General features: G+C 35.3%; 3 protein-coding genes and 1 long non-coding RNA gene across 13 annotated transcripts; 3 read left to right on the forward strand and 1 right to left on the reverse strand.

Moving 5' to 3' along the window:
* Positions 1 to 2,348: 2,348 nt before the first annotated feature.
* Positions 2,349 to 519,217, forward strand: Rim (Rab3 interacting molecule). Of its 10 annotated transcripts, XM_081769756.1 has the most exons (24): positions 2,349 to 2,740; positions 124,221 to 124,425; positions 197,065 to 197,956; positions 308,318 to 308,847; positions 330,340 to 330,372; positions 332,087 to 332,306; positions 346,018 to 346,212; positions 372,515 to 372,773; positions 381,985 to 382,150; positions 388,778 to 388,867; positions 410,978 to 411,168; positions 420,266 to 420,392; positions 421,128 to 421,282; positions 429,215 to 429,359; positions 444,555 to 444,633; positions 446,953 to 447,157; positions 453,503 to 453,609; positions 457,201 to 457,338; positions 461,120 to 461,146; positions 466,440 to 466,590; positions 492,562 to 492,773; positions 494,982 to 495,121; positions 499,723 to 499,857; positions 512,085 to 519,217. In XM_081769756.1, exons 1-24 carry the CDS (start codon positions 2,589 to 2,591, stop codon positions 512,085 to 512,087), a joined length of 4,557 nt encoding a protein of 1,518 aa, XP_081625882.1. In that variant the 5' UTR covers positions 2,349 to 2,588; the 3' UTR covers positions 512,088 to 519,217. The 10 variants fall into 10 exon arrangements, with proteins under 10 accessions (XP_081625882.1, XP_081625876.1, XP_081625877.1 ...); XM_081769750.1 differs by lacking the exon at positions 512,085 to 519,217 and having other exon boundaries at positions 499,723 to 500,323; XM_081769751.1 differs by lacking the exons at positions 466,440 to 466,590; positions 512,085 to 519,217 and adding an exon at positions 467,600 to 467,741 and having other exon boundaries at positions 499,723 to 500,323.
* Positions 519,218 to 563,110: 43,893 nt separating this feature from the next.
* On the forward strand, positions 563,111 to 615,542 carry LOC145692565 (uncharacterized). The gene is made up of 2 exons (XM_081767874.1): positions 563,111 to 564,394; positions 615,363 to 615,542. Exons 1-2 carry the CDS (start codon positions 563,111 to 563,113, stop codon positions 615,540 to 615,542), a joined length of 1,464 nt encoding a protein of 487 aa, XP_081624000.1.
* A 107,888-nt stretch (positions 615,543 to 723,430) lies between these two features.
* LOC145692566 (uncharacterized) lies at positions 723,431 to 811,026 on the forward strand. The gene is made up of 11 exons (XM_081767875.1): positions 723,431 to 723,536; positions 733,259 to 733,437; positions 751,092 to 751,292; positions 754,429 to 754,576; positions 772,904 to 773,298; positions 777,853 to 778,317; positions 788,084 to 788,165; positions 789,871 to 793,272; positions 800,395 to 800,516; positions 807,026 to 807,159; positions 810,890 to 811,026. Exons 1-11 carry the CDS (start codon positions 723,482 to 723,484, stop codon positions 810,939 to 810,941), a joined length of 5,235 nt encoding a protein of 1,744 aa, XP_081624001.1. The 5' UTR covers positions 723,431 to 723,481; the 3' UTR covers positions 810,942 to 811,026.
* A 54,077-nt stretch (positions 811,027 to 865,103) lies between these two features.
* Positions 865,104 to 874,031, reverse strand: LOC145692011 (uncharacterized). Its single transcript, XR_014132606.1, has 2 exons — positions 873,850 to 874,031; positions 865,104 to 865,972 (listed from the first exon to the last, which is right to left on the reverse strand). It is a non-coding gene; the product is annotated as an uncharacterized LOC145692011 (long non-coding RNA).
* Between the last annotated feature and the right edge of the window lie 43,968 nt (positions 874,032 to 917,999).

Consider the following 917,999-nt stretch of genomic DNA (forward strand, 5'->3'; position numbering starts at 1 on the left):
GCTAAACTCAAACCAACTATCCCTACTACAGGATTCTGTGTATAGCGGGTAATACCCCAATAATAATAATAATAATAAATAATAATAATAATAATAATAGCATTTCAGTCTACGAAGACTTCTACATGGCCAAATAGCGCACATTCAAGTGGGTGATGTGTAGTGATGGCTCAATGGTAAATGGTTCCCTCTGTTGCGGACCCCCGGTTCAACTCCCGCTTGCGCGAGGTAAACTTGCGCGTGGTAGACAAACATCGTGTGCGTCGGTTTTGTCGTGGTTCTCCCGTTTCCTCCCACTTCTTCATTTCATTCATTCTAATCACCGTCTCTTTTAGCCTACTCAGCATAACTGTGGGACGTAAATATGAAAGATTTGTATGGACCTTGGTGGCTCAGTGGCAGAGCGTTCACCTCTGGTGCATGGAGTCCTTGGTTAGATCCCAGCTCGCGCCAAGTGATGGACAAACACGATGTGCGTGAGTTTTCTCGGTGTTCTCGCCGTTTCCTCCCACTTTCTTCATTCCACATTTCATTCATTTCTCATCATCACTGTCTCCTTTAGCGTAGACGGCATAACCGTGGGACACATTTCATTTTTATTTCTGAAATATTTGTGTTTTTATTCTTCGATTTTTCAGCTTTCTTAAATAGGCCTGCTTACTCCTTAAGATAAGTAGCTAAAAATTGCTTTACGGTGCTCGGCCAAATACTAATCACCCATAATTCCGTACTGCACCAGGAATTGAATCCAGGACCACGTACATTAATCGTTCGGCTACAATTATCGTAATGTGGAAACTAAACCTATCACAATTTGCCGAACATACCACGTAATCTATTTTACAGTATTCCCAACCATTCACATTATTTAAGAGTTTATGAGTAATCCATCAATTCTTGTTATACGCTCATATGAGACAAAAAGACTACACGCCAACATGAACATACACACACAGAGACACAAATACATTGAACGATCTCGCTGTCGCTACGTTTCTTTAAAGACTAGTCCAGTTGAGGTAGTTCACATTTCCTCCGCTAGATGGCATCTACTGTATTGATTCTTACAAAACGCATAATTTTTGATTTTCAAATACGACAAAAGACGCCGCCGTTGAACTTGAATGAACCACGTTTCATTGAATACTGCTGGACACTAAATATCATAGTATTATATTCTGGTTCAAGGAGCAGCTTACATATTTTAAAGAGTGCACAATAAGCACAGCAATTCGTAAAAATAGGGTATCCTTTCAAATTTTAATTTTACTTATAAGTAAGGTATATGCAATGCAACACATTTAACTACAGAACGAATCAAAATGAAAAAGCAAAAAAATTCCTTCAAGACTGTATAAAATAACGGGCGAAATAGTTCTAAAACTAATTATATCTATTCTAAGAATAGACATACGACTATAAATAGAACTGATTTAGTATCAGATTTATAACGAATTAAAAAGAAATCAACGTATATTGAAGTACAACATAAGACTGTCACTACCATTACTACTGTTTTCGTGCATCATTGTAATCATTATACAATGTATTATTTATAAACAGTTTTAAGACAGGGCAACATGTGTCATTGTTTTTAAACGCGCGCTTAGCGCCACCATGGCGAAACTAATGCTTCAAAAGGAACTACTTTCCTACACTAAACTATTACTGATTGACAAAAATGATCAAAAATGTCAGTACTTGGGATGTGATTGGTTACACATGTTATTAATACGAATTTTTGATTATGTTCTCGATACAACAATGCCATTTCTTGTTCTAAATTTCCGAAATATGTAAACAAGAAATTTTGGTACGGTCATTACTGAACACCCGCGAAAACGATGGCCCACATCCCGTGTCTTACACTGCAAAATTCACACGCCACACCATCTCGTTCACATATGATGCGTTGAACAAAGCTGATACATAGTGCACTTGTCGCACATGACATCTCTGATCAAAGCAGTACACCCACACCGATATTACAAGAGCTATTGCATCCTGGACACCTGTGCTAAGCATTCGCGCGTTGTTACACCCTTTTTCAACCGCCCCTCTCTACTTCCCCTCCATCTGAGCTTCTTCATTCACCGATCGTAGCGCCGCTAGCGGATCAATACCCTCTGACACGATGACGTCATTGGTATTCTCCACGCCATTGGTGCAAATTTAACGCATCCCATTATTTATTAACCCTGCATGAATGAGTAATGTAGGTACTGTAGGGAGGGAAACGAACTACGTTTTCAAAGCGGAAGCAAGATCGCTCCGCGCGAGTCTGAAATAAGTGATTCGGTCGAAACTCTGGTTTTTCCTCGCCCCTCCCGCACCTTGCCCCCCGCTCGCTGACGATTTCCAGGGTTATAGTGCAGGGGGTCTAGAAAACGTATTGTGAAACATGGCGAAGATGTGCAAATACCCGGAATTTTCGTTTGCTTCGGAAAGTCGGGAATCACCAACATAGCCAAGATGCCATAGACAACGAAACCAATGCAATGTTAAGTCCCCCCAATGTTGGGTTTCGCCCGAAAGGACGCACGGTGCTACGATAGAACACTCCGTACCTGTGCGCTGCGTTAAAGAAAATGGCCGACCCAAGGTTCAAAATGGGAGGGGGACAAGCGGATATGCCGCCTTTGCCGGACCTGTCCCACCTGACTGAAGAAGAACGAAGAATTATAGAGTCTGTGATGATGCGACAAAAGCAGGAGGAAGAACGGGAACACGAAATTATGAGGTAAGTACCAATTTTCATTTACCCTTCCAGTGGCCTCGCTAATCACGGTACAGCTACAGCAAAGAAGTATTTAATAAGTTTCTTGATACAAACAATAGTTCTTAAACCTATTTACTGTTTCCGGGAGTTCTTGAAGTCCATACCAAAAACATCACACAGAAATTACAACATTAATTGTGTATAATCTCTCTTCATGTAATCAGTTCGTGCTCATGCTGCAATTTCAATTAAAGTGTGCATTTAAGGCGGTTGCAATAGTTACCCAAACCTATCGTTATATTCGTACGTCATGGTAGCAGAGAAATTTAATGACAACATAAATTTGAAGAACGTTCTATATCAATTGTGCTCTTTTACTTGTAGCTAAGCTCCATAGCATGTCAGTATTTCTTTTTTCTTAAAACAAATATATGTGTCATTCTTTTCGCGAAAGCTGCTTGCTTTCATAGATCAATCTCTAACATGTATTTGGGCACAGAAACATATTACACCTAGTGGTAGTCGCTTGAATTACAATATGACAAATTTTAGATTTCCCCACCCTCATCATTTGCAAGAAGTTAATCAGTCATTTTTATATAAGAAATAAAAATCTTTCTTGATTAATTCTGTCCTGGCAACACTACAGGAGACGTGGTAGAAAGGCCTTGAAGTGTTATTGCTAGATTCGTTTTACGATCTGTCTTCACGGATTATATACAAACTGAAACAAGCTTGTGTGTCTCCAATACACGAGTTTATTTAATTTTGTTCTTGCTTTAATTTTCAGTATTGTAAATGTTCTTGTGTTTATTTGCTTATCTGCTGCAAGAATCGTTAACAGTCGATGAACCTTGCATGTATATAAAATAACCGCAATGAACTAAAACATACCGGCCATTTAATCGATAACATGGATAGCTATACATACACCTGTAGTCAAAAATATAACAATAAGAATTGGAAGGGTTGTCTTATGTCTCATTAATGCCAGCAATGTTGCGATGGCACCTTAATAATTTCCACTCTGTCATTATTCTATTGTCCGCCGTGGTATAAATTAGTCCATTCAATACATTGAACAGACGTGCTGTTAGGGAGGGGTTAATGGACCGGCATTTTTAAATTTTTCGAGTTCTGCAGAAGTTTTGTCGAATATTGAATGAAAATACAGAAGAACCTGTCAAAATGAAATATTTGAATTTTACGTCCCACGTGTATGTCTCGTAGGCTAGAGAAGACGGCTGATTAATGAAATTGTGTGTGGTTATGAATGAATTTGGTGGAATGAGGATGTGGTAGGAAATGAGAGAACTTTAAGAAAAAAATACAGATACGATATTATAGAACACAAACTTACATGGCTTGGGATTGAACCACGGATTCCTTGCACCAGAATCTACCCGTGCGTCCACTGAACCAACGTGCCCCCAAGAACACATGAAGTTTACCAACTTGTAAATTTTGGTTGTGTATCTGTAGAACCATGTGCCTAGATATTAGCATGAGTTACCCAGAGCTGTCCAGAAACATGTCCTTCGTCCATTAACCGGCCTTTCCTCGAAATTCGTCTGATAGTCCTTCCAAAAAGATAGTACCGGTACTTGCTTTTAAACTTCCTGAATGATTCTGACTTCCAAACCCACCTCCTGGAAACGGCTTTGATTGAAAAATGATGTCTTATATATATATATATATATATATATATATATATATATATATATATATATATATATATATATATATATATATATATATATATTACACATCTTATTATACAATCTTTCTAGTTTCTCTTAGGTTAGTTTGAACTAATTTTCTTACGACTCCCATAAAATTTCATTCACATATATTGTGTCATGCCCTCCCAATCTGGGCACCCCTGAGTTCTTATACTCCCATAAATTGTATATTGTCTATTGAAGCAGTAGCGTACACAGAATTTCATAAATTAGGATGCAAGCTCTTAAATTTATATCAGGATGTTTGTATCCATTATCTTTAATATACTGTAGTTCATTATATCTTGATCAAGGGGGGCGGTTTAGAACCTTGAAACCCTCGCAGAGTACGCTACTGTGTTTAAGATATGTTTTGCATGTACTAAATGTGAAACAGGTAGATCGAGTCAACAGTTAACGTTCCTTCAAAATCAGCTGTTTAGTTACTGGCCTGAGATTAAGAATTGGCAAGATTTTGGTAGGAAGAGAGGCTGGGTTTGAATCCTGTTAGGACTACAAATTGAGACAGCGTTCATAAGACAATTTCATTTTTCTATTGTGTTATGTGCACGGCAATAGAACAGTTTATTAAGGAATTTGGTGTTCCAACTAAAACTACTTTATATACTTACTCTGTCCGGCTGTCCGGAAGACAAAAAAAGATCTTAAGAGTCCCTATCACTGCGAAATTTAAATACCGCTAATTTTACAATAATTACGGGATATCTTCAAATAGATAAAAGATAATCGAAAAGTGTATCAAGATCTCCCTAGACGATGTTATTTTGCATGAGGTACCGTTATCACGAGTCACCTAATAGCTTTTCGTTTGCTGTTATTTAGAAACGCGAAAATAAATGCCGATTTTCTAAATGGCGGGAAATCGAAAGCAGATAATTGAGTCGTGATAACGGTATCTCACGCAAAATAATACTGTCTAGGGAGGTCTTGTTCCACTTTTCAATTATCTTTTATCTATTTGAAGATATCACATAATTACTGTAAAATTAGCGGTATTTTAATTTCGCAGTGATGAGGCCTCTTAAGAAGTACTTGATGGATCCTATCAATCATGGTCAAAATAGGGTCAAAAGTTTCGGAATCGAGTTCGTTAATGGAGATGGTCTACCCAGTTGATCCGAAGATAAGACCTACCATGTATTAGATATAAATTACCCCTTGATGTTATGCAACTCAACTACTCACAACTGTCATTTTGGTTGCATACAATTCAGTTTACTTTCCATTTTCTCGAGGGAAGTAAGCCATCCAGTTCATACGAAAATATACCCCCCATGTATTCACATAGGAAGGTATTATATACATAAATTACTCCATGGTGGTATGCAATCCAACTATAGATAATGTCATTTTGGTTGCATACCATTCAGTTACTTTCAATATTCTAACCAAACCTATTCATGTGATGTACACGTGGCACTTCTCAAAATACTTAAAACGTGTCTAATTATTCTAAATGAAAAAATCTAAATACCAAATTTCATGTCTCTTACCGTAATGAGTTTCGAGGTATGGTAATCGTATTTTAACAATTGGAATCCCACCCTTTTTTTCTTCCGTTCTAGGGAAAATATCAACAAACTGTGAAACATGTATTTAATTATTTTAAATGAGAATTCAAAATATCGAATCGTCTCTAACGTTAAGAGATTCCTAGATATGGATATCTTATTATAATTGTAATTCCCTCCCCTTTTCCTTTCATACCCCCTTTTATGTCTATAACATTTAAAGGTTCCGAGATATGGATATTTTAATATAATACATTCTACACCTCTTTCCTCCCATTTAGCGACATATTTCAAAAAATCCTTCTTCGGTGGGCCCTGACTTCACAAATCCTATACCCTGTCCAGATTTCAAGTTTCTAGCTTAAGTGGTTTGGCCTGGGTGTTGATCAATCAGTCAGTCAGCCAGTCAGAACTTATTCTTTTATATACTCTGTAGAGATTTACACTGTCTGTTCGTGTGTGCCTGTTTAGGAGAAAAATCTCAGTAAGTGCTTGCTGAATCACCATCAATTTTGAGAGAGAATAAGAATTTGAGTTCGTCGAGGGAAGTAACCCATCCAGTTCATCCAAAAATATACCACCTTATGTATTCCCATAGGGAGATATTATACATAATGACCCCCTGATGGTATGCAATCCAACTATACATAAATGGCATTTTGGTTGCATACCGTTCAGTTATTTTCCACATTCTTGAGGGAAGTAACCCATCCAGTTCATACGAAAATATATCCCCCATGTATTCGCATAGGGAACTATTATACATAAATTACCCCTTGGTGGTATGTAATCCAACTATACATAACGTCTTTTTGGTTGCAAACCATACAGTTACTTTCAATATTCTAACCAAATTTATTCATGTGTTGTACACGTGGCACTTCTATTTGTCTAATTAAAAATGAATTAAGCACATTCAAGAAGAAAAATGGCACAATTAAATCTCGTTTATGCTTTAATAGATCTCTTCTAAATGTTGGTAGAAGAATTCGTTATAGTTGATCCTTGCGATTGAAACCCTTCCAGTGGTCTCGCTAATATTAATATCTGATATTGTAATATATACTTTCTAACGTGGTAACACGTATTCTTTGAAGAATATTTAGTTATTTTGAGAGCATAGAAGACTATAATCTATCTGGTCCTCTTCGAAACTCATAACTTTAGGAAGGGAACATGGTAGCTGAGTGGTATAGTGTTCACCTGTGGTGCTAGAGGACCCTTGGTTTGTTCCCATTCCACGTGAGTTCGTAGTAAAGTACATCATGTTTATGGGTTTTCTGGAGGTTGTTCCGTTTCCTCTTATATCCTCATTCCACCAGACCTTTGATAATCTTTACACAGCAAAGTCACGTGTACACCACGTGAAAGAGTTTGGTTTAAATTGTATGCAATGAACCTAGCGCTTAGGGACAGTGGAGTTGCATACTAGAATGAAGTCATTGAAATATATAATATACCCTGTACATCCTGGCCAAAATTGATGGTGATCCATGAAATTGTTCTTGTGACCTTTTGTCTCCCAGACGGACGGATACACGGACACAGAGGATAAATATATATACAAGAGTAGTGTAAACCAACTTCCTTAATAAATCACCGGTCTCCTTTAGCATAAATCCATAAACGAGGGATATAAAACAATAGATTTCGTTTATTGTAATGTAATTTCATCATTCTTGAAAAAATATTTAACACATATTTATTTTTAAGAATATTAAGTCATATTTATAGTCTAAAAGGGGTCTGTGTTATCTTTGAATTCACTTTCCTATGCGTATGGACTTAATAGTAATAGAAGGAAGTTCTAGGAATTTCGATCAAAGCCAAACCGAAGGCTAAAATCAATGCAAAGGTAAACAACAGTTTCGATTTATAAAGTTCAACGCCTTTTTTTCCGAACCAATGCTATATAAGACATGGACCTACAGTTTTAAAGAGGAATCCGAACCATCTTAATGTGCTCAAATTTCAAAGCTTTCCCACCAGTAAAGGTATCCGGACCCTGTTCACCAAAGGCGTGCACGCTAAGCCATTAGACTAGCAGGGAAGGCCTTAATTATTGGATTAAACACTGTATTTAAACTTTCAACAACCCGCTTGACATATTCTAAGACTTGAAATACTATTTACAATGGAATAAGGAAAGCGCTAGTTTCTTTTGAGGAGTACACACACCTAAATCCGACCATCCTGGCAAAATCGCTGTTTTATACATATTGAAAAATGTAATTAACATTAAATCTAGACGCCTAAAGTGGGTGAGATACATAGCAGACACTTGAAAAATTGTCGCTGTGTGTAGAGTTCTTGTTGAAAGAACTTGGAGATGGGAAAATAGTATAAAACGTAGCCTTAGGGAAGTAGGGTCTAATAATAATCCCAACTGGAATGGTGTCTCACAAAGTAGAAATTCAATGATTCTTTAGTTTCTGCGGTGATGAATTTTTGGGTTCTTTAAGACATAGAATTAGGTCTACTGAACCTCTTCTTATAAAATTTGTTTTCTTTGTATTGTGTAGGGTATAATGAGAATATCCATAGACCTGCTTAAAATATGTATACAGATCGTTAGAGTTTTTGGAAAAGCAAAAGTTGAAGTCATCTCGAGTTCAAAAGATGTCATGCAAATGATGTGTCGTGTCGAAAGTGTATTTGTTTTTACTGGAAGATCTCTGTGTCATCTCGTGAGCTACCCTAATTTGGGCTTTGATTCAGAAATAGGAGAGCGTAACTAAAGACTGTTACCCAAGTTTTGGAATGCCTGCTCAGTTAATTCTTGAAAGTGATTCTGTTCACGAGGGCTTCGGAGCAAAAATTTCCATGTTTTATTTTGCACCAAAGCGAGAAATCACATTATGTGAGAGTTTTACACTCTCCCAAATCGGTTTCCCAGTGGGAGAGCCTTTGGAATTTTAACTGTCTTTGATGTTTTTGTGTTCGTGTCCCTGTTCTTAAGAAATGGAAAAACGCTAAAAATTAAGTAAACGAGTAATCACTGTTGAATTAAGTTACCGAGAAACTTTTGGTAATTACTTAACTTTTAAATAACGAAACCAGCAGGTGTGCCTTTGGTTCACATGGTCCTGAGTTCGATTCTCAGTGAGAGTGAACAGAAATTTAATTTTACAATCATGCACTTTCATTAGTCAATCGCCTCTTTTAGCCCAAAACTAAAATAAATTCAATTTAGATTTTAAGAAATGTGTATAAGGTAAAGTTTGAAGAGTTCTTTTTTTTTTTTTTTAATATATTCGAAACATTCTTCATCCCTTGCAAATATTCTAAAACATTGAAGAAATATTTGATAACAAGTTTTTTAAATCAATCTACTCGTACGTCAGTGGCGTACGCAAGAGTCTTTCTTTCTGATTTGTAATTCTCTTTTTCAACAATATACGTAATATAAAAAAAATAAACGAACATCTGTCGTATTAAGGTATGTGTACAAAAATTGCACATGTCCTGAAACAACGTGAACTTGATGTCGCAACATCCTTTTGACGAAAGTCGTATACGCCACTGATTCATATTATATTATTAGGATCACGCAGAACGACTTATAGGATTGTACTGTTATAGTATGACCATCTGTTCGTCAGTTCATCGGTTACTCCACAGGGTAACTATTGAACGAAATAAGATTTTGAATTCTGTTTTTTTTTTTTTTTTTGTAATAGACAGAGAGCGATTATCTTGAGCAAGTTTGTTAATAGAGGGAATTCGTTATCTTCACGGGTAACAGTGACGTTAACGGTGCCTATCCATATTATGTTTAAAATCTACAATATTCCCTAACATTTATGCAACCTGCATAGTAACAAAGAAATGATAGTTGCCTATAATGACAGGATATGGAATTACATGACCCTTTCTTACTGTCTTTTAGAAGATTTTATATTACCTAATATGTTTATCATATGATAAATATTTATATTTTTTTTTTAAAAAAATATGTATTTCCTGTAAGCTCTCTGACAACAATACTTCTTCAATTAATTGATGGATTTTACGATGTAAGACAATCGTCCTAATTTAGAGATAGCACAGCTTATCTGTTGAATTATTGAAGGAACGCACTAAATGTATGTAAATAAATTACATTGATCAATAAATCGATTAAAAGATACACATTCACTATATAAAATAATTACTGTAATTAGTGCAAGGAACATTCTCTTATACATTTCCATTTGTCCCAAGTATTTTAATGTGTTGTTATATGTTATATGAAACACACTGAGAGAAAAGTTACATCAATATTTTACAGATATACCTGTGGTTCCTCCCCTTTCGTTGTTCATATTTAACACTTTAACCGAAACATGGGTCTCTGAGATCCAGTGGTAAATTTTAAAACACAATGGTGGCATCCTGGTTGCTCGTGAAAGTTTATTTGGCTCTTTTATTTTATACTTTTATATACCATGTATATAAAAGAAACTTTAAATAAATAAATAATATAAACTCGACTTATAGGTATTTGAGATCTTGTGTTTCCATAACGAATCTGAAACTCATGCTTCGGTTATAGTGTTAAATCGTGCAAGACAATGACATACAACGAGGCCCAAAAGTATAGAAACACCCAAATAAAGTTAAAACTGTGTAGAAAATAGGAAATCAAAGTTTTTTTAGATATGTTATAAGAGAGGGAAAACTATGATGGGTTATAAGAGGACTGTATCGTTAATCTTGTATGATGCCATATTCGGTTTGGTACAAAAATTTTTAAATGAGAATCATCAGTGGCGTGCGTTGTTTTCACTTAGGGGAAAGTGTTGTTTATAATCCATTATTCTGTAGCTTTAATGCATTATTTTTAACCTTTTGTACTCCATTTTTATGCTATAGAAATAGTCATTAACTGAAAATTTTGATTATGAAACTAAATATATTTTAATTCATTTTTAGCCTATTCTTTACACCTAATTATACATCTGGCTTTGAAACTCTAAAAGGAAATGTAGAGATCTCACAATCAGGACCATTCGCCAAGGGTGCCGATTTCTCTGTAAATTTGGTAGAACCCATTCAGATGGAGAAGGCATATATCAGGATTTTAAGACAAATTGTATTCAAATTATGCCAAAATATTGTATATTCACAAATACAATGAAGGGGCCCACATGGGGGGCCCGGGCCCCCATGCCCCCTCAGGATCGACGCCCTTGCCATTCGCTAAATATCTTTTCCATTTACTGGTTACTGACAATGTATCACTAGTACCCAGGTGCGCACTCAGAAATTTTTGTTTGGGGAGTCTAATACTAGAAACCACTACGTCTATGAAGTGCTGAAGAAGTATTATTCTACACCCGAAAAGAAGAAAGTACTTCCACCTATATTTTCAGAAAAACATGATAGAACTAGATTGTTTTTTATAATAGAAAGAGTACAGATGAAGTGATCAAATTTTCATTTTCATGCTACATCAATAATTTCCCTGTTAAACAAGTCGAGTTTTATTGAGAAAGTGTACAAATGTATGTAGGGTAAGGAAATTTGAGGGGGGGGGAAGGACCCTGTGAACCCCCGTGGGTGCGCTCCTGCTCCACTCCTAGTTCACTTCCTTCCAGGCTTGTATCCAGGGGAGTCTAGGGGCCCCCCATAGTTTTTGTTGCCCCCCTAAAATTTTCACGGTAGGCTTGCAAATAATGTATAATATGGTGATGAACTATAATATGGTTGGATCTTGCCCCCCTAACTTCAGCCCCCCCCCTATATTTTTGGACTGGCTACCGGCCTGCTTCCTTCACCAGTATTCTCCATACTACTACTTGATTACCTTTCCAAAAAATTTACAGTAAGAATTTCACCACTTTCCTTACTAAAATTGTTTTCTTAGAATCACTTAGGCCTAAAAACAATCTGCTATCCAACCGTCCTTTAAGATTTTTCTTTCTATCGTTGTAAAAACAGACGTGTAAGATACATATTAGATTTCCCTTAAGTTGGAAAGAGACGACTGTCAGCAATACGTACATAGATCTACATTGCAGACATTCATACCATTCTTGTTGTGCCTGTGTGGTAGAAAGAACTACGTGATGAATGAAAACAAGTCGGCGAAGATAAGACATTTTGTAGCAAACGATGTCAAATTGCAGTGTCGGGAACCTTCCGACACGGGAAAGCACGGTGAAATTTACAGTTTCGGCTCACAGCCGACTTAAAAGCACAGAGGATTAATATCCTTCTCTATTCTTAAAAGAATCATAACATTAGTTATTTTAATGCCTTATTCTGATCACTCAAGGAAGCAGAGCTTCCACAGCTTCTGTGGACGCTATGCACCTGGAAAACTTACGAAAAAAATGAAATTTAATGCCGTTTTCTGATAGTGCATGTATTCAGCAAGACATCGATAGAATTATTACTTCTCGATCCTTGTTAATAATGAAATTGTAATTAATTAAAAGTATTTAGGAACAATAAGTAGCAGTGTCAAATGTTCACCACGTGAAGAAGTTTGGTTTGTATGGTGTGACATTTTCTTAATCAATTATTGAAACCATAAGTGGTAGAAGTGTTTTTCCGCTTCCGGTGTAAGTACAAAGATTAGAGTAAAGATAGAATATACTCTTGGGACACTTAATTGATTGAAGAAAACTGCTTCTTGCTATCTATTACAGTTTTTTTTTCGCTGTATAGTGATCAACGTTAAAACCGGAAGTAGTTCACTTTTGCAAGTTTCGGTTTGAGTAGAGATTTCAGAGAGAAGATTAGAACGCTACATTGATCCCTAAACACGTCTTCTCGTTATCTCTTACAGTTTTTTGTTTTTTGTAGGTCAAGATTGAAACCGGAAGTTGTCGTGGATTTATATCACTCCTGGTTTTAGTAAAGAGTTGAGGATGTAAAATAAAATGCATTCTTGGGACGCTTACTTCGTTGAAAGAAAACCACTTTTAGCTATCTATTACCGTTTTTACTTTATTGTGATCAAAGTTAAAACCGGAAATGATTGATTTCTGTCATTTCCATTGGATTGATGGCCTCCGTCTACGAACTCGATTTCTAATTTTCTACCATGTACACTCTGGCCAAAATTGATGGCGATCCATCAAGTAGTTCTTGAGAGCTTTTATCACCCAGATGGACGGACACACGGACAGATTAACCAAATTCCTTCAGTATTGACCATAATTTCGTGACGAATAAAGATAGAACAGAAATAATTACATTGATGTCTTTGTCTAATTGCTCACGTTATTTAAAAAAAAAATGTGTTATACATTATGATTTCCGTTTAAAAAATTTTGACCCAAATGGATATGGCAAATTTGAAGATACTCGGTGATGTGCCCGATATGCTTCACACTTCGATTTTAATGTGGTATTGCCACACCAGGACGCAAAATTACGAAGTCAGACACACTCCCCAATCCAAAGATCAGGGTCGCCAGTATCTCTCACGTACAAATTATTAGAGATCTCCCCATGGCCTTTGGTTTGACAAAGAAAGAGATTGCATCAGTGCATAAAATTTCAAAACCAGACAATTAGATTCAACATAATTTTGAATTGAACAATTCATATACATGTTAAAAAATATCTTACCTTAAGACTTCACGTTTGTGTAACGATCTCTCTTTGTACTGAAATATCATTTGTCGATTGCAGTTTTTAGATAAAAGTCTTTAAGTGAAGGGCCATTGATGGAAATTGTCAGCAAATCACCCAGTGTCCCAGTTCTCAGTGAATTCCTGTAGGCAGTCTTAACTCTGTTCAGACTGCTGAAGCATCTTTCACATGAAGCACTTTCCATATTCGTTGTGAAGACTTTACATTCCGTGTTCTCTCACTCAGTAACAATTACTTTCGTGCGAAACAAAAATTGGGAGCCCTGTGAGTTTAGGCAGAAACGATTCCTACTGAACACTGGTCGCCAGCTTTAAATTCCTAGTCGCCATTGGCGACCAGAAATTTTGCGCCCTGCACACTAATATCATAGAAATTTTAGTTTTAAGCTCAGAGTATACAGGTCACTCCCTAGTCTAGATATATATAAGATAGAAAGTGACTGTGGAACTTAATAACTCTTGCATCACCCACTCGATCTCGATCAAATTTTCAATATAGATGAGGCTCGGGCCTGGGATGGATTTTATTTTACTTTGAAAGTGCAACGGTGGGGCAGTCGGTCCAAAAAAATGTAAAACGCTTTTTCAAACCAGCCACTCTGAATAAGGTTTTCCTGGATTTTCCTCATTCACACCAGGCAAATGCCGGGTTGGTACCTAATTTATAGGTCTCAGGCCCCTTCCTTCCTTCCCTTTTCCCGGATAGTGTGCTCGCCGAGCGATGTCATCCCTCAAAACGTAACGGGGTAAATGGCCTTTGATGCCGAAAGCACATAAATATAAAATCCTAATCCTAATCGTTTAAGGTGCAACTTGGGGGGAGGGGTAGCTATATAAAAATGATCGAAAATGACCGATATTAGTGTCGAACCCATAGTTTTTGAGGTCGCTGAGATGAACAGTGACACTTTCGATGCTGTTTACATCCAAATTCGGCCCTCATTAGTACTCCTAAGGCGGATGGTGACGTAAAAGTAATTGGAAAAAAAAAATGAAATGAAATGAAATCTTTGAGATTTACGTTCCACGGTTATGCCGGTTAGGCTAAAGGAGACGGTGATTATGAGAGATGAGTGAAATGGTGGAATGAAGAAAGTGGGAGGAAACGGAAGTACTCCGAGGAAACCTATGGACATGATGATATCCACCACAAAGTTTACTTGGCGGAGATGGGATCGAACCCGGGACCCCATGCACCAGAGGTAAACGCTCTACCACTAAGCCACCGCGCCCCCAAGTAATTGAAAAAGACTAATATTAGTGTCACATTCTTAGTTTTTGGAGTCCCTAAGTTGACTGATGACAGTTTGAGTTCCCTTTATGTCCAAAATGAAACATATTTTTCCCGTGCGAAGAACGGGCATTCTGCTAATACCAAATAATTATGAACTTGTTATTTATTAACCGATTTAGTTGAGACATACTTTATTTCTCCAGTTCTTGTTTCATATCATTTATATTTCAAAAAACTCCAATATCATCAAGGCATTTTCTGGAACGAACTGGAACATCCGCAACTACCGAGTTCAATGTGTAACAAAACTTTGTTGAGTACATTGGAAATTGTTGCCTCCAATTCGCTCATGTTTTGTGGTTTTCTCTGGTACACATATTTCTTCACTCATCCTTGAACAAAAATGTCCCTGGGAGTCAATTCTGGGCTGCGAGTAAAAAACAGTGCGTGGGTCGTTTCTCCCAATCCACGTCTGGGAGTCAATTCTGGGCTGGGAATAAGACAGTGTGTGGGTCGTAATTCCCAATCCATGTCCCTGGGAGTTAATTCTGTGCTGCGAATAAGACATAGTGCGTGGGTCGTATCTCTCAATCCATGTTTTTGGGAATCAATTCTGGGCTGAGAGTAAAACAGTACTTGGATCGTATCTTCCAATCTGTGTCTCTGGGAGTTAATTCTGAGCTGTGAGTAAAACATAGTGCTTGGATCGTATCTCCCAATCTGTGTCTCTGGGAGTTAATTCTGGGCTGTGAGTAAAACATAGTACTTGGATCGTATCTCCCAATCTGTGTCTCTGGGAGTTAATTCTGGACTGTGAGTAAAACATAGTACTTGGATCGTATCTCCCAATCTGTGTCTCTGGGAGTTAATTCTGGGCTGTGAGTAAGACGTAGTGTGTGGGTCGTTTCTCCCAATCCATGAAATGATCATGTAACCACTCGTAGAATTCAGGGTTCACCATCGTGCATGAGCAGATACTGTGCAATGTTCTCCCACTGATAAATTACCAAATACACAGAATCTTGCAATACTTCCAGATATCTTCACACGTTCAGTTGAAGATGACGTAATTATACGAACTTCACTGATATTTTCGGACGTCCCTACAGGTTTTCAATACAGACTGTCATTCATTAAATAATGACAGTTAAATGTTTTTGAACCCTGTTCCGTTAAATACTAACTTGTATCTGACCACAAAACTGATCATATATTTTCTTTTCCAGTAGTTCTGTTATGCCAAAATGTCGATCTGCTTGTCACAATCGTCAGGGTAGAAATTCTCAAAGCTATCTACACTTCATGGCTCCAATGGCGTAAGTAATAGATCTTCAAAATGGCGCTAAACGCATAATGTATAAGGGCACTTTCACGGAACTCCTCATGCAATGGTTTATGTGGACTCCTTGTGTACATTTCATTAAAGACCGCAACAGTTTCTGCGATGACAATTTTTAATTGTTTTAATATTCGGTATTTCATACTCAGAGACGCACTCATACGAGGAGTACATCGTGCCCGGACTTTCCTCAAAAACTTCCGTAGTTCGACATGCATTTTTAAACTACACATATCTTAATAAAACTATATTTGTTTAGCACAGAAATGATTGATGCACCTTAAAATGTGATTTTAACATTTCATCTGTGCTCTTTCTTTTCTTAAAAAGAAAAGCAATAGTTCTGTTTCGAGAATATGGATGACAGTACTTATCTTCTTTTCTGGTGCAGAATAGAATTGAACACCGGTTCTTAATACTACATAGAGCTACACTGAGAAAAATCCGTTCTCCGGACAGTGATATATTGTACAAATATACGGAATCCTCTTGCTTACTACAGAAATCCGTACGGAGCATACGTTATCTGTATGCTACGTAGGCACTGCACTTAGATGTTACATCATGCCGATGCAGGATATCTGATATCTGTCTTCCTTATATTACATACATATATGTATGTTACCTTCGTCAGCTATATGTTATATACGTCCATTTGTATGTGGGATCCTGACCGCCTAATATTCTTGCATACGGAAAGTACGTATAGATGGAACACTTATACAGAAAGTATTATAAAACATGCGTTTTCAGTTATAACTACAGGATTTACAAATGTAACATACGATTCTACTTACGTCACATACATTTTTTTCTCCGCGTAGTTCCTTGTAGTGTTGGACTCCCTAAAAAAATTGACCCCCCCTATCAAAAATTTCTGGGTGCACGCCTGGTCATACTGTACAACCTTTGCATACGTATTACAGATTAGGCCACTGTCTTGGCTTTCTCACACATATTTTAACCGACATTTACAAATGAATAAGGCTATGCGAATGAAAACTACAAGAAATTGAGTGAACAATAAGGAGCGTCATTTAGGATGTTTGGAGGAGTAATTGCCCTCTGTGTTATATATACACATTCGCTATAAATGTAAATATGTAGGACGTCCTCGTGATGGTTAACGTACACGTGTTGGGCGTGGGAGACCCGAGTTTGATTCCCGATGTAGGTTCATGTGGTTCGGATTCCATGTTAACATGCAGGTTCATGTTTCACTCAATCTCAACCTCAAACAGGCTAATACTGAAATACTATACTCAGCTTTCGAATTACAGGGGGAAAGCAGAAACAAAATCCCTTTTTGCAAAGAAATAAAAAAATCACTGAAGGATGAGTTTATATGGACATGTAGTGTAAAATATAATGCTTATGTGGTAATTTTCTTCTTAGGTACGGTCACCAGCAAAAGTATCCCCTATGAGTGCTCCAATTCCATTCCTTGGTGTCGAGATCATTTGCAGTTTGTAAAATTTCTGGACAAATGCAACCCAACTTACGCGTAACATTTCCTCAGAAGGACAGCGGTTGGTAACACTGAGTCAGGGCTTTATGGAAGTAAACTTGTGAGTAGATGACGCACGTAACAGTTCTCCATTCTGAGATGAATGTCAGAATTGGACTATGATCTTCTCTCCAGAAAAAAAAAAAAAAGATGTTGGAATGAGGAGAATTGGAGAAGGTCTGTCAGTGGAGGCAATGATTTACAAATTTATTTCGTGCAGTCAGGAGCGGATTCAAGGGGGGCTTTAGGAACTAGAGCCCGCCTTGACACTCAGGTATACATTTGATAAAATGGGCTTCAATCCTGCTTTACACTGGATAAAGCGGTAAACTATGGTTTAGCCTCTCCCTTGATCATATTCTGGATCCGCCCCTGCCTGCAGTTGTTCTACATTTTCATATTTTCATCCACTTTCAAGCATGTTCTAATCCATACGTGGTTAGCGTTTTTATTTCTTTGAACATACACTATATAATGAATATAAAATAACACTACATACAAAGCAATATTGAGCTTATGATGTTCATTGGACAACACGATCCGAACCATAGAGATTTATCTTAGAATGGAGAACTGTTTCGTTAGTCACCTACTTTACAAGTTTACCTGTACACCTGGGTCAGGGTTACCAACTGCAATCAGTGCTGAGAAAAGTTACGTGTAAGTTGAATTGCATCTCTCCAGGCGTTTTCACTACTGTAAATGTTTTGGACACCAAGGAATGGAATTAGAGCATTCAGGAGGGAAATACGTGTGCTGGTGACTGTATGTCTCTATAAAAATCTCTTAATTCCCTTACAACTTGTATTAAAATATAAACAACCCAATAAGGACATGCAAGATTATTATTAAATACTGACAATGTAAACAAAACTAATCGATCGTGACAGTTTATGAATTTCGTGGGGGGAAAAGTCTGCAATAATTATCTTTTGTGTAATTCTGTGGACGCTGTTTTCAGATCAAAATTTCCTTGTAACTGTTGGATCAGTTAGAGGAAAAGTGTATTTTCAACAGCAGAAAATATCTTCTGTGTTAGAGACGTACAGGCTAAGACGGGGTGCGAATTCATAACAGTTGAAGTGGGTGGGGTTGGAGGGGAAGACTGAAAAGTTAAAAAACTCTTCAGACTGGAATGTTTCAACACAGCAAGTTTACTTATTTCAACATTTCATAATTATTAAGTTCTGGAAAATTCGAAATACCACTAATTACTAGTTTACCCATGTTAATTATCTATGAATTACTGTAATTAATTTGCTGACTTCTGGCAACAGTGTAAATTTTTCACGCCCCCAGCAAGCTATTAGTGGTCGGGGGATTTTCTTCCAAAAATATTAAGCAAGTGGAATTCCCCCTATCCTCCCCAAGATTTCGCAGCATGGCTCAGAATACTTCCTGTCCGTTTTGAAACGACACTGAAAGGTTACTCAAACGATAGGGACGAAAGAAGATTGTCCAAGTCTGTATAAAGAAGAGTTCTCTCCCGAACTAATACATACATTTTTGCTGGAACTGTCCGTTTTATGGAGGTGTCTACTATTGAGAGATTTCAATTAAGAAAAGTTTCACTGTGTAAGAAATAAAACTATATTTCTACGACATTAAACCCTCTTAAAATCGCCGTATCACCGTAGATTCAATAATAGGTATTATTTCACTGGTAAATTACACGCATGTACTTAATTACATAGTAAATGTAGGGTATTCAACCCTTCTTACACCTTGGGTTACGACCTATCGTACACATAAAAACAGTGTTTCTTTCAGAAACAATGTTCCGGGGGGGGACACTTAGTATTCCGGGGGGGCACTGCTGGTACTATTCTATTTTTTATTATATTAAAGGCGTATTATTGTGGTCTTTTCCGGGCAGTGCCCCCCAAAATCATGTCTGAAAGAAATTCTGCATAAAAACATCCGCTCTCCCTTTTTCTCTCTATCGCCTTCCATAAATCCTCCTTTCCCTCCCTCTCTCTTTCTGTCAAAAAAGCTTTATCTTCTACATAAATTGAAGTTATTGGTTCCGAAACCTTCTAAATCTTCATATCTACTAGCCGTGTGTCAATGGAACGTGGCAAATACTTGAAGTTAAATTAGAATTTGAAATGTAAATTAAATGAAATCTTTCAGTTTTAACGTCTCACGACTACACCTTTTAGGCTAAGGGAGACGGAAGATTAAGGCAAGTGAATGATGATGGACGAAACAGTGGAATGAGAATGAAGTAAAAAGAGAGAACCCCGAGAAAATCCACGAACACTATGTTGTCCACCACAAACTTACTTGGTCGAGGGATCGAGCCAAAGAAGCCCATGCACCAGAGGTAAGCAAAATCAGAATTTGAGTTTATCGTCCCATTCATCAGCGAGGCTATTTAAGACCTGGACCAACTGCTTAACATGGAATCCGAACCACATGAGCTTCCGCCGGGAATCGAATCCGGATCTCCAGGGCCAAAAACACATACGCTATCCACAGTGGCGTATTTACGATTTTGTTTCGGGAGGGGCTTTGCTAACTTTCGGGGGGGGGGCTTTGCCTGGAAATGTGAAAATTCTGCAAGATATTTAATTTACTTTACTATACTAAGTAAGATTTCGGGGGGGCTTAAGCCCGGAAGCCACCCCCCTAAATACGCCACTGGCTATCCACATAGCCACGAGTGAGTGCTCGTTAAAATTCGTGAAAGATGTGATTGAAGACGCACGTAAGTTTCTTATTTCAAACGTATTGCCACAGTATAACAGGAAGAAAGGGGGCGCAGTGGCTCAGTGGTAGAGCGTAGGGTCCCTATTTCGATCCCTGCTTGCGCCAAGTGATCTTTGTGGTGCACAAACACTGTGTGCCTGGGTTTCCTCAAGGTTCTCCCGTTTCCTTCCACTTTGTTCATTCCATCATTTCGTTCATTTCTTATCAACACCATTCACTTTAGCCTACATGGCATGAGCGTAGAACGCAAAACTGAAAGAATTCATTTCATTTTCAACAGGAAGAAAAAGAGAGAGTTCTGTGAATAACGAAGGTATACTATCGTTAAGCTAATATCATACTTAAAACTGGCATTAATAGTTTTAAATTTATGGAGGGAGCATATATTAGGTTCTAATACAATATCTGAAACTCACTTAGCGTAGGAGACCTGGGTTCGATTTCCATCGGAAGCTCATTTGGTTCGATCCCATGTTAACCTGTAGGTCCACGTCTCGTATAGTTTCGCTACTAAAAGGACGCTAAATTAAAAAGCAAGTCAACAACAACTGAAGCTCACGATGATGTTTTCAAAGGAGAACGAAATGTAAACAAAATTTTTATACAAAAACTAAATTTATTTTACGATTGTTTCTTGGTTTATATTATTATTATTATTATTATTATTATTATTATTATTATTATTATTATTATTATTATTATTATTATTATTATTATTATTATTATTATTTTCGTCTGCCAGTTTGACTTTAAGCAATCTGTAAAACACATATGACTACTTTCAGGCACTTGATAAGATGGTTAGGGAACCCAATTGACACTAGTGAAATATTGAATTGCATAATTTACGCTTACTGGCAGTTTGAAAAAAAAATGAAATGAAATTTTTAAGTTTTACGTCCCACGGTTATGCCGGTTAGGCTAAAGGAGACGGTGATGATGAGAGATGAGAAATGGTGGAATGAAGAAAGTGGGAGGAAACGGGAGAACCCCGAGAAAACCCACGAGCATGGTGTTTGTCCACCACAAAGTTCACTTGGCGGGGGCTGGGATCGAACCCGGGACCCCAAGCACCAGAGGTGAACGCTCTACCAGTGAGCCACCGCGCCCCCTACTGGCAGTTTGAAAACGAATCAAAATAGCCAGGCCCGGACTGAAAATAAAACTCACAAATAGTGAATGTTGTGACAACACTTTTTAAATTGTAGAATCCACTACAAGGAAACAGAGGTGCCACTTGGGTAAGAAAGTAACAAAAAGCCTCCGTCCCCTCAAAAAAAAAAAAAAAAAAAAGGAAAAAAAGAAAGAAAGAAAGCGTAAATTTTCATTCTACCAAGCCGCTTTTTTTTTAAAAAAATAAAAACTTTTCATCCCAAAATAACCGGCTTCCGTGCATCTCTGTGGTATCGTTCGAAAGCCTGTTTTATTCTAAAGACAATGATGTACGAACTACAAACCTAAATGAATTAGGGTTGAAACAAGATGTCCTAAGCTTTTGAAAACTTGTAATATAATGTAAACGCGGGCTACTTGAGCCCAGAGTTTGAAACTTCTAACATAAATTTGTGTAAATTGTGCACAACAAATTTTTCTTTACCATAATGACCTTATTTTGTTAAACTAGAGTTTATTATGGATAGGTTAACGTACAATTCCCAATATTTGTGAAATAGTAAATATTTTATATTAATGTTTTTTATCTGGGCTCAAGTTAACCTTACGGTTGAGTTACTTGAACCCAAACTGTAAGTCTAATAGATACTACCATTTGAAGGCTTTTTGGGAGCAAATAAGTTGTTGGCTATTAGATTAACATAATTTATGCACACCCACAGACTTCCAAACGTTGATTTCAATGACAAATATGAATTTCAAAAAATAATGTTGAACACAATTTGTGAGACATTGTACAAACATTAGTAGGCATATAACAGTGTTTAAGTCCAGTTAAAGTAAACAAACCTCTCTTGATTAGTTTTGCGGGTTCTATTTTTATTACCACGTCTTCACATTTATCCACCAAGACATCCTTGTCTTTGGGCCACTTGTAGGCTCTATGCAGTTAACTCGAATACCTTCTGCTTCTATAGCGAGGACAACTCCTGGATATCCCTTCCCGTTCCATTTTATTAGAACAAAATTGCCTATTTCGAGGTCATCTTTCGTTACAGGTGCCAGTGTTGGTGCTGATTTGGCTTCGGTCTGGCCACAATTCATAGTCAAGTGTCCTGCATGTTCCTCATCAGGATTGTCGATACTGATGTCGCTGTCACCTCCTGATTTCAAACTGAATGTGTCATCTTCTGATGTGGTGTCTTCCAATGCTTGCTTTCGTTTTCGAATGGTGGTCTTGGTTTTTCTTTTATTTTCTTTTTTCTTTTCTTTTTTCTTTCTTTCTTTTTTTTGAAGATGCTCTCCTTTTTTGGACTTTTTCCTGGTGTTTGCTGTTGGGCTCAAGTAACCTGCGTTTGCAGATAATGTGTACCAGTTGTACTTAACCACAAATTGTTCAATTAACAAATTATTTAGGACATGAACAGTTTTCAATTGGCTTTGAGACTAAACTAAATATGAAATGTATACACTTATCTACAGTTTTAGGCTATTCCTAATATCTGTCCAGACGGAAGTGTGCAGCGTAAAATCCACAACAATCTTTGGTGTAGATTGCATAACCAGTCCTGCCACCAGTTGTAACTTACAAATTTTCCTAGACCCCCAAGGGGGTTTGCCTAGTACTGTTGCCTACCAGACAAACATTAAACTACGTAGTTCTACTGATGTTGAGAGTCCACAGAGAACCAAATAACATTTTTCCGTTTTGGGCTCAAGTAGCCCGCGTTTACGGTACGTATATACTAGCTGAACCTGCGCTCTCTACACAGCGCTTCATTCACATATGAGCATGAATCTCCTTGTCATTCCTCACAACATCTGTACATGTCCCTTTACAAGCACAAGTGAAAGACGTCTTGATAAAAATCGGCAAGGGATACCATAAAGGATAGATTTTTTAAGATTATTTTTTCAATATCTTGCACTGTTTGCAAGATTTGAGCCTACATCCGGTTGAAGTTTCTAATTCAAGTATGATCAGTGTTTTCTTTCTTCTTGCATGCCGTATGTAACAAGAATTACATTACACACACAATTAATTATAATGTCAGAGATATATGGTGCTCAATGGCCAAAACAATTCAAGCAATAAAGATTTGTCTTAGACTGGAGAAATGGTTATCCTTCGTTTTCCATGAAACAAATGCCGGAGAGATATACTAATCCCATATACAAAAGATGTGGTATTGGAATGTATAATCCGCAGGATGAGATGCTTAAATTTCAACATTTCCAGTGTACCCCTAAAAATGTAATAATGAAATAACGGCCATTTTTAAAAATATTCTTTTAGAATTGAACAATCTTCACAAAATTTCGAATAGACCAGCGAAAACGATACGTTTCTAGCACTTGTGGTTTTCGAGAGCTCATTGTCGAAAGGATTGGAGACAAACATATAAACTTTACTTGATCACAAACATATAAAAAGTAAGATATATATATATATATATATATATATATATATATATATATATATTCACCCTATAAACTATATTTCAGTAAAACTTGACATATAAACTCCTAGGACACAGAGACATATGTAGTCCTCCAGGATTGAAGTATCTTCTGTCAGAAACATGACTCTGAGACTCCGATAGTGAGTACAAGTAAAAGATAATGATTATAATAAATACCTTCCAGAATTTATACGTATATTGTGATATCATCCCCGAAGGCTGCATCGTTCTGAAGATAGTGATGTGCAAATCACGAATCTACAGTAATTAGGATGCAAGTTGGACCTGTTTAAGTGATTATTTCTCTTTTTACATATATTTCAAAAAATGTTTCTATGTTCGTGCCTACTAATTGTACGTCAATGAAACGAGACCCAGATTCGATTCCCAGCGGGAGCTTATGTGGTTCGGACCCCACGTTAAGCTGTAGGTGCACGTCTCATATAGCCTTGCTGCTGAAAGAGACGCTAATCTAAAAATTAAATGAAATCAAATCAATGAAGCTTGTCGAAAGTATGGTCTAGGAAAACATATCTTAAACTGTGGTCCACAGATTCTAGACCTTACATTGAACATTTAGCCCAAAAAAGACATTTTTTTTAAAAAAAAAGTATAATTCCCGCACTATAGTTGGGAATCTCAATCACGTAGAGATTATACAAATATTGTATTATACAAAATTATAACGTAAAGATTATACAAAATACAATAACTTATATACGAGGTGTTGTCAAAAAGTATCGAACCTTAGTTTTTCCCGCGTAAACCCACGAAGTACGGGAGTCTTTCTTCAGTGTAGATGTAGAGGGGACACTCATGCGCAGTCGTGGAAGCGTCAGTAGCTGGCAGTCGGCCAACGAGTGAAGACGTGTAGCGAGCAGTTTTTTTTTTTTTTTTTTTTTTTTTTTTTTTTTTTTAATGACAGAAAAACTTGAGCAGCGGGATTACATCAAATTTTGCCAAAAGCTTTTTGACACCCAAATGGAAGCCATTCAATCAGATCGGTACATTAAATTTTGAACGGGAATTTGGCCATGAGGAGAGTGTGCACGAAATTTGATTCAGGCTTTCATCACAAAACACAATATTCCTGTGTGTCGTCAGGTTACCTATTCACCTGACATGGCTCCGTGTGACTTTTGGTTTAATTTCCCAAGCTGAAAATACTACTAAAAGGGATTCCATTCGAGTCAAGAGAAGGCACAATGCGGAATGCGACGGCACGGTTCCTCACAATGCCAAAAACTGCGTTCCAGAAGTCCTTCCAACAATGGCGGAAGCGCTGGGAGAAGTGTGTTCATTACCAAGGAGACTACTTCCGTCGTGCTGGCTTCATGTATTCCTGTTTATTTCATGTGTATCGTCTGCTTGTATTGATGACTAAACAATAGGGGTGGATAACCAATAGCACGTTTTATAGGTATAACATATGCTCGCACTGAAAGGTGGGGATTCTTACAATATGAAACATTATTACTAAATACTGGAATTGTAGCCAGAAATACCCAATAATAACTGTTTATGAATTTCTTGGGGAAAAAGTTTGCTATAGCTGTCTGCTATGTGATCTTTGGGACACTAGTTTCTAAATGAAATTTGCTTGTAACTGCTGAATGTGGAAAAGAATGGAGAAAATACGTTAGCGAAATCTAAAGATAACCTGAGAATATCAAGGAAGAAGAACAATATTGAATGTAATTAAATAAAGCAAGACAATTTGGTTGACACATTCGCTGAAGAGGAACTGTATCCTGGGAAACGACAAAATATAAGTTGGAAGGAAAAAGAGGAAGAGGATGGAAGAGGGTACAATTGATGGTATTGTAATGAATAATTAGTACGTTAAGACCGTTAAGAGGGGGTTTAGCTAAAGATGGTGGCAGTGCCATGCCGTGCGTTGGGGAGAGCGAAGCGACGACCCCGGGCGCCGAAGTAAGGGGGCGCAAAATTCGGGAGGAAAAAAGAAAAGAAAAAAGAGAGAGGAAAAATCACTTGGAATATTTCAGATCAACAGTAGTCTTTTTCAATCTAATATTTAATTTGGCCAGGGTCAGATTTATATTAGGAAAATGCATGTGCATATATATAAAATGGAAGAAAAAAAGTAATAATAAGTGCTCAAAATCAAGAAAAAGCAGGGTTTATTTTTGAAAATTTTATTACGCTTAGCGCCAACTATGGTGGTGCTTCGTGGTTGGTCTGTCGACCTCACTCATATGTACGGGGACGCTGTCGTATACTCTTGCCCCGGGCGCTGATTTTCCATGGCATGGTTCTGGACCGTGGTACATGCAAACTATTCGGTCGGCTTTACAGTGCAATTTTTGTCTCACGATTATGGTCTTTTGGTTAAAGGAGACAGATGATTGATGAAAGTGAATGACTATGGCATAATTGGTGGAATGAGAATATAGGAGGACATGAGAGAACCCCGCGAAAACCTACCGCAAACTCACATGTCTTGGGATCGAACCAAGGATCTCTGAAAACCAGAGGTGAGCGATCTACCACTGAGCAATGGTGCCCCAACCTCCTCTGTCTGCAGCAAGTGAACTGCCAGTATGGGAGAATAGTATACTTAAGATAATAATGACTCTAAAAATAAAAGTGAAAGATGTTGAATAGAAAAATAAACTAATCCTATTAGCCTTCAAACGCCGAAGGACGCAACTGCTGCGTAAAGGCTTTAAATCTTAATAGTTCGGCCCCTAATTAAGTGAGGGGCGGCGGTGGATCACTGGTAGAGCGTCCGCCTCTGGTGCATGGCATCCTTGGTTCGATCCCAGCTCGCGCGAAGTGCACTTTGTGGTGGACAAACACCGTGTGCGTGGGTTTGCTTGGGGTTCTCCCACTTTTTCATTCCGCCATTTCATTCATTTCTCATCATCTCCGTCTTCTTTAGCCTTCCTGGCATAACCATGGGACATAAAGATTTCCTAGCTAAACCAAGAAGATAATTTTGATATCAATGTGTTCTTGAAGGATGAAGCTTGACGCCGATATGCATTTTATGTATATAAGGGTACCACGGCGGAGAGAGGGGAGCGTAAATTTCGTCTTTTTTTTTGTATCAGGTGTTTTTTGAGGGGAGCATTCCCGCATTGGAGTACAAACATAAAAATTCTTAGTGAAGCAATGATGTAGTTCACTATGCGCTAATACCCTGCAAAAGTATGTTGCTTATATGGAGGGAGTAGGGGGGGAAATTGGCCAATTCTTTGAGTCTCAGTTTTTTTTAACGTAAATTACATTTATTTTCTGGACGATTCCATATAAAAAAAATAATGTTTTCACTTAATTGGTCTGCACAAATGTCTCATTGGAATCTATATTCCATAAGCTAATCATGACTCTGTGATAATTAGGGGGGGTCACAAGGCCGGCCCTTCGAAAATGATATACACTGTGTTTTCATAGGAATTTTTGTTCTGAATTTTTATCTCGCTTTGCATTGCATCAATAGTCATTTTTATATTAATGTCACAAGAGTATTGCCTACACATTAGCTTCATTTTGTCAGTATAGGCTGACTGTAAGGGTTGCCAAGGACCCTCAAATTATGTTTTATATATATATATATATATATATATATATATATATATATATATATATATATATATATATATATATATATATATATATATATATATATATATATATATATATATATATATATTTGGTCTAGGAATTAATTCGTGCGGTTGGTACGCACACACTGAAGCTGTAGTACAAACACAAAATACATAAATACCTTAAGAAAAATATTGTCCATCGCTAGCCACCACTTTCGCCCATCTGTCAGGCAATGTACGGATTCCGTGGCGAAAGAAGTCCTCATCCTTGGAAGCGATCCAGTCAGAGACCCATGTTTCGATATCTTCTGAAGAAGTACACCGCTGTCCAATCAAATCGTTGTTCATGCAATCGAAAAAGTAGTAGTCCGAAGGAGCAACGTCTGGTGAATACGGCGGGTGGGGTAAAACTTCCCATCCGACATTTTCTAAATAGGTTTTGACCGGTTTTGCGACATGTGGGCGAGCGTTATCATGTTGAACAATAAGTTTATCATGTCTGTTCTCCCATTCTGGTCGTGTTCTGGCCAGAGCTTGCTTCAAACGCATTAATTGTCGTCGATAACGTTCTCCATTCATAGTTTCACCCGGTTGCAGCAGCTCATAGTACACCACACCTTTCATATCCCACCATATGCACAGCATAACCTTTGCACAGTGAATATCTCGTTTTGGTTGTGATGGACCTGGTTCACCTGGTTTCACCCAGGCCTTTTTTCGTTTAGGGTTCTCATAATGGATCCACTTCTCATCACCCGTAATAATTCGATGCAGAAACCCCTTTCTGCTCTGTCGTTGAAGCAGCAATTCGCAAATGGTTTTTCGTCTTTCAACGTCTCTGCCTTTCAATTCATGTGGAACCCAATGTGACATCTTTTGAATCATTCCCATGGCTTTCAAGTTTGGAGACTGTTGTTTGATCAACGCCTAATGCTGCTGCAAGTTGTTCCTGCGTTTGACACGAATCCTGCTCGAGCAATGCTGTCAATTCTTCGTCTTGAAATTTTTTTGGCTGTCCAGCTTGCTCTTGATCTGCCAAGCCGAAATCACCACTTCTAAACCGTGCAAACCACTTCTGACACGTTCGCTCAGCTAGAGCATGGTCACCATACACTTCCACCAATACGATGACTTTCAGTCGCACTTTTCTGCATGTTAAAGTAATGCAGCAGGACACCCCGCAAAAACACTTTATCAGGCACAAATTGCGCCATGTTCACTTAACTACAAACTGGTGTTGTTGACGCTTTAATCCACTGCCCTATACTACGAACGATACGCGATGACAGGGGTTTGCAACACATGTGTGGATACACGGAACTGTGGGACGCTCCGTTCGTTGCGCCATCTCTTGTCCACCCGCACGAATTAATTCCTAGACCAAATATATATATATATATATACAGTATAACTTCGTTAACACGAACTCGCTTAAGCCGAACACTCGGTTAGGACGAACAAAATTTCGGTCCCGGCATCGCTGTACGTTATCTTATAGGAAGTTTTATCGGTTAACACGAATTTCGGTTAGCACGTATTACGAATTATTTTTTAGTCCCTTGAGTCATTAAAGGTTTTCATTTAACACGAACTTTCAATCCTTTGTTTTTTTTTTAGATCATTTTTCTTATTTCAGACTAGCAGCGTTCACCCCGCTTCGCTGCGGTCACCCCGGAACGCAATAAACTTTGTTACTTAGATAATTTTTACTTTTTCGCTTTCAAGTGATATGATAAAAACCATAGAAGATTGCAGTAAATGTTAACATTATATCGCCTGTCATTTATGTTAACCCGCCCCGCTTCGCTGCGGTCACCCCCGAACGCAATAAACTTTGTTACTTAGATAATTTTTACTTTTTCGCTTTCAAGTGATATGATAAAAAACATTATAACGCCTGTCATTTATGTTAACCCGCCGAGTGACACGGTCATGCGGGTTGCATATACATACGTTTATTTTTATACCTATGATGAACTAACAAAGGATTTGTACGTAATGGACACCTGAATGGTCAATTATTTCAAGACACTGGTAATTGAAAATTAAAGTGATATGATAAAAACCATCTAGGGTCCAAATCCTAATAACCCCCCAAAAATAAAAGAAATTGGTTCAGCCGTATTAGCGTGATGAGCGGACAAAGGATTTGTACGTTCTCTTTTATATATATAGATTTCACTTTTCAGAGGACGGTACCGAGACCGAAACTAGTCTCGATCTCGATCTTAACTCGAATTTGAGACCGAGCCGTGCTTTTCGAAATCGAGACGAGACCGAAACTCTGTCTCGTCTTGATACAATTCTGTGGATGGTATCACGACGGAGAATAGTCTTGGCCTCGTCCCGAATTTGGAACCGAGACGAGACCGAGACTACTCAGTTTCGTCTCGAGACCATCTCTAGTGTTTTCTATGACATACATAATATACTGTAGTGGTATGTATAGTCTGTATACTGTAGTGCGTATGTATGGAGAAAATGTATTCGAATAATACAATTTGGGTCACCGGTTAACACGAATTTTTTTAACATGAACTCCTGATTTTTCAGTCCCTTGGAATTCGTGTTAGCGGGGTTTACTGTATATATATATAACAGTTGGAATCAGTGATAATTAGTAGGGTTACCAGAGTCCCCAACGTGACAGTCTACGATTTACTCGTGTATGAAGGTTAGTGCATGTGATCTGAAAAATCAGATGTCGTGTTTATTTCTTCAACAACTCTTATGGACAGGTTCGCGATCCAATAGCAGTCATGAGAGGGCGCTACCGTTCTCGAAAAACTGGCAACTCTGGGTTTACAGAGCAGATGATTCAAAGAATACCGTTGTTACTGGAAGGACAACAGCGTAAAAAAATGCCAATGTGTAGTCAACAACCAAAGCTGTTAACCAAGTTAAACAAGTATTAATTTTGTATGAAAAGTAAAGTATATTACACAGTATATTATAAACATATTGGTTACTCCAAGTGATTTCTGTGGATGTGGTCCGATTTTCCGGATGGCTTCTCCCACCCACTACAATCAAAATTTCAGGCAGAATTCGATACAGGTGTTTAAAATATTGTAAGCCTACCCTGCAATAACCAACTGTACACAAAAATTATGGCCAGTGGCGGATCTGGGGGCCAACCAGAATCCAGACTATGATAGATATATCATGAGTTTACTATAAACTTTCAAAAATATATAACTTTTTTGTCATTTAAAAAACTGCGGGGGCTAAGCCCCCGGACCCGGGGTTAAATCCGCCACTACCTCTAGGAAACTTCATGCACTAATTTGTAATTGCGTTTAAGTTGGTTTGAAGCGAATGTAAGTTCAGAAACGTAGATGTTATCGAGAAAAATGTTATTGGTTCGTTTTCCTTTTGCGTAATAAAACTGATTCAAGGTCTCACAGCTGTGTTAACCATGTGTTGTAACTTCCAACAGCCACGCTGCAATGCAACTTTATCAGTCCTGATATCGTACAACGCAACAGGATTAATGTTGCATATCATATGTATGCATGAAGAGACATAAAATACTTTCAATTTGTTGAGAGGAATATATAGTGATTTAACTTTGGTTACGCTTATCGAAGACAAAAGGAACATTATAGTTTTATAAAAGCGTCTTGTTCATTTTTTTTAGCTCTGATAACACCACTAACTTCTGTTCAATTACACGTTATACCAGTCTCGTAGCCAGGATTTTCTTACTTAGGTAAAAAGGGCAGAGAGTGAAGGTGCTTCATATCAGGCGGTCCAAGGTTTATTGGGGGGGGGTCCAATACAACAAGCTTCTACACAGGGTGCGAAATCATTTGAAAATGGTGGGGGGGAAGAAGTTCAGCGATCCACAGTAATGCTTCGTAGAGCCTCCAAAAAATTGAAATATTAATGGATTATTATTATTATTATTATTATTATTATTATTATTATTATTATTATTATTATTATTATTATTATTATTATTATTATTATTATTATTATTAATAATAATAATAAATGTTCAAACTAGTCGTAATTGTTATTTAAAAATACTTTAATGTTATTTATTAATTTAACCAAAATTGGTAACTTATCTACTGCATTTAATATACACTTCGGTGCGTATGGTCCAGGGTTAGACTTTAGTGGAAGCACAGTACCCTTGTGTTTACCATTATATTGAAGATTACATTCGCGAAAATAGCAGTAGAGATATATAAGTCAGAAATAATAGTCCCTGAGAACCGATGTTCTAACCAAGCATTAGAATTACTAACTTGAAGCGCTCCACCTGGCAAGCCATAGATCCTCATGAGCTGTAGAGTCAGAGTATAGTTTCTATTATTATTTATGAAATTCTCGTTTCTTCGCTACGTACGTAGTGTTTCAGTTTGGTCGTTCAGATATACGGTCACCTTTGTAAGTCTAAATAATACTATGTGTCTATATTGTATTATTAACAAGAATATATTATTATAAATTATGATTTCAATACAAATACTTGATATACAACAAAAAGCCGTGTTGCCTCAGTGGTAGAGCGCTTTCCTCAGGTGCGTGGAATCATCGGCTGGATCCTAGCTCGCGCCAAATTCTGCTTGCGGTATACAAACAATTGTGTGGGGGTTTTCTCGGGGTCCTCTCGCTTCCTTCCATTATCCTAATCAACCATTATAAGTTAATTCATCTTATCATGACCGTCTTCCTTAGCCGTGGTGAATATTCATAGGACGTTAAACTTTAGAAAATAAAAGAACAAACACTATAATACGATTGATTTGCTGATTTAAGTTTAATGACCCTTTTCAGCAGCGAGGCTATGAAATGTGGACTTACAGTTTAAGGTGAAATCCGAACCACTGTAATCGTTCAAATTTTTGTCCTGCGGCATCTGTGACTGTCGCGATACTTTTAAGTGTTGCAGCTGTAGATGACTTACTGAACACCTGGTAAAGTTCGCCTAACAAACATGCAAAGTTGTGAACAGCATTCACAACACCAAAAACTCTTTCAGAAACAAGATCAATTCGATGTGCCATGCAGTGTACGCTAATTAGGCACGGGTTGATATTTCTTCTAATTTGAGCAGCAACACTTTCGTTTCTCCCAATAAACACTGCATCCCCGTCCGAACTAAATCCAACCAGTTTTTCTTTAAGATTAAAAATATCTATGCCATCTTCGGAAAATGCTTGAATAATTTTCTCTTTAAGGGATTTTTCATCGGCATTTTATACAGGCACTAATTTATAAAAACGACAACAAGGTTTATTTTCTTCGTCCACATATGTTCATATAACAGCAAGTGCTTATCCGCAAACCTGTTTGTAGCTTCGTCCACTGAAATTGAAGAACAATCTGTTTCAGAAATTTTACCAATTTTGCATGCAACTGGTACGCTAGAGAATAAAGGTCTTCATCTCGTCAACAACCGAAAAAGTTAAACACCTGATCCTTTTACAAATAAACTACGTTTTTTAAAACAGCATGCATTTAAAATTATTGTTTGTCTGAAAATTTTCTTTATAGACCTACTTATATTTTCCTATTAAGGTGTCCCCCCTTACAGATTTTGGTGAGGGGGAAAAGCAAGTGTAAAATTTTTGGTGGGGGGGGGGAAATCCCTCCCGTCCCCACCGGGATTTCGCACCCTGCTTCTACATCTTTGTAGTATTGAATGAGTATTATTTTGGATCCGAAAATACGATAAGTAATTGTAAAATATTTCCACCTATATTTTCAGAACAAAATGATAGAACTAGATTGATTTTATAGTCAATTGCCCGCTTCGCTGGATTAACCCTAGGAAGTCCAGGGGGGGGGGCTTCTTGAACTCACTCGTTTGTATTTCTTGAAAAAACCCGTCGTAAATCTTGATTAAAATAATGAGAATTTTATTTATTGTCTATTATTAATTCTTTGATAAATCCACATCATTAATATGAATTTTTATTTAGTAACTTGTAAGTTAAAAATTATTTCAAAGTAGTGAGCTTATCGAACCCCCTCCTTGGACTTCCATGTGACATATTTTCTACAAGTATATTTCCTGAAGTTAGATTTTTTTTTCGTTTGTATTTAAAAAGGATTGTGTTCTTATGTTGGGAAACAGCATATCAGCCACGAGTAAGTTCTGAATGCTTATTCTATATTCATTTCTTGTTAGATGGCGTTATGTAAGTTATTGTATGTTATACTGTGGATTCGAGGAGTCCCCCCCTTGGACCTACTTGAGACAAAAAAAAAAATCTTGAACTTCCTAGGGTTAAAATAAGAAAAAAATTAGTAATATGTTCTGCTATTCAGTTACTTCTTACTAGTATTGAAGCGCTCTATCATAGACGGTGTTTTTTCTTGTCTTAAAAAATTAAACATTACTATTGTGGGCTTGGATTTAAATGGCATTGGAAGTGTCACCGTTCATCTCAGGACCTCGAAAACGTGGATTAAACACTAATATCGGTCATTTTCGATCATTTTTTAAAAAATATACCTTCACCTCTCTCTCTCTCTCTCTCTCCTAAGTTGCACCGTCAAAATGAAATGATAACAACCATTCTAGACCCAAACCTCATCTAGGCCTAGGTTGAAAATTTGATCGACATCGGTCGGCTGATTCAAGAGTTATTAAGTCACAAAGATAGTGACTTAGCATTTTTATATATACAGGGTGTCCAAAAGTCCGTTGCCACTCCATATATCTGCGAAACCACTGCGAATATGAGAAAACGCAAAAATACGTCCGTCATTATTGTGAGGGACTTGAATTTTGAGCTATAAAAGATCCATCCCAGACACCTCGATATAGGGAACGAGGGGTCAACTTGAAAATTTCAAATGGCAAAGTGGTTCGAGTAATATATCGTTGGAAAGCTCTTGACAAGAGAAATATTTTACTGAAAGTTTCAAGTCACTATGTTGATCCCATCCAAAACGACGGGGGTTCACATTTCGTGTCCATAAAGTCCGTTTCCACCCTGTGTATCTGCAAAACGACTGCCAATATGACAAAACGCAAAAGCACGTGAATCATTATTTTAAAGGGTTGCAATTGTGTGTTGTAAAGGTTCCACCGCAGATTCGTCGCCCAAATACGGGTACAGGTGTAAACTTAAACATTTCAAATGGCAACGGGGTCGAGTAATTTGTACAGGCTCGACAAAAGACCTTTTCCTGTAAGTTCTAAATTTGCTAAGTTGCCGACATCTAAATTGGCAGTGAAATCAAATTTCGGAGTGAAAGCCTTGGATTATTTCTATATTTGTTATGGCTTGTGAATGTGGTCCTTAATCATTTTTGTTATTTGTAGGCAGGGTGTTAGTATCGTAAATACTTTATTTTGTGGAGACTTTGTTTCTGTGCATGTTGCCGCTAGTTTGGGAAACGGAGGTCCATTTTGCTGTTATAGTGTATTGCCATGAGAGTAAGGTTTTACAAAATTGTATGTCAAAAGTGGGAATAAAGATTTGCGAAAATATCGACATGAGAAAAAGGGATTAGTACTACCGAAGTGTAGAGTTTACACCCGTACCTCTATTTGGGGGAGTTAGGGGTGGAAATTTTATAGCATACGATTGCAACCCCTTAAAATAATGATTTACGCGTTTTTGCGTTTTCTCATATTCGTTTTGCAGATACATGGGCTGGCAACGGACTTTATGGACACGAAATGTGAACCCCCGCCATTTTGGTTGGGGTCAGTATAGCGACTTTAAACTTTCGGTAAAATATTTCTCTTGTCAAGAGTTTTTCAACTATATGCTACTTGACCACCTTTGCCATTTGAAATTTTTAAGTTAATCCCTCGTACCCCTATAAGAGATTATCTGGGATGGATCTTTTATAGCTCAAAATTCAAGCCCCTCAGAATAATGACGGACGTGTTTTTGCGTTTTCTTATATTCGCAGACGTTTCGCAGATACACGAGGTGGCAACTGACTTTATGGACACCCTGAGTAGAGTACAGATAAAGTGTAACATTAAATTTACGTACTACATCAACCCCTCCGTATCAAGCAAATACAGTTTTATTGAAAAAATGTAGAAATGTATGTTGAGTTAGGAAGTATTGGAGGGGTCCAGACCTAGTGGCCTCCCCTCCGTCGGTACGTCCCTGAACCTAATCATCATCAAAGGTATTCTGCTATTACTGGGAGATGATGCGGTCCTCAGTTAACATCTTCGCCATGATGTAACAATTGTCTATCTCTATATTGTCCATCCCTTATCTTCCTCTCCTTATTTTATGTTCCACCATTTTTATATCAGTTCTTTCGAATGACAATATCTTGTTAAATAATGTTCTAAGTAGTTTCTGTTTCACTTTTATAAACATCATAATCATAATCAAAAAAAATTGTCCTTCCTCCGCCTAAATTAGCTTCTTCTTCTTTCTTCTTCCTCTTCTTCTTCTTCTTCTTCTTCTTCTTATTATTATTATTATTATTATTATTATTATTATTATTATTATTATTATTATTATTATTATTATTATTATTATTATTATTATTATTATTATTATTATTATTATTATTATTATTATTGAACCGAACGTTAGCAAAGCTTGTACCATTCGACACTACCTGTATTTGCATGTCTGCCCACCCGTCTATTCCACGACAACTCTTGCAAAATTAATCTAACTAATGTAAGTATCCCCGCAACTTGGCGTTAAAATACCAAGAATGAACGTGTAAATTCGTCGACAGCGTCACAAACTGTCGTATCTCAGTTTTCTAAACTTTTCAGGAGAGCGATTTTTAGGTTTTCACACAACTTTGAACAGCCATAACTCAAAATCTATTTTACCGAAAAGAGAGAAAATTTACCAAGTTATAAGTTAAAGCATAAGAAATCAGTGGAGAAAGTTTTATGGAATTTGCCTGTAAAAGCTTGTGGAAAATTTGGCGGGAAAAATATACGACAGTTTGTGACGATGGTAATCCTCTCTTGTATGAAAGATACGATGCATATTTTTTATACTGAGAACTACATTAATAGATGAACAATCGGAATATATTGCACTTTTATTGAAAAACTTCGTGTTTATTACACAAAATAATTTAACAAATGCTTCCTTAGATTCTTGAGGGTAAAACGAAATTCCTGAGAGCACACAAGAAACACAATATTAAGAGCATACTAACCATAACATAAAATAATGCTATCAAGTTGTTGTTGCCGGAATATAAAATCTTGCAAAGTAATTTGCAAATTGCATGCTTTGATATTGCACTTGAGAAGGATGGCTAATGGGTTAAGTTTCTGTAAGATTGAACATGTTCAGGGTTTCGAATGATTGGAGTTGGGCCCGGACACAATGATAACGAGTCCTCGTAGGCGTGGGAGACCCGGGTTCGATTCCCGGCTGAAGCTCATGTGGTTCGGATTCCACGTTAATCAGTAGGTCACCGTCTCATATAGCCTCGCTGCTGAAAGGGACGTTAAAAATCAATCAATCAAAAAGAGTCCTCGTACTTCTCTGGAGCGATAATTTTTGACAAGTATGCAAAGTAGGAACTTCTATCTGGTGGATTCAATTTGCGTTCTTTTCAGGGAAATAGTTATGTAAGTGTCCTCAAAATGACTTGTCTTAAACTGAATGCAGTTTGGATAGTCTTTGTTCACTTTCACTTCGCGCATTTCCGTCCGATTGATTGGATCTCCATTTTCGTCACGTCTAACTGACAGAATACAAAGACATTGGGACAGAGATCTAATCTCATACATCGCTTCTGTCAATACAATGAACGGTATATGGGTTATTTTTCCTTGCCAGTTTAACAATCGGTTCAAGTTGCGAGGGTACAAAATTACTGCCACAGTGCTTAATAGATGTGCTTATAGCACTGTGGACCGCATCTCCCTCCATCCATGCCGAGATTAAAAGGATCGGAGAGAAATTTATCTGATGTTCTTACGTGTTTGCACCGCATACCCCATCATAGCAACCAACCTGAACTCCTACTAGGTCCATCCTGTATTTCTCCAACTCATTCATTACAGATTTTAACGCGCTTCCCTATAAAGAATTCTAATATTCCATGTTCCAAATCTCATATCCATTTTCTTTTGCTGATGTCGTGCCAAGTTATCAGTCTTGGTCCGAGGCTTCTGTGATTGTTTCTGAAAGCGTCTTTTTTTCTATTACAGAATGAGTTTGTTAGGCTCACCCAAACCCCCAAGCTGGAGGGCCACTCCTTGTCTGCCCGCGATTGCTTATTCAGTATCTTCGCAGCTAACCTCTATATCTAAAGACCTTCTCCTCGATCCGCAACCTGGGGCCGCGGTGGCTCAGTGGTAGAGCGTTCACCTCTGGTTCATGGGGTCGCGGGTTCCAACCCTGCTCCCGGTGGACAAATAGCGTGTGCGTGGGTTTCCTCGGGGTTCTCCCGTTTCCTCCCACTTTCTTCATTCCATAATTTCATTCATTTCTCATAATCACCGTCTCCGTGGGACGTAAAACTCAAAAATGTCATGTCATGTCGATCCGCAACCTGAGGACGCCCCATGCCGTGTAAATGTATATGTATACAGCCCCGCATTGATTAAGTATAAGATTCTAGCTTATAAGTTTATTTGCTTCGTCTGTTCCGAGCTTAAGATATAAGTAAAAATACATTAGGAACAAATGATAAAGAAACTAAGTCTACCTGATGGATAGCAATAAGAAATGATATAAAAAGCAATGAGTTTATCAGTACGGGACTGTATACCTACTTTTGGCCACTTTGTATATATAAACAAATTGCTTTGAATATAGGCGTATCTGTCTAGTTGCGAAAGATCTGTTGCTCACAAACTGTCGTAACTCAAGATACGACTGTTTGTGAAAATGGTTTATATGCTTCATCTCAAGATACGACACAGTAACGTCATCACCACCGTCAAAACAACGCACATTACAGATGTGTCGCTTTGGGAAATTGTAGAAGTCAGTGTATGCAACTACATAGTAAAATATCTCAATTTTCGATTTTTTTGAGATACGACACTTTGTGACACTGTCGACGATCATCCTCCACCCTCAATTAATATATATATATATATATATATATATATATATATATATATATATATATATATATATATATATATATATATATGTGTGTGTGTGTGTGTGTGTATGTGTGTGTGTTCCATGATAATTTAAGTTAAAATATGTTAGATTTTGGCGTAATATGCCGTATATTTTCCTTTGAGGCTTCCCAATCTTTCCATTTGCACTGAGTTAAAATCAGAAAAGAATAAAGAAGTGGAGTTTACCCTCTTATCCCCCTCCTCCCGATTTCCTTTTGAGTTCCACGATACCTTTTCTAAAAAATTCTTTCGGTTTTGATAACACTATAATGCACATTTTATTTGACTTTTCCTTTCCTATAATTTCCAGTACTTGGGATTAAAATCAGTCAAGAATGGTGAGTTGAATCTCCTAATGTGGTATGAATTACTCCTCCCCCCACCGCATCCTTCAGATTAAAAAATATGTCCAAGATGTATTTCGTAAAAATATTAGATTTTCATGGAATATGGCTTATACATTTTGAGACTTCACAATCATTACCATTATTTGAAATTAAAATTACTCGAGAACTAGGGGGAGGTTGAATTGGGCCAATAATGCGGAGCGCGTTCTCCCTATTCTCTCTATATAAAAGATGTCTTGACTTACTGATCAACGTCCTTGCCAAAACGCTTCAGGTTGTAGAAACCTGAAATTTTTGACAGTGCAAGGTACCGCTAACAAGGAGACTTACAGAAGTGAAACTCACCAATTTGAATGAAAGTTTGCATACTTGTAGAACATCGAAAAATAATCGACACGTATTTTTTTTTTATTTCGACAATGGTGCTGGTTTAAGGGTATAAATCACCCTTTGAACGTTAGGGGTGGTCTGCAAGCATAGACAGAAAACAATCATTTAATGTAGAAGAAAATATACTGCCAGGGGGGGGGTAGGAGAGCTGATTCAGAATCTGACGTCAAAATTACAAAATCCAAAATGACGAATCCAATATGGTGATTACGATTACAAAACGTCTTCTTGTTTGAAATGCTTTGCAGTTAGCCAAGAACAATTATAGTTAGCAGGGGTTACTGCGAAAAGGTTGCAGACCGATTTGAAATCCTCTCTGCACTTATTTTAACGGGATGCTTGATTAAAACGAGTCTCTGCACCTGTCATTATTCAAGGTGCTTATTTATAGTGAGTAACCTCGTACCTCACTGTTCGGGGTGCTTATTTAAAGTCGGCCGAGTTGCAGCTTACACTATAAAGCAAGCTTTCCCTATTTCAAAATCATTTATGTAACCAGAGACCACATTCAGATCATCACTACCACTTTCTGGAAAACAAATACTATAGACTAGTTTAACTATGATCTACCCAAGCAGTGCTCTGCAACATATTTTCTTCTATGCAATGGCATCCATAGAATTTCTTTGATGGGGTCAAATTTTGTGTGGAATATTAACATATATAAATGCAGCACATAATTTAAAACTAGGATTCAATGCTATTATTATTTTGATGTTCCTAAAAGTTTAAAGAAAAATTTTTCAACATCCGTAGTTAGTATGTGAAAATGCACCAAGTGTATAAATAAGATTACCTGAAGTTGCTTGTATGTGCCTAAATAAGACTCAATTTGCTAATATGGTATATGGGACTGATTTGAACTAAAAACTTTGAATACACTGACAAGACGTTTGATTAAATGAGGTCTATTTTGTGTGTGTAAAGAGAATGGCATTTATCAATGTTTAGAAATAAATTGAACTGGTAAACTTTGAATACATGAGAAAAACTTTAGATTGCCAAAAAAGTTTATTTTGAGTGTCTAAAGAGAGTGGAATTGCTGACGTATGGGCATAAAGTGGACGGGAAGATCTTTAAATATACCGAAAACAAACTTTAGATTGACTAAAATTATATTGTATGCCTAAACAGAATTAAATTTGATTATATTTGGGACTAAGGCGTATCTGTAAACTTTGAACACATTGAGAATATACTTTAGATTCCCTAAAGATTATTTTGAGTGGCTAAATAGAATGAAACTTGCTGATATTTGATTTTACAAGAACTAGAAAACTTTGAATACATAGCATAAAGATATATATATTGATTAAAGTCAATTTTTTGTACGTATCTAAAAAAAAAGAATAGAACTTGCTAAAATTTCGAACTAATTTGAGCTAGAAAACTTTGTACTAAAAAAAACCCTTTACATTGATAAAATTTTATTTTGTATGTCTAAAGAGAATGGAATTTGCTAATATTTCTGACTAAATTGAAGTGGAAAACCAATATATTAAGAATAAAATTTGGATCACCTAAACTTTTTATGCACCTAAATAGAGTGACATTTTTTAATATTTGGAACTAAATGGAACCAAAAAACTTTGAACACAATGAAAATAAAGTAAAGGTTGACTAAAATTTGTATTGCTAGCCTAAATAAGATAAAATTTGCTAATATTGGGATTAATCAATATCATATATCTGGAAATGTTAAATACGTTGAGGAATACCTTTGGATTGCCTAAAATTTATTTCGTAATAGAATAACATTTGATTATATTTGAGACTAAATAGTACAATTAGAAACCGTCAAATGCGTTGAGGAAAACTTTAGGTGGACTGAAGTCTTTTGTGAGTCTAAAGAAAATGGAACTTGCTTATATTTAAGACAATATTGAACCGGCAAGCTTTGAATACAATAAGAATAAACTTTAGCTTGACTGAAGTATTTGTGTGCCTAAGTGTGTAATCCAACTTAATTACTATCTGAGACTAACTGGTATCTCAAAGCTTTGAGTAAATTGAGAATAACATTTTGTTACCTAAAATTTGTTTTGTGTGCCTAAATAAGATGAAATTTGGTCATATTTGGGTCTAAACTGAGCTAGAAAGGTTTAAATATTTTAATGAAAAAGAAAAAAAATTGACTGAGTCTATTTTGTGTGTTTAGGAAAATGGTATTTGCTAATATTTAAGACTAAATTGAACAGGAAAACTTTTAGTGCAATGAAAATAAACTGGATTTTGCCATAAGTTTATATGTATACATAAACAGAATAAACTTTGCTTATTTTTTTTGGACTAAACAGATTATTAAATACTTTGAAAAATTGTAAATTTCGTATAAAATTTATTTTGTGTGCGAAATACCGGTCGAATGGAATGTTTTAATAATTTGGATAAAATAGAACCAGAAAACTTTGAATACATTGAGAATAAATTTTTAGATAAAGTCGATAATGGTAATTTCAAACGTTGCTATACAAATTAACTTATCAACATACTATGTCAGCTATTTTATGTTACGGGAACAATAACAATGAGAATTGGGAAGAAACTGTTTAGAAGTCGACTGATATCTGTTTTAAGGTACCATATCACAATTCATTAAATGCGATTTAGGCAAATATATCAAACTTCTCAGCTGCGGAACTTGCGAGCCTAGAACAACGAACAAGTTGCGAAACGAATATGATAACCATGTATTTAAATATCTCCGCTTTGACGTAATTAAACCGGCGAAGGTCGATTTTGCCTGTAAATGTGTTACAATTGGAATAACTTTCTCCTGTCAATATTTGATTTTGTGCGTCTGCGCCTATGAATGTCTACGTCTATAAATAACTTTCTGCTGACATAAATAAATTCTTAAAATGCACGTAAGCAAATGTTTCTACAATTGTATCTTTGGTCGCACCATTGCTATTTGCGCAAGTGGTGGCATTATTTTCTATCAGTCTTTTTTCTTTTCTTTTCTTAAAAGAAAGAAGAAAGCATACGAGTTACGCTGTTATCTTTGTGCTGTTGTATTTTCAAACTAAGCCTTATCTTGATCTGTGTGGAAAGTGTTCTGGTATAACGTAGTGAGTAATACCGTTTAACCTATAAAACGAGTATGAGTAATGTCACATTGCTCCCTAATCGCTAAACACGTCATTGTTCAGTGTTTTTTTCTTTTTTATATTGCCATATGGTCGTTCTAGTGTTGCCAGGACGTTGTCTTTTCTCTACATATTCAAATATTGATTTTTTGTTAGAAATTATGACACTTAGCTAGATCCATATTAACTAATTCTTTTTGAGCCACTGAAGTCCGTAGACCCAGTGCATATTTGTGCGTGGGAACTTGTGTTAACTGGCGCGGAAAGCAGGCCGATATTCACGAAGGGTTTAAGGAGGCGCGCCCCTAAAATTTTACTGCCCCCCTAAAATTCTCACGGTAAGCTTGGAAATGAACTATAATATGGTGAACTATAATATGATTGGATCGGGTCTTCCTAACCTCTACCGCCCCACCCACATTTTTGGGCTGGCTACCAGCCTGGCTGGAAGGAGCCTGAGCGGGAAATCATTAACTCATAACCGGTGCTCATTCAGTGTCATATTTTGTCATTTCGTATTCTTTCGTAGAAATATTCGGAACACTCGATCATCAAGTATTTCTTCACTAGGATTTCTTCCAGAAAATTTTGTTCAGGGAAAGAAGCAGGGCCGGCTTTATTATATGTGTAAAACGTGCATTTGCACGGGGTGGCAAAAATCTGTCATAACTATATTATTTGAAATAAATATTTCTTGTTGGAAACACACTTCATGATGATGGTAGTTAAATTTACTAAGCTGGCCTTCTATTTGAATACTACATTCATAAATCATGTTTAAATCGCATTACTTTCAGGTCACTTGGACAGTGTTAAAGCAAATGGTCAAACAAGTCCCAGCATGAATTGATTGATTGTTGTCAATTACAAGGACTCAATTCTCGAACAGTATCGAACATCTGTTCCATTTTAGCTAGTTATCACAGTTTTGATATGAAAACTATTCTTGTCTTTCTCACAAATAAGTTCCTTATCACTGAAAGTGGAAATTTCTTTTTGTTTTTATTCTTTTAACTGGTGTAGAAGTAAAATCAAGAAATAAAGATTCAAAGAGCTAGTTGCACTGGAATTGCAAACTGATATATTGAGATTGAAGCTCGATATTGAATTCTACAAAAAAGATTACAATTTTTTCTCTGCAGATGTGTTTGCTTTGTCTTTCACTAACATAATAGATTATTATTTAAAAAAAAAAAAAAAAAAAAAACAGGCACAACGAGATTTTATTTGTGGCGCTAAGGCTTTTCTTAGTGCGAGTGGTGTTTCCCTGAACTTCGTTGTTTATGATGAATCGCAGCTTTTAAGATTTGTTGTTTCTGGACAAATTGGATGGCAAATGATGCAATTTCATGGGGCGGCAATTGCCTAGAGCCGGCCCTGGAGGGGAGACAAAATCAAAATATGAAGGAGCTGCACTGGAACACTGCACTATTTGGTAGCGGACGAACCCTGCGCAAGAATGACGTACAATCATTATTTAGTTTATAGTAGCTCCGGAAGAAGGGGGGGGGGGGCTGAAGCTCTCGGAAATATACTTGGCAGAAACACTGTTCTTTACCCTAGGATTAGAATAAGATTTTCCCTCTTCTTCTTCTTCTTCTATTATTATTATTATTATTATTATTATTATTATTATTATTATTATTATTATTATTATTATTATTATTATTATTATTATTATTATTATTATTGTATTCTGATGTCTTCAAGTCCTGGGACTGGGTCTGAAAATGTTTCCTTCACATTTCTCTATATTCAGCTTCCTCTTTCAACTTTTAATATTTTCTTCTATTTTTTCAAATCATCAATCAGTTGTGTTCTTTTTCCTGAGCTCCTTCGTGGCTAAGCGGTTAGCGTACGCGCCTTTGGCGTGGGAGACCCGGGTTCGATTCCCGGCGGGAGCTCATGTGGTTCGGATTCCACGTTAATCAGTAGGTCCACGTCTCATATAGCCTCGCTGCTGAAAGGGACGCTAAACTAAAATCAACTCAACTCAACTTCTTTTTCCTATTCCATACTTTCTTTCCATCTTTCCTTCTACAGCGTTATGAAGAAGACGATTTCTTCGCAAGATGTGTCCAATCCAATTAGTTTTCCTACGAAGGATGCTGGCTAGAATGGTCCTCCTCTCTCCTATCTGTTTTAAAACATCTTCGTTTGTTGCTCTCTCTGTCCATTTTATCTCCTCCATCTTCCTCCAACACCACATTCCGAAGCTCTCTAAATATTTCTTTCCTAACTTCTGTAATGTCCAAGTCTCCGAAACATACAGTAGAGTTCAATACTCAATACATAGAACTTGTCTAGCTTCTCCCAAAGTCATAAAGATATCCCGTGGAAACACGCCCTTATGGATCAGAGTAGAACAAAGAGACCTGGAAGAGGTTGATAATTTCATATATCTGGGAAGTTTTTTGACGAGAGACGTTTACTGCACCAGAGAGATCAGATCGAGAATTGCCGTAGCCAAAGAATCATTCAACAAGAAAAGGTAACTCGTAACTAGCAACATATAACTTTTTTCATGTCAGCATATACTTCCACGAGTCTGCGGCTACAAATGTCTGTAAATAGAGAAAACAGGCAGGCAAAATGCATAATCATAATTCAACAAATTAACAGTAAAATAGGCACAAAAATTCAATTCGAGATACTGAAAAGAAACATCCATTCAATCAGGAGTAAAAGTGAAGGGGAACGTGAGGGGACGCCGCCGTCCCCTCACCTCCAAAGATATGTACGGTGTGCCCCCAGTTCCTAAAAAAATTACAATAGGCAAAGATAGGCATTTGGTGACGGCGTGACGTCATTCCACTACCTACCGTCCCCCCCCCCCTTTTCAGATCCACTTTTACCTCTTCTTTCAGTTGCATACAAAATTAACATTAAGCGATACGGAATATTCATGTAATCTAGAAACAAACCTGGCAGATGATTTTGTAGTGAAAATCTTCCTTCTCTAATCTATATAAAGAAGATGATATTCTTGATGTATATCAAAAAAATAAATTATTTACAGCAATTATTATCTTTGCAAACAACAGACTAAAGTTTTACATCACTTTACAGTACATGCAACAGTCCTTAGAAAGAAATTATTGGTCACTTTCGAATGAGTAGAGAAATTTACATTTTAGTTTGGTACAAATTGGTCACAAGCAATCATTAATTACGATTTCACGCGATAGCAAGGCATTTTTTTTCAAACTAGTTAATTGACACCAGGTTGTCTAAAAAGTATTGAGTCATTGGAGGTCAAAATTGAGAATACATTTCTTGTTATTTGAGAATAACATTGTGAAACTACATATACGCCATTTTGTTCAATTGTCTTTTGCCGTCAGAAGGAATTTATTGTTATTTGAAAATCTTCTTCTTCTTGTTCACCTCAACCATAGGTTGGTGGGCAACATGGAAATTTTAAAACTTTTCTCTCGCTTGAGAGAGTTGTTTTATACTTTGATAAGGCCTCTTCGTAATTGAATCTAGATATTCTATCCTTGGTCTTCCTCTTCCTGGTTTTCCTTCTACCTTTCCCTCTTTCAGCACGGTGATCCAATAAGAGTGCCGGATAAGATAGCCAAGCATGCTGTTTCTTCTTTTTCCTATTATCTTCATGAGATGTCGTCCTTCATTAGCTTCCTTTAGTACGTCTTCATTCCTTTTCCTTTCGATCCATGATATACCTAGCATTCTGCGCCTACACCACATTTCAAATGCTTCCAGCTTGGATATTTCAGCTTTTCTCAATGTCCACGTCTCTGATCCGTAAAGCGCCACGCTTCATACCATGGACTTAATAAATCGTTTACGAACGTCCAACGACACATTTCTTGATGTTAGTAGTCCTCTTTTCCTATTGAATGTTTGTTTAGCCTACGTTATCCTGGAACTTACGTCTTTTTCACTTTTTCGTCCGAGAATATCAGACTTCCTAGATAGGGAAATGTCTTAACGTTTCGATTTTCTCTCCATCTAGCTATACTTTGCCTTTTCCTGTCCTTTTCTTGTGCACTTCATGGTTTTGGTTTTCTTCTTATTTATCTTCATTTGCATGCTTTTTCCAGTTGGTCGTCCAAGTTTGAAAGTGCTTCCTGCAAGTCCTCATCGTTCTCCGCTATCAATGCTATGTCATAAGCAAACCTTACTGTGCTGAAAATCTGACCATTTACTTTTACGCCTTTCTCGTTTTTATCAGAGAATTCTTTTATAGCCTCTTCTATATAGACGTTGAATAGGAGAGGTGAAAGTCTACATCCTTGCCTTACTCCTTTACTCATTCTTGCTTCCTTCTGATCTCTTCCTATAACAGTTGTTTAGTTCCTGTAAAGTTGGTATATTATTATTCTGTCTCTGTAATCCACTGTCAGATTCTTCAGCGCTCTGAACATTATATTCTAATCTACATTGTCAAAAACTTTTTTCTCTCTATATCTACAAATGTTACGACAATTGGTTTGTTTATTCGGATGTGCTGTTCCATGATCAACCGTAGACTTAGTATTGCTTCCCTTGTTCCCTTTTTCCTCCGATAGCCGTTCTTCGATCTTCCCTTCTATTCGTTGTGCGATAATTTTGCACAGTATTTTTGATGAATGGGAAAGCAAACTTAACGTTCTGTGCTCTTCGCATTTTCGTGCACCTTTTATCTTCGGGATAGGTAGCAATATGCTTTTCTCGAAGTCTCTTGGTATTTTTCCCGAGATGTACATTTCATTAATAAGATTAAATAGTTTCTTCTTTGCTGCTATTCCGAGATTCTTAATCACTTCCGTTGGTATTTGGTCTATTTCTGGGGCTTTACGATGTTGCATTTTCTCCAAAGCATTGTCAAATTCGCGCTTTAAAATTGATGGTCCTAATTCATTTTCATCGACATCTTCTTCCTTCTCTATCTCTTCTTCGTTCACTCTGTCTCCTTTGTAGAGTTCTTCAATGTATTCCTTCGATCTTCTTGTTATCTACTCCTCTTCTATTAGCATTGTTCCGTCCTTGTCTATGATAATGTCTGTGCGTTTCTTTTTCTCACCGAACTGTTCTCTAACCTTTCTATATGCCGTTTCTGTATTGCCTTTGACTACATTTTCCTCAATTTCTTTACATACATTGTTTATCCAGTTTTCACTGGCCTTCTTTACTTCTCTGTTGTTGTGATTTCTGCACCTTTTGTACTCCTCTTCTTTGTTTGTTATGTTGAACTGTCTTCTTTGCTCCATCATTTCCAATATTTCTGCTGTTATCCAGGGTTTATATTGGGTTCTCGTTTCTCTTCCTATGTGCTCGTCGGTAACTTTTGTAACCCTGCTTTCATTACTTTCCATTTCGAGTCGATGTCATCACCTGCTAAAGCTACCTTAGACGTTTCTTTGTCTGTCGTATTTGGAAATTCCCTTTTCATGTTTTCATCTCTTAGCTTGATTGTGTTCCATCTTTTGTTTGATGCTACTACTCGTTTCCTCTTTAGTCGGAGTTCGCTCTTCATCAAAACTAAATTACGGTCTGAGTTAACGTCTGCTCCTGGGTAACTCGTACTGTTCTTCACTTAATTTCTAAATGCTTGTCGAACCAGTATCGTTATTAAACCACATACGTACAATTTTGTTCGCTGCCATTTTCCCGGTAACACTATAATACCGACGCTATATCTGATCAAAACATTATGACACTTGGTTTCGCAGACTTTCTGTAAAACTAACGTAACACCATTCAGGAGGTTCTGCAGAGACCGAAACAAATAATATTATGATAATGCTAGGTCCGAGCTATACAGTGGATGCATTAAAACCTCCCAGCTAAGTCCTCTCAATTTCTGACAAGTCGTTAAAGATATATGAGGTCTAGCATTGTCAGCGTGGTGTACGACACCCTTTCAGTTGACAGTTCTGTCCGTTTCGTTTGAATTGTAGGTGCGCTCGCGTCAATTGTCGATAGAACAGAACCGAGTATATCGTTCTGTCTGGTTATAGCAGCTCAAGATGTACGATACTCTTCTAATCCTATCAAATGCACAGCATAATCTTCCTAGGTGTTAATGTGGGCTTTGCCACAGACTGTGGAGCATCTCCTCGCTTTAACCACGATCTTTCTTTGCACGTTGTTATCCGCGTCAGAAACGGCTTGAGTTCGTTATGTTTCAGTAGAGATTCGCAGATGGAAATTCGATCGAGTAATCACTTTTGAGTCAAATCATATGGCATCCAAACATCAAGTTTCTTTTTGTAGCCACTTTTTCTCCAAATTGGTTAACACTATTTGATGATAGATGTTTACGTAACTAACAATATCAGAACTGTTTATATGCCGGTCTTGCTCGGCTTTTGACAAAATATCACATACTTTTTCTTGATTGGTCGCCCACTGCAAGGAATATCTTGGACACAAACCTTTCCAGAACGAAAGGTATTGAACAATCTTTGGGCTGTTGCTTTTGATAACTCATCTCGCCCATAAACAGCGAAGATGTCTTCACGGTCCTACGTAGCACTTGTACTTTTATCGAAATAAAAATGTAAAATGTAGTGCAGTTTTGTGAAATGTTTACTCATCTTCACGGCCCAATACTTTAAGGTTAATATCAAATGACGTAAGGACTAATCTTCTGCGACTCATACATTCTGCCGTTTAGGACACTAACGACATCTAACTAAATAACTCTATAGCCTATGGAATCCGAAGGTTCAATGCCGTGTTCACAAAAGTTCTCCATTGACTTCTATCCTTAGCCAATTGGATCCAGTTTCTATAAAGGTAACCAAGAAAGTTCTGTCGCTTTTTCACCCACTACCTTCGAACATTGATATGCCACCCAAGACGTACCTGGAAGATCAAAAATAATCCCCGTCAGCATCGACGACCTTCTACAAACGTTCTGGAAGGCCATGAATTCCATCGAGGTAGAACTTAGTGGGCTGTGAAGCGAAGAAAGTATCAAGCATTTTGCACCTCTACTAATGATTTGAACTGGCGTTCTCCAAGGTAATTGTCCAATGGTGATAATTGGACGGTGCAATATCCAGGAAGTATCTCGGATGCAATATTGTTTCCCATCCAAGGAGTAGAATAATGTCCCGGGTCATCGTAGCCACGTGGGGCTTAGCGTTGTCCTGTAACATGAGGATCTCTTTGCGATTCAGAAGTGCTGGCTCCAGAGTTTTGAGTTTTTTTTTAGCATGGCTCAACTGCTGACAGTACACAGTTGCATTGAAGCTCTGTCCAGCTGGTAGCAGTTCCCGATGCACGATGCCACGCAGTCCACCAAACACACAGGAGGATCTTCTTCTGGTGCAGTGCTGGTTTTCGGCTGTTTTGGAACCAGTTCATGGGATGCTAACCAATAATGACGATGCCTTGGAGTTTCGTACAGAACCCACTTCTCAACACATGCTAACACCTTTGTACGGAAATGACCCATTCTTTCCACTCTTGTGGCAATCCTCTTTGTTCCAGATAAAAATAATAAATTTGTGTATCTTGTTCCATAATTTTTCGTCACCAGCTAAAATTAACTCAGCTGAAATTTCATCTACAGCCGGAGATTTCTATTTCTTTAATTTCTTTATAGCGATTTTTACTTCTATTCGGTTAGATTCTGGGATGTACGGTTCTGTGTTGTGTATTTCCCTTTCTCCAAGCACATTAGTTTTTATCTGCGTGTTAAGCAAATTGTCAAAGAAATCTTTCCATCTACCTAGCTATTTAAGATACTATCTGTATCAGTGAGAACTGTTCCGTTGGCTTTCTTTAATATATAAGCGCGTGGTTGATAGCCTTTCTTAAATTCATGTCATTCATTAAAATCTCCTTATACATGTCTCGAATGTTTTTGTTTTTGCTATTATCTTCAAGTTCATTAATTTTAGCTTTCAAAAAGTCGCGGTTTTTGTTCTAAAAGTTTTAGAAGTTTTCCGCCTGATATCTACGAAATTTTGTGTACTTCAGAGTCTAGTCTGACAGAAGTAGAAATCGCTATAAAGAAACTAAAGAAACACAAATCTCCTTTTATAGACTAAATTCCGGTTGAGTTAATTTTAACTGGGGGGGGGGAGTTTAGAACAAAATACATAAACTCATTCTCCTTATCTGGAACAAGAAGAAATTACTACAAGAGTGGAAAGAAGGAATCATTTTTCCAATTCACAAGAAAGGCAACAAAACAGATTGTAACAATTATCGAGACACTTCTCTTCTATCAACATCCTATAAAATCCTCTCAAACATTCTATTAGCAAGATTGATCCTATACGCAGATGAAATTATTAGAGGTTGTCAGTGTAAAGTTAGACCAAATCAGTCAACTATCGAATAGGTAGCTACCATTTGACAAATACTTGTAAAGAAGTGGGAATGCAATACCCCGGTACATCAACTATATATTGATTGTAGAAATGATTACCATTTTATTAGGAGAGAAACATTATACAACATTTTTGCAGAATTTGGAATATCGAAAAGACTAGTTAGAGTAATTAAGATATTTTTAAATGAATCCTAAAGTAAAGTCCGAGTAGGAACATTCTTGTCCACGAGCTTCCAAGCCGAGAATGGCCTGAAACAAGGAGATGCGTTGTCGACATTATTATTCAAGTTTATTCTGGAGCATGCTATAAGGGAAATCAAAGATAGCAACCAGTACCTGGAAGTAAATGGTATTCACCAGGTTATGGAGTATGCTGGTCATGTAAATCTGATAGGAGAACAATAGAAAGAAATAGAGAAGTCTTATTAAACACTTGCAGGTTCAAAAGTAAATGTAGAAAAAACTAAATACATGGAAGTTTGCTAGATCGTATTACTGTAAGATCCTAGATCCTTAAAAGTATCCACTTTCGATAAAGTGGATACTCTTAAGGATCTAGGATCAATATTAACAGACCAAAATCATATCCAGGAACAAATTAAATGTCGACTGAAAGCAGGGAATTCGTGTTATTATTCAGTTCAAAATATTTTTTCGAGGAATTTTGTCGAGGAATTTGAAGCTTAAAGTATATAAAACGATAATCATGCCTGTTCTGTATGGTTGCGAAACGTGGTCGCTTACTCTGACGGAAGAATATAGACTGAAAGTATTTGAGGAAAAGATCCTGAGACAAATATTCGGACCCAAAAGGAACGGGAATGGACAAATGGCGGAAACTCCATAATTTAAACTCCATAAACTCCAACGAGGATTTACATAATTTATACTCTTTACCAAACATTGTTTTGAGCCATCATATCTAGGAGGCTCAAGGGCCAGGACATGTATTGAGAGTGGAAGAAAGTAGGAACGCTTTCAAAATTTTGACTGGAAATCTAATCGGAAAACGTCCATTAGGAAGATCTAGGTCCAGATACGAGGATAATATAAAGTTGGATCTCGCAGAAATAGGAATACAAAATAGAAACTGGATCCAGTTGGGTAAGGATAGAAGTCACTGTAGAGGCTTTATGAACGCTGCATTGAACCTCCTGCTTCTATAGTCCATAGAGTTAGTGCTTTCACGAAAAAAAAAAAAAAAAAATGTGAAGTATAGCGTAAATTCAGAAGGAGCCTTCTTTGTGAATTTCTAAATATTGATCGATGGAGGTGCAGATTATGTTTAATGTTTGTATTTAAAATCCAAAATATAGTTTGTCTACTACATATGTTTGAAATTATCTTAAGTATTTAATTGCATAATGAATGAAAGCTCTGATTATATGATTACTCATGATTAATTAACATATTAAAAGTACACTAAGACACGTTCAAACACAAACACCCCCATATATATATATATATATATATATATATATATATATATATATATATATATATATATATATATATATATATATATATATATACGTGTGTGTGTGTTTGTGGTTTATATGTATAGATAGAAAAAGCAAAATAGAACTAGATACATATGCTTAGAAAAAGTATCCTGGCGATACAAGTAGTTGACGAAGAAATTATCCCAATGAGTTCCTTCAAATTGGAAACATTTCATATGTCAATGGAATAAGGAAAGAAAAAACAAATTTATTTCTTTGCAAACTGACAACGATATTGATTTAATAGGGCGTCAATACTTATACGAGGCGCCGCGTCGTTTGGTCTTTTATTCAACACTTTTTATTTCTTCTTGCTCGTTCGGCGCCCCCTTGCTATCAGCGCCCGGAGCGACCGCCCCGCTCGTTACCTCTAGCGACGGCTCTGCTGAACTGAGGACGCGCCATGCCGTAGTGACAGGAACTCACATTACAAGGACACTAACGCCATCTCGTGCGCATAATACTCAATAGTTTTTGACGACCTAATAACTGTCTTTGTTCATACAACACTTTAAAAAAATCTAGAACAATCTTTTTATTTTAACGGATGTAAGCGGGATACATGTAAGAAGTACGTGTGAATCGGTATATCGTGAAGATCTTGTGTGAATCGGTATATTTTCAACTTTGAACAGTTTTCTAATTTTCTCTAATATGCTCAATTCCTTATGAGACGAAATACCTCGCTCACTTTCTTGCGCGACATTCGTTCCATGTATTGGAATGGTGCTTGTACTTGATTCCGTCAACGTTGTTACTCTCATTTTAAGTTTCTAGGTAGCGACAGAAATCCTTATTAAAAACAGAGATCTATGCAGTAGTTATACCAATTAAGACCTGATTTTGAAGAAAATGCCAAGAATAGACAGTAGGCGTTGAGGTCATAGGCGCCGATTAGTATGTTTACTTTGAGGTTCAAGGACCCGTTTGATTTTTGAGTTTGAATTTAAAAAAAAATCATTTCGTGAAGAAAGAAGTAATGCATGTGACCTCAGGTTGGATACAAGAAGGGATGAATATAGACTGAATATACAGGGCACATTGAGGACCAAGTGATATTATTTTATGTAACATTAATCCATGTTCACAAGCTCAAATATAATTTTGAATGATTATTTCTTAAATAACTTGGAGGTTGAAGCTATTACTTTGTTTTAAAAATGTAAAGAGTGTTCAGTTATTTGATATAGTTTCTGGTGAATAACATTGTATCCGTGGGTCTTGTCGGGATTATCCCGTTTCCTCCCACATTTTCATTCCATTAATTAGTCACTATCACTCGTTTTCATATCCGACTTTTTTTAGCCTAAAAGACATAACCATAGGATATAAAACTAGAAATTTCGTTTTTCTCAGTAACGATAATATGTAGGCTAATAATATTCATATATTGAAAGTATCAACAACATCAAATATATCGAAAATATCAATAATATCAATATATCGATCAATATGACTTCGATATCAATAATTGAAAATATCTATTGATATATCCGGACCTTAAAGGCAGAGGGTAGTAAGTCATTGTTTTCTGAAAATGAGTTATTGCCAGATTTGAAACGCGAGTTCTGATATCTCTTATTCTTAGAAAGCTTGTAGTTGTATTATGAATACTTTATCAAATAGCAACAATAAAATTGGATATAAGTCCAAAGGCACTTAAAGGCAAAAAGAAGTAAGTCACTGTTTTCTGTCTCTCCTGAAAATTCAATAAAAATGACTCACTCCCCTGTGCCTTTAAAGTCCGGATATTGAAATATCACACAATTCTACTGTAAAGCCATTTTGCATTGAAAACAACAATAAGAAATGGGAAGAGAGTTTTGAAGCCCAAGGTAATTACTCAGCATTCATCTGATAGAACTAACGTTTAAAAACCAAAACAACCTGATCCAGAATTCGAACCCAGGACCTCAGTTAGCACAGCAAAAATTCTAACTGTTGACCTAGTTACGAAACAAGAAGTGTAAAATAATTCATGCACACAAGGGTTAAGAAGCTCGTGACCGTCGTTTGCACAGCAAAAAATGCTAAATGTTTACCTGTATGCTAGTCATGGAACAAAAAGTGCAAAATAATTCATGCATTCAAGGGTTAATTCTTGCATGCAAGGGTTAAGGAAGAAACCAATTTATTATTTCTGTACATTGTAAACGGCTAGTTTAGATAAATAATTCGGATACCTACCGCCTAAGAAACGACAACGAGCTTTTTGTATACTGACAAACGCGCTTCTTCTTCTTCTTCTTCTTCTTCTTCTTCTTCTTCTTTTTTTTTTTTTTTTCATCAAAGCCTTGTTGGTATGAAATCTGTTCTTCAGAGATTTTTGTTATACATTTTATGCGTCACAAGTCTGTGTCTATGAGAGAACTACGGGGTGCTACAGCTCTTGATCTGTGACCTATAAAATAATCTTCCTTTCGTTCCTCTATATACACAAAACTAGTGTAAAGAGTGAAAGGAAAAGACATTGAAACTAATGATAACGAATGCTCGGGATCGTGGACTAACACAAAATATATGACATGTTGATCCTAACGGGAGGAAGAACAGTGTGACGTGGAAATACGTTCGACAACATCTCGTGAATTTTAAGACTTCACTAGAACGAGCAGTCTAGCGGTCTACTGCAGCGATCTTCTCCGTTGAAGGTGGCGCCACGCTTGTTAAACGAACGTCCTCATGAACAGCGAGATGCGGCAATCTCTTTTCTCTCTCAAATACTAATTTGAGAGCATGAAATATGAAGAGGAGAAATACTTTTTTTTTTTTTTAATTTTCAGGCATTCTTTTACGTAAGTCATGTTGCAGGTCCGTAGCTAGGGGGGTAGCCAAGGGGGTTGAACCCCGTATAATTCAAGGATGCCCTCTATGAGCCTCCCTGAAAATTCAGTTATTTGTTGGTATCAGAGGCATCGTTTGAGGAGGGCAGGTAGTTGTTGAGAACTCAAATTACATTCCCCAGCCAAGGGCGCCCATCAGGGGGGTAGCAAGGTGGGGCGCTCGCCCCCCCAAGAGGAAATTATACTTGGGAATATCGAAAACCCAATAGAATTTTTACATTAGTTACAGCAAAATTTGAAACTATATTTGAAATTTCGCTTATACTTGCCCCCCCCTGGAAACCACAACATGGGAGCCTTTGCCCGCAGCCAAACTCCCTCAATAAAAATTGTTACATACTCGGTACTCGAAGTAGGGGAACGGTGAAAAGTTCATACTTCAATTTGTGCTCATTCCAGGGAGTAATTTTGCATAATAAAAAAGGAGATAGTAATGAGCAAACTGTAATTATAATAATATCCGTTTCCTCTCCCCCTTCAATAACTTTACTCGTAAATGTTGTGTCACTTATTGTGTATAACGTACTTAAAAAACGTATATATATTAAAAACAATACAGTTCTATCAGTATTCCATAGAATAGGGTGTCAGTACTTAATTATCGTCTTTTCGGGAACACACGTTTAATTATATATATATATATATATATATATATATATATATATATATATATATATATATATATATATATATATATATATATATATATATATATATATATCAGCGTTTCCCAACCGGTGTGCCGCGAGGAATCGAAACAAAATTATTAATTTTATAGCAATCAAATTGCAAAACATAGGAACAATTTTATATTTATATTTAACATTATTATGAACCTCTACTATGAATCTACAATTTTAAGTTTCATACCGGGTTACTGTTCTATACATTTCTAATGTAAAAAGTATTTGTTATCATTGTTATGACCATTAGTGCTTCTTTATTGTTGCAGACTATTTCGTAACTTGAAAATTTAAAATATCATTCAATTCTTTCGACAAATTACTTACATTTCTGGTTTAAAGGTGGCTGTAAGAGATTTGTTTGTTCGTTCGTTATTTAGTGATCTAAGGTTGGATACAGTTTTTAAAAAGAAAGCGCATTTTAAAAATCTGAGTCCAATATTTCATTGCAATTGTTTTCTATTTTTAAATTAAAATGAAAAATAAGCATAATGATTTACCGCGGGGAAAAAAACAGTGATCTAGCTTTCTCCTTTGTGAGGAGATCAATAATCACAGAAAACATACCACTGTGTTTTATATTTACAAATAATAATATATATAAGTGTGCCGTGAGAATCCAAGTAACACCCGCAGTGTGCCGCAAGTTGAAAAAGGTTGGGAAACGCTGATATATATATATGTATAATATTATTCAACTTCGTTACAATAGTTGATGCAACATTTATGATCAAAGTTATTGAAGCCGATGAGGGAACGGATACTATTATAATTACAGTTTGCTTATTACTATCTCCTTTTTTTTATTATGCAAAATTATACCCTGGAATAAGCAGAAATTGAAGTATCAAGTAAGCACTGTCCCCCTTCCCTTTCATATCCTACTTCGAGTATCGAGTACGTAACAATTTTTATAGAGGGAGTTTGGCTGAGGGAATGTCATTTGAGTACTCAACAACTGCCTCTATAAAATTGTTGCGGCAGTACCGCAGGATTCTGAAACATGGATATTTGGATAGGGCATATACTAATTCGTAAGTGAAGACTTGACCCGGCCATAGCCGCCAACTTTAGGGGGACAGGGCACTTTTGGCCCCCCAATATTTAAAGGTGGGGTCCTCGCCCCTCCAATATAATCCAGTCGAGTAAAAATTAACAAAGAGGAGCAAGAATTTCTGTCATAAGCTTCCTCGTGCCTTTAATTAAATATTAGGAACAGCCTTCTTATTCGGTAGAAAACGCCGTTTTCAAAACTGTGTTTAATAGAGCACTGAAGCTTCAACCAACACTCTGGCATCACTGATACGACAAGTGAAGATCAATATGGTGCGTTCCCAAATTTTGCAGTGAAGTTTCCAAATTTTGAACTTAAATTTGTTTTATTGGCTTTAGGCAAATTTGACTTAGGTCGTGAATTTCGCAGCGAAGCGGATGAAGCGGAAAGCAAACCGAGAACTGGGGAGGGAGGGGAGAAGAGGGGCTTCATCAAACAGTTGATAGAAAATAGCTGAATATGAGGATGTTCATTGTTTGGCCCTCCAATATTTTCTTCAAGTCGGCGCCTATGGACCCGACTACAGTAGGTCCCATAGTATTGGAGTTATAGACTTTAAAATTCATTTTTCATGTTTTTGGCAGCATATTAACTCCTAAATGACAGATTTCTACACCCAGGTTGGTCTATATTTTTTGTCTTATCTTGGTGCTAGGAATCGCCTCCCAAACGATGTCCGTGTTGTTCCTCGTTGTATATTACAATCGAATCTTGTTCTTTATATATGGTCGGCTAGAAGGAAGGTTAACATTTTCTTCTTAAATTTCGAGTAAACTGGAAGGGGCACGGTGACTCACTAGTAGAGAGCTTATCTCTGGTGCATAGGGTCCCTAGTTCGATCCCCGGCGAAGTAAGCTTGTGGTGGATAACATTGTGTCCGTGGGTTTCTCGAGGTACTCCCGTTTCCTCCCACTTTCTCATTTCACCAATTCATCCATCATTATTCACTTGTTTTATTTATTGTCTCCCTTAGCATAAGGACATATTTGTGGGACTTTAAACTGAAATAGGCCTATTTCATTTCATTTTTTTTTGTGAGTAAACTGGACAAGAAAGTTCATTCCAATGCAATGCAAGATTATGACCCATAACAAAAATGCTTCTTCTGCCACCGGTAGATACATTTCTAAATTAAACTACCTACATACTGTTCTCTTGTCCAATCGCAATTAATTGCAGGACCGCAATGGCTCAGTGGTAGAGCGTTCATCTCTGGTGCTTAGGGTCCCGGGTTCGATCCCAGTCCCCGTCAAGTAAACTTTGTGGTGGACAAACACCGTGTGCGTGGGTTTTCTCCCGTTTCCTCCCACTTTCTTCATTCCACCATTTCATTCATTAGTCATTACCGTCTCCTTTAGCCTAACCGGCATAACCGTGGCACGTAAAACTCAATTCATTGCACCTAATAACTCAATTTCGCCCGAAATGGCGCTTAATATTGTCTTCCTCCGATCCGGTACTACTTTATACAGATGTAAAATTTGTATTTCATGTCTCGAGTCGTTCCAGGGCTGGATGTGTTGCCCTGAAATGACACTCGAGATCGAGATCTGCTAATACATCCAAAGCAAGTATCTTAAACAAGGAATGAACATCCACACAGACATCTCACGTATTAGCTCAGGGGAGCGCATGCTGGCTTAGTAGTGGAGCGCTCACCTCTGCTGTGTAGGCCTTCTGGTTCGATCCTCGTCCAAGTAAGGTTGTGATGGACAACATCGCGTCCCGTGCATTTTCTTGGGGGTATTCCGTTTTCCTTCCTTATTCTCATTCCACCAGTTTTTCAAGCATCATTCACTTGTTTTAATCATCCGTCTGCCTTAGTCTAAAGTGTTGAGTTCAGTTAATTTTGAGTTTAACGTTGGTTTGAGCAGCGAGGCTATATAAGACGTGACCTACTGATTAACGTGGAATCCGAACCACATGAGCTGCCACCGGCTTAGCCTGAAGGGGATAAACGTGGGACGTTAAGCTGAAAGATTAAATTTTTTCATGTGTTAACCCTTACTGCTACTACTAGCCTACTACTACTACTACTACTACTACAATAATAATAATAATAATAATAATAATAATAATAATAATAATAATAATAATAATAATAATATTAATAATAATAATAATACCATTTAAGGAATATGCGTGAAGATGAGAAGACATGTAAAAACCGATAGCTCTCATAGAGCTGAACCAAATGATATGGTTGTGTGTATATCGTCATGCGCAGTTTTCGAGAAAGAAAATAAACTTTTTTTGTAAATGTGAAAATCGGTAACCCCGCCATCTATTAAGATAAAACTGAACCTGAAGAACACCTTTATGAAGCTTTTCATTATAACATTAGCTAGATGACAGTACACGGTTTGATTAATTTGAGATATAGTCGAAAATTATCATGAACTCTTAAACTTTAATTTTTGTTATGAATCAGTGGCGTACGTAGAAGTTCGTGAAGAGAGGGCTCAACCTCCCACATTCATATACTTTCAGGTGTTTTTTATACATATGGTAGAAGGGGAGAATTCGAAGGTATTTTTTTTCAACCCTCTTTTTCGTCACAGGTTATAGGTGTATTTCTAGTGTTTAAGAACTGTATATTGCAGGTTCTTCTTCACCTAATGTGGTAGTGGTTTGCCTTCGACATTTTTACTTTTGATGCTGCAACATTTTTATTATTGTTGGCCTGATTTTCACTAAATTACCCTGCTGGGGGTAATTAGGTGCAAAATCATTAAAACCATTGCAAGTGCACATAAACCCGTGGGGGCGATTGGGTGTAAATGAAGAAAACTCAAGCTTTCATTAGGTGTATATAACTTATATTTCACTTAAAAACTAATCGTTTTATGTAGCCTAGAAAAAAAATATACCTTTGTTTTCGCAAAATAAGGAGTAACTTATTTCTAAATCTCAAAGATATCTGAATGCCTTTTCAAGCCTTCCAGTTATTGTTTATAGCATAGCATATTGTCCTGTGAACGTAGTACAAAATGTATCACATACGAATATATATAAGCTGCCAAAACTTTGGCCGAAAATGTAAAAAAGAAAAAAGAAAAAAAGAAAGAAAAAGAAAAAAGAGAACAAGCCCTGATATTCAAACAAACATAGGAGAAGGTAATAAGACTAACGCTAAATAACTATAAGCCATTACAATAGAACATGTGTTGAAACTCTGGGTTGATAAACAGGTCCTATTTACATTATCAGCACTATTGGCATACGCAACGGCCACTGGAGGCCTAAGTTCAATAAAATAGCTTAATAAGCACAATGCACTATGAAACAAAAGTGTACACCACAAAAGATAAAGATAGCATAACATTTAAATGAATTCTAAGCAAAAAATGTTCACTCAAGGCATTCCACCCATCTACTCCCACATCATGCCCCCAATTGTCCCCTGGGGGTAATTGCCAGGTACAAATTTTAACAAAATTTTAAATGCCTCACAGTGATTTCAAGATTGCTGCTCTTCATGGCACCATGATTATGATTTTTTTAAGCAGCAGTCAAAAAAATCAGGACCAAAACATTAACAAATGCGCGATTTATTGTGACTCAAACCTAAATACACACAAACCTGAAACTCGGTTTCAAATACGTAATCTCTCAATCAAATCAGTTTTTGGTTACTTTTGTCATTATTACACCTTCTCAAAATTCATCTAAGTTTTTTTTTCCTGATAAACATCTATCCACCCAACATTCGGGTGCAATTAAATTCCACAAAAATATACTGAAATGCAAAATATAAATCTTTAAAAAAGTTTTGCTCCCAATTACCCCTTCCACCCAATTCCCCCTTTCTACCTTACCTTAAAATGATAAATGTTTATTTTTTCATATCATTTTGCTCAAGGGAGGTCAAAATCGTGATAGCCGCTTGCTTACGACACTGATATGATCGATTTATATGATTTTCGAGATGAACAAAATAACATGCGTAAAAGTTAATTCTCATGCGTACTTTTCGAGAAATTCGAAAAATCACATGTTTATTCCGAATAATAAATGTTTATTCTTTCGGAACAGATTTCTCTCGTTTGGTGCAGAAGCACTAAAGGACATCAGAAATGGTTAATAAAGGCATTTTATATTTGGATATTGTTATGGGAACAGTGACGTAACTAGGAGGAAGTGACAAACGGAACTTGTGCCCAGGGCGACGGATTGGGAGGGCGCAAAATTGGGCAAATATTTGGGGAAACGTTTTTGTTTGGTTCGTCAGGGGGCGCTAAGGCGAGTTCTTGACTCCGGGCAACAACTAGCGTATTTCTGTCACTGTATGAGAATATTACTGGTGATGCGACTACACATGCATTTCGGAAACAGAAAAATTTATTATATACAGGGTGTTTCAAAACAACACCCACAACATTCGAAAGGCGATTCCTGACACCAAGATAAGACAAAAATTATAGACCAATCTGGGTGCACAAATACTTCCTTTTGGAGCTACAGACTGCCGGAAACATGAAAAAAATGATCTTTAAAGGTCAATAGCTTAAAAACTATAGGTCCTACGGTAGTCTGATCAAGGATTCACTTAGGGAGTAATATGCGCCATCCAGAAATACATGTTTCTGAATACTGAGATACTCACACAACAATTTTTATGGAGGGAGTTTGGCTGCAGGCATATAATTTGAAATACTCACCAAGTGCCTCTATAAAAATTGTTGCACAACTATTGCAGGAATCTGAAACATGGATATTTGAATAGGGCACATACTAGTTCTTAAGTGAAGTCTTGGCCCGACTATGGTAGGTCCCATAGTTTTGAAGCTATGGACCTTTAAAGTTCATTTTCTCATGTTTTCGGCAGCCTATAACACCAAAAGGAAGCATTTGTGCATCCAGGTTACTCCATAGTTTTTCTCTTATCTTGGTGTCAGGAATCACCTCCCAAAGGTTGTCGGTGTGGTTTTGAAACACCCTGTATACATTAAATAACACGAGTAAACGTGAAAAATAACAAGAATAGGAATATTAAACAATTCGTTATGTCACTACGTTCCGAAATGTAAATATCAAAGTCGTAAAATCCCGCAGTTAAACAGTTTAATTTTGTTGTGAGAATGTGCTTGAGTTAAATATCACTGAAACATTTAAATAATTTTGAGGTTAAATTTCCAATCAAATTACACGTAACAATATACTGAAACCAAAGATATAGAAGAAACTAAACATATTATGAATTACTATTTTGGACAATAAATGCTTGATCTTATGTTAAATGGAAATAGAAATCGTGTCTAACGGAACAAATTCTATAAAATAATAATAATAATAATAATAATAATAATAATAATAATAATAATAATAATAATAATAATAATAATAATAATAATAATAAAATATAATAAATTCTATTGTTACTTTCTTTTTACTAACGGTGACACACACATATTCCTAACAGTGACACATGATTCTAACAGCGACACAAACACTCCTAACAGTAACACATGTACTTTTAACAGTGACAAAACATACTTTTAGCAGTGAACATATACCCGTAACAGTGATACACATACTCGGAACAGTGACACAAATGCTCCTAATAGTGATAGACATTCTCCTAACAATGACACTCATCTAACAATGACACATACTTCTAATAGTGACACATACTCCTAACAGTGACACATAAACTTCTTACACTGACTCACTACTAACAGTGACACTCTCATATTTCTAAAACTGACTCACTACTAACAGTGACTGACATATTTCTAATAATAATACAATACTCCCAACAGTGACACACAAACTTCTATCACTATCACACTATTAACAGTGACACACTAACTTCTAACAGTGATACACTATTAACAGTGACACACAAGCTTCTAATACTGACACAGTATTAATAGTGACATACTTAACATTGACACACATACTACTGACAGTGACACTACTAACAGTGACACACATACTCTTGAAAGTTACAAAAAATGAAATGAAATCTTTGAGTTTTACGTCCCACGTTTATGCCGGTTAGGCTAAAGGAGACGGTGATGATGAGTAATGAATGAAATGATGGAATGAAGAAAGTGGGAGGAAACGGGAGAATCCCGAGCAAACCCATGCATACGGTGTTTGTCCACCACAATGTTCACTTGGCGGGGCTGGGATCGAACCCGGAACCCCAAGCACCAGAGGTGAACGCTTTACCACTGAGCCACCGCGGCCCCTCTTGAAAGTGACACTCTTCTAAAAATTATATATATATATATATATATATATATATATATATATATATATATATATATATATATATATATATATATATATATATATTTCTAAGAGTGACACAGATACTCATAAATGATACACATATTCCTAACACTGAAACACATTCTCGTAAATGAAATTTTAGACCTGGCGGTTGTTTGGATGTCCTCAAAAAATTATTCACTACTTGAACTTCCTTCTTATTTACTGATTTACGTATTTACGTTACTTTCCTAATTTTGACGTTAAGATAACAAACAAGACACTTAACAACTCAATTAAACTGCAGAATAGAGTAATTTATGACTTTAAAAGTTCTTATGGACCAATTATGAACTTTCAGGGCGCTTGATAACATGTCTTTACTTGTTAGTGACCATAATGTCAAGTGGGCATGATACATATTTGATGTGATTATTTTGTAATGGGCACAATTCACCCCCTTTTCTGTTTAGTTTTCTTTTCCCCTCCACAAAAAGTATTTTTAAAAAAAAAAAGAAAAAAGAAGCTAGGGCGATAAATGGGGACTTCCTCTATTGATCCTGAATCTTTCGTTTCCTCTAGCGATCGACCTGCCCTCTTTCGAGTTGAAGTGGAATCGCTGTCAGAGAGGTGCATGATAAAACTCGAACTGCTTGAGATTGTAAGCCACTGTTACTAGTTTGGCTATTTTCGAAAACTTATATATAGTTTTATTGAAAATAATAAAAAAAAATATTGCTATTTTACAAATAATATGTGATTTGTTCCATGTTTATTTTAGTTAGAAGAATGATAGCAGTTTTCATGCTTTAAAAATTGTACTTTTATTCTTTAGTTACAAATGTATTAATGCACTTTACAAATTGTCTTACTAAACTAGTGTGTCCATCTATCAACAAATGTCAAACCAAGAATAATAAAAGCAAGAATTATTTGTTGACATGAATTCGGCGTACCGAAAATACCCACATTTTTAATGATATTACTCTATCGAAACACGGGCTAGTAATTTCTGCCATTTCTGGTCCAAGAAGTTTCGTTTACCCAAACTTCTTTATATACAGCATTTAACCTGTCTGTCGTTGTATATGTATGGATCCGTTCGTTAGAGGGGATAAACCTCAAGGATGGGCGCCCGAAAGGAGGGGCAGTAGAGGGGCTGGCTCACGAAAATGTATACCTAACATAGCAAAGCACATATATATTTACCAAAAATACCAGATGGCCCCCTCTAGAAAATTTTCTTCAGGCGCCCCTGATCCCAAGACTTATTTGATGGATCACCACCAATTTCCATCAGAATGTAGAGGTTCAAAATTTCGAAAGGTGATTTTCAAACCGAAAGTATTAAAAATCAACTATTTCTGGTTTCTAACATTCACTATAGAATCAATGTGATAATAGATAGCGAGAAGAGATTTACTGCAATCGATTAAGCGTCCCAAGAATTTTTAATCTTCAATCTTATCTCTTTACTAGAATCGTAAGTGATTGAAATGCATTACAACTTCCGGTTTCAATATTACTCGATATAGAAAAAAAAACAATAAGAAAGAGTGAGAAGCAGTTTCCTGGAATCGTTCTGAAAGTAGGTAGCATCTCCTTTCTTAGCACTGTGGGCAAATCAACTGCTACCTTCGGTTTCAATAGTAATAAGAAAATATCGCATAATACAAACCAAACTTCTTCACGTGGTGTACACGTGACATTGCTAATTATTATCTCCATAGAGTAAAAAACTGTTAAAAGTGAGAGAGTGATATGGATTCAGTATACTTTCAAATCTTGATATGGATTCAGTATCTCAAGAATATGGATTCAGTATACTTCCAAATCTTAATATGGATTCAGTATCCTAAGAATATGGATTCAGTATTACTTCCAAATCTCGATTTGAATTTAGTATCTCAAGAATATGGATTCAGTATACTTCCAAATCTTGATATGGATTCAGTATTCTAAGAATGTGGATTCAGTAGTACTTCCAAATCTTGATTTGAATTCGGTATCTCAAGAGTATGAATTCAGTATACTTCCAAATCTTGATGTGGATTCAGTATTCTAAGAATGTGGATTCAGTGTGACTTCCAAATCTCGATTTGAAGTCAGAATCTCAAGAATATGGATTCAGTATACTTTAAATCTTCACCTGGATTCAGTATCCTAAGAATATAGATTCAGTATTACTTCCAAATCTCGATTTGAATTTAGTATCTCAAGAATATGGATTCAGTATACTTCCAAATCTTAATATGGATTCAGTATCCTAAGAATATGGATTCAGTATTACTTCCAAATCTCGATTTGAATTTAGTATCTCAAGAATATGGATTCAGTATACTTCCAAATCTTGATATGGATTCAGTATTCTAAGAATGTGGATTCAGTAGTACTTCCAAATCTTGATTTGAATTCGGTATCTCAAGAGTATGGATTCAGTATACTTCCAAATCTTGATATGGATTCAGTATTCTAAGAATGTGGATTCAGTGTGACTTCCAAATCTCGATTTGAAGTCAGAATCTCAAGAATATGGATTCAGTATACTTCCAAATCTTGATATGGATTCAGTATTCTAAGAATGTGGATTCAGTATGACTTCCAAATCTGGATTTGAATTCAATATCTCAAGAACATGGATTCAGTATACTTTTCTGTCTCTTGATCTCTCTATTGATTCCGGAAGTGCAGAAAGTTACCACTTTAGATTTCAATATTGGACCCCATGGAGCAAAAATAGTAAGAAATAACTGGAAAGTTTTTTCGATGTGTATTCGACATTCCAAGTCTAGATTCCCTCTCTTCCCTTATGCCTTTATTAAATCAGGAAGTGACAGATTTAACAATATCCGGTTTCAATATTAGATCCCACATAGAGGGAAAACGACAAAAAAACTTTTTTAAATACGAATTCAGGAAAACAAGAGTAGATTGGAAAATAAAAATTTGAAAAATGGATTTTAATTTAGCCATCCATGTTATCGCAAAATAGTCTATTGATTAATGAAATCGAATAATTAATGAAAGAATTGGTGTAATCAAGATGTGGTACGGAACGGGAAAACTTCCAAAACATCTACAGATAACAGTGTTGTCCACTATAAACTAACGTGTCTGGCGATGGAATCAGACACCTAATGCACCAGAGGTGAGCGTTCTACCATTGCCCAACCAATGCCCTTCGAAAATAGCTTATATCTCCGTTCTTATCCCGTTATATTGAAACCGGAAACTATAGATTTTTTCAGCCCCGGTTTCAATATTGCAATCCTATAGTTTGGAGTTGCTTGATTTTAGTTTAGCGTCCAGTTCAGCAGCGAGGCTATATGAGACGTGGACCTACTGATTAACGTGGAATCCGAGCCACATGAGCTCCCGCCGGGAATCGAACCCGGGTCTCAGACGCCAAAGGCGCGTACGCTAACCGCTTAGCCACGAGCTACAGTTTGGAAATTTGCATGATAGTTTTATAGTGTCAAACCAAACTCATTTGCTTTGTAAAAGTATTTGTGCCTTAAATTACTAATTTGTAAGGCATTTAAAGCAATAAAGAAACCCTGGTAAACAGGGTAAAGAGATTCACGCAAAAATAAAAGGAAAAAAATAATTTTCTTTTAAAATAGGCAACCAACAATGCTTTGTTGATATACAGGTTGCATAGAAGCTAGGGATGTAACGAATTTTTAACGATACAGAATGTTAAAATTACTGTTATCCGTGAAGATACTAAAGGATTGATGTAGTAAGAAAAATTACATATCCTTTATCGTAGGCAGCCAACAATGCTTTATTGATGTACAGGTTGCATTTAAGCTAGAGAATACAATGGATTTTTAATGATACTGTAACCGCTTTCCGGGTCTGCCCCTGTGGTTCAATCATTGGATATTTTCAAAACAGCTGAGCTTACCTTTTTAAACCATTGAAGAACATCTCCAAAAAGGAATTGCAGAACTTCTCTCGGGTCTCGACAATGAATTGAGCATAAAGTACCGAGAGGTTCGGATCTCTCATCTTGAAATCCTCATGGACATCCAGACTATCACTTAGACCGTGACACGCAGAAAGCATATGAACATATGAGACAAACACGCATTAAATAAAATAATATACTTATTTATTAAATGCACTATACGTATAAAAATAATTATGCAGAAGAAAACAATCACAACACGAAACAGTGATATAAATGTGGATAACACGTTACTTCAAAAAACAAAAAAAATACACTTCACATTTCAACACACACTAGGCCTTTTACATCTTTATCATATATGTATACACACGAATGAAATTTTATATTTTGGAGATCACTATAAGCACTTTCCTCACACCACTAAATGATGCACATTGAGGTTAACACTGTAGAGTAACATCGGGAGTAGTCCCACGATGTAAGTTCTGGCTGCTGGGATGAGAGTTTAACAAAAATTCACAATGATAATTCGCTGGGATCATTACCTGCAGTCGCAGTGTAAAAATCGAAGTAGTTGATAGGAATCGATAACTTTTATTCGAACGTTGTCAGAGGACAAGGGAATTAAGTTAATGGGGCTAGTTGCAAATAAGGTCCTTGGGCGACTACATAATAAATTATGCCCCTTTGCTTAAATGTATAACGAATAGCGCAGGTACAGTTTCTATGTTGGTGCCTGGAGAAAGACTCCTTGAGTCGAGATACTCGGGATAAGATCTTGACTGACCAACTGGTTACGGCTGGCAGTTCATTTTAAAATGCAATCTGGTTTAAGCAACCTGTATTCATGGCCGAACTTGTGGGAGAGCAAGGGGGCAACTTCCCCCAGGGTAGCTCCCCATCGTTCGAGGGGGCCCATTTTAAGACAAAATTTTCTTACTCCATTTACGATACGAACACGAAATTATAAGTGAAGCATCAAACAGGTTCTCTACATTACATAAACGAAACAGCACACAAAAGATAAATAAAACAAAAATGAGTCGTGAGCCCATTTCAGTAAAAAATGTCTACTATTAGGGACCCTTGAAATAATATTTATTCATATGACTTTGAGATTTGTTAATATCGTCACAAAATGAATATTGCCTTTATTACTCACTAAAATCCTGTTTCACACACATGTGTTGGTGAACGATGAAAAGTTGTATTGTTCTATTTAGTGGGAGAGAAATCGAGTTGTTCGCTATTCCTACAGAAGAAAATAAGTGATTTTCGTTGCAAGAATAAAATATAAATCAAAAATTGGTTTTTGTCCTTCAAAAATATACAAAGCGTCCCAAAAATTACTTATATAACCTGGTAACGATTATAATACTGTATGTTTAAAAAATGTTATCCGTGAAGATACTAAGGGAAAGAAATAATGCATATCATTTATCGTAGTCAACCAACAATGTTTTGTTGATGTACAGGTTGCTTTTAAGCTAATGAATGTAATGGAGTCTTAACGATACAGTATGCTAGAGATCACTGTTATCAGTGAACATTCTAACGGATTGATATAGTAAGAAAACTAGATATCCTTTATCATAGGCAACCAAAATGTTTTGCTGATGTGCAGATTGCCTAGAATATAGAGAATGTAATGAATTTTTAACGATATGGTATGTTAAAATCACTTTTACCCATGAAGATACTAACGGAATGATGTAGTAAGAAATGCTGCTTTGCTGCATGTCCTTTATCATAGGCAACCAATAATGCTTTGCTGATGTACAGGTTGCATAGAAGCTAGGGAGTGTAACGGATTTTTAACGATACAGTTCGCTAAAGTTACGTTATCCGTAAATATGTTAACGGATTGACCGAGTTAACGGAGTCGACCGAGATAATCACTCGAGGTATCTACTGAAAAAAAAACCTTTGGTTAAATGGTTATCATGTGGATTAGGGGACGGACGTAACCCACCGTAACATGAGATGTTAACAGGTTGAGTCCACTAACGAATTAATCGTTCTTTGTCATTTACTGCAAAAGAGAGAAACAAAAAAAATCGCTTTTGTTCAGGAGTCATAATATGGAGTGATGGACGATATACGTACATATGGATGGACTTACCTACTTATGAAATCTTATATGTCACACTGGGTAATCATTTTAATCAAGTAAAAGCTACTCGTTTTTCGGAAAACAACACAAAGGCCCAAGATCTGTGTATTATGTGGAGGTAAAGACTCCATACTTTGTTGACTTTGGCACTCATGAAGGTTATGTAGTTAGCACCACGTGTCCTCTTTACTTCTTCGGGTTAATCCAGGCACCCACTTTAAAGAAACGGTATGAACCTTAGAATCGGATTGAAACGAAGGTAAAATGAGAAACGTTTCCACTCTCACCGGGGCTCGAATTCGTTCCGCTCAGCTGCTAAGTTGATGCTTTACCTATGATGCTATCACGGTTCTCTATAGTAATAACTGGGGCAATTGTGTGTTCTAATTTGACTTTTATATACCTAGGTATATAGTAGCTGAACCTGCGCTCTCTCCACAGCGCCGCATCATTCACATATGAGCGTGAATCTCTTTGTCATTCCTCACAACATCTGTATATGTTCCTTTACAGATAAGTGAAAGACGTCTTGACTTTTTTAAAAAATCAACAAGGGGTATCATAAAAGGAAGATTTTTTTCGATTATTTTTTCAATACCTTGCACCGTTTGCAAGATTTAAACCTATTTTCGGTTGGAGTTTCTGATTCATGTATGACCAGTGTTTTCTTCCTTCTTGCATGCAGTGTGTAATAAGCAAATACATTACACATACAATTAATTATAATTTCAGTGATATATGGTGTTCATTAGGCAAAACACTCCTAACAATAAAGACTCATCTTATACTGGAGAAATGATTATCCTTCGTTTTTAATTATCATTTACCCATGAAACAAATTCCTGAAAGATACACAACCCTGTATACAACTATATGATGTTGAAATATATAACTTATAGGATATGCTGCTTTACTTTTTAAAAATTTCCACACTTCCAGTGTATCCCTAAGAAATCTAATAAAGAAATAACGGCCATAATTTTTAAATATTCAATTAGAACTGGTCAACTACACAAAATTTGAAATCGACCAGCGTAAACGTTACGTTTCTAGCACTTGTAGTTTTCGAGATCTCATTGTCGAAAGGATTGGAGACAAACATATTAACCTAACATTTTAATATGTAGATATATTCATATACGATTTCATATTCTAGTAAAGTTAAAAAAGCAAATAGTGGAGTACAGAACACTATTGTATGCGATTTAAAAAGACAAGAGAAAATGATTTGAATATTATTTGGTAAGAAATTTGTTCTGATACGAATAGATAGAAGATACGGCGGACGAGAATTAGGAAAATAGGAAGTGAATAGGTAAAAATCAGCAGAAATCAGCAGCATTTTTAAAATCCAAATTTATATTGCGAAAAGGTAAGGTACTGCTTAAACGTTAAAAAAAATGGCTTTCGGAACATTTCATCACATTGTATACAGTTTAAAATTATATTGGTTTCCATTTTGAACCTTTTCTCCACTAACTTACATACATACCACACCTTTTCATCACACTGAGGTTTTGTGAAACGTATATTGTTTTCCATATAATAGATACAGTGTCTTGTGAAACGTAGATTGTATTCCAAATACTATATACAGTGTCTTGTGAAACGTAGATTGCTTTCCAAATACTAGATACAGTGTCTTGTGAAACGTAGATTGTTTTCCAAATACTAAATACAGTGTTTTGTAAAACGCAGATTATTTTCAAAAATCTATGATAGATAAAGTGTCTTGTGAAACGTACATGAAGACTAATAAGGTATCCGTTGATTAGGAAAGATTATCAATTGTCTCAATTTCCTGCCTTTCTGATGACTTAGTGCTTGGAAATTACTTCTTGAAACGTTCTGTATCTGTGTAGTAATTGGCTGGTGTAGTCACCTTCGGTAATAAACATAAATAGAGTTACGAAGCATTGTGTCACTACTGTCGATGAGATCACTGTTCACATCCGACTGCAAACGAAATATTATTTACCTAAGACTCATTTAGATTTTTTTAATACTTTAAGCGTCGTAATTATTACCATTAGAGCTCCAGTGGCGAAGTCTGTTAGTGAGGAGGATGTCCAATCATCATACAATCTTCTTTTCGAAATTGTTTTTAGTATACTCCTTGGTTTTGTTATGATTCCCGTCAGTGTTTCATTTGATACTTTTTTTCGATACATCTAATTATCATTGCGCTTCAATACTGTACCATCACATTTCAAGAGAGTTTCAACTCTCCATTTTTCCTTTTCTTCTAAAATCCAAACCTCACTTCACACAACGTCATACTCCATGCATATGTTTTTATAAGCCTTTTCTTCATTCTATCTCAATATTTGGGTGATTTTTGTAAAATAAGAAACGTCTGTTCCTCTTTGATACATATTATCACTGGTGCCTTTATCATATTGTACTGTTTCAACTTGCGTGTAGATCAAGATTACGAGGTCGCATTCGTACACCATTTCGACATAATTTTCTTTGTGGGAACATTATACGTACTAACGCCTTCTACACTCTTATTGTCTTGACATCTACTACTTACGAACTAAGGTTCATAATATGCCTGTAAACTTATGAATACTGTATATATAAAAACGAAAGTGACTATGTTTTTACTTCATACCTCTTTAACCACTCGACCGATCTCGATCAAATTTTCAACATAGATGATGTTTGGACATGGAATGCATTTTATTATCTGACTTTAACGATACAACTTCGGAGAGGGGAAAGGGAAGATATTTAAAAATGATCGAAAATGACCGATATTAGTGCCGAATCCATAGTTTTCGCGCTCGCTGAGACGAACAGTGACACTTCCGATGCTGTTTAAATCCAAATTCACACCTTTATGTCCAAATTGAAACTATTCTCCACGTGCGAAGAACGGGTATTCTGCTAGTGTATTATAAAAACCGGTACTGCTCACTTTTACTAGGTATGCTTGCTCGAAGGGGTGTTGAGACCAGAGAAGTGATAGTGAACGGAGATTGCGCGGAAAAGGATTAGGAGTTGTTCAGAGTCACTGTATAGGTACAGACAGACACTGGAGCAAAACCTCCAAAAAATGATTAACCCTTTTAGGATTTATGGTATATTTTTATACAATGGCGTAGTTTCGTCTTTGACCACTTAGTTAGGTTCTATAACAGGCATTTAAGCCGGGTTTTTATACTGATCAAGTCAAGGATGGACGAAAGGACATCACAGATGCGTTTTAGAACCAGATGGTCAACTTGGCGGCGCCAAGTGGGGGCGGAGCGATGTCTTTTTCTTAAGGCAAATTTCGAAAATTTTTCACCCCTTTCGTTTTCAAGATATCAGATTGGAACTTTGCATACGAATTGTGTGTACCTTTGGATATTTCTCAAATTTGTTTCAGATCCCTACGGATCCGAGGGGTGATTTTTTCCGAAAAAATCCGATTTTTTCAGTTCAAATGTATGATACAGACATGTGAGAGATACCGTTAGAAAGAGGTCGTTATACTGAAGAAAACGGTGTTTGAACCATGACTCTAGGACAAATAGTAATGACGCAGTAATTTTTTATTATATGTGTATATACAGAGACAAAGAATCTTAAAACACTTCATACAGGACACGTAAGTTTGGCCCTCCACTGTACAACACGTGTTGCGGTTGCCGATCATTTTTTGTTTTCCATGTGTCATGTGGACCTTCCTCTTCCGTCAGCAGTAACCAGTTCATCTGTGAGTGTCGTAGTGTGAAAGTGGTGCGGTAAAATAGGCGACCTGACAGACTTCCAAAGAGGCATGCTCGTTGGTGCCCGTCTGGTTGGAGCTTCAGTGTTAACAGTGGCGAACATTGTTGGGGTATCAAAAGGCACTGTGTCCAATGTCACGAGGGCATACACAATTCATGGGCAAACGACGTCTGCAAAGCACAACATTGGTCGAAGGACAACCCTTTCAGCTAGGGACCAGAGGGCATTAAAACGGATTGTAGCAGCTAGAAAGAAGACCACCGCAATGAAAATTACGTCTGAACTCAATTCTGGCCTACATAATTCGGTTTTATCGAAAACAGTGCGACGGGAATTTCATAAAATGAAAATTCATGGCAGAGTCGCTATCGCCAAACCCCTGGTCACAGCAGTAAAAACTAAGAGTCGTATTCAGTGGTGCAAGGACCACAAGACGTGGACTCATAAGCAGTGGAAACACGTAATGTGGTCCGATGAATCGACCTTCATCTTGTTTCCAACAACCGGTCGTGTTTACGTATGGAGAACACCGTCGCAGGTCTATGATACAGACTGTCTGCTCTAAACTGTAAAGCATGGGGGTGGTTCTGTTACAGTATGGGTAGTGATATCGTGGTTTTCTGCAGGTCCAATCATAGCCCTGCATGGAATGATGAATACTAGGGTGTATGAGGCCATTTTGAGGGCCATTTTCTTCCCATGGCCCAAATATTGTTCCCTGATGGTGATGGCATCTACTAAGATGATTTGGCACCATGTCACGCTGCAAAAACTGTGAAATCATGGTTTGAGGAGCATGACCAGGAGCTATCACACCTCCGCTGGTTCTCACAATCACCAGATCTGAACTTCATTGAGCCATTGTGGTCTGAGTTAGAAAGGCATGTTCGGTCTCATTACCCTCCACCAGCATCCCTTAAGGAACTGGAACATGTTTTGGAGGAACAATGGTACAAATTTCCACACACTACGATTCAGGAGCTGAATACGTCCATTCCACGTCGGATCCAAGCTGTTTTGGACGCAAAAGGAGGCCCCCACACCATACTAGATATGATTTTCACAATTTTGCAAACGTTTTAGATTTTTTTTTTTGTCCAACTCCTGTATATCTATATAGGGCATAAATTCAGATTTTCAACAAATTTTCTCCCTTTTTCTTTTCAAGATACAAGATTGAAATTTTGCACACGTACTATGTATATTTAAAAAAAATCAGATCCCTACGTGAACCCATTCCCGGGTAAGATGGGCGCAAAAATTTGATTTTTTTTCGTTGTATCATTTTATTTTCATAATACATTTCGTCACGTTATTTTTTATATATATTCATTTTATCGACCCACAAATGGTCATTTCAATTTAGCACCAAAAAGTAGGTACACTCATGATCAAAATGATTGTAGCATATCCATAATTGTCTTCTTGTAAGAATATAATTTGATAATGATTTTGCATGCTACTTGTAATACTGATACTATGTGTATAATCGGGAAATGTATATTTGTGGTAAATTTAAAGAAAAGAATTATAAATATGAAAATTGGAATGAGCAAAACAAAATGTTGCTAAATGGACAAGAAAGTTTTATTTTCATTTTACTATTCTTATTTACGGCTCTTTTGCCATGAAATTTGCCACATACATATCTATGGCGATTATACACATACTAACATTATAAGAAATACCAGGCGAATTCGTTATTCAAATTATATTCCTACAACAACATATTTATAGACATGCGACTATAATTTTGGACATGAGTGCCGGCCGGTAGCCAGCCCAAAAATGTAGGGGGAGAGGTAGAATTTAGAAGGGCCCGATCCAACCATATTATAGTTCATCACCATATTATAGTTCATTTGCAAGCCTACCATGAAAATTTTTAGGGGGGCCACTAAAATTTAGGGGAGCCCGGCTCCCCTAGACCCGCTGGATACGGGCCTGCATGAGTGTATATGTACCCATGAGTACGTGACTTATTTGCTGTAAAAAACATTGGTTAAATATCTACGAGTAGTCATTTATGATGTTTTTATTAAAAAAAGTGTAAATGTTTTTAACTTTTTTTGCCATTTATTGTGTCACATGAACATATTTTTCGAAAAATAATGTTTTGTTAGGCACCCAATTTTCCAATGTTCATATACATTGGAGGCGTTACAGCAACATCGAAAATGTTAATTTTGAAATAAGTCTATTTTCATTCCTTTTCACACCTTTATTTTATTTTTTAGTCGTTTAACATGATCAAATGGTCTTGGCCGACTAAACCATTAACCGTCTGGGTGAGGCTAATGAGTGTGCCAATTTTTAAGTTTCTAGTTCATTTTTTAAAAGAAATTATTTATTTTTGGGCACATTTTTTTGTGTTATTGTCTCGGTGTGAGGCGGTGCTAAGCTTCACTGTTCATTGTTTCTTGACGTCCGTACGTAATGTAAAATGAAAATTAAATCATTAATTTAACAACAAATGAAAATGAAATGAAATCTTTAAGTGTTACGTCCCACGATTATGCCGTCTAGGCTAAAAGAGACGGTGATGATGAAAAAACAATGAAAAGGTGGAATGATGAAAGTGGGAGTAAACGGGAGAATCCCGAGAAAACCCACGCGCACTTGTTTGTCCAGCATAAGGTTAACTTGGCACGAGCTGGGATCGGACCCAGAACCCCATGCACCAGAGGTGAACGCTATATCACTGATTCACTGCGGCCCCCGTTAATTTAATATCTCATGCTTAATGCTTTTAGGCGAAAGGAGACAGTTGATAAACAAAGTGAATGATTGGAAGAAGGAGTGAAATGGAAATGGAAGAGGTCTTGGCGAAACACCGAGAAAATATGTGGTCGCAAAGGCATACATCATCATATCCTGGATTCGAATCAGAGATCCCTCAAAACAAAAGAGAGGGCTCTACCACTGAGCCACCGTGCCCTAGCATCACAAGGAAGTACACTTGTTAATACCGTTGCTCTGCTGATACATGGGTTACTATTGGACGCCTACATATATATATAGTCCTTTAAACATGACTGTAGATTTAACAAATTTTACCTGTAATTTTCCTAAGAAATGTGACTGTATTCGTTTGTTAGTTAGTTGATCTAGAATTTAGCGTCCCTTTCAGCACTGAGGTTATATGAGACATGGGCCTACAGCTTAGCGTGGTACCAGAACCACATAAACGCCCACTGAATATCGAACCTGGGTTTCCCGCGCAGAAGGTGTATAAGTTAACCATTTAACCACAAGAGAGCTCAACCCTCTGTTTGCAATCTTTACCCGAATTCAATGCTACCAGCTTTTAGTTATTGTTCAAACTATGTCTATTATTATCGCAAACGCACACTGTTAGCTTACTTACAAGATTTTTTATTTGTTTCTGTCGTACATAAATACAATATTGAGTGACAATTTAAAAAATACACACCGAAAGAAAAAGTAACAGTATTTTAGCAACATTTATTTTCCATTGTGTCATTGTAATTATTCTGTAACATCTTATAATGTTGCGTCTTGTGAAAACTTTTTCTCGATCTATGTTTGGAGTTATTAGGAATTTTTTTCTCGTTCCAATAAACCTAAAGACTTAATTAACTCTTAAAGATTATAACATTGTTGTCAATATCTGTATCATCTACATTTTCAATTTGAAAGTTGAGATAGAAGTTTCTTTAAACAAATATTTTTTTTATTACACCCTTACATAATGTCCAGCGCAAATTGATATGTATTATAGATTTAATGTTATACCGTCAGCACCCAATTACATTTTTCTTCATACAATATTGGTGTCCTTAAGGATCTGTCTCGAAGCCTTTAATATATTTAACAGATGAAAATAAAACGAAACTTCTACAAGTTGACATAAAACATTATTATATGATTGTGGAATTATTAATTTAGGTAAGATCATTTTCAAAAAGATACACCGCGGAAAATACGTCTATTTTGACTACCTGTTCTGTACAAATTTTTTGTTATATCTATATTCATAAAGTTAACTCATTTATGTGTTGAGCTCCTCCGTGACTAAGCGGTTAGCGTATGCGCCTTTGGCCTAGGAGACACGGGTTCGATTCCCGGCGGGAGCTCAGGTAGTTCGGATTTCACGTTAATCAGTATGTCTGCGTCTCATATAGCCTCGCTGCTAAACTCAAAACCAACTAAACTCACTTACGTTCTTTTTAAACGTAAATCATTTATATTTTAGAAATCGAAACGATATCATTGAAACTGTAAATAACGGTTGCAAAAATGCATTTTTAAAAGAAATTACATGCTAATTATATACAGTTAATTTTCATTCGACAGTATTTTAAAACTTTTCATTGATAACAGAAAATATTAAATGCAGCAATCTGAGATCTTGAGTCCTCATCAGTGAAAATGGATTAATCCGAATAATTACAAATAAATAGTAAAAATATAGATAGCCTCTGCTCCGTACATATGTCAATAGTACTTGCACTGAAAGGAATTGTTATGAGGACAGTGATAAATTATACAAATATACGGGATTCTTAAGTTTACTACGGAAAGCTGTAAGGAGCATAAGTTATCCATGTTATGCTACATAGGTATTGCCCTTTTCCTGCTTATGTGTTACCTCAGGCCGCTGCAGAATGTCTGACATCTAACAGTTCTTCCGTATATTATATATACGTATATGTATGTTACATATGTCAGCTATATGTTATATACATATATTTATGAATATGTGAGATCCTGACCACCTATATACATTTGTTTGTTTCATACATAAAGTACGTATAGATGGAACACTTATACGGAAAATATTATAGAACATACAATGTTACATATAGTCGTACGTAAAGTCCAAAAACTATAGGATTTACGCATGTAACCTACGTTTCTACGTACGCCGCATAAGTTTTTTCTCTGTGTGGAGTTTATTAAACTGAATGGTATTATGGTAAACTAGGTAATAGATAATGTAATTTAATGTACAAAAAATGAGTTTTAGATTTTCTTGTTTCTATTAAAGTTTCCATAGAGACGCTTTCAGGCTAATATTTCTTATCTCAGATTGCCGCTCTTAATATACCGAGAAAAAAACATATGTGGCGTACGTAAAACCGTAGGTTACATGTATAAATCCTGTAGTTTTTGGACTTAACGTACAGCAAACGTATAACTGAAAAAGTATATTTTATACGTACTTTCTGAATAAGTGTTCCACTTGTACAGATCTTCCGTATGAAAGAAAGAACTTGTATATAGGCGGTCAAAATCTCACATACAGATGGACGTATGTAACATATAGTTGACGTATGTAATATACGGAAGATCGTTAGATGACATGCATCGTGCAACGGCATGATGTAACATGTAAGCGTGAGAATTATCCAGCATATGGATAACATATGTTCCATACTGATTTCCGTAGTAAACATAAGGATTCCATATATTTCTAAAATAAACCGCTGTCGGGATAACGGATTTTTCTCAGTGTGTTTTTCAACATATCTCAAAGTTCTTCAGTTGCTTAAGGAATTAACTTGTAAAAGAAAATAGCTCTAGTTATTCTATCAGCATTAGTAGATCTTGGTTTCATGTGCTACTTTTTTCCCATATTGCTTCATTATCCATCTCCTCCGTATATATCAACTTCATTCAAACTCTTCCTGTTTTTTTCGTATACCTTCTTTCATATTCCTAAAAATACAGTTTATTCTCAAGAGATGTTCCAACTAGAATATTTCTTTTCAAAATTTATGCATTATTTTTGTCCTTCTATGATTTCTATCACTTTCTATATTTCCCTTATACATCCAATTAACTTTTTTATATTCTTTCCAACGCATCCCATATAATTTGGTGAATTGCACGGCTGAAGAAATGTCTTTTCTGAAAATAGAAAGAAATAACATCTATGTTAATACAAAGTCATTTAGTATAGTGGTCATCCAGTTAAATGTAGCCTAAGTTGTACACTTTCCTACTGTTACACTTTTTTTTCAGTGTACCTGGACTGGTGAAATAGTTTTGCACTTTAGTACGAACGTGCTAAGGTACTTAAATCTTTCTTCGTGTGTTCACCCCTTATACACCCCTTATACACCACTCGTGTGTTCTATATCTTATACATCTCCTTGGTGATTACAATCAGACTTAATTCGTCTGTAGATCAAACCACGTCTCTAGTTCAGTAATCAAATTTTAGTTAGTAGAAAAATGAAAACGACGTGATAGTTCCAACCCTTCAATATGTTATACAGAGGGAAGATACCTCTATAAACGGCAAACCTCACCTTGGATTTTCTTTGCAGATATACGCTGAATGAGCACGTATTCCATTTTTACAAGGATGGTCCATTTCACCTATTATATCTCTGCTTCAAACACAAGTGTTTCACCGTGTGCGTGGGTTTCCTCGGAGTTCTCCCGTTGCCTCCCACTTCCTTCATTTCACCATTTCATTCATCTCTCATCATCACCGTCCAGGCCCGTAACCAGCCCAAAAATTTAGGGGGGCCCGGTAGAAGTTTCGGGGAGCCCGAGTCAACCACATTATAGTTCATCACCATATTATAGTTCACTTGTAAGCCTACCGTGAAAATTTTAGGAGGGGCCAGTAAAAATTTAGGGGGGACCCGGTCCCCCTAGACCCCCCTGGATACGGGTCTGTCACCGTCTCCTTTAGCCTAACCGGCATAATCGTGGGACGTAAAACTCAAAGATTTCATTTCATTTTTACAACTGTTTCAGTTTCCTGTAAATTTCTCTTTTACCTGACGACCCTGCGATCTAAATGTAAGTTCATAAAATCATAAGTAATAGCGTAAATTTGCAACAATGCACAGTACTACATTCCGCCTTAACAGTTTCGCAAAAGTTCAGAAATTTACAACCAAACCTCGTAACATTTGAGATTTTAGGCAAAATTTAATATTTACAATGCATTATTTTCATCCGTCCCGGCAGACGCCATCTTTACGAAAATACTTTTTTTTTAGTTTAACGTCCCACGATTATACACCGAGGCTAAGGGAGACAGTGATAGTGATGGTGATGGTGAATTAAACGATGGAATGAAGAGAGTAGAGAGAAACGGGAATACTCCGAGAAAACCTATATACACAGTGTTTGTCCACTACAAAGTCTATTTGGAATAAGCTGGAATTGAACCAAAGACCCTGTACATCAGAGGTGAACGTTTTGTGATAGTATTATATTTTATTTCGAGTCAAATTTAATTTTCATGTTAGTAGTATACGTTTATGAAATATCATTAAATATGGAACTAAGTTTACTTGTAAATAGTTGTATGTAAAGAATTGGATCGTGATGTAAACTCTCTGTTATACAATCATGTCTGTGAATTCGTCTTATGTGCTGATCACAGTTTGATTAACATAATTAAAACTCATTACAGAAAGCTGGCACAGACATATTTCTTCTTAAATTCAGAAATTTGTTGTGAAACTACTGGAACCCGGACTGAAAAAAGTTTTATTACTACACATGGCATTACGTCACGTCCACGAACTTCTAGATTATCAATCTCAGCAAAGATCGTTCTTTCAGAAAAAATGTTCCGTGGGGCACTCTTACTATTCTGGGGGGCACTGCTGGTACTATTCTATTTATTATTATATTATAGACGTATTATTTTGGTCTCCTCCGGGAGGGGCCCTCTCAGAGCTCCGGGGGGGCAGTGCTCCCCAGAAACATATCTGGAACAAACACTGGATCCAAATATAAAATATTATGTGATTTTAAAGAGTTCAGTCTAGTGGTACTCAGAAATAAACGACGCAAGATCTATGTCGTGATAATATTTTTTAAGGATGTAATTCACCTGTGATAAAAATTTGACCGTTCCCACTCGATTGGCAGAGTGAGTTGAAGGACAAGTTTGGAAACTTAAATGGGGACTCTATTCTTTATTATACATTTGGATTCTACAAGAAGGAATAAGTAAATCCCTTATTCTAAACGTTTTCTCGATTCGAAATGGATAGCGCTGTAATAAGTGAAAACTAATTTCACTAAGATTTCCTCAGTTGACAGCAGGCTTGTGAATCATACGATAATTTGTCGTGATATACAATATTTTAATGATATATACAATTTAGTCCTTGCGATAGATAATAGGTGCATATACGATAATTTTAGAACGCACATTTTTTGTACAGTTTTTGAACGTGAAAATAAATTGTAGATGTGCATTAAATAATTATAAAATACACACACACAGTCAACGGCGCCGATTTCTCTGTAACTTTGGGGGGGGGGCATTCAGAATAAAATACATACAACAATGCACATAACAATAAAAAATACATATAAAAATACATATTCATAAAAATACATGGGGGCCCACATGAGCTTTGGGGGGCCCGGCCCCCCAGGATCGGCGCCCTTGCACACAGTAAGGTTTCTAACGGTCATTCCCGCTAAAATAAATTAATAACGATTTGAAAATTGGCAAATGCCAACATTGCATTTATTCTTTAAATTCAGTTACATTTACGAGGGGGTGGAAGTATTGTTCTTGTTCACAGTAGTATTAATAAGGATTTTTAAAAATGGTGAAGACAGTGGCATTGATTTGGAGTTTGGAACTAAAGATTACTAAAGAAGTTTATTATATGTTTTTGCTATTGTCAGTAGTATTATATTTGTTTCTATAATTATCGCGAGTATGTGACAATTGTTTATAATATACGATAATTTTAAAGATAAACATCGATAATTTTGTTTTCTGATATTCAACACCACAGGAGTAGGAATAGGTAGCGAGTCATTCCTCGCTAACAATTCCTACTCTCATGGTGTTGAATCCATATTTAAACTAATTTTTCGCTATCTATTCCTACTCTTGTGGTGTTGAATCCATAACAAAACTCATTTCTTGCTATCTATTCCTACTCTTATGGTGTTGAATCCATAACAAAACTCATTTCTTGCTATCTATTCCTACTCTTGTGGTGTTGAAAATTCATAACAAAACTCATTTCTTGCTATCTATTCCTACTCTTGTGGTGTTGAATCCATATTAAAACTAATTTCTTGCTATCTATTCCTACTCTTGTGGTGTTGAATCCATAACAAAACTCATTTCTTGCTATCTATTCCTACTCTTACGGTGTTGAATCCATAACAAAACTCATTTCTTGCTATCTATTCGTACTCTTATGGTGTTGAATCCATAACAAAACTCGTTTCTTGCTATCTATTCCTACTCTTGTGGTGTTGAATCCATAACAAAACTTATTTCTTGCTATCTATTCCTACTCTTGTGGTGTTGAATCCATAACAAAACTCATTTCTTGCTATCTATTCCTACTCTTACGGTGTTGAATCCATAACAAAACTCATTTCTTGCTATCTATTCGTACTCTTATGGTGTTGAATCCATAACAAAACTCGTTTCTTGCTATCTATTCCTACTCTTGTGGTGTTGAATCCATAACAAAACTCATTTCTTGCTATATATTCCTACTCTTACGGTGTTGAATCCATAACAAAACTCATTTCTTGCTATCTATTCCTACTCTTGTGGTGTTAAATCCATATTAAAATTCATTTCTCGCTATCAATTCCTGCTCTTTTGGTGTTGAATCCATAACAAAACTCATTTCTCGCTATCTATTCCTACTCTTGTGGTATTGAATAGATAGCGAGAAATGGGTTTTGATATGGAATCAACACCACAAGAGTAGGTTTTATCTTCAATGCTATTGATCTATTCAAACCGAAAATATTCGAAATGTACACTCATGTCCAAAATGATTGTCTCATATCTTATAACGGTCTTCTTGTAAGAATATAATTTGATAATGATTTTGAATTGTACCTTTAATACTGATATTATGTGTATAATCGGAAAATGTATATTTGTGGTAAATTTAGGGATTTAGGATTTAGATTTCTGGGATTTCGGCATCTAAGGTCATTTAGCCCTTCACAATTTGAGGGATGATGTCCGTCGGCGAGCACACAATCCGGGGAAAGGGAAGGAAGAAAGGATTGGGAAAGGAAGGAAGCGGCCTGGGACCTATAAGTTAGGTACCACCCCGGCATTTACCTGGTGTGAATGAGGAAAACCCAGGAAAAACTCATTCAGGGTGGCTGGCCTGAAAAAGCGTGTTACACGTTTTCGACCGAGTGACCCCACCGGGAATCGAACCCTGGTGGTAAATTTTGTAGGAAAAGAATTACAAATACGAAAATTAGAATTAGTAAAACAAAATGTTGCTAAATGTACTAGAAAGTTTTATTTTCGTTTTATTGTTCTTATGCACTGCTGTCGCATACATGTCTTTACCGATTGTACACATACTGACATTATAAGAAATTCCAAGCGAATTGGTTATCAAATTATATTCCTACAGAAATATATTTATAGACATGCGACAATAATTTTGGACATGAGTGTACATCTTCTGGTTTTAACTCTAAACACCATAAAGAGAAAGAAAGGTAATCAATAATCTAAAGCAGTATTTTGATATGATTTAGTGTCGCGAGATTAGATTCTACCCATGGTCTAGTCTTAAAAGTAGAACCAGAAACTGTAGAATCTGTTACAACCTCTGGTTTATGTATTCTGATCCATTTATTGGATCAATGTTAATAGGTAGCGAAGATTTTTTTGTATGGATTCTAGGTCTCAAGAACTGGATTTGTCCCTATTTCCGGTTTCAATATTGAGCAATTTGGAAGTCTTCTGTAGTTTTACAGTGTGAAACAAGACTCTTTGTTCTATGTATACACAATATTGAACTGTATGAATTAATAATGACAATACAAATTAATATGACAATTAATTATTTGAATACAGTGGTTATGATGCAGTATTGTGTATTGTATTGGATGTTTCGATATGTAAAACGAAAATATTACATTGTCTTCAATCAACTTGGTTTATTTTGGGGCACAAAGTAAGCCTGCAGAAACAGAGACGGGATGAGTCATTTTTGGTGCCAATGAAAGTTCAAGATTTTCCATTTCAAAATTTACACTTTCTGTTACAAACTATACGGCCTGCTCGTAAAGAAAGCACAGGACATCATACATTTTATATTTATATCCATGCTGATAGTAGCAATGTCCTCACCTTCGTTATCTAATATTTATCTTCATGTTTTTAGTAGTGTTCTTACTTTCGTCACCTTTGATTGATTTATTCTTTTAATGTTTATTTCCATGCTTTTAGTAGTGTTTTTTTACCTTCGTTGTCCTTGATTCATATAGCCTTTTAACACTTAATTCCATGCTTTTAGTAGTGCTCTTACCTTCGTCAACCTCGATTTATTTATTCTTTTAATATTTACTTCCATGCTTTTAGTAGTATTGAGAGCTTTATCATCTTTGGTTCTTTGATTCATTCACTCTTTGAATATTTATTTCCATGCTTTTAGTAGTATTATGACCTTCATCATCTTTGATTCTTTGATTCATTTACTCTTTTAATATTTATTTTCGTGCTTTTAGTAGTATTATGACCTTCATCATCTTTGATTCTTTGATTCATTTACTCTTTTAATATTTATTTCCATGCTTTTAGTAGTATTATGACCTTCATCATCTTTGATTCTTTGATTCATTTACTCTTTTAATATTTATTTTCGTGCTTTTAGTAATGTTCTTCCTTTTGTCATCCTTGATTAATTTTTTCTTCTAATATTTATTTTTATACTTTTAATAGTGTTCTTACCTTTGTTGTTAGATTCATTTATTCTTTTAATTTTTATTTCCATGCTTTGAGTAATGCTTTACCTTCGTTATCTTTAATTTATATACCCTTTTAACATTTATTTTTATGCTTTCAGTAGTGTTCTTACCTTTGTCAACTTTGATTCATTTACTCTTTTAATATTTATTTTCATGCTTTTAGTAATGCTCTTGCTTTTCTCACCTTTGATTGATTTTATTTCAATATTTATTTTCATACTTTTAATAGTATTCTTACTTTAGTTCTTTGATTCATTTACTGTTTTAATATTTATTTTCATGCTTTGAGTAGTGTTTTTACCTTTGTTATCTCTGATTCTTTGATTCATTTAATCTTTTACTGTTTATTTTTATGCTTTTATTAATGTTCTTGCTTTTGTCACCCTTGATTGAATTATTTTAATATATATTTCATATTCTAAAAATGTTTTTTACCTTTGTCATCGTTGATTTATATATCCTTTTAAAATTTATTTCCATGCTTTTAGTAGTGTATTTATCGTCGTTATCTGTGATTTTTTATCCATTTACTTTTTTACTATTTATTTTCATGCTTTTAGCAGTATTCGTACCTTCGTTATCTTTGATTAACATATCTTTTCAATAGGCCTACATTAATATTGTCCGTATCGTTGTTGTGTTTGATTCTTAGCTGCGTTTATTGTTTTTAAGCTTTTCTTTTCGAAATGTAAATAAAAATGATATACCAACTCCCTTCTTTCACGTAACATTTACAAAAAGTAAATTTGAAACATAACTATTGTACAGCAAGATCGAAATGAAGTACGAGTACATTTCTTTGGAATCCACTAGAAACGAATTATGCCGGAAGTACGTCATACTGAACCCATCTATTACTCATAGCAATAACGGCAAAACTAGATTTGTCAGCCTCCCTGCTGAACTAAGAACAAGCTGTATGCGAGTCTAGTTTCTGAACTTGAGAAGCCTCTAAAGCTTTCTCCCTACGCACTGCAATGTGTACAGGGCCGTTATAGCCGCCACGAGGCATGCAACTAGATTTTTTTTGCTGCAAGGTGTACAAGCTTTGGGGCAGAGGGTCACTACTGCAAGCCACTACATTTATGTAGTATTGAACGGCTATTGGCTGCACCCGAAAAGACTGTAAGTAATTGTAAAATACATCCACCTTTATTTTCAGTAAAAAAAAAAAAAAAAAAAAAAAGATAGAGCTAGACTGTCTTTTATAAGGGAAAGAGTAAGATCACATTTTCATGCTGCATGAATCATTTGCCTGTTGAACAATATGTTTATTGAGGGCGTGTAGAAATGTTTGTTGAGTTATTGTGCTGCCAAAATGTCTTGAGCCGTGGCAAAAACTAAAGCTCACACCCTCACACACCCACGTGTTGAGCCAATAATGGTTCAACTGTTGCTAAGCGAAAGAAAGCGAGTGGAATTCCTTCAGCCGATAGCAGCGCTTGCAACGGAAGACTAGGGATCAAGTCAATGTGGTATATTTATAGCAAGTTTTGTTGGAGGGGTCCCTAGGTGGACTCACGTGGGAGCGCTCCTGTCCGCCACTGTTTAATAAATGCTTCAATTACAAACTAAAAGAATTATGTAGTCTCTTGCTAACAGAAGTATGACTTTAGTTCTCCTTCCTGGTCTAAGAAATATGGAAAGAAGAGCAGAGAAGAAATCACATCATTTTCAAAACAGGAACATTTTGATTCAAAATTTTAGAGGAAAGAAGAAATCATGACATTTTCAAAAGCGGAATATTTTTGGTTTAACATTTTCATGAATTAGAGGTTCAGTCAATGACGGATCTAGGCCAGGGCCGGGGGCCTAGACCACCAGTTTTTTGCGTGACAAAAATAATTTAAGCTATTATTTATATATTTTTGAAAGTTTATAGTAAACTCATGATATACCTATCATAGTCTGGGTTCTGACTGTCTCTCAGTTTCTACCTTCTAGATCCTCCACTGCTAAAGCTATTATTTATGTATTTTTGAAAGTTTATAGTAAACTCATGATATACCTATCATAGTCTGGGTTCTGACTGTCTCTCAGTTTCTACCTTCTAGATCCTCCACTGCTAAAGCTATTATTTATGTATTTTTGAAAGTTTATAGTAAACTCATGATATACCTATCATAGTCTGGGTTCTGACTGTCTCTCAGTTTCTACCTTCTAGATCCTCCACTGCTAAAGCTATTATTTATGTATTTTTGAAAGTTTATAGTAAACTCATGATATACCTATCATAGTCTGGGTTCTGACTGTCTCTCAGTTTCTACCTTCTAGATCCTCCACTGCTAAAGCTATTATTTATGTATTTTTGAAAGTTTATAGTAAACTCATGATATACCTATCATAGTCTGGGTTCTGGCTGTCTCTCAGTTTCTACCTTCTAGATCCTCCACTGCTTAAGCTATTATTTATATATTTTTGAAAGTTTATAGTAAACTCATGATATACCTATCATAGTCTGGGTTCTGGCTGTCTCTCAGTTTCTACCTTCTAGATCCTCCACTGCTTAAGCTATTATTTATATATTTTTGAAAGTTTATAGTAAACTCATGATATACCTATCATAGTCTGGGTTCTGGCTGTCTCTCAGTTTCTACCTTCTAGATCCTCCACTGCTTAAGCTATTATTTATATATTTTTGAAAGTTTATAGTAAACTCATGATATACCTATCATAGTCTGGGTTCTGGCTGTCTCTCAGTTTTTACCTTCTAGATCCTCCACTGCTTAAGCTATTATTTATATATTTTTGAAAGTTTATAGTAAACTCATGATATACCTATCACAGTCTGGGTTCTGGCTGTCTCTCAGTTTTTATCTTCTAGATCCTCCACTGCTTAAGCTATTATTTATATATTTTTGAAAGTTTATAGTAAACTCATGATATACCTATCATAGTCTGGGTTCTGGCTGTCTCTCAGTTTCTACCTTCTAGATCCTCCACTGCTTAAGCTATTATTTATATATTTTTGAAAGTTTATAGTAAACTCATGATATACCTATCATAGTCTGGGTTCTGGCTGTCTCTCAGTTTTTATCTTCTAGATCCTCCACTGCTTAAGCTATTATTTATATATTTTTGAAAGTTTATAGTAAACTCATGATATACCTATCATAGTCTGGGTTCTGACTGTCTCTCAGTTTCTACCTTCTAGATCCTCCACTGCTAAAGCTATTATTTATGTATTTTTGAAAGTTTATAGTAAACTCATGATATACCTATCATAGTCTGGGTTCTGGCTGTCTCTCAGTTTCTACCTTCTAGATCCTCCACTGCTTAAGCTATTATTTATATATTTTTGAAAGTTTATAGTAAACTCATGATATACCTATCATAGTCTGGGTTCTGGCTGTCTCTCAGTTTCTACCTTCTAGATCCTCCACTGCTTAAGCTATTATTTATATATTTTTGAAAGTTTATAGTAAACTCATGATATACCTATCATAGTCTGGGTTCTGGCTGTCTCTCAGTTTTTACCTTCTAGATCCTCCACTGCTTAAGCTATTTATATATTTTTGAAAGTTTATAGTAAACTCATGATATACCTATCACAGTCTGGGTTCTGGCTGTCTCTCAGTTTTTATCTTCTAGATCCTCCACTGCTTAAGCTATTATTTATATATTTTTGAAAGTTTATAGTAAACTCATGATATACCTATCATAGTCTGGGTTCTGGCTGTCTCTCAGTTTCTACCTTCTAGATCCTCCACTGCTTAAGCTATTATTTATATATTTTTGAAAGTTTATAGTAAACTCATGATATACCTATCATAGTCTGGGTTCTGGCTGTCTCTCAGTTTTTATCTTCTAGATCCTCCACTGCTTAAGCTATTATTTATATATTTTTGAAAGTTTATAGTAAACTCATGATATACCTATCACAGTCTGGGTTCTGGCTGTCTCTCAGTTTTTATCTTCTAGATCCTCCACTGCTTAAGCTATTATTTATATATTTTTGAAAGTTTATAGTAAACTCATGATATACTTATCATAGTCTGGGTTCTGGCTGTCTCTCAGTTTTTACCTTCTAGATCCTCCACTGCTAAAGCTATTATTTATATATTTTTGAAAGTTTATAGTAAACTCATGATATACTTATCATAGTCTGGGTTCTGGCTGTCTCTCAGTTTTTACCTTCTAGATCCTCCACTGCTTAAGCTATTATTTATATATTTTTGAAAGTTTATAGTAAACTCATGATATACCTATCATAGTCTGGGTTCTGGCTGGGCCCAGTTTTTACCTTCTATATCTTCTGCCACTGGGTTCAGTCAGGTTTGAGAAGCTCTCTCTCTCTCTCTGGCCAGAACTCACAGTATTTCAGCTTTATAAATATTATAGTTCTACCACATTTAGGGTCTATAGCATTTTTGAACGGCTAAAGGCTAACTTCTAATCACATATCACTGATGATTTTAGGGATGATCCGGGAGGAATTCTCCCGTTGGCAGCTATACTTCCAGTCGTGCTCAACGTAGGTTAACTGTATTTTTGCAAGGGCCGCGATGGCTCAGTGATAGAGCGTTCACCTCTGGTGCATGGAGTCCTTGCTTCGATCCCAGCTCGTGCCAAGTGAACTTTGTGGTGGACAAACACCTTGCGCATGAGTTTTCTCGAGGTTCTCCTGTTTCCTCCCACCTTTTCATTCCACCATTTCATTCATTTCTCATCATCACCGTCTCCTTTAGCCTAGCAGCATTACTATGGGACTTAACACTTAAAGATTCCATTTCATATATATTTTTGCAGTACTACTTTTATCTCTGTATTGAAAGTCTTCATCCCTCAGAAAGAATTCTGACGTCACCACTGGTCACTGCTGTACATATTACTAATAGCTTACGCTTAAATTTATTACCTGCCAACTATTAACTAGAAATATAAAGTAATTGGTAAGATGTAATGACCAGTACAAACGAAATATCAAATAACCAATTAAATAGAACGACATTCATTTGACAGAATGTGGACTGGATTAACGAGGCTACTATACAATTCTCTGAAACGTTCATATAGTAGATTTGATGAAACTGTGTTATGAAACTTTAATAATACTAATAAAAAGCATACTTTAAAGGAATACATTGCAAAATCTTTCAAATCTAAGTTAACACCGTTACACAAAGGCTATCTAATTTATGAATGACAAAAAGTGCTTAATGAAAGCTCCTGTGAATGACAGACAGTTGGAAAACCGCTATTAATTCTATATGTAATTGTAACATAACGACAGTCTTGCGTAGTTGGAGGCAGCAGAAAACAGTGCAGCTGTTATTTAAGAACAGTGCACAATATGTGTATTTTGAAGTCCCATCTGACTCACAAACCATATTTAAAAAAATGGCACTCAAAAATCAGAAAACATAAAAGACAGTGCGATGACAATACATTTATGTACGTATATATATATATTTCGCACCAAAAGGAGGATAGCGGAAAGACTGAACGTAGAGCATTCTGTTGTTTGATAGCGCCGGTTGCAGACAGCTGGGCGCGGTTGGCCACTCCAGCACACCCTAACGGCTGCCGCAGCAACTGTGCAGTAGCTCCCACTCGTTTCGCTCGCGTAGGAGGGAAAAGTCGTATGACGTCAAACGCGGGACTGCTTCATTCTGTTTTCGCTGAGAGGCGTTGCTGTCAGTTGATGCATTTTGATTTTATACTCAACTTTTTTTTCCCTCTCTTGCCTTTTTTTTTAAAGTAACAAATCCTTTCGCATCATTCATTGCTTTATTATTATTTTTTGTGTATCTATCTCTTACGGAACTCTTCACCCACATGCAAGCTTCCGTTCCTTTTGTTCTTTGGAGTTGAATACTTTCTAAGTAGATGACTTTATAATACTTTACGCCAATACTATTTAGTATTTCTTTGATATAAAGGAATGGTATTTCTAAAAATAATGTTACTGTAGAAAACTCGACCTAAAGGAGAACCTTGAGGTACACCTAAAAAGAAAAAAAAAATGGTCGCAGTAATCTTTAGTGATCATTGACAATACACTGATAGCAGGGACGGCGATTAGTTAGCTAGAGGGAGCAGTTGCCCCCTCACTTTTTGAAGTCACTCCTTAATGTATATAGTTTAATTTGAAAAAGTAAAGTTTTTGTATGTATTACTGGTTCATAGAAAAAATGGTACCATATAATATTTACTGTTGCGTGAGTATGTATTGGTTATTTGTCTTCCCGTGGAGTTAAGAAAGCTACAGGAATTACATTTTAATTCCAATTTGAAAGCAACTAATATTGTAATTGCGTATTTCATTAAATGTCGTAGCATGTGTTTGTAGCATTTACTATATTTCATTTCCGAAGGATAATAACATACATTTAATGGCATGTGTGGAATTAGAAATGTAAGTTGTTAATTAATCCCCAGTTTCAATATAATTCTACAAAACAAGCCTCATTATTCATTACTATTAATATTATCCTTTCTATTTATTTCTTTTGCAAATTTGTTATTAAATAATCTGATCACACAATTTTCCGGACAGAATTTTAAGATGTTTGTGAGCAAGGAATTAAATCTGTTTTTACACTTTCATTGTTTAAGAGTACAATTTACTTAATAAAATATGAAATACGATATACGGTATTTAACTGGAAGATATAGTATCTTATTAGTTATACAACCTTTCATCAAAGTGTTACAAACAACCAGAAAAACTAACATTGATATACAAATATTTAGATCATGTCTTGCCACCCACTTTTAACGTCCAATCGCCGTCACTGGCTGATAGCTACCAAGAAGTGTGAATGTTTGGTGAGGGAGAGGAGGGGAGGTTTATAACTGACACAACAGTTTCTAGTTTTTACTAATATATTAGTATACAATTAATTAATATATATGTATTACTGAAACTCAGTGAAAAAGGTAAGAGTCAGTTGCGTCCTGTTCCCTTCAAATGACGCTCCTAATTAACATATTAATAAATGAGATATAATAAAGCTTTATTTTTTATCTTTCCTTATTTCCTGCTGCCTTAAATAAAATGAAAAGCATATTTTCAAAGATTAGAATATTACTGTTAAACTAACGTAAATATCATTTTTAGTCTCGCTAATGCAAAGTATCTAAACACGTATTTAGCTTTTTGGCTTCTCTCTCATGGTACACTGTGGGTCATTGGTGGATCCTTCACTTCTAGTAATTCTTTGACTATCACATCTTTGTGTTCTTTTTTCTTGCTTTTTTTGGAAACCACAAAAGAAGCAAGAAAAGTTAATCAAATACTTTGTTCTTGATTACGAAATTAAGCTCTCCGTGGCTAAGCAGTTAGCGTACGCGATTGTGGTGTGAGGGAACCGAGTTCGATTCCCAGTGGGATCTCAGGTGGTTTTGATCCGTCGTTAAGCTGTAGGTCCACGTCTCATATAGCCTCGCTGTTGAAACAGGATGCTAAACTGAAAATCACATCACTTACATCAAGTACGAAGTTAAATTCCTCAAACAAATTTTATCGTCAGATACAATTTACAGAAAAAATTCTTCTTTTAAACAAAAACATTTTCATATCAAGACCAATTTTGGTGGTTAATTTGACATTGAAACTATTTTGGACAAAATTATTTTATTATTGCGATTATTTTTTATTGTTAATTTACCCGTTGAAACTATTTGAAATGAATTATTTGGTTTAGTTATCGGAAGGAATTTTATCGTGAATATAACCATAAAAACTATTTCGAACGAACGGAGTTTATTTATTGAGAACATTCCTTTTATGGTTAATTTAAGCATTGAAACTTTCGTTAAGCAAATTACTTAATTATCAACAAGAATTCGTACTGTTAATTTAAATCATTGAAATAATTTTCAATTAACGGCAAAATTATCGGGAATATTTTCTAGTAATAATTTGACCATGTATTTTTGAACAAATAAATTTGTTATTAGGGAAAAATATTGTTAATTAAACCATTGAAACTATTTAGTTATTAGGGGTAATTTTAATGATTAATTTAAGTACGGAAATGATTTGATGATTAGGGATATTTCTAAAGAGTGATTTACCAACCAATACTCCTTTATGTATTTATCCTGTCCGTCCGTGTGTTCGTCCATCTAGGAGACAAAAAATATTATGAACTACTTGATGAAATCATCAATTTTAGCCAGTATATAGAGGTTAAGAAGTATTGAAATGAAATTTGTGGACGGACGAACACACGGATTGGAAGTGAGACAAATCAGCCATTTTCGGTCTTTACGTTACCACTTTTGAGCGAAAACTATAATAGATAACAGCCACTATTGTCTGTAATCAATTAAGAGTGCCAAGAATACATTTTTCTCTTTCTTGAACTCTGTACTATAATATATAGTTACAGAAATCGACTACAACTTCTGTTTTCAATATTGATCCACATAGAACAAAAATAATCAGATAGTGAGAAGCGGCTTTTTGGAATCGGTTTAGATTTCTAAGAATAGACACACTCATGACCAAAATTATTGTCGCATATCTATAAATATGTTGTTCTAGGAATATAATTTGATAACGAATTCACCCGGTATTTCTTACAATGTTAGTATGTGTACAATCGGCAAAGACACGTATGTGGCAAATTTCATGTCAAAAGAGCAGTAAATAAGAACAATAAAACGAAAATAAAACTTTCTTGTCCATTTGGCAACATTTTGTTTTACTCATTCTAATTTTCGTATTTATAATTCTTTTATTATGAAATTTACCACAAATATACATTTCCTGATTATACACATACGTAGTATCAGTATTAAAAGTAGCATGCAAAATCATAATCAAATTATATTCTTACAAGAAGACAGTTATAGATATGCGACAATCATTTTGGACATGAGTGTACAATCTTCTCTGTGAACCCTGTAACCAAACCAGAACTGGTATAAATCAACCACTTCCGGTTTAAAGTTGATTACTGTAGAGTAGAAAAAGGTTATGAGATAACGAAAAGCACTTTTCTGTATTCAATTAAGCGTTTCAAGAACAAATTCCATCCCAACTATAATCTCTCTATTAAAACCCGAAGTGGTAGAAATCTAGTACTACGTAATTTCCCAACTCTTGACAGCATTATACTTAATGAAAATTGCTAATTTTTACGTATGATATCGTTAAAAATTATTTTTTTTATGGAGTTGGATTTACCACGATTCCTTTATATATACAGAGTGGTCCATTTATAATAATAGTAGTAAATATCTCAGAAATCGTAAAAGGCAGAGAAGCGAAATTTTGCACCAAGAAACTATAGTGAGGGGGACAACGTCCTAGTATTTCGTAACATTACCAGATGAACCGTGTTGCCAAACCAATGTAAAGCTTTATTTTTTCAAATGGCACTATGTCTGATAGTTACATATTTCAAACCATATCAAACGAAAACTTAAAATACCACACTTATTATTCAGTGTTGCAAGCAAAGCATGTTATAGCATCACAAACATCCAATGTTTGGAAACCTCTAACGGATATACAGCACAACGTAGATAGACAGTATAATGCACATCGAAAGTACCTTAGCGTTTAATACCATGGACATGGAATGACTTGTTTCGAATGAATAGGAACCAAGTTATCGGGGCTTGAAAATTTGATTTTTTTTTTAAATGGTTTGTTTCGAAAAAAGTAGATCATATGTAGTTACTTGTGTCGTTTGCAATTATTTTGCCAATTACTGCACTTTGATATGTCAAACCGTTTCGGAGATATGATAACCATTGATAAGTTCGCAACACTGCTGAAAATGCGTATTTGTGGAAAATATGTAAAATTATTGTTGTTTTCCTTCTCATTTCAACAATGGCTTTTAGTGGCTGTAGTTAAAACAAATTGTCGCAATTACATAATTTAAGCAGTTTTGCAAACTTTCGGATTTTACGATTTCTGTGATATTTACTACTATCGTTATAAATGGATCACCCTGTATATACTAGCTCTCAGTTATCTGGGGATTTCACACCAGGCCCTCGCATTTGCTTGACCTACGATCTCGCACCTCTCACATCCTTGATATATCTGTAATGCAGTGTTGCCACAGTCTTAGCTCTGGAGTGGGCTGAAGAATAGTACCAAATTGACATAAAAATGACTGAATTCATTATTTTATACCAGTGTAATACATGACTCTATAACACGAAACTGGAAGAGGTAAAGTTCTAGATCGAATTACGAATTTTCTACTCAAAGTTCGTAGCGTTATGCGGTGCAACGTCACAGAATGAATGTTCAACTGTATTTTTAAGAGTCCAACACACAATATGAGCAACGTGAGATGTAGGAAATCTTACTGACAATTTTGAAAGTGTGACAAGTATTTGTTAAATGGTGCTGAATTGGGTAGAATTGTACCAACGTTTTCACAAAAGGGGCTAAAAATGCCAGCGTGGTACCAACGGGCTGATGAATTACAAAAGGGCTGAATTTGGTACATTTGTACCAAGTGTGGCAACACTGCTCTAATGTTAAAGAGATTTCCAGATATGGGCATACTATTTTAACAATCGCAACCTCCCACCTTTTTCTTCCCTTATAGAAAGAATTACCTAAAAATGCCGAAACATCTATAATTACTTTAAATGAAAAGTCAAATACCAACTTTCGTATCTCTAACCTTAACGGATTTCAAGATATGGCCTTGTTATTTTAACAATTGCAATTCCTACTCTTTTTTTCTATCTACCTTTCTCTTCGTTTGTAGGGGAAATATACGTATACATCTAAAGAAAAACGAAACACTTCTTTAATTATTTTAAATGAAAAATATAAATTTGAAATTTCATATGTCTAACCTTAACGGATTTCGAGATATGGCCATCTTATTTTAACAATTGTAACCCCATATTTTTTCTTCTCTTCTAGGGCAAATATATATATACCATGAAACGGGTGTCTAATTATTTTACATGAGAATTTCAAATACCGAATTTCGTGTTTCTAATCTTAAGCGATTCCGAGATATGGACGTATTATAATAATTGTAATTCCCACCCCTTTTTCCTTCTCATTCCCTTTTCTTCCCTTCCAGGTCAAATATAAAACACCGCTGAAATACGTGACTAATTGTTTAACATGAGAAGTCCATGTACCAAATTTTATGTCTATAACGTTTAGAGGTTCCGAGATATGGATATTTTAATATAATAAATTCTACACCTCTTTTCTCTCATTTAGCGACATATTTCAAAAAATCCTTCTGCGGTGCGGACAAATCCTATGCCCTGTACAGATTTCAAGTTTCTAGCTTACGTGGTTTGGTCTGGGTGTTGATCAATCAGTCAGTCAGCCAATCAGAACTTATTCTTTTATATACTCTGTAGAGATTTACACTGTCTGTTCTGTGCCTGTTTAGGAGAAAAAATCTTAATAACTGCTTGCTGAATCACCATCAATTTTGAGAGTGTAAGAATTTGAGTAATTCATCCAGTTGAGTTCGTCGAGGGAAGTAACCCATCCAGTTTATCCGAAGATATACCCTTATGTATTCACATAGGGAGCTATTATATATAAATTACCCCTTGGTATTTTGCAACCCAACTCTTCCTAAAGTCAGGTTGGTTGCATATCATTCAGTTAATTTAAATAGTCTAACCAAACTCCTTCATTTGATGTACACTCATGTCCAAAATAATTGTCGCATATCTATAACTGCCTTCTTGTAAGAATATAATTTGGTACTTATGTTGCAGTGCACTTTTAATACTGATATTATGTGTATAGGGAAATGTATATTTGTGATAAATTTCATAGGAAAAGAATTACAAATACGAAAATTAGAATGAGTAAAACGGAGAAGGAACTTTTATTTTCGTGTTGTTGTTCTTATTTACTGCTCTTTTGACATGAAATTTGCCACATACATGTCTTTGCCGGTTATACACATACTAACATTATAAGAAATACCGAGCTAATTCGTTATCAAATTATATTCCTAGAATAACATATTTATAGACATGCGCCAATAATTTTGGACATAAGTGTACATTTGACACTGCTATTTTTTAAAACCCTTTTAGGATTTATGGTAACTTTAAGGGAGCAGTAGCTGTTTGACTGAAAGTCTAAAGTTTGCCTCAAAAAGTCGAAATTCTAAAAGGGTTAGGTTACAATCGCGATGATATTTAATCCCAAGTTTAGGCATGAACGGGTATGTCAGCTGGATTGGGAATTTACACAATAGTTTGCACATCTATATACGAGTATATTTTGATGTATGAATATATATTTGAGTGTAACTTCGGAATAGCTGGAGCAAATTTTACCATATTTGCTACTAATAGCTTCACTAACACACTACTATGGATTCGACACTAATCTAAGTTATTTGAGTTTTTTTTATTTTCCATCCCTACTTACCCTTAGCCGATTGGAGCTGAACTTTAACGCTATGAGGAGTGTAAGTCAGGAGCCCACGTGAAGGGGCCGCCGGGTTCGAACCCTCCCCAAAAATTCGTAACGCAACTGACATTTGGGTATTTTCTAAACACAACTACACTTGTTTAACAGATAAATTATGTTGTGGTGTAGCCTAAAGATTTAGTTATAGGCAATCTGGTCTCTTTCTTTTCATATAAATTCTCTATACATGGGTTTTCTCGGGGTTCTCCCGTTTCCTCCCACCTTCTTATTCCACCAATTCCTCCATTTTCAATCACTTGATCATAGTTTTCCTTACCTAACGGCATAATCGTGGTACGTTAAACTGCAAAAATTTAATTTTCATATAAAAATAATAGAGTTTTACTATATTTTCTGAGAATATAGGAGCAATAGTTAACAGCTACTTATCGTATTTTGGGCGCAGAATTTTGTGGAAAGATATATTGAGAAACACTCTGTATGAAGCATACAACACAAGCTCTAGTTGACTCTAATTTACGCTTTGATTTCTGCAGTGTTGTGAATTTCATGCACTTTACATGTAGATGGCGCTAGTGAAGCATGGAACTAAGCGGCATTTGCATGAAGTGGAAAACACGTCGTTTAAACCAAAAGAAATAAAAATAATAATAAAAATAGGAGCCCCTTCCGCTGCGAAAGCACAGTGTTCTTGTCTCTGCACAGGAGAAAAAGAAAAAAAACTAAATCACTTCTCTTCGATTCACCCAGTCCTCTTTGAATTCTGAAATTGCTTTCCTCTCCACTGGAACGTTAAAAATATTCTCGGATGTGCGTAGAATCGACTGTGTTGTAATAGGGTTTTGATCTTATAGTTCAGTTCTGCTTGTGTTGTCGCTACGTTAGGTGACGCTAGTGTCGAACGGAAATGTTTTGTTTGTGAATGACCAGTCTGAGTTTGTGTAACCTTTGGATTTTTGTCGTGAAATATGACTTTCACTTTCTTTTACAATTGGATGGATTTTCCTTTTCCACCTGGCTCCACGTTGAAGTAAGTTTGCCTAGTTGTGTGGGACAAATTGGGCACAGTTTGAGTTTATGTAAACTTACCTCACTTGCAGATCCCTTACATAAAAACATTCGGATTTATAAATTTAAATGTAGTGAGCGTTGTGGGTTAATCTCTAAGGGGATATAGTATACATGAAGCTGCATCAGTTCCCGAAGGAGCAGGACGCTCATACTTTAAGGGATTATTCATTAAGTATGTACGAACTTACAAAGGGGGTAACAAAGCGACTTTTATTTACTTATCGACTGATACGAAAATAAAAAAAGAACGTACCTGTACTTTATATCTGCATGTGTAGTGCCCTTGTACTTTATCTATGAGTATGTGTGTGTGGGGGGGGGGGAATTTAACGCAATATCGCATATCTTGTGCACATGGATACTTCTTACTATTGCACTACGTAGAAAATGTATGGTATTTCATGTAGAAATGGTAATAGAACACAGAAGAAACGCAGATCAGGGGATTCTCATGTATACTTTTACCCTATAAAGTTATTTTCCCCATTTATCAGCGGCTTACGTTTGTTTCATAACTTACTTTCCGTACAGACTAAGAATACGAGGACAAATTTATATAAAAATAAAACTCACAGTTCTTCATGAGAATAGTATCCTCATGCATTCTACTCTCTTCTTTTGTTGGTGCATTCCGATTCCCCACTCGGAACATATAGTGATGAGTTGTACCACCATAAAAAGAGTTCAAAATTTGTAACGTTCATGAATTATCTTTCAATGCTTTTTAGACTCTTGTTTTCTTTGCGCCGACCAACTATGTGCGTACAGATTTAACACATACCTAAAACTTAGATGTTACAAAACATGCTTGTACACTTATATTCTATAAATAATATATCTCTTAAATTTATTTGCCATGAAAACGATTACGCGTGTGAACAAAGTGCACCAACCAGTGCTAGATTATCACTACAAGATATATTTTCATTGCAATTCAATAGTAGTAACCTATACTTTCTAACGCTGTTTATACGTTTACAGATGACTTGTGTGTTCTCGATCTACGAGGTAGGATCATAAAGTACGATGAATGTAGTTGCACAGTGCCAGTTATCGATGTTGCATCCATTTCAACTAGTAGAAGCCAGGTAGCCTAAACTTTGGTACAGTCAGTGTCGAGTTTGAACGAGTTGTGACATGTTAGTTGGCTTCTGAAAGCAGAAGAGTGAGGACGTGTTAAGAGTGTCTGTCGCGCGAAAATTTTGTTCTGTTCTAAGCTGCAAAAAGTGCCAAATAAGCTCACTAAAAATGTCAAAATCAGTGTATGGTGATGAAACAGTGGCATTGAAGATTATTTACAAATGATATGAGTGATTCAAAAGCGGCAAGGAGTAGGTTGAACACGAGCAACTATCGAGACGTCCTTCCACGTTAAAAGAAGATGAAAACGTGCAAACAGTGGCAAATTAATGATTTGTTCAAATAGTCGAATAACTATTCGAGAGATTTCTGAAGAACTAAACATCTCCCATGGGTCCGTGAAAAGTATTTTAACCGCCGATTAAATGGGCAAATGACTTACTTCTTCACCACGAAAACGCGCCGTGTCATACCTTGCTTTTGATCCGTGAGATTTTGACCAAAAAAATATTCGTTTCTCCATATCCAATGTACTCTTCAGATATAGCACTATGCTTCTTTTGGCTCTAACCAAAAAATCAATATCGTGCTTAAACAAAAAAAAAAAGGCACCTTACTGACATTAAGAGGGCCACGACAGAGCAACTGAAGGCCTTTCCAAAAGAAGCCTTCCAGAAATGCTTTCAGTCATGGGTTTAACGTTGCTATAAGTGCATTGCCAGCCAAGGACAGTACTTTGAAGGAGATTAAATCAAATTCTATGTAAGCTTTCAACTTTGTTTCTAATAAAATGATTCACCGCACTTTTGATAACACCTCGTATATAAATAAGTTCGTCAAACATTAGCCTGCTTTGTGAATAAACAGATTTTATCTGTAAATCAAAAAATAGTCCCCTTATTCTTAATATGCATCCGATTTCCTCCAAAATAAATAATTTTCGTATCAATTAATGATAGACTATCATAATAATACAAATTTCAATTCTGAGGAGTTCCCCAAGGCTCAATTATATTTCCACTATTTCCACTAAGTGACATATCAGTAGCAACTAAGTCACCTGGCATCTTTTTTTATTTTTGCGGAGAACCTTATTCTCTTAATTTATGACATTTCAATAGAAGCAATCAACATAAACCTACAACGTGAAATAAATAATTTTCGACCTGGCGTAGTAGTCGTTGCAAGGCTATGTTCAAAAGGTAAGCCGTAGTAATTCAATTCACCAATTTCTAATGTTAACATTCAAGATTATCAGAAATGCCTTAGCTTTAAAGTAAAATATTTAGGAGTCATATTGGATTGAACACTTGACTGAAAACTTAACCTTTGTAAATATTAAATAGATTTAACCGACAGACTGAAATTTATTGTCATACTATTTAAGAATATCCTTTGATATGAGGATCCTAAGTTCGATCCTCGCATAGATCTGAAAGTAGTTATAAGTTACATACCTATAGCAACTAATCTCAAGTATATTTACATTCGTTTGCTTGTCTCGCGAACTTCCGAAGCAAACGAAACATATTATTCATACCATATTTATAACAGGAAATAGTACATTGTATTATTAATAACACACATACTGTGATGATGTTTAGTGTTCATATTTTGTGTTGTGGTGTTAGTGTTCATATTTTGTCTTGTTGTAACATACTGGTTATTGTTAGTGAGACAAGTACCTTTGCTACGTGCAACATTCCCTCGCTAAAAGCTGACTCTTTGTCTCACGGAAGGTTTGGCAACAACGCGCTGCGAACTCATTGGTTTACGTCTTACTAGCGTCAAACCCAAACGACAGGTGTGATTGGGAAAATTCCACCATTTTAAATATATGAAACTGATCTGGTTGGTAATCAAAACCACGGACAAACGGCTGAACCGATTGAACTTATGTTTTGGATATAGTTGTCACGTACAAGGGGGTACAAGGGTGCTCTCGCCCCCCCCCCTTTAGAGGAAATTTTGCTTCAGAAGATCGAAAACCCAATAGATATTTTAGAATAGTTACCGCAAAATTTGAAACTACATTTGAAATGTCGCTTATACTTGCCACCCCCCTGGAAACCACAACATTGGCGTCCGTGGTCACGTACCTCGTATTGTGTTTTTATTACGTTACTTTAAAATGCTTAAAGTTACCTTAAAATGCTCACGTTAAAATGCTTATCCTAAAAGAGACAGAAAGGATGTAATTGATGCGAAAAAATTTCTATCTCACAAACCCTCCAGCTGGGGACGTAAAACAAACTCCTTGTTAAAAATAAACGGAAATGTGTCCTAGCGTTTTTGAAAAGTTTTGTTTTCAGGTGAGCAAGGGAGCATTGTATATCTATGTGTGTTATATATAAATGTATGTAGGTATGTGTGTATGTTCTTGGATAACTCTGGAACACCTGGAGCAATTTTTGAAAAACTTGGTATACCTATGACTCACAATCTGGAAACTTATACTATGGGAATAAGAGACCTCTATCATTCAAAGGACATGTGCGAAGGAGGTAACATGTAAAAATAATCAATAACAACGATATTGCTGGCGTTATCCATAGTTTTCGGAGTCGCTCAGATGAAGCAACACTCCCAAGTACCGTTTAATCCAAATTCATCCCCCAGCTGCATGAGGGGTGAGGGTTACGGATACAAAGTGTTTGATATGAAAAATAATCGAAAATGACCAATATTAGTGTGAAATCTATAGTTTTCCGGGTCGCTAAGAGGAATAATAATAGTCGCGATGCCATTGAAGTCCAAGTTCAGCCCCCCACCGGAATGGGGGATGGGAAAGGTAACATTACGGATTTTTAGCATTGCACTTTCATTGAAAAGCGTATCCTAAGGGGGAAAAGAGGGTTCAAACACAAACACTTTCCATATATATAAAGTTAAAAAGAATAACTAATAAAGATAATAAATTTAATAAAGGTAAAACCTAAAACCATCATATCTGCATCCTTACATATACTGTACACTAAATATAAGAATAGTATCCGTCACTATGTTGCATATGCTTCCATCTCCTATGTAAGACGTACGAGGTATGATCAATAAATAAGGTGTGATCGGGTGAATAATTTTATGAGAAACAAAGTAATAAGCTTACATGAAATTTGATTTAAGTGAATAATTTTATGAGAAACAAAGTAATAAGCTTACATGGAATTTAATTTAAGTGAATAATTTTATTAGAAACAAAATAATAAGCTTACATGAAATTTGATTTAAGTGAATAATTTTATGAGAAACAAAGTAATAAGCTTACATTGAATTTGATTTAAGTGAATAATTTTATGAGAAACAAAGTAATAAGCTTACATGGAATTTAATTTAAGTGAATAATTTTATTAGAAACAAAATAATAAGCTTACATGAGAAACAAAGTAATAAGCTTACATGGAATTTAATTTAAGTGAATAATTTTATTAGAAACAAAGTAATAAACTTACATGGAATTTGATTTAATCTTCTTCAAAGTACTGTCCTTGGCTAGCAGTGCACTTTATCCCAACGTTGAATCCATGAGTAGAAGCATTTCTGGAACGCTTCTTTTGGAAGGGAGTTCAGCTGCTGTGTCGCTGTCCTCTCAATCTCAGGAATGGTGTCAAAACATTTATCTTTTAAGCACTGTTTTAATTTTTGGGAAGAGTTAGAAGTCGCATGGTGCTATATCTGGAGAGTACAGTGGGTGTGAGGAAACGAATATTTTTTCGGCCAAAAACTCGAGGATCAAAAGCAAGGTGTGGCACGGCGCGTTTTCGTAATGAAGAAGGAAGTCATTTGCACATTTAATTGTTGGTTAAAATGCTTTTCACGAATCCAAAGGAGATGCTTAGTTTTTCGAAAAGCTCTCAAATAGTCTATTTGAACAAATCATTTGTGCCACTTTTTGCATGTTTTCATCTGTTTTTGACCTCAAAGGACGTCTCCATCGTTGTTCGTTTTCAACTTACTTCTTGTCGCTTCTCAATCGATCATACCCCTTATAAACAATCTTCAAATGGCACCGTTTCATTGCCATACACCGATTTTGACATTTAGTGAACTTATTTGGCACTTTTTGCAATTTAGAACAAAACTTAATGTTGGCACAAGTTAATACGTCCTCACTCTTCTGCCTCTGGAAGTCAACTAACACATCAAAACTTGTTCAAACTTGACACTGACTGTGCGAAAGGTTTAGGCTACCGGGCTTACTAGTTAAAATGGATACAACATCGATAGATGGCACTGTGCAACTACATTCACCGTACTTTTTGATTATACCTTGTATATGTAGTGCTGTTAAAATTAGAAAAATTCATTCTTCGAATATTCGTTATTTGAAGAATTGTACGACTAATTATTCGGATAACGGAGAATTATTGGAACAATTATGTGGATAACGGAGAATCATTGGAACAATTATTTGGATAACGGAGAATTATTGGAACAATTATTTGGATAACGGAGAATTATTGGAACAATTATTTGGATAACGGAGAATTATTGGAACAATTATTTGGATAACGGAGAATTATTGGAACAATTATTTGGATAACGGAGAATTATTGGAGCAATTATTTGGATAACGGAGAATTATTGGAACAATTATTTGGATAACAGAGAATTATTGGAGCAATTATTTGGATAACGGAGAATTATTGGAACAATTATTTGGATAACGGAGAATTATTGGAACAATTATTTGGATAACGGAGAATTATTGGAACAATTATTTGGAAAGCGGAGAATTATTGGAACAATTATTTGGATAACGGAGAATTATTGGAACAATTATTTGGATAACACATAATTATTCAAATATAATGAGTAATTGTTGGAACAATCATTAGAATATTGGAAATTAATAATCGTATATTCAAAAATTTTTTACAGCACTAGTGAATGTTTACACATAATTATATATTATTATTAATTATTCATTTGTAATAATTAATGCAATTTACTAACTCGATGAAGATAATAAGCATCTCCTTAGGCCAAATAAAGTTTATATTATCAATCCATGGTTCTAAAAATTCTTCCATTGACGAGATGGCGATACTGTTTGTGGAACACGAAATGGAAAATAAGGAAAAGAAATTTCATCGCGTAAAGATACAGGGTGTATCAAAAGTCCAGGGTCATAACAAACTCCTTTATGCGTAAAGATAAGTAAAAATTGAAAGAGGGGAAATATATTAGAAATAGATGGTTCCCAACATAAAACGGTGGACTTTTTTCCAATCGTGCAAACCATTTGAACTTTACACTGTCAAAGTACCGTACGGTAAACGAAGAAACAGCGTTGCCAGTTCAGCAAGTTGTTCCCTTTTCCCTCACCATACCAACAATATATCATTGTTGGGAAACGTTTTTCAGATGTTCTAGGCTCTTTCACATAACAATATGCAAGTTCCCCGTATCATGTTTGCATCCCATTATGTTCTGTTCAAACAGCCAACTGAACTGGCAACATTGCTTTTCAGAAAGAAAAAAGGTTAACAGAGGACACCTTATGCTATCTGATCTGGCTTGATACCAATGTGGAGCCCAAACAGCTTATATAATTGGAAAAATTCCATTTAAGATTTTTAAAAAACACAACTATTTTGAACAAATTTTCTCTCTGTCCAGTTTTTCTTATCTTTACTCTTAAAGTCCAGAACGTCATTGGCTTCCCGGGCTTGGACTTGCTTGTTACTGGGGGTGTGGTAAGATGATAGCCAATCACCACCCGCCAATCACCGCGCTCAGCGAGCCACGAGTAACCAAACTGACAACTCCCCATAAACGTCACTACAACTTTCCGCGGGAAGCAAACGACGTTATACCTTCCGTACTATAAGAGTGTTGGCCTATGACCCCGAACTTTCTTCACACCCGGTATTACTGCTTTGTACTTTACCATTCCATTTCTTAAAATCAATATACGAGCTGGGTGTCAATTTTTAATACAATTCTTGTCTACTTCTACACATCATTACAATCGTTGTATCTCACTGTCAAAATTGACTGTGAAAAGTATTTTCTTGATGTATGTTTCAGATACTGGAAAAAGGTCACTCCGAGGAAAATTTCCCGGAAAGGCTTTCATAAAAATAAAGGTAACTCCTGTTGGGTTCATTATCACGTAGCTATACTTAAGGTACATCCTTAAATCAGGAGCGTCATTTTAGACTTCCCTTGAGAGAGGCAAGAGCACCACCGACATAAGATTTTCTCGTAGTGTACTAGCATATTAGTAGACAATCGATTAAAATATATATATTCCTTGCCCCCTCCTGCCCTCCTAAATGACGCCCGTGCCATAAATACATAGAGTACATGCTTGTTTAGTATCCTAGACCATATATTTTCCAGGTTTTCTTTGAAGTACGGGTTTCATGGTTTTCTAACCAAATGCAAGCATTTTGTCAGCTAATATGACTTGCAGAGAGAGAGAGATTTTTTCTGCGTAAACAGTAGCACGTGATATTCTGAGTGAAATGAGTGACGGAAATGTACTTACAATCATATTACAAACATGTAGTTACCAGCTAAGTGATAACTGGTAGTCATAAATCAGCTTATGATTCAAGGATTTTTAAAAACTTTACTTAGTTATTCCTCAAAAGAATGGAAAAAAGTGGAGGATGTGTGGTGTCTATGAGGTACCTTCCAGAAATATTTCTAGGTGTGATGAAGAAGTGTAATGTTCCATACACTTACGTGTAAGCAACTACTGCAAACACAGGCTTCAAACATGAACGCGTGTTATTGTATTCATAACATGATCACCAACACATGATGGAAGGAGGATAACAGGAAGACACGAAATTGATTCGGAAGGAAACCGAAGTTGGACGAATTTCTCCTTACGGTCCTCCCCTTTAGAGGACCCATAAAAGAGGACTTTAAGTGGAAAGAGGCATCAGTTCCAGTGCTGATCGCTAACCTTCCTAAACTATCTCCCTAGACTGCCTTGGGCTACGGAGATTTCCTTATAGTCCAACTCCTGAAGCCGCTATGGGCAAAGGAGTATTCCTATAAGAACCCACCCTGGAGGCTGCAATGAGCAAAGGGTAATCCTTAGCTACAATATCTCCTGAGACAGCGATCAGTAACTAGATATCCTTTGAATCACCGTCCGACGCCGCTGTAGACAAGAACATTTTACCTGAAGCCACTTTTCATGTGCTGAAGTTTTGTTTCCACACTAGAAAACATTATAAACTTTGTATTATTTACAATAAGTTTGTAAATTTTATAAGATACTATTTTTATAATAAAATTGAGAAGGGTTTCCTAGATTTTTATTAGACCCTACTAAGCAAAATATTGTAATAAAAAGGTACCACGATAGATATATAGAAGAAAATACAAAAGACATCCAAATATAAAATTGCTTCAATTCATTATATTTAATTAATCTTTAAAGTTCATTTTAGTGAATACTATCACTAATCCAGTTTCCTTTGGATCTTTGTAAATGTTATCATATTAAATTATGTTCCCAGAAGGAAATTTGAATGGCAAATAAAAGAAATGGCAAGACCATTTGCAGATAACTGAAGGAAAAATAAAGCCTTCGACGGGACGGGGGATAATTTCTTATGTTGAGAAACAATGTAAGAGAAACATCGTACTGTATTATTTACAACCATTGATACACTAGGGAGGGCCAGGAGGCTGGCTCCTTTCTTCCCATGGTAGTTGCCTAGACATGGTGTATTGTAATGCAGGTCAAGTAATAAAAAAGGTATCCTTTTTCGGATACATAGATTGTATAAAAACTAATGGTAACATTATTATAATTCGTTACTGGCTTTATGCAAGAACAACACCTGTTACATTCCTTCAATGTAATCACCTTCCATCTCTATCACCTTTTGCTACACATGTAGAAGACGTCGTACATCGTCAACAACGAGTCAACATTTGTCGATAACCAGCAGAGACTGTCATGTGGCACGGATGGTGGTATATTTTGTGTCGTAGTGCTTCTTGCGAAGTAATTCCTTCATTTTGGCGAAAAGATCGTAATCACTTAGAGTCGTATCAGATGAATACGACAGTTTTTACAACATCTCCTACTATCATCGACGCAGAAGTTCTATCACGGTGTTAGCCTGTGATACCGTGTACTCATGAAGGATGATGGGAGTGCCGAACATACCATCGTTATCTGCTGAATGCAGGACAAAGGTGTTATCATAAGGGGTTGCAACCCGTGACCCGTGTGTAATTGAGGCACAATATTATGCAAAATAACCCCATTAATGTCGTATGCTATAATGAACGTCACTTCCACAACAACACCGTATGCACGGCACATGTTCTTTCGGCAAGTGCAACCAGAACATTTCCATTCATTGGATTATCTCTTCAACCATAGTTCACACGACCGAACTTTCTGTTACGTTTCATGCACAGTGACAACCCTTCCAATGAAATGTTTACTCTCCCTCTGGTAGTGGTCCAGAAAGTCTTGTGCAAGCGCATAGCAATGGCATTCTTGCATCTCCGTGATTTGATGTGATATCCAATGCGCTACTATTTCGCAGAACCCAAGAATGTCATACAGAATGTGTAGCACTGTTTTGTGGCACACGCCTAACTTCACGGCTAACGCACGCGCAGACCATCGGTGATCCATATGTAGCTGGAATTACTAAAGGCGAATTCTGTTGTTGTCCGTAAGGAGTCGTCTTGAACAGGGGCGATCTTGAACAGCATCCATGCCTTCGCGAAACACTATCACCAATCATACCACAATACGATACGGCAAGTCTGTATCATCATGCTTAACAGTCCCTGAAAACATTGTTGTGCACTACGCCCAAGTGCCGTTTCAATTTTGATCCATGTACGTTGTTCGTATTTTCGAAACATGTTATGGAGCTTCCACTTTTCTCCTCTACTTCACGGTATTGCTACTCTTGACTGAATATCAAACATTGTCTGACCCTATCAAACATCAGTGTCTGACCCTATCAAGAAGTGAAAGCTAGCATCGTCACTGTTTACAACTAGAAGCAAAACCTTGTGCTTTACGGAGCCCGAGCCCGAATTTATCGCCCCATTCGACGAATCGATTCAGTAAGTATGTACACAAAGGAGTGAACTTCTATTACCTAACGGCGTCTCGCATTAGTAAATGTCAAACTTCTAAAAAATGGAATCCTTCAGCGAATATGAAGATACAAACCATACACCTCAAACGTTATCTCAATTCTGACCTAATTATCATATAATACGAAACTTCTAAATAATGTGTGATGAAAACAAATCTAATATTGTTAATATTTTTTCTTTCAACTGATCCACTTACTTGAATTCAAAAACGAAATTCTGGCAACGGTAATAACTACAAAATCTGCTAATAATCGTCTGCCTACTGTGAACCGACAATATTTTCAAAATGCGGTGGAACTCTCGTCTGAATGACCTTGCTGTTTCATAGCAAGTAGTTACTATATAAATGTGTAGGTGGCATGAATGCACTTCCAATTGTGGAGCAATTGCGGCAAGGATAGAACTATGTACTTGGCTCACGGCAAAAACGGGAGTGAGTACCTGTTCGATTTCCTAGTACATGAACATAGACGCCAAGGCTCTTAGGACTGCTAATTATTATCAGTAACATCACAATTTATGATCTCGCACACGACAGCCACTTTCATCACATTTTTGAGACTAATCTATATTATAAAATTGAAAGTGACTATGTTTGTGACTCTTATTCTCTTGAACCAGCCGACCGATCTCGATCAAATTTTTAACATAGATGAGGTCCGGGCCTGGAATGGATTTTATCTATTCACATTGACGGTATAGCTTAGGAGGAGATATATAAAAAACTAATAGAGTTTAATAAATCTTCAACTATCCGACCGATATTGGTCAATTTTTCAAGATAGATGAGGTTTGGGACTGGGATAGATTTTATCATTTCACTTTGACGGAACAACTTAGGGGAGGGGAAGGAGGGGGAGATATATAAAAATCAATCTATATAAAAACGAAAGTAACTATAACTCTTGAACCACTCGACCGATCTCAATCAAATTTTCAACGTAGGCGAGGTTCGGAAGTGAAGATTTTTTTTGGTAATTTCACTATACAGTAGAATCTAGCGGAGGAGGAGGAGGAGAGGTGAAGTTATATAAAAATATATAAATCTTAATAAGTCTTGAACCACTCGATCAATCTCGATCAAATTTTCGACATAGAGGAGGTTTGAACCTGGAATGCTTTTCATCATTTCACTTTGATGGTTCAACTTAGGGGAGAGGAGAGGAGAGATATTTAAACATGATCGTAAATGACCGATGTTAGTGTCGAATCTATAGTTTTCGGGGTCGCTGAGAAGAACAGTGATACTTCCGGTGTTTAAATCCAAATTCAGCCCCGCAACTTGGGTGAGAAGGAGAGAGGAAATATATAAAAATGATCGAAAATGACAAATATCAGTGTCGAATCCATAGTATTCAAGGTCGGTGAGTGACATTTCCGATCCCTTACTCCACAACTCAGCGGCGGAAGAGGAGGGGGATGTATGTTAAAATAATCGAAAGTGACCGATATTAGGGTCGAATCCATAGTTTTCAGGGTCGCTGAGACACCGATGCCGTTTAAATCCATGACATAAAAAACAAAAATAGCTTATTTCACGGGTACCAAACACATGAGATAAGAAGCTGTGCATTTTTTTAAAATTTTAACACAGCGAAGCGGATAATCGATGCTAGTCATTGATATTCTATTTTAATAAGATCAAGCTTTTGGCCTTATAAGATTGTATGTTAGTATCCATGTTTACATCTCTACACGATAACTCTTTAACGAAAGTGAATTTGAATTATATTTCTGCAATAAATATCTAGAACGATTATCTCATTCGAGTTCGTAATGGAGGCAATCAGCGAACCATTTTTAAGGATAACGTTGTGAGTTTAATGGCGCGTATCCATATCTCGTTCATTCATTTAAAAATGTACGTTTCGCGTAACACTAATATGCAACCCTCAACACATGTAAGTCTTTTGGGTTACATAACAATGTAGACGAATATATATATACTTTATTTTTATCATAAACGCAAGCTCAATCCGTCATAAATGTACATTTTCCGTAATCCCCTTTACTGCCTTTAGTAGAATTTATCCTTTAATCTAAATATCAATTGCATAGGGAAGAACATCACTCTTCTATACGCTAATGGTTATACTGCGTGCCTTTGGTGCACGAGGTCCCGGATTCGATTCCCAGAGGAAGAACATTTTCTGCAATTGAAATGTTTAGATCCTACTTAAGACTCTTCGCTAAGTTCAACTCCACATTTCTTTAATTGTAGTGAATAACTTAAAAACAACAACAAAAAAAAAAGTATATGAATAATGTAGAAAGTGAACCAGATAGTATCTACAAAACGGTATTATATGAACTAATATTTTTTCAAGAACTTTCGTATAGTGTATAAAATTGGGTGCCCAACAATTATGACGTCATAAACTGTGCACCCTGATCTCTGGTCTATAAGGAAAGGTGTGGAAACAGCTATTAGTTTATTAAATAGCATTTTGTAGATACTACCTGGCTCACTTTCCTATTTAATAGCATTTTTAGATATTACCTGGCTCACTTTCTTATTTAATAGCATTTTGTACATACTACTTGGCTTACTTTCTTATTTAATAGCATTTTTAGATATTACCTGGCTCACTTTCTTATTTAATAGCATTTTGTACATACTACCTGGCTTACTTTCTTATTTAATAACATATTCTAGATACTATCTGGCTCACTTTCTATATTTTTTATATTCCTTTTTGCCCTTAAGTTATTCACTTTTTTTCTTTTTTAAGTGGAGTAAACTTAGCGAAAAGCTTTAACTCTTCATAAATATGCCTCTCCTTGAAAATTGAATAGTCCTAACTAGTGAAGGTATTGGACCACCGGGTCATCTAATTCGCTTAAGTCACGATTTTTCCCGGTAATTCAAGTCTAGGTATCACTTCAAAAACCTAATTTGATCTGGTGTGACCGGAATCAGCCGAAATCAAATTTTATTTACTCTCTACAGTATTATTGCGAAATTTTATAATGGATTGGTGTTATTCATTACTCAAGCTCTAATACACTCGTGTTCAATTTTCGATCCTGAGTTTATTCGCGGCTTAGCGGTTAGCGTATGCGCCTTTGACGTGAGAGATCTGAGTTCGATTCCCGGCGAGAGCTCATGTGGTTTGAATCCCACGTTAAACTGTAGGTCAATATCTCATATAGCCTCGCTGCTGAACGGGACGGAAAAGTTAAAATGAAACCAAGGCACTTTTCGATCCTTAATCAAGGCACCATATTTTTTAATATTTCAGAAACAATTTCATATTTATTCATCAAAGACATAGGTCTTGTGTTTCAGACGACAATTTTTTAACGATTTCTGTTTACCAGAGCTCCTTTATATATAATTATCCTATTGTCCATTTATCTGTCCGTCAGACAAACAAGGGTGGCTCAGTGGTAGAGCGCTCATCTGGGTGTGTGGGTCCCTGGTTCAGTCTCCAGCCAAGTAAATTTGTGGTGGACAACATCGTGTCCTTGGGTTTTCTCGTGATACTTCCGTTTCCTCCCACTTTCTCATTCCACCAATTCTTCCATCATTATTCACTTGCCTTAATCATTCGTCTCCCTTAACCTAAAGGGCTTAATCGTATGGCGTTAAATTGAAAAAAAAAATAATTTCGTTTAATTTTTTTTTTGAGAAACAGAAAAAAAAATTGTAAGAACTACTTGATGGAACATTATCAATTTTGGCCAGGATATAGGTCAAAATTTAGGAATAGAATTCGTTGATGAAGATTATATTCGAGCCGGAAATGATAGAAATCAACCATTTCCGGTTTTAACGTTTGATCTTTATAGATCAAAAACAGTAATAGACAGCGAGAAGCGATTTTCTGCATTTAATTAAGTATCCCAAGAATATATTTTATTTTTGCTAATCTATTTACTAAGATCGGAAGCGGTAGAAATTTACCTCAATTTCCGGTTTTAACATTAATTGAGAAAATATCACCAAACAAACCAAACCCCATCACGTGGTGTACACGTGACTACTACTTTTTTCGGTATTTGTAAATGGTTATTCTCTTAAAGTTTGCTTTCTCCCAAGAAAACAAAATAAATATAGTTTTTAATTTTCTGTCATTATACGTTTATAACTCTTGCAGTTATTTTTCAGTGTAGTTATTTCACACACATATGCGCATACGACAGAAAAGAAAACGATAAATTTAGTGAAAAGAAATAGAGAGAGAGAGTCATGAAAAACGGAATGATATCTTTCTTAACGTCCAAAGATTATGCCTCTTAGGGTAAGGGTAACAGATGATTAACGGAGGTGGATGATGGAGAAATTGCAGGAATGAGAAACTGAGAAGGAAACAGGAGTACCTCGAGACAACTTACGGATACGATGTGTTCCATCACAAACTTACTTAGCCGGGAATCGAACAAGGGATTCTACACACCAGAGGTAGCCACCATGCTGCCCCCCTACCCCCGAGAGAGAACATGATAATTAGAGTAACGGTACAAGACTCTCCGTGCGTATGACGAATTTTTGAGGTCTCCAGATCGTACCAGGTCACGAGTCTATCAGGACTATTAACGAGTCTGTCACTGAGTCTATTAGATCACGAATCGGAATGTTTCTGCATCACAGGTCACAAAGGTCATGACTCGTTCCACCACTGCCCCAGCAGAATGTAACTTCACATGTATTGGTCAATAATACTGTGACAGCGACTTCTATGTGTCAGATTTCCATCCTTCGTTCATTCAAAATAACAATTTACTCCGTTAAACAATAAAAAGAAGATCACGCCATTCCATTTATGTTATGTTCAGAGCCGCGTTGTATCCTTTTCTTACAGACAACCATACATTTCTTTACTATTGTTCAGGTTGCATACAAACTAGGGGAAGTTAGCAGTTCCAAACGGGATATGGATAAAGCACCTCTAATGTTAACGTCACGTTTACCTATGAAGATATTAACGAATTGAGGATGTTCCATTAACGAATATGGCCGAGATAATCGCTCTAGCGCCTATTAAACAAAACAGCATTCGAAAATTATCTTTCGTCTGAAACGTTGTCATGTGGAACAACGGACGAACGAACATGCTAACAGTACAATTTTATGAATCCCATGTGTGATCTTAATAAATACAAAATTAAGAATAAAATACAAATTAAAAATATTATTTACCTTTTAGTATTTATTTGATATCCTATAATTAATTCTAGTCTATCCGCGAGCTTGATGCGAGTTCCTAATTTTCTCGTTAGAGGCGCTACATAAAGGTCTCGGAAAATCTAACATCCACACACTTCTAGCTATAGAGAAAGTCTAACTTTCTAAGACATTCTTTTTCTCGGAATGGAAGCTCTTTAAAACAGAAGATAGGCCCCTTGTCCAATCAATCATTAGCGCAACATTAAATTACATGTAACGATATATTATTTTCTTCAGAAGCGCTAGTAACAAAGGCATAATTTCTAATAATATATTTCTATAAAGACAGCATGCAAAAATAAAGAAAAGAAAAATATGCTTACTTCATGTTTGTGGTGTGTCATGCCTAATGGTGACGTGTCCTGTGACTTCTATGCAAAGCCAAGAGCGTTAGTTGGTTGTTTCTTTCGCCCTCTCTCGGAATATTTTGTCAATGTTTAGGAAGCAAAATACTAACTAACTACAGAATGTGTGTACTGTTATTTTGGCGTGCACACAGTTTCTCTTGAGAGTAGCCACTGCGCCAATATGTCGTTTTGCGACAACAGTTTTTCTTCTGGTGCCAGCTCAGAAGCTACAAAACAAATTTATGAACGTTAGCTCTTACGGAAGATTTAGTGCTATTTTTTTTCTTTTTGCTTAATGCGTAACTATAGAAAATATACTTTACGATGTTTCTTTTTTTTCTTCGTATGGCCTTTTTTGGTTTATATGTGAATTAAACTACGTATAATATTCACCATATATTTTCTGTTTTCGCTGCCAAATTTTCTCATATTGATGTGATTTTGTTATTACATACATACTTTTTTTTTCAGTTACAATGCTAAAAGAAAAGTCTTCTCAAATTTCTGAAGTTTAATTTAATTTATTTCCTGAGATATGTAATCATGCAATTTCGCACAGCGACGTTAAGTCGGGTGACATACAATATTCCAATTTCTACTTTTATATATATATATATATATATATATATATATATATATATATATATATATATATATATATATATATATATATATATATATTGATATATTGTTTTATATCAAGAGTTTTATATCTCTTGTTTGATGTGATAGATCGATGGCAGCCTTTTCGGTATGCAATCAGCTTTACTTTCTAGCTTTCTAGTAACCATATCTAGTTCGCGGCAGTGTACATTCGCATGTTCGAACAAAATTTAAGATTTTCTTGAGTTTTTGTAACTCATTTGAAAAATAAAATAAATCATGATTTCTTTTGAAAAATATATCAAACAAATTAAAAGGAACTAAAAGTAAACAATAAAATAAAATAAAAACATTTTCTTCAGAAAAAATTCGCATTAAAACGTAAAAAACATTACTTGCAAGACAATTCCCCCCCTTTTTTTTTTTTAAAAAATAGATAACTAAGAAGAAAAGCACGGAAAAAATCTCATATACCTACTATCAGTTGATTTACATGAGAGTTAAAGAATTTAACTAGTGATTTTATTTTGTAGCCAGTGGCGCATTTACAATTTTTTTCGGGATGGGGGCTTTGCTAAGTTTATTCCTGGAAATTTAAAAACTGCAAGATATTTCACTTGGTTTAACATAGTAAGTAAAATTTTGGGGGCTTAAGGCCGGAAGCCCTCCTTAAATACGCCACTCATTGTAGCGTTGCTCATGCCTTTATCTTTAGTAAGCCATAAATAGAGTATTTTGAGAAGTAATTTTCTCGAAAATAGAACTAATTTTATTTCTTATTATGATTTGTTTTATTTTGTTTTAAAAAGAAGTTTTTTTAAAAATATATTTTTTAAAGTTACCTTTTCTAAGTTTCAGTCTAACTTATCAGTCTAATTTAACTAATTTATTAATTTAATTTACTTAATTACTGAATGCAATTGAAAAAGGGACCAGAAAGACTGTACTTATTTTTTTTTAGAAGCGAGATATGCATCGTCGTAAAAAAGATCATCTTTCATTTTATTTTTATCTTTCCTGCCCGAGACTAATCTTAATTCTTTGTGGAGGGCCTTGTAGGTCAGTGGTAGCGCACTTACCTCTGGTGCACGGGGTCCCTGGTTCGATTCCCAGTCTAGTAACTTTGTGGTGAACAATATCGTGTCTATGGATTTTCTCGGGGTACTCTCGTTTACTTCTACATTCTCATTTCACAAATTATTCCATCATCATTAATTAGGCGTTGATCACCCGTCTCCCTTAGCCTAAAGGACATAATCTTGACGTTAAACTAAAAGATTTCATTTACTTTCCTTTTTGAAACGAAACGAGAAATTTCTCACCTTGTGGCCAACACTACATGTATTAACTATTCGAGCTCCAGTTATTCAAGTGTACGATTTACGATATGAGATTATTTCTTAATCACGATACAATTAATCATTCTGTATGAATTCGTCGTCTTGCTGCATACATCTTGTTAAGATGCGAGTTTTCAGCTTAAAGCGTAATCGGAAGCACATGCCCTTCTAGCAGGAATCCATTTCAGCTTAAAGCGTAATCGGAAGCACATGCCCTTCTAGCAGGAATCCATTTCAGCTTAAAGCGTAATCGGAAGCACATGCCCTTCTAGCAGGAATCCATTTCAGCTTAAAGCGTAATCGGAAGCACATGCCCTTCTAGCAGGAATCCATTTCAGCTTAAAGCGTAATCGGAAGCACATGCCCTTCTAGCAGGAATCCATTTCAGCTTAAAGCGTAATCGGAAGCACATGCCCTTCTAGCAGGAATCCATTTCAGCTTAAAGCGTAATCGGAAGCACATGCCCTTCTAGCAGGAATCCATTTCAGCTTAAAGCGTAATCGGAAGCACATGCCCTTCTAGCAGGAATCCATTTCAGCTTAAAGCGTAATCGGAAGCACATGCCCTTCTAGCAGGAATCCATTTCAGCTTAAAGCGTAATCGGAAGCACATGCCCTTCTACCAGGAATCCATCCAGGTTTCAGGCAGTATTCTAAATTCGAACCGAAATTTTCTCATATACATGCATGGTTACAGAAGTTTAATTTTTTTTAAAGAAAATGAAACATACCTATACACTAGCAGAAAAGCTTGTATGAGCATGCAGAAGTAGCTTCTTTCCTTATTTCCTGGAGAACACGGTGGCTCATTGATAGTGTGCTGACCTCTGGTACGTGAGGTCCCTGTTTCGATCTCCGGACAAATACGTTTGTGGTGGATAATATTGGTTCGTGGGTTTTCTCGGGGTACTTCCGTTTCCTCCCACTTTCTCATTCCATCAATTCTTCCATCATCATTTACTTGCCTTAACCATTGTCTCCCTTAGCACATTCGTGGGTCGTTAAACTGAAATATTTCAGTTCATTTCCTTTTTTCTTCTTCTTCTTCTTTCTTCAGCCTCTACTCAGCACTCTCCAAGTTTTGTTTGTCGATTAAAGACAGTTGCTTCTGTCCCAGACAATTTCTTTTCTCTTTATCTCAGTCTCTCTCTCTCTCTCTCTCTCTCTCTCTCTCTCTGTCTCATTTTTGGATCAAAAGATATTTCATTCAAAATTTTTCTTATAGGCCTTATATCTAGAGAACTACATATAGTGCAGGCAAACCACTTAACTCAGCATGATGTGCTTATTCCGTAAAAAATACGAAAACTCGATTTAGGGGCTGTTCAAAATTCTTGTGGCCCTTGATTCAAAAAATCCAATATATTTCATTCAATCAAACTTTTTTTTTTGTACGTCTTATATTTGGAGAACTACATACAGTGTATCCAAACCCAAACTATCACTTAACTGAGTATGATGTGCTTATTCCATAAAACATACAAAAACTCGATTTAGGGGCCGTTCAAAATTTTTGTGGTCCCTGATTCGAAACATCCAATATTTTTCATTCAATCACAAACTTTCTTGTCCACCTTGTATCTGGAGAACTACATACAATGTACTCAAACCCAAACTATCACTTAACTCAGTATGATGTGCTTATTTCGTAAAAAATACGAAAACTCCAGTTACGGGCCGTTCAAAAATTTTGTGGCTCCTGATCCAAAAAGTAATTTCTGGGCAAGATCGCATTCTTCTGATGCATTCAGGTCTCACTGTGTGTACTAACGAAACATATACACACCAATTAGCCAACCATTGTAAAGTAGAAGAGGTGACATTACAGAAACTGGAAGGAGAAAATAGAAAGGAATAGAACTATAGATATAGAAAATATTGAATAGATCTAGACGTTTATTTTCTAGTGTTGCAATTTTAAAGACCTTGCATTATAAAGTTTCAAGGCGTAAAAATGTTAAACTGTTTGAAATTGCATAAGAAAAAAAATATATATATTCGAAGTTCCATGTATTTGAAACCCAAATAACGAAATGAGGATCCGAATTTAAACGGTCAGAATCCGAAGATTCATAGATATTCTGATCTGAGTCCAAGATCTTCACCTGATTGAATCCGTTTGACCAAGATATAGATTCGTCCTTTGGTCAATATTATGGAAACCTTTTCTCGCTATCTGATCTCGTTGTTGCTCTGATATTTATCAGGGGGGGCACGGTTGTTCGATCCCCGGTCAAGTAAGCTTGTGGTGGACAACATCGTTTTCGGTTATTTTCTAGAGATTTTCCTCCCGCTTTCTCTCTCCACATATTCTTTCATTATCATTTACTTGCCTTAATCATTGTGTCCAATAGTCGAAAAGACATAATTGAGGGACGTTAAATTGAAATATTTCATTTCGTTTTCTCTGATGTCCCTAGTGGCAGAGACAACTTGCAAACCGCTTGCTGTAAGCTTGAATTGCAAGTTGGCCAAACTTGCATCCAGTTTGATTGGAAAACGTGCAAGTATGCCACAATCTGGTTTCCAGTAACGAAGTTACATGGGGGCAACCTTGCATTGAGTGTTACATTCAAGCTTGATGCAAGCGTTTTTCAAGTCAAGTCAAGTCAATAGCCAATGAACGGCCAGTGACACGATTACCTTCTGCGAAGGGTATAAAAAATCGCTTGCTAATACAACAAAAGGCAGATTGTATGATATCTGCCAAGCACGCGCCAACTGGGCGAAAGCTTTCTTTTTACGAAGGATCTATGGACAGATGGACGGACGGACAGACATATCTATTCTATAAGACTTCTGATACCAATACATGCATAGCGTAGTTTGAGTCTGAAAAAAAAAACATGAGAACTGAGAGAGATCCATAACAGAATTATAACACCAAACTTCGACTTCATTGGTTGCAGTAATGTTGCACTCTACAGTTACGTAATGTACCCGCATGGACATAATACAACCAATAGACGTACGCACTGCTACACACACAGAGACATATACTTAGGAAGAGAGAGAGAGAGAGAGAGTAAGTCACGCACATTGTCCCACTTTCATTTGTGTTGTTCTTCCTCGCTCTCTCGGTCTCTCTCTGCTGCAGTGGCTACGACGTGATAGCAGCGGAGAGGGTGATCTCTGCGAAGACTGGAGGGGAAGGGAGAACATCATTTTGACCCATTGTGCGCCAGACATAACTAGGTGATAAATTTTTGCAACAGTTCTACGTCTTGTTTCTTATGGAACACAAATTATAGTGAGTTCCGAATGACAGAACTAAAGTCCATTTCGCCATTCGTGTACTAAATGGAACATAATAATAATAATAATAATAATAATAATAATAATAATAATAATAATAATAATAATAATAATAATAATAATAATAATAATAATAATAATAATAAATCTATACTTGTACCACATGGCTTTTGTCCAGACGCACTCTTTCGTAATTTTACTACGGGTTCGAATCTGGCTGAAACCATGGCAATTTTTTTTTTTTTTTTAAATAGCAAGGAATGCTTCACTTACTTATCTTACGTGAGCAATATGTAGTTCCTCTCAGTGAAAGTGAAAAATTGATTTCTGTTACTGTATCTATAACTAAGATGTATGGTCTTATTTAAAAAAAAAAATCTTGGTCACCAACTTTTGCTTGTCTGTCCACGTACAAAATACTAATAATGTTACTCTAAATAACATTTCGATTGTTCAAAGATAATCCGCCATTATTTGATTTGATTGCTACTGTGGGTAAAAGTACAAGACTTTTTAAAAAGAGATGGTTGGTCATTTTCTTTTTTTAACAAGACAGTATCTCTGGTCTGGTGGTTATTGCACGTATATTTGATCATTGAGTTCGATTTTCGGCACATTGAACGCATTACCGTAGTTCGGATTACACCTTACACTGTAGATTTACAGTCTCGTATAGTCCCGATAAGTGGCGTATTTAGGGAAGGCTTCCAGGCTTAAGCACCCCCGAAATCTTACTTACTATAGTAAAGTATATTAAATATCTTGCAGAAATTTCACATTTTCAGGCAAAGCCCCCCCCCCCCCGAAAGTTAACAAAGCCCCCCGAAACAAAATCGTAAATACGCCACTGGTCCCGATGCTGAAAAGGGACGCTAAACTTTAATAAATAAATAAACGGATCATGAAATTTCCTATTTAATCCGGAGTTAAAGCTGGAAGGCACCGCAGCTCAATGGTAGAACGTTTACCTCTTGTGTGGGGTCCCTTATTCGATCCCCGGGTAAGCATGTTTGTGGTAGACAACGTCGTGTCTGTAGATTTTCTCAGAATGCTTCCGTTTCCTCCCATATTCTCATTCTACCAATTTTTCTATCATCATTCATTTGTCTTAATCATCCGTCTTCCTTAGCCTAACGGGCATAAGCGTGGGATGTTAAACTTAAAGATTTCATTTCATTTATTGTACTACTCACTCTTATTAATTAAATATAACCAAGCTTATAATTATAGGTTACATTTAATATCTGCGGGGCTCCCAGCAGTGAGTGAACCGAATGGATGTAGCCTTTCAGACGGAAAAAGACCTGATAGTATGACATTAGTACCATGGAAGAAAGGAAAGGCATTGATTTGGGATTTCACATGTTCAGATACTTATGCCCCTTCCAACCTTCAATATTCCTCAGTACAAGCTGGACTCTTAGCTGCTCGAAGAGCAAAAGAAAAAAAAGGAATAAATATAGTACAGTAGAGCGTCGATTATCCGAAGTAATTGGGGTACATGGGTGTTCGGAAAACTGGTTTGTTCGGATAATCGAACTGTACATGTTTATTTGCCATGCGCGGAGCGGCACGCCTCAACTGTAAGCTGGCGCAGCTGTTGCTGTGAACAGCTTTGATACTGCCGCTACTTCTACAGCCAGTGCCAAACCGACAGAAGTGTGCTGATTGTTGAAACACAGCGACTGGCGGCTTGGCCGGTCAGCAGCGCCTTATGAAGGCCCCATTAGAAGCAATGTTCCGCCAGCGGTGGCTCAGTGCGGCGACTACTCTGGGAAACTTGGTATGGGAGTGAGGGGGATGATGGACGGTAGGGTGGGAGAGTAACAGGTGCGAGCGAGTACACAGTTCGGTTAAGCGGTCGTTCGGTTGACCGACGTTCGGATAATCGACGCTCTACTGTAATCTACTCGATAACTATTGCTTTGTTGCAATAGCAATTGAGTCTAGCGGTTCTTGGGAAGAAGACGGCCTCAAATTTATAAATGAAATGGGCCACCATCTATCGATTAAATCAGGAGATACTCGAGCAAAACCTTTCCTGATTCAACGCATTAGCATAGCCATTCAACATGGAAACGTGTCGGCTATTAAGGGAACGTTACCCACCGGTAAAGTGCTAGAAGAGGTCTTTCTTCTGTGATTGCAGAGCAGGGAGGTTTTAAGTATTTTAAATAAAAACAAATCATTGGTGAAACAATTTATGTAACAACCGAGCAAGAAGTATGGAGAGACAGCTCACAGTCCAAAAGTTTATATGAAAAATTACGGCAGAATGCTGTACCGTACGTCAAGACAGTGACATAACATGACCTGTTGGAGTCATTGAAAGCAGAAGATTTAGTATTACCTTCCCAACAGTATGGGAACAAAGGTGGGTATGCGAGCTGTGGTTTCTTGGAAAATATCTCCGATCACGCTGAACGGGTAGCAATTCGAGGAGTCATGTATGTTAGGAAACTTTCTGAGACCAGCAAAGCGAAACAAGAGGCACACAGAACAGGCGAATAAGAAAGTAAAGAGACAGAGAAGAGTTTAAGCGTTATTGATGTTAGTAAAATTGTAAATCATGAAAAATTACAATAAATTTGATTCTTGTATATTAAATTTCATAATTAGATAAATTAATTATCGATATAAATAAACTTAATTTGTAACAATGTTAAGAGGAAAGCACGGCTTCATGGTAGATTGCTCGCGTTTGTTATGGGGTTCGATCTCAGACGACTTAATGCTGTATGGTTAATAACATTATCTAGTTATTACGATCTACTTAACAACTATTCGGATCTAGTTATTAGGATCACGTAAGTGGGCTATATAAGATTGTAATTTTAGTACGTCCGTCTGTCTGTTACCCCACACGATTACTCTTGAACCAAAGCGAAATTAGAATTATATTTTTGCAATAGAGCAATTTATCTCTTCCAAGTTTGTTAATAGAGTAAATTTGTTAATATCTTAACGGGTAACGACAATTTTAACGGTGGATATCCATTTCCTATTTTCTATTATTGCAACAAAGGGGGTGTAATTCTAGAATGTTAGAAGTTACATATCGCGCCGTTAGATGGCAGCAAATATCCTACAGCGATTGACATCTACCGCACCAGATTGAAACTTTCAGAAATAGAAATAAATGTTTTCATGCTGTCTTATTTACTGTTTCTAGCAAACTTTATTAGTTGGTAAATTTTCCTGATAGACAATAAACCTGATTTTTTGTTGTTATAATCATCACAGAGGGGGGCAAGAGGCAAGCGTCCCCAGGTGGCTACCTCAGCCCAAAGACTTGTTGTACTATAATGTAGGTCAAATAATTTTAAAAAATCTCATTTTCGTTATACAAATAAAACATGTCGCAGACGTAGAGTGCTCAACTCTTAGATGTGAGTCCCTTTGGTTCGATTCTAGTAGACCCTAGAGTTCGATGCGCGCGAGGCAGAAGGTGATACAGTCTCGTCTCGAGAAGTCTTGTATAAGTCCTGTTCCGCTGGGAAAATGTATCTACTTTAGGGATGCTCAGTTAGACGATATTTGAGCTGTCTCGTTTAACAACTGACGTAAAAATGCTGTCTCGTCTCGAATAGTATCTGTTTCTGTTGGAAGAGCCGTATCTTGTCACTAAAATGCTCTATCGTGTCATCTCGTGCACAACTTTGAATTAACACACAATGTGAATTTCGTTGGACAACATCGTCCATGGGTTTTCACGGGTCTCTCCCGTATCTTCCCACATCCTTATTTCTCAATTCTTCCACAATAATTCGCTTTCATAAACATGGGACTTCATTTCAATTTTCTTGTTAACCATCTCACCTCTTCTCCTTTCTCCACATACTCTAGCACAGATGACAGTTTCTTCTCAGTCAATTTTCCAACCATTTTTTTCTTCTTTGTAATTACACATTTCATTTTTCATCTTACTAACTTGACAATCCTGGTATGACCCAGAGTATAAACATGAGACTTAAAGCTAGATGTCATTTCATTTTTCTCTTTAACCCTCTCTCTTTCTTTATTCCACCGTGCATTTTAATACAGATGACATATTCTTCTCAGCCAGTGTTCTAACCAATTTCTCTTCTTTTTACTTACATATAATTTCTTTTTTACTAATTTCTAGCTTTACTGACAATGTGAGAAACCAGTTGCGATGTTGCAGAGCATCAACTTGAAAATTACTGATCTATAGACTTACTGAGAACGAGGAAGCAAATTGTGACCTTAGAGAGCACTGAGTTGAAAGTGATTGATCTGTGGGTTTGCTGAGAATAAGAGAAATAAATTATGACGTTATAGGGTATCCAATTCGAAATAACTGACCTATGGATTTACTGAGAATGAGAGAAGCAACTTATGACGTTACAGAGCATCAAGTTAGAAGTGACTGATCTATGAGTTTACTGAGAATGAAAGAAGCCGGTTGTAATGTTACAGAGTATCTTATTGGAAATAAATAATATATAAGTTTGCTGAGAATGACATAAAACAAATTATGGAGTTACAGAACATCGATTTTGAAATAATTGACCTATGGGTTTAATGAGAATGAGAGAACCAACTTATGACGTTACTGAGCATCGAGTTAGAAATGACTGATCTATAGGTTTACTGAGAATGAAAGAAATAAGTTGTGATGTTTCAAACATCTAGTTGGAAATGATTTATCTATGAGTTTTCTGAGAATAAGAAAAAACAAATTGTGACGTTACAGAACATCGAATTTGAAATGATTGACCTCTGTGTTTACTGAGAATGAGACAAGTAAGTGATGGCGTTACAGAGCATTGAATTGGAAATGACTGATCTATGGGATTACTGAACATGATAAAATCAAATTGTGACTTTACAAAGCATCTAGTTGGAAGTAACTGATTTTTTATAGCTTTACTGAGAATGAGAAAAGTAAATTGTGACGTCGGAAATGACTGATCTATGGGTTTACTGAGAATGATAAAATCAAATTGTGACCTTACAGAGCATCGAGTTGGAAGTAATTGATTTTTCTAATGGTTTGACTGAGAATGAGAGAAGTAAATTGTGACGTCGGAAATGCTGATTTATGGGTTTACTTAGCGTGATAAAATCAAAAAAATTGTTAATGGCTTTACTGAGACTAGCCATTAAATAAGTGATGACGAAGAGGTTAGCGGAGGACTGTGGAGCATGGAAGCTTCTCAGATGCGGCAAGTGATCTGCCAATAAGGGCAGAATACCTATGATGATGGTGATTACTGAGACTGAGAGAAGTAAATTGTGAGGTCGGATATAGCTGATCTGTAGGTTTGTCGAATTTGATAGAAGTAAATTCTGACGTTATGTAAAACATTAATTTAAAAACTAGAGGTTTAATACGACTTATTATGTTTGTAAAATATTTGATGCATTTTAGTTTACAAAGTAATTTTAAAGGTTGTTTATAAGACGCTATGTAGTAATCATTGTTCTCCTACTTTGTGCTTTGCAGGAAGAAGCAAGACGAAGTGAAAGTGTTGGAGGACACAATTCGGCAGCGCAGCGAACAGAAGAAGAAAGAAGGAATCGAACTGGATGCAACGTGTCACATCTGCCTCAAGACCAAATTCGCAGATGGTGTAGGACACCTGTGTAATTACTGTAGTATACGTTGCTGCGCGCGCTGCGGGGGGAAAGTAACACTTCGCTCAAACAAGGTAAGTAGAAATCATTTAATCATTTTACTGATCTAATCCAAAAAACACACAGATTGTCTGAGACCACTCACCCACTCCTAACTTGAAGGACAGTGAAATTAATCGAACATGTCAAATACTGTAGTACCGCGACCTACAAGTGTCCCATTTTGCGAGTTAACCAAGTTTCAAAAGAAGTATTCGCTAAAGGTCCTCACCAACTTGGGTGAGAATATTCGATTTACGAGTGGGAAATAAACCCCAAAAGCTTATATTAAATTTATGGAAGGGAATATTCTTTCCAAGTAGTAACTTGTTACCAAATCAGCCAAAGCACAATTTGATTCGTCATCACGTAAATAGCTCAGTAGTTTTATCTATTTCGTTGATTTGTCTTTACACATACAGCTCACAAGGAACGGACATGAATGTGTCATCCGGACATCCGAATAAAACCTAGTCCATTCGATAAACATGACAGTATTTTTTGCGATATATTTAGATTATGTGCTTTTACCCGGGGTCACTGCAGAAAAAGACAAAGTTGATAGGAGGGGTTTTTGGAGGAAATTTTTCCAACATTATCCTAATTTCTCCTGTTCAAGTACGTTATGTGTGCCAATACATAGCACCTCTGGAAGGCTTGTTTTATGCTGAAGAGAATGAACTATAAACCATGACTGTCCAATAAACAGTGTTTGTGCTATAGCTATTTCACTGCAAGTCTACGATTTTCTTTATGCTAGGAGGGTTAATAGGCCCAAGGGACTTACTCCATTGTCCATGGCATCTAATTGTTTGTGCCTGAACATATCTTTGTTATCATTGTCGACTGGACTAGGTTTGATTCTAATGTCCGTATGTCAAGCTCATGTCCGTTCCTTGTTATTAGTTTATTTGTTTTCTCGTATGGAGCTCAGTAGTTTATTTATTTGGTTGACTTGCCTTTACGCGTACAGCTCAGTAGTATATTTGTTTCATTGATTTGTTTTCTCATTTGCAGCTCAGTAGTTTATTTATTTGGTTGACTTGTCTTTACACATACAACTCAGTAGTTTATTTGTTTCATTGATTTGTTTTCTTATATGCAGCTCAGTAGTTTGTTTGGTTGACTTGTCTTTACACATACAGCTCAGTAGTTTATTTGTTTCATTGATTTGTTTTCTCATTTGCAGCTCAGTAGTTTATTTATTTGGTTGACTTGTCTTTACACATACAACTCAGTAGTTTATTTGTTTCATTGATTTATTTTCTTATATGCAGCTCAGTAGTTTGTTTGGTTGACTTGTCTTTACACATACAGCTCAGTAGTTTGTTTGTTTCATTGATTTGTTTTCTCATTTGCAGCTCAGTAGTTTATTTATTTGGTTGACTTGTCTTTACACATACAACTCAGTAGTTTATTTGTTTCATTGATTTATTTTCTTATATGCAGCTCAGTAGTTTGTTTGGTTGACTTGTCTTTACACATACAGCTCAGTAGTTTATTTGTTTCATTGATTTGTTTTCTCATTTGCAGCTCAGTAGTTTATTTATTTGGTTGACTTGTCTTTACACATACAACTCAGTAGTTTATTTGTTTCATTGATTTGTTTCTAAATATACAGCTCAGTAATTTATTTTGTTAATTTGTCTTTACATACACAGCTCAGCAGTTTATTTATTTCGTCGATTTGTCTTTACGTATCTAGCTTAGGATTTTATTTATTTCGTTGACGTATTTCTTCCTTTCCAGTGCTGATATTTTCAGGTTACACAAGTCCAGGTTATGAAATAGTCTACGACCATTCAGACCAAAGTCTAAATGAAAAACGAAAAAGCATGTTCAGCAATATTTTATTTAGAATTAAAATGTACTCAACAAAAAGGAAACTACAGTGTTGTTTAAAACAATTTTATTTTCTATAATACATCATTGAAGATGTGTTGTATGCTTATCCTGTAGGTACAACTGTATTTTCTAGTCCAACGCTATTTCAGGCGTGAAAATTTCCCTCGTTGGTATATTGTTATGGTACATGCCATTCGCACGGGAGATCTGGGTTCGATAACCGGTAGGGTCACGTAGTTCGGATCCCATATTAAGCTTAATACCATCTCTCATATAGTCTTGCTGCTGAACAGGACATTACTTTCCAAATCAACCAATCAGGGATAAAGGGGCACTTTCGGAAAAATAATGTTTGAAACAAAGCATTATTAGCCTTTGTTTATAATCCGTTGTTGAATCAAAAATGATATTATTTCACTGTTTTTAAAAAATGACTTCAAATCTTTAAAATCCACCCCCCTTAAATGTTAGGAATTTCGAATGACACAATTTAGTTATCACATCATTTTATACAGTGTCCGTCATAAATGGATAAACATTTTAACGAAAGAAAACGTTATTGTGTGTTTCGTATACATCGCAAGTTTCCATAGTAAAGCACAAGACAAGCTTCATACATAGGACAATAAAGTACAAGTTTCTTGCTCTTGTACAGCTATTAAAGTTGCTCAAAGTGGCTGTCGTTAGCGGCCAGGCACATATCACATCCGCGAGCACATTCGTGAGCAAAGTCGGTCAATGTGTTCGCAAAGTTTGTTGCAGATGCTGCTGTCGCAATTGTACACCGAAACTGAGACATCAGTTACGACAATAATGAACGAAATAGTGAAATGATGAAAGTGGAAACAAACAGGAGAACTTGGAGAAAACCCACTCATATGTTATTGATCCACTAAAAAGCTCGTACATGACGAGAGCTGGGATCGATCCAAACGTACCAGAGATATACGGTTTGTGACTAAGTCCGAGTAGGAGGTTCTTTCTGAAACTCACACCTTCTCTGACGTTCAACTTTACCGACATTTTCAAATTTGAAAGACCATTTTAAATGGAGTTCCGTTGTTTAAATGCCAACATGTCCATTTTTTCCATGATGATAGGCCATATGTCTTATGTTACACTTATGAGACTATAGACATTTGTTGAGGAAACACCATATTGCACAGAGTAATGACATCAATTCAACTTCGTAAATAATGCACAGATACGCACCTATATTTTTGTTTTTGTTTGAATGGGGTCCTAGCTTTGGGGGGGGGGTGTCCAATATTACAAGCCAATACGTCTGTGTAGTACTGAACGTGTATTATTCTTCACCCGAAAAGACGATAAGTAATTATAAAATACTTCCACCTTTATTTTCAGAAAAAAAAGAACTAGATTGTTTTTATAAGAGAAAGAGTACAGATGAAGTATACAATCAAATTTTCATACTACATCAATCATTTCCCTGTTAAACAAGTACAGTTTTTTTGGACATGAGTGTACAAATGTGCACTCATGTCCAAAATGAATGTCGCATATCTATAAATATGTTGTTGTTGGAATATAGCTTGATAACGATTTCGTCCTGTATTTTTTTATAATGTGTATGTGTATAATCAGCAAACACATGTAGGTGGTAAATTTCATATCAAAAAAGCTGTAAATAAGAACAATATAATGAAAACAAAATCTTATCCATTTAGCAACATTTTGTTTTACTCATTCTAATTTTCGTGTTTATAATTCTTTTCCTATGAAATTTACTACAAATATACATTATACATATAGTAACAGTATTAAAAGTATCCTGCAAAATCGTTATCAAATTATATTCTTACAAGAAGACAGTTATAGATATGAGACAATCATTTTGGACATGACTGTACATATATTGAGTTAGGAAGTTTTGGAGGGGATTCGCAGCCAGTGGGTGAGCCCCTGCGCCTATTAAATTGTGTAGGGAAGACGGAGTTAATGGGCACCACCTTAGGGAAATCTTATATCAAACGGAAACAAATTTTTTCAAATGCGATGTCGACTATTTCGTGCTATTCAAGAAACCTTCTTTCGTCTTGTGTATACCTAAGGAACGATTCAGATTCATCAAAAGGTAGCTACACACACACACACACACACACACACACACATAAAAGACAACTACATTAACCCCCTTCACTGCGTTTTGGTGAGATCGGGATAATCAATAAACCCATAATAATTACTAATTAATAAAGATAAAATAGATAGCCAGCTTCTTTTTAACTATGTAGATAATCATTTACTATCATATATTACATAAAATTAAGGTTACTGAAACCAGTAAACTTGTTTGGCTCCTTTTTAATATTTTTAAAAAATGTATTCATTTGAAAACGTAAAGGAAAGAACCATTTTATCGGTGTGATCATTATGATTAGCATTGCCCCGAAAAGTGACATCTAGAAAATTGTACATTTTGTGCGTAAAGAAAGAAACGAGGATAATGACATAATACTTAATAGAAAATAAATTGAAGCATATTTTTTTGGAGACTACAATTGAAAATGCGAAACAATAAAGGTGCTAGACATTACCTAATTATGAGGAAACCATAAATTTATAGCATGCTGCTGAAAAGAAAAACTTCTCCCATCAGTGGCGGCTCTAGCCCAGCGCCGGGGAGCGTAGGCCACTCAGTTTTTAGAGTGACAAAATTAATTTAAGCTATTATTTATATATTTTTGAAAGTTTATAGTAAACTAATGATATACCTATCATAGACTGGGATCTAGGTGGCACCTCCAGTTTTTACCTTCCAGATTCGCCACTGCCTTCCATAATTTTCTTCCAGTAATTGACAGAATAGTGTCATTAGCAGTAAGGTGTAATGCTATTTCGGCCAGAGAGTAAGTAGCAAGTATCAGAGTAGCGAATTTGTACTTGTAGTCATGCGCGCCGAGTACGTGGGTGCTTCGGGTCTCTAGCACCCATACACATAATTTTGTGGCTCGGCGCACCCACAAGATTTTTAGTTTGATAAAAACAAAATAAAATAAATGTTTCTCACTTGCCATTTTCAAAAAACTAATAAGCAATTAAAACATTGAGATGAAAGTTATAATTTCTAACCTCTAAAACAAAATTGTTTGTTTCTAATGTGTTTGTGCAAAGGCAGCCAAACAACAAACTTAAGTCAATCATTTTGTAGTTTATGTCCACAACAAAAACCTTGCACAGTTCTTTCTGCAATACCATTAAAATTATTTTCTTTTATGATGATTTTTTCATTTTAATTTGTACGAATGTGGTATTTTCTTTTAATAACGTGTTGATAATATCATTGCCTCTTGCAATAATTGTGCATCATGTAAGTTATTTAAAGTATTCACTTCATGTTACGATTACAGATGTTGAGAATATTCATTACAGTAACTCAACCTTTCTCTTTTGAACCCGTTTCTCTTGCGTTTCAGTCAACTGTGTTTTACCGACTGAGCTAGAGCAGCCCCAACTTATCCTTATATTACCGGTATATTTTACTTTATCACAGCAGAGCCCTTTATGAAAGTGTTCATAAAAGATTTTAGCTAAAAGGAAATCAATCAAAACATATTGAGACTTCTCTGAAAACATATAATACAACCCGCCATTGATATGTGCCCACATAAATTTTGGAAAGTCGGCGCCGTTGTTTGTAATTTCTGAGATACTTGGGTCATCTATATTTCCCATTGATCTCCATTATCACCGTCTCCCCAATACATTCTTTTTGATATACTGTATTTTAACTAAATCAAATTCCCTGAAGTTGAGACAAAAAAGTGAATTAACATTGCGCGTAAACCAGGGGCACATCTACGGGGGTCCACCGGGGCCGGAGTCTCCCTTGAAAAATGAGGGGGCGCGGTGGCTCAGTGGTAAAGCGTTCACCTCCGGTGCTTGGGGTCCCTGATTCGATCCCAGCTCACGCCGTGTGGATTTTGTGGTAGACAAACACCGTGTTCGTGGGTTTCCTCGGAGTTCTCCCGTTTCCTCCCACTTTCTTCATTCCACCATTTCATTCATTGCTCAGTATCACCGTCTCCTTTAGCCTAACCGGCATAACCGTGGGACGTGAAACTTAAAGATTTCATTTCATTTTTTCTCCCCTCAAAACTTCCTAACTCAGCATAGATTTGTGTACACTTTCTCAATAAAACTATGAAAGTTTAACAGGGAAATCATTGATTAGCAGGAAAACTTGACCTTACACTTCTTCTGTATTCTTTCTCTTATAAAAACAATACAGTTCTATTTTTTTTTCGGAAAATGTATGTAGAAGTATTTTACAATTACTTATCGTCATTTCGGGTAGAGAATAATACCCGTTCAGTACCAAATAGACTTATGTTGTACCAAATAGGGGGGTTTGTAGTATTAGACCCCCTTCAAAGCAAGGATCCCTTCCCAACAAACAGTTCTGGGTTCAAGCCTAGCGTAAAGCTATTTTCTTAAATTTAACTTTCAACATCAATTGAGAAAAAAAGATGACATTTTTTCTTTTTTTTTTTTTTACAAAACAACATATAAAATAAAAGTTTTCTATTTTTTGTTAGAATAAGACTTAATTCTAAATAAAAAATATATCTCATTATGAAGGAAAATGATATTCTATCTCTTTTTGGAAAAAGAATTTGAAGAGAATGAAAAAACTGTACCACTATTGTATATTGAATCCCCCATATATGAAAATCCTTGTTAATATACAGATTATTCGGAAACAATAGCGAACAAACTTTGAGAAATGAATCGCCACAGTAAAACATGACGATTCATTGCAGTTATGGACTGCCGAAAATTAGTTAGATATAAAAAGGGGTCATAGCTCTGACAAAATGTCTGAAGAGGGACGGTAAAAGAGGATAGTGATTATAGTGCTAGTAGATAAGGAATGAGTTTCAATTTTCAGTTTCTGATCTATCATTTTTCTATTTTAGAAGATATCATCAATTTTCTCCACTGATTCGTGGTTATCGTTGTTCCCACCCTGTTTGATTCTCGGCGGTCATCCCTGTTTGATTCTCGGCGGGAACTCACGTGCTTCGAATTACGTTAAACTGTAAGACCACGATTTCACATAGCTAAATTCAACTTAAATCAAAATCCAATTATGACCATCCATTTTATCGTTCGGACAAAGTTCCGGCAGGCTACAACTCCGAAATGACGCATGTGTGATCTATACTTTTTAATAATTATAATTTGGTACGATAATTCATTTCCGGTGTTATTTATATTGAGAAAGTGTACAAATGTACGTATGTTGAGTTAGAAAGTTTTGGAGGGGATCCGGAGCCAGTAGGTGTGTCCTGCGCCTATTAAATTGTGTAGGGGAGACGGAGTTAATGGGTATCACTTTACGGAAATCTTACATCAAACGGAAACATATTTTTCAAATGCTTTGTCGATTATTTCATGCTATTCAAGGAACTTTCTTTCGTCTTGTGTACACGTAAGGAGCGATTCAGATTTATTAAAAGGAAGCTACACCAAAAAGCCGACAACTATATTGGATCCCTTCACTGCGTCTTGGTGAAATCGGGATAATCAATAAACCCAAAATAATAACTAATTAATAAAGATAAAATAAATAGCCAGCTTGCTTTTAACTATGTAGATAATCATTGTACAATATTAATATAATTCGGTGTTGTTTATATTAATATCATGTGTATATATTTGTAAAAATCATTTTCCTTTAATTTCAAAAGGGTGCATGGATGCTCTTCAAATATTCTGTATGTATGTACTTGTTACTGAAGATTTTATTTTAATATGTTTTTATCCTCGCCGCATATTAGGCCTGTACATTTGTACGATAGGAGAAAGAACTTGAAAATCAGAAGTTGAGACAGTTAAAGCTAATATTATAAGACTAGATTATTTTAGTTTTCCAGAAAGATTATAAGATGCCTCAATTACGAGGACGGGACTGAATTGTTCTCGGCCCGACCCAGAAGGACTAACTAGGGAAGGTTGCAGAGTGTAATTCTGACTTCATATCGATACTATGCTCATTCGACTCTTTTTTACATATGAAACAATTAGGCAACCGGAGAAAAGGTCGATCGCAAGCATGTTCGAAAAACGAGGGTTAAAAGTTCAAAATTAAATAGATTTTGAGAAAAGTTTAAGGTAACTAAATTTTTAGATAGACACTTCATTTTTGGTATCAAGGGGTTGTCTTGGGTGCGCAACACAGTGATGAGGTCAAAATGTACGCATTTTGCAAGATGAGGCCACTTATTGGGAAGGAGGTGATGGGTAATGGCGTCCTACAACTTGAAATTGTCTCCCGTTTCGCACACCGGGTCGTTAGGCTGATAAAAATGTATTTGCCACTCCTATTCGATTATACTGTCATTCCAATATCATTTTCCTGTGCGGTCACCTTCAAATTGAACAATGACATTTGTCTCCGAAACGCTTTTCCAGGCGTACAAAATTCTCTGAAGAACGCCTTGCTATTCATAATTAATTTTGTCATAATATAGATTGTCGACCGAAGATATACTAGCTAATAAACCTACAAACATAAAAAGTGATTACTGAAAAATGCATTGAACAGTCGGCACTCTGTACAGTATGTTACTGTATAGAAGTGGTATATTGTAAACAGTTGACTGTCATTACAAGCAATTAAAAAAATATACAATATAAATAAAGAAAAGTTATATTGAAGAACTACTACTTCATCAGTCTTGAATAAATAAAAATTGCATAATGTAAACAGATAAAGCTTCGGTTAAAAGAAAGACAAAAAATACATTTCCTTACAGTACAAAATAAAATGTTAGAAGTATTGAACAGTTAGTTCACCAATCATGACTCTAAAGAAATGGTATATTTCAAACTGTTCTGTGGTTCTGAAAAACGATGTGTAAACATATAAAACGAAAATAATAATAATAATAAAAAGACATTTACGTTAGAAGAACTATTACGTTATTTATAACTACAGTTACAGTATGACGAACGCTTAAGAAAGAAAACTTTGTGAAAAACGTGATAGTTGAGCGGTATTTGAAAGACAATACAGTCGAATAGGGGTGGGCAATACATTTTATCAGCCTCTAACGGCCCGGTGTGGGAAACGGGAAGCAATTTCCAAATTGTAGGGCGCAATTACCCTTCACCTTCTCTCCCTTAAGTACCCTTATCTTGCAAAATGCGTATACTTTGATCTCATCACTCTGTTAGCCACCCAAGAACACTCCGCAATACCAAAAATAAAGCGTATGTCTTTTTTAAAAAAGTGGTTACTTCAAACTTTTCGCAAAATCTCTTCAATTTTGAACTTTTAACGCTCGTAATTTGAACACGCTTACGATCGAAGATTTCATCGGTTGTCTAATCGTTTCGTGTGTAAAAGTATTCGAATGAGCATAATATCAATATGAAGTCAAGAGTTACATCCCGGGACCTTCCATATTAAGACTATGGCTATAACTCAGAGTTTGATCGGGCTACGTCATCTGAATACAAACTCAGGGGGGCAGGTCACAAGCAAACTTTCGTGAGTGATCGATATACCGTGAATAAATGGTATAGCATGTGGTACAGCACAAACAACAGTCAAACAAAAATCAAGATCATCATCCATTTTTGCTATTTTTACTGGTAACCACCGATATTCTTTCTCCTTTTGAGCATACACTTCAACTTACTAAGAGAACGCCGTCCCCTCTCATTTCCTTCTGCGGCTACAGGCATGAAAGTTTTAAGGTCTTAAACGTGTTAATGAAATGAGTACTTACAATATAAGGAAATAAGCTCAATGGAGGCGATGAATGGAGAAAGAGCAAAAACGTGCAAACTATAGTTTGAGAGAAATTACTTTGAAGTTTTGTTGGAACACACGAATCAACTATGCATTTCTTCTTGAGAATTACTCTATTCATCCTTAGTGCTAAGATTTTGCGAGATTGTGGTTCATTTGAATTCATGGGCGAGAAGAGGATAACTAGGCTTATGTACTCTTTCTCCAGCCAACGCCTCGAAGGCTCAATGTATTTCAATTTTTCTTTTAATGTTTGAAACTTATTTAACGCCATATGGAATCATATATACGTATCTTTAATGCCAAACTTAAGAGGCTCCATCACAGCAAAATTAAAATACCGGTATTTTTTACAGTAATTATGTGATATCTTCAAATAGATAAAAGATAATCGAAAAGTGCAACAAGAGCTCGCTAGACAATATTTTACATGAGATACGTTATCACTACTCACTTATCTGCTTTCGATTTCCAGCCATTCAGAAAGTTGGCATTTATTTTCGCGTTTATATATGGCTGCAAACGGAAAGGTACAACGTGACTTGTGATAACGGTACCTCATGCAAAATAATTACGTCTAGCGCGCTCTTGTTCCACATTTCGATTATCTTTTATGTATTTGAAGATATAACATAATTGCTGTAAAACTAGCGATATTTTAATTTCGCAGTGACTAAGCCTTTTAATTTGATAGATTTAGCTAATGATGAATTTAGTTTGAACTTTTAATCCTGAATTCATCACTAAAGATACCTTTTTATCTCCTTTTCTTCTGCACTGTTTGCCGTTCTACCAACTGTTTTATAATCATGTAACTAACTAACTCTATGGCCTATGGAATCCGGTGGTTCAATGCCGCGTTTGTTTACTAAAGCTCTCTATTGACTTCTATCCCTAGCCATCTGGATCCACTTTTTACTTTATATTGATATTTCTGCAAGATCCATCTTAATATTTTCCTCCGATCTACGTTTAAGTCTTTCTAACAGTAGTTTTTCGATTGGATTTCCAGTCAAAACTTTGAAAGCGTTCCTACTTTCTTCCATTCTGGATCTACTACATGACCTGCCCACCTGAGCCTCTTAGATTTGATACCCTAACAATGTTTGGTAAACGGTATAAATTATTTAGTTCCTCGTTATGAAGTTTCCGCCATTTTCCATTTCCATTCTTGTTGGATCCGAATATTCATCTCAGGATCTTGTTCTCAAATACTTTTAGTCTACATTCTTCCCTCAGAGTAAGCGGCCATGTTTCTCAACCATACAGCACAACAGGTATGATTATCGTTTTATATATTTTAAGCTTCAAATTCCTCGACAGAATTCGCGATTGTAAAATATTTTGAACTGAGTAATAACACGAATTCCTTGCTTTCCTAATTATTTAACGCATCTACTAGCTGAACCTGCGCTGTCTACTCAGCGCATCGTTCTGTTATGACCATGAATCTCCTTCCCACTGTGCATGTCTCCTTACTCACACAAGTAAAGGATAGGAGACTCACAAAGGAAGTGAATTGCTATGTATAGATGATGGAGTAAGTTTGTAGCAAATTTGTAGAAGTAGCATGATATCAAGTGGAAATATATTTTTTTTAATAAATCAATTTCCGTTCGAGTACGCCTCATTGCGTCTCTTGAGGTCTTTGAAGTTGTCAGCGTGCAATAATAGGTTTTGCCATTCTGATTTAAGCAAAGCGTCTCCAATGTGCGTCAACCCGCCATGCGAGACTTCTCTACTGGTTGCCTGCCGTAGTTTCGGCCTGCAACAATGTTAAAATCTTATGGGCTCAAAACGAGCCCCTAAAATGGTTTCTGAAAACTTGAATTAGAACTGGACAATCTACACAAAATTTGGAATCGACCAGTGAAAACGACCCGTTTCTAGCACTTGTGGTTTTCAAGATCTTATTGTCGAAAGGATTGCGGACGAACATATAATCCTAGCATTTTAATATATAGACTAGCTGAACGTGCGCTCTCTACACAGCGCATCATTCACATATGAGCATGAATATCATTGTCGTTCCTCACAATATCTGTACCTGTCCCTTTATAGACACAAGTCAAAGACGTCTATAAAAAAAAATCGGCAAGGGGTATCATAAAGGGGAGATTTTTTTTATTATTTTTCTCAACATCTCGCACAGTTTGCAAGATTTGACCCTACTTCCGGTTGGAGTGTCTAATTCATGTATCACCAGTGTTTTCTTTCTTCTTGCATGCAGTATGTAATAAGCAAATACATTACATACGCAATTAATTATAATGTCAGTTATAGATGGTGTTCATTGGGCAAAACACTCCAAAAATAAAATTAATCTTAGGCTGGAGAAATGGTTATCCTTCCTTTTTCATTATTATTGGGCCATAAAAGAAACGCATGAAACGTATGTAATCCCTATATACAACTATGTGGGTTTGGAATGTATAATGCGTAGGATATGATGCTTTAGGTTTTTTTTATTAATTTCAACACTTCCAGTATACCATTAAAAATGTAATAAAGAAATAATGGCTATATTTTAAATATTCAATTAGAACTAGACAATCTACACAAAATTTGCAGTCGATCAGTGAAAACGTCATTTTTCTAGCGCCTGTAGTTTCCTAGATCTCATTGTTGAAAGGATTGGCCACAAACATATAAACGTCCACAAACATATAGTTTAAAAGAACTCCAAAGATGGCAGCACAATTCATTTGCATTGATTTTCGAGAAGTCTTATTAAAATACAAAGGCTTTGAACAATAATTTTAAAAAGCTAAACTTTATGAAAAAGATCTATTTAAATAATTTATTTATTTAAAGTACACATAGATTAACTTATTGTCCTTATTAAACGTGAAATCACAAATAACCGTAAATGAAAGGTTTAAAATCGAAACTTAGAGGTTGGACCTCAGGCGCTTTTATTCTCAGGCGTACCGTAAGGATCGGCCTTGTCCACATTACTTTACTTGGTCTATGTTGCGGACATGCCTCGGCTTCCAGAGGGAATCCATTTATTTCAATATGCCGACGTTACGGTGTTCCTTGCTCTGTGCAACACCATCCACAAAATAAATTTAGTTCTGCAGACTGAAATCAATCGCTTCACCTCATGGTGTACTTGTTGGAAACTCATCATAAATGCGGCTAAAACTCAAGCTATTGTCTTTCTACCACCACACCGAAAATCAAAAGTCTGTCGAAATCCTCGCAGTATCGCACTCCATGTAGATGACGAATCTATACGCCTCAGTAACACAGTCACCTATCTTGGGATTACTTACGACCGTCACATAACATGGAACAAACACTTAGCAACTATCACAGCAAAGGCTTACAATAGACTCAATTTGTTGAAACGCTTAACTGGTACGACATGGGGTTTTAAGGCACAGACAATTCTAAATACATACAAAGTTTTCTTACGGCCAATCTTAACATACGGATTCACGGCATGGATAGCCGCATCATCTAAATTCCATCAAAAGCTTCTGATCCTAGAACGACATGCTTTCCGCATAGCCTTCCGTGTCCGATTACCTAGCCCCACCCAGGAGCTATACCAACGTATCACTTTCCCTACATTACAGTATTACATCGAAAAACTACGTCTCACCAATATCATCAAACGTTTCCAATACCAACACCCTTTACTTTATGACACTATAGAATACCTGGATTTGCATCCCACACCAAATCGTTATTATCATCCACCCTTATCTCTCCTGTTTACGCTGTATCAATACACTTTACCCCCAATAGATCCTTCGTTTTTCATCATCTCTGACTACATTATTCATGAACATCTTCCACTCATTCATCCATCATATCCTGCACAGTAATTATCTTTGTCTACTCACTTGGGTTTCCCCTGTTTTTCATCATCGCCTAGAGCTGCCCCTAGGCAGAAGATAGTTTCATTTATCTGACTAACAAAACCCACGTGTTGTCCTATGCTTCGCACCTCGCCTTATTCTTCATCCTATTATAAGCTTATCAAGTTTCCATTACTTTCTCAGTTTTTCCCATTTTTCTTGTATATCGTTATTGAATCTTTCCATTTACGTTATTTTTTTGTTATAGTTAACACTTGTTATATATGTATATATGTTTCATTCCTTTCATAATGGTAAGGATCAAACTTCCTTACATCCAGTTTTGTTATTTTCATTTTATTGTTTTGCTATTTTCATTTTAGTTGTTTTGTTATTTATTGTAACATTTGATATTAATAATTTCAATAAAGCATATAGACCACCCATTGTCCTCTGCACCTAAAGTCCTTTTCTTCACTCACTTCACAGAGGGCGTAACCCTCTTAAAGGTTGCTAGCCACTTTGACTATCCGGTAAAGAAAAGCGTTTTTATTGTTATTGTAGCATTTTAATAGATAGATAACCCTCACTCTGAAGCTTACAGACCATACCTATGGAAAGTACATCATTTCAGACAACTCTGTAGATATACTGTAATGCGTATGTTTCACTCCAAGAAGCTCGCACAACCTGCCTACACTGTTACGCCACAACAAATAACTTCTAACATTTTTTTTGGTTGAAATTTATTTTTAACCCTTTCTATATCTTATTCGTTCTTCATATAGCGTCTTAATCTTATTGATTCTGTTGGATATTCTCCCTCCTCCCTTCTTCCCAAAAAATCTGTCACCATTTTCCTCTGTCTTTTATCATAGTTCTACATTTTCCTGTCTTTTTCTCTTTCTACCACAATTTACTCTTCCTTTTCTTTTCTCCTTCATATTCTTAACGCTTCTATGCCTATTCAGATTTTTTTTTTTTTACTTTTCTCTTTTGATATTTTTTTGAGGGGGATCCGCGCTTCTTTTTATCTTATTTACTCTTTTGCGCTCTTGAATACCGTGACGTCACAGAGACCGCTGTGTGATGCAACGTATTGATCCAGACATTGCCGGTTTTTCCAGACTTTGAACCGATCTTCTCCAGGAAGGTTTTTAGTGCCAACAACCACTGGCTGTCAGATGCTGCCAAAAAACAGTAGCGGATGAAAGTCGAAACACAAAATCCTCCTCTCTCTCTCTCTCTTCATCTTATTTTTTCTCTTATTTCGTTCTCAGTAGGTCTCTCTGTGTGTGTATGTGTATGTGTTTCATTTCATCTCGTTCACTTTCCGACCTACAGATGGCTCTGTGTGCTTCTTCATTCAAATATTTCAAGTGAATTGGGTCATAATTCCATCTTAATTATTAAATTATATCTCCAAGCCTATTAAACTGGGAAGACTTTTCCAGTCTGTCTCCTGACTGAAAATACCTCTTTCTTTTATTATAGTAACATCCCAACATTCATCCGGTTGCATACTGTAAAAGTTACTTAACGCATAGACAAGATGAACCTCCGAAATTTAAACCTAGTATTTTTTTTTTAAAGGAAGCAATGATCCTGAGGCCTTAACGAAACTGCCGCGATTGGTTCAATCACAGCCATATAAGTTTCTGATTGGTTTGTTTGGTTGATTTTGGAGTTTAAATATCTCTTTCCAGTACTGATGGTACGTGAGAAGTTGCCATATAGCTTAACTAGAGATTCGAATCACTACAACTCCCGTCGGAATCTGTGGTGTGGTTCTATAATCCAAATGTTTTGGAGGCGAGTTGGTAAGGTGAGGAACGATCCATACTGTGAGGATTGATCTTGCATCTGCCGAGTGCACTGGCTCGAGTACCAGTTGTAATAAATACAGCCCGTCGTTCTTAATCATGGCGCTGTATAATGTTTATTTTCATTCATTTATTTATTTAGTCTTATTTTACATGGCGAAGTTAAGGCTCCTGTCTTGTCTCCCACTTGACCATGCAATACAATAGTATCATAATTAGTAATACAATAATAATAATAAAATATGTATAAAATATTAAAACACTCCCAATCTTACGTAAACACACACACACACACACACACACGTGCGCGCCTGCGCGCGCGCATCACATCACATGCACACATAGATTACTTAGATTACTACAAATAACCACCTAATATAGTCACATACATTTAGTGAACAAAAGAAATAAAAGGTAGGAAGTATAAAAACCAGTATTTTTTTTTTCAGATATTAGTAAGCCTCTGCTTAGTAGACTTATGGAGGATCTGCTCAACCGACTTGCGACTTCTTAAAAAGGTTAATTGACAGAGATTGTCTGTGTTGGATGGAAGGTCATTCCACGCACGGATAGTGGATGCAAAGAACGCATTCGAGTAGAATTTTGACGAATGTAGAGTCAGAGAAAGGAGTTTATTTACACCTGATCTTGTATTGTGATCGTGGTGAGCATTTAGTGGTTGCAAACGTTGAAATGAGTAGGAAGGTTGTTGAAAGTGCAAAGTCTTAAAGAGAAGCAGTGGCGTATTTAGGATTTTGTTTCGGGGGAGGCTATACACATTCTTCTGAGTGGGGGTATATGTGCTGCTTCTATGTAGATATATAATTATTATATATACTATGTATACATTTATGTATTTCGGGGGGCTTGAGCCCGATAGCCACCCCCTAAATACGCCACTGAAGAGGAGTGTGAGTCGATGCAAATCACGTCTATCGGCAAGTTTCAAAAGACCCAGCTTTCTGTAGTATGGAGTTAAATGATTTGATCGTTTGAGACTATAGGCAAACCGTATACAGGCATTTTGGATTTTCAGGCATTAGTATGTGCTCACGAGATGAGACGAGACGTTTTCTCATCTCGTCTCGTAAATTCTTCAGAAGTCTCGTCTCGTCTCGATTCTCAGAAAGCTATTCTCGTCTCGCCTCGTTTTCGAAAGGTGTGGTATAGCAACCATATTTATTATTGGAATGTATTACATAATGACTTGCACATCTTGAAAACTTGATAATTGTTGTTCATTATGTTCGTACAATAGCTGTATCAGTTTATCGCTTTTATACTATGTATCATGTAACAATACAACAGCGTTTGAGATCTAAGGCTTGTGTGAACTAGTGTTGTTCGCGAGACTTGAGAAATTTCTCGTCTCGAAAACGGTAATTGTTTCTCATCTCGTCTCGAATCTGACAATGCACTTGTCATCCCAACACTGATCTATTTTCTGAATCGAGACGAAATATCTCGTCTCGTGTGCAACACAAATAAGGATATAAGGATATCTCGAACTCAAAAAGTTTCCACTGAGAAACGGACTTCCTATGCAAAAGGCGCATATGCTAATCGCACATTTACGAGGTAACTAATGTAAGTTTATGATTGGTTGATTCGTGGATTGGAGCTTAACGTAACTTTCGCAGCACTGAAGCTATATGGGGCTTAACGTAACTTTTGCAGCACTGAAGATATATGGGGCATAACGTAACTTTTGCAGCACTCAAGCTATATGGGGCTTAACGTAACTTTTGCAGCACTGAAGCTATATGGGGCTTACCGTAACTTTTGCAGCACTGAAACTATATGGGGCTTAACGTAACATTTGCAGCACTGAAGCTCTATGGGCCTTAACGTAACATTTGCAGCACTGGAGCTATATGGGCCTTAACGTAACATTTGCAGCACTGAAGCTCTATGGGCCTTAACGTAACTTTTGCAGCACTGAAACTATATGGGGCTTAACGTAACTTTTGCAGCACTGAAGCTATATGGGGCTTAACGTAACTTTTGCAGCACTGAAACTATATGGGGCTTAACGTAACTTTTGCAGCACTGAAATTATATGGGGCTTAACGTAACATTTGCAGCACTGAAGCTATATGGGGCTTAACGTAACTTTTGAAGCACTGAGGCTATATGGGATGCGATCTACTTTTTAAAAGGAATCCAAACAGTGACTCAAATTTGCATCCGAAACAAGAACCTGTACTTGGATCGAACAAGGAACCATGCACACAGGAAACACGCTAGTTAGATGCTCGGTCACAAAGAGGACACATGTAAGTTTGTTTGCAGATAGCATCGTATGCGACTTCTTTTGAGGTTTTCCCGTTGTTTTCTATTCCCTTCACTCTACCAATTCACCCGCCGATCACACGTGGTTATTATCCATCTCATTTGTGTGGCACGGTGGCTCAGTGCTAGAGCTCTTACCTGTGGTATGTGGGGTCTTTGGTTAAATCCCCGGACAAGTAAGTTTGCAGTGGACAATATCATGCGTGTGAGTTTTCTCGGGGGTTCTCCCGTTTGTTCCCATTTTCATTCCACCAATTCTTCCATCATCATTCACTCAGTGATGACTTAATCATCTGTTTCCCTTAGCCTAAAGGACATAATCGAGGTACGTTACACCGAAAGATTTTATTTAATTGGATTTTTCCATCTCATTTAGCGTATAGCAGACAATCATGGAAATAAGTACCTATGGCGGATATAGCCCGGGGCCGAGGGGCAGTAACCTAAAGTTTTTTTCAGTGATAAAAATTATTGAAACTATTATTTATAAATTTTTCAAAGCCTTTTATTCTTATTCGAAAATTTTTTTGAAACATTAAATATAATTTCAGTTTGCAGTTTTTCTGTTATTTAATGTGTAAAATAATTCTTGAGGTCCACCATCTCAACGTCCAACTTAACCATAATATCTATCGGAAGTGAGTTAAGTAGAAACTTCTGCAAGACCCATTAAAAACTGTAAACACATAATATAATTATTAGAGACTTGCACGGGAAGGGCTTGGGCGGGCCGACACTGATTTCTCTTCAGGTCGGGCCGGGCTGGGGCCGATTAATTGCAATTCTTTAATAATTATTGACTTTCGATAAACGATAATTGGAATAAACGTTGAATAAGTGTGCCCGTGAAAAATATTACAAAATGAAACTTTTAAAATTTATCGGGCCTGAGCCGGACTTGGGCCAAGAATTTTAAAAAACTTATCGGGCCGGGCTCGGTACATTCGGGCTGGATTGTGCTCTGGCCGAAAAATTCGGCCCGTGCAGGTCTCTAATACCTATCATAGTCTGGCTTCTGGCTGCCTCCCCCCAGGCTTTACCTTCTAGATCCGGCACTGAGACTCGTAAGGCACACAACGTGAAAATTGTAGTTTTTTTTAAACAATGGAACAACAATGGAAATTTTCCTGCTATCGTCTGCCTCTCAAAAATTGTCCGTGTATCGTTTGCCATCACTCCACACAAATACAAATACTTGAGCGAAGATTGGAGGCGAAAATACAAATTCATATTGCGCGCCGTTTCCAGCCTCCTTTCCATAATGCATTTTCCCGTCATACCCTTCAGTCCCACTCAAAAGCTTTAGTGTTGCAAGGACAACCAAAGTATTACATTTAAAATTTACTAATGGTGTGATATTTACCAAACATTGTTAGGGTCATCAAATCTAGAAAGCTCAGGTGGGTTCATCATGGAGCTAGAATGGAAATAATTAGGAACGCTTTCAAAGTTTTAACTGGAAATCGGATCGGAAAACTTCCATTAGGAAGACCTAGGCGCAAATGGGAGGACAATATTAAGATAAATCTCGCAAAAATAGGCACACAAAGTAGAAAGGCTAAGTACAGAAGTCAATAGAGAGCTTTGGTGACCATTGAACCTTCAGGTTCCATAGGCAATGGGAGAGAGAGAGAATGGCGTGATATTATCTCAATTAATATCGAAACCGGAAGTTGTAGCATATTTGCACTACTTCCGGTTTTAGTGGAAGCATTAGAGTGGAGATGTAATTTCTTGTTGGAGATGTGTAATTGACTGACTGAAACCGCTTCTCACTACCTGTTCCTAATTTTTTTTTTTTTACTTCATAGAGGTTAACGTTATAACCAGAAGTGGTTGATTTCTTCCACTTCCGGTTTAAATAGAGTTTAGAGAGAAGATGGTACCTAGTCCTAGAACACAAAATCGATTTCAGGAAGGAGGCACGGTGATTCAGTGTTAGAGCGCTTACCTCTGATGTGTGGGTTCCTTGGTTCGATGACCAACCAAGTAAGTTTGTGGTGAATAACATTGTGTCCTTGGGTTTTCTCGGGTTTACTCCCTTTTCCTCTCACGGAGCCGCGGTGGCTCAGTGGTAGAGCGTTCACCTCTGGTGCTTGGGGTCCTGGGTTCGATCCCAGCCCCCCGCCAAGTGAATTTTGTGGTGGACAAACACCGTGTGCGTGGGTTTTCTCGGGGTTCTCCCGCTTCCTTCCACTTTCTTCATTCCACCATTTCATACAGTATTCATCATCACCGTCTTCTTTAGCCTAACCGGCAGAATCGTGGTACGTAAAACTCAAAGATTTCATTTCATTTTCATTTTCCTCCCACATTGTCATTCCAACACCTATTCCATCATCATTCACTTGCCTTAATCATCCGTCTCCCTGAGCCTAAAGTGTGTAATCGTGAGACGTTAAACTGAAAGATTTGATTTTCACTTCAGAAAAATAGGTTCCCGATTTTCTTTTGTCGTTTTTGTTCAATGTAGATGAATATTGAAACCGAAAGGTGGAGTGGATTTCTGTGAATACGGTTTTACTGGAGAATTAAGGATCTTCGCTAATTTCACCCTTACTACTTTGAGTTTTAATGAATGACTTAATTACAAAGAATAACATCAAAAAATGTAGAAAGTGAGACAGACAGTATCTACGAAACGATATTATATGAACTAATTGTTTTTTTTTCATATATGTAGTATATCTTCTTCAATGTATTAATACAGGGTTCCTACTAGTCAGGGAATTCAGGGAAGTCAGGGAAAATGGTGCAGTTCAGGGAAACTCAGGGTAAAAGACTGAAAATCAGGGAAAGTCAGGGAAATTTTATAAAATATATTTCTTCTAATATTAATTGTACAGCAATTTCAGCTTAGCCAACCATTAATGATGACAGTATGGAACGTTGATAAAATTTTTGTGGAGAGAGAGAATGACGTGAGCACGTATGAGCAATTGATTATTATTTGTCTCGATGGAATAAATGTTCTCATATATAAATATACACCGTTATGTATTCGTGATTTAAATGTCATCGTCATCCGACATCTGTCATGAAAGTCAGGGAATTTCCCGCAAAGGTTAGGGAAAATCAGGGAGCAGTCAGGGAAATGGATTTTTCCAGATTAGTAGGAACTCTGTAATATTTAACAGTTGGAAGCAGAAAGGAAGAAGGAACAATATTGGAGGTTATTACGAAGAGAAAAATGGAACTAGTTAAAAGATTGTGAAGAAATTGTATTCTGATGGACATGTTAGAAGGTATGATGGAAGAATATTGAGAGAAGGAAAAAAGAACAATGTTGATGATAATTTTAAAAAAGAAAAAAGTAACTGGTTAGAAAATTATTTGAGAATAAATTTTATTCTGATGGATTTGATAAATGATATAATGGAAGGAAAGTAAGGAAAGGAGAAAAGAAGAGTATTGGAGATAATTAAAAAGAAGAAAAGAAACGGGATTGCAAATTGTTTAAGAAGAAATTCTATTCTCATGAACTTGATAGAAACTGTGGTGGAAGAAAATCGAGGGAACGTCATATTGAAGATAATTAAAAAGAAAAACGAAACTGGTTAGAAAATTATTTGGGAAGAAATTGTATTCTGATGGGCATGTTAGAAGGTATAGTGAAAGGAGTTGAGGAATGGAGAAAAGAACAGTATTGAAAATAATTACAAAGAAGAAATGAAACTGGTTAAGAGATTGAGAATAAATTATATGTAGAGTGGCTCAAAAATAATATATATATATATATATATATATATATATATATATATATATATATATATATATATATATATATATATAACTCGGAAACGAATCAACGTAGCCATTTCATTGTTTGCTAGTGTTGTAATTTAATGTTCTGTTATTGCATTGCAATATGTGAGAAGAACTGATACTAATTTGCATTTTCAAAGTCTTGAACGTCAAAATCAATACACTGGCGATGCTGCCGAACTGCTGCTGATTACCAAGTTCGATATCTACACAGGAACTTTCGATAGCTCCTCGTAGGTAATTCAATGTATGAGACTTTTAACAATCTTCCGTAAGTAAAAGTCTAAAATTGGTGACCGTTCCATTGAGAAACTCCTTGACAAGATGATGGTGGTAAAATGGGAGCACCATCTTGTTGGAGATAAAACCGCTCGTCTTCGTAGAGGTCTCATGGACATAATGTCTCACAGACTTTTGTAGTGAGCAAATAAATTGTTTAAACACAGTACAGGATTTAACAGGATTTGTTGCTGTGACAGATCGTCCAGAACGGTTTTTGTGCACATCTCGTGACACAACTGTCGACTTTCAAATTTATCATGAATACCGGCAGTTGTTAAATATGTCGGTGGTTGTATTCCAAATTCATTCTACCAATTGTTGTTTCATGCTTCATATGCCACCTCAAGATCGCCATCCTTTCTTCAAATTTCAGCCTTGTACCATGTTGCTTCGTTCACGGTACTTACACACAAGAAGAATATTAAACCATTATCGGGATGCAATGTAATAACAGAACATCAGTATGAAAGAAAAACTGTTAGAGATAACGAGCTTTCTGGTGTGGAGTAAATACAACAAAATTTGGTTTCATCTCCGATTTTACACCTCTATTACAATCGAGAATGGTCGAAATCTTCTTCTTCTGGTTCTAATATTTATTCTCATAGAGCGAAAATGATAATAAGCGACGACAAACGATTTTTTAAATATGGATTCAGTATCCAAAGAATCTCAGCTTTATTCCTTTACTGAATCCGGAAGTGGTAAGAACTAGAAAAAACGTTCGGTTTCAATATTGATTCATATAATAGCAATAATTATATAAGAGATAACAAGAAAGAAAATGTTTTTTTATTTTAGGATTCAGCTTGAGATGAATAGGTTCCATCAATCATATTATCCCTATTATATATACAATCTCTGGTTTCAAAATTGAATTCACATAGTTAGGAGTTTTAGAGTTATTTCACAAATGTGAAAAATGAAACTCACGTGTTTTTACATGCTTTTCTTTAACACACAATCGTTTATACATGTCCTGGCTCAACTATGTCCTCAAATTTGAAAATCTTGTTTTTACATGCTTTTCTTTAACTCACAATCGTTTATACATGTCCTGGCTCAACTATGTCCTCAAATTTGAAAGTCTTGTTTTTACATGCTTTTCTTTAACTCTCAATCGTTTATACATGTCCTGGCTCAGCTATGTCCTCAAATTGAAAACCTTGTTTTTACATGCTTTCTTTAACTCACAATCGTTTATACATGTCCTGACTCAACTATGTCCTCAAATTTGAAAATATTGTTTTCACACACTTTTATTTAACTCACAATCGTTTATACATGTCCTGGCTCAACTATGTCCTCAAATTTGAAAATCTTGTTTTTACATGCTTTTCTTTAACTCACAATCGTTTATACATGTCCTGGCTCAACTATGTCCTCAAATTTGAAAATATTGTTTTCACACACTTTTATTTAACTCACAATCGTTTATACATGTCCTGGCTCAACTATGTCCTCAAATTTGAAAATCTTGTTTTTACATGCTTTTCTTTAACTCACAATCGTTTATACATGTCCTGGCTCAACTATGTCCTCAAATTTGAAAATCTTGTTTTTACATGCTTTTCTTTAACTCACAATCGTTTATACATGTCCTGGCTCAACTATGTCTTCAAATTTGAAAACCTTGTTTTTACATGCTTTTCTTTAACACACAATCGTTTATACATGTCCTGGCTCAACTATGTTCTCAAATTTGAAAACCTTGTTTTTACATGCTTTTCTTTAACTCACAATCGTTTATACATGTCCTGGCTCAACTATGTCCTCAAATTTGAAAATATTGTTTTCACACACTTTTCTTTAACTCACAATCGTTTATACATGTCCTGGCTCAACTATGTCCTCAAATTTGAAAATATTGTTTTCACACACTTTTCTTTAACTCACAATCGTTTATACATGTCCTGGCTCAACTATGTCCTCAAATTTGAAAATCTTGTTTTTACATGCTTTTCTTTAACTCACAATCGTTTATACATGTCCTGGCTCAACTATGTCCTCAAATTTGAAAATATTGTTTTCACACACTTTTATTTAACTCACAATCGTTTATACATGTCCTGGCTCAACTATGTCCTCAAATTTGAAAATCTTGTTTTTACATGCTTTTCTTTAACTCACAATCGTTTATACATGTCCTGGCTCAACTATGTCCTCAAATTTGAAAATCTTGTTTTTACATGCTTTTCTTTAACTCACAATCGTTTATACATGTCCTGGCTCAACTATGTCTTCAAATTTGAAAACCTTGTTTTTACATGCTTTTCTTTAACACACAATCGTTTATACATGTCCTGGCTCAACTATGTTCTCAAATTTGAAAACCTTGTTTTTACATGCTTTTCTTTAACTCACAATCGTTTATACATGTCCTGGCTCAACTATGTCCTCAAATTTGAAAATATTGTTTTCACACACTTTTCTTTAACTCACAATCGTTTATACATGTCCTGGCTCAACTATGTCTTCAAATTTGAAAACCTTGTTTTTACATGCTTTTCTTTAACTCACAATCGTTTATATTTGGTCTAGGAATTAATTCGTGCGGTTGGTACGCACACATTGAAGCTGTAGTACAAACACAAAATACATAAATACCTTAAGAAAAATATTGTCCATCGCTAGCCACCACTTTCGCCCATCTGTCAGGCAATGTACGGATTCCGTGGCGAAAGAAGTCCTCATCCTTGGAAGCGATCCAGTTAGAGACCCATGTTTCGATATCTTCTGAAGAAGTAAACCGCTGTCCAATCAAATCGTTGTTCATGCAATCGAACAAGTAGTAGTCCGAAGGAGCAACGTCTGGTGAATACGGCGGGTGGGGTAAAACTTCCCATCCGACATTTTCTAAATAGGTTTTGACCGGTTTTGCGACATGTGGGCGAGCGTTATCATGTTGAACAATAAGTTTATCATGTCTGTTCTCCCATTCTGGTCGTGTTCTGGTCAGAGCTTGCTTCAAACGCATTAATTGTCGTCGATAACGTTCTCCATTCATAGTTTCACCCGGTTGCAGCAGCTCATAGTACACCACACCTTTCATATCCCACCATATGCACAGCATAACCTTTGCACAGTGAATATCTCGTTTTGGTTGTGATGGACCTGGTTCACCTGGTTTCACCCAGGCCTTTTTTCGTTTAGGGTTCTCGTAATGGATCCACTTCTCATCACCCGTAATAATTCGATGCAGAAACGCCTTTCTGCTCTGTCGTTGAAGCAGCAATTCGCAAATGGTTTTTCGTCTTTCAACGTCTCTGTCTTTCAATTCATGTGGAACCCAATGTGACATCTTTTGAATCATTCCCATGGCTTTCAAGCGTTTGGAGACTGTTGTTTGATCAATGCCTAATGCTGCTGCAAGTTGTTCCTGCGTTTGACACGAATCCTGCTCGAGCAATGCTGTCAATTCTTCGTCTTGAAATTTTTTTGGCTGTCCAGCTCGCTCTTGGTCTGCCAAGCCGAAATCACCACTTCTAAACCGTGCAAACCACTTCTGACACGTTCGCTCAGCTAGAGCATGGTCACCATACACTTCCACCAAAATACGATGACTTTCAGTCGCACTTTTCTGCATGTTAAAGTAATGCAGCAGGACACCCCGCAAAAACACTTTATCAGGCACAAATTGCGCCATGTTCACTTAACTACAAACTGGTGTTGTTGACGCTTTAATCCACTGCCCTATACTACGAACGATACGCGATGACAGGGGTTTGCAACACATGTGTGGATACACGGAACTGTGGGACGCTCCGTTCGTTGCGCCATCTCTTATCCACCCGCACGAATTAATTCCTAGACCAAATACATGTCCTGTCACAACTATGTCTTCAAATTTGAAAACCTTGTTTTTACATGCTTTTTTAAAAACTCACAATCGTTTATACATGTCTTGACTCAAATTTGTCCTCAAATTTGAAAATCTTGTTTTCACATGCTTTTCTTTAACTCACAATCGTTCATACATCGCCGGTGAAGGGTAGTAATTTGATTTTTATAATTTTACTGCATGGAAAGCGATTTAAAATGTCTCGTTCGACGTTCCTGTGCTAGACATTTCAAGGTATGTTATTCTCAGAACATTTACACCTCCGTTCATGTAAGGAATTCCGGCATGAAACTATATATAGTTGATAGAGCAGGTTAAGTGAGGACAGATGGTGGTCGTGACTTAAAATCGCGTTTTCAAGTTACGCCACTTCAACTCGTCACCGACATGCCGTGGTTCAAATTTGTTCTCAAATTGTAAAACCTTAATTAATTCATTTCTCGCGTGACGTCATAGAATGTTGAATTGTTACATAGCAACGTAAGTCGGATGATAATACAGTGCTTCATTGTTACTTTTATATATTTATATATTTTTAGCAAGTTATTAATACGGCTCTGTGTTAATTATATATATATATCCTTTTCTGTTATGCAACCAAAGTTGCTCTGGAGTATTCATGTACAATATAACATTTAAGAGATCTTTGTAAATTACAATTAAGTTTGTCAAATGCTGTACATTTTAAGAACTGGTTGAATGTGTCAAATATCTTATAAGAGAAAATAAAAATATAAAATATTTTTAAAAAACGTTTTCTTTTAAAAATAAAATAACTCGTGTTTAAAAAGCAAAAAAAAACTAATTTTGGAAATAGAACAAAACGTTCTGAAAAGTTAAAAAAAAAATTAAGAAAATTACTTTCTGAAAAATCGATTTAAGCATGACTAAAAATACATACATATGGGACGTTCCCATATCTTATAAATTGATTGCATATGAAAGGGCTCCCCATGGTTTCCTTTTTAATCATGTATTAAAATATTTTTTAAAAAGTAATTTTATTATTATTTTACTTTTCAGTGCTTTCAAGAGAAACATGTTTTATTTATTTAAAAAAAAAATAGTACGCTGTTTCCCTGAAACTTCCGCAACCCTCAGTGCAATTAAACTATGTGGGTTGCATACGAGACAAGGGTGATAAATATAAACTCAATCTGAAATTTCAATACCGTTCCGGAATAGACACAGCAGCACTTGAGCACAACGTTATATCGTTGTGTTAATGCCGTTTTTTTTTATTATTATTTTGCCGGGTGGACGAAGGGAACAAAGTATTGAATGATGCTTAGTGGTATTAATATTATTTTCGCAATGACCCTTGGCACAATGCGAATGTTTTGTTCCTAACCTAGCTTTTTGTGCTCTTACAAACAATAGAAGTAAAGTTTTCTATAATAATAATAAAAAAAGCTGTCAGTGAATTAACTACTACCTACCTAAACGCAAAGTGCCAACTATGCAAAACGTGTTAGTGTGCAGAGTACTTCTAGAAGAATGAACTCGTCAGCTATTCTCTACATCCACTTTGTTTCCTGACAACTAGGCGGTGTCTAATATCAGTCGGTGTAGTTAAAGTATATAGATTTTTGTTTTATCTTGTTTGAGGATAACTCGTATTAGAACAATAAGAATACAATTACATAAATAGTTGTTACATATTATTATTATTATTATTATTATTATTATTATTATTATTATTATTATTATTATTATTATTATTATTATATTGAAAACAGCATCAGCAAACTCAGTGGCGTAACTAAAGGTTTGGGGGCCCTCCCGCAGACAGCGTGGAGTGGGGCCCCTTCCCTACTTCCCACTTTACGATTTGGGGGCCCGTGATGGCTTGAGGCCCCCCGCAATGCAGGGTCTGCGGGGTCCTTATTTACGCCCCTGAGCAAACTTCATTCCCGGTGGGAGCCCTGTGTGGGTCGGATTCCACGTTAAGCTATAGATTGACGTCTTACATAGCCTCGGTACTTAAATGAATGCTGGACTTAAATTCAACCAACTTCCAAACAAACTGTGGGAAATGATTCCTTACACAAAAACATGAAGATTGTAGATTAACCTTTCTACGCCCTCAACGGATTCGAACGAAATCATAGAGTCTCATGTTGGGAATCCTGGTGACCTGCGTAATTATCATAGAGTAATGATTCATATATCATTGGAAAGATCCTTGAACATTTCTTCAATTCCCAACCTATTTGTAGAAGAAGAAGGAGAAACAAAAATCCTTAAAATTTGAAGATATAGAACTGGGGGCCCTGGCAACCCTTGCTGTCACCCTTTAGTGACAAAATGATGGTAATATGTAGGAAATTCACTTGAGACAATAATATTAAAAAGTGTTAGCCATTGCTGCAACAGAAAGCGAGATGAAAATTCAAAACAAATTCCTGTAAAAACGCCTTGTATATCATTGTCGAAGGGCTTTTGCAGACTTTCGCGTTGGCGACCCTGGTGACCTCCCTAATTACCACAGAGTCATGACTAATACATTGTTGGAAAGCTTATGAGACACAGATTCCAGTGAAGTAAGATTTGTGCAGACCAATTCAGTGAAAAGATATCTTGTCTTAAATAGAATCGTCCTGAATGTAATTTACGTCAAAAAAAAAAAAAAAAAAAACTGAGACTCAGAAAATTGGACATTTCACCCCTTTATCTCCATATAAGCAACAAGTACACATACAGATATTACCATTTAGTAGACTACTTCATTTCTTCACATACCAATTTTTGTGAGTGTACCCGCAAGAGGGGAATGACCCCCCAAAAAAAACTGATGCAAAAAACACAAAATACGAACTTTACACTTCCTCCTCTGCTGTGGTACCACCGATATACATAAAATGCATATCGGCGGAAATCCTTTTTCTTCAGAAACAAATACTTCAGATACTAAAATTATCTGCCTAGCTTAATTAGGGGCTGTGCTATTGGTGTTTAATTCCTTAACGCTGCAGTTGTATCAATGGACGTTTAAAGATTAATGCTGGTAAAAAGAAAGACATTTTATTTTCCAGAACAATGGCACATCAAAAATTTTTCGCTACCTTATGAAAAGGTTATAACTCAAGAACGAAACGTCGAATCAACATTAGGTGAAAGAACTTTATGGTCACTTTGAGCTGTAGAGCGTAGATTACATTAATATGTCTCTGGATGTGGAACGTCTTGGTTTGTTATTCTTCATTTGGACACCACCTCAAGAATCTTTTCCCATGCTTCGAGGCTAACCCTATTACTGGCCCTGGTATAACACTTGTATGCATACCACCCATATAGGTATATATACTGGTGGAAACGCATTTAATATCATTCAGTACGAATTCACTTATCATGCTCAAAGTGATACACAGTGAAAAGACAGTGATAAGAGGTGGTAGTGTTCTCAGTATGGTGCACGTTTACCCAAACATAGTGCAGAAAGTGTTCAAAAACAAACTGTAACCTTGAAATATATCCTGAGTACCCCACACAAGCAGCTGTCTTGGCTGGTAGTTGGTCGTACAGATGCTGAATATCTGTCTTGGATTGCTATAGATATAGACAGCGCAGTGGGATGCTCATTTCATATGCCTCTGTTTCCTGACTTGGAGAGAAAATTAAATATTCATTCTCCCATAATAAACGTAATCAAGGTGCCTCTGAATACCAGTCTTCAGAATCTATATAGTATATCTATGCTCAGTGGTGTATTTAAGATTTTGTTTCGGGGAGGGCTTTGCTAACTTTCGGGGGTGCTTCGCCTGAAAATGTGAAAATTCTGCAAGATATTTCATATACTTTACTATAGTAAGTAAGATTTCGGGGGTCTTAAGCCCGGAAGTCCCCCTAAATACGCCAATGTCTATGCTATATGTGCGAATTTTCGTCGACATTACCTTTTCTTTGAATCATGTTTCTGCCTCATATAAAAACAAACTACTGTCTTAAACATTATTCAGATATTTTTCAGTCTTTTTTTGTTTATTTTGTGCGTCTCTAATTTTGATATCGTAAAGAAAATAAGCTGAGTTAAACGGAAAGTCAATAAAGAAGTGAATGGAATAACAGAAGAAGAAAAAGAACAATGTTAGATGTAATTAGAAAGAGAAAGAGAAACTGATTAGAACGTAGTCTGAGAAGCAGCTGCATGATGAAGGACGTGACAAAAGGTACAGTGGAAGGGAAAAGATGGAGCTATACAAAATGTTTAGCTGAGGACTGTGGTGTATGGAAGTTTCCCCAGTTAGCGACAAATGAGCTGCTAATAACGGTAGACTACGTATGATGATGAATTTCGTGATGTCGCCAGTAAATCTCAATTCGATGATTAGTGGAGATTTTTTAAAATCACTTTACCAGCTCATTTCACTACTAATTTGCTTTATTTTTCTTCATTATATTGGAGTTCAAAAGCATTATCAGATCTATAGGTTATTATTATTATTATTATTATTATTATTATTATTATTATTATTATTATTATTATTATTATTATTATTATTATTATTATTATTATTAAGTATTTTATCTTTTGGCACGTCCTGTGGCTAACGTGCTTTTTCATGTTTGGGTCTGGACATGTTTACACCAGGTTTCTCGATTTTCGGCTTCCTCATTTAACTCTCAGAATTGTCTTTTATTTTTCAAATCAACTGTGTTCTTCTTCTTCCTATCCCTCGCCTTCTTTCCATCTTTCCTTCTATGGCGGTATGAAGAAGACAATTTCTTCGCAAGATATGTCCAATCCAATTGGTCTTTCTACGAAGGATGGCTAGAATCATCCTCTTCTCTCCTATCCGTTTTAAAACATCTTCGTTTGTTGCTTTCTCTGTCCATTTTATCTTCTCCATCTTCCTCCAACATCACATTTCGAAGCTCTCTAAATATTTCTTCTCTAACTTCTGTAGTGTCCAAGTCTCTGAACCATACAATCCAATACACCATATATAGCATTTGATGAAATAGTTTCTTAGTCCAATATGTTATATTATGTAAATTTGTTTTTCCAAAATAATAATAATAATAATAACTTCCTTATCTTTGCGTTTATGTAACACGCATTCTTTGTGTGCGCACGCACTTTCAGGTTCGATCCCTATTGTTAGCAAATCTGGTTCTTGCAGTACATTAAATTGTAAAAATGCGTTTCATATAGCCTAGGTGCTCCCAAAGAACACCAAAGTTGATAGTCATCATAATAATATTGCATTATAAATGAATCATAAGATTCCCGAGATCTCTTCAAAATAGGGAAGACTTCGTGCATCAGAATCTTCGTTCTTTTGAAGTACAAACTGTCAGCTTTAGTACCGCCCATCAGCTAAAATTTTCTTCTTTCCCTCTTTTCTCTTCCACCGTACCTTTTATCAAGGAGGCTCAGTTTTTCAAGATCATATGGTTTTAGGGTTTTTGTATACATATCACAATACGATATAATTTTATTTTCATATTAGCTTGTTTAAGGATAAAATAAAACGCGGAAATCATCTTTTACTCACGCTATTCTCTCCAAGTACCGGGTTATTGGAAAAGAAAAAGCAGATTTAAAGTATTTATTTCTAATAAATGGCAATAGATAGAGACACATACGATACGTACTGGATAGAGGAAATTTCATCTATTAGTTCCATTCAATACCTATATCAGTGCTGTGGTTTGATTACGAGAAAATGACGACGTCCTAAGAAAAGTTGTTTTGTGTGCTGTAGTATGCAAAGAAATAAAATGAAATGAAATCTTTGAGTTTTACGTCCCACGGTTATGCCGGTTAGGCTAAAGGAGACGGTGATGATGAGTAATGAAGGAAACGGTTTTATGAAGAAAGTGGGAGGAAACGGGAGAACCCCGAGAAAACCCACGCACACGGTGTTTGTCCACCACAAAGTTCACTTGGCGGGGATCGAACCCGGGACCCCAAGTACAAAAGGTAAACGCTCTACCACTGAGCCACCGCGGCCCTTGTAGTATGCAAAGAGTGATTCATTGTATGCAGTACAGTATTCATTTTGTTTCAAGTTCAACAAAGAGCTGCCTCGTTATAAACAGATTTACAATTGATGCAACAAATTCGTTGGAGAAGGTTGCATATGCAAAAGGGAAAATCACGTCGCCCTCGCATGTCAAATGAAAATGTTGAGCGTATCTGAACTGCTTTCGAACGTAGCTCTAGGAAATCCATGAGCAGAGGAAAGAGAGAGCTTGGAATTCCGCAAGCAACGGTTATGGCATGTACTTAAAAAAAAAAAAAAAGTCTGCATCTGAAGCCGTATAAGTCCTGGCGATTACATCCTAATGATCGTGAAAAAACATTAGAATTTTGCAATATTTGGAAGATGATTTGAAAGGCTATTTTTCCCCATTAATCAACATTTAATATCTGTGGTAAAGTAAATCGCCACAACGTTAGAAATTGGGGACTGAAAATCTCGGTGTAGTGATCGAACATGTGAAAAAGACTCCAAAACTGAATGTGTTTTGCGCTATTTCCATTAACAAAGTTTATGGGCCTTTTTTTTTTTTTTTTTTTTTTTTTTTTTACAGAGGAAACTGTAACTGGAATTACATATCTGGACATGCCCCAAGACTGGTTGTTTCCACGAATTCAATAAGATCAGGATATTTTTTATCTTGATGCAAGACAGTGCTCTACCTCACTTCCACTGCGACGTACGGCAGGATATGAATGACAATTTCAGAGGTGGGCAACATGGTCGTGTTCATCTTAAGTGGTCTCCAAGATCACCAGATTTGATTCCTTTACAATGTTTGTATGTAGGGGTACATCAATCTGCGACATCGAATTGTTACAATCAGCGACCAGTTAATTTATGTGTGGCCAGAAATGGACTATATCGATTTAACGTGTGCCGCATAGTAAATAGTGTTCATGTTGAATGCATAAAATAAAACTTTGTACTTTCCTCTATCCAGTGACGTATTGTATCTATTATCTATCTATTATTGTTCATTAGAAATGCTCCTTGTTTTTCAATAACCCTGGATATGATACACTCATGAGCTACAAGATATAACTGATTCAGGTTTGATGGGGTTAATCCTACCTTCGATTATGCAGAAAGGAGACAAAACGTTTAATTATACAGATTCTGTACAAGTACGGTATAGAACAAATACACTACATATACTCTAATTTTAGTCAACTTATTTGATTTGATTTGGAGTTTAGTGTTCCTTTCAGCAGCGAGGCTACATGAGACGCAAACCTACAACTTAACGTGGGATCTAAATCACATGAGCTTCTGCTGGGAATCGAACTTGGGTCTCCCACGTCAAAGACGCGTAGTACACTAACCGCTTATAATCAACTTACTAGGATCATGCTAGTGTAATGTTAGTAGATATCTACGTCCGTTTACGCCACACAATAACTCTTAAACGAAAACAAAATTTGGATATTTTTTGGTAATAGACAACTAGCATGATTATCTTGGTCGACTTTGTTAATTGAGTCAATACATTAATCTCTTCATGAGTAATATCTTCTTTAAAGATGGTTATCCATACAAGATGGTTATCCCACACATACAATCGTGTGATCTCCTTTACTGTTTTCAGTAGAGTTTATTATTACTTCTGATACATAACATAATGTTATACTACTATAATACTTTCTTAAAAAATGGGTACTGCTTTTAAACTGTATAGGTATTTGATTTTTCGAAAATGCTTAGACTAGAACTGTTGTATTTAGTTCCTACTTTGACACCAATCTTCACTCAGCATATTCTGCAAGAATTTTGTTGATGGTTTTGCCTTCATCTAGTTTTCGGATTGGCTCGAACTTTTTTGTTTCTTTGAACAAACTTTCTTTTATTATTTTTCAGCGTCCTTCTTTCAACCAAACACTTGAAATAAAACTTACTGTAATACACGCTGGCGCAAATCCCAGGGAGATGAGGGGGACACGTCCCCTCCAATCTTAGAACTGGGGGGACTGTTCTCCCCAATAATCCGATTTGGTGTTTTATTGGGAGAGAAATGTGATGATTTTGTCCGACTGTCGCAAAAGAAAATGAGATGAAATTTATGTTCCTTGGTTGTTTCATTTAAAAAAAAATCGTTTCTTTCTCCCCTAGAATAAGCCTCAAATTTGCCCACGTTCCAATGTTGAATAAAACTCTTCTCCTCTAATCCTCCATAGCATTCTTTTTCAACTTCATAAATATTTTGAACATCGCTTTAAAAAATTATGGGAGCCCCAATGTTGAAGACAGATTTGCGCCGCTGATCTTGAGGGTCCTATTTACAAAGATATTTGAGCAAGCAAGTCTAATAGCAAGTGATTCTATATACCTTTGACAACGGAGACACAGGCTCTCTAGTACTAGACAGCCTTGAGTTCACCGTTCTTGAACAGTGTAACATTGACTGAATCGTGATCTAAAAATACTTATTCAACACTAAGAGAGTGATTGTTTCGTATCTGAAAAGACCGTAGACAAAGAATTCAAACTCACAAAACATTTATTGGAATAAACTAAATATACAAAAAAAAAAAAAAAAAAAGCTACAAAAATGAATATTATGAACAAAATATCGATTATTGTTACATAAACTTGGTCTTAATTAATTAATGGATCATAACTATCACTACCTTCTGAGCACATAACTGATTCGGTGTAGTGTTACGAGACAAATCAACTGCCGCAAGTCTGTGGTAAGTTAGAAATCGGTAAAATTCCGAAAAAAGTATAATTGTCAAAAATAACTTAAGTTTTAATTGAAAACACTGAATTGACTACTCAAGTGAAGGAGGAGGATAAGAAGCTAAACCGAAGTCGCTGGTTGACTCTGAGTGGTTTGCTTCTCGTTTCATTCGGGGAGTCACTCATACACAGTTAGCTGAATCATTTTATAATGCAGAAATGAAACGTTTCATTGATAAGGCATTTTCATGAGCACTGTCCAAATTAACACTTTTCTACGGGACGTTTGGGCACAAATACATGTCCAAAAATAATATTTCTAAATTCTTTTTTTTATTTCATAGTCTTTCCTACAAAACTATTGAGATATTTCTTCCTGTTTGGAGAACTCCTTTTCCCAGACCAAGAGTAATCACAAGAAATAGTTTACTGATCTGTTACGAGCGAGCGAGGGAAAGCTTCAAATAATTTTCTGCACGCTCGACATATGTGGCAAGAACCTTTGCCTTTATAATATTCATATGATTAGTGACGTGTCTTGGCGTCACATTCACACAAAGCCTTCTCTTTTGGTCTGTCTGCCAAGGCGAGTCTCAACTTGTATATCTATTCTAGTTCTCTTAACCTGAAGCCCTGTTGTTAGTATTTCATTCTGTTATTGCTGTATCATCCTTCTAGATCTCCGAGTTAACAAAAATAAAGAAATTATGGATATGCGTATAGTGTAGAAATATCACGCTTACATGTTACGATCCTTTTAAGTCGTAGCTCAAAGAAATACAGAGATGTGGCTCTAATGTACTTCATGCAAAACGTATTTCTTATAGTATTATAGTCTAAATGCTATGCAGATGGAGATAAAACTTACTACATTTGGATTTACTGCGAGTGTGGTAATGTATGGAAAAAATATTTTTTGTCGGTTCTTTAGCACATTATTGTATATCAATATTATGTCATTAACGTTAATATTAAGAAAAACTCCGATTTGAGTAGTTTCGCTTCAAAGTCCCTTACATTATGACTGCGAGATATTCGTTGAGAAAATTGGGGGCACTCGGTTGAAAAAGTATAAAAAGCTTTTGCAGCCGAGCAATTCTGAATGAAGGTTTCCTGAGTTTTCCTCATTCACACCAGGCAAATGCCGGGGTGGTACCCAACGTATAGGTCCCAGGTCGCTTCCTTCCTTCCCAACTCCTTTCTTTCTTCCTTCCCTTTCCCCGGATAGTGTGCTTGCAGAAGACGACATTCCTCATATATGACGGGTTAACATGACCATAGATGTCGAAAGCTCAGACATACAAATCCTGAATCCTAAAATCCGTTGGGAAAATGGGACATTCACTGGAAAAAATGAGACATTCCATGCACATTCCAAATTCCCAGGGTTTGATTGCTGGTGGGAGCTCTTGTGATTCGAATTCCACGTTAAGCTATAAGTCCATGTCTCATAGAGCCGGGTTCCTGAATGGGACCCTAAAATCAAATACGATATCCTAGGACTGATGTCCCAGGATATCCCCGAGATTTCTGTGATATGTGGATGGCTTAACTAGGCAAAAATCTCTTCAGAAATTTTAATAAATTATCTCAGTTCATTATTTTGTAATTATAGAGCTTCCTCGTGGTTATATTATTAGGTTACGTGCCTTAGGCGAGATGGATAGGTATTCGATCGTCAGAGAAAATTCATGTTCTTTGAATGCTACGTTAAGATGTAGATTCATGTCTCATATAGCCTCAGTGCTGAAAGGAACAATAAACTATTACAATCAACCGTTTCTAATTACTCATTCACTTACGAAATTGATTACTGTCAGGGGCAAAAGTGAGGGGGGAACGCTGGGGGAGGTCGTCACCTCACTTCCAGAAAATGTCTGTGGCGTCCCACCGCTTTCTAAAAAATTACAAAGGGCAAAGATAGGCACGGGGGACGGCTTGACGTCATGCATCCCCCTTACCTTTTCAGATCCATTTTTACCCCTGATTACTGTAAACCTTCCTGTTCAATTCTGCAGACTTCGAATACAAATTAGTTACTTGATTAGCGCTTTCCTACTTACTGGTTTACATTTTCTTCCATTTTCTATCTTTTATACGTTTTGTTAAGGTTTTTTGATATATGTGTATTGTTTACACTGTAAGCAAAGATTAAGTCATTTTTTCTCACGTTCGGTTCGGCGCGTTCCACGTACCCGAGGTTGAGAGATGCTGATATTTACTTCAAGTTACATGCAGTTTAAGGTTTCAAAATAATAATATAAATAATAACTCAGGTTGAACAACGGATGGTTATTTATTCACATGTGCTTACAATGCTTTTCAACAATTTTTTTACAATTATATTTTAAAAATACATTACACACAAGTTACATTTTAAATGCAAACAATAGAAGCAACAATGCTTCGCTTCTTTACAATATATTAGGACACTAGTACAATATGACGGAATACAATGTTGTGGCACATGTGGTAACTCAAATTCATAAGGAAAGCCCTTCTTTTTTAAACGAGCCTTAATCAAGAAAGATTAAAAAATTTCATAGAAGAAAGCCGATGATCTGTCTTCATGGTTGACAACTTGTCTATCTCAATTAAATTGTTTCTCATTCACTATTTCGTTCCAATTGTGTAAAATTAGATTCGTTATTCTTCAATCAAAGCATTATCTTCAGCAATGTGAACCAAGGCACTGCATCTACAATGATTTTTTTTCCTTTCTTGTTTACTAACTGAGTAGATAGTGGCATATATAGATATTTTCGATTCAGGGGCTTCAAGTTCAGTGTGTCAGCTGGAGATGTCAGTTGCTGAAGTTTTTCCTGTTAACTGACCTCTGTAAATGAAATAGAGGCGCCAAATACGTAAATAAAAACACACTAATCTTTTATTAGAAATAGCCATTGAAGTAGCAGAAAATAAAGCTCCACCATGTCTTCTTATTTTCTGACGTGTCTGAATCTGTATCGAAGATTATTACGTCTAGTTCTGATTCTGGAATATCTTCTAAAAAGCTACCTTCAATTGTTTCAGTTCTAATTTCTTCAACATCGTCACCTGCTTCATCTATAATTAACGAGTTCGAAGATTTATTCGAACGTAAAGCGAGACAGTCGTCACTGACATCTAGTCTATGTATTTCAAAGGGGCCGCGGTGGCTCAGTGGTGGAGTGTTCACCTCTGGTGCATGGGGTCCTTCGTTCGATCCCAGCTCGCGCCAAGTGAACTTCTGTGGTGGACAAACACCATGTGCATGGGTTTTCTCTGGGTTCTCCCGTTTCCTCCCACTTTCTTCATTCCACCATTTCATTCATTTCTCATCATCACCGTCTTCTTTAGCCTAGCCGGCATAACCGTGGGCTGTAAAACTTAAAGATTCCATTTCATTTCTATGTGTTTCCACAAAAGATCTCAAGTCAGATCGACGGAAGTATTCCAGTCACAGACATTTCTTGTGGAGAAATCCAGAATACGGCATACGCTCGCAGAGCGAATATGAAATATTTTGTGACTACTTCGTCGAACTTAAAGCTCCATAAAGTATTACCATTACTGTCCGTACTTTGGTATTCGATACACCCCCCTGACGGTATCAATAACATCGTCTATGTAAGGAAAATGTGCTTTGTACTTCGCAATGTAAGAATTTCGAAACCAATTCTTTATATTTATTTACGAGTAGTTTCTACATACGTCTTTTCGATAATGCCTAAGTCGCACCACTGAATTTTCCTGCTTTTAGCAACGACCAACACACTAAGCATAAGAATAGAAACTATAATTTTATCAACAATGATTTAGAATATTCTGTACTAGGCATAAAATTAGAAAATAAGCATAAATTATACATTAAAAGACGAACATTTTTATAGTTTAACGTTCCTCGATTGTGCACCGAGGCTAAGGTCATGATGAGATGGATGATTATGGTGGAATGACAAAAGTGAGAGGAAACAGGAGAAGCCCGCACACAGTGTATGTCTATCACGAAGCTCATTTAACGGAAGCTGGGATCGAACCAGGTACCCCACCAGTGGGGTAAGAGAGTATGGTTTTAAATCCAAGTTTGAGGGGTTAATATGAAAAGTAATAATTTAGGTATATTAAAGAGGTGCCTTATTTTAAATTCATTTTAAACTTTTCATCAAAATGCGAGTTAAAGAAATGCAGAAAATAGCATGTGACATAGTTACAGAGAATACATATCATTTCAGTGAAACTTTACACCTATGGCAACTCCTCAACGACATCATAGATAAAATGTAGTAAATAGAATTGAATAAATGCAATCGTAATAAACGGAATGGTGGGGAGCGCACATATATTTTTAAAAATCCGAAGAATACATACCGGGTGCCAAAACCTGCGAATTCTGACTGACGTTGAGACGTTCTTTTTGTTTAATTTGTCTGGAGTTCAGTATTTCTTCACGGCGCCAAAACTACATAGGAGACGTGCACCTACAGCTTTATGCGAAATGCAAACCACGTGAGCTCTCACCGGGAATCGAACCCAATTCTCCCGTCCCAAAGGCGCGTATACTAAACATAAAGCTACGAGGGACCAATAGATGTTCTCCTTGTGTTTATCTACTCTCTTGGAGAACGCAAGTGAAAATAAAATTGAGAAATTTAATGGGAAGATGAGTTGATTTTAACGTCCCTTTCAGCAGCAAGACTTTATTTATTTATTTATTTAGAAAACAACGCAACAGGCTTAATGCCTAATTATAGTGTCGTATAATACATACATAGACATATATAAATTTACGCGTACAATTAATCAATTCACTTCGAGTGTCAGGTACTCGGTAATAATCCTGTTTCTAAATACATATTCTGACATACTGAATATATCTAATACATCGGTTTTATGACTTAATTCATTTTAGGAGTCACACATTCTCCACAGCGGAGATTTACTGAGAATATTTGTTCGTGCCCTTTCACAGAAAAATATACCAGTATTCCCTGGTCTTGTTCTGCCTGTTGGAACGCTCAGATATATTTTCGTGAGTAGCTCTGGACAGTCAATTATATTATTTAATACTTTATATAAAAATAGTAAATCAAACATCTTTCGTCGATTCGTCAACGTTAGGAAATTCAAACTCCTTACTAAGTCCACGTAGGGAATCTGTTTGGGATAGAAAACTGTTTTCTTGTACGTAAGCATTTTTAGAAGTTTAAATTGTATGTTTTCTATTGCTTGTAAGTATTTATTTACATTCGGTGTCCAAATAACGCACGCATATTCTGATCGGGATCTTACGTACAAATTATAAAGTTTAATGAATGTTGACTTGTTTCGAAACTCTTTACCCATTCTATAGATAAAACCGAGGTTTCTGAATGCAGCGTAAGAGATTGCATCGATGTGATGAGAGAAGGTCAATTTTGAATCAAAAATTACTCCTAAATCTTTAACTGAATTTGGTTTACACAGAGATATGCCATTAATTATATACAGATGATTGATGGGATGGGACCTACTAATTAACGTGAAACCACATGAGCTCCCGCCGGGAATCAAACCCGGGTCTCCCACGCAAATCGTGACCGATTGGCTTACTCTGCAAAGATAAATTGCGTGATGAACGGCGAAATGAAATCTCTTGTATTCTTCTCCTTCTCACTTGTCAGTAAAAAAGAAAAGAAGTTTGTGTTAATTCAACACACTGGTTTTGCATTTAATCTTGACTCATGACTGATAGTACTTCAAATCCATCGTATTTGGAGTAATCGTTAAAATGGTAATACTAGTTAAATGAGTATCGGACATAGTTACTTGGACTTGTTTTGTGTACAGCTTCCAAACAACCACTTCTACAATTAAAAGAAAATCTCTTTCTCGCTTAGTTTTGATGCATAACGTGGGAAGTTAAACTATAGAAAAAAGCTTATTAAATGAAAATTTCTGTTATGAGCGATAATAAAGTATGGCATAAATTATTTATAAGTGGTTACAAAAAACGAAATATAGTCGCGATGAAGAGGAACGTAGTGGACTTTAATGCTGGGACTTGGCAACCACACTTTCCGAACGAAAGAACATGGGGACTTGACCAGCAAAGTAATCAGACACGGTGTCAAATTTGTTGGCTTAGCACTAATTTGAAGTCTTTGTGGGTTTAAATTCACTAAGGATGTGTGTAGAAACATCGAAAATTGATTTCAGCATTTCTCCTAATATAAATTTTGCCAGAATTTATACACCCAGAAAATCTTTTTCATACAATATAATACCTTGTTCGTTACTTGGTATAAATATCAAATATACAACTTTACGTTTCCTCAGGCCAAAACGAGAACTAATCCAAATTTTCAACATCAGTAACTTAGATACTTATTATATCTCCAAGGTAATGATAAAGCTAATTACCCTATAGATGCATATGTCTGATACATAGCATTTTGAGGAGATTGCGATAATTTATCTGAGTCACTTTTCCAGTGGCGGATCCAGGGGGGGCGATCGGAGTGATCGACCCCCCAGAAGAGGAAACTTTCTTTATATATATATTAAAGAAAGTTTCCTCTTCTGGGGGGGGGGGTCGATCACTATATATATATAACCCATCCCAGAGTTGGGACCTCTTAAAGGTAGCTCTAAGTAGAAGTATTCCAACCCACCGCCCCCTCCCAGAAGTCCGTCCTGGATCCGCCCCTGCACTTTTCTTAGTAAATGAAAGATTTGGCTGATTGTTGACGAACACGATTTGGCTGGCTGTAGTTATGAATATTAATACCTCAACGGCTAGTATTCACCATACCAGCTGGCGTATTACTTACAACACAAGATATTGAACGAATATCGTGATGGTTTCTTTTTTTCGCTTTCTTTCGTTCATTAACCTAGTCATTTTGTACACCAAACACAGGATCTGTGCTAAATCGGTAACACTGGTCTGTGTTAACCGCAACCAGAGTCGGATTTAGATTTGTTGTGGCCCTAAGCTATTGAAGGTAATGGGGGGCTTTATGTGTCCAGATGGACTTATTCATCCTATATACAGAAATGAAGACATTAGTGATATTTTAGGAAGCATGCTAGCAGAAGAGGCCCCATTACTTGCATCATAGAAGCCTTACACAACATGATACACTGTTGCAATATATAGATTTTATTTTACTTATTGTTTATGTTATATTTTGAAAATATACATCCAGTTTTCCCGTTTAATTTTTGGGGCCCCTAGAGAGAGCGGGGCCCTAAGCTATAGCTTGTTTAGCTTATACGTAAATCCGGAACCGACCGCAACACTAGACAATGGATGTTAAATACACAAAAGTGATAGTCATATTGAGGCCACTGACCTGTGTTAAAATTGAATTGAAGCTGCGCGTTCCGTAACAGCGCAAGTCTACATTTTGGTACTATACGAGTTATATATATATATATATATATATATATATATATATATATATATATATATATATATATATATATATATATATATATATATATATATATATATATATATATATCGCTGTGATCATCTAATTGAGCTCTATCGTCTGACGTTCAAAACAACACAGGTTCCCAGGTTCCTGTACCTTCTGCATGTTTGACATGTTGAGTTTCCTTAACAAACAAGTCCATGTATCGCTGTTGTTCTAGAAAGCAAATAAATGATGCTAATTTCTCAAGTTAAAATTTTCCTCAGGAATGCTCAAAAATTCCCTTTCTAAGATAAAATTTCCCTATTTTTTGTTTACAATATATATATATATATATATACGAGGAGGATCCAAAAGAAACCGGATTGAAAGAGCGCTGCCGTTCGTAGGCGTAGTAGAGAGTTCTCCTGCTAGAAGGGTCTAGTAGAGACCTTCCCAGATCAGTTGGCCAAGCGGCGTCTGTGTAGGAGGTTAACGTTTGATCGTATTATTGTTTTTCTCAACTGTTCTCGTTTGCCGCCTGCGAAATCGTTACGGCAGATTCAAAGAAACAAGGAGTGTGTTTGCTTCCTACTTGGAAAATCGGAAACGAAAACTTACCAAATGCTTCAACAGGCTTTCAAGAAGGATACTGTGAACCGCACACAATTTTTTGAGTGGTTTGGGCGCTTTAAGTGTGGTCAGATGAGTGTTGAAGATCATGCTCGTTCTGGGTGCTCTTCATCATTTCGGAACGACGAAAATATCGAATAAATCTGCCCCAAAATCTGCGAGATCGTCGTTTCACGATCGATGATATTTCAAAACAGGCAGGAGTGAGTTGGAGCTCGTGCCAGCGTGACGTTTTGCAAATGAGACATGTTGCCGCCAAGTTTGTTTCTCACCTGTTCACCGTCTGAATTTGAGCCAGGACTTGAAAAATCAGATTGAAAGTGATCCAAACTGTTTGAGCAACATGATGACATTTTCCGAGAATTAAACAAAATTTAAAAGGAAAATGTTTTGATGGTGTAGAGGCTGTAAAAAGAACTTCGCAGAGCGCATTGGACGATATAAAAGTTCCAGTTCCAGAGTTCCAGAGGTGCTTCAAACAGTGGGAAAGAAGATGGGAGAAATGAATCGCATTTAATGGAGAGTATTTTGAAGGAGACTGAAAGAATTTTGTACAAAATGTAATAAATTATTTTTTTAGAACGAAAGTCCGGTTTCTTTGGGGTTCTCCCTCGTATATACACTCTGGCACAAATCCAGGGGGGATGTGAGGTACATGTTGCCTCAATAATCCTGTTTGAAACGTGTTTTTGAGGAGAAACACTACTTCACCTACATAATCTGATCTACAACAGGCTCACCTCAGAAAACAGATTCATCTACCGTAATATGAGTCTCATCTCCTCCCCCTCAGAATAAGCCTCAAAACTGCCCACCTCCCAATGTTGAAGACAACTTTGCTCCCCTGATCCTCCACAGCATTGTTTTCCAACTTCATAAATATTTTGAACATCGCTTAAAAAAATATTATGGGAACGGTCTAACTCGTCCCCTCCAATATTGAAGACAAATTTGCGGCGATGGTAATACAATTACTTGAAACAAAAATGGAGCAGATATCTTAGAAACAATCAGAACTTAACGAAAGTGGTCAGGAAGAAAGAAGTACGTTTAAATTACTGTACTACTTGCATAATCGCCTGGCATTATCTCTGGTATCTGTTTAAATTAGTAATCCCCTGGCATTATCTACAGCTCACAATTTATAAAACATGTATTAGCCACAATGTCATAATTCATAAATAATACTATGGGTCTCTTATATGAATGTACTGTACCTTGTGTAATTATAACATAAATAAAAGTTTGTCATTTAACTCTTAGTATTGCTACCTAGCTTCCAACTATTACTACTATCAGGTACTAAATTTAAACTCTTAGGCCCATACTTTGCTTTAGTTCTGAGTATGAAGATTGCAAGAGGAGTCAAGAAAAGGATGTAGTATGTCGCCCCAATTATTCAACATTTACAGTAAATGTTTAATGAAGGAAGCCTTAATGGGAACTGGAGATTCCAAGATTGGAGGGCAGATCATTAACAAGATCAGGTATGCAGATGATACAGTTATTATACCTAAAACCGAAGGAGGACTACAGGAGATGATGGACAAAATAGTTGACACTGGGGAACTGTATGGAATGGGAACCAGGATCGAAAAATCGGATGTCATGAGAATGTCTCATGGAAACGCATCATTGTGGGTCAGGGTAGAACTTGAAGAGGTCGATAATTTGAAGTATCTGGAAAGTATTTTGACTCAGAGTAGAACAAAGAGAACTTAAAGAGGTCGAGTATTTCAAGTATCTGGAAGACGCTTACTGCACCAAAGAGATTAGGTCAAGAATTGCCATAACCAAAGAAGTATTCAACAACAAAATAAATCACTCTTAATTAGCAAGCTTAATGTTGGATCAAGGAAGAGATTGATCAAGTGCTATATTACTGAAGTTAGAGCAGAAATATTTAGAGACCTTCGAATTGTGGTGTTGGAGGAAGATGGAGAAGATATAATGGACGGAGAGAGAAACAAACGAAGATGTTTTAAAATGAATAGGAGAGAAGAGGACACTTTTACCCAACATCCTTTGTAGGAATACCAATTGGATTGTACACTCTTGCGAAGGAATTGTCTTCTTCATACCACCATAGAAGGAAAGATGGAAGGAAAGTGAAGAACGGGAAGAAGAAGCACAAAAGTGATCGATGATTTGAAGAATAGAAGAAAATATTGGGAGTTAAAAGAGGAAGCTGAAGAGCGAGGAACGTGGAAGAAACATTTCCAGGCCCAAATCTATGAAATAAAAATAAATAAATAAATAAATACTCATTAATCCCAGAACTTGCTAAAAGGCAGAATACTTAATAACAATAACCTTGCTTTTAAAAAATAAAAGAAGAGTCCGCTACTCTAAAATAATTAGGAATCATTGGGTTACTGTATTTCTGGTATATTAAACCAGGACTCTAGTGTTTTAAAAGGGTTCAGAAGAGGAACACTTTTTTCGGAAGTTTACTTGCATTCCTTTCATTAGTAGGAAGTACCTAACCAGCAAAAAGAATCATTTGTAAGGTGTTTGGTTTTTACCAAAACTCCTTTATATATTTACTCTGTCCATCCGGGAGACATAAAATCTCAAGATATTCGTGATAGATCCATATCAATTTTGGCCATGATGTTAAGAAACGAATTTGTTGAAGGATGTAATCCATCAATTTAATCCCAAGATATGGGCAATTAAAAATCGGTTTTCTATGTAACCCAACTGTACCTGAATGTCAGGTTGGTTGCATACAATTCAGTTACTTAAATATAATCGGCATATAATTCAGTTACTTGCAATATAATCGGCATACAATTCAGTTACTTGCAATATAATCGGCATACAATTCAGTTACTTGTAATATAATCGGCATACAATTTAGTTACTTGCAATATAATCGGCATACAATTTAGTTACTTACAATATAATAGGCATAAATTCAGTTTGAACTCCTTCACGTGAAGTACACGTCATACTCCTATCTGTTATATCTTTTCAGTTGGATGGATCGCTACTGATAGTCCAGAAAGTAATACATATCTTACTGATAGATCCAAAGATTACATGTAAACAGTTAGCCATGACCAGACGCGCAAACCGAGAAATGTTTGTTGGGAAGGGTCCAGAGTATGGGGTAGAAGTTCCAACAATTCAAGAAACTATGTCTACGTAATAATGAATCGGTGTGATTGTTGAGTACAGAAAAACATAATAAAACTAATTTGTTTTTATAAGAAGAGAGACAATACTGACGAAGTGTAAGAACAAATCTTGAGGTTATGTCAATAATTTCTGGGCAGCAAGTATAGTTTTATTATCAAAGTGTACAAATGTATGTCCTGTTACGAAGTTTTGGGGAGGTGGTCCTGACTCGATGGACTCCCCACGTCGGTGCGCCCCTAGCCGTTACGTATCGCGCTTTTCCAATATTCAAACGTATTATAAATCTTATCGTCCAGTTGAAAAAGAAAGAAACTCCAAATTTTGCGAAAATGAGTTGAGATAGACCGATAAAAAATTGTTCATTTTGCATAATCGCATCAAGTGGTGTAAGAAAAAAGAACATTCATGCTTTCTTTATAGCGTACAGCAGGGGGCAAAGTTTCTGCCGACTAAAGGGAAACGAAGAATCTCTTGAGTTTCTCAAGTATAGGGATGATGGAGATTATTTCCGTTTGAACTCAGCGATTCGTTTAAGAGTACGAGGTCGTGGGTTCAAACCCTGCTCCCGCCAAGTAAACTTTGTGGTGGACAAACACCGTGCGCGTGGGTTTCCTCGGGGTTCTCCCATTTCCTCCCACTTTCTTCATTCCACTATTCCATTCATTTCTCATAATCACCGTCTCCTTTAGCCTAACCGGCATATGCGTGGAATGTAAAACTCAAAAATTTCATTTCATTTTCGTTTAATAGTGCATGTAAAGCTATTGAAAATGAAATGGAATCTTTAGTTTAACGTCTAGGCTAAGGGAGGCGATGATTAAGGCAAGTGAATGATGATGGAAGAATTGATGGAATGAGAAAGTGGAAGGAAACGGGAGTATCCCGAGAAAACCCATGGACACGATGTTGTGCACCACAAGTTTACTTGGCCAAAGATCGAACCAGACCCCAGGTACCAGATGCAAGCGTTCTACTGCGGATCCACCGTGTTTCCCCTGTGTAGCTATTAATGTAAACAATGTATAATAGGCCCTACCCAAAAGTAATATTTAGTATACTCCAATGAGAATAGTGTATTAAAAAGGGCGTGAAGAGGTATAAAATCATTGGTTAAAAGAAGGAGATGCAAATGGTGTGCTAATAATTACGAAATTAATTTGCTGCTGAGGCGTCATTTAGGGGGGCAGGAGGGGGCAATTGTCCCCTACCCAAGAGTTTGAGAAATACATATACTTCAATCTATTTACTAATATACTAGTACAAAACGTGAAAAATCTTATGTTGGTGGTACTCTTGCACCCCCCTAGAGAAGGGTGAAATGACGCCCCTGATTTGCTGAAAAGAATAGAGTGAAAAATAACGGCACTACTGATCAACAGGAAATTGCTCAGAATTTTAAACATAAACACACAGAGGGAAAAAACAAAACACATATTAATAAATAAAACAAGTTAATGTATCGATCTATTCAAATAAAAATGAAACTATAAAATTCCTTTATGTTACTGTTTTGGGAATAACAAACTCAGATTTTACCTTGGCTGTGATGTATAATAAAGAAATCATTTTATAAAATAACATAACATAAGTGAAAGTAAAAACCGACCAAATAGTGATTGTAGTTGCGAAATTTAGCGCCGTGCAAAATTTCCATCTTCTTGCCTTTCCAGTTTGTCTGACGCATCTTCTTTTATCGATTCGCTTTTGGGCTCGAGGCTTCGCCGTGGTGAGGGAGAAAGAGGAGAAGAATCTTGCAGCTCCTCTTCCATATCTTCTAAGAAACTCACGCTCTACGCAAAGAGGACATCCTGTTCTTCCACCCCCGTTTTTCTGCCTTTCATCCCCCATCCCCTAATCAGCAACCCCAATACTCCTCTTCTCCACTGTACTCTTCGTATCATGCACCTTCTTATTCTTGTTCTTATCTTAATATTAAAAAATTAAAACATCTTTTCGAAGTTCTAATTTCTATGTTGTTTTCTCGTCTTTACAAGTAGTATTTGCGTCACTGGTAGGGAGAATGTTTCCTACTTAATAATACATGTTTTACATATGCAATAAATAAATAAATAATCTATTGGAGCAAAATAAAAAAAAGCTATTAGTTATTAATGATATCCTTTTTAGAGCCATAAAATTTTATTTTTCTCCTCTTTCTCAAAAACCTCGCATGAAAATTTATTCTTAAATGGCACTTTTTTTTTCTTTTACCTGGATATCATTTGTCGGTTAATACATGTTTCATCTCACGGGCCAAGACCACAAGGAAAAAAAGGCGAAATGTCATTTTCTTTTTTCTAACAACAATGAATTTTAAGCTTTATAAGCGCAGCCTATTTACAAGGGAAGTTCGGGAGAAATCACTCGCTTGCAGAGAAACTAAGCATGCCATTTGAAGGACCAATTTATGTTGATTGCAACAAGCTAATAAAATTCCTGTACGGTTGAGAATTTTTTTTGAGAGATTCAACGTTAAATGCACGATTGGCTTCCTAGCGACCAACTGTTATTATGCAGTTTTGATGGTTTGAATTCGATACTTTTTGATCACTGGGTCCAGTCACACACAAATTGTCCATTGCAACTTGGATAACGGATGGCAAGACGTAATGGTTGAGAAGATACCAAAGAACTAAACACGATTTGTACAACCATTTCGTCGCATGAGAACGAGAGGAACGTAACTCCAAAAATTCGGTTTTCGTGTTCTTCATATTTGGCAGGGGTGCCCACAAGGGGGGGCTATGACGCAAACTGCGTCATTGAAATATTTGGGGGGGTTAAAAATCTATATAAATATGTTTGATGAGGGGGGTAAAATTAATCGAAAAGAAGATTTTTTCATGGAAGAACACCTACGGATAGACAATTGGGGGGGTGCGTCATGGACATAAGGGGGGGTGGGCACCACTGTATTTGGACATCATTTTGAAAGCCGTACTTGGTGTAAATGGAACGCAAAACCATCTGTTCTCCTTGTCGATCATCTGTTGTAAAGTAGCTCAATTACCATCTTATTAAAAACACATCTTTGTAAGAAAATAATATTTTTGTCCTCTCGCCTGTAAACCTACGAAAATGGAGTTACGTTCCTCTGGATCCCATGCGACGATTTGATGTGTTGGATTCCGACCAATCTAAGATTATGCCAGGAGATTTGTACATAGTATGACACTTCTTCATCCGGAAGTTATGATACACCAAGGAAACAATCAAATAAAATTCGTTTCCATACGTACTAATGAATTAGTTACCGATCACCGCGATACATATGAATGTTTCAGTCTGCGTTCCACAAGGCAACAAACCGAACAAATTACGAGTATATACCCCTTTGAATCATCTGTCGAATTTTCTTTTCACTTTTTAATGCGAACTTTTCCCTTGACGGATGCAACGCAATCGCACATATAAAGTGTTCATGGTGCAAGGAAGTCTTTTGCCTGCGTCGTTTCTTCATAGAACAGAAAAGCAACAGTGATCAATTTTCATCTCTAACTTATAATTTTTGTGAACAGTATAATGACTAATTTTAACTAGCAAACCCGTTATAGTCATTGCAAGACTGCTTTTCTGTTACCTCCGATATATTTCAATTCGTAAGTCAATATTCGTTGCTAGTAATGTTGTATGTAACGCGTTTAAATGCGCATATATTAATTTTTTTTCATATAACTTCCAAGTCGAATCTCTCGAACAGTTCTTAACCGTTCAGGAATTTTATTGGCTTCTTGTAATCAGCATGAATTAATTGGTCCTTCAAATGGCATGCTTAGTTTCTCTGCAGGCGAGTGCTCTCTACCGAAATTTCTTTGTTTTATAGTACAAAGAAACAAAAATGATTTCTGGAGCTCCTTTGTCGCTAAGCGGTTAGGGTACGCGCCTTTGGCCGTTCGATTCCCGGCGTGAGCTCATGTGGTTCGAATTCCATTTAATCAGTAGGTCCCGTCTCATATAGATTCGTTGCTGAAAGGGACGTTAAACCCAAAATCAACTCAAGTCAAAAACCATTTAATCAATGGTAGAACGTTTTTCTTTTCTTTTAGAGTAGTGCATTAGAGTCTACTTCTCAAGGCTTATATACAGGCCTATAACTCAACTTTGACCACAAAATGATAGAACGTTTTTCTTCCCTTTTACAGTAATGCCTTATTGTCTACTCCTCAAGGCGTACACAAATCTATAACTCAACTCCGATCAAAAAATGATAGAACATTTTTCCGTAATGTATTGGAGTTTACTCTACAAGACGTACACGCAGTGATGTATAACTCAACTTTGATTGTAAAATGATAAAAAGTTTTTCTTCCTTTTTACAGTAGTGTATTAGAGTCTACTCCTCAACGGGTACGCACAGCGTTCTTTAACTCAACTTAGACCAAAAAATTACATTTTGAGACGTGAATCTACAGCTTAACGTGGAATCCGAACCACAGAAACCGCCGCCGAGAATCGAACTCCTGGTGTGCCTGGGTTTTCTCGAGATTCTCCCGTTTCCTCCCACTTTCTTCATTCCACCATTTCCTTCATTTCTCATCATTCCGTCTCCTTTAGCTTTGCCAGCATAAGCGTAGGACGTACAACTTAAAGATTTCATTTTTTTAACTTAGGTCTCCCACGCAATGGGCGTGTACGCTAATCAGTTAGCCACTTATGAACTTAAGAGTTTGTCATACGTAGTTTGTGTGGGTTATAATTAATTAACCATTATGTGTGATATATCACTTTACCAGTGTTATAATGAAAAAGCTTGATAAAGGTATACTACAGCGGTCTTTCTCAATCTGTGTGGGTGGAATCCTTAGGAGGTCGTGAGAGGAATACATGAATGTAGCGCAAAAGGAGTTTGAAAATGATAAATGTAATTCATGAAGATCTGCTAGCGGAAAATATACATTTATAAAAGATAATTTTTAATGTCTTGTTGCAGAAATATTTTTATTTCTATACCTGATCATCAAGTTTAGAAGACTCAAGTGCGCAGGTCATGTAGCCAGAATGGAACTAAGTGGGAACACTTTCAAGGTTTTGACTGGAAGTGCAGTCACAATACCATTAGGAAGAAAAAAGAGTAGATGAGAGGAAAATATTAAGATGGATCTCGCAGAAATAGGAATACAAAGTAGAAACTGGATCCAGTTCACTAAGGACAGAAACCAATGGAGAGATTTTGTGAACGTAGCATTTAACCTTCGAGTTTCATAGACCATAAAGTTAGTCAGTTGTGAAATATAGCAATCATTATTAAACAGATAAAGAATCGTTTTAAGAAAGCAATTGGAGTTAAGCAGAATGAAATTGGTTGAAAAACTGGATATTGAAATAGAAGAATAATGAGAAATTAAACAAAACCTACATATTAAAGTACAATCCAAAATCAGGACTATAGTTAGAATTACGAATTAGAATTTTCGGCTTTCGGCATTTATCGCCGTGTTAGTCCGTTACATATGAAGGTTAACATCCCAGGAGATTACACTACCCGTGGAATTGAGGGAAGAAAATAATATTAAAGGAAGGAAGCGGCCTGGGGGACATTATGTTGGGTACCATTCCGGCATTTGCCTGGTGTGAATGAGGAAAATCTCCGGAGATCCTCACTCGAGATTGCTGACCTGAAAAAACTTTTTAAAACTTTTTCAACCGACTGTCTCCCACTGGTAATCAAACCCAAGACCAGTCGCACCGAAAGCGAGAGCATCAGCGACTGCACTACGCGGAGTTACAAAATGAAGGCTATTGTAAAAGGTGAGCCTGGTTTTATTTTACTAGGCTTCACAAGTAATAAGCAGCAACAACCATCAAGCTTATAACAAAGTAGGAGTTACTTATGGGGATCACTGGCAAGAGCATGTGATAAAAGGAATCCTTATCAAGCTTATAACAAAGTAGGAGTTACTTACGGAGATCACTTGCAAGAGCATGTGATAAAAGGAATCCTTATCAAGCTTATAACAAAGTAGGAGTTACTTACGGAGATCACTTGCAAGAGCATGTGATAAAAGGAATCCTTATCAAGCTTATTACAAAGTAGGAGTTACTTACGGGGATCACTGGTAAGAGGATGTGATAAAGGGAATCCTTATCAAGCTTATAACAAAGTAGGAGTTACTTATGGGGATCACTGGCAAGAGCATGTGATAAAAGGAGATCCTTATCAAGCTTATTACAAACTAGGAGTTACTTACGGGGATCACTGGTAAGAGGATGTGATAAAGGGAATCCTTATCAAGCTTATAACGAAGTAGGAGTTACTTATGGGGATCACTGGCAAGAGCATGTGATAAAAGGGGATCTTTATCAAGCTTATTACAATCTAGGAGTTACTTCGGGAATCACTGGTAAGAGGATGTGATAAAGGGAATCCTTATCAAGCTTATAACAAAGTAGGAGTTACTTATGGGGATCACTGGCATGAGCATGTGATAAAAGGAGATCCTTATCAAGCTTATTACAAACTAGGAGTTACTTACGGGGATCACTGGTAAGAGGATGTGATAAAGGGAATCCTTATCAAGCTTATAACAAAGTAGGAGTTACTTATGGGGATCACTGGCAAGAGCATGTGATAAAAGGAGATCCTTATCAAACTTATTACAAACTAGGAGTTACTTACGGGGATCACTGGTAAGAGGATGTGATAAAGGGAATCCTTATCAAGCTTATAACAAAGTAGGAGTTACTTATGGGGATCACTGGCATGAGCATGTGATAAAAGGAGATCCTTATCAAGCTTACAACAAAGTAGGAGTTACTTACGGGGATCACTGGTAAGAGGATGTGATAAAGGGAATCCTTATCAAGTTTATAACAAAGTAGGAGTTACTTATGGGGATCACTGGCAAGAGCATGTGATAAAAGGAGATCCTTATCAAGCTTATTACAAAGTAGGAGTTACTTGTGGGGATCACTGGCAAGAGCATGTGATAAAAGGGGATGCTTATCAAGCTTACAAGAAAGTAGCAGTTACTTATGCGGATCACTGGAAAGAGGATGTGATAAAAGGGGGTCCTTATCAAGGTTATAACAAAGTAGGAGTTACTTCCCTAACAGCACAATTACGTAGCAGGCATATGCCTATCATGTTCCCTTAGATATGCCTATCATGTTCCCCCAGTATGTGCCTTATCCACCTATTAGAGAAAAATCATATGGATGCAAGTTATAGATACAAATTTGAGTAGTATTTGCAATCGTTCTTTAAGGTGGATCACCACACGGAAGTCAGTACATATTTTAGCTCATTTCCTTAACTACTGCGCAATGAAACGTTACATATTATAAATATTGTACTATAAGATGGAGTATTGTTTCAGTTACAGCACAAGACACTGATTCATTTGGTTGCGTCTTCTGATATCGAAAAATGTAACTAATAAAAGTAAATATTTGATTCGTTTTACAATGCGCACACAAGATGGCACTTGCTGTTATATCTTACTAGAAGTGCTCCATTTCATGAAATGTTTGTGTGTGTAAAGTATCTTAAAGTAATAATCTTATCACAAAATAGATATATATTTTTGACCGTTTTTCGTGTTATATTTCATATTTTATTTAAATATTAATTTACATTTAAGGAAATAGATTTTGAGACAAAACTTGCGCAGAACGCCATAATGCGTTGTTGCCAAATTTGTACGTTTAATGTAGTAGTTACAATAAGAAAATTCCTGGATTCTAGCGTTGCAGTTCGAGAAGCGGTATTGCGTTAAGGGTCGAAAACTAATTTCTCTACTAAGAATCCAAGCAGAATTCGATAATTCCTCCCTTTATTATTTGGCATCAATAAATACTCGACACTATCTGGCAACGCCACACTGTTCAAGAAGCGTTTAGCATAGCACCGAGAACACCTAGTGATCCACCTTAAGCAGTATGCTCCGTCATATATCTTCGGTGTTAATAAAGAACCTTAAACTATAATCAATCAATCAATCAAATTTCTAGGTTTACGTATCATGATCACGCTCTGTAGTATAAATGAAACGGATGGATAATGAAGATGAAAATGTATGGTTACGAAAGGATTCGTGGGATGAGAATGTAGGAGGAAAGGATTGGTTGATATGGAGTTTAACGCTCCTTATAGGAGTGAGTCCATACGAGACGTGAACCTATGGTATAACGTAAGATCTGAATCATGTAGCTCCCAGTGTTACTCGAACAAAGGTCTCCCACGCCGAAATCGCGTAAACTAAAAAGATAGCCACGAGAGAGTTCTCTGAGAGGAAACGGGACAACTAGAAAATTCACGGACACAATGTTGAACATGATAAAGTCTCCTGGCTTGGGATCAATCCAGGCTCCCTTGCAGCAAGCGTGAGCGCTCTACCACTGAGCCACCGTTCTCCCAATCATTCAATCAAGTATAAAGTATATACAATGAGGATACATAATATTACTAGTACATTAATATATTATCATAAATTACTACGCTTAGTAAGCTACATTGACGTTAGAGAACACACTGAAAATCCTTGCATTAGCTGATGGTTAGTTTCGTGTTCGCGGTCCCTTTTTTAACTTCCAGTGGCGGATGCAGGAGTTTCAGTGCTGAACCAAAATTTGGAGAAATTATTTAAGAGCAACAGCACTCCACTATAAAAAGAAAAAATCAATGGTGGGTGTAACCTTTGCGCTGACCACACAATATCCACTCGAATTGCGGTGTAGTCACGGCAAACAAAAAATCTGATCGTTAAACTATAAAGGTAATCAAGAAAGTTCTGTCGCTTTTTCACCCACCACCTTCGAACATCGATATGTCACCTAAGACGTACCTGTAAGATCAAAAATAGTCCCCATTAGCATTGATGACCTTCTGCGAATGTTCTGGAAGGCCATGAATTCCATCGCGGTAGAACTTGTTGGGCCGTGAAGCGAAGAAGGTATCAAGTGCATTTTGCATCTCTACTAGAGATTTGACCTGGCGTACTCTAAGGTGATTGTCCATGGAATGGAACAGGTGATAATCGGATGTTGCAATGTCCGGGGGTATGGCGAATGCAATAGTGTTTCCCATCCAAAGTGTAGAATGGTGCCCCGGGTCATCTAGCCACGTGGGGCTTAGCGTTGTCCTGTAACAGGAGGACCCCTTTGCGATTCAGAAGTGCTGGCTCCAGAGTTTTGAGTTTTTCATGAACATGGTTCAACTGCTGACAGTACACAGTTGCACTGATGCCCTGACCATCTGATAGCAGTTTCCGATGCACGATGCCGCGAGCAGTGCTCTAAACACTCAGGAGGACCTTCCTCTGGTGCAGTGCTGGTTTTGGCTGTTTTGGAACCGGTTTATGGGATGCTAATCAATGATGACGGCACCATGAGCTTCGTACAGGACCTACTTCTCATCACATTTCAACACCCTGTCCATAAATCGCTCCTTCCTCAGAAGAGACAGCAAAAAAAAAAAAAAAAAGTGTCTGCTCGTGTTGCCTTCTGGCCCGGAGTCAAATCATGTGGTACCAATTGACCCAATATGTAGTGCTTCCCAAGTTGATGGAGGTACTGCCGAATAGCTTTTCCACTCACAATGACTTGTAGACCCAGTTCCTCACATGTCTGGGCGTTGTTCGCCTCAATTGCTGCCTGAAGATCTTAATTTTGTAAATGTGTTCCTCTTCTAGCACGTGGTGCGTATTCGAGTGTTTCATCACCGTCCTTAACTCTTTTAGGATTTATGGTATATTTATATACCATGGTCGTCTTTCACCGCTTATTTAGGTTCTATAATAGGTATTTAAGCTGCTTTTTATTGGCCAAGGATGGACCAAAGAACATCCCAGATATGTTTTGGAAGCAGATGGTCAACTTGGCGGCACCAAGTGGGAGTGGGGGTGTGTGACTTTTTCTTGAGGCAAATTTCAAAAAATTTTCACACTTTTAGCTTTCAAGATATCAGATTGAAACTTTGCAAGCGGATTGTGTGTACCTTTGCATATTTATGAACTTTTTTAGATCCCTACGTGAAACCGAGAGTATCGTTGGAAAGGGCTTGTTATACTGAAGAAAATGGCGTTTGAACCATGACTCTAGGTCAAATAGTAATGATGCAGTATATTTTTGAGGTACGCGTATATATATATAATATAATATAATATATATAATATGCAAAAAATGGGTCACCTTCAGACTTTCAAAAATTTCTCCCGACCTTAATTTTAAAGATGCAGGATTGAAAGTTTGCACACCTATTACTTACATAACAACGTATTTTCTTTTTAAATTCACGTCTCTACATGAACCCAGGCCCGGGCCAGAGGGGCGCAAGAATTTCGAAGTTTTTTTCGAAAAATCTCCCGTCTTTTCCCGATTTTTCCATTTCTGATGTATAACACGGACAAGCGAGTGGTACCGTTGGAAATTATGCTCTATTGCGAGAAAACTTGGTATGAATCATGATCGTATGATAAATAGTAAGGAAGCAGTAGCTGTTTGAGTGAAAGTCTAAAATTTACCTGAAATAGTGGAAATCTTAAAAGGGTTAAACTTGTTAAGCCATCGCTGCACTGTCCACGTAATCACGACACCCTCACCAAAGGCCTGGCATATCTTACGACCCACTGCGGCGGGTTTGACTTCAGTTTGAACTGGTACAGCATACACGTCCTTATGACGCTCTGTGGAGGTCTCATATTCACTCTGTCCTTACGCAAATTCACGGTGTAGCTAAACTACCACAACCAGGTATTATGTTGTATGTACCCACACCAACAACTGACCTTCGCCTTATCTCCATTCGCATTTAACTGACGGTGTGAGGACCGATTGAACACAGACTTCTACAAAAAGTGACAGAACTTTCTTGGTTATCTTTGTAGTGAGTATTTGAACTTGTATACTCAATCGACTGACGGTTAGCGTACGCGCCCTTGGCGCGGGAGACCCGGGTTTGATTCCCGGCGGGAGCTCATGTGGTTCGGATTCCACGTTAATCAGTAGGTCCACGTCTCACATAGCCTCGCTGCTGAAAGGGACGCAAAACTGAAATTCAACTCAACTCAACTCAATCGACTGACACTTCGTTTCTGGATCGTAAATGTGTATCCACGACTCTTCGTCGGTGATGAATGTTCCTGGGCGCACAACCTTCCGCAGACAGAAATTGAATGAGAGTCCACTGTTTCAACCGGAAGTCACCACTGGATTCCATTGATTGCTCCATTACTCTGGAACGAGAAGAGATAGGAAGGTGAAACAAGTGACATTATATAGCTTAAATATCAGTGCACTAATGATAAACAACTCAGAATGTTTGCAGTACTCTTGGTCAAGTAGTGGGTTTGGAGCATTACTTTCTGAATCACCTACGTATATACACTTTAATCAATAGGATAGCAATATACCAATGAAAAATACATCGGTGAGGGAATCTTGCACCCCCCCCCCAAGGAAAATCTGAAAGATGTTAATAAGCTAGCTAGCTGATACATTTTAGCGATTTTTTTTTTTTTTGTACGTCGAAACCTGGATTACTGGCAAGAAACGAAACACTCGTACTTTGAGGCACTACTGTAAAATACGTATAGCATTCTTTATACATTTCTCGCACATAAGATCTAGAAACAAATAGTAACAAATTGTTGTATATGTTTTTGTATTCTTCATTAAATAATAAAATATAAATGTTATTCGGAAGGCCTCCGCCAGGCAGGAGTTCGCCGAAGCAAACCCAGAGCGAGTGTCTAGACATAACTAAGACCACAGAAGAAAGTCGCGCTCATAAACTTTCAATACTACTGCAGTATCTGTCACAGTTGCGAATCCAAGCGAGCAAGAAGGTTCATGGCGGGAAGAGAGGGCAAAGGATCAGAAAATCCAAAAACCACTGGCAATGGCCTTCGGAACAAGCAGCGAAAAGAAAACGAAAGCAACTAAAAATGAAAGGAAAAGAGAGAGAGAAAGAGGACGAAGATAGGAATAGGGTTAAAGCTTAAGCCTGTGCCAATGTGCCAAACGAACAGAAAGATTACCTACTATGCAATAGTTATGGTGGTAACAACAGCAGCACCCTCTAGCGGGAAAAATATAAAAGAATGAAGTTGGAGGATGTTTCCTGCTCTTGAAGGAAACAATGCACATGGGATATACTTTTGACAATAACAGTGCAAAAAAGATTTTTTTCATTGATAATAAGAGAGACAAAAAATTACTTCTGCAAAATATTGAATAACATCAAAATCCGAATAGAATTTACACATTTATTGGAAACACAAAATTGGTTTTATTTAAGCTCAAGCATGGAATAATAACTTCCGACTAAGGTAAGCAACGCGTTTACTAAAAGAAAATATGTAACTTCAATTTTGCGTATATCGAATATTTAAAGAGCGCCCTAGACAATATTATTTTGCGTGAGGTATCGTTATCAAAAGTCACCTAATGGCTTTCCGTTTTCAGCCGTTTAGAAACGCGAAAATAAATGCCGATTTTGAAAATGAGTCGAAAACGAAAACAGATAAGTGAGTCGTAATAACGGTATCTCATGTAAAATGATATTGTCTAGGGCGCTCTTGTTCCACATTTTGATTATCTTTTTATCTATTTGAAGATATCACATAATTACTGTAAAATTAGCGGTATTTTAATTTCGCCGGGATGAAGCCTCTTAAGAGTGTACATTTTAAATGTATACAATACAATTTGGTTTGTTCATTCTGTTTTTTTTTTTTTTTTTAATTTCAAAACGTCTGTTATTTCTGGACAGCCCTCGTATTTACTTTCCTGTTCCAGGCCAAAGTAAAATTGCACAGAGACATTTTTTTTAAATAATACTTGTAAGAATCATACTTCAAAACAAATGTACAATATTATGCGCTTAAGTTACAGTGATATGCATCTTATTTGAATTACAACGTATATGCTGTCCCTGAAACGGTTTACTCGTTGCAGTTTGGATGTCGTAGATTCACTTTACTTCTCTGTTGATTTAAGTGGCTAATGGGGTATCTTCTATCATTCCTTGGATATACACCTAATGTTTACTTGTGCTTCAAACAGCGGATATCTGTTTGATTCTCATCCTAGCTTCGGAAAAGATTAAGCACCGAGAACTCGTTATTATTTGCATTTCGCATTTTAGTGTGTTTTGACAGTTGTCGATGACAATTATAGCAGAGATTGGCAAACTTCAACATTTAGATCTTCAACTGAATGTATCTTTCTTGCTTTGGTTTCAAGCGATTCGCTGTTGTTATTATTATTATGTAGATTATTGTCTAGGGACTGCAACTAGATTTGAACGTATATGAGAGTCAATTTGCTTCTCATCAGGAACCTCTACGGACTCTTAAGGTATTTTGGTTTAATATATATATACGAATGCACTAAAGCAGATATTAAAGATTGAATTAAGTGCAGTAGGCCACACTGTATAACTAGAGACACTCTAACTAGGAAAAGAAAAACGAAGGTTAATTACCGCAGAAACAGAATCTCGCTCGTAGATCTCATGCTATGGCAAGTCAATTCAATAAAAACAGTTAGATATACACACAGAGCCCGAAGAACAAGGTATGGCATAAAAATATATGTCAAACCTGTTCGTAATAGGGCATAAACATATGTCGTAATGATACTAAACACACTGCCAACAACGTGAACAATACTGTCACTAAACACACTGCAAGAAGACGCTAGAAATATTAATTTTAGTGGAAATAATGCTAGTTTAGTCACTAGACAACATTTAAAAGGTGCTAAATTTCTATTCTAACAATGATAAATGAACCAATTTTTTTGATAAAAATATTCTTAAAAATTTCTAGATCAAGTGACAATGTGCTACATTGGTAACACTGATAACAAGAGATAAACGACAACCGCCACACGTTTCCGCACATGTGTATAAATTTTTGACGTACAATTATATCATCTCAAACATTGCCCCAGTGATCAAAACAAAACATACTAATCCGTCAAAACTAATGAAAACAAGGCAGTAGATCATTTTGACATGCTATAGTTGCTCACGTTTTTTATGTTCCTGGCGGACACATGTCAAAAACTCGACATATTTCCTTGTGTTCACCATTAGAAGGAAATTCATATGTACACATTAAAGTATGTCCAAATTTGAAGACATGCATTTTTGTGTCTGGAGTCGTTTCGGGCTCTGTGTGTACCAGGGTAGTCAAAAATTCCCGGGTTTTTGTAGTTGTAGTTTCGACATTGTGATGCAATCACAGTGAAACTTGTGCAGTACAGTCCTTAAGTTGCTTAATTATGAATTTGACAAGTGTGAACAGGTCGTAACAGGCAGTGTACGAGCAGTGTAGCTGAACGAAGGAGTGTGTAGTGTGATATGTTGGCACAATGTCGCAGGTTGAGCAACCACAAAGATCAAATCCATGTGCAAGTTCTGGAAATCTAATTCAGAGACTTTGATAGTCTTCAGCACGTTGATAACTTTTAGAATCATTAAGTATCTATATATATAAAAGAGAACGTACAAAATTTTGTCCGCTCATCACGCTAATACGGCTGAACCAATTTCTTTCATTTTTGGGGGGTTATTAGGATTTGGACCCTAGATGGTTTTTATCATATCACTTTAATTTTTAATTACCAGTGTCTTGAGATAATTGACCATTCAAGTGTCCATAACGTACAAATCCTTTGTTATTAGTTCATCATAGGTAAAAATAAACGTATTTATATGCAACCCGCATGACCGTGTCACTCGGCGAGTTAACATAAATGACAGGCGATATACAGCGGAAAATAGCTTGAATCTTCTGTTTAAAATTTTTTAATTGATTTGCTTATTTTTACAGACACTTTTACAATATGCCAGCACCGGGATGACCGCAGCGAAGCGGGGCGGGTTAACATAAATGACAGGCGATATAATGTTAAAATTTACTGCAATCTTCTATGGTTTTTATCATATCACTTGAAAGCGAAAAAGTAAAAATTATCTAAGTAACAAAGTTTATTGCGTTCCGGGGTGACCGCAGCGAAGCGGGGTGAACGCTGCTAGTTTATACCATAAATCTAATAATAATTCATGCAGTTTCCTCATGTAATCATTACACTCTTCGTTCGGGTCAAGCTCATAAGTTGGTACCTCTACTTACGTCAGGTGAAGCCAAACAGAGGATCTCGGGCGTGGCATCATTGCAATAGAAAATGCTGTAAAAAATATTTTTTTTTTCATCGCACACGAAAATACGGGCTGGAGAGGGTTAAAAAAAAAAACATATTAGCACCAAAGTTAAAAATAGCCCTGAAAGGTACCAGTTTCGCCACCGTAGAAGAGATCAAAACCGACTCGACGACTGAACTTCGGAAAATTTCAAAAAAGGACTTTCGTCGCTGTTTCCAGCAATCGCAGAAGCGGTGAAGAACGTGTGTATATTTCTAAGGTTTCTATTTTGAAGGCACTGAAGTAAATGTGTACTTATATTGTGATAATAGAGAGTTACTACAAAATTCCAGAAACTATTTGACTGCCCTTGTATTCACTTCTCAAAGATCTTGCTATATGTCAGAAATGCCCACATAAAAAGGTTCATGCCACTAACACTATGTTATTGAACTTTTAGAAGGGTTAAAACGTGAGATTTAACCTTTTTAAAATCCTTGCATCATCGGTATGTCATTGCTGCTGTTAACTAGTTCTAGAAACTATATTCTAGACAGAATTTTCATAGACGCAAGTCGAGACTTACCGTACCAGAGTTGTTGCAATAGTAACAATCATACTTTTCGAGACAAGAAGCACTTTCTCTATACCTTCTTGAGACGAGAAAGTCCCAACCCTAGTATTGTGGACAACACTAAATGGACAACACATATTGTATGTGCTGCTGTAAGCAGAATTATTAGAAAAAAATAGCAAGATACTTCATTTCAACTCACTTTTTTTTAAAGATAAATTTTGATTCGAAAAGGGTTTCAACTGCTACTAAGAATAAATGGCTAGAAGTTAGCAACTGTAGATGTAGAGTTGGTCAAAATTTTTGCTAATTTCTAAACCACAATTTTTTCTAGGTAATCAGTAAGGGCGCCGATTTCTCTGTAAATTTGGGGGGGCCCATTCAGATGCAGAAGGCATATATGAGGATTTTAAGACAAATTGCATTCAAATTATGCCTAATATTGTATATTGTTAAATTCAATAAGGGGGCCCACATGAGCTTTGGGGGGAGGGCCCGGTCCCCCTCGGCCCCCAGGATCGGCGCCCTTGGTAATCAACACATAGATTTATCCATAAAAGGGCTAAATTGACAACATTGCCCACAATTTGCCCTTTAACAGATTCAGTATTGCCAACACTACGATGTTCTTGATTGAAACCGTCATTTGAGGAGTCGTAATATTTCATCTCCCTCGTATAATTTATACGTGCATGTGATTTATTGCAATTTATTTAGAGCAGTTGACGGAAGATATTGTATTTAATGTGTAGCTTGAATTTGATTATCATTTCATATGATTTTGACGTAAAGGAAAAGCTGTGTTTTTGCTTCTTCGACTGGCAAAAAACTTTCGACAGGGTCAATTGGATGAAATACTGCAAACACTTAAAGAAATTGGGGTCAACTGGAGAGACCGACAACTCATTCGCAACCTGTACATTGGACAACGAGTCAAGTTGCGCTTGAATGAAGGAGAAACCAATAGTGTGGAGATTGGAAGAGGAGTCAGACAAGGATGTAGTAAGTTGCCCCAATTAATTCAACTTTTACAGTAAATGGTTAATGAAGGAGGCATTAATGGGAATTGGAGATTTCAAAATTTCAGGGCAGATCATTAACAAGATTAGGTATGCAGATGATACGGTTATTATAGCTAGAATCAAAGAAAGACTACAGGAGATGATTGACAAAATAGTTGACACTGGGGAATTGTATGATGGAATGGAAATCAACATCGAAAATTCGAAAGTCATGAGAATATCCTGTGAAAATGCGCCTTTACAGATGACAGTAGAACAAAGAGAACTTGAAAAGGTCGATAATTTCAAGTATCCGAGAAGTATTTTGAAGAAAGACGCGTACTGCACCAAAGAGAAATTGGGAATTGCCATAGCCAAAGAAGCATTCAACAAGAAAAGGTCACTCTTAACAAGTAGCCTTAATATTGGGCTAAGGAAGAAATTGGTCAACTGCTATATATGGAGCATTGGACTGTATACTTCAAAGAATTGGACATTACGGAAGTTAGAGAAGAAATATTTAGACAATTTTGAAATGTGGTGTTGGAGGAAGATGGAAAACATAAACTGGATAGAAAGAGTAGCAAACGAATATGTTTTAAAATGGATAGGAGAGAAGAGGACGCTTTCAGCCAGCCTCCTTCGTAGGAAGGCCAATTGGATTGGACACTCTTGTGAAGAAATTGTCTTCTTCATACCACCATAGAAGGAAAGATGGAAGGAAAGTGAGGAATAGGAAGAAGAACATAATGATCGATGATTTGAAGAATAGAAGAAAATATTGGAAGTTAAAAGAGGAAGCTGAAAATCGAGAAACATGAAAGAAACATTTCCACAGGCCCAAACTGAAAATTGACAACAAGAAGAAAGAACCTGTGACAACACGGATTGTAACAAATATGGTAAAAAGGTCATCATCATCATAGGTATTCTGCCTTTATTGGCAGGTTACTTGCCGCAGCTGAGAAGCTTCCATGCTCCACGGTCCTCCGCTAACCTTCTCGTCTTCGCGTATGATCTTTCTGTATTAATATCATCCATTAATTGTAGTCTCCTTCGCCCCCTCCCTCTCTTTCCCGCCACCATACCTTCTAGGACGTCCCTCATAATACAATTTCTTTTTAGGCAGTGTCCCAACCAGTTTCTCTTCCTCTTCCTAATAATATCTAAAAGTGTTCTTTTCTCACCCACCATTTCTAACAATCTCTCATTCGTTTTCCGCTCGACCCAACTAATTCTTTCCATTCTTCTCCACACCCACATTTCGAAGGCTTCCAGTCGATTTTCGTCACCTTTACGTAATGTCCACGTTTCCGCCCCATACAGTACAAAAAGTATTGTGATATATATACACCTTAGTTACAAACTGTAATTAGTCCCAGATCTGCCAAAAGACACAATACTTAATAATCATGGGATTATAAAATCGCCGTAATTTATTTCTGCCCTGCTTATCTATTTTATGTAAGTAAGTTCGAATCTGCTTGTGGGCAAAATACTAAACAAAACAAGTTTTTGCTTCTTTAGTTGACAACCCTACGGTGTTATTTCTTCTTCAATTGTTAGGTCCAGGCGCGCGCGCGTGTGTGTGTGTGTGTGTGTGTGTGTGTGTGTGTGTGTGTTACTTTAGTTCTCGATAAACACTGGCTGGATCTGAACCAAAATTAGTGGGCAAGTAGCCTATTGTCTAAGGCAGAGGTGTGCAACTTGGAACAGTGGGTGGGCCAATCACAGAGCACTAAATGGAGTTGCGGGCCTCACTTTAGGTATATCATTTTCAGGATAATTGAATAGTATTGTATTAAATGATGGAACATGTTCATCGTAATTTACATCACAATAACACAAAACAACAGTTATACTGGTAACCAAAATATTTACTTACTAAAGAGGAGCAGAATACTGTATTTAGAACATTGTCGGTACATCTAGCAATCCTTATTCCGAGGGAAATTTCCCCCAAGTACCAAGTGCTTGCGTAGGGCTTGTCTTCAGGACGTTACCACGTTTCGCACCGTAAAGAAAAATTATAATAATTATTGTTTCCAATAACTAACCAGCGGGCCGGAAGATAGGGTTAGGCGGACCATATATGGCCTACGGGCCGGCTGTTGCACACGGCTGGTCTAAGGTATATTTCCTAGTCAGACTCGACTCGGCAAGACTGGGTTCGGCTTAACTTGTACTTTATTTCTTACTAACTACTGCCCGGATCTGAACCAAATTTGACGGTCAAGTGGTCCATCTTCTAAGTATATATTTATTGCTATATTTAGTATCCAACCTCTGCCAAGGATAGGCACGACTTGGAAACAGATGCTGCGTTCCACAGTTTTGAACGCCAGGAGCTTCCGGGTTCGCTTCATCTTGGCTTGTATTTACTTAGGTTCATTCTTTCATATTACCTGCCTTTATAGTATAGTATATCTGTGTCAAATATAAAAGTAGGAGGGGAGAAAATAGAACAAGTGAATAGTTTTCGATACCTGGGTAGTATTCTTAGTAATGACATGAAATGCGAACGTGAAATAAAAGCAAGGATAGGAATGGAGGAAGAAGCCTTTAAAAGAAAGAAAAGTCTGTTTCGTGGGACCTTGAACAAAGAGTTGAGAAAAAGACTCATAAAATGCTTCGTGTGGAGTGTTGTACTGTATGGGGAGAAAACGTGGACATTACGTCAAGGTGACGAAAATCGACTGGAAGCCTTCGAAATGTGGGTGTGGAGAAGAATGGAAAGAATTAGTTGGGTCGAGCGCAAAACGAATGAGAGAGTGTTAGAAATGATGGGTGAGAAAAGAACACTTTTAGATATTATTAGGAAGAGAGACTGGTTGAAACATTGCCTAAGAAGAGATTGTATCATGAGGGACGTCCTAGAAGGTATGGTGGCGGGAAAGAGAGGGAGGGGGCGAAGGAGACTACAATTAATGGATGATATTAAAACAGAAAGATCATACGTGGAGACGAAGAGGTTAGCGGAGGACCGTGGAGCATGGAAGCTTCTCAGCTGCGGCAAGTGACCTGCCAATAAAGGCAGAATACCTATGATGATATGATAGTATACTAGCATAATACTCATTCTTCGCAGGTGGAGAAAAGTTTCATTTTGGACATAAAGGGGTGGATTTGGGTTTAAACAGCATTGGAAGTGTTACTGTTCGTCTCAGCGACCCCGAAAACTACGAATTCGACACTAATTTCGATTATATATATATATATATATATATATATATATATATATATATATATATATATATATATATATATATATATATATATATATATATATATATATATATAAAGAGAGAGAGAGGGGGGCTTTCAAAACAACACCGACAACGTTTGAGAGGTGGTTCCTGATATCGAGATAAGACAAAAACTATAGATCAACCTGGGTGTACAAATGCTTTTTTTTTTTCGGAATTATAGGCTGTCGAAAACACGAAAAAATGAATTTTGAAGATCCATAGCTGCAAAACTATGGGACCTACCGTAGTGGGGTGGGGTCAAGATTTCACTTAGGAACTGGTATGTTCTCTATAGAAATATTCATGTTTCAGAATCCTGCGGTACATCGGCAACAATTTTTATAGAGGTAGTTGAAGAGTACTTTAAATTATATGCCCGTAGCCAAACTCATATATATATAGACAGGGCGTTAATGAACTATACCGATAAACTGTAAGAGATGATTCCTCACATCAAAATAATAGAAAAAGTTCATATGGACCTATGGCGAAAAGTTCATAGTTTCAGAGCTAGGGCTGTCCGAAATCGCGAAAAAGCCAAATTTCAATAGGCCCTATTTCGAATTCCAGAAACTGTGAGGGGGGGTTCTTATCAGCGTAAAGGAAGTCACGCGTATTTAATCCAAAAGTCCATATTTCATCAATTGTCAATAGGTGTGCAGGGTATTCCCTACAGAGTGTACTTCTCAGATATACTATATTTTCAATAGTTTTCAGATATACCCTGATTTCAATAAGGGTCCAAAGTAGGCAGGAGGTAAACCTTAACAACAATGTACATTCAATGCTTTGGAGGGAAGGCGGAAGTGTTAGGAACCGGCATCTCCATGTTTCTTTGTGTTCGGAATAACGTGTGATGATATGTATTTCGTCACGGTATATTTCACGTTTTTTTTTTTTTTTTTTTCACTTATAAGCGTGAAAGGAAACATTCCACTATGCGTTTTCCCGAGTGCAAGAGACCGTGCTGCTGACGATCCTTAACACTTCCGACATCGCGCCAAAGGATTCCGTGTTCAGAGCTATCAAGGCTTATCGTTTGCCTACTTTGTGCCAATCATAAAGTCAGAGCATATCCACCTCCCCTCCCTTAGCTTGCACCGTCGAAGTGAAATGATAAAACGATAAAGAAAAACACCCAGACTTGAACCTCATCTATGTTGAAAATTTGATCGAGATCGGTTGGCTGGTTCAAGAGTTATTAAGTTACAAATATGGTGACTGATTTTTATATATCGCACACCTGGTGGAAGACTGTTAAATTAACAAGTCAAAAATACACATTTGTGGAAACATGACTTTTAAAGTTTGTTATTTTATCAAAATCACTCCCTGGTATTTCTGCCATCTAGCGGTTAATTTGTTTAGTTACGTTTCTGTAAAAAAAAAAAAAACCAGGTAGAGCTCGCTTCTTTCTCGCTATTCTCTTTTGAGCGATGATAACAAGGATCTCATAAAATAGAGGATCTGCTCATATGTATCTTCATCCTATAAAATAAATGAAGCCAAAAAACAACCGAGCATCGGCACGTATGATTGGCTACTCTCGCTTCCGTCATCGTCTGATTGGCTACTTTCGTTCCTGCCATGATTGTTGGCTCAAAACATTGCGATCCTATTGGGCGGAGTGGGCAAAGTAGTTGTGGCGAAACTGTGACGTATGGCTTCACGATTTTGTTGTAAGGGCAGATCCTCTATTTTATAAGAACATTGGATGATAACTTCAAATTTCCATTTTTTGAGTTGTAACACTCTTCCACCGGGTGTGCGATAATAGACACAAAATTGGATGTATATGTGTGTGCATATATATGTATCGTCAACTATTTGACGGGTCATATCTCAAAATCTCGCTTTTTCAGACATAAAGAAAGAAATAATAATTACGTGGACAGGAAAACAGTTGAAATGTGTAATAACTTGTCACCTATTTCAGATAATTATGTGGAATTATTGATCAATTATTGCATATTTAACTTTTTTCTCCTCTGTGGAATTATATTTCTTTCTTTATGTCTGAAAAAGTGAGATTTTCAGATACGACCCTTCGTCAAATAATTGACGGTATGTTCCAACAAAACTCTGGAACGCCTAAAGCAATTTCAACCGTATTTGGTACTCATATTACTTACAATTAAAAAATATATATTGTAAGGGCAAGACACACCTAACACCACTAAAGATGGGGGTATTTTTTTTATACCAAATGAAAACAGTAAACAATCGTATGTTTTGGCTTTGTACTTATGCAATTCGTATAGTATGAAAGTAGTCCAGGTTGCATAAACGCTCAATTCTTAGTCTTCTAATTGTCTATATATGAAAGCTACATTGTCTATTGTTTGTAATCGCATTACGGAAAAACGACTGAACAGTTCGGAATGAATTTTGTAACATTGTTAATTCTATCTCGAGCTAGATTTTTTTAAAAAATAATGTTATCTTAATTAAAAGGTAAAAGTTATTATTAAAAATGGTACGTACATTTTGCCTTGTTACGTACATCATCAGTCCGGAAAAGAACCCAAATGTTCACAAGTTTTTGACTTAGTCTCACGAAGGACGCTATCATTAGAAATTTAACCATGTCCAGTTGGTGGCCTTACCTGCAGAAGATAGAAACATAAATATGTAATTGTTCCAAAGACTCTGGGGACGAGACAACCATCATCGATGTGATCAGCATCTTAAAAGGAAAGAAAGAAGAAATCGAATGAACATCAAAGCTGAAAGCAGAGAAGAAAGGATAAAAAAAAATTAGACGCCGAAGTTCGTCCAATGCAGATGAGCATTGCTACAGTGGTAGATCATGTTAGGGTTTCCCGCCCTCTGTCTGCAGTATTGCAACATCTTTTCCTTGTTTTTCTTTCGTATTCTGTTCGTTTTCTTTGTCTACGCATATATATATATATATATATATATATATATATATATATATATATGAGTATGTGTGTGTGTGTGTGAATCTATAAGGGAAACTTTCGTTTTTTCCCCTTCCTCATCAATATATATGTCTGGCGCACATTTACGCACTGCATGACGAATACCATAGATCTAAAAGAAAGGGTTGATATAATGTGGCGATAAGGAAGAGATGAATCTCCCTGAAGCTCTTACTCATATATTTCTTCAAAGCTAAAGTGACATATAAAAAGGCACATACTTACATACATACTTCAGGGTTTAAAAAAAAACTATAAATGTGATTTAAGGAACATCTTTGCAAGTGATTTTTTTTTTAAATATGTTTATGTGTACATAAATATGGAGCAGTTAAGAGGCCTCATCCCGGCGAAATTAAAATACCGCTAATTTTACAGTAATTATATGATATCTTCAAATAGATAAAAGATAATTGAAATTTGGAACAAGAACGCCCTAGACAATATTATTTTGCGTGAGGTACCGTTATCACAAGTCAACTAGTGGCTTTCCGTTTTCAGCCGTTTAGAAATGCGAAAATAAATGCCGATTTTCAAAATGGCTCGTAATCGAAAGCAGATAAGTGAGTTGTGATAACGGTATCTCATGTAAAATAATATTGTCTAGGGCGCTCTTGTTCCACATTTCGATTATCTTTTATCTATTTGAAGATATCACATAATTACTGTAAAATTAGCGGTATTTTAATTTCGCCGGGATGAAGCCTCTTAAGCTAAAATGTTATGTTTTGAGAGCGTGGGAGATTACTTATAGTTATGCCTTCCATTGAGAGATGGCAGTGTCCTTCTTTCAATTTTCAATACTTTTTTATTTATTTATTTATTTATTTATTTATTTCTTCCAAAATATTTAAATGCTTCGTCAGTACGAAACGTGTATTTCAATATCAGAGGGAAAAATACAGAGAATCATAACTCTGCAGCTAAACTATTACAAGCAGTGGCGTATTTAGGGGAACTATCGGGCTCAAGCCCCCCCCCCCGCCCAAAATAAATTAATTAGTTTTTCGCATTCCACGTACAACAATAATCCTTCTTACCATTTCTAAGAATTTCATTGACTTTCCATTTTCTTATCTCTCTGTTCAGAAATAAAACTCTATTTGTCAAATTTCATTATTCCATGTAAGAACTGCATTCGTTTTTCTTTCTTTCGTCCATTTTACTCTTCTGTTTTGTTTTTCTTAGTTGTTACTTTCTTTCGTTTCTCCTATCATACTTTCGACCGTTGTTAGTTGGGATTCAAGTCTGCCGTCGTCAGTAACACCAAAACTAAGAGGAACTGATAAGCGAAAGTGGTATTCCACACCAACTTGAACGAATATCAACATAACGGGACTTTAGTTGTTATAGCAAAGTACATCGTTTAGTTATAAAAAAAAAAAAAAAAAAAAAGGTAAATGCTTGCATTTAAGAAAATCAAGAGGGAGGAGTAAGTAGCCCGGGAAATTAGATAGGCCAAGAGGATGCTTCCTTTTTCTTCTATGAATAGAATAAAAGATTAGGTTCACTGGTAATTTTTTGTATGTATTATATCACATAATATTTACCTGTCCGCAATTCTTGCTATTAAAACTTCAATCAGTATATTTCAGTTTCAACTTGTCTCAATACTTTCTTTCAGGTAACAACATACACAGATAAAACTGAATATTTCCATTTTTTTTCCTAAAATTAAATCAGTTAAGTAGAAATTAGATTTCAAATATTCAACGTATGTTTGTAGGAGTGTCATTTCAGATTTACCTGGGGGCGGGTAATATCCTCCGCCGATATACGAGTTTCACTTTTTTTCCTAGTATAGATCGGAAAAATGGTGCGTTAAAGGGTTAAACTGCATTGAAAGATCATTGTTTGTCCCAGTGACCCCGAAAACTATGGATTCGACATTAATAACGATCATTTGTATATATATATATATATATATATATATATATATATATATATATATATATATCGAAAGTGTCACTGTTCATCTCGGATACCCAGAAAACTATGAATTCGACACTAATATCGGTCATTTTCGATCATTTTTAAGTATCTTCTCCTCCCCTCCCTTAAGTGAAATGAAATCTTTGAGTTTTACGTTTCATGCTTATACCGGCTAGGCTAAAGGAGACGATGATGATGAGAAATGAAGTAAATGGTGGAATGAAAAATATGAGAGGAAATGGAAGAACCCTGAGGAAATCCACGCACACGGTGTTTGTCCACCACAAAGTTCACTTGGTGCGAGCTGGGATCGAGACAGGGATAAGAAGATTTCCCTTAAGTTGCACCATCAAAGTGAAATGACAAAATCCATCCCAGGCTCGAAACTCATCTATGTGGAAAATTTGATAGAGATCTGTCGGGTGGTTCAAGAGGTAAGAATTCACAAACATAGTGACGTTCACTTATTACCTTTTGACATTTTTTCTCAAAGGGTGAAGTGAAGTCGATTAATATTTTGTTAAAAAAATCTTATTAAAGAGTTTGGTACATCATTTCTCATTATATATATATTTACTCTGTCCATCCTGGAGTCAAAAAAGAAAAAATCTTTAGAATTACTTAAAGAGTATCAGGAAGTTAAGGGTCAAAAGTGAGGAATCGAGTTCGTCCAAACCGGAAGTGGTAGAAATCAACAATTTCCGCTTTTCACGTTGATCACTATAGAGTGAAAATAGTAATAGATAGAAAGAGACGGTTTCCTGTAATCCATTAAGCATCCCAAGAATGCATTTCATCTTCATCCCTAACTTTCTACTAGAACCGGAAGTGATAGAGATTCCTACAACTTCCGGTTTCCATTTTGATCTAAATAGAATAAACAATAAGAGATAACGAGAAATTGTTTTATTATAATTAATTATAATTAATTAATTTATTATTATTAATTTATTAATTATAATTAATTAAGCGTTTAAAGAATATGCACCATCTTTTCTTTTAACTCTCTATATCCAAACAGAAACTAGCAGAAATAAATCAACTACAGTTTTTACGTTGATCGTTATAAAGTAAAAACGGTAATAGATAGCTAGAAACAGTTTTCTGCGATCAACTAAACGTCTCAAGAATATATATATATATATCACTTCCACTCTAATATCTCTACTAGAAATCTTCCGATTTCAATTGCATTTAAGAAAATATCACACCATACAAACAAAACTTCCTCATTCGGTGTACACGTGACACCGTTACTTGTTTTTAAAAAAAAAAACAAATCAAATTTTGCTAAAAATGGATTGTTTGTTGATTCATGGTATCGACATTTTCTTTCTTTTACTAATAATGATGTTTATCTTTGATGATTTCGTTTTTTCTCAGTAGAAATTAAATCGATAGAAATACCAGTCTTAAATTGTTACTGAATATCAAAAGTATAATTTTCAATACTTTCGTTGCTCCGAGGAATTTTTATGGAGTGAAATTCATGCACACACACACACACACACACACACACACACACACACAAATTAAATACAGTTGCAGTGCATGGGATTGTAAACTATTCACGAGCAATCTAGAATCTAGCTTTGCAATAGCATCTTGGAATAACTCAGAAAAATCTGATTTGTGGACTTATTTCTCCGTTGGTAACTCAATTCTTTTGCATTTCCTTGGAGAGTAAGAGATCTTACTTCTATTCCATATTAGTCCAACGATCAGCTTTCTTTATTAATCCTCTATAGTTCTTCAATGAGCAGAAACTATACTGATAACTATGTGCAGAATTTGTGGTTTAATCTTGATTTATTATCTTTTACTATTTCTTATTTATTTTTACACTAGCAGCGTTCACCCCGCTTCGCTGCGGTCACCCCGGAACGCAATAAACTTTGTTACTTAGATAATTTTTACTTTTTCGCTTTCAAGTGATATGATAAAAACCATAGAAGATTGCAGTAAATGTTAACATTATATCGCCTGTCATTTATGTTAACCCGCCCCGCTTCGCTGCGGTCACCCCCGAACGCAATAAACTTTGTTACTTAGATAATTTTTACTTTTTCGCTTTCAAGTGATATGATAAAAACCATTATAACGCCTGTCATGTATGTTAACCCGCCGAGTGACACGGTCATGCGGGTTGCATATAAATACGTTTATTTTTATACCTATGATGAACTAATAACAAAGGATTTGTACGTATGGACACCTGAATGGTCAATTATCTCAAGACACTGGTAATTGAAAATTAAAGTGATATGATAAAAACCATCTAGGGTCCACATCCTAACAACCCCCCAAAAATGAAAGAAATCGGTTCAGCCGTATTAGCGTGATGAGCGGACAAAGGATTTTTTGTACGTATTGACACCTGATTGGTCAATTATCTCAAGACACTGGTAATTGAAAATTAAAGTGATATGATAAAAACCATCTAGGGTCCAAATCCTAACAACCCCCCAAAAATGAAAGAAATCGGTTCAGCCGTATTAGCGTGATGAGCGGACAAAGGATTTTGTGCGTTCTCTTTTATATATATAGATAGAACAAATTTTACTGTGAATTACGCATTATTATATATTAAAAATCTAATATTGTTTATTTTTGTGCTGTCTTTCCAGGCGATCTGGGTGTGTATCCTCTGTCGAAAGAAACAGGAGCTGCTAATTAAGACCGGTCAGTGGATGCACAGTGGTATGAGTGGACCTGGGGACGCCATCTTGAAGAAAATGGAGGCAGACTTAGGAACGGGTAGTGAATCAGCCTCGTTAAAAGCGGATCTAACGCCGACGGGTGACAAAAGGCCGAAATTGGAACGCGGATCGAGTCTCGAAAAGGATAACCGACCCCTCCAGCGGACAGGAAGCCGAGAGCTGCGGCGTCAGTACTCGCAGGAGTTGGAAGGAGAGCATGGAAGGTCCATGGTTCCTGGCCCGAGGAGGCTATCAGCAGGTGGGGAACTAATGATGCTGGAAGACCGATCAGCTAGAGATCAGAGATCAAGGGAACCTTCGAGGACTCGTAGAGAGCCGGACGGTTTCCGGCGCGAACTCGATTACCGCGAACTTGACCGGCCGCCTCGGGTTCGAGACCCGAGTCCAGGTCGCGAATACGAAGGTGGTAAACCTTCATCCTTCGAGGACGACAGACCGAGATCCCGTCTCCCGAGCGTAGGTCGTCCTGCAGGTGTTAGTGGTGTGAGTAGTGTTAGTGGTGGTGTGAGTGTTATTGGTGGTGGTCGGGGAGGAGGCAGGTACGAGCAAGAACTGCGGAGGAATCATCTGGACCCTGCGGCGGTCGGGCGCAAGGCGGATATGGGACTGAGGAACGATTCGCTAAGTTCAGACCAGTCCGAACGAACCCGACCGTCGCCTCCGAAGCCTCACAAGCACAAACGAGGGAAAAAGCCTCGCCAAAGATCCTTCTCTAGTTCAGATGACGAGGTGAGGTCCACTCCGGAGTGTACCAGCTGTGAAGAGCAAGAGGCCGAGAGTGAGAGTGTCAGCGAAAAGGGTAAGTCATTGCTTTTTCCATTATTCAATCCACGGGGGCCACCAAATGACTTCATCGTCCGTCGAGACAATCAACACAATGTATGCACTATCAGGGTTTTCCATTTCGCTTTATCGACAGATTTTTGATTGACTTAGTAATACATTAATTTCACTTTGCTGGATTAACAAACCCCAAAGGTATTAATAGTAAATTTATGTCGAGTCTATGTTGTTAAAGTGCATTGTACTATACAAGTGTTTTTTAAAATTTTGTAATGCAGTTCTTCACATAAAATAGAACATAAAATTAGATCAAGTAGGAGAAGGTGAAGAGGTCAAAACTGGCAATTTTTTTTTGCCTGATTTACTAAAAATAATACAAAATTTACCATTTTCTTTTGCTAGTTTATTCATAAGTGAAAGGAGATAATGAAATGCAACTTACCGAAAAGGTAAAATAATGTTATTCTATCAACAGAAAATATGAACCTGAAGAATTTTCAGTGTTTACACCCATAGAAATTACAGTGTTGCCAGAATAACATTTCCCTCCAAATCTAAGTTAAGGTAGCGATTAGAGAAACGAACTCAACTGCATTTGATTACGTATCATATTGTTTTGGTATTCTGTGAACTATTTTTTAAATTGCATTATTATTTAATTTTAATAGCTATATATTAAAACTATTTTGTTTATTACAAACTAAATACAACTATTATTTAAAAAGTAGTTCACAGGATTTCAAGACAACATGATACGTAATCAAATACAGTTGAGTTCGTTCCTCTAGTCGCTGCCTTAACTTAGATTTGGATGGAATGTTATTCTGTAATTTCTATGGATGGCAACACTGAAAATTCTTCAGGTTCATATTTTCAGTTGTAGAATAACATTATCTATGAATGTGGTGGATTATCTCCTTTCACTTATAAAAAACAGGCAAAAGAAAAATGTTAAGTTTTATATTATTTTTAGTATGTCATGCTCTTAAGGTTCTCTGCTAAACTGAGACCCATTTTTTTCAATTTTAGTAAGTATCTTAGAAACAATGAAATACGTCAAACACTTAGAAAATGAACCAGTTAGTATCTGTAAAATACCATTATATCAACTAAGAATTGGTTTCAATACCTTCCGTACAGTGTATAAATATGAGTGTCCAGTTTTTATGGTCATAAAAAGGGCACCCGAATCTCTGGTCTATAAGATTTCTAGTGAGAAAATTAATCGTATAGGATTAGTATTCCTCCTTTGTGTTGTGTAGCATATGAAGACAATTGCAATTCCTACTTAGCTCAACTGAAACTTTGTTGAACATTACAATATCTGCTAAGATCTTAGCTCAGCTGATCCCTTGTTTAACATTACAATATCTGTTAAAATCTTAGCTCAACAGAACCTTTGGAATCAGTTATTAATTTATTTAATATCGTTTTGTAGATACTACCTGGCTCACTTTTACGTTTTTTATGTTCCTCATTGTTTTTTGTTATTCAGTAAAATTCAAAAAAGTTGAAGTAACCTTAGCGAAGTTATTTCAATTTGTTTTCGATAAGCCACATTTGATATGTGTTTTTCCCCAATTTGGAAAAGTAATTAATGTTTAATGGAAAACTGCGGAAGACCTCGTATTGTTTTCTTTGAAGCACACTATTTATTACAAGTGGGTAATCTCTTGTCTGGTACCCATTCATAAAATTTAGTGGGAAAAAATGATTCCACTAGCACGTAAAAACACACTTCCGTCTCATATGACGTAGAGGGATAATGATTTTTGCTTACTGAACATTTCTAGTGATAAAATTAATCGTATAGGTTAGTTTTTTCCCTTGTGATGTGTACCATATAAAGACAATTGCATTTCATACGTAACTAAACTGAATCCTTGGTTGTTTAACATTACAATATCTGTTAAAATCTTAGCTCAACTGAATCCTTGTTTAAAGATTATAATATATTTATTAAGATTTTAGTTCAACTGAACCCCTACTTACCATTACAATATCTGTTAAAATCTTAGCTCAACTGAAACCTTGTTTAACATTACAATTTTTTGGTAAGATCTTAGCTCAACTAAACCGTTGTTTAACATTACAATGTCTGTTAAAATCTTAGCTCAACTGAATCCTTGTTTAAACATTACAATATATATTAAGATCTTAGTTCAACTGAACCCCTACTTACCATTACAATATCTGTTAAAATCTTAGCTCAACTGAATCCTTGTTTAACATTACAATATTTGGTAAGATCTTAGCTCAACTAAACCGTTGTTTAACATTACAATGTCTGTTAAAATTTTAGCTCAACTGAATCCTTGTTTAAACATTACAATATATATTAAGATTTTAGTTCAACTGAACCCCTACTTACCATTACAATATCTGTTAAAATCTTAGCTCAACTGAAACCTTGATTAACATTACAATATTTGGTAAGATCTTAGGTCAACTAAACCGTTGTTTAACATTACAATGTCTGTTAAAATCTTAGCTCAACTGAATCCTTGTTTAAACATTACAATATATATTAAGATCTTAGTTCAACTGAACCCCTACTTACCATTACAATATCTGTTAAAATCTTAGCTCAACTGAATCCTTGTTTAAACATTACAATATATATTAAGATCTTAGTTCAACTGAACCCCTACTTACCATTACAATATCTGTTAAAATCTTAGCTCAACTGAATCCTTGTTTAACATTACAATATTTGGTAAGATCTTAGCTCAACTAAACCGTTGTTTAACATTACAATATCTGTTAAAATCTTAGCTCAACTGAATCCTTGTTTAAACATTACATTAAGATTTTAGTTCAACTGAACCCCTACTTACCATCACAATATCTGTTAAAATCTTAGCTCAACTGAATCCTTGTTTAAACATTACAATATATATTAAGATCTTAGTTCAACTGAACCCCTATTTACTATTGCAATATCTGTTAAAATCTTAGCTCAACTGAATCCTTGTTTAACATTACAATATTTGGTAAGATCTTAGCTCAACTAAACCATTGTTTAACATTACAATATCTGTTAAAATCTTAGCTCAACTGAATCCTTGTTTAAACATTACATTAAGATTTTAGTTCAACTGAACCCCTACTTACCATCACAATGTCTGTTAAAATCTTTGCTCAACTGAATCCTTGTTTCAGCATTACAATATCTGTTAACATCATTCTTCTTCTTATGACTTTCAAATTTTTACTAATAAATTCTTGTATCTGCAGGTGAGGATGCAATATTCTTAATATAAAGATGATTCTGATAGGAAACATATCAGAAGAGTCATACATATATATACTCATGTCCAAAATTATTGTCGAATGTCTATAAATATATTATTGTAGCAATATAATTTGCCACAATTTCATCTTATCTTGATAGTATTTGTTTTTCTATTAATTCTGTCAAGAGTTTATGATCATTATGAATTAGTTGATCGTATGTGTAAATTTGATAACGAATTCGTCCGTTATTTCTTATAATGTTAGTATGTGTATAATTGACAAAGACATGTATGTGGCAAATTTCATGTCAAAAGAGCAGTAAATAAGAACAATAAAACAAAAATAAAATTTCTCTTGTCCATTTAGCAACATTTTGTTTTACTTATTCTAATTTTCGTATTTATAATTATTTTCCTATGAAATTTACCAAGTATCAGTATTAAAAGCACCCTGCGAAAACATTATCATCTTATATTCTTAAAAGAAGACAGTTATAGATATGCGACAATCACTTTGGACATGACTGTACGTAATCATCAATAGAGACATATACATCAGCAGAGAATTATCATAGAAGATGGCATTTAGAAAAATATCTTCTCCGATATTTTTACGTTTGCCTGTTATAAGTGTTGGGCAAGCATGGACATCTATTCACTATTTTTACTTATAGTGTTTCACTATCATTTCTATTTTGCAGATTGTCAACTTCCAATCCCAAAACATGGAAAGGAAACGGGGATTTTACGTGAAACGTTATATTAAGATTCTATTATTGTCATTTTTTCCTAACCATCATTTAAACCATAGCTATGAGAATTATATCAACATTGCGTCCATTTTATACAATTTTCACTTTACAAAACATAAATAGATCATTTTGTTAAGATTTTCCGCAAAACTACATTCGTTTAATAACGTCTTATATACCATAGTTACCACAGATAGTAACAATATCCTACATTAATCACGTTGGAATTAAATATCACCATCTTTGTACGAATCGTTCTGCAAAAAAAGTATTGATACTTATCAATGCAGTGTTAGGGTAATTTAAGAATAATGCAAAATGTTAAGAAATAATACATTAAAAATAACATTTTCCACTAAGTAAAAAAAAAACGCTACATCATCTATACTTCTGCTACTGAGCAAAACCATCGTGAAGACAGCACCACTCACATGAGCATTAATTATCACACATACGCCAAAAATTAGTGCTACGTTAGTGCTGACGATACCGCAAAGAAAGAAAATTAGTGTTCTCAGTAAAAAGCCAAAACGAATACAAAAATTCTTTAATGGCAGAATCATCAAAGAAAACAATTGTTCCTTCATTTTATGATAAAAACAGCGCTATTTATCTTTTTGTGCGGCATTGTGAGCACTAATGTAGCACTATTTTTATATAGTTTCCTAAATTAGTGCTCCATTATTAAAAGTCCACAAAGAATATAGAATATTTTTTTTGGTAATAGTACTAATTTGCTTTCTATGCGTTTTTTCAGCACTAATGTAGCACTATTATTTGCATTGTGTTCACAATTAGTGATCTATTATTAAAAGTGCGTGGGGTTGTCTTCGCGTGAAAAATATGGAATATTGGCTTTACAGTAAGAATACTAATTTTTTTCTGTGCACTATCATCAGCACTAATTCTTTCATAAATTCTAAAATCAGGGCTGGATTATTTCAAGTAGATGGGAGCCACAGCCCCCCCCCCCACACACACACAAAACGAATGAGGAACGGTCGTATTCTGATAAGATATTTAATTTTCTTTCTATGCGGTATAGTCAGCACTAATTTTTGTGTCTTGTAATTAGTGCTCATGTGGGGCACTGTCTTACCGTAGCTCTGAGTAATTGCTTAATCATGTAACTTTTGTCTATTTTATATCCATATCTAAATCTATCTGTCTACCTATCCACCTACATATGTAGCTTTCGTAATAAAATTTCAGCGAGGAATCATTTAAGCTTTATTTTTTATTATTATCCCTTTATCTCCTATGTTCCGCGAAAGTTCTTTTTTTATTTTTTATTTGTAGTTTCTTGCTCTGTAGGAAAATATTTCAACGAAACTTGGTAATTACTGAGAGTATTCTTATGATATTTTACCATAATAGGGCAATGCTGCTTAGTAGTAGATACACATAAGGCCTATTTTATGGCAATGTTGCTTTGAAATAAACACCCTGTATTTTGTAACCAAAGTACAAAAATACTTTTAAAATTACGAAATTATGATCAGGAAGACATGGTTCAACCATAAAAGCAAACTAAATAGTTTAATGGTAATGCTATCAATGCTTGCCCATTAAAGGGTTATGGAAAGGTATCTAAAAGCTTTGGTGAAGTCATTACATGGATGTGAATAGTATAGCACTAAAATGCAAAAGTGAAATTATTTTCTTCTATTTTCAATCAGGAATCGTTTTCCGAAGTTATTCGTAATTTTCAAACAAAGCTATTCTAAAAAATGGCTTTGTCCATAGGCACTGATTCTTAATTTTTTTCAATGGGTACTTTAGAATAAATCACAGTGTCTCATTTTCTAAGTTTTTAATGAGTAGTTTTTAAGCTGAGCGGTTCTCTCTGAGAGACTTGAAAGATCATGAAGGGAGACAAAAGGCTACTAATTTAAAATGAACTGTGAAATTATTATTTAGCGTCATAATTTTCATAAAAACCACGGTTACCAAAACTATGTATTGAAATAAAACTCAAACTAAACACTGAGTTTCTGTTAATCCATTTCAAGTATGTTTAATAATGTTAATCAAAGGAAAGATATAGAAAAATGTTACAATTAAGACTTCAAAATATTTCAAAATAGTTTCAGTGAAAACTAAAAATGGCTTAACTCTCCTGTAATTTACATAAAATCAATTACTAAACGCAATTACACAAATTATATATATATATATATATATATATATATATATATGAGGTGGTATCAAAAAGTTTCGAGATTAGTTCCATAACACGCCAACAGATGGCAGCACAAGGGTGCACGCATAGGCACAGGGAGCATCTATAATTTTACTCCAGGTGTCGCATGTGTGTGTGTGTGTCTATGTATCTAATACTTTATTTCTTGGCAACTATTAGCCAGAGCTAGACCAAATGTGATGGGCAAGTAGCACATCATCTAAGGAATAAAAATCGCTATATTTGGTAACCAAGCTTGACCAGGGATAGGCTCGGCTCAGCTTGTATGTGGTACTTTATTTTTCAGTAACTACTAGCCGGATCTGTACGAAATTTGGTGGGGAAATAGGACGTCATTTAAGGAGTAAAGATCGCTATATTTGGTGGCCAAGCTTGACCAGAGACAGGTTCGAATCCACTTGTATGTGTACTATATTTCTCGTTAATTACTGGCCGGGTCTGAATCAATTTTGGTGGACTAATAGCACATTGTATAAAGAATAAAGATCGCTATATTTGGTAACCTAGCTCGGTCAGGCACAGGCTCAGCTTGGCTCGGATTGGTCAGAGCTTTAAACGCTAGAAAGTTATGAATTCTGTTCACTGACTGTCCCAACCACTTGTTACATCTACATCTTTTAAAAACAGAAAATAACGGTATCAAACTCGGGTATTTAAATAAATAATTCTACATAACTACGATTGTTTATGAATTCGGATCATTATTGTTATTATCTTTTATATAATATTAGCTAGCTCACATGACAAGAGCTACTTTTTTTTAACAAAATGAAAGTGTAATTTTAAAACTAATTTCAAATCAGAAATCCAGTAGATTCTGGACACCCAATATAATTTTCAAGTGGGTCCTTGAGTTTCCGGAGTACCCATGTAATCGGAAACCGAAAAGTCGGCATCCACTTTGGTTTCCCCAAGACAGTTCAAATCTGAACACTAATAAGTAAACTTTGGACTTCTATGAAATGTCATATTTTTATTCTGGCGTCTTTATGCATGTCTAGTTAAATATAAGTACCATTCTGACTCTTGTAAACATAAAAATACTTTTTTATTGGTCATTTGTATGCATGTATATTTGTATTATGATCATATTTGGGTCCAAAATAATATGGAAACCTATTTTTGTTCCTGTTTTAAAAGAATTTCACTTGCTGTTCCGAAATATATTTACCAATATTGGCGAGGAGGTTATTTGGAAGTTGTTTTCTTAGAAAATATATGGCCAGTATTTGAAAGAATCAGTGTAAAGGTATGAAAGCAGATTACCTGATATAGGATCTATCTCTTTGAAAAGATAAATCAAAACTGTGCCTTAAGAGTCTTCATCCCGGCGAAATTAAAGTACCGCTAATTTTACAGTAATTATGTGATATCTTCAAATAGATAAAATATAATTGAAATATGGAACAAGAGCGCCCTAGACAATATTTTTTTGCGTGAGGTACCGTTATCACAAGTCACCTAGTGGCTTCCCGTTTTCAGCTGTTTAGAAACGCGAAAATAAATGCCGATTTTCAAAATGGCTCGAAATCGAAAGCAGATAAGTGAGTCGTGATAACGGTTTCTCATGTAAAATAATATTGTCTAGGGCGCTCTTGTTCCACATTTCGATTATCTTTTATCTATTTGAAGATATCACATAATTACTGTAAAATTAGCGGTATTTTAATTTCGCCGGGATGAAGACTCTTAAACATACGTATGTCTGTCTATCTTTGTTTCTTCCTTTCTCATCCTCTGCAAAGATGCCTGAAGTTCATTTTGTTTGTTGCATATTGGTGGAAAATATTTCCATCCACATCCGGAGGAGACCTCCTTATACACACGAGATTATGAAAGTAATGCTGTGACTATACTGGTAATTCACATTGAGTAGGATCGAAGATATAAGCCCGGGAGAATTTTTACCAGATTTCATCCTGAAATTTTCACGTGTATTATAAGACACATTTTTTTCTACACTGAATGTATGAATATTTTTCGAGTATGAGGATAATTTGACAAACGTTGGAGCAATTTTTATCATAGAACCTGAAGTCATTGAGTTTTAAAATGCCTAAAGTTAAGTTTTTTAGTAGCGTGGTTTTCAAAAGTAGCGTTATCTCAGCATTTGCTTGAGGAAAGGGGAGAGGATAAGACTTTTGTAGTTTTTCATTAGTATCTTATTATAGTATTACTATAGTATTGGATTATTTTCTAATTTTACGTAGCCAACACCGAGACAAATTTAAATTTGCATCGCAATTCGTAAGTTTTAATCTGTGCATTTTCAACAGCGAAAGAAAATAATATATTATTTTACGTACCCTTAAAATGATAAACAATTTTTGTGTACCACTAACCATTATGCTAGTGAAAAGCAAAGCAAGAAAAATAATTAGCTACATTTTTAAAATGCTGTAACTTCGACAATCTACAGTTTATGCAAGCTGGCAGCTGGTTTTGAATGTGTCTATATGAAATATTTAAAAGAAAATAATTAAATTTCGAATTCGTGATGATTTCAAGAAACGAGGAATTGGAATTACGCGGTCCGTGAAATGAACCGTTCATTGTTACAATTAGAAAATAGTATAAATTCATGCAAATGTACATTTCCTAACTCATATTACATTCAACGCTACTGAAATCCAGCTTATTATTATTATTATTATTATTATTATTATTATTATTATTATTATTATTATTATTATTATTATTATTATTATTATTATTATTTTAAATATTGTATTTTCAACCGAAAACTTTTATTCGTCTTTCAACGCACAAAAGGAGAACATAACAAAATGAATTGTATTTCTGGGTCCATATTGTAAAATTAGTAGGCAGAAGAAAATATCGTGTTTTAGTTACAAGTCTAGTTTCCGAAAAGTAAGCTAAGGTCCTAAATTTCGAGGCCCTATTGAGCATCTTTCTCTACAACAATAAATTTCTACTGTGATAGACACATCCAATCGAAATTCAACAAAAATCCTGTCAATATTTCCATTATTCTTAAAGTTTCTACTGTGACAGGTACACCCCATTGAAATTTAAGGAAAATCTCGTATATATTTCCGTTATGCTTAAAGTTTCTACTGTGACAGGCATATCCCATTGAAATTCAATGAAAGTCCCTTGGATATTTCCATTATCCTTAAAGTTTCTACTGTGATAGGCATATCCCTTTGAAAACTTCAAGGGAAATCGCCTGGATATTTCCATTATTCTTAAAGTTTTTACTGTAACAGGCACATCCCATTGAAATTCATGGGGAATGCCGTGGACATTTCCGTTATCCTTAAAGTTTCTACTGTGACAGGTATATCCCATTGAAATTCAATGAAAGTCCCTTGGATATTTCCATTATCCTTAAAGTTTCTACTGTGATAGGCATATCCCTTTGAAAGATTCAAGGGAAATCGCCTGGATCTTTCCATTATCCTTTAAGTTTCTACTGCGAGTCTGAATGTTCTGGAGCATGTATGAATCCTGCATGTTTTCCGAAGCATATATCATATGCATGTTGTACCAGGTGGAAAAGAAAAACATATATAAATGTATAATATATGGATTTTATTTTTAGTTGTCAAATAGCAGCAAAAATAAACTCTGCTAAAGACATTGAAATGATCAAGCCTATAAAATTTAATTTCTTGCAATTGGCGTATCCTCTAACTAAGCGATGTATAACTTTTAGCGTTTTTTACTGTTATACACCATTGTTTTAATAGTAGTAAATTGTATGCCATCAATATCCGCGCTAAGTCACCATTATCCGCTAAGAGGTTAAGAGATTGACTTCATTAACGAACTCGGCCGAGACCATCATTCTAGCTATTTACTTCTGAACATTTGGAAATGAACATGTTGATATATTGTAAGTTAAATAATTAAACATGTTCAAACAGTCTTGTCCCAAGATTAAAGATAACTTAAATTTTTGTAAATGCTTTTTGGCTGAAAAAAATATGAGTTGAGTTGAGTTGATTTTGAGTTTAACGTCCCGTTCAGCAGCAAGGCTAGATGAGACGTGGACCTACTGATTAACATGGAATCCGAACCACATGAGCTCCCGCCGGGAATCGAATCCGGGCCTCCCACGCTAAAGGCGCGTACGCTAACCACTTAGCCACGGAGGAGCTCTGAAAAAGATATGATCAACGAACATTTACTTTTGAACATTTTGATATATACCTGGTGGTGAAATATTGTAAATTAAATAATTAAATATATTCAAACAGTGGTTAGAATCTGAATGTAGACTGCAGAAGATCAAGAACACTTAATGTAAGCATCGTAGCTTGGACCTTTGTAAGTCCTTTTAAATAAACGCATCCATTTGTGAGAAAAACAAAATTTAAAAGAAAATAAGAAATAATGTTAAAAGTAAATATTTATTATAGTAAATATTTCATTATGAATTTACATTTGTTTACATATTTCAAACATTTTATTACATATTTTAGGGTTTGATATTACATAAAAATCCGGGCTCTGGTAATTATTCTTCTCTTATTTTTTTAAAAAATTAACCTTCTAGAGTCATCGCGTGAACTAACATACAAACGGAAGCAATAATTACCAGAGTCCGGATTTTTATGTAATATCAAACCCTAAAATATGTAATAAAATGTCTGAAATATGTAAACAAATGTAAAATCACTGCTTAACGGTGTTGGCTATTTGCGTCAAGCAGGTATTTAGTTGTTTTGAGTCCCTGGGATCAAAAAGGACTTGATGTAAGAACATGATTCGCCTACCCTCATTTGTCTGTATTCAGTGGCGGAGGCGGTGAGTACCGAACCAAATGCACAGATTTTTCTGACAGTCAATATACAATAGCCTCGGTTTCTTTTAGTACCAGTAGCTTCGTAATGGAAAAACTGGGCCATGCTGTGGGACGAACATTATTTTTAACATATCCATTTAAATTTCTGCGTTGGGTTCTTAGTTCGATTCCTGGCAAAGTAAGTTTGAGGTGGACATTATCGTATCCATCGGATTTCACGGCCTACTCCTGTTTTCTACATTTCCATTCTACCGATTCTTCACTTGGTTTAATCTTGGTCTTCCTTAGCCTAATAGGCATAATCGTGAAACTGAAAAACTTCATTTTCTCCACATACCATACTTCAATCTCATTTTTTTTTTAAAAAATATGCTGCCCCTGAAAATTTACTGTCCTTGACCAAGGCCCTTGCGTAAATTCTGGTCTGACTTGCGTAATCTTCCTGTTTATAGCCTATTGATTTATATAGAGAATTATTGTTCTGACTTCTTTCAAATGAACCTGGATTTTGATAGTTTATTTTTTGTGACTTCTTCAAATCGAGCTTAATTTACCCTTATTTCGCGAAAATTAAATCTTGTAAAAATAATAATTGTTTAACATTTAATTACGAAAATTTAATGCAAGTAATAATTTATATTTAGTATTATATTAAATCATTTTGAAAAAGGAAATGAACATTTAACTAAGCTTCGAGAAGAAATCAGTGAAACCAAACCATCAAAATTTCAGTTCGTTAAAAAAAATTAACACAAGAATAATTTACCAATATAAATCAATAGGCTAAGAAACAAACATGTCGAAAGTACTGGACATTGTTAATGTTGAGCTCAATACCTTTTTACTTCTAACTACTATTACTCCGTAAGAAGCAGAAGCAGCACATGATACTATGACGCATAAACATGAAAACAAAACAAAAAACAGAACAATATTTAACAATATGACTCAAATATGAGTTTGTTCAAGCAATAGAAATATGTAAAATACACGTTAAATTTTCTCAGTGTGTATAAATAATCATGAAAAGTACAATTTACAATTTTTCGAGACTATTTTATAAGTCACAATTATGATACAACATTACAGTGGTTTTAGCTTACTATATCTATATCTATATCTATCTATCTATCTATCTATCTATCTATCTATCTATCTATCTATCTATCTATATCTATCTATCTATCTATATATATATATATATATATATATATATATATGTCTTGTGTAACAATTGTAAGTGCCAGCACTCATCCGAAGATTAACATAATATAAAGAACATGTGGCTAAAACTTGTTCAAATATATTAATGTTTGTTCAGGAGATTAACTTTTCATGTTTTTTTTTTTTTAATATTTATCAACGATATCTCTTTTCTTTCTTAGTAAATTGTGTTAATTGTTGAACAAGATCAATTCTACTCAGGAATATCTTTTAGTTAATTAGCCAAGATAAGAATAATATCGGTCATTAGTGGGAATTTCATAGAAGGCTCTAAAAACTTACAAGGATAATAACATTTATTACAGAGTATTACACGGTTAAGAACAACGAGAAATTTAAAATAGGCGAGATTAGTCGCTTGTATGAGAAAACATAGGCGAGATTAGTCGCTTGTATGAGAAAACGTAGACGAGATTAGTCGCTTGTATGAGAAAACGTAGGCGAGATTAGTCGCTTGTATGAGAAAACGTAGGCGAGATTAGTAGCTTGTATGAGAAAACGTAGACGAGATTAGTCGCTTGTATGAGAAAACGTAGGCGAGATTAGTCGCTTGTATGAGAAAACGTACGAGGTGTGTTCGAAATGTATCGAGCCTTATTTTTTTCAGAAATAAACCAATGAAACGCGGAAGACTTTCTTCTGTGTAAATACTATAGAGGAGACACTCAGTGTGCAGTCGTGAATTTTTTCCTGCCCGCAGAAAGCATCAGCTGCTGGCAGTCGGCCAACGAGTGAAACCGTGTCGTGAGCGGTCGTCGCATTTCAGTTTTTGACAGAAAAACTTGAGCAGTGATATTGCATCAAATTGTTGTTAAAAGTTTGGCAATACCCAAGCGGAAACCATTTACAAGATTCAACAGGCTTTTGAGGACGATGCCATATGCACCTCACGCATATAAAGGAGTGTTACAACCGCTACAAAGGTGGCCGCACAACAGGTGAATAGTGAACTACGTTTAGGTAAGCCCTCAACAAGCCGGAATGATGTCATTGAGGAAGTGCGGACTCTGATCTTGCAGGACCGTCGTATCACGTTCGAGAAATTGCGAACATTATAGGGATAAGCATTGGATTGGTACGTTGAACGTGAATTTGGGCATAAGGAGAGTGTCCGAAGATACTAACAATGGAGAAGAAGCAATGGAGTCTGGACATCACACAGGACATGCTGAACAATGCAAACAGTGATCCCAACTTTGTGAACATCCGTGATCACAGGCGATGAAACATGGATTTTTGGATACGACCCGATTTGAGTCAAGAGAAGGCATCATGAGGAATGCGATAGTGCCGTTGCTTAACATTCAAGAACCTGCGTTGCAGAAGTGTTTCCAACAATGGCAGAAGTGCTGGAAGAAGTGTGTACATTACCAGGGAGACATTGAAGGGGATTAGTGTTTCAGATCTCCAAATCAACAAATGTATTTTTGCCAACCAAAGGTTCGACATTTTTTTGAACTCACTTTGTATAGTTGAGAAGCCTTTAGGAAAGAGACGTTTTGGTAGGCCAAAAATGTAAAAAACATTTTAAAGGCGAAGAATAATCATTATTAAATGTTTAAATAAAAGTTATTGTTTACTTATATTTGTTAAAGGGAGTATGCTATATGTGGGTTGGAGATAAAGCTTCGCCAATATTAAATTTATAAAACAACAGGTTACTTATTGTTTGTATAAATCCACGCCAACCATTATATAATTTTGTAACCAAGGAACTCGATCACAGCATATACAAAGGTAAAAGTGAAGGGGAACGTGGAGGACGCCGTTCCTCCACTTCCAAACATATATGTGGCGTCCCCTCTACTTCCTAAAAAATACAATAGGCAAAGATAGGCACGAGTACGGCGTTCCGTCATGCGCCCCCCCCCACAAATTAAGATCCACTTTTACCCCTGAGAATATACACCTGTGAACTACGGATAGTTGTTAATATTTACGTTTAGGACAGTGTAATATTTAACATGTTTTCCCGTCAATTCACATGAAGCACAAAACAGTTAACACTCATTCTCCTTAGCGAAAAATGAACAAAAATATACAATCAAATATTTATGTTAGTTGGGACACAATTGAGTCTTCATATCCTGACAGCTAGATTTCCATTGATACTCTATTGGGGCTCCACTGAGACTCTGCTGATTCCCTCCACTGAGACTAATAGTTCTTTTAATAACATTATTGGTTCCACACAAAGCTAATAACTTTATTATATCTACGTGAGATTAATGATTAACCAGTTTGATCCAAGAAAGCGTGATTGAACATGACAATACATATCAGGTCGCAGTATACTTGAGATGTTTTTGCTGTCCTATAGTTATTTTAATGTTTTACGGTATTTTTGCATCTTCTTTTTTCCTTTTTTAAACAAAAGTTCACAAATTTATGTTCAGTTGATTCCAAGTTTATGTCATTAATGTAGCAAAGAGACGTCGTTAATTAGGTTAACCCTCCATGCTAAGTTTCTTCCGAGATGTACTTCAATGTGCAACTGTTTCCTGGAATTTGCCAACGTCGGATATTTGGTTGTAAATCTTTATGTATGACAGTGCAATATTTAACAAGATTTAGTCCCAACCCATATGGGACACCTTATTAACAATAATATAATGTGTGATAGAGAAGCGATACATGAGCTTATCTCTCACCTTTTTATTATAAAAAGATATTTATATAGTTCGTACTCTGAATTCCAAATAAGTAATGTCTCTAAATAATCCTTTCTGTATAAGTTGGACCTCCTGTCCAGAGCAACGCGGAAGTCTTATGGTTTGTTGGTTAGGAACCTCTTGTCCCTAGAGCGCAGAGGTGGGTTAGTATCTCCTGCCCAGTGCAGCGCAGAGATTGGTAAGAAACATGTTGCCCGTAGCAGCGCAGAGGAGCGTTAGTATCTCCTGCCCAGTGCAGCGCAGAGATTGGTAAGAAACCTGTTGCCCGTAGCAGCGCGGAGATTGGTAAGAAATTTCTTGCCCGTAGCAGCGCAGAGAAGGGTTAGTGTCTCCTGCCCAGTGCAGTGCGAAGATTGGTAAGGAAGACTGATGTTTTCTGTCCCTTTGTGTACTCTTTTATAGCCGGTTTTGGAGGTGGAGTCTATAGAGGGGTTGAAGGGGTCCTCTTCGCGACTCTTCGTGTCTTTTTCGTATTTCTTCGGAGATGGCATCCATTGGCTGCTTGGTTTTCCTTGTGTTGAAGGACGTGGTATTGTTTGTAAGTATGAGGGGATATGGCTAAAATATTGATTGGATTTAATTGAATCTGTCTACGAAACAAGAGTTGAGACTCTCTTGTCTCAAAGAAGTATCGTAAACGTGATATCTGGCGTTGGAAAGTGTGTACGATGTGTATTAAAAAGACCGATCTTTTAAAATAACGTATCAACCGCCACAGGGGGCGCGCTGTGGCTACTGAATACACCTAGCAGTAGGTTTAGACAACAAACTGCCATTTGCCTCGTTTCGCTATGGCTGCTAGTCTTCGAGTAACAACCTCTGAAGTGAGCATGTGCACAAGCTGTTCGTCGTATTGGTGACAAGAAAGTGAAATGAAAGAACTTGAAGAACAGCGTATGTGTGTGAAATTTTGCTACAAGTTTGACAAACCATTTACAGATACATTTCAATTACTTTTTAATTCATTCAGTATCGCCTCGTCCAAACAAGCAAGCATGAGTCAGTCAAAGGTGAAAGTGATGGTGGTTGCGTTTTTTAATTGCAAAGGCTCTGTCAGTTTTAGTTGCTCACTGATTTTTAAATGTTTAGTTTATTTTCTCTTGCTCCGAAGATTACATTTACAAACACTTTGCATTGTGAACGCCTCTGTTATGCCTATGATTGTAACTGACAATCTACTTTTACTCATAGAATAACATTCGTATTTTGAAAAGAGAGCTCCTTCGTGGCTAAGCGGTTAGCGTACACGCCTTTGGCGTGGGAGACCCGGGTTCGATTCCTGACGGGAGCTCATGTGGTTCGGATTCCACGTTAATCAGTAGGTCCCGTCTCATGCTGAAAGGGACGTTAAACTCAAAATTAACTCAACGTATTCTGAAAGGGATGACTCCAGTTTCCTGATCACTGATGCTCTTACATTTATAAGCATGGAGAAGTCTGTTATATTTGAAAAAAACGAAGTCTAACATTATCTTACTTAACCCAGTCCACTGTACTCTTTTCTACTCCTTTGTAACTTTGCTTACGTAATATTTCGCCCATCCAGTGGGATTACACTCCAGACATGTATATAATTGAAATTTTCAATTTACTCTTATGCTGCACATTTACATTATATGTGTTTAAAAATACACTAGAAAGTGTTCGTTTACCATTTTCAGTCATTTTCTAAGAATGAAGTTATTTTTTTCCTTAAATGTCACATCGTTCTTTGGTATTTTGATTAAACAATATTGATCTTTTTTTTTCTATAAGGATGAAAGGTTCTTTTATAAACGCCAGTGGAAGAAAATCAGTGTACCTTCCTAGGAGAACTAAAGAAATTTGGAAGTACGTATATTATTCTCCTGCATACGTAAATATTCTTGTTTGCAGCGTGTATCTCATATGTTCTTATATACTTAGATGTAAATTGGGCCGTTAAGCATAGTATGCCAATGACGGATAAGATAAAGGTGAAGATCGCTCCATTCCATTCGGGATAGTCTGAGGTGGCCCATAGGCGATGTTAAAGTAAAATTTCCATGTCCATGTTGCGTATCACCGATCCCATATTTTTCTCTGAGCATTTAGGCTTGGAGTAAAAACTTTGGGGATATTCACGGAATCTTCAATCGGATATACTTGTCGCGGGACAATGTTTGGATGCCTAAAAGTCGTCCTGTAATTATCCCGCAAAGAGTTCAAAAATGTCCCACAGAAATCCTGAAGGAATTCCTGTTTCCGAGATATACGATGTGTGTTCAAAAGGAAACCGAACTTTTGAATTGTGGCGCCGACCGGCAGATGAAGTGTCTTGTGGCTACTGAGCGCCACCTAGTTGCAGGTTTAGACACATTGCCATTTACCTTGTTTCATTGTCACAGTTAGTCTCCGAGTTACAGCTAAATACATTGGCATGGTTTCACTATCCAAGTTTGGTTTTCCCACATTTAGGCCTCTTCCTCCGCATAACAAACCTCAGCCGAGCTAAAATGTCCTGATACTACTATTCGTTTACCATCTGACCAAGTAATACAAGTTTATGACGGACAGTGCCTTTCCAAACAAAAAACACAACCAACATCACCTTGCTCTTTGACCGACGCTTTTTTTTTTTTTTTTTTTTTTGACGAGTAGGCCCTGAATGAATTGAAAAGTAATTGAAATATATCAGTAAATGTTTTGCCCAAGTTTGTATCAAAATTTCACACACACCTGTTCTTCATTAGCAAGACTATCCATGGCTTTGGATTGATTATTTTAACAAAAGAAACACTGACCAAAGCTTAAAATCCAGTGTATTTTAAATTATATTATGTCTTTTTATATTATATATAAATAAAATCTATACAGGATTGGCTGAAGGCCTCAGCAAATAGAATTTTTTTTTATAACAATGACTATATATATGTCTGTATTTTCATTTATGTTCGATAGTATATGAAGAAGGATATGTTAGATATCCGAAACCGTTACATATTATAATTTAAAATACAGTGGGTTTTAAGCTTTGGTCAGTGTTTCTTTTGTGAAAATGTTCTTCATGTTCTATCATTGTCACTGATTCTTTAATCCGAGGAAAACAACTTGTGCACGTGCTCACTTCAGTGGCTGCAGTTAGGTAACTAACGGTCATAGCGAAACGAGGCAAATGGCAGTTTGTTGTCTAAAAGTGCCGCTAGGTATACTCAGAAACTGCAGCGCACTCCACCTACCAGTTGACGGGCTATTTTGAACACACCTCGTATAATGTGAGATAATGATTTCCACAACAAGACGTAAACAGGATGTCCCGTGAACACTCCGTTACCCTGGAGTGACTTACAAGGTGGATTCCCTGCTATGTGCACGTACAGAAGGTAATATATTCAGCACAATGCTTCAACTGCACGTATCTTCCAGATTTCCCCTAGGCACTCATTTTATAGAGGCTAGATGAATTCCTCAGCCTCTTCGGAAGGAGGACAGAACAAAAAATAATTCGCATCCTCACCGAGGATCAAGCTCTGGACATTCGTTTGGTAGATAGTTGCCTTATTGACTATGCCAACGGGCTTCTACAGGGTGTCCGATAAGTCCCCTGACCCCTAGGTCTGAGTATCACAAACGAACAATGTCAGTGTAATTTTAGTTGTGGAGTTGGTAACACCGGTCACAAACAGCACTGTCTGGTAACCCTACTTTCAACCATTCTCTGATATCCCTGCGTTCAAGGTCACGTGAGCATTTCAGTTGTGATGTAATCACCATGGCTGACTTGAGTGCTTACAGTTACAGAACTGAGTAACGGTTATTGACATGTGTGGTTGCACTAACGGTCACACATAAAGTAAACAATAACACAGATAATGACTGCATTCAGAGATTGCTTTACAAGGACCCATCTCATACACCAACCCTTTTTGATTAAGACTAACGTGCATTTGCTTCAGGATGCATCAAAGACAGGAAGTGGTGGACGTAAGAAGACGCGTGAGGAAACATGTGGTGCAGTCAGTCACTCGGGTAATTTTGCTGTATCGTGTGGTGGACGTAAGAAGACGCGTGAGGAAACATGTGCTGCAGTCGCTTGGGTAATTTTGGTGTATCGTGTGGTGGGCGTAAGAAGACGCGAGAGGAAACATGTGCTGCAATCACTCGGGTAATTTTGGTGTATCGTGTGGTGGACTAACAAGACGCGAGAGGAAACATGTGCTGCAGTCGCTTGGGTAATTTTGCTGTATCGTGTGGTGGACGTAAGAAGACGCGAGAGGAAACATGTGCTGCAGTCACTCGGGTAATTTTGATGTATCGTGTTATGGACGTAATAAGACGCGAGAGGAAATATGTGCTGCAATCACTCGAGTAATTTTGATGTATCGTGTCGTGGACGTAAGAAGACGCGAGAGGAAACATGTGCTGCAGTCACTCGGGTAATTTTGATGTATCGTGTGGTGGACGTAATAAAACGCGTGAGGAAACATGTGCTGCAGTCACTCGGGTAATTTTGCTGTATCCAACTAGATCGCTTCTCAAAAGAGAGCTGAACTGAATATACCGCGTTCAAAAATCCGTGGCCACATTAAAAAAATAATAAGATTTGTATATGAAATCATTTAGACCGATGTTTGTGAATGAATTATTTGGGAACGACATAGAACACCTTGTTGCAGCCTGTCATGCTTTATTAACACGTTTTTTAAATAGTTCATCTCACTTATATGAGTTACTTTCAAATAAATGTGCGATATATCGCAGTTCAAACAGAACGAATGTAGCCTTCTGGTCTAACAAAAATTCTCATTATGTGCTAAAACTGGAACGAAACCCGCTTTCTGTTCTGGTATGGATCGGGATGACATCACCATACTTATTCCGACTATATATATATATATATATATATATATATATATATATGGATATGTGAATGGACGTTCTTATTTACATATGGGACAATCGAGGTTAATATCTTACCTGCGACCGAAGGGGATCATGGATCGTGTATGGGTTAAAAGGATGGGGCTCCAGCCCATTTTGCTCTTGAGGTGCGTGAATTCCTTTAATGAACAATTTCCAGGCCGCTAGATTTGGCGTGGCCCGAACTGTACATGACCAGACAACTCATTGTGGAGAACAATCAAATGATATATTTTCCATGTCGGTACAGGACATATGAAATATGGCACGAAAGTATTGCGGAAAACTTTCGAAAGATAATGTTTCATATGTTTCCCAACATGTCAAAGAGGCATGGAGACGCATACGCCTGTTGTGTACGGTACGGTAGAGCACAGATAGATCCACTGGATATATATATATATACATCGTATATGTAAATACACAACTTAGTATGTACTAAATAAAGTAAAATTACACTGACATTGTTTTCTGTGATACTCGGAACTACGGGTACGGAAACTTCTCGGCACCCGGATCAACATAACTCTGAGTTTCTATTAGAAGCTACGAAATGAAATGAAAACTCACGATTATGCTCCTTAGACGAAGGAAGACGGGTGATTAATGCAAGTGAATGATGATGGAAAAATCGGTGGAATAAGAATGTGGAAGGAAACGGGAATATCTCGAGAAAACCTACGAATATAATGTTATCCAGCACAAGTTTACTTGGCCGGGGGTCAAACGAGATGACCCACGCACCAGAGGTAAGAGATCTACCACTGAGCCACCGTGCCCCCAAGAAAACAAAATTCAAAAATTAGCTTTCGTTCAAGAGCTATTGGGTGGAATAATGGGAAGGCGTGCCTGGTACTAACTTACAATCGTATAACGTCTACTAAAGACTTAAAATATACACTACCTATTAAAGTGAAGTAGATGTACCACATACCACATCAAACCTTTCATAATTTCACTAGCAAGAGGACAGTATACTTTTAAATTAATAGCTTCAGAGTTGACTGTGTACCATGCATATGCATTCTTGATTAAAGAAAAACATTGGACAATGTATGTATGCATTCCTAATATTTGAGTGATTTCGCGTACAGATTATAAAACATTTTATTAGTTTGTAAATAACAGTCTTTCTCTCTCTCTCTCTCTCGCAGTTAAGTTGTCAAAAAAAAAGTTTGTTGGAACAGTTGCTGCTGGACGCCTTGATCTTATGCAGCCCAAATGGCGAAATTGAAAAGTGTGGTTGCTGACGTGCAGGATATGAGGGAACTAAGTTCAAATACCATAAGTGTAAACAAACGCTAATATTGCATTACAGTCGCGCTAACCTGGTCATTTCTTACACAGATGAGTGTGGTTGTAAATACTTCTTCTCGCAGAAGTCTATGTATTAAGAAATGACTATTAACACGACATAAGAATCACAGGCTGTTAGTACTGGAAAAACGATGTTCTTAAAAACAAATGGATTCAGAAGGGTCGATCAAATGGTCGAATGGGGAAAACCATACCGTGGAACTTCACAATATACGTATTTGGTACCGGATATTCGATGGGTTATTAGATCAAGATGCCCACGATCGGCGGTACATGTTTCTCGTACGAGAAGCTCGTTCTGAGTGTATACAGAAGTTGTTGAACCTTTGGGTAAGATATCTCTAGGTAGACCCAGGAAAACATCAAAATAGGATTTTTGTAGACTAGAGTGCACCAGTCCCGATTAGGGTGATATGACGAAGAGCAGGATCACTGACGTTCTGCATTCATTTTACTCAATCTATAGAACGTGGATTATAAGTGTTCATCAACGTTTGCCCCCTTGTAGCTCGCTTACATTTAACATTCCAAATGTTCAAATTGGTTGATATGAAGTCGAGAGAAAACCTAGTCCTCTGCAACCAGCTAGACTTCTCTAAGAAATTGGATTGTATAAGCAACATCATCATCATCATAGAAGCTTCCATGCTTCAAGGTCCTCCGCTCTTCGCTCCATCTCTTTCCTTCTACCATACCCTCTAGCATGTCTCTCAAACAATTTCTTCTTAGGCTATGTCAAAACCAGTTTCTCTCCCTCTTCTTAATAATATCTAAAAGTGTTCTTTGGTATCCCACCATTTCTAACTCTCTCTCATTCGTTTTCCGCTTGACTCAACCAATTCTTTTAATTCTTCTCCATACCCACATTTCGAAAGCTACCAGAACAACAACAACAACAGATGCGCAGTAATTATTTGTAAATAATTAATTTTTTAGTAAACCTATAAGCTACAGCGAGAATTATGTAAAAAAATATTGAATTATCATCAGGTTTACGTATTCGTACAAAACTTCAGCTTTATAATTAGAATGGAAATGTGTGAAATTTAAGTACCAAGATTTTACTGTAACTATCATAAAAGTAAGCTTAAAAAAACATTGTAGTAAGAAAACAGAAAAAAAATAAAATTCAAGTATATTGCGTCTCATATACGCAATCCTATAGTTGAAATTCACAAACAGGCGTTGGTAATGCAAATACTACATTATATAATCAAATAATATGATGATTATACAAATTCTTATAGCTTATTTAGATATATTGTTAAAAAACAGATCTTTGATATCTTGGTTTTTGATATATTTTAATTATCTTTTAAAAAACAGATATTTATTTTCTCCTATTCGCAAATGAAATGAAGTGAAATCTTTTAGTTTAACGTCCAACAATTATGCCATTTACGCTAAGGGAGGAGAATGATGATGGAAGAATTGGTGGAATGAGAAAGTGAGAGGAAACGAGAGTACACCGAGAAAAACCCACGGATACGCTATTGTCCACCATAAAGTTACTTGGTCAGGGATAGAACCAGGGATCCCACGCACCAAAGGTAAAAGCTCTACCACTGAGCCACCATGCTCCCTTTTTCTTCTATTGCGCTTGGGGCCGCGGTGGCTCAGTGGCAGAGCGTTCATCTCTGGTGCATGGGGGTCCCTGGTTCGATTCCAGCACGAGCTAAGTGGACTTTGTGGTGGACAAACACCATGTTAGTGTTTTCTCCCGTTTCCTTCCATCTTATTCATTCCACCATTGCATTCGTTTCTCATCATCACCATCTCAGTCTCCTTTAGCCTAACCGGCATAAGTGTGGGAAGTAAAACTGAAAGATTTATATACTGTATATATAAGGGGGATATATATACTGTATATATAAATGAAAATGAACGATATTAGTGTCAAATCCGTAGTTTTCGTGGTCGCTCAAATAAACAATGACATTGTCGATGTCGTTTAAATGCAAGTTCATGCATCTATCGGCATGAGGAACACGAAAGAATGAGATGTCGCACAGGGGCGGATTAAGGTTTTTGGGGCCCTGAAGCCGACTATTTCAAGGGGACCCTATGTTACGAATAATTCCTATGATACGTTTGAATTATCAGTTTCAAATACCTATGTATGGAAACAACTATCAATAATTTCCGAATCAGGCACAAACACACCCCATTTGCTCTTTTTGTGGTCATGATTTTCACACGAAGACGTGTGTTTGTTGTGTAAACAGTCTTTAAACGCGTAATGTCTGTAAATGTGGGAAATACATTTACAGATAACACTGTATTAGAAAATAAGCTTCATGTTGTAAAATCCTCCATTATTACACGAAATAATATGATCTTAATGCCATTATTGATTGAAGATAAGAATGCTGATGCTGTATTAGATTCTGCTTCGCAGATAATAGTTAGAGAGGATTTAGTTTCACCTACGGCTAAGATATTGAAAATCAACACACTAATAAAAGGAATTACTCAGAATTCTTTTTAGATAAACAAGATAGCAATTGTATGTTTCAAAATAATTGGGAGAACATTTCATCATGCTTTTCGCATATTACGTAATTTTTCCCAAGACACGTTGTTATTGAATGACTTTTTAGTATCTCAGAGAGCCCAAATTGATTTAAATAGGAACGTTTTATTGTTAAGGAGTTTTGGAAAACCTCATAGAAATGCTCTAAGTAATGACAGAGATGTTTCAAACGAATTGTCACCACAAGTTAAAAATTTGGTTTGTAATATAATCCCAAAACAGCTCATTCCCTTACAAAATAAGTATCGTGAAGACGCTGGTGGAAGAAGATTTATCTTTTGCGATACCGCGAGCGTAGCGAGCGGTAAAAGAAATAGTATGGTCTGAAGCCTATAATATAATAAGTTGATTGTTATATTTTAATATTAAAGAGAGGGATTTTTGGGGCCCCTTGAGCCTGGGAGGCCCCGGAGCAAAGGCTCCGTTCGTTCCGCCCTTAATCCGCTCTTGGGTGTTGGGGATGAGAAGAGGTGACATTACGGATTTATGTCATTGGACTTTTACTGAAATACATATCCTCAGAGGGGTGGAGTTAAAATACTTTTCCTTAAATTTACCTTCCTCGTGAAAAGAAGGTACATTTCAGCTAGTGTCAATATAAAATAAATAGAATTTAAATTAATATTTCAAAAGTATAAGTGCCCTGGTATATGCTTAAAATATTAAAAACAAGAATTTTTTGAATGATCAAAGAAAAGTGGATCAAAAGATTTTGATCTTGACCAATAATTAGTTTTTGGATCAGGAGCCGCAAAATTTTTGAACGGTCCCTAAACCGAGTTTTCGTATTTTCTACGGAATAAGCACATCATACTGAGTTTACAAATAGTTTGGGTTTGGCTACATTATATGTAGTTCTCCGCGTACAAGAAAATTTTTGATTAAAATATATTGGATCTTTTGATGCATTTTTGGATCAGAGTCCACAAAATTTTTGAACGGCCCCTAAATTGAGTTTTCTTATTTTCTACGAAATAAGCACCTTATACTGAGTTAAGTGATAGTTTGGGTTTGGATACACTGTATGTAGTTCTCCAGATATAAGGCATGTAAGAAAATTATTGATTGAAATATATTGGATCTTTTGATCCAAAGATATAAATTGGCTTTCGACGGAGACCAAAGTAAATTGGTCCGCAGAACATTCTGACTAATAAAAGTGGCTTCCATTTGAAAAAAAAAAAAAAAAGAAGAGTTTGAGAAATGCTGCATTAATCTATAGAGTGACTTAATTTGGGTGTCTAGCTAAATCTCAGATCATGTCACATCACTTATGTTGGGTCCATCTTAGCAAAGTATTTCATCAACATCAGTTTGTATATCTCATGATTTTGATTGGTTTCCACAGTGAATGTGTAGGATGGTTACCTCACATACGTCATTCATTCATTCGTTTGTATGAAGCAAGATCAATAAAATGTTGTTGTTTTAAGTGGGGGTTGTGGAAACCCACTTGCAGTCTATGCTGCAAGAACAAAGCGGAGTGATTTCCAAGCATCATACCGCACTATTTAGATAGAACATAAGTATTGTCATAGTATAAATAATGCTATAATAACATAACTTTTTTTTAAAAACGCTAAATAAAGTGTTTGCTGAATTTAACTGCATTAAAAATACATAAAACCACTCATGTTACCGTATAAACAAGGTCACAAAAAACACAATATATGAGTACTTAGAATTATATTTTACTCGATTTTTAGCAGCGAATGGCAACAACATCCGCAGTAATCCTACTGTATGTGGGAGGGATGAGGGATGCTCACCCCATGTGAACTACTTCTTGTTCCCTCTCCCCTCCATCCACATACACACCCTTACTGTATGCGTGACGTCACGCGTTTCCCGGGAATCGATTCTGGTCCTTGTCATGTGATACAAGTTAGCTCCGCCCACTCGAAGCACGCAAGGGTCTGACGTGGGCATGACGTAAGCAGAAAGACCGAAAAGAATCGGTGTTAAATGAGGAAGACAGACTCTGGAAGTGATAACCATTCCCTCCTGTGATTTTTCTGTTTTCATCCACGAACTGATTCCCGAAAAGTTCAGATTCGGTCATGTAAGTTCTAATTAATACGGCACTACAGTTCCAAGTGGCATGTGTTCTCACATTGGAAAATATTGTTAGAAAGCATGATAAAATGGGAAGTATGTCTTGAACATTATAGCGGGGAGATATTTTTCAAAGAATTTTATATTTACAAGAAGTATGTGCGTAAAGAAGTGTTCGTGTGTGTCACCGTCAGGAAAAAGATAAACAACAATGAATATTGTCTGTCAGTTAACAGATATCATATCTTGTTACACATACAGTGCGCAAATAAATAAGAATTTCGTATGACAAAATAAATGCTATCAACTACACAGCAATACACATAAAAATAAAAGTTCTGTGCATTAGACCCCAGGGTATGAATTTGATGTATTTTGTCACGCCACAACCAAATTTCGAGACCCCAAGACTATTGACCATGTCAGTTTTTTTATGGACGAAAAACCTGAGCGATTTTTGATAGGGAGGACACATGTAATACAGCCATACAAAAGAACAAAAGTTATGTGCAGCGTACCCCAGGGTATGAATTCGATGTATTTTGTTAAGCCCCCCCAGGATCAGCGCCCTTGCCACAGCGTTGTCTATTATGGGGTCCTGGGGAGCATAGAGTGAGGTGTACCATCTGATATATCATTGAAAGAATAATGGGAAACAAACAACTTTTGTAGGAAAAAGATTTTCGTGGGAGGTGCTGTTTACGAAACGAAACGTGGATCTACTGATTAACGTGGAATCCAAACCACATGAGCTCCCGCCGGGAATCCAGCCCGGGTCTCCCACGCCAAATTCGCGCACACTAACCGCTTAGCCACGAAAGAGCTCTAACGTTATATTTGAAATACCGAATATAGCAGACGGTACAGTTTCAGTATTAAAATCTAGAAAAACTGTCAGAATGTCTTGCCTCGAAATTCGAATTCCTTGCTGGTAGACTCTTGATCAATGGCGTAATATATAATTTTTTAAGTAATAGACCTCAGAGCTAGTTAGGCAAGTAATATGAAACATACTTTTTTCTAAGTTATAGGAATAATGCACAGTTTCTAAGTGATATGACTCACATACTTTTTTTTTCAATGTTACCCAGTACTTTGAAAACTCAGCTTAGTTTCATAGTACTTCATCGATTTGTATTCAAATCAATAATAAAGTTATAGATGTTCCTCTTTTTTAACACCTCATTAAGATATTTGAATTCGAATTAATCTTATTGTCATAGATAATGAACGTATGGGTTCTTAGGGAAAGAACTGTAGGTGGATTCTCAGTGATATGCGTCAGAGATTTTTCTGAGCAATAGAAGGAATATATGGTTTATCAGTAATAGAAATAATTGATAATTTCTCTATGATAGACATAACATCAAGTTCTAAGCTATAGGCACCATTTACTTTTTCTTAGTGTTAGGTATAATAGACAATTTCTGAGTAATAGGCGTCATAGATAATTTTCGGTGGTAGGCAACACACATTTTTCAATGAGGGATTTCCAAGATGGTAGACTCTTTCCCAGTAATTGGCGTTATACTATTATTTCTTAGAAATTGGCATCATAAAGAATTTCTTAGTGTTTTTCATTAAATTGATTTCTAGAGATTGACCTCACAGATAATTTCACAATGAAACCATTCTCGATATAATTCCAACGATAGTTTCTCAGTGTTGGGCATCAGAGGTGGTGACAGCTCGTATTAAAACAATAGCTACCAATAAATAGTAAAGCAGTTGATTACGAATATGTGGTTTCTTAGTGACATGTGTAGAAATATTTTAAATGACCAACGATTTTGTTCCGAACATGTTTTCCCTAACAAAATTATATTTAATACTTTTCTCATTTCACGTTGAAATATAATCTATACATACTGATATATATATATATATATATATATATATATATATATATGGCGCCGTAACTTAGATTTTTTCTGGGGGGCAGGGAATAATAATACGAAAAATAACATAAGAAATGTTGTTTTTCTAATTTTTGAGCTCCCTCTTTCCACCTTTCTCTTAAATTACTCTTTATGGGTCCCCGGAGCCTGTGAGTCCTCCCGCACGGCAAGGTCTGAGGGATCGTTAGTTACGCCCTTGGGCCCGTTCCATACATGACAAATTAATTAAGGGGACAATATTGACAAATCTCAAAGCCATACGAATAAATATTATTTCTAGAGCCTCTAATAGTAGACATTTTTTTTATTGAAATGGTGCCACGACTTATTTTTGTTTTATTGACCTTGTCTGTGCTGTTTTGTTTATGTAATGTAGTGAACCTTTTTGGTGCTTCATTTATAATTTCATGTTCATATAGTATATGGAATAAGAAAATTTTGTCTTAAAATGGGCCCCCTATTGAACGGCGGGGAGCTTCCCTGGGGGGTAGTTGCCCCCTGCCTCCATATATATATATATTGGCGTGCTCACTCATCAACGGCCAGGAAAGTCATAATCCTCTTATAGCTAGAAACGTGAAATTTGGACAGAAAACTGCTTTTGCCACGATATTAAGGGATAAAAAAAGGATTGTTCGAAATTCTTTCCCTAGGGAGAATAAAAGAGGATTCGAGTTATTTTTATAAGAATAGAGTACCTAACAAATCTCTGAAGTTAGGGAGGTGAAACACAGCATATGAACTCAATAAAAATAAATGTTGGTTAAAAACTGAAAGCAATAATTCCATATTCATGAAGAGTTAAACTTGCCAGGTGATGAAGCCACGTCAAATACCATATATCAGCCATGTTTTAACATACTTGTTATTGTTTAAATAACTGATTTTTGTTAATTTATGGACATGAACCTAAACATAACTAATTATAGGGGATAAGACATGACTGTACCAAGTTTTGTATTCATAGACGGAATAGATGTGAGGGAAAGGCTTGTATACCAATACTCGCTTTCTCCTCATACCTATTCTGTCTATCAGTACAAAACTTGGTACACACATTTCTTATCCCCTATATTTATTTTTCAAGATACATTTGGACTGAGTTCTTCTACCCGGGACCACTCCAAATGGGTCCAAAGTTGATGGGAGGAATTTCTGGATGGATTTTTTTCCAATTTTCTCCCAATTTTCCCTGTTCAAGTACGTTATGGGCCCCAATACACAGCAGCTCTGGAAAGCTTGCTTCATGCTGGAGAGAATGAACTGTAAACCATGACTTTCCGATGAACAGTGTGATGGAATAGCCATTTCACTGCGAGTCTACGATTTTCTTTATACTAACAGGGTTAATGGGCCCCAGGGACTTACTCCGTTGTCCATGGCACCTAATATTTTGTGCTTTGTTATGTTCATCGAATGGGCTAGGTTTGATTCTGAAGTCCGGATGGCACGTTCATGTCCCTTCCTTGTTAGTTAATACACATTATACAGTATCCGTTTTATATTAACTTACACATTAATTTGCGTTTTTTTAAATTGAAATATTTAGTAAACAATTTACATAATCTTGAATAGGTTAAGGGGATATAGACGTTGTACTTTAGGTATAACGTAATTGATAAAACGGAAAACCGGTGAAAAATCACACAACGTACTGATTCAAAGGAACCGTGACAACTCAAAATACAAAGTTGTCCAAACTACAAGATCAGACGAACTGTATTTGCAGGAGCCATTTAACGACAGAAGAAACAGTTATTGTTTCATTTTCTTAATCGTGATTGTCTGTTAATTATTTATTAATTTTATTCTTTCCGTTGCACACGTGCATAATAACTAGGAGAAGTGTAAGTGTACACACCTCATAAAGTTCTTTTGCCATTAAACATAGAAGAAAAGACCCACCTGATATGGTTTTAATAATGAAAGGAAAATTACGCTTTTGTATGCCAAATAAATCTATACTAAAATTGGCTGATTCGTTAATTAGTGGAGTTAATTTAGGAAAGGGCACAGATCGAGTCCGTAGGTATTTTATGGCAAAAGGAAACTATCTGGGTGTATGAAAAAATATTAATAAGAAATAACAAAAGATTAACAGGGATGGTAAATAATTTCTAATTCTATTGTCTATGGAAACCGCAGGTTTAATGCTGCATTCGAAAAAGTTCTGCACTCAGTTCGGTCCTTTTGCCAATTGGATCTAGTTTCTATTTTAAATTCCTATTTCTGTGAGACCTATCTTAATATTGTCCTCTCATCTGCATCTACGTCTTCCTGATTGTCTTTCTCTGATTGGATTTCCAGTTAAAATTTTGAAAGCGTTCCTACTTTCTTCCATTCTGGTTACATGACCTGCCCATCAGAGCCTCCTAGACTTAATGATCCTTACAATGTTATGGAAACCGTATCAACTATTGAATATTCGTATGGAAACCGTATCAACTGTTATCATACGCGCCTTTGGCGTGGAAGACAGGGATTCAATTCCCGGCGGGAGGTCATGCGGTTTGCATTCCACGTGAATCAGTAGGTCTATGTCTTATATAGCCTCGCTGCTGAACAGGACGTTAAACTCAACTCAACCGATTAGTAGGGGCCGCGGTGGCTTAGTGATAGAGCGTTCACCTCTGGTGCTTGGGGTCCCGGATTCGATCCCAGCCCCCGCCAAGTGAACTTTGTGTTGACAAACACCGTGTGCATGGGTTTTCTCGGGGTTCTCCCGTTTCCTCCCACTCTCTTCATTCCATCATTTCATTCATTACTCATCATCACCGTCTCCTTTAGCCTAACCGGCATAACCGTGGGACGTAAAACTCAAAGATTTCATTTCATTTTTCAACCGATTAGTAAATGTATGCAACCATTAATGGATTTACGTTTATCAGAGTTGAGTCACTTGCTGGGATAGAATACGTGCTAGGATGGGTACTTTCATCATGACTCACTAAAAAAGTCTTTGTTTGCTGTTTGTTTATCGAATTTTAGCGTCCCTTTTAAATACGGAGAGACTATATGAGACGTGAAATTACAGTTTAAGGTAAAGGACGAACCACGATAATGCGTTCAAATTTTTAGTACTCTCCCATTGGGAATTGTATCCGAAATCCCTTGCACCAAAGGCACACGCGCTAACCACTAGACTGAAGAGAGGGGCTACCAGAAAGACTTGAAGTGAATGATAGTGAGCAGAGGCTGAAAAATAGCAGACGGCTTAGAGATTCAAAGGCGCAGAGGCAGGTGCTATCTGCATTCGTTGTCAATTGAAATACCTTGTTCCTTTAATTTACTTCTACCTGCGTTCCAAGGATGATCTTTTATTGGTTGACTTTACTTTTGTTCTCTGCACCTGGATGACCTTGACTTTTATCGTAATACTATTATCCAGCGCATCGTGAATAACTTTGTTCCTTTAATGCATTTTTTTCCTATATGCTAGGAATAACCTTGTTTCTTTGTTTTATGCTATGTACCTTCGTAATTTGATTTATTTATCTTCAATTAGTGAAAAACTTTATTTGTTTTAAATTATTTTTGTTTCATCTACTTGCCATAGACCAAGACCTGCTTTTGTAGGACTCAATTATTTCGTTGTATTTTTAGAATTATATTTTAGCTCCTTCTCCAATGTAGTTCCAACTGTGATTGGCGAAGTCCTACGTTTATTTTCGCTCGAACAGCGTCAAACGCACAGATATCATTGAAATTCCACTTTCAAATATGAATCTCATACTACTAGCTTCTCTCAAAGGACATAGGTACAAAGTAATAAATAAACAACCAGCACAAATGTAACGAATTTTCAGCAATGAATTTTCGAGACAAAATAAATGAGTTTTGTTTCACAGTACTTCCAAACTACGTGATTTCAACAACTTCTGGTTTCAATAGAGGAATAAGATCACAGATAAATCTGTTCCTTGGAGACTAAATCCATATCAAAAACGACCCGCTCGGGAGAGTAATGCTCCCAAAAGTACGTTTTTTTTCGCGCGCTACTCTAGCCAGCTGTTTTAGGCCCTATCCTAGCCAGTTGTTTTAAGTTGGTCACAAAATTTATATCATGGAGTACAAGGAGAACAAAACGAACCCTATATCATGGAGTACAAGGGGACAAAACGAGCCCTGCGGAGTTTCTAACCCGTTCCTACTAGTACTACTACTACTTATCTGCACAAAAGTAAGTAAATCACTTTTTGAGTATTATTTTCATATTATTTTAATGTAAAAAGTGTTATAAAAATATAAAAAATATTTTTAAAAAATTTCCTCGGACCGGGTTTGAACTCATGCCAAAAGAGATTTTTGTTACTAGTGCATAGCGCTAGCCCACTCGACCACGAATTTTAACAAGTACAATCGTTTGACTTCTACTATTTGAATGCAACGTGGCAAGAAATGGATAACGCCAACCAATCAGAACTGTGTTTTTCGTTCCTACTTCCGGGAGCATTACTCTCCTGAGTTAGTCCTTATCAGAAGGACCATTAATCGTAATCTTTATATTTTTGCTCCATAGTGATCAATATTGAAGCCGGAAGTAGTAGTAAATTTTCTACCTCTTCCGATTTTAGTAGAGCGAAATGTGAGCGACGATAGTGTCTTATCTTCAGACATTGAATAGATTCCGAAACATTGTATGTCACTATCTATTACCATATTTGTTCTCTATTGACCAACCTTGAAACAGGTAATTATTAATTTCTGCCATTTTCGGTTCGAATTGAATACGGCAGAGTCCCTAAATTTCGGCACTCCATAACCAGGCAGTCCGGATAGCTCCTCCAAGCCCTGACAGGGCAAAAAACCCAGCGTGCAGAGCCGTTCAAGTATTTTTCTGAGATCTGTCTTATCAGATAAATTAATGTAAAGTATAGTACAGCACTATACAGTCATTTTCATGTATAGTAAAGGCTATATTCCTTCTTAAAGTATGTAATTGGGCAGTTTATTCTCTGTTGTATTCTCAAGCAACCAACACATACAAGTACAGTATTGTATTTTCTGAGAAAACACTCGTACCTATTTTTTTAACCCCATTCCCGATAATCCGGCATTTTTACAAACTCGACCACCCTTCGGACCACATTAGGCCGAGTTTTCGGAACTCAACTGTATTAACGGAGGAAATGGAACACCTTATTGAAAGTCTGAATAGATTCCAAAAGGCCACTTGTCGCTATTTGTTACCTTTCTGTTCAGTGACGATCAGTGTTGAATCCGGAAATTGTTAATTTCTACCATATCCATTTTGAATAGAGAGTTAACGGGTGTTATGAAACCTATTCTTGGGACATTGAGTTGATTATAAGAAACCACTTCTTGATATCTGTAACCGTTTATGTTCTGATATCTATCGACAGACAGAGGGTGGATGGAAGACAGATAAACATAGCCGTTCTATAAAACTTCCGATATTTATGCGCAGTGGCGTATTTAGAGGGGTGGCTATCGGGCTCAAGCCCTCCTCCCCCCGAAATATTTTTTTTATATGCACAACTTCATTACAATTTTTCAGCACACAAAAGAAAAAATATAAGCTTATTCACGTGTTGTGCATAGCCCCTACCGAAACAAAAATCTTAAATACGCCACTGCTTATGCGTAGTATAGTTGGGAAATATACTAATTAGGAGAACTCTTTGCGTTGCTGAAACTTTTTTTAATGTATCTATGGTATGAAAACAAAATTGAACGTCAAATAAATATCAAATAAAGTAATTTTTTTTAGATTTATGTCTCTCGGTTGTGGAATTAAGCTACACTCGCCCTCATTATGAAGAAAACTCGGATCATCTTCGTTAAGCCCTAATCAACAGCCTGGAGATTAGAGATTAGATTTCTGGGCTTTCAGCATCTTTGGCCATGTTAGCTCATCACACATAATGAGAGATCACGTCCCTCGGCGATCACACTACTCGAGGAATTAGAGAGAAAGAAAGGAAGCGACCTGCGACCATTATATTAGGTACCATACCAGTATTTGCCTGGTGTGAATGAGGAAAACTCAGGAAAACCTCGCTCAGGATGACTGGCCTGATAATGCTTTTATACCTTTTCGACAGAGTGTCTCCACCAGGAATGGAACCCGGGACTGCTCATGCCAAAAGCGAGAGTGTTAACGGCTACACTAGGCTGGGCCACTAACAGCCTGGAGAGAACCCAGCGCTATTGTGAAAATGACCGATATTAGTGTCGAATTCATAGTTTTCGGGGTCGCTGAGATGAAAAATGATACTTCCAATACTGTTTAAATCCACATTCAGCCCCCATTAGTACTCCTAAAGGGGGAGGGGGTGATGACATGCCCGATGTTAGTGTTAAATTCATAGTTTTGGGGATCCGTAAGTTGATTGGTGACGGTTTTGGTGCCCTTTATGCCCAAAATGTAACATATTCTCCCCGTGCGAAGAACGATGATTCTCTTAGTACGGGATAAAGTGGCGGTCCATCACCGTAAAGGAAGTAAGACATATGCCATCCAAAAATGCATATTTGTGCAATGTGCAATGAGTGCACAAGCGATTCCCGACAGTGCATAATTCCGAGATAAGTTCGGATTTAAAGGTGGGTCCAAAGTCTAGAAAAAGTAAGCCAACACGGATTGCGTAAGCGGAAGACTTAGGGACCGCCAGCTTCACTGTTCCTCACGTTTGGAATAACGTATGCTGCGATGTATTTTTAGAAGCTTTTAAACGGCCCTATCTCCGAAACTATATATTTTCCCCATATACTCACATGATTTTATTTTTCGTATTTTTATGTCAGAAACTACTTCTTTCAGTATAGTTAAAAATGAATGTGAATAACCAGCTTATAAACTGATTGTAAAGGGGTTTATTCGAAGTTCCATTGCCAAAGAACCCCAGAAGGTAAACGTTAACCAAGAGGTGTAATAGGAAATACTCGTCAAGCCCTTTCTATGGGTACTGCTATTTTCGCATTAAAGCCTCAGGAAGTTGTTCAAAAAAGGACAGCAAAGGTAAGGGGGTCATTGGTGATTTAGAGACACTGATAGGTTTTAGGAATGATATCAATATAGGAATAAGATCAGTATGCAACCGCCATCACATCATTTACGTAGTGTAGCTGTAAGCTGGTAGCCTCACCTCAGCGTGCATGTGCTTCGTGTTGTCTGGTTTCCTGGCTATGCTCGCCATTTTCCGGAAATCGGTGAACCTGCCGCATTTTTGAATCGTTTTCTCCCCAATGGTGTTATTGCTTCTCCTGACACTGATTCAGGGGAAGCAGATTAATAAACGTTATTCCCGGAATAGATATAATATCACTCGTTTCAGTGATGTTGTTGTCCATCAAGTTTTGAGTACTGTCTTATAAAGGAACACATACTTTTATCCATCATAATGACGTCACTTGGAACTTTTTGGCAGCAGTTTTCACATGGTGAGGAATGATCTCTCACTACTTTCACCCTGTTCTTGAAGTTTCCTGGAAACAAATTGCATGTCATATGCAAGCTCCTGAAATCTTTTGTACTAGATATACTTTTACTTTCGTCTATCCTTGTTTTCTTTCGAGTCATAATCTATGCCAATATCTGAGCTTAACGCTTATCCTCTATGGATGCATCTCACATATGCTAAATGCAGTTGCACACTGATCTTTTATTCCTATATTAATTTCATTCCTAAAATCTCTCAGCTTCTCTAAATTACCAATGACCACCTTACTTTTGCTGCCCTTTTTGACCAACTTCCTGAGGCTTTGAAGCCGAAATAACAGTACCTCTAGAAGGGCTTGACGAGTACTCCCTATTATACATATTGATCAATGCCTACCTTCTGGGCCTGTTGGTAAAGGAACTGTGAATAAACCTCCCTAATACAAAACTAATTCTTCTTTACTTGCAAAATTTATGTCATAGATTTTGTTAAGCAATAACGAGACCGGCGCATTAACAAAATGCTTATGTATTCTTCATGACTGCAGTCCGCCTGTCAGACAGACAATATCTGGCTTTAGGTTCAAGTAGCCCAGTGGGGTACAGGGAGTGAAAACTTTTTCAGGTGGTGCACTGTAGAGTTATCAAAGGGTTTCGACATTTTTAAATAAAGAATCTTTTCACACTAATTGCCTTCCAACATCTCAAGAACAATTAATTATGATTTCTGAAAATAGTTAAATAATAGTGGACTGTGAAAATGATGACAACGGTGGCACTGTACCCCCTAGCACAGGAGTGCACATTGTCACCAGCAGTTTTTGACGCACTTTTTTTAAAAAATGCTTACGCACTCCTTCAAATCAATCCCACTTTCAACCTTATGGAATACCCTTTCCAGGCCCTTTTGGATCAGACGTTAACTAAAACAAGTTTACTCTTTTCCTTAAATCTTACAGGTTTTATGTAGGAAGAGCATGGTAGTTTAGTGATAGAGTGCTCACCTCTGGTGCGAAAGGTCCATGGTTCGATCCTATGTCATGTCAGTTTGTGGTAATCAACATCGCGTCCATGGTTTTTCAAGCTCCTCTAGAACACTCTTGACCCATCTAAAGCACCGTTGGACTATTTGCAAGGTTTCTTCAACTCACTAAAGTAAGGAGCCATGTCCCCCACCAAAATATTCTAGGTACGCCATTGTTCCTCTCATATTTTCATTTCATCAATATCTTTTATGACCATTAACTTTCGTTAATTACTCTTCTCCTTTAGCTTAAAGGACATGACCGTTGGACGTAAAACTAAAAGAAGAAAAAAAAGAAAAGAAATTGTTATTTCCTTATAGGTTTTATAGTATATGCGTTGGGGATGCGCACGAGACGAGTCGAGACAGGATTTTGCTGACAAAATTCGAGTCGAGACACGGCTCTTCCAATAGAAAAATATACATTTTTCGAGTCGAGACATCACTTTTACAGCACATTTTCGAGACGAGACAGCCACAAATCTTGTCTCGTGCGCATCCCTAATATCCGTTGCTCATTCGTTTAAATCTCTAATCCATTCTTCTTGGTTCTATGAAATTTTAAAGTTATAACTCCTCTTCCTTCACGGACATCTTCGGACATTACTATATAATAGTTTTTACTTAATTTATGGTGTCACAAGTATTTTTGGGTCGTGAGGTTCTTATATTTTATATTTTATTTTTATTCTGCAGCTCTGTCAATTCAAATACAAATACAACATAGACATAACATTAACATATTCTACGGGTGTAACCAGTGGCGTATTTAGGGGAGCTTCCGGGCTTGAGACCCACCGAAATATTATTTAGTATATCAAAGTAAATGAAATATCTTGTAGAATTTTCACATTTCCTGGACCAAAGTTAGTTAAGTCCTCCCCCCCCCCCCCGAAACAAAATCGTAAATTCGCCACTGAGTGTAACAATACATATTTCTGGCACTCATCTTGACTCACAATCACTCAGTGATGTATTCACCTCCACTATCTATATGACCTTCTGCCAACGTTCAGGTAACAGTTCGATGCCTCGCCTGCAGAACTGTTTTGGTTTTGACTGGAAGAAATTTGTTATCCATTGGTCAAGGCAAGCTTTTCTGTACTGTTCTTTCAACAATTGCTTCATTCCCGTACACTACACAAATTGTTCTCACAGCTTCTGCTGCACTGGATCTTTGGTTAAACTCGAAGAGTAAAATGTGACGGAAATGATCACTTTTCTCAACTTGCCATTCCATATTAATTTGTCTGAAATATATACAATAATACGTTCATAATCAAGAAAACCTGTGTTTCACAACACACAAACTCCAAACTACGGTAAAACAACGGAATAATGATAAACAATCCCTTCACGCCGCATTGTTGCCAACCCAAAAGAAAACCGCACGAACTTATGATTGATCCTATCTTCTGCTCGATTATAGGTTTGTGACTGTTAAAAATGCTTAAGGATTCAAATAATTGCTTGATTTTTAGTGTTCCTTTCAGCAGCGAGGCTATATGATACGTAGACCTACACCTTAACATTGAATCCGAACCACATGGGCTCCCCTCAGGAATCGAATCCGGGTCTCTCACGTCAAAGGCGCGCTTACGCTAACCGATTAGCCACGAAGAAGTTCGCCTGGGGCTTCAAATAAATTACGGTGTATTACCGTAACCCTGTACCATAACGCTTGCTATATGTTTTATGAAGAGTCATCCACAGGATGAGACGAGGCAGAAATGAAATGCAATGGAATGAAATCTTTCAGTTTTACGTACCATGACTATGCCGGCTAGGCTAAAGAGATAGTGATGATGAGAAATGAATGTAATGATGGTATGGTTAAAGTGAGAAAAAAGGAAGAACCCCGAGAAAATCCACGCACACGGTGTTTGTCCATTACAAAGTTCACTTGGTGCGAGCTGAGATCGAATCAAATATCCAATGCACCAGAGATGAATGCTCTACCACTAAGCCACCGCGACTTCACGAGACAGAGAGAATTTGCACGAGATATGAGACGTAAAGTAATTATTCCTTTTTCTCTCGCTCTAGTTTATTTTCTAGTGCACGCGCCTTTGGTCCATGGGGTTCCGAGTTTGATTCCGTGGGCGAGCCTTGAACGTTGAGCGCGTTGCAATAATTCGGATTGCACCTATGACTGTAGATGCACGTCTCATATAGCCTCGATGCTGAAGAGGTACGCTAAACCTAACCAAATAATCAACTAACTAACAATAAGAGATCTTCCAATCGAAACAAGTACACTATTCGAGACGAAACAGCGTCGCTCTAGTCTCGGGTTGGATTCGCGATGGGGACATTCGGTCGAAAAAAGTGTAAAAAGCTTTTTCAGGCTAGCCATTCTGAATTAGGTTCTCCTGAGGTTTCGTCATTCACACCGGGCAAATGCCGGGGTGATACCTAACTTATAGGTCCCAGCCCACTTCCTTCCTTCCCCCATCCTTTCTTCCTTCCCTTTCCCCGGATAGTGTGCTCGCCGAGGGACGTCATCCCTCCTACGTGTGAGATCCTCCGTGGCTAAGCGGTTAGCGGTACGCGCCTTTGGCGTGGGAGACCCGGGTTCGATTCCCGGCGGCAGCTCATGTGGTTCGGATTCCACGTTAATCAGTAGGTCCACGTCTCATATAGCCTCGCTACTGAAAGGGACGCTAAACTAAAATCAACCCAACTCCCTCCTACGTGACGGGCTAAGTGGCCACTGATGTCGGAAGCCCAGAAATCTAAATCGTAATCCTAACGAAACAGCGTTGCTCTTGTCTCGCAGGCAATCTAATAGGACGTGAACAAATTCACCCAAAGAAACTACTTATTGGAAAACCCTTATCCAAATATTGATCTCTCATACAATATTGAAACTGAAAGTGATACGATCTATCACTTGCGGTTTTAATAGAGGTGTAGAGACAGAGATGGAAACTATTCTTGGAACGAAGAATCAATATCGGAATAGATATCTCGCTGTCTCTTACATGACAACAGAAGGACTGACAGACTGTAAGACTTATGTATAGCATAATGCCGAGTTCTAGAACTTGAATTAAATCTCTCTCTCTCTCTCTCTCTCTCTATATATATATATATATATATATATATATATATATATATAAGTATTTATGTTTGTGATTTAATCACTCTTGAACCACCCGACCGATCTCGATCAAATTTTCAACATAGATGAGGTTCGAACCTGGGATGGTTTTTATCATTTTACTTGGACGGTGCAACTTAGCAGAGTGGAGAGGAAGATATTTTAAAATGATCGAAAATGACCGATATTAGTGTCGCATCCATACTTTTGCAGGGTTGCTGAAATGAACAGTGACACTTCCCATGCCTTTTAAATCCAAATTCAGCCTCACAACTTGGGAAGGCGGGGGGAGAGAGATATATAAAAATGATTGACAATGACCGATATTAGTGTCGAATTCATAGTTTTCGAAGTCGCTGAGAAGAACAGTGACACTTCCAATGCCGTCCAAATCCAAATTCATCTCTTTATATCCAAAATAAAAGATATTCTCCCCGTGCAAAGAACGGATATTCTGGTAATACTTTATAATTAAAATATTACAATACAAAAGTAGATAGAACCTTGTATAAATTATAGCAAAACTTCAAAAAAATATTTTGTCATTTCATCATTGTTAAAATACATAAGTTGAACAAGATTACCGATATCGATCGTCAATTTAACATTTATTATTAGTACATACGTATTTTATGTTTAGTTGTCACGTCATGTTTTCGATTACTTAAATTTGATAACCGAACCTTATTAAAGGACCGTAATTGCCGTAACAATAATATATTTTGACCCCAATAAAGAAATATCTATGATGAAGTATAAGAACATAGAATTGTTATTACATTTTATAATATTGGGATGTAATAATATCAAGAAAATTTATCATTAAAAGGAAGACTTGATGGTGTAGTGGTTGTTATTTTACTAATTCAAATAATGACGACGAATGTTATAAAGACTTAAGTGTTTTCGTTAACTCTTCTCCCTCAAAACTCCTAGATTGTAGATAAATCATCCATGTTGCCTCTTCTTCTCTTAGTCAGGATTGCAGCTGATCTCGATTCAAGTTTCGGTAGAGTTTATGAAATGAAATGAACTCTTTCAGTTTAACATCGCAGGTTTCTGCCCGTTAGGCTAAGGGAGACTAATGGTTAAGGCATGTGAATGATAATGGAAGAATTTGTAGAGTGAGAATGTGGGAGGAAATAAGAGTATCACCAACTTACTTGGCCATTCGCAAACCCACGAACTTTTCATGATTTTCTATTGGATCATTATGGGGGGTCGCGGTGGCTCAGTGGTAGAGCGTTCACCTCCGGTGCTTGGGGTCCCTGGTTCGATCCCAGCTCCCGCCGTGTGAACTTTGTGGTGGACAAACATCGTGCTTGTGGGTTTTCTCGGGGTTCTCCCGTTTCCTCCCACTTTCTTCATTCCACCATTTCTCATTATCACCGTCTCCTTTAGCCTAACCGGCATAACCGTGGGACGTTAAACTTAAAGATTTCGTTTTTTTTATCATTATGGCTATGTGAGAACTTTCATTGTTATGATGGAGTAGAGTAGAGTAGAAAGTGAAATGGAAAGAAATTTTTGGGTTTTACGTCCCACGATTATGCCGGCTAGGCTGAAGGAGACGGTGATGATCAGAAATGAATCAAATGGTGGAATGAAGAAAGTGGAAGGAAACGGGAGAGCCCCGAGGAAATCCACACACACGGTGTTTGTCTACCACAAAGATCACTTGGCGGGAGCAGGGTTTGAACTCAGGACCCCATGCACCAAAGGTGAACGCTCTACCACTGTGCCACCGCGGCCCCAGTAGAGTAGGATATTATGTGGGTGCGTCAACGGCGCGATTTTTTTTACAGTTTGATGACATTACCTTGAAGCTCCGGTCTCTTGGTCTGGAAAGCACTTCGTACCCTATTCAGTGACAAACAACAACGTTTCTTGTTAATTGTGGAGCCATGTTCTAAGAAGTCTGTGAAAATAATATCGCACTGATCTCAGAAAAAGGCGGCCATAATCCTCTGGCCTGATCTAAAAAATCTAGGTTTTCTATGCCGCTGCAACCAACGCTGGATAGGGGCGCAGTCCAATGTGTGATCTCCATAAACCGGAAGCAATTTCCTGTGAATTGATGTAGCTAATTCATTCCCTGTTTTAAACAGGAATTCGTTTATCGACCATTGTCGGGTCCTGATGTTTACTTTAGTGTCGATTGTGGTTTACCTGTGAACAATTACAATATTATTACAGTTTTGAAGCCAAAGGATCGAAGTATGGTCACCTAAAATTTCATCATTATATTGGAACTAATGAAAATATTATAACCATCTGTGCAAAACTTATTGCAAGCCCTTTGTATATTACTGTAAAAATACATCAATATTGATGCTAAAAACTAAATATAGCTACTGCCCTTTCAGTGCCGGATTTACATATAAGCTAAACAAGGTACAGCTTAGGGCCCCACTCGGTTGAGGACCCAAAGAATTTGAAGAAAAGATTGATTATAATGTAGTTTCCAAATAACAAGAAAAAGTAAACAAGATAAAACGCACATACAACAATGGTGTTTTGTATTGTTATGTATTAGGATTTTATGAAGAAAGTAATAGGGCTCTATTTCTCAGGCCCTCTTATAATGAGACCCCTGTTATCCAGCCCCCGTTTCCCAGCCCTGCTTGTAATGGGTCCTTGTTCCCATTTAGTTATCCATTACGCCCATAAATTAGCATATGACATATATTCAAACCTAAAACGGCGACATTTTGTCGCTGAAAAAGAAAGCTTGATGTATAAAGAACCCCTAAAGCTTGATATATAAAGAGGCCCCTCTCAATACCTTAGGGCCCCATCAATCCTAAATCCAGCAATACTTGTCCTATTTTTTTTTAAAATAGTTCAAACAATGCAGCTTTTAAATTGCAATTAAATCATCACAATGGTTTTAAATCTGGAAATTACTTAAACGTTGTGACATCTATTAACATGAAGCAGACAGGCATCGCAGGTAGCGACACCTATTAGCTTCACTGTGTACTATTAGAAATAAACGTTTCATACAGGCTGACATGTTTTGTGTTATAGATAGGATTATATATTTATAACATGTTTTTATATGTCATATTACTTAGAGCATAATACTGTTGCATGATTACGATGTCGTTTGAATACAATATTTCGTATAGGAAACCGTTTAGCTTGTGTCTGAATCATCTGATTCGAAAAAGAGAAAAATACAGAACAGACTCTGGGACAGAACTGTAGGAAAGAATCGATTATGGAACGAACGAGAACTGGCACGAATGAGAAAACCGTTCCGAACCTGTTACTCGATAGAGAAGTTACATTTTCGATCTCGTTTGACCAGGCAGCGCAAAAGCACTTGATGATGTTGAAATGGAGAGGCGAATGCAGGGAGGGAAAGGAAGAAGTGAAAAAGCATTCTCATAGAGGGCTCTGATGAATTTTGTCACGTGATTTTTCAGGTCTCGGTATTGTAGATTGCCCCAGTCGTAGTCAATATTTGTTGTGAGAGGTTCATGTAAACCTTGAAAGCCAAAAGAGAAGGGCGACCAACATCCGAAATACACAAAATTGTAGACGCAAATCTATAACAGACTAGAATCTGAAGGAAAGTGGCAGCTGTTGTTACGTAATTTGTGCTACCTTATAATACATCAGTGCCATCGTGTGTTGAAGGCATCTTCGTCTTAAATGGAGTGAACACCAGCGGACTCGATGTCGTCCCTCAAGAGTGTTACGTATTATGGGCAACGACCCTGCTTGTAAGTAACAACCACCACGGAGCGAACATGTATGTTATCGTTTTCTGTCACTCGTTTCTGATATCATTTTAATGCAAATTTCTCTCTAGATCTAATACTATTGTAGTATTCAGTGATGATTTCAGGGGGTATTCTAGAGAGGGGAGAACTTCCCTCCTGGGGTATGTTACCAATCGTGCTCAACGTGGGCTAACCCGGTATTTTTGTATCGCCATTCACCGTGTATTGAAAGTTTTCCGTGGGAATTCATCTGAAATCATCACTGACAAATATATACTTACATTTTCACGTAGATATAACAGCATGTTTAAAACAAAATTATAGAACCATCTTCTTTTGAAACTTCTCTACTTATTTCTCCTAGGTACACACAAATCACAACGAACTCCTGTCAATACTCTACCGTTTCATTGTTGTTAATTTCAGGAATGGATCACAACCAAAACAATACTCAAGTAATAAATAATAACCGTAACTGTAAATTACGCTTTATTTTTATTATTAATCATATCATTTGAGTTTTACAGCGTTCTTATAATCTCTGTAAATTTACTATAACCGAATGCCAGTTAGGTTTACAGTTACTGTTTTTAATTTTAATTTTAAAATGCAGCCGACTATGATTTTATATATGAGCTCCGTACAAAGGATTCATAAAGAACGAACAATATACGATAATACTTCACTTTTTTCTGTTAAAATATGTGCGTAACTGACAAGTGTGATGCAGTGATTTTGTTGTTAGAATTCAGGCCATCATAACTCAAACTGCAGGAAAATAGTAACGACTTATTATTATTATTTTGCAATTAATATGTAGATATGTTACGAAACCTACAAGCGTTTATTAAAACACAATGCAAGAGTTTTAAGAATATTGACGCGTATTTTTCACTGTACACACTTTTAGTTAGACCAAATTGCAAAACGAATCTATAGCGTAGAAATATATAACCTATGTACAGTCTCAAATGGGTAGTTTTAGGTACAAAAGAACTTTGTTAAATACGTATCTTAAAGCTCAGTACGGTTTTACAGTTTCTGATTATTAACAATAGACAATGATATTTAAACCTTGACGTACTGAGAAATAAACACGCATTAAATGATCAAACACTTGTAAAATTCACTTTGAAAACAGTATGTTGTCCAACACATATATATATATCTATTTCAGACTACTTCGCTAAACCTTTCTAGTTTCAGAACATAACAAAGAATAACTGAATGTTAACAACTGTAATAGATCTAATCTTGATAGGTTAGCACGAGAAAAAATAATTAACTTTATTAATATATATGTCCAAATACTTGAATAATATAACACCGTGTGCGTGGGTTTTTTCGGGGTTCTCTCGTTTCTTCCCACTTTCTTCATTTCACCATTTCATTCATTTCTCATAATCACCGTCTCCTTTAGCCTAACCCTGGGACGTAAAACTCAAAAATTTAATTTAATTTCATTTTTTTGAATAATATAAAAACATAGTATAAATATTATTTTAACAAACATCATATTCTGTATATTTGACTAGTTCAAAATTATAAGTAAAGTACAGAACATTTTATTTTGTGCATTGTCAATATTCACGTGCCTACCTATATATAATCCTTAATATACTATAACAAATTATGATATTAGTATATCATATTCTTTGAGTTTCATGCTGACATGCATTCTAACAACGATATCTTGTCAAGATATTTGTCAGATATTCGTGATAGTTTCATTTAAAATAATACAGAGTATAAATATAATTTTGTAGTGAGATAAGAATATAGAACTTCGAATTTAAAGATGGGTTATTGAGTATTTCTTCAACATGATTTTTACGTTATATATGCAAATATTGCATCACACTTCTATGTGTATTTTTCTGCATATACACATGTTTACAATAATTGTATTTATTTTACTTGTGCTTACAGGTTATCGATTTACGTTGTGAATAAATTGTCATTTTTATGAGTGTTGGTTTCTATCTTCTAAATAATAACTTATAATTTTCACTTATCAATATACGAACTAGTAACATAACATTTGTAAATAAATCTCAAGGATGTGCGATTCATTTCTTTTCTTTTTTAGGAAAGTACATACACGTATTTTTTTATACCATGAAAATATAAGTAGGTAAAAGTTAATATCCCGTTTTAGGATTTATATTATGTGAGAAGCAGACCGATAACTTAATACGTAGTGTATACTACACGAACTTCTTCAGGAATCATTCCTGGTCTTCTACAATGAATAAAAGAACTCTCTGATTTACTCACTGAAGAGTGCAAACATGTTGGATTATACTTAAAGAGATCACCTTACAAGTACTAAATAAAATAAGATTATATCTTAAGGAATACATTGCAACAGGTAACGTAGATATAAGTAACTAACAGGTTTCTTGCCTAGGATGCGAAGAAACATTTCCAAACCATTTCGTTGGTTTATCTTCCCGTACAATACTTTTTGTTTTATTCATTTCCTCTGTACAACTTTTCAAAAATTTTCAGGTCTTTTTTTAAAGGTTATTCTGTAATATCCGTGTTTGCTGTCCGTATAGCACAAAACAGACAATGAATCTTTTTAAAATACTTTCTCCAAATGAGTTGCAAATTTTTTACTTTTCTTTTTTTACTGAGGATTTCTTTCGTTATTCCTACTCACAGTTTTCTCTCCCGTTCACATTTCAATTTTTTTGACTTCTAAGATACTTAATGTACTTACTACATCAAATATAATACTTATAGTGCTTATGATACTTAGCATTGTTATTCCGTTAGTCCGTAACACGTATAACATTTTTGATACATATAATATAATATATCTAGAAATAGTCACTTCCTTCTACCAGAGGTAATGAAGTGCTGCTATCTGTCATAGAGATACATGCAGAATGTACAAAATTCACTAACTGAACATAGAAACTTCACTGAAACACAGCAAATAGCTTGATTCAAATTTTATTAATGACAATTTGTCTGTTGTTCGAATAATGATTCTAAACAAGAAGTCGAAGAGAATGCGATGTTGATTTGTAAGTAGGCCGGTAGCCAGCCCAAAAATGTAGGGAGCGCCCGACTGAAGTTACACTGAGAAAAAAATGTAGGCGGCGTACTTAAAAGATAGGTTACATGCGTAATTCCTGTAGTTTTTGGACTTAACGTACAGCATACGTATAACTGAAAACGCATGTTTTATAATACTTTCTGTATAAGTGTTCCATCTATACGTACTTTCCGTATTAAACAATGTAGGCGGTCAGGATCTCACATACAAATGGACGTATATAACATATAGCTGACGAAGGTAACATAAGTATATACGGAAAACTGTTAGATGTCAGACATCCTGTAACGGCATGATGTAACACCTAAGGGCAGTGCCTATGTAGCATACGGATAATGTATGCTTCGTACTGATTTCTATATTAAGCAAGAGGATACCGTATATTTGTACAATATACCGTTGTCCGGAAAACGGATTTTTCTCTGTGTAGGGGGGCCCGATCGAACCATATTATAGTTCATCCACATATTATAGTTCATTTGCAAGCCTACCGTGAAAATTTTAGGGGGGGCCAGCGAAAATTTAGGGGGGACCATAGACCCCCTGGATACGGGCCTGTTTGTAAGGAAGAATAAATCTATATCGAATTTTCCACAGTTTTCTCCGCGTCATAATCTGTTCTGTTCTCCTGGCAGTTGATTAATTAATTTCATGAACTGAGCATGTGATGGCTTCTACAACAGTACCTAGGAATGAGGGCTCGAGAGGATAGGCTAAAGTATATGAGTATTTAAAAAAAAAATGAAGAATGAATACACACACTTCTCGTTCAATTCTGCATTGTCCTATACCTAGGTATATATTTGAGTAAGAAAAAAATACGTATAGTTTCTCATAGTTTAGGCATTTCACTGATCAATATCGTTTTTTTTTTCATTTACCATTCCTTCCGAGTACTGATATAACATGATACTTAAACCTACAGTTTAACGTAGAATACGAACCACCGTATTGCATTCAAATTTAAATGATTTTCTCTCGGGATCACATGCACTAAAGCCACGCGCTGTAGCCTCTAGACCAGTGATCGGCAAACCGTTGATCGCGAGCTACTAGTAGTTCGCGGGGACATTTTCGGTAGATCGCGTTAACGCTCCGGTTCGCTGCCCTTGATTCCTCCACTGAGCTGGCGCTAACGACAGGGAGCGCTGACGACAACTGCTTGTTTCTCCTGCGTAACTGCCATTATCAGCCTCATCTCACAGTTCATTGTATACGCGTGGGGTCGTGCACGTTATGTTTTTCGTGTGTATATTAGACATTTGCTATGTTTTTCGTGTGTATATTAGACATTTGCTATGTTTTTTTTCCGTGTGTATATTAGACATTTGCTATGTTTTTCGTGTGTATATTAGACATTTGCTATGTTTTTCGTGTGATATTAGACATTTGCTATGTTTTTCGTGTGTATATTAGACATTTGCTATGTTTTTCGTGTGTATATTAGACATTTGCTATGTTTTTCGTGTGTATATTAGACATTTGCTATGTTTTTTTCGTGTGATATTAGACATTTGCTATGTTTTTCGTGTGATATTAGACATTTGCTAACTTGGATAGTTCGATTTCATATTTATTAGAAATGTAAATTTATAGGTAAGAAACAAATGTAAGATTTAAAAAAAATGTTGGTAGTTCTTTTGGTTGGTAGCTCACGGTAGGATTTGAAACCGGTACAGTAGCTCAGAGGTTTCATAAGTTTGGCGACCACTGCACTAGACCAAATTAAGATCAGCAACAATTATTGGTTTGTTACTCCATTATTGGTTTAGCCTAAGGAGCATGACCGTGGTACGGCAAAACTGGTACAAACTTCATTGTAAAGGATAAATGGGCTAATAGTAATGTATTTGTCTATTTGGAAACACTGAAAGCAATATTTTCTGCTTCTTACTTCATTCGTCAATCCAATAGATGGAGAAAACCTTTCCGTTTCCGTAATCTAACCGAGAAGGCTCTTTTCTAAGCGGTAATCTTGCAACTTCGAAAATTTGAAGATGTTTATAACGTTGCTTATTCTTCAGTCGAGGAATTTTAACCTTGAAATATATAAAACGATAATCATGTCTGTTGTTTTGTATGGTTGCGAAACATGGTTGCTTACTCTGAGGGAAGAACGTAAAGTAGAAGTATTTGAGAACAAGATCCAGAGACGAATATTCGGACCCAAGCGGAACGGGAATGGGGGATGGCTGAAATTTCATAACGAGGAACTACATAATGTATACCGTTTACCAAACATTGTTAGGGTAATCAAATCTAGGAGGCTTAGGTGGGTAGATCATGTAGCAAGGATGGAAGAAAGTGGAAACGCTTTCAAAGTCTTGCCAAGGAGACCAATCGGAAAACGACCATTAGGAATACCTATGCGTGAAAGAGAGGACAATATTAAGATGGATCTCGCAGAAATAGGGATACAAAGTAGAAACTGGATCCAGTTGGCTAAGGATAGAAGTCGAGGATAGAGCTTTCGTGAACACGGCATTGAACATCCAGGTTCCATAGGCCATAGAGATAGTTTAGTTACAGTAGTTATTCCTCAGTCATATAGCGCAGTGGTAATAAAGAAAAAAGTGACTGTGTGGTGAAATCTACTGAGTCACATTTAAGTTGAGTGTGTGTGGCCAAACGACCACACTTAGAACGCAAGATTGCGTGTTCGAAACAATGTCATGCCATCGTGGGGTTTCTGGTGGACACATACAATATGCTAGGTTTTTATCTGACTGCTCTCGTTTCTTTCGTAGGTTATAATTTCACAAAACAATTCATCCATCTATTTTCATGTATTTTCCATTCTGGAGTAGGTATGCACCGAATTAAGTACAGTTTACTAATAATAAAAGTGCTGACTGTCATTGATTCCGCGTAATATTCCATAATAATACAAAATTATGTCTTAGCTACGAGTTGACTAATTTTCTCAATGACTTTTATTCGTTTTAAAATATTACGTGTGTGATATTTTATTTACTTTTTCCAAATTATTTCCTTGGACTGCCAAATGTACTAAATCGAAAAAGTAGTTTAATTATCGCATTTTAACAGTTATTAAAGACATTACTGAATTTTATAAACGTATTTATCTTCGCTGAACCGAATGGATGCGAAAGTTAATCGCTGCCTGGGAGGAAATGATAGAAGCGGTTTTTTTTAAAACCGTATTTATAAAGGAAAAGGATTTGTTGCGAAAATAAAACATGAAATGGGTGAAGTTACAGAAAGTTACGCAATGTTAGAATTTCACTTACATCTTACATCTCAAAAAAATGAGGGTGGGATATAGTTCTAATTCAGAAGACCCTAGTAAAAATGTATTCTCTAGCAGTAAAGCGGCCAATTATTACGTAGTGCCAACGTTGACGATTGAGTTAGTTGGCAAATGCTGAGCAATGGGAAATAGTAGACTAGCTATCTGCCAATGTTGGACCTATGTTGTAATTATCCGCTTTGTCTAGCATTTGTCAACCAATTCGATTGCCAACGATGATTCTATGTTGTTATTAGCCGCTTTGTCAAGTATTTGCAAACTAACTCAATCACTAAAATTGTCACTACGTTGTAATTTGCCGCTTTGCCGTTGCTAACTAACTCAATTGCCAATGTTGGCCCTACGTTGTAATTGGCCGCTCTGTTTAGTAATTCCCTGCCTTGGCCCTAGATTGTAATTTGCTCTTTGCAGAGCATTTTCCAATCAACTTAATTCCAAACGTTGGCACTCCGTTGTAATTCGCTGCTTTGTCGACTATTTGCCAACCAACTTAATTGCCAACGTTGGTTCTACGTTGTAATTGGCCACTTTGCTAAGCATTTGCTAACTAACTCAATTGCCAACGTAGTTTCTACGAAAGGAATAAAGTTGCGGTTGGAAATTCGCAGATCGAAACCGTTGGGTAAATAACGGCAAATTGTCGGTTGGCCAATATACAGTTTAAATTACGTTGATCCAACATATTTTTCAATTTCATTCTAGCAATTTATCAACTCCCAGCTTTGACGAACATTTAGAACCAAAGTACGGTGAGCTAAAAAGAAGGCGAAAAGATAAGTAATAATGCCTGAGTTTTAGTGTTCATCCTGATAGCAGATTCTAGCTTACGCGCCTTAACGTAGTAGTTGAGATAAAAATGATACTTAGACGACGTAGGATGTGTAGTTTCTTTTTCCTGTAGTTCAAAAATGGTTGTAGAAAACTGAAATTTAAGAGGTTGAGAATCAAAATTAGAGATTCTACGCATACAAGAACTACCTAATAATGTATTCATTACAAAATAATCACGTGTATACACCAATTAATATTTCTTCGATATAAAACACTCCGATTTCCAATATTGCCAAGAAGCAGACTCTTTACTAGGGATGAAGATAATTAAATACTGGATATTCAGGATGTAGTAAAATCAATGCTCATTGGTTTCCTGTGGTACCGGACATGATCCAAAATGAAATCTTTATGACGCACTCTTATGCCGGCTAGGATAAAGGAGACCGGATTATGGGAATGAATGAAATGGTGAAATAAAGAAAGTGGGAGGAAACGGGAAAACCCCGAGAAAACCCACGCATACGGAGTTTGTCCACCTCAAAGTTCACTTGACGCGAGCTGGGATCGAACTAACGACCCTATACACTACAGGTGAACGCTCTACCACTGAGGCACTACGGTCCCCAGAACATGATCCAAGGTGACATTTAGTTTCTGCGGCAATGAATCTTAGTGACTGAATTTTCACTTCGGCAATAAACTACTGTAATTATAGTTAAGTTACAATGACTCGCTGTCATACAAACTGTCATTATTCTGGTAGTTAAATCAATAACGTGATAGATAAACAATGAGATTTTTTAAATATAAAGGTTGATATTTCAGAACATCAGAAATAATAATCGTCGATCACTTCTTCAAAATCTTAATATGAACCATTTTATTTATTGCTGTAATTTTACACCGATTAACTGCCGAAATCTTCATTATTCAGCGTGATTTAAGGGAGCAGAGTACTAAAAATGATATAAAAGCTAACTCTTTTTCTTTTGTCCGTTTTCCCTATGTGAAAAGATATAATCAAATGTAACTTACCACAATAATGTTATTCTACACCCGAAGTACTAATCAAAAGAATTTCAGTGTTGCCATTCATAGAAATTACAGGGTGGCCAGAATATGAATTACCCAAAAAATCTAAGTTAAGGCAGCGGGTAGAAAAATGAACTCAACGGTAATTGATGACGTATCATGTTGTCTAGGCTCCTTGTTAACTACTTTCTAAATACTGTTTGTATTTATTTTGTATTGTTTATTTCAAAATTATTTATTTTGTACTGTTTATTATAAAATAAACAGAAATATTATTTAAAAAGTAGTTAACAAGGAGTCTGGACAATATGATAAGTCATCAATTACCGTTGAGTTCATTTTTCTAGTCGCTGCCTTAACCTAGATTTTTGGGTAATTCATATTCTAGCTACACTGTAATTTCTACGGATGGCAACACTGAAAATTCTTTGGATTGATATGTTCGGGTGTAGAATAACATTATCTATTATTGTGGTAAGTTACATTTCATTATCTCTTTTCACTTACGAAAAACGGGCAAAAGAAAAATGGTTAGCTTCTGTATTAGTTATAGTAGTCTGCCGCCTTAAGTGAAGAATTTAACAATTCAACTCGTAACTAAGACATGATTCTGTATCGTTATGGGGTATCAAGATGAATCATTTTCAGTCATTCAGCATTTTTTTTAAACAAAGTTTTTATTTCCACTTCAATTTACATTTTAAAAGAGAACACTTCCTTTTGTTGTGTTTGAAATTTTTTGTAGTATTTTAAACTTCTATCGATAGCTCGAGGAAGTAATGTTATATATCATGAAACGCGAACAAACGAGTAAAACACTGAATACTTTCCACTCGACCCAGACAAAGGTTATTACACTTCAAATATAGAAATCCATTTTTTTTATACGCTGCCGACTGACGTGGCTAGAGCGCAGCCATATTTCCATATATCTCCATTAATGTGTCAGCGAATGACTGCTTTGACGCTGTGTGTAGGTGAACTTTTTTTAAAAAAAAAATGGAAAAAGAAACAAGTTATTTTTCAAACCGTAACATACGTGTGACGTAATAGTTAATGAGTGAGGTTTTGTCATGAAGCAAAAATTTCACTCGCTAACTGAAAAACATGTTTGCATCATGTTACTTCTGTACATATGACCGAAATAGCTACTGTTGGTGAACATATAGGCTGCATGGTTCCTTTAAAAGAATCATAAATGTAATTTCTGATGAAATACCATAGATTGAAATTACGTAACCGTATGACGTCTTTCTGTATGTGTATTACGTTAGAATTTTTTGTTACGTCATGCTTTTATGTCGTTCATCTTATTATTTGATGCTTTTATAGCTTATAATGATTTTACGTAAAATGTTTAACACTCAGGATAATATTAACTGGTAACCATAATAAGAATACGTGAAGGATGAAAGTTGGCGGTGAATTAACTCCCTTCCCGAAGTATGGTGGTTCAGTGGCAGAACGTTCATCTCTTGTGTGTGGGGTCCTCGGTTCGATCCCGGCCAAGTCAGTTTGTGTTGGACAGCATTGTGTCCGTGCGTTTTATTCTCGGGGTACTTCTGTTTCCTCCCACATTCTCCTTCCATTAATTCTTGCAGCATCATTCACTTGTCTTAATGTCGTCTCCTTAGTCTAAAGGACACAATCCTTAGACGCTAAACTTAAAGACTTAGCCCCTTCCCTATATTATCCTTGACAGATTTAATTCCCGATAGAGATAAGAGAGGAAAATTTACAGTATGCAATTTTAAATATTACATTTAAATTTAGTTTTAAGTTAAATTAAAGTACAGTCTATAGAATTATTGACAAACCGCAGACACACCGCATCGAAATCATTTTCTTTTAGAGAAACTTATCGCGGAAAATCCATATTCTTTTATGTGAATATAAACTTTGTCTTTTATTTTGCTTCTACAGACTATGACACTAGAACCACGGCAGACCTGTAACCAGAACACTATAATCACGGAAGGCCGGTAACCAGAACACTAGAACAACAGCAGGCCGGTAACCAAGTCCTAGAACCACGGCAGAGCGATAACCAGAACACTATAAGCACGGCAAACCGGTAACTAGAAAACTGGAACCACGGCAGGGGTCCGTAACTAGAAGACTAGAACCATGGCAGGCCGGCAACCAGAACACTAGAACCTCGACAGGCCGGTAACCAAGACACTAGAACCACGGCAGGTCGGTAACCAGAACACTAGCACCTCGACAGGCCAGTAACCAGAACACTAGAACCTCAACAGCTCGGTAATCATATCCTAGAGGCACGGCAGGTCGGTAACTAGAAAACTAGAAGCACAGCAGGTCCGTAACTAGAAGACTAGATTCACGGCAGACCGGTAACCGGAACACTAAAACCTCGACAGACCGGTAACCAGAACACTAGAGCCACGGCAGGTCGGTAACCAGAACACTAGAACCGCGGCAGGCCGGTAATCAGACCATTAAGAGAATCGGTAACCTTCGGTCCACTGTATACTAGAGTCTAAAATTGTGCTAAAATTAAGTTATAATCTGTGACATTTAACAAATTTATTTATTTTTAAACTTTGTCTACCAAACACTCAAAACTCCATGACATCATTTTCTATGCAATAAATCAAGGATTTCCTTACATACAACGACCACTACAGATAGTGAAATACATTGGCGTCAGACAAGCATGTTACAGACCACGTAGTGACATCTATTAGGGCTGGCTCAGTGGTAGAGCGTTCACGTCTGGTGCTTTTGGTCCCTGATTCGAACCCAGCTCACACCAAGTGATCTTTGTGATGGAGAAATACCGTGTGCGTGGGTTTTCTTGGGGTTCTTCCGTTTCCTCTAACTTTCTTCATTCATTCTCATCATCATTATCTCTTTTAGTTTACATTGCATAATTGTGGGACGTAAAACTGAAAGATTTCAATTGTTTCATTCATTTCTTCATTTAAATCTAATAAACATTTCTTTTTCGAACAGCAATAGAGTGCACAATGAAGGATGAGCTTCCTTTAAAATATCTTGAAGAAATTATTTATATTGAAATTTAGTTCGGTGAACATTTCGAACTTAGGTGAATAAAAAGATCAGGTGTATACTATTTGTGGATGATAAGGCTGTTGAGAAAGGATGAATAAAGTGTCTATGCAACCAGAAAGAAAACTATGCATTGTGGGTTGTATAAGTCCCAGGTTTATATTGTCTATACAGGGTGAGTCAAAATTGATGTTCCCGATTATTATTATTATTATTATTATTATTATTATTATTATTATTATTATTATTATTATTATTATTATTATTATTATTATTATTATTATTATTATTATTATTATTATTATTATTATTGCATGTAATAACACGTATGTAAACAGAGACTACACACACTGATTGATTAGTCGAAAAAGTTTCTTTCTAACATTTTATGAATATTCAATATGCGATCCGCGAGTTACAAGACACACATCTAGACTAATCAAGTTCCTGCCAAATTTTTCCTAGCATGTCAGGGTCGATATCGGCCACAGCTACAATGATGCGCTCACGCAATTCAGCCGCGTTTGTAGCAAGTGGCAGCACAAATATCGTAAATTTTCCACAGAAATGTTGTTAAACTTACACAATAGATTTAGTAACAAGAGCGCCCTAGACAACGTTATTTTACATGATATACCGTTATCACGACTCACTTATCTGCTTTCGATTTCCAGCCATTTAGAAAATCGGCATTTATTTTCGCGTTTCTAAACGGCTGAAAACGGAGAGCCAGTAGGTGACTTGTGATAACAGTACCTCACGCAAAATAATTTTGTCTACGGCACTCTTGTTCTACATTTCAATTATCTTTTATCTATTTGAAGATATCACATAATTACTGTAAAATTAGCGGTATTTTAATTTAGCCGGGATGAGGCCTCTTAAGATTTTTAACTGTTTTCAACATATCGATAGTTTTCAAATTGTTATAAAACAAACTTTTCTTCTTCACAATTTTAGTCCTTCACATTTTCAAGATTTCTTTCTCCGTGAAGTATTCGATAAGTTTAGTTATGCAAAAAAAAAAAAAAAAAAAAAGATACCCTGGTATTCTTTAATAAGACATATAAAATATTTGTTTCTTTTTCGGAAAAAGTTTAAAAAGATAATTTTAAAAAATGAAAAGATTACAAGTATAATGTGTGTCAGTGTTAAGACAATCTGTGTAACTGTTAGAAGAATACGAAATACCAAAGATACCATCTACTATTTGTGAATGATAAGGCCTTTGTTGCTGAATTTGTGTAGAAAATTAACATGATGCTAGAAAGGACGAATAAAGAATCTATGCAACCCGAAATATAATTATGCATTGTGGGTTGTATAAGTCTAAGGTAAAAACGTTTAAATAGAGGCATTTATATTACAAATACAATAGGTATCAGTACTAAAGCAATCTGTGTCACCGTTAGAAGTATGTGTGTATCCGTTAGAAGAAGACGAAATACAGATATAATCTGCTACTTAGCACTACTTAGAAGTAATTTTTATTTACATATACAGTATATAAATAAATAAATAATACATAATAAATAAATAAATAAATAAATGCTTGAGGAGAATAAAACGTATTGTTATTATTGGCAACGAGCGATATACCTTTTAGCACCACCGATTTTCTGCGTTCTCTAGAAAACTACTCATGAAAATTTATCATTGATTAATGCGATCTAACGATCTAACGATTTTGTTGAGCTTAATGCGATCTAACGATTGATGTGTGTCCCGTCTTTGTGTAATATGATTAGTTAAAGAAAAATTGAAGCTCAAGAGTTAATGCACATTTTTGGGTTCATTCTTAGTAACCATACAATGCAGCACTGTCATCTTGCTACTTCCACAATGGAAAGCTTGATGTGGCTTTTCTTTTTTCAGTTTTATCTTAATTAGGGATTTTATCGAGTCGAGTTTCGAACCGAGTCACTGTTTTTGAAGTCGAGTTTAGAGTCGAGTCAAGTATGATAAATGGCTCGCTCGTTCAGCTCGTTTTAACTGATTAGACTGGAAAGCGAAAGCCATGAGAAATGTAACCAGTAATGTGGAATACTTTTAGTGTTGCTCACGAGAGGGGACACTGCTCACATCGATGACGAGACGACAAGAGATTTTCCTAACGTGCTTATTTCGCCTCCAGCCGGCTCGCTTGGGTTGAGCCATCGGCTCGAGCAGGCTCAGTTGGGTGAGCTGTTGGCTCGGCTCACTTCTCGGTTCGACTCGATAGTGAATGAGCTGTGAGCCGAGCTGTTGACAACCCTAAAAAAAACCCGGGCCGAGCAATTTTGAACCTGTTTAGCCGGCGCTCTATAAGTTTTAACAATTTTTGGCTTGAGCCCAAATACTTACTCCTCCGGCACTCGAACCCAGAACCTCGTGAACTATGTCCTTGCCTCCTAGACTATACGACTACCGAGGTCGACAATGAATTAGTTTTTAGTATTCAGATACAAACCGATTATCTTATATGATTATACACGGTGTTATAATAATAATAATAATAATAATAATAATAATAATAATAATAATAATAATAATAATAATAATAATAATAATAATAATAATAATAATAATAATGTTTATATAGGATACTTGAAGAGAGTACTTGAACATACAGACATGATTTTGCTCGTTTTGGCTCGACTCGACCTGAATTTGAGTCGAGTTTCGAGTCTAGTTGGATGAAATTTTTCGAGCCGAGATCTCGAGTCGAGCTCAAAGATATCTGTTTTGAGTCGAATCGAGTTTCAAAGAAAACTCGTTCGTGCCTCTCTCTAATCTTAATAGGTGACGCAGTTATCGTACTGCATAAATTTTTAGATTTTAAAAAATTTCACAATTTTTTTCGAAAACTTCTCCGCATGGGAATTTACACTCACCCAGTGGCGTATTTAGGGGGGCTTCCGGGCTTAACCCCCCGAAATCTTACTTGCTGTAGTAAAGTATATGAAATATCTTGCGGAATTCTCAGATGTACAGGCAAAGCCCCCCCCCGAAAGTTAGCAAAGTTCCCCCCCGAAACAAAATCGTAAATACGCCACTGCACTCACCTATATCATTTTATTTACTTGAGTGAGGTCTATCGATTGGTACATGTCTTATTTTGTGATATTTATTTTTTCTTGTTGAACGGTTATGAGTAGAATTTATTCTTCGCCACACGATGAACCTACGTAAATATACGTAGATCTGAAAGCAAATTTAACTGGCTCATTCGGGTAGCTGGGCTTCAAGCACTCTCTTTGGTAAGGGTTATCCTGTGGCCTTGACATGTCAACTGTTAACGTTTAGTCTGCCTCTTTTCGTTTCCCACTCAGCGAAGAGGCTTTTGTTGCAACTCGTTTGATCGATCATACCGTTGGACACCCCTGCGACATATTGGCTCAGACAGCTGTGACCGAAATAGAAGTTGCAAGTGACACAGATTTCTCACCCGTCACTTCTCGTTCGCTCTCTGCAACATTGGCGAATATTTCACTTATTTAGTTTATTTTTTTTTAAGCTTAATAAATGAAATTTTAGTTTTAATATCATATTAAGATATTTTCGTGTGATTGTAGATTGAATCAGTAATCAACTATTATTTTTATTATTAAATTCTAAAACAATGTGTAACATTAACGATAAAGTTATTTTGGGGGGATTAAGAGATCACATGATCGTTTTTCATGATTGAAACAGGAAGTGTGTTGTATTGAGAGCAAATAGATTCAATTGATAATATTAAGTTATTCTGTCATTCTTGAGCTGAAAATAGAACTAATGATTTGTTCAAAAGAAGATTGATAGTCAGGCGCGCACCAAGAAGTTTTTGTTGGGAGGGGTACAAGATTTTGGGGTGGGGACTCCAAGCTTTGGGGTGGGGGCTCCAATACTAGAAGCCACTACGTTAATGTAATATTGAACGGGTATTATTATGCACCCAAAAAGACGATAACTATTCAGGGGTGCCCACAAGGGTGGGGGCTATGACGCAAACTGCGTCATTGAAATATTGGTGATTTAAAACCTATATAAATATGTTTGAGGGGGTGTGAAAATTAATTGAAAAGATTTTTTTTTTCATGAGAGAACACATATGGATAGACAATTGGGGGGATGCGTCATGGACATAAGGGGGGGCACCAGTGACTAATTGTAAAATATTTCCACATTTTCAGGGGAAAATATGATGAAACTAGATGGTTTAGGTGAAGTGTGAGATCAAATTTTCATGCTACATTAATAATTTCCCTGTTAAACTAGTATAGTTTTATTGACAACGTGCAAAAATATATGTTAAGTTGAGAAACTTGAGGGGGCTCCGGACTCGGTGCTCCCCTCGTGGATGCACCCTTGTTGATAGTATTTGGTGGGACGTAAAGTTTGTGGTCATATTTTGATTATGCTCGTATGATGTTTAAAAGAAAGTTTAAAGGTTTAAAAGAAATTAAGTAAAATCATTTGAGATTTACGTCCCACGTTTGTGCCTGGTAAGACAATGATTATGAAACAAGTGATGGATAATGTGGAAGCAAACGGAAGAATACTCACGGACACTATATTATCCATAACTAACTTACAATATCTGGGATCGAACCAGTGATTTCTCTCTCCAGAGATGAGCACTCTACCAGTGAGCCAGAATGCACTCCAGTAGGGATGCGCACAAGACAAGATTTATGGCTGTCTCGACTCGAAAATGTGCTGTAAAAGTGATGTCTCGATTCGAAGAATATATAATTTTCTATTGGAAGAGCCGTGTCTCGACTCGAATTTTGTCAGGAAAATCCTGTCTCGACTCGTCTCGTGCGCATCCCTACACTCCAGAAGACTGAAAGCTTGTGCAAGAAGTGTCTACGTCTATAAAACTTTCCATACTTCTACATAATATAGTTTAAAGATCCAGAATAGGACTTATGTGATAATACAAACAGCATATCGTCGGCGGCAATTCAAAACCTGCTATGTGCATTTTGCAGGAGAAGCGAAAAACAGTATCCTGGTTAGCTTTTTGGCTTTATAAAAGTGATGTTATAAGTAATATTTGATGCTGCACGTAACTTGATACCTTTTCAAGTAACTTGAGAAGGTACCAGTTACGTGCAGCATCAAATATTACTTATAACATCACTTTTATAAAGCCAAAAAGCTAACCAGGATACTGTTTTTCGCTTCTCCTGCAAAATGCACATAGCAGGTTTTGAATTGCCGCCGACGATATTACTATATCAATAATATATGCCCTACCTAGGCCTGTATTTACACACGGGCCAACAAGACCTGCCCGTCCATACAGGCAAACTTGGTAGTGTTCTAGGGCAGCAAATGTTAGGAGCGGAACGGCGTTTTTTTTTCTTTCTTTGCGGAGTTTTTGTAACAGTGTGTGTATTAGTATGAACAACTATTACAAGCCATATATAGAAGCATTAAAGCAAGCTACCATTTACCGTGTACTTAATCGAAATTGAAATGACATTACCTTACGTTTAGATCAGAAGGATGATGTTTCTAGGTAAGTGGGCGCCAGGTGGCGCAGAATGTGCCGAAATGTTTCTCGCCTAGGGTGTTAAAATACCTAAAGCATGTCCTGCAGGCCACAGGAATTATTGGGGCATCAAATTTCCGGAGATGACATTAAAAAATTAAAATTGAAGTATGGAAAACGAAAACAGGCTGCCCACGAGAAAGGAATTCAAAGGAGATTTATTCTGAAAACATTGTTTCTACCACATTGTGATTGAATGTTTTCATTACGGCACTACTAGCGCTAGAAGAACCTGGGGATTGCTTATTGGCTGTCAGTGTTAAACCATAATATTGAGCTGAGTTGATTTTGAGTTTAACGTCCCGTTAAGCAGCGAGGCCATATGAGACATGGACCTACTGATTAACATGGAATTCGAACCATATGAGGTCCCGCCAGGAATCGAACCCGGGTCTTCCACTCTAAAGGCGGTTATGCTTATCGCTTAGCCACGAAGGAGCCTTAAACTGTAATGTGTTGTACTTTGTCAGCTTTTTGTGTTGTTCTTGCTTACACATAACTGATATGAACAAATAGGCAGGAAGAGGGGGGGGGGAGAAGGTGCAAACTTTTCTTGGACTCAAGGATACACAAAATCCAATGCCTGACATGGATGGCTTCTGTATGGTTGCGAAACATGGCCGCATACTCTGACGGAAGACTGAAAATATTTGAGAACAAGATTCTGAGATGAATATTCGGACCCAAGAGGAATGGAAATGGGGAATAGCGGAAACTTCATAAAAGGAGCTACATAATTTATACGGTTTATCAAACATCGTTAGGGTCTTCAGGTCTAGGAAACTCAGATGAGCAGATCATGTAGCCAGGATGGAAGAAAATAGGAACGCTTTCAGTTTTAACTGGAAGACCAATCGGATAACAACCATTAGGAAGACTTAGGCACAGATGAGAGGACAATACTAAGATGAATCCCCCAGAAATAGGAATTTAAAGTAGAAACTGGATGCAGTTGGCTAAGGATAGAAGTCAGTGGAGAGTTTTTGTGAACGCGGCATTGAACCTCCGGATTCCATAGGTCATAGAGTTAATTAGATAATTAGTGCATATATATATATATATATATATATATATATATATATATATATGACTGGTACAAGTCAATCATATGCAGGAATTTGATCTATGCGGCTTAATATTTTTTTAATTAATGTTGAAATCGGAAGTGGCAGATTTTTATCACTTCCCGTTTTAGTACACATTTTCAGTGGTGTATTTAGGAGGAGAACTTCCGGGCTTAACCCCCCGAAATCTTCCTTACTATAGTAAAGTATATGGAATATCTTGCAGAATTTTCACATTTTCAGGCGAAGCCCCCCCCCCCGAAATTTAGCAAAACCCCTCCCGAAACAAAATCGTAAATACGCCACTGCACATTTTACAGTATAGATTGATTCTATATAACTTTCGGACGCTTAATTGATGGCAGTAAACCATTTCCCTCTCTCTGTTACTATCTGTAACCCTAGAGGTAGAAGTTAATTATCCAGGGATGAAATTCAAGGGGTAGCCCGGGGGATATCTCTCCCCCGAAGAAAATTCATTCCCACCCGGAGAAACTCTCAAAGTTTCAATCACAAAATGTAGAAATTACTTCACCCAAACTCCCCTCCCCCCGAGGAGTTCATATTCCCTTCCGGGTAAAAATGTCTGAATTCAACACTGTAATTATCTTGTATACAATGAATTAAAAAATAGACGACTGCACGGAGCATTCGACCCAGGTCTCCGTCTTATCTGAGTATTTGAGCAACGATCTCAATCAAGAGTGATGGAACGTATAGCGGTTCATGGAGCGGAATAAGTAGCATAGTGATTAATTAATCGGTACGGGAAACCTGATGACCAGGTTCAATTCTCGGTCCAGTCGGCTTTTTTTTCTTTCTTTCTTTAAGATCGTAATTAGCCTATTTGGTTTTAGTTACTCCTATGTTCAAAATATAACAAACGTAAATAATTTTCCTATTTGCACAAAAATGTCCTATGGCGGAGCACATACTACACTTCAATTCTAAGATCTTCTGTCTATATGTACACGCATTCTGTACAGGAGATCTGGATTGATTCCCGGTAGGGGGTTATATGATTAGGATCTTACGTTAAACTGTAGGTTCTCCTCTAATATTAGCCTCGGTGCTGGAAGCAACGCTAAACTTCAAATAAACCGACAAACTTAAATTCATACCCTCAAAATGCCTTCTCTGTTTTTAGGTACATTTGAATTAACGTATTCTTCGTTTATCTCTGTTAGTTGCTCTTTCCGAGTCTTCATTTCGCTGTATACAATAGGTTAAACTCTTCTTAATTAACAACTCTAATTTCTAACATTTAACAAATTTATTTTATTAATTTATATATTTATTGAATTTATCCAGCAACTACCCAAAACTTCATACCATAGTTATGCAGTTATTCAAGAACATTATATACAAAATTTTGCTGATATAAGTCACTAAGTAACAAGTGATAGCTCATGTAGCAACATTTATTAGCGTCAGACAGCCAAGCGATAGCACAGGTATCGAAATTTATTAGCGTCAGACAGGCAAGATAGCGCGGGACATTTAGGAACATTTATTAGCATCATGCAGGCAAGATAGCGTGTATAGCAACATTTATTAGCCTCAGAGAGGCAAGCGATAGCACACTTAGCGACATTCATTAGCGTAAGGTAGGCAAGCGATACCGCATATACCAATATTTATTAGCATCAAATAGGCAAGCGATACCGCATGTAGTAATATTTATTAGCGTCAGGCAGACAAGCGATAGCACAAGTACTTACATTTATTAGCGTCAAGCAGGCAAGCGATAGCACAGGTAGCGACATTTATTAGCATCAGGCAGGCAAGCGATAGCATAAGTACCAACATTTATTAGCATCAGATAGGCAAGCGATAGCATAAGTACCAACATTTATTAGCATCAGATAGGCAAGTGATAGCACAAGTAGTGAAATTTATTAGCATCAGGCAGGCAAGATAGCGCATATAGCAATATTTATTAGAGTCAGACAGGCAAGCGATATTACAGGTAGCCAAATTTATTAGCGTCAGGTAGGCAAGTGATACCGCAAGTACCAACATTTATTAGCATCAGATAGGCAAGCGATACCGCATGTAGCAATATTTATTAGCGTCAGGCAGGCCAGCGATAGCACAGGCAGCGGAATTTATGAGCATCAGGCAGGCGAGCGATATCGTAGGTAGCGACGTTTATTAATGTGAGACAGCCAAGCGATAGCGCACGTAGCGACAGCTATTAGCATGATTGTTCATCATTAGTAATTAGCGTGATGCAGAGACTATGACTTTTGTGGCTTATTATTAGAATAAATCTGAAATGCCCATCTAAAAGTTATAAAAAAACAAAATCCCTTAAACTCCAATTTGATATTTATCTTTTGAAACATTGGATGTTATTTATAGACTCATTTTCTTTTCTAATCCAACTGTTTACGCTGCCTTTTTTGTTTTTTTTTTCTTTTTTTCTTTCTTTCCTTGTATCAACCCACCGCGCGTCAGTCCTGCCACCTATTCCAGTCTCGCCATTTTCTTCCACTCGCTTAGTTTCTCTGACAACTGAATCACCGGGCGAGTTCACTGGTCTTGAAACATGCGATCTGGCAACATTGCGTGCTTCAGGGATATCCAAAAATTGGAATCATTGCAGGTTTGCTGCGCTCCGCTTCGGTGATGCACGGTTTAACAGAGTGCAAAACGAGAAAGGGAGGGAGAAAAAGAAAGAAGACACAGAGATAGTTCATCAAATATATGGCAACATTTTTTTGTTTGTCTTTTCCAAAGATGATATAAAAATAAAATAGAGTACAAGGGCGTCATTGTCGCTAATTTTTTAAAGCAGTTATTAATCTAGAAGTAAAAACTGATTAAAGTATAATATTTATTTCTTTTTTTCGTTCTGGAATTTACCTTCGCACCTCTCGCTGGCAATGGACTCATCTATCGACTGTCTGAAGGTTGAGGTCAACTGATCCGAAGGCCAAAAAGAGATGAGCCAGTGTGTGTGGAATTTAGCACAAAAAAGAATATTGCATTTCAAACAAGAACAGAGGTTCAAATCGAAATTGTTCCTCAACTTCTACCTTCTAAAGTCTTGAAATACACGTACTGTTTATGTATTTTCTTTACTTTACAAGTGCAACGATAACGTTTTTGTATATTTTGTTATTGGGCAACTAGGACAGTAGTCCGGTACCTTATGATAACAAATCTTGTGGCCAGACTTGTTCAAACTTGTTTTATTGATGCTGTTAAAGATATAGCCTAATAAGTGAAGAAACCATAGTTGATTGAGATGCATTTTTAATTTCTGCGAAATGAATGATAAGTATTAAGGAAATACAAAGTTTAAAGTAACAAAAATAGTTTTAATTTATTGAAATAATTATCGTGAAAAGTTTTAGTGATTATTAAACGAATTTTAATCGAACTGGGACTGTAATATTTAACTATTCTATGCGTGTTACAACAAGGGACACTACATCTGCAGTCTACAAGATAACGTAGGTTATTTTTCAATCCTTTATTTTTTTTTCATGTGAGAATGTTACTTTAACAGCATCCGTCGAGCAAGGGCGCCGATCCTGGGGGGCCGAGGGAGCCCAGGCCTCCCCAAAGCTCATGTGGACCCCCATGTATTTTTATGAATATATATTTTATATGTATTTTTTATTGGTATATGTACTGTTACATTTATTTTTTTTATGAATGCCCCCCCCCTAAGTTACAGGAAAATCGGTGCCCTTGCCGTCGAGCAAAGTCGAAACTAAACTTTATGTCATTCGAACATTGCGATGATTAGATTTGAGATCAGCGTTCCTTTCAGCAGCGAGACTAGATGTGATATGAACCTACAGCTTAACGGAGGGATCCAAACACATGAGCTTCCTCTGGGAATCGAAGTCGGGTCTCCCGCGCCAAAGGTGCGTACACTAATCATGTGGCCAGGAAGGGAGCTCATCCGGATATAATTGGGATTACTTATAATTGTGTAATACGAAAGATATGTTTAGGTTTGAGAGATAATTGATGAAGCTTTTATAAAAGTTTGTGAGATTTTTTTTTAATTGTCTTCAAGTCCTACGAGACAAAATTTTCGTGATGAAATGCGAGATGTGCAGTGGCGTCATTTAGGCCCTCAGAGCAGAATTTTACTTAATTAATCATATAATGATATACTAATGAAAACATGAAAATGAACTTACTTGTATATCGGACAGTTATGCTCTTCCAAGCTAAACCCGAAATGAGGTTACTGGAGACGAGACATACCTTCTCCAATAGAAACAGACGTATTTTTTTGAGATCGAGATGGCACTTTCTTGTTACTTTTTCTAGGTGACAGAGCCCAAATCTAGTCTTGGGACAACACTATTCCTTCTGCAACACCGAGGTCATAAAAAACGGGACCTCCTATGAACATGGCATTTTAACCACGACTGGCTTTAAATCCAATAACAGTTAGTGTTTTTTTCTCGAGCGTACGAGCTCGAAGATTTTACGTAGCGTTTGTGACATTAGCTCAAAGTAACCAATAAATACAAGAAACATACATCAGTACGTTCATATACTTTTTTTGGGGTGGGGGAACAGTCTTGAGTGTATCGTGGCTTTAGTTAAGGCGTGACGATTGTGAAATGACCTGTTTCAAGCTTCGTCATTGGGCTATTCAGTTTCTGATAATGGGCGGGCATTAGTTCAATATATCTTTTTTTTTCTGAGATGACTGAAACTATATGCATGTGCTACAGGAAGACTCTGGAAACGAAAAAAAAAAGTAGGTCTGTTTCCTTCTTTCCGAGCTTGTGTGAATTGTAAAGAAACGAATATTTAATGTTGTGCAACTTTTTCACTTCAAAGAGGTAAATAGCCTTTTATGCGTGATCTACGTGTGAAAAGATGCTTTCCCGTCTTTATAGTTTCTATAAGAAAATCCCTTATTTTAAAAAGGAAATAAAACTCAGCTTCTTAGCATATGTATAACTATATAGGGAGTTCTATTTGAAGATAAACTACATTAGAAGACTCTCTAGGCATGTAAATTTTATTGCATTAAACAATTAGTATTAACTTGCACACGTCAGTTAGAATTCCTAAGCTAAAACACTCTTGAATCTTGCACAGTCTTAAAGTCAAATCTTTTAGAAGGCATCCTAATCCTAACTATATATAAAACTACATGAACTGTCATGAAATAACGGGGTATCTCACTTGACGTGGAAAGTTGAAATTTGGTATGATTGTAGCTTTTCAGAACTAAACAAGAAAAAATTATAAAAAGTGATGATTTTTAAGTTTTAGAGGGTCTAAAGGGGGGGGGGGATGAAGAAATTCATTTTATGCTTTATCTTAAGAAATTCATTTAATGAATGTTATTTAAATGGACATTTTGTTTTACCTATAATCTCACATTTTAGGTACTTGGTGTGCTTGAAATTCGGTATGCTTGTATGTTTACATTATCATTACCTACGTAAATCACCAATAATAAAAATTTCCAACTTTAGACTGGTTTTATGGGAAATTGAAAAATCTTCCCCATGTTATTTATATGGGACATCTTCTACACCCCAAAATTATTGGGCACTTTCTATATGGCTACAATGATTAAATTTGGCATGATTGTAGCTTTTCGGGACTAATCCACATAAAAATTTCCAAAAGTGAATATTTTTCATTTTTAGGGGATCTAAAGAAGGGATGAAGAAATTCTCTATGTTGTTTAAATGGGGCCTTTTTTTGGGACTTATAATATCATATTTTAAAAACTTGGAATTGGAATAAATACTTGAAATTCGGTATGGTAGTACGTTTTCGTTAGTGTTACTTAAGTAAATCACCAAAAATAAAAAAGTCCAAATGTATAGTGGTTTTATTGGTAACTCAAAAATTTTCCCCGTGTTATTTGTATGGGGCATTTTCTAACCCAAATATGTTTAGGTACTTCCGGGAGAATTATAATAATGAAATTTGGCATGATTGTAGCTTTTCGGGACTAATCCATAGGAAGAAAATATTCCATTCATTTCCAAAACTGAATACTTTTGGGTTTTATGGGATCTAAAGAGGGGGAAGAAAATATTCATATGTTATTTAAATGAAAGTTTTCTTGGGACACAAAATCTTATCTTTTAGATAGTTGAAATAGGAAAATAAACTTGAAATTCCGTAGAATTGTGGATTTAAGAGATACGAGTCCATAGACCGAGCAAATGTGGGGATCTGGGGGCGAAGTCCCCAGCTAGCTGAAGGCTAGTTCCATTTTATACCTAAAAACTATTTAACTATGTTGAATGTGTATGTGTATTCGAACTGTAGTTTATTTTCTCAACAAAACTTGAAGATAAAATTCACTTTGATTAAAAGAAAAGAGAAAGCACAGACATATATTTTCATTTAAGTGACCCTATCCCATTTTGATATTCTGGGCTCATTTGTAGAAGTAACATAACTATTTTTTTTTAATGTTTACATTTTTGGAATAGAGTGCTGGGGGTGCTGAATGGAGAGAGTTATAGGGTGCTGAAAACGTAAAAAAAAATGGACTTTAAAGGTCCATAGTTCCACTACTATAGGACCGATCGTTGTCGGGTCAAGAGATCACTGAGGTACTAGCATGTGAACTAACCCAATATCCATCTTTCAGAAAACCTCCGGTACTTGCACAGTCATTTTTAGAGAGGCTGTTTGGGAATACTTGATCACTCCCACCTACCTCTCTAAAAATTGGTGTGCAAGCAGTGGAGCATTGTTAAACATGGATATTTGGATAGTTCACATACTAGTTTCTCAGTGATGTCTTGATCCGACTACGATAGGTCCCGTAGTAGTGGAGCTATGAACTTTTAAAATTCACTTATTTTACGTTTTCGGCACCCTAGAACTCCGAAACTATCCACTTTTGAGCACAAGTCCATATGAACTTTTTTTCTTATTTTGATGTGAGAAATCTTTTCCCAAAATATTGTGGCTCATTTTTTGTAACACCCTGTATATTTTCCGTTCACAACGCATCCTTCCAATTCCCCACCCTTATTCTATGATATGCCGTAAGTCATTTAATAAATTAAGGCTAATACAACAATAAAATATTTCCGAGAATTAGGTAACATAAGCTTCTTGGAATAGAAAAGGTGAGCCGTGAATTATTACTAAAAATTGTTTCTAATACTGAAAAAAATACGTCATCCTTGATTATTAAAAAAAAACACACATATCTAATTTTTTATCCATTTTTCTAGGTAACGAAATGTACAAATAATTTTATAGCACATAAACTAAACTTTGACAAGACTTTTTTTTTAAATGAAATAAGTAATCAATATTAACATTCTAGATGGACCTATATTAAACATAGGTCAAAGTTCATTGACAGTGGTGTTTGCTGTGAACGTGTTTTCAGAGAAATCAGGATGATGAACAGAATTACAGAGAGAAAATATGTATCTCTCATGACGTTCACTTTATCTCAAAGACGTATTCAGGACGGACGCTTATATGTAAGAGTAATTATGAACTCATTTACCGAGATAGTCACTTCGAAACGTCAATTAATATTTCTCCAATATAAGCACTTTGGTATTTAAGACTTTGGATTCTTGACTGAGTTCTAATTGCGAATAGTATAATAATATAGTACCTTTCGTGCTTAAGTGATTAACACACTTAACTTCCGTACGCGTGGTCTCGGGTTCGATTTCGGATAGGGTACTTGCTTTGGATACAAATCCGAATAGTGATTCGGGTTCCTCCTTAACCCCTTGGGGACGCCCGATGGCTTTTAGGACGTCCATTTTATTGAGTTCCAGAAGAAACACAAATAGCCGTCCCTAAACCCTTTAGAGACGGATTTGATGAATTAAAACACATCCAGCTGATCGTTCCGTTGATGATGTGTGTATAGCATAAAAATACACCTGAACGGAGAGGACAGAAGTGATTTATAAATGTCGTTTGCGTTTAATTTGTTAAAAAAGTAATCAATACACAATCATAGGCATTACTGCCTTTAAGGACATCCAATTTTTTGCGTTTCTGAGGAAAGACTAATCCGTAAATCCTCTAGAGACAAGCGTGGCACATAAACACACGGCTGATCCTTCTGTTAAGGACGAGTATTGTATATAAAGACAGCTTCTGGAACGGAGAGAATGGTGTGGTTTATAAGTCGTTTTCATTAAAGATTTCGTTCAATACCCGATTGCTTTTAGAGCGTCCATTTTATTACGTCTCTGAAGAAAGACAGATAGCCGCTCCCTAAACCCTTTAGAGACGAGCGTGGCATATCAACACAAATCTGATCGTTCCGTTGAGGACGGGTGTGGTATATACTGGAAGAAAACAAGTGGAGTTTTTAACCCTTGTTTTCGTTTAATTTGTCAAAGATTTCGTTGAATACCCAATCATAGGTTTGAATAGCGTTAAGGGCGTCCATTTTTGGGAGTCTGAAGAGCGACTGATAGCCATCCTAAAGGGTTAAACAGTAGGTCCCGTCTCTTGTACCATCGATCCTGAAAATAGACGTTAAACTTCAATCAATACATCAATTTAAGTTGGTAGTACCTATGAAAAATTCTGCCGTGAGAATTTTCTTTCAGAAAATTGATTAAAAAAAAAAAAAAAAAACAATTTGCCCCTAAGAGTAAAACAATCTTTCAGGATTTGTCACAGAAAAATGACTATATACCATTATATGAATTTTTTAATGAAATATTGGCTTATACAGAAATTCGTTAGAACAGTTTTCGAGATATTAGCATTTTTAAAAATTCTCATCCTCCAGTAAATTATCCATACTTTTGAGTTTAGGAAGAAAATTCGAAAATAAATTACCGATATTAGTGTCAAATCCATAATTTTTGGGGTCATTGAGATGAACAGTGACACTTCCAATGCCGTTTAAATCCAAATTCAATTCTGTAGCTTGAGTGAGGGTGGGGGATATATATATATATATATATATATATATAGTTTTCAAGGTCCATAGTTTTTCAAGGTCGCCGAGATCAACAGTGACACTTCCGATGTAGTTTAATAGTACTTCTAAGGGAAGATGGTGATATGTAAAAGTAATGAAATTAACTGATAATAGTGTCGAAGTCATAGTTTCTGGGTTCCCTAAGTTGATTGGTAACAGTTTTGGTGTCCTTTATGTCCAAGTGCGAAGAGCGGGCATTCTGCTAATTTTTTTAAAATTACAAGTTCTTTATTGTGTCAGATATGAATCCGGAAACTTATTTCCACATTTAATGCAGTAATAACTAAACCCAGGAAATAAAGAGGAAAACATACTGGCATTGTTTTGTTGTCACTAATCATCACAGTTATGTGATATGTTAAGTCGAAAAACCGGTTTTGCGACAAATAGACGGAGCCAAGTTGATGAATATGGAGGATGTTGTTTGTATATTGGCAACGAAAACTAGTTGTCCACTTTGAATACAAACTTTTTTGTATATATATATATATATATATATATATATATATATATATATATATATATATATATATATATATATATATATATATATATATATATATATATATATATATATATATATATATATGTGTGTGTGTGTGTGTGTAGAATACAAGATCGCTGCATTGCAGTTCCAAAAATAGTGGGTGGAGCCGAGAAGCTGAAACGACAGAGAAAGAGAGCGAAATGAATTAGATTATGTTATTCGGAAATAAATCTAATTTCACATTTTTACGTCTTTAAATAATGCAACATTTTTCTTTATCGTTTGCTTTTACTTTTGTGAATCTACTTATTTATTTAATGTGGCATTCCTTTTACTTTCTTCTTGTATTTACTTGGTCTTCTTTTCTTTTAGATATAACAACAAGAACAACAAAATCTTGTTTTTTGTTGTTGTTTTGTTAATTCTTGTGCAACAGCAACAATGAAGCCTTGAGTTTTACAATTTATTCCTGGCAATCGGCCTGAAAGACATTGCAGTGTAGACGGCTACGAGCTGATGGCCTGTCGGTTGAGTCCGGAAGAATTTGTAGGCTACCAGCGACGCCTTCGCTCTATCTCAACATCCGCAGTTCCTGCCTGCTTCTATACACAGTACTATATAGTCCCCTCCCATCAAGAAACGTTTTTTTTTATTATTTTTTTCTTATCTTTCAGTTTTTCTGGAAAAAATTTCCAAGACGATGCACAATTTCCATGTTGTAAAAACATCTTTGCCAACTCATAATAATTAATTTTAAACAGGAAACTACGCAATTATTATTGTTTGAGAAAGTTTAGAACAACAGTAATCCTAATAATAATCAGTAATTGTCTCAGTCTGTTTGTCACGCTAATCCTAATAATAGACATACTAACCTGTCCTACCTACTCTATTACTAATCTGTTTGACGCTAATAGATATCGCTACTTGCGCTATTGCTGACTTGTTTGTCGCTAATAAACCCTATATGTTGCTACCTGCGCTATTGCTGGTCTGTTTGGTACTAACAGATGTTGCTACGTGCATTACTTCTGCTCTGACGCTAATAGATATCGCTACCTGCGCTATTGCTTATCTATTTGACGATAATAATCACGACCTGCTCTATTGTTGGTCTATTTGACGCTAATAGATGTCACTACCTGCTCTATTGCTGGTCTATTTGACGCTAATAGATTCTGCTACCTACACTGTTATAAATCTGTTTGACGCTAATAGATATCGTTGTCTGCGCTACTGCTGGTCTATTTGACGTTAATAAACGTCGTCTATTGCGCTATAGCAATTTTGTTTGATTCTAATAAACGTCATCTATTGCGCTAAAGCAATTTTGTTTGATGCTAATAGATGCCGATATCTGCGCTATTTCTGGTCTATGTGACACTAATGTCGCTATCTGCGCTGCTGATAGTCTATTTTACTCTAATAGATGACGCTACCTGCGTTATCGCAGATCTGTTTGACGCTAATATATGTCGCTATCTGCGCTTCTAATGGTATGTTTGAGGCTAATAGATGGCTCTACCTACGCTATTGCTGGTCTGTTTGACACTAATAGGTGTCACTACCTGCGTTATCGTTTCTTTGCGTAATGAAGTCCTTGATTATTGTATAAAAATGGAATGGAGTTTGGGGTATTTGTCGGTAAACTGAAAAAAAGTATGTTCGTTAAATGTTAATGACTACAGCATATAATTAAGTACGGTTTGAACGTATGGTGTAAAATGGGCTGGGATCACGCCATGCAGAACAAATGCTTTATTGTAAATTTGACGAGTATTTAGAAGCTATTTTCAAAACCGATAGATGCTTGTCTTTAAAGTTATTGGTCGATAAACGCTTGATTGAAAACTCGTGTAGAAAACAAGGTAAATGCCAAAAACAAAAGTTACTCTGACAGTAGAGACTAAAGATAGTAAATTGTGCCCAAGCGTCACAAAATAGAAAATACTATTGTTTAAAAGTACAACCTAGCATATAACTAAGTGAAGCTATGTATGAAAATCTAAGGCATAAGGCAAAACTAAAATATGTGAAACACTTTCAAGGTGGCACTTACAGTACATTGTTTTCTACAGCGAGTCTTCAGTTGTTAATGTCCATGTGTGATTTAAGATCGTACTTCTTAAAATAAATAAACAGAAAATGTTATGTATGCCCTATGCGAGGCAGGCTATACAATGCTCACAGACGATACTAAAGTAAGGCCACGATACAGCGACCTTGAAATATTTATTGCCAGAGATGTAGCTTTTTCACCACCGAAATTCAGGCACTAGTCATACCGTGGGGTCAAATTTTGTATTCCAATGTCGTATAAATGGGTTTTTAGATCGCGCCTGGGAGTGGAATCAGTGTATGACAGCAATTTGCAGTTATTCATCATTATCAAAGTACTTACCGGACAGGAATTTCGGCAGATATAATCGCACGGGGCAAGTTGGAACTCGTATACACTGGATGGTCAAACACTTCCTAGTTTAACGACTGCAGTAGACAGTTTGTCACCCGCACTGTAGCCGGGATCTTGTGCCAAGCAATTCTCATGTCATTCTACACCACAAGAAATTCTTGTCCGTTAAGCGTTTTGATTGTGATGAACAATTGCAGAGGACTAGCATACGCTGGTTCCACTCGCAGGTGGTATCCAAAACACACTTTTTATCGGGTCCGGCCCAATCAAAACTTCGTAACTTAACATACATATGTTGTACACTTTTCCAATAAAACTATAGGTGTTTAACAGGGAAATGATTGAAAATTTCATCTTACACTTCATCTGTACTCTTTCTGTTATAAAAACAATTTAGTTCTATCGTTTTTTTTTTTTTTTTTTTTTGAAAATATGGTGGAAGTATTTTACAATTACTTATTGTCTTTTCAGGTGCAGAATAATACCCGTTCAATACTACATAATGGCTTCTAGTATTGAGCCCCTCCCAACAAATATTTCTGGGTACGCGCCTGGTATAAATCAATTATTTCCGGTTTATACATTGATAACTATAGAGTAAAAATTGTAATAGATATATATATAGAGAGAAGCAGTTTTCTGCAATCGATTAAGCGTCTCACGAATATATTCCATCTGCAATCTAATCTCTCTATTAAAACCGGAAATGGCAGAAAACCAATCTCTTCCGGTTTTAACTGTAATTACCATAGAGTAAAAATAGTGATAAATAGAGACAAGCGGTTGTTTGTAATCAATTATGAGTCCTAAGGACATATTTCGTCACCATCGTAATATCTCTACTAAAACCGGAAGTGCTAGAAATCTACCAGCACGTCCGGTTTAAATATTAATTGAGAAAATATCACACCATACGATCCAAATTTCTTTGTGTGGTGTACACGTGACACTTGCTACTTGTTTAGTGTTGTTGTTTCTCAACATTATGCTTTATTCACACAATATCTTCGCGTCGTTTTAGTGATAAGGATAATGTAAAAGGAAGAGAAGAAAGAAAATGCAAATTAAAAATGAAATATTTCAGTTTTACGTCCCACAATTATGCCGGTTAGGCTAAAGGAGATGGTGATAATGGGAAATGAATGAAATGGTAGAATGAAAAAAGTGGGATGAAACGGAACTTCGAGAAAACCCACAAGCACGGTGTTTGTCCACCACAAGGTCCACACGGCACGAGCTGGAATCGAACCAGGGACCCCAAGATCGTGCTCTACCACTGAACCCCCCTCTCCCTGGAGAAGAAATAAGTTAGTGTAGAAGACACTTTTACAAACAATGAAACACATTTTTCTCTTGTACTTTCTGTGACTGTGCGCATATTTCGCATTTTTGTTTTTGTAGTAGGACAACAAGAAAAAGTATGGTTAATAAGATAGAGCCTCAAATTATTATGAACTCTTACGTTTTAATTTCTGTTTAAGTAAAATGTCATCGAAATATAAGACAAGTTTGTGTACTAGTTGAAATGCCCATTCTTTGCACGTGAAGAATACGTTTATAGAAAATGTTTGAACTCCCCCCCCCCCTAGGATAAGCATTTCAATGAAAGTGTAATGATATAATAATCCGTAATATTATCCCCTCTCGTCATGAAGGCTGACCAGGACTTAAACATCAAGAGTATCGGTATTCATCTCAGAGACCCCAAAAACTGCAATATTATATGTTTTTGCAATGCAATGCAATGTAGTTTTCGATTATTTTTACATGTCACCTACTTTTCTCCTCCAATCCGCAGTCTCATGCCGGTGAGGGATGAATTTGGACTTAAACGAGATCGAGAGCGTCACTATTCATCTCTGGCACCTCGAAAACTATTGATAGGATGTTAATGTCTGCTGTTTTCGATTATATTATTTTACTTCATGAGATGCATAAGGATTCCAATTACGTCTAGATTAAATTAAGTAAAGATAAGGACATACATTTTGTATATAAATTTCCAAAACAAGACAAATTATTTGAGAACCGAGACCGGCTACAAAACATTATTTCCCGTCTCGTCACATCTCGTGATCAATACTGCATGTAGGACCTAGCCTTTCTACGTATAAGACTTCCTATGCTTAAGCTTAGCATAGTTTTGAAATCTAATAGTAGAGATATTTCTTCTGTATAGGCACAAATCAGGAGATTTTAGGGCAGCTGTCATGATCTTGAGAGAAACCCAGTGGTTCAATCTATGATTTAACTTCTGTTCAAAATGTTGTTTCTCAGCTCAATATTTGACAAAAGTGAAGAAGTTCGGAGTTCAACCCAACCCATATTGGTATATCATCATCAAAAATATTATACTAGCCTTTTAACACAGAGTTAAACTTGTAAAATGGTAACAAAATGGTCCACTAATGTAATCTATATTCATCAATTCTCATTTCTTCAGTTTTGGCACATTAAGGTCTATGACTTAAACTACTATAACGTGGTCTTCTTAAGTATTTCCAAAAACCTAAAACATTTTTCCGCTTTCTATCAACTACCTACATGGCGGGTGAGGTGGCTCAGTGGTAGAGCGCTAGTCTCTGGTTCATGGAGTGCCTGGTTGGATCACGGACCAAGTAAATTTATGGTGGATAGGATCGTGCCTGTGGGTTTTCTCGGGGTACTCATGTTTCCTCCCACTATCTCATTCCACCAATTCTTTCATCATCATTCACTTGCTTTAATCATTCACTTTCTTTCATCATCATTCACTTGCTTCAATCATTCACTTTCTTTCATCATCATTCACTTGCTTTAACCATTCACTTTCTTTCATCATCATTCACTTGCTTTAATCATTCACTTTCTTTCATCATCATTCACTTGCTTTAATAATTCAATTTCTTTCATCATCATTCACTTGCTTTAATCATTCACTTTCTTTCATCATTATTCACTTGCTTTAATCAATCACTTTCTTTCATCATAATTCACTTGCTTCAATCATTCACTTTCATCATCATTCACTTGCTTTAATCATTCACTTTCTTTCATCATCATTCACTTGCTTTAATCATTCATTTTTTTCATCATCATTCACTTGCTTTAATCGTTGTCTCCTTTAGTCTAAAGGATACAATCGTGATACGTTAAGCTTAAACATTTCATTTCATCTTCGTATAGCCCTTTGTATATCAAGGTTAGTGATGTCCACGGTATAAAAAATCTCGTCTCGCCTCGATTCTCGTCTCATTTCCGAGACGAGAAGTACATATTCAAATTCGAGACCAGAAGTACATATTCAAATTCGAGACAAGACAAAAAATGTGATAATTCTATTTTCGTTGAGCAACCTTAGGTCGCCCAAAAAATGAAATGAAATCTTTGAGTTTTACGTCCCACGTTTATGCCGGGTAGGCTAAAGGAGACGGTGATGATGATAAATGAATAAAATGGTAGAATGAAGAAAGTGGGAGAACCCCGAGGAAACCCACGCACACGGTGTTTGTCCAGCACAAAGTTCACTTGGCTCGAGCTGGGATCGAATCAGGGGCCCCAAGCACCAGAGGTTAACGCTCTACCACTGAACCACCGCGGCCCCATTAGATCACCGAAGTCTTAGTTCTGAAACTGTTTTAGTGTCACACAATACTTAGTATAAAAACTATAAATGATAAAATTATTATAGGAACACAATGAAAAGTACTTATCGACATTTAAAGTTACGCAAGTCACTACGCGATATACTTTAATAACAAATATGATTTGATTGTTGTTATATCACACCCTTGTGGACCTATTGTAATGCTAAAGGATTCTGATAAATTCTAGATAAAATTAAAGTTTAAAAACAGGGCATAAATTTTGTATGCAAATTTATAAAACGAAAGGGATCGAACAAGAGTTCTTCGGAAATCGAGACGAGACAAGAAAACTTTATTTCTCGTCTCGTCTCGCCTTGTGGGCTTCACTACTCAAGACAAGCAAGACGATATTTTTACATTAAAATTAATAGAAGTTAGCAACACTGTTTTGAGAGGGAAATCCTGCAACTATTCTGGCGAGACCTACTTTCTTTAGTCATCTCTTAGTCTTCGCTATACCCACAAAACACCCCTCTGCATGTCGCATTTCCCCCTCTCCCCTATCTCTTTGAGACATAAGAAAGTGGACATACACCAAAAGATATCCATTATTTGTCCTACTCCGCCTGTATATTTTTTTTCTCGGTCAGACTTCAGTGAATTATGTTAGATACTGCAATCGAGTCTATGTACTCTTTTGCTTCCCCCCTTTTTTTCGCTGTCTTAATATTACTCCTTTTATGCGTCTGGTTATCGCCACTTCTTTTCTTTCTGTCTTCTTATTTAAGAAGAAAGACGGGGGAAGATTCCCTCCCTTACGTCACATGACGCCGTTGTCTGTCCTTTCTCTATCACGACCACTCTTCCGCCATGTTTCAGTTCCTATGTTATTCTATAATGCTTTGCTGGCGCCATATCTTAAACGTCATGCTTCAACACACATATTCACTCTATTGCGTTACGAATTCAATGTACTATCTATGTATGTATGTATATGGGTCTCTTGCATGCTGATTTTTTTCTTCCTTGTAATCTTTTCCTCCCCCTTCCCCAAGAGGGGTTGGGATGTTTTAAGAAGCTAAAGGGTGTGAGGACTAACGCAATGTCATTCAGTTCTTTCTTTCTCCCTTTTTTAAATATAAGAAATATTCGTTCTGCAGTGCTCTGCAGAATTTAAGATTTTAGCATTTTTAAAATCAATTTTATCCCATCTATGTATTTAGCACTCATTTTAGTTTTTTTCAACTTATTTATTTATTTATATGTAAAGAAAAAAATATATATAATATTGTACAATGCCAGGCGCTCACCCAGGAATTTTTGATGTTGAGTTGAGTTGATTTTGAGTTTAACGTTCCGTGCAGGAGAGACGCTAATATGAGACGCGGGCCTACTGACCCACGTGGAATCCAAACCATATCAGCTCCGGGAATCGAACCCGGATCTCCCACGTTAAAGGCGTGTACGCTAATCGTATGGCCATGAAGGAGCTCCCAGAAATTTTTGTTGGGAAGAGTCTAAGCTCGGGGAAAAGGGGGTTGAATATTACAAGCCACTACTACGTCTATGTAGTATTGAACGGGTATTATTCTGCACCCGAAAAGATGGTAAATAATTATAAAATACATCCACCTATATATATTTTTTAAAGTGATAGAACTAGATTACCTTTATAAGAGAAAAGTACAGATGAAGTGTAAGATCAAAATTTTTATGCTGCAAGTGTACAAATGTAAGTTGAGTTCCGTATGAAAGAAAGAACAGTATATGTGCGGTCATGATTTCACATACGGATTTACGTATATAATATGTTGTTGATGTGTGTAACATTCGTATACGTTTGTAATATACGGAAGACAGGTGTCAGACATCTGCAGCGACATTATGTAACATCTAAGCGGGAAAAAGGGCCATACGTATAAAGCATATGAGTAACATATGCTTCGTACAGATTTCCATAGTAAACATATGAATTCCATATATTTCTAGAATATTTCCGCTGTTCGGATGACAGATTTTTCTCAGTGTATGAGCCCTAGATAAATGAAATATTTCGTTTGTATGGGAAATTTCCATGAGGTGGTACAGACATTTTGGTAAAAGATATGAGATTAGGCTAAAAGATGCGAGTATAAACCAAGATCTTTGCGAAGTAGCCAAAATCTGACTCAGTAAAATTATGTCGTATTTACGGTGATGAGTCATCAGATTTTATTGTAAGAAAAGCATGGTGAGTCATAGAGTCAGTTACATGTGCTTCACATATATATATATACAGACAAACTTTTATAACAAATACAAGGATTGACCTATTAACTACGGGATATTTTGTTTTCGAAATATCCTGTTGCTTGTCTTAATTACGGATATTTTGATTTCGAAATGGTACTACAATAACGTTTCTAACACTTTTTGTTTCGTGTGTTTTCGATAAATAGGAGTGAAGAAATAGACTTCTTTGTAAACCCTTACGAAAACGCCTTAAATGTATTTTAAAGGTCAAATAAGTTACCTCCGTAGTTTAAAGGTTAAGATACAAACATATTTTTATAATATCTTTCTTTTGTCTTATATCTAAAAGTGCCTAAAGAAAGATAGCAAATCACTCGATAAGGCCGACTTAAGGCAGTATTAAATCCACATATCTAAGCAATGCTTTAGAACCCTTTTCTTATGGGAAAACCGCTTGTAATGTAACAAAGATGATTTATTTTAAAGTAGTGTTCTATTTTTCTCTTGTTGGAAATTTCCCAAGTGTAATAAACAAAATGAAATGAAATCTTTCAGTTTAACGTCTCACGATTATAGTACCTCTTAGGCTAAGCAAAACGATGATCAAAGCAAGTGAATGATGATGGATGAATTAGTGGAATGCGAATGCGAGAGAAAAGAAGAGTACCCGATAAAATCAACTGATGTTATGTCCACAACAAACCAACTTGATCGGGGATCGAACCAGGAACCCCATGCACCAAAAGTAAGCACTCTACCACTAAGCCACCCTGCCTCCCTCCAAGTGTAATACCGTAAATTCCTTTTTCACAGAACTTCACGTTTGCATCTTCGCAATAATATTGAAAAGTTGTATATTATTATAACAGTTCAATGACTCATATTGACTTGGCGTGCATTACAATCTGGCTTATTGCAGCTCACTCTGTACAATATTAAGATTCAGAAATGTATGACCTAATAGAAAGCACCAATACATAGCATTAAGAACAGAAATATCTAGTACCATCATTGAATATTACTCGCTGAAAATTAGACCGTTCATACGCTGAACAAGAGGAACTCAATTTAGTATTATTTTATCATATTTTTTTTCATATTATATTATATTTTAATTAAATTCTGTATTTATAACAAGAAGATTTCCGCGACACCTTGGGCTGACGCGATACTCAAGTTGGAAAACTCTGATCTAGAGAGTCTTCACTACGCAACCCTGAGCCTCCGTTCCGATATATATAGAAAAATCAAAACCAGTTTTTGAAAGCTTTCAAAAAAAAATTTCTCTTTTAAAAAGCGGTTTCTGTGAAACACCAAGCCGATTTTGAGGAAAACTGAAATGTTCGTTTTCCTACAAACAGCTTTCGCTCATTTCAAATAACTGGATTAAGGAAAACTAACTAACAACATCTTTCTTTGTTCTTTAGATGGTTTTATTTTTCATATAAGCATAAAATTCTCGGAAGATAGAAGAGTTGGGGCGATACCGTGTTATGTTGTCCATTTCTCTCAGAGATGAATTAATGTGGTGGGGAATTGCTTAGTGTGAAGACTATCTGTGCACCCGTCAATTGCACCAAATTCAAATTCCAGCAGTTCGGTTCCCAAAGTAGTAAGTCCCGTCCCTCATAACCACATCATTGGAGCGGTTAGTGTACGCACCTTTGTCGTGGGAGACCAGGGTTCGATTCCCGGCAGGAGCTCATGTAGTTCGGATTCCACGTTAATTAGTAGGTCAACGTCTTATATTAGCCTCGCTGTTGAACGAGACGTAAAACTCAAAATCAACTCACCTCAACTCAAAATATTGTATTTGTACGCAAAACGCAGAATCTAAACGCAACTTGAAGATTGATGAATATATTTTGTGCCTGTGAAGGTTTTGTTACAAAAGCTAAGCATTAAAATATTCAATTTAGGGTTTTGCTTTTTTTTTTTTTTTTTTTTTTAAGGAATGGACAGTGAGCTTTATCGTGAGTCCGTGTGCAAATTAGTGTTATGACGAAGATTAACACACAAATTTAGTTTCGGACTAACGTCAAACCAAAATGTCAAGGAACTTATATCCGGAGAAATGTTTCAGGATATCCGAAACGTCTTTGTTCTGTGACCTCACAGCTATTCACCATTGGAAGAACAAGAGGGAAAAGATATATCAAATTTCCCGTCTTTGTTCTATTAACATAGAATATTGATTTTTCTTTTCTTTTTTTCCACTTCGTTTGGGTAGCTCTTTCCTTTCTTCCTTTTCTTCCTCTTTTGACTTTTTACGCATTCCTTTTTTCCTTCCTTCTTTCTTTCTTTCTCTCTCTCTCTGAATTTCCAGTTTCATCCATAATTTCATTTTCAGCGCTATGGCAACAGGATGGAGAAACCTGGAGACCTTCCACCATGTAGCACAAGGAATTGACTTTAGACATGGAGGCAACTTTACGTGAACAAAACAACTTGAGAAAGGTCTTTATACTGTGAAATTTTTCTATATAAAAAAAGAGAAGGATTTTTAATCAGTTGTACATTAACGTTACAAGTTAGTACATTCGTGAAACATGTGTTCAGGTACACGCTAATAAGCATAAAAGCAGTATTTCTTTTCCCATAATGATTCTCAGCGCATGAATTAAAGATATATGATCTCGTAAAACAAAACAGCTTATTAAAATAAACAAAGAAAAGCGTTTTACACGTTTTTTTCTTTTACTGACAACTTTTAAGCTTTTCAAAAATATTTCAATTTTAATAACGAAATAACAGTAAATTTTATCTTTTCTTTTCTATTATAATACGAAATCTAAAACATTTAGGGCGGTATTCAGAGAGAATGTGTTAATCAAGCGTTAGTCATGTGATTAGTTAGTGTTGTATTAGCTCTGTACTAAGGAGGGTGTCCGTTTATTGGTATTCAGAGTCTGCATGGTTCAGCTAATAAGTTGATTTGGGTATGATTATCTAATATAACCCCCAATATCTCAAAGTGACAAAAATAAATGTGGCAACGATGAAAATCTAGACGTCCGCATGCGTAGTCTCTAAAAATTAAAATATGTGAAATACGAAATTCGAAATGTTTTCTTTGTGGTTTGATATTTTTATAAACAATTACAAAACCGAATTATAATTAACGTATTCATTTCTGAAGGATGTATTTACGTGAAATAAATAGAAGTCAATTAATATTTGCTACAATAGAAGGATTATGTTGTAATTATAAATGAAGATAATTTATCGATCAGTTGTATGTATATCTCAGAAAACTGAAAATTATCTACTTATCTCTCACTGTTCACTTTACGAAACAGTTCTGCTACTGTAGAGGACTCAGCTTAATAGCTGGTTCATAGTTAACTCTCCCAATGAGGTGAAAGGACAGAAAGATAGGTTATTAATTGTCTTTGTACGAGTATTTTCATAATGTAAGTTTATTGTGGCTAAACCAGGGTACCCTCTGCTCTAAATTAATTAGTCACATGTGATTAACTTAGTCAACTACTACGACGTGCTAATTAGAGATTCTGATAACCATGTGTTAGCCAAACTCTTAGTATGACGCTGATCATACGTCAAAACGGCCCTGAATAAGGCCCTTAATTACTATATTCTGAAGAAATAAATTACAGGATTTTTTTTAAATCTGAGAAAACTCGGTCGTTTGATAAGAAAGAGTAATAAAACCTACGTATGCTCATAAAAATTCGCCCCTTCGTTTAGTTTTATCTTACGCATAATTTAAGAACAAAAGGCCTACGCGCCATATTATTTCACAGGCTTATTATAGTAAGTCAAGCAGCTTTAATCCAGTTCGGATGAGTTCGTTTGAATTCGTAAAATATAAAGCATTCCCTACCACTATACCAAGTTTGATCCATATCAGATGGGTTCGTTTGAACTCGTACGATATATAACATTTCTTTCGTTGACTTTTCAGGAAATAAAATCTGAAAAAAAATATGACCCGACTTCAACGAAACGATATAAAGCAGAAAACAATAATAGTGAAATACTTTTTAAAAAATGGAAAATAATTCGTTACTATTTTCTATAAAAATGTTTGTAATCTGTGCCAAGGCAAACGAATTATTGCTTAATGTAAAATTAATTTGAATTTTTATTTTTAAACTTTATTGGTCATTAGCGTGATGGTATATTTTGGCACTTTTCGGTTACCCCAGTAGTTTAGGACACTAACTAAACTAAACTTAACTAATGGTAGGACACTAACTTCTTATAAAATTGGTCGACCTGTGCATGATCGAATAAAATTAGTCTACGCGATATGAATCATCCGTTAACATACTCACGGCATAAGCATTATCAACTGCTGAGGGATTTCGTGGTTTAACTCCAAAGAATGTAATTAGATCCCGATAAAGTGTACATGAAAACTGCAAGAAAGCATACGCTCTGAAACTAAAAAAAAGAATAATCAAAATCGGGGCATGCAAGTTGAAGTTATGTGTGAACATGCACACAATGTAATCCGATAATTACGATATTAACACTGTCAGCCGTTCTGGTGTTTCATGATCTATGTCCAAGGCTTATTGTTAGATCCTCATAAAATTTACATGGGTCTACAGCGAAAATATGCTCTTTTAAACAAAGAAAAATCATCAAATTCAAGGGAAAATATGCTCTTTTCAAGGGAAAAAAAATTATCAAAATCAAGGAAAAATATGTTCTTTTAACAAAGGAATAAATCGTCAAAATCAAGGGAAAATATGCTCTTTTAAACACAGAAAGAATCATCAAAATCAAGGGAAACTAATATGCTCTTTTAAAGGAAGAAATAATTATCAAAATCAAGGGAAAATATGCTCTTTTAAACAAAGAAATAATTATAAAAATCAAGGGAAAATATGCTCTTTTAAACGAAGAAACAATGATCAAAATCAAGGGAAAATGTGCTCTTTTAAACAAAGAAATAATCAATGCACCTGCGTTGAATTTACGAGTGAATATAAACACAACATAACGGGTCGAATTGAGCGTCTCCTGAAGCACGAGAGGGGCAAATTGGTTGCGTCTCTAGTTGTTTGTAAAGCTATTAAAGTAATATTCAACGATAACATTTTGACATGATACACAAAAGACAGATGAAATTCTTTTATTAATAAAATATTACTGGTGAATATAATCCCATAAATTTCCCATCCTTCCTTTTACATGTATAAACCATATGAAAAGTAGACCAGTTAGAAATTGTGTAAACAAATTAAATCCATCAGTTCTCAAAAAAAAATCACCCAGTATAATCCACTACAGGTAAACAAAGGCAACAATTGAATAAAAAAAACCATTAACCCTCCCCCAAAAAAGAAGCGAAAATTTGGGTTATTATACTCACCCCGCAAAAAGCGGAGAGAAATCTGTAATACCAAAAGAGCGGGCTTGTTTGAATGTCTAATTAGCATTAACGCCTTGTGTATATGTTACCCAAATAACACCATGTATTGGTGGTTGCATAACAATCCCAATCTTAACTAATTTTATTAGTTCCAAAGAGTGCTATTAAACAAGGACCAGATGTATCAAGCAATAAAGTCATGGAAAATAGGCACTAAAATCTTAAATGAAATAATGAAGATAAATATTAAATGATATACAAAAAAATCATATTTAATATGTAAACTGAAACTGATCTTGTGAGTGATCCCGTAAAAATTGCTGAACCGCTTAAAATGAATTTGGGAATATACGATTAGTTACAACTCCATCCATCGAGCTGTGTTTTTATCATGTCAATGTGATTCAAATAAGTAAAGGGGGAGGGGCAAGAGGCATCAATTATACTAAAAATTGGGTATCTCACGAGCCTGTCAAGTTGGAAGATGAAACTCGGTCAATTCCTTGTTATTAATAAACGGAAGGGCAGCCGCGGTCACTGACTAGTAGGGCGTTCACTTCTGCTGCGTGAGGTCCTTGGTTCGAACCCAGCTTGCGCCAAGTAAACTTTGTGGTGGATAAACACCGTGTGCGTGGGTTTTCTCGGGTTCTCCCGTCACCGTCTCCTTTTAGCCTAGCCAACACATAATCATGGGACATAAAGATTTCATTTCATTTTCATAAACGAAAGCGTGCCCTACCGTTTATGAAATTTCCTGTTTTAAGGTGGGGGAGAAGAAGGAAGCATTTTCTATATTTTGTTCACTACATCGAACTCAACGTTATTTGTTGATTTTGATAGCATCACGGGAAACAGCTGATCCTTTTTAAATGAATTTTGTTTATTACGAACAGGAAGAGATACTGGTTGAGACATTGGCTAACATGAGAAGTAACTACAGCATCATCCACTTTGCATCCATACAGCATCATATATTTTCTAGAACATTCATGCTTGTCTCCTATCAGTCAATCAATTTGATTCCTACTTTAAACAGTTTATCGCGTCATATATAATCTAGATGCTGAATATGGATGTTAATCTCAATTCAATCAATCAATCAATTTGAAACCACTTTTAACAGAAGATACAATTCCTATAGCTTCGTTGCTAAATATGGATGCTTGTCTCCAATAAATCAATCAATTTGATTCCTACTTTAAACATTTTATCGCGTCATATATAATCTAGATGCTGAATATGGATGTTAATCTCAATTCAATCAATCAATCAATTTGAAACCACTTTTAACAGAAGATACAATTCCTATAGCTTCGTTGCTAAATATGGATGCTTGTCTCCAATAAATCAATCAATTTGATTCCTACTTTAAACAGTTTATCGCGTCATATATAATCTAGATGCTGAATATGGATGTTAATCTCAATACAATCAATCAATCGATCTGAATACCACTTTCAGCAGATCCTACAGCCTCTGTGCTAACTATGGATACTTGTTTCCAATCAAGCAATTAATTTGATTCCCTTTTTAAACAGTATATCGTGTCATGCTGAAAATGAATGTTAATTTCAATTCAATCAATCAATTCGATTTAAATTCCACTTTCAACAGCAGATACATTTCCTACAGTATGCTTGTCTCCAATCAAGCAATTAGTTTCCCACTTTAAAGAGTATATCACGTCATGCTGAAAATGGATGTTAATCTCAATTCAATCAATCAATTTTATCTGAATTCCACTTTCAACAGCAGATACATTTCCTACAGCCTCGGTACTAACTATGGATATTTGTCTCCAATCAAGCAATTAATTTGATTCCCTTTTTAAACAGTATATCGCGTCATGCTGAAAATGGATGTTAATCTCAATTTAATCAATCAATTCGATTTAAATTCCACTTTCAACAGCAGATACATTTCCTACAGTATGCTTGTCTCCAATCAAGCAATTAGTTTCCCACTTTAAAGAGTGTATCACGTCATGCTGAAAATGGATGTTAATCTCAATTCAATCAATCAATTTTATCTGAATTCCACTTTCAACAGCAGATACATTTCCTACAGCCTCGGTACTAACTATGGATATTTGTCTCCAATCAAGCAATTAATTTGATTCCCTTTTTAAACAGTATATCGCGTCATGCTGAAAATGGATGTTAATCTCAATTTAATCAATCAATTCGATTTAAATTCCACTTTCAACAGCAGATACATTTCCTACAGTATGCTTGTCTCCAATCAAGCAATTAGTTTCCCACTTTAAAGAGTATATCACGTCATGCTGAAAATGGATGTTAATCTCAATTCAATCAATCAATTTTATCTGAATTCCACTTTCAACAGCAGATACATTTCCTACAGCCTCGGTACTAACTATGGATATTTGTCTCCAATCAAGCAATTAATTTGATTCCCTTTTTAAACAGTATATCGCGTCATGCTGAAAATGGATGTTAATCTCAATTTAATCAATCAATTCGATTTAAATTCCACTTTCAACAGCAGATACATTTCCTACAGTATGCTTGTCTCCAATCAAGCAATTAGTTTCCCACTTTAAAGAGTGTATCACGTCATGCTGAAAATGGATGTTAATCTCAATTCAATCAATCAATTTTATCTGAATTCCACTTTCAACAGCAGATACATTTCCTACAGCCTCGGTACTAACTATGGATATTTGTCTCCAATCAAGCAATTAATTTGATCCCCTTTTTAAACAGTATATCGCGTCATGCTGAAAATGGATGTTAATCTCAATTTAATCAATCAATTCGATTTAAATTCCACTTTCAACAGCAGATACATTTCCTACAGTATGCTTGTCTCCAATCAAGCAATTAGTTTCCTACTTTAAAGAGTATAGCACGTCATGCTGAAAATGGATGTTAATTCAATCAATCAATTTGATTTGAATCGCACTTTAAAAGGCAGATACATTTCCTATAGCCTCGGTGCTAACTATGGGTGTCTGTCTTCACTCAATGAATTAATTTGATTCTCACTTTAAACAGTATTTGATTCTGTAAATAGTGTTCTCTAAGTACTAAATAATTACACAGATATAGATTGTAATATTATTTGTATTTCTACAGTCCCTACAATAAAAAATGAGGAACACTTTTAAGATCTTTTGCTCTCATTTATTCTTCAATATTCGTTTTCTACTTCCACTTGCTTATTAATTTTCCAATTTCTTCTTCCTTCCCGTTTTTTCGTATAAAAATTTGCGTGACCCGCCCACTGCTTCCACATTCCTTCCATTATATATATATATATATATATATATATATATATATATATATATATATATATATATATATATATATATATATATATATATATATATATATATATATATATATATATATATATATATATATATATATATATATATATATATATATATTCTTGTTCTTTTTCTGTCAGTGTGGTGAGACATCCTTATTCTTTTTCGCGATTTTCTTTTCTTCGTTTTTTTGATTCTACGCCGGTTCTTCTTCTTTTGGGAAAGGCAAATGGTAGTCCGAACGAGCAAAGAGGCCTCTGCCAGCGTGCAATGATTAATGGAATCGCGATGCTGCACTGCAGACTCACAAAAGTGAAGCCGAAGGGCGCGAGACGAGGGTTAGCGGGACTGCGAGAGGCACCGATCCGCGATCAATGGAATACGAACGCCCCCTTCTGCCTCACATAGCTTCTCTCTCTCTCTCTCTCTTTCTCCCCCTCGACCATAACTCCATGTTACACTGTTGCCACGCTGCCTCTGTTTCTTTAATGCATAACAGACTATAGTCGTATTTTCTGAAGTTGACACGCGAAAATGAGGAAATATTCAACCGCAAAAGTCAATAGGCTTCCAGTAATTATTCATTAGTTTCAGGACCTAGTAAACTCCTTATATTATACAGAGTGCTTCAAAGACGAATATCAAACTTTGAAAGGAGGTGAAATCTGAACCACAAATGTAAGTCAAAAATGATTTAATAAACTTGGTTATTTTCGGGATGGGGAGCCACATGATTAGTGGTGGAACATTCAAGTTTTTTTTTTTTTAATCAAATAACACTCATGTTCCGTGTGCACCGGGGTTGTCACTCACTTCGCACTTAATAGAACCATGGATTATCAAATATGTTTTTACCTTCGTAGAGAAGTGATCGAACCATACCAATGGAACTGGAAAATTTATTAATTGTATTCGATATAATGAATGGGAGCAGTTGTGGTTTAGTTGTATTGCACTCACCTCTGGTGCATGGAGTTTCTGCTTCGATCCCACATTGTGCCAAGTGGGCGTTTGGGTAGAGTTTTTATAGTATCTCTTATTACGTCCCAGTTTCTTCATTCCACCATTTCATTTAATATGATTATCATCCTCTTTCTTAGTACATGTGAAAAACACCGAATTCGAAAGAAATCGAAAGTGAATTTAACTAGGAATGTGAGCAACAAACTCAACGTTATTTTTCCAAAACACAAATTTTATTCTACATCTGCGTTTACAAAGTGATTCAGTTCACTTTAAATATAACCATACTTTCTTGTGATATATTTTTCCTTCACTATTCATGTCATGTCTCATCATCCCCTTTAGCATAAAATTTTTGTGGGATGTAAAGCTTAAAAATAAATAAAAAAGAAAATATCGTGAGATAAATTATGTCAATTACATTAACGAAGATTAAATATTTTTATGCGAAGACAAAAACATATTGATACCTCCTTGTATTTGTGAATTGTATTATATTATTTAGTTTTTCGCCAAAAAGCCAATTTTCGCTAAAAACCAATGAAAGTTAAGAGAAATGGAAAGGAAGTGAGCTAAGGCCCTGTTCTGAATGAATGTGTGTTCGTCTGTACTGAGATGTACCATACATAATGATTTAATAATTGGCTACCCTGTTTAGAATATTAAACTATTTACTTCTGGAATATTTGCTATATTTTTCTGACTCTAAGTTCTCTAACACCAGATGTGTCACTTGCTACAAACACACGATATATCCTAGATTGAATAATTAGAACATTAACATTTAATTAGCAGATATGTAGTAGTTTGTTTAATACATTGCAATAGATTATATATTTACATTTTCTTTATATTTACAAACATGCATACACATGGGATTTGAGATTATCCATATGCTTAGAGCATTTTCCTTTGTCTTGTCTCAATTCTTTGTTGTCCTAGGTAGCTTACCCATCACTATCCATGCAGAGTACATATTGAAGTGTTTTGCAGGTAGAGTCAATAACGGACCAGGAATCTAGTCCTTCACCTATTTATTACTTATAAGAATACAAAGTAGTCTTTGTGTTTACAAAGTCCTTATAACAGAACCTCTTTTATGACCAGGGTTGAAGTATATATCGTTTCATACGGGAACCCCTTCGCTCAAAGCAGCCGCCGGGGTGTCTTATAGTGACTCCAAGTTATAGTCCTAGGGAACCTCAGCTTATAGCAGCCTCGTGAGGTATGGTTGTGTTGAGGAATCCTCTTCGCTTCAGAGCAGCCTCCAGGGATGTTAGGATAGGTATAGCCCCTTAGTCCTAAGCGGCCTCCAGAGCTGTAGTGGGTTGGCGATCATTGGTTAACTGATGGCCTCCTTCCTCTGTGGTTCCTCTTTTATGGGCCCTCTTCGGGTGGCTCGTATTCTTTCGGTTCCCTTCGTGTCTTACTGTTCAGTGTATCGTCTGCTTGTTTGTAAACGTTAGCACGTGTCATTCATAAATATGTGCTCATGTTGTGATGTGGGGATTCTTACATCTCCCACACTGGAAAAAAATAATCTGCAAGATTACTGATACACTTGAAAACACTTTATACCGTAAACACTGTCAAAGACAGTGTAAAACACTATAAAATCACTAAAAACACTTGTTTTGAAATATTCACATTAAAATGGTAATAGCACTATACTTCTGTTCCGGTTAAGCAGGATCAAATCGTCATTATCACGTCCTTCAGAGCGGGTAGAAACTGCTATAACTGTATTTAATAAATGTACCTAGTTCACTAATTGTGGGTATTGGTCGACTTTTTGTTCACTAAAATCAGTATTAATGTTAATGTCACATTTTGTATATTCAGTCTGGACTGTGTGATTATCAATTTGAACAGCAGGCGCCGATGAGTTCAGTCTTTCCATTGGTAAGGAGATGTCTAGATGGTTTGTTAAGATTTTGCCTTTATAACGGGACTTATTAAAGACGAGGTACAAATAGGTTATTATTATTATAAAAATTAAGGAGAGAAGAAGAATCGGAATTAGAATCTGGAAAACAAAAGATATTATTATTGGCGTGTTCGTAAGCGTTTATATAAGAAATGTAAAGCTATTCCTATAGGAAGTAAAAGAGAATGATCTATGGAAAAGAGTGGTGCAAGTGTCATTCAGAGAAATGATTTGATAAATTGTTATGTTCTCGTTGGAGAAGAGCATGAAGAGACGTTACAGTTTGTTGAATATTTTGTAAGTTAAAAAAAGTATTATAGTTGGCAGGAAGTGTGCGATATTCTAGTGTAAAATTAGTCGAATGTCTGGTGGGTAGGTTGAGGGTTTCTGATTCGATGTATTCATAATCTTCATATGGAAAGAAGTAAGTTACAGAATGGTCCATTTCATCTGCAACAACTACGGGTGATTTCTTTGCCGAGCTATCCGTACTAATTTCTTGTTGTTAGTAGAAGCCCATTTAGAGTGTATAAGTAAAAATTCTTCTGTTTTTGATAGTGCTTGTTTAATGTGGCAATTAGCTGTTATGTTACGGAAGATAAGGTTGTACAAACAATCCGTTTTCTGAGATCTTGCCTAGGTTTGAAACTTACATATTTCTATCATGTGATGTTTTTGGCAGAATGAAACGTCAAGTTCAAAAATTCAAAAAGTAAAGGATTTTTTTTTTTTTAATCGGACGAGCCTTTTGGGCTATACACTCTTTATTCTCCCAATGTTAAATGAAAATGCAAGTTGCCATTTACTTGGATCCTCAACATAAGTGAGTGAAATTACTATCTGTTATGCTGACGTGTCGATGGCCAGCCCCCATTTCAAACGTGCCCCTTTTCACCATACCCTTACAAAATTTGTTCACTTTCTGTCCCATCCTTCCCTCCCCCAGCCCAAGGTAGATGGCAATGTTGCATTTTTATTTAACATTGGGTGCATAAAGTGTGTACAGCCCAAATTGCTCACTCGATTTAAAAATTTCCTTCATTTTAGATTGAAAACATTATATTTGCAGACGGTTTCCTCTCTTACATTTTATTGTAACTCTGATAATAACAGTTACCGTATGCCAGGGGACTTTTGAGACACCCTATATATATATATGTAAGCACTTTCTCTTCTAACATTGTCATATCATAATATTAGACAAAATGACATTCTATTTAGTTTTATCTAAATGAGAAAACAAGTTAACCTAGAGAGTAATTACCGTGATAAATCATGTTCTGTGAACCTAATTTCACTGTATGACTGTCTCACTTCAGCCTCATGTCCCTTAAAGTTGTTGTTGCACGCGAGTTTATTTTAAAATTTAACAAGAAACAAAGTTCTCTGGTTTTCTCGCTGTAGCTCCCCAAACTACAACTCATTTTCTACTCACCATCAACTTCACTTTTCCTACGTGTTAAGAATATATAACAACGATTAATCACATAATGTAATGCATGGTTTCCTATAAATTACATATGAAACATTGCTTTATCATCTTTGTGTATTTTAAGAAGTGGAACACTATTTTACCTTCTTTGTGTATCTTAAAGAGTGAAACACTGTTTTATCTTCGTATATCTTAAGGAGTGGGACATTATTTTTCCTTCTTTGTGTATCTTAAGGAGTGTAACACTGTTTTACCTTCTTTGTGTATCTTAAAGAGTGGGACATTGTTTTACCTTCTTTGTGTATCTTAAGGAGTGGAACATTGTTTTTCCTTCTTTATGTATCTTAAGGAGTGGGACACTGTTTTGCCTTCTTTATGTATCTTAAGAAGTGGAACATTGTTTTACCTTCTTCATGTATCTTAAGGAGTGGGACATTGTTTTACCTTCTTTGTATATCTTAAGGAGTGTAACACTGTTTTACCTTCTTTGTGTATCTTAAGAAGTGAAACATTGTTTTACCTTCTATGTGTATCTTAATTAGTGGAACTTTGTTTTACCTTCTTTATGTGTCTTAAGGAGTGGGACATTGTTTTACCTTCTTTATGTATCTTAAGGAGTGGGACATTGTTTTACCTTCTTTGTATATCTTAAGGAGTGAAACATTGTATTACCTTCTTTGTGTATCTCTTTAAACTAGTTATACTATGTATTATAGAATCGAGCTATTATTTTTTTTAAAAAAAGGAAGGTTTTCATCACTTACTTTTGACTAATGTTGATCACGAGACGAAATGAGATGACAAATAAGTTTTTATCGCCTCGTCTCTGTTCTCGAAACACTTTTCCTCGTCTTGTCTCGAAATTTTGTCTCATTTCGTAAATTTGTGTACAAAATTTAGGCCCTGACTTTTTTCCTTAATTTCACGTAGAAGTTATCAGAATTCTTCCACGTCACGAGAGGTCCAGGAAGGGTGTGATATAACAACATTTGAACATGTTTATTATTGGAGTATATTGTGTAATGACCTCCATAACTTTAAACATTGATAAATACTCTTCATTGTGTTCGTACAAGCATTTTATTTACTTATTACTTATTATACTATCAACAGTGAGATCTAAAACTTAGGTGAACTAGTGTTGCCCACGGATGACAAGAAGTTTCTCGTCTCAAAAACGAAAAGGGAATTGTCTCATTTTCTCGACTCAAAAACAAGAAGAGAATTGTCTTATTTTCTCGTCTCGTCTCAGATTTTAAAAAACGTACTTCTCATCTCGTGGGAAACAGTATAAAGAAAACACACGAAGTGTTTCGTGGAAACAGAAATTTTTAACTAAAGTAAACCTAAAATGTATGTTCTTAAAGACAAATGTAAAGGTACTTTTTCGGTACGAATTCGATACTATACAACACGATTCGTTGAGAAGTCCCATAGAATGCACACGATATATTTAATGAAAATCGAATATTTGTTTTTCAGGAAGTTGCTGTTAAGCATTCTTTATAAGATTCATGTTCAGATATTGTAAATAATTCTTATAATGTAAAAGAAACTAGCGTTAATTTTTCCATGTACTTAAGCGTACCGTACACACTTTATGTCTCTTTTTCCATATGCTTAAGCGTACCGTACAAACTTTATGTATCTTTTCCCATGTACTTAAGCATATCGTGTAAACTTTATGTTTCTTTTCCCATGTACTTAAGCGTACCGTACAAACTTCGTGTATCTTTTTCCATGTACTTAAGTGTACCGTACAAACTTTATGTCTCTTTTTCCATATACTTAAGCGTATCCTACAACTTTGTCTCTTTTCCTATGTATTCAACCGTACCTTTTCCTCACAAATTTGATAATTGGACTTAATTTACTTGTGGTCAGAACGTCCCATATGTCTTTGTTAGTCACTAATATTATTGAAGAATTCCTTCGCTAAAAGAATAGTGTATTATTATCGTTAATATTCAAATTCCGCTAATTTCCTCGTTCAACAATCCTGTTACAAAACAGGGTGTACTTCTGACACCCACTCTACTTCCAGCATAAACATAACAAGTCTGAAATCTATTTGTTACGTACGTACTTCATATTTCATCTTTTATCACGATGTCTACCCTAACCTATTTTCTATTTCTGGCAATAGATAATTGTTAGGATATATATATATATATATATATATATATATATATATATATATATATATATATATATATATATATCACCGAAGTAGACTACTCAAGCGGTTTTCTTTCTCTATCCTTTTCGTTTGATGCAATATATGCGTGTATTGGACCAGTCGTTGTGTTTTCCCCTTCTGTTGATTTTTATCTTTCGCCTGTTTCTTTCCTCTTTTACTTCCACGCTATCACGCAGAGCTTGCACTAAAAAAAAAACAATAGCTTTAACGGTTTTTAACATTTTCAGAGCAACTACAGGCAAAAATGTATAATCAAGTAGGGTGTACGTGCGTTCTATTTGCTACTATTTTTGTTAGTTGTACTGCTTAGGAAACTCAAAGGTTCAGTGCAGCAGAAACAAACTTCCTTCGTTTGACCTAATCTTCGTTTCACCTAACTAATAATAAAGGTAACCAAGAAAGTTATGACACTTTTCACTCACCATCTTCGAACCGATATGTCACCTACTACGTACCTGGAAGATCAAAAATAGTCCCCATCAGCATCGACGATCTTCTGCCAACGTTCCGGAAGGCTATAGATTCCATCGCGGTAGAACTTGATGGGCCGTGAAGCGAAGAAAGTATCAAGTGCATTTTGCACCTCTACTAAGGATTTCAACTCGTGTCCTCTGACGTGATTGTCCAAGGATAATCGGACGGTGCAATGCCCGAGAAGTATGGCGGATGCAATAGTGTTTCCCATCCAAGGCGTAGAATGAAGTCTCGGGACATCCTAGCAATGTGGGGCTTAGTGTTGTCCTGTAACAGGAAGACTCCTTTGCGATTCAGAAGTGCTGGCTCAAGAGTTTTTAGTTTTTCTTGAACATGGTTCATTTGCTGATAGTACACAGTTGCATTGATAATCTGACCAGCTAGTAGTAGTTCCCGATGCACGATGCCTCGAGCAGTCCACCAAACACACAGGAGAACCTTCTAATTCAGTACTGGTTTCAGCTGTTTTTGGAACCAATGCTAACCAATGATGACTGCGTCTTGGAGCTTCGTACAGGATCCACTTCTCATCACATGTCAACACTTTCTCCAGAAATGTTTCCTTCCTCGGACGAGACAGCAAAGAAACACAGGTGGGAGAAGGCGTGTTGCCTTCTGGCCTGAAGTCAAATCATATGAAACCCATCGACCCAACTTGTGCTTCCCAAGTTGATGGAGGTGATGCAGAATGCAGAATAAGATTTATGTCCGCCATTTTAGGCAAAATAAGTTTCTTTGTTTTGCCTAATCGTCCCTAACATGGTGGAGTATAAAAGATTGCAAAAATGGGGGGAAATCATAATGATCTTGAGTCTTTTGAAGCTAAACTTTTCACTGAGCTTCTAGCCAATCACAATGTAAAAATACACGAAACAAGTTGACCAACAAAGTGCAGGAATGACATCTCAAGTGAGACATACGATTCTCCAAGTATCATACAAACGAGCAGACATGTAGTCAACAAACGTAACATATGCAAGTGAATGCCGTGAGGATTCTTGACTATCATAAGGCTCAGGCTTAAAAATAATGAAAATGAGTTTATATCTCTGTATTCACCTAGAAGGTTAGACAGACCGCGATGGCTCATTGGTAGTAAAGCGCTAACTTCTCTCGCATGGGGTCTCTAGTTCGATTCCAGCTTGTGCCAAATGTATTTTGTGTTGAACAAACATCGTGTACATGAGTTCCCTCACGCTTCTCCTATTTCCTCCCACTATTATCACCCATCTTATCATCGCCGCCTCCCTTAGCCTTAAAGCATAATCCTGAGACGTTAAACTAAAAAATATTTAGACTAGTGAGATGTTTAATTTACATGTGTACTTTAAATACATAATTAATTATATGTCAGTTTCCCCAATTCTTTGCAATGTAAGCAGTCATCTGTTGTAATTTCCCTCCAGTTTTATTTCCGTGATTTATTTATTGTCTGCCATTTTAGGCGAAGCGAGAATTAGGTAAAACAGGAATCCTTATTTCACCTAAAATTGCGGATACAAATCTTAAAATTTAACTGTCGGTGTTAATTTGTTAGGCGAAACGATGGAATACGAGCAAAAACAGCAGATTTTTATACTGTGTCAAGCTGATTTAGTTAGGAAAGCTTTACCCACCTCCCGTAATATATTCTTTTTCATCTGGAAATGTTCAATCTCTTTCATCAATATCAATACATATTTTTTTCACACATTTCTCTCGAGGCTTTATGGGGTTAGTGCACTGGTCTTTGGTGCAGGAGACCCGGGTTTCATTATCCGTAGGAATTTATATGGTTCAATTCCCACGTTATATTGTAGATCCATGATAAAACTCGAACTGACCAAAGCAGTGTATATATTTTAAAATTATATATTTGTGTTACAGTTTCGGCTATGTAACATAGCCTTCCTCACACACATTATGAGAGAACTATCCAATTTTTACAGCTTATATATAATCTGAATGCAAGACACGCTCACTTTCTCTTTACAACACGTAAACTTTTAATTGGCTCTAAAAAGTAAAATTTTAATTAGTGTAGTCACTTTCTCTTTTTGCGCACCTGTTAAAAATAACTTTTAATTAGGTGTTTGTCACTTACACTTTCTATTTGCTATGCTCATCTGCTATTCTTCATAGTATACCTGCTTCAACAGCTCGTGTTGATCCTTATAATTCTTTCTTTCTATTTTGTCTATCATCTATTTTGTCTAATAGAAAGAAAGAATTAAAAGGATCAACACGAGCTGTTGAAGCAGGTATACTATGAAGAATAGCAGATGGGAATAGCGAATAGAAAGTGTAAGTGACAAGCACCTAATTAAAAGTTTCATAACAGGTGCACAAAAAGGGAGAGTGACTACGCTAATAAAAAAAAACTTTTTTGAGCCAATTAAAAATTTACGTTTTGTAAAGAGAAAGTGGGCGTGTCTTGCATTCAGATTGTATATAAGCTGTCAAAATTGGATATTTCTCTCATAATGTGTCTGAGGAAGGCTATGTTACATAGCAGAAACTGTAACACAAATATATAATCTTAAAATATATACACTGCTTTGGTCAGTTGGAGTTTTATTAGCAATATTGAATTTTCCAAAGTTGCAATGAATAATTTACAAGTTGTAGATCCATGTCTCATATAGCCTCGGTGCTGAAATGAACGCTGAACTCCAACTCAACCAACCAATCCTTTCTCTCTTTTTCCTTCTACTTCCTAGCATGTTTCTTAAAATACAATTTATTTTCAAACTGCTTCTTTGTGGTTCAATGATAGTCAATGTGAAGTCTAAGCTTGTTTGCAAGCCAGACTTTTGAATTCAGTTGACATGGAGCTCAATATTTGAGCATGGGTACATGTGAACACGAGCGCAGCGAACCAATTTCTTGTTGAACGAGCGCTTACACTTTAATAGAAATTATTTACTAAACCACATTCGCACACTTATAGTACCAACAACTGCATATAGGTTAGACCTGTAAAGTTTGATTGAGATCTCACTGACCCTGTGTACGATTGTTGGGGTGATCTTATCTTGTTCATTCTCCACTTTATTTCCGAGCGAGTGTGAACACTTTGATAGAGATATTTGTTATAATTGACTGTATATTTGAATTCTGTGACTTGTAACTTTTCATTCGTTGAATAATTGAATTGTTAGATAATCGAGGGCTGTTAGCATTTAGTGCATATTTAAACTGTAGGCTTAGTAGCTTTGCATTCAATGAAGGATTGAATTGTTTATATAATCAGGAGCTATTAGAATTGATTGCAAATTTAAACTGTATTATTTGCAGCTTTTCATTCGTTAAAGGATTGAATTGTTTACATAATCAGGAGCTGTAAGAGTTGAGTGCAGATTTGAATTGTGTTATTTGCAGCTTTGCATTCGTTGAAGGATTAGGTTGTTTAGATGATGAAGACTGTGAGCATTGAATGTATGTTTGAACTGTGTGATCTATAGTTTTGCATTCGTTAAAGGATTGAATTGTTTAATCAGGAGCTGTTAGAATTTAGTTCAGATTTTAACTGTGTTATTTGCAGCTTTGAATTTGTTGAAGGATTGAATTGTTTACATAATCAGGAGCTGTTAGAATTGATTGTAAATTTGAACTGTATTATTTGCAGCTTTTCGTACGTTAAAGGATTGAATTGTTTACATAATTAGGAGCTGTAAGAGTTGAGTGCAGATTTCAATTGTGTTATTTGCAGTTTTGCATTCGTTGAAGGATTAGGTTGTTTAGATGATGAGGACTGTGAGGATTGAATGTATGTTTGAACTATGTGATCTATAGTTTTGCATTAGTTAAAGGATTGAATTATTTAATCAGGAGCTGTTAGAATTTAGTTCAGATTTTAACTGTGTTATTTGCAGCTTTGAATTCGTTGAAGGATTGAATTGTTTAGATAATCAGGAGCTGTTACTGTAAATTTGAACTGTGTGATTTGCAGCTTTTCGTTCGTTGAAGGATTGAATTGTTTAGATAATGGGGGGTACTAGTATTGAGTGTATATTTGAACTATAGGCTTAGTAACTTCGCATTCGTTGAAGGGTTGGATTGTTTAGATAATCAGAAGCTGTTAGAATTGAGTGCAGATTTGAACTATGGGTTTGTAACGTTACATATGTTAAAGGATTGGATTCTTTATGGAATCAAAACTTAACTAATAAGCTAAGAAATTACTAGATCCAATGCGCTTCCCATAATTTATTTTGTACCAAACATATCCTTCGTTAGTTTTATTTCGTAATTTAAAACGAAGTGTTATTTTCGTTATGTTATAATAATTTATAGTGAATAAAATTTAAAAATTGATGAATATTTTCTTATATCACCATGTTAATATTCGAAGGGTTATTTCTTTGATGTGAATACAGTTATTCTTAAGAGAGATCTTTCAAATGATATACATAGTTCTTCAGAACAACAAATAAAATGTAGGTTATAGAACCCACGGTACAAAACAGGGGACACTCGTTAAGTTACATGCATCTAGTTAGTATTAGCATAAAGTTACATTGAATTTTATTTGTCATTGTAAAGAAGTTACAAATTTAATAAATACAAAAATTATGAATTGAAATAATTTAAAGCAGCCTGTCTTGGAAGACCTCCATGTACTGATATTCTTGTATATTGTTTTCTTACATAATTGAATGAAAGGTTTATTTACAGAATAATTGAAGGTTAGAACAAGCTGTAGACCATTCTGACAACTTAGACTCTGGTTGTCAATTAGCTTGAACTTATGCTCAAATACAGATTATAACGTCGATTCTGACGAATCTGTGGCTATTGACGTTCCTGGCCGTTTTGACCTTTTATTTATCTTTGGCCATTTTATATATTTTTATTTTGGCCTTTCACCTGTATGAGTTTCTTGTTTGTATTTGTATTTTTGACTTTCATTTTTCTGATTTCACTTCCTTGAAAGTGAATTTACTTGTTTATAGAAACTTAACCTGTTCCTTTTTATTTTCAGTAACAAAAATTTTAACATACATAGATGTATTTTTTGAGAATTAAATTACAGTGTTTTGCATAGTTAATTGCTTTTATCTTTTTTAAAAGAAGTGCAGACATAATTTTGTTTTACGATTTATAAAACAAGAAGTAATGTAGAATATTTGTACCTGTTTTATTGTGTTATTCAATGTGCTGTCAGTAATCAACATACACAATTTATAAACTGTATGATTAATTAACAAACATTGAGGTAACCTGCAGTTTTCATGTTGGGGAAGCGATGTCCATTCTTACAACTCAACAAAAATCGATTTGTTATTCATCATTTATTACAATATTACATTTAATCTCTAAGTGATAAAGAGAATAATTGTTTTTTTTTCTCTCTCTCTCTCTCTCATATGACAAAGCTATCGATTTTATCTCGTGATAGTGACCTTCCCTAACAGAACATGAAACAAACGCTCGTCAAATAATTAACGCACTTTTCTGATCAAGATTTTAAAATCTTAATAGGTCCCATCACGGCGAAATTAAAATACCGCTAATTTTACAGTAATTATGTGATATCTTCAAACAGATAAAAGATGATCGAAAAGTGGAACAACAGTTCGCTAGACAATATTATTTTACATGAGATACCGTTATCACGACTCACTTATCTGCTTTCGATTTCCAGCCATTCAGAAAATCGGCATTTATTTTCTTGTTTCTAAATGACTGCAAACGGAAGGCTACTAAGTGACTCGTGATAACGGTACCTCATGCAAAATAATATTGTATAGCGCACTCTTGTTCCACATTTCGATTATCTTTTATCTATTGGAAGATATAATATAATTACTTTAAAATTAGCAGTATTTTAATTTCGCAGTAATTAGGCCTCTTAAGGTAGGTGTGTGATTTATGCGAGGAAACGATTTTACATAGGTTTATTTTTACAGTCAAAACAAAATGTGACATTCAGTGAGAAAATTATAATTATATGGCTGAAACTTACAGTGATCGCTTTTCCATCATTGCTTCCTTTCTCACAATTATAGTTTTCCTCTGAATCATCCACATTTTCCTTCGTCATCTGACCTCCACAGCATTGCAAATTTCAGTCCTAAAGAAAAGTTCGTATGAATTGAACGTTAATCCATCGTGTTTATTCCCTCATTATATCCAGGAGCACATCTGTTCAATCGACAAGCGTCTTACCTGTTCAGTTTCTGTCAAAGTGTTTCATTCAGCGATCCATTTGCATAGAACTCTCTCATGTTGTATTTAAATGGCTTGTTGACGGAAACATCTCAAGGTTGAAATATCAAAGGGGATCACAGCCAGATCTTCCTTCATCTGAGATAGTAATTCTCAGGATTAATCTATTCTTGACCTTTCATTCACCAATTCCAAGAATCCTTCAAACAGAATTGTACTAACAAATCATCAAACTTATCTTGAAAAATATTGTTAAAATTTTGTTTTCTAAAAATATTGCTTAAACATTCAGGCATATGAATTACGCGATGGTGTGAATTTCGAGAGTGAATACGGTATATCGCTGCTATTTGGAACTAAATTCTAAACATTTTCATGTATAAATAAACATATTCAACTGTGTCAGCTGCTCAAAGGAGTAATTTCTGGAGCATAAAAACAAAGAAGAGATTTAAAGCTTTATTTTAGATTGATGTTTAAGCTCCAAATCAGACATGTGCGAGTTGAAACAGTGGATAGGCCAATCACAGAGAAGTTACCGGTGTCGAGAGCCCTACGAGACAGTGTGTATCATTTTCACAAGAAGTGAATTTTTCTCATATTCGACAGGGGAACTCGTCCATAATGCACTAACATCACACATAACGGTAATGAAAATATTTATTTACTTAAGAAAATAAGCAAAATAATCTGTATACTTACCATTTTAGTGGAAATCGTGAACTAGTCACTCAATGTTCGGTGGTACATTGGATGTTCCAACGGAGAATATTTTCAAAGTGGATATGAGTTATCTAAGAAATAATTTGAAATCAGTTTAAGACAGGGTTTCTCAACCTGTGGTACATGCGACTTATAATTAATATCCTTTATGGCACCCCTGTAAAAAAAGGTTGAGAACCCCTGGTTTAAGATATTACATAATTAATACATTTTCAATAACAGGTCAGGCGGGCCGGATGAAATGGTTCAGTGGGCCGAGATTGGCCCTGGGACCGGTTGTTGCACATGGCTGCTCTAAATAGAACCGAGATTCATTCGCATATTTCATTATCATCCGTCATTGTTACAAAACATTACTTTATTACAAAATATTACTTATAACAAAACTTAGTAATATAGGTGACTTGGACGTAGCTCTGTACCTGATTATATTAAACCTCAATTAAGTTTAAGGAAGAAAGAACGGAGTATGTTTAGTACAAGGGGTCCAGAAGCACGTAAAAAACAGAAAATTTACAGGAGAAATGAATGATGCAAGTACTTAGACGTAATAGAACGTAACTAAATCTAACCTAACCTAACCGAAAGTAACCTAAGCTAACCTGAACTAACCTGAACCAACCTAATATTAGTAGAAATAAGCGAAATTCTATCATTCTTTGGAAAAGTATGCTGTATCCATACACTAATATAACGTAAACCAACCTAACATAAACTAACCGAACCTAACCTAAACTTACCTAAATTAACATAACCTACCCTAAACTAACCTAATTTGAACAGAAATTACCAAAATTGTAACATTTTTTAAAGAAAAGAGCTGGACCCCTTCTGCTAAATATAGGCTGAAAGAACTACTAAATAATTTGTAATACATGGATATTTATTTATTTTAAGGAAGTTTGCCATACGTCTTTTAAGTTTCTTACGACATTTGTTTACCTTCAAAGAACACTTTTTTTTCTTTTTTAATTGCACTTGCTCTTTTCTGTTTTCCCCTTTCCTTTATCTTGATTTCCATTTTTAGTTCTTCGCAGACAACAGCGCGGTCCATTTTTCTTTTGTTTACGTTTATAATGTAAGTAGAACAACAGCATAGTTGTTAGTTAGTTAGTAGGAGCACCCATCATGTAACGTTGCAATATGCTGTTATTTTTAGACGCATTTGAAGGCTGTTGACCTCATAAAACGAAACGAATGGTATAAAGATAGTCTGGTTTCGCGCGTTTTGACTGAGGGGGAAGGGGGGAGTTTCATGGAGGACAGTGGTGGGAGAGAGAGAGAGAGAGTCTGATTGCAGATAAAGGGCTTATGAGGTCACGTTCGTTGATCAATACCCCAATATGCAATGCAACGCTTGCCAGAAGAGAAACTGCTTTTGGGTACCTCCTTTTTTTTTTTTTTTTTTCGCGCTCTACACTGTGTCTATGCGTGCAGAACAAGAAGACATATGCACGCTTCGCTTACCGATTTACATCGCTCTATAAATGTTTATTTAAAAAAAAAAGTAGAAATATTTTTAAAAAAGATAAAGAAAAGAATACTTTTGCATCTAAGAGTCGAACGCGTAAAGCAACTGAAAAGCATAATTGCTTTAAAAACAATCATAAGCAAAAGCGTTGATCCAACCGTTACAAGCGTTAGTATGGTTAGTTGCTAAACACTGGAGTTGACACATTTAGCAGCGAGAAATCCTAAGTTTCATCACCATACCAATAAATAAATAAATAAATAAATAAACCTGGTCAATGTTTCGTTAAGGGGATCCAGTGTCTTTGACACCACTTTTATCTATTGATTTTCGTTTGATTATATAATATAACGTTATATTAGTTTCTCTTAGGTTAGGTTCGGTTCGGTTCAGTTAGGTTAGCTTAAGGGGGTCCAGTGTAGTTTTGGACCCCCTTAACGGAACATGGACCATAAATCTTTTCAGTTTAACGTCCCACGATTATACCCTTTAAGCTAAGGGAAATTGATGTTTAAGGCGCGTGAGTGATGATGAAAATATCGGTAGAATGAGAATGTGGGAGGAAACGGGAGTACCCAAGGAAACCCACGGACACGTTGTCCACCAAAATGCTTGGCCGGGAATCGAATCACTGACCCACAGACCAGAGGTAAGCGCTCTATCACTGAACCACCGTATACCCTATTACCGTACCGAAGATTCATGAAGAATAAAATATTTTCATTGGAATCTTTGTATTCTGTGCCAGACTTACTTATTCTAGATTGATATGAATAGGGACTTCCGTCATAATTTGTTTCTGGTGACTTTGTAAGAAATATGCTTCATACAGAACTTACGATACAATGGATCAGGGACGTACGGAAAGGCAGTTTCGAATTTTACCCCCTTCCTTCCTTGAATAAGATATTACGGAAAATGATCATTTATCATACGAAGATATGTATACAAAAAAAAAAAAACGCCCCTTTGGTTAAAATCCTTGATTATATTTGTGTCGAAAATTTGGCATGCAATTTTCTTATGGGATGCAACTCCGTGGGTGCCCATTGTTTGCTGAAGTGAACACGGAGGTACCTTTTTTATTTAAAAAAAAAAACACCATTTGGCAATGAGTCTTTCTTTTTCCGCCAGCTATTTCTGTTGCATACATACTTTATTATTATCAAATTCCGTGAAGTACGGAGCGGTTGAGAATCAATTCCCTATTTAAAATCGATTGAAGCCAGTGTATATATATATCACTGTATCTCCACAAAATATATTTCCACGATATTTACAATGATATACAGTGGTAGATTTTAAGTTCCGATCTTTGCTTGCATCTTGACACTGCATGAGATAACTCAGTTAACCTTCTGTCATAATGTCTGGTATGAGTGCAGAGATCGTGGCAATGGATGCGAAGACCATGAGAAACTGCCTTTCCAAACTTAAACGAGTACAGGATCTGTTTCAGATACTCGCAGAAATAGATTTTACTTGATAACCCGGTTGGGATATCTTTTTTCGGTTAAAGTTATTGTTCTTTTTCAGCACCTTCGCTATATAAGAGTTATGAATACAGTTCAAGCTGGAATCCGAAATATTGTAATGTGACCAAATACTCTCCCATCAGCAATCGAACCCGGGACTATGTATACCACCGGTTGGAAGAAGATTTGTAGGTGATGAAGGAATTGTTTACTGAAGTTTCATTTGAAGAAAATTCTTGGGAGCGACATTATTGTCAGGAATCGTAGTCGGAAGACTGTAACCGTTAGTTGAAACGTCGGGAAGATACCGGTATCTTTTTTTTTCTGATACCTATCGACAGACGGACGGAGATATCCATTCTGTAAAGCTTGCATTAGGTACACTCATGTCCAAAATTATTGTCGCATGTCTATAAATATGTTGTTGTAGGAATATAATTTGATAACGAATTCGCCCGGTATTTCTTATAATGTTAGTATGTGTATAATCGGCAAAGAGATATACGTGACAAATTTCATGTCAAAAGAGCAGTAAATAAGAACAATAAAACGAAAATAAGCCTTTCTTGTCCATTTAGCAACATTTTTGTTTTACTAATTTAATTTTCGTATTTATAATTCTTTTCCTATGAAATTTACCACAAATATACATTTCCCGATTATACACATAGTATCAGTATTAAAAGTACCCTGCAAAATCATTATCAAATTATATTCTTAAAAGAAGACAATTATAGATATGCGACAATCATTTTGGACATGAGTGTACCTTAATGTCCGAGGGTTTCTCTGGATATCCGTTTCCCAGTGACTCATTCTACCAACATTTCCATAAACATTCAATTTCACTTGTCGGAAACAAAATCATTTTCGTAGTTTTTACTTCTCTTTCATCTACTAATTATGGTTTATTGCGTTTGAAAGGTTGGAAGATACTATTAGTGGAAATAAATAAATTTCAAATTATCTGAGATTATACATTCAGTTAAAGAATTATTGGCACGACACACGTACACACACACACACACACACACACACACACATATATATATATATATATATATATATATATATATATACTGTAGATCAGGGCCGGCTCTACCATAAATGCAACACGTGTATTTGCATGGGACAGCAAGTTAGCAAGTTTCGAGGGGCGCCGGCGCCAAAATATCTGTCATATTAAAAGATAAATATAGGTCTATTTCTTGTTGGGAACAGGCTTCATGATGATGGTAGTTAAATTTACCAAGCTGGCCTTCTATTTGAATACTGCATTCATAAATCATGTTTGGGTCACATGGACGGTGCTAAAGCAAATGGTCAAACAAATCCTAGCATGAATTGCTTGATTGTTGTCAAATACAAGATCTCAATTCTCGAACAATAGCGATCACCTGTTCCATTTATTCAGTTATCACAGTTTTGATATGAAAACTAGTTTTGTCTTTGTCACAACAAACAAGTTCCTTATCATGAAAGGTGGAAACGAGTTTTTTAAATTCTTTTAATCTATATTATAAAATTGAAAGTGACTACAGGACTCTTAATCTCTTGAACCACCCGACCGATCTTGATCAAATTTTCAATGTAGATGAGGTTCGGAACTGGGATGATTTTTGTCATTTCACTTTGACAGAGCAACGTAGGGGAGGGTATGGAGGGGGAGATATACAAAAATCAATAAATATAAAAATAAAAGTGACTTTGTTCGTGAATTAATAACTTTTGAACCACCCGGTCGATCTCAATCAAATTTTCAACAATATGAAATTAAAACCTGGGAAGTTTCCTGTCATTTCATTTTGGCAGTAGATCTTAGAGGAGGAGGAGAGGAGGAGGAGAAATATATATATATATATATATATATATATATATATATATATATATATATATATATATATATATATATATATATGAAAATGAATAAAACTTAATAACTCTTGAACCACCCGACCGATCTCGATCAAACTTTCAACATAGATAAAGTTTTGGCCTGGGATTTTTCCTTCATTTCACTTTTACAGTGCAACGAAGGCGAGAGGGAGGGGGAGATATATGTAAAAAAAAAGTAAAAATAAAAGATATCTTTGTGACTTCATCACGTTTAAACCACCCGACCGATCTTAACCAAATTTTCAACATAGATGAGGTTCAGATATGAAGTGGTTTTTGTCATATCACTTTAACTGTAGAACTTAGAGGTGGCGGAAAGGAGGGGAGAAATCTATAAAAATAAATGGAACTTAATAACTTTTGAGCCACCAGACCTATCTTGATCAAACTTTCAACATAGATAAGGTGCAGGCCTGGCATGTTTTTCTTATTTCACTTTTACGGTGCAACCTAGGAAAGTGGAGGGGGAGATTTTTTTTTTTTTTTTTTTTGCTATGTGAGTATGTTTTTACTGTTCAGTATAATAAGTGATTCATTTTCTATTTTGGCTTAGGGGTTCTTTTGTTCCAACTGTGGAAGGAAATAAGTGTCTGTTCGAACAGTCCTTCCTTTAAGTCTACATTCCACATGTGAGCATTTTTTTATTAAAGAAATATCAAAACTTATATTTTCCAATTGCGTATACTCTGCTTCTTTAATTAACAATTTCATTGTATTCACTCTGCAGTAATCGTTGATTCTCTGTGACTGTGAAAGCTTCCCTTTTATTTATTTATTTCTTCAGACGTAAGCTCTTTTTTGTTGATTTTGATGTCGATGACCGACCGACTGACCTCGATCTGACGTTTTGTTCTTCAGTTATGGCCAGTTTCTTTATCGTGCAGTACCTCCAAACTGATGCGTTTGTGCATCAATGTTTCTTTTTTTTTATGTTTTCATGTTAGGATTCATTACCCAAACTGCCGGTATTGCTTCCGAATACACATAGACGAACTGTAAATTCACCATGCGTATGAGCCTTATATGTAAAAAGAATATGCGTAATTAATATTTCATAATGTTATTTATGAACAATATAACTAGACTCTGCTGCAAGAGTATCCATTACTTCCCTGGTCTGTGATATTCATTTGTTCCTCGAAAAGAAATGCCTACTTCTAACTAATTCAATATTTCTCTTGTACAATAATTCCCTGAGTATGATCTTGATATATATATATATAGTACATTTCAACCATTTCCGGTTTCGGTAGAGTGCTGTGGGTTGTGAAAATATATTCCCTTCAGATATTGAATTGATTGCATAAAACGGTTTGTCACTATTTATTACCGTTTATGTTCTATAGCAATAAATGTAAAACCCGGAAATGGTTAATTTGAATCACTTTCGGTTTGAATAGAGTGTTAATGGAAGAGATAGAACCTATTCTTGGGATGCCGAATCGATTACAAGAAACTGCATCTCGATATATCTTACCATTTTTGCTCTGATACCTGAATGGACGGTCGGACATAGCTGTTCTGTAAGACTTCCGACACTTATGCATAGCATAATTTCGAAGTCTAACAATTCTTAAAATTAGCACAAACTGTCAAACGTTCTTCAAATAGCTCACGAATATTTGAGGGAAAAGAACGTATGCAATTTGAACAAAGTATCATGTACCTACATACGTAACATCTTAACACCTCACTGGAGCAAGAATCTATTGAGCAGTTTCATCCCTGGGATATATATATATATACCATTGGATGATATTTAAAGTTAAATAGTCTACACCTGGATTAGAGATGATTAAAGAAATAAGATAGAGAAATTATCGTCATATTTATGTTCTAACTGCTATACAATATCTTGTACAGATTAAGAATACGGAGTCAAATTCGTACATTTAAGCTCACATTTCTTTCTTGAAATTCTATTCTAGTGCTACCTTCGTGTTTTTTTCTTTCTTTTTTTTAAGCATGCCCACACACCCCACATTCAATGCAGGGCAAAATCGGAGGGCTCGCGCAGCAGCGCGTCGATGTGTCCGTAGAAGTGGGCGCGTTATTGACAGTAGGTGTGCAAGTAAAGAAAGAAACGCGAAAAAAACTCATAAATTTGTGTTAAGCAGTCACTAACACTAGATGGCTTTTTACTTGCAATTACATAGAATGAACATAGTTTGCAATTACATAGAATTACAAACTTTTCAGGACTGTTTCTATGTTCACAAATGACTTACATCTTCTCCGTCTATATGAGTAAGATCCTTGGGGGCCACGGTGACTCAGTGGTAGAACATTCATCTCTGGTGCGTGGGGTCCCTCGCTCGATCCCAGCCACGCCAAAGACACTTCGTGGTGGGCAAACACTATGTGCGTGGGTTTTCTCGATGTTCTCCCATTTCCTCCCACTTTATTCATTCCACCATTTCATTAATTTCTCATCAGCACTATCTCCTTTAGCGTAGCCCGCATAAACAGTAAAATTGAAAGATTTCGTTTCATTTTTTTCATGAATAAGATCCTTAACATTGATCTTGCTTTGTGAACTAACAAATTTTACCTATCGATTTTCAAAACGACCCAGTATTCTTAATTTACACCAAGTATCTGCATGTTTCTACACCTCCATAACCCTAAAATTGAAGGATTTTGTTGCTAGGCTTTTTTTCTTGATTTTTTTTCATTGTTTATATCGGGGTCTCTAAACAAAGCAAAGAAACTTACAGTCCGGCTCAAACCTCCTGACGTTTAGGGCGTGTCCTCCTTTTCACAATATCCAATGAAAGTTGAGCGACGTTGTCTAATAGCTTCGTTCCTGGATTAGGAGAAATCAATTTCAAAGTTACGTCCTTATGGTATATGTCACTATAGCGTTAATAAATTTGAAAGAACAAATTTATTTTTTTCGATATCTTAATTTCTCACGTTAATGTTTCACGTTGCACGAAAGGAATGAAATCCGACAACGTCGCACCTGCACATAATTGACTTTCGATACACGTCAAGAAATTTGAGCCGGATTTTAGGAACTTAGTAGTAATTTAAAATGGTTTTCGTACCTGCACATAATTGTACAAAACATTATTACAAAAAATGTCATTCTTTTTGTTTTGTTTACCGTAATCAATACCAGCATTGCAAAATCTTAATGTATTTAGGCAAAATCTTAGCATAAAAAAGAATTTTCACAACATATTTCATTGCATACATTGTGCTGATTGTTCAGTAGTTCTTTTGAATTACTGTAGAGTGTTCAAACCATACATTATGTTGATGATGGGGTGAACTGAAAAAAAAAAAAAAAAAAATTGACGAGAATTTGGGAAAGGAGTATTTTCTTTATGTGAATAAACGTTCCCTCTGAACCCTACTTAATGAATTATCGTTTGCTGTTGAGTATGGTATCAGTAATACACACAGCTTTGTTAGACTAAATTATTTGCTGATACGGTCATATAACCAGTAGCAAACAGAACAGTTTTCTCAGTAAATTCTAATTATTTATTTTTAAATGGTTTCATTAGGAACTTTTTTTTTTAAAAGGAACATGTCCACGACAGTTGGTACAGTATTTTTATATATACATATTTAACGTCTTAATTATTGTAAATATAGCGTACCACAGGGGACAATCTTGGGACCATGTATACCTAAAGGACTTAATCATTTCTTTCTTTTTTTATCCTAAAAATTGGGAAAAAATACACACAAAAATTCAATCGCCTATGAAAAACGTTCCACTAAAGTAGAATCATGTATGTAAAAGAAAGAAAAGGAAAAACCAGACTAATTTGCAATAATACTTTTCAAAAAAAAAAAAAAAAAAAAAACAGAAGATTAAATGTTTCACAAAATAACTATCATCCTTGATATTCATTTAGTTATTAAAATTTCTTGTTTTTGTTAGTTCTTCTGGTGACATGGTTGTTACATTAACTTAAAAAAAAAAAAAAAGACAGTATAGACGATCAACCAATAAGCACTCCAAATTACGTCACTTTTGGTTGACATATGAACACACACAGAACAAAACACAAAGTAAGAGAAGTTGTTGCTCCCAAATTTTTCATCAATTATTGTTGCTTGTGTTTTCTCTTCTAGGGGAGCCAGAGAACTTGGGCGAGCGCTTGAAAAGACAGGAAATACTCGAGTCAAAGATAAAGAAATTTTTAGCGGTGAGAAATCAAGTTCTGATTCCAGATGATATATATATGTATATAAATAAATATATACATATATATAAATATATATATATAGTTGCAGTCATGCTCTTTTGCATGTATCTTTTAGGAGGGAAGGATATCTTCGTCTGCCTCCTCGTGTGTCCGCTAGAACCATCTCCTGCTGAGCTTTGTGAAATAGCATCTGTGTTGTTCATTTTTTGAACGATATACATATATATATTTATAACTATACATACTCGTATCATTACCCCTTGTAGTCCTCCTCTCAATGTCCAGTGCTCATGTTGTACAAAGATACTGGTAATGTATTTATTCCTAGGTTTCTGTCATTATGGATGTCTTTAACAATACCATGTTAACTAATTGAATGTTTTTTATTATTATTATTATTATTATTGTTATTATTATTATTATTATGATTATATACATACATAATATTTTCTCTTTCAAATTGGCTTTCAGCTTCCTGTTAAACTAACATTTTGTTAACATCCTGATTACTGTTATTGTTATTATTATTACTATAATCTACGTTGCATACATGATTATTATTTTTTTCACTCAGTTTGGGATGGTTCTTTTGTTGATTTTTTCATTGTTGTGCATTGTTGTAGCCATGTTGAACCAGTCTTATGTCCTGTTTTATTATTGACTCCACTAGGGAAAGTAGAAAACTTGCGACATCGTCATAATCAACACTCGAACCACCATCATCGCAACTCTCATAGGGAGAGACACTACCATAGGTATAGTCGAACTTCAAGGGACGAAACGAGAGATAGACCTAATGAACGGGGAAGCAAGGAACTAGAGAAATTTCCACGTGATCTGAACGAATATCGTGATCGTTACTTTGCCTTTCGTGATCGTATTGGAAAGGAATATTCAGAACTGTGGGAAGAAACAAGTGATGCCAGGTCAAGTGATAATAGACATTTTACCGAGAGAAGAAAGAAAACAGTGCGCTTTGATTCGGAGGACTGGGTGGAAGACGCTAATTCTTTACGAGAGACTGAAGGGGAGTGGATGACCCTAGGAAACATCACGAGTGCTGCTGGTACAGGGAGTGGTGCTGGCCGGTGGGATGTGGATCGACAGGGGTCTCAGGACTCACAAACCAAGGACTCGGGCATTGACACAAGTAGCACTTTTACATCCAGCGAAGACTCAAACCGAGGAGAGTGTCCGAAGGTACCTTCACATACCTAACAGCCCACATCCGTTAGAATAGAATTCTTTTAAGTGAAGGAACTATGCAAGTGCTTTTCTTTCAAGGATTTTTGTTTCAAGGGAGGGGCCATTTAAGTTTGTGTTATCTTCCTTTCAAAACAAAACAAACAAGAAAAATAAGTAACTTTTTTTCACATAAATAAATTTGCTTGTAAAAATGTGATTCTGTCTTGCATTGAAAATCCTCTGAAGGTGTCTACAGTGTGAGTAGAGCAACTTTTTTTGTTGTGTGTTACCATAACTAAATTATTTTTTTTCTGTACTATTTCATTTTTTCCCCTCAAGAAACATGTTACTTGAATGGTCTCCCCCTGTTACCTAATAGAGTGAATCATAAGTTTTTTTGTTTTATTTTAGTTGAGCTCACGGAAATATTAATCATGATAACAAAACTAGTAAATAGTAAAATCTAAAGTTCTTTTTTTTTTAAAAAAAAAATCTAAACTTATTAAGTAAGGTAATTTATCAGATGCTCCAAATAATTTTTCCAGTAGTTTATTAGTGAGAAAAATCTTAAAGTAAATTGCATCTATCTTAGAACGCACTCGGATACAGTATCGGAAAACCCTACCGGTAACACTATAATATTAATATGTATATTGCACTTACTTTAGGGCGTGAACTCGAATATAGTATTATAAAACAATCCTACCGGTAACACTTCGTAATATTAACTTATACATCGCATCTATCTTTGAGCGCATTTGGATATAGTATCATGAAATAATTCTGCTGGTAACACTTTTTAATATTATCTTATACATCGCATCTACCTTCCAGTATATTCGGATACAGTGTCATGAAAAAATTCTGCCGGTAACACTCTGTATTATTAACTTTCTATATTTCGACCACTGTCTATGTATGATCTTCTTCATGAATCCATGGTGAAAATCAAAACAGAAAGTGTAGGGATATAAACTGAAAATTAAGGAGTATGGACTGAATCATTATCCTGATCAGCGACTATTTGTGTTTATCTTCTATTCTTAAGCCATCTTAAGAATTCTTTATTTATTATTGTATGGAAAAATACTTGATCAGAGTATATATTTCACAGGGATATAATTATTGTTTGTTTCTGTTAAATATCAGTACGTTATTCAGACGCGCAGAAATTTTGACGAAGGGGTGCTGTACTATATATTATACTACATTTTCGTTTGATACATTACTAGTTATTCTCAATTATAAAAATAAAAAAAAAGGGAAAAAATTATTTTTAACCATGTCGGTCCCGGCGTCCCTCACAGGGGACATAAAATATGACGACATTATTATTGCTTTACAACTTTAAAATCCAACTGGCAACATTGAAAACTGTTTACAAGGGATGATCCATCTATGATTATTCCCTATAAACAGTTTTCAATGTTGCCAGTCTGATTTTAAAGTTGTAAAGCAATAATAATGTCGTCATATTTTATGTCACCTGTGGGGGACGCCGGGACCGACATGGTTAATTGAAAGAGCTACTTAAATAGCTCCAAGGTCGAGATGATTAATGCGTATTGATCCTTCTCTAACAAAAACACTTTTTCTATTACTTTATTACACAATAAAACTTTGAAACTTCCTTGTGTGTACATCATGGTTAGCATACACGCCTTCGGCGCAGGAGACCCGGGTTCGATTCCTGGTGGGAGCTCTTTTAGTTCAGTTACGTCTAATATGGACTAGGTGCTGAACGGCACGGTAAGCTCCCAACCAATCAACCCAACAATAAAACTTTGCTTCAGTGGTTTTATACTTAAGAGCCTGCCATACTAAAAAATAATACAAAATTTACCGTTTTTCTTTAGCTTGTTTTTCATAAGTGAAAGGAGATAATGAAATGAAACATACCACAATCATATATAATGTTATTCTACAACAGAAAATATAAACCCGAAGAATTTTCAGTGTTGCCAGAATAACATTTCCCCCAAAATCTAAGTTAAGGCAGCGACTAGAGGAACGAACTGAACTGCATTTGATTATGTCTCAGAATTCGGTCAACTACTTTTCAAATAATAGCTGTATTTAGTTTATAGTAAACAAAATAGTTTTTAACATATTAAAATTAACTAATAATGTTATTTAAATAGTAGTTCACAGGGTTCTAAGACAACATGATACATAATCAAATGCAGTTCAGTCCGTTCCTTTTGTCGGTGTCTTAATTTAGAATTTGGAGGAATTGTTATTCTGGCAACACTGTAATTTCTATGGATGCCAACGCTGAAAACTCTTCAGGTTCATATTTTCTGTTATAGAACAATATTATCTATGATTGCTGTAAGTTGCATTTCATTATCTTGTTTTACTTATCTAAAAGAAGCAAAGGAAGAATGGTAAATTTTGTATTATTTTTAGTATGTCAGGCTCTTAAAATATCTTTCGTCTTTGTACGTTATCGAACAGTGTTTTACAGAGTCTTAGGAACAGAGTACATTTGCAATTTAGGAACAAAGAAGACTAAAATCTCATCTTCGCAATTTGATGACGTCCTGATTGTGTGGACAGTCTTCATGTGAAATAATTAAAGGAAAAGATTATTAAACAATTATTACAAGATAAAAAGAAAATAAGAGTTTTTGCAAAAGTATAAATATATAATTTCAATAATAATTGGTCTGATCAAAATATTTATTTCGCAGTTCAATATTAGGAGTTATACGTACGTATAAATAATAGTGCGACATACAACAAGCGTCAAAATTCTGCATTTCCTGTTACTGTTTCTTTAAAATGTAACCTCTCGCTCAAAAATTTGCTATGTTTCTGCACCAGTAGCGTTACTCAAATAACAAACATGATTCGGTGTGATGACTAGGACTCGATACCATTTCCAAAGAGATGATAAAAGAAACTAGGTTATATAAGTAAATTGACAATCACATTCTGCTTTTATCATTTCATTTGTTTATTTGAAAATCTCTGTACTCGAAACAATTTGTATTTAATGTCTTATCTCTTTTCCTATTTTGCTTTACTTTTGTATATACAATTTATATATTATGCGTATTCTCTTAAACCTACTGTTTGTATTCAGTTATAACTTCGTTGTTATTAGTTCAATTTGGAAGTTAATTTCTGTATGAATATCTAAGATAATTAATAATTAGCCAATATCCAAGATATCCAAGATAATATCCAAGATAATTAATAAGTAATTAAATAACATATATATAAGCTTTTAATATTTCATTTGTCTCTCACTAGTAATGAGTCGAAATGTTGACCCTTCAATCTGGGGAAACCTACAATATTTCCTGAAAGGGTTTGTCGAGCAGGTTCCGAAACAGGTTTCAATTCCTTGCCTGGAAGTGAGCCCACACCCTTTTAGGGTTGGAAATACATAAAACAACTTGACGCATACGTCCTATATATCAAAGTGCTCCGCATGACTAGTAGATTAAGAATATAATGTGCACTACCCAATTGTATCCTATATCAAAGTAATAAAACAAAAAATTGGTTATATCACTTCATCACCATCGCTCCAAGGGAAAGAGACAAGTCAGCCTCGTGCTGAAACTTCTTCGCAAGGAAGACCTGGCCTCCAGGGTTGGAAATTTTCTCTCTCGTCATTATTGTTTTCCTTTCTACGTTTTCTTTTAAAAGTAACAAAACTCTTAAAACTTCAAATAACAATAATAAATATTAATCAATTGTTAATATAACTATAAACCTAATATAAAGAGCTTAATATTTTGACTATACTCATTATATATTAATATTTTTCAAGCTAGTTATTCACTTAACATAATATTAGCAATTAATTCAGTTACATAAGGTCCAAAATTCCCATTTCATCCAAGTAGCTCTCAGATCGAAGGATACCAGGCATATTCATGTAGCTGGTCCGCTACAGTTGATAGTAATAAAAATAATAATAAAAATAACATCACTATTATCTAACTTTGTTCTTTATCTTCTGAATTTTATTCAACAAGGCACTAAAATTCATGAACTCGAAGTTTCCGCATAACTGAAATATTGTATTATGAAAGTACGATAGTTGGTTACTATAAGATCCAAAAAGAGAAGGTTACATATGATATTATGAACATACTATCAAGTCAATTCCCATATTCAAAGTAATTCAAATATTTTTAGGGAAAGGTGAATACAGGTATAATTGCTAGAAAGCTCCCATGTAACTTTATCAACAATGTGATTATTCATAACTCTTTTGGCTATTTAAAATCATCGCAAATTTTAATATTTTTACTTGAACACAAATACAAAGTAAATGCTTGAATTTACTCCTTCCTTCATGAAAGCTCATACATATTTTAATCAATAAACAAACAGCATTTAGATCGCTTTCGCATTGATAAAACATATCCTATTTCTTTGTATTAATGCTTGCACAAAACCAACTTCATTTTCTCAGCATAATTGATGTCCTCATTTTAAACACATTAGATTCATAAAGCGACTACAAACTTAGAGAAATCTCAAAAGAACTTTTTTTTTGTAACAGATCAAACGTTCAAACTTTGGCCCCACGGTAATTCGGTATACATCCAACTTTTGTCGAGTTTCTCTCATATGACCGATTTTTGCAATGGTTTCTGTGATATGCGCTCGACGGTGAAGGATAATCTGTGGTAAGGATATGTTGTCCCTTGATGAACACTTTAGGAAAACTCTGGGAAGTCGAAAATGAGGGGAAAGTACACTGACCACATAGCAATACTAGTACTAATGTATCTTTTCACTTATTGTGAAATAGTGTGTCACTTAGGTATCGTTACAAAGTAGACATCAATACTAGATCATACCTCTTATATGTTATACCTCATCATGTCTGACATGATGGATATAATCGAGTTACCAAGAGAGTGTTCAAATTTAACGCTTGTGATGTACTGCAACAAAAAGTTTTGAGTTTCTTTTTAGTTGGTGCAAGTTTTAAGTATTTGTGTTCCATTAGAGGTTAATAACATGAATTTCAAGTCGTGTTATCATTTGTATCAATCTTATACTTTCTGACTATCTTAATAACAGATCGAATTGTAGTGATAACAACGTACCTTCTTGGTAGCAGAGAAAAGCCACGATGGGAAGCAAATATTAACTGTTGTATATATTTTTTTTAAAAAAAAGTTAACGTTGAGATTTATCTTCAATAAGAAGTATTAGAGTGCAATACGATATTACGAGGAGAAAAAAAAGAAGATTCTGATATGCCTATACCTATGCCTATACCAGAAGATAACCAAACAAGTCATATTGGTTTTAGATATTACCGAAGTTTCATTTTTTTTTTTTTTTTAATTTTGTTATTTGAAAACAACGTTTATTTAAAACATCTGTTGCATTTAATATATCAGACTATAGTTTATGGTATCCATCATAGACAATTCATGCGGCCTGTATTAATAATTATTATAAAACTGGTACATCATTAGTCTTTCGGAAAAGCCTTCTTGGGAAACTGTTTTATAATTTACTATTTTTAAATTGGAATTTTTTTTGACTAGGAGTAACATTAACATAGCATTTTTACAATGCTTAATATTTAAATATACTTGTACTTTTGTTTTAATAACATATTTTAGTATCGATTTTACTGTAGGTGATAATACCAAAGTACAATTTACTAAAAAAAAAAAAAGTTACTTTGAAAAGCTTGAATTTCACACAATCATTAGATGACAAACATCCATAGATTAACTTCCTTACTGTCAAATGTACATGAATTTCTCAAAATCTATGGTTAATACAATCAAACTTTAGAGAACTGCCAAATTAATTTTATGTGTATTTTTCAAAATACCGTAACTGTGACGATTTCAGCCATTCAAAACTATATGATACTTGTTTAATATCATGTGATATTATACAGAGTGTTGTTGGAAATAGATTCCTCACACCAAAGTAAGAAAAAAAGTTCCTATGGATCTGTGGTCGGTGGTCGTACTTATAGGGTGTCGAAAATGGGAAAAAATGAACTTTAAAGGTCCATGGTTCCACTACTATAGGACCGATCGTAGTCGAGTCAAGGCATCACTGAGGAACTAGTATGTAAACAATCCAAATGTCCATCTTTCAGAACCTCCGGTACTTGCACAATCATTTTTGGAGAGGCTGTTTGGGAATACTTGATTACTCTCCACCTACCTCTCTAAAAGTTTGTGTGCAAGTACTGGATAATTCTTAAACAAGGATATTTGGATAGTTCACATACCAGTTTGTCAGTGATGTCTTGACCCGACTAAGATACTGCCGTGTCGTGACAAAACGCTGTAACTTTGGCGGAGCAGTTTTGCGAAAATGAGCCGTAAAGTTTTCATCCGAAAATGTGATCTGTATCGTGTACAACCAGTATAAGTAGGCAATAATGGTCAACCAATCAATTTTCACCAAATTTAATCACACAACATGCATTTACATAACATTACATGTAAAAACGTGTTTCCAAAGTCAAGATACACTGGTTCTACACGATACAGATCACATTTTCAGATGAAAACTTTACGGCTTTTTTTTCGCAAACCTGCTCCGCCAAAGTTACAGCGTTTTGTTACGACACGGCAGGATAGGTTCCATAATAGCGGAGCTATAAACTTTTAAAATTCACTTGTTTCACGTTTTCGGCACCCTATAATTCCGAAACTATCCACTTTTGAGAACAGATCCATATGAACTTTCTTTCTTATTTTGATGAGAGAATTTTTTTTCCTAAAATATTTTTGTAATACCCTGTATACGTTATGCAAATCAATAGTAGAGACCTAGTAAACTTTATTAAGTTTCAAAGTTTCAGGAGCTGCCCGTCACGTCGCCTTTATATATAATGCTATATTGAAGTTCTGTTTCTTATCAATGTCAAGTTTCAAAAATGTCTAAAGCAAGTCAACATTCATTATTTTTCAATATATATATTAGTTTTTGCTTCTGGTAAACGGAAAGCGCCACTGCTTCGAGCTTAAAATCTAAATATTCGCACTCGGCAATAAGACAAGAACGAGAATTTTTAAATTAAGGCACTAAAACTGGCCAAATTAAGTTCAGAGCAAGCAAGAAAACAACTAAATTATTGTTTTGGCTATATATTCATGGACAATAAATGTAACAGTTTATAAACAAATTGTATTCTTTTGTTTTCCTAAATTTAAATCTTACAACAAAATAATACGAATGTTTTCGTCTAATCTTCCCTAACGTTATCCAAATTGGACTTGGTAAACAGAACTGTATAGCTGTAGTGAAATTTGTATTCAAGTTTTCTAAATCATATTAAAAAAAATCAAGTTCACCAAAGTTTTAGGTTTATTTTTGGTTTAGAATTCCAACTAATAATTAAAATTTGAATTAAATTCAAATAATAAAATCCAATTTAGATTGAAATAATTTAAATTCAATGACATATATTTCTAAAGTAAAATGAGGTACTGTTTGATTTTGTATGATTAAAGGATCCAAATTGGTGTTGGTCCTGTAAGAATCTAAGGTTGATAGCATAATACAATACTAACCAAGAAATTATAAACCTATAGTTGCTGGAAAAACAAGATTTATGTTATCGCTGTGTGATTTCAATAACAATTTTAGTTTTGCGATAATAAAGGAAATTCAATTAACCATGTACTAAACTTTAACATTATTTATTGATACAAATAACGCTAATTTAGCTTAGTGGGTTGGAGCATTAATATTCTTTGTTAAAAAGTGGATTTTGAAAGATAAGTTAATATTGCATATTATATCTTTGAATCATTTAAAACTGTTTTCAACAATAATTTGACACCGAAATGTCTACGTATGAAAGAGTTAAATATACTTGTGATTCACTCTTATTCTATTATTTTTTTCAAAATAATTAGCATATTAGAACAGTAGACGGTAGTTCGTACTTAGTTATATGTTCTAGATGAAACATATATTGCCTTGTTATTATAGTTTCTGTAGTTGTCACTTGTTTTTTCGGTGTAATTTATTAAATAGCATGCTTGCTTCACAGAGTTGGTGTCTTGTTGTAAGAATTAACTAATATTTTTGTACGTGATTGCCAACTAGCTCGTTAATACCAGTAAGAAAATAATATCTTAAGTCCACGACAAAGATAAGCAATACATACAATCTTTCTGCAATTACAAATTTACTAAGGAGATACTTTGAGCTTTTGTTTTGCACTTTCGTCCTTGGATATTTATTAAACCCAGTAATTTCGGAGACTTGAAGTATTGTCATAATTCAAAAGTTGTTATGTTATCTTTAAAACATAATTTTCGATTCTTAAATGATCCTGTATATTCTAAACGCTTCTCATTGGTTGTGATGATAAATTACCAAATTACATTTCCCTCTTAAATTATTACAACGTTCTTTTACTAATTATCTTGCTAATTACCTAAACAAGTCAACAGATCTGATACTCTGTCTATCATCTATGCTTAAACATTCAAAATATATTGCAATAATTTTAGAGTATCATCGTCTTTAAAAAAATACTTTTAATATTTAAATGAACACTAGTTCGTGCTATTTTTCTGCCATTGCTTTACCAAAGGTAACAGACTATAATAGTGTGTTTGAAATTTTTTCGACATATTTGTGCTAAAATATCATTTGTCTACATCTTATCTATATTTCCACTCATATCTATGTGAAGCCCTTTTATTACTTTACTTTTCGTATCAGAATGATCATAGTTTTTCAAAATTACTGAACTTACTGAACTTACAAAATAATTGTTTACATTCATATTTAAAGATAAAACTACTGTTTTCTGGAAATAAAATATTTTAAAATCATTATTTCTCAACGATTGTTTAGCTCGTTTGAAAGTACCCTCAATATGATATGATAACATCACTTCTTATCATTGCCACGTGCCTAAAATCTAGAAATAATAATAATAAAAAAATCAGATTTCAGCGACGTATATTTGTTTTGGTTATGCATTTCCGGTTTTATTTTGAATACTTTATAGTAATACTTTTATGTAATTTCTAGCTGATTTTTGATAAATGTAAATATTGATACAATTATTGTACATATTTTTACACGTATATAAATTGTATACGAATATTCTTACTCGTATATATATATATATATATATACAAGTTCTGACTAAAAATAATGGAACTGGTAACCCTGTAAGTAGTATACATGGAGCAATGGGAAGCGTATGCACGTACTACAACCTTGAACCTTCGAGAAGAGAATGATACACATGAGTTGCCGCTTTCAATCGGGAGGAATGAGAATGTGTTGCAGATGATGAAAGACCAGGTCGTCCGATCACAGGAACAACAGAGGAAAATGTGACAGAAGTGACTGAAATTGTCCGGAAAGATTGCAGGCTCAACATTCGAATGATAGCAGACATGGTGGGTATCGATGACAGTCACTTTTGTCACATTTTCCTCTGTTGTTGTGAGAACACGACCCGGTCTTTCATCATCATCAACGGTCTCGCGTCCCTCGCTGAAAAGTTTGTGCTTCGCAAACACTCGAGTACGTGACATTGAATTATCACATTACACATTCTACAACAATTTCACACACGCACGCACACACTCACTCCGTGATTTCTTTAATTTCACAAGAATTTTTAAATTAATGCGCTGCTCAATTTTTACATTTGGCATTCTTCCGACAACGTTAATGCACATCTCGCTGTTCAATCGCTACTCACAGACTAAATTCAATTGAAAGCGACAACTCATGTTTATCATTCTCTTCTCGAAGGTTCAAGATTGCTCTGCATGCGCTCCCCCCTGTTCCACGTATATTACTGATAAGTCTCATTATTTTTAGCCAGACCTCGTATATATATATATATATATATATATATATATATATATATATATATATATATATATATATATATATATATATATATATATATATATATATATACACGATATGTGTGTGGGGTATAAGTACAACACTTGTTCCAAGAATACATTTATCAAAATTCAACAATAATTTATAAAAAACATCAATATAAAAAAATCCGAATAAAAAGCGGAACTTAATAAACAAAGAAGTTCTTCATAATTGCAGATATAATTGAAAAAAATATTTAAATACGCAGGTTTGTAGATCTTTCAAAATGAAAATGACACGAAGTATTTAGTTTAGGCCCGTTGTGTGCCACCTAGGCGAATAAATAATGAATTCAAGTCATTGTGTGCCTTCTAGGCTAATAAATAATAAATTCAAGTCATTGTGTGCCTTCTAGGCTAATAAATAATAAATTCAAGTCATTGTGTGCCTTCTGGGCTAACAAATAATAAATTCAAGTAAATGGTAACTAAAAAATTAAGAGATGATGGTATAAAAATAATGAGAGAAAACTAAAAGATAATCCATGTCATCTAATCAAATCCACATGATATGGATTCGAATTTATTATATATAAATAATTTATCATTGAATCTACTGTATCCTGTAATTAGTTTATTTATTAGAATTGTACAGACAACGTTTAATTGCGAAATATATTTATTGAAGAACCGATAAAATTGTCATCAGCCAAAATAATGTCTAATTAATTAAGAAACGTTACGTAAATCAATTGTTTTTCCTTAATAAAATAAATATTTATTATGTAAGTTTAAGTAAATTGATATAATAGACAAATATACATCAATTTCATTCCATTTTAATAGTGAAGAATTGAATTGATGAATAAATTATTTTTATTTTGTAAACTATTTAATATATTAATCAATTCTAGACAATTAATAGAATAGATGCATCAATAAAAATAACTGTCGTGAATCGTCATTTGTGATTACATGTTTTTTTTATGAAAAATATTACTATTTCGTAGTAATAACACACACTTTTTCGAGACGACTCTTGTATATTCTAAAGAGCAACAGTTTTCTTATATATTTTATTTTGCATTTATGTAATTATTCTGCAAGACAAAAACTCTGTGAAATTTTATGTACAAATTAATTGTACTGATTATAGAACATAGATGTACTATTGTAGACCAAGTTGGAGACTGGAAATTAGGTAATGTACAAACTGAATGTTTTTGTGTTTTTTAAAAGAATAAAATCAGCAGAGTTGGCACCTCTTAAGTAGTTTATAGTAATGTAACCACTTTTTTCTTGCTTTGCCTGCAGTGGATAGCACTTTTATTTTATTTTTATTGTTAATTTTTTCCTGAACTGTGTACATACACACATATATATATATTTTATATTACTGTTTAGTTTCATTTATTTATTTATTTATCTTCTTTCCTATTTGAGATAAAATACTTTGTTTAGTCGGTGTTCATAATCCTCTTTGTGTGTGTATAACATTAAAAAAGATCCGTGTGTGTGAGTGTGCGAAAGCGCGTGTGTCTTCTGTGTATATATACATATGTGTGTGTCTGACTGATACAACCAATTTTGTACTAGTAAATATCAATTTTGAAAGTTTACAGCAAGAGTTTCTCACTTTAATATACTAGATATATGTAGATAGGTACTTACATAAGAAATATCTTGTCAATTTTAACTGAACAATAGTATTTTCTCTTCATTTTTGTTTTAAAATACTTATCAAATACTTAATTTCATATTTTAACAAAGAATTTTGTGTGTTGATATAGTGATTATGTTAACTTTACTAACAAATTTCGCTATATTGCTTCTTGCTGGTTTTATTTTTAACTTTACCATTGCCATGGGTATTACGATTGGTGAACTAGTGATTATTGCAAGTAATTAATAGAATACATTATTTCCAAAAATTTGAATTATTGTGTGTAAGTTGTAGAAAAATCAATGTAGAGCAGTGAGATTAATATTATAAATTATGAATCGATCTTTCTTAAAATATAAAATTTATCACATATTTCCCTTGTACATATTATTGTGTTAATATCAATATTACATATAATATGAAATCAGAACTTTATTTTAGGTTTTAGTTACTAATCTGAAACTGGATAATTTAGTAATATTAGTTATCCACTAATAGACATTACAAAAGTTGACAAAAATAGCCCATTATTAGGCTTATTAATTAAATTAAAATGTGCTTTTGAAAGCATTATAATAAGTTCATTGAAAAACACGTTCTACTGAAATATTTTAGTTAAGAGACCACGGTAGATCAAATTTACAATTATTTCTCGAGTTCAGTAGATATATTGCTTTCATTAATTAATTTAAAATCTATCTTAACTACGTACATATCATATGCAGTAATATCTGTAAGAATTGCTGCAATTTTAATTTTTCTTTGTTCGAAGAATGGTACTTGATTTGAATGAATTTTCCCCTTAAGCATTATAGTAATTGGAAAGACAAAATATATCATCCAAATTTATTTAGTTTTTAAAAACACATTTACATAAAAGTTCCTTAAATGGCAAAACATCTAATATATATATCTATATATATATGCTTTGTATAAATTTTGACTTAAGTATCGATATGCATGTACCGAAAATTCTTGTATGAATCAGTGCGTATATGCACATTTTTTTAAGAATAAAGATTTTTCTCATTTATTTTTTTTATAAACATTGTCACCTATTACATCATAGTTTAACTTAATGGAAGAAAAGAAAGCTTATTTTCTGTCATTTCAATTTTTAAAAAATATATCTGAAAACTGATAGTGGGGCTTTTTAAATATACTTTTAATTAGTTGAACACAATGTGATACAAACACCCCACATATTATTTTCTTTAGCTATTTTACTAAAAGGAAGGTTTTTCGTTCTGCCTGTTACAAATAATTTATAGAAGCGTCAATGAAAGAATGTTTTCAGATTTGTTTAAATCATAGAGAAGTAGATAAGTTGTATTTCAAATTTAATTCTCAGATTGTTTGAATTTTCTAATAACATGTGTCATCTTAGATATGGAACATACACACTAAATTTGCCATTACAGATATACTTTTGATTATTAAAATACGCAATACTTTTAATTCGATAGCATGATGACAGATCATGGTGAGTTTATGGTGAACAATCTGGTCGGTGAAATAATATCGTGTTTTATTTGCTTTATCCTTCATTAATTATCTTCATTTTACTAATTTTTCTGTTCACCTCTGGTGCATGAGATCTTTAGCTCGATCCCAACTCGCGATAAGTGAACTTTGTGGTGGTCAAACACCGTGTGCGTGGATTTTCTAGGGGTCCTCCCGTTTCTTCCCACTTTCTTCATTCTACTATTTCATTCATTTCTCATCATCATCATCTCCTTTAATCTAGCCGGCATGACTGTGGGACGTAAAACTTAAAGATTTCATTTCATAATTAATTTTTCTATCATTATTTACTTACATTTGTTAATCGTTACTTTCGTCCATGAATCATAAAAGTGGAACTAAAGATTTCATCTTGTGCCACTATCTGATTGTCGTTGTCTAGTCAAAATACATTGCATGTTGGTAATACAAAATGTGTCTGTAATGGTGAATACATTCGAATGTTCCACATTTAAATTCTTAATTATAATTAAGGTTTGTAGAAGAGTTACACACACAAAAAAGTAATATATGATTTTAAGACGTCAGACCAAGTTAGGTATATTATATTATTTGATGAGGCTAGCGTGTTTGGTGAACCATTGAAAGATCATGAAAAGGATTTACATCCTATTAGCTACTATCACATTCAAAAACTAACAGAAGTTGTTATATGTTGAACTCAACATATGAACCACCAAATACCTCATTTTTTTTTTAAGAAGATACAAAGTTATGTGCAGCAGTAGTGAAGACGATAGAAGTAGGTCTGCATGACATGTACGTATATCAGAAGTTGGAACGATATTGTATAATCTGAAAATGACTAATGACGTTTATGAACTTACTTAAAACTGAAAGATGGCCCACAATAAGAAGATTCTGTGAAGATTGGAAAAAAATCTTAATAGTGAAAATAACATCAAAACCAGACAACTATAACTTGGTTATATGAAATTTTTTAGAAAAGCTACAACCTTCTTAATATGTAAGACTGACAAACTAAATATTATTATGTACACGATCACGTACTACTGGGTTCTGAAATTTATGAAAATGATATAAAGTAAAAAAGTTGGAAGCGGAGCTGAGTTTAGTTGTTCTTTGCAAAGCAATGATTTCTTTAGTTCAAGATTTTTTTAAGTTTTGTGTATATGCGCAGTAAATTGGTTTAACCAAAAAATTATAAAACAAGGGAAGAGGATATTATTATTATAAATATGATTGTTATCATTTTTTATATGACATTCCATTGACTGTTGTAGTTTACTTCTACCTTAGAAAAACTGGTTGGGTAAACATTATGCAGTTTAATAACAAATAATATAACCATAATTATACAGAAGGCTCCAAATTTTAAAGTTATTTTATTTTGGACATATCTTGTAAAATTTATAGAATAATCTATATTCTCAAATGCTTTAATAAAGATACATAATGTCAACTAATCCAACTATATTAAGCTTCTTGTGCAGTTATTTTGCGAACATAGTAAGAGAACTGTAATTTCTATTCGTTGATCTCATGTATAATAAACAATGAAACTTACGTAATTGAATATATTTTGCAAGATTGAACGACAACTAAATACTAAATAAAGCCTTAAAATTATTATGTAGACGCATAAGAGGATGATTCAAATTAACAAAATATTGGTTACTTACACATAAATCCTCCTGTGGGAAAACTAGACACTCTTCACACATTTCGGAACAACAAGCTAGTTCCGTCTTCAATGGTAAGGCAACAAGGATAAAGACAGATGAGCGAAAAAAAAAAGTATAGAAAAATGAATACATACACAGAATGAATGAATAAATAAAAGAATGCTAAAATATCACGAACAGAGCACAGCGCAAAAGAATGAGCTGAGTTGACGGAAGCGTGATGTTACGTTGCTATTGCCAGAGCCAAAGTATACCATCAAGGTAGGTAACCAAACTCTATCAGTGTTGCCAAAATCCAAATTTAAAGTCGGTTTATATTTATGAATACAAAATGATACTTTAATCTCCTATCTTTTTTATTTGTTTTTGCTGAACCTATCACATTAACCTGCTTTATATTGTGTGTATGTTGTTTTAAGTGAAGCACCAATCCTGACATGTCCTAAGAACATATTAGACAATCAAGAAAATCAGAAGAAGAGGGCATGGCGCGGAATTGGCGCTTCACGTAAAACAATATACATACAATATAAAGCAGGTTAATGAAATAGGTTCAGCGAAAACAAAGAAACAACAGGAGATTAATGAATCATTCTTTATTCATAAATATAAACCGACTTTAAATTTGGATTTTGGCAACATTGATAGAGTCTGGTTACCTACCTTTGATGTATATCTTGGATCTGGTGATATAGGTATCGCGCTTTCTTCTACACAGTTCATTCTTTCGCAATGTGCTCTGCTTGTGGGATTTTAGAATTCTTTACGTCATATTTATTCATTCTGTGGTATTTATTCCTTTTTCTACACCTTTTTTTCTGATCCTTTTTATCCTAGTTAGCTAATCAATGAAGACGGAACTAGCTTGTTTTTCCGAAACGTGTGAAGAGTATCTAGTTTTCCCATGAGAGGATTTACTGGTAAGTAGCCATTTTTTTATTAATTTGACTAGGTAAACCTACTTAGAATCTTTAAAATCTGATATGTCGGAATTCTTTATTACAACACCCACAGAATGAGACGATATTGTAAAAGATTGTATAACAGAATTTAAAGTTTTATGTTTGGAAACTTATGGTTCGTAAACTGTCGAAATATTGGAAGTTAAATAAGTAGAGGACATCATTATTTGTGTTAAAAATATTGAAATTAGATTCCAGTCTTAATAGCAAAATAATTACTTTTAGTTTTACAATTTCCTATGAAATGTACAGAGGATTATAGGAATTCAGAAAACAAGTGCTTTCATACTATGTTCAGTACACCAATCCAAGCGTAAAGCTCTGAATATATACATCTAAAGAATACCGATGTTTCTCTTGAGAGAATATACAACTAGACATGACCGCACTTTAGTTAAATCATAAACTAAAGAAGATAAAATACATGTAATGTAAAACATGGGAAAACAAAGTAATTAACTGAAATCAATATTGAGAGACTTTATATACTTTGAGCAAAATCATTAAAAGTAATTCTGAAACAGTGAATCACATTTAAGATTGAATTTAATTTCAAAATGAAATATAAAATAGTATTAGCACTCGTAAGATTGAATTTAATTTCAAAATGAAATATAAAATAGTATTAACACTCGTAAGATTCAATTTAATTTCAAAATGAAATATAAAATAGTATTATCACTCGTAAGATTGAATTTAACTTCGTAAAGAAATATAAAATAGTATTAGCACACTTAAGATTAAATTTTACTTCGTAATGAAATTTAAAATAGTATTAGAATGTATAGTTTTAAAAACCTTAAATGTAATGTATTAATACGAAAGACATATAAACCATTGAAGTAGTATCCAATGAAGAAAATATTTGATTAAGTGTATTAGTTTGTTGTCATTTGCTTTGAAAAAAATAATTGTAATTAAAAACAGTGAATTTATACTGTATAACCAATGTACTAATATAAACAAATTTCCTATACAAATACAAATCTCATTTTAACCTAGAGCAGAACATACAACTTTTCATTCATAAAACAACAACCAAACAACTATGATACACGTTTGAAAATATTGCTTCTTCAAGCGATATTAGCTTTAAAATTGCTAATGATATTGAATACTTAATTTCACTTTCCATTTTCGTTCGTGCTTGTAGAAATAATTATATACATATCATCGCTTTACATAATTACAGTTTGAATTAAAAACAGAACAATGTTATTAGTATATTTGCTGTGAATAAATCCGAATATTGGAAAAATTGATGTAACAACGAATATCGTACGATTCTTACGACATGAATAGTGTTGAATTGCTTATAATTGTTGATCTTATATATACATATTCATTTGCTCAAGTTATATTTTCATTTTATTTAACGATAATAGCTACCAAGCCAACTCTGTTGATAACATAATTTTATTGTGAAACCTTGTATTAAAATCTGATTATATATATATATATATATATATATATATATATATATATATATCGGGTGTTCTAAAAAATGGTGCGCCCACGGACCACAGAGCATTATTGTAAAGTCAAAATAAAGCAATATATATATACATATATTTGTATACCTTTCGAGTTCTCGTCTAGAGACACAAATTGCTCTATGTGGCAACGTTGCAAATAAAGAACCATAGATTAGATCTACCAATCTATCAAATAATTATATCGATTCTTTCCAGATGGCAGCTAAAGTTGATATTGATTGATACTAGCATCACTTATTAGTGTAGTAGTTGATTCAACTGCTTGTTGTATTTGTACAGTACTGCTAATGGCTCCAAGTTAATCTGCGACGTTGCCACATTGTGAAATTTTGATTCCCTATAGCTGCTGAAGGAGGCTCCGGAGGATATACCATCATATAACATTTTTGCTTTATTTTGGCCTGTAGAATAGTGCTGTGTGTTCCGTGGGCGCCATTTTTAGAACACCCGATATATATATATATATATATATATATATATATATATATATATATATATAGGTATAATTTTTAAATTAAATTTCTAAGATAAATAAAGGAAAAGATTGAATGTTACAATTAAGTTTGTATCACATTGTGAGTTGTATTTTCAAAGATTCGTTTATGAAAAAAAGAACATAATAAAATTATTTTTAAAAAATTGCATTATTTTGTAGAAGGAAATACTTTAGCTTTGGAATATGCGTAAGAATGAGATATGTAAGATTACATAATCTGAAGAGTGAAATGTTCTGTATATCGTACACGGTCTGCTTGATTAAGTAGGTAGTTTGATATTATAATAATAATAATCAGTAGTTTTCTACTTCGAATTTATATTTTTAATATAGCTAATTTTATATTTCTAGTGCATGAGTAATGCAAAACTAAAACTTCTATCAATATTTTTTACTATTGGTTGTTTATATACATTTAAAAAAACTGTTTTAATTCTCTTAACTAACGTATGATTTATGATTACTTCCATGTATATTATTTAATATAACAATTACGTTTACATTGCATGAAACACGTTCGTTTTGATAGACATATCGTAAGCTTTTTTACAATGATTCTCTTTATTTAATATAGGTATATTAGCAACTCATTTACGGTAAAACTAGTGAATTGTTATACTTACTTCTATAATTAATATTTATTATTGTTAATTTAGCGGTAATACATATATATATATATATATATATATATATATATATATATATATATATATATATATATATATATATATATATATATATATACGATGTAACATCTGCTAATGTAGCATTTGTAGAATGTAGGAAGCAATATTGTAAATTAGTTTACAACAATAATGTAGAAAATATCATGCCTCATTTTATTTTTTATGTTTATAATAACATTTTGCATGTATATTTTAATTATTGCAGCTGTGACCTATTAAAATTTATTGCAATAAAAAATCGGTATTCTTGAAAACGTCATAATCAACTATACTGAATGGTTGAATATGCTTTGGAGAGGTTTTATGAAGTTGAAGAGAAAGACAGATAGTCCAAACCAAAACTTATTTCTTCGAATAAAATTACCGATATTCAAAGTCAGTGACAAATATTATATACAGTATATCTTATTATACATCAATATACAAGGTTATTTCTACAATAACATAAGGTCGGCCAGTTCACACCGGTTTGTTAGAACCAGTTGTTAAAATACTTAGAGTTCACAGAACCGTTTTTTACATTCAGACATAACAGTAAATTTTACCCAGTTATACCCAAGAACAGTAAATTTTAGTTTAACTCTCGTTGATTTTTAGAAATTCTTACAGCTACGAGGTTAAACGTATGATCTCTCAGAACAATAAATAAGCATTTATTTCTTAATTTCAAGTGCTCAGATATGTAAAAATGACAACTGGAATCACATGAGGGTAGTAATGAGAATTATTTATATTTGGAACGCATACCTACATTATCAATAATTGTCGATCCGTTGCTGGATTACGATCTTTCCAATACTTTTTGACAACTATTTATCTTGGATAATTAGTTTCCAAGATATTCACAGTGCTACCTAATTTGGTCACACTACCTTGTATTAGAAGGCTATATAGGTTTCTACTTGTTACTTGTGCTATCCAGTAAAATAAATGCTTTTCTCTACCTTGTATGGTTTGTTTCCTAAGAGGGTTATATCTATCTATCTACCTATCCATCTACTATACATACGTATATACATGCATATGATTGTTAAAAATTAAATAACACTACTAGTTTGTAGTTTCACATAATATACGCTCATACAATGTGAAATTTTCACTTTAACCCTTTAAAGTAATTAGAACTATGAAAAGCACTTATGAACAGTAATGAGTCAATTAGTAGCATAATTAGAACTATGAAAAACACTTATGAACAGTAATGAGTCAATTAGTAGAATTATAAATTATAATGACAAAGAAGTATCAAAAGAGCCATGGGAAAGATGTTTATCAAATACTAGAAATCTCTCGCAGTGCGACCAGATATTGATGTCACGAAATTGTGTTTTGATACGGAGAAAAGTTACTGAGTTATTATTGGAATTTCAAAATAACTTTGTTTACAAAGAGAATATCGGAGATAATCATGACATGAAAAGCAGTAGTATATCAAATAAGGAACATCTTTGTAAGCAACATTTATTCTTTTTAAATGACAGAAGATTCTTCTATTTGGCATGTCATAATTATTTACATCATTATGTTGAATCATCACGTTAGTCTTATCTTCAAGTTGGTGAAATATTTGAAAGCAAAATAGATAGTATTCAATACATACCGTACTTATGAATAACTTATATTAAAAATGTTTAAAAAGTATTTTTGGGAACTTCGAAATTACTTTCTATTTTCAAGGTACTCTAGTACAAGTATCAGAACAAATTCAAAGCAAATTTTAATCAAGAATTTTTAGAAAGGTCTTGAAAATATAGGGCTTATTAGACAGGTAGTCGTGGGGTTACCATAATCATTATGATCGAAAAATATATTTTCCTGTATACATTTTGTTTCATAATTTCATATTAGAAAATTCTTTGCTGCAATATATTATTAATTTGACATACAGTACGTAGTTCATATAATTCTATGGAGAATATTCATATTAGCAAATTACGTTCAGAATCACTTGACATATGGTAATGTGGAAATAATCTCTTTTATACATAAATATATCATCATAAATACACAATTATTTACATTACGTATACCATTTTACATGATTGTAAATGAAGTTGTGAGAACTTAGTAATGTAAATGGCTTATGCATTTTTATCTACAAGATATTTACCATAAAACCTTTAATCGACTAGTTCTGAAGAGAGAAAGATATGTAAGCTACAAATTCAATGTGCTGTGAGGAAATCTTTTCATTTCCATTTTTGTGTGAACTTTTCATATCCGATTTATTGTTGTCGTTTTCTTTTACACGTTTATACATCCTATAAAATAACGTAGTATAATAGGGTAAATCATTTCCCATAGGAGACAAACACAACTAATCACAAGCAAAGAAAATGTACTGGGCAATGATATACATATAGGAAATGATATCTCGTCGTTGGAAAAAGTCTTTACTTAATTATTATTAAAGCGTTAGTTTCTGCGGAGCCACTAAGGAATATTTACAAGATTCCTTAACCTGGGTACCGTGTAATAAACCCCTTTTCTTCGAGAATGCTTCAGGTTTTGAAGAAAGAAAGAACAAAAGATCGGTATAATTATTATATTTTGAAACGTAGAAATCCATATTATTTGAATTGCAAAATATGGAATATTTTCAACTATTAATAAGATTTAATGCTTTAAATATAATAAGTCACAGTTGCATCTTGTAGTTACTCTTACAACAATTAGTAATTAGCAGATTGTACTATGTAGAAATTAGACATTACCTAATATCCTAGTACGCTAATAGAAACACGGTAATATAGTAGTAATTAATACCTGAATATCTGAGTGCAATGATTTTCCATATTTCCTTTCTAAACGATATAAAGCAAAAAATATTTTTAACCAAATCAAATTTATATATTGATTTTAAAGCACAGAACACAAATTAGAGACATCAAGACAATAAGTTTTCTATTTTCCCAAGTTTTAACCTTATTTTTTTAAAAAAACAAATTTTGGTTTGCACTGTGATGCTGCACATCCCGATTATTTTTTGTTTAAATATTTAGAAATTTTATTTTTTTTAAAAAAAAAAAACGTGATGGACTCATCTTGCTTTTTCTGTTTACTGGTTATAAGAGAATCTGTGTTGTCGCTTCTTTCCTGCGTCTTAGCTGTTTTGCCATGCTTTGCTGGAACTAAATATAATGGCTTTCTTTGTGTCCTTTCTCAAAATGCATTGTGTGCCTCTTTTTTATAATTTTTCTTTAAATTTAGGACTTGCATGACATGGCCCTCGGTGATTGGAAGGTAAAGTTTTGTTTTAAAAGAAAAAGAGGAAAAGTGTTGTATGTTCTTTGTGTGTTGTCGTTTCTTTAAAAAATAAAATTGTCCTTCATTAACAGCTTTTACCAGTTATTTAACCTTGTATGTATTTTTAAAATTTTTAAAACGTAACAACTTAGCCAATAATATCTTTTTGAGTTGCCACTTATATCACGGAGAAAATAACAAGGTAGAGGTATAACGTAAGCGGAGAAACACTTACGCGATTTAGAAAGGGTTCGCAGTAATCGAGCATTAGATGGCTCTGGTTCTCATTTACAAGATTAAATATTACAGATTTTTTTTTATTTCAGCGCTCGATCGCAGAGCTTGCTACTCTATTTCCTCATAAGGAAAACAAACAAATGTTAAGCTCCACAAAACCGAAATTCCTGAAATAATGAATCATTTCAAAAGACTGTCAGAGCCATCTGGTGCTCGATTATTGCGATTCCTTTGCTGAATCGCGTAGACGTTTGGTTGTTTACGTTACATCTTTGTCTTGTTATTTTCTCTGTGTTTATACTTTTCATTGATGTACGTTTTGTTTCAAGTAAATTGTTTCTGTGACTATTGCCCAGCATTGTTTTCAGCATATTTTTGTTATTATTATTATTTTGTAAATGTAAAAGTAAATTTTGACTATAGAAATGTATATTGTTAATATTCTTGCGGTAATAATTTATTTAATCTTGACACAATCTGGGCTATTAATATTTAGATAATGTCTTTGGAACCCTTAATTACAAAGTAAAGTCGTAATTATAAAATTGAAGTAGTTCAGTAATTTTTGTACAGTTTATTTTGTTTTTGATAGCCAGCAAATAGTTTTTCGCTTTTAACTTAAAATAAATAATGATTTTGAATATACACTTCATAGTTATGATAGTTTCAGATAAAAAGTTTGTATATTTTTTCCCTTGTAGATAGAGATTTGAGGTTTGTATTATAGCTGTATCTTGTTGCACGAGCATAATTTGATATTGATGTTTTATGTTGTATTTTAAATTACATATCATGTATGAACAGACGATATAAATGAAATGAAAGAAGAAGGATATAAAATGATAGATTATGTTTTAAAGATATGTTTTAACATGAACTTACAACTGTATCATCTGTTTTTCTCATTTATTAGCTAAAAGCATGTTTATGCATGTTTTCATTTAAAAAAATAAACTAATTACTTTAAAAATAGATGCTTCAGTTGTAAGAAACTATAAATTTCTTTTTCATTAGTGAAGCAAAAATATCTTTAATCAGCTAAAAGATTTTTTTAATAGCTCCTACTGGAAGATATTGTAATTATACATTTTTTTTCACAAAATAATAATAACAAATTATTTTCTTAAATATTTTTTGATATCGTTTTGTCTTATTTACGGAGACATTTTTGTTATAATAGGACACAATTGATTTCATATTTAGTGCCAGAGCATAAATTTATGCTGTATTTATAATTTTATCATTTAAAGACAGAAGTAAATATTCTGTAAGGTTCAATCTTTTATAAATAAAATTTATGGACATCAATATCAAAATAATGCATTAGAAACGATTATTTTCTTTCTTTATTGATATTGCATACATATATATACTTAGAAACTTTTGCAAAATCTTTTTCAATTTACTTAAACACTGCTTGTAAAAAATAATAATAAATTTAAAAAATGTTCTAATATTTAGCTTTATGTTGCAGCACCCTGTCAATTGGCAACCCACAGAAAACGGGACGAAACTTATAGGTCATATGATCTTAAAGAAGACTGTGAGAGAAAGTGTAGGACCGACCTCTAGTGCTGTAATATTAGGACTTAAAGTAGTAGGTGGGAAAATTTTAGAAAACGGAAGACTTGGTGCTATTATCGAAAAAGTGAAAAAAGGAAGTATAGCGGACACTGTAGGGAATCTCAGGCCAGGTAGGCATATTTTATCATTTGACTAATAGTATAGTATATCATCAACGCTTTGTCCTTTTTCCTTGCTACTAAAAGTGTTGTTTATTTAATTTATTGTCACCATCTTGATCCGTATTATTAATAAGGCTCTGGCATTTTATTTTCAAGTCTTCGTCTTCTTAGAGCTTAATTCGAGATTCATTTTACTGTTACGCGTGCAATTTAATTTGTCATCAAACACGGTTAAAAACTGTAAACGTGATTTCTTCTAAAGAAATCATAAAATTATTTCACTGTTATGAATATGAACAGTTAGATTAAATATAAATATGGTGAAAAAATATTTTTTTAAAAAAAAAGACATAAAATGATGTAAAGCTATTACTTTGTTATAGAAACGAGCCATTACGTAAATCACAAATAATCTTTAACATCAGAATATACTTACTTCGTTACCAAATATTGTTAGGATCATCAAATATAGGAGGCTCAGCTGAGCAGGTCATGAAGGCAGGATGGAAGAAAGTAGGAACGCTTTCAAAGTTTTAACTGAAAATCCAATTGGAAAACGTCCATTAGGAAGACCTATGCATAGATAGGAGGACAATATTAAGATGGATCTCGCAGAAATAGCAATAACAAATAGAAACAGTGTCCAATTGGCTAAGGATAGAAGTCAGTAAAGAGCTTTTATGAATGCAGGATTGAACCTTCGGGTACCGTAGACCATAGAGTTAGTTAGTTTATATACTTACTGCGTATTGTTTATTGTTTTAAAAATCAAATTTTCTGCTATAATTTAAGTTGAATAGGTGTTGTGAAAATCTAAAATGAAGCTAAAATATGTTTCGTATGCAATATAGGATAACAAAGAGAAATCCAATTAATCCTGTCCTGTAGGATAAAAAAGAGCGAATAGTCAAACCATGTAAATGGTTAATGAAAAAAAAAAATGATTCTGTCGTGTAGAATAAAAAAGAACGAATAACCAATCCAAGTAAACAATTAATGACAAACTTAATTCTGTCTTGTAGGATAAAAAGGACGAATAATCAATCCAAGTAAATATTTAATTTAAAAAAAAATAATGCTGTCTTGTAGGATGAAAGGAGAACGAATAACTAATCCAAGTAAATGATTAAGAAATAATGAATCTTGTCCTGTAGGATAAAAAGAATGAATAATCAATCCAAGTAAATGATTAATGAATCATTAATCCTGTCTTGTAGGATGAAATAAGAACGAATAACCAATCCAAGTAAATGATTAAGAAACAAGAATTTTAGGAATGATCAAAAAAATGGATCAAAAGATTGCGATCTTGGCCAATAATTAGTTTTAAGGACCACAAAATTTTTAAACGTCCCCTAAATCGAGTTTTCTTATTTTTTACGGAACAAAGACATCATACTGAGTTAAGTAACAGTTTGAGTTTGGTTACACTATATGTAGTTCTCCAAATATAAGGCCTACAAGAACATTTTTGATTGACATATATTGGATCTTTTGATCCGAAAAAAAAAAAAGATCTTGTCCTGTAGGATAAAAAGAACTAATAAAGAACTAATCCAAGTAAATGATTAATGAAAAGAACTAATAAATGGAAGGTAAGAAAAGTGGAGCATCCCTAAGAAACCCACAGACACTGTGTTGCTTAGCACAAGCCCATATGATCTGGAATCGAATCAAGCGACATTCACACGGAAAATGTGCACTGTATGAACTTCTGAAAAGCGCCACAAGCACCTTGCAATGAGGAAGAAATTTTCCTTAGCTTCTAACACTAATGTCTTAAGTTCAAATGCTAATTGTTCGTTCTTCAATATATGTTACGGAATAATTGTAAGCATAATTATATTGGGTTTGTTGCGTAGTTACGTCTAATCATTACCAAATATTTCAACACTATGGAACCTAAAAAGGGTAATAAAGTTTCAAAACCCACAATAATTTTATCAAATAAATTGATGCCATTTTCGAAGTACTTGACGAAATAAAATGAAATCAAATAAATAATTTTTTATCTCCCAAGAAATACAAATTTATAGAATTAAATATTAATTTTATTTCTAATAGACTTACAATATTAATCTTTCGTTCTTAACCTCTTGTGTATTAGTGACATCTATGTGGGTGTCATGAAAACGAATCCCTTCTTAAGTCTCGTATTAATCCTGGAGATGCTGAAATTTGTTAGTAGATGCAAGGCAAGACTTAGTTCTACTATTTTTCGTTAGGTGACAGCACCTTAGTGATAGAAAAGACAAAGAAAATGTGTTGTCTCAGTAGATGGCAGGCCTAAGGAATCATTCAATTACAACACACAAGTGTTTGTTTTGACGTTAAACAATGAGCAACTTCAACTTCGAGATCGGATTCGAAAAGGAAAATCTTTGTCTTTGATCTCCGGTCAGTATTGCCAACCCGAAGCAGCATAAAATGCCTTCATAACATGATAATTTCCCTTTTTCAATCTAAATGTTCCACAATGCAAATAATTGTTTTTATCAGTAATGTGAATACTCTCCTCACGCGCGCACAATAACTAGTCCCTATATAACAGTCTAGACACTCTTTTAATAGTAAATGAAACCGGTATTACAGCACGCACAAAGGAAAATGACACATGGAACGAAAGGGGTAAATATTAAGTTCAATTAGAAACTTCGTTTTCAGTTGCTAGTTAATAGAGTTAATCTTTAATTAATATCCTTTTCTAGGTAATAGTTTTAGATTTTTCTTGGACACATTTTATCCTTACAATCTATGATAAACACAACAGAAGAGAATTAAACCTAATTCTAAAAAATACCATATTTACGAAATAATGCTATGGTGACTGTATAAGAAATCTATGCCTTCCTTGCTGGACTAGTGGCTAGCTGAGCCACTTTGGTGTATGTGGTCCTGGGTTCAATTCCTAATGAGAGAGCATTGAAATTTGAGGTCCTTATGATTGTTTGGGTTCCTCTTTAAATTATAGGTCCATGTATCATATAGACATTGTGCTAAAAAGGGATCCTGAACGTCTTTAAGTAAACAAACAAGAGAACTGAGTTTCAAGAACGTTTAAATCATTCGATAACATTGAAATGTGCTGATTATGAGTATCCATGGTAGATAGTGTACATTACTTTCGTCTTCCGCAAACCAGTATTAGAGATATATAATCCTGCAGACGGCAGAATAAATAATATTATTTAAGCGTTGTAAATAGCATTAAGTTCTAAAAATATAAACGTTTCATTGTATCGTGTAAAGTTTAGGGATATTTCACTTAAATATAAGTAAATATGTTAGAAGAAACAGATACTAGGAATATTAGAAGCTAAATTTCACACTATACATTCTTCATGTATAGTCCATTGTTTAGAATTTAGATTAAGTGTTTGGCTGGAAGTGCCCTGACTTCTTCCTTTCTTTTTGGGTCAAAAGATCCAATATAACAATCAAAAATTTTCTTGTATGCCTTATATCTGAAGAACTACATATAGTGTAACCAAACCCAAACTATTACTTAAATCAGTATGATGTGCTTATTCCGTAGAAAGTGTGAAAACTCTATTTAGGGGCCGTTCAAAAATTTTGTGGCTTCTGATCCAGAAACTAATGATTGGCGAAAATCGCAATCTTTTGATACATTTTTTTGGACCATTCCTAAAATTCTTGGCCAAGATCGCAATCTTTTGATCCATTTTTGGATCATTCCTATTTTTTTTTAAATAGTAATTATGCCTAGTTTTCATCGATCAAAACCCATTGGAAATGAAATTTGAATTTTGTGGTAGTATGGGATCCTTATTTCATGCTTTTGGATCCATCTAAGCTATTCGTTTGTTGAAATTTAGCTACTTTTTTCAAGACAGACCTATAGGAAACGTCGATAAACAGTTTAAGTTAGAATCCGATCCACAGTAATGTGTTCTATGCTCTTCCTGTGAGAATCGAACCCAAAACCACGCGAGCAAAGGCGGAGAGTTAGCCACTAGACCAATAATGAGGGTAGATATATCTAAGTATTTGTCTGCAAGTTTTTCCTTGTTGAACTTGACCATATTTGTATTTAATGCTGTCATAATCTCCTTTACCTATTCTTTCATTATCTTTGAGCACTACATATACAGGGTGTTACAAATACGTAACACAATATTTTGGAAATAGAATCCTCACATAAAAAAAAATAGTTCATATAAACCTGTGCTCAAAAGTGGATAGTTTCGGGAATTATAGGGTGCCGAAAACGTGAAACAATTGAACTTTGAAAATGCATAGTTCCACTACTATAGGACCTATCGTAGTCGGGTCAAGACATCACTGAGGAACTAGTATGTGAACAATCCAAATATCCATCTTTCAGAAACTCTGGTACTTGCACAATCATTTTCGAAAAGGCTGTTTGAGAGAACTTGATCACCCTCCACCTACTTCTCTAAAAATTGATATACAAGTACTGGAGTATGGATGTTTGGATGTCCTACAGTAGTGGAACTATGGACCTTTAGAGTTATTTTTTTTTTACGTTTTCGGCACCCTATAACTACGAAATTATGCCGTTCGGAACACATGTCTATATGAACTTTTTTTTTCTTATTTTGACATGAGAATCAATTCCCAAAATATTGTGACAAATTTTTGTAACACCCTGTGATGCTATTAGGATCTTTTACTAGCCAATACACTGTAACTCCCCTGCTCACTGTTGTACTACGTTCTCTGCTTTCTACTAAGTAACACCATACAATATATTACACATTGTACTACTTAGCTTGTCTAGTAGCTTTGGCACCTTTAAATATCTTGCTTAACTCGTGTAGGTTAATTGTATTTATACATGTGGTGAGTTAGGATTGTTATTACTATGATGGCCCTGCTTCGGTGTTCCTAAATCTTGTAAGTACAGATATAAGTATATACAATGAATACTACTTTATATTTTATCATCTTTTTTCGTTCCCTTAAAGTAAATATCCATTCCATTTTATTTTTATTAAGGCGTCTGCCTTAAAATTTGATCGAGACTTTAAAAGTTCTCTTTGTTCCATTAACTAATACCTAATAATGTTCTATATATTCTTTGAGTCATTAATTTGCTATAGGTTGTATTTTAGTGTTAGAAACAGTCATTAGCTTCCAGCAACCATTAGCTGTACTAGTCACCACACCAGTACAGTAAACACGGGATAAAGGAAACTTTTCTTTTTATTGTACCAAATGTTCACAAATCATGAATTAATAGGACACATATTAATAAGACATAAGTTAGTGACATCTTGATAATACAAACTTCTTACAACCCAACCGTGAAGATTATGATAAAAGATTATTGCTATCCTAAGCACGAATCCTTTCTGGAAACTAAACTTTACTAGACTTTCTAAAGATTCAATTTTAGCACATCTCAGAATAGTCATAATCAGAATATTCGTACATATAATGAAATTCAAATAATGAAAAACAAGTGACTGAATCCAGAATCGATCCCAGATCTGTACTCAAGTCTCCGAGTGCGCTGACTATAAAGCTACCCAGTTTATTTTCCTATAGGTCAGACATTTTCTATCTTGAGGTCGATGCTCAGACTGAAAGATCAACCTCAAAGGCGAAAATATGTGACCTGTCAAAATTCGGACTGGATAAATATACAATAGATCTAGAAAATGTAGTTTTGGTGGCTTGGTAGGAGTTTAGCGTCTCATTTCAGCACCGAGGCTATATGAGGCGTGAACCTGTAGTTTAAAATTGAATTCAAGCCACCGCAATACGTTCAAACTGCACAGCTTTCCCCGGGAATCAAACGCTGAGTCCGTGCGCTAGCGGACTAGACTAGTGAGGAGGACTAGTAAATGTGCTGCTCGGTACACCAGTACGGTAAGCAGAGGATAAAAACAACTTTTCTTTTCATTGTAGCAAATGTCACAAATCATAAATTAATAAGACGCATATTAATAAGACATAAGTTACGTGAAGAGTTCTTTCGTGGCTAAGCGGTTAGCGTACGCGCCTTTGGCGTGGGAGACTCGGGTTCAATTCCCAGCGGGAGCTCATTGGTTCGGATTCTACGTTAATCAGTAGGCCCCGTCTCATATAGCCTCGCTGCTGAAAGGGACGTTAAACTCAAAATCAACTCAATAAGTTACGTGACACTCTTGACAATACACTGTTACATCACAACAATATAACTTCTTACAATCGTACCGTGAAGGTTATGATAAAAGATTATTGCTATTCTAAGCACGAATCTTTTCTGGAAACTAAACTTTGCTAGACTTCTGAAGATTCAATTTTAGTAGATTTCAGAATAACCATAATCTGAAATTTCGTACGTGTGAACTGAGAGTATGCAAAAATATAATGAAATATATAATATGTTAATGTAATATTTAAAGTTATTGCTTCCATAAGTAAAACATATTTAACTATGATTTTACTGGTATTTTATTAATATCTTGACGGTATGTTAGTCGTAGCGTTAGTTCGGAGACACCAGTGCTAGCGAACTATATAGCCTCTGAACTAAACGGTCCGGAGAACAGAGTTCCGGTCAGAACATTTGAACAATATATGCTAAATATAGATTCTAATTGTGCCACTAGTACCGATACAGCTAAATAATATAAATATTATTGAGTTATATGAACAGTAACTTAAGTATACTGAAATGGAAAGAACAAGTCAAATATTATGTTTTCATGTATTCAGGTGGATCACTAGGCGTTCCCACTGCTATGCTAAACGCTGCTTGAATAGTGTGGCGTTGACAGATAGTGTTGAGTGTTTACTGATACCAGATAATAAAGGGAATAATCATGAAATTCTGCTTGGATACTTACTAGAGAAAATAGTTTTCGACCCTTACCGCAATTCCGCTTCTCGAACTGCAACGCTAGAATACAGGAATTTTCTAATTGTGACTACTACAGTAAATGTACAAATTTGGCAACAACGCATTATGGCGTTCTGAGCAAGTTTCGCCTCAAAACCTATTTCCTTAAATGTAAATTAATATTTAAATAAAACATGAAACATAACACGAAAAACGGTCAAACAATATATTAATATCTATTTCGTGATAAGATCGTTATTTTAAAATACTTTACACATACAAATAAACATTTCATGAAACGGAGCACTTCTAGTAAGATCTAACAGCAAGTGCCATCTTGTGTGCTCATTGTAAAACGAATCAAATATTTTTTTTATTACTTGTTACATTTTTCGATACCAGAAGACACAATAAAATGAATCAGTGTCTTGTGCTGTACCTGAAACATTACTCTATCTTATAGTACAATATTTATAATATGTAACATTTTATTGCGCAGTAGTTAAGGCAATGAGCTAAAATATGTACTGACTTCCGGGTGGTGATCCACCTTAAAATATGTATTTATACTATCACGTTATATTGTTGCTATTATATAATTTTGAAAGGATACGTAAAACTTGTACTTTTTTATATTTTAATTCGCATCACTTGAAAATCATTACACAATGCACTCAACACCTTAAATTATAAATTGACATATGAATTTGCTTAACTTTCACATAATAAAACAATTTTTGTAATAGGTCCAAAAATTACTTCTTGTATATCACTCACAGACGATTAGAAATACATAGAAATTCTCTAATAAAACACTAATTTATTAACTTTTTTTTTTTTTTTTTTTTTTTTTTTTTTTTTTTTTTTTTTAGAAACAAATAAACAGGAATATCTGTTTCGGTGAACTTGGTCGCTGTCACTCTTCGTATATATTATATTCACTACAAATAACTAAATAAGTCTATGGTCTGTGGAACCTAAAGGTTCCATAGCCCATAAAGTTTGTCCTTAGTCAATAGGCATTAGCCAACTGGATCCGAGTTTCTACTTTGTATTTGTATTTCTGCGAGATCCATCTTAATATTCTCCATCCATCTCCTACATTTAACATATAATACTTTCCAAACGGTACGAGCTACGGTAAAATTCACTACACCAGTGAATTTCCAAGAAGATTGTACATGAATTTGATGTATCACTTGCACCTATTTCCATTTGAAAAACGAAAGTTTAATCCAATATAGCGGATCCAAGATGGTGGCCGGAGTGAGTAATATGTGTCAGAGAAGCAGTACTTGATCCAATTTGTTTTGCATATGCCCACATGTATGCCCAGTTACATGTAAAGAAACTAAAAGCAATTTTGTGTGCGAGCGTTATAGTAGTGTATGATTGAATTCTTGATATATGAAGGCCCATAAGTATGCTAATTACCGGTATGGGCCGCTAAAATTAGTGCAATGCACATTGTGCCGCGAAGAACTTTGCATTTGAATCAATTTTACACGAATCCCAAAAGGACACTTCGCGAATGTACCTTGTGAGAAGTAACACGAATTCTTTCCTTTCAGTCAACATTTAACTTCTTCGTAGACTAAGATTTGATCTGTTAATGTTGATCCTAGATATTTGAATGTAACCACTTTATCGAAAGTATTACTTGATATTTTAACATATTCATAATATGCAAACTACAACGGAGTATAATAAATATTTTTGTGTTTTATTTTATTGTATTAATTATTATTATTTATTTATTTATTTATTTATTTATTTATTTATTGTATACTTCTCAGTTTACTTTGTTGCGAAAATAATCAAGCTTATGAAGTTGACATTGGATTAAAACAAATAATGGAAAATATAATACACAAATTAAGTCTTATAATTTTATTTTAACGTACCAGTGATATCTGTGTTAATATAGAAGCAGAGTTAAATATGAATTTTAAAATATTAAAATCAGAGGAGCTTCTTCATTAGCATGGAAACAATATGGATAGCATATTTTATTTTATTTTTTTAAACAATGAAGCAATAGAAGAAGTAGTAACAAGAACATATCGGGATTTTTGTTTGGAGTAGTCCCTAATTGAGTGTTATTACTTCTTTTAGTAGTAAAATTGGTAGTCTTTTCTGTTCTAAATGTATAGAAACATTGGTCAGCAGAAATGTAAGACCAATATGAAAGTAGTTAGTTTTGTATGAAATACGCTAGACAGTTACTCAAAGCCAGCTTCAAAGTAAATGTTCGCTGCAGCACAGCACGCGTTGAAGAAAGGACACATTATGAGACATTAAAAAAAATCCTAACTTAACATAAGATGGTTCAACAGATCCCGTCAAACATAATATTTCGTAGGGTTTTCAAAGACTTTTCACAATAGTGCTTTCACAGAAAACATGGATAGCAACAGGCCATCACTCTTGACCGAAAGTGACCCATAAGATGCTCTGTCTAGCATTGATCAGATGTCATTCTGCAACTAAGTCAAAGATCTTTCTAATGAGGTAATATTGTATCCCAAAGAGTCCGGAGAAATAGTAATCTTTCAATAGTGGTAACTCTTAAAAATTAACAATTAATAATACTGTAACGAAAGATTTTTTTTTCTTTTTTACTTTTAAATCAAGTTACTCTTGGCCGATTTCAACTCTAACTAACATGAGTACAAATTCTTAAGACCCCAATAAAACATCCCATTTTTTCATTAAATTGGAATTTTTTTTAAAAGAACGAAAGCTATCATGAAGCATTTTGAAACGAAGTTGAATGAATAGAAAGCATCAGAAAGTGCACATGCAATATTTCACGCAAATTCGGTAAGTAAGTTGAGGAAGAGCTTAATTCATTCTTGATCAAATAATTCATTCTTGATCAAGTTGAGCTTCATTACGGATGAATGGTAAACTTTCAAATTACCACCTAGTAATGTTCCTTAGTTAATATATCTTCCGATATTTCGAGTTTGACACTCAAATAATGACTTCAACTTTTTTTTACAACACCATCTTCAATTTATATGTGTGTGTGTGGTGTTTCAATAATGGTAATTGAATAATATTACAGATTTTTTCGTTTCTTAAGGTTACCTGCCTTTCCTAATATGTACAGTAATAGATTGCTCTTATTTCTTTCCCATATGCATAATATATGATATGTGTCCTAGCATAGTGCAATACCTATTTACTTTGCACTTTTTATTTACTAGGTTTTCTATCTAGGTTTCTTACTAATTAGCATAAAACTTTATTATACATTTATGTGAATATATATCGTTTAGATACACATAATACGTTCTGAATTGCATCAATTAAAATACGAAATTTAGATGTGATTATAACAATAGTTTGAATAGAATCGAATAATAGTTAACAACAATGCATACTCTAACTACAATGCACACTCTGTGATCTAAATTAATCCCTTGCGTACCAGTGATATCTGTATGTGTCATGAAAATGTATCCCTTATTAAGGGTTGTATTAATCATGAAGATGCTGAAATTTGTTAGTAGATGCAAGGCAAGTCTTAGTTCTACTATTTCAAACTTAGATGACAGCACCTTACTAACAGACCAGACAAAAAAATACGTTGTCTCAGTAGATGGCAAGTGTAAGGGAGTATTCAATTACAACACACATGTGTTTGTTTTGATGATAAACAATTAGCGAATTTGAGCTCTATTTCGAGATCGGAATAGGAAAGCCTTTGTCTTTAATCTCCGGTCAGTGTTGCCACCTGAAACAGCATAAAATCCCTTCAGAACACCATAATTTCCTTTTTTCAGTTCAAATGTTCCACAATGGAAATAATTGTTTTATCAGTAATATGGATGCTCTCAACAATAATTATGCCCTATATAATGTCTAGACAATCTTTTAACAGTAAATGAAACCGGTATTACAGCGCGCACATAGGAATATGATACTTGGAACGCAAGTGGTTAATTATCTGTTGAGGACTAGGACTACGTGGTGATTAAGGAAAAGCCACATAATCCACTCTAGCATTTGTTGATCCATTTCAACTCTAAGCAGAATAGATGGTGAGAAGGCTCAATATATATATAACTTGTTCCATCAAAAGCTAAATGATTTTTATGTAACTTATCGTGGAAAATTATTTTCTTTATATTTTGCATATGAGGAATATTCCAAGTTGAGGCGAATTTATCCACTTTTGCCTCCGTATCTTTGACCTTTCACCTACAAGCAAGGGGGATAATCGGAGATTTCTAAAAAAAAATTGTACGCCGTATTATTCTAAATAGACAGGAAATTATTGCTACACTTATGAAACCTTAGTTTCATTTCAATTTGTTATTGCTACACTTATGGACATTTATATAGCTTTTTGTTTATACTTGTTATTGTTAATTTTATATTCTATGTTATACAGTTTCAGTGTAAAATGGCTGCTTTGTGTATCTGGAACTTTGGCAAATAAATAAATAAATAAAAAATAAATCGATTTACCCCTAAGTTATAGTACATCAAAGTTAAAAACTATTTTGTTATCTCATTATGTTACCCTCTTTACCTCCCTCCTTGAAGGATTTCAACCCTAAGCAAGAAACTTATTTTCTAAGATTAGAGGGAGACATGTGCTAGGTTTCATTAACATCGGTTAAGTTTTACATAAGGTTTGTAGAACAGATAGATAGGCTGATAAACAATGATACCTACGTTATATACCGAATGATAAAAGCTCGCTTCAATAAATTAAATTGTTTCTGAGTTGTATATTGTGAATTAAAATCATTATATGCTATGTAAAGCATTTCGCTGCACAAGTATATTTTCAAAAATTTTGAAGATAGATCTGTATACAGAGTCAGAATCCGGACCCAATGAAAAACTCTGCTAGTGCACATCTGTAGTAGAGAATCTATTTAAACAAACAATATGAAAATATCTATTAAACTTTCTGCATCAAAATACAGCATAAGATTTACTATGATGCGGGCAATTTTATAAGCAACATTACAAACTTAGTTTTATCAAATGTTTTTAAGTATGTATATAAACCAAAACCTGAAGAATATTTCACTACACTTTCTCCACCTTTTCTGAATTTTAAGTATTCCCTCAAAGACGTTGATAAACATGAAAAATATAGATAATGAGCCTGGTTGTTGGTTGAAATTTAGCATTCCTTTTCAGTACAGAGGCTGTATGAGACTTGCACATCCAGTTTTAAGATGAAACCACGTTAATGCGTTCAAATTCTTATTTCTCTCACTGGGAATTAAACCCATGATCCCGTTATCAAAGGCGTGCGCGCTAGTCACCAGACCAATAGAGAGAGCTGATCCAGATGGCATCTGCATAATAGTTGCTTTCATGACTTTTCATATACAGGATGTTTCAAAACAACACTTACAACGTTTGGGAGATGATTCCAGACACCAAGAAAAGACAAAAGACCAGCCTGGGCGCAAAAATGCGTCATTTCGGAATTATAGGCGCCGAAAACATGAAAAGAAAGAACTTTAAAGGTTCATAGCTCCAATACTATGGGATCTACGGTAGTCGGGTCAAGACTTCACTTAAGAAGTAATATGCGCCCTATCTAAATATACATGTTTCAGAATCCTGCGGTACTACCGCAACAACTTTTAAAGAGGTACTTGGTGAGTATATCAAATTATATCCCCGTAGCCAAACTCCTTCTATAAAAATTGTTGCGTAAGTACCATAGGATTCTGAAATATGAATATTTGGATAGCGCACATATTAGTTCTTACGTGAAGTCTTGACCTGACTACGGTAGATCCTATAGTATTGGAGCTATGGACCTTCAGAGTTCATTTTTTCATGTTTTCGGTACGTAGCTTATAACTCCGGAAGGTAGCACCCAGGTTGGTCTATATTTTTTGCCGTATCTTGGTGTTAGAAATCACCTCCCAAACGTTGTCGGTGTTGTTTTGAAACACCCCGTATATCCAGTTCCCACCAAGTGAGTTTTGTGGTGAACATACATCCTGTGCGTGGGCTTTCTTAGGGTTTTCCCATTTTCTCCCACTTCCTCCATTCCATCATTTATCACTCATCTCATTATCACAATGTCCTTTAATCTCGGAGCATAATCGTAGAACATTAATCTAAAAGAATCGTGTTTAGTGTAAAAATTAATTACTATATGTTTAAAGAAATTAAGAGACTGACTTACTAAAAATAATTCAAAATTTACCATTTTTTTCTTTTGTTTGTTATTCATAAGTGAAAGGAGATAATGAAATGTCACTCACAACAAGTATAGATAATGTTATTCTGCAACAGAAAATATGAATCTGAAGAATTTTCAGTGTTGCTGTCCATAGAAATTACAGTGTTGCCAGAATAATATTTCCCTCAAAATCTAAATTAAGACAGCGACTAGAGGAACAAACTCAACTGCATTTGATCACGTATCATATTGTTTTGAAATCCTGTGAACTACTTTTTAAATAATAGTTGTATTTAGTTTGTAATAAATAAAATAGTTTTCACATACAGTTATTAAATTAAATAATAATGTTATTTAAAAAGTAGTTCAAAGGATTCCAAAACAATATGACACGTGAGCAAATGCAGTTCAGTTCGTTCCTCTAGTCGCTGCCCGAACTTAGACTTTCAGGAAAATTGTTATTCTGGCAACACTGTAATTTCTGCGAATGGCAACAATGAAAATTCTTCAAGTTCATATTTTCTGTTGTAGAATAATATTAGTCTATGATTGTGGTAAGTTGCATTTCATTATCTCCTTTCACTTATGAAAAACAAACAAAAGAAAAAATGGTAAATTTTGCCTTCTTTTTAATAAGTCAGGCTCTTAAGAAGGTAAGTTTAATATTATAGTAACGACAACAGCATAATATTTTATAAAATGTCTGACTTTTTACCTGTATTTTCTTTCTTTTCAAGGGGATGAAGTGATAGAGTGGAACGGCAGGTCGTTACAAGGGAAGAGTTTTGAAGAAGTGTATGATATTATTGCCGAATCAAAACAGGAACCTCAAGTAGAACTTATAGTTTCTCGTTCACTAACTGACAGCCGTAGGGGTGGAATTCGAGAACAACCTCTGCGGAGACACACTCATGCGGGTATAGCTGGAAAAGGTAATGTATTTTGACTCAGAATCTGAATTGCGTGTTTGTGTATGTGTGATCAGTGGAGAAACGTTTTCTTCACACGTCTCTTTAAAAGTGAGATACACTGACTTCCTTACCATGTACCACGGAACCTTGTATTACGGTATACAACAACTTGTGCGTTTAGAAAAGTATGTGTATTAAGGTTGAACAATATCTGTGCACTCTTTGTTTTTTGGGGCTTTATACTATTGTCCGTGTCATCCGAATTAGCGTACGGCGTCAGCCAATAAGCGCACAGTGCATGGTTACCAAACCATCAGTGATAAATCCAATAATTTATGATTGCCCTTAAATACAAAGAATATCAATTATAAATGATAAAATTCCTCCCTGAAGATTTAGTAACAGCGCACTGCAAGTTTATTGGCTGATGCCATGCGCGAATTCTGGTGACGCGGACTATAGGAGTTGGTTGAAATGATAGAACATGGATCTTCCTACATGTTTATTTAAACTCCCTTTACTATGTTAAGATGACATTAGTTTAATCTTGTTAAATTTACTTAACATTTTAAGAAGATTTTATTTTTTTCAAAAGAAGGGAATTAAGTAATGATACAGAAGAAATCAAATAATAATAATTTCCCACACAAATAATGAAATAAAATTCAAAGATGACACTAGTGTTTTACCGGTGATTAAGTCTAACATTTCAGAGAAATGAGTTATATATTATCTTCTGCCGGTTTTAGGCACAAATGCAAAATTCTTATTTATATTTCATACATCACATCTGTCTACATATGAAAGAATCTACAGAATTTCTTCTATCTCCCGGTACTATTGTTCTTCATTCATGTATAATCATACTTGGTATATGTCTTCTAAAATTTTGATGAATAATTTATCAAATATTCCAACAATCCAGTTGTATTCTTGCTTATCATTGTTCAGTGCTTTATTACTACTGTTAATCAAACTATCTGTTGATACTAATGTTTATCACTTTCTATTATGATCAATTTTCCAACTCCTGGTCGCCTTGTTTTCTGATACTTCCATTTTCTATGTGCGTACGAAGTCAGAATGTCATTCTACAAGTTTCTCTGTTGTTTCTATTCTTTTTTTCTTAAGATAATTTAAAGGTATAACAACATTGCATCAATCGTGTCATTGAAATATTTAGAAACTTATTTATATTGTTCTACATTTTTCACTTTTATTTTTTATTTTTTTTTATTTTTTTATTTTTTTTATTTACTTTTTTTTTGTATCAAGACAATCCGAATTATGATAGTTACAAATTCTAGTCTTATATCAGTAGTAGAAAGTTCCATTTCTTTTATTTAGTATATAATGATTGTGACCAAAACAAACTGAAGGAACAAACTATTGAGTTTTTATTCATAACTATTATGTAAGTTTCTATTCTGTTGATCTTCATATACGAATAATTAATTTTTTTCTTATTATATATAATTCATTCTAACACTACCTTTGCATCATGCTAATTTCAATACAAATAAAGGAATACAAAGCAGATCATTATCAAATATCTTAAATAGTAAAGATGATTAAGTTGATTTGCTATTAGAAAAAGTTCAATTTTGTCTAAAATATTTGCTCACAAATTGCATAGAGTACCTTTTTTGTGTATGTGCGACGAATATCCAATAATTTCCCTCACGTGAAACTTCGGGACTGTTTTTCCAGTAATAACTTTTAATTTAGCACATTTTCTTATTTAATCTGTCACTGGTCTTATTATATGTTATTAATCTTCTGCGATATATCACAGCCTTGTTCATCTCAATAGAAGTTTCATTTTTTTTTTCATTATTCAAATTGATAAAATCATTCTGGCTTTCATTCCGAGTCCTTACTACCTCAAAAATGAGTTCAATGTCAACTTCCGTAATTACTAATGTAAATCTGTTTAGTTGCAATAACTATGCCTCAGTTAGAGCGTAAATGATGGTAAATATTGTTGTTACGTTCATACTTGTGAGGAATAGCTTACAAAGTATTATGTAAAATATGCTACTAATGTTTTTCCCCCTATTTTTACGTATATAATACCTTTTATCAGTCAAAATATATAATTATGTACTACGGGTAGGAAAATATAAACATAAAGTATTAAGCAGCAATATGTACTGTAATTCAATACAATAAAATATAAAAGATATTTAATAAAAGATCTGTAACGGCAATTAACATATTTATTTCTTTTAAATGATTTTATCAATTATTTTTACATTTACGTTCGTTTCAGTAGTAGTCTCCATTATTTTGAATGTTTCAGTTCAACTAAGTCGTGTATTTGATACAAAGAATTTTGTGTTAATCTACTTTTCATATTGATTTTGCTTACAATCTCCAAATAGTGAAATTTCATTTGTGGTAATTGTACATACACTTGTTGAGCCAAGTTTCTTACCATATAAACCCTTGAGTTTTGAATTAACTGATATCGTTAAAGTGTAGTTAAAATTATTTAAAAATATTTAAATAAATTGAGGTTATAAAACTCACTTACTTATTCTTTTTTTTAAAAAAAATCGAACATTTTGAATTCAAAGTTGAATCCAATCTTAGCAAGAAATTATTATTATTTTCGCTTCTAATTTGTTAAATTTTCCTAATTAGCTTTCACAGGAAGTTCAGTAGATTTGTGAATTAGGTCAGTTTTATTACGATGTAATTACACCTTGGCATAATGGTTATCAGTCATATATTATTAGATCTATTGAAAGATATATTATCAGTGTTTTAGACACATCTGGGCGATATAAGATTGGGATTCTGATCACAGGTAAACCTTAAAGTGCAAAATTTCTTAAGAAAACCATTAAATTACTAAGAAGGAATAGTATATTGTATAATTAATAAATATAACTAAAAACTTCATGCATGAGAATCTCTGTATAAAGTAAGATACACATTTAAGTCACTCTGTTTTGTTTGCTCTTTGTCTTGTCAAAGAACTGTCTCGAGTAGTTAATGTTGCATGCTCAAAATTATTTTTAGTACCTTCTAAAGACCACAAATTCTTAGTACTTTTCTATTTTGTTCTATCATACTTAAATGAAGTTTATGTCCCTTTTTTCTTACAATCTATGCAAGATGACTAATATTTGTTCTAACTAAATGTTGTTTGCAGCATGTACCTCTCTTCACCTGCAAGTAAAATCAAGAGAAGGGAAGAGTTAGGTCGAAAAGCTTATTATAATTTATCTTAATCTGATTTCCAGTTAACTTTCATATATGTGATAATAATGGTTGTTCTTATGAGTGTATTTATCTGTCTGTGTGTTATTATCAATATGTACGCGCGAGAATGCAATATTTACATATGATACATTTACGTATGTATACATGTTATATTTGTATATACACTTATTAATAATTAAATGGGAGCAACAACTTTCAAAATTATGGTTTTTGAAACGCAAAAAAATCGTTTAATTTTCTTAAAACACACATAAACACTACAAGCAAAAAGTTTATAATTGAAATAATTGGTGAAACGAAAGCATGTTTTGTGATGTGGAATGCTGTTAAAATTTATTTTACATGATATTATTATTATTGGCATGTCTTTACTATTTCATTTCTTACTGTTGTACTGAAATGTTTTAATGGATAAAACTCATTTGTACTAAAACAAAGAGTAAACCAATTGATGGAATATGATTAATTCATAATATTATCTTTTTCTCAAACATTTTTCTTTCTTTACCTATACTTTTACTGTTACAGATTCTATGTACAGAACTAACTCTTCATTCTATTTCCTTTAATATAGGATTTCGGTTAATTGTAAAGGACTTCTTGATTTCCTTTTATATATAACAATCAAATTTTTATGTTTAGGAGCTCTGTTCCAACTTGCAGATGTTTTTTTGCGGAAATCTGTAAACTTCTGTTTTCTCTTTCTGACTATCTCTTCTTTTAAAACCAAATTTGCAGGTATTTTTTAGATTTGGAATTTGGCAGAAAGGGTTCTTTTTTGGAGTGCAGGAGTCTTCTTGAGAGATTTGCATATTGTGACTTCTATTTCGGATCGAGGATCGTTTTTCAACAGACAAAACTGACATGATGACCACCACTGTTAATTTCGCCCTCTTTTTCTCATTTTCGAACTTTATTATTTCGATTTTATCTTTTTTAACATACTCTAGTTCAACTTCTTTTCTGGTATGTTTAACTACTAATTAATTATGTTAATGATATTTTGTTTCCCATCATCCATTTAGGTTTTACAGGGTGCAACTCTGTCCAGTTGGCAAGGAAATCTTAAACAGGACTTTTAAGTTTAGGAGATTCATACATATTTTCTTTTCATTTCATAATTTAGTTGTCTTAATTGGTAATTTACTCGTTGTAACAGAAAAAATAGTGTTACAATAAAAAAAATAAAGTGAAAATTATTATTGCATCATTTTTGTTTAGTTGCATCAAAATGTTACTTTTAAAATCCTGATAATACAAAATCTTACTTAAAGATCAGCTACTTTCAGAATGTAGTTAAAAGTGTTGTTTTTAAGCATAAATTCAATTATAAATTGCACAAATATTATTTATATTTAGTACACACTGACTTAACATTGCTATTATTAACTTGAAAATTATTTATTATCTGCTCAAGGTAACAAAGTTGAAATTAAGGTTTGTTTATGTCAGAAAATAATATATATCTAATGTACAACAATGACGAGCAAAAGACACGAATGAACTAACACGTAGAGTATTTAAGTAGAAAATACAATGCTTATTATGTGATTTGTTTTACTTAAAATAATTCTGTTATTAGCTAATGTATTTCTCAGATAAATGTTTAATTCCAAGTAAACATCCTCCTGATCGTCGAAGCATTCAATTTAATCTTAACGATCCAATTTAACATGGGAAAGGACAAAATGCAGTACCTATAATTTATAATTGAGAACTGCGAAACATACTCAATGATTTGCATCACAAAACAATATTAGAACATGTTACTTAAAGAATGGAAACATCTTTACTTATCAACGCACCAGAATGTATTTGGTACGAATATTAAATGTAAGAATGGCAAAAGTATCGGAATATATTTTTATATCGTATCTACAGAGACTAAAGTTCATACAACTGTCAAAAGTGTTTTATATGTTAGTTTTCTATAGTTCTTGCCTAAAGAAAATAGAAACAGGTGATGCTACATGATATATACTAATTGTATTAAGTCATATACTTCAAGATAATACTCGAATTAAAGGTGTCAAATAAATTTTTGAAACATATTAAGAAAGAAAGCGAATTAGCATTGCCTTTTTGTTCTTTGTTTTGTTAATAATAAAAATATGCTCAATAATAATAATAATAATAATAATAATAATAATAATAATAATAATAATAATAATAATAATAATAATAATAATAATAATAATATGAGGAAACAAAGCCAAAGAATTAATTGGAAAATACGATTTCCACTTCTTTTGTAACAGTAAATTGAATTTGTTATAAGGTAGTTCTTTACACAAGATTTCATCATTGGTACATAAGGATATTGAAAGAAGGGAAACGTTAAAATTTTATATTAGATTTTTGTAATTTATATTTATGCTTATAGTTGGAAGTTTCAGTTATATCGGTTTACTTCAAAATTATATATGAAATTGTCGGTAACTTTTTTTTTCTACAAAGTGATATAAAATTATTTTTAACTGATTTTTTTCTCATGATGCTTAAAATAGACTAAACGTTTCAAAATAATCCTGTAAATTCATTAACATGCAAATATAACTCTTGAACAACTTTGAAACTTTAAACTTAACATTTTAAAAATCTTGACTAAATCCAATTATCACAAGTTAGTATGAAAATTTTCATGAAAAAATGACAAAATAGTTCGCGTAACAGACAGTAAAATTAAGTTGATTTTATACTTTTCAAGTCTAAAAGAATGTTATAGCATATGTTTATATAAACTTTCCATTATAGAAAAATTAGGATGGTAAATTTTGGCTCTGAGAATGTTTAAGTGCATTCTTCAAAGTGGCCAAAACCATTTGCTTGTGGAAAAAATATAGCAGTGTCATTTTCTTATTGTCTATTGCAACCAACATTTGATGTCATTAATTTGATGAAGTTTCAATGCGACATTATAGGATTTCTCGCTGACTTAAAGATAACATTTCAGTTATCTTAAGTTTATCCAAATAACATAGATGATTCGAGAAGAATCATGATTACAGAACTAATTATTCGGGGGTGTTGCATTAAGAATTATCTGCTGTTAAAAATTAATTAGCGTTTTAAATGGTTTGGTCAGTAATTTATAATACTACTGTACTGTATTGTAGTTTTACCAGATAACATTTCAACATTATGTATTTCCGTAATGACAGCTAAAATTACATTGATGAATTTTAAACCTCAAGCATAAACAATTTTCAGACAACCAGTTATAAGAACCTCAAGCTTATTTGTTATGATACCGGCTTTACGCCGAAATCACAAAACTGCAAAATACGTGCTTTGACGTAATTTTACTTAGAGGGTCTCATGCTATGTGCCGAGTAAAAATTTCCTAGTTAACATGAAAATTGATGTTTTATTTTTGCATACTTGGTGATAGAACTTATAGTGGTTCCGTTACTGAATCATTGATAATAGCGTCAAAGTAGCCAAAATGGCACATTGGTGACTTAGGCGAAGCGACAAATAAACAACTTAGATCCTAACAATAAATAATTATTCTGTTTGAACTTCAAATACCAGGTGAAGATCAAATTAAAGATATGATTAGAATGAAACTTTTAGTTCGAAGTTCCTATGTTGATTCATTAGTCCATTTTTACATTTCTTTTCCATGCACATAGCTTTAAAGGAACTATATACGAATGAGTTTAATAAACAATAACTTCAAAAAAGGCTATATTTCAGAAACTGTAAGGTGATACGAAATAGTAATCTATTACGTAACGAGGTGATTTTTATATAGCACAACGAAATGTATGAAGGTCCAATCGAATTTTGCAAACACTTTTAAACGACATGATTATTTTTGTACAAAGATAAATAAACACTAGTTAAAAGCAAATCAAGTATTTATCTTACTTGTATTGCAATATTGTTCAACATAAACAATACGGTGAATATATATGATTGAAATGAAAAACAATACACGTCTGGAAATAGATAACGATTTATTAAGACTCTGGTATGGAGTGTGCCGCTTTACGAATCAGAGACGTGGACATTGAGAAGAAATATCCAAGCTGGAAGCATTTGAAAAGTAGTGTTGGCGCAGAATGCTGCGCATATCATGGACTGAAAGAAAAAGGAATGAAGGAAGCTAATGAAGGACGACAGATCATGAAGATAATAGGAGAAAGAAAAAACAGCACACTTGGCCATCTTATTCGGCACTCCAATTAGATCACTGTGTTGATAGAGGGAATAGCAGAAGGAAAACCAGGAAGAGGAAGACCAAGGATAGAACATCTAGATGCAGTTATGAAGAAGAGGCCTTATCAAAATATAAAACAGCTCTCCCAACAGAGAGAAAAAAATTAAAATTTCCATGTTGTCCACCAACCTATGGTTGAGGTGAGAAAGAAGAAGAAGAAGATTACGATGCTTTAATTGGAAGAAATGCTAATAGAAATATAATCACAAGATAAAACGTCTATGATAATGAAATATAGCAATAATTGCATCTTTGCTAAGAAGTAGATAATTCGAGTAGGAAACTAATATGTTAATTATGTTTGAGAAATAATTAATAACAGTCACGGAAAAATACAAGAATGATAACATAATTTATCGAAAAGAGTAAGAAATGAATAATTATAGCAAAATATAAATGAAATAGTAAGAATGTCTTGAGAAATAGAAGTTCACTTTGAAAAAGGGAAATTTTATTGAATTCTCAGATTGAATAGAAGTTGCGCTTAGCTTCAAGGGAATAGCCCAGGATTAGAAAACCAATCAAAACATGAAAGCCTCCGTTTCCTTCCACTTTAAAGTAAAACTCATTAGAAGATAACAGTCATAAATGTTGAGCATGATTTCCACATAAAGTGCAAGTCGCTAACAGTAACAATGAATGAAGTGTATAGAATACTGTAGTTGTGCTAGATATTTGCTGTAAATACAAATATAGAAAAAAAAAACTTAATTTGAAAGGAACACTTCGAAACAGTTGTTAAAACATAGATAACTTGCACATACACGCCAAGTAAGAAATTTACAAATGAATTGTATAAAAAGTACAGAAAAAAAACTAATTGCTCTATATGAAGTGAATATTTCTTGTGAAAATGCAATGATGTTTGAATGCAAGGTTAGTCGATATAACATTAAAAAGCTCTTGAACAACATATGATTGTGATATCGCGTGCTTTAACTCTTACATAAATATTATTTCTCACATGTAGACAGAGAAATTGCGAATTATTGGTTTGGAATGTTGCAGAAAACTCGCAACTTGACCAATCTGTTTTGACATAACATAGTCTTGTTTGATTATGCAAAAGACTTTTGAAGTTTCAAAATTCATAATATAAGACAGTAATATATAGGTTAATTGCATTGATGGATATATATTTGAAATTTCCAACATCATACGCATGACAGTGAATCCTTCTAATACGTTTGTATTAAATGAGACAAAAGGAGATAGTAATTGCTGATATATATGAAATACTTGTTTCTGGAAAGATAAATTTCGTAACAGTAATCACATGACTGCCGTTTGAAAATATACTTGTCTTTTCTTTCATAAAAAGAAAATTAATATGATGTAAGAAATGTTGTGATTTTAGTAGGATTTCATTACAAAGGAGAGAAGGAAATTCCAAGATAATTTAGATATTTTAGATAAGCTTTAGATATTTTTAGATATTTTAGATTTTAGACAAGGAAACCAAACTTACACTAATATATAGAGGCGCTGTAAAATGAAATGTGAGTTAAAATCGTATAAGATCATAGAAAATGTCGGAATTTGAAATACTACCTTATAATTTAGTTTATCCAGGTAGATAAATAAATTTCATATTTTTTGCATGTAAAATTAAAAAAAATAACACTAATAGTTTAAAAATAGCTATATATTATTTATAAAATACAATGATCCGGATAGAAAAAATGAAATGAAATCTTTAAGTTTTAGGCTAAAGGAGACGGTGGTGATGAGAAATGAATGAAATGGTGGAATAAAGAAAGAGGGAGGAAACGGGAGAATCCCGAGAAAACCCACACACATGATATTTGTCCACCACAAGTTCACTTGTCGCGAGCTGGGAACGAACCAAGGCCCCCGTGCACCAGGGGTAAACATTCTACCACTGAAACACCGCGGAACCCCGATCCAGATAGAGGTTTCGGTTATTGTTGAACGATACGTCGCCAAAATTTATTATGTCTAACTTAGTATAAACACGTACACTCATGTCCAAAATTATTGTCGCCTTCGAGTTTACCACAAATATACATTTCCCGATTATACACATATCAATGTTAAAAGTACCCTGCAAAATCATTATCAAATTATACTCTTACAAGAAGACAGTAATAGATATGCGACAATCATTTTGGACATGAGTGTACTTCTTAGCTTGCAATTGTAACTCAATGTCCATTACAGCTGTAGATCATAACAATTAGTCCCAGAAAGTCCCAGAAATAATGTATGAACCTGTAACATTGCTCTTCAATTTTTCCACGAAAGAATCTAGTGAGCAACCTTAAACGGAATATAATCTAACTTTAGTTAAAGGCTATGTACGAGAGCTTATGTTTTAGTCATGAGGCAACATAAAAGTAGCAAGACAAGGCAATAAGCCTAATATTACGTGGACATATGCATTCTCTACAGGAACTTTCCCTGTGGCGCTGTGGTTAACGCTAATGTCTTCGGCGCGGAAGACCCAGGTTTAGATCCCGGAGGAGGATCGGATTCCACGCTAAAGTGTAGGCTCAGATCTCATATCACCTTCATACCGAAAGGGACGACGAACTTCAATTTTACCATCCAGCATTTTCTACGAAGCTTTATTACTGTGTCGATGAAAGAAGCGTGAAATGAAAAGTACCAAATAGATTTACTATCTATTTTGCTCTGTTATTTTGTTGCTGTCTCTTTGACATAATGACAGGTGATGTGGTTATGTTTCACGTCTTTAATTTCTCAGACTTCTCACACACAGACGTTTCACACATTATTACACAACAAATTTGATGGTTTACTGAAATTAAAATTAATTAACGATGCTTGATCGAAGAGAGAAGAAATTAAAACACTTTTCTGTAGTAAAAAAAAGTCAGAACAAATTACCTTCAACTTTCTCCAATATGGAGAATTTGCGCTTCTCTTGATATAATAATAATAATAATAATAATAATAATAATAATAATAATAATAATAATAATAATAATAATAATACCCTTGATATTTGAGACGGCAAAGGATTCAAAGAGAAAGTTATTAATTATGTAAATGCTTGTATGACTTAGGACACTATAGTAGGGTGTAGCACCTATATTGTACCTTTTAATTCATAAAGTAAATAAATAAAATTTTAAAGGTGCAAATATCATGTTATTTACATCCTATAGAATAAAGATGCTTAAGTAACTTCCAGTGCTAGGAAGTATAATGCGAAATTAATTTAAGTTGTGAAATATATGCAGATGCTATACATCACTTCGAATTTCAAGTTCTGTAGACATTATATGCGTGACAGTGAAAAGTCCGTATTAAAAACTACTAAGTTACAAACTGCAATTAATTTTTGTTCGAACAAAATTATTTCTTAAAGAACTTTCTTTTGTTTTTAGGCAATATCAGAGTATTAGCGTAAGCAAATCTAATATTGCTGGATTAGCGGAGAATCGGTCCCTGATCTCGCACGTACTAGGCTTTAGCACTTGAGTAGACTAAGTTATAGCCGTATGGCCAGAAACTGGAAGATCGAAGTGCATGGGTTCAGCCTTCAGATTATTATGTGTATTTTCAAAATTATGTCTTGGTGAAACCTTAAAACATTCGTGTTTAAGCCAATTGCAAGATTTAAATAAAAAAAAGAAAAGAAAGAAAGAAAGAAAGAAAGGAAAGAAAAAGAAAAGAAAGAAAAGAAAAAAGCATAAAATGAAATATATCAAATACTCATCAAAGAGTAGTAGAAAAAAAAAACTCAAATATGTTGATAAGAAAGGAAAAGAAAACAATGATCTTTATGATTATAATAAATTTACAAATGCTATCAAGGAACAACTATTTATGATTCAAAAATATATATATAATAGGATAGCATGCTCGTAATTATGTGATAAGTGGCCATTTTATAAACTAAAAAAAAAAAAAAAGATCTAATGCTGTAATTGAAGAACAAGTATACACAACATGAATTGAGAACTGTAGGATTAGACAATAGATATTCTGATCTATAACAAGTATTAAAGTTTTCATGGCTTATTCAAGTATATGACTTAGTCTGATATTAAATACACCCAGTAGAATTTACAAACAATTTTGGTAAACACAAAATGTTGTATCTTTTCAAGCACCGTGCTATCTAGGTCCTAGGTTTTGAGACAGTAACTTCTAGAAGTCTTTTTCCCAGTAATTGTTATTGTCATATACAGCACATAGTGTTCTTATAATTGTCTATTTTGAGATATAGCTCATTCGTAATGCTCTCTGGACAAAATAATTGTAATAATTATTTAAACTAGATTGCTATGAATGTATATAAGGAGTAAAAAATAGAAATATACCTATGGGGAGAATCTACAACAATTTTAAATTTGTTTCAAAATGATTTTTATAACTTTTGAAACAACAATGTTAATTGCAAACATATAAGCAGTTAATAAGTAATAGAAACTTTTTAGATCTACAACCTATGAAAGGCTATGACAGGCCAGATAGTGCACCTTTTTTGATACATATTCATCGCATGGCTATGAATATCATTAATTTAGGCTTTCTGGATCGGAATTCGCTACTTCTTTATCCAAGAAGCTTCCTAATTGTCTTAAGATATTAGGTCAATCCTGGAAACTGTTTTCAAGAAGAAATATAAGCTGAGGTATGCACGTGAAATGTGATAGCGCTAACATGCGGGTACAAAGAACACAAGAAATATTGTCATAAATAACATGCACAGTATTTACAAGGGGCTCTGAACAGTTTGACACTCTCTCTTAAAATTGAATTGACTATTATACGAACTCAGCAGCACATCAATATTATAGGATTACGTATTTTCAAGTTATCTTACTAAATTCTACACTAAATAAACAGAGTTAATGTGGGTTGCCAAAAGTTTAAATAGTTGGCACCAAAGATTGAAGTGTCAAAGCCAAATCTGTGGAGCCATATTCATTGCTAACTTCAAAACTACGTTCGTTTGAGTTCTGCAATAAATTCCTTTTTCCTAAACTACCTTATTACGTTAGTTACAGATCTTTTACAGCTAATACTATTAATACCATTCTGACACAACAGTATTTCTATATTATGACATTTATTTAGTATTTCTCTAGTACATCTTTTCGTTACAACCATTCCGCTTAGGTTAAATTCTTCAACAAGCTATCTTAAATTCCTGTTTCGTCCAAAATTACACTTAACTGTTTTCATTAACTAATACGCTGAAGTAACCATGAATAACACTTTTTTTTTTTTTTTTTTTTCGATCCAAAATCTTTCATATGTCGTTTAAGTAAACAATTTATATGGCCACACCAATTTGCCCTTTTTTGCTACTTCATTATTTGGTGCTAACTAGTTAAACCTTTGGCCACCTACAGTTAATAACAGTTTTCTTGTGCAATAAAAATAAAATAAAAATACTATGGAAATCTGTTGGGTGCAGTATGTCCTACAACGGATAACAACCAATATATAATAGTAGTCCTATATTACATTTTCTAAGATGCTTGTGAAGATCACAGAACTTGTTCGAATACTGCTCAGGTTATGAGTATTGTGTATTGTCCTGTCACCATTCATTGTTCAATTGTCCCCTTTGCTCTAAAAGACAGATTCATGAAACATAAAGTACAGAAATAAATACTGTTTTATTTTGTTTGCTCATAAGCTCAGGTAATTTCATTGGAAACCAGTAGCATGAGTTCTACGTTACCTTTATCTAGCAAAGAATTTATCATTGCTAGCATTTTAATTGACTTACTACTTACTCCCTTTTGTGTAATCTCCGTATTTCGTACTAACTTACCACAAAAGTTAAACAAAATTATTTCGTTAATTCAGGTACGAAGTTGTTGTACCTAACTGAAGAACTTAAGAGGGTAAATTTTATAACACAGGTTTTCAAATAATTTATTTAACTAAAAAATCGGAAGTCACGAAACTTAATTAAAACCTATTTTAAATTTTGAACTATTTTATGGAGGAATCATTAAACAAACAAATACTTAAGTAACAGATCGCTGTTTATGATTCTTTAAGTTAAAATTGGAAGGAATATAACAACATAACATGAAAAGTTGAACCTTCAGTTCATTTGAAAACAGACTATTCTTTCTTATTATCAATAGATGTCATGGTAAATGTTCAATTTTCCATATGTTATTAGAAAAAAAAGTACTGGTGTACTGAAACGCTCAGCAGGAATTTTTGGATTCGTTTGGATTATCATTATGAGATCCTTAAGATTCCTAACTTATTATAGCATTTCTATTCAAAAATGATTATTTAAAATATTTTGGCATTCATATGGAATTGATATACCGATATTTATATTTCTGAAGAAAACCTTACTTTAAGATATTTATGCTATTAAGAGGCGAGCAATATAGATGACTGTATTTTCCAGTTGATCCCGACAGTAAATCCTGGCCATAGTGCGAATTAACTGGCTTATTTCTGCGCTATAGTAGAATCATATATAACTTAATGCACAAGCAAATGTAGATTTAAATATGTAATCTTTTATACTTTTATATTATTAGTTCAATTACTACATTATTTTCAATTTATTCAATACCTCGTTATGGAAAATCATTTTGTATAGTTTCCATCTTAAACGTTTTGAATCATACTCGTTGACACACATACACAAAAAAATATTAAAAATGATATTTTCAATTACTAAATTCCAATTATTAAGTTAAAATTGTGAAAATAACGTAAGGTTTTAAACAATGTCAAATCAATCACTACAAAATCAAAGTACACTATCGTGTTTTTTTTCCCCTCTAAATGTAAACATAAAATGTTAATTTTCACATGTATGACTCTTTTAAGCCTTGCAATTAAACCAATGTTCTGAATTTTGACCTAAGCACTTCAAGAAATTTAAAGTAATACATTTTAAAAAGGATATGTAGAAGCTTTCTGTGAGAGCAAAGGTTTGAACAAATGCCCTGCTAGAACATTTATGTAGAAAGCTTCACCGGTCAATGTAATCTGTACCATACATTCTAGAGTTAATAATTAGTTCTTTTTTTTCATTTTATTCTTCAATACTCACAATCACAGAAGATAACTATTGCAAGTATTCTAGCAAGTACTATAATTGTAGAAACAAGAAGAAAATTAATATAGGCCATAATATGTTGTTAAATGGAAATAGGTTCAAAAGTTTATAACTACCACATGATAGTATCTATAGTTATCATTGCTGGTAACCACGAGGAATATAATATACTTCTCAATAATATGATATTGCTAAGAATTTGTATCAATAATGTAGTAATGTAACAATCGACTATATATAATAATAGTTCTTTACAAATTTAGATATTTGTTCGATTTGACAAATAAATATTATTTATAGATATTAATGAAAGAGGAAACAACCAATTTTTTACACACCATATCGTCTGTAGATGTGAATTCTATAACAGTTAAAAAGTTAAAAAGTGATTGACTGGACCGAGATTCGAATCCGGGATCCTCAGCATACCATGCCGATGCGTTAACTACTACTGGATGGCGACTGAGTGACGTAATATTTAACGTATCAGCACGGTATGCTGGAGGTCCCGAGTTCGAATCTCGGTCCAGTCGGTCACTTTTTCATTCTTTGACTGCTATAAATGTTATTTAATTCGTAAAAGCAATAACTTATTCATATAACTATACAAATAACATAAATAGGGGCCGTGGTGACTCAGTGGTGACTGGTTGGTTCGATCCCAGCTCGCGCTAAGTGGACTTTGTGGTGGACAAACACCGTGTTCAAGGATTTTCTCGGGATTCTCTCGTTTCCTTTCACTTTCTTCATTCCACCATTTCATTCATTTCATTAATTTCATTCATTACCGTCTCCTTTAGCCTAGCTGGCATAATCGTGGGACGTAAACTTAAAGATTTCATTTAATTTTGTTTACACATAAGATAAATATTTCACTTTCGTATTAAAGCAAAATGTAAACTATTTTTAGAAAATTACAGGCAAAGTAAGCAGCCAAATTATTTTATTCTTGAGAAATATAACTATATCAAAGTACTTGCGTGTATTTTTAATTTTATTAAATGTCAGCAGAAAGAATAAGAGGAGCTATCCTGATTGTCTGCTTACTTCGAGATCTTCGTTTATATATATATATAATTGCTAACAAATTAACAAACTCGAACTAGGAATCCAAGAATTAAATACAGTAGTAGTTACAATGCTTTAACTATTTCCATATCATATCGTCAAATCACATCTTAAATAAGTGTCAAATTAAAAGTTGCAGCCTTTACAGCGACTGTAGTATTTGGTTAAGGTATTGAGACATAAAGGATTTCCATATATAGCTGTATAACGAATTTGAAGGACAATAGTGACTTTCATTCAACCTATTTTTCTGCTCCGTTCATTCTTGATAATAACTGCTGCATGTTGTCGAAAATATTGAAGAAAGCTTCCTTAATTTCAGTAAATTTCTTTTAAGAACTTTGTTTAAATTTTTTATTTCTATAAATTTAATTTTCTAAGTTCAAAAATGAGCAGAACACATTCACCTACAGTGTGTTGAATTCTAGTTGGGTAATATTTGGAAAATAAGAACGTTTAAATAAATCATTAAGATGAGATAATAATTTGAAGATGGATCATAAAAAGATGATACTAACTTCTGATGCTATCATATATCAAGCCAGCCACTCACTCAGAACTGTTGCTACTTCAAGACCTAACGGCAAATATAACATAATAGATCAATAAATTAATTTCTCATTCAATCATGACTGATACTTAGGAGACGGAAGTTGTTTCCTTAAAAAATATAGATATATAACCTATATTACCTAAAAACACATGGAAAAATGATCTAAAACTCGTGCAAAATGATGATTAAATTCATAACTGTAACTTTAAAAGAATGCAATAAACATACCAAATGATGAGCATTATATCCGTAACACAATAAAAAATACAGTTGAAATATATAAGTTTGATTTTAAATTAAAATAACCAAATGAACTATAAATTTAAACAATTTAATGAATAAAGAAACAAATACAGTAAATTAATCAGTGTAAAAGGCATTAGTTTCCCCGCATCTCGACCTACTGAAAGATAAAGAAATAGTGCCGCCCACGTAAATTTTGTAGTTATTGTGTAGAATTAAACAAATTGGTTATGAAAAATGGGAAAGTGAAAATTAAGGATACATTCGAATCTGGAAACTTTCTAGGCACGTTGTCTCTTTCCACCAAAATACTGAACGTCAAAAAAAAAAAAAAAAAAAAAAAAAGTCAGAAATTATTTGAAAAATATTACACATACACAGATTAATTTTGGAAATATTTAATGAAAATAAAAATTACAATTTTTTTTGTACTTGGGGGAAGGGGTACGGCGGCTCAGTGGTAGAGCGCTTAGCTCTGGTGCGTGGGGTTCCTGGTTCAATTCCGGCTAAGTAAGTTTGTGGTGGACAATATCATGTCCGTGTGTTTTCTCGGGGTACTTCCGTTTCCTCCCATTTTCTTATTCCACCAATTCTGCCATCATCATTCACTTGCTTTAATCACCGTCTTTCTTAGCCTAACTGGCATAATCGTGGGAGGTTAAACTGAAATATTTCATTTTATTTTTTCCCCTTGCTTTACTTACGGTTGCAGTACATCACCACCGTCTTGACAATGTAGGAACAATGACTAATATCTGCACTTGAGATCTTTCTTTATTTTGCTTATAAATTGCCGTACTATGGAAAAATGTGTTTACCTTGATGCAAAATCTGGAGCATAGTACCAAAATTAAAAGAATGATAAAAAAAATATGATGAAAAATTACCGAAGCTTTCAAAAATGACGAAAAAATGACTAAAACTTAGGGGAAAGGAAAAGAAATGACCTAAAATCAAAATAAATAACTTAACCGCTGAAACCTGGCAAAATATGCCAAATATGACTTTAAAATTACTATTTTTTGTTTCAAAACGAAGTGTAATATTATGTGTATTAAAGGGGCATTATGTCCGTTACACCAGAAAAAAGATGAAATTTTATCAACGTCTGCCTCGTACTGATATTAGTACGTATTAATCCGACAATTGAAGAGTAGAGAGGTTCTGTTTGATTTAGATTGATAACCCTAATAACCGTGTACCATTATCATGTCATTGTTGGGATGATACATAGTATGATTCCTCTGAACATTTATTTTTCCATTGCTACGTTAGAATATTCGACAAAAAATTTTATTCTTAAATTGATAAGATTGTATCACATAGAAATTCTAACGGATGTTAGAATTATAATTTCATTACAATATTTCTAAATCTACAATTTTACAGTAGTGATTTCATTGGTAAACAAAGTCAGAAGTTGACAAATTTAAAAAAGTTTTGACCCACAGTATTAATTTAGAATGTTTAAATTGCGTTAGATTAGATTATGTTTATGCCTTGCACATATTTTATTTGCGTGACGTATCTCAGCACAATGTAACTTTAAAAGCGTTTCTGAGTTCGGTTTAAAAAGAATACAAATCAATATGAATATATTTTTATTTTAAAAAAACACCATCGTATGCTTATCTTTTAACTAAAAGTTTCTCGAGAATTCTATAAGAGTAATACATACAGTCTATACTTATTTTATTTTAAAGACACAATATTTAATTAAAAACTCGCAATAGTGAATGTAAAATGCATGTTTAGCAACACTGAACAGGCAAAACAAAATTACTCTTTGAATTATTTGAGGGATAAAGAACCCCAAAACAATGTTTAGGTAAATTTGGATGTAAAACTCAATTTGCGGAAAACAATTGAATATGTACGCTGCAAAAGTTAACAGCTGTTCCGTTATGGAAAATTGTGTATTTCATAAATATATACTAAGTAACATTGAAATAAATACCACGATTTGAATCTAGATTTCCATAATATGAAATTATAATAGTTTTCTTCAAACTACACCGAACTATTCACTTGGTTATAGTTCATTATGAATTATTTATTATGAACTATTGGACTATCTATTATGAGATTCTTCAGGAAACAATCTATAAAAAGTATATATAGACTTTTCTGGCAGTTGTATATGTATGTTAGATCTAACGTTTAGCTCATCTAACCAGTTGAAAGCAGCAAAAACTTTTTTATTCAATTTATTAAATTTAAAATAAGCAATTATTATTATTATTATTATTATTATTATTATTATTATTATTATTATAAAAGAAAGTTAGTTTATATTTTTACTCTAATATTATATTATAAACCAAATCATGTACTTCGAAAAAAGTTTTGTATTATGGATGGACAATCGTATACAATATTAGCTGTGCTAGATGACATTGACTGGGGTAACGTAGTGGTAGAGTGCAGACATCTATGAGAATCATCTCTGATTCGATATTACACATATGATCTTATCATGAACAATGTCAAGTCCGTGAAGTCTTTTGTTTTCTTTTACTGTATTTATTTCACTAATTCTGTGTTCATTATTCACACGTATTTACCGCTCGTTTCTTCAAGTGCATAGCCCATTACTCACATGTATTTATGGCTAAATTATTCTAGTATACGGTTCATTATTTTACCACTCGTTCCTTCTAGTCTACGGTTTATTATGCACGTGTATTTACAGCTCGTTTCTTCTAGACTACAGTTCATTATTCACTTGAATTTATCTCTCGTTCCTTTAGTCTAGAGTTCATTATTCATATATATATATATCTATCACTCGTTTCTTCTAGTGTACAGTCCATTATCCACGTGGATTTTCGGCTCGTTTCCCCTAGTACACAGTTCGTTATTGTATTTAGCACTCGTTTCTTCTAGACTACAGTTCATTATTCACTTGAATTTATCTCTCGTTCCCTTAGTCTAGAGTTCATTATTCATATATATAGTTATCACTCGTTTCTTCTAGTGTACAGCCCATTATCCACGTGGATTTTCGGCTCGTTTCTTCTAGTACACAGTTCGTTATTGTATTTACCACTCATTTCTTTTAGTCTACAGTTCATTATTCACTTGCATTTATCTCTTGTTCCTTCAGTTTAGAGTTCATTATTCACATATATTTATCACTCGCTTCTTCTAGTGAACAGTCCACTAGTTACGTGAATTTGTGACTCGTTTCTTCTAGTATACAGTCCATTATGCTCCGTGTATTTACCGTTCGTTCCTTCTAGTCTACAGTTCATTATTCACTTTTATTTATGTCTCGTTCCTTCAATTTAGAGCTTATTGTTCAGATATATTTATCGCTCGTTTCTTCTAGTATACAGTCCATTATTCACGTGTATTTACTGCTCGTTTCTTCTAGTACACAGTTCATTACAATGTTACCACTCGTTCCCTCTAGTCTACGGTTAATTATTCACTTACATTTGTCTCTCGTTTTTTTAAGTCTAGAGCTCATTATTCACATATATTTATCGCTCGTTTCTTCTAGTATACAGTCCATTATTCACGTGTATTTACTGCTCGTTTCTTCTAGTACACAGTTCATTACAATGTTACCACTCGTTCCCTCTAGTCTACGGTTAATTATTCACTTACATTTGTCTCTCGTTTTTTTAAGTCTAGAGCTCATTATTCACACATATTTATCACTCTTTCTTCTACTATACAGTCCATTATTCACGGTATTTACGGCTCGTTTCTTTTAGTGAACAATTCATTATTGAATACCTCTCGTTTCTTCTGGTCTACGCTTCATTATCCACGTGTATTTACCGCTCGTTTCTTCTAGTCTGATGTTCATTATTCACATGTATTTACCACTCGTTCCTTCTAGTCTATAGTTCATTATTCACATATATTACTACTCATACCATCCAAACCCAAGTTCATTACTTACGACGTGTGTTTACTGCTCGTTTCTTCTAATGCACAGGATTTACTTTTTTTTTTTGTGCAAAGAACGACTACTTTGCTGAAATCCTTATACAAATAACTTTCAGCATTATAACATATTGCTCAGGTAGCATTATAACATATTTTGTTTCATACTTACCTTACAACTGATAAAGATTAGGTAATTATATATATATAATTTTCAGTAATTATCAAGCTTTTGAGAGACTTGTAGCTTACCGTCAAGCTATTTTTTTATTTATGTTTACATAATTGTTGTCATAGTACCATAATACATTGTTAAAACATAATTACTGTTTACCAATTCTATTATTCTAACGAGAATAATATGATATAAATTCAGCATCACTTACAATTACCGTTTGGCCCTATAAAAAGAAAGTACGAGCAAGTTGAACAAAGAATTTCTAACTTTCAGAGATTTGTATTTAATCTCAGTTGATTATAATATAACCAAAATTAACACAGTATTTATAGAAAAACAAATAATAATGATCTTTAATTATTTGAAAATTAATTGGCTTAAAAATGAGCACATCCTTTTACTCACCGTGATTACCTTCATTTTGGAACGTAGATAGTTGCACTGAACATCTGAATGCATTCTGTGTTACAAGCGTTTGGGCAACATAATTGGTAAATGATAAATGGGTTTTCAACATCTAGTTGAGAAAAAGTTAGTTTCTAATTATGACAAAGAAATTTGAATTGCTTTTGTGTTACTTGAATCTAGATACGCAAATGTTTATTTTAATGATAACTAAAAGGGATTGGCATAAATACAGAATTAAGTTAGATAGTAGTCTCATTTGGGGTAAATACACGTGGATTTTTAATTATACACAATACTATTTATTATTATTATTATTATTATTATTATTATTATTATTATTATTATTATTATTATTATTATTATTATTATTATTATTATTATTATTACTACTACTACTACTACTACTACTACTACTACTACTACTACTACTACTACTACTACTACTACTAATAATAATAATAATAATAATAATAATAATAATAATAATAATAATAATAATAATAATAATAATAATAATAAGTAGCATTTGTACTTTGATACATAAACTAAGTGTGGAAAAGTTTGGAAAGAAACTTTGCTTCAATTATACTATGATAAATTCCAATCTTTATTAAGTTTTGGAATAATTTTCTGGGGAGCTTCGTATCTTAGTGTTACTGTTTTTCACTTACATAAGAAGGCAATAAGGACCTTTTTAATTTATTAAGCAGAGTCTCCCACAAAAGTGTTTTTTTGAGTCGAATAAAATTTTAACTGTCTCTTGTTCGAAGGTAGTAAAAGCATTTTTACTCGTGTTCATGATGTGCATTCATGTGATTCACGACAAAAAAAACAACATATAACATATACACATTATAACAAAATTGTACTTTTACTGAAAAAAAACTGTCCTTCCAATGTTTACTAGCTATAGAATAAGTTACCAATTTACTTAAAAATACTAAAACCATAGCAAAGTTAATACAAGATTAACGTTAATGAGTATTTAAGTTGTGATATGTAAAATGAATGTAACACCAATGATATCTTAAGTTATTATGATAAATCCTCTGTGCTGGTCTCTGACCTGTTATTAAAAAAAAAAAAAAGGGGGGGGGGTAAATTATGAATGAATGAAAATATTTGAACGAAGTCACTACTTTTAAAATATGACCTTAACTTCACTATCCAATTAAGGTCATAATAAAACATATACATATATAGAAATGAATCTTGATTTTGCAATTGATCTTATTTTTTAATTCAAACAATAATATGATTTTTTTTTAACATTCACATTAACTGTTCGATTCATTACCTATGGCTGAAATATATTCACAAATATGTCTGTTCCCGAACATACTAAATAGAGATTCTTGTATAGAGGATGTCCGAGAAGTCTCGGTACACCCGGTTCTAGTACACCAGTATATTATTTTAGTTTATTTATTTAGTATACACTGTAGACTTACAAATATGAACTATGTATACAGTGGATTTGTATGAGCTCCATCGTGTAGTACACATAGATATATTTGTCTCCATGTTCTTCCTGACACTTTGAGAAACATTTGAGAAGTTATCTTTCGAAAGGCTTCCTTGATACTTTTGCGCAACTCTATATCTGTCTGTGCCGACGATAACAGACAAGTGAAAGTAGTAATACCAGAACAATGCTGTCTGTGACGATGAAAGCAGTGTTAGCAATATCACAACTAAAATTACACTCTGTAATACTCAAACCTAGAGATACGGATACTCTCGGATACTCTGTATATAATTAATGTTATTAGTAAATAAAGTAATACAAACATTTTAGATGTTCATTATCAACTTCGTTAAATTTTATTGTACATTGCCTTCTTCAACACAGTGTAATCAAATGTACCACTTCAAATCATTCACAGAGCTAAGAGTATTTTTTTTTTTTTTTTTTTTTTTTTTACCGTTAGTTAGAACGAAATGAAATAACTTTTTATTTTAACGTCCCTCGAGTGTTATTCAGACTAAAAGAGGTGGATAAGAAATGCAAAAGAATAATTTAAATAAAAATGAAATGAAATCTTTCAGTTTTACGTCCCACTATTAGGCCGTAGGTGAAAGAGATGATGAAGGTGAGAAATTAATGTAATGGTGACATTAATAAAGTGGAAAAAAATTGGAGAACCCCGAGAAAACCCACACACGTGGTGTTTGTCTACCACAAAGTTCACTTGGCACAAGCTGGGATAGAACCAAGGATCCCACACACCAGAGGTGAACATTCTACCACTGAGCCACCGCGGCCCCACAAAGAAATAATTGTGGAATATTTTGTGGAAGAATAATATATAACGTTTGCACAAATGAAGAAAAGCCTATGGTTATATCTGAAGAATAGTTTATTACAGAATATATGAAGTACAGTTAATGCGTAACATAACACCCACAGATAATTGCCAGTCATATTGATTCACTGATCTCAGCGCGTAGGAACGGAGTGGGTGGCTACAGCGTAGAAACTTCTTGGTTGCTGACGGATTAATTATTCGACGCCCTTGTTCATTTCCTTATGACGTATGCACCGTTGACCTTTCAGTGACTTTTTTAGAGGCCGAAGGTACAGGAGTCAAGTGGGGATATATCGGGACTGTATTGAGGATTAATTTCTGAAGCATGCAAGCCTTCTGTGGAAAAAAAAAAAAAAAAAGAAAGAAAACAAACAGCTCATTGCACTGATCTGGAGAAATCTAGTATGCACCTAACCACGCTAAACAGCCTTTCCCCAACTGAGGTAACAGCAAATTACTCCATTACTTATATACGTGCAAACTGGAAACCACACGGCGCCATCTATTGGCAAACAGATTTTCCTACTTTTAGTAGATACAATGCCACTAGAGTCAAAGTCTCCTTTTCATTTGGGCAATCCTTATAGAAAAAAACAGGAAGAATCCCGAGAAAACCTACAGGAACGATATTGTCCACTACAAGCTTACATAACCAGCAGCTTCTCGCACTAGAAATGAACACTCTACCATTAAGCCGTCTTCCCTCATATACTGGTACCAACCAAAGAAATATTTCACGGTATATTTCGTTACATAAGTGAAAAGGAAGGTCGTTAGTTTTTGTCTTTGAATCTATCGAAATTGACTACAAATGCGTGAAATACGAGAAGTTATCCTTTACGTTTTGTATTTTCATGAACAATTTCTTTTACACTTTTAGGCAGAATATTAATTTTATTCAAGTGACTTAGAACCAGCTTTGTATTGATATTTAGTAAAATGAGTAGACAATTTTCCATGTGTTAAATATGACTAAGATCTATTATATGTGATGTTACAAAAAATTGTTACAATATTTTAAGAATAGATTCCTGACATCAAAATAAAAGAAAAGTTCACATGGACCTGTGATTGGAAGCGCATAGTTTCATACTTATAAGGTGTCGAAAACGTAAAAAAAATTAACTTTAAAGGTCTATAGTTCCACTACTATAGGACCGATTGTAGTCGGGTCAAGACATTATTGAGGAACTATAGTTCATTCAAGGAACGTTCAGTACCTCATGTAAACAAATACACGTGGTGATTGTTTCATTTTATTGGTTAAAGAGCCTTGCCGCATCCATGCGGCATAAGAAAATAGACCATTGTCAAGTAAGCTGTTTTTCAATGTTTTTGTTGCTTATAAGGCTCATTACCAGAAATACAATTTACTTACAGTGAAATAACAGTAGTATAATGCCTTTGAACTGTATATGTTGAAATTGTTCATATTATTAACGTATGTTATTAAGATCATTAATTGTTTTAACTTTGAAATTATTGATATACTTCTATGTTCTCCACGTAACTACTATGTAGTACTCGAAATATTAATAACTTTATTTTTACCTTTCCAGATTATAGTATACCTGTATAATAGAAGAAATAAAATTTCATGTTTATTTTTTCTATTCTATTTAGTGTTACTGCCGCCTGGAAATTGTTTCGACTAATTTTGATGTCTAGTTTTTTATTACATTTTATTTGAGAAAGACGAACATGTATTTGAATATGTACATAACTCGTTTATGCTTCCTGTTTAGCATAATGATTCAATTACATTTAAAATACTGCTCATTCAATTACAGTAAAACAGAATGGTTCATTACCACAAGTGACTTAGAACCAGCTTTGTATTGATATTTAGTAAAATGAGTAGACAACTTTCCATGTGTTAAATATGACTAAGATCTATTATATGTGATGTTACAAAAAAATGTTACAATATTTTAAGAATAGATTCCTGACATCAAAATAAAAGAAAAGTTCACATGGACCTGTGATTGGAAGCGCATAGTTTCATACTTATAAGGTGTCGAAAACGTAAAAAAAATTAACTTTAAAGGTCTATAGTTCCACTACTATAGGACCGATTGTAGTCGGGTCAAGACATTATTGAGGAACTATAGTTCATTCAAGGAACGTTCAGTACCTCATGTAAACAAATACACGTGGTGATTGTTTCATTTTATTGGTTAAAGAGCCTTGCCGCATCCATGCGGCAGAAGAAAATAGACCATTGTCAAGTAAGCTGTTTTTCAATGTTTTTGTTGCTTATAAGGCTCATTACCAGAAATACAATTTACTTACAGTGAAATAACAGAAACAACACTCTATCTAAGAACTAAACTGAATTAATGCAATAAAAGAGAATACGCATGCGTAGAAACTGGGTTTGGCCCACCTTATGCGCGAATCACAGTTTACAATATGGCTGCATACGGGAAATATACAAAATGCCGACAGGGTACAAGCACGTGCTTCTCGAAAGAAGCGGTGACCGATAGCCAATCGTCCGATGACTGGCGGAGTAATACCATTCTACAATGTTTACATCAGGATCAGAAGGTTCGTTGAATGAACTTTAGTATGTGGACTATCCAAATATTCATCTTTCAGAACCTTGAGTACTTGCACAATCATTTTTAGAGAGGCTGTGGGGGTGTGCTGGATCACTCTCCACCTACCTCTCTAAAAATTGGTGTACAAATACTGGAACATTCTTAAACATGGATATTTGGATAGTTCATATACTAGTTTGTCAGCGATGTCTTGACCCGACTACGATAGGTCCCATAGTAGTGGAGCTATGAACTTTTAAAATTTACTTCTTTCCGTTTTCGGCACTCTACCTAGGTATAAACTCCGAAACTATCCACTTTTGAGCACAGGTCTATATGAACTTTTTTACTTATTTGATGTGAGAAATCTGTTTTCAAAATTTTGTAACGCATTTTTGTAACACCCTGTATATCTAAAAAGTTTCATAAGCAAGCATATGTGGAGTTAGGAAAATCATTATGTTGGATGAATCAATTGAGTAACAAGTCACCTTTAACTATACTGACTCATTCGTGGCACTGAGCCATCCAAATATTATGTGACATAGTGTTGCTTTAGTCATAAGTCAATATTCTGTTTTAGCAAATGACCTTATGCGTGCGTTGTGCTCTTTTTCTCTTTGCAGATATCTATGAACCCCGAAAACTTAGTGAAGGGATGAGGGAGCGACCAAGCGTTATGGTAACTTCCCCCAGCTCTCCAGACACATCACGGTTACGGCCACATTCCGCCAATGTAGGGGGTCGGTTGCAAGTGAAGTTGTGGTTTGATGCCTCTGCGCTACAGTTAATCGTCACCATTGTGTGCGCAGCAGGATTAACTCCACGGCCGAATGGTCAACCAAGAAATCCATATGCAAAACTTTTTTTACTTCCAGATCGTAGGTAAGTAACATATAACAAATATATGCCTTACCGGACATCCTTGTAATAAGTTATAACAACATACTGTTTCAAGGCATCTTTGGTCTCTTTCTCAGTGTTCGGCTACGCTGCTAAATATGTAGCATGTTAACGGTATTTTCTGCTTCTGGAAACTCTCATCATTCGAATAAAATATCTCCTAAAATGAAAATCTATGTAAACCATTGCATTTTAGAAGTATGTTATTCAATTCAGGGGACTTCCCAGAAGCAAAAATCCCATCAATATATTTAGCGCGTTTAGCAGCATACTCGAAGAAATGACACCGACGAAGAGACCAGGAAATCTTTGAAACAATATATATTATAATTTATTACAAGGTTATAAGGTAAGATTTTATTATCTTAAATGTTAAATACGCATCATATATTATCCAATAGTAAAAAATAACATATAGTTGTTTATAATGAAGAATACAGACTCAATTCAATGTTAATTTTATATAAATGAGCCAGACAATTCGTTGCTTCTTTCTTTCTTCTGATACTAGTGGTAGATTAATTTAGTGCTACTGTTGGGCCGCGGTGGCTCAGTTATAGAGCTCTCACCTCTGGTGCGTAGGGTCCCTGGTTCAAATTCAGCTCCCACTAAGTGACCGTTATGGTGGAAAAACACCGTGTGCTTGGGTATCCTTAGGGTACTCCCATTTCCTTTTACTTTCATCATTCCACCATTAAGACGGATTTTTATGCAAGCGTCCCTTGCGTTCTTTGGTTGCAATTTGGCTGAATAGCCAACTGAGAAAATTGTTTAAGTACGGTTCTACGTGTAACACAACTTTCTGTTGGCTATACGTAGAAATCGCAAATAAGGAACGAAACGGACGCTTGCATGAAAATCCGCCCTCATGATCCAGTTCATCATTACCGTCTCCCTTAGCCTCCATGCATAATCGTGGGACGTTAAACATAAAGAAACGTAACTGTTCTACTGTATTCTACAATATTATTAATATAATTTGGAAAAATAAATGTCCAAAGATGATACAATATATCAGTTGATAGAAGTCATATTACTGAACAATCCTCATGTGTAGTTTTTGAAAAAATCAACTAAAACAAAATTTTTTGGTAAAATGAAAATTGATGCTATTCGAGAAGTGAGTCACCTATTAAGGTGAATTGATACTAAAATATACTCCCATTTTTTTAATGATACTAGCAAAATGACAGTACGCGCTATTATTAATGAGGTTTGACATAAATTTATTACTAACTCTCTGACTTTAATTTTTGCTAATTATTTTTTCTTATATGATACTATAATAATGGAGCAATTCCGGGAAACATCACGAGAAAATTTCTTGCTCTCTGCAACATTGGGATCGTTAATTTTATTGCTGTGAAATCATTGTATTAGTTGACTTTCATTAGTAAAATGTGTGTAATAGATGTAGCTTTGAGATGGAGGTTGGATTAGGTTAGACTAAATGAAGAAATAAACTAAATTGAACATTGATACAGAAACGCTACGTTACTTTCTGTATTGCTGAAAGCAAGTATATGCATCAGTATAATTATCTTCGTTTGCTCATTAGTTAGTGCGTAAAACAAAATCATATTACCTCATGTGAATGTAATCTCTTTGTTTCTGCTCACGTAGTATTACTTATGTATGTAATCACTGTGATACATTTTTACACAGGAACATCTTCCTTCCCTACTTGTTAACATGACAACGATATTGGTATGCTGTAAACCTCAGTATGTATTAATTCATATTTCTAATGAAAACTTATCGTTGGACATTTCTGCGATTTTTTTAAAGTAATACTGAGTTAATAGTTAATAGAACTCGTTTGTCCATATCTATCTATCCAAGACAAAAAGTACAGACCATCCTGCGTGCACAAATGCTTCATTTCGGAGATATATGTTGCCGGAAACATGAAAAAATGAACTTTAAAGTCCATAGCTCCAAACCTATGGGATCTACCGTAGTCGGGTTAAGACTTCACTTAGGAACTAATATGTGCGCAAACCAAAAATACATGTTTCAGAATACTAAGGTACTCACGAAGCAATTTTTATAGAGGGATTTTGGCTAGGGGCATATAATTTGAAGTACTCTTCAACTACCTTTATAAAAATTGTTGCGGAAGTACCGCAGATTCTGAGCCTTGGACATTTGGATAGGGCACATACTAGATTCTAAGCGAAGTCTTAACCCGACTACGGTAGATCCCATAGGTTTGGACCTTTAAAGTTCATTTTTTCATGTTTTCGGCAGTCTATAATTCCGAAAGGAAGCATATGCGCACCCAGGTTGGTCTATACTTTTCATCTTATCTTGGTATCAGGAACCATCTTTTAAACGTTGTCGGTGTCGTTTTCAAACACCCTGTACAAACTCACACACACACACACACACACATATATATATATATATATATATATATATATATATATATATATATATAGAGAGAGAGAGAGAGAGAGAGAGAGAGATTATCATGTGGAGTAACGGATGGGTTAAAGTCTCCATTACCCATTAAGATATTATTGGATTGATGTAATTAAATATCACAGGTAGCGACATCTATTAGTTCCAGGCATGCAAGTGATATCACAGGTAAAGAAATAATAATAATAATAATAATAATAATAATAATAATAATAATAATAATTAAAAATATTATTATTATTATTATTATTATTATTATTATTATTATTATTATTATTATTATTATTATTATTATTATTATTATTATTATCTTTCACTTATTTTTTAGTTATCTTTCACATCTTTTAAAGTAATTTAAGGTAAATTTATATAGACATGTACAAGTTACAAACAAGACGAAATATTTTAAACATAGCCACAGAATTTTCAGTCATATACACAAATTAATGTTTACACCTCGAAAGAAACAACAAATTGTCTGGTTATCCATCATGATTCAATATTCTTCAGGAAGATGGAGCGAACATTGAGCTTTTCGTATTAAGTCAATTTTCTCTCTCGCCCCTTTTTTAATATCGGTTACATATTTCTTTAATACTTTCGTTACCTCGACGAAGTCCGAAAAATCAATTGAAAGATGCGACATTTACTCAAAGATTGCTTGTACTCAGTTTTCTGCATGCCTTACATGAACAAAGCTATGAGAATACGTCAGGTTTCAATTATAACAATAGAAATAAAATAGAAAAATTACATTGTGATACCCCATCGAATTCGCTGAAACTGTATTTAAGTTGCCGATTTTCGAATGAGAGAATTTTAAAGAAAGAAATTCATTTCTGGTAGACATGAGAAAGCAAAAAAGGTACACGGAGGAAACAGTAATAGGGACCTGTCATCTGAAGCCTTGTGCAAATTTAATTTAGATCGTTTACACAATTTTGGATGGTTTAATAATGTTGAATCAGAAGAAAAGTTTCAAATATAATTATATTTCCAAAGTGTATATAGCGAGTATGATATTAATGAAGTGTGTATTATTTTGCTAAAGTTACACTAATATCATGCTGTATGAAATTACATGCATTAGGACACACCATTAAATTTGCTGGAATTGTATTTACATTGCCAGTTGAAAGCAGTTTAAACACTTAACTTAGTTTCGAATGAAAGGACTTTAAAGAAAGAAATCAATTTCTGGCAGACATAAGAAAGAAACAAGAATTTTAAGAAAACCAAAAATGCATCAAAAGATTGCGATCTTAGCCAATAATTAGTTTTTGGTTCAGGGACCACAACATTTTTGAACGTCCCCTAAATCGAGTTTTCCTATTTTCTATGGAATAAGCACAAAATACTGACTAAAGTGATAGTTTAGGTTTGGCTACACTATATGTAGTTCTCCAGATATAAGGCCTACAAGAAAAATTTCTGAGCCAATAATTAGTTTTTGATCAGAGCCACAAAAGTTTTGAACGGACCCCTAAATCAAGTTTTCGTATTTTCTGCGGAATAACACAAAATACTGAGTTAAGTGATAGTTTAGGTTTGGCTACACTATATGTAATTCTCCAAATATAAGGCCTACAAGAAAATTTTTGTGAGTCAATAATTAGTTTTTGATCAGGGGCCACAAAATTTTTGAACGGCCCCCTAAATCGAGTTTTCGTATTTTTTACGGAATAAGTACATCATACTGAGCTAAGTGATAGTTTGGGTTTGGCTACGCTATCTGTAGTTCTAAAGATATAAAAAAAGTTTGATTTAAATATATTTGATCTTTTGATCCAAAAAAGACACATGAAGGGAACAGTAATAGGAATCTGCCATCTAGAAACCTGTATGCAAATTTAATTTAGGTCGTTTACACACAATTTTGGATGGTTCAATAACGTTGATTCGGAAGAAAAGTTTCAAATTATCATAAAATTACAAATTATTATTTGTAAATGTGTAGCGAGTATGATATTAATGCAGCATGTATTATTTTTCTAATGTTACACTGAATACTGGAGTATATGAAATTACATGCACATATGAAAGATCATACGTAGGTACTACAAAAAGGAAATAATAATGTTAGGTTCAAGGAACATTTCAGCAATACAAAAAGTGAAAACCTATATTTATGGCCTCTCTAAATATTTTAAAATATGAGGATAAATATGGTTATTAAAGAACATGAAGTTTTAACATAAAATATGTAATAATATACATAGACAGATTAATGAAGCGTGTAATATTACATTTCAAAAAAAAAAAAAAAAAGTAAACTAAATTCTCATACAGAAAGTTGAATAAACTAGAAAAAAGTAATATTGTTTTCTGAAAGTCAGTAGAATGGTAGCATAAAGGAGGAAATGGATATCGTCATATGACTAAACACATGGCTGAAGCATGGAAGATCTACGCTACCCGGCAAAAGGCATTGTAAATAGGGTTGTAACAAATTCCATCTGTGTTAAAAGGTGGTGGTCCTATTTTATTGGTATTTTTATTCATATAATCTTTCTTTAAGTATTTTCTTTTCCCTTTGTGAGTAAGATTCTCGATATAACTTAAACGTTTTTCCTAATATGGCTTTAATTATCAAGAGAAACTTTGGAAAAATGTCAAGATCCATGATTGCAACTTTTTTTTTAAGTATCCATGAATAGCTTCAGCGCATAGTTAATGACTAAAAAATTTATTTAAAACCGAAACTTACAGAAGTGTTAATTTCGAAATAAGCAGCATGGTTTGTGGTTCCTGCGGATACAGTTTATTAACATAGAGTAGAGACTCTCAACCGTTTCAAGGTTACAAGCACTTCTGATAATTCAGTTAAATGAGCGAGAATAATGAAGGTTTAAAATAATATTAAAATATAAAAACATATATAAGTGCTATTTGCATGATATACACATTTGTACATTTGATTGACACCGTCTCTGTCTGGAATTACTTGAAATATGTCAGTATTTTTAGAATTGCTGGTGATAGAACAGTGAACAGTAACAAAAAATGAGATGTATGGGCGAAATTTGATTACATCAAGGAAGTCTGAATTTTCAGACATTTGGTTATTACTGAATCAACATCAATTGGTAGACTAACAACTGACATATCAAATGAATGCTCCAGTACATATGAAATACATATTCACAATTCCTAGCTAGGAATATATTTAAGGTATAAAATTTTACATCTTTACACAATAAATATAAGAGGCACATTGGCTCAGTGGTAAAGGGGGTCCATGGTTCGATCCCTTTCCAAATATTGCTTGTGGTAGACAACATCGTGTTCGTGGGTTTTCTCGGGGCACTCCCGTTTCCTCCCACATTCTCATTCCAGCGAATTTTCCACCATCATTCATTTGCCCTAATCATCCGTCTTCTTAGCCTAAAGAGCATAATCGTGGTACGTTAAACTGAAAGAAACATTTACAATAAAAATAAATTAAAACATTTTAGAAACTAAAAGCTCTGGATCATAGATACTGAGAAGAATACCAACATTATGACGGAAACGCAACAGTGCTCGGAAATGTAAGGGAATTAAAGGATCGAGTTTTTACTGGTTAAAGAAACTGAAAATATATTTGTCAGATGAACTCCAAGAGAGTGTTGGGCAGTTCATTTTATTGATCAAGAAGCACTTTAGTTAATGACAAAGTGGCAATAAGCGTTTTCTTAATAGGACATACCGAACAGCTGCCAAGGAATGTTTATGTATTATATTGAATATGTTAGTTGTAGATTAGATTAGAATTATACAGAGTGTCCCATTTGTAAGAGGTCCCGGGAAAGTGATATAAAAATCTTAATAAAAGAGGATATGCAACCAAATTTGTACATGACATGCCTTTATGGTTGAGAAATGAACGTACATTACAAGAGGTGCTGGAAATGACCTCTCCCCCTGTATACACAGTTCAACACGGCCCTGCATGTTCAAGAATGTTGCTGCCACAGTATTGAGCGTGACTGTCTGGATTTCAAGGCGGATGTTCTCACCTAATTCGTCTACTTGGAAGCATTGCAAATCTGTGAAATGTGGCAACTATGAGATTCCGCAAGCTGTGTGTGGGTCTCGTGTTTCAGTATAGCTAGGCTTAATGTTCATGGTGTTTCGTGAGACTTGTTTCTTCCAGCGCTGTTTGATTCTGGCGATGAATTGAAATTCAGCGCAAGAGTGCGTGTTTCTTGTGAAACAATATTGGATAAGTAGTTCCTTTAAGACGTGTCAGAATAGTGAACTCACAAAACATACGTTTATGGAGTAGTGACAACCAGCATGCAGTCGTTGAAGAATCCTTTCATTCAAAGAAGGTGGGCATGTTCCGTGCATTATCACAGCAGTGCATCATCCGGTCAATTGTTTGACACTACTGTCACCAGTAAAGTGTACCAGGTATTGTTTCATGAATTTACGAACCAGTTGGATGACGAGAAACTGACACTTGGCTGATACCAGTAAGACGGAGCAACAGGTCACACGTTTAAGGCGAGTATGGCTGTGGTGGAATCATTTTTCCCTAACAGAGTGATTTCCAAAGTATTATGGCCTCCAGGTCACCTGACTTTTTTCTGTGGGGTTATCTTAAAGGTAACGTGTACAAGAACAAACCACGCACCATCGATGAGTTAATGAGAACATACACCATGAAATCCAGGCAGGCACGTCTATTGCTCTGGCAGGAACATTCTCGAACACGCAGCGCCATATTGAACTGTGTATACAGGTGAGAGAGACCACTTCCAGCACCTCTTCTAATGTACCTTCATCTCTCAACCATAAAGGTTCATGTACAAATTTGGTTTCAAATCCTCTTTTATTAAAATTTTTATAACACTTTTTCCGGAACCTCTTACCAGTGGGACACCCTGGCAAAAGAGTTCGTAAAGGCTATAGCGGTTTGAGACAGAGGTACTCAACAATGGCGTATCCAAGGGGGAATAGTAGGGATTATAACCACTCCCACTGAATCTTTCATATTATATTGGAATGATTTCAGTTTTCTTAAATCTTGGAACTGCAATGATCTCTGTCTATGAACTAAAGTTAATTTATACGTATCACTTCCAAATATTTAGAGGATGTAAATGGGCAGAGTGTATACTTAAGCAAGGAGACCGAGTAATTTTTTTAAATTGAAATTAAAGATAGTTGTGTGTCATTTCAAGCGATCTGAGTGTTAATCTACTTTTTCAAAGCTAACCGAAGCTGGACGACAATGTACGACTATGAATGATTGTTTGAGATACTGAAAATTGCATAATACTGAAGATCTGGGTGAGACCCTCGCTTGCAATACACTTCCAGGACTTCCTAGTGGGAGGTATTGTAACGCACATTGCGCCACAAGATCGTTTATGTGGGGCATTGATTTTAAAAGTCTAATATAATTATTATTTTTATGTAAATAAGGAAAGTACAATCAAATCGAAGCTTTACAGTGACATTGATAAATATTGAAAAAATAGAGTACTGGATCTTGTATTTGGAATCTAAACTTGAAATAGCGGGAAGAAATGCTTATGTGGAGAGAGGTAGTGTCAGAGAAAGAAGTGAACATGTATACTGCGAAACACAATCAGGGAAAATATCACTATAATACTTGTGACATACTCTCCCATCAATTATTTCTTGTTACGCCTATATATTACAGATGTTACAATTATGACTGAGATTACAGAGATATAAAAATAAATATTTAAAGGCAAATTAAAATTGTTAACATTAGACAAGTCAGAAACCAACGCAGAGTTCTTATTAAACGCTTGCAGAGACATGAGTTTTTAAGTAAATGCAGAGAAAACTAAATACATGAAAGTTCGCGTCAAATTATGGACGCGTCAAAATATCAATTAATACTTTCGATAAAGTGTGTACTTACAAATATATAGGATCAATGTTAACAGACCAAAACCATATTCACAAAGAAATTAAAAGTCGACTGAATGCAGGAAATTCATGTTATACTTCAGTTCAAAATCTTTTGTCGCCGCGATTCTGTCGAGGAATTTGAATCTAAAAACATATAAAACGATAATCACGAAACATGGTCCCTTACTCTGAGAGAAGAACGTAGACTGAAAGAATTTGAAAATAAAATCCGGAAACGAATATTGGAACTCAAGAGGGATGGGAATAGGGAATGTGGAAACTTCATAACGAGAAACTGCAAAGTTTATACCGATTAACAAACATTGTTAGAGTCATCAAGTCTAGGAGGCTCAGGTGAATAGGTCATGTAGCCAGAATGAGAGAAAGTACGAACGCTTTCAAGGTTTTAACTGGAAATCCAATCGGAAAACAACCATTAGGAAGACCTAGGCGCAGATGGGAGGATACAATTAAGATGGATCTCGCAGAAATAGGAATACAAAGTAGAAACTGGATCCAATTGGTTAAGGACAGAAGTTAATGGCGAGCTTTTGTAAATGCGGTATTGAACCTCCGAGTTTCATAGGCCATAAAGTTAATTAGTTAGTTAAAATTGTTTTATTTCACTGTTATGTTTGTTAGTGTTAATAGGATATTTCTAATTACAGTTGTTGAAATATGCACTGTACGTATTAGAACCACGCATCTATTATAATAATTTGTCTAACAAGGAATACAAAATTGAGAATACCTGCCATAGAGATTAGAGAAAACAAAACTGTTTATCAACTTGAACACACTTTTATTGTTCTAAAAGAGAATGAAATAGTCACACTTATAGATAATGTTCTATTAATAAACTTCCTTATACTAATTAAGTTTTCTTTTTATTTTCTAGTGAAAAATCTAAAAGAAGAACCAAAACTTTGGCTAATACAAACGATCCAAAATGGAGTCAAACATTCATCTACTCATCTGTTAGAAGAGCAGATTTAAAACTTCGGATATTAGAAATCACCGTATGGGATTATGACCGTTATGGGGCCAATGATTTTTTGGGTGAGGTAAGATATCTATATGAAATAAAATCGATGGTACATCTAAGGTTAATATTTATTTATTTCTAGTTACATATATAGTTTGTAAGATTTCTGTAGGGGTTTACTCCTATTACTAAAACCAAACATCTCTTCTTCTTAAATTGCATTATTTATGTAAAATATTATTGGTGTTATATGCGGAATGTATCGTGCAGCAATTTTTAATACGTTTCACAGATTTAGCAGTCGACTTCTTGAGAGATTGTAATTTTGCTTTTAAAAAATGAAAATACAATCTTCACAAAGAACTTGTATTGTTCCTGCACGTCCTCATTTTATTCTCCAATTCTCCTTACAATGAAGCTCAAGAATTATGTATAATAAGATCATCATCGTCATAGGTATTCTGTCATTATTGGAAGGTCACTTGCTGCAACTGAGAAGCTTCTATGCTCCACGGTCTTCCGCTAACCTTTTCGACTTCATGTACGATTTTCCTCTTTTGATATCGTCCATTAATTATAGTCTTTTTCACCCCCTCTCTTTCTTTCCTGCCCGGGTTCGATTCCCGGCGGGAGCTCATGTGGTTCGGATTCCACGTTAATCAGTAGGTCCACGTCTCATATAGCCTCGCTGCTGAACGGGATGCTAAAACTAAAATCAACTCAACTCTTTCTTTCCTACAACCATACCCCTTAAAACGTCTCTCGTGATACCGTTCCTTCTTATCTAATGTCCCAACTAGTTTCTCTTCCTCTTCTTAATAATATCAAAAATTGTTCTTTTCTCCCCAACCATTTCTAACACCCTCTCATTCATTTTCCGCTCGACCCAGCTAATTCTTTTCATTCTTCTCCTTACCCACAGTTCGGAAGCTTTCAGTTGTTTTTCATCATTTTTGCATGTTGTCCATGTTTGCAACCCATACAGCACAATACTCCACATAAAATACTTTATGAGTCTTTTTTTCTTAACTCTTTGTTCAAGGTCTCACAAAATAGCATTTTCTTCCTCTTAAAGGCTTCTTTTGCCATTCCTATCCTTGCTTTTATTTCACGTTCACACTTTATTTCATTACTAATAATACTGGGCTTTGTTAATTCCAGTCTCTAATACTGGCAAAGTACAGACATTGAAATAAAAGACTGATAAAACCTCTACAAATAACATTATAAAAAAGTGAGATAAAATAATACGATAGGTGAAGGGAATCCTATCTATCAGGGAGTCCTATCTATCAGACTATCTTCTATTTCCAGACCTTAGATATAGAAATTCGTACCTCTCTCTTTCCCCATTTTCACTGTGTCAAAGAACGCTTAGCAATCATGTCTTGATTGGTCTGTACCAGCAGATTGCTTCAATCAATCAGAATGTTTTGCTGGTTCGAGTTAGGTAAATAGGTCTGTTTAGCAGCAGAATCACAACAAACCTCTGCGAGAACTAAACTCAGCATTCTTTGCCTTCTGTAGCCCTATCAGGGAGAACATATAAAGTCTCACTAGCGACTCGAAAATGAAAGCAGAAAACAAATAACCCTAACTATTGGTGCAGATCGAAATTGGGCTCCAGGGGTCAAAGAATGCTGAGTTTGAACTCTGTACGAATCAGAAGTCAGAGTTTAGTTCCCGCAGATATTTGTCATGATTGTGCTGCTAAACAGACCTATTTACCTAACTCGAACCAGCAAAACATTCTGATTGATTGAAGCAATCTGCTAGTGCAGACCAACCAAGACTATAGGTTGCTAAGCGTTTCTTGACATAGTGAAAATGACGAAAGAGAGAGAGAGATAAGAACCCCTATCTCTAAGGTCTAGCAAATTAGTATGAAATTTAAGCACAAGGAATAGAACAAAGACGGAAGAAGATAAAGTGTTATCTCAACTATTTTCAAAATAACAAGTAAAACTATCGGTCAATATACCTATTTTCTCGAATATAATGTGCATCATTCTACTCAATTTTACTTTCAAATTGAAAAAAGTGCGTATTAAATTCCAATACAGAAATACAAAAAAAAAAAAAAAAAAAGTCTTGTTCGAAAAATAGTGTTTGTTGTTGTTCAACACTTCTACACTGTTTAAACAACCATAGCTTCAGCAAAACGTAACAAAAGTTCTTTTTTAAAATAATAAAATGTTTTCTTTTTATAACTAAAGACAAATCCATTGATATTCTTTTATAAAATACACTTTTTGTATAAGATAAGTTTTCCATTTGTGCATTAGAAACTAATTGTATAAGATAAATGTTCTTAATTCGCATTACGGTTGCTAGCAAAACTTTTTTTCTGATTTCAAGTTATTAAAAATTTGGGTGCATATTAAAATCGATGGGGCATTAGATTCCAGTAAGTATGATATTTCAAATACAACATCGGGAATAACGTTCAAAAGACATGGTTCAAGCCTTTCGAGTCATTCAAAAATAACTAACATTGTTATTAGGATGTTAAAAATCTAAGTATATAAAGTCCCACATAGTTAGGATGTTTTGGAAACACTTGTTAATTAAAGCAAGTGTCAGTTGGTTATTAATACACAGTTATTGAATCAAGTTCTTTGATAATTATCGAATCTGCAGTTTATGACGTTTGAGAAGTACGAAATTGGATTTCTTGATCTGAAAAGAACTTAAATTACAGATATTCACAAGAAACATACAAGACATCATGATCATGATTTTTTAAGTACAGACAGTTTATTCATAATAACTTTAGTTATTTGTTTGTGAACTGATTAATACACCTTAATTTAATTTTACCTTTTCCTTAGTCCTGAGATGAACATAGAGTGATCAAAATTTCTTGATTGCTGGATTTACTTATTTTGGAAAATAATTTGAAATATGATTTTTTTCCTTGTTTTGTTTTTATTTAAAATAGGCTTCTTTGCACTTGATTTCTGTTAAGATAAGTAAGGAATAATTGTTTATAAATTTAAATTCAATATTGATAACCTATGAGAGTTCAAGCAAAAATTCTGTTATATAGATGTGATTCCTTACATCAAGATAAGAGAAAAATTTCAAATGGACATGTGGGAAAAAGTGCATAGATTCGAAGCTAGTTGTTTAGAATCATCGAAAAGATAATTCAACATGCATCATTTCGAATTCGAAAAACGTGGATTGGCGGTCCATATTAGCGTAAAATAAGTCGTACATACGCAATCCAAAAATGAAAATTTCATCAATGTTCAATGAGTATGCGAGGGATTCTCTACAAGGTATAATTCCCAGACATGCTCTAACAATTCTCAAATATGCTCTGATTTCAAGGTGGGGTTCAATGTAGACAAAAGGCAAGACTTGACAGCAGTGGACACGAAACGCTTCAGCGGGAAGTCGGAAGTGTTAGGAACTGCCAGCTCCATGGTTTCTCGTATTCGGGATAACGCGTACTGTAATGTGTTTTGTGCATGATTCACCTTTTTTTTTTTTTTTTCACGTATCATGGAACAAAAAATCACAGCACACGTTATTCGGAACACGAGAGACCGTGGTGCTGCCGTTCCCTAACATTTCGGACTTTCCACTGAAGTATTTCGTGTCCCTGTTATCAAGGGAGGCTTGCCTTTTTACCTACTTTGGACTCTCTTTGAAATCAGAGCATTTTTGAGAATTCTGAAGAGAGAATGTCTATGAATTATGCCCTGTAGAGAATCCATTGCACATTGATGAAATTTGCATATTTGGATTGCGTATGTATGGCTTCTTTTGCACCAATATGAACCGCCACTTCACGGTTTCTAGAATTCGAAATAGCGCGTGTAGAAATTCAGCTTTTTGACGATTTTGGACAGCCCTAGTTCTGAAATTATGCACTTCTCCTCACAGCTCTATGTGAACTTTTTCTTTTATTTTGATGTAAGGAATCACCTCTCGGTTTGTCGGTATAGTTCATTAACATCCTGTATATATTTACCGTATTTTGTTATAATGTTTTTTTCTATTTTTTAATTTTTGACATCTGAAAATACGTACGTGCTTTTAACATTGATTTTTTTTCGGGCAGAAGAGAGAGAGTTTATCTTATGTACTTTGAAAACTTCTCTAATATGATTAGTAGGTATTCCTATATATACTTCCGGTCTCTATGTAGGACCGCGGTAACTCTGTGGTAGAGCGTTCACCTCTGGTGCGTGGGGTCCGTGGTTCGATTCTCACTCAGGTCAAGTGAACTTTGTGGTGGACAAACACCGTGTGCGTAAGTTTTCTCGGGGTTCTCCCGTTTCCTCTCACTTTCTCATTCCACAATTTCATTCCTTTCTCATCATCGTCGTCTCCTTTAACCTAGCCGGTATAACCGTGGGACGTAAAACTGAAAGTCTCTGTGTACTCTATGCACAGAAATTTGAACACTCTTGGTTGAGAAATACTGTTCCTTGATATACAGAAATAATGATAGATAGTACCCACTTCATTAATAGGACTCTTTCCGCAATTTTGCAGCTTCTACGCTCCCTCGTAGACCTCTTTATTTTAGCGAAAATAATTATAATAAACAATGTTAATCAAGTAAATATCAATATTAAATAGAGGTATGTTCTCATATTAAGTAAATTTGTTCAATACAATTTGCTGTAGCTGATTTTATAGGTTTAACTTTAAGATATTGATTAGAGGTTTATTTATGTGTGTAAAACCATTTTAAATGGTATTCTAATGATAAAGATATAATGTTATTTAATGTTCCCTATTAGCAGATGCTAAAATAGGTTTTGTATTTTATGTACACATTAATTAAATTAGAGTAGAAACTTTCACATGCACATATCCTACATTTTGGGACAAAAATAGGCGTCCATGAATATTTTCTTGGGAATAAAATTACTTGAAACTTCAGTCAATTTAGTAAATGCACGATGTTTCACTTGTAGAGCACTCATCTCTGGAGTAAGTGGTCCTTGGTTCGATCTCAGCTCACGTAAATTTGTGGTGGACAACATCAGTCCTTGGATTTTCTCGGAGTTCCCCGTTTCCTTTTACATTTTCATTCCATTAATTATTTCACAATCATTCACTTTAATGAATCATCCATCTCCGTTAGCCTAGAAGCCACAATAGTGAGACGGTAAATTAAAAACTTTATTTATTTTTATTCCAGTAAAACATCAATAAAAATTAAGTCAAAATTTAATTGATTGTTTTATTTTATTGTAAATACTTGTTCATTTAACTTTAAGCTTATTGTATTCTTAGCCATCGTTATATAAAACTCTGCAGTCATGTACCAATACGTCGCTGTCTTAAAGTAATGAGTGGATTAAAATATTAGAAATGAATGAAGTATACACGTCGAATTCATTGTATTAAATGAAATAATCAAGGTACTTACTGTAGGAAGTAAAATGGTGCTAAGATAACGGATGTATCCTATAATCCGGATCGTTTAAAAGCAGACAGTTGTAGTATAGTTCTTGTATCCTGGTATTCGAAATAAACATTAATTTTTGGAACTGAGATTTGGAATCTGTATGACTATTATAATGCTTGTTAAATGCTGTGAATCTGCTTCCCCGCATGATATCCGGACCTGCTCGACTGGTGATAAATGGAATGGAAGTCCGAAATACAAATTGTATAAAACAAGTTAAGATTTTTATTAGGGCAACGAATGACTTACTATAGAAAGAAAAGGGGTATTACTATTGAGTTTTTTTCTTTTTTAAATAATTAACCCATAAGCTGAAGGAATCAGTTTCCGAATAGATACTACTATACCAGAGATAAGAGAGAAGATTCTGTTATTTTTTTCTTTTGTCGTTGCAGCAACCCGTGTTCACTAACATGTTCATCGATCTATAAGGACCGCTATGAATAATGTGTGCGACGCAATGGTCAACATTTTGAAAAACATAATGTACAGGCGCGATGCCTCTTAAATTTACAATATTCATTGAGTAACATTTAGTTGACACCCATTTGACAACACTTCTTATGTTTCATTATGTTGTACAGCAGATAAATAAACAAACGTCAACGATATGATTTCAGTACTATTTGTTTTGCTGCATACTGTATATTAATTGAATTTTTCGACTGCTCTCGTTGACCTATATGTCTCTAGCAGTACGGTTCCTTTATAGTGTAAGAAGTAAACTGCAAAAGAAGTCTTAATAAAACGGTTGGAATAAGAAGTAAACTGCAAAAGAAGTCTTAATAAAACGGTTGGAATAAGAAGTAAACTGCAAAAGAAGTCTTAATAACACGGTTGTATAAGAAGTAAACTGCAAAAGAAGTCTTAATAAAACGGTTGTATAAGAAGTAAACTGCAAAAAAAGCCTTAATAAAACGGTTGGAATAAGAAGTAAACTGCAAAAGAAGTCTTAATAACACGGTTGTATAAGAAGTAAACTGCAAAAGAAGTCTTAATAAAACGGTTGGAATAAGAAGCAAACTGCAAAAGAAGTCTTAATAAAACGGTTGTATAAGAAGTAAACTGCAAAAGAAGTCTTAATAACACGGTTGGAATAAAATACATCCATTCCAATGAAACATTGATAGAAATAGAAAGAGATATTTCAAAATGAAAACAATTTAAAAATGTCTTTTCTTCTTGGTAATCATAAGTTTAAAAAATCGTTATGATTATTATAAATTACTAGATTATTATTATAATTAAAATACATTTTTTTCTCTGTTGTAGGTTGTGATAGAGCTTACTTCGGCTCCTTTAGACGAGGAGCCTGAGTGGTATTATTTGAGTGCTCACGAAGAAATTCTTCCATCACAATTGGTAAGTAAAATATAATCCTTGTTGTTATAAAATATGATAGAAAGTGTACTGCTAATAGCTCTACATGGTGCAGTTTTTAACGTTAATAGAAACCAGGAAATTTACAGATTATGAACAACAGAAGTTAGTAGTAACGAGCGAAAAATTAACTTTACGTTTCAGACGAGTAGAATAATAAAGATATTGCCTTACAATATAAAGATTTTTCACATACCAATTTTAGACATCCTGGGAGAATGGACAACAAATTTAATGTTGGTGCAATAGGTTAGATCAGAAAAACCTGTCTTTAGCGGAATCGAACGGGACTAGCGAGAATTCCCTTTAAACATAGGTTTCCGGTTAACGAAGGTAGACCTCTAAAAAAAAAAAAAAAAAAAAAAAAAAGCATATAATGAACATTTTGAGATAAAGCAAGATGCTGTATGTACCTTAGTCAATTTACAGTATTTATTTTTACTACGCATTAATATGTGCAAAACTTACAATGAACATAAAAAATACTGTACACAAGTTAACTTAATTTTTTCAATAGTCAACGAGGGTTTTCTGTACACGTTGCTGCTTGTCTCTTCAACTTTCCACAGAGACTTTAGAATGAGAAACCACACAGAGAATATCGGTGTCATTTCGAAGTAAGGCAAATGTTGCAGTTCCTTTAAACTTTTGATAGACTCTTGATACATCTTTAGCCTACATTCTTTTTCCAACTCAATGCTTTATTTCTTTTCTTCCTTCACCTCCTCTTTTCCTTTCAGACTTTCCGTATAATTCTCAACTAAAACATGTATATTTGTCTTCTGCCTCGGTTTGTACATCACTATCTGTTTTGCTAAAAATATATTTAATCTTTCTTAGGATGTCTAAAAATTTTCTAAATGTTGCACTCCGAAACTTGAAATTTTCATTTAAGAGGTTTATTTTGATTTCCGTTGTCTGTGTAATACAGTTTCCACTTAATGAAGAGAATTTAACACGATTTTTGCCAGTAAATTAATGAGACTGAATTATTTCCGTTTAACACAAGTTTCCATTTAATAAAGAGTCCGTTGAAGACAGGTTTTATTGTACCAATTAAACTATAAAATAAACTTTAAAAAATAACTATTTTTTGTAGGCTTTTGAATGGTGATGCATAAAACACTTATTATGAATGAAATAAATATATAAAATAGAAATATAGAAAGTCTCTGTCAGTTTTTTTTTTTTTTTTTTTTTTTTGTGTGTGTGTGTGTGTGTGTGTAATGAATGATATCGATAACCTTACAGTGCCAATATATTATTTGAGTGCTGCCTGCTTTGATTCTCGGTTCCTTCAAATATGAGAAACGATGAATACATTAAAATCTCATATTTATGGGTGCATAATTAACATAAATTGTGATCGGTTGGCCAATATACTGTAAAAATGTCACAATAACTAAATATCGAAAACGAAACTTGCAGTTTATCCACTATAAAACCATAATTTCAGAGATATAACCATGTAGATTTTAGCACAGAATGTAACCCATATAGATCTTACCACTTAATAATCATATGACCACTACGACCAACTGTTCCCACTATCACGTCCATGGGCTTATACATAATGTCAATTAATGAATAAGTTCAAACTTGATGAATCTTAAGTTTTTGAATAAAATCATTGATAACATAGTCCCATTCTTGTCAATATTACCTTTATCCAAATTTAATTTGGGTTTCATCTTGCTTACATAATAAAAACACATTCAATTCAGTATGTGATGAACATTTTCTAATGTTTATTTTGTATTATTTTTTTACGCCATACACAGAAATTATGACGAAATATAGGAGCTGTTTGATTACTCATTTCTATAACAGATTTTCATGATTCTTAACAGATTCATTACTTCCTTGTGCAACTGTAGATCTCTGGTGAATGCGAAACGCAAATACAATTTTTCAGGCATGTGAGAAGTATTTCATTGTATTTCAGGAGTTACCGCGATAATACTTCTGCCCTGTCTTTAACTATATATTCTTATTTTTTGTACCAACTCTGTAAATGTTAGTGGGTACATGTTAGTGTAAATGTTATTGAAATAAAATGTTAGTGGGTAGATGTACCATCTGTAAGGTAGAACTATTAACTAAAAGTTGGTTATTTACCAATATATTCTCCTGTGTGAAAACTAAATATTCTCCAGGCGTATCAGAACAACAAGCTAGTTCCGTCTTCAATACTAAAGTAACAAGGATAAAGACGGGTAATAAAAGTATGGTATTGAAACAGGAATACATACCATCTAATGAATATAACGTAAAGGTGGACACTAAGCACAGTGGAGGAAAGAAAGAAAGAAAGAAAAGAATAGTTGAGTTTGGAAGAAGCGCGGTGTCTATGTTACGTTACTGTTACCAGATCCAAAATACACATTAAAGGTAGATAGCCAGATTTTATCAATGTTGCCACAATCCAGACTTAAGCCGGTTTATATTTATGAATAACAAATCATTTTTTAATCTCCCGTTGTTTTTATTATTTTTCTTGAACTTTTCACATTAACCTGTTTTATATTATATGTATGTTGTTTTAGGTGAAGGGACAATCCCGACATACCCTCTTCTTGTCACTTTTTTTTTTTTTTTTTTTTTTTGATTGTCTAATATGTTCTTTAATTTGGGTGTTAATATTGCGTTTAGTTCGATCTATATATGAAGAGTCGCATTCACACTGAGCCCGATAAATATCTGACTTATCAAGGGGTAAAAGATAGGAGATTAATTTCAAGACCATTTCATCTACCAAATCGTGATGAGGAGGTTAGGAAGATGAGGGTTCCTAAGATGAGTGTTGTAGAGAATAATAGGGTTTTAGGATTACTGAGCATTAGAAAAAGAAGAGTGAATCTTTATATGCGAGGTATGAGCCCACTAGCTTACCTTAGCTTATCTTTTTACATCTTGGTGTATGGTGCACATTGATTTTTGATGTCAGAAGTGAAAGTTTAATTCTTTTTAGATGTAATAAGAGTATATTGAAATACTTGATTTATCCTATCACGATAACCCTTTAATCAGGCATCTTATTTAATTGTTATTTATAGGGCCAAATGTGAATTTTCGATGGTGGGGATTATATTTAATTAATTAAATTTAGGAACAATATATTGTAATAATAATTAAAACCTGAAAATCAATGAAATCCTATTAATTGGCCTGGAATACCGGCTAAAAGTATATTAATGGGCTTAACGTATAAAATAAATGCTAGGTTTTACAGCATATGTGTGGAGAGAAAATAAATATACTTGTAGAGAATACAATTTTGAATGGAAAAAAAATGGTATCCTATATCAAGGGGGATATGGGTTTCATTTAATACTGATTTTTATTGATTGACGTTATATATGATGAGCTTTACACAATAAATCCTAAAAATCCAATTGCTAATATTGCTAATATACCTAATACATCAAAGGTTTCGTTATTACCACTTTCTTGGGTTACAATATGTGAAATTATACCGAAACCGGGGAGAATTAAAATGTATACTTCAGGAGGCCGAAGAATCAGAATAGATGTTGGTAGAGAATGGGGTCCCCTCCTTCAGAGGGATCGAAAAAAGGAAGTGTTGAGGTTTCGATCAGTTAAAAGTATTGTAATGGCCCCTGCGAGTGCAGGGAGGGATAATAAAAGTAGGACAGCAGTGACTACTACTGATCAAACGAATAGAGGCATTCATTCTAAGGTTATTCCAAGAGTTCATATGATAAGTACGGTCGTAATGAAGTTTACTGCCCCTAAAATTGAAGAAACTTCCGCTAGATGAAGAGAAAAAATGGAAAGGTCAACAGAAGTTCCAGCTTGGGCAATGACTGTAGAGAAAGAAGGATACATTGTTCATCCCGTTCCTGCCCCATTTTCGACAATTCTTCCAGTTAAGAGTAGGATTAATGAGGGAGCAAGCAATTGGAATCTTATGTCATTTAAGGAAGGAAAGGCCATATCGGGTGCTAAAAGAGTTACATTCACACTGAGCTCGATAAATACCTGACTTATTTAGTGGATCAACAAAATAACTTTTAAACCCGGTGAGATGCTTTTCTAAACTTTTAGGAGGGATACTGCAGGCAGATATGTTATCCTTTCCAAGAATACGTTGAATTTTTGTCGATAATTGTGAAGAGTAAGGAATTTGTATACAAGTTTTTACTTCTTTGGGAATAACTCTTTTAGGAGCTTGCACCGATCTACATGTTTGATTATTAAGCATTTTTCTACGGTACGCAACTTATAACTGTTCTTTTGTCCTGTTTGATATAAAAACTATGTTTCAGCATTCAGATCACTTGGACGACCACAAATTAGTAATGCCCTATGAAAGGAATTCTCCCAAAGATTGGCCTCGTACAGTGTCTAAAGTAACTACATTGGCACTGTAAGGTTACCCATTATCATTCACTACACAAAAATGTGACAGAAAGATTCTATCTTTCTATGTTTCATTCATAATAAAACTTTTATGCGCCGCCATTCAAAAGTTTACAAAAAGATAGTTTATTTCATTTCTTTAAAATGTTATTTCAGTTTAGCTGGTCTTTTATCTTTAAAACATCTGAACTATTGTACCAACATTAAATTTTTTGTTCATTTTCCCAGAACGCCTACAGTTGGTACCTACAAAGTTTGTACAGTATATTGTAAGGCAATATATTTATGATATTAATAAAAATATTATCTTTAACTCAATTAAGAACTCGGGTTTTTAACTTGTCCGTTCCGTCCCAATGACTACTTGTCGTCTTTCTCAAGGCAATATCTTCTACAAAACTCCATTGGCCCTTCCTTTCCTTACTGAAAGAAAAAGAAAGTATTTAAAAAGAAAACAAATTGTGGTGTGCAGCATTGTAATATGCAGCATTTTTTTTTAACATATAGAAAATATAGACACTCTTTCCAAGTAAAGGTTTAACTATTATTGCTAGAGGTGGTGTGAACGCAAGTGTGGTTTTGTAATATATGTATCATCAACTATAAACGGACGTTCGAAATATGAAGACTGACAATAGGAAGTACTTTCAAATATCATGTTCTTCCCTCTAAATTCTAACCAGGTAAGCATTCATATTAATGGGCGCAGATTTAATAAAGTTCGACCTTTATCCCCGACTTTTTATCCAAGATATTACACGAGGACATACGTTTATGATACTAAAGTACATTTACCTTTTAAGTTAGTTCTTTTAAAGTAAATTTAGGATTGATTTTGTATCGTCATAATTATTCTGCCATTATTGGCAGGTAACTTGCTGCAACTGAGAGGCTTCAATGCTCCACGGTCTTCCGCTAACTTCATCGACTTCACGGAGGATATTTCTGTTTTGCTATCGTCCATTAATTGTAGACTACTTCATCCCTCCCTCTCTTTCCTGCCACCATACCCTCTAGCACGTCCTTCATGATAAATTTCCTTCTTAGCCAATGTCCCAACCAGTTTCTCTTCCTCTTCTTAATAATATCTAAAATTGTTCTTTTCTCCCCTACTATTTCTAACACTCTTTCATTCGTTTTCCGCTCGACCCAGCTAATTCGCTCCATTCTTCTCCACACACACATTTCGAAAGCTAGCAGTCGTTTCTAATCATTTTTGCGTAATGTCCATGTTTCTGGCCCATACAGTACAATACTCTACATGAAAAAGTTTATGAGTCTTTTCACCAACTCTTTGTTCACGGTCCCACAAAATAGTATTTTCTTCCTCCTAAAGGCTTCTTTCGCCGTTTCTATCCTTGCTTTTATTTCATGTTCACATTTCATATCATTACTAATAATACTACCGAAGACTAGTCATCTGTTCTATTTTCTTCCCTCCTACTTGTATATTTGACACTGACTGCTACGTTCCAATCACCATAGCTTTTGTTTTGTTATAACAATGATATTTTTTTCTGTGGTGCAGAAATAGTACTTCTAATGTAAGTCCACAAAACAACGTAAGAATTCCTTAAAAGATACGTCTGAAGGAAATGACAAGTAGTCGTTGAAAAGTATACGACAAGTTAAAAATAGGGTGCTTTAAGTGAGTTCAAAACTCAGTAGTGTGTTCATAGGCGCCGACTTTGGGGGGGCAGGGCACTTTTGGCCCCCCCAATATTTAGCGGTGGGGTCCTCGCCCCTCCAATATAATCCGGCCGAGGAAGAATTAACAAAGGGGAGCAAGAATTTCTGTTGTAAACTTCGCCATTCCTTTAATTCAACCTTAGGAATAGCCTTCTAGGAATGGGTACGAGTCGAGCTAAAACTCTACTCGAATCGAATTAGAATCCGAGTCGAGTCAAACGTAATTTTCTCGAGCCGAGTTCCGAACCGAGTCGCTGATTTTTTTTTTTGTCAAGTTTCAAGTTGAGTCGAGTTTGATAAATGGCTCGCTCGTTCAGCTCGTTTTAACTCGTTTTAAAATCATGGCATGATTAAACTGAAAAGCGAAAGCCATGAGAAATGTAAGCGATAAAGTGGAATACTTTTAGTATTGTTCACGAGAGGGGACACTGCTTGTATCTCGTTTCGTCTCGATAACGAGATGACAAAGGATTTTATAACGAGGCCTCAAATGTCGTTAGCACCAATTTAAGTATATAGTTTAGTTCTTACCAACAAGGCTGAGACCTGCACGAATTTTTGTGCCCAAACAAAAGCTCAACCCGGGTAGTGATGTAAACTTTCTCGGCCCATTTCAACGGAGCGAAATGCTCGAGCCGGCATGATTGGGATGAGCCATCGATTCGCCCCAACTGAGCTATCAGCTCTGTTCTTCTCAGTTTGGGTGAGCTATCGGCTTAGATCGGCTCACCCACGCCCGAGCCGAGCAGTTTTGAACAAGTTTGGCCAGAGCACTATAACTTTTAATAATATTTGGCCTTAGCCAAATCCTTGCTTCTCCGGAACTAAAATCCAGAATCTCGTGAACGATGGCTATGCCTCCTAGACTTCACGACTTCCGAGGTCGGCAGTCAATTAGTTTTTAGTATTCAGATAGAAACTACCTAACTTTCATGTTCATACACGGTGTTATAATAATAATAATAATAATAATAATAATAATAATAATAATAATAATAATAATAATAATAATAATAATAATAATAATAATAATAATAATTTGTAGTAACAGTAGTATCATTGATAATAATTACGCTGTCTAAGTAGGATAGTTGAAGAGAGTACTTGAAACTACATAAAATTTAGCTCCATTTGGCTCATTCTGGCTCGACTCGACTCGAAACTCGACCTGAATTCGAGTCGAGTTGGAGGAAATTTTTTGAGCCGAGTTCTCGAGTCGAGCTTAAATATGTCTGTTTCGAGTCGAGTCGAGTTTCAAAGAAAACTCGCTCGAAGTCGCTCGTGGCCATCCTTACAGCCTTCTTATTCGATAGAAAAGGCGGTTTTCAGACTGGTTTTTAGACTGAATAGAGCACTGAACCTTCAACCAACACTCTGGCAACACTGACCTGACAAGTGAAGATCAATGCAGTATGAATTTTGCAGCGGATCGAGATTTGGGGGGGAGGGGGGCCTTCATCAAGCAGTTAATTGAAAAGGGTTGAATACGATGATGATATATTTATTCATTGCTTGGACCCCCCAATATTTTCTTCAAGTCGGCGCTTATGAGTGTGTTACTTAACGACCTGTCATTTAGACATAATAGGACAAGAGATTCTGAGCCGTAGTAGCATGGCCGTTAAGGGTCTATCTACCAATTGAACCGCCCATATTCGATTCCCAGTGCAGTTGCTTTATTCTCGAAGTCTACCTTCGTCCAAATGCTGCTCAGGAGTTTACCCAACCCCCGTGGGGAAACATTGGGATAAACGCGACCAGAGCTAGTTCTGATCCAATACTTCTCGTCTGATGATATCATTAAGCTTGGGAACATTTCCTCCATACCATCTTTGGTTATAGGGCTAAATTGCCTTATCCTGATGGAGGTGTTTATCGTTACTTATATATATATCCCGATGAGGAGGTAATTTGAAGCTCCTCAGTTATTTGAATGAAAGTAAAATAATTGTTTCTATGGTAGGAAGTGCACAGCGAAAGTAAAATCACATCTTATGCAGAAAAAAGACTATTCAGATATCCAGGCATGACAACCTTTAAAGGAATTTAGGAATACAGGCTATCCAAAAAGTACCCGTAGACCTCTTCTTTAAAATAAATTCTTTTTAATGTGGTCAAACATTGTTAAATATGCAGTATATTTAGTTCAACTGCTCTTTTGTGATGCGATTTGGTTGGAGATATCTCAATTGATCGAGAGATGGCAGCACATGTTTCCTCATGCATCTTAGTTCGGTACGTGGCCTGTCTTTGATACATTATGAAGCAAACGCACGTTTTTCTTAATCGAGCAGGATTGGTTCACGAGATGGGTTCTTGCCAAAGCGATCTTTAAACACAGTCATTACTTGTGTTATTGTTTGCAGTGTGTGTGTGATTGTTCGTCCACCTACTTATACATGCTACTAACCATTCCTCAACTGGGTAACTATAAGCACTCACATCAGCCATAGCTTCACAATTGAAATGCTCCACATGACCTTAAACACTGGGATATCAGATAGTGTTTGAAAGCAGGGTTACCAGATAGTGTTGTCTGTGACAATAAAAGCAATATTTACCAATACTACAACTAAAATTATACATACATTGTTCTCTGAATTATTTAAACCTAGGAGCACGGGGACTTCTTGGACATCCTGTTTTATGATATAAGAGAGACAATATGTGTCGAAGGGGACACGGTGGCTCAGTGGTAGAGCGTTCACCTCTGGTGCTTGGGGTTTTGGGTTCGATCCCAGCCCCCGCCAAGTAACTTTGTGGTGGACAAACACCGTGTTCGTGGGTTTCCTCGGGGTTCTCCCGTTTCCTCTCACTTTCTTCATTCCACCATTTCATTCATTACTCATCATCACTGTTTCCTTTAGCCTAACCGGCATAACCGTGGGACGTAAAAGATTTCATTTCATTTCAATATGTGTCGATTTTTCTGGTATGTTTTAGAAAATATTTCAGCTCGATTCCCGGTAGGACCTCATGTGGTTTGAATCTCATGTTAAGCTGTAGGTCCACGTCTCTTATAGCCTCACTGCTGAAAGAGACGCTAAACTGAAAATCAAGTCAAATCAAATTCACAAAATATAAACATTTTAGTACTTTTACATGATAATTTCAATGGAAAGAATTTCAATCCTGGAAGCAAAGCTCCAGTTCTCGTACAAAAGTACAGTTTAGGTTGACTTCAAAATGAAAGTTTATCAATTGTGTCATAAACGATTAATAGTAGTAAATAACATGTTGTTCTATTGGATAAAAAAAATGAAACGTTGTTGTTGTTACTTGCGTTATATTAAGTGCCCAATTACATTATCCTGAAAGTATAACATTTCCGAAACATTTAAGGTTTTCAGAATTTAATTTAGTTCGTGTACCTTACTTGTTCAGAAATTGTTTAGTAGCTTGTACTCGGAAGCAAAATAAAATCTCAATTTACGGAAGTTTCATAAATATTTCATTAGAAATCAGGAGTTTATTTTCAAATCTTAACTATCTATTCATACAGATTTAGAGGGAAACCTGAAAAATTTATCCACCTAAAACGAAGAGTACATGGAACGTTATTATCTCTTATTATCCTGATAAATAATAACAAAAGAATTTATAAATGTATGTTCGTGATTTTGTTCGTACAAAATTGGAATGAATATACACGCTAACAAGTGAATTTAATAAGAAAGTTAATTCGTTAATTAATACGTAAAGTCTCCTATATTTGGAATATAACACTCATATAGGAGTTAATAATAATTATTAAAATTAAATAAGGTCACCTCTTTTTGGGATAGACCATGAAGGCTCAAATGATGTGTATGGAGATAAAGATTCCATACTTTCTTGGTTTTGTCATTCATGGATGTGATTGGTGAACACAATGCTTTGCTCTCTTTCGCTCTCCCAGGCTGTTCCAGGTATCCATTTTAAAGATACTGCGTAAACCTCAGAGTCACATTGAAACAAAGATAGAATGAGAAAAATTTCCCTCCACTATCTCGGCCCAGTAAGCATGACAAACAGTAAACATCAGGTAGCGCTTGAGAAATTTGGACAGTTGCCACTTCTTACGCTGTAGGTTTTACCCGTGTAAGGTAATAAATAGATTTGTTATTAACTTTTAAAACCACGCCATTCACTTATAAACACGCTGTAGATGTCTTACAGAGTACATAACTGCGATTCTTCATATAAGATTGAATATCGACAAATTCGTATGAATTAGTAATTTTTAATTCCCCGTTAAGGGATTGAATCATCTTTCCTCAGAATCAGTTATTGAAATAAAACACTGAACTGCTGAACAAGACTGTACTATTCATAAAAATAAATACTTTACATGTTACGTTTCGATCTTCTTACCAAGATCCTCATCAGACATTTGCAAGACGTGCAGCAATGTTGTGTTGTCAATCAATTTCTACAATAAGCTTTGCTTTTTGAAATACTTTAAATCCAATGATGGCCATTATAGCTTTTTCTATTTTGCAGTTACATTGTTTAAAGTTTTAAGACAATATCAACTATAAAGAATATTTTAGAAAGGTGATCTTAAAATTGATCCCTTTTTATAATACAAGGGATGCACAGTATGAACGAACGAATATATATCATTATATGAAATTAATATGAGCAAAATTTATCATGTAAACAATGCCGAGCAGTAGTTCGAAATACACAGTAACACCTTTCCAAAAATACGACTGTTTACTGTGCTTTCTTCTTCTGGTAGAATACGTTAAGATGTTTCTAATCATTCACCTTTGTAGTAATAGTGTTTTATTCATATGTACACAAAAATGTGTTTGTTTGTTACGAGGGGCTTCCAATAAGTTATCTCCCTAGACAGGAAGGAATTCAGATAGGACGAAATGAAAATGGAAATGTAAGATTACAATTTAAATTGTTACAATTACAGCCCTCCCTCATGCACATTCATCAACAAAATATTCTTGGGGAATGTTTTCTTAAAATCATTTGCAGGTGTAAATCCCGTTTGTCCTCTGCTATTACTTTTATTTATTTAAAAAAAATACTTCTCAACTAAGCTAATCTTTATTTCCGAATACGGGTACATGCACACAAACTTCAAATGCTCTTTTTAATTATTATCTTCATGCTACTAAATAATGTTCTTCACAATACTTATGGCATGCCCACTTCTTTACTCCGACTTTACTCCTGCTCACACAAACTCTTGACTCATGCCCCATCACAGACTATTGACAGTATCCTCTATGATTTGTTACCTTAAAGATGAGTTAAAGGCTTCTAGACGAAGCTGATGACACCACTAAATTAAAGTAACTTTTAAGAGCAGAACAGTGTATTATTATTGTACTAAAATCATAAGATATCCCTGATATCTCAACACAATGGTATTTTTATTCTTATCATGACTATCTCTGGTATGTTAAATTTGATAGAAATGCTTTTTTTGTGATCATTATCTTCTCTTTTTTCTGAAAATTATTTCTCTTTCGCTGTCCATTTCCCGCTCACGTTTCATTAATAATACTATCTAGATACCGAACACTAGACACATGCTTTACTTTGATATCACCTATTGTGGCTGTCCGTGTCTTCACAAATGGACACGATATTAAGAATGAATCTCAGATAATTTTGAAAATCTCTATCTCACACTTCCTAAAGTGAATGTAAAAAAAATATTCCAGCTAGCCATAATAGTTACCATGATTACATCCCTCCCATCGAAAGTTGGAATCGCGATAGGTAGATGCAATCACAGCAAGAAAAATAAAAGCTTTGGGTTAGCACTACAGGTTGACTGCCACGAGCATCGTATGTGGTGCTCACCTTATTTCTCTGCGGGGCCATGAGCACCATATATGATGCTCATGTTTGATATCACAAATTACTAACCTATCCAGGTTCTTGAGCATCATATATGATATTCATTGTTACAAATTACTGTGAGACCACGAGCATGACATTTGGTGCTCGGCTCCCATTGGTACATTTTCGGGAGAAACAAAATATCGCGACAAAAATGTGATATAACTATCAATAATCGAGCCAAAGGTAAGAAGAAATTTATGGCCTCCTGGGACGAGTACCCTCAAATCACCTTGGCAATCAATCTGATACAATATCGTATTAACAGGTTGCAACTAGTGAAACCCAATAATTAAATGTTATGTATATTTATTAGAACTTATAACTGACCAAGAATATTAAATCTTGCATTCACAGTTTACAAAGATGAGTCTAATTAACCAGATTTTTAAAATATAACCATGCAATTAAGGATTTACCGCTGAGCTCACCTGATCAGTTGTTAATAACTCAACAAGTTACCATTAATCGTCTTTGGTGATCTTGTATATCGAGACAGGCCCGCAACTAGAGGGGGGCTAGGGCGGCCTGGTACCCCAAAACTTTTTGTGGCCCCTCAGACCTCAATACAAAATGCTACTATTAATACAAAAAACACAATTTAGATATTTGTAAGAGAATTTCTAATGATTTGGCCCCCTTACATGTTCATGCTGCCCCCCCCGAACCTCTGTGGATGATTTCGGGCCTGTATCGAGAATAATTATTATACTTATGATTTTGTTGTTGTTCGTGCAGCTGTACTTCAGGGATTCGCTAATTATCAAATCACTAGCGAATAAGATTATTATACGGCACTTTGTAGGGATGAGGGGAACAACAAATCACCGTAGCTGCGTCTTCCACTTGATGACGAAACCTTCAGCCTCTTGTTACGTAATCGTGGGTTTTGTGGCCACTGTTCATTGGTACAAGCGCAACGACCCCTTAACATGTATTCTTGACTTTAACATTATTATGCGTTTTTTCTTTTTTGTAACTACGCGACAATCAATTTCCACTTAAAACTCCGACACTGATCCACAATGAGCTAGCACCACGGTAAAATAACTATAAAAACGGATGTGTGCTACTATACGTTTTAATTGAGAGACGAACTAGTTTATAGCTGATGCAATCCAATCTACGGATGTGTACATTTAATAATCAAAGGTAAAAACTAAGGCCACTGGCTGTCAGTGTGATGGTTCGTCCACTCGTCCCATATGAACTGACTTTGACAGATTCAGCCATCATGAACGTGCTGAGGGTACTTGCTTGTGATTGGTGGAAAATGTTCACTTGGCAATAGGGGTATTCCAAATTCATCGGTTCAAGAAGGTCTACTCCTGAAAAGTCCTGTAGCACCTTGGGAATGAACTCCTTTCCCACAGGCAACGGAAAATGAACTATTGTTCGAGTTGCGTATTGTTACTAGCCGGCGTCGTTGTGTCGCGTGGAAGAACTTTGTAACGCAATAGCGTTAACTTTTGGTCACCCAAGAAATGTAATGCTCAAAGAACATAATGAATAAAATTTGAAATCTGCTTTTTTTCTCTTTCTTTTGAGTCCTCAAAATGACGGTCTCAACTCCTTTCTATAAACTTCTTTAATTGTTACAGCTTTCACCAATCTAACTACCCTTGCTTTCGTTTTTTTCTTTTTTCATAAATATATTCATCTGTTAATAGCATCACTTTCTAAGCTTTTCATCATGTTTTCTAATGCATGTGAATTTTCGATTCAGATTCCGCAATAGCAACCATAAAATCTACAAAGCAAATACACTAATTCTTCTACTTCCAACCGAAACAACATTGTCCTTACTCCCTTGCGAGAATCTTTTATTTATTTATTCTTTTAAATAGTTATTGAATGTTGTTGGTAAGAGACATTATTTTTGTCGAACATCTCTTCCAATTACAATATCGTTTCGTCATTTCCTCTTTGTTCTACTTAATAATTGGTTTCCTCCTGATTTTTGATATTTACATTTTATTCCAGTTTCTTACCCTTTCCAGCTCAATGATGCCATTTGGAATCACAAACTGTTTATAATCATAAATCTAATATTAATTCATGCAGTTTCCCCATGTAATCATAACACTCTTCTTTCGGGTCAATCTTATAATTTGGTATCTCTACTTACTCGCGTTGAAGCAAAACAGAGGATCTATGATGTGGCATCATTGCAACAGGAAATACTGTGTACATATGTTTTTCCAACACACAAAAAAATTCGGGCTGGAAAGGGTTAATAGCTGTCAAAATTACTGAAATTCACGCAGCTAAAAGAATTTGCTAAATCAACGAACGCTGTGTATACCTCTTTTCTTTTATCTAAAAAGGTTTCACCTAGCCCCCTTCAAGCCTAAATCAAAACTGTACCTTTTCTTATCTTCCTTATTTATTCGTCGATATACTTTGTTTAATATGCAAAGCTGAACTTCAGCTGCATGCAATGTGTGACTAGTAGTTCTAATAGTCTTCACAGTATTTTGTATTTGACTTCTTTTCTAATGTGACCTCTCTGTAAGAAGTATTACAGGAATACACTCACTCTCTCGTTATTTCATTACAAATTCGGAATATTTCATTTATCTATTTTTATCGTATATCATCTACTTCAGTTGTCTTTTCCTTTTCCGTTTCACTACAATATTTTTCGACCTAATTACTCAGTAGTGCAAATCTTTGTTGTTCTTATTCACGTCCTTTTCATTTTAAATACCTGAAATGTACAGCTGGTTCCTACCCTAATACAACTCTTCAATGTATCATTTGCATCTGCCTCAAACTTAATTTCACTCACTAAAGGATTTTTTTATTCTTAGTTTTTCTATTGTATATTGTCATAACTCACCTTTGTTTCCTTTTTATTTACGTTGAACTTGTAGTGCGTTCGTTCACTCAATAGAAATGCAGTTCGCAAATTTCTTTCAAGTTCCCATGCTGATTTTTACAACAGCATTCCTTCCTTCCTCCATTCTTCTTTCGACCGTAATTTGCGGGGTTGCAACTTCTTAACATCTACTGTGTCTGCTCTTTCTTAACAATATTATGGCTAATATGAAAGAGACGTCAGACAATGTAAGAACAAATTTTTAAGGTTTACGTCCCATGGTTATGTCGGCTAGGCTAAAGGAGACGGTGATGATGAAATAATGAATGAAATGGTGGAATGAAGAAAGTGGGAGTAAACAGGAGAACCCCGAGAAAACCCACGCATACGGTGTTTGTCCACTACAAAGTCCACTTGGCGCGAGCTGGGATCAAACTAGAGACCCCAAGCACCAGAGGTGAACGCTCTACACTGAGCCACCGTGACCCCATCAATGTAAGAACAAGAAAGCTGGTCTTGGGAACAGAAAATTGAGCACAAACTTAGAAGACAGCATTGGAACTATGGCAACTAAGACTCCACGTGGAGTTGACAAATGGCTGTTAATTGTTTGAAACGAGGGTTCTGGTTGGCCATTTACTTACCCAGGGTGTTGTCCGCTAGATCCTTTGGACGATGAGTTATTTATGGCACAAACCACTACTCGCAGAAGGCAGCACTCATTATATACGAACTACACTTCGATTGAAGAAATAAAATATTCCTACATATATCTAGGTACCTTATTAAAATTTGACTATTATTTTTAATTCCTCTCAGTCATTTTATTACATTTATTGTGTGTTTCTCTTCTTACTTTGATAATCGCTTTCTACATGTTTTTCTTATCTTCAATGCAACTTTCTTTCGATATTTCCACCCCCCTCGTTTTAATTTCTTTTATAACCCAGGCTTCTTATCTCTGCTCCCTTCACGATATGGTGTTGTTATCTGATACTTGCAAAGTTCTAAATCAGCTATGTACAACAGCTATGGCCAGTTCCGGCTCATTGAACTCTTTCATCCGGCCCCTCTGATCCGTTATTGAAAAACGTATTTCTTATGTAATCTCTTAAAGTAAACTGAAATTTTTCCTGGATAATTAATGATCACCTTAAAAATATTTTCCGTGCTGGAACATCTGAGCTGAAACTGAACACTGAGAGACTAGTCCAGAACATAAAGGGTCAAGTTTCTCATTAAAATGGTAAATAAATAGATTTTTCCGCCTTTCTTTAGTAAATATGTTGGTTACCGCTATAACAAATTTTGTGTCCATGTGATGTTAGTGTATGATGAGCGAGTTTCAGCATTGAATGCGTACTTCCCTCTATACCAGTAAGTCCTCTGTGATTGGCTCACTCCCTGTTCCAGTTTGCACATGCATGTTCTAAATGGTCATGTTACCAGTTAGTTGTATTTTTTCCCAACTTAATTTTTTTTTCGAAACTTCATACTAGTCTTTTTTCTTTTTCCTAATTCTTCATATTTAAATGTTTCAGTATGTAACTTATTGTCTTCTTGTATATTTTTCCTGAATACATTTTTTAATAGATTCCACTTCAGCCAGTACGAGACTGGAATATGAGAAAATATCGTATCCAGAACCACCTTGGTTCTTTAAATTATTTTGAAGTCTCTTTTTTATCATTTTGTAATCTGTTTAGTCTATCTGTTTATTCAACAGAGATCTTTAAAGTTAATCTTTTAGTTGCACGTGGATTGAACTACATGTGTCAATCATTAGCGAATCCTGCAAAAACAATAGATCATCATATAATGATTTTTACGGATGACAAAAGAAACCAACGTGATAACCAAGATCGAACATGGAATACGTTCAGCACCTGCGCATTAATAGCTTCGCTAATGTTAACCTGAATGCGTACAAGGCTATCTGTACACAAATGCTGTTTTCCCGCAAATTGTGATGCGATTCAAACAAATAAAAGTTTTGTTCCAACTTCACCACAAACCGCAATAAACTACTATATTAGAAGTTATGGACTAAGCAATTACAGATAAAATGTACTACCACGAACTATTATGCACATAACATGCACAGAGGAGAAATCCTGAATTAAATACACACATGGACCAATTTATCATACTTATATTAGTGATATTCTTAGCTTTCTACATACTTACACAAAGGTAAAAAAAAGGAATAAAAAAATTCTATAACAAAAATTAACCACGACACATGATGTAGGTCTTTACGTTAAACGACCATCGTGAAGAATAGGGTATGGCTCTTCCCACTTCTCTAGCGAAGCCACGCCCATAGGTTTAGAACCCAGACGTAAAATGAAGTTTCCAACTCCTCATAACATACGAATTTTAATTCATTTCGTCTCCACATGTACTCATTGGCTGGAGCATTATCATCATAGATATGTGAGAATACGTTATCAGAATAGTTCTCATGGGTGAAGTTCAAGCGTGAACAAAGAATGCATTATAATGTAAAAAGAAAGAAAATGCAGAAGTGAAACGAAATGCACTTCTTTAAGTCCATTGCACAAAATAAAATGAACTTCCTTACAATTACTTCATAATAAAGATAATTAAATCAACTCCTGATTTTTTCTTCTTTTCCCAAAATCACATATTACTTTGTATTCTTTCTCCACAAAAGCTTTCATATCAATAATTAAAATTACGCTTACGCTTCTATTCTATTTATCTATGATTTCTTCTATTTTGTCGCAATTTTCTTTCACTAAAATTAAATAAATTATTTTTTTAAGGTGCAAAAGATCAAACCTTAAAACGCTTACATTAAATAAGAAAACAGATACAAAAAACAAATGAATGAATGTCAATAGTTCAGCAGTGATATATCTTGCATTGTTAGCTGAATGAAAGTTGATAAATTTTAAAGATAATAAAGATAAAAGAATGATATTATCTGTCAAAAGGGAAGGAAAATGGAATAGGGATGGGTTTTGAAAGAATTATGTTATCTTTCTAAACAGAGAAGTAAAATGGAATAGGGATGAATTTTAAAAGAATTATGTTATCTTTTTAAAAAGAGAAGGAAAATGGAATAGGGATGAATTTTAAAACAAGTATGTTTTCTCTCTAAAGAAGAAGGAAAATGGAATAGAGATGGATTTAAAAGAATTATGTTATCTTTCTAAAAAGAGAAGGAAAATGGAATAGGGATGAATTTTAAAAGAAGTATGTTTTCTCTCTAAAGAAGAAGGAAAATGGAATATATGTACGAGGAAGATATGTACGAGTGTCCAAATCCAGAGACGCTTTTGGTGCTTATCAGCATTACACACATATTAATCTCTGCAAAAACGTCGTTCGGACAGTTTTCTTAAGAACATGCAAAATAAAGATCATTATTGTAAAAAATCTTCTGACAAACTGAAGTTATATTCGTTCTTCTCAGTTCTTCGTTACATTTGGTAAGACTTAATTTGCAACATTTTCAAATGAAGAAAAATCGCATTTTGTTTCGACGGTTGCGGCCATCATCCTCGGTGTAGTGTTAAAAAAAACTTTCACTGCTTACTTAATTATATATTTAAATTCTCTCTTACTTGCATGAAATGGTTGATTATATACAATTCAAGAAAAATTGATTATTCCTGTTAATAATATGCAAGAGATATGTTCCAAATTTCTTAAATCAAACTACCGATTCTATATACATGTTAATAACTTACGCACATAGTACTTGAAAATAACTGTTAAATTGTGTGCTATCTTCTTTCATTTAAAGATATTTAAAAAAAGAAAAAACTAAGGCCCATTCTTTAAATATTTATATGTTTTATATGTTTTATTATTTAAAAAAGAAAAAAAACTATGGCCCATTCCTTAAATGTATGTTTTATTATTTAAAAAAGAAAAAACTAAGGCCCATTCTTTAAATGTATGTTTTATTATTTAAAAAAGAAAAAAAAAACTATGGCCCATTCCTTAAATGTATGTTTTATTATTTAAAAAAGAAAAAACTAAGGCCCATTCTTTAAATGTATGTTTTATTATTTAAAAAAGAAAAAAAAACTATGGCCCATTCCTTAAATGTATGTTTTATTATTTAAAAAAGAAAAAAACTAAGGCCCATTCTTTAAATGTATGTTTTATTATTTAAAAAAAGAAAAAAACTAAGGCCCATTCTTTAAATGTATGTTTTATTATTTAAAAAAGAAAAAAAAACTAAGGCCCATTCTTTAAATGTATGTTTTATTATTTAAAAAAGAAAAAAACTAAGGCCCATTCTTTAAATTTATGTTTTATTATTTAAAAAAGAAAAAACTAAGGCCCATTCTTTAAATGTATGTTTTATTATTTAAAAAAGAAAAAAACTAAGGCCCATTCTTTAAATTTATGTTTTATTATTTAAAAAAGAAAATATCTAAGGCCCATTCTTTAAATGTATGTTTTATTATTTAAAAAAGAAAAAAACTAAGGCCCATTCTTTAAATTTATGTTTTATTATTTTAAAAAGAAAAAACTAAGGCCCATTCTTTAAATGTATGTTTTATTATTTAAAAAAGAAAAAACTAAGGCCCATTCTTTAAATGTATGTTTTATTATTTAAAAAAGAAAAACTAAGGCCCATTCTTTAAATGTATGTTTTATTATTTAAAAAAGAAAAAAACTAAGGCCCATTCTTTAAATGTACGTTTTATTACTTAAAAAAAGAAAAACTAAGGCCCATTCTTTAAATGTATGTTTTATTATTTAAAAAAAGAAAAAAGCTAAGGCCCATTCTTTAAATGTATGTTTTATTATTTAAAAAAGAAAAAAACTAAGGCCCATTCTTTAAATGTATGTTTTATTATTTAAAAAAAGAAAAAACTAAGGCCCATTCTTTAAATGTATGTTTTATTATTTAAAAAAGAAAAAACTAAGGCCCATTCTTTAAATGTATGTTTTATTATTTAAAAAAGAAAAACTAAGGCCCATTCTTTAAATGTATGTTTTATTATTTAAAAAAGAAAAAAACTAAGGCCCATTCTTTAAATGTACGTTTTATTACTTAAAAAAAGAAAAACTAAGGCCCATTCTTTAAATGTATGTTTTATTATTTAAAAAAAGAAAAAAGCTAAGGCCCATTCTTTAAATGTATGTTTTATTATTTAAAAAAGAAAAAAACTAAGGCCCATTCTTTAAATGTATGTTTTATTATTTAAAAAAAGAAAAACTAAGGCCCATTCTTTAAATGTATGTTTTATTATTTAAAAAAGAAAATATCTAAGGCCCATTCTTTAAATGTATGTTTTATTATTTAAAAAAGAAAAAAACTAAGGCCCATTCTTTAAATTTATGTTTTATTATTTAAAAAAGAAAAAACTAAGGCCCATTCTTTAAATGTATGTTTTATTATTTAAAAAAGAAAAAAAACTAAGGCCCATTCTTTAAATGTATGTTTTATTATTTAAAAAAGAAAAAAACTAAGGCCCATTCTTTAAATGTATGTTTTATTATTTAAAAAAGAAAAAAACTAAGGCCCATTCTTTAAATGTATGTTTTATTACTTAAAAAAAGAAAAACTAAGGCCCATTCTTTAAATGTATGTTTTATTATTTAAAAAAGAAAAAAACTAAGGCCCATTCTTTAAATGTATGTTTTATTATTTAAAAAAAGAAAAAACTAAGGCCCATTCTTTAAATGTATGTTTTATTATTTAAAAAAGAAAAAAACTAAGGCCCATTCTTTAAATGTATGTTTTATTATTTAAAAAAGAAAAACTAAGGCCCATTCTTTAAATGTATGTTTTATTATTTAAAAAAGAAAAAAACTAAGGCCCATTCTTTAAATGTACGTTTTATTACTTAAAAAAAGAAAAAAGCTAAGGCCCATTCTTTAAATGTATGTTTTATTATTTAAAAAAGAAAAAAACTAAGGCCCATTCTTTAAATGTATGTTTTATTATTTAAAAAAAGAAAAAAACTAAGGCCCATTCTTTAAATGTATGTTTTATTATTTAAAAAAGAAAAAAACTAAGGCCCATTCTTTAAATGTATGTTTTATTATTTAAAAAAGAAAATATCTAAGGCCCATTCTTTAAATGTATGTTTTATTATTTAAAAAAGAAAATATCTAAGGCCCATTCTTTAAATGTATGTTTTATTATTTAAAAAAGAAAAAAACTAAGGCCCATTCTTTAAATGTATGTTTTATTATTTAAAAAATAAAAAACTAAGGCCCATTCTTTAAATGTATGTTTTATTATTTAAAAAAGAAAAACTAAGGCCCATTCTTTAAATGTATGTTTTATTATTTAAAAAAGAAAAAAAACTAAGGCCCATTCTTTAAATGTATGTTTTATTATTTAAAAAAAGAAAAAAGCTAAGGCCCATTCTTTAAATGTATGTTTTATTATTTAAAAAAGAAAAAAACTAAGGCCCATTCTTTAAATGTATGTTTTATTATTTAAAAAAAGAAAAAAACTAAGGCCCATTCTTTAAATGTATGTTTTATTATTTAAAAAAAGAAAAAACTAAGGCCCATTCTTTAAATGTATGTTTTATTATTTAAAAAAGAAAAAAACTAAGGCCCATTCTTTAAATGTATGTTTTATTATTTAAAAAAGAAAAACTAAGGCCCATTCTTTAAATGTATGTTTTATTATTTAAAAAAGAAAAAAACTAAGGCCCATTCTTTAAATGTACGTTTTATTACTTAAAAAAAGAAAAACTAAGGCCCATTCTTTAAATGTATGTTTTATTATTTAAAAAAAGAAAAAAGCTAAGGCCCATTCTTTAAATGTATGTTTTATTATTTAAAAAAGAAAAAACTAAGGCCCATTCTTTAAATGTATGTTTTATTATTTAAAAAAGAAAAAACTAAGGCCCATTCTTTAAATGTATGTTTTATTATTTAAAAAAGAAAAAAAACTAAGGCCCATTCTTTAAATGTATGTTTTATTATTTAAAAAAGAAAAAACTAAGGCCCATTCTTTAAATGTATGTTTTATTATTTAAAAAAGAAAAAACTAAGGCCCATTCTTTAAATGTATGTTTTATTATTTAAAAAAGAAAAAACTAAGGCCCATTCTTTAAATGTATGTTTTATTATTTAAAAAAGAAAAAAACTAAGGCCCATTCTTTAAATGTATGTTTTATTATTTAAAAAAGAAAAAAAACTAAGGCCCATTCTTTAAATGTATGTTTTATTATTTAAAAAAGAAAAAACTAAGGCCCATTCTTTAAATGTATGTTTTATTATTTAAAAAAGAAAAAAAACTAAGGCCCATTCTTTAAATGTATGTTTTATTATTTAAAAAAGAAAAAAACTAAGGCCCATTCATTTAAATGTATGTTTTATTTTCTTTCTATTCCCAGAAACGGAACATGTACCTGGACACAGAGGCAGCTTCCACCATTACTTCAACCGACCACTTATCTCCTCCTAGCACAACGTCGAGGTTATCGGACTCTGATACCTCGGAGTTTGATTATGATGATGGTGTGAGTGTGGTACGAGACCGACGCACAGATGTCGCCTCCATCAGCAGTGTAGGAAGTTCTTCCAGGTAACGCAAGTGCTTTTGATTGATATGATAACAAATTCACATATTAAATCATTAATTCTTAATTTTTCACATCAGTGAAATGCGTTAGATAAGACAATAAACAGATACCGTTTTTAAGAATAAAACGGGCATATTGTATTCAGTAATAAAAGCAATTATAAAGATAGGTTTGCCAACCTTTCAAAATAGAAATTAAGAGCCTCGCTTGTAAAAGTCTTTATGTTTCCTCATGTACAGTTGCTGTACAATTCTGCTGCTCGGTAGGTGACATAGAATATCACCGAACTCAGTGTGGGGATTACATATGATCGATCGAGCGACAGTCGATAAAGCTGACAATTTTCTGTGTTGTCATGTTAGTCTGCGAAAATTAAGTAATAGGTTCTAACACTAAAGAACAGGAAAGGAAATAATGTTCCCAAATTTACAATATTGAAAGTCTAACAAGATAAAAGAGATCCATCCTTCCATTCGTGTTAGATCGTAATGCGTTATAAATATTTATATATATATTTTAAAAATGTTTCAGTTGTTTCTGGGAGTTTAGAACACATTGACCAATAGGTTCTGCCGGTAAGGTTGGTTACATCATTTATATGATGTTGAGTGGCTACAGGTTAAGAGATTAAGCCTTTGAGCTTCTGAAATAACACATAAGGAGAACGACTTTATCTTGTGTGATAAGGAAGAAAGAGAACCTATACATTCATACAGTAAAACAATTTCTCTCTCTCTTACTTGGTTTCGTGTCATATAACGAGTGTTTATACTTACTTGCTGAGTGGGAAAAACGTACGTGAATGGGAGAGTCAAGTAATTTTAACACTTCCGGCTTCAACGAATGACAAGGTTCCAAAAATTATAGTTTCGGCCCCAAATAATACTGCTACTAGATAAATAGATCATATAGGTCATTGTGTGTTTTCATATTTATTTTTATACAACCACCTTTCCTTGCCTTTCTTATCTTCGAATCATTTAAACCAGCTATGCATTAATTGCAAATTTGGAACGAAGTGATTGACCTTTATTTATTATTCATAGAATTTTTTAATGTATCAGTTGTTTTTATGAACGAACACGACATGCAAATAGTTGAATTTGGCATATCAGAGTTTGACTTTGATAACTTATGTTCGCAGAAAAAAACTAAAATAGTTTCGCTCTATTTCTGATGCTGAAAATTCTATTTTTCACTGTTTACCATGAGAATTCGTGTCAGATGCTTTTCCTAGCTTCTGTATGGGCATACCGTTTTTCAGTTATTATTCCTCAATGGTATGTCCGATCGAGACATGCTGCTCTGTAGGACACTTTACCCGCGCTCTCGAATCACCATGTTAAATCTGGTGAAGTATGGCTCATGCATCTCGGAGGACTAACCGAACTAACGAAAGCCTAATTCGAGTAAAAAAGGAACTTTGTTCGCTACGCTTGCTTCGCATTCAAAAATTGTGTTTGCTTAACAAAACTAAAAGAGCTTCGCCCTATTTCTAATGCTCAAAAATCTATTTTGAATTGTTTACAATGAGAATTTGCACGCCAGATGATTTTTAAGCTTAAGTCTATGAGTATCCCGTTTTTCGGTGATTATTCCTCAATGGTATGTCCGATTAAACATTCGACTACTTACGATACTTGGCGCACAATCTCAAATCACCATGTTAAATTTGGTGAAAAACGGTTCAGTCATTTCGGAAATCCGTTTTTTTCTGATTATTTCTCAATGGTATGCCCGATTGGAACATTCGACTACTTACGGTACTTGGCGCACAATTTCAAATCACCGTGTTAAATTTGGTGAAGAACGGTTCTGACATTTCGGAGATCTGTTTTTCGGTTATTATTCCTCAATGGTATGTCCGATTGGAACATTCGACTACTTACGATACTTGGCGCACAATCTCAAATCACCAAGTTAAATTTTGTGAAAAACGATTCAGGCAGTTCGGAAATCCGTTTTTCGGTATTTATTCCTCAATGGTATGTCCGATTGGGACATTCGACTACTTACGATACTTGGCGCACAATCTCAAATCACCAAGTTAAATTTTGTGAAAAACGATTCAGGCATTTCGGAAATCCGTTTTTCGGTGATTACTCCTCAATGGTATGTCCGATTGGAATATTCGACTACTTACGATACTTGGCGCACAATCTCAAATCACCAAGTTAAATTTTGTGAAAAACGATTCAGGCATTTCGGAAATACGTTTTTCGGTATTTATTCCTCAATGGTATGTCCGATTGGAACATTCGACTACTTACGATACTTGGCACACAATCTCAAATCACCAAGTTAAATTTTGTGAAAAACGATTCAGGCATTTCGGAAATCCGTTTTTCGGTGATTACTCTTCAATGGTATGTCCGATTGGAACATTCGACTACTTACGATACTTGGCGCACAATCTCAAATCACCAAGTTAAATTTTGTGAAAAACGATTCAGGCATTTCGGAAATCCGTTTTTCGGTATTTATTCCTCAATGGTATGTCCGATTGGAACATTCGACTACTTACGATACTTGGCGTACAATCTCAAATCACCATGTTAAATTTCGTGAAAAACGATTCAGGCATTTCGGAAATCCGTTTTTTGGTGATTATTCCTCAATGGTGTGTCCGATTAGAACATTCAACCACTTACGATACTTGGCGCACAATTTCAAATCACCATGTTAAATTTGGTAAAGAACGGTTCAGACATTTCGGAGATCTGTTTTTCGGTTATTATTCCTCAATGGTATGTCCGATTGGAACATTCGACTACTTACGATACTTGGCGCACAATCTCAAATCACCAAGTTAAATTTTGTGAAAAACGATTCAGGCATTTCGGAAATCCGTTTTTCGGTATTTATTCCTCAATGGTATGTCCGATTGGGACATTCGACTACTTACGATACTTGGCGCACAATCTCAAATCACTAAGTTAAATTTTGTGAAAAACGACTCAGGCATTTCGGAAATCCGTTTTTCGGTGATTACTCCTCAATGGTATGTCCGATTGGAACATTCGACTACTTACGATACTTGGCTCACAATCTCAAATCACCAAGTTAAATTTTGTGAAAAACGATTCAGGCATTTCGGAAATCCGTTTTTCGGTATTTATTCCTCAATGGTATGTCCGATTGGAACATTCGACTAGTTACGATACTTGGCGTACAATCTCAAATCACCAAGTTAAATTTTGTGAAAAACGATTCAGGCATTTCGGAAATCCGTTTTTCGGTATTTATTCCTCAATGGTATGTCCGATTGGAACATTCAACTAGTTACGATACTTGGCGTACAATCTCAAATCACCAAGTTAAATTTTGTGAAAAACGATTCAGGCATTTCGGAAATCCGTTTTTCGGTATTTATTCCTCAATGGTATGTCCGATTGGAACATTCGACTACTTACGATACTTGGCGCACAATCTCAAATCACCAAGTTAAATTTTGTGAAAAACGATTCAGGCATTTCGGAAATCTGTTTTTCGGTATTTATTCCTCAATGGTATGTCCGATTGGAACATTCGACTACTTACGATACTTGGCGCACAATCTCAAATCACCAAGTTAAATTTCGTGAAAAACGATTCAGGCATTTCGGAAATCCGTTTTTCGGTATTTATTCCTCAATGGTATGTCCGATTGGAACATTCGACTACTTACGATACTTGGCGCACAATCTCAAATCACCAAGTTAAATTTTGTGAAAAACGATTCAGGCATTTCGGAAATCCGTTTTTCGGTATTTATTCCTCAATGGTATGTCCGATTGGAACATTCGACCACTTACGATACTTGGCGTACAATCTCAAATCATTATGTTAAATTTGGTGAAGAACGGTTCAGATATCTCGGAAGAGTATCCGGACAAACGAATGCCTAAGTCCCGTATAGAGGTTCCAATTAAGGTTTAAGAGTTAATCATAATTTTGTGTTATATCTTATTAACCCTATTATAAACTGTGGTTTTGATAGTTATAATGAAAAACTTGATTTATGTATTCTTCAGTATTAGTTTTATCTTAATAGATTGTGGGGCTACCGTTCACCATTAATTGTTAGGTTTTACAAAAAATAGTTTTTTTTTCGATTTTCTCAAAAACTACGCATGAGGAATTGCAGTTTCCATGTAATTTTTGTTTAGCTTAATGAGACCTCTATCGATAGGTAAATGTCTTACCTTCGGACAGTCGTTTTCTTAGTGAACCTATCGTTGAGATACTGAATCTATATTACAAAAACGTTTGCGTCTTCCTATTACCGTTTTCCTTTTATGGAAATAAATATTGAAAGCGGGAGTGATAATAAATTCCTTCTATTTCCGGTTTTATTAGGATCACGCGAGTGGAACTTACAATTATTGTAATGTTATTATGTCCGTTCGCCCATATATCAGTTATTCCACACGTTAACTCTTGAAAAGAAACACATTTTTATTTTTATTTTATTTTTACAATATATTGCTAGAACGATTATCTCAACCAAGATCCAGTCAGTAACAGACCATTAGGGAGACCCGAGCATAGATGGGAAAAAAATACTAAGATGGATCTTGCTAAAAATAGGAATACAAAGTAGGAACTCGATTCAGTTGGCTAAAGACATAAGTCAATAGAGCTTTTGTGACTGCGGCATTGAACCTCCGAGTTCCATACGCCATATTCTTGTATACTAAATAACGCATACACTTGGATTTAATTGATTCTAAATGGTGTAAATATTTTGGACCTACAGAGTAGGTTCTCAGTTTATCAACGTGCATTCTAGCTTAGGCCGTACATATGCACTGTATAGAGTTTTAAGCACATTAGTATTCTTGAACTCGCTTCCTTGTCTCATTACAAACCGAATTTTTTGTAAGCCTCATTTATAATTTGACTCAGATGAGTATCGAACGAGAAATTTATAGGTCAACTGTATGCAAATGTATGTATTTGTATGACGTTCAAATTCCTTTTTTTTTTTTTTTTTTGTATAATTCTCTCAGTATTTAATTCTAGTTTATTTTACACCAATTAGAAAGTCCATTAATGTAATTTTAAAAATTGATACAGTCTTTCTCTGAATCTATGGCACTATAAAATTTTTAATTTTCTGCATATAACAGCTTTTGTGTCTTTATTACATAAGATAATTGATTCATAAATACAAAATACCTTAACGATCGTAAATTTGAACCTTGCGGAATACCTGAATGAACCACAAATTTAGAAGCCAGGAGAATTCTGTAGCATACACGATGTCTCCGTTCGCAGAGACATGAAGATAGAAATATACCTAGGATATGTGAAAAATTGAAAAAGTTACAAGAATATCTGATTGATTTTGTCTATTTGATTCTTTTTAGCACATTTTGTTGCTGGCTGAGTGAACTCAGCAAAATTAGTTACTGTTGATTTTCTGGGTAGAAAACTATGCTGACTTTGGGAATTAATTGCTTAAATATGTGAACAGATATGTTTTGGGATAATAATTTCAAATATCATGGCGGTTGCACAGATTGGTCTGTAACATTTTATATCAATATTATTTCTGTTATCCTTGGGAATTGGACCAATATCAGCAACTTTCGATCTAGTTGGAAAGTAAGAACTGGCTAATAACGTACTAAATATCGCCTGTAATTGATAGTTTAATAATTGGGAGCAAACCCTGATTATATATGGTGAGATTTTATCAGATCCTGCCGAAGTTTCAGGTCTAAATTTTTTAAAAGAATCTATGGCTTCTTCCACTTTAACATGAGTAAATGTAAACTCGTTAAGCAGATCAGAGTTAACATGATGCGACAACAGCTCAAGTTCATATTCAGATTTGTTATACGAGACCTGAAAGTGTTGCATAAATATATTAGCATCATATATTTTCGACATATAATTGACGTTCTTCGTGAGTTAGAATACTGCTACCGAATTTTTTATTTATTTTTTCTTTAATGTAAGTCCAAAAGAATTTTGGATTTACAAGTATACTGGATCTGTCATAAGCACTTAAAATTTCCCATTTGGCTAAGGGTGAGGTTAAATTTACATTGAAGTTCCACCACTCGATTGTGACGTAATCTCACTTGTATTATCATTGTGAAAAAGGGAGAATAAAACAAGCCTTGCGGGGCTTCTAACCTCCTTCGCTCTCTGACACTCGCTCAGTTATGTTTCATATCGTAAGTAAATCAATAAAGTTGTGTGTGCAAAGTGTACTAATACTACGTGACATTACATCATGATACATGGAAAGTATACATGACCCACATATAGAGAAGAAACATTATTTACATTAAATTTATTCATGTATATACATACCAATAAAGCCGTCCAGATTTTGTTCATATACCCACATCCATCTTCAACAGAACGATCGGTTGTGTGTTTATATGTAACACCAGTTTCTTAAAGGATTTTAGGACGGCTATCACTCTTCCTTCAGAGACGAAAAAAAAAAAAAAAAAAAAAAAAAAGTCTAAAAGTCATCCAAGGCTGTGATTGGGTATTGAGTGACTTATTTGACCAATTAAACACAAATGAGGCTTATATACCACACTTCTGCTGTCGGTCCTGATATGTTTGTATAACACACCCGTTCTCAACAGAACAATATGTTGTGTGTTTATATGCCATGCCCGTCTTCAAAGGGCTAATCGTTCTACCCTCGTTCCAATGTGCTTAGGAATTCATCCAGCCTCTATAAATTGAGCACCCTAAAACTTGGTGAGTAAAGGCAGTTTCGTGTGACACTAATCATACACCTCCTGCATGTACTGAAGTGTAGAGAGTGTAGAGCCTTAGATCCACGGTCTTATAACTTATCACTAATCGGGATGGTCTTTACCTTTATAGATATTGAGACAAAGCAGTTTAGCTTCTAAATAGCTTAAATAATTAACTTTAAAATGGTACTGAGATATAAACGTTCTTACCTTGTATCCGAAAATATAAAAATATTCTTTCAAATCATTTCGATGTACTACAACATCTTTGTCAATGACTTCCAATCGCTCCTAACTGGCAACATATGAGCAAGTTTCTGCCTTCCCGTGGAACCCCTTTATGAAAAAAAAAAAGTAAATGAAATCCTCATTTCACAAAATGTATTGAACTTCGCTTCTTGAAGAAATTCGTTACAAAGTAATTAGATTTATTACTATTTGAACACTGATATATAGTGACGTGAAGTTTTCGTTTTAACGATAACATCGAAAATTTTAAAGAGGCAAAGTAAAGTATATAGATATACCTAAATATATGATAGAAGGCCGTTTTTGATGTTTTAAAATCGCGAAATAACGCAAATTTGGTACATTTTTTTTTTCAAAATAACACCGAAACGGACTGCATAAAGTGATAGATTCACGAAATCGTCATGTTGGCCAGTAATAATAATAAAATAACACAAGTTTACTTTGTACCGAAATGTGATTCACAGAAGACCATCAGTCCTGTTATTTTTAGACCAGTTGGTCAGTGAAATTTTGCTGCTTGTGCTCTTGAAGCAATATCTTTGCCAGCTTCCAATGTTGATTCTAAAAAATATTTTTCAGAATACAACTCCGCAGTTATGGTAAGGAGGAAACCTTAAAGAAGAAAATGTGAAAATATTGACAATTTTGTCCTTTGCAAAATAAGAATTATTAAAGAAACTATAAATTCGCCATTAAGTAAAGATGTATATTGATAATCGTATGAATTGCTTTTTAAATAAATATATTGTGAATTAATTTTTTTGAAGCGAAGAAAATGTAAAGAAACACTGCAGTGTGCTTTTTAGTCATATGTATATATATTCAAACCATACATTAAATAAGTCCAAGTTTAGGAGGGATATCAAACCATTTTTTCTCAGATGGTCAACCCAAAAATATAATTTATACTTTTAAATTTGTCAGAATTTAAAACTATTCGTTTAATTTTAAAATTATATTTTATTTTAATTAGCTTTCACAGACCACTTTCTCTATGTTTACAATATACTTGTTTTTCAAAACCATTACGGAATAAAGCAAATAACCCTTATTTGCTTGTAATAAATAGCGAAAAATAACATCGATTTTGGGCAAAAAAATAACACCGATTTCAGGGATAAAATAAAACGAAAATTTCATGTTCCTACTCATATGTGTTTCTCCTTCCTCATATACATCGCTTTTGAACTTTTTTTTTTGACATAGGAAAATTAAATAAGGTAAATCACATTTTATGTGTCTAATCGAAGCGATTTTTTTTATTATGTAAAATGCATCTTGGATGTTTCTACGTGTAGTATAATAATGTCATATTGTGTTATTACCTTTATACAATGACACAATGAGCTGTTGTTAAAGTTTGGAATATTTATACTATTTCTATGACTTGTTTATGAACTCCATAATTACCTTGTTATATGGAATTTCCACATACTTCTTTGGTATCAAAAATTGAACTATGAACACCGAAGCATCTTTTATTTAACATTCGGGCATCATTGTTTCTACCTTTATTTACGTATTTTAATACTTATTATGTGATGCAGAACTGTTTTAAATATATTAATAAATGGTAATCAGTACACCAAAATGTAATCAAAAGGCTAATACTCAACGCAGAATCTTAAGTACTTTCGGAGAGCATTATCTCTATCTTCAGCCTAGTCACCATTCGAAAAGGATTTAATACATGGAGAGAAATGTGGATGGATAAAATTGGTTAAAAAGGATTTAAGAAATGCGAGGCGTAATTCTTCTTGTTGAACATAAACCGATATTAATGATAACACACTTGTCACTGTTTACTGTTGTTCACTTTTTTTTATTACATTCCAGACGGCGGTGAGTATTAGCATTTTGCTTACATTTTTCTAAATATTATCATCTCTCGTAGCACAAGGATAAGGTAATCAATACAGTTCTTGTAAAGTGTATTCTTTCAGAACATAGTGATTTCGAAAAATAGATGTTTCAGATTTCAGGTCAAACGAGAAACTGTCCGGTATGTTTCAAGTAAGTGAATAAATCTTTTGACGGAATACATAAATAGTTTTGTGTTTATTTGTACTTGAGAACCAAATATATATATTTCAACTGCGAGGTGACAATACTTTTATTTTTTTATGCCAATTGCTAGCCCCCCTCCAGAAGTAGAAACGTCGGAACGAAGATCAAGACGGGATATGTCGCCTCAGGGAAGAAAGCGGGTTGGGATGATGATTCCACGAAACGAAATGATGGGTTACTCATCGTCAATGCATAAGGTATTTTTTATTTATTTATTTATTTATTATATTTACTTATTCCCAATAGAATTTAGTAATGAGCGTAATTTGACAGAAATTTAAAGAAAAACATAATTTTATTTAATTTCATTTTAATCGCTGGTTCCATTTTATTGTTTCAGCTTTCTCGCTTAGAAATTTCAAAAGTAATACATACATGATTTGTATTTAAGTTTTGAATATAGCATTTATCAAAATAATAAAAATAATAAAAAAAATACCTGAATATGGTTCTTATTAATTTTAAAGAATGACTATTTTCTTTCTACTGTTTTAAATTGAAATGTATGTTTCTTTTTTTTTAGAGATATAGGTAAACAGATATTTACGTTCATTTTTACTTTTAATTATATAATTTATTACATGTATGTATGCATTTTTCTCAATTTTTCACTACAGATGTTCTAATTTTGAGCTAAAGTATTTTTATGTAAGTAGTAAACTTTATTATTTAGATAAAAGATATAGAGAAGATAAAAATTGAAACGGACGATAAAGCTTTTAGTTGAAAAGTATTATTCAAGTGTATAAAATATCTGTGTTCATTTGTTAGGTGCATGTATTTTGGCAACTATGTGACTATGCTTCAAATTAAAACTCTCAATTTAAAATGTACAAAGAAACAGAAAAAAAAACTATGTGAAAGTAAAACAAGTAATATTGTTATTTAATTTAAACTTCTACATTTATTTTTTTCCTGTTTTTTTTCTTCAGAACGGCATGGGTGTAATGTCAGAACCGGTTAGTAGACAGCGCTCACGCTCAGCCGCCCCAACGGATTCCCCAAGCCTACATTCTCGTAGTCGTTCGAAGAGTCCACGAAGGATGGCTGAGATGAGTCATCGCAGCTTATCTCCACCAGAGGCCAGGTCTGTAAACTACATGTAGCTGTCATTTTTCTTGTGAACTTCATATGGTCGTAGATACGTGTTCATACGTAGTAGCAGTGCTTGCCAAGTAATATCCATGTATGTAATCGTTGGAGAATGACGAAGCACAGTAGAATTAAAATATACTTAGAACATGATACTATGATAGTAAGTAATATTAAAAATAATATGTATATGATCGTTATTAGATTGGAAAAAGGATAATGAAGATGATAGTTAATATGTTGGGCCGAATACAATGATACGTCTACCTACAGCCTGAACAAAATACAGTGGATCTAGGAAAGATCTTGTAATCATCAGAAACAGAATGAAAGTGTTTGTTATAACTAGAAATATTTTATAATATAAAATACAACTTGACAGAATGATGATAATTATAGAAGAAAATATTAGTGATAACTTTTTAATTAAAGACGCAGAAATTACCTGATTGATGCTTACATGTGAAGAATAATTAACATAAACGTATTCCAGAAAGAAGAAGATCAATTTAAGTTTTAACGTATCGACTGCTGTCTCGTTTAAGTGCTACAGCTTTCCATTTAATTATTTATATTATCCATCATTAAACAAATATTTTAATTAAGAAACGAACATTATTAAATCTCATGTGTAAAGACAAACATCCATAAGAGACGTTAATTCTTCAAACAAATTTATAAGTGCGCCTTTGACGTACCTGGTTGTACAGGATTACAGAGGAGTCAATGAAATATTCAATACATTTTAATCTGAAGAGAAGAAAGTATATTGTCGTAGAAGCAATCCCTCAGTGCACAATTTGTTTCTATTTGGAAAACAGTACTACTTGAAAACAATGAATCTAATAAATAAATATGTTGGGCAATGTTTTGGAACCAAATGAATTTATAATGTGCAAAATGTTGGAGGATAAATCTGTGGAAACAATGGAGAAAATTAAAAATGAGGGTATTACTTGACAAGTTCGTTAACTATAAGAAAAGTTTTTGAATAGTCATTGTGGTAAGGAATGATAAAATTCTGAAATATTTTAACAAGATGAAGATGTATGAAGATATATTACAATTCAAGACTTTAAACAGGAAGAAATTATAATTATTACGATCAAATGGATTATTTAATTTGAACTGATCACTATGTAAGTAATTCAACTTGTGCCAGAACACAAGAACTAATTGGAGTTATATGAAACTATTGAATATCTTAAGGATAAAAATCTTCTCCGGTGTCTTGGAATACAGCGCTGTGGCGTGACATGCTGAAGAAGTATTTGTTATGTATGAATACGTGTAAATGAGGCACTTAGATTTGGAAAGCTAACAGCAGATATAAGGCAGAAGTATACAGAACTATATCTAGTGCTGAAGGAAGGTTATTTTCTGAAGTTTCAGTTACCTTCTTAAAAGATGTACAAAATAAACATTTTTTAAAAAATAATAATCAATTTTATAGTATTATTTAAAGAATCTGTTCATTGAGAACTAATAACAACTTTGATATAAATGGATATACATAGTTACATTATTAAAGAATATATTTTCCCTTCTTCAAAACTTAGTCTTAAATTAAAGAGCATTGATGATATGCATAGATTTTCTCGTGATGAAACTTGAGTCATACTTTGAAAGAGTATTTTGCGCATTGCGAAACTGCGAAACTAGTGATGCGTGATAAGGATCGTGCTGATATGAAACAGAATCAACTGTAATTATTTCATAGAGTTTTGTATGTTTTACATTTAGACAACTCTGAAGGTTTCTATCGCATCTATGGATGTGTATGTGTTTGTTTCTGTTTCACACTTTATATATGCATGTTTCTTACATACGTATTTCCATATTTGTGCGTATAATTGTGTGTGCGTGTGAGTATATATATCATATATGTCTCGTGAATATATTCTTGTATATAAATAGCTATATTAATATACTCTATTTGTTTACTTTATTACTTTTGTCTTCTATCGAGTATACTTTTTAATACATCTAAATGTTTTATACTCGTAATTTCTTAATCTTTATAACAATTGATAAACAGTGCGCAATAAAAATGCTTCCATGTGGTCCCAGGTTTAATCCTTGGTAACTCGTTCGTAGAGCACTATAGCTGTACAAAAGGTTTCCAACTATGTGAGTTTATAGTGAAAAACTATGTGTTTTTAGTTGTTACTGGGGATTTCACTTCCTTCTATTGTCTTGACTGGACTAGTTCTTCCAACATCATGTGCTTTCAATTAACCATCTCTTTTAGCCTGTAAGACATAATCGTAAGACTTAAATACCTTATATGCGTAAGATACAGTATGTTATATGGGTAAATGTCTTATATGGGCAAGATACAGTATGTTATATGGGTAAATATCTTATATGGGCAAGATACAGTGTTTTATGGGTAGATATCTTATTTAGGTAAGATATAGTATCTTATATGGATAAATATCTTATATGGCCAAGATACAGTATGTTATATGGGTAAATATCTTCCATGGACAAGATACGGTATGTTATATGGGTAAATACCTTATATGGAATGCGGACAAGATGGCTCAGTGGTTGAGCGCTCATATCTGATGTAAAGAGTCTCTGGTTTGATCCCATGCCATATGAATTTGTGGTGAACATCGTGTATGTAGATTTTCTTAATGTTCTCCCGTTTCTCTTCCGCATTCTCATTCCGCCAATTATTTGATATTCATTAAGTCCATTAATCATCCGTGTCCTTTAGCCCAAAGGACGTAAACGTGAGATACTAAAGATTTTATTTTTTAAAATTTGTTTTCATTTAACACCGCCTCTTTTAGCCTGCAAGGTATAACATGAGAACGTAAAACTAAAGATTTAATTTAGTATCATTTCGATGTCTGATGCCAGTATTGATGCTTCGAGTATTACTTTGCGAAAGCAAATTTCATTAATTCCATTTAATGATGTGGTGAGTACTGTGTTCATTAGCTTAAATTTTTTAGTTACTAATGCTGAGGGCCATTTCACGTTAATCTAAATCAGTACATCTCTTAGTTTAATTATAATTTCACAGGAATACAATCTTCCTCTTTTTAAATATCTAAAAAAAAAAAAAAAAAAAAACTTATTGAAAAGAGATGTGTAAAAAAGGTCTAACCTTTATTCTAAAACGAGGTGTTCCAAGCTAGGAAATTGTTACTTCTATTCAATTTTCGGCCTTTTCTTCTTTCTTACCTCAACCACAGGTTAGTGGGCAATATGGAAGCTTTAAAACCTTTCCGCCTCTTGGGAGAGCTGTTTCTTTTACTTTTCTTCGCAATTGCATCTAGATATTCTATCCTTGGTCTTCCTTTTCAAGGTTTTCCTTCTGTCTTTTCCTCTATCAACACGGTGATCCAATCAGAGTACCGAATAAGATGGCCAAGCATGCTGTTTCTTCTTTTTCCTATGATCTTCATGATCCGTCGTCCTTCATTACCTTCCTTTAGTACGTCATTTTTTTCCTTTCGGTCCATGATATGCACAACATTCTGCGCCAACACCACATTTCAAATGTTTCCAGCTTTGATATTTCAGCTTTTCTCAATGTCCACGTCTCTGATCCATACAGCGCCACGCTCTATACCAGTGTCTTAATAAATCGTTTACGAACGTCCAGTGACACATTTCTTGATGTGAGTAGTTCTCTTTTCCTATTGAATACTTGTTTAGCCTGCACTATTCTGGAACTTAAGTCTTTTTCACTTCTTCCGTCCGAATATATTAGACTTCCTAAATAGGGAATGTCTTAACGTCTTCGATTTTCTATCCATCCATTTCTGTCCTGCTCTTGTGCACTTTATCACTTTGGTTTTCTTCTTATTTATCTTCATTTTGCATGTTTTTTTCCAGTTGGCCGTTCAAGCTTAAAAATGTTTCCTCTAAGTCCTTTTCCTTCTCCGCTATCAGTGCTATGTCATCAGCAAACATCTTGTGCTTAAAAACTGGCTATTTACTTTTATGCCTTTCTCGTTTTTATCAAAGAATTCTTTCATATTCTCTTCTATGTAGACGTTGAACATGAGAGGTATTTTAATAATATAGAAAATGTATTTTAATAAATAATGACAATTTTCTAATTCTTCAGTGATCATAACTACGTCTTCTAATGTCGCTATCTCATAATTCGAATATTCTAACAATTGTAAGGATGATCTCATTCTTCAAAAACTGCCAAGTAAATGACATAAGACATTAATACACACATTTTTACACGACACTCATTGACTGACATTAATTAAAATACTGTGCATAGGTTCAATTTTAATAGTGATGGTTCCTTTAATTTTTTTTGTTTGTTTTCTGTAGGGGATTTCCCAAGTATAATACTCTAAACAGACCTTGAACATTTATATAACAATATATATATATATATATATATATATATATATATATATTAAAATGCTAGGTTTATATGTAATCAAGAAAAGTTTAAATGTTTGTGGACAAAAAAAGTTTATGTTTGTGGCTAACCCTGTCGACAGTGGGTTCTCGGGAACCATAAGCTCTAGAAAGATGCCGTTTTCACTGATCGATTGCAAATTTTGTGTAGATTCTTAAGTTCTAATTGAATATTTTTTAAAAGGCCGTTATTTCTTTATTACATTTTTAGGAGTACACTGGAAGTGTTGAAATTTTAAAAAAGTAAAGCATCATATCCTACGAGTTATACATTCCTACACCACACATTTGTATAAGGGGTTGGTATATCTCTCCGGTGTTTGTTCCATGACCAAATGATAATGAAAAAGAAGGATAACGACATCTCCACTCTAACATGACTCTTCATTGTTTGGATTGTTTAGAACAATGAACACCATATACATATCACTGGCATTACAATTAATTGTGTGGTAATGTATTTGCTTATTAGATACTGCATGCAAGAAGAAAGAAAACACTGATCATATATGAATTAGAAACTCCAACCGGAAATCTTGGAAACGGTGCGAGATATTAAAAACAAAAATAATCAAGAAATCTCCCCTTTTTGATACTCCTTGCCGATTTTTACCAAGATGTTCTTTAGGTGTATCTGTAAAGGGAAGTGGACAGATGTTGTGAGGAATGACAAGGAGATTTATGCTCATATTTGAATGATACACTATGTAGAGAGTGCAGGTTCAGCTAGTAATATTGAAAAGTTATGTTTTACTATGACAGTTTTCAATGACATGCATTGACTTGGCGAACACTACAATCTCACACTCTCGGAGCTCGTTGAGGTGTGAAGATTCGAAGGGTTAAAACGTGAATCGATTGATACAGCATTAAGAACAGACGTACCTTCTTGAACTCACCATCATGGAATGTTATTTGCACAAAAATTGTAGAAGCACAAAATTGTAGAAATCACTATTTTGATCACATATATATTACGTGACTCGAGTTGTAAAGCTCTGGAATAGAGGGTTATGGGAAGAGGTGGAAAATATTCCTGGGACACCGAATTCACAGATATCTAAACATTTATTGTTTTGTTTTTACCGTTTTCACTTTGATTATGTGTCGATAGATAAATGAATTGACATAGCTGTTTTACAAGAATTCCCATACTTATGCATAGCATGACCTTGAAGTCTGATATAAAAAAAGACAATTTTTACATTATTTTACAACAGAGATATAATATGTAACATTTCAACAACAATAACACAAAGACTGAAAAAGTGAATGAGTGGGACAGAACTCGAACCCAGGATCTCAGTCCAGTCATTCACTTTTTCACTCCCAGTTTATTATTGAATTCACGCCTACAGAGGATCCGGCGTGTAAAAATAAGTGTAAATAGGTTGTTTCCTACTTTTATTAATATATATTTCAACGTGTTTATTAGATGGGAACGTAATTAGCCTACAGAGGAGGATTGTTTACTTCAAATCTTGAAAATATATCGACTAAGTTACAAGTATCGTGTGCGTAAAAGAGCATGTGTGTCACCCTGTCAGTAAAAAGTCAAACAAAATTTATAAACTCTGATAGTTAATAGTGCATTTTGCTACATTTACAGAATAAATAACAATTACTTCCAGCCAAGTAACCATTATAGATATTTTGCCATTATTGGTAGTTCACTTGCCGCAACTGAGAAGCTTCCATGCTCCACGATCTTCCGCCAATCTCTTCATCTTCACGTACGATATTTCTGTTTTCATATCGTCCATTAATTGTAGTCTCCTTCGACCGCTCCCTCTCTTTTCTCCTACCATACTCTTTAAAACGTTCCTCATGATACAGTTCCTTCTTAGCCAATGTCCCAATCAATTTCTCTTCTCTTCTTAATAGTATCTAAAATGGTCCTTTTCTCCCCTACCATTTCTAACACCCTTTCATTCGTTTTCCACTCGACCCAGCTAATTCTGTCCTTTCTTCTCCATACACACATTTCAAAAGTTCCCACTCGTTTCTCATAATTTTTACGTAATGTCCATGTTCCGGATCCATACAGTACAATACTCCACACGAAGCATTTTATGAGTCTTTTTCTCAACTCTTTATTCAAGGACTCACAAAATAGTATTATCTTCCTCCCAAAGGCTTCTTTCGCCATTCCTATCCTTGCTTTTTTATTTCACGTTCACAAAACTCGTCAAATTTTGGGAACGAATGACATATTTCTTTGAGCGTCACAACTATTAAGGTTTTCTCTTCTTTCTCGAAAACCACGCATGCGAATTTACCGACACTCACATGTTATTTTGTGCAGCTCCATTTGGTCTATCGAACGATATGTATATAAGAAGAAATTAGCATTTAAAAGATAATGATGGTCTTAGGCTATAGCTCATTAACCACACCATTTGTATCACTGTCTTAATAATGTCATAATGAAGACATTTTAAATGGAAATTTGAGATTAGTTCTATCTCAATAGGTGGCATGGTTCCCATTCAGCATATTTTTTTTAGGTTTACAAGGAAACTTGTTTTTCTTAATTTTTTCAAAAACTAGTCATGAGGTTTTATTCTCACGCGTATAATTTATTTTAGTATCTCTCACGCGTGCTTTATTTTAGTATCTGTGAATAAAATATTATGTTCCTGATTGATTCTATGTTCTGTCAACCCGGATTTTTCTGATTGATTTAATCTGATGTAACTATTGTGTTCTTTGTATCTGGCTTCAATGGTCCATCTTGTTTGTCCGACGTATGCCTTGCCACATTCACATGGGATGCGAAAAACCCCAGGTGTTCGAAGGCCCAGATCGTCTTTGGCTGGTCACAATAAGTTCTTTATTTTTGCTGGAGGTTTATGTGTTGTTCTGATGTTGTACCTGGCGAATAGTCTGCTAAGCTTTCCAGAAATGGTGCCGGTAAGGAAGACAGATGAAGAACGGAAGAACACAATCTTCCACCAAACCCTCTAGCACGTCCCTCATGATACAGTTCCTTCTTAACCAAAGTTCCAACTAGTTTCTCTTCCTTTTCCGAATATCCAAAATTATTCTTTTCTCTCCCAGCATTTTTAACACCCTCTCTCGACCCAACTAATTCTCTCTATTCTTCTCCACACTCACATTTAGAAAGCTTTCAGTCGTTTCTCATCACTTTCACTAGTCACAATGAATCGACAATACAGAATAGACCTAGGTGCATATCAAGCGAATACTTTTCCAGGCACATTATAGTATATGAAACATTTACTACCTAATATTTACAAAATTATATACCTATCTGCATTTGCAAAACTTTTTTTTATTTTTATTTTTATTTTTTTTTATTTTGTGTTACCTCTTCATACTTGTTTGTAAAAATGTCTTATATATGTTATTGAATATTCGTAGTCTAACAATGCGTATTTAAGCCACTTTTCCCCTTTATTTACTATTACATCACAGATAATATACTGTAAGTGTCAATAAGGAATATGTAAATATTTACAGCTACGATTAACCCGTCTTCTTTTTAATTTTCTCTTTTTAGGCCACACAGCCCCGTTCCATCCCACTCATATCCTCCACGTTTGTCATCACGGTCTGCTACAGCAACTCCAACCGGGTCACCTAAAAAGCGCCAGCTGCCCCAAATTCCTGCAAGTCTGCAGTTTTCCAGGAATAAGGTCACTCAGGTAAGATGTACAATTATTTTTGTAAAAAGAACTTTATTTTTAAAGAATATTTGTTTTGAAGATTATAAGGAGCAAATAAGATGCCTCATGTGAAGAAAAATTGAAGAAAAACAAGTATTAATATGTAAAGACTATCATGCCGATCTCTTCATAGCAAAATCTATGTTCGTTTTATTAACTAGACCAGTACTAATTGGTAACCTTTTCATCATAACGAATAGAAAAATATCAAAATCTGTCCCCAAAGTAAATGCTATCTGTTTTCATGATTTTATCATATTTTTCGTTAGAAAGATTTATATACTGTACACAGAATATTTTATCTAACATTGCGTGTTCAAATATTTGCAAAACGAAGCAAAATATCGGAAACCTACTTGTACAGAAATGTACTTACGTCAGTGGCTTATAAAATTAGAGGCTATGTACAGGCCAGCAAATTCATAAAATGTTACTGTAGATTTCATTTATGTTTTGTTTGATTTTGTAAACATTTCAGGTTGCAACATTAGGTAAAAGCTCTATACTATCTACAGTCTATTATATTGTATACTATTGATTATAATAGTTGTCGGTAAAGAATTTGCCATAGTAGGTTAGGAGAAAAATCAATATATATAAAAATGAAAGTGACTTATGCTTGCGTTTCCTAATCTCTTGAACCATCCGACCAATTTCGATCAAATTTTCAACATAGATGAGACTCGGACCTGGGATAGTTTTTATCTATTCATTTTGACGGAACAACGTAGGGGAGGGGAGATATAAAAATAAATAAAATTTAATTACTCTTGAACCACACCAGACCGATCTCAAATTTTAAACATAGATGAGATTTGGGCCTGGGATGGATTTTATCATTTCATTTTGACGGAACAACATAGGGGTAGGGGAGGAGTGGAAGATATATATAAAAATCGATCTATATAAAAATAAAAGTGACTATATTTATGACTTAATAACTCTTGAATGTGACCTACCCGTCTCCCCAAACGAATCCAAAACAATCTGACAAATTTAGGGAAATATTAAAGTTTTTAAATGACCACAATTATGAACAACTCTTAACATGTGGAAATCAGGTAATTTCTTTACAATTGACAGACAAAACCCATAACTCGATTCTCCATTGGTCCAGTCCATTACAGATAAAGGGAGATCTGGAATACCAATGTAACAATTATATGAATTACCCGACCGATCTCAATCAAATTTTAAACATAGGTGAGGTTCGGGCCTAGGATGGTTTTTATCATATCACTTTGATAGTGCAACTTAGGGGAGGGGGAGATATATTTACAATGATCGAAAATCATCGATATTAGTGTCGAATCTATAGTTTTTGGACTCGCTGAGATGAATAGTGACACTTGTGATATCGTTTATATCCAAATTCAGCCCCGCAACTTGGACGACGAGGAGAAAGAGACACATAAATATGATCGTAAATGACCAATATCAGTGTCGAATCCATACTTTTCGGGATCACTGAAATGAACAGTCACACTTCCGATGATGTTTAAATACAAAGTCAGCCCACGATAGTAATATTTAATTTTTACTGTTATTTTTACCAAGCACATGACATAAGGAGTTGTGCATTTCAGATTGTTATTTCAATCCCGCGAAGTGGGTAATCAACGCTAGTATTTAAATAAAAGCCACTAAACTTTCTAATGGGCGTTATGTTGTTTTGCTTTCTTTAGCGCGTTTTATTTTTTAGGGAGATAGGATTATTATACTAAAATGATAGAACATTGAGTTAGTTGTTTATTAAAATATTATATTTAAAAGATAATGTTACGGATTGATTACAGTAACTACAGAATTTGAGATTTAGTTTAAAGCAGGTTTTATATTATTACGTAGAAGGCTTTAAGAGAATAAAAGTGATATTAATCTAATAGATGGTAACTATTATTTGTAGTTTGTAAACTTAATGCATATAATTCTTATTTTTTCCTCAAGAGGCAACTTGTTTAATTAATATATTTAGAACTCATAGCTATTGTATTCTAGCTTAAATAGGTTAAGGAAGGTGAATTTGTTTATGTAGGAGCTTTCAGAATTTAAAGTAGTAAAGCAATGTTCTTACATTAAAAAGACTATCAACATTCAATGATATATACAGGGTGTTTCAAAACAACACTGACAAAGTTTGGTAGGTGATTCCTAACAAGATACGACAAAAAAGTATAGAGCAACCTGGGTGCATACATCCGTCATTTCGGAGCTATAGGCTGCCGAAAACATGAAAAAGTGATCTTTAAAGGTCCATAGCTCCAACACTGTGGGGCGTACCGTAGTTGGGTCAAGACTTTACCTAGGAACTAATATGTGCCTTATCCAAATATCCATGTTTCAGAATCGTGCGGTACTCCACAACAATTTTTTTATAGGGATAGTTGGTGGGTACTTCAAATTATATGCCCGTAGGCAAACACACTCTATAGAAGTTGTTGCGTGAATACCACAGGATTCTGAAACATGTATTTTTTGGATAGCGCATATATTAGTTCCTGCGTGAAGTCTTGACCCGACTACGGTAGGTCCAATAATATTGGGACTATGGACCTTTAAAGTTCAAATTTTCGTTTTCGGCAGCCTATAATTCCGAAAGGAAGCATTTGTGCATTCAGATTGGTCTATACTTTTTGTCTTACCTTGGTGTCAGGAATCACCTCCGAAACGTCGATGTTTTTGAAATACCCTGTATAGAGTCTTCGCAGATACGAATATCTGCTGATATATCACTGATCCAGTAAAGTTTTTCGTGGATGTATTTTTAGTTTTTTGTAGATGGTAAATTAAATATACGGATACTAGTGAAAAAGATGAGATTTTTATTTCTATTCTTCCAAACACTACTAATTATTGATGTCGTGTATTAAAGTGTGGTTACTCTTTTCGGATAAATAATCACGAAAGCAAAATGATATTTCGTTGGATTTTCTTGCTTTACTTCCTTTGTTATCAACACCTTATAATAAATATGAAGTGATAGTAATATTATGCGAGTTTGTATGGGGTGGCTTACTTCTGAAGAACATTTTGTCTTCATTCACTTTTCCGTTCTAAACAAAGACACTCATGTCTTCTAAGCAATGCAATTATAGCAATGAAAAAAAATCGCTCTAAAATTAATTCACAAATACGATGGCTTATCAACTTGGCAATTTTCTTGTCATAAATCTTTTTCTCAGGGAATTTTAAGTACGTATGTTTTTCATTAATTTTGTAATTTGTTTTTTGCGTGATTTTTTTTTCATTTTGTTTAGCGTTTCACATAAAAAAGGAAGAGATCATATTTAAAGATTTGCTTGAAGTTTATTTATACCACATCAATTGATATCATATTGATAGGATTCACAAAAGTATAAAGAAGATATTTACAATTATTTATTTAGAAACTGTTTTTGAAATAATAATGGTCGTAGAACAAACGTATGGTATGTTTTCTACTATCTCATTATTTGTGGATGTAGAGTCCATCCACAAATAATGAGATAGTAGAAAATATGGATGGATGTAGAGATGTTGCGGCTGCAGATACGATATTTTGTAATTACAAAGACCTAAATACATTTCAACTTTTTCTTTTTAATCGTCGATAACCATAAATCTTAAATAGCTTGAAAATTAACCTTATAGATGCTAACATTAAATATGGCCCTTTCATTGTAAAACTATGCATCTCTGTGCAAACACTTTCACATTTATTTATCATATTACAATCATTCTTGCGTATTGCCCAATTTCAAAAACACTCTTGTTCAATTTACAAAATTCTTGGGATTTTTTTAAACCATCTTAATTTCTATACCTCAAAATAAGGAAAATAAGTTTTGTAAAATGTAAAATAAATACCTGAACATATTAAAGGAAGTAAATTAGCTGAAATTATCTATTAACAAATCATAAAGACTGAAAAAACACATTTCAAAAAAGTGTTTTTTGAAATGTGTTTTTCAAAAAACGTTTTGTGTGAATAAGGGACTTCTGGAATGGGACGACTAATGTACGACGCACTGCATAACTACGAACAACATGTGTCCATAATATATTACATCTCATGAGCCATTGTTCGCTAACACACTTCTCCTAAGTAATAATTATGCGAACTCTGTCCGAACCTCCATATTAACAAAATATATCACCTGACAAATTCTTAATTAATGAAAACATAGTCCCAACTTCATGTTAAAGTATTATAAGACTCATATAAACTATTACATAGACAAAACATGTCTTATTTATACCAAATACACTACTATTAAATTCATGTTTCTATCCACCGATATAATCGAAATACTTCATTTTTGGACCTTTAAGTTTGCTCTTTACTCTAGTTTTCTCTCGGGTAATATGGTAATTCTGTATGAATAATATGTTAAACGTACAAATCATATCGTTTCTTTACTTTAACGTGTTGAATATGTACTTTTTACTTTAAATATGTATCTGTTATGAAGATAACATATAATCTATGTAGCCGGCAAAAAATGATTCAATTGTTAATTAGCCGATGAAAAAGAAGTCACTTACTGTGATCTTATTACAGCGATATTATAATACAGAGTTCGGCGGTGATCGTGATAGTGACAACTTCCCCTAGTGTTGTATGCAGAAGAGGAAGGGGATTAAGTGATAATTTCACACATATTTACACTTAATCACAAATACATTCACATACACCCGTAAATACTCTACGCACTTTTATTTTATTTATTTATTTATTTATTTATTTATTTATTTATTTTTATTTTTTTATTATTTTTTTTTTTTTTTTTACTTTTCCCAAATTTTATACCCTGACCATCGGCCTTCTCATCTCGCTACCACTCCTTCTTGATTTTGACTTTGATTCACCCTCATTGTGACAATTCTCTGATTTATCTGATTTTGATATGTTTTTTTCACCTAATCACGACTACACAGAATTATATTTTTAATTTCTTTCTATTTCTTAAGTATATAATTCAGGCATTACGACCCAAATGTCGAATTCAATAATTTCATATTTTTAGCACACTTGACCTAAGTGCTGGTGCACCTAATTGATAAACACCGGTAATGGTGATGAAGATAAGACAAGATACTATAATATTAAGTAAATATTGACACCAGATATATATATATGATCATTGTCCTGATAAATTATTGTGGACATACCCGAGATTGTTTTAAAAAGTTTAGTTAAATATATATTTAATTATGTGATGAACAAGATGTTTCCCACAACGCATTTTAAAGGTAATATAAGGAAAAAAAATAGAGTCAACGTTGCACTGTTAGTTTTCTTACGTTCTACAGCATGCTTCTTTAGTATCATATTAAGAATACCTATATTTTTACTTATTCCTATAAAGTATATAGTTTCTGATTCATCCAGAATTATTTCTACAAATATCTCTTGCTCCATATTTTTCTTGCTGTTGCTATTACGTTTTCTTGGTAATTCATAGTCGTTTCTCTTTTGCAGAACATCTACTTTAAATTTACTACCCTTGTTGCTACATATTTTCAAATTTATTCCATCCAATGCAATATTTCTTCTTAAATACTTAAATGGGCCCTATCTTCAATTCTTCAATATTTTTTTCCACCGTCAAGGAAACTTTTTCCTTCTGTTTCTTTCTTTTTCTTTTCTTTTTGTTCACTGACGCTTGGACACCCATTATAATTAACAACTAATCTTACATTTGATTACAAATATTAACTTAGACTAACTGTACACGTCTGTCATTTACCAATTGCAGAAATTTTCAGTAGAGAGTTTCATCTTCTTCAGAGCGTTTTCGTAAAGCCTCCACTGCAAACTCATTACATCACATGACATCAATCGTTGTAGAATAGAAGTATCAAGCAGAAAATATCTTCTAGTAATAAAAATAATATGTATATCCTTGATACTACTAATAGCAATATAAGTTGCACTCTAAATATTTGAACTTTCACAAAACCTTTCTGAAACTCTTCTTGATATATTCAAAAAAAAACTTCCCTAAATTGTGCAGATGTACTATGTGGTTGCCGCCTTGAGACTATAAACAGTACTAATCTTCTATTTTCAATATTTTCTACTGCTTTTGGCTTGCCCTAAGTATTTACAAAGTAAATTATTTTATTTATCATATAATACAATTTGTTGACACACTTCTATTTATTTTACAGGAAGCATTAGTTGGAATTCTTATACAATAATCATCATCATCATAAGTATTCCGCCACTATTGGCAGGTCACTTGCTGCAGCTGAGAAGCTTTCATGCTCCACGGTCTTCCGCTAACCTCTTTGCCCTCACGTACGATTTCTCTGTTTTGATTTTGTCCATTAATTGTAGTCTCCTTCACCCTTTCCCTTTCTTTCCTGCCCCCATACCCTCTAGCACGTTCCTCATGATACAGTTCCTTCTTACCCAATGTCCCAACCAGTTTCTCTTCCCCTTCTTAATAATATCTAAAATTGTACTTTTCTTCCTCGCCATTTCTAACACCTTTTCATTCGTTTTCCGTTTGGTCCAGCTAATTAATTCCATTCCTCTCCAGATCCAAATTTCGAAAGTTTCCAGTCATTTTTCACCATTTTTGCTTAGTGCCCATGTTTGTGATCCATATAGCACAATACTGACAACATATTATACAGTAATAATAATAGTAAAAATATTCTACGTAGTTTTTCCTATTATTCTGTAAACTAACGAACATTTAAACTAAGTTGATTGCTGCTAAATGAACGTCCAAAATTTTTTTTTAGACAAATGAACTATCGATACCACTTTAATCTTACTATTGAGAGAATATCGACTGCAATTTACATAAATAACGTTGAAATAATCATGTATTTGTTATGGCAGCACTAAAACTGCTGAAATGTATTTATAATTTTTGATATGATAATACATCTCAAATCATAGACGGATTATGATAATACACCTCAAATTATAGACGGATTTTTATAATCTCACTTAGGTGAAGGAATTATCATCACCCGAGATAGTTGCCCACAAAAGTCTCCATTAAATTCCAATAGAAAATGGCGTAATTGAAATTTTAATTGTTTCCGTTTCACTTGCCTTCTGTCTAAATAACTTTTTTTTTTTTTTAATTACTTTAACTTTTCATGCCTGTTCGACGTACACGTACACGGACCCTCGTATATTCTGTACAACGACTCACCAAAGGTAGTCATCAACCTGGTTCGGCCAATGATATCAGTGAATCTTGTGTGGCAGTAATTGTTTACACATAAAAATATCTTCAATAATTATATACACTATTATTCTCACCTTTTCTATCGAAATTACAAGTCGATGATCGGTATTAAATGGTTTATTAGTTGATACTCTTTTAACGTATTTTCACTCAAAACTGTCTTACAAACATACGTGTTGATTAGGTATCTATAAACAGCTACATAGCAACGAATTATACAATAATGTATATTTTTTTACATATATCAAAAACATTCTTCTTCTGTTATTTTAAATTGACATTATCTCAAGTATAGTGCTTGAGTATGAGCACTTTCTGCCCAAGGTACAAGTAATTATTAAACGATACAAAGTATCTCGTTGTATAAAAATGTCGCCCGACGATGGGACTGAATATAAAAGTTACAAGCGAGCTTAGCTTTTATATTTAAGAACCACTGGTCCGTTTACAAATAATGATGTTACATTACTTATGTCCTTTACATTTTGATCGCCCCTCGTATATATATATCTTCCTTAAGCTTCATATATATATAAATACATTTATAATAAATCTTTTATTCCATTATCATTTATCTTTTTATTACAAAAACGTCGTCGCTTGATAATATAATTACTGAAGGGTGCGCAGTCAAAATCGTAAGAGGCAAATTACCTTTTAAAAACATAAATCACAATGATTAGCATTTTCAATCATTATTAAAACGGTGATGTTAAGAAAAATAATATTTGATCTTTCCAGGGCGCATTATATGATAACTACGTTAGATGATGTTTTAAAATATACATTGTATCCATAAGGCATCAGAATATAGAAGAATCTTATTCGGGTAATATATAAAGTAGCGCATAAAGACAGTCGTCGGATAAATGACTTAATAGAATGAACCTTATTCTTAACATAATCTTTAACAACAAATTCTCAACACAAATCCATATAATATAAATAACCTTTGCCTTTGATCAATTATAAATCGAATTATAATTCTTCACATTAACAAAAGAGAATTAAAAATCATTTGAAAATTATCATTGGTTAATAAGAATTAAAGAAAATTAAATTAAGAAAAATCAAAAATTAAACGTAACCTACGTTTAGACGAACAAAAGGAAGAAAATAAATCTATTTTTACACAAACAGAAAACACTCTTATATATATATATATATATATATATATATATATATATATATATATATATATATATATATATATATATATATATATATATATATATATATATATATATATATTTTATCGGTGTTTAACCCATTGATTTTGACAGGTATTTTAGCTGTACTGTATGATTTTAAAAATACAAAATTTTCTTCAACATCAAAACCATCATTGACATTATCATCTTCGGACCAACAACGATTTACTACAGGCATAAATTGATACTGACATCTATTGATTGCTATTTCCGAATAATTATTTACAGATATGTCATGTAAAAGGTCGTTTTCATCATTAACATGAACACAAAAATTTGAAGATAAATGTTCATAAGAATCGATAGCTGATATGGGTTTTACATTATCGCATAAATTTGAAAGTAAATGTTCATGAGAATCTATAGCTGATATGGGTTTAACCCCTACTACATCAGCTGCAGTTAGTTTAAATTCATACTCGTGTATGGTTCCAATAAAGTGCATTGTACTGCACAATCGTGATTATGTCCCGTATTGTTATTCTGTACAAGAATTGTGTCATTCTCTTGATTTTGATGCGGAATGCCATCTCTTGAATTACGACTACGTCTATCCATGTAGTTTACTGTATTCCTTGAATTTCGCCATGTATTACGTCTATTTTTAAATCTATTTTGGTTATATGGTCTAACATAAGGATTGCCACGATTAATTAGGTTAGGTGGATTTCCAACATATCTTTGCCTATTTTGTTCGTTCGGATTGCTTAAATTCACTCGATTTAGGTTGTGTTCCGTATCGTTCGCTTTACGGATATTTAGATTACGAACAGGTACAAAGTGATCTGAATTATTTTTAATTTTACCTACTCCCGCTTGATGATTCTGAGCGTGGTATTGAGTTTCATAACATTGTACAAGCATTAATAAATGATTAAAACTCATACACTGGGTAGAAAACAGGATCTGTTGTAGTTTAAACGGTAGCAAATTTCTGATTGATGCAATTACTCTGGATTCTGATTGCAACGGATTAACGACTTTTAATTCGTTATATGTATTTACAACAAAGTCAACAACAGATTTGTGCAAACGAGGATTGAAAGGTTGATTTCTAATCGTGGCATCTCTGTTTGCAAGCAAAAAGTCATTTTCGTAATTTGCAATCAGCGCAGCTTTAAATTCCTCATATGTATTGACGTGATCTCGTACTGCTTTAAACCATAAAGAACATGGTGGGAGCAATAAATGAGGGATTAGTTTCATATATTGCGATTTATCTATACACATTATATTGCACTCATCCTGAAATTTTTCTAAGAAAGAGGTAGCGTTTTCGTTACATTTACCACTGAACTTACTCATCGCACGTATTTCACTCATCTTTACACTTAACTTTACCTTTCTTTCACCTTTCCGTGTTCGTGTTGAGTGACAATTCCTACCTACTGCATGATGTGTAGTTCCACCATCTCTTTTACGCCCATCTGTATTCCTTGGATGAATTTCTTCCAAAATAATGTCCTCATCGGATGGGTTACTAGAAGATGAGATAATGCGAGGTTCACATTGATCTGCTACGGGTGACTGCGAGGTCATCTCCTGTGAACAAGGGAACTCCAAATGATCATTAACCATGTTGTTTTGGTATGCGTTGTCCTTAATTTGTAGCATCCTGATTTCCTCTTGTAATGCAGATATCAACTGAGTATTCGCACGTATTTTGGTAGAATTATCCGTGACCTGAATCTTTTGTTGCCGTATAGAAGATTCTATTACTTCCAAATCCTTTTTTACACAGTTGACTTCTTGAATTGTATGGTTGTAATTATCCTGGCAATCTTCAGATACTCTTCTTAGCTTTTCATCGAACTGTGATGTAATGTCACTCACCGCCTGGATAATAGATTGTTTCGTCTCTCCGGATGTCTGTTCCAATCGTTTACTTAATTCCTCGTACTGTTTACTGGAAGTCTGCTTTAATTCTTCATACTGTTTACTGGAAGTCTGCTTTAAATTTTCCGACATCTGGGCTAAACTTTGTTCCAATCGTTGTTCTTGTCTCTGTAAAGCCATTAAGATTTTGTCTTCTAACGATGACATTTCGGGTACAACAGGAGCTGTATTTTGTTTTTCGTTATCACTGTCACCAATTTCTTTTTCCATTACCTCACCGATCATCATTTTTCTTGTGATTATTTTACCACTTCGAAGTATAGTAAAGTTCGTAGTCATGAACCTTATTACAGAAGTAAATTCACCCTTACTTTATACTTCAGGGTAAGAATTTACAAAGTTCCCGGGTGACGTAAACCAAAAATTTTACAACGACTCACCAAAGGTAGTCATCAACCTGGTTCGGCTAATGATATCAGTGAATCTTGTGTGGCAGTAATTGTTTACACATAAAAATATCTTCAATAATTATATACACTATTATTCTCACCTTTTCTATCGAAATTACAAGTCGATGATCGGTATTAAATGGTTTATTAGTTGATACTCTTTTAACGTATTTTCACTCAAAACTGTCTTACAAACATACGTGTTGATTAGGTATCTATAAACAGCTACATAGCAACGAATTATACAATAATGTATATTTTTTTACATATATCAAAAACATTCTTCTTCTGTTATTTTAAATTGACATTATCTCAAGTATAGTGCTTGAGTATGAGCACTTTCTGCCCAAGGTACAAGTAATTATTAAACGATACAAAGTATCTCGTTGTATCTGCCATCTGCCTATTACTCAAGAGTAGATTGCCATCTGCATAGCAATCTTTGGTTTTCCTTCTTATTACGTGAAATTAGTGCGATTGTCTCACTTTATTACTGAAGCTGAGAAATAATATCGCAGGAGCGGGTAAAGGGCATCAAAATGGACGAAATTCGTACGCTTTTAGTGAAAAGTGACAGTAAAGATTCAATTTACCAGATTATAAAATAAGACTGTGTTTCGAAGCATGTTTTAAATTGTAGCACACAAAATTGAACTTCTAAGCTAACAAAAACACAAGACAAAAGGATATTTTGTAAGTGCAACATGGAAGTTTTTATTATTATAGTATCAATATCATTGTTTATACATTTTTGTGTAGTGTGAAATTTCGTTTACAAGTTCTGAAAATTTCATTGTAACTAAGCAAATGATTTTTAAGATATGTTCAATTTTGTGACGTTATGCGAAAATTGCTGTTTTGGTGATTTAAAATTTCCACCTCTCGCAGCGGTTGATGGATATTAAACTCCAGGCTCGAAGGGTTAAATTCTTAAAGCATCATTGATGCAATTAATATCTCCGGAAAATTTTACGAGTGAAAGAATCTACATGCTAAAACTGTTTGTTAGTCTTTCCTTGTACGGATCCAGGGAATTAGCTTCCTTGTTTATGATACGGTAAATATAGACAGGTGGCCCTATGTAATTTACAGCCTCGTGCAACAGCATCATTCCTTTTTATTCTTAGAAAGAATACATCTAAGGTCACGATTTAAAGTACGTTACCCCATCTTAACTTTAGTATTGGTAACCATAAATTACACAGCCACACACACACACACACAAATAGAAGTTCTGTGAAGCGAACCCCAGGTTATCGATTCGATTCGATTTTGTTACAAAGATTCCAAACTTCAAAACCCCAGAACGATTGCCCGTGTCAATTCCTTCTTATGGGTGAAAAACTTGAGCCATTTAGGATAGGGATTATACGCGTAATACAGCTATGCAAAAAATTAAAGTTCTGTACATCGAACCCCAGGGTATCGATTCGATTCGATTTTGTTACAAAGATTCCAAACTTCAAAACCCCAGAACGATTGCCCGTGTCAATTCCTTCTTATGGGTGAAAAACTTGAGCCATTTAGGATAGGGATTATACACGTAATACAGCTATGCAAAAAAAAAAAATAAATAAATAAATAAATAAATAAAATAAAAAAATAAAATAAAATAAAAATAAAAAAAATAAAATAAATAAAATAAAGTTCTGTACATCGAACCCCACTGTATCGATTAGATTCGATTTTGTTACAAAGATTCCAAACTTTAAAACCCCAGAACGATTGCCCGTGTCAATTCCATTCTTATGGGTGAAAAACTTGAGCCATTTAGGATAGGGATTATACACGTAATACAGCTATGCAAAAAAAAAAAAAAAAAAAAAAAAAAATTAAAGTTCTGTACATCGAACCCCAGGGTAGCGATTAGATTTGATTTTGTTACAAAGATTCCAAACTTTAAAACCCAGGACGATTGACCGTGTCAATTCCTTCTTATGGGTGAAAAACTTGAGCCATTTAGGATAGGGATTATACACGTAATACAGCTATGCAAAAAATTAAAGTTCTGTACATCGAACCCCAGGGTATCGATTCGATTCGATTTTGTTACAAAGATTCCAAACTTCAAAACCCCAGAACGATTGCCCGTGTCAATTCCTTCTTATGGGTGAAAAACTTGAGCCATTTAGGATAGGGATTATACACGTAATACAGCTATGCAAAAAAAAAAAAAAAAAAAAAAAATTAAAGTTCTGTACATCGAACCCCAGGGTATCGATTAGATTCGATTTTGTTACAAAGATTCCAAACTTTAAAACTCAGGACGATTGACCGTGTGAATTCCTTCTTATGGGTGAAAAACTTGAGCCATTTAGGATAGGGATTATACACGTAATACAGCTATGCAAAAAATAAAAGTTCTGTGAAGCGAACTCCAGGGTATGGATTCGATGTATTCTGTTACACAGAATCCAAATTTCGAAACCCCAGAACGATTGATCGTATCAATTTTTTGTTACAGACGAAAAATTTAAACGATTTTGGCTAAGGAAAATGCACGTAACACAGCTATACAAAAAAACATTTTAAAAAATTCGCCCATAAAATATTGACACGGTGAATCGTACTGAGGTCTCAAAATTTGGATTCTGTGTAACAAGATACATTGAATCCATACCCTGGGGTACACTGCACGGAAGTTTTTTTTTTTTTTTTTTTTTGCTTCAAGTTCAAGTTCTCGTCGACGCTGCCAATTAAAAAAAAGGTAATACACTATGTGATCAAAAGTTTCCGGACACCCTTACAAACATACGTTTTTCATATTAGGTGTATTGTGCTGCCACCTACTGCCAGGTACTCATTATCAGCGACCTCAGTAGTCACTAGACATCGTGAGAAAGCAGAATGGGGCGCTCCGCGGAACTCACGGACTTTGAACGTGGTCAGATGATTGGGAGTCACTTGTGTCAGAAGTCTGTACGCGAGATTTGCACACTTCTAAACATCCCTAGGTCCACTGTGTCTGATGTGATAGTGAAGTGGAAACGTGAAGTGACACGTACAGCACAAAAGCGTACAGGCCGACCTCGTCTGTTGACTGACAGAGACCGCCGACAATTGAAGAGGGTCGTAAAGTGTAATAGGTAGACATCTATCCAGACCATCACACAGGAATTCCAAACTGCATTAGGATCCACTCCAAGTACTATGACAGTTAGGTGTGAGGTGAGAAAACTTGAATTTCATTGTCGAGCGACTGCTCACAAGCCACACATCACGCAGGCAAATGTCAAACGACGCCTCGCTTCGTGTAAGGAGCGTAAACATTGAAAGATTGAACAGTGGAAAAACGTTGTGTGGAGTGACGAAACACGGTACACAATGTGGCGATCCGCTGGCAGGGTATGGGTATGGTGAATGCCCGGTGAACGTCATCTGTCAGCGTGTGTAATGCCAACAGTAAAATTCGGAGATGGTGGTGTTATGGTGTGGTCGTGTTTTTCTTGGAGGGGGCTTGCACCCCTTGTTGTTTTGCGTGGCACTCTCACAGCGCAGGTCTTCATTGATGTTTTAAGCACCTTCTTGCTTCCCACTGTTGAAGAGCAATTCGGGGATGTCGATTGCATCTTTCAACACGATCGAGCACCTGTTCATACTTGCCGCCCTTTGGCGGACTGGTTACACGACCATAACATCCCTGTAATGGACTGGCCTGCACAGAGTCCTGACTTGAATCCTATAGAACACCTTTGGGATGTTTTGGAACGCCGACTTCGTGCCAGAACTCACTGACCTATATCGATACCTCTCCTCAGTTCAGCACTCCGTGAAGAATGGGCTGCCATTCCCCAAGAAACTTTCCAACACCTGATTGAAAGTATGCCTGCGAGAGTGGAAGCTGTCATCAAGGCTAAGGGTGGGTCAACACCATATTGAATTCCAGAAGTACCGATGGAGGGCGCCGCGAACTTGTAAGTCATTTTCAGCCAGGTGTCCGGATACTTTTGATCAGATAGTGTACATTAGTTACAGCATCATATTGACTTCGCATCTTGTAGAATGAAGAGCCATAGAAGCACATTTAATAAACTACACTTTTATTTATAAAGTAGATCATTATTGAATTGCTTATAATAATAATGATAATATTAATAATAATGATAAATTTTACATATAAAAAATACTAGTTTCATACTCACGAAATCAGAAATAAAGCCAGAGTAGTCCAATTTTTGTCCCATTTCAAAGTTCAATTTTCGTATCTTATAATTTTGTGAACTTTATGCCAATTTTTTTCCTCAAGTTCCAAATACATGTGTTACCTGTGTTATTCAGGGTTGAGCCGGCGCAAATATTGAGAAACCTTTAACAGCATCACTGGAGTAGTATCTTAAGAAAGTTTACAGAGAACAGCCAATGTCTTCTCTGTTAACTAATTGAAATATACCTTTATCCTTTATCTATCATGTAATACACACTGAAATGTTCATTTATGAAACTGAAATATTTACTTTCTAAATATGATTATTATTTATATTTCAGGACTTGGAGGACAGAGCTAAAATGATGAAAATGAGAATGCGGCAAATGCAGACATACAGAAGTTTGGGACCCTTACCAGGTAAGAAAAAGTATCTAGTAGTTATTAATAAATGTAGAAACGAATTTCAAAATATATGCTCATGACGACTAAGGAAATGAATAGATACCGAGAAATTGAATTTTATGAAGTCGAGTACAGCTTGTCCGCTCTGTGACAATAATGGTCTTCTGATAGATAATAGTTTGTCCTGGTCTTAACATATTGCAAAATTATCTCGTGAATTATCATCTGTGATTTTCCTAATAAGATCACTTGTTCACATTTTAAGCAGAAAAGTAGTACTAACAGCTTACCATGCCCTGTTCCATAGCAAAATCAGATATGGAATAGCCTTTTGGGATTTATCCACTGAATTTAAGAAAGTTTTTATACTCTAAAAGAAAATGATAAGAATAGTCACCAATACTCATATTATACTTCTTGCAGAACGCTATTCAAAGACCTAAATATTCTTCCACTTACTTCATTGTATATACACAAAACATTACTTTTGGTTCATAAGAAACAAGAAGTGTCCAAAAAGAATTCAGATAAACATGGATATAATACGAGAACGAAGCCACATCTCCAAGTTCCTCTTCATAATAGTACTTTGTTTTCGAAAACAATTGCATACAAAGGTGTACAACTCTTGAACTCATTGTCTAATCAAATTAAGTCTCTTACCAAACATGAAAGTTCAAAAAGTCAGATATGTTCTATACAATATGGCAATCAGCCAATGTAAATAGTCATTGAATGCAATAAAATTCAATTGAATTGAATTCAATTCAATTGGCTTACAAATTAAAAATACCATAACAATAAGCAAACACGTGTTAAAGAAAATGCTAGAGTTTCCAAAGTGAGACAAGTATGTGGTTTATTGTTACACTCTGGTGGAATATTTCTTTATTAATTGTATAGTTTTCGATTAATCTATGTTATATAATAATTAGATATTGTTTAATGTTATTAGTGCTTGTTTTGGAATCCAAAGTACCAGTACTTACCATGATTTTATTATTATACACGTTATGATTGACTGCGAAGGCAAATATCAAAATCTAAACGAATGAAGGAAATTAACAGGTGGTGCACCTTTTAAATGGATGTAATATATTCTTGTTCCGGTTTTCAAATCGATTTAAATTGAACAATTCATTTCATAAACTTAAAAAAAGCTAGAAAAATTGAATTTCTTTTAATTTCAGAAGAAAAAATGTCAGTACTGCGTACCAATGCGTACCGTCAGCAAAGAGAACTGGGTATGAGTCTGGCAAAGTGCCCATTTTCGGTATAAAAGGCCTGTGTTACGATTTAAGTTTTATCATTTTCCATTTACAAGTTCTAACTGCATTAAGCAGCTATTATAATTATTCTGTATTCACAGAATATAATTACATTTTCTAATTCTCTCTTTTAAGTACAATGGTAAATCTTTAATTTCATATTTTCGATTTGCTGAACATCAGGTGGACATCCTACATCTCACTTGGCCCACGAATTCGCTTGATTTCAACGTTATCGAGAAAATTTGGGACATGTTGGAACGGGCAGTGTAAAGGAGACATCAACATCCTCCCACGTTGCCATTCTGCAGGATCAGTTGTTCCTGGAATGGGCCAAAATGGACTTGAACGTCATTCTCTCCAAGATTTACAGCATGCCACAGAAAATCAAAGCTATAATTCGTGCCCGTGGTGATGTAACGACTTATTGAAAAATTAAGTACGCGTTTCTTAATTTTTTTGTCCGGGATTCTTGTTAGTATGCGTACTATCGGCACATTGGAAAATATAAGTAAACTGGCGAGTATGTACAACATGAATCCAAGTGAATAATATATAAAATGTAATATCTCGTAAATTTGAAAAGCATGTACAGCTGACTCATTATAACTACCTTACTTACCTTATCACTTGGTGCTACAGCCCTGGGTGGGCTTTGGCCTCTTCCACTATTTGCCTCCACTCTTCCCGATCTCTGCATTTTTTTTTTTTTTCCATCCTCGAACCTTCAGTTTTTCCAAATCACTTTCTACCCCGTCCAGCCATCTGATTTTTGGCCTTCCTTTTCTTTTGCTAGAGTAGAGTCTTTCTTTCATGATTTTGTATGGCATCCTGTCGCTGTGCATTCTTATAAGGTGCTCTCCTAGCCACCTTAGTCGATTCGATTTTATAAACCTGACTACATCCTGATTCTCTATTATGTCGTTGATCTCTTCGTTAGTTCTGATTCTCCAGGTTTCTTGTTCTTTAATGACTCATTGTAACTAGATGAGTATATTAACGCCATATATCCTCCTATAATTATTCATAAGTCTTTGTTATATAGTTCTTCGTTTTGATATTGTAGGCCAGAACTCCAGAATGCACAGTGGGATTAGTGACAATGATTTACCATCAAGGCTTCCTGGCGAGAAGCATATGCGATCCTCCCGCCCCACTGTCTCCCCTGATGTTCTCGACTTCGGCGACAGTGATATTGAAAGTGTTGTCAGTGTAACTAGTGCCTTGTCTACCCAATCTGAACGTCCTGGGGTATCCAGAGGGATGAGTGGGTGAGTTAATAATATTTGATCTTTTCATAAATTCATGTCGCAACAAGTATTTTTTTTTCTTTTTTATATCTATATTTACTAGTTTTCAAGGTTGTGTCTTATTTAAGTGGAGAAACAGTAAAGCGAGTCTTAAGCGCAAAATAAGATAACCTTTCAATAATTACTATCTTGCGTTTAAAACATGCTTTTTCTATGTCTGAACTAACCTAACTTAAGGTATCTTAGGTTAGGTTAGTACAAGGATAAAAATAATTTTAAATGTAAGATAATCTTCCATGTAGAATTGTTTCGTAGAATACCATGATAGAAGTTGAATAGTTTACTAATATGTACTACAAAATTTTTAAATTTTAAAAGCCTGCTTTACTAAAAATAATAAAATTTACCATTTTTCTTTTGCTTGTTTAATAATAAGGGAAAGGAGAAAGCGACTTATCACATAGATAATGTTATTCTACAACAGAAAATATGAACCTAAAGAATTTTCAGTATTGTTATCTATAAAAATTACAGTATTGTCAGAATAACATTACCCCCAAACTCTAAGTTAAGGCAGCGACTAGAGGAACGAACTCAACTGCATTTGGTTACATGTCATGTTGTTTTGGTATCCTGAGAACTAACTACTTTTTAAATAATAGTTGTATTTAATTTGTAAGAAACAAAAGAGTTTTAACATATAGTAATTAAAATTAAATAATAATGTTATTTAAAAACTAGTTCACAGGATACCTAAACAACATGATACGTAATCAAATGCTGTTAAGTTAGTTCCTCTAGTCACTACTTTAATTTAGATTTTACGGGAATTGCTATTCAGGAAATATTGTAATCTCTATAAATGGCAACACTGAAAATTAAAGTGTACAATCTTAAAGAAACACTGAAAATTAGATTGATTTTATAAAGGGCCTATCTGGTTGCAATGATTTGAACAAACTGTGGGAAAGATGGCTGAAATTAATCTCAAATGTAAAAGAGACTAAGTAAATTCTATATTTCAAAAGCAAATTGTTTTAAAATGGATGGAACATAGTTAAAAAGCACGAAATATTACATTAATGTCAATGGAAAATCAATGAAAAACAAGTAATTCGACACCTATCTCAGAAATCAAAAGAGGGAGACGGCTAAAAATCAGTTTAAATATAGAAAAGACTACGTAAATTCTACATTCCGAGAGCAAATTCTCCTAAAGTGAATGGAACATAGTAAAGCATCACGAAACATGATGGAAAATGGAAAATCAACGAAAAAAAAAACTCGTCTACATATCTGAAACACTGTAATAAGGAGATGGTTAATTGAAACCATAACGAAAAAAATGAAGTCGTCTTCATATCTGAAACACTATAATAAGGAGATGGTTAATTGAAACCATATTTCAAAGATATAATGAAGACCTTAAAGACGATGTGTAGCACGTAAGGTAAAAATATGTGTAGAACATTATCGAAAGTTAAGTTGTTTGAGTAAAATCAATAATAATGATAACATATATGAATCTTCTGCGAATTACCCAGGGTTACCTACGCGGAGATTACGTGCTTAAAATATTTCACATCTGCATTTGGAATCAACAGACTCGATTTAGCACGTAACGTGACTTTTGACCTGATCACGTGACACAGTCTGGTCATTATGACAAACCGGATAGGCTCTTTTTGTAGTTTTTTTTTATGAGTATGTTAGAAGTACGATAACGATAATATAAAGTTAAGTAATTAAAATTTATATTTTAAAAGCGTACAACGTTAGTGTTTTTTTTTTTTTTTTTTTTTTTTTTTTTGCACTAACATAATTTGTAAAATATAGGCCAATATTATGGATGCGTTAAAATATTAAATAATACTTTTGATAAAGTGGATACTTTCAAATATTTAGGATCAATATTAACAGACGAAAATCATATTCACGAAGAAATTAAATGTCGACTAAAAGCAGGGAATTCGTGTTACTATTCGGTTCAAAATCTCTTGTCGTCGCGAATTCTGTCGAGGAATTTGAAGCTTAAAATATATAAAACGATAATCATGCCTGTTGTTCTGTATGGTTGCGAAACATGGTCGCTTACTCTGAGGGAAGAAGATAGACTGAAAGTATTTGAGAACAGGATCCTGAGAAGAATATTCGGACCCAAGAGGAACGAGAATGGGGAATGGCGGAAGCTTCATAACGAGGAACTACATAGTTTATACGGTTTACCCAACATTGTTAGGGTCGTCAAGTCTAGGAGGCTTAGGTGGGCAGGTCATGTAGCTAGAATGGAAGAAAGTAGAAACGCTTTCAAAGTCTTGACTGGTAGACCCATAGGAAAACGACCATTAGGAAGACCTAGGCGCAGATGGGAGGATAATATTAAGATGGATCTCGCAGAGATAGGAATACAAAGTAGAAACTGGATCCAATTAGCTAAGGATAGAAGTCAGTGGAGAGCTTTTGTGAACGCGGCACTGAACCTCCGGGTTCCATAGGCCATAGAGTTAGTTAGTTAGTTTTAGGCCAATATAATTTTTATGGAGTTTGGTAAATATCATAATTTTTTACAGTTTTAAATGTGTCACGTCAATTTAATCGAAATATATAAAAAGATATAGGTTTTTAGTTGTTAAAAAAGAAACAAAATGAAAAACAAGAGAGATGGAATTGGATAGAGGAAATTAACGAAGGTTAAAAATAAAAAAAAATAGTAAAAAGTTATAAATTGTAAAAATAAATAAATAAATAGTAAAAAGTTATAAATAGATCATCACGCCAAAAAAGAATCTAGTAGACTATGAACCAAATTCATATCTATAAAACATTTAATTTTCTAAATATCCCTACTTAAAAATTGATCAGTTTAAAATAATAGTTACATCAATCTACAAAATTGACTATTCTGTACTTCTTTAAGTTTTAAAGTGATAAATATTTCCCGTACCAACCAATTACATTCTTAATAGGATATGTTTAATTTGAAAAAAAAATACTTAAATACAATTTTAAATATCTCTGCGACGTAAACGTAAGTAAAAATAAAACAAAATAAAAAGCAACACGGATGGGATACCAAAAAGTAAGTTGATTTATTTGTCTCTACTACATCTCTACAATATATTAGTTTTATTTTTACGAAATATTATATTCAAGTTGATTATCAATAGTTATATACATGAGCGTCAACCTAGAAACATAATACTATAAAGTAACGCGTAGTCATATAAACCAAGCTCTGAACATCCTTGTATGTCAACACTTCTTTTGTTTTTTCCGTAAAGAAAGCCGTATGTTGGTAAAAAAATATAAGAAACTTAACGTAAAGGGTGGAGCAGAGGAAACGCATGGTTTTTCAACTGCTAGTAGCCTACTCGGTGACGAGTAGAGGTATTGATTTTGAGTGACTGTTGGCAGACAGCTCAGACAATGCAATTTCAGTCGCTATAGAGCGTTGGAGCGTAGAGGATTATGTGTTCGCGGTCGAGCAGTTCTTTAAAAACAATGATTCTGTGGTCACGGTTCAACATCTTTTCCGTCGAAGTTTATTGTCGAACGTCGAGGTACAGTCCCAAATCGAAACACTATACTCGGATGGGTGTCAGCTTTCAGAAGCACTGGATCTGAGATTAAAATGAAAGCACCTTGTCTTCCCCGTTCAGTTCGAATCCCGAAAAAAGTAGACAGACTGAAAACGGATGATCTTGCTAGTCCGAAACGATCCACTAGACGACAGGCTGATCGCTAGGTATGTCAGGTAGTTCGCTTCATCGCGTCTTACACGATGATCTCAAATTTCACCCGTACAAAATAATGATTGTCCAGCAGGTAAATGAAACGGATTTTGTGCAGCGCAGAGAATTTTGTGTTATAATGCACGCTATTCTTACGGAAGATGCAAATATCTCAGTATTCATGAGTGATGAAGCCCATTTTCATCTGGATGGTTATGTTAATGTACAGAACTGCCCTACACTCCGACGCTCCATAGCGATTGAAACTGCATTTTCTGAGCTGTCTGCGAACGGTAGCTCAAAATTAATTCCCGTACTCGTCGTCGAGTACTAGCAATTAAAAAAAAAAAAAAAAAAAAAAAAAAAAAAAAAAGATAAAATAAAAAATAAAGAATGCATTTCCTCTGCTCCACCTTGTAATAGCTTCAACAGGGACAGTAGAGCAGCTAGTTATGTTTTAAAAATATTATATATATATGTTATATATATATGTAGTATATATATATATATATATATATATATATATATATGTAGTTAAATTTTATTTCTTCTAAAATGAAACTGACTAATAGCAAAGACTCAAATCAGCATGTTTCATAGTATTAAAAAATAGCAAGCTGAAGCTTGCTTTTCCGTCCTTTCAGGAAATATTTTTTTTTTTTTTTTAAGTATATTTCGAGGTGAACTCCTATCTCATTCTCAGTCGAATAAGGTTGCTCTTGTTTCTTACATTGTTAAACCCCTTAAATTATATATAGCATCAAACCTATCTAGTTATAAGAAGATAGTAAATTTTAGCGTTTAACAGTGAAAGAAGAACAACCATGATTGTCTAAGTTTGAGGTACGAGTTCATCTCGAAATATAGTGAAGAAAATACACTACCTTTTGCAAGAAACAAAATGTAAGCTTCAAATGATCTAATATGAGCTCCTTATTGTCATTAACTAATGACCCGAAAATTTTTTGGGAATTGCAACTTCTTGCTTCAATTGAATCTGTAGGAACGACTCTTACTATATTTTGGTAGATAGAGCAGCCTGTTTTAAAGAATTAAAAATTTGTTAGGGCTGCGTGCTTCGGTAGAATTTATTAAAAATAGAGCAGGAAGTTGTCTACAGAAGCAAAGCTTCAAAACATGATGATATTTTAAATTGAATTATTTGTGAAGTTTGAGAAGAACTAGCTAAGAAACAAGATAATGAGTCAAAGAGAAGAAAAACAGAAGACTTAAATAAGTTATTTGAGGCTTTGAATATGATCATTTGTTTCTTACCTACAAGGTACAATCTAAAGGACCTATCCGCTTTGCCATAAGGACCAGACTGTGTCACGTGATTACGTCAGAAACAGTAAAGAGTCATTAAATAGTCCCTTTACAGTTCAAGGCTCATGAGATAGTTAGAAAGCAAGTAACATTTTATAGGAATTGTAGAAATACCTATTCATTACCCTTCAAATTTATTATTTTTCAAATTAAATCATTTTCACAGATTCTTATGAATATTTTTCTGTCGTGTTGAAGTTAGTTATAGATTGGATCCTTCATTTAATTTTGATTTTTAATTGTATACTTAATTTTGAATTTCATTTTCTTATAATTTGTTTCTTTTCCACAGGAAAATGACTGACGTTGTTCTGCCTCGGAACAAACATAGCGATAAAAACCCCGGAGATTGTGTTGATAATGCTTTTGACTCTTTTAACATTAATTTAAGTCTTAAAAATCATTGTAATAACCCTTACTCTGCTAGTACTACAAGCACTTCAACTCACCCATTACCTCAACCTGTTGGCACAAAGACAACACTTATACCGAACTTAATATTATCTCCAGACTCATTAGAAGTACGTGATATTTTGCTTAGTGAGGAAAATCCTTGTAAAAATAAACCAATTATTCTAGGCGAAAAGAAAGGTTATCGTGATTTGTCAAATAAGGAAATCTTAGAGTATGACAAGTTGAAGGACACTACCGGTTCTGATGAAGTTGTAGGATCCACTTGCCCTAGTGAATTTGTAGGAATTGACCATTCTGATGAATGTACCAAAACTGTCTCTTCTGATAAATTTATCGGCAATGGAGCACGTACACGTTTACAGAAGCAAAACTCTGAAACTAGTACGGGATCATTAAAAGAAATCATTTGTGAAGTTCGAGAAGAGTTAGCTAAGAAAGGGGATGAGTTGTCGGAAAGAAAACCAAAAAGAAGTTACTCATGGTCCATCGAAGGCGTTGAATACAATCAATTGTTTCCGACCTGTAAAATACAGGGTAAATTTTGTGAGGAAAATGATCCGCATTCCACTTCAATTGATGCCAAAAAAAATTTCTTACAAGTAGAACCACATGTTGCTCAACCGTTGCATAAGAACACAGATAATGATTGTGATATTACTAGTCCCAAAAATTCTAATTCCCTTTGTGCCAATGATGTATCTTATAAAAGTAATAGTAAAACTAATTCTATTCCACGCAAAGAGACAAACGTAATAGAAGGTAGCGCTGCTTGTAATCCTGAAGTTTTACACAGCTTACAAAAACCAACAATAGTAGAATTTAGTAGTAAGCTAGAATATTTTGATATCAAAACAAATGTAAAAGCTAAACTAGCTTCTTCTTATCCTTGCAATAGTGACTTTAGCCAGCGAATGTCATCTTACGGGCCCTCTGGTGCCAGCAAAAGAGGTCAGTTTGGGAGAAGTTTATCAAATGCTGAAGTTCCAGCAGATGAAAAGGCTGGTAAGTAGCATTTTGATCTATCTTGAATATAATCTATTTTTGAATATGCTTTTCTTTTTATTGTCATCATCGATAGATTAAACCTATTCGAGGTGATTTAAGTCTATCATATTAAGTCTGAAACCTTATAAGTAATTAGATTAATTAAGTTAATTATATCTTATGATTAGGGCCCGGAAGTTGAGGAAAAATCCTCTTTTTTTTACGAGTGCTCGAAGACGAGACTTAACATAATATATGTTCATTTTGGGTCATTGTAGAGCAGAAAATGGTGGATTTTATTTGTCCTTTTGGGTATTTTTCGGTATTTTTTGTTTATTGGTTTTTTTAAAGCTTTTTAATATCTTAACGTCTTTTTTTGGCACTTCATCTTTCGACAATAAATTTACTGGCCATTAAGTCGAATCACCACCACTATCTTTTCTTTAGTAAAGAAAATTCCAATGATAAGATATTCTTCAACGACTGGACTGGTAAGACCAAATTTGCAACAATCACAAGTAAGATAAGGAAGGGTAGCAATGTCCTCCAGCAGAGGGTTGGGGCTGGGGAAGTTTTCTCATTTTAGTTTGGACTTCAGTTTGTGGAAGAAGGACAGCCCGTTAACGTGCCTAAAATTAAACCTAAGAAAACTTTCTTTTTGCGTCAGTTTGTCTCTAATTTTAGAACAGAAGTTTTTTTTCTACGGACGGAAATATTCTTTTCTGCAAATATTGCGAAGTGAAAGTGAGTGCAGAAGAAAACGATTCCATGTGCAATAGCACGTTGGACGTGAAAGCTGCTTCCCGGGCCGCGGAGAAAAAGGATAAACAGCTTCTGTTAGGGAAAAGTACTAGTGGACATTCTAAGTCGTCTTCGTTTTACAAAGATCTTTTCAGTACTTTAGTTGGAGCAAATATCCCGTTGGCAAAGATAAACCCATTGAAACTTTCAAAATGTTTTTCGAGCAATATACAAATCAGAAGATTCTTGACGAGTCGACCATCCGAAAGGAGTATGTGCACCGCTGCACCATTTCTTTCAACTATATATTGTCTACTACCAGAAGCTTGTATTTCTTGAGTATTATATTCATTAAATATGTAATTCTTATTACATTGGGTCTTACTTTTACGTCCTTTTTCCAGTTTTGTCTTTTTTTTTTTTTTTTTTTTTTAGATATTTTTAGGTCTTTTTATAGGTCCTTTTTGGGCAATTTTTAGGTCTTCGACTTCCGAGCCCTACTTATGATTTAGATGTAAGCTTGTCATGTCATATTTATAGCATGCTTAAATGGCACATGAACATTATAGCTTAACAAATACTTTATGTCTTAATAATTTATCCACAGTTAGGTGCCACGCTCAATTCATGATCATTTAACGCTCTAGAAATCAAGGAGGAAAATACTTTTTAAAAGAAAGAAGCAAAGACGACTAGGCATGTTGAAAAATGTGGTTACAAAACGGAGAAAACATTCCAAATTAATAATTTAGGAATTCAGAACTTTCCCGTTCAGTCCAAACCGTTAAGAGCCTGCCTTACTAAAAATAATACGAAATTTACTATTTTCTTTTGCTTGATTATTCATCAGTGAAAGGAGATAATGAAATGCAAGTTACCACAATCATAGATAATGCTATTCTACAACAGAAAATATGTACCTGAAGAATGTTCAGTGTTGCAATCCATAAAAATTACAGTGTTGCCAGAAAAACAATTTCCTTAAAATCTAAGTTAAGACAGCGAGTAGAGGAATGAACTCAACTGCATTTGATTACGTATCATGTTGTTTTGGTTTGTTGTGAACTACTTTTTAATTAACATTATTATTTAGTTTTAATAACTGTATGTTAAAACTAATTTGTTTATTACAAACTAAATACAACTATTATTTAAAAAGTGGTTCAGAGGGAACCAAAACAGACTGGCACTGTTAAAAGATAAATGAATATTTAATGGAATCAATTTACCATAGTTTTTTCACATTAGTAACCTCCCTCGTCCACACACAGCTTTGCACAACCTAGTAAGTCATGGAATGACTTCTGGAAATTGTTCGACTGTAAGTCGACAGTCTGTACCAAACTCGCACCTGGTCAAGCTGGAAATTTCTACACGTGTTCCCAACATAATACACAAGATTCACCGCTATGAAAAATCTAAGTGCCAAAACTAACTTCGCAGAAAAAAGTCTCGTTTCCTAATTGCAACACTGGACGTCTTCAAATATAGTATGACGTCATAGGCTTAGATGATAAGAATAAAATTTTCTCAAAAATATTGACAAGTTTGCTGAGTAGTATTTTGTACTTACTAGAAAACAGTGGCGGTTCGTGAGGAACGTAACATCACTAAAAATTTGTCGCTACAGGAGAGAAAAACCTAACGTAACGCACTAATTCCTGCATATTGCTCTCTAAAGCTCTGTGAAAGCTTGTAACGATAAAATTTAAATATTTATCCATGTGACTTCACTCCAAAGCCGCCACTGCTTGAAACTTTTAACGGTATTCTTTGATTACTGTTGTCACAAAACTAATTTTTACAGAACATATAAATACAATAATTAAGCAATCGATGCGCATTCTAGGACTTCTGTACAGATTGACAGAAATAAAGAGCCTCTGTTTGTTAGCAACGTTTTGCAAGGCAAGAATACTCCAAAACTGGAGTAACGTTCACCTGTCTGGACAATACGTAGCTCCTACATACATATTCAGATTAAATTCAGTTCTGAACTTGTTCCTTGCAATAGTACGTTTCGGAGTACCTCGCATGCATGCGATGACAAGACACGAATTTCTATGAATACTAAGTATACAATTACCTGACACCCCTCATAAAAATCAGTGATCTCAACTATCTGCATGAACTCATACACGTCTAATTAGGTCCGAAACACTTCTTTTAGAATTATACTTCCGAATTCCATGCAGACAAGTACTTAACACGTATCTTTTCCATACAGTTCGATCTAGACTTTAACCCTTTTAGTACCTTTCTTTTTTTTAATGTGAACATTCTTTTATATGTGCGACTCCTTTAATGTGGGATATTCCTAACATCTGTACACAGTTTTGGAAACTAAACACAGTCTTCTGGTCACGTCTGACCCTATGGGAGAACAACATGTATTTTTTTTTTTTTTTTTTTAGAATTTTCTAAAGACAAATTCACAACGATGTTTGAATTATTCGCACGTGACACATGTATGCCGTTGGTAGTCAAAGGGTTAAATAGTTGAACGTTCTCTGTTCTACAGGGTCCCTAAATTATACAACGAAATATCACATACGATTTGTTTAATTCTAAAGTTGCATATAACTCTGCATTACAGTTTCATTTCAATGGATAAACTTCAGTTGCTCATTGTTAACAACCTTTGTTATTATATTGTACTTTAGATGTTGTTAGTGTAAGCTGGCGTTCAGCTGGTATTATATTCTATGTATCTAGTATTATGTTCGTAAATAAATAAAATAAATTATTATTTTGAAAAATAAATGAAGTAGGACGGGATTGCTGAATGTTTTGTGCATACTCTTTTGATGAACAATCAATTGATTTTATTATGTTAATTGTTCACATAATGTTCTTCCTGTTTCCCAGATGGCAGTTTAAGTGATACTGCAGTAGGTAATCGTCATATGTTAGAGGAGACTCGAAGTAAAGTGACAAGCAATACAAAAGCTAGTCAATATGGCCTGGGTAAGAAAAGTAGTTCAACATCTCAGCTTTCAGCTACAGGTATGATTGCGCAAGATTTGTAGATGAAACTTGATTAGAACTCAAGTAATAGTTTGCTTGTGTTGAGACGTTAATTATTTTCTTTCCAGTATTTTTTTTTTCAAATTCATTAATTAATAGGTAAAATGGCTACTTGGTTTCCTGTAAAACTTCTTATTTTTTTTATTAATATCATCGGGGTTACATAATAGAAAACGCTCAAGGTCCCTCATGAGTGAATAAGTAGTATCTTCATATTGTCTTGTAAGTAAGACATTAAACATATGTCTCAAATGTTCTAGATTCAGAATGGAAAAACTCACTAAGTAGCTTTTGAGATAAAGAATTCGAATGTGTAGTGCAGAGAATGATTTAGATAAGTAGGGGAGTAAGTCATTTTTATTAAATTTTCAGGAGAGACAGAAAACAGTGACTTACTTCTTTTTGGCTTTAAATGCCTTCGGACTTATATCCAATTTTATTGTTGGTATTTGATAAAGTATTCATAATACAACTACAAGTTTTCTAAGAATAAGAGATATCAGAACACGCGTTTCAAATCTGGCAATAACTCATTTTCAGAAAAAAAAAAAAAGACTTACTCCTCTCTGCCTTTAAGGTCTGGATATTGGTTTCTTGGAGTTTGGCAACCCTTTTCAGCATCAACGCTATATGAGACATGGACTTACAATCCCAGATAATATACGAACCACCGTAATGTGTTCAAATTTTAAGGTTTTCCTATCGAAACTCCATACATCAAAGACTAGCTACTAAACCGGTGGAAAGGGTTCTACATAATATGGTGTAGTTCGAGTTGTATTTGTGATATTGATAGGTACAATAACATACCGTATTAGCAATTGTTGACACTTTAATGCCGGAATTACTTAAAATAGTTCGAAAAAAATATTCAGTTAGGTATTCTATATGGATTAGGAATACTAAAGTTGAATCAACTCATAAATGTGCGGAAAATAATTTTTTTACAATGTATTTTCGGTATGTCGCGAATTCGTCTCCTCCTCCCTCAATCCTTCGAAACCTTCCTCAATCAGTGCACGAAATTGTTGATGGGAGAGGCGAGGAAACACTAACATACATATGTATAAGAAAATAGTGACTTATAGATTTGTAACGGAAAAACTGGAAGCGTGGGGAATCCTCTTTCCCTAGGGCTTTTTACCTTCCTCTCTCTCTCGATGTATTTTTTTTTTTAACTTTTTGCAGCATAGACACGCAATATACGTTATTACTATGTGAGTATTATTGTATTTATCACATATACAAAAATCATTAGTGATATTTATTAGCACCATTTAAAAATGTTAGTTATTACTGCCGAATGTCGCGAAAAAGCGACGTATCACATTATTGTAATATTTCGAGAAATGTTTCGTCCAAAATGGACAATATTACGTCCCTGTGACCGTTGAATATTCGTAAATATTGGACAGTTTTTATATTACAAGCACTTACATGTTCTGCAGTAGAGCAAAAGGTGAAATCAGCAAAAACACAAAAACTAGTTGTTCTGCTACCGCCAAAATCCTCCCACTCACAGAAGTACGCAAAATTGTCAATAGATGGTCTACTAAGTAAAGATGAGTTGAGCGGTACATTGCGAATTCGTTGCAGTCGGCAGTCGATCTGTGGCCACCACCAGACATCGGCTCATAGAAGCACGTATAAGAAGCATGTCGCGCATTTGCGACAGTGGTCCAAAAGACTTTAAGAATATATCTAAGACCTCTCACTAACTAGCATTTTTGCTCTAATGCTTAAGATGGTGCTTCGATTTCTGATAAGAGTACAGCTTCGGACTCCATGTCAAACTGCAAGTTCTTAATATCTCAGGATCAGTACTAAAATAAGACTTTAAACTGCACTTATAAATAAACGTCATACTCAGATTAGAAAAATAAAATTGAACTTATTAACCAAACACATGAATGGAAAGTTCAATTCGAAGCCAAGTAGTCATTTGTACGTATATCATGTTTTATTTGTAAAAATATATGTTTTCCATTTGTTTCGTAAAACTAGTTAAAGCATAGTTGTGGGTACACATTTCAGTAATATTAGAATTATTACAGACTTCCTTAATTAGCGGTACTCTTACAATCGTTCTAATGGTACTTACACAAAGCGCGTTAATATTGTACTATTTTCAGTTTCGTTACTACCATGAAATACATTATTTCATTATGATTAATAACAGGAATAAAAGATCAGTTATTTTGATATATTTTCATTACATTAGTCTTTTTATTCTTAAAGTACAAACGATTAAAAGTGTGCTTCAATTACAAAAAAAAAAAAAAGTCATTTGATTTTAGTATTTTGATGTCCTAAGTTTGGGGTATTCAAATGACCCTCAAAACTAGGAGTATCGAGTTGACTTACTAAAATTTTGCTGTTTTCCAAATTTTTCTATGCATAACATCTTTACACAAAACTAAAGTGCAATATTTTTAAAATACGTATTTTTATATGCTATTTCTGTGCTTTTCCTCTATAATAGAAGGAAATAGAAGGAAATCATACAATACATACCAATATAATCATATAATTCAAGGAAATCATTCAAGATATGTTTCGCTCTAGTAAGTATATTCAGGCCAATATGAAAAATATAATATTAAGAAGATCGTAGTACATGACAGCAAATGATAATTTAAGTTTATTCATTGTGTTTATTCTTCATGATTTAATTTTAGCTGAGCAAATTTATCTTTTTCATATTACGTGAAAAGGTTTTACGATAATTATATCAAAACTACTGCTTCATTTAATAAATACAGAGTATCTCAAAATAGGGCAACTCTGTTATTATCAGAGGTACAACAAAATGTAAGAGGGAAAACCGTCTCCAAATATGATGTTTTCAATCTAAAGTAAAGGATTTTTTTTTTTTTTTTAATCGAACGAGCCATTTGGGCTATACACTCTTTATACCTCCAACATTAAATGAAAATGCAACGTTGCTATTTACCTGGACTCACAACGTAAGTGAATGAAGTTACTGTCTTTTACGTTAAAGTGCCGATGGCCGACCCCCATTTCAAACATTAAGTTATTTAATTATTTTGTGGGTCCAATTAAATGGTAACATTGCATTTTCATTTAACATTGGGCGCATAAAGAGTGTATAGCCCAAACGGCTCGTCTGATTTAAAAAAAAAAAAAAAAAAAATCCTCCACTTTGATTGAAAACATCATATTTTGGAGACGGTTTCCACTCTTGCATTTTGTAGTAACTCTGATAATAACAGTTACCCTATGTCAGGAGACTTTTGAGATATCTTGTATATGTTAACTAAAGAATTCTGAAGAAAAGTAATACATTTTGGCAATCCTGTACGCATACTACCATGAGGCAATGTGATAAAATATTTAGACTTCATTCATTTTTAAAGGCATTTATTTACTTAAGAAGTTACTGACATATTTTTCTCTACTAAATTACTGAAGTGTGTGTCTGTTGTCCTTGTCTTTAAGCCAATTAGTTGTCAATAGTTAAGCATACCAATGGTACCTTTATAATACAACCCTGAAATATATGTGCATTTGTACGCAAAGTTTACTATATAAAGTTCTTATTCGTAACTAATATATATTTAGCTTACGTGGATACCAATTAGTTAACAGTTGCCTTAAATAACCCATGTTAGTATTATTAATAGACTTTGTAAAGTGTAGAAGTTGATTATAACTGTTTTTTTTTTTTAATTATTCATTTGATGAAAGTCGATACAATGTCCCCAAACCTAACACCCTGTTGTATATTCTTTGTATACAGTCAAGAAGTTAAGGGGAGAGGGAAAAAGTAAGTGTGTTTTTAACAAAACCAAGAAACATAAACAGGACATGTAGAAACGGTCTGTTCTCTTTTTTCTACTTTTTTTAAATAGTAGTTTATTTTGTACAACACTGAAGCATCAATATTCATATTATTGTGTATGCATTTCTTTCCGCATTTCTGTGTGTCTATATACATATATATATTTAACTATATATACAGCGTGGGCCATAAATCGCTTGACATTAGTAGTTATTTAGTTTTCAATAGATTAGAATAGTGGTAATTGATTGACATATAATGATGTAGTTCGTGACAGCGTATCGATTGTGAATAATATGTAGTAGGAGGAGATTTTTATAAAGGATTGAAACCTTATTACATTTTAAAGTTTACATTGAATAGAAAATCACCAAAGAATGAATTTGTGTTTGTAGATTTGTACTTCATAAGTAGTACGTATATAAACTACAATTACCAAGATGTGATTATATGTGCAGCGGTTTCCAAACACTGTATCCCGATCTTGAAAAAAAACGAATCCAAATAATTTTAAAAAGCGTATTACTTCTGAATTTGATAAATTATCATCCAACAACGTTAGAAATGTAATATGTTCTTTTGTGACATTTTCTCGCGGTTATATGGTTAGCGTATGCGCTTTCAACACGGGAGATCCGGATTCGATTCCCAGTAAAGCTTCTGTGGTTTGGACACTATATTAAATTTGCCAAATCCACGTCGTCTCATATAGCCTAGCTACTGAAAAGGACGCTACACTACAAATCAACCAACCAATGCTCTCCTGTGCGTAAAAAAATGTAAGGGGCCTATCTGGTTGCAATGATGTGAACAAACTTTGAGGTAGATGACTGAAATTCAGCTCAAACACAGAAGAAGCTATGTAGATTCTATATTCCAAAGCAAATTGTCCTAAAATGGATGGGACAGTCAAAATAATAAGAAAAGATTAACATGTCAATGAAAAACAAATAATAAACCCAAAGAGGAAGATGACTGAAATTCAGCTTAAAGATAGAAGAGGCTATGTAGATTCTACATTCCAAAAAGAAATTGCTCTAAATTGGATGGAACATAGTAAAGGATCACGAAACATGAACATTGAAGTCAATGGAAAATCAGTGAAAATAATGAAATCGTCTACATATCTCAAAAACTATAATCAGGAGATGGCTGATTGAAAGCTTATTGCAAAGACATAATGAAGAACGATGTATAGAATGTATAAAACAGTGTCAAAAGTCAAGTTGTTTGAGAAAAATCAATAATATTTATAAAGTATATGCATCTTTTTCGAATTACCCATGGTGCCTCACGCGCAGGTTATATGCTTGATATATCTCACATCTGGATTTGGAATCTCCAGACTCGATTTAGTGTGCAACGTGATTTTTGACCTGATCACGTGATACAGTCTGATCCTTATCTTAAACCGGTTAGACCCTTTGTGCACTAAAGATGATAGAAGACACTTTTAGCATTTGATTTAGATAACCACCTAAGTTAACTTAACGTTAGGAAACAACTTGTAATTATCTCATAGTGTAGTTATTCAATAACTAACTTCAAATACATTTTTGTCAAGTGACTTTATGGGCGATTCTGTATACACAAATAAATATACAATATACATATCAATAATACAAAATATGTATATTTATGATTTGTAGATTAAGAATGTAGATTTCTTTTATTGTGGTTTCTTTATATTTCAGTAAGACATTTCAAGCATTTTGTATTAAATTTACAAGTATTTTTCTCTCTCTTCTTTTTCTTAATATCTGTAGGTTCTAATTCATTTAATTTATAAACACTGAAATAAACTAATTTATTTTTTTTTCAGTTGTAGCTTAATCCGTTTAGATGTATATTTTTTTTAAAAAAAGAAATATATTTCGCATGAATGTGTTTCAATATGTGCTTGCAAGTTATTCTTTATATCTGTTATCAATTACTCTATAATAGTTGTGTATAAATTATTTAAATGTAATTTATGTGTATAAATATATATATACAATTGAATTTACAGTCGATATGTATTTTAGAACTTAATTAAAGAACATTGTTCACTTAGATTCTTAGATAAACATTTTTTTTGAAAGAAAAGTTGGATACATTTTTTTATCGACTGCTTTCTATATATTTTTTGTAACGTAATATTTTTTGTTTGTTTTTGAAACAACCGCATTACCATGCAGTCTTATTACTGTTTTTGTTATTAGTAATGAAGGTACATATATGTTAACAAAACAATATTTAGTTAAGTGGCAGTGAGTGTAGTTTTTTTCTGTATTATGTTTTTTCATAGTCATTATATCATAAATGTTACTTTCGTTACGCATAAGCATTTGTTGAGCTTTTCTCAAATCTTGTGTTGTGTAAGTTAATCACCAAAATTAGGTTTCTTTGTAAAAGAAATGTTCAAAAAAATCCCACTTTTAAGGAAAAGAAACCTGATTTTGTGTAATGAATTACGACATAGGAGTTACAGAAACTTGGTATTATGCATGGCGCAAGTAATATGAAAATAAGGTGTTCCTCGATGTATTCAGTTAACTTTATTATATTCTTAACATCATTATAAAACTGATGCTTATTTTGCACTCTATTGATAGACACTTTGTGCAACTGTGCAGAAGTTTTAAGAGATAAAACACTTGTAAAGATATACACAAAGAGTGAAAAAAATGGTCGACTGGACCGGGACTCAAATCTGGATCTTTGGTGTACCTTTTCGTTTCGAGAACCACTATGTTACCCAGTACAGTCCTTAAACAGCTGCACATTTCCTCACTTTTGTGAGTGAATAATTCCCATCTTCATAAGTGAGAAAATGTATAGCTGTTCAGGAACGGACTGGGTAACGTAGTGGGTAATTTATCAGCACCGTACGCCCAAGATCCCAAATTAGAGTGAAGGTCCAGTCGTGTATATTTTTTTTCATTCCTTCTGTATAATTGAATTGATGCACAGAGGAATTGATGCATTAAAAATCGGTTGTTTTGTCCATTATCAATAAAAACTTAAACTTTCCTTAAATATTAAGGTAGCTACGTTGACTCAGATCTTGACAAAGTTGTAAATAATTTAATCAGTTGAGACTTTGTTAGACTGTTTTCATTCTTGGGCTGCGATGACTCAGTGTTATTTCTGGTACATTTGATCCGTAGTTCCATCCCAGCTCGAGCCAAGTGAGCTTTGTGGTAGACAAACACCATGTGCTTGGGTTTCCTTAGGGTTCTTACGTTTTCTTCCAGTTTCTTCATTCTACCATTTCATCATCACTGTCACCCTCAGCCTTCACGTCATATCCGTGGAACGTGAAACTGAAAGATTTAATTTATTTTTATTTTCAAATAAAAAAGATTTACTTTATTTTTATTTAGGTTTCTTCAAATGTTTTCAAATTAGTGATGAATCTCTGTTGAGTTTTTCTTTTAGCCATATTGAACACCATCTTAGTTTTTTTATTTTTATTTTTTACCCGCTGATTTATATGGAAAATTATTTTCATATTTTCTTTTAAATTGACACAACAGATTTTAATGGTTTGATATACTGATTTCCTCTTCAAATGTATTTTGCCTTACTTCATGAAAATTAAATTTTGTTAAATCTAATTTTGGTGATAAAGTGTAATTCAGCTAATATTAACCTGTCAGGCCGGCCAACCATACCGTTCGGATAAAAACTGTCCTATTGCGGCGCAACGTACATCGTAAGTCCCGTGCAGTGTGTGATGAAAGATGATATTTAAAAAGTTTGTATTATCATCTTCAATAGCTTTCTAGGTATGTATAAAGAATAAAGAATATTCTAGCAAGGTTGTTATGAAACTGTTCTTCTAGGGCAATTTAAACACCTCTATGAGTACTTAAATAGCGCCCTAAGAGGGGTTAACTCTATGCATAATGCAAATTCATTTTGAAAAACTAGGGACATTTAACTAAAAATGAACAAGAAATCAGTAAAATTACATCATTTAAATTCCAGTATATTCTAAGAAAACAGTTAAAATACAAAATTGGTGTAGATACTCGACAGTATTCACAGTCTGAAATAGATCAGAATAATTAAAGAATGTTCTTATCAAGAACTTACTCCTATGTATATACGTTCATTTACTTTTTCATTACGTTAAGTACAAGTAATGGCAAAATTTAGTCAGCAAATAATCTCACTCACTTCAAACCTTTGATTCCTGAATAAACCGTATACTTTGAAACTTTCGGTTCTCTTTTAGAGCCTTGCTCACGAAGAACAAAAATAATAGTAAAAGAAATAAAAAATAACAAGAAGTCTAAAAGGAAGAGCAGTTCAAAGCCATCTGTGTACTGCTGTAATTAATTCGTCAAGTGACAGTATAGTTCACTATGAAACAAATATGTATGCAAATTTAGCCAACAACAATTGTCTATACAAATTAGGGATGGTCAAAAGTTTCCGGAATCGAAAATTTTACTTTCCGGAATTCGAAAAAAATCCGGAATTCAGAAAAATTTCGATGCCGGAAAAATTCCTGAAGTTTTTCCGAAATCAGAATTTTCTAAATTCCGAAATTGGCCACCCCTAATGCAAATACTTTAATACATAGTTTATTCAGCTGGATCTGGTCAATACTTAGAATAGAGGGTCATAAATGTAATAAGCAATGAAATTAATTTTGCATTCTTTCAAAGATTGTAGAGGATATTACTCACTGCAAGAGGACTCGAAACAAAGGTTTGGAAAACTCAAGTCAATAAAACAACATGTTGTTATTCTGATACGAAGATTAACAAAGTGACTGACGACAGTAGAAATATGTACTGTTCTTTTCTATCAAGGCTTGCTTTAGTTAAGACTTGACCAACATAATTTTTAAGCTTTATATGGTGTAATCAGGTCATGATTCATTTCTAGGTTTAAAGATTGGCCCATCATTTATTAAGTTTTAATCCAATGTAGTCAAGACTCCATCGAACGTAGTAAAAACTTTTGGCCAATGTAGTTTAAAACTTTTCTGATTTAGTTAATATAAATTGAGTACTAATTAACTTCAGAGATTAATTACTGTAAATTTGTTTTTTTTTCCACGCGTCAAAATCAATAGCCAGGTCATAGTAAAGTGCAATATATATATATATATATATCCTTTTTTGTGTTTCTTTGATGTTAAGAGTCTATGTACAAAGTGCATTGAATACATTACGGAACACCTGTACTAATATAATGACTAGTTCTTTTTTCTTAAGTTATTCATTAATACCACATCACATTCTTCAAGCATTTCAACTAACTATATCCTTCTACGCCCCAGGTCGGAAACGTAGGTTAGGTTTTAACCGAAAAGGCAAAAGTTCCATTACCGTCCATAGGAGCGAAGAGGTGTTTCCAGATGACGTTCGTCACATCGTGAAACAGGGTTCAAGTGTATCAAGTGACGGAGAAGGGTCTCAAGATGGCGACAGGTTCGGGCCCTATAGATCCCAGTCCATTTAAGTTGTAGTGATGATGGCCACTGTTTCTTGTTATCCAGCTATCTCCTCATTCTGTTCCTCGTTTTCATTGGCAGTCTTTTGTGTGTGAACAGAATGAGCAAATAGTAATGGTGACAGGGAGTTTGTAATATAGTGTTTCTCTATATTTATTATATTATATATCTATTTTGCGTGGTGGCACAATTTTGTAGCTTTTATAACTTGTATAAGATATCTTGTCTAATGTATGAGATATCTTGTATATATATATTTTTGGTCTCCAACAAAAAAAAATCATCATTCCTTACTATGGTAGTTTTGACTAACTTTTATACATTATTCTGACTTTTTCTTACTTGAGGGCATGTCAAATTGTTTACCGAATAATTCCCTTAAGAAAAAAAAGAAAACAAAAGAGCATCGCATGTAAAACGCCATTTTTTTTTCTGAGAGAGAAAGAGAGAGAGAAATTGTGTCATCTCTGAAGTTTCGACGTCGCTCTGGAAAAGCACATTACAGGGCCATTATGATCTATGCGAGATGTGGTATCCATGACAACGGGGTAGCCTGGTAACAGATTCTTCCTTTTTCTCCTTTGAATTATTTTACCCTTTACCAGTAGATTATCTATATTTTGTTGTAGTGGCGTGTAGAATGGCTTTGTCGCTGGGGTAATGAAAATTGTATGGTTCGTTTCTATGCAGCCATGGTATGCGGTTTGGCTTTTGTGAATGTGTTAAATATTATTAATCCGATTGGCTAGTATTTAGTTTACCAATTATTATTATCATTACATATACTACTTTGTTCTTTATTTTGGTTGACCAACGGCATTTGTCTAATTAATACAAAAAACAAGGGATTGTGATATTTTCTTACTTATTTCTAATTTATTTTTTTGGTGATGAGAGGGTTTGCAGAATGTAGTAGCAAGTTGGGATCATTAAAGTTGTGTTAAGTAGAGCTGTATCCCCCCATTATATTATTTTCTGCTGAACAGAGGGTGGTAGAAAACGTAGCACTTGCAGCATCCAAAGAAGTCAGGAGGTCGTACCAAGCGCCACTCATTCTCGACTTGTCAAGCAACCATCTAAAGAGTCCACAGATGGGAGTATGAACAGCATAAGTTCTGAGGGATCGACGTAAGTAGTCGATTCCGACCATCATCAATCTTATTTTTCCTGTCATAGGGTGGGGCACGTAGCATGTCGAATTCTTCATCATGGTTGGGAAGGGTTTTTTTTTTCTCGATAGTTATCTATCGATTTTTTCAATACCTTTTTCCCTGTCAACTGGACTATTTTTTTTACTTCTTATTTTTTTATTGACCATGCTTATTCCTGGTTATGTAACAAGTAGTAGATAATCAAAGGTCTCTGGTGCTTGTCAGTTTGCATCGTTTTAACCTTTTTTTTTAATTAGCCTGAGATTTGCTTAGCATGCTGTGAACAAAGATTGGCATCAATTAGAAATTAGTAGATCTTTTCCTCACATAAAAACAAAAAGGCACAGTCATGTAAAACATAAGTTTGTGACACCAAGTTTTTCTTTATATTAACAAAGAACTTAAAATATTTTGAAACACCATAATTACTTATTGAAATAAACGTATTAATTGTAAGGTATTTCAACCTCCAGAACAATAAGTTTATTATAAAATATTAGGAACTAAGAGCAAGAAAAAAAGTAAATAGAACATCAATTGAATATGACATAGAAAAATCTTCATTTACACTATGTTGTATATATTTAGATAAAGGTAGAATTTAGACACAGTGCGCAGAGAACTAACATTATGTTATTTACTAAGTTGAATTTTAAATACAATGCACAGAACTTGCTTAAAGTGTTCGTATTCAGACAATTATAAGACAAAATGTCTTTATTTCGGAAATTGTCTGCTTCTCCTTCGGATGTCCCGGACTCAGAACGAGACACGAACGATTTTCTTGAATAATTCATGGTCTGAATATACAGTTTTTTGTTTCAAAACCTGATTGAATATTTTAATAAAAACAGACATTCTTCCGAAAAGTAATAAAATTTATCTTAACATGTCTGGATACAAACACTTGAAGCATGTTTTGTAATTTATAATTTTATTGTAATTACAACGAATACGATTCTTATTAATACATTAAGTACATTAAGTAAATACTCTTATTACGGTATTGGAAACAAATATCAGTTGTAACTATAATAATTAATACATCGCAGTTGAATCATGTTGTTTATGGAAATATACTTAGTTATGAATAATAAAATATCAAATTAAATATCAAATTAAATATCAAATTAGTTTATGGAAATATACTTAGTTATGAATAATAAAATATCAAATTAAATATCAAATTAGTTTGTAGTAGTTCTAATATGCATTTGTCGAAATTATTTCGACAGTATTCTCCATCATCCTCGACAGTATTACTTAAAACATCAACCACTAATTTTTTTAAAGGTAGTGTTGAAGGTACCGGTTTGATGTTTTAAATAGCAGTTGATGTTTTTAATAATACCGCCGAGAATGACAGAAGACACTGCCGAAAATGGTTCGGTAAATAAATATTACGATGTATTACAAGCTAAGTTTTAATTTGATGTGCTTATTGCTACTAATAATTGGATATCAAAAAGGATAACATTAAACATGGTCGTAGCCATAAGTGAAAGAAAACTTGCCATATTCGGAGAAAATGAGAAACGATATTGGTTTGTCTGCATACAAAGTACTCTCAGTACTTCAACACAGCGTGGAATTTATTTTCCAAAGAGATCAGAAGATGAAATGGGTATTAATACAATATCTATTGATCAAACTTTATTGTACCACTTCGACAACACAATAAGAGAGGTAGATGACCTCTCTATTATCAATAAAAACTGTGTTGATTAAATAGTGAAGCCTCTCAAAGAAACAACTCTATGATGAGAAAAAGGAAACGAACAATAGTGTAGTACACATGAATACTGGCTTACCTCGCTTGCATCTACTCTACAAGTTCCACTGAATCATGCTATATGAGTTTTTTTTAAGTACTTGCTGTTGTGTCGAAGCGTAATAAGTATCAGATGTTTTAAAAATCTTATTTATAGCCTTGACTCAATGTAACTTGTAGTAAATTGTTACAAAGAAGAGATGGTTATCATAAAGATACTACTAATACTACTAATAAAGAAGGAACCCATTCTTTGAAAGCCATTCATTTAACAGAAACTAAGCCAAGAAGCGTATTCTCTTATTTTCGCTGGAATGAAGTTATTTCTCGTCAGAAGAAATATGAACGAAATTTTTTAAAGCTTTTTTTTTTTTCAGTAGCTGAATGAGGAAATACACGTTTCGTATCTACACTTTCATTAGATTGAAAATCGTATTAGACATTGTGTATAATTTTTGAAGAATGAAATAGTAAAAAATCTAGAAGAAGTATGAAATGTGTTTGATGTACACAAGTCTCTTAACACTTGTGATCTCCTGAGTGAGCGTACATTAAAAAAAAAAGAAAAGAAAAAAAAGAAAAAAGAAAAAAAGAAAAGAAAAGCTAATGTTAACAATTAGTTATATTTCATAAAACAGACAGCGCAACAAGTTCTTTATGAAAAAGCAATATAAATAAAACAAAAAGAAAGATCCGAAACATCGGTTCTTATCTGTTTCTAGCAAATTTATAATACAATGAAGCAAAATATGTTGAGAAGTTTATATGAAACACACAAACAAGCTACTAGAATAAAGGTTACTCTAATTTATATAGAAGATTTGATGCAATCTGCTCATTACATTAGGTCTAACTTTAAATCCAACGTAGTTTAAGTATTTTTTCCGTGGAACAGAGTAATAAAAATATGTTATTTTCATAACTAACAATGACGTAGTGCGGTAGCTGCATCTAATCTACACGTATAATAGCTGCACTAATCCTTTAGAACTGCAAATGTCGATTCTAATAGAATTTTAGAAACGGGATGCTAAAATCAGCTAGTTGTAAATTCAAGTTGAACAGCTTTAAAATGAGGTAGCAGAAAGTAATAGCGAGAAAACATGTTGTGGAAAGTTCACCCATTCGAATCTATCCAGAGTAGTACATTCGATGTTATTTAAAAGTAGAAGAAAAAGCCGTCTAAAGTGTTCTCATGACAAGCCTGAAATGTAACATGCTTATGGAAACGTCACTGTTGTTTTGGAGGAAATCAATTTACTCACACTAGTCCAGCTAAAGTGCCAGTAGCAGAGGCTTGTCGGAATTTGGTAACCCTACAATTAATTACTAATGATCCTAATACTGATGATTATTAATACTAACACTGTCAGTACAATTAGTTGCGTTTCCAGAGAACATAAGCATAAAAAATCGAAGAAGTGGAAGGAAATAGAAACGAAACAAGAATCGAATCAATCTAAGAGTACCGGAAATAAAAAAAAAAAGACCATTAGCTGCAGAAGAATTTTAGCCTCTGTGAGAATAAAGAAGAAAATGTGGATGAGCTAGACGTTGACAAGGAGAAGGAAGAGGGGGAGGGAGATTTACACAAAATAGTTTTTACATTATTGAGCTTGATAGTGAAAGTGAGGTAATCAATTGGATTGAAGTAGAATAAGTCAAAAAGGATATACGACTCTCAAAGGATATATGACTTTCAAAATTAAGAGAGATTATTGAGATTGAAGAAGAAGTCTGCTTCAGGTGGATAAGAAAGTAATTTACTAAACAACAGAGAAAGATTCTTGAAAAGAAATTAAATGTTTTCAATTTAGAAGCACTTGTCGGTAAAAAACAAACAAACAAACAAACAAAAAACGGCGTAAATGGACAATAGAGGATTTGAGAAAAGAATTATTCAAATTTTGAATTTAGTATATGCTGTCTAAGACTTCGAGAAGTGGTTAGCTTCTGGAGGAAAACAAATACATTTTATTTTGTTTAGCTTCTGGATAGAACTCGATAAGACGTTATGAATAAGATACGAGTTTATGACAAGGAATTATACATAAATGTAACCATAAATGTTCATTCGTTATTAGAAGTTTATTATTATTAGTATTATTATTATTATTATTATTATTATTATTATTATTATTATTATTATTATTATTATTATTATTATTATTGAGCCCATAATGGCGAATGAAAGAGTTTGTTGAGATATGAATAAATCGGGAATATTTATCTGAGTGTTATCAAGTATGTATGAAAGGGGTTACTAAAATAAACAAAAGTTTCAGGGAACATTTCCAAGCAGTCTGCATATTGGCTTACGTTAGACCTAACTTTGCAACTCAGTGTAATGTATGCATTTGTTTTCTGTGGAACAGAAAAAAAAAAAAAACAGACATATTATTTACAGTATAAGTAACAATCAATCAATCAATCAAACAAACAAAAAAATCTATAATACGAATAAAATAAGCATAACTAATTGTCGGAGCGTCGAAAGAAGACTAATAACTAGCCATAATATTCTAAATGAAGAAAATATGAACAAGTCAGAATAATCTGTGGCTTGTGCGTCGTGAATATTTTAATGAATATCTCCTGACATTCGTTTCGCAGGTTAATTTAGCAGCTTTGTCAAAGATATATAATAGCATGTTAATCTCGATATAATTTCTCATAACATATATGCCTATTTTTTTATTTTTCTAGAATATCTACAATATCTACTACAATGTTAAGTTTATAACTTCAAATTTATATGTTAAACTTAATTAAAATCTCATTGTTATTAAGCGTTTTGGAGAATATATGGATATTCCTATTAGTATGTAGAAGGAATCTAGTAGAGAAGTAACAAGGTTTTATGGTATTTGTGATATCCAGAAAGTATGTTGTATAAAAAGATCTTCAGAGAAAGAAAATCTCGTTTGTACGTATGCATGATCTACTAACATTGCTACGTGTGTTTGTATATACAGGGTATTTCAAAACAACACCGATAACGTTTGGGAGGTGATTCCTGACACCAAGATAAGATGAAAAGTATAGACCAACCTGGGTGCACAAATGCTTCCTTTCGTAGTTATAAGCTGCCGAAAACATGAGAAAATGAACTTTAAAGATTCATTGTTCGAAAACTATGGGACCTACCGTAGTCGGGTCTAGATTTCACTTAGGAACTAGTACGTGCTCTATCCAAGCATCCGAGTTTCAGAATTCTGCGGTGCTTCTGCAACAATTTTTGTAGAGGTAACTGGTGAGTACTTCAAATTATATGCTCGTACACAAACTCCCTCTATAAAAATTGTTGCGTAAGTATCTTTGGATTCCGAAACATGTACTTTTGGATAACACATATATTAATTCTAAGTAAAGTCTTGACCTAACTACGGTAGTCCCATTGTTTTGGAGCTATGGACTTTTAAAGTTTATTTTTTCGTGTTTTCGCGAGCCTGTAACTCAGAAAGGAAGCGTTTGTGCACCCAGGTAGGTCTATACTTTTCATCTTATCTTGATGTCAGGAATCACCAAACGTTGTCAGTGTTGTTTTGAAACACCCTATATATATATGCAGTGAGATGTATGTGGTGATGGGAATAGTACATTGTGAGCCTGAGTACTTCAAATTTATAATAAGAATGAAAACAGATACGTTGATTTGGTATGAAAATGTTACAATGAAAATCATACTTGCGTACTAGTCCTCACAAGATAGTTTGAAAAATAACTACTTGATCATTTGTCCAGGAGAAATAGTCATGTCACAATTGAATTTGATAAAATCGTCTATCAAATAAATTAAATTGCTCAAAATTGAAGCACAAATGCATAATTTTCATTAATAATTCTATAATATTTTAACTAATATAAGGAATCTGATTTTAGATCTATATATATTTACCTAGGTACTTGCTTTTGTTTTATATATATCCAAATATAATACCACATTTAATACATATCTTTCTGTTATTTTGCTATATATATAAAACAAAAGAAAGTAAATCATTAATATATTAGTGTTAGTCTTTCGATCGTAAAAGAGCGTCATCGTTGCATAGAGAGGAAAATGTGAAATAGATGTTAGATGGTAAATATCAACTAAGCTGGTACTTTGGCGTACTTCATGGCACTCATAGTTTTCCCCTGTTTTCTTTGCTATGCTCTCGTTAATGTCATTTGACGATCAAAAGGCTTAATGTACTTTATTAGCATTTCTATAGGAATATGATACTCAAAATAACAACATAATTATGTAAAAATCAAAATAAGATGCTTATTTATTGGTTATTTTGACTACCATGCATGCATAGATACACTAATAAAATGTACTGAACCTTTTGATGTTAAAACATCAACGGAAAATTGGAAACAAAAGACGAACAAATATAGAATTTGTGAAGAACGCCAAATATTCGTGAACTTTGATCTATTTGTTTTATTTTTCTTTTTTCTTTTCTATTCTTCGATGATGATCTTAACTATATAAACATACATTAATTTTTCCATAACTTAATACCTTAAGATTAAAAAAAAAAAATGTTATTATGATGAGTGTTTGGTCTCTGCGTATAATTTCATTCCTTTGAAACTGAAATATTGAGATAAGATTCTAATATGATTAGGATAAAGCATGATGGAAAGCTAACAACAATGTATACAAAATAACATTCTCTTGAATTATCATTGTCTGTTTTGATAGACAAATCGTGGGAGCACTAGAATCTGAGTATATAATTAAACCTACACATTTAAGTTAGTGTTTCTATGTTTGCTTATATCTATATCTACGTAACTATAAATTAATACTGCTTATATCTATATCTACGTAACTATAAATTAATACGCCATTTATATGAACATGTACACCTAAATATGCTGTGGTACATACATTACATTTTTGAAGTACATAGTTATTATCGTTGAAATATTAACGTAAAAATTCGGATAAGTTTCAAAATTATCAACATCTGTAAAACTCAACGTTTCCGAGAACACATGTACACAATACCGTAAGGGAATGAGTTAATTGATTTGCATTGATGAAATTGATTGTTGGTGTCCGGGCTTTAGTTTTGGTTGGCTGAATGTCTTAGATATGAAGCATGATGCTAGAGAATTATGTAAATATTGTAGCTGAACCGACATCACTAACCTCTTTCACTTCCTCAAAATGTCTTGTTGTTGTTCTGTTAGTGGTTTTCCTTTCTCACTGCCTAAGAGCTGGCACCCACTTTTTGCAGGTACTGTGTTCTCTCTTTATTACTGTCCAACAACAATTTTTTTCTTGTGTTGTATAATGTGTGTGTTTTTAAAACTATATGTTTACTAGATGTGTGCGTGTGTGGAACATATGTGTATGTATGAAAATGTTCTTGTACAAGGGGTAACTGTTATAAATATCCAACATCATATTCTGTGTTCTTACATGTTTTGAGCCAATTTGTTTTTCTGGCACGTACTACTGAATGGTGTACTACAGTACATATTATTTATGTGTGTTATAAAAAGACGATGATCCCCTTTTTGGTATTACATGTCGTATCTAATTTCATGAGATATATATCTTATCACAATTGGAACACTTACAATTGCATAAAGTGGCAGATACCTTTTAGATAATTTTGTACAAAGATTAAGTACTGTTATATTACAATCAACAACAAAATATTACTCACGTGAAATAATAAGTTTTAATAATACAAAAGAAATTTTATTAACTCTGTAAAGATGATGTAGAATTCAAAATGATTTCTTAATATCTTTCTTGTGTTATTTCGTAATTTTCATCTCGTTTTGAGTCCTTAAGAATAATTCAAGTAACAACGGGGCTATTCGATTTTATGTTTTCAAAATAACAAAAATAACACGAAAAATTAAATTTATAGAACAAAATATAATTGTAAAATTTTCTTATATTCTGTTTACTGCTGGATAATATATCAATGTTATGATTTTAGAACATACTACATCGTGTGTATCAGCTGTAAATAACATGTTGAGGAATTTTACCAGTTTATTTAATCCTATTTTCTAACTTCTAAAACTATTCAAGAACATGTGTTTTCCAAATTTTAATTTTATACTTGAAAACAGTAAAATTGTTTCAAATTTTAATTAAAGTAATACTTTAAAATAATTAGAACCAATCAAATTATCTTCCAACATAGAAAGCCACGACGGCAGAAATGTTATAAAGCGCGTCAAGAAGCGAAGTAGTTTAATATTGCCAGATTTCTGTTATGAAACTAATAATAGATACAAATGGTATATTATTATTACTGCACGTCATATTTATAAAATTTACTTAAATTTCCTCTTCTACAATTGCCTCTCTGATATAAAAACCTAATTTATTTTGATTTTAGACGAAATAATAACCTCAATATTTTCAAGAATCGAGAAATGTTAATTTTACTTAAAAATTAGGAATTTTCTGTAAATATTATCTGGCAGTTTTATTATAGAAATATCATTTCAAAATTTCTAATAAAACTTCATTTAAAAAAAAAAAATCTTACAACTGAAAAGCAAAAACTAACTAAAGGAATTACTAATTTCACAAGTGACAGAGGTATTTCTTACATCAATGAGTATAACGATCAATTTTTGATCAGACTTATTAGATACTTTTAAAATGGATCTGTTTCTTCCCCTGACTTATAATTGAAATTAAAGTTTTACACTCAAACAGAATTAAATTGTACATTCAAATTTTTTACTTCTCTTATATGGTAATATTAATTGTGTCCTTAGTTCAAATAAACAAGAGAATAATTTTAAGACATACTATTCTCAAGCTACAAGACAATAGTAGTTAAGGCTTCAGTTAATCTTTACAGCACTTCAAAAACTTTTCTTTTTTCTTTTTAAAAGCACTGCAAAAATTAAAGGACAATTTGTACAATGTAACGTTTTGAACTTAAAAAAATGGATTATCTAAAACAGCCAATACAGTACTTAAAAGCTCTGGTTTACTAGAAAAAGACATACTTTTCCCAGTCATTACACTGCTATCATCAAACGACAAGGAAATTAGATTAAAAGAGATAAGTTAGGAAGATATGTAAACTTAGTGGGAATGTAAGTTAGGATTGTATGAAAGGTTAGTAAGAAAATATGTTAGGATTGTATGAAGAAACAATTAGAAGATAAGGTAGGAGTATATGAAAAAATAGTAAGAAGATAAGTTAGGATTAGATAAAGAATCAAAAAAAGATAAATTAGGATTATATGAAGAATTAGAAAATATGTTAGGATTATTAGATGAATCAGTAAAAAGATATGGAGAATCAGTAAGAAGATAAATTAGGATTATATGGAGAATTAGAAAATAAGTTAGGATTATAAGATGAATCATTAAAAAGATATGAAGAATCAGTAAGAAGATAAATTAGGATTATATGAAGAATTAGAAAATATGTTAGGATTATTAGATGAATCAGTAAAAAGATATGAAGAATCAGTAAAAAGATAAATTAGGATTATATGAAGAAGTAGAAAATATATTAGGATTATTAGATGAATCAGTAAAAAGATATGAAGAATCAGTAAGAAGATGAATTAGGATTATATGAAGAGTTAGAAAATATGTCAGGATTATTAGAAGAATCAGTAAGAAGATAAATTAGGATTATATGAAGAAGTAGAAAATAAGTTAGGATTATAAGATGAATCTTTGAAAAGATATGAAGAATCAGTAAGAAGATAAATTAGGATTATATGAAGAAGTAGAAAATAAGTTAATATTATAAGATGAATCAGTAAAAAGCTATATTAAAATTATATGAAGAATCAGTAAGAAGATAAATTAGGATTGTATGAAGAATTAGAAAATAGGTTAGAATTATTAGTTAAATTAGTAAAAAGATAAGGATTAAATGAGGAATCACTAAGTAGATAACTATCATAAGCAACAAATTGTCATGAATTGGGAAGTTCACTGTATTTTATAATTGTTATCTTCTTATCGGATAGCTTATGAGATTTACTTCATACTTTCATTTTCAAAGCCACTTGCAGGAGTAATCTTTAAGTGAAATGTTAACCAGGCCGTTTGAAAGATTTTATTTAGTCTTGTGCAGTAAATAAATGAGTAACTGTTTAAAGCCGAATATTATCAATTTTTATAAAATAGAAAATTGTATTTGGTATAATCTTAGTGAGAAACAATACAAGGAAAGGGAATTTGTTCTAATTCACAATTTACTTTAACTTTCGAAAACGGAAATACAAAATCTTGAGTTTGTGATAAGAAAAGACAAAATTTACTTAATTTTCAAATTATTGCATTTAACTTATTGGGTAAGTTCTTTTAAGGGTAAGTTTGATTGAGTTTCTTTTAAAATTATGAGTTTGAGCCTAAATTTAATCCACATTTGTCACTTGAAGATTAAGTTGAGTTTAACTTCGGTTTAAGCTATTGGCTTGAGAGTGAATTTTACTTTGAGAGTAAGTTAAGTTTAGTTCCATTTGTCATTGTAATTTTAAGTGTAAATTGAGGTTAACTGAAGCCTTTTTTTTTTCAAATTGTGGGTTTGAGAATTAATTTAGTTCAAAATTTTTACTTTGAAATTAAGTTTAAGTTTTTTTTTTAAAAAAAAAGAATAAAAATTTCAGGGTGAATTTAATTAATGTTTTTCACTTTGAGATGAATTGATCTAAGATTGTTTAAAAAGTGATTTAGTTCATCTTTGATCTTAACTTTCTTCTATAATCTCATATACTGGTCTTTTCACCTTTGACAATGACGATCTCTTAATATTGACAAAATAGCTGAGAAAACATTTTTTTCCCCTTTATTAAGCAAAACTTTTAAGTATTATATTTTATTCTAGGTAAGTGTTTTGTTCTGTTCACATATTCACATAAACAGTCAATGATTTTATATAGATCCTCGCTGCTGAGTAGTACATCTCCAAACGGTATGGCTCACAGCTGACCGAGAGACGTAATTTTCAACAATGAAGTTACTTTTAGACTTCATACTGTATAATACCAAAAAGCTTCATTTTAAAATTTTAATAACGTTTTAATTTTTGTAATATACTTTGAAAGAGTAAAAACTATGCTGATAAGATCAAAGACACCCTTAACCTTACTTTTGTCTTGATATTAAATAATTAATCAGGGACTGATGTACAAGGGGAAAAACTGAAATGTTGTTTACATAGATTTAATAGTTTGTTATTGATTCCCACAAACTTTGACACAAGCTTTTAAAAATGTACCGTCTTTGCGCTTGAAACACATTTGAGCTAATAACTTAAGTCCACAGTAGTGAAGAGTAAGCTAAAATCCACTAATATTACTTACACGTTTGCTTTCTGATATTAGCTTATAATCACACTTAAACACGATGTCGCAGAAAAAAAAAAAAATATTTTAGTTGCACATACTTCTAGTGTGACTAGTTTGTTGCTTAAAACGTTCAATTTTTCAGGTGCTGTGACTTTTACATTTCTTTCTAGGAAACATACTTTTCAGAAGTAAAAGCCAGGAAAGCACTGCAATACACCTAGAGATACACATAAACGTATATTTAATACGCTTTCATTATACATGATCGTAGTGTATTTTTACCCTGTTTATCCTGATATGTCCTATCATCATCTTGTTGACCATTAAAAATGTTTCAATTCCTTGGAAATACGTCGTCAAATATTGATAAACTGGATTTCCTACCCATGGGAAACGCAAATTAAAATAGTCCTGCCACCATAGTCTGTTACCATTGACTTCGAAACAAATTACTAATGATTATGACGTAATATATTGTGGCAGTTCTGGTGTTTGTATTATAAATTAGTTCTTGCAAATAAAGATGATAGGTAGGCTTTTTTTTTTTTTTTTTTTTGCAAATTTTAAAAAAAATTTAAACTTAATTCAAAATCTCTTGTGTTGTCATTTATTGAATTCTATATTTTGACGTTGTAGTCTTTAGCCTTGTTTCAAAGTAGAAAATAAGGAATTACTATATGTAGATATAAACAATACTTATTAGAGCAACTTAAATATGACTTAAAATCGCATGAAATCTAGTGTAATCTTTATAATGTCAGATGGGAATTTTCTATGCTAAGTGTTGCCAATTAAGTGGTTTTCTTACCAAATTTCAAAATATTTGGTTTGGAAATTTTCGGTCTGAGTATCAGCGAACTAATTGGAATTATTCTAATGTTATTCAAAGATATTAATATAGGCGAAATATCACAGTTACTAATATAGGCAAACCGAGCAGTTCCTCTTAAAATTTTTGCTTAATACAAACAAATGAAAAATTTACCCTAGCAACTTCCGTTATGATTCTGATACCGTGAAGCACGGAAGGAAGTCGTGGTTTTAGAAAAATATAATTCTTTTTGATGAATAAAGCTGACTGTGGTGGTTAATAATTAAGTTATATTAGATTTTCGAAAGAAAAATTGTTTAAAAAATGAGCTATTAACTGAATTCTTTAGTTAGAATCGTAGAATTTACTTCCTGACTTTTCAGTGTAATTCACGCTACACTATCTACAATCATGTTTATAGTATTTATAATTATGTAATTGAAACTCTAATACAGTAGAGTTTATTGTGTGTAAGAAATTTGCTGTTTTTAATTTTCATTTTCTTATCTAGTTTGATTTCTAGTGGATTTTAAACTTTTTAAGTAGTATTCCCGTGATTTTAAGTCTTTGATTCGGAGACAAAACATGTTCATGCGTTGGCAACACTGTATTACCTTCGACCTTCACTTAGTATTTTCCTTTCGGTAAGCTGTTTAGCAAGTGTTTCACAACATAGGCTGGTACATATTGGAAATCTATACACAACAATCCCCTATTATTTTTCTGCTTAAATCCTTACATTAGGTTTTAAACCACAAACATTTTCTAGAGGCTAATCCAAAGCTCATGACTATTATTATTATTATTATTATTATTATTATTATTATTATTATTATTATTATTATTATTATTATTATTATTATTATTATTATTAAGTATTCTGCCTTTTGGCAGGTCCTGGGCCTTAATGAGGGGTTTTTCTTTTCTTCTTAATTTTTAGTTTGGGCCTAAAAATGTTTTTTCCATGTTTCTCAATTTTCAGCTTCCTCTTTTAACTCCCAAGAGTTTCTTCTATTTTTTCAAATCATCGATCAGTTGAGTTCTTCTTCTTCCTATTCCTGGCTTTCCTTCCATCTTTCCTTGTATGACGGTATGAAGAAGACAATTTCTTCGCAAGATATGTCCAATCCAATTGGTCTTTCTACGAAGGATGGAGTCTAGAAGCATCCTCTTTTTTCCTGTTCGTTTTAAAACATTTGGTTTGTTACTCTTTCTGTCCATTTTATATTCTCCATCTTTCTCCAACACCACATTTCGAAGCTCTCTAAATATTTCTTCTCTAACTTCCGTAATGTCCAAGTCTCTGAACCACAAAGACCAATACACCATATATATCACTTGATGAATTTGTTCCTTAGTCCAATATTAAGGCTGCTAGTTAAGAGTGACCTTTTCTTGTTGATACATAACGGAAATAATTGACGAAGACATTGAGGTAATTCTTAATGAAACAATACGATACACTCCCTTAAACATCCAAGTAACAATCCAATCGTAAAAGTTTCAGTGATAAATTTTCACCATCCTAGTGGGAAGTTTGACTTTATGACTTTACATCGTCATTGCGCTCTTAAGAAAAGTTGCAGACCTTTTGTTTGTTTAGTTTTGAGAGTAATTGGTCTTCAGGTTGTACTCAAGGAATAATAATAAGAAATTGTATTCTGATGGACGTGACAAAAGGTTTGATGGAATGTAAGGGAAAGAAGTTAACAATAATATTGCAACTAAAGGGGTTAGTAGAAGACGCTAATCCATTACAGTTTTTTTTTTTTTTTAATTTATGGCAAGTGACCTGCTAGAAGAAAGTAATAAAGTATTAAAATTATAGTTCAAGAAGGTTAATGGCATGACTTACATTCTAGCTTCATATACTCTTTTCTCGTTTTATTTGATACTTATTAAGCAAAACAATGGAAAGTTGGTGTTTTATAAATAAATTCTCATAGCACTTTCTCCTTACTCCGTAATTTGTAATAAAAGTAGTATAATGCAATAGATTCAAAATATGCGTATTGTTTAATAAATTTACTTGTCCAGTATTTCAGAATTGATAAATATATATGAGGTATATAATCTTTCTTTTGTTTGACTATATATTTCTCAATCGAAGTCATTACTCGGATTTTGAGGTACTAAGACCTAAAAGGTAATTAAGTATAGAGTAAAGAATTTTTGTTTGTTCTGCAATACAGTATCTTGTTATATTAAAACTGCTTTATTCAATATACTCGTATATATATAAAGGTAACCAAGAAAGTTCTGTCGCTTTTTGTGGAGGCCTGTGTTCAATTGGTCCTCACACTATGAGTTGAATGCGAATGGAGATAAGGCGAGAGTCAGTTGTTGATGTATATATCCAATATACTACCTAGCTGTGGCAGTTCAATTACACCGTGAACTTGCATAAGGACATGGTGAACATGAGACCTCTACAGAGCGTCATAAGGGCATGTATGCTGTACGAGTTCAAACTGGGGTCAAACGCGGTGCAGCGGGGCAGAAGATAAGCCAGGTGAGGGTGTCGTGACTACGTGGACAGTGCAGCAGTTATTTAACAAGTCTGGGGGACGGTGGCGAAACACTCGAAGTCGTACCACGTGCCGGAAGATCAACACACGTACAAAATGAAGATCTTCAGGCAGCAATTGAGGCGAACAGTGGTCAGCCATGTGAGGATCTGGGTGAGTGGAGAATCTATTCGGCAGTACCTCCATCAACTTAGGAAGTACTACAAATTGGGTCGATAGGTCCCACATGATTTAACTCCGGCCCAGAAGGTAACGCGAGGAGACACCTGTGGTTTTTTGCTGTCTCGTTTGAGGAAGGAGCCATTTCTGCACAGGGTGTTGACATGTGATGAGAAGTGGATCCTGTATGGCGTTGTCATCATTGGTTAGCATCCCATGAACCGGTTCCAAAACAGCCGAAACCAGCACTGCACCAGAAGATCCACCTGTGTGTTTGGTGGACTTCTCGCGGCATCGTGCATCGGGAACTGCTACCAGCTGGTCAAATCATCAATGCAACTGTGTACTGTCAGCAGTTGTGCCGTGTTCAAGAAAAACTCAAAACTCTGGAGCCAGCAATTATAAATCGCAAAGAGGTCCTCTTCTTACAGGACAACGCTAAGCCCCACGTGGCTTGATGACCCGAGACACTATTCTGTGCCTTGGCTGGGAAACACTATTGCATCCGCCATACTCCACGGATATTGCACCGTCCAATTATCACCTGTTTCAATCCTTGAACACTCACCTTAGAGGACACCAGTTTAAATCCCTAGTAGAGGTGCAAAATGCACTTGATACCTTCTTCGCTTCACCGCCCACCAAGTTCTACCGCAATGGAATTCATGGCCTTCCAGAACGTTGGCAGAAAGTCGTCGATGCTGATGGGGACTATTCTTCCAGGTACTTCTTGGTGACATATCGATGTTCGAAGGTGGTGGGTGAAAAAGCGACAGATCTTTCTTGAAACCTTTACAGGTAACTCATACAACTACACTAATAAATCTGATTCAAGAACTATTTTACATTAGTATTTTAGGAAATTCTTTTCTAATAATATTTCTTTATAATATAGTATCTTTTTGCAGTATAAAACATAATAAAATTGATGTTAATTTTTATTTCTTTAACTTGGAGGAAAATTTGTTTTTAAATATTTCACTAAATAGGATACATTAACATAATAGAAAGAAATTGTATTTAATTTGTTTAACATCAACTGTCTCTGGCAATATAATTAAAATGTAAGACGGTATCTGATAAACATAATGGGCAACTTCTTCAACACAAAATGTAAATGGCGCGAAAGAGAGAGAGAGGAAAAAGGACTATAGAATTGCCTACACAAGATAACTTTTGAACATAAAACTTCGTATGTTTAACGACAGTAATTTATCAAGAATAGGTTTAACCAATTTTTTAACTATCTATTTCTTTCCTACAACTAAGATGTCAGCATATCAATACCATTAAGAATAAAACAATTAGACAACAATGGTATGTATTCACTTTTGTTTTACTAATAGAGAGCTTTCATTTTGATATGTTCATATATTTTTTCTTACCATCCATATTATTCTTTGGATATTCTGTAGTTATTTTTGTATATTTATTCCTTTTTCCTAGCAATTTACTCAAACAATGTAAATAGGTAAAATATTTTGATTTTTTTTCATACGATGCATTATTGAAAAAAAAGTCGGACTCTTACTTGGTCTATGAAAGCAAAATGCATCCATAGAAGAACCCGTAGGATTATTTTTCTTAACCGTCAAATATTTTATTTGATTCATACATACGTTCCTGTTAACACGTGTAAATTATTTGAAACAGATCATACATTCAGACTAAAAGTATACCAGTCTAAGCAAAATATCATAAGAATAGCTATTCTTACTTACCTAATATCATAAGAATAGCTATTCTTGCTTACCTTTGACTGATTTTAGTATTGTATTTCTATTATTACATTTGTTATTCTTCAGGGTGACTACAAATATTCATTACCCCTTATCATACGCAAAAAAATGAGCAAATGGTATCTGAGTTAATGTACAATAAATTTGTGAAATTCTCACATGATAAAAACCATTAATAATTCAAGAAATCAATTTGTACACCGTCATTCTCATGGCAAAGAACAATATGCTGCCAGGTTCTGTGTGACATTTTTCGGGGTAATACTGGTATAACATGAATGAAAGCTTGTCTCACAGCATTTTTCAGCTCATCAGTGGTATCGTAAAGGTGTTTTGCCAGGATACTCTTTATGAGTCCCCACAGTGCATTATTATGAGTCCCCATAGTGCCTTATCAGGTGAGGTGAGACCTGGGTTTCGTAGTGGTCAGGCAAGTGACACTGGCAGCGCAGGTGATCCACGACCAATCCAGGGCCCAGGAAATACTTCATGATGATATTTGCGTACTGTAATGACATAATGAACAGGTCCTTCTTATTGCTGAAACCATGGTTTCGTAATTACATACTGTTTTAAGAAGGGTACAAACCAGTTCCACAACATGCCCAGGTACCAATGTTGACTTACAACATTGTCAAAGAAGAACGGCCCAAACAAGTATCTGTTGTCTATAGCTTCTCACATCATTACACGTGGGGAATTTTTCCCCAACTCTTCCAAAGAGTTTGGATTTTCCTTGGACCAAAAAGACACACTACGTGATTAAGATTTCCGCTAGATCGTACACTCGTTTGAAAATATCACTTTACTGCGCTTTGATATTATGTCGAACATCTCAAGAAGAGCCGTACACGCCTCCTTCCTCTGATCCGTGTCATTGCCGAATGATTTTTGAATGAGTGTAGGACGATATGCATGCATGCGTAGGTCTTGCTTCACATACTTCTGCATTGTCGACCGGGCTATATTCAATTCTACAGATCGTTTGTGTGTCGATTTGTGGTGGCGATTGCTTCACGGACTCCTGGATGAGACAGGACGTTTCTTCTTTGGTGGAAGGTCTACCCCTTAACATCACCAGTGGAGAAGATTTTTACGTTGTCTTTTCAACAGGGTTGTTTCGGAGGAGGATCCCGTTGAAATCACGTCAGAAAATCAGTACGCACTTCTACCATAGTTTTTTCTGTTTAATTTCTTTCATGCACCTAGTAACTCGTAATAATAAGTTTTTGAATAGTGTAAGAGAGCGTATCAGCCATTGTTTACTTCATAGAACCTAAAATACAAACAAAAAGATGCGTTACTATACAGTACATACATTGTTGAATAATATAAGAGACCGTATCAGCCATTATTTACTTCATAGAACCTGAAATGCAAACAAAAATATGTTATTACCATGTACTTAGGGATAAAAGAACTTTGTGGCGACCTATATATTGGGTCATGATACGAAATTTACTTGGTATTCTGTCATTATTGAAGCAAGCGTATATTGAAGTGAAGAGGTCATTTTAATATGGTTAACTTGGCATTACTTTAATCTATAGCCATTACTTGATTACTCATATAGCCTAGTCGCATATTGAAAGGCCCGACGTAGACTAATAATCGGCATAGTAACTGCATAAATAAAGTTAAAAAGTATATTGGCCCAACTTCATGACTCAGGTGGATGTTAGTCAACCTACAACTTGCCGTCATTCATCCAACATATTCAACCTCACACTTCCTACCGCAGGCTTGCTTCCGTAGGGATTGAGTTGATTCAAATGCTCAATAATAGGGCCAATTGCAACGTAGGACCAATGTTGGTAGTTGGTTAGCCTACCGTTTTCTATTGTTGTATCTACTGTCTTTGCTGCTAGTATATTAGATTATTTTGTAACCAATTTTATTTTCTCTTTGAGTTCCAACTTAATTTGTTAAAAATGTTCATTAAAAAATATTAATACTGTCTAAGCACATGTAAGTTGTACTTTTAGAACGATACTGTTTCGTAAGCGCTGTAAAATACAAATTATGCAACTAAGAGAATGCAAAACAAGAAAGAAGGTCATTAGATAAAATCTAATAATGCTTGTTTCTTTAGAAGATGCCACCAACAGTTCTAACAGTGCAAGCAATAGGCCCAACGGTGTTGAATGCTAAGCTAACCAACTGCTAATGTTTACCTTACGTTGTAGTTGGCTGCTGTGCCGAGCATTTGTTAACCCACTAAAATTGCCAACGTTGGCCTTATATTATAATTGGCCTCTTTCGCGAGCATTTGCCGTACAACTCAATTGCCTACATTGTTATTGGCCGCTTTGCTGAACATTTGCCAAACAACTCAAATTACTAACATTGTCACTACGTTGTAATTGGCTACTTTGTCGAGCATTTGCCAAACAACTCAATTGGTCACTTTGCCAAGCATTAGCCAAACAACTCAATTGCTTACATTGTAATTGGCTGGTTTGCCGAGCATTTGCCAAACAACTCAAATTGCCAAAGTTTGGCTCTACGTTGGAATTGGCCACTTTGCCAAACACTTGCCAAACAACTCAATTGCCAGCGTTGGTCCTAATTTCTATGAAATGAAGTAAAATTACGATTGGAAGTTCGAGGTAGAGAACATTGAAAAAAAATAAGAGCAATTGTTGGTTGGCCAACATACGTTTTTAATTACGTTGGATCAAACGTATTTTTCAATGTTATTTTTGAAAAGCCTCCTGACATAAGCCTACGCGGGGCCTACCAAGTGTACTGCTAAGACAAAGACTTCATATTCTCAAAACAATCATTATCATTATAAATATTATGCCATTATTGGCAGGTCACTTGCAGCAAATTAAAAAAAAAAAAACTTCTATGCACTACCCTCCGCAATTCTATTCCTTTTGACATAGGAATGGGCGATTTAAGTAATTTCGTCATTTCTGTTAGTGTAAGGTTTCGCAGAAGTTTATTTTTGGTTCTAAACAATACGGCTGCTAGGCATTAGTGTAACTAGGATAATTTGCTATGGGGCTCATGGCTTTTTACCTCTGAGAATTGAAAAAATGAAATCTTTGAGTTTTACGCCCCACGGTTATGCCGGTTAGACTAAAGGAGACGGTGATGATGAGTAATGAATGAAATGGTGGAATGAAGAAAGTGGGAGAAAACGGGAGAACCCCAAGAAAACCCACGCACACGGTGTTTGTCCACCACAAAGTTCACTTGGCGGGGGCTGGGATCGAACCCGGGACCGCAAGCACCAGAGGTGAGCGCTCTACCACTGAGTCACAGCGGCCCCTCTGAGAATTGAAAGAACCTTTGAGCGAGTACAACGGAATTCTATTGGCTATGACTCCCATAGCAAATTACCTTAGTTACACCTAACATTGTTCTAGAATACCCTGGCTCATCTCTACTTACATCTATGGTGCTAGGTACAAGCCTTCTATTTTCATACGATACATTTCCGTTCCCTGCATATTTTTGATTCATTTATACTTTAAAGGTTCTTCTTTCAGTGATTTAGACAGAAATTTTAGTTTTCTCTTCACTCTATGGTTCATAGGTTGTTATGTTCCGTATGTAGAATGTTTATTTCGAACCCAAAGAATCAAATTACGCTGGAAGTATTGGAGGGAATATGTCATGCTTTGTCAATCACTATCCTTTTTAATTATAATCTTCTTCTTATTTCTCTTTTACCTTTCATCATACTTTCTACCACATCCTTAATGAAACCATTTCTTCATAAAATTATGCCGTATCCTGTTTTGTATCATTTTGGAAACTATTTCCAATATTGTGTGTCTTCGCGGCTTTGACTCTAATAATAAGTCTATCATTGATATTGAAAGAGATTCTTCTCCCATAATCGAAACTAAAATAAATTAAAATATGCTACAATAACCTAATATATAAAGGGCAAAATTATTACATCAATTAAAAAGTTTCTTGGGGAGGGGGGGGGGGAGTTGATAACGTTTGTGGAAGCTTAGTGTTTAGGCTAGTTTGGTTTATCAACAAATAAAATATCGGACGGGGACAAATAACTTCGTCTCTGGCATTCCCATTAAATTCTAATAATCATTCAAAAATATAATCTATGCTATGTACCGATACACTACACTGAAAGGCCACTAGCAATTTTGATATAAGTTAGATAGAAAAGACAGAGTCCATAAAAGTTCAGTCGATAGATTTTTTGTTGCATGGTGTACAAAATTATCTTTACAAAATAAATTGTCGGTACCAACTCCGAAGTTCCCAATGTGTAATTTCGATTACAGTAGACTCACGATTATCCGGCTCACGACTATTCGGCCTAGTTTTCTTTTACCGTAATTAAATGAGGAAGGCAAGGCGTTGCATTGGCAACATTACCAAGGCATTGGAAGCGGTCGTCTGCTATGATCCTCCTACGTGTCGTGTGCAAAATACAAGTTGTGACAGGAAAAGAGCAGCATTTTGGTCCTTGTTCATTGTTTCGTCAGTGTGTAATGAACCTCAATACAGTACGCTTGCCGCTGTTCCTGATTATAACTGCACAGTACGTACAGTACTGTATTCGTAAACTGTTCTTCGGGTATGCTTAATGTTTTTTTAAAGTGAGTTCATAGAACTCCTGCCTATCCGTTTTTTTTTATCTGGCCTGCCCTTCCGTCACATTAAGCCGGATACTCGAGAGTATACTGTATTTTCACCTAGGTGCATGTACTATAATCGAAACGACATTATTTAACTATATACGCGTCATTTTTGTCCTCAAGGGATATAAGATTCTAAAGACGAATATTTCTTTTATCATAAATCCACGAAATCTTTAAACTCGATTTTTCACACATGTGGGTATTGATTTTTTTTTTATTATTTATTTTTGAGTAGGGCAACGATAGTCATTTTAAAGTGTTGACATTTCGAGTTTATCTAGACCTTCCTCATCAGGTAATTGAAACCATTAATATAGACAACTGTAATATTATGTAAAATATTCGGGATATTTCATTTATTACATTTTGATTTTGTTGAATACTTCGCTACAGTTTACAACCATTACAAGGTATCTAATGAACAGTTACAAGTAACTGTTTGATTTTTACAATTTTTATACTTTCTATGAGACAATAGAAGACTTATAACTGAATACTTAGAGTGAATAGAAGTTATTTTTATTAAGTTAATACAAACACCAGAAGCCTACGAGTCGACAAATATTGTTATTTCTTTTCTATAACAATCTTTTCTCTGATAAATATTTTTGAAGTTTTTTTTTATTAGGTATACATGGACACATATATGGGACGTTAAACGTGACAGTTATGTAAGTCCACTTAATGCACTAGAAGTATTTTTTTTTTTCGATTTAATCATTGTACTGTATTAGTTAAGCACAAAAGGAAGTAACATTTGACATGATCCTCAATGTTAAATTCCTTTACATAACAGTAACTGTAAAATTAAAACTGTTACTAAAAAATAGTGCACAATTAAATAATTTATGAAACTATTAAGCTTATAATTCTGGGATCATCCTCTTTTATTATTACTTAGATAAATATTAGATTAGTTTCTAACTTATTTTTCTGAACTAATTTTAAAAAAAAATGTAAACTAGAATATTCATTAGAAATTGCACTTTTACATATTTTTCTAAATATGTTGACTTAATAGTATATATATATATAAATATATATATATATATATATATATATATATATATATATATATATATATATATATATATATATATATATATATATATATATATATATATATATACAGGGTGTTAAAAAGATGTGTCACAGTATTTTGGGAACAGATTCCTCATATCAAAATAAGAAATAAAGTTCATATGGACCTGTGCTCAAAAGTTGACAGTTTGGGAGTTATAGGGTGGCAAAAGCGTGAAACAAATGAACTTAGAAGTTCACAGCTCTACTATTATGGGACCTATCGTAGTCGGATCAAGACATCACTGAGGAACTAGTGTGCGAACTATCCAAATATCCATGTTTAAGAATGCTCCAGTACTTGCACACCAATTTTTAGAGAGGAAGGTGGAGAGTGATCAAGTACCCTCAAAACAGCCTCTCTAAAAATGATTGTGAAAGTACCGTAGCTTGTGAAAGATGGATATTTGGTAGTTCAGATACTAGTTCCTCAGTGATGTATAGACGCGACTACGATCGGTCCTATAGTAGTGGAACTATGGACCTTTAAAATTCGCTTTTTTTCACGTTTACGGCACCCTACAACTACGGAACTATGCGCTTCCGACAACAGGTCCATATGAACTATTTGTTTTTTAATTTTGATGTGAGGAATCTATTCTCAAAATATTGTGAGAAATTTTTGTAACACCCTGTATATATATACAGGTTATGTCAAGCATGCATTATTTTATAGGCAATATCAAACTTTCATATGCTATATGCCATTATTATAAGACATTTAAAAATTATGGATAAAGTATATATATTTGGTTTACTATAGTATAACCATGTATCTGCAATTTAGATACTTTGAAAATTATTCTGTGTTTAGTATTTGCATGATGATAGCAAGTCTTAGCAATACATTTAATTCTTCTTCTTATTTTTTTTTAATAATGGAAAGTAACTAATGCCGTTTTGATTAAGTAAGAATTAAACTTTTCATAAACATTAATTCCATCTTGGCAAAAGATAGCATTTCCTTCTCGATAGCTAACATTGATGATTCAATTAAGCTTTTAGAAGCATTTTTTTTTCTTACCTTGTCGAGAAACTGTCATTTAATTTTAAAATTTTAGATTTTTTTCCCCGTGGAAAATGTATTCATCGTATAAACAAAAGCATAGTTTTATATTGAAATGCCTATAAAATAAGAAATTATATAAGTATTGCATGAAAAAACGTTTGTATAAAACGCGACTCAGTTTTAAAGATGTATTACAAATTTAAACAAATTATATAATATTAATATTTTATTTTCGAGTATAAATATTTTGTATGTGTATATTTATTTTTTTTATTTCTTTAAATTTATTTTGTACAGAGTAACACTGATAGAAAAATTAATGATACTATCTTAATGCAAGATGAAAATATTTTTCAATATTTACATTATAAAATGAATTGGTAATTGGAACAATAATATTTTATCAAATCCTTAACTTTTTCACCACAAATTTTAAAATACTTATTATTATTATTGGCAACTACAGCGGAACATATTGTATAATGATGTAATAATAATTTAATACGTTTCAATTATATCTAGGTTAACGTTAGGAAAAGAAATTAAAACAGCCATACTCAACTTTATGTGATTTTTATTTGCTCTAAAATCACGTGAAGAAAGAAACACTTGCTTTGATGTAGAACATACAGGGAAAATTGAAGTGAAAGACAATAAAATGCATATGAAACTTCATTTAAGCAGTAATTGTGAACCAAATGGAGAGCAGTCTTATTTCATGATAATTGTTACATACTAACGAATAAACACTTAAGATAGTTTTTGTTACACGTTTCTTATAATTCGTTAAATTTTTAGTAATAAATCTTTTTAGCACACATTCTTCATTTAATGATAATCATACAATAAATTTATCATTGTTGTTGTATTCTTACATTTAATTAATCTAAATTTTCCAACAAAATTATTGTTCATAAATATATATACATATTTGGATCAAAAGATGCAATATATATTTCAGTCAAAAATTTTCTTGTAGGCCTTATATCTGGAGAATACATACAGTGTAGCCAAACCCAAACTTTCAGTTAACTCAGTATAATGTGCTTATTCCATTAAAAAAAAAAATCGATTTAGGGGTCGTTCAAAAATTTTGTGGTCCCTGATCCTAAACCTAATTATTAGCAAGATCGCAATCTTTGGATGCATTTTTTGATCATTTCTACGTCATTCGAACTTTTCATTTAATTTTTTTCTTTCTTTTTTGGGAACATCTTACTGAGTTCACATTTAAATTTGTTTGTAATCTTGTACACTAACGTCTGTTGTTCTTATTATCATTTGCTGCCTTCCAGATTCAATTGCCAATAAAAAGAACACTTAGGCAATTCGTTTCTTCTTTAAAAAAAAGTTGTAATTAAAGAAAGAAAAATACACTTTTATTCTTTGGAAAATGTATGATTTTTTTGTATGATTTTTTCCACCTTGATATCAACTGAAAAATAAAGTCAATGTTTGTAAAATAGTATCGTCGCTTATTTTGACGTGAAATGACCATTACGTTTTAAAAAATAGTATCCATAAACGTAATAGTTATCGAAACTATTAAAAATTATCAATATTATGTCATTAAATAGAGATGAGATGAGAGGAGATAATACATTTTGGAATCATAGGCAATGGAAGTTTGAATGAAAGTTCTCTTGAAGTTCCGTTGTAGTTGTTACTAGTTATAATAATTATTATTTAAAGAAAATGATTATAAATAAATAAATAAATAAATAAATAACTGTAGCATTGATTGCTACTAATATTTTCTTAAATTTCAACATTTTCAGTTGGGTTCCATCAATAAGGCTGACTGGAGAAGGTCAATTGTCGGACTTCATCGAAGGCCTTGGTCCTGGACAACTTGTGGGCAGACAAGTGCTTGGTGCACCTGCACTAGGCGATATTCAACTTAGCATGTGTGACAGGAAGGGAAATCTTGAGGTTGAGGTAATACGCGCCAGAGGTCTCCAGGCACGGCAAGGATCGAAAGTTGTTCCTGGTACGCATAAGTGCATATATTACAAAAATAATTTATATGTGAAGTAATATTGTCAATATACATATATCAGGAGGTAAATGAAAATTAAGTGAAACCATGGGTTTAACTTCCATAATCCTGTTGGTGAACGACACAGACTTTAAATGCTAATAATACAGAAATAAAAGTTAAATTTTTTGGTGTTGGATTTACATATCTATGGGAATCCCATCTCCCTGTCAGGGTTTAGTGCAGTTTGATAAAATGTATAGCAGATAGGAAGAAAACAGATAGACGTACAGAATACATAGAGCAAATAAGTCTTTAAACATTCTATTTGAAGATGAAGTCAATTTTTATTGGTATTTTTAGGCGAAATTCCTACAATATTATTTCAAATATTTTACATAATGTATATAGTTTACCAAACATTGGTAGGGTCATCAAATCTAGGAGGCTTAGGTGGGCAGATCATGTGACCAGAATGGAAGAAAGTAAGAACGATTTCAAAGCTTTAACTGTGAGTCCAAGTGGAAAACGACCATTAGGAAGACTTAGGTGCAGATGGAAAGACGATATTAAGATGGATCTCGCAGAAATAGGAATACAAAGTAGAAACTGGATCCAGTTCGCTAAGGATAGAAGTCAGTGGAGAACATTTGTGAACGCGGCATTGAATCTCCGGGTTCCATAGGCCAAGAGTTAGTTATTATTTCAAAAATGCACTTTCACATACATGAAAAAAGAAGAAAACGAACATTATGTGGGAAGGTGCAAGAGTTTTTATTGTTATCGTTAGATGAAACTGCTACAATGCTCGCTGTTTATTTTACATTCACTTATATTAGTTCATTATTACTACAGAAAAAAGCAAAACGACAGCAGAAAACGTTTATCTATGTTCATTAGCAAATGACCGCCCAAAACGAAAACTGAAAACAGCTTTCAGCATAAAAGATCACAATTTCATGGCTAGATGTCGTGCAAATAATGTCGTCTTTTAGGCGCGATTCCGAGTAAGTTTTTACAGACAGAACAGACCATCATCCACGAAGGATATCTGAGAGATTCATACACAATGGGCCGAGCTGAACTCAGGCTTGATCCGTTTTCATTAATAAAAGGATTGAAAGTATTAGATCAGAGAGAGCTTGCGGGCCTGGTATTTATTATAAACGTGGCATGGAATTGACTCTACATACCACAGTCAAACGCCTAACCATGGCACCTAACACTATTCTCTTCAGTAATACACATTTTCTTTTTCATTGATAAAGAAAAGGATGTATATTTTATACTTTGCCATAAAGTTTTAAAATGTCCATTGGAAAATGTACACTATTTATTATGATTGAAAGCTCTACCGTTTCTAGCAATCAAACTTACTTTTGTAGTATTTGAGTTGAGTTCGAGTCAACAACAACAGTAACAGAGAAAAAAATCTTGTTTCTCGGCTTTGATCTTCAAATATTTGTTATAAGTGTTCGTTTTAATAAATTTTCATTATATCACGGATAAGAATACATGAATAGTTTATATATATTGTTAATAATACATTGTTTCATTTGAAATAATTCATAACTATATCAGTAAGAGAAAATACGTATGTATGGAAACAGTGAAATACCCAGTAGTCAAATGTTGGCATAGTTTTATATAGTTTTATGAACTATGCCAACATTTGACTACTAGGTATTTCGCTGTTTCCAAACGTACATATTTTCTCTTACTGATATATTTATGAATTATTTTCAAGTAATTAAAAATACTTTAAGCCTAGCACACTTATATCTCTATATGTAATACTCTAAGTGTGACCTCAAAATCCTTAAATCACAAGAAACAATATATCCATGAACATCCCCTTATTCTCAATCTGTACTCGTTCGTATACTACTCAAATCGTGTATAATTTTCTGTATCTTAATATATTAATCTTAATCAAAATATGAATCGTATTAATCCTCTTCCAAGTATTCTAATAATCTTCATAAAACTAACTCAATCTATATAATCAATCCAACAGTTCCATCTTATCTTGTATCCCATAATATTTGTACATACAAAACTTCTCTTTCTTCTAACAACAGACAGTATCAATTAATGAGCACTTTGTGCCCTCTTATATTCCAACATATTTCAACTGAAACAATGTGTTATTACTTTATGTCAAAATATCGGTAGAATGTCTATGTCTGTTAGTAATATAAAAACTGTTTTCTATTTCAGCTCCTTATGTAAAGGTGTACTTAGTTAATGGAAAGAAATGTATCGCGAAGTCAAAAACTTCCACTGCTCGTAGAACTCTGGATCCTTTATATCAGCAGCAATTAGTCTTTCGTGAACCGTATCAGGGATGTGTTCTGCAGGTAAGAAGCATTAGAGAAAGAATATTGGTATAAACTTAAATAAAAATAAAGTCTAATCAAAGCAAAACCTTCACTATTACTGATCTGTGTTAAAGTTTCGGTAATTTATATCATTATCTTTTTCCAGAAAATGTATGATAAAGGCAATGATAGATTGCCGAAACTAAAACTCAATTTTTCAATATTATTGGTGTTTGACAAAAAAATGTTTAAAAAAAATGAGAGATCGGTCAATAGATCTTACTGAATAGAACATAATTATACGAGGCATGTCAGCAAAGTAAATACCGTTTTGAAAGAAAAAAAATACTCAAACAGGTTTGTTCAAGCCAAATATATTTTTACATTAAAGAGCACTATTAAACTACTATTTTTTGAACTAAATTATTGAACTATTTTTCGACATAATTTCCATCAATGTTCAAACACTTGTCAGATCGCGTGACCAATTTGTCCAAACTGTCCTCAACAAAACATCCCGCCAGTGAACACCAAATCGTGACTGGAGACGAAACGTGGCGTGGGATCGCCATGTCACCCTAGAATCGACATGACAATCAATCGAGTAGCGGCACAGAGGATGTACCACAAAGCAAAAGTTCAAAACGACGCTGTCAGCATAAAAACTCATGTGCACAGTGTTTTAGGACAAGAAATGGATTTCGTCATGAAGTTTGTACCCAGGGGTGAAATCATCAATGCGGAATGATACTGTGAAACTGTCAGAAATTTTTATCGTGCAATCCAAAACAAAAAGAGAGGAATGCTCAGTAAATGAGTTGTGTTGCTCTATGCTCGTCCTCATACTGCTGGTGCCACCCAAATAGTTCGGTTAATTCGACAGTGCGGTTGAGAGGAGTAACCACCCGTCCTACACCCCCGACTTAGCACCGTCTGAGTACCACTTCTTCCTCCACCTGAAGCGCAAGCTGTTACTTCAGGATATGTGTATGCGTGTGTTTTTAAATATTAATGAAATACGGCATGGTTTCCGTATAGGTTTAAGAGTCATCCCGAGTGCTTGAGTTCAAATGGATCAAGAGGTAAGGAAGTTAATCTTCCCAACTTAAAAAGAAAATCCTTCACTCATTTTTACTATTGTTTGCGATAAGAATCATAGATAACAGCATGAGTAAACCTCAGCTAGTAACTTTCTTCTTAAATGTTAATGAAGTACGGCATGGTTTCCGTATATGATTAAGAGTTATCTCTATGAGTTATTGAGTTGAAATGGATCAAAGGTAAGGTAGTTAATCTTTCCAACTCAAAAAGAAAATCCTTCACTCGATTTTACTACTATGTGCGACAATTCTAGCAGTCAAAAAGTTTCCAGAATGTTGTTGTAGTTTTGCATTTGCGATGCAATTACAATGAATCGTGCACAGCACGGTCCTTAGGTTGTCTACTTATGAATGTAACAAGGGTCAACACGTCTTAACAGGCAGTGTACGAATACAGTGTAGCTGAACGGAGGCGTATGTTGTGATCTGTTGGTGCAATTCCACAGATCGAGCAAAGTTCAACTATCAAGTTCATGTGCAAATGGGGTGGAAATAGGCTTCAGGGACTCTGATAGCCTTAAAATAGTTTAACACAAGGAATGTTTGACTCTTCCCAAAGCTGAAAATGGTCCGTCAAAGAAGAGATCAAGACAAAAGCGACGGCTGAAGTTCGGAAGATACCAAAAGAGGGCTTTCGCCGGTGTTTCCAGCAATTCTTTCAAGGCAATTAAGTCAATGTGTACTTATATTGTAATAAAGAGCCACAACAAAATAATGGAAACTTTTTGACTCCCCTTCGTATATAAGCGTAATGGTTACCAGACACTTTTTTTTTCTCCTGAACTTTTATAGCAAATTCCAGCTTCCTATTAGCTTGATGCACTTTTAAAAGATCTGAACCAGGTAGTAATCTCTTTCCAGCCTTAGAAAAAAGTGGATGTAAACAAACCCAAGTGACTACTAGTGGATCGATGATCAGTAATTGGTTGTTGGTCTCACTGCACTAATATCCTACCGCAATATAATCCCTACTAAAATAATAATTTCAAATGAAAATATCCGAATTTATCCTGTATTTTGTGATAATAAACGCAATATATATAATATTTAACAACAGATGTAGCTTTATTTCAACCTCACCCCTCCTTGGACATATAGTATTTACTGCACATGCGAATGCGTTCGCGCGCCGACCTCACTCATTTGAAATTGTAGAATGCAGAGTTCCATGGCAAAAAAGTGTTGCAATAATCCACCTTCCTCTCGTGTTATAAAACACAAAAGAGCACATCAGGAACAGAGGCAATCTCGTTTATATAACGATTTAAGAAAATATGTATTTCCAACATAACAGTAGTCAGTGTCAGTGCGTTAATTATATACGAACCAACAGAGACTTACACTTTGAAAATTATGTGACGACAATAAGCTAGCAGAAGATCTTGCTATTCACGTCTCTGGCTGCCGAAGCACCTGTGAGCCGTGGAGTAATACATTTCGCTTTGTTCACATCTACTTTGTTCTAAGGCTGAAAAGACTTTAGAAAAAAAGACAGGCATACAAAATATATGGCAAATAAATCTTTAAACATTTGTTTTAAGATGAACACAACATTTATCGGTACTATTTGCGAGAATTGCATATCTCCGAGTCGTACTCGGACTTAGGATCGAGGATGATCCAGAGTGTTAAGCCTACAAGTAGGATTGAAGCTATGAACTAGACAATAACAAGGGTGAAGTCTCTGCTGTTTATTGAACTAAACAGTGTACACGAAATGAAAGAATTTAATTTTGTTTATAATGATGAACGTTGTTATCTAATATCAGAAATGCTGATTTACGCAACAAAATTTACGAATCGACAATCGTTTTAAAAAAAATCTAGGATCTGAATTCTTTTTCCAATGAGGTTTCCATTACTTTTATGTAATAATAATAATAATAATAATAATAATAATAATAATAATAATAATAATAATAGAAATAATGATTACCAGATGCGATGCAAGTTATTTATTGAAAATCAAAATAGTTCCAGTAAACATTTACCTTCTTCAGTTGGTGAATCTTCGTGTAAAATGCTTCTGGCATATGACATTATCTTTATTTCAATTATAAGATACTGTCACTAACCTGTTGTAAGTGCAAATGCTCGTTCACTTGAGTTCACGTTTTGATATCTTGTTATCTTCCGTCCATTACATCAACTGTAAATACCTCGCTTGAGTTTTGAGAATATCTTTATCGTAAATCTTGAACTAAATATTTAATAATCCTTATTTTAGAAAAAAAAAAAAAAAACTGATCGGGGCAGGGCGTAGGGGAAGTATTTGCGAAAAATATAGTAAGAATGGCGATGGACATTGGAACACATTTGGTGTCATTAATCTCTTCTTTCATGAATTATTTCTAAGTAAATAGCATAACCTTCCATTAGACACACAATCATGAGAAATCAAGAAAGTTCTTTGACATTCCCGGAGTTCTAAGGGTTAATCTTAGCACCTAATGTTGTTTCCATGAAAGAACGAAATCTTTTTCATTCAAGAGGCAGTAAATATTCCCAGAAAGTTATTTGGCATAAAGCGTAAAGAGTTTAAGATGATCTCACTGTTCTCCTGTCTTTTATTAAAAAGTACGGATGAAAGGGATTTCGATCATTCCTATCACGTAAACGTCGCCAACATTTACTGGCCCACTTGCCGGTAAATGTCGATCGCCGCTAGTGTGCTACTGGCGGCAGGTTTTTGTTGAATCGAAACAGATATCTAGAGTCGGAATGTTGAAGTTCACCCGCGTACCAGAGAGGACTTCATTTTGGTCCGCGCTCCTTTGCCAGCCATGTGCGCGATTATTATTATTATATATTATTTTTTCCTGACTAATTGTTCCTAGAGTGAGCTCCGGGGGTCAAGAGTAACCCCTACCTCTACATCTTGAAGTGAAAAATCTTGAGATAAGTGTGTATAATTGTATGAATTTAAATGGCAACTGTCGCTGATCATTAGAAAGCGAATATGAGAGAACTATGAAATAAAGTAAATAGACGCGCGTTATTTTATTCTAATATTACATGGCGAATGCATTTTGTCTGATCCCAAATGGTTATCGTCGAATACACATGGTTAAAGGAGCGCTCTGATTGGCCAAATTAAAAAGGACCTCAACGATTTATCCCTCTATAAGCGAGGTTTTCTCCATCGCCTCCTTGACCAAGTCGGAAGAACACGCACCTAGTAATCATAAGGTTGGTGGTTCGCGCCCACCCTGGGCTACTTTTTTAGTGTTTAAGATAGTTTTGTGGTTCATTAGCGTTTCGTCGCGTCTCTGCTGCTGGTGGTATAATTTTCGAAACGGAAGTAAGACCACCTCGGATCGTTGCTCGGATCGGGACCGCCAATTTTTGTGTCGCTAATTGCCCATCGATGGTCCACCGACGCTTACGCCATGGAGATAGTTTCTATTTAGCCCTAAAAGATTATTAGAAACTATGATACAATGTTTATTTCGGACTTTGTAATCATTCTATATTTTGAATTTTTTTGTCAAACAAATGAATACAAATTCTTACCTATATCTTCTTTCATGTTTCTTACAGGTGACTGTTTGGGGTGACTACGGAAGAATAGAAGGAAAGAAGGTGTTCATGGGAGTAGCACAAATTATGCTCGACGATCTTGACCTCTCAAACATTGTTATAGGCTGGTACAAACTATTTGGGACAACTTCTTTGGTTAGTGTGCCTGCCATTGGCATCTCTAGAAAAAGTTCACTCGCTAGTTTAGACTCTTTGAATCTCTGAGAAAAATTTAAAAAAAGAACGTGAAGCGAACCGAAAAAAAAGTATATACATATATATAATCAAACAGGTCTACTACCACAGTTTTTTTAAAAAAGCCTGCTACAATATTGGAGCCTCAATATTACTTCTCTATTAATACGAATACAAATGTAGATTTTTCTTGCCCAACACTTTGACGTTCAACTGTTAGCACTTCTTTAGTACGTTGGATATTAATCTTCTGTTTCTATTTCTTTGAAACAAATAATTTATTTTCATTTCAATATTTTTTCTGTATAATTTATTTAGAATTTTTATTTTATTTTTTTTAATTTTTATTGTTTTTCTTTAGTTGTTATTCTTTTCGCTCTTAGTTGGTTGCTCATTATCTCAGTTCAACGAGTATGCTATGGAAAGCACTACCAGTAGTAACTCTGAGCTGTAGTGTTAGTGTTTGTCATTTTTCACTCTCTTAAAATGATCTTTGAATAACAGCTGCTGCTGATGCTACTGCTGCATGAAGTGTATTGAAACAACTTTTTTAATTTTTTGCAAGATTTGTAAAAGCTCTCTAGGTACTTTGCATTTTTTCCACCTCGTTCAGCATGCCTTTTTTTCAATTCACCACGTTGACTTTTGTTTTATGTCAAAGTACTATAACAAAAAAGAAAAGTAATAATAAGATTTCTGCTTCTCTAATATTATTGCCTTCAAAGTATATGTACATATATTTATCTATCCGGGAAACAAGTGAACATACAAATGGTCAATAAAGGAAAGAAAATAGAAAATATACAGCTTGCACAGAAGAATAGTATACCTATATAGTGTTGTTAACGACTCGAGCGGCTCGGCTCACGGCTCAGTCATCACCAAGCCGAACCGAGAAGTGAGCCGAGCCAAGAGCTCACCCAACCGAACCGGCTCGAGCCATGGGCTCAGTTGGATCGAACTGAGCCGAGTTTGATGGCTCACTCCAACCGAGCCGGTGGCTCACCTGAGCCGAGCCGAACCAAGCCAATGGCTCATTCCAATCGAGCCGGCTCGAGCCTGTGGCTTACCTAAGCCGAACCAAACCGGTTGACTTCACTAATAATATACCCCATTTATGTTTTGTAATGTTAATATCACTGGAACAATCAATTGGTTTGAATACAGTTCTCAAAAACATACAGAGAGAGAGATTTGCGTTCTCTCTATACATATAAAAAAAGGTTGCATTTTGATTAATTGATTCGTTCCAAAGTTAGTAACAAAAGATCATGTATGGGGTGCTATATTCTTTTGCTAGCGACTGTATATAAAGTGTTAAGGTAAAGTTTGAGAGTTGATTCTTAATAGTTGTAATATATATATAATAACCCCTTAAAACATTAAATAGAATATTCATTTCCTAAGAAAATGAACATAACCAAGTTCGTTCTCATTTCTTGAGTTCCTCTTTATACGCCATTAGATCCTAGATCTTTATGCCTGAAATTAACTTACGCAGTATATTTATGAGAAGTGTAGAACACAAATATACCCAGATAATTATTTCAAATTGATAACATATACGATTTAAATAGATGTGAAGGACGGAAGTCACCATTTTTTTTATTTTTTTACGTGACATGATAAATGAGTTTTGATCAAAAATTAGATCAATTTTTACTTTAGAGAGAGTATGAAACTATTTAGTCACACTTGTAACCACGGTGAATATGAAGCTGTTGGGTTATACTTTTGATTACAAATTATATACTCTTACCTAAGAGAGAATACAAAATTGTTAAGTCACACTCTTGATTATAAATTATATCAACTCTTATGTTAGGGAGAATATGAAACTGTTGGATCCTATTTTTGATCACAAATTATATCAACTCTTACCATAAAGAGAATATGAAACTATTGGGTCGTCTTATATCTTTTCTGGCATCAATTGAATGTGAATTATTTTAATTGTGTACTTTGATTGTTAATTCACATACATACACACACACATTCCATCTTTCTGCATACACGAAATATTTGAGACAATATTGGAAGATATATATATATAGAAATAAAAAGAGCTTTCTGTGATTTTCTCACTATAGTTTGGGTGTATCGTACTGCGGTCTTTACTTCAAAATTATAAAATTGATTGCAAGTGTAAAAATGGACGTCATTTGATTAAATAACCACAAATTCAAATACAAGAAAGCCCGAAAAAATAATTCTAAAAAAAACAGTGAAGGAATTATTGGTACAGACTTAGAACTCTTAATAAATAGCAAAGGTTATAAGTGCGTATTTATTTGAGGGTGTTTATCTAATCACATGTCAAGCAATACAGTCAAAACTCAATTTGCACTGTTGCCAGAGAAAATAAACTTTCTCTCTCTCACACACACACATGTTGTCTAGAGTGACCAGATGTCCCACATTACCAAGATATATATTACATTTTAATGCTGAATCTGGTAAAAATGCCAAAATGTCAAACATTTGAAGATTCTTTATTCATTTTGAAACTGGATTTTATCTCGAATTCTTCCAAATAATGGAGAAAGACTTATTATTTTTTTTAATAAATTCATTTGATTGTTAACCTAGTTATAGGCACAACAGTGAAACAATTGTAAATTGAAAACAAAGTAATAGTGAAAATTGGGAAAAAAATTTAAAAGAAATTCGGGAGAGTCTATTTGAAGGTACGATACTAGCATTCGTTTGGTGATATTGAGAAAGAGAAAAACTAGGAAACCTATCAGTATGGTAGATCGCACGTGATTCAATCCAAGACCTTTCGATCGCGAAGTGAAAACGCTTAAAACTGACGAATGTCTGCTCGGCAAACAATGGGCTGACTTTAAGTAAAACCTTGAAAATAAAATACGTATTTACTGTTAAGTGAATACAATTTCAAACAACTTGAGTGTGAAGGTTTATACAGCTAGACGTGTATAATATATATATGAAAATGATAATAATAATAATAATAATAATAATAATAATAATAATAATAATAATAATAATAATAATAATAATAATAATAATAATAATAATAATAATAAGAAGAAGAAGAAGAAGAAGAAGAAGAAGAAGAAACATATATATTAATTATGCAGAAGCTTGTTGTAGATATACACACAGGCTAAAACATATATGTACTTACTGCTTTGTGTGCTTTTCCAAAGTTTCATTTGGTATTTTAAGTTGTTTTATGTATAAAAGGAGGGATAAATCTATCATCAAATTAGAAAAACTACCTGACAATGTCCATAGAATTTGTCTAGAAACGGATTTACAAAAGTTGTCTACTGGGTAAAGTAAATCTATAAGTTTGTCATACAATATGTAGTTTATTTACCCTCCTACTTCAGTGGAACATGGTACATCAAAATTGGAAAATTCAACTGAATTATGATTCAGGTCAGTTGTATAAACAATGGGAACATTCGTTGAATATTTGTGCAAGATGGTCATAGAGAAAAAGAAGGAATAAAAATAGACACCGTCACGTGACGGTGTAACTGAAAGTAGACATATAGTAGAAGCACAGCTGATTAACTTTCCCAGCAGAACACTTTTTAAAGCTGTTTTTGGACGAATTTAATGAGCTTCGTAAGGTAGTTCTTGTATTTTGTTTCTACTTTCATCTTAATAAACAGTTTTCAAATGTCACTTTTATACCTCTGAAGAATAACTGTGAGACGATCCGAAAACTCAAATGAAACTTTGGAAAAACTTACGAGACGATAAGTACAGTACATGGTGGCCACAAAGTCCCGTTATTCCTAAAAATAAGTACCAACATAAACCACTGACCATCCGTAAATAACTACACAAAAAGAACTGAATGACATGAACAACAATGCTTTCGAGAAGTTTTATTGAGATAGGAAATATTAAGTGTCCAAAGGATCAGTCTGCTCACCTTCATTCTCATGACAAAGGATAATACGCCGCCAGGCTCTGTACGACATTTTGCGGAGCATTTTAGTTGTAACTTGAGTGAAAGCTTGTTTCACAACTTCTGTCAGTTCGGCAGTGGTATCGTAACGGTTTTGTGCAACGATACCCTTTATGAACCCCCCATAGCGCATTATCACAGGTGGTGAGGTCTGGGATTCGTGGTGGCCAGGCAAGTGCTGCGGGCAGATCCGGACTATCACGAGCAATCCAACACCCAGGAAAGACTTCCATAAAATATTCGCGTATGGCGAGGTGAGGACGCAATATCATGCTGAAACCAACATGTCTCTTGGATTTCGTGCTCCTTCAATAACACTTCTTGAATACTGTAACTGAAAGTATCAGCCGTAGTTCCACAATCTGAAACAATTGAAAACTTTACATTAGCATTTATAAACGGGTAACGGGAAAACTTACGTTAACATTTATCAAGGGGTAGCGGGACTTATTGGCCATACTGTGTATTAAGTTTTGAGAACATATTTATCATTAACATGGTAGATATTTTTTTTCACTGGGGTAAAATTTTGTTTTCAGTAAAGTTTCGTACATTTTGATGCAAAGCCCTATATGTAGATCTCATTTTAATTTATTTGTTTACTTATTTATTTGAAAAACCAGTGGTCATCTGGTCACCCTAGTCTGTCATTAGTTTCAGAAAGAATGAATTCAGTATTCTATGAGGTGGGGAGAACTTAATTCCCATTTAACGATAAATCATTCCCAAATTTTTTTTGAAACTTCTGAAATGAAAACAAGTATGGCAAAATGTATTCGTTTGGTAAAGAATACACTGATATTTTAAATGATAATATCTTAAATAGAAAAGTTCCGTTATAGAATAGAAATGTTAACATTGTTTTATTTTACTTATCTCTAAACTGGTAAATTACTTGATGATAATATGATGTTTACTCAAATTTGTGTTTAGGGTTGAAAAAAAAAAAAAAAAAAAAAAAACCTTTACATAAGATACGTAGAGATACGTAGTATAAAATAAAGATTCATTTAAAAAATGCACTGTATCACTATAAGTTGTATTTGAAAAACGCGACAAACCATAAAACAATGTTTACTGAATATGTTACATACGATACAAGACCATGTTTACGTATGGGCCAACATGGGCTGTGGACTAGAGCGCCAAGTTTCAAGGGGCTGAAAATTTTCTCGGACAGTTTTTTCCACACTCTTAAAAATTTATTTATGCATACCCATTTGAATATGACATAGGATTTTAACATTTGTATATATATCCAAGTAACAAGAACTTGTTTGATAAAAAGAAGGAATTAACATTTTAGTTATGAATTAATATTCATTATTCCTCTTTCCCTATTCTTGACATCAAATTCTTTTATCATAATTTCAAAATCATTTGTTTGTTGATTAACGTCCAGAATTATCTACAGTTTTGAATTGCCCGCCCAGCCGCCATAGAAAGTAATTAATGACTGTTTATTTGTTGTGACAAAACTTGTGTTATTGTTCACGTGTTAAAGTGAGTCGAAATATATATATTAATTTCGTTTGAGCAAGATGCGAGAAGTCGTCATTGGGTTAGAGTAATTTGCATGCAAAATTGCAGACTTTTTGGTCAACTCCTTGCCCTGCTTTAAGACGGTCAAAGTTTTCAGCGGCAGAAAGTAGGCAATAAACACGTCACAGACCACATTTTTACCGTATTTTATGCTTGCAATGTATATTAACATTGAGGAAAATGCTTTTCAAAGTAGAGTCCGTAAGTTTTTATGTTTTTAATGTGAGAATTTGAGTTATTTCTTACTCACTTTTACGTTACAAAGCAACGAAAACTCAAATATCATGTGCAAAAATGTAGTTTTTGTCTCAATTTTTCTTGTTTTGTAGTACATTGTTCTGAGCAACTTTTTTTTTAAAAAAAGTTAATGACATGATTTCGCCATACCTTTTTAAATTTATAAAACAAAAATAGTTTAATAATTCTTATTTGGGTCGTTCTTGCAGCTTTTAGCTGATTTCGGATTCACCCTGCAATACTCGAAATCATCCAAAACTTGCCGCGAAAAGATGGTTGAAACTCGAGTTCCTCCCACCTATCTTAACCCATTGTTATTCACTCTTCTGTTAGCAAGCTTGTTCATCTTCACATGACATAATCATGCATCGTTTCAAATATTGGCAAATGTAGGCCAGTATTGCCCGGACGTGACCGTCTCTTCTTTTGGATCTACAAACTGGTTTAGAAACCTCCGTTACTACACGTGCGATACTTTCAGCTTGAGTATGGTATAGGTAGTTAATTGGTTATTAAGATTGTGATTAACTTATTAAGATTTGTGGCATATGTATAATTAACTATATGAGCTAAAACTAGCAAATTACTAGCATATATGAAATAACCACCTCTTTTTAATGTATGCTCTAAAGATGGTACAATTAACCTCCCATCATTAATATAAACAAATTGTACCTCAATATTACAATATGTTGTCTCTTAAATTTGACTAGCAATAATATTTAGAGCATAATTACAAAGAGATAAAAATGTTTGCTCATGTAAACAATACCCAAACTTCGAAATTCAAGCAGGCTATCTCCACTCTTTTTACAGTTCAGTTCTAATTCACAAAGCACTCTTCGCCTATATTCTACAATCACGTCCCTCCTGAAAACAGCAGTGACATATACATATATATATATATATATATATATATATATATATATATATATATATATATATATATATATATATATATTTTAAAAGCTGTTAATTACAGCTTTCTGTATCTCTCTCCATAAGCAATAAAGTTTGTATATAGCGTTTCACTAGTTCTTGATATTTCTTCACCCTTTTAGCAAATGTTGCTCATGCTTACTTTTGCGGATCATTTTAGCCAAAAATTTTCATTCTTTCCTTAAGTGTATTTTCCTCTTCTTCGGCGAATCATCTACAATCTCAACTTCCTTCTTCACCTAAAAATTAATTAACTGCGGGAATTCAGGTAGTTCTTTTTCTTTGAGTAACTCGCTAGTTTCCTCCTTTCCACCTTCCAATAGCAATGATACTTCGATTCCGGCCAACTGTTTTTCAATTATCCGTGAAAGATTCATTCCCTCACTTTGTTGAAAAGTACAATCCCTCACTTGCGTAGTTAACAATGTTGGGTCTGTCATATGTTGAGTTATGTTTGCTCTTTGCTTTGCATTCTCAAACGCAGTGAAAACCAGCAAAGCGGTGGCAAATACACGAATTTCAGAAAAATTCGATAAACATAAAATGGTTTGTGCTTGTAATTATGACATTTCATTAGAATATTGACTCGTTAACAATAGCAATATTTTTGAAAGGCATACCTTCTACTTGAAGTATATTATAAACAACGTGTCCTATCTTAAAAGTAACTTGTTAAAAAAAAAAAAGAAAAAAAAAACTGCAATTTGCATGAAGACCACACTAACACAAAGACATTTCTCGAAACTTGCTCTAACGAAATTCGATTTTTTTTCCCATCCTATTATTAATGTAGTTTACAGATCTTAGCTTGTGTTATGATCAGCGAGTATCTCAAATTTTCTACATAGGTGTTAATTGATTTTGGGGAAAGGGGGGCAACATTTTTATAATGTCTTGGGGTGGCAAAAGGTCAAATACGACCCTACTTAGTTTCACAATATAATGTTTCTTGTTAATGAACATAGAGTTCTATTTATTTATTTATTTATTTATTTATTTATTTGTTTATAATAAAACCATTCTACTGATATTTTCTCATGCTGGTGACTTCCAACCTCGCCCATATTTTTCAAACATACAATGATATGGATTTTATGGTTCATTTTGTTACATGGTATCAACTCTCAAAATTTGTTTCAACATTTTATGAGCACTGTATATGTTATGGGTCACAAAAGATAAAGTATGTTTGCACAAAGAAGGACAATAGCTTTCGGTGTTAAAGCCTTGTCAAATCAGCACCTGTTAAAAACAGATCGTACAATACGATCATTTGTTATAATGTCTTAGGGAAAATTTATAATAAAATGTTAACTTCAGTACTTTATATATGTATTATAGCTTGTTGTACAATACGACACGTACATAAAAAATATTAATTAGTATTTAACATAACTAATTAAGACATAAAATTAAATGAATTTGAAGGATTAAAAATAATTTCACTAATTAGTAAAAAAAAGAAAAGAAAAGAAAAATAAAAGCTTCTTTTGAAGAATTTCTTTACCAAAATGAAGGCAAAATTAACTCCACAGATTCCATATTTTGAGAGTAAACATTTTAAAATATTCTGTTAAATTATACAGGGCTAGTGTAAATGATTCATTCGTTTTCAAAAGGCTATATTTTCTAAAGTATTACACGTGCAAACACGAGAGATTTATGAAAATAACCATAAACTCATGAAGTGTCCTGCTTTGTTTACGTGGCAGTTCTTTCCCTTGTTCACTTCTGAAAGCGCATTACACTACAATAAGAGACAAATATCTCGCATATTCTAACACATAAAAACTCGTTTCTTGCTTTATCTCCATTTTGGACAGGTACTAAACTTGTGCTGCCGGCTGGTGCCATCTGGAATACAAACTTGGTGAGTTTATGGTTGTTTTCACTGGGTGGACGCTGAAAATTGGAAAGCACCAGCCAGGAATCGAACCCGGGACCACGCGGACATAAGTCCAACGCGCTAACCACTAAACTATTATTTTCCCCATATCACGTTATATACTTCAGCAGACATCACAAAACATGACAGTGTTCCATAACCCCTTTTTAAATAAATTATCCATATATTATCCACCGCATAAATTATAATAACACAACACATCAAAATGTTATTCCCCTCAAAAACAAATTATATTATATAAATAATGTAAATGCGCATCGTAATCAAGCTATCATTATTTTGTTTTAATATCATTAAAAAAAAAACAAATCATACATTTATTATAATTTGTAAATAAATTATAAAATTATATCATGAAGTAAACTTTATTATCACAAATACTAATATGGATTCTACTGTATATATATGAAATTATTCTACTGTAGAAAATACAAGAAAATACACTTTTCTGTTACTATTAAAGCAAATAACTGCACTGATAACTTCAATGTGATCTTGTGCCTACTTGATTGTATGCAGGGGATTAATCATGGAATAGATGTTAACAATGCAAATGAGATGTCTTCCGAAATGAAACACTATACTAGCATATGAAACACAGCAACTGGTCGTAACAGTTCACACCTTTCATCTTGCCGCGGCACACCCGTTGTAGAACACTGGAATATAGCACAGCAAGTACTTACAGGAAGGTGGAGAATATTAAGGTTTGTTGTGACAAAAATGATTCTACCAGATTTAATAATCCTCGTGTTGATTGTAATTTGTTTAAAAGTTATTAATTTCTAAAATGCTAGATTAATCAACCTGTATATAATGATGTGGCCTTACCATCAATGGCTTGAAGAAAGTTCCTCACCGAACTACCGTTTAGATTTGTGCTTTGAGCATGAGTAACACAAAAGAAAAGGGAATCAAAATTTGGAAAGACTTAAATTTAGAAAAGCAGTACGTGATAGCATGGCCAAATTCTTTTGTGATGATATTTACAGAAGGAACATACATCTTCCGAATTACGGAAGATATTTCTTTCGCATAGTAAACAAATATACATATATTTCGGTGCACTTTTCAGTCAAATTATTTTGATGCAAAGTAATTCAGAGTTCTCTCTCAGTAACTCGGTCATCTTTTTTTTTTTTCTTTTTTTTTTCGAAAATTAAATTTTATTTCGTAACACAGTTACAATTTCTAATAAAATGTAGTAAGGAGTCGTTTTAACAACATTATTGCTGTAACTAAAGTGAAATGAAAAATTGGTGTCGAATAATTTTGCGAAAAAGTATTGGATATACATTAATTTTTTGTTGAAGTACTGAATATATATTTTGTCCAATTTACATTCTGATATTAAAACAATACTATTGCTGCAGAGGGAATATCAATTTTTAGACTTTAGGTGCAACTTCAATATGGTGAACACTTGAGAATTCGGACAAGACTCCCACCCCCTTTTACTTCGGATTATCGAGAATTCCGTGGTACATAAATTGTTGAGAATTTTCTAACACTTACTAGTTTCTTAACACTTCTGTAGATATATATAATTTCCGACTTCTTTGAGTATAACACCAGTACATGTTATTTTTTTTTAATGATGTTTGCATTACGTAAATTTCTTCAATCACTTTCCCTGCCTCTTCCTTCTGCAATTTTCTAGAAAGGTAATAGCAGTTTTGTATCAAAAGCTGAAAAATATAAACACATACAGGAATCCATGGAACGAATAGTTATTGGATATATCCAAAAGATTTTTCTGACCCTATTCATCGGTGCAAATCTGTCCTCAACATTGGGAAAGATGGGCAAGACCGTTTCCAGATTTATTTATTTATTTATCTATTTATTGCAATGTTCAAAATATTTATGAAGTTAAAAAACAATGCTGTGGAGAATCAGGGGAGTAGAGTTGTTTTGAACATTGTTAGTGGGCAGATTTGATACTTATTCTGGGAACAGGAGATGAGACTCATATTACGGTAGATGAATCTGATTTCTGAGGTGAACCTGTTGTATATTATACAGTATATCAGGTGATGTAAATGAGTTAATGGGACATATCACTGCCGAGCAGAATTAATACAGATTGATGTGACCTAAATGCTCCAGGACACGAAGTTCAGTTTAAAATATTAAAAAATACGATTCTTTTTTAAAAATGAAACAAGTCAGGGAACATCAATTTCATGTCACTTTGCTTTGTGGCAGTCGGACAAAAATCAGCACATTTCTCCCCCAAAAACAAATTTCAAATTGGATTATTAGGGGGCGGGACAGTCCTCCCCAGTGCCAACATAGGGAGAACATATCCCCCCTCATCCTTCCCCGGATTTGCGCCAGTGACATTATTTCAAGCACATTCTGTTCAAGATCGCTATTTTCTTCAGAATTTATCATATTTTGTCTTCTATTTGACAGTTAGAGTCAAATAAATGAACTGGCATGAATTTCAGATGGACAAATTTCCAGGTTGATGATAATAATTATATGCTCAAAATTATCTAGTGAATTTAATTTATATGGTAGAGAAGGATATTAAATCTATAATAAATGGAATAAATTTATATATTTTTTTAACTATACTGAAATCTATTGGCAATTTCTCGTTAATGTTTTACATAAACTTTTTGTAAAATTACAAATTTTAATTGACATCCTAAGGTGAACGTCTTTCATAATCCAGGATCTTTATTTATAAATAAGTCTGACAAGGTTCCCCTACCGGTAGCTAGTCCTTCTTATATTACTTATGCGTATACTAAACGTGCAACTACTTTCTGTTTTGTAGCACCTGTGAAATATTTCTTGTTTTCTTTCCTTTCTTGACCTTTATATATATAAATATACATATACATATGTATGTATATCTATAGATATGGAGAACAATCACTTAGTATATTATTTTGTAAAATGATGAATTCTTGACAAATACAAATACAAACGACTTTAGGTAGATTTACTAGTTATATATATATATCTGCCTGTCATTTATCCCCCCCTTCCTCGCTCTTTTCAAAGCGTGACATAGTATGTGTAAATTAAAAGATAAATTATATAAAAAAAATACATTAGTATAGTGTAGATTTTATACAAATATTAACTTATAAAGATATTATATAAATTGAGGAATAAATAAGTAAAATAAATATATGTAGCTGTTTAAAAGATAATGATGCTAAGATCATACACATATACTTAAATAATAATTATTACCAAAAAAAATGAAGGGTTAAAGTAACCCAGTACCTGTTTTCTCTGTTTTAATAGTTAAGTGCCAATACCGTAACAAGAAAAGAAAAAAAAAAGAAAATATGAAGTTTATTAATAAGATGCATGCTGTGGCTATTACAAAGAAGCAGCTAATTTCTTTTTTCTTAAAAAAAAATATTATATATACACATATGAAAAGAAAACTAGAAAAGTTAAATATTTAAATGAAAACAAAAAAATCTTTAGTTTTAATTTCTCTCTTGCTTTCTTTGTGTAATTTGTTTTTTGATTGATTAACACTTTTTTTTGGAGTAAAAAATTAGAAAACAATCAGAATTTTATAATTCCCTCACAGGATTTAAGTTAAAGAATATGTTGTTGAACGTGTAATACTTTCTTATACAGTGAAATTCATGAAGAGGAGACCTGTATGGAAACGGAAGACCTCGCCCCCCTTCAAGTTGTTCTGAATCCGCCACTGTGCCACTTGAGATGGTAGCAGCAAGCGAATACAAAACAATATAAAATAAAATTTGAGAAAAAAGAAAAATCAAGACAGATGAAAAACGTAAAACTAGAAAAAAGGGGAATAAAAAATTCCTCGTTGTATTCCTCAAAAAATACAGAGGGAAATAATACAGGGAACATTTTTTGAAGTAAATGTTCTCCTTCTTAAACATACAAGTTTCAAGAGTTCTCAGCTAAAACACTTGCTTCCCCGTCGAATCGTCTGCCAGCAAAGCGAAACTTCCTGTTAAAAAAAGAAAAAAGATAAAAATAAAGGGTTATACATAAGCCACTTGTTTCAGGGGCTGAACTTCGCAAAGCGTTCCGTCTGAAACATCTGTTCAATTTGTAAAGTCAAATCTTCAAGCCTTCCAGAAATGAGTGAATTAAAAAAAAAAAATTAATAAAATAATTTAAATATATATATGCATATATATATATACATACATAAATAAGTATACATCTATAATGAGAAAGAGTGTGGCATTATAGAAAGCTTATCAGGAAAAAAATGAAGTTTTCTAATAGTATCATTCAAATTTTATGGAAAAGAAAAAGCACAGGTGCTGTGTGGCAGTGTGAGTTGTTGATTTTTTTGTTGACTTTTTTTGTGTTCATTGGTGACAAAAAAAAAAAAAAAAAGATTATTCATATTATTAGTATCACACTGACTTTGTTATCAATCTTTTATTATTGAATTCAGATTGTTATTATTTTTTTTACAATCACTAAAATGTGACCAAAATGATATGTAATGCACAACGAACTTATTAAATTTCAATCAAAAGAAAATGGAAAAGAGAAACTAAACAGAAGTTATTAGCATACAAAGAGTGAAAAAGTAACCGACTGGACTAGGACTCGAACCCGGGGCCTCCAGCATACCGCATCGGCACGGTACATCGGAGTCCCGGGTTCGAATCTCGGTCTAGTCGGTAACTTTTTCACTCTTCGTATGTTATTGAATTCATATCTATAGAGGATATGATGTGTTAAAAAATTGGTTGTTTCCTCTTTCATTAATATCTATAAGAAGTTATTAGCTTTAAAAATTCTCAGTTGCAAACATAAGGGCTGAAGCCTAAGTTTATTTTATCTTTCTTTTTTTTATATGAAGAGTTGGGAAGAAACTTGGTTTGTTCGTTGTGCAGGCCATATTTCACAAATCATATAAATTATTTATTTCAAGTATATGTCAGAAGAAAGAAAAAAAATAACCTTGTGTAATCTTATTTGATAAGATTATATCTTCTAAGGGGAAAAAATCTTGATGGTTTGTATCCTATTTCTTCTCAAATGATTAAGAAGAAAATTGAAAAAAAAAGTTTCACTTTTTTATAAAAAATTTTTAATCATTCTAATATTATCGTAACATTTACGAAAAGTACTGTACAGAAATAGATGCTGAAGTTTTTAAAGAAATTTAAAAAAAAAAAAGATGAAAAATGCATATATAAGAATGTTTAGAGCTGCTACTGACTGATCATTACATAATTGTATAAAGATTAAAAAAAAGTATATATGTATATATATATATATATTACAGTTTTTATTTGTTTGCAGATTTTTTATACCTGCTACTATTATTATTATTATAAACAGACTTGTTGCATAGGTCAGAGTATAACTATTATAGAGAAATGGTTTGTAGATGTATAGGAGAAGATCGTCGTAGGTATGTTATAAATACCGATGCACAACGGGACGTTAATCTCATATAATGAGACACATTGTCTCAACGTTTTAAGCAGATGTTGTGTCAGTTTGTTTTACTATGATAACAGATTAACCGATATATTGTATTATATTTATTTTAATACAAATGGGGAGACAAAAAAATAATAATAAAAAAAAAAACACATACCGCACTAGTTTTGCTTTTATAATATATATATATATATGTATGTATGTATGTATGTATGTATGTGTATCATTTTACATATCCTTTGGATTTAAAAGGGTAAAAAAAGAAAAAACAAATGCTTAGAAATACTAACTAATGGGTTGTAAGCTAACGTTATGTATGGCACGTGGAAAGAAAGAAAGAAAAAAAATAAACAAAGTCTGATCGGAATGTAAATTACAAATAAACCCGGAAAACATTAAATATTTTCACGGTAATGAACAGAAAAACAGAAAAAAAAAGCATCGAAGTAGAATGCTGTGTTTTTCATTGGAGAGTTTTTAATTTTTTTCTGCTCGAAAATAGCTCTAAACTACATTTGTTTATAATGCATATTTATGTATGTATGATGTATGTATGATGTATGTATGTATGTATGTATGTATGTATGTATGTGTGTATGTGTATTGAATTCGCTTACCTAAAGAAATTCGAATCCTCAAAATAATTTTCTTTGTAAGTTACATCCCTATCGGACTTTCTTTTAACTCCTACATATACATATATATATGATCGGGTAAGTTTAATTTTGATACTGTGTTATATGATTTGCTGTTGAAAAGATAGGTTAGATTCAAGCTTGTAAGTAATAATCTGTTAATATAAGTATATATATAAAAGATGTTTTTTTTTTTGAAACATCCTTTTTTTCACTATTGATTTGACAGACACAAAATAATGGATTGAAAGGGAATGTACTAATTTTGTAAACTATAAGTGTTTCTTTCGGTCATTTATAACTTTAAATCTTAAGCAATGTGGAATTTGACCTACACATCATAATCTTGTATTACTATAAGTATTTTCCTAAGAATATCAGATTCTGTTGCATTTTCTTTTGTCGTAAGAGTAACAACAACTGAAACACATGCAATTATTAGTTAAAAAAATACGAAAAGCCTGTCATTTTGCAGTAAGAAATAAGAAAAGCTGGCGTAAACAAGCAGAGGGCTTATTTTCAGTTTTATATGAGACCTTTTCTATGAGCTTGTATCAATTTAAACACTTATTTTCAATCCTGTGAAGCATTATGATGAACAAATTGGTTTTTATACAACACAATATTGTTTTTATCAATATTATGATTATCTTTGAGTAGGAATATTCTAATTTTATTTGTTGGTGATATAGTGGAAACACAGCACGTAACTAGACATTTTGAAGCAAATGTCTTCCGAAGTAGGAAATACTTTTTTCCTTTCTTTTTTGAAACACTTGTAAATTTCAAATAAGACTCAGTATATTTTACGTGATACTTGGATAACCTACTTTATGTGGTGTAAGTACCATAGACAAAAATGTCAATAAACCGTCTTATTTTTTTTCCCTTTTACCGTATTTATGCGAATCTAAGAGGCCCTCAAATGTGAGACGCACCCCCAATTTTTGAAGGGAAAATTGAAAAAAAGAAATCCTCGAATGTAATGGAAAAAAACCTTCGCTGCATTGATTTTAAAGAATGAAAAAAAAACATAATAATAAACATGGGAAAACAAATAATGTTATAGGAAAATAAAAAAAAAATGAACTTAGTGCTGGAATTTACGGTATATTCATGTGCATCTGCTGATACTTTTTTATTCCTAATGTAATTATGGCACAACACTTGCTTGCGTCGGACTAATTTTAAAGGGTTTTTATTTCGCGTAAAACGCACGATTTTACTTCTGCATTCTATTCGTGCACACAAAACACACATTCTTTACAGAATCGTGACTAACGGGATTAGCAATTTTTGGTAAAACTCCATCTAATCTGGCCTTAATTTGCATAACTCAAATCTAAGACGCGCCTTGATTTTGGAGGCAAAAAATCGAAAAAAAATGTACGTCTTAAAATCGTGTAAATACGGTAGTTATTTTAAAATGCAGCCTTCCGCTTACTAAATATTTCTCTGTTCTCTCTTCTCTTTTGACGTAATTATGACGTAATTATGTTCTTTGTTTTATGAGTAATATAAAGTAAAGAATATAATTAATGTGGTCTTTGAGGAAACAAAGTATGCTGTGTTTACATGTTGTTGCTCATTTATATATCTTTTGTTTTTGAAAAGGAACGGTTGAAAAAGTACATAAAAGAGAAACTAAGATATCTGTTAATAATGAAAAGACAATATCTGTGATTAGATGTGAATATATATATATATACATATGTATATATATGGAAAAGGTGTTATCTTTTCCTTTGTATGCCTTTTATTAAAGTGACGTAAAAAACTTGTTTTATTTAAATCTTTATTCTGTTGTATTGTTAACTAGTAGGACTTGGTTTAATAGCTCATACAGTGACGTAACTAGCGAAGGCAGGGGAAGGGAAAAGGAAACGGAGCTTGTGCTCCGGGCGCCGGATTAAGGAGGCGCAAAATTGGTCAAATATTTGGGGAAGTGTTTTGGTTTGGTTGGTCAGAGGGTCGCTAAGGCGAGTTCTTGCCCCAGGCAACAACTAGCGTATTTGCGTCACTGAGCTCATACTCTTTTTTTTATATATATATATATATAGCTTTCATCAGTAAAAATTGGTTAAATATTCTTTAGATATAAAAGATAATTATCCCTCCCTCGTGACAACATACTGGCACTTAGAATGATAAAGCTTTTGGTTGAATTAGTATTTTTTTTTTCAGTTATTTTGTGATATCATTGATCCTTTGTTTATAATTTCTAATAAAAATAGAAAAAAGAAATAATTGTGACCACTATATTCTACTGGCTGGGTAGGAAGGAGTGGCCACACATTTACTGAAATTTTATTAATGCATGAAGAACCAAATTGAAAAACTACATGTTTATATCTAGAGAAAACGTAATAATATACAACTACGACTAGTGATGACATTTTGGGATCCAAGTCAGTGCAATGTTAAACCAATGGCAGTATTATGTCACCTAATTCCTTTGTTGGTTGTCGGCTTAAAAGCAGCAAGCATATCGGATAGTTATTAAAAATAAAAATCAACTTTGTACGTGAGGTATGAAGAAATAATTACATTAACTTTGTTAAGAAAAATAAAAAAAGAAAGATATTTTTCAAAAAGGCTGTGGTAATACTAATCTTAACAACCTGCCCTTAAGTTATGTACAGTACTTATTTTGAAGCGCTCAGTTAAAGGAATCAAACACACGCAGTCTTAGAGTTAACTAGTTCGAGTTCTTGTTAATACAACCATGACAAAAATTTAAAAGAATATAATGTCAAAATAAATAAATAAATAAATAAATAAATAAATAAATAAATAAAGCTCCATATTTCTGTCTTCTTTGGTTTTCTAATTAAAACATGTTGAATAAAAAAAGTGAGACTTTATGAGTTGTGATGAATTTTTGTCTCATCTAGCTCTTTTGGACCAAACCCTTGTACTTAAGAGAAAGATAACTTAAATATTTTTTTTTTTTTTTAAACTGATTTATCATACATTTCCTGAAAGTGCGCGTATACAAATCAGACTTTTTTCACATTGTGATGGTAAAAGTTTTGGTCATGGTTGTGTATTTGGGAATAAATAAATAAATAAATAAATAAATAAATAAACAAACAAACAAATAAATAAAAAAAAAACGAAGAAAAGTTTCATCATTAGGGTAGTCTTTTGGCATTCATTATGTGTACAGAAACAGAAAGATTATTTTTTTTAGTGGTCTATGGAAATAGAACTTTTCCTGTCGTAACATGGCTCATGCTTCTAGAGTTTTTTATCTACGACATATTGGTACAAAATTCTTTTCGATGTTGTTTTGAATTAAGGTCTCCCACTCTTGTGCTACTCTCCTTCCACCCCTTGTATAGATCCTTACGTATGTATGGTCTTATCAAGATAAGAGATGCTATAAGCATATGCCATATTGCAACAGAACAGGCACGACTTATTTTTTTTTTTTTTAATAGCTGGTAATCATATATGTAACCAATACTTGAAACAAAGAACAATATAAATATATATATTATATATATATATATATATATTGAAACGAAAAACCAAAGTGAGTATTTAAACTAAATACAGGTTTTGTTTATGAGGTGTACTCAGAAAATCTGCCAAGGCAAAAGAGGTGGAAATATAAATATATATATATATATATATATATATACACATATATATCCGTATTGATTATATTAAAACACTGCCTGCATTGAAGATTTAACGGTAACTGATATGTATGACAATGTCTGTGCGTTATATACAATGTATGTGCATGATAAAAAAAAATATGGTTTAATGGTTCTATTGTTTTAACCATGAGAGGATGTGTGACATTTAAAAAATGTAAATAAAGTCCCGAAGACAGTCTCTTATTGTAGCTTCTAGCAAGTCTTTGTTAAAAAAAAATATATATATAATTTTTTCAAGATATGTATATATATATATATAAAGAATACACTCAAAAAAGTGTATATTTAAAATGGGTTATATACATTTATGGAAATAGAAGAGGTAACCAAATGTGGCCTTCATTCTTGTTAATTAAACACAAGATTTTGTTTCTCTATAATTAACGTAATAATAGACCCTATTCCATAATCTTCATCTTTAAAGGAACATTTCAGATGTGCTATCGAAAGAAATAATAATAATAATAATAATAAAAAGAACCCTATTCTTACCATTTTAAGGATGTTGTTGTTAAAAAAATAAAAAAAAAGCAGTAGAACATACTAACCTTATTTCTATAGTACCCTAATCATAGTGATATATATATATGAAAAAAATACTTCAGTATTTTTTTTAAATTCATGAGAGAGGTACAGTTTGTTTTTATTCTGCATAGAATATTACTTTCTTTTAAACCACATTACTCTTTTTTTTCTAGCTTATTATTATACGTATCTATATATATCTTTCTACTATATTACTGGAATATATATATATGGATATATTTGTTTTATAGATAATCATTCTAGTTAATTTGATTAGTTACTATAAAACAAAACAGGAAAAAAATCAAAAAAGAAACTAAAAAAATTAACATACACACAAACACCAACACACATACACACACACACACAGATAAATAAATATATATATATATATATATACTTATTATATCCGAGTCACAACTTAATCTTTCACTCTTGTAATTTGGGTTTACAGTAAGAGAACAGTGAGAGCAAATTAAATTAAAAAAAAAAAATCTTGTACGGTACAATCCAGGGATTATGATGATGATGATGATGACACAAGACAATAAAGTGAATGAATTCATTTAATATTTGACATTTCACTACTTTCTTACTTATTTACTTATTTTTTGCAGTATTATATATATATACATAAAAAAGAAGTATAGCAAAACTTTAAAGAAGTTAACCAAACAAAAGCATAGAACCTGAGTTTTTTTCTGAGTATACATTTTTTTACCTATAAATCTTTCATTTGTTGTGTGAATGTACCTTTTTTTAATAAAAAGCTCAGTATTATTCTAGAGATATGAATTTGATAAAATTGCAAGTTTTTTTTTTTTAATTAATGTACATATATAGGGTGTTTCAAAACAACACGGACAACTTTTGGGAGGTGATTCCTGACACCAAAATAAGACAAAAAGTATAGACCAATCTGGGTGCACAAATGCTTAGTTTCGGAGTTGTAGGCTGCCGAAACATGAAAAAATGAACTTTAAACGTCCTACACTATGGGACCTACCGTAGTCGGGTCAAGATTTCACTTAGGAACTAATATGTGCCCTATCTAAATATCCATGTTTCAGAATCCTGCAACAGTTTTTATAGAGGTAGTTGGTGAGTACTTCAAATTATGTGCCCTTAGCCAAACTCCCTCTATAAAAATAGTTACGTGAGAACCTTAGGATTCTGAAACATATATTTTTGGATAATGCATATATTAGTTCCTAAGTGAAGTCTTGACCCGACTACGATAGTTCCCATAGTTTTGGAGCTAAGAACCTTTAAATTAATTTTTTTCATGTTTTCGGCAGCCTATAACTCCGAAAGGAAGCATTTGTACACCCAGGTTGGTGTATACTTATTTTTTTCTTATCTTGGTGTCAGGAATCACATCTCAAACGTTGTCGGCGTTGTTTTGAAACACCCTACATATATATATATATATGATGAGACAATGTGAAGAAGCTACCGAACACATTCTGAACGTTATTTGTTTCGTTAGGACATTTAATCTGGTATAAATGAAGTTGAAATACACATATGTTTTATCCAAAAATAAAGAAGACCAGGAGCAACAATATATATATATATATATAATATATATAGTCAGCCCAGGAAAAGATAGGTTATGTACATAAAATACAGGCGAAGCATAGCAGGTTTTCCTTAATGTTAAAATTATAATACCCTGTAGTCGTTTGTATCTTTTCTACTTATTATGGTGCTCGGAAAGAACTATTTGTTGTCCGATTAAAATGAAAGAAAAAAAAATATGTCAGTTGCTAAAGACAGTGTTACTTCTTTCCTCACTTCTGATTATTTTTCTACTTTTTTTTTAAAAAGAAATATTAAAATAAATGATTTGGTGCTAGTGTTGTAGCATAAAAAATAGATACAGTGAAACCTGTCTATGTTAGCCACCATCGGTTCCATTGAAAAGTGGCCAACTTAGACAGGTGGCCAACTTACAGAAAATAAATGTGATTGGTATATTTTAAGAATAGGATTTCTAGTATTACTTGATTATAAAATTTTAGTACGCAATGGCACGACAACTACTTTTAAATAATGTACATTACTCCTTTTATTATTTTTATCCCATATGCACATTCTAATTTTGTAATTAACTACCTTTTGTTAATGAGCTTCAAGTGTTTCCCTCGGAGCAAAAGATGTTTTGAGCAAATCTTAAGGGAATTCATATCTCAAAACCTCCGCTACCTTTCGACAAGCCGTCAGGTGCCAATAGTTGACAATTGAGATGGTTAGGTTTAACTTTGCGAATTTTCCGGAATTGCTAAGGCTGCCCAGTGATGAAAGGAAGCCGATATAGCTAATTGTTTTACCAAAACAGACATTGTAAACAAATACGTACAAACATTTCCTGAATTCCTATACGTGCATTTTCTTATTCGCATCTCCTTCATCACCACTTTATCAGGGGAGTGTTCTGGCCATTGACTCCAACAACAAATCGTAGGAATCCATGCTTCTTTGTCTTCAATCACAGAACATCTGCCTCTCATATGAGAATACGAAAGAGTTAAGAAAAAGAACAAAACGGTATTTTGCGCGACCAAGGTATGCAGGTAAATTTATCATTGTTATCATAGGATAAACACTGCTTCAATGCGGCCAGCTTCCAAGATAGACAGGTGACCAACTTACAGAGTAATAAGTAACGGATATCTTATGGGAAAATGCAGGTTTAAGACAAATCAGGCCAAGATAAACAAGTGGCCAACTTAGAGAGGTGGCCAAGTTGACAGGTTTTACTGTATGTAGTTGATGTAGTGATTGCAAGGACATGGTCATTAAAGTATAGGGAAATAAAAATTAAAAAGAAAATCACGATCATGCATACAACGGAAACTTATAAGCATTGTCAAAATACTTACCTATTTCCGCAATATCTGTAGAAGTTTATACGGTTTGCGTATTCAAGATTTTTTTTTTCTTTCTTTTAAAGAAAATTTTAAAAGGAAAAACTATTTTGGTGCTAAGGTAAATGAATCGAAGAAAAAAGTAGAAAATAAAAGTACCCAGTCGAATTATAGTGGTCGCGAGGAGTCGTGAAGCTTGACCTAGATTTATCAATTTCACCACCCAATAGAATGCGAGGGTGTGTTCCGGTCGTCAACCTCATTCATGAAATTTAGCCATGCACGCTATACGAAGAACATCTCCTGAGGGTGCAGTGTTGTTGTCGGATCGACACTAAGTTTCGTTTTGTTGTTATAGTTGTTGTCATTGTTTTATAATTTTGCTATTATTATTGTTACAATTAAATTCGAGCAATGGCCAGTGTTCTTAAAGTGCTATTTCATTATCGCTCGTTTGCTATATCTTCTAAATTTGGCAACGTTGTTGGTGCCCTTTTGCCGTTTCACTTTTCCTCAAGTGTACGTTCGGAAGGCAGCTCCACGAATCGTACCGAGTTCTTCTAAGGTACCACACGTGCCGGAAATCAGTTCTATAATTCATGTAGCGACCAGGCTTTACGAGTCGTCGTGGTAACTATAGACACACATTTTCCATCTAGTTTCTTTAACCATATTAATATTTTGTTTGTTCACGTGTTGCAATTTGATGTCATTTTGTAGCACTGAAGCAGTTTAAAGTAGAATCCCAACCACTGTAATGCGTTCATTTTTATTAACGCACTCCTACCGGAAATCAAACCTTGGAGTATGTTCACCCATTTTGATAGTGTTACTGCAAATTTTCCTTTTGAAGTTTTCTTGAAAATGAGCCAAGAATTCTGGATCGAAAATCACAAGAACATACGCTTCTACAGTAAATGCTAAATTAAGCAAGTATTTTAGGCAAGAAGAAAGAGTCAATGAAATGTGTATAAAATCAAGTTCTAAATATAAATGAAAAGGATTAAATTGGATACATATATTAAACATACAAGTAAGAATCAATAACAGAACTCAATATCAAAATTAGATAAATATTTGGTCAAGAATTGAGTAATAGGGCATTAAATATCTTTATATCAAAGTGATAACTGATCAAGTGCTAAACATGAAAATAGGTGTTAGCAAATTGCACTTAGCATGTTTAAGGATTACATATATATATATATATATATATATATATATATATATATATATATATATATATATATATATATATATATATATATATATATATATATATATATATATATATATATACATCAAAGTTGGACTGAAAGTTTCAGGAAAGTGATAGAATGACGATAGCCAGAATGTAAACAGTTTTTTAAAATAAAATCCGTGCTAAGTGTCAAAAATGGAAAAAGTTCGGTTTAATATCAAAATATGGGCTATGTGCCTAACACTGGTCAGTTAAAATCGGGTTATCCAGTACTCACTGTGGAAGTTCTTCAAATAATCGCCAGAAGAATGCGAGTAGGCCCATGTGCCATCAGTTCAGAAGTAAACTTTGGGCTTTTTACTCAACATTTTCACTTTGGCACTTAGCACGGATTTGATGCAGTCATGCCAGTCTGAAGTAGGTACCTTAAAAACATGCATTTTGTATGTTGGCACTACCTTTTCTGAGCTTAAAAACCGATGCCCATGCATTTTATTTTTGATGGTTAGAAACAGGAAAAATCGTGAAGGCTAGATCTGGTGAAGAAGCTGTGAAGTTAACATTTTTACTGTTCAGAAAGTCTAGTGTTTGGGTTATTGCGCGAGAGCTTCATTGTCATGATGATAAATGATATGACGTTTGAGGCTGTGGGCTCTAAGCTTATTAACTACTCTAGCAAACAAGTGGTTGTATATACTATCTGTCCTATGATTCTCTAAGGCATTATTAGTAGTGATATATCCAGATTTTCCGAAGAATGAAGCAACCATTTGCTTAGTAACACTGTGTGACAGAACATTTTTTATTCGTTTTGACTCATCTTGGAACACCCATACGGCTTATTATCGTTTAGTTTTGAGTTCATATGAATAGACCCACATTTCGTCGCCTTTGATGATGTTCCACACAAGGTTTGACGCTCCTACTTTGAACTGAGCACCACATCACACAGAGGTCTTTTTCGTCTTGAGTTGAATTGTGGGGGATCCAATGAGAACTGACTTTTCCACACAGAATTGTTCGCATTTCACTAATGCCAATATCTAAATGCGTTTGAGATTCACGGTATGTAAGCATATCAATCACACTCAATTAGCACACGCACAAGTGCAGATGTTCTCTTGCAGTAGGCTGTCGCTGGGTGACATCACGTACTTTGTCACTGACAAGGAAACCGATTCAAGTGTGACACGAAATTTTCGACGAGTTTATGCGCAAACGAAGAGTTTTTGTGTAGAATTAAACCCATTAGAGGGAAAAACTCTCGATCTCAACCGTTCTTGAAATATAGAGAAATAAGGAGAAGGCTGGTGTTCCGATATTTTGCGAATTTTTGAATACATAGCGATAGTACAAGGAAAAGAGACTTTTAAAAATGAAGAATTCCTTTATCCACGAAACTGTAGTAATATGTCGCCTTAGACATGAGGGGTACAAAACCGGAGAGTCCATAAAAATTCTAGGGGAAAAATATTTTGGAGGGGGAAGGTGAAATTACCGGAGTTCCATTGTTGTCTGAAATAGGCGTGTAAGGTGTCTATGTATAGGTTTCTTGGAACGCTGAATCAAATAGATGCATCATCAATCAAATAGAATGAAAAATGTAAAAGATTGTGGCCGTCCGAACTTTCCAAACATTTATAATTTCTACAATTATTAGCCGATCGGAACTGTGTGTTTTATACAGCACAGAAAGGCGTACAGGTTTTCATTTCTTAAGTGAAAGATACTGTATTTGTTTATTGATCCATACTTTGCGTTTTAATATATCTCATACAACTACACACTGTTGTATTTACGTGTGCAACAATATGTGTTTATGTTTCATATTACTTGAAACGAAAATGAAATTTTTGAGTTTTACGTCGCACGGTTATGCCGGCTTGTCTAGAGACAGTGATGATGAGCAATGAATGAAATGGTGGAATGAAGAAAGTGGGGGGAAACGGAAGAACCCCGAGAAAACCCACGCACACGGTGTTTGTCCACCACAAAGTTCACTTGATGAGAGCAGGGTTTGAACACGGCACCAGATATGAACGTTTTGCCACTGAGCCACTGCGGCCCCTTCATATTATTTGATTTTTTTTTCTATAGCACTTATGCACAGAATATGACCTTGTATTTTTGTTCACACAATAACGTCTCTGTTCCTTTGGCAATATAATTCATACATTTTCATATTACTTTTTCTCATTTTCTACAAAATAAAGACATAATATATTAGCAAATAATATCATACAATTTTGTTCTTCGTGTTAATGGAGTTTGTTATTCCTCATAGCCCCTTCTTTTTCCGGTAAAAACTACGTCACTCACCTCAACATTTAACACCACTTTTATTCGCTCTGGTGCATCTTTCTTAACGTTTCAATGCAATTTTCAAACATATTCACTCACAACATAACCAAAAATCCACAAAATATCAGAGCACCAGCTTGCCCCTTACCGCTCTATATCTCTGGAACGGTTGACATCGATGGTTTTTCCCTCTAATGGGTTTAATTGTACACAAAAGCGCTTCGTTTGCGCATAAACTCGTCCACAATTTCGTGTCACACTTGAATCGGTTTCCTTATGAGACTATCTCAGCCGAACTTAAATTCCTGAAACCAACAATAAGTGGTTGTTTTTAGATGAGGTTTCATTATTAAATGTAACACCTATTAGGTTGACACGTCGAATAAGTGTTAAACTATCAAAAACTGTATCAAAAGTCAGAATACATCACTGCGTGAAAATGCTCTCTGGTTAATCCATATTTTTCCATCGACTTTCTCACTTCAAACTACTCTTATTAAAACAAAAAGCAATCATTATTAGTAGGAAAACTACTTGTATATTGAAGAGGTATCATACTTCACAAATATGATAATTTCTAATATTCCAATCTAATTGCAAGTTCCTCAATAGTCGATTCCCGAAACTTTCAGTGCAACCTTTGTATAAGTCTTACAGTGAATCTGAGTGTTCTCTACATTCTAGTTTATTTAGCGTAAGTTATACGGAACTACTAAACCAGTAAAGTAGAGAAGGTTGATCAGCTCTACATATCTTTTCTGTATTTCTCAAGGATAATGGAGAATTGGAAATCAACTTAGATGAAGTGGATGGATACATTGAGATTCACATAACTGCTGAGTGACTGTTCATTTTACTGATTGTTTTACACGTCGACTAACGGTGCTGAATGCCTGCGTTATGATTGATTTTCTTTCTACTGATTGATGTAGGGAATTTTTGTTCTGTTTGCTTTGGAATGAAACAGAATTTTAGTAGTTTGAATTCAAAAATGATTTGAACCATCCTTAACTCAAATTGTAGGTAACTATATGAAAAATGATTTGAGCCATCCTTAACTCATATTGTGGGTAACTATATGAAAAATGATTTGAGCCACCCTTAACTCATATTGTAACTATATCAAAAATGATTTGAGCCATCCTTAACTCAAATTGTAGGTAACTATATCAAAAATGATTTGAACCACCTTTAAGTCATATTGTAAGTAACTATATCAAAAATGATTGGAGCCACCCTTACACTGTAGGTAACTATATCAAAAATGATTGGAGCCACCCTTACACTGTAGGTAACTATATAAAAAATGATTTGAGCCACCCTTAACTCAAATTGTAGGTAACTATATCAAATTGCTTTGAGCCACCCGTAACTCAAATTGTAGGTAACTATATCAAAAATGATTTGAGCCATCTTTAACTCAAACTATTGGTAACTATATCAAAAATGATTTGAACCACCTTTAACTCAAATTGTAGGTAACTATATCAAAAATGAATCATAGATCTCATTTCTCAGCAAATAAATAACCCAGTTTGAATATAAACATGAGAATCATAATCACCTTCTTCTTTGTCTCCCCCTTTTCCTATGTTTGCATGGGGTTGGCGTTCTCGTCTATAATTCTTTCTCCACACTGGGCGTCACCTTTCCTCTATCCTGTCTCATTTTGTATCTTGTCCTTCCATCTCATCTTGGATCTCCTCTTCTTCCTAATTCACTCCTTCTATAATCATGAGAATCATGCTATAATTTAAGAGAAGTATGTTATTTTAAATTCTACGTACTTCGTAAGAAATACGCATATCCCAAGTATGCGTACCCCAGGCTGAATAAGACTGGTATATAATGAAAATTCATTTTGAAAAAGAGAGGAGATTTAACTATATTTGAAAAGAATTTTTAAAAATCACAGTTCATGTCAAACAAAACAGAAAAATAATTTCTCATAGAAATCAGTAGGCTAGGGGACATTTTACTAGGGTTGAAGAAGAAATCAGTAAAATCAAACCATTAAAATTTTAGTTCAATTCAAAGAAAGCAGAAAAATAATTCTCCATAGAAATCAGTAGGCTAGAGGACATTTAACTACAGTTGAAGAAGAAATCAGTAAAATCAAACCGTTAAAATTCCAGTTCATTTCAATAAAAGAAGAAAAGTAATTCCCCATATAAGTAAATGGGTTAAAAACCAAAGTAATTCCCCGTAGGTACTCAACCCCGTTAGTACTGCATAACTGATAAGAAACTGAGTTCGTAACTGTTATAGTGGAGAAGGCAAATACACGATGGAGGTCGTTAAAATAGTGAAAGTAGTCAAGTACTAGATATAAAATATAACTTATTATAACGAACTGAAAATACTTAAGAACAATATCCCAAGATTATGTCCTCTATGCTAAAGAAGATGAGTGATGAATGATACTGGAATCCGAATAAAGTTGCATTCATCTAATCACATGAGTGGTAGAATCACAGAATTGCGACCGCAGACGTTTCAACGATAATTTGTTGCCTTCATCAGTACAACTTCGAAAAAAAAAGTTGCTTGAATACTTACATTATCAGTAACTTTCTTGCACTGTAAAAGTAATTTATAGCTGAGTTAATAAGGAGTTTGGTTTACTTATGTATTTACCTTGTCTGTTCGTTCGTATGTGTGTGTGTGTGTCCGTCCGGGAGACAAAAAAATCTCCACAACAACTTGATGGATCAAGATGAATTTTGACCAGTGGCATATTTCACCATTGAACTTAGCAACTTTTCACTTTGCACTTTGCAACTTGCAGGAAGGTTTATGTTCCACGAAAAAATATTTCTGCAAAGTACAAAGTGAAAAGCGAAAGTTAGCAAAGATTTTGTAGAAATATCTTACTTTTGTTCCACCATCATCTTAAAACTGAAAAGTGCAAAGCTAGAATTTGCAAAGTTGTGTCGTATTTTGCAAAGAAAAATTTGGCTTTGCCTGAATGATTGACTAAAAGCCATTGTCGTTTGAAAATGTTTCGAAAGTTATTATATTCATCAAGTGAGGATGCAATTCCTAAGAAAGTGTATAAAAATAGAATCAACTTCCACGGCGTGAATTTATTTCAGTTTAAAGAATGCTTTCGTTTGACAAGTGAGCAAGTAGAATTCGTATTAGAGCACATTGGACCGGCTTTGTAAAGAACAACAAAATGTAGTAAAACTCTTACAGCAAGACAAGTACTCTTTTGCCTTCATTGGCTAGGAAATGGTACTCAAATGCACGGATTAGGACAAATGCACCGTATGTCAAAAACAACTTTTTTTCTTTCTTAGAACAGTGCATGGTATTGTTGGGCCTTACGCAGAGTCGTTCTGACGCGTAATTAGTGCCATACTAAATAGTTCGACGAACATGTGTTTCCTGCAATAGTCAGGGCTTTAGTATGACGGTAATCATACGTCAAAACAATTCTGCATAAGATGATATGTTTTCAGATATACTATAGTTTTGGTCAATTGTCTTTAAGTGAACCAAACAATATATTACGGTTTTCTTTGACCACTTGAAGAACTGCTATTTTCTTCTCATCTACTTATTTTTTTCCCCATTTCTGAAACAACTCGCTAAAATTCCTATTACGAATCCTTGCAAATTACTAACTAGAACATAGCACCTAAAGACGCACTTCAACGTTCAACTGTTAGTTTGCAAAGACTTTGCAGTTGCAGAACATCAAATTGCAGAGTTATTCAAAGTAATGGTTTTACAAAGTGAAAAGTTGCAAAGTTGAATGGTGGAATAGGCCTCAGGATATAGACGGTCAAAAATTAGAAATCGAATTTCTTGGTGGAGGTGATGTTCAACCGGAAGTAGTAGAAACTAACCAACCACTTTCTATTTCATCGTTGACGACTCACTATGGAGCAAGAACGGTACTTGATGGCGAGAAACAGTTTTCTACAATCGCTTAAGGGTTCCAAGAAAATATTTAATCTATATCCTTTACTTTTTATTAAAACCGGAAGTAGTAGAACTCCACTACAACTTCTAGTTAATACTGATGTGCATATAGCAGAAACTATAATAGATAACAAGAGGTTTTTTGGAATAGATTTAGGGTTCTAAGGATAGGCTTCATCTTCTCTTTTCATTTTGTATTCAAACCGGAAGTAGCAGAAATCAACCACTTCCGGTTTCAAAGTTGAGCGCTATAAAGACAAAACGGTAATAGATAGCAAGACGCTCTTTTCTGCAATCAATTAAGTGTCTCAAAAATACCTACTGTGTTCTTTTCCTACTGTAATTTCTTCAGTTAATACCAGAAGCAGTAGAAATTTACTACCATTTCCAGTTTCAATATTATCTCAGAAAATATCACGCAATACAAACCAAACTTCTTCACGTGGTGTACTCATCCAACTGTTACTTGTCTTTTTACTAACCATGAACGTACTATTAAAATAACTCACTTTAAATTATTTCTACAATGGAGAAAAGTAATTTACCGAAAATGTAAGTATTAAAGTAACATTTCTACTGATGAAGGCGACTAATTATCATTGAAATGTGTACAGTCAAGATTGTCATTGTCTAACAGTCAAATATTTAGGTAAGTACAGCTTTATTAGTACTACATGTGCATCCTTTGAATTCATTAGATAATGGAATAATTGGTGGAATAAAAGGAGCGGTTGGAAGGGTGGAAAATTCCCAGAAAAAAAAACACAGATGTTGTTTACCACAACCAAGAGTTTATACATAAGTGATACGTTATATTTAAAAGCAAGAATCAGTAACAAATCAAATTCTTAATTTAGAAGGAAATATATTGTAACGTTCTGGTTATGCAGGAGTAGGTAGAGCTTTGGTAGAGTAAATTATAGTCCGGAATCGACTCCCACTACCGGTTTTAGTGTAAAAAAAATCCTCTATTAAACTGTATTCTACAAAAATAGTACAATAATGTAATTTCTCTAAGGGGTCGTCCACGTATTACGTAACGCGGCAAAGGAGGGAGGTGGTTCGGCCTTGTGTTACGAAGTGTGACAAATGGGAAGGAGGGGGTTTACGTCCTCGTTGCGCAACGCATGTTTTATTTTTTGCTGTAATTTTTACCTTTATTCTCAGATTTATATGCAATCTTATAAACAAATAATTTTATTCACTTCTTTTCTGTTTTTTAAAGTAAATAAATATTTTTATTGTTTCGGGAAATTGCGAACATATAGCTTATATAAATTGAATCATGTAGACGGGATTCGATTCAAAGATGTTACTAGACAGCAGCATGACTAGCGACGAACATTTCGTATATTATAATACAATAAAACTCCGTTTTGTGGCTATTGCAGAATTGCGTTTACGGCATACACTTTTCTGGAGTTAGTTGTTAGTGATCGCAAACACCGCTTGAAAATCCTTGCGTTCTGAGAATATTATTTAAAACTATAGATTTGAAACATTGCCCAATTATATTCTTCTAAGGGTTTTCGCATGTGAAACAGAAGAAAATAGAAGAAACTCTTTTCTGTGAAATAATATTTTCCGAGATGGAACGATCCACGATTTCGAGCAAAATAAGATATTAAAAACCTAATTCGTCGGATATTCATTTCGTACTTTTTTTAAAAAACTTTACTTTTGGATTTAAATATTTCTGGTGAAATCAAGTTTATTTGGAATATGGAACTGATTTAGGACAAGAAGAATTTAAAAAGGGTTAAACTGAAGTTTAAAGTTCAAAGAAGATCCTCGAAAGATTGTTTTCAAAGATGTCCCTGCTCCTTCACGTGTGCAGTCACTGCGAATCCGTGATCGACGAGGTAGAGAAATTTTTTGAGTCCTTCACACTGGCGAACTTCAAATAAACGAAACATCCTGGATTTCGGAAAATTAGATCGATGTCAATTATTTAGATCTCCTGTCTCACCTGCATTTTCCGCTTTGCCAATCATCAGTGACCTAAAAGGATGGATGCAATCTCCTTGGGAAAACGACAGTATGCAATTTCGAAGAATTATAACTGGTTAATTAAAAAACCTTATGGGATTGAAATATTATTACGGTACAACCATTTTGTAATATTTTGATTTGTTGGCAAAAAGTATTACAAACATATTCAGAATACAAGCATTTTGTAATAAAAAAGTTCTATTATTATAGTTAATGTTATAGTTAAAAGTTTTATTATTCATAGTTTTTTTGCTGTAATAACCCGCAAAATAAGCAAAATTGGTAAATAATCAAACATCAAAAAGTGTTACGTATCAAAGGGAGAGGGATTTCGCTTTGTGTCACGAACTGTGACAAAGGGGTAGGAAAGGGGTAAAAATTGGTCAAAAATAGCCTTACGTAATATGTGGACGGCCCCTAATACAAGGTAGAGAAAGGTGATCCAAGGCCCGCCTAGGGCAGGATGTCCACAGAGCTCCGCAGCAAGCAAGGTGGAGTGGATTAGGAATCCCCAATGCTCTGAAGCAAGCAGAGAGGGGCTAAAAAGCCACAGAACTCCGAAGCAAGTAACCCTTATCCGGGCAACCGGGGCCTCCCAGGCACAGTAGCTTCATATTTTTCTTCGAATTTCTTAATAACCATAAATATTTCGATGTCATAAAATTCTGAATTCTTCTATCTTTAGTCGAAGTTAAAGTTACGAACATATCGAATTGGTAAGGCTAATAGAGTTGGTAAGGCCCGAGTTGCAGTCTACGTTACAAAAATAGCTTGCCCGGATAAGGGTTAAGTGACTGAGTTCGGAATCCGGACAGAGTTCCGAAGCAAGCTAAGCGGGAGGAAAGGAAAGGTCTAGAGTTCCGAAGCAAACAAAAGGCTTGAATTGGGTATCCGTAGAGCTCCGAAGCAAGCTAAAGGAGGGATTGACCAGCCGAGACTGACAGCTGTCCATGGAATCCTCTTGGTTATATAAGCGCTCCAGGTGAGATGATGGCGCTGCTGTTTTCTCGTCATCATGTGACTGGATATGTCGCTGTTTCTCCATCGTCTGCAATCATAGTATTCCATAATAAAGTGCACATGGTTTTTGCTTATAAATAGAAGCACGCGTAGAACGTTTGTAAGCCCAATCATGTGGTACATACAATATAGTATCCGGTAAGTACTGAATAATCAAACACTAGAAACTCCCGCACACGAAAGAATGCTGAGGATAGAAGCACGAAATAGTACAAAGTGCTTGACCTTGTACTGGTATTGAGGAATACACAAATAAATCACTTACAGCGATTATAATAAACTGTAGCGGTTGATTAGATGACGCACTACATGTCGATGATGATGCTGAACGGATCAAATCTGATCACTATTACTTCTGAGCTCCTTTAACAGTATATTTAGTTCTTTATTAAAGTAGCGTTCTACTTGCACTTAAACGACATTGCTCAACTGCAAAAGAACTTAGATTCACAATTGTAATCGAACCCAAGAGCGAGCACACTTAATAGCGTGCTAGCCACTAGCTCATTCTATGGTCATTTTCATGTGTCTCAACTTAAGCAAAACATTTCAACATTAGTGCTATTCAGATATTAACACAAGGACAGACATTCAATCTAAATCTTCAAGTTCATGTGTCATTATGTTTCTAACTTTTACGCTTTAGTCATGTGTCATTAATGTAGTTCATAAGTTTTGTGCCGCAGCAGTGTGTATTTTATCTAGATATTTAAGCATGCAAACAAGGAATTCAAAATACATTTTAATTGCATGACATTCAAACTTATATAACATAATGCACTTTGAGTGTTGGCTTAAGTGCAGGCTTTCCCAAGAATACTGGGCTTTTTTTGCAACTTTTAAAACACTATATCTCAAAATCTAGGAAAGCTAAAATAATACAACATGCATCGTTTGAAAGTTTAAAGCTTGATCTGTATTCCAACCACAAAACACAAATAACATTTACACGTAGTGCAAGAAAAATGAATGCAAACTTGACAATTATTACCTTAAGGTTACTTACTTGACATATTTGATATTTCTGTTGCTACATTGTCTGGATCATTCTCACAATTGTCCAATAACTCTCCTTCAAACAAATCACCATCACTGTCGCTCAATTCCGCTTCTAAACTGAAGCGTGTTGAATCGTCCGACAGGCTCTTTCCCGCTATTTTGACGGTGAAACAGTAAACACATGGGTTTTGAACCCTGGCGGTAACAAGGTATTAACTACGAGGGCTAGTCAAGAAAGACTTGGACTGATTTTTTTCTAGGCAATTTATTATTACTCAGCAACAGGCACATGATCCTTTTCAAAGTAGTCCCCGCCCATTTGAATGCACTTTTTCATTCGAGTCTTCCAGTCCTCAAACACGTGTCGCAGGCCATTCTTTGAGAGGTCCTTCAAAACCGCCTCCGATGCCTTCAGAACCTCGGAATTATCGGAGAAGCGGCGTCCACGCAGTCTGGATTTTAGGGCAGGGAATAGAAAAAAGTCGCACGGTGCGGTAGGCGTCTCCACCATTCTCAAATCTTTGCAACGCGCTCCCTGCAAGTCTCCACTCGAACGGCCTTCTGATCTGGTGTCAGGAGTCGCGGAATCCATCGCGCACACACTCGGCTCATGTGGAGGTGGTTATGCAAAATTTTGAAGGCACTGCCATGAGATATGCGTAGTGCGGCTGCCAGATCGTCGATACTGATGCGGCGATCTTCTCTAACAATGACTGCTGCCATGTTAATGTTCACCTCATTAACAGCTGACGCTGATACACCTGGTCCACCAGCTTTCGTGATTGTCATTCGGCCCTCTTTAAACTCTTTGAACCACCAGAACACGGTACTTCGTGGCAGAGTGTCATCTTTGTAGGCTGCTCTCAACATTCCTAGAGTTTCTGTTGCACTTTTCCCCAGGCGATAGCAGAACCGTATAGCTGCAAATTGTTCATCTCGTAATGACTCCATTTCTTCTACAGGCGACTTCTAGAGGCGGCGCAGAACATCACCTGCAATAAAAAGTCGTGGTTACCAAACATGCAATGATTCCTTAACAACATTTTATATATATGCACAGCAAGACCCACCCTACTTGTATGCCAAACTATGAAGCTCCAGCGTTAACAGAACTGCCGGGAAAAAAATCAGTCCAAGTCTTTCTTGACTTGCCCTCGTAGGATCTTCACGCCATCTATTGACGAAATTCCGAACTACGAACTCAAGGAATATTTCAAAACTGCTAACTCCGTATAATTAAATCAAATCACGTATAAATACGGAATTCGTAGTCTACAAAAATTCAGCTAGTAAGTAAAAGTACGGAATTAGCACTCAAAGTGTTAAAGTGATTAAAAAATGGAAAATTAATGATCTTGTCATTATTAAAGACTAGAGGAATATACTGATCAAAACAAGTAGGATATATTCCAAGATGTTTTAAAAGAGAAAACAAATGAAGGACGAAAATATATTTCCTCGAAGAATATGTCAGGGCAGGATATTGTGATTCGAAAATTTAAAGCAGTATCAATAAAATTTACTTATGATTATTTGGATTAAGAACTAACAAGAGGCAAGTAATGTAAAAAAAAAAAAGTATTGAGTTTTTTTTTAAAAAGATAATCTTAAAGTTTCATTGTCAATAAAAGTTAAAGTAACCGACGAAAGGCCAGAATAGTCCCTTGTTGCAAATTTTAGAGATCCTTAGAGATCCTTAGACATCCTCGGAAATCGTTCATCGTTACTCAAGTTTTATATAAAGTTCTATGCTTCACCTCTATTGAAACCATACATCAGTGGGTGAAGAATAAGGATATAAAGTTGTCGATGATTCGTAATCAGGATTGTTAGGGGAAGAATGTATGATAAATAATGGAACATAAGCAGTGGGTGCTATTCAGTCGGTTCGCTAGAACCGGTTGTTAATATGTTTTGAGTTCGTAGAACCGTTTATTATACCCAGACATAAACACACACACACACACACACACACTCACACGCACGCATGAGATATCAAGAATGATGTTCAGATATCAAGAATAAGAACTGAGATCATATGAGTGAAATGGTGAAGGTTATTTATATTTAAAACATCGTTATATTAAAACACCATTATCAATGATTGTGGATTCATTGCTGGATGGTCTTTCCAATACTTTTTGACAACAATCCGTCTTAAACAACTTGTTTCCAAGATATATTCGAAGTACTACATAATTCGGTCACACCATCTTGTATTAAGGTCGCTACTATTCACTTGCGGTTATCCAGTAGAAAACAATACTTTTGTCTATCTTGTATGGTTTGTTTCTCAAGAGAATTATCTATCTACAGGGTGGTAGGTAACTGCACCGAAAAACTTTGGGAGGCGATTCCTTATATGAAATGAAAGAAAGATGTTCTAATAAACATTGTCCGAGAAACGTCTCCTTTCAGAGTTATGATCCATTGAAAATTCGAAAAATCACTTTTCAAAACTCCCTAACTTAGAAACTATAGGACCTAGAGCATATACCAATTCCTGTGTAATTCCTTAAACCGCTTGGGATAGGCTCTATAGTTTCTAACCCAGGGCGTTTTGAAACGTGATATTACGAGTTTATATATATATATATATATATATATATATATATATATAGAGAGAGAGAGAGAGAGAGAGAGAGAGAGAACACGTTGTTAAAAATTAGAGTAGCCCCACTGAACATAAGGATGTAAAATTGTCCATGATTCACAATTTTAATGATAGTGGTTGAAGAATAGGGATATAAGATTGTCAATAATTCGTAATCAGGACTGTTTGGGGAAGAATGTAATGATACTGAGTGAAGAACAAGGATATAAAATTGTCAATGATTTGTAATCAGGAATGTTTGGGAAAGAATATAATGATAGTGGATGATAAATAAAGGTATAAAATTATCTATGATCTGCAATCAAAGCTGTTTGAAAAAGAATGTCATGAAAGCGGGTGAAGAATAGGAATATAAAATTGACGATGATAAGGATTTTAAAAAATGCTAGAAACTTGAGAGGTAGTCTCGTAGCAAGTGGTAACAACATTTTGCAAGATGTCATTCAAATAGAAGGTAATAAGGCATGTAATAATGTTGTTAGTCTAACGATATTTTATTTTATAAATAACTTACTTGCAAATAGTCTTGGGACATTACAGCCTTTAAATACGGATGATGTTCATAGATGCTTTTAATATAGTGAAATTCCAATTTCCGGACTAATTACTTCTGAATGCAACTCAGTTACTTAGAAATGCGGATAATTGGGGCAATTATGAAAAAAGCTATATTGTGAAATAAAAATTTCTATAAAATTATTTTGTTTTAATAAAAATTACATTTATAATTTCTAAAACAAAGTCAATTCTTCGAGTTTTCTTTTAAAATATATAAATAAGAATAGAGAAATACAATATTTATGAAATGGCGTATATCGACTTAGGCTTACCCAAATATAAACTTCGAAAATTTCAATTAACTTAAATATAATTGTTGGTGTTGGTTTAGATAGTAATTTTAAGGAAATTTATTAAGAATGAACTCGTACAGTTCGCATTTGAATAAGTTTTTTTTTTAAATGTATTTTTGTAAATTCCTCATATCAGTCGAGACATTTGGCGATCCGGAAAACTGGATCTTGGATAAATAGAATTACACTATAAGTATAATTATTACATACAGGTGTATGGATTAATATGATATATGAGTATAAAATATTTCAGTTCAATATATGAAATTAAGATGAGGGATAAGGAAGTAAGAATGAAAGATAATTGACTCATTTCATGAGAAAAAGATACAAAAATAAATACATTATTTATTTACTTACTGAAATGTTCGTTCTTCACATAGGAAGAATATATTTATGGAAATTATTTCAACTCTCTTCCTTCCTTAGGATACGCGTTTCAAGGAAAGTGTAATGATAAAGATCCGTAATGTCAATCCCTTCCCACTCCACCTCTCATGCCGATGGAGGCAGGGCGAACTTGCATTGAGAGTGTCACTATGCACCTTAACGACAACGAAAACTACACTAATACGCTGGTGAAGTAAACGTCATTTCCGCTTCCTGTTCAGCTAGCTGGTTACAAACAAACCAGCTTTAAGCGGGTTATATGAAGAAGTTTACATGGTACTAACCTATAAAAATGATTTGTTTCGTTTTCGGATATAACCATAACAGTTTAAGAGGTATATGCAATGTTTTTTTTTTCCAAGAATGAAATTAGAAATATTGTACTATATAACATATTAAAGAGAAACAAAATCAAAGCCACACTCTACAACAAGAGATATACCGCCTTATGCAGAGTCGTTTTGACGTATGATTACATTTATACAAAAGACCTGACTAATACAGGAAACATATCTTAGTCTAACTCTTTAGTATGGCGCTGATCATGTATCAAAACGACTCTGCATAAGGTCAATAGTGATTAATTACTTATTGGGCGAACAGACATATCGCAATGTTTTTGAAGGACGCTTTTTGTCCTGGCATATTCTGCCAGATAGAAATTAAAATACACATATTTTTAACAAAGCTCCCTTGCTCTATCATTTTTTTGTTTGTTTGTTTGTAACATTTCTAGGCACACTTCGCTGTTTAATATATATTAATACTCAGAACACTGAAAAATCGTATCTTAGTAAACTGATAATTGAATCACACGTTTAAAGGCATACTATAATCTTCGAACAGTGCCTGCCCCAGCATGGAATGTGATACTCCCCTGCCTCCGCTCTTTTCGATCCTCACTAGCGTAAGTTCGATAACAATTTTACCTTTGTGATTACATATATGTGTAAAAATTTGAAACTCTTGATACAATTGAGATTTGCAGGCAATGGATGATTTTGAAATTGGTAAATCGGCATTACACATATATGTAAGACAACCGTATTTAAGTAATCACAACCTAACCTAACCGTACCTTACCGCATATGAATTTTGGTAAGAGTATAATACGCGCAATATAGTAAAGTTTAAACCGCAATTGTTAATTTCTCTCATCCCGTTCGACATAAAATATAATTGCTCCATCTTATCGATCTATGCTAAGTACGCATGAAAAATACGGGATCACTATTTGAAAATTTATGTCTAAATTTGTCTAATCTACGAAAATGCTTCTGTGCAAGAAAATTATTTATGTAGAGGGAGAACATAGAAATAGCGTTAAAAATGTGCCATAGTTACGAAGAAATTGAAATGCAAATCCACTTGTAGTGATTACTAGCCCTGGCTAGTGTACGCTTTTCGTACCTGTCTTTCTTTCACGCATACCCAACTTCACTGATCCGCCTGCTCCCTACAGATGCATCCTTACATGCGCTTGAGCTTCAAGCTGCCCTTATTCATCATAGATGTACTGTTACGGAACTAACCACCCAGCGTAAATTAGTACGTGTTCTCCTTATGAATTTTAATACATGTATATGCTGGCATGTTACAAATCAGTACGTCGTTTGTGGTAGACGCAAAGAAAATAATTCACATAACATTAGAACATTATATAGGATAGTTAGAGAGTTATGCCTTTTAAATTATTTAATTATTTCTGGTGACGCACTTCAACTTTACTAGTGCCAAGCAAAGAATGGACATCCGCTAACAAAAGAATGAGGAATAAATTAGGAAATTATTTCCACGAAGATGCTAAATTTCTGAGATTATGTATTCGTAATTGTATGCTTTAAAATGCATTGGTTATTTTAGCGCTGCATTCCTTTGTTCCGAATATCTTATCACTAATTTTATAAACAAGTTTCTTCCATATTAAACATTTTCACTGAAGCTAAACAAACAATATGACAGCAGTATATAGCATAACAATTTTCAATAACTTTAATTAAACTCAATCTAAAATTATTATTAAGGTGCGCTCATGTACTACCATGAGCAAAATAAATGACGCGTCTCTTTATTTTGAAATTTTTTGAAAATATCTCTGTTTTCCTTATATGTTCGAAATTTCGGAAGGTTTCCCCAGCAGGACGGGTTAATAACAAACCCGTTTTTAATATTTGTGTTAGATATTAGCTTAAAATAAATAAATTAGAAGCAAAAAACATTAAATCGACAAAAATCTCGAGAATTACCAACTCTGCTAAAGTGGGAAATTTTCAAGAACGCGAGGGAATTCTGCAGTTCAACACGAAGCAGCGACATCTATGTCACTGAGAGAAATGTGGATAAAATCTACAAACGAAACTTTTAACGAAATATTTCTAATATGTCTTATTTCGTGCATTATCTGCAAACTCCAAATATATGAATCTATGCCAAGTATTAACGTAAAGATAGAGCAAAAAGTGGAAATTGTCTATGGAAAAGGACGAATTGGTAGCGCGACCGTAATGAAAAATCGTCTTTACCGTAGAACAGGGTCAGTTCACGTAAGAAAACAAATAGCTCAGTTAGTTAAAGCAACTAGTCTATATGCCGAAGGTAGCGGGTTCGAATCCAGATTGAAGTGACGTTGTCATTTTTATTATTATGGTTATTTTATTTATTTTTTATGTGGGAAAGAATCAAATTGTAACATATGTGTAAAACTCATGACGATACCAAAAAAAAAAAGAAAAAATGTCGTTGTCGCACTTGCATTAGCATCCCTAATTTTGTTTGCAAAAAGTTTAGTAATTATTTCCCCTGTGCTCACTGCTCACTATACGTAATGCTCGCTGGCGCGTTGTTTCCCAGTAAATGTTAATCCTAATTTGGAGAATTTTATAAAGTTTCACAATATTTCTCACTAGATAGTCTTCTATCTACTTGTTTGGATATTTTGATAACAGATTTCCCTATTAAGGGTTTAATTTTCCCTAGATGTTTAATTACGGAAAAGTTTTACAATGTATTTGTATTAAATTGAAATTGTTTTGAATTTACCACATGAGATAAGTAGCTCGAAGGAGGAAAACTCAAGTAATTGATATTCTACGTAAAAGCTACCTATTGTAGAATGATGATACTTCTTGCCATCAGCACATAATCTTCACGTTAGAGAGTCAGACAGAAAAAAATTTTGGTTTTTCCTCCCTATGACCACCCATCTTAAACCTCTACATTCCATTGTTCGTCTCACAAAATTTCGGTCATCCAAAAACATTCATATAATAATAATAATAATAATAATAATAATAATAATAATAATAATAATAATAATAATAATAATAATAATAATAATAATAATAATAATAATAATAATAATAATAATAATAATAACCCTGAATATGCCATCCTTACATAATGTAAGGATATCTTAGTTTCTTAGTTTAAATCTTAGATATCTTAGTCTAAAGTGCTTTCTTTAGTAATTATTTGAACAACCATGTAGGAGGGGGTACGGCGTTTTATTTTGCCCCTCTCATTTCAGTACCCTTCCAACAGAAAGTAATTTCTCATAAGCAGGGTAGACAAAATGAATAAGAAATATATTTACAGCATCCTCTCCCCTTTCATGATTGGAATATCACGTAGCATTTTTTTATTCTACCAAAGATGGCCCTGTGCGGTTAGGGGTAGGTAACTAAAGAAATACCTAATATATAGGGCCCCTTGATTGTAATATTAAAGCTTCTTTATTTGTACGAGGGAGCCCCAACAAGGTGATAAAAAGAATAGGAAAAATGTCTATTGAATCCAGTGGCGGATCCAGCACAAACTTCTGGGAGGGGGGTAGTGAAAGATTCTTTTGATGATGTGAAGCTGTCACAAATTACCACTTAACTAAACTAAACATAATAGTGGGGTGAACTGGAACCCAGTCAGTTTAAATTGATGTAAAAGTTTAATTTTTGGCTTCATATTAAAGTTTTGGTTTCAAATGAAAATTTCAGTCCCAGTGGTCAAGGATCAAATCTCGTGGGGCTCTTCAGTGTAGGCTAATACGGGCCCCTTATGAGAAAAGGCAAAAATATTAAAATGTTTTTAACGTTCGAATTTTTCGTCTATTTTAAAGAATTGTTGGGCTTTGTATTAAATTGTTGGTTCCAAATGGCAATTTCAGTCCGATGGAGAATGATCAAATCCTGGAGTCGGGGGGGCTCATCAGTATAGTGTGCTACGGCTCCATTATGGGAAAAGGCAAAAATATGAAAATGCTTATAACTTTCGAATTTTTCGTCTATTTTAAAGAAATTATTGGCTTCATATTAAAGTCTTGGCTTCAAATGACAATTTCAGTCCTTGTGGACAATTATCAAATCTCGGAGGGCTCTTCGGTGTAGGGGTTTCGGCTTCTTTATGGGACAAGATTCACGTAATTGATATTGCAAAATTGTTTTGTATACATTAGTGTAAACTTGCACCATTTGGTTATTTTACCTCTTATATTTTGCAGATTTCAAATTCCAAGCATACTTACTTCTCAAAGCTAAAAGGCACTTACTAGTTTCATTAAAAGGAAATGTCTTTTATGAAAAGTTGTCATGGAGTAGAGGAACGAACAGGCACCCAAACATTGGTTGAGTCGGACGGTTGAAACTCGTTAAGCTCACTTCAATTATTATTATTATTATTATTATTATTATTATTATTATTATTAATAATAATAATAATAATAATAATAATAATAATAATAATAATAATAATAATAATAATAATAATAATAATAGAGCATTCATGGGGTCCGTGGCTCGACTCCACTTCGCGCCAAGTGAAATTTGAGGTAGACAATTACCGTGTGCATGAGTACGTGTTTTCTTGGAATTTTCCATTTTCCTCCCACTTTCTTCATTTCATCATTTCATTCATCATCATTCTCCCTTAGCGTAGGTGCATAATCGTGCAACGTTAAACTAGATATTCCATTTAACTTTAATTTCAATAATAATAATAAACAATTAATTCAACTGAAAGAACTGTAATTTATGTTGACGGCAATTATCATAAATATGCAACCATTATAAAAACAATGCTTTGAGTAGAAAGATAATCCTTCCCAAGTGTTAACGAATGCGCACGAGATAAGACGTGTCTCGAGAAAGAGACGAGACGCGCTTTGTGACATCCAAAAGAAGACGTAACAAATGTTTCGGACACGAGATAGCTTTTAAAATGTCTCGTCTTGTCTGGAATGTCTCGAAAACAAAAGTCTAAGTTTTAAAATTATTTTTAAAGATCTATTCTCTCTAAAGTAGCTCTCTGCCTTAAAATTAATAACGGCATTTGTGATTTTTTAAAAAAATAAACAATGTCTAAAGTTAATAGTTAACTTTTCGAAAAGAAGCTTCATTAAGGGTGAACCTGAAAGATGTCCACAAACTTCGGGAGATGATTCGTGACATCAAAAGGAGACAAATAGCCCTCTTGCAGTTTTCGAGTTCAGCTTCGTTGTCGAGATACAGGGTTGCCAACTGGTCGTGTTTGAGAAACTCACTGGAAATAAATTCAACTCCAAGAATAAGCTACTACAGGTCAATTGACTTATACCATGCTGCAAGGTTAAATATTTGTTTATGAAGTGTGTAGAAAATTTGCCAGTGTCCTTTCTGAGAACATCGTCGAGAAAAAGTCACCTCCAAGAATAAACTACCCCTCGTAAATTTTTCCAAGAGAAATATCTGATACTGCAATATAGGGTTGTTAATTAAATATTGATTAATGAAAAATAAACAAAATTGTTAAAACCATTTTGGAGAAAATAGCTTTTTTCGATTTTCGGCTGTTAGTAAACCACACTTATTTTAGGCGGTAAAAAAATGGGAAAATCTCCTGTAGGAATACTATGTAAACCCTAAATTTAAAATTTGGTGTAGATACGTTGAACGGTATGGCCTCTAGGCGACTGCACAGAAAAGTGTACCGAACGGACGGACCGGAAGAACGGGTATCGAAAAATCACATTTCCGGTATGTAGACGCCATGAAGTATGTAAATCCGTTGAAATCTGAATTTGATATACTATTTTCACAATCACCATATTTTCTTCTCTCTTTTGTCGCTCGAAAAAGAAAAGCCTGAGTTTACCACAAAAAGCTAGAGTGTTTACCAAAAAATATTCAATTACAGTGCCACCGCACTAAACTTTTTCAATTCAATTTCTTAACTGTGTTAGGCCGCAGTTGTTACTGAAGTGTGTATTTGGATAATACGAATAAAGTTATCGTATTATTCAAATACATCGAATGTCAGATTATCGAATAAAAAACTTCGATTGAAGAAAATCCACACTACAAAACTAACTCACACTTTGAGCACATTTTCATTAGACATATAATAGAGCAATTAATGTAATAATTGTTTATGAAATATGAAAAAATCAAATGAGTCATTTTCGAGAAAGTCGTTCAAAAAGAACACGTCAGAAGTAACCTACCTCTTGTGAATTGTTTCGAACAATGAGTTAAGATATACTTTTGCTTATTAATGAAATATTTATTTGCGAAATTTGAACAAAATCGCCTGTCGTTCGAGAAAATTGTTGGGAAAAACCTTGACCCCCAAAATAATCTATCCGTCGTAATTGTTTTTCATAGAAATGACTTATACTAAAATATAGGGTTATTAATGAAATATTTATTTATGAATTATCAATAAAATTGTCCACGTAAGTTTTGAGAAAATCGTGAGGGAAAAATAACTCCCCGAATAAACTATCTCTTGAGGATTCTTTCAGGGCAAGCGAGTTATTCCATATTATTAGGTTTTTAATGAAATATTTATTTCTGAGTACGAACAAAATTGCTTGATTCATTTTAGAGAAAACCGTGGAGGAAAAAGACCCCCAAGAGTAAACTACCCCTCGTATATTTTTTTTCAGAACAAACGAGTTTTGCCATATTGTTCGGTTATTAACGAAATATGTATTTTTGAAATACGAATAAACTCTTTTGAGTCATTTTTGAGAAAATCACCCAGACAACACACTCCACCAAGAATAAACTACCCATCGCATTTTTTTTAGGACAAACGAGTTATTTATGCCATATTGTTAAGTTATTAATGAAATATTTATTTATGAAATATGAACGAAAACACTTCAGTCCATTTTGAGAAAATCACTGAGAAAAAACTCACCCCTAAGTATAAACTACCCCTTGTAGATTTTTCTCAGATAAATGCCTTATACCACAAAATAGGGTTGCTAATTAAATATTGATTTATAAAAAAAAGAAAGAAAACAAAATCGTTAGAGCCAGTTATTAGAAAATATATTTTTTCTATTTTCATCGTACAGGAAACTACCCTTGTTTTGGGAGTAGGAGGGAAATAAAAGAAACTATAGGAAATACTATGAAAATCTTAAACTAAAACTTGGTGCAGATAAGTTGAACGGTTGGCCTCTAGGCGAGTGCACAGAAAAGTGTAGCGAACGGACGGACGAACAGATGGACATGTATCAAAAAATAACTTTTTCGGTATTAGGGGCTATAATACGTGTAAATTCGTTGAAATCTCAAATTTGATTTTTTTTTCGATCACCATACTTTCTTCTCTCATTTGTCACTTCAAAGTAAAAGGAACTCAGAACTACAGATAAGAGACACCTACTTTTACACATAGACATTTATTGATTTAAAACTGTTTTAGTTTGTCATTTCACTTCCAATTGAAAGGTTTTACCATGACTAACGGCATACAAATAACGAGACGGAAGTTTTGAGGAAGTAAATGCATTCAGAAGTCTAGACTACATTACGCCTATCAGCCTGTTTTTACTTGTTGACAGTTGTAATTTCGTCCAAACGCTACATGAAATAATTCTTGGTTGACGTCATTGTGTTACTATTTTAGTATTGTTCTCTTCAGACTTGGTTGAAGTTTTGTCTTAACGGTTATACATTTTTTCTTTCTTATTTCATCGTTACACATAAGAATAAAATGTTCTGGTGAGTGGATAAATTCGAACCTACGAACATTGAGTTTTCATTCTTCCAACACATTACCAATGGACCAAGCTTTGTCTTCACGTTAACGCACGGTTACAGGGTTTATTACGATTTAAATAAAATGGCTGGCTGTTAGAGTTTCCTGCCCAAATATTTCGATAAAAAATTTTCATTGCTTCGTAGATACGTAGGGCAATGTTTAGATACACATTTTAGGATAGTGCATTTTAGTGTATATAATAATTTCATGCCAGATAAAAGCTAGATAAATTTTGATAAAATGTTTCATATGTAGTTCTCAATAATAGGCTTGCTGTACGGGGTGAAGTTTCAAGGTTCAGCATTGACTAGCAGTTTTTGCTATTAATATCCCTTCTAACAATATTGGCAGTGGACAAAAGTTAGCCCGTGTTGAAGCTTTTTGCTCCTAATTTAATTATTTTACTTTATTATTTAACGAATATATTGAAAATTGTCAGCAGGCACGTATACAGTAATTTATTTCGGAAGGGGCCCTACTTCAATATTAGGATAAAGTATAATAAAATTTTAAAAGATAATCCCAAAAATTAGGCTAAATTTACAGAAAAGTTGGGATTTCAGAGGGGGTCCGGAACCCCTGTACCCACCCCTAAATGCGTCCTTGTTTGTCAGTAACGTTTCCTCATTTTGAAACCCTCAAAAACTTCGGATATATAAAGGGAAAAGAGTTATTTTCGATAAAATACCACTTCAAGGAGACGCGACAGTTTCATTGCACATGGTGGTATCCAACGTTCACAAGGGCAAGAATTCCTTCCCTTTTATTCTTTTGCTATTGTGCTCTATCGAAAGGTTAGGTTTGTAAAATATTACTCTTACAAACAAGCGTGATTGGCAGATAGGAATACTGAACAGAACTCCACAGAAATGCATGCTGAACAACAACTTATTGAATGCGTTTATAGCTACTCTTTGGTGATTTGGCCTCAAGGTCAGTCGAGTGGTAATTCAGTTCCGTCTCTGTTCTTGAGCCATGTTCGTATTACTTCGAACAGTTTTACTAATGAAAAGCATGCCTCGTAATATAACAGACTTCTTTCGCGTAAGAAATCGAAACTCAGTTGGTCACAGCACCTTTTGTTACCTAACCATAACGGCCTAGGGTCGTCTTCAGTAGAATAAAAAATGTTACGTGATATTCCATTCACGAAAGAGGAAAGGTTACTTTAAATATATTTCTTATTCATTTTGTCTACTCTGCTTGTCAGAAATTATATACTTTCTGTTGGGACGGTGCTGAAAAGAGGGGGGGGGGGAAATAAAACTTCGTGCCCCCTCATACATTTTAAATTTTGTTACATGGTTGCTGAAATTATTACTAAAGAAAGCACTTTAAACCAAGATATCTTAAGTTACATTATGTAAGGGTGGCATATTCAGGAATAATAATAATAATAATAATAATAATAATAATAATAATAATAATAATAATAATAATAATAATAATAATAATAATAATAAATGTCTTTGGAGAGCCGAAATTATGTGACACGAATCATTACATGTAGAGCTTTAAGATGAGTGGTCATAGGAGAGGAAAAAACAGGGTTTTTCTCTGTCTGACCAACGTAAAGATTATGTGCTGAAGTTAAGAAGCATAATAATTGTACAATAGGTTGTGTTTACGTTACTATATCAGTTACTTCAGTTCTCCTCCTTCGGGCTACTTACCTCATGTGGTAAATTCAAAACAATTTCAATTTAAGACAAATACATGTAAAACTTTTCTGTAATTAAATATATATAGGGGAAATTAAACATTTAATAGGGAAATCTGTTATCAAAGTGTCGAAAAAAGTAGATAGAAGACTATCAAGCGAGAAACATTGTGAAACTTTATAAAATTCTCCAAATTAGAATTAACATTTACTGGAAAACATTCGTTATGCACCAGTGAGCATGTAGTGAGCACAGGGGAAATTATTACGAAACTGTTTGCAAACAAAAATTAGAGACACTAATGCAAGTGCGAGAACGGCTTTTTTTTTTTTGGTATCGTCATGAGTTTTACACATATGTTACAATTTGATTTTTTCCCACATAAAAAATAAATAAAATAACCACAGTAATAAAAATTACAACGGCACTTCCATGGGGTTCGAACCCAATACCTTCGGCATACAGACTAGTTGCTTTAACTAACTGAGCTACTTGTTTTCTTACGTGAACTGCACCTGTTCTACGGTAAAGACGATTTTTCATTACGATTGTGCTAAGAATTCGTCTTTTTCCATAGGTAATTTCCACTATTTGCTGTATCTATACGTTAATACTTAGCATAGATTCATATATTTGGAGTTCGCTGATAATGCATGTAATAAGACACATTAGAAATGTTTCGTTAAAAGTTTCGTTTGTAGATCTAATCCACGTCTCTCTCAATGACATAGATGTCGCTGCTTTGTGTTGAACTGCAGAATTCCCTCGCGTTCTTGAAAATTTCCCACTTTAGCAGAGTTGGTAATTCTCGAGATTTCTGTCGATTTAATGTTTTTTGCTTCTAATTTATTTATTTTAAGCTAATATCTAACACAAATATTAAAAACGGGTTTGTTATTAACCTGTCCTGCTGGGGAAACCTTCCGAAATTTCGAACATACAAAGAAAATGGAGATATTTTCAAAAAACTTCAGAATAAAGAGACGCGTCATTTATTTTGCTCATGGTAGTACATGCTTGGGATTCTCACTCACTTGTCCAGCAAGTTATTGGCGATTAAAGGAATTTAAATGTAGAGTAATTTTATTTCATATTATGATACATATAGCTTTCCTATACGTATAAAATAAATATATTCACTGCTATAGGTGAACATATAGTCTTTTTTCATAATTTTAAGTTCCTTTCACAAGACACAGCTGCCACATACAACGCCATTGAAACTGCCTTAGCAACCACCTTAGCAACAGATTGTTTGTAACCAATATGGCTGAGCGCAGTAAAATTCACAGCAGATGACTTCAGCAGCGTATATCGGTCATTTTGGATTATTATTATTATTATTATTATTATTATTATTATTATTATTATTATTTACATGTTATCTCTTCCCACTGCCCGCCGGAGGTCTCTTAATCCTCATGTCGATTGGGTGAAGAATTTGGATTTAAACGGCATCAAGCTTGTCACTATTCAGTTCAGCGACTCTGAAAACTGTTAATGAGACGTTTTCGATTTTTTACATGCCATCCCCTTCTCATTAACACTCCTTTTCACCTCCGATAATGAGATAAAACCCTAAGTTACCTTACGGTACACTCATGTACCAAAAATTATTAGATTGGTGAGGCAATCTAGGAGTTGTTCTTGAAACAAATTTCATTTCTCACAACACATTTCTTACATTTCAGTCATATTTATATAGGAAAAATGCTTCCTTCCCCCTCAAATTTTCAAAAATGCTGGGTCAACTGTCTCCTTATTTTTAGTGAGGAACTTCTATGCCGAATTTTATCTTTCTAACTTCTCTCAGGGGGCACCCATCTTGTTTGCTGATTTTAGTGTGACAGAGACGAAGGGAAAAGAGAGAGGGAATCTTTGCGAGACATGATTGTGGAATTTGAAGGTGTCATTTGGATGGCCTAGCTTCACGGCGTTTGTTATAGCAATTTTTTTGATGCGAAGTGTACATTGAATATATTTGCTTGTTGAACTGGATATTATTAGTTCTGTAACAGCTAATCATGGAGTTCTGTGTGGATTATGCGTATGAATAATCTGATTAGTCTCTGTAGTTTTTTTTTTTTTTTTTTTTTTTTGCGAAAAATATCTTAACTATTATTTCGCTTTGAATTATACGGATGCCTGTTTTCATTAATGCCTGCCTGAAATTTTCAAGAACGCTGTGACAACTTCTTATTTTAAATGAAGAACTTCTCACAGGGAGATTCCTGTTCGATTTCCAGCAGGAGCTCATGTGGTTCAGATCTCACTTTAAGCTATAGGTCTGGTATAATCTCGCTGCTGAAAGAAACGCTAAACTCAAATCCAAAATCTAATTTGACGAAGTTGGTGAGATACGCGAACTGTGAATTCGACAATAAGCAAGAGGACTTCATATTTTTTTTTTTAATGTCTCGGATCACTTCCAGGAGTTTGTGCAAATCTTTTAGGTTCACTCTGTATACACTCATTAAAAATAAATGGATTACGTGTCCCAGCGTTTTTGAAATTCCCTGTTTTAAGCGGGGAGGAATTAGGATATTTTGTATTATTTCTTTCTTCACATTCAAAGTGATATTACTTTTTTTTTTTTTTTTTTTTTTTTTGTGATCGCATCACGAGGAAACAATTCAATAGTTTGAAGTTAGTTTTTGGATTTAGCACCGAGCCGAACCGAGAATTGAGCCAAGCCAACAAATATCAAAACCGAGCCGATGTCTCACATGAGCTGAGCCGAGCAGAGAAAAAGAGAGATGATGGCTCACCTGAGCCGAGCCGAACTGAGCCGGTTCGAGCTGATGACTCAATTCCGCCGAATCAAACCGAGCCCATGGCTCACGTGAGCCGAACCGACCCAAGCCGTGGCTAACCTGAGTCGAGCCAATGGGTCGCCTGAGCTGAGCCGATGGCTTATCGCGACCGAGATGGCTCCTGCCGAGCCGAACAGGTTGACATCACTATGAAGATGTCACACTATAGGTGTTCGAATAGGCCAAACTTTGAAATGACCCCTTGATGTTTATCTAAATTGTAGAAAATCTTTTACTGGTGATAGAAGAAAGTACAAAATTCAGACAAAATTGTAAGCTTGTTAAAAGCTTTAATTTAAAGATGTTGTACTACAAATAATCCATATGGATAAAATTTTAAAATGTCCCTAATTCGTTCTTTTAAATATTACAAATTTTTTTTGGTTCTACAACAACATACACGCATCGGACAAAATTATGAGTTGATTAAAATTAGAATTTAAATATTGTCGCACTACAAGACATCGAATTGGCCAAATCTTCAAATGACCCTCCGTCGTTTATTTGAATGGCACAAAGTTCTTTGTGGTAAAATAAATTTACTTAGTTTTCACTTGTCAGTTAGTCAAAATTCGAGTAAAAAGATATCGCACTACAGGTGATCGAACTGGCCAATATTTGTAATTGCCCTCCATTGTTAAATTGAATGGTACAAAATTTTTTCATGGTGTTACAAAAATGAACAACAGTTAGACTAAATTTTGAATAATTAAAATTAGAATTTGAACTTTATCACTACAAGTGATGTAAGTGGAAAAATTTTGAAACGGCACTAGAAACAAAAATTGGACAAAATTCTAAGTTAGTTAAACTTCGAATTCGAAGATGTCGCACTACAGGTGATCGAAGTGTCCCAAGTTTTGAAATGGCCCTCCCTCGTTTATTTTAATGGTACAAAATTTTTTCTTGGGTGGACAAAAATGGACAAAAATTGGACAAAATTCTGAGCTACTTAAAATTCGAATTTGAAGATGTCGCACTACAACTAAATGGATCCATATTTAATGTATAGTAAATATTATACATTATACACGATTAATGTAAAACAATGATTGAAATTAATAATAAAGCATAATTTGGAATAAATAAAGCATAATTAAACAAAAATAAAGCATAATGTGGGTTGCTCTAGTAATTATAAATACCAATATTAACTGTAGGCTATGTTTTTCTAAAAATTGCACACCTAATACGTATTTGTGTGGTAAACGATCGAAACTTTTTTTTTAACGAAATTATCGCTGATATCAAACTTTTTATTTCCCACTTCTTAGTTGGACTAATCAGTGAAGTGACTAAGGGGATGCAAATGAGGCTTGTGTCTCGGGCGCCGGATTGGAGGGGGCCCAAAACTGGGTAAATATTTATTTTCACTATAGGGTAAGGACAGGAGTTTTAACAAACTAAAGATAATAAAAAAATACCTCAGAAACTTAACAGGACAACAACGACTCACTAACATTAGGATTATATCCATAGAGCATAAGTTAGGTTCTAAGCTATCCACTGAGAATATTGCAAAAACTTTTGCAGCCAAAAGAGCCCGCAAAGTAAAATTTTAGTTCCAGCTTTTTGTGTTTTCGTTTAACTTACATTGATTTGAGAGATTTACAAAATGTCTGTGTATAATACCCGAAACAACAGCTTGACTATCATAATTAAATATTCTATTTTAAGGCAACCGTCTATTGATTCATTCTACACATATGCACATCCCGATATCATTCCAAAAACATTGTGATTTGCTGTTATTATGATAAGACTATAAGAATATGTCAAGCATGCTATTCTCAGATTATTTGGCAATCTAACAATAATTAGTTTGGTGTTTTGTCTTGTACTAAAAATTAAACTGAAGGGCCCTCTGCAATAACAAGGTAAGTTGAGTTACCTCGATTCCTGGTAAAACATGGATAAAGAAGGCGTGTGGATTTACTTTCCTTTTCCATCACCTCTAGTGCATATTCGAAGCGGCTGTTGTGACAAAAACACAATTCATCTGAATCGAGTCGCCGTTTCCTGATGCGATAACAGAGGGCGCCGCTGTTTGTTGCTAGTGAAACAAGCACTGGTAGATGCGAGGAGGAGACACGACGTGTCTGTAAGTTTGTTTTCAAGGGTCGATTCAAGTGAAAGCACTATTACGGAGACACTTACCATTTTGTTTCGAAAGGAACAAAATCGAAGTAGTTGAATCAGAAGCGGGAGGGATGAAAGAGAAAGATAAATCGTGAACTTTGCCAAAGAAATATAGCAAAATCAGGACGAAAGGCAGTGTTTTAGTTCTCTCCTCGATGACAATAAGGGAATTCAAACAGTGTTATCGAAAATCCAGATAATGGGATATTCGAATTTTGAAAAAAAATTGAATTCCGGATATTCGGTTTAAGATTTAAATCCGGATTTGAAAATCAAAAGTCATGATTTGTAATTCGGATATCTAATCCGAATCTGGTTTCCGGATTTCCTGGTAAATCGGGCAAGCGGGAGGAGGTGAAACTCTCCACCACATGAATCTGTGTCAGTTTTGGAAACGTATAGTGGTGTAAGAGAAAAAAACTTATTCCGTGCAGGCATCACCACTGGACAAAATTATATTCTTCCTCAAGAAACCAGCCAAAACCGGGAATCAAGAATTCATAGAAGAAGGATGTGGAAGCTCTGTTACGATTTGTTACTCTCGCCAAGGAGCAGTTTTACAAGAACGTAATGAGCACTGCTGATTTTATTTATTTTTGTATCTGTGCTTCCGGATTCTGAATTTTAAACAATTCTCAGGACAATGCAATTTCCAGATTTTGTTGCCTACAACACTCAGATTATTGATATTTTGTATCTTCGTGTGTTGCAATACATAAAAGTTGTCACATATTTCGTTATATGTTCCTACTTTCCTTTTCGTTATATGTTCCTACTTTCCTTTTCGTTATATGTTCCTACTTTCTTTTTGTTAGATGTTCCTACTTTCCTTTTCGTTATATGTTCCTACTTTCCTTTTCGTTATATGTTCCTACTTTCCTTTTCGTTATATGTTCCTACTTTCCTTTTCGTTATATGTTCCTACTTTCCTTTTTCTTTTCACCACTAGTTTAGGTTATACAATAACAAGGTAAATGGTTTCCACCTTCGTATTTTATTATTTCGCATTTTCGGTATTCGCCATTTTATGCTCCAAAGCACAGACCAGGTGCTACACTACTTTTCTCCATAGGCATATATCCACAGATTTACTCCTGTTAATTAGCACGTTGCATGCTTTGTAACTCAAAACCTATATTTTTCATTTAGCTTATTATTGCAGAGAGCCCTTTAATTATGTACGGGAGTTTTGAAATTAAGCTTTACAACTTGGAGAAAAATGGAATAGGAGAATTATTGTGTGATGCCAATGTCAGGAGGTGTAGTTGGGGAACGTTTTGGTCTGGTTGATCGGGGGGGGGGGGGGTCGCTAAGGCGAGTTCTTGTCCCGGGATACAACTAGCCTAGTTGCGTTGCTGGGGCTAATACTAATATCAAGATGCCAACTTAACTTTAAAAGTATAAGTAGGTCTTCATTGGCTGAGACTTTCCTTTAAACGCAGGAACTGTAAATAAGAAGACATCTAGATGATGAATATTGATATTTTTTTTTATGTTGTAACCTTTCGTTATTTTGTTTACAAAATCTCGTCTCAGAATAGTCTTTTGTTATCTAAGAAGGAATGTTTGGCCGTTCTTTTTAATTAACTTTTGTAAACTGGACAGATAAACAAATACCAAAGCAAAGACGTCAAGAATGTCGACACGACAGTAAAGATGAATAAGCTTGTGTTTATAAAATCAATACTATTATTTAAAAGCATATTGGTTCACGCATCACCGTTTAGGCTATACTACTACAGTGGGATGACAGTAATGTGTGGTATGACACATCCAGTAATCCAACAGCCAAACCAAGCTTTTCCTTTACTTCCTACATTTATCTATACAAAACATAATTTTTAATTAGGTGTTTGTTACATACTTTTCCTAATTATTTTCACACCTTTCCTAGTTATGTTCTAAATTTGGACACCTGTTCATCTGACAATGTTGTTTACTTTTTTCCACAACTCATAAATCATAAGCCCGCTCGTCCAATTCAGTAATACACATTTTAGTATTACACTCCTCTTCAGCCCTTCTATCATTTCCCAATCTCTTTCATATCCTGTTTCTTTAACGTGCTTACTGTTAATTTTACGTCATGTTTATGTTGTTTTGTACTATTTTCTAATCAATTTCCTGTTTCTCATATGTATTTCATATTCCTGGTTCGATATACTACTCCTTTATCTCTTTATTTTTCCTCATCCCGGAGCGACGGCTCAGTGCTAGAGCGTCTCTGGTGCGTGGGATTCTTGATTAGATCTCAACTCGCGCCTAGTAGGCTCTAGGGTGGACAAAAATCATGTTCGCGGGTTTTCTTAGGGTTCTCCTTTCTTTCTACTTTCTTCATTCTACCATTTTATTTATTTCTCATCATCACTGTCTTCTTTAGCCTACTCGGCATAACCATGGGACGTACAACTGAAATATTTTATTTTCATTTTATTTCCTTTTTCCTTTATCTCTTAGTAAGTCTAAAATTCTCTTCTCTCTTTTTCTACATGTTTTAATTTCTCTTTTTCTTAGCAACGTCTTAACACTTTCTGTCTTATTACCTAAGCTCTCAATTCCGAACCATCTTCGTTTTTCTTCTTCTGTTTTTCCTTTCTTTCTGTCTCTTCTCTCTTCCCTCAAACCTTCTCTTCTGTATACATTTCCTCTTAGTCATTGATGAAGTACTTCCATGTCCTATTTTCTTCTTCCGTCGTCACTATCTACTGTTTATATCCTTCTCTGCATGTTCATTATTAGGTTCCTCCTAGTCTCTACATCTTACACATCTCCTCTTACGACAGTGCATCTTCGCAAAACATTCTATCCTGTACTACCTTGTTCGGACTTTACACCGACTTTCTCTATCGTCATATCCATAAAGTTTATCTTATTCTCCTCTTCTACTTCCTTTTCTAGCTTTATTCCTTTCACTCATCAGCAGTCTTGATAAATTCCTGATATTGCCTTCTAGTCCCTTTTTACATTCTCAGTCAACCGTCTACATACCTACAAATCATTCTAAGATTATGTCCTTCTTCTTTCACTTTATGTTCCCACTCTTCATTACGATCTTCGCGAGTACCGCACTCAATTCCGACCTTATTCTTATTTTTACTCCTTATTTTATTTTCACCGTTTTTCCACCTATAGTACACACACTATTCTCCCAAATTAACTTTATGGATTTTATCACTTTCTCCTTTCCTCACTTTTTCATAATCTTATCTTCCATTTCTTCTTATATTGCCTTTATGATGCACTATCTTTTAGTGCTAGGGGACAATGCTTTCAAATCTACATTGAACAATTTTTCTTTCTTGTCTCATATCTGCTCTAACATACTCTTAATCTCTGTGTTTCTCATTCATCTTTTTTTGTTTTTCTCTTATTTCTTCTACAATTATCTTGAACTAATCTAAAGATTCGAAAACATTATTTCTGCAATTATCACTGGTCTCGTTTTCACTTCCTTTAATAAACTTCTGTAGAATGCTGCAAAATTTTTCTTTCCCATTAGAGATACCTAGATCGCTAGAAAATGAGGAAATTCGGTAGCCATGTTCTCCCCATAAGGTCCAATATAAAATTTTTTGTGCAGAGAAAAGGTAGATCATCCCGTTAATGTACTTTTCGAAATCCTTTCATATTTAGTATTCTGCCTGACTTTTTCATTAATTTCTTGAATTCTTGCTTCTCTGCATTCTTATCTCTTCTCTTTGTCACATTTTCTTTCACATTGTTGTCCCCTACTACTTTATGTATTTCATCGCACAGTTCCTTAAGTTTCTCCTTCTATAATTTTTTCTCCATTACCACTATTGCTTCTCCTTTGTCTGGTTGTGAAATCACAATATCCATTCTTTATCTTCATGTCTTCAATCTTTCTTTCTCTTCCTTCTTAAGGTTTTCTGTTCTTCCGTTCTGTTCCTATTTCACTATTGACACTGGCTTTCTCCTTGATTTTCCCTATGTTCTTCTTTTATTTCCATAATGGCCTATTCTACTGAAAACACTACCTCCTTTGCTTTCATCTTCTCCTCTTTTATTTTAAATTTACAACCTAGTACTAGACACTTCCTCTCTTGGTCTGTTAATTCTACCTTCCCTATTACTACTCTATTGGCAATTAGTTCTTGCATTTAGTTCATTCCTTCGCTCTTTCGCTTTTCTTTTAGTCTCTGCCTCTCTTTCTTCTCAAACTTCTGTTTCCATCCGTCCAATCTTCTCAACACTTCTTCTCTCACAAATATATATAGTTTATCTTCAATGTTCACTTTCATTTTCTTTGTCAGTTTTTCGCTTTCTTTGGTTTATTCTAGTTGTTGTGCCCTAAATGAGATGTTTCTCTGCTTTCCTAACCAATATTCCCAAAGCAGAAAAGGAACAATTTACAAATTGAAATACCCCCGATTCTGAAAAGCAAGGTGGGGCAGTGGAAGCACAGGAAACAGGGGCGTCATTTCAGGCTTTGCTTGAGGGGAGCAAGAGCATCACCAACATAAGACTTTCACGTTTTTTTACTAGTATATTAGTAGACAATCAATTGAAGAATATGTATTCCTCAAACTCTTGGGGGGGGGGCAATTTCCCCCTTCTGCCCCCCCTAAATGACGCCCCTGAGAGGAAAAGGAAGGATATATCTAAGATACAACAGATAATACTGTTAACAAAGTGTTTGGTGGGGAATACCTAGGTTTGTCAATACAACTGCATATACTTAAAAAGGGCAAAAGCGTATCAGTCATACTTATATATATATATAACGCAATGCAAAATTTGCCATTTAATTTGTGACAATCGGCGTAGCAGTTATAATGACTTTTTGCATTTGCGTTACGCTTATGAAGACAGAATTTTACGACGACTGAAACAGAATAGAATTTTGCGTTCCATTTGTTCATTTTACTTCACAGGAAAAAAAAAATATTCTCAAATCTTCCAATTTTAATTTAACTGATTTGCCGACGTCACACAATGATGAAATTTTTGCACATAAATCGAGTGAAATACAATCTTCCATTGTTGCTTTGATATATTTCTATATACAGTGAAGCTTTGATTATTCGCGAGAGCTGCGAAAAAAATATAACTCTGCTGCAGTCACGCTCAATTACATTTCATAAGTAGTCGCTGCGAACTGACAATATGTATGCAAATTAGTCAGGGGCGGATCTAGGACCGACTTCTGGGAGGGGGGCCGTGGGTTGTCAAAGTGCTACTTTAAGGGCTCCAAACTTTGGGATGGGTTTATATATAAAATAAGAAAGTTTCCTCTTGTGGGGGGGGGGCATTGCTCCGATCGCCCCCCTTGAATCCGCCCCTGAAATTAGTACTGTATGTTCTAAAACATAAAAATAAATTGCATTGTGAAAATCAATATTTCCAACAATAGTTCACGTTTCGAAGTGCAACTCTACTCTGATACGTAAAAGCCGATTGTTGTAGGGTATGAAAAACAGGAATTGAAAAAAAAAATGAAATAAAATCTTTCAGTTTTACGTCCCACGCTTATGCCGGTTAGGCTAAAGGAGACGGTGATCATAGAAATGAATGAAATGGTGGAATGAAGAAAATGGGAGAACCCCGAGAAAACCCACGCACACGGTGTTTGTCCACCACAAAGTCCACACGGCCCAAGCTGGGTTCAAACCAGGAACCCCAAGCACCGGAGGTGAATGCTCTACCACTGAGCTACCGCGCTTTATGATTAAAAAAATAAAGAGCGCTTAGATATACAATCAATTTTAAATTCTTCAATTCTCATGTAATATTATATGTGTCTGCAGTGACGTATTTAGGATTTTGTTTCGGGGGGCTATGCACAACACGGGGAAACAGAGGGGCAAATACTCATCTGAGTTTGAGAATTAAATATATTTTATTTTATGCATAAATTGAAGTTTTAATGGTAAGAACTGCAGACTGCTGATTCGAATGTGATACGAAACACACAAAACTTTAGTAGTGAATCTAACCTTTTATTCTATTCATAGAAGAAAAAAGAAGCATCCTCTTGCACTACCTAATTTCCTGAGCTACTTGCTTCCTCCTCTTAATTTTCTTTACAATTTACCTTTACAACTAATCGACGTAAATATTCTATTGCTACTATAACTAAAGTACCGTTATGTTGGTATCCGTGCAAGTTGGTGTGCAACAACAGTCTCGCTTATCAGCTCCTCTTAGTTTTGGTGTTACTGACGACGGCCGACTTGAATCCCAACTAACAACGGTCGAAAAGTATGATAGGAGAAACGAAAGAAAATAATAACTAAGAAAAAGAAACACAAGAGTAGAATGGACGAAAGAAAGAATAAAAGAACGTAGTTCTTACATGGAATGAAATTTGACAAACACATTATTATTTCTGAACAAAGAGCATAAGAAAATGGAAAGTCAATAAAACTCTTAGAAATGGTAAGAAGGATTATTGGTGTATGTAGAATGGGAAAAACTAACAAAATTTATTTCGGGAGGAGGGCTTGAGCCCGATAGCTCCACTAAATACGCCAGTGGGTATATGTAAGCATACCTTAATTTATATGAATAAGAAAGAATATTACGCTATAATATTAACATTATATTACGTTATATATGAAAATTACCAAGTGATTGTATACAAGAGCACTTTTTTATACTTTTCCTTTTAATTGTGCGTAATTAGAAAAAAAATTGTGCGTAATTAGAACATAATTTTTTCACTTTTCAGTAAGATTTGTTTTACTATTTATTTTTTTTAAAAAGAAATTGTTTAATTTAATTTAATTTTCTTTTATTTCTACTTTAAAAGTGTTTTATTTTCTTTCATTTCTATTCAAAAAGTATATTTTATTTTATTTTATTTTATTTTATTTCTACTTTGGAAAGTATTTTTTATTTTCTTTTCTTTTATTTCTACTTAAAGAGAAAGTAAGTTTAATTTAATTTTATTCTTACTCACCACAAGTATAGGTTGGTGGGCAACATGAAATTTTAACTTTTTTCTCCCTTGGGAGAGCTGTTTTATACTTTGATAAGGCCTCGTTTTCGTAACTGCACCTAGATATTCTATTCTTGGTCTTCCTCTTCCTGGTTTTCCTTCTGCTTTTCCCTTTGCCAGCACGATGATCCAATCGGAAAGCCGAAAAAGATGGCCAAGCATGCTGTTTCTTCTCTTTCCTATTATCTTCATGATATGTTCATTAGCGTCATTAGCTTCCTTTAGTACGTCTTCATTCCTTTTCCTCTCGGATATGCACAACATTCTGCTCGAACACCACATTTCAAATGCTTCCAGCTTGGACATTTCAGCTGTACTCAATGTCTCTGACCCGTAAAGCGCCACCATCCATACCAGAATCTTAAATCGTTTTCATACTCAATGTTTAACTTTATTTTCGCTTATTTGCACTTAAAAAAGAAAGTATGTTTAATTTATTTATTTTATTTCTACTTAAAAAGAAAATGTTTAATTTTTATTTTTTATTTCTACTTAAAAATAAAGATGTTAATTTAAATTAAATTTAATTTTATTTTAATATTACTTTCTTTTATTTCTACTTAATACAATATGACAGAGAGAAGAAACTTTGACAATAGCTAAAAAATACGATCATGTTCAGTGTCGGCGATTGTCAGTGTCAGCGTTAAAAGTGGGAGGCAAGATATGATCTGAATATTTGTATATCTGATGTTTTTTTTTTTGGTTGTTTCTAATACTTTGTTTGACGGAAGGTTGTGTAACTAATATGATACTATCTTTTAAGTTAAAATACCGTATATCGTATTTCATATTTTATTAAGTAAATTGACCAGAACAATGCAAGATGGTACTCTTAATCCTTTTGTATTCTTAACCCTTTCGGGATGTTGTGTTTTTGGGCTATTTTTTAGACTTTCAGTCAAGCAGCTACTGCATCGTCACTATTTATGCTAGGATCATGGTTCATACCCCATTCTCTTCAGAATAGAGTGGCTTTCAAATGGTACTACTTGCATGCTCATACCATATACCAGAAGCGGGAAAAAATGTCAAAGTGAAAATTTCGGAGGGAAAATTTTTTTCTCGAACTTTGGCCCCCCCTGGACCCCCCCCTGTGTGAACGTAGCCATCTAAAAAAAATCTGAGAAATAGTACTTGGTATACTGAATGTGTGTCCCAAATTTCAAGTTTCTATCTTGAATAGTAAGGGCGGGAGAAATTTTATCAAAAATTCCCACAATGCCCCAAATTACCACAAAACACTATGATCTCAGGGAAAAATTTCCTGAGACATCCCTAATTACCCTAGGGTCATGTGTCGCCCATGTTATCTTCTGAATAGAACTGCCTTTCAGGCGGTACCATTCACATGTCTCCATCATGCATCTAAGGCGGGAAATTCCAGAAAAAATGTATTTTTTTGGTCTAAATTTCCCTTTTTTCAACTTTTAGCCCCTCTGGACCCCCCTGTTTTAACGCAGAAATCTGAAAAAATCTGTTAAATACAACTCGGTGGACTGTATGTTTGTGCACAATTTCAATCTTCTAGGTGCAAAAATAAGCCCGCCAGAAAAAAATTCAGAAATTTCCTCGTTACCCTATACAGAAGTATATTTTGAAAAAAATCACTGAGACGTCCCTAATTACCCTAGAATAATAAATCGACCGCCATTCTCTTCAGAATGGAACTGCCTTTCAGACGGTATGACTCGCGTGTCTCCATCATGTATGTGAGGCGGGAAAATCGTAAAAAACGGGATTTTTTGGTCTAAAAATCCCTTTTTTCAATTTTTCCCCCCTCTGGACCCTCCTTTTTTAAAGCAGAGATCTGAAAAAATCTGATAAATACTACTAGGTAGGCTGAATGTTTGTGCACAATTTCAATCTTCTAGGTGCAAAAGTAAGCCCGCCAAAAAAAATATAACGACCATGCCCCATTTTCCCCATATAGAAGTATATTTTTCAAAAAATCCCTGAGACGTCCCTAATTACCCTAGGATAACGATTCGACCGTCATTCTCTTCAGAATGGAACTACCTTTCAGACGGTATGACTCACGTGTCCCATCATGTATGTGAGGCGGGAAAATCCTGAAAAACGGGATTTTGGGGGTAAAAATATCCCTTTTTTAACCCGATCCCCTCTGGTTCCCCCCTGTTTTAACACTGACATCGGAACAAAAAATCTGGTAAATACTACTCGGTGGACTGAATGTTTGTGCAAAATTTCAATCTTCTACGTGAAAAAATAAGCCCGCCAAAAAATAATGAACATAGGCTTCATAAGGGAAATTTTCTATTTCAAAATTATGACATCATCACCTCCTACGTCTGGACGCAGGACGGTCTGAAACCATACTTAATGTCTTCTACAATGTTCCTGGACTTGAAAAACAAAACAAAACAAAACAAAAAAACAAAACAAAAAAAAACGGACGAAAAAGTTTAAATAGAAGAGAAATAACGCAATGTACCATGAAAAACGCGTATGGTACAAAAGTTACCATAAGATCCCCAAAGGGTTAAACAACGAAAGTGTAAGAAGAGATTTAATTTCTTGCTCATGAAGATCTTCAAATTCTGTCTGGAAAATTGTCTGATCAGATTATTTAATAACAAATTTTCAATACAAATAAATAAAAAGGATAATACATATCATTATCATTGTATTAATCATAGCAGTGAATAATGAGGCTTGTTTTGTAGAATTATATTGAATCTGGGGATTAATGAATAACTTACATTTCTAATTCCACACATGCCATTAAATGTATGTTATTATTTTTCGGAAATGAAAGACAGTAAATGCTACAAGCATATGCTATGACTTTTAAAGAAATATGCAATTGCAATATTAGTTGCTTTGAATTTCAATTAAAACGCAATTCCTGTAGCTTTCTTAATTTCACGGGAAGACAAATAACCAATACGTACTCACGAAACGGCAAATATTATATGGTACTATTTTTTCCCCTATGAACCACTAATACATATATACAAATACTTTACATTTCCAAGTGAAACTATATACATTTGAGGGGTCACTTCAAGAAAGTGGGCGGGAGGCAACTGCCCCCTGTTGCCCCCCTAATGGCCGTCCCTACTCATGTTCTTCAGAGGAAGTGGAATTCCCTGAAAGAAAGACAACGAACAAAATTTTCCTGCCTTCTTTTTCTTCATCGGAAGACAATTGAAGAGCTTGGAGGATAAAGGTGTTATGTTACATTTTTTGAAATGTTGCATTCTGGCGGTTCATGCACGTGTTATATATTAATCATGTCACGTAACACCTTATTTAGTGAGTCCTTGTCTGGGTGCAGGTATTTAGAACAGTGATGCCAACCTGTGGGAAAAATCCCAAAATCGTGGGAGTTTTTGACCTTATTTTCTCGGAAAGGGATAATAAGCAGCATATATGGGATTTTTCGAGAAGATCGAAATTTACGGCTTATTCATTTAGATATTGTAAAAAGTGAATAACACAAAGAAATTTAATTTTTAATATTATAACATACTTTTAATTAGTATAACGTGGGAAATTCACACGTAAAATGGGATTTTTCGCCTCTCGACATGGGATTTCATATTGTTTCAGGTTGGCATCACTGATTTAGAAAGGATGAAGGCGGTATGTTAAGGAAAAAAGTTGTGAAAGTCAATTTTCCCGTCATATTCAATTTGTTACATAACACCTTTATCCTCCAAGCGCTTCAATTGTTTATCGAGTCTTGTTCATAGTTCTAGTATATTGAATTCACTGTGTTTTTGTTCATATATATAATGTACTATACAACTCAAAGCTAATTTAGAATAACAAAATAAAAATTGTTAAGCAATTATATTGTGTTTGTTTGTCTATACAAAATACTTTACAGGTAAACAAATCCATAGGAACATAATGATATAAGAAAACATTATTCGCTTTGTAATGGAAAGCAAATGAGTAACAATAATACGATTTTCTCTCGTAATGTTTGCCTTATGAAAACAAGCATCTGAACTGTGAATTTATTGTTGATATGAAATGGGTTTCTAATCTACAATACATACTTATAAGCTGAAGTCTTATGGAATCAAAGTGTAATACCTGTAAAAAAACAAAGTTGTACACAAGCTGAAGAGTCTGTAGGAAACCATTTGCTTTAACACGATGACAAACAAATCTATTGTTATTACTCACCGTTGCATGAAAATAGATATATACATATAATAATTCGTTCCAAGCTTTTAACATTTTTCGATTCACTATATTAACAATAAAATCTAAACATATTTATATGCACTCGGCTCCTGAACATAATATACAGAAAAAGAAACAATGTATAGCACATAGATATTACGTCACAATCTTCCTGTATGCTTCAGTAGAGAATATGAATCTTTATTATTATAGCAGTCTCGCGATGAGAGTTATTACCGTGTGTGGCATACAAGTAAGAAATTACAACTCTCTCTCTCGCTTCAAGGTTTTTCTGCATACCTAAAGAATACTTTAAGACAAAAGAAAAACGTGTTTGTATAGTTCGTTTTGGGTCATCTTTGTCTTGTGTGCGCGATAATAATTCTATAGCGACATCTGACGAGGTGTAAATTCATTTATGTTCTGTGTGGACAAGATCTGTTATTGTCGATGTGAAAGCGGCAATGGGTCGTAGTGTTGCATTTTCATTAAACTATTGTCTAGTTTTTGTGTTGTTTTCAAGCGTTTGGTGGCAATCTCTTGCTCAATTTTCACTCAAAAGTGTGAACAAACCGGGACAAGTTGGACTTAAAGCACAAGCTAACATCAATGGTGCCGCGATTGGAGGAGAATTATCTTTGAAACAACCAAACGTTGGTGATGTATTACCTAAAGCGAGTGCTAGGTTGCTGACTGCACCTAGCGACTCTAGCGGTAAAATTAAGAACTACGTTAAGTCAACAGCGGACAATTTAAATGATGCTGTGAAGAAGAATGTAAACAAAGTTTTGGGTAATGCTCGGGAAGTATCATTTAGGTCTCTACAAGATAATTCGGGAGCATTTGCACAGGGAATTGCGCTTTCAGCACAAAATAACGCAAATTTACCATCTGCTGCTCCGACTTCGGTTAACGTTCAAAATGGTGCTTTTGATACCAATAACAGGTATGGAGAGAGTCCGGGAATGTATCAACAAGTGATGACTAACGGAGGAGTCCTTCCTACCGTCGAACAACCAAATTTCAACAATAGACAAACTAACAATCAACCATCAATGAATACTGTGTTTAATGTTGCTTCTCCATCATTTCAACCTTTTCAAGGAAATTCCGCCGGTATTCAGGTCAATGCAGCAGCTAGACTACCTATTAACGATAATTACCGAAATTTGGATTACGGTGGTGGTGAAACTTACGGCAACAATCAACAGAATTCTCAGTCAGTTTCACAAGGACAACCATCTTCGGGGTTGGCCCTTCAATCTTATGGTCAAGGGTACGGAGTCAATCCTCAAATCGAATTGAATGCAAAATTACCAACAAATTTTGCCCAGGCACTTCAAAACAATGAACGGTCCCAAGCACATGCTTTCTCTATAGGTGATGGAAGAATCCCTGACGGAAATATTAATCAATTACTCAACCTACCATGGGATATTCCTTTCAGAAGGCCTGATGATATAGAGGCTAAAACTAAAAATAAACCAGGAATTTACTACCCATCACCTGGATCCATAAATGCTCCTCCAAGTTCATCTTTGATTGAGGAAAACAGAAACACTTTAGATGTTAAATCGGACCAAAATGTTCGCAACAAACAAGGAACATATTTCCCTGAAAGCCAATCAAATGCTTATTTACAAACGACAAATCGTGAAAAATATGGTAATGAAAGAAGTGCTGCTTACGACATGGAACAAGAAGAATTTGACACAAGCCAAAATTGGCGCAATCGTCTTAGAAAACAGGTAAGTACTGAAATAAGCATGCAATTTGAAAAATAATTATCAAGAAAATACTGTTATATAGCGACCTGAGGCGCAAGTATTCTTTAAAAGCATTTTTTCTGGGATTTTATAAAATTTAGAGTATTAAATATACTAAGCGACGTAAAAACAAAATATAAAAAATCTTCAGCCTGTCTGCATGATTGAATGTGTATACTTCTCTACATTGGACCTTTACAGGAAAAATACATAGCAATTATAATATATGATTATAAGATGACTTTTGAATGAAGGAAATTTCGTTTCTTTATCATTATATTTAATATTTAGAGAATATGGTAGCAGGAAAGAGAGGGAGAGGGCGAAGGAGACTAAAATTAATCGAAGATATCAAAATAAAATTCGTAGGTGAAGACGAAGAGGTTAGTGGAAGCCAGTGGAGCATGGAAGATTCTCAGGTGCGGCGGCAAGTGACCTGCCAATAATGGCAGAATACCTATGATGATGATGATGATGATCTGTCTAATAGAACACACAATTAAACAGTCAATTTTATTTCTTCTGGATGATATCTGATAGAAGGGTAACATGTGATCACATATAAATGGACATTCAGACTGCACACGCAGATGAATTTCCGGTAAAATGTGGTCGCACGTGTACTAAATACGTTCCTGTAGGTACCTTATATAGCAAGATTTCTCAGTATACTTCAAGTAGTTCAGACTTAATCACAGATAAAAATGAAGGGGTGTGAGGTGAGATGATCTAGGCAACCATGACAAATCCCTTTCCCTAGGAGTTGTGCATTGAGTTATTGTCGCATACAAACGTCATAGTGAGAAGGGGTCTCCTAATTTGTAAAAGAAGAAGAAAAGTTACATTCTAGGTTCATAAGAGAATTAAACGTATGTGTCTGTAGGAGCATCAGGTGTCATTCAGATAGTACTGATTAAAAAAAAAAAAAAAAACTGGAACAATGCTGCAGGTGCATCATATGACCATGGGTGTCGTTAGCCGGGGGTCCGAGGGGGCGTGTTGCCCCCAGATTTTAGTAAAATGTATTTGAAGAAACTAAGACAACATTGCATATATAACTTTTGTCGAAAAAAGGATTTTGATTTTGATTCTTTCGACCCCCTCCAGATTTAAAAAAGCTAACGACGCCAGTAATATGATACCTGCCATTAGTGGATTATGATTCTTACTCGCGTCAGCACAGTTCGGATTACTATCACACTACGTACCGAAAATTATACTGATTGATTGCCTTATTCATACAGAAATAGGCCTTGTCGCTGAATAGATTTACACATATACACGAGAGATCCAGTTCGTAATAGAAGGGCCCACGGTGGCTCTGTAGTTTAGCATTCACCTCTGGTGCCTGAGGTCCTTGATTCGATCCTATTTCCTAATTACACACGTTGTCTTTGCTCGAAATCTTACAAATCACTTCCAATAAACTGGAATATATTAATTAAATTTGTTAAATTCCTCCTAAATGAGAACATCCCAGTGAATAATTGTCAATTTGATTTATTTTAAGAGCTGCGGTGGCTCAGGGGTAGAGCGTTCATCTCTGGTGCGTAGGGTCCCCTGGTTCGATTCCCGTTCAAGCCAAGTGAACTTGTGGTGGACAAACATCGTGTGCGTAATATTTCTCGGGGTTCTCCTGTTTTCTCCCACTTTCTTCATTTTACCATTTCATTCAATTCTCATCATCACCGTCTCCTTTAGCCTAGCCACATAATTGCGTGACGTAAAACTGAAAGATATTTTATTTTTGATTTAAGTTGTACTTGCTTCATGACGTTTGACCGTCTACCAGACCCCTAGCAACGGGTGGTTAGGTGGTGGGGCTCCCTAAATTTTAACTGGGCCCCTAAAATTTTCACATTAGGCTTGTAAATGAATTATAATATGGTGATGAACTATAATATGGTTGGATCAGGCCCTCCTAACTTCTACCGCCCCCCTACATTTTTGGGCTGGGTACGGGCCTGTTATTTATTTATTATGCTATTGAAACTGGACATTTCATTAATGAGCTAAACCCTTAGGTAGAGAGGATTCTACATTAGCAGAAATTCTACCGTGACTTACACGAAACGATATTCGGAAAGAAAATAATTACATAGTATTAAAATTAATAAACGAAAATAAGCACAAAAGTCACTGTTAAATTCCAGCATTTATAAAGCTCTAAAATAAATCTTCCTTCACGAGCTTGCTTGAACATCCTCAATTTTGTTCGGAGACAGTTTTCATGATACATATTACACATTTGTCTACTATAGTTATGCTATTGCTAGTGACAGAAGAAAAACGAAATATCCAAGACAACAGAAAAGCAAAATTTGTATCGATGGCGCTACTGGACACACAAAGAAAAAATATTAAATTTATTTATAGATCAAGGATCGTATAAAATATAGGATCTGCCCTTACAACAAAATCTTGAAGCCATACGTCACAGTTTCGCCACTCCTACTCTGCCCACTCCACCCAATAGGATCGCAATCTTTTGAGCCAACAAACATGGCGGAAACGAAAGTAGCCAATCAGACGATGGCGGAAACGAGAGTAGCCAATCAGACGTGCCGATGCTCGGTTGTTTTTTGGCTTCATTATTTAATAGGATGAAGATACATATGGGCAGATCCTCTATTTATAACATCCTTGGTATAGATATTTCTACCTCGGGCTTCAGAAGGCTAAGCAATCTCTTTTCAAGTTATGTTGATACAACAGTCCAACATTTTATAATCATTATTCAATTCTTGAAGTACAAATCTAATATATATATAGTACCGTACATCTATAAAAATGAGTAGCAGTGAAATGTGTACACCACGTGAAGGAATTTGGTTTGTATTACATGATATTATCTCAGTTAATAATGGAACCATAATCGGTAGCACATTTCTACCCCCTTTTGGTTCTAATGGAGAGATTAAAGTGGAGAGGGATTATATTTTTGGAACATTTAATTCATTGCAGAAATACACTTCTCGTTGTCTGTTACGGGAGCACGCTGGGTCAGTAGTACACCGCTACCCTCTGATGCGTAGGGTTCCTGGTTTGATCCACGGTTAGGGATGCGCACGAGACGAGTCGAGACAGGATTTTCCTGACAAAATTCGAGTCGAGACACGGCTCTTCCAATAGAGAAATATAGGCCTACATTTTTCGAGTCGAGACATCACTTTTACAGCACATTTGCGAGACGAGACAACCACAAATCTTGTCTCGTGCGCATCCCTATCCACGGTCAAGTAAGATTGTGGCGGACAACATCGTGTAAGTGGGTTTTTCTTGGGGTACTCCCTTTTCCTTCCACATTCTCATTCTATCATTTCTACTATCATCATTCCCTTGCTTTTATCATCCGTCTTCCTTAGCTTAAAGGGCATAAACGTGGCAGAGGTGGTTTTCCTTAAAACAGTATCTGCAGTATCGAGTGAAAATTAAGCAATCGACACATTCTTCTTTTGCATGAAATACCGTTATCGTTACTCACCTTCATGCTTTCACTATGGAGCCACTATGCTCGGCATTTTTAGCTGGATTTCTTGCACGTAAGGTCTAATAACGGTATTTAAGAATAACTAACATTGTCTACGGGCCGTACCTTTAACTTTTTGATATACGTATTTCATTTCTTTTATAAATACTGTAAAAACAACTACAAACTTAGATATAGCTAATTTTATTGAAAAAAATGAAATAAAATCTTTGAGTTTTACTTCCCACAGTTATGCCGGCTAGGCTAAATGAGACGTTGATGATGAGAAATGAATGAAATGGTGGAATGAAGAAAGTAGGAGGAAACGGGAGAACCCCAAGAAAACCCACGCACACGGTATTTGTTCACCACAAAGTTCACTTGGAAGGGGGCTGGGATCAAACCCGGTAACTTTCATTGAAATTGTCTCTTTACGTTTCATATGACTTAAGTACATCAATTAACAAGAATTTTTATGATGATTTATCTTGCATTTATTGTTAATACATAAGAACAAATTAGATATACATTCTTTATACATTAGATTCTCAATAACAGAAACTAATCTGTTACGGACTACACGCCATATTATTGGAAATTGGTCATAGAATTGGCAAAAGAGATACCTTGTGTATTTCGTCAATGTATTGAATCTGGAAATAAAGCGCCTCAAGGAGATTTCGAGATAATAGAGCCAGTCTAACGTATGGAAAACAAGATCAATAGCATAGGAATCGAAATCCATGTTTCGGAATCCTAAGGTACTCACGCAACAATTTTTACAGAGGAGGTTTGGCTACGGGCATATAATTTCAACAACTACCTTTATAAAAATTGTTGTGGAAGCACCACAGGATTTTGAAACATGGATATTTGGATAGGGCACATACTAGTTCTTAAGTGAAGTCTTGACCCGACTACGGTAAATTCCATAATTTCTGAGCTATGGACCTTTAAAGTTCGTTTTTTCGTGTTTTCGGTACCCTATAACTCCGAAAGGAAGCATTTGTGCACCCAAGTTGATCTATACTTTTCGTCTTATCTTGGTATCAGAAATCACCTTCCAAACGTTGTAGGGTTGTTTTGAAACACCCTGTATAAACGGATTAAACTGAGAACTTCCTCGTCTTTTTCTTTTAAAGTCGGTTAATGTATCATAAAGAGACATTTTTTCTTCTCTTTTGAAACTATAGACATCACGATATAGTTACTTAAATTTTCACATAATAAAACATTATTATACTGTATTTAATAGAAGTATAGTTTTAAATGTTTGTAATCTAATATAATGTTGAATTTAATATCCCATTGTGAATATTAATAGCATATTATCTGAAATAACAGATTATAATAAGAAGTAAAGATTTGTAAGAGCATTGAATACCAATAATGTTTTTGTTTGTTAAGATTTGGGTAATACTATTATAGCTAGTAAAGTATCATACACTTGCAAGTACCATCATTATTACTGTTATTTATGTATTATTCGCATAGCGTACATGTAGACAGTTCTTTGGATACCATAACTATCTGTAGTATATCGTTAAGTAATAACCGTATCCACCTTTAACATAATCTCCAACGATTTGTTTCACTGTTAAAGAAACATATTTTTCAGAACCAACTATCACCGTCAGGGCCGTTTAATAGGTTTCATGGATCCCCAAACGTATCTTTCAGAGGCCTAACTGTCGCAAACTCTAATTTTATCAAGATAGCCAAGTAATAATTTAAAAAATCGTTATATTCCTGTATTATCAGTGGATTAAATCTTGTTTTTGTCACAAGAGCGAAAATTTCAAACTTGAAAAAAAAAAAAAAAATCACAATTGAATGAAAACATAATTCATGGGGACCTCGACATTTATCAGGGTATCATTATCGTCTTTATAGACGGCCTTGATACCATGTCATTAGCATCACACAAATTAATTTTACGCATGTAATATTCAAGGGCGCCGATTTCTTTGTAAATTTGGGGGTAGGCATTCAGATGCAGAAGGTATATATATATGAAGATTTTAAGACAAATTGCACTCAAATTATGCCAAATCTTGTACACTTATAAATACAATAGAGGGCCCACATGACCTTTGGGGGGCCCCCTCAGCCCCCCGGGATTGGCACCTTGGTAATATTCTTACATCTTTTCACTTCTGACTGATGATAGGAGAGAAGAATGTCATGATCGTCAAGAAAAAAAATCGAAATCACCAGATTTAAAACGCTTTATGGGGTGCTAGATGCCCAAAAAGTATTTTTTTTTATGTTTGTTCGTTCGTCTCGATGTACACCCCTTCCCCCTCCCACACGTCTAGAGTTCATATTTATCAGAATATAAATTTAAGTTTATAGTTTTTGTTTGAAATTATCCAACGAGAATTCAAATTTTCCTTCTACTTCCAAAAAATGGTGTATTTACTGGAACGATTTTGTTTATATTTCGTAAAAATGGTAAATTTAAAATCCAGAACAGTTAAATTGTTCTTGAAGGTGGGTGCTCTTTCGGAAAAGTTTACCGAAAACTGAACCGGCGACTTTGTTCTTAATTTCGTATATAATTATCTCATTAACAGTCCTGTAACATAGTATAACCAATATCTCATTAAAAATCCTTAAAGACTATCTATCTATCTTTGAGTTTTATATCCCACAGTTATGCCGGCTAGGCAAAAGGAGACGGTGATGATGAGAAATGAAGAAAAAATGCTGTAATGAAGAAATTGGGAGGGAACGAGAGAACTCCCTCACAAACTCCCACACACGGTGTTTGTTCACCACAAAGTTCACCTGGCGTGAACTGGGATCGAACCAGAGACCCCGTGCACCAGAGCTGGCCTTAAAAACTATTTTGCTCTTGCAAATTGAGATTGTTTTTACGACAATTCTCTCCAAAACGACTAAAGCAATTTTATTTTGTACATAAATATGCCATTAACAATCTTATAATATAGCAGCAGCCATTTTATTGAGAAAAATCGGTAAGGGGAAATTTGTTGTTGAGAATTAGTTGTTTTTACAAGAGCCTAAAAAATCGAGTTCGGGAATTTTGTTCATAATAGACAATTAAAATACTATAACTAACAGTTCTACACAGAAAGAAATGATTATGTTAATATACTCAATTTTAACACAAGATCATTATTTCACTTTAGCGTGTTATTTCAACACAAATTGTCTGGTATTGAGGTTAACACAAACCAGTATTTTCAACGTAAATACTTCTGTAACGTGTTATTTCAACACCAATTGGGTCGCGGTGGCTCTGTGGTAGAGCGTTCACCTCTGACGCATGGGGTCCTTAGTACGATTCCAACTCGCACCAAGTGAATTTTGTGGTGGACAAACTCCATGTGCGTGTTTTTTCTCGGGGTTCTCCCGTTTCCTCCCACTTTCTTCATTCTACCATTTTCTTTATTTCTCATAATCACTGTCTCCTTTTGCCTAACAGGCATAACCGTGGGACGTAAAAATAAGATTTTTCAACACCAATTGTCTGGTATTGAGGTTAACACAGGCCAGTGCTTTCAGCATAACTACTACTTTACCGTATTATTTCAACAGCAAGGGTCTGGTGTTATGGTTAACACAGGCCCGTGGTGCTGTTTTTACAAACCCGATATTGGATGGTGTTAAATTAGACAATGATGCTAATTTTACAGCTTGAAAATAACAACTGGGGGCAATGTTAAAGAACTAGGAGGATAAACAGAGGAATGCAAAAATAGGAACAGCGATGCGGTTTTCTTTCAGTATATATCCTGTGTTGTTAGTAAGAAATTAGCTCTCATGTTGAACGAAAGCCATTACGGTACTACTATTGGTAACCGTGTTATTCGTCAGTGATCAGCCGAAATTTTCTTTGCTAAGAACAGTGACTTGAACAGAGGCATCATAACCGCTTCAATAACCTATATGCCAGACAAATACATCTATGTTGTAGCTTTTAGTGTGCACAGTGCCTTTCAGGGATATAGTAGATATCCAGGTAATTGACATTGAGAATTTGTTTGGGTTATTATTTTGAGTTATGAACAAAGCTTTACGCCTTATGCTTCACGTTTATACCAAGTAACAAACAAAGTAATATATTTTGTGCAATATTCACGAAAATAGCTTTGTGAGTATATTAATTTAATGGCAAAATTTACATTAGCAGAAGGGCTATATTTTTGTTTTCGACGTTCTCACCCCTGTTCTCGGCGATTTTAATTCATAAAGACACTTCAAAACTGCACTAAGCGAAGGACATTTGAAACTGCATTTGATTATTTTACTGGTTATTTTGCGATATTCTTCTTTCATTCAGGCAGAGTGATTGCCAAACCCAATATTAAAATTCTACGATGTTCTTCCTCGCCAACTGTATTTCATTTCTCGTAACCACTTGTACATAATTTATGCTACATGCTTATCTCACTACTATACCTCATACTAAACGATTACCATTCTTCGTAATAGTAATTTCTGTTTGGTTAGAAAGAAAATGTTTTTTTTTTTTCTTATAAACTTAGTTGTTCACTGACTATATAGAAAACAGCACTAACGGTGTGCTATTAAGCAGGGGTAAAAGTGAGGAACAACGCAGTAGGAGGTCGTTCTCCCACTTTGTAAAAATATCTATGGCGTTTCTCTACTTCCTAAAAAAATACAATGGGCTAAGATAGGTACGGGGGACGGCGAGACGACACGTGTCTTTTACCTTTTCGGATCCACTTTTACCCCTGCTATTAAAATCATTCCAGTCTACAAGCCATCATGCTTGTTAGTTAATTGGACCCCTACTATTTTAACAATTTACTTGAACACTCGATAGACCTTCCTCATGGATAAGCGGTTAGCGTGCATGTCTTTGAGGTGGGAAACTTGGGAATCGATTCCCGGCAGAAGCTCATGAGGTTCGGATCCCATGTCATGCTGTAGATTCTTGTCTCATTCAGACTCGTTGCTGAACCTAACACAAAATCTTAAATAAAATCAAATCAATTAACCCGAAATTCGACTGAGTTGAAGTATCACCAGGCATGTTTCATAATTTATCAGAACTAGAGTAACAAAGAGCCATTATGCTGAATTAACAGCACTATTTTTTTTACTGTGTACAATATTGTTAAAAATAAAATATTACCTGGGAAAATGTAAGCATAGAACTTTAGCAGACTTAAAACGAAATAAGGTTTTACTGAGTCAAAGGTAGGCATCTCAAAACGCGATGCGTGATAACACATAATTCTTATTGTAATTTTTATAGTTCCGACTCTCTTAACTCCCATTCTTATAATGAAGAAGGTACAAAAGAGAACAGCAATTAGCTAATGTAAACAGAATCGGACAACATAGTCGGTTTCTACTAGATTCAGTTACAAGCAGAACATGAATCAGACGCTCCACCTTCTTGTGTAAATCCTACCCGGTTGTCATCGCAATACAAACTGAGTAGGCAGTTATCAACATTCGAATTGACGAACAGCAGGAGGAAGAAATGTGAAATATTATTGCCCTAAGTAGTCTAATAAGAAGAGAAACGTTTCCTGATTGCGATCACAGATCTCAAATGCCAACATACACAGTGGCGTAGCAGCTGCTCCCGCAACCCCCGCAGTGCGGGGGGGGCCCCGAGGTATAGGGGGCCCCGAAGTCTTGCAATGAATAAAGATTTAAAGAAGTAGAACCTAAACCTTACTTCTATAGGCTTTACAACTAGGGCCCCTTCTCCATACTTTGCGGGGCCTGCAAAAGTGTGCTACGCCACTGAACATACACATAGACAAATTTTAAGACTTCGAGTTTCAATCAGTAATGGTTTTCGCATAATTTGCTGATCACAACGCAACGAACACAAAGACATACAATAAGCAATTATAAATTCTATACCGATTATCGCACACTAAATGCAAATTTTGCGTTGCGTTGTCCCAAACCATTATGGAATGAGGCTTTTCATCTGAGAAAAGTCGAAGAAGTTATTCCTGTCAATTCGGAGTGGAATGTAGTGCAAACAGGACAAATTATATCGCCGAATGGAACAGGAAACTGCAACTTCGGCAATTCCCTTCTCTGACGTGCCTGTCAAGAGTCCAGATGCAAGCCCAATTGTGCTTTCGGACTCCTGGACCTTCTCCGGACTGTGGAAAGCCTTAAGAGGCCTCATCACTGCGAAATTAAAATACCGCTAATTTTACAGTAATTATGTAATATCTTCAAATAGATAAAAGATAATCGAAAAGTGGAACAAGAGCTCCCTAGACAGTATTATTTTGCGTGAGATACCGTTATCACGACTCATTTATCTGCTTTCGATTTCCAGTCATTTAGAAAATCGGCATTTATTTTCGCGTTTCTAAATAACAGCAAACGAAAAGCTACTAGGTGCCTCGTGATAACGGTACCTCATGCAAAATAAAATCGTCTAGGGAGGTCTTGTTCTACTTTTCGATTATCTTTTATCTATTTGAAGATATCACATAATTACTGTAAAATTAGCGGTATTTTAATTTCGCAGTGATACAGACTCTTAAAGAGGAGTGAGATGGGGTACCCATGGTTCAGTTGCAACGCAGTCCCCTGCAATGGAAACTCCGATGCAGGGGAATACTCATTAGAAGTGGCCTGCAGATCGAACACAACCGGTGGTGGAAACACGGCATTTCTTGGGTGAGTGGCACTGTCAATTTGGGTTCAATTATAGCAGTATTTTGTATACATCATCGACATTGACTCATGAAATGGCATGGTATGATCGCGAGAGAGTGATACAGATGGGACAGTGCTGCATAGTATGAAATAATTTTTTTTTCAAGTGTAAATGACTAGATTGGAATTAGGCCTATATTTTGAAATTCTTTTTACTGCAAAAAATTAATTATATTTGGGCCAATACGGTATGTCTGCGAGTTTATCCAACATTAAGTGTAAGTTTAATCGAAAATAAAATGTGAGGTCCCGGTGGCTCACAAGTAAGGTTTCCCAGGTGACACACGCCGATTTTAATCAAACTTCACACGTTTGTAGAACAGCAAAAAATAAGCGACACGTATTTTTTTTATAGCGGCCCATATGCATATTTAGGCGGTATAATAGGGCTGTCAAATTGGGACAACAAAACATACTTTAGGTAATAGCGTGAAAACGAGAAGAGATAGCCAAACGTTGTAAAGGAGCAAGTTGTCATGACACGATAAGCATTTCAATAACACATAACGCTTCCACGGGGATAACCAACAACATCCGCAAATGGACCAATCACGGATGAAAAGCAGTCACAGAGCTTTATCTATTACGCGAAATCCAAATAACGTAGGTAAGAATAAAAAATGATAAAGAATAAGTGATACGTGTTTTTTCGTTTTAGCAAGATGAGACAAAAAACGTAAATAGATGCATCGTTATCTCAATGTCGAAAGATTGGAGAACTGGGAATATAAAGATGTGAACGCCTGTATGAGAGGCAACCTGTCAATCAGTGTTGTAGAACTGGTTGCAGGTGACAGGTAGAATCCTGCTCGAGAGATAAATACCAAACCTGGCCTTGTTGTTCAATGGTTGATATGTTCTATCAATTAGTAGTTAGTGATTACGAACAGTTCAACGCTCATGATCAGTAATTTAAAAGCCACCCAACAGTAAACGAAATTACCCCCTTCCTGTAAGAATCGGCCGTATAAGATAGTAATACATTGATATTGTTTTGCAACAAGCCCCGTTGTAGGGATAAATAGGCCCCTTGCGAGATACTAAACAACATATCGAATACAATTGAACAGGTTGACAAAAATAGACAATTCATAGTCACATGCATATGAGCATGCATTTAAACCAAAACACATGGATATGTTACACAAGCACTATTTTCGGTAATATACTGTATGTTGAACCATAGCCGGCTGCCATTTAACAGAATGTAGCGTAATGTCGAATATTGTATGGAACAAATATAAGCAATTGTAGTAAATATTCGTCATACAAATGATTATTATTCAAACCGGACATGAGGCTAATAGAACTTCCTTGACATAAGCAACTAGCAGCGTTCACCCCGCTTCGCTGGGGTCACCCCGGAACGCAATAAACTTTGTTACTTAGATAATTTTTACTTTTTCGCTTTCAAGTGATATGATAAAAACCATAGAAGATTGCAGTAAATGTTAACATTATATCGCCTGTCATTTATGTTAACCCGCCGAGTGACACGGTCATGTGGGTTGCATATAAATACGGTTAGATTTAGCTATGATGAGCTAACAAAGGATTTCTACGTTATGGACACTTGAATGGTCAATTATCTCAAGACACTGGTAATTGAAAATTAAAGTGATATGATAAAAACCATCTAGGGTCCAAATCTTAATAACCCCCCAAAAATGAAAGAAATTGGTTCAGCCGTATTAGCGTGATGAGCTAACAAAGGATTTGTACGTTCTCTTTTATATATATAGATATAAAAACGATATTAAATGATTCATATTAAATGTCGATGCACAAATCAGCAAGTTCTCTGGTCGAAGCATTGTCTGTTGTACCCGTGGCCCGAACTTTCCCTGAGGTTCTTTTAAGACGATGAGCATAGGCGACAGTAGCTTTCCATTGGCAGATACGATTGGTTGTATCGTGTAACTGTGTGTCGTCGCAGACAGAGACTGCACATTTGCGTAGACCTGTTTCTCTTCACGCATTGTCAGACATCTACCCGAATGAAATTCCAAATTGAATCCACTCTGATCTGTATTATACACATTCTCTGCGCCATGAGAATTTCATACATGAGCGAACGCTTTGCACGAACCTACTAGCATTATCATGTATATCTTTGGATTGTTCTGCGCTATTGTACGTGACATATTTTGTAATTTTCCGTGACACGGTATGATGACGCCTTTTAAACTGCCATAGGCATTTCTTTGACGCTTTAAAGCCGTCGAATCCCACAGTTTGACTAGCTTCTATAGCCCAACGTCGTAAGTTTGTGTCATGAATTATAAGATTTTTGCATTAGCAGTACGAAATTTCTCATATACGATTGCATCAATATGCGTCTCTTGTTCATAATTTGTTCCACCGTCATGCAACTGTCTTTCCCATTTATAAAGGTCATTACTACTTTTGACGAACTTGAACCTATGTTTTACAGTTTCAAACGACAGACACTTCTTCTTTCCACTTTTCCAAAACTGCACTGCCTTCACTTTATATTATGTATCTACAGCTTCGCTGGTGCTCCCTTTCTCCGCAATACCGACGTTGTATTGTGATAATCCTTCTCTTCGTTGCTTTCTGTGTCATCTTCACTAGCGAGTGAAGAAGCGACGTCATGTACGTTATTATCACTAAATACCAGATCATCTATAACGTCCACTTCGGTATTACAACCTTTCCTGAAACTTTCCAGGACATCAACAAGTATATACTTTATTTCCATTTCATATTCGGTTTTTAGAGTGTTCACACGTTTTGTTTATTTGTATGCATCCATTAACATATCCAGCACATTGTGCGGATTTACATACGTCATTTTCACAACACTGCAAACAATAGCATACCACTTACACACACCTCATGCTGACAACTTCACAACACACGGATTCATGTGTTCAGGACTTCTACCGGTATCTTTACATGGATTATACACACAAACACATATATATCTACGTATAGGATGCACAAACGTTCGGCACAAACCGGTTGTCTATTAGTTTCAATACACAACTGTGCCCCCACTTCCACTGTACGGCTTCCGTGTTTGATGTAGCCATACACTACAAGGTAATACCCAATTTTCGCCGCATTTCTGGTTCTGCTTCTTTACACTACAATGTCCTTGAGCCAATGTCTCTCTTCTGGCGTGTCTGCAACCAGTTCTACAACACTGATTGACAGGTTGCCTCTCATACAGGCGTTCACATCTTTATATTCCCAGTTCTCCAATCTTTCGACATTGAGATAACGATGCATCTATTTACGTTTTTTGTCTCATCTTGCTAAAACGAAAAAACACGTATCACTTATTCTTTATCATTCTTTATTCTTACCTACGTTATTTGGATTTCGCGTAATAGATAAAGCTCTGTGACTGCTTTTCATCCGTGATTGGTCCATTTGCGGATGTTGTTGGTTATCCCCGTGGAAGCGTTATGTGTTATTGAAATGCTTATCATGTCATGACAACTTGCTCCTTTACAACGTTTGGCTATCTCTTCTCGTTTTCGCGCTATTACCTAAAGTATGTTTTGTTCTCCCAATTTGACAGCCCTATTATACCGCCTAAATATGCATATGGGCCGCTATAAAAAAATACGTGTCGCTTATTTTTTGCTGTTCTACAAACGTGGGAAGTTTGATTAAAATCGGCGTGTATCACCTGGGAAACCTTACTTGTCAGTGATAGAGCCCTCTCTTCTGGCGCATGGAGTCCTTAGTTCGATCCCAGCTCCACCAAGTGGGCTTTTGGTAAGAAACACCGTGTGCGTAAGTTTTCTTGGGGTTCTCCCATTTTCTCTCACTTTCTTCATTCCTTACACTTATTCCCATCATTCCCATTATTACATCATCCCCACTTATCATCACTCCTTCCTTAAACTGTGCATAAACGTGAGACGTTAACTTAAAAAAAAGAAGAAGAAGAAGAAGGAAAAGAAAATTATTTTGTATTTATGAATGATGAATATGCAATATCAGACTGTAGGAATTTCTCCATTATTAATCTACGCTTGCTGACTGTTTATACAAAATAATAATCATTTTGGTGTATTTAGATTTTACTTGATATAAAGTTTAAAATATACCCTAGTAGCAAGAAAGCTTTCGGCAAGTTGGCACGTGCTTGGCTTTTGGCTTTCTACACTTATACTTGAAATGCATGCTTTCATACAATCTGCCTTTTGTTGTACTTGCAAGCGATGCTTTACACCCTTCGCAGAGCGTCATAGCATCACTGGCCGTTCATTGGCTATTGATTTATCGCCAGCGTAAAACGCTTACCTCAAGCTGGAATGAAATAGGGATGGCCGGATCCGGATCTGGCCGGATCCGAAGATCCGGATCTGATTGGGTCCGGATCTGGATCCGGATTTCGAATCTCGGATCTGGATCGGGATCTCGGATCTAGATCCGGATCTCGGATTTCGGATCTAGATCCGGGTCTCGGATTTCGGATCTGGATCCGGATCTCGGATCTCGAATCTGGGTTCGAAATTCGGATCTCAGATCTTGATTCTTATCCAAACCCACATCCCACCCAAATTATGATAAACTTGAATATCTAAAAATCGCCGAAAGTAATTTCACGAAGTCCTGACAGTGAAGATGAGAACATAAAATTAAGACGAATATTGACAAGTCTATTTGTCTCCTTCATTCTACTCTAAAGATCAAATGCTTGGCTTACTTAAAAAAAAATGATCCGGATGAGAGTTCGAATGTCGAATCTAGGTCCACTCGGTTGCAGGACCGAGGTGAAATACATACATATATATATTTGAAACCGGAGTACAAAACCCGAATATTTAAAATTACTCAATACACCTATTTCATTGACAGTTAAAAAAACATAAACAGTTAAGACAAGTATTGATTAGTTTTTACGTATATTTATCTTGCTCAGTCTGCTCAAAATATCAAATATATATCTTACAATTAGATTTAATAATTATTTAGTAAATCACAATATGAGCCCCGAGAATAAACTATGAATGTTGGTGCCCCTTATCTAGATTTGAAATTTCGGATTCATACATAGAATCAGGCTGAAATATAAATATTTGAGATCTGGAAACCGAAACATGTGCTAGTACCAAGATCGTAGTCGTTTGTACCTAGGTAATGCGAGCGGAAGGCACTTGCACTAATTCCGCATGTAGTTTAGGGAACACGAGTAACTAAAAACAGATAAATATTCTTTTTCAGGGGTAAGTCGCGCTTTAACATGACTTTTCATGAGTGTTGTGTTCAAATATGAAAACTGTAATGACAACTTGTTTGAAATCAAGTCCTTTTCATTTTTAACAATAAAGTTAGGTACTTGGGGAAAAATTAGCAAGGCGCATTTCACTGATTAGGGTGCTGATTCTTATGGAAGCTTTCACTTGAACCAGAAGATTTCCTCATGTGGATATCGGATTGCCACAATTCACCTTGCTGAAAGACGTGGATTATCAGAAGGTCGGCCAAGATTCTTTTGAACTTTGCCTGTAGACTGCTTCTGGTCTCAATTATTCCCGTATAACAAGACTAACCATATATATAGTTGGTTCGAAATGAGTTAAAATATCACTAATTGACCTTAAGGGGATAATCGTGATTTAAATATTCGTAAATCAGAAGAGATGTGAAAGTTTAAGCGTTAAAATAAATCCCATAATTCCGGAATAGAGAGATTTATATGCAACCTAATGATATCGATAAGACTCTTTATGTAACATTTTCAAACCTAAGATTAACAGTTATCTTCTTGAAGAGGGTTTACGGCAACATAGAATATTATAAATCCAATTATTATAAGTAGTACCTCTGACAGCCCCGCATTTCACATTACCATCGCCCTTCATCCTGACAAGTGGGCAATTCACTTACCCACAATGACTTTTCAGGCATTCCAGTGACATCAATATCTCAGTTTGGGTTTGGGATCATGCTTCGGTGAACCTTGACTATCACCATCAGCAGCTATTAGAGAATCAGAATTTATTTCTGTATTAGATAATGTGGGTAACTATAGCTTTTCGTCTATAGAAGTCGGAGAGTGTATGGTATTATCGCAGGAAATATTTCATACATAAGACTTAGATTGTCAGTATTTAGGAGCAACTTTTAAAATAATCAGTTACTTTAAATGTGCTACAGATTAGCCGATAAAACCCGACAACCATTGTCGAGTGGTCTGCGGCATTAGGCTGTGGATCGTTTACTGTGAATGTCTTGGATTCAAATCCCACTTCGGGCATAGGTGTTTTTAACTGTCCTCGTTTACTTCTATGTCTGTGTGGTGTCGTAATGGTTACAGTGTAATCCGTGCAAAGCGTTCAACAGGTTAAATAATCTGATAAAAAGCTGTTACCTTTTTATATATAAAAAACAGTGGTTAGCGCGTGCTTTCGGTGCCCGTGGTCATGGGTTCAATTTCCGGAGAGGCACTCAACAATTTCGATGTTGACCCAGCATCGTGAGGACAATTGGGGAGTTATCTTAAGTAAGAGATAGAGGACTCCAGTCCAGAAAGTCGGCATTAGGGACTTTAGGTGTCGATGCGTTGATTACACATTTCCACTTTGAACGTAAGCCCGCTGGTAGGAACCAAAGGACTGTCGTGCCAAGAATTTAGTTTGTTTTAATTATCATAAATGCCTTCTTAATTATTAAATTTTCTCCAATATTTTCTTTTCAACCAGTTTGCGAAACTCAGAGCTAGCTACTTGTTTTCTTTGTAATTCATGATCATAGTTAGCACAACTAATCACTAAGGAAAAACAATCTTTTCAATAAAATTCGCCTCGCGTCTTTCGTAGCTCTAAGTTTAGTAATTTTTAGCTTTTTTTTTTTTTAAAAAAAACTGAATGGCGTTTTATCACTTTCCCCTCGCTTTCCCTATTTTCTTCTGGTTTTACCTATGTTTCTTTTGCACGGACATTGCGCCTATATGCACATGCTTAGTGTGTTTGTTTACAAAAGCGGGCCATTTTCCTGCCACTATAGAAAGTAAGAGTGCCCTGTATCAGAGAAATATTAATTGACGTATGTAAGTGAATGTATCTATGATGAAGTCATAATTTATCAATTTTTTCATCGTACATACTTTCCTCATCCTCATTAATCTCTTCACCCCCGCTTCCTGAATTCCAGTTCTGGTATTCTTTCTTGAGCAAGGCCTATTTAATGGGGGACTGATGTCTCATGTAGGCTTATTAACTATAACATCAGCAATAAAGAAAGTAGGGTTTAATTTGCACTAATTTTAGAACATTGCGTTAATTAAATAATAATAATAATACGGAGCGAACTCAGGCTACTTGTTATGATTCTTGCTTCTCAATTGGATAATACCGGGTTCGAATTCGGAGACCAGCCATCCTGACTGAGGATTTTCCAGGGTTGTTCCTCAGTTATACTGGGCAAATGCTAGGTTAGTACCTTGATCTAAGGCTCTGGAGACCTTCCTTCCATTCCTTTTCCAATGTTTTCATCTGTTGATTGCTACAGTGTAAAGTGTCCTCTGAGGATGTATCTGGTAGCTTATAGTAAATAAACAATAACGACGTAATATATCTTCACGAAACGTGTGGGTTAATTTAACTACAGCCTTACAGTCCCAATAGATAGCTAAAGTTTTAATATCAATTTTCTGACTTTTAAATACTATTTTCATATTGTTTCAGCTTTCAATTTTCTCATGTATGTTCCACCGAGAATTAAACCTGAGATCACATGAACAAATGCGAATATGTTAAATATTTTTGAACACTTTAATATACAAAACACAAAACGCTTCAATGGTACGATGCATGGATATGTTTTGGTTACGTCCTGCAATGTATGATTAAAGAAACCTGGAGAGTGAAGAAAAAATAACAAATCTCTTTTATATTTACTCCTTCAACAAACTCCTGACCTCAGAAGGGCAAGCCATAAGTTAGGTAATAAAGTCATACAACGGACACTCTTATTAATACTAATAATACCACACAACCATATCGCTCTTCTGAAATTCTCGTGTGTATGTTTAAAAATCTACTGTTGTCACACGCAAACCAGTCTATATTTTTTGTTGTATCTTCGAAGTGAAAGATATTCATTATTACATTTGTTGATGGTTGGACTCTAGTGAGTCAGAAACTACTATTAATAAAGAATTTGTTTTGTCCAGTATTCCTGCGATTAGAAGGGTCTTATCTAAAAGATATTTCATTTGTATATGAGAAAATAAGAAAGTTTATTTTCTAAGAATAAAATAAATATTTTCAATGTGAAGCTAACATTAAGTTTCGAAGAGGAGCTAAACAGAAGAATTTTTTACCATTTACATCTGTTTTCAGACAATTCAGTATACTCTGAAATGGGAAGAAGTCAAACTTGGAAACATTTTACTAAAGAGACTTCGATGTAAATATTGCAAAGTTAAAATAAAATAAAGAACAAAGGTAGCACAAACGTGTTATGGAAACATTTAAAAGCACAGCAACCTACTATATTAGTGAATCTGAAAAAAGTTTTGACGAATTTTAGATATTCAATTTTATCATCACAATTTCAGATGTAGGTTTGGATACGAATCAAGATATGAGCTTCGAATTTCGGATCCAGATCCGAGATCCGGATCCGAGGTTCGAATCCGAGATCCGGATCTAGGTCCGGATCCGGCAAGAATGAAACACTGAATACAAGGTTGCCCCCATGTAACTTCCTTGCACGTTTTCCAATCAAGCTGGACGCAAGTTTGCCGAACTTGCAATTCAAGCTTACAGCAAGCGGTTTGCAAGTTGTCTCTGCTGCTAGGGTAGAGTTAATTTATTCATTCCGTTGTGAAATTTAATCACTTCAATTAAACACAGACAGTTAATAAGCTACGTAATTCATTCTTCATAAATACGTACATACATTAATAAGAGTAAAGTTTATAAACGATACTTTTATATCTGAAGAAAGAAGTATTAACTTTCTAAAAATATTTTTAGAGCCATCTAACGAGTGAGGTATGGATTAATTAGGTAATTAATTATTCTTGCAGTGTTATTTCTTCTACATATAGTCAGTATTGTAATAATATCAGGTTCTGTATCTTTAAACATATTACGTGATTGAATTTTTGTGTTGTTGTATTAGCTCTATTAAAAGGTATTTGCGACAAATGTTGTTATGAAACAATCGACTTACCTAAAATTTCGATTTGCGCAAAGAACAACAGAGTCATTTCAGATTTTGCTTGGGATTGGGGAGTGGGGGACACCCTATATGTCAGTAGATCCACAAGTTTTTCAATGGTATGTTATTATCTTACGGATTAAATGTATATAAATGTTAAACTGAGGAGGGGCAATTGCCTTCCTCCCTGGAGTCCCAAATAACGCCCCTAGCAAAGAACCTTGAAACGATTTATTTACGTATGTTGAGGATTGTCTGTATTGTAAGCAGTGGTTTGAGATGGCGTGGCGTGGGTCAATGAAAACTTGATCCACTGACCCACCACCCTTCCTGACCCACTCTGACCCACTATGATCTACCATCCACGGTGACCCATCATGAACCACTCTGGTCCATTGTGACCAACTCCGACCCTCTAAAACCCATTGTCATCATCTCTGATTCATGATCTTACGCCCTCTTTTCCACTTGGTTAAAAAGTTTACACTTGTAATAAAACAAGGCTGTGAAATTATCACTAATCGGAGTTGGAATTTCTATGGTCAATCGCTCAAGCACCGCTCTGTTACAATACCGGTGAAACTAACCTTTACAATATACAATGGTAAAATGTTTGTCAAGGGCCAAATTGCGGTGAATTTCAATTTAAGTATCATATATAATTATTTCCTTGTTGATTTACAAACACTTTTCAGTGAAAATAGAACGAAGTATGAAAGTCTCAAATCAAGGTATAGTAGACCAATGTAAAGAAAAAACAGTGTAAAATTTTCCATATAATTAAGCATCCCGTACAAATTTAAAATACCCGTGTAATTAAGCTTACAGTAGAAATTTTATGTCCATTTTTCTCACAATTTTGTGGCTTCATTGCCTTATGCTCTGAACGCTTTATATAATAAACACAAGCGTCAGCAATTATTTTAATAGAAAGTAGTAGATATAAAATGCGAAGCACTGTAGTTTTTGTTTCTTAACTAATATCGATCGTTTTCGATTATTTTTACAAATCAAATTACCACCAATAATCATCATCACCGATATAGAAAATATCCCCCACCCTAATAAAAGATATTTAAAAAATGCTAGGACATATACTGTTTATTTTTAATAAAGAGCTATATACTGATTTCAGCTCTAAGTTGAACGGCTTGTGAGATATTCAATTCTTCGCAAAAATTCGGACCCCCCCCCTTATGATATGTATTGTAAAGAAAATTATAACACGTATACGCATATGAAAACTTCCTAGTTGGGATTGGGGCCTAATTAGGCCTATATACCAAAAGTCATTTCATTTGACTTTACAATTTGACCGTGATGATCACGCACACATAGTTATATTCAATGTTTTAATAATAATTCATATATATTTCAAAAAATATAGTGATTCAAAATTATATATTTTCCAGTAGTCAGCCCCTCTAAAAACTCACAGGCTATAGGGATGCGCACGATACGAGACACATTTTGTAAAATTCGAGACGAGTCGAGACAAACGTATTTCTTTTATTTTTAATATTATTTTCAAGAAGGTATTCACTTAGAAACAGCCTTGAAACCAATTCCAGCATTTATTACTTTAGAAAGGTACAGAACGCATAAACTTATAGTTAATCTTTCGAGATCAAGTTTTAATTTTCAGCTCATTTCAGTTAATTAAAACTAATAATTAATGTCCCCGGAATTTACGAGAATTAGGTGACCTGTATGTGCACATGTGGTGCCAACTCTCTCCAGTGACTTATCAAGGATCATTGCGTCCATACCAAGACGAATGCCAAATGTTTACATAATGAAAAGTTGGTAGGTAGTCATAATATTCTGGGTTCTGGCTGATGTGCGCGTAGATTTTAACTCTTATCTTTTGTCTCGACTCGAATTTCGAGATGTATCGTCTCGAATTCGAGTCGAGTCGAGACATGAGTCAAGACAGAAACATATTTTCGAGTCGAGACTATATTTTCTCGAGACGAGTAGAGACAGGCTTAAATATCGACTCGACTCGACTTGTGCGCATCCCTAACAGGCTGTGTCTGAAAAGCCAAGTAGTAACTCCTATTGCTATTATTACAATTGCACATATCAATAACCAAAAGTGCCTGAAGTTCTTTTTTCAATAGAAACAAAGGAAAAAAGAAGGAAAAGGGAGGCTTTGAAAGTAAAACGTAGACAAATTCACCAGCGTCGCAGTGAATTCGGTGGGTCACAGTGGGTCACGTCATGTTGACCCACGACTCACTGACCCACTTACAAATCTTGACCCATTTGACGCACTGACCTACCGACCCACTGACCCCCTTCATCTCTGGACTGGGTTAGGAGGTGCGGAGTCCAGCCAGTTTTCGCACACACAGACACACACACACACACACAACTATATCTATTTAAATACTTTTCGGGCCCTCGTCTATAGACTAGTGGTGGACACAAAAAACGGTTTTTCGGTTTTCTCCAAAACTGGTTTCGGTTTTCTTCAAAACCGGATCGGTTTTCACTGAAACCGGTTATGGGTTTTCTCAAAAACCGGTTCGGTTTTTCACCGTATCTGGTTTCGGTTTTCTTTAAAACCGGTTCCGGTGTTTTCCAAAATTTGTTCTATTTCTGACCAGAATAGTGTTTCGTTGCTCTTCGGAAACCGAATCTGTTTCTACAGAAATAGTTTTGTTTTCCAAAAGTTTTCATCGAAACCAGTTTCGGTGAAAAACCGAACCGGTTTTTGGAGAAAACCGAAACCGGTTTCGGCGAAAAATGGACCGGTTTTGGAGAAAACCGATTTGTCGTTTTTGGGGTTTCGGTTTTTCTAGAAACCGGTTTTCGGTTTTTATAAAAAACGATTTTGCCCGTCCCTACTATAGATACGAATTACACTATATGGCAACGTTGCACATAAAGAACCATAGAGTAAATCGACCAATCCATTAAATAGTTACAAGTTAATATGCGACGTTGCTACGTAGTGAAACTTTTGATTCCCTATAGGGCGTAAAGGAGGCTCCGGAGAGTATACCAGTATTCATTTGCTTTATTTTGACCTGAAGAAGAGCACTCTGTTGTCCGTGGGAGCCATTTTTAGAACGCCCTGTATAGATGTATATATCGGGTGTAACAAAAGTCCAAGGCCATAGGCTTTTTCCGTTAAGACTAAAGATATGAAAACGTGGAAAGTTGTTGGAAATAGTTGGTTTACAATCTAAAATGGTATAATTTTTTTTTCCAATTGCAACAGCCGTTTGGGGTGCACATTAGTAACGCGCCCAATGTTAAATGAAAATGCAGCCTTGCCAGTTGAGCAACCTAAGGTTACACACACAAACACACACACACACACACACACACACATGAGGAAACATTGAACACATTGAACACCTGAAATCCATTCTCAACTATTTATATTGTGATTATGCTTAGGGCTCAAGGAAACAACCTGCTGAACTGGAAACGTTGCTTTTTTATATATAGAAACCAAACACACGTAATTTACATTTTAATATAAATTTGCATACTTGTACGTAACTAACAGTATTTGTACATCAGCTTTAAAGAGTACATAGTCATAGCACCACTTGTTTAATGAGTGACATATGATACTTCATCAGCATAGTTCATTTGCAAGCCTACCGTTAAAATTTTAGGGGGGCGCCAAAATTTAGGGGGGCCGGCTTCTCTAGACCCCCTGGATACGGGTCTGGTCTGTCGACAGGTATCAGAGCAAAAACTGTAAGAAATATCCAGATTGCGGTTCTTCGCAATCGATTCACCGTCCCGAGAGTAGGTTCCACCACCTCCGTTAACTTTCTATTCAAATCGGAAGTGGTTCAAATTAGGCGTTTCCGGTTTTAACGTTTATCGCCATAGAAAAGAAATAGACAGCGAGATCCTTTTTTTTTTTTTTGTAAACTATTCAGCGTCTCAAGATACCCTACCAACACCGGAAGTTGTTCAAATTTACTACTATTTCCGGTTTTAATACTGAGTTCCGTAGAGCAAAAACGGTAAAAGATATCGATTCCTTGTTCCAAGAATAGGATCTGTTTCCTCTCTTAGCCCTCTACTCAAACCGGAAGTGGTTGAAATAAACTATTTAGGATTTAGATTCCTGGGCTTTCGGCATCTAAGACCATTTACTCCTTAACGATTTGAGGGATGACGTCCCTCAGCAAGCACACAATCCGGAGAAAGGGAAGGAAGGAAGCGGCCTGGGACCTATAAGTTAGGTACCATCCCGGCATTTGCCTGGTGTGAATGAGGAAAACCCAGGAAAATCTTATGCAGGGTGGCTGGCCTGAAAAAGCATTTTACACTTTTTCGAATCCGGGAATCGAAGCTGGGACCGTTCGCTCCGAAGGCGAGAGCGTTAGCGACTACGCTACGCGGGGCCACACTTGAAATAAAAGAGTTTTGGTTTTAGTGTTTATCACCGTAGTACAAAAACAGTAAGGCATAACGAGTAATGGCTTTCTGATAAGGATTCAGCGTCCGAGAAACAGGTTCTATCTTTGATCTTATTCCTCCATTCAAGTAGTTATAGATGCACTTTTTGAAGTTTCGGTATTGATTTCGCATAGATTGGAATTATTAGTTTTACGATATGAAACGATACTCGCTTGTCATTATGAGAAAGTTATATTTGTATGTTTTTTCCCTGCAAAATCTTTTAAATTTTGTCCAAGTTCAAACTCCTGCAGTAGAGCATTTCAGATTCAGTGGACTAAATTGCCAATCTGTTTAAAGTTTCAACTGGGAAAGATTCCCTTTTTCCAGATGCTACAGAAACTGGAATTGCCAAGAAAATCGTATAGCGTTAAGTGTTCTTGTGTGTATTTGACAAACCGAGAGTAGATTACGCTGCACGGTAGGCCACATGTAGAATCCGGAAAAATTAGTATTCCACCTACAAGCGCAATATATGGTCACTATAAAAGTAAAATTATTACTAAATGCCATGACTGACCAGCGCCGTAACTTACATTTTTTTTTTCTAGGCGAGCAAGCATTAATATGCGTATTTGGGCCCCTACGAAAGTTGTTTTTCTAATTCTTGGACCCTCTCTTTCCATCTTTCTCTTACTCTTTATGGGCCACCGGAGCTTGTGGGTCCTCCCGCACGGCAAGGTCTTCGGGGCCGTTAGATACGCTCCTGGGCCCGTTCTATACATGACAAATTAATTAAGAGGACAATATTGACAAATCTCAAAGCCATACAAATAAATATTATTTTTAGAGCTCCTAATAGTAGACATTTTTTTTTTTACTGAAATGGGCCCACGACTAATTTTTGTTATATTTACTTTTTGTGTGCTGTTTTGTTATGTAATGTAGTGAACCTGTTTGATGCTTCATTTCTAATTTCATGTTCGTATCGTATATGGAGTAAGAAAATTCTGTCTTAAAATGGGCCCCCTCTCGAACTTCGGGAGCTTCCCTGGGGGCAGCTGCCCCCAAAAGTTACGGCCCTGTGAGTGACCAGAATATATTCAAAACAACTGAAAAACGACGCGTAAGAGAGAAGTAATGAACTAAAAGCTAAAAAATAAAAAAGAGACAAAAATAAATGAGCCAAATAGAACAATAAATACATATTAATCCCTTAATCTTAGTTTAAATTTTTGTGTGTTTCTTTTTTTCTTTTTTCAATTTTACTAAAAATACACTTCAACGAGCATAAGGACTAACATAAATATATATTATGGTTTATTGATTACACTGAAGAGAAGAAGCATAATTTATAATTACAATAGTACGTTTAGATCAGTGGTTCTCAAACTTTACGACAACGCGGACTCTCTGTTCATTCAGGAAGTGATCTATGGACCCCTTTACAATGCTATCTGAAATTTCACATGCTATTAAAGAAGTACTAATTAGAATTACCACTGACAAGAAAAAGATCAAGAAAAATAATGCAATAAATAATTTATTCTAAAGGTACATGATTGTTTCCCAGAGAACGAAATTTCAATTGAAAATACAGTAATTTTCAAGACTGAAAATCAATGCCTTTTTTAAAAAAATAGGAAATTCACTTCATAAACAAAGTTCTCAAATGTGGGATCACTAATGTGAGGAATGAAATTCTTTGTGTTTTTCCATAATTGCATTGAAATCTGGAATAAGTTTTGTCATCATCAATCTTAGGTCCGATTCGACATTAAGACGATTTCGCTTAAAAATTTTTTATACTGCAAAGAGCACAAAAGGTCTGCTCACATAAGTAAGTGATAGGCAAAGGTATCAAATGTTGCAACACCTTTTTAGACAACTCTTCATATTCACAACGCTCACGCAACCAAAAGCTACAAAGTTTATTTTCTTTGAAAACGTTTTTCCATGAAGTATCGCAGGATAGTTCCAATAGCTGTTCTTGTTCTATGTTTGAGAGATTCATACCTTGTATGTCATGGATTTCTACATTAGTCAAAAATTTTTCAATTCAACCGTTACTAGGTTGTTTGACAGGGAAATATTCTCGAAAATTTGTAGGTAATGCTCTCAAGTTTCCTACAAGTGTTTTGCGTATTTCAGTAGGGAGTTTTTCACCTGAAGGACTGGAAATCCCTGAGCACTGGAAATGATGAATAGTTATTGTTTTGTACTCGTACTGCCTACAGCTGCAGTTTCTTAATCTTAAAAATATTTCTTACATAACAGCTGTGAGTTTCATTTTATTTCAACATATTTCAATTTCTAGGAGTCGTGGACCCTAGGCTAGGTCCTGCGGACCCCACTTTGAGAACCACTGGTTTTGATAATTTAAACTTTACTTAGTTATAAAACAATGCTTAGAAATATATCACATTTCTGACCAATGGTATAAACATAACCTAAAATAGTGAAGATTTCAAGAGATTTCCCCTGAGGGAATTTTAATAGACTGGGGCCGGGAGGGAGGGGGTGAAAAGTAGTACTGCGAAAATGGCAGGGATCCACATTGAGGACAACAGTAGAAGACATGGTCCCGCTGGGAATTTCTTGGCTCTGGGGGAAACTGTCCATCCTTTGAAATCATCACTCATTCAAAAGTCAATATATGTTTGTATAAAGGTCCACAACGTAATAAATATGGTGTAGAACACAAGTAATGGAAATCATGGACAAGCCAAAAGTGAGTTAAATGCACATTATAGATAACGTAAATTTGAGAAAGAAATTTTATATTAAATTACAGGAAAATATGTTAGTATCTATATAAGTAATGTAAAATGTTAATGTAAATTGGTGTAAGTTGGTGGTACTCCAAAGTAATGGTAAATTACCATTTTGAATTTTTGATTTCTCGTTCACAGTCAAATATTTTCTGAGGGGTCAAAAACTCGGAGAAGCTGATGTTGTTAGCTCTTCAAAATGAATTGGTGGCGTTTCAAGTTAACGGTAAACTGTCATTTTAAATTTTTTGTTAACAGTGAGAATACAAAGCTAAATATTTGTATTTTCTGAGGGTGCAAACTGTATTCTACCACATGACAAGTTTAAACTTGAACTTGATTTCTGTGGAAAATTTCGAATTTTGAATTCTTAATTTTATTTTATTTTTTTTTTCCGCTTCGAGTGATGGTAGAAAACCGTTTAAAGAAGATGCAAAATAATGAAAAATTCGGAAGATGACGATGTTAGTGTTAAATCTTCAAAATAAGTTGGTAGCAGAAATACCATTAACTTGAAACACCACTTTGAATTTTGAATTTCTCAGTATGGATGAGGGTACAAAACTTTTTAATCGATGTGCTAAATAGTGCAGGAAAAGTGCCAAATAATGAGATAAAGAACATTGAATTTTGAGGTGGTAATGCGCTAATGGAGTTCATTTTGATTCATCTATTCCTCCCCCCCCCTTCTTTCTGTAACTTGATCGCTCCTGTTCTGGTTACAAAATCCACTGCTGCGTCATACATCGGCCAGATGGACATGACTGTTTCAAACTTCGGAAGTTATATAGTCAACACCTTCCTCTGGCATCTTTATTTCCCTAGATTATTGAAATTTGACAAGTCTCTAGATTCATTACCTGAACTAGAATAGGCAATCGTAGCTATTTATATAATTTACGTTATTTCTCACAGATGGCAGCACTTTGAAATTATGATTTTCAGATGCCAACACAAACCTGCCACCTACACTGAATCATTCTATATTGTCTCTGGGTAAATTTTAAGAGATTGGAGAATAATTTTTTGGTGAATTATATTACAGTCGGCCAAATCGAGGTTTGAGCTCTTGGCTAATATAATTTACTTGAATCAGTTAATAGTTGTTGATACTACTATACACACAGAGCAGCTTATTAGCCTACCTTTCTTATTTATAAATTAAGAATCTCATGTATTGGTTGAAAACAGGGGTAAAAGTGGATTTGTAAATGTAGGGGGGACGGTAAGTAGCGGCATGACATCACGCCGTCCCCCTGCTCATCTTTGCCCATTGTAATTTTTTAGGAACTGGGGGGAACGCCGTTTATATTTTTAGAAGGTGGGGGACGGGGTACCCCCGCGTTCCCCCTCACTTTTACCCCCTGGTTGAAATTATGAAATGTTATTCTTTACAGCAGTGCATAATGTGGCAACGTGTTTTGTTGTGTTTCTTTCTTTTCTCTGCTGCATCTGCTTTTGTACTAATAATTTCTGGTTGTAACACCTGTGCGTCTGCATCTGGGAAAGCTTTTAACATATAAGAACCACGCCTGCATTTGAGACGTTCGCATCTGGCACTGATTCTTCTGAATCAAGGGTTTCCAAACATTGTAGCCTAACACCCCCACTGACTTCTAAACTGAGTTCCAAGGGTAAGAACTAGCCAGCTCATTAGTACCAACATACTGTAGCGCCAGCGCCATTTTGTAGCAAATAGCAGAGCCTTTTGTGTGGATTTGTATAAAAATGGAAAAGAAGCGGAAGATAGATATTGAGTGCAGAACATTTAAAGAACAAGGGGTAAATCAATATTTCGAAATTAAAGTAATAAGAATACGGCAATATACATAATTTGAAATGAAACAATATCACTCCATAAAAATACAATTCAAAACATTATTATGAGACTAGACATTCTCAGAACTATTCCAAAGGGCATCTTCAGTGGCTCCCTGCTTTCTTGACCAGTGAGTACCAGGGTCGATATCAGTATGTAGAGAACCAGAGGCGATGTGCGACGAACCGATGTACGTTGGTTTCGATGTCGCAAATTGAGGTGTGTTTGAACAGGACTCCAAAAACCGATCCAACAGTGTTGTAGTCACTTCTCAGTTCACTGTGCGCTACTGGAGAGGTATCTTGTGGAGATCTTTGGGTCTAGCCTCATGTCCGGACTTTGCTGCGTATGAAACTACAGAGATCCAGCAGGATACTCACAAGAAGTAACGAAAACCGGCCCAAATGCACAGATTGTTTACTTATGGGGCGCGTATCTCCGGTGACCGACGGGCCTCTCGGGTATTGTGGGTATGGGGACAACAGGAAGGCATGTTTGTTTCCGAATATGCAAACCCTAATGTCACATTTGAAATTGTTCCAATGCCAGGGCTCAAATAAGCCAGACATTAATATCGGTCTCTGCTATTTCGACCTATGTATCAGCTGAGCTTGGTTTGCGCGCGCGCGCGCGCGTGTGTGTGTGTGTGTGTGTGTGAGAGAGTGAGGGAAGAAACAGAACTGTGTCTCCCCCATAAGACACTCCTAGCTACGGGCCTGTTGGATATCACAACTAAGCTAAAGAATGGGTTCCAACTGGAACCAAACCAAGCTCAGCTGTCGAAATAGCCGAGAGCAATCAGTATTATCTGATTATTTCAAGCTCTGGCACCGGAGCAACTTCAAATGTAACACTGGGATTTGCATATTCGGAGACGAGCGTGTCTTCCCGTTGTCCCCATACTCACAATACCCGAGGTATCCCTCAGTCACCGGAGATACGCGTCCTATAAGTAAACAATTTGTGCTTTTGGGTCGGTTCTCGTCACTTCTTGTAAGGATCCTGCTGGATCTATGTGGTTTTGTGGGCTGTATGTGGCATAGAATTACTCTACAGAGTCAGGAGATGAGGATAGATCCAAAAATCTCCACAGGAAACCTCCCCAGTAACGCACAGTGATCCGAGAAGTGACTACAACACTGTCGGGACCGTCACGATCGGTTTTTCAACTCCTATTCGAACACATCTTTATTTGCGACATCGAAACCAACGTATTCGTGACCTACAGAGCCTATTAATTTTCTCTAATACCGATATTGAGCCTGGTACTCACCGGTCAAGAAAGTAGGGAGTCAAGAATGCATTGGGTGGGTAATGCCCTTAACCGAAAGCCTACAATTAGAAAACTATGATCCTTTGAAAAGAGAGCTGAACTCTCTGCAATTGTTATTTAAGAAAGTAAATGCTGAACCAGAAGCAACAACTCATGCTAGTTTCCACCACTGGCGGATCCAAGGGGGGGGGGGGGCGGAGGGGGCGACCGCCCCCCCCAAAGGTCTGGATTTTACTTCCAGCATTTATCGTTGAAAAATACAAATATGGTCTTTTCCCGACCGATTCAATCTGTGTGACAAGCCTAGCAGAGTAATCAAAATGTGTGGTACTTAGTAGTACTTAATACAGACAAATTTGAAGTGTGAATACTTATGTCCCTAGTTCCTTGAGGCGGTCACTATAAGCCCCAAAGGAGTGAAAATATGATTCATTCGTTGGACCTGCAGCTGTAGGAAGGAGGGTAAGACGCCTCACTCTTTGAACTAAAAAGATATATTTTAAAATTGTGTCCTAGAAAAAGGATACGGAAATGGAATTCGTATCCCGAAACTTCAAGTACCTGTACCTTGAATAAAGAGAAATGTAGAATCTTACCTAAAAGCACTCTGAATCTGAGACTTTTCGGTTGGTTGATTGATTGATATGTATTTACTTCGTTTGTTAAAAGCGATGCTTTACAGAACGAGAACTAGAGTTTAAAGTTAGATCTGAACCACTATAGTGCGTTCTATGCTCATTCACCGGTAATCAAATCACAGAACCGCATGCATCAAAGATACGTGCGCTAGCTACTAGATCAACGAAGAGAGCTGTGACTTTTGGGGTTCAAACACGGAAACATTAGGAAGGGACCAGGGATTTATTGTGACTTTTAATGGCATTTCATCTCTTGGGAAATAACACAAGCTGTTATATAAAAGAAGTCCTGAGTGAGTAACTGATCGCACAGGCCGAACCGCTCAAGCTAGAAACTTGGAATTCGGACTGCAGATAAGATTTCTGGCGTAGGGTATCACTAAGGAAGGATTTCTTGGAAATTCGAAGGGAAGGGGTGGCCATGGATTTCTCATTTTAAATAATTTGACACGCGTTTCAACGTTTTTTGATACTTTAGTAAAATGTGGAGAAAAGGGAGGGGAAGAAAAGGGGGCGTGGTTTGCAATTATAAAAATAAGATATCAATATCTAAGAATCTTCGAAGGTTAGAAACATGAAATTTGGTGTATGGACTTCTCATTCAAAATAATACAATATGTATTTCAGCGTTTTTGATATTTTACCTAGAAGGAAAGAAAAGGGACGGTTATTATTATTATTATTATTATTATTATAGGATGCTCATATCTCGGGATCCTTTACGGTTAGAGGCATGAAAATTGGTAGTTTAATTTTTCATTTAAAATAATTAAACATATTTGAGCGTTTTTTGCCACTTAACGTAGAAGAGAAGGAAAAGAGGTGGGGGTGGTTCACTAAAATGCCTTACGAGGTGTTTGAATTTCGAGACAGAGATTCAGCTTAATGCAATGCTATATGAAAGACATACGTAGAAGGAAGAACGCGAAAATTGTGCCACGGTAAAACGTAGGAGCATTTACTATACTGTGTGAGGCCGTATGCAGAGCAAATTGGGAGTATGGGGGCGAAGCCCTACCTAGGTGAAGGCTAGTATAATATAATTTTATTGTTGTAAGCATAGCTATAATTATATTATGTTTCTAACAACTGCATTTAAGAAATTACCTAATAGAGCCAATTTCCAACCCCGTATTCCTAGTCTGGTATAATGCTTTTCTTTCTTTACATATTTAATTATATCGCTGCAAAAGAGGGGGTGTATTCGTACAAAATACCCTATACAAAGCATCAACCGAAAGAACATTTCAACACTAAAGAGGTTGAAGACATAGCTACGGTTCTGGATGGGTGCAGATCGACTTAGCGACCTGGCAATACTATATACGCACCAAGACAAACGTAGATTACGCTTGTGTCATCGGCAGATTTGCCAGGAACAAGATAGGGCGTAGATTTGAGTTTGTGCTGTAACTTTCCCAGAGGTGGACTGCAAGGTGACTAAGGCTATTGTTTGGTTTTCGCCCGTCGTGGTGTTTGGTCGTAATTATTTTCAACTCGTGGGTACTCCACAAAAATCATGAGCCTGAGTATAAGTTGAACTCCTTGGATGTATCTGAATCGCAAACGAACTCGAAAAATTTTCTGAAATTGCTTTGTTAAAATCTTTAACTGAAACAAAAGGGCACAACCACAATCGTAAAAGATGTGTACCGGTATATAGGCTATATTATATTTTTAATAAACAGTTATATATTATACATATGATATTTGTGTAACATCCCACGTGTGTGCCAGAACGGCTAAAGGAAACGTGGACCTACTGATTATAGTGGAATCCGAACCACTTTTTCGTTCAACTGTATCCCCACCGGGAATCGAATCCGGGATCACGCGCACAAAAGGCAAGCGTGTTAGCCTTTAGACCAAACGGGGTCCATATTATATCTGAGATGAAAGAAAAACAAGTTATAGATACATACATTATTCTCTATTGGTAATTTCGTTTAAAGGTGATAATTTTTTTCAAAATTAAATTTTAATTTCCATTTAAAAAAAAATATGTGATATTGTCAAATAATATCGCCAGTCGGTATGTTTTAGGAAATATAGTGTGTGCTGTAATGAACGGAAACATCACTTTGGTTTTACATTTCTGATCTTCTTTCGTTCATTTTGTTGTAGACTTTGCTAATCTTTCAGAGTTTTTTTTTTTGTTTTTACTAGTTATACATCATAATAGCTTATATTGTAATTCTATATAATTTTAATTCGTGTAAAATTTATACACATTTCGTGCTAGATCCGACAAAATTTCTGTTGAGTTTGCGCAAGAGAAAGTTTAGTATTGATATTTTTATTATTACATTATTTGCAGTATTTTACTGAATAAATTGTGCGTTTACCTTCGTAATGATTTATATGGTTAAGGAGTACCGCAATATATTATATTTATGTAGGATTTATCTTCACAATTAATTTCTTTGTATGTTAATGCTGTAGGTTAACTTCAAATCGTCGCTCTGGATTCCTGTTAGTAGTACAGTACAATGCTTAAATGCAGCTATGATTAGTATTATGTATTAGAAAGTGTATCATTTCATTCTCCTGTACTTGATCTGTGCCCTTGAAAGCGCAGGCCATAGTTCTTTTAAGGCAAAAACCATAACATCCTTATTTCAGGGGAAAGCCACGAAATTCAAGTTCGGGCAATCACTAGATACTAAGAGGAATAATCACGGAGCCACTAAACATCTTTGGAGTTCAGTTTGAATATTATATTTCTTCTTTTTCAATTTTCGATTTGCTGAATTATATCTGATATAAACAGAAATGAAAGCAATATGTAAAGATTGCTCCCCTATATTTTGGCCCATTTGAACACTGTGTGCTATATACTATTAAACATTAATTATTAATTATAAACTTTATAATTAATGTATTTTTTAAGCTACCAAGAAACGTATACAGAAATATCATAATGTATTTTGTTATTTGTTGACATTTTGTATTATTCTTTATGCATGTATACATTTGATATTGATTTTTGCGTACACCGAATCCGTCGTTTTTTTTTTTTCAACTGCTGTTCCGCAATTGTTATTCAAAATATAAACAATTAGAGCAAATTGTACATTTTCCGCTAAAATGAATGCCATAGTCAATACAGTATTTTCTTTTGTGCAAGTATTGTGCAAGACAGCGCATCTGATATATTGCGTTGACTAGTAAATCATGACGCCGCCATGTCTCCGAAATGAAAGTGCGTATTTAATTTAAATCTTCAGAATACTTTCATTAAAAAAAAAAAAAAAAACAAATTCGGGTCTCAAAATGTAATCAGGGAATCAGGTTTAGATACCCCCCCCCCCTCAAGCCCCGCATTCATATGCGTCCAATTTTTTCAAAGTAAAATTCTGGTCACCTTGAGGCTACGCTCATCTTCCAGGGAGCGAACCGCCCCCCCCCAAACGATCCTTCTGGATCCGCTAGTGGTTTCCACGTGGGTAATTTAACCTTTAAACTACGGAGGAAATTTCCTTTAACATTTAAACTACATTTAAATCGTTTTCGTAAGGGTTTACAAAGAAGACACATGAAACAAAACGTGTTAAAAAAGTTATTGTAGTACCATTTCGAAATCGAAATATCCGTAGTTAAGACAATAAACAGGGTATTTTGAAAACAAAATATCCCGTAGTTTAAAGTTTAATATTGAAACATTGGAATCCATTTATTGACGGCGAATTAATCAAGGATTGCATGATTACAACAACAGAAGAAACGTGTTCAGAAAAAGTTAATTTATTTAAAAATATCAGTTTGTTATCAAACACTGTAGCTAGAAGAGCAGATGATTTTACAGAAACTATATTAATTAATTATCTGACAACAATCGACACTCACAAGGGAATGGTCCCAACCTGACAAGTCTGAGTTGGACGAAATTTCGTATAGATAATAATTCGAGGTCAATGAATAACATGGTAATAGTCATTCGATTCGCTTTTGCATACTTTGCGAGACATACAGGGTGATGTAAAACAAAATGCAACATAAGACAACTATGTAATCCGAGACCAAGTTGGACGAAAATTCGTATAGATACTAATTTGAAGTCGGAGAATATCGTGGGAATAGTTATTCGATACGCTTTTGCGCACTTTATGAGATATACAAGGTGATGCAGAACAATGCTAAATAAGACAACTATGTAATCCGAGTCCGAGTTTTGTGTAGATATTAATTGGAGTTTGTTGAATAACGTGGTAATAGTCATTCGATTCGATTTTGCGTAATTTACGAGATATACAAGTCGGGAAAAGTAGTAGGTACGGAAAACTCACGAAACAACATGTACAAAAAGAGCTGGTGAACATATTAGGATGACACGTTATTGCTATTAGATTCCTGGAGCGAATAGACTGATCATGATATTTTTAACGACCCCCAAATACAACAGATGGTACAAAAGAAAACGTTTCCAATGAAAATTATTCCTCCCGAGACTACGTGATTTGTGCAGCCAGTTGACGTTTACTTTTCCGGCAGTACAAAATTGTCATTCGGAGAATTGAAAAATACTTTCGATACAAGATTATACTTGGAAATAGTACAGAAAATTTGCAGAATCTTTATAATGAAATTTCATTCTGTGGTCTACCGTAAATTTCATTCTGTGGTCTGCACTACAAGACATGTTATTGTATGCGTGGCGGAACACTATGTAACAAAAGAACTGAACAGTGGTTTTTGAAATATTCTTCAAACTCTATTTCAAGTTGACGATGATATATGTGCAACAGAAGATGATCAGAAAGCAGCATTTCTTACCTGCACGTACTGTTGCATGGCTCTTTGTTCAATTCACTTCGTTTGCAATCCACACTACCATCGGCAGGTTATATATCGTTTTAACCACTATTCGACATATTTCAACAGTAGTTTCTTTCATTTGTGTGCTGTTATGACACGCATTAGGGCAAAGCACTATCAAGATCTTTAGCACTTGATTCTTACATAGTTTATTATGTTGCATTCTGTTTTGCATCACCGTGTATATATCTCGTAAAGTAGACAAAAGTGAATCGAATGACTATTCTCACATTATTCACCGACCTCAAATTAGTATCTATTCACCGACCTCAAATTTTCGTCCAACTCGAACTAGGATTACATAGTTGTCTTATGTTGCATTTTGTTTTGCATCGCCCTATATATCTCGTAAAGTACGCAAAAGCGAATAGAATTACTATTCCCACGTTCTTCATTGACCTCAAGTTAGTATCTGTACGAAATTTCGTTCAACTCGGACTCGTCAGGTTGGGACCATTCCCTTGTTAGAATGGTTCTTTTTGGCCTAGGACAGGGCGCAAAATTTCAAAGTCAGAAGCAGTCGCCAATCCAAAAATGATGATCGCCAGTATCTCTCACGTACAAATTATGAGAGACCTCCTCCCCCACGGCCTTTGGTTTAACAAAGAAAGTAGTTAGGTGCCTAGTGATAACGGTATCTCATGCAAATATCTATTTTTTAAAATATTTTATGTATTTCCTTATTTTGTTATTTATTTATCACTGACATAATGACGTGATTGGTTGATCTCCTCTATGCACTGGGTTGTCCCCTCAGCTTTACTAGCTTTCAACAGTAGAGGAAACGACGATCTCTCGTGTTGACTTGTCAGGAAGCAAACCATTTCGATTGAGGATAGTAAAGGAGAGTCAAATTACAATGTTGTGGAGACTTCACTTTTCATATCCGTTGTGAAGACTTCACATTCCGTTTTTCCTTTTACTCAGTGACAATTATTTTCGTGCGAAACAGGCACTGCGCAACCCTGAGTGTTTAGGCAGAAAACATTTCTACTGAATACTGGTCGCCAGTTCAAAATTTCTAGTCGCCAATGGCGACCTGACGACCAGAAATTTTGCGTCCTGGCCTAGGATGAGTCAACAGATGTTTCAGATACTGATTATATGTTACTTTTTATTTCAGGGATAGATAAAAATTTGTTTTGCACCCGCTCTTTCACCACAGTGTAGTAGAAGGATGTTACAATTTCTAGGTTTTACTGTACATATTTTAGGTTCGTTGTGTGGATGGAGACCCCCACAGTAAAGAATGTTCATCCTCTCTTCTCTTTCCATATTATGTACCTGGCAGCCCATGTAATGTCAACTGGATGATGTAGTATTCATATATTAGTTGAGGACCAATTCAATTATTCTTTTAACAACCACAGGCATCATCATTAAGTTAATTATCAGTTACTCTGCCTTATGAAAACTACACATTGTACTAAATTAATTTTACTCATACTAATTTAATATCATATACGAACTACAATTGGTACAGCTTTGATGTTTGATCCGAAGCTCACACATTTTCTAGAGACTCATTTTTCTATAATATATATTTATCAACTAATTTACAAGGTATTCTATTCTATTCATCTCCCTTACGGGGGAGGGGGGACACTCGGTCGAAAAGGTGTAAGAACGCTTTCTCAGGCCAGCCACCCGGAATGAGGTTTTCCTCATTCACACCAGGCAAATGTCGGGGTGGTACCTAACTTATAGATCCCAGGCCGCTTCCTTCCTTCCCCAATCCTTTCTTCCTTCTCTTTCCCCGAATAGTGTACTCGCCGAGGGACGTCGTCATCCCTCAAAACGTGACGTGCTAAATGGCCTTAGATGCCGAGAGCCGGGAAATCTAAAATCCTAATTCTAATCCCTTACGTGGGATTTTATAAAAAGTCATAGCACTAAGGCCGAGATAACTGCTTCACTAGTTTTGTTTTGAAACGTTTTGATAAAATTATAATTGTATGAGATGGCCCGTTTCAAACATGAACGAATTGGCCTGTTTCAAGTAGTTCTGTTTTAACACTATTTTGTTAAACGAAAACGGAAGGCAGAGGCACAGGACAAATAAAAAAAAAAAAACATGTAAAATAATGTAGTGTGTGTAATAAACTAAATGGTGTCTAGAAATAAAGTTGTTTACGAAATTAAAATTGAAATAATTAAAAAGCACAACGCTCCATTGTTTTATAAACATAACGCCATCTTACCTCCCTCAAAGATATTCCTTCCATTATACATAGGCCCTATTATTCCACTTTTTTTAAAAAATATAAATTTCGATTCGAAAAAAGAAAGTACTTTCTTTTAGATTCGTTAATTTCTGAATCATCTGCTACGGACCGGTATCCCTTAAAACATCGTCAGGGATGTTTTGTAATGCGTCGCTCAGCTATATAATAGCGACGCATTACAAATTATAAAGTTTTTATATATAAAAAAAAAAAAGAGTTTCTTGACATTCATAGCACTCACAGCACTACCAGTGGAGAAGATATTTTTAAAAGAGTTTAAAATGCTGTTGAGAAAAACAATTTTTAATTCAAAAGATTTAAGTGTATCATTACTGATGGTGGCAAAAGCATGTATATATATATATATATATATATAAAAGGTGTCCTTCCTCTCCTATGGAAATGGCGGTGCTTCAAAATCATTAATCGTACCGTACGTATCATTCATCAACAGTCATGAGGAAAGTACTTGGATATGTTAGAAGTTTTAAAGTCATGTCAGCTGTTAATTATATCAGACTACATGGGCCAAACCCAGGCCCGTAGCCAGCCCAAAAATGTAGAAGGGGCCCGGTAGAAGTTAGTGGGGGGTCCGAGCCAACCACATTATAGTTAATCAAATAGTAACATCAGCAATTCATCATATCTGCTCTTGAATGTTTAAGTATTTTGCTTCTACTTAATTCTATTATCCCCTCTACACACACACACACATTAAGTTAACATTCTGTAATCTACATAAAAAAAACGTGAATTTTATTGAATGGGTATTACTACCTACACGAATTAGAATTAAAATATAACTGTTTTAATAGTCCCACATGTAATACTAACATTAAGGTCAAGAACGAGAGATGATCTACTGTGAAATAAGGAAATTCAACTTTACTTAGGCTCTTGTTTAGGGTTAACTTGCGAAGTTGCCCGTCCGTTTCTATCAAAATTTTGAAAATTTACCTAGAAGAATTTGATAAATTGATTACTTGTGTGTTTGATAACATGTAAGTGAAGCGTAATTTATGTGTAATACCTTCTGATAAGTGGTTATAAAGACGGGACTAATTCGCAAGTAGAGAGAACTACTTGTCTCTAGGTTCAGGACGGTTGGATTGAGGATAATTTTCGTGTAAACATGCCTGCAAGTGTACAGGGTCTTTGCGCTGGATGTAAATTGACAGTACTAACATTTGTAAAACATGATGTTGATAATGAGGTTAATCTTTTGAATATTCATGGCTTAATGAATGAAAGAACAAAGACCACCAACAATCGTTCACGAGTTTCTGCTTGAGATAGGAGAGCTCTACAAACCTAAGTACGTATTAAGGTAAGTGCGAAGTAGATATAACCTAACCTAAGTAACCTAGTAGTGCGTTATCTCACCTTACTTCGGCTTCTCCCTTCGCTCGTTCTTCCCTCTCAACTCCGCACTCCCCATTAACTATCCACAACCGTACTCCGCGCGGCCCGCCAGTCTTCCCTTTAGGTTAATAATGGATTTCCTTATGTAATTGTGGTTCCTCCCCCGTACTCACACCCACGAGATAACGTAACAGAACATAAAATGAGTAAAGTTTAAGTAGAAATTGATTATTGTAGATTTTAATATGTTTTTTTTTTTTTTTTTTTTTTGAAGATTAGGTGGACGGGTAACTTTGAAGTAATTCCCTTGTTTACAATTACAGTTTTATTTTTTTAAAAAATTAATAGTAAGTTCTTGTTTAAAATCTTAAATTAAACTCGTTTTATATAAATGAATCACCTGCACACTATACCAAGAAAACACATACCAAAACAGCTTAAAAAATATTATAATGTTATTCAAAGCTACACTGAGAAAAAATGTATGCGACATTTGTAATATCGAAGATTACATTTGTAAATCCTGTAGTTTTTTTACTTAACGTACAGCAAGCGTATAACTGAAAACGCATGTTTTATAATACTTTCTGTATAAGTGTTCCATCTATACATACTTTCCGTATGAAACAATATGGGCGGTCAGGATCTCACATACAAATGGACGTATATAACATATAGCTGACGAAGGTAACATACATATATGTATGTACTGTTAGACATCAAACATACTGCAACGGCATGATGTAACACCTAAGGGCAGTGTCTATGTAGCATACGGATAACATATGTTCCGTTCTGATTTTTGTAGTAAGCAAGAGGATTCCGTATATTTGTACAACATACCACTGTGCGGAGAACGAATTTTTCTCAATGTAAGTAAAACGCTACACCCATCTAGTATCGAGTAAAAGCATCACTGCTTCTTTCATGTTGAATTACAACATTATTACGCGTACGCGACTAAGAAATAGTTCCAATTCACGTTTTTATATGAAAACTAGCTACTTCCACGGGATCCCCAACCCCAAGTACAATACAAAATATTTTGCTACTTAATTTCTCCTCTAAATTTTGCAAATTTTTACTAGTCCTGGCTCCACATCCCGGAATTTAATCCTTAAACTTAAACGTTAAATATGTTCACTTGCTCAGTTACTCATCTAATTAAGGTAATTTAGCTTAACTTTATTCTTTTACGAGAACAAACATATGAAAGTCTTTGCAACCATTACTTTTTCGGTGAATATTCCATCAGAGTTCTTGTTTTACATATCACACCACATTAATTTGGACCCTACTAGAATCAATTGCCTTTAACGGAACTCGGAGCTCTTAATTCAATTCACAACTAATTGTTCCACAGTTAATCTAATGTTTGCTGTTGACGAGGATTTTGCAATGCATGTATGTACTACAGCTACACAATAGAATAACAATAACCTACCGCCGTTACTGCAATTGACAAAAGATAAACGCTTTGTTCCTGCTCCTGTTTTTATGATTTAGTTTGCAGCAAGCATTTCACACTTCGTCTCCTACCTTCCAGATCGCTATTACAACTGTGGCATGAATATGTATTGTGTCATTGTATCATTTCATATCGAGATTCGAGAAGACTGATAAACTTTACTTTAACTCCTTTAAAATATGTTTAGAAGTGTTCATCAAATAGTTAAAATGGAAATTTTTTTGGAATAATCTCCTATATATTGCATTTTATTCTTAGTATTTACACATAGAATTAATCGAGTTTTTTTTGCAAGCCTTCCATGAAAATTTTAGGGGGGCAAAGAAAAATTTAGGGGCTGGGCCTGGCCCCCTCTTGCCCCCCGTGGATACGGGCCTAGCCCACCCATTGTCAATTCCGCGAGTTTATTGAAGAAAATTACTTATCATATTATACTGCAATACGGTGGCTTAGCTACGGAAAAAATCTAACGCGATTTTTTTTTTTTTTTTTTGTTTACGCTCAACAATACGCGTAATTGAAATTTTCTTGAATCAAAAGAATCGCTCTCGGGTTGAGTTGCTCAATATTAAGTGGTTATGGAAGTTTGCATTTTCTAAGATTTTAGCCGCTTAACTTAAAATCACAAATTATCTCGGGATTTTTATTTTGCCTGTAACTTATGATCACGAGAATATTCGTATAAAAGCCTAACTGTAAATTTAACCCTTAACGGTTCACTATCTTTTCTGTCTGTTTCCGGCACTGCTTGCAAAACAATATATCCACAGACTACCTTCCGCGTAAAATTTACCAGAGTTGTTACCAGGAGGTAATAGCTTCTCTGGATCGCGGAAAGTATGTACACAAATAACCACAAGGAAAAATACCTAAAAATAATAGTCTTCAAACGCAATAGGCAAGACCAAAAAATGTGTAGCCAAATGGTTACGAAAACTCGTTAAGGGTAAACTTTTACGTTGCTTGCATTCGGCTAAGTACGCAGGTGTCCGCTAGATGTTGCTAACATTCACTTTACCAGTTTTAATTGTAATTTGCAGTTCAGGCAATTAATTATTCATATAATGACCCTAATAAAATAGTTCCTTACAGTGTATCAGAAGTTAATTTTGATGCTTCTTTCTCTTCGAAACAATGGTATTTTTTTGCATAATATTACAAATTTCTGCAATATAAATTGAATAGAATGTTTACTTATTTTTTCACGCTTACTAGAAAACGTGTTCAATCCTGTTTCACATCTTCCATAAGAAACAAATTATTAACAAGCTGAAATTTGGTACAGAAGGTTGGAACGATGTTCTAAACAACATACTAGAAGTCCCCTGAAATCCCACATGACCTTGGACACTATATTGGAAGATGGCCGCCGCAAGTGCCAAATGAACAATACACAGATAAAAATAGCAATATCTTCACTACGGTTGAACATAAAGAGATAAACTTAGTGTCGTTTTATAGAACATAGATAACACAACATTTTTTTTTTTATCGAGAAACAATTTTTCATAAAACGCATACGTTTAGAAATATTTAGCTCTAAATTCTAAAATTCCGAAATTTACCGTCAAACTTATTTACAATTTTATTGAACTTAGGAAGTAATTACTAAAAGTTAAAATTTGACAGGGATGTTGGTAAAGATTATTTAAATGACATACTAAATTCCCACAACTTCTTCGTTCGATATATTAGAAAATGTCAAAATGTCCGAACTAATTAAAAGATAATATTTTGTTAAGTGAAATACAAAAACTGGACCGGGCTAAATATTTGAGAAACTGTCAATGCAGTCGATCCGAAGTCAATTGGGATCAATGCTAGTGGGAGGGGCAAACATTATGACGTGTTTAAGGTTGTCGACCACCATCCTGGAACCAACTTGTTTATTTTAAATAGCAAGATGGTCGTGTGACATATTAAACAACATCCTCGTTCGAAGAGAAACTCAACGGTAAAGTTATTTTCCAAAACCTGCAACAGTTTTGAAGTTGTGAATAGATTTAGGATATGTTATGTGGGAAATGCTGTGAAATGTGCTGTGCGAATCTTCGAATTAAAGGATAAAGATAAAGTAAAAACAAGCTTTGTAACATCTCATATTACGTATTCTTTAATAACCAGAAAAGGAGTGAGCTAACACACTACGATCACACACTACAATCACTGCTATGTTCAGCATGCCCACCGTTCTGTTCTATACATATCCTTAACAGCGAGACCAGTGCTTGTGCACTCTGCGAAGCATATTTCTAGTTGGTGATATTTGTTTACAGGCCGTAATGATTCTCCTTTTCAGGTAGCCAATGTCATTAACTTTACACTGGTAGACAATAACTTTAAAGTGCCCCTAAAGGCAGAAATTCAAATAAGTTAGGTCGGGGGACCTTGCTGCCCACTCAACTGGCCCATGCCGACCTATCCAGCAACCGGGAAAGTGTTCATTGAGCCATCGATTACATTTCGACCATAAAGCGACCATTCTCATCATTCTCATCTTGTTACCAATATTGATGAAATAACTCTTTCTCGTTCAACAAACAATGTAATCGATGGTTCAATGAACATTTTCCCGCTTGGTAGATAGGTCGCCATGGACCAGTGGAGTTTCCAGCAAAATTCCCCGACTTAACTATGCATTTTGCACCTCTACTAGGTATTTGAACTGGCGTCTGCTAAGGCGATTGTCCAAGGAATGGAACAGGTGATAATCGGACGGTGCAATGTCCGTGGAGTACGGCGGATGCAACAGTGTTTCCCATGCAAGGCATAGAATGGCGTCTCGGGTCATCCTAGCCATGTGGTGCTTAGCGTTGTCCTGTAATAGTAGGACCCCTTTGCGATTCATAACTGCTGGCTCCACAGTTTTGAGTTTTTCTAGCACACGGGACAACTGCTGACAGTACACAGTTGCATTGATGCTCTGACCATCTGGTAGCAGTTCCCGATGCACGATGGCGCGACCAGTCCAAACACAGAGGAGGATCTTCTTCTGGTGCAGTGGTGGTTTCGGCTGTTTTCGAACCGGTCTATGGGATGTTAAGCAATGATGAAGGCGCCGTGGAGCTTCGTACAGGACCCACTTCTTATCACTTATCAACACCTCGTCCAGAAATAGCTCTTTTCTCAAACGAGACAGCAAAGAAATACAGGTCGCGATGCCTTCTGGCCCGGAGTCAAATCATGTGGGACCCATCGACCCAACTTGTAGAGCTTCCCAAGTTGATGGAGGTGCTGCCGAATGGTTTCTCCACTCACACTGAATTGTAGTCCCAGTTCCTCACATGTGTGGCCACTGTTCGCCTCTAGTGCTGCCTGAAGATCATTTTGTTCCAGCACGTGGTGCGTCTTCGAGTGTTTCGTCACCGTCCTTAAACTTGTTAAATCACCGGTTCAGTGTCCGTGTAGTTACGACACCATTACCAAAGGCCTGGCATATCTTCCTCCCCGTTGTTGCAACGTTTTACCCCAGTTTGAACTCGTACGGCATACACGCCCTTATGACGCTCGGTGAAAGTCCCATGTTTACGTCTTTACGCAAGTTCACGGTGTAATTAAACTGTAACAACCAGGTAGTATATTGGGTATACCCACACCAACAAGTGAAACTTACCTTGGCCTTATCTCCATTCGCATTCAACTCACGGTATGAGGGCCAATTGAACGTAGACCTCCACTAAAAGCTACAAAACTTTCTTGGTTACCTTTATATTATTAACTATTTTTTAATTTTAATTAATTCTTGTCCCATTATTTACCTTTATCAATACAAATATGTTCTGTTGTTATTTGTAATATTTTTTCATTCATTTATCCTTAATGCACTATCACACTAACTTCGTTTATTGTTTGTTTCATATTCTTATTTGCCTCCCTCCATATGTCACATTATCACTTTTTATTTCTACCGTTATTGTTAGAGTTCTGTGTCACTTGTTTTCAGTTTACTTCTAATTTATTTATATGTATGAATCAATTTAAAAATAATGAATAAATGTAGAAAAAATCCCTTAGACCATCTACGACCGATACTACTGAAATACTTCCCCGAAGAAAGGTCTCAATCCCTTCAAATGAATCACCAATCATCATCATAGGTATTCTGCCATTATTGGCAGGTCATTTGCCGCAACTGAGACGTTTCCATGCTCCACGGTCTTCTGCTAACCTCTTCGTCTTCGCATACGATTTTTCTGCTTTGATATCGTCCATTAATCGCAGTCGCCCCACCATATACCCTCTACCACGTCTCTCATGATAGAGTTCTTTTTTTACCCAATATCCCAATCAGTTTTCCTTTCTCTTCTTCCTCACCATCTCTAACACTCTCATTTGTTCATTTTCTGTTATCAACAAAGTAGGGAAATTAGAGTGGTGGTTTCCCGTTGCCTTTCACCCCGTAGTATCTCAATCGTCAAAGTCAGTCTGGTTACGCCCGGAACTAATAGACGACAAAAAAGGTTTAACATTTATAGGTACAGTATTTACTATGTCCAATCGTTTCGTGAGAAGTAAATTAGAATTTGCATCATACATCATGGTTTGGGCATCATGGTATCAATATTATATATAAAAAGGTTTAGACCAGTACAAAATAAATTTTTATTCCAAGTATCTTGTTCCATTTTTCTGTATATTTCTTCTTTCCTTTTCGTTTTTTTCTATCTATTTTAGAGCTCATTCGTAGCTAAGCGGTTAGCGTACGCACTTTTCGCGTAGGAGACCCGGTTCGATTCCCGGCGGGAGCTTATGAGGTTCGGATTCCACGTTAATCAATAATAGGTCCCGTCTGATATAGCCTCGCTGCTGAAAGTGACGTTAAACGCAAAATCAATCCAACTCTTATCTATTTTATTAAATTTACTGTGTATTATTACCAGAATAATGTTAAAATTTGTTATATCTATTTTAAGGGAGTAATGGCTCTAATAGATAAAAATTATAAATAAATAGTTTATTAATAATATCTTAGATTTTCTCTCTCTGTCCCTTAAACGATGGAACTTTCCTGTGCTATAGAATAGGTCCAAAATGTAAGGCTTAGGTTAGATTTAACTTTACTGGAAATGATCCATTTTCTCAACACTTAACTCATGGACTTTGGTGTTCAAATGTACGAACTTAATTTACGTTAAGAGAGTAGTTGGTATAAGTGTGTCCATTTTCCGTACCAATATTTAGAAGTTTGCTATAAAGAATACTATAAGTCTACTTTCTTTACGAATATTTAAACTGATCTTGAAAGTTAAATGTTTTTAAATGAAATTAATTAAAAGATGAAAACTCGTTGCCTATCTTAACTTAACGATACACATATTTTCTACTTCTACATGCTAACATAACTTGCACCATCTGACCAACTCATTTATACCTTCTAACGGCGTAATCAATCCTAACTTCATTAAACTACCTACTACAGTATCATTTAATGTAAGCTAACAGAGTCAAAACATTATTAAAGGAAACAAACCCACATGAAATGTAGAAGGTAGAACCACAGGTGACACCACTTCAAACATTGTAGGAGATGGATCAACTTCAGATGTTGTAGGAAGTGGCCTACTATAAATGTTGTACTGGTAGGAAGCGGTAAGAAAGAAGTTACCGTGACCCCATATTTTTCAATTCTTTTGGGTTTAAAATGTAGATTTCGATGAGCTGTGTCCAATGACACCCCTTTTGATTCCTGGAACCGACCGCTTCAAGGTGAAATTAGAGGTCAAAAATAAAAAGTGGGAACATTTAGGCATTCGATTCATATTTGCACGTAAATGAATATAATTGATTTGCCATTTTCCCGAAAATTCTATTTTGACGCCGAAAATTAAGTTAAATCCGGGATTTTGAGCAATGCGACTCAGTGACCGACTGGATGAAAATGGTCTTATTATATTCGTATTTACACATATACGAATAACACTAGTTAACAAATTTAAACTTTTTGTTTGTTACATGAGATAAATCACCTGATCTTAAAGGAACTTTTTGCGCTGAATTCGAATATGCACTCGGTTTCTCTCCATCACGTACAGTTTTCCCGTAACAGAGGGATTTTCGGGAAATTCCCTCAAAAATTTCCCTTTTTCAGATATTTTATTCCCCTAGCTCCTGTCCCCTTACATATAGTAACATAGAAATTATACCTAAGTATACCTTGATTTATATTTAATAAACCCTAAAAGTTTCGTAAAAATCGCTTTGTTCTTTCTAGAGAAATAAATATATTTGTATGTATACTGTGTGCACTGTTTATTGCACCTGATAGCTAGTAATGCTTTCAGATCTCCTGAGTTGGGGTAAAAACGATTTGCTTTAATATTACAAACACAGACATAAAAATGAATATTTACAATAGTCAACAACACACTTGTATTGCTCTCTGTAAATTAGAAACGTGTATAAAAATAGAATGTACTTCCAACGTATATTTTTTTTAAACTTACAGTATATGTATATCTTAATACATATATATACAATTCTCCAAGTTTTTTCGTTTTGTTCATGAAATGGTTATCAATATTTGTTATCAAATGTAACAGAATGCAAAAGAAAGAAAGAATGGAATACAGACTCATTGTTGACAACAATGAACTAATGCAGTCTGAATTTTCCACTACGGTATCGTTTCCCCCCTCCCCCCGCGCATTTCTTTCTTTCTTATGTTCTTGACACCTGGTGAGGGAGTTTTGTACATTTTTATATTGACGTGTGGCTTAACACTACTTCACTTTCAAAGTTGTCTTTGCTGCTAAGAGTGCTTTCATGTTTGATCTTAACGGCATTATACCCAACTAAGACCAGAAGTTTAGTTTCTGATCAGTACAATGGCGTCAAGAGGGCGGCGTTCGTGTGTTAACTCACCAAATAGTTTTTGTTATGTGTGTGGCCAGTTTGTAGTTAAAGGACAGTGTAGATCCATTACGCCATCGGTGAAACTAGCATATTATATATATTTCGGATGTCGTGTGGGAGATCAGGACAAAACTTGGGCACCCAACATAATTTGTGCGTCGTGCTACGTCACTTTACTTGCATGGGCCAAAGGGAAACGGAGGTTCATGAAATTTGCTGTACCAATGGTGTGGAGAGAACCCACCAACCATCTGGATGATTGTTATTTTTGTCTCACAGTAGTTAAGGGACATTCTAAAAAAAGCAAATACACAATAAGTTATCCCAACGTTAAATCCGCAATTAGACCTATTCCGCACGGGGATGAACTTCCACTTCCCGAGCCCCCTACCAACTGGGAAGAGATATGGCCAAAAGACTCTGATGATGATCATGACCTTGATGAACCATCGACATCAACATGTACATCCAAGGATCCAACGTTCATCCCTGGCTGTGTTCGCGAGCCACATTTCATCCGGCAATGTGAACTTAATGACCTAGTCCGTGATTTGCACCTGACAAAACAAGAGGCGGAACTTCTGGGATCAAGGCTCCAGCAGTGGAACTTATTGGATGCAGAAACGAACATATCAGTGTACAGGAAAAGGCATGTTCAATTTTCAAGCTATTTCTCAATGCAAGATAATGTGTGCGTATGTACGGATATAAATGGGTTGATGGCGGAGCTAGGAATTCCTTACGTTCCAGAAGAATGGAGGTTATTTATCGACGCGTCAAAGGTCAGCCTTAAAGCTGTCCTTTTACATAATGGAAATAAAAAACCTTCTATACCACTTGCGCACTCAGTGAAGATTAAGGAATCCTATGACACCATGTCAACTTTGCTAAATCTTATAAATTACAAGGACCATTGTTGGCAAATATGTTGTGATCTCAAGGTAGTTGGTATTTTATTAGGACTGCAGTGCGGTTACACGAAGTACCAATGTTTTTTATGTTTATGGGATAGCCGAGCTGATGACAAACATTATGAAGCGAAGGAATGGGAACCTAGAGTGAATTACGTACCTGGAGAATGCAACGTCAAATACGCTCCTTTGGTAGATCCTAATAAGATATTACTACCGCCACTTCATATCAAGTTAGGACTTATGAAAAACTTTGTCAAAGCCATGGACACATCTGGTGAAGGTTTCAAGTATTTGCGAGATAAGTTCCCTAACCTGAGTGATGCTAAGATTTCAGCGGGAGTGTTTATTGGTCCCCAAATTACGAAATTAATGCTTGATGATAGCTTTGACAGCAAGTTAAACAGTGCTGAGCTAGCTGCCTGGACAGCATTTAAGTGTGTTGTGCGCAACTTTCTGGGCAATAACAAAGCTGAGAGTTACACAGAAATTGTACAGGACATGATACAGAAATACAAAGAGTAGTGTTGTAGGATGTCTTTAAAAATCCACTTTTTGCACTCCCACCTCAGCTTCTTTCCTGCTAACCTAGGTGCTCTCAGCGACGAACAGCGGGAAAGATTCCACCAAGATATAATGGCAATGGAGAAAAGGTACCAGGGACGATGGGATCCTTCAATGATGGGGGACTATTGTTGGGGTCCTGTTAGAGAATGCAACATTTCTTACAAAAGAAGGAAGTAGTGTACGTTTTTGTAACCCAATGGAAGTTTCATATATTGTGATAGTTTTGATTGTCTTTTCATGACCTTTTGGTACATTTGTATTATTGTTTATTGTAAATTGTCACACTTGTAAATTATATTGTATTATATTTTATATATGTGTTTGTGGTAATAAAGCAAAACGTTTTACCTCAACTTAAGAGATCTGAAAGCATTACTGTAAGGTGCAATAAACAGTGCACACAGTATACATACAAACATATTTATTTCTCTAGAAAGAATAAAGCGATTATTACGAAACTTGGAGGGTTTGTTAAATATGAATCAAAGTATACTTAGGTATAATTTCTATGTTAGTATATGCAAGGGGACAAGATCTTGGGGTGTAAAATAAACGAAAAGGGAAATTTTTGAGGGATTTTCCCGAAAATCCCTCTGTTAGGGAAAATCGTACGTGATGGAGAAAAACCGAGTGCATATTCGAATTCAGCGCAAAAAGTTTTTTTAAGAACAGGTATTTCCTTTTATGTAACAAAACCTTTGTTAACTAGTGTAATTGATTTGCTATTTTCCCGAAAAACCAATTTTGATTCGGAAAATTAAAGAAAATCCAAGGTCCAAAATCCCGGACTTTCGTTAATTTTCTGCGTCAAAATAGAATTTTAGGGAAAAAGATGTCTCATTTGTTCATTTACGTGTGAATACGAATCGAATGACACCCATTTTGGCCCAGTTGGTCACTGATCCGCATTGCCCAGATGCTTGCATTATTTTTATTGTTGACCCCTAATTTGACCTTGAAGCGGTTGTTTTGAGAAGTCAAAAGTGGTACCATTGGATACAGCTAATCGAAATCTAAATTTTAAACCCGAATTTCGAAAAAGGTTGCAAAATACGGGGCCACGTTAACTCCCTTTCAGCCATAGGAAACGTCGAACTTTAAATGTTGTAGGTGGTGTACTCATTTCAAATGTCAGAAAGGTAGTTCTTCCTCAAGTGCTGTAAGAAGTGGTCCCATTTCAAGTATTGTAGGGAATAGATTAATTTCAAATGTTATAGAAGGTAACCCTACTTCAAGTGCTGTAATGGGAGCCCACTTCAAATTGTAGAAGATGGACTCACTTCAATCATTGTAGGAAATAACTCTACTTCAAATATTGTAGGAGATGGTGACATTAATTGCAGGAGTTAGAATCACTTTCAATGTTGTAGGAAAGTCAGCGACTTGAAACATTGTAGGAGGTAGAGGCACTTCAAATGTTGTGGGAGATGGGTCCACCACAAATCTTGTAAGGGGACACTATACTTCAAATGTTGTAGTAGGCTCAACTTGAAATATTGTACTAGAAAGTTGCTCACAAACAATCTTGCAAGGGGCGGCTCTATTTCAAAGGTAAAAATTGTCCTGAATACAAACGAGATGGACTTAAAAAATGAAATGGAATCTTTCAGTTTTACGTCCAACGCTTATGCCGGTTAGGCTAAAGGAGACGGTGATAATGAGAAATGAGTGAAATGGTGGAACGAAGAAAATGGGAGGAAACGGGAGAACCCCGAGAAAACCCACGAGCACGGTTTTTGTCCATCACAAAGTCCACACTGCGCGAGCTGGGATCGAACCAGGGACCCTAAGCAACGGAGGTGAACGCTCTACCACTGAGCCACCGCGCCCTCCCTCGAAGATGGACTTACTTGAAATGTTGTAGGAGAAGAACCTACTTCACCAAATGGTGTAGACAGAGGCCCCACTAAAATGCTTTATACTCACTTTAAGAGACCTTATGACTGCAAAATTAAAATACTACTAATTTTACAGTAATTATATGATATCTTCAAATAGATAAAAGATAATCAGAATGTGGAACAAGATCACCCTAGATAATATTGTTTTGCATGAGATACCGTTATCACAAGTCATCTAGTAACTTTCCGCTTGTAGCCATTTAGAAACGCGAAAGTAAATACCGAGTTTCTAAATGGTTGGAAACTAAAAGCAGATAAGCGAGTCATGTTAAGGGTATCACATGTAAAATAATATTATCTAGCGAGCTCTTGTTCCACTTTTCGATTATCTTTTTATCTATTTGAAGATATCACATAATTACTCAAAATTACCGGTATTTTAATTTCGCCGTGATGGGCCTCTTAAATACTGTAGGAGGTAGATTCATTTCAAATGTCGAAGGTCAAAGTTCCGCTTAAATATGTAAAATGCTCATTTTTTTGTAGAAGGTGGACCTGTGGTACGGTAGTACCATATGTGGTTAGCATTAGGCCTGATAGAGTTAACAAGCGTGCTTTTAGAATAGTAATATTTGCATATTTTTGAAAATCAGTGATGTAGTTATTGTAGTTATTAATGTAATTATGCAAATAGTTTACAAATCTTATTCTTAATTTAGCGGCTGAAAGAACTACCAAAGCCAGAGGTGCAGAGTTGGAATGTAAGAAGTGAAATTCGATTCCGCTACGCTATCACCCTGATCAGCTCGCAAATGATGAATCCTGCAAATGTGCCACAAGAAGTCAGCTTCAATATTCTCATCCCTGAGAAATCCTTCATTTCAGGATTTAACATGTAAGTGTACATTCTTTTTTTTTCTTAACTCTATGTACTTAAAGGTTAAAGTAATGCATAACTTATCAAGGATTTGTTTATAATCACTCTTGAACATTTGTGATTCAATAAGAATTCAGTAAAGTTTTACTAGATTTTCGAAGATTAATTTTCTGTGCATTTATTTGTTTGGCTAAATCTTGTAACTTAAATTTCACATGGTTCCATTCTAACTGCAACTCTGAAATCGTGCACTGTATATATACGTAGAGATTTTCACATGATTTTCATTCCAGCTTATCATTTTACTGTAAAATTTATTGTTATTACAAATATGCACATTGCATATATGTGACATTTTCACATACTTTTCGCTCTAACTTATCGTTTACTGTAAAATTAATGAAGTTGTCACACACAAAATGTACAGATTGTGTATATGTGACAACAATTTCACATGCTTTACGTTCTAACTTATCATCTTAAAGTAAAATTAATGTAACTATTACACATGGTAGAAATAAGATAGAAATCTTATTTCTACCATGCTATTACAAATGTACAGATTGCGTATATATGGTACTCAACATTAGTTAGTTAGGAATTATTTCAATAGATGACAGAGCAGTTCAGTTCTGTTTTGAGACCTCCATGTGGCGCCTCTAAAGGAGAAGTTAGGAACTACTGACATCCACATGGAAACCTTGTAGTATTTTCAAATTAAGGAAGTTATGAGAAAATAATAAATTGCAGGGTGTTGAATAAAGACTAAATCTAAGCACAATAACCTCAAAAGAAACTTAGAAGAGAATGCTTTTATAACTAAAAGCAATGTACTAATGAACTAAACACAACAGGACATATCGCCTAGTTATAGTTCTGTGACAGATTACAGGTTCTCGAACGTCATGTCTTGCGGCTTGCCTACTCATTACATACACAAACTCCAACACAAGAAGTCTATCGCCGTACAACTATCCCTACTCTTTTACAGTATCTCTATCGCCTCCGCTGTCTCTACATTCAATACCGTATCAACGCCGTTCACCCGATCTTTCATGAACTATTAGATCAGACACCAGTTGTACCACGTTACGCATATTCACCAGTCGATCATCTTCTTGTACTCCATAAACGTGATCAGGTCATTCATGTCTACAACCCACACCGTCGCATTTAGCATCACCATCCGCATATCTATTGGGCATAAATTCATTCTTGCCCCCCTTTGTTCTCACTAACAGGGCTCCAATTGTCTCAACCCGCTCTGGGTAGCCCCACAATAGAAGATTAACACCTTCGTCTCAGATAACACCATGTGTTCTTATGTTAACAACACTTCATTGCTACCGTTACCTCAGCTCTCTTTGCATTCTTAGGTATTAATGGAAATAAACCAATAAATAAATAATTCCTGATACTCACTCCTAATACCTTTTTTATTACACTTAAATTGATGTCACTGGCCCAAGAGCTGGCGTTATCTTCTGTCGGCTGCCCATCTATTGATTGGAATGAAACTGCACTTAAAAAAAAAAGTAACAAGGCGTCTGTGACAGTTGCGATTCCAAACTTCATTTAGGTTAGCACACAAATGTCAAGGAGAAAGCACACATAGAAGCCATGGGCGCAGGCCCCAAACTTCCTGAAAGAAAACTCGTTAGAAAATGTTCACTGCAATTCATTTTGTGCGGTTTAATACTTACATGACGTTTGTTAGTCCTCAATTTTAGGAAGAATGGAAGTTGCTTTTAATTTTTGCTTGGCCACATTTCTTCATTATACACCAACAAAATAATATATATATATATATATATATATATATATATATATATATATATATATATATATATATATATATATATATATATATATATTCAGTGCATTTTTAAAAAGCATTTTTTGTAAATTTTACTATTTTTCATATACTTTTATAGTCTTTAATAACTACGAAATGAGATTTTTATGTGTATTGCAAATTTTTTCCTCATACAGAAGTGAATAATTATTATGGTTACTTTTCTTTACACAGATCCCTACGTAGTAATACTATAATTCTACAAATTCCCACAAGATTACCGAAACCAAGTGCTGCAGGGTGTCGTTTTCTTATACTGAATAAAATAATACGGTGTTTTTTTCAACATAGACTATATATGGTCATTTGGTGCATTTGTCCTAAGGACATTTGCCCTACTACAAAATTGTAACGGAAAGAAACGAATTATAGCCCATGGTTAAGTATATTATTCCAACTAGTTGACAGATAATTACAATACAAGTTATACAAAAGCAATATGTGGCTATGGAGCCACAATTGAAATGAACGATGAAGAAGTGTCTGACTTCCCCAACTCTATGGGAAAGACCGACAGGTTGTTGGGGTAATACCGACATCAACATTAAAACCTTACGTATTATGATAATGCCACTAATAATTGCACAACTCACATTACTGTTCGCAAAGCAGTTCATGTGCTTTAAACAAACACGGGAATCTGTAAGTTTAGGAATGTAGAATGTCTTTATTTACAACTACAGAAAATATTTAAAAATGTCACTGAGTTACAAACGAGGGAAAGAATAATCACAAAATTTATTCAGTTACAAGAAATATATGAAACAAGAATTTCTTTTTAAAAATAATATGCTAAATGTGAGCTAGTGCAGAGAGGAGAAAAATTCTGTACTTTATGATAAAGTATTTGTTAATTTATGTTAATCATATGTTATCAAAAGTGTGGTTATAGATTAAAATATTAGTGTTAGCTTCATATACAGCAAAGAGCAAACATTATACTCATATTTGTCTGAGTTTTCACACTGTTGACACACAAAGAAGAGATTGTCTGGATGAAGAACACAGTCCTCGTTAAACCGCTCAAAATATTTTGTACATTGTACCGAATTAACGGAATTGCTTTTGCCGTACAACCAACTTCGGCAGATAGCACAATAATTTTCTTTTTGAGTTTTCTCATTTTTGTTACTGTGTTTTGCAACATTTTTATGTATCTGTATTTATGTATTTATTATTTATTATGTATTTTATGTATTTATGTGTCATTACCTTTTGATTTTTCTATTTTACTCATTTTCTGTGCAGATGTTGAAATATTGGCCTTCATTTTGCATTACCACATTTTATATTCTTCTGTGAGCCCAGAAGCGTCTAATATAATTAACTTTTCTTCTAGTGCGTGTTCGTCTCTTTCAGCAAATGTTGTATGTTCACCAAAATGTTTCTTGCAGTTAACTTTGAATAACCTGTCTCGTAACGTATCCGATGGACTTCAAAAGCTCTTGAAGCAGTAGCAAGTAGCATTGCATTTTTTAAGTCCTCTATGGCTACTGACATTTTGTTCAAATTCCAATAGCATATCATGTAATGGAAAAAGGATGCAGACATTCTATTATCTATATGTTAATACTAATGTGCTATTTTTGATATATCGTTATTAAAATCACAACGAAAGGAAAAAAAAGCACCTGTAGAAAGTACCCCAAATGTGAGTGTCGGAAGCACCCCGAATGCATATGTTGAACTTAACTATATTTTATGCAAATTAGAAACACTGCACACCGATGAGCCTACTACATGTGATTGCACAACTTTCAACTGTATGCTGTCCACCATAAGTGCTGAACAATACAACTTTTACTTTCAAACAAGAGCTTAACAAAACATACTCAAATTTTATAATGACCCTTAACCCGTAAGTACTCGCGCGCTTTCTTCTGACAGCAATACTCGAGCGAGTTTCCAATAGACCTCTAAATTGATATTATTTTTTTTTCAATAAAAATATTTTTTAAAAAAATATAATTAAGGAAATGTAGCATAACTCTAGAGATGTTTTTAAATGTATTTGCTGCAATAGATTTTTTTATTCGTTTTGAGACATTTTGTTATATTTTTTTCATCAGAACTGTTTTTTAAAGTAAAACACTCATTTTCTTTTTTCTTTTAGAAAAAAAGTAATTACATTTATGGGAAAATATTTGTTGTTACTTTAATTCTTCAAGAGAAGTAATCACCCAACCAGTGGCGTATTTACGATTTTGTTTCGGAGGGGGGGGCTTTGCTAACTTTCGGAGGAGCTTTGCCTGAAAATGTGAAAATTCTGCAAAATATTTCATATATTTTACTATAGTAAGTAAGATTTCGGGGGGCTTAATCCCGGAAGCCCTCCCCTAAATACGCCACTGCACCCAACAAATATAAGTTTACTCCATAGGTTTTTTTAAAGTTATTATCTTATTATGCTTACCACAAGTTACCGCAGATTCGTGAAACCAATAAACAATTTTTGTAGCTAAACAAAATTTTCACTCGCAAAATTAGTTATAAAAAAACTTTCTTATTCACTGAACACATCATTAGTAATGAAGGACAGTTCAAAAAGTAGTAATAATAAACATTGCATATTGAAATGTATTGCAAAAATAACCATTCGGATTGCTCAGGATACAAACACTTCTGACGTACACCTTTCATGTGCTTCAGACACATTGGTTTCTTACATTTTACACAGGAAAATGTTGTTTTTATGTCCTTCTTCCTTGGTCATATCACACATCTAGTCTTCTTTCCTCTCACATTTGGATTTGTGTTCTGTTCACCCGCTGGTACTTGTGCAATTTTCTTTGCAGATTCTTTGAGTGGTTTTCGAATACAATCAAGGGCTGATCGTTTCAAAGCTTGTGGTTTCACAAGTGCTAATCTAACTTCTTTTAGAAATAGTCTTCTCGGTTGATTAATTTCTACATTGTTGAACACAAATATTACTTGTGAATTTACCTCTGCAATATCCAAAAGTCTATAGAATAACACGAAGGGCCATCTTTTACTTCTTCTAGAAGTTGAATAAGTGCAGTACTTTTCATCTATGATATCAACTCCAGATTTAGTTGCATTATAGAACGTTACGATTTCATGCTTTAGCTCGTTTCTAGTGTCAGGGTCGATTGTATCATCATGGTGCATATTTGAAATAAGTACAAAACTCCTATTTGTCTTGGGTGCATAAGATACTATGGTTGCATCCTCTTAAAAAAAAATAAACTGCTCTTGGGAGCTTTTTCTTTTGCTACAAATTCAGGTGGGAGTTTGTTCTTATCCTTTTTCATTGTTCCCACGTAAGATATTTATTTTCTAATCAACTGGTACACCAAAGGATAGCTGGAGAACCAGTTGACTGCCGTTATATTTCGTCCTGTTCCTTCAATGGTTGTAGCCAAACGCACAAAATATGGACTTCCTTCTGGTTGTGCTCCAACATAGACCTCCATCGTCTTTATATAAAACATCTTTGCGTCTGTCATAGTATATATTTTTAGCCCATATTTGGCCGGCTTGCTTTTCATACATTGTCTAAATAAGCACATCCCTCTAAATGCAACAAGCTGTTCGTCGACAGTAGCAGAAGAACTTAGTGAAAAATTCTTCTCACAGTTGTGTACAAATATCTCGAGAACTTCCCTGAGGTGTTGCAATCAAGCAAAAGAACATCTTGAATCTATAACCGTCCGACCAAAGTAAATTTAATGTGGAAGCGGAACGTGGCCAGTTGTGTATTCCTTTTTCTTTTTGTGGCCCCGCGTGGCGTAGTCGCTAATGCTCTCGCTTTTGATGTGAGCGGTCCCGGGTTCGATTCCCGGTGGGACACTCGGTCGAAAAAGTGAACAGCTTTTTCAGATCAGCTATCCTGAGTGGAGTTTTTCCTGGGTTTTCCTCGTTCACACCAGGCAAATGCCGGGATGGTACCTAACATGATAGTCCCAAGTCACTTCCTTCCTTCCCCAATCCTTTCTTTCTTCCCTTGAATAGTGTGGCCGCCGAGGGACGTCATCACTCATATAAGTGACGGGATAAATAGCCTTAGATATTGACAGCCCAGAAATCTAATTGCTAATCCTTTTTCTTTTGTTTTTCTTCTTTTTTTGTAGTAAATGCTCTCATGTGGGAAAAATGTCTTTGTTTATTGATCAGTTATCATTATAATAACAACATGAGCAAGGAATCTTCCCACAGCGTTCATTGTTTCACTTCGTTTCTAGTTCTCTTAATGATTTCAAACATCCGTCTACGTGCCATTGTTGTTTAAGTAATGTTGATTTACTTTCTGTCTTTTCATGTTTTGAACACCTTAGTGATCCCTTTTCTAATATTCGCACAGAAATTTCCACTTCCATGTAAATGCAATGCACAGATCCGCAGAAAGTTAAGACTACACGAAAAAAATCTCTAACGAGGGAACCTATCCAAGTGTAACTCTCACTTCCAGTCGAGACTATGGCCGTTGGATACCTTGTCCCAAAAGAATATAACACGAAAAGGGATACATCCTTGATCGCAACCGTTGCGAAGATATAAGCGTGAAACTTTAGAAATTGAGCTTCATATTATACATTACAAAGTCGGATTCCGGGTCAGATTTTTCGGAAACGGTCGGTTAAGAAAACTCAGCGATTACATATCAAATTTTTGTGGGGAGCCCAACACCTTTTGAATGAAAAATTTGTGTCCCCGGGGCACTCGCAGGGTTACTGGGGGCTCCAACTCAAAATTTGCAAATGGAACCGAGGGTCAAGTTGCATATTGTATGAAAGCTATTGTTAAATAAAAGAAGATAGAACAAATCTCAATTCTCTACGATAACCCTGTGCAAACGGGCAACTGGTCAAAATGTCAATACAAAAAATGAAATGAAATGAAATCTTTGAGTTTTACGTCCTACAGTATGCCGGTTAGGTTAAAAGAAGACGGTGATGATGAGTAATGAATGAAATGGTGGAATGAAGAAAGTGGGAAGAAACGGGAGAACCCGAGGAAACCCACGCACACGATGTTTGCCCAACACAAAGCTCACTTGGCGGCGACTGGGATCGAACCCAGGACCACAAGCACCAGAGGTGATCGCACTACCACTGAGCCGCCGCGGCTCCCAAAATGTCAATCAGAAAATCTATGGCCACACTTATAAATCTGTTAATTTGCGACAATAACAAAACAGAAAAACACGTTTAAAAGTACAAGGTATTGAAGTAAAGCAAATTGCTACAGAGTTTTTCTCTCAAAAGCACCCTCCGATATATTTTATTTCTGCATCATTATTCCAGTTTTCTCCAAGTTGCCTCATAGTTTCAAGGCCACTCCTTTTCGTCTTCACCATCATGTTTCTCGTTCAGCAAGTTCCCTGATAGAAATTTCACAGTGCAATCTGTGAATTTGAGGTCCCTATGCGCGAAGCATATACCGTTGCCTTTTGACCTTCTCACCCTCCTCGACGGTTGCGATTAACAATCTATCCTTTCTCTTCTAGGACACGAAATCCAATGGTATGATTATTCTATAGTCCATCGGTCATTCAAAGTCACACTTATACTTGGATAAGGTCCGTTGTGTGACTGTGTGAGAGATTTTGCAGCAATTTGATTTACTTCAATAACTTGCACTTTATACGTGTTTTTCTGTTTTGTTATTGTCGCAACTTAACGTATTTAGAAGCGGGGTATAGATTTTATGATGTAAGTTCTATTGACATTTTGACCAGTTGCCTCTTTGCATATAGTTATCGTAGAGAGTTGAGAATTATTTTATCCTTTTTTTTATTTAACAACAGCTTTCATACAGTATTCTACTTGAACCCAGGTTCCATTTGCAAATTTTGAGTTGGACCCTGCCTGGGACTCTGCGAGTGCCCCGGGGACACAAATTTTTCATTTAAAAGGTGTTGGGCTCCTCACACAAATTTGATATGTATTCTCTGAGTTTCCTTACCCGACCGTTTCCGAAAAATGTGACCCGGAATCTGACTTTGTAATGCATAGTATGGAGCTCAATTTCGAACTTTTCACGCTTATATCTCCGCAACGGTTGCGATCAAGGATGTATCCCTTTTCGTGTTATGTTCTTTTGGGACAAGGTATCCAACGGACATAGTCTCGTCTCGAAGTCAGAGTTACACTTGGATAGGTTCCCTTGTAAGTCACGAATGAAAATTTTGGACCAATTATACTACATCTGGCATAATTATACCAATTATCTCAATACTTACTTGGTTTTGGTATCTGATATCTTGATCTTACCTCATTGCCAAATCTCGCATAATTTTAGTCTTTCCACTATTAATCATAAATCCGTAAAGAAATCCCATGAAAACAGGAATTTTAGCCAATATTTTGTGACTTCAAAACAGAAAGTGGGGGGCGCGGTGGCTCAGTGGTAGAGCGTTCACCTCCGGTGCTTGGGGCCCCTGGTTCGATCCCAGCTCGCGCCGTGTGGACTTTGTGGTGCACAAACACCGTGCTCGTGGGTTTTCTCGGGGTTCTCCCGTTTCCTCCCACTTTCTTCATTCCACCAGTTCACTCATTTCTCATTATCACCGTCCCCTTTAGCCTAACCGGCATAATCGTGGGACGTTAAACTTAATGATTTCATTTCATTTCATTTTGAAAGCAGAAAGTCACCGTATGTTAAAGCATTCAGCATTTTGCAAGATGGGGGCACGGTGGCTTATGGTAGAGCACTTACATCTGGTGAGTGGAGTCCGTAGTTCGATCCCTGGCCAGGTAAGTTTGTGGTGGACAACATCGTGTCCGTGGGTTTTCTCGGGGTGCCCCCACTTTTCCATTCTGCTAATTCTTCCATTATTGTTCACTTACCTTAATTATCGTATCCCTTAATCTGAAGGGCATAATCATGGGACGTTAAAGTCAAAGATTTCATTTCATTTCATTTCATTTGGCAAGATTATTAGAAGTCCATGTTTTTATAGAAGTAATAGCGTTACTATATGCTTTTGACTTTGTCGCACTTAAAATGTTCTGACGTTTTCCAAATTGAATTTTTCTTATCGAATTTGGAAATGTCAATATGCAGGCATTATTAAAGGGTACTTCTTATCATATGAATATTTTATTATTATTATTATTATTATTATTATTATTATTATTATTATTATTATTATTATTATTATTATTATTATTATTATTATTATTATTATTATTATTGAAAGTATTCTAGGGGCCCGCGGTGGCTCAGTAATAGAGCGTTCACCCCTGGTGTTTGGTGTCCCGGGTTCGATCCCAGCCCCCGACAAGTGAACTTTGTGGCGGAAAACACCGTGTGCGTGGGTTTCCTCGGGTTTTTCCCGTTTCCTCCCATTTTCTTCATTCCACCATTTCATTCATTATTCATCATCACCGTCTCCTTTAGCCTAACCGGCATAATTGTGGGACGTAAAACTTAAAGATTTCATTTCTTTTTTTTTTAAGTATTCTAATCTAACTTGGAAAATTAGACTTGTGTTAGTGGACATATTCCTTTTCAAAAATACTAATGAACTGAGCTCATTCGTGGCTAAGTGGTTAGCGTACGCGCCTTTGGCGTGGGAGACCCGGGTTCGATTCCCGGCGGGAGCTCATGTGGTTCGGATTCCACGTTAATCAGTAGGTCCAAGTTTCATATAGCCTCGCTGCTGAAAGGGACGCTAAACTAAACTAAACTCAACTCAACTCAAGAATATGGGGAAGGAGAAGCAATTTAGAAAAATCTCTTTGCCTTTCGGCAAAAATTCAGCTAGTAAAAAAGTTTATAGTGAAACTAAAGTTTCTTCTAGAATCTCAAGCATTTTAGCCATCTTGGGTCAGTGGTAAACGTAAGTTCAGTGGCGGATCCAAGAGGTAAAAACTAGGGGGTAGGCCAGCCAGAAACCCAAACTGTGATAGGTATATCATGACTTTAGTATAAACTTTCAAAAAATATATATAAATAATAGATTAAATTATTTTTGTCACTCAGAACACTGGGGATCCTAGGCTCCACGGCCCGGGGCTGGATCCACCGCTGCGTAAGTTGCCTGGAGAAAGAAAAATTTAGAAGGAGATGTGTCCCCTAACTGTAAGACTTCCACTCAATCCCTTGATAAAACTTCATAGAATAAATGCAAGTTAAAAAGTTTAGAATGATTTTTAAGTTACTATGTGAAAAGTAATTTGAAAAAAAAATATGGCACATTTTAAAAAGATTTAGCATAATTTTAACTAGTATTCGACTTATGCTGGTACTTTACAATCTATCACCACTGAGGGCCGCGGTGGCTCAGTGGTAGAGTGTTCAACTCTGTTGCATAGGGTTTTTGGTTCGACCTCAGTTCGTGCCAAGTGAACTTTGTGGTGGACAAACACCGTGTGCGTGGGTTTTCTCGGAGTTCTCCCGTTTCCTCCCACTTTCTTCATTCCATCATTTCTTTCATTTCTCATTATGACCGTCTCCTTTGGCCTAGCCGGCATAATCGTGGGACGTAAAACTTAAAAAGATTTCATTTCATTTCATTTCTACATCAGCACTGATTTTGATTGACACTAATTTTTGAGTTTCATTTGAGGCAAATTTAGGTTCAACACTTTCTTAATATTATGTAACCTAATACTTTTTCACACAATCCTCTGTTTTTTTATTTACATAATTTACGATAGAGTGCCCATCCTTCAATTAAAAAAAAAAAAAAAAAAAAAAAAAAAAAAAAAAAAAAAAACATCGCAACGGAATTCCTTTCCATATTGACTTGTTTTCCTTCTCAGAGACAGAGCTTTCTTAGGTGCTTTTGATTTTTTTTTTTTTAAGCTTGAAAGGACGTACATACACTATTATATTACACATCCGGTCAAACGATAAACACCAGTATCAGAACATATCTTTGAAGAACTTTGCTGTCGTCTTTATCCATTTATGGAAAGCTATGCTGTTAAAACAAAGAGGAAGCAGGAGGGGAACATATGAATCACACTTACTCATTCTTGCGATGACAGTCTTCCCACATTCAGTGTTGCCAACAACCTCTGAAGAAAATACACTAAATGGCGTTCAGAAATAAGATTTTCTACGCAAAAAATTGCTAGACTTTGAACTGCTAATCTAAACCCACATTGTATATTTTAAACCCCCCTTTTTGTGTGAGTGTGTGTGTATGTCTGTAGGGTTATGAGTGAGTTACAGTAAAATTTGAAATGTTGAACTTTATTCCCTGAAGACTTAACAAGCAACATACATGACTTTAAATTACAATAAAATCCATCAACAACTCACCTGATTTGTAAATCAGTTGAATGGAAATAAGTCATCATTGATGACGTCGCAGCTAAAGATATACCACATTGACTTGATTCCTAGTCTTCCGTAGCAAGCACTGCTATCGGCTGAAGGAATTCCACTCGCTTTCTCTCGCTTAGCAACAGCTGAACCCTTATTGGCTCAACGCGTGGGTGTGCGAGGGTGTGAGCTTTAGTTCGCATTTTTGCCACGGCTCAAGACATTTTGGTAGCACAATAGTGTTGGTATAGATAGCCATTGTCTTAATTTTCAGTACTACATCTTTCGTCAGGTCATAGTCCTTACAAACACTTCTTATTTCTCCGTACAACCGCATGAACTATGATTGCATTGAGAGTATTCAAGCTAATTAGGTATCATATTTGTTTTCTTTTAGATATAATAAACAAAAACAACCTCTTGCGCTTGAAGAACCAAACAGTTTACTAAATTTCTACTAGGGATGAGCAAAACCGGTTTTTATAAAAACCGAAAACCGAAAAACCGACATTTCGATTTTCTCCAAAACCGGTTCGGTTTTTCACCGAAACCGGTTTCGGTGAAAACTTTTCGAAAACGCATAAGACTATTTCTGTGGAAATGGATTCGTTTTCCGGAGAACAACGAAACACCATTCTGGTCAGAAATAGAACAAATTTTGAAAAAAAAAACCGGAATCGGTTTTGAAGAAAACCGAAACCGGATCAGGTGTAAAACCGAAGCGGTTTTGGAGAAAACCGAAACCGGTTTCGGTGAAAAACCGAAAAACCGGTTTTTGTGCCCTATTAGGAAATTTTCATTCTTGCAATGAAGTGTACAAATTAAAGTAATTAAAAAGTAGCAAAGGCCGTTACGGGAGTTAAAATTCTTTCTGAGCCAAGAAGTATTGTTGTGGTGAGAGAGAAGAAGAATGAAAAACAAGTGTATGTTGTGTAATAAAACACCCTCTGTCTAGAGAAATCAATTAATATGAAAGTATAATGACGAATAGGCTAAATTTTAAAAATTACACTTTATTTTCAAAGAAAAAATAACTTTAGAATTAATTTAAGGGATAACAAAATAAAAATGGCAAAAGAGTTTTATAAAATAAGCTATATTTAAGGCTATAAGCACTTCGTAATTTGTATGGTTAAATGCCTCTCCAAATCGGCTAGATTTAGCCAAAAATATTCTAAATCGGCATCACTGCCCACATTCTGCGTTTGAGTTTGACCTTGCCTTGAAGAATCTCAGATTCTTGAGACAAGAGATGAACGGTGTTGTCTGAAAGAAGCTGAAGGAAATAACACTTGACAAGATTCGGAATTTAAGCAACAATATATAGGCAAAATTGATTGAAATGGGAAAGATAGTCGCTGAAATGCAAGCAAATCCATTTCTATAAACTTATTCACATTTCTTTCTTTCTTCTTTTTTTTTAAATCAAGGCAAGGAAGTTTAATGTCTTTTCAGCAGCGAGGCTATGTGAAACGTGGATCTATACGTAGTACAAATATAACAAGTATTTACTTCTTTTATCGTATTAAATATAAGGACAAAAACGCTATTTTATCTGGCACTAGCTACAAATTAGAAGAAGAAGAAGAAATGTTAAAAAAAGTCATGAAAATCTTGATTTGTAAATGTTTTATTTTTGTCACTAGAGGTAACTGTTTGTTAACCCCTTCAGTGCGTAATTTTCAGGTGCGAACCGCTGTAAAAAGTGTAGTTTTTTGGAGAACTTTGGATGTTAATTCTAAATCTGTTTGAAAATCACTTACATCAAAATCACTAATTGATAACTCTTTCTCGATGTCAGCATCGTTGAAATATCGTTTTGAAGTCATTACTGTACGGTCTGCTCTCAAACAAAACAAAGAATGAAAACTATATTTGACGAAGCCCAAACTCTATTTTAACTTCTTTCTTTTTCCTCTTCTTCTTTTAATTAAGCAACAATTGAAACCAGCTGAGCCCAAACTCGTTAAATATTGTCGTGATAACATTACTCATACTATGGGCAAGTATATTCGTCATACGCAATACAAAATAGCCAAAGCAAAATGAAAGCGTATATATACGCCATCCGCACAGCAGGTGCGTTTTGAAGACACGAGTTAACTCGCCACCCACACTGAAGGAGTTAAGTCGTAGTTAGGACAGTAATCCGGTTGCTATGGTAACAGTTTTTGTATTACGAATTTGATACAGGGTGGCCCAAAAGTAGGTATACAGTCCCGTACTGATTAGCTCACTGTATTTTATATCATTTCGTAGTCCTTCATACCTACTTTTGGGCCACCCTGTATAATTCAACAGGACGCCATATAATACGGAAGTGCATTGAATTGCTGTGAAGCAATTAATAATAAGTGTTTAAAACTAGTGTCTGATCCATATATTATCACAGCAGTAAGAAGCAACAAATATTTTATATGAAAATATACTACGATAAATCTTTAAAACAAATAAATAAAATGAACTGCGGGGATAATGTTATAGTAGTTAAATTTGGCATCCGAACCATCGTAATGTTTTCAATGCTTTCCCATTGGGGGTCTAATCCGGGATCTCGTGCATCAAATGAGGAAATTTTGTTCTTAAAGAAAGTTCGCACATTCCGGAATACATGTGGTTAGGCATTGTTGTGCTGAAATATATACAGTCTGAATGCAAGGTATGATAGCGGCCTGTCTGGTCACTGCTGAGATTACCACCAGTGCGTAAAGGGGCCCATAGACGATCCACGGTTTGTGCAAACATCATGTTTGTGCAAGCACTGTGTTTGCGGAAGCACTCGGCCATATACGGTTCAACTGTTTACACAAACTTCAATTCAATTTTGAGTCAGATCACGTAAACATGTCCACTGAAGCAGCTTGTTTAGCGATAGTAATTGCTTGTGCTTTGGAAGCGGGAAGACCCGCGAAACCAAAAAGAAAGGAGCGGGTGTGGATGAAAGAGTGGTTCAAGAAACGGTTAGTTTAGTCATCAAAATTTAAAAGCCGAACTTGAGATAGGTTCGACTGTGGACTTATTTACGAATGGATTCAACTACATTTGATAAAATACTGGAAATGGTTACACCTCTTATTCGAAAACAGGATACAAATATGAGGGATGCGATATCTTCCGAGCAGAGGTTGTTTGCCACTTTGCGTTATCTTGTGTGCGGAAACTGTGGAAGGCCGAGTGCCCTCACCTTCATCTGCATATCAAAATGCAGATGAGTGCACATTTCCCTATTAAAATGGTAATTTATGGTAATTTATGATAACTCTTTATTTTTTGAGTGTTTTGCCCAACGAACACCATATATAACTGACATTATAATTAATTGTATATGTAATGTATTTGCTTATTACATATTACATGCAAGAAGAAAGAAAACACTGGTCATACATGAATTAGAAACTCCAACCGGAAGTAGGCTCAAATCTTGCAAACGGTGCGAGATATTGAGAAATTATAATCGAAAAAAACTCCCTTTTATGATACCCCTTGCCGATCTTTTTTATCAATACGTCTTTCACTTGTGTGTGTAAAGGGACATGTACACATGTTATGAGGAATGAGAAGGAGATTTATGTTCATATGCGAATGATGCGCTGTATAGAGAGCGCAGGTTCAGCTAGTCATTATATAAAAATTGATTGTAACTACGTGTGTGTTATCATAAGGCCAAATTGAAGAGTTAAATGATATGACTTTTGGTATATAGTTAGTCCCTAATCCCAACTTGGATGTTATATCGCTTTTATTATAATATATTCTGAATGGGGAGTAGGAGGATAAGGGGTCCGAATTTTTGCGAAAAATTGAGTATCTCACGAGTCGTTCAACTTAGTGAGTCGAAATTCAGTATATTAACTCTTTATTAAAAATAAACGTAACGTGTCCTAGCATTTTTTAAAATTCTCTTTTATGGAGGAGGGGTCACATTCTATATGGAAACTTGGTAGTGGTTTTGTTTGAAAGAATAATCGAAAACGATTAATATTAGTTAAGAAACTATTAATTTAGAAATAAAAACTACAGTGCTTCACATTTTATATCCACTGATTTATATTATAATAATTGCTGAAGCTTGTGCTTATATATGGAGAGTTCAGAGCACAAGGCAATAAAACCTTAAAGTTGTGGGAAAACTGACAAAAATTTCTGTCACAAATAAAATTTGTACTATAGGCTTAATTACATGGACATTTTAAGTTTGTACAGTATGCTTAATTTATATGGATAATTTTACACTTTCCCCCTTACGTTGGTCTATTTTACCTTGATTTGAAACTTTCAAATTTCATCCCATTTTCCACTGAAAAGTATCTGTAATTCAAAAAGAAAATAATCATTGAAATTCATCGTAATTTCTCTAATAACAAACACCTTACCATTTATATCGTAAAGATCAGATCCACTGGTATTGTAACAGAACGATGCTTGAGCGATTGACTGTAGAAATAAATTCCGATTAGTGATAATCTCACAGGCTTGATTTATTCAAGTGTAAACTCTTTAATCAGCGGAGAGGAGGGCATCGATCATGGACCAGAGTTCATGATGATGGGGTTTGATGGGTCAGAGTGGGTCAGGGTTGTTCATGGTGCGTGGTGGATCAGAGTGGGTCACGGTGGGTCGTGGGTCAGAGTGGACTACGGTCGGTCGTGGGTCATGATGGGTGGTAGGTCAGTGGGCCGTTATCAAGTTTTCATTGATCCACGCCATCTCTGTCCTCGACATCGTAGCGAAAAATATATTTGTTTCTTCATGCATTGTACGAAAAATACAAACAATAAACACAATAAAAATGAAGTAAGGAAAAGTGTTTTGGTTTTCTCGAATAAATCACGCAATGTAGTACAAGTGCATATCTACGTCTCAAGCATTTCTAGAAGGACTATTAAAACGCGCTGACTTTATAACTTACCTGTGTAGTCTACTGGCTAGTACGTGAGGTGTATGGGATGGTATATGGGGTCCCGTTTTGATTCCTGGTGAAAGACCTTTTGGAATTTTAAATGTTCTCAATGTTTCTGAGTTTGTTGTCTCTGTCGTTCAAGGATATTGGAAATAACTGTAAAACGTGTATAACCGAGTAGGAAATATACACAAGTTGCTTACAAGGGGAAAGCAGACTTTTTAAAGTGAACTTTCACAAGGTAGTAGTGCACATTTAAAGTGTCAACATTACAAACTGGGAGAGCACAAAAGCGGGAAAAAATAGTCTTAAAGATTCTGACTCGCCATATATATTATACGATACGTTAAGTCATCAAGTGACGGCGTGGGAGAATGAGGAGCATCTACACCTCCGGTGCGACAGGTCCCAGGTTCGCTTCCCTCATAAATCATATTTTGTTTATTTCCATAACCAAGAACGTAGCCATTTGTAACTACAAGTAAAATATTAATTCATCATATGTTTATAATGCATAAGGCAATAGAAATGTTCAAATCAGTTGTAAAACCTTGCAATGTTCCATGTTAACTAGCAACAAAATGTAAGCTATTCGGTAAATATATTGATATCACGAGTTATAATATTATTACCACAGTCGTTGTGTAAAAAAAAACGTTCTTGACGCTTTGTGTCTATATCCGTGGACAGTGTGCGAATTACAAAGGGGATGAGAGGGAAATCTCCTTTAGTAATACTGGATGTACGCTATAACCAGGGGCGTCATTTCAGACTTCGCTTCAGGGGGGAAGAGCACCACCGACATAAGACTCACGTTTTGTAAACTCTTTGGACGGGAATTGTCCCCTCTTGTTCCAACAAATGACGCCCCTGGCTACAACTGTCATACTTTCCCATGCTATTGTTGTCTGACGCCCCTGGTTATAGCATACATCCGGAATTACTAAAGGGGATTTTCCCTCATCCCTCTTGTAATTCGCACAGTGTTCACAGATATAGATACGAAGCGTCAAGAACATTTTTATACAACGACTGTGGCAACCATAATATAACTCGTGGTATCAATATATTTACGGAATAGCTTATATTTTATTGCCAGCTAACATGGAACATTGCAAGGTTTTACATATGACTTAAACAATTCTATTGCTTTATGAATTATAAACATATGGCGAATTAATATTTTACTTGTGGTTACAAATTGCTACTTTATTATTTAAAGTAAAAAACAAAAAAATGACTCGAGCATGAATCGAACCCAGGAAATCTTTACTCGCGAGGTAGAGATGCCCCTCACTTTGCCATGCCGTTACTTGATAACTCAACGCGTCGATCATATATGTCTTTAACTTTAAGAAACTTTAAGACGCTCTTTCTACGTTATTTATGGCTACTGCATTCTCGCATGTGTAATATTAACACTTTAAATGTGCACTACTACCTCGCGAAAGATGGCCTCGAAGTTCATTTACCAAAGTCTGCTTTCCACTTGTTAGATATGCTCATCTCAGGTAAGTAAACAGAAAAAAAATAAAAAAGGAAGAAAAATAGTGGCCTTGAAATTAAAACGTAGACAAAATCACCAGTTTCATAAGATGCTGTCTACAATGCACTGAGAAGAGTGGGTCACGTGGGTTGCAGTGGGTCACTTCATGCTGACCCACGATCCACTGACCTACCGACCCACTTCATCTCCGGTCGAGGAATACTATTTAGCTTATCAAAAAAGAGACCTCTGCCGATGAAATGATATGGGGTAATTGGTGGTATTTTATTTTTATACCGAACTCCTTCGTGGCTAAACGGTTAGCGTACGCGCCTTTGGCGTGGGAGACCCGGGTCGGTTCGCGGTGTGAGTTCATATGGTTCGGATTCCGCGTTAATCAGTAAGTCCAGTCAGTCTTTATATATTCGTTGCTGAAAGGGATGTAAAACTCAAAATCAACTCAACACTATTTTTATATCATCAATAAACAGAGCCGTAGCTAGAGATTTCGGCGCCTGGGGCAAACTAGAATTCTTCGCCTCTACACTCATCTTCCCAAGCTTTTTTCTTTTTTATTACAAATAACAGTAGCAGCTTTTGTTGTTATGCTACGCTGAATTTTTATGAAGCTGCTTGAATAGACCATTTGCAACAGCCAAAAGCGATCATTATGTGTACGAACTATTTTCGAGGCGCTTATTTTGGACTGTCTATCCTCTGTCAGAAATTTCCAGAACTGTCGGATACCAAAATTAAGGAAGGGGTTTTTGACGGCCCCCCAACTCGGAAGGTTATGAAGGATCCTACATTTACTTCGACGATGAACAAAACACAGCTTCAGGCATGGGAATCATTCAAAGATGTTTCCAGCAAATTCCTGGGTAATGTTAAAGATGACAACTGAGTATCGAAACCATGCTGTGCAACTTCCAGAAATTAGATTGCCAGATGAGCTTAAAATCACATTTCCTGCACAGTCATCTGGACTATTTTCCTACCAATTTAAGAGCATTCAGCGAGGAACATAACGAGTGGTTCCATCAAGACATAAAAGAAATGGAACGAAGATATCAGGGGCGATGGGACGTCTCCATGATGTCAGAGTACTGTTGGTGTCTAGTGCGAGATAACCCTACTCAGGAACATAAACGCAAATCAACACAACGTTCATTCACATCAAAGCGCAGCAAAAAATAGTGTTCATGTAATGATATTCATACATTCTAGCAGTGAACATGCTATATTAGGTAGTGCTTTTTTGTACATTCGTTACAATTTGAAAATGTTCTATTCACATTGCAGATATTGTCTATTTTGGTGTACTTTGTGTTGAAATTAAAACAGTATGAAAAGAATTGATTTCATATAGTAGCAAACTGTATGTGATAGGCAAAAATATAGTGTTCTTGTGGTGAGATTTATACCTTTTGCAAATGAACCTCTTACATAAAGTAGTGTTTGTATATTCGTTGCAATTTGATCATGTCCCATTCAAATTACAGTACAGATGTTCTTTGTTATGGTGTTTTCTATCGAAATTACAACAATATAAAAAAAAATCAATTGCAAATAGAGAAAAAACTGTACGTGATAGGCAAAAACGGTTCCGATATTTGAAATCAGCAACCTAGGTTAAATTAGCAACCTAGCTAAATTAGGTTAAATCACCTCTTCAAGCTTTTGCCGGAGAAAAAAAAATGTTTTATTTCGCAGGCCGGTGTTACCGTGCAGAAGGAAATACCATGTAATACATTATTATTTAGTGGTGTCCGATCTTCATCTAAGGTTTAGCATAGGAAATATGTGTGGGTTGTAAGAATAGTATAGAAATTTTGGAAATTTATTTAACGTGCGTGTTGTAAAGTAACGTTCGCTTTGTATGGAAAAAGTAACATTTTGTATATAATTATATTTAAAGATTTTGGTGTTCCTTCGATGTATAAGATAGGAGAAACATTTGATGGGCAAGAACATTTCAAGAATTCGTGACATTTATAACCTGTCATTTTTTTTTATCAGGAGGTATAAATCTGATGTAATCTTCTTACCCCCCCGGTAAAAATGTGATAAGTAAACTTACACGGTATATGCAACCCGCTTTTCCAAACTGTCATTTGGGTTGCATACATTTACCGGAGGTGATTGTTGGGGTAACGAACTTCTATAGAGTCTTTACCACTCGATTTAATCTCTATCTTCGAATCAAAAGATGCAATATATTTCAATCAAAAATTTTCTTGTAGGCCTTATATCTGGGGAACTATATATAGTGTAGCCAAACCCAAACTATCACTTAACTCAGTATGACGTGCTTATTCTGTAGAAAATACGAAAATTAGGTTTAGGTGCCGTTCAAAAATTTTGTGACCTCTGATTCAAAAACTAAGCCAAGATCACAATCTTTGATCCACTTTTTGTTGTTGGTAAAATTCTTGTTATGCCTGTTCATTCGTCTAAGTGTACACCTGTCTGTTATTTTTTGCATGTGGCACGGCAAGTCTCACGAGGATTATCCGAAAAAATGAAATAGGAATTTTTAGATTAACGTTCCACCCTACGTTAACGTTAATCCTAATTAGGTTAACGTTATGCCCTTTAAGCTAAAGGAGACGGATTCTTAATGAAAATATTGATTGTAAAATTAAATTTTTGTGCTTTTCCACCGAGAATCGAACCCAGGACCATATACACTAGAAGCGTAAGCGTTACACCAGGGAGGTCATGAAAATTATTCAGTAATATTGAAGCGCAGAGCGAAATGTGCTTTCATCCAAAGTTCTGAAATAAATATGTTATTGGACGTTATAATTCATAAATTTTAACAAGTAAAAAGGGCTTGAAATCCACTCCATGTTTTCACCTATATATATATAAAAAAAACAGTTTAAAGTATACTTGATTTTTACCGAAGATAGTTTATTGTTTCTTTAGTGCTTTTTCATCATTCCCACATCCGTTTTATTATGGTATATTTTTGCAATGTATTACAATCGCCTCGACTACTTTGTTTCTAATATCGATACAGGTCGGTAGCTAGCCCAAAAATTTAGGTGGGGGGGGCGGTAGAAGTTAGGGCCGATCCAATCATATTATAAGCCTATCGTGAAAATTTTAAGGGGGCAGTAAAAATTTAGAGGGCCGCCCCCTAGACCTCCGTGGATACCGGCCTGTATCGATAGTATGTTTTATTACTATTTTGACATGGTATGGGTTGATTTTTATCGATGATATCAAACAATCCCCACTGATTGATGTAAATGAAGCCAAAACTTTATGATTTTTAAGTTGTTCTAGAACTATTTTCGTAAAAGAAATTATAAAACAATTCGATAAGACATTTCAGGGATCTTCAATTGAAGCACCTTGCCAAACAACGATATGTGTTACATTTTAGTGATTTCAAGAAAAATGAGAATAAAATGAAATGAAATGAAATCTGTAAGTCTTACGCCCAACGGTTATGCCGGTTAGGCTAAAGGAGACGGTTTTGATGAGAGATGAATGAAATGGTGGAATAAAGAAAGTGTGAGGAAACGGGAGAACCCCGGGGAAACCCACGAGCATGGTGTTGCTTGCTTCGGAGCATTAGGATAACCTAAGCTCAAAGCCTCTATTCTGCCACGGGACTCTTCGCCATTCCTTTCTTCCTGGCTTAGCCTGCCACGGGGCTCTGTTGCGAATTCCACCACAGTTGCTTAGCCTGCTACGTGACTTTGTTGCGAATTCCACCACAGTTGCTTAGCCTGCTACGGGACTTTGTTGCGAATTCCACCAGTTGCTTAGCCTGCTACGGGACTTTGTTGCGAATTCCACCACAGTTGCTTAGCCTGCTACGGGACTTTGTTGCGAATTCCACCACAGTTGCTTAGCCGCCACGGGAATCTGTTGCGAATTCTACCACAGTTGCTTAGCCTGCTACGGAGCTCTGTGACTACTAACCCCCTTACTGCTTGCCACAGAGCATTATGGATTCCCAGTGCCGGATTTACGTATAAGCTAAACAAGTTATAGCTTAGGGCCCCACTCTTTTGAGGATCCCAAAAAATTAAAGACAAAACTGGCGGTAATGTAATTCGAAAATAATTTTAAAAAAGCCAATACGATAAAACGCACATAGAACAACAGTGTTTTGTATTATGTACTAGTTTGTTATGAATGGGGCCCCTGTTTTCTAGCTTGGTTAGTAGTTGTAGCCTGTTTCTCAGTCCCGCTTATTGGGATGGGGCCCCGGTAACCCAGTCCCGCATGTAATCGAGCCGTTTTACAGCCCCACTTGTAACAGGGGACCTGATTATAATAAGACTATCTTTTTTACAAGCAGGGTTGGGCAACAGATGCCCCTGTTTAGGAGCCGTGGTTGTAATAGCCCTGGTGTTTATTGTCTCTCTGTTACCCAGCCCCGCTTATAATGACATTCTGGATAAGGTAACATTCTATACTGGATAGAAAAAGTCAATCAGAGTGTCAGAAGATTACAAAGAGCTAATGCTCAAATTTTACTAGCCTATATGCAGTCAAGAATTAGTTTCAACTTTAGCAATAAAATGTTGTCTCATTTGGAAATGCCAGACAGAATGTTTGTCATTACCCCGGATCGTTCGGGATTGTCCCATGGTGTGAAATAAATTATCAAAAAATTTTAAATAGTTTTTTTTTAAATTGAAAAGTAAGTAGTAAGTTAATGGAACTGGTTTGGAAAAAAGATCGTCTTCGTAATAAGCGTTATTAGCTTCGTTAATTAGAATAGTTTTCTATAGAAATAAATATTAATTATTTTAGGCCATTAGTAGCCTACTTCATTATTCTATAATATGTAACCCTATTTTAGATATCTGATCCTTCATCATAGGCTGCAATTTTTTCTGTGTCATTCACAAAGTGTTTTACAAATTTATTTCGCCTCGCAGCGTCCATTAGCAGTTAGCAAATTTTGTTCAGCCTATTAACCACATTTGAACATTGCACTAATGAAGAATATTGTCTTTGGGAGCAAAACATTAATCGTATCATATATCTGTGATTTCAACAATTCCAAATAATGTAATTTTAATGAATATTTTACTTAATGTATTAAATACTAAATTACGTTATAATTTTAATGTACAGCATTTTAATGCATTTCACTTGTTTTGTAAATGAAAGTTTAAGGTAAACAGTACCCCGACCAGTGGGGCAATCCGGAACATAGGTACATTTTTAAAAGAGATCTCACTCATTTGTTGAAAAATGTTACTTTTGACCAGGGCCGTGCCGTTGGAGGGGGGCGAGTGGGCTCTTGACTTTCCTCTGCACTTTAATAAACGGAAAAAAACTCCAAGCTTTCTATACACAAGACATCTCAATTTTCTCTCTAAAAACAAAAGACTTATTTATAATCAAAGCTTAAGTGTTCGTGCATACCCCGATCTCCCCTATTTGTGAATTTACTTTAATCGTTTCTAAGAATACATTTATTTCTTTTTCTTACTCTTATATCATGCCCAATATTACTTTCATTTCAGTTAATTAATGACTTTATTTCACATCTTGGATAAAAGTATTCTTGTCTTTTTAACGATGTTTGTCCTTTTGGTTGTTTAATTTCTGGTTTCAAGTATTACCTCAATTCGAATGAATAAAGCACATTTTGTTTATTGCCCTTCTTTAGTTTGAGAACAATGTGGTGAAAATTACGTTCTTTATTCTTCATATTGTGTAGTAATGACAATATTAATTATTTTTCATGAGTCCAGTTGATTAGTGAGAACTTGGACAAGCATTAACCTGGTGATTCTTTACGCAATGACAAACGTAAAATACATTTTAGCTGTTCTTTATACTTCACAGCGATGAAACATTCTAACAGTCTGTTAGCATTTCCTTCCTCGCCTTCCAATTGAACTCTGTGTACTGCGCAGTGCACCAGTCAATTTCCATGAAAGCTCATAAATAGCCCTGATTCTATAATATCCATGAAAGAACGTGTAATCAACAACATACATCATTCGTCATAGTAACGAAAACGTATTTATAAAACAAATTAATAGATATATTACATCAAAGTAAATTAGGTTTAAATTTTAGGCAATAAAAAATATGTTATTCTGTAGGAAGAACTGTACTCGAAGCCTTTGCTACAATCACTAGCTGTTATCATAGCCGAGTGGTCTAAGGCGTTCGGCTTCTAAAGTCCCCGTAGAGTATAATGCTTTTTCTTTCTTTCTCTCTTTTTACCTGTTCTCGACGTTTCTGTCTGTGTTCCTGTCGGATTCGATTAAATACAATTTCGAATAGAGACCAATATATGTGATAAATGATAACTTATTTGCGAGTCTGCAGTCATCGAACATACATTTTCGAGATTTTGATTTTGGAAATGAAGTGTATATAACATTGAATAGTAAAAATAGTAAAATAAAAAAAATCCTATAAATATTGATTAACTAATTGGAGTTAAGCATGAATTTCCAGTCAAGATTATATAGAGGGGACTTTCTTTTAAGTGCAATCAGAAAAAAAGTTTTAATCCGATCAAAAATTGGTAACTTACAGGATAATTTTTACATGATTATTATAATAATTTTTATGCTTTTATTATAATTCTCTATAATTTATGATTTTACCAATTCAAAATATAGAACGAGAAACAAGTGTAATATTATATTTGTTATGAAAAGCTTTTAAGCAGTGATGATTTCAGGGAGTGATCTGAGGGAGAATTTAAGACCACTCTCTTGATTAAAAAAAAAAAAAAAAAAAAAAACGCTTTTGGGACTATATCTTTGATCTTGCATAATGTGGACTACTAATGTTTCAGGAGTATGCCCTTTACCCGCATATTGAAAATCCCTCTGAGGATAATTTTCTGAAATCACTACTGTTTTTAAATAGTTTTTTTTCGTTACAAATCAGAGGATAATAATGGAATAGTGAATGTAATTAATATTTGTTTTCAGTTATGGATTTTAGATTTGCAGTTCATATAATGTTCCATTCTAATCGAATATGAAACAAATGACGTTTCCGATGAGTTACTCAAAGAAATGTTTTCAGTCTCCGGATGAAAATAGGAAGAAACTCCCTACTGGGTTTGAACAGGCAAACATGTGATTGATAGAGTATCGACCCAAACAACTCGATCATTTTTTTTTAAAGTTAACTGACTCACCGAATGTGTCTCAGTAACTTACTTGAACTATTTAATACTTATTACTAATTTTACTTGATATACTCGTTTAACTGGCTTTTCCAATCTCCTAGACGACAGGGACACGAACACAGAAACAGCAAGGACAGTTAAAATCACAAAGGCTCTCCCACCGGGAATCGAACCCGGGGCCCCGTAAACCAAAGGCGCACGTGCTAGCCACTAGACCAGCCAGGAGGTAATCCATTTTACATACCTTTGCAGACCTTCTTTTGCCTTTTGTGAAAGCAGTTTACTGTTCTATACTCGCTTTTGTTTATTCCGATATGACTATGAATTCTCAGTAAATATTTGGACGTTACAGCTCTTGCGATGTATAAAAGTGTTTTTCGAATAAATCACATTCGATTTTACATCCTAATAACATACGTAAAACATGTTGAACTCATGAAATGATCGAGGTTGGAGTGAGCGTAAATGTTTTCATACTTAGGAGTCTGGATATGCAAACCCGCTTAACTGGAGGATTTACTTATGTGAAATTTGGTACATATGAGAACATATTACATTGTTATTGATGCATGATAGTTTCGCAATATTGCACATTGAATAATATTGTGGTAATACAGTTCATATCCAATCCTGTTTACTTTACAATCCTCCGTCTGCTTTGATACACCAGAAAGTACATTTTCAAATGTCCCAATGGTTCAAAGTTTGATATTTCATTCATCCATTCTTATGTTGTACCTCCTAGGATACTAGTAGTATTACAACACAATTTTGGCTATTTATGTGCTATGTACTATAGCATACCTTGGATGGTGAAATTGATCATATTTCCTCATTATATTCTAAGATTTTAGAGTTCGATACCCAGATTTGAGGATCAAAATGTGGAAATTTTTGGATTCCTGGATTTGGCATACTGGGAACTGTGAGTAACGAACCGGTATCTAATGTTATTACGTGTTCTATTTACCTGTTTTTGAATGACTACGTTATCTTTATTAGTTCCGCAGATATGAATGGATAATCAATGTGTACGAAATGGAGCGGTTTCTTCATCGATATCTCAAAAGTGAAATGGAATAGAAAATGAAATGAAATGAAATCTTTGAGTTTTACGTCCCACGGTTATGCCGGTTAGGCTAAAGGAGACTGTGATGATGAGTAATGAATAAAATGGTGGAATGAAGAAAGTGGGAGGAAACGGGAGAACCCCGAGGAAACCCACGCACACGGTGTTTGTCCACAACAAAGTTCACTTGGCGGTAGCTGGGATCGAACTCTTGACCCCAAGCACCAAAGGTGAACGCTCTACCACTGAGCCACCGCGGCCCCCGAAATGGAATAGACTAATGGTTTATATAAACGTTTTTCTTATCATGACCCATACTATCATTCCTCAAAATATGGCTCTTTCCTGGCAGGAAACCCTGGCATTCTTGTGTTCCAGATTTTGTATGGGTCATTTCATTTAAAATTTCCTAATTTTAAGGCATGGAGGATGTTACAGTTTACGATCCGTTATTTCAGGGAATTTTCTAAAATCCTTATTGGAGGTTCAGCCAAGTACAGTTCAGTTGATGAATTGTTGTTTGTTATTTTTCTCATATGGAGACATTATTAGAGAAAGCACACAAATTTCCTCTAATCATTCGCTTTTCTACCTTGGTATATCTCCTGTCTGATACAAAATTCTTTACCGCACTCTATTTGTCTTCACAACTCGTTCTCTGTGTTACAAATAGTGTTACCAAACGTTCTGTTTACAACCGAACAGCTCGTTTTACTATTTGTTATCCAGTACCTGAACCATTACTCTGACCGGACCAAATACCTTTCATTTGGCCTTTTTAATTTACAAGAATTACGCGTATATTTTCAGCTAAAGATGTGTTGATTAATTAATTAATTTGTAATTAAGTTTCTACTTTGTAGAAATGTGTTACAGTACCCGGAATCCAAATTTTATGAAGATTGTGCATAATCCTTTTAACTATTCCTCTAAGGCATACATTTTAATCTGGCTCGACCCTAGCTATACGAGGTAAATACACGGTTCTGATAGGTTGAAGTTATCAGTTTCTTTCCATGTAGCATATATATACGAGGGTAAGTCAACTGAAAACCATAAAAGTAGAAATAAAAATCCGCATATGGCGCCAGTGAGCTGTAAGTTGGCATGTCTGTTTACGATAGTATGCCGGCTGTCTCCTAGGTGGCAGCAGCCGGCAGATGCACAAACACCGGCGTAACAACAGTTCCAAAATGGCAGCCCTACTAGCCACATGAACCAGCGAGGAGCAGCGTTCTGTGATTCGGTTTTTGCGAAATGAAGGTGTGAAACCGATTGACATTTTTAGGCGAATGAAGGTTCAGTATGGAGATGCGTGTTTGTCACAGTCACAAATCTATGAATGGTGCCGGAAATTTGCAAATGGTGTTACGTCTGTGGCTTCAACGGCTGCAATGGTCTCTGGAGTCACTACGCGCCGAGCCTGGCCGGGGCGTGGAGCATCGGCCACAGACGTAACACCATTTGCAAATTTCCGGCACCATTCATAGATTTGTGGCTGTGACAAACACGTATCTCCATACTGAACCTTCATTCGCCTAAAAATGTCAATCGGTTTCACACCTTCACAAACCGAATCACAGAACGCTGCTCCTCGCTGGTGCATGTGGCTAGTGGGGCTGCCATTTTGGAACTGTTGTTGCGCCGGTGTTTGTGCATCTGCCGGCTGCTGCCACCTAGGAGACATCCGGCATACTATCGTAAACAGGCATGCCAACTTACAGCTCACTGGCGCCATATGCGGATTTTTATTTCTACTTTTAAGGTTTTAATTTGACTCCCCTCGTATATAGCACAAATCAAATACTAACTGCTGTCGGTTCTCGTGGCCGAGCATGCTAGCGCAATGGGCTAGTAATGAAAATCGCTTTCGGCGTGGGTTCAAACCCGGCCCAGGTAAGCTTTTTTAAATTTTCATATTACTTTTATCATTGAAGTAAGATAAAAAGTAATAGGCCTACTCATTTGCCCCTGTACATAATATAAATGCTTAAAAAGTAATTTACTTACGTTACGAAACATAGACAAGCGAGCGTCATCGAACGAAGGAGCTTAGAAGGCCCACAGGGCACGTTTTGTTTCACCTTGACCCCCATCATAATACCACGTGACATTTTAGTTACACTCGGATGGTGCAACTTCGATGTAAATCTACCCTCACCCGCTTCCTTGTGACTAGGGTAGAGTGTGAAAACGTTATACTGCCTCAAACAATATTTACATAGATAAGGATAACAGTAGGATGAAACATGTATGTAGTAATAATAGACTGCTGAACTTTTAGTGTATTTCCATATCTCCATGTTATGTATTCAATTTTTCGATTATTTAAGACAGATAAGGACGAGACAGGTTCTTGACTACACAAAATCCGTACCTCAAAGGCCTAAATTAAAAATCTTTGAGTTTTACGTCCCACGGTTATGCCGGTTAGGCTAAAGGAGACGGTGATGATGAGTAAGGAATGAAATGATGGAATGAAGAAAGTGGGTGGAAACGTGAGAACCCCGAGAAAACCCACGCATACGGTGTTTGTCCACCACAAGGTTCACTTGGCGGGGGCTGGGATCGAACCCGGGACCCAAGCACCAGAGGTGAACGCTCTACCACTGACCCACCGCGACCCTAGTCCTAGTTTAAATGAATCCATCTACTCCTGTTTCTCCTTCACATTCCAAATCTGTGCTTAACGTTTACGGTTGGTTATTACAACAGAGATCAATTTAATTTTGTGTACCAAATTTCCATTGAGATTAAATGACTGCGATCTTTACTACCGTCAATGAGTGCAGGGTTAATAAATCCCGGATGGTTAAAGTTAAGGAAAAAATGAAATGAAATCTTTGAGTTTTACGTCCCACGGTTATGCCGGTTAGGCTAAAGGAGACGGTGATGATGAGTAATGAATGAAGAAAGTGGGAGAAAACGGGAGAACCCCGAGAAAACCCATACACACGGTGTTTGTCCACCACAAAGCTCTCTTGGCGGGAGCTGGGATCGAACCCGCGACCCCAAGCACCAGAGGCGAACGCTCTACCACTGAGCCACCGCGGCACCCTTAAGTTTAAGGAAAATGAATATCCAGTATTATAATTCTCTTTCTAAAAATGCTGTCTGCTTGATTCTTTTTGAGCGACAATGATTCAGTTAAGTAAAATGAAAAGCAATATCTATGGTTATAGTTAGTTGAACTTTCAGCAATGGAAGAAGCAATGTTGGCTCATTGAACTTTTGATGTATTAACATGATAGATGAACAAATTCAGTCTTTAGTTCATATGCATAGATGAATCGGTCGTAATTATAATGCTATTAAGGATTGGAATTGGCAAGAGTTGGAATCTTATTGGATACAGCAATTAAATATCTCGTTGACGTAGTTAGGAATCAGTTGTATTGATTCATGACTCACTTTTAGCCTCTTTATAATAAGGTCCTTGGATGGCAACAGGTAAGTCGATTACCATATGGACTCTCCGGACACACGTGAATCACTGTTGATAACATTAATACCAGGGCGGGGTGAAAAGGTCTCGGTCTGACAATGAAGATTACGAATTTCAGTTCAAAAATGATTTTATTTTTCGACATATTTCCCTTAACTTAAATATACTTGGTCCAGCATTTCTACATCAGTATTCCTTCCCGGAAGTTAGTCTGGGAGGTAGTGAAAATAGTCTTCCACAACCCTCTTAACTTCTTCATTCGATGTGAAGCACTTCCCAGAAAGAAATTTCTTCAAGTTTGGGAACAGATAGAAGTGCGATGGTGGCAAATCAGGAGAATATGGGGAATGGCCGAGCAAATCGTACCCCAAATCCCGCAGTTTTCCCATCGCCAACGCACCCTTGTGCTCAGGTGCGTTGTCCTGGTAAAAGATGATTTTCTTCTTCTTCAAGCCAGGCCTCTTCTCGCGAATTTTGGCATCCAGTTGGTCAAGAAGGTTGGAGTAATATTCGCCTGTAATTGTTCTCCCTTTTGCAAGGTAATCAATTAACAGGATCCCTTTTGCATCCCAAACACACTGGCCATGGCCTTTACGGCCGATACGATCGTCTTCGCTTTCTTTGGCGCTGCATCACCGGTATCCACCCACTGCTTGGACTGCTGTTTCATTTCTGGCGTATAGTGGTGAACCGATGTCTCATCCATTATCACAAATCGGTCCAAAGATTGCTGCAAAAATCGTTTTCGCATTTGCTTTTGCTCGGCAGTCAGCAAATGCGGCACCTATCTTGCGCAGAGCTTTCGCAACTCTAATTCTTTCTGCAAGATGTTTCGCAGCCGTTCCTCCGATATCCCCACACTCTCAGCTATCTCACTCACCTTCACTCGCCTGTCGTTCAACACGATATCATGTACTTTTTCGATTGTTTCCGGTGTGGTTGCGGTTTTCGGCCCTCCTTCACGTGGGTCATCTTCAAGGGATGTGCGACCACGTTTAAATTCAACTGCCACTTTTTAACGGTTGTCATGGAAGGAGCAGAGTCCCCGTAAACTTTTGTCAACTTCGGATGAATTTCTGTACGGGTTAATCGGGGTTAATCCATCCAAAATGAAAAATTTGATTACCGCACGATATTCAAGTTTATCCATTTTCACAACTAACACCCAAGACGTATCACTGCAACAATGCCTGCACACAAACTACTTGAGAGAACAAGTTGACACTTGTTATACGAACAACTGAAAAGCGCTCCCAGGCAAGAACAATAAACGTTTGCTGATTGGAGTGCCATCTCTGGGTTAGGTCGAGAACTTTTCAGCCCGCCCTCGTAAGATGAAACAAGAGACACTTGATAGCACACTGAACTTATTTCATGCAGAATAATAAATTTTCCATAATTTTCCATAGACTTCAGTTAAATTCCATTGGGTAAACCCTAATGTGCAGATAGTATGATATTTTTGCGTTGCGCTATAAAAAATGACAACTAATTTTTTTTAAAAATATACATTTAATGTGTGTTCTCGATCGTAGACATGTAAGACTTTTTACGTGTCTGTAGACATAGTAATCCGTGTCTCTAGATAAGCGAGCAAAGTTAGTCCAATAACAATTGGTTCGAGTTCGGTTGATCAGCTGAATAGATACAAACAATATGATGAAACACTGCGAAGTGCGTTAGTACGTGAGCTGACTGCTGATGAGTTTGATTACCACACTGAATTTGGCGAAGTAATGATGAAAAGTATCGATGACTGCAGTGTTAACGTAAATGACATTCTATTCTCTGATGAAATGACATTTATGTTACACGATCAGGTAAACCATCGTAACCATCACTATTGGAGCGATGAAAACCCGCACTGCATGATGTAACATAATATCCAGTATCCATAGAAAGTGAATATTTGGGTAGGATTATAGAAAACATCACTGTTCGCATTTTGACTGGTGAGAAGTGTTTGATAAATCTTCATAAACATATTCTTTCTGCAATCCAGGTGTCCACACACAATTTTAATCGCGTTTAGTGTCAAGAGAAACGTCGCCACTCTATGGAGAGAATTTTCGACAATACTTACATAAAACCCTTCCACAACAATGGATTGAAGAACGAAATGTAATCGAATAGAATGTAAGATTTCCCGTTCTGTCACTCCTGGATTATCTCCTATAAAGATAAATTACGGACAGGGCATCACAGCAAACCACACACCTTCATTCAAGCTTCGCATTGTGAATGAAACAAGATTACTTCCTTGTGATATGCAACAGCATATACTGACCAATTTTTACGTCTGGGTGCCCTATGATCAGTCGAGGTATTCTGTAAGAAAATGTTACATTTTCTTGTTCATGCTCTCTGTAATTTGCAATGTATAGTTACCCATAGAAATGTAGTAAACCCTTTTTCAGAAAATTCTCAAAAATTCTTTTATGTCGTACATGCTACATAGCATACTCTATCTTGTAAACGAATGAGGATAGGTAGGAAATGAGCTCACGTTCTCGTTTGTAGGAGGATTCTAGCCTAAATTGATGTTTCAAACATGTCTCTCTCCATTTTAAAAAGTATTGCGTAATACGCGTATATCACATTGCTGAATCCAAGGTATCTACCATGAAGCACACACACTCATTCAGTGCAGTTTTCGCATCAATACCCACTTTAACATTTGCTTTTCCTCCGTCAGCGCGACTCGTTATTACTGATGATAATTAATGCGCTCCATATTCTACCATTTCACTTTGACGGAATAGCGTAGGGATTGGAGAAGAGGGGGGATATACAGAAATCAACAAATATAAAAATAAAAGTGACCATGTTCGTGAGTTAATAACTCTTGAACCATCCGATCGATCTCAATCAAATTTTCAACATAGATGAAGTTCAAACCTGAGAAGTTTTTTATAATTTCATTTTGATGGTAGAACTTAGGGGGAGGAGGGAAGAAGGGTAAATATTTTAAAATGAATAAAACTTAATAACCCTTGAACCACGTTACCGATCTCGATCAAATTTTCAACATAGATAAGGTTCGGACCTGGGATGTTTTCATCAGTTTACTTTGACGACACAATAATGGAGGGGGAGGGGGACATATATGTAAAAAAGAAAAAGAAAAAATAAAGTGACTGTCTTTGTGACTTCATCACGCTTAAACCACCGAACCGATCTTAATCAAATTATCAAGATAGATGAGGTTCTGACCTGGGCTGGTTTTTATCATATTCTTTTGACGGTAGAACTTTCAGTAGTAGGAGGGGATAGGAGAGATATATAAAAATAAATAAAACTTAATAACTCTTGAACCACCTGACCGATCTCGATCACATTTTCAACATACCTGTAGATGTCATTCGACCCTGTAATCAAAAAACAAATTTCACTTTGACAGTAGAACCCAAGGGAGGGGAAGGGGAGATTAATATATAAAAATAAATAGAATTTAACTCTTGAACTACCCAACCGATCTAGATCAAGTTTCCAACATGCATGGCATTCAGGCCTGTTATAATTTTTATCATACCGTTCCCCCCAACATGGGGAGAGGAGAGGGATATATAAAAATCACGGAAAATGACCACTATCAAGGAGCGCTTTAGTAATAGTAAAAAAAGAACATATTACTATTTTTTTTAAAATTTAACCCAGCGAAATCGGGGTGCATCTTAGATTCGAGAACATCTTAAATTCGAGTAATTATCGAGAAATTCTTAATTAAAGATATTATTGACGCGTTATTAAAACTACTTTGCGCCATAAATATTTTTAATTTTGTATCATATCCAATCATTCAGGCAACAATAGTGTCCTGCGCGTGCGTAGGACTTACGGGTTTGCTAGTTACGTACTATTATTATTCTCGTGTATTGGAAGTCCTTCCCCGGACGAAAGTTTCTGGAATCATAACAGGTATAGATATACTATGACGGACATGAACTAACCTTTTAAAACATACCAATGATAGAATGTGTTGGATGTTTCTCATAAAAATAAATTAATCTGTTGAAAGTACGCTTACCTTTGTAGTCAATTGTTGTTTTATACCTGTCATTGCAAGCAGTTCCTATTGTAAACAAAAATTTGCAGAAAAAGCATATAAGAACAACTTATATACTTTCCAGACACGAGAGTGTTTATTGTATTTTAGTCTTCCACAATGCATGTACGAGGGGGTATCGTAAAGTATTAATTATCATCAGGAAGTTATTAAGACATGATGGTGACATTTTGTCATGTTATGTTTAGTTCTTATGTGCATGATGTTAAGGAAATTAGCTAATAATGATTGCTATTTTTTTACAGGGTATGTCAAAAGTGACCAAAGTGCAAGATGGGCAAGATTGAGGCTGGCTATGTGTAACAAGTTAATGCATTTGAAGGGTAATAATGCCAGATAAATTTATGACAAGATGAAGGCTCTGTATGGTGATGATTGTCCATCTTATAACACCATTGCAAAGTTGAAAAAGATTCCAAACTGGTCATATGTCCCTTATAGACGATCCAAGATCTGGAAGACCATCCCTGACGGACGATGCGGCCACTGTGAAAAAAAGTGGAGTGGTTAATCCTCGAAGACAGACAAGTAACCTTTCAAACGGTTATGAATGAAACTGATCTCAATTATGTTAGTATGTGGAAAATTATCCACGACGAACTTCACATGTCTAAGATATCTTCGCACTGGGCTCCTCGTTTGCTGATACATTTTCAGAAGCACCAGCTCATTCACCTCAAGGTGCTGTCTACAAAGCAAGGGCGTGTGGATTCCATTTATTGAATCATCCGTCTTATTCTCCCGACCTCGCACCCATGACTTTTTCTCGTTTCCCCAAATGAAATATCGGTTGCATGTTCACCATTTTGACAACACAGATGACGTCATTCATGAGGTGGAATAGTGGTTTCCTCAATCTTACCCATCTCATTTTGGTCACTTTTAGCACGTCCTCTAAAAAAATAACAATCATTAGGAAAATTGACAAAAATTGATCATATCTGCTGACATGATGATGCTCATCATTTACGATACTCCGCATTCTGCAACTCATAAATACACGTACAGTGAAAATGACAATGGATCATTATTAGCATTTAACTGTATGAACCTTCGATTTTGCAAATATTTTTTTTTCTTTTAGAACATGAATGTCAATTAACCTTTTGGGTCTGACTAATTTTCAAGGATAAAGAAACAAAAATTTCCAAAATTTATAACACATTTTATTACAATATGCTGGCTGGATTCATTAGGTATAATTTGTAGAATGTACTGTACAATATCTTACTAAAATGTCTTCCTACTTGTACAAATAATTGCTTTTATTCACCTTACTGACATCTATTATTGAAACTACATTGCGTTATCAGTATGAATTTCTGCTTTAATCGTGAAGTTCGGCTTTGAATGAAAATGCACTTAACGAGATTGTGTTGAAAGTGACTGTACACCAGGAAGGCAGCAAGCTCCAGCAAACCTATAAAAAAGAAAGAAGAACGTAATTAATGGAATGGCAGACATGTGAATTCATTGTTCTAAAGGCAAGGGGAATGATTCAAAGGAGTTCTTACCAAGCTCGCTTTTGATCAAATGATGGGATTTACTTAAGTTTATCGTCCCTCGTAAGCATCGAGAATATATCTTGTGTTTTGATACGTCGCATCGGAATACATATGATTTGTTTCAAGAGCTCGTTCATGGCTAAGCGGTTAGCGAACGCGTTTCTGGCGTGGAAGACTCGGGTTCGATTCCGGTGTGAGTTCATGTGGTTCGGGTTCCACGTTAATCAGTAGGTCCACGTCTTATATAGCCTCATTGTTGAACAGGACGTTAAAATCAAAGTAAACTCAACTCATGATTTGTTTCAAAAAGGGAAAGGGGATGCGAATTTGGTTGATGCCGTAGGACAGTGATTGAAAATTTACAGCGCAGTGTATACCAGGACAAAATAAGAACCATACGTGGATTCAAGAGCGCCCGCAACGTGGAATAAGTTGGCGCAATTGCCAATCTCTAGAGCGTCTGAATCGCTGGAAATACTCCATCCCGGAAATTGTATTATTCACAAATTATTAAATAATTTGAAACTCTTAGTGTTTAAAAACTTTGAGTTTAACGTCCCACGTTTATGCCACTTAGACTAAGGGAGATTCAAGCAAGTGAGTGATGATGGAACCGTTGGTGGAATGAGAATGTGAGAGGAAAGGGAGTTATCTTGAGCAAACCCATAGACACGATGTTGTCCACCACAAACTTACTTGGTTAGGATCATTTAATGTTGAACAATTAAAAACTAGATAAATGCTTGTAAAAAAAAACTTATTTCTCACTATGTATTGCTGAAGGAAACTATTTTGTTTTTCTTTCTTCAGAATCACCTGTAGAAATGCACAGACAAGGGGAAAGAAGACTGTTTTAAATGAACTACAGGACCATTTTTTGTGAGGTAATAGTGTACATTAAAAGTGTTAATATTACAAACTTGAAGAGCGCAATATACAAAAAAGAGCGGAGAAAAAGCGTCTTAAAGTTTCCGACTCGCCGCATGTATGATACGACGCATAAAGCTGCGAAGTGACGGCATTCAAATCAATTGTAAAACCTTCCAATGTTCCATGTTAACTAGCAACAGAATGTAACCTACTCCGTAAATATATTAATATCACGAGTTGTATTATTGTTACCACAGTCGTTCTGTAAAAAATGTTCTCGACACTTGGTGTCTATATCTGTGGGCAGTGTGCGAATTACAAGGGGGATGAGGGGGATAACCCCTTTGGTTATAGCATACATCCAGTGTTAGCAAAGGGGATTTCCCCCTCAATCCCCTTGTAATTCCCACACTGTCCACAGATATAGACACGAATCGTCAAGAACATTTTTTACGTAACGACTGTGGTAACCATAACCTATTCGTGATATCAAAATATTTACGGAATATGTTACATTTTGTTGCTAGTTAACATGGTACATTGCAAGGTTATACAACTGATTTAAACATTTCTATTGTTTTATGCATTATAAAGATATGGTGAATTAAAATTTTACTTGTAGTTACAAATGACTACTTCAATGGTTAGAGCAAAAAACAAAAATGACACAAATCGGAATCGAATTCGGGACCCATTGCATGTGAGCCGTAAATGCTACTCCCTCTGACACGCCGCCACTTAGTAACTTTATGCGTCGTATCATATACGTGGCGAGTCGAAAACTTTAAGACGGTTTCTCTTCGCTCTTTTTGCTATTGCGCACTCCCAGTTTGCAATATTAACACTTTAAATGTGTACTATTACCTTGTGAAAGATGGCCCCGAAGTTCATTTACCAGAGCCTGCTTTTTCCTTATGAGACTGTTTAGAAGATTGGAATTGCTGTAGCGTACAGTAAAAATTGAGAGATTTTCAACTTTTGTTTTTTAGCCAATTGATTTATAAAGGAAGTTATTCCTGATACAGAAGTTTTTAACAGGGTGAAGAACTGTGTAAGTATACAGTATAGTTATATTACTATATAAGTAGGCATGTTATGAAGAAACATACAATTTCATTTATCTACCACCTATCAAAATTTATAGGGCCGCTGCTGTTTCAGTAGGAACATACAGCTAAAATGTCAGCATATGTAGCTGAATTGACTTTCATTCGGAAAGTTTGTCCGTGGGCAAACTCAAAGTGAGATGGAATCGAATGAGAACATTAGCCGCTAACGGACTCTCCTGGACAAGTGACATAAAACAACAGTTTAATTTACCTTACCTCTGGAAAAGAGGGGGAGAAGTAACTCAACTCCAGGAGACCTCCAGATTGTATGCATGTAAAAAAAAAATAAATACTGCAACTGAACAATTTAATACTTGTCCCATTCATTTTTTTTTATAGAGCTTTAAGTTATGAGTTAACAAAAAACAAACATTGTGTGAAATGTGAATATTCCCTTTTCCTTCTTGAAGTTGCATAAAAATACAGCTTATTTTCACTTCATTTTAAAACTTCAATTTTGAGACGTGGAAAAGCTACAATCCACTTTCAGAATGTGTGATTTATTTGGTATACTTTTACCTTTTAGAGTACACGCGTCTGTAAATATATACGATCAGTTACAAAAAAGATATATTATAATGTAGAAATATCAAATGTAAGGGATATCAGAGTTGAACTATGGCTACTCGCGGATGCGTTTCCGATGCGTAACCCCCCGCAGCGAACAAGACCTAGGTGACTACTCGGTAATTTTAATGAATACGCGACAAAACGTACTAGCGACAAAACGTACCACCGACAAAACGTACCACTTACCCTGAGGGCTGCTTGTGAAGGGTTTTCTTAAAACACTTTAAATAATGACAAGCGACAAAACGTACCACTTGCCTGCAGGGCTACTTGCAAAGAGTCTTCCAATCAGCCATCAAATAATGTCAGGCGACAAAACGTACCACTTGATATGACGGTATATAAGTATATATATATATCGGCCAAAATAAGGTTAAAAGTTGAACAGATTGGTGGTGAGAAAAGTACCGATGTAAGACCAAAACTAAGACTAAGGGATGCAAGACCAAGACTATGCCTGCAAGATTCTCCCAACACCAAGACCATACCTGCAAGATTCTCGCCAGACCAAGACCAGCAAGAATCTTGCATATGCAATATTTGAATATTTGCTAATTTCCATCACACTTTATCCAGGCTTTGGACTAGAGACGGATAGACATTATTAGAGGGGCGCGGGCGCTTTCTCCCACAAGGGCCACCAGCATCTTAATGTCACAAATCAATTGCAGTTTTCTTTCTACAGTAAGTCAATAGTATTAACAATTGACAATTAAAATCTGATATTCTTTCATCAGTATATTATTCTGAATTGTTCAAAATATTATATGAAGTTCAAGGAGAATGTATACTATATTACAAAATTAGCAGATGTTTTAGTGTACTAGTTTTTGATGCTACTGTATCTATCACTTTTGCATTCGAAATATTTTTTAATAAATCTTTTTCAATAGACATCAACATAAATGTTTTCAAATGTTCCTGAGACTATGGTACTCGTTAGCCTATTTTTAATGTATTTCAGTTTATTTAAGTTTTGAAAAATATTTTACATGTTACCTGAGTTACGGGCAAAGTCAATAAAAATTTGTATGCTGGAAACCTGGATAAGTATTACTGCAAAATTTACAATTCTGCAAAATTAAAAAGAAGCACATTGGGCAATTTTGAAACACGTTTTGCATTCGCTTTCCTTGTAAACAAAGGTATTTTCTCCTAATTCTGAATCACTTGCACCGTCAGGACAGTAATTTTTTCTCGGTTGTGCTCGTCATCAAGACTGACTTTCAAGGATATCCACGTCCTTCAAAAGTCCAAGAGAATACATTTATATTATCCTTGGAAACTTCTTTACTGAAAGGGGCCGCGGTGGCTCAGTGGTAGAGCGTTCACCTCTGGTGCTAGGGGTCTTGGGTTCAAACACTGCTCCCGCCAAGTGAACTTTGTGGTGGACAAACACCGTGTGCTGGGTTTTCTCGGGGTTCTCCCGTTTACTCCCACTTTCTTCATTCAACCATTTCATTCATTACTCATCATCACCGTCTCCTTTAGCCTAACCGGCATAACCGTGGGACGTAAAACTCAAAAATTTCATTTCATTTCATTTTTCTTTACTGAAGTTTTTCAGAAAATATGTAAGTTTATCGAAAGGCACGTCTGGAAGTTCTGTTACTTGGTTGAAGTGTCTAGGGTCCAAATAATCCATAAAGTACATTGCTTCTTGAATCTTGCAGAAATACTCGAAACTACCATGTCCAATATTGTGTTGAATGCTTCGATGCAGTACCTGGTCATTGGATAGAAGCAGCTTCATATTCATATTCACAGGAAAATTTTTGTCCATCTCTGAAAGCGAATTGTCGACAGGTCAATAGAAAAAAGTATCACGTTCTAAGTCTTCAAATTTGTTATTGGCCCATTCCGCAAAGCTTAATGCTGCATTCTTAACGGATTGAAAATCATCTCTCTACTCTCTCACTTGGAACAGAGTAGTCTGCACCATCCGATAGGACTACACTAGCAGCACCCTCTATTTGGAGATAGTTTGACAGAGAGGTCGTCACTTGAAATATCACTTGGAACATTTGTGCTGTCCGAATTATTAAGAACTTGAGAAGATCTTTTATATATCTTTTCGCTTTACACCTAGCTTTTGGTTTGATATTTTCTGTAGAAGCAATTTTCTTAATTGTTATGGTCAACTCTAAATACAAAGCACTTTCTGGGTTCGAAAAATGACCAAACTTTTTCTGAAAAACAGTGTGCTTTCTACCATCTTGTTTCCGCAATAACTGTAAGACGCCTTTGTTAACAGTTGATCTTCCAAATGTCCATTCACTGATAAGACTCACGCATAGATATCGTACAGTCATTCAGTAGAACAATGCCACAGAATCAATGCAATTTTTTGTCAGATCACATATTACATGATTGAGTATATGAGCATAACACCACACGTATAATTGAGTTTCTTAGTGGTTAAGCGGTTAGCGTATGCGCCTTTGTCGTGGGAGACTTGGGTTCGATTCCTGGCGGGAGCTCATGTGCTTCGGATTTCCCGTAAATCAGTATGTCCCGTCTCATATAGCCTCGCTGCTAAAAGGGCCGTTAAACTCAAAATCAACTGAATCACACGTGTAACTGATCATAGGTGAATTGAAAAAATCCGAATATTGTCCTTGCATGTTACTTGAGCCATCGGTTGAATTTCCAATACACTTCTTAATATCAAGGTTCAACTTCCTGCAGAATTTCCAGCAGTAAACCGCAAGGACACTGGCCTGTGGTAGATATGCATTTTACAATGACAGCAATACTTTGTTTAGCAACCATTTTAACAACATACCGTAAAACAACAGAGCACTGGCATGAAACTACTATATCTTGAGTAGTGTCTAATAGAACAGAAAATATTGAAGCTTGAGAGACTTCTTTCGAAATATCTTCTCTGATAAGTGTGTTGATAGCATTCAAAACAAAATTCACCGTGTTTAGTAAAAGTTATGCGACCACTATCCTGCTTACTTCCTCGTATATGACTCTTCTCGGTGACCTTATCTAAATTACTTTTAAGCGGAAGATTTGCTTAAGAAAGGAATAATATCCAAAAAGTTTCCATGATCTATAACTGTGTTTTTCAGTTTATAGGCTGCTACATTTCCTCTGTAAATAAGCTTTCTTTTACTAATGAGTTTCTGCACTTTAACAACTCGATACATTACCTGTCTGTTCTTCTCAACCTTATACTGCCGTTGTTTTACCTGTTCATGAGGAAGTAGTTTCTTAACATTATGTTCTCTTTTGTTAGATATGTAAGCACCCACATTGGTCTAATGTATTTTGGAAGACTCGTGTTCTCTTACTCGCTGATAAATGTGTTTAATGTTACGTTTGTCACGTACAGAACCTTTAAGAGAAGTTTGTTCGATCTGGAGAATAATCTGTGAACACGCTGAAAAAAAATGCTTGAAGTGGTACGTTTTGTCGCGGATTAAATATCCGAAATGTTTCAATTAGTCCAAGACAGGTTGTAATTTATATAAGTGGTACGTTTTGTCGTGGAATAAATATCAGAAATGCTTTAATTAACCCATGACAGGTTGTCATTTATGACAGGTCGTCAAAAGTGGTACGTTTTGTCGCGAAAATTCAAGTGGTACGTTTTGTCGCTGGTACGTTTTGTCGGGACACCAATTTTAATTTTGCCAGTTATAAATCATACTGTCAGCCAGTCAGGGTATCCAGGCCTTCCTGTTACACCCTTATTCTCATTTATGCGAATCACCAGAAATAATCCCATTGTGTTACATAGATCTTTTTCTGATTAGCTAATTTTTCGAAATTTCTTTGTAGTTTTGTGAATTTTCATTTGTTATACACGTACATATTTCATAATAGCAGAGTTCCAATACTCTGCACAAAGCGTTTTTTAAGCCGTTGTTTCATGTTAAAATCCCTTGCCTAGCAACACGTCTTTCCTTTTTTCCCCTCCTTCCTTTAGACATCGTTTACTGATTCCGAAACAGTAGGCGGTCTATTGTCCCGAAACGCACCAAGTACGCTTGACCTGACGTATCCTGTGTGTTTTTATTGCTTTGGCCTTTGCAGCGCATTGTAATTAGCCGCCATCCACATTTAAATAGGTCTATATGGTCAGCGTATTCCAAGCAGAGATGGAGTGGGTCAGTGGGTTGGTGGATCAATGGGTCAAGTGGGTCAAGTTTTCTGAGTGGGTCAACAGCATGTGACCCACTGCAACCCACCACCCCCATGATCCACTGCTACCCAACACCCACCTTGACCCACTGCGACCCAACACCCACCATGACCGACTGTGACCTACGGACTCACTCTGCTCACTGCATTGTAGACAATACCTTCTGAAGACTGGTAAATTTATCTGCGTTTTACTTTCAAGACCTCCATTTCCTTCCTTTTCCATTTGTTTCTGTTTACTTATCTGAGGTTAGTATATCTAAGTGAAAAAAGAACTTTAGGCACTTTGGGATATTGATATTTGTAATTGTAATAATAGCAATAGGACGTATACTCTACTTGGCTTTCGAGCCTGTGAGTTTTTAGAGGAGCTAACTATTGGAAAAAAATATGTTTTTAAATCACTGTAATATATAAATTATTATATACCCTATAAAAAATTGAATATAACTATGTGTGCCTGATCATCACGGCCAAATTGCAAAGTCAAATAAAATGACATTTGGTATATAGTTAGGCCTCAATCCAAACTGGAATATTATATTGCTTTCATTATAATACATATCCTAAGGAGGTAGTGAGGATCCGAATTTTTGCGAAAAAGAAAATGAATATCTCGCAAGCCGTTAAACTTACGGAGCTGAAATTCAGTGTATTAACTCTTTATTGAAAATAAACAGAATGTGAATTCTCCTCCTTCTTTAAAATTCTCCTTTATGGCGGGGGGGACTTTCTATATATGGAAAATTGGCAGTGAGTTGGTTTGTAAAAATGATCGAAAATAATCGATATTAGTTAAGGAAAAAAACAGAAACACTAAAATGTAGTGCTTCGCTTCATATATCTATTGCTTTCTACTATAATAATTGCTGAAGCTTATGTTTATTATATGGAGCGCTTAAAGCACAGGGCAATCAACCCATAAAGTTGTGAGAAAAATAGACAAAATATGTACTGTAAGCTTAATTACACGGAAATTTTAAGTTTGGATTGTACGCATAATAATATGGAAAATTTTACATTCCTTTCCTTTCCTTAATTTTACACTTCAGTCTACTTACCTTAATTTGGGACTTTTAAAATCCATCCTTTCTTCCACTGAAAAGTATCGATAATTCTACGAGGAAATAATTATACTATGATAATTTAATTGAAATTCATAGTAATTTGGCCCATGACAAACAGCAGTGTGGTAATTGAAGGGGAAGAAGGAGGAATACTCCCATTCACCTCTGAACACTTCAACGGAACCTCGTTCCCTTTTGCTTTCTAGGGGGGGAAGGGAACTTGGTAATGACATCAATCCTTCATGTGTAATTACAAAAAATAAATTTATAAACAAGTAAGAAATCATTAGTTTATCAGGCTGCCAGCTGACGTGGTTGACAAGATGTTGTATGGTGATAGAGAGGTGATAATTCTTGCTGAGTATTTCAAAACTGACTGAGAAAAATCGTCTTAACAGACTTAAGTCTAACAAGCAGATTGTTGATGAGGAGTTGCAGAAATCGGGTAGAAGTATTATCAATTTCCACGACAGAGTGCGAACGGGGATTTCCCCTTATGAATTCACAGATGACTGATATTAGAAATAGACTAAGTGCTCAAACATTGTCTAACTTGTTGTTCATCAATGTTAATGGCCCATCGCTAGACAACCTCAAAGTAGACAAGCTCAAGAATCTTATAAAATAGAGGATCTGCCCTTACAACAAAATCTTGAAGCCATACGTCACAGTTTTTGCCACCCCTACTCTGCCCACTCCGCCCAATATGATCGCAATGTTTTGAGCCAACAATCATGGCGGAAACGAAAGTAGCCAATCAGACGATGGCGGAAACAAGAGAAGCCAATCAGACGTGCCGATGCTCGGTTGTTTTTTGACTTCATTGATTCAATAGGATGAAGATACGTATGGGCATATCCTCTATTTTATAACATCCTTGGATGAGCTAGTTATTTCTTGGCTGAAGGATAGACATCATTCCGTTGCGGATGATTTACCACGAAAATGTTCTGGAGGCCAACAGGAAATAAACCCAATTTCAGATTTGTTTTAAGTTGACAAATTACGAGTTATGAAAAATGTATACTTATATTACTAATGACTTATTTGTGTTATTCAACTTTGTATCTAACTTTTAACAAGTCACTTCTTTGCTTTCTATAAACTAGAAGGTAAACTACTTTGAATAAATATTCATAATAATTGCAATTATGCATATTTGTAACTTAAATTTAACTTGGTGTTTTAGTGATTACACGAATTACAATTATGAGCATACTTTATGGAGATGCTCTTACAGAGGGTACCCAAGCACCTTTATACGCTATGAAAAACTGACTTTTCGAGTCTTTTGTGACAAAAATACTGTGAAATGAGAAATCGTAACCTTCTCCATATTGTACAGGGATATTTTCCTGTGAATAGAAGTTTCTTTTGGAATGCGTTGAGAAATTAACACTTGCAAGAATACTGTCTTAGTACAAGTATATTTTAGGAACACTAATTTCTCCCCACCTCGAACTGTTTCAATTTCCTCACTGACAAACACTTTACCATTTCATATTTTAAAGGTCAGATTCACCGTTATTGTAACAGAGTGGTGCTTGAGCGATTGACCGTATAAATTCAAACTGCGATTAGTGACAATTTCACAATCTTGTTTTATTACAAGTATAAACTCTTTAGTCAGTAGAGAAGAGGTCGTGGATCACGCGTCAGGGTTGATGACGATGGATTTTGGTGGTTCAGAGTAAGTCACAGTGGATGAGAGTGATTCGTGGTGGGTGGAGGGTCAGAGTGGGTCACGGTGGGTAGTGGGTCATGGTTGGTGGTGGGACAGTGGGTCGTGGGTTAAGTTTTCATTGACCCACGCCAACTCTGATTCCAAGCTTACGCATGAACCATGAAAACGCGTTGCGAATGCATTGAGTAGATATGAACTTACGTTAGTGCACACACACATACATACACGTCTTTTTGATTCTCTTATCTTCCATCAAGTGCTCCGGCATAGCTGAATTTGCTGCTGCAACCTTGGTTATACTACAAATAGCTATACTATTATTAGAAAGGTTTAATAGGACTCGTATACCCTATTTTACTGAAACATTAACTAGCCAACAAATAGAGGTATAAAAAAGTTAGTTTAAGTAATTACCGTTGAATACGACAAAAATATTGTTGCAGATAAGTATCCAAGTTATCGTTGACAGCATGCTGAAGAAACACACAATATCCTTTCTTGTACAGGGATAAGGCTTTGACATCTGAAAATAGAAATATAATGAATGAAATTACAATGATTCTGTTATACGCTAGTTCATTTATTTATTAGCTTGCAAAATCAACAAAATCGCTCAGAGTGGTTTCATTTCACTTGACCAGCTTAAAATAGGTTTTTGGAAGCCAGATTTCCGATAAATGAACAAATTAATATGTTGAATGTTATTTTTACTTGTAATGTACCATTACAGTTGAAAGTAATGGCAACTTTTTTTACGCACCCTGTACCTAGTAATTTTTTTTATTCGATTTCGGTTTAGTTACACAATTTATTTACTCTCTTTACTTCAAATTAAATGTAATTAATCGAAAGGTTTCATTAGTAACCATATTCCCACTGAATAATATATTTATTTATATTTTGATTAAGTGTAAATCCCATTTTCGCATATACAAGTTGAATAGTAACAAGGTTTATCAGGCCGACGTCATACCAAAAAATAATTCCGTCATTGGATATAAATTTTCTTAATTTCAGACCAATGTAGAATTCAGTCAGGTACCTAACCTTTCCCTCACCCCCTCTCACTAGTCCATAGTCACTTTCAGATCCGGTTAATATCTGGATTTGACAAATTTCTATTTGTTTTGTAATTTCCGCGGCTAAAGTTTTCGTCCTGATTGGGGGAATTTTCCAACCCTTGTCGTTTTCGGCGCAATGTTATTATAATAATCGAAGACACATTACGAGGCGCAGCTTGTGATTTCTCCTTCTACATATCTGCGGTAAAAGGACGGACATTTTCATTAAATCCAGGTAAAATTTAATGTAATTTAAAAGTTAAAGACTGACAATGATTTAGGAGCTGACAAGCTTCCATTTTTCGTCAAGTAAACTGTAAAATAAAGGAGAAATAGGAACCAGCTTTACAGACGCCATATTGCTCGTTATCCAAGCCAAAGAATAGACAATATAGGAAAGTGATTTTTGATCTGTTAAAACTCAGTTAGGGATTAGGGGAAATACGACCTGGATTTGTGTATTTTGTTCGTGTATACAGTAAATGTGATTTTTTATTATTATTCAGTAAGTGCATGTATATGGTAGGTTTCGTAGTGTAATGTTAATCAGCAGAATGGCAGCTTAAGCTAACAAAAAGGGGCTCCTATTCCCTTTCCAAATTGAACCATTTCTAGCGGGGGAATGGATTAGTTATTGTTTGTTTTAGGGCCTTTTCCCCTTTCAGGGGAAGGGTCCCTCAATAAACCTTGTTAAGGTGCCTCTAGGGCATCAATCTTTAGTAATCATTTTGTAAACCTGTTTCAAGTAATTGGTCAGGTCAGTTGGACCTAGGGTTACCCTTCTCATTTTGCCTCCCATCAAGTTCAATAGAGCCAACTCTATATACCGACAAGGAGTAATATGATTAAAGGTGCTTGCCTTTAATATGCATGTAATTAAATGGTGCTTGCTTAGTTAGTATTTATGTGTAGTATTTATAGTGGTGTGTGTAGTTAGTAGTTCTGAGTGAGTGCATGATTTTACCATAAGGACAGTGTATTAAATATGCGTCAATTTAGTACCATTTTTCTAACTATACATAAATAAACGAGAGTAAATATTAGATTTCTGATTAATAAGTACAAGTATATATTTCAGTACACGGTAAATTATGCCTCCACTACAGCGCCCCCGTGTCCGTTTTCGGTAGTCAATTGTTTGTTGACATTACGACGTCGCATGACTTAGTGATCTAAGTTGTTTAATTTTGGCCATTTATTCTCAAATTACATCCCGTGGACATGGTTTTCGGTTCAGATGAGTATACATTCATATAAGATAGCATGAGATCTTACTGTACTGAAAATTACAGCTTGCTAGGTCCAGTAGTAATCGAAATATCTACTGAAATAAAGAATGCCTATTTTCTTAATAGAGGTAAAGTCCATATGCTGCTACTATTTGTTTCAAAATGTAGTTTTAAATTCTCTTTTCCCGTGGCTGTAGAAAATTTCCATTGTTGCTTTAGTTTTATCAGCAAATCAGAAATAAATTAATCGTTGACAATTTAACTTTCAGTAAATACAGGTATGTTTTTTTTAACTGCGAAGTAAATACAATTTGGGTGCTTCGAAACAAAGAGTCCGTGGTTCGATGAATGTTATCGTGTAGTAGTTTGAGCATGATAGATTGTGATAATTATATATTTATTAGTGTGTAATATAAATATGTGTATGGCCTGCGTGTAAAATGTATGAAATAGGGTGTCTGTAAAATATTACTTCGCTCGAAAATGAGTAAATAATGAATGAATGTAATGATATATTAATAATATGATATAAAATATGATTGAGATGATATGACACCTATATTTAAATGAATAGGCCTAGTGTATATTATATAGTGAGAATATAATATGTTTACTAAAAAAAATCTCGCGTTTTGACTTCTACACCAGTACATTCATCCAACCGAGTTTGCTATTTGGATAGTAAAGTGTAGTTGGATTTTGTGTGTTACTTCGCATTTAAGTACCTCATAGTAACAGCCCCGGATTCTTAAGCCTTTCATCAGATAGGGTAGCATCATGTGGGAATTACTTCTAAAGGTTGACAGAAATGATAATTAAGAAAACTAACTGCTATATCCTGTGCTCATCGAAAAGTACAGGTTCGGTCATTTGTACCTTTAACATTCGTTGACTCTCCGAGATTTTTTTTCGTTGCTTACCCTATTTATTATGCAGTGCTCATATAACTTAGACTATCCGATTAAATCAACCGCTACTAAATTAATATTTATGTTAATCGCGTACCCGGACGTCGACCCATGACCCTCTTAAGTATTTTCGTTTCTTTTCTCAGTTTAATTAGTTGATGGAAATTAACGACGTCCCAGACTTTGGCATGTCTGCGCAGGGTAGCCATCGGTGATGTTTGGTCATTGAAATCACCGATCCAAAATTCAGTTTATTTATTTATTTTTTTGGCAAATTCTCATTAGGGATATCGTATCTATTACTCTAGTTTCATTACTATTCTGGACTCTCCTAGTTTCTTAGAGGTCGGATGATTTTTTACTTTTTGAAATTCTAAATTAGCGCCTTCTCTAACCTTACGGTGGATTCCGGGATCTCCAAGGACTCAACCGGATACAGCGAGGAGGGGAATTTCCTTAAAGATTTCGTCTTTCTGAAAATTCCCTTGCGGGCACGGACTAGTTGTGTGTTTGGAGACAACTTTTGAGTTTACGTATTTAGGTAAACCACCCCCTTTTTGGCATAAAAGTGAATATTTGGTTATAGTATGTTGTATACGTAAATTCGATCACTTATCTTTCGTAGTTGTAGTGTTCTGTCTCCTCTCTTTTTACTTATACTTCTTCTACTTCTTCTCTAAAGTTTTTTTTAAATTTCAACCTTCCCCCCCGTTTTCTGAAACTCATGAAAACGTACAATATTTATATCACTTATTTCGATCGTATGTACTAACTGAGACATCGAGGGATACGATTCGTGGAGGTATTTCAGCACAGCTCAGGACCATTTTCACGATACTTAATCCACCACGGGAGAAACTGACGAGAAGGTACACCATGGTTTCAGATTCCCAGAAACTTACTTGTTATTCATTGATCGTACAAATTACATACATTGATTAACGATTTCTGGTTTTCTTTCTATTGATTGGTTATATGGTGTATGTATTAGTAGTTTGGGCCCACTAGTTTCGAATAACATTGATTTTTTTCTTTCTCTGTATATACATCTATATATATGTATTACATAGTCTGAAAAGTTACGTGCCTGCTCTATTTGTTGTATTTCCACCTTTTATGTCAATTTATTAAATAACACCAACTATTTCTTTATACGCGGATTTAGTAAAGTGAGAATTATTATTGATTATCGGGTTTACATATAAAGTACAATGTTGCAACCTTATGAAAAAAAAAAGAATTTTGATAGTCAGGGTTTTTGTTTATTTTGAGCCAAGCAAGCGTGAATACTTGTTGAATATAAAAAGGTTATGTAGAATTTAAATGTCGACGAAATACTAAGATGGATATTAAAGTGAAATTTATTATATTGAGTAATATATATATATATATATATATATATATATATATATATATATATATATATATATATATATATATATATATATATATATATACGAGTATGTATGTAAAAGGCTCGGTATTTACCCTGGTTGCTTTAGGTTGCCATAGATTTTTGACACCCGACATTGACCGATTATATTTGTGATGTAAAGTATTACCGCGTAATTTATAATTAATGACACCTTACTAATTTGTTAGTAATGTTTGTAACTATTCAATTTTTTCTAATACTATGACAAATGTTGAATGTAAATGGAACAAGTAGCAGGTCGTAAGAAAAGTAAAAATAACCCTAATCCATATCCAAACTTATTTTGCGAGATCAATAGTGAAATCAGTGAATTACGAAACAGTGCGCCCCACCAACGAATCCTTCTATCCGAAATCTATGAAACAAATCCTCCCCTACGACTGGAAACATAACTATTTGGCGTTCGTCAGTTCAGTGACTAAAACCTTTGACTCCACGATCTATACTGGAAATAAAAAAAAAATTAGTGATCTTAAATTCAATGAACTGAAATTTGGTTAATAATTTAGTAATGTGAATACGGGACCTAGATAGGTCCAAAGACCTAATTCCATTGAAATATTATATAGTATTTTGGAAATATGTTCCCAATGTCTGGGACTGGATTCGATAATTTTTTTTAAAAATCTTAATAAAGTTTGAATTCTTATACCAAGTGCGTCAAGTGACGAAATGAAAATTCTATATATAATATGAAGAAACTAATTTATTTGTCTATAGTTAAAACAAAAACGATTAAATACTCTCATGGACACCAATCACAGTGAATAAAGAGAGTAGAAAAAGGAGTTACTATCGACGTGAGAACAAAGACTCATAAAATTGTCGAAATTTCTCCTCTTGGGACAGAGACTCAATAAAATGCTACTAAAGTGTTTTTTTTAAAGGAATGATTAACCAATTATATTTTTTTTCACAATGATATGTATTCATTGCACTGAATCCTAAATATGTTGACCTTTGAATTTTCTTTTTTTTCTTTATTTTTTGTCTTTCGTCTTTTGTCGAATATTATTTTTTTTAATGTAATCCAACTTTTAATATCTCTAGAAAGAGAAATGTGTTATTTGATATTGTTGAAAGTAGCAGATTTCTGTGCATGCTTATGAAACGTTTTTTTTTCTCATGTATCAAATTTTTACTGTTATGTCAAACTAAGTTTTCTTTTATTGAAATGTAATAAATGTCTATAGAAATGTAGTTAGGTTAGTTTAATTCAACTAGATGTAACCTGAAGTATACACTGTCCTGTATGAATGTGTGAGTGAAATGTAGGTTTAGTATTAAGTGCACCGATTCTTTTGATATATATATATATATATATATATATATATATATATATATATATATATATATGTGTGTGTGTGTGAGTTACTATAGTTAATGGTAGTTGGCAATTAAAGTCGTTGAATGTCAATACTAACTTAATTTAAGTTGGCTCTATGAAGGAAGCAAAAAGGACTGAAGTAACCTGAACGAACGATCATCATGGGAGAACTTGGAGAGTCAGAATCTTCGACAAACGTGGGTTGCTCTGATTTTTTTTTTTTTTTTTTTTTTGTGGTCGATTCTAACATGCCATCAACTTCGTCGTTTGTTTTTCAAATATTGGATATTAGTCTAGAACTTCTGGAAATATTGAATAAACGGTTAAATTAAACTTTCTCATCTATCTCAGAGCTAGATTGGGATAATTCGGTACTTGGAGTTAAATGGATCTAGGTCTGGGTTGTATGGATTAACATGTGTCTACCTTTGATCACCTTAATACCAAACATTCACCCAATAGCTATTGGAAATAATCCCAATTCGATAATTATTCACTTTCCTTTACCATATTTCTCAAAATATCCAGTAACAGTTTCCTCTTTATCACCTTCTTACTTTACCTCTTTCCTCTTCTATCTCCCTTTTCCTTTCTTCATCTTCTTCTTCTATTGTTAATAAAACTGAAAAGGGAGTCGCGACTGGGAATTCTATATGTAATAAACACGGTCATGTATTTATTTATTTTATTTTTTTTCAGAAGTCCGATAAAAAGTTTTCTCATTTCGATCGAACCTAGTATGTTCGAAATTAAGAAATGGATAATTATATTCCAATATAATTAGACACAAGCCTATAGCTTCATGAATACCCCCACCAGGGGTGAAGGGTTCCCACTGACGACTTATTTCCATGCATCACAAATGTTGCAGAGCTTTCTTTCTTTTTCTTTCTTCTTTTTCTTTTTTTTTCTTTTCTCTTTTCATACTGTTTAATGTTTTGTTAATATATTTGGAAAGAACAAATTAAATGTCGACTAAAAGCATGGAATTCGTGTTATTATTCAGTTCATAATCTTTTGTCGTCACGAAGTCTGTAGCGGAATCTGAAGCTTAAAATATAACGATAATCATACCTGCTGTGCTGTATGGTTGCGAAACATGGTTGCTTACTCTGAGGGAAGAACGCAGGCTGAAAATATTTGTGAATGAAATCCTGAGACAAATATTCGGACCCAAAAAGAACGGCAACTGGGAACTCTTGTCCTGTATGGTCGCTTATTCTGAGGGAAGAACGGAGACGGAAAATGCATTGAGAACAAGATCCTAAGACTAATATACGGCCCCAAGAGGAATGGGCATGGGGGATGGCAGAGTGTTCATAACGAGGAATTGCATAATTTATACCGTTTACCAAACATTGTTAGAGTCATCAAGTCTAGGAGGCTCATGTGGGCAGGTCACTAGCCAGAGTGAAAGAAAATAGGAACGTTTTCAAATCTTTAACTGAAAATCCAATCGGAAAACGACTATTAGGAAGACCTAGGTACAGATGGAAAGACAATTTAAAGATGGATCTCGAAGAAATAGGAATACAAAGTAGAGAATGAATACAGCTGGCTAAGCACAGAAGTCAATGGAGAGGTTTTATGAACGCGGCATTGAATCTCTAGGTTCCATAGTCCATAGAGTGAGTGAGTTAGTAAATGCATTTGGAAGATATATTTTTATATGCTTGCTTATGCATACTACTATATAATTCGGTATAATATTATAAATTTATTAGTTATATGTCAAACTTTTAGCAAAGTAATTTCAGAAACGACAATCTAAGTTTGTCGCGTCTCTCTTTCTCTCTCTCCCTCTCTCTCTCTATCTCTCTCTCTCTCATACGCAAGGGAAAGTAAATTGTAAAGAGGAACCTTATATTTATTAAAGAACTGATAATATAAAAATAAAAACCCATGTAATAAAAATCTATATTTATCATAATAATAACTTGAAATCCAAAAAATCTCTCTTCAAATGTAAGATTTTATTTATTAATGAGTTCTTCATACTTTGCTATGAATGAATATCATCAGTAGTTTTAGGGATATTAAATTATGGAAGAAAGGTTAACACTGTATTATTAATTTTTAACAAAAAATGTTTAAAGATGGGATGGTTAGGATTAGGATTAGAAATTAGATTTCTGGGCTTTCGACATCTATGTCCATGTTAACTCGTCATGTCTGATGGATGACGTCACTCGGCGATCACACTATCCGAGGAAAAGGAAGGAAGAAATAGCCTGGGACCTGTGTATTAGGTACCATCCCGGCACTTGACTGGTAGGAATGAGGAAAATTTCGATCAAGATGGGGGCCTGAAAAACTCTTACTCTCTTTTGACCAAGTATTCCTACGGGGAATCGAACCTGGGATTGCTCGCACGAAAGACGAAAGGATCAGCGACTATAAAACTTACATAAATTATTACAAAATAAATAGAAACATTATTTAAAAAGTAGTAAACAAGGAACATAGACAGCATGATAAGTCATCAATTACCGTTGAGTTCATTTTTCTAGTCGCTGTCTTTACCTAGATTTTTGAGTAATTCAAATTCTGGTCACACTGTAATTTCTATGGCTGGCAACACTGAAAATTCTTCCGATTCGTATTTTCGGGTGTAGAATAACATTATCTATTATTGTGGTAAGTTACATTTTATTACCTCTTTCACTTACGAAAAACGGGCAAAAGTAAAATTATAGTTTTTCAAAAATTGATCTATTTATTAATATTTTATGCAACCAGTTTCTTTCGTATTTAATGGACTTTCTACTTAATGCACTTGAAAAGAGATATGCTATACTCGAGTCAGTTTCTTTATCACTTGTGTGCGCCTTAAAGGTGCATATATGCAGAAAGGGAAAATAAAAGATGCCACCCAATGTATATAGAGTATTACAGGTAGCACATTTTCTGCTATTGAGAGAAAAAATTACCCAGAATTCTTGCGCGACGTGATGTCACGTGGAAGAGAACTCGAAACAAACACATTGTAGGGAATACAGTAAGCGGTGTCGATGCGTGGAATTTATAAAGAATGGGTAATTATTGAGACAAAAATGAATAAAAATAACTTTGTTGTTGCTCAATGTCCGAATTGAGAAAGGGAGACTCCATGTATAACATAGCACCCCTTTCCTAAAATGTTGTTGGCACAATGACAGTGAGTTTCTCAGTGTAAATGCACAGACAGAATCGATATAACAATGCTAACATTTATTCTATTTATTTCTTACCGAAAGGAGGCAGACACAACATGAACTTCATAAGCTACCTGTAAGAAAAAAAAGTTCCGCCCTCATGCAATTTCTTCTCTGCATATACGAACAGAAGTAAAAGGTTAAGAGAAAATAATTTATTTTTCAAACATATAAAGTTGAAGAACTTGTAGAAATTTAAATTATTCATGGATGCAGATCCTGTAGAACGAGTAAAAATGTTAGAAAAGAGGATTTGCTCATTTTGTCCTCATAACTCGGTGAAGCCACAAAAAAAAAAAAAAAAAAAAAAAAAAAAAATATATATATATATATATATATATATATATATATATATATATATATATATATATATATATATATATATATATATATATATATATATATATATATATATATATATATATATATATATATATATATATATATATATCGAGACAAAACTGATTGGCTGCTCTCTTTTCCGCCAGTAATGCTCGCTCAAAACTAGGTTTTCCGTATGCCAACATGTAGTGTTCATTGCGTTTATTCTTATTTAAATATTCACTTTAACGTTTAAAATGGTTACATGCGCAGCTTATGGATTCGTGTTCGTTACCTTCAATGAGGCTCGCGTTCTTATTTCCGTTGAGACTCGTGCTCACTTGGTCTAGGACTCATCCTCCAATAAGGATCACACTAAGGGTGGGATCCAAGATTTTCTGAGCGGGGGTGCACCAATAATTACCAAACTAACCAATCACACTGTCACTCTTCAAAGTGGCATGTGACAATATTCTTTACCCTTGAGAACGCTGATACATAGAACGGGGGGGGGGAAGGTATTTTAAAGAAGGTTGCATGTTTTTTGTCCTACTTGACAAATGTTATATTGTTTTACTTGGTGAATCCTTTTCCTTCGACCTTCAGAAAATCGACTTAATGTATTGCTTTGCAAAGCTCTGCTTTCTTTTGTCCCAAACCGAAAAATAATGGCAGAAAGTTTCGGAAAGTGTTGCTATTTTCACTGCTAGCTTCTCATTTTAGATAGTGTATATTTACAACGAAGGGGTGCATCCCCTAAATTCGGCCCTGATCACACTCACTAGACGGCTGGGGGCTAGTGCTCAATAATTTCATTGGGGGTGGAGGCGCGGTGGCTCAATGGTAGAGCGTTAACCTCCGGTGCTTGGGGTCCCTGGTTCGGTCCCAGATCGCGCCGTATGGACTTTGTGGTGGACAAACACCGTGCTCGTGGGTTTCTCGGGGTTCTCCCGGTTGTTCCCACTTTCTTCATTCCACCATTTCATTTATTTCTTATAATCACCGTCTCCTTTAGCCTAAACGCATAACTGTGGGACGTAGAACTTAAAGATTTCATTTCAATTTCATTGGGGTACACGTTTATTGGGTTTGGGCTCACTACACTCAATAAAACTCGGGCTTACTAATCTGAACTAGAGGGTCACTACCATTAATGACCTCGTGCTCAATGACGTCAGTGGGCCTTGCAATGAGTTTATTACTTTCAGTGGGAAAAGCGTTCACTATTCTCGTTAAGGCTCGCTCTTACTCAAGCTCGGGCTCATATCCTTCAATGAGGCTCGCGTTTACTCGGTCTCGGTCTCACATCCTTCAGGGAGGCTCACTCTCACTAGGCTCCTTGGAGATCGCGCACCCTAATCTATTTCGAGCGAGCACACGATTAGTTAGGTTCGGGGTCACTAACCTTAATTAGACTCTTGCTCACTCGCGCGTGCTATCTTCCGTCAACTGGGCTCGAGCTCACTCATCAATGGGGCTCAAACTCACTGATAGAAGTGTGTATTAATGAGGGCTCGGGCTCCATATTTTCAGTGTTGCTCGCGCTATTTATTCTCGTTGAGACTTGAACTTTTTTGGTCTAGGACTCACATTCTTTAATGAGGTTCGGACTCACTAGGCTCCTTGGAACTCGCGCTCTCTAGTCTCCTTCGGTCACGCACTTGCTTGGATTCGGGCACACTAATCTGGATTGGACTCGTGCTCACTTGTGTTGGCTCACTTCCGTCAGCTGGGCTCGATCTCAGTACCATCAATATAACTCGAGCTCTCTGATACCAGCGCAGTTTTCACTAATGTAGGCTCGGGTTCATTACCTTTAGTGTGCTCGTGCTCATTATTCTCGTTGAAGCTCGTGCTGATTTGGCCCCGGGCTCATATCTTTCAATGATTCTTGCACTAACTAGGTTCCTTGGGACTCGTGCTCTCTGATCTCTTTCGGGCAAGCACTTACTTGGGCTCAGACTTCAACACTCACTGGGACTCGAGCTCACCAACGTTAGTAGGGCTTGTAGTCATTTTTGCTTGGGCTCACATCCTTCATTCAGGCTCGTGCTTAGTCAGGTTTTGGCTCAGATTCTTTAATGAGACTTGCAGTTGTTAGCCTCCTGGCACTCGTGCTTACGAATTTTGTCCGGGCACATTTTCCGCGAACTAAACCCAAAATATAGTAGAAACACGTAAAAACAAGAAGATTTATTTGAGCAATCTCAACCTAAAAAAATAAAGCCCTAACAATGAAGAAACACAGTGAAAGGAAAAACAATCAATGCGTTCCGGGTTCTGAGACTTCTGAGGTCTGCAATTAGAATTATCACTAACATTTTCTATCAATATTCATAAAACAATAACAATGAGTGGATGATAACATTAATATAAATTTATTATAATATAGCAATTTACCCTGCGTATTTGTAGTGTTGGAATTAGTAATATTTTTTTCTTTATGCAGTTTCAACAATCAAATGAAATTAGAATATGATCGGAGTATACAAAAAGTATATGCTAAAAGCAGAAGACGCGATTTCCTCTCTTCCGCGTGACGTCACACTTCCAGCGACCAATGCAGTTCGAATCGCATATTTAGCAGCCCCTGGATGCCACCAAAAGTACGGTACTCAAGTTCAAGAGGTACACATGTGGAGTTCTTGTGCACTTTTTGTACATTTCGAATTATTATACATAACTGCGCAGTTACACTTAGAATAAAACTATTGTTTATTCATTGTTGGAGGAAAGTTTTCTTCTTTTATTTTTTTTCTCCACTTCAAAGGATTACACCGAAAAGTTTACACAAATAAAAATAAGCTTTTCATTGTTGCATTGTTATGTTCTCAAAGGGTTTTGCACTGTAAATATTGGTTTTTAAAATATTAATACAGTATGTTAAACTTATAGTTAAACAGAATTTTCCAAGAATTGTGCTATAAATTTTAAATTATGCTTTATGCTTTATTTTTCAAAATTATGCTTTATGCTTTATTTTTCAAAATTATGCTTTATTATGCTTTTAAAATTAGTTTCTCCCGGACCCTTAGACAAGCACAACTATCTTCAAGGTACCAACCATATGTGTAAATTGCTGTTATGCTTTTTATGCTTTTAGGTTGCCCTGTAGTAATGACATAGTGTAAGCAACTTTCAAGATGTGATCACTATATTTACAGAGATAAATTAAAGTTTGGTCAAAGAATGAATTCTATTTCTTAGGTCAGAGTGATCTATCTGACAGATTTCGAAATCATCATTAAAAAAAAAAAAAAAAAAAGAACTATTGCATCTTATAACGAACTCGTTTGCCATAACTTGGTCCTTCGCCTTTTCCCAGATGGAAGTAAGAAAGAGGAATGAAAACTGTCTATTCCAGAGTGAGGTGAACGACGAACTTACCTCACATTACTTTCTCGTGACAAAGAATTTACACTAAAACAGAAATAATTTTGCTAAATTTAGCAAAAAGGAGGACTGTGGATTCAGATGAGGGAAACATGCCATGATCTATACAGTCGAGGACAGAAACTGCCAATGTTTGTAAAACCCATTATAATTCACTTACCACCCTGCTATTAAAAAGGCAAAGACATTGTACGTCAGTCTTTTACAGAGAAAAAAAACGTACGTTAGCGTTCGGGAAAACGTAGGTTACATGCGTAAATCCTGTAGTTTTTGGACTTCAATTACGATTATGTATGAGATCCAGCAGCAAACGTATAACTGCAAACGCATGTTTTATAATACAGTCCGTACAAGTATTCCATCTATACGTACTGCCCGTATGACTGTACATGGGCGGTAACGATCTCATATACAACTAGACGTATATAACTTATAGCTGACGTATCTAACATGCATATACGTGTGTAATATACGGAAGACTGTTAAATGCCAGACATTCTGTATAATGTAACATCTAAGTGGGAAAATGTAGCATATAAATAATGTGTGCTCTTTACAGATTTTCGTAGTAAGCATATGGATTCCGTATAACTGTATAATATACCGCTGACCGGATAACGGATTTTTCTCAGTGTTGCTAAATAATCATAAACTTTCGGTAAATTTTACAGTATAGAGTTGCTTACCTGTATTATTGGGCCCAAAGGTTGTGTGAATAACGATTTTTGCGGATAAGCAAACATGCATTTACTATATTTCAATTATTCCACTAGTTGGTTAGATCTAAATTTTACTGTATGTCTATTTTCTACTGTTTAAAATAATGAACAAGTAGTATAGTAACTTGAAACAATACATCAATCTTTCATTTAATATATGCATATATCTTTCGTTATAGTTTACGATCTTTCATGAAAATGGCAAAATTCTCAACCATTCGTGATCTAACTTCAAATCCCTAATCCTACCAGTTTTGATTATTCTACTTGTAAATCTTGCAAAAAAAAAAAAAAAAAAAAAAAAAAAAAAAAAAAAAAAAACCTATTACAAACCAAGTCTTAACAGAAAAGATTATGCTTATAACAGTAGCTTCCTATTTCTATACCTATTCCTATATACTAGGTTCTCTATTACCTAACTGTTTTACAATGTATAGTTGCTTTCTGCTGGTATATACATTGAACGTTAAACTTCATACTAACACTTATCATGAAAGGAGAAAACATTGTTGAAGCAAAGTAAATATACTACTAATATTATACGCATGGTAGTAAAAGATTCACAAAAAAAGTTAATTAAGTTTGTAGGAATGCAGAGACTGCACTTAACAAGATCACTATGATAAGGAATAATTTATGGACCTTGAAGGCCCCCTTCAAACGCTATTAGCAAGTCAGAGGGCTGAGGTGTTGAAACGTTCTTGTACACTCATATCCAAAGTGATTGTGGCATATCTTTAACTGTCTTCTTGTAACAATATAATTTGATAATGATTTTGCAGCGTATTTTTAATGCTGATACTATGTGTATAATCGGAAAATGTATATTTCTGGTAAATTTCATAGGAAAAGAATTATAAATACGAAAATTAGAATGAGTAAAAAAAAAATGTTGCTAAATGGACAAGAAAGTTTTATTTTTGTTTTATTGTTCTTCCTTTTGACATGAATTGCCACACACATGTCTTTGGCGATTATACACATAATAACATTATAAGAAATATCGGGCGAATTCGTTAGCAAATTATATTACTAGAACAATATATTTATAGATATGCGACAATAATTTTGGACATGAGTGTACACATTAAGATCTCCATTTGGCCCGTGCTCATCTGCTCTTTGCTGTAGTATGCCTATTTAGCTACACCCCTTTGTCACACAGCAGCGTCGAGTTAGCTCCATTTCAAGGTCCAAACGCCATTGATTGTGTCTTTTGTTGTACTTAGTATGACCAGCGTTATAAATAGGACCTGAGATAATAAAATACATAAAATTACTTCTTGTGCAGTTTTGAATGTTTTTCATAACTTACGGTATCATTACTACACAAACTAGTGGCGTATTAATGGCGGTTCATCCGGCTCGAGCCTCCACCATTGAATGCATATTTTTTTTTTTTTTTAGTGTACTTGCAGCGATAAGAGAAAAACTCAAGAACTTGTCACCTAACGTCTCTTACCGAAGTGTAGAACAAAAGGCAGCACAATATCTGCAACAGAATATGACCTACCCTCTTCACCTCCATACAAACACAACAACAACCACTTTTAACAAGCGAATATGTTATTGCAACGGAACAGTGTAAAGCCCCACTCCAATATATATATATATATATATATATATATATATATATATATACAGGATGTAACATTAGTGCATGTTCAAAACTGACGAGGAGATTACCGACATCCAAATCACTAAAAATGTTCCCATAAACATGGATCCGATGCCGCTTCGTTTCCGAGATACAGGATGTTCAAATGTCGAGTCCCTCCAATGACTCACCATGGGAAAGTGAATGGAAATGTTAAATAATACAGGAATAATACAATCAAGTGGAAATGTGCCTCTGCAAATACATTAACACTAACATAAACAGTGAAACTAATCACGATTTGAGTTTATTTTGTTGTCAGTGTTGTCAACGTGGTACAAAGCGTTATAGTTTCAAATAGCACCAGACGTCCACACGTTAGCATATGAGTGCTGACATCAAAACGTTTCTAAACATGAGACAGATTCCATGTCTGAAGTAAATTAACGGTGCACAATATAAAACAACGATTCATAGAACACAACTTTTGCATGATAGTGTTATTGTGTTTTAAGAAATGAATGCACATGAAAACTTACACATATTTAGGGACGTTTTGATATCAGCACTCATATGCTAACGTGTAGACGTCTAGCACTATTTGAAAACACATCAATTTGTACCAGGTTGGCAACACTGACAAACCAATAACCTCAAATCCTGATTAGTTTTATTCTCTATGTTAGTGTAAATGTACTGTATTTGCACAGGCACAATTGAATGGGTGAGTTGAAAAAGGAACATATTCCAAAAACCTCAACTTCCAAACACTGGGTGGAAACATGAAAAAATTCCAGAAATATCTTCGATTTTTTACACATACGTTCCCGTAGACTTCAGTAAAGATGACCTAAAATTAATGAATGGGTTCCTTGTTCCTCTCAAGCGGTGTAGGTACATATAAAATGAATATAACCATCCCAGTTTAGCTTGCCTATTTTTTGGAATGTGTACCTTTTTCAACTCACTCGTTCAATTCCACTTGATTGTATTATTCCTGAAATATTGAACATTTCCACTCACTTTCCCATTGTAAACTATTGAATGGACCTTGTATTGAGAACACCTTGTATCTCGGAATCGAAGCGGCATCGGATCCATCCTTATAGGAACATTTTTACTTATTTGGATGTCCGCAATCACCTCGTCACTTTTGGACATGCATTAATGTTACACTCTATGTATATATTATATATATATATAGTGGCGGATCCAGGATATGGTCAAGGGAGGGGCTAAACCATAATTTGCCGCTTTATCCAGTGTAAAGCAGGATTGAAGCTCATTTTATCCAGTGCATACCTGGGCGTCAAGGGGGAGCTATAGCCCCTATAGCCTCCTTGTATCCGCCACTGTATATATATATATATATATATATATATATATATATATATATATATATATATATATATATATATATATATATATATATATATATATATATATATATGTGTGTGTGTGTGTGTGTGTGTGTGTGTGACTGTCTGTATGTAATAGCCATACTTGCATATCTGGATTCATGTTCAACACAAAATAGGCCTATATTGTATTCAGTTTGACCCCAAAATTTTCAGCCCCCCCCATTGAAAATTTCTGAATACGCACCTGGCAGACATGTTGTAGATATTGTGATCCTGAGAACAAGTTTCAATGAGGACAGCCACTAATCACTAACTGTTTGGCCACTACAGGGCCACTTTTTTTTTTTAAACAACGGAAGATAACGATATTTTGGATTTTGGTGTAAATGATTGAAACAGTTTGATGTTGTAGATATGATTCTGAGGAAAAGTCTCAAATGGGCACAACCACCAATCACTAACTTAGCCGTTCCTTACGTTTTTTGTGTATAACTAGAGAAATAGATATAGCTCTTGGGTAAAATAATCCTTACAAGGAAACATTTTATGTATTTTTTCATTAAATAGAAATACTTTAGTTTCTATAAGTATTTTCCCTGTATTTTACACATACACAGTACCACATGTGCATTTCCAAAATTTTTGCAATTCTTGTAAAATTGTTATGGAAAATTATATCTTATTGTTTTCTAATATTCCTATGCATACATTCAGGGCTCTTCAATGTTGTGACTGATACATACAATCAGTTCACTCAGGTTTCTCCAACGTCTTGATTGAGACACGCACAAGGCTTCATTTACTCGTAGGCGCACTAGGCGCTATGCTAGGGGCGCGACGTTCTTACCGACGTACATTGGACGAAAATATAAAGAAAGCGAAAAGAATTGCAAAATTTAACTAATAATAGTGGCCGCCGTGGCTCAGTGGTAGAGCGTTTACCTCTGGGGCATGGGGTCCTTGGTTCAATCTCAGCTCACGCCAAGTGAGCTTTGTGATGGGCAAAGAACGTGTGCGTGGGTTTTCTCGGGGTTCTCCAGTTTCCTCCCACTTTCATCATTCCACCATTTCATTTATTTCTCATCATCATCATCTCTCTCTAAACAAGATTAAAATAACAAAGACGTTTTCTTATTCTGTATCACTTAATTTTATAATTTTAGTTAGTAAAAATGAATCCAAATAATCATTTTGTATTAAAATAAATACACAAAATTAAGCAAAGTAATTCTTCTATTCATTTAAGTGATGTTTTGGACGTTTGAATATTGACACTATTAGAGAGAAACATTCAAAAGTGTTTTTTTATTATTATGCTTAAGTGTATATCATAAAAAGAATTATACTAATCATTTATCGTAACTTTATTTTAAAAATCCTACATTTGTATCAGTTCCAGTTTTGTTTATTAACAGCAGATTCAAAATGAAAAATCCATTAAAATTTATAAGAATAACTTACGTTGAAAACAAAAGTATATAGAAATAAGTTTATTTTTTAAATTGTTTTTATTGTATTAAAATTTTGAATCAGGGTGGCAGGTGGTTAAACACTTTTCGGCCTAGGAGAAAAAAAACAACATAAATCCGCTCTTGGACACACAGTCAATGCATTCATGTCTCTCTCCCCCTCTCTCTCTTTCTTTTCGTATATTCTCCCCATCTTCCCTATCCCTTGGCTTGACCAAGGATGTTATAAAATAGAGGATCTGCCCTTACAACAAAATCTTGAAGCATCGCCACCCCTACTCTGCCCACTCCGCCCAATAAGATCGCAAGGTTTCGAGCCAACAATCATGGCGGAAATGAAAGTAGCCAATCAGACGTGCCGATGCTCGCTTGCTTCTTTGGCATCATTGATTTAATAGGATGAAGATACATACGGGCAGATCCTCTAGTTTATAACATCCTTGGGCTTGACTGATCTTACTCTTGTCAAGATGCATCCGCGGGGAGGAGTGGGGAAGACAGGGGAGAAGAGGGAGGAGGAGGGTAGGTCAGCGGTAGAGCGCTTACCCTTTGTGCGTTGGGTCCTTTGTTAGACCCCTGGCCAAGTAACTTTGTGGTAGACAAATTTGTATCCGGGATTTTTTCGGGGTGTTCCCGCTTCCTTCTGCATTTCCATTCCACTAATTATTCCGTCATCATTGACGTCAATTAACCATTCGTCTCTTAGCCTAAAAGGAATAATCGCAGAACGTTAAACTGAAAAGATTACGTTTTCATATTCAGTATGCTCCCGGCCTAATTGGGGGGGGGGGGGTTGTCGCTAAGAGCGCTGCCGGTCTGCCTGCCTGACGCCAATAGTTGTCGCTAGTGTGCAGGAATTTTCAGTTCAAAATTATTGTGACGATTTGTTTGCAATTCAAACACTATACTCTTGCAATTTAATTATTTAAAAATAGAGTAAGGTACCTAACCTTATTTAGGTTAGACATAGTAGGGTTTCTCAACCTGCGGGTCACGAAGATAAGCGGAAGAGGTAAATATAATTAGAAATTTATTATTATTATTATTATTATTATTATTATTATTATTATTATTATTATTATTATTATTATTATTATTATTATTATTATTATTATTATTATTATTATTATTATTAAGTATTCTGCCTTTCGGGACGTCCTGGAACTAAAGTTCTTTTTTGTTTAGGATTTAGGCCTGGAAATGTTTCTTCCACGTTTTTCGATCCTCAGCTTCCTCTTTTAACTCCCAATATTTTCTTCTGTTTCTCAAATCATCCATCAATTGTGTTCTTCTTCTTATTATTACTCGCTTTCCTTCCATCTTTCCTTCTATGGCGGTGGGAAGAAGACAACTTACTCGCAAGATGTGTAAAATCCAATTAGCTTTCCTACGAAAAATGCTGGCTAGAAGTGTCCTCTTCTCTCCTATCAGTTTTAAAACATCTTCGTTTGTTGCTCTCTCTGTCCATTTTATCTCCTCCATCTTCCTCCAACACCACATTTCGAAGCTCTCCAAATATTTATTCTCTAACTTCGTAATGTCCAAATCTCTGAACCATACAGTCCAATGCTCCATATTAAGCACTTTACCAACTTCTTCTTAAGTCCAATATTGAGCCTCCTAGTTAAGAGTGATCTTTTCTTGTTGAATGTTTCTTTAGTTATGGCAATTTTTGACCTGATCTCTTTGGTGCAGTAAGCGTCTCTTGTCAAAATACTACCCATATACTTGAAATTATTGACCTCTTCAAGTTCTTTTTGTTCTGCTCTGACCCCTAAGTTTTCTCGGGATATTCTTATGACTTTCGACTTTTCGATGTTTTCCATTTCATATTGCTTTCCAGTATCAACTATTTTGGCAATCATCTCCTGTAGTCTTCCTTATCTGAATATCTCGAACCGTTCTCAACCGTACAGGAATTTTATTAGCTTGTTGTAATTAGCATGAATTGGGGCTTCAAATGGCATGCTTAGTTTCTCTGCAGGCGAGTGCTTTCTCCTGAACTTCCCTTGTGAGGGACAGCCAGCAGTGCTTTCAAGAGCTGCTCGAAACAATTTGTGCAGCTGTACACAGTTCATGCTGACATAGGGAGTTCAAGTGAGAACACATAAATCGTACCAATTTTGTACGCACCGCTCCCTGACAAAATTGAAAGTTACTCATGTCCAAAATTATTCTCGCATATCTATAACTGTCTTCTTGTAAGAATATAATTTGATAATGATTTTGCAGAGTACTTTTAATGTATAACAAGGAAATGTATATTTGTGGCAAATTTCATAGGAAAAGAATTATAAATACGAAAATCATAATGAGTAAAATAAAATGTAACTAAATGGACAAGAAAATTTTATTCCTTTCATTGTTCTTATTTACTGCTCTTTTCACATGAAATTTACCACATAAGTTACTTGTCTTTGCCGATTATACACATACTAACATTATAAGAAATACCAGGCGAATTCGTTATCAAATTATATTACTAGAACAACATATTTATAATCATGCGACAGTAATTTTGGACATGAGTGTACATACAGAGACCTGTTCACCTTTGTTAGAAGATGGTCTAAACAACATGATCCTAAGGTTCATCACGTTTCTTTCATGCTTCTTGCGTCCGGTAATGTTACGTCTAGCAACTTTCTCTCAGACTCGTGGCAGTCAGCACGCCATCGTGGCAATCAGCATCTTGATATTGGCAATCAGCGCCAGTCGTGGCAATCAGCACCAATAATTGGCTGTGGCAGTCAGCACTCCACCATTTTGATGGCCTTTTCAATGAAAGGGTTTAATATCCATCTTGAACCAGCACTTTCATCATAGGAAATATATTACTGTTATTGTATCCACTATATACAAGTAATGGATTCTACTATTATAGAAGTAGATGGATATTGTGAGATTTCCGCAATAGGTATATCAAAAATCTCACACAAGCTTATTAGAAACCAGAAATTATAATTGTGTGCAGGCAAGAGGATGTGATAAAATAGGGATCGTGATAGGAATTAGGTTGAGAACCACTGGGTTAGAGCATTAACGTTTGTATATACAGAGTGTTTCAAAACAACACCGACAATGTGTGGGAGGTGATTTCTGATACCAAGATAAGAGAAAAAGTATAGACCAACCTGGGTGTAGAAATCCGTCACTTCGGAGTTATAGGCTGCTAAAATTCTGAAAAAAAAATGAACTTTAAAGGTCCATAGCTCCAATACTACCATACACGGGTCAAGACTTCACTTAGTAACTAGTGTGTGCCCTATTGAAACATTCCTGTTTTGGAATCTTGCGGTGCTTCCTCAACAATTTTTATAGAGGTAGTTGGTGAGTACTTCAAATTATATGACAGTAACCAAACTCCTTCTAAAAAAATGTTGCATGAGTACTGCAGGATTCTGAAATGTATTTTGGGATAGCATACATATTAGTTCCTAAGTGAAGTCTTGACCCGACAAAGGTAGATCCCATGGTATTGGAGCTACGGACCTTTACAGTTAATTTTTTCATGCTTTCGGCAGTATTAAACTCCGAAATGATGTATTTCTGCACCCTGGTTATTCAATACTTCTTGTCTTATTTTGGTGTCAAGAATCACCTCACAAAGGTTACTGGTGTTTTTATTTGAAACACCCTGTATCTATAGTAATATGCGCAATGTGACGATTTAACAGCAACTTCAACTGTAGTCCTTCAATATAATTATTGGAATAAGACTAGTTGTATCAATGTGCTTACCTTTTTATTTTTAAGACAACGGCTCAATTTGTGTAACCCCAAGTTAGGTGATGGACAAAATAAAATAATGTTAAATCGAGACAATACGAACTGTTAGTTAAGAGACGACTTGAACCTATAGTTTTACAGCAAATTGAAGGCTTCAGGGGGCCAACTTATTTTTAAAGAAAAAAATACAAAATAAATATTTATGCAAATTTATCTCTATATACTGTCTATAAAAATGAAAGTCACTATGTTTGTGACTTCCCGCTGCCTGAACCACCCCACCTACCGACTAGATAAAGTTCGGGCCTGGGATAGTGATGGGCAGTGGGAATATTCCTGGTGGGAAGGAAAATAAAAAATGGGAATATTCCCGGTTTTTTTCCCTGGCATATAAATTCCCGGGAAGGAATTTATTTCCATTTCTTAACTTTATCTTCGAAATTATAAGAACCATGTGACTAATTACTTTATTTTCATATATTATGATTTACTTCTATATTTTAAATAATTTGGAGATTAAAAAAAATCATTCACAGTACTTTATATAACTAATAATATGATATTTTAAGTTGACTTCTATTTGCACTAAAAATTAGCAAAGTACTAATTTTGAAAAGGAACCAGTTTGTAAAGTAATGTAGAAATTATGTATATACAAATAGAGATGAAGTAGTATCAATATACCCCGAACCACCGTTAGTAATAGACGTTGTTCTGTCTCCTGTCTCTGACTTAAATTTCTGAAAAGGTACTCGGACTTCTCTTACATGTGAATTAACACATGAAATTTTGAGAAATAGGTAGGAAGTAAGGTCGTGTGTGGCAATGTTACGTGCAAAATTATAAAACTAAGTCAGTATCTTGCAAATATTATGAACAAATATACGTATGCGCAAATGTGTCTTCTGAGACATGGTGAGACATGTGCCTTCTGAGACATGGTGAGACATGTGCCTTCTGAGACATGGTGAGACATGTGTCTTCTGAGACATGGTGAGAAATGTGTCTTCTGGCAGTTACCCAACCTAATTTGTTTATAACATTTAAAAATTTAATACGTTTATAAGAACAGTAGTAGTAACAAGCTTAGAAAATCCACTTACACATAAATTTAAACTGTTTAGCGGTGTAAAGGTATGTGGACTTACTATACCATTTTTCCACATATTTACTTATATAGAACATATTGTAAGTAAATATATATATTTATGCGTACCCTCTAAACATAATAAAACATTAATAAAATAACATAATACCGTTCAGAATATACATTTTAAAGAATCCTCTGGACATAACAGTAATAATATACAGTGATAAGAAACGAATTTATCTTTGAAATCATAATATAGTAATGGAATTCATTTTTCTTTGTGCTTGTACATATTTTCCCGGAATATTCCCATTTTTGGGAATCTTTCCGGGAATTTTCCGAGGGAATATTCCCGAAAAATATCTTCCCAGGAATTTACCCATCACTTGTCTGGGATGGTTTCTATCACTTCACTTTGACGGTGCAACTTAGAGGAGGTTGAGGGTATATATATACAGTAGAGCGTCGATTATCCGAACGTCGGTCAACCGAACGACCGCTTAACCGATCTGTGTACTCGCTCGCACCTATTACTGACCCACCCTACCGTCCATCATCCTCCTCACTCCCAAACCAAGTTTCCCACAGTAGTCGCCGCACTGAGCCACCGCTGGCAGAACATCGCTTCTAATGGGGCCTTCATAAGGAGCTGCTGACCGGCCAAGCCACCAGTCGCTGTGTTTCAACAATCAGCACACTTCTGTCAGTTTGGCACTGGCTGTAGAAGTAGCGGCAGTATCAAAGCTGTTCACAGCAACAGCTGCGCCAGCTTAGAATTGAGGCGTGCCGCTCCGCGCATGGCAAATAAACATGTACAGTTCAATTATCCGAACAAACCAGTTTTCCGAACACCCATGTCCCCCAATTACTTCGGATAATCGACGCTCTACTGTATATATATATATATATATATATATATATATATATATATATATATATATATATATATATATATATAAGCAGGAGTAAACGTGCAGGGGAACGCGGGGAGACGCCGTACCCCACCTCCAAAAAATATGTACAGCGTCCCCCCAGTTCCTAAACAAATTACAATGAGCAAAGATAGGCAGAGTGACGGCGTGACGTCATGCCGCTACCTACCGCCCCCCTACATTTTTAGATCCACTTTTATCTCTGTCTATAAGTGATTGAAAATGACCTAATTCATAGTTTTCGGGGTCGCTGAGACGAACAGCGACACTTCTAGTGCCGTTTAAATCCAAATTCAACCTTTTATGTTCAAAATGAAACTTATTCTCCCCGTGCGAAGAACGAGTATTCTGCTAGTACAAAATAAATTTAAACTATGCAATTAATTTGAAACATCTGTTATAAAAGCATGCAACTTACCGAATGTTTTGTTTGTGAGGCTTCTTTTAGTGTAACTGGTTTCTCCTAGACGGCAACTTTTGGTAAAGCAGCGCACACTTGTAATTCGGGTATGACCTGAGCTTTGGCAGACATGATACACGGAGCTGAACCTTGATTTCTTCTGCAAGAAGGCACTCTTTTATTAGATTATACTTTTTGTAAAAGCCATTCGAAGTAAGTTCAGTCAGTTTGTTTATAGCACCAATCTCTGTTGCATCTAACGGAACCGTAAAATCCACATTTACTTCAACATAATTTCTATTCATACCGTTAAGATTACACCCGTAGATGAACTCGTCGGGATGGATTTTCTCCACTGAATTTGGATACAAAGTGTACGGCGGGGGCCTAATACAGTCCTCTTCAACAGGCCTGTAAATAACATGATACCGATTGCTTTTGCAAACTAACTTTTGCAAAATGGTTGTCAAGTTTTGAAATTTCTCCATATTTGTCCTGGTACTTACAAAGTCTCTCCCGCGTAACAGGAATACTGCATCAAGCAGTTTGAAACTCCAAGAGAACCGAGCAGTTCTCTTTCTAAGTTTCACGGTGAACTCTTCTTTACTGTGTAAACACGCTTGCAACCCTAGGACAATTTCCATCGGGAAATTTCGTTGGTGCTCGGTTCCTAATAGAACTCCTTTCATATTGCAAATAAGTGAATCAACCATTCGAAATAACCTGAAGTTTTTATGCAAATGGAATGGAGACTTTTGAGATCTTGCAGCCTTGAAGAGACGTAGTACACGATAGAACTCCTTCAGTAACTTTACCGGGAATCCGCAAAAATGATTTGACGAATACCTCAAAACCACTGCACGTACGACATTGTATTCATTCTGTATAATGTCGAAAAATAACCGGTAATTGAAAACGAACTCAGATTCCGCTGACTCGTCCTCATGTTTTAGTTTCTGAATCTCTTTGTGAAGCATAATAAATTTGTTGCACAAAATGTCTGTAGTTAAGTGGCGAAATCTAACACACGTTTGTCCTAAGTTTGCAAGTTCGTCAAGACTTAAATAACTACAGATTTCTTGAATCGTTTCCGCAGGGAAATTCTCAAAAGATAAAGCTACGTTCGGATTTACAGAGAGACTTGAAAAAGATTGTGCAGTAAGGTTAACATCTCTGTTTAGGTTTGCACAGTTTCTTAAAGAAGGTCTTGCTTCGGCGTCCATCTTTTTCTTAAAAACACAAGTTCACAACACAATGCAAATTCACAACAGAACACACGTTAGTAAAAATCACCGAAATGACAAACTGGAAGTTCTCAGATAGCATCAAACACAAATCATCACTTACGTCTACACTTCTCTCCGGGTATTCCACAAATGAATGCAGATTACACACTACCACACATAGAACCTAGCACAAATCACTAAGTTCCAGAATTGTGTACAGATGCTACACATTCCTATGTTAAGCATTCAATGTGAATAGAACAAAACAAAACAAAACAAAACAAAAAAAAAAAAAAAAAAACTTTTGCTAGTCAGTAAATATGACGATACGAACATCCAGGTCAGAGTCTTCTATCAACGTTGCGACGCTCAATGCATTCCGAGAGGGGTGACTTCAGATTCTTCTAGCGCAAGACGTGATGTTTATACGTCTATTGTGCAAAAGAAGTATAATATTACATACATATTTACTCATCAACAACACTGAGTAAAGAGGAAAGGGCCAATAATTTATGAAGATTGACTTTTTTTTTTTTCCTCTTTGAGGTTGAACTTTTTGTTGCAACAGGCAGAACAAGTGTCCTGTTGTGTAGAAAACTGATACGTGAAAGTGTTGATGTCTAATTAGTAACCTGAAGCGTTGAATATTTACTTTTCATTTAATAGTTTTTTTCAATATGGACTCTCAATTTTTCGTTGTTCATTTGATTTTTGTAATAAGATCGACCATGGGCGTCTCTGGCGGGGGGGGGGGGACGAGGGGGACGCGTCCCCCCAATATTTTGAAGTACAAAATATTCCATATCTTATTCTAATTTAATTTATTTACTAACGACCGTATTTGGAATATAATATTCAGGCTGTGAAACGATTATAACAGAGTTCAGAGATCTCAGGGGGTCCGTGAAAGTAAATGGAATCGAAGATAATACATAGCCTAGCTTGGGTTAGGTAGTACCATTTAAATAGCTTTTTTTTATGTCCCCCCCAAAATTTACATGCCAGAGACGCCAGTGAGATCAACCACAAAAGGTAGTAACTAGACTACGTATTGTACGCGATTCATAAACAGAGCTAATTGGAGCTCGACTAAACTTGGCATGGAAGTATACATTGATTTGCGTAGTAAGCACCTTCAATACTATTTTCCGGTACATTTCTTTGGTTCTAGAGATACCTCCTACATTTGGGGTATGGACCTAGTATATTTTTCGTACATGATCAACAGAAATCGTTCGATGTTAACAAACTAAAGATAGTGATAGACTTTGAGTTGTTTAATACGAGGGTTGTTCATTATATTCTAACTCTAAAGTTGGCGCAACAATCGTGGGAGACTCGGTGAAATGATTGTTTCATCCTTCATTACGGTAAAACACATGGGCGGCGATTAGGGGGGGCAAAGGGGGGCAATTGCCTCCCCACTTTTCTGAAATGGCCTATTAATGTATATAGTTTCAACCAGGGAAATTTGTATATTAACATTGATATACCAATATTCAGATCATGTCTTGCCCCCCCACTTTTAACGTCCAATCGCCGCCACTGGTAAAACACAAAATTAGAAAGTGTCCCGGAGTCGATTGTGTGGGGACAGTCGGTCGAAAACATGTAAAAGCTTTTTCAGGCAAGCCTTCCTGAATGACGTTTCCTCAATTACACAAGGCAAATGCCGAGATGATACATAACATATAGGTCCCAAGTCACTTCCTTCCTTCCACAATCCTTTCTTCCTTCCCTTTTTTCGAATCGTGTGATCGCCGAGAGGCATCATCTTTGATACGGGACGGGCTAACAACATAGCCATATATGCCGAAAACCTAGAAGTCTAATTCCTAATCTTAATCCTAATTGTAAAACTAGAAGGTGCTGCCATTTATCGTTCGGTTTTAGTAATTAGCGAAACTTGGTACCTAGCGATGTCTAAAAAAGCTGAACGATTATGTTGCTGTTGTCCAGAAGAAAAATGAAATGAAATCTTTGAGTTTTACGTCCTACGGTTATGCCGGTTAGGCTAAAGGTGACGGTGATGATGAGTAATGACTGAAATGGTGGAATGAAGAAAGTGGGAGGAAACGGGAGAACCCCGAGAAAACACACGCACAAGGTGTTTGTCCACCACAAAGTTTGTTCACCTATGTTCTCCAGAAGGTGGATGGAGAGGAAGCTGGAATCGTACTGAATAACAGCTTTGGAAACAGCGTCTTTGTGCACAGAATAATTGTACACTGCTTTCATAGATATTACTGGGCATCAGGGGCGGATCCAGGACGGACTTCTGGGGGGGGGCCGTGGGTTGTAATACTGCTACTTAGAGCTACTTTTAAGAGCGTCAAAAAATAAACTATATATTTTATTTATATATAAAATATAAAAGTTTCCTCTTCTGGGGGGGGGGGCGTCGTCCCGATCGCCCAACTGGATCCGCCCCTGCTGGACATCAACTTTCCGCACCTTACTAAAACCACACGATAAATGGCAGCGCCTTTAACTTTTGCTTTTATGTTTAGGAAACATGATGCAATTGTTTCGCCGAGTTTCATGAGTCACCTTTTGATTTAGAATATAATGAATGCCTCTCTATGAGAAATGTAATAACCTGACAGTGATATATATATATACCAGGCGCGGATCCAATGGAGGCTATAGGGGCTTTAGCCCCCCCCTTGACGCTCAGATATACACTTTGTAAAATGAGCTTCAATCCTTTTTTTAACTGGATAAAGCTGCAAACTATGGTTTAGCCCCTCCCTTGATCATATCCTGGATCCGCCACAACATAATTTTATGTTGGATTGGCAACACTGTTAAATTTCGAATTAATTGACACTGGGAAACTACATGGAATGACAATCAACGTCGGAAATGGAAAGCCATAAGAATATTCCGTGAAAATTGCCCTTACGGGTGAAAGTAAAACTGTAAATGAAGCCGATCCAAAGTCAATTGGGATCAATATTGGTGGGAGAGGGGAAGCACTATGACGTGTTTAAGTTTGTCGTCTGTCATCTTGGCGGCCGCCAGCTTGGAATTAACTTTTTTTTTTAATGGCAACATGGTCGTGCGACATATTAAACGACATACTCGTTCGAAGAAAAACCCAACGGTAAGGTTATTTTTCCAAACCCTGTAACAGTTTTGAAGTTGTGAGTAGATTTAGGATATGTTATGTGTAAAATGCTGTGAAATTTGCTGGCGAAATTTTCGAATTGAAGGATAAAGTAAAAAGCAAGCTTTGTAACATCTCACATTAGGAATTCTTTAATAACCAGGAAAAGAGAGAGCTAATACACATACGACAAATACAATCACATGACATGTTCAACATTCCTACCGTTGTGTTCTATGCACATCCTTAACCGTGCGACCCAATGTTTGTGCACTCTGCGAAGCATAGTTGGTGATATTTGTTCACAGGCCGTAATGATTCTCCTTTTCAGGTAGCCAATGTCATTAATTTTACACTGATAGACAATAGCTTTAAAGTGTCCCCAAAGATAGAAATCCAACGGAGTTAAGTCGGGGGACCTTGCTAGCCACTCAAGTGGTCCATACCAATCTATACAGCAATTGGGAGAGTGTTCATTGAGCCATCGATTACATTACGACTATAATGCGGCAGTGTCACATCTTCTTACCAGTATTGATGAAATCGCCCTCCCTCGTTCAACAAAAGTTGCATAAGTTTTTTCAAGCATATCTCCGTATTGTACAGCATCCAAAATCCTTTCAATGAAAAGAGCTCCAATAGGTTTCATTGATGAAAATAGCTCTAATAAGTTTTTCGCCTTATATTCCTCACCACACCATTACTTTACATGCACCGTGTATCTTTGATGTATCTATCTATTTAAGATTTGTATTAGTCCAGTCCGAACATTTTGCTCAGTACCAAGAAATTCTACGGTAAAGTTTTTCTTTTTTTAAAAAAAAAATCTGCAATGGTTTTCAAGTTGTGAATGGATTTAGGATAGAGTATGTTATCATTTAGCCTTAAATTTTGTTATGTGTGGAACATTGTATAGACGGGACCCGACTGTCTCGTTACCTTCTTCTTGTAGATAGGACAGGATACTAACTCAAGAGGAAAGAATCGAAATTATCTTTTTGGCTGGAGGAATCAGTTCAGCAATAATAATTGCCGTCTTCAAAGAGCGACGTCTGAATGACGAGCCGGTGACAGACAGTGCTGTACGAAAACTAATCCGCAAATTCAGTGTAACGGGAAATGTTGAAGGTTTACCTCGATCAGACGACCAAGAAATACAAATGATCCAGACACATCAGCAGCTGTGTTGGGTGTATTGATAAAAAAATGCTACAAAAAATGTGCGACGTCTATCAAGTGAGTATAACGTTAGTATCAAAAATGCTCAAAGAATATAAAAAAGGGAAAAGTGGCACCCTTAGAAATTACAGTTGAAACAAAAACTGTCAGAGGATGATTCTGATAGACCAATCGAGTTTTGTGAGTAGGCGTTGGCCTAGTTAGCTCGTGACACAGTGTTTCCTCATAACGTTGGTTTTAGTGATGAGCAAATTTCTGTGTAACAGGTGAGATTAACAACCAAAATGTTCGGTACTGGACTAATACAAATCTTAATTGGATAGATGCATCAAAGATGCAAGGTGCAAGTAAGATAATGGTGTGGTGTGTAATATGAGGCGAAAAACTCATTGGACCTGTTTTCATTGATGCGATATTGGATGCTGCACAATATGGATATATAATTGGAAACACTATTATGCCACTTTGTTGAACGATGAAGGGTAATTTCAACAAGATTGTCAACAACCGCCGCATTATGACCGTAATGTAATCGAGGCTTAATGAATATTTTCCTGGTTGCTAGATAGGTCGGCATGAACCAGTTGAGTGGGCAGCAAGGTCCCCCGACCTAACTCCGTTGGATTTCTATCTGAGGGCACTTTAAAGCTATTGTCTACCAGTTTAAAATTAATGACATTGGCTACTTGAAAAGAAGAATCATTACAGTCTTTGAAGAAATATCACCAACTATGCTTCGCAGAATGCACAAGCACTGGGTCGCACTGTTAAGGATATGTGTAGAATAGAACAGAACGGTGCGTATGCTGAACGTCATGTGATTGTATTTGTCTTATCTCTGTTAGCTCTCTCTTTTCCTGGTTATTAAAGAATACGTAATGTAAGATGTTGCAAAGCTTGTTTTTAGCTTTATTTTTATCCTTCAATTCGAAACTTCGCACAGCACATTTCACAATTTCTCACATAAATATCCTAAATCTATATACAACTTCAAAACTGTTGCAGGGTTTGGAAAAATAACCTTACCGTTGTTTTTTTTTTTCGAACGAGGATGTTGTTTAATATGTCGCACGACCATGTCGCCATTTAAAATAAACAAGTTGATTCCAAGATGGCGGACGACAACCTTAAACACGTCATAATGTTTCCCTCTCGCACCAGCATTGATCCCAATTGACCCCGGATCGACTGTATTTACAGTTTTTCAAATATTTAGTCCAGTCCAGATTTTGTATTTCACTTAACAAAATATTATCTCTCAATTAAGTCGGACATTTGTACATTTTCCAATATGGCGAACGAAGAAGTTGTGGGATTTTAGTATGTCATTTAAATAATCTTTACCAATATCTATGTCAAATTTTAACTTGCTAAATATTTCTAAAAGTATGCATTTATAAAAAATTGTTTCTTTATAAAAATACTGTGTTATCTATGTTCTATAAAACGACACTAAGTTTATCTCTTTATGTTCAACCATAGCAAAGATCTTGTTATTTTTAACTGGATATTGTTCATTTGACACTTCCAGCGGCCGTTTTCAATATGGCGGCGATGGTCACGTGGGGTTTCAGGAGACTTTTAGTATGTTGTTTAGAACATCATTCCCAACATTTGAACCAATTTCCAGCTTGTTACTACTTTGATCCTTTCTTCATTAAAATTAAAGCTTCATTTACTGCACAATCCAAACAGCGCGGCGTAGTCATCCATTTCTTAGCCATGGGCTATATGATTTACCTGAATATATCATACACCTCAATTAAATTTATGAAATTACTTATCATTACTTTAAGCTACACACAGTGCGTGTATAACGAAACGAAGGAAACAATTCACTATTGTTTAAACCCTTGCGTATCATACTGCTTCTGGGGGGGGGGTTGTCATACTGCTACTTAGAGCTACTTTTAAGACCTTCAACTTTATTTATATATATATAAAATAAGAAACTTCCCTCTACTGGGGGTGGGGGGCGATCGGGACCTGGATCCACCACTGATATGAAGTATGTTTTGTAAACCTCATTTCAGTTTTATGATATGATCAACGATCACCTTTCCCTTAAAAATAGAGCCGTGGTAACTCTACTGATAGACAAGTGGTCGTGTAAGGGTGTTAATTCCAAAGAATCTGAAAGCAGGAGCTCCTCCGTGGCTAAGCAGTTAGCGTACGCGCCTGTGGCGTGGGAGACCCGGGTTCGATTCCCGGCGAGAGCTTATGTGGTTCGGATTCCAGGTTAATCAGTAGGTCCTATAAGGCTATATGAGACGTGGACCTACTAATTAACGTGGAATCCGAACCACATGAGCTCCCGCTGGGAATCGAACCGGGTGTCCCACGCCAAAAGTGCATACGCTAACCGCTTAGCCAGGAAGGAGCTCCAGGTGAATGAGGAATAGTGAATCGGAATTTAAAAACCATTACCAACGGAATTTAAGAGTTCTTTTTATGCTCTGGATAAAGAGTGTAAGAGACACTACAAATACAGAACCAAATCCTGATTTTAAAATTTAAAAGCTGATGGTGGTCCTTAATTTTTGATTTCCGAATTTCTTTGGACGAACTCCCTAAAATGGTTCCATATGGGACTAAATTAAGCCAGGAGAAAAATTAGATCCATTGAATAATTTTAAATGGTGCCTCAAGCGACCTAAAGTTTTGAATCCGATTAATTACAATACGTAGGATATGGGGAAAATCTGGAATAAACCCTTGTAATTTAGAAACAGCTTAAGGGAATGGGAAGATGTTTTGAATAATGGAACTAGAGGAAGAGACACACCTAATTTTGTATAGCAATATCATGTCAGCCATCTTGAAGTCCGCCATCTTGAATTTGAATCAAAATTTTTAAATAGATAGATGGTCATGTGACATATCGTTTTGAGGTAGCGTTTCACCAAAAGTACAAATCTGGCATTATGTTCAAGCTACCTATAATCATGTAAGAGTTATTACGTGTGAAGAGGGAAAGTACACGATTAGCTGTTAAAGAAACTGAAGTATTTTGACAAAAGGCAAGGATACCCAAAAGATGAGAAATGCCGAGCACTTCAGAAGAACAATAAAAGGTCGAGTGAAGTGCAAGTGCGAAAAGAAGAAGACTTCTTAAATATCTTGTCTGATTTATTTGATGTAACCAGGGTTGAATTCAGGGGGTGGCCCGGGGGGGAATGTCCCCCCCCCGAAGAAAATTCATTCCCCCCCGGAGAAACAAAAAAAATTCAGTCACAAAATGTAGAAATTACTTCACCCAATTATTTGCTTTTATTTCCGTGCACGTGCAGACGAAATCCGATCTCTCAATATACATATAAATGACGCAGACCCATGCTATATAAATATTAAATATGTAACATCTAAAATAGAATACCAAATAGTCAATAAAACTTGTATTTCTTAACGCTATGACCGAGTTTGGCAGAACATGAAATTGTTAACTGTTGAAGAAAGGTTTGTATTTTAGTAGGTGCTATACTCTCGCCCTATATTATATATTAGTAATAGCACTAGCAGAGATTGAGATAGGAAAGGAAAGATAGGGAAGATCTTTCGATTATTCCATATGATCTCTGATGTCAGCAGACTTCAATTCTTGAAAATGTACAGTTCTTGCATTATTTGAAATAGAACACCTAAATCCTATTTCTCGCATCGGAAGTAACAGACGAAAATGTGATTTACGATTGTTAAAGTAAACACACCTGTCTTTAATTAAAAATAAGTCAGTTAAAGGGTGAGACTCAGAGGGCGTCATTTAGAGGGATCAGGGAGGATCAGTTATCCCTCCTGGGTTAGATATTTATATAGAATTCATCAATATGATAGTAGTATATAAGTGAAAGATTGCTTGCCATTGAAGGTGATGAAGATCCTGCTCAGTGCCGTGCTATGGGGGAGGGACAAGCGGGGCGACGGCCTCGGGCGCCGAAGTAAGGGGCGCAAAATTCGGGAGGAAAAAAGAAAAGAAAAACAGAGGAATGAAACACATGTGCACACATATAAAATGAAAGGAAAAAAGTAATGAAAAGTGCTCAAAATCAAGAAAAAGCAGGGTTTACTTTTTAAAATTTTCTCACTTTTCGCGACTGGTCTGTCGACCTCACTCACGGGGTTGCCGTCGTATACTCTCGCGCCAAGCGTTGATTTTCCACGACACGGCACTAATCCTACTGAAGATTTCGTAAACTAAACTATTGATGTGTGTGCAGTGAAGAAACCGAGGCTAATATGCTTGATTTAGAATCAGAAGTGTGAGAAAGAATGATAACTTTTTGTTAAGATATTCCTATGTATGTTTGTTTTAGGACAAAAAATATTTGAGTTAATTTAAATCTTTTTAAAAACTTCTACATTAGTAACAAACAGTAACTACTGAATATAGGAAATAATAACAAAAATAGCTACTGTAAATAGCAGTTAAACTTTAGTGTAAAATATTTTTGCCAGTCTTTATACTATTTAATGTTTTAGATAAAATTAAACGATTGTTTTTTTAATTATAATCTCGCGTTGAATATTTATCAGCAATTAGTCTCAATATTAGGTAAGATGTGCATGTGAATAGAATTGTTAAATATGCTGCTTTCTTGCAAAAATACAGAAAAACAACTCTCCCCCCCGAGGAGTTGACATTCCCCCCCGGGTGAAAATGTCTGAATTCAACACTGGATATAACCCACGCTAATGCTCCAGGTATTATTAAAATCAAGGAAGATAGTTTCTTTTGTCTCAAAGACAGAAGGGACGACTTGGTAACATGCTTGGTAAATACATGAGTTTGGCGTGAAAAGAACAAAAGGGATATGCACGGCTTCAAAAGAAAGTGGAACTCAATAGAAAATACACTTCTAAAAATGATTTGCTTGAACTTTATACACCAAAAGATATTTAGGTAAGCAATTCAAGTAATAAAGAAGAAAATCCAATTGGAAATGTTAGGGAAAGTGTAAAAATAGGTTCGTGTGTGCCAGGACCCTGCAAGAGATGTAACAGGGGAAAAACTAATTTTATTACTTCAATACAAATTGCTGTTCTTGATCGATACAAAGTCACTGATAGAGCAGCAATACATATTCTGACAGCGATGGCAGAAGTATTAGGCCATAATGTAGAGGAACTAGTAATAAATAGGTCTTTCATTCGCCGATGCCGAGAGAAAATTCTTTCCAAAGTTCCACAGGACCAAAAAAACAATTTTAGAGTGCATCAAGTGCGTTAGTTGTGTATTTGGACGGAAAACTACTGCCGAATTTGGCAGAGAGATTGCCTAGAGGTTATCTATAATTATTACAGGAGATGGTCATAAGAGGCTAACTGGTGTTCCCATTTTGTCATCATCAAGAGAAGAACATATTGCTTCTACCATAGTTCATTTGCTTGGAGAATGGAACTTGGTAAAGTTCATGCAGGCAGTCATTTGTGGCTCATGTCAATGGTGCTTGCATTCTACTAAAGCAGAAGTTCCAAAAAATCTTCTCTACCTTCCTTGTAGACATCACATTTATGAACTGGTTTTAAAATGTGTATTTGATAAGTGATGTTCCCTTATTTAAGCGTTTTCAGAACAAGTGGTCTAAAATAGATTGCACTAACTTTATTATAGGAATTGATGATGATGATGATGATGATGCTGATATAAGGAATAATATTTCCGATGTAAAAAATGAAGTGTTTAATTTTGTTATCAAACTTGTACAAGCAGGACACCTCAGAAAGATTACAGGGAATTTTTAGAACTGATCATCATATTCTTGGATGGCATACCTTCTCCAGGCTTTTTTCTTTCGTTTGCCTGGAGCAATTCACCATGTAAGATGTATGGGAAAAGCAATCTACTGTTTAAATATATTTGGTCTAGGAATTAATTCGTGCGGGTGGACAAGAGATGGCGCAACGAACGGAGCGTCCCACAGTTCCGTGTATCCACACATGTGTTGCAAACCCCTGTCATCGCGTATCGTTCGTAGTATAGGGCAGTGAATTAAAGCGTCAACAACACCAGTTTGTAGTTAAGTGAACATGGCGCAATTTGTGCCTGATAAAGTGTTTTCGCGGGGTGTCCTGCTGCATTACTTTAACATGCAGAAAAGTGCGACTGAAAGTCATCGTATTTTGGTGGAAGTGTATGGTGACCATGCTCTAGCTGAGCGAACGTGTCAGAAGTGGTTTGCACGGTTTAGAAGTGGTGATTTCGGCTTGGCAGACCAAGAGCGAGCTGGACAGCCAAAAAAATTTCAAGACAAAGAATTGACAGCATTGCTCAAGCAGGATTCGTGTCAAACGCAGGAACAACTTGCAGCAGCATTAGGCGTTGATCAAACAACAGTCTCCAAACGCTTGAAAGCCATGGGAATGATTCAAAAGATGTCACATTGGGTTCCACATGAATTGAAAGACAGAGACGTTGAAAGACGAAAAACCAATTGCGAATTGCTGCTTCAACGACAGAGCAGAAAGGGGTTTCTGCATCGAATTATTACGGGTGATGAGAAGTGGATCCATTACGAGAACCCTAAACGAAAAAAGGCCTGGGTGAAACCAGGTGAACCAGGTCCATCACAACCAAAACGAGATATTCACTGTGCAAAGGTTATGCTGTGCATATGGTGGGATATGAAAGGTGTGGTGTACTATGAGCTGCTGCAACCGGGTGAAACTATGAATGGAGAACGTTATCGACGACAATTAATGCGTTTGAAGCAAGCTCTGGCCAGAACACGACCAGAATGGGAGAACAGACATGATAAACTTATTGTTCAACATGATAACGCTCGCCCACATGTCGCAAAACCGGTCGAAACCTATTTAGAAAATGTCGGATGGGAAGTTTTACCCCACCCGCCGTATTCACCAGACGTTGCTCCTTCGGACTACTACTTGTTCGATTGTATGAACAACGATTTGATTGGACAGCGGTTTACTTCTTCAGAAGATATCGAAACATGGGTCTCTGACTGGATCGCTTCCAAGGATGAGGACTTCTTTCGCCACGGAATCCGTACATTGCCTGACAGATGGGCGAAAGTGGTGGCTAGCGATGGACAATATTTTTCTTAAGGTATTTATGTATTTTGTGTTTGTACTACAGCTTCAATGTGTGCGTACCAACCGCCCGAATTAATTCCTAGACCAAAAATATTTCTCTTTTGCCAACAATTTCGTTTAACGAAGCAAATAGAAACGGGTCTTCGAAGAGTACGCATTTTTCTGATAAGACAATATGTACAAGCTTGGTTTAAATGTGATCAAGCATCCCATTCACCATTACAAGATCTGCAATTTTTGAAAGGTTCGTACAGTTATTGACAAATAGATGCTGAATTATCTGAAGTGGTTGTTTCTAAATTTTCTCGCCATCTCTAGTACTTGACGGAGAAACACGCAGCGTTGGAGTTTTTGATGATGAAGTTAGCATAATTGAGGAACAAAGAAATTGTTGAAAGAATTAAAACTGTAAGGAAAAACCGTGAAACAGCTAAGAAGCTTGACGCAAGAGATGATACGATAAAAATTCTTATGGAAAGAGAAATAAGTGATTTCGTTACAACAAGCACACAAATTTTTCTCGAGAGATTTAAAATACCCAAAGGGTTTCTTCAGTATGATCCGATTTCATGGTCAAATAACAATAACTATCTTCAAGGAAATACAATAGTTAAATTCATCCACGTAACAAACAATGCAGCAGAAAGTCAAACTAATAGAAGATTACAACAACGTTCTTACGAAAAGTGAGGCAAGGAAAGACAATAGTTAAAGTCATTCACGTAACAAACAATGCAGCAGAAAGTTAAATTAATAGAAGATTAGAACGTTCTTACGAAAAATAAGGCAAGGAAAGACAATAGTTAAATTCATTCACGTAACAAACAATGCAGCAGAAAGTCAAACTAATAGAAGATTACAACAACGTTCTTACGAAAAATGAGGCAAGGAAAGACAATAGTTAAATTCATTCACGTAACAAACGATGCAGCAGAAAGTTAAACTAATAGAAGATTACAACAACGTTCTTACGAAAAGTGAGGCAAGGAAAGACAATAGTTAAATTCATTCACGTAACAAACGATGCAACAGAAAGTTAAACTAATAGAAGATTACAACAACGTTCTTACGAAAAGTGAGGCAAGGAAAGACAATAGTTAAATTCATTCACGTAACAAACAATGCAGCAGAAAGTCAAACTAATAGAAGATTACAACAACGTTCTTACGAAAAGTGAGGCAAGGAAAGACAATAGCTAAATTCATTCACGTAACAAACAATGCAGCAGAAAGTCAAACTAATAGAAGATTACAACAACGCTCTTACGAAAAGTGAGGCAAGGAAAGACAATAGTTAAATTCATTCACGTAACAAACAATGCAGCAGAAAGTTAAACTAATAGAAGATTACAACAACGTTCTTACGAAAAGTGAGGCAAGGAAAGACAATAGCTAAATTCATTCACGTAATAAACAATGCAGCAGAAAGTCAAACTAATAGAAGATTACAACAACGCTCTTACGAAAAATGAGGCAAGGAAAGACAATAGTTAAATTCATTCACGTAACAAACAATGCAGCAGAAAGTCAAACTAATAGAAGATTACAACAACGTTCTTACGAAAAATGAGGCAAGGAAAGACAATAGTTAAATTCATTCACGTAACAAACGATGCAGCAGAAAGTTAAACTAATACAAGATTACAACAACGTTCTTACGAAAAATGAGGCAAGGAAAGACAATAGCTAAATTCATTCACGTAACAAACAATGCAGCAGAAAGTCAAACTAATAGAAGATTACAACAACGTTCTTACGAAAAATGAGGCAAGGAAAGACAATAGTTAAATTCATTCACGTAACAAACGATGCAACAGAAAGTTAAACTAATAGAAGATTACAACAACGTTCTTACGAAAAGTGAGGCAAGGAAAGACAATAGTTAAATTCATTCACGTAACAAACAATGCAGCAGAAAGTCAAACTAATAGAAGATTACAACAACGTTCTTACGAAAAATGAGGCAAGGAAAGACAATAGTTAAATTCATTCACGTAACAAACGATGCAACAGAAAGTTAAACTAATAGAAGATTACAACAACGTTCTTACGAAAAGTGAGGCAAGGAAAGACAATAGTTAAATTCATTCACGTAACAAACAATGCAGCAGAAAGTCAAACTAATAGAAGATTACAACAACGTTCTTACGAAAAATGAGGCAAGGAAAGACAATAGTTAAATTCATTCACGTAACAAACGATGCAACAGAAAGTTAAACTAATAGAAGATTACAACAACGTTCTTACGAAAAATGAGGCAAGGAAAGACAATAGTTAAATTCATTCACGTAACAAACGATGCAACAGAAAGTTAAACTAATAGAAGATTACAACAACGTTCTTACGAAAAATGAGGCAAGGAAAGACAATAGTTAAATTCATTCACGTAACAAACGATGCAACAGAAAGTTAAACTAATAGAAGATTACAACAACGTTCTTACGAAAAATGAGGCAAGGAAAGACAATAGTTAAATTCATTCACGTAACAAACGATGCAACAGAAAGTTAAACTAATAGAAGATTACAACAACGTTCTTACGAAAAATGAGGCAAGGAAAGACAATAGTTAAATTCATTCACGTAACAAACGATGCAACAGAAAGTTAAACTAATAGAAGATTACAACAACGTTCTTACGAAAAGTGAGGCAAGGAAAGACAATAGTTAAATTCATTCACGTAACAAAGAATGCAGCAGAAAGTCAAACTAATAGAAGATTACAACAACGTTCTTACGAAAAATGAGGCAAGGAAAGACAATAGTTAAATTCATTCACGTAACAAACGATGCAACAGAAAGTTAAACTAATAGAAGATTACAACAACGTTCTTACGAAAAATGAGGCAAGGAAAGACAATAGTTAAATTCATTCACGTAACAAACAATGCAGCAGAAAGTCAAACTAATAGAAGATTACAACAACGTTCTTACGAAAAATGAGGCAAGGAAAGACAATAGTTAAATTCATTCACGTAACAAACGATGCAACAGAAAGTTAAACTAATAGAAGATTACAACAACGTTCTTACGAAAAGTGAGGCAAGGAAAGACAATAGTTAAATTCATTCACGTAACAAACAATGCAGCAGAAAGTCAAACTAATAGAAGATTACAACAACGTTCTTACGAAAAATGAGGCAAGGAAAGACAATAGTTAAATTCATTCACGTAACAAACAATGCAGCAGAAAGTCAAACTAATAGAAGATTACAACAACGTTCTTACGAAAAATGAGGCAAGGAAAGACAATAGTTAAATTCATTCACGTAACAAACGATGCAACAGAAAGTTAAACTAATAGAAGATTACAACAACGTTCTTACGAAAAGTGAGGCAAGGAAAGACAATAGTTAAATTCATTCACGTAACAAACAATGCAGCAGAAAGTCAAACTAATAGAAGATTACAACAACGTTCTTACGAAAAATGAGGCAAGGAAAGACAATAGCTAAATTCATTCACGTAACAAACAATGCAGCAGAAAGTCAAACTAATAGAAGATTACAACAACGTTCTTACGAAAAATGAGGCAAGGAAAGACAATAGTTAAATTCATTCACGTAACAAACGATGCAACAGAAAGTTAAACTAATAGAAGATTACAACAACGTTCTTACGAAAAGTGAGGCAAGGAAAGACAATAGTTAAATTCATTCACGTAACAAACAATGCAGCAGAAAGTCAAACTAATAGAAGATTACAACAACGTTCTTACGAAAAATGAGGCAAGGAAAGACAATAGTTAAATTCATTCACGTAACAAACGATGCAACAGAAAGTTAAACTAATAGAAGATTACAACAACGTTCTTACGAAAAATGAGGCAAGGAAAGACAATAGTTAAATTCATTCACGTAACAAACGATGCAGCACAAAGTTAAACTAATAGAAGATTACAACAACGTTCTTACGAAAAATGAGGAGCAGCAACAGTTTTCTTTGCAGACAGTGATGGACCATAGACGATCTTTTCCTAGATGTGACAAAAGTGAACTATGTAGCAAATAAGATTGAAAACTTACCATAAAGCTACCATGAAATTTACCATTTCAATTTCTACCAAGTTGTAATTTTCATTTTCCTCATAATGGTCTATGAATCATCTTAATGGAAACTTATTTGTAGTTCGTAGCGAAACAAAGATTTAACTTTCTCTAGCAATTTGTTTCAGTTTGTAATAGACTTCGAAAATTCTTACAATTCTGTGGTCCATAACTATAATAAAATAACATTACACCGACGCGTTTTGTTTTTCAGACGTAATAACTCTTACATCATTATAGGTAGCTTGAACATAATGCCAGATTTGTAATTCTGATGAAACGCTACCCCAAAGCGATATGTCACATGACCATCTTTCTATTTAAAATTTTTTACTTGAATTCAAGATGGCAAACTTCAAGATGGCTGCCATGATAATGCTGTACAAAATCAGGCGTGTTTGTTCCTCTAGTTTCATTATCCAAAACATCTTCCCATTCCCTTAAGCTGTTTCTAAATTACAATGGATTATTCAAGATTTTCCCCATATACTATTTATTATAATCGGATTCAAAACTTTAGGTCGCTTGAGGCACCATTTAAAATTATTCAATGGATCTAATTTTTCTCTTGGATTAATTTAGTCCCATATGGAACCATTTTAGTGGGTTCGTCCAAATAAATTCCTCCATATATATATTTGCAATGTGGATATAAGTGTAATTGATTATTATTAATTATCTAAGTTCTAATTATTCACTCTTTTTAAACTCCACATAGGGAATGCGGAGGGAAAATCTATAATTCTTATGTAATGGAAAAAGAAGAAGAAATCAGCGCAAAGGAAAGATCTCTGAAACGACCGCCTGCTCAACTCAGGTAGGTACAAAATACTTTTTTCACTATGGGTTTTCAATTAGTTATAGTACTGCAATTACAAACAAAGAAAGAAAATTAATTGAAATACTTTCTAGTATCAACACGATGACGAATATTTTGTGGTTCTTCTGTTATAATTGAGGGGCTTAGTGGAAAAGGGGCGTATCCCACAAAATTTGGAAAATCGAGATATCTACAAATTTGGATACAGGGAACTATCCGGTATATTGAGCAGAAATGTTAGGATTCAACTCCGTATAGTATGGATACCATAAACGTAGGACGAAAATTAAGAAAATTTTGTATCAAAAATGTTAGTGGAAAAATGACGTATCCCCTTTCAGCTGCAACTCGTGAGTGGAAAAATGACGTATCCCGCTTCCATCTATAATATTGTGAGTTTGTGGTGATATAACAGTATCTTTCACTGGTTATCAGTCTAGAAATCGGCCAAGCGTGACCGCTGATACACATTGCTGTTGAAAGTAATAATGGCCGCTAAGCAGGACGTTGAAAATAATTCCAGTCTGGGAAATTCGCCTGTTACACCACGAAACGAAGACAAATGCAAGGATAATGAATGTAAGCTTAATAGCAACACAGGGAAGATTTACATTGGCCCCATAGATAAGGAAGTACCGGATAAAATAAGAAGTGATGTTAGGTATTGTAAAACTGAGTGGTGTAGATAGGCTATTTGAAGGATATCGATTCTGACACCAAAGATAATATTTTAATTTCGTTTTACAGCATGCAAGATTTCAACTCGCAAAATGCCTATCTATTTGGGCTAATGAGGAGTTCAGAATGTGAACATGTGTACATTAAAGACAGGAAAAATGTGAATGTCTTCGGGTGCGCCAATACTTTTTATTATGTTCTTCGTCTGTCATCTGGAATGAAAGTTTATGTATGCCAAGCAAGCATTCTGCAATACCCATGGTATCACTGAACGTAGATTGCGTACCGCCCGTGGTGATTAGAAAACACATACGAAAGATATACCTGCGAAACCGTTGCCTTCTCCCAAAGAGGACCGTCCAGGTAAACATCAACACCGCTGCCATGCTATTTCTGAAGAAAAGCTAGATATTGTCAGGAATCACTTTAGGTCGTTTCCAAGATACTGTTCTCACTACAGCAGAGCTGCAAACCCTGAACGCTCATATATGCATGCTGTAGTTTCGGTGCATTCTTTACAACAGATGTACGATTTATATGTAGAACAATGTGAACAAAGGGAAGTCGGTCCAGTGAAATTACATACATATCGATATGTGTTCAATAATGAATTTAACATCACATTTAAAATGTCAAGCACCGACACTTGTAAAACCTGTGATTCGATGCTACACATAGAACCTAGACCACCTGAATATCATATACATATTCATAAAGCCGAAGCAGCCTACCAATCTTTGAGAAATGCAAAATAGGAATGCAAATACATTAACAGCAGCACCATAGTTGCTGCTATGGATCTGAATCAAGCACTTCCAACACCGATGATAAGCACGCGAACTGTTTTCTATTTGCGGCAGTTGTGGACATATTGTTTCGGGTTCCATTTCTGTCATGATGATTCTGCTGTTATGTGTGTGTGGTCAGAATCTGTTGCTTCTCGTGATAGTGATGAAATTGCAAGCTGTATTCTTCAAGTGATGAGGCACCTACCAGAGATATTCGCAACAGACATACTAGTGTACAATGATTCGTGCGTTGGACAAAATAAACATTCCCTCCAGACAATAGAACATAGTTTTGGTTCTTGGTCATATATTCCTCCCCTGCGATGCTGATTTCGGTATCATTGAGAGAGCGAAGAGGAAAACAATTTGTGTACACCCCCCCCCCCCGCACAAGTCACTCTGATAAAGACAGCGCTTAAAAAGAAGCAATTTCAAGTCATCGAAATGACAACAGGAGTCATGAAGGTTGTATCAGCGTTGCGGTATGTTCTGTTATTTAGCAAGAAAACAGAAGATGGGAAAGTCTTCAATATGAGAGCAGCGACTGGTATGAAATTTATGAATGGCGTCCAACTAGACCAGGTGAAATATACATACTCCACATGTGAGCCTTTGAGTACTCTATGTTTGCAGCGAGGAAGAAGACAACCGCGCTCTCTGCAAGATATGGTTTTCCTGAAGGAAGACCAATTCAGAAGCCTAAGTATGATAATCTAATGAGCATGTTAAACTACATTCCACCAATCCACCACGAATGTTACAGATCTTTAAAATGCAATAATGGCGACAGGAACTACGTACGGGTAGAGGATATTGACAGTAGCGATCTCGAATGTTAGTGTGAAGTGTCTCTTCAGGGACGTGAGTACTGTGCCCTGGGTAATGGTTTATTGTGCAGTATAATGTGTATGATACTCGTCTGCAGTTTTGTGTTTATAGTGTGTACGGTTCTAGCATATTAGGGTGCTGCCGTACAAAGGAAATATTTTTGTTCTCTACAACATGTTATTTGCGTGGCTACACGAACATGTGTGGATTTCTTTCTCACTGAGTAGAGTACGTAAACGTTATTTGCAGAGACGAACATGGTCTACTCTGTTGTGTTATTCTGTACGTTACATACATATTCGCGTATTGGAACTTTCATTTTGATCCGTTAATATAGAAAGCTTGTATTGGTTTAGAACCCATGATCATGTGCATATCTTATGTTTATTTCTTCTTAAAGATGCATGATGATTTTTTCTGAAACATATCAGACCTTCCTCTAATATATGTGGTTTTAGTTATGTACCTTTCTTTCATAGTAAAACTTTTGTCAGCTGCAACGCAAAACCTTCTGTTTCTCGAAAACATTAAAATGTGGGATACGCCCCTTTTCCACTAAGCCCCTCAATTCATGTACGTGCATCTCATATTCGTATTGTCTCACACAAAAATCGCTCATCTCTAAAAATTAATAGTATTGTGTCGGATAGTTGACAATACACAGAACATTAATATGTTACATACTGCTATACTATTTAGAAAAAAAAAAAGAAACACCATTTCCGCACCCTTTTTAGCTGGGATTTCCAAAATTCTCATAAGTGAAAGAGATATTTGTACTGTATATTTCAGTTTAGAATTTAAGGAGAAGATTCTTGAAAAAAATTATAAGTACTTAGATTCTACGATTTCGTAGAATTGGTAACGGGACAGTGTGTTTATATGCATATATAGATCAAAGAAGTAGCTCATCTTTTGTTCCCTCCAAAGAATTTGTTTTAATATACACGTATGTATATTAGAAGGTACGATACAAAGCAACTGTAAGCGTCCAAAATATGACTGGGATGTATAGTTCGTTAAATTTAACTTGACCCATTCGTCTAGAAGAAGACATTTATATTTCCATGCAATGTTGCCATGTTACTTCTTTGTGAAGACAGTCGCAGACAATTAAATTGTAATAATACGTAGTACAACACAACTGGATTGAGGTCACTATAAACTATCTACAGCTATTGACAACTAATTACTGATACCTCCAATCAAACGGAGTCTTAATTTGATTAGTTGGCTGTCAGTGACGTGAGCTACATGATGATGATGAGTTAGAATTCTATTGGATTAACGCCTATTTAAGCAGATACTATACGTAGTAGAATAGCTAAGTGCTTCAATGATAAGTTGACCACGATAAAACTAATGAATTTTTAACTTACTAGAAACGGAAAGTTAGAAAGAAATCGTAACAAAAGTTCGGAAGAACTCAGCTAACAGTAAAGACGAAGAAAATAAATTGATTTTGAAAGGAAGTATACTACAAGAATTGTTGTAGATGGCAAATGAGAAGAAAGTTGACTCTAAGATACTGTAAAAGACATTGTAAAGAAATTTTACTATGAGATTATGTAATATACTTCGAGAAGGAATCGTGCTCAAAAAGATGTTGAAGGAAACAATGGAAAGAAATTGGGCTGTGAGATGTTGTAAAGACATTAAGAAGATATTGTACTCCGACAAGTATATTGCAAATGATATTTAGAAGAAATATACCCTGATATGTAGTAGAAGAGGTTGAAAAGAAATTTAACATTAAAAATGTTGTAGTACACATTAAGAAGAAATTTTACTTTGAGACGTAATAAATGGCGCTAAGAAGAAGTTGTATTCTGCGATTATAGAGACATTTTAAAGATACTGCGCTCTAGTAGATGTAAAAGTTATTATGAGTTTACTCTTAAATGGAGTTAAAGATATTGAAATAAATTTTATTTTAAGAAATGTTGAAGAACGCATTAACAAGAAAGTTTACTCTGAAACGTAAAATATATTGATAAGAAATTGTATTCTAACACACGTAGTACTGAACATTAAGAGGCTTAATCACTGCGAAGTTAAAATACCGAGAATTTTACAGTAATTATGTGATATCTTCAAATAGATAAAAAAATAATCAAAATGTGGAACAAGAGCGCGCTAGACAATATTATTTTGCATGAGGTACCATTAACACGAGTCACCTAGTAGCTTTCTGTTTGCAGCCACTTAAAAACGCGAAAATAAATGCCGATTTTCTAAATAACTGGAAATCGAAAGCAGATAACTGAGTCGTGATAATGGTATCACATATAAAATATTATCTAGAGAGCTCTTGTTCCACTTTTCGATTATCTTTTATCTATTTGAAGATATTGCATAATTACTGTAAAATTAGCGGTATTTTAATTTAACCATGATGAGGCCTCTTAAGAGAGAATTGTACTAAGAGATTTTGTAAAAAGATACTGAGAAATTGAGGTAATTTGCTTTATAGTTTTGAGTACTAAAGATGAAATATATATTCGATTTGCAGATTATATGACTTTTATAGCGAAATATAATATGAAAATTAGCAGAATCTTTTAAAAAATAAAGGAGAAACTATATTAAAAAAATATGCGATTAAAGAATACATTATAGAAACATACACAATCATGAATGACGCAACTCTAATCGTATCAAGTATAATCCGTGAACGGAGAATGTCTAACAGAGGGTAGTTTTATCTACTCAACATTATTAGAGCTTTTCTATTTCAAGTGTGCCCTCGGAAAACATGTGAAACACTTCAGCCCCACCCCCGCTGCCCTCTTACGGAGCATACCCGCTCTTTGCTTAGGGAAAAGAAGTGAAAGACCTCGGCTGAGTTGTCAATTTGTCATTCAGCCGTGTGGTCTTCGCCAGTGAAGACCGTAGGCTATCTGGAATGAGTAACAAGACAATGCATAGCGAAACTTGTGAAATAATTCGGAATTTTTCAATGTGGCAACCATGTCAGTATTCAACTATTGAAAGATTTGGGCCACATTTAAAATAGAAAGGCCCTAGTTTAAATCTGAAATGTGAATAGGAAGTGAAACCAATGATATTAATTGCAAAGCTAGCCTTTATGAATTTGACTTGGCGAGTTGTTAAACAAATAATAAAAAGAAGGTTCACCAAATGTTTCTTACGGAATAAAGTATGTAAACTGCAAAAAAAGAATCATTACATAAAAACAATGAATAATAACTGGAGGTGAGTGAAATGTTGATATACAGAAGTATAGTGAAAATTAATTGAGTGGAATAATATGAAATTGTGTGGAAAGAAAATTTATAATGATATATTGACAAGAGTTGAGGACAGTACAAAGTGGAAAATAAAGTTAGAATATTGTTATAGAAGAAATGGTTATATTAGAAATATAAAAGAAATGAAATGAAATCTTTAAGTTTTACGTTCCACGACTACGCCGGCCAGGCTAAAGGAGACGGTGATGATGAGAAATGAAGGAAAATGGTGGAATGAAGAAAGCGGGAGGAAACAGAAGAACCCCGAGAAAACCAACACACACGGTATTTGTCCACCACAAAGTCCACCACAGTTGGCGCGAACTGGGATCGAACGATGCACCAGAGGTGAACACTCTACCACTGAGCCACCGCGGCCCCAATATGATAAAGGAGCTTGAAGAAGGTGAACGAGGAGAAAAATAATACTGCCGTGAATGGAAGACAGTTTTCAATAAAAGAAAAATAAATAAATAAAATCTTTAAGTTTGACGTTTCACTATTATCTCTTTTAGGCTAAAGCAGACGCATGGTTAATGAAAATGATGATGGTGTAAGAATTGATGGAATGAGAATGTGGAGGAAAGCGGAAAACCCCGAGAAAATCCACGGATACATTAAAATCCATGGATCGTATCAGATACTTTTTTCCATCAGAAGTAACGTCTCTATCATTGATCTACCGTGTCCCGCTTATGGTTATTAGTAGCAATGCATTGGTAGCAATGCATTGCAATGGTAGGAGCAGGGACTAAAAGCAGGGAATTCGTGTTATTATTCAGTTCAAAATATTTTGTCGTCGCGAATCCTATCGAGGAATTTGAAGCTTAAAAGATATAAAACGATAATCATGCCTGTTCTGTATGATTGCGAAATATAGTCGCTTTACTTACCCTGAGAAAAGAACATAGACTGAAAGTATCTGAGAATAAGATCCTGAGGTGAATATTCGGAACCAAGAGAAACGGAAATGGGGAATGGCAGAAACTTCATAACGAGGAACTGCATAATTTATACAGTTTACCTAACATTGTTAGGGTAACCAAATCTAGGAGGCTCAGTTGGGTAGGCTATGTAGCCAGAACGGAAGAAAATAGGAATGCTTTCAAAGTTCTAACTGAAATTCCAATCGAGAAAGGACCATTAGGAAGACTTAGGCGTACATGGGAAGACAATATTAAGATGGATCTTGCAGAAATAGGAATACAAAGTAGAAACTGGATCCAGGTGGCTAAAGGGTAGAAGTCAATTGAGAGCTTTTGTGAACGCGGCATTAAATCTCCGGCTTTCATAGGCCATAGAAATAGTTAATTAGTTAGTGGTAGGAGCAGAGCATTCCTTTTTTTGTATAGCTTCTGTTTATTTATTCAATTAATTTGATATTTTGTTAATTGGCTATTCAACGTCGGCTACCGAAGGATTACGGTATTTCTTTGGCATAGTTATTGTGAGGATTTTTTAAATGTAATAAGTGCATATCGATGGTTAAGTGAATTAATGTTAGCAGTGAATTAAACAAAAAACAAACAAAAAATGAAATCTTTCAGTTTAACGTCCCACGTTTATGTCTGTTAGGCTAAGTTAGATGGATGATTAAGGCGAGTGAATGATGATGGATAAATTGGTGGGATCAAAATGTGGGAGGAAACAGGAGTACCATGAGCAAACCCACGGACACGAAGCTTTTCCACAACAAACTTAACTGACCGGTGATCTAGCCAGAGCCCCCCACGCACCAGAGGTAAGCGCTCTATAACCAACAGGGATGCGCACGAGACAAGATTTGTGGCTGTCTCGTCTCGAAAATGTGCTGTAAAAGTGATGTCTCGACTCGAAAAATGTATATTTTTCTATTGGAAGAGCCGTGTCTCGACTAGATTTTTGTCAGGAAAATCCTGTCTCGACTCGTCTCGTGCGCATCCCTAGCCACCAAACAGAAATTTGAAAAATGCTAAGAAAGATTGGAGCTTTGTGCAAACTAATAGAGTAAATAGATGTAGACAGCACAATAGAATTGTGGAATACAAGAACAAACAAAATGAAAGAAAGGAAGTAGAGTTAAAAACTACTTTTTAATCCTTCTCCGAGCAAGATATTTTTGTAACGTAGACGGGCAACCGGGGCCAGTCAGGCCCAGTATATATTTCAAGTACAGAACACTCAAAATTCAATGTTTATTGTCACATACTGTTCCGATTAGTCTACAATATATATACATTTTTGTCAAACAGCAAAACTTTGTGTAACCCTTTTGTAAGCCAAGCAGAATAGCAAATCCGGTCCAGACATTTTTGAAACGTAAATGGGCAGCCGGGGTCTGTCAGGAACAGTATATATTTTAAGTGCAGAAGATGTAAAAAAAATAAACGTCTATTGTCACATACTGTTCCGACTAAAGGTTCCAATAGTCACGTGTTCAATATATAATTATGTGACAATTTGATCTAATATTTCACAGGAATTTCACTAAATTTATATGGGGCCTCGTTGGCCCCGGTTGCCCGATTACGTCAGGAAAAGGTTTTCAATTTGAAAAAAAAATCCATTAGCTTTTTACCAACTCGATATGTTCATGATTTTAACTTCGGCTAAGGATAGAAGAATTCAGAATTTTATGTCATCGAAATATGTATGTTTATTGAGATATTTAAAAAAAATGAAGCTACTGGGCCTGGGAGGCCCCGGTTGCCCGAATAAAGGTTAAGATCATTATTAGTGATTACAATTAGTGTGATTATTTTTTGCATTACTAATTCATATCAACAGGAATTATTTAAATGTTAATTTCTGTAATATTTTAGCGCCCGTGACTCGAGAAGATTTGTAGCATCATTAATTGTGGAACCATACGATAGAGTTACTTTCAATTTAACATATGAAGAATTTCTCGAGCGCCGTCTGGGGTACTATGAGATGATTGTCAACTTGAACCCTGGTCAGGTACGTACCCCATGATTATAAATGTGCATATTCCAGATAAAAGAGTACAATATGTTGAATCTGTTTAAAATTATGTGTAATCTTCATACAGAGGGCATATTGTTTACTATGAACATTGGTGAATTTAGATTCGTTAAGAAAAAACAAAGTTCATAGCAATTCAGATCTTGGTTGTATAATAGTAATTACTTTATATACTACTAGATAATTCTTCTTGTTGACTTCAACCATAGGTTGGTGGACAACATGGAAATTTTAAAACTTTACTCTCGCTTGGGAGAGCTGTTTTATACTTTCAGACGGCCTTTTCTTCGTAACTGCATCTACATATTTTTCTTTGGTCTTCCTCTTCCTGGTTTTCCTTCCGCTTTTCCCTCTATCAGCACGGTGATCGAATCGGAGCGCCGAATAAGATGGCCAAGCATGCTGTCTCTTCTTTTTCCTATTATCTGCATGATCTGTCATCCTTCATTAGCATCCTTTAGTACGTCCTCATTCCTCTTCCTTCGGTCCATGATATACGCAGCATTCTACGCCAACCCCTCATTTAAATACTTATAGCTTGGATATTTCAGCTTTTCTCACGTCTCTGATCCGTAAAGCGCCACGCTCCATGTGTATATTTCAACGTTCTGTTACATCCAGACCTTAGTTCATTTGAGTAACATAATTGAATTGGATCACTAAGTCGATAGACCAAAGATAGAGTAGGCTCCCTCACATTCCATCTTATTCCACCAACAAAAAAATGTTTGGTACCTTTTGATGTATGTTAGTCTTGTCTACCAGTTTGAAATTAGGGAGGCTGAAAAAATGACAAGAAATATATAACATTAAGACACTGATAAGGTGTTTAGACCGTGGGTTGAGTTATGTAACTTATTTTTGGAGGAAAATTATGCAATCCTAGTTTGTTAACCAATCAAGATTGCTAGGCACACAATCAAGATTCTGAATATCAGACTCACAAGGAGAGATAAAACAAGTCGTTTTAGGGTTGAAATTATTATTTAAAAATGGTCTTTTTTTGGAAAGTAATGGATTTTGTTTTTTGGGAAGGGGTATGAGTTTCTTATCCACACTTGTTTCTCTATAATGGATTCTACAATTAACAAAGCACTTTTACAACATTCAGCACTTATGTGTCCTATGTTGAGTCCGCGTGGCTGATTTATCTTGATTGGTTTCTTACACTGACATTGCAATTGATTACCAACAAGTGTACGTTATGTAACCCCACCATATCTCAGATGTCAAACTTGTTGCTTATCCACCTTGTTTAAGTGCCTGAAAGTTACACATCTTGTTATACGTATGCGCTTTACGGGCTGCCTACATTCACACAGGCACGCAAGGGAAAATACTATACCCAAGGAACAGACACAAAACCATTTTTGTTTTGGTATAAAATTTCAGCGCTATCTCGTTTTTCGTTCGAGAAATAGTTTACTGTAAGTTTCGGATATTCTCTTACAACTTAATGTAAGTTTTATTTCCAAAATTTAAGCCATGAATGGCCAATTTAGGCGTAGTGTTAGTTTAACACTGTAGTAAAAGGTTCATTACTCACATATTTTTGTTTTTATTTTTTTTTACTTCTATTCTTTTTATTTTTATTTACTTACAGTTAATGTCTATGTATTTGAAACAGAAAATTTGGCGATGCCATTTTATACTTCTTCTCCTCGATTCCAAATGGCCTCAATAGATATAAAACATCTTACAAACTGAGATTTTAGTTTATGCCAGAGTTGCCAACCTCAGAGAACAAAATTATCGAATTTCGTCTTTAAAATTATCGTATATTCATTATGCACGTGCTAGTTATAGAAACAAGTATAATACTATTAATAGTAGCAATAATATATATAATAAACTTATCTAGTACTATTCAGTTTCGAACTCCAAATCAGCGTCACTGTTCTCACCATTTAACCCTAGGATCCCCAAGCTATTTCAGAGACGTAAATTACCAAGTGGGGTCCATAATCAACTTCAGCTATTTTCTAAGCAATATACCTTTGGTTATGTTGTGTTTGGGTTTCATAGTAATTACCTGACATTATGAAGTCACATTGAACACCAATATTAATTCATTGAAGAAGTTTGATTGAAAATAATGACACATTAGTAAATCTTCAAAACTAGTAATTGAATTTGATAGCTACTTTCTCTGTATAACAAAAAAATATGGGCGTTCTTCTAACTTGTGACCTATCGGGCTATATCTATAACAATACCCTAACCTAACTCGGCCTAAAATAACCTTGCCGGTGTTCTTGCAACTGGTGAGGTGAGGTTAGGTTAGGTTCGATTAGGTTATTGCTATAGATATAGACTGATAGGTCCCTGTTAGAAGAACGCCAAAATATGAATACAAAATGATGTTTGCTTAAGCAGGGGCGCAAATAAGGGCCCCGCAGACCCCGCATTGGGGGAAGGGCAAGCCATCAGAGGCCCCAAACTCGTGAAGTGGGACGTAGAGAAGGGGCCGCACTCCACGCTGTCTGCGGGGTGGCCCCCAAGCATTTAGTTACACCACTGTGCATAAGGTTAAGTTTTTCACGTTTTCACCAACGTTTGCACAAGAAACATACAGGATAATAGTGTTCAAATATCAGTAGTGTCTTACAACCCTGTAACCATGCTGGTGAAAACTGAAAACTCAGCAATTAGCAGTCAGGACACTTGTACTTCTTCTCTTCAAAGCGATGTTCTTCGCAGATCCAGCGTTGACAAACGTTGCATGTGGCATTTGTTTTCCTGTCAACTCTTTTAGCTTCATGGCAAAATTGACATCTTCCACGCTTTCTCCCTTCCTGTCTCGAAGGCAAAAGTCGTGGAATTTGCACACTTACCCCAAAGAGTTCTGCCGCTCGTAAGATATTCTTGTGCAGATTTGGATTTCCCCGTACTCTGATGTTCACCCATGGTAAAATCGGCTGTTTCGCAACAACAAAGATAAACTTCTTCCTCATATTTTTCATTTCTTTTTTCTGGTGGATTTTTATGGCATCAAATAACGTAACCATTGAGAGCAGCGGTATCCAGGAAATTTGTGAACAGACGAAAGGGCCACCTTCGTGTTCCTCTATTACATGTGTAACTCAAAATCATTTTATCTATTAGGTCGACTATGCCTTTGGTTTTGTTGTAGTGAAGTATGATATCTGGTTTTCTCTGCACACTATCATCACCAACTGACTTATCGTGATGTTGGCTAGAAAGTAGAATTAGGTGCCTACATTTTTTCCACGCTTTGGCACGTATGATACCGTCGTGAGTTTATCGTGGAACAAGAACAAGGATGAATGCTCTTTTCTCCCTTTTACTTCCAACAAACACAAATGAATATCTTTCTTCTGCTTCCGCATTGTCCCCACTACTGTAAGATTTTTATCACGCAAAAATAGCGCAAGGTCACAGTCTGTATATATATATATATATATATATATATATATATATATATATATATATATATATATATATATATATATATATACCAATTGTAACTCCACGACCATTCTGGTACAAGGGTTCGACAAGATCTTTCACCACCCTTTGTCCGAGTCCAACTTCAGGTGCATTTCCTATCTTCCCTGTGTATACCTGAAAGTGGAACATGTAAGAAACTTTCGCATCAGCAGCAACCTAAACTTTTATGCCATACTTCGCAGGTTTGAATTTTCATGTAGACACGAAAAGAACATTTTGTCGGTGCAGGTTCTTCGGCAGACCACTTGCGATTGTTTTTGCACAAGAAAACATCACCTTCACTGTCAATCACGTGCTCAGATTCATACAAGTATTCGGACAAATCCATTGTATCAGACAGTTCACTTTGTTCTTCTTCGTAATCTTCATCACTGTCACTGTCAGCACTGAAATGTATGTTTTCTTCTTCTTGATTGTTATTAATTACCTTTTCTCCAATCAGATCATCACTCAACAATATTTCATTTATTTGGTCATCCGCCAAAGGATTATCCATTGCTACATTACTTTCTAACAATGCAGAGAATAGCAGTTACCTCCCACGCACACCGAACCACAGGATACACTGATTTTTTGGCGCTAAAAAAATGTTTACTACATAGTTGGTACGTAAATAGCGAAGCGGAGTCCATTATGGATCCCAGTCGTTCTGAAGGTATTTTCTCGTAAAAACGGATATGTATGTTTTTTCTATTATTGTCTGCATCTGCTGTTGACATTTCTGCAGGTATACCTGGACTATGAAATTTCGCGAATTTATCTTTAAAACATACTGGAGAAAAAACGCAGTTGGGGTCCAAAATGGACCCCGCTTGGTAATACGAGGGTTTAAAAAAATCTTATTAACATTACTCTGAACAATAACAATTTAATTACTACCCCGTCGTAAACGTAATCCAATTCAAAGAATAGATCCAAGGTTGCTATTTGCCAATTCTCAGATCGTTGTTGATTTATTTTAACGGGAATTTCTGTTGACAACATTTGTGAGTGTGTTTTTGTAATTATTTAATTAATGCACATTTACAATTTATTTGCACATTCAAAAATGTGTTAAAAAAATGTGTGCTCTAAATTATCGTATATTAACCTATTACACTAGTTAACAAAGGTTTTGTTACATAAAAGGAAATACCTGTTCTTAAAGGAACTTTTTGCGCTGAATTCGAATATGCACTCGGTTTTTCTCCATCACGTACGATTTTTCCCGTAACAGAGGGATTTTCGGGAAAATCCCTAAAAAATTTCCCTTTTCGTTTATTTTACACCCCAAGATCTTGTCCCCTTGCATATACTAACATAGAAATTATACCTAAGTATACTTTGATTCATATTTAACAAACCCTCCAAGTTTCGTAATAATCGCTTTATTCTTTCTAGAGAAATAAATATGTTTGTATGTATATTGTGTGTACTGTTTATTGCACCTTATGGTAATGCTTTCAGATCTCTTAAGTTGAGGTAAAACGTTTTGCTTTATTACCACAAACACATATATAAAATATAATACAATATAATTTACAAGTGTGACAATTTACAATAAACAATAATACAAATGTACCAAAAGGTCATGAAAAGACAATCAAAACTATCACAATATATGAAACTTCCATTGGGTTACAAAAACGTACACTACTTCCTTCTTTTGTAAGAAATGTTGCATTCTCTAACAAGACCCCAACAATAGCCCCACATCATTGAAGGATCCCATCGTCCCTGGTACCTTTTCTCCATTGCCATTATATCTTGGTGGAATCTTTGCCCTTGTTCGTCGCTGAGAGCACCTAGGTTAGCAGGAAAGAAGCTGAGGTGGGAGTGCAAAAAGTGGATTTTTAAAGACATCCTACAATCCAACTCTTTGTATTTCTGTATCATGTCCTGTACGATTTCTGTGTAACTCTCAGCTTTGTTATTGCCCAGAAAGTTGCGCACAACACACTTAAATGCTGTCCAGGCAGCTAGCTCAGCACTGTTTAACTTGCTGTCAAAGCTATCATCAAGCATTAATTTCCTAATTTGGGGACCAATAAACACTCCCGCGGAAATCTTAGCATCACTCAGGTTAGGGAACTTATCTCGCAAATACTTGAAACCTTCACCAGATGTGTCCATGGCTTTGACAAAGTTTTTCATAAGTCCTAACTTGATATGAAGTGGTGGTAGTAATATCTTATTAGGATCTACCAAAGGAGCGTATTTGACGTTGCATTCTCCAGGTACGTAATTCACTCTAGGTTCCCATTCCTTCACTTCATAATGTTTGTCATCAGCTCGGCTATCCCATAAACATAAAAAACATTGGTACTTCGTGTAACCGCACTGCAGTCCTAATAAAATACCAACTACCTTGAGATCACAACATATTTGCCAACAATGGTCCTTGTAATTTATAAGATTTAGCAAAGTTGACATGGTGTCATAGGATTCCTTAATCTTCACTGAGTGCGCAAATGGTATAGAAGGTTTTTTATTTCCATTATGTAAAAGGACAGCTTTAAGGCTGACCTTTGACGCGTAGATAAATAACCTCCATTCTTCTGGAACGTAAGGAATTCCTAGCTCCGCCATCAACCCATTTATATCCGTACATACGAACACATTATCTTGCATTGAGAAATAGCTTGAAAATTGAACATGCCTTTTCCTGTACACTGATATGTTCGTTTCTGCATCCAATAAGTTCCACTGCTGGAGCCTTGATCCCAGAAGTTCCGCCTCTTGTTTTGTCAGGTGCAAATCACGGACTAGGTCATTAAGTTCACATTGCCGGATGAAATGTGGCTCGCGAACACGGCCAGGGATGAACGTTGGATCCTTGGATGTACATGTTGATGTCGATGGTTCATCAAGGTCATGATCATCATCAGAGTCTTTTGGCCATATCTCTTCCCAGTTGGTAGGGGGCTCGGGAAGTGGAAGTTCTTTTGCATTCTGTTACATTTGATAACAAATATTGATAACCATTTTATGAACAAAACGAAAAAACTTGGAGAATTGTATATATATATGTATTAAGATATACATATACTGTACGTTTAAAAAGAATATACGTTGGAAGTACATTCTATTTTTATACACGTTTCTAATTTACAGAGAGCAATACAAGTGTGTTGTTGACTATTGTAAATATTCATTTTTATGTCTGTGTTTGTAGTAATAAAGCAAATCGTTTTTACCCCAACTCAGGAGATCTGAAAGCATTACTATCAGGTGCAATAAACAGTGCACACAGTATACATACAAATATATTTATTTCTCTAGAAAGAACAAAGCGATTTTTACGAAACTTTTAGGGTTTATTAAATATAAATCAAGGTATACTTAGGTATAATTTCTATGTTACTATATGTAAGGGGACAGGAACTAGGGGAATAAAATATCTGAAAAAGGGAAATTTTTGAGGGAATTTCCCGAAAATCCCTCTGTTACGGGAAAACTGTACGTGATGGAGAGAAACCGAGTGCATATTCGAATTCAGCGCAAAAAGTTCCTTTAAGATCAGGTGATTTTTCTCATGTAACAAACAAAAAGTTTAAATAAGGGCATTATCCTATATAGCATTAAGGCTTAAATTATCGTATATTCACCTATTATCAGAAGGGCATTATCGTATATAGCATTAAGGATTAAATTATTGTATATCACGGTAAATTATCGTATGGTTGGTAAATCTAGCTTATGTATAAATAGTAAATGATAATTTCTTGGAACGCCATATTACTATAACATTTTCAGAACAGTTATTGGTGATACTATTAGTTTATCTACTGAAATATTAAACATTTCTCTAATCATCATCATCATAGGTATTCTGCCTTTATTGGCAGGTCACTTGCCGCAGCTGAGAAGCTTCCATGCTCCACGGTCCTCCGCTAACCTTTTCGTCTTCGCGTATGATCTTTCTGTTTTAATATCATCCATTAATTGTAGTCTCCTTCGCCCCCTCCCTCTCTTTCCCGCCACCATACCCTCTAGGACGTCCCTCATGATGCAATCTCTTCTTAGGCAATGTCCCAACCAGTTCCTCTTCCTCTTCCTAATCATATCTAAAAGTGTTCTTTTCTCACCCACCATTTCTAACACTCTCTCATTCGTTTTCCGCTCGACCCAACTAACTCTTTCCATTCTTCTCCACACCCAGTCGATTTTCGTCACCCTTACGCAATGTCCAAGTTTCCGCACCATACAGCACAACACTCCACACGAAGCATTTTATGAGTATTTTTCTCAACTCTTTGTTCAAGGTCCCACAAAACAGACTTTTCTTTCTTTTAAAGGCTTCTTTCGCCATTCCTATCCTTGCTTTTATTTCACGTTCGCATTTCATGTCATTACTAAGAACACTACCCAGGTATCGAAAACTATTCACTTGTTCTATTTTCTCCCCTCCTACTTTTATATTTGACACAGACCCCTTTGTTCCAATCACCATGGCTTTTGTCTTTCTAACATTTATTTTCATCCTATATTCTTCAAAGCCCCTTCTCATTTTTTCTAACATTTTATTGATTTTCTTTTCAGATTCTGCAACAAGGGCCATATCGTCTGCAAATCTTATGCATCTAATCATTCTACCTCCTACCGTAATGCCATCATCATCATGTAGGCTCTTTTTCACTATCTCTTCTAGATATACATTAAATAGTGTTGGCGAGAGGCAGCATCCCTGTCGAACTCCTCTTCCAATTGCACTCTCTTCCGTCAGTTCTTCCCCTATTCTAACACTTACTTGTTGGTTCATGTATAAGTTTCTTATGAGTCTTCTATCTTTCCATTCCAACCCTATCTTTGTTAGAACTCCGAACAACAATTCCCAATTCACGCGGTCGAAAGCCTTTTCTAGATCAATAAATACAACATACACCTCTTTCCCTTTTTCTATAAATCTTTCACCGATCACCCTTAATAATCCAATAGCATCTCTTGTGCCCTTGCCTCTTCTGAACCCGAACTGCTCTTCCTCAACATCTTTATTTGTTCTTCCATATAACCTTCTGTTCAGTATTCGGAGCAGAATTTTAGCTGCATGAGATATGAGACTAATAGTTCTATAATCCTCACATCTCTTTGGGTTCGATTTCTTAGCCATCGGTATCATGATCGTTTTCAGAAAGTCTCTTGGCCATTCTCCTGTTTCATATATTTCATTGCATAGTCGCCACAATTCTTTCTTTCCCTTGTCTCCTATATTTTTAATGACTTCAATTGGTATGTTATCTATTCCTGTTGCCTTTCCATTCCTAATCTCGGATATAGCCTTTTCAAACTCATCCCGAAGAATACTAAATCCTTTATCATCCTCGCCTACTTCATTTTCCACTTCAACATTTAGGCTACACGGTCTATCCCTACTCTCATATAAGTCTTCAACGTATTCTTTCCACCTTCCTATGACCTCATTTCTCTCGCTGACTACCTTCCCATTCTTATTTTCTACTGCCATCATGATACTCCCTTGTTTCCTCCGAAATTCCATAGATTTCACCTCCTTGTACATTTTCTCATATTTCCCAACTCTTTCTAATTCTTCTATGTCCTCGCATTTCCTTTTGTAAAACTCTTCCCTCGCTTTGTCTGTTTCTCTTCGTAATTCATTATTTAACTTTCTGTACATCTTTCTGCCCTCTCCTGCATCAACCTGTTTCCACCCTCCTGTCTTCCTCTCCCTCATTTTCTGCAACATCTGCTCTGTAACCCATGGTTTCTTAGCAGTTTTGTGTTCGCGGTAACCTACTGCTTCTTCTGCAGCCTGCTGTGAGCAACGTTTAACATGTTCCCACCGTGCGTTACTATCTGCGCCTATCCTTTCCTCGTTTGAACATTTTTCTTCGAATTTTTCAGCGAAAAGATTTCTTATTTCCTCGTTTTTCAACTTTTCAGTATTCAACACTTTGTTACCTACTTTTCTTCTGCCTACATTTTTCAGTTGAATATCTACTTCGGCCAGCACAAGATTATGATCAGAGAAAATATCCGCCCCGGGAAGGGTCTTCGCGTTCTTTAAGCTATTCCGATACCTGTCCTGAATCATAACATAGTCTATCTGATATCTTCCGCCGTCTATTGGTGATTTCTCTAATAGCTCTACTTAAAACAATTTGTTCGAACTAGAAAACCCACAGCATCTAACAATATACCCAAGTCCTTTTATACCAAATGAACAACTTTCATTCATTCTTAAATATTTTAGTCTTGAGGAGCGCAGTGACTCAGTGGTAGAGAGCCTACCTCTGGTCCGTGAGGTTCCTGGTTCAGTTCCCAGCCAAGTGAGTTTGTGGTAGACAACATCGTGTTCGTGGATTTTTTCGGGGTACTCTCCGTTTCCTCTCACTTTCTCATTTCACCATCATCCACTTGCCTTAATCATTCCTTAGCCTAAAACTTACATATTTAGCCTCTCTTTCATATTCTAAAACTCACATATTTAGCCTCTCTTTGATATTCTAAAATTCACATATTTAGTTTCTCTTTCATATTCTAAAATTCACATATTTAGCCTCTCTTTCATATTCTAAAACTCACATATTTAGCCTCTCTTTCATATTTTAAAACTCACATATTTAGCCTCTCTTTGATATTCTAAAATTCACATATTTAGCCTCTCTTTCATATTCTAAAATTCACATATTTAGCCTCACTTTCATATTCTAAAACTCACATATTTAGCCTTTCTTTCATATTCTAAAACTCACATATTTAGCCTCTCTTTCATATTCTAAAATTCACATATTTAGTTTCTCTTTCATATTCTAAAATTCACATATTTAGCCTCTCTTTCATATTCTAAAATTCACATATTTAGCCTCTCTTTCATATTGTAAAATTCACATATTTAGCCTCTCTTTCATATTCTAAAATTCACGTATTTCAGAACTTCCTTAGCTTAACCCTTTAGTGCGCAGTTTTGCAGATATGCAAAGTTTATTTTGAAATTGTATTGCAGCTTGTAGTTTCTAGTTCGGACATAGAAAAACAGCTTTGCATATCAGCTAAGATGCCCTTTCACTAATGAAGCTCTGAATTTCAAGCTAAAGTGCTTTCAAAACTAGAAACAAATTGACAGCTCAAAACCATGTGCAGATTTGTTTTGAAGAAGGGAATCTACGTCACATAGTTATTGCGGTCAGTCAGCGAGGGTCCAATCATAAACATCACTTTAGTGGAGGGTTTCCTTGGCAACAGAACTTAACATTCCAAAGTTGCCGCTAGTAAATACGTGTTTTCAGAAGGAAAGAAGCTATTTTAGTCTTTCGTTTTTTTGTGCGAGGAAGTGATTAAAAAAACACGCACACTCAACCCTCCTCCATCCCAACATGCACAAACTGGGATGACAAACATACTCTTTCATCCATCCAAACAAACCTATATTTAGAGATTTTCCTTTTCGTCATGACCCACAGGACAGTTCCAGTTGATGACTCACCGGGAAGCGCAAGAAGTGGCAACAGCGTACCACGTGCGTCTCCAAACGTCAATTTGTTTCTAGTTTTGAAAACACTATAAATGTCATAGTAAGCCAGCGTTGGTCTCTTTGTCTTACTTGCTGTACGCGGAGTTGTCATCTTTTCATATTTGAGCTTTCTTTGCTCGTTCAGGTGGACACATTTTGAACTGTTGACTTTTTCTGTGTTAGACAAAAGTGTAATGAGGGAAAAAGTGCAACTACGCTGACATTCGTCGCGTTTTATTGATTCTATCTAGTTTTAGTGGACTTTGTAGATGTCAACGCGCAACTTTGCATAGACCCTATATGCAAACACAATAAAAAGTCCCATAGACCCCATAATATTTGCAATAATCTTTTTTTTTTAAATCCCATGTTTCCTATACCGAAACCATTCTAAATTTTGAAAAAAAAATCAGTCTCCTTGCAAACATTGCGCATTAAAGGGTTAAAGGACATAATCGTGGGTTACTAACCTGAAATATTTAATCTCATTTAATTTTTAAATATTGTCGGGCTTTTTTTCTTTCAGAATACGGTACGAAAGGTGGAACATACTATTATCTCTACGTCAAATTTGAGATATTTTCAGGGTGTCTATCGGTCACAAAAGTCACGAATGTTACAAAAAAGTCACGAAATTTTGAAAATTTTGTTCTATAAAACGCCAAAATTCACCACCAAAAATATCTGTGGTCGGCTTTGGACGCTATCAAATCGCAAGCAAACCACGCTTCTATCGCATGGATGAAAATTCGGCCTGATTCGCACCCAAATTTGCTCTTGAGAGTGTTACGAAATTTGATGATTTGGTAAAGGAAAGGTCACGAAAAAGTCACGAAATTTCATTTTGGAATTTTAGTAGATACCCTAGTCTTGAAAAGCACAAAATTTCTCAGGCAAAACGGGCGTGAAAAACAACTCATTGTCTCCATTAAAAAAAAAAAAACTTTTTTCTGACTTCTTGCATCTTTACTCTCAAGTACTGTAAAGGGATTATCCTAATTATAGGATTCAGTACAGAAAAAACGTTAAAAAAAGAAATCATAAGAAGATAATAATACTACTTAACTCATTATTTTCTCAAAAAGGGTCAGGGTTTTGCACTTATAATTCGAATATTTTAAGAACTAAAAAGGGGAATCAAATAAATAAAAAATAAAATACATGGTTTTATCTACAATATACCAAAAAGTAGCAAATATTTCTCTCCTTTCAACATTCAAGAAACGTCTTCTTCTTCTAAGCCTTTCTCTCTTAGTTAGCTGGGTTCGGCTTTTCGTATCTGTGTTCTCCATCTGTTTCTATCTTGTGTCATATCTGCTGTGATACCACACTGCACCATATTGTTCTTCAGACAATCTCCCCAGCTTTTCCTTGGCCGACCTCGCGCTCGCTTTCTATTCAGTACTCTAGAATCCACTCGGTGAGCTACGTAATCCGAAATTCTTCCTCTTACATGCTCAAATCACTGCAGTCTACTTTCTTGCAGTTTTTCTACCATTACTCTCACCTATAATCTTGTATAAGTGTGTACGATACTCTCAGTTTGTTGACGTCTTCCGGGTGTGTTGTGAACATTCTCACTAACGGAGTTGGGCCATCTTTTGATTGAATCCTGGTCAGGCTGTTAAACTGTATTTTTTGTTTCTGTAGTTCTTCTTCTGGGTTTTTAAGATCCTTGCTTCTGGGAAAGCCTTTAATTACACACGTGAACATGTGTATTTTCTTCTGCCTCTGGTTGGTTCTTGGTGACTGGTTCCTCCCTCCATCTTCGCTGGCTTCTGGTTGGCTGCTAGTTGTGGACTTCTGATTGGTAGTTGAAGTTTTGTTTTGATCCTGGGAAGGGCCTGATTTTTTGGTCCACCATCCACAACCATCCACAACCACCATCCACCACACCATCCACACCATCCAAATGGTGGAATGAAGAAAGTGGAAGAGCCCCGAGAAAACCTACGAGCACGGTGTTTGTCCACCACAAAGACCACCCGGCGCGAGCTGGGATCGAACCAGAGACCCCAAGCATCGGAGGTGAACGCTGTACCACTGAGTCACTGCGCCCCCTAGCATACAGAACAAATTTACAAACTGTATTATATAACAATTTTTATCATATTCTTACAAATTGTTTCGTATATTCATTTATACGTGTATTTAGTATTGTTACTTTCTAATTTTGTTTTGTAATGTTGTATTACAAAAAATGACTAACTGGTTCATATTAAGTTTGTTATCTTAAATAACTTAAACTGGAAACACAAATCACTGAACAGAGAGAGCAACGTTTGTTTACAAATAATAAATGTGTAACAGTTTCGCTAATTAACTGAACATATTCGGCCTTATGCAGAGTCATTTCGACGTATGATTAGCGTCATACTAAAGGCCTGACTACTGCAAGAAACATAAGTTAGTCAAACTCTTTAGTATGACACTAATCAGCGTCAGAACGACTCTGCATAAGGCCCATTGGCTTTATCAGACATTGTAACATAAGGTTACAGTGTCTGATGAAGCCCATATGTTCAGTTAGTTGGCGAAACTGTTACAAAAATGAGAAATTAAATTTACATTGAAATACAATGTAGAATTAGAATTTTACATTATGCATTATAGTGTTTCGAAAGTTTAATTTGACAAAATATTATGTTTTGTGTATTGATACAAGTGCATTAGAATCATGATTTTATAATTATCCATAATTTTACTTATTAACCCAGTTTTTCTCCAGATAATTCCAGATTTCAGTGTGGACATACTTCTAAAGGAAATCCATCCCATTCGGATGCTAAATTTTCCTGCTTTACGAAACACCTACGATTATCAAGAACGAGGATTAGGTACGTAGCATCAAATTTTCATATATATATATATATATATATATATATATATATATATATATATATATATATATATATATATATATATATATATATATCCATCGGAGCAATTCTGTCTTCAACACTGGGGGGGGGGACGGGTAAGACAATTCTTATAATCTTTTTTTTATAAAGCGATGTATAAGATATTTATGAAGTTGAAAAACAATGCCGTGGAGAATCAGGAGAGCAGAGTTGTTTTCAACATTGGGAGGCGGACAGATTTCAGGCTTATTCTGTAGGAGGGGGAGATGAGACTTATATTACGGTAGATGAATTTCATTTCTGAAGTAAATTTGTATATTATACTATATTAGGCAATGCAGATGAAGTGGAAGTCGGATACAAAACATTACATTTCTTTCCAGAAAACACATTTCAAATCGGATTATTGGGGGACAGTCCTCCAGTTCCCAGATTGAAGGGGACATATCCACCTCATCCCCACGGGATTTGCGCCAATGTCTATCTCTATATCTACCCATCTATTTACCTATTTCTCTATACAAGGAAAGAGTTCGAAAATAAGTTTCCCCAGGCGACTGTGGACAGAGGCGTGGATGCAAGACCTAATATAGCAGTTGGCATTAAAGATCAGACGTACCTTTATTTTTCCATGTAAGTACCACCCTAGCAGTACAAGATGTGCCATTTAGGTGTCCCAGCTACTTGTTAGGTACCCGACACTTGGCTCATATGATATTCATGTGCTAAGTATGTACTTCAGCTACCTACAGTTTTAGGTACTTGTTACACCTAATTGATATTTTCAACTATGTTCCACAAATATAGCATTTATATACCTGGCTCAGATTCGCACTATAACAGTCATTTGTTTTTATGTCGTCACTTGGGACATATCTGTCACGTTCTAGGTACATACTGCTTTAGATACCCTAACAGCACAAGATGTGTTAGGCATCTCCCACATTTGATGTATATGTTGCTTCTTTTTCTAAGCGATTGTGTACTAGAAACAACAAACGCATCAACTTTATTAGATGGCAACTGTCGCCAATCATTTGAAAGTGAATAAGGAAGAACCATGAAATAAAGTAAATAGACACTCGTCATTTTATTATAAAATTACATGCGAGCAGATTTTATCTTATCCCAAACAGTTATCGTCGAATATACGCGGTTAAATGAGCACTCTGATTAGCCAAATTCAAAAGAGCTCAACAAATTATCCCTCTACAAGCGACGTTCTTTCCATCGCACAGGTGGCCAAGTTGGAAGCGCACGCGGCTAGTAATCCAATATCACGTGCACATTGAAACCCACAACGTTGTATATCACTATCACGAACATTGTGTAATTCGTCCCGAGTCTCTTTGAATCGCATGAACACTAGTTGTCGTAACAATTTTGCTTTATCCTCCTGTGACTCCCCGTAATTTTTTTGTACTACTCAATCATATTGCTGTTCACTAATACGAAATCTGTTCATAATTGTTTTCTTTTTATGACGTGGATGTTCATTCATATATGTAATAATGGTCTGTATCTTTTCTACTGGCTTTGCTTTCCCTTTCCGTCGTTTACTTTGTGGGGAGGGGATAGTGCCATCTGATGTTGCTGATGACAATCCCGCCTCAATATCGGTTGCTTTATCACAGTTCCTATTATATGCCTCGTCTTCATGTGCCTCCAGACGTTGTCGTCACAATCCAAAATAACTGCTATTATGCAATCAACTGTATCGTCCTGTAAAAATGCGAGCTGTTCTTGGTACGCGAAATATCAACTTCGGCAACTGCTGTTGCAAATACCATGCAATATTAGCCCTATTAACCTTTCCATTGCCACCTACCTTTTCTGCTATACACAAACAAATCACTACACTGTTGCATTTGCCATATTCGTCACTGTCCGTTCACGTGTTTTACTGTCCGCATCTTCCACTCTATTCGACTACCTCTCGGCAAACCGGTTTACGTCTTGTCCACTACTAACACGCATTCGCCGTCAGTACCCAGTGGCGCTTCGGTTGCCCTTAACAATTTTCCAGTAGCTTTCTCAACTTCTGCTGTGACCGGATACCATTCCTTCATTTCGTCGAATGTGAATCAGTTCTGGGGCTTATTCCCCCGGCCCTATCGTTGTCTAGCTTTTTCCATGAAATACGTATTCCTTATCTTTTCCTTGTCTATTCATTAAAAAAATTCACATTCTTTCCACCTCCCTCGTGTTCATCACGTCCTCCTGAAATTGCATCACATGTGTCTGTCTTTTATAAAGCCCTCCCTGGTTTCCCCTATGGTGGCCATTAGCAGCTAATATTTTGTATACGGTTATTTGATGGGAAGGGGCTCTTAATGCCACAAACGATTTCTTGCTATTCCGACCTCGCACTCAGATTGGTTCCTTATTAGTAAACTCATATTAGAAAATCACTACCACAACCTGCCTACTGCCGGATCGCTTCGCATATTTTGTGGCTTATTTCCTTTTATTTCTTTGTTTACGTATAAAATGTTTCATATCTATTATTATTCGAGTTGTGCAATAAGTATAGCAACTAACATTATGAAAGATTTACGTTGTATTTCTAATAAAGCATAAAATTCCCTATCTCTCTGTAAATTTCGCAATGCGTTTGCCATGCTTACGAAAATTGAACTTAGAATTTGGCGATGAGTTTACGAGATTTCTTTTATTAATTATAACCTCTTTATTTCTTAATTTTTTACAGAAATATATATATATTTTTTTGAAATATGTGGTTTCTGTTTCCTGCATATTTCTAAGAAGACATTTAACATTTTCTATCATAAGAAAGAGAGTTATTTCTATTTATGTAATTTTGAAAGACATGCGACAGAATTCTGGACAGAGGTGTAGTTTCTTCTTTTATTTATACTCCATTCCTAGACACAGACAAAACAACTTTCCTCCATTTTATTGTTCTTAAACAAATCACGTAATGACGCGTACTTTTGGTTGTTCGGTCTTATTTGTTAGCTCTAAATTTCATGCGTCTCGATTCGTTTTTTTTTTTACTTTTCTACTTTGCTCAAGAATTAAAAATGTTTTAGCGCGGGAATTGATCCATGGACTACAAGTTCTTCAGACCACCTTACTATCGAATATTCTACGAGGGAGTATGGCCAGAGCAGAGAAACTGATTTCTTTGTTCAAGAGACATACGCACATTACTCTGGCTTCGTTACCTCGATCTGGGTGCGAATTTACACAACTAACTCGGTCTTCAAATTTTATTTCGCCAACAAGCTATTAAATTTCACGCTACATACAACGTTGATAAAGCATTAAAGGAATAAAGCAAATTAGAAGTAGTGATCGAACTTACAACTCTAGTCACAATAACGATTCTATTCAAGGTGTCACCTTACCTTCCTATCTAGAAAAAGACCCGGGTTCGATTCCCGGCAGGAGCTCATGTGTTTCAGATCACGTTAATCAGTAGGTAACATCTCATATAGCCTTGCTGCTGAAAGGGATGTGAAACTCAAAATAAACTCGACCTATCTAGAAGAAAGGAGAAACAAAATTCATTAATACTACCAGCTAACACATATCTGTACTCCATTTCTTGTTCCCACAAAATAATAATTTTATCTGTCAATCCATAAATGTAATAATATTATTACGTTCATATGTAAACCTAAAAGGAATATGACATAAAGTATATATCTTCTGTTCCTATCAATAGCTTTGACTGTGTGTCTTTTTGTTTCCTTCTCTTGTCATTCTAATAATAATAATAATAATAATAATAATAATAATAATAATAATAATAATAATAATAATAATAATAATAATAATAATAATAATAAATTGACACTGTTTTCATCCGAAACTTACGACTTTAAAGTCTACAGTGTAGAGCTCTGACGACAACAACACACTGGACATTGTTTATAAAAAGACCGGAAAACATTATTGATAAATTTATTGTCTACGGTTTGAACTGCAAGAAATGATCATATTTCTTCGCGATAATGTGAATACAAAAGTGAAATGTTGTGTTTCTACACAATTTCCTTTTCTCGGATGACTGGATAATTTAGAAACACTTCTATTGTTGTAAAGAAAAAAGAAAGTATGTCTTCAGGGGGAATCGATCTGAGGACCTCGTGAACTTGAGCCCACGGTGTTACCGATTACATCATCAAGACCTGCTTGCAAGGAAAGCGCTACATTGAGTGATTCGTCGAAAGAGTCCAAGCAGTTTACATCGCATTATATCTTTCCTTGTTTCGTTTTTATTGCATTCTCTCTTTGTGTTTTTCGTACAACACACGAAATAGCAAATACACTTTTGGCCACGATGCCCAGGAATACTAACTGGTCAACAAATAGAAAGTTACTGGCGAAATGATATGGGGTAATGTGTAGTATTTTATTTTCATAGCAGCAAGGGGCAAGATACTATCCCGTAGAAAACATGCATTTATTTGTTTAACAGACAATACATTCAAAGTCTGCGAGAAAGGGTGTGTTTTAAAGTTATTGTATATTACTTATTATCGGAAGGGAATTATCGTATATAACATTGTTTTAAGTTATAACCTGACCAGGATAGCTGTGCGGTTTTGGGAGGATGGCGCTGCTGTTGTGTTTACATCAGTTTCTTGGCAAGCGCGGTGGGACAGGGGAGCGGAGAGTTTCACTTTGCAGTGTATCCAACGGTTTTTTAAAGTTGCAGTTTAGATGTTGTGCATAGTCTAATCTCTTTACGCTTAATAAAAAACGCCGTAACTTATGTATGTATTGTAGTGAATCATCCCTGAAGTAATGCAGATGTATTGTGAATTGTGATTTATGAATGGAAATTACCAATTACAGAACAACATAGCTCAGTTGACAATTCAGTGAGCTTCTACCGTGTATTAAGCAGATTGTATAAAAATTGATTACGTTTTATTCGATTTCATTATAAAACAGTAGCAGCCTGTAAAACGCAAGAATGACAATGTCAGTGACTAAAAGATTAATTTTGGGTTGATAGCTTAGAGTTTTGCGCAATATCTTGTAACTGTAAGTTTAAATCAAGTTAAGGTTAAGGCTCATGATGCTGCTGTTTAAGTGTATGTTTATCGATTGACAAATTCTTTTTTTGAGTTTTAGCCAGGGAGGAATCTCGAAACGTTTCCTCTCGAGAACTTGAAAGTCCTTTCCGCTGGTCTATTGGCCAGCGCATGTGCTTTTATTGTATGTGGTTCTGGGTTTCATTCCCATTCAGAGAACAAAATTTAATTTTACAATCCTTCACTTTCATTAACCCCTTCGGGATCCTATGGTACAATTTGTACCATTTGCACTTTTCATGGTATATTGCGTTATTTCTCTTCTATTTGAACTTTTTCGTCCGGGTTTTTTTGTTTTCCAAGTTCAGAGGCCTTGCAGAAGACATTACGTATGGTTTCAGACCGTCCTGCGTCCAGACATAGGAGGTGATGACGTCATAAGTCAAAAATTTCTTTTCTCATTTTCTAAGCGTACGTTCAATATTTTTTGGCGGGCTTATTTTTCTACGTAGAAGATTGAAATTTTGCACAAACATTCAGTCCACGGAGTAGTATGTACCAGATTTTTTGTTTCGATGTCAGTGATAAAACAGGGGGGAACCAGAGGGGCAAAGGGGTAAAAATAGGAATTTTTTTACCCCCAAAATCCCGTTTTTCGTCATTTTCCCGCCTTACATACATGATAGGACCACGTGAGTCATACCGTCTGAAAGGCAGTTCCATTCTGAAGAGAACGACGGTCGAATTATTATCCTAGGGAAATTAGGGATGTCTCAGGGAATTTTTATCCAAATATACTTCTGTATAGGGTAAAAGTGGGGCATGGTAGGGAAATTTTTCTGGTGGGCCTATTTTTTCAGGTAGAAGATTGAAATTTTGCACAAACATTCAGTCCACCGAGTAGTATTTACCAGATTTTTTGTTCCGATGTCAGTGCTAAAACAGGGGGGAATCAGAGGGGCAAAGAGGTAAAAATAGGGATTTTTTACCCCAAAAATCCCGTTTTTCGTCATTTTCCCGCCTTACATACATGATAGGACCACGTGAGTCATACCGTCTGAAAGGCAGTTCCATTCTGAAGAGAACGACGGTCGAATTATTATTCTAGGGTAATTAGGGCCGTCTCAGTGAATTTTTATCCAAATATACTTCTGTATAGGGTAAAAGTGGGGCATGGTAGGGAAATTTTTTCTGGCGGGCCTATTTTTTCAAGTAGAAGATTGAAATTTTGCACAAACATTCAGTCCACCGAGTAGTATTTACCAGAAGTTTTTTCCGATTTCTGCGTAAAAGTTTTCAAAATGTGGCAGAAATATCGTTTTTTTTTAAACAAATTACTAAACCATGCTAAATAATGACAGAGATTAGACAAAATTATTTTTATGTACCATCTCAATCAGGGGGTGGAACCAGGACCCCTGGGGAGACGGTTAGGAGGGTGGCGGTGAAACATTATCAGTTCTCTCTCTCACCAAACTTTTGAAGTACATCCGAATATGATGTCAATGCAAAAGAATTTACTCAAGACCCCGATCGCTCCGTCCCTGACTTGAGCATATGCGTGAAGTGGTTTATTACGAACAAGACAGAAAGAACTGTGATAGATTGATTAGAAGTAGTCCGGTTAGAAACACTGCTGCTTGCATTTTAGTTCCAAAACCGGCCGCCCGCACTCGTTCGCTGGTTGTGTTATACCATGTGTCACGACAAATATTATATGATTGACAAGCCTGCTCCAAATCTCCTTCTCAATCATTAAGCTTTTGTCTTTGCTTATCAATTAATAAATAATCCGAATTAGTAGTAATATAATTAAACATTTATTGGAACCAAAAGTGTTTTACACGCAATCCTTTCTCTTAATATAACTTACTGCGAGAATTGGAATTACGTTAAAAGTTTAGCATTTACTTCTTGAAGTCGCTAATCTAAACAATAGATTGTAAAGTACACAGAAAAGTTTAGTTTAAGCAGCTGGGTTATTTAACTTTAATATAGAAAAGTCTTTGAAACACGTTTTCAAACTCTGGGTTTAATGTAACTTTCCAGCCATCTTTGTTTCTAATGGTGAACCAATTGCTTGGAATAATTAAAAGGAGACGAAATGACGTGCTGAACAAGATGAAATGCTAGAGGAACACTGTGGCCCAGTGGTAGAGCGTTTATCTCTGGTGCGTGAGGTCCGTAATTCAATTCCCGACCAAGTAAGTTTGTGGTGGACAACATCTTGTACGTGGATTTTTCTCGGGATTTTTCCGCTTCTTCCCACAATCTCATTCCACCTATTCTTCCATCATCATTAATTTCCTTAAATCATTGTTTCCCCTGGCCAAAAGAACATAATTGTGGGACGTTAAACTCAAGAAGAAGATGAAATGCTAAGCATTGCACTCCTAGGGCTTTAAACAAAAAGTTGAGTTTTAATTCTACATTATTTACCCAGGGGTAAAAGTGAAGGGGAATTCGAGGGAACGTGTTCTCCAAAAGAAAAGAAAAGAAAAAAGAAATATTCAGTACTTCCTAGATTTACAATAAGCAAAGGTAGTCACGGGGAATGGTGTGACGTAATGCGTCCTTCTACCTTTTTAAATCCACTTTTACCCCTGCGTATGAAGAATAAATATCTAAAAATGAGACAGATATCAAATCGTTATATCTTACAAATCTGAACAAAATGATGAGTGTCAATTCTCATGCGTAGTTTTCGAGAAGATCAACAAAAGCTATTTTCTTTTGTAGATCTAAGGAGTAGCGGTGGCACATATACTCAAAGTGAAGGAGTTTGGTATATATGGCGTGCTATTTTCTAAATTAATATTTAAACCGGAAATGGTAGTGGAATTATACTACTTCCGGTTTTAATAGAACCACTATAGTGTAGATGAAATATGAAGGCTGATCGGAAACTAAGGCTACAAAGCCTGCACTGAAACGTGTGTATATCATTTCATACAACCAATACAGCCAACACATAGTACATATATTAGGTTATTTTTTGACATAGTCTCCATGTCGGTTGAAGCACTTGTCTTATCGTGGGATGAGTTTGAAGATTCCCTTCTGGTAAAAATCCTGTCCTTGCGTGTTGAGCCACGTTGTCGTGAAGTGTTCCACCTGCTCTCTGAAGAGAAGTGACGTCCTGCTAGGTGCTTCAAACACATTCCCAATTCTGCCATTAGATCCCGTAACGTGATCCTTCTGTTGTCCTGAATCAACTCCTTCACGCAAGCTATGTCCAAATCTATTGATGTCGTGCTGGGTCCGCCATTGCGCTCCTCGTCGCTGACGTTTTCTCTACCAGCCGCAAATTTTCGATACCATTCTGTGACATTCTGACGACATATTACAGTCTTTCCGTAAACCTCTACCAGGTGACGGTGAACTTCAGCCGCGGTTACAGGTTTCGGAACGGTAGTTTCTCGGTTCTCTGAAAAAAAAAAAGCAATGAGCATTTTTTTCTGTTGAGCATTTTTTCTTTGAGAAGCTAAATGTATAGTGAATAAAATTTAAAACAAACCATATTTGTCCAAACTGAAATCAGATAATTCTAAAAAAAAAAAAAAAGTGGAAAGTATATCTACAATGTAGAATCATAGAAAAAAAAAAACAGGGAATTCGTGTAATTATTCAGTTCAAACTCTCTTGTCATCGTAAATTCTGTCGAGGAATTTGAAGCATAAATCATACAAAAAAAATCATGTCTGTCCTGTATGGTTGCGAAACATGGTCGCTTACTCCGGGAGAAAAACATAGACTGAAGGTATTTGAGAACAAGATAATGAGACGAATATTCAGACCCAAGAAAAACGGGAATGGGGAATGGCGGAAACTTCATAACGATGAACTGCTTACTTTATACCGTTTACTAGACATTGTTTATGCCCCGTGTGCGTGGGTTTTCTCGGGGTTCTCCCGTTTCCTCCCACTTTCTTCATTCCACCATTTCATACATCACTCATCATCACCGCCTCCTTTAGCCTAACCGGCATAACCGTGGGACGTAAAACTCAAAGATTTCATTTCATGTTTATGCCATCAAGTCTAGGAGGCTCAGGTGAGCAGGTCATATAGTCAGCATGGAAGAAATTAGGAACGTTTTCTAAGTCTTAAGTGGAAGACCAAACAGAAAACGACAATTAGGAAGACCTAGGCATAGATGAGAGGACAATATTAACCTAAATTTCGCAGATTTAGAAATACAAAGTAGAAATTGGATCCAGTTTGTTAAGAATAGAAATCAGTGGAGAGCTTTTGTGAACGAGACATTGAACCTTTGGGTTCCATAGGCCATAGAGTTAGTTAGTTAGTAGAGTAGTAGAAATAAAGAAATTAACTAACCTGAAAAAGATAGAGTACACATTCCACCCCTGGAGAACATCTTTACTTGATGTAGTCTTATATATATATATATATATATTGAGATAGAACCCTTAGATCGAACCCTTATGGGTATGTCTCGGTTTCTCAGACCACTAATATTTCCCTTTACGATAGGTATAGTGACTGCTTTTGACTATGATCTTAAACTTTTATAACGTTAAGCTATGAATCATAAATATTTTGGCGATTTTTGTGTATTTTTTGTGATTTTACTGATGTAATTGAATGTCTAACTTCAGAATATTGTTTCCTACTGTTGACTTAAATGAATAGTAATACATAGATTTTGTATCTGTCTTTGGAAATTAGGAAACAATCTAGTGAAGGTACTATCAGTGAGAAATGGTGGTAAGGAATACGACATTGTGTATCGACCAACCGAAGAAGAACAGAAGCTATTAGCTAAGGAAACCAAAGAGAAAGAAGGAGTTGCAGGACAATTTGTGTTACAATATGACGTCAACAGAGAACCAGTCATTGAAACTGCGGTAAGTGTTTCCATTGATGCATTCACGATGGCTTAGCCTCTGGGCTAAGTAGTCTTGAGGCGCCAATTGATTTACTCATACTTAGCAATAGAGCAACATTTAGGTTTGACAAGGCTCTAAGCTATTGAAGGTAATGAGAGCCAATTGATTTACTCATACTTAGCAATAGAGCAGCATTTAGGTTTGATAAGGCTCTAAGCTATTGAAGGTAATGAGACGTCAATTGATTTACTCATACTTAGCAATAGAGCAGCATTTAGGTTTGACAAGGCTCTAAGCTATCGAAGGTAATGAGACGCCAATTGATTTACTCATACTTAGCAATTGAGCAGCATTTAGGTTTGACAAGGCTCTAAGCTATTGAAGGTAATGAGACGCCAATTGATTTACTCATACTTAGCAATAGAGCAGCATTTAGGTTTGATAAGGCTCTAAGCTATTGAAGGTAATGAGAGCCAATTGATTTACTCATACTTAGCAATAGAGCAGCATTTAGGTTTGACAAGGCTCTAAGCTATTGAAGGTAATGAGACGTCAATTGATTTACTCATATTTAGCAATAGAGCAGCATTTAGGTTTGATAAGGCCCTAAGCTATTGAAGGTAATGAGAGCCAATTGATTTACTCATACTTAGCAATAGAGCAGCATTTAGGTTTGATAAGGCTCTAAGCTATTGAAGGTAATGAGACGTCAATTGATTTACTCATACTTAGCAATAGAGCAGCATTTAGGTTTGACAAGGCTCTAAGCTATCGAAGGTAATGAGACGCCAATTGATTTACTCATACTTAGCAATTGAGCAGCATTTAGGTTTGACAAGGCTCTAAGCTATCGAAGGTAATGAGACGCCAATTGATTTACTCATACTTAGCAATAGAGCAGCATTTAGGTTTGATAAGGCTCTAAGCTATTGAAGGTAATGAGACGCCAATTGATTTACTCATACTTAGCAATAGAGCAGCATTTAGGTTTGATAAGGCTGTAAGCTATTGAAGGTAATGAGACATCAATTGATTTACTCATACTTAGCAATAGAGCAGCATTTAGGTTTGACAAGGCTCTAAGCTATTGAAGGTAATGAGACGCCAATTGATTTACTCATACTTAGCAATAGAGCAGCATTTAGGTTTGATAAGGCCCTAAGATATTGAAGATAACGAGACTATTTCCATATCTATTTGCCCTTTGTCGATAAGAAATTGTCACAGTTTGTGTGTGTGTGTGTGTTGAATATTGTAAAGCTCTGTTTGTGCAGGTGTAAGTAGTAGAGACCTGCACGGGCCAGGCTTGGACAGGCCAACTCTGTAATTTTTTTGGGCCGGGCCGGGCTTGGGCGGGCCGACACTGATTTCTCTTCAGATCGGGCCGGACTTTGGCCGATTAATTGCAATTCTTTAATAATTATTAATTTTCGTTAAACGATAATTGGAATAAAGCCAAACGTTGAAGAAGTGCGCATGTGAAAAATGTTACAAAGAATGCAATAGCTATTTACAGTTTATGTTGGTTAGTGGCTGCACCTTCGCTATAGGGATTGCAGGCATTGCGCCGTAAATTGAGCCCTGACCTTGGCCTTCACTGAATCCAAAATATGACAAGAAGGGGTGGGAAAGTTTTGCCTGTCGCTAAACAATATTGTCATGATCACTTTATGTTAAAAATCAATTAAGTTAGATTTTTGTTACAGGAAATGGAGTTTTTGTTCTTTCGATGACAGGCAAAGTTCTAGGAGGCAATGGTACCATTCGGGAGGGAAGCGTCAGGTTGTAAACCAGAGTTCAGAAAATGCTTCTGAGGGTTAGGTCAAGTTTAATACTAAATTTTGAGAAAGATTGGGGCTCGAGCTAAATTTTTTTTTAAAAATTATCTACCCGGGGTCGGGCCAAAAACTTTTAAAATTTATCGGGCCCGGGCTGGGCTCGGGACAAGAATTTCAAAAACTTATCGGGCCGGGCCGGGCTTGGGCCGAAAATCTGCAAACTTTGCGGGCCCGGTCTGGGCCGGGCTTAGGTACATTCGGGCTGCATTGGGCTCGGGCCGAAAAATTCGGCACGTGTAGGTGTCTAGTAGGTAGAGCATAGGTAGACCAAATTGCAGTCCAGAATCTTTTTTCCTACTACCGATTTTTATATTACTATAATGTACATTCTCTAATACTAGGTAAAGAGAGCTGACCCCATCCCCGAGCAGCCTAGGGTTCGATCTCTACAGAGCTCCGAAGCAAGCTAGGTGGAGTGGATTTAAGGATCCCCAATGATCTATTCAAGCAGTGAGGGGGGTTAAGAGTCAGCTTTGAAGGTTAGTGACTGAGATTAGGATGCGCAACAGAGCTCCGAGGAAGATAAGAGGGTGATGAGAAGTGTAGATTTCTGAAGCAAACTAGAGGCTTTGGGATCGGTATCTTCTAGAACTTCAGAGCAAGCTAAAGGAAGGATGACCAGTCGCAGACTGATGTCTTTTCTTTTGAATCCTTTCGGTTATATAGGAGCCCAAGGGGACGTCACCATATGATTCGCTGTTGTCTCTGTCCTCTGCAGCCATAGTAATCCATAGTAAAACGTATATGGTTGATGTTTGTCAATAGAAGCACATGTTCGGTGGTGGTAAACACAAGTATGGAGGATATTACAATATATTGCACAATGACTATTCGTAACTAGGAAATTTAGTGTTAATTTACTGATAATGGGGGCTTGTATGACGCGTTCGCTATATATTACGTGACTTATTGAACCGAAAATCACAAGATATATTGAATATTAATTAAGAAACATGAATAAAATAAGGAATATTAGATTAGACTTCTGAGGAATCTTGGTGTTTTGAATAGTACATACGTCCATTAACAGAGGAGCTGTTCTTGTGAGAAAATTAACCTGATGTGAGTAAGATTTATTTGCTAATGTATCGGTATGAGTCAAAATAAAAGATTGCACTGACCACTACCTTTGTAGTCGGAGATATCAATGAATGTCTTATGACAATTCTAGTCAAATTAACTCTGATTCTATGTTCTGTTATCGGATCTTCTATTCCTGTAACAATGACCTTGACTGATGTTTTTCTTCCGTCTAATTGGCAAACGACTTTCCCTGGTTACTTTAATTATATAAAGAAGATTTAATTGTCCAACGCAAAAAAGTATGACGTATTAAGACTCATTTCCCATACGAAAGAAAGATTGCCTTATACGTAAAGAATTTAAATGTAAATGTTTAAGCTTCCTCGTTAGCCAAGATAACCTTTAACATCAGCAAATGTTCGCTCTTTATTTTCAATCTTAAAATATGAGTATTTACAAAATACCATAAGTGAACTGAATAAATAGTTACTTTGCATTTACCAAATTTTCGGTCATACAATCATGTGCTAAAGAGCAAATAGACATTTAAAGCCATCAACACATGAGAAAAAACGTATTTTATCAAACCAAACTATCAGTGGCGTATTTACGATTTTGTTTCGGGGGCTTTGCTAATTTTCGGGGGGAAGCCCCCCTAAATACGCCACTGCAAACTATAATAGTTACATTTTGGGGAGCAGGCTAGGAGAAGATCCCTATTACATCGTAGGCACCTACACAAAACAAAACACTGTTGCTATATACACTATGTTTTATTTTATGTATATTCATCTTATACGTATTTTGAAAACGTATTTTTTGTTTACATTTTTGGAAGGCCTTCAAGAGAGTTGTGCCCTAAGCTATTGCTTGTTTACCTGGCTCCCCCTTTCGTAAACCCTGCATACGTCTCGCTACTACAAGAGTGATTTATTCATTGGTACAACCCGGATTTATATGCAAAATGCGTGTTTATAATAACATGCAGAAACATATGAAAAGTATCTTTTCCTTTCCGACGGCCTTGTAAGGATTCGTTTGAGACACATGTAGACCATAATAGCGCATATAAGTGCATATCGTGAGTGAAATTCGATGTGTATGCATATTTTGTAAACTTTGCAGGATACTGCTTATGTCCGAATTTTATTACTGCACACAGCATATTTAAGAGTATATCACATGAAAGTAGGTTATATTTAAAGTGAACTGAATCACTTTCAGCATTCTGGACAATGGAAAACCTATCCCGACTAAACTCAGTTCTAAACTTTTCCCTTGTAATAGTAATTTTCAGAGTACCTCGCACACGTGCGATGACAAAGCACGAAATGGTACCAGCAATAAATATTCCAGTATATTCAACTACCTGACACTTGTCATAAAATCAGTGATCTCAAATAGCTATCTGTATTATCTCGCCCAAGGCCATAACTCAGCTCCGAAACGCTACTCTCAGAATTGTATTTCCAATTCCATTCAGACAAACACGTAACACAAATCTTTTTTGTATAGTATGACCTAGACTTTAAATAGTTCAACGTTCTCTGTACTACACGGCTATTAAGTTATGTGGCAAATGTTATCTACACTCATAGATTTATTTAATTCAGAAGCTGCATATAACTCAATAGATTTACTTAATTCAGAAACTGCATATGACTCAATAGATTTATTTAATTCAGAATCTGCATATAACTCAATAGATTTACTTAATTCAGAAGCTGCATATGACTCAATAGATTTACTTAATTCAGAAGCTGCATATAACTCAATAGATTTACTTAATTCAGAAGCTGCATATAACTCAATAGATTTATTTAATTCAGGAGCTGCATATAACTCAATAGATTTATTTAATTCAGAAGCTGCATATAACTCAATAGATTTACTTAATTCAGAAACTGCATATGACTCAATAGATTTATTTAATTCAGAAGCTGCATATAACTCAATAGATTTACTTAATTCAGAAGCTGCATATAACTCAATAGATTTATTTAATTCAGGAGCTGCATATAACTCAATAGATTTATTTAATTCAGAAGCTGCATATAACTCAATAGATTTACTTAATTCAGAAACTGCATATGACTCAATAGATTTATTTAATTCAGAATCTGCATATAACTCAATAGATTTACTTAATTCAGAAGCTGCATATAACTCAATAGATTTACTTAATTCAGAAGCTGCATACAACTCTGTATTACGATGTTATTTTAGTGAATAAAATTTAGTATGCTGTTATCAATCTTTCTTATTATTAGTTATATGTTGTTGTTTTGTTATTACTCAGTGGCGGATCCAGTCCGGAACCGGGGGGCCTAGGCCCCCAAATTTTTGATTGACAAAGTAACTTTGGGTATTATTTAAATATTTTTGAATGTTTGTAGTAAACTCATAATATACCTATCATAGTGTGGGTACTGGCTGCCCCTAGGTTGTGTCTTTTACATCTGCCGCTGTTATTATTATTATTATTATTATTATTATTGCATTATGTTATTATTTCTTAAATTTGTTAAGTATTCCATTGTAAACTGGCGTTCAGCTGTATCTGAAATTATGTTTATAAATAAAAATAAAATAAAATAAATCCGGAAATGCTTATTCAAACAAATAGATTAAGAACATGGACTGACAGTAATACGAATAACTCAAGCATTTTATTGAATTGTATAGATGGAACCAGTATTGCAACTAAGTGTCGTGTCAAGAATCTTCCGTAATCCGTGGCTGCCTTGAGGAGGTCATATCGACAAAAATTAACATTTCATAGCTGCAAACTAAGCGAATTAGTACATATTTTATCTTTGACAGCTTTATACAAGAAATAGTGTTTATTTTCACTTTTTTCCCTTAGCTTTCAAAGCTAAAACATTATATCTACTTCATTATTCTGTTGTTTCCTTGTAATTTATCTAGTTTTGATTGTGTAAATTTGTGTATGGGTATTTTCTTAGGGGACTAACAGCCTCAACTCTGGTATTCCTATTAGACTATCCAATCAAACAATTTAGTCAGTGATATGCAAGGTCATTACTTGTAGAGGTTTATTATAAATGATTGAAGCGTCTTAATAAATTCACTGTAGCTGTAGTAATTGAGATATTGTAAAAAACGCAACAGTAACGTAGAAAAACTCAAAACGTTTTGTTTGTTGCAGACGTACTTCAGATTTATCCCACGAGAGCGCAGCAGTGAGGCAAGATGGCGACAGGCGCCGAGAAAGCATTTCATGCCATGGCCTCCACGCTCTCCTGACCTAACCCCATGCATAAACCTTTGTTTTTTTTGTGTGTGTGGGGGGGTTATGTGGGGTGTGAAAGATTCAGTGTCTACATATCTACCAGCAAACCTGCCAGAACTGCGAGCCCGTATTAACAATGGTTTTGAATTCATTGATAGAGACAGGCTGCGCCGAGTGTGGGAAGAACTTGATTTTCGGTTTGATGTCTAGAATTACTAAGGGGGCACATATAGGAGTCATTAGCTTTTAAAAAATCCAAAGTATGCCCCTTACAACTATTGAAAGTCGTATAGAACGGTTTTATCTGTCGTCAGTCGACGGTATCAGACCATAAAATACAAGAGAGTGAAAAATAGTCTTGCGATGTGAATTCACAGTCACTGCATACCTAGGTAGGTTCTCTTGTCATGCTATTTGAACCGGAAGTTCTAGAGGTAAACAGTTTCCGGTTTCAATATTCATCACCACATGCCAACAGCGATAGGAGACAATGAAAAAAGAAAAACTTCTTCTGATATATACGCGCAGCCTGTCTCTATCAATGAATTCAAAAGCATTGTTCATACGGGCTCGCAATTCTGGCAGGTTTGCTGGTAGATATGTAGACACTGAATCTTTCACACCCCACATAACCTCACACACACAAAAACAAAGGTTTATGCATGGGGTTAGGTCAGGAGAGCGTGGAGGCCATGGCATGAAATGCTTTCTCGGCGCCTGTTGCCATCTTGCCTCACTGCTGCGCTCTCGTGGGATAAATCTGAAGTACGTCTGCAACAAATAAAACGTTTTGAGTTTTTCTACGTTACTGTTGCGTTTTCTTACAATATCTCAATTACTACAGCTACAGTGAATTTATGAAGACGCTTCAATCATTTATAATAAACCTGTACAAGTATTGACCTTGCATATCACTGACTATAAATTGTTTGATTGGATAGTCTAATAGGAATACCAGAGTTGAGGCTGTTAGTCCCCATAACAAAATACGCATACAAAGAGCACAAAATCAAAACTAGAGAAATTACGAGGATACAACAGAATAATGAAGTAGATATAATGTTTTAGCTTTGAAAGCTAAGGGAGAAAAATGAAAATAAACACTATTTCTTGTATAAAGCTGTCAAAGATAATATATGTACTAATTCGCTTAGTTTGCAGCTATGACATGTTAATTTTTGTCGATATGACCTCCTCAAGGCAGCCACTGATTACGGAAGATTATTGACACGACACTTAGTTACAATACTAGTTCCATCTATACAATTCAATGAAATACTTCGTATTACTGTCAGTCCATGTTGTTCATCTATTTGTTTGAGAGTTCCGGATTTATTTTATCTTTATTTATGAACATAATTTCAGATACAGCTGAACGCCAATTTACAATGGAATACCTAACAAATTTAAGAAATAATAACATAATGCAATAATAATAATAATAATAATAATAATAATAATAATAATAATAATAATAATAATAATAATAGTAATAGTAATAATAATGGCAGATCTAAAAGACACAACCTAGGGGCAGCACACCCCCTATAGTAGGTACCCACACTATAGTAAGTATATCATGAGTTTACTATAAACTTTCAAAAATATATAAATAATACCCTCAGTTACTTTGTCACTCAAAAATTTGGGGGCCTAGGCCCCCCGGCTCCGGACTGGATCCGCCACTGAATAATAACAAAACAACATCTAACTAATAATAAGATAAATTAATAACAGCTTACTAAATTCTATTCACTAAAATAACATCCTAATACAGAGTTGTATGCAGCTTCTGAATTAAATAAATCTACTACAACTTCCGGTTGGCTTCCTTGTGGCATAAACGGTAATAGATGACGAGGAATGGTTTCCTGATGCGGATTCAGGAACCCGAGGATACACTAAGAAAAATCCGTTATACGCGCAGTGGAGATACTGTACAAATATACGGACTCCATACGTTTACTACGGAATTCTGTACAGAGCATATGTTATCCATATATTACATAAGCACTTACATTTTCCCGTTCAGATGTTAGGTCATGAAGCTGCAGGATCCCTAACATCTAATAGCCTTCCGTATATTACTTGCTTATATGTGTGTTACATACGTCACCTATATGTTAGGCCTATATACCTCCATCTTTATGTGAAAATGAAATGAAATGAAATCTTTGAGTTTTCCGTCCCACGGTTATGCCGGTTAGGCTAAAGGAGACGGTGATGATGAGTAATGAATGAAATGATGGAATGAAGAAAGTGGGAGGAAACGGGATAACCCCGAGAAAACCCACGCATACGGTGTTTGTCCACCACAAAGTTCACTTGGCGGGGCTGGGATCGAACCCGGGACCCCAAGCACCAGAGGTGAACGCTCTACCACGGAGCCACCGCTGCCCCCATCTCTATGTGAGATTCTTACAGCGTATATACAGTGCTTTCTTTTATATTGATCGTACTTATAGTTGGAACACTAAAGTTTATTCAAGGAACGTTCAGTATCTCATGTAAACAAATACACGTGATGATTGTTTCATTTTATTGGTTAAAGAGCCTTGGAACATCCATGCGGCAGAAGAAGATAGTCCATTGTGAAGTAAGCTGTTTTTGTATGTTTTTGTTGCTTATGAGGTTCACTATCAGAAATGCAATTTCCTTACAGTTAAATAACAGAACAACATTATATTTAAAAAGAACTAAATTGAATTAATGCAATGAAAGAGAATATGCATGCATAGAAGGTGGCTTTGACCCATGTTACGTGTGAACCACAGTTTACAATGTGGCCACGTGCGGGAAGTATGTAAAACACGAACAGGATACAAGCACGTGTTTCTCGAAAGAAGCGCTGACCGATAGCCAATCATCTGATGACTGGCGAACTAATACCATTCTGCAATGTTTACTTCTGGATCAGAAGGTTCGTTGAATGAACTTTAGGGAAAGTATTATAAAACATATGTTTTCTGTTATACGTTTCTGCAGAATGCTACCTATAATCGTACGTTAAGTTTAAAAAAAAAACTACAGGATTTACGCATGTAACCTTTGTTTTTACGTATGCCACATACGTTTTTTTCCTGTGTATATACTTGAATCACTGATTGGAAAAAGGGAATAAGTGCATCAGACCTAAGTTTTCAATAACGCTAAAAAACCTTCTAGAGGCGTTGTTTGTATTTGTTGCAAAAAATGTATAATTGATTACTTGTAGCAAAACAACTAACAAACACTAAGACAACAAGAAGAATCTTGTATTGCAGCCCTGGAATTGGTTAGAAAAGCTTAAAAATGGAAAAAATATTCCCTTTTTCCAATCAATTAAAGTTGGGTGCAATTGTAATTGTGTGTAGGGTATGTAATGTGCAGTTTGATAGAAAGCTATGAAAATGTACATGTTGAATGCAATGTTATATGTTAATCTTGGATATATGTATTCGAACTATCACGCATGTTAGGCTTCTAACACTTTTATTGTCACCGTTCGTTTTTCTGTACAGCACATATTATTCGTACAGCAAGAAAAGTAATACAATAGACAACTGAACAAAATACGTAGCAAAATACGTTGTCACAGTAGAATGGGTTCACATAGGGTCCTATCCGTCTGCATCTTCTTCTTCTACAATTTCTTGATCAGTGGTTTTCCATGAACAAATCATCCTATAAAACTGTTTGTATTGGTCAGGTATGTATTTGATGATTTGTGAAGAATCGTTGATCTTTTCCGGATTGATCGAGACTTGCCAATCGTATGCCTTTGACGTTGGCAGTGCAACGTTTATGACATTACTTTTCAGTAATCGAAAAATATCAGTTCTTAGTCCATTGATAAACTTATGAGCTTGGACATAACCTGGAGATTCTGCTTTGTAAACAGTGTCTCTATTTACTTACTTGGAATTTCACTGTTTTGTCCACAATGCTACCTGAAGATTTCTAAAGCGGTTACCACCAATGTTTAAAATCTAAGATTTCTTCATTGACAACTTCGTAAACCTGAAATGGAGGATCAGTATTTGTTGCATTCGTAATCATGTGGTTATATTGTGCTGGTAAATAAATGCGATTGTGTCGTTTGAGTTCTGATTTGATTACAGCAAAATTTCAGTCACATGGTAAAAACTGTGACCTCTGAAGGCAAATATTGGTGTATAGTGGGAACCGTTATGATACGGTCAGGCTGAAAAGCATTCATGTCATTGAATGATTGCAGTTTTGACCACCACTTGTATCACTGAAAACATGTAAATCTGTAACTGATTGGAGCAAAAAGTTCTCCATAGAGTGTGCAATGCAAAAAGAAGGCGAAGTACCGTAACGAAAGCAGAGGGCTCTGGTGGTTGTCTACTTACACACAGTCTCACAGTTGTGGTCGTGTCCTGTAGTGACTGTAAGAAGGAAATAAGAAACGTAGTTATTCCCTTTTTCTAATCAGCGAGAGATTTTGTCTTCTACATTGGTCATATAGAGTTGCCCAAATATTCCAATTTTCTACTCAACGATGCAACTATCTTAAAGGAACACATCTGCTATCTCAGGTTAAAATCGCAAAAAATTGTACTTATTCCCTTTTTCCAATCAGTGGTTCACTTCTTCTTAGCCTCTATTCTTGTATTGATAAGGATACCGAAAGTAGTACAAATCTAACCCACCTTCCTTTCTCAATATTGCTTCTTTTAGAAAAGTGGTTCTCAAACTTTCGAATAACGCGGACCCCCTTGTAATGCTATCTGAAATTTCACATATTTTTTAAAAAATATACTAATTAGAATTACCATTGACAAGAAAGAGATCAAGAAAAATAATGTAATAAGTAATTTATTCTAAAGATACATGATTGTATTCTAATGAACCAAATTCCAATTGAAAATACACTACCTTACAAGACTGAAAATCAATGTCTTTTTCTTTCTTTCTTTCTTTCTTTTTTTAAAAAAGGAAATCCACTTGATAAACAATGTTCTCAAATGTGGGTTCACTAATGTGAGGAATGAAATTCTTTGTGATTTCCCATAATTGCATTGAAATCTAGAATAAGTTTTGTCACAATCAATTTTAGTTCCGATTCCACATTAAGAGACCTCATCACTGCGAAATTAAAATACCGCTAATTTTACAGTAATTATGTAATATCTTCAAGTAGATAAAAAGATAATCGAAAAGTGGAACAAGACCTCCCTAGACAGTATTATTTTGCGTGAGATACCGTTATCACGACTCATTTATCTGCTTTCGATTTCCAGCCATTCAGAAAATCGGCATTTATTTTCGCGTTTCTAAATAACAGCAAACGAAAAGCTACTAGGTGACTCGTGATAATGGCACCTCATGCAAAATAACATCGTCTAAGGAGGTCTTGATCCACTTTTCGATTATCTTTTATCTATTTGAAGATATCAGATAATTACTGTAAAATTAGCGGTATTTTAATTTCGCAGTGATACAGACTCTTAAGACGATTTCGCTTTAAGGTTTTAATACTGCAAAGAGTAAAAAAGGCCTGCTCACATAAGTAAATGGTAGGGAAAGACATCAAATGTTGCAATGCCTTTTTAGACAACTCTTCATATTCACAGCGCATACGCAACCAAAAGCTGCAAAGTTCATTTTCTTTGAAAACGTTTTCCCATGAAGTATCGCAGGATAGTTTCAATAGCCGTTCTCGTTCTGTGTTAGAGAGAGATTCATACCTTGTATGTTATGGAATTCTACATTAGTGAAAAGATTTTCAATCCAATCATTAGCAGGTTGTGCGACAGGGAAATATTCTCGGAAACTTGTAACCAATCCTCTCAAGTGTTCTACAAGTGTTTTGTGCAATTCATCACCAAAGAGGTTTTCACTTGAAGAGTTAATAAAATCCTTGAGCACTGGAAATGATGAATGGGTTTGGTTTTGTACTCATACTGCCCACAGCTGCGAGTTTCATTTTATTACAACACATTTCAATTTTTAAGCATCGCGGACCCCAGGGGTTGGTCCCCCGGACCCCCAGGGTCCGCGGGACCGCACTTTGAGAACCACTATTTTAGAACAAAAACAATAACATATAGCAAAGGACGTTTTCCTGACATGGATTCTTTAGCAAGGGACCTATTTCTGTTATGGATTCAGCGTTTCATTAGCAAGGGACGTTTTCCTGACATGGATTCATCAGCAAGGGACGTATTTTCGATATGGATTCAGCGTTTCAGGAACAAGAAATGTTTTCCTGACATGGATTCAGCGTTTCATTAGCAAGGGACGTATTTCTGATATGGATTCACCGTTTCAGGAGCAAGAAACGTTTTCCTGACATGGATTCAGCGTTTCATTAGAAAGTGACGTATTTCTGATATGGATTCAGCGTTCCAGGAGAGGTTTTATCTCCGTACATATCCCACTATTGAAACAGAAAGTGAGAAATCTGTCAATTCCGGTTCCAAAGCGGATCTTCCACTTTAAGTAGACGCATAAATGTTGAGATAAACGCATATTGAGGATGATGAATATTTTTTTTTTGAAAAAAGAAAATAAAACATTCTTTGCAATTTCTTACCTTTTATGCTCTGTAAGAATAAATATTGGAACTGGAAAAGTGGTATCAATAGGCAAAGAAGGTCAGAAATGGATATTTCTTAGGACGCTGAATCCAAGTTATGAAATCATTTCTCGTTGTCTTTCTATCACCTTTGATTTACGTAACGAACCTAATATTAAAACTGGAAGATGTTTCATTTCCAATCTCAAAATAGAAATAACTTTAGAAGTGAAACTCATACTTAGGATCTGGTACCCACATCACAACCTATTCCTTGCCATCTGTTGTCTTTAATTGCTCTTACATATGCCGAGAGACAACCGGTTGGACAGATGGATCGAGATGCTCCATAAGGCTTCCTATGCGTATGGAGAATATGTTGGATGGAAAAACGATAAAGGGCAGCAACTTTTACTTTTGTTTTTATTGCAAGGAAGGATGATGCAGTCATTTAACTGAGTCTTGTCATATTCACGATTGTTGCGTCACCTTCAGGCTTATAACATTACAACTAATACCAGTGGCCAGTGGCGTATTTACGATTTTGTTTCAGAGGGCTTTGCTAGCTTTCGGGAGGGGCTTTGCCTGAATGTGAAAATTCTGTAAGATATTTCATATACTTTACTATAGTAAGTAAGATTTCGGGGGACGGGCTTAAGCCTGGAAGTCCCCCCTAAATACGCCACTGCCAGTGGCATATTTAGAGGGGTGGCTATCGGGCTCAAGCCCTTCCCGAAATAAATTTGTTATATGCACAACTTCATTAAAATTTGTCGGCACCCAAAAGGAAAAAAACTGTGCTTATTCACGTATTGTGCTTAGCAATCCACCCGAAACAAAATTCTTAATACGCCACTGACTAATACCCTCATTTGGAAGTCAAATTATGGTCAAATTGTTATTAAAGTTCAACGGGAAGAATTGTTCAAAATTTAGACATATACAACGTGATATATCTCATTGGTTGAACGAAAATCATATGAGTAGTGTCAATCCTCATGCGTATTTTTTGAGAAAATTGGGAAGTATAACTCTTTTTCAAGCTTAAAATTGGTGTTTTATGACACCATGATATCTATTAAGTTATTAAAATATACCCTCATCAAAATATACAGTCACTTTTCATTCACAAGACGACAGTATACAGCCTGGCTAATGAGATATAATCCAACATTTTGATTTAGTCTTAAACGGTACCGGGTGTGCCATTATTCATCTCGGCAATTCAGGAAAGTATGGATTAAATACTGATATCGCATGTTTTCGATTATTTTTAAGTATTGCCCCTTCCAACTCCCACTGCTTATCTCAATGCTGATATAAGATTAATTTGGAATTAAACGACTTCGGGGATGTCACTATTCATCTCATCGACCCAGAAAACTATGGATTGAAGCAGTGGCGTAACTAAGGGCTTGGGGGCCACCCCGCAGACAACGTGGAATGAGGTCCCTTCTCTACGCCTACATCACGATTTAGGGGCCCCGTGATGGCTTGTCCCCTCCGCAATGCGGGGTCTACGGGGCCCTTATTTACGCCCCTGGATTGAAGACAATATTGGTCGTATCTGATCATCCTTACATGTCACCCCTTCTTATCCTCTATGCCGAAAATTATGAATGTAATACCATAAGATCATTGGAAGGTTGGTTAATAAACATACCAAGTATGATTTTAATTAGTTCGGTTGTTATTTTGTGAGGGAAAAATTTCTATTCGCTTTTATGTAGGTATACATATGTAAAATAATTACTTTTTAATTCTGATGAAATAGATTGTTTATTTATTTATCTATTGTACACATTAAAATAGATTGCTAACTAGCAGAGTGTGTCTTCTAACAGTATCACACATAGTACTATCTGTGTCACACATACACCTAACAGTGTCACACATAGACCTGTCTCCGTTACACATAATCCTAACAATGTCACATATACTCCTAATAGTGTCACACACATTCCTAACAGTGTCATACATAGTCCTACCTTTGTCACACATACTCCTAACAAGGAAGGGTCACGCAGTGGCTCCGCTGAGATCCGAACGAGACAATTGTGTTTGCATTTGATATATTATAACTAGATGAATCCCAAAGTTATACGTGCCACCGGGCGGAATATCGTGAGTTACAACATATTTTATAATGTAAGAACTACAAAAAAAATTACCTGGCAGAACAGTTTGAACCGAGTCATTTGTTCGCAAACGGTTGGGTAAGAGGAAAACTCGGACAATACGTATCCCATCATTTCCAAGGACACACTTTTTCGGATAAAAAAGTTTGCCCTAGGGTCTTCGCAGGGTCCCAGGCGGGGTCCAACTCAAAATTTTCAAATGGCAAGAGGGGTTAAGTAGCGCATCGTTTAAAAGCTGTTGTAAAATAAAAGAAAATGCAGCAAGTCTCGACTCTCTACGACAATCCAGTGCAAAATGGCGACGGGTCAAGGGTAAACAAAAACTTAATTGAAAAGTCCATGGTCACCCCTATAAATCTTAAACGGTGTGACAAATGGGAAAACAGGAAAGGAAGTGTGGCACTATTTTCAAAGTACAACGATTTAAGTGAAAACGTCTTGTCCCAGCGTCCCCACATGGTCCCAGGTGGGGTCCAACCAGAGTTTCAAACGACAAGAGAGGTAGCACATCGCTTGAAAGCTCTTGTTAAATGGCAGAAGATGGAGGATCTCGACTTTCTACGACAACTCTGTCCAAAATTGCGGCGGGTCAAAATGTAAATAAAAGCTTAATTGAAAATCTATGGCCACGTTGAATGCAAGATGGCTGCTTAAAACCTATATCGAAAGGATAAGCATGCCAAACTGGTGAAGCTAGGAAAACCAAATTTGGCATTAATGATGATTAGTAGGTGACGAAAATATGCGAAATGTTCAAAAACGCGACATCTTGAGTTCAAAATGCCGCACTATGTATTGAACGCATGCTTTTATGGTATTTGTGTATTTGCGTTTATGGTTAATAGTAGGTATCCACAAAATATCAAAGAGTATAATCTGTAATACAATATGGCTGTCAGCGTAAAAAAGGAGTTCGTATATTAATATGTTATTTCTTGGAATACTGTGACCAAACTAACCAAGTTTTACGCAGCTCGATGTACTAAAATAACTTACACATGTTTGGTACTACTCGCCAATCTTGCAAATCAATCTTTTTTTGTATATTTGGTATTGCTTGAAGTATTGCAATCAAACCAACGAATGCCATACAAATGTAACCATCACGAATACGTTGCAATAGAGCCCCCAACCTACTGGTCTAGCAAGTCCTTTATGCATGAACTACGTATGACAAAATTAGAAAAAGTACCCGAAGGTATTCAACTTTTGTTTAACAGTATGATTAGGAACTACATAATTTATATGGTTTACCCAACATTGTTAGGGTCGTGAAGTCTAGGAGGCTTAGGTGGGCGGGTCATGTAGCTAGAATGGAAGAAAGTGGAAACGCTTTCAAAGTCTTGACAGGAAGACCAATCGGAAAACGACCATTAGGAAGACCTAGGCGCAGATGGGAGGACAATATTAAGATAGATCTCGCAGAGATTGGAATACAAAGTAGAAACTGGATGCAGTTAGCTAAGGATAGAAGTCAGTGGAGAGCTTTTGTGAACGCGGCATTGAGTTAGTTAGTTAGTTAGTTAGTATGATTAGGAAGTCAGAGTTGTGTGTTCATCGCATATTCGTTATATTCAAGTAAATGATGTCCAGAGAACCGTGACGAACAAAACGTATGTGTTGTTACCGAATGAAATAATAGTTGAAGTGAATCGAAATTCAATTGTTCTTTACTCTTCCTATTGTTTATAATACATGATAGAGAAAAATAGAGATTCAGATTTGAACTGTTATGAATGATATAGGTTTTAAGCGGCCATCTTGGATTCAAGTTAGCCATAATTTTTCAATTAAGCTTTTGTTTACATTTTGACCCACCACAATTTTGGACAGGGTTGTCGTAGAAAGACGAGACTTGCTCCATCTACTTTCATTTAACAAGATCTTGCAAACGATGAGATACTTGACCCCTCTTGACATTTCAAATTTTTAATTGGACTCCACATGGGACTCTGTGGGAACACTGGGACAAGACGTTTTCACTTAAATCGTTGTACTTTGAAAATAATGCCTCACTCCCTTTCCTATTTTCACATTTGTCTCACCTTTAAGATGTATAGGGGTGACCATGGACTTCTCAAATGTTTTTGTTACATTTTGACCCTCCGCCATTTTGCACAGGGTTGTCGTAGAGAGTCGAGACTTGCTGCATTTTCTTTCATTTTACAACAGCTTTCAAACGATTTGCTACTTAACCCCCCTTGCCATTTCAAATTTTTGAATTGGACCCCATCTGGGACCCTGCGAAGACCCTGGGGCAAACTTTTTTTATCCGAAAAAGTGTGTCTTTGGAAATGATGGGATACGTATTGTCCGAGTTTTCCACTTACCCAACCGTTTGCGAACAAATGACTCGGTTCAAACTATTCTGCCAGATAATTTTTTGTAGTTCTTACATTACAAAATATGTTGTAACTCACGATATTCCGCTCGGTGGCACGTATAACTTTGGGATTCATCTAGTTATAACATATCAAATGCAAACACAATTGTCTCGTTCGGATCTCAGCGGAGCCACTGCGTGACCCTTCCTTGTAAGTATTACACATACTTCTAATAGTGTCACGCATACTTCTATTTTCGTCAGATACTCCTAAGAATGTCAGAAATACTCCTGCCACACATACCCTTAACAGTGTCGCGTATATTTCTAACAATATCACACATAGTCCTATCGTTATCATACATATTCCTAACAGTGTCACACATATTCCTAACAGTGTCATACACTGTCCAATCTGTGTTACACATACTCCTAACAGTGTCAGACATACTTACTTCTAACACTTGACGAACATACTGCTTGTGACTAAAATAAAAAGTAAAAGTGAGCATGTTGGATATAAACCATTGTGTTACTACAAATATTAAATTTCAATTTATTATTTCTTTTGTAGGTAGTGGACAATTATTTTGTCCAGTACTTCAGTCCCATGAGCCTTAAGGCCATACCAAGACATGTCATTGTGGTTGTTGACCTAAATAAACAAACTGTTGACAGGAAGTTGGATCAAATTAAAGACGCCATTATTTACATTTTAGACACTCTTAGACCAGCAGATTACTTTAATTTGATCAAATTTTCTACTCATTCCGTGGTAAGTTCATCTTTCTCATACGAATTCATTTCTTAGTTAAATTTCCTTTCCAGCAACATGTAAGTATGAATTTTTAGCTTGGATAAGTATTTTTGAAATCAGCACATTATACAGTAACAATAAATGTAAATTAAGTAAGTTTATGTTTTTTTAAAAAAGAATATTTAGCCTACTGGTTTTTGATACAAAACGGAAATGAGTATAGCCTATCAATCTTTTAGCGTAAGAAATTTTAAGAAATAATAACTGCATTTATTACTTTTTTGTTGGTAGTTCGTGAAGCATATCTGTGCCCAATAGCACTTATTGTTTAAGGTGGATCGCTACCCGGAAGTCAGTACATATTTTAATTCGTTTCCTTAACTACTACACAATGAAACGTTACATACTATAAATATTGTATTCTAAGATACAGTAATGTTTCAGCTACAACACAAGACACAGATTCATTTGATTGTCTCTCCTGATATCGAAAAATGTAACAAATAAAAGAAAAATATTTGATTCGTTTTACAATGAGCACACAAGATGGCACTTGTTGTTAGATCTAACTAGAAGTGATCCGTTTCATGAAATCTTTATTTGTGTGTCTAAAGTATTTTAAAGTAACAATCTTATCATTAAATAGATATATTGTTTGACCGTTTTTCGTGTTATGTTTCATATTTTATTTAAATATAAATTTATATTTAAGGAAATACAAATTGAGACGAAACTTGCGCAGAACGCCATAATGCGTTATTACCAAACTTGTACGTTGACTGTAGTAGTCACAATAAGAAAATTCCTAGATTGTAGCATTACAGTTCCAGAAGCGGAATTGCGATAAGGGTCAAAAACTAATTTCTTCATTAAGTATCCAAGCAGAATTCCAATGATTACTCCCTTTATTATCTGGCATCAGTAAACACTCAACACTATCTAGCAACGCCGCATTATTGAAGCAGCGTTTAGCATAGCACCGAGAACACCTAGTGATCCACCTTAAGTATTCATAACTTTTTATTCGGACAGATTTTCGTCTGACGTACTTCTAACAGAGTGCTAATAACACCCATTCTTATGGACAGACGTAAACCTAATCTAATTTTACATTCGTAATTAACTCCTTAATACCATAATTAAGGTTTGGAACTCCTTACTTAGTATCTTACTTACGAGGGTCATCCAGAAAGTAAAGAACGTTTTGGATTGGTTAAATAAAAACAAATGATATTAGCATAAAGCTTTATTTACAGAGCCACACTGATTTTGTATGTAATCGCCATAGTTATCAAGACACTTCTTATAACGTGAGACCAGCTTTTCAATGCCAATATTATACTCATCTGCCGAAAAAGATTTGAGCCAGGCTGTCAGTGCTTGCTTGAGTTCCTCATCGTTTGCGAACTAACTGCTACCCCCAAAAAATCCTTACGTTTCGGGAATAAGTAAAAATCACTTGGTGCCAAGTCAGGGCTGTAATGGGAGGCCGTAACAAGTGATGGTCTCCCATTCCGATATTCATCTTGCACGCTGGTCCTTTCTTGATTAAACATAATGCACCATTTCCTCACTGATAACTCGTTCATTGCAACCATCACCATAAAGATTCATTATTTGCCTATAAATTGCAATAAGCTTAACTTTTTTGCACGTTCAGAAAACGAATGACACACCGTACTTCACATTTGGCGGGATTTTCGATTGGTGCCGCCTTTTTGTATAGCTGCAAAAAGAAGTAGCCTGACCGTACAGCATTGACACTCGGCTCACACTGAGGTGAAGGAAGGAGCTAACTGCTGCGCACGCAATCGCAGTGGTGGGAGGTCGGTGCCGCGCGCGATGTGCAATCGTTCATTATTTTCTGGACGACCTTCGTATATTCCAGTGGAGTCTAAATTACAACATTCAGTAAATTTCTAATGTAGAAGTGAACATTTTTGATGGAAGTTGTGGGGGAAATTGGGTTCAAATGGAAGAATCAAGAGTAATAAGATAATTATATATGGATCAACGAGAGATCGTTAAAATAGGGGGAAAATAACTGAAGCACTAAAATCGGGAGGGGGCTTCGAAAAGGATGTTGCCTCTCACCATTCATACACAAGAGATAGTGAACATGTGCCAGCATAAGGAAGAGTATTTCCGCAAGGAAAAAGAACGATCTGGCGTATAAGGTTTCCAGATAATATGGTGCTTATTGCGAGATCTGAACAGGAAATTAATATTGTGCTAGAAAACTTAAGGAAAAGTTGTAAGAAATATCGGTAGATAAAAGTAATAGTAGTGTAAGTTATTTTATGAGGAAAAAAAAAATAAGCTTAGAGAAAAACCGGACGTAGATAAAGTCAATCTGTTACCAGAACATGCATCGTAAGTGAGAACTACATTCTGAAACATTTCAAAAGATGACTGTGAGCGTTCTAGTTATAAATGAAACAGCTGTTCTGTTTATCAGAAAAGTTGTGTTAGTCAGACAAGAAACTATAACTTATACAACCTTTCACTCATCCATACAGACGTAAGAAGGTACGCATAGGAGGTGTAAAATGTAACTAATATTCAATATCTGTGCAATATATTATATCACCATTAATGATCGAACATCGCTAAAAACATGTTCATCTTGCGCTGATAAGGATTTCATATGCCATATACCCTCCACTCGCTGTGGTCACAGTTACGAAAAAAATCAAATATAATCTACGAGCCACCCCCCCCCAAAAAACTGCGCACTGAGGAAAAGCTAGAAAAAATAGGTGATTTTTAAATGTGGGTGTGGAGAAGATTTTTGAAAATTAGCTTCTGTCGAACGCAAAACCAATAAGAAAATGCTGGAAGTATAGGAGAGAAAAGAACAATTTTAGAACAAGAAAAGAACAAAAACTAGAAGTTTCATTAATTTTTTTTACCTGTTTCGGAAAAGTTAATAAAATTTTGAATGAAAGCACAGCATCTATTAAACCATTGCTTACCTATAATCCGTATTTCAACTATTACGTTGCGGACAAAGGCATCGTTTCCACATTACAAGCTAAATGTTAATAACTAAGATCTACTTAACACGTGATATCCAAAGATACTGTTAATTTACTAATACTTCTGTATATATAATGCACTTAAAAATGTAAATAATTCTCTATTTTCTTTTAAGGATTGGGATGCAGATCTACCATATGTGGATTCAACTTTCTTCCCATATCCTTGCTCAAATGATAATAAAATGGGTAAAATATATCCAGCAACGTCTGAGTATATCTTAAAAGCCAAAGATTACGTTAAAAGCCTACGACCTGAAGGAGGTAAGATTTGGTGAACATTACATCAAAAGATTGTAATTGTTTTACTTTTACAAAACATATAGTTGTGTCATGCAAAACAAATAGCAAAATCATCGAGTATTGTTTACTTTTGACAACAATTGTATAAACTACGATATATAAGTAATAAATATTGGGTTGGTCCTATTGAAATGTATGATTTTACAGCTGTTGTATTTAAGATTTCAGCGTCCCGTTTAGTAACGATGCTATATGAGATGAGAACCTACAGTTTAATGCGAGATTCGAACCACATGAGCTCCCACCGGAAGCCGAACCTGGGTCTTCCACGCGTACGCTATCCACATAGCCACAAGGATGGTGGCAAAACACTTCCTGTAACTGAAGCAATAAGCCGAAGCCACGAATACGGTATCATAAATTCCATTCATGTTCAGACAATAGGCTTGAGTTCCCAATCAGTCAAGAGCTAAAGTGATCGCGAGGAGTCATGAAGCTTGATCTAGATTTACCAATTCTTCACCCAATAGAACGCGAGGGTGTGTCCCGGTCGTCAACCACATCCATGAAATTTTGCCAGTGTTGTCTCTAGCGCTGTACGGATAACTACGTCTAAGGGTACAGTGTAATCAGATTGCCGCTAAGTTTTGTTTTCTTGTTATTATTGTTGTTGTTTTATATTTTGTTGTTATTATTATTGTTGTTTTATATTTTGTTATTATTGTTGTTATCGTTTAATTCGAATTGTTAGTGTTCGTGTCATATTCTTTAAGTGTTTTTTTTCCCCTGTCGTTCGTTCACCATGCCTTGTATATTTGACAACGTTGTTGCTGTACTTCTGCTATTTCACTTGTTCTCAAGTATGCGTTTGGAAAGCAACTGCACTAATCGTTCCGAATTCTTCCGATGCATTACACGTGAGGGAAAGCACCGTTTCCAGACCAATCTGCTCTCATTTGAGTATAACTCTCAGCATTTCTGTTTTTGACGACGCTTCTTACTTAAATTCCAGTTTCAATTGAGGAGCGTTTTTTTTTTTTTTTAAACTCGATAGAGCACAAAACATCATATTAACAGGAGTTGCAATTTTGTTATTATTGTACATAACCTTCATCGAGCTCTGATAAAAGGTCCATGATTTAAACGGCGTGACAAACATGTTGGCATTTGAAGGCGGCGCTCCAAGTTTCCTTTAAATGCTGCTAGCAAATGAGAGGCCAGCGGTATTGCCACGTTTATTTTATACACATCCACGTCTATCCCCTGTCACTTGATCGCGCTGTAGCTTGTCTGCTTATCCATAGCCACACCCCTTTACCACTTGGCAACGTCGCGCCAGAGCTTGCGTTTTATTCGTTTAGCTAAAATGCCAAGAAGTTTGTCACAGGCTTTAGTATTCTATACACATTGCACATTTCGAGATTTACCAATTCTGATTTCACAGCTCCATTGGTAGCACAAAATGTATACCTATCCCATGTATACCTCCGTTTGTGAGAACTTGCTCGATCGAGTTTTGAAAAAACGCAACTCAATTTAAGCACCCGTAAAAGAACTTGAAGAATATAGAATGTGAGGAAATTAAATGTCTTTCATATTTTTTAAAACAAATATTGCTTAAAATTCTAGGATTGACACGCCATAGTTTTTTTATTTTATTTTATAGTTCAATAATGTTATATAATTAATTATATCATTAATATTCTAAACTTTTTTTACTGATCGTACAACGTGTTCGAAAAACATGAATTTTCAAAATTTTTGCAAGTTTCATTGTGGAGCTCTTTCCTGTTTTGTCACAGCACAATTACCCTGAATCATCACTTAGGAAGTGGCAGCACGTCGAGTTACATCTACATCCTACCCAATCACCCATACAAAGTAGGGATATTTATTTGGACTACATTTTACATCTATTTAAAACAAATAAAATAATGGAGTCAGTAGTTTAGTGTACGCCAACTGTTTCTTTTCAATATGGACATGTTTAAAGTTAAATTTTGGTAGAATTGGGCATAACCGATCTTGATAACAGCGTATATGTAATGTAGTCATTTTCATGTACGTTTTCTTGTACATATGCTGTAGTTGAGATCTTGGTAACTAGTTTGACACATCTCTCGATTGCCTCAGTGTGGCAGAGAAACTTTGATATTCCTGATAGGCTTTATGTCGGAATTGATAATTGACATTCCGGAATTGATAATTGATATGCTGGAATTGATAATTGATATGCCGGAATTGATAATTGATATACCGGAATTGATAATTGATATGCCGGAATTGATAATTGATATGTCGGAATTGATAATTGATTTAATATCGCTATCACATACTTCATAACATTTGGGGAGGATCGAATGGGCAAGTATTGCAGTAAATAAATTGATTATTATCAGTAGCTTCAAAGTTTATCCTAGATGATACGAAGCACCTAATTGCTTTCCCCTTAGAATCATATTGTCTTGTTTTTAAAATTCTCGTATATCCAAGCTCTGTATGGTGTTCTCTGTCATCAGCGACCATAGCCAACAGTAAATGTTCAGAGTGTGCAGAGAACGCATTGCGTTCAATACTGTTTCTCAACTTGACATTGGTTGTCAGATAAATACTAAATACTTGAAACGCTAGAGAAAACATGTTCTTACAGCTATCAGAAAAAAAATGTTCTCGATATTGAACCACGCAGGAATGTATGATTTGTTTCAAGTTCCCTCAGTCCTACCAGGCAAATGCCGGGATGGTACCTACTAAACAGGCTCTGGCCGATACCTTCCCAAATCCTTTCCATTGTTATTGTTGTTGGATATCCAGTGTAAAATGGCCTCTGAGCTGTATCTGGTGATTGTTAAATAAATAAATTAAATAAAGTTTTTAGAAATGTATACAACCTAAGCACTATTCGCTGCAGTTACTCGTCTAGAATGTGACAGAGGGGTCAGGATCTCGAATTGACGAATCCTCTAGTCTACCCTGACGTTATTGCTTTGAAAATGTATCATAAATACTGCTGGTCTTTACACAGCATATTTCTGTCTATTTCTGGAATCAAACACTCTACAGATTCATACCTGACCACAGGAAACTTCTCGTATCCAGTAAGCTGTTCTACACTGGGGCCAGAAAAAGAGGATGGTCCTGTGGCAACACAATCTACATGCCAGAAGATATTATGGAAAGAGAACTCGTTGAAGTGCAATAGCAACAGTGAATTCAAGCTGACGGGATAAGTCCTTCTTCCAGCCCATGTTAGAGACAGTGCCATAACACCCGATCACTTGTAGCTTTCTAGGCGATATTTCAAATTTAGACAGGTGAGAAGTAATGCTTCGAGTTATGTTGTTGACCTCGAGGAAGGAGAAATGTGATTAATGTAAGCAGAGGTAAAAGTGAACCTGAAAAGGTGGGGGGATGGTAGGTAACGGCATAACGTCACGCCGTTCCCCTTGCCTCTCTTTGCTCATTGTAATTTTTTAGAAACTGGGGTGACACCGTATATATTTTTCGACGTGGGGGACGACGTCGCCCGCGTTCTCCCTCACTTTTACACCTGAATGTAAGTCGATCTTGGTTCTTGAATCAAAGAATAATGTTTTCCATTTCTGTTTCTACGAAAATGTTCGAAGTTTCCTTTTTTTTTTTTTTTTTTTTTTTTGGACAAAGTTCGTTTCTTTTGTCATCAAAGTAAAGGAAGCAAATTTCTTCATAAGTGTACACTTGAAAATCAGTCCTTTTCTCTTCTGATTTTACATTTCTCACATGATAAATAATTGTAACAGTTATCATATTCCGGTCGCTTGCAGAGCACTTGAAGCTTTGGCAGCTCTTGTGCGATCGGACAATCCAAATCGATCTCTGTTTAACTCTCATCCTTTTTATCTGTTATAAAGATACGCTATGCTTTGTTTCAAGATTTACGTTGTTATCAAGATGTATTGTAGCTGATTCCTCCAAGAGACGAGACTTTATAGACGAAAAAAAGAAACATGGAAAAAAGAGAGAACACAAAAGATGTTAGTTTTCGTCAGTTTCTATAAACTTTAAGTACGATGGGCGACCGGGAGATATGAACTGATTTTACAGTCTTTTACATCGTTTTTATTCTTATTATAGAAGATGAGGTTACCTCACTAAGCGGTTCGAGAAAATAATTTTATTTTTTTTCGACCCACCGAAGTACTAACACCTTCAATATGAAGTACTATTAGCTTTATAAATTCTACTTTGAGAGTCATCTACTAAGCGAGGTATGAACTAATTAGGTGATTAAATTTGTTTAACTCTTATTAATTAGTCATTCTTTTTTTTTAATATCGGCGTTGTAAGAATATAAGGTTCTATACCCTATTTATAAAGCGTAAACTAACCTTTTGCATTGCAACATTATTAATTTGTATTTGATATTTTTCCCATATCTATTATAGGTGTTTGTGATAAACTTTAGGATATGTTAAAGTAGTCATGGATCGACTTGTTTACGTGAGTTGAGAACTGTCAGTATAGTAAATAATTCACGACACCTGCAAGCTTTAGAAATATGAATATAGAGAAGAATACAGCTTAAAAGGAAGGAGTTTCTGACATACATAGTAGCTACGGCTACCTACTTCAAGTTGGGATTTTATCCTATAACTTTGTTTAAAGAGAGTGTCCTAAGGAAGAAGTGTGTTCAAAATTCATGCCAAAAATAAAATTTCTTATGGCGTTCCTATTACTACACTTTCAATGATATACGTATTATAAGGGGAAGAGGAGGCTAAGGGGGAGAATTTTCGACGAACCTAATTCTTCTCGTGCAAAGAACGGGCATTTCAACTAGTCTGGAATAAAAAGTAAGGCGACTGCAATCTCTTTACTTTTGAAGTACATACTTCAGTAGGGGTAAAACTGGATCTGAAAAGGTTGGGGAACGCATGCCGTCACGCCGTCACCCATGCCTATCTTTGCCAATTGTCATTTTTTTTTTTTTAGGAATTGGGGTGACGCCATATAGATATATTTTTTGGAAGTGGGGTAACGCCGTCCCCCGCGTTCTCCCTCACTTTTACCACTGCATACTTGTATTAGCACAAACAAATAATAAGTTGTGTTTTATGTTAGTTAATTACAAGTCGATATACTTCTATCTTCTCAACACCATTCTCAGGACGTTAAAAAGATTAAATTTTGCAAGTTTTATCCGTTTCGGACACGTTTTCGTGGGTGTGCTTGTATATGTACGTAGGAAATGTTACTTTTTTCGAGTTTTTAATGTAGGTTGAACGCTATGGATCTTGTAAGCTTCTTTTCAATTACCCAACTTCTTCTGGCTAGACGCAAGAGTCAAACCATAGTGTTCGTTTGGGGGGGGGGGCGATATGTCCACTCTACACACGCTAAATAGCGATAGAGAAATATTTTGAAATTATTTTTGTTCTTAGGACGTCAGGGAAATTAAAGTTTTCAAGTTTTATCACATTCGGACAGTTTTTGATGGATGTGTCCTCCGTCACCACTTGTATATGTAAATAGAAATGTTGTTTTTTTTCCTTCGAGGTCGAAGAGTCATGAATCTTTTGTTTCGTTCCAATCGCCCAACTCTTTCTAGGCTAAACCCAAGAACCGAACCCTTACCCTCTCATTTTATCTTTTCCTTTATGTACTTTATGCCTGTTGTTCTGTATGGTTCCGAAACATGGTCGCTTACTCTGAGGGAAGAACATAGACTGAAAGTATTTGAGAACAAGATCCTGAGACGAATATTCGGACCCAAAAGGAACAGGAATGGGGAATGGCGGAAAATTCATAACGAGGAACTACATAATTTATATGGTTTACCCAACATTGTTAGGGTCATCAAGTCTAGGAGGCTTAGGTGGGCGGGTCATGTAGCTAGAATGAAAGAAAGTAGAAATGCTTTCAAAGTCTTGTCTGGAAGACCAATCGGAAAACGACCATTAGGAAGACCTAGGCGCCGATGGGAGGACAATATTAAGATGGATCTCGCAGAGATTGGAATACAAAGTAGAAACTGGATGCAGTTAGCTAAGGATAGAAGTCAGTGGAGAGCTTTTGTGAACGCGGTATTGAACCTCCGGGTTCCATAGGCCATAGGAAGATAAACTACAAGCTAGGGGCAAACAACAATCACAAGTAAAGAGTCCAAATGGATGAATCGAGTTGCGGGGTGAGACTTACAAGGGAAGAGAGGAAGATTATACATCGAAGTGGAAGATGGTTTATATACTAATCGAAAGCACTAATGACGCCTATTACCAAACTAATAAAAATTTTCCGAATGCATATACTGTGCGGGTTATATCTATACACAGAGTGGCCAGAAAATTCGTTTCCACCCCTAGAAATCGCAAACGATGGAACAGATGCCAAAACGGGGAAGCACATGTTTGATCATTTTAAAAGTACAACGTATCAAAGCAAAAAGTGTTGTCCCAGGGCCATCCGCAGGGACTCAGGCGGGGTCCAACTCAAAAATTACAAAATATAAAGGGGTCAAGTAGCATATCATTGGAAACATGTTGGGAAATGAAAGAAGACGGTGCAAGTCTCGACTCTTAAATTACCCTGTGTAAAATGGCGGCCGGTCAAAATGTATATCTTCATTTCGATTCTCCAAGCACATTCACTTTCCATTTTGCAATCGGCACTTGTCGTTGTGAGACATATGCAAGTATTCACTGTTCTTGGTGCAAGAATTTTTTGTTGTTGTTTGAACCATTTTATAATTGATAATCGAGACAACGAGCATAAGTACCACTATTGTGCAGTCATAAACATAAATAAGTGGAGGTAAGAGTCTATATTTCTTATGGCTCCAACCTCTACTTATTTATGTTGTATATACATTGTGGTTGCACATTATATGTTAACTGGTCAGTTCTATACTCAAAGATGTCAAATGTTATGTCGTTTCTTTTCTTTTCAATCTTTCTTAATTTCCTTTTTTTTATTTTTTTATTTTTTTATTCATTTAGACATTACTGGGCCCAAAGAGCAGAATCTCACAGTTCGGGCATTTCTCTTCTTTCGTTGAGTGCAAGAATTAAAGTGAAAATAAACTAAAACACAGCTACAAAATTAAAATGCAAGATGTTTGCACAGTGCTACAGTGGTCAAACACGTGTACAGCGTCCAAACTTGTTCCATCTGCTTTTATTTAACAACAGCTTTAAACGATACTTGACCCTCCCCCTTGCCATTTGAAAATTTTGTGTAGGGCTTCGTGTGGAACCCTGTGGAGGATCCTGGGACAAATATTTTTCTTTCAATCTTTGTGCTTTTGAAATGATGACACACGTGTTTTCCTGTTTTGACATCTGTCTTATCGTTTCACGTTTTTTTTGGGAGGGGGAGAGGTGACCATAGGCTTTACAATGACGTTTTTGCTTACATTTTGACAGGCCGCCATTTTGCACAGGGTAATTTTAGAGAGTCGAGACTTGTTCCGTATTCTTTTATTTCCCAACAGGTTTCCGACGATATGCTACTTGACCCCTTTACCTTTTGCAATTTTTGAGTTAGAACCTGCCTGGGATCCTGCGGGTGGCCCTGGGACAACATTTTTTGCTTTGATATGTTGTACTTTTAAAATGATCAAACACGTGTTTCCCTGTTTTGGCATCTGTCTAATCGTTTGCGATTTCTAGGGATGGAAACGGATTTTCTGGACACCCTGAATATTGATATAACTCGCACAGTATATGCATTAGGAAAATTGTTATTACAGTTTCGTAATAAGCGTCATTAGTGCTTTTGTTAGTATAGAAACCATCTTCCACGTCGATATATAATCTCCCTCTCTTCCTTTGTTACTGCGCTTGATAGAGGCTGTAAAAATATGTATATGTGCAAAGTTATAGCGGCTGAGCGCCATAAGAAATGGAGGGGGTCAAAGTTGGTGGGAAAAGGGCTATAACTATGTTATTGAAATACATCAAATAAACTGTTGAATCGTGAAAATAGTGAAAGATAGACAACGCAAACGGTAGTAGTTTCACATATTGGCAAAAGAAGAATGGGCAGAGTAGATCATAAACCTGAACCGCCATCTTGAAATCCGCCATTTTGAAATATGTGATTTTTTTTTAAATGGAAAGGTAGTGATGTAATATATCAATTAGGGTCAGCACGTTCTCAAGAAGTCATTTATGAACTATAGTGATCGTTATCTGCACTTATTTGGAAGATTTAGGATCATCTTTAAAGTTATTTACAAAAATCTAGGAGACTGATACTCGCATATTAAAAGTTTGGATTATCATGAAAACACCTGTAAGTTAAACATATCTACAAGTCAAGAAAACTAACAGTGAAATTTGATATTCAACAGTGAAATTTGATAGTAATAATGTAATAATATACAACTTGGTTATCAAATTTCACTGTTCGTTTTCTTGGCTTGTATATGTAGACCCTATTTAACTTACAGGTGTTTTCATGATAACTCAAACTTTCAATATACGAGTATCAGTCTCCTAGATTTTTGTAAATAACTATAAAGATGATCCTAAACCTTCCAAGTAAGTGCAGATAACTATCACTAAAGTTCATAATTGAGGAGTTTGATGTAATAAGGGCGTAAGCGAGTTTACGCCCTTTTTGCATCAAACGCATTTGTGGCTTTTGCCATGCTTGTTTAGCCTCCTGGTAACATTTCAATTCAATATCGGAAAAAAATGCTGCATATTACATTGTTTTATGTAAGAAAAAAAACTACTTAAATTTTCAACATAGTTTTCCTCCAACTGCATGTTTCAGACTTACGCCCTTATTGCATCAAACTCCTCAATTGACTTTTTGAGAATATGGTGGTTCTAATTGATACATCACATGACTACCTTTTCATTTCAAAAAATATCACATATTCCAAATTTCGGATTTCAAGATGGCGGTGGAGGTTCGCAATCTACTCTGCCCATTCTTCTTTTGCCAATAATATGTGAAACTACAACCGTTTGTCTTTCACTATTTTCAGGATTTAACAGTTATTTGATGTATTTCAATAACATAGCATAGCCCTTCTCCCACCAAATTTAACCTCCTCCCTTCTGTTTCATATGGACCTCAGCCGCTATCACTTTGCGCATATATATATCTTCACATCTTCTATCAAACGCACTATGTCTCATCCCACAACTCGATTCATCCGTTTGGCTCCTTCACTTGTCAGTGGTGCTGACATTGAGTCCATAAAAAGAAATCTTAAAAGTAGTAGCAGCAAAAAAGAGAGAAAAAGAATTGAAGAAAGTAAACGCCAAATTAAAAGCAGAAAACAGAGAACTAATGAAGAAATTTAGAGGAGACCAACCAAATAGGAAGAAAACAAAGGAAAACAATAACAAAAAGAATTCTCGGAAAATCCAACGGAAACGACAATGCAGAACGAAGCTGAAAATGGAGACTGGCTCTGAAGATATTTCCGATGTTGATGAACGTGGTCTCTGTGATGATGATGATATGGATGATTTGAAAGGAAGTGAATTGGAAGACATGTTTGGTGAATTTGGTCGGGATAATGATGAATGGTATAGATGCATATCCTCTGGAATGTGGGTGCATGCTTTTTGCAGTGGTGAAGATACGCCTGAAAACTATGTTTCTGATATATGAAGAAATGTCTCCTACAAAATGGTAGATGGAAACATACATGCCAATTTATGTAAAAGTTCTGTAATATTTAGTGCCTTTCAAACACAAATGAGTTTTATTAATTTTATCATGTAGTGTGTAACCTATGTGCAGTGGCGTATTTAGGGGAGGGCTTCCGGTCTTAAGCCTCCTTGAAATCTTACTTACTATAGTAAAGTATATGAAATATCCTGCAGAATTATCAAATTTTCAGGCAAAGCCCCCCCCCCCCGAAAGTTAGCAAATCACCCCCCGAAACAAAATCGTAAATATGCCACTGCCTATGTGTAATAACTTTCATTCCCTATTAAAGTTTCAACTTCCTATTTTAGTTAAATAATTTTCTTATTCAAATTTTTGTAAAGGAAATGTTTGATATTCCACTCGAAGGCTTTCTTTTGTACGTATTTTGTTCTCAAGATGGATAAGAGAAATGATATTTCTTTTAGTTTAAAGTTTTTAATCGTGAAGAATTGTGTTTGAATTTGTAGAAAAGTAGCCTAAATTTAATTTGTATATATTTGTAGCACCAAGTTTAGTTGCAAGCAATATGTTAATTGCTAAAACATACCTTAAAATATCAGTAGGTTTATATCTAAAACATATTAAAGTGTTGACTAAAAATATACACTATAGACTAACTAAGATTAATAAATACCGGTAGTTTTTCAAATCTTCTTTACATAAAAGTATGGACAGGGACAGTGTGTCCATCTGTCCCTGTAGATACCCAACTATTCTAAAGTTAATGAATAAATTTGGAATCTTAATTGTATTGCATTTTTTTCCATTTGTAATGTATGAGGAAATCCCTGATTGCCATTACCCAACCGTGTGGGAAATAACAATCAATTCATATTTTCGTTTCTAGCTTGGCAACGAAATAAGAGATGTATTTTGAAATTGGTCACCATAAACTAGACAAAATTACCTATAGGATCGATTTATCGCGCAAACTTTTCATGCTTTACGAGCTAGGTTATAATGATTTTTCCTTAGGTGAACGCAATTCCCCAATTCTCTCCTATAACAACAGACGGTGTTTGAAGAGTTGGCCAGAGAGATTATTAGTTCTATAAACAAGCTTCTGATGTTCTTGTCTTCTTTCTTCCAAGATATAAAATTAGATCCAGTGAAAAATTAACATGCTTTTGTTGGAAGGACGATTATAAATCGTGAATTAGAGTTTATTACGTTGTTTATGGGTCTAATTGGGTCATGGTGGGCCCAGTGGGTCCAGGTGTGTAGTGGGTAAAGTTTACGTTGACCCACGCCACTTGTAGTCTATTACTAACGAATTGTCATTAAGTCTCATTCTATATCTAGCGAAAACACCAAGCAGTATTTTAAAATGAAATGAAATGAAATGAAATCTTTGAGTTTTACGTCCCACGTTTATGCCGGCTAGGCTAAAGGAGACGGAGCAGTATTTTAAGTAGATTTAGTAAAGGAATATGCTTAACATAATGATGTCCTGGTATATACATTTTTCTGAAAGCAGTCAGTCTTTCACATAGCAGTGTTATTCAATTGTGTTACTCTACCAGAACTAAGATAACATTATTTTATATAATATCCCTGTAGTTCAAGTCAGGCCCGTATTCACGGGGGACTAGGGGGCCGGCAACGCTAAAGTTTTGCTGGCCCGCCCTAAAATTTTCACAGTAAGCTTGCAAATGAACTATAGTATGGTGATTAACTATAATGTGGTTGGATCCTCCCCCTACATTTTTGGGCTGGCTACCGGCCTGGTTCAAGTACTGTAGCAACGACCTTCAAAGCACCAAAATTCATCAACAGCACTTGCACCTTAATAATGAACAATTCCTATTTAAAAACACAGACATACTACTTGTCATATGTTTCCTTCGTGTCTACAGAGTATGCCACTGGTTTTGATGGTTTTATGCTTCCGTTGTGTAAATAATGTACTTTGAGATTAGTTAAGAAGAGTCGGTAAAAATCTCATTCTTCAGTGATTTGTATTACAATTCTGGTGCCTATTAGAATGTAATTAGTTAAGAAGAGTCGGTGCCTAGATTCAAACCTCAGTATTTATATTTTATACAAGTACAGGGGACTGACGTTCTATACAGAAAAAAGAAAAGAAAAAGAGGCTGCGTTAATTCCACACAATGGCTCTGTTACCTGAGTAGGCCCGTATCCAGATGAATTAGTCCCAGAAGCGATAGTCCTATTAGCGACAGGAACTGTTATCTGTCCTATGAGCGACCGATCCATTTACATTGAGATGATGGAAGATGATATGATTCCATCTCGTAAAGTATGCTTGCTTCTGGCGTTATTAGCGCCCGAACAACTTTGGTATGAAATATGTACGTGCCAGTGATACTGTTCGTCAAATATATTTTTCCTCTATAGTGAGTGCAAATAAAACTTATTTTAATTTTGAGTTAGATTTGACATAAAACATATCAAATAATTTAACGAAACAACAGGGATATTTCCATGAAAAGTATATTCCTATGTAATTATTGAAAATCCAGTTGTGATATCATCTTTCTTCAAAAGCTCTGTTTTCTGTACTTAATTTAATTCAAATCTAATTACTCACTAAGCCCAGTAATATATTTTATTTTGAAAAACTTAAACGTGTAACAGTTTCGCCGTGAATAAAATGAAAAAAAAAAGTCAATTACAAAAGACAGCTTTTGATATCCCTTACATCTGATTGGCTATTTTCAACCAATCCCACCAATTACAATGCAGTTCACTCTAAACAATCCAAAAGGTAAACAGTCTCTAAACTACCTTCCTCCCTATTGTAAGCTACTAAAACATGAACTAATTGCTTAATTTGCCTTCCTCCCTTGTTTTGACTTAGGCCTATATATAAAAGCTTGTCGTGTAGCAATCTAAAATAGTACCTTATAACTAGACGAACTGTTAAGTCCTGCGAGAGATTTGTAACTTGTGTAATAATTTCTTCGAATACACCGTGTTTTTAGGTTTCTTTGATATCCTCAAGTGGTGAACACCCTCTTTCCATGGGCGCCCGATTGGAAGGCAGGGGTTGGCCCCCTGGCTCACAAAAGTGTATACGTAATATAACAAACCACATATATTAAATATCAGATATACCAGACGTGATACAGCAACCATGGAGATTCAATTTCCTAGAAAATTTTCTTCGGGCGCCCCTACCTCTTTCTGATTTCTTTCTTATGCCATAAACATATTCAATCTAAACTTATGTTCCGTATAATTTTAACATGATTTTTTAGAATCATTGACAAGGACGGAGCTACTCTAAGTATTTAGTTAGTTTTCCCCTTGATATAGTCAATGTATTCATAGAAATTAATTCAAAAATATATTATTAGGAAAAACGTATAAAAGATTGTTAATGTAATGAGAGCATTCTCACGTATTAAATTCAGGTAGAGCGAAATTTTTCATAGTACATTTTGTTAGGTTTTAAATCACATTAGCATGAAACAAGTTAAAGAAGAGAGAACCTTATATTCTTCCACTATCTTAGTATGAACGAACTGTGACTCATAGGGCAGTTAACAGATCGAATCGGTCGCTCATAGGACAGTTGACAGTTCCTGTCGCTAATAGTACCGGGTACTGTCGCAAGTGGGAAGACACCTATCCAGATGAGTCTAGGGGAGCCCGGCTCCCCTAAATACTTGCTGGCTCCCTAAATGTTTCACGGTAGGCTTGCAAATGAATTATAATATGGTTCGATCGGGCCCTCTCACTAACTTCAGCTTGTCCCCTACATTTTTGGGCTGGCTACCGGCCTGTACCCGAGTTGTGTTAAATTTTGACAGAAACCTGTCGTTACTTCAACTGCCCTGCACTTTGGAGTAAAGGGTTATTACGGTAGTTGTTAAATTCGCCACCTATCATGATGTAGAGCCTTTTTATGTAGTAACACCACCAAGTAGAGATGATAGGGCTCGGAAAAAAACCGGCTTTTTTTTTTTTTTTTTTTTTTTTTACAAAAACTCGTTTTTTTCTGCTTCGCTTTTTTGCTTGGGAAATTTTGGGCTTTTTTCAAAATTCTGCTTTAAATTGATAAAGCAGATTTTGTTTTGCTTCTCTATAACACAAAAAGTCATTTAATTAGTGGTTGATGCCGATAATAATATAAAACCTCGAAAATAAACCATGAATTTCGAAAAGATATTTCAAACAGTTTTACTTCTCAACATATTTACATTATGAATTTCAAAGGATTAACCAATGTATATAATAAGATTTGTTTAACCTACTATATACAAAAGTAAGCAGGGTTGGAAGAACCATGGTTGTTTTTGAAAATGCCAAAAACCCGTTTTTTTGGGGGGGGGAGTTTAAACTAGTTTTTTTTTGTTTAAACCAGGCTTTTTTTGGGTTTAGATATTTTGTTTTATTTATTTATATTACATATTGACAGAAATAAGTTTGTTTCGCCTTGGTGTTATTATACAACAACGGGGTTATGCTGGAAGAGGTCACATAAGCTTAAAGAAGTCCGGTCAGTAAATTTCTTAAATTGGGAAACTCCCGCCCTAGCCATCGGGAAAATCCCGTCATTACTCTAAATGTAAAGCAATAAGGGAAAAATTCTGTTATTGCTTTCCATGTAAAATTTAAAGGTCAACGTATCATAATCAAAACGCTAAAACTGAGGTATTAAATTACAAATTTGGTACGTACATATCATTGAAAGTCCAATCCAAGCTAATGTTGGAAGCTACTTAGGCAATCGATAAATTTTGCCAATTTCTATCAATATATTTAAGCAATCTTGGCTTATTTATAAAACAACAGGCATTCAGGCATGCAGAAATATACAATTTGGTTACGTTTCGTATGTTCAGGCTTAACATCCTTACGTAATACCGAGCTTATCAAGGAGAAGACTTTCGCTTAAAGTTACATCCGAACCGCTACTTTGTTTACGCATGAGGTTTACGCATGTGGTTCGACCGAGAATTGAATATGGGACACCTTGATTAAAAGGTGAAAAAAAGGAAATAAAACTAATGCAGATGGTTTGATATGTGGAAACGTCACCATGAAGTTCACACGATTCGCAATTTTCGTTCTTTTTATATTTTGGTTTAAACCAGTTGTTTATTAAAAAAAATAGCTTGTGTAAACCAGCCAACCCTAAAAGTAAATACTTCTTTTAAAAAAGTATACAAATAACTAGCAAAATTCTATGTAGTTTTTTTACTTCAATATATTCCATACCCTCTTTTTGGAACAAAATAAAATTAAAATAAACATAAGAAAAATACTTAGATTTATATGATACACTTAAAGGCTGCACGTCTAGAGCTCTTGGTTTTGTATATTCCTGAAATTCTACAGTTTCATATAACCACCATCACGGTTTACTCAGTCCTCAAGTTTTCTGAATTTTTAACAAGAGGGATTCAACATATGAAGGTTGTGAGGCAAGAACATGGTAACCCACAATTTTACTATTTTAAGAAATTAGAGATTTTCTGCTGCACAATCCATTTTGAAAGTCGGAAAACTGATTTTTCACATATTACTATACATGAAGGACTGAACGAAGCGGTATGCGTTGCTGTCTATCTGCTGCATAAGTCAGTAATTGAAAATTTGTTGTTTACATGTTCTTGGTTAACATCCTTCATATCATTACGAAACTCTCCTCCCCCCTCCTACACCACCATAAAAGAAAGACTATATTTAAGTTAAGATAAACACAACTGCACAGCAAACATGACTGAGTGGAGCTTTTGCGCTTCTATCGGGAAGTCCGGGATTCAACTCAGCATTCGATCATTCTGACAAAGCTTTTCTTCATTCCATCTGTGAAGTAGAAATAGAGAGTGTACTGTGAGCTGGCCGACTTCCTTCCTTATTGTTTTTAAATCGTTATTATTACTAATTACCAGCAGTGACGGTTTTGCGAAGTTAAGGGGGGCCGTCTTTCGGACTGAAGCCTTTCCCCCAAATTACGGAATGTCTAAAACAAACGAAATATCTATTAGTCATGCCTTTGCTCATAAACTTTAAGCTTCCGTCACATAAAAATTACGAATGTTTAGAAAAACTAAGCATTAGTAAGAAAAACCTCTCTCAAAATACTTTTCTAAATTCGCCACTGATTCTCAGTATAAAATGATCTTCAAGGTTGTATCCGGAAGATTATCGCTAAATATATAAACGAAACGAAATATTAGTAATGCCTTTACTCATAAACTTCAAGCTTTCCCAAATAAAATTAGGACATTTTAGAAAACGAAACAATGAGAGAAACCCCTCCCAAAGTACTTTTCCAAATCCGCTACTGATTATTTGTATAAGTTGGTATTCAAGGTTGTATCTGGAAAATTATTGCTAAATTGTTGTACAGCTACAGTATAACAGAAATGTGGAAGTACGGTTTGACGAATATATTGAAAAACGTACTCTTTGACGGAAGTTAAACTTTTGCGCTAGAAGCTAGATTATTAAGCTCTTAGAAATGAAACACGGATGACAAACTAAAATGATCTAGAGAAAAAATGTCGATAACTCAAAAGTTAAAATAAAGTTAAATAGCCTCTAAAATTGCCCTCAAATACGACATTCTTTATGTTAGCTTTAATTCGTAAAACATGTGTTCCATCCATCTTGATGGTGAATGTTAGAGCGAAATATGGCATTTAGGTCATGGAATTCTTATCTAACTATAAAATATACTATAAGAAAGCTATTTAGATAGAAAAATCATGAAAATGAAAAAAGCCAAAATTTCCAAAATTCTCTTTTTTTCCAAAAAAGCCGGCTTTTTATGTGAAAAAACCATCGATTCAAAAAAGCTGGCTTTTTTGCATCTCTACTACCAAGTGAAGTTTTATATACATATCTCAAACACTCCTTTTGAAAAGAAACATTTACATTCTTATTAAACTCTTATGAGGGATCATAAAGCACGACATACATTGTTTATGAATGGTTACGAGGAACGAAATACAGGCGGCGACGAAGAAAAATGTAGTGCGCATAGCGAAAGCAGATGTCAATATTTCTACTTATGTAAATGTCAGAAAACTAATACACTCACAAAAATATTTTCATGAACAATTACAGGAAATGTAATATCTTACTTTTTATTTGGTATAAATTTCAAATGTAAATATACAGCTTAAAATTTTAATCGTAACAAAACGTTATAATCAATACAAAGTTTCCGTGGCAATTAAATACATTTATAGTATAAATTCAAGGCCAGGTCCATAAGCCTTAAAGGTCTAAAGTGTCGGTTCCTGTTACATGTACCTAAAACAATGTTATAGTTTTTAGTATCATTTGGTCACATTGCCTGGTGCCATACATCACCTACGCTGTGCGAAAAGGTTGTTGAGGTTCTGGAGTACCAAGTTATTCTTGTACACCACATTAAATTGCTGTGTCCAAATTACCTCTCATATGAGCACAATGCTTTTCCTAGCATCGGTGACCATCTGTCGCTTGTAAAATCGCATCGTTAACGTTACATATTGTGTTGTACTTTCCTGGCCTATTTTTCCTTTCATTGGAATACCTTAAGGTCCAGTCCGTCTTTAGTTCTTTATTCCATATACTTTATGCGTCCGTTCTGTACAACATAATATCTTTATTTTTCAGCTAACGATAAAGGTTTTCGAAGAATTTGATAAAACTGTACATGAACTTAATATTGCTCTGCAAACAACACTCGATAATCTCGTGAAGAAATGTCAGTCGACGATCAACTCAGCGAAAACACAAGCTTTAGTATTCCTACCGCCCAAGCGACGTTCCAGAGCCCGTAGAAACCAAACTCTCTTAAAACTGTCTCTTGATGAGTACCATGCATTGCCCTTGTATGGAGAGTGTATGAAGAGTGGGGCAGCTATGCTATTTTTTCAATTTTGTGTCTTGTTTGCGTGCTGCGTGGGGGTGGGTGTTATCGTCAAGAAGAAGAGATCAAGTCGCTTATGTCGAATTGTGTTTCCCTAAAGAAAAGTTCCTGTTCGACACTTTGTCGTCCTGTCAACTGGTCACCCGATCAATTGGAATGGTGCTGTTCCGTTGTCAGCCATCGTCAACAATCGTCAAGTAACGAAGATCAAAGAAGACAGCAACATTTCAGGATCAAAGAAGCCACAGCACCGTAGAAGGCATCAATCTTCACCGATTGATCGTTACGTCACCACTCTCTAGAACGCCTGGTGTTCGCAATAACCCCGTCACTCTCTAGAACGTTCCAACTTTTAGATATCCTTTACTTGGACGCCTAGTCCTCGTTAGCACCTCAACACTTTCTAAGATAGTTGGTCTTTGAGTTTTATCCGCCTCTGTAAGACGCTTGGTCTGTGAGAGGCACCTTACACACACTCCTTGGCCACAAGAGCATTGGAACCTATCACTCTAGGGTGCTCAGTTTCTGAGTCCCTTCAGTATGATCAACAAAACCAGCAAACATTTACAAGATGGTAATTGAGATGGTATTTGTATTTGAGATGGTAATTATTATTACTGTACATGAGAGGAATTTTGTAATAGTTCTAAAACTGTGTACAAGTTTTAAGCTCTACCCTAAAGACAACTTTATAATACTAAGACATGAACATTTTAAGTAAAATGCTACAAGACAAACTTCAATCTTAGCTTCCAAAACCGTAGGTATACCTCTATGGCATTTACCTGTCTCAATTTTCATTTAGAGAATAGTGAATAAGTATATTTATTTCGTTAATAAGTGAACTATTTTACTTTCAGGAAACAGCAACATCGTAGATGGTCTGAAACAAGGAATCAAGGTCGCTAATCTTGGCCAAAGCAAAAATTTTCGCAATGTAAATCGCATCCGGAAATCTCCAAAACCTCTTGTGATAGTGATTACCACTAGCAAAACTACGAACTTAAACAACTCGTCCAAAGATCTAATAGACGTAACAGTGGAAGCCAACAGCTTAAACAGAATCCCTATATATACTTTTGGTTTTGATAACGAAGCTGGGTTTGATTTGCTGAGGAAATTATCGTTAAAGAACTATGGAGTTGCAAAAAGAGTCTACGAAGCATCGGATGCAAATGTGCAATTGAGAGAAGCCTACAGAGAAATATATTCTTTGCTTCTCAGCAACGCATCTTTTCATTATCCTGATAATGAGGTAAGGATTTCTCTGTATAGCGTTGGTGAAAAATAGCTTCCTCTTATAGATTTTAATAAAACAAATGTTTCCTTGAAAGTGGAATAAAACAATTTTACTACAGTGTTAAAGTTCACATTGACATAAATGGTTAAAATCTGCAATAGGTATTACCAGCTTTTGCAGTCATATGGCAACATCTTATACTGATTACGACACGAATTTAGAGCAGGGTCTGTCAGAACAAGGGAATGTATTTTTCCAATTGATCAACAGTTTTTGGCTTTCTTTCTGATAACCTTCGCACCATGTACGGGATAGACTATTTTCACGAGCCGCCTGACATCTTGACTTCGGATTTCGGATGAACATTCTCTGCACAACTTGCATAACTTCCTGTTTAGGCATTAAAGAACGGCTTCTTCTACCCCTACGAGCACCTCCCACAGATCATATATACAGATGAATTAGAAACGGCTTATTCTTGATGGTTTTGCATTAAGAAGTAAGAGGTTCTGGCAATCCTACGCCACCATCTTTTCCCTGCACAACATACTGCCACACTTCGTAACATCATGCAATTTTGGCATCTTCCAGCAGTGTCACACGTTGTTTCGCATAGAGCTTCTATTGCTTCTCTGAAATGAACAAAATACAAATAGAAATTAGCATTAAAATTCGATAACTTTAGGGATCACAATATCTTTTCATTCCATGTATGTGTTGTGATATTTTTTTTAAAATAATATGAACGTTTTTTTTATTAGGAAGTTATTTTTCACCCCCTCTGTATGCGTGTTTAGGCCTACTTAACATAGCTAACGAAATAATCAAATATCTAAAATATACATGTAAACAAGTAATACAGTGTTATTCAAAAAAGTGTAAAACCTAGAGATGAAATCATTAAGTTTTACGTCCCGGCTAGGCTAAAGAAAACGGTGAGGGTGAGAAATGAATGAAATGGTGGAATGAAGAAAGTGGGAACAAACGGGAGAAACCCGGTGTTCGTCAATCACAAAGCTCAGTTGGCACGAGCTGGGATCGAACCAAGGTCCCAATGCGCCAGAAGTGAACGTTCTATCACTTTCTTCTAAAGTTAACTGAACGTGCCTCATTAACTTTCTTAACTACGTTTCTACTTAATTTTACTCGCTTTTTACTCGTTTTCCCAGTAACTTAGAACGACAGGGACACAAACACAGAAACATAGAGGACAGTTACAATTCCAAAGGCTCTCGCACCCTGAATCGAACCCGGTATCACGCACAGCAAATGCGCACATGCTAACCACTGGACCAGCGGTAGGGGCTGCCACTGAGCCACTGCGGCCCCTGTAGAACCTAAAGTAGAATCGCTAACGTTATTTAATATCAAACGAGATGGTTAAGAACGGCCTGTAAAATGAAGACTGTACTTCGGAAAGAGATAGAAGAAGTAGGCATATATACAGTTTGCAGATGATACAGTTTGATGTTTGTTGCAAAATTTCATTAGAAAATTAAAGATACTAGAAAACTCGACAGTAATCAGCAAAGAATATGGGATGAAAATAAACAGAAAGACAAAAGCAATGGTGACTGGAACGAAGCTTGATTGATTGGTTGTGCAGGATTAGGTTAGGAAGCATATTTCTAGACAATACTGGCATTTATGGCTTATCTAAGCCTTTTATGTGAGGACGTACCCCGGCGATCACATTACCCGGGGTATAGGGGTAGGAAAAAAGCGGCCAGGAATCATTGTATTAAGTACCAACCTGGACTTTACCTGCTGTGAATGAGCGAAACCTGGCAGAAACTTCACTGAGGATGGCTGTCCTAAAAAAAAAGCTCTTATACCTCTTACATCGAATGTCTACATAAGGAATCAAACCTAAGATCGTTTGTACCAAAGGCTAGAGTGCTAGCGACTACCCTCAAGCATTAGCGACTAACGTTAGCCTATTATCAGCTAGTAGGGGCCGCAATTGGTCGGTTTAATGGAAGTTTTGCATCCCTTTCGGCACTAAGGCCAAATGAGACTCGGATTTAAAGGTTAAGCTGGAATCGGGGATGGAAGCTTCATTTCTATGCACTAAACCAACGGGGGTGGGGGTGGTACGCTATTGGAATGAAGCGGTTGATATCAAATATAGAAATAGTTGACTAGTTTTAGGTACCTGGATAGTATTATTAATGAGGGTATAAAGTGTGAATGCGAAATAAACACAACAATAGGAATGACGAGAGAAGTATTTCACAGGAAAGAAATGTCTATTTTGTGGGTCTTTGAATAAAGAATTAAGAAGAGAACTCATAAATCGTTCGTGTTGATAATTATGGGACAGAAATGTTGACACTATGGTAAAACGATGAAAAAAACTGGAGGCTTAAAAACTGGTATGTGAAGAAGAATTAAAAGAACTAGCAGGGTCGAACGAAAACTAAACTAGGAAGTGTTATGGTAGTAAAGCAGAAAAGAATAATTTTAGGTGCAGTTAACCCTTTTAGGATTTCCACTTTCTGAGGTAATTTTGGACTTTCACTCAAACAGCTACTGCTTCTATACTATTTATCGTAGAATCAAGGTTCATACCTCGATTCTTTCAGGATAGATCATACTTTCCAACGGTATCACCTACTTGTCAGTATTATACACCAGAAACAGGAAAATAAAAAAAATGAAATTTTTATGCAGCTCTGACCCGGATCTGGGTTCACGTAGGGATCTCATTTTTTTTCTTGCAAAAGTACGCTGTAACGTACACAATACGTGTGCAAAATTTCGTCCTTGTAAGAATTGAAAATCTTGAAAACTGAGGCTGGGAGAAATTTTTGGAAGTCTGTAGGTGACCCATTGTATATGTATATATATACTTCAAAAATGTACGGCCTTATTCCTATTTAATCTAGTCATGGTTCAAACGCCATTCAATATAACGAGCCTTTTCCAATGGTATCACCCACATGTACGTATCATACACCTGAACCGGAAAATTAAGAAAAAAACCCGGAAGAATTTTTGAAAATCCAACCAAAACACTTTGCACCTCTGGCTGAGGCATGGAATGATCTAGGGATCTGATTTTTGAAACAAAATACGTTGTTATGTACATAATATATGTGCAAAATTTCAATCTTGTCTCATGAAAACAAAGGCCGGAAAATTATTGAACGTTTGAATTTAGGCTCTATCTATACGGTATATACACACATATATATTCATATTATAAAAATTTACTGTGTCATTACTATTTGGTCTAGAGTCACGGTTCAAACTTTTTTACTTTAGTATAGCAAGCTTTTCCAACGGTACCATCACATGTAGGCCTACACTCATGTCCAAAATGATTGTCGCATATCTATTACTGTCTTCTTGTAAGAATTTCTTGATAATGATTTTTCAAGGTACTATTAGTACTGATACTATGTGCATAATCGAGAAATGTATATTTGTGGTAAGTTTCATAGGAAAAGAATTATAAATACGAAAATTACAAGGCGTAAAACAAAGTGTTGCTAAATGGACACGAAAGTTTTATTTTCGTTTTATTGTTCTCATTTATTACTCTTTTGACATGAAATTTGTCACATACATGTCTTTGTCGATTATACACATACTAACATTATAAGAAATACCGGGTGAATTCGTTATCAAATTATATTCCCACAACAACATATTTATAGACATGCGACAATAATTTTGGACATGAGTGTACATATTATATACATAAACTGAAATAATCTGGAAATATCGGAAATTTTTCTAAAAAAATCACCCCCTCGAAATATTTTCGCTCCTCGTGCCCGGACCCAGTTTCACGTAGGGATCTCAGAAAAATTTGCGAAATACCCGAAGGTGCACAAAATCCGTATGCAAAGTTTAAATCTGATATCGTGAAAACCAAAGGCGTGAAAATTTTTGAAATATGCCTTACGAAAAATAATCACGCCCCTTAGCCTCCACTTAGTGTCGCCAAGTTGACTATTCGGTTTCAAAACATATCTAGGGTGTTCTTTGATCCATTCTTGACTAGACTAGTAAAAAAGATAGGCTTAAATACCTGTTGTAGAACCTAAATAAGTGGTCAAAGACTATACTACACCATGGTGACAAATGTTACCAAAAATCCTAAAAGGGTTAAAAGAAACATGGTAAACTGGCTGGTACATTAGCTGAGAAGGACTGTACCCCGAGGGACGTGATGGATGGTATAGTGTCAGCTAAATAGACACATTTTTACATCAAGGCGAAGATGTTGGATGAGACTCGTTTTGCGTAGGCGGTTCCCAAATAATCTGACAATAATGGCAGAATATCTAAAGTGATAATGATGAATTAAATTTATACGAAAGTATTGACTGAATTTAGGGAAATACAAGACAATTTAGAGGATAAGCTCAGTCTTAGGGCCTCAGCATGCTTCCGTCACTTCGTCGATGGACTAAATTATTGTATTTTGCAGCCCAAGGCGAAAATGATTCGCGTAAAGTCATAAGGGGATTTCACCTATGTACAGTTGCTGAAAGAGAAATTTAAATTTACGTATTTCTATATTACATTGTAAAAACAAGCACTTTCTATTATTTCTAGGTTGTCCACAACTCTCTGACGAAACATAAGTTCAACTATGTGTTTGACGGACCTGAGCTTGTAGTAGCAGGAAAGCTTAAAGTAGGCTCAACCAATGGGCTCGGGGATAGCTACTTAAGTGGATCTTCATACAACGGTTACATCGACTACGGAACAAATAAGATTCCGATAACTGAGTCTCTAGTTGAACAATTGGAGGATTTTGGAGACAACCTAGCTGATAAATACAACTTCGTGGAGAGACTGTGGGCCTTTCTAACAATTTCACAGCTGATTGAGAAACATGAAATCTTTGAATATGATGAGGCTGATGATGGTGGTGATGGTGATGATGATGAGGGTGTTGAGGAAGAGGATTACGAAGGAGGTGGTATGAGAAATAGAAGCAGATATGGAAGATCAATTCAAGAAAAACCATTATCTGACGAAACCTTCAAGGAAAAGGCGATACGCCTAGCACTCAAGGTAAGTATTTGCATTAATATGTTATTTTTCGTTTTAGTAAAGGACTTTTTTGCTTTAGCATAATAATATTCTATTTCTTATAGTATTATTATAGAAACTTTACATTTGAGAGGAAATGTGGGCGGGAAAAAATTGTGACAAGTTGTCATTTCCCTAACTTCTGAGCGACGATAGGAGAAAAGAAATTATGTGAATTCGATATTCTATCAGATTTGTATGTCTTGAAGCCCTTACATACCGCAAGGGTGATTTTTTGATGTCTGTCTCCATCACATTCACTAGTCTACAGGCCATAACGTACAACATGCCTAAACGAAATTTTAAACTTAGGTTTCTATAAGATTCTAAAAGGAAGGTCTTTAAAATTTTCTTCCTCTCTTCCCCTTCTTTAAAACCATTTTCCCAGTAAGCTGGTGTCAGCTGTACAGGTCGCTGTACAGCTCACAGATGACGAGAAGAACCCTAGCAGAAGTAGTGTGACGTAGGTATGGGCTCGCCCACTTTTCGCACAGGGGTTTCAAAAGACACCACGGAATAGCACACAGATAACTACCCGGAGTAGCAGACGACATTTAAGTATAGACCACACCTCAAAAACCAAAAATGGACTTGAGTGTGTCGTTGACCTTTTCCCACTACCATGTTTTAAGGTTCTTCTCGTCATCTGTGAGCTGTACTCAACCTTTCTCTATCTTGAGTCATATCCACTGTGACATCACACTACACAATATCGTTCTTCATACAATCAATCCACTTCTTTGGTCGGCCTCGTGCTCGTTACCCGCACAGCTCCATAGCATCCACTCGATGAGCGACATATTTCGAAGGTTTTCTTCTTACGTACCCAAACCATCAAAGTCTACTTTCTTGCGGTTTTTCTACTACTGACTTTACCATTACAATTCCTTCGATCACTTTATTCATAATTTTACCCTTTTGCATCACTTTGCACATCCACCACAGTATTATCATCTAAGCAGCATGCAGCTTCTATTTCTCTCTCTTCTTTGTCGTCCAACATTCCGCTCAGTACAATATATCAGGTCTCACTACTGTTATGTAGACCTCTCCTTTAAGGCGTATTGGTAAAGTCGGCATGGCAAATTATCCTAAGGCGGCTTCAAAGAAAGCGGTACACCAGTGAAGTAATTCACATGTTTCTTTGTTTTATGAGAGAAATATTTCAATAAGTCCTTATAGTTAAAGGTTGCTTTCCCTTTGACCTGGAAAAGAAAGCGATGTTGCAGTTTTTTTTACCCTCTTCTACAGAAAGTAATGCATAAACTTAGTTAACACGTTGTTTCTTCTTTATAATTCCATATTTAAGATTTTGGCGTGGGAGACCCGGGTTCGATTCCAGGCGGGAGCTCATGTGGTTCGGATTCCACGTTAATCAGTAGGTCCACGTCTCACATAGCCTCGCTGCTGAAAGGGACGCTAAACTAAAAATCAACTCACCTCCATATTTAAGATGGATTACTGTAAAAGGACCCTTTTAATGGTTTTTATGTCAGTAATACTATTATTATTATTGATATATATCAAAATAGATCCATTTTTAACATAAGTATAAAGATGGTAACAGTGCGTTCCGTCGAAACCACACTTATGCCATTAATACCTTGTTTGGAGTGTTATTTATGAATGCAGTTAGGGTGAATTTTCTGCTTTAGTGCAAAGGAAGCCGGTTGGAGACGATTTGAACATGATAATTATATCGTACGTTACACAATATTCCTGTCATTTCTTTCCATTTTGTCCAACCGCTGCTAACTCTGCTCTTTACATCATCCTCTATTCCTTAATTTCCTGTAATATTGATCCCAAATTTTTGAAATTTTTCGTTACTATCAAGTCTTCTTCTTTAACCAGTTGTCCTTTGTAAAATCTTTCATCACAACTGAAAAAAGTCATGGTCTAAGACTAGATCCCTGTTGAATTCCCATTTTAACTGCGAACTGTTGTTATTACACACATACACTTCATTCCTAACTAACATCCTTCATACATATCTTGAATCATACAAATATATGTGCTTGGAACACATTATATCTTCAATGTTCACCAAACTACTTTCTGTGGTACTGTATCATATGCTTTATCTAGGTCGATGAAAACCGTATGGAGATCTTTCTAGTATTTTCTGTATTTTTCTATTATCAATCGAGGTACAAATATTGTATCTATTGTCGACCGTCCTGGTGTAAATCCACATTGGTTCTCTGTTATTTCAATCTTGCTTTTATCACTCTCTCTCTCTCTTAGAGCTTCATTGTATGGCTCTTGATGTTTATTCCCCTGTAGCTGCCATATCTCTTTTGGTTTTCAACACCGCTACTTCCCCTTTCTTTTCCTGTTTCTAATATCATATTTAAAAGTCAAATAAACCACCCACTGCACTCCTTCCTTACCGAAATTTTTCGATGTCTTGATTGGGATATTATCCAATCCTGCTGCTTTATCACTTTTCATATTTTTCATTGCTATTCCCACGTCTGCTATAGTCACAAACCTAATAAGTCCTTGACTCTTGATAGATTTTCACAAGTTTCTTCTGGTTTTCTTTATTGACGAGTTTCTGGAAATACTATTTCGACAGCTTCTTTGTCTTTCTTTCACTTGGTAAATTTCGTCATTTGTATCCTTAATGTAGTGCAGATGTGAAAATTTCTCTTTTAGCCTATCTATTAAATTCTAAAGCTTGTAAATAATTGTTTCTCGCTTCTTTGTTTCGAATTTGTCGTACAACTCATCATAAGCCTTGCGTTTTGCTGCACTGACTGCCTTCTTGGGGTTTTTCTTATCTTCCTCGTAATCCTTTATGTGTTGTTTATTTCCTGATTTCTGCCATTTTTGTACTGTTCTTTCTTCTCCTTCACAGCTGCTAGGACTTCTTCATTCCGGCACCTCGATTTATTACCAATTTGCCATTTTACTTTCGTTTGTACCAAAACTTTTCTTGCTGCTTCGCTAAGTGTTACTGATATCTGGGTTCAATCCTCTTCCACTTGCACATCTTCTTTCGTAAGCAGTACTTGCAATATTTCAAATTCCTTTCGAATATTTTCAGTACTGCACTTGTATCATCGAGTTTTCAATTCTTGTTCATACACAAAAGTTTTGCCGTCTTCTTCTTATCTTTTTCTTGATGTAGATATCAGCCACCACGTGATTATATTGCTCCATTAGGCTTTGGAGTTCTTTGCTTCCTCCATTTTATAGTTTCTCATAGTTTCTCTGTCCTTCAAAAAATGTAGTCAATCTGAGACATTGAGGTACCATTTTTGTACGTAATAAGATGTTCTTCTTTCTTCTTATACAAAGTATTCAGAAGAACGCCATATTTAGTTTGCTCTTACCTTCCTTATTTCTGTCTTCCCATCCATATCCTGATTCTATCAATATTCTTTCATATCTGATCTTGACTGTCCTAAATGCCAGTTTATATGTTCTGCTAATATAAGCTTCTCATGTACTATTAAGGTCCATCAAAAATTATTTTCTTGTATCTTCATTACATCCGGCTTCTGGGACATAGGAGCTGAATATTTTCAACGTTTCTCCTTCTTTCTAATACGAGCTTGAATCTGATTCTGTCACTCTCCTTTACGTCCACTTTATCTTTCATATTCTTATTGAAAATATTTCCTACGTTGCACTTTCTCTTGTGGTTTCTCGTATAGATAAGATTGCGTTCATTTTCTTTGATCTTGATTTTTTCCTTTTACTCTTCTGGATGCATGCTATGCTTACTATATTCCTTATCAGCATTTGCGATAACTCATAATTCCTACTTGTCATGGTCCCGATATTCAATGTTTCTTTTCTGATAATCTCCTGTTTCTAGACTCGTTCTTTTAGACCCTAACCTCCATTATTAAATTCAGCCCTTGTTCACTTCTCATAGTCTTAATGTAATCGATCCGTGAGTCACTTATGAGGTACATTCTAGCCTTTTTGTTAGATGTATTTTCCTTTCGTGATTCATATTTGATCTGGCAATATGTTTTACAACTGGCTACCAGCCTGTCGTCCATCTTCAACGTAGAGGACTGGGATTTTCTGTCAGTGTTTTCCCTTAGCCTAATTTGTCCGCTACCCCTTATATTCGTTCGACCAAGCCTGTGTATTTTGCAGATAATCCTATATCTGAAGGGCGTTCCCACTATTCGCAACACTTGGACGGGCTCAGTTGCAATTAGCACGTGTTACGTCTCAGATTTTTAAATTTTGTTGATATCTTCCCCCAAAAGGGTATTTGCTGAAAAGTCAAACTCAACAGTTGGGAATTTCTCGAAAACGGTTCTAACGATTTTTTGTTTCATAAATTAATATTTCATTAACAATTATATAACATGGTCAGTGGTAGAGCGTTCACCTCTGGTGCATGGGGTACCTGGTTCGATCCCAGCTCGCGCCAAATGAACTTTGTGGTGGATAAATACCGTGTGTGAGGGTTTTCTCGGGGTTCTCGTGTTTCCTCCCACTTTCTTCATTCCACCATTTCATTCATTTCTCATCACCACCATCTCCTTTAACCTATCCGGCATAAACGTGGGACGTAAAACTTAAAGATTTTACTTCTATAACATGGTATAAGCCATTTTTCTAATAACAATTCAGAAGGGAATTCAAATTTAGTTTAATCCTGGAATATATTTTTTGGACATTTTTTTTTTCAGAAGGGAGTCAAGGAAAAATTATGTTTTCATTTCGTAGGTAAACGTTTCATTAATAACTCTACAATGTAATATAATTCATTTTTCCTTCTAAGAAATGCACATAGGGTGAGTTTTACCTAAACTTTTTATATGAGTTTTACAGGTATTTTGTTCATACTCACAGACAAGTAATTCAGTAATACCTGCAGCAGCATATGAATTAATTTAAGGAACGGGAAATAAAAAGTTTAGTATGGCGCAATTTATTCTTACTGCTGCCAGGATCTAAAAGCTTCCCAAATCTACATTAACTCAAACTTAAGCATGCTTATCTGCCCTGAAAATTCTGAAAGGTAACGTTGAGTAATATTTTGTTTCTATATACAAAGAAACAACATAAAGGAAAATATTGCATGAAAAAGAATTAGCATGAGTAATTATATGAGGGACAGTCAATTAGGAACACACCGGGCGCCAAAAAGTGCTATTAAAATGTATTACTTTAAAGCGATCTATTCAACTGTTAATAAATTTATTCCACTGGGAGATAAAAGGGTCAGTAGTAGGGTGGTGGCACTTGACGCTGTTTTTCACCTACTGCGCATGCAGAAACTGTTCCGGTTCATGTTCCAGTTCCGCTTCCTCTTCCGGTTCCTCCTATTGTAATTTGAACTGTAATGTTTCTGCGCGTGCGTGGTCCGGTGGTGTTCATACTCGTAAAACGCTACTCGTTGCGCGTAGTCTGCTTCGGAGGAACTGGAACAGGTACTGGAACGTGAGTCGGAACAGGGGTCAGAACAGGAACCGGAACAGTTTCCGCATGCGCAGAATGTCAAAAAACAGCGTCAAGTGCCGCCCCCATACTATCAGTCCTATCTTTTAAGAAGCTGTTGATGGAACCACAATACTCTTAATTGAGTGACAGTCGTTATCGTCCAGTGGAAAGATGTCCACAACTGTCTCTCTTTTATCTTTCTAAAAATGAGGAAATCGCATGGAGAGAGATTAACAATGTAGAGAGGATGTTGACGGATTTCTTAGCTAAATTATTAACTTCAGGAGTAACGACACGTTTGGTCAGTCCTGATGAGTATCGTCTTGTATTTCTACTCGCCCTTTATGAACCTTTTATGCTACTTGTGTACATGGGAACGTGGCAAGTCGTTTCCGTATTATACAGTACCAATGAGACGATAAATTTCGAGTACTTCAATTCCCTCAAAAGTCAACAAGCACATTATACCTCTCATTTTTAATGGTGGATGAACGCATGTATAGCGTACTTTAGTTCTGGCACACTGAATACATGACTGGTGTGTATATGAAAAGTGGCAGTGTCCATTCTAGAGTCCCATCAGATGTCAATGCTACCGTTACCAAAGGTGCCCGCTTTTGACTAACCTCACTCAAACCCACACTCACATAATCATTTCGACATCACAATCACATCGTCAATCCGACTTCACGTTCACTGCATCATCTACACATCACGCTCGCCCGACCTCCCACTCACATCATCACTCGAACATCACGCTCACTTGATCTCACGATCACAACACCCTTCCAACCTCATGCATATTTCGTGAGGGTGAGGTCGAGTGACCACCGACCTCATGAGTTCGGACATCTTTGATCGTTACCAACTTGCACGCCATGGTATGTATGCATTTGTTTGGCTCCAAAAGCGTCATGTGAACCGGATGGTATTCCTCCGTATGTTGTCAAAGGCTGTATTGATATATTCAAGCATCCGCTCCATACTATATTCAATATGTCCATAAGAACAGGCACTTTTCCGGATTTATGGAAAGAAAGTTTAGTGTGTCCAGTGCCAAAGTCTGGAAATAAAAGCGAAATACAAAACTTCAGACCTATAGCTATATTATCTCCTTTTGCCAAAATTCTTGAGAGTGTTTTATACACACGAATTCTGAATCACGTAAAGCCAATTATATCTATACATCAACATGGTTTCTTACACAATAGGTCTACTGCAACAAACCTAGCAGTTGTAACAAATTTTATAGCAACGGAGTTAGACAAAGGCGGCCAGGTAGACGTTATTTATACCGATTTCAGTAAGGCATTCGATGTCGTGGATCATGATGTTCTAATGGCGAAATTAACAAGCCTAAACTTTTCAAAGTCGGCAATAGAATATATTGTATCGTATTTATGTAACCGGAAACAATCTATTCTATACAAGGGGCATGTCACCGAAAAGTTTGTTACTCTGTCTGGGGTTCCTCAAGGATCTCATCTGGGTCCTCTGCTATTTCTCCTACTTATTAATGAAATTCCACTTTTTATTGAAAACTCTGAGATTCTCCTATTCGCTGATGATCTCAAATTATATTCTAGAATTAATTCAACTGAAGACTGCATACAACTACAACAAGACCTACAGCGAGTTCAAACATTTTGCGATGACAACAAATTAGTAATAAATGTATCCAAATGTAAATCTCTGTCTTTTACGAGAAAAAGAAACCCCATCACTTTTGACTATACACTGAAAAACATTAAATTGTCTAATCCAAGTACTGTCAAAGATTTAGGCGTTATTTTTGATCCTGAACTAAATTTCAATCAACACATAGATATGATAACAAACAGCGCATATAGAAACTTAGGTTTAATTTACAGAATAGGGCAAGATTTCTCCAGTGAGACAACGTTTACAACACTTTATTTTACATATGTTAGATCAAAATTAGAATATTGTTCTACAATATGGACCCCCAATAATAAAAAATACTCTCAAGAAATAGAAAACATCCAAACAAAATTCTTGAAAATGCTTACATACAAAAAAACTAATTATTATCCCAAATATTATTCCTACAATGATCTAGTAAAAAACTTTAATTTTCAAACTCTAGAAAAAAGAAGATGGATGTTGGACTTGTTATTCTTATACAAGTTATTAAACAATAAGATTGACTGTATGGAGTTGGTCTCGAAAATATCATTACGGATTCCCACTTGCAAAACAAGAGTAGAAAATACAGGGACATTTTATTGTGCAAAAGCCAGGAGCAATATATTATATAAATCCCCTATGTGGAGGCTGTGTAAATTATACAATGATATTGTAAATAAGCTTTATAAAGTGGATGTATTTAGTCTTTCAGAAAACAGATTCAGATCATATGTGAAACAAGAAATTTTCTGTAGTAATAATTAAGAAACTTATATATGTAACGTTTGCTGTATGTACACAACACTGTAATTGGGTGTTAAGCCTGTTGTGTTGTATATTAAATAAATAAATAAATAATATCTTAAAGACTAGGGTATCTACAAACTAACTGTATATGATTTAAGAATGTATCACTTTGTGAACATTTGTGAACATTCAGTAACAAAAAAGATTGGCGTTGTCTTGTTTATTTTGCAGAAATATTTCACCTAAATAATATAAGAAGCAAATTCAACTGTTAATGTACTAGAGTAATACCTTGTAACCTAAAGGAGACGGGTTGTTCATGAAAGTGAATTATTAGGGGAAATTATAGGGAATAAGAATAAGGTAAGAGTGTAAGAACGAACATGATATTGTCTACCATAGCCTGGGATCGAACTATGGACCCCTCGCTCCAGAGGTGGGATCTCTTCTATTACTGAGCTACCATGCCTAAATAAGAAGGATATGCTACTTAAACTTCCTGGCATAATCTTGAATTTTCGAGACTTTTCCCCTCTGGTCATCTTCTTGCATATATCACTGATGTGCATGGCCGCCTGCAGCGGGATTCAAGAAAGAGCAAATGTTATCTTCTGGATTTTCAAGTGGGTGTCAGTACTTCGAAACACAATAGACTATCCCTAATCCGGCCTTTTCTTGCAAAGGAAGATGCCGGATTAGCGAAAGAGGCCGGATTATTGAGAGTGTCTGAAATAATTTACCACACACAGTACAGCACTTTATTAAATATAAGGTTACGTACATTATCATAGATAAAACAGAGTAATTTAATCGTACGTGAGATTATCATTCATTATGAAATATGTCCCGAATATTCAGTTGAAGCAATGAAGATGCTCAACGACGGTATGCATTATCACGCAATCGCTTTCCAAACAACAGAAAATGGAAGCCACATTGGAAATGTATTCTATGTGTTTTTCCGCAGCTACAGTATAAACATATACAATCGTTGATAGATTGTTGTATCGTTATGCGGCAGAAGTAAGATGTGAGACCAGACTATTGAGGGCCGGATTACCTAGAGTTTGGTGCAGTGTTTCTTCGAGGGGGGGACACTTAGTATTCTTAGGGGCACATATTATTTTCACAAGGTACTATTCTATTTACTATTACATTATAGATGTATTGTTTTGGTCTTTTCCGGAGAGCATTCTCAGAGCTCCGGGAGGTAGTACTCCCCCAATAATATGTCTGGAAGAAAAATTGTTTTAGTGTAGATATCAAATGCAATTCACCCAGATAAAGTTATGTAATGTACCGTACGTCAAGAATAATTGGATTACATGAAACATTATGTGAATCAACCCCATCAGGAAATCGCGGTCGGAAAGAGGGATTACCGCCGTCTACGGTGGCAGGCTGCCGGAGGCAGCTGGCACCCATTTGAGGCGGCACGACGATCTACTTGTTCAAAGTTGCCAACCTTTTACCGAGGCGGCAAGCAATCGAAAATCGTAAAACAAAATGCCCTTTGCCGACTCTTTGCGCACTTTTGCCGACCGTCAGAGTCGGCAAAACACTCGGAAAGGCCTCTTTCCGACCCTCTGCCGACTATTTATGCCGGCCTCTTTTGGACGGTGGCGCCGGCGCATTTAAAGCTAATTCCGGCTGTTTGCCAACTGCTCAGCAAGGCAACTATTCGTCGCGGTCGAAAAGACGCCGGTGTCCGGCGTCGGCAATTCGACCGCGACATCTGGACGGCATGGACAAATTGTCCGACTGTAGGCGGCAGGATCCTGATGGGGAAGGTGATATTTATGAGTTCGCTAGCGTGTCGACGTCGTGTTCCCCTTTAAAAATCCTACAAGCGTTCCTATTAGTGTGTAATATACATTGTATCGAGTATTACCAAAACTATTGCTAATTACAATTCAATATTGATACATTGTTTCAGTATTCTTTTGCAACTCCAGTGACATCTCTGATGCTAGTAAAACCATATGAAGTCACATCGGAAGAAGAGGAATTACGAAGAGGTTTGTGTCCTTTTTCTAAATATTTAGTCTATTCCTACGCTATTAGAGTGATTAGATTGAACTCAAATCACTTGCCTTGAAACTACACATCGTTGCTAAGTTATTGTTATTGCGATCACATTACCCGGGGAATAGGGGTAGGAAAAAAGCGGCCAGGAATCATTGTATTAAGTACCAACCTGGACTTTACCTGCTGTGAGTAGAAAGGTACTAGCACTTAAATGTCTTGCCAATAAAGTGTTGCCAGGTTTTCTCAGAAAAAAAATGAACCGACTGTAAAATATTTCTCAAATTAGAGCTTAGGAATTATGTGCTTTCGGACTTGAGGATCTCTGCTCTTTAGAACTTCTGGGGCTACTACCAATATATATTTATTAAGATCACACAGTGAGATTTATAAGAAAGTATTTAAGTACGACTGCCCATCTCGCCGTTACTCCGCATGATACCTTTTTAATGGATGTGAATTCTTTTAATTCTATTTTTTTTTTTTGTAATTGATAGCTAGAGCGATTAGACTTAATCCATTAACGTATTAACGAAGAATGGAGATTTTAACGAAGGACATCTGTAGCCCATATTCCATGCATGTAAGGGAACTTTTGAATTTAGTTTTTTCAATAGATAGGTAGAGGTATTATCTCTGCCAGGTTCATTAATGAAATCAATTTGTTAACATTTAACGGTCAATATTCACTTCAACAGTGGTTTATATATATATATATATATATATATATATATATATATATATATATATATATATATATATATATATATATATATATATCATAATTATAAAAATTTTCGGTAATCCTCTCTACTGTCTTTACCAGAGTTTATTTATTTATTTATTATGTTCCACGCTTGTGCTCTTTCGATTAAATAAGACGATAAGAAATGAATGATAACATTGAAATAAATGGAAAATAAACCCAATGTCCTCTTAAACCATTGGACCATACTAGTCGGCTCTTGCAATAGATGTTGTAATTTGGGTGGTTAATAACACACAAATACTACCACCACAGCCCAAGAGTGGGAAACGGCAGGCCAGCCAACTGCCAACGTTATAATTGGCCGCTTTGCTGAGCATTTGCCAACCAACTCAATTGCCAACGTTGGTTCCGCATTGTATTGATCGCTTTGCTGAACATTTCTCAACCAACTAAAATTGCCAACGTTGATCCTACGTTGGAATTGGTTGCTTTGCCGAGCATTTGCCATCCAATTCAAATTGCCAACGTTGGTCGTTTTGCCGAGTATTTACCAACCAACACAATTACCAACATTGGCCCTGCATTGTAATTGGTCGCTTGGCCGAGCAGTTGCCAACAAACTCAATTGCGAATGTGGGTTTTATGTTGTTATTTTCCGCTTTGCCGAGCATTTGGCAACTAACGCAATTGTCAATCTTGGTTCTGCATTGTAATTGGTCGCTTTGCTGAGCATTTGCCAACATTTCAATTGTCAACGTAACCCTTACAAAATTGTGAACGGGAGTGTGAGGTTGAAATTATCGGATATGTGACGACAAATGGTTGGTTGGCCAAATACACATTTTAAACTAATTTGGACCAACGTTTTTTTTTTCAACTTCACTTTCACTATTATCTATTGCTAGCTATGCCGATCACGTGTGTTGTTAGAACAATATATATTAATTTTATGTATGAGCATTTTTCACAGTTACACATTTTATTTTCAGCTAGTGGTAAGCGGCTGCATAGAGGTATACCTAGAAGAGACGGCCAGTTATCCAACAATGATGCCCTACTCAATTCTACTGACAGTGAGTACTCACTTTCAAACGAACGTGCTGATTCCACAGGACAAGACAACCGAGCTAATGATGGAAATGTTAATTTACCATCAGCCAATAATAACAACGTCGGGCTGAACAGAAATGAATTATTCAACCCTTGTGATTATCGCCAACAAGAGTATCCGCCTGCAGCGTCAAATAACAGGGTCACAAGCAATGGAGAAATTAATGGACCAAACTTGCAGCAAACACCAGGAAATCCAATGGAACAAACTGGAAACGGTGCCATAGCAATATCGCAGAGCGTAGCTCTCCAAGACAGGAAACCAGAACTAAGATCAGGCCTGTTCAACCAAGACAGAAAACCAGAACTAAGATCAGGTCTGTTCAACCAAGACAAAAGATTATCACCAAGATATTTTAACGACGACATTAAAGCATTGAAATCTTCTTTTGCTAGACCCAAACATCCTTTACAGAAGCAGATGCTACTCTTAAGCGATGCACTACCTACAATTACACCAAACACGACAATCCAACAACTTTCTGCACAACCAACAACATTACAACCTCCTTCTCAGATAGCACCAACGAATGGAAACTTTGCGAAGAGTATAGTAGTTTCTAGTGGAGGCAGTGGGACTATGGTATTCACTGGGGTCGGTGAACCAATATTTCAAAGCAAATCTCCAAACTCTGGAGGTAAAAAAATTGACGGAGAACCACTGAGATCAGGTAACAATGGCGCGTTTTCAATGACAGTAGCTCATGATGGACCCGGAATGAAATTATTGACTGGAAATGGTCAAAATGGCCAACCAACAGGTGTGGCTGTAATTTCTGGGAATGCTGACGTCGATGATATTGCAAAGCAATTTGATTTCCTAGCAGGAGATAGAGATGTTATTGATAAACCAAATCTATTCTCATTTGACAAAATTAAAAATGAACTTTTACCTCAGAAACTTACCGGCCAATTTCCAACTTCTTTAGGAATTGGTAACCTTAATCCGTTTAATAGCTTTGTCGACATGAGTGATATCAACGATCAAATATCATCAGCTAAACAATTGCTAGGATCCAACCGTATCCCATTTAAAAAGTCCAAGACGAGACCAATTTATGACTTACCCACTAGAACCAGAGCACCCTTTATCGGGGGACAAACAAGAAGAAAAATATTTGATGATAATAGATTACCAAACAGGTTTTTAAATCGCAATGTGATTGGACAAAGAAGTCTTGGTTTTGATGACTTAGAAGAACAGGAAGAGAGTCTAAGCGACGAAGATTTTAGTAATGGTCCATATCAGAAAAACACCGAAGAGAACCAAAGAAAACGAACAGAAAGTACGGATTTTATGCAATCCCATATAAACTCAGTAGAAAATACATTAACAGGCTTAGAAGATAAAGTTAGGAAAAACTTAAATGTTGATTCTTTCCTTAACAAAGTAGAAAAAGATACTTTTGGAAGAGGAACAATTCTAGATGAAGATTACAGAGATGAAGAGAGGGAAACAACAGGAAACTATGACACATCAAGATATGATTTGGACACACAACTATCGAGGCAAAGTTCCAAACAACAAAAATCGTACGAAAGACCTAGATCTGAGGAAAGGAGTAAAAATGACAGTCCTAAAAGATCTGGACCGCAATCAAGAAGAAATAAAGCAACTCCAATCTCTAACCAAAAATCAAAAAAACTTGGTCAACAAAGTGATGGGTTTCTGAACGATTTCTTCCAGGTTGACAAAAAATCAAGTACAGGTAGCGGATACAGGGAATACTTTGGAGAAGATTCTGAGGTTGGCGGAGTAAATGATATGTTTGGCTCATCAGAAAGATTAGATAGCGACAATATGATTGAACCATCAATTAATACGAGGAGTAGACCATGGTTCACCAAGCCACTATCAAAATTGAACAAATTTTCGGAAATGTTACCACCAGTCACACCAGTTAAGAATCTACAAAGCAGTAAAGAGTATGAAATACCGAAATTCAGAAACATTCCTAAAAGAAAGAAGCCAATTAAGATTGAGGAACCAGATGAAATAGACGAAACGATAAACTCATTATTACGACGTCAAGAGGAACTGATTAGAAAAAAGATTAATAAACATCCAGGAAGGTATACAGATAATATCTCTGAAGGCGAAGATGATGATATGGTAAATCTTTCTAAATTATCAAAGAAAGGTGGTAAGCCTAAAAAGATATCTGCTGTTGACTCTTCGAAACCGCAATCACCAAAGCGAAATAAATGGCCGGAACCATCTAAAGAAGATGATGAATATAAAATATACCCTTTGAAAGACCTGGCAGGTAGTGCAGATATAGAAGAGAACGAACCCAGTTTAAGTAAAGACGAAGAATTATATGCAGATGCCATAATTCCCAAGAAACCGAAAGCTGGCAGTAAAGAATTGGCAAAATCTTTAAGTTTATCTAGTGACAGTGAGGAAGAAAGCATATTAGTAAAGCCCAAACCAGGTGCACTACTTCTTGAAGTAGGCCCAGACGGAGAAGAAATCAAAGTCAGCCCAAAAGGAAACGGAAAAAACAAAAAGAATCCAAAATATCGTGAAAGTATTCCTCGTGGAAAATCGATAGAAAAGGCTATTGACCGTGTTGCTAGCGAAATTGATAAGCAAATAGAAGAAGATACTAGCAATATGTTAGCGGCAGATTTTGTGCCATCATCTACCAGTGCAGTTAAATTAGGAAGTGTCCCAACTACTACAGAAAGCCCTCAAGCTGATTACGTAACTAAAACCAACGGGAAAGTAACCGAAAAACCAGAAGATGAAACACTGCAAAATGACTACGCTACAAAGGCTGGTACTGCTAAAGACAACAAAACACCTGATGAAGATGTACAAGATGATGCCGTGAGTACTAGCAAAAAACAAGGCAAAGAAAAAGGTTCAACGGACGACACTCAAGCTGATTATGTTAGCAAAAGCACAACAGAAAAGCAAAACAAGAACCCAAGTGAACAGGAAGATTTCGTGACAACGGAGAACGAACGACAAACAAATCGCAGACCAACAGATAGTCCTCAGTCCGATTTTGTACCGAAGGATAAGGCTCGCAGGAAGGAACGAGAGTCGAAGGAGGAAGTCCAGGACGATTCAGTAACGAAACGTTTGAGGCAAACTAGTCGCAAAGGATCTACTGAGGAATCTCAGAATGATTTTGCTACAGATAGTAGAAAGTCTGGGAAACAAGAAGTAACTGAAGAACTTCAGAGTGATTTTGCGCCTACAACTACTGACAATAGTAACAAGAAAGACGCCACTGGCTCCACTGATAAAAGTCAAGCTGATTTCGTTGACCGTAAGTATAACTTCTAAAAGTTTACTATTTTTTAACTGAACATACAATGCAATGTTTTCCAACTGAATGCTCTGTAGTGTTCGAGTCTTCCTTCCTTCCTCAATTTGAGCGGAAGGAGCTGGCAAGTTACCTGGCGTTGATAACAGACAGTAGTAACAGCAAACAAGAATATGAATAACATTATCAATGACTTTAGAGGCATAACACTGCCAACACGGGCTCTCCTATATCATTCCCTCCTCTCCTTTCCTTACTATCTTTTCTCTGCTTTCCCAGATTGTAAAACTATTCTCCTACGTCATTCCCTCCGCTCCACTGTGTTTCTCTTTGCTTTTCTGAAACTGTTAAACAGCTACGTTTTTGCCTCTTCTACTTTCCTTATTATATATTCTCTACTTTTCTCAGTTTGTAAAACCGATCTCCCACGTAATCCCCTCCTTTCCTTTCGTTATTATATTTTCTCTACTTTTCTCAGTTTGTAAAACCGATCTCCTACGTAATCCCCTCCTCTTCTTTTCTTATTATATTTTCTTTACTTTTCTCAGTTTGTAAAACCGTTTTCCTACGTAATCCCCTCCTTTCCTTTCATTATTATATTTTCTCTACTTTTCTCGGTTTGTAAAACCAATCTCCTACGTAATCCCCTCCTTTCCTTTCCTTATTATATTTTCTCTACTTTTCTCTGTTTGTAAAACCATTCTCCTACGTCATTCCCTCCGCTCCATTGTGTTTCTCTCCGCGTTTCTCAAACTGTTAAACAGCTACGTTTTTGCCTCTTCTACTTTCCTTATTATATATTCTCTACTTTTCTCAGTTTGTAAAACCGATCTCCTACGTAATCCCCCTCTCCTTTTCTTATTATATTTTCTCTACTTTTCTCAGTTTGTGAAACCGTGACCTACGTCATAGCTAATCATATTAATTATTATGTTTGTCTGTACTTATATCAGATTGTGAAACATGTTCTATGTCTTGAACCTGCCAGTTGGAAATTACTGCTATAATATGCATAGAGATCTTGTAAGCCTGTTACAAGATATGACTTACTAGGTAATTGCAATTTGTACATTCTTTTTAAGACTGGAGGCTAAGGCTGCCATCCATCTTTTAGGCCATTGTTTTGTAAAGGGCCGTATCCTGTATGGTAGAGTATAAAAAGACAAAAGAAAATGAACGTAACAGTATATATACAATAATATTGAATATGTTAACTGACATAAAAGTGTACGGTATAAAATGTGAAGAACTGTCCAAAGAGGGAAGCATAAATTTGCTCTGTACCGGTAAGTGGTGTAAGTCTGACATGCACCAAATAATACAAGTGTTTACGTCCAAAGAGAAATGGTCGTGTCTACGGAAAATGTAGCTCTACGAAAAAAAATACGATTTTCTAATTTGCCCAAAGACGCAAACTTATTAATAGGGTAACACAAATGTTAACGATACAACTTCCTGTTTTGCTGATTAATGTCCCGTAACACAAATGTTAACGATATAATTTTCTGTTTCTGGTAGATAATGTTCCGTGGTCATAAAATTTAGTCATTGGTAAAAAAAAACAAAAAAAAAATATCTCATTCGCATTTGCAAATACGGTTATTTCTCTTTTGGACGACAAACGTAATATATTACTCTGCACCATAACTCTTCCATATTTTCATACGAAGTACAGTAGAGCGTCGATTATCCGAAGTAATTGGGGGACATGGGTGTTCGGAAAACTGGTTTGTTCGGATAATCGAACTGTACATGTTTATTTGCCAAAAAGAAGTACTGTGCAGTAAATTTATTCATAAAAAGAAGTGTGCTGATTGTTGAAACACAGCGACTGGCGGCTTGGCCGGTCAGCAGCGCCTTATAAAGACCCCATTAGAAGCAATGTTCCGCCAGCGGTGGCTCAGTGCGGCGACTACTGTGGGAAACTTGGTTTGGGAGTGAGGGGGATGATGGACGGTAGGGTGGGAGAGTAACAGGTGCGAGCGAGTACACAGTTCGGTTAAGCGGTCGTTCGGTTGACCGACGTTCGGATAATCGACGCTCTACTGTGTCTTTATTTGATAATATGAAGGGACCCGATTTCAGAAATTTATTCTGTGAAATCTAATAAACACATGTTATTGTAAGACATGAGCTTCGAAAGGTTAACTTTCAAAATTTAGTTTCCACGCAGTGTTTCCATTTTCTACCGCTAGGAGTCAGCAGAAAGCATGAAATGAATTGCTAACATTGACCGCAACCAGTGGCGTATTTAGGGGGTGGCTTCCGGGCTTAAGCCCTCTCCGAAATCTTACTTACTATAGTAAAGTATATGAAATATCTTGCAGAATTTTCACATTTTCAAGCAAAGCCCCCCCGAAAGTTAGCAAAGCCCATCCCGAAACAAAATCGTAAATACGCCACTGACCGCAACATACTATGAAATGTTTGGCAGGAGATGGATTATCGCCTTGATGTATGCCGTATTACGCAAGGTCCTCGCATAAAACACTTGTTATATGTTTGAAGAAAACTTTGACAGTTTACCTTCTTAACGCATGTCTCACAATAACATATGTTTGTTAGATTTCAATAGAATAAATTTCTGAAATCGAGTCCATTCTTTTGACTTTTTCTGTATAACATTTGTTATTTTTGGCATTAGTGCTGCATCGCCGGACCAATTTGACTATCGAAAAATGTACGAAAATGTACTTCATTCGGTTACATTTGGTTGGATTACATTAAGTTACGTTAGATTACGTTACATTATGCGTGCAGTATTACAGAGGTTATTCAGTCTACATTTGGCCAATTTTGACTTACCTAAAAATTTAGAAGAATCCATGGCGCCAAGTCCGTAAGTGCTCAATGTGTTTCCCTTGATTCCTAACAATAGCCCGACAGCGTAATTTCCACTGTAATAGGCTTCTCTGAAGAACTGGGAGGGGAATCTTGTCCCATTCCTTTTGCACAGCTTTCCAAATCCTTTCACAGTTGTCACACGCCGTTTTCCCAAAGCCCGCTTCAGCAATTCAAATCCACAGTAGACCATAGGACTTGCATCTGGAGATTTAACAGGTACCTCATTGAGAGGTATCACCTGTATACCACTTGCCTCCTCCATCTCCCTCTAGAATGCGAGGGAAGATCGTGATGTATGTGATGAGGCCTTGTCCATGCGAATGCGCACCAGATTTGCATCATTTTCGTACATTGTTGGAATCTCGTGCTCGTAGATCGGCCGCATGATCTGCTCCTGAAAATGCTGCGAATTTATTTTGCAGTTCTTCGCCACCCTACGAATCTTCAGTTTACCTCGGTAACAGTAGCCAGTAACGACCATGAACCCTTTTGGGAGGGATTCTTTACAGACACGGACCAACCTCCTGAAGTTCTTGGCGCCTTTCTCTCGGTACATGATGCTCTCGTTTTGCCGCAGTCGGAATGGTAAATTCATGCTTCATCGAGCGTTACGACGTACATCCACGTTTGTTTTGCCAGATGCCATCCGTACAGCTTCCGGGCGTTACACTTTCGTTCCTTTTGGTGGGCATTCGTGAGCAGATGGCCGCGAGCTTTCATGACTTTTTTCCAGCTTGAGTAGATGGTGTAACGTCCGGCTCACAGTCCCCAAAGATACATCAAGACGATTACCATACACCTTTGTTTTGGCGGATTTTCTTGCATTGCCATTTTGCGAAGCTTCCTCTGCATGGTGGAGGTGGCTTTGGTGCATTCCTGCTTCCTAGGCAACTTCGTTGGTGATCCAAAGGGTAGAGCTTCGTTGCCCTTGTACTTTTTAATAATATTTTTTATTCCACTAAACGTGATGTTGCAACCATTCTTCTTGCACTGTTTTCTAATGACAGAAACACTAAAGTGGGCGTCATAAAGAGCCGCAACATAGCCTTCCCAAAACCGGCTTAGTTTGGGCGGCATTTTGGTCATAGAGCGGAAACCCACATACTTGGAAACAAACTTAACACAACACTCACAACAGTGGTCCTGTTTTGTGCGTTATTGTCGTCCGCGCGGGAAAACAACTCCGTTTCCAGGAAGCCACTGCACAACACTGTAGAACAACACGAGCCAGGTCGGGTGAGCCATTCTGTCCGGGAGGGGGAAGGAACGAAATCGACCAAACGTAGGCTGAACAACCTCTATAGTATACGGATCCATAGTATAAGTAGTAGTAAAGCCCCCGAAAGGATTGGTTTGGTTTTGTTCTCGACATGAAATGGGCAAATTAAAGAATTGTCCAAACTTTTGTGTACATTTTACAATCTATGGATCTGTATAGTAAAACAAGTGTACTCTTTTGTACTACCTCTCCGCAAAATAGGCCGTCTACAACACCAAAAACAACCAACAAATACAACCACTTTCTTAAATTTTACTATTCCCCTTACATGACTTTCACTTATTGAACCACCGCTAACCTGGACCAACCGCTGGCAAATCCTGATCCCGAGTCTGGTATTCTTTGTATGTCCAACAAGTGTGTATGCTCTCTATGAGAAGAGATCCTACAATTTGGTGTAGTCCTAATACGGAATATTTTAAAAGGGTCTTTGAAATGTTTAATTGGACGGTTAGACGCACATTCATTTCCGCCTCATGCCTTTCTTGTAGCACACACTAATGTCGCAGAAGTAGTACATAAGTTTCCTGTACTTGAATTACCTTTGCAACCCCAAAATATGATTATTAGCCCATGAAAGCTTTTAGGATTGTATCTTACACATCTGTATAGCCCATGCACCATTTTGATATTGTTGGCTCATTAATCCAACATATCTGGCCTTCTTCTAAATTTTGGCATGGGTAAAAGAGTATGCCTGAAGGGATGCATGGATAATTTGTCAAATTTTGGAATTAGTGGGGGTAATTTGTATTCAAGAGACGCTGAGGATGATTCGGATTTTCTTTTGGTTCCAGAAGCATGTTGTAACAATACTAACTGAATTTATCTCCGTCAGACTAATTTATATTTCCAAAATTGAAATTCACCTGAAGTACGGACACTTTTTATTCCACTTCAGAATTGAAAATTAGAAATAACATTTCAAATACCTGGAGACTAAGTCACACTTGAGCCAGGCTCAAATGTTCTCATATCTACAATGATGGTGTTTATGTTCTTCACCGATATTATAACAAGACACAATAAACGGGCAGAAAATAAATAAGACACAAACGTTTCATCATTTATTGATGTTAATATTTGAAGAGAAAGGTTGCATTTTTCTATGTTGTCCAATTAATGGTGTAGATTGAATTTAGTCAAATCATAATTTGGTCGATTTGTAGGATAAGTTCATTGCGTTTTTGTGTTTTACAAACTTGTAAAACATCTAGGTTATGGGGAACAAGGTTTATTATTAATGTAAGCTACGAATGACGACCCTGGGGCTTGAACCCAGTTAATTTGGTGAAGGTCCATACCAATTGTGTCGATTTCTGTATAATTTTTTGGGGGAGGGGAGATCTACTCAGGTTTGTGAGATACCGTCTAACAAGATATCAATGAGAATTTCAATAGCAAATACTGAGAAATAAACAAAATTCAAACGGGAGGTGAGCTAGTCCCCCATAATCGACGCCAATGGCTCAGATCATCATATACAAATTTTCTCTCACAATACAGACTGTTTTCTGCTGTTCTGTATCGCCTTCAAAAGAGCTAGTCTGTAAGATTGCGTCAATGATCTCGATATGTTTATGGCCAAACAATGTAGAGTATCTATCCATATATCGTCGCATGAAAACCAGAGGAATTTAACTCCAAAAATGCGGTTTTCGGTTTCTTCATGTTTGGACATAATTTTGAAAGCCTCACTTGGTGCAAATGGAACGGAATACAATCTATTCTCCTTGTCGATCATCTGTTGTAATGTAGCTCAATTACCATCTTATTAAAAACATATCTTTGTAAGAAAATAATACGTATTTTTTTTGTCCTCTCGCCTGTAAACCTACGAAAATGGTGTTACGTTCCTCTGCTTCTCACGCGAAGATATAAGAAAATGAAAGTAGATATGTTTGTAACTTCATAACACTCGAACCACCCGACCGATCTCGATCAAACTTTCCACACAGAAGAAGTTTGAGTCTGGAATGGTCTTCATCATTTCACTTTCGCTGTGCAACTTAGGAGAGGGGGGCGGCGGAAGATATATAAAAATGACCGAAAATGACCTGCTTCCGATGCCGTTTAAGTCTAAATTCAGCAATTTAGGAGAGGGGCAGATATATATATATAAAATGATCGAAAATGACCGATATTAGTGTTGAATCCGTAGTTTTCGGGGTAGTTGAAATGAACAGTGATACTTCCGATACAGTTTAAATCCAAATTCATCCCCCATTAATACTCGTAAGCTGGGATGGTGACATGTAAAAATAATTGAAAACGACCGATATTATTGTCGAATTCATAGCTTTTAAGGGCCCAAAGTTGATTGGTGACAGTTTTGGTGCCTTCTTTGTCCAAAATGAAACGTAGTTTCCCCTACGAAGAACGAGTATTCTATTTGAAAAGATCTAATTGGAAAATTAAACCATTCTTTTCTGTGCGATTAAGATTTTATTTCAACGTTGCTTTGCCGGGAAATTGAACAGCACAAAGTTACAGAGCAGTGGAATCACGTATAGCAGATATATTTTTTTTGTCTCGTACACTAAAACTGCCTTAATAAGGTTGACAGGAGTAACTAGCATTAGCAAATTTTACTTTACAAGTGTTTCTGGTAATATAACTAAATACCAGAAACACTTGTAAAGTAAAATTTGCTTATGCTAGTGACTCCTGTCAAACCTTAGGAAGACAGTTTCAGTGTACGAGAAAAAATATGTCTGCTACACGTGAATCCACTGCTCTGTAACTTTGCGCTGTTCAATTTCCCGGCAAAGCAACGTTGAAATAAAATCTTTATCGCACAGAAAGAAATTAGACTTTCGGGTGTGATTTAGTTTCCAATTACATCTAGTTGTAATATAACTAAATTCTATACATGTATAACTATAACTATAACTAAATTCTAAATATATTTCTATACATGTTGTAATATAACTAAATTCAACATGTATAGAAAGAAATCTTCCATTCTAACTCTTCTTTTTAATTATTAACTTTTCCTTCAGCCCTATCGCTCATAAATATGAACGACTTGAAGTGGCTTCCAGGTGTGACACTAGGAAAGGGTATCTTGCTTCCAACAGGATTCCAAGGACTCAACGAGCTATTTGAAATCGATTTCAATGCTGTAAGTACTAAAAGTCGATTTCGATTTATCTTTACGTTTATTATCTCTGGTTTTATAATTTGAAGGAACATAACTGACCTTCAGGGACGTACGCAGGGTGTAGGTCCTGGGACTCTGCACTCCGCCCCGAAATTCGGATTTTTCTGTAAATTTAGTCTAATTTTATGCGTGATTATATAAATTTTAATATAGTTTATTCTTACATTGAATTTGGACCACCCTTCCCGGAAAGGTTTGGACATTCTTTCCCGAAATTTTGCCTACGTTCTTGATCTATTCCAGTTTGGACACGCTTTGCTAGTTTCGATCTGTTTGCTAGTTACTACCAAATAATGTTAATTAATTGTTAGACTTTAACTATTTATACAATATAATATTTCATATCATCCATTTAGGCCTGCTGTCCCCAAGCGGGGACCATTTTAATTTTGTGCTGATTTCTTGAATGTGACTTGCAGGACACTAGAACAATTTTAATGAATCTTTAAGATGAACGCATGAACGGGATAATACATATCCGAAGTACCTTGGTATGGAATTAATATGGTTATGCATAATATTATGTATTTCAAATAAGCAAATAAAATAAACGTAAGAGGAATTGGAAATTGGAATTGTTTCAAAGGCTTTCTTTTTTCGAGAAAATGCATAAAAGTATCACATTCAATCACATGGAGGATTTACAATAGGCATAAAATCGTAATGCTGTTTACAGCAATTTGATATATCAAATCGTTCCAAAGATGCTGAAAAATGAGCGGAAATTGATACTGCAAAAAATGGTATACTTGTGAAAACCTTTTTTAAAAATATTGTTGTCTTCCGTTGATTTTATAGCATTACATCAACAGGGGCGTCATTTCAGCCTTCACTTGAGGGGGGCAAGAGCGCCACCGACAAAAGACTTTTACGTTTTGTATTAGTATAGAATATTAGTAGACAATTGATTATAGTATATATATTGCTGAAACTCTTGGGGGTAAATTGCCCCCTCCTGCCTCCCTAAATGACGCGCCTGTACATCAATAGTTTTTGTTTGCAATTGTAACTACAAATTGTCGGAATTTCATAATTTTAAGCACTGATTTTGAAAGTTTTACAATATTGTGATATCTCCGGAATGGTTTGAGATATCAAATTGCCTCGCCGTACCACATTTTGATTTTTACGCTTATTCAAACCTATTTATGTGATTCAATGTGATACACTGAGAAAAATTCGTTATTCGCACAGTGGAATATTGTACAAATATACGAAATCCTTATGTTCACTAAGGAAATTAGTACAGAGCCTACGTTATCCATATGCAACATACTTTTCCCCTCTTAGATATTACATCATGACGTTGCAGATATCTTCCGTATATTACATACATATACGTATGTTACATATGTCAACTATATGTTACATACGTTTATCTGTATGTGAGATCGGAACCGCCTATATACCTACAGTTCTTTCGTTCGTATGGAAAGTACGTTTATTCGGAACACTTATACGGAAGTATGTATAAAATATACTTTTTCAGTTATACGTTAAGTCCAAAAACTAGTATTTACACATGTAGCCTATATACGCTACATATATATATACGCCACATATGTTTTTTTTCCCTCAGTGTACTTGAATAAGCAGTTGTTCGAAATAAAACCTTCTGAAAGAAAAGTAAAATTTTCAACCCCTTGTAACTTCGTTTCTATTCATTTGTAATTCGTAATGTAATGGTCGTAGTATTCAATAATAAGGTACTTACTTTAAATATGTACTACCACATCCGTCTCACTTGCAATTCTACTGTTATAGATATCTCTCTAAAATTTAGATCTTTGTGACATTGTAGCGTCCTTACTTTATAGTACTGAATAATATGTGTCGTACTTTATGTTTTATGTTTAGTATGTCGATTTTTGAAACGTGTCCTTACTTGACGCAGTGAAATCTAAAAAATAAATTATAATTTGTTGGGTTGGCAGAAGTGTTTAAACTGGTGGTATTACAGTGATATTCTCAGAATTGTCTTGGGGGTGAATTGCCCCCAGAGCTGCAAAATTTCCCCCTTTAGTGGTACCTGTGATTTTATTCAACGTGAGTTAGTAGTGTCATCGCACCATGCAGTGTGTTCTAAGTGTTGAGAGTCATCCAGGGAAAATCTGAAATCATCGTCGAGTACAAAGTATGCCAAATAATGTATGTTTGCTGATATTTACATTAGTGACGATTCTAGTTGTAATTTCCTAGGGGGAGAAGCGGAGGAACAGTTTTTTTTGTATACTAAATATATTAGTTTTGTATTATGTGACTTACACTGAGAAAAAAAGATATATATATGGCGTACGTAAAAACGTGGGTTACATGCGTAAAGCCTGTACTTTTTGGAGTTAACGTACGATCCTATCTAACATCCTGTAGCAAAAGTATACCTGAAAACGTATATTTTATACGTACTTTCCGTACAAGTGTTCTATCTATACGTACTTTCCGTATAAGTGTTCTATCTATACGTACTTTCCGTATAAGTGTTCTATCTATACGTACTTTCCGTACAAGTGTTCTATCTATACGTACTTTCCGTATAAGTGTTCTATCTATACGTACTTTCCGTACAAGTGTTCTATCTATACGTACTTTCCGTACAAGTGTTCTATCTATACGTACTTTCCGTACAAGTGTTCTATCTATACGTACTTTCCGTATAAGTGTTCTATCTATACGTACTTTCCGTACAAGTGTTCTATCTATACGTACTTTCCGTATAAGTGTTCTATCTATACGTACTTTCCGTACAAGTGTTCTATCTATACGTACTTTCCGTATAAGTGTTCTATCTATACGTACTTTCCGTATAAGTGTTCTATCTATACGTACTTTCCGTATAAGTGTTCTATCTATACGTACTTTCCGTATAAGTGTTCTATCTATACGTACTTTCCGTACAAGTGTTCTATCTATACGTACTTTCCGTATAAGTGTTCTATCTATACGTACTTTCCGTACAAGTGTTCTATCTATACGTACTTTCCGTATAAGTGTTCTATCTATACGTACTTTCCGTACAAGTGTTCTATCTATACGTACTTTCCGTATAAGTGTTGTATCTATACGTACTTTCCGTACAAGTGTTCTATCTATACGTACTTTCTGTATAAGTGTTCTATCTATACGTACTTTCCGTATAAGTGTTCTATCTATACGTACTTTCCGTACAAGTGTTCTATCTATACGTACTTTCCGTACAAGTGTTCTATCTATACGTACTTTCCGTATAAGTGTTCTATCTATACGTACTTTCCGTATAAGTGTTCTATCTATACGTACTTTCCGTACAAGTGTTCTATCTATACGTACTTTCCGTACAAGTGTTCTATCTATACGTACTTTCCGTACAAGTGTTCTATCTATACGTACTTTCCGTATAAGTGTTCTATCTATACGTACTTTCCGTACAAGTGTTCTATCTATACGTACTTTCCGTATAAGTGTTCTATCTATACGTACTTTCCGTACAAGTGTTCTATCTATACGTACTTTCCGTATAAGTGTTCTATCTATACGTACTTTCCGTACAAGTGTTCTATCTATACGTACTTTCTGTATAAGTGTTCTATCTATACGTACTTTCCGTATAAGTGTTCTATCTATACGTACTTTCCGTATAAGTGTTCTATCTATACGTACTTTCCGTATAAGTGTTCTATCTATACGTACTTTCCGTATAAGTGTTCTATCTATACGTACTTTCCGTACAAGTGTTCTATCTATACGTACTTTCCGTATAAGTGTTCTATCTATACGTACTTTCCGTATAAGTGTTCTATCTATACGTACTTTCCGTATAAGTGTTCTATCTATACGTACTTTCCGTACAAGTGTTCTATCTATACGTACTATCCGTATAAGTGTTCTATCTATACGTACTTTCCGCATAAGTGTTCTATCTATACGTACTTTCCGTATAAGTGTTCTATCTATACGTACTTTCCGTACAAGTGTTCTATCTATACGTACTTTCCGTATAAGTGTTCTATCTATACGTACTTTCCGTATAAGTGTTCTATCTATACGTACTTTCCGTACAAGTGTTCTATCTATACGTACTTTCCGTATAAGTGTTCTATCTATACGTACTTTCCATATGAAAGAAACAACTGTATATAGGAGGTCAGGATGTCAAATAGAGATGGACGTATTTAGCATATAGCTGACATACGTATGTCTAACAGTCCTCCGTATAATACATATGTATAGGTATGTAATATACGGAGGATCGTTAGATGTCAGAAATCCTGCAGCGTCAAAATGTAACATCTAAGAAGGAGATTTACGGAAATGTCACTCACCGATTTGAACGAAACTTTGTACACTTGTACAACATCGAAAAAATAATCGACACGTATTTTTTTGTTTCGCCAGTGGAAATCACCCTTTGAACGTTAGGGGTGGTCTCTAAGCATAGACAAAAAAAAATTAATTTAGAAGAAAACATATTGTGAGGGGGTAGTTAGGACAGCTAATTCAGATTCTGACGTCAAGATTGCAAAATTCAAAATGGCAGATCCAATATAGTGATTACAATTACAAAATGTCTTGTGGTTTGAAATTCTCTGCAGTTAGCCAAGAACAGTTATAGTTGGCAGAGATTACTGCGAGGAGGTTGCAGACCAATTTGAAACCCCTTTCTCTACTCATTTTAATGTGAGTCCATGCACATCTCACTATAGCACTTATAGAGACACAAACAGTAGAAAGTATGGCACTGTCAATAAATTCTTTGACTCACACCTACACCATACAGCCTTTAATTTCTGAAAATGGTGTTCTGTTATCACCGTTGTTAATTATTTTGTAGGGAAAGAATGGAACATTTGGCCGTATAGTCCAAAACAACCTCTTTTAATCAGAAAATGTCTTTGTGAAAGAATCAAATTTGGAAAAATTAACATCAGGTCTTGTGAGATCATGATTTCAAGAGGCTTTTCTCCCAGCGTCTAACGCAAAGTTCATTTTGTTATTAGATTTGTGGAGTGGTCATAATTAATAAACTTTTCAACCTATTTTATGAACAAAAGATCGAAAACAACTACACTTCAAAATAGAAACCATTCGGCACTAACAACTGGTAGGATTCAGCCTCTTGATGTGTTCGCCTTTAGGCCGTGGAAGAACTTCTTGAGACATTTTACTGATATTGTTCTCTACAACTATAACATATATTTACATCTCCGTAATAATATAATTTAGATCCAAATCACTGATTCATAATCAGGCTTCTTCCCCCAGAATTGCAAATTTTATTAGAAATTCATGATACAAAAACAGTAATTTGGAAGAAGATTGTGCCGCATTTTACGATTTGTCACAGTTATTGCTGTAAAAAGGTGAGCTTAGTGTGAACAATGTTTATGCATCACACACTTTTTTTCTTTTTTTTTACGAAATATAATTACTGTGAAGCGTTTTCTCAATAAATTCATAATTGTAACAATTGAGGATATGTGAAGTTCTGACATAGTGAGGGGACTCACTATAGACCCTTCATAAGCACACCGAATATGGGAAGGTGTATATACTCACTTTAATCAAACATTCCGTTAAAATAAAGGGGTTTCAAATCAATAGCAAGGGATTTCAAATCGGTCTGCAACCTTCTCGTAGTAACCCCTGCCAACTATAATTGTTCTTGGCTAAATGCAGAGAATTTCAAACCAGAAGACATTTTGTAATTGTAATGTCTATATTGGCAACCGCCATTTTGAATTTTGTAATTTTGACGTGAGATTCTTAATAAGCTGTCCTAAAACCCCTATGGCTTTCTTCTATATTAAATGATTGTTTTCTGTCTATGCTTGGAGACCACTCCTAACGTTCAAAGGGTGGTTTCTACCCTTAAACCCGCGCCATTGCCAAAATAAAAAAAAAGTGTCAATTATTTTTCTATGTGCTACAAGTATACAAAGTTTCATTCAAAATTTGTGAATGACACTTCCGTAAGTTTCCTTGTAAGTGGGGAAAAGGCATTGCGTACGTAGCATATGGATAACGTATGCTCCGTACAGATTTCCGTAGTAAAGAAATGGATCCCATATGTTTGTACAATACACCGCTTTTCGGATAACGGATTTTTCTATGTATATTACATAGTTGACCTTGCTTGTCCCCCACTCTAGTGTCGTCACTGATTTGCATCCTGCAAAGGTTAACATTTAAGCATTTTCCTTATATTACTGTAAAATTTACACGAGTATTTTAAGGTAAACAGTATATTCCTATTTGTAATCATATACTCAGGTGCATCACTTGAACTCATGAAAATATCCAAGAATGACACTATTAATTGTAATAATCAGTAAGTAATGTAGTTATATTTTCAAGAAGCTACAATCACGTCAAACTAAGAAAAGTTACTAAGACTTGTGAAATGTAATAGGAACTACATTTAAATAAAAATGTATTTTAGCAAAACAGATATTAAATACTGAATGATTTTAAGTTCCAGTGCTTCTTTCTTCTAGCCAAATATTGGATTCTACAGTTGCGCAACACCTGCTGGACAATCTGGACAGTGTAAACATTTGCCACACTGTGTTATGAAAACTTTCAGCGATAATATTTCCGACTACCTCAAGTACTTTTGCAGAATTGAAAAGTAAGTGCATTATGATTATAAACATACTTTTAATACGAATATATAAAGGTAACCAAGAAAGTTCTGTCGCTTTTTATGGAGGTCTGTGTTCAATTGGCCCTCACATCGTGAGCTGAATGCGTATGCAGATAGGGCGGTCAGTTGTTGGTGTGGTATATCCAACACATTACTTACTTGTAGCAATACAGTTACACCGTGAACTTGAGTAAGGACAGAGTGAACTTCGGGACCTCCACAGAGTATTATAAGGGCGTGTATGCCATACGAGTTCAAATTGAGGTTAAACGCCGCTGCAGCGGGGGCGGATGATATGCCTGGTGAGGGTGTCGTGACTACGTGGACAGTGCAGCGGTGGTTTAACAAGTTTAAGGACGGTTAAACACTCGAAGACGCACCACATGAAGAAAGACCAACACATGTACAAAATGAAGATTTTCATGCAGCAACTGAGGCGAACAGTTGCCAGACATGTGAAGAACTGCGACTACAATTCAGTGTAAGTGGAGAAACAGTTCGTCAGCACCTCCATCAACTTGGAAAGCACTACAAGTTGGGTCGATGGGTCTCACATGATTGGTCTCACATGATTTCACTCCGGGCCAGAAGACAACGCGACACTTGTATTTCTTTGCTGTCTCCGCTAAAGAAGGAGCCATTTCTGGTCAGGGTGTTCACATGTGATGAGAAGTGGGTCCTGTACGAAGCTCCACGGTGCCGTCATTATTGGTTAGCATCTCACGAACCGGTTCCAAAACAGCCGAAACCAGCATTGCTCCAGAAGGTCTTCCTGTGTGTTGGGTGGACTGTTAGCAGCGTCGTGTATCGGGAACTGCTACTGGCTGGTCAGATCATCAATGTAACTGTGTACTTTCAACGGTTCAGCATTGTTCAAGAAAAATCCAAAACTCTGGAGCCAGCACTTCTCGCAAAGGGATCCTCCTGTCACAGGCCAATGCTAAGCTCACGTGGCTTGGAGATCCGGGACACCATTCCACGCCTTGGATGGGAAACACTATTGCATCTGCCATACTTCCCGGACATTACACCGTCCGATTATCATCTGTTCCATTCCTTGGACAATCACCTTAGAGGACGCCAGTTTAGTAGAAATGCAAAATACACTTGATACCTCCTTCGCTCAGGGCCCACCTAGTTCTACCGCGATGGAATCCATGGCCTTCCAGAACGTTGGCAGAAGGTCATCGATGCTGATATTTTTGATCTTCCAGGTACGTCTGATTTGACATATGGATGTTCGAAGATGGTGGATGAAAAAGCGACAGAACTTTCTTAGTTACTTCTATACAGAATGTTTCGAAACAACACCGACAATGTTTGGTAGGTGATTCCTGATACCAAGATAAGACAAAAACTATAGACCAACCTCTGTGCACAAAGTATTTCTTTCTACTGTGTTTGTCTGTAGCTTCAATTCATAAGCCTTTATCATTAAATGCCCAACATATTTGGCAATCACGCAGAAAACAACACCGAAGATTCTACACTTGTGTTAATTTAACACACAGGTTGTGTGTCATTTCAACTACCGGCATTTCACACACAACTCCAAATGGAGAGTGAGTTGTTCTAACCACTTGTTTGTGATTATGTACCACTCCCAACCTCAACGGAACATTCAGCTGTGTTTATATGCCAAGTCGGACTTTATAAAAGCTTTAGTACGGTTATCAGTCTTTCCTCAGAGACAAGTAAAAGACTCAATAAAAGCCATTCAAGCCTCTGATTGTATATTGAATGACTTCTTTGACAAATTAAACATAAATGAGGCTTATTAACTACATCCATCCTTTCCATCCATGTTATGTGATTATGTAACACACCCATCGTAACAGAACGATATACTTTGTGTTTATATGCCACACATGTGTCGGAAGAGTTTTGTTACAGCTATTAGTTCTTCCTAGGAGAATAGATGATAGATGATAGGAGAATTATAGAGAGAAATGCAGAGATCTTATTAAACGCTTGTAGGGACATGGGTTTAGAAGTAAATGCAGAGAAAACTAAATACATGGAAGTGCGTCGGAACCGCAATACAGCAAATTATAGATGCGTTAAAATATTAAATAATACTTTTGATAAAGTGGATAGTTTCAAATATCTAGGATCAATATTAACAGAGGAAAATCATATTCACGAAGAAATTAAATGTCGATTAAACGCAGGGAATTCGTGTTACTATTTGGTTCAAAATCTCTTGTCGTCGCGAATTCTGTCCAGGAATTTCAAGCTTAAAATATACAAAACGATAATCATGCCTGTTGTTCTGTATGGCTGCGAAACATGGTCACTTACTCTGAGGGAAGAACATAGACTGAAAGTATTTGAGAACAAGATCCTTAGACGAATATTCGGACCCAAGAGGAACGGAAATGGGGAATGGCGGAAGCTTCATAACGAGGAACTACATAATTTATATGGTTTAACCAACATTGTTAGGGTCGTGAAGTCTAGGAGGCTTAGGTGGGCGGGTCATGTAGCTAGAATGGAAGAAAGTAGAAACACTTTCAAAGTCTTGACTGGAAGACCAATCGGAAAACGACCATTAGGAAGACCTAGGCGCAGATGGGAGGACAATATTAAGATGGATCTCGCAGAGATTGGAATCCAAAGTAGAAACTGGATGCAGTTAGCTAAGAATAGAAGTCAGTGGAGAGCTTTTGTGAACGCGGCATTGAACCTCCGGGTTCCATAGGCCATAGAGTTAGTTAGTTAGTTATTAGTACTTCCTTAGAGACAAAAGAAAATGGCAACACTAAAATCCACCCAAGCATCAGATTGGGTATTGAATGACAATTTAAACGTAAAAGTAGCTTGTAAACTACACTAATTCTTTGTTTATATGGCTTATCTATCTCTAAAGGCAGGGCTGGATTTAGGAGGGGTGAAATGGTGCACGTGCACCCCCCTTCGTTGTAAATATACACTATCTAAAAAGAGAAGCTAGCAGTGAAAATAGCAACACATTCTGAAACTTTCTGCCATCGTGTTTCCGTTTGGGGCTTAAAAGAAAGCAGAGCTTTGCAATGTCAAGAACTTTGCAGAGCAATTGTTGAAGTCAATTTTCTAAAAGTTGAACAGAAATTATTCACCAAGCAAAACAATATAACATTTGTCAAGTATGGAAGAGAACAGAAGTCAGGACAAGAGAAGAACACTTTTTCCTGCATTCCACTTGCGATCCTCTTTAAAATACTTTCCTCAGTTCTGTTGTCAGGGGTAAAGAATATTGTTACATGTCACTTTGAAGAGTTTCGGTATGGTTGTTATTTTGATACTTATTCGTGCACCCCATCAGACAATCCTGGATCCGGCCCTGTCTAAAGGGTTAAATAATTGTTAACATTTACATGTTTCATTCAACCTATTATAAAACAGAGAATCAGGCTACACTACATGGCAATTGAGTTGACATTTGGTATAAACCAACTAAGTTGAGAAGCGCTGTTGCTAAACCGCCTTAAGGGCGAAATATTTTAAACATTAAATATTAAAATTGAGAAATGTTTGATATAAAGTAACCGTCTTACTTAGACCATACAACATGTCAGTCGAGTCAGATTTCCATCACGGTGCTAGCAACGTCGATGGAAGCGGATTGGTGGACATGAACTCACGGCGGCATACAACAATGTAAAAATTATATGTTTAGTGTCAATTGAAACAATTTTGCAATTTTGGCCACTAATTATATAATTTTTCTTTACAGTTACGCTGGTGTTTGCTGTCCGAATAACATAACATTTCCATTTCTTACTTAAAGGACGAAATGGATTCAACAACAACTTATAAAAAAAACAACAATAGAGTATTCTAGAATACTGGAATTCGAAGATCAACAAGAAGAAAATATTACATAGAAACTTCTACTCCAAATTGTATTGTGGTTATTTAAAACAAAAATATGTGTAATATTTACCATGTAATTATTTATAAATAAATAGCCTCTAGGCGTATTGGATGTCTCAAAAATTAGAATATGAAAGTAGTAATTTGTAATGTCACAAGAAAGGAAATATAAGGACTTACAGTAAGTGGCAAGTCGGACTCATATCATTTGAAATTTTCTGAGGCGAGTTGTTATTTCATGTAGAACTCGAAAATATAATAATAATCTTTTGGGTTCGTTTCCAATAGGTGCTATAGAAGCGTACGTGAAAACTAAAACTAAGAAAACCTGAGAAGTTTTGGGTTCTTGTGTATTGGGTATAAAATACGTGGGGCAAGCTATATAAAGTTTATTTTGAGATGCCACGAAACTAGGAGAATGAGAGCTGGCAACACTGCCTTTCTAAAAACCACAATCCTTACAGGAGTAAAGACCTGACGTCAGTTGAGTCGCTGCTGTCACAGAGTGCACGTGGTACAGACGAGTTCTTAGCGAGACATGGGAGTTGTCTAGAGAACATGTGCGCGCGATGATCTACTACGATTTCAAAGTCGGTTAAAGTGAATAACAAAGTCTTGAACGGTTGCAATGTGCATTTGATGATGAAAGTCCATCACGGGCAACTGCGTTTTGGTAGTATAGTGAATTTAAAAGAGGACGGATATCGCGTCGTGATTAGGCACGTGCTGGATGGCCCTGTTCGTCAGTGACTGTTGACAACATTGAGCGAGTGCAACGTATGGTCGAAGAAGATCCAAGATGCACCTTTCAAGTGATTGAGGCAACCCTTGGTGTTGGATCCGCAACAGTCAATACAATTTTACATTAACATCTCCATATGAAAAACTTGTTAGTCGTTGGATGCCCTATACGCTGAACAATTTCCAAAAGGCAGAGCGAGTAAGAATCGCGCGGGAAACGTTAGAAATGTTAAATAATGTTGTTCATCGTATGTGGATTCACGAAGATGACCCAACCCCAACAATGACGAAAACGTAAAGGTCTGTCAAGAAAGTTATGTACAAAGTTTTCTTTCGGAGTACAGGCTTAGTGAAAGCAATTAAGCTTGAAGAGCAATGTGCACTTACAGCCACCTGGTACATTACAAAATGTTTATCTGCAGTGTTTGAGTCAGTCAGGATTCGCGGGTTAATGTTGCATCACGACAATGCATCGTCGCACGCGGCACGGCAAAAAGTTGACTTTTTACATGAAGATAAGGTAAAAATCATTCCACATTCTCCCTATTCACCTGATATGGCCACGTGTGATTTCTGATCGTTCATTAAACGTGTGGTTGACGTTTCACGACGGAGGAGATCGATGAGGCAATTCATCGCTTTTTTGAGAGCGTTCGCAAAGGTGATTGGTTTCAGGCCTTTCAGTTGTGGAAACTTCGGTTACGAAATACATTGATGTAGATAGGAATTATTTTGAACATAAACAAACCCATTTGCATCACACGCCTTGTCGTTTTCTTGTATCTCATGTTCGTTCTCTGTTTGCATCATCACAACGGTTTCTGTTGTGTTCTTACCGAGAAAAGAGAAACTTCACAGCCGCACGTTGTTTGTGAGAATCTGCCATTTCTTCGTGTCATTTCTTAGTGCATTACTGATACACACCGAGAACTGCCAGAGAAACTACACACGTCGTTGTAAGTCACGCCATTTGACACACTGACTGAAAAGAGGTCCTTCTACAACATTGTAGCGGAACAACCTCGTACCACAAGTACCCGATTCGCAGGAGTACGATTCCGGTTATTTTTGGATTCCTCCTCGTATAATAATATACTAACAAAAATTACAGAATTCGAAGTGTAAAGTCTTGCTTTCTCCCTCCAAGCAAAACCTAAAGTGACGTTCCTACGAGGGTCACGAGATATTACAAAGAACATAGTCTCAGTAAAACAGAAGTGAACGAATAAATTGCTCGGTTTAAAAGGGGAAAACGACCGTTAAAGCTGCACGTATCAAAGCAGATATCTAACTTGCCGAATTAGCAAGGTGCTTCCAACAATAGATTGAACGTTTGGGCAAATGCATTAGTCCTAATGTAGAATACTTTGAAGACGATTAAAGTTCTATTTAAAAGATAAAGTCCATGCTTTTGTCTCAGGAAATTCCGAACATTTTTTGAATCCCCCTTATTACTAACTAGCAAATGTTCTCCAATCGTTACTGTCGGCAATATTTAGGGTTCTGTCTTCTGTACTTTTCACACAGAATTCGTCTGAAGTCGAGCTCTCGTAAAAAAAAGTTGGAACATTTCGTATGGGCATCTTAAGAAGGCACCCGCAACTGTTCGTTTCTATTCTAGCTCAAACACCTAAAACACTGAAACATGGGTTGCAGAAGTGGAGTGGGTTAGTGGGTCAATATTTAAGAATGGGTCAGCAGGTCATGAGTCAACAGGATGTGAACCACAGCGACGATGATCCACTCTGACTCACCGACTTACTATGAGCTACCGACTCATTCGACTATTTCATTGTGACATTTCCTACATGTAAGCTGTAATCTTCCACGTTCGGTAAGATTTAAGAATGGCATATAAATTATAATAATTATAGGAAAGGTACCGAATATCGGATACTGTTTGAAAAAAAAGGAATACAAACTTTACCAACAGATATTTCATAGATATAGCCTCTTCTAAATGAACTGCTTACTGCAGAAAGCAAACATGTCCACATTTCGTAATTTTACAGGAGAGACAAAAAACTGAATAAAACTATCTCTACGATATTTCCAGCATAACATGTATTTTTCCTTTAATGATAGAAGTATACGTGATTAAAATACACATGCAAAATTTGTGTATCACGTAAGGGGATAGAGGGGAGCACTGTTTTGTGTTTTGGACATGATTGCTTTCTGCACTAAATGCATTGTTCAAACGAATTGTGGATTGAATTGCTTAAAGAAAACGACGATGAAGTTTATAAATATCGTTTATTGGGAGAAAACGTAGCTGTTAAACATTTCTGAATAATATATGAGTTGTGTAACTACAAATTAATCAGTTATCGTTATCATCAGAACGTGTTTACATTGTGATGGGTCAGAATGCTATTGAACTCCAAATAGAATCTTTTCTTGAGGTATGTAGACCAACGTTTTTTTTATGTCATCCGCTTTCTTGTTGTTTCTGGGCAGGACAGAGTGTTTAGAAGAGTTCCTCAGCCTAAAATTGTCTACTATCAACCCACCAATATTCGTGTTACCCTGAATATTATATTGGAGTTACAGATGAAAAGTACATCTCATGGTATTTTGAAATGGTGAAAGTCGTTTTTAAGGCGTTTAGCGATTTTTTTTTGCCATAAAAGTAATCGCTCAGACACACTATTTTGTAAAATTCAGACCAACAGGAACTCTAAATTTCATTTGAGCAATGGAAAACTTGTTGGAGATGGTCGAGGAAGTTTTAATGAGCTTAACAATATCATCCATTGTGTAGTTTTAATGAATTCTCAGCTTCTTCCGTATTATCCCGAAATCAAGGGCGCCCATCAGGGGGTGGCAAGGTGGGGCGCTCGCTTCCCCCTTTAGAGGAAATTGTGCTTCAGAAGATCGAAAACCCAATAGATAGTTTAGAATAGTTACCGCAAAATTTGAGACTACATTTAAAATGTCACTTATACTTGCCCCTCCATGGGCGCCCTTGCCCGAAATCCCTATCATTGGGCATGAATGAGCTCAAACGGAAAATCTACAAAGACTCATTTACTGCCGATTGGGAACTCGTCCGGGCAAGTTTCCTTTCTGCAGTAAACGGAAAATTCGAGGCATCGTCGCTATGCCCATTTTTACTGAGCGGAAAAGTGTTGAAACCAGTCAGTGAAAATGTGAGCCTGGATCCATCCAGACGGATGATATCTAGCAATAGTTACTGGAGGGCAGCGGTCCCAAAGTTCAGCTTTCATATTTCTCCTGGGAAATATAGTCAAGGGTGGTACAAAGAGCCCGGGTGCACTAATACATGAAACAATTGTCATCAATGAGCCAAAGAGTTCCGACCTGCCTTTTCCCTTTCACAGAAAGTACTTTAGCGCGTCGCGACTGCACCACGGTGATAAACATTTCATCTACATTGAACACTTTAGCTGGATTTATGTCGTCTTTTCTGAGCTCAGGCTCTAGGACATCATAAAAGGCTTTCCCTTTGTCCACTGTAAACCCTCCAGCTCTGGCTAATGACATAGATTGTGGTGTTCGTAGTGAAATTTCCGGATGTCTTTTGCGAAAATTGCGAAGCCACTTTTTATCAGCAAGACCTTTTTCAAGAGCAAATGGATGTTCAACATTGTTTCTCATCGCTAACTGGAATGATAACTGTCTGATGTCGCGAACGGTAAGACAATAAAACCATTCATCCATAACTTTAGAGTATTTTACAAGTTGTTCTTTAAGTTTATCACCTAACGCACTCATTCTTCCCAATCTGATTGATATTAGATCTTTTACCTCTTTGCACTTATTGTTCTCATAACTTTCTAATGTAGATCGAGGGACATTGAAGATTTTGGATGCCTTGAGGAACTCTATTTTCTTTCCTTCAGGATCCCACTCCTTACTTCGAGAGATTTCTGTCATCTGTAATAATCTAAGAATGACAGCAACAATACCAATCCCTAATATCTGATATCTGATATTTGGAACCCACTGTACTATCCAATCTTTGGCAACGTAAGTCGTGAGGCAACTTTCAACTATACACATGACGTAAACACAAACGAACTACCAAAGCATTATGTAATTTAAAACTACTCTTCTTACTCTATATTATAATTGCAGTAAAAGCTCCTTATTCGCGCTTCCTTCATTCGCGTTTTTACTATTCGCGGATTAAAAAAATGAGACCCAATTCTTATATTCGCGGCTAAAGATTTCTTTATTCGCGGATCTAATCAGTACGTACATACATAATAATAAAAAGGATTCCAATAGGTATGCAACCCAATATCCTTTGTAAACGCTGTCAAATGGACTAATAAAATGTAAAATAGACCTTTTTACAATTTTGCCTAAAGTATGTTGTTAAATAATATCGCCGCTGTATTGGTTCGGACTTTGACATAAGCCGCCTTCGCCGCGATAAGTGCTTTTGAGAATGTAAACAAACAGAATGAAAGCAATCTTATTACTCAATGAATAAAGTATATTTTTAAATGCCGTCACATTATTAGACGTTCCGTAGTTTGGTAAGAACCGCTTTGGGTGTTTTATTGTTTCGTCTTTCCATTCGTTACAAAAATTGTGATCGAGTAACACGTCTCTACCGCTGTCTTCCTAATTTATACAGTAATCTCAATAAAAAAAAAATGAGAAACGAGTTTCGACACGAAAAAGATCTGTGTTACCGCTTAAAGTGAAAATAGAAATGCTTGATCGTTTATTCCTTGGAGAGTCGTTTGCATCCATATCACGCTCATTCAATGTCAACGAATCAACTGTACGATCGACAAAAAAAATCCGAAGATAAAATAAGGTCGTCTGTAGCTTCAACTTCACTGTCAGCGAAAATTGTTCGTGATCCAGCAATAGAAAAAATGGAAGTGGTGTTGTCATTATGGATCGAAGACCGCAACCTAAAAGGATGCCCTTGAGTGGTCCAATGGTCCGGGAGAAGGCAAAACATCTTTACGCTCATTTTAAAGAATCTGATGGTAGTTGTAGTGGTGAATGTACAGATGTAGGATTTCAAGCATTGGAAGGTTGGTTCAATAAATTTAAGGTGAGACAATCATTGCATAACATTAAAATCGTTGGAGAAGCTGCATCTGCAGACACTGCTGCAGCAGAACGATATCCAGAAGAATTTGCAAACTTAATAGCTGATGGAGGATACCGGTACAAACCTGAGCAAGTATTTAATGCAGACGAAACTCCACTGTTTTGGAAGAGAATGCCAAACAAAACATTCATTTCTAAAAGCGAAAAGTCTGCTCCTGGATTTAAGGCAGCAAAGGATAGAGTTACACTCCTGCTATGTTCTGATGCATCTGGAGATTGTGTCATTAAACCACTGATGCTTTACAAATCGTTAAATCCTCGAGCTTTAAAATATCAAAACAAGGACGACCTGCCAGTGTTTTGGTGTGCTAATAAGAAAGCGTGGTTACAAGCGCTATTTTTGTGACTGGTTCCGAAATTGTTTTGTTTTTGAAGTTAAAACTTATTTAAAAAAAAAACAGAATTTAGACTTTAAAGCAGTTCTAGTTTTGAACAATGCACCAAGTCATTCTCGCGAACTTGAAACTATGCATCCAAATATAAAAGCGACATTTTTACCTCCCAACACAACGGCTTTGCTTCAAACTATGGACCAAGGAATAATCCAGGCCTTTAAGCTCTATTACATTAGACGAACCTTCAAAATCGTATTGGATAATATGGAATGTAATCCTGATATGAATGTTATGGAATGCTGGAAGAAATTTGACATAGCAAAATGCATCGTAAACATAAAAGAATCATTGGAAGAACTGAAGCCACACACATTGAAGTCATGCTGAAAAAAAATTGTGGCCTGCTCTGACTGCGGAAAATGACGAAGAATGTGTGCAAATTCAAACTTTGACTGCAAACATAGCCGAAATTGCGAATGGAATAGGACGAGATGGGTTCGAACAGATAGAATCAAGTGACATTCAGGAATTGCTTTAATCGCAAGATGAAGATTTGACTGAAACCGACTTGGAGGAAATGTTAAATTCACCGTCCATTGAAGAAGAGGCTTCAACAAGCACTGGAAATGTGACATTTAATTTGAAAAATCTTAGTGAAGGTTTAAGAATGGCAAATGAGCTTTGTGATTTCTCTATGAAAATTGATCCGTCTATGGGACGAAGTCTTATTTTTAAGAGGAAAATTGCTAATGCCACTGCTGAATATCAGTCTGAATTGAAGGAGCTTTTAAAAACTACCAAGCAAGAAAAAATTACAAAATCCTTCAAACGATTGCCTAAGCCTGAAGACAATAATTAATCAATATGGTCAAAAACTTCAATTACAGTAAATTGATTTTTTTATATATGTATTTGTTTTTTTTTATTTTGTCACCTAGGAACGTATCCCCTATAATACCATATAAATTACCATTCCGTATTCACGGTTTTTGTATTCGCGACATATTTATGGAACATATACCCCGCAAATAAAGAGCTATTACTGTATAGTATGAATACGATTATGGGTTACCTTCATAGAGGACATAATGCAATCAATCACAGTATTAGAATTATTGCACAAGGTCAAAATCACAAAACACTTCACCACTCAAATCACAAAACACTTCACCAATGTTGCGAGAGATATCGTAACTCAGGTGTCTAATGGCCCACCAATTGGTATGCAGTTATGACAACGGCCGCTAGGCTGCAGCATCTTACACAGAATATTTCTCGGAATCCGATATTGTGAAACCATCCGATATTCGGCATCTTGACCCTATAGATACGACTACTTCCTTTAATATTAAGAATGCTTTCTTGAAAACAAATAAATAAAAGGTACCGGGTCGTCTGTGGGGCCCTTCCTGTGGCAATCTAACCACAACATAGACGCTGTGCCCAAGGATTACAGATTTCCGCATTCCAAACTGAGAAGCTAAGTTACCGCGATCCTACGTCAGATTTCTTCACCATCTTACGCACGCTAGATGTAGCTTCTGTTGTATTTTTGGTTTCTCAGGGAATCTAGATTAACATGAAACAATAATTTTAAGAATCCACTGACAGAAATACAACTAGTTTGAATCAGACACTCACTTTCCACCCACTATTATAATGGAAAAGTGATTAAAATAGTGCTCCCTCTTAATGCCAGACTTCCACTATACCAACCTTACTTGTTCTGTTAAAAGAAGTTAGAAAATTTTCACTGGTGGTGAGTGTATTTTCTTCCGTCTAGCACTACAACAGAATTTCATCTGTTGATTTTTCTTAAAATAAAATTTATTTTGGGTCGTATAATGATTTGCAATTGTTACACATGTGTTCAAATTATTAGACTCGCGCTTGAAATATGCAGGATTGATGTAGGAGCAGTGTTGCCAGGCACGGCAAGCAAAATTACACACGCCTTCCGTCCAAATTGCACAATTTTACACACAAGCTGGAAGATAGTGCACACAACATTACACAATATATAACTACCTATCTATGTATATATATATATATATATATATATATATATATATATATATATATATATTATGTCTAATGACGTACAAATCTATACGTACACTCATGTCCAAAATGATTGTCACATATCTATAATAGGCTTGTTGTGCGAATATATTTGGATAATGATATCGCAGGGTACATTTAACACTCTTACTATGTGTATAATCGGCACAGACATGTATGTGGTAAATTTCATGTCTAAAGATCTGTAAATAAGAACAATATAACGAAAAAAAACTTTTCTTGTCCATTTAGCAACATTTTGATGTACTCATTCTAATTTTCGTATTTATAATTTTTTTCTATGAAATTTAGCACAAATATACATTTCCCGATTATACACATAGTAACAGTACTAGAAGTACTTTGCGAGTTTATTATCCAATTACATTCGCACAACACGACCGTTATAGGTATGCGACAATCATTTTGAACATGAGTGTACATTGACCAGCCATTGTTCAGGGATTCAGAGCTTGATTTATTATTATTATTATTATTATTATTATTATTGCTGTTGTAAAACCGTAACCTTCCCGCAAATTGTCACTTTCATTTTACTTTCAACCATGCTCGCCGACTACGTGGGTGCTCCAGGGCTCCGGGACCCACATAAATAATCTTGTGGGTGCGGCGCACCCACAAGATTTTTAGCTTGAACCCGGGTTTGAACCAGTTTTCTCTTGCGTTTAAATCAGTCGTGTTACCGACTGAGCTAGGGCAGCCCCAATTTATCCTTATAGTACCGATATATTTTACTTTCTCACAGGACAGGCCTTTATGACAATGTTCATAAAATATTTTAACTAAAAGTAAATCAATCAAATATCGAGACTTCCCTGAAAACATAAGCTAATATGACCCGCCATTGATGATATGCATCCACATAAATCTTGGAAAGTCTGCGCCATTGCTTTCAACGTACTTAATGTTTTTAATTGGACATCGGACATTCTGTTGTTTATCGGTTTGCAAAATGGCATTTTCTTCACAAGTGGTAAGAAGACAAGACTTCTTATCACCTCTGCCTCATGTTTTGGCCAACATTGATCGTCAACATTCATTCACATTGTTTGCTTGAACAAAGCGTCTTTGCTTGGGGATGTCATGACACCCACCTCTGAAAAACAAGAAGTGAAGTACCAAGGAAGCAAGATAGGTTTTATCATACTGTAGAGAAAATAACAAGAGATTAACAATAATAACAAATAACTTGTTATTTTCTCTGCGATTTTATTGCGCTGGCCTGGAGTCAGGCGTTGGAGCTCGTAGTTTTTAGAAGGCAATTTTCAGAAAAAAAAATTGTGGAAATGATGAATATTTGAATGAAAGGAACTTCGTAAAAGTCATCAATGATCAAAATTTTTAATTGTGCCAAATTACACACAAAATGCACACAGATTGGCATTACACACAAAATGCACAAACAGGCCAAAATTGCACACATTTTGTGCAATTACACACACATTGGCAACGCTGTGTAGGAGTCCTAATTTCAGAGTTCTAAAACATTTAATTTAATGGTTAAACCGCCAATATAGGATCCTTCATTTGTTTACTGTACAGTTGAAGTGGTGATATCACCGTTGAACTGCAGATCGTATTAGTGAGGGGGAGGGGGAGGGGAATTTCAGTTGTAGATAACTATTGTGGTTCCTATCAACAAGTTACAGTCTGAAGTGTTGTGGTTGCTGTCGTAAGAAGTTAACGACATTCAAAGCGTTCAACAGATCGAATGGGCCAGTTTAAAATGATCGTGACGTGTTTCGTGTATCAATCTTTTATTCTGTATAGTTCTGTAATTGCAGCATAATGGGAAAAGCAGAAGACCTTCCTCCGCATAACATGGAACTTAACAAAATAAGATATACACGGCAATACATTGCTAGTAGAGTTGGGATCGAACAAAAATCTGTGAGTAGAATCTCTGTTGAGATGAACAAGAGCCGAAATAGGGTTGGGAAATGTGGGCGAAAACCAAAGCTATCGCTAAGAGGTATCAGAAAACTAAAACGTTTGGCTCTGGAAAACAGAAGTGCAACTTCTAATGGACTTAAGCATAAAAATGGCTGAGTATGGCGCAGACATTTGGTCTGAAAGTGTTCGAAGGATTCTTTGTGACGAGGGAATAAAAGCACACGGTCAAGAAAGAAAACAAAAATTAAAGTCTACTCCAACCATGGCAAAGAAGCGCCTCGAATGGGCACGAGGCCTAGAATATTGGACTGCTGACGACTGGACACTAATGTGTTTCAGTGATGAATCATGTATCTTTGTGTTTGATGAATGTTCACAATATGTGTGACGTTGACCTGGGAGGAATTAAAGTTGGAATGCCTCTAATAAACCGTGAAGCATTCTACTTCAGTCATCGTTTGGGATGTGATCTCTGTCTTCGGGCCTGGAAGACTGTATACAGTAGAGAGCACAATGAAGCACGACCAATACCTACAAGTTCTTCAAGAAAAACTGCTTTCCCAGACTGCACTCTGGTTTGATGACGTACAATTCATCTTATGCATGATGGAGCCCATGCCACGGGGCCAAAGCTCTGACAAAATTCTTCGAGGACAACGAAATTAGTGTTCTTCCGTGGCCAGGCACTAGTAGTAATATGAACCCAATTGAAAACTTTTGGAGCTTCATGAAAGAAAAGCTAGAGAAGAAGCACATTAGAACCAAACTTCAATTGGTCAAGGAGATCAACAATTTGTGGTATCACGATGCTGAGTTGAAGGCAAAATGTGCTAAACTCGTACATAGGATGCCATAAAGGATAAAAGACTTAATAAAGAATAAGAGATTTCATAAGATAAGAAATATGAATCTTTGTGTGAGAGAGAATTTTCTTTAAGTATTCCATTTCATTTTTCGTTTCCAATTTGGACATACACACTTTATAGTAATTATATTTGTATTTGTTTTATTGGAAAAGCATATGCCACAGCAACTAGAAATTAGGACAGAGTTACAAAGTAGTAATTTTGACTAAGTTCGAACGTATTTTCATCTCACGTAATATTGTAAGAACAATAAAATATTCAGAAACTCAATGTTGAGTCTAATAATTTGAAGACATCTGTATATTCGCAAACTTTCACCTGTTCATGCTCAAATACCAAAGAGTCCAAACCCGATTAGGTTTGCCAGATATTTTAGAGAGATTAAATGGAAGAAAAGACAGATTTATGCAGTGGTGGATCTAGCCCGGGCCGGGGGCCTAAACCCCCCAGTTTTTTTAAGTGACAAAAATAACTTAAGCTACTATTTATATATTTTTAAAGTTTACAGTAAACTTATAATATACCTATCATAATTTGGGTTCTGGCTGGCCCTTCCAGCATTTACTTTGTAGATCAGGCACTGGATTTATGATATTCAGAATTTACATATAACTTACACATATGTGATTTCACATACTTATATTGGCTTTTATTACACTTCCCAGTGGAAATTCCTGTGGTTGAGGTCCCACACTAAGGTTTTAGATCATCTTATTAATATATAGCTTCGGTGCTGAGAGAGATGCCTAACTGAAGTCCAAACAACCAATTATATTACAGAAATCTCTGTTGTCTTCTAATTGTATTTTAATGAAGAGTTTGCACATTCTTAAGGGGACGTCCATTTTTGACCAATTTTACCCCCTCTCTCCCCCTTGTCACTTCGTAACGCAAAGACGAACCCCTCCCCCTTTGTTACGTAACACTTTTTGATTTTCCTTTTTTCAGCAATTTTGCTTATTTTGGGGGTTATTAAAATAAAACATATTTTTAACGTTAGTACTTTTTATTATGTATTCTGAATGGTTGTATTCTGAATATATTTGTAGTGATTTTCCAAAGTATTAGAAAATGGTAGTACCGTATTAACATTTTAACCCCATTTGGTTGTTTAATTAACCAGTATTATTAACTCCTCGAAACTGCATACTATCGTTTTACCAAGGAGATCGCACCCATCCTTTTAGGTCACCGTCGGCAACGAGGAAATGCTGTCGGAAGATGCAGGTGAAACAGATCTAAAGAACTGACATCGATCTCTTTTTCCAGGATACAGAATGCTTCGTGTATTCGAGATTCGTCGACAGTGCAAAGAAATTCTCTTCCTCATTGACCAGAGATTCGAAATGACTGCACATGTGAAAGAGCAGGGACATACGTTTGTGAACAAGCTTTTAAGGAACATCTCCTCTGGACTTCTGTCTTCACTTTATCCTTTTGTAATCCTTTTGTAATCTTTTATTGTAAATCAGTGCCATGATGTGAATAACCTCGATTTCTTCAGAAATATTCAAATTCAAAAATGAAAAAAATCAGTACGAGATGAATATCCGACAAATTAGGTTTTTAATATATTATTTTGCTATGCAAATCTTAGATCGTTCCGTCACGGAAAATATTATTTGACGAAAAAGAGTTTTTTTTTTCTCTTTCACATGCGAAATCCCTTATAAAACAGAATGGGTAATGATTCAAATCAAGTTTTAAATAATATTCTTAGAAATAGCGTTACCAGTTTGAACGTGAGGGCATTTTCAAGTGGAAGTTACGATCACTAACAACTAACTCCAGAAAATTGTGTGCCATAAATGCAATGCTGTGAAGTGTCAAAACGGAGTTTTATTGTACACGCACGGTTTGTCATCAGTCACACTGGTGTCTAGTAGCGTCTTCGAATTCCTTCTACATGATTCAATTTATATAGGCTATATGTTCGCAAATTTCCCAAAACAATTAAATATTTATTTATTTATAAGAAAGAAAAGAATTGAATAAAATTCTTTGTTTAAAAGATTGCATATAAACCTGAGAATAAAAATAAAAATGACGGTAAAAAAAACATGCGTTACGTACCGAAGACATAAACCCTCCTCTTCCCCCTTGTCACACTTCGTAACGCAAGGCCAAACCCCCTCTATCGTATTGACGCGTTACGTAATATATGGACGGTCCCTAACACTCCCACAACCTTTTCTTATACGCTCAAAAAGTCCTTGCAGGAAATTCATATCCACTGGGCGTTCTGCTTTAATTAGTTCACAATAGCTTTCGTTTCTGATGTCAGGGTACCACGATCGGCAGAATCTGCGATATAATCAAGATTGTGTTGCCAAATGATTGCTAATTGATAAAACTAAATTATTTTTAACCTGGGACCTGAGGCTAATTTTTGGTTGCTCAAGGAACCATCTGGCTCTTGCGATTTCATACGTCGCCTCAATTTTCAGCGATCTTGAACCTGATGGCTGTTCGAGCAATCTTGTAGGAACGTAACGGAAATTGCAGAAGTTTATTATTCCGTCACAAGTGGCAGCATAGTCGACAAGTAGCCACCAGTCCTACTACAATGGACGTGCCTGCTAGACGAGGCATGTTAATTTATTTGCTCGTAGTTTGTAAGTTATGCAATTTACAAAATTTGTGTTTTTTGGCAAAATGAATATGTAAGAAATTACCAGATATACTTAGAATTCTGAATTTGTAAATAGCTTTACTGTAATGTTTGATAAGAGTAGGTGGTTGTTGTAGAAGCCAGTTGGTTATTATTAGTAAAATCTTGTAGTTGTTTACGTAATACTTGCTTTATTCGAATCTACATTTTTTTATGAGGTTGCCAAATTTGATTTCTTCGTCATTCTCTGTAATGAAAGAAGCAATGTAAAGGGAAAATAATTACAAAATTATAACTTATTTAAAAAAACACACACGTTGTTTTTAAGCGTAGCAATGAGACCTGAAGGTTGCTAAAGCAACCCCCCTCATCTTACAGTTACATGTTTTTCAAGAAAAGTGAAACTTTTCGTTTTAATGGGTCCTCATTATTATAAAAACTACAATGAAACACTTTTACAACATTCAGATTGATCCGTAGTTTCAGGAGGCTAAGGTTGAGATGTAGGTGATATGGAAGATAAAAACGCAACCTGTTGCTTTTTTTTAATCTGAATAATAAGTTACAGTACCTCGGTTGGGTTGCGTTGTTAAAAGTGTATAAAAAATTAGTTTCTCTTATTGTTTTTTCTCTGTTGTGTCCAGGACTATCATTCCTTTGGTTTATTTACAAAAAAAAAAGCAAGCAGCAATGGAATAAATTGTCGTACAGGAAAACAAAAGTACATAATGTAAAACGTGCTAAAAAAAAAGGAACGTGAAGCTTACAGAAAGAATTGTCCACTTTTATCGTCATAATTATTATCATTAGTGTCATGTAATATTCGTGTTCTTACAGAGGTATTATTATTATTATTATTATTATTATTATTATTATTATTATTATTATAAGTATTCTGCCTTTTGGCACATCCTAGGACCTATGAGATTTTTCGTTTTTCTTTCCTTCTTCTTAATTTTTAATGTGGGCCTGGAAATGTTTCTTCCATGTTTCTCGATTTTCAGCTTCCTCTTTTAACTCTCAATATTTTCTTCTATTTTTCAGATCATCGATCACTTGTGTTCTTTTTCTTCCTATTCCTCGCTTCCCTTCCATCTTTCTATCCATGGCGGTATGAAGGAGACAATTTCTTCGCAAGATGTACCCAATTCAATTGGCCTTCCTACGAAGGATGGTGGCTAAAAGTGTCCTCTTCTCTCCTATAAGTTTTAAAACATCTTCGTTTGTTATTCTCTCTGTCCATTTTATCTTCTCAACCTTCCTCTAATACTACAATTTGAAGATCTCTAAACACTTCTTCTCTAATTTCCATAATGTCCAGGTTTTTTTCACCATATAGACCAACACTCCATATACTATGTAGTACGGTACCTGATCGACTCCGTTGTTAGTCCAATATTAAGCCATCTAGTTAAAAGTGATTTTTCCTTGTTGAATGCTTCTTTGGCTATGGTAATTCTTGACTTGATCCCTTTGGTGCAGTATGCATCTCTCGTCAAAATACCCTGTACTTCCCAGATACTTGAAATTATCGATCTCTTCAAGTTTGCTTTGTTCTATTCTGACTCGTAAAGACGTATTTCCACTGATACTCTCATGACTTTCGATTTTTTGATGTTGTTTTCCATTCCATAAAGTTTCTCAGTGTCAACTATTTTGTCAATCATCTCCTGTAGTCCTTCTTCTTTTCTAGCTATAATAACCGTATCATCTGCATACCTGATCTTGTTAATGATCTACCCTCCAATCTTGAAATCTCCAATTCCCTTTAATACTACCTTCATTAACCATTCACTCCAAATGTTGAATAATTGGAGCGACATACTACTACATCCTTGTCTGACTCCTCTTCCAATCTCCACACTATTGGTTTCTCCTTCGTTAAAGCACATTTTGACTCGTTGTCCTATGTACCGCACAGGTTGCGAATGAGCCGTCGGTCTCTTTAGTTGACCCCAATTTCTTTAAGCATTTGCAAGTTTCGTTCAACTGACCATGTCGAAAGCTTTTTGCCAGTCTGTGAAGCACAAACATAACTCTTTCTTTACGTCTAGAACTCGTTCTAAGAAAATTCTTATCAGCCCAATGGCATCTCTGGTGCCTTTTCCTTTCCGAAATCCGAATTGATCTTCCTCCAACATCTCTTATATCTTAACGCTTATACTTAAGTAAATTACCCTTTGGTAGTTTCTTATCCAAAATATCTATATACGAAATGTCAGAGTGAATATTATCACATAGGCATTGATTATAACTAGAGCTTACTTATCCTTCAAAACGAGCAATTCTTTATTGTATGTGAACATTGACTAGATAATATTTGATAGATGTGTAAGTTCGCGCGGTTTCCTTTTGGGTTGGCAACACTGCGGCGTGAAATTATTTTTTATCGTTATTCCGTTGTTTTACCGTAGTTTGGAGTTTGTGTGTTGTGAAACATGTTTTCTTAATTGCAAACACATTATTATATATATTTCAGACAAATTAATATGGAATGTCAAGTTGAGAAAAGTGATCATTTCCGTCACATTTTACTCTTCAAGTTTAACCGAAGATCCAGTGCAGCAGAAGCTGCGAGAACAATTTGTTTAGTGTACGGGAATGAAGCAACTGCTGAAAGAACAGTACAGAAAAGCATCTCTTGACCAATGGCTAACAGATTTCTTCCAGTCAAAACCAAAACAGTTCTACAGACGACACTGAGAAAAATCCGTTCTCCGGACAGCGGTATATTGTATTAATATACGGTATCCTCTTGCTTACTACAGAAATCAGTACGGAGCATACGTTATCCCTATGCTACATAGGCACTGCCTTAGATGTTACATCATGCCGTTGCAGGATGTCTGACATCTAACAGTTTTTCGTATATCACATGCATATACTTATGTTACATTCCTCAGTTGTATGTTATATAAGTCCATTTGTATGTGAGAACCTGACCGCCTATATTGTTTCATACGGAAAGTACGTATAGATGGAACACTTATACAGAAAGTATTATAAAACATGCGTTTTCAGTTATACGTCTGCTGTACGTTAAGTCCAAAAACTACAGGAGTTACGCATGTAACCTATCTTTTTAAGTACGCCACCTACAATTTTTTTTCTCAGTGGAGCAGTGTTTCTTCCAGACATGTTTTTTGGGGGGCACTGCCCCCCGGAGCCCTGAGAGTGCTTCCCCGGAGGAGACCAAAATAATATGTCTATAGTATAATAATAAATAGAATAGTACCAGCAATGCCCCCCCCCCCCCCCGGAATACTAAGTGTGCTCTCCCGGAGCATTTTTTCTGAAAGAACGACTGCGAGGCGAGGCATTGAACTGCTACGTGAACGTTTGCAGAAGGTCATAGGTAGTGGAGGTGAATACATCACTAAGTGATTGTGAGTTAATGTGAGTGACAGTAATATATATGTATGCAATGTATTGTTATACTCGAAGAATATTTTAATGTTATGTCTATGTTGTATTTGTATTTGAATTAACAGAGCAGCAGAATAAAAATAAAATATAAGAACCGCACGAACTTATGCATCGACCCAATAAATCTAAACATTTTCATGGAAATTAGTGAAAATTATTTAGTTCTTCGACTTCTCACTATAGTGTCTCTCACTTAAGCTTGTTGTCTGCTTTCTTCAATCGCAGTTACGCAATATTGTCAATTGGTGGCAGGCAGTAGAGTATATGCTGACTTTTCGCACCACTTTTGAAGTTGTCAATACAAGACACGCTACGTGGAAATATTATATTACTATAAAAATTGTTGTCTTCAGCATGTAGAAAAATGAATTATGAACACACTTGCAAACCGCACATTTCTATGCTAACTGCTTATCTTAAAATATTTTTTTTAAGTGTTTCCGTATAAAAGAATTGTTAAAAGGCTTAGAATGTAGAGAATTCTTTCGTTTATATCTGGTACTATACCTTGATGCAAGTTTTGTTCAGTATTTTCCTCTTATGTGAAATCGAACTTGTAATCTATCACAGGACAGTAATTTAGTATCACTACTTGGGCTCTTTTTCTTGGAGATGCAATGTAACTGCGTATCTTTAGACAAACATTTTCATATGTATAATGTTATACAAGCAGTATAATTAAAGAAAGTATGATTCAAATTCTTTCGAAAAACAATTTCAAAACAAACATTTCTTTGTCGGATAAAGACAACGTGATTCGTTTTTTCGCATTCGAGGAGCTTGTTTCCTAAAGGTAGACCTACTATATCCATCCCCCCCCCACCAGAATTTGAAATTTTATTGGGAACAGAATGGTTAGAGGTACTTCTGCATAAATATGATGATAATTTGTGCCAGAACGCTCTGAAACCGTGTTAAAAAAACGAACTTCAGAAATACACTTTTTCCAATATAGCTATACTATATCCAGAAATTATTTTTTCTCAGAACATACTATATCCAAGGGCGCCCATCAGGGGAGGGGGGCACCGCCTAAGAGGAAATCGTACTTCGGAATATTGAAATCCCAATAGAATTTTTACATTAGTAATAGCAAAATTTGAAACTATATTTGAAACCTTGCTTATATTTGCCCCCCCCCCTTGGAAACCACAACATGGGCGCCCTTGCCTATATCCTTTCTTCATTCCATAATGTACTGTATCCAGTATTGTCTCAACATGTGTCTTTCTTTATCATGGCAAAATGTGCTATATCCAACTAAAACAGTCAACCAGTTCTTTCAGACACCTTTTTAAGTATTCTGAGTGGGAAATATGATATTTTATCATTTGTAAATCGTACTGAAAGGATTAATGCTTTCATTTGACATCAGTGCATTTTGCAACGTTGCTACAACACTGCAATAAACATTATTGTTAAGATCATTGTTACTAACACTCTTAATGCTAGCAGTGATCGTTTTTAACTAGTTTTGCACGTTAGTTGCCGTCAAACATTACACTTTTCGAGTTATTTCTGTAATGCGTTTGTTGTTTGAAGCTAGTTTAATAAATATCATAATGTTATCGACAAGGGCGCCGATTTCTCTGTAAATTTGGGGGGAGGGGCATTGAGATGCAGAAGGTATACAGAAGTATATATGAGGATTTTAAGACAAATTGCATTCAAATTATGCCAAATATTGTATATTCATAAATTCAATAGGGACCCACATGAGCTTTGGGGGGCCCAGCCCCCCAGGATCGGCACCCCTGGTTATCGAGTGCAGAAGAGGATTATAGTGACCAAGATGCATGAGGCTATTGTGCTGAAACACCACCAGAACATTCACGGAAACGACACAAATAGATTGTAAACTTATATGCATTTATCTCAAATAATAAAGAATAATGTCAGAGTGTATGGTTTTAGTACACTATTTAGTAAGTATTTTAAAAATATAATATTGTATTACCATCTTCTATAATTTTAGTTTCAAAACATACTATATCCATTCTATTTAGTACCAAAATATACCATATCCACGTACAAACCCAAAATGTACCTATACTCATAATTTCTAAAATTTTAAAAATTTTATTAAAAATTATAAAGTGCATATGTGCAACGAACTATGTATCAGTAAAATAAATTATATAATATTCTACCTAAATAAAATTGAATCACTTTTCTACAGCAAAATTTAATGATCACACTGAGAAAAAAAAAATGTAGGTGGCATACTTAAAAACGTAGGTTACATTCGTAATTCCTGTAGTTTCTGGACTTAACGTACAACCGTATATAACATCCTGCAGCAAACGTATAGCTGAAAAAGTATGTATTATACGCACTGTCTGCATAAGTGCAATGACGTCATTCGTGTGACGTCATCTGCAGTAACAAATATATACGGAGGTGATATCTAGCTTTGTGACGTCAGGATCGTATGTAGCATGTGGGTTAATAATGACGACACACACTGACTATCAGGACGGAGCATAATTTCAAGAAGTATGCAATATACGTTCTTTACGTATGTTTCTTTCGTTCAACCCCAAGACAGCATCTATATTGTACTTGTGCCCCGTACGTACGACTAGATACAGTATACGTATTGTACGTATGTATTATACAGATTTTCCTTATGTCGCACACAGCTTGTCCAGATACAGCATACAGAATATCCATATGCACCATACAGAGTGCACATATGTAGCTTACAGACTGTATGCATGCAGCATATACATTATACGTATGTCGCGTACAGGTTGGCCATATGTAATGTATGGATTGGATGTATATAGCTAATAGGTTGTCCATATGAAATATACGGATTTTACCTGTATCGCATACGTATTGCCTTCTTGTAATATATGGATTGGACATATTTAGGATCTAGATTGTACGTATAGTGCACCATTATTAAAGTGCTGCAACATACTGCAAAATGCATGATACATTCTTACTGTAATGTTGTCAAATATTGTTTTACTTTGTATGAAAACTAAATAGCTTAAAATATGTTTGATCTCCTTTGTGCCAATAATAATAAAATTAACAATCTTAGTTTGGAGCAGTGAAAGTGTCCAAAGAAATGTATTTACCTGCAGGGTGTCCTATAAGTTTGGATTTCCTGCTAATTCGTTGGGAAGCTACTGCAAAGCCAAGTGTTGAAAAGTGACACAAGCGTTAATTTTAAAATTATGGGCACAAAGGAGGTTAACCATATGTTAAACTATTTTCGTTTTCATACAGAGTAAATCAATATGTGATATATTACTGTAAGAATTTATCATATGCTTTGTTGTTAGTTAGTTCCAGCACTTTAATAATAATGCAAAATGCAAAGCCATATACAATCCTATATTCAAACTCAAACAACTTCTGGGGGCGCGGTGGCTCAGTGGTAGAGCGTTCACCTCTGGTGCTTGGGGTCCCGGGTTCGATCCCAGCCCCCGCCAAGTGAACTTTGTGGTGGACAAACACCGTGCTCGTGGGTTTTCTCGGGGTTCTCCCGTTTCCTCCCACTTTCTTCATTCCACCATTTCACTCATCTCTCATTATCACCGTCTCCTTTAGCCTAACCGGCATAACCGTGGGACGTAAAACTTAAAGATTTCATTTCATTTTCAAACAACTTCTCTGTACATTTTAATTAACAGGTATGTTTTTTTTTTTTTTAATGTCGCAACAATTAAAAGTATGGTGTCAGCTGAAAACGTGTTCGCTCACAAGATGATTTCTACTCAGTACTCGCCATAAAAATGCCAAGAAGGAGGCTGGGTAGCTGCGCCAAAGTTCCCAGGCCGATACCTAATAGTAAGTGCAGAATACTCTTAAACGTCCGCCGTATTCGCTGTGCGACAACGTGGTGACAGCGGAGGCGTTGTGCAGCCATCGACTAAACATATTTATCCTTCCCTGCTCTAGACATTCTGCAAATTTGGATTTTCGTGGGTGCATCCTTCTTAGTGCAACATTTTAAGCAACGAGCGGATTAACAGTCTCATACATTGCTTAAAGAAAGAGCAATGATTCTCAGAATTACTCGGAAGATATTATATATATATATACAATAATTTAAAACTGTTATTTCAAACTTTGCAATTCAGAGCACGAAAAGAACTATAGCTAAAGGAACACTGATTTTAGCCAGATAGTAACTAGTAAACTCAATCACACTCAGTACCATTAGTTCATGTTGTTATCCGTAAGTCAGAGATCATGGTATCTCATTTCGTGTAGACTTTTGCATTTGTTTAATGCTAAAAATGTATTTTATCGCTACTTGAACCCAGTACCATATATATATACCGACAGGACGTACCTTAGTCACAAGGTGACATGAGTGAAACACTAAACTATTCGATTGACACCTGCGGCCTTGTCAACACTAGAGAAAGTTACAAAGTGATTAAGTAAATACGGAACATAGTTCATACAAAGTATAGCGATGTATGAAGTCTCCGTTTCATACGACTTGGATAAAGGATACATCTGAAATTGCAACAAAAAATATATGATTTCTCTGGATAATTTGGATTAGTCCAGAATTCGAACACATATACGTTGGTAAGTCGAACTTTTTTTTTTTTTTTTTACTTCTTTCTTCGGATTCCCAATAAAGTTGACTACTGAAAAGCTGAGTTACAGATTCTGTATTAAAACAACACCTTTGCTAGACATGTTCAGTATACACATTGTCTTACATACAGAACAATACATTAGTTATTAATGCATGTCTGAAATAATAGTGCTTCGTATAGAATTTTACTTCATTCAAACGTAATAGCACGAAGATAAAAAAGTATTGCGAAAGATAATGTTCTTATTACAGAGAAAAAGAGTTGAAATGACTTAACAGTAACAAACATTTTCTTTAAACAGAGACAATATTTTATTCTAATTTATGGAAGAAAGAAATAATTTGTAGTACAGTATCTTTATTAGGGTTATATGTTCGTACAAAAGAATGTAAGTACAATTGGGTCTGTCTTCAGAAAGGACGTACTTTTAGCCACAACCTACACTGCTTCTTTTCACTGTCTTTCAAGCAGAATCCTGGTTTGATGCACGAAATACCTGAAACAAAAATCAGAAAACATTTAAAATGTTACATTCGGTGTGCTCAACTTGGTTGTACTTAACAATACAAAGTATCTTAACATTTTTGAGATTAAATGGACAAAATCTGTTCGGTCAGGTATGGACTTTTAGGTTGCACATAGAAAAATTACGAAGTGTTTATTGATGCTGAATAACAACTCAAAATGTATTACTATTCAAAAGTAAGTGGGTACCCCAATGGTGTTCGGGGTACCATGGGGTATCTAATGTCTGTATTTTTTTAGATATATGGAAATGTATGTCTCTAAAATGTAAGGAACTGACATCTGTTTACCGAAAACCTCAACTCGGTAAGCCTTATGGATATTGAGATATGGGAAAATAAAGAGCGACACCATAGAAGTGTGGGGTTTGAGTACTAGATGGTGCAGTTTCGGAAATGTAATTACGAGGGCTTACAACAACCTCAAAAGTAATTTCAATTAAATACACTACACACACGCCCTGATGGGGCTTTTCGGGTACCATGATATTCGCAGAACTCTCATTTCTAAATATTCTAAAATATGTCTTAATAACGTTTTAAAGAACGTTAGAGGTGTGTGTTTGCCGAAACTGCAAGTCGGTACGCCTAACAGTTACCGAAATATGGTGAAATAAAAAGCGACACCATAGGTACGTGGAGCTTGCATATTAGACAGTACAATTTAGAAAATTAATTAAAATATGACTATCAAGATATTGTCAAATAAAGGGAGGATCCATACAGTTATGGGATTTTCGTGTTAGGTGGTAAAGTTTCCGAAACCGGTCATGGAAAGTTAATAAGCATCAGTAGCAATTTCATCTTAAAGTAATTAGGTACTTCCATGGAGTTTAAGAACATCATGGGGTCTACCAAGGTTAAATTTTAAAAGCTTTGGAAAATATATTTTGACATTTGTAAAGAGTATTAGAAATATGTATTTACCTAAAATTTCCAGCTAGTACATCTAGCAGCTAGAGAGACACCATACAATAAAAGCGTATTAGATCTTGAAATTTCAGAAAACAATTATTGATCCTAACAAACGTTAAATAAGATGGTACTTCTATGGGTTAAGTGACTACCTCAGACTTGTCAGTACAATTTCGATCGAAAGATTAATTCAGCTCTAAATTTTCTTTGGACAATTCCAAGCGTTCATCGGGCTCTGAAATAAGTGAACATTTTTTGTCAATATCTAATATAGCAAGCGAGATATAAGAAATTATTTTATGACGTCGTAAAAATAGAGACCCACATGGATTTGTACTTTTGAGTCTTTGCTGTAAGAAGAAATTTCAGAAAACAACGGTATATACCTTAATAGAAAATTAAATGGGCGGGAGCACGGTGGCTTAGTGGTAGAGTGCTTACCTCTGGTGTATTGGGTTCGTGGTTCGATCCGCGGCCGTCAGTTTGTAGTGGACATCGTATTCGTGGGTTTTCTAGGGGTACTACCTCTCCTCCCACCTTTGCATTCCATCAATTCTGTCAACAACATTCACTTGCTTTAATCGTAATCTCCCTGAGACTAAAATGCATAATCGTGGGTCGCTACTCTGAAATATTTCCTTTTATTTAATTTTAAAATGAAATAGGGAGTTAAGTATGATCGTATCTCTATGGGATAAGTGAAAACTCCAATAGTTTCTGCAAAAGAAGACTAGTTAAAAACCCTACCACTAAGCTACTGTATCCCCGTCCATTGAATTGTCTATTAAGGTATATACAGTAGTTTCCTGAATTTTTTTCTTATGGGAAAGACCCAAAAGTACAAATCCATAAAGATCTATTTTTACGTCATAAAATATATAATTCCTTATATCTTCTCGACTATCTTAGATATTGACAGCGACTTTTCATTCTTTTGCACAGCTCGATGAACCCTTGGAATTGCCTGAAGAAAACCTAGGACTGAACTAAATTTTCGATCGAAATTGTACTAAGGTACTCATTTAACCCATAGAAGTACCCATCTGATTTAATTTTGTTGCGACCAATAATTGTTTCCGAAATTTCAAGATCTCATACGCTTTTATTTCAGTGTTTCTCCAGATGTTAGATGTACTAGCTGGAAGTTTTGGGTAAACACATATTTCAAATATTGTTTACAAATGTCAGATTATATTTTCAAAAGCTTTTAAAATTTAATTTTGGTAGACTCCATGATGTTCTAACACCCCCTGAAGATATCTAATTACTTTAAGATGAAATTGCTACTGGTGTTTATTAACTTTCTATGACCGATTTCGGAAATTTTAGCATCTAACACTAAAACCCCTTAACTGTGTTGGTCCTCCCTTTATTTGACAACATCTTGATAGCCGTTAGTCATATTTTAATTCAATTTCCGAATTCTAGCGTCAAGTATGCAAGTCCCACATACCTATAGTATCGCTCTTTATTTTCCCATATCTCGGTATCCATAAGGCTTACCGAGTTGCAGTTTTCAGTTAAAAAAAAAAAAATCAGTTGTTTACATTTTAGAGACATGTATTTCCAAATATCTAAAATGCAGAAATTAGGTACCGCATTGGAACCCCATTGGAGTACTCACTTACTTTTGCATAGCAGGGTAAAAACGCCAATGGTTCTCACTTTAAGGTTGAAAACATACTATTTTGTCTCTTCTCTGAGCATCGTGAATCTGTCGGAGCTGTACCATAGTTGGAAGGACTCACTGATCCTTCCTATAATGACCATATAGTCAGAATTCAAAAAGGAGTAGCCGTTGAAGGAAAAACAATATTTTAAAATCCTTGCACCAGTAGTCGTCACCTTAAAATCAAAATGTTCCAGTAGTAGTCAGGATTTTCTACCAGTATTCGTCACTCAAATAACTTGATATAATTTATTCAAAAACGCACTGTGTATCAGTTTAGGGTTAAGAATACAATATAAAGTAGTAAGCTTAATAACTTTGCATCACTTTTAGCACTCAAGAAAGAAAATAGAAACGTTTTTACATACTTTTTAAAGCAATTTCAGAAAGAAAAATGTTAACTGAATTCAAAAGTTAACTGTATATCACTTTCACGTTAAGAGTACAATATTAAATACTATGTTTAATAACTATACATCACTTTAAACACTCAAGAATGAAAATAAACGTTTGTACATTCATTTTAAAAACAATCTGAGAAATAAAATAAGTTAACTGAATTCAAAATTTAATTATACATCACCTTAAGCTTAAGAATACACTATAAAATACTGAGATTAATAAAAAATGAAATCTTTAACGTCCCACGGTTATGCTGGTTAGGCTAAAGGAGACGGTGATAATGAGAAATGACTGAAATGGTGGAATAAAGAAAGTGGCAGGAAATGGGAGAACCCCGAGAAAACCCACGAGCACGGTGTTTGTCCACCACAAAGTCCACACGGCGCAGCTGGGATCGAACCAGGAACCCCCTGCACCGGAGGTGAACGCTCTACCACTGAGCCACCGAAGAGTAGACGACTGAAGGCGCAAGTAGCATACAAATTTATGATGCTGAAGGCGTTATTTTTCACAGCTATGGAGGAAAGAGATAGAAACAAAAAAAATAACAGGAAATCTTTGTTTTACGTCCTACGAATATGCTATGTAGGTTGACGGTCAGAATTGAGTAATGAAAATTGATGATCTTGGAATACGATTTGGCCGAATAACGAGGGAGAAAATAATCATTGATTAAATATTAAATTGAAAAGAAATAAGAACCTGACGCTTAAATACTTATCTATCCGGCACCCATCTTGATCCCCATAAAATATCATGAAGTGCTTGATTGATTCTAAACCCAATAATAGTAATAGTAATTTAACAAGAAACACAGAATATATAATTTACGCACCTTGAAATGTAGAAATTAATGATTGTAATCCCCAGCTTTCCAATAGACCTTTGATTTCTTCAAATGAAGATTCGGATATCTTGTTTCTTCTCAAGCAATAATGGGTTACAATAATCAGTTGCAGTCCAAAGCCAAGTCACTAAGTGAAGCATGAATATAAAAGAATTCATTAGTTAGATGCATACAAAATCCTACGCATGTAAATCCGAAGCTACTTATATTAAATTGTAAATTTAAACAAACTAAATTATACTACAGTTATAGTGACATAAAACATACATTAAATAAGGTATACAGGGTGTCTCAAAAGTCCCCTGACATAGGGTAACTCTGTTATTATCAGAGTTACAACAAAATGTAGGAGAGGAAAGCATCTCCAAATATGATGTTTTCAATCTAAAGTGAAGGAATTTTTAAAATCGGATGACTCGTTTGCGCTGTACACTCTTTATGCGCCTAATGTGAAATGAAAATGCAACGTTGCCATTTACCTGGACCTACAACATAAGTGAATGAAGTTACTTTCTTCTGCGCTAACATTTCGATGGCCAGCCCCCGTTTCAAACAGGAACTTCATTCACTTATGTTGTGGGTCCAGGTAAATGACAACGTTGCATTTTCATATAAATTTGGGTGCATAAAGAGTATACAGCACAAATATCTCGTCCGATTTTTTTTGAAAAAAAAAAAGTGTTCACTTTAGATTGAAAACGTCATATTTCGATATGATTTTTCCTCTTACATTTTGCTGTAACTCTGATAATAACAGAGTTACCCTATGTCAGGGAACTTTTGAGACATACTGTATACATCATAAGAAGTTCCTTTCTAAATTCTACACGGATGTGGTTTCATTGAATGTGAGGTGGGTGATACACATTAGGCCTTTTGGGAGTACATCACACGGACGACCGTAATTTTGTGTTCAAAATTTTTATTATGAACTGGTGGGATATGTGATACATATGGCCACGGGCTAGAATTTTCTCAGTATGTCAAAAATGCAATCAGATTTCATGCAGCTTAATTTGGTGAAAAGCTATTGCCAATTGAACGTTACATTTACCTCTTTCTTGCAGATGTTAAACCATGCCGTTAGCACGTGAGGAATGGATCGAAATAATAAAACTGTGGGACTGGAGGAGTATATGTGCAGTGGTTGCCGATTGCAGAGTCATCCACAACGTGACTCTGTGTCACATGTTTCAGTGCTACAGTAATTAACTAAATATGAGAAGACGAGCACATTCGTGAACATACATCGTAACGGTTCAAACTCGCGGGCCCTTTTTCCTTCCCCATTTTGAACCGGTACATGAAAATGCCATTTTCTCTATGTTTGCCTGCGCCGATTTTGAAAATTCCTTCACTAATCGATTTCTCTCGACGAGTACTACAAGAATCAGTTAAAATCGCACGGGCCCTTTTTTCTTCCCCATTTTGAACCGGTACATGAAAATGCGTTTTTCTTCATGCTTGCCTGCGCCGATTTTGAAAATTTCTTCACTAGTCGATTTCTCTCGTTGAGTACTACAAGAATCAGTTAAAATTTCGCGGCCCTTTTTTCTTCCCCATTTTGATCCGGTACATGAAAATGGGTTTTTCTTCATGCTTGCCTGCGCCGATTTTGAAAATTCCCTCACTAGTCGATTTCTCTCGTTGAGTACTACAAGAATCAGTTAAAATCTCGCGGGCCCTTTTTCCTTCCCCATTTTGAACAGGTACATGAAAATATGATTTTCTCCATATTTGCCTGCGCCGATTTTGAAAATTCTTTCAGTAATCGATTTCTGTCGTCGAGTACTACAAGAATCTGTTAAAATCTCGCGGGTCCTTTTTTCTTTCCCAACCCAATATTTTTATATATTTTGAATGTATTCAAGTATGGAACAAAAGTGTTTAATTAATTCCCTTAGTAGGCTTCTCAACTTAATATTTTTCAACTTAAATTTTATTTGTTTTGATTATTTAATTTCTTGTGACTCAATATTTAATTGCAATCGTTCATTGGGGAGAAGGGTGGCCATTCTCAAATATATAAATATAGTATTCTTAAAATTTATGTCTTCTCGTATTATTAGTTTCTTCCACTAGACCTGGAAATTGCAAAATTAATACCTGGAAAACCTGGAAAATTCAGGGAAATTGAGTTCCATATTTATGTATGAACCCTGCTATTTACAATTTTTTTCGAATAGGGAGAATTGTACAAAAGGGTGTTTTGGGAATGGTATAACAGTAGGTTTCTGGGGGTGTTGTTCGAAATGAAATAAAATCTTTAAGTTTTACGTCCCACTATTATGCTTGCTAGGCTACAGATGACTTGGTGTTGTTCGGTGGGGGTCAATGTTGCCAATTTTGGGAAAAGTCACTAAATCAGGGGAATTCGACCTCAACGATAGCGTAGGGTGACCATAAAATTTTCACTTAAAAACGGGATAGGTTCTGGCTTTTAGATCTACCTTTGTTCTTACCAGTGCCTTGGGGCCGCGGTGGCTCAGTGGTAGAGCGTTCACCTCTGGTGCTTGGGGTTCCGGGTTCAAACCCTGCTCCCGCCAAGTGAACTTTGTGGTGTACAAACACCGTGTGCGTGGGTTTTCTCGGGGTTCTCCCGTTTCCTCCCACTTTCTTCATTCCACCATTTCATTCATCTCTCATCATCACCGTCTCCTTTAGCCTAATCGGCATAACCGTGGGACGTAAAACTCAAAAATTTCATTTCATTTCATTTATCAGTGCCTTGATATCAGAGTTCCCCCTCTCTCTCTCTTAGTTACTGAGCGGGTACTTATGAAAAAGGAAAGACACGTTGAAGTTTGTTCAACACACAACCAACTGCTAAATCTCTGCTGTCTTTCGAGCAGTACTACGAACTATAGAGTATGTTCAATATAGGGAATTTCAGTTCAATTTTTGCCTCTTTGTTGTTATTAATACTTTTAAAAGGAGTAAAGGTACTGGGTTTGTTATTTACTTCTTTCATTTACATAAAATGGGACGAATACTACTTTTTTCCATCTACTGACGGGAAGGCCGGGAAACGCCCCTAAAACGGGACTGTCCCGGTCAAAACGGGACGTATGGTCGCCCTACGAATAATTTTTCCGATTGGAGACTTTTATGGGTGATTTTTAAATGACGATTCAGCTACTTATACATTTAGCGACTTTTTGCTGCAAACAAAATTTTCATCTGTAGAGAAGCATTATTAGTTCAAAACAGTTTTTGAACTAATAATGCTTCTGTTTGTTCTTTTTTCTGTTTGTTTGTTTTAATCAGCGCAAGTGATGAAGAGTTTGGAAATACAGCGTACCCACTGGCCCACAATCCTGCATTGTTATGTTGCCCTTGTCCTCTAACGAAGAAGAACTACAAACTTGATGTCCTTTAGTTCGCAGTTTCCGTTGAGAGACACACGTAATACATCTTTACCGATAGCAAAAAGATTAGCTATAGATGCGTGAATAAAGGCGATGTGGATGTTTGTTATATTTGTTCTTTGGGGTCTTTTAATTATTCTGCAGTTTTTCTTTTACAAAAAATTGCTTAACGTAAGTACTGTAGTGTTAATTATTTCGGAACTATTTTGACTCCACAATATGAACAAAAGTACCCGAAACAATCTGAAATGATCCCTGAATTCAAGGATTGGTTGCGCCCTGTTTACAAAGATGTGAGTAGAACCAGCGGCGCAAATCTGTCTTCAACATTGGGGGGGAAGGGTAAGACCGTTACCATACTTTTTATTTTGCGATGTCCAAAATAGTTATGAAGTTGAAAAACAATGTTGTGGAGTATCAGAGTTGTCTTCAGCATTGGGAAGCTGCAGATTTGAGGCTTATTCTGGGAGACGTCTATTTTATCTCACGTTCCTTTGTAGCAATTGGACAAAAATCATCAAATTTCTCCCAAAAAACACATTTCAAATCGGATTATTGGGGAAAACTCCCCCTCAGTTCCAAGATTGGAGGGGACATGTATCCGTCATCCCCCCCCGGGATTTGCGGCAGTGAGTAGAACATATTGTTTAGTTTACATCTACAACTTTAAAACAATGCATATAGACAATGAATTTCTCGATTATTTTTTATAGCGACTTTTCACCCAAAATTCGAGTCGCCACCTCTCGTTTCGCAAACTTATTGTCAACATTTTGGCAACACTGGTTGCGGGGAGAGCTACAATGGAAATGAAAATGAAATGAAATCTTTGAGTTTTATGTCTCACGGTTATGCCGGTTAGGCTAAAGGAGACGGTGATGATGAGCAATGAATGAAATGGTGGAATGAAGAAAGTGGGAGGAAACGGGAAAATCCCGAGGAAACCCACGCACGCGGTGTTTGTTCACCACAAAGTTCATTTGGCGGGAGCTGGGATCGAACCCGGGACCCCAAGCACCAGAGGTGAACGCTCTACCATTGAGCCGCCGCGGCCCTAAGAGATTGAGAGTCATAAACTTAGTCACTTTCAATTTTGTAATATATATATATATACTGTATATATATATATTACAGTATATATTACTGTATATATATATTACATCACTGACTGATAACTAAAATGCTTGGATTGTATATATAAAAGTCACCCCCTGCCCGTAAAAAGCTTCATTCGAACTCGGAATCGAACAATTGCATCTGTAAAGCAGTGCTGAGTTCATTTTAACGTTCCTTTCAGCAGCAAGGCTGTATGAGACATGGACTTACAGATTAACGTGAAATCCGAACCACATAAGCTCCGGCCGGGAATCGAACCCGGGTGTCCCACGCCAAAGGCGTGTACACTAACCACTTAGCCACGAGGGAACCCATCTGGGTAATAGTTAAGAACAGCTACTTCTCATCTCCCGTGCACGAGGATACATCTTATTGTTGCACTACCTAAACACCCTAAGTACAAGGGCAAGAACTCAGTCTATTACCTGCTTTTTAACATCTTAGATCAGCGTTTCCTAACCTTTTTCAACTTGCGGCACACTACGGATGTAACTTGAATTCTCGCGGCGCACTCATAGATATTATTATTTGTAAATATAAAACTAGTATTTTTTCTGCGATTATTGATCTCCTTCTCACAGAGAAGAAAGCTCAATCACTGTTTTTTTCCCCGTGGTAAATTATTATGCTTATTTTTCATTTTAATTTAAAAATATAAAACAATTGCAATGAAATATTGGACTCAGGTTTTTAAAACTAAGCTTTCTTGTTCGAAAACTGTATCCAACCTTTCACTAAGAAGTAAGATCACTAAATAACGAACGAACAAACAAATCTTTTTTACTTTTAAAATACAAATGTATTTAATTTGTCGAAAGGATTGAATGTTATTTTAAATTTTCAAGTTACAAAATAGTCTGCAACAATAAAGAAGCAATAATAGTCACAACAATGATAACCAATATATATTTTCAACATTAAAAATGTACAGAAAAGTAACACGGTATGAAACTTAAAGTTGTAGATTCATAGTAGAGGTTCATAGTAATGTGAAATAAAAATATACATTTTTCCTTCGTCTTGCAATTTGATTGCTATAGAATTAATAATTTGCTTCGACTTCCTCGCGGCACACTAGCGGCCCATTCACGGCACACCAGTGTGCCGCGGCGCACCGGTTGGGAAACGCTGTCCTAGATAGTCAATGAATAATTCCTGAAAGTATGGCGTTTCTCGTCCTTCCCTAAAGTACGGCTCCTTAACTATAACCCTCATTTGTAAGGCAGTGTAAGCAACAAAAAATTAAAAAAAAAAAAACGCACACTGGATGTTTGCGCAACTGAGGATCAAAACATCCTCAATGGAGTATGAGAAATCGTAAACGTCAATCAAAGTGTGTTTTTGCTTATTCATTACTTCGTTAATAGTTAATTCCTTCTAGAAATAGTGAAACAATACTATGAAGAAACACTAATTAAACTAATAACTATTACGTTGTGTTTCTTACCATACCGTTTTTACCAGCCATAGAATTTGAACCTAGTACTATACTGCATTAGTCACGCCGGAACGAAGGGTGAAATTCAAACGCCTGGCACTCGTAGTTGTTGAAGCTGTGTTGTAGTTACGCGGCCTGCGTTGGTACTCCTCAACATAAATACGTCACTGCCCAAAACCAGGAAACATCACAGACAGAAGACAGGGGCACAATCAGTGCCTGACACTTCACGAACTCAAACCCGCCAAGACTCAACTCAACATGACCTTCAATTACGTTCTACAGTAGAAACCAAACCAATGCTAAGGCACAAACTTACCAACTTCCTATATGAAAACACAAGAAAAAAAAATTCAAACTTTTTGGTTCCAAAGTGATGCCATAACAATAATACTAAAAAGGTTTTAATTCTCAGTAACCCAAACATTAATTAACTAGGGAACATAACAAGCAAAAATAAATAAATAGAAATCAAATCAAATTAAATTTAAAAAATAAAAACCTGACAAGTAAGCTCTCCCTGACTACTTTTTTTTTTAAAATTTCAGTGAGGCTGTAAAATATATCAATATCTTCGTCAAATATATATATTTCAATGTAAACAAGTTCTTTAAACAAAAGAAAGCTCTGTAGTAGAGCGCTTACCTCTGACCTGTTAGGTCCCTGGTTCGATTCCTGCTCCCGACAAATAGCCTTTTGGTGAACACTGTAGGTGTGGTTATTCTTAAGACTTTCCAGTTTCCTTACATTTTCTTGATTCCACCATTATCATGTATCTCATCGTCACCTTCTCACTTACGTTTATGTACAATCATGGGGCGTTAAACTAAAAGTAAAAAAAAAAATGCAAATATCCTAATAAAAATGAGTTTTCTAGACTACACAAGTGGCCCCGCGTAGCGTAGTTGCTAACGCTCTCGCCTTCGGTGCGAACGGTCCCGGGTTCGATCCCGTTGGGGATCGATTTCCTCAGTCGAAAAAGTATCAAAAGATTTTAAGTCCAGCCATCCTGAATGAGATTTCCTTGGGTTTTCCTCATTCACAGCAGGAAAATGCCGGAGTGGTACCTAACATATAGGTCCCAGGCCGTTTTCTTCCTTCCCCAATCCTTTCTTCCCTTCCTTTACCCGGATAGTGTGCTCATCGAGGGACGTCATCCCTCATATGTGACGGGCTAACAAGGCCATTGATGCCGAAAGCCCAGAGACCTAAAGCCTAAATCTTCACTACACAAGGGAATTTTCGCGCTGAAAACGGTTTCTTAGCAATTATGTTAAGCAGTCCTGTAGTAACTCTGCACCACGTAATAAATCGTCACATATAAAACGGAATGAATAAACACATAACATTCATTTTGCTCCCTTGTAACGTAAAATGTTTCAAAACATTAATATTCAAAGATTTCTCAAAATTCAGATTCACCCATTCCATTCTCCTCAATCATTAACGAGTTGTAGTCATAAACTATATTACTTACTTAGTACTATACTAAAGCAAGTTACACTAAAAGAATATATAATTAATGGAATATTTAAGTAAAGTAATAGTTAACTAGTGCACTTACCCAGGTTTTGTTTCCTTCCTCTCTTCTTTTCCGATTGTAACAACCTCGTTTCGCAAGCAAAAGACGCTAGTTCAATGACGTCAGCCATGGCGAAAGAAAGAGTGTCTATAGGCGGTCTGGATCTCACGTACAGATGGACGTATATAACGTATAACTGAAGTACTTAACATACGTACATGTACGTAAAATACAGAAGATTGTTAGATGTCAGACATCCTGCAGCGAAATGATGTAATATCTAAGCGGGTAAAAGGCAGTACCTGTGTAGTATATGGATAAAGTACGCTCCGTACAGATTTCTTTAGTAAACATAACGAATCCTTGTATTTGTACAATATACCGCTGTCCGGATAATGGATTTTTCTCAGTGCATATTTGATTTTTTCTATGACAGGAGTAAAGCAAAAACTTTATTTCAGAAACTACAAAAAGAGAGAGTTTAGAATGTATTTGGTTTGTGTGATTCATCTGTACTGAAGCAAGGAAGCCAACAGGGAGGAAGGCCTCTCTAAGTACATGGCTATTCAATGGGTTCGCAACGCGTTTTAATGGGTCATGCGTATGCTTGGAATGCTCTCCTCATGTATTTAAATATGGATAGCTAATCACAATGGGCTGCAATCGCCAAAGCAATAAAAACGCACAGAATACGTCGACTCGAGCGTATTTGGTGCGTTTCGGAATAATAGACCGCCTGCTGTTTCGAAATCAGCAAAGGATGTCTAAAAGAGAGGGAAAAAAGACGTATTGCCAGGCAAATAGATTTTACCAAGAAACAGCTGTGTGAAGCATGCTTTGCGCAGATTATTGGAACTCTGGTTTTATAAAGTATGTGCGTGTATAACAAAAGAAAATCCACAAAAATACAAGGAATTTCCGAAAAAATTAGCTAATCACAGAAAAATCTGTGACACAATATGCTTATTTCTAGTGATTCGCATGAATGAGAATAAAGATTTAGCAGTAAGGCCTGGAAACGCAGATGGGTCACAGTATGATTTATAACTCTGGCAAAAGTATAATTAGTGAGTAGCCACCTAGGTCGCGTTCGCTGAGGGGTTAACGCATCGGAAACGCATCCTCGAATAGCTATAGTCTAAGGCTATGGCCTTGCGAGGATGCATTATCCCCCGCAGCGAACGTCACCTAAGTGGCTCTTCGGTAGTTTAACTTTCGTCAGAGTTATGCCATACTGAGAGCCAGTCAGGGTTTACAGGTCTTTCTTTTTTCATTTTCCGCGCCGGAAGGGTAGATCAAAATGGCCTACTTCAGTTGGTTTCTTCTGAGAAGACATGAAGGTCTTTCTAAAATCCCCTTTCCTGGTAACACATCTTTGCTTTTATTCCCTTCCTTTAGACATTATTTACTGATTCCGAAACAGCAGGTAGTCTATTGTTCCGAAACGCTTTAAATACGCTCAAGCCGACGTAATCTGCGCGTTTTTAAAAATTATTTTCGCGTTGCAGTGCATTGTGATTAGCCACCCACATTCAAATACATGGTCAGTGTATTCCAAGCGAACGAACCATAAACAAAAAAAAAAAAAAAAACGCGTTGCGAACTCATCGAAAGAAGTGCTTTAAACCAACGAGAAGGGGATTATTCATTGCACAACATATATATATATATAAAAAAAAAAACGTAAGAGAAGATTTCGTGAAATAGCGATTAACAAAATTTGTAGTCTGTTATAAGAAATTTAGAACTTCGCCTAACACAAGTATAAGCTATTATAGACGATAAACTGTCATAGAGAAAATATAAAATATCATAGACGATGGCGTTAACACGATGAAATAGACGACGAGTTTTAGCAGTTTTAATGGAATAAATTAAAAGACAATTAATTTAATTTATATTTATATTTCCAGCATGACAATAAATATCTTAAATTTTATTGGAAAATCATTTTTAACATTACAAATAATGCTCATTTGCTTTAACGCTAGGTAGAGAAAAAGCGAGATGAGAATGGGGATTGCGCAATCCGGCAACACCACACTAAACATCGCTTACTATTGGCTACTTCGCATGTTGCTTCTCATCTGAAAAGAGTTGTAGAGGTACGATTCATGCTGCGAACGCGTTGCTTGTTTGTTCCTTCTTAGTGTTGTTTGTGAAAAGTTTGCTTGAAGTATGGCTTTGTATGATGATGATTGACCAGGGACGTCATTTAAAGCTCCTCGGAGACAATTGTATCCTCGAAGTTTGACATTTGTATACATTTTAATCCATAAGATAATAATATAAAAAATAAAACAAGAATTTTAGGAATGATCAAAAGATAGCGATCTTGACTAATAATTAGTTTTTGGATCAGGAGCACAAAAATCTTTTGAATGGCCCCTAAATGGATGTTTTCGGTTTCTTTCTTTCTTTTTTTTTACGTAATAAGCACATCATACTAAGCTAAGTGATAGTTTGGGCTTAGCTATACTATATGTAGTTCTCCAGATATAAGGCCTACAAGAAAATTTTTGGTTGAAATGTGTTGGATCTTTTGATGCAGAAACATGAAAATCTACTGACATTTAGGATTTTACCGTCCCCCTTATCAAGCAATATCAGAAATGGCGTTGCTTTGATTGGGTCTATTATTTTTAAAATTAAAGAAATTGTCTTTCTCATATTCTACTTTTCCCCCTCTAATTACATTTAGAATAAAAGGGAAATAAATGAGATGAAATAAATAACTTGTTAATGAAATTTTGCAATACTATATCGCACTCGCAGAATAAATATGTCGTAACTTTAAACCGTCAGTTTTAGAGGAGAAACAAAAAAGTTCCGAATTAGGGTTGCCAACTGACCCGTATTATACCGGCAGACCGTTATGTTTACCACGCTTAACCATACCCTGTATATTTTAACGTGTAAAATACAATTATTCTTAATCTGTTTCAGCATTATGAACGATTACCAGTAATTTTGTTTTTCAGAGTTGGCAACTTTATTCTGATTATAGAATCCCCCCCACGTATCCAAAGCAAAATGTAGGACCATTTCATACAGCTAATGGTGGAATTAAGAGAGAGGAAGAGGATATAAGCTGTTCTGTATCAGTTATGATTAGTACCGTATTTACGTATAAGCTAAACAAGCTATAACTTAGGGTCCCAAAAAATAAGGAAACAACATTTACATTTTTGGGATGTACATTTCCAAAATGTAAGAAAAATAATAAATAAAATAAAATCATATACCAACAGTGCTTCGTGTTGTATAGACTCCCTGTGATGCAAGTAATGGGACCTCTTCTGTTAGCCTGCTTCCTAAAATATCAGTAGTTTCTTCATTTCTGTATATAGGGTGTATACGTTCATGTTGAATTACTTAAAGTTCCCCATTGATTATCTTTAATAGATTACTTCCCAAACAAACCTAAATCCGACTCTGGTTATGATGTAATATAAGTTTTTCTTGTGAAAATAGAATCATATTTATGTAACTGATAAAACGAAAGAGAAACTTTTTCTTGGTCACGTTCTGCTAAATGTGTCTGTTATCCGTGCAGCGAGGCTTAGCTGTTGCCTCTTTTCCTTTCGACAGTTTTCGACACGATTTCCTAATGTACTCTAAGGAACACCATATCTAGCACTGGCCGTACGTGCTTCTTTGGAAATAACTTTGTCCATGGCCAACTTCATATTTTCTTCATCCTAATTGCCACGTATTTTCCCCATGGTTTCCTGAAAAAGCCAAAAACCATTAAAAAAAAAAAAACGTCAAGTTTACTTACCAGTGTTTTGTCCGATACCACCCGATTCCATTTTGTCCGATACCAGCCGAAAGACTTGCAACTTATGAATGGCTATCTACCTGCATCTAACAACACGAATGCAACTATATGTCCAAATTATAATATGTACACCCTAATAAATGCTGTGATAGCAATAATATATCAATACACTTACTTTGTAATAAGTTGCAGCCACACAAATCTATCTCCGTGCACCTGATTACTCGCAAAAATACAAAAACCTTGAAGCACGAGATACACCGTTCATCGGACAAACCCACTATGGCGTAGGCTTGGCTAGTTCATTTCGATCAACTCACTGTATGCTTGACAGGTGCCGCCTTAAGCAGGAAATAATGAAAACTGCTTTTGTCCGATACCACCCGCTGTCCGATAACAGACGACTTTCCCTTACGTCACTGCTAATACCTATATAAAGAAACTTTAATAATTTCCTTTCTTGTTTTTGGGAGCTGTCTCTTTTACAAGTAAATGTATATTATAGTACATACTATATAGAAAAATCCTGCTTAAAGACACTCAAATAATAATATTATAATCGTAAATTTATCAAGTTACGACAGTTTTGTATTAAAGAGAACTTAATGTAAAGAAACTCAAAAGATGTCGCGACGTATTGTAAGATTGCAGTAACTCTAAAATTCAAATTTTACTGATGAGACAAATAAAACCTTTTGAAGAAACTACATTATTTTTCTATTTCTGAGAAGTCTGGATTTATTTCAATATATAAAATGTTAATTACTGTATACGAAAATATTTTTAACCACATACAATCTATAATTAATATAGCTTCCGCTAAAAATTGTTATTATATGTTTTAAGTTACGGTAATTTTAACTTTCGGTTAGTTCTCAGATTTGTCAGATTTTTTCCTTCTTCCTTTCCTAATTCACTGAAATATTGATGTTTCGTCTTGAGTAATTAAGGAATGATATAATTATTCTGCATACCATAAAATCTCGCAGCGCAGTGATCCAAAGACAACATAATCCTACTCTACGTCAAAGCTGAGGTCTAGTATTTGATATTTGATACGATTTACGATTTAAAAAAAAAAATGAAATGATTCTGCATTAGTACAAGGAGTGCAAGTGTGCGAACAAACAACTTATTCACTTTGAAGTGGGTTCTTTTACCAACCTCTGTATCTCTCAGGCTATTCTCACTTCCTCCTCCACCTACAGAGCAATCAAGAAATTGAAATAACCAATCGCATGGTCTCGTGACTGGACTGTCGTATCCAGTGACGTAACTAGGGTGGAGCAAACGGGCCTTGGGCCCAGGGCACCGGATTGGAAGGGCGCAAAATTGGGCAAATATATGAGGGTACGTCCTGGTTTGGTTGGTCATAGGGGGCACTAAGGCGAGATTTTGCGCCGGGAGACAACTAGGCAAATTACTTTGCTGGTCGTATCAAAGATGCACAAAATAATGCAGGAATTTGAGATTTTTCGGGGCCTCCACGGGCGACTCGTTATGCAATGAAAAATTATTGCTCTCTCGTTGTAGTCTTATGCATATGATCATGATTATTGTGATTGTGGAGAGTCCTCCTTTAAGCAAGTATAGCCAAGCGCACAACTAAGGCCCGAGACAAGCACAAATATTTCGAAATCAACCACCATTGAGATGTTCCATTGATTAACGAGCGAATGGTCATTTGAATCAGCTACAGGCAGGATCCGAGGCAGAGGCACCGTTCGCCTCTCTTACATTGCCACTGGTATCAAATACAAAACATTTAATGTATCACTTCGTTGTATCTACAGGGTCTTACAAAACTGTATTTCAATATATTGTTGACAGATTCTTCACATCAAAAGAAGAAAAAAAAAGTTCATATGGACCTGTGTTCAAAATTGGATAGTTTCGGAGGTATAAGGTGCCAAAAACGTAAAACAAGTGAACTTTAAAAATTCAGAGCTACACTACTATGGAACCTATCGTAATCGGGTCAAGAGATCATTGAGGAACTGGTGTGTGAACTATCCAAATATCAATGTTTTTAAAAAATGAAATGAAATCTTTCCGTTTTACGTCTGACGGGTATGCCGGTTAGGCTAAAGGAGACGGTGATGATGAGAAATGAAAGAAATGGTGGAATGAAGGAAGTGGGAGAAAACGGGAGAACTCCAAGAAAACCCACGAGCACGATGTTTTTCCACCACAAACTCCACACGGCGCGAGCTGGCATCGAACCAGGGACCCCAAGTACCGGAGGTGAACGTTCTACCACTGAGCCACCGCGCCCCCTATCCATGTTTAAGAATGCTCCAGTACTTGCACACCAATATTTTTAGAGAAATAGGTGGAGAATGATTAAATACTCCCAAACAGCCTGGGGCCGCGGTGGCTCAATGGTAGAGCGTTCACCTCTGGTGCTTGGGGTCCCGGGTTCGATCCCAGCCCCCGCCAAGTGAACTTTGTGGTGGACAAACACCGTGTGCGTGGGTTTTTTCGGGGTTCTCCCGTTTCCTCCCATTTTCTTCATTTCACTCATCTCTCATTATCACCGTCTCCTTTAGCATAACCGTGGGACGTAAAACTCAAAGATTTCATTTTCATTTTTTTCCCAAACAGCCTCTCTAAAAATGATTATGGAAGTACCGGATGTTCTGAAACATGGATATTTGATTAGTTCACATACTAGTTTCTGAGTGATGTCTTCACCCGATTACAATAGGTCCTATAGCAGTGGAACTATGGACCTTTTAAAGTTCATTTGTTCATATTTTGGACACCTTATTAGTACGAAATTATACACTTCCGACCACAGGTCCATATGAGTTTTTTTTTCTTATTTTGATTTGAGGAATCTATTGGCAAATATTGTGATAAATTTTTGTAAAGCCCTGTATAGGATGTACTAAATAAATAAACTAAACTTACGTGGTATTGCTCTCCGTGATCCTAATGCCTAAGAGCATGGAGACGTTTGGGATACTTTGTAGTCCGTACGGCAGAGACAGACGCTACACAAGAGCCATAGGGGAAAAGACTGGATGGTTTACGAGAAAAATAAAGAAAAATGTTGAATCTAGTGGAAAATGAATGGGAAAATATCAGAAAGAGTAGAGGGAGAAAAGAATAATATTAAGGGGGTGTCTACCCATCATCAGAGGCTTCAGAATCTCCATAAGGTAACATGTAAAATTTAATTCGTAAATATCTTACAAAATACTGCACTTAGAAACTTGCAATTTTCTATACGGATACCAAAGAGCAATACAAAGGAGGTGGTTATCTCAATTTTAAACTTAATGACTTAGATTAATTGTAATAATTACTTCCGTAATTAGGTAATCACTATTGCAAGTAAAGGATCAAAAGACCACTTTCATACTTCACAAATTACTACAGGTGACATTCTTTGAAGAACACATGCTGGGGAAGGATGCATTGTGGCAATTTGAATAGCGAAACTCATGTCTATCCTTCCATTTTCATAATCATTTACGCCTTGAGCAGTTTCCCTTACCACTCCCCGCCCCAGACGGCAACTACCTGAATTTGCCTTTTCGATGGAAACTGGAGTGACTCAAGTGTCAACAAAATACTTGGTAGAACAAAGATAATGATCTTTGAAACCTCAGTATCGAACATATGTTTCCGATTGCTTTCCTACATCTTTTTTTTTTTTTTTTTTTTTTTTTTTTTTTTTTTTTTGAAACGGATGGATTTTTCTTCCAAGCAGTAGCTTTCACCTCTCTGCCACTCAAAACTATACAACGAAGAAAAGTCTAAATGTTTCTTATTTACCTATCTTTTGTTTTCTGGAAGGATAGGTTTCATTTCATTTTATATTAATCATAGAAAACAGACAGTGCGACGCTTCTGTGGTTAGAATGGATTAATTGTATGCAGGGGTGGCAAAAACCAAGATTTCCTTGTTTGGTTTTTGAATAACTAGAATTTGGTTTGAAATAGGGTTATTTCCTCAACTGTCTATTTCCCCAACTTTCCACAAAGGTGTCATTTCCTCAAGTGCTTATCTTTCTTCTTAATCTGATGATCATTTAACAAAAAGAAGGAGAACAACTTCTGAAATTCTTAACTAAGACAAGAAAGCAGAGGGGTGATACTTCGCTGCTGGCTATTTGAGGTGTTGCTGATAACTAAAGTTGCAGGGTGTCAAATAAAATCATACTTTATCGAACAAAATTGCATATAATGTTACATGTTTTATATTAATCCAACTGAAAATGAACGTAAGGTATATCTGCAGAGTATGAAATGTCTGTTTTACAATGAATTCATTGAACTGTTCTTTAGAAACAAATCTCAAGGCAGAATCACTACACGGATTTATTCTTTAAATCCCTTAAATCTAAAAAAAAAAGCTGGGTAAAGTATTGTAATATGGAACAAGTCACACGGACAATGAGAAGTTACATTAATCAATTGCCGAGTTTCTATTGACACTGTTGGAACCATGTTCCTCCAATATTTGTTGAATAAATTATATATTATTATCACTTTTGAAGGAAACGATATATTTTAATTCAAACTTTAGTTCATTGGTCAAACTTTCTGTAGACACGTAAGCTTACTAGTATAAGATCAAGTTAAAAGAGTGTGAGGTAAACAGTTTGCGCTGCTCTTTTCAATCATGAGATCTTGGATTCAAATTTCAAGTCTGTATATCCTGATTAGGCAGGCTAATTTTCTCAGTCTTAACACGATGATACCTTCCTGGACGGTTTTTTCCCAAATTTTCTTTTACTTGTTAATCTTTCAAAGTGAAAAGTTTTTCCGGTTGTATCTGAAACTGAAAGTAAATAAGTTTCCTTGATCGCTTAAAACCTTGCACTCAGAATAAACATTATTTCTATTATTAAAATCGCTTATGTCTTCAGTGATTTGAAGCTGTAACTGTCGGGAACTTACAGTTGTGTCGTACCCCAAAAGTTCCATAATACCTATTTATTTATTTAAATTTATTTTTATCATTTGAAAACACAACAAATTCTAATGAGATTAACAGTTTTCTTTTAAAAGCCATTCGACGTAGAATTGATGTTATTCTACATTTTTAAATAAATCTAAAGTATTCAAAAGGCATTATTATGCTTTAGTGATCCAAAACAGTGCTATTCAACCTTTTTCTTGGGTACCCCTAGACACAATTCGCCATCCAATTGTGTACTCCTGAAGCTGTTTAAAAGACATTAAATCGGAATGAACTTATTAAACTTAATACACGTTTTGTTGATTAAAAAGGGGGACAAAGAGAGACCCAACAAAATGACAATCTGTAGGCCAATCAAAAGACTATTTACAGGGGGATAAGTGCACATCCGAAAAAATTAACATGAGAAATTTCAAAATATATGGGGGACATCCAATTCTACTGAGGAGGATTTTCGCTTCATACTCCCTGATAATTCGTACACTGAAGACAATGTTAAAAATTCAAAAACTAAAAGTAACTTTAGACCTAACTTGTTAATGAGATAACTGAACTTGTTTCCGGAACGCCAACTTCTCTATTCTTGGTCGAATCTTCGAGAGTGCGAGAATCAGAGCTGATTCTGGATTCAAGCAATTTCTGTGTTTGTTTCGTTTTTATTGATGTTAATGCAAAGAAACCCTGTTCACACAAATATGTTGATGGAATGGAAGAAGTTGTAAAATAGCATTGTCACTAATTTCATTTTACTCTTTTCGAGCATAAATACAAAAGTCACAAATTGGCAAGTTATCGAATTTCATTTGCACTGAACTATCAACGGACATTTCCAGCAGACCCCCAGAAGCAGCATTACGTACCCCCAGAAACATCTTCGCGTATCCCCGGTTACATAGCACTGATCTAGAACATGGGGAGCACTAAGAAATAGAATAGTAAGAGTTTTGATATGGTATATTTAGGTGCTAAGCATAACACGATAAATTTATGAGGTCATAACAATATTATTAAACATATAATAATAAATAATTTATGGGTAGCAATCCTAGGGTTTTATTTACAGGAAATCTATCCTGTATCTCATTCCGTCAACTAGACCAAAAGATCTTGTGATGCATGTAAATTATTTGGTCAAAACAATGATAAATGTTTTAAAAAATAATAGTGTGACTCAGTTTTATCGAGATCTGTATTACCAGTGTTCCAAGTGAAAAAAAAAAATCAGAGGCGGTATGTTTTATTATGATTTTGACTCAACATACCTGTTATTTAAATATTGTCTTGATCACTGAAAAACCTGAGACGGTATGTCCTCATTACTGAAAAATCAGAGGTGGTATGGTATACCATCGTATACCGTCTCACTTCGACCACTGTGTATTACCATATTGTTTTGTTTTCAATACTGGAAAATTTACTATAGTTTTCTTCAATACAGCTGATTTGAATTATAGGGATCCTTCATGGCTAAGCGGTTAGCATACGCGCCTTTGGCGTGGGAGACCGGGTTCGATTCCCGACGGGAGCTCATGTGGTGCGGGTTCCATGTTAATCAGTAGGTCCACGTCTCATATAGCCTCACTGCTGAACGGGACGTTAAACTCAAAATCAAACCAACTCAACTGATTCGAATTATATTATACACAATCCAAGAAACTAATATGATTTACTGAGGTAATCGTAGGACAATTTATTTTAAACAATATCGCCTGTAATTATTTATTGAGTATTTAAAGAAATCTTTTGTTTTGAATGGTTCAGATGCAGGGTTTTGCCTTCGTAATTCAAAAATGGGATACTGAAAATGTGGAAACTGCTACGATTGAATTCTAAATTGAAAGCTTGTGTAGTCTATGTAGTTGAAGAATATTCAGATGTCCTTTGATGTATATATATACATATATAAAAAAAAACTTCATTCTTAAAATTTAATAGTAAAATTTTATCTAACCGGTGGCAATATTGTATTTATTTTATCACGTATAGAAATCATAGACTCCCATTCTGGCTGTTGGCCAAGATTTGTATCTCTGTCTTGGATTTCTAGTTCATGATCAATATCAAGATAAGGCACTTGAGGAAATGTTCCACATTTTCTAAGCTTGAGGAAAACGTACTTGAGGAAATAACCCGATACCATTTGGTTTACCTACTCCTTTATATATTTACCATACCCGTGTGTGCACGCGTGTGAAAAAAAAAGAAAGAAAAAGTAAAAGTAAAAGAAAAAACTAAAGAACTGCTTGATGGATCATCACCAAATTTGGTCAAAATATAGTCAAGAGTAAGGAATTTTATTTGTCATTAAAACCTCCTAGCCAAACCGGGAGTGATTTAAATAAACCATTTCTGGTTTGACCTTTGATCACCATAGATCGAAAATGGCAATATGTAGTGAGATCCGGTTTTCTGCTTCGTAAGAATATATTTAATCTCTATTATTAACTCTACTACAACCTACAATGGTTCAAATCAACTATAATTTCTGCTTTCAATAAATATTGATCTATATATAGCAAAAACGGTAAAAAATAGATGAAAACGGTTTCTTCCAATCGAGCAGCTCTCAAGCGTCTCAGGTGTACCTTTCATCTCCTCTTGTGGTCTTCAATTGAAACCTCGGTTTCAATAGTGATCTCCATAGAACAGGATTGAAGCGGGTTTTTGCTTTCTATTCAGCTTTCTAAAAATAACTACTATATTCAGTCTGGAAATCAACTACTTCCGATTTTAACTTTGATGGCTATAGAATAAAAACTGTAATAGATAAGAAGCGGTTTTCTGCAATTAATTAGGCGTTCCAAGAATATATTTCGTCTCTAGTCTAATCTTTCTACTAAAACCGGAAGTGGTAGAAATCTACTACAATTTTCAGTTTCAATATTAATTGTGAAAATATCGTATCACAGATACCAAACTCTTTTGCGTGATGTCCCAGCCCCCGCCAAGTGAACTTTGTGGTGGACAAACACCGTGTGCGTGGGTTTTCTCGGGGCTCTCCCGTTTCCTCCCACTTTCTTCATTCCACCATTTCATTCATTACTCATCACCGTCTCCTTTAGCCTAACCGGCATAATCGTGGGACGTAAAACTCAAAGATTTCATTTCATTTTTTTCATTTTTCATTTCTTTTGCGTAATGACACGTGGCACTGCTACTTGTTTTCGAACCATTTTCTTTATCTTGTGGATAATCGTGGCCTGTAAACTAGTTTTACAAATGATTTACCAGTAGAGCACAAATTATTTACTAGTCTGACCATTCATTACTGTTCAAGATTGAATAAGCCAAACCGAGTAGCGTGTCTGAACAAAGGAGTGAGTTAGGGAAGCTAATACATAAGATTATTTGCATGAATAAAACCTACTTTAGATTTGTAATAAGGGATAAGAAATCTTAAACATCTGAGAGGTTATTTGGTTCACACAGTTACAGTTAAGAAATTGATAAGAGAATAAGATAGATTGGGCTAGAGCCTAAGTTGGAATAAAGCGGGAAGTATAAAACACATTTTTGTAATGAAAGTCTTGATTCTGAGCGAAAACAGCTAGTTGACCTTTGACCTCGAGTTAGACCGGTTTGCGGTCACTTCTTAAGATTGAGACCGACATCAGTCGAATTAGCACCCTCAAGTTGCAGTTATTCATTTTTTTTAAAGAAGGGGCCATGGCTACAAAACTTTTAATTTATTTAGATTACATATGGATAGAAATAAGTTTTTTCTAGCCCGTTCATTTGTAACAGGGGGGTTATGAAGGTCGGGACCTACAGTTTAAAGTGGGTTACAAACCATTACTCGGTTTGAATCGGAGAGAAATTGTCCTCTATCTGGGCTCAAACCTGGGACCCCTGCCTGATTACAAAAGTGATAGTTCTACAGACTCATCCACGGAGAACACCTGATAAAGATATATTGTACTGATCTTGCATGTACTGTACTTGTGAATATTTTAAGAATCACTTTACAAGAAGAAAAAAAAACTGCACAAGTGAAATCAGTACAAAGTACAGAAGATATACTTTATTCCTCCAAGTTAGTTCACAGAGTCAAAAATTTAGCGACCTAATTTAATTTGCATATAAATATAAGAAGTGAATAAAGATATGAATCAATTGAGTTCACTCTGGTTCTGAACCATTTATATTATTTTATTGGTTTAAATTAATTGTTTGTTTAACATACACATACAAATTCTATGAACTTCAATAGGAAACTAATTTTGGATATTTTGATAATTTTGGATAATTATAGCACCAGTCGAGCTAAAACTCGACTCGACTCGAAACTCGAGTCAAGTTTAGAGTCGAGTCAAAGGTAATTTTCTCGAGTGGAGTTCCGAGCCGAGTCACTGTTTTTGACGTCGAGTTTCGAATGAGTCGAATTTGATAAATGGCTCGCTCGTTCAGCTTGTTTTAACTCGTTTTGAAATAATGGTCTGATTAGACTGGAAAGCAAAAACCATGAGAAACGTAAGCAGTAGTGTGGAATACTTTTAGTGTTGCTCACGACAAGGAACATTACTCGTATTTCGTCTCGTCTCGATAACGACACGACAATAATTTTTTATAACGAGACAGCTTCAAGTGTCATGAGCATCAATATAAGTATATACTGTAGCTCTTACTATCAAAGCTGAGATCTGCACCGTCAAATTTTTGAGCTCAAGCAGAAGCCCAACCCGAGTGGTGATGTCAATCGGCTCGGCACTCGGTTCAACTGAGCGAACAACTCGAGCCGGCTTGGTTCAGGATACTTAAAAATAGTATGTTGGATACTTAAAAATAGTAATTGAAACTACACACGACTCGACTCGACTCGAAACTCGACCTGAATTCGAGTCGAGTTGGAGGAATTTTTTAGCGTCAAGAACTAGAGCCGAGCTCAAAAATGTCTGCTTCGAGTCGAGTCGATTTTCAAAGAAAACTCACTCGTATCCATCCCTACAGTGGAATAGATATGAAGTTCGTGACCCGAAGTCTCGCTATGTATGTTCACAGGGTGTTCGAAAACAACATCAAATTACTTAAGGAAATTAATCCTTACACAAGAACATAAAATGAAAGTTACGGGTCACCGTACTAAAAACATTCTCGCTTAAATTTCTTAGGTTAAATCATATTATGTTGCTGTCAAATACAACAAAACTTTAGGAGGTTTTCGGAAAACTCCAAAATATTGCTCGAGTTGTTGCTTTCTTGTACCGTTACGACCAATTTTCTGTGGACAATATATCTGAAATAACGCAACTGTGCACCAAGGTTGGTCTATAGGCTTTTTCATGTTTTCGTCCGAGGATTCACATCGCGAAGTTATTTCCTGACACCATGTGTATATATTATATTTGCTTATTTTCGAGTAACAAGATCTAGAAATGTTCGAGGCCCTAGTTCCACTTATATTTATTACCATAATGAAAACTTTAAAAAATCGTTCGCGTAGTCTAAATTATAGTGACATTACTATGTCCGTTCTTCATTAGCTTGGTTGGTTTGGTGGGTTTAGAGTTTAGTGTCCCTTTCTGTACCGATGTTATAAGAGACGTGAGCCTTCAGTGGAATCCGAGTCCTTAGTGATCTGGTGACATTTCAAGGCTCTTCCACCGGGTATCAAACCCGAGATCTGTGATCCAAAGGTGCGCGAGCTAGCCACTAGACAGACGAACGGGAAGGGTTATTGTATTTTTTAGAATGTTACCTATGTATGTTTATTCACGGGGAAGTTGGTTCATCGGGTTCAATCCATCGTTTCAATCTGCTGAATTTAGCTTGAAGTAAAGTTGATTTTTTCTTATTACATCCAGAAAAATATGTGTTGAATAGCTAATGTTGCCAGAAAGTAGAAGTAACTACCTGTCACGAATTTAAAATCCCAGTTACTAGAGGGAATTCTGTAGTTTGTATCCATGCAAACGTCTCATACAAACTTAGTGCTGCAAAGGAAAGCTAAATTTCAACCATGATCTGTATCAAATTGTTGATTCTCCTCTTCAAAGTATATACTCTCCCCTATTTTCTACCGTTGAGGCAGTGTTATTACAAAGAGTTGGGAAGTACTAATATGAAATTAGTGGTTAGCAATAATTTCTAACTAGAGTTACTAGTAATGAAGAAATTGGCGTTCTCTACCTGATCTTTGCTTTCGCAGTATACATCATACAGCATGAAATCGCAAGAAGCAAATATTTCAAATTGTCTTGGAAGCAAATATTTTCTTTGTAACATTTACAGAAAATTTATCCGCTCTGCAGAAACGGAGGAAAGAAATGGGATGAGGGTGGCACCCCGCGGCGTTCTACCACACCCATTGGAAAAGGACTTAAGAGGGGGAGGGAAATACCTGCCTGTCAGCAGGACATCTGTTCGCGAAGATCACATTGGGACACACAACCTTCAATATATAGTCCATTACAATGTTACTTTAAAAGTTCATTACTCTTGATCTACGTCATTAAGCGTGAAATTGAAACAATCATTTCATTTCTATTGCTTTTCTGTATACATATGAAAAATTTTAAGTCGTTACGTACCATATTTCGTTAGATATTCATGAAGTAAAGTTTACATGTTATCTTATGGGGACTGAGAAACCAGTGGCAAAAGGTATAACATCCCCTTAAACACTAGCAGAAAACCCGTTCTTCGGACGGGAAGAATACGTTTCATTTTTGACATAGAGGATGAATTTTGATTTGAGCTGAATCGGAAGTGTCACTGTTTGTCTCAGCGATCCCGAAAACTATCGATTCGGCACTAATATCAGTTATTTTCGATCATATATATATATATCCCTACCCTTCCTGCAAGTTGCGGGGCAATTCCTTCGTGGCTAAGCAGTTAGTGCACGCGCCTTTAATGTGGGAGACCCGGGTTCAATTCCCGACGGGAACTCATATGTTTCAGATTCCACGTTAATCAGTAGCGACCTCATGTAGCCTCGCTGTTGAAAGGACAAACTCAAAATCAACTCTACTCCAAGTTGCGGGATGAATTTGGATTTAAAAGGCTTCGGATGTGTCACTGTTCATCTCACTGTCAGTGACTCCGAAAACTATGGATTCGACACTAATATCGGTCATTTTCGATCGTTTTGGAATGCCTCCTCCTTCCTCTCCCCTAACTTACAGCATCAAAGTGAAATGATAAAAAACATACCAGGCTCGAAGCTCATTTGTGTTGAAAATTTGATCGAGATCGGTCGGTGGTTCAAGAGGTATAAAGTAAAAATATAGTTACTTTTATTTATATGGTATATGACAAATTGCATATATATATAAAAAGATTGTTTCAATGGATGAGAACGAACTGTGTCTTAAGGAGCTGATGGTAAGGTGGAAGGAAAAAGAAGGAGGGGAAAAAGAGGTTATAGTTAATGGATAATATTAAAGCAAAGACAGTTTAAATAAAGAGTTTAGCTGAGGACCATGGTTCATAATAACTTTTCAGTTTGTGTTAAGTAGCTGTAGGGTAGATAGAAGAAGCCAATTACTTGGACAAAAAGTGCTTAAAAATACGTAGGCATGTTAGTTGCGAGGAAGTTATTTATATCAGAACACTTGAATGATAAATTTCACAACATATGTTAGATACGGTATCTACCTGGTTCCTATTAGTTTTCCTATATTACATAGCTTAAACTAGAGACACAAATCACAGAACAAAGCAAAATTTATTTGAAAATAATAAATGTGTAACAGTTTCCCAATTAACTGAACATGTTGGCTTGTCTGATGAAGCCAATATGTTCAGTTAGGTGGCGAAACTGTTACACATTTATTGTTTTTAAATAAACGTTTTGTTCAGTGATTTATGTTCAGTTAGTTGGCGAAACTGTTACACATTTATTGTTTACAAATAAACTTTTTGTTCAGTGATTTATGTTCAGTTAGTTGGCGAAACTGTTACACATTTATTGTTTTTAAATAAACTTTTTGTTCAGTGATTTATGTTCAGTTAGTTGACGAAACTGTTACACATTTATTGTTTTTAAATAAACGTTTTGTTCAGTGATTTATGTTCAGTTAGTTGGCGAAACTGTTACACATTTATTGTTTTTAAATAAACTTTTTGTTCAGTGATTTATGTTCAGTTAGTTGGCGAAACTGTTACACATTTATTGTTTTTAAATAAACGTTTTGTTCAGTGATTTGTATTTCCAGTTTAGATACCGTAAGCGAGATTTTGTAGTTTCGAAACAGTATCAGATGATGTTTACCTAGAAGATAATCTAGTGTTTAAATAATTATTTAGTGCATCAGTGTGTATTTGGCTCACTCTCCTATAAGAACTTTAAAAAAATCCCTGAAATTGATCCGAAAATGGGAACATACTTCTATGTCTTTCTCATATTGCTAGTGTCAATTTTAGTACACAGAGCATTGAGCGATTCTCCTACGGTAGAGGAAGCCGTGTTAGACATGGAGTTGGTGGACGCAGGTGGTTGCATTGGAAAGATCGGGGTCTTCTAAACTCAGCGGTGATGTCAGAAATCGGGTTGTGGGTCCGAGGCTCCAGAAATGGAGACCTGAAATTTAGGGCTCGGGTTTCCTCTATTCGATTATTAGAGTTCTTACACGCAGGTGGTGGTCCCCCTAGCACATCGATGATGTCTGAAATGGAAGCCGAGTCCTGGGACCCCGAAGTTTTGGGTTGGGGTCAGGGGCGTCATTTAGGGGGGAAGGGCAGGGAGGGGCATTTGCCCCTCCCTCGAGTTTGAGATGTATATAGATTTTATCAATAGAATAATAGTAAATCAGTGAAAAACGCGAAATTTTACTTATATCAAGGGGTCTTGCCCCCCCCCCCCAAGCAAAATTTGAAATGACGCTCCTGGTTCGGGTCTCTTCTATTTACCTATTAAGTATGGAGTTTTTGGACTGCGTGGCGTTGGAATGGTCATGGTCGTCTGAGCACAGTGGTAATGTCAGAAATCGGGCTATGGTCTCCAACGGATGTAGAATGTTTTCTTGTTTGTATTTTGGCCAATGATGCAGTTGAAATATTACGTCTGTCTTCGTCAAAGTGAAACTATCATTGTGGATCGTTATGGTGCTTAACCCAACGAAATAGATCAGAAACTTACCAGCAATCATTCAACAATAGTCAAGAGCCATTGTGTTTCCATTCTGCACGAAAATCCACGCTTACATACTGATCAAATAAGACGGTGCACTACCTCAATGAGTTACAATATAAATCTCTTCTTCACTCACCTATCGCCTCGATATCTTTCCAACAGCTACTACCTCTTCCGACGTCTAGATCCCTTTTTGGGAGAGATCTTCTTTTCTGATGATTATATAAGTGATGTAACGTTCGGTGCAGGACTCGGTTCACTCCATGGAATCCAATCATCCGCTAAGCTTTGACAAAATTGTGTGGTTGCAGACAGTAACTATTTTGATTAACCATGTACTGTTGTCCTTTCTCTTTTACGTTTGGAAATGACGCATCCCAGAGCGAGATTTTATTTGCATCAAACTCATATGTATAGTAAATAAACATACAGAATATAAACAGAAACTTTAGTGAAAAATCTGAGAAAATTGAATAATACGAAGGAAGCCAAAAAGTAAAGGGAATTGCAATTTCTTTCACTAGGATTTGGTAACATTGCTAGTATCCAGCTCTGAATTAGTGTCGTCAGCAAAACTTCTATGCAACGTGTCACACTTATTCCTGCGTTAGTCGTTGGAGTGTAGCAGGCAGTTAATCATGGCAGCTCCATTGTCGATCTGCACCAAGAAGGAAATGAGAGCAGTTACAAGACCTACGAATGGATAGAGCGTTTCAAACAAGGAAGAACTTGTAACAGAAAAGATCAGCAGGCCATCGATGTCAACCATTGAGGACAATTTGAAAGTCGTTGAGAGTATGGAGATGGAAAACAGACGAATCACAGTGGATGAAATCGCCAATACTTTATATATCAATCATGGTTCAGCGTATTCCACTGAAGTAAGTGCTCAAGGAAAGATTTACAACCATTGCAGAAGTCATTGCACAACCATGGGATGCAAAATTGCTAACAGGTGCAACTGAAAAACTTTTTTTTTTTCTCGATGGAATTAAAAGCTTCTGAAAGTTGGGAAAGTGCATCGAAGTGCAGGGAGACTATGTAGAAAAATACTGCATGTTTCACATGTTTCAGTTTTCTATCATTAGAATAAATGTATCTTTTCTCGGAAGTCCCTTTACTTTTTGACTTCTCGTGAGATAAGTGCTAGAGATGGAAAACGAGAGATTGCAACTTAGAAAGAATAAAAAATGAAAAATATTGTGTCAGAGCGCCAACTTTCTCAATTTTTTTCACTTTTTTCTCTCTCTCTCTTTTCAAAATGTTAAAACTTTTGAATGTATGGTTGAATGATAGTGTGAGAGTGCCATATCATTAGAAGGCAGCATACAAATATCTACTTTATCTCCTTTGAGGTATGATATACGAGGAGCACTCAAAACGTTACCAGAATGATCATTCAATGATGTTGCAGTTTCGGTATTAGTGATCCAATCAGAATGAATGTTGTACAATACAGTTCTTAGGTTACATTGACAAGTTTGAACAGGTCATAGCAGGCAGTGCACGAGTAGCGCGACTGAACGGAGGAATGTGGGGTGATCAGTTAAGAGCAGCGTTTCCCAACCTTTTTCAACTTGCGGCACACTACGGGTGTTACTTGAATTCTAGCGGCGTGGTATTTTTTCTATGATATTATTGTTCTCATTCTCACAGAGAAGAAATATCGATCATTAATTTTTCCCCGTGATAAATCATTATGCTTAATTTATATTCTAATTTAAAAATAGAAAACAATTGCAATAAAATATTGGACTCAGAATTTTAAAACTATGCTTTCTTTTTCGAAAACTGTATCCAACGTTTCACTAAGAAGAAAGATGACTAAATAACGAACGAATAAACAAATCTCTTTTAGTTTTAAAACAAAATGCAGGTAATTTGTATGCATGTTTGCTTTGTCGAAAGGATTGAATGATATTTTAAAATTTCAAGTTACGAAATAGTCTGCAACAATAAAGAAGCAATAGTAGTAATAACAATGATAACAAATACTTTTTTCAACATTAAAAATGTACAGAAAAATAACACGGTATGAAACTTAAAGTTGTAGATTCATAGGTAGAGATTCATAGTAAATGTGAAATACAAATATACATTTTTCCTATGTTTTGCAATTTGATTGCTATAGAATTAATAATTTGTTTCGATTTCCTCGCCGCATACCAGCGGCCCATTCACGGCACACCGGTTGGGAAACGCTGAGTTAGAGCAATGTCGCAGTTCGAGTAACGCGCAAAGCATCAAATTTGTGTGCAAAATGGCGAAATGTGCTTCGACAGCCTTAAAAGCAGCTTACGGTAACAATGCTTTAAGAAAACAGCACCGGTACCCGTTTCGCAACCGTAGAAGAGATCAAAACCAACGCGACTGCTGAACAACGGAAGATACTAGGGATGGCCTTTTTCGATTTTTTTTTTTTTTTGATTTTCGGAAATTTCATTCCTCGTTTTTTCGTTTTTCGCTTTTTCGAAAAAAAATTTCGTTTCGTTTTTTCGAAAAAAATTCGTTTTTCGAAAAATTTTTCGTTTTTCGTTTTTCGTTGTTCGAAAAATTTTTCGTTTTTCATTTTTCGTTTTGGAAAAATTCATTTTTCGAAAAAATGTGGCCATCCGTAGAAGATACCAAAAAAAAGTCTTTCGTTGGTGTTTTCAGCAATCGTAGGAACGATGGTGCAAGTGTGTGTGTTCCGAAGTTGCCTACTTTGAAGGCGATTAACTAAATGTGTACTTATATTGTGATGATAGAGAGCTACAACTAAATCCCGGGAACTTTTCGACTATTTCTCCTATTACGGGACACACATTTTAAATATCCTCATTTATTCTGACTAAAAATATATTAATTCAAAGTAAAATACCTTTGATATTTAAAATAATTAATAAAAATTTTATTTAAATCTCACAACAGAAGTAATATGAATACATTGGTTCCTTTGTATAGCCAAAATACATATATTTAATACAAACATAACATGCCTCAAAGCTTCGCCAAAATATTAATTAACTGAGTGGTATTTTAGGAATTTCTCCAGCACCTTCTTCGTTAACCACCTCATCCACACATAATATACCGTCACGTATCATTTCTACTTGGTGATCCAAACGATCAACTCGCTTTGACAGCTCCATAAAATCATCCTGTACAGAGGCAAAATTAAGTTTGAACATTTCCAGATATTGAACAACACTCTCCAGATCACGGAAACTTACACCAATGAGATTTTGAAGGTCTTTAACCTCATCGGAAAGTGTTTTCATTCGACCAAATTTACACCATAAGAAACTGATTATGCACAGAATAATACTAGCACAGTTTAGCTGAACAAGCTCCATTGTCTTCAAATACAAATTGCAGACGTTGTTGATGTGTACCTGGACAAAACTACGATAGAATCTGCTCGCCCAACTTTCCTTGGCTGCTTTAAGCGGCATCTCATAGGGCAAATAACGAAATATTGAAAGAGTTTGTGGTTCATGCTGTTTAGATCTTGTGATTTCTCGAATGGTACTGTATGAATAGACAATCATTAGAATCGCCATAAAAACTCTTTGTTTGTTCACTCGCGCCCTCATTTCCTTTGAAGACAATGTGGATTTCAAGAAATTGTAACTCATTGATACGTCTTCAACACACACAAATACACGACGTCTGCAAATTTTGATCCAGAAATTCTTCCTGGACTGGCGGAATTTCAATTCCTTTCATTAATTTGATTTTGAACCTGAAACTAGAGATGAGAACTATACATTATATTTCAATAATTGTACTCAGGAAATATAACGCGGAAAACTAACTGAAATATACTTAAATTAAAGTTTAAGAATTATTAATTACACTGCTCTACAATGATTCTGCTGTTTGGAAACTATTAACGTTTTCTTAATGCTTTTGACCTGAGAAAGGGTACAAAATGAGTCTTAAGATTGATTTTCGGTATTTACATTTAGGCCGTTTTCCTTCTAACTTGGGTGATTTAAGTGAAACACATGGTGAAAGATTTCATCAGGATATCAAAGCAATTGAATGCCACTATCAGGGACGTGGGAGTGCAATGATGCTGGCGGATTATTGTTGGACGTTGGTACGTGAAGATTCATTAACTATTCACAAAAGGAAGTCTAGTTTTAGGAGTTTTCAAGTGAAAAGGCAGATACAAAAATTGAGTAATTTGTTTATCAATAACCTTAATAATTTAGAATATCGATATTCAGATTATTTATTAAGCAAAATAATGTTCCCTTGTTAGAAATATATAGTCATAATGTTACTCTATATTAGCAGCGTTGCAGTGTAAATAGCACAATTGACGTAATCATGTTTTCCGATTTGTGAGAAAACCTGATGTGATGGAGAAAAAATAATTTCATTTTCGTAATTAGCAACCTTAAATTATATAAAATCAGGTATCAAATCAAAAACACCTTTCAAACAGTTTCATTTTGCTGAGCAGGTATTTTACATGATTACGTTATTAACCAATCTATGTACTGCAGACGTGCACCTATATATATATATATATATATTTTGTTGTTGTTGGAAGTTGTCCAAACTTTAGAAGGATGAGGGGGTTCAAGACACTATGTAGAATTGAATGGATATTATTCTACATCCGAAAATACGATAAGCAATTCTAAAATACTTCCACCTTATTTTTTAAAAAAATGATAGAACTAGATTGTTTTTTGTTCAACAAATGTGGTTCTATTGAGAAAATGTATAAATGTATGTTGAGTTAGGAAGTTTTGGGGGGTCCAGACCGAATGGACGCTCCAGTGGGTGCGCTCCTGATGTACTGTCCTTCTACTAATGTCATAATGAAATGCTTGATGGCTTCATATAATAGATGGCGCGTTATTATGCTTCATACAGTTGGTCACGAATGATAAATTTTTGTTTGCTATAAAAAATTTGCTTGTCTCGAAACCAAGATATCAGGATTGACTCGCGTGAATGTTATTTTGTTCAGGGAAATGAGGTCTATCAATTTACATATGCCCTATTTTTAGACAAGTTCCCCCCCCCCATTGAAACAACTGCTCTTCAGTGATGCCAACCCATGAGAAGAATCCCATATTGTGGGATTTTTTTGTCAATGATTTCTCGAAATGGGATAAAGGGAATTTTCGTAAAAATTGACAAGCTTTATGGGATTTTTCGTGTATCATTTACTCCAAAAAATTTGTCTATGGGCGAGTAGAGAAATGAATCTTTAATAAACTTGAAATTATTACTAATTGTTAGATGTTGTTACTGTAAAATGCATGTTAGTGTTAAGGTGATTTATGCAGTGATTTGTGAATCTCAAAAAATAAGCGCTAGAGAACGTTAATAGTTCTCTGGTATTTAAAAAAAAAGTACAAGAAATGCAGTATTAACGGAAGAAGGTGAAAAACGAGAAACATCAACTTCCAAAACATTTCATACGTAATGAGTGAAGAATGAAGTTTATCTAGTTTTATTAAGTTCAATGGAAGATCATAGGACGAAAGCGTGATGGAGATACTAAACTCACAACAAATGTATTTATTTACGTTATTATTTTTAATTATCTGTTTCAATTAAGGAACATGTTCATAAGCTGTTTGATACACATAAAGTATTGGAATTTTTGGATCATTTCTCGTATATTGAAGAAAATAACTGATATACACTTATTTCACTGTTTATATATTGTAACTTTAGAAAATTTTATTAGTATAGCGTGGGAAATTCAAGAGCAAAATAGGAATTTATGCCTCTAGAGATGGGATTTTATAACGTTTCAGGTTAGCATCACTGCTGCTCTCACGTGTACGCTTCCCGCCTTTTCGAAGAGGACTCACAACTGATGCCAACCCGTGCTAAAAATCCCATTTTGTGGGATTTTTTGGACATCAATTATTCGAAATGGGATGAAGAAAATTTTCGTCGAAATTGGGAACATTTGTGTGATTTTTCATTATATGTATAATACACACCAACAAAATTCTCTACTAGTGGGAGTTACACATAATGAGTTACCAATAAAAGCGTGTTGTGAATGTTTACTCTCAAGTCTTCTATTGCTGTCGACGAAGTCCGTGATACTAAGGAATGACTGAACCATGTGATTCTTAAAAAATCAAGTACCAATCAGCGGCGCAAATCTGTCTTCAACATTGGGGGTTGGGGGCAAGTAACACCGTTTCCTTTTTTTTTTTTTTTTTTTTTTTTGTTAAGCAATTCGCAAAACATTTGTGAAGTTGAAAAACAATCCTGTCGAGGATCAGGGAGCAGAATTGGGAGGCGGGCAGATTTGAGTCTTATTTTTGGGGGGGAGGAGCATCAATTTTATCTCACTTTCCTTTCTGGCAACCGAACACAAATCATCACATTTTTCCAAAATACACATTTCAAATCGGATTATTGGGGTGGGGGCATTTCCCTCAGATCCAAGATTGGAGAGGGCATGTCCCCCCCCCAGGGATTTGCGAAAGTAGTACCAAGAAACGAAATTTGTGCTCTGGTATTTGGAGAAAGAAGAAAACAAAACAATAAACACATGAAAGGAAATAAAAATATCAAACAAGAAACAATCAATTTATAAACGTTCCACATGAAATATGCGGAGAACAAAACTTTCCTAGTATCCAGTCTCGGACTGAGGGGTATAGGGCCCCGCAGGAGTCTCACTTGGAGGGCCTCATTTTCCCTTCTTATGAAGCATGGAGGAGCCTCACAAAGTGTACTAAATTTCATCTTCTTATTTTTTTTAAGCGATGGGATATTTTTTCTTCATAAAACTGTCAGCTTCTCTTACGCCTGGTAATGGCGTCCTAGGGTTGGGGCCTGTTGTGTCTTATGGTGTTGCAATAACTTCTTAAATGACTAACAGAGGACCCCAGTAGGACTTTATAAAAATCCGTCTATTTTCGGCAGTCATAGAGTCCCAATACTTATTTAGACAATATAATCCTGAGGGCCCCATTCTTCATATTGCTGAAATATATTCTTACCAGGCCACAACAAAGGACTCCAAACAGAGCTTTATAATACTGTTAGTTTCATTCCAATAATGGGACCCCAACACTACATTCAATGCTGGGGGCCACCGAACTCTGGGAACGGAACAAACTACTACAAGTTAACTATGCTCCAACATAGCAGACACGTTTTATCTTACTACAGAGAGGACCCCGATAGGGATCCCACCCCTCCTGCCGTGGCAAGGCCGAGTTTGCTAGTATCGTTTGGTTCTAGTATCCTATCCTAGTATCCTATGTTCCATCACCTCAGCTGGCTCAGTGGTAGAGCGTTCACCTCTGGTGTATGGGGTTCCGGGTTCAAACCCTGCTCCCGCCAAGTGAACTTTGTGGTGGACAAACACCGTATGCGGTGGGCTTTCTCAGGATTCTCCCGTGTCCTCCCACTTTCTTCATTCCACCATTTCATTCATTTCTCATAATCACCGTCTCCTTTAGCCTAACCAGCATAATCGTGGGACGTAAAACTCATAAATTTCATTTCATTTCATTTCCATCACCTCAGTATAAGGCGATGGAAAAAAGGTGTGATGGAGTTACTGTATTTCTGACAACATAATAAAACATTCATTTTTGATTAAGGCAGGGATGCAAATAAGCAGTCGCCCTTGTGCGCGCAAGTATTTAATATCATGCCGAAGGTAAGTAAATGATTTCTATTGTGGGATGTGGGCTAGTAGCTTCTTTCTTGGGCGAGTAAAATTTTGTTGCTTATTTGCATCCCTGAATTAAGAGTCTTCATCCCGGCGAAATTAAAATACCGCTAATTTTACAGTAATTATGGGATATCTTCAAATAGATAAAAGATAATTGAAACGTGGAACAAGAGCGCCCTAGACAACATTATTTTGCGTGAAGTACCGTTATCACAAGTCACCTAGTGGCTTTCCGTTTTCGGCTGTTTAGAAACGCGAAAATAAATGCCGATTTTCAAAATGGCTCGAAATCGAAAGCAGATAAGTGAGTCGTGATAACAGTTTCTCATGTAAAATAATATTGTCTAGGGCGCTCTTGTTCCACATTTCGATTATCTTTTATCTATTTGAAGATATCACATAATTACTGTAAAATTAGCGGTATTTTAATTTCGCCGGGATGAAGACTCTTAAGGAAAATAGTTACTACAAACAATAATAAACGTGAAAGATCGAAATTTACTGATAAGGTCTAATTATAATTCGTTGAGTTGATTTTGGGTTTAACGTCCCATTCAGCAGCGAGGCTATATGAGACGTAGACCGACTGATTAACGTGGAATCCGAACCACATGAGCTCCCGCCGGGAATCGAACCCGAGTTTCCTACGCCAAAGGCGCGTACGCTAACCGCTTAGCCACGAAGAAGCTCTAATTATAATTCGTCCAGAAATTGAAAAAGGTAACACAGGGCATACATAAGTTTCATGTTCATATTTTTTCTTTTATATTATTATTATTATTATTATTATTATTATTATTATTATTATTATTATTATTATTATTATTATTATTATTATTACTACTACTAGTAATAGTAATAATAATAATAATAATAATAATAATAATAATAATAATAATAATTGTACAACTTGGGAAATTAAGATGATAAATGGGATTTTTTTGCCTCTCGAAAAGGAATTTTAGCGTTTCAGATTGGCATCACTGGGACCCACTTGAATTTTATTAGTCGATGTCATAGAATAAATGAAGTATGGAAGAGGTTCACCAAGGGCGCCGATTCTGGGGGGCGGGGGGGCCGGGCCCCCCAAAGCTCATGTGGGCCCTCTATGGCATTTATGAATGTACAATATTTGGCATAATTTGTGTTAAAATCTTCATATATATGCTTTCTACATGTGAATGCCCCCCCAAATTTACAGAGAAATCGGCGCCCTTAAGGTTCACCACATACCCATTCCCACAAAAAAAGTAAAAAATTTGATATGGGCCATTCTGGTAAAATTTCTGCTAATAGGGTCCCCAAGAATTACATATATTTTCTTAATAATTTAAATTATTTTAATTATTGTCTCCTCAATTTAATGAGTAAAGCGTGGAATGGATCCTCCATACCATTTCCGAAAGATCTGAAAAATATTTAAGGTTTATTTATAATGATGGTATTTGTAAAGTGAAAGAACGCTGGGAAAAATGAGTAAATCTGGGTAGTGAATACATAAAAAGGGGTTAACAACTACAAATCACAACAATCCCTGTACCCTGATTTTTTATTGTGATAATTTAAACTTTACGATTCCTCTTCGTATGTGTGCTAGTTCGTAGCATAAGAATCGCAGCAATGCCATGTTTAATTTTGTCCGTCTTCGATGATCAAGCTGTGGTGATTCATTTTGGTGGCTGATTTTCATTCATTACCTAGATATAGAGCACAGCAAAACTGATTGTTTTGTTAAATAACAAATATGTCTGGTATGATACTGAAGTGAAAGCCTTAATAGAAGTTTTAGGAGGTGGAAATAAGTCAAGGTAGGTTGAACAATAGCGTCCAAAACCTGAAAATATTTAGCGTTATTTCGAATAGGTTGCGAGTACAAAACATTCAGAGGAGTCAGCGCAATACCAGGATAAGAGAGAACAGTTGGAAGCAAAAATGAATAAGAGTCTAGGGGTTCAATAGAAAATAAAGATACAATACAAAATACTCTGAATTCTATGTGGAGATGGATTTAATTCTGGGGAAGTTGTCTGCTCCGTGGTGAATTTTGCAGCTCCGTGCTAAATCATACTGGGCTAATACAACCTAATCTGAGATGTGCAATTCAATGCGAGAGCTCCTTTAGACAGGACTAGCTCAGCAGAGTAATGCTCCCGGAAGTAGGAACGAAAAGCACAGTTCTGATTGGTTGGAGTTATCCTATTTTTGCCATGTTGCATTCAAATAGCAGAAATCAAACTACTGTTGCTGTCGGTCTTCATGGCCGAATAGGCTAGCGATATATGCTAGTAACGAAAATCTCTTTTGGCGTGAGTTCAAACCCAGCCCGAGGAAAGTTTTTTTTTTACATTTTTATAACACTTTTTAAATTAAAATAATATCAAAACTCAAAAAAGTGATTTATTTACTTTTATGGAGATAAGTAGTAGTAGTAGTAGGTATGGGTTAGAAGCCCCGCAGGGCTCGTTTTGTTCCCCTTGTACTCCATAATATAAATTTTGTGACCAACTTAAAACAACTGGTTAGGATAGTGCGTAAAACAGCTGGCTAGAGTAGCACGCGAAAAACCGACTTCCGGGAGCATTACTCTCCCGAGCGGGTCGTCTTTAGACATTGTACTCCCAGAGCTCATGCACAACGTGTACTGCAGACACTTGCACCAAAAGTGATCAATTAAACTATAAATCTACAAGTAAATACAGTAAAATTTCGATCAATTTATGAGGAAAAGTTTAGTCGAGTAAATTTTAATGCGCTAACTCATTCCACGATCACAACAATCATTTATTTTCGCTTCGACTTATTATTCATGTTCTTCAGTCAAGGGGCCTCACTAGCTACCAGTATACGTCAACGCAACGCAAAATTTTAATTTTACTTTGAAATTGTCGCCATGGCAGTTATAATTTCTTGTGCTATTATATGAGTTGCATTGTGATAGGTAAAATTTGAGCACACCGTTAGGCTAGTTTTAGACGGAAGCATTTATTGTAGCATTTCTAGTTAAAAAAAATCGTATTATCGATATTCCACCGTGTAAAGTAGCCAATGCTATATAGCATTTCACATGCCATGGCATATCCTGTGGCATTTCGTGTCCATAGAACATGCTCTATATCGTAGCATTTCGCCCAGTATTTCTGGTCCGATTGCAGCGCCGTGGTGTGTTAAAAGGAAGCGAAAGATTTTGTGTCAAATATCCATGCTCTTTGTTTTATGTGGAAAATTGAATTGTAGTAAAGAAAAATGAGTTGGAGTAGGGACGCTCTTTGCCCACATACTTCTTTGTGATTTTCGTTTTTTAATATAACCGGCGAGAACTGTTGTTACAACCACTATAGCTTTAGCTACCTCACGCTTTAGTTTCGGAGCCATAATAGCGCTCTTCTCCAGTGATTTGTTTGCTACGTCAGGACAAGATGCTTATCAAAATGCTACTGTGTAAAAGGACCATATACTTTTGATGCCATAGAATATTATACGAGATTTTTGGCCGCACATCTGCTGCGAAAAATGCTATGATAAAAGTAGCCTTAGTACTTCCGTCTAAAAGTAGCCTTATAGAACGAGGTCCGAGAAGTCATAATCTTGGCGTTAAACAGTGATTCCCAAGAAATGTGTAGCGCAGTCCCATAACGTCTGTAACGAAATTTAAGAATATACTGTATGCCGTCCACTAGACCTTACGATATCTTTTATTATTATCATGAACTCATTAATAGCAAGGCACACTCAATTTTGAGATCCTTGACTTCGAGGTGCAAATTTAGGCTACGTTTCATACAGCCTAGATGTTGAAAAGATAGGCTAAGTAAACATTAACGAACATAAAATACGTATAACAAATGTGGAATACATTCTTTTTCAACCTTTTAAAACTTAATATTGCAAAACATTTAATATTAGTAAATTAATTATAAAAAGAAAATATTATAGGTCAAATGACTTACCCACATCTCTTGGGCGCGTTTCCATGACTGGTCAAAAATCGTGGCCTTATATTGTTGAGCTTTGTTGTTAAATAGCATATAGCAAAACCTATTAACTTCACATTTATCCTTTCCCTTCTCATTACTTTCCTTTGTTTTCTTTTTCCATTTTCTGTCCTTTTCTTATTTTACTATTTACTAAGCCGTTGATCTATTAAAATTGAGGACCGTTTTAACAAAACTCAACAAACATTTTTTTCGAAACTAGTTTTTTTTAACGGATTCTGAGACAGTAGAGTCCCTAAAACTCGGCTCTCAATAACCGGGCACTTCGGATAATTCGTTCACACCCTGGCAGGGCGAGAAAAAAAAAAAAAAAAAAAAAAAAAAAAAAAAAAGCGCAAACCAGTTCAAGGTTATTGCTCTTGTATGTGTGTCCCCTCTTCTTGCATTCCTATTTTCGCGTACTTTGCCAGTCCTCCACCACAACATGTATTCATTAATTTTTATTTTCATGTATAGTAAATACTCTCTGCCTTCATATATTACGTACTTTTCCTGTGCTTAAGGATAATTGGGCAGTTTATTCTCTTTTGTATTCTCAAGCAACTAATACGTACAAGTACAGTGCTGTATTTTCTGACAAAACACTCGTACTCATTCTTTTTTAACCCCATTCCCGATAACCTGACATTTTTACAAACTCGACCCTCCTTTTGTCCACATTAGACCGAGTTTTCGGGACTGTACAGTGCTTTAATATGCGCCTCACACAATGGCTAACAGAAAATACGACGAAACTGAATATTTGCTGTTGTAAAAGCCGACTCAATGTAGTAAATTTTCAGAAAATTTGACATCTCCATTTTTCAGGATTCTACAAAACTTACTACAAATTATAACACCAAGAAGGAATCCGATCTACGTATTACTAGAATGTTTTGTAGTGCATGAGAATATATTGACATGATTTGCGTGCTGAGCAGCATGTGTGTCAATCATGACTTTTAGCAATAGTAATCAAATAACGGATAGAGAAAGACAGTTAAGTAGTGGAAGTGTGTCTGATAGATATTAGTGTGAAGTATTTTTTTTTTTTTTTACATTGCATAAGAGAAAACCTGAAACTAAAACTAAATTTACTGTTTCAAAACTTTTCGTATAAAGATTTGAGGTAAGTTAATTTTCAACTTAACGTCCCCTTCAGCAGCGAGCCTATATTAGACGGGACCAACTAAATTAACGTGGAAATCTGAACCACATGAGCTCCTGCCGGAAATCAAACCCTGGTCTCCCACGCCGAAGGCGCGTACGCTAACCGCTTAGCTACGAAGGAGCTCTTTTCCAAAAAAGAATAAAAAGTAAGCGTTTACTATAAACTTTCAAAAATATGTAAATAATTATTTACATATTATAGTTTTAATTATTTTTGTCACTAAAAAAAAACTAGGGGATATAGCCTTCCTGGCACCGGGTTAGATCCGCCATTGGGCCTAACTAAAATGTATACTATTTAAAACATGTATATACAATTTGAAATATGGTTATTTCTATTTTTAATTCCTTGTTACGGTCGTGATAAATTCCAAACCAGCAAGTATAGTTAAATAATAATAATAATAATAAAAACGCTCAGATTTTTTTAAAAAACTAAAAGTTAATATTTTATTCTTGTTTCTTCGGAAAAGGGTATAGAAAAAGGCTGTGACTCTAGAAACATAAGATGTGCTTCTTCGTGGCTAAGCAGATAGCGTGCACGCCTTTGGCTTGGAAAACCTGGATTCGGTTCCCGGCAGAACGGATCCCAAGTTAAGCTGTAGGTCTACGTCTCATATAGCCTTGCTGCTGAAAGAAACGCTAAACTGAAAATCAAATCAAATCGAAAACGTACTGCGAAATATCACAATTTATTTCACCATGATTAATAAAGTAAAATATTCAACATTTCTTACTGGGAATCTCACCAAACCCGTACCCTCTTGGCTGATTGATTTGTTCTCAGCTGCAGAATTCTTATATATAGACAATAAAAGGACCTCTCTCTCTCTCTCTCTCTCTCTCTCTCTCTATATATATATATATATATATATATACATACACACACACACACACACACACACACACATATATATATATATATATATATATATATATATATATATATATATATATATATATATATATATATATAACATTTTGTTAATGCAGAGGGACTCCGATAACTAAAAAATCGAGTCATACACTTATTCGAGTAATGAAACTTCGAGTTATCAGAGTGTCCTCAACAAAAATTCGAGATATCGAGGTTCCTCGTTCCTCATGAAAAGTGACTATATAACCTTTATAACTCGAAGTTTTATTCATTCAACTTCTGTAACTCGAAGTGGTGAAAGTTCCTCAAAATTAAATAAGGTGACTAATAAAAATAAAATAGTAGACATGACATGTGATAATTGTAGTACACATAGCAACAATGACAGGAGTAGCAACAATGACAATTACGTAAATGCATACAGCTATAGTTTCGAGTTATCGAGGTCACATGAAGAGAAATTCGACTTATATGAATAAACTTCGACTCGTAGAGGTTCGCAGATACGAAAGTTCGAGTTATCGAGATTTTTAAAAAAATATGATTATGAAGCCCTTGAAATTCGTCACATCGAAGTTGTAATTTTTACACATCCGAGTTACAAATATTATTTTAACATTGAGTATTATGGAGAGTTCAAGGGAATGGAAAAAATACTGTTATCATGAAATTCGATTTACCGAGATCTAACCAAAGTAGACGATCCTGGGGGGCCGGGGAGGTCCCGGACCCCCCAAAGCTCATGTGGGCCACCCTATTATATTTATGAGTATACAATATTTGGCATAATTTGAATGCAATTTGTCTTAAAATCCTTACATATTGTTACACAGTTGTGCCTCGAAGTCCTAAGCCGGACCCAAATTATGGGGCGAGACGCCCGCGCTTTTCAAATTGTGTGTGTAGTAAGGAAAAGAGAGATAGGGAGAACGGAGTCAGTTGAGGGTCAGATTGAATTAGTGACCTGATGCCTCATTGACACCAATCCACACGCATGTATTAGTGGTATGACCCTAGCTATGATTTACTCAGATCACAGAGCTGGGTCCTAGATGCAATATTTAGGGAATACCACGAAAGCAATAAATACAGGAAATCTATTATGTAGTTAGAGTTAGGTATAAAATAAAACTGTAAAAATAAATGTAAAATAGGAATTTCAATCCCGGCGTGATAGAGAAAAAATCATAGAAAAACCTAGAAGTCTTAACCACTATTGAGCATGCGCGTGAAGAAGTCTCTCCCATGCTCGATGAGGCTCGTGACGTAGCGTTCGAGCTACGTCAGAAACTGGCAGAAATGCGTGGGACGTAACGCCTATATAAACGAGGCTTGTTCGCCACTCCGGTTGATTCTGAAGTCGACGATCATCGAGTGTGTGTGCTCCCCAGATCCGGACGCTTAATAGAACAACAGGTATGTGATTATTTTTTCTAAGTTCCCCCTTCAACTAGAGATGGGCACTTTGAGATTTGTAGTAGCACTTTGAGAATGTTTAATAACGAATACGAAGTCCCTTCAATCTGAGACCCAAATTCCCCCTTTGAGACTTAATAGTTTTCCCTTCGGGCCAATGCAAGTTGCGATGCACGAAGTTCATGTTTCACTATTTTCAATAAATCGCGGTTTAGCATAAATCCTTCTAGCACCCATTGAGTATTATAGGGGTTGTGCTCCCACTTAAGTAATGTAGTCTAACTTCCAAGTTGTCATTCCAAGTAACCGATTTTGTAAAATTCATCTGTATTTTTATTTTTATTTTTTCTTAATAAATAGTCAAATGTAACGGTCTCTTTGATTTAGTCAAGCTAAACCCACCTAATTAGATTCAACTCACAGTCTTCATGTGTTACCTGGGTTTCGATTCCTAGTACCAAGCTCTACCACTGATAGTGCACTTTCTCATCATCTTCGAACCAGTAAGCCGAAGACGTTTTTCGAGACCGAGGCTAATAGGGAGTTGGACTCCGAACCAACTTTGTAATACTGGGTGGAGAGTGAAGAAGTGATCTCAATTACGATTTCACAAAAGAAAGTGTACACAATTGCTACGCCAATCTCAGAACAACAAAACATCATATATAACATTTTATGGTGTTCGGTGTTCGCCGGGTAACCAACTGTGTGTTCTTGAATCACTAAACAAATCTCTGGTGCTCATTCACTTTATAGGGGAACCAACTATCTCAGTTGTCCAAAAACGCGATTTTAGGAAATCGGGAGTGATTTTTTTTTTACCGAAGAGCTTTCAGTAGATAAAAGTGAAAAGTGTACGCGAAGTTTTTCTTTTGACTAGTCAAGTGGTGAATCGATACTATGTAAAGTCAGTAAAGTTCAGTGGCGTACTTAGCCTAGGCGGTGTTCAGCCTATGACTCTGATATACAAATATAATTTTTTCTGCTCTAAATAGTGCGTTTCACAAGTAGTAAAGTGGCGACGAAAAATTTTTTATTCTCAACTTCTCTCGCTTTAAGTTGTTATAAGTCAGCGGAATAGCTGCTAGGTTCCGCAGAACAAGACTCAGTTCACCTCACGACGTTTTTCTTGTGTAGTAATGGAAATGAAAAACCGGGACGCGAGTGTTAATACAGAATCCAGCTCTTGTCTCATGTACTTGCAAAACCCTAAGTCTGCTTATGCTTTTGCTCGCTTTGGTAAGGTCACAGTCAGTTTTATCTCTGGTCAACAGAACCTCCCGTTTTACGGGATGAAAGTTCGACTAGTTTGTCCGGCGATAAGTGGCTAATACCTTTACCACTTATTTGGGGAGGATCACAGGCAGTTTATCTCTAGACAGTAGAACCGCCCGTATTACGGGATGAAAGTTCGACTAGTCTGTCCGGCGATAAGTGTCTAAAATCCTTTCCCATGCAAAGCTTGGGGGTCACAGGTATCTTATTCTCTAGGTCCAGCAGGGCCCCTCTGTACTAGGGGTGCAAGCCCGACGGCTGCCTGGGAATAACTGCCTAAAACTCACCTTTATGCAAATGCAATACCTAAAATCAAAAATGCAAGTACATGAACCAATGGTTGGATGATCGAAGTCCCCCGTGTGAATTTAAAAACAAAATAGTTTAAAACAATGTTGTTTGGGTTTTGTTTAAAAAAAAAGAAAACAAGTTAAAGAATAGAAGTAAAAAGTAAAACTCCTCATAAGTGAACAAACAGGCATTATCTGTTATAAACAGCTGTCTAGTCACTTTCCGTTTTCCGTTCTAAAATGTAAAGCAAAATTTATAAAGAAAGGGAAGTTGAGTATTCAAGTTCAAAGGAAGTTAAATGAAGATATTAAAATAATAATAAGTCTCATAATACGTAACAATTTGACGTAGTATTGCCGAAGGAAGTAGCTAACAGTGAATAAATTCTTATTATATCAGAGGAAATAGGTTGATTACCCACTGCCCTGGTTTGAGAGGCCACTGACTTGAAAGAAAAACAGATTTATTTTCAAAAATGAGTTTCGCGCAGAAAATAAAAGAAAAGCTATTAGATTTAGGGCAATCTCATTGTCCTAAGACACCCACGGGCAAGCACCGTTATATTTTAGATCGGTGGAATAATTATTATTGTATTGAATGCAATAAAATAAAAGTACACGGGCATTCTCCTCCTGAGTTTGGTCGTTGGAAAAAGAATCCATTACCGAGATACTTGGATACGTGGAGTCAGCCAAGGTATCGTGAACCAACGACCGCGAGCCCGCAAACCCCAGAAGCACCAGCGAGTGGTTGTGATCTAACGCCGCTGGCCGCGTCTAGTCCTATCCCGACTAGAAATGATATAAAAATACAAAGTGCTGGTTCAAGTGAAAAACCAACGCCAGCTCCTAGGACGATATATGTGAATTCAGATACGGACGAGACCCCACCGGGGGTAGGTCCAAAAACTCTAGTGAATGAAATAAATTTAAAAGACGAACTAGAGGTAGCCGAACTAATAACTGCAGGTCAGGAATGCCCGCAGGCAACAATTGAGATAGAAACAACAGCAGGTGTAATACCTGATGTCCCCTCGAACCAAAGTCCCTTAGATAATAATAAGTTAGATGATAAGGACAATAGATTAAGTAATTTAGTGTTAAGTGTAGAAAATAAAGATATTGGTGTATCCAAAAGCCCAGATAGCCCAGTAGCGCTATATTTTCCTATTAAATACGAACTGTCGGATCCTAGAACGCCGTTAGAAATGCAAAGACCCACCTTTCAATCTTTTTATGCTGGTAGTAGTGATGAAACGGTTTATGCAGAGATCGGTCCTAGAGCTATGTATGCTAACTTAGATACTGAATCACGAACCTCAGTGAGTAAAGAGCCAATTTACGAAAATATTGGTCTCGAACCCAAGGCAATCACGAATAAAGAGCCAATTTATGCAAATATAGGAACCGAACCAAGGGAAACGAAAAGTGAGAACCCTGACGAGAATAATGAAAATGAATCGCGCTCTTTGTCACAATCTAACGATGAAGCGTTAATAGATCAGATTAAGCATTCATTACAAACAGAACTGTCCCCGGCAGTAGGAAACTTAATTCGACCTTTAACTAAACAACTACGAAACAAGAAAGTACAGGTCACAGTTGTTCGTCGCCAAGGTGACGAAGAAGAGAAATTAGATATTTTATTTCAAGCGGACCCCTCAGCCCCCTTTGAAGATTTATTACCTGAGGAAAATGTAGTTGGCAATTTTGATATGGAAATACAGACCGACGTTTTTCAAAAGAAAGATGTTAGCGTTCAGACCGAATATAAGTTTCCTAAAATGATCCGAATTGATACAGATCGTGAACTTAAGGTTCTTCGGACAACAGCTACCCAAACCAACCCTGTCATGTTTGAAGATAACCTTACCCTCCAAGAGAAACTGCAATATTTGGACAGTATAGATAACATACTCAGTGTAGTTAGTAAGGTTAGGTGGTCAAACGGAGATATTAGTAGTGCAGATTCAGATGGGGGTGAATCGTTGAAAGACGATTGGTTAGGATACGAACTACAGAAATTACAAAACGAAGAAATAGCGAAATTACAAGACGACAACCCGGGGTCTTCTCCTGAGTCATCCCTGGAGGATGAGTCAAAACCTTCGTGGAACTCCGAAGAAGAACTCCGATATGACCATTGGGATCCTCCCACGGTCTCTACTCCCCGAGTAACGAACCAAGACCCTCCCAAAGAGGACGCTGACCAGAGAAATGACCTCGTCGCCCCTGCTCCAGTTGAGAGGAGGTTAGGCGAAGAGACGAAAAGTGATGATGCTTTTCCCTCAGTTTGCTCTGACCACCAGAAGCAAATTGAGAAAGAAGAAAAAGAAAATAGCGATTCCTGGTCTGAAAGTAGAATAAACGAGAACATTGGTAAAATCTTTGATTACGCGGAATTTGGTGCGTCAGTAATTTGTTTAGATGAAGTAGAAAATAGAGACGATCCCTCAACCTCTCCAACCCAAAGTGAGTCTAACAAACTAACTGATGGTGGTAAGAATAGTGGTTTACAACCTTCAGCTAGTACTAGTTCTAAATTTAGTTCCTATAATGAACCTAGTGAATCACCTGCGACTAAAGAAATGAAAAAGTACCAACAAGAGGAAAAGTTAAATCCCTTACAGATAGTGTTTATTTCGCCACCTAGTAGCGTAGTCACACCCATGGCCCCCATGGAGAAATTAGAGTTTAGCGAAGGGGAAAGGACAGAAAAATCAGTATTCAGCGAACAAGATAGATCTTATACCTCAGAATTTAGTTCAGAACAACCCTCCGAGTTAGAAAATAGAAGCGTAACTGATACCGACTATAGGTCCGTTTCTGAAAATTTCAACACCTCGGCTTCTTTAGACCGGTCCTTAGATCTGAAAGATGAGCCCGTCTCACATTCATCAAGTGAAGATAAGACCTCTGACAAGCAAAAATCAAATTTTTCGTCCTTTTTAAAAGTAGATCCTGAGGATAAGCCTCATATAAATTTAAAATCTGAGCAAGAAATTAAAACTAGTCCGGTTACCGAGACATCAATACCATATAGTTTTGAGAAACCTAAATTTACGGATACAGTAGTAACAGGCAAAGTTAGCAACCCTCCTCCCGAGGGTGACAATCAAAATTCTACTATTGGTGCTAAACCACAAGCCTTTAAGATTTATCCAAATGTTGAAATTCCCTCCTTTTCTGGTAATAGGCATGAGTGTGTGGAACTTTTCCTGCAAGAATATGAATTAGTGGCTAGCATATACGAATGGTCAACCCTAGAAATAGTAAATTATCTTCCTTACTGTCTAAAAGGGGAAGCTCTCTCCTTCTATTTAGTAGACCTAGCAAACATTTTACCTTTAAACTATAGCGAGATGAAGGAAAAACTTAAAAAGGCTTTCCCTAGTATTGAGTATACTGCAAGATTAGAATATGACGTTGATACAAGAAAACAACAACCCAATGAAAGTACCTTAGCGTTTATTTATAAGTTAATAAAGGATTTGAAATTCTTACGAGGTTGGGTTAATGAAAGTGAATTGATGAGTAAACTTAGAATGAGTTTGTTGCCGGACATCCTAAATAAGCTGATGCTTGAAGTGGACGATTGCGATAATCTTGAACAGTGCCTACAATATCTTAGAAAATTTCACACGGCACAAAGATTAGTTAGTCAGAGAATTAGCCATGACGTATTATGGGAAAATGACCGCTCGGACTGGTCATGCATTAAAGAACAATACCAACCAGGATTTGTACAGATTAGTTCTTGTTACACAGACGAAGTAGTAGCAGAACCGGGTTACAAAACGTATAGGAACAATCACCAAAATACCTATGGCCTTGGCCATGGGCAAGCGCAGCTTTGTACAGTCAAGATAAAAATAGGAGACCGCTGGGCGCAAGCTCTTATAGATTCTGGCTCTGAAATTTCGATAGCTTCAAAAACCCTCTTACCTCCAAAATTTCCACTAACGGAAAGACTGAAGGGTTATGTGAAGCTTCGCGGCGTCGGAGCTCAGCCCACAGATTACATTCCTGTGGTGAGAATAGCGTGTTGTTTCAAGGATCACTTGAAAACAACCAAACGAAGATTTCTAGACGTAGCTATAGTTGACCCACAGTTTTGCGCCTATGACGTTATTTTAGGGATAGATTTCCTGCACAAATATGTCACAACCATTCATTCCAAATATATGGAACTAGCAGATAAAGACGGGAATCATGTCGAAGATCTATGGTTTACAATCCCAAAAGGTACATATGGGCATCGTCACGGTGTGATTCATACCCTAGATTTAAAGCATGTTAAACGATACCCACCATCAGTAGGAAAAAGATTGTTTAATGATTTCCAATCAAGACAGAACGAAAATGCTAGACAAACGGCTTTCTCTGTCCCCCCTCATAGAAACAAACCAATTTATAGGAAACGGAACCTCCCAAACAAGAGGAAGGATTTGTCTCCAGAATTGGTCACCGGAAATCACATAAATCCCGTTGTTAGTGTAGCTTATAAGAGACAAAAACTCCCTGTTAAGGAAATTACATCTCGTGTATTCGTGTGTTCCCGGGAAACTACAAAAGTTCCCTCGGAACTTACGAATCAAACAAATAGAAAAGTCGATAGACGTAGAAAGGCAAGACATAAACGAACTAAGAAAAGCAAGGTATCGACCAGTGCTCCTGAGCTGGAACTTACCAATTCGCCTGACTTAGAGAAAGAGGAAAAGAACCTATCCAACTTTGACCCTCAATCAGGCCCTAGTGGAACTTTGGTAGTTAGTTCTACAGAAAGTTCGGATACAGAAATTCTTCCTAGAAAGAACAAGAATGCGCCTTATGCGACTAGATATAACAAAACGAACCAACACTCTGTAAAGCCACCTCTGGCCTCACAGGCGCCTTATGAGCCTGTAGGGGACCAATCAAATAGCGGACATTCAGAAACATTAGAAAACCAATTGATAACGCAAGGAAGTGTAAATGATCCCGCAACCTTCCCTGAGCTAGAGAGTTCTGCTCAGGATCATAGTCAGAAAGAGGTCGTGCCAAACCCCTTGGGGCTGAACGACGAACTTTTTGATATCTATCCGGACACTACCTATAAAGTACACCTTCCAGCAAATGTCCGCGTGCCGTCTAAGGCTTCATATGACATAGAAATTACCGCACCAACCGGGAACGTGCATATTTGGGAATTCTTACCGTCTAAAGGAATTCGATATTGGCACTCCTGTTTGATCCCAAGAGGTCCAGTTTTTACTGACAATGGAAGTATTACTCTGACTATTTTTAATAGTTCAGATCGAGCCAGATCTTTGTCTAAAAATCTTTATTTAGGGAAACTTGTTCCCCAGGGCGAGTCCTTAAATGACAAAACGGATAATAATGTACAGGCCGTTAATCAGATCATACAACTTACTAACAAAGATGAAACAGAGGACGTGGAAGTCCCTGAACAACCCCAGAAAGTCCCCCAAACAAAGGAAGAATTAGCCCAAGCATTAAATATTGGCCCAAACTTAAACCCCGAAGAAAGAAATCAATTGCTGGACTTACTGATGGAATTTAGGGACGTTGTAGCCTGGGACAAGTCTCGTCTGACTGCGGCTACCGATAAATTTATGTGTCCCCTAGAGGTCATTACAGATATACCTGTTTCTCACCCCCCATATAGAGAGACACCAAAACAGAGAGAGATAGTCGCGGCAGAGATCCAGAGAATGCTAGATAGCAATATTATCCGAGAAAGTCAAAGTCCATATTCTGCACCAATTGTGATAGTAGCTAAAAAAGATGGCTCCCCGCGCATATGTACAGATTTCAGGGCTCTAAATAGGATATTAAGGCCCAATTATACGCCAGTGCCGCGTATAGATGATATATTAGCATTTCTGAATGGTACCAAGTACATAAATACGCTCGATATGCAAAATGGGTACAACCAATTATTAATCCGTCCGTGTGATATAGAGAAGACTGCATTCATCTGCAGCCGTGGAAAATTCGAATTTTTGAGACTACCATTCGGCCTAAGCACGGCCCCGGCCCTTTTTCAAAATATGATGAATGTTATATTTGGCGACATTATGTGGAAATATGTAATTTATTATTTAGACGATTTGGTTTGTCCTAGTCCTTCTTTCCCAGATTTAATAGAAAGAACGAGAATTATTTTATCTCGACTCCGGGAGGCCAACTTAAAACTCAATCCTAAGAAATGTTACTTTGGTTACGAAGAAGCATCGGTGCTTGGTCACATCGTCGGCAGGCGAGGGATTTGTGTAGATCCTGCAAAAACGGAAGCTATATCAAAGGTGCCTTACCCCACTACAGTCAAAGAAATACGTAATTTTATTGGACTTTGTTCTTTCTACAGAGCTTTTGTTCAAGGGTTTTCTACTATTGCAAAACCACTCATTTCGTTGACTAAAAAGAACGCCAAATTCGAACTTGGAGAAACTGAGAAACAAGCATGGGATACTTTGAAATCTTGTCTTACCTCTGCTCCGGTCCTTGCCCACTTTGACCCGAATCAGGACCCCATAGTTTATTCGGATGCTTGTCGAGACGGAATAGGTGGATATGTCGCACAAATTAAAGAAGATAACAAAGAACACCCAATAGCTTATTTTTTGAAATCATTGTCTCCAGCGGAGCTCAACTACTCCACGGTCGAGCTCGAAGCGCTAGGAGTTACTAAGACGATTTTGCATTTCCACTTTCTATTGGCAGACCGTCCCTTTATTGTGCGGACCGATGCTCACGGCATATGTTATCTCAGAAACAATAAGATGCTAAATTCCCGTTTCATGCGTTGGGCAATTCGTTTGCAGCCCTATGAATTTACGATTCAACACGTCAAGGGCCGCAATAACGTGACCGCCGACTTTCTGTCAAGATGTCCGCTAAAGGATGAATTACCCTCCAAATTTGGTCAAGAAGAAGATTGTGCAGACGTGTGCAACTTAGTGTTATGTCCCAAAATAGATATCAAAACAATGCAAAAAGAGGATGATAAAATTAGAGAACTAATACAACAGAAGAAAGATAACCCCACTGATCGTGCTCTAAAACCCTAGTTGTAGTTGACGATGTGTTATATCGAGTCATGAACAAAGATAAGAAACTAGTGATACCAGAAAAGGCTATTCCCGACATATTACAAGAGGCCCATTCCTCTCCGCTGTGCGGAGGCCATACGGGATTTTCTCGCACTTACTCTAAAGTAAACGAACGTTACTATTTTCCGAACATGGGGAAAATAGTTAAGGAATACGTACGCTCTTGTGACGAATGTCAGAGGGTGAACATCCCTAGAGAAAAGAAACAAGGTTTTCTTCACCCTTTACCGGTAAAAGAGGAATTGTTTTCCCGCTGGAGTTTAGACATTTTTGGCCCGCTACATAGTAGCGCAGGCTACAGCTATATCCTGGTTATGATAGAATATCTTAGCCATTTCGCAATATTAGTACCGCTACGAAATATTAAAGCCCCGACAGTGGCTAGGGCCATGTTGGACGAGTTAATCACGCGTTTTGGCCCCCCTAAAGAGGTACTGACGGATAGAGGAAGTAATTTTTTATCAACGATAATGGCCGAACTGAATGACTTATTTGACATTAAACATGTTCGAACTGCAGCATTTAAATCGTCAACGAACGGACTGTGTGAGCAATTCAACTCTGTCATTGCAAGTTTCCTTACTAAGTACACGGCTAAACAGCCTACTAAGTGGGCGGAATATGTCCGCTTGTGTGCATATGCTTATAATATATCAACCTCCCCTATTAGGAAATATTCCCCATATGAGATTGTCTTTGGTCAAAAGGCCAGGTTTCCCACTCAGTTGGACACCCAGTATCAATTCACGAAAATACAGGAACATCAGAAACAATTAAAGTTAATCCGTAAACTAGCCCAGAAGGCTATGACACATGCACAGCAGCAGACTAAATTACGCGTTGATCGCACTAGGCAACCTATTAAATTAAAGGTTGGTGACTTAGTGTTGTGTAGAGATTATTTACCTAAGAAGAATATTTCTCGAAAATTGACACCCAAGTATATGGGACCGTATTACTTAAGGAGTATTTCTCCCACAAATGCTTGTAAAATTGAACTAGTAGCAAACCCTAACCACACTCAGATTGTAACTATTGAAAGACTGAAGAAGTATTACCCCCGAGACAACTTACGCGAGCCGGAAGATTCTAGCGATAGTGAGGACGATGAATGTTAAGCGTAACATATAGGTCGCTCATGAGATTTAGTCGCATCAACTTAGACAAATTTAAAAAAAAGGAGGAACAAACTTGGCATATATTAAATAGTGAGTGTGTTGAATCTCATATATCGCATAGACCTCTAAAAAGGTGGAGTACAGGTAGTCACGCATGACCTCTGGCATACCGGAACATTTGCATACAAGGCTATAAATAGAGCTTGAAAGGAATACATTAAAAAAAAAGTTATAATATACTCTTCATCAACTTAAGAACAATAAGTTACTTCCTGGAATCCATTCTCCTCTCCATTCGATGCGGCATTAAACACCCATGGCCTACTATGGAAATAGGCAGTCATCCTAGTGGGCGGCGCTAATACGTGGTCTGAGGAGCAAATAAGTCATTTTTAAAATTAGGGCCCTACCACATCTACCAAACCTTCCATAACTACAATACCAAGGAAAAGTTTGACGCGTCACAGAAACGTTATGTCGGATTAATACCAAAATAAATGTTTTGCCAACATATTGGGATGAATAATTTTTTTTTTGTTCTTTGTGTGAGTGTGCCCGGGCACGAATGTGTTACCCTTCTTCTTCTCCTATAGGATGCCCAATATGCTGCCAAATACAGAGAACCTATAAGGAAAATAAGTGTTGACATAGCTGAAAAGTAAAACATTATTAGTAACTACTAACATTAATACGTACAGGTGTAACGCCTTGAATACGTAACTCCAACTTTATATATACGTCGTTACAGCTGCAGGTTCCTCAGTCACAGTATAGGATTCCATCCGTAGCCGCCGCCTGACTATTTCATTTCTCTCTTGCGAGAAACTCGCCGCTCTCCCTCTTTGTGTCTAGGACTGCATTAACCTGGAAAGTAAAGCAGAGTCAATATTGCCCGCTCTGGGTTGTTCCGCGACAAACTTATGCCTACTTAGGATACACGCATGCTTACGGGACGTTTTTCCTGTGACCCAGGATATCTGCCTGTTTAAAAAAAAAGAGAAAAGGGAAAGCTGGAATTCCCCCCACCAGATATTTACATAGGTTACTCCACACAATGCCTACCCCATTTGTTTTTCCTTGAGCAATTACTATTTTTATTTTATTTTTTTTCGCGTAGTTCGGGCGGAAAGCATATTGATTAAAGTTAAAATAAAATAAAATAAAATAAAATAAAATAAATAAAATAAAACTATACTAAAATACAATAAAGTAGAAAACGAAATATGGAGAAATACGCCTTAGTCGCTGACATGTTGTTCTCTGCTGCTGTTATTACTGCTGCTATTCATAGATATGAGTGAAATTTTTCTGCGACCCCTTCTGGGTGAACACAAGTGACCCTTTTGCTGTTGTGAAAATGACCAATCTCTTAGCAAGGACCAATCTATTAGCAAACTACGGCAATGTACGTGCATACTGCGCATATTGTACATAATGTAACATTATGTCTTCCATTTTCTTAAAAGAATGTAAATAGCTACTTGTGTACTATACTTCACTACATTTAGTTAGTAAGATTACATTACCTTTAGTTATATTCATGTTGGATTCAGATCAAGTATTAACAGTGATGCTCATTTTAGAATAATGTTTTCAGTGATGTTTATCAAAATGCTAGATAGTATCATATTGTATCATTACTTCATTGTGGTAAGATAAACTTAGGTTAGGTTAAGGCTACCATATGTATTTCGTACGAATATTGGGGGTAAATCGAGCCCCCTCCATTTTTTTCTCTGTCCTCCCATCATTGGGTCATGGGCTAGAACCCGCTTATTGTCACTAACTTGATCGCCATGTTATGTACAGTAACGGTTACAACAATGACATCGTTATGGGCTACAGTAACTTCCCAGATGATGTCCTACCAATACACCACTATACTCGTGTTTTTCACTCATCCTTGTGTAACTGCCTTCATACAAGTTAAAATCTTGGCTTAGTCTGAAGTAAAAGGCACATAACGCTGTTAATATACCGCAGAATGGTATTAAGTCACGCTATCACTGGTACAGTAGAATAATAATAATAATAATAATAATAATAATAATAATAATAATAATAATAATAATAATAATAATAATAATAAAACATTGGAAGCGAATCAGTACGTGTACATCATTTCATAATTAGGTTCGATACTCGAATAATAGAGATTCCCATAAATCAAGGGACACATATTAAGGATACACGAGCTCTGTCAACTGGTTCTAAATAAATTTGGTGTAAACTAACTTAATGCTATTCAGAATAAAACTTATGATTATACCCGTCACAAGATTTAAAACTATAAGTCGGGAGACTTTCAAAATTTGGTGGCCCCCTTCATAAGCGGCCCTGTTTAATAGGTGGATAAACGCTGCTTCACAACAGCGCATGGCGCACACGAACTTTAGAATATAAATATAAGAACGCGACAGTAATTATCATGTTAAGTGAAATAAAATGTCAAAATAAACAAACAAAAGTAGACTCTTTAAAAATTAAAAGTTAATCGAATAGCATTTTGTTTGATGCAAATTCTTAGAATGTTCACAGATACTTCCTCAACACTCGTCTTTCATTCTGCATTAAAACTAAAAGCAAATCACCTCTTATCGGGTGACGGAAGTGAGTCCAGCTGTTAACAAGGACTCAGGATGTTGTTGCGTGTAGCTTCTATACACACCAACATTTATAACGGGAAAATAGATAAATAAGAAAATAGGGAAATGACGTCACAACGAAATGAATAATAATAATAATAAGGTTGCCTCATAAATCATCACGATTGGGATAAACCATAGTCTCAGATAAACAATTGATTCTTAGCGATCCCTGGTTCGAGCCCCTAATGGATCATTTCTTTTATCCTATATCTAAATTATCGCTCCTCACGAGCGCAAGTTTGTATTTGAATTGGTTATGTAAAAGTAGGTTAGAATCAAATACTTTCAATGGACACTTAGTGGATCACATATCATCACTACCTACACTAGATGTCCTGAGTTCGGGCCCCGAAATATTCAATTCAAACTTAATATCGTTGTAAACATGGTCTCAATTACCGGAATTTAATGGCAGTTACGCAACTGTATCTCACGTTGAAAGGAAACAGTCGGAGATCGAGTCCCGACTCACGCACGTTCTGTATGAGTGACACCCACTACACAACGTTTTTGTTTCTCCTTAGGGAATCACTTACTAAAGTCACAAGTAAAGCAACACGCACTTCTGATAATCACTGTTACATTGTAACTTTGGTCACTCTATTTCATTATGATTTTTTTGTTTTTCTCAATTAATTCAGTAGTAATAAAAATTAGTATGGGATGCTCCCAGGATATGAACTGTGATTTCGTTGCACTCGAGTTAGCACTCAACGATGTTCACATTCACTAGTAAAACCAATTGGTAGCCTGACGTGAAGAAATTGAAAACGCATGTTTCAAAAATAATACACTAACAATTCAGGGAGATAGTACTTACCCCGTAACAAGAAACCTCCCCTTATTGTCTCTGGAGATGTAAATCTTCCCTTCTCCTTCTTTTGCGTTCCCCGAGCAATAGATGTTACGTATACTCCACCAAGCTGAAAAACATGAACCACAAAGTTAAGATCTTATTTAAACTCGTTGATTATCATATTCAATAATAACACAGTGCAATAATTAGCATCATACTTAATATTTAAAAAAAAATTAAATAAAGATAACTCTACTATTTAAATCCAGTCACGCATTAACTACCAGTTTCGTTAAATTCGGCTAATAAGTACCCGGGACACTGCACTCAACTTCAGGTTCCCACGTCCAGCCTATAATGCTATGTGTGTGTGGGAGAATTTTTTTTCGTTTCAGGCTTCTCCTTACAGAAGCCGAAGCAGCAGAACCTGCCCAGGTACAAGCAGTGACAGGACCTACGCCTTGGAAATAACTGAGTATTCATTTTCCTTTTTATATTTTTGTTAAAAGTTATGAATTTTTAATCACTTAATTGTCAATTCACTTTGACAAGGGAATTTGACATTTTCTTTTGTTATTCTTACTAAGCTACCTACAAAAACATGCAGATATAATGAACAAATCGCATTGTGCCAAAGATAAGACTGCCTCCTCTGAGGATCTCATTTATATTAATTAACTTTATAGAGCTCAAAACCCTACAATATTATTCGAAGAAATTTATAACAATTGAGATAACATATTGTCAAGGATTTAGTGAGACACTATTTGTAAAAGAAAAAAAAGGGGAAATTCAGCATACAATTTAAAAAAAATGCACGTTAACTGAGAATTTCTCAAGTGCTGGATTGCCCTATTGTGAGATACGTCTTATCTTGAACACTATGGGTACACACAGGTGTAATAAGGGGTAAAAATAGAAATGACTAACAATTAGGAAATATTACACGATTCAAATTCATATCAGTCGGATATAATTGGAAATTCTCAATAAAGTGTGAAACTAGTCAAGTATGAACTAACTATAAAAATTGATACTCGTTTGCTTGAGTTTGTGTTAAATTTTTAGTTAAGATTGATTGATATAAATTTTGAAGATACTTTGGAACTAATTATGTTAACTGGAGTATTTGTAAAAGTATAATTAGATTTAATTAAATATTGTTGAATCTCAACTCTGTTTAATAGTTCTATGGTTTACGAAGTAACCTAAATTCAAATCTCACAATCTTTGTTAACGTTTAAAAAAAAAAGGGTAGATAATATTAACATTTCAAGGTATAAAAGATTGTATACAATAAACTTCTTGTATTCATGATAGCAATCCGAACGACTGACCACTTATTATTCTCTAAATTAGGAAAACAATGCACAAATACTTATCTGACAATGTTCAGAAGTCCCTGGTCGGGAGCCAGCGTCTGTAACAGTATACTAGATGAACTCTCTCAGTTGAGATGCAAAACCCCCTTTTTTTCCCCTCTCTCTCCGAACATTCGTCAGCTGAGCTGATAATTTACAAGCCACTTATCATTATGCCAGGCTATATAATTAGCTCATTTCCGCCACGCTGGCCAAATTCAAACTTCCTTTAAACACTCTAGTCCTCAACCTGCCTACATCTGAAAACAAAATATACGGCCAATGTATGTCAATATGGCCATTACGTCCTGACGTTTTCATAACAAACCAGGTATTGCCCATCTTGTAAAGTACCTTGGAATTACTCACCATATGATTCATCACCCATTAATCATTATAGTAAATGAAAAGAATATTTAATAATTCAGTTTCCTCCATCATTATCATTCCACTCACAAAGAAACAAACCGAGTTAGGTACATCAATCAATTTGAGAAGAAATTGTATTACCGTGACGTTGTTTTTGATCTTCATCCACAGTCACTGCTTGAACACAAGAGGCATCCTAACAATAATGCGTGGTCAGCGCACATACACTTACTTCTAGGCTTCCGGTTTAGTTGTTCGATGGTACAAAATTGATTCTTGTGATATTACTACAATCACATACAATATTTAAACAGGTTTCTGTACCTAGTTCTGACGATGTGTGGTCAGCACATTCAGGACATCTGACTGAAAAACATTTTGTATTCGACTCTCATTTTCGAATAGCCTCATTTTTGGGTAACCCCTGCAGGTTCCATTGATTACTATATATTGATTACTATATCTTTCTTAGATTTGATGTGTGGTCAGCCCCGTTGAAAAAAATATATATAATGAACAATTACAAAAGGGATTCGGTGGACTTCCTATGTGAACAAGTACTTCGCATAAGACAAGGTTCTGATGTAACGCATTAATGATTATGTAGTCTAATAGCTTCTTTGATTGCAGATCCATAACTATTGCCTACCCAGTGTGATGTCTAGAGTAAGGCCCCCCCCCCCTGGTATCTGGAGGTACCCAAGGATCCAGATCGCCGCCCGTCGGCCCTATCTAGGGCTGATCCAGAGGGACGATATGGAAGATTGATTATTATTATTATTGTTCAATCCATCACTGTTTATTAGTGGACAACAGTGACCAAAAAAAAAAGAAAAAAAACCCTAAACTTCCATCCGGATACAGAACTTTCTCTGTGCCGTAAAAATTATAAACTTCTACTGTGACAAGAAAATCTCTTTTATCTACGGACAGACTTCCATTGACTTACCTCAGTTCTTTGCTTACAGGTGAAAAACTCTTCTCGTAGCAGTACAATCACAAAATTTGGACAAGTGATAAGACTCAAAAGTAAAAGGAATAAAAACTCCTTCAAATCAGCGTTGTGAAAAATCATAAGACGATTGTAAGCAATGTCAAGAGACTTTAAAACTTTCTCAATATATGAAACAACTCAATCTCATTGTACTAACCACGATCTACCATACCAAAAAAAAAAAAAAACATGCAAAGTTATTGTCTAAATGTAAAAATTAAATTTCTATTGATTGGTCAAGTAAAAGCACAAGTTTGTTTTCCAGACATTTAATGACGTCTATATGTGAGTATGGTAATCGAGTTTACACATTTTCATTCCACCATGTTAAAGACCGTAAGTTTTGGAACCCTCTGTATAGCTATCTTTTGGCAAACACCAAAGCGAAAAAGACAAGGAAGTAATTTATTAAATTATCCATTGCACGTTGTATTTAACTGTGCTCAACAACAGTTCACCGTGACGTCATCATATAGAGTTATTCTCCGCATAACTAAATCCCTTACACTAGGCATTTAAGATTTAAAACAGAAAAGTTCACCACAACGGAAACCGAGGCCGGTTATCAGTCAAGGCTAGTAGAATTAAAAGAAAGAACGGAACATACTTCCGGTGTGTTTTAAAACCATATCAATCATAGCTTATGTTGTGGTTCACTTTTGCGTTTAAAATCTATCCTATAAATCAACAAGATTCATTAACATGATGAAACATGATGTAATTTCACTTCGTAAACTTTCCTTTGTAACCGCAAAGAAATCCCTCTCGATTTCGGTGTGTATATTAAAAAAAAAGGAGACATAAAATATGTTAATATTATTAATAATAATAAGAATAGGAATACTAACAATACTAACCTATAAACCCCCCTAACCTTCCCCCCTTAGGGGGGTTTATAGGTTAAACAAACGATATGAAATCCCCTGCAAGAAACATGTCCTTTGGTATAGCAAACGTAACTGCATCCCTGATTATTAGACTTTGTATCTGTTATTACCATAGGCCATTAGGGCATAAGCTAACACACTAACCATAGGGTCAGTATTTTAACCATTCAGACTCCCCCCTCTGCTAACAGAACCACTCATGGAAAAAGAAAGCTAAAGCAATGGCATATAAATCTCTAGGTGCGCTAAATCGCACCAATCAATTGTAATGTCTGTATATTGTCAGTATACGTAAACGTAATCAATGTGTATAGTGTATTGCATACCACACAGGATGAGAGAAACCAAATCGAGGTCGAAATAGCAATCAAGCTGAATAGAAGTTTAGAAAAACACATGTACATACTATGATTACCCTGTATAGAACAAACCAATACAGTAAGTTTGTAATATACTACATTTATTGCATTATCAATGTAAAGAGCAATAACTAATAATGTGCGATTCATTCTCCGATATCATTAAGATGAGTTTAAATATATTATGCGTATAGACGCACTTAAAACATTTATTAAGCATTAAGCCACTGTTTTAATCGCTAGTTGTTAATTACTCAAGTTATTTTACATATGCGGTTTAATCATTTAGTATGCAATCGCTTCTATGTTACAAATAAATATATTACCAGATATGTAATGGAGTACTCAAATACTTACAGTACATTACAGGTTATAAAATATTCACTTGATTCTGGAAAGTAGAGTATAGCCTATGATTTATGAAGTATCACTGGTATATTGACACAACATAAGAAATGTTGTTCACAAACTGTAAGGCACAACCCCGCAATAATTTAAAAAATGTTTCAGGCAACACAATTGAGTGTCCTAGTCTAGATCATTGCATGTTTTTCCCATTTGGTTTATACTATAAACAATGAGAACTACTCTTGTAATTTTATCGTTCATCACAGTCCAACGTTAAAGCGCTTCACGCTATTCTTGTTTAAGTGTATTTAATGTTAAATTTCTTTCATTTATAGTTGAATAAAATTAGTAGCCTGAGACAATCACATTTGACCCGTATATCTATAATTGTACTCAGTACAGCAAAGACAATTGTACTTAAAAAAAAATCAGTAAACTCACAAAATATCAATTTTCTTTATAATACTAGAAGTTGTACTCATAATCGGTTCGAAGTCATACTTAATAATATGGTTAGGAATGGGTTAAAAAAAAATACCATTGTGAGTTCATACGAAACCTTTGATAGTTATAAGCTAGAAGGAATCCACGATTGTAAGGTTTCATCCTACATAGTTTTAGTCTACTAGTTTGTTAATGGAATTGAGTAACATTTAAAAGTACTATAGTTAGTTAAGACACATGAAATCTTACAATCCCGCTCTCTTGCAGTTTAGTCGTGCATAATCTCCCAATCCCTCAAGAAAGCTTGTTTTTAGTTTCCTAGCGCCTGACGTAAGGCCAGTTCTATATTAACCCTTTAACTCCCAGCAACTTGCCTTGGACAACCGTTTCTGTACTTGAATATAAATGCCAGAAAGATAACTTTCGACATTTTTTTTTGTTTATTTTTTTTTTACCGAGGTCGGCGGATAACTGTTACACAGTTGTGCCTCGAAGTCCTAAGCCGGACCCAAATTATGGGGCGAGACGCCCGCGCTTTTCAAATTGTGTGTGTAGAAAGGAAAAGAGAGATAGGGAGAACGGAGTCAGTTGAGGGTCAGATTGAATTAGTGACCTGATGCCTCATTGACACCAATCCACACGCATGTATTAGTGGTTTGACCCTAGCTATGATTTACTCAGATCACAGAGCTGGGTCCTAGATGCAATATTTAGGGAATACCACGAAAGCAATAAATACAGGAAATCTATTATGTAGTTAGAGTTAGGTATAAAATAAAACTGTAAAAATAAATGTAAAATAGGAATTTCAATCCCGGCGTGATAGAGAAAAAATCATAGAAAAACCTAGAAGTCTTAACCACTATTGAGCATGCGCGTGAAGAAGTCTCTCCCATGCTCGATGAGGCTCGTGACGTAGCGTTCGAGCTACGTCAGAAACTGGCAGAAATGCGTGGGACGTAACGCCTATATAAACGAGGCTTGTTCGCCACTCCGGTTGATTCTGAAGTCGACGATCATCGAGTGTGTGTGCTCCCCAGATCCGGACGCTTAATAGAACAACAGGTATGTGATTATTTTTTCTAAGTTCCCCCTTCAACTAGAGATGGGCACTTTGAGATTTGTAGTAGCACTTTGAGAATGTTTAATAACGAATACGAAGTCCCTTCAATCTGAGACCCAAATTCCCCCTTTGAGACTTAATAGTTTTCCCTTCGGGCCAATGCAAGTTGCGATGCACGAAGTTCATGTTTCACTATTTTCAATAAATCGCGGTTTAGCATAAATCCTTCTAGCACCCATTGAGTATTATAGGGGTTGTGCTCCCACTTAAGTAATGTAGTCTAACTTCCAAGTTGTCATTCCAAGTAACCGATTTTGTAAAATTCATCTGTATTTTTATTTTTATTTTTTCTTAATAAATAGTCAAATGTAACGGTCTCTTTGATTTAGTCAAGCTAAACCCACCTAATTAGATTCAACTCACAGTCTTCATGTGTTACCTGGGTTTCGATTCCTAGTACCAAGCTCTACCACTGATAGTGCACTTTCTCATCATCTTCGAACCAGTAAGCCGAAGACGTTTTTCGAGACCGAGGCTAATAGGGAGTTGGACTCCGAACCAACTTTGTAATACTGGGTGGAGAGTGAAGAAGTGATCTCAATTACGATTTCACAAAAGAAAGTGTACACAATTGCTACGCCAATCTCAGAACAACAAAACATCATATATAACAATATATACCTTCTGCATCTGAATGCCCTCCAAATTTACAGAGAAATCGACGCCCTTGGATCTAACTGCAATATATTGCTCCACTTATACATGAATCAACAAGTAAGTGTTAGAATAGAGGCCGAAATGACAAAGGGGAGTGAAATTCGAAGGAATTCCGGAATGGAACGGTAGTTCGATACAGATGCTGTCTCTAGCCTACATTATTTAATATCTGTCTAGAAGAGATTGTGAAGAAGAGCCTACAACATGAAGATTTCATTTCAGTTGGAGGCAGATAATGTGTCGCTTGTTGCTGAATTTGAAGAGAAAATCAATAAGATGTTACTAACGCTTAACCCCCCCCCCGAAATTTTACTTACTATAGTAAAGTATATGAAATATCTTGCTGAATTTTCACATTTTCAGGCAAATCCCCCCCCAAAGTTAGCAAAGCCCCCGCGAAACAAAATCGTAAATACGCCACTGGATGTTAGAAAAGTTGAGGAAGGGTTGTGAAGAATATGGGATGAAAACAAATATTAGAAAGAGAAAAGCCATGGTGATTGGAACGAAGCGGTCGGTGTCAAATATAGAAGTAGAAGGGGACAAAATAGAATAAGTGATTAATTTTGGATATGAAATAAAAGCAAAGGTACGAATGTCGAAAGAAGCCTTTAGAAGGAAGAAAACAGTGGAACCTTGCACAAAGCTTTGAGGAAAAGACTCATAAAATGCTTCGTGTGGAGTATTGTTCTGAATGCGTCTGAAACAGGAACAGTACATAAAAATGATTAAAAACGACTGGAAGCTTTCGAAATGTGAGTGTGGAGAAGAATGGAGCGAATTAGCTGGGTCGGAAGGAAAACGAATGAGAGTGTATTACAAATGTTCGGGGAGAAAAGAACGATTTTAGATATTACTAAGAAGAGGAAGATAAACTAGTTGGGACTTTGGCTACGAAGGAACTGTGTCATGAGGGACGTGCTAGAGGGTATGGTGGCAGGAAAGAGAAGGAGAGGGCGAACGAGACTACAATTAATATACGATATCAAAACAGAAAAATCATACGCGAAAGTAAAGAGATTAAGAGAAGATCGTGGAGCATGAAATCTTCTCAATTGCGGTAAATGACCTGCAATTACTGGCAGAGTACGTATTATTATTATTAACTAACTAACTCTATGGCCTATGGAGCCCGGAGGTTCAGTGCCGCGTTCACAAAAGCTCTCCACTGACTTCTATCCTTAGCTAATTGGATCCAGTTTCTACTTTGTATTCCTATTTCTGCGAGATCCATCTTAATATTGTCCTCCCATCTGCGCCTAGGTCTTCCTAATGGTCGTTTTCCTATGGGTCTACCAGTCAAGACTTTGAAAGCGTTTCTACTTTCTTCCATTCTAGCTACATGACCTGCCCACCTAAGCCTCCTAGACTTGACGACCCTAACAATGTTGGGTAAACCGTATAAACTATGTAGTTCCTCGTTATGAAGCTTCCGCCATTCCCCATTCTCGTTCCTCTTGGGTCCGAATATTCTTCTCAGGATCCTGTTCTCAAATACTTTCAGTCTATGTTCTTCCCTCAGAGTAAGCGACCATGTTTCGCAACCATACAGAACAACAGGCATGATTATCGTTTTATATATTTTAAGCTTCAAATTCCTCGACAGAATTATTATTATTATTATTATTATTATTATTATTATTATTATTATTATTATTATTATTATTATTATTATTATTATGTTCACTTTATATTTCGTATATCAATCCTACATTCATCGTCCAGGAGAAGACAAACTCCATCGTCACTCTGGATTCACTAGTACTAAAAACTCATCAAAAGATGATGTCATATTAACTTTTATTGTTGTCTGATTAGAAATCTACCACAAGTTACGTTACGCTATACGAAACAAAGTGTTGAGAAAAATTCGAGAATGTTATGATGATACGTTTCGTACGTCTTAGCCAAGAATAATAGGTAATAAAATTATGTTTATTCTTAAAATGATAAAAACTAAATAATTAAAGTAATCAATTTAAAGAATTGTCCATAATCTATTCCTCGTATTTTGTGCGGATGTGTAACATATGTTATAGTGCTCGTATATTCCATTCATGGTACATTTAAAGAACTAGCATTTGCGTAAATTCATGTAGTAAACTATCAGTAATTGATTGCGTAACGTAAGAAGAGAAAACGCAATAAAATCCATAATCACGGTTGTATGTTTACTGATAATATTCATTAAAATACACTAAGAGCGTTACATAACATTTTATCATAGTATTAATTTCTCAATAGGCTTTGATTCGTCTACAAATCCTACTACTCATATATGTATAATACTACATGAACCGTAGCCACCGATATAAAGGCCTGTGGACGAAAATGTGACGTCATCATCGGTAGGGCTATCACATTACAATGGAGGAAAGCTTGAAAGCCCATTATATTAAAAACGGCTCAAACGATTTACATGAAATTTGCTGATGAAACATTTCTTGATACGGGAAATTGATCTATTTTGGTTTCAACTTTCGAAAAACTTGTTCAGTGGCATTTTTGGGCGCATCAATTAGGGGGCGCCTCACTTCCATTACAAAAACAACAAAGAATGTTCATCAATTTTCTGAAAATTTATTGTCTCGTACAAGAAAACAATTTAGGTATGGATCAATTATCTACAATTAGTTTAGTGGCGTTTTTGGGCGCTTCATTTTAGGGGCGCCTCAATTATATTCCAAAAAGTACAAGCTATATACACGAAATTTTTCTCAAATGTATTTTCGCATACAAGAAAGTGTTTCAGCTAAGTTTCAAGTTACGCAAATCAGTTCAGTGGAGTTTTCAAACTTCATTTGGGAGCGGAAAAATTTTAACTTAAAATATGTCTTAAGATCATCATAAAATTTTGTAAAACTACCTTTTTTGAGTGTAGTAAAGAGATTTAGCTTAGTCTCAACTTTCGACAAAACTTGCTTACCGGCCTTTTCAGGCGCTTCATCTCGGAAGTGCCTCAATTATATTTAAAAAATAAAGGATCTTCAACAAAATTGGTACAAATGCGTTGGAGCGCATAAGAAAGCGATTTAGTCATGGTTCAACTACCATAAATCACTTTATGGAGTTTTCGAGCGCTTCCATTATATTTCAAAATGAACTAACTATCTTCACAATATTTTGTGCACATGCGTTTTCAGGTACAAGAAAACGATTTAGCTAAGACTCAACTACCGCAAAATTAATCCAGCATTATTATTGGTAGGCTCAAAATTTCATAAAAGAGCTCTTATGATCATAGTTTAGTCCCAATTTTCGAGAAATTAATTTGGAGACATTTTTAGAACTTAACGTACTAAATTTTTTAGCTTAGAAACCGATCAAACTATCTTCGTGATTTTTTTTTCGTGCGAGGTAGCTATTGGAAAGATCAAATTACATAAATTATCTATCGTGAATATTTCGGCATATAATGAGACTATCTGTAGATCTTCCTAGAAAAAAAACTTAATGTACACAGCTTCAGCCTTTTAAAATTAAATATTTAGCCCTATTTAAATACAAAATTAGCTTTGATTCTATTTATATAATGCATCATATGGAAACGTAGATATAAGAAACAATTTTATCAAAGGAATTACATCAATAACATCCAAAATTCTCCTATTACCTGGAAACAAGTGTCTTTTACAAAGTGAGTACTGGAGATGAAAGTGTAGTAGAGTAGCAGCTCCGACCAATGAAATTGTCATATCTGTTACCTCCTCTCTTTTCTTTTATTGTAACACTGATATCAATGTTATTAAAAAAAAATACGGCATTTTTCTTAAATTCTGCATTTATTTTGCATTATTCATTTTATTTACACTATTTTAAATTATATAACTTAGAAATCTAAGTTCTAAAATAAATAAAATATTCTAGTATAAAAGTGAATAAATATTCTAAAGTTATATACCATTTGAGAAAGCAGCAAAAATATTCCAATTAATTACAGAAATTATACATCAATGAATGATTTTAACGAACTATTAATATATATAAAAGAAAGCAAATATTTTAACCTGTGTGTTGCATTTTGGGGTATTTTCTCCTACAATATTTCTTATCCATTTAGTCTTATTCTCCGGACTACTTGTTCAATTGTTTAATTCATATTTTTATACAAAGAGAGAGAGAGAGAGAAAAGAAGAAAACATTAATGAAGGAATTCAACAAGTAATCTGAAGAAAAAGACTAGATGGATAAGGAAACTGTGAAGTTTGCGAAACATTGTAGAAAAAAGTACCCCACGACGCACCACACATGTAAACAATATTTGCTCTCACAACGACTAAAAACGAAATTATTATTCAAGGCTTTAATAACTTGGTTTGACGTATTTACATCTTAATTCATACATATCAAACACTACTGAAATATTAAATAATACGCCTACATACATGGTGAAAAATCGTACACACAATCATACATTAGTACGAGAACGTTAATATAAATACACATGAACGTGCCTGACAGATTTAGAGGGTTAATAATCACAGTCGTAACACCTAATTGAATGCTGATTAATAAAACGTACGGAGATCATTTTTCAAACTAGAAATTACACTAACTTTTTTCTTTATATTCGTAGTAGACGATATTTCGGATAGTCCATTTTCAAGGACACAACGGCTTAAATAATATGCATAAATAGAAGCGACATCTGACCCAAGCAACCGCTTATAATTACTAATCTGTTTGGCTATTTTTTTCAGTAAAATTTCTCATGTTACTTGCTTCAACATCAGTGGAAGTTAATTAATTTGTATACGAAGTAATCCGTATTTACGGAGCAACGTATTAAAAGAAGACTTATATTCTAAATTTTCCCACACGAAATTCTGTATATGTGATTGTGATAAGTGCAATTATTACCTAATTATATATTCGTTCTTTTTATCTTACAGGTATTTCAGCGTATTAATATCATCTAAATAATATTAATACGATCAAATACCTTAAGACAAAAATAATATCTAAATTGGTATGTAAATATATAAACTGATGAATTTCCACTAGTGTTAAAGGAAGAAGGATGTAAATGTCTTGCTGCATAATATGATTTAACTTGTTGGACCTTGTACTGTAAATGAACACCTGGTTAACTGTCTGAAATATTCGAGATTATATCAATCTACTAAGAATATAAAAATATTAGTATAATTTCTAATTGAATGTTTGTATTTTCCTTCTTTTTTGTTTCTGCTGAATCCCTTCCATTGTTGTGTCTGACCGTATCCTGCAATAGTTACTTAATAGACAATTACTCGATACATTTAACACCAAACGAATTACAACTTCTGCAGTATGACCATTCGAACACAAATCCAAGGCATCTAACATTTCTCTACTCTGGAGCTCTCTGAATGTTAGTTCCCTTGCCACTGTTCTTTGATTTTGTACTTTTAAAAATTCTTTCTCATAATCCTTGCATAAAATTTGAACAATAAGGAAGTTATAAACAACTGTGTTGAGAACAACATTTGTTGGATACGTAAGTTTTCCCCTGTCTAAGCGTTTCAGCAAGCAACAGTTTGTATCATACGCTACTTCCTTGTCTGAAACCAACATTGATTTGCACTCTTCACACTTCAATTTTTTGGAAGCAACATAGGAACAATATCCTCCCAAGTAAACTAGAACTGGTAAATATGGCTCTGTGCTTTTAAGTGACTCTTCAGAAACATCAATACTAAATGGCGTCATATCCGCATCTGTAACGTGCGACACTTCACACTGAGTAACTTCAGGCATATTATCATCAACATTAGTCACTGGAACATCACCGTAGCTGCCAGTAGCAATTTTTAATTTCATGACCGACTGAAAACGTAGTTTAGACTCATTCTCAAATATCTGACGAAGGGTCACACTATAATTAGCACCTGACATTTGCCTATACATACCGAATCGTGATTCCAAACAGTCAGTTTGATATTTGCCTGGCAAAATATAAGTCATGCCCAATTCACTAGAACAATAAACAGCCAGTTGCATGAGGGAATCTGATGTCGTTTTCAGCGCTGCACAAGTTTCTCTTGATAGTCTGCCAGTATTTGAATTCATCGCATCCCACCGATATAACCAGTTGACAAATTCACCCAAAAAGGCAAATTTCGGGTCGTCAACTGATGCTGTTAAAGGTTTTCGAAAACTGTCGTTCAAACGGAGTCCTTTCATTGGTGATTTAACATTGACAATTCTCCACCACTTTTCTATAATTTCAATGAAGTTGGCAGTATCCTCGTAGTAGGGCAAGTTGTGCATCTTTCCAAGTTCACGAACACCCACAGCAGTAAATTCGTTGAAAACTTGTAATGCTAATTTTACATTTTGCCTTTCAATATTGGTAGGAGCAAGTGCCTTCAGCGATAGTCGATATCCACATTTTGCTAAACTGTTACTTTCTAAATTGTGAACCTGCTTAAGAATTGAAAATGAAGCTGTCTTAATATTGTCATTTGATTCATACTTAAAGTCAGGATACCAGAAGCATTTTTCTGCATTTTTTACATTTAACCAATTATTTCGTACACATTTTAGTAAATGTACAGGGTCAATAACATAAAACAATGGCCTATTTTTATCACAGGGATGGGGATAAACAATACTTTGAACTGGAGGAGTTGTAAACAACGACACTGCCTTTCTGTTGATTGAATTATTATCTGTCACAATGCATATCACTTTCAATCCTAGATTCTCCAAACCTACGATAATTTTTTCACACACAGAATGCAAAACTATAGCATTGATTGTCTTAGCCGGTAATATATGGACAACGTCTGCATATAACGACTGGATACTGGAGATCATAAAAACATGAGCACTTGTTGCAGCATCAGTGTTGTCAAAAGCTGTCCCAACAATGTTACCTCCTTTATAGTCAAAGAATGGCCTTAAGTGAATTTCGTCTATCATCAACACCACAGTTTTGTCTTTTGATTGTAAATAAGTGTGCTTTTGCTTTATATAACTAAGGTAATCACTTTCAGATTGCTCGCTATGTATACTAGTGGGAAAAGGACTACACACACCACGCAATGTAGAGGGATGCGGTAGAATTATATACCCTGAATTTCTAAAAAAGCGATATGCATGTGGTGCAACTGAATGTAATAATGCAAAGAACACTAACATTTCAGGTAAATAACGGAACTGGAACTTGCTACTTGTGAGGAGAGAGACTTGCTGAGTAAGGAACGTAACAATATTTGTTCTTTCTTCACCAACACTGTTTTTAACCGATGATAACAAAGTTTCTATTATTTTAAAAATACAATTCACATCTGTGTCTGTATTTACTGCGTTCTCTATTGATTTAAGTTTATCAAGTATGTCCTGAATTTGTGTTATATTGCTAACTTTACATGGCAGTTTTCCAATTCCGTGCATCGAATTCAGGCTCACACTTCCAACATATACATTAACTTCCATGATTTCAGAAATGCATACAGACAATGTTATTTTCGGATAAGGCATTAATTCCATATGATAAAAAGTTGCACTCGCATTCTGAAAATGACATAACCAAAATGATTGTAAATCCAGTTTACCAAGTTTCAATTTCAGTTGTTCTACCGATGATACAGTGGTTTCTTTCTCGTGTCTGAGAAACTCCTCTTCACTTTTCCGAATGATCTTCGATATTTGTTCTTCTTCCTTTCTTAGAAGTCGTTTGTTTGGACTTTCCCTTACGGCCACTTTACCACTCAAATAGGTTGGGCAATTTGGTAGTATCGTGGGTACTGTTCCGTGTAGAAGCTGCGGTACAGATAGTTTTGCAGTAATCCGCCTGCCCGTTTTCTCATCAAAAGCCTGAGAATGCCATCTGATAGAGTTTGGTGCAAAATGTAGTTCACAAACCTGAAAAAAAAAATAAAAAACAAATTAAAATAATGACAATGTTAAGATGAACTATATACGTAAATACAGTGATATTTCGAGACTTACAGAAATGACGGGGAGAGAAAGCTAAAGCCCTTAGTATAAAATCTCACAGTTATGCTCTGTAGACAAAATGAGGGACGATTAAAGGATTAGTGAAACGAAGGGAGTTATTAAAAACGTAAGGATCCTTAGAAACCTATAAAATGATTTTATCCATCAGAACATGGGGACATTGCGTGTAGTAGAATTGAATCAAGCCTTGGAAGCAGAGTTCTGTACTCCACTATGGAATCATGTCTTCCTCCTCTTACGTGAACTGAATCGTATGTAAGTTGACATGGTCCTGATTATTGTAATGTGATGAGAAACAAACCAGATAGCCGTTAAAACAAATATATGAAACGTTAAAGTATTTAATTTAACTTTATGTGCTTGCATATTAACGTAAAATAGAGTAAAAATTAAAATACCTATCTTAGTATTTGTTATTTTCTTTTTAATCCTGATATTTCTCCTTTGATAAAAGTATCAGTTAAGAGTTATTGAAATGCCGGGATAAAAAGAAAAACAACACGTATTAAGGTAAATATTTTACCTTCCTTTATCATGCGTGAATATTGCATTTTATAAGTAAAGAGGAAATTGGAAAATTAAATCACCAGACCATGTAGGGCCAGACCTAAAGAGAAAGATCAATTTCGGCTGCTACCTACATGGAATGATCAGAAATGGATAAACTCGTTAAACTCTAATAGTTACTTATTTATTTTACAAAAAGTAAATTTTGTGTGGAAAAAGTAACATACTGCGATCTTTGCACTAAATAACTATTATTAGAAAATATTCTAGAACATTTCTGATGACTAGTCAGTAATAATACGAAAAAAAAAAATGTACCAAGTAAACGACTTGAAATGAACGTAGTCGAACATCGAGTCGTTTCGATGTTTTACCGAAAATCCGAAAACAGTTCAAGCTAAGTGGTAAAAGATTTTTTAAAAAACTCAACATTTAATTATTTTGCAAGCTTAAAATAACAACTAATAGTTATTTTAAAGGTAACGACATTATCATTACCATATCTCGTTTACAGCTCTAAGGCAGGCAATTTTGAAAATGTCGTAGCTTAAAAAAAGAATCCCATCGTCCCATGAAAGTAATGCATTATTATTCGTATATTCAATAAAATTAAATAGCGATTAATCTCTCTTATCATTAGCAATTTTGGCAACGAATATCCTTAACCAGAATTCAAACTCGAAAGGATCAACATAGCAATAAGTCAATGGAATTATTACATACCTATTAATGATGAAAAAAGATATAAATCAAAAGATAAAGGCAAATTAAGGTAGAAAGATGAAATTGTAGCGAATTAAGCTACAGTAATACTTACCTTGCTATATTTATTTGGCACATAATTGTCTCTGTGAATGTTTCGTAGCCATTTAGACTGAAGCTCCGCATCTTTCGGAAATGAAAAAACATGAACTTTTGGTCCATTCTTATAATTACCATTACATCCTGGTACACAACAGGTGTACGGCATACCTGAAATTTATAACAAAACTTGAATTCACTCAAAGAATATTGATGCGTTAAAAATAGTGACACAGTAAGATAAAATTAGTACATTATTAGAATCTACATAGTTTTCTACAACTACAAATTCAGAAGTCAAACGCCCAAAACTACACTTGATATTTACACCAAACGAAGTTCAAAGCTACTATATTGTGCATCTTTACCTTGTATTCTACTACAGGGACGTACACAGCAATTTATTTTCAGGGGGAGATTAATATGAGTACAAACTGTATTGAAATATGTATAATTGCTCCTAAAGTTAGGCAGAGTTTAGAGAAAAGACGTGATTTCGGGCCTTAACGTTCTTGTGCAATAGCGGTGCTATTAAAATAAACGAACAACTTCAAAAGACTACAGAATACAGATCAAAATTAGTTCCGAGTTAGTTCACTAGTTGGAAATACGTTTTAATTTAATTTGCGTATCAGTTCAAGAAGCAAATAAAGATACGAAAATTTGACTTCACTATAGCTTTGAAGCACTCATCTTATAGTTTTGATTTAAATTAATTCCATGAGAAAAACGTTTAAAGCAGCCAACCCTGTCCAGGACCAACCCTCTGCGTACGCCCCTGCTGTACTGTATAGAACATAATACAATATCGAATCTAATTTACTCTTCAGGCCCCTCTACACACTGTGCAAATTGAGGAGAGGATGCCAGGAATTCCCTCCCCCTTTGGCAAAAAAAGCTTTATCCTCCCTCTCGAGAAGATAATTTTTACCCTTGGTAGGGAGAACTTTCCCCACTCTCTCTATATAGTTTACGTATGTGATAGCTGAGTGTGTATCTGGATGAAATTCATCCCGCTGGGAAAAATGTTCAATTCGCACACTACCGGTATCTTTGCAAATACAAAAAAATAGCACTTACAGCCAGAGCTGTTATATAAACAATTTAATGATTAGTAATTAACAATCTGTGTTGTGATTAGTATTTAACAACTTCTATGGTCAATGGTGAGTATAGTGACTTACTATTAATATGATTACTATGTAACGAAATTATTTTGTATTTGTATATAAATATTAATACTTATTCCATTTATACTATAGTAATAATAAGTAGTTTGGTAGTAATAGTAGTACGTTGAATTACTTTAAATAATCTATTCTGTTCTATTAAACAATCGCGGTCATTATTTCATCACGAAAGGTAATCCGGAGAAATGCCAGCTACGGAACTTTACCCAAAGTGACTACCTACTACAGCTTCGTGGGTATTTTCGCATAAAAGCGATTTTTCAAAGTAATAACGCTTATGTCTTTCTGCAGCGAATTTGAATTGAGGAGAGCAACACCGCATATTAAACACAATGTTAGGTACTAAGAGTGTCTCTTGGTGAAAAAGGAAGATTATGTAATTAAAGTGAATTTGGAACGAGGTTCTATACCTGCACACAACATAATGAACACTGCCAAGTCATGAGAAAAATTAAACTAAATACGTACTCAAAAATGTAAATAACCATTATACAATTGAAACACTACAGTAAGGCTGCTTTTCAATCACTTACACGTAATTTTAAAGTGGTTGACTTCCGAAGCGCATTCACATAATTGAGTATATGTATTGTACAAGGTGTAGTTGTTTGCAATATTTATAATGTACCTTATGCACTAAAAAAGTTCTACACAAATTATTTGCAGTGTTTCATTGTGCACACTTCATGAAAACGTATTTTTGTAGTCTATGGACGTACCATATTCAATTAAAGCCTATTTCGGAACTTTTGATTCATATTGACAGTTTACACTCTATAATGATGAATCTCTTTTATCCTTCCAGGCTACAGTATACATGTTTTATTTTCAGGTGCAACAATAAATAATTATTGTATCACTTATGATTTTTATGATCCTTATCGATAAATGGCAACAATAACAAGAGGAACAGATGTTAAAATTAAACTCTTCTATTTATAATGTAGATAGAGGTATGAAATCAAAGATGCTGCTTAAGTTATGAACTTTATGTTATATTTAAAGATTAAACTAAATATATTGACTTACCTTCCACTTATAACGTGTCTTCTAATACTTCTGTCACAAAATTGGTGTATTTCTTCCTTACAATGATACGTTTTATCTTCAAAATTTACAATAAAGCATCAAACAAGAATGCTTATGATAGTAAGTTTGCCCTACAGGATGTGACGTATGAGCTTCGTGACGTCAGCGCCATCAGGCCTTTATATCGGTGGCTACGCATGAACTGACTGACATAACCTAAAGGAGTACTTCCGGTTGCAGGGGAAAATTGAAACTTGGCATTATTGTAGCTTTCTGGGATTAACCCACAGGAAAATAGCCATAAGTGAATATTTTTAATTTTTAGGGAGTCTAAAGGGGCGATGAAAAAAATTCCTCATGCTATTTAAATGGACTTTTTTTAAACCTGTAATCTTATATTTTTAGGTACTTGAAATTGGAATTAAGTCTTGAAATTTAGTATGCTTATACGTTTTCGTTAGCTTTACCTAAGTAAATAACCAAAAATAAAAATTTCCAACTTTAGAGTGATTTTATGGGGAACTAAAAAATCTTTCCCATGTTATTTATATGAGACATCTTCCACAGCCCAAAATGTTTAGGCACTTTCGGCAGGATTAGAACAAGGAAATTTAGTATGATTGTAGCTTTCCGGTACTAACCCACAGGAAAATTGCCAAAAGTGAATATTTTTAGTTTCTACGGGATCTTAAGGGAAGATGAAAAATTCCCATGTTATTTAAATGGGCCTTTTGTTCAGACACAAAATTTTATTTTTTGGATAGCTGAAATAGGAAAAGAAACTTGAAGTTCCGAAGAATTCGTGGGCTTAAGAGGTACGACGCCGTAGGCCGAGGAAACGTGGGGGTCATGGGGCGGAGCACCCAGCTAACCGAAGGCTAATTTTTAAGATAGAACTACGAATTAAGGAAGAAAACAATCACAATGAAGAGATTTTTCAATATCAAAATCTTAAAATTATACAAATAATATTTCCGTGTGTTTATTTCATCGTCTAGCAACACTGACAGAATCTAGTATTAAAGTGGGCTCTGAACCACGACGAACTTGGATGCGGTACTGTGGGCGAGTACAAAGTTCCTCATGCACCATTAACGCTCACACACTGAGAAAAGAAAGCGTATGTGGCGTAGTTAAAACGTAGGTTATATGCGTAAATCATTCAATTTTTGGACTTAATGTACCACTATATGTAACATTCTTCAGCAACGTATGGCTGAAAACGTATGTAGTATGTTTTACACGTACTTACCCTATAATTGTACCAAATAAACGTACTTTCCGTAGGAAAAAAAGAACTGTATATAGGCGGTCAGGATCACACACGTAGATGGACGTATATAACATATAGCTGACGAACCGTAACAGCACAAGATGTGCTAGGCACGTGCCATTCAGGTGTCCCATCTACTTTTTAGATACCCGACACTTGGCACATATGATATTCATGTGCTAAGTATGTACTTCAGCTACCTACAGTTTTAGGTATTTATTATACTTAACTAGCAGCGTTCACCCCGCTTCGCTGCGGTCACCCCGGAACGCAATAAACTTTGTTACTTAGATAATTTTTACTTTTTCGCTTTCAAGTGATATGATAAAAACCATAGAAGATTGCAGTAAATGTTAACATTATATCGCCTGTCATTTATGTTAACCCGCCCCGCTTCGCTGCGGTCACCCCCGAACGCAATAAACTTTGTTACTTAGATAATTTTTACTTTTTCGCTTTCAAGTGATATGATAAAAACCATTATAACGCCTGTCATTTATGTTAACCCGCCGAGTGACACGGTCATGCGGGTTGCATATACATACGTTTATTTTTATACCTATGATGAACTAACAAAGGATTTGTACGTAATGGACACCTGAATGGTCAATTATCTCAAGACACTGGTAATTGAAAATTAAAGTGATATGATAAAAACCATCTAGGGTCCAAATCCTAATAACCCCCCCAAAATAAAAGAAATTGGTTCAGCCGTATTAGCGTGATGAGCGGACAAAGGATTTGTACGTTCTCTTTTATATATATAGATTGATATTTGCAACTATGTACCACAAATATAGCATTTATATACCTGGCTCAGTTTCGCACTCTAACGGTCATTTGTTTTTATGTCGTGATTGGGACATATATCTGACATGTTCTAGGTAAGTCCTTTACGTGCATACTGTTTCAGATACCCTAATAGCACAAGATGTGCTAGACATGCGAAATTTAGGTGTTATAAATTCATCTCCCACATTTGATGCATTTGTTGCTTCTTTTTCTAAGCAATTGTGTACTAGAAGCAACAAGTGCATCAACTTTATTAGATGGCAACTGTCGTCGATCATTCGAAAGAGAATATGGAAGAAAGAAAATAGACACTCGTTATTTTCTCATAAAATTACATGGCGAGCAGATTTTATCTGATCTCAAACGATTATCGTCGAATATACATGGTTAAAGGAGCACTCTGATTAGACAAATTCAAAAGACCTCAACAATTTATCCCGATACATGCCTCTGTGGGCAAGTCGGAGGAGCACGCGGCTAGTAATCCAAAGGTCGGTGGTTCGCGCCGATCTTGGGGCACATTTTTTTTTACTTGTTTAAAGTGTTTTTTAGACTCATCTTAATGTAAGCACATTACGAATATAGGCGATTTAACATATTTTAGGGGAGTAATTTTGTGGTTCATTGACGCTTATGGCATGGGGAACATACCTAGAGCATATTAGGTACGTTCCCCAGGTACATGTCAGGCATGTGTGTAGGGCGGACATAGACTGTGACTATCACTTGCCATCCATGTGATTTATCTCTCAGAGGTACAGTTCGCAGCATAGAAATCGATACGCAAATTCTAAGTCCAAACTAATAACAAACTCTTGCCCCGTTTTCTTATGCATCCAGAAATATATGTCTCAATCGATTATTTGCTTCTAGTATTCAATCCAACTCCTCCCCCTCCTCAGGGGTGTAGCCAGCAGGTTTGTGCAGGGGGGCCCGTCGTTTTTGAGGGGGGACAGCTACAATGTACAAAGCCAAAAAAAGTGTTGCTGCTAGTGTTTTTGAGGCCTGAAAGAAAGGAAAATTTTGGTTTTCTTCTGGGAAACTAAAAACACTATTTTAGCTTATTATTATTATCCATAAACTATATTCAAGATAAGTTTTATTATGCTTAATCAAGAACTACTGCCCGGAACCAAACGCTATACTTTTGTGCATAACTATAAAGGTAACCAAGAAAGTTCTGTCCCTTCTCGTGGAAGTCTGTGTTCAAGTGGACCTCACACCGTGAGTTGAATGCGAGTGGAGATAAGGCGAACGTCAGTTGTTGGTGTGGGTATATCCAACATACTACCTGGTTGTGGCAATTCAGACACACCGTGAACTTGCGTAAAGACAGAGGGAACATGGGACATCCACAGAGCGTCATAAGAGCATGTATGCTGAACGAGTTCAAATGGAGGTCAAACGCCGCTGTAGCGAGACAGAAGATATTCCAGGCCTTTGGTGAGGGTGTCGTGACGACGCGGACATTGCAGCGATGGTTTAACAAGTTTAAGGACGATAACGAAACACCCGAAAAAATCACGTGCCGGAAGACCAACACATGTACAAAGGGAAACTGGGACTTCAATTCAGTGTGTGGAGAAACCATTCGGTAGCACATCCATCAACTTGTGAAGCACTACAAGTTGGGTCAATGGGTCTCACATATTTTGACTCCGGGCCAGAAGGAAACGCGGCAGTCGCCTGTGTTTATTTACTGTTTCGGAGCCATTTCTGAACAGGGCGTTGACATGTGATAAAAAGTGTGTCCTATACGAAGCTCCACGGCGCCGTCATCATTGGTTAGCATCCCATGAACCGATTTCAAAACAGTCGAAACCAGTACTGTACCAGAATAAGGTCCTTCTGTGTGTTTGGTGCATCGTGCATCGGGAACTGCTACCAGCTGGTCAGAGTATCAATGCAACTGTGTAGTGTCAGCAGTTGAGCTGTGCTCAACAAAAACTCAAAACTCTGGAGCCATCGCTTCTGAATTGCAAATGGGTCCTTGTTTACGGGACAACGCTAAGTCCCACGTGGTTAAGATGACACAGGACACCATTTTCCGGCTTGGATGGGAAACAATATTGCAACCACTATAATCCCCGGGTATTGCACCGTCCGATTATCACCTGTTCCATTCTTTGAACAATCACCTTAGAGGACGCCAGTTCAAATCCCTAGTAAAAGTCCAAAATGCACCTGATACTTTCTTCGTTTCACGGCCCACCAAGTTCTACCGCGATGGACTCCATGGCCTTCCAGAACGTTTTCAGAAGGTCGTCGATGCTGATGGGGACTATTTTTGATCTTCAAGGTTAGGTGACATATCAATGTTCGAAGGTGGTGGGTGAAAAAGCAAAAAAAAAAACTTTTCTTGGTTACCTTTAAATTTAAGACCTTGTATACAGAACCTATCTACATAAGATTGATTTTCTTTGAAATATCACTTAATTTGTTTACGGTTTCCTGACAAAAATATTTATTATTCGTGACTTAAAAAAAAAAAAAAATATTACAATAAGTAGAAATAAAAGAGAGAGCGAATGAAATCCAAATTGAATAAAAGCATTGTTTCTCACCAAATTTTCCATCCTCTATGTCTTTTAAAACACTTGTTAAAGCATATAAAAATATACTTGTTAAAGCATATAAATCGCAGTAAATTGTGTAATCTGCTGTCACAAAAAAGTATCCTATTTTTCGATCGGTATAAGGAAGAGATACTATACTATTTTTCGATCGGTATGGAAAAACAATATTTCTCCATACTATTTTACCGTAAATTATTAATTGCCAATAAAATTTGTTACTTTTAAATGAATGAAGTGAGATAATTTTACTATGATGTTTTAAAAGCTGGTCATTTGGGGGGGGGGCAGGAAACCATTTGGGGGGGCCCGGCCCCGATGCCCCCCCTTGGCTACACCCCTGCCCCTCCTACACCTCTCCTTGTCTAAAGCAGTGTTACTCTGTCCATCCAGCTGAAAAAGAAATAGGAATCAAGTTTACAACGTTATAGCTTTAAAGCAGTCTTTTCCATTCGTTTGTTCTGAAATATTTTTAAGAGCTGAAATTTAAAAAAAAAGTCACACAATGTTCCCAGAGCTTCATAAATACCTTTAGTTTCATTCTTTCCTTTCTTTAAAGACTGCAAGCTAGTAAGATGCTCCCTAAGAAATCTATGGAAATTGCAAATAATGGCAGTAGGTTTAGTGCTTCCTAAAGGCTGCAATGCATGCGCAGAGCTCTAAAATATCTACTGACAGAAATGAGTGTTATTCAACGACTCATTTCATTTCTTTTCAGTAATTGCAAGCAAATGTTCCAGGGACGTCATTTGGGCAGGACAGGAGGGTGTAATTCTCTCTCCCTTGAGATTCATAAATACGTATTGTTTGATCAAATCTATAGTAATACACTAATAAAAAGTGTAAATCTTATGTCGGCGGAGAATGTCTCCCCCCTCCCCGAATAAAATCTAAAAGACACTGCTTTTAGCAACAATCCTATAGAGTTACGATAGCACATTGCTAGAGAGCTTACATTTGGTTTCAAGAGTCGAAAGTTTTATCTCAAGCCATATGAGTTCCTGGGCAACATTGAGAGAGAGATAGATAGATAGATAGATAGATAGATAGATAGATAGATAGATAGATAGAGAGAGAGAGAGACTTAAGTATGGATACAGAGAGGAATGTTTTATATACACAGATTTAGAATGATCGGACAGCATTCGTATTATGACGAAAATTGTGATTTTGTGAAACAGAAGAAGGGAAGGTTTCGAACTGCGAGGATCACATTAGGCAGTTGTCGAATTAAGGTGGAGAACTCTTTTTAGAGCACCAGATGATTACGAAGGGAGAGAATGATCTTGAGAACTGAGGAATTAAGAATTTAAAAAATCTATAGCTTTGGAGACAGGTTTCGAACCACGACTTTATCCATTCTGCTACGGAGAACTCTAAGTACCCGTTCACATACGTTTCCTTTAGCTACGTTGAAAGCTAACTTAATGGGATATTCCAAAAGTTGACTCGGTGGATGTGCCGTTCAGATAGGACGTAAACCTCTTGTAACTTAGTTACAATGTGCATAATGAACTTCGCCTTGTTCAGGACACATTTTAAATCAGTAAAATTTGTTACTATTGTGTTAATTAAGTTACATTTGATAGATCCATCTGATAAAGTAGTGCCCAACTCTGTGCGTCATTGTCTGTTAGGTGAATGGTGAATGTAAGTTACTCTTACGTGGATGGTCGAGGTTCGAATTAAGACCATTCTTATTGATTATTTTCTTTGAGCTACGCTCATACTTTGCATTCCACAAGTTCAATTTTGAAGTAATGTAGTCACAGATAGTTTAGTTCGAAATTATTTTCAAATATGATATTTGTTATTACATGGCACTCCTCGCTTGTTTGTGGCCCTGCATAAATGCAAAAATGTTTTAAAAGTACATTTTACTTTCAAGTATGATTGTTTAAAAGAAACTTGTCCTTCAACTATGTCCGATTTTATCCACAATGTAAGAGCGTAATTACTGATACGCATGGTTCAGCAATTCGGTCCGCTTTTGTTTGTGTTCAGTTGTGGAAAAGCTTGCGCAAGGCGTTTGTTCCATTTTTCTAGCTCCATGATCATTGCCATATCTAAAGGGTGGACAATTTATCTTGACCATCCGCTATAAGGGACAACTCAAAAGAGAGAAAAGCGAAACTTTGTACGAAGCAAGTATAAGGAGGGGACATCTATGTATGTATTAAGCAGAAATACCCCAAAACAGTGTTGCCAACCCAATATAAAGTTATATGTTTTTCAAATGGCAGTACGTCAGATTATTAGATATTTCAAATCAACGTGTCAAACGTAAACTTAAAATATCACTTTTATTATTCAGTGTTGCAAACTAAGGATGTTATATATCACCCAAAGTTCGGAAGCCTCTAACGCAAATACAGCACAACGGAGATGCACAGGATAATGCACATCAAAAGTACTTTAGTGTCGGATACCATGATCGTGGTATGACTTGTTTCGAATGAATAAAAACAAAGTTACCAGGGCTTGAAATTTTTTTGAAAGCCTTTATTTTGAAAAAAAAAAATGCTGAGATAAGTATACATCTAGTTACTTGCATGGTTTTTAATGGATGTGTAAATTATTTTGCCGTTACAGCACTTCGATATCTCAAACCGTTCCGGAAGTATGATAAACATTGCTGAAGTTCGCAACACCCCTTAAATCTTGTACTTGTTGTTGTAACTTACAGCTACTAAAAGCTATTGCTGTAATGCTATAGAAGAGAAGGGAAACAACAATTATTTTAAATATTTTCCACAAATACACCATTTTCAGCAGGATAGGATGGAAAGGTGTAATGCTACTTTGTGAACATATTAACTTCCGCAACTGGAATTGGCTTTCAATGATACTTTGCTGATACATTAAGTGCCTTAATACTGAGGTTCAGTTCGACGATGGGTGTTGTGGGTGCAAGGGGGAGCTAACCCCCTTACCATATCGACGTGGAGCTAGAAAGATGGAACAAACGCCACTCTTAAGCTTTTGCACAACTGAACACACACAAAAAAGCAGGCCTAATTGCTGAACCATGCGTAGTTTTTGAGATCTAGCATTAAATATATCCTAACATTTCAAATAATAATTGAGATTTTCTAATGTAATCTGAAATACATAGTCCATTCTGAATATTTAATTTCTTCTTGTAAATAGATCATAGAGGAAATAATCAAGGCCTTAAGTAAAACTCTCATCATATGTCAATCATGGTTAACGATTTAGATCTAAATTATTTATGTTATGTTAAGTTCATTTTTATTAAGGAAATTATCTCTATGTTAAAAAGTAAAGCAGCCTGCTTTCTAACTAATTAGCTAACTCTATGGCCTAAGGAACCCGGACGTTCAATGCCACATTCATAAAAGCTCTCCATTGACTTCTGTCCTTAGCCAACTGGATCCAGTTTCTACTTTGTATTCCTATTTCTGCGAGATTCATCTTAATATTGTCCTCCCATCTGTGCCTAGGTCTTCCTAATGATCGTATTCTTATTGGATTTCCAGTTAAAACTTTGAAAGCGTTCTTCCTTTCGTCTATTCTGGCTACATGATCTCCCATCTGTACCTCTTAGAGTTGACGATGCTAAAATGTTTGGTAAATGGTGTAAGTTACGTAGTTCTTCGTTATGAAGTTTCCGCCATTCTCTATTCCCGTTCCTCTTGAATCCGAATATTCGTCTCAGGATTTTATTCTCAAATACTTTCAGTCTAAGTTCTTCCTTCAGACCGTGTTTCGCAAAAATACAGCACAATATGCTACTTTTTACATTAACTAATTTTTAATGGAATGCTTCTGTCTAATATTCATTTAGTTAATTGTGCACTTTTGTTTCTGTTATACTAGTTATACTAGAAGAAGCTTCGCAGTTAGCGTTTCATATGTACTTCAAAATTTAACTTGTTAAAATTAATTACTGATGTTCTGTGCTGTGCAGGACTTTTATGCTCATTTGGGTTCGAAGGTTGATTAAGGAACCTGCGAAATATGTATCTTTAAAAAAAGCAAACAAAATACAAATTAAGCGCAGTTGTTCAACAGCTAGTCCTGTATAACAATTTAAGTGCAAAATTCTACCATAAGAGTACTTCCAGTGGACCCGTTTACGAACCTGGTTGGCAAACAACTCGTTTTACGAACAAGTTCTGTGAAGTTTTTTTTTTTTTTTTTTTTTTTTTTTTTTTTTTTTTTTTTTTAGCCCTTGACTTACGAACAATATTTCGGGACACACACACACACGAACAGGCCTATATCTCATAATTCTACGCACCTAGTAGTACTTTTGCGCACTTTCCCTAGACATTATCTCTGATACTTATGTGTTGAAAAACTGCTTTTGATTCTTTTTTGTACTTTTTTGTTTTTTAACCTTCATTTTTAAAAATTTAATTTAGTGTAACTAATTTGTCTTTAAAGCTGTAACGTTACTTTTATTGCACAGAAAAAAAAAACACGTAAAATGAAAAAAAAATTACAAATAGTAGTAGGCCTACCATGTTTCTCTGTCTGGAAGAGATCAATTGTATTTAAATTAGGGATGGTCAAAATTTTCTGGAATCCGCATTCCGGATTTTTTTCCAGTCTGAAATTTCACTTTCCAGATTTCGGAAAAATTTAGGAATTCGGAAAATTTCCGGAATTTTTCCGATTTTAGTTTCCGGATTTAGGAATTGTCCATCTCAGATTTACATATATTTCAATGGGAAAAATAATTTCCATTTACGAATACATTGGATAAGTTCGTAACCAGCTGATTTACTTTACATAAATTTA

The sequence above is a fragment of the Thermobia domestica genome, chromosome 8 (genome assembly GCF_964235325.1).
Source record: "Thermobia domestica chromosome 8, izTheDome1.hap1.1, whole genome shotgun sequence".
NCBI lineage: Eukaryota > Metazoa > Arthropoda > Insecta > Zygentoma > Lepismatidae > Thermobia > Thermobia domestica.

Bases quoted from the DNA above. Each gene is read 5' to 3' on its own strand.
- Rim (XM_081769750.1), top strand. From the start codon at position 2,589: ATGGCCGACCCAAGGTTCAAAATGGGAGGGGGACAAGCGGATATGCCG. The intron at 197,957-308,317 runs GTAAGTCATTGC...TGACTCCACTAG, and splicing joins TGAGAGTGTCAGCGAAAAGG to GGAAAGTAGAAAACTTGCGA. The intron at 453,610-457,200 runs GTAAGTAGCATT...CCTGTTTCCCAG, and splicing joins TCCAGCAGATGAAAAGGCTG to ATGGCAGTTTAAGTGATACT.
- LOC145692565 (XM_081767874.1), top strand. From the start codon at position 563,111: ATGGGTCGTAGTGTTGCATTTTCATTAAACTATTGTCTAGTTTTTGTG. The intron at 564,395-615,362 runs GTAAGTACTGAA...TTCTTAATTTAG, and splicing joins GCAATCGTCTTAGAAAACAG to CGGCTGAAAGAACTACCAAA.
- LOC145692566 (XM_081767875.1), top strand. From the start codon at position 723,482: ATGCTAAATTTTCCTGCTTTACGAAACACCTACGATTATCAAGAACGA. The intron at 751,293-754,428 runs GTAAGTTCATCT...TTTTCTTTTAAG, and splicing joins AATTTTCTACTCATTCCGTG to GATTGGGATGCAGATCTACC. The intron at 800,517-807,025 runs GTAAGTACTAAA...TCTTTCTTCTAG, and splicing joins TTGAAATCGATTTCAATGCT to CCAAATATTGGATTCTACAG.